General features: G+C 44.4%; 3 protein-coding genes and 3 long non-coding RNA genes across 29 annotated transcripts; 2 read left to right on the top strand and 4 right to left on the bottom strand.

Moving 5' to 3' along the window:
* Nucleotides 1-118,416: 118,416 nt before the first annotated feature.
* UCHL1 (ubiquitin C-terminal hydrolase L1) lies at nucleotides 118,417-146,649 on the bottom strand. 2 transcript variants are annotated; one of them, XM_068278510.1, is made up of 9 exons: nucleotides 146,366-146,649; nucleotides 146,277-146,288; nucleotides 144,441-144,566; nucleotides 140,695-140,842; nucleotides 137,428-137,513; nucleotides 137,306-137,353; nucleotides 136,863-136,929; nucleotides 120,398-120,456; nucleotides 118,417-118,747 (listed from the first exon to the last, which is right to left on the bottom strand). In XM_068278510.1, the coding sequence occupies exons 1-9, from the start codon at nucleotides 146,399-146,401 to the stop codon at nucleotides 118,661-118,663; spliced, it is 669 nt and encodes a 222-aa protein (XP_068134611.1). In that variant the 5' UTR covers nucleotides 146,402-146,649; the 3' UTR covers nucleotides 118,417-118,660. The 2 variants fall into 2 exon arrangements, with proteins under 2 accessions (XP_068134611.1, XP_068134612.1); XM_068278511.1 differs by lacking the exon at nucleotides 146,277-146,288 and having other exon boundaries at nucleotides 146,366-146,648.
* Nucleotides 146,065-633,786, top strand: APBB2 (amyloid beta precursor protein binding family B member 2). Of its 20 annotated transcripts, none has more exons than XM_068278502.1 (18): nucleotides 146,649-146,843; nucleotides 175,730-175,813; nucleotides 265,745-265,814; nucleotides 336,485-336,597; nucleotides 349,197-349,266; nucleotides 359,356-360,168; nucleotides 430,948-431,156; nucleotides 438,096-438,158; nucleotides 438,941-439,026; nucleotides 445,150-445,210; nucleotides 472,752-472,898; nucleotides 489,871-489,998; nucleotides 607,606-607,720; nucleotides 612,646-612,733; nucleotides 615,168-615,251; nucleotides 617,867-617,982; nucleotides 629,778-629,954; nucleotides 633,500-633,786. In XM_068278502.1, the coding sequence occupies exons 5-18, from the start codon at nucleotides 349,248-349,250 to the stop codon at nucleotides 633,665-633,667; spliced, it is 2,274 nt and encodes a 757-aa protein (XP_068134603.1). In that variant the 5' UTR covers nucleotides 146,649-146,843; nucleotides 175,730-175,813; nucleotides 265,745-265,814; nucleotides 336,485-336,597; nucleotides 349,197-349,247; the 3' UTR covers nucleotides 633,668-633,786. The 20 variants fall into 20 exon arrangements, with proteins under 20 accessions (XP_068134594.1, XP_068134595.1, XP_068134603.1 ...); XM_068278492.1 differs by lacking the exon at nucleotides 349,197-349,266 and adding an exon at nucleotides 208,418-208,519; XM_068278491.1 differs by lacking the exon at nucleotides 349,197-349,266 and adding an exon at nucleotides 152,796-152,920.
* On the bottom strand, nucleotides 393,733-413,997 carry LOC137565420 (uncharacterized). The gene is made up of 3 exons (XR_011030963.1): nucleotides 413,917-413,997; nucleotides 401,908-402,163; nucleotides 393,733-393,858 (listed from the first exon to the last, which is right to left on the bottom strand). It is a non-coding gene; the product is annotated as an uncharacterized lncRNA (long non-coding RNA).
* A 34,802-nt stretch (nucleotides 633,787-668,588) lies between the features above and the next one.
* NSUN7 (NOP2/Sun RNA methyltransferase family member 7) lies at nucleotides 668,589-785,751 on the bottom strand. Of its 4 annotated transcripts, none has more exons than XM_068278478.1 (13): nucleotides 785,583-785,751; nucleotides 770,393-770,726; nucleotides 751,632-751,690; nucleotides 744,266-744,396; nucleotides 716,929-717,081; nucleotides 710,944-711,127; nucleotides 697,684-697,894; nucleotides 695,144-695,287; nucleotides 693,096-693,197; nucleotides 687,919-688,036; nucleotides 677,053-677,173; nucleotides 671,904-672,480; nucleotides 668,589-668,693 (listed from the first exon to the last, which is right to left on the bottom strand). In XM_068278478.1, exons 2-13 carry the CDS (start codon nucleotides 770,637-770,639, stop codon nucleotides 668,656-668,658), a joined length of 2,085 nt encoding a protein of 694 aa, XP_068134579.1. In that variant the 5' UTR covers nucleotides 770,640-770,726; nucleotides 785,583-785,751; the 3' UTR covers nucleotides 668,589-668,655. The 4 variants fall into 4 exon arrangements, with proteins under 4 accessions (XP_068134579.1, XP_068134578.1, XP_068134576.1 ...); XM_068278477.1 differs by lacking the exons at nucleotides 668,589-668,693; nucleotides 785,583-785,751 and adding exons at nucleotides 776,357-776,401; nucleotides 782,450-782,470 and having other exon boundaries at nucleotides 671,799-672,480; XM_068278475.1 differs by lacking the exon at nucleotides 668,589-668,693 and having other exon boundaries at nucleotides 671,799-672,480.
* Nucleotides 697,705-717,915, top strand: LOC137565120 (uncharacterized). Its single transcript, XR_011030961.1, has 3 exons — nucleotides 697,705-697,913; nucleotides 706,636-706,783; nucleotides 717,314-717,915. It is a non-coding gene; the product is annotated as an uncharacterized lncRNA (long non-coding RNA).
* Nucleotides 785,752-938,265: 152,514 nt separating the features above from the next.
* On the bottom strand, nucleotides 938,266-944,900 carry LOC137565109 (uncharacterized). Its single transcript, XR_011030960.1, has 3 exons — nucleotides 944,824-944,900; nucleotides 940,129-940,277; nucleotides 938,266-938,423 (listed from the first exon to the last, which is right to left on the bottom strand). It is a non-coding gene; the product is annotated as an uncharacterized lncRNA (long non-coding RNA).
* Nucleotides 944,901-979,569: the final 34,669 nt, after the last annotated feature.

The raw sequence follows: 979,569 nt of genomic DNA, 5'->3' as shown, positions 1-979,569 counted from the left end.
AACCAGTGGCATCTTGTTACAGTGCGCAAAACAGTGTTTGTTAGAACCCAGTGTGATGCCTATGACAGCCGATCTCGGTAATTGGCTGGCAGGTGGAGGGAGGGATCAGAATTAAAAAAAAAAAAAAAAAAACAACGGAAATTTATTGAAAAAAAAAAAAACTCAAATAAATACAATAAAACAAACATCCCTGCAGTGATCAGAGCCAGAGCAAAACTTTCTATTGGTGGGCAGAAAGGGGGGGGGGGGGGGGGGGGTCAGTGGAATCACTTGTGTGATGAGTTGTACGGCCCTGCAGCGAGCCCTTAAAGCTGCAGTGGCGTGAATTGTAAAAATAGCCTGGTCACTGGGGGGTGTAAGCCTAAGGTCCTCAAGTGGTAAAATGGACCTAAATCGCAGTGCATGTGAATACTGTACATGGCTGTACTGTGAACAGTAACATGAAAGTCTATGGACTTTCATGTTACTATGAAGAATGCATATTGTGCATGTGGAAATCCGACAGCACAGCCCTCCATGTGAAAGAGGCCTCAGACCCCATTTTCTTCCTTAAAGGATGCCAGAACAGCAAAGGTTTGGAGAAACAGGGAGAGCCGACATATATGGGGAGCTGTCCAGACGGCCACCACTAACCCCCCCCCCCCCCCCGTTCTCCTTTCTGCCCCCTATTTACATACCTAAAACCCCTCTGGCAGCCTCCTCTAGGTCACTGGAGTTGGGCACCCGTCCCCCGGTGTGCGACCTCGGCCGGGAGTGCTGCTGTCCACATGCACATGATGTCATGCGCTGAGCGTATGCTGAGAGGCGCGCAGCCAGGCTAGCGTCTGCGTACTGATGCCCGATTACAGCGACCCGGAAGAGGCTGCCGGAGGGGTTTTAGGTATGTAAGGAGGGGGCAGAAAGGAGAACAGGGGGGGAGTGGTGGCCATTTGGACAGCTCCCCATACATGCCGACTCCCCCTGTTTCTCCAAATGTTTTTGGCTGTGGTATCCTTTAACCACTTTGCATCCCGACCTTATTTCCCACTTATGGACCAGAGCAGTTTTGACAGTTTAGCTATGTCCTTATTTAATCAGAAATAGCTATATCCATACTTATGACACAGAAATGAAATATATATTGTTTTTTTCAAGACAAACTATGCCATTTTTTCCCTCAAACAATTTCGTTTTCTATGAATTGTAATGGGAAAACAAGGAAAAAAATTGTATTTTTCAGTTTTACCAATTCCACTTTAAAAATAAAATTGCTATTGTAGATAAAAAACACAAATTTTGTTTTATCACAAAACTTAGATTATGTTCCTGTCACAATTTATGGTGAAGATATTTGATTCTGAAATAATGCTACAGCGTGTATTTTTCACTATGAACTGAGAAAATAAAAGTATTTTTAATGCTAAAAATCAATCTCATTAGCTCAGGAAACATATATTCCCATTCACCAATTAGTGCTGCATCAGATAGTGCCAAAAATGTGCACAGGAGCAAGCCCAATCCTGTACAGCACTGCTTCTTCTACAAGACGTATATCTACTGACTCATGGCTTAGATTAAGTCACAGAGGACGTAGTTATACTGTAGTGGTGGATAAAGTGGTTAAAGCAAACCTGAACCAGAGTGTATAAAATGATGCAGGGCGCTTGTATAACTTTTTGTACTTACTTATTTATCACCCTTTGCAGCTCCCAGTCTGCCTTCTGCTCCCTGTGTTACACGCTCCACTCCGTTTTTGCGGAGGTTCTCATAGCCGTGAACTCATACATCGGCACTGGACATACGTGACCTCACCACTCTCACATTCATGAACCGCGCACATGCATCACCTCCTTCCTGCAGATTCGGTTGCGGTCTCCTATCACCACCATTTGTAATTGACCCCACTGTATGTATATGTATAAGTTAGGTGTGGGTCTGTCATTGATGTATTATTATTTAATATTATTTACAGTAGTATTGATATAGCGCTTTTAGGGCTCAGCCTCACTATAAGCGCTTTTCTGAGCACTTAGTGATTGAATAACGCTTTCTGAGCGCTTTTTAAAAATCGCTCCCATACACTTTCATTAAAATTGCATCGATTTTACCACGATTTTAATGAAAGTGAATGGGAGCGATTTTTAAAAAGTGATCAGAAAGCGCTAATCAATCACACGCACTCAGAAAAGCGCTTATAGTGTGGCTGAGCCCTTACCGTTTATATAGAGTTTTGGCACTAATTACTATTCCCCCTCCAGGCCGCCATGGATAGTAGGGAAAGATGTAACTCTGGTGGAGTTTTGTCGCCACCTAGAGGATGCGCCCGGCTAACGGATAAGTACAGAGTTTTGTCACTAGCTGTCCCTCAAAGGGGCACGCAATCTAATCCCTACTATAGTCCTATGTCCATCATAGTCTAGGGCAAATTTTAGGGGGGAAGCCAATTAACTGATCTGTATGTTTTTGGAATGTGGCAGGAAAACGGAGTTACCGGGGGAAACCCACACAGATGGGGAGACCATACAGACTCTATGCAGATAGTTTGGGTGTAGAAGAGGAGGTGCTCTTTGGCATCTGTGCCTTGGGCTGTAGATATCCTGGTCCCAGCCTTGATTACCGTTGCAATGCTCGCTTTAAATTCATGTTTTACACTTGCAAAAAAACACAAGAGTTCAAGCAGCAGTAGCGTGACCAAGGCCGGATGCCCCGGAAGGACCTGCTGCCACTACCAGATACTCTTGTGAGGCCTGAGAACCGATTTCTGGATCACATTTATTTATTTTCCCTCCACATATGATAATACAGCATAATGAAACCTACCGCATGCACACATGTGTATGATAAATGGCCTACATCTCTCAAAGCCTCCACAAAGCTGACCACAACAACAACCAGTATCTGCTCATTCCGTTCAGCTCCCTCAGCAATATATTCCTTAAACTGGATATCCTGCTGATAATCTACATGAAAATGACTTGCGTCTCGAGATGGAGGGTCAGCAGTATTTAACAGTATGTACAGTATGTGTAATGTGAAAGCTTTGGGTTGATGCAATCCTCATGGAGAGGATTTAGCTTCACAGCCAAGTTCTAATCCCCGGAGATACCACATGTCTGAGGATTGTTTTTATCTTCACATTTTTTTATGTCATTTAGAAGGTTGAAACCTACAGGAAATGTTAGTGCAGGGAAGGTTATTAATCACATTTCTTATAGTTATTATGCACTTATTTTTATGGGCGCACAAAGCGAAGAGAAATATAAACACTTAAACGACATACTGAAAATTAAAAACAGACGCTTGTGATTCTGAAGTGCCGCGGAGTCTTCGCAGTTTAAAAAGTCGACCCCAGGTTAATGGTTTGGTTTACTACTGAACATAGTCTGTATTATTGTAAGCTGCTTTACAAAAATTACATGAAGATAAAGTCTCTGTAGTTGTACTTTTATGTAGCAGGTATTTTATGAAGGAGAAGCTTTTACTATTGAAGGGAACCTGAAGAGTGATATGGAGGCTGTCATATTTATTTTAAACAATAGCATTTGCCTGGCTGTCAGGGGCGTATCTGCAAATCATGGGGTATTCCACCAACATGTGATGGGACCCCCTTAATATTCACACCCCTTCCCTTGCCTCCCTTTTGGTTACCCTCACAGCCCGGGGCCCATCATGCAAGGGTCATAAAACAAGTGTGGCCATCAGGATCTTCACACCTATAACAGGTGTAGCCACACAACCTCCTGATCATGGAGCATCAGAGAAAGGGAAGGTTAGTGGTTGGGGCCCCCAACACCTCTGGGCTCCCCTACAGTCACAGGGGCTTCTCCCCCCTTCCCCCCATGCTGGTTGTCCTGCCCATAGCCGGCCTTTGACCTGTGCGACCGGAGCGGTCGCTCAGGGCGCTGGCTTCCAAGGGGGCGCCTATAGCTGGTTGCCTATACTAAGGGAAACCTACACCTGATTTCCTATACTGGGGGCACCTATAGCTGGCTACCTTCACTGAGGGCACCAACACCTGGCTACCTATACTGGAGGCACCTACGCCTGGCTACCTATGGGGGGATGGAGACCTTCAACTGACTTCCTATACTGGGGGCACCTATGCTTGGCAACCTATATTGAGGGAACCTACACATGAGATCCTATACTGGGGGCACCTATGCTTGGCTATCTACCTATACTGAGTCTGAGGGCGCTTTTTTTTTGGGTGGCACAATGCGGCTATAACGCGTGCTGCAAATTGTCGGTGCTGTGCTATCATTGTAAATGGGGGGGGGGGGGCTAACTGTCCCACTGATTGTTTTTATTAATATTCCTGAAAGGTTCTAGCTTTCATTTTTAAGTGTATTCAGGATAATGCACTCTTTCCATCCATTTGTGGTTATTAATAGTTTAATAGTTTTAATATTTTTTCTATTATACATATGTGATGTGTCACGGAGATCTGAGCATTTGTGTCACAACATCAAAAAGATTGGGAACCACTGTCCTAGGAGATATCTTAGGAGAAAAGGTGAATTGCATATGGGCCTGTGTGTGTGTGTGCGAGCGCATGTGTGCACGCAAGCGGGAAGAGGATGAAGGGGGGGGGGGGGGGCACAAAAATCAGGTTTCGCTCAGGGCGCTGTGAAACCTAAGGCTGGCCCTGGTCCTGTCTCTCTCTTTGGCTGCAGTAGTGACTGAATCACACACCCGAAACAAGCATGCAGCAGCTAACTTTGTCAGAAACATCTGATCTGTAGAGATGGTCATGTCTAGGAGAACTCATGGAGAAACATGAAATTTGTTTGATGAGCTAATAGATTGGCAATTCTCTGATTTGCTGTGATCACATCCTGCTTTAGCACATGATCATGGTTGCCAAATCTTACATATCTATCACCTGTCCAAACTGATCACATGCTTCTCCATGAGTTCATCTAGACACGGCCATCACTTCTGATCGGCATGCTTGTTCAGGGTCTATGGCTAAAAGTATTAAAGACAGAGGATCAGAAAGACAGCCAGGCAACTGGTATTGTTTAAAAGGAAATAAATATGTTAGCCTCCTTATCCCACTCACTTCACATTCCCTTTAAATTAAGCCTTGTACACACTGTAGATGGTTCTTAGCCGAGGCAGCTGGTTAGGGACACCTCTGCCGAGAACCTAGTGGCTGTACAGCAGCCCTCAGTTTACCTTGATGCATCAGTGAGCAAACAGTCTAGTGCAGTGATGGCTAACCTTGGCACTCCAGCTGTGGTGGAACTACAAGTCCCATGAGGCATTGCAATACTCTGACAGCTCTAAGCATAACTCGGGGAGGCAGAGGCATGATGGGATTTGTAGTTTTGACACAGCTGGAGTGCCAAGGTTAGCCATCACTGGTCTAGTGGATTGTCTTGCCGAGTGCTGGCTGAGGGCATTGATCTCCTACTCACCCTGTCCGCTCCATGCAGCTCCATCATGCAACGTGTCGTCTGCTCTCTTCCTCCTACATAGCACCAGAACACGTCGCTAACCTACAGGCTAGCAACGTACATGTACCACATTGGACCCTGAATTGTCGCCCAAGGGATCAAGTCCTAATCTCCGATGGCCGACAGTCCTCAAACGCTTGTGCAAGACTTTAGTAGCAAGCTTGTGTTCATATGTGTGTGTTCACACATGCATGTACAGTATATGTGTGCATGTGTATGCAGGTGTGAGTGCATGTCTATATACGCATGTATGTCCAAACAAGTACAGTATGTAGAAACAAATTTGTGTATAGATATTAAACTTTTGATGACAGAGATAATTGTAATAAGAGGCCTGCATCAGGTCGGGTACCCGCTGGTTACCCAAAATGTGGGTCGGGTTCTGGTACCCGTTTTGATTTTAATCCGGTTGTGGGTCGAGTGCGGGTAGAGGGTCTGTGGGTGCGGGTACCAGATTCACCAGAAAGCAGGTTGTGGGTCTGAAAATTTAGACCCGCGCAGGCCTCTAATTGTAATCAGCTGTTCATTTGAACATTCATCCCTCATCTTTCCTACCAGCCAAACACAAGACAAGCAATCAACCCCAGCAGAATTGCTTTGTCCCTAAGTACTGTTGGATAGAGATGGCTCGAACCTCCGATTTTAGGTTTGCGAACCTCAAACTCGAACTTCCGCAAAAGTTTGCGAACCGGCGAACTTCGCGAACCGCAATAGACTTCAATGGGCAGGCGAAATTTCAAAACTACAAACACTAATTCTGGCCACAAAGGTGATGGAAAATATGTTTCAAGGGGACTAACACCTGGAGGGGGGCAGGGCAGAGTGAGATACACGCCAAAATTCCCGGGGAAAATTACGGATTTGACTCACAGCAGGGTTTTAAGGGCAGAAATCACATTGCATTGCTAAATTGGAGGCATAAAGTGCTTTAAAGCATCTTGCGTGTGTATACATCAATCAGGTAGAGTAATCAGTGTACTGCTTCACATTGACAGACCAAAGTCACTATGTAACGCACCGCAAACAGCTGTTTGTGTATTGATGGCCGTGCTGGACTGGTGCGCACCATGGCCAGATTGCTCCTCCTCAGTGATGTCAGGTAATGTCTGACTGCCTTATCAACTTTCGATGGTTCTTTCTCTATCATTGTTAAAGCTTACATATATTTTTTTAAATTACATTTTCTGCTGTCAGTTCCTTCAACGAGAATCTGTTATGGAGGGCAAGTCTGCCATTTATTCAACTGTGTGATAAACTTTCCATATTACTTTCTCAGTACCATGGTGACCACGGGTAACGGGCAGGGTATCCGGTCCGGAGTGGGAGCCTGAGAAACAGCTACCGCCACACATCCAAGGAAGGACCCAATGTGCTGTATAAGTAATGTACCTGCCCTGACCGTGCTTTGCAGACCAGGCATCTGTGGTCAGATGGACCCTTGACCCAACTTTGTGTGCCAGAGATGACACCACTTGCCTTTCAACATCATGGTACAGTTTGGGTGACGCCTTTTTTGAAAAATAATTGCGGCCTGACTGACTGCTGGTATAATACAATGTGCAGTCACACAGGTGCAGTGAAAGGTACTGACTGCTGGTATAATACAATATGCAGTCACACAGGTGCAGTGAAAGGTATGCACTGACTGGTATATAAAACAGTTTGCAGTCACAGGTGCAGTGAAAGGTATGCAGTGACTGCTGGTATAACAATGTGCAATCACACAAGTGCAGTGAAAAGGTTGCAGTGACTGCTGGTATAACAATGTGCAGTCACACAGGTGCAGTGAAAATGGATGCACTGACTGCTGGTAAATAAAATGGTGTGCAGTCACCCAAATGCAGTGAAAGGTATGCAGTGACTGGTATATAAAACAACGTGCAGTCACACAGATGCAGTGAAAGGTATGCAGTGACTGGTATATAAAACGGCGTGGCGTGCGGTCACACAGGTGCAGTGAAAGGTATGCAGTGACTAGTATTATAATACAATGTGCAGCAGTCATACTAGGCACTGAATGTGCTGGGCCTGGAACAGTATAGCAATTAGCAAGGGCCAGCTGCGACAGACAGGGCTGTATATGCAGTGTCAGTGGGCCACAAAAAAAAAAAAATATCACAAGAACATTAGCTCTCAAAAGAGCTGTTTTGGGGTGCTTTTCATCAACAAATATCAGCAAGGAGCAAGCTAACAAACCTCCTAACTATCGCTTTCCCTATCTCTCCAATGTCTCTCCCTTCTCTCACTAATACAGCAGTGAGAAAATGGCCAACGTTTGGCTGCCATGTGTCTGCTGACTGTGATGTAGAGGGTCAAAGTTTAGCCCAATGATGTAGTATAGGGGGTGGGTTGAACTCACAAAGTTTGCGATTCGACAGTAAGGCCAACCCGCGTTGTTCGCGCAAACAAGTTTGCATGCAAACCATTTGGGCCATCTCTACTGCTGGAGTCTTTCTGCTTCTCCTCCTCCTTCCCTGTTCCCAGGACAGTACAAGCTTATCCAAAATGATCACAAACAATTGATTTCACTGGCAAAGTATCATTTGCAGGAATTTAAAGCGGAACTGAATAGTAAAAAAACAACAGTGTTTCACTTACCTGGGGCTTCTGCCAGCCCCTTGCAGCCTTCCTGTTCCGCGCCGGTCCTTCATGATCCTCTGTTCTCCTGCAGCCAGCTAGTTTTGTTACTGTCAATGCAGCAACTGCACCTGCGTGCCCCGAGTCACACATATCTTTTTTCTCATTCCCACCTGCAATAGCGTCCTGTGCTATTAGTGCAGGTCATTATTGCGGGTGGGAACGCGCAGTAAAATACGTGTGGCTCGGGATGCGCAGGCGTAGTTCCCGTAGACTTACGAGTCGACGGTACGATGGTAACGAAACTAGCTGGCGGCGGGAGAACGGAGGATCGTGAAGGACTGGTGTGGGACAGGAAGGCTGCAAGGGGCTGGCAGAAGCACCAGGTAAGTGAAACACTTTTTTTTTACTGTTCAGTTCCGCTTTAAATTCCTGCAAATGATACTTTGCCAGTGAAATCAATTGTTTGAGATAATTTTGGATAAGCTTATACTGTCCTGTGAAGAGGAGGAGAAGCAGAAATACTCCAGTACTCAGGGACAAAGCAATTCTGGTGGGGTTGATTGTTTGTCTTGTGTTGCTATTGGTTGCTATTTCTGTGAGCTTTGTTGGCACCTGATGTTGAAGGACATCTGGACACACGTCGAATCATTGTCATAGCCAACCCAGAAGACAAGATCAGGTAACAGTCATCATATCTTAGTGCATACTTGTTTACCCCCTAGGTCGGAACAAGAAAAAAGGGCACAGGAGCCTTTGTGGAAAAAAGGGCGCCGCCATAGGCACCCGTTATAAAAGCCATGATTTGTGGCAGAGAAGGGAAATTTGGCAGGGGAGGGGGTAGGTTAAGGCTTGGGAGGGGGGAGCCATAAGTGTTAGGCGTCACAAGGGTGAAGTGTTAGGCAACACCTGGGGGGGTTAAGGGTTAGGCATCGGTAGAGGGAGGTCTTAGGGTTAAGCATTAGTAGAGGTAGGTCTTAGGGTTAGGCATCGGTAGAGGGAGCCTCCAAACAAATAAAAGAGACGGCACTCCACTGGCTGCATTTCAAATTGCTATATTCAGGAATTCAGGAAACGTTTGACATCTGATGAAGGAGTTTATCCGTAACATGTAATGTCTTGTTCCTGAATATAGCAATTTGAATTGCAGCCAGTGGAGTACCGTCTCTTTTCTTTGATTGGAGGTTACCTCAAAACCATGTGAGCGGTCCGGTTTGAGACTTGGCACCGGCAAAATATCAGGTTGAGTACACCTGAAATAGATGTAGTTGTGGCAACTACACACAATAAAGATCGGTAGAGGGAGGTCTTAGGGTTAAGCATAGATAGAGGGAGGGCAGATGGTTAGACATCGGTAGAGGGGGGTCTTAAGGTTAGGCATAGATAGAGGGAGGGCAGAGGGTTAGACATCGATAGAGGGAGGTCTTAGGTTTCAGCATTGGTAGAGGGAGGTCTTAGGGTTAGGCAATGGTAGAGAGGGTTCTGTGTGAGAGTAGGGTTAGGTTAAGACATAGTAAAATATTGGTATAGATTACAGATATTTTACTGTTGGAATATAGTAGTAGAAGATCAGCAATCCCCAGTGCCCTTTATTCCATGTGCCTTTTTTACATGCATGCCCCCGTAGTACCTCCTGGGTGCCCCCCTTGAAACACAAACACCAGGAATAGTGCTGAGCAGTTTAGCCATTGTCCTGCTGTCATTGCCACCTCACACCACTGTTTTCTGAGTAACAATTTGTGTTCCCTCAGTAGCTTCTCATATGGAAAACATCAGTGGGTACATTAGGAATTACAGGGCTATGATGAACTTGTTGCCACTAGCCCTGTAGCTTTGTTTTTATTATTTTAGATTTAGTAGAACATGCTTTGGGCCAGTTCAGATACATGGCCACTGGCGTCCGTGAAAGTAATTTACCGGTGGGAGATTCACAGCGTCCTATGAACCGAAAAGTACACCCCAATGCGTTTCGTGTCAATTGCGCAAGTGTGATGTATGTAGTTTCTAGCACTGGCTGCATTTGCGGTTCCACATCCACCTAGGTGCTCAAACTAAGCCACCCATACATGTCTTTCTTCTCCCTACACAAGCAGTTTGATCTATTGGGCATGCTTGGACCTTACTCTCGCATGGCTAGTCTAGATGCGCTCATCAGGGTTCCCAAAATCATGCCTTTAATTACTGGCAAGTCCAAAGTATGGGGGTTCTATGGATTATTTACATATAACCAGAGCCTAAACTGTATCTAACTAGCCACAAACCTGGATAATTCTTGTGTGTCAGTAATTAACAGCATGCTCCGATTCATGCTGGGAATTACCAGAACTTCCGTACCTTGGACTTGCCAGTAATTAAAGGGATGATTTTGGGAACCTTGGGAATTGTTATTTGGGGTTTTTGTCGGGGGTGGGGGAGGGACAGATTCATTGAGCCCTTGTCCACTGCTGGGAGCGCAGCCAAAAAACCCTATTTGACAAGATTCTCTCGAATAGTTGCAGAGGGACAGTGCACTATATCGGTTGGCTGTAGGAGCATCTGAAAAGCTTCTTTTTAACTTACCTGGGGCTTTTTGCAGCCTTTGCCCACACCGTTCTTCTGAGACCCTACAACCAGCAGCGGGACCCCCACAAAGCTTGCATCCTCGCTGCGTCCCTGTTGCCAGCAGCATTCTGTGTATACGGAAAACTGCTACTGTGCAAGCACAGAGCGCTTCCAGCAATGAGAGCATAATATGGGCGTGTGCGGCTCAGGAAGCGGCTCTGGGCCTCCGACTGACTGCGACCGGACAGCTTTGAGGAGGTCGCTGGAGGGTCTCTGAAGGATGGCACGTTCACAGGATGACTCCAGGTGCCTGCAAGAAGCCCCAGGTAAGTTAAACTGATTTTATTTTAATTTTTTTGCTTTTAGTAACACAACATTTAACAAGCATTAGGTGCCACAGCAACTGATCGTGCGTACAAATATAGATGAAAAGCACCCCACAGTTTGTGCTTAAAAACTGTGAGGTGTGATTACTGAGGACAGAATATTCGATGTTTATAGGGCCTGCTATAGAGAGTAGTTAAAATCCTGCTCTCGCCTTTAGTTTGTCACGTTGCCAGTCTGTCCACTCCTTGTACTTTACAAGAGCGGACATGGACCCTCCGCAACTACGCATCCGTTTTCATCTGTGTTATAAATCCCCTAATTGTCTACAAGAATTTACATTTTATTACCAGCAGTATTCATATAATGCCAAATCCACTTTGGCAGCTACTGTAAGGATAATCTTTCTGGACTGTAATAGAGTAATTTCAGATGGATTTCCAGATTCCACTGATGGAATTTTTTTTCTTAATTTTTATGCTAAACATAATCACTCAAAGAAATGACAGATGCATGCTGCTTGAGCTGTGCCTAATACACATAATGTTATTTGTCAGTGGCATAACTAAGAAGATTTGGGCCCCCAGTGCGAGCTTTACATGGGGCCCGAGCACTCTATTGATATGGAGCCCCAAAACCTACAGAGGACAGCTGCAGTGTCAGAGAGGTGTATTTAGAGTAAGGAAATAGTTTGTTAAAGAAGAACTCCAGTGAATGTAAGCTAATACTGTAGTTGAGGGAAGGCCCTTCGGGGCCCCTCTGGCCCAAGGGCCCCAATGCGGTGGCAACCTCTGCAACCCCTATTGCTATGCCCTTGACTCTGGGAGTTGTCATGTTATAAGATCTTGCTGATCGGAGGTTGTGGGAAGTGTGATGCAGTCGCAAGAAATCCTTTTACGTATCTGCGGTCTAGAATAGATCATGTATTTTATTCACCTCATGTATCCTTTAAGTGCTCCCTGAAAACTCACTTTTTCCAACAAGCATACGCTCTCACATAGGCCATTCTCCTTCAATTCATTTTTTCAAGTGTTCTCCTAGGAGACAATTTTACATCTTCTGTTTAAAATAACAACTCTGCAACTAAAAAGTACCAAAAAGTAGGTGATAAAGTACTGCCAAAATTATTAGGTATTTCCATGCTTGTTGGTGGCTTGAAAGGCATTTTATTTATAATATGACAACATGAACTAGGAGAAAACGTAATCGATTATATTTGAGTATAAGCCGATCTGAGCATAGGCCGACCCCCCAAATTTAATCTAAAAAACCCTGGAAAATGTGATTGACTTAAGCCGAGGGTAGGAAATTGCATGGTATTTGCCCTTGCCCTGATCTAAGCATATCTATCCATTAAAAAAAAAAATCCTCTGCCCACAATCTAATGCTCTTTATATTATTAATGGCTACAAGGGTTATCACAAAATCATAATTTTTGTTATAGTGCCCCTTCAATTATCCTTTGTATGAACAATTAGGAGTTAATGAATGTGCTGGATGTCTACTACCCGCCGTACATGTGATGGATGTGCAGAGGCATATGTCCTCTCTATGCACGAATGTAAACACAAACAGCCCCAGCGCTCCCCACCCTAGTAGGTATGATAGATGTGGAGTGGCATCTGTTCCCTCTCGTCTATGGAGGTCCGTGCATGGTTCTTAAACTCACATATCCACACCACCAAGAATCCTCTTTAACTTCCAAGGTACAGGTCACTGCAATGCAGAGCGGTGAGTAATTCCACTGGTCTGCGCTGCATTGCGATCCTGTCAGTCCAGTCGCATCTCTATAACCCCAGGTGTCACCATTGTGATGAGAGGCGCCACTAGAGGGCGTCATAGAAATGAGACGGGACTGCCAGGCCAGGGTAAGGATCCCAATGCAGACCAGAAGCACTCACCGCTCTGCATAAGCTAAGGCCCGCCCCCTGACCATAGTGCTGCAATGACCAAGACCCAGACCTCGGATGTTAAAGAGGATTCCTGGCGGCGTGGATCTGTGAGTTTAAAGGGAAACTGAAGCAAGGAAAATGATTTAAAATAAACACATGAGGTAGCTGCAAATGAATATTACCTACTAACCTCACCGGCAGTTCCTCTCAGAAGCTCACCATTTTCTTCTCACAGTGATCCCTTCCAGTCCTGACAATATTTTGTCAGAACTGAAATATACTAGTTTCTGTCAGTTATATATCAGCAGCTGTCAATTACAACAGAATGTGCAAGGTAATGTCCATGTTTCCCTATGGCTCAAGTGGGTGATATTACAGTTTAACAGTGTGCTGAACAGGAAGCTGTTATGGGGTAATGGCCATTTTTTAAATGCAGGATGGAGAAATCCATTGATCACAGTGGACAATTGGGACTCAGGAGAGGAGAGAAAGATTGAATAGTAGACTACACAGGAGGTAAGTATGACCTGTGTATGGTTATTTTGACTTTTTATTGTCAGGTTCTCTTTAAGCACCACCAATCTCCATATGCCATAGGGAACACATGCTGCTCCACATCCGCTGGGGCAGAGGGTGTTTATACAGTATTTGTGAATAGTGGAGGTAGTGACTAAAGTATAAGTGGAGACCCCCACTTTTGGGTCACTTTTTTGGTCCCAAAAACTCGGCTTATACTCAAGTATATACAGTAGGAGAAATTATATCAGGACCACTGTCTTTAGGTATACATATTGTATATTATTACCCCCACCTCTTATTGCCTCCCTACATAAGATTGTAAGCTTGAAGGGGCAGGGCTCTCTCACCCTTTGTGTCTTAGAATTTCCTTTACATTTTGTTGCTGCATTTGTCACTATAATCACTTTGTCTACCACCGTCTATATTTTGTGTACACCGTTGTCTGTATTATGTACCCCATGTTTGTTTCTTACTTTGTACAGCGCCACGGAATATGTTGGCACTTTTTAAATCAATAATAATAATACCTGGGAGTTATACATTTATACACAGAGTATTGCAATTACCGTTAAACTATGGCTTTTTCTGTGGATTTGTGAAAAGTGTTCACATAAAACAATGCTTGTGGTTCCAGTGTACTATTTTATTGAACACTGTAGTGTCAGTCACAATAGACAGAGTGGGAAGGCACACAGAGAAAGTGTCTGCAGGATGTGTGGCACAAGGTGTACCGTGCCTCTATTACACCAATGCATGCAAGTTCAGAACCTCAATGGATGCTCAAAAGAATAAAGAGCGCTTGGCACTACTGACAGGTGTTTATTGCTGGAACATTAGATTGTATCAATACATCATGAACATTTTCATATCAGATGATACTTATCATACTCAGCAGTGAAGGGGTGTCTAGGGTAGCAGTGGGTGCCACTGGGTGCCCGGCCTGACGACCGTTTCGCTTGGGTAAGCTTCTTTACTGTAGTGTCATTCTGTATCTCTGTTTTTAATTCTTTTTTTTATTGTGGCACAGATATACAACATATCAGTTAATCACATCAAGACTAGTGTTGGGCGAACAGTGTTCGCCACTGTTCGGGTTCTGCAGAACATCACCCTGTTCGGGTGATGTTCGAGTTCGGCCGAACACCTGACGGTGCTCGGCCAAACCGTTCGGCCACATGGCCGAACTAAGAGCGCATGGCCGAACGTTCCCCGAACGTTCGGCTAGCGCTGTGATTGGCCGAACGGGTCACGTGGTTCGGGCCCGAACGCGCTCTGATTGGCCGAACGGTCACGTGGTTCGGGTAAATAAATACCCGAACCACGTCATATCTCCGCCATTTGTCTGTGGGTTTAGCTTTGGGTAGGCAGGCAGGGTAGTTCGCTCTCCAGCCACGCTAGCCAGGGTCCCCCCCAGTCATTGTGTGTCGCTGCTGGGAACAGTAGTACACCGCTCGCTCAGCCACACTATATATAGCATTGTTTACTGCCACTGTGTACCTCGCTCAGCCACGCTATATATATAGCATTGTGTTTTCTGACACTCTGTGTACACGGCTTAGGCTAGCCTGACTAATATAGCATTGTGTGTACTGCCACTGTGCACCTCGCTCAGCCACGCTATATATAGCATTGTGTGTACTGCCACTGTGCACCTCGCTCAGCCACGCTATATATAGCATTGTGTGTACTGCCACTGTGCACCTCGCTCAGCCACGCTATATATAGCATTGTGTGTACTGCCACTGTGCACCTCGCTCAGCCACGCTATATATAGCATTGTGTGTACTGCCACTGTGCACCTCGCTCAGCCACGCTATATATAGCATTGTGTGTACTGCCACTGTGCACCTCGCTCAGCCACGCTATATATAGCATTGTGTGTACTGCCACTGTGCACCTCGCTCAGCCACGCTATATATAGCATTGTGTGTACTGCCACTGTGCACCTCGCTCAGCCACGCTATATATAGCATTGTGTGTACTGCCACTGTGCACCTCGCTCAGCCACGCTATATATATAGCATTGTGTTTTCTGACACTCTGTGTACACGGCTTAGCCTGACTAATATAGCATTGTGTGTACTGCCACTGTGCACCTCGCTCAGCCACGCTATATATAGCATTGTGTGTACTGCCACTGTGCACCTCGCTCAGCCACGCTATATATAGCATTGTGTGTACTGCCACTGTGCACCTCGCTCAGCCACGCTATATATAGCATTGTGTGTACTGCCACTGTGCACCTCGCTCAGCCACGCTATATATAGCATTGTGTTTTCTGACACTCTGTGTACACGGCTTAGCCTGACTAATATAGCATTGTGTGTACTGCCACTGTGCACCTCGCTCAGCCACGCTATATATAGCATTGTGTGTACTGCCACTGTGCACCTCACTCAGCCACGCTATATATAGCATTGTGTGTACTGCCACTGTGCACCTCACTCAGCCACGCTATATATATAGCATTGTATTTTCTGACACTCTGTGTACACGGCTTAGCCTGACTAATATAGCATTGTGTGTACTGCCACTGTGCACCTCGCTCAGCCACGCTATATATAGCATTGTGTTTTCTGACACTCTGTGTACACGGCTTAGCCTGACTAATATAGCATTGTGTGTACTGCCACTGTGCACCTCGCTCAGCCACGCTATATATAGCATTGTGTTTTCTGACACTCTGTGTACACGGCTTAGCCTGGCTCTATAGCATTGTGTGTACTGCCACTGTGCACCTCGCTCAGCCACGCTATATATAGCATTGTGTTTACTGCCACTCTGTGTACACCGCTCAGCCAGACTATATACCGTTGTTTACTGACACTCTGTGTACACCGCTCAGCCAGACTATATACCATTGTTTACTGACACTCTGTGTACACGGCTCAGCCTGACTATAAAGCATTGTATGTACTGCCACTGTGCACCTCGCTCAGCCACGCTATATATATAGCATTGTGTTTTCTGACACTCTGTGTACACGGCTTAGCCTGACTAATATAGCATTGTGTGTACTGCCACTGTGCACCTCGCTCAGCCACGCTATATATAGCATTGTGTTTTCTGACACTCTGTGTACACGGCTTAGCCTGACTAATATAGCATTGTGTGTACTGCCACTGTGCACCTCGCTCAGCCACGCTATATATAGCATTGTGTTTTCTGACACTCTGTGTACACGGCTTAGCCTGACTAATATAGCATTGTGTGTACTGCCACTGTGCACCTCGCTCAGCCACGCTATATATAGCATTGTGTGTACTGCCACTGTGCACCTCGCTCAGCCACGCTATATATAGCATTGTGTTTACTGCCACTCTGTGTACACCGCTCAGCCAGACTATATACCGTTGTTTACTGACACTCTGTGTACACCGCTCAGCCAGACTATATACCGTTGTTTACTGACACTCTGTGTACACCGCTCAGCCAGACTATATACCGTTGTTTACTGACACTCTGTGTACACCGCTCAGCCAGACTATATACCATTGTTTACTGACACTCTGTGTACACGGCTTAGCCAGACTATATAGCATTGTGTGTACTGCCACTCTGTGTACACCGCTCAGCCAGACTATATAGCATTGTGTTTACTTCCACTCTGTGTCTGCTGGGCCTGGGAACAGTAGTACACCGCTCACCCGCCACTGTATAGCATTGTGCTCTGTGTCGCTGCTGGGAATAGTGGTACTGTATAGCATTTCTGTACTGCCACTGTACTGCTGCCAGTCAGCGTGTACTGTAAGGATAAGTGAAATGAGGAAGAAATCCGGTGAAAGAGGAAGGGGCAAGGGAAGAGGTGTTTCCCCTGACGGTTCACGTACAGGCCACAGGGGAGCACCCAAGAAAACCCACTCAATACCGCCCATGTTGTCCAGGACAACAACCCTCACAAATCCAAAAGAACAGGACCAGATAATTACTTGGATGACCTCTCAAGCGTCCAGCAGTGGGTTAAGCAGCACCAGCACATCACGCACGAGGTCCGAGTCCTCAGCCAGTTACAAGGAGCCAGTGGGCACAAAGCTGACACAACCGGCAGCGACACCACGCACACAACTGCCAGATAACCAGTCCTATGAATTACCTCAGGACACAATGGGGTATTCGCAGGAGCTATTCCCAGCCCAACAAACTTCCACCTTTCAAAGGTCAATGGAGGAAAAGCCAGAAATGTTGTGCCCGGATTCACAACCATTAACTGTGGGAAATGCACCGCGCACTGAAATACAAGGCGAGTCCGAGGAGGACTCGGAAACCCAAATCCCAGAGCAAGTTGGGCAGGAGGGGTTGCAATTGCAGGAGGTCGGCCGACAAGATCTGGAAGACGACGTTGGAGTGAGCTGCGCAGAGGTTGTTCTGGGGAGCTCTACTCCACGGCGGCGGCCCCCCACAATGACATATGACGAGTTTGAGGAGATGGAAGAGGAGGGTATGGGCAATGTGGACAGAGACCCAGATTTTATTTGTGAACGAGAACATCGCCGTCGTAGCAGCAGCACAGATGAGTCTGTTGAAGAACCCACTGCTGCACGAGTTCGCCTTGTGCCACAAGGTAGGCGGCGCGCAATTTCAGGCACCACAAGCGTGGAAGTTAGAGTGAGAGGCAAAAGAGGAGGAAACAGAAATCGCCAGCAAGGAGGCAGGTGCTGCAAAGTCTGGGCTTTCTTTGAAGACTGCACTGAGGATGTTACCATGGCGATTTGCAAGGTGTGCAAGACTCGCCTGAGCAGGGGGAAAAGTATTAACAACCTCTCCACCACCAGCATGAGCCGCCACATGCTATCCAAACATCCCACTCTGTGGGCAAACGCGGCAGGACAGGGTACCAGCAACACTGCCTCCCTTGGGTTCACCAGACTCACCACCAGACCCGCCTCAGCAGCAGCAGTAGCCCAGCCATTGCGTGGTTCACAACATTCACAAACATCAGACGACGCTGACACTGTCACTTTCCGGAGTAGTGCTCTTGAGGTCTCCCAGTGTTCATCAAACACAACAACCAACAACCCTTCCGTGTGCAGCGCTACGGTTCAGTTGTCTGTGTCGGAGATGTTTGAGCGCAAGAGGAAATTGCCAGCAAATGACCCCCGGGCCGTGGCAGTAACAGCCAGCATAGCCAAGCTTCTGGCCTGCGAAATGCTGCCATATCGAGTGGTGGAGACAAACAGCTTCAAGGGCATGATGTCAGTGGCCATCCCACGTTACGTGGTTCCCAGCCGCTACCACTTTGCGCGCTCTGCAGTGCCTGAGTTGCATGAGCACGTGGTCAGCAAAATAACCCGAAGCTTGAAGAATGCCGTTGCCTGCAAGGTTCACCTCACCACTGACACTTGGACGAGTGCGTTCGGCCAGGGTCGATACATCTCCCTTACCGCGCACTGGGTGAACCTTGTGGAGCCTGGCAGCGATTCCTCACCTGCTACGGCGCGGGTGTTGCCCACGCCGCAAACAGCTGCACCGCCGTCCCTCCCACTGGATAACAACAGCAGCACCTACCTCTCTGACTCCTTCTCCTCCAACGCATCTCAAAGCTGTACCTCATCCGGAAACGCTAACCCAGCAGCAGTAGGATCGTGGAAGCAGTGCAGCACAGCTGTTGGCATGCGTCAGCAAGCGTTGCTGAAGCTGATCTGCCTTGGGGATAAGCAGCACACAGGGGAGGAAATTTGGAAGGGAATAAAGGAACAGACGGATTTGTGGCTGGCACCGCTGGACTTGAAACCGGGCATGGTTGTGTGTGATAATGGGAGTAATCTCATTCGCGCTTTAAGGTTGGCTAAGCTGACACACATCCCTTGCCTGGCGCACGTGATGAACCTAGTAGTTCAGCGGTTCCTGAGGACATACCCAGGCGTGGCCGATCTTCTGTTGAAGGTGCGTCGAGTGGCCAAACATTGTAGAAATTCCAGTACTGCTTCGGGGGCACTCGCCAAGATGCAGGAGCGCTTCAATCTCCCCCACCATCGCTTGCTGTGTGATGTCCCTACGCGCTGGAATTCTACGCTGCACATGCTAGCACGCTTTTGTGAGCAGAAGAGTGCAGTGGTCCAGTACATGACGGCGCAGTACCGAGGCGCATCCGGCCAGCTGCCAAGCTTCTGTGGATCCGATTGGGCCAACATGTTGGACCTCTGCCAAGTCCTCCAAAATTTTGAGCAATCCACGTTGCTTGTGAGCAGTGACAACTCTTCAGTCAGCATTACCATACCACTGCTGTGTTTACTGAAGAGGTCAATGTTGAAAATCAAGGAAACAGCTGTCATGATGCAACTGGGGGAATCTGAAGGAGAAAACGATCAGCGTGATGGTACCAACATCAGGCCATCCGCCTCAGGGAACGCTGGCCCCAGCAGCTATGACGAAGAAGAGGAGGAGGAACAGCTGGAGTTGGAGCAGGAATTTCATGCCACCACTGACGAGGGCCAGAGCGGTGCACGTTGGACTTCCACAATTCAGCGCGAATGGTCAGCAGAAGCAGACCAGGAGGAAGGTGACGACTATGATGCATCACAACAACTATCACAACGCTCACAAGAGGATGATGAGGATTCTGGTAGGACTCTTGCACACATGGCTCAATTCATGCTAGACTGCATTGAACGCGACCCACGCATTGTGCGCATTCTGGACAACACCAATTACTGGGTTTATACCCTTCTGGATCCACGGTACAAACACAATGTTCCAAAACTGCTTGAAGAAAGAGTCAGACAGGTCAAAATGGAAGAATACCAGCAGGCCCTTGTGGAGACTTTAGAGAGGAGATTGACATCCTCCCCCTCCTCTAGCCAGTTGTACGCCGACAGACTGACTTCCGCAAACCCAGGACGACCAGGAGGGCAGCAAACAACGCAAGCCGCAGCTAGTGCCCAAAAGGGAACGGTATCGGCAGTGTCCTTGGAGTGGGAAAATTTTCTGACACCCATGCAGCAGCAGCCCACTGAACAGGAAGCGTGCAGATCCACCTCCAACACCGATCGCCTGGAGAAGATGGTCAAGGACTACATGTCAGATGACGTAGCTGTGTCGAACAATCCATCTGCACCCTTCAACTATTGGGTATCGAAGCTAGACACCTGGCACGAACTGGCAATGTACGCAATAGAGGTGCTGGCTTGCCCGGCAGCCAGCGTTATGTCGGAACGCTGTTTCAGTGCTGCCGGAGGCATCGTCACAGATCGGCGTATCCGCCTCTCCACAGAAAATGCAGACCGTCTGACTCAAATTAAAATGAATCAATCCTGGATTGGAAACGACTACGCAACACTCCAGGACCCCAACCAAGTAACATGACCAATGAACATCTGGGATGGTGTAGCGTTACCGGTCCCTGTTTATTGAACCTCTCATCTGTATTACATTTATGACTGCATGGCGGCAAAAAGCATTGCTGCTATATCCGCACGCTTTTTGTCCTCATGCAAGGCCTGGGTTGTTGTGTCTCACAAAGCGTGGCCTTCTCCTCCTGCGCCTGCTCCTGTTCCATCACGTGTGCTGCTGCTGCTGGGTTAGCGTTGCCGTTCCCTGTTTATTGAACCACTTATCTTTATTACATTTATGACTGCATGGCGGTACCTCATGCAAGGCCTGGGTTGTTGTGTCTCACAAAGCGTGGCCTTCTCCTCCTGCGCCTCCTCCTGTTCCATCACGTCTGCTGCTGCTGGGTTAGCGTTGCCGCGTGGTCCCTGTTTATTGAACCACTTATCTTTATTAAATTTATGACTGCATGGCGGTACAAAGCATGCTATCCGCACGCTTCTTGTCCTCATGCAAGGCCTGGGTTGTTGTGTCTCACAAAGCGTGGCCTTCTCCTCCTGCGCCTCCTCCTGTTCCATCACGTCTGCTGCTGCTGGGTTAGCGTTGCCGCGTGGTCCCTGTTTATTGAACCACTTATCTTTATTACATTTATGACTGCATGGCGGTACCTCATGCAAGGCCTGGGTTGTTGTGTCTCACAAAGCGTGGCCTTCTCCTCCTGCGCCTGCTCCTGTTCCATCACGTGTGCTGCTGCTGCTGCTGGGTTAGCGTTGCCGGTCCCTGTTTATGGAACCTCTTATCTTTATTACATTTATGACTGCATGGCGGTACAAAGCATGCTATCCGCACGCTTCTTGTCCTCATGCAAGGCCTGGGTTGTTGTGTCTCACAAAGCGTGGCCTTCTCCTCCTGCGCCTCCTCCTGTTCCATCACGTCTGCTGCTGCTGGGTTAGCGTTGCCGCGTGGTCCCTGTTTATTGAACCACTTATCTTTATTAAATTTATGACTGCATGGCGGTACAAAGCATGCTATCCGCACGCTTCTTGTCCTCATGCAAGGCCTGGGTTGTTGTGTCTCACAAAGCGTGGCCTTCTCCTCCTGCGCCTCCTCCTGTTCCATCACGTCTGCTGCTGCTGGGTTAGCGTTGCCGCGTGGTCCCTGTTTATTGAACCACTTATCTTTATTACATTTATGACTGCATGGCGGTACCTCATGCAAGGCCTGGGTTGTTGTGTCTCACAAAGCGTGGCCTTCTCCTCCTGCGCCTGCTCCTGTTCCATCACGTGTGCTGCTGCTGCTGCTGGGTTAGCGTTGCCGGTCCCTGTTTATGGAACCTCTTATCTTTATTACATTTATGACTGCATGGCGGTACAAAGCATGCTATCCGCACGCTTCTTGTCCTCATGCAAGGCCTGGGTTGTTGTGTCTCACAAAGCGTGGCCTTCTCCTCCTGCGCCTCCTCCTGTTCCATCACGTCTGCTGCTGCTGGGTTAGCGTTGCCGCGTGGTCCCTGTTTATTGAACCACTTATCTTTATTAAATTTATGACTGCATGGCGGTACAAAGCATGCTATCCGCACGCTTCTTGTCCTCATGCAAGGCCTGGGTTGTTGTGTCTCACAAAGCGTGGCCTTCTCCTCCTGCGCCTCCTCCTGTTCCATCACGTCTGCTGCTGCTGGGTTAGCGTTGCCGCGTGGTCCCTGTTTATTGAACCACTTATCTTTATTAAATTTATGACTGCATGGCGGTACAAAGCATGCTATCCGCACGCTTCTTGTCCTCATGCAAGGCCTGGGTTGTTGTGTCTCACAAAGCGTGGCCTTCTCCTCCTGCGCCTCCTCCTGTTCCATCACGTCTGCTGCTGCTGGGTTAGCGTTGCCGCGTGGTCCCTGTTTATTGAACCACTTATCTTTATTACATTTATGACTGCATGGCGGTACCTCATGCAAGGCCTGGGTTGTTGTGTCTCACAAAGCGTGGCCTTCTCCTCCTGCGCCTGCTCCTGTTCCATCACGTGTGCTGCTGCTGCTGCTGGGTTAGCGTTGCCGGTCCCTGTTTATGGAACCTCTTATCTTTATTACATTTATGACTGCATGGCGGTACAAAGCATGCTATCCGCACGCTTCTTGTCCTCATGCAAGGCCTGGGTTGTTGTGTCTCACAAAGCGTGGCCTTCTCCTCCTGCGCCTCCTCCTGTTCCATCACGTCTGCTGCTGCTGGGTTAGCGTTGCCGCGTGGTCCCTGTTTATTGAACCACTTATCTTTATTAAATTTATGACTGCATGGCGGTACAAAGCATGCTATCCGCACGCTTCTTGTCCTCATGCAAGGCCTGGGTTGTTGTGTCTCACAAAGCGTGGCCTTCTCCTCCTGCGCCACCCTCCTCCTGTTCCATCACGTGTGCTGCTGCTGGGTTAGCGTTACCGGTCCTTTTTCCTGGAACCTCTTATATGTATTACATTTATGACTGCATGCCGACAAAAAGCATGTTACCTGTGCAAAGAAAACAGACATTTCCCGCATTTAAAAGACAGTTTTCCCTTTGAAACTTTAAAATCGATTTTCTCAAAAACTATAAGCTCTTTTTGCTAATTTTTTTTTCCTCTTGTACCCACTCCCAAGGTGCACATACCCTGTAAATTTGGGGTATGTAGCATGTAAGGAGGCTTTACAAAGCACAAAAGTTCGGGTCCCCATTGACTTCCATTATGTTCGGAGTTCGGGTCGAACACCCGAACATCGCGGCCATGTTCGGCCTGTTCGGCCCGAACCCGAACATCTAGATGTTCGCCCAACACTAATCAAGACCAATAAATGACTGCCCACTTCTAAGAATAAAAGAAAGGAAACAGCATATGTCATAGAGATTAGAAATGATATGTGGTATTATCAGTGGATTTTACCAGTCTGTGACAATATCAAACATATTTACAGTAGATATGTATCTCAATGTGTAAGTCTAAAGCACTACAGGAACATACAGGGCCATATGCAATTCCACTTTTCACCTGAGTTTTCACCAAGGTGATATTTTTACAACTTAAAGGGAAGGTCCAAGCAAAATAAAAAAAATGAGTTTCACTTACCTGGAGCTTCTACCAGCCCCATGCAGCCATCCTGTGCCCTCGTAGTCACTCACTGCTGCTCCAGTCCCCCGCTGGCAGCATTGCGTACATTTTTACGCATTCCCGCTAGTGCAGGAACAATAACACATACATTTTTACGTTCAACGCTTGGACCTTCCCTTTAATAAAAATAAAACCCCTTTTAAGCCCCCAGCAAGCTAACTAATACTCAAAATCATTTTTAAAGTAATTTGTGACCTACTTTTTGGCATTTTTTCCATTGCAAAGTGCTAAAAAGTTATTTGAAATTGAAGATGAAAAATTATCTCCTAGGAGAAAACTCAGGTGAAAAGGTGAATTGCATATGGGCCACAGTATCAAAACATGACCATTCAACAGGTCAAGGAGATCTAGTAATAAAAGCAGAAATAAAGAAGTAAAAAGTAGTAAATTACAAAAAGAAATAAACATAGAGGAAATATAGAACACATTCTTCTACTTGTACCATAGGGTAAAAATGATTCTCCCCTCACAAACTCTCACAGTGCTTTCAAAATGTTCACTCATGTCTATCTCTGAAGTGATATGTTGATGTCTGTTTTCTCCCCAGCAGCATGGGAAAATAATGCTTCTCTGGTGTGAGACAGACTTGTGCAGCGCTGAAGCCTCCCCCTATGTCTGGATTCCCACTGTTACACAATGGTCCAGCACCTTCTTATCTGTCATCCAGCATAGTCTGTTTCCTGCTTCATCCAATGCCAAACAGTGTCTGTGCTTCCCCATCCCTGCGGAAAATCACTGCGGAGGCCAAGCTGACCCCATGCTGCCATCTGGCTGCTAGATGATATGTGCTGCTGTATGGTCAGACCTGGGAGGCTATGAGATCTGAAATGCTATTTATCATGCTTACAAAAAAGTGTCACAAAATGCTGGTTAATGTCCTTGGGGATTATAGATCAAGCAGTCAAGGCAAACGAAAACCACTTATGATCACACATATAAATAGTGTGTAGTTTTTATTCCACTGTGTCTCTGCTTTCAATAACAACTTCAGTACAAAAAAAACCTCTCTCCAACAGTTGGCTTCTGCCTACCAGCAATGTGTTGTCTTTTCCTGTGTCTGCTTCTTGCTATGCTGCTTTATATTGCTTTTCACTAAAAAAAACTGTGCTGGAATTTACTTAAACTGATTCTTTGGTTGTAGCAGTTGCAGGGAACGCTTAAAGGACATCCAAGGCGAAAATAAACAGATCCAAGGCGAAAATAAACAGAATAAACCTCATTCTCCTAAAAATGACTTTTTTTTTAGATATCTCACAGTTTTATTTCATATTTAAATCTAGTTTTTAAGTTTTTACCGTTTCATTGTCTCTGCTCAATGACACCTTTATTGAAATATGCCAGAGCTAAAATCTATAAATTACTGACCCTTTTTTTCTCTTTCCTGCTCTCAGAAGCCATTTATTGACAGGAAAGTGTTCTATGGCTGTAATTACTTATCAGTGAGGGTTATACTATAGTCTGACCCAGTCCGACCAGGTCAAAAACTGTCATTTGCATACCCGATGTTTAACTTTTTCAGGCAGAGAAAGTAAAAAAGGAACACAGCCTAGTTATTTGTGTGCTTGGCACTGTACATAAACATGTATATCTCATAATGTCACGTCACCTCGGTTGTCCTTTAACCATTTCAGACCTCAGTCATTTTTCACCTTATGCATCCGAGCAATTTTCACCCCCATTTATTCGCCAATAACTTTATCACTAATTATCATAATGAATTGATCTATACCTTGTTTTTTCCACCACTAATTAGGCTTTCTTTGGGTGGTACATTTTGCTAAGAATAATTTTTTTCTAAATGCATTTTAACAGGAATGTTAAGAAAAAAATTCTAAAAATTCATTATTTCTCAGTTTTGGGCCATTATAGCTTTAAAATAATACATGCTACCATAATTAAATCCTATGTATTTTATTTATTTTTTTAGTTCTGGAAGTGAACGTTCTCACTTCCAGGAAATATAGGGAGGACGGGGGGACTTTTTTTTCTCAGAAAGACAGTGGCTTCTGATAAGAAGCCGTCGGTCTTTCTGACTGGGACTTAGATCAATGAAAGGGAAGTATGTTCCCATTCAGTAATCTCCGGGCTAACGGGGAGCGGCGCGGGAGCGCACAGCAGCAGGCTGCAGCGCTACAGCAGCCGCCTGGATGTGACAATCACGTCCAGGCTGCTAAAATGGTTAAGCAATGGGCACAGCATTCACTGGATAGCATTTAGTTAATTAAGGTGGCCACTAACGGTCCTATTTCTAGTGAAAAATCGTTTGAGCAATCAGAAATTCTGATCGGATTGGTTGTAAATAATTTCCATTAATGGGCACAATTGATTACAATTATAAAAAAAATAGTCGTCCGATTGGATTTTGGTCAAATCAAAATTTGGATTTTCTTGTTTGTTGTGATAGATAGAAAACAAATATTGGTTTATTGGCGCTGTAGTGAACAATTTTTCTTCTGATCAGAATTATTTGATCGCTCAAAGAATTTTTCGTTTGAAATTGGATCTTTCTGAATGTCAAAAGAAATTGGATCTTTAGTGGCCACCTTTCTAGCGAAAAATCATTTGAACGATCAGAAATTCTGATCGGATTGGTTGTAAATAATTTCCATTAATGGACACAATCGATTACAATTATAAAAAAAAAAAAATAGTCGTCCGATTGGATTTTGTTCAAACCAAAATTTGGATTTTCTTGTTTGTTGTGATAGATAGAAAACAAAGATTGGTTCATTGGCGCTGTAGTGAACAATTTTTCTTCTGATCAGAATTATTTGATCCCTCGAACAATTTTTCATTTGAAATTGGATCGTTAGTGGCCACCTTTAGTAAGACTACAAAAGATATCCCACCACAAAACCTTGATGATACCCCCAACCCTTCACTTCAATGATCACAACCCTGTCCCCATCTCCCCTCGGTTGCCCATTTGCTAGGACTCATAAGTGTTCAACACAATTATTTTCAGTAACTTAAAAATATATCATAAAAAAAACTGGGGAGTTCATATTTATGATTTATTTGCCAACCTCTTTCATGCCTAAAATTAATAAGAGCTGGGCAGTTTGCGGATGGCTAAAAATTGATTGGAAAGGGATTTTAAGAGGCACTGTAGAGACGTATAGTAGAATGCAGTAATTTACTCAGGATACCCACTGAACTTTCCTGGTTCCAGCATCAGAAACACTTCCTGTATCTCTATATTGCTGTATATTGGTATATAGCCACGCCTTCCCAGTGATGCTTAGCCTAGGCTGTTTAGCTATGCTGAATTTTCCTCCCAGAATAATCTGTGAGACTAGGCATTATTTTCATTGGCTTTGGAATTCTCAGAAACAAAAATTCCGCAGAGCTGCACCTGCACTAAATAATTAAAACAGTAATATTGAAGGAAAAAAAGCTATTTTATTATGTACAGGTAGTCCGCCGTTTACGAACGCACAACATACGAACGGCCCGATCCGTCACGATGACGTCATTTCCGGCTGGGGGAAGTTTGAAGAAATGGCTTCAAACTTCCCCCGAGTGCCCGCGCATGTCCCCGCAGCAGCACTAGCAGTGTTGGACTCACCTCCGAACCGAGTCCAACGCAGTCTGTCCTCCGCTCTCCACCTCCCAATAGCCGGGTACAGCACCGCTAGATGCAGCATCCATTTGCTTCCTGTATGTCATGTGACATGACACACAGGAATCGGTGCGATGCTGCATTTAGCGGTGCTTTACCCGGCTATTGGGAGGCGGAGAGCGGAGGACAGACTGCGTTGGACTCGAGCTGGACGGTGACTCCATAGGGTAGGGGAGGCAGAGAGTGAGGGGAAGACGCGGGGCACAGGGGGGTAAAAACAGAGGGGGTACAGAGGTACAAGGGGTACAAACCAAGGCACAGGGTAAAAACAGAGGCGGGGGGGGGGGGGTGACAGAGGCACAGGGGGTACAAAAATTCACAGGGCGTACCAAGGGTACAAATGGAGGCACAGGGGTACAAACAGAAATACATGGGGTACAAACAGAGGCACAGAAGGGGTAAAAACAGAGGTGGGGGCATAGAGGGGCACAAAGGTGGGACAAACAAAGGCACTGAAGGGGACAATCAGGCACAGAGGGAGACAGAGAGGCACAGAGGGGGACACTGGAGGCAAAGGGGGGCACATAGGAGGCAAAGGGGACAGAAAAAGTACAGCGTTCTGACTTAAGAACGGATTCAGGTTAAGAACAAACCTACAGTCCCTATCTCGTTCGTTAACCGAGGACTACCTGTATATTCAATTTTATTCTCACTACAGTTCCTCTTTAAAATGAGTCTGAAGTGTATTTAAAAAAAAAAAAAGACAGATACTCACCTAAGGAGAGGGAAGGCTCTGGGGTTCTATAGAGCCTTCCCATTCCTCCTACGGTCCCTGATTTCCAGTACTGGATCCCCCGTTAGCATGCACAGTACGGAGCAGGCCATCTTCGGGAGCACCCTGTCTCCCAAAAATTTGAGAAGCCTCCCGCATTGGCGGAAGTGGGCAGTCTCTGACCTATCATATAACAAACCACTCAGGGATCTATTATGATGTAACAAAAAAGTGTATTATGACAAACCTCACATTTACACTCTATAACATCACAATTCCTCAGTATTGCATCACCACTTTAAAACCATAAGGCCACAACATAATCACCCAACATGATCCTCATTCGCAATATTGCACTGCTGACTATCACCAAAAATTGAACTTTATGCCTGAAAAGAGTTGTGTCCTTAATATGCTATCATAAGCACCAAGATTGCAAGTTCTTCCATAGGCAAAAAACACATCATATCTTCCTTATATCCTCTCCAGGGTAAAACCCTTCAGCTTCAACATAGCTTGTATCACAGTTCATAAATATGTGCAAAAACGGCCATACAGAGCAATAGCAGAGTCCATCTACTTGGGTTTTGACTCTCTTGTGCCTTAATACAGTGATTGTAAAAACATGCAGCATCAGCTCACCGTGTCTTCACCCAATCCCTGAGCTCCTGGGAGGGGTATACAGATCTTTTCACTCACCGCAATAGAGCCTGTGTGTGACTGCCACTATAAGCAATTCCTGCTAGAGATCAGCCCGCCCCAACATAAGTCCTGGATGCGGGTGTCCCCACTATCCTGGGGGCTTACCAGCTGTCTCAAGCAGTCTCCTTCGACCTATCAGTCGGAGAATGCTAATGGGGAACCAGCGCTGGAATGCAGGGACCATAAGAGGAATGGGAACACTCTATAGGACACAGAGCCTTCCCTCTCCATAGGTGAGTAACTTTTTTTTAATACACTTCAGACCAGCCTTTCTCAACCTTTTTACTCTGGAGGAACCCTGCAAATACTTTTTGGATCTCAAGGAACCCCTGAATTTATTTTGCAGGTGGCATGGTCTTTAAAAGCTGGTATGGCCGATTATGTCTCTACCTCCTATTACAGCACCCTTTATTGTAATGTCTCCTTATTCTAGTGCTTTTTATTAATGTGTTCATTATTATTATTCTTTTTATGTCCCTTATTATAGTGTGCTCTCTACCATACTTCCCCCAACCTCCACCATGGGGAAAAATGCCAAGGAACCCCAGCAGAGTACCAAGGAACCTTGGTTGAGAAAGCCTGCTTCACTGTAAGTTAATTTCTTAGCGTTGTACAAAAGTGACAGGATTCCTTTCAGGTTGACATTGTTTTTCTGGCTTTATTTTACATAATTTTTACCTGTGGGGTGCAGAAAAGGCATTATGTGATGGAAGAAGCAGAAACATGATGTTACAAATGTCCTGGGAAAGCTATCATGCATCAGGGCCCATGTGATTTAGAGATACCCGCATCATAAACTGCAGCTCAATATAGCTTGGTCTGTACCTGTGGGAAGAATAAGTACAGGCCACTAGCTGGCTGGGCTTTCATAGTCACTGCTACAGTCTGGAGGTCATAACTGGATTACCATTTCCAAAAATATTTTCATAAGCAATAATTCTTTAACCTTGAGCTCATATATTTGATGTACAAATGAACAGATGACTGGTCTAAGAGCACAGGTCATTTAAATATGTGGTGATTTATTTGAAGTTACATTGTAAAGCTTGCACTGCGTATCTGAGAAAGTAATTTATGTGTGAGACCATATGGAGCCAGTCATCAGCCAATAGAAAGGCTGTAGTGCGACATGACATCATTCGTGTTGTAAAGTTCTGAAAAGTATATTAAAATATCAAAGCTCTCTCGGTGCTATGTTGTTATGTTTCTGCAATAGTGGCGGCAGCTAGTTATCTGGAGTCAATGGATGTTAAATAGTCTGGTGGGGACCCAAAGCCCCAAATATGTCCGGACTGGAAACTGACGTTTAAAGAAGAACTGTAGTGAAAATAACTAATTAATAAAATTGCTTATTTTTTACAATATTCATTTGTACTGTATATTATTTATTACTTTCCTCTCCTTGATTTACATTTTGAAATGTATCACTGGTGGTGACATCATTAGTTCTGCTAGGTGATCTGTGTGGAATTTTCGGTACTGAGAGTTCTATGCAGAGAGGAAGATATTGCTTGCTTGGCTGCTGGAAAAAAACATTATTTCCCCCAATGCAACAAGGCTCACAGACAGCAAACTGTTGGAATCATGGTGCTGACATCACACTGTGGGAGGGGTTTCACCACAATATCAGCCATACAGAAGTCCCCTGATGATCTATTCGAGAAAAGGTAAGAATTTCTCATGGGAAAGGGGGTATCAGCTACTGACTGGAATGAAGGTTTTCCTTGGATAAAGTTCGGCAGCACGGTGGCATAGTGGTTAGCGCTCTCGCTTGCATCGCTTGGTCCCCGGTTCAAATCTCAGCCAGGTCAACATCTGCAAGGAGTTTGTATGTTCTCCCTGTGTCTGTGTGGGTTTCCTCCGGACACTCCGGTTTCCTCCCCCCCCCCCACCCCAAAAAAAAAAAACATACAGATAAGTTAATTGGCTTCCCCCCTAAGTTGGCCCTAGACTACAGTGCATACACTACATAGTATAGACATATGACTATGGTAGGGACTAGATTGTGAGCTCCTTCGAGGGACAGTTAGTGACAAGACAATATATTCTGTACAGCGCTGTGGAAGATGTCAGCGCTATATAAATACTAATAATAATAATAAAAGTTCCTCTTTAAACTCTTTCTGTTAATACTTTATTTGCAATGGTTAAATTCTGCATATCATTGTAGTTGAGTGCTTGTTTAGGGATTTTACAGAGGTTTCTCCTGGCAGTCGTAGAGTAGATGTTAAAGTTGTTAATATTTAACAAGGAATCTGTATTAAATTACTCAATATTTTACACTATATAAAACTATGGTACATTTTTCTTTATTTAAATAAGATTAGTCATTTTTCAAATGATGGATTTATAAGTCAAGTGAAGGCAAGTTGTGAAATGTGCTAATACTTTTTATGTGCCAAAAATGTCTATTATCAGAGTTGCTGGATTTCGAGGCATAAGAGTAGCTGTGCTGACATTGGCCTGGCTGAGAGCACAATCAGTCGGAGCACACACATACTTGGCCTACGTTATTAAAGGATAGCTGACCCAAGGTAAAGCTACCTAAGGTAAGCACAGATGTTTGTGCTGGATTCATATACCTCTGAGCGTTCTCCGTTCCTCTCTTTGTTTCCCTCAATCCCCATAAGCACTCGCAATGTAACATTTACAAGAGGCAAGCTTGCGGTGAAGATCCCTCATATCATGCTCCCTTAAAGAGACTCTGAAGCGAGATTGAATCAATGATTTTATCTTGTATTAATGTTAAGTACTATAGATAGTGCTAAAACGCTGCTATCTCGTGGCATAAGGAGGGGTTTATACCCCCCAATTCCCCCTAGCAAAATCCACGACTTTCTTGGTCATGGATTTTGCTGCTCATGGAGGCAGAGCTATGAGCTGCAGCTCTGCCTCCATGCATGTCAATCTGCCGGCGGATCTCCCCGCCCCTCTCAGTGAAGGAAGACTATGCTTTAACCACTTGAAGCCCCTATGACATGAAAATAAGTCTCTGCTCTCTCCTTCCTACAAAATCTTAGATAACACTGTTTATTTATCTCTGACCTGATAACATCACTACAGAGTTGAAAAGGAATTATAACCCTCTCCTCCTACCAGGGAATTCAATGGCAGAGCTAATTAGTGATCAAGTCTGAAATACACATTCCAGGAACAGTCAGTAGCAGATTGTATACATTACTTAATTGTTACATATAATACATTATCAAAACAAATGAACTGTTTAAATAATCAAGAGGGATAGACAAATCAAATATGTGGGTTTAATGTACAATAGAACTGTCTACATTAAAGTTGTAATGTATGAAAATTTCACTTTTTCCCTTATTTTCCTTTTAAAATGCATAGAAAATAAGGTAATTACTAATAACAAATACCAGCCACAAAAAGCCTAATTGGTGCTGAAAAAAAAAAAAGATCATTTAGTTGTGACAATTATTGATAAAGTTATTGTAAGAAGCGTTGCTAGGGCCTTTGATCCGGGGCACCGGCCTGGAACCTGTGGCCATGGTGCCCCGGATCGATTTAGTGGCAGGAGGGAGCACCGGGCGGAGCGGCGGTGGGGGGGGGGGGGGGAGCGGGCAGTTACAAACTCGCCTCCAATCGCGGCAGGCACAGCCTCCATCTGACATCACAGGAGGCGCTGTTACCAATGCAAGGGATCCCGAAGGAGGAAGTCGGAACTCGGAAGCACATGGAAGCTGTGCCTGCGTCGATCTGAAGGAAGGTGAGTTTTTAACTGCCCCCCCCCCCCCCACACACACACACACACACACCGCTCCGCCCAGTGCCCCCTTCTACCCTTCTACACTAGGGGAAGCTACCTATTCAACCTACACTGGGGGAAGCTACATATCTAATCTACACTGGGGGAAGCTACCTATCTAATCTACACTGGGGAAAGCTGCCTATCTAACCTACATTGGGGGAAGCTACCAGGGGCGTAACAATAGGCCCTGCAGCGCCTGCGCCCGCGGGGGGGCCCGCCCCCCCCCCTGGGGCCCGCTCGGGGCCGTTTTTGGGGGCTGGAGGGGTGGCAGCAGGAAGTGACGTCAGCCGCTAGAGCGAGAAGGCGGCGATGGAACGCAAGGAAGAAGGTATGTATCCCGCCGCCGCTGCTGCCCGCTGCCCACACACATTCACTAGCTGGAGGGGGGCGCAGAGGGGAGAGCCCCGAGGTGAGGGAGAGGGGGGAACTTCCCCTCTCCCCGCCGACTGTGGGCAAGGCTTTCCCCTCATGCTGCCACCCCTCCAGCCCCCAAAAACCGGCCACGAGCGGGCCCCGGGGGGCCCGCTCTGAAATTCTGCAGGGGGATTTTCAGGTGTCTGCTGCCCACATTACGATTTTCAGGTGTCTGCTGCCCATATTATGATTTTCTGGTGTCTGCTGCCCATATTATGATTTTCAGGTGCCTGCTGCCCACATTACGATTTTCAGGTGCCTGCTGCCCACATTATGATTTTCTGGTGTGTGCTGCCCACATTACGATTTTCTGGTCACTGCTGCCCACGTTGCGATTTTCTGGTGTCTGCTGCCCACATTACGATTTTCAGGTGTCTGCTGCCCACATTGCGATTTTCAGGTGTCTGCTGCCCACATTACGATTTTCAGGTGCCTGCTGCCCACATTACGATTTTCAGGTGTCTGCTGCCCACATTACGATTTTCAGGTGTCTGCTGCCCACATTACGATTTTCATGTGTGTGCTGCCCACATTACGATTTTCATGTGTGTGCTGCCCATATTATGATTTTCTGGTGTCTGCTGCCCACATTACGATTTTCAGGTGTCTGCTGCCCACATTGCGATTTTCTGGTGTCTGCTGCCCACATTACGATTTTCTGGTGTATGCTGCCCACATTAGGATTTTCTGGTGACTGCTGCCCACATTGCGATTTTCTGGTGACTGTTGCCCACATTGCGATTTTCTGGTGACTGCTGCCCACATAAGGATTTTCTGGTGACTGCTGCCCACATTAGGATTTTCTGCTGTGTGCTGCCCACATTATGATATTCTGGTGACTGACTGCTGCCCACATTAGGATTTTCTGGTGACTGCTGCCCACATTACGATATTCTGGTGACTGCTGCCCACATTAGGATTTTCTGGTGACTGCTGCCCACATGGCGATTTTCTGGTGACTGCTGCCCACATGGCGATTTTCTGGTGACTGCTGCCCACATTGCGATTTTCTGGTGACTGCTGCCCACATTGCGATTTTCTGTCCCACATTACGATATTCTGGTGAACGCTGCCCACATTACGATTGTCTGGTGAATGCTGTCCATGTTACAATTTTCTGGTGACTGCTGCTCACGTTACGATTTTCTGGTGACTGGTGCCCACATTACGATTTTCTGGTGAACTCTGCCCACATTATGATTTTCTGGTGAACTCTGCCCACATTATGATTTTCTGGTGAACGCTGCCAACATTACGATTGTCTGGTGAATGCTGTCCACGTTACAATTTTCTGGTGACTGGTGCCCACATTACGATTTTCTGGTGAACTCTGCCCACATTATGATTTTCTAAAGGCCCACATTACGATTTTCTGGTGAACTCTGCCCACATTACGATTTTCTGGCCCACATTACGATTGTCTGGTAAAATGCTGCCCACTTTACAATTAATTTACAGTGAAACGCTGCCCCATTACAATTATTTGGCACCTATGGGGGGGGGGGGGGGGGGGGGGCATCCAAATATTCGCAGGGGGGCCCAGTGATTTCTAGTTACGCCCCTGGAAGCTACCTATTTAATCTATACTGGGGGAAGCTACCTATCTAACCTACACTGGGGGAAGCTGCCTATCTAATCTACACTGGGGGAAGCTACCTATCTAACCTACGCTGGGGGAAGCTGTCTATCTAATCTATACTGGGGGAAGCTGCCTATCTAACCTACACTGGGGGGAAGCTGCCTATCTAACCTACACTGGGGGAAGCTTCCTATCTAATCTATACTGGGGGAAGCTACCTATCTAATCTATACTGGGGGAAGCTGCCTATCTAATCTATACTGAGGGAAGCTGCCTATCTAATCTATACTGGGGGAAGCTGCCTATCTAACCTATACTGGGGGAAGCTGCCTATCTAACCTACACTGGGGGAAAATGCCTATTTAATCTATACTGGGGGAAGCTGCCTATCTAATCTACACTGGGGGAAGCTGCCTATCTAATCTGCAAACGATCCCGAAGGAGGAAGTCGGAACTCGGAAGCACATGGAAGCTGTGCCTGCGTCGATCTGAAGGAAGGTGAGTTTTTAACTGCCCGCTCCACAACCACCGCTCCGCCCAGTGCCCCCTTCTACACTAGGGGAAGCTACCTATTCAACCTACACTGGGGGAAGCTACATATGTAATCTACACTGGGGGAAGCTACCTATCTAATCTATACTGGGGGAAGCTACCTATCTAATCTACACTGGGGGAAGCTACCTATCTAATCTACACTGGGGGAAAGCTGCCTATCTAACCTACACTGGGGGAAGCTACCTATTTAATCTATACTGGGGGAAGCTACCTATCTAACCTACACTGGGGGAAGCTACATATCTAATCTACACTGGGGGAAGCTACCTATCTAATCTATACTGGGGGAAGCTACCTATCTAACCTACACTGGGGGAAGCTGCCTATCTAATCTACACTGGGGGAAGCTACCTATCTAACCTACGCTGGGGGAAGCTGTCTATCTAATCTATACTGGGGGAAGCTGCCTATCTAACCTACACTGGGGGAAGCTTCCTATCTAATCTATACTGGGGGAAGCTACCTATCTAATCTATACTGGGGAAGCTGCCTATCTAATCTATACTGGGGGGAGCTGCTTATCTAATCTATACTGTGGGAAGCTGCCTATCTAACCTATACTGGGGGAAGCTGCCTATCTAACCTACACTGGGGGAAAATGCCTATTTAATCTATACTGGGGGAAGCTGCCTATCTAATCTACACTGAGGGAAGCTGCCTTTCTAATCTGTACTGGGGGAAGCTGCCTATCTAACCTACACTGGGGGAACCTGCCTATCTAACCTATACTGGAGGCACCTACCTATCTACAGCCAAGCAAAGCTCCAGGGCCCCAGCCCAGCAAAGCAGAGCGCTTAGCAAAGCAAACCCCCCAGCCTAGCAAAGCCTCCTGGTTTCAGCTCAGCAAAGCATACAGCCAAGCAAAGCCTAGTAAAAGATCCATCTGAAAATGGCACCTGCGAATAATGGCGCATGGTGTTGCCGCTAATCCGTTTGACGCTTATCGCTATTTAACGTTAAAGCCTTATCGCTATTTAATGTTAAAGCCTTATTGTTAATTAGCGTTAAAACACAGAACACTCTCTGTACCTATACCTAACCCTAACACCCCCCTGGTGGTGCCTAACCCTATACACCCCCCTGGTGGTGCCTAACCCTATACACCCCCCTGGTGGTGCCTAACCCTATCCACCCCCCTGGTGGTGCCTAACCCTAACCACCCCCCTGGTGGTGCCTAACCCTAACCACCCCCCTGATGGTGCCTAACCCTATACACCCCCCTGGTGGTGCCTAACCCTAACCACCCCCCTGGTGGTGCCCACCCTAAGCAACCCCCTGGTGGTGCCTAACCCTAAGCACCCCCCTGGTGGTGCCTAACCCTAAGCACCCCCCTGGTGGTGCCTAACCCTAACCACCCACCTGGTGGTGCCTAACCCTAACCACCCACCTGGTGATGCATAACCCTAAGCACCCCCCTGGTGGTGCCTAACCCTAAGCACCCCCTGGTGGTGCCTAACCCTAAGCACTCCCCTGGTGGTGCCTAACCCTAAGCACCCCCCTGGTGGTGCCTAACCCTAAGCACCCCCTGGTGGTGCCTAACCCTAAGCACCCCCCTGGTGGTGCCTAACCCTAAGACCTCCCTGGTGGTGCCTAACCCTAATCTTCCCTGGTGGTGCCTAACCCTAAACTTGAAAGTGTTACATTAAATCCATTCACTGTTTTGCAGTTACTGTAAATAACTTCTGCAGTTTGGCTTATGTAGGGCACTATTGATAAATAATGTTACTGTGCACAATAACATCTGCTGTTTGGCATATGAACGTCACTATTGATAAATAACGTTACTGTGCACAATAACATCTGCTGTTTGGCATATGAACGGCACTATTGATAAATAACTTTACTGTGCACAATAACGTCTGCTGTTTGGCATATGAACGGCACTATTGATAAATAACGTTACTGTGCACAATAACATCTGCTGTTTGGCATATGAACGGCACTATTGATAAATAACTTTACTGTGCACAATAACGTCTGCTGTTTGGCATATGAACGGCACTATTGATAAATAACGTTACTGTGCACAATAACATCTGCTGTTTGGCATATGAACGGCACTATTGATAAATAACTTTACTGTGCACAATAACGTCTGCTGTTTGGCATATGAAAGGCACTATTGATAAATAACGTTACTGTGCACAATAACGTCTGCTGTTTGGCATATGAACGGCACTATTGATAAATAACGTTACTGTGCACAATAACGTCTGCTATTTGGCATATGAACGGCACTATTGATAAATAACGTTACTGTGCACAATAACGTCTGCTGTTTGGCATATGAACGGCACTATTGATAAATAACGTTACTGTGCACAATAACGTCTGCTGTTTGGCATATGAACGGCACTATTGATAAATAACGTTACTGTGCACAATAACGTCTGCTGTTTGGCATATTAACGGCGCTATTGATAAATAACGTTACTGTGCACAATAACATCTGCTGTTTGGCATATGAACGGCACTATTGATAAATAACTTTACTGTGCACAATAACGTCTGCTGTTTGGCATATGAACGGCACTATTGATAAATAACGTTACTGTGCACAATAACGTCTGCTGTTTGGCATATGAACGGCACTATTGATAAATAACGTTACTGTGCACAATACCGTCTGCTGTTGGCATATTAACGGTGCTATTGTTAAATAACGTTACTGTGTGCCGTTTTTCTTCTTTTTTCCCTGTGCGCCATTATTATGCAGTACTAACGATAAATAGCGATAAGCGTATTTTTTTAATGCGGCGCCATTTTTATGCTTAGGCGCTGTGCGCCATTATTCACTGATCCGCTAGTAAAGCCCCCAGCCCAGCAAAGCCCCAGCAAGTCACCTAGCAAAGCCAGGCCGGCTCAACATCACCGTTAGCAAAGCTGGCACAGCATCACCGTCAGCCAGGCCGGCACAGCATCACCACCAGCCAGGCCAGCGCAGCATCACCACCAGCCAGGCCAGCTCAGCATCACCACCAGCCAGGCCAGCACAGCATCACCACCAGCCGAGTACAGCGCACAGGCCAGCCAGCCGAAGGCAAGACAGAAGCCAGGTGTGGGGCTTATATATGTGAAATACTGCCTATTGAATATTTTTAACCTGTAGCCGACCACGTCACATCGATGGGACCGCCTAACGCCGATCGGCGTAAAGTCCTGGGGCTCTGTTTTGCAGGAGATCGCGCGCAGGTTGCGTGTGCATCTCCTGCTCGGGCGGCGGGGCGGTCTCCAAGCGGCAATCTCCGCTCGGGAGACTGTTAGACAGAGAAATCGCCATCTAAGTATTGGTACAGCGCTGCGATCTGCAGCAGCGCTTTACTGGGGACAACCGTGTGACATGGCTGTCCCTTCCAGAGGCACAGGGGTGATCGGCTGTCATAGGCTGAAGCCTATGACAGCTGATCACTGGGATTGGCTGGCAGGGGGAGGGAGGAGTGCAAGAAAGTAAAAAAAAACATATTTTTTATTAAAAACAACAACCAATAAACATAAATAAACAAACATCTGGGGGGCGATTAGACCCCACCAACAGAGAGTTCTGTTGGTGGAGAGAAAAGGGGGGGGGGGGATCACTTCTGTGCTGTGTTGTGTGACCCTGCAGCTTGGCCTTAAAGCTGCAGTGGCCAATTTAATTAAAAATGCCCTGGTCTTTAGGGGGGTTTAACACTGCGGTCCTGAAGTGGTTAAGTTACGCCGCTGCTATGTTCATGTACATTTGCCCCCACCTGTGACCATGCCCACTTTACTCCGCTCACCCTCAGCCACTCCATTCCTCTTCAGTCAGGACAGCAGTGCCTCTTCCTCCCTTTTGCTGTGCAAGTAAAATGAAACACTGCTGCTCTCCTGCCCCCCCCCCCCCCCTCACTCACTGTCAGACTCCTCATACAGCACAACAATCTGCTTTTCCCCAATGATGACCTCTTCACCTGGCTCTCCTTTCGCTTCTCCTCCTACTCTGACTGCATGCTGTTAGTGTAAACACAGTACAAAAATGCTGCCCCTGTAATCTCTGCCGCCTGATGCAAATGTTTCACTTTTCTTCATGAGAGAATTGTTATCCGCTTGTCAACCACTTTGGGATTGTATGGCTTTGGCCACTTTATAACCAAAGCAGTCCGTGCCAGTGCTTACAGCCAGGGGCGTAGCAATAGGGGGTGCAGAGGTAGCGGCCGCATCGGGGCCCTTGGGCCAGAGGGGCCCCGAAGGGCCCTCCCTCAATTACAGTATTAGCTCTCTATTAGTCCTGTGCTCATAATAATCACTTCTAATAGATACTTTGATTAGTGGTAATCATTAACAAACTGTTCCCCATCCCCTTCTTGCACCTCTGACACTGTAGTTGCCATTGGCAGGTTTTGGTGCGTCGTATCAATTGTTATGTATAGAGTGCTGGGGGGCCCCATTGTAAAACTTGCATCGGGGCCCACAGCTCCTTAGCTACGCCACTGCTTACAGCAATCATGAAACTGGCTCCTGCCTAATATACGGAAGCTCTGCTCAGTGTGACAGAGTGAGTAGGTGCAGCCGCATGAACAGCATCGGGAATGGCGAGAGTGAGCAAGCAGCGTGGCAGCAGTGATTGAAATCTACGCCTTCGCAGGAGTAATTGGCTACAAACAGGGCCTAGATTTCAATCACCGCTGTCTAAAAATCGGTTAGGGAGAACATAAATAGAGTATGTATATAGAGCTTTAGGGGTGAAAGCATGAGACATTTAGATAATATACTATTGTAAATAACTAAAAGTTCTATAAATTAAGACTATACTGGGGTTACTATCTCTGTTTATTGCACGTGGTATTTTAGCAGGACCCATTCCGATATACATTACAGTGTGCACCCCGGGACATCTACATCTGATAGTATAAATAATTAGCTAACAAAAATCTGCTTCTGGAGACATCATTTATCATCACATCAGGTCAATGTGTAAAAGATCCTTATTTCAAACAACTAACCGTGTTAACGACTTGTCCGCATCTGCTGGAGCTGCTAATATGAAAATAAATACAGAGCCTGGTGTGCTGCCAGCTTTACATCACAGTTAAGTAAATATTTACATTTTCAAGAACTATACATTTCTACCGCCTGATGGATTTCCCCAAATTTATTAGGTGACTGTAACACTGGGATAGCTGAACACTGTAAAAACAGATAAAAAGCCAAACGTGTAGTCGATTGGTTTCAATGAAAAAAAACCCCTAAAAACTTGGAGAAATGAAAATCACAAGATGAGAATTAGTAAGATCTCCAAAGTGCATGTATGGTCCTCACCTTAATTATCCATATTCCTCAGACACACTGGCTTCCATCCCAGCCCACTCGTCTTTACTAAAAATATATCTTCTCGCATTAATGGTTGTCTTTACGTTTATTTATTAATTTTGGAGGCTGCTGAACTCTTGTGAATGGAGGCAAGGAAGCTGTTTTAAAGTATTTCCACTGGAAACTTGCCGCATATTAATACCAGCTTATATGCCTGCTACCACGGGCCTGCTATCAAGAAGAAGATTTTGACACTGTGGCATTATTAAAAATCACAGGACCACCAGTGAACCTTTTTATGGTGAAGATTTTGACACTGTGGCATTATTAAAAATCGCAGGGCCACCAGTGAACCCCTCCACCCCTTTCCTGTGATGACCTCCAGGGTCACATGACAAGTGCAGCTATCAGAACTCCCTCTTGCTCTTAAAAAAAGTGTATCCACCACCAGGGCCGCCATGAAAACATTTTTGGCACCATACTGAGCCCCCTCGCTCTCCTCTGCCCCCACATGTCAAATCACAATCTTTGAAGGCCTGAACACACTAACGTCCGTGAGTCTGACTTTCATGTGCTCCAATGGCTGGGAGAATTCTGAGTATGCTCAGTTCCTTAAAGAGAATCTGTATTGTTAAAATCGCACAAAAGTAAACATACCAGTGCGTTAGGGGACATCTCCTATTACCCTCTGTCACAATTTCGCCGCTCCTCACCGCATTAAAAGTGGTTAAAAACAGTTTTAAAAAGTTTGTTTATAAACAAACAAAATGGCCACCAAAACAGGAAGTAGGTTGATGTACAGTATGTCCACACATAGAAAATACATCCATACACAAGCAGGCTGTATACAGCATTCCTTTTGAATCTCAAGAGATCATTTGTGTGTTTCTTTCCCCCTGCAGCTATCTTCCACTGAAGTGTCAGGCTGTTTCTTCCTGCAGAGTGCAGACAGCTCTGCCTGTATGTAATTCCTCTGTATGTGAAAGCCCAGCTAGCTCAGAGGAGGATTTATCCAGCTTGTAAAAGATAAGAGAGAAGAGAGAAGCTGATCTAATCTAAATAACACACAGGCAGTGTGCAGAGAGGGGCCTGGATGGGGGAGATGCATCACAGAATCACAACACTGAAGAACTTGGCAGCCTTCCAGACACAGGCTGACAAGTCTGACAAGGGAAAGATAAGTTGATTTATTACAGAGACTGTGATAGCAGAAAGTGCTGCAGTAAGCCAGAACAGATTAGAATAGCTTTTGGAACTTGTAGGATGATAAAAAACAGGATGCAATTTTTGTTACGGAGTCTCTTTAAGACTGTAAGTGCGCTTTCACAGAAGGCTCCCATGTACATTTGTCTCCACCTGTGACCACGCCCACTCCTATGGGAGCACGATGGAGGAGGTACACGGCCCGGAACAGTTCATGTGCAATGCCCCGCAACCCAGCAGATTTGTGTGCACGTCACAGGAGCACAACAGATTGGACTAGAAGGGTATTGAGGGAGCTGATGGACTGCAGGGGGTGGAACAAGTCTCAGGTAAGTAAAAATCCTTTTTTACCATTCGTCTCACATTTACTTTAATCACTAACTGTGTCACTAAGGTAACTCCTGGATGGCCTTCTGGTATCTCTCATCACATTAACGGGCAGCCCATGTGTGGCACTGTTCGCTGGACCCCAGATTCACTTAGGCCCTTTACAGCATTCCCCCCTGTTATGCCCTGAAGGTGGCCCTGTCCACCACCATCCCTTATTAACAGGTGTGGTGACCATGTCAACTACCCCTTAGCCTCCACATAGCAGGTGTAGCCACCATTCCCCACTTTCTCATAACAAGTAGATCAGAGAAGTTTTGTAATGGTATAAAGGCTTGTCCTTTCTGGAGGCAGAGCCACTCACCGGATACCCTCAGTTGTCTGACTTGTCCCATCTAGTGCTGACCCCTTATTTTCTTCTTGGGTATTGCCGTAACAAATGCAGCCACAGAAGTCCACGTCTCATCCCCCCCCCCTCCTCCCAGGTGTAGCCCCAATAGTCACCATTACATCCTATAACAAGAAAGGCCACTGTGTCTCCCCATAACAAATACAACCATTATAGCCCACTTCTTCCCTCCAAAGACAAATACAGCCTCTATTATCCCCAATGAAAAAAAAAACACTATTCTCCCCTTTCTATAGCATGTGCCATCATAGTTCCTCCCTCCAATAACAGGTGTAGCCCCAATTCCCCTTTGCTAATAACATATTTTCCCATATCCCCCCCACCTCCACCCAACCATATGCAGAGGGACCACAACAACTGTGGCCTTCACACTTAAAAGAACAAGTGCTAATACTTGTAAACTCAATCAGGTGTAACTCCCCTTTTTCATTGCACACCAAACGAATTGGCTTCCACCTGTGATCAATTGTAATAGTTTTGATTAGTTCAGCATAAAGTAACATTTCCTAGAGCATTCCAGTGCTTAGTAGTGCAAATGAAGGCAAACAATTAACTATTGATGACAAGGCCCTGTCCAAATCTCTCAGGGATACACCTTGAAGAGTCTGATGCCAAATGGAAAAAGTTTTAGGATCAGATAAGACCAAAATCATCTAAAGATTTCTGAGGGGAAAGCTGTATCCCTCCAAAGAACACCATATTTACAGTAAGCAATCCTGTTGTGGGGGTTATCCTCTGCAGAAGAAACTTAAAAGAAACATCAGGTATTCCAAAAAAACAAAACAGAAAAAAAGCAGATTTACTTACCTGGGTCTTCCTCCAGCCCCTGACAGCTTATGTGTCCATGGAGGCTGCCTCCCTGCTATTCCTGCAGGAATTGGCCCACACAAAATGCTTTGCATCTCAAGGATGATATATTGTAGAGGCCATCCCAGACTTTATATTCTTGAGCTCATATTAGAATTGTATAATTGATTTCAGATATATGAAAATCATTTACGTGTATTAGGCTCTGGTAGTGCTTCTGTCACACCTGGAGTTTGCATGTGAAGACACTACAGTCATCTCACAGTGAAATTGGTAGTCTGGGTCTGTCTCTGGCCACTCTGTGATTTCTTGAAGTACAATGAGGAAAACTGAGGTCAGGAAGCTGGCTCTGCTCTCTGGCTGTCCTACTCTGAGCTATCCGACTCACAGTATTAGCTAAGAAAAATTACAAAACTTTTGGCAGATAAGATTCAGCAAATATAACTCCATTGTGAATGAAAGCAAAAATTAAAACCTATACACAAGTGGCCTTCATCATATGATAGTGCTGGTTGTGGGACTTGGGACCACACCAAATCTTTGAAGTATCACCTAACTTGTGTCCCAGCTTTCTGTTAGCAGTATCAACAGAATTACTTTAAACTTTAGTATAGTACATCAGTCATAAGATGTAGCTGTCTGTAAAATGAAGCGATGATCCCTATGGTATTGTGTTTTCCTGTATTCATTGTGTGCTAGGTTTCCACTGCCCCTCAATAGTGTATGCTAAATCTCTGCTTTCCCTCCTCCCCTCAATAATGTATGCCAGCTTTATAATTGGTAACACCACCCGTACTGTGCGCTAGAGCTTTGCACTTTGGTCTGTTCTGTGACTCAGATTTCCAGCGCCCTTTGAATTGTTTGTCATTAACCTAGCCTAAGCTAGAGTTAAGGTTAGGTACTATGAGTGGTGGTGGTGGGGGATGGGGGGAGGTAAATAGTAGTTTATAGTATTGTGGATTAGTTATATTGTGGAGGGCAGAAGAGCAGTTTGCCATGGTGTGGGATGGGAAGTGCTGGGACATTGAGGAAAAACGGTATTTTACATAATAATTGCACTATATAGCTAGTTTATGGAAGGGAAGATTGTAATTGACATTGGAGGTGGATTGTTATGACATTGAGCTCGGCACATAGTCACCCACTCACGCGAGGAACTCTTGTACTGGGAGACCCCTGCTATCAGCGAAACGTTGGCTGATCCACTCCTTTGGGGCTCAATCTGTGCCCACATCGACCACCTCACCAGGTCCACCAAACGAGCCCTGAACAGTAGCCGCTACAGAGGGTGTAGGGCAGGAGCACTTACGAGACTCAAAAGGAGAGGCCTACACACGCCCCTCCCTGCCATCCTACTCTCCAACGTCAGATCCCTTCCAAATAAACTAGATGAACTGCTCATCCTGCTCGGCAATAAACGCGAGCTGGAAGGGTGCACCCACATCCTTTGCTTCACAGAGACCTGGCTGAAGGACACCATCCCAGACAACTCCCTTCTCCTTCAGGGATACGACCTCATTCGGGTAGACCGTGATCCATCCCTCTCTGGGAAGAAGAAAGGTGGAGGCATCTGCCTCTATATCAACACAGCTTGGTGCACCAGCTCCACCACCCTGTTCAAATGCTGCACACCAGACATCGAGCTCCTTCTCGTCAACTGCAGACCAGTGTACTCCCCAAGAGAGTTCTCCTCCTTTGTCCTGGTCGGGTCTATATCCCACCTGACGCCGACATCTCTAGCGCCCTTGGCAAGCTATGCGACTCCTTCACCCAGTGGGAGACATCCCTCCCTGACTCCCTCTTTATCATCCTGGGTGACTTCAACAAGGCCAACCTCCGACAGGAGCTCCCCTGCTACAGACAACACATAACGTGTCCCACCAGGCAGGAGAACACCCTTGACCACTGCTACACCGTGCTCAAGGACGCGTACAGGGCCACCCAATGGGCCCCCCTCGGCAACTCTGATCACTGCCTTGTCCGCCTGATCCCCACCTACAAGAGGCAGCTTGGGTCCACTAAACCCGCCCTGAGAACTGTCAAGAAATGGTCAGAGGGGGCGAAAGCAACAACTTCAGCCCTGCTTCGAATGCACCGATTGGTCAGCCCTGGGTTCACCCTGTCTGGAGGAATGGGCCACGAACATCACCTCCTACATCAGCTTCTGCGAGGAGTCATGCATCCCGACAAAGAGCTTCAAAGTCTTCCTAAACTGCAAGCCCTGGTTCAACGGCAAACTGCACCAGCTACGGAAAGCCAAGGCGACCGCTCACAAATCAGGCACAGAGAGGAGTTTCGAGAGGCAAGGAACACCCTAAACCGTGAACTCAAGGTAGCAAAGCGGAACTATTCGGACAAGCTGCGACTCAACCTCCAGTCAAATAATCCAAGGGAAGTCTGGAAAGGCCTAAGGGCAGCCACGAACCTAAAACCTCCCCCCCAGCACGCACCACCCAGCATAGACCTTGCCGAGAAACTCAATGAGTTCTATTGCCGGTTCAAGAGGGATCCCCCCACACTCGGGGCACAAGCAACCACACCAGTTTTGACACCTGGATCAGCTCTTGTGGTCCAGGAAGCTGACGTCCTGAAACACCTCCGGAGGCTCAACCCAAGGAAGGCCTCAGGCCCGGATGGCGTGTCATCTATCTGCCTGAGAACCTGCGCTACCCAACTTGCTCCCGTCCTCACCTCACTCTTTAACAAATCACTGGCAGAGGGCAAAGTACCAGCCTGCCTCAAAAAATCCACAATCATTCCAGTTCCCAAGAAGCCGGGGATCTGCGATCTTAACAACTACAGGACCGTAGCACTCACCCCCACCATCATGAAGATCCTGGAATGGCTGGTCCTCCACCACCTGAAGCACTCCACTGACGCCCTCCTGGATCCACTTCAGTTTGCCTACAGGCCAAACAGATCTATCGAGGACGCCATCAACATCACTCTGGCGCACATCACTGACCACCTCGACAACCCGAACACCTACGCCAGGATCCTTTTCCTTGATTTCAGTTCGGCCTTCAACACAATATGCCCAGACATCCTATATGACAATCTTGTACACCTTGGCCTAGACTCCTTGCTGTGCTCCTGGATCAAGGACTTCCTCACAGACAGAACACAACAAGTGAAGCTCGGCAACTGCTCCTCGCAGGATAGAATCACAAACACGGGTGCCCCGCAAGGGTGTGTACTGTCCCCCATCCTGTTTTCCCTTTACACCAACAGGTGTACCTCTTCCACCGACTCTGTCAAGGTCCTAAAATTTGCAGACGACACCACCATACTTGGTCTCATAAACAGTGACGATGAACACGCGTACCGGGACGAGATCGAACGCATCTGCAAGTGGTGCAAAGACAATCATCTTGTACTCAACGCAACAAAAACAGTCAAGCTGATAGTGGATTTCAGAAGGCGCCCTCACTCACTCAACCCTGTCTCCATCGAGGGCATCGACGTCTCCAGGGAGCCGAGCGTCCGTTACCTGGGTGCCACCATCACAGATGACTTAAGGTGGGTTGAAAACACCTCCAAGGCCCAGAAGAAGGCCCAGCAGAAGCTGTTCTTCCTGAGGCAGCTAAGGGAAATTTGGGATGCCGCGGGAACTAATGATCACCTTTTACACCGCAACCGTGGAGTCTATTCCTTGCTCCTCTATTGTTGTTTGGTACGCAGGCGCCACGGCGAGCGACAGACTTAAGCTCCAGAGAGTAATCAATGCTGCCGAAAGGATCATTGGGTCTCCCCTACCACCCTTAGATCTCCTATACACCTCCAGACTGTGGTCTAGGGCATACAAAATACTGAACGACCCCACTCACCCTAGCAGTCGATACTTTGACCGTCTGCCTTTGGGACGCCGATACAGATCGATCCTCACCAAGACCTCCAGACATTTGAGCACATTCTTTCCCCAGGCTGTCCTCCTGCTGAACTCGAACTACCACCCTAGCAAAGCCCCCTAGCCCATCCCTAGCTTGCTCTGACGGTGCACCGTTGTTCAACCATGGAATCCCTTTTGCTCGCCACATTGTCATGCTGTTACCCCCCCTACTTATGTTTTTGCTCATCATGCTGTCGTGCTTAATCTTTTAAACTGTTATGCTGTAATGTTAATCTTACTGTTATGCTGTAAAGTTTGGATGTATGTTTGTAGATACTCCGCTCCTTTCCCATCTGTACGAAATGCCCCTTATCTGTATAACACCTTTCCCTGCAGTGTGAACCACAAAAAATTCCGGGCGCGACATCGTTGCACTCGGCGAAATAAAGATGATTCTGATTCTGATTAGTAAGAATGAGATGTTATGGTATGTGTGTGGGGGGGGGGGGGGAGGGGGGAGGGGGGGGATACGACATGACGGTTTGACCTGCACACCACACTGCATTCCTCTGACAGTTGTGGTGCCAAAAATAATGGTTCTGATCCCACTGTACTGAAAGCAAACACATTCAACAAGAAAGCACTACAGGAGGTGATTATCTGGCATGCTCTACAGCCCATATCTCCCGACAGTGCACTTTCCTGCCAAACTCTGCTGACGGTGCTTCTTCCTGCCAAACTCTGCTGATGGTGCCTCTTCCTGCAAAACTCTGTAGAGATGGGTAAAGACTCCAGAACTGATGAGCTCCTTAGAACCAAACACGAGATCAAATTCCAAGACTAACCAATCCAAAACCGGACAGGGGAAAAGCCCAATGCCTGGTACACACAATGAGATTTTCTGGCAGATTTACTGTCAGATCGATTATTTCCAACATGTCCGATCTGATTTTTCAATCAATTTTCCATCACTTCTAAGGAAAGTCAATCGGAAATCAGATCGGACATGTTGGAAATAATCGATCTGACAGCAAATCTTTTTTCACAATCCAAGTTTATTAAAGTATAAAGAAAGCATAAGATATACAAGAACAGCTGAGCAGAAATGTCTCATTAAATACACAGCTCAATTCACATACATATCATTCCATAAGATGCTAATTCTCAGATACAGTAATTAGTGGATTAGGATACATCCAGGGGTACATCCAGGGAAGTCCCCACATATTGTAGCTTTATAAATTCCATGCTCCCACACCGGGAAGAAACCATTTCCCAATATACCTTGAGAGATATGCAACACCAGTATGGGAGGACCACTGTAAGTGATAGTAAAGTAGAGAGGAGATCATGCCCACACTCCTTAGTTATTACTCATGAGCTTTTTGTATTCATCAGACTGCTGGAAGTCATTCCAGATCGACCACGTCATAGTATATTGCTCTGACCTATCTTGTGATGTCATGATCATGTGTTCCATGGTTTCAATTTGTTCTATTCGTTTGATCCAGGACTGAATTGAGGGGGCTACTGGGGATTTCCAATGTAAAGGGATCATCGCCCTAGCAGCGTTAATAAAATGTATAGTGGCCGACTTCTTATATGCTTTTAGAGGTTCATGTGTGTTGTGCAACAGGAAATGGCCAGGGTTGAGAGGGATATGATCCCCTGTGATCTTACCGATTGTTCGTTGGACTGAGGACCAAAACTGTGTTAAAGATGGGCAGGACCAAAAAATGTGGTAAATGTCACTTCCACTGGCTCCACAGCGCCAACATGCGTCTGGGGATGCAGGGAAGATCCTGTGTAGAGATCTGACAGCAAATCTGCCAGAAAATCTCATTGTGTGTCCCTAGCATAATACTGTGGGATGTATATGAGTATTTATTTTGTCTTTATAGAAATGTTTGTGCAGTTGAGCTTACATAATCCGCAGTCCGGGCCCATCCACAGCCCTTTACTGCATGATTCATGTAACGTTATGTAGCATGTCAGGAAGCCCTGAGTACACAAATTCTGCTGCAAAACCTGTAAGTGCAATGCATCTTTGTTTGTTTTTTTTTGTTTTGTTTTTTTAGTCTGCTCTAATGGAAGACTGTTGGCCTGGGGAGGAATAAGATTTAGTGAGCTTTCCACAAGTGGGATAAACCCCTGATATAACATTCAATAAAAATGTGTTTTCCTACTTTTAATTATCCATACAGTTATCATATTTGCTTTTGTGCACAAGTAATATTGTCTGTTTACAAATTTCCAAAGTACAATGTGTCTGCTCTGAAAGCTGCCATTGCATTTTATTGGATAGCTGCTGTATTAATATATTAAAATCTATCTAGTGATCACTTCTCAGCTCTTTCTGCTTCTCAGCTTAGTACAGCTCACTTTCTGCAGTTTGCTAATGTTTTCTCAGGCCTCGATCAGGTTATATGCATTGCCTGCACATTTTGGCAATGCATATAAAGGCCGACACGCACGGACATCAGAAGTGCATAGACTGCACTGTCTGATGTTCACACTATCGCACTGTTGCATGCATTTTTCAGCCAAGCGCAGAGCTGGCCAATTCGCTGTAGTGAATGAGATCAGCAGCACAGAAGCGTAGATGGCAGTGCGATCAGGCGCATTGCGTTTCGATTGCACGGCCATCTGCGTTTGACAGTGTGAAGGAGGCCAGAGGCTACTTGCACACTAAGACGTTGCGTTAGGTGCCACGTTAGGGTCACATAATGTGCACCTAACGCGACGCCTGGTGCTCTTCTATGTGGACGTCAGAGTGAGCCGCATTGTGCAGCTCACTCTGGCGTCCGTGATGCCGTGACGCGTACTCTTGTGCGCATGCGGCATCACGTGGTCCCGCCGGCCAATCACCGCACAGAGCGGCCGCTCCAGGAAGTAAACACTGCACGTCACAACGTGCAGTGAATATTAATTAGCCATGTGCCTGGCTGCTCTCCGCTCCTCCCCAACATGACTGCGCATGTAGAAAAAAGAAAGTTTGGTCCGCTTCAAAGTCGCTCCAACAGTTTATTTGGGACTTATCCCAGAGCAGCCACAGAAACACTCAGCTAACATGTTTCGGACCTGCAGCGGTCCTTAATCATAGCATGGTTATGGCAAGATCATCACAGGTTTAAAAGGCATGACAGGGGGAGTGGTTGGCCCAGAGCCACCTATAGAAGGGTGGAGCCGAGCAAAATACAACCTCCTTCCTCCCTTCATGTTACAAATACACAAAATATAAAATACAATATAAGAAACAACGAAATGTAAAAATATAGAAAAGGTTTTAATTACCTAAGAGGAGAACACCACATAGAAGATTATTTTGCTGGAAGTACCCCAATGCTGTAATAAAACATGCATAGTATGTATAAGTAATGGCATACAAAAAATTGATCCGAAGGTAAAACAGGGAAGATGTGGTAGGGACATACAATAACAAAGATAATATCCCCAAACATTAAAGGGGGGGGGGGGGGGGGGGGATCAGCCCAAAGAGGTAAACAGCTAACTTGTAATAAGTGCCAAGTCCCATCTCGCATTTAGGCCCCATGGGGCTCTTGTCTCCATGCGAAAAATCCAGAATGCCTCTCGCTTCTTAATTAGGGCTTGTAAGTCCCCTCCTCTCTTGGTCAAGAATACCCTCTCTATACCCTGGAAGGAGAAAGAGGACATGTCCCCTCCATGAACACTTCTAAAATGTTTGGCTACATTAGATATGTGTGTGGTGGACCATCCTGCCCCCAAAAAGTGCTCTGAAATCCTAGCCCTAAGGGGTCTGGTGGTACAACCTACATACTGCAATGAGCATGCCGTACACGTCACCAAATAGATCACGTTTTTTGTCCCACAATTAATAAAATGTTTCATGGTAGAACAGGTCCCAGTGGTATGTGATCGAATGGTGCGGGTCTGGCCATGCACAGAGCAATAGCGACAAGTTGCAACAGCACATCTGTATGAGCCTTTCAGAGATAACCAGGTAGAGGTTCTTCAAAATGGCGTCAAATTCGCCAGTCGTCGGGCCCCGACTTTAGGCAGTCTCCTGTCACCCAGTCTCTTTACCTCTGTTCCACAGACCTCTACCTGGTTATCTCTGAAAGGCTCATACAGATGTGCTGTTGCAACTTGTCGCTATTGCTCTGTGCATGGCCAGACCCGCACCATTCGATCACATACCACTGGGACCTGTTTTACCATGAAACATTTTATTAATTGTGGGACAAAAAACATGATCTATTTGGTGACGTGTACGGCATGCTCATTGCAGTACGTAGGTTGTACCACCAGACCCCTTAGGGCTAGGATTTCAGAGCACTTTTTGGGGGCAGGATGGTCCACCACACACATATCTAATGTAGCCAAACAATTTAGAAGTGTTCATGGAGGGGACATGTCCTCTTTCTCCTTCCAGGGTATAGAGAGGGTATTCTTGACCAAGAGAGGAGGAGACTTACAAGCCCTAATTAAGAAGCGAGAGGCATTCTGGATTTTTCGCATGGAGACAAGAGCCCCATGGGGCCTAAATGCGAGATGGGACTTGGCACTTATTACAAGTTAGCTGTTTACCTCTTTGGGCTGATCCCCCCCCCCCCCCCCTTTAATGTTTGGGGATATTATCTTTGTTATTGTATGTCCCTACCACATCTTCCCTGTTTTACCTTCGGATCAATTTTTTGTATGCCATTACTTATACATACTATGCATGTTTTATTACAGCATTGGGGTACTTCCAGCAAAATAATCTTCTATGTGGTGTTCTCCTCTTAGGTAATTAAAACCTTTTCTATATTTTTACATTTCGTTGTTTCTTATATTGTATTTTATATTTTGTGTATTTGTAACATGAAGGGAGGAAGGAGGTTGTATTTTGCTCGGCTCCACCCTTCTATAGGTGGCTCTGGGCCAACCACTCCCCCTGTCATGCCTTTTAAACCTGTGATGATCTTGCCATAACCATGCTATGATTAAGGACCGCTGCAGGTCCGAAACATGTTAGCTGAGTGTTTCTGTGGCTGCTCTGGGATAAGTCCCAAATAAACTGTTGGAGCGACTTTGAAGCGGACCAAACTTTCTTTTTTCTACTTTGATTTGTGGGCTGGTTGCCCAGGTCCAGCTCGGTTCCCACTACAAGTGCAGCGGTATATCCACCTTTCTAATGACTGCGCATGTGCAGACAGTGTAACGCGGCTTAAGCCGTTCTAACGCCGTAGCATGCTGCACTTTCGGGAGAACGTGCAGCGTTACATGTAACGCAACGTGGGCTGTGTGAACAGCTCACTTGTGTTACATTGCTGTGCGTTGGGGGAGCGTTACAGGCGTACTAACGTGCGCCTGTAACGTCCCTGTGTGTAAGCAGCCTCAATGTATCTGACAAAGGAATGTAAACAAAAAATAATGTTATCACCTCTTAGGATGCAGCCAGAAGCTGCCCACTGAAGCAAGGAGCTTTCCACTGAACAACAAAGTGCTGTGTTTAACTGTTTGAATGCTGTTCTGCTTTACATAATTTTGTTTGGTAGTAGATTTTATGCTGTAAATAATCTTTTAGAGAAAAGAGTAAATTCTGTGTTTCATACCACTTAAGCTGTGCGCCCAAATGTCTGTTTCAAATATCTGCATATACCTTTTATACATTTTATACAAGAAGAAAAATGGTGAGAAACATCTGGCTTGTTCTTTTCTTTCATTATTTCTAATTTTTCTTTTACATTAGTGACAAACAGAATCTCAGTAGTATTAAAACAAACCAAATCATGAAGCAAAATATTGTTGTTCAATCCCCAGAGAGCCATAGTGGGAGGATAGCTGTGTGAGGTAAAGGCGAAGCTGCGTTATAAATAAGCATCCATCTTTACATGTTTCCAAATACTGGATTTATATTATAACAGCTTTCCAAAAATTATTGGCAGGAAAATGGAGCCAGCTGTTTCCACCTCTGTACAATTTACATCAATTAGCTAAACGCTCAACATTACATACATAGTTAAGCCAGAGTCAGGTACCGCACATCCTGCTTGCAACACCAGGGAAATAGAGACGATTACCAGAGGAGTGTATTTATAGTGTAGATGTCAGATACCGTATTTTAATTGAAAAACACTTTGGCCAAACTAAGCAAATGCCATGATATCAGGGTCAGCACTTTTTCTTCATAGGGAGGAGCCATTAAAAAGGGTACAGATAGTTCGGGGCTCACTGTAGGAACCCTTAATTTTTTTTCTTGCATGAGGAGACCAAGAGTAGCCCTGAAGTCTACCTTTTCTGCAGGGTAGGACTGGGACCATTTGATTTGAGGAACAAAGATGACCAACCAGTCCGAGGTAGATTTGGCCAAAAATCAGTGTAGCTACTGCAAAGACTTTTTGCTTCCAACGGTTTGAAGCAAGTTTTTAGTTCCTGGCCACACTTTGTCTCAGCTTTATAATACTTAGACCCCTTCTCCCCCCTCCCCCCCCCCCCCCCCACACACACACACACTTGCACCTTCACCAGGACCCCAAACCACACAGCAAGATTCAGTTTTCCAGTGCCTCCACAATGTCATAAATTTCTAATGTCACCCTAAAATGTCCCTTAGCTTTTCAGTTTCCTCACCTTATTGTGGTACAACTTTCTAAAGTGTATTCCAATTTTCAATTTCTCCTTCAAACGTACCTCTGATTCATTGGGCACCTTGTCAAGTGACCAGCTGTGGCCCAAATTTTAATTGACGGGAGTGACCCAGGAGGGCATACATAAGGAATTAATATACTGCTCATAGAGAGTAACATCCGGCGTTACTACAATACCCAGATATTTAAAGGTGGTTACTTTTGGGATTTGAGCACAGTTCTCCGGTAAAGTGCTAAATGGCCTATCAAGAAGCATAATTGATAATTTTTCCCAATTAACCCTTAAAGGGACACTTAAGTTAAACAAAAAAAAATGAGTTTTACTCACCTGGGGCTTCCAATAGCCCGCTGCAGCTGTCCGGTGCCCTCGCCATCTCCCTCCGATTTTCCTGGCTCCGCCGGCAGCCACTTCCTGTTTCGGTGACAGGAGCTGACAGGCTGGGGACGCGAGTGATTCTTCGCGTTCCTGGCCAGAATAGCGCCATCTATGCTGCTATAGCATATATCATATAGCAGCATAGAGGGTGCTAATGTGTCTGGGAACGCGAAGGATCACTCGCGTCCCCAGCCTGTCAGCTCCTGTCACCGAAACAGGAAGTGGCTGCCGGCGGGGCCAGGAAGATCGGAGAGAGACGGCGAGGGCACCAGACAGCTGCAGGGGGGCTATTGGAAGCCCTAGGTGAGTCAAACTCATTTTTTTTGTTTGACTTAAGTGTCCCTTTAAGCCTGAGAACTCCCCAAATATGGAAAGAGTTGACATTGTTTCAGAAAGTGACCTTCCCGTATCCTGCAAATATAAAGGAGTATCGTCCGCATATAGTGCCACTTTTTCTTCAATTGTCCCATATCTAAAACCTTCCTTATCAATTCTGCCAAGGGCTCTATTGCAATTGCAAATAGCAAGGGTGATAGAGGACACCCCTGTCTTGTACCCCTTCCCAGACTAAATCGTTGTGAAATAGAACCATTAACCCGAAGACGTGCCATAGGAGCATTATATAGGATCTTCACCCATTTACAAAACACTGGACCAAATTGCATCTCTTGCAGGACCCACTGTAGATAGACCCATTCAACACTGTCAAAGGCCTTGGCTATATCAAGTGATAAAACTGCTCTGTCACCTAAATTATCAGTAGGAAGCTGTAGGTTTAAGAAGGTGCGCCTGATATTAATAGCTGTAGATTCTGATGGAATGAATCCTGATTGATCTGATGTAATTACACTTGTGATTATTTTGGCAAGCCGATTTGCCAAGACCTTAGACAGTATTTTAACGTCAGTAGTCAACAAAGACATAGGCCTATATGAGTCTGCCCTTAGGGTATCCTTACCCGGTTTTAGAAGTAATATAATAGCTGCTTCAGACATTGATTGTGACAGCTTACCCTTTTCAAAAATTTCTTCAAAAACCTCTGTATTGGATACCCTGTTACCGACACGGCTTGTTGAAAGGAATTCGCATGAAAGCTGCCTGCATTGACCCTGGCCTGATTGACCTTGCATCGGTCTAGTGATTACTTTAGACATTCCTGCTACCTTGTCTTCATCTGGATTGCTTCAGCCTACAGGCCTCAGGTGACTCTCAGTATACTGTCATTGCACTGCTGTGTTTGGTGATTGCTGTCTGCCAGTTTGTATGCTACATCTGCCTGCAGGGTATTGTAGTTGTATTTGGCAGGAGCTTTCACAGGTGTTAGGGCTGGGTTACCAGTCATATGGCATACTCACAGCAGGTGACCAGGCAAGTCTGACAATAAGAGAGTATTTCTCCATTCCACATCTTCAACACCTGGATGAAGTTCCCAGAAACATCTTATTAAGTCTACAAGGGGTGAGATCCCACCTCGTGAATATTTTATAGCCTGTCTCCTGGCACCTGAATGAGACAGAGGAATTGTGGGCAACAATTAAAATATATTTCCACTGAGAGTCAGTAAAATCCATACAGAGGTCTTTTACCCAATTTACCTTGATGGCGCAAAACAGGAGTTTCAAGTCCTTAAAAAAGAATAGGTTAAGGACAGAGTGCCTTGGGTTGGACCACCCCCAATGCATGTGTGTTTAAATGGAGTGAGGTGTCAACACAGGGCAACATTAGTAGAAGCAAGAATATGGTTAAACAGTAATCAGCTCCATGTATCCTATAATGGGGAGTTCAGGTAGACCTTGAGGTCAGAGAGCAGTACCCAATCACCATCTAAAAAGAAAGATGTGGGCCCTAAGAATATGCTTCATCCTCCAATTTGGATAGCTCAGCTGGTTAAGGCCCAGAGGGAAGTTTGGTTTGTCCACGGAGATATATAGGAACATATCCAGAATTTAGCTAAGGTCCATAATGCCTGTGCAGCCATTGTAGCTGTCATGTCCTTCTTTGATCCCACAAAGGGGCGGTTTCAAGGGTATATCTCAGTCTAGGCTTGTGGCCATTCCAAATAAATTTGGAGAAGACTTGGGTCACCTGTTTGAAAAAGCTGTTAGGGAAAAGAATGGGCAATGTTTGGAATTGGTAGAGCAGGTGAGGCATAATAGTCATCTTTATGATACAACCCTGCCAAACCAAGAGCTTAGCCAATATTTTGGCCTTCTACAAACATCTTGGAATTTTAAAATCTAAAGTAGCCCTATTTATAAGATTACAGTCTGGAAACACAAGGACAACCTAGAGATCTGTTTTTGTAGAGTCACAAAGTGAGTGTACAAAAACTAAAAGCTGTTAAGATTACCATAGCAATGCTTGCTTTACACATGTACCGCAAATTGTGCAGTTCTGGTGAAATTGCTGGCAATCTTACCAGCTTTTAGTGAATCAACGTCAAAGCTTGATGCTTAATAATTGAATACAAGTTTTACGTGCTAAATAGTAATATGCTCCATGAGCTTAGTTGAGCACATATGCCATTTACAGTCTCCTTCATCAAAGTCATATAGAACGTTTCACTGTATTTTTTGCATCATCATCCAAATCATCATCAAGTCATCATCCAAATATGCCGTGTGCTGTATGGTTTAAATCTCAACTAATGCAGAGGCAGTTTACACCTCTTTGCTACACTTATTCAGTCATCTCAGACCTTCATTTATATTCATTTGTTCTTTTTTTTTTTTTTTTTTTTTTTATATAATTCCAGTATAATAATTAAAAAGTCCCTGAAGAGACAGGTAATATGAACCCTAATATACAGGGTTAAAACTGCCACACAGCGCAATTTTACTGGTATTTACACAAATAACGTTGTACACATAGCAACTTGCCTTAGGTAATCGCAAGTTGCTAGTGTAACCAGCATTACGCTATTTGCATACAATGAAAATGTGGGATGTGCTATGTGTGAAACACATCAGGCGATGATGGGCAGATTCGAGAAAGAGACAAATCTCTCACTAATCGAAGCTGATTAGAAAGAGATCTGTCAGCTGCCATAAAGGGGTTCTACACCTAACGATTTTCTCGCTTATAAACAGCAGATTTGATCACTGTGATCAAATCTGCTGTGAAATCGTTGCGCAAATGTTGACCGAACGACCGATTTCCGACCGAAATCGATCGTTTCCGTCGATTCCCGTCGTTCCTGTCCTTGCGTAAGATTTTGCTCGATCGCCGGCGGGTCGGGAGTGTGTTGATAGCGGCGTTCGAATCCACGACGACCGACGCAATACAGCGGCAATATATTACCTGCTCTGCCGGCGCGTGTCCCCTCTGTCACTGCTGCTCCTTTCTCCGCTGGGCTCCGAGTCCGGCAGGCTTCACTTCTTCCTGTCCCGGCAGGAAGTTTAAACAGTAGAGCGCCCTCTACTGTTTAAACATCCCCGGACAGGAAGTGAAGCTGGAGTCCTGAAGCCGAGCGCGGAGAAGAAGACAGCGGAGACCAGGGCACTCGCGCCGGCTGGATCAGGTAATGTATGCTGGGGGGCGGCGGCAGCGGCAGCTCCACAGATTGTGATCGGTTTCATGCTGAAATCGATTCACAATCTGTTTGCAGTAAAGGCAGCCATATGATCCCTCGCTGATCAGATTCGATCAGAGAGGGATCTATCTGTTGGTCGATCTGATGGCAAATCGACCAGTGTATGGCCACCTATACACGGCAGGCCAATTCTCGTCCAATTTCTCGTTTCAGTGATACAAACAAAGTTGTCTTTGTGGACAATATATATATTTATAACTAACTTTTTTATTACCTATTTTTATTAAATGTTACAGTATTGTATAAACTGTTATAAGTAGTTCAAAACACTAGCACATTGAAAACAACCAAAAAACATAATTTATACTATATGTACAAATGTGGAGTTGTCCAAAACGAAATAATTTATCCACGTTTCACCGTTTAACTACGTAACGACCGTGTCACGCCAATGAGCGTGACCGTGGCGGCAGCCCCAGGACCACCTAACGCCAATTGGCATCAAGTCCTGGGGCCAGCTACTGCAGAAGATTGCGCACAGGCTGCGCGTGCATCTCCTTCTCCGGCCCACCTTCAGTCTCCAGGAGGCGATCGCCGTCTTTTCACTAAGTACAGCGCTGTACAGGGGACAGCCGTATGACACGGCTTTCCCCCTGGGGCACAAGAGAGCGATCAGCTCTCATAGGCAGAAGCCTATGACAGCCGATCGACAGGATTGGCCGGCTGGGGCGAGGGAGGGGTTTTAAAAAAGAAAAATAGCAATATATATATTTTAAAAAATAAAGTAAATATTTGTTAAAAAAAAATTAACACAGGGGGGGGAGGGGGGGATCAGACCCCACCAACAGGAAGCTCTGTTGGTGGGGAGAAAAGGGAGTGGGGGTGGGGGAATCCCTTGTGTGCTGAGTTTTGCGGCCCTGCAGCTTGGCCTTAAAGCTGCAGTGGCCAATTTCAGGAAAAATGCCCTTGTCTTTAGGGGGGTTTAACACTGCAGTTCTCAAGACTCAACCCACAAACGAATCCTGTTTGTAAGTAGGGGACCGCCTGTAATGACTCATCATCGTGTTGCTATTCTTCACTGCCCACTCAGCAGGGGGGAGGGGCTTTGCCTAGGCACTGCTGCTTTTTAGTTAGACAGAGGTGAATGTGCAAAGCTGGTTATACAGCTGTGCTGCTTTGCAGGGCTATGGAATTATAGGACTGCCTGGACCGATTTTTTTCTCCTACAACTTTGTTTCTATACCTTTTATATATTCACTTGTCAATCTGATTTATATCAGAATTTGCCTTGGTCAGTCTAGGGCAGTGATGGCTAACCTTGGCACTCCAGCTGTGGTAGACCTACAAGTCCCATGAGGCATTGCAATACTCTGACAGCTATAAGTATAATTCGGGGAGGCAGAGGCCTGATAGGATTTGTAGTTTTGTCTCAGCTGGAGTGCCAAGGTTAGCCATCACTGGTCTAGGGTTTAATTAGGCTTTAAAGGACAACTGAAGCGAGAGGGATATGACGGCTGCCATATTTATTTCATTACTAGCTGATGGCCCGGCGTTGCTCGGGTATGTATTGGACTTGTGATGGCTCTGCCTACTTTTTTAAATAAATCTGATTGACTGTGGCTCCACCCCCTTTTCTGAATTTGAAAGCCAGTCACCCAATGACCAGGTTTGAGGCTTGTGCCATTAACAGTGCAAGAATGGCAGCAATTAAATATTCAAGTAAGATGAGAAAATATAGGTGTGTGGCACATCCCATAGGAAATGTATGTACACTTGAGCCGAGCTATATGAGTGACACTTTGCAATATATTGATTCAGATCCCTGTACCTTGCCTGCTTGCTTTTTCCGTCGACTGGTGTGGTGGACGTGTGCACAGCTGTGTATAGTGGAAAAAACACGTCAACATTCAATCTTCAAGAAAAAAGCAGTTAGCGTGCACCTTCCGTCTTAAGAGTAGATGATTTAATGCCCAAAAATAGACAGTACATTCTTAATTGCAAGCAGGTTGTTCATTTCATCATACAATGACATCCCCGGATGGGGTAAACAAAGCCGGGCAAATCTTACGTGATCGTTGGTAGCAGGGGTGTGCGGGTGGGAGGTGGGTGGAGGCTGTAGCGGTGGAGCGACGGCCGTTTCGCGTCTGTCTGACGCTTGGTCACGCGTACCACTGTGAAGTACGGAAGTGAAAGACCCGATCTATAGCGGGGAGAAGTCCCCGCCTCTTCCGGAGGCGTCACTTCCTGGAGTCAAAGGCTAGTTGTACGTGGAACGCAAACGTGACACAGCACTGCAAAAGGCGGAAGTAAACCGCCCTGTCGTCAAAGAAACGCACCAAAGCGGCCCTATGGACGCCAAATTATAGGCAAAATTGCCCTGGGCCGCTAACGTCAGTGGAGGAACCGCCTAAATATACATTTTTAAATCACTGATAAGGCGGAACAAAATTTTTCCACTGATGGATGCGTTCGGACAGACATTGCAGCGCTATGCCATTGGTGTCGTTCCGAGACAGTGCAAAAGTGTCTTAAAGTGACAGTGCATTTTAAAACCAATAGCTAAGGAAAACTGAGCGATTAACAAATATTATGTGGACATAGCAGGGGGCATATGGCTACAAGGGGTGGTACATAAATTACATGGGACCCAGATAGTGGAGATGGGAAAACAGCCTGATGCCAGGCACGGTACAGAAGCACAGCGCCCACCAAATAATAAGAATTTATACAAGGGTCATTACCAAAAAATTGCAACTAACGGTTTAAAGAAATTGTGTTAAAGTAAAAACCAGTTAGCCAAGGTGAACGCTGTTAACTCCCACCATGCCTGGAGGTCATCTGCTACGTCTACCCAGGTCCTGCAGGGGAGAAATCTTTAATGTTCCATACTAAGGCCATTCCAGTAATTAATTGCAAATGGTTTTGAAAAATAATAATAATACCTAGGGAGTAGAGGATAAGAGGGGAAAAGGAGGAGGGGAGGAAAGGAGGGAAGACAAAAAGTCCAATAGACCAAGTGTTAGTATTTTCATGGGTCGAGCATACAGGATAATTCAATCCTATCGTTAAGGCCTAAAGGGCCCATTGCTTCAGTTTTCAAAATGATTACAACACAGTTACTACAAAAATCGAAGTAAGAATACTCAAGATACAGGACGAAATCAAAATAAGAAAACTAAGAAAGTTTTATAGGGATAGGGAGGATTTTGATAGCAACAAAATCTTTAGTTGGGGGCCCCCTGCACCAATAAGACGAAACCCCAGAGGAAGGGGATATTGGACCACTGACTCAGGGTCTGATAGTGATAACGACAAAAACAAAGACAGTAAGACTCCAGTGAATAAACGAAATCCTAAAAAGAATCCCAAAAATAAAGATAAGAAAAAGAAAGAAGGAGATCAAAATCTAAAGAAAAGTCAATCTCAAGTACAAGAATGTGCAGAGGGATCAGCCCCTTTAGGGGTAGAGTCCGACGAGGAGGAAGAAGAAAGCCTAGCCAAAAGATTAAAGGCGGTCAGATGGGATGGAGCGAGTATAACGAAGCCATCAAAAATGAAGAGGAAAACAATGCAACAATAATAACAAAGGAGTATCTGCAACTACTTGAAACAAACAGGACTAAAGAAGACAACAGTTTGCAAATTTTAAATATTTCAGGAGTTGCTATCCCCACAGAATGTGATTCCCTATTGAAAAAAGGACTCAATTTCTGTCCCACCAAAGGGTTTGATTTTGTCTCATTCACAATTGACCTTTTTAAATCTGTGCGTAAATTGGTTATAGCACACAAATTTGCCAGTCTGAACCAATTTAGTCTAGTCCATTCCCCAATGATAAAGGATGTCAATGCTGCCCAGGGGGTGACAGCCCAGGCACAGACACCCAATGAGGGTTTAAGGACAAGGATTAATGTAGACTTCAGCAGCATCCCTCAAATGACAGGGGATAATGACACCGATATTTTGGGATTTTTTCCACAGATTCGGTCGAACCCCACGGATGAGGAGATACTGCAAATACTACTAGATTTAGAAGAAGAATCCAACCTCAATGATGAACAACCAGTTACGGAAGCACGAAATCTTAAATTGGGAGATGTGACGTCTTTTAGGGCCTGTAGATCTATCCAAGCTTTCCCTACTACCTCAGGGTCAACCCTTGAACGTTTTTTTGAAAATACTTTGAGAGATATCAAAGCTGAAATTTATAAAGAGGCAGAATCCAATCTTACACAAGAAGAGTGGAAAGCGTTGATATGGTTAAAGAACAATCAAGAAATCATATTGAGAAAGGCAGATAAGGGAGGTAACCTTGTAATTATGTCGGTAACTCAATATCGAGATGAGGCACTAAGACAGTTGGGGGATAGAGATACCTACCTCCCACTGCCATCTGATCCAACGTTAAAATATCAGAAGAAATTACATACACTGTTACGAGAAGGCGTAGATAAAGGTTTCCTCCCTAAGAAGTTAGCCAATGATTTGTTACCACTCTTCCCACGTCGGCCAGTTTGGTATCATATACCGAAACTCCATAAATCCCTGGCCGCACCCCCGGGACGGCCCATAGTGTCCGGCTGTGGATCTCTCACTGAGAGGTTATCCAGATACCTCGACCACCTCCTGCGCCCCCTACTAGCTGGGGTCCCCTCTCATTTGAGAGACACACTGGAGGTATTGCAAATGGTGGAGCGTGCCACCTGGGTCCCCGGAGATAGACTGGCCACGATCGATGTGGTCAGTCTGTACAGCCGTATCCCGCACCAACTTGGTGTCGCGGCGGTCAGACATTACTTATCCCGCACTAATAAAGACGCGGACTACATAGAGTATATTTTGAAATGTCTGGAATTTGTATTGGCGAATAACGCCTTTCTGTTTGACCGCAAGTGGTACCAACAAGTGTCGGGGACGGCCATGGGGACCCCGGTGGCATGCTCCTATGCTAACCTCTTCTTGGGGGCGTGGGAAGAGTCTGCCGTGCTTTCGGAGCAGAACCCATTCCGGAGGTACGTCAGACAGTGGTCGAGGTATGTGGATGACGTCCTGGTGGTGTGGTCGGGATCAAATGATCAATTTTTATTCTTCATGCAATATTTGAACACAAATACAGTAAATATGCAATTTACTCACGAATTGAGTGAATATGAGATCACTTTCCTGGATGTGAAACTGGTGGTGGAGAACAACACTTTAATCAGTAGGGGATACAGAAAGGCAACAGCCACCAACTCGGTTCTCCATGCACACAGTTTCCACCCGGAACATGTGATTGAGGCCATACCTTATGGCCAATACTTGCGGTTGAGGAGAAATAATAGCAATGAAGAAGATTTTGACATCCAAGCAGACGAATTGACCTCAAGATTTTTACAGAGAGGTTATAATGAGGAACTGTTAAAAAGAGCCAAACAAAGAGCACAAAAACAAGAGAGACAATTGTTACTAGTTCCAAATAAGAAATCAAGAGCTGGAAACAGCAGAACCACTTTTACGTTTGAATTCTCCCCAATGGCAGAACAGATTAGAAAAACCATATATTCAAATTGGTCAATGATCACTAGGGACTCAGATTTAGACACCATCTCCAAAACACCCCCAAGGGTGGCGTTTAGAAGGGTACCCACCTTAGGTAACTGGCTAACTAGTAGCGAATTCACAAGTCCGAGAACTAAAGACTGGTTAAGTATGTCTCTTCCAGTAGGAAACTTCAAATGTGGACATTGTAATTTGTGTGATAATATTAACCCGAACAAATGTATTCGCATCGGCAAAGAAAGGTTTAGAGTGAAGGAATTTTTTACATGTCAGACAAATTTTGTAGTATATGTGATGTTATGTCCTTGTGAATTCTTCTATATTGGGCAAACCACCCGCCCTATGAAAGTTAGGGTAGGTGAACACGTTGCCTCAATTAAATCAGGTAAAGGTTGTACCCGCTTTATAACACACATGAGAGAAATCCATGGTGGAGACGGATCAGTGATCCGCTTTGCTGGTATAGACAAACAAAATGTCCCACGAAGGGGAGGAGATAGGGAAAAACTATTACTGAGAAAGGAAACAAAAATCATTTTGAAAACTGAAGCAATGGGCCCTTTAGGCCTTAACGATAGGATTGAATTATCCTGTATGCTCGACCCATGAAAATACTAACACTTGGTCTATTGGACTTTTTGTCTTCCCTCCTTTCCTCCCCTCCTCCTTTTCCCCTCTTATCCTCTACTCCCTAGGTATTATTATTATTTTTCAAAACCATTTGCAATTAATTACTGGAATGGCCTTAGTATGGAACATTAAAGATTTCTCCCCTGCAGGACCTGGGTAGACGTAGCAGATGACCTCCAGGCATGGTGGGAGTTAACAGCGTTCACCTTGGCTAACTGGTTTTTACTTTAACACAATTTCTTTAAACCGTTAGTTGCAATTTTTTGGTAATGACCCTTGTATAAATTCTTATTATTTGGTGGGCGCTGTGCTTCTGTACCGTGCCTGGCATCAGGCTGTTTTCCCATCTCCACTATCTGGGTCCCATGTAATTTATGTACCACCCCTTGTAGCCATATGCCCCCTGCTATGTCCACATAATATTTGTTAATCGCTCAGTTTTCCTTAGCTATTGGTTTTAAAATGCACTGTCACTTTAAGACACTTTTGCACTGTCTCGGAACGACACCAATGGCATAGCGCTGCAATGTCTGTCCGAACGCATCCATCAGTGGAAAAATTTTGTTCCGCCTTATCAGTGATTTAAAAATGTATATTTAGGCGGTTCCTCCACTGACGTTAGCGGCCCAGGGCAATTTTGCCTATAATTTGGCGTCCATAGGGCCGCTTTGGTGCGTTTCTTTGACGACAGGGCGGTTTACTTCCGCCTTTTGCAGTGCTGTGTCACGTTTGCGTTCCACGTACAACTAGCCTTTGACTCCAGGAAGTGACGCCTCCGGAAGAGGCGGGGACTTCTCCCCGCTATAGATCGGGTCTTTCACTTCCGTACTTCACAGTGGTACGCGTGACCAAGCGTCAGACAGACGCGAAACGGCCGTCGCTCCACCGCTACAGCCTCCACCCACCTCCCACCCGCACACCCCTGCTACCAACGATCACGTAAGATTTGCCCGGCTTTGTTTACCCCATCCGGGGATGTCATTGTATGATGAAATGAACAACCTGCTTGCAATTAAGAATGTACTGTCTATTTTTGGGCATTAAATCATCTACTCTTAAGACGGAAGGTGCACGCTAACTGCTTTTTTCTTGAAGATTGAAAGCAATTAAATATTCCCCTTGAAAAGCAATAGGTGAATTTTAATTGGCTTTGTAGGCTCCACCCACTTTTCTGAATATTAATTCCAGTCACCCAGTGACCTACTGTGCAAAATTTGAGAACTCTGCCATACACAGTATAAGAATGGCTGCAGTTTTCCTTTTCCCAATGAAATGTGTGTTTGTCTCTGCCCACTTTTTGGTTATGGGGTTAAAAAGTATCACATAACCTAGTATATGCTATTCTAGGTAATGTATTACGTGTGTGCCAAATTTCATTCAAATCCGTTCAGCCATTGTTGCGTGATTGAGTAACAAACAAAAGATAAGATAAACAATACCAGTTGCCTGGCTATCCGGCTGATCCTCTGCCTCTAATACTTCTAGCCATAGACCCTAAACAAGCATATGCAGATCAGGTGTTTTCTGACACTATTGTCAGATCTGACAAGATTAGCTGCATGCTTGTTTCTGGTGTGATTCAGACACTACTACAGCCAAATAGATCAGCAGGACAGCCGGGCAACTGGTATTGTTTAAAAGGAAATAAATATGGCAGCCTTCTTATTCTTCTCATTTCAGTTGTCCTTTAAATTCACTAGAGCAAGATTGATAGAAGGGTCACCTTTGTGTGATGAGCTATAACCCCTGTCCATATCAATATACAGTATGCATAGTTAACATTGTTCTCTGCGTGTAAAGTGAAACTGATGAGTGAGGACATCACAGTGCGAGAAGAAAGATCAGAATGGCAGAGAGAAGGCACCTTCTGTGACCTCTCTCCATACAGAGAGCAGCTGTAGCACTACACTGCCACCTGTCTGACACACTCTGAGCACTGCATGCAATGACATAGGCAGCACACACCTGTTCTGGTTAAATTAAGAGCAGCTCACTGCAGAAAATACAGACATTTCTAACTGCTTGGTGTAAAGGCCTTGAATTATCACGTGGTTACATCCTTGGGCCCCCCACAGAAGTTATTTTTGCTATAAATACATTAGAATAGTTAGCCTTTTTCGGACAGCCTGTCCATGTGTTTTGTCCGGTCAGTGGGCAGTTACCACACTGTTGCTGTGTATTGTAAATGTTTTCTGAACTGTGTGGTATAGAAGATAAAGAAAGGGCTAATTCATTCAATTTTCCCACACATGAATTCGGATCTGATATGACAACCTATTGAAATCAATAGGATATTTCCGATATATAGGTGAAGGAAGAAAAAAATTGCGTGTGCAGCATTGGCACTTGCAGGGCAATTCGGATGCCAGTTCGCATAAGCACACGGGTGCTGTGTACATCTTGGAGATGGCCTTGGATGCACTGCAAACAGCAAAGCACTAAATGGGGGTGGTTCCACTTGCAGTTTTGTGATTGAAAATCCCTGCCTGCAGCATTTTGAGAGCGATCCCAAAGCGATTGCATCAGAGCCAAATTGTGACTGCTCTGGGAATCGCAGTGAAATATTTTCTTGTATGGCACTTGTAGTGGGTCCCTAGCCTGAAGCACAACTCCAGGCAGTCACACTAACCAGCTAGAAAGTCCCCTGTGTTTCTTTAAAGGGATACTTAAGTCTGCACAAAAAAATTACTTTTACTCACCTGGGGCTCCCCTCAGCCCCCTGCAGCTGAACGGTGCCCTCGCCGTGTCCCTCCGATGCGCCTGGACTCGCCGGCGGCCACTTCCGGTTTGGCCGTCACCGGCCGACAGGCTGGGTACGCGGCTGATTAGCCGCGTTCCCGGCTGCAATATCGCCCTCTATAATGCTATTGCGGCCAGGGACGCGGATAATCAGCCGCGTTCCCAGCCTGTCGGCCAGTGACGGCCAAACCGGAAGTGGCCGCCGGCGAGTCCAGGCACATCGGAGGGACACGGCGAGGGCACCGTTCAGCTGCAGGGGGCTGAGGGGAGCCCCAGGTGAGTAAAAGTCATATTTTTGTGCAGACTTAAGGTTTTCTTTAAGGAAAACGAAATCATATTACATCTTGGAGTAGTCTTCAGAGCTCCCATATCAGCCATGCATGGAGCATTCTGATGCAGCAGATTGTAGACAGTATTAAATAGGGATGGCTTTGCCTAGGAGAACTCACGAAGAAGCATGTGATGAGTTTGATCAGCTGATAGATTTGTAAGATTCTGATTTGCAGTGATGACTTCCTGGTTTAACGCATGAACATGACCAGCAAATCTGAGCCTTACAAATCCATCAGCTGATCAAACTGATCACATGCTTCTCTGTGAGTTCTCCTAGGCAGGGCCATTCCTAATTACCAGCACAAATGTATCAGAAAGGCACTTAAAGGACCTCGGTCCCTAAAATCGTAAAACTTAAAATAATTGTAAACATATACAAAATAAGAAGTACGTTTCTTTTAGAGTAAATTGAGCCATAAATTACTTTTCTCCTATGTTGCTGTCACTTACAGTAAGTAGTAGAAATCTGACATACGGACAGTTTTTGGACTAGCCCATCTTCTCATGGGGGGTTTTCTTTATTTTTAAAAGCACTTAGTGAATGGCAGTTGCTCCGTCCAACTGCCAAAAATAGTGTGCAGCGATCAGGGAGGCTTGCCAGCATCTTTCTATAAATCTTTTTCAGGGAATGTCTTTATAAAGAATAAAGACCATGCTGAGAATCCTCCATGAAGAAATGGACTAGCCCAAAACCTGTTGGTTCTGTAAGATTTCTACTTCCTACTGTAAGTGACAGCAACATAGGAAAAAAGTAATGTATGGCTCATTTTACTCTAGGAGAAATGTACTACTTATTTGTATGTGTTTTAAATTGTAAGATTTTCGCGACGGTTCCTCTTTAAGAATTGGTTCTAATTATATTTAACTTATTTTTCCCTTATACTACACGAGTGTCAGGAGGCTGGAGGAGATTGAAACAGGCCCTAAATCTGTTCAAATACAATTTGTTTTATCCACACACCATTTACAGTCATTTACAAATGCTGTGACATTCGGCCAAAACTCACGGTCTGTGAAAAAAAACTGATTGCAGATTCACTTTTCAAAGTGAGCCACAAGTGTGCCCATGGGCAGGTACATGTGAATTATGGGAATTCATCCACTGATTCACAACCATTGCTAGAAGGTTTGTAAAAATTAAGGATGGACAATGAGATACAGATGATTCAGTATGTGCAGCCTGAATATGGACCAAACCCAACTAGTTCATCTGAATGGTTCATTTTAAAGCTGCATACATTTACACACACACACGCCTTCCAGGATCCGATTGTGCAGTCGTACTAAATGTATGCAGTAGAAGGGTTAAAGAGAATCTGTATTGTTAAAATCGCACAAAAGTAAACATACCAGTGCGTTAGGGGACATCTCCTATTACCCTCTGTCACAATTTCGCCACTCCTCGCCGCATTAAAAGTGGTTAAAAACTGTTTTAAAAAGTTTGTTTATAAACAAACAAAATGGCCACTAAAACAGAAAGTAGGTTGATGTACAGCATGTCCACACATAGAAAATACATTCATACACAAGCAGGCTGTATACAGCCTTCAGTTTGTATCTCAAGAGATCATTGTGTGTTTCTTTCCCCCTGCATCTCTCATGCACTGAAGTTTCAGGCTGCTCTTTTCTTCCTGCAAACAGCTTTGCCCTTGTCTGTAATTCTTCAGTATGTGAAAGCCCAGCCAGCTCAGAGGACGATTTATCCAGCTTGTAAAAGATAAGAGAGCAGAGAGAAGCTGCTCTAATCCTAAATAACACACAGGCAGTGTGCATAGAGGGGCCTGGAAGGGGGAGTTCATAGCAGAACCACAACACTGAAGAACTTGGCAGCCTTCCAGACACAAGCCGACAAGTCTGACAGGGGAACGATACATTGATTTATTACAGAGACAGTGATAGTATAAAGTGCTGCAGTAAGCCAGAACACATTGGAATAGCTTTTGGAACTTGTAGGATGATAAAAAACAGGATGCAATTTTTGTTACGGAGTCTCTTTAAGTACACTTTTAATGGATAGTGTAGGCAGTCCCTAATACTACATAGAAGTGGGAAGACTGTACAATCTTCCCAGTAAGGCCCGGTTCACACATGCATTAGGTGGCAAACGGATCCGTGCAAACAGATCTGATTACCAGTCGATTGGATCCATTTTCACTCCATTTGCCTTCTGCTGCTTCTGTTCCATTTCCCCGTGTTCCATTTTCTCATTTCCCCTAATGCAGCGCTTCAGCGTCCGTTTCCGTTCCGCTGGGTTCAGCAGTCTGGAAAAATTGTTCCAACAACAAACTTGCTGTTCAGATCTTGCTGAACTTGATCCAGTTCAGTGGATTGTGTAGAACAGAACCGTTCGAACGGATGAATGAGAATGGTTAACATTGGATCCGTTCCCATCTGTTATGATCCGTTCCCTTCCCATCCGGGCGGGAACGGACCGTTTTTTAACTCAATTGTGTCCCGGGCCTAAAGATTGTATAAGTAATGGGAACCTTAAAGGATATCAGAGCCCAAATGAATATGAGAAACGGGGGGAGCAGGCATGTATAGTGAGCTGTCCTGATGCTCACCGCTCCCTCTGTTCTCCATCCTTCTATGCTGCCCCCTCTGCTGCCTGTAATTGCCCTCCGGCACCCTCTTTCAGTCGGCCAGGTCAGGCATCAATGCGCCTGCGCTGGCCCGGCTGCACGTGTCCTAAAGTATGCAACCGTGGCCGGGATTGCTCTGCGCACAGCGTCATTGTGACATCATGCGCAGAGCGCTCCCGGCCACGGTTGCGTACTTTAGGATGCGTGCAGCCGGGCCAGCACAGGAGCACTGATGCCTAACTTGGCTGACTGGAAGAGGGTGCCGGAGGGCAATTACAGGCAGCAGAGGGGGCAGGATGGAGAACAGGGGGAGCGGTGAGCATAAGGACAGCTCACCATACATGCCTGGTATCCTTTAAGCTCACACTGAATCCATTGCAATGCACACGCACCACATCACAACAGATTTCAAACGCACAGTACTATGCGGCTACTTATTTGCTCTACGGAGACAATGTACACATGTGAATGCCCTCATTGTGGGACAATGCGTCACATTGCGTTATAACCCACTGCAACGCGAATAGTGTGACTGTACCCTCAGTGGCGTACCTAGGGCATTTGACACCCGGTGCTGGGTATTAAAAGACCCCCCCCCCCAGAAAAAAAAATGGGTGTGGCTATAACCCGCGGCACGCGAATATAGCTAGTATAGTTGCCCTTAGTATAGGTAATATAGTTGCCCCCAGTATAGCTAGTACAGTTGCCCCCAGTATAGCTAGTATAGTTGCCCCCAATGAAGTTAGTATAGTTGCCCCAGTATAGCTAGTATGGTCGCCCCCAGCCAGTATAGTTGCCCCCAGCCAGTACAGCTAGTATAGTTGCCCCAGCCAGTATAGTTAGTATAGTTGCCCCAGCCAGTATAGCTAGTATAGTTGCCCCAGCCAGTATAGTTTAGTTGCCCCCAGTATAGCTAATATAGTTGCCCCCAGTAAGTATAGTTGTCCCCAGTATAGCTAGTATAGTTGCCCCCAGTTAGCTAGTATAGTTGCCCCCAGTATGGCTAGTATAGTTGCCCCCAGTATGGCTAGTATAGTTGCCCCCAGTAAGCTAGTATAGTTGCCCCAGTATGGCTAGTATAGTTGCCCCCAGTATGGCTAGTATAGTTGCCCCCCAGTATGGCTAGTATAGTTGCCCCCAGTATGGCTAGTATAGTTGCCCCCAGTAAGCTAGTATAGTTGCCCCCAGTATGGCTAGTATAGTTGCCACCAATATGGCTAGTATAGTTGCCCCCAGTAAGCTAGTATAGGTGCCCCCAGTATGGCTAGTATAGTTGCCCCCAGTAAGCTAAGCTAGTATAGTTGCCCCAGTATGGCTAGTATAGTTGCCCCCAGTATGGCTAGTATAGTTGCCCCCAGTAAGCTAGTATAGTTGCCCCCAGTATGGCTAGTATAGTTGCCCCCAGTATGGCTAGTATAGTTGCCCCCAGTAAGCTAGTATAGTTGCCCCCAGTATGGCTAGTATAGTTGCCCCCAGTATGGCTAGTATAGTTGCCCCCAGTAAGCTAGTATAGTTGCCCCCAGTAAGCTAGTATAGTTGCCCCCAGTAAGCTAGTATAGTTGCCCACAGTAAGCTAGTATAGTTGCCCCAGTATGGCTAGTATAGTTGCCCCAGTATGGCTAGTATAGTTGCCCCCAGTAAGCTAGTATAGTTGCCCCCAGTATGGCTAGTATAGTTGCCACCAATATGGCTAGTATAGTTGCCACCAATATGGCTAGTATAGTTACCCCCAGTAAGCTAGTATAGTTGCCCCCAGTAAGCTAGTATAGTTGCCCTCAGTAAGCCAGTATAGTTGCCCCCAGTAAGCTAGTATAGTTGCCCCCAGTAAGCTAGTATAGTTGCCCCCAGTAAGCTAGTATAGTTGCCCCCAGTAAGCTAGTATAGGTGCCCCCAGTAAGCTAGTATAGGTGCCCCCAGTAAGCTAGTATAGTTGCCCCCAGTAAGCTAGTATAGTTGCCCCCAGTAAGCTAGTATAGTTGCCCCCAGTGTAGGTGCCCCAGGAGTGGGAAGCAGGGCTAGATGGAGGGGTCCCTCACCTGGGGGAGAATAATGGCGACAAGTGCGGGGCGGCCAGAGGCGTACAGAGAATTACTCACCTAATCTCCGCGATCCAAGCGTCATGACGTTACAGGTCTCCGCCTCCAATGCCGCCCACTGTGCTTCCGCTAATCAGGAAGCACAGTGGGTGGCATTGAAGACGGAGACCTGTAACGTCATGACGCTGCGGAGCGCAGCGTCATGACGTTACATGTCTCCGCTTGGAACGTGGAAATCAGGTGAGTAATTGTCCATACTCCTCCGGCCGCCCCGCACTTGTCGCCGCTATTCTTGAGGGGGAGAGAGAGGCAGAAGGAGGGGTCCCAGGTGAGGGAGGGGGGGATATGTCCCCCCTCCCCACCGCTGCCTCCACAGCCCCTCCTTCTAGCCCTGCTTCTCCCTCCTGCTGTGCTGCTGTGGGGGGTCGTGGCTACACCCCCCTGGGTGTCTGACACCCGGCGCGCCCCGCCCCCCTCCGCTCTATAGTAGGGACGCCACTGCCCTGTGGCCCATGATGCAGCTGGCTAGGATTCATAGTGATTCACCACAACTGGAGTACAAATGTTCAAGTCTTTACCCTTAGGTGGAAAAAGATTGCAATCATTTTCTGGGTCATATCAGAGAACAGTGTGAATAGCCGAACAGTTAGGGCCTGTTCAGACTGTCAGCGTATGAAGCACGCGTATAAAATCAAAGGAACGCAAGTTGAAAATTGCATGCGTTTTTCTTGCGTTCTAATGCGTTTTCTGTTGCGTTTTGCACACACACGTGACCCAGGGAAAAAAAAAGAATTATGGGAACCGCAGAGGGAAACGTACGCTAAAAACGCAATAGTACGCATTTTTGATACGCGTCCATAGACTTTCATTGCGTCCGTTTCTATGCGTGACGCACAGAACTGCATGCAGCAATGCGGATAAAAAACGTATGCGTCTCATACGCATACATGTGAACTAGCCCATTCAAAAGCATTAGGAGCCGTTTCTATGCGTTTTTGGTACCCGTGCGCTTTCCCTGAAAACGGCTAGGAACGCGCATAGTCTGAACAGGCCCTAAGGGCTCTTTCACACTAGACTAGAGGCTGCGGTAGAAAAGACTGAAAGTCAGCCTTTTGCTTAACGCCAATACATAGCGTTTTCAAAGCGTTTTCAAAGCCTTTTGAAAGAGTTTTACAGCCCATATGAAAACGTCCTTTTTTTTTTCTTCTATAAAAATAAGTAAACAAGATAGCTGTAAAATGCTTTGAAAAAGCTTTGAAAACGCTGAAGTTGGCGTTTTCCATTGACTATCATTGAAACGCCAACAGCCAACTTCGGCTGTTAACAGCCCTGAAAAAGCTCCTGGGAGCGTTGAAACGCAACGCTCCAAAACGCCGAGTTAGATGTGAAAGGTTAAATGAAAGTCTATGGACTTTCTTTTACCTAGCAAAACGCCAACTTCGGCCGTGGCGTTAAAACGCCAAAAAATCCCTCTGGTGTGAAAGGGCCCTAAGTGAATGTGTTTTGTGCTATTGCAGTCACTGCCACACTCTTGCAGCAAGAATGTATCTAGTAAATCAAACCTTAGTAAATCAGCATCACTTTACAAAGGATGACCCAGAGTGTACTGTACTTAGCTCAGCCTTTATGGCTCTGGGAATAGGCGGTCAGTATCCTATGGTAGGACGGTAATTCTGGCACTGAGTCTGTCCAGCTAGTTAATGCGTATGGGCCGTGGCAGGAAATGGTTTGGTATGTCATTCACCTGGGGACAGCACTACAAGCAGACCTTAGAATCCAGATTTAATCTGACCTTCACAATGAACGATTATTTCCTTACTCCAGGCCAGAACACACTGTGCTGACTTGAGTGTTGTATAAGGTTTTATGTAATTTGTTATTTTTTAAACTGAATTACCCAATTGTATGACTAGCTTTTTTTCTTCTGGGAAATACACAACCCTTTTACTTCCAGAATACATCAAAAACAAAATGAGGGCAAATGTGTGGAATTTTTAACAACTTCAGCCTTCAGTGTTGTTTCACCTTATGCATCCGAGCTATTTTCACCTCCCATTCATTCGCCAATAACTTTATCACTATTTATCACAATGAAATGATCTATATCTTGTTTTTTTCCGTCACCATTTAGGCTTTCTTTGGGTGGTACATTTCACTAAGAATTATTTTATAATAAATCCATTTTAACCACTTGCCGACCGCGCACTCATACCGCGCGTCGGCAAAGTGGCAGCTGCAGGACCAGCGACGCAGTATTGCATCGCCAGCTGCAGCCTAATTAACGAGCGATCGCGCGGCTACAGCTGCGCGATCGCTACGTCACACTCTTCGGCCCCCATGTGACTTCAGCCCGCCAGCCAATCAGCAGCGCCGGCGGGCTGTAAACATTCAAATTGGCCAATCGAACATGTATAATACAGTTTGTTTACGTAACAAACTGTATTATACTGCCTGCCTCCCGCTGGTGGTCACACTTAGCGATCGACCACCAGCGAGGAGAGCAGGCACAGTAAGCACACACCTTAGGAGCCCCACAGACCCCCCGATCACCCGCAGCACCCATCAGACACCCCCCTGTACCCCCCTGCAGCACGCAGCTTCTACCTAACCACCCCCCATATCACCCATCAATCAATCCCTGTCACCACCTGTCACTCCTATTGATCAGATCAGACCCCTAACTACCCCTTAGGGTTATCTGATCACCCCCCACCCCTTCAGATCTCCCCCCCCTCCCTCCCCCCCTGTATACTGCATATCTCTATATCCCTCTAATAGCCCACTGATCAGCTGTCAATCACCTATCAGTCACCTGTCAATCATCCCTTGTCACCACCTGCCACTGCCCCACATCAGATCAGACCCCCCACTGCCCCTTAGGGACTTCTGATCACCCACCCACCCTTTCAGATCCCCCCGAGACCCCCCCCCCCCCTGATCACATCAGCAGTCCATTGTTTACATCTTTTTTTCCCTGTAAAAACCCACTTATCACCCATCAATAACCCATCTATCACCCCCTGTCAACACCTGTCACTCCCATCCATCAGATTAGACCCCCAACTACCCCTTAGGGGTATCTAATCACCCACCCACCCCTTCAGATCTCCCCCACCCCTGACCCCCCCCCCTGTATACTATCTTATCTCCCTGTAATCGCCCACTGATCAGCTGTCAATCACCTATCAGTCACCTGTCAATCATCCCTTGTCACCACCTGTCACTGCCCCACATCAGATCAGACCTCCAACTGCCCCGGGCTTCTGATCACCCACACACCCTTTCAGATCCCCCGAGACCCCCCCCCCCCTGATCACATCAGTAGTCCATTGTTTGCATCTGTTTTTCCCTGCTGTAAACACCCACTTATCACCCGTCAATAACCCATCTATCACCCCTTGTCACCACCTGTCACTCCTATCCATCAGATCAGACCCCCAACTACCCCTTAGGGGCTTCTGATCACCCACCCCCTCAGATCCTCCCCACACCTTACTAGTGCATTGCTTGCGTATATTCTCCCCCCTGCCATTGTGTATCTTATCTCCTGTCTGTAAGGCTTGATTGTGCTTTGTTTGGTACAATTGTCTCAATTGCACTGTGATTGGCATCGATTGTCGCGTGATTGGCATCGATTGTCGCGTGATTGGCTTCAATTGCCCGTAATTGGTTTTGATTGTGCCAATTGCCCACTGATTGGCTGTTTTGCCCTGTGATTAGCATCGATTGTCGTGTGATTGGCTTCAATTGTCACGTAATTGGTTTTTGATTGTCGCGTTATTGGATTCAATTGGTCCGTGATTGGCTTTGCTGTAATTGTGTTGTAATTGTCTCGTGATTGTTTTTGATTATTTGTGACTGCTCTCTGATCCCCAACCCCCCCCCCCCCCCCCCTCCCTCACCATCACTATCACTATCCTAGTGATCTAAAAACTTTTTTAGTATCACTAGTGGTAACAAACAGTTAGGCCAGTTAGCTAAGCAAAAGGGTTGTTAGTGTCAGTTAGTGCTCAGCCCACTGCACCACAGTCACTAATTAGCGTCATCACTGTCACTAATCAGCATTGGTACTATATAGTATCTGTAAGTGATTATTAGTGATCACAGTCAGATCTATATTAGGGTCTCTAGGATCCACAAAAAAACGCAGTGTTTGCCCGATCAGACCTGATCGTTCGCCTGCACTGCGTTCAGCCTGCCCCACCGCAGTGACAGAAATTTTTTTTTTCTGATCACTGCAAAAAACACTGTGGCACTGTAAACATCAGTTTTGATTTTTTTTTAATCTAAACTCAGTGACCACAGCTTTCTACCTCTCAAGTACTCCCTTTCGCTAGGTAGGTGCTCTTTTCCTGGGTAGTCTCAGAGAAATACCTCCTAAATTTAGCAGGCCACCATGGCAAAAAAGAGGTTTTCCAATGAAGACATCTACAGGTACATGGACCAGTCGGATGAGGATGATTGGGTCGACTTATTTGACGAATCTTTGGGTTCAGAGTACGATCCTGTAGACAGCAGTGGCTCTCTGATAGTTCCGATGACGAGGTTGAGGTCCCGGCTAGAGCCAGGCGTACCACACCCCATGTCACTGGACTGCAGGTGGCGGAAGATCAGTCTCAAGGGCAGCAGAGTGGCGCTGATCTAATTTTTCTTGGTGAGGCATGCACCAGCAGCGCAGCATCTCCTGGACCTATCAACACCAGTACTTCCGCAGAAGACCCTGATGAAGTGGCGGACACCATCCTGGAAGTAGAAACTGGTTCGGTGGTACGTGAATTAAGATCCGATCCGCAGCCACCAAGTAGACGGGCCCGTACTCCCATTGGTTTTCCAGAGGTGCTGGCAAAGGTGCTGGCAAACCCTGATTGGCATTCCCCTGATCCCTGATCCCGCCGCACCCATACTGCCCCCTTTCACCGCCCAGTCTGGAGTCCAGGTGGAGACAGTTGAACTAGGATCGGCCCTAGACTTTTTTGAACTGTTCCTCACCCAGGATCTCCTTGACTTAATTGTGGCTGAGACCAACCTATATGCCACACAATTTATAACCGCCCATCCGAAAAGCTGCCACGCCCAGCCTTTTCGGTGGAAACCACTCCAAGTTTCCGAACTTAAAATTTTTTTGGGCCTTCTCCTCAACATGGGTATTACTAAAAAAAATGTATTGCGCTCTTATTGGTCTACACGCCAAATACATAACATGCCCGTGTTCTCTGCTGCCATGTCCAGGGCGCAATTTGAGATCATCCTGCGCTTCCTGCATTTCAATGACAACGACACCTGTCATGAAAGAGACCACCCAGCTTATGACCGGCTCCACAAAATTCGGCCCCTCATAGACCACCTGTCATCCACATTTGCAGATGCTTATACCCCTGAACAGAACATCTGTGTAGATGAGTCCCTCGTACATTTTACCGGGCGCCTTGGCATCAAACAGTACATCCCAAGCAAGCGCGCCCGGTATGGGGTGAAACTGTATAAGCTCTGTGATAGGGCCACAGGCTATACATCTCGTTTTAGGGTCTATGAGGGAAAAGACTCAAAATTGGAGCCGGTCGGATGTCCTGACTACCTGGGGAGCAGTGGAAAGATTGTGTGGGACTTGGTGTCACCCTTGTTCCAGAAGGGGTACCATCTTTATGTGGATAACTTTTACACAAGTGTGGCCCTCTTTCAGCACTTAAAGTTAGAAGGAATCCGATGCTGTGGCACCGTGCGGCCTAGTCGCCGGGGCTTCCCCAACGGCTCGTTAACACCAGACTTCAACGGGGGGAGAGGGCCGCCTTGTGTACCGATGACTTGCTCTCGGTGAAATGGAAGGACAAGAGGGACGTTTACCTTCTGTCTACCATTCACACAGACACGACAGTACAAATTACACGGGCAACAGAGGTCATTGAAAAGCCCCTCGCCGTCCACAGCTATAATGCCAACATGGGAGGGGTGGACTTCAATGACCAGATGTTAGGGCCCTATTTAATTTCCCGGAAAACCAGACGCTGGTATAAGAAAGTGTCTGTGTATTTAATTCAATTGGCTATGTACAACAGCTTTGTTCTCTACAGTAAGGCTGGGAGAACTGGATCTTTCCTTCAATTCCAGGAAGACATTGTTTTGGCACTCCTCTATCCAGAAGGTGCCAGAGCCCAACCCCCAAATGCAACTAGCCGGCTGCATGGAAGGCATTACGCCTACCCGATTCCCAGTACCCAAACTCAACGCAACCCCAGAAAAAGATGTCGTGTCTGCAGCAAGGCTGGAATAAGGCGTGACACCCCTGTTTACTGTCCCCGCTGTCCTGACCAGCCTGGCCTATGCCTAGGGGAGTGTTATGAGAGGTACCACGAGAAGACACACTTTTAGAACCTAGGGAACTACAGACACAGCAGTAGGCACACAAGGGTCTCTCAGTGCTATTTCACACTGGCGCGATGCGTTAGGGCAAATTGCCTAGCAAAAGTCACACTTTGCGGTCCCCCCCTACGCCGGAAGTGCTTGACTTAACGCTAGTGCATGCCTACGTTACTGCGTGGCTTCTGCGGCAATTTGGGTCGGCCCGGAAGTCATGTTAGTCTACGGCGACGCAGTTAATTACTAGGCCGAATGCTACTCTTGTGGTATTCCCTGAAGATCTATTTTGGGCGAGACGGTGCGGCGGGCTCGACCGACCGGATAGGCCAGTATGCAGTGTGAACCCAAACATCAGGTTTTGAGAGATCCAAATACACTGGCCTGCCAGAAACCTCTCCTTTCACTTGGGACAGAATGCATAATGTACTTCGCCACATATCTGTGCGATTTGCACTTTGCACATTGACCCATGGGGGAGGAGAAGTTTATCCTCAGCTCGCAGGTAAAAAAAACAAAAAAAAAAAAAACAGGTAAGCAAAAAAGTTAATATTTGGTTACCAATGTTATTGTTTGGTTTGAACATATTTAATAAAGTTTAAAAAGTTAATGTTATTGAAGTGCTTTGCTGCTTGCTTGCTTTTTTTTTTTTTTCTTCTTCTTCTCTCTTTTTTTCCAACCGACCAATCAGCTGCAGCACTGATGATGCATCCTGACAGAAGCATTGCGCTTCTGTCAGGTTACACAAAATCAGTGCATGCAGCGCTGTAGGGCGAGATTTCTCCTCCACAGTAAAAAAGATACGTTTGCCGAGGCATATGGGCCAAGGTGTGGTGTTGGGGATTCATATGCTTTGGCAAGCACTTTGTATCAAAAAAGAACTCAAGCAATGATTTCTCCATTCACATCGATCAATGTGGATGAATAAATCAGGATTGCCTGGGCATACGAGCTGGTGGGTTTGGATTTTTGGGGTGGCGGCTCCTATGTCCAGGCGGACGCCTTCCCCTCCTTATTGTTTTGTTTTTTTCGTTTTTCTTCTCTCTTTTTTCTATCCAGACCGACCGACCGACCGACCGACCAATCAGCTGCAGCACTGATGGTGCATCCTGACAGAAGCATTGCGCTTCTGTTAGGTTACACAAAATCAGTGCATGCAGCGCTGTAGGACGAGATTTCTCCTCCACAGTAAAAAAAGATACGTTTGCCGAGGCATATGGGCCAAGGTGTGGTGTTGGGGATTCATATGCTTTGGCAAGCACTTTGTATCAAAAAAGAACTCAAGCAATGATTTCTCCATTCACATCGATCAATGTGGATGAATAAATCAGGATTGCCTGGGCATACGAGCTGGTGGGTTTGGATTTTTGGGGTGGCAGCTCCTATGTCCAGGCGGACGCCTTCCCCTCCTTTTTGTTTTGTTTTTTTCGTTTTTCTTCTCTCTTTTTTCTATCCAGACCGACCGACCAATCAGCTGCAGCACTGATGGTGCATCCTGACAGAAGCATTGCGCTTCTGTCAGGTTACACAAAATCGGTGCATGCAGCGCTATAGGACGAGATTTCTCCTCCACAGTAAAAAAGATAAGTTTGCCGAGGCATATGGGCCGAGGAGCGGTGTTGGGGTTCATATGCTTTGGCAAGCACTTTGTATCAAAAAAGAACTCAAGCAATGATTTCTCCATTCACATCGATCGATGTGGATGAATAAATCAGGTTTGCCTGGGCATACGAGCTGGTGGGTTTGGATTTTTGGGGTGGCAGCTCCTATGTCCCTCTTTCTTTTCTTTTTGTTTCACATTTTTTGGCAGATATTTGTTCATCCACATTGATCGATGCGAATGAAGGGATGTTTGCCGTTCATTTTTCCTTTCAGCCCAGAATGCACTACCTGTATGCCCAATATAAGGAGTATAGCAGAAATACTGGCCATACATGTAATGATTGCAGAGGCCCTAAAATGCCAGGACAGACCCCACAAATGACCCCATTTTGGAAAGAGGACACCCCAAAGTATTCCGTGAGGTGCATGGTGAGTTCATAGAAGATTTTGTTTTTTGTCACAAGTTAGCATAAATTGTTTTTTTTTTGTTTTTTTTTTCGCAAAGTATCCTTTTCTGCTAACTTGTGACAAAAAATAATTTTTTTTATAAACTCACCATGCCCCTCATGGAATACTTTGTGGTGTCTTATTTTTAAAATGGGGTCATTTGTGGGGTTTGTTAACTGTCCTGTCATGTGGGGGGGGGGGGGCTAAATTGTGAGCACCCCTGTAAAGCCCAAAGGTAGTCATTGCACGTTGGGCCCCTTAGCGCAGTTAGGCTGCAAAAAAGTGCCACACGTGCTATCGCCGTACCCGGGAGAAGTAGACCAATGTGTTTTAGGGTGTATTTTTACACATACCCATGATGGGTAGAAGAAATCACTCTGTAAATGACAATTTTTTGATTTTTTTTTACACACATTTGTCCATTTACAGAGATATTTCTCCCACCCAATATGGGTATGTGTAAAAATACACCCCAAAACACATTGTACTACTTCTCCCGAGTACGGCAATACCACATGTGTGGCACTTTTTTGCACCCTAACTGCGCTAAGGGGCCCAGAGTCCAATGAGTACCGTTAGCATTTCACAGGTCATTTTGAGAAATTTGGTTTCAAGACTACTCCTCACGGTTTAGGGCCCCTAAAATGCCAGAGCAGTACAGGAACCCCACAAATGACCCCATTTTAGAAAGAAGACACCCCAAGGTACTCAATTAGGAGTATGGTGAGTTCATAGAAGATTTTACTTTTTGTCACAAGTTAGCGGAAAATGATTTTTATTGGGTTTTTTTTACCAAGTGTCATTTTCCGCTAACTTGTGACCAAAAAAAAAATCTTCTATGAACTCACCATACTCCTAACGGAATACCTTGGGATGTCCTCTTTGTAAAATGGGGTCATTTGTGGGGTTCCTATACTGCTCTGGCATTTTAGGGGCCCTAAACCGTGAGGAGTAGTCTTGAAACCAAATTTCTCAAAATGACCTGTGAAATGCTAAAGGTACTCATTGGACTCTGGGCCCCTTAGCGCAGTTAGGGTGCAAAAAAGTGCCACATATGTGGTATCGCCGTACTCGGGAGAAGTAGTACAATGTGTTCTGGGGTGTATTTTTACACATACCCATATTGGGTGGGAGAAATATCTCTGTAAATGGACAATTGTGTGTAAAGAAATCAAAAAATTGTCATTTACAGAGATATTTATCCCACCCAATATGGGTATGTGTAAAAATACACCCCAAAACACATTGTACTACTTCTCCCGAGTACGGCGATACCACATGTGTGGCCCTTTTTTGCACCCTAACTGCGCTAAGGGGCCCAGAGTCCAATGAGTACCTTTAGCATTTCACAGGTCATTTTGAAACATTTGGTTTCAAGACTACTCCTCACGGTTTAGGGCCCCTAAAATGCCAGCGCAGTATAGGAACCCCACAAATGACCCCATTTTAGAAAGAAGACACCCCAAGGTACTCAATTAGGAGTATGGTGAGTTCATAGAAGATTTTGCTTTTTGTCACAAGTTAGCGGAAAATGATTTTTATTGGTTCTTTTTACCAAGTGTCATTTTCCACTAACTTGTGACAAAAAATAAAATCTTCTATGAACTCACCATACTCCTAACGGAATACCTTGGGATGTCCTCTTTGTAAAATGGGGTCATTTGTGGGGTTCCTATACTGTCCTGGCATTTTAGGGGCCCTAAACCGTGAGGAGTAGTCTTGAAACCAAATTTCTCAAAATGACCTGTGAAATGCTAACGGTACTCATTGGACTCTGGGCCCCTTAGCGCATTAGGGTGCAAAAAAAGTGCCACACATGTGGTACCGCCGTACTCAGGAGAAGTAGTATTATGTGTTATGGGGTGTATTTTTACACATACCCATATTGGGTGGGAGAAATATCTCTGTAAATTGACAATTGTGTGTAAAGAAATCAAAAAATTGTCATTTACAGAGATATTTCTCCCACCCAATATGGGTATGTGTAAAAATACACCCCAAAACACATTGTACTACTTCTCCCGAGTACGGCGATACCACATGTGTGGCCCTTTTTTGCAGTCTAACTGCGCTAAGGGGCCCAGAGTCCAATGAGTACCTTTAGCATTTCACAGGTCATTTTGAAACATTTGGTTTCAAGACTACTCCTCACGGTTTAGGGCCCCTAAAATGCCAGAGCAGTATAGGAACCCCACAAATGACCCCATTTTAGAAAGAAGACACCCCAAGGTACTCAATTAGGAGTATGGTGAGTTCATAGAAGATTTAGCTTTTTGTCACAAGTTAGCGGAAAATGATTTTTATTGGGTTTTTTTACCCAGTGTCATTTTCCACTAACTTGTGACAAAAAATAAAATCTTCTATGAACTCACCATACTCCTAACAGAATACCTTGGGATGTCCTCTTTGTAAAATGGGGTCATTTGTGGGGTTCCTATACTGTCCTGGCATTTTAGGGGCCCTAAACCGTGAGGAGTAGTCTTGAAACCAAATTTCTCAAAATGACCTGTGAAATGCTAACGGTACTCATTGGAATCTGGGCCCCTTAGCGCAGTTAGGGTGCAAAAAAGTGCCACACATGTGGTACCGCCGTACTCAGGAGAAGTAGTATTATGTGTTTTGGGGTGTATTTTTACACATACCCATATTGGGTGGGAGAAATATCTCTGTAAATTGACAATTGTGTGTAAAGAAATCAAAAAATTGTCATTTACAGAGATATTTCTCCCACCCAATATGGGTATGTGTAAAAATATACCCCAAAACACATTGTACTACTTCTCCCGAGTACGGCGATACCACATGTGTGGCCCGTTTTTGCACCCTAACTGCGCTAAGGGGCCCAGAGTCCAATGAGTACCTTTAGCATTTCACAGGTCATTTTGAAACATTTGGTTTCAAGACTACTCCTCACGGTTTAGGGCCCCTAAAATGCCAGCGCAGTATAGGAACCCCACAAATGACCCCATTTTAGAAAGAAGACACCCCAAGGTACTCAATTAGGAGTATGGTGAGTTCATAGAAGATTTTGCTTTTTGTCACAAGTTAGCGGAAAATGATTTTTATTGGTTCTTTTTACCAAGTGTCATTTTCCACTAACTTGTGACAAAAAATAAAATCTTCTATGAACTCACCATACTCCTAACGGAATACCTTGGGATGTCCTCTTTGTAAAATGGGGTCATTTGTGGGGTTCCTATACTGTCCTGGCATTTTAGGGGCCCTAAACCGTGAGGAGTAGTCTTGAAACCAAATTTCTCAAAATGACCTGTGAAATGCTAACGGTACTCATTGGACTCTGGGCCCCTTAGCGCATTAGGGTGCAAAAAAAGTGCCACACATGTGGTAACGCCGTACTCAGGAGAAGTAGTATTATGTGTTATGGGGTGTATTTTTACACATACCCATATTGGGTGGGAGAAATATCTCTGTAAATTGACAATTGTGTGTAAAGAAATCAAAAAATTGTCATTTACAGAGATATTTCTCCCACCCAATATGGGTATGTGTAAAAATACACCCCAAAACACATTGTACTACTTCTCCCGAGTACGGCGATACCACATGTGTGGCCCTTTTTTGCAGTCTAACTGCGCTAAGGGGCCCAGAGTCCAATGAGTACCTTTAGCATTTCACAGGTCATTTTGAAACATTTGGTTTCAAGACTACTCCTCACGGTTTAGGGCCCCTAAAATGCCAGAGCAGTATAGGAACCCCACAAATGACCCCATTTTAGAAAGAAGACACCCCAAAGTACTCAATTAGGAGTATGGTGAGTTCATAGAAGATTTAGCTTTTTGTCACAAGTTAGCGGAAAATGATTTTTATTGGTTTTTTTTTACCCAGTGTCATTTTCCACTAACTTGTGACAAAAAATAAAATCTTCTATGAACTCACCATACTCCTAACAGAATACCTTGGGATGTCCTCTTTGTAAAATGGGGTCATTTGTGGGGTTCCTATACTGTCCTGGCATTTTAGGGGCCCTAAACCGTGAGGAGTAGTCTTGAAACCAAATTTCTCAAAATGACCTGTGAAATGCTAACGGTACTCATTGGAATCTGGGCCCCTTAGCGCAGTTAGGGTGCAAAAAAGTGCCACACATGTGGTACCGCCGTACTCAGGAGAAGTAGTATTATGTGTTTTGGGGTGTATTTTTACACATACCCATATTGGGTGGGAGAAATATCTCTGTAAATTGACAATTGTGTGTAAAGAAATCAAAAAATTGTCATTTACAGAGATATTTCTCCCACCCAATATGGGTATGTGTAAAAATACACCCCAAAACACATTGTACTACTTCTCCCGAGTACGGCGATACCACATGTGTGGCCCGTTTTTGCACCCTAACTGCGCTAAGGGGCCCAGAGTCCAATGAGTACCTTTAGCATTTCACAGGTCATTTTGAAACATTTGGTTTCAAGACTACTCCTCACGGTTTAGGGCCCCTAAAATGCCAGAGCAGTATAGGAACCCCACAAATGACCCCATTTTACAAAGAGGACATCCCAAGGTATTCCGTTAGGAGTATGGTGAGTTCATAGAAGATTTTATTTTTTGTCACAAGTTAGCGGAAAATTACACTTGGTAAAAAAACCCAATAAAAATAATTTTCCGCTAACTTGTGACAAAAAGTAAAATCTTCTATGAACTCACCATACTCCTAATTGAGTACCTTGGGGTGTCTTCTTTGTAAAATGGGGTCATTTGTGGGGTTCCTATACTGCCCTGGCATTTTAGGGGCCCTAAACCGTGAGGAGTAGTCTTGAAACCAAATTTCTCAAAATGACCTGTGAAATCCTAAAGGTACTCATTGGACTCTGGGCCCCTTAGCGCAGTTAGGGTGCAAAAAAGTGCCACACATGTGGTATCGCCGTACTTAGGAGAAGTAGTACAATGTGTTTTGGGGTGTATTTTTATACATACCCATGCTGAGTGGGAGAAATAACTCTGTAAATGGACAATTGTGTGTAAAAAAAATCAAAAAATTGTCATTTACAGAGATATTTCTCCCACCCAGCATGGGTATGTGTAAAAATACACCCCAAAACACATTGTACTACTTCTCCCGAGTATGGCGATACCATATGTGTGACACTTTTTTGCAGCCAAACTGCGCTAAGGGGCCCACAGTGCAATGACTACCTTTAGGCTTTACAGGGGTGCTTACAATTCCGCACCCCCCAAAATGCCAGGACAGTAAACACACCCCATAAATGACCCCATTTTGAAAAATAGACACTTTAAGGTATTCATTGAGGGGCATGTTGAGTCCATGGCAGATTTCATTTTTTTTTTTGTTACAAGTTAGCAGAAATGGAAACCTTTTTTTTTTTTTTTTTTGTGACAAACTGTCATTTTCCGCTAACTTGTGACAAAAAATAAAATCTTCTATGAACTCACTATGCCTCTCAGTGAATACTTTGGGATGTCTTCTTTCCAAAATGGGGTCATTTGGGGGGTATTTATACTATCCTGGAATTCTAGCACCTCATGAAACATGACAGGTAGTCAGGAAAGTCAGAGATGCTTAAAAATGGGAAAATTCACTTTTTGCACCATAGTTTGTAAACGCTATAACTTTTACCCAAACCAATAAATATACACTGAATGGGTTTTTTTTTCATCAAAAACATGTTTGTCCACATTTTTCGCGCTGCATGTATACAGAAATTTTACTTTATTTGAAAAATGTCAGCACAGAAAGTTAAAAAAATCATTTTTTTGCCAAAATTCATGTCTTTTTTGATGAATATAATAAAAACTGAAACTCGCAGCAGCAATCAAATAGCATCAAAAGAAAGCTGTATTAGTGAGAAGAAAAGGAGCCAAAATTCATTTAGGTGGTAGGTTGTATGACCGAGCAATAAACCGTTAAAGCTGCAGTGGTCTGAATGGAAAAAACAGCGCTGGTCCTTAAGGGGGGGTAAAGGCTGAGTCCTCAAGTGGTTAACAGGAAAACTAAGAAAAAAATGGAAATAAAAATTCATTATTTCTCAGTTTTCAGCCATTATAGTTTTAAACCCCCCCCCCCCCCCCGTATTTTATTTGCCCATTTGACCCGGTTATTACACCATTTAACCACTTGAGGACCACAGTCTTTTCGCCCCTTAAGGACCAGAGCCTTTTTCTCCATTCAGACCACTGCAGCTTTCACGGTTTAATGCTCGGTCATACAACCTACCACCTAAATGAATTTTACCTCCTTTTCTTGTCACTAATACAGCTTTCTTTTGATGCTATTTGATTGCTGCTGCGAGTTTTACTTTTTATTATATTCATCAAAAAAGACATGAATTTTGTCAAAAAAATGACTTTTTTAACTTTCTGTGCTGACATTTTTCAAATAAAGTTCCTATACACTTGAGCGCGAAAGTTATTCTGCTACATGTCTTTGATAAAAAAAAACCCATTCAGTGTATATTTATTGGATTGGGTAAAAGTTATAGCGTTTACAAACTATGGTGCCAAAAGTGAATTTTCCCATTTTCAAGCATCTCTGACTTTTCTGCGCACCTGTCAGGTTTCATGAGGGGCTAAAATTCCAGGATAGTACAAATACCTGCCAAATGACCCCATTTTGGAAAGAAGACATCCCAAAGTATTCAGTGAGAGGCATGGTGAGTTCATAGAAGATTTTATTTTTTGTCACAAGTTAGCGGAAAATGACACTTTGTGAAAAAAAAAAAAAAAAAAAGTTTCCATTTCTTCTAACTTGCGACAAAAAAAATGAAATCTGCCACGGACTCACTATGCTCCTCTCTGAATACCTTGAAGTGTCTACTTTCCAAAATGGGGTCATTTGTGGGGTGTGTTCACTGTCCTGGCATTTTGGGGGGTGCCTAATTGTAAGCACCCCTGTAAACCTAAAGATGCTCATTGGACTTTGGGCCCCTTAGCGCAGTTAGGCTGCAAAAAAGTGCCACACATGTGGTATTGCCGTACTCAGGAAAAGTAGTATAATGTGTTTTGGGGTGTATTTTTACACATACCCATGCTGGGTGGGAGAAATATCTCCGTAAATGACAATTTTTTTATTTTGTTTACACACAATTGTCTATTTATAGAGATATTTCTCCCACTCAGCATGGGTATGTGGAAAAATACACCCCAAAACACATTATACTACTTCTCCTGAGTACGGCGATACCACATGTGTGGCACTTTTTTGCACCCTAACTGCGCTAAGGGGCCCAAAGTCCAATGAGTACCTTTAGGATTTCACAGGTCATTTTGAGAAATTTCGTTTCAAGACTACTCCTCACGGTTTAGGGGCCCTAAAATGCCAGGACAGTATAGGAACCCCACAAATTACCCCATTTTAGAAAGAAGACACCCCAAGGTATTCCGTTAGATGTATGGTGAGTTCATAGAAGATTTTTTTTTTTTGTCTCAAGTTAGCGGAAATTGATTTTAATTGTTTTTTTTCACAAAGTGTCATTTTCCGCTAACTTGTGACAAAAAATAAAATCTTCTATGAACTCACCATACTCCTAACGGAATACCTTGGGGTGTCTTCTTTCTAAAATGGGGTCATTTGTGGGGTTCCTACACTGCCCTGGCATTTTAGGGGCCCTAAACTGTGAGGAGTAGTCTTGAAACCAAATGTCGCAAAATGACCTGTGAAATCCTAAAGGTACTCATTGGACTTTGGGCCCCTTAGCGCACTTAGGGTGCAAAAAAGTGCCACACATGTGGTACCGCCGTACTCAGGAGAAGTAGTATAATGTGTTTTGGGGTGTATTTTTACACATACCAATGCTGGGTGGGAGAAATATCTCTGTAAATGACAATTATTTGATTTTTTTTTACACACAATTGTCCATTTACAGAGAGATTTCTCCCACCCAGCATGGGTATGTGTAAAAATACACCACAAAACACATTATACTACTTCTCCTGAGTATGGCGATACCACATGTGTGACACTTTTTTGCAGCCTAGGTGCGCTAAGGGGCCCAACGTCCTATTCACAGGTCATTTTGAGGCATTTGTTTTCTAGACTACTCCTCACGGTTTAGGGCCCCAAAAATGCCAGGGCAGTATAGGAACCCCACAAGTGACCCCATTTTAGAAAGAAGACACCCCAAGGTATTCTGTTAGGGGTATGGTGAGTTCATAGAAGATTTTATTTTTTGTCACAAGTTAGTGAAAAAATGACACTTTGTGAAAAAAACAATCAAAAAATCCAATTTCCGCTAACTTTTGACAAAAAATAAAATATTATATGAACTCATCATACACCTAACAGAATACCTTGGGGTGTCTTCTTTCTAAAATGGGGTCACTTGTGGGGTTCCTATACTGCCCTGGCATTTTACGGGCCCAAAACTGTGAGTAGTCTGGAAACCAAATTTCTCAAAATGACTGTTCAGGGGTATAAGCATCTGCAAATTTTGATGACAGGTGGTCTATGAGGGGGCAAATTTTGTGGAATCGGTCATAAGCAGGGTGGCCTCTTAGATGACAGGATGTATTGGGCCTGATCTGATGGATAGGAGTGCTAGGGGGGGGGGGGGTGACAGGAGGTGATTGATGGGTGTCTCAGGGGGCGGTTAGAGGGGAAAATAGATGCAATCAATGCACTGGGGAGGTGATCGGAAGGGGGTCTGAGGGGGATCTGAGGGTTTGGCCGAGTGATCAGGAGCCCACACGGGGCAAATTAGGGCCTGATCTGATGGGTAAGTGTGCTAGGGGGTGACAGGAGGTGATTGATGGGTGTCTCAAGGTGTGATTAGAGGGGGGAAATAGATGCAAGCAATGCACTGGCGAGGTGATCAGGGCTGGGGTCTGAGGGCGTTCTGAGGTGTGGGCGGGTGATTGGGTGCCCGCAAGGGGCAGATTAGGGTCTAATCTGATGGGTAACAGTGACAGGTGGTGGTAGGGGGTGATTGATGGGTGATTGATGGGTAATTAGTGGGTGTTTAGAGGAGAGAAGAGATGTAAACACTGCACTTGGGAGGTGATCTGATGTCGGATCTGCGGGCGATCTATTGGTGTGGGTGGGTGATCAGACTGCCCGCAAGGGGCAGGTTAGGGGCTGTTTGATGGGTGGCAGTGACAGGGGGTGATTGGTGGGTGGCAGTGACAGGGGGTGATTGATGGGTGATTGACAGGTGATCAGTGGCTTATTACAGGGAATAACAGATGTAAATATTGCACTGGCGAATTGATAAGGGGGTGTCTGAGGGCAATCTGAGCGTGTGGGCGGGTGATTGGGTGCCCGCAAGGGGCAGATTAGGGTCTAATCTGATGGGTAACAGTGACAGGTGGTGATAGGGGGTGATTGATGGGTAATTAGTGGGTGTTTAAAAGAGAGAAGAGATGTAAACACTGCACTTGGGGGGTGATCTAATGTCGGATCTGCGGGCGATCTATTGGTGTGGGTGGGTGATCAGATTGCCCGCAAGGGTCAGGTTAGGGGCTGATTGATGGGTGGCAGTAACAGGGGGTGATTGACGGGTGATTGACAGGTGATTGACAGGTGATCAGGGGGGATAGATGCATACAGTACACGGGGGGGGGGGGTCTGGGGAGAATCTGAGGGGTGGGGGGGTGATCAGGAGGGAGTAGGGGGCAGATTAGGAACTAAAAAAAAAAATAGCGTTGACAGATAGTGACAGGGAGTGATTGATGGGTGATTAGGGGGGTGACTGGGTGCAAACAGTGGTCTGGGGGGTGGGCAGGGGGGGGTCTGAGGGGTGCTGTGGGCGATCAGAGGGCAGGGGGGGGGAAATCAGTGTGCTTGGGTGCAGACTAGGGTGGCTGCAGCCTGCCCTGGTGGTCCCTCGGACACTGGGACCACCAGGGCAGGAGGCAGCCAGTATAATAGGCTTTGTATACATTACAAAGCCTATTATACACAGTACACGCGGCGATCCGGATGCTAGTAACCCGCCGGCGCTTCCGAACGGCCGGCGGGTTACAGCGAACGGGGGGCGGAGCCAGTCCCCGGCGGCTGATCGCGTCACGAATGACGCGATCGCCGCATAGCCACTCCCGCAGCCGCCCCCGCCGATGGGCGTATTGCGGTCGTTTGGGCCCGGACTTTGCCGCCGCCCATCGGCTGGGGGCGGTCGTGAAGTGGTTAAAGGGAACCTAAACTGAGAGGGATATAGATGTTTCCTTTTAAAAATACCAGTTGCTTGTCAATCCTGCTGATCTCTTTGGCTGTAGTGGTGGCTGAATCACACACCTGAAACAAGCATGCAGCTAATCCAGTCTGACTGAAGTCAGAGCACCTGATCTGCATGCTTGTTCAGGGGCTGTGGCTAAAAGTATTAGAGACACAGGATCAACAGGAGAGTCAGGCAACTGGTATTATTTTAAAAGGAAAAATTCATATCCTTCTCAGTTTAGGTTCCCTTTAAATTATGTCCCTATCACAATGTATGGCACCAGAGGCATAGCTAGGGTTTTCAGCGCCCGGGGACAAAGACTATTAATGCGCCCCCAAAGTTAAGGTTGCGGCGTGCGCAGCGTGCCGCGCCAAAGAGGGGCGTGGTCACATAATAAATGTGGGCGTGGTTATAGGTGGAGTCAAATGTACATGGAGGTTAGCAGGGTCACACTCACCCACCCTCCCTCAGTATGTACCTTCCAGCATGTTCCAAGACAAATTCAGCAATCCTGAGCCCCCCCATCAAGACAAATTCAGCAATCATGAGCAAACATGAGGCCCCCAACATGACCAACTCAGCAATCATGAGGCCCCCAACAAGACAAATTTAGCTATCATGAGGCCCCCAACAAGACAAATTCAGCAATCATGAGGCCCCCAACAAGACAAATTCAGCGATCTTGAGGCCCGCAACAAATCATGAGGCCCCCAACAAGACAAATTCAGTAACCATGAGGCCCCCAACAAGACAAATTCAGCAGTCATGAGGCACATAAATAGACAGCATTTCACATAAATAGGCAGAATGCCCCCTTAATATGGTAGACACCTCTCACCTGGCAGCAGTTCCCCAAAATACACTCAATCTGACAGCAGTGGTTCCCCAAAAATAGGTAGCCCCTGGTCTATAGGTGTCCCCAGAATAGGTGGCCAGCAGTATAGATGTCCCCAGAATAGGTGGCCAGCGGTATAGATGTCCCCAGAACAGGTAGCCAGGGGTAGAGATGTCCACAGAACAGGTAGCCAGGGGTATATGTGCCCAGTATATGTAGGCAGGGGTATGTGTCCCCAGTATATGTAGCCAGAGGTATATGTGCCTAGAATATGTAGCCAGGGGTATATGTGCCCAGTATATGTAGGCAGGGGTATATATGCCCAGTATATGTAGGCAGGGGTATATATGCCCAGTATATGTAGGCAGGTGTATCTGTTCTCAGTATATATAGCCAGGGGTATATGTCCCCAGTATATGTAGTCAGGGGTATATGTCCCCAGTATATATAGTCAGGGGTATATGTGCCCAGTATATGTAGCCAGGTGTATATGTGCCCAGTATATGTAGTGGGGGGTATATGTCTCCAGTATATGTAGTCAGGGGTATATGTACCCAGTATATGTAGCCAGGGGTATATGTGCCCAGTATATGTAGCCAGGGGTATATATGCCCAGTATATGTAGCCAGGGGTATATGTGCCCAGTATATGTAGCCAGGGGTATAATATGTGCCCAGTATATATAGTCAGGGGTATATGTGCCCAGTATATGTAGCCAGGGGTATATGTGCCCAGTATATGTAGTCAGGGTTATATGTGTCCAGTATATGTAGCCAGGGTTATATGTGCCCAGTATATGTAGCCAGGGGTATATATGCCCAGTATATGTAGCCAGGGGTATATATGCCCAGTATATGTAGTCAGGGGTTATATGTACCCAGTATATGTAGGCAGAGGTATAAATGCCCAGTATATGTAGGCAGGTGTATATGTTCTCAGTATATATAGCCAGGGGTATATGTCCCCAGTATATGTAGTCAGGGGTATATGTCCCCAGTATATGTAGTCAGGGGTATATGTCCCCAGTATATATAGTCAGGGGTATATGTAGCCAGGTGTATATGTGCCCAGTATATGTAGTGGAGGGTATATGTCCCCAGTATATGTAGTCAGGGGTATATGTGCCCAGTATATGTAGCCAGGGGTATATGTCCCCAGTATATGTAGCCAGGGGTATATGTCCCCAGTATATGTAGCCAGAGGTATAGATGACCCCAGTATATGTAGTCAGGGGTATATGTAGCCAGGGGTATATGTGCCCAGTATATGTAGTGGGGGGTATATGTCCCCAGTATATGTAGTCAGGGGTATATGTGCCCAGTATATATAGCCAGGAGTATATGTCCCCAGTATATGTAGTCAGGGGTATATGTGCCCAGTATATGTAGCCAGGGGTATATGTCCCCAGTATATGTAGCCAGGGGTATATGTCCCCAGTATATGTAGCCAGAGGTATAGATGACCCCAGTATATGTAGTCAGGGGTATATGTAGTCAGGGGTATATGTGCCCAGTATATGTAGTGGGGGGTATATGTCCCCAGTATATGTAGTCAGGGGTATATGTGCCCAGTATATGTAGCCAGGGGTATAATATGTGCCCAGTATATGTAGCCAGGGGTATATATGCCCAGTATATGTAGCCAGGGGTATAATATGTGCCCAGTATATGTAGCCAGGGGTATATGTGCCCAGTATATGTAGCCAGGGGTATATATGCCCAGTATATGTAGCCAGAGGTATATGTGCCCAGTATATGTAGCCAGGGGTATATATGCCCAGTATATGTAGGCATGGGTATATGTGCCCAGTATATGTAGGCAGGGGTATATGTGCCCAGAGTAGGTAGCCAGGTGTCCCCCTCCCTGGCTCCCCAGCAGGAGGGGAGCAGCACAGAGAAGAGGTAGAGCTGCTCTCCCTCCCTCGCTGTCCCTTCCATTAATGTCCGGGTGTCTGGCGCAGCGGGCGGAACTTACTTCCGTCTCGTCCCAGCGCCGGATGGATTTGCCGCTACTCTGGTCTGTGCAGACCAGAGCAGCGGCTGTGGCACCCAAACTTCCGGCGCTGGAGCGAGACGGAGGTGAGTTCCGCCCGCTGCACCAGACACCCGGACATTAATGGAGGGGACAGCGAGGGAGGGAGATGACCCTAAGGTGAGGGAAGGAGGGAGAGATGGCCCCCCTTCCCTACCGCTGCTCACAGATCTCCATCTTCTCTGCGCTGCTCCCCTCCCCAGAAAAAAAAACAAAAAAAAAACAAAGCTCAGCTGGGCACCCTTAGGGACCCGGCGCCCGGGGGCACTTGACCTACCCCGACCCCCCCCCCCCCCCCAGCTACGCGCCTGTATGGCACCGATATTTTATTTGGAAATAAAGATGCATTTTTTTCAGTTTTGCGTCCATCACTTATTACAAGCCCATAATTTAAAAAATAACAGTAATATACCTTTTTGACATACATATTCAAAAAGTTCAGTCCCTAAGGTAACTATTTATGTGTTTTTTAATTGTATATGTTTTTATTTTATTTTTCACAAAAAATGTTTGTGTAACTATTGGGGAGTGTGGGAGGTAAGGGGCTAATTTTAAAATTAAAAAAATTCAATTATCTGTAAATTTTATTTTCCAGATGTAATTTTACTATTTGGCAGCAAGATGTCCTCACACCTATCTTCCATATGCGTAGTATTACTACGCAAAACGGAAGCAATGCGTGAACGGGCTTTATGAATGACAGAGCAGTCTCATAGACGGCATCGGTCTTTCATACGGGGACATAGATCAATGAATGGGAAGTGTGTTCCCATACATTGATCTCCGGGCTAAGGGGCAGCGGCGGGAGTGCGTGCGGCGGTCAGCAGCAGCAGCTAGTGTAGCTTTTTGGACGTAGCAGCTACGTCCAAAATGCAAAGTAGTCAAAGTGTATATTTCAGATATACCTCCATTTTTTTTAGATGCATTGCATGATGCATTTTTTTTAGAAAAACACTAATGGGAATCTGAAGTGAAAATAAACTTATAATATAATGAATTGTAAGTGTACTACAGCTAAGAAATAGAACATTAGTAGCACAGACATGAGTCTCATATTGTTTCCAGTATAGGAATAGTTAAAAAAAACTTCAGTTGTTATCTATGCAAAAGATCTGAGCTATCTGACCCAATTTGGGTCCAGGCAGTCCTATTTTCTGAAGCACTTATACAAAGAAAGAAATAGTGGAGTGGAATTCAAAGGTTTATTAGCTCTGTTCTGCTTCATAGTTTAAAATACAGTGTGTGGTTTGTAATTGATAGAACGATGCAATGATAAATATACACATATGAAAATAAAGATATGACTTTTCATTGATCTATTAATTATCTGTACTACACATACAATTCATTATAGTCCATTGCATCACATAAAAAACACATTAAATACTTTAGATTGCAAGCTCACAGGGGCAGGGCTCTCTCCCCCTTCAGTGTATTGGAATTTGTTACACACTATTTTACATCTGTATTAATAAAGATAAGCTCTTCTTAGAAGTATAATATGTATATTCATTTGTTCACAGTAGACTGTAAGTACTATAAATGTTGTAGATACAATGTTCAGAAGTTGCATACTGCTGACATATACCTTGCTTTATTTGATATATCTTCATTATCTGTTTGAACTCATTGTTAAAACATTTTGAAAACTCCAATAAAAAACTATTGTTACTGGAATTTGTTACACATTTATTCATATTAATTTTGTCACTGTAATTACCATTTCTGTATTTTGTACCAACTCTGTATTTGGTATTTGGTATACTGGTGTATACCATTGTCTGTATTATTATGTACCCCATGTTTGTTTCCTACTTTGTACAGCGACACTGAATATGTTGGCGCTTTATAAATCAATACTAATTTACCGCACTAACATGATGCAACTGTATGTCAGTTGGCAGCACAAGACACCAACTGCAATCAGGGATGCTTATCCGGATCTGGGTACCCAGGTAAACCCAGGTATCCGACCATTTTTCCCGCTATCCGGGTCGGAACCGGGCCACTATCCGGATAGCACTATCCGGATTCTATCCGGATAGCTAGCTGCATAATCCGGATACCCGCGGGTATCCATCCAGATATCCGGATAGTGTAACTAGTAAGGAGATGATGTCATTCAGCCAATCAGAGGGCTCCCAGCAGAAGTCCTGGCACCCAATCACAGAAGGGAACCCTGGCCAGCCCCCCTGTATAGCAAGGAGGGCTGGCATGATGAGACAGATCGTCCTTGCTTGTGTGGCTGGCTGGTCACTGACAGACTTGCTCCAGTGCTGGCTTAGCAAGTGCTGTATACAGTGATAAACCTAAAGCTTTGAGTGCTAAACATCTTTACTACGCTATTGTTCTATTGTTTTGTTTAGCTAGCTAGCTTGTAATTGTTTGCTTTCATTCACTCAGTTAGGTCCTGTCTGTGTCTGTGCAGGCCAGCAGGACAGTATAGGGAATAGGAGGATTACTGTTTTATTGTATTGTAGTTAGTACTGCAGTTAGTGGTTATGGCGGCGGCCTGGCGGGTACACACGGTTCGTTCCCGCACTCGATTTCCCGCTCGATTCCCGTCGACTCGATTATTTCCGACATGTCCGATTTGCATTTCGATGGATCGTTAGGTCGATCCGCATGTAAAGTATGCCAAATCGACCTAACGATCCATCGAAATGCAAATCGGGCATGTTGGAAATAATCGAGTCGACGGGAATCGAGCAGGAAATCGAGTGCAGGAACGCACCGTGTGTACCCGCCAGGCCACCACCATAACACAGTGTGCACTGTCTGTCCTCTACTCTGCGGTCTGTCACTCCGTGCTGATTTGATGTAAAGTCCAACCCCGATTTTATTAAAGTAAAAGTACCCCACATCATCTGGTGACATCATCACGTATAAGTTGTACTATGTCTGCCGGCACCGGCAGCTGGGGGAGGGGCAGCAAGGGCAAGAGGACATGGAGCAACATTACAACCACCCTCAGAAGGTCTGCCGTGTCAGTGTCGACCCCAGCGGGCAGCCTACCCTCAGTCAGCGAGCTTTTCGCTCCAGGTGCCGCGATTGAACTCAGGGCTGTTAGCCGCAAGGAGTTTGAGGAGGATGTTCTGGGTTTTGAGGAGGGGGGTATGATGTTGATGATGGGATGAAGGACCGTGACTACCATCCACAGGATGGGGATGTCAGCTCTGACTCTGAGGAGGAGGATGCATCGGTGGGTTTGGCACGGAGGATCAGCATTGCAGACAGTGGCCGTGGAATGCGGGACCCACCACATCCTTCTGCCGCTACCACCAGCCGCACCACTCAACGCCCAACCGCCACAGGGAGAAAAGCCGCAGCATCCCATTCTGGCCGCAGGAGAATCTTCACCGCCCCAATCTGGCCGCCACGGTGCCACAGGCCACTGCTGCTGATACCGCCACCTATATTCAACCCAAAACACAATTGTGGTGTCATTTTTTTGGAGGTGTCTGGGCTGAAAACTGTCATGTCCCAGTTGTGCGATTGGACTATGTGGGCTGCACGACTGCTGTCTGGAACCTAGTCCTGATGTTAATTGACTGCTTTTTATTATTTTTTTTTTTCATTTTATGTCCACCAAATAATTAATTAGTATTTCCCATGCTACATGCATCATTTGCCCTAAAAAACAGTTTAAAGCTATTTAAAGGGCACTTCCAGGTTTTCTATTCGGATACCCGAATAGGTCGGGTACCCGGATCCGGATATCTGGGTACCCGGATCCGGGCGGGTAATAAAAAGCACTACCCGAGCATCCCTGTCTGCAATGTGACAATACGCTATATGGCGACCCAACGCACAGCAGTTTAACAGAGTAATGCATGCATTTACAGTAGCAGTGAGGCATGCTTTCATTGCCTCACTGTAAGGTCGCAATGCATCTGTTCTCTTGTTGAGTAATAAAAGCAATATCGAGTTTTCAGCTTCAGCATATCGCTTCCTTGGCCGGCCAAAGTGTTCTTTGCTTATAATTGGAAACCCCCTTTTTATCTGTGCATACAGTCATCAGTAAAAGTCAAATGATTTATGAAAGAATGCTATATATATATGAGAGAGAGAGAGAGAGAGAGAGAGAGAGGAGAGAGAGAGAGAGAGAGAGAGGCAGACAGACAGACAGAGGAAGAGAGAGAGAGAGAGAATGCTGGTATATGAGAGAGAGGGATGCATGCCATCAAAATCATCACTTCAACTATTGAACAAGTAACACAGGTCATTAATGAGCCTTATTTCACCGACCCAAAACATCTCATCCTGCACACCGGCACCAATGACATTATACAAGAAAACACCACAGACCAAGAAACCATCACATACAAACTGTCACAACTGGTTAAAAGGGCACAGCAGAAATTCCCCAGCACAAAGATTATCCTCTCTTCCCTGCTCCCAAGATAAGACATTCCTCACCAGACAATTACACAGATCAATGCAGAGCTGGCCTCCAGTCTCAGATCCTCACCAGACATACAACTGGCACAGCACACCACAATCACAACCAACCATCTGTACAACAACAAGCACCTTGATAAACAAGGAGTCAACCGCCTAGCAAAGGAACTAAAGGACATGGTGCTAAGTAGACCCCAGAGACTCCAAGAAAGCCCCAACTCAACAATCAGACAGCAAACCACAATGTCCCAACACCAGAGAGAGAGCCCACAAGCATGGCAAACATGTAGGAAACCGCCTGCCCCACAATGGCAACACAAAGCAACAGAGGGTAGCATCATGGCGGAAATCAGAACTTTGCTTATCAATATACAAAGCAGATTGAGGTGACACCCACAACAGTGTCCACCCTCCCCTTGAAAATACTGAGTCCTATGAAAATTTCTGCTCATTACAAGGTAAACCGACTCAAAATGACATCCCTTATCATCAGTAGCTGGAACATCCAAGGGCTGAACGCCTCAGCTTTTGGATCCAAAACAAATGATCCAGACTTTAAAAAGAGACTTGAAAACATTGATATCCAAATCCTCCTGGAGACATGGACCCGGGCAGAGGATGAATCTTTCGTACCCAGGGGGTACCGGGAATTCTCCATATCTGCCCAGAAAAACAGGAACATTAAACAGGGCCGCCGTTCAGGAGGCATACTAATCTGGTATAAGGAGGAGCTCACAGAGCACATCAAAGCAATCAAACGAGGAGACAGCCACATTTGGATCAAAATAAACAGCTCCATCCTCACCTCTCAGTCTGACATGTACCTGTGTGCAGCATACATCCCCCCAACAGAGTCCCCTTACTACAAACCTGACATCTATGAGGTCCTACAAAGAGAAGCCAGCCACTTCCAGTCTCAGGGCAGAGTGCTCATCTATGGAGACCTCAACGCTAGAACAGGCACAGAGAAGGACTATCTGACCTCTGAGGGAAACACATACATACTTGGAGGAGAGAGCTACTACCAAGAACCAATGCAGACAGCAAGAAACAGCTATGACAAGACAGTAAACAAAAGTGGGAAAGCCCTGTTGAACCTGTGCCGGAGCCTCGGCCTATACATAATGAATGGGCGAACCAGGGGTGACTCTCTTGGGAGATTTACTATGAACTCACATGTAGGCAGCAGTGTGGTAGATTATGCTGTCACAGACACAGACCCCATAAACATCAATGCCCTCATAGTCACCCCTGAAACACACCTGTCAGACCACAACCAAATCCTGCTGTACCTGAAATCCACCGATAAACCAACCACACAGCAACCTCACCAGAACGGTCTCTACAAGCTGCCACCATCCTTCAAATGGCCCAAAGAGTCTGCCATCAAATTCACCAACATGACCAACACTGCCAAAATCCAAGAACTGCTGACAAACTTTCATACCAACCTATATGAACCAAACAAACAAGGTGTCAACCATTCAGTGAAGGACTTCAGCAACATCTTATATAACATGGCAGTACTCGCCGGCCTCAAGCAGACCAACTTTAAGAGATCCACAAATAAACAGTCGCAAAAATGGTTTGACAGTGAGTGCAAGGCTCTACGTAATTCTCTAAGGGCAGCCTCTAACCAAAAGCACAGAGACCCTAACAACCAGGACCTAAGGGAAGCCCATGACCACCTACAGAGACAATACAAAGACACCCTCAGGCGGAAAAAACAGAGCCACATCTCCCACAAACTCCAACAGCTGGAGGACTCCCTCCAAGACAACTCATTCTGGGAGACCTGGAACCACATTGGGACAAAGCCCAAGAAAAGCCCTCTACACATCCAAAATGGCCACATCTGGCTCCACTACTTCAGGGACCTCTACAAAGACATCCCAGAAAATGCCCAAACCCCGGAACAGAAACAAATAGCCGCAAAGCTGAAGGACATGGAGGAGACAATCAAGGACTTTCAAAACCCCCTGGATACACCAATCACGATGGAGGAAATAAGAGAAAGAACAAAGCTGATAAAATGTAAGAAGGCTAGCGGTACCGATGGCATCCTGCCAGAGATGATCAAATACAGCCCCCCGGACATACATGAGGCACTCGCAAGACTTTTCAACCTTATCCTGAGTGCGGGCTCCTTTCCTCCGGCCTGGAGTGAAGGCCTCATAACACCCATCTACAAGAATGGAGACAGATATGATCCAGCAAACTACAGAGGAATCTGTGTCAGCAGCACATTGGGGAAACTGCTTAACAGCATCATCAATAAAAGGATCCTCTCCTTCCTCACACAGCAGGACGTACTCAGCAAAAGCCAAGCTGGGTTCATGCCAAACCACCGCACAACCGACCACATCTACACACTGCACAGCCTTATCAAGACCCATGTCCACAGCTCACGCGGCAAAATATACGCTTGCTTTGTGGATTTTAAGAAGGCGTTTGACTCGGTGTGGCACCCAGGCCTTTTCCTAAAACTCCTAGAGAGCGGAATAGGAGGTAGAATCTATGATGTCATCAAGAGTTCATATACTGGGAACCAATGCAGTGTGAAAGTGGACGGGAAGAGAAGTGCGTTCTTCAAGCAGGGTCGAGGAGTCAGGCAGGGCTGCAGTTTGAGCCCAACGCTCTTTAACATATTTATTAACCAACTGGCTGTAGCCCTGGAATCCTCCCCAGCACCAGGCCTCCTCTTGCATGACCACGAGGTGAAGTTCCTGCTGTATGCAGATGATCTCCTGCTGCTCTCCCCAACAGAAAGGGGCCTACAGGACAGCCTGGCAGTACTGGAGAGTTTCTGCACCACATGGGCACTGCCCATCAACCCAAAGAAGACAAAAGTGATGGTGTTCCAGAGAAAAAATCTAAAAATGCCCACCTCCTCATTTATATTAAATGGCTGCCCACTGGAGACTACAAACAGTTACACCTACCTGGGGCTGGAAATTAACCAAACTGGGAGCTTTAAACCAGCAGTAGAGGCCCTGAAGGAAAAAGCCTGCAGAACGTTTTATGCCATCAGAAGGCAACTTTACCACCTAAAACCACCGGTGAGAGTCTGGGTAAAGATATTCAACAGCATCATCACCCCAATCTTGCTCTATAGCAGTGAGGTATGGGGCCCGGTCACCTACCCTGACCAATCAAAATGGGACTCCAGCCCAACAGAAATCTTCCATCTAGAGTTCTGCAAGTATCTTCTCCAAGTCCATCGCAGCACTTCGAACTCAGCTTGCCGGGCCGAGCTAGGCAGCTTCCCACTATGGCTGACTATCCAGCAGAGGGCGCTCTCATATTGGGCGCATATACAGAGCAGCAACCCCAGCACTTACCACCATAAAGCCTCACTGAGCCAGGGTGGGGAGGCCATACCACGCTCTCTGAAACAAAACGTCAAGAGCCAGCCCAGCCAAGACCACCAACACAGGCTGACAAAAGCCCAAATAAAAGGAATGATAGAAAGCTGCAAGGACCGATACATAGAGGAATGGAGAAGTGACATAAAGAACTCCCAGAAACTCACTATCTACCAATCACTACAGAGGGAGTACACAATGGCCCCATATCTGGAGAGGCTACACCACCACAAAGATAGACAGGCCTTGAGCCTGTACCGTCTGAGCGCCCACAACCTGGAGATAGAGACAGGACGACACAGACAGACATGGAAGCCCCGGGAGGAGAGACTGTGCAGGCAATGTGACCAGGGGGTCCTGGAGGATGAGGCCCACTTCCTGCTACACTGCAGCAAATATACACCATTGAGGACCGCCCATTTCCAAAGACTCTCCGCCCACATTGCAGATTTCACCTCCACAGATGAGGAGAGGAAACTCTATATCATACTGGGGGAAGAGGAAGAAACTGTGCAAATAGCTGCCCGATATGTCACGGCCTGCCACCAACTGAGAGGAACATGATAACACATGGACTGTATAACCCCATACTCCCCTCCCCTATGGACTGTATGCCTATACCCCCCTCCCCTATGGACTATATACCCCATCCCCCCCTTACCATCCCGTACATCCTCCTATGGACTGTATACCCATGTCCTTCCCTCATTCCCACAATCCCCCCCCCCCCCCCCCACGTTAATGTTCTATTTTGCTTTGGCAATGCTAAATGTATTTGGTCCTGCCAATAAAGCTTTTTTTGGATTTGGATTTGGAGAGAGAGAGAGAGAGACACACACAGAGAGAGAGAGAGAGAGAGAGAGAGAGAGAGAGACACAGACAGACAGACAGACAGACAGAGGAAGAGAGAGAGAGAGAGAATGCTGGTATATGAGAGAGAGAGAGAGAGAGAGAGAGAGTGTGTGTGTATGTGTGTGTGTGTGTGAGAGAGAGAGAGAGAGAGAGAGACAGGCAGACAGACAGAGGAGGAGAGAGAGAGAGAATGCTGGTATATGAGAGAGAGAGAGAGAATGCTGGTATATGAGAGAGAGAGAGAGAATGCTGGTATATGAGAGAGAGAGAGAGAGAATGCTGGTATATGAGAGAGAGAGAGAGAGAATGCTGGTATATGAGAGAGAGAGAGAGAGAATGCTGGTATATGAGAGAGAGAGAGAGAGAGAGAGAGAGAGAGAGAGAGAGAGAGAGAGAGAGAGAGAGAGAGAGAGAGAGAGAGAGAGAGAGAGAGAGAGAGAGAGAGAGAGAGAGAGAGAGAGAGAGAGAATGAATGCTGGTGCGAGTGTGTGTTCATACTTAGCAAGTAAAATCACATAGCCCCATTGGCAATGACAGTGCTTGTGTTAAGTTGTGAAAACAAACCAGTTACCGTTTAGGTAAAAATCAAATCCAGGGACCGTGCACACTGTAATCCAATTTGCAATTGTGATTTGCGTTTCCGATTTTCCCTGGATGCTATCAAAATAAGAAAAAAAACTCAGCGTGCAGTACCAATTGCACTGCAATTACTACATTAAACATAGTACCGATCTGAAAAATTGGATGAAAGCACAGAAAGAGCAAACAGCTGTTACTCATTTAGACCCCCGACACAGTAAAAATCAGATTTTCCCTAGATGCCATCAAAAGAAAAATGCTGAAAAAAATGCAGCATGCAGTAACGATTAAAAATCGCAAATTAGCATGTAATAGCGATTTTGGATTTCGATTAAAAAAACATACTGCATGGTGCTAAGGTTTTTAATCGGAACCCATAATTGGACATATAAAAAAATCGGAATCACATGTAGTGTGCAAGATTAAACATCCTATATAATAAAACTCCTGTGCCTCTGCGTCCTGTCCCTGTGTGTGCGTGTCCCTGCTGTGCGCTACTGCGCATGTGCCACAGGGACAGCTTGGGACAGGAGTAGGACGGGTCAGGGGGCCAGCCGGGTGGGCGGGTGTGCGTGGCAGGCGGGTGTGCGTGGCAAGTGCACGCGGCGGCAGTGACAGACCTAGAGCCGTTTTTAAACGGGCTAAGGTCACTAGTATTATATAAGGTGGTATTGAACTCTCGCATAGGACAAAGAAAGCAGTGAGAAATGCACCCTGTATGTATTTAGAGAGTTTATCCTGTCTAATCCCCTCTCACCTGTGACTAAGCACAAGTTGTAATTTGATCCCTCAGCTGTGTCAGCTGACTGCCACAGCAGAGCAGCTAATTTGTAAACACAGTATGTTAACAATATGTCTGCTTCCATGAAAGCATGAAATAGACACTGGAGACTTAGTGCAGGATTTCTATCAGCTGTAACAAAGAAATGCTTTTGGTTATTATGCTGTTGAGTATTTTTTAAAGCAGAGCGGAAGTTCTGAGTTCTGGTCCGCTTTTATGAGAACCATAGAATGCTATATTGTCATCTGCCTAGATAATAGAACTCTTGGTGATCTTATGTGTAAATTCTGTCATTCCAGTCCAAGACACATGCTGTGAAAGTTTAAAGGAGTCATCAATCGAAAAAAGCTCCCCCCGCTCTACTTACCCAGGGCTTCCTCCAGCCCTTTGCAGCTGACATGTTCCATTCGCAGTCACCGGCCCGGGGTCCCCAGTGGTGCAGAGGTTGACCTTCTCCAGTGCACCTGCGCGAGCGCTGCTGTCAATCAAGTCCACGTTGTCCAGCGCAGGCGTAGTAATTCTGCGCCTGCGCAGTACACCGCTTGATTGACCGCGGAGCTCACGCAGGAGCAGTAAGAACGACCTACAGGTTGCCCTCTGCACTGGCGGGGACCCTGGGCCAACGGCAGAGTGCGGAGTGGGACATATCAGTTGCAAGGGGCTGGAGGAAGCCCTGCATAAGTAGAACGGGGGTGGAGCTTTTTTGACTGATCACCCCTTTAACCCTCCTGGCGGTTTGTCAAAATCCGCCAGGGGGCAGCAAATACGTTTTTTAATAAAAAAAATTTTTTTTCATGTAGCGAGACGAGGTCTCGCTACATGATAGCCGCCGGCGATCGGAGATCAAGAGATACCGTTCAAAGAACGTGATCTCTTGGAGGGCTTCCCCCGTCGGCCGTCGCCATGGCGACGGGGCGAGATGACGTCACCGACGTCATCGACGTCGTGACGTCAAAGGGGACTCCGATCCACCCCACGGCGCTGCCTGGCACTGATTGGCCAGGCAGCGCACGGGGTCTGGGGGGGGGGGGCGGCTGCGGCGACGCGTATAGCGGCGGATCGGCGGCGATCGGGCACTGCACGCAGCTAGCAAAGTGCTAGCTGCGTGCAGCAAAAAAAAAATTATGCAAATCGGCGCAGCGGGGCCTGAGCGGTGCCTCCCGGCGGCATAGCCCGTGCTCAGCACGGGCTTACCGCCAGGGAGGTTAAAGTGGACCCAAATTAAAAATACAAGATTTCAGAAATAAAATCTATTTTCTAAATTATAATAATAAATAGCAGCCTTTTTTCAGCTGCATGATGACAAATATAAAATATTTTACATTTATTGGAGGAACCCCTCCCTTCCTTTCAAATTGCTGGGATTTTTCCGGCAAACTGGTGGAGTAGATGGTGTCCGGTAATGGAAGAATTGCTAATGGCTGCCACCTGTATAACCCTAGCTATGAAAAGAGAAGGGTGAAAAGCATGCACTGAAATGATCATAGGTTTGAAGGAGTGTTTATTTATCTTTGTATGTGTCAGAGTGGGTGGTGCAACTAAATATTTTTAATTAAAAAAATGTTTGGTTTGGGTCCGCTTTAAGTATGGCTTTTAAAGAATTTCTACTGGAAAGTAAAGATGCTGCAGTGGCTAACACTTGAGCTACTTCTCAGCCAAGTCTGTCCCCCAGTTCTCCTTGTGCACGCTGACACTTGCTGGAAAAGAGATGAATTGCAGCATGATATGGAATTCAAGCAAAAAATTACTAGATATTTTAATTTTAGGTAGCCCTGAATTGGGTAAAAATAAAAAGTGCATAAAGCCATGGTGGGCTAAATTATCTGCTGCTGGCCACCATCCAACAGCTGCTGGCTGCAGTAGGGTGAATACATTATGAACATTAGGTGCTGTGATTTGAGGCTGCTGGCCGCAGTGTGAATCAATTAGGAACATTAAAGAAGAACTCCAGTGAAAATAATGTAATAAAAAAGGTGCTTCATTTTTACAATAATTATGTATTTATGATTTAGTCAGTGTTTGCCCATTGTAAAATCCTCCTCTCTCTGATTTACATTCTGACATTTATTACAGGGTGACATTTGTACCGGTGGCAGGTGATGTCAGTGGAAGGAGATGCTGCTTGCTTTTTTGACAGTTGAAAGCAACTGTAAACACCTGTTATTTCCCACAATGCAACAAGGCTTCCACAGTGTTATGTCAGAACCATGGTCCTGACATCACACTGTGGGAGGGGTTTCACCACAATATCAGCCATACAGAGCCCCCGATGATCCGTTTGTGAAAAGAAACAGATGTACGGTTTCTCTTTAAGTGCTGTGATTTGAGACAGGATCAGCAGGACACGTACATGAAATATAGGGGAGCGATGAAAATGAATGATTGTGGGGTAAAGGCAATATAAGTCTAAATAATAGGTAGAGTCATGAATTGGGTGCCAAATGAAAATAATTTGCAGTGGTAAGGACGATAGTAAAACATTGTTAAATGTTACCAATACAGGTCCTTCTAAAAAAATTAGCATATTGTGATAAAGTTCATTATTTTCTGTAATGTACTGATAAACATTAGACTTTCATATATTTTAGATTAATTACACACAACTGAAGTAGTCCAAGCCTTTTATTGTTTTAATATTGATCATTTTGGCATACAGCTCATGAAAACCCAAAATTCCTATCTCAAAAAATTAGCATATCATGAAAAGGTTCTCTAAACGATCTATTAACCTAATCATCTGAATCAACTAATTAACTCTAAACACCTGCAAAAGATTCCTGAGGCTTTTAAAAACTCCCAGCCTGGTTCATTACTCAAAACCGCAATCATGGGTAAAGGCCCGAACACACGTCGGACTTTTGTGAACGACGGGTAGTTTGAACGTCCCATTGTTCAGTCGTCCGCACGCGAAATCGGGCGTGTGTACAGACTGTCCTTCCGGTGATAAGACTAATTTTGACCAGTCTTATCACCCGAATGACAGTCTGTACACACGCCCGATTTGGCGTGCCGACGACTGGACGACGGGACGATCCGTCGTTCGCAAAAGTCCGACGTGTGTATGGGCCTTAAGACTGCCGACCTGACTGCTGTCCAGAAGGCCATCATTGACACCCTCAAGCAAGAGGGTAAGACACAGAAAGAAATTTCTGAACGAATAGGCTGTTCCCAGAGTGCTGTATCAAGGCACCTCAGTGGGAAGTCTGTGGGAAGGAAAAAGTGTGGCAGAAAACGCTGCACAACGAGAAGAGGTGACCGGACCCTGAGGAAGATTGTGGAGAAAGACCGATTCCAGACCTTGGGGGACCTGCGGAAGCAGTGAACTGAGTCTGGAGTAGAAACATCCAGAGCCACCGTGTACAGGCGTGTGCAGGAAATGGGCTACAGGTGCCGCATTCCCCAGGTCAAGCCACTTTTGAACCAGAAACAGCGGCAGAAGCGCTTGACCTGGGCTACAGAGAAGCAGCACTGGACTGTTGCTCAGTGGTCCAAAGTACTTTTTTTCGGATGAAAGCAACTTTTGCATGTCATTCGGAAATCAAGGTGCCAGAGTCTGGAGGAAGACTGGGGAAAGGGAAATGCCAAAATGCGTGAAGTCCAGTGTCAAGTACCCACAGTCAGCGATGGTCTGGGGTGCCATGTCAGCTGCTGGTGTTGGTCCACTGTGTTTTATCAAGGGCAGGGTCAATGCAGCTAGCTATCAGGAGATTTTGGAGCACTTCATGCTTCCATCTGCTGAAAAGCTTTATGGAGATGAAGATTTCATTTTTCAGCACGACCTGGCACCTGCTCACAGTGCCAAAACCACTGGTAAATGGTTTACTGACCATGATATTACTGTGCTCAATTGGCCTGCCAACTCTCCTGACCTGAACACCATAGAAAATCTGTGGGATATTGTGAAGAGAAAGTTGAGAGACCCAAGACTATTTTTGCAGATGATACAAAATTGTGCAGAATCATCAACTCTCAGGACGATAGTGTCATATTGCAACAGGATCTGGATAGGATGGCTATATGGGCACATACATGGCAGATGAAATTCAATGTTGACAAATGTAAAGTCATGCATTTTGGTCGTACCAATGATCTAGCACCATACAAAATAAATGGGATACAGTTGGGGACATCAAACTTGGAGAAGGACTTAGGAGTACTCATCGACAACAAGTTAAATAATCGTACTCAATGCCAAGCCGCTGCAGCTAAAGCGAACAAAATTTTGGGATGCATTAAAAGGGAAATAAAAACTCAAGATGCTACTGCTAGCATAATATTGCCCCTGTTTAACTCTCTAGTAAGACCACATCTGGAATATGGAATTCAGTTCTGGGCACCACATTACAAAAAAGATATTGCAGTTTTAGAGCAGGTGCAGAGACGAGCTACAAAATTGATACGTGGGATGGAAGGTCTCGCTTACCAAGAAAGGTTAGATAAACTGGGTTTATTTAGTCCAGAGAAAAGACGCCTTAGAGGAGATCTAATTAACATGTATAAATACATCAGAGGGCAATATAATAGCTTGGCGGATGAGCTTTTTGTCCCTAGGCCTTCTCAAAGGACTAGAGGACATGATCTGCGCATGGAGGAAAAACGTTTTAGCCATTTATTTAGGAAAGGGTTCTTTACAGTAAGAGTGAATAAGATGTGGAATGCATTGCCACAGGAAGTCGTTATGGCAAACTCTATACCTGCATTTAAAGGGGGCTTAGATGCTTTCCTTGCGTTGAAAGACATCCATGGCTACAATTACTAGGTTATGCCTAATGATGTTGATCCAGGGATTTTATCTGATTGCCATCTGGAGTCAGGAAGGAATTTTTCCCTTTTGGGGCTAATTGGACCATGCCTTGTGGGGTTTTTTTCGCCTTCCTCTGGATCAACAGGGGTATGTGGGGGACGGGCTGGAGTTGTACTTTGTACTGGTTGAACTCGATGGACGTATGTCTTTTTTCAACCAAAATAACTATGTAACTATGTAAGACCCAACACTCTGGATGAGATTAAGGCCGCTATCGAAGCATCCTGGGCCTCCATAACACCTGAACAGTGCCACAGGCTGATTGCGTGATTCCCGACCAAGTATTGAGTGCATAACTGAACATAATTATTTGAAAGTTGACTTTTTTTTTGTTTTAAAAAAAACTTTTCTTTTATTGTTAGGATGAAATATGCAAATTTTTTGAGATAGGAATTTTGGGTTTTCATGAGCTGTATGCCCAAATCATCAATATTAAAACAATAAAAGTCTTGAACTACTTCAGTTGTGTGTAATGAATCTAAAATATATGAAAGTCTAATGTTTATTAGTACATTACAGAAAATAATGAATTTTATAACAATATGCTAATTTTTTGAGAAGTACCTGTATTTTACAACTGATCACAACACACAAAATCCTCCCCCCTCCAATGCCTAAGCTTACATCCAGGGTTGCCACCTCATCCCTTTAACTACCAACACATATGAACTATACATGCCTTGTAGCATGCAGCTTATCTTGTCAGGTCTGACAATGTCAGAAACACCTGAACTGCATATGCTTGTTCAGGGTCTATGGGTGCATACACACATCAGACCATAGTCTTTGGGAAATGAAAGATCACAGATCAATTTTAACCCCTTCCATGTAGTATGAGAGCCATACCTACACAGTCTATTCTATTGAGCTGAACCCCCCATCAGATAGAAATCTTTGCAAGATGCTGCACACAAAGATGCTGTACACATGCAACAGATCAGTATCTGCAAAAGATCTGTTCCTGCAAAATGCATTCATAGTCTATGATATCTGCAGATCTCATACACACCTTGTTTAACAGACATTCATCTGCAGATCAGACAGTTATCTGCAGATCTGAAGATCCATCCGGTGGATTTGATCTGCAGATGAATGTCTGTAAACAAGGTGTGTATGAGGATCTGCAGATATTAGACCTATGAATGAATTTTGCAGGAACGGATCTTTTTGAATGTGTACAGCATCTTTGTGTGCAGCATCTTGCAAAGATTTCTATCTGATGGGGAGTTTAGCTCAATAGAATAGACTGTGTAGGTATGGCTCTCATACTACATGGAACGGGGTAAAATTAGTCTGTGATCTTTCATTTTCCAAAGACAATGGTCTGATGTGTCAATGCACCCTAAGGCTAAGTATTAGACACATCGCATCAGAAGGACTGCCAGCAATTGGCATTGCTTGAAACAGAACTGAGACAAGATTTAAAAAAATAAATAAATAAACTTTAAGGGCTAGTGCACATCAAGAGCGCTTCTGAGCTTCTTTTAAAAATGCTTGGCTAATGTATTTGAATGGGATGGATCACACCAGAGCGATGTGATTTTCTCCAAAATGCAAATGCAGGTCCTCACTGTTCAATATAGGAAAGTGGAAAATCGCTCTGAAAAGCGCTAGCATAGGGCGATTTTCCCAGCGTTTTTAAGAGGCTGTTCAGTTCCAGCTCTACTGTAGCAAAAAATAAAAAACACTACACCAAAATGCTCGAAAAGTTGCTAGGCATGATTAGAAAATCGCTAGGCACATGCCGAGATTCACTCTGAAAAATCACCCTCAAAAAGGCCTAAGCGTTTGGAATTCCATTAGAGTTTTTTGGTGTGCACTGGCCCTCACTTACATGGGACTTCTGCCAGCTCCCCTGCTCCATTTCTTGACCACAAGTCGCCATCCACTGCACTTACGTGGCCCTGGCCACGCGCGTCCTCGTTCCGCTCGCCCGGACCATCCTGCGCCAGAGGTTTTCTCGTACTGTGCAGGAGGCTCCCAGCGACAGTAGCGCAAATGAGGATGGGCGCGGCAAGTGCCATCGACTTGTAAGTCAGCGGTCAAGAAACGGAGCCGCTGCGGGGGACCGGAGGATTGTTCAGACATGGCGCAGGCACTGGGAGGCTGCAGGGTGCTGACAGAAGTCACAGGTAGGTGAAAGGTTTTTTCAAAGAAATGAATATGGCAGCCTCCATATACCTCTCACTTCAATTGTCCAAGATACATGAGGCAAATTAAACTACTGTAGCTTTACTACTTACCTTGGGCTCTGCTGTGTGTGCGCCTATATCGGTAAGCCCGTGCTCAGGTCGGACTGGCAGAAATCACCACGTGGTCTGCATTCCTGGATCCCGTGTGCAATCAGCGCTGCACAGCAGGACCCAGGCTTCTCCTCCCAGCTACCAGCACTATTTTCAGCCGCCGGGATCCCCATGTCCCCGCTATTCTTCCGGGGACCCAGTGGCAAATCACAGCATGGTGGCGGTGGAGCAGTGTGACATCACATGGGACAGCACCGGTTTTTATATATAGTTTAGCCTGTCCTGCCTGATTCCCCCTATCTGGACCCCGATGTGCTGCACAGGACAGAAGCTGAAGAGAAATGCAGCCTGCATGTACAGTGCTGCCCATAATTATTCATACCCCTGGCAAATTTTGACAAAGTTACTTTTATTCAACCAGCAAGTAATTTTCTGATGGGGAATGACATCGGTGTCTTCCAAAAGATAATAAGACTATGTACAAGAGGCGATATTGTAAAAGATAAAATAAAAAAAAAATAAATTTGAGCACAAAGTGTCCAGTCCAAAATTATTCATACCCTTCACAAACTGTCACAGCCTGTGGGAAAATCCAAAGCTCTATACCATTCCAAATAGTCCAAACTGTTGTAAAGCATCCTAATTACTCTGATTAATTGGGAACAGCTGTTTTTTTTTTTTTTTCAACAATCAAGTTTGAGGTGCCAAGAAAGGAACAGACCATCATATTGCAAAAATAATTTTATGAGCAAACACTATGTGGTAGTCATATATAACAGCAGACTGTAGACCAATCGTACCAGAATTTTGTTAAGCGGGAAAGGAAGGGGGAAGGAAGGGAGGGGGAAACAAGGAAGGGGGGGGGGGGGAAGGGAGGGGTGAAAGGTTACCAACGGTATAGCTTACATAATAGAATAAAGATCCAGATTACAGGGAACAGCTGTTTTAATCAATTCAGCAGGTGAAAACCAGCAGCTCTCTGCAGTTGGTTTGTGGGCAGTCATGGCTAAGACAAAGGAGCTCAGGGAGGACCTGTGGCTGCGCATTGTGGCTGCTCACAAATGAGGAACAGGCTACAAGGCCATTTCTAATTTTTTTCCAGTTCCAACGGCTACAGTGCAAAGTATTATTAAAAAATACAAGATGTTCTGCACTGTAGAAAATCTCAGAGGACGTGGTCGGAAGCCAAAAGTGACACCTGTGCTGCCCAGGAGGATCGTGAGAGAGGTGGAAAAGAATCCAAGGATCATCACCAAAGCCATCCTGGTGAATGTAGGCTCTGCTGGTGGCAGTCTCAAGGCAGATAATCCAATGGACACTACACTGCTGGGTTCCACTGATGCAGAACAAGGACACCACTTCTCCAGATAAGGCACACAAAAGCTCGCTTGACCTTTGCAAATGCTCAACTGGACAAAGAAGAAGACTTCTGGTCTTCTGTGAAACAAAAATTGAATTGTTTGGTCACAATGATGTTTCCTTCATTTGGCGTAAAAAGTAGAAGCCGTGAACCCAAAGAACACCATCCCCACTGTCAAACATGGTGGAAGAAACCAAATGCTTTTGGGTTGTTGTTTTTTTTCAGCCAATGGACCAGGGAACCTAATCACAGCAAACGGCACCATGAGAAAAAAAAAAAAGTAATACATGAGAATTCTCAACAACATTATCAGGTAGTCTGCAGAGAAACTTGGCCTTGGCCACCTGTGGACATTTTAGCATAACTATGACCCAAAACACACAGCAAAAGTGGTGAAGAAATGGTTAGCAGACAACAACATTAAAGGTTTGGAGTGGACCAGCCAGATTCCTGACTTGAATTCAATTGAGAATCTGTGGAGGGAGCTAAAGATCAGAGTGATGGCAAGAAGACCCTCCATCCTGAAGGATTTGAAGCCCATTGCTAAAGACGAATGGGCAAAAATACTTGTGGAGACATGCAAAAAGCTGGTCTGCAGTTATAGGAAGCGTTTGATTGCTGTAATAGCCAATAAATGCTTTTCTATTGATTATTGAGTAGGGTATGAATAATTTTGGACTGGCAACTTTTTGCTCAAATGTAAATAAAAGCTGAGAAATGGTTTTTCCCACAATAATGCCTCTTGTACGTCCTTATCTTTTGTGAGAAACCTGTCATTTCCCATCAAAAAATTACTTGCTGGTTGAATAAAAGTAACTTAGTCCAAATTTGCCAGGGGTATGAATAATTATGGGCTGCACTGTATATAGAGAGTTTAGCATGTTTAATTCCTCCTCATTCGTCTCTAATCACAGGTTGTAATTTAATCTCTCCCCTATGTCACCTGACTGCCATGGCAGATAAGCTCATTTGAAAAGCACAGGATGTTAACAATATAGTCATTTGGTACCCAACTGCTTCTGAGCTAAGTCCTTCTGCCATATGGGTACCGATTTTTTCCTGGATTTTGACTATTCTGAGGCCCCGTGCACACCAAAAACCTGCAGTAGATCTGCAAAACGCTAGAGGTTTTTGAAACAGATTACAGAGCAATTCTAAACATGCCTAGTGTTTTTTGGAGCGTTTTTGTGCATCAGATTACAAATATTGTTACAATAAAGCTTCTGTAACAAAAACACCTGGAAACCAGCTCTGATCTAGCGTTTTTCAGAGTGGTTTTCCACTTTCCTATACTTTAACATTGAGGCAGAAACGCCTCAGAAAACTAAAAAAATGCTGCAGCCCTAGAGTTTGCGTTTGTGGAAAAAACGAACTGCTCTGGTGTGCACCATCCCATTCACTTTCATTACTTAGCCAAGCGGTTTTCCCCCTGCAAGCATTTTAAAAACGGCTTCAGAACGGCTGTGGTGTGCACCAGCCCTCAGTCTGCTGCCTGCACCAACCTCTGCCTGGATTTTGTCTACTCTCTGCCTGCCTTATTTGTAGTTTCACAATTTAAGTGTATTCAAATTTAATTAAAAAAAAACTTGTGCTCTAGTCATTCATGTATATGCAACGTCTACTAGGCTTTTATTCCGGCATATTTTGGAGAGTTATGACTTAATTGGAGGCCTAAAATTCTTTGGGAAAAATAAAGTACAGCTTTTGACTAATTCCAGACAGATATGCAACGCCAGGGAGATTAAGATGCAACTGGTACTGAAGTAGTTAATGTGCACATCCAATCTTGTTTATCCAAATTTACCACTTCCAGGTAGTATAGAAGCTAATCTACACAATCTTTTCATAGTATGCAGTCCAACAGATCTTGAATACTATGCACTCCTCAAGCATGTGGACCACTAGATTAACATCTATACTATGTATGCCAGAGAGTAGAGTTACAAAATAATTCTGCTTTGCATGTTAATTTAATGCAGGTTCATTTTGACCAGGATACACCTCTTGCTGCTATCAAGTCTATTTTCTAATGCTACGTCCACATGTTGGTCTGAACTATAATCGAGCTCCATGGCCAAGAATCTTGTCAAACCAGCTTCTGTACTATGACCACACAAAGGCCTGTATGCAATTTGCTTTTTCTCCTAGGAGAGGTTTCTTTGATTTAAAATAACGTAACACTATAAACATTGGAGAAAACAAAAAAAATACCAAAAGATAGGTGAAAAAAGTAGTCAATTTTTTGTTTAATTTCTGGTGGTTTATAAGTGATTTGATTTACAAGTCGTGAGAAGATCACCTTGGAGAAAACTGATAAAAAAGTGAACTGCATACAGGCCAAGGTCTGCTAAATATCTTGCATGCTGGATCATTAGTTCTCAGACACCCAATTAAACTGTTCTCACCCACAGAAAACGGTTCTGCAATGAAACTGTTCTCACCCACAGAAAACGGTTCTGCATGGTGATTAGAAATCTTGTCTACGGCCGGTTCACAGTTGCTTAAAAAATGTTTCCATTTTGGACATTTTAAAAAGAATCTGCATTAAAAAAAAATATGCCCCTGGGGGTACTCACCTCGGGAGGGGGGGGGGGGGGGAGCCTCTGGATCCTATCGAGGCTTCCCCCATCCTCTGTCCCATGGTGGTCTCACTGCGGATCGAGGAATGGCAAGCATGTAAATATTTACCTTTCCGGCTCCAGCGCAGCTCTGGTCTTGGAAATAGACAATTCCAGTCAGGACCGCTCTACTGAGCAGGTGTAAGATGACTGTGCCTGCACAATAGAGCGGGCCCGACTGGAATCGGCTATTTCCGTGCTGAGAGCCACAACAGCACCACCTGCTGGAGCCAAGTCTCGTCAGGCTTGCAAGAGACTTTGGGGGAGCCAGTGCTTGACTGCCTGCAACTACAGGGATTTGGAAGCCTCATTGGGAACATGAGGCTTCTCCCTCCCAAGGTCAGTACCCCCAAGGGGATCTCACACAGTCTTTAATAACCTCCTTAGCAGTAAACCCAAAGTCAGGCTCTGGATGGAAATGTACAGCTCAGAGCAGTAATCCTGAGTTGGATCCATAGGAGGTATGGAATATGCAGAGTTGCCACAGATCTATCAAGCAGTATGATTTTTTTTTTCTATGGTCTGAAAGCTATTGGGGAAAAAAAAAAAAACTGGAAATAGTCATACCGCCAGGGATGGGAAAATATGTCCAATGAAAGCCCACGAGGACAAACACTGTCCATTCCCACTAGGCTTGTCACATCCATGTTGCCCATTTTAATGTAATACTTGTGTGTCCCACTACCACTCTGTCTCCACACACACAACCTGGTAGTGGCATTACCATGAGAATCTTCTTTAGGCTGCAAGACCAATGGGAACCCTCAGCAACAGGGAGAATTCTCATTGGTGCATGTTGGACCAATTACAATTCTCAGTGTTGCTAAAGAATTGGTCTGATGCAGCCTATGGAGAGCCCTATGCATCTGCTGGCCTGCAGGCTGAGAAGATGGATTGAACTGCAGCAGCACAGATAAGCAGCAATGCATCCTGGACTGACGCAGAATGCATGGGAAAATGGCTGCATGCAGATGCAAGACTGATGGAATGCCTCTGGTTTCCATTCTGCATCACTTCAAGCGTGAACTGGCCCTAATGGTCTTACAGCAGCACTCCCAGTGTACAAGTGCAGCGTCAAGTACTGCCTCTGCACAAGTGGCTCCATGCTACTGTTCAGAAAAACCTGCACAAATGGCATTGTGCAAGCCATACCGGCACCTGGGCAATGCAACCATGTTTGGCTGGGTACTTTATGTATTACAGAGTTTTTTTGGGGGGGGGCTGTAGTGCCCCTTTAAAGCTGAATGTGCCTATCAAGAATTCAATCTTAACGCAATGCCAAATTTTAAATTAAGACTATAGTCTTCTCAATTTAAAATTCGGCATTGCTTTAAGATTGAATCCTTGATAGGCACATTCAGCTTTAAAGGGGCACTACAGCCCAAAAAAAAAAATTAAATATATGTGCAAGCATTTACAAAGTAAATTTTCTCCTGAGTAAAATGAGCCATAAATTACTTTTCTCCTATGTTGCTGTCACTTACAGTAGGAAGGAGAAATCTGACAGAAGTGACAGGGTTTGGACTAGTCCATCTCTGCATAGGGGATTCTCAGCAAGGCTTTTATTTATAAAGATATTCCCAAAAAAGGATTTAAACAATGATGTTGGCAAGCTTCCCTGCTTACTAAAGTTTTGGGCAGTTGGACAGAGCAACTGTCATTCACCAAGTGCTTTTCAAAATATATTCCTGAGAATCCCCTATAAAGAGATGGACTAGACCAAAACCTGTCACTTCTGTCAGATTTCTACTACCTACAGTGACAGCAACAGGAGAAAATGTATGGCTCATTTTACTCTGAAATTTTTGTATAGGTTTGCACATTTTAAATTAGTTTTTGCTGTAGTCCCCTTTAATAACTTAAAGCAATGCAATTGCTTTCCCAAGTCCCAAATATTTACACTTGTTACTTAGACGTAGGTTCTTTTTGCTGCCCTGATGGGACTATTCCAGCAAGAGGTAGCAAAAAAAAAAAAGTGTACAAGTGACCCACGCAATAGCTTGGGGCCCCAGAATCTGCAGGGGCCTCAAGCTGGGCTGTTCAGTGATCCACAACCCTCTTACCATAACTCACATGGTCCAGATCAAGCACTGACCCTTTCTGCTCCGCTGCTTAGAGGGTCACCATTGTTCCTTCTGCAGGCTGGTAACAGGCAGAAAAGACCTACAGTACCCCTCTTGTTAACCTGTATTTCACTGGTCTCTTAGGTATGTTTTGGTAGTTCCAAGTAAGTGCTTAAAGAGAACACTAGCCGGGTTTGAAGAATGCAATTAGGACAGAGGCTGGTTCTGCATACCATCACCAGCCTGTGTGTACTTTGTAGCCCCCCTGGACTCTGCAGACCCCCCCCCCCCCCCAAAAAAAAAAGCCAGGCATCTTGTCGCTAGCTGGCCGTTTACCGTATGTCTGCCATCCGCTTCAAGCTTCCTCCAATAAGCTTAAGGAAGCGGGAAGGGATGCAGGGAGCAGTGCTAGAGGCAGGGGAGCAGCTGTGAATGGCAGACATAAGGTAAACAGCCAGCTAGTGACAAGATACATGTTGCTAGCATGGCTCTTTTTAATGGGGTAGTAGAGTGCAAGGGGGGGGGGGGACACTCAGTACAGACAGAGGCTGGTGAGGTTAGGACAGAGGCTGGTTCTACGTACTATTTTTCAAACCCACCTCTGGTTCTCTTCAACCTCCCTGGCAGTTTGATTTTTAGCATGTTTCAAACCCCAAAAATCAGGTACAATCATGCTGCCAGAATTCCTGCAGCAGACCCAGCACTCCCTCACCTCAAACACTGCAATCTTCCCCCAGTCCCCTGGGTGGTGTTGCAACTGCTGAGATTGCTGTCAGTGAGCTCACTAGAGTGCTTCAGAGCCTCAGGAAGGAGAATGGCTACAGACATCTGGATCCCCTGGGAGGCAAGTAAAATGCCCACTACTCTAGTCTTGACTTACTGCCAGGTAGGTTAATTCATGGCAGATATTTTATACCATAGGCATGATTGCCTCATGCAGTTCTCTGCCCACACCCATTTTCACTGGTGTTCTATGGTGGGGCCCACAAATTGCTATTTGGGGCCAAAAACCCTTAACAGCACCCCAATTCCAGCTGCCTGCTCCAGGCAATCATCTTGGTTTACTGTTTAGTAGCAGACAATGTCCTTATTTCTATGCAAGTGGTGAAGGAGATGCCAGTTCTGGCAACCACACAGCTCAGAGTAAAGCCAGGCTGGGGCCACCCAAGAGCTTTTTGGAACATTTAAAAACTTGCTCCCATTGACTTATTAAAATTACAGCAAAATTGCTGTGATCTTTCAAAAAAGTCAAGAGCATTTTTTTTATAAGAATGTGGTGAGTCACCTGCCCCAATCATGCACTGACAATTTGAGCAGCGCAGTTCCAAACAGCTTGCATGCAAGTGAGAATTAGCAGCTCATTGAGCATCCATTTTCATAACCAAATATTCATGTTTATATTTGAATGGATTGAAATCATTCAATATAATAAAAACTTAAAAAAAAAGTCTAAAGCTGGCCACTAACGGTCCAATTTGTAGCGAAAAATCGTTCGAGTGATCAGAAATTCTGATCGGATTGGTTGTAAATAATCTCCATTGGTGGACACAATCGATTACGAACGAGTGAAAAAAATGTCGCCCGAATGAATTTTCGGCGAACAAACATTTGGATTTTCTTGGTGGTCGTGATAGATAGGTAGCAATGATTGGTTAGTTAGTGGCCAGCTTAATACTTAACAGAACTGGATTTTGTACAAGAATTATCCTGCTCCAACCCCGGGTGCCCAAAATTGCTCCAACTCTGAGTCCACAGCCCTGTTTCATGGATGTTAAAATTATCCTGGCTTCAGCACTTTGGGCTCTATTCATAAAACATTTGTGTAAAAAAAAATAAAAAAAAAAAAAAAAAAAATCTTGGAGGGAAACTGCATTGGTATTTTTGACTTGTGTGCCAATTCATAAAAAAGGTTTACACTTGCAATAGAAGTTCACGGAATTCCCGCACTAAACTGGCGGTTCTGGCTGAGTTAATACATTTTCTCTGTGCAGAGACAGTTACTATAAAGGAGGCAGCCCAAACGTCTTTAGATGTGCATATTTTTTTTTTTAAAGTGCCTCTCCTTGGCCTGAATCTGTCTATTAGTCTTTCCAAACAATTTAATTGCTACATCTTAGAAGAACTTCAAGAAGTGTTACACATGCAGGCATTTTGATGTGAAATTTCTGGAACCGGTACCCAAGGGGGTGGGGGTAAAAAAAAACGCCTTAGTATTCTGGGATGCTTTTTTTGCTCTGCTCTCACTGCTGCTGCCTGGGAGGTCTGTCTCCATTAGCTTGCCTGTTATCGCTGGCTTATCTCCTTTTCTAAACAGTCGGTATTCTCAGTTTCCATTCCACTTGCTCTAATCTTTATGAATTGACAAGTGACGTGTTGTGATAATCACCGCATAAGGTGGTAATTTCCCACACTGCTCAGGAATGTCAGCTTTTCAGGCAGAAACAGCTTTTATGAATTGACACTTTGCTAAATGGTCGGTAAAGTCAGCTGTTTTTAGCATTGCTTTATGAATAGAGGCCTTTGCATTAAAAATGTCTACAATGGGCAAACACTGAAAAGGTCATTTTATATTTGAGTTCTGTTAGGTTCCTTTGAAAATGCATCAAGGAGATGTAACCACAGCAGTAAAATGTCACAGCTTGCACACCTATATTAGAGCACATGCAGAAAGACACTGATCCACAAGGTTATTCAAAGTTGTTTTTTTTTTTTTTAATTCAGCACAACCACAGAACTGAAGTGCAGAGAACAGAAGTGCAGTTACCAGAATGATTGACCTAACGCACCAGGCCACAAGCAGGACAGGCACATGTGATCATTTGAAAGACTGGTTCTTGCCAGAACTGCCAGAAGGTGAAACATCAGCTTAAAGCATAAAGTGAAAGATAACAAGAGCTGCACTGCAAAAGAACCAACACAAGAGCAGCAGCTGGAAGTCATAGCATTAGGCATCTGTGGTAAGAGCGACAGCGGAAAAGCGATTTTCACCCTCCTCCCGGTCAGTGTGCTGCTTGCAGATTTTAGCTACATCCTGGAAGAGAATAAAGTGTTAAAAACTTGTGGTAATGAGGAACGGTTATCACCAATAATGTATGGCTACTCAAAGCACAATAGGTGTTGCAAGCCGGGGTGGTGGTGGGAACCAAGTGATTTCGGATTGATTTGTGCTGGGTGGGCTCTTCAGCCCCCAGCACAGATTGTATTGCAGGCAGGGCAATCAGACCTTCCCCCCCCCCCCCCCCCCTTTTCCCCCCACTAGAGGGGATGTCATGCTGGAGGGATCTGATCGCTGCCCCTCTGCTGTACCTTGCAGGGGGGCTCCTCAAAGCCCCCTCCGCATCGATATTCCCCCCTCCCTTTCCCTGGCTGTGGGCGGTACGTCCTGTACCGCCTCTGATAGGCTTCAGCCTATTAGACGGCGGTGATCCCCTTTACGGCGCTGCTGCAGCGCCGTAACGTGTAAACACAGGGGATTTCTTCCCCGCGTGTTTACATTTCGCCTGCGAGCCGCGATCGGAGGCTCGCAGGCAGTTCACGGGACACCCTCCGTGAACCGACATGGAACAGACGCTCGAACGAGTGGTCATTTCCATGGAAACCCGCAGACAACCAGTTTACACCGATCGGCATTAGCTGGTCATCAAGAGGTTAATGAGCGGTTGATGTAATTTATATATTTTAGGATGGCACCTTTTGACACGTCAGGAGCCAATTGACAAAGTGTTGAAAGATGGCATTTGATCACCTAGCATATGGAGCTTGCCTGGACTCCAAGCCTCCCATGTACCCTTGGCACCCTCTGGCCACAGTTGAGGAATGGAACATTGGGTATGTGAGATTGTTATTTGAATTAACAAACTGGTGTATAAGAAACAAGCTATTGCAACATAGACCCTCGTGGTGTAGCTAAGGAGCTGTGGGCCCTGACACAAGTTTTACACTGGCCCCCCCGCCCCCCCCCCCCCAAGCACTACATAATTGATATGGCACAGCACCAAAACCTGCCAAAGGCAACTACAGTGTCAGAGGTGCAAGAAGGGAATGGGGAACAGCTAGTTAATTACTACCACTCTTAAAAGTATCTATAGTGATTATGATCACAGGACCAATAGAGAGCTAATACTGCAGTTGAGGGAGGGCCCCTCTGGCCCAAGGGCTCTGATGCGGTTGCAACCCTTATTGCTATGCCTGACTTTCCCATTACAGAGTCAAAGAATGGTAATAAAGTGGGGCACAGGTTGCAAGGTAGGGATAGACCAGTGAAGGTCAAATATGTATAAACCAGCAGCAACTGATATGCACACAAGTTTATGCAGCTAGGAATCTAGTCTGGCATGGTGCCAGCCCCATGCTCTGCTGTTCATTTTCCATTATGAAAGTGCATTTGGGCTTGCTGCTAGGGGTGTAGTTGCTGGATTTGAGTGACCAAAAATAAGTTAATATCAAGTGTCAGACTAATTTATCTAAAGTTTTATGCTAGAGACATTTAAGTCCAAATTGCAAATGCCAGACCAAAAAGATTGCCTTTTAAACACCTGACTATTCTCTGTAACAGTCCACCCTGCAACTATATTGAACTAAGATGTGCTTTTAGTCCTATGGAAGGAAAAAAAAAAACCAAAACACAAAAAAAAACAAATGCCATTGTATTATGCATAGCAATCCCTAGCCTGTACAGTACCTCCACAAATGTTTTTTCAGAAGTTGCACCATGATCAATGGGTTTGTCAGTTAATCCATCTGTAAAGAAAATATTGAATTAGTGATTTGTATAACTTCAATGCATATTTTCCATTGAAGCCTATGGCCACTACAGAACTATCTGAATTGTAAGCACAATGAACAGGGAGAAGTTTAAAGTAACTTAAGAGACAATGGGGGGGGGGGGTGCAGATAACCTATTAGCTATTGTAAAGGTAGTCTAAGTATTAAAGAGAATCTGTATTAAAATCGCACAAAAGTAAACATACCAGTGCGTTAGGGGACATCTATTACCCTCTGTCACAATTTCGCCGCTCCCCGCCGCATTAAAGTGGTTAAAAACAGTTTTAACCACTTGAGGACCCACCCTTTACCCCCCCTTAAGGACCAGCGCTGTTTTAGCTGATCTGTGCTGGGTGGGCTCTGCAGCCCCCAGCACAGATCAGCGTGCAGGCAGAGCGACCAGATCGCCCCCCTTTTTTCCCCCACTAGGGGGATGTGCTGGGGGGTCTGATCGCTCCTGCCTGCCGGGTGTTGCGGGGGGGCACCTCAAAGCCCCCTCCGCGGCGAAATCCTCCCCCTCCCTCTCCTACCTGCCCCCCCGGAGATCCGGGCTGCACAGGATCTATCCGTCCTGTGCAGCCAGTGACAGGCTGTCTCCTGTCACATGGCGGCGATCCCCGATCTGCCTTACGGCGCTGCTGCGCAGCAGCGCCGTACAATGTAAACAAAGCGGATTTCTGCTTCTGTTTACATTTAGCCTGCGAGCCGCCATCGGCGGCCCGCAGGCTATTCACGGAGCCCCCCGCCGTGAATTGACAGGAAGCAGCCGCTCGCACGAGCGGCTGCTTCCTGATTAATCAGCCTGCAGCTGGCGACGCAATACTGCGTCGCTGGTCCTGCAGCTGCCACTTTGCCGACGCACGGTATAAGCGTGCGGTCGGCAAGTGGTTAAAAAGTTTGTTTATAAACAAACAAGATGGCCACCAAAACAGGAAGTAGGTTGATGTACAGCATGTCCACACATAGAAAATACATCCATACACAAGCAGGCTGTATACACCCTTCCTTTTGTATCTCAAGAGATCATTGTGTGTTTTTCCCCCTTCTGCTCTCATGCACTGAAGTTTCAGGGTGCTCTTTTCTTCTTGCAAACAGCTTTGCCCTTGTCTGTAATCCTCAGTATGTGAAAGCCCAGCCAGCTCAGAGGACGATTTATCCAGCTTGTAAAAGATAATAGAGCAGAGAGAAGTAAATAACACACAGGCAGTGTGCAGAGAGGGGCCTGGAGGGGGGAGATTCATCACAGAACCACAACACTGAACTTGGCAGCCTTCCAGACACAGGCCGACAAGTCTGACAGGGGAAAGATACATTGATTTATTACAGAGACTGTTATAGTAGAAAGTGCTACAGTAAGCCAGAACACATTAGAATAGCTTTTGGAACTTGTAGGATGATAAAAAACAGGATGCAATTTTTGTTACGGAGTCTCTTTAAAGTGGCACTATAATGAAAGTAGCTTTCCCCCTCCCCCACAATACTTAGTGTCTGTCCAGTGTAAAATCTTTCTGCCCCAATTCACATTACAAAACAGGTGGTGACATCTAGTTCTGCCAGGCAATAGCTGCAAAATGTTTAAAAGCAGAGGGAGAGGCTACTTGCAATTGGGGGGGGGGGATGCACAATGCCCCTTATTAGGACAGTAGTAAGGACCAAGAGTGACAAAGCAGTCCCATAATTTGCCAGCAGTTCACTTTAGTTAATAGTTAGTTGGTACTTGAAACCCACTTTAGCCTACATATGTATGAAGTGAGGCTCTGGGTTCTGTAGGGACTTGTCCTGTCATTCTTGTACGGTCCATGGTGGAAGCTGCTGTATTTTCTCCGCAACTGGTGAAAGGTGGGTGCATCTTCTATTCAAGATGTATGGTAAAATTGCATGCAGGAAGCCTTTATCCTGATCCTGTGCTCACCTCCCCCTGGCTCCCATCCTGCACTGGCTTCCCTTGCAGCTGTGGATACAGTAGTATACAGCTCCTGGGCCCTTAGTTGTGTGACCTCTGTACTGGTTCTCTTATAGCAACCCCAGTGGAATTCATGGGCCAGGGTCACATGGCATGCACTGCTGGGGTATTGAGGGCAATACAGAAGTTAACCTAGGAGAGTCATAGCCTGACAAGGCATTGCCTTTCTTCTAGCTTTGCTGCACTGCTCATGCAGCCTTTAAGTACTTGTGTTTGAGAACTTGCTGAGACTAGCACACCTGTAATGCACATGCATGAGCCTCAGAAGTACATCTGAAGGCTGTTGGATCAGTGCTGAAGAGATTTGACTTTGACCTACCAGGTGAAATAACCATCACTGTGCAGGAATAGGATCAGGGTGGGGGGTGGGGGTGTAAAGTCTCAATACATAGACAAGATGGGGCAAAAAGACAGTGGGTGCCTAACATTTTGGGGGGTGGGGCAGTGTAAGTAGTAAGGTGATAGATAGATAGGATAGATAGATAAAAACCACCTTTAAGTAGCCCATTTCATGTAACCAAAATTGGAAAATGTGGTAAAAATATAAATTGCATGGTAACCAATGCAAGGAGCCTTGCAAATAAAATGGACGAACTAGAGTTCATTCTGACTGACAAAGGCTATGCCATTGTGGCAATAACAGCTGTGGATGGATGAAAGCCATGGCTTGATAGCAAATTTAGAGCGATGCAATGCATTTAGGAAGGATAGAGCAGGGAGAAAAGGTGAAAGGGTTGGTCTTAAGAATTTATAGATGTCATGAACAAGGAGATAGAAGATTGTGAAGATGGAGCCTGTTTGGGTAAATCATGGTGGAAATAACTGTTGCCAATTGCTTATTGGGGTATGCTACAGGCCACCACATATTAATGTAGCTGCAGAACTGCAATTACTACAGCAGGTTGAAAAGGCTGCAAGTAAAAATAAAAAATAAGTGGTCATAGTTATGGGTTACTTCAATACTCCAGTCAATGTCTGGAATGTTGATGCTACCCCATCCTGGCAACACTACAGGACAGTTACCTGACTAAAATGGTAACTGAACCAGGGGAAATGCGTTCCTGGATTTGATCATTTCAAATAGATAATCAAATGTGCAGGTTTAACCAATTCACAACTGAGGGGTTTTACCCCTTCAGCATCCAAGCAATTTTCACCTTTCAGCTCCTTCCATTTGCCAATAACTTTATCTCTACTTATCAGAATTAAATGTGTTTCTTTTTATCACTAATTAGGCTTAGTTTGGGTGGTACATTATGCCAAGAACTATACTAAATGTTTAATGGAAAAAGAAATGTTTTAGTTTTCGGCCATTATAATTTTTAAATAATGTATGCTACCGTAATTAAATCCACATAATTTGCCTAGTTGTACTGGTTATTACACCATTTAAATGATGTCCCTATCAATGTCTGGCGCCAATATTTTATTAGGAAATAGATGCATTTTTTTCAGTTTCGCATCACTAATAAAAAGCCCATAATTTATAAACAGTATTATACCGTCTTGACATACATATTAAAAAAAAAGTTCAGTCTCCAAGAAAACTATTTATGCATTTTTATAATTGTAAATTCATTGTATTTTTTTTACAAAAAAAAAAAGTTGGTAACTATTGGGAGTGTGGGAAGGTAAGGGGTTAATTTAAAATGTGCATTTAAAAAAAAATATTTAAATGTAGTTTTGCTATTTGGCCACAAGATGGCATCAGTCTTTTATATGTCCTGTAAGCAAAATATGTATGCTTACAGGAAGTGTACTGAAGATGGGAAACTTATTAGAATGATTGTGCAGCTTCTCATAAAAGGCGCCGATAATTGCTACGGGGACTTAGATCAATGATTAGGAATGGCTTTCCCATTCATTGATCTCCTGGTGGGCAGATGGCAACATGAACGAGTGCACAAATAAGCGGGAGCACGTACAGCAGCGGTAGTACGTATATTTACTCCCCTGGTTGGTTAGATAAAGTCTGCAGGGGAGTAGATATACTGTACTGAAGCTGTGAAGTGGTTAAGAACATTTGGGAAATAGTGAGCACAAACATAACGTAATCTGGTGACTGATAAATTGGAGCACCGGGGACACCTAAAACTATGAATTTTAGAAAAGCAAAGTTCAATCAACTCAGGCAGGCACCAAGTTTGGTGAACTGGGATAATGTGCTTCAAGGGAAGGACACTGAATGGAAATGGCAGACTTAAATTCTCAATCAATATAGTAAATATATCACATATGGGGAGGAGAAAAAAAAAAGTTGACTGTACTGAACTGCTAAAGGATGAGGGTGGGAACTCAATGGTGGATGACCAAGGCAGAGTTAAATGCTTTCTTTGCAATAGTGGAGTTTCGCTTTTAAAGACAGAAGCAAATGAAAGAGTCAAGTATTTAAAGGGATACTGTAGGGGGGAGGAGGAGGGGGAAAATGAGCTGAACTTACCCGGGGCTTCTAATGGTCCCCCGCAGACATCCTGTGTTGGCGCAGCCACTCACCGATGCTCCGGCCCCGCCTCCAGTTCACTTCTGGAATTTGACTTTAAAGTCAGAAAACCACTGCGCCTGCACGCCCGTGTCCTCGCTCCCGCTGATGTCACCAGGAGTGTACTGCGCAGACACAGACCATACTGGGCCTGCGCTGTGCGCTCTTGATGACATCAGTGGGATCGAGGACACGGGCGTGCAGGCGCAGTGGTTTTCTGACTTTAAAGTCAGAAATTCCAGAAGTGAACTGGAGGCGGGGCCGGAGCATCGGTGAGTGGCTGCGCCAACACAGGATGTCTGCGGGGGACCATTAGAAGCCCCGGGTAAGTTCAGCTCATTTTCCCCCGACCCCCCTACAGTATCCCTTTAATATTTGGAAGATTAGCACAGGAAGAAGTGAAGGGGAGAGAAGGGAAAAAACAAAACAAAAACACGCACCTGGCATACAGTCTCAGGGCCTAAGAGAGTCAAGTTCAGTTATTGTTAAGCCTTTATCTTTTGTGACATCTGGCAGAGTGCCAATATTTTTGTCATACAGCCCACATTTTCCCTTTAACCACTTCTCAAGCACAGGGTTTTTAACCTAAAACCACAGCAATTTTAACATTTCAGGGAGGCAAGGGTTAATGGGCTTAACTTCCCAACTGAGGGGTTTTACCCCCTGACCACCAGAGCAATTTTCACCTTTCAGCACTCCTTCCATTCATTAGTCTATAATTTTATCATTACTTACCGCAATGAAATGAACTATATCTTGTTTTTTCTGCCACCAATTAGGCTTTCTTTAGGTGGGACATTATGCCAAGAATAATTTTATTCTAAATGTGTTTTAATGGGAAAATAGGAAAAAATGTGGGAATTTTTTTTCAGTTTTCGGCCTTTATAGTTTTTAAATAATGCATGCTACTGTAATTAAAACCCATTAAATGTATATGCCTATTTATCCCGGTTATAAAACCGTTTAAATTATGTCCCCATCACAATGTTTGGCGCCAATATTTTAATTGGAAATAAGGTGCATTTTTTTCAGTTTTGCGTCCATCCCTAATTACAAGCCCATAGTTTATAAAGTAACAGTGTTATACCCTCCTGACAAATATTTAAAAAAGTTCAGTCCCTAAGGTAACTATTTTTTTAAATTGTAAATTTTTTTTTTTTTTTTTTTTTTTAAATTGGGGAGTGTGGGAGGTAAGGAGTTATTTGTGTAAAACTAGTTTGTGTGTAAAAAATGGTTAGGGTGTAGTTTTACTATTTGGCCACAAGATGGCAACAGTATTTTTGTTTCATGCGACCTGCAAGCGTCCGGAAGTAGAAAGAGGCTGGGACTTTGTTATTGCTCACAATGATCGCGCTGCTCTGCCGAGCGGCAGCAGATCATTGTGGGGTTTAGATCAACGAATGGGAATGGATTTTCCCGTTCGTTGATCTCTGGGCGAGCGGGCGGCGGCATGTTTATTAGCGGCGGGCGGTGTGTTTATGAGCGGGAGCGTGGGCAGCGGCGGGAGTGCGCAAAGTACGGATTTCTCCGTCCCTGGGGGTTAAAGGATGGAAAAAAGGGACGGAGAAATCCGTACGGGCGGGGGTAAAGTGGTTAAAGAGACACTGAAGCGAAAAAAGTGATTGTGATTTGTATGTGTGGTACAGCTAAGAAATAAAACATTAAGATCAGATACATCAGTCTAATTGTTTCCAGTACAGGAAGAGTTCAGAAACTGCAGTTATCTCTACAAAAAAGCCATTAATCTCTACGACTTTTAAAGTCGTGGAGAGGGCCGTTTTCTGACTTATTATCTCAACTGTTCCTTAACTATTTTCTCTGCCTGAGGAGAGGTCATTAGTTCACAGACTGCTCTGAAAGAATCATTTTGAATGCCGAGTGTTGTGTAATCTGCAAATATTAGAGAATGATGCAATGTTAGAGAAAAAAAAAACTATATACCTGAAAAAAATATGAGTGTATTTTCTTTGCTGCTAATCTTCTAGTAATTCATACTACAATACAACCAATTCATCATATTTTTTTTCGCTTCAGTGTCTCTTTAATGGGGGTATAATTTTAAAAAACCTCACTGATGCTGATCACTCACTAAGGGCTGGTTCAGACGGACGTTTGGAGGCGTTGCGTTTGCTGGCGTCGCGTTCAGCAGCGTTCGTGTGCGTTTGGATGCGGTCGCGTTTTTTCTTCCCCTAGGGGGACATTAGCCATCGCGGTTAACCTCCCCTGGAAGCTACATGTAGCTTCCAGGGGCTCCTTGAACGCCAGAGAAAATCGGGACCCAAACGCCGCGTTTGTGTAAACGCGCTTGAAAGCTTGGTACAAACGCTCCCATTCACTTGAATGGGAGCGTTTAACACCAAGCCCTGAACGCTGGCTGTAAACGCTCTGCAAACGTCCGTCTGAACCAGCCCTAATGCTGTGTTAGTTATCTGAGATCTTCTCACAAGTGATCTCAGTAACTAACAGCATAGTGACTGATACAATGTTTACACACATTCTGAATGAATACTGTCATTGGCAGTGCTCATTCAAACTTGCAAGCACTTTGATTGGCTTTGTGAACACATGTTCACATTAGCCAATCATGGACCAGCGGGTGCCCGATGCGTACGCGCATCCGCGTGCACAGCAGGAAAAAACAAACAGGAGTTGCTTAGGGCTCACATCCGAGCTTGCGTTGGAGGAGAACGCTCAAAGCCTATGTCGTATGCGTTGCACTGCAGTGAGTGCGTTTTCAATCAGTTAAAGAACATAGGAAAACGCAGGTAATTTCTCTTTAGTTTTCAACTTTCTACATGGTTCCTCTGTTGCATTCTGGAAATGATTGCCTGTGTTTACAGTTTAAAAATGCGCATGGTGTGCGTTTTACATTGACTAACATAGCGCATAAAGCTAGCGTCGGCTGAAAAACTGCGCCTGGGTGCAATGCACAAAAACGCAGCGTTATATGTGAAAGCTAAAATTAAAGTCTATGGACTTTCCTTTTACCTTGGGTAACACAAACTTTACCCGTTGCGTTGAAACGCAGAACATCTGCCCTAATGTGAAAGGAGCCCTCATCTACGCCCCTGTGAATTTTAAAGGTGTGTAGATAAGCGTGGCAGAAGTTGCTAAGTGGTTGGGGGGGGGGGGGGGGGATCTGGAAAAAGACCTGTAAGCTTAACGTCAGTTGTGTGCACACTTCATACACACATCAGACTATAGTCTTTGGTCTGTGATCTTTCGTTTTCCAATCTTACCACCCTTTATGCAGTATGAGAGCCATACCTTCAGTCTTCTCTCTCGATAGATAGACAGACAGACCTTAATAAAATTTCTGGGCATTTCCCTTACAGCCCATACTTCCCAATTATATAAAACAAACTGCACCCCTTGGATAGCAAATCTTAAGACAAAATTGGAAGAACTGGAAAAATTTGAGTTCTCATGGCTGGGAAGATCTGCAGCATTTAAAATGTTTATACTCCAACTATTATACCTCTTTTGAAATTTACCCATTAAAGTACCAAAAGTGTTCTCGCTCACTCCAAAAGCTGACCAATAAATTTTAGCCAATAAAAAACCCATATTCTCTAACAATATATTAACAATGCACTCGTCTGAATTGGGTTTAGGAGTACCTGATCTGGAACTATATTATAAGGCCACTGTACTGGATCAGACGAGACCAATTTGGACAATCAAATTATCTAAACCTTGGATGGAAACTGAACAAAATCATCTCACAACCCGCTCATACAAAACCCAACTAGAGTCCCATTTGATATGGCAAACTAAACATAACATAAGTAACCCCACAATAACAAACTCTTTAAAAATATGGAAAGAAATTGTTAATACTTGCTCTACGGATCCCTTGTCTAAACAATTGCCAATACCATTGATTAGTTTAACCACAACAATCAGCAACCTTTCACTTAGCAATTGGGAGTTGAAAGGCCTTGATTCTTTGGAAAAGCTATGCAATGGTACCCAATTTAAATCCTTTGAAGCATTAGCCAATGAGTTTCATATACCCAGATCAGATATATTCAAATATCAACAAATCATACGCTTCCTTAAAAGACATCCTCCTAATCCAATTTCTTTCCCTCCACAAATCTCAAAATTACTACAACCCCACAATGCTCTCCAGAAAGGGACATCTATCCTTTATAGAACACTCCCAAACAGAACAGAAAGACCCAAATGGCAACTGAAAAAGTGGCAATCAATGCTACAAATGGATCTCACAAGATGATTGGGAGCTAGCTGTTAAATATCTCAAATCTTCTTCACATTGCACCTCACATCATGAAAACCTACTGAAGATGTTCTGGTATTTAACACCTGACAAAATTGCACAATCTGATCACCAGACCTCCCCTCTTTGTTGGAGGAATTGTGGTCAAGTTGGTTCAATTGAACACATTTTCTGGCACTGTCCACTGATTAGACCCCTTTGGGAATCAATAGAACTTTTACTAAAGAAACTACCTATGATTTTATCATATATTCCACCTCATATGGGTTTACTCCATATCAAAGTTTGTGACCTACCTCCAAAGGAAAGATTTCTGATCAGCCATGTTATAATAGCCATCAGGATGTCAATTACTGATAATTGGAAATCACAGAATGTACTGAACATTGAAGAAATACTCAAAATTGTTGAATTCCAGCTAATTGCTGAAAAATCCTGGGCTTTGAGATATGGTTCACTAGAAAAGTTCCTTTGGAGGTCTGATCGGTGGCCATTATTGTTTCCTAATTCCAAACTATCTGAACATTGAAAGTATCACAACTAAGACATACAAAATGACTACAATGAAACATACAAATATCCCTTCATTGAGTCCCTACTGTCCTGTCTTATATAAGATGCACTATTTATAACAAATTTAAAATGTAAAATAAGTACATACCAGTTATACTCGACTACAAAGCCCCTGTTGGGCAATGCCAATTTCCTACCCCACCTTTTTCCCTGTTATCCCTGTTCTAAAATGTAATTAGTATTTATCAGACTCATGTTTATAGATTTGGGTTATTTCAAGAATCCCCTAAGTTATCTATACATAACAAACATGCCAAGAAGTAAACTACTGAATAGCTCTACATATATAGCTTTATAGTTTGTTTTTTTTCAGTGAGTTAGTTCTATACATTAGTATTGTATTTTGGATGCGAATGCTGGGTACTTAGCAGGGCGTCCCCCAGCAGGTCCTGCTCCACACTCAACACAATTGAGCCAACTAACTGATCCTTATGTTAAAATACAACAGCTATTGGGTATTTACTTAGCAAATATGTACAATTGCAACTGATTATATCAATATTCATGAGAAGATGTAATATTTCTGTAATATTTGTTATTATTCTTGTAGACCTATCGTTACATAGACCTGTCTAAATCTGTCATAAATGTAATAATTTATGATATATGCTGATGCCTTATGTTGGCAATGTTATTTTTTGTTGAAAAATCCAATAAAAATTACCTTGACTATATTAGAGTGAGAGAGTGAGATGCTGCACACAGAAAAGATCAGCACCTGCAAAAGATATGTTCCTGCCAAAGATCCGTTTCTGCAAATAGCATTCATAGTCTATGAGATCTGCAGATCACACACCTTGTTTAACCTCCCTGGCATTCAATTTCCCAATTATTTGTGCAAAAAGTGATAAAATATATTTGACATATTTCAGCAAGTTACAGGAAGAAAAATTTTAAGCAAGGGTCTAGTATACAGTGCAGGAGTGTATTGAGCTGTATGCATGTTTCACGGCATGTTTTATGGACTGATATATGTCCATACCGCTAGGGAGCTGACTTCATCTGCAGATCACACAAACTGCAGATCTGAAAATCCATCCTGGTGGATCTGATCTGCAGATGAATGTCTGTTAAACAAGGTGCATCTGAATATCTGCAGATCAGACTAAATAGACAATGCAATTTGCAGAAACGGATATTTTGCAGATACTGATCTTTTGAATGTGTACAGCATCTTTGTGTGCAGCATCTTGCAAAGATTTGTCTGATGGGGAGTTCAGCTCCATAAAATAGACTGTAGGTATGGCTCTCATACTACATGGAGGGGGTGAAATTGGTCTGATCTTTCATTTTCCAAAGACTATGGTCTGATGTGTGTATGAGCCTTTAGCCTCAGCATGGGTTTAAGACAGGTACTGTTTGACTAACATGTTCAGCTTTTATAAGGTAGTGAATACTTGTGGATATTGGTAATGCTGTAGATCAGGGGTCTCAAACTCGTGGCCCATTTGCGGCCCTCGATACAATATTTTGTGGCCTGCACCGGCAAAAGCTTTTATAGTTCGCTTCAGTGCTCCCAAGTAATCTGCCGCTAAATGAGGGCTGCAGAGCCCCCAAATCGAGGGGCAATCCACCGGCATTTCCTGGAAGGGGCAGAGATTTCAGCTTCAGCTCTGCCCCTTCCAGGAAATGCTGGCGGATTGCCCCTTGGGCGATTTGGGGGCTCTGCAGCCCTCGTTTTGCGGCGGGGACACGGTGGACTACTTGTAATGGGAGCACTGAAGCGAACTAAGGTGAAATAGGCAAAATGGTTCGCTTCAGTATGAATTTGAAATAAAAATCAATGCAAGAGACTGGGGGGGGGGGGTTAGGGGGTGTGAGCTGCTGATTGTGAAATCCCTTATGCGGCCCAGCCTCATCCTGACTTTGCCTTCTGCGGCCCCCAGGTAAATTGAGTTGACACCTGCTGTAGATGCAATTTACTTGGACTTTGCAAAGGCCTTTGACACTGTTCAACATTATTCTGGTGCAAAAGTGGAGGTTGCAAGGACTGGGGAAAGAGTGCATGGATATGGAACTGGTTAACTGACAAAACAAGTAGTGGTCAATGGATCTTATTTGAATGGGTTGACTGTTAGCAGTGGGGTCCCACAGAGGTCAGTACTGGGTCCAGTGCTCTTAAAGAGGAACTCAAGTGAAAATGCAATAAAAGTGCTTCATTTTTACAATAATAATGTATAAATGATTTAGTCAATGTTTGCTCATTGTAAAATCTTTCCTCTCCGATTTACATTGACATTACATGATATTTTACTGACAGCAACTGATATTTCAGATCTGACAAAATATTGTCAGAACTAGAAGGGATTATTGTCAGAAGAAAATGGTGAGCTTCTGAGGGGAACTGATGGCAAGGTAACTATGCAATGTTCATTTGAAGTTACATCAGGTGTTTATTTTAAATATATTTACTCAATACAGGTTCTCTTTAAGGGAAGGTTCAAGCAAAATAAAAAAAAGTTTCACTTACCTGGGACTTCTACCAGCCCCATGCAGCCATCCTGTGCCCTTGTAGTCACTCACTGCTGCTCCAGTCCCCTGCTGGCAGCTTGCCGACCTCGGAGGTCTCCAGACTGCATTGCGTACATTTAAGCATTCCCGCTAGTGCAGGAACATTAACATACATTTTTGCGAGTTACTGGTTAAATGCGTAAATTTTTACGAATTGAACCAGTAATGCGTAAAAAAAAAATGTGTTAATGTTCCTGCACTAGCGGGAACGTGTAAAATGTACGCAATGTGTCCCGACCTCTGAGGTCGGCAAGCTGCCAGCGGGGGACTGGAGCAGCAGTGAGTGACTATGAGGGCACAGGATGGCTGCATGGGGCTGGTAGAAGTCCCAGGTAAGTGAAACTTTTTTTTATTTTCCTTGAACCTTCCCTTTTAATTTATTTATGATCTAGTACATGCATTAGAAAGCAATGTTGCCATTTTTTGCAAATACAAAATTGACTCAGGAAGATAATGACACATTGCAAAAGGATCTGGGTAGGATGGCTATATGAGCACATAATGGCAGATTTATTCAATGCCAAGCCATTGCAGCTAAGGCTAATAAAATTTTAGAATGCATAAATGGTCTCACAAACCAAGGTGGTCTCACTTACCAAGGTTAGATAAACTGGTTTATTTAGTCTGGAGAAAAGTTGCCTTAAGCTGGCCACTAACGTCCAATTTCTAGTGAAAAATAGTTCGAGTGATCAGAAATTCTGATCGGATTGGTTGTAAATCTCCATTGGTGGACACAATCGATTATGAACGAGTGACAAAAATGTCGCCCGAATGAATTTTCGTCGAACGAAAATTAGGATTTTCTTGGTGGTCATGATAGGAAGCAATGATTGGTTAGATGGTGTAGTGAACGATTTTTCGTCCGATCAGAATTTGATCGCTCGAACGATTTTTTGCTAGAAATTGGACCGTTAGTGGCCAGCTTAAGAGGGGGATCTAATTAACATGAATAAATATGTCAGGGCAATATAGAAGCTTGGCAGATGAGCTTTAAGAACATCTGCACAAAGTTTTAGCCATTTAGGAAAGGGTTCTTTACAGAAAGTGATGTGGAATGCATTGCCACAGTAAGTTACTGAAAATTCTATACCTGCATTTAAAGGGGGCTTAGATGCTTGCCTTATGTTGAGCCATCCATGGCTATTACGAAGTAATCCCCAGTGATTTTATCTGATTGCCATCTGGAGTTGGGAAGGATATTCCCTTCTGGGGCCAAACTGGACCATGCCTTGTAAGGGTTTGTTTTCTTTTGGATCAACAGGGATATGTGAGGGAGCAGGCTTTCTGGTTAAACTCCAACATGTAATGGAGAACCAGGAAGGCTTATGGTATCCAGAGCCTCCCCTCCACATGTTTGTGAACAAGACCTCTCCACAACTTCATTAACCACTTCCCGACCGCCGTATTGACAATTGGCGGCCGGGAAGTGGACCCCGCAAGGACCGCCGTATAGACAAATGGCGGCGGTCCTTGTAGGGGCATGGGCGGAGCGATCGCGTCATCTGACGCGATCCTCCACCGCCTGGCTTCGCACACCTGCCGCAACATCCCACCGGCCATACGGAAGCGCCGGCGGGATGTTAACCCGACGATTGCCGCATACAAAGTGTATAATACACTTTGTAATGTTTACAAAGTGTATTATACAGGCTGCCTCCTGCCCTGGTGGTCCCAGTGTCCGAGGGACCACCAGGGCAGGCTGCAGCCACCCTAGTCTGCACCAAGCACACCGATTTTCCCCACCCCCCTGCCCCAGATTGCCCACAGCACCCATCAGACCCCCCCCCCCCCCTGCCCACCCCCCTGTTTGCACCCAATCACCCTGTCACTGCTTTTTTTTATCCCCCCTGCCCCCTACTGATCACCCCCCACACCTCAGATTCTCCTCAGACCCCCCCCCCCATGTACTGTTTGCATCTATCCCTGCTGATCACCTGTCAATCACCCATCAATCACCCCCTGTCACTGCCACCCATCAGCCCCTAACCTGCCCCTTGCGGGCAATCTGATCACCCACCCCAATAGATCGCCTGCAGATCCGACATCAGATCACCTCCCAAGTGCAGTGTTTACATCTGTTCTCTACCCTAAACACCCACTAATTAACCATCAATCACCCATCAATCACTGATACCACCTGTCACTGTTACCCATCAGATCAGACCCCAATCTGCCCCTTGTGGGCACCCAATCGCCCGCCTACACGCTCAGATTGCCCTCAGACCCCCCCTTATCAATTCGCCAGTGCAATATTTACATCTGTTGTCCCCTGTAATAACCCACTGATTACCTGTCAATCACCTGTCAATGACCTATCACCAATCACCCCCTGTCACTGCCACCTATCAATCAGCCCCTAACCTGCCCCTTGCGGGCAATCTGATCACCCACACCAATCGCCTGCAGATCAGACGTCCGATCACCTCCCAAGTGCAGTGTTTACATCTGTTCTCTACCCTAAACACCCACTGATTACCCATCACCCCCTGTCACTGCTACCTATCAGACCCCTATCTGCCCCTAGGGCACTAATCACCCGCCCACACCCTCAGAACACCCTCAGACCCCAGCCCTGATCACCTCGTCAGTACATTGCTTACATCTATTCCCCCTCTAATCACACCGAGACACCCATAAATCACCTCCTGTCACCCCCTAGCACACCTACCCATCAGATTAGGCCCTAATTTGCCCCGTGTGGGCTCCTGATCACTCGGCCAAACCCTCAGATCCCCTTCCAATCACCTCCCCAGTGCATTGATTGCATCTATTTTCCCCTCTAACCACCCCCTGAGACACCCATCAATCACCTCCTGTCACCCCCCTAGCACTCCTATCCATCAGATCAGGCCCAATACAACCTGTCATCTAAAAGGCCACCCTGTTTATGACCGGTTCCACAAAATTCGCCCCCTCATAGACCACCTGTCATAAAAAATTTGCAGATGCTTATACCCCTGAACAGTCATTTTGAGACGTTTCCAGACTACTCACGGTTTTGGGCCCGTAAAATGCCAGGTCGGTATAGGAACCCCACAAGTGACCCCGTTTTAGAAAAAAAAAAAAAAGACACCAAGGTATTCTGTTAGGTGTATGACGAGTTCATAGATTTTATTTTTTGTCAAAAGTTAGCGGAAATTGATTTTTATAGTTTTTTCACAAAGTGTCATTTTTCAGTAACTTGTGACAAAAAATAAATTCTATGAACTCGCCATAGACCTAACGGATTACCTTGGGGTGTCTTTTCTCAAATGGGGTCACTTGTGGGGTTCCTATACTGCCCTGGCATTTTAGGGCCCCTAAACCGTGAGTAGTCTTGAAACCAAATGTCACAAAATGACATGTGAAATCCTAAAGGTACTCATTGGACTTTGGGCCCCTTAGCGCAGTTAGGGTGCAAAAAAGTGCCACACGTGGTATCACTGTACTCAAGAGAAGTAGTATAATGTGTTTTGGGGTGTATTTTTACACATACCCATGCTGAGTGGGAGAAAGATCTGTGTCAGAAAAAAAAAAAAAATTAAAAAATTGTCATTTACAGAGATCTTTCTCCCACCCAGCATCGGTATGTGTAAAAATACACCCCAAAACACATTATACTACTTCTCCTGAGTACGGCAATACCACATGAGTGGCACTTTTTTGCAGCCTAACTGCGCTAAGGGGCCCAAAGTTCAATGAGCACCTTTAGGCTTTACAGGGGTACTTAAAATTAGCACCCCCCAAAATGTGAGGACAGTAAACACCCCACAAATGACCCCATTTTGGAAAGTAGACACTTCAAGGTATTCAGAGAGGGGCATGGTGAGTCCGTGGCAAATTTTATTTTTTTTTGTCGCAAGTCTATGAACTCACTATGCCGCTCAGTGAATACTTTGGGATGTCTTCTTTCCAAAATGGTCATTTGGGGGGCATTTATACTATCCTGGAATTCTAGCCCCTCATGAAACATGTCAGGTGGTCAGAAAAGTCATAGATGCTTGAAAATGGGAAAATTCACTTTTTGCACCATAGTTTGTAAACGCTATAACTTTTACCCAAACCAATAAATATACACTGAATGGGTTTTTTTTTTTTAATCAAAAACATGTTTGTCCACATTTTTCACGCTGCATGTATACAGAAATTTTACTTGGTATTTGAAAAATGTCAGCACAGAAAGTTAAAATTTTTTTTGCCAAAATTCATGTCTTTTTTGATGAATATAATAAAAAGTAAAAATCGCAGGAGCAATCAAATAGCACCAAAAGAAAGCTTTATTAGTGACAAGAAAAGGAGCCAAAATTCATTTAGGTGGTAGGTTGTATGAGCGAGCAATAAACCGTGAAAGCTGCAGTGGTCTGAATGGAAAAAAAGTGGCCGGTCCTTAAGGGGAGGTAAAGCCCACGGTCCTCAAGTGGTTAAGAGTAGAATACAAAGAAACAGTGTTGTGGCAGAGACCAATGAAAAGCAAATTTTCCAAGTTTAACCAAGCCTTAAACTGTATGGTATTTACAGCACAGCCAATCAAATTCATTTCATTTGTTGTAAGCTGCTTAAGTTAACACAAGTAAAAAATTAGCATGTGACTGGTATGCTAGAGCAATTCATGCAGTAGTTTTGGAGGCACTTACCAAACTCATGAAGGTGACCATCCACAATGGTGAACAGTACTACATGGAAGTGTGTATTTCCATCTGGCTGCAGAAGCAGAAACATTGTCAGTGACATCTAGTAAAACAAGTATATCTGCCAGTATAAGTGTTACAGGGCCTTTTGAATACAAAGTCAAAGCATGCGATTCAGTCTGATGGGTTTATGTGGAATCTGGCTGCAAATGAAATTCTAGCATATGGTTATGGAAACTGTCCATCAGTTTGTTTTTTTCTTCTTCCTCAACCTGGTTGCAACGTGTTGAGAAGACACCTCAACATGTTGCAACCAGGTTGAAGAAGAACAAATTGATGGGCCATTTCCATATGCTAGAGTTTCATCTATCATGCAGTAACCTACAAAGCACAACACAATGGTCCTTGGTAAAGATCAGCCAAGTCTGGTACACTATTCTGTAACTTACCCTGCACAGAGTTTCAGATGCAATAGTATTGTGGTCGATCACCAAATTCTGGAACAGAAGGAGATTTACATTCAGAACCTCATTATGCCATACAATACAAAGTGACTAGTGCAGATGTTTACCTTGAATGTCGGCAGGTGTCGTGCCCTTTCTTCAGGAGTGTAGTTACCAGTTTTATCAATAAATTCTTTTAGAGTAGAATTAGGACCTGAACGGAAGATTTAGAACTAGTAAACAAAGTGCCTTCAGTGGAAATCGCATGATATAGATATATGAGAAAGAAACAGGTATGCAGCCAAGCTTGTCAGAAAGAACTGATGATACGCATGCTTGCTTTGGGTCTATGGCTTAATAGAAGCAGGGGATTAGCAAGACAGCCAGGTATAGGCTTCTAGCCATAGCAAGACAGCCAGGTATAGCAGTGTTCTCCCCAGAGCCTATTAGCCGGGCGGTGCGCCCGGCTGGTCTCAGCTTCCCGCCCGCCTGTGGTTACAGCGTGCATCAGATTTTCTTCCTCCACATTCAATGCAGTGTGCAGCGGCTGTGTTATTGGAGCCAGCCGCTGTCACTTACACTATCTCCGCCCTCTCCTCAGCTCCTGCATATCCGTGATGTAGAGGGGCGGGGAGAGTCTGGTAACTGAAGTTACACAGGCACCGCGGGAACTTCAAAGGAAGAAGCCAGAGCTATTGAATCCCGATCTGCATGACTAGTGCGGACGGGCTCTCCTCCTCCAGCCAGTCTTCACATGACAGCAAACTTCCCAGAATGTGCTCCAGCCTCACAGGTCAGAAGTCAGAGCACACTGAAGAGTGTGGATCAGCGCAGCATTGCAGGGCAGATGGTTATCTGTTAATCCCTGGTAAGGTGGTGACTGATAGCCATTAGCTGCCTCTGCATGCTGTGCCTGGTGTAGCTTCATCTCTATGGCATGCCCCCCTTTCAGATGCACTTTGTTGTTGGGAGGAGAGGAGATAGACATTTTTACAACTACTATATTGCTGTCCTTCCCCCAACTGCTCTGCTCAGAGATGTTACATTGATGTAAACCTGTCTGCAGACCTTCTGCAGTGTGCTGTGCAAGTTACAGGATCTGTGAGAGTGCTGTATTCTTACTTGTATTGCATTCATGTTTAGAAGGTAGTACTGCTTGCAGTCCTCTCCTCTGACCCACACATTGTTTTTTTGTTTTTGTTATTGCCCTGCCCTCCCCCCCCCCCCCCCCCCCCCCTTTTTCCACACTGGTATACATATGTTTTCTTCTACCTTTAGTCTGTCTCTCCCTCACACATTTCCCTATGTCTCACACACTTTCCTCCTTGTTTTTTCTTTCCTATTCCCCCCCCCCCCCCATAGTACATGCTGTTTACCACATAGACAAGCAACAAGCATGTGTACATCATGCGAGATCATCCAGTGTAACTTCCCCATCAGTAGTTCCCAGTGTGTTTCCTACTTACCCACTTCCTCATTCAAAAGCACCCAGCATGATCCACCTACACTCCTTCCTACCAAGTAGCACCCAACACGATCCACCCTGCCCCCACCTAGTAGTGGCTCCCAGCGTCACCCTCCAACTCCACCCAACGTGACCTTACTTCCCCACCCGGCTACATTTTCATGCCACCCGGATGGTAAGAAATTCTGGGGAGAACACTGTATAGGCTTCTAGCCATAGAACATGTCACTATTTTTTTTTCTTTTTAAAGCGGACAATACAAGTTTGTGATTCATCGAATGCATTAAAAGGGTACAAAAAAAAAAAAAAAAAAAAAGCGCACCAACTTAGTGACTTCATAAAGAGAAAAAAAAAAGTGGGTGTCCATGTGAGAAGTACCATCTTGTTCTCAGCTATATCACTCTGTATTGCTCACTGCATGTCAGGATTTTGATAAAGAAAACAGCCCTTTAAATTGAGCATGCTGGAATTCCTCAGGATGCAGAGGAGAGATAGACGGGTGATGCTATTAGCACCAAGGGTGTTTAGGTCATGAACTGAAAGATAGCTTCTAACACTAAGGTAGTTCAGTGTCAACTGAGCAGAGAATTATAGGGACAAAAAGTTATTAGCAGACTTGCATCAGATATTGTAAGATTGCTCACTGCTCTGCATTTCCTAATAAAAAAAAAAAAAAAAAAAAAAATATGATAAACCCTCCCAGTCCTTCCCACAATGCACCATGTTTTAAGGTTTCACAATACAGCAGCTTTGCAAATTTTACCATAGGTGATCACATACCTCATTGACTTTACTGATTGCACACTGCTCAAAACCCACATTTTGTGATTTTAAATTACTGCTAGTGGTTGATCTACTGTAGAATGTTAACTGCGCACAGCTTTATGAACAAAGACAAGGTGCATGGTTTACAGAATACATTTGTCAGACTACTTATCCACCTCCAACAGCACTAAGTACAGTCACCCTTGGATGTGTTCAATTGCACCTCCCCCCCCATGCACATGCTCAGTCATGTTGGGGAGGAGGGGAGAGCAGCCGGGCACACGGCTAATTAATATTCACTGCACTCAGTGACGTGCAGTGTTTACTTCCTGGAGCGGCCGCTCTGTGCGGCGATTGGCCAGGCGGGAGCACATGATGCCGCATGCGTCCAAGAGTACGCATCATGGACGCCAGAGTGAGCTGCACAAAGCGGCTCACTCAGACGTCCACACCAAAGAGCACCAGGCTTGCGTTAGGGGCACGTTATGTGCCCTATAACGTCCCCTAAATGCAACGTCCTGGTGTATAACTAGCCTTAAAGAGAATGACAATACTCAGCACACAGGCCAGAGGAAGCAGCTGTGGCTGTGAAATGCATTGTCAATTTGGCCTTAAATAAAAATGAGAAGCAGCTATATCGCTGCCTTACACACGTGATCTTGACTCCTTTGAGGTAGGAATTTTTTGTATTACCGACTACTGTTCTATACCATAACACAGGTGCCTCCCACCCCTCAGTGATTTCCATACCTTCCTAGGGAAGTGCACATGTGGAAAATCTGTACTTTTTGGAGCTGTGACCTAACTCATTGCCTCAAGCAAGGCAGAGTGAGGACAGTACTTCCTTACATGCTAGCCGAGTGGTTGCTCAGTATAAGCAACCCAATTGGGAGTATAACGTCACATATATTCTGGTGTCCCTTTAATACATTAAATCGGGCTCCCAGTGCCTTTGTTTTCCACAAGAATCTGCCCTTTCTAGATGGGCAACCCGCCTCTAATGCTAGGTAGACACACACACACACCATACAATTGTTAGATTTTTCCCAACCTGCTGGAAAACATATCTGGCAGGTAAATCAACAGAAGATTGCATGGTGTCTACCTAGCGTTAAAAGTGAATAACCCAATCTGTTTTACACTTAATTGCAAAGCTGCAACTCACCAAAAGAAAACAGGGTTAGGTTGTTGGCCACAGTGTGGATCACTGCATTAATTACACAAGAGTTTTCAAGGGTTTGTTTTATAAAATACGCATTCTTTGGCTCTTTATCCTTATTTTCCTCAGCTTGTTTTTTCCTGAATTCTTCATGCTGTGAAGACAGAAAGCAAATCATTTTCCACATGGCATCTACTCAGCACTAAGATGCAAAATACCACCACAAAACAGGAGAATAGGCTGGTCAATTCTATGACAATTAGATTCAGCTGGGAAATTAGTCAAATGCAGTTGATTCACTCAGTTTTAGGCCTTTATGCTGGGAATAGTTATTTTTTTCCCCGCTGATTAGATGGTTCGATAGATTGCCGACATGTCTGATCTCCCTTTTTTGATTCTTTTTCTGCTCGATTTCTGATAGAAGTGAATGGAAAGGAGAACGAGGGGAAGATAACAGGCAAAACGATTGAGCAGAAATGAACTGTAATCCCAGCATAAATCTGCTAGCCATCTCCAGTTGTGAGTTCCATTAGGCATTGTGTCTGGTCTTTAGTTGTAGGAAACCAGCGCTGCTGTTCCAGCTATTGTGAAGAGGACACCATTCATGCATTTTTATAACTAGCAATTAGGTTACATCAGTTACATGCAAATTAAGTGGATGCAGGATTTTGCAAATGTATGCAGCTTGAAAGCAAAAATTATAATTCTACTTTGGCAGGGTTTGGAAAGGGCATAAGCCTGAAGCAACTTTAATTCACATCTTATGGACCACTCATGAGAGAACTGGTTACTGGCAAGTTTCTTTCTATAATTTGAGAAGTTAAAGCCATTTTAGGGTCCCTTTAGGTCCTGTTATCACTCAGGCGATTTAGCAGGAGTTTACTAGTTGCTGGCACAATGTTAACTAAATGGTAGTGATCTAACTGCCACAATTGCTGGCGATTCAGTGATAAGACACATTACCTGCAGCATTTTCTTGCCATTTTAGAGTAATTGCTCAAAAATTTACTGAAATGCATGCATAACTCGTGTTAAAAAAAATCTGTGCAATTGTGAATGGGCTCTTACACGATCAGATGTAACTGAAGGGACAACTGATGTGCAGTCCAGTGTCAAAGTCTCCCTATGGCCCCTTTCACACATGCTAAAAATTTAAGCTTCACAAAAATTAAACACTGACCTTGCTTTTTTTAATATGCTGTGCTTTGAAAGTCAAAGCACCATCTGCCCCTTAAGCGCCCTAGCTGTAATGCAGAGCTTGCACATGGAGGAAGTGTCTGTACTTCCTCCTCTCTGCCCATCATCAGGAACGCCCTCTCCACTCACTGCTAATAGTTCCTATCTGCACAGAGTGCTGGGGGCTGTGATATGCAGTTCGGAACTATTAGCAGCAAATGGAGGGGGCATTTCTGATGACAGGAGGAAGTACTGACACTTCCTCCCCAATCATCATCAATATTCTGCTCAAGTCAAATATTTCAGCTAAGCAGAATGGGGGATGCTAAAGGGAGGGGAAGGTGCTGTGATTTAATGGCACAGCAAACAGGTTATTGTGAGGCCAGGGGTACTTTAACCCTCCATGGCAGGAACTGAGCTCTGGCTGTGCTTTGGGAGCTAGAAGCGGTAAGGCCAAGCTCAGTTTGGCTTCTACCACCATGTGCATTCATTTCCTGTGCACAATCAGCACTGCACAGCAGGACCCAGGGTTTCCCCCCTGGCTGTCCTGTTTCTTTGGCTGCTAGGATCCCCATGTCCACACTATTCTTCCAGGGAACCCGGCAGCTAGTCAAATTTTTAAAGTGGACCTGCTCAGGGAAGAACAGAAATACACCATTTGATTGATAGAACTTGTTCATGCCTAGAAGACTTGGTTCTGTCCATAAAACCAACTTAAGATTGGGATCTAAGTTATATTAACCTTTATTTTGTGTAATGGAGTTAGAGTTTAATAAAGCTCAGATTTGCAAAAGTTTTGGAAGTTATCCTTTTGTTCATTGAGCTACTGCAGTGTTCTCCCCAGGCTGTTTTAGGCAGGTGCTTCACCCAGCTAGTTTTGGTGAGCACCCAGCTGTCATGCCTCCTATTCTTTAAGCAGAGTTGCACACAGAAGCACCGACCCTGCATGCTCTCATCTCGCCCCACCCGGCTACTTTTTTTTATGCCACCCGGCTGGAAAAACAATTTCTGGAGAACACTGATATTTGTACTTTTTAAGGGGTGTATTCATTTATGCTGAGCACTAATATAATGTAGTTTAGCATGTCTAATTCCTCATTTGTCTCTAATCACAAGTTGTAATTTGATCTCTCCCATGTCACCTAATGGTCATGGCAGATAAGTTCATTTGAAAGCACAACATGTTAATAGCCATTTGGTTCTAAACTGCTTCTGAGCCAAATACTTATGCCTCACTTGAATTTTGCCTGCCTTGTACAGTTTCATTTAATAACTTTTGATTCAAATTTTGGAGTTATGACTTAATTGGAGGCCTAAAGTTCTTGAGGTTAGCTTATATGGGGCTTCTAACAGTGCCCTGTGCCCACACAGTCACTCACCAATGCTCCAGTCCCCACCTCTGTAATTTGCGACTTTAAAGTTGGAAAACCCACTGCGCCTGCACGGCGGCACCCTCAGTCCTGCTGACTTCACCAAGAGTATTGCACAGGCCCAGTTGCTCCTGGTGAAGTCAGCAAGGACAAGGGCAGAGGCACAGTGGTTTTTAGACTTTAGTTGGAAATTCCAGTAGTTGGAAATTCCAGAAGTGAACCAGAGGCGGGGATTGGGGCATCAGTGAGTGGCTGCATGGGCACAGGATGTCTGCAGGGGACCATTAGAAGTCCCAGGTAAGTTCAACTCTTCCCCACAGTAGTCCTTTAACGGGAACCTTACCTGGGCTTCCCCAAGCCCCCTGCAGCCATACTATGCCCTTGCAACACCACATCTTCACCTTCCCCGTCAATTGAGTCATGCACAGTATGCTTGCGCTGGACGGCAGGGAAGGCAAAGAGGATGCGTTGCTGGAGCACCAACTGTCAGTCGGCCGTAAACAAAACTAAGCCACAGCTTAGTTTTGTTTGAGGACCCGAGAAGCTGTGAGGGCACAGGACAGCTGCAGGGGGCTTGGGGAAGCGCCAAGTGAAACATTCCCTCCTCCCCCCCAGAGTTATGGTTCCCTTTACGCAGCTCAGTGTTTGCTCCCATTTGCACTAAATATGGTTTTGGGAAACATTTGCTCATTAAGGGGGAGCAGGCAGGGACTTTGCATTCCTTTTGCTGCATGGAAGCAACCCCACATTTTAGTAGAATCAACTCTGCCAATCTCAGGTGTGTTTTTTTTTTACACGAGTGGGAACAGAAGAAAAAAAAATTCTGCTTTACAAACTGCAGTAAGGTTTGTTCACTTAAAGCCATTGTGCACTTAAAAACCTGTTCCTGGATGTGTGCCTTATGCTGGAAACACAGGTACGTTTTGTACCGTGTAATCGACCCGCTGATGGCTTGATTGATAATTTGACGTGTCCGATGACCCACCAGATCAATTCTGTGCTCGATACCAATGGGCAGAACAAAAAAAAAAATATATATGAGCCGAACATAAGTGCCCACAGGGATGAGCGGGAATCGATTTGGGCGCCCACCATAACCGAGCCAGCAGCTCGATTACATGGTACAAAATGTACCATGTATTTCCAGCAAAGGATGCTTATTTTGTAACAGAAAAGATTTATGAAATAAGGTGACAGTCACTCTACCCGTGGTGATAGTGGAAAGGCAAAAAGCACAGCATGGACTTGGCCAGTAACGGTCTTAAGAGATTCATCGTCAAAACCCACGAAATCCGTATATGTAGGACCAGATACTCCACATTTGTTATGTAACTACAGAAAAAAAAAGTTGGAATAAAAGTTTGCAGGTTAGAGACATGCACAGAGCAAACATGCTTCACACCTGAAATGCCAGCACTAATGATCAAGTCAGTGACCGCAACAAAGGAGTATGCCCACTGGCTGGACAGAGCTAAGGTTACACTGCAGCAGCCCTTCCCATCAGCCGTTACACAAAACCCATGAATCAGCTTATTTCAGTATTCAATCTTAGCTAAGGGCAATCAAACCCCAATCAATCATGTCACACCTAAAAAAGTGATACCTACCACAGAAAGTTTTGTTATTGAAGCCTAACATTATAGAACCTATCACTTTAAAAACCACACCATACATACAAATCTCATCAGCTAATATTCAGACACATCTGCAGGCCTAACATTCACAATGACACTTGAGCGTCATTCTGACATTTTAAAAACAGCAATACTATTGGCCATCTTCTAATCCTATACTAGTAGATTTCAGGGCAAGTTTCTAATTTGTACAGATCACAATAAAACTCCTAGTTTTGTGTACAGGAACCAGATTTCTCAGGGCCTGAAACAATTACTAATGTTTAATTAGAATCAAAGCAACATTAAACAGCTTTAGCATGCAATTCCCATGGCATCAGTAACTAACAATAATTACAGTTAATGCCCATGCTGACAACTATACAGCAAAGAAAAGCTAGATAATCAAACAAACCACACACCCTTCCACATCAAATCTTACCAGACAATTAAACATACATGACATGCTAGCCTGATTCATATTTACTGGCAGTAAATATGCTTTCTTTTAAGTTAAAAAAAAGCCCTCCAAGGGTAACCTGAAGGGGGGACTACAGCAAAAACCTAAAATTTAAAATATGTGCAAACATACAAATAAGTATATTTCTTCCAGAGTAAAATGAGCCATAAATTAATTTTTCTCCTAAAAGGCTGTCACTTACAGTAGGTAGTAGAAATCTGACAGAAGTGACAGGTTTTGGACTAGTCCATCTCTTCATAGGGGGATTCTCAGCAAGGCTTTTATTCTTTATAAATCTACTCAAAAAAAAAAAGAAAAAAAAACGACTAACACAAGGATGCTGGACAGCTTCCCTGCTCACTACACAGTTTTTTGGCAGTTAAATGGAGCAACTGCCATAAGTGCTTTTGAAAATAAATAAATCCCTGAGAATTACCTATAAAGAGATGGACTAGTCCAAAACTTGTCACTTCTGTCAGATGTCTACAACCTATTGTACCAGCAACATAGGAAAAAAGTAACTTATGGCTCATTTTACTCTGGAAAAAATGTACTTATTTCTATGTTTGCACATATTTTAAATCTTACAGTTTTTCACTGTAGTGCTCCTTGAAATTCATCCTATATTAACAGGATATTCTCCAGGATTCAGAGAATCCAGCACATCATTCCTATTCCTGGATGATCCTGAATGCTAAAAACATGAGTATTTGCAGCAGTAAGTGATGGAGAAGCGTGGCAGCTGTGGCAGCACACAGGCTCAGCAATGGCTGCCTGGAGGAGTCCAGCAGCGTGCTGGGCATCGGGGAGTTCACTATGGAGAGGGACCACGCCCTAGCCCGTCTCCGGGATGAGGCCATTGTCACCATGGCAGGCAATAGAAATCCTCCCTGACAGCAAGCAGAAAGATGCTCCGCGCCTGAAGCCCACAGACATAGCAGCCGCCGGCGCCGCCCACTTCACACTCACTTTGTTCAGACACTGTGGAGAGAAAGAAAGCGAGTGAGTCACGCATAGAGGAGAGGCGGCAGGTAGGCATAATGACAGGTCCAACTTACCTCAGGGATCACCTCTATCGGCATTAGCAGACTCATCGTTCCAAGCAATTCCCCGTCACTAAACTACCACACAGGAGAGCAGAAGCACAATGATGACTGTAGGGAGCCGCCTTGATTGCTTTTATATGGCCGGTCAGGTACCATCTACATAACGGGAGAGGGGGAGGGCGGGGCGATCAGCTGGTACCGGTTATGGAAGATTGCTTGAGAATCCCCCTCGGTGTGAGATGAGGCGCCCCAGCAGTGGGGTTGCTGCACGGGCGGGCGGTGGTTGGCGTCAGGTGCAGAATCAGTGAGTGAGATGATGATGATGCTATTGGCGGCTGTCGGACGGATTTGGAAGTGCGCAACATGTTGTAAAACTCGTGACGCCGGATCGCAGAGATGGAAAGCTGGCTGCTGCTGGACAGAACATTCCATGTGCTGGAGGTGGACGGGCAGCATGACGGTGCACTAATCGCTCATAGGCTGCTGAGCTGTAAAAAGAAGTCTTCACTTTTTTATCTCTAAATCTGCAGAAAAATTGTTGTCTAGTTCTATTTGGTGACCTATAGGGCTCATTCACAGTGTTCACACACGCGACCGATAGGACGCTTGCAAGCTCTTTGGAACGCAGGGCGGACAGAGGAATTATGGATAAATAACCCCTTCTATCCCTGCCGCACACCTGCGCCAAATTTGAATCACTGGGCCCGTTTCCACTACTGATGCGAATGCAGCTACCTAGCCGCATCGCATCACTTCCGCCGCCGGCCGCATCACTTCTGCATTCTCCGATGTGGAAGTGTATTGGAGGAGATGGGACGCGGCTGCGGGCGGATGCGGCCATGTGAGAATCTGCAGCATGCTGCAGATTCTCGGATCGCTCCGCTCCACGCAACATGCACGCAGTGGAAACTCTTCCATTGCCGTGAATGTGTTTCAGGATACCTGCTCCTATTGGAAACGGACCCTATGAGTGATTGCATCAGGTGAGCATCCCTGAGGGGCACCTCTAGCGCGTACATTTGAATACGGCGCTGGTAGACTTGGGCGCAGGATCCAGCTGTTAAATGGCTGGTCCTGCTTCTGCACAAGTCCGGGGCGTTTTAATTACTATTCCCCCTCCAGGCCGACATGGATAGTGGGGGAATGAAATAATTCGGCTTCCAGCGATTGCTGGAGGCCGAATTATTGTGTTTTTTAAACAACTTCGGCTCCGTCTTCTGACGGAGCCGACCTTCCTCACTGAGCGCCGCTATAGACTGATTCCTATTACAGTCTATGGCGGCGCTGGCTGCGCCCAAAGCTAGCAGCGCTGAAAAGCACTGCTCCGACCTCTAGCTACCTAATACTGAGGAGAGGTCTGGCATACATTCGAAGATTATGGGGAGATTCGACCAAGAGACAAATTTGTCTCTAATCGAATCTGCCCATACACTACAGACCGATTCCTGTCCGATTTCAGCATGAAATCATCAGGGAATCGGCTGAGCCGCCGCGTCCGCCCCGCCGCTGCAATGTATAAATGTATGCAGTGTGTGTGCATTTATATATTACCTGTCCGCTGTTGGCCTCCACGCGGTGACCGTCCATCTCGCCGGGCAAGCCGCATACACGCTAGCGGCGTATAGCGCCTGACGTCAGACGCTATGTGCCGCCGGTGTGTATGCGGAACCCAGCGAGATGGACGGAAACCGCGTGGAGGCAACACCGGACTGGTAATGTATAAATACACACACACTGCATACATTTATAGATTGCAGCGGTGGTTTTGTCGTCGCTCGTTCGCTATTTGGCCGCCGTACCGCTGCGCACCCGACTAACCAACCTCGACCCGAAATTTTCCAGCATGCGCGATCGACCGCGCGGCCAATTTCTGTCCCAAAATTGGTCACTTTGTCGGTCGGGTATGCACTTGGCAGCACCAATTTTCATCCAGTTCAATTATAATCAAATTGGATGGTCGATTGGTTGGTCGGCAAATGTATGGGCCCCTTAATACTAAGGGACATCTGTAGCTACCTATGACAGGCAAGGGAAGTAAGGGAGGAGTGACAGTTGGGGCAGCCAGCATACTTGTGGTGCGGTTAATGGGGGTATCATGGAGAGTGAAGTCTAAGGTGGCAGGATATCTGTGCCTTTAGGCTCCTGTGATGTAAATATGGCCCCACTGCAACACCCAATTTTGAACAGGGTCTAATGCAGTGGTTCCCAACCTTTTATGACGTATCGCCCCTTAGGAAGACGACTCACCCCTGTCGCCCCCCTTCTCTTAGTACGGTATACCCTTACGCCAGGTGGTGGTGCCAGTGGAGGGGGTAGCACTGTGACCTTGCCAGCTAAAAATAGCCGGTGACTCAACTACTTTGCGCCAATTCCCTTACCGGTGCAATGTCAGCTATTGCAGCCCCGCACGTTGTGCAGCCCCGCATGCGCAGTAGGAGCCTGCGTCCCATTAAATTGTGCAGCCACGTAAAACGTCCTAAATATCTCCGCTTCCGCGCCACGTACACTCTCAAAAATTTTAGGGGAGGGAGGGGACCCCCAGATCTAGCTCTGTGCCGAATTGCAGCCCCCGAGCCCCGCTGGTTCCCGAGACTGATTGCAGCAAACCTATCTCGGGAACTAGCGGGGCTCGGGGGCTGCAATTCGACACAGAGCTAGATCTGGGGATCCCCTCCCTCCCCTGAAAATTTCGGGAGTGTACGTGGTGCGGAAGCGGAGATATTTCAGGTAAATAATATCTAACTTCCCACTGAGTATGCGCGATACTCAGTGAGGAAGGCTGCTTCCGGGCTGCAATATCTGACATTACACCGGCGCGTGACCAACGAGCCCTGAGGAATTACGCAACTCTATCATGCACACTTGCATATTTTATACAGATCATATTTTTTGCCCATAATTTTCTTAAAAACGAGTGACACTGCGACACTTTATTTTTTCTGCCTTTTCATACTGATCGCCCCCCACAAATTTATCGCCCTCCTTAGAACCCAAATCGCCCACCTGGGGGCGATCGCCCCCAGGTTGGGAACCACTGGTCTAATGCCTAGTACAAACCATAGAATTTTCTGTTAGATTTTTCAGTTAAGGTGCCCATACACTTACTCGATTTCCCCCCGATACACAGCAGATTCGATCACTGTGATCGTATCTGCTGTGAAATCGATGCGCAAACGCTGACTGAACGGCCGATTACCGCCCGAAATCGATCGATCCTGTCTCTGTCCGCGCCGAAAAATTTCGCTCGATCGCCGGCGGGTCGGGAGTGCTCGATGGCAGCGTTCGAATGTCCGACGCTAGCGGCAATACATTACCTGTTCCGCTGGTGCGTGTCTCTGCTGTCCCTTCTCTGCGCTGGGCTCCGGCTGGCTTCACTTCCTGTTGGGGGAAGTTTAAACAATAGAGCGCCCTCTGCTGTTTAAACTTCCCCTGAAAGAAAGTAAAGTGAAGCTGAAGCCCAGAGCGGAGAAGAGACAGCGGAGACCGGGGGACTCGCGCCGTCAGGATCAGGTAATATATGCAGTGGGAGGCGGCAGCTGCAGCTCCACAGATTGTGAATCGATTTCATAGTGAAATCGATTCAAAATCTGTTTGCAGTGTAGGCAGCCAATAGATCCCTCTTTGATCAGATTCGATCACAGAGGGATCTATCTGCTGGTCGATCTGGTGGCAATCGACCAGTGTATGGCTGCCTTTAGATTTTCTGCATTAGATTATTTTCTGTAGAAACTGGTCACTATCTCTGGTGCATTGTCTTCTGGTTATCTCCTGCTGAGTGGAACAATGCCAAATTGCTAGGCAGATAGATGGTTAGATAGATAATTTCCAACATGTTGGAAATTATCTATCTGGCCGGTAAATGTTACAGAAAATCTAACAGAAAATTGTATGGTGTTTACCTAGCATGATGCTGTGCATACACGGTGCAATTCGATGCCGGCGCGTCCCCGCTCGTCCATGCGGGCGCGGGGATCGATTCCCGCTCGTCCCCGCCGGCGCTTTTAATCAGGGCTTCGTTTATTTCCATTGTTCTCTCCGCTGGTATCGAGCGCGGAGTCGATCCGGCGGGTTATCGAACAGGTTGGATCTTATCAATCGAGCCATCAGCGGCACAGTTGATAAGAACTATTGCACCGTGTATGCCCAGCATTAGGCTCTGTACAAATGCCATAAGGAACTCTGTCAAGGCAGCAATAATGACCACCTCCGCCTGGAATCCAGCGTGTGTACGGCAACCCTCGGCTGAGCGAGGGCCGAGAGGATTGTTCTATCCGCTTATGCTACATACACACTTGAGATAAAAGTCTTTTGAAAAGGCAAGACCAATTTTACCCCATTCCATGTAGTATGAGAGACATACTCTACACAGTCTATTCTATTGAGCTGAACTCCCCATCAGATAAACATCTTTGCAAGATGCTGAACACAAAGATGCTGTACACATTCAAAAGATCAGTATCTGCAAAAGATCTGTTCTGCAAAAGATGCATTATCTGCAAAAGATGCATTCATAGTCTGATATCTGCAGATCCTCATATGCACCTTGTTTAACAGACATTCATCTGCATATCTGACAAACATCTGCAGATCTGATGATCCATCCTGGTGGATCTGATCTGTATATGGATGTCTGTTAAACAAGGTGTGTATGAGGATCTGCAGATATCATAGACTATGAATGCATTTTGCAGGGACGGATCTTTTGCAGATACTGATCTTTTGAATGTGTACAGCATCTTTGTGTACATCATCTTGCAAAGATGTTTATCTGATGGGGAGTTCAGCTCAATAGAATAGACTGTGTAGAGCAGGGGTAGGGAACCTATGGCTCGGGAGCCAGATGTGGCTCTTTTGATGGCTGCATCTGGCTCTCAGACAAATCAGTAGGGATTGATTCATTAAGATACACAAGCAGCGCAAGTACAATTTTTAAAGTAGGTACGTTACTGTTGTAGCCTGTACTACTAACTTGTGCTCCCCACAAAACAAACAGCTGCTCCAATTGTCCCACCCTGGACCCTGTCAGGTACAGTGACTTTGTAGGACGCTGCCTGTCACTGTCAAGTGACAGGCAGCCTATTGGGCCAATCAAAGTGCGTGGATCTTATCCTACAAAGTTAATCAACCCCCAAGTCAGCTAGCTAATTGTACAAGCTGTTAGTCGGTATTTCTCCTGTCTGGCTCTCGGTGAAATTGCTGATTTTGCTGAAACCCAAGAGAAGCTAAAGATGAGTCTGACAGTTCTGCTGCCTGACAGATCAACTGTATACACATCACCATGGCATCAGCGATGTGAGCCCTCTGCTGCACATGCGCACTGCCCTAGTTTGCAACATATTGTATGGCTTTCAGGGAAATATATTTTAAAATATGGGGAGTTTATGGCTCTTTCAGCCAAAAAGGTTCCTGACCCCTGGTGTAGAGTATGGCTCTTATACTACATGGAATGGGGTAAAATTGGTCTGTGATCTTTCATTTTCTAAAGACTTTTATCTCAAGTGTGTATGGAGCATTACCTCACCAGACGTCACCCCTGCACACCTACCCTTCTCACCTGCATAGAGCAGAGCACATTGGGCTCTATTCACAAAGCATTACCGCATTCGGTAATGCTGAAAAGAGCTGATTTTACCGATCACCTTCCCAAGTTACAATTCACTAAACCTGTCTCCACAGAAAAAAATCACAGTTCCGGACTAGTGAGGTAAATAACCGACTTGTGCGGGAATTACCCCAGGAAATGTTACTTCACAAAGATTTCCACATGTCATTTACCAGTCAAAAGTTTTTTTTTTTGTTTGTTTTTTTTTTCTCCAGCTCACAGCAGCTGATAACTGGCTCTCCCCATGCTGTCTCTGTGCCGTACCTTGACAGACAGCCTTTGGGGAGAGCCAGGCAGCCAATAGGAAGAGCCACACAGCCTGTTTCTCACTGTGATTGGATGCAACACGGATGCCGGTGGGTTTTTCAGGGCTCGTTTCCACTGTAGCGGTGCGGAATCACCTGGATTCCACCGCTGAAGAAATCGCATGCGGCTGCGTTTCCGCATGCAGATTTACCCGCGATTTCGCATGGAGCCATGCGAATTTAACCATGTCACTGCCTGTGTTAAGTTCCATTGGCTTTCATGCGAAATCGCGGGGAAATCCGCATGACAAAGCCGCATGCGATTTCCCTATTGAATACATTAGCGGCGATTCGCCCGCATTCCTGCTGCACGCGAATCTGCACGACCCTGTCGTGCAGATTTTCCCCGCACCGAAAAACGCCGCCGCCGCCGCACACGTGGAAACAGCCCCATCCACTAACATTAAGTATGCGAATCCGCATGCAGTGCCCGCATGCGGATTCGCTATAGTGGAAACAAGCCCTCAGTGTATCAAAGCAGAAGAAGCTGGTTATTCTCCCGGCATCCCTTTAGATGTGCTTATTTGTATTGTAGCACACAGAAGAGCTCCCCCTGGTGGCTGCAGCACATCTAAAGGGATGACAGTATGCACAGGATGGAAAACCTCCGAGTCACACACACGCAGCTTCCTGCCTGCCTGCTGCGCTGCTAGAAGGCTGGTAATTATTATTATTATTATTTATTTATTTATAAAGCGCCAACATATTCCGTGGCGCTGTACAATGTAAGAAAACAAACAAGGGATACATAATGATACAGACAATGATGTACATGAAAATATGAACACTGATACAAGATAGAGCACTGCTGATTACAATTTGATTTAACAGGATGACTAAAATGTATAAATTTCTAACAGTGTGCAAGCAATTGAATTAATAACATTCCATGACACAAAAGGGTGAGAATGACACTTACCGACCATGGCTTGGTAAATTACCGAACTTCTGCCTCATGGGGGAAAACTTTTGTGAATTTTGAAAAAAAGTGTAAAATACCGCATGAGGTATTTTACCGTCCAAAATTCTTTTTTTACCAAACTGCTTATTGTGAATAGAGCCCAAAGTGGCTGACATGAAAGCAAGCGACGTGTCTGCACAGCTCTGGCCTTGCAATGTTGCCTGAGGGATCAGGGTGACATTAATTGAGCATGTGTATGGGCCTTTAGTTTTTATGACGCTGTTTTCAGTTGCATAGCTTCAAAGATATGGGCCTTAGTCCACTACAGTGCTTCCTGCAGAGCCTTTTTGCTTTCAAGGGATTGCCAGCGATTCCAAAAGTGCTCCGTCACTGTAGACCCATGGTGGTGATTCCACAGGAGCGATTTCCCAAAATCGCAGTGCTTGCAGCATTTTCAGAGCAATTTCATTAGAGGAATGCAGGGCCCAAAAACGCATTCCTTGAAATTGCTTTGGGAAGTGCTGCTTGTTTAGTTTTAAAATCACTCTGAGGCCTACTTCACATCACAAATCACAAGCTCTAAGCACTTTTGTGAAATATTTTGTTGAGCAATTCCTGGCATTTTAGAGCGATTTGCATTTTTTTTGCAAGCAACTTTGTATGCATTTTTGTTTTGTTTGTTTTGTTGCGATTTTGTGTGTGCAGAAAAACAGGTAGTGGACTCTCTGACCCAGAACTGAATGGGCTTTATTCACAATCACACATGCAATATATTTTTTTTCCTTTCCCCCCGCAATATTACTGCCAGCAGTAATTTCCAAATTTTTTCTGCATTTGCGAAAAATGTTCTGCATGTTTTCCTGCATGCTAGTAGATGGTGGTAAAAAGTGAGGAAACAGTGTAAAACAGTCGTTAACTACTTGAGCTCCTGCATACAGTATATCTATGCCCGGCAGACGATCTCAGCGCCCGGGGTGTAGAGTAAGGCCTTGTTTACATCGGGGCTGTTTCTCTGCTTTTCACAGCGCATTGCCCTGTGCATTCTGCAAGGTATTGATTTTCCCATGTAATGTGCCTCGTTCACATCTATGTGCTGCATTACAAAAACGTAGTGTTGCATACACTTCTGTGCGTTGAGCTGTAAAGCGCACATCAATGCAAGTGAATGGGTGCGCTTTTTTAGCCCATAGAAGCAGGGCTGTGGAGTCGAGGAGTCGGAGCAATTTTTTGGTACCTCGAGTCGGAGTCGGGAAAAAATGCACTGACTCTGAGTCCTAATGAATTTAAACTGTAATTAAAATAGAAAATATGATAAAATGTTCTATTTCTCATATAGTAGTCATCATAAATTATATATACAGTAATAGCTGTGCTTAGCCCACAAAAATGAAATAAACCAATCAAAAATAGTTACTTGTGTTGCTTCAATAAAGCAGTCCCTGTATTTTTAAAGTCAGATATACTTATCTGATTGTGACTGTATATATGATGTGTACACAGGGATTTTTTATATATACTAAATAACATCTATGCTGTAAGAATAAAGCTTGATGTGTAGCCGTGTCACTAATGCTTCATACACACTTGCGATAACTATCGTTTGCAAAGAACGATAGTTACCAGACGAACGATATTTGAAAGATTGGTATGCAACGATGGGATGCAGCGATCATCATACACATTTTAACAATAGTTCTCGCAGAAAAGAACGATCAGAAGGAAATGTTGCGTACATATTTATATAAAATAAAGAAAACCCACTGACATGGAGTTACAATAGATACAAATATATGATTGTTAACTTGAAAACAAAGTTTAATTGAAATGAGCAATGCAACAATCTTTACGGCCGCGCTACAAAGGAAGTACTGAAGCTGGGCAGAATTCAACGCAGGCGCATTGGCCCTTGTAACGATCGTTCTCGGCCGATGTCTGTACACACTATAGTTTTGTAACGATTGTCGGTAGATATGATCCATCAGGTTGGATATTTCCATCTTCCCGATGTTGTTCTTTTGTCTGTGTTAATGATCGTTGGGTAAAGTTCTTTCCCCGATTGTCGGCGGAACGATTGTTAATGAGCTGTTTCAAACGACCATAGTCGCCAGTGTGTACGCAGCATAATAGAGATGGTCAATGAGATGCAAATAATTCTGCGTTGATGCTGGTGCATGCAAATTTATGCACTCCTTTTGCTCATGAAATCAAATGATTTAATATGTTGTTAAAATTTGGTTTGGTGACTACGAATTAAAGGGTACCTTAGACAGATGAAAAGAAAAGTTGAATACATACCTGGGGCTTCCTCCAGCCCCCTTCAGGCTAATCAGTCCCTCGCTGTCCTCTTTTACCACCTGGATTTTCTGCTATGAGTCCGGGTAATTCAGCCAGTCAGCGCAGTCTGGCCGCGTGCCGCTTCCACAGCCAGGAGCATTCTGCACCTGCGCAATAGTGCTGAGCAGGCGTAGTACGTCCCTGGCGGCGTAGTGTGTGCATGCGCACTGCGTCCGACTGGCTCAAGTGCCTGGACCCCGTAGCAGAAGATCCAGGTGGCGGAGGAGGACAGCGAGGGACTGATTAGCCTGAAGGGGGCTGGAGGAAGGTCCAGGTATGTATAAAACTTTCATCTGTCTCAGGTTTACTTTAAGTTACACAGTAGTACTATACTCTACATATGCACTCCCCACAGAGCTGCAGGGAATCCACTGAGAATGTTGTGCACATTGAACACAGAGGTGTTGTCTGTCACCCATAAACCTGGTTCAGATTGTTCATGAAGAATGTGTAATAGAGGAAGAATCTCCTTATTCCCCTGCAGAGTACCTGCACATCATTCTTACATGTACCCACAGTTACATTGCCTAGGGCCTGATAGATGTTCTTTGTTCCTGACTGTACTTTCTAAGGGCTCGTTTCCACCATAGCTAGTCCGCATGCGGCGCCGACATGCGGATTCGCTTGGTACATTGAAGTGGCCGGGGCTGTTTCCATATGTGCGGCGTGCGGGAGCGATTTGGCGGCGGGCCAAATCTGCACGACGGGACCCACAGAATTCGCCTGCGTCGGGAATCCATGCGAATCGCCGCTAATGTATTTAATAGGAAAAACGCATGCGTTTTTACCCGCGATTCGCGTGCGATTTCGCACCTTTTTCAATGTTATTTTGCCCTGGCAGAGTCATGGTTAATTTCGCATGGCACCCTGCCATGCGAAATCGCGGGTAAAAACGCATGCGGAAACGCATCCGCATGCGTTTTGACAAGCGTCGGGATGCCGGCGAAATCGTGTCGCAACAGTGGAAACGGGCCCTAAAAGTACTCTTACTAAGGACTAGTTTTAGACCTCGTTCACATCTATGCAGCGCAGATGGCCATGCGATCGGAACGCAACACGCACGATCGCACGCCATCCGCGCTGCTACCCGCTGCATTGCTGACCCCATCCATTGACCATTAATGGGTCATCTCTGTGCTTGCAGGCAGAATGCATGCAGCAGTACGCAAGCGCATCATAGCGCATCGTACTGCTGCGCAGCGCGTTTGATGTGAATGGCAGAAGGGCTGTCTATACCCTTCTGCCGTTCTTGAATGTTACCACATCATACGCGCTTCCAAATGTGCACGGAAGTGCGTATGATGTGAACAAGGCCTAAGTCTAGACTAAAAGTATTAGAGGCAGAAGATCAGCTGGATATCCAGGTAACTGGTATTGTTTAAAAGGGAATAAATATGGCAGCCTCCATATCCCCCTCAGTTCAGTTGTCTTAAAATTCCTAAGCGTTGGCAGTTAAGAGATGCATTTTATGTTACACTAGCAGACCCAAGCCTATTTAAAAACGGGCTCTAGGGTCTGTTTCTCGCCGCCGCATGTTACTGCGCACACCCGGCCCTGCAGCCATATAAAGTTTTACTTTATATGCTTATCGCTCATGTGAGAACACTCCCTTAGGAGTTCATTACACAAGCGCTTTTAGAAATGCTAGCAATTTAAAAAAAGAAACTCAACTAGCCCTAAAAAAATAGTTTTTTGAGGCTGCATCCACAGTGGGACGTAGCGGATATAAACTCTTATAACGCAGCTTACCGCACTTCAATGCTAATCCTATGCGTCCTTCACAGTGTGACATTAGCGCCACATTGTAACGTGTAGTGTTACGGTATTGCACTGCTTGCATTTCATTCATACCTCTAAATGCACACGTTGCCAGGTACAGGAAAGCATACTTTTCATTGCCTGTATGTTTTTCTGTACCTAATGTATGCGTTGGTAATGCAGCGTTAATGTGCGTTACCACCTTTTTTTTGCGTTACCTGGTAATGCTGCGTTTTAACTTTAACGTCGCATTACAACGGAACGTCCCACTGTGAATGAGGCCTCAGTGATTTTTTTAATGACTTCTAATGGACCCATCCCTCAGCATTTTATTTAACCACTTCAGCCTACAGGCCATTTTACGCCAAGTTATTTTCACCTGTCATCACTTCTCTCATTCATTTGGCCTACGTTTATCCCTGCTTTTCACACGTGATGATCGATCTTGTTTTTTTCAGGGCTGTGGAGTCGGTACAAAAATCTTCCAACTCCGACTCCTCAGTTTATGAAATCACGACTCCAACTCCGGGTACCCAAAATGGCTCTGACTCCGACTCCTCGGCTCCGACTCAGTGTATTTTGTACAAAAATCAGCCGACTCCGACTCCCGGCTCCTGAGTTTATGAAATCAACGAATCTGACTCCAACTCCGACTCCAGGTGCCCAAAATTGCCCTGACTCCGACTCCTCGACTCCAACTTTGACTCCACAGCCCTGTTTTTTTTTCACCACAAATTAGGTTTTTTGTGGGTGATACTTGTTTTCAGTAATTACTTTATTTTCTATGCATTTTAAAAAACAATGAAAAAATACGCTATTTCTCCAATTCCATCCTCTATAGTTTTAAAATAAGCAATGCTTCTAAAAATAAAACCTACCCATTGTATTTGCCCGTTAGTCCCAGCTATCACAACATTTAAATTATGTTCCTAGTACACTGTATGGCGGCAATATAATATTCGGAAGTAAGGGTGTATTTTGTCTGTGGTTTTTTTTTTTTTTTTTTGTGTCCGGTTAATTGCAAGCCTTTATGTACTGAAATAACAGTAATATACCCTCATGACATACATATTAAAAAAAAAATCCCTTAAAGCGGACCCAAACCAAACATTTTTTTTAATTTAAAATATTTAGTTGCACCACTCTGAACATACAAAGATAAATAAACACTCCTTCAAGCCTATGAGCATTTCAGTGCATGCTTTTCACCCCTATCTTTTCATAACTAGGGTTATACAGGTGGCAGCATTACTTCTGAGCTTAGTAGGAGGTTTTAGATCATGGGTGTGTTTGTCATCAGCTACCCTCCCTCACAGGGGCATCGTCTATGTGAAATCTAAAACAACCTGAGATCACCTCCCCTGTGACATCATCAGTAGCAGCCTGTGTTTTGTTTTTTATCTCCTCCACCGGTCTGCCGGATTCTGTCCCAGCAATATGAAAGGAAGGGAGGGGTTCCTCTGATAAATGTAAAATATTTTATATTTGTCTTCATACAGCTGAAAAAAAGGCTGATATTTATTATAAGTTAGAAAATAGATTTTATTTCTGAAATCTTGTATTTTTAATTTGGGTCCACTTTTAGCTATTAATGAATTATTTTTTTTTAAACGTTTTATTTATTTATTTATTTTTACATGTGATTGTTTGGTAACTGCGGTGGGGGGGAGGTGGCTTTGGAAGAAATGAATTGTATATTTTTTTTTTTTTAGAAACACTATGATGATTTACCAAGAAGTGTGTAAACTTATTTTTTTTCTTACTTTACTTTTGTTCCGTTATTATGAATGGACATGGCCCCTGATTGGAGTCATGTCCATTCACTCCAGGGACTGCGATTGGTTTGGGGAACCCTCGGTTCCCTTCCCCAATCCCCGCTACAGAAATGTTACTGGATAAAAGCTGTGGTTGCGTGTGCACCCACCGCTGCAACACTGGACATGTATACGTGTCCAGTTAGACTTGAGCGGTGTCTATCTGCAGGACTATAGTCGTACAGATAGACTGGTTAAAATAATCACATGAAACAAAACACCAAGACCAGATTTTTAAGGATAGACCCTGTATGAGGTTGGCAACACACTGCAGAGCCCTGTTTGGTGCATTTTCGTTAGTTAAAAGACACTCCCTTGGACTTCGATTTAAAATCACAGGTGCAATCATGATTTTTGAAAACAATCATGTTACGTCTGTCATCCTGTGTGTCATATGTATTTATTGTCCAGCGTTGCATGATATGTTGGCACTTTATAAATATAATAATAATAAAATGTCAATTTGCTAAGGCTGCAACTGCCTGGGAAACTAAAATTACTGACTAGTCAATTCTCAAAGAATAGAGCATGCGATAAAACAAGTGAGATGTTTGGTATACATCTCCAGCCTGGAACTGTCGGTAACTAACAAACAGCCATTCAGTAAGGTGATAGAAGGGAAGAAACAGAGCAGGGCAAAGGTGAAAACTAATTACACTATTCAGAAAATTAAGATATTTAATAATAAAAACATATTTCCCTAATTTCACAATATTAATATATTTTAATTCAAAATTGTTAATAAGATGCTTATGGTTTTAAGCAGATACAAAGTTTATGTTAATTTAATGCACCTTGCATTTGCACTTTACTTTTCAGCATAATAAATAAACAGGAGCGCTCTGTGCGTGTGCATGACGGCACAATAGTGTGCAATCAAAACAGCAGCCACACCGACAAAGCCTGAAATAATCATTATTGATTGTTTCAGGGATTAATAATTGAACATGTGTAGTTAGCTTTGAGGGGAAGAGAAATCAATGGAAAGGAAAGGGGCAAGGGGTGTGAAAAAGAAGATGGCGATAAACTGCAGGGGTCTGAATGTGTTGCATCAAAAAAAAAAAGTATTTCTGCAGTGCAATAATTTAAACCTCAATGTCAGAACAAGCCTCCTCATGAAAACAGATTGGAGGGCACTGTCGACCCTGTAGATCTAAAAACAAAGGCTGGGCAACATGCCACCATTCACACAACAAGCATGTGGTAACACTGCTGTTTCCAGCATGAGCCTTAGCAAACCTGAACTTTAGATTGAACACACCAGCATATACAAGGGGAAATAAAAATATAATGCTTTGCTGAATTTGAGTAATGAAAGGGTTAACCGGTTCAGCGCCGCAGTGCCGAAAATCTCATGCATCCGAGCAACGTTCACCTCCCATTCATTCGCCTATAACTTTATTGCTACTTATCACAATGAATTGATCTATATCTTGTTTTTTCCGCCAATAATTAGGCTTTCTTTGGGTGCTACATTTTGCTTAGAATTATTTTTTTCTAAATCCATTTTAACAGGAAGATTAAGAAAGAAATGAAAAAAATTCATTATTTCTCAGTTTTTGGCCATTATAGTTTGAAATTAATATACGCTACCGTAATTAAAACCCATGTATTTTATTTGCCCATCTGTCCCGTTAATTACACCATTTAAACGATGTCCCTATCACAATTTATGGTGCCGATATTTCATTTAGAAATAAAGGTGCATTTTTTCAATTTGCGTCCATCACTATTTATAAGCCTATAATTTTAAATAATATAACAACATACTCTCTTGACATGTATATTTAAAAAGTTTAGACCCTTAGGTAACTATTTATGTTGTTTTTTTTTTTTTTTTAATTGTATTTTTTTTATTTTTTAATAAAAAAATGTATGTGGGTAATTTTTGGTGTGGGAGGGAAACTGCTTATTTTACATGTAAAATAAGCAAATTCTTTAATTAAAAATGTATGTGGGTGCAGTTTACTATTTGGCCACAAGATGGCCACAGTGAGAAAAGTCCTGGATGCGAACGATCTCGCATCCAGGAACCAAAATTCAGAGGAGTTGTTTCCTGGGGGCAGAAATACCACGCTCTCTGGAGAGAAGGCGTCGGTATTTCTGCGGGGAAGTTAGATCGGTGAATGGGAATTATATTCCCATTCACTGATCGGGGGGCTAGCGGCGGGTGTGCGCGCCCGATCGCGCGCACCACGCATTGAAAGCAGCAGTGCCTTTCTGGACGAGAAAGCTCGTCCAGAAAGGTTGAACTGGTTAACCTCTCAAATTCTATAACTAAGCCCCGTCCCTAATGTACCTCCTCACCGCAGCACAAGCTTCCCCAACCACAAAGCATTCTGGGAAACAGTTTCACTCTTGCTGCTCAGGCTGATTCATTACTCTGGACACACACACAGTAAGGGCTTGTTCACACTATGGACTTGATTCACTAAGACAAATAGCATGCCTTATTTAGAGTTAAGGTGCCTTAGAGTTAAAGAGAACCAGAGCTGAGAAGGTAAAAGATTTTATACATACCTGGTGCTTCTTCCAGCCCCATAAGCATGGATCGCTCCCACGCCACCGTCCTCCGCTGCCTGTATTTGCCGGTACCGGGTCCTGTACTTTCGGCCAGTCGGCGGAAGCACGCAGCCAATTTTCCGCATCACTGGTGCTCTCTGCTTATCCTTACGCGTGTGGCGCCTTACTGCGCAGGCGCATGTGTAAGGGTATGGAGGGAGCCCCTGTGTATGCGGATAATTGGTCGCGTCCGCCGGAAGTGACGGGACCCGGTACCGGCGATAGAGGAAGAGGATGATTGCGGCGTGGGAGCGATCCGGGCTTATGGGGCTGGAGGAAGCCCCAGGTATGTATGAATCTCATATATATATATATATATATATATATATATATATATATATATATATATATATATATATATATATATATATATATATATATATATATATAGCTAAAACTGAAATAAATATAAAACTATTTTCAGTAAAGCATACAATAAAAATTCAGAAAGAATATACATAGATCTGTGCAATATTGTTAATATTCATAGATATTCATAGATATGACATGGTGCTGGTGTAAGGGAGATAACAACATAGAAAAATGCCAAAAAGTGAAAGTATTTAGAGTGAAACATACCAATGAAAGTGCTAGTGTAAAAAGATGGCCAATATAGACAAAAAGTGCCAGTGCGAACCTATACAGCGTATCCCCCAAGAATGTAATGCAACAGAAAGTATCCATAAGAAGTATTATAGAGGAAATACCACTTCTGCAGTGAATAGGAGCAGGAACCAATGTGAAGTGATGAGAAACGCAGGGTAGTGAGTCTTACCAAGTAGCAGGTGAGTCTTACCCAGTAGCAGTAGCTCCATCAGAGGCAGCTTCTGTGACGGAGTTTTCGAGCTAAGCTAGTTATGCTAACGCGCCTAGTGCCAGCGTGGTCCGGCCATCCAACTTGCTACTGGGTAAGACTCTCACTACTCTGCGTCTCTCATCACTTCGGTTCCTGCTCCTATTCACTGCAGAAGTGGTATTTCCTCTATAATACTTATTGATAATATCTGTTGCATTATATTCTTGGTGGATACGCTGTATAGGTTCGCACCCAAGATATTGGCTATCGTTTTGCACTAGCACTTTCATTGGTATGCTTCACTCTAAATACTTTTTGGGCTTTTTTCTATAGTGTTATCTCCCTTACACCAGCACCATGTGATACCGATGAATATTTATTTTTATTTTATTTTTTGCAATTTGTTCTTGAGAGATCGCACATTTTATAGTTATATTATATGTATACTGTTTATGCCATTAGTAATCCTAGACATTTGGGATAGTTCATTATTATGTTGTATATTAATCTTCATAATAGGAACTATAGAGCCTTGCCTATTTATTATTAGTCTGTATACAGACTTATGGATGTCAGGTGACCATGCCTTGTTTTTAACATTGTTTTTGATCATGTACATTTGATAGAATAAAGAGTTTCTGGACAGTGAAGCAGTGATTCATTTTGATTTCGTCAATTATGACTTCAGAGTGGGAATTCTGATTCTTGAGGTTGTTTGTGCATGTCAAGTGACAGGCAGCCTATTGGGCTAATCAAAGTGCGGGGATAATGTCCTCTAAAGTGATTGGACCCGCAGGGGCTCAGGGCAGGACGAGTGGAGCTCTCGTCATTGCCAATTAGCAGGCATAAGTTTTCAGCACTTGCTATGCTACTCTGATAAGGCACGCTAACTCTGATAAGGCACCTTAACTTTGATAAGGCATGCTATTTGTCTTAGTGAATCAAGCCCTATGAGTGCTTGAAACCTTTTTAAAAGTGTTAGTGTTTTTAAAAGCTCTGTAAAAGCGCTTGTGTAATGAAATCCAATGTGAGTGTTCTCACATGCACGATGAGCTTTCTTTCTATTTGCAAACATGGGTCCTGCACAATTTTCTGAGCGTTTGTGCATCAATGCAAGGTATAGGAAAATTGCAAATCGCTTTAAGGGCTTGTCCACACCTAGGGCGTTTTGCGGGGTTTTTTTTTGAGTGCCGGTGATTTTAAAAAATGCCTTAAAAGTGTTTGTGCAATGATTACCTATGAGAGTGTTCACATTTGAGCGGTTTGTTTCCGATCCGCTCAGCAAAGCACTGCCTGTACCATTTTTGGGGCAATAGGATCAGCCATACTATTCCAGGAAAAAAAAAAACACATATATATAGTAGATAAATAATTGATCTACTTACATAACACATGTATTGTACTGTCCACGTTTTGATTTCAGTGAATGTTATATAGTAAATGACGAGAATTCTGTTCCTGGTGGGGTCCATGTCTTTTGCCCACAGTAAAGGCTAACTCGTGATGTCATTTCTGCCCTTTACTTTTTTTCTTGTCTCCTCCAATCGCTGAGTCACCTCAGCCTTGCTTGTAAACACAAGTGAGTAGGGGATTAGGTTTCAGATAAGCAGCTGGCAGGGAAATAAAGGGAAGAGGAGAAATAGATTATAGATAAAAAAGAACCCCCAGCATGCAATTCTTTGGCACCGACTACTAAAGAGCCAGTGCTCCTAAGGTATATGATAACTCCAAATCATAACAGCCGAAAACATTTTGAAAGTTTTGAATGCAGGATTAGCATCTTTATCACTTAATACACTCAGACCAGTTTCTGTTGAAATTTGATTTTTATGGTGACGATATACGACTTAAAGAAAACCTGAACTGAAAATTAAAAGTCAAAATAAGCATACACAAGTCATACTTACCTTCCATGTAGTCTACTCCTCAGTGTCTTTCTCCTGTCCCGCATCCTGTTTGTTCACGATGATCAAGGGAATTTTTCGTCCTCAATTTTGCAAATGGCCATTACCCATAACCGCTTTCTGGTCAGCACACAGTTAAACTGTAACATCGCCCACTCTAGCCATAGGGAAACATGGTCATTACCTGGTACATCAGTTTTCCTGTCAGCTATAACTGACAGCAACTGATATATTTCAGATCTGACAAAATAATGTCAGAACTGGAAGGGATTATTGTCAGAAGAAAATGGTGAGCTTCTCAGAGGAAATGATGGCAAGGTAACTATGTAATGTTCATTTGAAGTTACCTCATGTGTTTATTTTAAATAATTTTACTCAGTACAGGTTCACTTTAAAGTAAACCAGAGCTGTCATAAAAAGATGATTTGATACTCACCTGTGGCTTCCTCCAGCAGTATAAACATGTCTTTGTTCCACGCCGGCCTCCCGCGGTCTGCTGTTCAACCGCGATCAGCCCCGGTAACTTGCTCAGTCGCGTCAGTCTGGGTCTACTGTGCATGCACAGAAGACCTCAACAGGTGTGCATTTTCTGCACCTGTGTGGCTGCACACAGGCGCAGTAGTTCTGGAGCATTCTGCACAGAACGTTTCTGGCCATGCGAGCGAGCTTGCGCAGGTGCAGAAGGTCTGGAATGGAGGGGACACGGAGCTGTGACGAGGGACAGATGAGCTGCCAGGGGCTGGAGGAAACCCCAGGTAAATAGATCTCGTTTTTTTTTCTACTATTACCTAGTACCTGTCTTTTAAAGAGGTGCTGTCAGCCATACGATCTCATGAAAAAAAACATATATAAGTAGATAAATACTTGCTCTACTTACATAACACATCTATTGCCCTGTCCACGTTTTAATTTTAGTAATTTTTCTATGGTAAATTTTTTTTCTCCATTTTAACTTTCTATCTTGAAGCCAATCCTAAAGTCATTTCCTCCCTTACTCTCCTCAGCCTGATTGTGTATGCATTGCCCGCCCTCCTCCCGGTCTTCAGGCATTGTCTCAGCACGAGAAATATTGGCCAATCAGAGAGGAACAGAGGTGTAGGAGGGGAAAACAGGAGGGAAAGAGGGTTCAGCTAACCAGGCTGCATTAGTTAAGTCTGAGGGGAAAGTAAAGAAGCAAAAAAAAAACCAGCATGCCCTGCAACTTCATTTTTGTGGCAATGTACCAAAGAAGAGTCAGGTAAAACAGACAAGACAAAACCTCATTCTCATATACAGAGCTGAAACTGTACAAGCTTAACCAGTTCAGGATCACAGGCTTAGTCCCCCCCCCCCCCCCCCCCCTCCCCAGTGACCAGGCTATTTTTTAAAAAGAAAGTGCTCTGTAGCTTTCATAGCTCGCTGCAGGGCCATATGATACAGCCCATACATGAATTGCCGCTCCCCCCCTTTTCTGCCCACCAGCAGAGCTCTCTGTTGGTGGGCTCTGATCGCTGCTGCAGGCTTTCCTTTCTTTTTTCATAAATTTATTTTTAGTAAAAAGTATTTTTTTTTTTTATTTATTTATTTATTTTTACTTTTTTTTCTCCCCTCCCTCCCTCTCTCCCCCTGTCAGCCAATCAAGGCAATCCTCTCTCATAGGCATCAGCCTATGAGAGTGTATGGCGATCAGAGCCTCTCCAGGGGACAGCTGAGTGAGACGGCTGTCCCCAGTACAGCACTGCCATAGATCGCAGCGCTGTACAATGTAAATAGACGTCTAACAGTCTGCTAGCTGGCAGACTGTTGACGAAGCTCATGCGGAGATGCGTGTGCATCGGCGTGCATGATCCCGCTAATCTCCGCCCACCGCTATTTACGCCTTTCGGCATTAAGTGGTCTTGGGGCTGCCACCTTCGGTCGGAAAGGGATTAATGCAGGCTGTTTTCTGAGTTCCATTGTTAGGATGATGTGTTTATATACCTGTTGGTCCTGTTGAAAGTCCCAGGAAGACTTTTTGTGCTACCTAAGCTATGAGCTTCTTCTTGCCATTCTGCTGCAAAAAAGAATCTAGCAGAATGTAATGCCTAAAGTATGTTAGGAGTTGAAACCCATTGATGAAGAGATCCTGGACCAGTGCAGCAGATAGATGTAGTACTTGCAGACAGCAATTACTGCATGCATCCTAATGCACTTTTTTTCATAAATTTTATTCATCGTGTCAAATTTCCTTTTCTTATGAAATGTTGGAAATTTTTTTCGCTGCATGCCTGCAAAACCATATCAGCAAACTTACACTAGTCTATGCATTGGTGTAGGGAAATGTAATGGAATCAGCCACAAACACTTAAAGATGCTGAAGTACTCCTCCACAGTAACCATGGTCATAATGTTTTCTCACCAGTGCTGGTTCTGTACTAATTGTACAATCAGTGCATAAACTTACGAGACAACATAGCCTGTATAATTCATGTCTGTCTGTTGTGTTCAGTAATCACGGATACAGAATAACTCGAACTAGGTTTATTTACAAGTTACTGCAGCTCTTTACATTAAGCCATGCTTTGCTTTGTATCTCCAGTATACAGTACACTGGCAGGCAGAACAAGAATCAACAAATCTAGAACAGCATAGATAGATAGATCCCATGCAAACATGCAGTATCACAGTACTATCTCAGTAAAATCACAGTGCTATCTATAGGCCAGAAGCATGAACACCACAGTGTCTGTGATTACAAGGATGAGTTTGCAATGCAAACCTGCATTGTCTTCTGGAAGGGAAATAGCCCAGCCCAGACTTTAAAGCATGTGGCCAAAACCAGGTGCCCCATAGCAGCAATGTAATGCTGTGCGGGGCACGTAAGGGTAATTTGGGGCTCCGGCGGTTGCTGGACCCCAAATTACATCTCCTTCCGAGTTGCGACAACTCAAGAGGTGGAATAGTATTTATTTAATGCACCGTGAAGTTTCACAGCAGCAGGGAGAGCTGTCGTAAGGCTCTCCTGGTGCCCAGCTCACCGGCCACACGTACATATGTACGTCCTGCACTTGCCTGCTTCCCACTGCCCCCTAGGGGAGGGTGGGCATGTCTCAGGCTGACTCTCTTCCTCTCTCCAATAATATTTTCTGGGAAGGAGTGTTGCCAGTCTGCTTTGTGCCCTCCCTTTTTTTTATACAAATAAGCAGTGTTTGTATCTAAGTGAGAACATAATATAACCTGTGTACAGACTGAAAATTGTTCACTGTACATTGCTCTAGTTTTCGAGCCTTCTCAGCACCTAATGATAAAAGTCTTGTGACTGCCAGCTTTACCAGTGCTTCCATGGGTCAAGCCCTTGGAGAATAAACTCTTTTTCAGGCTGGAAACTCCATCTTCTTATAGACTGAGGCATCAGTAACCACAATCTGTAAACTAAGCACTGGGACATGTATGGCCGAAGCATACCTCCCAACATTTTTAAATTAGACATCGGGAGACTTAGGCCACACCCCAACACACACCCTAGTCACGCCTACCATAAAGTTTTTTTTGAGGGGGGGTCATACCGGGATAGTGGGAGAGCCCCCCAAAATCGGGACAGTCCCGAAGGATTCGGGACTGTTGGGGGGCATGCCAAAGAGATATGAAGATGAAAGGCAGGGAGCACACGGAACTGAGCGATGATTTAGTGGGTGCTTTCTGGGTTTGCGACGCTCTGCTTTTGCTCCTAGATCGTGTTTGATTTTTTTTTTTTCAGATTGCAGCAAAATATTTTTTAATTCGAGAGTGTGGAATTTGGAAAAAAAGTAGAAAGCTGTCCAATTTTAAATCTCAGTAAAAAAAATTGCGAATGAGCATGAAAAAAAAATTACAATTCTATAGTGGGACATTCAAATCAATGGCTGGTGTGGTGGGGAGCATTTTCCACTTGTGGCAAAATGCACAAGAATCTGATAAGCTTAACTATTTTTGTTTCAGTTATGGTACTCATACACAGTACAATAAAAACATTGGATTTTCCTAGTTTTTTTCAACCAAAACAAACAAATGAAAGTGGTGAAGAAATTTCTTTTTTTTTAATCAAGATAAAAAAACGATTATCCATTTTTTTCGATAAAAATCCGATTGGACATGTTGGAAAAATCTTTATATTCGAAATAACGGAATAATCAAACTAAATTATCTAATCGAAAAAAATGAAAAATGATACGGGCACACCTTTATCGTGATAAAATGCATTTTCTTTTTCTGTTACATAGTCAGTTAGACTTGGTTGATACATAAAAAGGTGTCCAGTCCTGTCAGGTTTTGACAGTTGGTTTCAGTTTTGCATGTGTTTCTATGGATGTGTTCACACATTAATCTGTACATTTTCGGCCTGGTCTTGTCCTGTCCGTTTTGTATTAGGTTTGTAGATATTATGGGTGTTTTCTTACATAAAAGGTGTACATTTTCATGTCCAGTCAGGTTAGAAAAACAATGCAAAGCAGACAGGACTGGACTGGAAATGTGCAGATGTATGTGTGAACCAGGCCCAAGAATAAGGTATCTCGAAGGGTGGACACAGCTTCAGAATTTCTGAAAACTCTTATGTCCTGTTAACACAGGGATTGGACAAGCACCATCCTATTGGTTATAATACTGGGCTATCATAGTATGGAGCAAAAAATGAATCCAATTGCGTGCAGAAAGGCCAAGAAACACAATGTAATGCACAGAGAAACAGTAGGGCCCTACAGACACCGCACCACAAAAATATAAGGAAAATACAAATAGCCTTTATTTATCCATATCAGAAAATGTTTTTAAAAAACATATGCTAAAAACAATGGCACAGCAGGCTGTGTACAATATATAATATGTAAAAATAAATTACTACGATAAATAATGCCCTCACAATGCTAAACAACCACACATAAAGTATGTGTGGAATGAAATAGTAATAGTCCCTGTCCACGGGTAAGAACGGAGCAGTGAAAGTGCTGAAGTGAATAAGAAGCCAAAAAATAAAATAAATGCAAGCAAAAATACCAAATACCAAACCGCCCTGTCTAAAGGGTGACAGGAAAGATACCCAGTATGGAGATGGTCCGTGTAGAGACCAAGGGTGCAGTGCACTGAGGGATAAGTGCTTAAGGCTGCGAGGATCGCAGCAAAGTAAACAATGATGTGCGCAAAATGAGCTGCTTCCCGATGTGGAGAGAGAGGAGGGCGTGCGTGCCAATAGCCGTCGCGATTCGCCGCAAATAGCGGCTTCTTCCGGGCATGCACCCTTGGTCCCTACATGGACCATCTCCATACTGGGTATCTTTCCTGTCACCCTGTCACCCTTTAGACAGGGCGGTTTGGTATTTTTGCTTGCATTTGTTTTATTTTTTGACTTCTTATTCACTTCAGCACTTTCACTGCTCTGTTCTTACCTGTGGACAGGGACTATTACTATTTAATTCCACACATACTTTGTGTGGTTGTTTAGCATTGTGAGGGCATTATTTATCGTAGTAATTTAATATTATATATTGTACACATCCTGCTGTGCCATTGTTTTTAGCATATGTTTTTTAAAAACATTTTCTGATATGGATAAATAAAGGCTATTTGTATTTTCCTTATATTTTTGTGGTGAGGTTTCTGTAGGGTCCTACTGTTTCTCTGTGCAACTCTTATGTCCTGGACACATTACCTGCTCTCCCATTGGAAGGAGAAAAAATGCAGAGCTGTTTGAATTTGTTTTGATTGTTTTTAAAGAGAATCTGTATCTGTATTGTTAAAATCGCACAAAAGTAAACATACCAGTGCGTTAGGGGACATCTCCTATTACCCTATGTCACAATTTCGCCGCTCCTCGCCGCATTAAAAGTGGTTAAAAACAGTTTTAAAAAGTTTGTTTGTAAACAAACAAAATGGCCACCAAAACAGGAAGTAGGTTGATGTACAGTATGTCCACACATAGAAAATACATCCATACACAAGCAGGCTGTATACACCCTTCCTTTTGAATCTCAAGAGATCATTTGTGTTTCTTTCCCCCTGCAGTTCTCATGCACTGAAGTTTCAGGCTGCTCGTTTCTTCCTGCAAACAGCTTTGCCTTTGTCTGTAATTCCTCAGTATGTGAAAGCCCAGCCAGCTCAGGGGACGATTTATCCAGCTTGTAAAAGATAAGAGAGAAGCTGCCCTAATCTAAATAATACACAGGCAGTGTGCATAGAGGGGCCTGAAAGGGGGAGTTCATAGCAGAACCACAACACTGAAGAACTTGGCAGCCTTCCAGACACAGGCTGACAAGTCTGACAGGGGAAAGATACATTGATTTATTACAGAGACTGTGATAGTAGAAAGTGCTGCAGTAAGCCAGAACACATCAGAATAGCTTTTGGAACTTGTAGGATGATAAAAAACAGGATGCAATTTTTGTTACGGAGTCTCTTTAAGAAGATCGATATTTCAAACCCTTATACTGTCATTAATCAGACCAGAGATCTTTATCGGAAACCTGCCATTCCCTTTCATAAAAAAAACCAATCTACATAGTGTTTATTGTACAAATCGATCACATGTGTGATATTAATTAGGTCCTCTGGTGGCAGTGATTCCACCAAAACAGTTATGACTTGTTGACAAGACAAGGGCCCTTTTACACTTAAAGCGTTGGCATGCGTTAGTACGTGTTGTTGTTTTTTTTTTTTTTTACTCCATAGCAGTGCATTGTGAAACAGCTTTCAGCTAAAATGCGTATAGTGGTAACTGAGCCATAGTAAAACATGGGCATTACTTTGAAAATCAGTAGTCTTTCAGTTATAACTGAGAGCAACTGATTAAAGGAATACTGTAGGGGGTCGAAGGAAAATGAGTTGAACTTACCTGGGGCTTCTAATGGTCCCCCACAGACATCATGTGCCCGCGCAGCCACTCACCGCTGCTCTGGCCCCGCCTCCGGTTCACTTCTGGAATTTCAGGCTTTAAAGTCTGAAAACCACTGCGCCTGCATTGCCGTGTCCTCGCTCCCGCTGATGTCACCAGGAGCGTACTACGCCATACTAGGCCTGCGCAGTACGCTCCTGGTGACATCAGTAGAAGCGAGGACACGGCAACGCAGGCGCAGTGGTTTTCATAGGATGTCTGCGGGGGCCATTAGAAGCCCTAGGTAAGTTCAACTCATTTTCCCCCGACCCCCCCCCCCCCTCCCCTGCAGTATTCCTTTAAGTGTAAAAGGACCCTTAGTTTCTACCTGACTCTGCTCTTGAATTGCTGCCTTCCTCGACCTCTAAGTGAATATAGACTACTCCTGTTTGTTGCGTACCCTGATCTGTTTGCTAGTTCTCTCACCCATGATTGCCTGACAGCTTGCCCTGACTCCTGATCTGTACCTAATTCAGCTTACTGGATGCTAAGTTCTACCTCCAGTCTTGTTTATTCTCACCAAGTGTGGACTTTTTCATTTTCACTGTATCTGGTGGGGCAATCCCAGGGGCTATGACCTGGTATTCACTTGCAGCAAAGTAGTTCACTCCTCATTAGGGTATTGGCCCATAGAGCCTTGTAGAACTATCATATGAAGACCCCCATCTGCTTAAAAGCTGTTGCCCTGCAAGAGCCCACTCTTACCACGGTAGCAATGTTCTAAAGGTTTCCTGAAAACATCACAGATTGACATCTAATATAAGGCGAGGATTGAGCCAAGGCATAGTTGATCCAATCCTCATATACACAAACCACAAAAACTTGGACTACCTATGCACAGCTCAATAACTTAGACCCTATGAAGGAAGGTGAATGTTCCTCTTATCACGTTTTCAATCCCACATTACCAATTGACCCATCGTCAAGAAATGCAAAGCAGATGCACTCCCTTTTTAGAAGCTCCTTCAGTAAGTCCTCCTATTACATTCCTCTCTGCTAAATACTTGTCGGCTATTCAAGCTGATCTGCTCTCTTAAATTATGGTTTCGACTGCTGCCTACTCTGCCAGTCCACAGCTAAGACTAATTAATCAATGTGGACTTCTGCATGAAAATACTTTTTTTTTGTCCTTAAAGCGAAATATAACCCTGCATTTCAACTTTGCTCTAAAACATTATTTACAGCATATTATATGCAACCAGCATATTTTTTTTTTACTAGACCAGCATTGGAAGGGTTAAACACAGAGGTTTAAAGTTCCATGGAGAGATATGCAGAAGTTCAGATAGATACATTTAACTAAATAGAATGTAACAAGTGAGAAATGTTACACACTCTTTGGCTGTCCTCCAGCTCCTTCTCAGTCAGAGAGAGTGAGTCACATGCCACACTTAGATACATTTATGTAAACAAAATGTATCTATGTCAGCTTCGGATGCGTCTGCAGTTCTCTCCAGGAACTCCCCTGTGTAACCCCTCCAATGCTGGTCTAGTAAAAAAAAAACATGCTGGTTGCATATCATATACTGTAAATAATGTTTTAGAGCAAAGTTGAAATGCAGGGTTATATTCCGCTTTAAGAATACTTGAGTTCTGGCATTTTAATACTGTCTGATGTACATTTGGCTGGGCATTTTGGTATGTTCAAGACTCTCAAGCTGGGAACACACTAGGCGTTGCGTGAAGCGAGCGCTTTCATTACAGCACAGGTAGATTTCGGCGCAGCTGCCGCCACCACCATAGGCTGTAATAGGAATTACAGCTATAGCAGCGCACACAGAGTAACTCCGGTGCTGTCAGAAGACGGAGCTGAAGTTACTTTTAACCTCCTGAGCAATAATCCCGAGCTGAGCTCGGGGTATGTCGCGCAGGAGGAGTTCTCAGGCCCTGGTGGGCCGATTTGCTAGCTGCGTGTAACTTCCGATCGCCGCCGATCCGCCGCCGTGCCGCGCAGCCTGCCAATAAGTGCCAGGCAGCGCTGATTGGTGGATCGGGACCCCCTCTGACGTCACGACGTCGGTGACGTCATCCCGCCCGGTCGCCATGGCGACCGGGGAAGCCCAGCAGGAAATCCCGTTCTGAACGGGATTTCCTGCTTACTCTGATCGCCGAAGGCGATCGGAGTGGGTGGGGGAATGCCGCTGGGCAGCGGCTATCATGTAGCTGCGCCCCCTCCTGGGCGATCTTATTGTATCGCCCAGAGGGTTAAAACACAATAATTCAGCTTCCAGCCAAATGATTTCATTCCCCACCATCCATGGCGGCCTGGAGCGTTTCTGCCTAGTGTGTTCCTACCTTCTATGTCCTCCAAGAACTTTTATGTAGCCATGATGATTACAAAATATATTGTTTCTTGCTTTGTATTTGTCTGTAGAAAGCAACCCAGAACTGCGCCTTGGTATGTTACTTAAAACACTGTCCCACTTCACCCCTGGAGTGTGACCCTCGATAACTTTGTTGTTCTACCTGATTCTAAGGATTTCAATTCGATCTTTGATTGTTGACCACCTTTCCAAAATGGCCAGTTTTGTCACTTCAAAAGTAACCCATCCTCTGCCACTTCTGTTGATCTGATGGCTCTGAGGGCCAGATTTGGCCTTTAGGCCAGAGTTTGACATGTGTGCTCTATATACTGATCGGACACCAGGCAGCAGCAGAAAGCACTGCTGCAGAGCTCAAACGCAATTGTTAGGGCCGGTGCACAACTAAAAGCGCTAGCGTAATCGCAAACACTCATCGCTTTCAGAAGTGTTTTTTCTAGACATGTGCCTGGCGATTTTCGAATCATGCCTAGCGATTGTTGGAGCGTTTTGGTGTAGCATTTTTTATTTATGGTTATAGTAGAAATGGACAACAAGTGTCAGCGCCAAGGCAGAAGGCGACCGCAGCCGAGAAGGACAATGTCCAAAAGTCCACACAAGCAATGAATATATAAAGTCAGCGCAGGTCTATAGTAATACAGCTTTTGTCATTTTCTGGTATACAGGATCTTTGAACGCAAAGGTAAATAAGCAAGGCTTATCCGATTCCAACAACCCACATTATAAGGTTGTAAACTAGTTTGATAGATGGTCCGCAGAACTTTCAAATGGTGTAGTTTCACCAGCGATGTTGCACACCACAGATTGCTCCGGAATATAGTAGATATCCTGAGGTCGCAGAGACTCACCAAAGGGGAGTCCAGTAGGATAGTGACATGAAAGAGATGTACGGCACATCTACGTGTAAACCGTTCGGAAAGACTGTCAAACTCTCACAACAGCTTGTTGCTGCTTGGTAACTGCTTACTGAGCGCACAATTTAGCTGCCCGTGGAAAAGGGCCCTTAAAGAGGAACTCCAGTGAAAATAATGTAATTTAAAAAAAAAGTGCTTCATTTTTTACAATAATTATGTATAAAGGATTTAGTCAGTTTTTGCCAATTGTAAAATCTTTCCTCTCTCTGATTTACATTCTGACATTTATCACATGGTGACATTTTTACTGCTGGCAGGTGATGTCACTGGAAGTAGCTGCTGCTTGCATTTTTGGCAGTTGGGAACAGCTGTTATTTTCCACAATGCAACAAGGCTCCCATGGTGATGTGATGTCAGTACCTCAGTGCTGTGAGGCGCTGACATTGCACTGTGGGAGGGGGTTTCACCACAAAATCAGCCATACAGAGCTACTGATTAAGATGAAGTTCAATTTTTAGTTATGGTTTCTCCTTAAAGTGTATCTGAAGGGAAAAAAGTGCCTCAAATTGGTACTTGCCTCAGTAGGGGGATAGTCCATAGGCTTCCCCAGTCCCCCTCACCTCCAGCAATCCAGCACTGGAAACCCAGAACCTTGTCAACAAGGGCTTTTTGTCAAGCATTTCCGCCAAGCCCAAGTGACTCTGGGCTACTGTGCAGTGCTTCGGTGCTCTTCACGGACAGGAGCTCCTTCACAAACTTCCAGAGGGTCCAGCACTAGATCTGTGGTCTGGAGGAGGACGTAGGAAGCCTCTGGAAGATTCTCACAGATTTCATTTAATAATATTGGCTACCATAGATGATAAAATCCCCACATTCTTTTGGCTGCACTATTTGCCTGCAAAGCGTTTTACAGATTGATGTTCCCCTTCCCATTTGTATTTTTGAGGGACTCTCCTTCTCTGGGATGGCCTTTTTCACAATCCTGTTACTAACCTGTTGCCATATAGCTACTTATTTGTGACTGGTCCCATCAGGACTTTTCATTTTAGCTTTACACCACTTTTTGTGTTTCCCCTGTTCCCTCTTTTTTTTTTTTTATGTTGCTTTAATCCTATTCAAAATGGCCATTTCTTTTTTCATAAACAAATAAACTTTCTCGGTTTCAACATTTGATATGTACTATTTGTAATTAAGTGCAAGGTTTAAGCGACTTGCAAATCGCTGCATTCTGTTTTTATCCACATTTTGCCAAGAATTGTAGGCTATTCTGTCATTTTATCCAACACTATTGGTGTCTGCAGTTAGAAATCAATACGTTTACTTATGTGTCCTCATCCAGTCAGTTATCTTTGTATTTTTATTCTAGTCAGCAGTGGAAGAAAAAGAAGCTATGAGAACATTGGTTTTATCCAGTTGCCCAGCAGTATGTGTTGTATAGTGCATTCATCAGGTAAGATGAATGTTTTTGTGTATAAATTTAAAGCGTGGATAGTCATTTAGATGCAAATTATCCTGAGTTGATGCAAGACTATACAATTTATCTGCAAAAAAAAAAAATCAAATTCTACCTTGACAGAATTCAATTGGTCCACTTAAAGGCCTCATAAATTTGCATACGGAATTTTCATAATATTGCCTCTACTTTACAAAGCAATTACAGATATAGCGGGTGATCTATCTAGGATATCTTGTCTTCAAGCTGAAAGAGATTAGATTCATTTCTGAAGGTGCCCTTACATCTAGCAATTGTGCAGCTTGTTTAACTTACTAATGTATGATTCAACCGGTTTTGGTCCGAAATCAGTCTAATGTAGCGATTGAGCAACATGTTTGGTATAGTGACAGTCAACATACTCAATGGACCCCGGCCACTGTCACCCCAAGTTTAAAATGTCCGAACAGCCCACCCCCGGTGCCCATACAGTGTAAATTCTCAGCTTACTCGCTGTTGCGACTCTCGGCCTTCTCTACTAACACCCCCGTATTGCACCAGACGCATGTGTGGCCTTACACGCCCCAAGATAACAACGGACACTGATGAGGCCAGTAGTTGCACCAGTGGGACTGGTAAGAATTTACACTGTATGGGCACTGGGGGTGACATTTACATTTGGGGGCAGGTGGCGGAGTCGGCGTCACTTGCCCAATTCCTGATAGATGTCAAGCTGATTTCTATCAAGAATTGGTCTGTGGTGTATGGGCAGGCAACAGGTCTCTCTCTGATCAGAGCAGGATCTCTCTCATGGTTGATCTGCCCATTCATCACTAAATGTATGGGCACCTTAACTTTTCATCCACTTGAAGCCCTGTAGCTGCTGGTTAATTTGCATGGAAATTTACAATTGAAACTCATTTCCACAATCCAAGTCCTCCAGCCATAGTTGTGAGAGAGAAGTTCAAATTTTTTAGCAGGGATAGTAACCATGGCTCCTAAAGGTGCCCCCCCTTTACGAATGGATGTGTTACTTTCTTTATGGCAGTGACAGCAGGCATCTCATTGATAATGGCTCTTCAATTGGTGAATGGGAACTTCACCCAGTGTATAGAATTATTAGAGGTTTAAAATATTCTAAAGTGTTTATTAACTGAAGTACAGTGGGGGCATTGCAGGAAGTGACAAGAGCGGTGGAACGCAGTGCGGGATCCAGGAAGTAGGTGAGTCATTGCTCTCCCCGCTGCCTGGCTGACCGTAATTAAATTTTGAGCAAAAAACTGGAGGGGGAGCACAGAAGGGGGAGCCCCAGGTGGGGGGGGGGGGTCCTGACCCCCCTTCCCAACTCTATGCTCGCTGCTCCCCCTTCCTGGCTGCTACCACCTCCAGCCCCCACCACACACACCTGGACTTGGCGCCGTCTGGGGAACCTGCCTCACCCCACCCAATGGGCGTCCCAGGGTTGGATACAAGGGATGACAGATGTAACAAGGTTATACAACATAGGACAGAGCTATACAAGGCAAACGGGGAACAAAATACATGATCATGCAATTTGAGTTGGTTAGCCATGTCTAGTAATACAAGTAAAAAGTGGTCATAGGAAAGGAGCACACGATCATGCAGACTACACTAGGAAAGGGAGGAGCCTGTCAGAGGCTTACAATCTAAGGGGAGGGGAGGTAGACACACTAGGTAGGGCTGAAGAATAAAGATGGCCACACATGTTTATTTTTTTATTCAATTCGACCAATCCGATCCAATTTTTGGTTGATCGGAAGTTATAACAATAACAATAATATTTATATAGCACTTTTCTCCCTGGGGACTCAAAGCGCTGTGACCCTGCATTATGCAGTCTCAAAGGCTCGGGAAAAGAGGTGAGTTTTTAGCCTTTTTTTTAAAGCTGTCCAGAGAAGGAGCCTCTCGTACTGATTGTGGAAGTGAGTTCCATAGAGTAGGGGCTGCATAGGAAAAGGCCCGAGCACCAAATGTTAAGTGTATCCTGGGAATAACCAGCTTCATCTTGTTGGCAGAGCGGAGGGTGCGTGAAGTTATGAAGAAATAATTAGATCAAACACACTTGTGTGCTCGAGATTGCTGCAATTTTGGGGGAAACAAAGATTGTAAATGTCAAAAAAGTTGGTTGGATAGAAAACCCTTCTGGCCTGGCAACCTTTCACTCAATAATCAACTTATAATCATGTTGCATTTTCATAGAATAAACGCACTTAATTGTGCTACAGACACTCAATGATTAATGTTTATTAATTAGAAATATAAAACAAGTACAATACAGTTACATTGTATGATAAAGCTACAAAAAAACACAATTCTATATATATTATTTTCATATTACATACCATAGTGTACTTTTTCCATCTTTTCATTATATACATATACACACTCACACTTTCCTAATTGTATCTTTTTTGTTGTTTATACAAAAAAGTTTGGTATCTACTGAATAGTTAGGGCTCGTTTCCACTATCGCGAATCTGCATGCGTCCAACGCATGCAGATCCGCACATGTAATGCAAGTGGATGGGCCTGTTTCCACTGTAGCGTTGTTGAGGTGCGTTTTTTTCAGCGTGAAAAAAACGCACAAAAGAGCCAACGATTTCGCCTGCGTCGGGAATCCGTGCGAATCGCCGCTAATGTATTTAATAGTAAAAACGCATGCGTTTGTTACATGCGTTTTTACCCGCGATTTCGCGTGCGATTTCGCACCTTTTTCAATTTTATTTAGCCCTGGCAGTGTCATGGTTAATTTCGCATGGCACCCTGCCATGCGAAATCGCAGGCGAAATCGCGGGTAAAAACGCATGTGGAAACGCATCCGCATGCGTTTTTACAAGCGTCGGAATGCGGCCGAAATCGCGTCGCAACAGTGGAAACAAGCCCTTATAAGCAATTTATTCTGGTTAAATACAATTTGACAATACTGTACATCACACACCATATAATTCTTGGAAAAGTTGGTCTGCATTTTCCAGCATGTCCAATCTCAAAAAAATCAAGAAAAACAGGAAATCGGATGGGATTGAAAAAAAAAAAAAGAAAAAAATTACATTTTTTGCTACAACTGATCACTCTAATTGAATTGGGGTTAAATCAAACAAAATTTGTAAAATGTGTGGCCACCTTAAGTATTCAGCAGAGAGTTACTGCATAGTAGCGGGTGGACAACAAGATAAACCAGGAGCGCTCTATGGTGCATTAATGTTTTATTGCTGTTAAAATAGCACTTACAAGATGTAAATGCTATAAAAGCATATCGCCCAACATCCGGGCTGTGAGGATTCCCTTTCTCCCTCTCCTTCCTCCAATTCCCAATTGCTCAGGACGTTCTTGATTCCCACCGGTCAGCAGTGGCAACCTACACAAAGCTGGCGAATTGCTGGCCACGGTGCATGCGTGGCCCCAGAGCCATGCGCACCCTTATCATGCTTCCATGGCTAGATGCGTTCTGCGCATGCACAGTACGCAAGGCTCTGTATTGCGCAGTAGCCGGTGACAGGCTAACTTTGTGGGGGTTGCCACTGCTGGCCTGTGCGTCGTGGGCACAGGACAACTCCAGGGGGCTGCAAGAAGCCCCAGGTAAGTTTAAAGGGACTCCGAGCTCAGCAAAAAAAGTAAAGTTGTACTCACCAGGGTCTTTCTCCAGCCCAGTGCTGGTCGGGAGGTCCCACGCCGGCGTCCTGGCTCCTCTCCTTCACCCCGCTCCGGTATGGCTGACAGGCCGCAGCCCGGGCGACACTCGGTGGAGTGTCGGGCTGCAGCTTCCGCGTATGACGCGGATTACGTCACACGCCGGCCGCCTCGCGTCATCACGGCGGCCGGCGTGAAAGTACTGCGCATGCGCGCTTTAATCGCGCATGCGCAGTACTTTCACGCCGGCCGCCGTGATGACGCGAGGCGGCCGGCGTGTGACGTAATCCGCGTCATACGCGGAAGCTGCAGCCCGACACTCCACCGAGTGTCGCCCGGGCTGCGGCCTGTCAGCCATACCGGAGCGGGGTGAAGGAGAGGAGCCAGGACGCCGGCGTGGGACCTCCCGACCAGCACTGGGCTGGAGAAAGACCCTGGTGAGTACAACTTTACTTTTTTCGCTGAGCTCGGAGTCCCTTTAAATCTTTTCTTTTTTTTAATTTTTTTTCTTTTTTTACTTAAATATTCCTTTAAGCAATGGCCATTGGAGGGCCGGAGGTTTATATGCTTTTTAAATAAAAACAAAGGTACTGATGTAAAATAGAGTGACAGAAATAGAAATACATAGTAATAGAGAAATAAAGAAATACTGTACATAGATAATAATAAATAATACACTTGAGGAGTAGTCCCTTCAAGGATATATCTGAGAGAGGGTAACGGTGCAGACTCATTCTTTCTTACCTATTTTTTTTTTTTAGTACTTTGTCACTTGCAATATGACGATTATTTTGTACATAAGATGGGGCCACGTTCAGGGCTGTGGAGTCGGAGCAATTTTGTATACCTGGAGTCAGAGTTGGAGGTTTATAAACTTCGGAGTCGGGCGTTAGACGATTTTTGTACCAAATCCACAGCCCTGGTAAGTATTGGACTAAGGAGTTAGAGCCATTTTGGGTTCCTGGAGTCGGAGTCGGTGGTTTCATAAACGGAGGAGTCGAAGTTGGAGTCGGATGATTTTTGTACAGACTCCACAGCCCTGGCCACGTTACTGGATTGTGAATATTAATCATGTTAAAATACTACACCTAATAAGGTGTTTGTTGTGTAGACATACTTCATCTGGGAGGTAAAATGGTCCATTCAGAAAAATATTGAGGATTTTCTACATCTAGGCACAGAATCTGATTCTGATTCTCTGATTCTGATCATTTTCTAAATTCTGTTCTCATGCTCTGTGCTATGCCTCTGATGGGCAGCAGATGGGGCTAGCAGCCTTCCACAGATAAGGTAACTTTCCATTCATTCCATAGAAGAAGTAGGGAAGAGGGAAGGAGGGGCTGGGAATTATTTCCTGAGTTGAGAGCTGTGAGCTGGAATTAGCTTCCGGCTGCTGAGACTGGTGCTTCTTGCATGGGGGAGAGTGTGAACAGGCTAGCAGGCAGCCAGCACTGGATGGAGCAGTGACAGCAGCACTCTCACACACACACACACAAGTAAGTGAGCTGGGATTGCCTTGAACTTAAAGCTGATGAGCATTATCTGTGGCTCTGGAAAGCGTGCTATATATTGTATACATTTGGATTGCACAGACTTGTCATAGAGATAAGGAGCCAGGTTGTGGAATGCAGCAGCCTAGCTGTGGGGTCTGGGTAAGCACAGTACCCACTATTACACATATTGTTTTGCCAGGCTTAGAGTCAGAATGTTGTGCCATTTGTTGCCTGCTTTCATTCATTTTTATTGTGTTTAACACAAACTTCTCTGCATTGCTTCTAGCTGAGTCTTGAGAGTGGATTTGTACTGAACTAATGATAACCGTGATACATATGCAGTAATGTAAGCAGTGGTTCCTGCAGTAGCTTGTGCTATGGTGTGCCTTTAGCCGTATTTCACAGAATTGTCATTAGATGTGTTGAGAGTGGATTTGTACTGAACTAATGAGAACCGAGATACATATGCAGTAATGTAAGCAGTGTCTGCGGGTTCCTGTAGTAGCTTGTAATATGGTGTGCCTTTAGCTGTATTTCACAGAATTGTCATTAGATGTGATTGTGTGTGTGATCAGCTGTGTGTGTATCCAGGCTGATCAGCTGCAGTATAGTGGGTACCTGCAGTGATTCTCGCTGATGTATGAGCCTATAGAGCCAGTTCTGCAGTCACTGATCCCTTCTCAGCACTGGCTTCCTCCGCCAGCATTTTCCTGCCTGGCTGCTGAAGCCGTCTTTACAAGCAAGCTGAATGTTCTCTGGCAGAAATGTATGGCCCCAGGGCTGGGAGCATGAAAGCAATACACGCTTTCTTAAAAGGAAGTCTCTTTGCCTTCAACATCTAAACCAGCATCTCCTCTGAACACCTTTTCATGTAGAGATGTGAAAAGCAAGATTAAGCTTGGTGCTAAAAGCTGTGTAATATCAGAGCCCTGTCTATAAAGAGAACACATGAGATCCATCAGTGAAATGAAACATATTCCGGGAATGTCCTTGATAGGTGACATCTAGGGGTAGGTGATGTCATTATAGCACGAAACAAATCCTGATTGAGCAGGAGGGTGGGGATCAGATATGGAATGAGGCTTTACCGTGATTGAATGTGGGAGCTGTGACGTGATCTGCATTTCAGTATTCATTATGCATTGATTATATCTAATGTGTCTGAACCGGTGGCCCTGTGAAGGGTGATCTGCTTGCCGCTCGCTGACCAGCATCACACTGCAGATATAATATTTCAGCCCAGCAGAGGGGAAAGGTAGCATGATAAATAAATGTAACAGGTTATGATGTAGCAGTGGTGAGCGTTCCCGCCTGAGAGTGCACATTATCCTGCCTGCTGCTGCTGCTGCTGCACACTGTGTGTGAGGCCTCCGGAAAGCTGAGCTTATACAGACTGTGTCACTGGTGCACACATTTACTGATGACACTTCTGTCTGGCCGGCCAGCCTGTCCTGTCTCAGAGAGACCATAGGGCAGGAGGTGCAGCACAACCCTTCACAATCACCCTCTTACCATTATAACCGCACATCCTACTGGTGGAAAGACTCGATATTCTATCATATTTTTAGATGGCCATCAATAAAGAAAAAGTCCAGAACATGCCTTTATATATGACAATTTAGCATTGTTTGCTTCTTGTAAGTCATAAGGCGATATTTTCTTTCTTTTCCTGTCTCTGTCTGGAATTCATCTTGAGCTTTGCTATTGCAGGAAGCTGTTAATTCAATTGCTTTTCATGTTGAGGATGTGTTGGATGGGTACAGGCTGCTGTTCAGGCGGACTTGATGTGCAGCACTGGAGAGTCTGATATCAGTGACAAGGCGCATTGCCAAGTCATTTCAGATATATAGTCTCATACCCTGAGGGGAATCGCATAGCTCACAGTCTAGATACACAAACAATTATTAATCCTTGTGTAGTAGGTTAGATGCATGATTTGTCATGATAGGATGGTTATCATGTGAAACTCTGGTTAGATCAGCATTTTGAATCAGTCATGGCTTTCTTGATCTTTGGTCTTCCTCTTTTAAATCCAGTTATCAGCAAAACCACCTACTTAAAGGAATCCTGAAGTGAAAGGGATGTGAAGGCTGCCATATTTATTTCTTTTTAAACAATACCAGTTGCCTGATAGTCCTGATGATCTCTCTGGTTGCAGAAGTGTCTGAATCTTCAAACACCTGAAACTTGCGGCAAATCCAGTCAGACTTGTCAAACATCTGATCTGCATGCTTGTTCAGGGTCTGTGGCTTGAAGTATTAGAGGCAATGGATCAGCAGGGCAGCCAAACAATGTGCATTGTTTAAAAGGAAATAAATATGGCAGCCTCCATATCCCTCTCACTTCAGGTGTCCTTTAGTTACTTCGGAGGTCCTCCATGCGCCACAAAAACAGCTCTGATCTCCCAAGACATGAGCTCAGCAATATCACTGGACATGTCCTGGGTATGTGGTGGGACCAAGATGTTTAGCTTAAGATTCTAGGTCCTGAAAGTTGGACCCGTATTGGACCTGACTTGTTTCACCAACACATCCCACAGATAAATGACACATATGCATCTTTTTGGTCCTCCTCTCCATCTTGATGCTGTGCCAATCACTTAACTCAGTTGGAGCAAGGACAAATTCTGTGTCTTCTTTGCTCTTTGATTGCACTCCCAAATTGCTGTACACAGCTGCTGAAGCTGGGAACATTCTGGGCAAATGCAGGGAGTTCCTGACTTGTGAACGCCTGCCAATAAAAACCTCCAACCTGCAGCAATGTCAGGGACTCCCTGTACTGTGCACATGCAAAGGGGGACACAAAGGGGCATAGAGAAGGGCACAAAGGGGCATAGAAGACAGGCAGACACAAGGAGGACAGAGGTGGACACAAGTGGGACAGAGGAGGACGCAGTGAGATACAAGAAGTACAAGGAGGCATGAGGTACTAAGGGAGCATAATCCACAAGATGCTTCTTCACGATGGATGCACCAGGTTTGGGATATATATTGTTCCTCCAGTTTTGTCCTCTAAACAATCTTATGGTCAGGAGCGTCTTATAGTCTGAAAAATATGGATTTTTATAAAAAGCAAATGTTGATTTTTTTTTTTTTTAATCTAGATAATGATGTGACAACTTCACTGATAGCAAGTAGCAGACTTTTTTCTCACTGTACTGCTGAACAGGATTTGAGGCATTTATGACTGTTCTCAGCTTTACTGTGATCTGGTGAGGAAATTGTGATAGCAGTAAGGAATTAGGTGGGGTTTTCTTTAATATTTTTTTTTATTTAATAATGATTGTATGTTATGCCAAGCTGTAATTCTATTTATACTTTCAGAGTAATAAGATCTGATATTCTCAGGAAGTTCTGTTTGTCCTCATCTAGGGAGAGCTATGCAGCAGCACCCCATTCACAGAGTTGGAGGTGTTGGATTACATGACCAGATTTTTTGATTCGGAATTTTAACTGAACCCTTATTTGACACACATCATTATGACGGCTATGCATGTTGTAATACACACGTTGTAACATGAGTGTAACACAATGCACACATCCCCACTGACAATACGTACATATTTATAGAGCCCCAATCGATTACAATAGTGCCTAGGTTCTCAACACATGATACACATAACTGAGGGTACTTGGATTGGGTTCATAGGGTACTTGAACTTTTCATAGTCTTAATATGAGTTTGGGGAATTAAAAAAAATTATAGACCATGTATAAATTGGCTGATGGTGTAATGGTTAAGGGCTCTGCCTCTGACACAGGAGACCAGGGTTCCAATCTCGGCTCTGCCTGTTCAGTAAGCCAGCACTAATTCAGTAGGAGACCTTTGGCAAGTCTCCCTTACACTGCTACTGCCAATAGAGCGCGCCCTAGTGGCTGCTGCTCTGCTCTGGCGCTTTGAGTCCGCAAGGAGAAAAGCGCAATATAAATGTTATTTGTCTTGTCTTTGTCTAAATAAGCTTGACCAAGTATTTGTAAAAGCATTTATACACAAGTATGGAGTATTCCCAATAAATATGTATGTGTGAAGGGGTACTTTGGGGGGGGGGGGGGGGGGGGATGTGTTTACAATAGGCGGTACTTGGCACACACTATCTTTCAAAAAGAGGTACATGCTGTATGATTTCTTACTTAACTATCCATTGGGGAATGACAAACCAAACCTAATGTCTAATAATCTAATGTTGAGAGACCGACAGGTCTTTGGGGAGTTTGATAGGCCACTGTTAAGAAACATAAGAGGAAAGTCCCCAGATTCATCCCCACAGACAAGAATGTCAAGTCGTTAGTTGCTGTTTGGCTGATTTGTGTTAGGAAACTATTTTCAGATGGTATTGTTTCTCCCTGATAAGCCTGTGCTAGAGCTGTCTGTGACTCTCTGCTGCCCTTTTACTACAGTAAGAGGAACTCACAGCCATTCCTAGCATTTCTTCATGTAGCTCAACTAATGGCCCATACACACGGTCTACAACTGTCGCCGCAACCACGTGGCACGTGTTGTGGCGTCAGGTCGCCAGTGTGTATGACGGGCGCGCCCCGAACCATCGCTACTCAGAGCTGTCGCCTGCAACAGCTGTCGCCGCAACTTCGACACAACTGTCGCTAGTCCACCGTGTGTATGCGGACTAGCGACAGCAACTCTATACACAATGTATGGAGCTTCCGGCGGGGGGGAGGAACCTTCGGCGACAGCTTCCGCCGCATCTCTGTCCCTCTGTGCTCCGAGTGTACGGCTGTTGCACAGAGGGACCTGGCGACGAGCTGTCGCTCCTTTTTCTTTTTTCTGGCAACTGGCAACATTTTTGCCTCGTGAGTACGAGGCTTAAGGGCTGGTTTAGACAGGCATTAGAACCAGCCTTGCGGCTTCTCGCTCACATGCTTTTCTGCCCACGAGCAAAAATGCATTGGCAACCTTTGGTGGTGCTTCCTATCATTCGGCAAATATGTTGGATTTTGACATTCACAGAGGGACATGGAAGAACCACTGTTAGTCCACCATCCAGGATGAAACGAGATGACGGGAAACATCGAGATCAAGCATAGCATTTGTGCAAACAATGGTAAAAGCCGGCACTGGCGGCTGTCCATTTATTTGGATGAACGGTACTGGCGGCTGTCCATTCATTTGAATGGACAACGCTTAAGCAGCGAGCACCATTGCCCTAACAAACTGGCCCTAACAAATCAGGTGCCTTAAAGCTGCTTTCACAGTGGGACGTTACATGCGCACGTTAGAGCAGCCTGTAACGGAGCCCACCGCACAGTAATGAAAAATCAGTGGGCTGTTCACAGTGCCCACGTTGCGTTACAGTGTAACGCTGCACGTTATACTGGGCTTTAGCTGCTAGACTGCTTGCACATGCTCAGTGACTAGCCACATGGCTAATTAATGTTCACTGCACTGTGGTGACCTAACCTGGACTCGGTGTTGTCCGGATCATGAATGAATCGTTCATTTGATCCAGATCTTTTTTGTGAGTCGAATCATCCGGATCGTCACAATGAACGATTCGGTTCACAGTGGATGTCTGTCTGGAAGAAACAGGAACATACAGAATGTACAGTGCAGGGAAAGTCCTGTCCTGCTAGTCATTTCACCCCCAGTCTGCTTCCCTAGTAAAATGAATCAAATGATTCGATTCAAAGATCCGGATCTTTCCAATGATCCGATTCCAATAATCCGAATCCATGAAAAGATCCGGACTTCTCATCACTATCCTGGAGCGGCTGTTCTATCAGTATAGATAGAACGAAAACAGGCACCAACGCAGCTCAATCTGACGTCCAACTTCACTACCACCATGCGTTGTGTTAGGAGGACCTTATGCGATCTTAACCTTCCCTAAAACGCAACGTCTTGGCGTGAAAGAGGCCTGAAGGTAATTTAATAATAACTTCACGTTATTAAGTCAGATTATGCATATTCTCTAAATTGCATAACAAGTTTACTTTCATAAAAGTAATTGTGTTGATATTTTTCTTCTGTAGTGCAGTTTTTCCTAGTACAGTAATATAACATGACCCACAGTACTTGAGTACTGCGAGTGTTGCATCGGTAATGCGCATTAGTAACACCGTTACTGTAGCAACACTCGTGTTACTCGAGTACTGGGGTTTGCGCTAATAGCGAAACTTGCAGTAACCTGATACTGGTAGTAACAATAAAATTGCCTAGCGCTGTCTGCCCACAGAATTATTACCGCAGCTTTGTGCATCAACCCCCAAGAGAGATATTGTAGGTGCTACAGCATCTTTTATGGGACACGATTCTTAACCACTTAACGACCACCTAACGCCGATAGGCGTCGGCGGGTCGTTAGTGGTATAGCATGGAAACGGCCGCTCGAGTGGCCTTTCCATGGCAGTTCACGGAGGGTGTCTCCGTGAACAGCCAGAGAGTCGCCGATCGCGGCTCGCCGGCAAAATGTAAACACGCGGGGAAGAAATCCCCGCTGTTTACATCATACGGCGCTGCGGAGGGAAAGCTGGGGAGGGCGGAAAGCGCTGCGGAGGGGGGGGCTTTGAAGAGCCCCCCCGGAAAGTGCGGGTAGCCGGCAGCGATCAGACCCCCCCAGCAGGACATCCCCCTAGTGGGGAAAAAAGGGGGGAAGTCTGATCGCCCTGGCTATTTCCTGATCGGTGCTGCGGGCTGGAAAGTCCACGCAGCACCGATCAGAAGAAAATCCCCTGGTCCTTAACCTCCTTAGCGGTAACCCCGTGTGTGACACGGGGTAAGCCGCCGGAGGGTGCCGCTCAGGCCCTGCTGGGCCGATTTACATAATTTTTTTTTTGCTGGACGCAGCTAGCACTGTGCTAGCTGCACCAGCACCCCGATCGCCGCCGCGCGCCTGATCGCCGCTATCCGGTGCGGCGCGCCCCCCCCCCCCCCCCCCCAGACCCCTGCGCTGCCTGGCCAATCAGTGCCAGGCAGCGCCAAGGGGTGGATCGGGTCTCCCAATGACGTCCCGACGTCGGTGACATCATTCCGCCCCGTCGCCATGGCGACGGGGGAAGCCCTCCAGGAAATCCCGTTCTTTGAACGGGATTTCCTGATCGCCGGAGGCGATCGGCGGGGCTGGGGGGATGCCGCTGAGCAGCGGCTATCATGTAGCGAGCCCTCGGCTCGCTACATGATTTAAAAAAAAAAAAATTAAAAAAAAACTGCTGCGCTGCCCCCTGGCGGTATTTTTCATACCTCCAAGGGGGTTAAGTGGTTAAACCCCCAAACAACAGGCATATTACTTGGCCACTATTAGAGGGTCGTGCTTACCTTGCTGGAATACACTGGCACCATCACATGATAAATACAAAATAATTATTTGTTGTTTAGTTGAGAAAATTACATTTGTACATTTATCATCTGTAATTATAGAAAGCCCAGCATTGAAGCCCCTGCTGCAGAAAGTGCCTGTGTGAGCGGTTTCTCCATTACACAAGACCTGTAGACCTGCAGTTAAAAGGCTTCTAATCATTTCACAAGCCAAAAATATCTGTATTCTAGCTCAGTAGCTGGACGTATTTTCTGTGAAATGTACGACCTAGATTTTTCTACAACGTGGCACTGAGTGAGCTTCTTTTCCATCTTGGATAATTATTTGATTCCAGCAGGAAATTAGGAGGATGATTAAATCCAGTGGCTGTGGCTGCAGAATCAAGAATCAAGAGTGCTGGAAAATCTACACAGCCTGCAACATAATGCTGGGCTCTAATACATCTGCCTCTACACAGCCTGCAAAATAATGCTGGTCTATAATACATCTGCCTCTACACAGCCTGCAATATAATGCTGGTCTCCAATACATCTGCCTCTACACAGCCTGCAAAATAATGCTGGTCTCCAATACATCTGCCTCTACACAGCCTGCAATATAATGCTGGTCTCCAATACATCTGCCTCTACACAGCCTGCAATATAATGCTGGTCTCCAATACATCTGCCTCTACACAGCCTGCAATATAATGCTGGTCTCCAATACATCTGCCTCTACACAGCCTGCAATATAATGCTGGTCTCCAATACATCTGCCTCTACACAGCCTGCAATATAATGCTGGTCTCCAATACATCTGCCTCTACACAGCCTGCAATATAATGCTGGTCTCCAATACATCTGCCTCTACACAGCCTGCAATATAATGCTGGTCTCCAATACATCTGCCTCTACACAGCCTGCAATATAATGCTGGTCTCCAATACATCTGCCTCTGCACAGCCTGCAATATAATGCTGGTCTCCAATACATCTGCCTCTACACAGCCTGCAACATAATGCTGGTCTCCAATACATCTGCCTCTACACAGCCTGCAATAGAATGCTGGTCTCCAATACATCTGTCTCTACACAGCCTGCAATATAATGCTGGTCTTCAATACATCTGCCTCTACACAGCCTGTAAAATAATGTTGGTCTCCAATACATCTGCCTCTACACAGCCTGCAATAGAATGCTGGTCTCCAATACATCTGCCTCTACACAGCCTGCAATATAATGCTGGTCTTCAATACATCTGCCTCTACACAGCCTGTAAAATAATGTTGGTCTCCAATACATCTGCCTCTACACAGCCTGCAATATAATGCTGGTCTCCAATACATCTGCCTCTACACAGCCTGCAATATAATGCTGGTCTCCAATACATCTGCCTCTACACAGCCTGTAAAATAATGTTGGTCTCCAATACATCTGCCTTCTTGCCAAGAAGCATTCTAATTTGCAACTGTTCAATCTATTAAACTGATACTGTGCAGATGTATCAAACCTGGAGAATTAAAGCAAATTTGGCACAGAACAGGTGCATGAATGGAGTAAAAGGTGAGGGGCCAATCAAAATCCTTTATTTGGACATCTCCATTGTTGCACCAGCTCTGATCTAGGTTTCCTTGCCATAGTTTTCATATATCTACCCCAATGTTATAATACACTGCTTTTCCCCCCCTAATTCTGCACACTTATTACAATTTTAAAGACTTGAAACCTGTGAAGGAAAGATTGATCTCTGTCACAAGATAAGTGTAGACAAGTTCTTTAGTGTATTCTCCCAGCAGCTCTCTCTCTTCAGCTGCTCATTAACCATTTCTGCCACCCGGACGTGATGCTCACATCCAGGCGGCTGCTCTGCTGCGGTACCGCGCTTCAGTGCGTGCCCACGTGCTGTCACCCGGCAGCCCTGGGATCAGTGAACGGGAACATGGTTCCCGATCACCGATCCGTGTCCCCAGCAGAAAAACCGAAGCGTTCTTACTAGAGGCTTCAGTCTTTCTGCAATAAAATGTTCCCCATCCTCCTTGTGCTTCCGGTTGCTGAGAAGCACAAGGAGAAAAAAAAAACTCAAGGTGGCCATCTTGTGGCCAAATAGTAAAACTACATGGTATAGATTAATAAATTGTGTTAAGAAGTGATAAAGTGGTTAGCGAATGAATGGGAGGTGAAAATTGCTCTGATGCATAAGGTGAAAAATCCCCATGGGCTGAAAGTTAATGATACAATCTTGGATGTAATGTGAGGGACTCCCTAAAGTATCCATTTAAAGTGTAGCCCTTCTATTGCATAGATTTTTTACAATCTAGATTGTATCATTGATGGGCACCTGAAAGAGGGACTGTAGTGAAAATAACATAATGAATAAAACTGATTATTTTTTACAATATTAATTTATAGATTATTTAGTCAGTGTTTGCCCATTGTAAAATCTTTCCTCACCTTGATTTACATTCTGAAATGTATCGCAGGCAGTGACATCTTTAGCTCTGCCAGGTGATCTGTATGGTATTCATTTACTGAGAGTTCTATACGCAGAGGGAGATATTGCTTGCTTGGCAATTGGAAAAGCTGTTATTTCCCACAATACAAGGAAATTCACAGACAGCAAACTGTCAGGACCATGGTTGTGACATCACACTGTGGGAGGGATTTCACCACAATATCAACCACACAGACCCCCCCTGATGATCTATTTGAAAAATAATCTATTTGAGAAAAGGTAAAGATTTTTCGCGGGAAAGGGCGTATCAGCTACCGATTGGGATGAAGTTTAATCCTTCATTAAAGGACAACTGAAGTGAGAGGTACATGGATGCTGCCATATTTCTTTCTTTTTAAACAATACCAGTTGCATGGCTAATCTGCTGAACCTCTGCCTCTAATTCTTTTTAGCCATAGACTCTGAACAAGCATGCAGCAGATCGGGTGTTTCTGACATTGTCAGATCTAACAAGATTAGCTGCGTGCTTGTTTCTGGTGTAATTCACACACTACTGAGCCAAATAGACTAGCAGGGCTGCCAAGCAACTGGTATTGTTTAAAAGGAAATAAAAATGGCAGCCTCTATATTTTTCTCACTTCAGTTATCCTTTAAAGTTCCTCTTTATATGACATGGCATTCTGTGACCCTATACACTGTTGCTATCTATACTTCCACCAGCGCATTCATTCAGATGCACAGACTAGATTAAACCAAAGCTTACAGTCCTCTGCAGTGGACTCCCGGGCTGGAGCTTTGTCTACAGTCACATTCACACCCATGGAGATGAGTATGAACTGTTCACTGCCAGGTTTTTATCTGAACCCAGAGTTCCACTGTAAACTTAAACCTTTGGTAAAAAAACAAAACGGCCATAACCTCAGGTTATATGAATTTTCAAAAACAGGACAATCAACAAGACTTCTTGTTGATGGGCCAAGTATTTCTGAATCATTTTCTTTCCTTTTGAAAAAGCATATCTAATTACAGAAAAATAGACTTTAAAATCAGTGCTTTGGATGCAAGCCTTCAAAGCACATCTGAACAGTGACAAAAAAAAAGCTGACTTTTTTACTTAATTGGGGCTTCTTCCAGCCAGCACGCCCGCCCCCCCCCCCCCCCCCCCCCCTAGGCAATTCTGTGTCTTCAGGGTTCCCTCTGTTGTGGCCTTTACCCCTCAGAAAGATCTTTGACAGGCCTTCAGGTGGCCACTAATGATCCAATTTCTTGCAAAAAATCGCTCGAGCGATCAGAAATTCTGATCAGAAGTGAAATCGTTCACTACACCATCAATAAACCAAACCTTGCTTCCTATCTATCACAACCAACAAGAAAATCCAAATTTTGGTTTGACGAAAATCCAACCGGACGATTGTTTTTATAATCGTTCGTAATTGATTTTGCCCATCAATGGAGATTATTTACAACCAATCCGATCAGACCGATTTGGACCATTAGTGGCCACCTTAAGTTTCAGCCTCAGGAGTAGGTAGATTTCTGCTTAACTGCTTGCCGACCTCGTCACGCCGATGGGCGTGCCCGCGACGGCAGCCCCAGGACCGTCTTAACGCCGATTAGCGTAAGGTCCTTGTGGCCTGTTTTGCAGGATCTTAACTTGGTAGACTCCGCTCCGCCTTCAGCCTTCCAGCGGCGATCGCTAATTAGCTTGTACAGCCCTGTACTGGGGACAGCTGTGTGACACGGTTGTCCGCTCTGTGGGCTCGGAGGTGATCCGCTGTCATAGGCTGAAGCCTATGACAGCCGATCACAGTGAATGGCTAGCGGGGGTAGGGAGGGAGTTACTAGAAGAGAAAAAAATAGGAAATGCATTAGTAAAAAACTGTAATGTTTACAAAAAAAAATAAACATTGGGTGGAGGGGGGGGGGGGGGGGTCTGGGCTTGCGCGATCAGACCGCACCATCATAAAAGCTCTGTTGGTGGGGAGAAAAGGTGGGGGGATCACTGGTGTGCTGACGTGTGTTGGCCCTGCAGCGAGCCCTTAAAACTGCAGTGGCCAATTTATTGAAAAATTTCCTGGTCGTTAGGGGGGGGGGGGTTAACACTGTGGTCCTCAAGTGGTTAATCCATACTATACAATGAGAGCGATAATTCTGTGTTTGTGTAAGGGGGCAACTTGATCGCTAACCTTATTTTAGAAATTCATAGTTAATCTCAAACTGAAATGGAAATATCATTTTTTAACAACTATCTTTATTGCATTTTGAAAATACAAGTAGAATGTCACCATGTCACCAACCAGGCATTACAAATCAATCATTGAGAACATATGTGATCCTTTCCATCCTACAAGTTGTTCTGTGGGTGCTCTTCAGCTACACAGCCATATACAGAAAGCTGGAATACACTGTTCAGACACCATTTTCTCATGACCAGGATTACGTTCTTTAGAAGTTTGTGCTACCATGCCTTTTATGTGGCATTTGATCAGATAAGCTAGCCTTCACACTTACACATTGCTATCTATCTACATCGTTTAATTGGTTGTCAGTGTATAAAATAAGCCTGTTTAGTGCAAGCCCTATTGTTTTCCTGTTTATTTTGTTGCACTACCCTCTCCACCTTGTGACATATGTAGGTTGTTTTCATGGAACTTGTCTCTCTGGGGAATTCTCCAAACATAAATCACAGCTGTCTGTTTTATAGAGTTTGATGGGTCACCCTATTGTGTTGCCATTCTGTGCTGAAATGGAGGTTATCCTCCTATACAATGACTTTCAGCTCTGACCTGATCAGAATAGCCAATCTGTAGTAGGCTGGCAACTTTTTGTAGGGTTTGTAGAGACACAGTAGCTGGAAGAAGAAGAAAGTTTCACCCTCTACCGCAATGTCAATAAGCTAATTAGTAAATATAGCACAGTCACTGCAAGTCAAATGAGAAGACCTGTACTTGCCTAGTGCTATTTATGATGCTGACATCACCGAGCCATCCTTTTCCAAGCCATTTATAACACACACTACACACTTTCTAGACCTACTTTACTGGGGGGAGTATAAACACTGCATACCATGTTCATTCACCAAATGTGAACAATGACAGCAGCATAAAACAAGAAGGCATTCTCTACACAGTGAGTGAGAGCACCACTGCAGCCCTGCAATGTCCAACTGGTAGGACGCACAGCAGGTAGCATGTTTAATGTAAATAATCTTTGGTATCCTGTGTGGTCCTATACATCACATTTACTTTTTGTGTGTGTGCTATCATTGTCATCACAGCATGGTATGTGTTTTACTGTGGTGTACTGCAGCAATGTACTTTGTCATAGAGGACACAGTGTGATTCCCAGCAATACATTACCACTCAGCTAGTATATGACAGCTGTATTCAGTAGTCACTGATAAAACACCCTCGCGTAGTGTACAGCGTTATACGGAATTCCTGGCAAAACTGTCCTTAAACTTTTATCGATAAAGGACACACATCCTGTTTATGCCATTAATAATCTTAGCAGTGATTTTATTATCTAGATTGAAGCACTTCCTTTCCCCCTAAATCCCACTGCTGGCACCAGTCGGCTGACGTGATCCAGTGGAAACATTGCTGCCAAAAGCACAAAAGAAGCTTAGAATGCAAATTATGAGCCTCCACTGGCTAGAATTGACTGTGACATGCAAATAGGAGTGTTTGGTGAAGCTAATAGGAAATTAAAATAATTAGTGAGTGTAAACCCAGGGATACCCACATAGGCTAATACAGTATGTATAAAAAGTACACATTCTACTAACCCATTATAAAATATGATCTTTTAGAAATTGCAAATGCATGACGGAGCTACTGTAGCATCTATAAAAAGTGCTGCATGCATTCGAGATGTAGAGTATCCCCAGTATACAAATAACATACAACCTTTTTTTGTAAAAGTTGCATTTTAATAACAGTGGAACTCCCCCTTTCCCTGGTGCACTGACTGGCCATACACTATAACCAGAGAGAAAGGTAATCATGAAAAGAACCATACCCCACCACGACAGACCTACAGACAGAGGCACTAGGCTGAGACATAGACACTTGTTGCTGTATGCTCCATCCCCTATTGCCTGATGAGGCGGGGCCACACCTGCGAAACGCATTGAACCTGTTTCCTGGAGTATATTAATAAATGTAAACCTTTGAAAATTGACAGGTTCATGTCTGTTTTAAGGAGGTAAGTCCACCACTGCCTCCTCAGCCATTTTAATATATTTTATCCTGTTGGCGCCTCTGTTCAATTCCTGAAATACCCTTCCACGAATACATTTAGGGCTCTTTTCCACTGGCTGTGATACGCTTCAAAAAGCTAGAGCGCCACAATTCACATGCAAATTGCGGTGCTCATTTCCCACTACTCACACACAAATGTCGGGCTGCGTGATTATCGTCATGCTTGAGCTTGGTTCCCGACTGGTAAACGGCGCAATCGGGGCTAGTGGAAAATGCTGCTTGCATGTACGCACCACAGCGCGGTTGCGGGCAGAAGCACAAGCAGCAGGGGAAAAGGCCTCCTAATGAATTTAAACAATTCAAGGTCTACGCATTTGTCTCGAGTTAGATCATGAGAGGCAGAATATTTCGCCCAAAGAGTCCATATTTTATTGAATTTCTGTGAACACTCATGGATAAGGTAGGTCAACTTATACCACACCATAACTTTAATTACTCTTTTTGACCACGTACACAACATAAATAAACCTTGATGAGCATATTATTCACTAGATGTGAGCCCTCCACCAGAACAAATTAAAAGAGAAATCCAAACATCATTAAAAATACAGACTAAACATAAAGCAAATTGAGCAGCGAATTAATAGCAGAAGAACCCAGACTGGTAGACGTCAGTTTTTCTGTTAGTCCTATTTGTTGTTCAAAACCTGGTATGTCTTCTTAGCAGCTTGATTATGTGTCAATAAGGGCTGATTCACACTGCGAAAGCTTTTTAAACGCCAGAGATTTTAAAAGCTCTTGCTATTGCAATCCTATGGGGGATTTTTACGAAATTACATCGCTCCAGAGTGAACACTCACATAGGATAACATTAGCAAGAGCTTTTAAAATCACAAGCGCTTAGAAAAGCTCTTGTAGTCTGAACAAGGGTTTAAAGCAGAGTTTGCACCATAAATCGCGTACGAGAGCAATCGGCGCGGGAGACTTGGGCGCAGGATACAGCCGGTATATGGCTGATCCTGCTGCTGCACAAGTCCCACCCATGTTAAATACTATTCCCTCTCCAGGCCGCCATGGATGGTGGGGAATTATTGTGTTTTAAAAGTAACTTCAGCTCCTTCTGACAGCGCCGAAGTTACTCCATGTGCACCCAAGTCTCCTGCGCTGGATTCACCGTGTTCGAACATTAGCAAGAGGTTTTAAAGTCACAAGCGCTTAGAAAAGCTCTTAGTGTGAACGAGGGTTTAGAGCAGAGTTTGCACCATACATCTGATCAAGAAGAATCCAACTATATTTCTAATCGGTATTTCCTGATCACAATGCTTAGTGATGAAATGAGGAGATGCACCACCAGCACTTAATATTCAAGTAAGATTTTGTCAAAAAGTAAATATAAAATTAAAATTACTTTATCTAGCATTGTAAAGTTGAACTTTGTTTATTAACTCTGACAGCGTCCAGCATGAAACTATTGCAATAAGAGATTTCCCATTACTAAACAGCTTGATTTATAAATCTCCCTTCTTGCTACCCATTGCACCAAAATAAGAAGTGTACTTAACGTCTTCTACAGGTGTATCTGTTTCTATATAAATTTGCAAACTTGTTGCTGTTAGAGGAAGACGCGGTGCAAAGTCACAGAAACCCTGCCTTCAGTCGGTTTATTAATATCTGTCAGATGATTTTCGTCAAATCAGCAGGAAATTGCTTGATAAGTCTGCCTTATAGAATATAAATTTTTGAAATAATCTTAGCTCATAAAAAGCTGTGTAAGCCATGCACTACCCAGATAGCCACACTGTGGGAGACTGCAGTGTCACACTTCTAACTTTAGTTACGACTATCCTCTGCCTTTGGTTCTCAAATGAGAAATACATGTATTGTTCTTTGGACAGATTTGTGTAAGTGATGGCACTTCACTGCTCTCTATTTTTTAAAGTGGGTTTCGACCCACTGACAAAATATGGGACATCCTCCACCCTGCCCACTGAATCCCCCTGTGATGAAAGGCTGGGGCTGCTAGGCTGTGGAGACATTTCCATTTTGCACCAAGGTAGAGCACTCAGACATGCATTGCATGGTGGGAAGTGGGTAGAACAGGATCAAGCACTTATTTTATTTATTTATTTATTGTATTTATAAAGCGACAACATATTACGCAGCACTGGACATTAGTTTATGTTACAGGCAATATTTAGGGGTGACACGCAGCAATATGACAATACAGGAATACAAGAAAAACCAGATCACGCGGCACAATATGAGTACAAGGTAATGCTTAGTCACTGGAGGGGAGCATGGAGATTAGGCAAGTTAGCTTCACTCAGATGCATAGCATGGGTTCACAGTAATGGAGGTGCATGATCAGGTAGGAAACAAAAGGAGAAGGACCCTGCCCAAAGGCTTACAATCTAGAGGGAGAGGTAGGGACACGAAAGGTAGGGGACCAGAGTTCCGTTGTGGGTTTAGAGCACTAGTGAGGGGTGGTAGGTCAGAGTGAAAAGGTGAGTTTTGAGGGACTTGAAGATGTTGAAGGAGGGGGCTGCCCTAATGGGTGGAGGTAGGGAGTTCCATAGTGTTGGAGCAGCTCTTGAGAAGTCCTGGAGGCGTGCATGGGACTGGGTGATGCGGGAGGCGGTCAGGCAAAGTTCATTGGAGGAGCGGAGTGAGCGGCTAGGTGTGTACCTCTGAGTGAGATCAGAAATGTAGGTTGGACAGGTTTTGTGGACAGATTTGTAGGTCAGACACAGTATCTTGAATCTGATTCTGGACTGGGTAGGAAGCCAGTGGAGGGATTCAAGGAGGGGAGCCGCCGTGGTGGAGCGATGGGAGGAGTGAAAAATTCTGACTGCCGCATTCATAATGGACTGCAGTGGGGCTATTCGGGTCATAGGGAGACCAGACAGAAGGGGCATTGCAGTAGTCAAGGCGGGAAATTATAAGGGCATGGATGAGGAGTTTGATGGTGGCAGAGGTCAGGAAAGGGCGAATCTTACAGATGTTACGAAGGTGGAAGTTGCAGGACTTTGTGAGGTTTTGGATGTGGGGAGTGAAGGAGAGTGTGGAGTCCAGGGTGACACCCAGACAGCGAGCTTGAGAGGTACATAACTTACATAACATTGTGAAGACAAGGGGTGGAGCTGCAAATAAAAGAAGCATTAATAGCAGGTGAGTATCTTTTCCAATGCAAACATTGCCCGTCACTGGTATTAGTATCAAATAATGATTTTTATTTTTTTTTCCTGGAAGAAGCCGGGGCTGTTTTTTTTTTTTTTACAGATCCACTTACACCATCTACAATGGGCATATTTGTCAGTGAATGTTCTTTTTGCAAAGTATGGCAGCAGTGAGCACGTGAGAGCTGTCATTGTGAAGAATAGGATTATCTAGAGACTTTGATGGTTTTATGAAGATAGAAAGTGATGGATGACATTGAAGGCTGCCTAGTGAATATCAAGTGCCCAGTGAGGAAATCTCATTGCAAAAGGTCGAGGACAATTTGGTTATTGTGTGGTGTCAGAATGGAAGCAAATAACAAATCTAAACTGTTGTGGAGCAAAGTAGTTAAAAAGTTAATTGTGTGGTGTGGAAACTTAATTTATATTGTCTGGGTTCAGAGTGCACACACAATGGCTGATTGTTTTGCTAAGCTTTCCCACATTCTGGCCCTGCAATCAGGCCCTTGCCATAAAACAACGTCATGCTTTATGAACTTTTATTATAGGAGTGTGATCTATATCTAACACGCGATGTCAGTTCACTCCTTTTAGTCATTACTTTGCTTTTGTTTTTATTTTTTTTGGTTTCTTGTTGGATGTTATCATTCCAGAGATAGGCTTATATTGCAACTACAGGTAGTCCCCTGTTAATGAAAGAGATAGGGACTGTAGGCTTGTTCTTAAAAGACACATCCGAGCACTATAAAAATAAAAAATTCCACTTACCTGGGGCTTCCTCCTGCCCCTGCTAGCCATCCTGTGCCCTCGCTGCAGCTCTGCTCACCGATGATGGCCCGGGGTCTCCTCCAGCGCAAAATCCCCACTGTGCATGCGCAAGCAGCTCTCATAGCCGCATGGACATCATCCAGACTGTACTGTGCAGGCGTAGTAGTTCTGAACCTGTGCAGTACAGTCCGGATGACCTCAGCGTGACCAGTGAGCAGCATGCTGGAGCGCAGAAGAAGCCAACCCGTCGGCATCTCCAGCAGAGGGGCCAGGAGCTGCAGCGAGTGCACAGGACAGCTGCCAGGGGATGGAGGAAGCCAGAGGTAAGTGGATTTTTTTTATGTTTAGGTTGCTCTTACCTTCCCTTTAACCTGCATCTGTTCTTAAAGGGATCGTCGGGCAAAAAAAAAAAAAAAAGTTTCACTTACCTGGGGCTTCTACCAGCCCCATGCAGCCATCCTGTACCCTCGTAGTCACTCACTGCTCCAGTCCCCCGCCGCCAGCTAGTTTAGCTTTTGCCGACCTCGGGGTCGGCGGGCCGCGTTGCGTACATTTTTACGCATTCCCGCTGGTGCAGGAATATTAACGCATACATTTTTACGCGTTAGTAGTGCAATGCTTACATGTTTACGCGCTGCGCCACTAACGCGTAAAAATGTATGCGTTAATATTCCTGCACCAGCGGGAATGCGTAAAAATGTATGCAATGCGGCCCGCCGACCCCGAGGTCGGCTAAAAACAAAACTAGCTGGCTGCGGGGGGACTGGAGCAGCAGTGAGTGACTACGAGGGCACAGGATGGCTGCATGGGGCTGGTAGAAGCCCCAGGTAAGTGAAACTCATTTTTTTTTTGCCTGATGATTCCTTTAAAATGGAACACTGTTATCTGTATCCCCTGTGCCTCGAATGTCCCCCTCTGTGTCGCCTTTGTTTACCTGTGCCATTGTCCCCCTCTGTGCCGCATCTGCCCCGCTCCACACTGTGTCACCTCTGTCCCCATGTTCCCTCAGTGCCCTCCTTTGCGCCATTTCTGCATCCTTCTGTACCACCTCTGCCCTCCAGTAATTTTTGTGCCTCCTTCTGGCCTAGTGGGGATTGTAATAAGCTTGTTTCGCTTAAGCAAAATTTGCATAAAATTTCACAATTCTGATTATATGTCAATATAATCTCAGCACTGGATCACAGGTTTGCTATAAAATGCATGAATATTCAAATGACACAAAGCACTGCAGATGTAGATCCTAATCAAACAGTCCAATATGTGAACATTCAATGCAAATCTATGGGTAGAGATGAAACATGTTGGCCAGAGCCTAGGCAGACCAGGAAGTGACAGACAATGCGCATGGAGTAGCGTACGGATCAGCGTGCGAGAGACGCTGAGGAATACACAACGGTGCCTGACCTGTAAGCAACGGGGAAAGCCTGTAAACAGAGTGGGTGTTTTTAATCGCGAGGAGCAGGGTGTCTTGGTGGTGGCTTTGTCGCCATTTTTGAAGCATAAGGAATATGTGGATGTAGATGATTTATGTTGACATTTTGATGATGCGCGGTTGAACTAACATTCAGCATTTTCTGTAAAATGTGTCTGCAGAACTCAGAATGTGCTATAGAGTATAGTGTACCGCAGCAAAATGTAATTTTACTGAGTTTAAAAAACATGTTTTCTTTGAATTTTGTAAACTTAATTGTCTCAAGAACTACAAGATCTTTTTGAAATTTCTTTTTCACTTTCCCATTTTCATGCCATTCGTATTGGTGTGTCATTCGTATGTCGGGGACTACCTGTATGTCTCTCTAAATGCTCTGCATGCCTGCAATAAAACATCATCAGTAGTGACATCTATCCAGTAGCCATCTTGCTTTATAGGATTACCACTGGTGTGAAAAATGAGAAATTGAAGTTAAACAATAGTGGCTCATTCATTAAGACAAGAGCAAATATATGTGGAGCAGCTGCCCCGGGATACTTTTCACAATCCAGGTTGGAGTCAGGAGCTGAAACTTGTATGGTAGCCTGGGGCACCTGATTCAGTTCTCTTTGAACCTGTTGTGAGAAATCAGCCCTGACCGACATTCCCTTTAATGTTTTAGATTTGACAAGAAGTAACCTACTCATTTAGTGATTGTGCAAAGGCGTTTGGAAGTTGAACAATGATAGGAGAGTCATGTGACCTTCTCTACATCAGATAGTCTTATCCTATTAACATGCATGTCTGTAATTTAGCCAGATGCCCCTACTGAGCACATAGACAAGGGCGCAGATGGGATATGTGCCCTTTATATGCTGAGGTGAAACAGCCTGGGATATGTGCCCTTAATATGCTGAGGGGAAGCAGCCCTTTACCAAGTGATGGAATCCAGTCTGGCTGTTAAACTTTCTCTGCTTATAACAGCCACTTTGTATTTCTCATAGTTCCCTTCTGCAGAGTAGCGCAGGGAGCAGTATAATATATGTAAAGAAATGCTGCAAATGAGCAAGTCCTTATAGTTTTCAGTATGATCTTGTTTTAGCCCTCAACCCACCATAGAAAAACATACATACAAACAAAAGGAAAGGGGAGTGGCTATTTGTAAATATTGCATTCTTTCAGGGACGGATCTAGACCAAGTTGCCCCAAGTTGCGCCTGGGGCAAGGTCAGGTTTTGGCGCCTAAACTGCCATTCCCCATCCAAATTTTGCCGCCTTTTTAAGAATTCAACAAACTGCGCCTGGGGCAAGAGACCCGCTTGCCCCCCCCCCCCCCCCCCTAGATCCATCCCTGCATTCTTTTGGGGGTGAAAAGCATATCAGAGACTTGGCATAAGTACCCATCATTACACCCAGTTAACTAGTCACCTAAAATAAAGTTATAAGATGAAAAAAAATCTTGCTGGATATATGGCATCAGTTATATTTCTGGCCAGCTAAACATAGCATTTTTTGCCCTTATGCTAAGAACTTGATCTGGGCTTGCAGGAGAAAAATCGGCTTCCATAAGTCTTAAGGGCCACTTCTGTCTTGGAGTGTAATCGCTCCCAAGAGCATGTGTATATCAATACTTTCCACTCGTTAAAATGGCCCCTGAAGTTCCACAGGTCAAAGAACCTGGTCATTTAAAAGCAAACGCAGATTTAACCATACAAACATCCTCTTTACCCCCTTTTAAAGCTGCATCTTACCTCTGATTTAGCCTAAAATGGACTGTAAATGGCATGTCTTTATTCTGGAGTGGCAACAAACTCTACTAGGGTTACTACACATCCATCAATATGGATCCAGTACAGCTCTGACATAGTGTAGACCCAGGGCTTGATTCACAAAGCCGTGCAAACTGTTTAGCACGGGTGTGCTAAACAGAATCGCGGCAAATTGCGCGCGCAAAAGACAGCGATCGCGCGAATAGCGGCACTTTACGCACGCAAAAGTCCGCGAACGGCACTTCACGTGCTAACTGTTTAGCACACCCGTGCTAAACAGTTTGCACGGCTTTGTGAATCAAGCCCTTAGTCTGGAAGAGGAACTGTCATGAAAATAACGCGATGAATAAAATTACTTCTTTTTTTACAATATTATTTTATAAATTATTTACTTAGTGTATCCCCTTTTGAAAATCGTTCCTCTCCTATTTCCTTTTTGAAATTTATCACAGGAAGCAACTTAGTACTGGCAGGGGAACTCTGTGGAATGGTCGTTTACTTTTAGTTCTACACCCAGTACAAAATATACCTGGTCTCCCAGAATGCTCTAGGCTAAAGGTGGCTACACCCCGTACTATTTTTTTAAATATCTTTTCAATTCGACATTTGCAATCAAATTTTCTGACTGATTATAACATTGCAAATATCTGACCAGTGTACCACATACATGTGCAAAATGTTCCCTCGATTATGATAAAAATGATTGAAAACTCAGGAAAAAATGTTTGGGTCTATACATCAAGAACTTGTCAATCTATCCTTCGCTAATAATTTTTTATATAAATTGATCAGAAAAATCCAACACACCCTATCTTCTTTTATTGAAAACAAACAGGACATTTCTCAAATGAATAAAGGAACCTCAACTTTTGATTTTTCTGCAAAACCCGATTGTATTTATCGAATTGGTGTAAAATTAGATATTTTAATTGTATGGTGTGTGGCCACCTTTAAAGAGAACCTGAACTGAAAATAAAAAGTCAAAATAAACATACACAGGTCATACTTACCTCCCATGAGGTCTACTCCTCAATTTCTTTCTCCTCTTCTGCGTCCTGTTTGTCCACTGTGATCGATGGAATTCTCTATCCTCCATTTTGAAAATGGCCATTACCCCATAACAGCTTCCTGGTCAGCACACTGTTAAACTGTTATATTGTCTACTTGAGCCATAGGGAAACAAGGACATTACCTTGCACATTTAGTTGTAACTGACAGCAGCTGATATATAACTGACAGCAACTGGTATATTTCATTTCTGACAAAATCTTGTCAGAACTGGAAGGGGTCACTGTAAGAAGAAATTGGTGAGCTTCTGAGAGGAACTGACGGTGAGGTAAGTATGTTACGGCCAGAACTGGAAGTCTGACCACTTCGGGTTCTAGCTGGTCAAATGTATCTAACGGGGTTAATTTAGTTAATTCCTCTGGCGACAATGTGAGATGAAGCGGCCTCTTCGGCTCTGCCTCCTCCCCCTGCCTCTCTTCTATGCAACTTTGACAACAGGGGACATGCGTGTCCCTCAGAGTGGTTCGTAGTGGCATGGAATCCTGCCGTTCCTTCCTGCAGAGTGGGTGCTGGCAGAAGCGATGTCTGCAGCCTTCACGCTCTGCTTCCCTGCCGCTACGAACGACTCTGAAGACAAGGGTGTCCCCAGGCTGCCAAAGTTGCATAGGAGAGGGGCAGGGAGAGGAGGCAGAGATGAAGAGGTGGCATCCTCTGATCACATAGATGGGACACTTAGGCATATTCTCTGCCTCATGACATGCCTGTGTGTCCCCCCACCGCCAGTCTCTGCCGCCCCCTCCCCCACCGTGCTATAGCCTTCCAAGATTAGCGACCATGCCCCCTCCGGGGCGTTCCTGCAGGGTTTCCAGAGCTGCTATTGGGCAGCTCTCTCCCTGGCCATGCCCCCTGCCACTCCCCCGCCTCCCTGCATGCTAAGAAAGAGAGATCTCTCTCCTTCCAGCATCGTGACCAAGAGGTCACAAAAGTGAAAGTGGGCCAGTGTGGCCCGCAGGAGCGGCGGTTTTTGCGGCTACCTGATCCTCTCAGCCCCCTGGATCAGGTAGCCTATGTTATAAGAGCCCACCTCGGGCTTTCTTTAAAGGGAACCTAAACTGAGAAGGATATGCATTTTTCCTCTTAAAATCATACCAGTTGCCTGACTCTCCTGCTGATCCTGTGTCTCTAATACTTTTAGCCACAGCCCCTCAACAAGCATGCAGATCAGGTGCTCTGACTGAAGTCCGACTGGATTAGCTGCATGCTTGTTTCCGGTGTGTGATTCAGCCACTTCTGAAGCCAAAGAGATCAGCAGGCTGCCAGGCAACTGGTATTGTTTAAAAGAATACATTCATATCCCTCTCAGTTAAGGTTCCCTTTAAGCCTTAGTCAAAGGACGGGGCTTTATACCACTGTACAATATTATATACCGTAGCTATAGAAAATATTTCTGACTCTGAAACTAGGATATTTGCGTAGCAGGGACAGTTGTCTCAGTGTAGCTGGGTCCTTGCTTTTTGCTACTGCGCATGTGTGCAGCATGGACCCAGCCTCACACAGGGAGGACGAGAGGGACGCAGCCAGGCGGGTGTGCGAGCGGGCGGCTGGGTGTGCGGCAGGTGCGCGCGCACGTGCAGCGGGTGCGCGCGACGGGCGGGAGTGCGCATGCGCGTGGTAGGCGCGGAGACAGACCTAGCCCGTTTTTAAACGGGCTGAGGTCACTAGTTCTACTATAACTTGTTATAGTTCCTCTTGAATACTTCCTGTCTCCTGTATGAGATGTTTTTATTTTTCTGGTACCAGTTGACAAGAACTTGGGCAAATATTACCAACATGGACACAACACCAAGAATCTCTTTTTGTACAGGTTGGAAGTGTTAGAACTTCTGTCTAGTTTCTGTTCTTATCCTTCAGTCCTTGTCTTGGTGACAATGAAGGCTTACATTAGAGCTGTCACAATGTCAGCGAAACAGTAAGCAGTTAAAGGCTGTTCTATCCAAACACAGCATAAACGAGAGAGAAAGATGGTGTGACCTCATGTAATTTTGTTTTACCCATAAGCTATAACTGCCTTCTCTGTGCACTTTCTTCATTATCATTGCCTGGTGGCGCTTTATCCACATTATAGAGCTATGCAACCAATTATTGGTACATATACCAGAGGCTGTAAATTTCCCTCGATTACAGCAGCTGCCTATTCCATTGGATTTCTGATAGGCTTAGGAGTCATTCCAAGACTAGAGAACTGCGAGCACAATCATTGCACTGCTGCTAGACTGCAGCTGGGGTTAGGTAAGCAATAGGTGGACATTTTTTTCTGTCTTCGTCAGTAGATTTTGATTCCATATTGGTACAATAAAGGATGCGTACAAGTATAGTTAAAGTGGTCTGAAACTCTACTGTACTGAGCTGACAAGCAGAGACATATGAGAAATGTTTACTAGAAAGCTGCTGTATTTATATATTAAGGTGGAACAAAACTCTGACATAACATTCAACAAAAATGTGCTTTCCTACTTTTCATTACCCAGTTACCATTGTTGCTTTTGTGCACAAGTAATATTGCCTGTTTACAAATTACAAGTCCCAAAGTACAGTTTACCTGCTCTGAAAGCTGCCACTGCATTCTATTTATACATTTTAAGATTAGCTTGTGAGTCCCATGCAGGGACAGTTGGTGACAATATTATATATATGGTACTCCAAAGCACTGTGCTATATAAATACTAAATAATACTAATACTGTACATTTATGTTCCTAGGCTTTGCCTGAGCACGACTATTCTATGCTGTAAGCCAGTATTTCTATTGGTGCTAAGTGTGTAACATTTACTTTACATGATTCTGTATGCTTAGCAGTAGGGTGTGAATTTTGCAAAGTTACACTTAAAATGTTACAATTGCATGTTGAAAAAGTGGGCACATTTTGGCTTTGATCATTCTGATTATACTTCAGCTTTGAAGTGATTGGTAATGTGGGCTTTGTTAAGAGGTTGTTTGTGTAGTATATCAATCTGTGCCATCGTCATTCTACTCTGGAAAAGCACACTACAGATTTTCTAACTGAAATTGTTTTGTATGATCTGCTATTTGGGAATGGTCTATGAACAGGTTTTTTTTTTTCTAAAATGTAAAATTGTTTCAATTCAGGAAAGTGGAAATGCCAAACATACAACTAAGTACTGCTTCTGTGTCACATTTAGATAATAGCAGGCTTAAAGGACCATTATTACAAAAAGAGTAAAAAGTTAAAATCTGCCGGAATCGATACATTTTGGACTAGTCCTTCTTCTGATGGGGGATTCCCAGTTTTTTCTTTGTTTTCAAACGCATTTCTTAAAAGGCAGTTGCTAAATTAAGTGTCAAAATAGTAAGATACTAGCCAGCCCCCCTACTCACTTGCATACTAATTTGACAGTTACACTTAGCAACTGCAAATCCCCCATGAGGAAATGGACTAGTCCAAAACATGTCAGTTCTGTCCGATTTTAACTGATTACTTTTTTCGCGTTAGTGGTACTTTAGAGAAAATGTATGTTAAAAATGTGTTTTACTTATGTACAGATATAGTGGGTGATAATAAGGACTTTGCCTGGTGTCTGTTTTTCTTATTTGGGGTCTGTATATCTTCCTGTTAATCTTTTGAGTCTCTCATAAGGGAACATAAGAACAGGAAGCCTGTCCCCTTGTGTTTTGCCCTCAATGGCGTATGTTATAATTATGATTAATATTGTATTTATAAAGTGGCAGTGGCGCGGTAGGTACAGCTGAAAAAGCGGTGGTGTTAGGCATAAATAGGCGGCGGTAAGTGTGAGGATAGAAAGAGATATACGGCTATTGCAGTATTGATATTATTACTGATATTCTACTATTGATAACAGGTGATAGTAGAATATACTATCTGTAAAATCTCGCACTCAACATGTGGCACTTTTAAATGTACATAGAAATATGTCTGGTTCCTGAAGGCAAGCTGATCCTTAGATACATTTTTGTATCTGTTGCAGGCCTTAGTCTCACTTCATACACACATGGAAATGGCAGTTTTAGAAAAACAAAAAATACATTGAAGTCCGACATGGAGCAGTCATCAGAATCAGAATAGTTTCTTTCGCCAAGCATGACTGGGTCCTGCCTGGAATTGGGTTTGGCACAATACATACATAGCTCAAGTGGAGGATAGATACAGGAGATTCAAGTCAGCAGTGCGTTACCTGGTCACTTCCACTGCAGCAGATGACCCTGTTGCGTACTCTGACGCAAGGTCACCGCATCTCTACCACAACACAAAAATTACATGTAAAACCAGCCTAAAATAAGCTCTTTGGGGTTCTTTACGTAATTGATTATTAAAATTCCTTTTCTGACTGCAGCCACAGTTGGAGTGATGTGTGTTTCCCCACCTTCCAGAGATTGTAGATTGTGATTGTGTAGTGTAGATTTTTCAAGTAGGAGGCGAAAGCACACATCTTGTATAGATATTTACTTTGGCTCCTCACTCTGTTTAACTTGCACTGCCTGTTCAAGCAACTAAATACTCTGCTGACTTTTCTTAAATAGCAGAGCAGGCAGAAGGTGCTGAGGGTTTATCCAACCTTGCTGGTGCATTCCATCCCTGTGTGGATGTGTTGAGGCTGGCCTGCCTGGCGGCTCCCTGCACTCTCTCTAATCAGTTGTGACAAGCTTCAGTGTCACTTGTGTGTTCCTCTCTCTACAATGTCTGGACGCTTCCCATAATAATGTAGATTGACATGACGGCTGCATGGCTCTCAAATCACAGCTTCTCCGGAATATATAGCTTTCACATTTATGCCTACTGTGCTTGTTTAACTCCTGTCTCTTGTAGGAATACAGAAGTTTCTTTCTGGCACTTTTTAATCATGACCTGCCAGCAAAACACTTTGGAATTTGCTGGGGCCAATTTATTTCTGACAAATTTAAAATGGATCCGAGATAAACTTTTACTCATTGCATAATTGTGTTCCTTTCATATAATTTATAGGGCATTCCTCAAGCCAAATACTAATTCCCTATAAACTAAACAAGCCTCGTCCACAGCTTCTCCAGTGCCTTGGCACTCTCAGACTCATGTAGCAAGGGCTTATGGGAGCTCAGTCTGGGAAGGAGGAGGAGTAGGTTACTAGCCAGAGAGTTCAGAGGCAGAGGGGAGGGGGAGAGGGGAGTGACGTTTTCACAGGCTGAGGGCTGGAGATACAAATCAGCTTGCCTGTGTGTAATGTGACAAACAGAACATGGCCGCTCTCACTGTATCACAGGAATAAATAATCATAAACTGTTGAAGCTGTTTGCAGCTAGATTTGCTGTGTAAACTATCTAAACTTTAGATAAGATATATAGACATGTTACTTGTTATAGTTAGTTTTTCATCTCGGATCCGCTTTAACTCCCAAGATTTGCTGAATGAAAGATTATATTTATTTTTTTTCAGATGAGATATTGAGATATTGAAGATATAATGATCAGCGGAACAGCCAGGCAACTGATATTGTTTAAAAGGAAATAAATATGGCAGCCTCCATATCCCTCTCAGGTCAGTTGTCCATTAGGCCCACAGAAAGACACCTTAGTATAGTAAAGTAATGTTGCTGCAGTATGTGCATTTATAATTAACTTGCAAGCAACCCATTAGGAATATTTTCATTATCTGATTGTTCTCAGAATTGTGGGATTATTCTGGCAGAGCAGAACAATTTCCTGTCTTATGCTTGCTGTAATTACAGGGCAAAGTTTACATATTAGAGAACAAATATTCAGCACTAGGAAATGAAAATGTATTACAAGTTACAAAGGGACTTCAGAAATGCTATTGAAGGGCTGTGAGAGCGGCCCAGTGGAACAGCTCTGAAATGATGAACGCATGAAGCCCACTGAGTACTGTGGAAATGTCCTCCCCTCCCAGCGTTATGCCGCTGAGATATATTAATAAATAACACAACCTTGGTTAGGCTGTAATTAAAATGCAATTAAATAGAATGATTTCAAAGAGACGAAAGGATATTTTCCTGTTAATGTGTTTGGTTATAGAGTACGGCGAACAATTCATGTTTTCATTTCACGGAAGGTTTGCTGTACTGCTCAGTATTAAAGATAGATAATGAGATGTTGATCATTCTAAGTTGATGCAAATTTATGCAGCTTGGACATGGATAGGTCAAATGCAGCAGCTGCTGAGTTTGATTGGTCAATTTCCAGAACTCGTACAATTTGCATCAACTTGAAATAGCATCTCCTTGACCATCCCTGCTTAATATGTTGTTTTTTTTTATATCAGGATCAGACCCAAGTCAGACATAGTGTGGCCTTAATCCTGCCAGATGTCAGAGTGCAGCTATAGTGTGGCCCCAGTGCAATCCTAGTCCTTCCTAGAGCTCATTCATACTAGTCAGTGAAGTGTGGTCCGGTGTTAGACAAGGAGCAGAAATGTGTTTTGAAAGCTTGGAATAAACCATGTAAATTGTTCATTAACGTTATCACCTGAATCAACGTTTATTGGTTTGATGTCTGCATTCATACTAGTCAGTGAGTTGAAATGCATGAATAAAAAAACAAACATGTCAATGGGGTTGTGAGTTGCTGTGCATTTCTATGAGTTTTAACTACTGACGAGTTGAAATGCAATGCACAGCAACTCACTGTTGTAGTGTGAATGGTAAAATGCTACTACGTAAAATGCACACTATGTGCAGTGAGTCAAAACTTACTGCAACTCACATAGTGGGAATGAGCCCGTCACAGTGCAGTTCTAGTCTCTCTAAAGCTACATACTCGTCACTCGACTGGTCCAGCAACGTCCCCTTGATGACGGTCATCAAGCGACGCCTCTGCTTGTGACATCACACAACTACGCGACGGGTGCGAACTGGAAATAAGTGATCACAGTACTTTGCGTGGAGTCGTCGGGGATCTTAACAATCCGATCCGCCGTGTCCTTTGCTTAATGACGCGCAATCGCTGCAAGGGGCAACATCGTTTAACATGATTATGCTAAATGATGTTGCCAGACACTGGGTAACATCACCTCAAATATCGCCTTGTGCGTTCAAGGCTTAAAGGTGTGTACACACTTATGACTGATGTCACTCGTCATGGACTGGGACCCGATCCCTTGGGCAACATCGCTGGGCAAATGATGCAAAGTCAGCTGTAAAGTTCACAACATGCTCTGTTGCTATGTGGGAGGGTTGCAGGGGGCTGGGGAGCAGGGAGCGGCAGGCAGAAAGGAATCGGCCATTGCTTGGCCAAGTTGATCCGCCTGGCGGATGCTTTGCAGGGCGTCGGTCAGGGGCTACTGTACACACACCCGATTACCAGCTGGAGGCGGTCATTAATGAAATGACGGCAATGGAACAGCTGAAACTCATAGCTGGGGGTGGCTTAAGTGGGGATCAGTGAGCACAACTTCACTTTCTTTCTATTTATTTTTTTTCAGACTTCAGATTATCATTAGACAGTGGAAGTTAGTCAATCTCTAACCAGGGTTGTGGAGTCGGTACAAAAATCATCCGACTCCTCAGTTTATGAAACCTCCGACTCCAACTCTGACTTCAGGTACCCAAAATGGCTCTGACTCCTTGACACCGACTTTTTAGTCTTATACTTACCAAGTCTGTGTATTTGGTACAAAAATCATCTGACTTCCGACTCCAGGTACCTAAAATTGTTCCGTCTCCTTGACTCCAACACAGGGCGCTGCTTCTGGTTAATGTTCTGGCTAATAGAACTGATCCTCGTTTTTGACCTGGATCAAGGTACTATATTCCAGACTTACGGCCAGGGTACATTATGCGGGCCACATGTCAGTTTATTCCTGTTGACAGGGGAACGAGACAGGGGTGTCCCTTGTCACCCTTGTCACCTATTTTGTTTATCCTGGCAATGGAGCCCCTGGCCATTGCAATAAGACAGAGAGACGGGATCTCAGGAGTGGAACTAGCAGGTATATCACATAAGCAAAATTTATTTGCTGATGACCTGTTGCTCTTTCTTACAAAACCTGACACCTTTAGATGGTGGAGGGATCAAGGCCTGGAGCAGATTCATAAATTAACTGACAGCTCAGGTGTTCTCTCTTGGGAAGTGCTGGTGGACAAATTTAAAATCCCTAACACAGAGCGTTTTCGCTACATGCAGCTGCGCCACTGGCTTAGGTCCTTCCTACCATCACAAATAACTTACCCGCTAGCCCTAACCAGATTTGAACATTTCTGTTCTAAGGATCCCTTCTCCAAAGGGACTATATCTGCTCTCTACACCATTCTAAATGAACCCCCTGGTCCCCCCACTCATTCGTACATGGCCCGATGGGAGTCTGACTTAAGAGGGTCAAAGCCCAGAGAGGGATGGGAGAGGGCCTGAACCGCACTTCCGAATCTGTCCATTAATCTCTCAATAGTGGAATCCGCATACAAAGTCTTTCTGCGGTGGTACTGGGTCCCGACTAGATTAAAACATATTTCAAGCACAAACTCTGGCCTTTGCTTCAGAGGCTGTGGGGCCCCTGGCAGTATGGTTCATACCTTTTGATCTTGCTCGATGCTCTCCAGGTACTGGTCAAAAATTTTCAGACTCCTCCACTCCCTGTTTGGGGTCCAGATAGCAAAGGATCCTTGGGCCGCCCTTTTGCATTTCAGAATAAACACTCTAAACAGAGACCAACAAACACTAACACACTTTGTGTTTGTTGCGGCCAAACAGAGTATTGCTCGAGCCTGGAGGACACAATTTGTCTCCTTCCTGGAAGTGAAAAGAAGAGTCTCCGCTTTCATGGTCCAGGAAAGGATGGCAGCTACCCTCGAAGATAAGGTGGACAGATACAATAGAATCTGGGAACCCTGGCGCCTATCAGAAAGCCTCACCTAAAGAGTTCATCTGTCAAAATCTCAAAAGCCCCAACTAATGTCCCATCAGGACCTTGCTTTTTGACATACCCCCTCCCCTCACCTCCTTCCCCTTTCCTTACGTCTTCCTCCTTTCCTCTTTCTTCTTTCTTTCCTCTTACATCCTTTCACTCTCTCTTTGTGGCCACTAGGCCACCGGCACGTACTCTTGGTAACGCTTGTGACCTAGTAGGAAAGTTTCCATGAATATACTCCATTATTTTGATTGAGATGCCACGGCAAGGCGAATGGAAACCTCAGTAGTTATATTTGTATAACAATTCATGTTGGTTCATGAGCTGTACCCCTGTTATGAGTCGGTCTGCGACCGCACATGACTGTAATTATCTTTCTATACGAAATGAAAATCTAATAAATATTTTGAAACAGAACTGATCCTATGTTCTGTACTGCTGACATCATTCACTCGTTGAAGTGATGCTTGTCATATAGTATATATCTGACATTTTCTTTCTTAATATGATGCCCTTATCTTGAACTGTGCTGCAATCAGTGAAACACAGAGCCCGTGGTGTGCACTGTACTCCGCAGAGCTCATGACAGTCTTATGAGTATTCAGCTATTGGTTTTTCCATTGCAGCCACTCTCATCTCCTGCCCGCAGTTCCTTCATAGTTGACAGAAGCGTGCCAGATAAAAGTTAAGAGGAATGTTTTTCTGCTGAAATGTATTTTTAGCCCCTTGCTTTTATTATGGAAACGGATGGATAAGCTCGGTCCATGATTTTCCTTTTAGAATTTGGCAAAGCAGACTGAACTTAAATGAGGGGCCAGATGAGCTGCTTGTGGTTAAAGGAACCACGGACATCCTGCCAGCGGTTGTAGCAGTATCCACTATTATATTTTTATTTATTTTTTTGCTTTTGCCAAGCTGTGGTAGCTGCCCTTTTTATAAGGAAGGTGACGGGAAAGCCTTAAAGAAGAACTCCAGTGACATACAGTAGAACGTAGTAAAATGTACAGGCTACCCACTTGTATGGTAATCATCCTGATTTTGAGCATCAGAAATACTTCCTATATCTATATACAGTCAGGTCCATAAATATTGGGACATCGACACAATTCAGATTATTTAGTCAGTTTTTGCCCATTGAAAAATCTTTATCTCCCTTGCAGTCTTAGATGTATCACAGGCGGTAACATTTTTGTCTGGCAAAGTGCAACGCTGCGCAATGTTTGTTTGTTATGCCTCCCGAAGGCAGTAGAAACAACGCTTGGTCTCCCAGAATGTTCTGGGAGGAGAATTCTGCATACTAAACAGCCGAGACTGAACATCACTGGAACGGTGTGGTTTACCAATACACAGTAATACTGTATTGCCGCCAATATACTGGGATGGCCAATGGACGATCCAAGCAGACGCCGAGGGAGCACATGGCCTGAAGGGGGATAGAAGAAGCCCCAGGTAAGTATACCAGTAAATGCTTTTCTTTAATCCATTTTCGGTACACTTTAAGGTATTTATAATCTTCTAGTAATATTGATGGTCTACTGAAAGAGGAGGAGGCCTTACGGTTAATTCAAATTCTTCACTGGATGGGGCTTTAAGGCCACAGCATTGGGGAAATAATGTGATTTCTAATCTTGTGAAGGCTTCACATGTATTAGTAATACATGATAAATAGGTTTTTTAGATTTTTAATTTTGTGGGAGATTTTACAGAGGAGTGCTTTCAGGTGTTTGAAGTATTTCAATAAAGTTTTTGTCTCAAAATTGCATTCAAGTTAACAAATCTGTATGAAACCTAATCTTTTTATTGGTCTTATGTAAAATAACCATAGTATGAGATACTGAATTTGGGGTTCTAATTACTTTTAGACCATAGTCAGTAAAATTAAAATTGGTAACGCTTTAAATATACACTCTGTATAATGAATCTATAAAGGAGTTTCTTTTTTTATTGAATTGCTTAAAGAAATGATGGTAACCTATTTATATATATTTATTTTGTATATTGATCAGTTATTCGGTATCTGGACTGGATGTCTCCTTTTAGTCAAACTTCATCTGTCAGTTTAGTGTGTGCAGTATTTCTTCAAAGGAATTAAAAAAAAACAAAAAACAAAAAAAAACAATTGAAAGTCTGAGGGAAGTGTAATAATAGCACTTAAGTTTCACATGCAAGTTTTAAATGTGGTGAATAGTAAATATCTACCTGATATTTATCATTATCCCCAGCTTCCCCAATGCCCTTCTGCATATTAGATCAGAGAACAGCAGAAATCCAATGGAATATCCTTATCTATGATAATCAAGAAGGAAAGCAGGTCCGGCACCAGTCAATAGGCCTCTGACGAAGCAGGGGGACCTGCGAAACGGCTGTCAGGCCGCTCTTTTGTACTCTCATATGACCTTACTGTACCTGTTGGAATAAATTACTACTGAAGCATTGAGACTGGTGCCGGACCTGCTTTCCTTCTTGGTTATTAAACATGAGTTCTCATAGGTAGAGAGCACAGTCTGCTCAGCTTCCAACTGTCTATAGTTAGTGTGCAACGAGTGCCAGTCACTCCCTGTTCTCTCTCTTCTTTAAAATATCCTTATGTATGCCTTTCCTTAACCGCTTTCTCCTCCTGGACGCAGAGCTACGTCCAGAAGGCCATGCGCGCTCCAGCAGCCGATTGCGCGTGCACGCGCGCTCCCGGCCATGGATCGTTAGCCCAGGAATCAATGAATCGGGCCATGGTGCCTGATCACTGATTCCTCTCCCCCGCAGAAAAAGCGACAGCTTCTCTCGGAAGCCTAGCTTTTTCTGCCTCCTACGCCCCCCTACGTCCCTCTAAGTGTACATGTTACACTTAGTGACGTCATGTAAACAAACCTAAGGTTGCCATCTTGTGGCCAAAAAGTAAAACTACATCTACATAAAAAAAATAAAAATAAACATATATTTACATTAAAAAAATTACTATTTACATCTCACCCTCCCAAATATACCCAAGTAAAATGTTTAATAATAATAAAAAAAATTACAATAAAAAAACCCCCAAATATTTACCTAGGGGCCTGTACACACTGAAAAACGCAAGCAAAATTGCATGCGCATGCGTTTTTAAAATCGCATCATATGCGTTTTTAAAAACGCATGCGCTTTTGCCTGCGTTTTTGATGCGGTTGCATTTTTTTTGTAATTGCTGATTGGCTAAAGAATCCTTTGGGTTTTTTTTTTCTAGCTTACATTTCAACAGGAATCAGGAAATTGCAGAGTCTTCTGGGATACTGACTTCTGAAAAATGCAATGGAATCGCATTGCATTGCGTTTTTCATGCGTTTTTCAAGCACTGAGCTTAAAAAAGCGCAGCAGGCACTGCTATTGTGTTTTTCTAAAAACGAATCGCACCAGTGTGTACAGGTCATCACGATTTTCATTATTTTTCAAAAGACCTTGCGTGTACAGGCCCTCAGTGTCTAAACTTTTTAAATATCTATGTAAAGATGAAATATTTCTATTTTTTTTTTTATTATAAGCTTGTAAATAGTGATGGACGCAAAACAGAAAAAATGCACTTTTATTTCCAAATAAAATATTGTCGTCATACATTGTGATAGGGACATAATTTAAACGGTGTAATAACTGGGACAAATGGGCAAATACTATACCCATTGTATTTGCCCATTATTAATTATTAGTTTTAATTATGGAGGCATGTATTATTTTAAAACTATAATGGCCGAAAACTGAGAAATAATGTTTTTTTTACCGTTTTTTTCTTATTCTTACTGTTAAAATGCTTTTACAGTAAGGTAGCTCTTAGCAAAATGTATCACCCAAAGAAAACCTAATTGGTGGTGGAAAAAACAATATGTAGATCAGTTCATTGTGATAAGTAGTGATAAAGTTATAGGCTAATGAATGGGAGGTGAACATTGCTCGGATGCATAAAGTGAAAAGACTGAGGGCTGAAGTGGTTAAAGGATACCCAATGTGACATGTGACATGTGACGTGATGAGATAGACATGTGTATGTATAGTGCCAAGCACACAAATAACTAGGCTGTATTCCTTTTTTACTTTCTCTGCCTGAAAGAGTTAAAAATCAGGTATGCAAGTTTCTGTCTAGGTCGGATTATAGTGTAACCCTCACTGATAAGGAATTATAGCCATGAAACACTTTCCTTTCAGAAAATGATTTCTGAGAGCAGAAAATAGATAAAAAGGGGCAATAGTTCATAGATTTTAGCTCTGGCATACTTCAATTAATGTGTCATTGAGAAGAGGTCATGAAACAGTAAAAACTTAAAAATTAGATTGAAGTATAAAATAAAACTGTGGGATAGCTTAAAAAGTTATTTTTAGGAGAAGGGTACATACAATTGTTTATCTCATAATTTATTTTTTACCTCGGATGTTCTTTAAGTAATTTTATATCTGAATAAGGCAAATTCTAATCCAATCAGATTGATAAATTAATGTAAGTGGTGTATAGAAGCAAAGTGGTAGACAGAATGCCTATGGCCTCGATTCATAAACAGCAGTGTGATAAAAAAATCTTGTCGGGAAAATACCGCACTCGGTATTTTCCCGGTCTGTGTGCTAATTCATAAAGATTTCCCCAGCTGCCCTTGGAGGTCGGTAAATTACCGCAGCCCATTGAGCGGTAGAGTAGAGCAGTGTCTTGATTCTCTCTTTGCCCTGCAGAAATGAATCACACAGCCGACTCTCTCCACTGATGACTCAGACAGATGAGTCACACAGTCTTTCCCTGCCTGCTGAAATGATTCACACAGAGGGCTCTCTGGCTCTCTCCACTAATGACTCAAACAGACTTCGGATCTCTGTACTTTGGCATTCATCAGAGCTGTCGGTAACGTGTTAAGACCTCACTAGAGGTGTCGGTAACTACCGCCAGGCTTACCGCTTGTTGAAGGCTTTATGAATTGACATTTGCTGACAATTTACTGACATGTGTTGTCGGTAACTGCAGCCAAGTCGGTAATTTATCTCCCTGGTCGGTAATGTCAGCTTTTCATGCGGTAACAGCCTTTATGAATTGACATTTTGCTAAGTGGTCGGTAAAGTCTGCTGTTTTCAGCATTACCGCATGAGGTAATGCTTTATGAATCGAGGCCATGTGTGTTGGCAAGCTCTACACACATTTCTTCTCTTCTCTGGAGTCAGCTGGTAAATGAATCCAGCTAGAATGATAATGTAACACACAAAATACAAAGATCAGTAGATCCTAGACTACATTTCCCAGCATCTCTGCACTATGTTAAAACATGTATCTACATGAGGAGGTTGGATCTATAGTATTTCACAGGAAATAGGTGTTGTGCAATGTATGATTTTAATCTGCTAACAGGAAAATACGAAGGCACTGAAGGTTGTATGCCTGCTTGGATAGGTGTACAGCTGCTGGCAAGCATTGCCACACAAAACATTTTTACATTTTAAAAAATTCAGTTCCAAACCAAAAGTAATAATTGTAATTTAAACTAATTAAAACATTTGGCTTGAGATTTGCTTTGTTCCGTTTTGCACTTAGTTGAGGTGAATTCTGGTGCAACTTAAAATGAGGGTTTGTCTTTAACATGGATGTGATTCAATCACTTCTTACTTTGCTTCTGTGCCAACTGCACTCAATCACGCAGGCTGCTGGCACAGCTCTGAAAGTTTACACACCCTCACCAGACTTGATTTTAGACTTTTTTTTTTTTTAATAGAATGCACTTCTTCAGTCAGGTAGCTTGAACTATTAACTTACGCATAATGAGTGTTAATTAGGCTAGACTACTTGTTGCCTGAAGTAACTGATTTATCTGTATGTAGAAATGAGCTGAGTATTTATTCCCTCATTACATCTTCAGAAGTTTTTTTGTAGTGCTGATGGAAGGTCCTCTAATCTAGAACACTAAAAGGTATTCAGTTGAATGTGCATCATTTCTTTGTGGCTGACGTGACCTGAATAAATAAGTCTTCACAGACATCGCAGATCAGCTGTACCTGGTTTTTCATTACCGCTTAATATGCAGATTAGATTATTACATAACTTGCAATACATGTACAAAGGGGAGGGATATGACCATATACAGCACCACACGTATATATGCAAAAAGTATAACAAATGTATTCAATCTTCATAAAGCACCATATAAACAATTAAAAACATTTAAAACCAAGTCAGATACCTCATATACTGTATGTATAAGTATATCATGATAATCACTGTAATGGTTATTACTATTAAACATCCAAGTATCAAATATCACCTGAGGAGCTCAATATAAGAGCTACCACAGAGATTGAACCCGGGTTCAGCATTCCTCATATAGAATAAGTGCAAAAAAGTGCATAGCAGGACATAAGGCATCCTTAAGGTAGTTGTCAGGCAAACATTAAGAAAATAAGCGCTACTTACCGGGGGCTTCCTCCAGCCCCAAGCTCCCAGCCGCAACTCTCCCTTCAGCCGTTCGCCGCAGGTCCGTCCCGTTCCCTGGCGACGTCAGAGCGACCTGGGGGTGATTGACAGCGCCGATCGCGCAGGCGCAGAACAGAGCGACCTCCAGGTCGCTCTGATGTCATCGCCGGGGACCGGGACGGACCTGCGGCGAACGGCTGAAGGGAGAGCTGCGGCGAGGGACGTGCTGGGAGCTTAGGGCTGGAGGAAGCCCCCGGTAAGTAGCGCTCATTTTCTTAATGTTTGCCTGATGACTCCTCTAACTTGCAATAGATACATACTGTCTGCCCCCCCAAAAAGTCACACAATCTAATATTGCCTTGAGCTTTGGCTGGGGCATCGTCTCGATGAGCTTCTGCAATGTCAGTACATTTGTTTACCTCCACAGTTGCATATTTTTTGCCAAGATCTTGTACAGATGATTGGAGAACTGGACTGCTGTGGGAATTCTTCTCCAGGACATCACAAAGATTCTCAGTTGGATTAAGGTCTGGACTCTGTGGTGGCCAGTCCATGTGTTAAAATGATGTCACATGTTCTCTGAATCACTCTTTTACCGTTTGAGCATGATGAATCTTGGCATTGTCATCTTGGAATATGCCTGTGCCATCAGGGGAGAAGAAACTAACTTCCATTATCTATAACCACAACTACTAACAATGTGATTGGCTATAATGTTGAATGCTTGGCAGTTGGAAACCAGCATTATTTCCCACAATGCACCAAGGTAGGGGCACTGTGGGAGGGACTTCACCACAATATTAGTCATACAGCAACCCCCCCCCCCCCCCCCTTCATGATCTATTCAAGAAAAAGTAAAGATTTATCATGGGAAAGGTATCATCAGCTGATTGGGATGAAGTTCAATCCTTGGTTAAAGTTCCTCTTTCAGATGTCCTATTCAGCTGCTTCAAGGGTACTTTATTCATGCAGACTTGGTCTAGCCAGGCAATCTAGTTATTCCAACAGGTGGGGGATAGAAACAGGAGAATTACCACCGTACCAGAAATTGATGGCTACTGGCTGAAAAAAAACATTAAAGCTATTTGCTATTTTACTTGGCTATTCTGTGTTGGAACCAGAAGTTGGGTGAGCTTCATGCCGACATACAATTGCTGCCAGATACAAGGTCATACAGACAAATCAGACAAGCGTCATTTTGCTTCTGCTGTAGCTATATGCTGTGTAGTATAAATGGGGAGAAGTGGAACTGCAGCATCATGTTTACTTTTAGGCTAATTTCAAATGGACAGCAGGACAGCCTACCATTGTCAGGTGGCTTGAGGTATCTGCAAGTCGTATTGGTATGTTGCTTGAACAGCTCTTTACCCGATTCCCTCACATCTGAAGGGTGACAATCTACCAACACACATGACATGCCACCATTTTCAGCCACTGATCACTGCTTGTCAGCCATTAGTCCCACCTTCCCATATTTACTTTAACCAAATACTGGTCTCTCCTCAGCAGCTGGGAAGCTGAACTGTGTGGAAATTACACAGGTGCCACCCATTTGAATTTACCTTAACAAGGCTTTGAGATAGTGGTTGTTAGCTTTTCTAAATATTAAATATATCTTGCTTCCCAGTGCAATAAAAAAACCTTTATAATCTGTGCTTCTGCAGTTACACTTTATATACAGTATAATCTGCTGTTTCCCTGCTTCCAGGCACATAACTATGATAAAATGCATGGGATCCTCTATGTGCTTATAGCTGGTAAAAGTCATTGACACACACAAGTAGCTTGTCAGAATGAAAGATTAGGCAGTCGGCTGTAGAGTGTTAGTAGCCAGTGATCTGGTCCATTTGGCAGGATTTGAAAAGCCTGCATTTGATACCCTTACCTTGACATGCCATTCCTCCATTATCTTAAGTGTTAAATAAATCTCCTTGTCTGAGGTGACATGGCACTTGTCACGCCAGAGCAAAGTAAGCACACAGCTCAATAAAGAGGAATCTGATGCTTAATCGACAGATTGAAGTGATTGACGGCATGGCATTAAGAATGTCACTCGGCATCAGAGAGGAGTGAGTGTGGTAAAACAAAGGCTAATTTAAGCTGTGAACTGCAGACTGTGTGCCAAGCTGTACACAGCCAAACGTCTCATATTGTATTGTCAGAGCGCCGTGTCTTTCAGCTGGAGGTTTTGCGGTGAAATAGACTTTGCATTCAGACACGGTGAGTAATGGAAGTACTGCAATAATGCTTCACGCTGAGAAAATCTTGGAAAGGAGCTTTTTATTTAATGTGGTTCTCCTTATAGCAGCAGCTTTGCACATTCTGTGGATTCTGCAGACTTTCTCACACTGACATCTGTTTTCAATCATCATGCATGATTCATCGTTCATTTAGGGGTTAAGTCAGATTGGTTGGGTCACTTTCATTACTTGCGGAAAGTGACTTATTTAGCAATTTTACTTATTTATAGAGTACAAAAATGTTCTGAAGCACTTTGCAGAGGACATGGAACCATTGACGTCAGTTCAGCCCCTATTGCAGCCCACAGCCCATTGGTTACATCACAAAACTGTACAAGGCAGGTCCTGAAAGCAATTCTTTTAATTAGTGTTCATGATAAGTATTAATTTTGCAAATTAACTATTCAGACTGAAAAATCATTTCGGTAATTCTGCTTGCCTACAGCTATACAGCTGACAATACAGGTTTAAGATCTCTAGAGCCTGTTTCCTGTTGATATAGATGAGGTCTTGCACCTACTTCCTGTGAACTACAAAGTCCCACCTCCTCATGTAGATACATCCCACCTCCTCATATAGATATGTCACATTGCCTCATGGAGATACATCCAACCACCTCGTGTAGATATGTCACATTGCCTCATGGAGATACATCCAACCTCCTCATGGAGATACATCCCACCTCCTCATGTAGGTATGTCACATTGCCTCATGGAGATGCATCCCACTTCCTCATGTAGATATGTCACAGTGCCTCATGGAGATACATCCCACCTCCTCATGTAGAGATGTCACACTGCCTCATGGAGATACATCCCACCTCCTCATGTAGATATGTCACATTGCCTCATGGAGATGCATCCCACTTCCTCATGTAGATATGTCACATTGCTTCATGGAGATAAATCCCACCTCCTCATGTAGATATGTCACACCGCCTCATGGAGATACATTACACCTCCTCATGCAAAAATGTCACACCTCCTCATGTAGAAATGTCACACCTCCTTATGTAGATACATCACACCGCCTCATGTAGACATGTCACGCCGCCTCATGTAGGCATGTCACACCAACTAATTAGGACATGTTCTCTACTGTAATGTCCAGGAATGTATTCTGGCAATTTCCCCTCTGTTTTGTGGGCAGATCTGACTGGTCCAGCCATCAGCTGAATCCAGAGCGGACAGGACACAAACTATACTGAGGTTTTAAACACATTTAGCTTATAATGTCCAGCACTTTGCTTCCATATGAGTTTTATAGTCATTTATCTTGATTGCTATTATAATTTTCTTTGTTCAGCAGGTGCATTACTAGATTTGTTGTAACCAAACTGCTTTAGAGATTGACAAGATGTCCGGAATTCCATCTCTCTCTAAAATGGATTGGTTACTGCAAACCTATTCGGGCTGCCAGGTGTATTCCATACTCCCCTTTGTATTCCATACTCTAATGCTGCACTTTGGATTATCTTGTTCAGGGAATTTCTATGCAATTAGTTAAGATAAGTATTCCTCCTTTATGGTTACTTATGCCTTTGTATGACCTGTGGGACTTTTCATCTGTTTGCTTTTCCCATCCACTGGATCATGTACAGTTAGTCCCCTGTTAACAAGGCAGGGACTATAAGCCCATTCTTAACCTGAATCCGTTCTTAAGTCAAAACACTGTCATCTCTGTCCCCTGTACCTCCTCTATGCCCCTCCCCCCAATCGCCCAGTGTCCCCCTCTGAGTCACCTCTGTTCTCCCATACCTTTAATGTCCCCCCCACTATGTCACTTTTTAAAGGGGGTGTACTCATTTATGCTGAGCACTGTATTGTATATAGTTGTTATGGAGAGAATTTTTGTTTCTTACCAGATGTGGAATTTTGCTTTAGCCTTAGGAATTTGGCATCAATGCAAATTTTTGGCTAATTGGTAGATTCCATCATACCTCTCATTGAATTGCTATAGGTGAGTCACCACAATTTTTTTGTATAAAATGGAAGCAGATGTAGATGGGATGAATCATCCATTGACTATTCAGGCACTTGGCCACTTTTTTACTTTCTTGGTAATAACAAATATATTAACCACGTCTCTACCACAGGTTTTTTTCCCCTTCAAAAGCTCTTCCCATTTATTTGGTAATAACTTTATCATTAATTATGACCCTGAAATGATCTATATATATATATATATATATATATATATATATATATATATATATATATATATATATATATATATATATATATATATATATATATATATATATATTTATTTTTTACGTTGCCAAACTAGGCTTTCTTTGGGCAGTAATTATATTATTTTACTAGTAGACCTAAGCCCGTTTAAAAACGAGCTCTAGGTCTGTGTTTAAACCCCTCCCCTCCGCCTTCCCACCCATCCTCCCGTCACCGCCGCCACTGCCGCACATTCACTGCGCGTTCCCGCCGTGTGCACGCCCGGCCGCCTGTCTGTCCTGCTCCCGTCCAACGGCTGTCCCTGCGGCACATGCGCAGTAGCACGCAGGGACACACACATAGACATGGGACGCAGAGACAGTAGGGTTTTATTAGAGAATATGCATTTGACAGGCAAGAAGAAGAAAAAAATGAAAAAAATTCACCATTTCTCAGCTTTCAGCCATTGTAGTTTAAAAATAAAATGTGCTATTGTATATAAAACAGACACATTTTATTTGCCCATTTGTCCCGGTTATTACAATATTTCAATTGTGTCCCTAGTACAATGTATGGCGATAATATTTTATTTTGGGTTAGGGGTGAAGGAGTTAAAAAATAATGAAAATGTATTTATTTTTTCTATGGTAAGTGTATAATGGTGTATTTGGAAGTAGTTTTACTTTTTGGCCACAAGATGGTGTTATACTAACTCTGTTTTCTAAAAATAGAAAACAGAACCAAGTGTTTATATGTGTTTACAGGTGTTTATAAACAGGGACATAGAAAAGCGTGGCAGAAGTTGCTAAGTGGTTAAATCAGCATGACTAAGAGCTTTTACAGTGGCAACTGTAAGTGTGAAATCTGAGCATGCTGGATTCCCCTGGAAAAGTGGCATGGTGGGATTCTGCTTGATGGACTGGCCATTCAATTATGCAGTAGTAAAGCCTGCACTATAGTATTCAGCCAGCCTACAGCTAACACTGAAAAATGGATGAGCATACCATTCAAAAAAGGTTTGCTTGCTGCTATATGGAAAGCTTCCTTCATCTTCTGTCTCCCCTGGCTGTTTTCAATTTTCAAGTGGATGGAGAAGGGCAGGTCTAGTCACATCGCCAGCATTATATTCACACTGTGGCTTCGGGAGAGGAATATGCTGGGCTTTACTGTGGAAATTACCTTCCCAAGTGCGTGTGGGTAGAGTGTGAGCACACATGTTAGAAGAGGAATGGCTGCAAGTGAGAATGACATGACACCTTCTTCTGTGCTGTGATCAATAAATAGCATGCCTACTTTACTGAGGTTCTACAGGATATAGCTTAGGTAGTTAACATGTGCACCTTGGGGAGTGGTTTATGCTGATCTCAAAGGATCCTTGAAGTGACACCGAAGCGAAAAAAAACTTGTGATGAATTGTATGTGTAGTATGGATAATTGATAGAACATTAGTAGCAAAGAAAAGTCTTGTATTTTTATTTTGAGGTATATATCTTTTTTATAGCATTGCATCATTCCATCATATTTGCAATTTACAAACCACACTGTATTTGAACTATGAAACAGAGCAGAGCTAATGACCTTTTCAACTTCCAGACAGTAAAAATCTTATCTGAAGCTGCCTGTCACTGTTTATTTGAAGTATAAGTGCCTCAGAAAACAAAGACACAAAGTGGGAGAGCTCAGAGAAGCTCTTTTGCATAGATAACAAGTGAAGTTTCTTAACTCTTCCTGTACTGGAAACAATACGAGACTCATATATTTGCTAGTAATTTTCTATTTCTCAGCTGTACTACACATACAAAGCCTTATTTCATAAGTTTATTTTCACTTCATATTCCCTTTAAACTTATCGTAGTCAATATGTTGAATCATACATAAACAAACCTGTATTTGTGTTTTAGTTCATTAAAAGCATATAGAAATGTTTAATAGCATTTATACATAAATATGGATAATTTCTAAAACAAATTTATATACATCAAAGAATACTTAAAGGACCACTATCGTGAAAAACGTAGGCAGTTAAAATCTGACAGAACCAACAGGTTTTGGGCTAGTCCATCTCTTCATGGGGCATTCTCATATCATATCACTAGCTTCTCACTGGAGCAGAGGCTAGCTAGATTAAAGCTAGATAAGGCGTATCAACCAACACAGCACTGTTAACAAAATAGGGTAACACAAAAGTATAACATATAAATATGGCTCAGAGCGGTCTGGCTACTAAATAGTATTGTGGAAGGAAAGAAGCAGCACCCTGCTGCAAGCCAAAGCACTCGATGAGTCATATGATAAAAAATACAAAATATTTATTGGTACAAACTATCCTAATATGTCATAAAAACCAGATATTCAATGCAAAAAATGGGCATGTTAATAAAAAGTAAGCGGTCTGTGAGCCTGCACAGCATATAGCCACTATCAGCCTGTATAGTGCATTGTCCCTTCAATCAATATGTAAGTAATTCCGGATCCTCAATACAACGTATACTGTGTATTACAAATAGCTTCCTATAGAGAGAAAGTTCCAGATAGACTAGATTAAAGTCTTGTGGTTGGAAAGGACTATGGCCCCACACCTTAAGGCCTTATTTGACCTCCCCATATTTATGTTGTTCGTCGCCAGCTAGTCTGGCCTCAACACTGGATAAACTCTTTAGCCTTGGCTGGTTTTGTGTAAAGACACAAAACCATGTTCCGGGGTTTCTAGATATGCTGCTTAACCTCCCTGGCGGTTTATTAAAATCTGCCAGGGGGCAGCAAATACGTTTTTTAAATTTTTTTTTTTTCATGTAGCGAGACGTCTCGCTACATGATAGCCGCTGCTCAGCGGCATCCCCCCAAAGAACGGGATCTCTTGGAGGGCTTCCCCCATCGCCATGGCGACGGGGCGGGATGACGCCATCGACGTTGTGACGTCAAAGGGGAATCCGATCCACACCACAGCGCTGCCTGGCACTGATTGGCCAGGCAGCGCACAGGGTCTCGCCTGGGGGGGGGGCCCTGCATCGCGGCAGGTAGCGGCGGATTGGCGGCGGCGATCGGGTGAGACACGCAGCAAGCAAAGTGCTTGCTGCGTGTTTAAAAAAAAATTATTCAAATCGGCCCAGGGGGCCTGAGCGGCGACCTCCGGCGGTAATGGACGTAACAATGCGTCCATACCGCTAAGGAGGTTAAAGGGAGACTCTGCAAATCAAGTCTTTTAACTAAACTCAGTTAAAGTTACTGAGGCCTACGAATTCAATCATATAATACTTAAGTTCTTACACTGATATGACGCAGCAAGGACATACAGAGGCTGTGTGGGACATATACGAGCTATGAAAGCAAGTAAAGTGCAAGCTGCTAGATATGTGTGAATGGTAATGTACGTACCGTATTTCCATTATCAGCTCCTCCATTTACATGTAACAAAATGTAAATGTTCCTCTGTATATGGCCTTTCAAAGCAAAGGACATAGAATAATTATTGCTTAAAGTCATGAGGAAATGTTGGTCTAAGTCTAAAGTCAATGTTCCATGTGCTTCCTTTGTTCCCAAAAAGTTGTTGTTCTTATATAAAGTAATCTCCCGTCTCATGTAATCTGATTTCTTACTGGCTTCTGCTGTTATTATTACTGCACACCAGTAAAAAGTCTCTAACCTTGTGCAAAAGTATACTGTAATATGCATTTTCACAATGGAAGTAAGGGTAATGGTGTTAATTTGCAGTGCCGGCTAGCTGGTAAGGTTTAGCTTTGCATAAATTCTCATAAATCATGATTTGGCTTTTGAAATAAAAATATGAATAGATCTCCCTCTTCTTTCTAATAACTATGGTCCAAAGCCTTTCCCACTTTTATCAAAGTGTTGTCTAGGCAGGCACTTTCTCCGTTTTCACTTTGTACTTCTCTCTCTTATCTCCAGTGTTGTGCTCGACTTCTCTACCGGGTGTATCACAAATCTTATTTCCTTGCCACCAAGCTTTTCTTCTCCAATCTTTAGTACCGCAGCTCTGAAATAAATGGAAAACATTGAGGTGATCACATGGAATGCAACAGACTGGCACATTGCTGCCTGTGTTACTTAAGTATTTGGTTTTCTCTTGCTTTTTAGATAGAGTGCCGAAAATATTGTGGTCTTTTTCTGTGTTGTTAATGGGAAGGTTTCCTATCAGTTTCTATGCTTGAAGACACCTGTCACTGGAAAAGGAACCGAGACAACCTTCTCAGCCTGGACACAGCAAGCCATAAAACCTGACAGATGTTCCAAGCCTCCCTTCACTTAACTAAAACGTGTTTTGATTTTCATATCTTTCACTTCCTGTTCTCCATGACCTCTATCACTGAGGAGTGAAATATAGTGAGGTATCTCCAACTGGCACACAGACAGCAATGAAAGCATGTCTAAGCTAACTCTTCCAATTCTTCCCTGCTCTCTTCACAGCTGAAATGTAGGCACTGAAATCTGGAAATGTCTCTACTGGACATTCAAGCAGCAGTAAAAGCCTGTCAGAGCCTCTAACCCATATTCTAGCGAAAACATAACGTTTTGTTCTATACTAGCTATATTACTATGGCTGTTTTCTGTCAGTTTTTTTCTGGCAGTGCTTTTCTTCCTGGTAACAGTGTCTTTCTATTAGCACCTTATTTGATATAAGCTTTTATGCTGGGTAAAGCCAAACATACAAATGTATGGTGTGATTTATTGCCTCTAGAGTATCGTGTCTGCACATTTAACTTCTCTCTGCCAGTTGGGAGAAGTTGGCTTTGTCTTGTGCCTAAATTTACTCTCTGGTCTGCTACAGTAGAGAAAGTTTCATAAAGCTGCCAACAAGGTGTCACAATTGGAATAAAAGAACAGCTATATTGTCTAAAACCTCAACGTATGGTACGCATACTTAACCAAGAATAACAAATTTAGAGTTTTAGAAAATGATAAATCTTATTTAAAGAGACTCAGAAGTCTCGTAAAAATACAGTTTTTATTTTAAAAATGTGTTTAACGTTACTGTCCTACCTAAACCGCCGCATCCCCGCCACTGTGCACTAACTAAACCCCCCCCCCCCCCTTAACTCCCTGGGAGGCAATCTGGGCAGCGCTTCCGTGAGGCAGAGCTATGAGCCGCAGCTCTGCCTCTCAGCGCGTCTGTTAACCCGGATCGTCGCCTCTCCCCCGCCCTTCTGTCTTCCTTCACTGAGAGGGGAGGGGGAGAGGCGGGGATCCGCCGCTGACAGACGCGTGTGAGGCAGAGCTGCAGCTCATAGCTCTGCCTCACACGGAAGCACACAGGGCAGCAAAATCCATGACCAAGAAAGTTGTGGATCTTGCAGGGGAGAGGAAGGGCGAGTTAGGAGGGATTTAGTTAGCGCACAGCGGCGGGGATGCAGCGGTTTAGGTAGGGCAGTAATGTTAAACACATTTTTAAAATAAAAACACGATTTATAGGAGACTTCAGTGTCTCTTTGAACAACCTCAAATTAGTATTTTAGCTAATTAAAAGCAATAGTAAATGCTTGGAAATAGTAATAGAACCAATTATCATGTACTACGATTAAATATATATTTGTCAAGGGGTACTTGTGATGATGTTTACTATGCTAGAGGGAACTTGGTGAGTACAGGGTTTTATAAGGGGTACATACCAATAAAATGTTGGGAAACACTGGTCTAAAAGATAAGAGTAGGCATGCAGTTTACCTGCTATTCCACTACGTTGTGCTGGACACAGTTATAAATATTGCTGGTGAATCTTATCAACTGCTGCAATGCAGGAATTCTGACCGGCTAGAGGGAGTGGCGACACTGTAGCAAACAGACTGGTCCTGGCTACTGTGCTTGACTGTTTCTCCAACAATTGTGTGTATAGCGTATTGGAAGCAGATACCAGGGACCCTTGGGAAATAATTAGGAGGAAGAATCCTCTCCCTGTGAGAAGAGCTGCACCATTGTTACAAATTCCAGTGAATACAAATATTTTAGTTTAACCCTTTCCAACAAAATGTTATTTAAATCACAATTTAAAACACATGCGTATAAGATGTACATTTGTTCAAGAGTGACATGCACCATTAATTTTATCCTATGTTGCTGTCACCTGCAGCAAGTGGTAAAAATCTGACAGGTGTTGGACTAGTCCACATCCTCATGGGGGATTCTTGAGGCTTTCTTTATTTTCAAAAGCATTTACTGAACGGTAGCTGCTCTGTCCAACTGTGGTTCCATCAGAGTAAAGCACAGCGTGCTGTGCGGTTGCCAGATAACAACATGCGCGTTTACAGTGGCAGTGAAGCATACTTTCAGTGTACTGTATGCTTCACCGCATGCATTGTATCGCTCTTCTAACGTGCAATTCCACTTTTTAGCAGCACTGCATTTCAGTCCTATTGCACTGCAACTTATATAGTGCGAAAGTAGCTTTACTGCTTTTCAAACTTTCTCTTGTTGCTGCTAATGTCATGTGAGTTTATTTACCTAGCTATTTTAAGTGCTTATTAACCATTGAATCATATTTTTTTGCATGTGAAATTCACAAAACTGAGAATGTGTGTATGGAACTGGTTTGCATTTATTCCTAGTCACAATGAAATACAGCAAACAAAGGCATTACAAGTTATGTACAGCGGAGTAATCAGAGGCAGTAAATCCGCAGCGTACTGCGCAATGTGATTGTATTAGGAAAAAATTGTCGTTTACAGATTTTATGGCCATCGCCACTCTGGGTATTTTTCTTTTTCTTTTTATTGAGGATGTGTGTAAATCTAGATGTGCCCAATGTCCCTTTATATAGACAGAAGCTCCGGAGTGTAATATAAAGGCCTAAGTTTCCAATCTGTGCAAGCATATTGGCAGATGAGATGAGAATATCATGTTTACTACAGCCGCTGCTTCTGCGGTTATGCGTATTGCGTAAACTGTACTGTCAGGGAATTGAATTTCTATTATCTAATGGCGGTATATACAGCTCCCTCCTGTGCTCAGGATAAATAATCTGGGTAAGAGAAAATATATTAACTGGTTTCTTTGCCAGTATCAGTGCTGTTCTTCTTGTACGCATAAACGGTATCACTATGAGGTTGTTTTTCAAAATCCAAGAAAAATGAAAAGGCACAAAATATGCTTTTTTGTGATGGCGTCTACCTTTATAGACAAACACTCTGGTTCCTTCTACCCTTCTATATCATTTTTGGGTTTTATTTCTCATTTACTGTATGTGGTGCTTCAGTATTAATTAGTTCTTTAACCACTTCGCATCCAGACCTTGTTTCCCCCTTATGGACCAGAGCATTTTTGCCAGTTTAGCAATGTCCCTATTTAATCAGCAATAACTTTATCGCTACTTATGACACCTAAATGAAATATATATAGTTTTTTTTTACAACAAACTAGGCTTTCATTGTATGGCATTTTTTTCCCTTAACCCCCCTGGTGGTATAATTCCCACGGCTGCGCAGCCGCGGGAGGGTTTTTTTCACCTTTTTTTTTTAGCATGTAGCTAGCCTAGCGCTGGGTACATGCTTCCCCCCTCCCCGCGGCGTCCGCCCGTCCCCTCCGATCGCCGCCGGCGCTGCTTGCCCATAAGGAAATCCCGTTCTGAACGGGATTCCCTTGAGAGCTTCCCCCGTCGCCATGGCTACGAACGGAGTGACGTCATCGACGTCATGGACGTCGTGACGTCACAGGGAGTCCCGATCCACCCCATAGCGCAGCCTGGCGGCGATTGGCCAGGCTGCGCAAGGGGTATGCGGGGGGGCCTGTATCCACGGCGGGTAGCGGCGCATCGGCGGTGGGCGATCGGCGACCATCTAGCAAAGTGCTAGCTGCTTGTTTGAAAAAAAAATTATGTAAATCGGCCCAGCAGTGCCTGAGCGGCACCCTCTGGCGGCTTACCCCGTGTCACACACAGGGTTACTGCCGAGGAGGTTAATCTGTTTTTGTTTTGTATGCATTTTAATGGGAAAATTAGGAATAAAATAGAAAAAACACATTATTTCTCAGTTTTACCAATTTTAATATATAAAAAAAAAAATACTGTAGATAAAAAATACAAATTTTGTTTGGCTATTTCTACTGTTTATAACAAAACTTAGATTATGTTCCAGTCACAATTTATGGTGAAGAGATTTGATTCTGAAATAATGCTACAGTGTGTATTTTTCACTATGAATTGAGAAAATAAAAGTATTTCAATGGTAAAAATCCATTCCATTAGCTCAAGTAACATATCTTCCCTTTCACCAATTAGTGCTACATCAGAAAATGCCAGAAGTATGCACAGGAACAAGCCCAATCCTGCACAGCACTGCTTCTGCTACGTCTTCGTGGCTTGGATGAAGTCACAGAGGACGTAGATATACTGTAGTGGTGGATAAAGTGGTTAAAGATTACATGGCACCATTAGCATCACTACCTGTCCTACACTTTAATGTCTCGTGTCATATAAGTGGAAGAAACTAGAGCAGTGCTTCCCAACCCTGTCCTCAAGTACCACCAAACAGTGCATGTTTTGCAGGAAACCATGAACATTCACAGGTGAGGTTATTAGTGTTTTAGCAGAGTTGATCAACTATCTCTGGGTCTCCACAAAAAATGCACTGTTGGTGGTACTTGAGAACAAAGTTGGGGGAACACTGTTTTTCCTTAAATCAGAATGTGCCGACTCCTTTTTTTCAACAAGAAGTTTTGAATCAGGATGATACCGTTTATTACAACACTCTACTCTTTTATTCAGGGGATCCATCTAGCTAGCCTACACCCAACATATAATTGCTGCATTTTCTCCATTCATAAGTCACATATCTCCATTCATAAGTCGCTACACGCATAAACCCATCCAACCACTTTTGGCCTAAAACAATTTCTGTCAGTTTCTGAACTATCTGCTAAAGCTCCAAACTCACTGTCATGTGGCTGCAGTGAGTCTGGGACTGTAATGACCACTTCAAAGTTGCCAGTAGATGCATGGCTGCAAGCTGGCGCGAGGACAGGTGGATATGCATTCATCAGCACGCCCTAATGCGTGATCTGCATAGGTGGTGGTATATCACCCACAGTTAAGCCAGACACGCGTGTGTATTTACAGCCAAGATTTGGGTTTCAAAAAGTCAGATTATCCACAGTAATATACGGTAATCCCATGGTTTCTCTTACCAATTTAGTAGCTAGCTTTGATAAATTTAATTGTTTATCTTACCTTAAAATTAAATAAGCAATGAGGTATTCCCTGTTATCAGTGGTTTTGTGGAGTCCATTCCATTTTAGGTCAGAGCTGTTTGGGTACCACAAAGGTGTCCGACACAATATGAGGGCTGGTGCAAACCTAGAGCTCTTCTGAGCGCTTTTAAAAACGCTAGCACTTTCAAAAGCGCTTGGCTAATATTTTTCTATGGAATGGATCACACCAGAGCATTGTGATTTTTAAAGAAATGCAAACGCGGGTCCTGCAGCATTTCTGAGGCGATTCAGCCTCAATGTTATGGGAAAGTGGAAAATCGCTCTAAAAGAACGCTAGAACAGAGAGATTTTCCAAGCATTTTTTTTTCCTTACAAAAGCTGTACATTTCCAGCTCTACTGAACAAAAAATAAAAAATTGCTACACCAAAATGCTCAAAAAATCGCTAGACATACCTAGAAAATCGCTAGACATAACTAGAAAATCGCTAGACATAACTAGAAAATCGCTAGACACATGCCTAGAATCGCTCAGGAAAATCACTTCTAAAAACACTTGGCGTTTGCAATTACGCTAGCACTTTTAGGTGTCCACTGACTCTTACACAGAATAGTTGATGGCTGATTAGTGTAACTCTGCTGTGAAGGTCCATTGTGTTGTTTTGGTTCTTGTCTGTATAGTCTATATTAGGTATTTGTAGTTGCTCATGTTTTAGTTGAGGTAATGGGTAGACCTGCATGGCAGGATTGGGGCCACATCACTTGACCTTAGATGGATGTTAGTGAGTTCTGGAAGTTTACTTGTCTTTATCCAGTCAGTATGGTGACTGGAAACTTTTGATCTCTTCAGATTACATAACTGTAGAGCTATAGCTGACAAGTAAACAAACCAAGCGGAAAAAAATAGGCTGACACCTATCTCAGGAGGGTTTGACATCAGAGGTTATGTACAGACTCCAAGGCATAGTCATTCATAGTGCAGTGCAAGACTGGAAACTCAGAACAGATTAATACCAGCACCATCCAGGAGGATTAATTAGCATGGAAAAACATAATGGCTACAAGGTAAGCTACAGTGCCATGGTCTAGCTATAAATAACTGTCTGCACTTCACATCACAGGAGCTGACAAATACATAGACTGCTTGTCTTGGGCCCTTCGCTTCTAAAAAGAGCAGGAAAGGCAGCAGGTTGCAAAATATTAAAGCGGTCATCTTCAGGAACTAGGAATGATTCTGAGGTTCATTCACAAAACTGTTTTCTTCCCTCATCTGTTTATCCCATGATTTATCCCTCCATACCTGTCTTGAAGCGGACCCAAACCAAACATTTTTTAAATTCAAAATATTTAGTTGCTCTACTCTGACACGTACAAAGATAAATCAATAATCCTTCAAGCCTATGAGCATTTCAGTGCATGCTTTTCATCCTTCTCTTTTCATAACGAGGGTTATACTGGGGGCAGCCATTAGCAATTCCTCCTTTGCCAGACACCACCTACTCCAGCAGTTTGCCGGATTCTGTCTCTGCAATATGAAAGGAAGGGAGAGGTTCCTCCAATAAATGTAAAATATTTTATATTTGTCATCATGCAGCTGAAAAAAGGCTACTATTTATTATTATAATTTAGAAAATATATTTTATTTCTGAAATCTTGTATTTTTAATTTGGGTCCACTTTAACACATGCTTTTTCTTTCCTTTTTGCCTAATTCAATTCACTTTTTCTCCTGAGTATCCTCCTCGCAGCACTTTTTCTCTTGTGTATTCTCCTAGTAGCACTTTTTCTCCTGAGTATTCTCCTAGTACAGGCATGGGCAAACTTGGCCCTCCAGCTGTTACGGAACTACAAGTCCCACAATGCATTGCAGGAATCTGACAGCCACAGTCATGACTCATAAAGGCAAATGCATTGTGGGACTTGTAGTTCCATAACAGCTGGAGGGCCAAGCTTGCCCATGCCTGTCCTAGTAGCACTTTTTCTCCTGAGTATTCACCTAGTAGAACATTTTCAATCTCTTTAAAATAACTTTTCAGCACTGTGCTATTGAAAAGTATAAAAAAGTAGGTGGAAAAGTATTATCAAAATAATTTTGAGCGTTTTCTGCTTGTTGGTGGTTTAAAAGACATTTTCTTGACAAAGTGTGAAAATATCACCTGGGAGTAAACTAAAGAGAAAAAGTGAATTAAATAAGGACCTATGACCCTTATACAATATTCCTACGGTTTCTCCTAGCTGATAGATTTACACCTAACCTATAAAATGCCTTTTATGCCTGCAGCAAGCCAGAAAATACTCAGAATAATGTTGGCAGTACTTTTTCATCTACTTTTTGGTACTTTTTCAGTTGCTGAGTGCTAAAAAGTTATTTAACGACTATTATTTTAAAGGAAACAAGAGGTGGCAACAACTAAAGATTTGATACTTACCCCCTCGGGGCTTCCTCTAGCCCTATACGCACATGCTCCTGTGGTCTGCCGTTCAGCCGCAATCAGCCCCGGTAACTGGTTCATTCCCGTCAGTTGGGGTCTTCTGCGCATGCGCATGACTCAACTCATGATTTATCTCTACTTATTTATCTCAATTATCTCTCCTTATTTGTTTATCACATAAATTATCTGTTCTTATTGGTTTACCTTGCAAATTAGCTGTTTGTCTCATGCATTAGCAGTTAAGGTGAAAAGTAAGCTTTGTGAATCAACTCCTTTATAGTTTAGGTGAAATTAAGTAAGCTTATAATTGCTACAATACATTTTGTAAATCAGCCCCTTCATTGTTAAAAGGTGCAAATACTATTACATTTGTGTTCTCTCCATGTTTGGCTGGGTTTCCTCTTCAGTTGCTTTCTACATCCTAAAAACAAAGCGATAGCATAATTTGCAGGTGATTAAACTGGGCCTACTGAGTGTGCCTGTGTAGTGACATCATTACAGATCATTTGATAGAGGTAGGCTGATAAATGTTCTATCTATGTAGTCTGTAAAGGGCTGTGTTGGCATTGTATAAACACATGTAGTAAGTGACATGAATAATTTCTCTGTGCATAATATATGTATATGAATGTAAGAAATCTTGGTAGCCAGTTATCTGACATGAGACTTATAGCTTCAGAACATATTGCCTGCACTTGTACAATGTTTGTGTCATACCAGCTGTTTATGGTGGTGCCAGAGGAGATCTCTTACTGACAGTACTTAGCTCACTATGCAGTGCATGTTCCTATAGGTCAAAGCTGTCTCTTCTTAATTGACTCTGAATCATCTTGCTGTAGGACAAGCAGTACTCCTTTACTGTGCTTTGTTTGGTTATGTCAGTTCTATTCATGGCAGGTTTCAGACTTTGTGGCTGGAGGTGATGCTCATTTCTGAGTGCCTACAAGACAAATTCTCTGCATAGCTCCCATTCTTTGTGCAGCTGGGTGTGTAGCTTGTTGCTAGGTAACAAGGTATGCAGTAAAAATGACCCACTGGCTGGCAGAAATGATTCTGTATAATAGAGAACTGAAAGCTTTTTATTCTCTATTTGCTCATTTTTTGTTAATTTTTTTTTTTGAGCAGTTATTACAGAATGTTTATTATACACCTTTTAGGGCCCGTTTCCACTAGTGCGGTGCGAATCGCTGGGATTCCACCGCTGACAAAATCACATGCGGATGCAGGCTATCAGCGATTTTAACCATGTCACTGCCTGGCTCAATGTAAATTAGTTTTAGTGTGAATTTGCACGCGAAAACGCGGCAAAAAACGCATGTGCGATTTCCCCTATTAAATACATTGCCTGCGAATCGCCTGCATTCCACACGCAGGCGAATTCTGCAGGCCCTACCGTGCAGAAAAATCCTGCACAGAAAAACGCACCAAAAAACTGACAAGTGGAAACAGTCTCATCCACTTGTATTGGTTATGCGAATCCGCATGCAGACGACGCATGCGGATTCGCTCTAGTGGAAACGGGCCCTTAAAGGAGACCTCTGGTTTAATTAGAAAGCGATAGTCTTAAAAAAATTGTACCATTTCGTTTTCTGTAGTATCTAAAAACCATCATAAATGATCTGTGCCCAGTCCTTTAATTATACAGTGTTGATTGACAACCGAGGGTAAAAAGTTTTATAGACTGATTTAAAAGAATTTTCCACAATGCCGAGTCAGGCATTTTACTGAATCTACTACAAAATCGATGTAGATTTGTGAATCTTTTTTTTTTTTTTTTTTTACTCATTTGGCGCTCTGAAACAGAGATACATAGCTCAGACACTGTCTCCTATTGTTCTGAGGAAGTGGGCAAGGCACATGAAACGCGTTGTCTTTTTATTGGTGTCTATTAAGTTACCTAGGTAACCTGCACATTGCCAGGGTACTGCGTGCTACACTACTTACCTAGATAACACAGGTTGCGGTAATAGCTGAATGTGTACGACACTGATCTGTTGCTGTGCAGCATTTAGTGAATACACCCCTACGACTGTTAATATCCCTAAAATGTTTTTCCTACTTCCAACTGTCATTTGACTGTGTGAGTAGGCAACAAACAAATGTATTCCACAGTTGGCCAATGGGGGCAGCTTAGTGAGGTAGGAAGGGTCAAGCACAAGTTATGGCTTAAAGGGGCACTATGGCGAAAAATTGTAAAATTTAAAATATGTGCAAACATAAACAAATAAGAAGTACGTTTTTTTCCAGCGTAAAATGAGCCATAAATTACTTTTTTCCTATGTTGTTGTCACTTACAGTAGGTAGTAGAAATCTGACAGAAGCAACAGGTTTTGGACTAGTCCATCTCTTCATGGGGGGAATTCTCAGGGATTTATTTATTTTCAAAAGCTCTTAGTGAATGCCAAAAAACTGTGTAGCGAGCAGGGAAGCTGGCCAGCATCATTGTTTAATTCCTTTTTATGGAATATCTTTATAAAGAATAAAAGCCTTGCTGAGAATCCACTATGAATAGATGAACTAGTCCAAAACCTGTCACTTCTACTACCTACTGTAAGTGACAGCAACATAGGAGAAAAGTAATTTATGGCTCATTTTACTCTGGAAAAAACGTACTTCTTATTTGTCTATGTTTGCACATATTTTTAATTTTAAAATTTTTCGCCATAGTGCCAAACACCATACAATGTTTTAACTATCTGTTCAGTTCAAGAAAAGCAATCAAATTTTCTGACTGATTGTAACAGTTCAAAAATCTGACCAATGTACCACACACACACACACCTATGTTCAATTTTTCCCCAATCTTGAATAAAATAATTGAAAGCTCAGAAAAAATTGCTTGGAACTGTACATGAAGTAATTGATAATCCATTACACGCCATGCAATTCTTGATAAAGTTGGTCGGAAATATCCAAAAATCGGGGGGGAAAAAGGGAAATCCGACTAACTGCAAATGCAGATTCTTATCAAGACAAGTCAGGAGCAAGAAATCACATATAAGAAAATACTGAGGTCAGCACAGGATGGATTTGAAGGCAAATAAGATGCTTATTACAAAGGTGCAGCAATTCAAATGTTCGACCACAATACACATACAATTATACAATCAGTGACACAATGAACCACAAATACCAGAACCCCTCTAACGGACTAACTATACAGATGTATACAACAAATATGCAATAACACAGTTTACACAATATATACAATGGCACACACAGGAGCACAGATCTCACGATATACAGGAGTGGATAAACCAAATTGGCAAAAGGAATAGATTTCTCATGTAAAAGGTAGGGTTGCCAGGTGTCCGGTTTTACACCGGACAGTCCGGTTTTTGTGCGCTGTGTCCAGTGTAAAAAAACATGCTAAACCGGACAATTAAGTTGTCCGGTTTAGAGCCCCCCCCCCCCCCCCGCAGCGCAGGAGGAGAACAGCGCAGCAGAGAGAGAGCTGGGAGCAGCGGTGGAGAAGGGGGGCAATCTCCCCCCCCCCTTCCCTCACCTTAGGGTGCTCTCTCTCCCCCACTGTCTCCTCCAATATGATGTGCAGGGCTGGCGAGTGGCTGCAGGCGGAACTTACCTCTGTGTCGCTCCAGCGCCGGAAGTTCGGGTCCCGCAGCCGCTGAGAATCTCATTCATGAGCCGGACAACACTATCAGTCTGAATAGTGTTGTCCGGCTCATGAATGATTCGGATCTTTGATCCGGATCTTTTTTGAGTCGAAACTCAGCGGCTGCGGGACCCGAACTTCCGGCGCCTGCGACACAGAGGTAAGTTCCGCCCGCAGCCACCCGCCAGCCTGCACATCAATATTGGAGGAGACAGCGGGGGAGAGAGACAGCACCCTAAGGTGAGGGAAGAAGGGGGGGGGGAGATTGCCCCCCTTCCCCCCGCCCCTGGCTACCTATTCTGGGCACATATAGCCCCTGGCTACCTATTCCGGGCACATATACCCCCTGGCTACTTATTCTGGGCACATATAGCCCCTGGCTACCTATTCTGGGCACATATAGCCCCTGGCTACCTATTCCGGGCACATATAGCCCCTGGCTACCTATTCCGGGCACATATAGCCCCTGGCTACCTATTCCGGGCACATATACCCCCTGGCTACCTATTCCGGGCACATATACCCCCTGGCTACCTATTCCGGGCACATATACCCCCTGGCTACCTATTCCGGGCACATATACCCCCTGGCTACCTATTCCGGGCACATATAGCCCCTGGCTACCTATTCTGGGCACATATAGCCCCTGGCTACCTATTCTGGGCACATATAGCCCCTGGCTACCTATTCTGGGCACATATAGCCCCTGGCTACCTATTCTGGGCACATATAGCCCCTGGCTACCTATTCTGGGCACATATACCCCCTGGCTACCTATTCTGGGCACATATACCCCCTGGCTACATATACTGGGACATATATACCCCTGCCTACGTATACTGGGACATTTACACCCCTGCCTACATATACTGGGACATATATACCCCCTGGCTACATATACTGGGCACATATATCCCTGGCTACATATACTGGGAACACTGGCTGTTTGTCATTATGTGCATTTAGTGGTGAAAAGCTGTCTCTTTTGTGCATTTACTGGTGAAAAGCTGTCTCTTTTGTGCATTTACTGGTGAAAAGCTGTCTCTTATTATGTGCATTTAGTGGTGAAAAGCTGTGTCTTATTATGTGCATTTACTGGTGAAAAGCTGTCTCTTGTGCATTTACTGGGGAAAAGCTGTCTCTTATTATGTGCATTTACTGGCGAAAAGGTGTCTCTTATAATGTGCATTTACTGGTGAAAAGCTGTCTCTTATGTGCAGTTACTGGTGAAAAACTGTCTCTTATGTGCACTGGACCAGTACTACTGGTGAGGACAGTTAGTGACATGGCTATGTACTCTGTAATGTGCTGCAGAAGATGTCAGTGCGATATAAATACTATAATTTTTTTTAAAAAAAAAAGCCCATTGCTTAGCCCCACTCTACATAAAAGTGCGCTTCTGACTCCGCCCCTAACTCCACCCCCTGTCCGGTTTTCTCCATCAGCCGACCTGGCAACCCTAGTAAAAGGGGGTATCAGCTACTGATTGGGATAAAGTTCAATTCTTGGTCAGAGTTTCTCATTAAAGAAGATCTGTGGTGTATTTCTAGCACAATGAAATAAACATATTATTGTGCCCCCCGTTATTCCCTCTGTTAATTCCTTCTATTCTCGCCGCTCCACGCTGCCAATAAATAACTTAAATGATAAATTATACCTTTTAATCATTTTATCCAAGATGGCCACGATCCCATGTGACTTCCGGGTAATTACACACACACACACCTCTCTCTATACCTGTATATATGTTTGTGCATGTGTACATAGAGATGTACAGAGATGGCAATAATACTGAGAAGTTGAAATCAACTTACTAAATAAGTAGTGCAGTAGGCAGATGATGACAGGATGAGAGGATAGCTCTGTCCCTGATTACCTCCTTTACAGGGAGGAGCTGTGCTGAGCTGAAACAGCAAGAGGCAGCTCTCTCCCTGCTATCAGCCTCTCAATAGTGAGTCAGACCTTCCCCCTGCTCTCTGGAACGCACACAAAGGTTAGGGATGACTCATCAGATGACACGCAGCAGGGGGAGGGAGAGGCAGAGAGCAGGGAGGAACAGCTGCTGTATTGTCTGCCTCTTCCTGCAGCACAATATTCGTCTAACTAGACCAGGGGTGCCCACACTTTTTTCGGCTCGCGAGCTACTTTAAAATTTGCTGAGGCCAGGAGATCTACCAACGTCCCAAATGCTAAGCTCGCCTCCCCCCCCCACGTAGGTTAGCCAGGTGTATGTGCCTGCAGCATAGGTTACGTGCCCTCAGTATAGGTTAGCCAGGTATATGGGCCCTCAGTATAGGTTAGCCAGGTATATGGGCCCTCAGTGTAGGTTAGCCAGGTATATGGGCCCTCAGTGTAGGTTAGCCAGGCATATGGGCCCTCAGTGTAGGTTGGCCAGGCATATGGGCCCTCAGTGTAGGTTAGCCAGGCATATGGGCCCTCAGTGTAGGTTAGCCAGGCATATGGGCCCCTAGTGTAGGTTAGCCAGGCATATGGGCCCCCAGTGTAGGTTAGCCAGGCATATGGGCCCCCAGTGTAGGTTAGCCAGGCATATGGGCCACCAGTGTAGGTTAGCCAGGTATAAGGGCCCCCAGTGTAGGTTAGCCTGGCATATGGGCCCCCAGTGTAGGTTAGCCTGGCATATGGGCCTCCAGTGTAAGTTAGCCTGGCATATGGGCCCCCAGTGTAGGTTAGCCTGGCATATGGGCCCCCAGTGTAGGTTAGCCAGGTATAGGGGCCCCCAGTGTAGCTTAGCCAGGTATAGGGGCCCCCAGTGTAGCTTAGCCAGGTATATGTACCTGCAGCGTAGGTTAGCCAGGGTCCTCTGGACTCCTGGAACCTCCGGCAGGCAGGCCGTTGGCCAATAAGAATGTCGGGGAGAAGACGGCAAGACGCGGCGAGGAGAGAGGGAGGAGAGAGGCGGCGCAGCCGCTACGTCATGGCTGGCGGGCATGTTACAAGCACGCACATTGCAGGCTGCCCGGCGCCGCCCCCAGCCATGACGTAGCGGCCGCGCCGCCTCTCTCCTCCCTCTCTGCTCGCCGCGTCTTCTCCCCTGCATTCTTATTGGCCGGCAGCTAAACATGCTGCTGGCCGCAAAATTTAATGAGACACGGCCAAGAGGCCGCGATCTACCGAGAAGGCGGTCGCGATCTACCGGTAGATCGCGATCGACCTATTGGGCAGCCCTGAACTAGACAAATAATTAGGCAGGAGAGAGACAGCACAGCTGTTTGTACACAAGACAGGAAAGAAAAGATTTGTACATATTAAAAGAACATAGCAACTCATTTAAATTGCCCTTTGAAAAAGGGCTACAGAACCCCTTTAAATATGCAGCACATTGATCAGGTGACCATCCAGAATCTCCTCGCAGTTCCATCTGCTGGTGTGTCGGGGAGTTGCACAACTTCCAGCAAGACAAGAGCCATCTGCTGGTGGACAGTACACGTCTGCACCAAAGTTCACCAGTGCTGCCAGCAGCAGGATAACAAAGGCATAGATCCGAACAGGACACAGCTCATGACCACCTGCATCGATAATGTGAATGAGGGGTCTCTCCACCAACAAAGTCTGCTTCAAATGCAATCCACTGGCATACATGTGTGCAGTGCTACAATTATACTGTTGTATTCAAGTCCATGTAAATCCTCTTCCCATTTTCATTGTCCGTTCTGCAGAGTGCATTTCAGATATGATATGGGTCAAAGTAAACCTTGGCAGTGCTGAGCTGCCATTCTCCATGTGATTCTGCCTCTTAGAGAAGCATTGTACTCCTATGTTGGGATTTTGTCTGTAGAAGCTTGTAGGAAAACTCATCTCTTGTATAACGAGGGGAAGACCGAATACTGCCAACTACATGCTAGAATAAAAGCCTTCACATTTATTAACTTAATAGGCTGTAAAGGTCTTAAAGCTTAGTACTCCTAAATACATATAGCCTTAAATCCCTGTGAATGTGAGGATTCACTCTGTACTAATGAGATATAGGACAAACCAAGCTATATGGCACTTACAGAGTTTGCACTCTAAGGAGCTTATGGAGCCAAGAGGATTAGTGAAATCGTATTGGGATGGTACATCAAAAGTCATAGTGGTACAAAACAACCAGAACTGATCATCTTTTACTGCTATGGGGAAAATCTGCCATTATAGGCTGACAATGGCTGATGATATGGCTGCAATAGCTTTTTCTGGTTGTTCTTTTTTTTTTCTTCCCGGTTTAAAGTTGAGCTAAACTCCGAATTTCCTTTCTTCGGTAAAAAATTAGCTACAACATGATAATTTTTATGGACAAAAAATGTCTTCCTTACAATTTATGGAATTCCTAAATAACGGAATTTTACAGGTTAGTTTCACTTTGCAAGGTGCACTGAAGGGGTTAAGCCTCAGGCCCCTTTCACACTGGGACATTGCGTTACCCTGTTTTTACCACAATAAACGGCTATGGGGCCTTTCATACCAGGGCAGGGCATAACAAACATATAAAAAACAAAAAGCCAACACCAGGGAAACTGCGCGTTTGGGACTGGCTTGCGCGGCGGACCAGATGTCATGTAAGTGTATGGCGACGCAGATATTTTAAAGTGGCCGCTGCACGTATTTGCATCGCGCATGCAATGCACAATTCAGCACAATTTGTCTTTTCGCTCACAGCGCTATAGAGCCTCACTTCCTGATTGGGCTGATGATGGAAAACACAGGGATTAACATGTATTAACGCGGAAATCCCCAAAGGCTGTTTTTGCTGTTGCTGTTTGATGCGTCCCCCTGCATAGCACCACAAAAATGACCACCATGACCGGACTCGGTGTTTACTATATGGGGAGAGCTGCCTGCAGTCTATTCACTACTGCTCATAAGACCTAATGTCACACTTTGATCTGGCTAAATAAGCACAGGAACACACAGCAGTGGATTTTTTTTTGGCAGCTATATGTGAAATAAAGACATGATGTACATTTACTCTATCATTGTACGTTTTTAACATTTTTGCATCTGTTTGTGAGCTTTGCTGAAATGATGTGGGGATCAGTCCCGATGATTGCACTGTGCTACGTTGCATAGCCCTGTGACTGTTTCTCTTGCTTCTACATGCAAAAAGGGGGTCTGGAAAAAAGGGTGCGGGATATAGACGAAAGATATTATCTGTAACAATTTTTTATGGTTTCTATATCATAATCTAAAACCAAGTATAAATATGTTGAATGGTAATAAAATTGGAAAATGTTGTCTACAACCATAAAACAATATTTACACTTGTGTTAAGCATAGGAAAGAACTTGTAAATATTACAGATATTTTACTGTAATGAAACCTAACCCAGGTCTCACACAAAACCCTCCTTGTACCTAACCCTTAGACCTTCCCTGGTGTTGCCTAACCCTAAACCGCCCCCCCCCCCCTGGTGGTGCCTAAACCCAAGAACCCCTGTTTGTGCCTAACCCTAAGACCCACCTTGTTGGTGCCCAACCCTAAGACCCCCCCTGGTGGTGCCTAACCCTAAGACCCCCCTGGTGGTGCATAACCATAAGACCCCCTTGGTGGTGCCTAAAACTAAGACCCCCCCCATCGACCCCCCCCCCTCTACCCCCGTGGTGGTGCCTAACCCTGTAAAGCCACCTACTTCACTGCAAATAACAATAGTATAAAACACCTAATAACGTACGCATTACAAATCTTAAAATAATATAAAAAACAAAAAGCCATATATTTTTAATAGAATAAGTAGCCTAACAATAATGTACTCATAAAAAATCTTACAACAATGGTAATATAAAAAACAATATATTAGATTATAAATGTGAAATCTATAATTTACGCATTGTAATTCTGAAAACAAGGTTAATTCAAAAAGCGATATATTTGTAAGATAATAAGCTTCAAAACAATAATTTACGCATTGTACTCCTAAAAACAAGTTTTAAAATGCTAAAATAAGTTAAAACGATAATCAAAATGATTTTCTAAACAAATATTTTTTACACAACTTAATCTGTAAACAAAAATGTTGATTTCACAGTCCCGGCAACCGCTATTTAGCGGGCGCCCTAATTTCTTCTTTGGCGCCCAATAGGCGATATTTTGCATTGGAGCCTATGGTGTGCCTTTTTAGACCATTAGCCACGTGTGCCCTTTTTTCCTGTGCAGCAGATCTGTAATACAGAGTGTGCTGACCAGACCAGATCACATATGTGAGTACAGCTTTCATGCAGATATGTGCAGCATTGGGAGGTGTGAAGCGACCAGTAAGAGGCATTTGGGAAGCTGTGTAGTGTACAGCGGTAGAGCTGGTAGACACGTTACACTGGAAGCTGTGTAGTGTACAGCGGTAGAGCTGGTAGACAGGTTACACTGTATAGGAACCAGGAGGAGGAGAAGTGCTTATAAATAACAAGCAGCCAAGGGGTTTCAGATCTCTTCAGGGCAGAAAAATCAATTAATGTAGTGTTTGCAGTATAAATAAAGGTTTACTGTTAGCATTCTAACCCTAAAATTCAGATTTTATAGAGGAACTGTAGTGAAAATGACATAATGAATACAATTGCTTATTTTTTACAATATTCATTTATCGATTATGTAATCCGTGTTTGCCCATTGTACATTTTTTTTCCTTTTCCAGATTTACATTCTGAAATGTATCACTGGTGGCGACATGTTTAGTTTTGCCTGGTGATCTGTATGGAATATTCATCACTGAAAGTTCTATGCACAGAGGGAGATAATGCTTGCTTGGCAGGTGGAAAAAAGCAGGTATTTCCCACAATGCAATGAGGTTCACAGACAGCATACTGTCAGGAGCATGGTCAGGACATCACACTGTGGGAGGGATTTTACCACAATGGCTTCAATTCATCAAAGGGTGTTCGATAACAAAATCCCAGTCCTTAAAATACCGCATTCGGTATTTTACACTTCACTGTGCTAATTCATCAATATTTTCACACATGTGGTAGATGTTCGGTAAGTTACCGAAGAGGTCCGTGCAGTGAGGGCATTACAATAGGAAAGAGGCAGCACCGACATCCCTATACATGTGCCTTTTATATTTGTTGTGCTGCCTCTGCTCTTGCTGAATCTGTCTCATTAGTCTTAAGTTTCTATTTACTTGCCACAGCTTAGATGAACTGCTGAGAAACATTACACATTCCCTGCTTAGGTCATTTTGCCACGAGCTCCCACTTGCATCCCTGCATATTTAAACAGGCACTCAAACGGTTACACTACCGAAGGGTGCCTAGAAAAGAAGGGTGCCTGGAAATTAACTTTAATTCTTTTCTCTCCCCTGGCTGCCTGGGGGGGTCTATTCCACCGGAGAAGCCTGGCCAACCTATCAGCAGCACTTGCAGGGGACAGGGGAGGTTTCTATGGTCCTGTCACACACGGAGAAGGCATTCCAAGCTCCTTATCGACAGGGGAGAGCTGGAGATAAACACCGCACGTTATCGAATGCTGTGAGCTTGATGAATTAACATTTGCTGACATTTTACTGACATGTGTTGAGGTAATCACTTAACAAGTCGGTAATTTATCTCTCTGCACAGGAATGTCTGCTTCTCATGCGGTAACTGCTTTGATGAATTAACATTTTACTAAGTGCTCCGTAAAGTCAGCTGTTTTCAGCATTACCGAATGCGGTAATGCTTGATGAATTGAAGCCAATATCAGCTACACAGACCCCCCTTATGATCTATTCTAGAAAAGGTAAAGGTTTCTCGTGGGAAAGGGGGGTATCAGCTACTGATAAGGATGAAGTTCAATACCTCTTTAAACAGCAGAAAGTAAGTGGGACCTTTGCTGAATGTAAATTTGGCCGTGTTATGGTTTTCATTGTAAAGACATGGCATTTTTTTCTTGGACTGTTAGTATGCAGTCCAGTACATCTTTATAGTATCTTACAGCCGCCTATTCAAATAGCAGTTTTCTGCTTATTTCACAAATCATTTGCAGTGCACTTACTCCTGTGCAATGTATGTGGGTGCTCAGTAGGGCTATGGATTAATAAAGCAAGCAGGGCCAGAAACCGGTGCAGAAAAAAGAAGTGATATGAGACGGTTATTATTTCTGCACAGTATATCAGAGGCGCAGTGTGGAGGCAGCATTATGAAGCAGGCTGCACTATGCTGTAAAATACCAGGAAATGTAACCTCACTTCTGAGATGACAGATTAATAAATCTCCCTTGAGGCTACCCCATTACTGCAGAATCCCACTGGGTAAAGGCCCTGGACATTTTACAGACGTTACACACACAGGTACTAGAATTTCCACATCAATTCCCTAAACAAACGGTAAGGGCCTGAGCCCACTAACGCAGTTGTACGCACTTGTGTCCGCTTTTCAGCATCTGTAACATTGATTTGTTGCTGAAAAGCGGACACAACTGCGTTAGTGGGCTCAGGCCCTAAACAGCACGGTGGCGTAGTGGTTAGCGCTCCCGCCTTGCATTGATGGGGCTCCGGTTCGAATCCTAGCCAGGTCAATATCTGCAAGGGGTGTCTATATTCTCCCCGTGTCTGTGTGGGTTTCCTCCAGGCACTCCGGTTTCCTCCCACAACCCAAAAACATACATATAAGTTAATTGGCTGTCCCCTAAATTGGCCCTAGACTACAATATATACACTCCACAAGACATGCATAGACGTATGACTATGGTAGGGACTAGATTGTGAGCTCCTCCAAGGAACATTTAGTGACAAGACTAAATATACTCTGTACAGCGCTGCGGAAGATGTTGGCGCTATTTAAATACTAAATAATAATAAGCACAAACTGCGTTACTTTTCAAGTCTGTAATCTGTACTCTGACAGTTCAGAGTTCCTATTTATTAAACCATCAAACAAAAAAAAAGGTAAATTGTGATTTAGAAAAGGCTGCCAGATTTGTCCCCCCCCGCCCACCCCCGCCCGTTGATAACCCTGAAGAACAGGATATTGTAATTACAGGGGAATACCTACAAATCATGTGCCCCCCAACAAATCCTTGATGCCCCCATCACCAACTTTCTGACAATAGTTATCATCTCCTGTGTCATTATAGGTGTATATTATAACTTGCAGGATAACTGTTATAACAAATGAACAGTTATTGCCTCCCAAACGACATAAAAATAATAACCTTGAGGCTGGATTCACAATGGTCATTGCATAACGCATGCCCTATAATGTGTGTGAACTGCAATGAAGACTGGACATAGACGTTAATACAAAGCATGCATGCATTGAGTTAGAATAATGTTACAACGCAGTACTGTGAACAGGCTCATAGAATTGTATGGGCAATGAGTTGACATGCAGAATTATTGTGCAACGCAACTGAGCACTGTGAACTACTCCTTACTATCTGTGGCATCGGTCATATCTTACCTTTTGTTTTTACAAGTATTTTAATGCATGTAACTACATACAAAATATGGGCGTGTGACTAAAACATATGAAAGTAATGTAGCAAAAGCAAAAATACAAAATAAGAGAACTGTAACTATTTTTTGTGGAAACATGTTGTAAAAGGGTGTGAGCTTCTGATCTATTTCCTGAAGGAAATTCTCATAATCTTTTATGTTCCTCTCTACAAACTAGCCAGAAATGTCCTTAAAGAGACACTGAAGCGAGACTAAATCTCGCTTCAGGTCTTCTATATAGCAGAGGCACGTGTGCCCCTGCTAAAACGCCGCTATCCCGCGGCTTAACGGGGGTCCCTTCACCCCCCACCCACCCCCCGCAAAAGTTTGTCGTAAAATGGTCGTAGGGAAAACTCTTCCTGGAGGCAGGGCTAACGGCTGCAGCCCTGCCTCCCAGCGCGTCTATCAGACGCGCATCGCTGCCTCTCCCCCGCCCCTCTCAGTGAAGGAAGACTGAGAGGGGCGGGGAGAGGCGGAGATACGCGTCTGACAGACGCGCATGGGGCAGGGCTGCGGCGGTTAGCCCTGCCCCAACCAGGAAGCGCTCCCCCGCTGCACGGAGGGGGTTTGGGGGGACAGGGACCTCCGTTAAGCCGCGCTATAGCGGCATTTTAGCAGGGGCACGCATGCCCCTGCTAGCTATGAGGTCTGAAGCGAGATCTATTCTCGCTTCAGACTCTCTTTAAGCCTTTGACTGCCATTCCCATGCATTATTTCCTGCTTTAGTGGTAGTGGTTCCTGCATATTGTTAGAGTGGAGTGACAGTGTATGTGTATCTATGTGCCTTATTTATAATGACAAGAAAGACACAGAATCCAGACAGGGATTCCCTGTACCCTTTATTGGGTACATTTTACCCTGTAAAATAGAGGTGCTAAAGTGGGTGTGGCCAATCAATCATTAAAATCAATTAACCCTTTGCACAGTCTCATGCAAATACTCTCATGCATGTTAAATGGCTAGAGTAAGGACACATAGTAACTCGGGAGCCTCTGTCTGACATACATGACTATACAAAATCATGCAATTTTAACTTAGCTGTAGGGATAGTATTAGTTCCTGGATGGTTGGTCTGCAGGGAGTATTTCCATGAGTGTGCAGTGGAATCTTGTTATAGTAAACTATAGTAAACGTAGTCCTCGGGTCCCATCCATGCGCTTGCATGAATATACAGTATGTGACTAATTCTGATACAGTAGACTACTTGGCCAGGTCCTTTGAAGTTTACTATAAGTGGATTTTACTGTTTTTGCAAGGGAGTGTGCAAATGGCTAATTAAAGGAACACTATCAATACCCAAGTGTTCTAAAATGACTGTACTGTACAAATAATGTCTAAGTAGCTGTGTAAACATTTTCCTACTTTTCATGCGAAATATCAGAGGCAAAAGCTTTAATTCATTGTGTAGGACTTAACTCTATTGGGAAAAGTAATTCTAAAAAGGGGTGTCTGCTTCAATGCACAGCAAGTGTTGTTTTTTTGCATATCAGACTACAGAGTATTTTTCTCCGAATGCAAAAAACAAAAAAAGTATAAAAAGCTGTGGTGTCACAGACAATTACAAATGTGTATAACAAGTTACATTTTCTCTTCTCTCTTCAGACACTTCAGTCAGAGACACAGGACACAGGACTTTCTCTCACACACACAGGGTTAATAGGTGCACTGTGAGGGTATTGCCCCTCCCCCATTGCCCCTTGAGGGTATTCCCACTCCCCCATTGCTCACTCTGCCATCAGATTACAGCAGACTGCCATCAGTTCAGAGTGAAAGGAATTTGTTACAGTAAACAAGAGATAAGCAAATTAAATGTATACATCTTTATTTACCAGCGCTTCAGGAACTCTCTCAATCCTAGGTTAAAGTGGACCCAAATTAAAAATACAAGATTTCAGAAATAAAATCTATTTTCTAAATTATAATAATTAATAGCTGCATGATGACAAATATAAAATATTTAACATTTATTGGAGGAACACCTGCCTTCCTTTCATATTGCCGGGACAGAATCCGGCACATTGGTGGAGTCCGGCAAAGGAGGAATTGCTAATGGCTGCCACCTGTATAACCCTAGTTATGAAAAGAGAAGGGTGAAAAGCATGCACTGAAATGCTCATAGGCTTGAAGGAGTATTTATTTATCTTTGTATGTGTCAGAGTGGTGCAACTAAATATTTTAAATTAAAAAAATGTTTGGTTTGGGTCCACTTTAAAAAAAAAAGTGTTAATAAATCAATAATGTTCCTTTAACTGTGCTGCTTTCACAGTAGTCTTGTTCATTGGTCTTTGGAAAAAGGGAGATTGTGGCTATGGCCAGGAGCAACATGTAATGCTCCCCTAATTTGTACTTATGACACTGATAGAGCAGTTCTGTGCCCCCAGCAGTGCAAGACCTCATGGCACTAGCCTAGTCTGCTGTGAATATACTGTATATATTCATGCTTTTGCTGCAGATCAAACCTAATTTTGCATCCTGTCAATTTTCCAGAGCTTCCAGAAGCTTTGCCAGGTTAATGTAAACCACTCTTGGGAGCTTTGCTGTTTCACAGAGCGGTAGAATCAAGCTGACTTTTTTACTGACTTTAGTTAAGTAAAATTGAGTTTGTTCTTCACATTAGCTTTTCTTTTCCTTTTAATTTCTCGTCTAGTTGATTTAAGTAATTGACTCTTTTCGTGTGGGAGGATGCTAAGATGGTACAATACTGACATGTGACGCTTGGTACAGCATAACACTAAGACCCATGAAGCAAAAATATGTAACATGTCTTTGTTGCCTTAGCAACTAGCCAGATCACGTTTCACATTTTTCTTGCTCTGGCGGAAAAGATGCCCAGTTTAGTTATGGAGGACTAGAACCACCAGAATTTTTGACAGCTGGCGTCTGGCGGGTTACAGAACCTTATGACACTCCCCCCCCCCCCCCCCCCCCCTTTCAATGTCTATAATTTTCAGCCTCTGCTGCAACTTTCTCTGCTGTATAATTTTGTACCCGACATGTTTTCTGTTTGCGATCACAGCCAGGAGACTAATTGAAATCAATGTTTTCCTCTTGTGTCACTGGTAATTTCCTCCGTACACAGAGATCATTATTCACAAATTGCTGCGTTTGTTGAAAATTAGATTAGTGATTTTATGGTAGACCTTTGACTAGCTGCCATAACTGATTAGTTTTCCCATACAAAGTATTTAGTGTGGCGTTCTGGATTGTCTCTGTGATTCATCACTGAAAAGTGTGACTGGAAACTAATGCAGACGTTCCCGCTAGTGACGTGTCATGTGACTGCCTCCTGCATGCAGGGAGAGTATGGAGTGTTGTTAGGAAGGAACAAAATGAACGTACCATTTATTATATATAATTGCATAACAAGTATGTTGCTGGGTTGTGCCATGAAGAGGAGAATCTGCAATCTAGATCAGATTAATTTAACTATAGTTTAGCTATAGTAACAAGCTTATCTCAGCTTGCAAATAACAAAAAGCTTCATATTTCTGATAAGATAAGGACACTATGACCTGCAGATACTTGATACCCTTCTTCTCTTTGAAGAGTTTACAGGCTCGTACACACGGCAGATTTTCGCAAAACGTCCAAACGACGGGTCGTTTGGACGTCAAATAGGGCGTGTGTACAGTCTGTCGTTCAGCTGATAAGACTAAACTTGAGCTTGGCGGATCGCTCAAGTCCAGTCTTATCAGCTGAATGACACTGTACACACGCCCGATTTGACATCCAAACGACCCGTCATTTGGACGTCCAAACGACGGATCGTTTGCGAAAATTCAACGTGTGTATGTAGCTTACAGTGATGTTAGCCTGTTATCTTGGTGATGTTTGCTATGGGAGGGACAGGGGTGGATGGGGGTCAGCACTGAGCTGGGTTGAAAAAAAAAACCAGAAAGGCCAGAAGTGATGTCATTTTTGGCATCACAGAAAAACAGTAGCGATGGAAACCAGCAATCTATTCTTTTTTTTTCTTTTTTTTTTTTTTACATATCACATTTCTTCGAAATCTGACAGTGAACACGTTCAGAAAGTACATTCTTATCAATGAGATTTCTGTACAGCGGAACCTCTAGCAAGTTTTCTCTTTGCCATCCAATCAAATTGAAGAAAAAAGCGGGGCACCACTCCTTTAAAAGTCCCTTTATTCCGGTGGGGGAGACAGCAGGTACATGCAGTGGGGGTATCAAGTGCCTGACAGCTGTTTCGCTGGTTTAAACCAGCTTCTTCAGAGGCAGTATGTACACAAGACACCATAAAACCGCTTCTTAAATATTGTAATGGAGGCCAGAAACACCCTCCCACCTCTCCGAGAAACAAGTACTCTGATTGGGTGCTGGGCGACACAAACCACCTCCTTACCTCTAAACCTGACAGACACCTGCGCTCAGCCAACCGCTGACATCGCCGCATTCTGTCTAGAGGAAGCTACGTCATCGGGGTAAGGTCGCCCAATCAGCTGGGAGTAGGGCGGGGGTTGTGGCTTCCCCCATTACGGCAAGAGAACGAGCAGCGTCAGCCAGCGTGGAGCGCATACCATACGGACTTCCGTATGAGGGGGCGGAAACCTACCTAACTGAGTGTCTGGGACGGCTCTAGCCAATGGCGAGCGGCGAGTCTCCCCGCACACACAGTCCCAGCACTCTTAGTAAGAAAACGGGGGAGGGTCTGTTACCCGAATTCCCCAGGAAGCCGGTATGGTATTTTCTCCCCAAGGTTCACAAGGACCCGACCTGTCCTCCGGGCCGTCCGATTGTGTCAGCTAGGGGGTCACTCACCGAACCCTTATCCAAATTCTTGGATTTCAAGCTCAGACCCTTTCTGCAGCATGTCACCACCCACCTGGCTGACACCTTGGACGTCCTGAACAGGCTGGGGGACGTGAATCTTGGGGAGCATGCCAGGCTGGCTTCCATTGATGTTGTCAACCTCTACACACGCATACCCCAGCGTCTGGGTACCGGGATCATTGGTGAATTTTTGCAAGAAAAAGGCAAGGACCTAGCATGGGTCACTTTTATTTGTGAATGTTTGTTTTTCGTCATTTCACACAATGCCTTTTTGTTCAATGATACCTGGTACCAACAGAACTCAGGGGTTGCTATGGGAACACCGGTAGCTCCTACATTTTCGAACCTCTTTTTGTGGGGATGGGAGAGCAAGGTCATTCTGAATGATACCAACCCCTTTGGGCCGCTAATAGGACGTTGGTACCGGGTTTCGGCACCACTGTTATAAACTGTTCTTATCACCTTGCTTCGACACCATCGTCTCACAGACTGTGAGATCACTTGACTCTCCACACAGCAAACAGTAGATAGACTTTCTCAGGCTTCTTCAATGTTTACGTTATTTATTCAGGACTACAGAAATACAGATAGATACATTCATCATATCCTAGCCATGCCAATCTTCATGTTGCGTTACAAGCTCGTGATTAGACTCCCTACTGAAGTCACTCAGGCACTTCTTGCTAACCTACGTTCCACTAAACTACCTATGTACAGCAGACATTAGATCAGATTACATAAGGGAAGAACATGCTTAGAGGTCCCAGTCGGCCTTGCGAGCTAGTGCGGAAGGAAGAAGCAGAAGTGAGTTCTCCATCGCTCGCTCCAGATTTAATACCGGCTAGGAAAGAGTTAAATATGACCTCATCTTCGCCACCCCCTATATCAGTCTATTGGTGGACCCACTCGTGGTGTCATCATACCCGCCTACTCGATTAATAATCAATGAGGCACTTGACCCAGATGCAGGCATGTGGATGTTTAGTAAATATGGCCAATGTTTACTGTTCCTGTCCTGTAAGTGGAGGTCAGAGTAAACCGATGGCCTTCTTTAGGAACATGTTCTCAGTATCTGCGTGTATCTTCTGCTACACGCAGACCCTGAGATGCCTCTGCCTGCATCACCAAACCTCTATCTATTTTAAAGGCATACACTGCGGACAAGCCTTTTACATAAAACTCAGGCCAAGTAACTGAGGCCTACTTAAATTATAACAGTACCGCTATGTGGACGACGTCTTGTTGATATGGAATGGCAATGATATCGAGTTTAACCAGTTTCTATCCTTCCTTAAAGGGGTTCTTTCGCGAATGATGAAAAAAATGAAAAGTGGTTTATGCATAAACTATTAAACATCCTTCTAAAATAGTGTAAAAACTTTTTCAAAAAAATGAATGGTTTCCTCAATACAACATGTAATGTAAATAGTGACCGATGACGGGCTGGGAGGCTAATCCATTTGATAGGGGTGGTTTTTTTTACTTGCATTTCTCAAACAGAACTCTTGCCTAGCTAGTTTTCGGTTGTGTAATCCATTGCCATTAGGAGTTGCAGTTAAAGCTGTTATAATAACTGCCGACCTCAGGCTGAGCTCCTCGGCAGTTATTTATTGTAGTTTCACAGACACAGGACCCAGCAAAGAGTATCGTGGCTGTTGCTACTCATGAGTCAGGGCTCTTTCGCTATTGGCTGGCTGCAATTGATCAGACTTTCAGGCTCCCTCTACAGGCCTTGCGTGCTTGCAGATTCCTCTTGTGTGACTGCTGTATTGGCTACAGTGACTTGAGCAATCACAATGTCTGCATGGAATGGTAAGGAGATCACAGCACAGATAGTGATCTCCCTGCAGCAGAGATAACACAAAGCTCAGCATGCAGTCTCTGCCTGACCTGAAGACTTGAGGGCCTGCAGTGGCATGTGCTTATTCTGGCCAGGCCTGTCTCAATCCCACTCCCCCTCTGATAAAGATGGAATAGTGAGAGGGCTGCTGAAGATAAAGCAATGTGTGAGAAGAGGGCTGGAGGCGATTTGCTATTTGCTACACAGTGGTTGGCAGAAGTCAGTAAGGGTCGGTTCACATTTGCATTTTGGGCCAAACCGGATCTGGTGAGTGGATCCGGGGTCCACATCACCGGATCCGGATGGCCCGCGGAGTGGCCATTCACATTGTGAAAACGGATTTGATCAATGATTGATCGGATCCGTTTTCACTGAGCAAATACATACCTTATCTTGAGCAGCAGCCGGCGGTAAAGGGTTCCTCTCCTTCCGCTATAATTACACAGAGCGTCATGTGACTAGTCACATGACGCGTCATGTAGTCACATGACCCGGAAGAAGACGGAAGCTTCTACCGCCGGCTGCTGCGCAAGACTAGGTATGTGTAAAGAATCCCTAGCCCACCCGCCCGGCTACTGCACCCTCCCGTCGCTCAGGTTCCCATCGGCACATGCCCCCATCCCCCGTGGAACGGTCCGCTTCTTCACTAGTGTGAAGAAACTTTCCGTTTCCCATTGCCCGCAATGCTGCTGTATTTTTTTTCCGACTACGTTCCGCAGGGCAGAATGGTCTGGAAAATTAGGGCCTGCTGCAATTTTGGGGGCCGGAATGTACGGAACGTATCTGCACCAACGGACAGATGTGAATGGATCCATAGGTTAACATTGGATCCATTCACATCCATCTGTTTGTACAGTATACGTTCCGCTTACATTGCGGAAAAAAACGCTAATGTGAACCAGCCCTAAAACTCTCCAGCCAGGTTTCCAGAAACAGCAGGGATGTGTTTGAAAAACAGAAGCTGGCAGCTTGTAAGGTGTACACACACTCTACAAACACACTACATATACACACTCTATACAAACATACGCTCACTTACTCACTCACTCTGTTAGGTCCTATGTGCTTGACACACAGTAAAGCTACGCACACACATGCAGTAACCATTATCATGTGTGTACAGAGGCTGATGATGGATATTGCTGATGCCCGAGCAGTACCAATCACAATGCTATCCCCCCATCCCCCCAGCAACTGATTGGAGCCACTGAATCGTTCACAAACACTGTCCTTCTGCCCCCCTCCATAGCAACAAAACACATCGCTAGCCTCAAGGCTCAGGATGTGTCTTTACAGCATCAATGCCCAAATTGACGCCCGAAGGATTGTTTCCCAATCCCCAAAGGGAGAAAATTCTTGCATGTGTGTACTTAACTAAAGGGAGAGTCGCACTTTTATTAACGTTGTGCATTTACTGCACATTTTAATGTACAAGTCGCCCACCATACATTGCCTGTACCTGTTGGTAGTTTATGGGGATTGTACATGCTGTGCAATTTTATGTATCGGGGAGTTTTATAATTATATAATCACTATAATCGATTAGAAATGATCGATCGTGCACACTAATGAACAAAACAGTGCAGGCTGATCAGATTAATGGGATTGATCAGAAAAATATATCAATCCCACTATTCTGATCAGATTGGCCAGTGCGTTTTTGTTCGCTAGTGTGCATGATCAAGCATAGCAGCAATCAGAAACAATCAATTTTCCACCAGATTGGATAGTTATAGGCAACTATTAGGCAGAGGAGATGGTAGGTTAGTGATAGGAAAAGGAGAGGGAAGATTAGTGTAAAGGTGGCCATTAATGGTACAATTTTTTTCATCAGATGCGATCTTGGATGTTTTTAAGATCAAATTGTAAAACGATTCTATCGTCCATTAGACCAGAAAATGTTGTCGATCCGAATGTTGGATTTTATGATCGAATTGGAAGAGAGAAAATGCCCTAATCAACCTGTTCATGAGAACAATTGATAATTACCTTTCAATTACTTTTGATTGTAAAAATTGCATCGAAAGAGCGCATCTGATGAAAACACGGTACCATTAATCTCCCTGGCGGTAAGCCCGTGCTGAGCACGGGCTATGCCGCCGGGAGGCACCGCTCAGGCCCCGCTGGGCCGATTTGCATAATTTTTTTTTTTGCTGCACGCAGCTAGCACTTTGCTAGCTGCGTGCAGTGCCCGATCGCCGCCGCTACCCGCCGATCCGCCGCTATATGCGTCGCCGCAGCCGCCCCCCCCCCTAGACCCCGTGCGCTGCCTGGCCAATCAGTGCCAGGCAGCGCCGTGGGGTGGATCGGAGTCCCCTTTGACGTCACGACGTCGAGGACGTCGGTGACGTCATCCCGCCCCGTCGCCATGGCCATTCTTTGAACGGGATCTCCTGATCTCCGGCGGCGATCGGAGGGGCTGGGGGGATGCCGCTCAGCAGCGGCTATCATGTAGCGAGACCTCGTCTCGCTACATGAAATTTTTTTTATTTTTTTTTTTAACCTCCTGAGCGGTATGGACGAGCTCAGCTCGTCCATCACCGCCGGAGGCTGCCGCTCAGGCCCTGCTGGGCCGATTTTTATCAAATAAAGTGCAGCACACGCAGCCGGCACTTTGCCAGCCGCGTGTGCTGCCTGATCGCCGCCGCTCTGCGGCGATTCGCCGCGAGCAGCGGCGAAAGAGGGCCCCCCTAGCCGCCTGAGCCCTGCGCAGCCGGAACAAAAAGTTCCGGCCAGCGCTAAGGGCTGGATCGGAGGCGGCTGACGTCAGGACGTCGGCTGACGTCCATGACGTCACTCCGCTCGTCGCCATGGCGACGATCTAAGCAAAACAAGGAAGGCCGCTCATTGCGGCCTTCCTTGTTTATTATGGGCGCCGGAGGCGATCGGAAGAACGCCTCCGGAGCGCCCTCTAGTGGGCTTTCATGCAGCCAACTTTCAGTTGGCTGCATGAAATAGTTTTTTTTTAATTAAAAAAAAACCCTCCCGCAGCCACCCTGGCGATCTCAATAGAACGCCGAGGAGGTTAAACGTATTTGCTGCCCCCTGGCGGATTTTGACAAACCGCCAGGAGGGTTAATGTAAACCTTTAGACAGAGGGGGGGGGGGGGGTAGTATTAGGCAGATGACAGGGGCGGGAGTTAGTGTTAGGCAGAGGAGAGGGGTGGGAGTTAGGCAGAGGGAGGGGTGAGATTAATGTAAGAGCTAGTTCACTCTAACGGGAAGGTTGCTGATCACTGGCAATTAGCCAGCGGTCATCAAAGCTCTAGTACAATGTACTATAAACCCTATGACATTGATCCCACTGCAGCATGCAGAATTTTCTGAGGGATTACACATGAAGGAAATCTGCAAAATCGCACTATATCGGTAGTTTTAAAAACCTGTTTGGAAAATTGGTTTGCAAAATTGCAATTGATTGTGATAATTTATCTAGGCAGGGGCACAAGTAGCTACCCAATATTATTTGGTAAGGGTGATCATTCAAGGCTTCCTAATACTGCTATCTGGGGCAACCACAGGATACCCAGTACTGCAAACTGGGAGGCTGGAGGCACATCTGGTTACCTAATTGTGATATCCAGGGGCACATGACTACTTTCATATTTTATCTGGTGGCTCATGGCTACCTAGCTGTTGTATCTGGAGGAACATGGCTACTTAATTTTTGTATAAAGGAGACACATGACCTGGCTATTTTTTTTTCTTAGGGCAAATGGCTACTTAAATATTGTATTTAGTGGTATAATGTCTATTCAATTCTGGTATAGGAGACCACATCGCTTTCCAGTATTGGTAATGTCGCCTAGAGTTAAAAGACAGATTGCCTTTGCGGCAGTATGATGAATTGTGGGCTTCCACTTCTCATTGGACTGAAATCTTCTTACTTGTCTGAGCACCCTTTTAACCGATAAACTGGGAGGCTGTGGTGAGGCCCAAATTCATTGCTCTGTATGGTGTTAATCCAGCTCTGGAAGATCCTAGCTGCACGCAGCCAGCCACCACATCATCCTTCCAAGCAGAGGAGGAGCAGGGAGACACAGAGAGAATGGAGGAGAGGGGGTCACCGCCTGGATACAACTGGAGTTGGCAGAAGAGGTTGTGGGAGGGGGGGGGGCATGCTTCAAAAGCAACTAAATTAATCTAAAATGTGATGCTGATTAGTGCTTTCATTTTGTATTTTATACCCAAACCAAAAACCTACCCACCCCCTGTAACTAATATCAAGCACTCTCCCCCTCCCCCCCCCCCTCCCAATCTGTGAAAGCGTAGTGTTTTCCAAAGGGATATTGCCTCACAGTCCAGCTCTGTGGCCTAATCACATAATATTATTTTTTGAGGTAAAGAATAGTCTTGTGTATCCTATATGAGAAAGTGTGTGTGTGTGTACATAAATGGGGCTACCAGGACCTGAAAAGGCCTCTAGGATTTGTTTTCCCCCCAGGCCAAATGGTCCCAGTCCTCCCCTGAGTGTGCCCCCCTTATCTTGTTTTAGAACTAGAGTTCATTGTTACACAGTCATGTGCGTCATGCCATCTGCTTTTAGCTGCAAGGAGAAGGTTTTTAGAGGCTTGTTTCTGTTTTAGTAATAGTGACCTGACAAGGTAAATTTTATGTCAATTATATATATTTTTTTAAATGTATATAAATTGCAATACATTTTTAAATAGATGGTTCTATATATACACATAAATATATAAATATGTATATATTTATATATAGTTATGTATATATGAATGTACATGTGCCGGAACGTGGGTTGTTGCGAACATGTGCATGCATGTGAGTATTGCAAGAGGGTGTGTTGAATGGGAGGGTGCGTAAGGCACGCTTTGCGTGGTTGGGGGTAGGGGGGGGGGGGACTGGTGTGGGATGGTGTGTATGCTAAAGCCTAGTGCCTGTTTATTAAAGGAAACATCAAGCAAAATTAACTTCCCATGATATACTTACCAGGGGCTTCCTCCGGCCCCTTGAAGCCGACATGCCCCATGCCGCATCTCCAAACGCAGCTGCCACTGCCATGTGCAAAGGCCAACCTCCTCTACTGCACCTGCGTGAGCTCCGCTGTCAGTCAAGTCCACGTTGTCCACAGTGTACTGCGTAGGTGCAGTAGTTCTGTGCCTGTGCAGTACGCTGCATACAACATGGACTTGATTGACAGCAGCGCTTAACACAGGCGCAGTAAGGATGACCTCCCGTTCGGCCTGGTAGCTGCGATCGGAGATGCGGCGTGGGACATGTCAGCTTCAAGGGGCTGGAGGAAGCCCCTGGTAAGTATATCATGGGGAGTTATTTTTGCTTGATGTTTCCTTTAATAAACAGGTGCTAGGCTTTAGCATACACATCATCCCACACCAGTACCCCCCCCCCCCCAAAGCGTGCCTTACGCACCCTCCCATTCAACACACCCTCTTGCAATACTAAAGTGCATGCACACGTTCACGACAACCTACTTTCCGGCACGCGTACATTCACATATACATATCTATATATAAATAAATATCATACACACACACACACACACACACACACACACACACACACACACACACACACACACACACACACACACACACACACACACACACACACACACACACACACACACACACACACACACACACACACACACACACACACACACAATTTAAAAATGTATTGCAATTTACATAAACTTATAATATAATATATATATCATAAAATTTACCTTGTCAGGTCACTATTACTAGAACAGATAGAAACAAGCCTCTAAAAATCTTCTCCTGGCAGGACTGTGTAACAATGATCTAAAAGATAAGTGGGGCACACTCTGAAGACACATTACTCCTGCAGAGACGCTGGAGTTTGTCAGCAGCTGATAAGATGACTCGCTTGCAGAGGATAGAAACTTATCTGCACACACGCTGGAGTCAAGTTGCCAGGCAACGAAGTAAACACATGACGTGCTCACTGAAACGCTGCTCGGCTTTCTGCTTGAGCTATTCCTGCAGGGGTACTGTCTGTGAAACTACAATAAATAACTTGCCGAGGAGCTCAGCCTGAGCTCGGCAGTTATTATAACAGCTTTAACTGCAAATCCTGATGGCAATGGTTTACAAAACTGAAAACTAGGTAGGCAAGAGTGTGGTTTGTGAAATGCAAGTAAAAAAAAAACACCCCTATCAAATGGATTAGCCTCCCAACCCGTCATCCGACACTGATTACATTACATGTAGTATTGAGGAAACCATTCATTTTTTTGAAAAACTTTTTGCACTATTTTAGAAGGATGTTTAATAGGTTATGCATAAACCACTTGGTTTTTTTTTTCTCATTCGCGAAAGAACCCCTTTAATGACAATGAATTCAATACGCAATTCACGGGGGTGTTAGGAGGTGATAGATTACAATTTCTAGATTTGGAACTTTTTATTGAAGGTGGCCAGATTCTATCTAAAGGCCATAGAAAACCCACTGCAACCAATGCATTATTGTCAAACACCAGTTACCATCCGTCGCATACAATCAAGGCTATCCCATATGGCCAATATGTCAGACTAAAAAGGAATAACTCCAGAAGGGAGGATTTCCTTCAACAAAGTCGTGAATTGACGATACGCTTGGCCAATAGGGGGTATAGCATGATTGAGCTCAATAGAGCCTTTCGTCGTGCTGATAACCTTGAGAGAACTAACCTGTTACAACGTAAGCCCCAGAAACGTACCCAGAGAGAGCGAGACACTCATCAACCCCTCACATGTGTATTTGATTATACCCCTATGGCAAGTCAGATTAAATCTACTATTTTAACCACTTCGCATCCAGACCTTGTTTTCCCCTTATTGACCAGAGCAGTTTTGACGCTTTAGCGGTGTCCCTATTCAATCAGCAATAACTTTATCCCTACTCACTACACCTAAATGATCTATATATCGTTTTTTTCAAGACAAACCAGGCTTTCAATGGGGGGTATTTAGTCCCAAGAACAATTTTGTTTTCTAGGCATTTTAATTGAAAAAAGGGAACAAAAATTAAAAAAATGCATTATTTCTCAGTTTTTAACAATTCCAGTTTAAAAATAAAAAGTACCACAGTTTATAAAACCATTCCACCAGTTAATGTCCCCCCTAATATAGTCAGATGTGCCCCGAGTATCAGCCCAACCTTCCCAGTTTAGCCAGATTTGACCCCAATATCGGCACCCCGGTATAGTCAGATGTGTCCCATGTATCTACCACCCCCCAGTACAGAGAGACAGTAACGCCGCCAGGATTGGCACCCCTCATTATAGGCAGTTGTGTCCCCCGGATAAAATTTCCCCCTTTATAGCCATATGTACCCCCAGAATTGCCCCCCCCCCACCAATTATAGCCAGATGTGCCCCCAGTATTAGGTTACCCCCTCCCCCAGATAATCAAATGATCCCCCATTGTCAGATGTCATCCCCCCAGTTACCCAGATGCCTGGCAGGGCTTAAGGCAGGTCAGTATATCTACGTGGCTGTGGCTTGGAGAGTGCCACAGCTGACGTAGATATACTGTAGTGGTGGGGAAAGTGGTTAAGACACTGGCATATCTTACAAGATGATCCTCTATTGGGGTCTTACGCCCAAACCAAACCCCTGATTTCATTCCGACGAGCAGAAACCGTCGGAGATACTGTCACCAAAAGTGAATACAGAAGGACGAGCTCTTCAAATTGGTTACAGAGATGCATCCCTAATGGAAACCACAGATGTGGTAACTGTAACCATTGCCACCAGTTTAAAAATGGGCGGAGCATACAATTGGGAGGTACCATACTTACTATAAAAGATTTTCTGCATTGCAGATCTAAATATTCGGTATATTGCATTGTTTGCAGATGTGGCTCTTTCTACATAGGGCAAACTACCTGTGAGTTATGTACCCGCTTCCAGGAGCACGTAAATTCTGTCAGGACAGGGGTAGGGGCGGGCAGACTAATCAAACATGTGAGAGAAAAACATAATGGTAATACTAGTTGTTTACAATTTGCAGGTATTTTAACAGTTCCGCCACCCCGACGAGGAGGTAATCGAGAGTTATTGCTATTACAGCAAGAGGCCAGGATCATTTCATTAACTAAGGCATGTGGCCCTTTGGGCTTAAATGATAGGAATGAGCTGCATTGTTTTCTGACTCCGTATTAGCCCCTACTGTATCCTGATATGACCCATGCACCCTTGCTACTATATTTCAGATACTTCTCTTTATATATGTTGGTAACTGTGAAGTTTATGCTTAGTATGTGGTGTATATTTACAGATGAAGCTATTTTTAAGTTTTAATTCTCATGTGTTTTTAATCACTTTTCTATGCAACTTGCTGGAGAACGTTCAGTGTTTACAAGCTGCAGTGGGCGTATCCATGCTTGAGGAGTGCTTAACCGATGACCAGTAAGAGTGCTGGGACTGTGTGTGCGGGGAGACTCGCCGCTCGCCATTGGCTAGAGCCGTCCCAGACACTCAGTTAGGTAGGTTTCCGCCCCCTCATACGGAAGTCCGTATGGTATGCGCTCCTCGCTGGCTGACGCTGCTCGTTCTCTTGCCGTAATGGGGGAAGCCACAACCCCCGCCCTACTCCCAGCTGATTGGGCGACCTTACCCCGATGACGTAGCTTCCTCTAGACAGAATGCGGCGATGTCAGCGGTTGGCTGAGCGCAGGTGTCTGTCAGGTTTAGAGGTAAGGAGGTGGTTTGTGTTGCCCAGCACCCAATCAGAGTACTTGTTTCTCGGAGAGGTGGGAGGGTGTTTCTGGCCTCCATTACAATATTTAAGAAGCGGTTTTATGGTGTCTTGTGTACATACTGCCTCTGAAGAAGCTGGTTTAAACCAGCGAAACAGCTGTCAGGCACTTGATACCCCCACTGCATGTACCTGCTGTCTCCCCCACCGGAATAAAGGGACTTTTAAAGGAGTGGTGCCCCGCTTTTTTCTTCAATTTGATTGGATGGCAAAGTTTCTTGGATGAGCACACTCTGCATCTTGGTCCCAGCCCTGGTGTGTCTGCCCTGCTACATTTGGTGCCAGGTACTGTTGTCTTTTTCTGTCTTTATACCAAGTTTTCTCTTTGCCTCTAGAGATGCAATAATCATTTTCTTTTTGTATGGAGAAGAGTGAACAATTACCTTCTAATTACATAGATTGTCCTGCACCCGGCAGCCATTGCAGACCCTCTTCCCAGTGTTCGATTATGACAAGGCGTTCTTAGATCTGATTGCCAAACAGGTGTATGGTGAAAGGCCTTACTGATCCCCAAACTGAACAAAATAAATTGGAACGCAATCACCATGACTCATTATCTATAGAAATTAACTCTTCAAAATTAAAAAATTCCAGTGTGAAGTTGTGCATTCCTCAGCTGTGCACCTATTTGTACAGACATTGGCCCTCTAAGGGCTATTATTTCCTGTTTCTAGAATGGTTCATTACATCTACTTCTGTGAATGCCACAATCCTGCCTCCTATACTCATGGGCCCTGCACTTTTCTCCCCAGGAGAATAATTTGTAATCTTCACTACAATGTAATGTTTTTGCACTTTGGAAGAAGAAATATCGAACTTCTTTTAAATTTTTTTTAGCTTAAAATGTATTTTATTGATAAGGTGTGAAAATGTCTCCTGGGAGAAAACTCAATGGGAAAGTTAATAAAATGAAAAAAAGGTTATTACTATACTGTTGGAATGATTCTGGGAAATGTAGTCCGGTATCTATTGTTCCACTTATTCTGTGCATTACATGGTCACTTCTTACTGCCCCACCCATCAGCTGAATCCAGAGGGAAAAGAAAGCAAGGGCAGGAGGGGGCATGCGGAAAGAACAGACACAGCGTCATGGCCAATCAGAGCAGGGCAGGAGGGGGCGTGTGCGAGGCGGACAGACACAGCGTGGTGGCCAATCAGAGCAGAGCAGGAGGGGGCGTGTGCAGGACAAAAGGACATACGGCGGGCAGCTTGGAAATAATCATTATATATGTTGTAGATAATCATGAACTTGAACAAAAAATATTAAGATGAAAGTTAATTCATTGACTAAAACTTTTTTCTTCCAAAGCCTAAATACTGGAAATCTCTTGCATCCATTTGGAAACAGAATTTACAATCATTCTTAAACAGACATTTTATTATAAGTGCGGTACACTGTCAAGCCTAAGTTCAGGCACACTTCCTACATGCATTTCCTACGTGAGTATTATTTTAAATTAATAAGGGATATAAAAGTGTCTTAAAATGTTTGTAGTTGAAAAGGAAAAGGGAAAATGACTGCTGGCTTGTGTTGGTTTCTGACTCCGAGTTTCCTTATTCGGAAACCCAGATTATGCCGTACAGAGCAGTTCGGCACCATTACGAGTGTTGTGCTTCATGTGACTCCAATGTTCCCTCTTTTTGGCTTGGAAGGAGGACACATCGGAGTCACGTGAACTGCGACTTGGAATGCACCCCTGTGACTCTCTATGCTGGTAATGGTGCCGAACGGCATAATCTGGGTTTCCGAATAAGGAAACCCGGATTAAAACACCAGCACTCCTGCTGACTCAATTAATAGATCCTCGCCTCCTCTGCCACCTACAGCTGCCTGCCCAATCCTCCTCTTCCATTCTGTCGTAAGCAATGCTTCTGTACTAGAGACTGGCATCCATAATAAGCTATCAGTCAGTAGGTAGGCAACAATGAGTGAACAGTGAAGTTGGCAGTAGCAGCACTATCTCTGATTACAGTATCATGTTCAGAATAACTTTATGTAAATTGGATACTTGCATTCTTGGTTGTATGCCGTTCTGGTAAGAATTTTGTGAAATGTATCCTAAAATGGTTTTAATTGAGCCTTAAAAAGAGAACCTGAAGCGATATAAATAAGTAGGCTGTTACCTTCATTCTCTAATAAGCAATGCCAGTTGCCTGACTTCTAATACTTTAAAGAGGAACTCCAGAGAAAATAATGTAATGATAAAAGTGCTTAATTTTTACTATACTTATTTATAAATGATTTAGCCAGTGTTTGCCCATTGTAAAAGCTTTCCTCTCCCCGATTTACATTCTGACATTCATCACATGGCGACAACTTAACTGCCGGCAGGGGATGTCTGTGGAAAGAGATGATGTATTTTTGGTAGTTCTTTCCCACAATGCAACAAGGCTCCCACAGTGTGATGTCAGAATCCTGGTGCTGACATCACACTGTGGGAGTGGTTTCATCACAATATCAGCCATACAGAGCCACCTGATAATCCGTTTGTGAAAAGGAATAGATTTCTCATGGGAAAGGGGGTATCGGCTACTGATTGGGATGAAGTTCAATTCTTGGTTATGGTTCCTCTTTAAGTCACTGGCAGACGATGAGCATGCAGATCAGATGCCATGACTCAGGTCTGGCTGCATGCTTGTTGCGCTTGTGTGTGACTCAAATACAACTAAAACCAAGGGCTCAGCATGACAGCCAGGCAACTTGCATTGTTTATAAGGAAATGAAGATGGCAGCCCCTGTATCCTCTCTCTTCAAGTTCCATTTAATATTTCATCCAGCATCATTTCAGGCAACGTTATAATAAGTGGCAATTGCAAAGCCAGATTTATGTATGCTATGAATTTTCAATAATCGTGACTGATACAATCTTTACCAGAGTACCTAAACCCCGGCAAGCTGTGTTTTATGGATTTCACTGTGTGAAGACCTTTAGAATTTCTTCTAACAATGTCAATTACAGTATATCACTATGAGAACTCTCCCATAATGCATTTTGTTTCTTTATTGTCTGAAGCAAGCTCTGTTACAAAGGTATAGGCAGAATGTGACTGACAGGTGCTTTTGTTGTGCAGCTTCTTGCCCTACTGGACTTCTGAGTCATTCTTGTCTCCTTTTCTTCTGCAGAATTCAAGTCATGTAGCAGAAATGAGCTAAACCTCCAGCTGAATGCTACAAGCTTTATAACGGGCAGAAGGTAAGATTGCATCATCCGTAGCCTGATGGTTCATTCTTTATAGCTGTACATAGTGCAAGTGTTTAAAATAAGCCGCCATAAACCAGTATCATAAAAATAGAGCAAGCAAACTGAAACATTTAGACACACCAGTTTAATACGTTTCATGCAACCCCATCTCCGAAAACATTGTGATGCTATGTAAATACAAATGTAATTTGATAATTTTGTAAAACATTTAAATCCTATATGCAATTTAGTATAATACAAAGATAAGTGCAGCAGTGGTAGATTATATCAGTGGGTGGCCAATGAGCCCGTCTGAGATGTACTCAGAAAAAGGCTTTGGAAAAAGATTGTAGCTGGGAACAACTCTGTCCTGTACAGTAAAATCATCATTTTAAAGTCGTTCTGTCAGCCATAAACTCAATTTACCCACTGCTCTGTGTTTATTATGTAGCCTACATGCAGTCTGCATTGCAAGCATTTCAATATAATCATAAATGTTTCTGCAGTAATGAATGTTATCTAAGTCAAGCCTGGCTTTTTTCGGGTACATTGCCGGGGAAAAAGAAGCTTGTTATCTCCCCTCTCACATTCCTGCTCCTCACTGATTGCCTGGGGGCAGTTCAGTGTGACACAAGGCTGAGAAGAGAAATACACCTCACCCCATATGCAATACATGTTATATAAGTTGAACAAGTTGTTATCTACTTATGTATATTTTTTTTTCCTGGGATAGTACGGCTGACCCTGCTGCTTTAAATAAAAGATGTTTTATATGAAACACTAAACAAAGCTATTGTAGCGCCCCCTATTCATCTCTGTTTAGGGAGCGTTTCATTCATTTTTACATGGGAGGTGATTGAGCAACCAACCCCTATTAAATAATGGGGTTTTAGGGTTGATCTCCTCTACTTTGTTCAGAAAAAAATGTTTTGTGACTTTTGGAGATGTACAGCACTATAGAACTGTAATGTGTGAGTAGGCTTGTTCCTCCTTTCTATAGGAAAATGCAGTTTGGTTGCTGAAACGTTAACATGTAGTAAACCCACTTTTTCACACACCCTTTCATGTCATTTGTGCACTGGCTGCTGCAGGGAAAGGGGTGTGGCTTAACAAAGAATTTATGGCTAGGGATGGAAGTAATGCTGAGTCTGTTGCAGGATAATACAAAAATAGTTTTTTTTTTCTAACAATTCTTTTGATAATTCAAATTTTCTGTGCAAATGTATGCAGCTCGAAATGGACCAATCAAATTCCACCTTAATGAGATTCAAATGGTCAATTTTCAAGCTACACATGTTTGCATGTAAAATTTGCAATATTTCCTCTGAGCTTGGAGCCAGCCATTACAGTGTAGTATAGTGGATCTACCACAAATGTGGTTGCCGGGCACATTATTCCTCTGGTTTTCAACAGAGAGTAAAGTCTGGGCTCTGGCAGAATCCAAAACTGTACCTTTACACCACACAAAATGGAGGTGGGAGTCACATAGAGAGTGCTTGTCTGACACTTCATTACAGGCACCTCATTCCTCTGCCTATAGAAATATTGTGTATTGAAAGACCACATTGACCCCGCCCTTACGTTACATTAAAGTAGTCTGAAGGAAATACTATTCTTCATGTCTCCAGGAACCAATTGCGTTCTTTCCTTGTATATGTCAATATGGCATGATATGTTCTTCCTAATATCAAGTGATATACATCAACCCAGACAGGGCTAAGAGAGTCTGAAGGCTCATTCACACACTCAACAAAAGTCTTTTAAATGCACAATTATCAAACAACTTGAAGATGTTGGACAACTTTTGTCAAGTAAAAGACATGCAAAAGAAAAGGCGTTATGACTGATACGTGTGTATGAGCCTTGCGTTACTGGGCTTGATTTCCATACATCTCCAGGGCTAGAGATTACTTTAGAATTTGTATAATCCTGCAAAATCTGTCCTTGATTTATTGAGAAATTGCTGTTAGGTTTCAAGTGCCTGAAATCCTTGCCTGGAACATGTCAGACCATAGTAAGAATTAGCTTTTATGTGATTGCGGCAACATACTAACACCTGCAGTGAGGACATGCGTAATAGCCCCGTTTCCATGGTTTTGTCTTGGTGTAAGTAATACTACTTTAATCACACACATTATTTTTGAGGATACTTTTCAGTACCCATCGCCATGAAGTAATTGGATCCATGGGAGGGTGGTAAACTCCTGCCTCTTAAAGAGAACCCGAGGTGGGGTTCTAAGAATGATATCTGCGCACAGAGGCTGGGTCTGCCTATACAGGCCATCCTCTGTTGCTATCTCTAACCCCCCTAACTTCCCCCTGCTCTCTGCTATGCCCCTATAAATCACAGCCGCGCTGTCAACACGCAGCGGGCTGTGTTTACCTATGTAGTGTCACTCTCGCTGCTCCTCCCGCCTCCTGCATAGCTCCGGTCCCCGCCCGCGTCCCTTCCCTCCAATCAGCGGGGAGGAAAGGGACGCGGGCGGGGACTGGAGCTATGCAGGAGGCGGGGGAGCGGCTAGAGTTACACTACATAGGTAAACACAGCCCGCTGCGCCACTCTGCATGTCGACAGCGCGGCTGTGATTTATGGGGGCATAGCAGAGCGCAGGGGGGGGGGGGGCCTGGAGGGAAACTACATAGCAAAAGAGGCTGGGCAGTATAGGCAGACCCAGCCTCTGTGTGCGGATATAATTCTTGGAACCCCACCTCGGGCTCTCTTTAATAGAAAAAATACATTTTATTAAATCCATACCCGAATTGCTGTATCATTTATATTCTCCAGCTACCTCCAGCACTGAAAACCTTGATAAATTGGGCCCAGTGAGTTTAGGATCTAAGGGAATTTTGATGGTTAGAAAAATCAGTCTTTTCAAAGTAATACCTTTTAATGGCTAACTGATAAAGTTAAATTATGCAAGCTTTCAAGGATCTAGTCCCCTTCTTCAGGCATATTTCCAGATGTTAACTGAAGTAAGGGCTCATTTCCACTAGTGGGGTGCAAATCGCCGGGATTCCACCGCTGACGAAATCGCATGCGGATGCGATTCCGCGTGCGTTTTTTGACGTGATTTTGCATGCGATTTCACATAGGCAGGGTATATGCGAATTTAACCATGTCACTGCCTGGTTCAATTTAGATTACTTTTGGTGTGAATTCGCACGCGAAATCGCAGCAAAAAACGCATGTGCGATTTCCCCTATTAAATACATTGCCTGCGAATCGCCTGCATTCCACACGCAGGCGAATTCTGCAGGCTCTACCGTGCAGAAAAATCCTGCACAGAAAAACGCACCAAAAAACTGACAAGTGGAAACAGGGCCATCCACTTGTATTGGTTATGCGAATCCGCATGCAGACAACGCATGCGGATTCGCTCTAGTGGAAGCAGGCCCTAAAACACTGATTTTTTTAAAAACACGGACAGAGAATTTTGATAAAATTACAGTGTTTCCCTGAAAATAAGAGTCTTATATTAATGTTTGCACCAAAAGATGTACTAGGGCTTATTTTCAGGGGATATCTAATATATTTCTATGAACACACAAGTTCCTGTGCTGTGTGTCGTCCTGCCTTCCCCATTGTGCCGTCTCTTCCTCGCTGAATCCATCTCTTGTGTGCCCCACTGTCCCCCTTCTACCTTTATTGTCCTCCTGGTGTACCCCTGTGTCCTTCTATCCCCTGTCCTCCTGTGTCCCCCATGTCCTCCGTGTCCTCTTCTGTGGCTTCTACTGTCCCTCGTGTCCTTCTGGTATCTCCCTGCATCCTCTTCTTTCCTCCAGCTCCATGCTGCTGTATCCCTGTGGGGTCTTGCAGCTGGGACCATGACTCCATTATTGGGCAAATTACTGCACTTGCTGAGTAGCAGTGAGTGCTGTGATTGGCTCAATGACTGAGCCATGGTCCCACCTGCGAGACCGAGACCATGGGCTCCAGTAATAACACAAGTTGCCATACTTTTTCTCCTTACTGCCGCTAGGGCTTACTTTCGGGTTAGGGCTTATATTTTGAGCATGTTTGAAATTCCAGAGGCTTTCTGTGTCCTCGCCCCTACTACTGCTGCCTGGAACTCTCCTGAAGATCGTGACTGTGCTCTTTTTCTTGCAGAAGCGTGTCCATGCCTGCGCAATAGGCAGGTGTGCATGAGCGGCTCTGGGTCACTGCACTGGGGCAGCCGTACTCGTGCAGGCACTCTATGGCTTTATAACTGCATGAAGAGGAGCAATGTCACCATCAGAAATCCGTCTAGTTATTGTCGCATTTGTTTTGGGGTCTGGGCGTGGCAACGGTGGGGTCAGGATCCAGAGGCTTCCCTTTTCTTAGAGAATCTGTATTGTTAAAATCGCACAAAAGTAAACATACCAGTGCGTTAGGGGACATCTCCTATTACCCTCTGTCACAATTTCGCCGCTCCTCGCCGCATTAAAAGTGGTTAAAAACAGTTTTAAAAAGTTTGTTTATAAACAAACAAAATGGCCACCAAAACAGGAAGTAGGTTGATGTACAGTATGTACACACATAGAAAATACATCCATACACAAGCAGGCTGTATACACCCTTCCCTTTGAATCTCAAGAGATCATTTGTGTGTTTCTTTCCCCCTGCAGTTCTCATGCACTGAAGTTTCAGGCTGCTCGTTTCTTCCTGCAAACAGCTTTGCCTGTGTCTGTAATTCCTCAGTATGTGAAAGCCCAGCCAGCTCAGAGGACGATTTATCCAGCTTGTAAAAGATAAGAGAGAAGAGAGAAGCTGCCCTAATCTAAATAATACACAGACAGTGTGCATAGAGGGGCCTGGAAGGGGGAGTTCATAGCAGAACCACAACACTGAAGAACTTGGCAGCCTTCCAGACACAGGCCGACAAGTCTGACAGGGGAAAGATACATTGATTTATTACAGAGACTGTGATAGTAGAAAGTTCTGCAGTAAGCCAGAACACATTAGAATAGCTTTTGGAACTTGTAGGATGATAAAAAACAGGATGCAATTTTTGTTACGGAGTCTCTTTAAGTAAGTATTTTTTTTCACCCTTTGCTTCGGTTTCGGTACATTGTCCCCCCCTTTGCTGCATACCTTATCAACGTTCTTATGATAATCTACTGCAAAACAATAATAATGGCTGGAACTGTGCTACATGCTCAATAGATGAATGGAATACAGAGGCAGCAGAGGACGGATTGGCAGGAAGGCCTAGAGCCCACTCATAATGATTTGTTTACCGCAGACAAGACTGCCTTGTAGAATACTGATACTTAATAAACATGTCCTTATATACCCTAATGACCAACGTGCTCTGGATCTGGCTATCCATTCTCATTCCATATTTAATGCGCTGTCTTGCTGCCGCATTCACATTGTTGACTTGGCAGTAACCATTCATAACCTATCCGACAGCTCCGAGTTTGTTGAAGATGAGAGTGGATGAAGCAAACAGCAATTTAGCCCGCGACTGTGATAAATAGAGGTTTAGAAGATATGCAGATCCCCAACCATATTGTTATATAAGCTGTAGATTTTGATCAAAGCTGAACATTGCTTGAAGACATCTACAAACACGATGTATCATTGTAAGAGGAGCAATGGAGAACCGTTCCTCTTAAATCTATAAAAAGTGGGTGTAAAGGCAGAATGACTGCATACTGCTTAACGTTGAGCAGCATTTATTTTGTGCACAGATGGCCAATCTATTTCTTATTTACTTGCACTAGCTATGGATCTGTGCTTTGCATTTGTCTTGTATAATATGGGCTGTGCAGATAGGAGGGTAGTGAGTCCCTGCTTTGGTGCAGTGTTAATGATCTTTGGATATACAGCAGGCCATACTGTGACTCTATTACTGTTACATTTCACTGATAAGAAATAGATTTCAGCATTAGATTACACAGCTCAAGCTACACACAGCTATGAAAATAACACTGTTCATCAAGTATAAAATATACCGACTGAAAAAACAGAGGATTTTCTGAAAATAGTGTAATACAATGAGATGCATAGGCAGAATGCATTATGAATATGTAACCTGTTTTCTGTTTTGCCATGCAGAATGTTAATGTATGCTAGACATTTTGCTTATGTTTTTCTTACCTCCGGTAGTTGGGCCATTTTTCACATAGGTCCTGATTTACCAAGAAATATTTATGCTCAAGGTCATCAGAGATCATAAATTATTTTTTTTAAATTGATCTAGGGGTGTGAGGGGAGCAAAGACCTGCCGACTGCCTGGACCATATCAGGCCATAGCTAGAGCTACAGTGGTGTGAAAAACTATTTGCCCCCTTCCTGATTTCTTATTCTTTTGCATGTTTGTCACACTTAAATGTTTCTGCTCATCAAAAACCGTTAACTATTAGTCAAAGATAACATAATTGAACACAAAACGCAGTTTTAACCACTTTACCCCCGCGCGTACGGATTTCTCCGCCCCTTTTTCCATCCTTTCACCCCCAGGGACGGAGAAATCCGTACTCTGCGCACTCCCGCCGCTGTCCGCGCTCCCGCTCGTAAACACGCCGCCCGCCGCTAGTAAACACGCCGCCGCCCGCTCGCCCGGAGATCAATGAACGGGAAAATCCATTCCCGTTCGTTGATCTCAGCCCCGCAATGATCTGCTGCCGCTCGGCTGAGCAGCGCGATCATTGTGAAAAATAACAAAGTCCCAGCCTCTTTCTACTTCCTGCAAGAGTCCGGAAGGACGCTTGCAGGTCGTATGAAACAAATTGGTAATGTTGCCATCTTGTGGCCAAATAGTAAAACTACACCCTAACCATTTTTTACACACAAATAAACTTGTTTTACACAAAAAATTAACTCCTTACCTCCCACACTTCCCAATTTTTTTTTTTTTGTAATTAAAAAAAAAATAAAAAATTTACAATCTAAAAAAATACATAAATAGTTACCTTAGGGACTGAACTTTTTAAATATTTATGTCAAGAGGGTATAACACTGTTACTTTATAAACTATGGGCTTGTAATTAGGGATGGACGCAAAACTGAAAAAAATGCACCTTTATTTCCAACTAAAATATTGGCGGCAAACATTGTGATAGGGACATAATTTAAACGGCTTTATAACCGGGATAAATAGGCATATACATTTAATGGGTTTTAATTACAGTAGCATGCATTATTTAAAAACTATAAAGGCCGAAAACTGAAAAATAATAAATTTTTTCCCACATGTTTTCCTATTTTCCCATTAAAACACATTTAGAATAAAATTATTCTTGGCATAATGTCCCACCTAAAGAAAGCCTAATTGGTGGCGAAAAAAACAAGATATAGTTCATTTCATTGCGATAAGTAATGATAAAATTATAGACGAATGAATGGAAGGAGCGCTGAAAGGTGAAAATTGCTCTGGTGGTCAGGGGGTAAAACCCCTCAGTTGGGAAGTGGTTAAATGATGTTTTTTATTATTTAGTGAGAAAAAAAAAACTCCAAATCTACATGGCCCTGTGTGAAAAAGTGATTGCCCCCCTTGTTAAAAAATAACTTAACTGTGGTTTATCACACCTGAGTTCAATTTCTGTAGTCACCCCCAGGCCTGATTACTGCCACACCTGTTTCAATCAAGAAATCACTTAAACAGGAGCTATCTGACACAGAGAAGTAGACCAAAAGCACCTCAAAAGCTAGACATCATGCCAAGATCCAAAGAAATTCAGGAACAAATGAGAACAAAGTACTATAATTGAGATCTATCAGTCTGGTAAAGGTTATAAAGCCATTTCTAAAGCTTTGGGACTCCAGCGAACCACAGTGAGAGCCATTATCCACAAATGGCAAAAACATGGAACAGTGATGAACCTTCCCAGGAGTGGCTGGCCGACCAAAATTACCCCAAGAGCGCAGAGAAAACTCATCCGAGAGGCCACAAAAGACCCCAGGACAACATCTAAAGAACTGCAGGCCTCACTTGCCTCAATTAAGGTCATTGTTCATGACTCCACCATAAGAAAGAGACTGGGCAAAAACGGTCTGCATGGCAGATATCCAAGGCGCAAACCACTTTTAAGCAATAAGAGCATTAAAACTCGTCTCAATTTTGCTAAAAAAACATCTCAATGATTGGCAAGACTTTTGGTAAAATATCTTGTGGACCGACGAGACAAAAGTTGAACTTTTTGGAAGGTGTGTGTCCCGTTACATCTGGCGTAGAAGTAACACAGCATTTCAGCAAAAGAACATCATACCAACAGTAAAATATGGTGGTGGTAGTGTGATGGTCTGGGGTTGTTTTGCTGCTTCAGGACCTGGAAGGCTTGCTGTGATAGATGGAACCATGAAATCTACTGTCTACCAAAAAATCCTGAAGGAGAATGTCCGGCCATCTGTTTGTCAACTCAAGTTGAAGCGATCTTGGGTGCTGCAGCAGGACAATGACCCAAAACACACCAGCAAATCCACCTCTGAATGGCTGAAGAAAAACAAAATGAAGACTTTTGAGTGGCCTAGTCAAAGTCCTGACCTGAATCCTATTAAGATGTTGTGGCATGACCTTAAAAAGGCGGTTCATGCTAGAAAACCCTCAAATAAAGCTGAATTACAACAATTCTGCAAAGATGAGTTGGCCAAAATTCCTCCAGAGCGCTGTAAAAGACTCGTTGCAAGTTATCGCAAACGCTTGATTGCAGTTATTGCTGCTAAGGGTGGCCCAGCCAGTTATTAGGTTCAGGGGGCAATTTCTTTTTCACACAGGGCCATGAAGGTTTTGAGTTATTTTTCTCACTAAATAATAAAAACCATCATTTAAAACTGCATTTTGTGTTCAATTATGTTATCTTTGACTAATAGTTAACGGTTTTTGATGAGCAGAAACATTTAAGTGTGACAAACAAGCAAAAGAATAAGAAATCAGGAAGGGGGCAAATAGTTTTTCACACCACTGTATATGTGCAGTAAAGCCCTGGAAAAAGTATAGATAAATAACATCAATTCCCTGGTGTGCAGTCATCAGCATCCTGTACGATCAACCTCATACATCTGTTCATCTGTTCAGTTTACTTCAGTAAGAAACTCTAGATTGTAAGCCTTCGGGCAGGGTCCTCCTCCTTGTGTCTCCTACCTGTTCACACACCTCCATTACCGTACATTACCGTACACCTATCGTGTGGATCTGAGTGAACTCTTGAGTGAACTCGATTTGCCTAATCTCCATGCTCTCATCCAGTTACTGAGTAAGCATTACCTTGTACTCCTACTGTGCTGTGTGATCTGGTTTGCATGTATTCCTGTATTGGCTAATTCAGGGCTGTGGAGTCAGTCGAGGAGTCTGAGCAATTTGGGTACCCCGAGTAGAAATTTGGAGTCGGTGTTTTCATAAACTGAGGAGTTGGAGTCGGATGATTTTTGTACAAAATCCACAGCCCTGGTAAGTATTAGACTAAGGAGTCGGAGTCGAGGAGTCTGAGCCATTTTGGGTCCCCGGAGTCAGAGTTTGAGTCGGTGGTTTCATAAACTTCAGGAATTGGAGTCGGAAGTTTTTTTGTACCGACTCCACAGCCCTGGACTTATTGCTGTCACCCCTAAATATTATCTGTAACCTTAACTAAAATACAGCACTGTTTAATATGTTGGCGCTATATAAATAAAATAAATAGATCATGCAGCCCCATATACACTTACACATTCTAATATACAATCATGTAACAGCTGCCCCTCTGCATATAAACTTACACTTCTAGAGTGAGGTAACAGAGTTCAGTAACGGCAACTTTCACATACCGTTTATGCTTGTTGGATACTTGAAAGATTTTATATGCAATGGTGTAACTTTAGCCTTCACGACCATGTAGGGCCCATGGGCTATGAGGGGCTCACACCTATTCCAACTTTGGCTGTGTAGGGCAGCGGAGCATTATAGTTACCTGCTCCACTGTTGTGTTGGTTATTCTCTGCTGCTGCATGCTTTAAGGCCCATACACATGTCGGACTTTTGCAAACGACGGGTCGTTTGAACGTCCCGTCGTTCAGTCGTCCGCACGCTAAATCGGCCGTGTGTACAGACTGTTGTTCAGGTGATAAGACTGATTTTGAGTGATCCGCCCGGCGGATATGCTTGCATGCAGTTGCCAGGAACAACAGAGAAGTGTGTGTGGTGTTACTGAATCCTAGTTAGGGGGCCTAATGCCATTTTTGTGGAGGACCCCAAGGGGTTTTTCATGCCTCTGATAAAAAAAGGTAGAAAGCTATTAAATAGATGTACTTCATTAAAGTGACTCCGAGCTCACCCAAAAAAAGAAAGTTGTACTCACCAGGGGCTTTCTCCAGCCCAGTGCTGGTCGGGAGGTCCCACGCCGGCGTCCTGGCTCCTCTCCTTCTCCCCGCTCCGGAATGGCTGACAGGCCGCAGCCCGGGCGACACTCGGCAGAGTGTCGGGCTGCAGCTTCCGCGTATGACGCGGCTGACGTCACACGCCGGCCGCCTCGCGTCATCACGGCGGCCGGCGTGAAAGTACTGCGCATGCGCGCTTTAATCGCGCATGCGCAGTACTTTCACGCCGGCCGCCGTGATGACGCGAGGCGGCCGGCGTGTGACGTCAGCCGCGTCATACGCGGAAGCTGCAGCCCGACACTCTGCCGAGTGTCGCCCGGGCTGCGGCCTGTCAGCCATTCCGGAGCGGGGAGAAGGAGAGGAGCCAGGACGCCGGCGTGGGACCTCCCGACCAGCACTGGGCTGGAGAAAGCCCCTGGTGAGTACAACTTTCTTTTTTTGGGTGAGCTCGGAGTCCCTTTAAGTACAGTAGTTCTGTACTGTGCTTGTATCTGCTTACACATTTTCACACACACCAAAGGAAAAGGACCCTCTTTTTCAATCTTTACTGACTAAACACAGCACAATGCTTTTACAAAATTAGTAGTAGCAGTAGGGTATTGTACCATGTTAGCCATCGGTAAAAGCAAGAAGTTTTGAATCAGGATGATACCATTTATTGGCTAACTTAAAAGAATAAAAGTAAGCAAGCTTTCGGCTGTATAGGCTTCGTCAAGCTTCACTCCTGTTTCCTAACAAGATGTTGGAACAGACAACTTTATACATGCAACATCAAAAAGGAATACATAGATTTTTTGCAAGCATAAATGCACATTATTAAGATACCATAAGTGAAACAGAACACCTAACCAGCCAAACAGGAGGGGGTAGCAGCCAGGAAGGGGGGGCAACACATCGGCTGGGAGGAGGGTCGCCCCTCCCCGCTCCCCTTCCAGCTATGTCCGCTATGGCAAAATGGCAATAATGAGCGAGCGAGCAGGGAAGCAGTACCTACCATCCTCTGCTTGCCGTGTGACTTCCTGCAATGTCACGCGGCGAGCAGAGGAAGAAAGGTAATTGCTTCTGCGCTCACTCGCTTATTATTGCTATTTTGCTATAGCGGACATAGCTGGCGGGAGAGCGGGGACCCAGGTGAGGGGGGGGAGACCCTCCTCTCCGCCGCTGTGCCCACTGCCCCCCTTCCTGGCTGCTTCCCCCTCCAGCATACCTGGAACACCTATAGGGGAGACGTAGCGGTGATAAGCAGGCAGTAGGCAATCCGGATCTCCCTCCGCTTCTGTGTCTGTGTAGAGGGAGATCCGTTTTTGCATTGCCTGCCACTACCCCTCCGTGTATCCGGGCTCTGTGAAGTACCGACAAATCCACCGTTCAGTTTTTCAAACTGGATTCCCCGGATCCATTATTTGGGTGAAGACGGCTGCTATTTTTAACATTGGTATCCGTAGCTCCGGTTTTGGTCTGGGCCCAAACATGGAGCCACGGACACGTTTTAACAACAAGTGTGAACCGGCCATAAATGGTATCCTGATACAAAACGTTTTGCTTCTACGGAATTACTGATCCACTATTGTTTGAAAAGCTTGGTATATGAACACAGCCAAATGAAAGTTGATTGAAATCCAGGTTGGACACAACTTTTGGGCATCCACGTTTTTGTTGTGTGTCTTGTAGCTATGCAAAGACTCTGCAGCTTTACATACTGAGGAGCACGGTGCTCATGTTTTTAAGCCTGCTGACTGTTCCTGGGTGAACTATCGGCTGGAAAATGTGTAGTTTTCTTGGCTCATTTCCTGCGGTGTTAAGCTGGGTTGAGGGGGTCTCTGGCTTCTGTCTCCCTGTCTTCTGCATTGCCATAAACATGCATATTCATGGTTTTGAGAGTACAGTGTAAAACCTGCATGGTACTGGCAGCCTGCAGTAGTATAGCTAAGCTGGGTGACTATGCAGCTTGATAATATATTGGATGTTCCAGAAATCCCTTATTACAGATTGATACCGGAGGGATTTGCAAGAAGCTTCACATAAATAGGCTGTAAGCTTGCAGCTTAGCACCTCACACCCGCTGAATCTCACCTTGTTTTATCAGAAAGCAGCTTCAGCTTTTTCTGGCCTAAGGAGGTTTCCATGTATAGTTTCTCACTTATACAATTCACTGCACCCCTTTGTAGCAGTGATTTCTGGTATGGATGTTTTTCTGTTGATGAGGACCTTCATCAAGAATCTTTTTTGCTTAACCCATATCATGCGCATGTTGCGGCACTATGGGCTGCTGGAGAATCTGTATTTTTTTTTTTTTTTTTTTGCATTAATCTGTGTTCTGATTTTACATTTTTCTCTGCAGTAAAAAAAATTCAGATAATTTATTAACCACTTTGTCCTCCTTGACGTATAAAAACGTCAAGGAGGACAGGCGCGCTCCCGCGGCCGATCGCGCGCGTGCACGCGCACTCCCGGCCGCGGAGTCGGTAGCCACGGAATCAATGTATCGGGCTGGGGAGCCCGATCATTGATTCCTCTCCCCCGCTGAAAAAGCGACAGCTTCTCTCGGAAGCTTCGCTCTTTCTGAAGCTGTGTCTCTCTAAGCGTACATTGTACGCTTAGAGTGACGTCATGTAAAAAAAATCGAGATTGCCATCTTGTGGCCAAAATGTAAAACTACATGTAAATGCCCAAAAACATTACAAGACACCAATATTTCCCCAAATAAAACACTTTTAAAACCCACCCTCCCAAAAATGCCCACATAAAATGTTTAATAAAAAAAAACAAAAAAAACATTACTATAAAAAAAACAAAAACACATAAATATTTACCTAAGGGTCTAAACTTTTTAAATATCTATGTAAAGATGAAATATTTCTCTCTATTTTTTTTTTATAAGCTTGTAAATAGTGATGTATGCAAAACGGAAAAAATGCTCTTTTATTTCCAAATAAAATATTGTCGCGATACATTGTGATAGGGACATAATTTAAATGGTGAAATAACCATGACAAATGGGCAATAACAATACGTGGGTTTTAATTATGGAGGCATGTATTATTATAAAACTATAATGGCCGAAAACTGACAAATAATGATTTTTTTCATTTTTTTTCTTATTCTTCCTGTTAAAATGCATTTACAGTAAAGTGGCTCTTAGCAAAATGTACCCCCCAAAGAAAGCCTAATTGGTGGCGGAAAAAACAAGATATAGATCAGTTCATTGTGATAAGTAGTGATAAAGTTATAGGCTAATGAATGGGAGGTGAACATTGCTCGGATGCATAAGCTGAGAACGACTGAGATGTTAAGTGGTTAATCATAATCATTTTGTTTCTTTCCACACATTGTGTCTCTAATTTAGTTGTATTTTGCCGCAAAACAGAAAATCACAAATTAAGTTTGTGCGCTTTAAATGCCATCGCTGAGCGATGTAATAACAAAATAATGACCACAATATTGCAGTGGCAAGTGTCTTCCCTATCTTAGATTTCTGCTACCGTCTGTGTTTTCTTCATGCTGATAACCCCTTAGGCCCCTTTTACACTTAATCAGTTGCTCTCAGTTATAATTGAAAGAAAACTGATTTTCAAAGTATTGCCCATGTTTTCCTATGGCACAGTTCCCACTATACGCATCTAAAAGGGAACCTAAAGCAAGTAAAATTATTTAAAATAAACACATGACGTAGCTGCAAATGAATATTACATACTAACCTCACCGTCAGTTCCCCTCAGAAGCTCACCATTTTCTTCTTACAGTGATCCCACCCAGTTCTGACAATATTTTGTCAGAACTGAAATATACCAGTTGCTGTCAGTTATATATCAGCAGCTGTCGGTTACAACTGAATGTGCAAGGTAATGTCCATGTTTCCCTATGGCTCAAGTGGGTGACACTACAGTTTAACAGTGTGCTGACCAGGAAGCTGTTATGGGATAATGGCCATTTTCAAAATGGAGGACGGAGAATTCCATTGATCACTGTGGACAAATGAGACGCAGGAGAGGAGAAAGAGATTGAGGAGTAGACTACACAGGAGGTAAGTATGACGTGTGTATGGTTATTTTGACTTTTTATTTTCAGTTCAGGCTCTCTTTTACTGAAATCTTTTTTACAATGCACTGCTATGGAAAAAACGCGTACAACATATGAAGTGTAAAAGGGCCCTCAGGCCTCATTCACATTACGCGCGTTGCCGTCTGTATTTTGGCAACGCGTGTAGGAGGCAGACACGCATGAATATCAGAAGTGCATAGACTGCACTGTGTGATGTTCACACTGCATGCGTTGCGTACCAGTGCAGTGTGCGAACATATGCTGCATGCATTTTTTGGCATAACGAACGGCTGACTCATTCACTACAGTGAATGGGATCAGCCACTCAACGCATGGAAATGCAGATGGAGTGCGATCGTATGCATTCCGAATGCGCGGCCATCTGCGTGTGATGATGTAAACGTGGCCTTACCGGTACTTCCTGTCACACAATAAAGACCTAATAGAAGTTTGGAGGAATTCTTCCGAGGGGAGGGGGAATGATTCTGTGTTTGACGGATAACCCTGAGACAGGTGTGCACTTTGGAATATTCACCCCCTACTGCTGGTCTATTGTCATCCTCAAGAACAGAAAATGATGGAATTAATGGTGTCCCTGTGCCAGATGCCACATAAACCGGGAATGCTAAGAAATCTTCCCAGAAGGAACATAAGCAGCAAGTGAAGCCTAAGTTTCTAACCTTTCCACATACTATCCAAAGGTAATAAATGCAGCTTGATTGAACAATGTCCTTTCGTAATACAGTATATCTGCAGTGAACTTACTTTGCCTCAAATAAAAGCAGTTTTTGAAAGCTATTGGTTCTGGGGCTGATATTGTTGTTTCACAGTATGAGGGAGACAGTTGGCAGCAATCTTTCTTTCTACCAGGGAGAGGCAGATGACAAGCCTCTCTCTTGCTTCAATGGCTAACGTGCAGCATAGTTGCCAGCCAGTAGTACTTATTGGCATGGGATGATAGTCTCTCATCTGTCCAGAGATTCACAATCACAACAGCAGCCAAACCTGTCTCTCTCCTGGAGGCACACACGCACAATAGCAGTCCTGTGTGCATCTGTAGCTGATAAAACATCAGAGCTTTGCTTAAATCAGGAAGAGCAGTATTCCTGTAAGCAATGCAGCTCCTAAATCAGTCCTGTGATGTGCATTCACAACATACTGTGTCTCAGCAAATACCACCAATAATTCACGTAATTGTCTCATACCTTGTCTCATACCTTAGTATCTGGCCTAGGATCCTGTACCTACTGGAAAGAAAGCTTAAAGGGATCCTGAAGTGAGAAGCATATGGTGGCTGCCATATTTATTTACTTTAAAACAGTACCAGTTACTGAGCAGTCCTGCTCATCTCTGTGGCTGCAGTAGTGTCTGAATCTCACACCTGAAACAAGCATGCGGCTAATCCAGTTAGACGTCAGTCAGAGTACATGATCTGTATGCTTGTTCAGGGGCTGAAGACAGAGGATCATCAGGAAAGCCATGCAATGTTTAAAAGAGAATAATATGTCAGCCCCCATGTTCACATCAGCATGGCCGGCCTTTGTCCTGAGCAACCGGAGCGGTCGCTCAGGGCGCTGGCTTCCAGGGGGCGCACATGATACGCATTCAAACGGCCCTGGCCACATTTCTACCTGCTGCCTGCAGGCTCCAGGTCTATCTGTGGCTGCTGCGTGTGATAGCTCCGCCTCCTGGTGCCACTGGGGGTGATGGGGGCGAAGACTCCAGGAGCCTGCTTCTGCCTCTTGCTGAGTCTCTCTGAGCCATGTGTGCCAGTACATCACACAGGTGATGTCTGCTCTGCGCACTAATCAGAGAGAGACCTGCTTGTCCTCCTGACTCCTGGCCATCTTCTGTCCCCAACTTACAAGCAGAAAAGTAAGGTTCCCCAACTGCCCCCTGGTTGGGGAAGGGGGGGGGGGGGGGGGAGTGTATATAAATGCCAAAGGGGGATCTGCTTGTATACTATACACTATTTATCTGCCTAGCTATATACACTAAAAGGGAGGGATCTGCCTATATATACTAAGGGGGAATCTGCCTATATATACTAAGGGGGAATCTGCCTATATATACTAAGGGGGATCTTGCACGTGCGTGCGTGTAGAGGATGAATGGGGGGCACCAAAATCTGGTTACGCTCAGGGCACTGTGAAACCTAAGGCTGGCCCTGCACATCAGGATCTTGATTCACAAAAGAGTGCTAACTGATAGCACGGCCATTTTTGCGCGAATGTTTGCATTTCGCGCGATTGCGAATTGTTGCGCAAAACTGTTTTCGCGCGTGAAACGTGATTTTGCGTGCGAAACCAATATCGTTTGCATGCAAAAATTTGCGTTTGCGCGCAAAAAGGTTATTGTTTCGCGCAAAAAATCGCAATCCTGCGAAACGCAAAAATTCGCATGAAAATGGCTGTGCTATCAGTTAGCACTCTTTTGTGAATCAAGCCCCAAGTGTGCTTTAAAGCTTCAATACTACAGACACACAGACACAATGAACCTTATAGTAAACACACACACACCCCTAATAGTGAAATGCTGATAATAAGACTGCTTGGCACAACTGGCCAGTAATAATGTTAATCTGTTACTAAAGCCTGGTACACACCTTCAATATTGATTGGCCAATTTTATCAGTTCCATGTAGTATGAGAGCTTCCTTATACGTTACTTCCCCATACTACATGGAGGTGGTAAAATTGGTCACTGATTGGCCAGTCATTATTAAAAGTGTGTGTCAGGCTTTAGACTTTCTTTTTAACTTCTTGCCGACCGCACCACGCCAATTGGCGTGAACACGGCGGCAGCCCCAGGACCGCTCCACAACGATTGGTGTGAACGGCCTTCTATGGGACTAGCAGGAGAGTGCACTCATCTCTGCGATCGCCGGTCGGAGACTGTTAGATGGCGAAACCGCCATCTAATATACCTGTACAGCGCTGCGATCTAAGGCATAGCCGTGTTACACAGCTGACTGAGGGAGGGAGGGAAAAATATTTAAAAAAAAAAAAGACATTTTATTGAAAAAAAGAAAAATATTTGTAAAAAAAAATAAATAAATAACTAAACACTGGGGGAGCAATCAGACCCCAGCTCTGTTGGTGGGGAGAAAAGGGGGGGTTCACTTGTGTGCTGAGTCGTGCAGCCCTGCAGTGAGCCCTTAAAGCTGCAGTAGCCCAATTTATAAAAAATGGCCTGGTCTTTGGGGGGGGGGGGGGTTAACACCGTGGTCCTCAAGTGGTTAATAGTGCCCATACATAGTACAATTTTTTTTCGATTAGATAATTTCCTTCAATTATTCCATTAGATTGAATATAAATATTTTTCCAACAAGATCCTTCATTTTTCTTGATGGGAAAAAAATAAAGATTATTTTTGACTTTCGTTCAATTTAATCATTTTGGTTGAATAAATGGGAAAATTGAATGTTTTATTGTACCTTCTGTGGGCACCATTAGTGTCCTGTAGACCCTAGAGGGCATGTCCTTGTGTTAGCTGGTACTTGGCAGAGTGTGCTCCTTCCTATGCAATTGGGAGGTACTGCTAATCTAGGACAACAATGAAAGGGATTATAGGGTGTTAATCTGACAATACTTCCAGGAGTGATTACTGGCGAGTGCCTTTTGGCTCTATAAACATGATGGTTAGGCAGATAAGTCATCTTGTGTCTATGACATCTTGTGTTTACACACGCACTACCGCCAGCAACGCCGGACCCTTCCCCTGGGTGGACGTTTAGCCGACAGTAGCATGACACTACGACAGTTCGCGCTGTCGGCGGACTGATAAAGCTGTTTCTGAACGATCCGCTCAGCGGACAGTAGTGCGTGTACACACGCACTACTGTCGCTGAAACGCCCGCCCAGCGGGAGGGTCTGACAGACCTGTCGTTGCCGGCGGTAGTGCGTGTGTACGCACCTTATGACTAACACTGATATTTATATTTTTATATATCCAAGTAGAGCTGTTTAAACCAGTAGCGTCACTAGGGGGGTGCGGTGGGTGCAGACCGCACCAGGTGTCACCAGCAGAGAGGGGGTGACAACAAGTTCCAGGATAAGGGAACAACCCTAGTGACGCCTTTGGTTTAAACCTGAGGCTTATACTGAAGAGCTCTTCCCTGTAGCTATTTATTATGCCTGTAGACAAGGAAAGTAGGCGAAAAAGGCTCTCCACAAGATTGCTGGCAAAACCACTTCTTGACAGCTACCTCCGCTGCCGTGACCAGGATAGATCCTTTTCACCTTTCGAATAGTCAGTCATACAATGTCACAGCGCCAGGATTTATGCTGTCTCAGGCAGTCAAGCAATCCACTATTACTCCACCTCCAGAGATACACTCAACTCTGCATACTTCCTGTGTGACTCGTTTCACCGGAAACAGAAAAGCAGAAAAAAGTCTCTCTCAGTGGGTAACGGTAACACTTTAATTTTCCATACAAGGCACAATAAAATCGGAGTAAAAAGATCACTTACATCAAGAGGGTCCTATGCCAATATAGGACCCCCTCCGGACATATCGCTTCCCACCCTTGTGGTACTAAGGACATGTACAATCGAGCACTGGTGCCCAGCCCGCTCTCGTCCCGACTAGTTTCGGCCTTCCGCCGTCATCAGGGGATACGAGAGCGAGCAGGCTAAGGCACATATATAGAATCATGAGCATAATTACCTGTAGCATGACAAGCCGCTGTCACCGCCCGGAGCGCTTGGACGCACTAAGGACCACTTCCGGTCGGCGGCCATACTGCATCCGGTTTGCGTCAGTGGGACGCATACGCGTTCCACCTATGTAAACAAGGAGACAAACGCGGAAGTAATGTCGCATGTACATGCCGACACTTACTCCGCGGTGACATGCGGATGGCAGCGGCAAGGCAGCCAAGGCACTGGCGTCAATACTTCTTAAAGTTAAAATCTAATACTGTAAAACATTAACATTTACACATCATTCTTAAAACAACAAAATACAATTAGAAAACAAGTGTCTGTATACAGTTACGGCTGTAGCGCCATCTGCTGTCCATATCTGATATTGCACTCTGTCCCAATACACTCCACATGAATTCCTATCTAGAATCAGTCAAATACAGGTACATGGGCATTACAACATTGGTCATTACAGAAATATTATTGCACTCTACCCCACAGACCCTAACATCATATATTATTGGTATGGGAATTGCAGTGCCCATAAAACTAGATATGAATAAAAAAATTATATAAAATGAATAAAATAGATCCTACCTTTAAAATTTCATAACGAGTATTCACACATGTTACGAATTAGCTAGAAAACAATTCAAATTAAAATCAATGTTAAGACCAGCCGGGTACATACAATTCAATTTTATAATCCAGTTCATTTCTGACTTAGCAAGATCCCTATCCTGATTGTTGCCCCGCCAGTTCTTCGTTACTTGGTCTATGGCAGAGTACACAAGTCCTTTAGGATTACAATTATGCTGTTCCTTAAAATGCGCAGATACTGAATGGTCCATGTATCCATTTCTGATATTATTGACATGTTCGTATAGCCTCTCCCTGAGTGCCCTCGTGGTCAAACCCACATATTGTAGGCCACAGGGGCACTCAAGGAGATACACCACCATTTTGGACTCGCAATTCAGAAATGTCTTAATCCCAAAAATCTCTCCACTATCATTGTTTTTAAAGGAGGTCGTCTTTCGTGCCACCTTTGTGCAATGTCTGCACGCATAGCACGTGCCACATTTGTAAAAGCCAGTAAAATTTCCCAGCCGCCCCGAAGCTTGTGTAGGAACATCTATTGCACTATTGGTGATAATATCTTTTAAGTTGGGTGCCCTCCTATATATTACAGTGGGGTTATCTGGTAGAATATTGGCCAACTCTGGGTCTGCCATTAGGACGTGCCAATGTTTTTTTAGAATACTCTTAACTTCCCTATGTTGTACGCTGTAATCTGTAATCATCGCTACCTTTTGATCATTATCTCTCTCCGTAGGCTGTTTATGAATAATCTCTCTCCTATCTTTCTGTTCTATCTCCACTTGGATTTGGTTGATCTCCTCTCTTGTGTAGCCTTTCTCAATAAATCTGGTGGTAAGCATCTCTGCTTCTTTATGAAAATCCTCCAGATTAGTACAATTCCTATACACCCTCAGAAGTTCACTTTTCGGTACAGATCTTAGCCACATTTCATGATGGCAGCTTCCCTTAGGGATGTAGCTGTTACGGTCAGTGGTCTTAAAAAACGTTTGGGTCTTAACGCTACCATTATCATTGTGAATGATCAGGTCTAGATACTCCACATAATCTCTACTATAATTGCAAGTAAATTTTAAATTTTCATTATTTTTGTTTATGTAGTCTATAAACATTAATAAGGAGGCTTCGTCACCCTCCCATAAAAAGACCACATCGTCTATGTACCTTCTCCAAAATCGCAATGCAGTGTGTCTGTTAGTGTCTATAAACTCCTCCTCCCACTTAGCAACATATAAATTCGCCAAGCTGGGTGCATACTTAGCCCCCATTGCTACACCGATCTTCTGTACAAAAAACTGGTTGTGATACCAGAAATAGTTTCTGCTCATAGCAAATGTTAAGCATTCCATTAGGAAATCTATTTGTGGCCTACTGTAACTCCCAGAGTTCTCCAAAAAATATTTTACCGCTGCACACCCTTTCTTCTGATCTATAACGGTATATAGTGATGTTACGTCAGCGGTCACTAAAAAAGTTCCTTGTTCCAATGTAAAATTTTCCAACATCTTAATAAGTTCTCTCTCTAATTTTTTTATTCATATCTAGTTTTATGGGCACTGCAATTCCCATACCAATAATATATGATGTTAGGGTCTGTGGGGTAGAGTGCAATAATATTTCTGTAATGACCAATGTTGTAATGCCCATGTACCTGTATTTGACTGATTCTAGATAGGAATTCATGTGGAGTGTATTGGGACAGAGTGCAATATCAGATATGGACAGCAGATGGCGCTACAGCCGTAACTGTATACAGACACTTGTTTTCTAATTGTATTTTGTTGTTTTAAGAATGATGTGTAAATGTTAATGTTTTACAGTATTAGATTTTAACTTTAAGAAGTATTGACGCCAGTGCCTTGGCTGCCTTGCCGCTGCCATCCGCATGTCACCGCGGAGTAAGTGTCGGCATGTACATGCGACATTACTTCCGCGTTTGTCTCCTTGTTTACATAGGTGGAATGCGTATGCGTCCCACTGACGCAAACCGGATGCAGTATGGCCGCCGACCGGAAGTGGTCCTTAGTGCGTCCAAGCGCTCCGGGCGGTGACAGCGGCTTGTCATGCTACAGGTAATTATGCTCATGATTCTATATATGTGCCTTAGCCTGCTCGCTCTCGTATCCCCTGATGACGGCGGAAGGCCGAAACTAGTCGGGACGAGAGCGGGCTGGGCACCAGTGCTCGATTGTACATGTCCTTAGTACCACAAGGGTGGGAAGCGATATGTCCGGAGGGGGTCCTATATTGGCATAGGACCCTCTTGATGTAAGTGATCTTTTTACTCCGATTTTATTGTGCCTTGTATGGAAAATTAAAGTGTTACCGTTACCCACTGAGAGAGACTTTTTTCTGCTTTTCTGTTTCCGGTGAAACGAGTCACACAGGAAGTATGCAGAGTTGAGTGTATCTCTGGAGGTGGAGTAATAGTGGATTGCTTGACTGCCTGAGACAGCATAAATCCTGGCGCTGTGACATTGTATGACTGCCTATTTATTATGCCTGGCATCATTTGTATGATAGCTATGTAACTTGTCTCCGCTTTTGAACAAACAATGTGTAATAGCAAGTAGTAATGAGCCTCACTCTCCATGTGTAATCCTTAACAAACAAGATAATGAATACACAAAACAAGCCCACTGGTAAGCTAGGAGCTGGTCCAGAGTAACGAATTCCAGTCTTCTGCATTGATCAGAGTTCCAGCTGCATGGGGTTTGCAGCTTTAGTGAAGAAGGATGATGGTCAGAACATTTTAGAACCGTACTAGACAAATACCTTGAGTTTTGTTGTTTGCTTTACAGCTGAGCAGAGTTGCTTATGGTGACACTAGCAGAAACTAGCCAAAATTGTTCATGGAAGAGTGAGGATAACCGGTAATGTCCAGACCACACTCTATAATAATAATAATATGTCACATTATCTGTCATAAGAAAGGCTAATGATCTAATGTTCCAACCATCATCCTATTTAATCCAGAGGTTTGGATGTACATCACTTTAACCACTTCAGCACACGGCTATTTTACCCTTCTCGCCAAGAGCCATTTTCACATTTCAGTGCTCCTCCCATTCATTTGCCCATAATGTTATCACTGCTTCCCACACTTAAATTATCTATTTTTTTTCTCCCGCCATAAATTAGGGCATGATTCACAAAGCTTTTTCAGCTGATTTCACCTTATCTATGTTACTTATTTAACCTATTTTAGTTCCTGGACTTAGAAACTACGTCCAGGAACCATGCGCGCTCCCGCGGCCGATCGTGCGCGTACACGCGCGCTCCCGGCCCGCGGTTCGTTAGCCAGGCAAACAGTGAATCGGGCTATGGTGCCCGATCACTGATTCCTCTCCCCCGCTGAAAAAGGAACAGCTTCTCTCGGAAGCTTCGCTTTTTCTGGCTGTTGCCTCCCCCATGCGTCTCTCTAAGCGTATGTTACGCTTAGAGTGACGTCATGTAAACAAACTCATGGCCGCCATCTTGTGGCCAAAAAATAAAACTACAACTAAAAGTAAAAAAAATAAAACTCAAGACACATTTACATTATAAAACTATGGTTTACATCCCACCCTCCCAAAAATACCCAAATAAAATGTTTAATATAAAAAAAAAAACATTACAATAAAAAAAAAAACATGTAAATATTTACCTAAGGGTCTATACTTTTTAAATATCAATGTAAAGATGAAATATTTCTAAATTTTTTTTTATAAACTTGTAAATAGTGATAGATGCAAAACGGAAAAAATGCACCTTTATTTCCAAATAAAATATTGTCGCCATACATATAATGAATTTTTTCAGTTTTTTTCTTATTCTTCCTGTTAAAATGCATTTACAGTAAAGTGGCTCTTAGCAAAATGTACCCCCCAAAGAAAGCCTAATTGGTGGCGGAAAAAACAAGATATAGATCAGTTCATTGTGATAAGTAGTGATAAAGTTATAGACAAAAGACAAAGACAAGACATAACATTTATATCGCGCTTTTCTCCTGGCGGACTCAAAGCGCCAGAGCAGCAGCCACTAGGGCGCGCTCTATAGGCAGTAGCAGTGTTAGGGAGACTTGCCAAAGGTCTCCTACTGAATAAGTGCTGGCCTACTGAATAAGTGCTGGCTTACTGAACAGGCAGAGCCGAGATTCCAACCCTGGTCTCCTGCGTCAGAGGCAGAGCCCTTAACCATTACACCATCCAGCCACCATCCAGGCTAATGAATGGGAGGTGAACATTGCTCAAGTGAAAACGACGGAACGCGAATGGGTTAAGCTCCCAAAAAGCAAAAATATAGTATAATTAGGGTAAGAAAAGTAATATTGAAATTAAGTTAATCAGGAGCAACTTACTTTGAGTGATTATTTTGCTTCTTATGCTGGGTACACACATACGATGCCCCGCTCGATTCCCGGCCACTCGATTATTTCCGAGCATTTACGATCGCGTTCCGATGATTCTCATGTAAAGTATGCCAAATCGACTTAACGATCCGTCAAAACGCAAATCGGACATGTCGGAAATAATCGAGCTGTCGGGAATCAAGCGGGGAATCGAGTGCGGGAACGCACCGTGTGTACCCAGCATAAATGTGCTGAAAGGTTGTTTTTATTGATTAGGTGATAAATAAGTCATTTATGAGAAGTTTTGTGAATAGAGCTCAAATTAGGCTTTTTGTGGGTGATATTTGTTTTCTGTAATTACTTTTTTTTCCCTATGCATTTTAAAGAAAAAAAAACAAGCGGAAAAAAATGAAAAAATCAAGTATTTCTCCAATTTCAACCACTATGCTGCTTGTACATTTTACACTCATTTTATTTGCCCATTTGTCTTGTCATCAAAACATTGAAATTATGTTCCTAGTATAATGTATGGCGACAATAGTACTCTATGTGTATAGGTCCTTATTTGCAAAAATAATACTGATTTGCAAATGATAATAATGACATACATTTTAAACAAGTTGAGATCCTAAGGTAACAAATTATGTATTCGCGTTTAAATTCAGTCACTTTGTATTTTTTTTTTACAAGTTTTTTTATTTTGGTTCAGAATTAATGAAAATAACCATGTTATTACTTTTGAATCAGTTTGTCACTAAAAATAATTTGCAAGACATAGGCCTCAACACTAATGCCGGGCATACACGGCACGTTTTATGCGCCGGATCGAGCCAGCGGCTCGATGCCGGCGCATCCCCGCTTGTGCGCGCGGATGATTGCCGCTCACCCCCACCGGCGCTTCCTTATCAGTGCTCGATTCCCTGCCATTGTCCGCAGGCGGGAATTGAGCGGGCGGGGGTCGAGCGGCATGATCGGGCCAGCTGAATATTATCAGCTGGCCGGATCAGCTGGTCGATACACGGTACAGAAATGTAATGTGTATCCCCAGCATTACACATCATAAAATCTATTCTACAACTTATCACGGTTAAAATTATGTCACGTATGTCTCATTTCATAGCTCTATGGACATTTAGCAGGCTGTTAACTCCGGAGTGTGCATGCGGCTTTCTACAGGCCAATTTTTTTGCACTAAAATGTTTTACAGACATTTTATGTTTGCATAGCCCCAGGAAGGTCTGTACAGCAAAAAAGGACCACCATTATGATAAGCTGACAACCAGTGTTATTTTTAAAAAAATGACATTTTTTTTGAATGATGGATTGAGTTGCCAGTGTTGGTGCCAATGCTTAGAGACCAAACATTAGATAATAATGTTGAAAAGCTGATGTGCCAAGAATAGTTGATCCCTTGGGGAATGAGATTCAAACTTCATGTCTGTTATATTATCTATAACATTATCTTTGTATTTGTGTTAGACTTTTCAGTGCTGGAAATGAAGGTGGGAAACCCCAGTTTTGTGTGTAGACATTATCACAGCCTGTGCTTCCATAGAGGTAAACTGGGCAATTACTTGGGGCTCTAAGCTCTTTAGCGGTCCCCACATCAGTACTAGAATGTAAGGGACCCCAGTTGATCTTTATCCAGAATCCCATATTATCGGAAACTGTCCCTAGGCATTGAGTAGGTGGGAGGGATAAACAGAGCTGCATAAACTCATAATGTTTTAGTATTGGGAGTATGTTTTCTTCCTTACTTCTTCCTGTTTATGTTTCTTGAGGGTCGCATTATAGTTAGCCCATATGTGCTGGTGGAAATGCGCTTCTCAGGTACGGCACAGAAATGCCTTTGTTGGCTGTCTGCAGCCCATGGGCCCTGTTTATGAGACACGTTTCTGGTTGAGCGGTGTGGGCGAGATAGTGACGGTTAGTTTCATTAGCAGGGATTAGAAGCATTCTGTGTACAGACTTCGCAGTGCTCAGTCATCTCCTAGGAAGACCAGCACACTTATTTCACTGAGTCTTGTCAGCAGATCAGAGATTTTCCTCATTTACTGTAATTACTCCAGGGGATTATCACCACTGCATGCTATAATGAATGCTGCCTGATTTCACAATTAGCAAATGCTCTGCTGTAGCTTGCCTGAACTCTTAGGCCTGGAACCCACTGAAAACCACAAACGCAAAACGCAACCGCTAGCGTTTTGTCTGAGCGGTTTGCAAGCGGATTCATGCGCGTTTTTGGTCGTGTTTTGCAACATTGTATTTTTTTCCCCAGCGGGTGCCTAGCGTTTTGCGTTTTTATCCTGATTGGTCCTGTGAATTATTTTTCATTTTGTTACAGTGTGCTGAAGCGCAAAACGCTAGCAAAACCGCTCAGTTTAGGTTTTGCTGAGCGTTTCTGCTAGCGTTTCAATACTTTACATTGAAGCGCTAACGCTCCCAAAATGCTGCAGGTCCTGCGTTTGCGTTTCTGGGAAACGCAAACGCTCCTGTGGAAGTTGCCCCATCCATTAACATCAGCTGAGCGTTTTGGCAAAACGCTAGCGTATCGCAGCGCTGCCAAAATGCTCAAAAAACCGCTCTTGTGGGTTCCAGCCCTTAAAGGGGATTTCTAAGAAAATTATAACTTCCCTCATAGCTGATTCTATATACTGTACACTAGCAAGGATGGTTCCCCATCTATCACAGCCCTCTGAGAACATCAGCAGGGCCCACTTTCCAACACTCCACAGCCATTTCCTGTACTCAGCAAACTGAACTGCGCTGCCCACTTTAGCTTATGGTTGTGCTTAGTGGTTTGATGTCCTAAGGATGGAGTACAGTGGAGAACAGTCCTACATCCCAAAGATATGCCAATAGGTTTAGATACCAATCCCAAAGATATACCAGTAGGCTTAGGTAGATTGTCCCTGCACTGCTGTAGGTGCATTAGACCACAGCAATATTACACCTGATTCACACTGTACCCACTGCCCTGCATTGTAGCACAGAGCACATCAGCACACCTCTCAGTGTACAAATTGTAAACTCTGCAGTGTTTTCCATTCTGGTCTGCTGCAGTAAAATCTCACTTGCACAATTTTTGCAGTGGACCCAAGAGCAGTACAGCACATACCGTATGTATACTGTGGATACAGTATCAGTCCAGCTGGGTCCAGCACAGTGTGACCCTAACTCAGGGACAGAAGATTAAGAGCTCCTTTGAGAGGCTGTAATTATTCAGCTTTCTACTGCGCTGCAAGCATGTCAGCACTATATACATGCATAATAATGACATTTCACGAGTTGATTGTGATGCAGTTAAAGTGAACCTGAGGTGAGAGTGATATGGAGGCTGCCATATTTATTTCCTTTTAAAACAATACCAGTCGCCTGGCAGTCCTGTTGATATTCTGGCTGCAATAGTGTCACACCTCAAACAAGCATGGAGCTAATCAAGTCAGACTTGAGTTAGAGCACCTGATCTGCATGCTTGTTCAGGGTCTATGGCTAAAGTATTAGAGACACAGGGTCAGGGGCACTGCCAGGCAACCTGCAAAGGAAATAAATATGGCAGCCTCCATATCCCTCTCCCCCAGCTGCTCTGTGACCTCATAAAAACTCATGATATAAGGGAGCTGCAATTTTATTAAAGCCCAACGCAAGCCAGGAAAGGTTAGGGCCTATGCTGGATTTTTATTGCTGTCCTAGTACACATTGTGGAAAATGCCATTAACCCTCCTTTTCTTTGATAGGTGTCACACAGAAAAGGAAGTTTAAGAAAAACTTGTAATTTGTAACCTTATTTTATTTTGTACAGTGACAAGGTTGACCAGTTTGCTTTTCAGTCTGTGCTCTTATGGGGCTTGATTCACAAAGCAGTGATAACTGTTATCAGGGCTGCGAAAAAGTGCTTTGCACGCATTTTAGCGCATTTTCGTGTGAAAACCGGTTATCGCACGCACAAATGGTTACCGCGCGCAACACAAATTTATCACGCGAACGTGGAACGTTAACACGTGAAAATTCGCGTTATCGCGCACACGTGATTTTTACACGCGATAACTGTTTTCACGCTAAATTTTGCGTGAAGCACTTTTCACAGCGTGATAAGTTATCACTGCTTTGTGAATCAAGCCCATTGGGGGTTTAACTTGTCACCCTCATGGATGTTATAAAGGCAGAAAGTGAAGGGAAATTTACCAACTATAGATGGTAGTAGCAAAATGCATTGTTTGTGACTCTTCCCAAAACGGGGCGGAAACCCTCAGGGCCCTTTCACAATGGCGCGGTGTGGTTGGTTATTTTACCGCACCTCACCACTACGCAAATGAAAGTGAGTAATGCCCCAAAAGGACAGGCCGGAAGGACTGCGCTCCACAACACTTGACAGAATTAGAAGTATATAAAACCCAAAATGTCACCAGTATAGGGGATCCGCAGACTTTAACAGAGTACACACTCTCCAGTCACGATTTTAGTCCACAAAGAAAGTTGCGATCACAATCCTGACCTCTCAGCGTGGCATAGGATTTCCCTGAAAAGAATGAGAATATAGTGCGATATTGCTTCCAATGAACCACCCAGTGATTCACTTCATGCAATTGTGTGAAACTGCCTCCACCAGTATATCAAGGAAACACGGGGGGATATATATTCACCCCCTTAGTGAGTTACACTCACCAGATACTTTCTTGTTTTTCAAGCATATAAGCCCTCCAGCCTGGGCAATCACAATTCAGGACCTTTAAAACATATAGATCGAAGCTTCCATAGCATAAAACCGTTTTTCATTTATTGCTAAAAATGCATAAAACATGCGTACCGGATTCCAGTGCATAAGCGTTTCTATGAGCGTGTCAGCACCGCCGCGGTCGGATCCCCTCTGCACACCACAGTCCCCGCTTAGCTTCCTCCTTCCGTCCCACGTGACTCCTTAGCTCCGCCCTACGCGTTTCGTCATTTGACTCATCAGGGGCACCCGGCCCGCACCGCAATGCTGCCGCCCATCTACAGTCTGAAGTCTGCCTAAAATGTTGTCTGAAATTGTGCTTTAATAAATGGAAGGTGTCCAAAACTCCAGGAATTTCCAGTTTTCCCATCTCATTTGAATCATTAAAGTAAAGTGTTGTCTAGCATAAGCCATGTATTACGGTAATCTTACCTGGAACTGTACTGTATTGCTCTTTTCTTTTCACTGTAAGGGTTAATAATAATCCAGTGCTGTAAATCACAGTCTTGTGGTGGTCCATGAAGTCAGACTGCAGCTTTATTCTTCCTTCAGGAACAACATGTTCTCACATTTACTTGTGTTCTCTCATGCTCATAACAAGTACTTCAAGCTGTGCTATTAGTGGTGTGTAGGCTATAGTTTATATATTAAACTGTGGTCAGATCTGTCTGTAAAAATGACTTCAGTTCACTTTATGTAAATCTGGCTAACCTATTTTTACGGGATCTGTAGTGACCAAAACTATTCATGCTGTTGCAGCTTTATCGGCAGTGAGATCATTAAAGTGAACCTCTAGACTAAAAATCTACTCAGCAGCACTGAAAAGGCTTGGTGTTTCTTTATCAGTTTCACAGCATCAGAACTTTGTTTTTCTTACCCAAGCCTCATTTTTAGCTGCACAGGGGAAAAAAATCACAGAAGAAAACTGCCCGGGCATTTTTCCCCTGATGCTGTGCAAAGCATGATGGGATTTCTGATGATGTTGTTCTCGTTGTGCTGTTTTGGCGCAAATGTTTTTTTTTTTTCAATTTTGAGATTTGAAGCCTAGCGTGCTCAGGTGGGAGGGATGATCAGGACACAGGACAGTTGGAACTGTGTCTCATGCTCCCTGTCACCTCCTTTCAACCAAAAAGATGTATGCCCCCATGAAAAAGATGGCTGCCCCCATGAAATCACAAACATTTGCCCGTTCTTTTAAAACAGGATGGATAAGAGATTATATTGCCTATCTAATTTAACTAATACAACTTAATGACAGTATGTTTGTTTAGGCTGAAGTTCCCCTTTAAGGTTTTGAACTGTTTGGGCAGTTATCAAAGAAAGCTGATCCAACATAGGAATTTGTAGAAAACTCCAGTCTGAAATTTATTGGAAATGTTTTAACCACCTGGACAGATCTTTGCCTTTTTATTAAATTGCCTCGTCTCTGCTCGAGTATTCCATTTCCACGTGCGGCTCAGACTACCTACAGTGTACGTCTTAATTTTAGTGATTAATATTCTACCTTTGATGATAATTGCCCCAAGTAACCAAAGTTTTTAGTTTTCTTTATTATACCTAACTGACAAACAACTTTCACTTATACCAGTTACTGATTCATCTATATCCATATGACCACTCTCAGTACAGGATCAGAAATTGGCCCTTAAAGCGAACCTGAACTCAGAACTTCCTCTCTGCTCTAAAATATAAGCAACCGCATAACCTTTTAATAACCTTTAAAGAAAAACATTTATTTGTTACAGCTAATACAAATCCTGCAGTAAATCTGCATCTACATCCTGCTTTCATGGAAGCAGATATAGGGTTAACATCTTAAATTTACAAATTAGCTAATCTGCCTAGGCAGCCAGCTGACACAGCTGAAAGATGAAATTGCAGTTGCGTTTAGTCACAGATGAGGGGGAATTAGACAGCCTTAACTCTGTGAGCGTCTGGTTCACAAACGCCTGACCCAGTACCTCAATGCCAACTCACTGCTAGACCAACTGCAATCTGGATTTCGGCCTGCCCACTCAACCGAAACTGCTCTCACCAAAGTGGTCAACGACCTTGCCTTAGCTAAAGCTGAAGGTAAATACTCCATTCTCCTCCTCCTTGACCTTTCAGCAGCTTTTGACACAGTAGATCATCCCCTACTCCTCCAGTCCCTCCAGTCCTTGGGCATTCATGATCTCGCCCTGTCCTGGCTTTCACTCCTTCACGGCCACCTTCAATGAGTCCTCGTCCACCCCCAACCACCTCTCGGTAGGAGTCCCCCAAGGTTCGGTCCTTGGCCCCCTACTGTTCACCCTATACACATCCTCCATTGGCAAGGTTATCTGCTCCTTGGGTTTTAACTATCATCTGTATGCAGATGACACCCAGATCTACCTCCACACCCCTGACATATCCACCACTACCATGGACAAGGTCTCCTCCTGCCTATCAGCCATCTCCTTCTGAATGTCCGCTAGGTTCCTGAAACTAAATCTAGACAAAACGGAATTTATGATCTTCCCACCCCGGCCATCCACGAACCAGATTCAAGATACTGTGTCTGACCTACAAATCTGTCCACAAAACCTGTCCAACCTACATTTTCGCTCTTACTCAGAGGTACACACCTAGCCGCTCACTCCGCTCTTCCAATGAACTTCGCCTAACCGCCCCCCGCATCACCCAGTCCCATGCACGCCTCCAGGACTTCTCAAGAGCTGCTCCAACACTATGGATCTCCCTACCTCCACCCATTAGGGCAGCCCCCTCCTTCAACATCTTCAAGAAAGCCCTCAAAACTCACCTTTTCACTCTGGCCTACTACCCCTCACAAGTGCTCTAAACCCACAGCTGAACTCTGGTCCCCTACCGTTCGTGTCCTTACCTCTCCCTCTAGATTGTAAGCCTTTGGGCAGCGTCCTCCTCCTTTTGTGTCCTACCTTATCATGCACCTCCATTACTGTGCACCCATGCTATGCATTTGAGTGAACCTAACTTGCCTAATCTCCATGCTCCCATCCAGTGACTGACTAAGCATTACCTGGTACTCATACTGTGCTGTGGGATCTGGTTTTCTTGTATTCCTGTATTGTCATAATGCTGCGTGTCACCCCTAAATATTGTCTGTAACCTAAATTAATGTTTAGCGCTGCGTAATATGTTGGCGCTTTATAAATACAATAAATAAATAAATAATAAATAAATAAATGTATCTTTGTTTTCCCCCTGTTCTGTACAAGAGTTCCAGTTTAATTAAACAAGAAAGGACTTCTTAGGGAAAATACTGTATTTGTATAAAACCCCTGCTCTATAAGTATCTTGTGGCCTTTATTAAGCATCATATATTAAAAGTTAATTGAATTTATCTGTGATGCTTTCCCAGTAATATTTCCCCTTCTTTTTTTTATTAAGGTGCAATTTTCTGACACTACATCTTAATCAGGAATGTTGGTAATTACTTGTATACAATCTAACAAAACAATTACCATGTTTTAGGTCCAATTGAGTCTATCTATTTCCTCTCAATGCAGCACATTGGGCCAGAATATTGTGAGAGGCAACAAAAGAAATGTTGTTCCAGTAAAGCTGTAATTGTTAAATATAATTTATATTTTGCATTGTGAAAGGCTTACATTGTAGGCCAACTGAAATGCTGCATAAATAGTTGTGTTTATGCTGAACATATCAAAATGGTTAAAGCTTGGTGTGGAGTTTGCAGGCATTTTATGGAGGGAATGATTCTTTATTTGTCTCGAGAATACGTTATTTCTCCTCAGAAATGTTGCTATTACATCTTTCACTTGGCTCTTATAAGTTGGCGCTGCAAAAATGTTGTGTCTTAATTTCAGGCTCCAAAGCCACAAAATGTGAATATTCTGAAGGGAATTATTATTTTCTTAACTCACTATATAGATAAAGAAATAAGTTGTATCTTCATCTACTGAATTGATGAGATGCATTATGGGAGTGACGGTTTGGTCACATGAGGTTGTATGTTTGCTACTAGCTTCTGTTTTAAGAAGGATCAAATTATCTTTAGCGTAGCCTTTTCGGTTTGGAAGATTTGGGGTTCCTTTAGACTTGCCACAAAAATCCTAGTGGATCTCCATGACTTATTATTATTATTATTTTTTATTTATATAGCGCCAACATATTCCGCAGCGCTTTACAAAGCACAATAAGACGACAAGGGGAACATAGATGCAACCAAAAAATGTACAGCAGAGTCTCAAGCAGCACAAATATTGCGACAAAACAGTAAACATTAGGAGGAGGACCCTGCCCTTGCGAGCTTACAATCTAAAGGGTAGTGGATCACACACTAGGTAAGGGGGAGGAGGATGAATGAGGAAGTGACCCTTTGCCTCTGATCACATTGTGAACAGATAAGTAAATAGGGGCTATAAAATGTTATAAGCTTGTCTGAAAAGGTGTGTTTTAAGAGTGCGTTTGAAGGTGTCCAGGTTTGTAGCATGACGTACAGGCTGTGGAAGAGAGTTCCAAATGAGGGATGATACTCGTGTAAAGTCCTGGATGCGAGCATGAGAGGAAGTGATCAGCTTAGAGGCCAGGAGAATTTCTTGGGAGGAACGAAGGTTGCGGGAGGGACAATATCTAGAGATTAGTGAGATGTATGGAGGGGACAACTCGTGAAGGGCTTTGTATGTTAGGAGTTTAACCTTTATCCTCTGGGCAATGGGTAGCCAGTGGAGAGAATGGCACAGTGGTGCTGCATCAGAGGAGCGTGTGGAAAGGTGAATGAGGTGGGCAGCTGAATTTAGAAGGTATTGGAGAGGTGCTAGCCTGTTTGTTGGTAGACCACAGAGCAGGGTGTTGCAGTAGTCTAGGCGGGAGATGATTAAGGCATGTACAAACATTTTGGTGGCCTCTTGTGACGGATACGGAATATATTTTTGAGTTGGAAATAGGTGGTGCTTAATGAGGCAATGTGAGGTTTAAAGGAGAGCTCTGAGTCGAGTATAACCCCCAAGCAGCGGACCTTAGAGGTCGAGGTTATTGGGGTGTAGTCTACAGTTATATTTGCAATTGGTGGGGGGTGTAGATAGTGATGGTGGAAAAATCACAATTTCCGTTTTACTCATGTTGAGTTTGAGGAAGTGGGAGGACATGAATGCAGAAACGGCACGTAGACAGTCGGGAACTCTGGATAGTAGTGAGGACATGTCAGAAGCTGAGAGATAAATTTCGGTGTCATCCACATAGAGGTGATACTGGAAACCAAAAGAGTTAGTTAATTGTCCCAGGCCACGAGTGTAGATTGAGATAAGAAGTGGCCCAAGACACGAGCCTTGAGGTACACCAACAGACAGTGGGCATGGGGAGGAATTGGTGTTAGAGAAGGAGACAGTGTAAGAGCGTCCAGAGAGATAAGAGGAGATACAGGAATGTGCTAGGCACTTGGTTCCTAAAGATGACAGCATCTGGAGAAGCAGAGCATGATCCACTGTGTCAAAAGCAGAGGAAAGGTCAAGGAGTATTAGAATGGTGAACTGGCCTTTGGATCTAGCTACCAGTAGGTCATTAGCAACTTTCATAAGGACAGTTTCAGTGGAATGGTGTGCATGGAATCCAGATTGAAAGGGGTCAAGTAAGGAGTTGGTAGAGAGAAAGGCAGACAATTCTGAATGGATGTGACGTTCCAGCAGTTTAGAAGCAAAGGGGAGGAGCGAGACAGGACGGTAATTGGATAGAGAAGTTGGATCAAGAGAGGGTTTTTTGATAAGTGGTGTGATGATAGTTTGAATAATGAAGGGAAAGTGCTAGTGGAGATAGAAAGGTTGAATAGAGTTGTTAGAACGGGATTAAAGGAGGAGGAAAGCTGGGGGATTAGATGAGAGGGAATGGGGTCCAGGGCTCAGGTAGTGAGATATGCTTTGGAGATTTTGGAGATAAGTGAGGAAAGACACTGTTCAGTGAGTGTGGTGAAAGATGTTAGAGTGGGAGAGTGGTCTTGTGGAGCGGGAGGAAGGCAGTTAGTAGTGAGTGAGGGTGCAGGCAGACAGAAGGAATTTACAGGTGATGGTTGAGCTGGTAAAAACGGTTGCGTGTTGAAGCTATTATGTATTGCATCAATCTTGCTTGTGAAATATGATGCAAAGTCCTCATCTGACAGACCTGGTAGGGGGAGGAGGTGGGGGACGAAGTAGGGAGTTAAAGGTGTTGAACAATTGTTTTGGGTTGTGGAACTGTAAGGAAATGAGCGAGGAGAAATTCGACTGCTTAGCAGAGGTGAGGGCATCCCTGAGCTCCTGCATAGTTTCTTTATAGTGATGAAAGTCCTCTACAGCAGTGCTCTTTCTCCAACACCTTTCCACCACCCTGGAACGCCTTTTCAGCTGTTTGATTGGTTCAGTGAGCCAGGGCTGCTGGTTAGTTCGGCGGGGGTGGGCGGTGGTGAGTGGAGCAGCTGAATTCATGGCAGAGGAGACTACACTAAATAAGTAACTGGATGCTGCCTCAGGGTCAGTGTTGGAAGACAGAGTACTTAGAGGTTGCAAGGCCTCATTCAGGGAATTCAGATCCAGATTGCGGTAATTCCTGCGCAGGTCTGTATGGTGTAGTGTTGGAGGAGTTGACGGTAGAGAAGAATTTATTGTGAAGGTAAGAAGGTTGTGGTCTGAGAGGGGAAACAGTGTTATGGAAGCTTGAAATAGAACAGAGGCGGGTAAAGGCAAGGTCAAGAGTGTGGCCATCTTTGTGGGTGGAAGTGGAGGACCATTGGGCGAGGTCAAATGAGGAGGTGAGAGAGAGCAGTTTGGTGGCAGTAGGTCAATTTGTGTCAATGGGTATATAGAAATCTCCAATGATGATAGAGGGTATGTCAGTGGAGAGGAATTGGAGAAGCCAATGCCGAAAAGTGATCTATGAAAGTAGAGGCTGGACCTGGCGGGTGGTAGATAACTGCAATCTGAACGTGGTGTGGAGAATAGAGACGGACAGCATGAACCTCAAAGGATGAGAGTGAGAGTGTGGGCAGTGGTGTGAGTGGCTTAAACAAACAGTGTTCAGAGAGGAGGATCCCCACCCCGCCTCCATGTTTGTGGCCAGGTCTAGGGGCATGACTAAATTTTAGACCACTTATCTGATTACTCTGTATCTGATTACTCTGTAATATTCCTCTAATTATAATGTTCCATGGTAGATTGTCTTTTACAAATTAATAAAAAATAATAAGAATTAAATTGTGTTGTGGCAAATATACGCATTATTTATACCATCTAGATTAATTATTGTGTTTATTTTTAGCTAAATGTAGGAAAATTGCATCTTGCGCGTTTTCGCGTCTTTGACGCGTTTCGCGCTTTATTTTGGTGCTTACCGTTTTTGCGCGTTTGTACGCGTTCTTGGGCATTAATAAGCATAGACATACGCTTGTACACGTTTTCAATGTTTTTTTTTTTTTTTCAATCAGTGATGCGTACTTTCAAGTGTACTTGCGTAAAATCAACAGCTTATTGTTATACATGCGGAAATGCTTATGGGGATAATCCCTTATGCATAAAATTTACTAGACAATCAACACGTAGGTTATAAACACAGATTGGATTTGATTTAGCTCACAAGAATAAAAATGTATATATAAAAATGATTAAGCAATATATAGACTTTATGCAACCATTCTAAAGATTAAAATTCTCAGGGATTATCTAGAACAGAGTTTGACAGCCTTTTAAATAAACTATATTACCTCAGATATATGTAGAATTACTGTATATCTACTCTAAGGATGTATAAATATGTTTAAGGTACATCTCTACAAATAAGTTATAAAGTTTGTACTTAAGATTAAGGTTACTTACAACAAGTTATTATGTATAAAGTATTCATATGTCAAGTGTAATAATATGTCTTTGATGTATATGTTTTTTAAAAAATCCTTTTTGAAAATTCCAATAAAAAATATTGAAATGTAAATTGTGTATTGGGTAAACACCAGATAGCTAAACCAAATCATAGTTTGTGATATCTAAGGGAGTCTCAGATCTCAGCTGGTTTCCAGGTGTATACCTCTATCACAGCTATTCTGTAGAGCTCCAATCTTCCAATTGGGATTTATATCTTGCATATTATGGATTATTTGCAGAATAGTGTGAAAGCTTGACTGGGGAATTGCAACAAAAATTAGTCTATTGTGTAATATGTTAAAGGACCACTATCACAAACATTTGTAAAATTTAAAATGCATATAAAAAATACATTTCTACCAAAGTAAAATGCACTATAAATTACTTTTTTCCTATGTCACTGTCACAATAGGTAGTTGAAACCTGACAGATTGTGGACTAGACCATCTCTTTATGGGGCATTCTCAGTATTACCTTTATTTACAAAAGCACTTCCTGGAAAGAGTCTGTACAAAGATGTCGGTCAGCTTGTCTACTCACCCTGAGCAACTGCCTTTCAGCAAGTGCTTTTGTAAATAGAGAAATAACTAAGAATTCCACAAGAGGAGATGGATTAGTCTAAAACGGGCATGGGCAAACTTGGCGCTCCAGCTGTTAAGGTACTACAAATCCCACAATGCATTTGCCTTTATGAGTCATGACGGTGGCTGTCAGACTCCAGCAATGCATTGTGGGATTTGTTCCTTAACAGCTGGAGGGCCAAGTTTGCCCATGCCTGGTGTAAAACCTGACAGATCTGTCAGCTTTTGATTACCTGCTGTAAGCAACATAGGAAAAAAGTAATTGCATTTTACTCTGGTAATAATGTACATTTTGTATGTATGTATTCTGAATATTGCAATTTTTCACAATAGTTGTCCTTTAAGTCTCTGGATTTTCCCAGAAAAGTCATGTGATGATGACAAATGGCAGGCCTTGTCTTATATCATGTGATTTATACTTGTATGAGGGGGTACATTACCTGAGCCGGCTGGCGCGAGTACCCCGGTCTCTGCTGTCTTCTTCTCAGCGCTGGGCTCCAGCTTCACTGAACTTTACTGAACTTCCTGTCCGGGGAAGTTTAAACAGTAGAGGGCGTTCTACTGTTTAAACTTCCTGCCGGGACAGGAAGAAGTGAAGCCTGCCGGAGCCCAGCGGAGAAGGAGCAGCAGTGACAGCGGGGATACGCGCCGGTGGAACAGGTAATGTATTGCCGCTGTATTGCGTTGGTCGTCAGGCGTTCGAACGCCGCTATCGACGCACTCCCGACCCGCCAGCGATCGAACAAAATCTTCCGCACGGACAAGAACAACGGGAATCAACTGGAAAGATCGATTTCTGTCGGAAATCGATCGTTCGGTCAACGTTTGCGCAACGATTTCACAGCAGATTCGATCACAGTGATCGAATCTGCTGTATATCGGCGGGAAAATTGTTAGGTGTATGGGCCCCTATAGAGTGTCAGGGGTAGGAGTCAGGTGAAATGAACAGTTTGTTTATAGCCAGGAGTGTTGCTAATGCTGGGAATACACCATACAATTTTATGTTAGATTTTCTGTTAGATTTACCTGCCAGATAGATAATTTCCAACAGGTTGGAAATTATCTATCTAACCATCTATCTGCCTAGCAATTAGGGATTGTTCTGCTCAGCAGGAGATAATCAGAAGACAATGCACCAGAGATCATGACCAGTCTCTACAGAAAATAATCTAATTACAGTAAATCGAACAGAAAATATAATGCTGGGCATACACGGTTCGTTAATGCGCCGGCATCGAGCCAGCGGCTCGATGCTGGCGCGTCACCGCTCATCCGCACGTGCACGCGGATCGATTCCCGCTCGAGTGCGGTATCGATCCGCAGCGGTGAACGGACAGGTTGGATCTTATCAATCGAGCAGTCAGCGGCTCAATTGATAAGAACTATCTAACCGTGTATGCCCAGCATAACAGAAAAATCTAACAGAAAATTGTATGGAGTATTCCCAGCATGAGGCTAGGCTAGTTGCGGTTTTGTGTCCTTCTTGGGTCATGTGGGGGGACAGGAACTCAGTAGATTGGTTTCTTATAATTAGCCCAATATACTGTGCCTGGTTAAACGGCAACAGTAACAACTCATACACAATAGGCTACGTACAGTCAGGATAAATACAACCTGCCGTTGCCAGTTTAATTAGAGATAACTACCAGTGATATGACTGCACAAAACAATAACACATGAAATCTGTTTGCTTCACTTAATTATTGTTATTTGCACTATGATTTCATCTTCTGGCTTCCTCTGCTGTTCATTAACCATTGTAAACATTTTTCATTCACATGCACTTGTTAATCATTATTTGGTTTAATAACATAATCACTAATTTAGTTAGTCAAATAATTTTGCATATTTAAAATGAATTCCCTCCACTTTACTGCCTCTCTATTGCAGCTGCCATAAACATCTGCCTGGGCCTACAGAATAATTAACAGCAAATATCAAGCAGCAAACACAGAAATCAATTCAGCGAGTCAATAAAAGGCTAATGATTGTTTATGTGCCTGAAAAGTGTCACTTTGTATATATTATAGAAGGGGCACATTACTACAGTAAAAGCGTAATATACTACTTGTGCTTTTAGTGCACAGGCCTGCAGCTGGGGGTCTGGGAGATGATTCATCCAGAGTCAGATATTTTTTAAGGATTTAAAGTCCACTAATCTTCTGCAGAGCTGGTTTAGAGGGAGCAGCTCGCAGTCGGCCTTATTCATCATAATCAGAACTATCTGTGTCGCCTTGCTGCTGCCAGTTTCCAAGCTGGGCTGTAAAATGACAGCTGAAATGGTTGATATGGGGCAGTGCGGGTATTTGTTATTTCAGACAAATTTTCTTTCATAGTTCTTTTGTATTTCTCATTTTTATTCTTTTGTACTCCGTCCACATTAAGTGTGCGCTTAAAGGGAACCTAAACCGAGTAAAAAGATTTAAAATAAACACATGATGTACCTGCAAATGAATATTACATACTTATCTCCCTGTCAGTTCGTCTCAGAAGCTCACCATTTTCTTCTAACAATAATTCCTTCCAGTTCTGACTAAATCTAGTCAGCCTTTTCTCTCTGGAAGCTGAAAGCCTTGGGACCTTCTCCACTATATCAGTTGCTGTCAATTAGGACAACTGATGTGAAAGGTAATGTCCATGTTTCCCTATGGCTCAGGTGGGCGATATTACAGATTAATTGTGCAGATCTGGAAGCTGTTGCAGGGTCATTGCCATTTTTATAATGGAGGACGGAGAATTCCATTGATCACAGTGGAAAAACAGGACGCAGGACAAGAGAAAGAGATTGACGAGTAGACTACGCAAGAGGAAAGTAGGACCTGTGTATGTTTATTTGGACTTTTATTTTTCAGTTCATGTTTGCTTTGAGGCCGATACACGCAATGCAATTTTCCTATTAGATCGGCGGGTTCATGGATCATTTCTGTCTCATCCGATCTGCTCTCGGTTGAGAAAGGGATTGATTTTCAGATCAGTACTGCACAAAATAAATTCCTTCCTCGATCGGGAGCAGATCAGACACGAGCGCTGTAATAACAGCGGAGGAGATTTGGGCACAGCCGGCGCCACCATAGACCGTAATAGGAATTACGGCTATTGCGGTGCACAGTCAGAAACTTCAGCGCCATCGGAAGAAGGAGCTGGAGTTACTTTTAAAACCACTCCTGCTAAAAGGCAGGGGTTATACAGTATATATAACTTAAGTTTTTCATGTTTCTGCATAATTCACATGAAAACACTTGCAAAGTATTATAGACTGGGTTGTTCACTTATCTATGGCAAAGTTGCTGTGCGCAAGGAGTGCATGGCAATTGTACCGGTTCTCCGGACAGTAAGGTAGCATGCGCTGCACAATTAGCACAACCCATGTTACTGGCATCTTGTGCTACGCTACGTACGCATTACTGACTTTCAACATCTCAACTAATCCATCCGCTGTCAACAAACGTGGACACTCCCACATCACAGTCTCTGTAAGGAACCCTGTGGAATAACTGTGTTTTACATACACATACCTTACATGTTTCAATGCAAGCAAGGTGACAAGGTTTGCCATTAATTCCTGCAGTGTACTGTACAGAGCTGGACTGATGAGATTGCCTTTTTCTCAGCAGCGAAGGGTTTCTTTAATAGATTTAGAGCTTTACCTGTATTTACAGCCATTCCCCCCCCCCCCCCCCATTCACTATAGCTTTGGTCCACCATAGACCTGCATTGCTCATAGCAGAAAGCACATATAAATAGTAATGAGAGCCTGCTGTGCTAGTAATATGAAACAATAAATGTCGCTCTTTGTTTTATGAGTCCATGATCTGACTTCAAAAGAAAGCGCTTCCAGGAACTAGCTGTGCTCCCCTGTAAGGTGACTCCTTATCGCTTTTCAGCATGTTCCTGGAATATTTATCAATTTACAGACAGAGAGTTCTTGCTCAGAGTAAACAACCCTCCAAAAATTAAAACCTTTGAGGAGCTGGTAAACAGCTCTAGCAATAAAGTGCCGTGTCCCGGGGCTACCACATCCCACTGCATATAGTTGCCTGCTGATAAGGATATTACATTTCATTTAGTGTCATTTTGGCAGGTTAAATTATAATGAAGACACCTAGTAGACGTTGTCTACTCCCATTTCCCATAAAGTGTCACATTTTACGGCAATGTTCGGCTGCCTCCCTTGGCTATAATGATTTTCATTACCGGTATGTTGGTGTCTGCTACCTGAAAAAAATTCAATATCTCTTTCAGTGTCATGTTTATGTCTTTGATGATCTTTTCAAACAGTTTATCTGTTTTAGCAAAAATCTAGCAGGCTCATGGAAAATAAGCATAATTATTATGGGAAAGATAAAGCTATATAGGCACCTCAGATAAATCTCTTTTGTGATGGCTTCAGGTGACTGTTTACCCCATTAGTGTAAAGATGTGCTGTACGGCTCTCTGCTCTTCAGGCTATTCTATGCTATAGGAGGAAAGGGGGAGCATGAGCTGGGGATGACCTGTTGCATCATTAAGTAGGAACCACAGTAGTGGTCAGCAGAGCTGTAGATTTTGATAAATATTCAGTTTGGATGATGGAAACCTTATGTGTGTATTTAGTTTTAGTATCATATTGTCCATCATGATCAATTCTGTGGGGAAGGGAGAGCTGCTTGCTTGCTGTGAGGTCATACAGACAATTCTTATTTCAGATGCAGCTATGTATAAATTAACATGTATTTGTATAGCGCTTATCTCCTGTTGGACTCAAAGTGCTTGAGCTACAGCCACTAGAGCGCATTAGTAGGCAGTAGCCGTGTTAGGGAGTCTTGCCCAAGAATTCCATACTAAATAGGTGCTGGCTTACTGAAATAGGAAGAGCCGAGATTTGAACCCAGGTCTATGTCAGAGGCAGAGGAACTGTAGGGAAAATAACACAATAAATAAAATTACTGATTTTTTACAATATTCATTTATAGATTATTTAGTCATTGTGTGCCCACTTATCACTGGTGGTGAAATCTTTAGTTCTGCCAGGTGATCTGTACAGAATGTTTGTTACTGAGTGTTCTATGTACAGAGGGGGATACGGCTTGCTTGGCAGTTGGAAAAATCGGTTATTTCTCACAAGGCAACGACCTTCACCGCAGCAGACTGTCATGACATCACACTGTGGGAGGGGCTTCACTACAATATCAGCCATACAGACCCCTTGATGATCTCTTTGAGAAAAGGTAAAGATTTCTCGTAGGAAAGGGGGTATCAGCTACAGATTGGGGCGAAGTTCAATTCTGGGTTAAAGTTCCTCTTTTAGGCCTCTTGCACACTGCATGCATTTCAGATTCCGATTCCGCTTTTTAATCTGTTTTTACATCCGATTCCGATTCAGATTTTTAATCTTAACTGCATGCTGCGTTTTTTGATCCGTTTTTCTGTTGAATGTATTCAAGGAAAATCGGAAACGGAATCGGAATCAGAAACGGAATCGGAATCGGAATCGGAAAACGGATTTGCAGTGTGCAGGGAGCCTAAAATAGTTAAAAAGTATATACCGGTAATACTTTTCCAACGGTATTCATTAGTATTTTCCTACATGTTTGGTTTGTCAAGGAAAGCTGCTTCAGAGCTGCCTTTTTCCATAGAAGCAGGTGACCTGGCTGTTGGCAGAATGTCAAGCCTGTGGCTTTTTGTGGGAGGGAGATGCTGGCTTTGCTGGAAGGGATGAAGCAGGTATGGAGGAACACTGTCCCAAAATAAACACTGGAGGCTCAACTGAAAGACATGCCAACTACAGAAAAAGCTAGGAAAATAATGATTTCTGATAAATGTATGCTTAAGGATTAGTGTACTTCTTATGTGAGTAAAGAATCCAAACATAAGTGAAGCTCCCCTACAAGTCAGGGACAAGGGGCTAATTGGAGGTGAATGTACCTACCCCCTACGCATGTGGTCCTGGCAGAGACTTGTGGCAGAATCTGAGGAGGTTGCTTACTGTTTATATAGCCCATTAGGTGTTATTTCCCAGTAGTATTAAACATAAAATGATAGTGTTACCGACAGTTTCTGTGTTGGAATAAAAGAGATTGTGTGACTCACTGAATACGAGGTAGTATAACTGAACTGGAGTCAACTAATTGAGCCTATATACCAAAGCCCAAACTATTCAACTGCAGTAATTCAAGGAGAAATGCATATATAGTTGGACAAGCAGCGGGTCTGTGATGTGGGAATGACAGAAGGGTAATTAGGGATGTTTGTAACCTGTGCATAGAATCTCTGATAATGATGAGCAATGACAGATCTGCTGCTACATTTTCATAATTATCTGCTATAAATATGGCATTTGTCTGATTTTGGAAGTTGCTACTTTGCTGGGTCAGCTCATCCTGTGGCATCTCATTTTCCTGAAAGCTTGCTCTAGATCTGTGACTCACAAAGGCAGGAAAACATAGGATAAGCATGAGAGCTCGGGAACCCACAGCCTACCTATAGTGCACGTTAAAACCGACCTGAACTCAGAACTTCCTCTCTGCTCTAAAAGATGCACAACAGCATAATGACCTTTTTAAGAAAAGCATTTATTTGTTACAGCTGATACAAAACCTACAATAAATCTGCAGTGTTTTCTACTTCCTGCTTTCATGGAAGCAGACATATTGTTAACCTCCTTGGCAAGCCGCCGGAGGGTGCCGCTCAGGCCCTGCTGGGCCGATTTGTTTATTTTTATTTTTTTGCTGGACGCAGCTAGCACTTTGCTAGCTGCGCCAGCACACTGATCGCCGCCGCCCCGCGCACGATCGCCGCTATCCGTCGCGCCGCACGGCCCCCCAGACCCCGTGCGCTGCCTGGCCAATCAGTGCCAGGCAGCGCCGAGGGGTGGCCCGGGACTCCCAATGACGTCCCGACGTCAGTGACGTCGGTGACGTCATCCCGCCCCGTCGCCATGGCGACGGGGGAAGCCCTCCAGGAAATCCCGTTCTTTGAACGGGATTTCCTGATCGGAGATCGCCGAAGGCGATCGAAGAGGGCGGGGGGATGCCGCTGAGCAGCGGCTATCATGTAGCGAGCCCTGGGCTCGCTACATGATATAGGAAAAAATAAATTAAAAAAAACCTGCTGCGCTCCCTCCTGGCGGATTTTTTTATACCGCCAGGAGGGTTAACATCCTGTGCTTTCAAATGAGCTTATCTGCCATGGCAGTCAGGTGACACAGGAGATTTCAAATTACAACTTGTGATTAGGCACAAATGAGGGGGAAATAGACAGGCTAAACTCTCTAAATACATACAGGGTGCATTTTCTCCGTTTTCCTTCTGTCCTGTGCAAGAGTTCAGCTCCACTTTAAGCTTCCTGAATTACCTAAACTGTTATCCTGGGACCATTTGGACCAGTGACAAACTACAGTCAACTCCGTTTTACATGGGTACGTTTTTCAGCCTAGCATATGCTGTTGAATTCAAAAACATTGTATTAGGAACCAAAATTCCTTTCTTATTAGAGACCTAAAATACAGCTATTCTGTGATGATTTGCTCAGCTGCCTGTGCAGGCAGGCAGCCTTTTGACCATTGTGTAGGTTTGCATGCTGCAGGACTCTGGAAAGAAGAGCTTCTGTCAGTTTTGCAGCTTGTGCTTGCAGAGGAATTTGCATGCGTTGTCATGCAAATTGCCTGGCCACATTCATTGGAGGCGTGTACTATAAGTACTATGTCTTTCCCACAATGCTTCGCTGTTCATAAGGATTTCGTCCTATGTAACACTCCTGGTGGGGTGTCAGCCTTACTCTCTGTTTGAAGATCAGTTTAGAGTAATTCCTGGAAACTGTGCTAGGCAAATTTCCCTAGTGCAGTTAGGATTGTTTATCTGTTTTGTTTGTCTGTTGCGATTGTCCTGTCCCAGCGGTGGTCGATAGGAAGTCGTTCTGATCTCTGTTCTTGGAGTATAGCTGGTGCAGCGGTTGCTACCAGCTATCTCTTCTGATCTGTCTCTTTGGATCGCGCTAGCCACTTTTCGCTAGCGCTGTGGATCCTTCTGTTCTGTCTCCTGGGATCGCGCTAGCCACTTTTCGCTAGCGCTGTGGATCCTTCTGTTCTGTCTCCTTGGATCGCGATAGCCACTTTTCGCTAGCGCTGTGGATCCTTCTGTTCTGTCTCCTGGGATCGCGCTAGCCACTTTCCGCTAGTGCTGTGGATCCTATCTCTCGCTTGTCCCTGTTTTCGTGTGTCTGTCTTGTCTGCTACGGACGCTTGCTGGAGGCTCGGTGAGGTAACCGTTAAGCAAGCGTTCGCGTCCTCTGTTTCATGTTTGTCTGTCGATGGTTAGTTAGGCGTGCTTGTCTCTATTGTGCTTATCACGTGGAGACCGCGCATAACCGCGTGCACTGTTGCGAATGAGTGCGGTGTTCGCGGTTAGCTAGCGTTTGTTATTTTCCGTATCTCCTCATTGTGTTATTTGCTGTGCCTTTGCTAACCTCGTATTCTGTCCTGATCTGCCTTGTGTCACGTCTGGCGATCGCACCTCTCGCGATCGCGTTCCTGTTTCATATCTGCTGTTGTGTGTGCACTGTCGCGGGGTGGCGACTAGGTTGGCGCACACACATACAACCTGTCCCTTTGCTCGTTCTCATTCGCAATCGCCTCTCTTGCGATTGCGTTCTGCACTTCGTACAATTCCTGTCTGGCATTTGTGGAGGTACAGAGGATTGGTTCCTCTGCACTCCCCAGCGCCATCTGCCGACAGGAATTTTCCCTCTACGGGTGCGTAGCACCTTTTGCTAGGTGCCTGCAAATATACGCTTGTGGAGGATTTCCGCCGTGTCAGCGCACGCGTTGTGCGCTGATCACGGAGGAAGTTCCACAATCGTTACATATTCCTTGGCTGAGGTAACGCTTAATATTCCACTTTCAACCTTTCTAATTAATGTTAGAAAAGTTAAATATCCTCATGTTACTAAACCTTGTGACATGAAAACTATTTTCTATTTGCATGTAAATTCCAGGCGCAGTGCTGACACTGGGAAGACTTGAAGCTGTAAAATAAGTAGGAGGATGTCCTGCCTTATTCCTGTTGTCAAATTTAGAACAGGAAACGGGAAGTCAAGGGTGTCTCGCCACATACAGCATTTTACTGCTGCAGAAAGATGTGTCTGTCTGCTCCAACATATAAAGGGGCTTTGCTTGATTTCTGCTTTCTAGTCTCAGTCTTTCATCTTGACATCGAATAGCCCACTTTTTCTGCAGTAGAAACCCACTTAATGTGAACCGAGAGCACTTAATGACATAAATACCTGCACTATACATAGCTCTAGTATGCTGTAATCTTTCCATATTGTCAGACTATGTAGAATGATCTGTCACTGAGTTCTGTAGTTTAATCCAAACAGTATATGCAGGAATATTTTCTCAATTTAGAGTCAGCATTTTCCATGCTTGTACGGGAGGCCGAAACAGATGGAAAAATGATGCTATAATTTAGAGTTATATGAATGTGCACACTGCAGACCTTCTTCTAAACAATGCTAATTTTCTGACCATAATGTTGATCATGTGATTATAATCATTTCTAAATCCAGAAGTCTATACTGTACATAGCTCCCAACTGTCCCTCTTTCAGAGGGACAGTCCCTCTTTGGGAGCCTTGTCCCTCTGTAGATGTTTTATTTAGTTAGACACTGTAAGTTAAATAAAGCTATATAAAACCATGCTAGTTTAGTTTAGGGGACCCAGCAGTAAACCTCATAGGGAACAGTTCTCCAATTACACTGTGACAGTTTTGTCCACTTCTGTGATGGAGCTGTAATGGGAGTTTAAAGAGATTGAAATTCACAAGGAAGATGCGGTCTAAATTATGTTCTTATTTCTTCAAAATGTTGTTCCTGAGAGTCGTGGAGAGAGATTTATGAGCTTGGCTGCAATGGGCTTCCACCTAAATACCCACCATTGCCTGCAATAGCTACAGAAGAAATATGGCTCTGTAACTAGCCAAAATATTATTGAGTTATTTGCTAGCAATGGAACTGCTGCTAGTGATTCTATTGCCAGTAATGACTGGGTGTTATGGTGGTGGCTCAATGCTAATGGTTTCTTGCTAGCAGCAGAGTCTCCCAACTGTCACAGTCCTTAGTAAATCATTCTGTTGCTCTGTTTGGGCAATGCAGCAGCTATGTACGGTATCTATAATATTACTCTTATTATTACTCTATATTACTTTTGCCTTGCATCACTAGAGTTCCAGTTCAGATTCTGCATGCACTGTCTATGTCTCTCTGTTCACAAGGGCTATCTACAGGCATTCTAGGTCCAGCGCTATCCAATCCCCATGGGTGACGGATAACCGAGACTCTGCTGTAGTAATACTTTTGTCTTCATATTTCTCGATAGTTTCTTGTTGCCTTTATTCACATCTTTACTATGAAATGCTTTCTAATACTTACCTGATTGCTGTTAAAGTATTCTTAATAAATTTATACCAAAAGTGTGAAAAAATGGAACCTACAAGCAGCTTTTTTTTGTAAGCGCTTGTGATTTCAAAAAGCTCTTGCTAATGTACTACTGTGTGTGAGATCCCATATGAGGGATTTGATGTTTTAAAAATCCCCCATCAAATGCAAATCACTATCGATTAGAAAAGCGCTGCTGGTCGGTCCCAAGTCTGAAAGAGTAATTAACAAATTATTCTAGTTTATTTCCTTACATAACCTTTCACTGACCTCATTACTTTCTCCCATCTTTATACGCCCATCATTTAAGTATTACCTTAACTGGATGGAGGATCTATTATCTGGAATTAAAGTATTAGTGGGAAACCTCTGTAAAGGGGCCCATACACTCAGCCGATTTTCTGGCCGACCGATCGATCCCGATCGATAGATCGATTGCAAATCGGTTGGCCAACCGACCGATCGATGGCCGATTTCGATCGATTTCGATGGATTTCCATCGAACTGGCAGGGTGGAAAATTTAGGTCGATCTGATGAGATTGCTTATCAGTTTGCATTGGCCTTAATGGAAATCTGATGGCAAAAAAATGCCATCAGATCGAATTTCAATAATTTCAAACTGAAATCTATTGGAATTCTATCCTGGTAAAAAATGTTCTAAAAACGCATCAGATAGATCATCAGATGCATTTCTTATCTATCTGCTGCCAATCTGACGAGTGTATGGGCACAAGTGACACTACTTGGTTCATCTTATGAAGAGCTGCTGTGCTTGTCTGCCTGAATCCCCATGTGCTGCATATTCACCCAACTCAGATTTGCTGCAGATACCGTCATTTAGGACTGGTTTCATCCCGCGGCATATCGGTCAAATGCTTTTCTACAAGAGTGTGATCAGCGTTTTTCACTCCCTCAGGGTGACATGGAGACACAGCGGAAAGGATGTGTAGAAGCAACAGGTAAAGCTGGCCATACACTGGTCAGTATTTACCGCCAGTATCCGGGCTATCCGATCATTTTAATTGAATCTGCTAAAAATCGATATCCCAACATGCCAGCTAGATTGATTTTCGTGTGAAAGCGGTAGGTCGGGAGCGGTGGCAGATTGGCGGTCCATAGCTTTGCACTGCATTGAACAGTGTTGCAGTTAGATAGATATAGATTTTTAATAGATTTCATGTTGAAATCTAAAAAAATCTATGTGCAGCATTTGGAGAGAGTCAATCAGATAGACCCCCCCTTTAATCAGATTGTGATCTGAGAGGGATCTTTCTTTTGGTCACATCAGCTACTGTTGTCAGTGAGTGGGCATACATGAATTCCCCTTGCCTTTATCAGTTCACCCTTAGTAGCCTTTTCCCTATTCTAGATGACCCATTTATGGAATATTTTGGATATGAACAGCACTGTGTTGCTGGAGTTTTCAAAAAAGTTGTACAATCCCATCTCCAGGCAGGACCATTGTGCACCTTGCCATGTAATATAAAGCCATGGTGTTACGCCTGCAGCGATATGCCGTCTTTATCTCCTGCATGGAACCCACAGTCCACACAATCCATAATTTGCAGCTACTTATTTTGATTTCCCTGGAGTGGGCTGCGCAGCATCTCATTTGAAATGTGTTTTTGTGTGCTGCATACGAATGACATCTGCAGAGCGCAGTTCAGCAGAATGTCTCTGCCGCTCATTTACAATTATATGGGGCATTGAATAAAAGCCAAGTTTTGTATAATGGAGACATAAAAATAAGACATAAATTACCAACAGTGCACTTGCAGTTCCCTCTGAATGGCGTTTGTAAGTAAATTGTGTTGCTTTTATTGCTGATTTGCAAAAGAACTGTTTTATTTTACTTAAGAGATTTAGGTGTTTCAAAGTAAATCCTGGAAGACTGATCGGCTCCTCCGTATTCTAGATTACTTTCACTAATGCAACAGTTTAATTTATTAAGGCAGCTTAGCCACATATTTTCCCTGGGTGGACCATTACATTACATTATAGCCACTTTCACTTGTAGCTTCAGGACATTTTCTTTCAAAGGACTGTATTGGGTATCAAATCACCCGTGTAACTAGGCTGTCATGGAAGCAGCTTTTCCCATTGCAGTATCTGCCCTGTAACTAGCACGCTGCATAAGGTTTGAGAAAACAAACAATTACATGACAGATAAGTGACAGAGGGATTTGATTTCTATTTACATGAATTTTATCTTCTCTTCAGAGATTTAGATAAAATGTTGTGTGTTTTCCGCAGGCCCTTCCTTTTAAAGAGAACCTGAATTGAAAATAAAAAGTCAAAATAACCATACACAGGTCATACTTACCTCCGGTGTAGTCTACTCCTTAATCGCTTTCTCCTCTCCTGCGTCCTGTTTGTCTACTGTGATCAATGGAATTCTCCGTCCTCCATTTTAAAAATGGCCATTACCCCATAACAGCTTCCTGATCAGCACAATGTTAAACTGTCATATCACCCACTTGAGCCATAGGGAAACATGGACATTACCTTGCATATTTAGTTGTAACTGCCAGCTGCTGATATATAACTGACAGGAAGTGGTATATTTCAGACAAAATATTGTCAGAACTGGAAGGGATCACTGTAAGAAGAAAATGGTGAGCCTCTGAGAGGAACTGACGGTGAGGTAAGTATGTCATATTCATTTGCAGCTACGTCATGTGTTTATTTTAAATAATTTTCCCTACTTCAGGTTCCCTTTAAGTATTAGAGGCAGAGGATCAGCAGGATAACTGAACTAAGTGCATTATTAAAAAGAAATATATATGTCAGGCTTCGCATTCCTCTCATTTCATGTGTCCTTTAAAACCACTTAAGGACTACAGGCTTACACCCCTCTAGTGACCAGGCAATTTTTTTACAATTCGGTGCTCTGCAGCTTTAACAGCTCGCTGCAGAGCCATACAACACTATTGAATCTTTCCCCCTTTTGTTGCCACCAATAGAGCTTTCTGTTGGTGGCATCTGATTGCTGCTGAGATGTTTTGTTTTCTTTAAAATTAATTTTATTTTTATTTTATAAAATTATGTATTTTATGTAATTAATTCTCCCACCCACCTTCCCTCCCCCAAGAGAGCCAATCAGAGTTGATCACCTCTCATAGGCATCAGGCTATAAGAGGGATCTTCTTGTGAGCCTCTTGAGGAGACAGCTCAATGACAGAGCTGTCCCCCGTACAGTGCTGCAGTAGATCACAGCATTGTACATGTAAATAAAGTTTTTTGTTTTTCTTTAGTGCAACAGCCTACCGGCAGGCTAATCTCGGAGCTCTGCTCTGCCATTCAGCGGGAATGCACTGTCACCTCTAATCTCCTCTCCCAGGACTTGATGCCCATCGGCATTAAGTGGTCCTGGGGGGCCACTCTGCGGCCGCCGTTCGGCGTTAGGTGGTCGCAGAGTGGTTAAATATATTAGGCCAGATCCTATTTACTTTTTTATCCTTGATGATAGTTAACATCCTCTATAATAAAACCCGTGTTCTTGCGTCACGCTGTCCCTGTGTAGCTGGGTCTGTGCTTTTTGATACTGCGCGTGTGCACAGCATGGACCCAGCCTCACAGAGACAGGAGGACGGGGCCAGGGAGCCGAGCGTGTGAGCGGGCGGGCGGCCGGGTGTGTGGCGTGTGAGCGGACGGCCGGGTGCGCGCGCGCCAGATGCGCGGCGGCGAGAAACACAGACCTAGAGCCCATTTTTAAACGGGTTTAGGTTTGCTAGTCTTATCAATAAAATGCCTTTTTAACCACTTGAGGACCACAGTGGTAAACCCCCCTAAAGACCAGGCTGTGTTTTGTGTAATTGGCCACTGCAGCTTTAAGGCCAAGCTGCAGGGCCGCACAGCACACGAGTGATCCCCCCCCCCCTTTTCTCCCCACCAACAGAGCTCTCTGTTGGTGTAGTCTGATCGCCCCCTTGTGTTTATTTATTTTTTTAATAAATATTTGTTCATTTTTTTTTTTACGGTTTTTGACCCCCTCCCTCCCCCCAGCCGGCCAATCTTGCGATCGGCTGTCATAGGCTTCTGCCTATGAGAGCCAATCGCTCTCTTGTCCCCCAGGGTCGCAGCGCTGTACTATGTAAATAGACGGCGATCACGCCATCTAACAGTCTCCCGAGACTGAAGCCGAGGCGGAGCTACGCCCCCCGAGAAGGAGATGCGTGCGCACCCTGTGCACAATCTCCTTCAGTAGCCAGCTCCAGGACCTGACACCAATTGGCGTTAGGAGGTCCTGGGGCTGCCGCCGCGGCCATGCTTATTGGCGTGGAGCGGTCTTACAGAAATTAACCAGCCTGGCGCTCTATTAAGATCGCCAGGCTGGCGACCGGACGTTTTTTTTATTCTAAAAAAAAAACCATTGCATGCAGCCAACTGAAAGTTGGCTGCATGAAAGCCCACTAGAGGGCGCTCCTAATGCGTACTTCTGATCGCCTCCGATCCAGCCCTTAGCACTGGCCGGAACTGTTTGGTCCGGCTGCGCTGGGCTCGGGCGGCTGGGGGGACCCTCTTTCGCCACTGCACGCGGCGCATCGCCGCGCTGCAGCGGCGATCAGGTAGCACACGCGGCTGGCAAAGTGCCGGCTGCGTGTGCACCTTTTTATTTCATGTACATCGGCCCAGCAGGGCCTGAGCGGCAGCCTCCGGCGGTGATGGACGAGCTGAGCTCGTCCATACCGCCCAGCCACTCGCAAGCAAGGAAATACTCAGCATAATTTTGACAGGACTTTTTCACCTTCTTTTTGGTACTTTTTTTTATTGCATAGTGCTGAAAAATAATTTAAACAGAAGATGAAAATTATCTCCTAGAAGAAACCTACGCGAAAAAAATGAATTGTGTAAGGGCCTGGGTGCATGGATGGATTGTGAAGAATATGTAACCTGGGCACTTTAAGCCTTTTTCTTTATTCCCGTTTTCATAAAGTAGATACAGAAATTTTGTGGAGTGACAGGCATTTTTTTAAATAATGATAATAAAATACATCTTACAACCACAAAAAGTAAATGAATCACCTGCTGGCGTACAGATCCGTCTGCTGCAGTTTCCATGTAAAATATCACTTTTGTGAAGACTTGAGCTTAAAACAACATGTTGGAAAGGGCACATGCTTCACTGATTACATCCACCGCACAGGTCCTGTCTGGGCTCTGTCTGTCTTTAGGCTGTGCAGCTACTAAATATAGCAGAAGGTATTCTCATTAGCACTTGTGTGTGTTTCAGTTAGGTATAGTAGTTCAGTGTAACTTTTTCTTTTAAGAATACCTATAGCCCGATTGTACAGTAATGCTGCATCTGGAAAGCCTTAGGCTCAACGCACACCATACAATCTTGGTTGTTCATTCTTACCACTTTCATGTAGTATAAGAGCTTATCTAGAGTGACCAGAGCGACGAAAAATGGGCGTGGCCATGACATTGTATGGGCGGAGCTAACGTAATGATGTAACAGCGAGGCATAAGAAAGCAGTGTTTACGCCATGATGTGGACAAACGAGACTTTGCATCATGGGTGTGCAGAAACTGTGTGATGCTAATAGTATACCGTAACCACAAAGCAGCAAACATAGCCATCTATGACCATTAAATAATAAATGCAGTAACGGTTACCCCGGACACCAGAAAATAAACGCAATAGGCAACATGTCAGCACAAAATAACCGCAATGCGGGCAACATGTCAGTATAAAATAAATGCAATGCGGGCAAACATGTCAGTACAAAGTAAACGCAATGCGGGCAAACATGTCAGTACAAAATAAACGCAATGCGGGCAAACATGTCAGTACAAAATAAACGCAATGCGGGCAAACATGTCAGTACAAAATAAACGCAATGCGGGCAAACATGTCAGTACAAAATAAATGCAATGCGGGCAACATGTCAGTACAAAAGAAACGCAATGCGGGCAAACATTTCACCAGAAAAGAAACGCAATGCGGGCAAACATTTCACCAGAAAAGAAACGCAATGCGGGCAAACATTTCACCAGAAAAGAAACGCACTGCGGGCAAACATTTCGCCGGAAAAGAAACGCACTGCGGGCAAACATTTCACCGGAAAAGAAACAATGCGGGCAAACATTTCACCGGAAAAGAAACAATGCGGGCAAACATTTCACCGGAAAAGAAACAATGCGGGCAAACATTTCACCGGAAAAGAAACAATGCGGGCAAACATTTCACCTGTAAAAGAAACAATGCGGGCAAACATTTCACCTGTAAAAGAAACAATGCGGGCAAACATTTCACCTGTAAAAGAAACAATGCGGGCAAACATTTCACCTGTAAAAGAAACAATGCGGGCAAACCTTTCACCTGGAAAAGAAAGCATTGATTTACTCACCTGGCAGAAGTCTCCGGCCTCTGGCGCGCTGCTCCTGGGACCGTCTTACTTCTCCTGCAGTCTCCCGCGCTGACAGGGCTACGGCAAGATGGCGCTAGAAGCCCTGTACTGGAGACACAAATAGGTCTCCAGTACAGGGCTTCGGCAGCCATCTTGCCGTAGCCCTGCTCTGCTCTGCCGGTGTCGGAACAGACACCGGAAGAGGAGGCTGGAGCGGGGCTGCAGGCAATGAACTGGCACGGCGTCTATAGACGCCGCTGCCAGTTCATTGAGGAGAGAGTGGCCAGAGTCCCGAGGCCGGGACTTCCCGCTGCTGAAAGCGGGACGTTTCCCGGGACCTCATTAAGCCTGGGACAGCGGACCCCGAATCCGGGACACCTGGTCACTCTAGCTTATCCAATCAATAATTCAAGGTATTTTCAATATGTTGGCCCTTATACTACATAGATTTGGTAAATCTGTACAACCAAGATTGTATGGTGTGTGTTGAGCTTTACAGTCACTCCTTGATGCTGCCCCAACTCACAGCTATGGCAGGGCCCCCATATTCCTCCTCTCTTGCTTCTCTCCTATTGCCCATGCATAATACGCATTGAGACATCTAACATTATGGTGAGAGCCACATCCTGCAAGGAAGGGGGAAGGCCAAGTCTCTGTCACATGAGAAGGAGATGGGCTATTGCTTCACTTCATGATGGGCACTTCCACAGCACTGGCACTCATGAACCTGGAGGAAGGGACTACAGCAGAATTATTGATTTTATAAAGAAGGTGTGTAATTTTTTCCTAGCTTTTTAGTAATTTAATAATAATAATAATAAATAATTGCAGTATTTGTATAGCGCCTTTCTCCTGTCGGACTCAAAGCGCTTGCGAGGCAGCCACTAGAGCGCACTCAGTAGGCAGTAGCAGTGTTAAGGAGACTTGCCCAAGAAACTCCTTACTGAAATAGGTGCTGGCTTATGCTGGATACACATGGTGCGTTCGTGCACTCGATTTTCCCGTCGATTCCCGTCGATTCGTTTATTTCCAACATGTCCGATTTGGATTTCGATGGATCGTTAGGTCGATTCGCATGCAAAGTATGCCGAATCGACCTAACGATCCATCGAAATCCAAATCGGACATGTTGGAAATAAACGAATCGACGGGAAAATCGAGTGCACGAACGCACCGTGTGTATCCAGCATTACTGAACAGGCAGAGCCGAGATTTTGAACCCAGGTCTCCTGTGTCAGAGGCAGAGCCCTTAACCATTACACATTTCAGCCACAGCTGGATACCAGTAGTAACCCTGTTTACGTTTCAACAAATGCAAGTTCACAGAATGAGTACAATTCAAAAAAGTTACTATAACGTATCATTGCTACGCTAGTCATTCCGTAACAGAATTTATTGTGCAAAAAACTGTAATCTTCCAGAACAGCCAGAAAATAACAAACTGTGCTTGTTTCTGATATGGCAACAATAAACCGTTTGGTGTACAAAACATCCCCTAATTCTCATGTCTCTGCTTGTGATGGTTTGCTGCTTTCCCAAAAGCCTGTGCTGACAAAACATTTCCAGAACTTTATTATTATTATTATCATGTAGTGCATTGTATAAAAGAACTATTCCTGTAAATCAGCAATGGTGTCTTCCATATTCTTCTTTAGCCTTCCTTTTAAACTAAGACTGATCATCCTCCATGTAATATTTTCATATTGTTAGTGCAGTAATTTGTAATAACTCCCTTTTACCTCCTCTATTCAGCTGCTCGCTGCATTGGATTGGATTGCAAGAGCCTGTTCACACTTTGAATGCTGACCTGCAGTTGGCTGCCTTGTAAAAAGAAGGGGCAGTGCAGACATTCTCAGTTGTGCTCATTCTCACCATTGTGCTGCAGTGCAGTGCTGTAGAAGAGATTTCTGTCTGCAATATTTTAGTGTATTGAAAATAAATCATTTAGGGACCAGAGCATATTGCATAGGAACATGTGCCACAATGAGTTGCTGGGCAGCGTACATAAATGTGCAATGTGAGACATCTAACACTGTAGAAAAGCTTGCTAGCATCCTTGTATGACAATGACCTCTTGCCAGTCAGTCTTTTCCCCTCAGCCAAGGTGAATTTGCTCTTTACTATCACGTCTCACCTCAGTTCATGTCTCTGCAGCAGTGTGTTATAGCTTTAGCAGGCAGTACAGATAGTGCATGATAGTACTGGGAAGTCCTCTGACTGCAGTGTTTGCTTCACTGAACATGCTGTCCCCATGCAGTGATGATTGTAATATTCTTCCCATATTTATGAAGCTCTATGCCGAGTGAAGTCTTATGAATACATATCCTAATATTCACATTCCTTCTGCATCGGTGGAGCTTCCCATTTACACATCTGTCCCACTTGTATACACCATCACTGAAGCAGAGACTATAGATTGCCTTTCAGTAGTACTCTATGCAGATGGGAAACTGGTATATTGTGACTGCTATTGGCCGTGGCATTTTTACTAGTATATATATATATATATATATATATATATATATATATATATATCTCCAGCATGTTTCTGTTAAGGACCCCGCCACACAGTGTCAGTGGGCCTGATTCATAAAGCTTTTCTGTTGAATTATCTCACCTTATTTATTAACTCACAATGTATCTTGTCTTAAATAATTTAACTCATGATTTACCTTTCCTTATCTAACTTAACTCATAGTTTAGCTCCCCTATTCTAACATAACTCATGGTTTAGCTCCCCTTCTCTAACGGAACTCATGGTTTAGCTCCCCTTCTCTAACGGAACTCATGGTTTAGCTCCCCTTCTCTAACGGAACTCATGGTTTAGCTCTCCCTATTTGACATAACTCATGGTTTAGCTCTGCTTATTTGACATAACTCATGGTTCAGCTCTCCTGTGGCAGCAGCGCCGTTCGGTGTAAACACCGGGGATTTATTCCCCGGGTGTTTACATTTAGCCTGTGAGCCACGATCGGAGGCTCGCAGGCGGTTCACGGAGACTCCCTCCGTGAACTGACTGGAGCGGCCGTTTCCATGGAAGGTCGTTAAGTGGTTAAGTTGCAGGTCATTTGCAGCAGGCTTTTTCATCAAAATGGACATATCTTTAAAAAGTCACGTAATGCAAAGGTCAATATGACACATGTCAGCATTGCAAAATTATGTTATATAGCGTAAATAAGAGTCTTTCTTACTGTGAGTACAACCAGAAGATTCTTCTCCTGAGTTTTTCTTATAACCCAAAGCCTATAAGGGGAACAGCAAGGCACTTTAATGAAGCAGTGCCCAACAGCAAATACGGCAGCTGCTGCCCCCACATGTGTGCATAATTATGGTTACATATTAAAGATTTTTTTTTTAAATACCGTACACCTGGATTCTCTTATTGAGTCCCCCTAGTGCCCTTCATAGGCTCTGGATACCCTGTTTACCTGACCACAGCTGCCGGTATTAGTGGCGCATGTTATGCAATATTGATGGTCCTACACTCATAGCACCTGGCAGGGATGTGTGGGATAGTGTGTGTGGATTAGGGGAATCGGGTAGTACAGTACATACATGCAGAGCCTGTGAATACAAAGCATCTATAGATCTCTCAGTCTGTGCAATATGTCCACTGTACCATCAAAGCACTGCTATGGGCACCCTTTAGTTTGTCATGCCACTAAAGCATTCTTAAAAATTCACTGTGACTTATAAGTTGGTCTCAGAAAAATGGTTAGGGAAACAGTAGGTAAAATTTGAGGGAAGAGGCTTTGAGGTAGAAGAGAGTACAGTGCTGTTTTTTTGGTAGACTGGTTGAAAAGTATTGCTGCCAACCTTGCTCTATAGCTTGCAGCAGTAGTGCCTGGCAGCTGGCTTGGTGTAGTAGATAGCATTATCTCCTAGGAGATTGCATGCTCTCCTGTCTGCGTGGGTTACCTCTGGGCACTTCGGTTCCCTCCCACATCCCAAAATCATACGGATAAGACAATAAGCTACAGTATAGTGTTACAGCTAACTTTACAGTATAGTGTGGTAGAAGAAGTAGCAGTAGTAGTAGTATAATGGTAGTGTCAGTACCTGACTGCATAATGTGGAAAATCGATGTGCCGTGTGTGGAAGGAATTGATTGCTTTCTGATCAGATTGTGATTGGACAGGGAACAATAGTTTTCCCTCATTGGATCTATGTGTGTATGGGCACCTTAACATTGGCTACTGTAAATTTTATTTTTCTTCATTCAAAAAAGATAAATAAATAAAATGATTTTTTAAAAACAAATTAACTACTGTTGTGAGCTCGGCAGGAGCCAACTTTAAATGTGTCTGGGACTGTTTTCTATTGTGTCTGTCTGTAGAATGGCCCCTTCTCCTCGGTCTTCTCACCCGCAGAGAGCCAGAAGCCACTGAGAACCCCCAGCCCAAATAGGATACGCAAATTATAGCTTATTTTGTACATGTGTGATCCTTCAGGCTTCCATCACCCACATAGCCTGGCTCATGCGGTCACAATTTGTTCAGTAACTGGCATCTGAGTCCGCGTAATGCCAGACGAATAATTGTTCCCTTAAAACATTGTGATGAAATAATTGATTATAACTTAGAAATATGCTGCTGGACATGTGTGGTTTACATCTGTGGCATCCAGTCATTCCTTGCCTTGCCAGCATTTTTAGGAAGCGTAGAGAATCAGAACATTAACAGCCAGACTATGTGCAGAGAATCGGACATCAACTTAGCAAAATGATAAAATGATTTCAGATTCAAAGAGGAATTTTACTGAATGCAACATAATAAATAAAATTGCTTTTTTTTTTTTTTTTTTTTTTACAATATTACTTTATAAATTAGTCCGTGTTTGCACATTGTAAACTCTTTCCTCTCCCTGATTTACGTTCTTAAATGTATAACAGGTGGCCACATCTTTACTGCTGGCAATGTGCATCACTGCAGAATGTTTGTTTGTTGTGTGTTCCAAAGAGAGCAGAAACAACACCTGAGCCCTTGTTCAGTTAATCTTCCTCCTGAGTTTTCTCCTAGGAGAACATTTTTAATCTTCTCTTTAAAGTGGAATGAAACCCAGCATTTCTACTTTGCTCTAATAGATCATTTACAGCATATTCTATTCAACCAGCTTTAGAAGCTCCCCTGCTTGCAGAGCTGGCCACTTCCGAACTTTACATAATGTTATCTTGTGTTTAATTGTATCAAGTGAGAAATGTAAACAAAGCCTTCTCTCACAGGGCAGGGTCCCCTGAACAAAGTCAGACAAGCATAAATGCTTTCTGATTAAGTTAGAGGATGAATAAAGCAGTTATAAATAAAATGCAAAGTCAGCTCTCAGAGTAAAATACAGTAAGTGTACTTTAGGAACGTGTAATTTCTAAATGAATAATAATACTTATGCACAAAAGCAAGTATGCTAACCGTATGGCATATAAAAAGTAGGAAAACATACTTTGCAGCTGAAAAAGTACAGAGATTATTTTGAGCGTTTTCTTGCTTGCTGGTGGTTTAACCTCTTGAGGACTGCAGTGTTAAACCCCCTAGTGACCAGGCCATTTTATGTAAAATAGGCCGCTGCAGCTTTAAGGCCAAGCTGCAGGGCCGCACAACTCAGCACACAAGTGATTCCCCCCTTTTCTTCCCACCAACAGAGCTTTCTGTTGGTGGGGTCTGATTGCTCCCCCATGTTTATTTATTTTTTAACAAATATTTTTATTATTATTTTTTCAATAAAAACCCTATTTCTTTAATATTTTTCCCTCGCCCCCATCCCTCCCTCCCCCCGCCAGCCTATCACAGCGATCGCTTCTGTGTTCCCCAGGGGGACTGTCCTCAGTACAGCGCTGCTGCAGATCGCAGCGCTCTACTATGTAATTAGACGGCGTCTAACAGTCTCCCGAGCGGCGATGAGGAGGGGCGGAGCTCCACCCCCCCCCGAACAGGAGATGCGCCCGCAGCCTGCACGCGATCTGCAACTGCTGCCCCAGGACTTTACACCGTTCGACGTTGGGCTGCCACCGTGGCCACGCCCATCGGCTTTAGGCGGTCGGCAAGCAGTTAAAAAGCCTTCTATTGACGAGGTGTGCATATATCACCTGTTAGAAAACTCAGGGGAAAAGGGTAATTGCACATGGACCCTGGTCTCTCAGAATGCACAGTAAAAAGAATGCTGCATAATAAACAACCAAGACTTAGTATCACAAAGAGGGTGGGGCTACATATCAACATACAGCTAAATATAGATGAAGTATTTCTGATGCTGAAACCAGAATAATTAACATAAAACTGGGTATCCTGAATAATTTACTACATTACTATATGTCACTACAGTGCTTATGTAAGAACATGACAAGCATGGAGATCTTTACAATTTTAAAATAATAAATATACATTATTTTAAATCATGATTCTCAATTAATGTCAGGATTATGTCACCAAAATATGTTTAAAAATGTCCAAAGTTTTGCATAATCTCAACTATAATTAGCAAATAAAAATGTATGAAAACTGCCATAATTGTGTTCCACATGCATAAATTTGACCCCACTTATGCCCTGTACAAATGAAGGATTGGACCTGTCATCCACCAGCTCAGCCGTGTCTGCTAACACAAGTCATATCACAGGTCAGATTGTAATTATGACACCTGGAATGTGCTGGTAAAACAGCGCAGGTCAGATCTATGTGGATGTATGCCGAGTACCAGAGATTACTGAACAGCAATGCATGTACTCAAGACGAGACATCTCCACGCCTCATGCGTCACCACATCTTCCTACTCCAGCTTCCCCACTGCACCTGCAGGATTCATGTTTATTTTACATCCATTTAGTGTGAAGTCTGTTGTATCTCTGAATACCGGTAGCTCCTGATCCTGGAACACGAAATATTAGAAGCAGGCAACATGAGCCGACGTAATGTAGTCGTATTCATAAACTTAATTTTGGAAAATCACTGTCCTGGAGAAGCCAGTGGCCCTTTAAGTTTAATAACCTGTTGTGCCAATTATAGAAACAATACTTGTAACCAAATGCTTCCTTTAGTTTACCAGTGTTTCACATTGCTGTTTAAGAATTTAGCTTACTCTAAAAGAGGAACTGCCGCGAAAATCTTAAAATTTAAAACACATACAAATAAGAAGTACGTTTCTTCCTGAGTAAAATGAGCCATAAATTACTTCTCACCTATGGTGCTGTCACTTACAGTAGGTAGTAGAAATCTGACATTGCCGACAGGTTTTGGGTTAGTCCATCTCTCCATAGGAGATTCTCAGCATGGCCTTTATTCTTTATAAAGACACTCCCTGAAAAAAGATTTATACAAAGATGCTGACCAGCCTCCCTGTTCACCGTAAACTTTGTTGGCAGTTGGACAGAGCAACTGCAATTCACTGAGTGCATTTTTAAACTAAACAAGCCCTGAGAATCCCCAATGAGGAGATGGGCTTGTCCAAAACCTGTTAATTTTGTCAGATTTGTACTACCTACGGTAAGTGACAGCAACATGGGAGAAAAGGAATTTATGGCTCATTTTACTCTGGAAGAAACGTACTTCTTATTTGTATATGTTTACATATATTTTAAATTTTAAGATTTTCGCGACAGAGGTCCTTTAAGTAAAACTATTGTTAATATTTCTTATTTGCTCTAAAAGTTTAGCCACACCATAAAAAAAAAAACACGAGAGGACAACTAGCTACTCTATTTCTAAGAATATAAGACATATATTTGGGTGCATAAAGATAAAAGATGACATAAGGATGTGGGTGCATCTTTCGATAAAAGAAGTGCAGGGAAGCACTTGCCCAACCTGGGGATTGATATATATTGGCCAGCTCTATTTCTTGTCATGACATTGTGGACAGAGAGTGGCAAAGTTGACCACTGCATTTAGGTTAAGCTCTGGTGAACATACTGTTGTTTAGATTTGCACACAGGTTAATCCGACAATGTACTGCACCATACCAATGTGGATCAGGTAACAGACAACATTAACCATCAGTACAATCAGTGCCCTATATGTGGCTTTGTTTAAAGGGATACTGTAGGGGGGTCGGGGGAAAATGAGCTGAACTTACCCGGGGCTTCTAATGGTCCCCCGCAGACATCCTGTGTTGGCGCAGCCACTCACCGATGCTCCGGCCCCGCCTCCAGTTCACTTCTGGAATTTCTGACTTTAAAGTCAGAAAACCACTGCGCCTGCACGCCCGTGTCCTCGCTCCCGCTGATGTCACCAGGAGTGTACTGCGCAGACACAGACCATACTGGGCCTGCGCTGTGCGCTCTTGATGACCTCAACGGGATCGAGGACACGGCAACGCAGGCACAGTGGTTTTCAGACTTTAAAGTCTGAAATTCCAGAAGTGAACCGGAGGCGGGGCCGGAGCATCGGTGAGTGGCTGCGCCAACACAGGATGTCTGCGGGGGACCGTTAGAAGCCCCGGGTAAGTTCAACTCATTTTCCCCTGACCCCCCTACCGTATCCCTTTAATTCAATTACTTTAGTCTCACTACAGAGTCCTTGAGAAAAAGATTTCCCAGCAAGCTCATGATGAACCAAAACTCCTAGGGACAAGCGTGTAAAGGACCTAAAAAGACCAAAAAGCCCTTAGCAACTTACACACCTATGCTTTCTGGTTTACCATGAGCTTGCTGGGCAATCTGTAACTCTGGGTGTATAAAGTCCTACCCCATAGAGCCACATTAATCCATGCCATGCACTGGTGAAGATCATCTAGTCCAAAACAGTCTGTATCAGGGGTAGGGAACCTATGGCTCAGGAGACAGATGTGGCTTTTTTGATGGCTACACCTGGCTCACAGACAAATCAGTAGGGGTTGATTCTCTAAGCTACACTGCCAACGCAGTGCAGCTTAGTGTGGCAGCGCAAGTAACATTTTCAAAGTAGGTACACTACTGCTGTAGCATGCACTACTAACTTACTCACACTCCCCCCAAAACTAACAGCTGCTCCAATTGTCCCACTCTGGGCTCTGTCAAGTCCAGTGACTTTGTAGGACGAGATCTCCCTACTTTGATTGGCCCAATAGGCTGCCTGTCACTTGACAGGCAGCCTATTCGGTCAAAGTGCAAGGACCTCGTCCTACAAAGTGAATCAAAGTGCCGATGTTGCTGAAACCCAAGAGAAGCTGAAGATGTGTCTGACACTTCCGCTGCCCAGTGGATCAACTGTATACACATCACCATGGCAATAGGGACGTTAGCCCTCCGCTGCACATGCGCACTGTCCCAGTTTGAAACATATTGTATGGCTCTCAGGAAAATACATTTTAAAATATGTGGCATTTATGGCTCTTTCAGCCAAAAAGGTTCCTGACCCCTGGTCTGTATGCATGTTGGATTATTGTGGCTTTGTACAATTAACAAGCTGACACATCATTGCATTCCAGCAGTTCTGGAGGTGCGTTTAGCTTTCAGGCAGGGGCGCCTCTAGCCATTTTGTCGTCACTCCAGATTAGGAAAATACTTGTAATGCAGCAAAGTTTCATCAGAAAATAATCGTAATGCTGCGATGTTTCATCAGAAAATAATCGTAATGTGGGCAGGGTTTCACCAGAAAATAACCGTAATGTTGCAATGTTTCACCAGAAAATAATCATAATGTGGGCAGAAAATAATCGTAATGCAACAATGTTTCACCAGAAAATAATTGTAATGCTGCAATCTTTACCAGAAAATAATCATAATGTAGCAATGTTTCACCAGAAAATAATCGTAATGCAGCAATGTTTCACCAGAAAATAATCGTAATGTAGCAATGTTTCACCAGAAAACAATCGTTATACGGCAATTTTTTAACCAGAAAATAATCGCAATGCAGCAATCTTTCACCAGAAAGTAATCGTAATGCAGCAATATTTCACTAGAAAATAATCGTAATGTGGGCAGCGTTTCACCAGAAAATAATGTGCACCTGTAAAAAACAAACAAAAAAAAACCTTTTCTCACCTGCAGAAGACTCCTCTCCCAGCGCAGCTCCCCCGATCATCTCCACAACTCCCGCGCTGACGCAGGCAGAGCAGGGCTACGTGAAGATGGCACCCAAAGCCCTGTAATGGAGACACAAATAGTCTCCAGTGCAGGGCTGCCATTTTCCTGTATCCCTGCTCTGCCTGCCGGAAGACTCCTGCAGGCTGAAGTGGGCTGCGGGGAGTGAAGTGGCGCCGCAAGCCAGTTCACCACATTGGGGGGGGGTCCCACAATCTGGCAGGGAGGGGGTACTGGTGGACGAAGCGCCCCTGCTTTCAGGGACAACTAAGGGTTGATTTGCATATTCAGCAGTGATGCATCGTGGGAGACATCATATACTCTAGCCTGCATAATCTCAAATACCTTTTGTTTTAAGAATGCAGTTTTACAGAATTTCCTTTTACACTATGAAGAAAATAAAATTCTTCAGTCGCATCGCAGCAATTTAGAAAAGTTCAGTCAGGTATACAGTAATAATGTAAATGCGCATGTCATTCTGTAAACGCACTGCCTCTGCTTTGCTATCCCGCCAGAACCTGTCGCATCGTGATCAACGTGATCATTGGACTATTATTGCACTTGCGTCACAATGTGATCATTGGACTATCATTGCACTTGCGTCACAATGTGATCATTGGACTATCATTGCACTTGCGTCACAATGTGATCATTTTGTCCATTGCGACACAACGAGCAAAGTGTGAAACCAATTTCAGACTAATAACTTTCTGTATAAAATAAAGAAACATATTTCATGTTATTTTAATGAGAAATATAGAAAGTGTGTAGAAAACATGAAACTTGTTATATGTCACAGGACACCAGCGTTTTCCAATGTTCAGGTATTTGCCATAATTAATACAGTAAGACAAAAAATACAAAACACCAGCTAAGCCATAGGTGGACTTTTGCCTATTGCAATACAATTATCCTCCCAGGGAAATGGATCCATTTATATCCAATAATTCAATATTGAAATAGTAGAGCTGGCTTGTCACAGATAGCAGAGACTAATCTCCGGGATAACAGTACCAGCCTCCTTTACATGTGAAATGGTCTGCACTGTTCTGTGATTGTCAGCTGTTTAAATATGTTTCGGTTAGAAATAAACACGTTGTTCTGCTTGGGATGAAGCTCTACACACAGCCGGCCTTATGTATATATTCATAGTCTACTGGTTTTTAGATGCCTGAGCTGGCATCTGTCAGTCTGGATGTTGTCTTGATGTCAGCTAGTCTTCCTCTGGGCAAACAGCAGATAATATTGTGAGTGCAGCGCGCTATGGTGGCAGCTCGGAAATGGCAATGATTTTCATATCAGCAGTAGGAAAACTCGCAGCTGAGATGAGCTTAGCAGAAATGCAGCAGGTCAGCATTTTCATATGAGTTATTGGAAAGAGGGAAACGCATTTCACAGCTTGACAGGATGAATTACTATCACATCTTACAGTGCAGTGAGCAGCCATTTGACATCTGTAGAGGGTACCACCTTGCAGCATATACTAGTGAGTTACAACTTATGGATACAATGCAGATTTCCCTGCATTTTAATTTCATTGTTCACTTTATTGTCTTACCCTGAATAACATGGACATGGATGGACTGATCTGCTTTCAGATCCCTTAGCATACAAATTGGTGTTCCCTTATAGCGCCACCATCTTCGCCATCATCCCTACCAGTGTCATATGGTACCCACACCCACAGGACCCCACACAAACACAGAGGGAATATACAGTAATAGGTTTGTGCCATGGACGGTGACATTGGATCTTCTGTTTTTATCCACTTGTTCACAGGACTTTATTATGACCGCAGTATTGAACATGTAATAGATAGCATTCTATCTATGACATGTCTGACCTCCGTCCAGTGCCTGTAGTAATCATGGGGGTGGGACTTTGTCCCATTACTGCAGGGAACAGCGGGTACAGCAGACATGATGGCACATGTCTAAACGGATCATGTTTCATTAACATATGATCCACGGACTTGTCCTTTGTTCTATTGTGGTTGTTCTGTGAATCGGACCGTTTAGAGCCCTAGTGTGAATGTAGCCTAAGCCACCATGCTGCCCATCTTGTGACATAATATATAGCTTGAAGCACTTAGCAGTACACATTTGAGTTGATTTATTACAGCCAGTTTAAGAAACAAAATAATACAAAAGTAAAGAATTTACCTTGAGGAACCCATTCACAGCGAACACTTTCATTCCAGTGCAGGAGATTTGGGCCGGCGCCACCATTGGCCGTAATAGGAATGACAGCTATAGCGGTACACAGGGAGTCACTTCAGCGCCGTCAGAAGACGGAGCTAAAGTTACTTATAAAACACAATAATTCGGCCTCCAGCAATTGCTGGAAGCCGAATTATTTCATTCCCCACCATCCATGGCGGCCTGGAGGGGGAATAATATTTAATGTTGCCGGGAACATGTGCAGGAGCAGGATAAGCCATACCGGCTGTATCTTGTGCCCAAGTCTCCTGGCGGCGATTCCTCTCGTACACCATTCACAGTCTCTCGTTCAGCTGAAAGCTGATTGGATGCCCCTACCTTCATAAAATAACCCTCTTTGCCTTTTGATTACATTGACATGTGCTATTTGGAAGCAAAATGCAGTTGTATGTCCCTAGTGCTTTGCACTGACAGGTTGTCTGTCAGTAGTGGGAAGATGATCTAAGGACCTCAGCCCTTGAGAACTGGAGTTGGACTTGCCTGATCTAAACCAATATTTAGCCCAATAAACACCATGATTAGCTGTCAGTTAACAGGGAGGCATTGCTTCAGCAGACTGAGCAATGCCTACATGCCCATGTGCCACTATGTGGAGGGAATTTCAGATTGACTTGGTTTGAGAAGGCTGCTGAAGTTTCTGATGAAGACATGATGATCTGTGAATTGGTTTTACATGTTCAAGGAGATCTCCATTTACCCCAGGGTTGTGTTCCAAGGTAGACCAATGTCAGTCTTATTTTGCTTAAATTAAATGAGTACCATAGTAATTGCTATAGTTGTGGTCTATATGGACGTTCCATCACATTGAATATACTAGAAGGGTAAATGGAAAAAGGAACCCTTAGTAGTGTACAACGAGTTGTAAGCTCTAGAAACCTGCCTGTAGAAACATGACCAATGATTTGTTGCTGGAGTCAATGCAAACCTCTATTATTATATCCAGTTTTTAAATGAATGATGAAACCTATTAATTGTGTCTCAGCTGTTTGCCAGCATCCTGCAGGTCAGATTGTAGTGGGAAGAGCTGTAGTGTATGGCCAGTTCAGGTCACATCTCGTATACAGTATACCTAATATCAGGACATCTTCCTAAACACTGTAAAGCACTGAGAGTTCCCAAGAGAACATCATGCCTTTTGTATGATTGCATCTCTTAACACATTAGAGCTCCCTAAACATACACCTGTATAACATATTTTAAATAACACCTGCAAACAAAATGGTGTATCTGTCAGATCATGCTATTTTATATACAGTACTTTAGGTGCAAATTAAATATGTGCAAAAACTCTTCACATGTATTCAGCTTATTATGTGCAATTGAGAGACTAGACAAGGCACATCCACTGCTTTTTTTAAAATGTATTTAGCAATTCAGCATGCACAAGATAAACAGCAGACACAATATATACCAGTGATGGCTAACCTTTCAGAGGCCGAGTGCCCAAACTGCGACCTAACATGGAATTTTTTATCTCCGAGTGCCAGGGGGCGTGGCTATGATATTGTATGGGCGGAGCTAACATAATGATGAATAATGCTCATTCACACTATTTGCTGCACTGTCAGTTTTGACGCAACGCACATAATGTAAGATTCATATGGTAACATGAAAGTCAATAGACTTCCATGTTACCATTCACACTACAGGTGTGCGTTCCCATGCGTTACGTTGTAACGCATCTGGGAACATTTTAACGCACAACGCATACGTTTCCCCGATGGGTACAGCTGCCGACGTCCACGCTTTAGCGCACCACAACGTGCATTCCGTGCGATCACTGTGCGTTGGCAGCGCATGCATGAAATCACATCCGTGCATAAGTTCTGTAGTGTGAATGAGCCCTTAATAATAAATGCAGCAAGTTACCCCAGACACCAGAAAATAAACGCAATGTGTGCAACATTTCACCAGAAAATAATGCAATGTGGGCCACATTGCACCAGAAAATAAACGCAGTGGGCCACATTGCACCAGAAAATAAACGCAGTGGGCAGCATTTCACCAGAAAACAAACAGCAGGCAGCATTTCACTAGAAAACAAACAGTGGGCCACATTTCACCAGCAAACAAACGCAGTGGGCCACATTTCACCAGAAAACAAACGCAGCGGGCAGCATTTCACCAGAAAACAAACGCAGTGGGCCGCATTTCACCAGAAAACAAACGCAGCGGGCAGAATTTCACCAGAAAACGAACGCAGTGGGCCACATTTCACCAGAAAACAAACGCAGCGGGCAGCATTTCACCAGAAAACAAACGCAGTGGGCCACATTTCACCAGAAAACAAACGCAGCGGGCAGAATTTCACCAGAAAACAAACGCAGTGGGCCACATTTCATCAGAAAACAATTTCACCAGAAAACAAACGCAGCGGGCAGCTTTTCACCAGAAAACAAACGCAGTGGGCCACATTTCACCAGAAAACAAACGCAGCGGGCAGAATTTCACCAGAAAACAAACGCAGTGGGCCACATTTCATCAGAAAACAATTTCACCAGAAAACAAACGCAGCGGGCAGCTTTTCACCAGAAAACAAACGCAGTGGCCCACATTTCACCAGAAAAATGCAGTGGGCCACATTTCATCAGAAAACAAACACAGTGGGCAGCATGTCACAGGACATAAACACAATGTGACAAAACATTTTACAAGAAAATAACACAGTGGGCCGCATTTTACCTGAAAAAAAAAAAAAGTAATGTACTCACCTGACAGAAGTCTTCTCTCTCGGCTGGGCTCTGGCGCGCATCTCCCCCGGACGTTCCTCCTGCAGTCTCCCGCGCTGCCGCTGACAGGCAGAGTGCAGGGCTACGGGAAGATGGCGCCCGAAGCCCTGTACTGGAGACACAAATAGTCTCCAGTACAGGGCTTCGGCAGCCATCTTGCCGTAGCCCTGGTCTGCCTCCCGGGAGACTGCGGGGCTGCGGGATATGAAGTGGTGCGGCGGCGTCTACTAGACGCTGCGGCCAGTTCATAAGCAGCGGTGGCGTGCCAGCAGATTAGGCTACGCGTGCCGGGCCCGGGTTCCATAGGTTCGCCACCGCTGATATATACCATCCTAAAAGCCATTTCGTGGGGGTTCGTGTTTCCTCAGAGTCCGAATATCACAAAGAGAGAGAGAGAGAGAGGTAGAGACACACAGAGACACACACACACACACACAGGGCCGGCCTTAGGTTTCACAGCGCCCTGAGCGAAACCTGATTTTTGTGCCCCCCCCATACCCACGTGCATATACACACACAGGGCCATATGCAATTTCCCTTTTCTCCTGAGATATCTCCTAGGACAGTGGTTCCCAACCTTTTTGACGTTGTGACACATCATGCCAAATGCCCAGATCTCTGTGACACGTCACGTATGTATAATAGAAAAAATACTATTAATAACCACGAATGGATGGAAAGAGTGCATTATCCTGAATACACTTAAAATTGAAGGCTAGAACCTTTCAGAAATATTAATAAAAACAATCAGTGGGACAGTTAGCCACCTCCCCCCCCCCCCCCCCATTTAGAATGATAGCACAGCACTGATAATTTGCACCACGCGTTATAGCAGCAGTGCGCCCCCCCCCCCAAAAAAACGCCCTCAGACTCAGTATAGATAGGTAGCCAGGTATAGGTGCCCCCAGTATAGGATCTCATGTGTAGGTGCCCTCAATATAGGTTGCCAAGCATAGGTGCCTCCAGTATAGGAAGTCAGTTAAAGGTCTCCATCCCCCCCATACGTAGCCAAGCTTAGGTGCCTCCAGTATAGGAAGTCAGTTGAAGCCAAGGTCTCCATCCCCCCATAGGTAGCCAGACGTAGGTGCCTCCAGTATAGGTAGCCAGGTGTTGGAGCCCTCAGTAAAGGCAACCAGCTATAGGCGCCCCCTTGGAAGCTGGCGGCCGCTGATATCAAAGGCCGGCCACACACACACACACCCCTCCCATTGTCCAGGAAACCCGGATTGTAAACAGTGGGGAAATGGTTACTGTGAAAGAGAGAAAATACAAGTTTAAAAAGATACACATACTTCAAGTTACTTTTGTTTTTAATTAAATGGAAGTATATGTATCTTTTGAACCTTGTATTTTATAATGATAAAAGTGCCATCACCAAATTACCTTCTGCTTTCTATGTAAATCAGTAAAAGGGGTCATTTTAAATCCCCTAGTTATTTACCATGAAGGGTGCACGGTTTCCCTATTTATTTTCCTAGAGCCGTGTGTGGCTATAGTAAGAGCTGGGCATGGCTTGAGGAGTGTGATAGCTCATACTTATACTGTGGCCTCTGCTCAGGGGACAGCAGCAATAATAGGCCCTAGGATAACAAGCTGCAATTGCTCACCTTAGTGATTTGGGCTTCTTTAGTTACAGTGCGCATTGGCACTTAAATTCCTTTTAATTTTATGGTTCTGCATTTGTACCCCTTGAGTAGTTAATCATTCTTTTTGAGTTAAGGCTCATCAAGGGCCTGGAATGTCGCACTTTATAGTTCTGACCTCAATGTTAGCAGTTCAGTACTCCCCAATAGGAGCTTTGTAGCTTTGGAACACCTGCTCAGTCTCTTGTGTACCCAAAAGTAAATTTTATACCAATGTGATTTGTAATTGTCTGACATAACTAGGTGTTTTAGCATCCTAATGTAAATGTAACCTTAATAATCAATGCTATTTTTTATATGCAGGACGAATCTTGGTGGAGAAAGTCTCCCTCCAGCTGTTTTCAAGAAACTGATGTTCTGACTGTGCACAATGGGCAGGCGATATCCAGGTGCAGCATATCGACCAAGCAGTTCATGTATGTATTAATGCAATTCAGGTGTAGTATTGTACCTTGCTATTGTTGCCAACGATAAGTACTCTGGGTAGAGGAAGGATGGGGGGGGGGAGAGGGGGTTAATATTTGTTCACATATTTTAAAGAGGAACGCCAGTGAAAATAATGTAATAAAGTGCTTAATTTTTACAATAATTATGTATAAATGATTAAGTCAGTGTTTGCCCATTGTAAAATCTTTTAATTCCCTGATTCACATTCTGACATTTATCACATGGTGACATTTTTACTGTTGGCAGGTGAAGTAGCTGCTGCATGCTTTTTTGGCAGTTGGAAAGAGCTGTAAACAGCTATTTCCCACAATGCAACAAGGTTCACAGAGAGGAAACTGCCAGAAGTACCACGGTACTCAGAGCTTCTTGTGGGAGGGGTTTCACCACAATATCAGTCATACAGCGCCCCCTGATGGTCTGTTTGTGAAAAGGAATAGATTTCTCATGTAAAAGGGGGTATCAGCTACTTATTGGGATAAAGTTCAATTCTTGGTCGGACTTTCTCTTTAAGAGCAAAAACAGGCTATATGTACATTGAAATTAAAACCGTACCTAAACAAAGATTTGTTATAAATAATGAGTGTTTGCGTAAAAAGACAACAGTGATGGTGTTTCGTGCTACCAATAGTAACGGACTTGGCATGTCCAATATCATTACTGCTGCTGCTTGCTATAAATTACTGCTGAGTACTGACTGCTCTGCCTAAGTAAGTACTTTACTTCTGGGAGGCATAAGCTGTTTCCATTTCGTTTGATATCCCCAATCTTTAATATAAATGTACATAAATTAGGAGAATTTGTATTAGAGGAACACCATCTAACACATAAGGGCTTTAGGCCCTGCCAACTGTGCTTTGCACATCTGCTGTGCAGTTGGATAACTGCTGTCTGCAGTCACCTAGGGATCTATAGATCAGCTCATGGCCAGAGAAACCAAACCTTCAGTGCATGCTAACCACACTTAGGTCATTTATGATACGGACAGTTTATCACACCTCTCTGTGCTTGTGGGCAGTGTCCCCTGTGGTTTTCATGCCTGGCTGTGTTTGTACTGCTGCTTTGATTCTGTAGTCATAGACACACATGCAGTATGTAAGCAAGGAGCACTGTGCAGTGGTAAATGCTTCACTGTCAAGATAAGATACAGTACATTTATATTGCGCTTTTCTCCTGGCAGACCCAAAGCTCCAGCCACTAGGGCGTGCTCTGTAGGCAGTAGTAGTGTTGGGGTGTCTTGCCCAAGGTCTCCTTACTAAATAGGTGCTGGCTTACTGTAAAGGAAGAGCTAGATTCAAACTCTGGTCTCCTTTACCAGTGCACTATTCAGTCAATCATTGATATATTTTAATGGCAAACTGTAAAAAAATACACTACTGTCTTACACATCACAGTATCCTGGTATTATTTATGCCTAGTCAGTTAGTCTCCATCTATTGGTGGCCTGTATTGTAATTGAATGCACAGCGCTCAGTCTTATTTCTGATATACATCAAGTCTGCTGCATTTCTGTCTCTTGTCCTTCACCAGTCACACGCCTTGCCATTTCCTCTGTTTTTAAATCCCATCCCTTGAGAGTGTTTTGCAGTGGCAGTGATTGTGTTTATTGTGTTCTGTTTCCTGATGCCTGCTGTACAAGTAGTTCCATGTGTTATTCTGACAGTCGGCTAGTCTTTACTAAATGCAGCAGCAAATGCTTGGTGTTTTCTCTGTATGTCTATCTGAGTTATATTTTTCTTGTTTGGTTTAATTCTACTGCAACTGACGTGTCGCTTTTTGGTAACTGCTGGGGGTTCAAAGCTGAAATCTAGGAACATAGCTCAATATACCATCTGATATGTTAGTAAACAGAGTAACCAAGTGTTCACTTTTTGGTATTAAAGAAGAATTCTGCTGCTAAACATCTTGTTGTAAAAATGGTGTCACATGACTGCAAGCATCATTGCTGAATGGGTTATCACAGGCCTATGGGTGAGGTTGCTGCTGCTGCTGTTTGGATCAGTGTCTTCAGGCTGTTCAGGCCACAAGGGGGACAGACAGAACTACATAACGAGGTTGCAGCTGTCCCTGCTGAAAGTCATTTAAAAAGGTGACTCACTGATTTATTTCAAATTAGATGATCAAAGAACTTCTAGGAAGGTGGAAACAAGCAATGTCACTGCCTGTCCGCACAGGGCTAGGGAACAGTGTTTCTGCCTAAAATACGTTAGGTCTTTAAAACACATGATGGGTTCTTATGACTGCTGCCAAGATCTCAGACTTGATCTGCTAGATTTTCATGCCAGCTGTTAGTTTAAATATTTTGAACCAAGTTACTAAGGTCTGAACCTTTCTGGCAGCTAGTATATGCTGCCAAGATGTCACTCAACCAGGGCTGTGGAGTCGGAATTGAGGAGTCGGAGCCGAATCAATTTTGGGTACCTGGAGTCGGAGTTGAGTTTTCATAAACTGAGGAGTTGGAGTCGGATGATTTTTGTACCAAGTCCACAATCCTGGTAAGTATTAGACTGAGGAGTCTGAGTCTGAGCCATTTTGGCTACCTGGAGTCGGAGTTGGAGATGATTTTTGTACCGACTCCACAGCCCTGCACTCAAATCCAGCAGTAACCTAGTGCTTGCTGTATTATCCTGTGTGTGGGGATGAGCCCTCTGACAACTGGTAACTTCCTAGCAGAGAGTGGTCTACTTGTGATACATGCCCCAGCAAGGCCCTGTATGTAAAGTTGGACCTTTACTGTAGTGTGCAAAGGTAAATAAGAAGATCTCCATATCTCGAGTATCTCTCCCCATATCTCGAGTATCTCTCCCCATATCTCGAGTATCTCTCCCCATATCTCGAGTATCGCTCCCCATATCTCGAGTATCTTTCCCCATAACTCGAGTATCTCTCCCCATATCTCGAGTATCTCTCCCCATATCTCGAGTATCTCTCCCCATATTTCGAGTATCTCTCTCCCTCCATATTTCGAATATCTTTCTCTCTCCATATCTCGAGTATCTCTCCCAATATTTCGAGTATCTCTCCCCATATCACGAGTAAATCTCCCCATATCACGAGTATCTCTCCCCATATCTCGAGTATCTCTCTCTCCGTATTTCGAGTATCTCTCTCTCCATATTTCGAGTACCTCTCTCTCTCCATATTTCGAATATCTCTCCCCATATCTCGAGTATCTCTCCCCATATCTCGAGTATCTCTCTCCCCATATCTCGAGTATCTCTCTCCCCATATCTTGAGTATCTCTCTCTCCATATTTCGAGTATCTCTCTCTCCCCATATCTCGAGTATCTCTCTCTCCATATCTCGAGTATCTCTCTCTCCATATCTTGAGTATCTCTCTCTCTCTCTCTCCATATTTCGAGTATCTCTCTCTCTCCATATCTCGAGTATCTCTCTCCATATCTCGAGTTTCTCTCTCTCCATATCTCGAGTCTCTCTCTCCATATCTCGAGTATCTCTCTCTCCATATCTCGAGTATCTCTCTCTCCATGGGCCATATGCAATTCACTTTTTCACCTGAGTTTTCTCCTAGGTGATATTTTCACACCTTGCCATAAAATGCGTTATAAACCACCAACAAGCAAGAAAACATTCAAAATAAATTCAGTAGTACCTTTTCACAAACTTTTGGTTAGTTTTTCAATTGTAAAATTCTGAAAAGCTATTTTAAAGAAAATATGAAAATTATCTCCTAGGAGATAACTTAGGTGAAAAAGTGAATTGCATATGTGTCCATATCTCGAGTCTCTCTCTCTCCATATCTCGAGTCTCTCTCTCTCCATATCTCGAGTCTCTCTCTCTCCATATCTCGAGTCTCTCTCTCTCCATATCTCGAGTCTCTCTCTCTCCATATCTCGAGTCTCTCTCTCCATATCTCGAGTCTCTCTCTCCATATCTTGAGTATCTCTCTCTCCATATCTAGAGCATCTCTCTCTCTATATCTAGAGCATCTCTCTCTCCATATCTAGAGTATCTCTCTCTCCATATCTAGAGCATCTCTCCATATCTCGAGTATCTCTCTCTCTCCATATCTCGAGTATATATCTAGAGTATCTCTCTCTCCATATCTAGAGTATCTCTCTCTCCATATCTAGAGTATCTCTCTCTCCATATCTAGAGTATCTCTCTCTCCATATCTAGAGTATCTCTCTCTCCATATCTAGATCATCTCTCTCTCCATATCTAAAGCATCTCTCTCTCCATATCTCGAGTATCTCTCTCTCTCCATATCTCGAGTATATATCTAGAGTATCTCTCTCTCCATATCTAGAGTATCTCTCTCTCCATATCTAGAGTATCTCTCTCTCTCCATATCTAGAGTATCTCTCTCTCCATATCTAGATCATATCTCTCTCCATATCTAAAGCATCTCTCTCTCCATATCTTGAGTATCTCTCTCTCTCCATATCTCGAGTATATATCTAGAGTATCTCTCTCTCCATATCTAGAGTATCTCTCTCTCCATATCTAGAGTATCTCTCTCTCCATATCTAGAGCATCTCTCTCTCCATATCTAGAGCATCTCTCTCTCCATATCTAGAGCATCTCTCTCTCCATATCTAGAGCATCTCTCTCTCCATATCTAGAGCATCTCTCTCTCCATATCTAGAGCATCTCTCTCTCCATATCTAGAGCATCTCTCTCTCCATATCTAGAGTATCTCTCTCTCCATATCTAGAGCATCTCTCTCTCCATATCTAGAGCATCTCTCTCTCCATATCTAGAGCATCTCTCTCTCCATATCTAGAGCATCTCTCTCTCCATATCTAGAGCATCTCTCTCCATATCTAGAGCATCTCTCTCTCCATATCTAGAGTATCTCTCTCTCCATATCTAGAGCATCTCTCTCTCCATATCTCGAGTATATATCTAGAGTATCTCTCTCTCCATATCTAGAGCATCTCTCTCTCTATATCTAGAGCATCTCTCTCTCCATATCTAGAGCATCTCTCTTTCTCCATATCTAGATTATCTCTCTCTCCATATCTAGAGCATCTCGCTCTCCATATCTAGAGTATCTCTCTCTTCATATCTAGAGCATCTCTCTCTCCATATCACGAGTATCTCTCTCCATATCTAGAGCATCTCTCTCTCCATATCTCGAGTATCTCTCTCTCTCCATATCTCGAGTATCTCTCTTTCTCCATATCTCGAGCATCTCTCTCTCCATATCTCGAGTATCTCTCTCCATATCTCGAGTATCTCTCTCCATATCTCGAGTATCTCTCTCTCCATATCTCGAGCATCTCTCTCTCCATATCTCGAGTATCTCTCTCTCCATATCTCCAGTATCTCTCTCTCCATATCTCGAGTATCTCTCTCTCTCCATATCTCGAGTATATATCTAGAGTATCTCTCTCTCCATATCTAGAGTATCTCTCTCTCCATATCTAGAGTATCTCTCTCTCCATATCTAGAGTATCTCTCTCTCCATATCTAGAGTATCTCTCTCTCCATATCTAGAGCATCTCTCTCTCCATATCTAGAGCATCTCTCTCTCCATATCTAGAGCATCTCTCTCTCCATATCTAGAGCATCTCTCTCTCCATATCTAGAGCATCTCTCTCTCCATATCTAGAGCATCTCTCTCTCCATATCTAGAGCATCTCTCTCTCCATATCTAGAGTATCTCTCTCTCCATATCTAGAGCATCTCTCTCTCCATATCTAGAGCATCTCTCTCTCCATATCTAGAGCATCTCTCTCTCCATATCTAGAGCATCTCTCTCTCCATATCTAGAGCATCTCTCTCTCCATATCTAGAGCATCTCTCTCCATATCTAGAGCATCTCTCTCTCCATATCTAGAGTATCTCTCTCTCCATATCTAGAGCATCTCTCTCTCCATATCTCGAGTATATATCTAGAGTATCTCTCTCTCCATATCTAGAGCATCTCTCTCTCTATATCTAGAGCATCTCTCTCTCCATATCTAGAGCATCTCTCTTTCTCCATATCTAGATTATCTCTCTCTCCATATCTAGAGCATCTCGCTCTCCATATCTAGAGTATCTCTCTCTTCATATCTAGAGCATCTCTCTCTCCATATCACGAGTATCTCTCTCCATATCTAGAGCATCTCTCTCTCCATATCTCGAGTATCTCTCTCTCTCCATATCTCGAGTATCTCTCTTTCTCCATATCTCGAGCATCTCTCTCTCCATATCTCGAGTATCTCTCTCCATATCTCGAGTATCTCTCTCCATATCTCGAGCATCTCTCTCTCCATATCTCGAGTATCTCTCTCTCCATATCTCCAGTATCTCTCTCTCCATATCTCGAGTATCTCTCTCTCCATATATCGAATCTCTCTCTCCATATCTAGAGCATCTCTCTCTCCATATCTAGATCATCTCTCTCTCCATATCTCGAGTATATATCTAGAGTATCTCTCTCTCCATATCTCGAGTATCTCTCTCTCCATATCTCGAGTATCTCTCTCTCCATATCTCGAGTATCTCTCTCTCCATATCTAGAGCATCTCTCTCTCCATATCTAGAGCATCTCTCTCTCCATATCTCGAGTATATATCTAGAGTATCTCTCTCTCCATATCTAGAGTATCTCTCTCTCCATATCTAGAGCATCTCTCTCTCCATATCTAGATTATCTCTCTCTCCATATCTAGAGCATCTCTCTCTCCATATCTAGAACATCTCTCTCTCCATATCTCGAGTATATATCTAGAGTATCTCTCTCTCTATATCTAGAGTATCTCTCTCTCTATATCTAGAGTATCTCTCTCTCCATATCTAGAGCATCTCTGTCTCCATATCTAGAGTATCTCTCTCTCCATATCTCGAGTATCTATCTCTCCATATCTCGAGTATCTCTCTCTCCATATCTCGAGTATCTCTCTCTCCATATCTCGAGTATCTCTCTCCCCATATCTAGAATATCTCTGCTATGCACCATTTCCAAAATGTTCTTGTTCCTATCCCCAGAAATAATTTTTTCTTAACTTCAGATCTACCCATTGTTACTAGAAATCATCAATGAGATACGAATAAGGTAACAATCAAAGGTAAAATTTGATTGGTTCATTTTCAATATGCATAAATTTGCATTATTCTCCATCAACTCAGAATCATTCAGTCATCCCTAATTATGAACAGCAGTGCTGAGCAGAAAATTGTTAAATTCATCAGCCATAAGTTAATTAGGGTTTGACCACCTAGGTGAGGCGTACATGGCACAGGCTTTTTTGGTGTAGGATGAGCCGAATGATGGCTCACCCTGCTGCTGCACAAATTGGGTGGTTGTTAAATATTATTCCCTCTCTGAGTCATTGCAACTCGGAGGGAGAAGTAATTCGGAGTCCTGCAATCGCTGGATCCCCCAATTACTCATGCGCAGGAAGCGGACTATAGCATTGCTGCTAAAGCCGCGCCAAGCTTTGGCACTAAGCAGAGCGAGGCGGGTGCCAAAAAGCTCTGCTGTGCTAGGAGAGAACTTCTAGTAGCTGATCTGGTTGATCAGTATCTGTATTCATTCTTTAGGGGAAGATGGGGATGTTGATCTAATAGTCCTAAATTCTCCATCCCAAATGAAGTTAAATTGATGGTTGAAATGTTTTGCTTATGAATAGTGACAGTTGCTGACCTTCCCTTATTCTCAGGAAAATGCTGGTCACATGAGCACCATTGTCAAATGTTATTGAAATAAAATACATAAAATATATCATTTAATGTTATATTCTTGACGATCCCAGTCATCCTATTAAGAATTCATTGCTTCCCTACTAGATACATACCATTTGTGCAGCTGTGTACAGCACACCAAGAAGTAGGAAGGGAACAGGGACAGGAATTACATGTATAACCAATAGTGATGGTCATGTCTAGGAGAACTCATGGAGAAGCATGTGATTTGTTTGATCAGCTGATAGAGCTCTGATTTGCTGTAATTGCATCCTTCTTTAGCACATAATCATGACTAGCAAATCAGAGACTTGCACATCTATCACCTGACCAAACTGTTCACATGGTTTTCCATGAGTTCTCCTAGACACGGCCATCACTAATAATCAAGTTGCTCATCCATATAGAGCTTCATGCTGTTATAATGCTATATACATGGCTTACTTGTATTTAAAAAGCACTTTAAAGTATAGGCTTGTTTCAGTGTATTTTGATGCATTTTCACCAATGAGGATTTCTTCTGAAGTTCAGTAATATGATTTTCAAATTCTAAAACATACTTTGATTTCTGTCATGCAGTGTAATTTCCTGCAGTACATCGAGGCACGTGCGCTTACATGTGTTTTACATCCATTAACTATGTTTCCATAGAGTCGGCAAGATGTGCTCAGAATGGATCCATTACCAAGGATTTTCAATTACAGTTATATTGCATGTTATCAAAAATGTGGCTGTACAGAAATAGAACAAATGCTAAGGCCAGTAAATCTTAGCAATATACACTTGTTAACCCCTTGTTCAAGCTTATGTTATTTCTTTATGCGTATTGGGTGAAACAAATCACATTTTGCAAAGCACAAACTTTTGCTTAGTGCCCATAAACCATTTTGGCATTATTTATCTACTTATTACTTGACTGGCTGTGTATGCATTGCCAACTTCCAGTGCAAATCTCAGATACTGCTTGGCTGGACCGAACAGCAGTGTGTGACATGTTAAACACCTCCCCCTATCCCATCATCAACCACTGGAGGTATTTAGGGAGAAGATGGGAGGGGCACCACCCATTACCTCATTTTACCGTGACCCCGATCCCAGTTTTACTGACCCCGGCCCACCCCCTCTCTGTGCTCTACATGAGGGATCAGAGCAAGGAATGTGGGAGGAGTCAAGTGATGGCTCTGTGCGGAGGATGACCCTGCTGTGGGCACCATACTTGGTGTACAGATCTCTGGATCACATGACATTTCTCTGAAACACCTGCATCAAATATGAAAATTGCATGAGTAATGTCAGATTCCCCCATTTACCTTATTACAAATTAAAAATCTGAGAGGGGGATTTACGGATCTAACATATTAGGAAAATGCTGGGCAAGCGCCCGTGTCAATTAACCCTTTGTACCATGTAGAGCCGCTGAACAGAACGCTTACATGTAAAACAGGCGCCCGGTAAAAAGGGCACTGAAGATACCTGCTAGTAGAATATAGGTAAAATTACTGATAATCTACTGCTTAATTACGATGGTAAAATATCGGTAATCTTTACCAATATTTTACTATGACCTAACCTAAACCCTACTCTCACACAGAATCCTCCCTCTACTGATGTATAACCCTAACCACCCCCCCCCCCCCCCCCCAGTGGTGCCTGACCTTAACTTTTTATGGACCCCGCCTCCTAACCATAACCCCTGAAATTTTCACCGCAATGTTGAGAGCACAATTAGGGCTATTAATGGCTACATAGTGGCTGTAAATTTCAGGTGCACCATTTATAGCCGCTAACCGTGGCTTTTAACATTGCCTACCTGCTTCTGCACAGAACATGTGGTGTTCTGCCCAGGGCTGTGGAGTCGGTACAAAAATACTCCGACTCCTCAGTTTCTGAAACCACGACTCCAACTCCGACTCCAGGTACCCAATATTGCTCAGACTCCGACTGCTCGACTCCGACTCCTTAGTCTAATACTTAACAGGGCTGTGGATTTTGTACAAAAATCATGCGACTCCGACTCCTCCGTTTCTGAAACCACGACTCCAACCCCGACTCCAGGTGCCCAAAATTGTCCCAACTCCGACTCCTCGACTTCAACTCCGACTCCACAGCCCTGGTTCTGCCACTCTGAATAACATACTATATTCAGCAAACTGTGTTAAAATTCCCACTCTCATGCCTAGCTAAGGCATGCATTGCTGGTGTAACACGTGTTATGCAAGTAACGTAATGTGTGGTTTACTAGCAATGCATGATTTACCTAAGTAATATGAGTTGCCTTGTTTCTGCAACACACGCTACATAACTGTCATCAGTACTGGTAAAATTACAGCTGCTTACCTGTGCACAGCAACTTTACAGCCGTTTGCTGCATATACCCCATAGAAACAGTACGCCACTGCAGCATTGCCTATATGGGTTAAGCAACCCCCTGGTAATTTGTTGGCTGATTCTAGCACACGTGAAGTGACATGTGACAAATGGCATGGTGATGTTTCTGATAGATTGAAGTAAATGGGAACATGTTAATGTAATCTCAGTACAAAGGCTACAGCAAGTGAATAGCAAGATGTGACCTTTCCAATGAAGAAGTAGAAGCTCCAGTCTTCATAAGGAAAATGACATGAAACGAAGTTATAATGCTGCATTGATGTGGGTTAAGCTGAAAGGCATGTCTAAAAATAATGAACAATGATGGGCTGTTCTGAGTAATGTTCCATCAATAGCACTGACTGAGCTCAAAGTAACAAGTGGCTTAATTGAATACAGCTGTTTAACATTTTGAGACTAAATGTGGGGACAACAATACGAAATAAAACAAGCAAGGAAAGGAATATAAAAACGTGGACCACGTACCTTCTAAGATCTCTGAAATGTTTATATGCAACTTCATAAGGTGCACATGCCATGGAACACCAAGATCTGAATGCTTATCAGAGCTATAGACTGCTGTGGAAAGCTAAGCAGAAAATGGGTCTTGCCCTATCAAACCATCAGTGGAGTAGCTGCAGAGCTATGGGCTTCAGTGTAATTTTAACATGAGTCTGAAACGAATTTAAAAAAACAACAAAAAAACAGATACTCACCTAAGGAGAGAAAAGCTCTGGGTCCTATAGAGCCTTCCCGTTCTCTCCCGATGTCCTCGTTCCCCGCAGGCTCCTCCATGTGAATCCCCCGCCACGGGAGACTTGGGCAATCTTCGAAAGCACTAGGGCTTCAGAAGACTGGAAGCTCTGTACTGTATACACGCGAGTGCTTGAGAGAGGGCGCTCGTGTGTGCACAGTATGGAATGGCCCATCTTCAGAAGCGCCAGTGCCGAATGGTCGTGGACTGCTAATGGGCTAATGGGGGAGCCTGCGGGGAAAAAGGACACGGATAGGAGAGTGGGAAGGCTTTATAGGATCCAGAACCTTCCCTCTCCTTAGGCAAGTATCTGTTTTTATTTTTTGTTTTTTTTAAATCCACTTCAGACTCCCTTTAAAGTGAAGTGCGAAGAATATGGAGGCTGCCATATTTATTTCTTTTCAAACAATACCAGTTGCCTGGCAGCCATGCTGATCTATTTGGCTGCAGTAGTATCTGAATCAAACTCGAAATAGGTGACAGCTGAACTGCATCTTTCCCCTGAGTCCATGGCAACCTGGAGGGGGAATAGTAACTAACGCTGCTGGGAAATTTGCTATAGCGGGATGAGCCATTTTTCCAGGACTGCTAGGGTAAAGGGCGGCTGCAGGGGGCTGGTAAAAGCCCCAGGTTAGTGATTTTTTTTTTTTTAAGTTAAGGTTCCTCTTAAAATTGCAATTTTCATGTTGCTGGATAAGATAGAAGACAATACATTTTCTTACATAGTTTAAACTTCCAGTGGTGTCTTTATGCAGCAGTATTCTTCCTCTTCAAGAGACACTGAAGCGGAAAAAAATGATGATATAATGAATTGGTTGTGTAGTACGGATAATTACTAGAACATTAGTTGCAAAGAAAATATTCTCATATTTTTATTTTCATTTATATAGTGTTTTTTTTTATAACATTGCACCATTCTGTAATGTTTGCAGTTTACTCACTACTCAGCATTCTAAATGATTTTACAGAGCAGGCCAATGAACTATTGACCTGTCCTCTGCAGAGAAAAAGAAAATACATTTACAGACACTTTAGATAACAAGCTTCAGAAGGCAGAGCTCTCTGCGACTTTAAAAGTCGTGGAGCTCAATAGCTCTTTTGCTTAGATAACAACTGGAGTTTAACTCTTCCTGTACTGGAAACAATATTAGACTTATGTCTCTGCTCCTAATGTTTTATTTCTTAGCTGTACCACACAACCAATTCATTATATCATAATTTTTTTTCGCTTCAGTATCTTTTTAAAGCAATTATAGTGCTGCAGATGTAAGGAAACCTATACTCTTCTCTGAGACTGAATGTATGTAAAAATAAAATTGAAAAAGCCTTGAAGCATTGCGTTAACCTAGAGTCTGAACCTCCTAGTGCAGGGACATATCAGTGCATCAGTGTAGGATTACTTCAGATGCTAAGTGTTAATTGTTCCTTTTCTGGATAAAGTGGCAAGTGGTGAAGTCGTTAACCCCTGGAAATAGCCTGACATCTAATTAATGCACATGAGATATACAGTATTCCATTTAACACTCTTCACAAATCATTTTCATCCTTGTGCAGCCAGGCAAGGATGGTGTTAAAGAAACCAATCATTACGGAGGATGTGGAGTAACACAATGCTGAAATATATCACGATCCGAATTTTATCTTACCTTCCAATATGTAACACTATTGATTTACTGTAATCTGCTATTTTTTTGTTTATTCGACACATACCTTATTTTTGTTTGCATTTTATTCCCTTTCTCATCCAGTCATTCTTTCACCATAGCAGTAGTTTCCTTGGTTTTAATTTGTCCAATCATCCCTCTTTTTTTAGATTGCTAACTTTACCCTATATCCTGATCCATTGCTGATGCCCTTGTGACCCATGTCTGAAGTCCTCCAAGGTTAGAGACCCTCCAGAGTGTGTTGTTTGGTGTGCCTCACCCTGTATTTGTTTGATGTGTGGTCATCGTGTTTGTTTCATTTTATCCCATCTTTTATCCAACTTTAACATTTTAATCCATGAGATTTTGGTGGGGCTGAGGCAGAGCTCATGTGTAAGGATGACTCTCTGTGAAGCCCTACACCGTGTATCTCCTTCTTCTTCCTCTGCTTACTAATAATTCCAGTGGATGGAGTACCGGACTGCTAAAACAGCTACTACTGTCTGATGGCCTCATTCTCATATACACGCATAATAATGCATGCATTGAAATGCTTTTTAGTGTGGGTGGCAATGATTTGCTTTCTTAATCAGTGAGTCTGCAGATATTTCAATTAAACTGCATGCAGTTTCCCATAAAAAATGTGTGCAGCAGTACAATTGTGTTTGAGTGGAAACACACTGTTGTGAACAGTTCAATGGGTTTCAATGCAAAATTTGTGCAGTTCTGGTTCCTTTGCAGATTCTCACTTGGATGCATTTGTGGAAAATGAGTACAAATCTGCCTGGTGGGAATATGGCCTTAAAGGACAACTGAATTGAGAGGGATATGGAGACTGCCATATTCTATTTCTTTTTAAACAATACCAGTTGCCTGGCCATCCTGTTGATCATCTGCCTCCAATACTTTCATCTATAGACCCTGAACAAGCATGCAGTATATCAGATGTTTCTGATATTATTAGCAGATCTGACAAAATCCGCTGCACGCTTGTTTTTGGTGTGATTCAGACACTGCTGCAGCCAAATAGATCAGCAGGGTGCCGGGCAACTGGTATTGTTTAAAAAGAAAAAAAATATGGCAGCCTCCATATTCTTCTTACTTCAGTTGTCCTTTAAGGGTGGTTGATCTACAATATAAAGAGATCAGCTCCACACTCAAGAGCATCCAGTGTTTTTATGTAAACAGCAAAACTTATAGTAAATTGATATACTGTTATTGAGTATTATTGTAGGCTGCTGATGTTGACCTCCTGAAAATTATGGTTTCCTGTCCTGGTTGTTTGGCTATAGTACTATTTGGGTTATTTGTCTGAAACAAGAATACAGATCACGGTAATCAAAACACCTTATCTTCACAGGATTTAAAAAGTATAACAAAGGCAGGAAGCTACCACTTTATTGTAGTGGTACGCAGTGCAAGCCTCTGTATGCAGTCATGACAGATTTCCTTTAATGTGCAACATATTACACAAATATTAACCATTACAGCTTTTAGCAATGTAATCATGTAACTCTTTAAAGAGTTTTGTAGGAATGTAAACTTAATTTTTTCAATATCAGAGCCTGATTTTTTTCCTGGCTGATTCACCAGTCTACCTGTATGGATTCTTTTAAGCCGAACCAGCAGGGTTGTGTTCTGTAACCAAGACAACTTACCAAAAGTTAGAGTTGTCTAACTCAGTTGACCCCTGTATCTGCTCAGCACTGGCCAAAATGTTTTAGACAAAAAGTACGCTGCATTGTCTAGGACAGGCTTTCTCAGCCAGGGTTCCCTGGAACCCCAGGCTTCCTTGAGTAACTCTGCAGGGATTCCTTGGCATTTTCCCCATCGTTGTGGTTGTGGTAAGTATCATAGATAGCACACTATAATAGGGGGTACTATAAAAAGAAGCGCTAAATTGGTTGTCAGAATAATAATGAGCACATTGATAAAAAGCACGAGAATAAGGAGAACTTATATTGGTGAAGGGCACTGTAATAGGGGGTAATGGCATAAACAGCCACACTTTTAAAGACCATGCCACCGGCAGCATAAATTCAGGGGTTCCTTGAGATCCAAAAATTACTTGCAGGGTTCCTCCAGGGTAAAAAGATTGAGAAAGTTTGGTCTAGGAGTTTGCCCATAGATCTAAGGTGGTTATAGGTGGTTGTTTGCTATCCTACCTCCTAAAAACGAACTTGTGTGGGCGTACTTTTTCAAAGGTCCCTGAAGTCAATTTTGACATGAGATAAACGAGGGTATTTACTGTCCCAAGCCAACATAGAACTTAGTTGTGTTCCTTTTTTCTTACTTAGCTGCAAATAATCTCTTCTTTGGTGCTGGACTTGAGTCAGACTCTGTAAATTAGTTATATGAAACATTTTACATGACCTAAAAACACCTTTCAGTGCAGTTAACCAAGATATAAAAGGTCAGTAGTTCAAGATTGGAGCTGTAAAACCTTAAGGGCCCTTTTCTATAATTAACATGTAAATCACGGTACTGTTTTTCCACTAGTGCGATTTTGTTTTTCTCTAAAGCTCAATCTGAGCTTTGGAGTCAGAGCAATTTTTGGGTACCTGGAGTCTGAGTTGGAGGTTTCCTAAACTGAGGAGTCGGATGATTTTTGTACCAATTCCACAGTCCTGGTAAGTAATTAGACTAAGAAGTTGGGGCCGAGGAGTCCGAGTTGGAGCAATTTTGGGTCAGTGGTTTCATAGACTGGTTTCATGAGTCGGATGATTTTGGTACTTACTTCACAGACTTCACATCCTTGACTGCAATAACCGGCCTGCATGATTATCGGTGCAGTTGCACTCATGGAAAAATTGCTGTAGTGGAAATTGAAGGTACTACGATCACAACGCAATGCTTTCACTTACGTTACCTAGTGGAAAAGGGCCTATATGCTGTTTAGCAATTGCAATTTTTTTGTGATTTTTCTCAGCGATTGCATTTGGGATTCTGCAGTTTGAATGCACCCTTAAGGTAGCCACTAACGATCCAATGTCTAGCGAAAAATCGTTAGAGCGATCTGATAATGCTGATCGAAAGTGAAATCGTTCACTACACCTTCAACAAACATACCTGCTTCCTTCCTTTCACAACCAACAAGAAAATCCAAATTTTGTTTTGACGAAAATCCATTCGGACAGCTGTTTTTATAATCGTTCGTAATTGATTGTGCTTATCAACAAAGATTATTTGCAACCAATCCGATCAGAATTTCTGATCACACAAACAATTTTTGGCTAGAAATTGGACCTTTAGTAGCCACCTGTAGGCAGACATTGCACTTGTGATTTGCCAATCAGCAGTGATTGCAACCCAAATGGCCCCTAATCTCCGCCGGTTTGATATAGCCCTAAAAAACAGTTGTCATTCAGCTTAGACAATAAAAACTTTACATTTGGATTTTTAGCTCTTGCATGCAGATTAAGACTACAGTAGTTTAGGAAACTTTTGTTTAGGATAAGAACTATTAATACTAATTGTTAGAATATTTTCGCTTCAGGTTTACTGTTAAAGGGGTTCTGTGTCCTTTTTTAAAAAAAACAAACAAAAAAGTGTCACTTACCTGGGGCTTCTACCGGCCCCCTGCAGCTATCAAGTCCAACGCTGTCACTCAAGCCCCCTCCATTTCTCGCTGTGGGTCACCTGCCAATGATTCATCTAACTAGAGGAATAGCACTGCGGCTGCATGGCCGTGGCCACGCGCGGCCTCACTCCCGCGCACTTCATCGGGAGCTTACTGCCCAGGCACAGTACAAGAAAACTTTGTACTGTGCCTGCTCAGTAAGCTCCCGATGACGCACGCGGGAGCGAGGATGTGCGCAGCTGCAGTGCTATTCGTCTAGTTAAACGAATAATTGGCAGGTGGCCTGCGGCGAGAAACGGAGGGGGCTTTAGTGACGGCGTTGGACTTGATAGCTGCAGGGGGCCGGTAGAAGCCCCAGGTAAGGAACACGTTTTGCTTTTTAAAAAGGCCACAGAACCCCTTTAAGTTGAGGATATATAAGGGCCTTGAGGAAACCGAGGCCATCCATCGGTCCTGACACCTGAGCAATCACTTACCACACTGGCAGACTTCTTTCAAGCAGCTTGGCCAGGTGGTAATTCGGTGTAGTAAAGGCTGTGATCAGAGGAAAGTATGTGACCTTTGAATCACAGCTCAGTGCCGCCACTCTGTCCCTTCTCCCAGCATCAAATTATGATAGTGAGAATGCCAGAGGTGCGGGCAGAGCGGTGGTACTGTGCAGGCTTCGTCAACTAGATCCGATTCAAAGGTTGATGATTTTTCACTGGACCACATTAGCAGCTAGCAAAGCTGCTCGGATGAAGACTACCACAGCGCCAAGTGATTGCTCAGGTACTGAGCCCTGTGGATGGCCTCTTTTTCCTGAGGCTTTTTGCCTCAGTACTCCTTTAATGCTACCTATACATATACTAGATGTGGTAATGATCAGTATCTGCCTGAGATCGATCATTTACTACCTTGTGATGCACACAGTGCAATTTTTGCTTCAGCTAGACTGATTGTTCCATAATCTTCAGCATGTCTGATCTGCTTCCAATCAAGAAAGGAATAAATTTTGTGTAGTACTGATCTCAACATCGATCCCTTCTCACGTGGAAGCAGATTAGACATGCTGAAAATCATCTATTAACTAACAATCAGTCTATCTGAGCAAAGCAATACAACAGCTACAGAGCTTAGGTCTCATACTACAGTATTCCTGTCTGCTTTTATCACTGATTATTGTGGCAAACCAAGTTATTTATATGTATTTTGCTAATATAAGTCATTTATGTATTATGATTAAGTACGCTAACACTTTTAGCCATTGCAGAAGTACTGCCATAGATCTCTATGTATGACAACAAGCAGGGCAGTTTCTAGGCTAAATTTCACCCAGTTCGAGAGTCCAAAAATATGCCCCCCCCCCCCCCCCCCCCAACCCTCCCCCCCTTCCCCAAAATCAGAGCTGCTGAGAGAAATCATGTCAAAAGGCTTCTTGAAACCAACTCACCATTTTTATTTTTTTTTCAAATTTTTTTTTACTTATGCTTAACACAAGGTTTATTGAGAGAAAAAAAATATAATAAATTGCAACACTTCACTAAAAGGTGCAGGCAGGGTGATCCAGGAGAACTGTAGCCCTGGGCTGGTTGGCTGGCTGGTTGGTGGTCAGACTCTGGCCTGGTGGTCAGAGCCCACCATGGTCTGACTGTGACTCCCTGGCTGGGGATTGGGGGGGTACTCTTTTTGCCCTGGGCTGGTTGGTGGTCAGACTCTGACCACCAGCCCAGGGCAAAAAGAGGAATTCAAGATAAAGTGTTGCGCCCAATTCGATAGCAGCAGAAACTGTAGAAGGGGTCCCACTTCCTTATTAGATAATGCAAAATCACCAAAAACAGACTGCGCTTGTCAAATGGAAAATTAAAATCTTTAATAAAATTGTGAATAAACGACCTATGTATAAAATTGTGTATATATATATATATATATATATATATATATTATAGATGAAGATATATTGCTTATTACTGTTAAAAATGATAACGCCTAAAATGACGGGGTGGTGGTGTCTTTACTCCTCAATGGATTTATTGCACATTAATATTCTGTATTAATGTGAAAGTGAAGACTACGGAGGGTAAGATTGTATAGCACCTTACAGATGATCATTTAGCCGTATGCTGCATATTCAGTGACTATTTCAACCATATCAGCGGTTCAGACATGGAAAATAGTGTCATAAATACAGAATATTAATGTGCAATAAATCCATTGAGGAGTAAAGACACCACCACCCCGTCATTTTAGGCGTTATCATTTTTAAAAGTATTAAGCAATATATCTTCATCTATAATAGAAGATAACACTTTCGTTCATTTTTATATAAGCTTCTTTCCACACAAGCTATATATATATATATATATATATATATATATATATATATATATATATATATATATATATATATATACATACACACACACACACAATTTTATACATAGGTCGTTTATTCACAATTTTATTAAAGATTTTAATTTTCAATTTGACAAGCGCAGTCTGTTTTAGGTGATTTTCCAGGGCAAAAAGAGCACCCCCTACCCCCAGCCAGGGAGGGACACTGTCAGACCATCAGACCATCCACCACCATGGTGGGTTCTTCTGAGTCTGACCACCAGGCCAGCCCAGGGCAAAAAGAGCGCCCCCCTCCCCCTCCCCACTCCCCCCACGTCAGAATGAGAGGCAGTGCAGTACATAGACTGCCTGCCTAGGCTAGTACTTACCATGATGTTGTTGTTGCCCATGCCCATCATCAGAACTGGATTCTTGGCCGGGAAGTCAGGCGCCGGGCCAGAATCGGTGGGGGTCCGGGTGGCCGTGGGGGACAGGTGCTAGCAGGCAGCGGCAGGCGGCAGCAAGGGCCAGACAGGCACACACACAGTAGCAGCAGCAGTGGCAGCGAGGAGCCCGACTGGCCAAAAGACTCCACCTGTTCTGGGGCTGGGCACTGCTGCTGCACAGGAAACGTCCGTCCGTGACAGGATCATCGCGCGGTCTCTCCTGTCACGTGACGTCAACACGCAGGTCAGGAGCGCCCAGAAGGATCATCTAGCTAGGAACAGAAGCCGGTGATCGCGCTGGTGCGCACAGCTCCTCCTGCCTCTTGCTGCACTGCGTCCGCGCGTCACCGGCTCTAGCACTGCAGTGACATGACGTCACATCCTTCTCCTTCTGCCTGGCGCCCCCCCAAACTGTCTGTCATCGGCGCCCCGTTCAGCAGAACCGGCTGAACGGGGCAAGAAACGGCCCTGACAACAAGTCAGCGTCAGCATGGCTGATGTCAAAGAGGGTTCAGACATCTCACAAACCCCCTCCTCTGTGCAACAAAATTGCAAAAGGCTGTAACTCACCCGGTTACAGAATAAGTGACAGAGTAATGTTTTGCTCTAACTTTCCAAACCCACCGTACTTTTTAGCTGTGCCAAGCAGTTTGGGAAAATATCTACAAAGACTGCTTTTGTAGGGAAAAATCCCATTACATAACCTTGACTGTTATTTTCGTTTCTGTCCCATGGAATATTTGATGCACTCATCTAGTATTTAACTAGTTCAGGCCCACCTCTGTTTAAATATGATATTTTGTGCAATTTATCCAGCATATACCCAGAGGTTTGTCAGTTTTCGGCTAGTTTTGCAACTTGAGTACTAGTATTTGTTTTAATATGCAACATATGACCATTATGGGACCAGTGTTTAAAAGACGGAAGGGGGTATCTTGCTTACATACCCCTTATTGTTAAGCTCTGCCCCTCATATTAATGATGGAGGGGTGAAGAGTGCCGATTACAATTTTTCCAGCAACACACAGGTCTGGGACACGTCAAAAATGAAACAAAACATGGTAACTGTATGGACATAACCCTTTCACTAGCAAGGCTTCTCCATAAACTGTCTGGAACTCCAACATAGCATTCAATAAAAATGTGTTTTCCTACATTGTATTACTCATACAGTTATCAAATTTGGTTTTGTGCACAAGTAATATTGTCTGTTTACAAATTACAAAGTGTAGTTTATCTTGCCTTGAAACCTGCCATTGCATTTTATTCAAACTGCTTTTTATTATATATTGAAATCTTCTAATTAGCTGTTCTGAGTGGTTTGTGTGCTTGAAGCACAGAGAGCTTCACAGAGAGCTCCTTTTCATGAAATCGGCAATTGTGAAAACGTTAATCTTCGGTTTAAAAAGTTAAATGTATAATAACGTTTAAAAAAATAATAGTAAGTAACCCTCCCTGTACCCACCCCTAACCCCTAGACCCCCTGGTGGTGCCTAAACCTAAGACTCCCCTGTTGGTGCCTAAACCTAAGACCCCCCTGGTGGTGCCTAAACCTAAGACCCTCCTTAGTGATCACTGTATTGTGTGTAGAATAATGTTTTAGAAACAGTAAGGGATTAAATATATTACAATTTACGTTACGTACTGATCGCTTTATTATGTGAATAATAATGTTTTACAAACAGTAAGGGATAACATTTAAAATAATGTTTTATTGAAATAGGAAACGTAAATCATCACAAGCAATTATAAAACATTAAAAATCTTTGGGCGCCATTGTAAAACGTTATTATTCTCGGGTGCCCTTTCTTCCTGTTCGGTATCCAGTAAACGATATTTATTATGGGAGTGAATAGCAGCGCCTGATTTGTCCACTAGCCACCTGCGCCCTTTTTTACTGTTACCCTTGCATATGATTTGTTTTAGTGACCAGTGGTTTTATAAACTGCTGACTATAGTTTAGTGAACATGGAATGACTTCATCACCTTAGAGAGATGGCATTTTAGGGCCTTGGCTTTACACATTCATTGTTGCTTCCCCATCTGCAAGCTTTATAAAAAAATTCTTCATGAATAAAAGAAGTTATGAGAAGTTGAAAATGAGCTGGTAAAATTATCCTCCTCAGTCCATCCAGAACGCAAACATTAAATTGACTTTTACTTTTAATTAGAGTAACATAAAACTTAAGACCTATTACTAGGTCTGATTTGTCACGCCTTTTTTTTTTGTAAAGAGAGGCACCTCATCACTTCCTTATAGTCTACTAAAACTCATAACGTCTTTGTAATGGACTTACTATGAAATATTCAAATGGAAATTTCACATAAAACTTTAGAGCAAAAATTTACAGCCATCTGTGGAAAGAATATATTTTGCCTAGACCACTTGTGCTCGGGGGCTTTTAAGGATATGGATGTGAAGGGTTTGGGTGTATTGATCATGTTCATTCAAAACCAAAGTGTCAGTAAAATACTCTGCTGCAAATAATTACATTCTGCATTTCTGTCTCCATTACTGCACTGGGAGGATAAATGGTGTAGACAGACTAGTTACCATGGCGCAGACCAGGGCTGTGAAGTCGGTACAAAAATCATCTGACTTCAACTCCTTAGTTTATGAAACCACTAACTCCAGATACCCAAAATTGCTCCGACTCCTTGACTCCGACTCCTACTCCACAGCCCTTACATGGCTATGGAGTGGGTACAAAAACCTCCGACCCCGATTCCTCAGTTTATGAAATCACCGACTCCAACTCCGACTGCAGGTACCCAAAATTACTCCGACTCCTTGACTCCAACTCCACAGCCCTGGTGCAGGCAGTGACCCACAGAACAACTTAGAACTGAGATCAGTTAGTGTACCAATGTAAAACAGAATTTTGCCTTCTTAAAGGACAACTGAAGTGAGAATAATATGGAGGCTGCCACATTTATTTCCTTTTAAACAATACCAGTTGCCTGGCAGCCCTACTAATCTATTTGGCTGCAGTAGTGTCTGAAAAACACCAGAAACAAGTACGCAGCTAATCTTGTCAGATTTGACAAAAAATGTCAAACGCCTGATCTGCTGCAGGCTTGATCAGGGTCTATTGCTAAAAGTATTATGCTGGGAATACACCATGAGATTTTGTGGCAGATAGATGGTTCGATAGAGAATTTCCGACATGTCCTGATCTTATTTCCGATCGTTTTTCTGATCAATTTCTCAAAGAAATGAATGGAATTTGATCAGAAAACGATCAGAACATCAATCGGAAAAACGATCGGACAGTAAATCTGCTGAAAAATCTCATGGTATATTCCCAGGATTAGAGGCAGAGGACCAGCAGGGCTACCAGCCAAGTGATGTTGTGAAAAAGAAATAAACATGGCAGCCTCCATATCCCTCTCATTTCAGTTGTACTTTGAAACAGAAGGTATCTGTGATTGTTCAGGTAGATGGAGCATATGATGTCTCCCACGATGCATCACTGTTGAATATGTTAATCGTCCCTGATAGCTAAACACAACTCCAGTACTGCTGGAATGCAATCATGTGTCAACTTGTTAATCGTACAGAGCCACAATAATCCAACATGCATACAGACTGTTTCGGACTCGTTGATCCTCATCAGTGCATGGCCTTGAAAAAGCTAAACACACCTTCAGAACCGCTGGAATTTTCTGGGCAATCTGTACCAATGGAAATCTACTGAAGTCTGGTTTCTAGCTGTCATGCATTACTTTGTATTATTGGTCTTTACCCATTAGTTTATGTATTTTGTGTATTGGTGTATACCATTGTCTGTATTATTATGTACCACATGCTTGTTTCATACTTTGTACAGTGCCACAGAATATGTTGGCGCTTTATAAATCAATAATAATTAATACCATTAACAACAACAGTATTATAGTGATGATATAGCTGTACCTTTAAATAAGTTTAATAACCTTGAATCATAATCAGCATTGGACTGACAAAATATCATTTACTGTTTCTTGTAGTTGACTCAAGTGTGGAAACACTCCCGGTATTTATGGCAAGCCAAAGTGCGACGGACATAGCAAATAGGAACGGCCCAGTTAGTCCTCCAAACACATTGAACTTGCGTTCTTCTCACAATGAACTCTTGAATGCAGATGTTAAACACATTGAATCAAAGGATGACACCCCACCAAAATGCAGAAAAAAATATGCACTGACCAATATTCAAGCTGCCATGGGCTTGACTGACCCTGCAACACAGCCTCTGCTATCTAACAGCTCTTCAAACATCAAGCTAGTGAAAAATGGGGAAAATCAGTTGAGAAAGGCTGCTGAACAAGGACAACAAGATCCCAATAAGAATCTTAGTTTAGAAGATGGTGTAAACAGGATTTCAGAAAAGCTCGAAGGTAAAGATGAAGATCCACATGACCCTGAAAGCTCTGAAATTCTTCCATTGCTCCCTAGAAGGACCAAGAGCTTTCTTGACTACTATTCTGATCTGGAGACCTCTAGAGAACTTGAACAGAGTCTAACTAATGGCCATGCAGTAAAAGAAGAGGACAACACCACATGGATCACAAGCCAAAGTTCTGGTATTCTTACCAATGTAGATGTGATTCTGCCTAAAGAGAGTAAAACTCCAAGTCCTGAGGATAGCTTGGAGCCAACCATATCATCTAGTCCAGAGACTAAAAAGGACAATCCAAAAACTGGGGCAAAGACAGACTGTGCCCTGCACCGCATACAGAACCTAGCTCCAAGTGATGAAGATTCAAGCTGGACTACATTATCCCAAGACAGTGCTTCTCCGGTAACCCCTGATGAGACAGGTAAGACAGAAATGTTTTATGCATAGTAGTAAATAAGGTTGTGTGTTTTATGATGATGCTTTCTCTGCCTGTATTATATTCACATCTTCAAACCTTTTAAGATGGTCATAGTGACGAGCTGCCCATTCCAAGCATTTGTGATGTTCTTGCATCCATAGCCAGAGCTAGCTGTTATCTGCCTGAGAACTGTTAATGCTTTAGGTATCTGTAAGGCATACATCAAATAAAGGCACCTGGAAATTTGGGCTCCCAATAAAGATGATAGTAAAATATCAGTATTAAATACTGTTATTTTACTAGAAAATTGTAAAATATCGGTATTATACACTGATATTTCACTATGGCCAAACCTAACCCTACTCTCTCACAGAATCCTCCCCCCGACACATAACCCTTAACCCCCCACAAACTACCTACCTAACCCTTCACCCCCCCAACTGCCTACCTAACCCTTAGCCCCCCCCCCCCCACAAACTACCTACCTAATACCTAACCCCTAACCTCCACTCCACCCCCACACAAACTACCTACCCAGTGCCTAATCCTCAACACCCCCCCCTCCACAAACTACCTACCACCTAATACTTACCCCCCCCCCCCCAACACAAACTACTTTACCAATCCCTAACCCCCAGCACAAACTACCTACCTCCTAACCCCTATAAACCCCTCCACACAATCTACCTAACTCCTGCGCACAGACTACCTACCTACCCTTAACCCCCACCTCCACAAACTACCTACCTAATGGCTAACCCTTATTTCCCCTCTTGCCCCCAGCACAAACTACCTAATGCCCTAATTTACAGCTTTGTCTGTATGAAGCTTACTTTCTCCTAGTCCTATGCATGTATATGAAGGTTTATACTTGGTAAGATGTTTCTACTTTCTCCACCTAGTGAGGCCCGTTATTGCTACTAATTATTGAAGGGGGAATATATTGCAAAAAGACAGATGTACTCCAACGTTTACACTTGAAATAATATGTGTGATTGCTTGGAAAATTGTCCAGCACAAAGGGCCATGCATGGTTTAGATATTGTATATTGACCGTAAAAAACATAGTTTTGCTCCTCTATATTGCCGTAGATCTTTTTATGCTCCGTATACTCCATTGCATTGTTGACTTGCATGCTAAGGAGCAAATTTAGCAGCATGGCAGTTTAGCTGCATGGAATCTAGTTTTTTTTTTTTTTAACAGCTCTGTATGACAGCTATCAGCAGATGATCTGTCTTCACTGTCCCAATTGATGACATGTTACCATGCGACGGATAATGCATTCCTTGATTTTTTACATCTTCTGTGATGCCATAGTATGAACTGGAAAAGAAAAGTACTGGAAAACAACCAGAATACTGAAAACAGATTCTACTTTCCTGGCTTAAACAAGTCTGTAAAGTATACCTGTCAGTGCAGTGAAGTGCTCAAAGCAAGGGCATATGTAATGATAGCATAACTTGTCATCATAAAGCACAGTGAAAGGACTGAAATGTGTACCTCTGATATCAATTTCTGTACATCAGCAGCATGTCTTGTAACACTCCCATTCTGCAACCCTCTTAAACATTTGTGTGGAAATAAGAAATGCCTCAAATAACTTTGTATTTTTGACCCAGCTTGCATTGCAGATCCATCACTTAGCCAGGAACTTTCTGCAACAACAAATATCTGCGCATGTTGCAGTCAGGGCTAAGCCTTTGTAGACTCAGTTGCTACATAAGTAGCACCTGATTAGCAAACAGAAATGTATTTGTGATTTAGTGGAGGTGCATTGATAAATGTCCTCATGTACATGCTGGACTTGGACATGGAGATTAGCACTGGATTTTAACACTTGACTGTGTGCTGAGTCAATGCATGTGCTGTTAAGGTGGCCATACACTAAATTATTTTACCAGTTAATATCTGACTCTGATTGAATCTGCTAGAAATTGATTCCTTCAGAAAGCCTAATTAATCAATTTTCATCCGAAATCGATTGATTTGGTCGATCGCATAGGTGTGAAAACTGTTTGATCGGCGGTGGAGCAGGAGTGCGTTGCTAAGGGCATTTGATTTGGTGATGAGCGAAGCAGAGTGTTGGCAGCTTCCCTTGTCTGGTGTCTTTACTCCATGCCATGGGGCGCCGAAGTTCAAACACTAGTGGTCTGGTGTGTATGCTGCCGGACCTCTAGTGTCTGAACTCTGGCTTTTGTCACATGACGCAGGGAGAGAAGAAGTCACAGGGAGGAGGAGCCCCGTGGCATGGAGAAAAGCTATTGGACAAGAGAGGAGGTGGGCCGATCGGACAGGTGAGAGCTCTGTTGCCAACACCAGGGGGGAACACAGGTGGGAGAGGCCTGGCTTACCAGGCAGGTGGCAGCAGGGGCGGCTCCTCCGATTTTCAATCTATTTCATGCTGAAGCCAATTGAAAATCTGTGTACAGTGTATAGGATGCCGAAAGATTCCTTTCTGATCAGATTCAAGCAGTGAGGGATGCTGGGATCTTTCTGATGATAAATCTGGTGTCAGTCTATAAGTGTATGGCCACCACCTTTACTGAAGGAGTACTATGGGCACTTTACTGTACTGACAGGAGTTAGATAGAACAAGTTAGATAGAACAAACAAATGGGGCTTGATTCACAAAGCGGTGCTAACAGTTAGCACGCTGGTGAAAAGCCCTTTATCACGCCTAAACTCAGTTAAGGTGTGATAAGTTTAAGCATGATAAGTTTAGGTGTGATTAGTTTAGGTGTGATAAATTTAGGTGTGATAACTATAGCACCAACTGGGTTAGCACCGCAGTGCACAGCTGATCAAAAGTTTTGCGCTAGCAAAGTCTGGTGCACTTCGCATAGTTTAATGGCGCTGCTTTGCGTGCAGGCGATCTAATCTTATCTAAACTTATCACGCCTAAACTGGCTTTTCACCAGCGTGGTGCAATGGTTATCACGCCTAAAGTCTCTAACTGGGTTAGCACTGCTTTGTAAATCGAGCCTATAGTCTTGTTGAATGCAATGCAAGCTTACAGTACTACTGAAGTGAGAAGAATATGGTGGCTGCCATATTTATTTCTTTTTAAACAATACCAGTTGCCTGACTGTTCTGCTGATCTCTTTGGCTGCATTAGGGTCTGAATCCCACACCTGAAAAAAGCACTAATCCCGTCAGACTTTAGTCAGAACACCTGATTTGCATATGCTTGTTCAGGGTCTATGGCAAAAAGTATCAGAGACAGTGGATCAGCAGGACAACCAGACAACTTGTATTGCTTAAAAAGAAATACATATGTCAGCCTGCATATCCCTCTCACTTCAGGTGTACTTTAAAAGGCCCAAAGTATATACAGCCAATGTGCTTTCTATTGGGCAAGCACAGTGGCCTTTTGCTTTCCCAAAGTACTGGCATTGACTCAAGTTAGGTGTTTGTTTTGTCACTTACGGCTAGTGCAAAAAACAAGACAAAAACAAACTTCTTTAAAACTGGCAAATTAGCTGTGGAAATTAACTGTGAAGGGGAAATTTTGGACTATCAAATAACTTAAAGAGAAACTCCAACCAAGAATTGAACTTTATCCCAATCAGTAGCTGATACCCCCTTTAAATGAGAAATCTATTCCTTTTCACAAACAGACCATCAGGGAGCGCAGTATGACTGATATTGTGGTGAAACCCCTCCCACAAGAAACTCTTGAGTACCATGGTACTCCTGGCAGTTTCCTGTCTGTGAACCTTGCTGCATTGTGGGAAATAGCTGTTTACAGCTGTTTCCAACTGCCCAAAAAAACAAGGAGCAGCTACATCACCTGCCAACAATTAGGGCCCTTTTCCACTAGGAGCGGAGCAATGCGGCTACATAGCCGTATCGCACCGCAGGTGTCCTGAAACACATGCATGGCAATAGAAGAGTTTCTACTGCGTGCATGTTGTGCGGAGCGATCCGAGAATCTGCAGCATGCTGCAGATTCTCGCGGCCCATCTCCTCCAATACACTTCCGCATCAGGATGCGGCCAGCGGTGTAAGTGATGTGATGCTAGGTAGCCGCATTCGCATCACTTTGTAGTGGAAGCCGGCCCTAAAAATGTCACCATGTAATAAATGTTAGAATGTAAATCAAGGATTTAAAAGATTTTACAATGGGCAAACACTGACTAAATCATTTATACATACAGCAATTATTGTAAAAATGAAGCACTTTTTTTATAACATTATTTCCACTGGAGTTCCTCTTTAACAGTTACCACAGCTGCTGGTAAATTTATCAACTGCTAAAATCTGTGGTTTTGTAATCTGAAATACTGCTTCCTGGGTGGATTTTTTGATGATCACTTTTTAACAGTAGGGATCCTGCTTGTGTATTTTTTTGTTTAACCCAAGACACTTTTTTTCATTGTTAACTCTATAATTTTATAGTACTTGCTGTGTATTTACTAGTTTAATCTAGAGAGGATCATCTGGGTACTGTTTGTTGTTAAAGAGGTGATATGGAAAAGATTATGCTATTCTACGAACTCTGTTAGCAATTATGTTGTAGTATGTGCATCAATTTCTCAACAGAGTTTATATTTGAATATTACCTAGAACTCCCATTTCCTTGTATCTGACAGTGCCTCTCTCAATGGTAACTGCTGTATCTTTCTGATGGATTACCAACCCTCACTTGAACTGATCTGCCAACCCTCTCTTTCTCCAACTCAGGCTATTCTGAGTGTCTGTCCACAGGACTCTGCTAGGGCTTCTGGTGTGGGTGCTGTATAGGGATGATCAATGAGATGCAAATACTTCTGAAATTGTGCACATTTTTATGCAAATATATGCAGCTTGAAAAAGGACCAACCAATTTAAATCTGGGTTTAGTCCCAGTGCTGTACTGTGTAGCTGCAATATAATTGAGCAATGTGCCTAAATAGTTAGACAGCCAAACTACTCAGAAAAAAAGACAAACCCACAAGTTTATATTTAGAATACAATGACTTTGAAACTAAAATCAAAACTTACATACAGGGAGTGCAGAATTATTAGGCAAATGAGTATTTTGACCACATCATCCTCTTTATGCATATTGTCTTACTCCAAGCTGTATAGGCTCGAAAGCCTACTACCAATTAAGCGTATTAGGTGATGTGCATCTCTGTAATGAGAAGGGGTGTGGTCTAATGACATCAACACCCTATATCAGGTGTGCATAATTATTAGGCAACTTCCTTTCCTTTGGCAAAATGGGTCAAAAGAAGGACTTGACAGGCTCAGAAAAGTCAAAGATAGTGAGATATCTTGCAGAGGGATGCAGCACTCTTAAAATTGCAAAGCTTCTGAAGCGTGATCATCGAACAATCAAGCGTTTCATTCAAAATAATCAACAGGGTCGCAAGAGGCAAGTGGAAAAACCAAGGCGCAAAATAACTGCCCATGAACTGAGAAAAGTCAAGCGTGCAGCTGCCAAGATGCCACTTGCCTCCAGTTTGGCCATATTTCAGAGCTACAACATCACTGGAGTGCCCAAAAGCACAAGGTGTGCAATACTCAGAGACATGGCCAAGGTAAGAAAGGCTGAAAGACGACCACCACTGAACAAGACACACAAGCTGAAACGTCAAGACTGAGCCAAGAAATATCTCAAAACTCAAGATTTTTCTAAGGTTTTATGGACTGATGAAATGAGAGTGAGTCTTGATGGGCCAGATGGATGGGCCCGTGGCTGGATTGGTAAAGGGCAGAGAGCTCCAGTCCGACTCAGACGCCAACAAGGTGGAGGTGGAGTACTGGTTTGGGCTGGTATCATCAAAGATGAGCTTGTGGGGCCTTTTCGGGTTGAGGATGGAGTCAAGCTCAACTCCCAGTCCTACTGCCAGTTTCAGGGAAGACACCTTCTTCAAGCAGTGGTACAGGAAGAAGTCTGCATCCTTCAAGAAAAACATGATTTTCATGCAGGACAATGCTCCATCACACGCGTCCAAGTACTCCACAGCGTGGCTGGCAAGAAAGGGTATAAAAGAAGAAAAACTAATGACATGGCCACCTTGTTCACCTGATCTGAACCCCATTGAGAACCTGTAGTCCATCATAAAATGTGATATTTACAAGGAGGGAAAACAGTACACCTCTCTGAACAGTGTCCGGGAGGCTGTGGTTGCTGCTGCACGCAATGTTGATGGTGAACAGATCAAAACACTGACAGAATCCATGGATGGCAGGCTTTTGAGTGTCCTTGCAAAGAAATGTGGCTATATTGGTCACTGATTTGTTTTTGTTTTGTTTTTGAATGTCAGAAATGTATATTTGTGAATGTTGAGATATTATATTGGTTTCACTGGTAAAAATAAATAACTGAAATGGGTATATATTTGCTTTTTGTTAAGTTGCCTAATAATTATGCACAGTAATAGTCACCTGCACACACAGATATCCCCCTAAAATAGCTAAAACTAAAAACAAACTAAAAACTACTTTCAAAAATATTCAGCTTTTTAATTAGTTTTTTTGGGTTCATTGAGAACATGGTGGTTGTTCAATAATAAAATAATTCCTCAAAAATACAACTTGCCTAATAATTCTGCACTCCCTGTATGAATTACAGCAAAGTTAATTTTAGGTTCAAAAGCCAGATTACATTGGGCCACTGCTAGGGATAGCCAATGAGATTCAAATAATTCCAAGCTGATTCAAGAGTAAGCAAATTTTGTATGCAAATGTATGCAGCTTGAAAATGGTCCAATCAAATCCGCCAAGCTCGAATTCGGTCTGATTTCAAGCAGCATGTGTGTACATATTTGCATAACCCTGCATCAACTTGGAGTTCTTTCCATCTCATTGACTATTTCTAGTCCTCACCTTCTAAACAGGGTCTTTGGAGTTGGAGTCTCCCCTTTGCTGAGTAATTTAGCTGCCTACAAACTCTGTTGAGAAATTGATACTCTTACTGTTACGTAATTGCTAACAGGGTTATTAGTATACCATAATTTTCACCGTAGTGCCCCTTTAAATGTTTGGTCTATTTAATAAAGGTTTATTGTAGAAAATAATATTTCTTTGTATCATGGTAGGATATATCTAGTCAGCATAAGCGCATGATCGTGTTTAGTCTGGGAGGAAATGTTATGTGTGAAAGTGTCATGCTCGCATAATTTGTTTTTAAGCTGAGACAACACACAAAATGGAAGTCATAAGACCACAAAATGAAGGATATTTATTACATGATAGTGAATGGGTCATTTTTATTTTATACAGCCAGTGCTGCTTCCGTCTAATGATATATGCAAAGGTCAATTCTTCAGTTTTGTTGAACTTTTCTGTAAATAACTTGATGAACAAAATTGCTTATTTTACAGTATTCATGTCTAAATATCTAGACAGTATTTGCCCTTTGTAAAATCTTACCTCACCCTAACATACATTCTTGATACACCAGCCAAAGCTTTCTGCATGCAAATTTAATGAAGCCAAAAATGTAGCATTTGTAAACACACATGTGCCAGAGGTTGAACTTTGGTGCAGTTACACGGCAGCAAAAAGTGTCTAGGTGTGGCTGCCAGTTCACTGCCTGTCCAGAAGGTCCATGGGAGCAGCTGACTTGTGGTGGATGCCCTCCGTCAGTTGCCTGCCTGAAAGAGGTCTAAAGCCTTGTACAAATGCTTAGAGTGTTCTCGGCTGAAGCGGCTGGACTGAGCTGTCTTGGCTGAGAATCTAGCTTGTTTACAGGTGTCCCCGGATGTTAATCTTTCAGCAACAATGAGCATTGTTTTCCCTCACCCCTTTTTCATGGAAGCTGTTGCCTAGCGATACATTTGTACGGTATTTGAGACCTACAGTGTCTTGAATCCCAGCCATTGAACTATATGCATGGAGTTTGTATGTTCTCCCCATGTCTGCGTGATTTTCCTCCTGGCATTCTGGTTTCCTCCAGCATCTCAAAACCAAACAGTTAAATTTGCCCTAGACTAGGATACATATACTACATGTTACATACATAGACATATGACTAAGATAGGGGTTAGATTGTGCGCTGTTCTGAGGGACAGGTAGTGACAAGACAATATATACTCGGTACAGTACTGCAGAAGATGGCAGCCCTATATAAATATTAAATAATGATAAGCCTAGGGACTTTGTACATTTAAAAAGGTGCTGTGGTAATTTGGGTGCCAGGGAAAGTAACTAGTGGAATATAGTTAAAATTACTGATATTCCACTATAATCAGTGGCTAATTCCTATAGTAAAATATTGGTAATTTTTACTGATATTTTACGAACACCTAACCTAACCCTGTTCTCACACGGGCCCTCCCTCTACTGATGCCTAACTCTAACCTACCCTCCCCACTGCAATCCCCGCCGATATTTGTAGTCTAACCCTAACCTACTCTCCCCTCACGCTAACCCTCCCTCTACCAATGCCTAAACTTAACATACCCTCGCCCCTGCAATCTCTTCCGAAATGTATAGCCTAACCCTAACCTACCCTCACACTAACCCTCCCTCTATAGATGCCTAACACTAAACAACTACGCCACCACCCCGTCACAATTTCCACCAATATCCACTCCGCCCTCACCGCTATCTTCCAGGACTGTGGAGTCGATACAAAAATCATCCGACTCTTCAGTTTATGAAACCACCGACTCCAGGTACCCAAAATTTCTCCAACTCCTCAACTCCGACTCCACAGCCCTGCTAACTTCGCCCTCTCTTCCACTATTTATCAAGCACTGGCCGCCTAATCCCAATATTTATTGGGCACCCAAATTACTATAATTATATAACAGTAAATAAACTATAGCTGCAATGAACATTGTGGTCTATGCAGCGACCATTTTACTCAGAATCAGAATCATTTTATTACTTGCCAAGCATGACTTGGTCGTGCCCGGAATTGGGCTTGGCACAAGATGGTACAGGAAAAGAAAGACAATAGATAACATGGTAGCATGCATCAAGCAAATGTAATACAGTAGTACATAACAGAGAGAAACATTGTTCACAGTAAATATGAAGTTCTACAGACATGCTTAAAGGACGGATCTGGATAGTTGAGGAAGAACAGCGTAAGGAGAGGGCAATGGGAGTGAGTTCAGAGAGTTCAGTGATTTAATCGCTGAGGGGAAGAAGCTGTTCCTGTGTCTTGAGGTCCTGGTGTAGATGGACCGGTACCTCTGGCCCGAACGGAGCCGACTGAAGAATCGGGAGCCCTGGTGTGAGTGATCGTTAGCGATCCTCAGTGCTCTGGAGCTCAGTCTGGTGTTGTAGAGGAGGTCTAGCGGGGGGAGAGGTTTTCCATTGCATTGCTTCTGGAGTCCAAATTTGCTGCTTAGGCCATATGAGAGAAAATTGGGCATATTTACAAACCATAAGGGATGTGGTTTAAAACTGTTTCTGAATGGCAGCAGGCTGAACTGATAACATGTCTGCCTTCAAAGAGACAGTAGGTAGGATACAAGTAGACGGAACTATGACTGCTTTCAGCTGTGGAGACGGAGAGGTTAAATAAGGTTTGCAGATAAAGTAGGAATGCACTGCTGCCTACTGAACATCGTGCCTACTGAACAATAAAAGGCACGATTTATGAGCTGCCACAGACAGGATGGTTCCTGGAAGCATATTAGCAGCAAGGAGCCAGTATAAATCAGTCCTAAGCTCTTATCAAAACTTGAAGAATTTGGTATGCTAGGAATTTTTCATTTTTACAAATGTGCAATAACTGTTTTACCTCAGGCACCAACACGATATCAGCAACCAAGTAGAAGGCGTTAAACATGTCTGCACCTGCCTGGTGCCAGGAGACTGTATTGTTGTGTTCAGTATATTTTCTACTCAAGAGCAGGATTTTTCTTCTGATATTCTTGGCTGCCCTTATATCCTGCCACATCCGTTCTTTATTTCATACACTAGCTAGCATTTTATTTGCATGAGGTGTTGAAAAATAAAGTGTTGAGTAAACTTGGCATCGCCCTTTTACTCATAGTTGACTGGAATATGCATAGCCTTTGTGCAGCAGTTTATATGGTATATAAAACCACCATTCTTATTTGCAAAAAAAATACTGCTGACCTGGTTGAATTTACTGATTTTCATCTGGCTTTAGGCTACTTTAACACTAGAATCACAACACAATGGTGCTGAAAAGTGGCATTGCGTGTTGGGCATGTGACACATACAGTGATGCACAGAGTACACTGAAATGCACTGCATGCTGTGTGTTACTCTGACAAAACCTGCTGCAGCGCTGATCCACCGATGTGGACGTACCATCCTACACAAACTCTGTGTCTCTGCATCCTCTCCTGTCCCTGTGTCCATGCCTTTGCACTACTGCGCATGTGTGGCACGCGGGTGGCCGTTGGGACAGGAGGAGGATGGGGCCAGGGGTGCAGGTGTGTGCGTGGCGGTGCAGGCACGCGCATCTGTGCTGACATGCGCCAGTGACAGGGGCGGGAGGGGAGGTGGGTTGTGAGGGAGGCCTAGAGCCCGTTATTGTAACGGCCTTAGGCCTACTAGTAGAAATATAACTGTATAGCGTTACAATGCAATTATATTGTCCGTTGCAAAAGAACACCGGGGTCGCAGTGTGGAGGTAACTGTAGGCTCACTGGGCACGTGCTTGTTCTGGCGGTGTACTCAGACACTACTGCATAAAACTCAATATCAGCATGAAAGTGTAAAGTAACAAATTTGTGTCCATTCAAGCAAGGTCAAGTGGTACAGACAGATGGAAATACATACTGTATATGCAGAATGGCTGGACGGTTTGTTGGTGCCATTATAGGCAAGTGCAAATTACAGAATTGGTTAGTTCACTGACGAACGTGACGATTTGCTGCTGACAGTCTAATTTGCAATGTTTTTAATAATTAGATAATTGCTTTGATAAAAAAACAACAAATCCAACCAAATTCTGTGAAGAACTAAAACCCTCACGGTCAGTTTTGGATCATCAAACATTGATTTCCAATCTCTATTCTCTTATCTAACGCTGGGTAGGGTGGATGTTTGCAAAGTTTTGCATTGTAGTGTGCTGTACATACTGAGCTATGGCAGAGTTTCACTCCATTTGCTATGGGATTTCTTCTGCAGTCTTATCAAAATTGAGTGGTGTTAACATTAAAAGTGCCAATATTTCCTGACTAAAAGTCCATTTACAAAGGAAATAGTTTGTCACAGAATGTTGCCAAATCTGGCAGTGATTTTCACCTCCCCCCCCCCCCCACTATCTTATAAACGTGTCATGGAATACTATGTTGTGAAGATAAAGAGCAATATTGGAAAATGGTTGACAGATTGGCAACTGAAGATTAAAACAACCCCAAAAATAAAACTGAATTTTGCCACTTTGAGCAAAGCTTTTGTACCCCTTGCTTATCCTACTGTATTATTTCAGTCAGTTGTGAAGTGGAGTCATCACCCATCAGACACTCCATATCACGTATATTTCAAGAGTGTGTTTTTGCGAAACACTGACAGCAGCTGAACTTGTATGATTATGTTCAATGTTACTTGGTTCGAAATTGACCATAGTAGGTGACAGTTGCTTAGTGAAAGTACCTCTTCCTAAGTGCACAGTGTGTGAATTAGACTTCAACATTAATCTTATTGTGGCCATACACGGTACAATAAAAACGTTCGATTTTCCCGTTTATTCGATCTAAATGATCGAATTGAATGAAAGTTGAAAAAAAAAAAACATTTTCGATCAAGAAATTCGAACGAGTATCCCGTTTTTTCGGGAAAAATGATCGGACATGCTGGAAAAATCTTTATATTCGATCTAATGGAATAATCGAACTAAATTATCTAATTGAAAAATTGTACCATGTATGGCCACCATTAGTTTTAATAACAGTTTTAAGCACCTTCCAGGCCTTTTATTCCATGTATGTTTACGCAGTAACTTTTATATAATGTAGGCTGCTCTCATCATTTGACTTTTGTTCTGCTTTAAATAGCAAACTCCAACAATACTGATTTCCACTACTGATTTCTCTCAGCAATGGTCACGTCATTTCTGAAGGTAAAGATAATTCCTACATCATTTCACTCCATTTTACCACACTGCTGCTTTCCTTGAGAGGAATAGCGTAAAATGAATATGAAAGGGTCTGTATGAATTAGAATTGCGAGCTTAGTGTCTGGTGTGCCGTCTAGTTCCTGTCATGGTCACTGTGCCAGGATGGCTCTTGGCGTTGTTCTTGATGATAGATTAGGCCAAAGGGAGGGACTATGTGATGAGAAGAGCACTCTCACTAATAGAACATATCCACTAAATCAATTCAGCCCAGTGCTGCAATGCACCTTCTGCAAGAGGAAGGTTAGGAGCTGTGAGAACAATCTGATATTTAATTTCTGTTGCTGACCTATGAAATTTGTTTCCTTTTCTAACGACTCTCTTTACATAAAGAATTATCAGCAGAGTGTGTTGAGCGCGTGATCTACCAAGGGGGAGGTACATTTCCACTCCTTATTCTTAAGTTGTACATATTTATTGGTTGGGTCCGCAGTGGCGTTTGCTGTTCATTACGATAGTGCAGTGTTATTAAATTCACTGTCCATCTAGAAATGGAGATGTTAATGCATAGCACCGGCGTAGCGTATTAAGGCGATTGATGATCTCTTAGTTACAGCATCGAATAAATTCTTTCCAAAGCTGGAGACCCGAATAGAACCGTTCAGGAAATACATCACTGTCACGGGGAAATCAATTAGTAGTGATGTGTTTGCACACACGGCTATAACGTCTTTGTTGCTCCTGTAGATGGTGCTTGGCTGCTGTAAGCCAGGCCCTCCTCCCCGAGAGCAACATGTGGTGGAGTCTATGTAGGTCCTTATTACTGAGCAAGGTAAAGAGCTCTCCTACATCTCCATGCTTCAGCTCCTCCTCTCCAAAAACGGTAATGCTTCCAAGCCTAAATAGGATACTGGTGGACCTGGATGACACTTCCATGCTTTACAGAGTGCTAAAGGTGGATGTACTTCATGGATGGGAAGAATGAAGCTGATTGGAGCTGCCTGTTCTGTACCTAACAAAGGATGCTGATAGCAGGACAGCTAGGATTCCACCAGAGACAGGACACTAGTAAGTAAGCTGCACCTCCTTACTTTACCTGTTGCTCCTACAAATGTCTCTGTGCTGTCCCTTATTCTGGTGGCTGTGTTGTGGTTTGTATCGTGTGGCTGGCATTGTAAAGGATGCAGTGCAATAATAACTGAGATTGCTGACGGGCAGGCTGAATATTGATTGACGCCAAAGTTAATGTACAACAATTCTGCCTATGGCTTGAATAGAACTATTCCTTTTGCATTAGCTCTGTCTTTCCTTGGTTTGTTTTATGGCTTTGAGTAATATTTAGAAAGAAGAACATAAGACGCTCTTTGTAGTGAATAGCTACAGTGTGTTTTATCATCCATATACTGTACCAGTTTTAGTTAATACAATCATCATTTGGCTTCTTTATTCAGAGAGCTAATCTAATATCCAAAGCTCAGATGTCCCACAACTTGATAAATGAAAGCAATCCTCCAGCAAAGAGTTAAACGTTTTCCCTGAAGCTGAGAGAGAAGTCAGTGGTTACCTGTCATTTGTTGGAGGGTTGTTTGAAGTCTGAAACTTTATCGTGATCTGTCATGCTTAGGAAGGGCCTTCTACAATCACTCATTTAAAGGGGTAGACATGTCTTTGTTCTATAGTTTACAGTACAACTGAAGGGATAATGATGGTGACAAGTTCTTAATGTGTAACAGAAGTAAATGTAGGCAGTCAAGCTTTGCTGCTATCTAGATCAGAAATGGACAAGCCAATGCAACAGATTCAGAAATGGATTAAAGGAATACTATCGATTGAAACAACTTTTTTTTAATACTCTATATTCGTGTACACATTACCACTAGTGCTAGGGACACTTTATTTATTCACCCAGGTCTCTCTCTCCCTCTATCCCTGCTTAAAAATTCATTTCTCACACAGCTCACAAATATATTTCACTGTGTCACTCACAGCATGCAGGAGACATGAGGAGAAATAGGCTGATCTGAGGTGGTAACAGGTAACTAAATGAGCTGTAATATTGCTGGACTATAACTAGCTATAACACTAGTCTGTGTTTACACTCAGACTGGCTGCTTGTGATGATTCACTCCAGGCTGCATCCACTTTACAAGCTGCTGAGAGGGGCAGACCACTGTTTACAATTAGCATTATAAGTATCTTTATCAGTCAAGAGGAGCAAATATAATAAACACACATTGCTAGAATCTTTAACCCCTTACCACCATATGAATAAGATTCTTTCAGCAAGGTGATAATTAAACTATAAACTGAGGAGTTTATAGCAACTCCCCTGTGCAGAGACATGGTCTAACCCTCTGGGAGCCGTCAGTATTAGATACATTTTGTATCTAATGCTGGGGATACACGGGTCGACCGGCAGCTTGATTAGCCGCCGGATCGACCCCAGCCGCGCCCCCGCGTGCGCGCGGATCGATTACCGCTCGCCCCCGCCGGCACTTCCTTATCAGTGCTCGATTCCCTGCCATTGTCGACAGGCGGGAATCGAGCGGGCGGGGGTCGAGCGGCTCGACTGGGCCAGCTGAATATTATCAGCTGGCCGGATCAGCTGGTCTATACACGGTACAGAAATGTACCGTGTATCCCCAGCATAGAACTGACAGAGGATTTTACAGCTGAGAGGAACAGCTGTGTGAGGAATCAAATTGCTCCTAGTACTTGTCCTAATGTGTGCTACAACATACAGCATTTAAGAATAAATGCATAGATCAATTGTATTCTTTTAAGGTAAAACGGGGGCCTGGGAAAGGTGCCAATGTAGGCTCCTCATGTTTGCCACCTGACCTTTTCTGTAAAGAGAAAAATTGAAAGTGAAATCAGCAAAGGTGGTAGCTGGGTTTCTGGATACCTAACAGGCCCTAGGTATCCACCTAGATTGCCTTGTGGATAATCTAGCTTTGAGCAAATATACAGTTCACAATATCTATAGAATGGTATAAAATTACTTTAAAGCTGACCTGAACGCTTACACAGTAAAGAAGTAGAACACAAAGAAATCCACCCTGTGTCCTCCCTGTGTGTGTTTATAGAGAACAGTGTGTCTAATTTTCCCATCCCAGCAAGCGATGAGCTAGTGTAATTTGAGCTCCCGGCTGTCTGCCGAGTTGAGAGCTAGTATGTAAACACAGGAGGTTAACTCTTTCTGTGCTCCCAGCAAACCAGGAAGTAACTACACCGCAGCATCTCTGAAGGAACTCTATAAGCTGTAACAGGTAATTGTTTTCTGTAAAGGTTATTAGGCTTTTGCTTATCTTTGAGAGCATAGGAGAAGTTCTGAGTTCAGGTCTGCTTTAATGAGATGAATCGTGGATGAAAAGGTAAACAACCAACCCTTTAAATAAAGAAAACACAAATAGTGTAGTTACATAAGAAAATAAGCACTTTCTGACTGATGTACCATATATACTCGAGTATAAGTCTACAAATGTAGGTCTGACTCACTAGATAAAAGTATAGGGGTCAACTTATACACGAGTCATGGGTAACACTGAGCACACTGAGTAATGTGTGCACTATTAGTGATATTTTCCTATTTGTTGCAATTTACCCAGTAGTAAGTGACATTTTCTTGATAAAGGAAATGTCAATAAAGCACAGGTCTGGAAGTCCTGGCCACAACAATTAACAAAGAAAGGGGGGGGGGGGATACTGGGCTGCAGGGAGGGGAGTGAATAATTGCAGCACTTGGGGGCCTGGAGGAGTTATTGGCGGTATTTAAGGGACAGGAGTGGTTAGTGGCTGCAATACTGTATATAGTGCAGTCATTAACCCTTCCTGGCCCCCAAATGCAGCTTTTAATTCCTCCTGGTATCCAAGTGCAGTCATTATCTTTGCTGGGTAGACTTATACTTGAGTCAGTAAAAAAAAAATCCAGCTTAAGGCCCGGTTCACATTAGCGGTGGCCGTCCGGAATCGCCGTGCCGGAGCCGGACCGCTTGCAGAACAGACGGAACGGACGCACGGCATGGCAATGAAAGCCTATGCGTCCGTTCACATGCGTCCGTTCTGCCGGGCCGGATCCAGACTCCGGCGTCCGTTCCAACATGCGCTATTTTTGGGTCCGGCTCCTCCGGCAGCCGTATCCGGGGCGGAGCCGGACTGCACCATCCGGCCAATACAAAGCAATGAGAACCGGAGAGCGCACAACACACTGGCTAAAAATCCGGATGTTCTACCCCACTTCCTATGCGGATTGTTGCGGCGATTTTGGATGGGGACACATGGGCAAGCATTTTGGAGTGGAGCAGCAGTGACTTTACACGAGCTGGAGATGTTGGCAGCATGTCGGAGGTGGAGGTGAGTGCTAAACAGCAGAGGGCCTGATTCCACAGGTCCCCCTTCTGCTGACCTCCCAGACCCCAACATTTTATTTGGTTTGTACTTAACTTTTGCCAAACGGATCCGGATCGCATCCTGATGAACACATGATGCAACCTGACCGGATCCGGATCGGATCCGGATCAGAACTGTACGGTTCCGATCCGGATCCGGTCCGGATCCGGTCAGGTCATCCGGTCCGTTTGGCAGACAACCGCAAGTGTGAACCGGGCCTAACAGAGTCAAATATTGGCGTCAACTTATACACACGGTCGACTTATATTCAAGTATATACAGTATCTACCTTCACATGACTTGTGTCCCAGTAGTTGGCTATGCTAAGATGGCCACTAATGGTGCAATTTTTTTGAAGAATTGTTCAAGCGATTAGATAAATACGTAAATAACGTTGTAATATATCGATTATTTTACCATCAGTGAACTAATCTGTACTTGCTATCCATCACGACCGATTATAAAAAAAACAACGTTTTTCTGATCAATAAAATTGCCATCAAACAATAGCTTTAACAATCGTTTGCAGTTGATTGGGAACATCAACGGAGTTTATTATCTGACAATCCAATCATGGTTATCTGATTGCTGGAATGGTTATCATTATCTGTATGCTTATATACTGTATACCAGTTCCCAGGTGCAGCCTGTTGTATGAAGACAAGTGCTAAACACTAGACTGGAGCTGAGTATATTCTGCCAAACTGTACCTGATGTTGAATATCAGGCGGCATAAATAAATGTTCACATAAGTTATTTATTACTAAATGATGTATACTGAGGGGAGTTCGGATCTACAGATACCTGTCTAGTTTCACTCCACATACTACCAGTATTCTACTTTGTGCATTTTTCCCTGGAGACCTAAATAAGAAAATGTTCCAGAAAACGAAAAAAATAAAACCGATTTGTGTCCTTCTCCTTGAGAATCCAAAGTGCTTTGTGCAATGCTGTATTTTATATTCCCTGATCCCCATCACAATAGCTGACTGCATTCCCAGTGTTTGGAAGGCATTGCTTTTAGCTACGATGTCCTTGTTAAACCCATGTAATACAGGTGACAGTGCTGCAGCTGTTCATTACTTTGTCATAGTAGCTAATTACTGAGCCACTTGTTGTTTGCTACAGGTGTCAATAAAGCTCCCACATATACACTGTACTTTACTTTGCATTAAATTATTACTTAAAGAACCACTATCATGAAAATATGTAACATTTTCCTATGTTGCTGTCACTTACAGTAGGTAGTAGAAATCTGACAGAGCCGACAGGTTTTGGACTAATCCATCTCTTCATGGGAGCTTTTCAGCATTGGCCTTTATTCTTTATAAAACCACTCCCTGAAAAGGATTTATACACTGGTCAACCTCCCTGCTCTCACTGCACATCTTTTTTTAGCAGTTGGATGGAGCAACTGCTAATTACCAAGAGCTTTTAAAAACAAAGAAAACCAAGAGAATGCTACATGAGGACATGGGCTAGTCCAAAACCTGTCAGTTCTGTCAGATTTGTACTGCCTACTGTAAGTGAAAGTAACATGGGAGAAAAGTAATGTATGGCTCATTTTATTCTGGAAGAAACCTAGTTCTTATTTGTATGTGCTTACATGTATTTTAACCACTTTACCCCCGCCCGTACGAATTTCTCCATCCCTTTTTCCATCCTTTAACCCCCAGGAACGGACAAATCCGTACTTTCCGCGCTCCCGCCGCTGCCCGCGCTCCCGCTCGTAAACACGCCGCCCGCCGCTAGTAAACACGCTGCCGCCCGCTCGCCCGAAGATCAATGAACGGGAAAATCCATTCCCGTTCGTTGATCTAAGCCCCACAATGATCCGCTGCTCTCCTATGGGCAGCGCGATCATTGTGAAAAAAAAACACTCACAGCCTCCTAGTACTTGGACGCTCGCAGGTCGCAATAAACAAAAAGTTACTATTGCCATCTTGTGGCCAAATAGTAAAACTACACCCTAAGCATTTTTTACATAGAAATAAATTAGTGTTACACAAAAAATTAACTCATTACCTCCCACACTCCCCATTTTTTTTTTTTGTAATTAAAAAAAAAATTAAAAAATTTACAATTAAAAAAAATACATAAATAGTTACCTTAGGGACTGAACTTTTTAAATATTTATGTCAAGAGGGTATAACACTGTTACTTTATAAACTATGGGCTTGTAATTAGGGATGGACGCAAAACTGAAAAAAATGCACCTTTATTTCCAAATAAAATATTGGCGCCAAACATTGTGATAGGGACATCATTTAAATGGTTTTATAACCGGGACAAAAGGGCAAATACATTTCATGGGTTTTAATTACAGTAGCATGCATTATTTAAGAACTATAATGGCCGAAAACTAAAAAATTATTATTTTTTTCCCCACATTTTTCCTATTTTCCCATTAAAACACATTTAGAATAAAATATTTCTTGGCATAATGTCCCACCTAAAGAAAGCCTAATTGGTGGCGGAAAAAACAAGATATAGTTCATTTCATTGCGATAAGTAATGATAAAGTTATAGACGAATGAATGGAAGGAGCGCTGAAAGGTGAAAATTGCTCTGGTGCTCAGGGGGTAAAACCCCTCAGTGGTGAAGTGGTTAAGTTTCACAATTTTCACAATAGTGGTTCTCTAAGGTGACCACCATACATTTTCACTGGGATTCTGATCAAAATTACGATGGATCGGACATGCTGGCGGCAAACATTTCTAGCAGATTCAATCACGGTGATCGAACATGATGGGAATGTATAGGCATCTTTAGTTTGTCCAATAGTTTCTCTTAGACCTCTTTTCCATGGGAGGCCAATCTGTGCACTTGTCAAGCAGTTCAGCCTCTTGGTTGCCGGCCACAGGCACCCTTCGGTGGCAGTTACATGCAGCAGAATGGTACCACTCGGTAGCAATGTACGTGTCTTGTTTCATATGTGGCAGCATTACCTGACGCCCAAAAAACTCATATCGTGTCTGAGGAAGGCAACCGCTATGCTATGATGACCCTTCGGGGGAAGGGACATACCTACATTACCGTGCGGTGATCTGCGACGGACTGGAAGTCGTGTAAGTCTATGGTGAAGCAGTGTTTACTAAAATGTTGGCTTTGCAGTGCGCATGCGTGGAAGCATATTTTACAATAAGCGTCCGCGCACTTCTGTATTTCCAAAACAAGAAGTGACAGCAAGGAAGCATCACTTCCTGTTTGGATCCTGGCCAGGCAGTGATTACCACATACTAATGTGGTAATGCACAAGGCCTGTTTTTGGAGGTGTAGTACGCCCTTCAGGCCAATTTACAATCTGAAGGGCCAGGTCCCACTACGAGGTAGTTTTCCAAAATTAGAAGATGCTCACTGCGAATGCTCACTGTGAATCGCACGGAACATTGCGATGATAAGACTGATAAGAAGTCAATCCACCAGCTGGATTGACTTCTAATCAGTCTTATCAGCTGTTTGAGCAATAGCAAAAACCCTTTTTTTAGTTGTTTCAACTTGTTTCACAACAAAAGTTGTATGGGGCTTAACAGACAAGTTTGGTAGATAGTTGGATAGATAGTTGGTAGGTGGGTATGAACCTTTAGTTACTGTCAGGGTACTGATAAGTTTGATGAGCCACACCTTTACAATGTTATTACTAGTAGTCAGTTAGGCACATTTGAAAAAAAAAAGTGTGCTAAATTGACAGACACAATGCGCAATGCTAACCTCGCGTGTTCGGGCTCGGCTCCTTACATGGACACAGCCCATGGATGCAGATTCCTGGGCTTTTATTAGGTAGGGTTATTATTAATATTAGAAACTCCATTTCTAATCATTTAAAAACCTTTGCGGATGAAGTCCTTGTAGAAAACATCATAGACATAGACCATTACAGTTGTTGTAAACACTATACCCAAATACATTTATGTAGTAACAATTACCGTAGTAATGTCCTGAGGACCTATAAGGTTGTAGCATTTTGTAGTGAGCATTATGTAGACGCTGAGGCCAGAGCATTGTTTGTCGGCACCACGATGCATCATTTTCATTTTAATCTGCTAGAGTGCACAGAAAAAAGAGCTGCTCTATAGTACGGAAGCTTGGACAGCCTTCTTCTTGGCATGACTTCATCTATTGATTCGGGTTTATCATAACAAAGTAAATTTTATTACTTGGCGTAAGTAGAGCATTTTTTTCTTTTTCCATAAGATTTTTGTTTGATCGTTTTTATTTTGCTTACTTCAGAGAGTGAATGACAAAGCAGCTTGCTTAAAGATCTGTTTAGTTGGCTTGAGTCAATACCTTCCTGAAGCCTGCTCAGCATAAAGCAGCAAAGTTTGACAGATAGGCTTACAGTTGGGCTAAAATTGTTATCAGGATCCCCCATACTGATGGCAGCTAGGGATGGTCAGTGAGAGGCAAATAATTCACTATCCCCAAACTTTTGTGGTAGTGTTCTGTGGACTGATGAAACAAAATTAGAACTATTTGGGCCCATGGATCAACGCTATGTTTGGAGGAGGAAGAACAAGGCCTATGAAGAAAAGAACACCTTGTCTACTGTGAAGCATGGCGGGGGGTCAATCATGCTTTGGGGCGGTTTTGCTTCTGCAGGTACAGGGAAGCTTCAGCGTGTGCAAGGTACCATGAATTCTCTTAAGTACCAGGAGATATTGGATGAAAATGTGATGCAGTCCATCACAAACCTGAGGCTTGGGAGACGTTGGACCTTTCAACAGGACAATGATCCCAAGCATACCTCCAAGTCCACTAGAGCATGGTTGCAGATTAAAGGCTGGAACATTTTGGAGTGGCCATCGCAGTCACCAGACTTAAATCCGATTGAGAATCTAGTGGGACTTAAAGAGAAACTCCAACCAAGAATTGAACTTTATCTGTAACGAAAAATCTGCAACGCCGGATGGATTGCGGAAATATGGTCGCATCCAGTCCGGCAAGCGGACCTTCCAACGCGGGATGCGGAAATTCGTCCGCATCCGCTGCGCACACCCGTCCGAGCACTCTGCTCCAAACTCACCAACATGCTGTTCACCAGGGTTCTGCCATCTTGCCTCTAGGGGGTGCGGCCGCACACCAGACACGCCTTTATACTCTTAGAAAGCGTGTCAGCTGACCTGGAGGTCAGCTGACATTTTAGCCTGCTCTGATTGGTTGCTGCCTGGGGTGGAGACTTCTCTCCCAGGCAGTATATAAGGAAGTGCTTTTCAGTCACACTTTGTCTGTGTTTGCGATACCCTGTGTCAGCACTCAGACCTTAGACTAGATCCCAGGTGTTGAAACCAAGGACTTCACACCTAGACTAGGAGATTATTATTATTGTTATTGATTCTCTGTGTATGATTCTGTGCCTGTCTTGACTTCTCTTCTGCTTCCTGATTCTGTACTCTGCCAGCCCGTACCGTTAACGACTATTGGCTTGGTTCCTGACTATTCTCTCGTCTCACGTCTCTGTACTGTTGCCGCCTGTACTGTTGCCGAACCTCTTTCTGTCTGACCTTGCTCCCTTCAGTGGAACGTCTCCTACTGTTGGGTTATTATCTGAGGCTTGCCTCCCTGAGACGCCGGCCCTAGCAGACCGTTACTGCCAGAGGCCGAGATTCCTCCACTGCCACTTTGGGGGATCTCACACACGGGGTTCCCATTCAGAGGTAACCACACCTCTGAGGAATTGCCGTGTGGTGGATATTTCCACAACTTTGTGAATATTTACTGCTTTGTATATTTTCATGTTGTTCGTGTGTCCACTGCTTTACATCTACCCGCATTATTAGCAATTCCGCAGATTGCTATATAATCGGGTCTATCCTTGTATTATTGGCGATACTGCGGATCTCCAATAATCAAGGTTCGGGGTGTGACACTGGTCTGAGTAGATCATTTCAGGCACTTACCGTGTTAGTGAGCCTTCCGCTGATTTACCATCAGGAAGATACTTACTATTTCACTCTAACATATCTGCATTAGTGGTGATTCTGTATATCACCACTTAATCAGATATTTGTGCCTCTTGCTGACACCAATCGTTACAGAAACACAGACCATAAAGAAGTAAGATGGAGGGGGTGATAAACCAGCTTCAGACTGTAAGGGCAGAGTTAGAACAGCTGAAGATTACTGTAACTGCACAGCAGGCTCAGATTACTCAGTTAAATGAGACTGTCCAAAGGTTGCAATCACCACTTAACGTTCTACCTCCCCCGGCTCTTAGCGAGCCTAAAATGAACATTCCTGAGAAATTTTCAGGCACAAGGTCAGATTTCCAGAATTTCCGTCACAGAGTGCTGTCTTACTTTGAGATGAAACCTGTGTCCTCGGGAACCGAGGCTCAGAAGGTCACTCTTATCAAGACTCTATTGCATGCAGATTCCCAGACGTGGGCTTATGGCTTACCTGATGAGCATCCTGCTCTGTTTTCTGTCCAGGAGTTTTTTAAGGCCATGGCGGTCATCTACGATGATCCAGATAGTGCCGCCACGGCCGAACGTAAGCTCAAAAACCTTAGACAAGGACGCAGTACTGCTGAGGAGTATGCGTCAGAGTTTAGGAAGTGGGCTGTGTCCTCTAGATGGGAGCGATATGCACTCTTGGATAGATACCTAGATGGGTTGTCAGAAGCAGTAACTGACGTGATGGTTAGTCATCCGGAACCCAAAGATCTAGATGAGGCTATTACGCTGTCTATTAAAATAGATAGGCGTCTGAGGTACAACAAGAAGGGCAGGTACCCCATGTACTCTAGGACTTCTGGGGCCAGTAGCTCGGCAGCAGTTGAGACTGAGGAGCCGATGCAGTTAGGCCACGGGCGCCTCACGGAGGCGGAAAGGTCAAGAAGACGCAGAGAGGGTCTTTGCATGTACTGCGGGGAAAAGGGCCACATTGCACAAAACTGTGGTAGGAAGTCGGGAAACTCCTCGGCTTAGGTGTGGTAGGGGGTACCACCCTAAGCGGAATTGTTTTACCTCCAAAACAAGAAAAAATTTTATTGCCCTGTTCCCTAAATTGGGAAGGGAAGAACTTTCCTACCACAGCATTTGTAGATTCCGGGTCAACAGCTAACTTTTTAGATTTAAGCTTTGCTTTAAGTTTAAATATCCCTGTACTTCCGGTAGGAAGACATTTATATGTTACAGCGATTGATGACACTCCTTTGCAAGGAAAGTCCCCACTGTGTCAGACACCTCCCCTCTCGCTGCAAGTGGGAGCTCTGCACAGGGAGGTCATACAGTTTTTCGTTTTAAAGATGTCTACCTCTACGGTGATACTAGGGTTGCCCTGGTTACGATTACATTCTCCTCAGTTTGATTGGGGGAATGGGCAGTTGACTACTTGGTCGCCTTATTGTACACAACATTGTTTACAGAATGTAGTTTTGTGTTCTACTAAGATTCAAGTGGAAGGAGTACCTCCACAATATCAGGAATATGCTGATGTCTTTTGTCCTAGGGCAGCAGATCAATTACCCCCCCATAGACCTTTTGATTGCCCAATAGATTTGAAACCAGGAACCATGCCACCCAGGGGCCACCTATACAACCTCTCGTCCCCGGAAAAATTGGCCATGGACGAGTACATTCAGGAGAATTTGCAGAAGGGTTTCATCCGCCCTTCAAGATCTCCTGCAGGAGCTGGATTCTTTTTCGTTCAGAAAAAAGATGGTGGTTTGCGCCCCTGTATTGACTACAGGGGTCTAAATAAGATCACGATTAAGAATCGGTATCCACTACCGCTAATCGACGATTTATTTACACAGGTTCCCGGGGCTTCTGTTTTCACTAAGTTGGATCTAAGGGGGGCCTACAATTTGATCCGTATCAGGGAGGAAGATGAATGGAAGACGGCATTCAACACTCCCAAGGGGCATTACGAATACTTGGTGATGCCCTTTGGGTTGTGTAACGCTCCTGCAGTTTTTCAGGAGTTCGTCAACGAGATTTTTAGGGAGGTACTGGGTCGCTTTGTAATCGTCTACTTAGATGATATCTTAATATTTTCTAAAAATATCACGGAACACCGCCAACATGTGAAGTATGTGTTACAAAGACTCAGGGAGAATCAATTGTTTGCGAAATTAGAGAAATGTGTTTTTGAGGTAAAGGAGATTGCCTTTCTTGGTTACATTATCTCTACATCAGGGTTGTCCATGGATCCCAAAAAGGTCTCTGCTGTAAGGGATTGGCCACAACCATCTGGGCTTAAAGCACTACAGAGATTCTTGGGATTCGCAAATTATTATAGAAAATTTATCAAGGGGTTCTCTTCGGTGGTGTCTCCGCTCACTAATTTGACAAAAAAAGGGGCTGATGCCACTCATTGGTCAGAAGAAGCAGTTGTGGCATTTTCCTCTCTGAAAGAGGCATTCTGTTCTGCTCCCATATTACGTCATGTAGATGTTGCTTACCCATTTATAGTGGAGGTGGATGCCTCGGAGGTTGGAGTAGGAGCAGTATTGTCTCAACGTTCAGGACTTCAGGGCAAGCTTCATCCCTGTGCTTTTTTTTTTCCAGAAAATTCTCTCCTGCCCAGAGAAATTATGATGTTGGAAACAGGGAATTATTAGCCATCAAGCTTGCTTTTGAGGAGTGGCGCCACTGGTTAGAGGGGGCGGAGCATGTAATTACTGTGTACACGGATCATAAAAATTTACAGTACATTGAAAAAGCTAAAAGACTCACCCCCAGACAGGCTAGATGGGCTCTCTTTTTCTGCCGTTTTAATTTTATAATTACATTCACACCAGGGAGTAAGAACGTTAAAGCGGACGCCCTTTCTCGTTGTTTTGAACCTGAAACTGCTCCATCTCCTTCCTCAGAAAGTATTCTGTCGAAAGAGATCATCCTGGCAGCCACTGAGATAGTTGAAGACCTTCCTAGCCTCTTAAGTCCTTTTCAATTAGAAGTGCCAGAAGGGAAACCAAGAGGGGTTCTTTATGTCCCTTGTACTTTACGTCCCAAAGTGCTGCAGTTGTTTCATGGACACAAGAATGCTGGACACCCTGGCATTACCCGAACCCAAGAATTGTTGTGTAGATCTGTCTGGTGGCCATCTCTACAACAAGATTGCAAGGAATTTGTTAAGACCTGTACCGTCTGTGCCAGGAGCAAACCCTCCCGACTGGCTCCAGTTGGAACTTTGCAGTCTCTGCCCTCCCCTCAGGAGCCATGGACACATATTTCCATGGACTTCGTGGGAGAACTTCCAGATTCCAATGGAAAGACTGTCATATGGGTGGTCACAGACAGATTCAGTAAGATGGCCCACTTTGTGCCTTTGAGTGGTTTCCCTACTGCTCAAAAATTAGCAGATCTTTTTATTCAAAATATCTTTAAATTACACGGCATTCCAGAGAATGTTGTCTCAGACAGAGGGGTCCAGTTTGTCTCTAGGTTCTGGCGGGCCTTCTGTAAGGGGATGGGTATGTCGTTGTCCTTTTCATCAGGTTACCATCCACAGACCAACGGCCAGACAGAGAGGACCAATCAATCTTTGGAACAGTTCCTGAGATGTTATGTGGCAGACGCCCAACACCAGTGGGCGGAGTTTCTACCATTTGCTGAGTTCGCACATAACAATCTCAGGAATGAGTCCTCTGGTTATGCGCCTTTTCAAATTGTCAATGGGAAATCTCCCAAATTTTCTCCTTTGCCAGTGTCGACCTCTCCATTCCCTGTCCTGGAGGAGTGGCAGGAATCTTTCAAGAGGATTTGGGCTAATGTCGGAGAAAATTTAAAAAAGGCTTTCATCATACAGAAGAGGCAGGCAGATAAGAGACGGTCTGCGGAGTGGGAGTTTAAACCAGGAGACAGAGTTTGGATATCAACTCGTCATATAGCTCTGAGGCAGCCATCCGCGAAACTGGGGCCCAGGTATATTGGACCATATCCAATTTCCGAAAGGGTTAATCGTGTTACTTACAGAGTCAGGTTACCGCAGTCTCTAAAGGTGGGGAAAGCCTTTCATGTGTCACTCCTGAAACCAGCTGTTCAGGTGGATTCCCCCCCTCCTCACCCTGTCATGGTTGATGGTGAGCCTGAATGGGAGGTTGAGGAGATCTTGGACTCCAGACGAGTTCAGGGTTCAGTGCAGTATTTGGTGCATTGGAGAGGGTACGGTCTAGAGGAAAGATCCTGGGTCAAAGCAGGTGATTTACATGCTGATAAACTTAGGAGACGGTTCCATGAGCTCCATCCTGACAGGCCAGGTGGGACGTGTCCGGAGTCCACGCCTAGAGGGAGGGGTACTGTAACGAAAAATCTGCAACGCCGGATGGATTGCGGAAATATGGTCGCATCCAGTCCGGCAAGCGGACCTTCCAACGCGGGATGCGGAAATTCGTCCGCATCCGCTGCGCACACCCGTCCGAGCACTCTGCTCCAAACTCACCAACATGCTGTTCACCAGGGTTCTGCCATCTTGCCTCTAGGGGGTGCGGCCGCACACCAGACACGCCTTTATACTCTTAGAAAGCGTGTCAGCTGACCTGGAGGTCAGCTGACATTTTAGCCTGCTCTGATTGGTTGCTGCCTGGGGTGGAGACTTCTCTCCCAGGCAGTATATAAGGAAGTGCTTTTCAGTCACACTTTGTCTGTGTTTGCGATACCCTGTGTCAGCACTCAGACCTTAGACTAGATCCCAGGTGTTGAAACCAAGGACTTCACACCTAGACTAGGAGATTATTATTATTGTTATTGATTCTCTGTGTATGATTCTGTGCCTGTCTTGACTTCTCTTCTGCTTCCTGATTCTGTACTCTGCCAGCCCGTACCGTTAACGACTATTGGCTTGGTTCCTGACTATTCTCTCGTCTCACGTCTCTGTACTGTTGCCGCCTGTACTGTTGCCGAACCTCTTTCTGTCTGACCTTGCTCCCTTCAGTGGAACGTCTCCTACTGTTGGGTTATTATCTGAGGCTTGCCTCCCTGAGACGCCGGCCCTAGCAGACCGTTACTGCCAGAGGCCGAGATTCCTCCACTGCCACTTTGGGGGATCTCACACACGGGGTTCCCATTCAGAGGTAACCACACCTCTGAGGAATTGCCGTGTGGTGGATATTTCCACAACTTTGTGAATATTTACTGCTTTGTATATTTTCATGTTGTTCGTGTGTCCACTGCTTTACATCTACCCGCATTATTAGCAATTCCGCAGATTGCTATATAATCGGGTCTATCCTTGTATTATTGGCGATACTGCGGATCTCCAATAATCAAGGTTCGGGGTGTGACACTGGTCTGAGTAGATCATTTCAGGCACTTACCGTGTTAGTGAGCCTTCCGCTGATTTACCATCAGGAAGATACTTACTATTTCACTCTAACATATCTGCATTAGTGGTGATTCTGTATATCACCACTTAATCAGATATTTGTGCCTCTTGCTGACACCAATCGTTACATTATCCCAATCAGTAGCTGATACCCCCTGTTACATGAGAAATAGAATGATTTTCACAAACAGACCATCAGGGGGCGCTGTGTGACTAATTTTGTGCTGAAACCCCTCCCACAAGAGGCTCTGAATACCGCGGTACTCCGGGCAAACTGCCACAATGTAACAATGTTCACAGACAGGAAATGGCTGTTTAAAGCTGTATGTAACAGCCAGAGCAGCTAGAAACAGCTACATAACTTGCCCACAGTAACAATGTCACCATGTAATACATGTCAGAATGTGAATCTGGGAGAGGAAAGATTTTACAATGAGCAAACACTGACTAAATCATTTATACATAATTATTGTAAAAATGAAGCACTTTTTTTATTAAATTATTTTCACTGGAGTTCCTCTTTAAAGAAAGCAGTTGCAGCGCGCAAGCCTAAGAATGTGACTGAACTGGAGGCTTTTGCCCATGAAGAATGGGCTAAGATACCCATAGATCGCTGCAAGACACTTGTGTCAAGCTATGCTTCACGTTTAAAAGCGGTTATAACTGGCAAAGGATGTTGTACTAAGTACTAATATTGAATGTCACTTGGGGGTTGAATAAAACTGATAATGATGTGAGCACAGAAAAGACATTTGTGGTCATTTCATTATAAATGTTATGTTATATTTGTCTGACTTACAAGTACCTCTTTGATTTAATTCTAAACTAGATGACTGATCAAAATCAATGTCAAACTGGCCAAAACACTCAATTTCAGTGGGGGTTGAATAATTTTGAACACAACTATAATTATGGCAGCCTCCAAATTCTTCTCACTTCAGCTGTCCTGTAAAGCTAGGTACACACAATACAATTTTCTGACATATTTACTGTCAGATCGTTTATTTCCAACAGGTCCGATCTGATTTCCGATTGATTTTCCAATCGATTTTTCATTCACTAATATGGAAAATAGATCAAAAATCTAATCGGGCCTGTTGGAAATAATCGATTTAACAGTAAATCTGTCAGAAAATTGTATCTTGTGTACCTTGCATTAGTGAACCTGAGGTTCCTACTCCTAAAAATGACCTTTTTTTTAGATATCACATGGTTTTATTTTATATTTAAACATTTAAAAGGTAGATTGAATATTTTATTGTCTGTGTTCAAATGCATGAGTTAAAATATATGAACTATTGACCTTTTTTCTATCTCTCCCCTGCCCTTGGAAGTTGTATTCTGCCAGGAAAACTTGTATGGCTGTACTTTACTTATCATTGATTTTTACTATATTCCCACAAGATACCAACAATAGAAAAGCAGTCACTTGCATGCCTCAACTCTTTCAGCCAGCAATATAAAATATAAAAATAAAAAATGGCCTGGTTTACACTGTACATACACTTAAGTGGAGTGTAAGGTTATTGTGCAGCATTTGGAGGGTGGTGGGATTACGTTTATGCACATGCTTAAAGAGAAACTCCAACCAAGAATTGAACTTTATCCCAATCATTAGCTGATACCCCCTTTTACATGAGAAATAGAATGATTTTCACAAACAGACCATCAGGGGGCGCTGTGTGACTAATTTTGTGCTGAAACCCCTCCCACAAGAGGCTCTGGTACCATACGGTACTCTGGGCAAACTGCCACAATGTAACAATGTTCACAGACAGGAAATGGCTGTTTAGAGCTGTCTGTAACAGCCAGAGCAGCTAGAAACAGCTACATAACTTGCCCACAGTAACAATGTCACCATGTAATACATGTCAGAATGTGAATCTGGGAGAGGAAAGATTTTACAATGGGCAAACACTGACTAAATCATTTATACATAATTATGGTAAAAATGAAGCACTTTTTTTTATTAAATTATTTTCACTGGAGTTCCTCTTTAAAGTTTTTGCTGTCAAGGGTAGTCAGCAGGAAGGGGTTACATGAAACACAGGCGGGATGTGATGGTTAGGCTTAGGACAGGGTGTGAGGCTAAGGTTATGGTAGGTACTATGCAGTTTGGGTAGAGAAAGACAGAGCTACCGTACTTACTGCAATAATCTGAACCCATACAGCTCAACAGCCTCCAAATTGTAAAAGTCACTATCTCTGATAAGCATAATATTCTCAAGTGACAATCGGTGAGGAAATGAGCATCACATACTGGTAGGTTCATATATAGAGTTGTGAGATAATTACCTGACACTAGCTCACCTCAATATTGTATCTATTTGTATTATCTTTTTGTCTTCATTTCTGTTTGATTAGTAAAAACTGTCTCAGCTTTGCCTTCCATTGCCTGGAGAAATGAAGCAGGAATCCTGGTTAGTGGTTTCTCGTACAGCTGCGATAATCATTTCTTGAGTTAGCCAGATTGTTGGGCCTGGAGGCAGCTGGAGGGTTATAGTTTGGCAATCTCTAGTTGGATCTTAGGGAAAATACTGAACACCAGGATTTAATTTTTCAATGTTAGCTGCTGAGTGCATAAGCAATGCCTTCTTGTGTATTATTATTATGCCTTATAAACATGCCATCTTTTGTAGTTTAAAGCGGCAGGGACAGTCATACTATCCCAAGAAAAAAACACATATTAAAGTAGATAACTACTTGTTCATTCTACTCTTACATATGCATTGTACTGACCACATTATGATTTCAGTGATTTTTATACAGCAAATAAAGAGAATTATGTTCCACCATTCGCCATCTTGATTCCCTCTGACTGAAGTAAATCCTGTTGTCATAGCTAGCTTGCTTTGTAAACACGTTAGCACAGGCATAGCTCAGCAGCTCACTGAACTGCCCTCAGGCAATCAGTGAGGAGCAGGAATATGGGAGGGGTGATAACAAGCTTCCACTTTGTTGGCGATGGCAAATATAGAGCCAGGCTGACTGAGATAGAAATCATTACAGCAGAAACATTTCTGAATAGATTGGCATGCTTGCAATGCATTCTGCATAATAAACAAAGAGCAGTGGGTAAATGGAATTTGATTCTGTGGCTGACAATCCCTCTTTAATACTACAATTGTTCTAAAAAAAATGATCATTCAGTGGTTAGATATAGTGAGCGTTATTTTATATCTGAGGACTGTTGTACACACATGTAGTGCACATTTAGCAGTTATACAATGTTAATATTACAACTCAGGATACAGTATACAAATTATAGTGCCTCTATTTGCTGCTATTTCCCAGATGTAAAATAAAGCTAGCCATACTTTATGCAGCATTTTTAATCAATTAGACATTTCATTTGGCAAAAACATTTGTTGCATGGAAACTGATGAAACACTAGGACCCAGTTGATCAATTCTTAATCAAAATATTGACTGAACCATCAACAAAGGCTGTTCATTTTTTATTGCGTAAGTGGTAGCTACAGAGGATTGATGTCCAATTAGCTTTGTACTGCACTGATTAATAATAAACTAGTGGTGGAAGCATTTCAATAGATTCATTGGTACAATTTCTAATCAAGGAGGTATCAAACATTTGCTTGGTTAGAGAGAACTATTATTCTTCAAGAAAAAATTGCTTGGACGCAATCTTGCAGTACAAAATCGTAATCAAAAACTTTATTGGCACAATACAAAATATTTAGAAAGGACTTTTTTCATTCGTGTAGGTGGTCCTCATGAGCGTCAAAAAGAGAAACTTCATGAAACCAAAAATAACATGGTCTGGCTTGATACAGTGAACATAACACAATCACAGCAATGGGCTTAACTTTGTTTTAGGTATAGGCAGCGACACATGTTAGTTTCGGGCTTTCTTTGAAACCCTTCATCAGGCCACCATACAGCGGCTTGGAAAAGTATTCGGCCCCCTTGAAGTTTTCCACATTTTGTCATATTACAGCCACAAACGTGAATCAATTTTATTGGAATTCCATGTGAAAGACCAATACAAAGCGGTGCACACGTGAGAAGTGGAACGGAAATCATACATGATTCCAAACATTTTTACAAATAAATAACTGCAAAGTGACAAAATGTGGAAAACTTCAAGGGGGCCGAATACTTTTCCAAGCCACTGTATATATATATATATATATATATATAGTTCTAGAGGGCCCAGCTCATATCAAAAAGCCGATACTACACAGCAGAACCTTTCCGTTATACCGGGAATGTGACACTCCTGGTATAGCTGCAAGGTTCACCTCACCTGCCAATGGGATAGTGGTCTGTGCGCCTGGTTGGTTCAGATGCCTTTTCCCTTTTCTGCTGTGTAGTATTGGCTTTTTGATGTGAGCTGGGCCCTCTAGAACTATCTTTGTATATGTATATATATATGTATATATATATATGTATATATATATATATATATATATATATATATATATGTATATATATATATATATATATGTGTATATATATATATATATATATATATATATATATATATGTATATATATGTATATATATATATGTGTATATATATATATATATATATATATGTATATATATGTATATATATATATATATAGTGGCCTGGTTTCAAAGAAAGCCCAAAACTAACGTGTGTCGTTGCCTATACCTAAAATCAATGTTAAGCCCATTGCTGTGATCGTGTTATGTTCACTGTATCAAGCCAGATCATGTTATTTTTGATTTCATGAAGTTTCTCTTTTTGACGCTCATGAGGACCACCTACATGAATGATAAAAGTCCTTTTTAAATATTTTGTATTGTGCCAATAAAGTTATGATTACGATTTTGTACTGCAAGATTGTGTCCAAGCAATTTTTTTCTTGAAGAATAATAGTTCTCTCTAGCCAAACAATTGTTAAGTGGGTGTGGTGGATCGCCCACAAGAGGTCTCTTTTTTGCCCTTTTGATTGTAAAAAGGACCTTCCCAAATATACATTACCAGGTATCAAACATTTGCCAGATTGTGTAAGCTTTTCAAGGGGTATATAGATGGGTCCTGGTACTGGTAAGTTGTGAGCGCAGATAGGGAATTACTGGTATGATTTTGCTTCTATTTTACAATACAGAATGTCACTGTTGGCGTGCATTTTACAAAAATGAGTTATATACAACTATACTTACTGTTTGCAGGTGCTAGCAGCACTTCAAGGTACAGTTTACAACTCTAGAAGCTAGAAAGGTAGCTTAAAATCACATTATGGAAGCAGAGGTCATCAACATTGTTTATATGCAGCTGCTGGGCACGGCAGAGTGGGAAAGGGTGGGTCAGGCAGACATTGTGCAAAGACCTGAAGTGGCAGGAAGGGGAGGGGTGGAGTCTATAGAATATAGGGTAGGTTGAGGTTATGGAATGTGGCTAAGTAAAAGTCACTGTATGGCGCAATTGCTTAAATATATGCCAATGGGCAAAAATGACTAGTTAACCACTTTAGCAACATAACTATCAAGGTAATTGCAGCGTTTATCACTCACTGTTATTTGTAAAACACATTCGATTGGTCTGGGTGCCCTTGAAGTCAGTTGATTCTTCAGTTTGTGTGCTTTTTCATTAATTTAAGTTAATCAGATCTTTTTAAGCCGATTGCTATTATTTTGTTCGTCTAAACTACTCATAATGAAATATTGTATTTTCTGAAGTTGCAGGCAGTGTTGTAGATGGAGTCATGTCCTGTCCCTCCCTGGGGAACCTGTCTGCACATTATGAAACCCGCTCTCATGCTCTGAGTAATGTGCAGTCTCCATTAATATAGAACATTTCAAAATTACTTTTATATTTTAACAGGCTGGTTTAGTAGAGGAAGGAAAAGATGTTATAGCAGGCTGTAAAATAAAACTACATTCAACTAAGCAACATACACTGTCTTCATAAACATTTCACATTTCCTTCTATACAGCCACATTTATTCACACAGTCTTTCAATAGAAGCAATTTTCCCGTTTCTCTTTAGCGGATGTGTAATGTGACTTCGCAGTGGCTTCTTCAGCCCTGTGGAGCTGCGTCATAACTGATATCCTGAATTTGTCTGGAAGAATAGAATAGTGTGAATAAACAATAGCTACAGGCGCAAAAGAGTAAGCACAATGGTGAGAACATTTATTTTTAGCGTTTGTAATATTCTGTGGTAATACAGACTATGCACAGGCCAACATTTCTGACAGATTCATTTCCTTAAAGCAAACCTGAACTGAAAAATAAAAGTCAAAATAAACATGCACACATCATACTCCCGTGTAGTCTACTCATAAATCTCTTTCTCCTCTCACATGTCCTGTTTGTCCACTGTGATCAATGGAACTCTCCGTCTTCCATTTTGAAAATGGCCACTACCCCCATAACAGCTTTCTGGTCAGCACACTGTTAAAGTGAACTATCGCCCACTTGAGCCATAGGAAACCTGGATATTACCTTGGGGCCTGTTTCCACTACACGCGGATTGGATGCAGAAAAACTGACTCCAATAAATGCCTATGGGAAAATCTTCATCAGAAAAATCGTGTTTAGTGGAAACAGGACCATAGACATTCATTGGAGTCCGTTTTTCTATATCCAATATGCGTGTAATGGAAACAGGCCCTTACTAACCAGTTAGGGCAGGTTTCCACTAGGAGCGGTGCGATGAGGCTACATAGCCTCATCGCACCGTGGGTGTGCTGAAATGCATGCACAGCAATGGAAGAGTTTCCACTGCGTGCATGTTGTGTGATGCGGGGCGAGCAGGAAATCTGCAGCATGCTGCAGATTATCGCATGGCGGCATCCACCCTCAGCCGCGTCCCATCTCTTCAATACACTTCCGCATCAGGAGATGCGGAAGTGATGCAGCCGGCGGCGGGAAGTGATGCGATGCGGCTAGCTAGCCGCATGCGCATCACTAGGTAGTGGAAACGGGTATATAACTGACAGCAACTGATATATTTCAGTTCTGACGAAATACTGAGTTTAGGTTCCTGTTAGGGCTCATACACACGTCCAAACAATCTGCCCAACTATTATCTAAACTTGGTCTGTTGGATGACAGTTGGGCGTGTGTACGGCTGCCAAGCAACAAGACCACCAACTGATAACAGGTGGTTTTCCAGATCTATCTGGTGGCTCAACCTGCACAACTATCTTGCAGGCTGGCCATGTGTGTACACGTTGCTTGAACAAGTTGGTTGTTTAGTTGGTTGGCGTGTATGTTACATGTCGTGTGTTTGGTTGTGCATTATATTGGATGTGTGTATGAGCCTTTAGATGGCAGTCTGTTGACTCCCACAAGCCTGACCAGTGAACTTTCAACCAATTTCCTATAGTTTTGTATTTAACATTGTGATCGGACATAGGGGCCATTTTAAACAAGTGGGTGGCGAACTGATATCTGCTGGTTTGATGTGTGTTCTGTCAGATTTAGAACTTTGACAGGTAGTAAATTGTGAAGTTACAATACTGCCCATGTCTGCACAAATATAAGTAAAGAGATGTGTGTGAGGCTGAGTTCCTGATAGCTTCTCGTGGAGAATTGCATGGCTAATACGTAGGCTTAAATAGGAAGTGCCACTTATTTTTACTGATCTGTCCCCCTTATTGAACTTTCATCTTTCCCATCTGCTTGGAGACAAGGGGAGCGGTCCTTTATTAATCTGGGTGTTTTATATTATAGAACTCAGGGGTGTCAAACTCCAATACAAAGTGTCCTCTAATACTTTTAGCCACAGCCCATGAACAAGCATGCAGATCAGATTTTTCTGACAAAAATTTGACAAGATTAGCTGCATGCTTGTTTCAGGTGTGATTCAGACACTACTGCAGCCAAAGATATCAGCAGGGCAACCTCTCACTTCAGTTCCCTTTAAAGGGCAACTAAAGTGAGAGGTATATGGAGGCTGCCGTATTTATTTTCTTTTAAGCAATACCAGTTGCCTGGCTGCCCTGCTGATCCTTTGCCTCTAATACTGTTAGCCATAGACCCTGAACAAGCATGCAGCAGACCAGGAGTTTCTGACATTTTTGTAAAATCTGAGAAGACTAGCTGCATGCTTGTTTCTGCTATGATTCTGACACTACTACCGCCAAATAGACCAGCATGGCTGCCTGGCAGCCTCCATGTACCTCTCACTTCAGTTGTCCTTTAAGTAATTTTTACTACAGTGTAGACTCAGATTGCAAAACACAATCATCAGGCTGATAAAAGATAATTTAGGGGATGTTCAAAAAAACAATACTACATACAGTATATGATGGTCATGTCATTGAGTGAAACAATTTTGGCATGAGGTGGAAAATCTCATTAATACTAGGCTACAAATCAGATTATAAGCTAATGCTTTACAAGGTCTTCCCGTAAAAGGTTTTATAAAACCCATTAAAAAAATTAATTATCATATTGGCAGGCAAATGGGTCTTCACAAAATCCTGGAAATCACCTAATCTTATGCTTGAAAAATGTCATTGGAGAGGTTAACTAAATAAGTTTTTTTAATGGTGAAGATGAAAGGGAGAGAATCACAAGCCAAATAGATTTAAGACATTTGGAAACAAGACTTTTACTACCATAAGATTGTTTACACACAGTATATCCATAAAAGGACTCGGACCTAGAGACTATTGATTTACTTTTCAGATTATGTGTTATTCAAATTATAAATATACATTTTTGTTCCATATATATATATAGCTTCAGATTCAGTATGACTAAGATGCTAATTAAATTACCTCAGAAAGACTATTGATTTTCCAGCTCACCTCTTCATTGAAGATGTGTGTTTTTGAGCAATCCTTGTGTCTGTATATATCTACAAGAATGTTAAGTTACGTGTTGGAAAGACTAATATAGTTGAATTAAAAAACAAAACAAAACCCTAACCGGAAATAAGCATCATTAGGAGGAAATCAGCCATAACAGCCCCCATAATCCATTTCCAGAAGGTTATATTTATGAAAGTACAACCAATAGAAGACTGTTCTGTTACGCTGCTGACCATGAATACCACAGAAAGGGCTTTGTCCTTGGAGGAGACACTGATAGTAAAGTAATCATTGGAATCTATACTGTTATCTGTTCCTCATTAAACAACACTTTTGTTTACAGCCAAGGTCATTATGGAGCTGGAAAGAGTCCAGGAATGAACAGCAACATTAATGAGGGGACAGATAGTTTCTGTAAAGGTCCATACACACGCCTGACTGCAGGCATTGATGGGTCTGTCGTCACCTCCCGCTGGGTGAGCGTTCCAGCGACAGTCCGGCGTGTGTACGCACTGTCGGCGGACTGATAAGGCTGTTTCAGAGCAATCCGCCAGGCGGATCGCTCAGAAACAGCCGTATCAGTCTGCAGACAGACTGTACACACGCCGGACTGTTGCTGGAACGCCCACCCAACTGGAGGTGACGACGGTCCCGTCATTGCCTGCAGTCAGGCGTGTGTACGGACCTTTAAGAGAGTTAATTCTAGGTACACACCATACAGTTTTCTGGAAGATTTACCTGCCAGGTCGATTATTTCCAACATGTCTGATGTGAATTTAGATTTTTTTCGATTCTCCAATTTTTTTTAATCGTTCTTTTCAATCATTTTTTCAGTATATTTTAATTCAGTTCTATGAAAATCAATTGTAAACATGATTAAAAAAATGATCGAAAAATCTATCAAAATTCAGATCAGACATGTTGGAAATAATCAATCTGGCAGGTAAATCTGGTATGGTGTGCACCTAGCATAAGGTAAGCATACATCTACCAATTTGACAGACGATCAACCATCCAATTTGATAATTATTTTTGAATTGGATGAAAATCAGTGCCACGTAAAGCATGCCTAATCGACAATGCAACCAATTTTGCGGTCACATGTATCAGACATGCTGCAAAATGTTAAGTCGACATGCTCGATAGGGTGCGTGGTAGTATCGGCATGTAATAATCATTTGTGAACAACGAATTTAGGATTCCCCCGGCCGCTGTTCCCCCAGTATAACATGTGCCCCCGCTGCTGTATATATAATGCAAATCGCCGGCAACCTCGAGGGGGGTGAATCAGGAAGGTGTGGTGGACGGCAGCAGGTAAAGTATAACCAGCAAGCTCATGGTGAATCAGAACCCTTAAAGTGTGTAAAGGTGTGTAAAGGAACTGAAAAGGACCAAAAATCCTCTTTACTAAAATGTTATGTAAAACAGAATTTGCCTTCTTAAAACAGAAGGTCATGAATCATCAGAGAAAAGAAAAAATTCCACCAGGCACTGCAGTTGATTCAGATTTAATTGTGTCTTCAGTGTGATATAAATCACAACATATAAATATCTTGTATTCAATGAGGTAGGTGCAAAAGTCATGTGCAGACAACTTGTGCTTTTAAGATTATTGCATGAGATAGAAGTCCTACCATATCAGGGGGTGGTGGTAGTGGATGCAGGGAAAAAATGGTAGAGGCCCACCACCACCCTCTGATATGGTAGGACATCTATCTCATGCAATAATCAAGCACAAGTTGTCTGCACGTGACTTTTGCACCTACCTCATTGAATACAAGATATTTATATGTTGTGATTTATATCACACTGAAAACACGATTAAATCTGAATCAACTGCAGTGCCTGATGGAACTTTTTCTTTTCTCTGATGATCCATGACATATATGCCTGCTAGCAACATCATGAGCACGCAGTTTCTTTAATCAAGGTGGTGTTTGAATGTCTGTCATTTCCTACCTCTAGTGATACAACTGCATGCCTTGTAGTGCCGGTAGACCCTACACACTCTGACTTAAAACAGAAGGTATTTACGATTATTCGGGCTGTATTGAGCATTTGGGGGGTTCCACAGTGCATCAATGGTGAATATGCAAATTATAGTAGGGGGGATAGATAAAAGGACGGGAGGAAACTGGTAGCCCAATATAATGCAGTATCGTAGGTCAGGTGAGTAAATAGAAACAATACGTGACGATTATACTCACAAACACGGGTTGCCAGAAGCAATCGCTTCAATTCGCATGTGGGGAAGTACCGTCCCCACTGGGGCTTGTGTCCGGGTATAAATGGTCGCTGCTTCTTTAAAAAGGCCCACCTTCCAAGGTGGAAACCCCTGGCTTGGGGTGAGTGGAGATCAAGGAAATAGGAGGCGCCCAAAGTACTCGTTACCGTGTACTTGTTCTTTGAATATGCAAATTGTCCATTTGTTGTCCCTGATGGCTACAAACACCTAATTCACACTTAGTCCACACCTAAAACACAAAACAGAAATGTGCCTTCTTAAAACAGAAGGTATTTGCAACTATTCAGGTTGGAGTATATGATGTCTCCCACAATGCATTTGTTGACATTAGAAGCCAGACACACCCCAGAACCGCTGGAATGCAGTGATGTGTCAGCTTGTTAATATTACAGAGCCACACTAATCCAACGTGCATACAGACTGTTTTGGACTAGTTGGTCCTCATCAGTACATGGCATGGATTAATGTGGCTCTATATGGTAGGACATGAAACACCCAGAGTTACAGATTGCCCAGCAAGGTCATGGTGAACCAGAACTCCTAGGAGTGTGTAAGGGGCTGAAAAGGACCAAAAAAGCCTTCTATGGCTTGTTGGATTAGTTTGGCTCTGTAATTCACATCATTTAATTCCAGCAGTTCTGCAGGTGTGTTTAGCCATCAGGGACAAAAAAAGGGATGATTTGCATATTCAGCAGTGATGCATTGTGGGACACCTCAGAGCTCACTCCAAACTGAATTAATTGCAAATACATTCTGCATTAAGAAGGCAAATTTATGTTTTAAGAGCAAAATTCAGACAATTTTAGTTTGTTTTGTTTGGGAAATACTCCTACAGAGGACATGATTGCTGTCTGCTAGTCTCCATGTCACTGACACAGGCAGAGTTCAGGGGCCGTGCAAAGGAGAACACAGAAAATGTGTGCAGTCAGTGAAACATAGAAATATGTCAAGTATGTTGCAAGGAATCTATCACAGAGCAAAGGACTCCTGGGCATTCAGAAATTCATCCACTAGATATCCTCTGCTGATTCAGGACTCTTATTCTCCTCGGTGTTCCTCTTTTTCTGCTCTCTGTGACCCGATGTACCCACATGGCACACTCAGGCAAGGCTCTGGAATTCCAGGTTGTCAGGTTTACAGGAGGGCACATTTTTTTTTCTTAAAGGTTTTGGCTGTTTATTTTACTGCCACTAAGGGGCCCACAGGTCCACATTTACAACCAAATGCCTTAAAGTGGATCCGAGATGAAAAGCGAACTATAACAAGTAACTTGTCTATATATCTTATCTAAAGTTTAGATAGTTTACACAGCATATCTAGCTGCAAACAGCTTCAACAGTTTATGATTATTTATTCCTGTGATACAATGAAAGCAGCCATGTCCTGCTTGTGATCATTACACACAGGCAATCTGCTCTGCATCTCCAGCCCTCAGCCTGTGAAAACTTCACTCCCCTCTTCTCCCTCCTCTCCTCTGCCTCTGAAATCTCTGGCTAGTAACCTCCTCCTCCTGCCCAGACTGAGCTCCCCTAAGCACTAGCTACTAAAGCTGAGAGTGCCAAGGCACTCTGGAGAAGCTGTGGACAAGGCTTGTTTAGTTTATAAGGAATTAGAGTATTAAAACAAAAACAAAAAAGTATTTGGCTTGAGGAATGCCTTATAAACTATATGAAAGGAACACAATTATGCAATGAGTAAAGGTTTACCTTGGATCCACTTTAAGAAGACAATCAGATTTGCCTACTATAAGCTGAGCAAGGTTCAGAGGAAATTATGTTGGAGGGGATTCATGTAATTCCTTTATTTTTCCATTGTGCAACGATGGTGGGGGACATTGGGGGAGCTCCGATCCAAAGACCGTCTCTGTGGCTATTAGAGGAGGGATGAATGTATGATGTGAATGTACATCTCAAGCACAGCTGCTGCTGATAGTGTCCAGTGCAACCATTGCTAGCTATGGCACTTATAGATTTGTGATATCTTCTTGACATTGGTTAATATTGATTATTCCAACATTGGCTTTCTACTGTTCTCTGCAGTACAAAGTTATTATTAACTTCCTTGCCGGTTATCCCGAACTCAGTTCGGGGTAACCTGTGCAGGAGGATTTCTCGGGCCCCGCTGGGCCGATTTGCATAATTTTTTTTTTGTTACAAGCAGCTAGCACTTTGCTAGCTGCTTGTAACTTCCGCTCGCCGCCGATCCGCCGCGCTGAGTCGCTCCCCCCCCCCCCCGCCCCAGACCCCTGCGCTGCCTGGCCAATCAGTGCCAGGCAGCGTTGACGGGCGGATCGGGATTCCCTATGACGTCATGACGTCGGTGACGTCATCCCGCCCGTCGCCATGGCGACCGGGGAAGCCCTGCAGGAAATCCCGTTCTGAACGGGATTTCCTGCTTACTCTGATCGCCGAAGGCGATCGGAGTGGGTGGGGGGATGCCGCCGCTCAGCGGCTATCATGTAGCGAGCCCTAGGCTCGCTACATGATTTAAAAAAAAAAAAATAAAAACCTCCTGCGCTGCCTCCTTGCTGGAGGAATTGAACCGGCAAGGAGGTTAATGCCCACCCGTCTGTACTGACTTCCCAAAGAACAGGCAGTCCTACTCAATGCTCGATAAATATTTTAATTGCACATTGAATGGGAGTGTCTCACTTATTGTTAGATTTTTTTGGTACCAAAAATAATTCGATTTACTGTTTTAACCATACCTCCCAACTTTTTGAGATGAGAAAGAGGGACACTTAAGCCACGCCCCTGATCATGCCCCCATCACACCCCTAGTCTTGCATACCATAAAGATTTCATAAGAAAAATGTTGTTTTATAATTCAAACCACACTGGTCCTTTCTTTGCTGTTTCATTTTCCTTCATATTAACATTTTAAAATTAGTAATATATCAATTTAATGGATGGGAATAAAGTTTATTTAGAAAAAATATATATATCTTTACATAGAGAGAGGGACAAACTCCTGAAAGAGGGACAAATGAGGAGAACAGAGGGAAAGAGGGGCAGGGCTCCCAAAGAGGGACTGTCCCTCCAAAAGAGGGACAGTTGGGAGTCATGTTTTAACATTTAATGTATGAAAAACAGTATATATTTACCTTGCGTTTCACCAGAAGGCATGTAAGCCTCCAGACTAGATGTACTGCTCTGCTACTCTGCATCTGTGGAACTTCAAGTTGCTGCCAATGTAATCTTCCCACATATAGTATTACTCTTGGATTGCAGGAGGAAACTAACATCAAGAGGACCCCCTTGCAACTGCACACTCCATGCAGATCGTACCCTGTGTGGTAACTGGTACCAGGAATCCCACACTGTGCAGACAAGAAAGCATGCAGGCTGCAGCCCACTGTGCTGTAATGTAAGAGATTTACATAAGAAAGGCACCAGGTGAAACAGGGAACAATCCTTATCTATTTACTTTAAAATTATTTTATCAAACTTTATTCCACCGTGCATCTACAGTATGTACATATACTAGGGGAAACTGTTGTGTGTTGCTAATAGCGAATGCAGGATGGGTGTGCGAGTCAGCTGGGTCTACATCTTAGTGAACACAAGCTCAGTAGTGCAAGGCTGAACAGTTTACTTGGTAGGATCGGAGCCAGGGACACAGCAGGAAACGGTAACTATAACTACATAACAGTACATACCATATACAGAATATCAATACAGGTAGAGGGGTAAAAAAAAACCTTTTTCTGTGAAAGTACAGTTCTAAGTGCATCATCCTATCTAATAATATCCCTGTGTCCGTGTGTTGCGCTACTGCGCATTGCAGGACAGACAGCTGTTGGGACAGGAGGACCAGGCCACTGTGGCAGAAGGCAAAGGAATGTAAAGTATCTAAAAAAAAAAAAAAAAAAAATTGTGTGCGGAAAAATGCACGTTTTCACATAAACAAGAGGGAACCTTATCTTAAAGGACAACTGAAGTGAGAGGGATATGGAGGCTGACATATTTATTTCCTGGTAAACAATACCAGTTGCCTGGCAGAGAATCAACAGGATAGCCAGGCAACTGGTATAGCTTAGAAATGAATAAATATGGAAGCCTTCATATCCCTCTCGCTTCAGTTGTCCTTTAAGCAAGGCATACCTGCTAAGCTATATTTGTTGCAGAAAAAGCTTTCATTGTGGTGTGGATGCTGAGCTGCAGTCTATTTACAGCCAGGTGCTCTGCTATAGCAACTCTGGATTCCACAGAGCTAGATCCCATCTGGTTCCCATTTACTTGTATTGGGATGCATCCCAAGCAGTCACACCCTAATACAAGTGAGCAGGAGCCACACTACCCTGTAGCTTGGCAAAAGCCACTGATACTGCAGCAGGCCGCTTACCTGTGAACAGACTTCAACCCAGCACCCTCACTGCAATAAAAGCTTTTATTCCAGTTTATATCAGAAGTTAGCAGGTGTGACTGGCTTCATTGTTATTGGTTTATGAGGGCAGGGGGAACCCTGTTAGTGATTTTGCTGTCAGGGTTAAGCTGGGCTTTAACAGATGGTGAAGTTCTCTCTCAGCATGCATTTGAATCAGCAGCTTTCAGTAGGCATAGCCATATGACCGTAACACAGGGAAAATGAAAATACGGCTTTTTGGCTTCACAACAAAAATTACTCTTGCAATGCTGTATGCTATGCTGTATGCTATACATTTTCCTCTACAGGAAGGGCAGAGTATTTATTTTGGACACAGTATATGTGGTGACTATAGAGTAGCTTAAATTGCTACAAGAATTTACCTGCCTTCAAGGTAGGAACCTTTTCCACATGCTGCATTTGCGATTGTGTTTTTTACCACGATTCACTGTGATTTGCCTATCACAAGGGCATGTTAGGCAAGTGTAACCAAGGCGACATGTGACATGATGAGATGAACATGTGTATGTACAGTGCAAAACATATTAACCATTTCAGCCCGCGGGGATTTTTCACCTTATGCATCGGAGCAATTTTCACCTCCCATTCATTCGGTAATAACTTTATCACTACTTATCACAATTTATTGATCTATATCTTGTTTTTTCTGCCACTAATTAGGCTTTCTTTGAGTGGTACATTTTGCTAAGAATTATTTTTTTTATAAATGCATTTTAACAGGATTAATAAGAAAAAATGGAATAAATTCATAATTTCTCAGTTTTCGTCCATTATAGCCTTAAAATAATCCACGCTACCATAATTAAAACCTGTGTATTTTATTTGCCCGTTTGTCTCGGTTATGACACCATTTACATTTTGTCCCTATCACAATGTATGGCACCAATATTTTATTTGGAAATAAAGGTGCATTTTTTCCATTTTGCGTCCATCACTATTTACAAGCTTGTAATTTAAAAAAATGTTCATAGTATACCCCTTTCAAATGCATATTTAAAAAAGTTCAGACCCTCAGGTAACGATTTATGTCTTTTTTTTTTATTGTAATTTTTTTTTCCATCAAATTTTATTTGGGTAATATTTTGGTGTGGGAAATAAACAGTTAATTTTTATGGTTATTATATGTGTAAATTTTAATGTAAAAAATATGTAGAAGTAGTTTTACTATTTGGCCACAAGATGGCCACCTTGAGGTTTTTTTTTTTTGCCCTCCTTGTGCTTCTCGCTAAGCGGAAGCACAAGGGGATGCGGAAATTTATACGTGCAGAAAGACCGAAGCTCTTGTAAAAGCGCTTCGGTTTTTCTGCTGAGAACAGTTTTTCTCCCGTTCACTGATCCCAGTTTTAAGGGGGACACCACGGGGGCACGGGGCCGCGCCCGCGATCCGAAGCGGGGCACTGCAGCAGAGGAACCGCCTGGACATGAGCTTCATGTCCGGGCGGCAGAAATGGTTAATAACCAGGTTGTTTTACTTGTTTTATTTTGCTGCCTGAAAGAGGGAATTTTCAGGCATGCAAGTTATAGCTTCTGTCTTGTCAATACCTTGTCAGGAATATAATAAACATCACTGATAAGCAAATTACAGCCATAAAAGTTTTCCTGGCAGAACACAACTTCTGAGGACAGACGGGAAATGGAAAAAGGTCAATAGTTCATGTATTTTCATTTAGTGACACTTAATAGGATGCCACTGAGAAGAGGCAACAAAACATTTAATCTATGTTTTAAATGTTTAAATATAAAATAAAATCATGGGATATATAAAAAAAAGTGATTTGTAGGAGGAGAAACACAATTGTTTATCTCTTCAGTTTATTTTCACCTCCGGTTCACTTTATTGTTAACAAGTTTATTGCGGCGCCCCTTTTCTACTGCTGTGCTCCGTTGTTTGGCCAATCGCTAACATACAAAATGCTGAAATTTCTGTGCGATTTCAATTGGTTTATATTACTTTTTCAATGCCCGCTGTGAATCGCTGCTAAAAAATTTTCTGCTGAAAATCACATCACCATCGCAGCACGTTTGTCATGCTGAATGCAATTTTTGGTGCAAAAGGCATCTTAGTAAGGGTCCCTATAAGGGCCCTTTTCCACTTGCAGTCGCTAGCGTTCACGCTGAACGCTAACGATTGCTGAATCGCAATTACCGGCGATTCCCCGACGTTCACGGCCGCGATTTTGCTATGCTATGCACTGCATAGCAAAATCGCGGCAAATATCGCTCCGCCGCGCGTTCGCGTTCCCGTAAAAAGCGAATCACGGTAGTGGAAATGACCTACCGCGATTCCTATGTTAAAAAGTAAACCGTAGCGATTGTAAAATCGCTAGCGGTTTGTGTTTTTGCGATTCAGCCAGCGCAAACGCGCTGGTGGAAAAGGGCCTTTATTCAGATTACCAGCCAAGTTATTCTGTTGGGGCTACACATGTGAGGTAAGGCCTAATGTTTAGGTTTGGTTCACTAATTTTTTGTCTACAATTTTGTTTTTGTATTGATAGACGATCTAATCCAAAGATAGTTTGGGAGCTAATCTTTGCTCCTCGTCCCATAAAGAGCAGTTATTTTGATAGGATAAGTATTCAGACAAAAGTGTCTTGGGAATTTTCTAGATTTCACATATCACATTTAAATATACTACTTAACCTTTGTGAAATCCATGAGAGATGACGGAGTCATAAGACGTTTACAGAGCGTTGAATTTTCTCGTGAATCCTCTGGAGCCTCTGCCAGTGCTCTGCCCTATCAGTGGGATCTAATTTATGAGCCGTGCAGAAAGAGTTCACCGCAATTTGCGGGTTTGTGGATGTCATAGCGTCCTCTGATTCTAATCATTGCAATTGAGTTGGGGACATGGCATGTGCTTCCTGTAAACTACTTATTTCTTATACATAGCAGCATAAATTGAGTTGGTAGAGGGAAGGAGAATACCCCGGGAGACAGAGATTATCTGCGAGGACAATGATTGAGAACTCCAAGCCTGCTTATATTCTGTGTGATATCTCAAATTGAAACATGGATTTTATGAATTCCTCTCTGCCCTGCCAGAACGCGGCTCATTCTTCCAGTCGGTATCATTAACATAGGTGTGCTTTTATACTACAACCACGGTGAAGTTGAATATAACAATGGTATGAATCTCATTAAAGGAAAAAATAGGCTTCTTTGAAGTGAGTCAGTGTCATACACTAACAAGTAGTGTGAGATTCTCAGAGCTGGAACCTGTGAGGAGACACCCCCTGATAGCTAAAATTGCACCTGTAACCAAGTCCCGTTGTTAAACATACCAAAGTAAATGGATAGTTTAATAGACGTCTGAAATGTGCTTCTTTTTCCTTTGCTGGCTGCCTAGGGTATAGGGTATTTAACGCACGTTGCTAATTTTTTACAGACATCCCAATTCCCTCAAAAGCTATTTTATTATGGGGGAAACCACCGACTCTATCTCCGACCCCAGGTACCCCAAATTGTTTTGACTCCTTGACTCCAACTCTGACTCCACAGCCCTGTATAAAGCTACACTTACAGTGTTGTGTATATAAAGCTGCACTTACGGTGGTGTGTATAAAGCTACACTTACAGTGGTGTGTATAAGGCTGCATTTACATTGGTTTGTATAAAGCTACACTCAGGCTACTTTCACACCAAGACGTTGCGTTTTAGGGGACATTAAGGTCGCATAACGTGCTCCTAACGCAACGCATGGCGGTGTTGAAGTTGGACGTCAGATTGAGCCGCATTATGCGGCTCTGAAAGCAGCCGTTGCAGGATAGTGATGGGAAGTCCGAACCTTTTTAAGGATTCGGATCATTCGAATCGGATCATTGAAAAGATCCGGATCTTTTAACCAAATCATTTGAATCATTTTACAAGGGAAGCAGACTGGGTGAAATGACTAGCAGGACAGGACTTTCCCTGCACTGTACATTCTGTATGTTCCTGTTTCTTCCAGACAGACATCCACTGTGAACCGAATCTTTCATTGTGATGATCCGGATGATTCGACTCACAAAAAAGATCCGGATCAAATGAACGATTCGTTCATGATCCGGACAACACTACGAGTCCCACCACGAGTCACCACAGTGCAGTGAATATTAATTAGCCATGTGGCTAGTCACTGAGCATGTGCAAACAATCTAACGCAGCTCTATAGGGGTATAACGTACAGCATGCTGCACTTTCATTTAAGGTGCAGCGTTACACCCTAACGCAACAGTGCTGTGAGTTGGGCTGCGTTACTGGCTACTGTAACGTGGGATTTTACAGTGGTGCTTGTAAAGTCATGATACAGGAAAGTTTAGCTCTACAGTGCACTGTTAAGCCAGCATTTAAAGAGACTCTGTAACAACAAAAACCTCCCCTGGGGGGTACTCACCTCGGGTGGGGGAAGCCTCCGGATCCTAATGAGGCTTCCCACGCCGTCCTCTGTCCCACGGGGGTCTAGACGCAGCCCTCCGAACAGCCGGCGACTGTGCCGACTGTCAGTTCAATATTTACCTTTGCTGGCTCCAGCGGGGGCGCTGTGGCGACTTTCGGCACGGAAATAGACGGAAATACCCGATCTCCGTCGGGTCCGCTCTACTGCGCAGGCGCCGGAAACTTGCGCCTGCGCAGTAGAGCAGACCCGACGGCGATCGGGTATTTCCGCCTACTTCGGCGCCGAGAGGCATCAGAGCGCCTGCGCAGGAGCCAGGAAGGTAAATAATGACGTCACCGCTGCCCGGACTGCACGGAGGGCTACAGCGAGACCCCCGAGGGACGCAGGACGGCGTGGGAAGCCTCATTAGGATCCTGAGGCTTCCCCCACCCGAGGTGAGTACCCCCCAGGGGCCGTTTTGGCGTTACAGTTCCTCTTTAAGTATGGAAGGAAAGCCATTCCTAAGCATGAAAATACGTTAATTTCAAGCAGTGATAACTCAGGCTCAGTGTGTCAGTAACATGGGGATAATGCGGTGATAGCCAGCAGGAAGGTTGTTTACTATTGCACTCTTTCACCATCTATAGGGTGACAGTCCCAGTACCTAGCAGTTCAGCAGTGATCACACTTACTGATGCTTTTAAATCCCTTACTTATCAAGCAAAGGACAGGCATAAAGCAGAGGAAATGAAATATACTGTATATGGCATGAAACTTTCTCTGGGTGGATCCCATGGCTTGTGGTTAGTCCCCTGGGCTGGGCTTCTAATGTTTTGGCCTATTAACTAGTGTAACAAGTGCCATGCTATTGTGTCAGCAATTCCCTTGTTTGTCAATGTAATTTGTTTTTAATTATATACTATTTATTAGTACAGAGTCATGGTACATGTTGGCACTATATGCATCAATATTACCTTGGCCTGTACATCTGTACAAAGTCTATCACCTGGCAGGGTTCAGGACTTGGTCCTTTGGGCAACAATTTGTGGCCGAGGCTGTACAGATGCATTGCTAGACTGCAACCTAGTCAAGGCCTTCGACACTGTTCCCCACAAAAGTCTGGTGCAAAAGATGAGGATGCAAGGACTGGGGAAGAGTCTGTGTGCTTGGATAGGGAACTGGCTAATGGACAGAAAACAAAGAGTTGTGGTCAATGGATCATACTCAAAATGGGAGACTGTTAGCAGTGGGGTCCCACAGGGGTCTGTACTGGGTCCAGTGCTCTTCAATTTATTTATTAATGACCTAGTGGATACAGTAGTGAGCAATGTTGCTATTTTTGCAGATGATACAAAATTGTGCAGAATCATCAACTCTAAGGAAGATAGTGTTATATTGCAACAGGATCTGGATAGGATGGCTATATGGGCACATACATGGCAGATGAAATTCAATGTTGACAAATGTAAAGTCATGCATTTTGGTCGTACCAATGGTCTAACACCATACAAAATAAATGGGATACAGTTGGGGACATCAAACTTGGAGAAGGACTTAGGAGTACTCATCGACAACAAGTTAAATAATCGTACTCAATGCCAAGCCGCTGCAGCTAAAGCTAACAAAATTTTGGGATGCATTAAAAGGGAAATAAAAACTCGAGATGCTAGCATAATATTGCCCCTGTTTAACTCTCTAGTAAGGCCACATCTGGAATATGGAATTCAGTTCTGGGCACCACATTACAAAAAAGATATTGCAGTTCTAGAGCAGGTGCAGAGACGAGCAACAAAATTGATACGTGGGATGGAAGGTCTCACTTACCAAGAAAGGTTAGATAAACTGGGTTTATTTAGTCTAGAGAAAAGACGCCTTAGAGGAGATCTAATTAACATGTATAAATACATCAGAGGGCAATATAATAGCTTGGCGGATGAGCTTTTTGTCCCTAGGCCTTCTCAAAGGACTAGAGGACATGATCTGCGCATGGAGGAAAAACGTTTTAGCCATTTATTTAGGAAAGGGTTCTTTACAGTAAGAGTGATTAAGATGTGGAATGCATTGCCACAGGAAGTCGTTATGGCAAACTCTATACCTGCATTTAAAGGGGGCTTAGATGCTTTCCTTGCGTTGAATGACATCCATGGCTACAATTACTAGGTAATGCCAATGATGTTGATCCAGGGATTTTATCTGATTGCCATCTGGAGTCGGGAAGGAATTTTTACCTTGTAAGGGTTTTTTCGCCTTCCTCTGGATCAACAGGGATATGTGAGGGAGCAGGCTGGAGTTGTACTTTGTACTGGTTGAACTCGATGGACGTATGTCTTTTTTCAACCAAAGTAACTATGTAACTATGTAACTATGTGACACATTCTGTTGCTATGGAGAAGAGGCGACGATGTAGCGCATAACTGAACAAGTGGGGAGAGAGAGAGAGAGAACAATGCCCTCAGCCTGCACTCAACCCAGTTGATTGCCAGGGCCTTGAGGGCGATCGGGGACCGCTGTACACACCCTAGATTCTTAGCAGTGGCAGCCCCAGTCAGCCTTCTCAGCCAAGAACTATCTAGCACGTGTACAAGGCGTGCTTAAAACAGCGTGATAAGCAAGAAAATGTAGGGAAGAGTCTGAGGCCCCTTTCACACTAGAGCGTTTTCACTGCGTTGCGTTACCTGTTTTTACCAAAGCAAAGCAAGTTTATGGGACATTTCACACCTGGTGGTGTGATGCGCCTGAAGTATTGCATCTGATGCGAAAGCATCAGCGCACTATTATTATTGATTTATAAAGTGCCAACATATTCCGTGGCGCTGTACAAAGTAGGAAAACAAACAAGGGGTGCATAATGATACAGACAATGATATACATCAAATATGGACATTGGTACAAAATACAGAATTGGTGATTACAATGTCAGATGTAACATGATGAATGAAATATATAACAAAGTGCAAGCTATATAATGAACAACAAAATCCATGTGAAGTTACAATCTACAGGAATGGGCGGGGGGGGGGGGGGGGGGAGGTGGAGAGGTATGTGGTATACATTCAGGCACAGTGCCTGTTAAGGTTTTCTAGTAAGAAATCCTTGGGGATTTCAATATTTCCATCGATGAAGCCCAGAACTCCGCTGTGACACGGCTACTCACCATTGCCAACTCACTTGGACTAGTACAACACACCAACACCACCACTCACACTGCAGGTCACACTCTCGACCTTATATTCACTAAATCCACCATCATTGCAGACCTTGACATCGCACCCTTTCCACCCTCAGACCATCACTTTCTCACCTTCAACCTCCTCACGGAAGGCGCCTCCAAACTACCCGCCCACCCACCTGGTCGATGGCAGTGAGACCTACGCAAGCTCAACCCTAGCGTCCTTGCGGACCCCCTCCATGCCCTCTCCTCCACTCTTCCCACCCTAACCTGTCCTAATCTTACTGCAGCTCAGTATCGCCAAACTCCCTCATCAGCCCTAGAGAAAGCTGCTCCACCAATATTTCGCCGCAACCGACCCCTAACCCCCAGCCCTGGCGCACTACCCATACTCGCAACCTCCAGAGGGAAACACGCGCCACTGAACGGAAATGGAGGAAAACTAGACTTAACCAGGATTTCCTACATTACAAGACCAACCTGCTGCAGTTCCACACTGCCCTTGCTCATACGAAGCAGGAATACTTTACCAAGCTCATCGGAGCACAAGCTTCCAACCCCCGGCGTCTTTTTGCCACTTTCAACTCCCTGCTTAAACCCACCCCCCCACCCTCCGTTTCCTCCCTCTCTGCCACAGATTTAGCCACTCACTTCAACAACAAAATTGTCTCCATCCGCCAGGAAATATCCAATCTCAAAACTTCACCTCCCACCCCCTCCCAACCAGCTCCTCCTCCACCCTATCCTCTCCTCACATCCTTCACTCCTACTACCACCGAGGAAGTCATCCACCTACTGCAGACTTCCCATACCACTACTTCCCCCCCTTGACCCCATCCCTTCTGATTTACTCCAGCCTCACTTCACGGAATTGGCCCCAGTCCTCACTACCCTGTTCAACCTCTCCCTATCCACAGGCACCTTCCCCTTAGACTTCAAGCAGGCCACTGTACTACCCCTGCTCAAGAAACCCCCCCTCGACCCCTCGCTACCCTCCAACTACTGTCCTATCTCCCTCCTCCCCTTTGCCTCAAAACTCCTTGAGCGTCTGGTTTACAAACGCCTGACCCAGTTCCTCAATGCCAACTCACTGCTAGACCCACTGCAATCTGGATTTCGGCCTGCCCACTCAACCGAAACTGCTCTCACCAAAGTGGTCAATGACCTTGCCTTACCTAAAGCTGAAGGGAAATACTCCATTCTCCTCCTCCTTGACCTTTCAGCAGCTTTTGACACAGTAGATCATCCCCTACTCCTCCAGTCCCTCCAGTCCATGGGCATTCACGATCTTGCCCTGTCCTGGCTTTCATCCTACCTCTCCAACCGCTCCTTCACGACCGCCTTCAATGAGTCCTCGTCCACCCCCAACCACCTCTCGGTGTGAGTCCCCCAAGGTTCAGTCCTTGGCCCCCTACTGTTCACCCTATACACATCCTCTATTGGCAAGGTTATCTCCTCCATGGGTTTTAACTATCATCTGTATGCAGATGACACCCAGATATACCTCCACACCCCTGACATATCCACCACTACCATGGACAAGGTCTCCTCCTGTCTATCAGCCATCTCCTCCTGGATGTCCGCTAGGTTCCTGAAACTAAACCTAGACAAAACTGAATTTATGATCTTCCCACCCCGGACATCCATAAACCTCCCAGATGTGCATGTCACTGTTAACCACACTACCATTCGCCCTACCTCTCAAGCCCGCTGTCTGGGTGTCACCCTGGACTCCGCACTCTCCTTCACTCCCCACATCCAAAACCTCACAAAGTCCTGCAACTTCCACCTTCGGAACATCTGTAAGATTCGCCCTTTCCTGACCCCTGCCACCACCAAACTCCTCATCCATGCCCTCATAATTTCCCGCCTTGACTACTGCAATGCTCTGCTGTCTGGTCTCCCTATGACCCGAACAGCCCCACTGCAGTCCATCATGAATGCGGCAGCCAGAATTATCCACTGCTCCCATCGCTCCACCACGGCGGATCCCCTCCTCGAATCCCTCCACTGGCTTCCTATCCAGTCCAGAATCAGATTCAAGATACTGTGTCTGACCTACAAATCTGTCCACAAAACCTGTCCAACCTACATTTCCGATCTTACTCAGAGGTACACACCTAGCCACTCACTCCGCTCTTCCAATGAACTTTGCCTAACCGCCCCCCGCATCACCCAGTCCCATGCACGCCTCCAGGACTTCTCAAGAGCTGCTCCAACACTATGGAACTCCCTACCTCCACCCATTAGGGCAGCCCCCTCCTTCAACATCTTCAAGAAAGCCCTCAAAACTCACCTTTTCACTCTGGCCTACTAAGTCTCACAAGTGCTCTAAACCCACAGCTGAACTCTGGTCACCTACCTTCTGTGTCCTTACCTCTCCCTCTAGATTGTAAGCCTTTGGGCAGGGTCCTCCTCCTTTTGTGTCCTACCTGATCATGCACCTCCATTACTGTGCACCCATGCTATGCATTTGAGTGAACCTAACTTGCCTAATCTCCATGCTCCCCTCCAGTGACTAAGCATTACCTGGTACTCATACTGTGCTGGATGATCTGGTCTTTCTTGTATTCAGGTATTGTCATTTTGCTGTATGTCACCCCTAAATATTGTATGTATCCCTATTTATTGTCCAGCGCTGCGTAATATGTTGGCGCTTTATAAATACAATAAATAAATAAGGAGTAAAACTTGAGAATCTGAAGGGGAATGGCCTAAGTTAGAGCACATGCTTGTCATAAAAAGTGAGTTTTGAGGGAGCAATTAAAGATTTCAAAGTTTGGAGAGTGACGGATGTTCTGTGGAAGGGCATTGCAGAGGAGGGGTGAGGCACGTGAGAAGTCTTGTATACGTGAGTGCGAGGAGGAAATTTCTAGAGGAGGACAAAAGAAACTCCTGTGCAGATCTGAGTCAACATCCGCTGTGTCGTGCGGTGACTGGAAGTCATGTAAGTCAACATAAGTCAACATGGAAGTCATGCCGCAGATATTTTAAACTCATTTGCTTTGCAGTGCACATGCGCCGAGGCAAGTTTTTGCTTGCAATACATATTTCCGCACAGGAAGAGCCTTACTTAAAGGAGCACTATGGCGAAAAATTGTAAAATTTAAAATATGTGCATAACATATACAAATAAGAAGTATGTTTTTTTCCAGAGTAAAATGAGCCATAAATTACTTTTCTCCTATGTTGCTGTCACTTACAGTAGGTAGTAGAAATCTGACAGAAGAGACAGGTTTTGGACTAGTCCATCTCTTCATGGGGTATTGTCAGGGATTTATTTATTTTCAAAAGCACTTAGTAAATGGCAGTTGCTGTGTCCAACTGCCAAAAAACTGTGTAATGAGCAGGGAAGCTTGGCAGCATCACTGTTTCAATACTTTTTAGGGAATGTCTTTATAAAGAATAAAAGCCTTGCTGAGAATCCCCTATGAACAAATGGACTAGTCCAAAACCTGTCGGTTCTGTCAGATTTCTACTACCTACTGTAAGTGACAGCAACATAGGAGAAAAGTAATTTATGGCGTGTTTTACTCTGGAAAAAACACTACTTATTTGTCTGTTTGCACATATTTTAAATTTTACAGTTTTTTGACATAGTGCCCCTTTAAGATTTGATTTCCTGCCAAGAATTACATTAAGCCTCATTACTGCAGGTATCCCCTAAGTGTGTTTTTAGCATTGCAGTGCAATGCGATCATTCGATCGCACCACAATCAAACACTGCTTGCTGGTGTGAAACCAGCCTCAATTTTTTTTTTCGAGTGACGATGATGTTGATAAAATGAAGCAGTCCGCTCCTCTCCAGTTAATTATTACAAATGAAAAGTCCTATCAGCATCTCATTACATGACACAATGCACATTCTCCGACATGTAGGCATATTAGTTGCTCAGTGCAATGTTTCTGAAGTAGGGATAAATATACAGACTTGGATAGATGACGCTGCATAAACATCTGCTGTAGTGCAGGCTGTAACTGAGAATCAGTCACGTGCTGAGCTGGGAAATACAGTTACTGCATGAGAGATGCTCTTTTTGTTGCCATGACAACCTCTCATGCTGCAAAGATGGAGCCTTCCAAATTTCCATCTCTCCTGCTGTTTATTTCTCTTTCTGTGATGAGCAGTGTTACCAAAAATAGCCGTTAGTGTAGTGTTTTCTCTGTGCTGGTGAGGTGGTCCCCATCTATGCCTCCAGTGTGCCAGGATGCTGAGGCGAGAATGTATGCTGACCATCGTCATTGTTAATTATGAGGGTAGGTAATGCTGTTTTCCTTCTTCCCATCCTCTGCTGGAGATCATGAATAGCTATCTCTATGGTCAGCTAATTTTGCTTTTGTCGTTTAGAAGAACCAATAGAATTTTGATTTAACTCTTAACACATCTGCAAGCAGTAAAATCAGCTAATCTTTGCAACATAAAAAAAAATCTGAAAAATTCCAAATTATTTTGTATAACAATATAGTTTATATTTTTGCAGTTTCTGTACACTTTTTTTATTAGTAATAAATGAATATGATAAATTGAATGTATGATCACAGTGTGTGTACAAGTATATTTGTGTATAAAATGAATCATCTAAATCAAATGACACCTATCTAGGAATTGAATTCCAGTTAATAACATTCATAGTCTGACTGCCACATTGTGTGAACTGACTCATTCTTCTCATTTGAATAAGGTTGTGGGGAGGCGCCCAGGTATAGGTACTAGCTGTATGGAAATATGTATAAAAAGAGGTTTCTTACCTCTAATGAAGACTCGCTAAGGTAGATAACAGGGATTTTTTATTACAAAGCGGTTATACTGTTGACAACACGTTTCATGGGACACAGCCCGCTTCCTCAGGTCATTAAAACAGAAAACCTTAACTTCAAAGCTTAGCCGTGCGGGGGCGCATTCTTCTCATAGAGATGTAATCAGGCACTATGTTTAGTATGAAACTTGTTTAATTCTGTAGCATACATGATTTCAGTGAAGGGAAGCTCTTTAGACATCTCCCTATGTGATACTGCATATTTCTCTCTAAGGGCTCTTTCGCACCTAGGGCGTTTTATGGGGTTCTTTTCAGTGCCGGTGATTTTAAAAAACGCCCTATTGAATCCCTATGGCATAGTTCATATCAGCGCGTTTCGTCTGCTCTCCGCTCAGCAAAACGCTGCATGTACTATTTTTAGGGCGATTTTACTACGATGGAAGGTATAGGAAAAACGCAAAATGCTCACAAAATTGCTTTATGCGGCGATTGCGTTTGAGCTTTTAAGAATAAATATATTGTATTTAGTCTTTTCCGGATCAAAGAGTTCACTTCCTCACTTGCTTCCGGAAGTGAAAAAACAAATCGCTCTGCAAAAGCGCTTTGAAAAGCGGTTTACAAAAAATCGTAGCGCAAAGGTAAGCATCGGGAGAGGGAAAAAAAATCACTGGCAAAACGCTGGCCTCAGCAATTGCAATTTTAGATGTGAACAAAGCCCCAGAGCACATCTGCTGGCCAAAGAGACCATTAGTAGTAACATTTTGAGATCTGTTTAAACTGAATTAAATAATAGTTTTTTCCCTCACCCCTACCTTGGTTCTATTATTTGCCTGGTGCCTTGTGATTGGTCTATTCCTTTGTCCATCTGTGCTTCTTGCATTGGTTAATGTGCAGGCTGAATGAGAAGGCTCCAAAGATAACTGTCTACATAGGATGAAACGTTCTGCCAGCAACTTTTCATGAATCTGTACTTGCTTATTATATTTTTGCGTGTTTGTTGTCCTGTTGTACTTGGTCATTGGCCTCAATTCACTAAGATCATGCTGGAGATAATAAGGCAAGAGAAAACTTACCTCCACATAAGAGAGAGTTATCTTATCTCTTCATTTCTTAAGTTACCTCCTCCGTAGTTAAGTTACCTCCTCTGTAGTTAGTTTACCTCCTCTGTAGTTAGTTTACCTCCTCTGTAGTTATTTTACCTCCTCTGTAGTTAATTTACCTCCTCTGTAGTTATTTTCACACGCAGTTAATAAAGCCTGTCTTTAACTCTGGAGTTATTTTAAGGATTGAGGAGTTAACTTAAAGACAGAAGAGTTAACTTTAGGTTTGCCTGAGGTAAAATGTTTCCTGAATACTACATGCCTTATCACCATGGTAACAACTCTAGAAGAGTTATTAAAGACAGGAGATAAGCTTTGTGAATTGAGGCCATTGTCCTGTTTTTCTTCTCATTTTCCTGATATGCTTCTCATTGTTCTTTTTGCTCATTGTGGCTTGTGCTTGCTTATTGTTAAACAAAAAAAGTAGAATAGGAACAAAGATGCTCTTTTGTACTGTTCATCAACTAATTCCCAGTGGAGAGACATTTTGTAGAAGTTCTTTCTGATCTTTTTATATTTTTCTCAACACAATAGTTTCCCTTAAAATCTCTCTGAGTATAGTTTATCTGAGCTCTCCTGCAGAAACTTCTGACGTTTCCTGGAGGTAGAGGCATAATTAGACACAGGGCCGGGCAAAGTTCTCCAGCACTAGAGGCGGAGGTCCCAAAGTATGCCACCACCTCCTGGGCCTCGGCCTGGCCCTGATCCCACAGCAAAATATTAATGAGATTTTAACTCTCTGTTCCCTGCACATGTCAGTTTTATGGATGTTTTGTTCATATGACCCTTCAGTATTGCCATGTTCTCCAATTAGACTCACCAGTATAGCTATGTGCTCCCAGTGGATCCCTCAACTATAGCACTGTCCCCCATAGAATCCTCAAATTTAGCTAAATCACCTGGTAGAAAGCCTCCAAGTACAGCTCGATCTGCCCCCTGCTCCCTGAGTTCCCCCTGCTATGCAGAGCAGGACAGGGAAATGTATGACAGTGGTTACATGTGCCTGTTGCAGTAGCAGCAGCAGTTCCTCTTCACCAAGCATCTCACATCTATATCACGTGCCCTGCCGACACGTTTCATGCTGTCGGCAGAAAATGTGACGATAATGAGAAGACCTGCTGGGTGGAGGGAAACCATTTCTGCAACCGTTGTGGGTAAATATCACACCCCTCGTATGTTTCCATGCTTGGTCAATCATGTATGGAACTAATGTGGGACCCTTTGTGGAAAGAAAGAAGCCCCGAGACAAATCCAGTCAAAAGACTCTGGTAAAACGTGCTCCGCCATAGAGACTAATGTTAATTGGTGCAATTAGCAGCTATCACCAGTAAAAAGTTAGTGCAATTAACATTAATCTCTATGGCGGCACCAGTGATAGGCACCAAATGCCTGGAGTGGGTATAACTACTTCATCTATTGCTGGGTACAAACGATATGTTTTTGCGCTAGATAGATGGATTCGATAGATAATTCCCTTCAGATCCGGGACAAGGTCCTCCAGCACCCAAGGCTGAGACACACCAAAGTGCGCCCCTCCATCCCTCCCACCCCAGCCGTCACACACCTATTGCTATTAGACAGAGGTGCCCCAGAGCCCCAAACAACTCTCTAGTTATCTGGCTTGCAGTCAATTACATTTATCCCCTTTTCTTATTTATCGCTGCTTCAAACACAATAGGGGAATGATAGATGAGTGAGTTGTGCGCCTCTTCCTGCATTGCGCCCTGAGGCTGGAGCCTTTCTTGCCTTTGCCCGGCCCTGATTCCCGTCATGTCCGATATTCCTTCCGATCGATTTTGCGCTCGATTTCTCATAGAAGTGAATGGAAAAAGATAAGAAAAACGAGCAGAAGATAAGAGAATCGAGCGGGAAAAATGATCGGGTGGAAAATCGAGAGAAAAAACGTATCGTGTGTACCCAGCATAATGCTTGAGAGGAAAATGGGATTGTCCCTTCTCAGGTCTTTGGTCATTTCTTTGTTTGGAGGTGACTGTTGTCTATTCTGAAAGATAATCTCAAGTGATCTGATACCAGGCACCCTGTGTTTTATTCACCATAGAGCCAAATTAATCCATGCCATGCACTGATGAGGATCAAACAATCCGAAACAGTCTGTATGCATGTTGGATTATTATGGCTCTGTACAATTTAACAAGCTGACACATCATTGCATTCCAGCGGATCTGGAGGTGTGTTTAGCTTCTAAGGGTAATAATGGTTAATTTGCATATATTCAGCAGTGGTGCCTGGGAGACATCTCAAGCTCACTCCAACCTGAATTATCGCAAATTCTTTCTGTTTTAGGAAAGCAAATTTTTGTTTTTATTCACCAGTGAGGTTTAAAAGTGTTCAGATAGGAATGGTGGAAGAGCTGCATGGCTATGGTAAACTAATTAAAACATAAAAAAAAGGAATGTTCGTATCTTACCTCCTAAAGGTGATCTACTGTTAAGAAATGAAAAAGGACTATTTATAGTATGTTTAAAACAGTGTGTGTCCTTAGGAAGAACATCCCTAATATTGCATTTTACAAATTACATGCAGTCATAATATATAAAAGTATAAATAATAATGCATATACAGTAATAATATTTATATATGCTATTTTATTCATAGTAGTTACAGTAGTTTACAGGCTAAGCTGCAAGATACTGTACAGAAGGTCTGACGATTAGCAGTTTCTCACTAGGCCTTAAAGTGGACCTGAACTCTAGCACAGGACAGATGGAAAACACAGAAATCCACCCTGTATGTACTTAGAGAGTTTAGCTTGTCTGATTCCCCCTTGTCTGTGACTACTCACCTGTATAATTTGATCTTTCAGCTGTGTCAGCTTAGGAATCTCCTCTGCCACGGAAAAGCTGCTAATTCGTAAACACAGGATGTTAACATTGTCTGTTTCCATGAAAGCAGGAAGCAGACACACTGCAAATGTATTGCAGGATTTGTATCAGCTGTAACAAAGAAATGTTTTTCTTTAAGGGCCAGTTTCCACTATCGCATGCAAACTGCTGCTAACATTAGTCAAAGGAACTGTTTCCATTGATGCAAAGTTCCGGTGCAGTGCGACACTGCTAAATTTATGGATGGCATGCTGCAGTTTCCCGCAGTTCACAACCGAGTCCCATAGCGGGTGTAATGAGCCACACCACAGCACGACCCCAACTACCCGTGGGTGTGTGCTGTGCGAGTAGTTTCAGAAATTTTCCCTAGAATCCCCATCACCTGTACTCATCGAAATCATGAAAGGAAGTACATAGTCATGTGAATGAATATAATGTAGGGCTTGATTCATCCAGCTGCTCTGCTTAGCAGTTCAGCTTAATGTGTAGGAGTGTTTGCTTTCCCTGCCTTATATACTGTAGCAACATTCGCTGCTATGTAAGGAGAGTGCCTTCCTTAGTTACGCACTTTGCTTACATAGCAACGCACGTAACTTTTAACTGCGGGCGGTCCTGTGAAGTATTGTTACCGCGATACTTCACTCGCGGCTGCTACTATGTTAATTTGCATAGTTGTAATTATGTAAATTAACATAGTAGCAGCCATGAGTGAAGTTTTGCAGTAACGATACTTCACAGGACTGCCCACAGTTAAAGTTATGTGCGTTGCTATGTAAGCAAAGTGTGTAACTAAGGAAGGCACTCTCCTTACATAGCAGCGAGCGCTGATGTGTAAGGCAAGCAAAGGAGGCACTCCTTCACTTTAAGCTGCGTTGCTAAGCAGAGAAGCTTGATGAATCAGGCCAATAGTGCCCATTTTTCTCTGAGTTTTATGGCTGTGTCCGAGAGCTTCTCAGCAGCAGATAGTACATGGAGGACATAGCAATCAAAACAAAACAGTGAGTGGTCACCTAATTGCCTGATTCAAAGTGGGCTTTCTTTCTTTGCTTAGTGACCTACACAAGTGCAGGGGATGCAGACAGGGCGGCAAGATTTTTAAGCTGTCTTGATCCTGCGTTGCATCTTTTAACACACTGTACTGTCTTGGGAGGTATAACTGCAGTAGTATAACTCCCAGATTTTCATTTAGAAAAGACTGCAGGAGAAAGATAGGATTACTGATTATTTTTGCACAGCAAATTGCCAAAACTGCCTAGTACTGTATTAAAGCGGTATTGTCACCATAAAAATAAAATTTCAACAGCAACTGGTCTGAGTATATTAAGTGATAAAGATGCGAATCCTGCATTCAAAACTTGCAAAACTTTTTCTGCTGTTATGGTTTGGAGTTATGACATACTTTATGAGCACTAGCCCTAGTGCCAAACAGTGCCAAAGAATTGAATGCTGGGAGTTCTTTTTATCTATAATATATTCCTCCTCTTCCATTTATTTCCCTGCCTAGCTTTCTTATCTGAAACACCTCTGCTCACTTGTGTTTACAAGCAAGGCTGACTCAGCGATTGGAGGATAAGACAGTGCACTACCTAGTATACACCTCAGTGGGAGTGTCTGAAGACTCTGGGAGGAGGGCAGCTAATGAATACACAATGGGCCAGAGAAGGGAGGGGGGGAAAACAAGAGTCAAGGAGGATATGATGTCAGCATTAGCTTGGCAAGATGGCCACTGCCTAGAATAGGATTTTCTGCTTTTCCTTTATAAAATTCACAGGAATCAGTACGTTGATAGCACAATACATCTGTTATGTAAGTAGAAGTAGTATTTATCTACTTATATATGTTTTTTACTTCTAGGTTAGCATGGGTGTCGCTTGTTCTTTAACATGTTGGGCAGAATCCTTTTGAAGTGTAAGCTCAGGTGGGGGGCATTGAAATGTTTGCGTACCTCCACCACATTCATTCCAGACAATCCAATAAGTGTAGAGAGGACGTGTTCCCCCCTGGGAGAGGGCACACTGGGCAAGTAAAACATTAAATATATTAAAGAGGGAAAACACTATTACTCAATATCTCCATGACAGCTTTATCGCCAATTGAAGTTTGGGATGTTTTTCATTTTCCTTCTTGCTTCCACTTATTTTTATTAGATTGTTCGCAGCTCAATCCCTGCAATAATATCTTTTAGCAGAATACCTGCAGCACAGTGAGATTGATTTAGAAGAAATTGGGTGTTTAACTTGAAAGCATCTGCAGAAGGCTCACTGCCTGAGGAGCCTGGAGCAATGCAGCGCTGGCTGTGAATAGGCTCATTGCAAGCAGTGTCACAGCTTCTACAGGGCATAGCTAAAGACTTTGTGCTCAGGTCAATTGCCTGGCATGCCTGGAATGCCTATGTGTCTCCCGGTATCTTCCTAGCATGGCTTTTCATTTGAAATGGGAAGTGTTATTTGTCATGCAGAGCTCTCTGTCACGTAGCAGTAACAATGGTGGGCCTCATTTATCAAGCGTCTGACATAAGGACTCTGTAGTGCCACATAGCAACCATTCAGAGTTAGATTCTCTAATGACAATTGTCATTTTCTACAGCAAGTTTGAATCTGTTGTATTGTTAGTTGTAGTGACATAGAGGCTCCTTCTTTGGATAACTCATCCTGGTCACACATGGGATGATAGACCAACAATGCATTAAGCAATTGATCAGACTCTCACTCACAGAGTGGTTGGTTGGAGTTGTAGATTGTTTAGTCATGTACACAGAAATGTGTGACAAGTGAGACTTTGCTGTAAATGCACACTGGTTTCTGAAAAAACTCATGCATGATTTTGGGGAAACTAGACTTGCCTTAATCCAGTAAAATGGCCTTAACAGAATGAGAAAATTGACTGATATTAAGAAAAAAAAATACTAAAAATAAGATAATTCTTAGAGGATTTAAAAAAAATATTCTCAGATAAGTTGTGGGGGTGTGGCTACACATACGGCAATGTGGGGTGAGAGTGTGAAAATGCAGGAGCAACGTGGCTTAGGCAAATGCGGGGGGGATTACAGCTGCCCAGAATCCCCCCTCAGACAAGGGCCGGTGCAGTGTCTGGGGACAGGCACAAGTTGAGACACCAGAATATCTGCAGCTATCCTGCAGCTTACAGCACTGCCGCCTTTCTTTCCCTGCTACAGTTGACTTTGGATGTAGCAGCAGCATGTGAACAGAGCATGGAGCAGCTCTAGGGAACTCAACAGAGTCATGTATGAGAACAGCCCTGTACCCTGCTGTGTGAATGCTTCACTTTCCCCTTCATCACCAAATGTCGCCTGTCCTCATTATTATCTGTATCCAAACTGCTCCTGATTTATCCCGTCGTCGGTCGGTTGGATGGGAAATTGCATTATGCGTACCTAGCATGATGTCCTACCATATTATTATACTGTATTGTGTGTGGCTGAGGGAGACCTTTTAGGAATCCCCCCCCCCCCCACCTTCCTTGAAAATCCTGGGCCTGCCCCTTGTGAGGGTTTTTAGGATGCACTGTGAAGGGTTGTGGGAGGGAACAGTGTTGAGACAGCATAATTGAAGCATTAATGGCTCATGGCTGTCTCTTCAGGGGTGTGCTCACCTGACTTTCGAAACTGAGGAACACTATTGGTGACTGAGGGGGGATGAGGTTAGGGAGATTGGGGGTACATCTTACTTTGAAAAAGAGTTCTGGAACTTGGGTTTAATGACAAATAACATAGGCTAACATTCTATCAATATCTGCATGGACTTTGCTTATTTCCCCATGTTTGTGAGCTGCATTGTGGGTAATTTACTGGCATGAATTGTAGAATGTACAGTACTAAAGTGCTGTAAGAAATTTCAGTACCATAACGTTTCATAATACCTTTGCAACCAAGAAATTATAGCTTAGTTACAAAGGCATGAAATGGTCTTCTTTCAATCTGCTTTCTGTATTAACACAAATTGCCTATATGGAAATGGGTGAGGGGAATTTCTCCAATTTAGCTAAACCTCCTAACTTACAATTATTGAAGTAAAGCTGAGAAAGTGAAAAACAGGCAGTTAGTTTCATTTGTTCTATTACATTTTAACTCTGCAATAGACCACCTTTTCCACCTTTACAGGATCATATTAGTTTTGGTGGACATTTTAGAAAGGAGTTAGAATCTTTTTGGCTTTCTGCTAGTGTCTGTGTCTCTACGTGGACAAAATAAAACCTATCATGGCAGGATGTTTGTTAAATTCTCCAACAGAGAGAGGATAAGTTATCCCTTTTGTCTTAATACTTCAGGGCAGAGAGCTTATTGCTTCTGTTACTATATGACTCCCCCCATTCAGTTTTTTTGTTTAGGACATTTTTTGGCAGGCCCTTTCCGTGTGCTCTAAATGTATCACAGGCTACAGTGACCATTCATTCATCAGGCACTTTGGCATTGGGAACACATGTATCCCTTCACCAATCAGTGCTCGGTGGATAGCAATGAGCGCACGCAATGCGCATAGGAAGCAGAGGACTATTATCTACCCCTGGGACTTTAGATGAAGTCTCAGGGGCTGTAGATATACTACTGCTGGTGTGGTATGTAGTTAAGTTTATTAAAATTTGAGAATAAGGGAAATGTGTATACACAAGTTAGTGCTGTGGAAACCCATCCTTGTGTTCTTTTATATATAATTGATTAGCTTGTACTGTTGTTGATGGATCTTGCCCTGATAGGGCTAAAGTCCTTGTGGCAGACGGCTTATAGAAAGTCTTCTGGCTTGCAGCTTCCTCCCTGTACTCTTGATCTCCATCGCAGCAGGCAACAGAATTCTTCAAAGTATATTGAGCAACATCCTTTGGCTGTTGAAAAGACATTGATTAGAAGATATGCTGATCTGGAATTTAATAGGTAGACCCCGCTGCTGTGAATGCTAAAGTGGCATTTCCTAATGAATGATTCATCAGTCCTTAAAGGCAAGGCTGTTGAGCTTCCTTGTTGCTGGCGTTCATCAGGCTTGGATTGAGCATGTCTGGTTGGTGCATTCTGATGCCCAGATTAGAAGATCATTTATATAGCAGTAGTTGTGTTTTGTGCTTAATCTCGCTTCGGTTTCTACAGTGAAAAGGGATGAATAGGTAAAGAAGAAAACGGTGATTAATTCTGGTTTAATTGCAGCACATGCTTATTATCCTGTCAGTCTAGAAGTGTGAGCTGGGCTGTGCGCAAGGCGGAATGTATTACACGGCTGACATACATCATATCACACTCCACATGGTGACAGCTCAAGGGGAAATCTTTGATATTGCAGTGGACATCTTTATGGAGTTTCACTTCAAATATCTCCTCTGCCTCGCATCCTAAACAATACCACCAATTACAGCCAATCACAAGCTGATCATTCCTCTTCAGCTTGAAAACAGACAAGATTGTCCTCAGCATGAACTAGTCTTATTTACATTTACATGAAAGGAAGAAAAGATGAAAAGTTATTTCTGGCGTCCTTGTTTTCAGCTGTTCAAAGTGAAGAGGCCCAGTTATTTTATCTCACAGTATATATATATATATATATATATATATATATATATATATATATAAACATCCATCTCTAGGGACAGATATAGCATCTAAAGGCCCATTCCCACCCAATGATTTTTTCACAACGAACACTTTTTTCGCAGCATTGTTTAACAAAAATAGTAAATGTTGACCGGCACCCAACACCTGCGACGATCTTCCATTTTTGAATGGTTGACGGGTCCAAGTCGTGGAGGATCGTTCTGATCCTCAATGACTTGCGTGGGTTCGCCGCAATTATGTAAACAATAGTTTACACGATCATTTGTTTCCAGCGCCGCAATCGATAATTGCAGATGAAGTCAGATGGATCTGGGAAACAATTGTTTGCCAGCGATCCCTGATCCATTTGACTGCCTCTGCCAGTAAGTATTCAGCTTAACAGCTTAGTAATCAGATGGTACTCTTTTGTGTGAAGGGAGGTTTCTACAGCTACACGCTCTGTCTTGACATTTTGATCACATGACCAGAAGCACAGAGTTTGGTGAGTCAGCTTTCAGGCTCTGTGGGCAGAGCTCTTTCTGTTGACTTCATTGCATTATCACCCATCAGTCATCTCCACTATAGAATAAAAGTAGTGTACTTCAGTGCCTAGTACAAGCGCTATCTCGTAAAAAGTGACGGGTGTTGCTAGGATTGCAGAGTGTCTGGATCACATTTGGGCACTAAAGAAGGCGGTAGATATCCAGCGTGATATGCCAAAATGTAGGTGTGGCTACAACACACTGTGGGCAGGGCCAAGTATTGAGCATAATATAAATATATGCGAACCTAGGTCATGCCGTAGACACTGTATTAATGTGCACAGAGTAGTACAAACTAGCAGTGGTGCAGTCAATATGAAGTGGAACACAGTGGTAAAATTAATGGTATTTGTTCATTTTCACACCAGTATAGGCTAGTGCCTAACACATAATGTATTCCTAGCTTTTTATCTTCTTTGCAGTAGCATTGGTAAATGCTAAACCGAGACTACATGATGAATATGGAAATGTTAAAACAGAATCACTTTAAATGTAAAAATAAATGTAGTATGCATATAATAAAGTCACTGCAGGAACAGTAGTAACATTTAGTCTAATAGATAATGCAGTGTTTCTCAAACCTGTTCTCGTGACTCCAAAACGGTGCATGGTTTGCAGGCAGCCTCACCTATGCGCGGATGCGGTAATTAGTGTCTGAGCTAGGTGGATTCCATGTAGCTGAGACATTAATTACCCCACCTGTGCATAGGTGAGGCTGCCTGCAAACCATGCACCGTTTTGGAGTCACGAGGACAGGTTTGAGAAACACTGAGATATTGGCCTCAATTCACTAAGCAGTTTAGACTAGTCTACTGATGGTTTTTAGTCTACTGATGGTGGTTTGGTGTAAATCAGTTGCATCAACAGGGAATCCACTAATAATTACCAAATGTTTTAGACCTGGTCTAAAACATTCGGTAATTCGCTCGGTAAAGCAGGGGAAATTATCAAAAGATGAAATTCGTAAATGAGTAGCTATGACTGACATCCTTCTCCTCTGATGAGCTCTCCCCTGGATACAATACCTCACAGAATTACTTTACCGACAGAAATCAGCTGGTCTAATTTCTGTCAAAAAAAGTGGGCGTGGTTACTCCTTGTTTACCTTTGTGAATTGCATCTTTTGATCATTTCTCCTGCTTTACCGACCTAATTACCGAATGTTTTAGACTAGGTCTAAAGCATTACACCAAACCATCAGTACACTAAAAACCATCAGTAAACTAATCTAAACTGCTTAGTGAACTGAGGCCAATGTGTAGATATTGAAGTGTTGACCAAATCCTAGATTTTCCCTCCGCTGACGGCCCTGATGCACTAAATGGCATGAAAGTTGGTGTGCTTGGGTAGTGCATGGCAATTTCACGCTAGGGGAGCACCTACCGTTAACCCATTAGTGCCACATGCGTTACGAGGGTATGCCACACGTTACCATAGCAATGGGCTATCAGGGTACCCAGCTGTGCTACCTCAGAATTGCCACCGGTAAAATGGCTGTGCTCTGCCTGCCCAGGGCAAATTTACTGCTGTAGTTCATCACACTGTCCTCCAGCAGAGCGAGGAGAGGGACAGTAGTGACACATAAGATTGATGCTTTATAGCTCTTCCCTCATTACTGCTCATTGCAGATTACACAGCAAAACAAAACATCAGTAATTGGAAAAAATGTGTTTTAGTTTTAAATAGTGTGGCTGAGATTTGGAACCCTGTTCAAAGATCTGCAGGATTTTGCTTCACTTTCTATTGCACTCTGGCCTTGTAGAGCTGGTTCCCTGGTTAGACTCCAGGCCAGGATGAATGGAGTTTTTATGTTCTCCCTGTGCCCCTACGTGACCATTCATACCATGAGAAGTACTCTTTAGAGACACCAGGGGCCATACCACACCTCACGTATATCTTTAGTCCTGATGGACATCAAGAGACGATAACTTTGGACCTCCATCTGAGCTTAAAGGACAACTGAAGTGAGAGATATGTAGGAGGCTCTTAGATTTATTTCCTTTTAAACAATTCAAATTGCCGAGCTGTCCTGATGATCCGCTGTCGCTAATACTTTTAGAATAGACCCTGAACAATCATGCAGAACAGATGTTTGACTAGATTTGCCGCATGCATGTTTCAGGTGTGTGAGTCAGATAGGACTGATGAATGAAAGATCAGCAGCCTCCATTATACCTCTCACTTCAGGTGTCCTTGAAGATTGGTACACGGTCATGAACCAGGAAGTGCCTACTGCCTAGGAGAGCATTCATTGAAGGCATTTGAGATGAACAAGTATGAAGGTTCATGCTCACTTATCTTCTTTTGCTCTCACCGTCCAGAATGCCTAGTGATTGAAGTAAGCCATTAGGGGATGGAGGGGGGGGGGGGGGGGAGCAGATGACATTGTAATCACCCATTCTTAGTAAGCAGTGCCTGCACATTATGTGGCAGCTGATTCTGCCATAAGCTTGTTTTTCTTCAAAGGTAGTCAGTGACGAGTTTAGCTTTGCCAAGATCCATCTCACTGGGACTCAGAAGCTGTAAGATAAGTTCTTGCCATAGGTGTATGCATGCCATTGCAGTAACACAAAGCTTAATTCCCTAACCTTTTAGCACTCATCATTGCATACCGATATGAGCCACATGAGTGTCGCATTATTAAACCATCTTATATGGATGATGGAGAAATAAACAGTACAGTATATCTAAGCATTCAGATAGAAGGCATTCTTCTCTGTACGAGCACTGCAAGCACGTATGCACCAATACATATATATAGAAAATCTTTTCTATCATGTGGCATCACTTTAAAAGGTAAACCCTGTTAACTACAGCGACTTTGCTGTGTGCTGACCTGATCTCTTCGTTTTCTTTTAATGGCTTCTTTACACGGCTCAAGGACACAATCTCTTAGGCTGTGGGATGCCTGCCAGTCTTTTAATCTTATAGAAATGTCCTTACCCATTATTAAAGCTTAACTTGATTCAAAAAGCTCACCTTTTGATTGTTACCGTATATTTGAATTTAAAAAATGGTGTTAAAGGAACTCCCAGAAGGTGTTTTTGCCCGAAGTCTGCAGCACATCCCCGTGCCAAGCACAAATAGAGACAAATAATACAAATTATTTCTAATTCTCTGACATGTATTGTACCCCAATGCACTGGGGAAAAAAGTCCCACAGGCTACTTTTTGGTGCATTGACATTCCTTTTTCTTGTTGAAAGCCAAAATGCACTTAGGAATACTGGTCAATAACAAGGTTATTTTATACAATGCCAAGCAGCGGTAGCTAAAGCAAATAATATTCTGGGATGCATAAAACGGGAAATAATATCTTGAGATGCTAGTATACTACTCCCTCTGTATAAATCGCTTGTGAGGCCACATCTGGAGTATGGAATAACGTTTTGGGCACTACACTATAGGAGGACATTGACCTTCTGGAATAGGTACAAAGAAGGGCAACTGAATTTAATCAGAGGTATGGAAGATCTCACTTACCAAGAAAGGTTGGGCAAACTGGGCTTATTTAGCTTGGAAAACGGGCGACTGAGAGGTGACCTTATTAACATGTATAAGTGCATCAGAGAGCAATACAGAAGCTTGTCAGAAGAGCTTTGTCCCTAGGGTTGTATGATGGACAAGGGGACATGATTTGCGGGTGGAAGAAAACATTTTTGCCATCTATTTAGAAAGGGGTACTTCACAGTGAGAGTGGTTAAAATCTGGAACATCTTACCTCAGGAAGTAGTTATGGCAAACTCTATATCTGCATTTAAAGAGGAACTCCAGTGAAAATAATGTATTAAAAAAGTGCTTCATTTTTACATTAATTATGTATAAATGATTTAGTCAGTGTTTGCCCATTGTAAAATCTTTTAAATCCCTGATTTACATTCTGACATTTATTACATGGTGCTATTTTACTGTTGGCAGGTGATGTAGCTGCTGCATGTTTTTTTTGGAGTTGGTAACAGCTGTAAACGGCTATTTCCTACAATGCAGCAAGGTTCACAGACAGTAAACTGCCAAGAGTACGTACTCAGAATTTCTTCGTGGGAAGGGTTTCACCACAATATCAGCCATACAGCGCCCCCTGGTGGTCTGTTTGTGGAAAGGAATAGAATTCTCATGTAAAAGGGGGTATCAGCTACTGATTGGGATAAAGTTCAATTCTTGGTCTGAGTTTCTCTTTAAAGAGGGCTTGGATGTTTTTCTTGCACTGAAGGGCTGTAATTTGTGGGTAATTCCTGGAAGCGTTGATCCAGGGATTTATCTGACTGCCATCTGGAGTCGGGAAGGAATTTTTCCCTTTTAAGGCTGATTGGCCAAGCCTTGTAAGGTTTTTTTTTGCCTTCCCCTGGATCAACTGGGATATGTACAGGTTCAGGATGGTGTTTTATTTATATATTTATTTATTTATTTCCTGTTTGGACTTGATGGACGAATGTCTTTTTTCAACTAACTATATAACTATATGTAACTATGTAATGCATATGTCTCTGGTATAAAGAAGTAATCAAATTTCCAAATTCCACTTAAGTTATGAAATAAGCATACACAATTATTTGTTATACACAGGTCATTGGGAGACACTGTCCCAACCTTGTTCGTTCCCCCTAGCAGGATATCCAGTCTGTATGATGAATAAGAGGCTAGTAAAGGTGGCCACACACTGTAGAATTAAAAGACCCAATTTTAACCCAATTTGATAAATATGATTGGTTGTTCCAAAAAAATCGAAAGCTTTTTTTCATTTGTTCAAGAAATCTGATTGAATTTCCCATTTTTATTCAATAAAAAAAGATCGGGAGTGTTGTATTTTTCTGATTAATTTATATGAAAATTGAATGGCGCGTGGTAGATTGGCAGAGAGTTCAATTATTTTTTTTCATAATTGGGGAAAATTTTTACATATGTGTGGTACATTGGTCAGATTTTTGGAATGTTACAATCAATCAGAAAAAAATGATTGCAATGCTTGAATTGAGATTTGCTTGTAGAGGTGCATATTGTATTTTTATGTAATTATTAGTAGACCTAAGCCCATTTAAAAACGGGCTCTAGGTCTGTCTCTCAACACCGCCGCATGTCAGTGCGCATGCATGCGCACCCGCCGCTGTGTGCGCACAGGCCCGCCCGGCTAACATCCTGTCCCAACGGCTGTCCGTGCTCCACAAATGTGCAGTAGCAAAAGGCACGGACCCAAGGACATGGGCAGGAGTAGGCAGGGACAGATTTTATTAGGATTTTTTAGAAATTTTTTTCATTATTTGTTTTCACACTTATCACACACTGCACATGCACTAAACAACAATGTTTAAAACAAAGGGATTGCCATGAAAAGCCTTTACATTATGTTTCTAATTGACCATGTGAGATCACCTAGTTTGTTTCAAATCTTTCAAAAGTCTGAATAATGTTTGGACACTTTTTCCCAGTTGTACTAAAGTACTGTTGTCTTTTGTGTTACAGCTGATATTTGGAGTGACCATCCTTTTCAAACAGATCCAGATCTACCTCCAGGGTGGAAGAAAATCAATGATATTGCAGGAATTTATTACTGGCACATTCCAACTGGAGCCACCCAGTGGGAGCGTCCTGTATCTGCACCGACAGATCTCCCTGAATCCCGGAAGGGATCTGTCAGCTCTCTCACATCATCCCCTACTCCAGAGAGTGAGGTAAAGCAAGTAAGCTGTGTATGCCAAGTCATCGTCCACCATCAAACACTTACTGATAGTCATTAGAAATGGTCAGTGAGATGCTAGTAATACTGTTCTGCATACAGATTTAATGCAGCTTGGTTGAGCAGTCAGTTTCTGGCTTTATGCCAATCTAAATATGGATAGTTTCTACCACTAATGGGGGTTATCTGGTGGGTGAGATTCTGGTGTTGATCTCCAGGGGCTGGGAATAAAAAAGGGGGAAACAGAGAACACGAGGAGGATGGTGTAGTATTTCTAAATATAGGGACCAAGTAATCAAACAAATACTACTTACAAACACAGGTTGCTAGTAGACAACCAGATTACAGAGCATGTTCTGAATTCTGTCTCCACGCAAATATGAAGTCTTCTTTCTAATCTGGTGGGTCACACTCCAAACAAGATAATAATCACGGGGGGTACCCTTAGTAGGGGAGGTAATCTATATACGGTGGGAGGATGTGCCCTAAGATGACAGGATAAGGTATATATGGGATAAATAAATTAGAACAGTCTTACCTAGGTATGGAGGTTAAGAAATTATTGTTGGACACCAATATAAGATGATGTGTTTTGTGGGATTCACCCACTTCCTCCGCTCAATACAACAGTGTTTTTGAGAACAGCAGCACTGAGTCCCTGCTACTGTCTTCAAAGATACTGTTGTATTGACCTGAGGAAGCGGGTAAATCCAGCGAAATGCATCATCCTTTATTGGTGTTCAATAAACGTATCTTACCACTAGAAAACTCTCTGAAAAACAAATCTTTGTATTTATGTCCATATAATATGAGCTGCCCTCACTAGTAAACAGGGCCCCCCAAGAGGAGCAGATTTAGGGATAGACTGACCCTCCTTCATTTCTGGAGCTATCCCCACCATAAATGACAAAGTACAAATCCGGCTTCACCCTGCAAGTGGTGGTGAGCGTTTCGCTGTGAAAGCTGCAGCAAAGTGCTTCATTTATTAGTTTATGTGGGGAGAGAATCTGCAGCAAATGACCCGTGCTGACCTTCTCCTTCTTGAGTGCTTTAAATATACTGCAGGGTTGCATTTTAATCAGATCTTCCTCTGTGCAAAGAGGAAACATCCCAATGATTGTTCCTTATTCTGTACAAGCCACAGTTATATGCACTAAGGCAGCTGTACAAGCTAACAGAAATGAATAGGCCCTAGCATTCATTATAGCTATGTGTATGCAGAGCATAATTGCTCAATTCTTTATATAATATAGAGCAATGTATAACTAGACTTATCTTTACCATTTTTATAGCATACCGATTTGTCTTGGTAATGTTATTATTTCTTCATATGTAGCTATTCTACTCAGTAAAGATCCAACACCCAACCCATAACAAAACACTTCGGTGTATCCAGTCCATTGTACCGAACAATGCTTAAGACAATGTCAAGGCTGTAAATCTTGAGTAATGGCATGGCCCAATACTGAAGGGATAGTATTAGAGTGATGGTGCTGAGGCAGTGGTTGTGACCAAAAGTGAGAAGGGCTTCATGCAGCAAGTAGGGATATACTCATAAAGTGTGTCGTTTGGAATGCAACAGTGTGGCAGATGTTTCCCCAGCTCAGCACAAACATGTTAAGCAAAGCATACCTGGATATTTCAGCAAATAAAATTGAGAGTCAATTGGCTTTTGATGGCTGGAGTAAGTGAATCACCTGTGTATAAATGACATAACACACCAAAGTATTTTATTTTATTGTCAAAAAAGTGTATTTTCCCAGCTCTTTGCCAGCCTGTAATGTTCCTATATAAACAATGTCACATTGCAATATCAGATATCACCAGCAGATGGTGCTGGCAGTGAAATACATACCTGTAGGTCTCGGTTTCAGGAAAGACAATGCTGCTGATTTAGTAGAAAGAAAGCTGGCGCAAACTTGGAGCCACCGTGTCTTGATTTGTTCTATTTTTATGTGTGACTTTCTTAATAATTAAGCTTCTTTGAGCAAGGGACCCCTTCAGGCTACTACATGGATGATTCACAGGCAAGGAATTTAGTTTTCCTGGAAACCCCTTTTGTAAAGCTTGTTAGTGGTTAATATCCAAGCCGATCTGTTCACGAGTATCGAGCTAGCAGGCAGCCAAATCACATAAGACGTGGAGAGAGAGCTTTCAATCCCCGTTTGTAAACCATTTACACCCAGATATCCTTGTGGATTTCCTACACTCTTATTAGAGTTGTCAGATGAAAAGCAACGCTGCGTTAATTTCACACTCGTATGGCCTGATGTCATTTGACACAGACCCCACAGGGATGCTTGATATCTCCAGTGTACCAACAAGGTGCATGAAATATTCACTTGTACTGTCTCCAGATAAAGCTTTCTCTGACTTTCTTTCTCTCTCATTTCCTCCCCATACAAGCTTTCCCTCTCACACAGGCATAGGAAAGAGATCAAACATGAAATAAACATTATACCCTTCTGAGGGGGAATATTTAAACGCAGCCACCAAAACATTATCCGCGTATGAAATAGACATGCAAATTTTAGAGTCATAAATATTTGATTTGCTGTGAAGCTTCAGATTGAATATTTAAAATGGATGCGGATTGAAGTTATCCGCTGTCATGCATGAGGTAAACCGAAGAGGGGGAACAGTGGAGAATAAATATTTAAGCAAGATGAGAGCATTTCCTGGAGACAACAAGCTGCATCACAGTGTTCAGCACTGAGGAGGAAACCTCCACGCTGCGCACAGCAGGAATATTTTACTGAGGTAAAAGGACTGCTGACCACACTGGCCTCTCTATGGAGGTACAGGACAGGCTTCCTACAAAAGTCCACCATCTGGGTCTGATCAATTCCTGCAGTTTAACCCTTTCTTAGCCTGTGTCTGAGTATGTCAGACATTGGCCTTTTCTAGCATGAGCCCAATGCATAGTCTGACATACGGTAGGAAAAATGGCTGCCTCCAGGTGGCGCTGTTGTCAGATGAAATCTGGCATAGTGTCAGCCCCTTTAAGCCCAATCTACACGATACGATTCTTTGTGCGATTCGATTCCGATTCTATTTACGATCCGATTAAATCCAACATGTCCAATCGGGATTCGATTCGATTCAGTTCTATTTGCCATTGTTTTGCAATGTCAAATCGAATTGAATCGAATCCTGATCGGACATAACGGATTTAATTGGATCGTAAATAGAATCATAATTGAATCGTACAAAGAATCGTATCGTGTAGATTGGGCTTTAGATCAGAATGAGTTCAACACTTTAATCCCACTGGTCCCATGCTGCGTCACATAATTTAAATATTACATAGGCGCATTTAGGCTTGTCTTTAGGGGCGTCATTGCCAGGTGTAGTCTGACACAGTGTCACCTTATGTGAATGAAAGTGTTGGACAAAATCGAACTCACTGATTCCCCTCTGGCACCACAATGCGCCATGTAATTACACTGGTGTGCATGCAATGAGGCGGGACTACAGTGCGTAAGCTGTTGCTGGCTCTGCCCCTTCCCCTGATGCAGGTCGCCTCCTTGCTCTAGTGTGAGGAGGTAGAGACCCTCCGCATCCTTGCCACTGCAGCACTCGTTTGACCACCCAGGGTGATCCAGAAATTGGATAGGAAAGTTTTTTAGTAGGTATTCTGGAGCAGGCCTTCATGATTCCCATCATGCCCTGGTGTGAGTCCTTATCACAGATGTCAATGTAGGTACCTGATAAGGACCTCACTTAAATAGTTGCATAGCTTTCTGAAAGAAAGGCACGTGCACATCAAGTTCAACGCTTTGAATTCCACCAATAACTCTGTGGAATGTCCTTCCTGTAATGTGGTGCCCACGTCTGTGATCCATATTCCCAGTGGCCTCACAAGTGATATACAGAGGAAATTGTATACTTGCATCTTGTGTTTTTATTAACCTGTTTATGCATCCCCAAATATTATTTGCTTCAGCTTCTGCCTGGCATTGCATACATTTGCTTAAATTATTATCAGCCAATAAGTCCTTATCCTAGTCTGATATCCCTAGCTCTGTATCCCTGTATTACATTTATCAACATTAAATCTGCTGACTACCTATTTACATAGCCTTAATTATTATTATTATTTATTGGATTTATATAGTGCCAACATATTACGCAGCACTGTACAATAAATAGGATTACAGACAATGATAACAGGGGTGACAGAACAATACAGGTAATAGGCAATAGATACAACAATACAGGTAATAAGCAATAAGATACACAACACAATGCATATAGTAATGCAATGCCAGATCATACACTGGAGTGGTAGTGGTAAAAATACAAGTTCCATAAATCTGCACACAGTCAAGTATGATACACAAGGGGAGAGGGTCCTGCCAAAGGCTTAAGTGTTAAGATCATTCTGTAGTATGTCATTATACTGCTAGGTGTTGATAATTCTGCATACATTTGAATGATCTGCAGTGATGGCAACAATGCAGTGTGTTTCATCCACTAGGGCTAGGCCATTGAAAGTTAAATTAAAAAGGATTGGAGCCAGTACCGACCCTTGCGGGAATCCACTTCTAACAAAAGCCAGTGTCTGATTTAATAGGGATTAGCCAATGGCTGATTTATTAAAACAGGTGTACGGTGTTTTCAACAGCAGAAATGCTGTTTTTCATTTATACCTTAAAGCACATTGTAAGCAAGGGCAAACAGTATTTAGAGATTAACTTGGGAAAACTAATTTAAAGTGGAAAGGTGTGGGGGGGGGGGGGGGGGGGGTCTTGTACTTTCATTCAGCACATCCTTGATTTGCTTATACCTTCTGATCAGTTAGTTCAAAAGTACTCCTGGTGCTTCACCATTTACCCTTTGATACATTCTTAAGTTGGCATTGTTATGTCTATGAAGTATAGGGAAGTAGCAGCAGAGTTTCTGGACTATGGCCTCAATTCATCAACAGGTGTTCGTTAATCTATGCAGTGTCGTTATATTGCCGCATGCGCAGTTTATCGAGTTTGTGAAGCATTCATCAAACATTTTCCGCTTCACAACCGCCTGCGTTATTTTTCCACAGCCATTCGGTAACAGTTCGCTAACCCTTCGCTAACTCTTCGGTATTTAATGTGCTCTGTGATATTTTACCGAAGTGAAGGGTGGAACGTGTTGCAGTCTGGGTAATATAGGCGGGCTTAAAGCAGCACGCGAGGAGGAGGAGACGACCATTATAATGGCTACGGGGAGGAAAGCCAGCGTGTTTTTTTTCAGCAGCGTAGCCATAACTCTCCTATCCCTCCCGCGGTTTTAAGCCACCCTCCCTCCATGTACATTTGTACCCTGGGGATATTCCACTTTCCCCTGCGTTATTAAAATGTTTATACTGACATCAGCCGCCCTCCTCTCCTTTAATGCAGCGTTACAGTGCCTCGCATGCTGCAATCCCCTTCTACATGGCTACCCCTGTTCACCATCGCTTGCATCCATAGAAAATTACTGTCCATCTAGCCGCTGCACTCCATTTAGCCGTGCCCCGAAACTGTACCGTGACTGTGCTGCACGTGGTGGAGGAGCCTGTGCGGCTGACGCTTAAGAGATGGACGGTATTTTTCAGTGGATGCAAGCGACGGTGTACAGGGTGGCAGAGGTGGCCGTGGAGAAAGGGGGATCGCAGCATGCGAGGCACTTTGTAACGCTGCATTAAGGGTGATGAGAGCAGTGGTGGGGGGGTTGGAAGCATGAGGGGTTGTGATGAGGGCACATGTGAAATGGGGGGGGGGGGGGTATATGAAGCAAGCGTGGGGCTTTCTTTCCGTTACACTCTGACAGGAATAACGAGAGAGCAGTGAAGGAGATAACTAATCCTAAATGTAACGCTAAACCACGCCCACTTTCTTTTTCATGAATTGCACTTTCTTCCGTTTTAGCGAATTGTTACCGAATCATTAACGAATGTTTGCTAACAGCTGTAGATAACTTTGATGAATCCTGAAATGAAGTTAACAAATTCGGTATTTTACCAAACTGTTGTTAACAAATTTGCTAAGTGTTGATGAATCGAGGCCTATATGTGTGATCACTCAGTCAGCAACACGATGATCCTAGTCTCCTCTTAGCTATTGAAGTATTATTAGCTTGTTAGCTGGACAGGGGTCTTGGGGTCCAGAAAATTCACTGCATAGATGAAAAGAATGTTGAGCCCATTTTTGGGACAGCCAGTAATATCATTAGATAATGAATGTTCTGTGTAATGTGCTGTGGAAACTAAGTGGGCACTTTTTAACTATATGCATTATCACAATGGTAGATCTGCTGTACTTGGTGTTTAGGATTGAAGTGTGTTCCATTTTTGAAGGCTATATTTGTATGTGTGTACATAAAGCAAGATTGCCCCATTACATGGAAACATTTGTATGGCAGGACCTTTTAGATAAAACATAGTTAATGTGTTGCTCAGAAATAGATTCACAACCTTGCACACAGATCATAGACCCTACAATTGTATTAATAACAGAACAGGCATGGTGGGTCTTGGCTCCATTACCGGTATTCAGCCCAGATTGGGCATATGCGCAGGTTGCGGTGACCTTAGCTGTTTGGCTGATGCCAGAAGTGCCAGAGCGGCGGCCCAGACAAATATTAGGCGTTGCAGCAAAGTGATGTCTTGAGTTATGCTTCTGATCCATCAGTAGACCTGCAATAAAATCACAGCCCCAGGAGCAGAGCGAAGTTTGCAGAGCATTAAATTGGATGACAGTTGTCACCACTGGAATGCTGCTCTTGTAAGAGAGAAAGCTTAGTATAATAGTACTCACCGGATATTTCACTGAAAGTGTCCTTATAACTGCCCATTAAGACGCTACTTATCCTAAAACCACCCTGTAAAAATGCTAACAATGCTGTCTTGTTTTTTTTTTTACTTTTTTCCTTTATCAATGTGCTGCTGCCTTGTGAATATTTGTATGCCTAGAAGCAGCCATGGAGTGATTTTGCTGTTCTGAATGGGGGAAAGATAAATGTTGACATTTGGAAGGCAAGTATCTGGTCAGAGACATTTCAACATGTAACCTTTATTTTATGTTTGCATGGCAGTGGCTGTTCCTTTCACAGTTACCATTCATGAGCCAGACACCGAGGAACAAAGCCAGACCAGGAATCTTTCCCACTCTGCTTCTCTGAAACAAAGAAAATGGGGGTGTTACCCACAGCAGCCACTTACATCCTGTCATCATATTCTAAACTGCACTGGAAAATTAACTTCAAATCTGATTGGATAATTGTGGCCGACGCCCTTATTTTTATTTGCTTCAGATGTTATGTATCAGCTCCATTTCTGTACAGTGCTTGCTCAGGTCTGCTGATGAGCACCACAGCATAAAGTGCATGCCCTTTGCTTTTAACCAAATATATAAATTGCTTCTCTTGCTTAAAGGAAACCCATGCTCCGCCATATTTACAGTAACATTGCTATACAGAGAGACCGGGTCAGTGTGAGGTCCATTCATCAGACGGCCTTATTTATGTCACCTATGATATGAATCACTCTGCACTATTCCTTTGAGGCCATATTATCAGACAGTGATGGATTTTATCACTCAGTGATAAATTAGCCTCAGAGTTAAAAACATACACACATTGATCTTTATCTTATGTGAGGTGAATATGGCTCTTGTGCCTCCGCTGACCGCCCCGTGTCTGACTGCATAGTAGTCCATGCTGGTAAATATGGATCACGGCCTATACATTTCTGTATATTGCATAGAAGTATTGTGTGTTGGATCACCAATCTGTTATAATATATCTGTTTATCTGTAGGATTTGCACGCAGCCACGGTAAACCCGGATCCAAGCCTGAAAGAGTTTGAAGGAGCTACATTACGCTACGCCTCTTTAAAACTAAGGCAAGCATATGCAGAATGATAGTCCATATGTTACAATACCCCTCACTGGGTATGTTCTGTAAAGGTGATGCTGTAATAAATTACTTTGTCAGGTTATGTTAGACATGAAAATGATGAACAGATCTTATAGATGTTCTGAAATAATACCGCCTCAGAGAACCCTAATGAACTTAATTGGTTTTCTCCTCCCTCTAAGAGGAGAGCATAAAAGTGTGTATTGTTTACTATATCAAAGGGTGGTTTGTATTGTATCCCCACATTCCAGTTAAAGTTTTGTGGATTTGAGTATAGGCATGGTGGGACTTTAAAAAGGAAAATGTATCTAGGTAGCATTATACGGGAGCCTTGAAGCATATAGAAATCAGGTCATCAAGGAAATTTAAAATGAAATTATTTATTAGCAAATTTACAAAAAGCCATACAAGACAATACATTAAAAACAAAGTAATTACTGGGCTGTAAGAGGGAACCATGTTTGTGTTTTTTTTAGGTTCAAACATTGTGTAGATACATAACCACATTGTCTCATTCTTATTTTGAATAAGAGCTACTTCAGGATGATTCTCCTTTTTGGGGATGTTCCTTTTCCACAGGGAATCCCTCATGGACAAAGAGTGCCTGTTTTCCAAAAACTGTTCTCCACGCATAGAATTTAGAGCCAAGGCATTTGTTGATCTCCATGCGTTTCATGAAACATCTATACAGTAGTGTTCACTTCTTCAGGAGAGATTCCTGGCACCATATAATTGAAGCAGATTACACATTATAGCTAGGCTTAAAAACAGACAAACGTGGTTCACTCTTATGCTGGGCATACACGGTAAGTTTTTTTATTATCAATCGAGCCGCTGATGGCTCGATTGATAGTATCCGAAGTATCCGATGACCCGCCGGATCGATTCCGCGCTCGATACCGGCGGGCAGGACAAAAGAAAAAACAAAGCGCAGATAAGGAAGCCGGCCGCGGGTCCGAGCGGGAATCGATCCGGCCGCGCGTGAGGACGCGTCACAATCTATTGTACGGCTCGATACACGGTACAAAACGTACCGTGTATCCCCAGCATTACAGTCCAGTAATTACTTTGTTTTTATGTATGTATTGTTGTTATATATGATGTATTGTCTTGTGTGGCTTTTTGAAAATTTGATAATAAAGAATTGAATGTTAAATATCATTAGATGACCTGATTTCTATAGGCTTAAAAGCTCTCCTATAATGCTACCTAGATACATTTTCCCCTTTAAAGTCCCACCTAGCCTATATCCAAATCTACAGATCGCATAGATATGTTTATTCCCAGTAAAGTTTTCTCTGTTCAGGGTGGGGAGTTCAGGCTCCAGTCCTGGAAGGTATTTATTGCTGTCTAGACGCTGCAGCAGCATTAATCTAATCCCTGCTGTACACAGACTGATAATGGTCTGATCAGCCCTACGACTGATACATCCTGATCAGAATAATGATCCATTCAGTAGATTCAGTACAACACTTGCTGATTTGTTTTTCATGGTTCAGATCAAATCTTATTTCCCCTTATCTGTGCATCCCCCTCCAAACCCAGCTCAGCCCCGGTTCTAAATTTTCTAGCACACTCTACAAAAATATTCACCGATCTGTCAATTGAAATGGTATAAAAGTCATTAACTGATTTTAAGTGTACCTGAATTTAGGATTGCTATTGTAATGAAAAGACTATTCCATATGTTTTGCAGTTTCAGGCGATATCTGCTTTTTTTCACTGTAGCAAAGAGGTTAGAATATCAACAGCACTTAGTTACTGCTTGACCTTGCAGTACCCTTGTAACATAAACACCCTTCTCTCAGAAGAGTTTAGAGGCAGAGATAACCATTTACTGGTGCTAGATGAATCAAGAGTAATAATAAGAATATAGTGTCTGAAACAAGTTTTGAATGTTAATTAGAAACAAGCACTACAGGTAATGTAATTTCCAGAATTGGCAAAAAGTAACAGTTTTTGCCCTTGGCAGAATAATGGTAAAGTGCAGTTGCCCCTGATGCAGAGTAAGGCTGATCGGTGTGCCTGGGCCTAATGAGGACTCTGTTAAACCAGTGTTGCATTACAGTCTCCTACTGGCATGTTCAAATCCATGTCGCATGCTGGTGAGTCATGGGGGTACAGACACTGCTGCGCAAAGCCATGGAGACATTTTACACATAGGACCAAAAAAAAAATAGGCTACATCCCATACGCTTATTTCCCGATTTTCCTAATAATTCACCTGTTTTTGTTTTTGAAATATTTCTCTATAAAAGACAGCCCTTCCTCTAAGCACATTCAAAATCATTTAGAGGAGAGCTCTTACTGACATTCGCGGCACACGGTTGTAGCTGACTTTATTGTCTCAGAGGAACCTGTGTTCCCTGGTGGTGGTGGATGTGTAGTGTGACAACTGCCATGAATGAGACTGTATAACTCAGTAAGATGCTCCTTTGAATGATTTTAGATATTTGCCATTTACAGAAGATTTTTTTTAAAGTAAAAAAGATTGATTTATTTAAGAAAAAAAAAAGTCTCGTTGAAATAAAAAAAAGAAAAAAAAAGTAATTATTGCTTTGAGCAGCCTGCTTTAATTATGCATGGATGATCTGCAGGTAACACAGTCAGCACATTCCCTACAACTAGACTTGCATGACCTCTCTCTGATCTCTGCAGATGAAAATGAGTGGGGCTTTTGTCAATGTATATATGCTACACAGGGTGACCACCAGCAGTCCCATCCCTGCTTGTAACCATCAAGCTGAAACAAGCTAATAAGGTTAATGTGTGACTAGATGATGTATAACATTTGAATCATACTGGTTTTTATGGGAAATGAAGAAGAGTCTCTTAAGGATACCTGACCTGAGGTAAAGGTGCCTATCATGCTGGATCCACATACATCTGTGCAGGGCCGGTTCTAGAAACAATGGGGCCCCTGGGCAAAATTACTTAGGCCCCCCCCCCCCCAATAGACACCCCCCAATCAAAAATCTGCAGTAGGGACCCTTTGTTGTAGCCAAATATTCACCCAAAGACCCCGAGGCAGGGACTGACACCACCTGGCTCAGCCGAAGACTCTGCAGGGGCACCTGGGAACAACAGTTAAGTTGGGGGGGGACATCTTGGGGGCCCCTACAAGCTCTGGGGCCCTAGGGCAATTGCCCCCTTTGCCTCTATGGTAGCGCCTGCCCTGCCTCTGTGAATTGTCTGCTGTTCTCCTCCTTCCCCCCTGTTGCCCGTAGTCACTCCTTGAAAAATCTAATTTTCAAATAAGAAGAAGTAGGCTTACTGTAATGTTTTCTCCTATTACCTTCCCATTTCCTCCTCTTAAAGTGCACCTGAACTCTTGCACAGAACAGAAGAAAAACCTATAGAAATGCACCCTTTATGTATTTAGAGAGTTTAGCCTGTCTGAAGCTGCCTACTCGCCGCCCGCCAGGTTCCTGCGACCTCCCCTTGATGACGGTCGTCAGCAACGCCTCTTCCTGTCGGCGGGTGCGCACGACTTCATGTGACGCTCTACACTGAGAGTGAACGAGACTTCAAGCGATCGCGGTACTTTGTGCAGGAGTCGTCAGGAATCTTGTCGGTCGAAATTGTGATGCTAAGCGGCGTTGCGTGGTCATGCTCCTGTACCCACGTTGCGATATCGCGGAAACGACCGCTCGGCGCTAAAAAAAAAACGGTCGTGGGAAAATCGTGACGTGGGTATTTAGCTTTATTCCCCCTCACCTGAGACTAAGCTTAAGTTGTAATTTGATTCCTGTTGTGCCACGGCAGAGAGGTAATTGGTAAACACTGGATGTTAATATATATCACTTCTATAAAAGCAGGAAGTAGAAACAGTGCAGATTTACTGCAGGATTTGAATCAGCTGTAACAAAGAAATGTTTTCTTTTAAAGGTTATTATGCTGTTACATATCTTTTAGAGCAGAGAGGATGTTCTGAGTTCAGGTCCCCTTTAAGGGGAGTGAATGGGGCGAGGAAAGGGAGGGAATGGGACAGTAATAGGAAGGAACATCGCTGCAAGCCTGCCTCTTCCTGTCTGAAGAATTAACGTTAGCCAAAAATCAAATTTTCAAGGAATGATCATGGGGACTTAGGAAATGAGGAGCGGAACAGAAAACACAGAGGTTTGTGGATCACGGAGGAACATACCTCTGTGCTTATCATAAGTATGTATTACCTGGAGTCAGGTGTGCTTTAAAACCATCTTAGCGGTATGGACGAGCTGAGCTCGTCCATCACCGCCGATGGCTGCCGCTCAGGCCCTGCTGGGCCGATTTTGCTGAAATAAAGAGCAGCACACGCAGCCGGCACTTTGCCAGCCGCGTGTGCTGCCCGATCGCCGCCGCTCTGCGGCGATCCGCCGCGAGCAGCGGCGAAAGAGGGTCCCCCCATCCGCCTGAGCCCTGCGCAGCCGGAACAAATAGTTCCGGCCAGCGCTAAGGGCTGGATCGGAGGCGGCGGACGTCAGGACGTCGGCTGACGTCCATGACGTCACTCCGCTCGTCGCCATGGCGACAGGAGAAGCCAAACACGGAAGGCTGCTCATTGCGGCCTTCCGTGTTAATTTTGGCCGCCAGAGGCGATCAGAAGAACGCCTCCGGAGCGCCATCTAGTGGGCTTTCACGCAGCCAACTTTCAGTTGGCTGCATGAAATAGTTTTTTTTTTATTTACAAAAAACCCTCATGCAGCCGCCCTGGAGATCTTAATAGAACGCCAGGGTGGTTAATCCTACACAGCCCCACAATCTGGCACCACACTCCTGTTCCTTTCACCTGCAAACCAATGAGAGCACTTAATTTATCAATATTGTAATTTCATTGGTTGGTGAGAAGGAGGAAGAGACAGAGCTTCAAGGCACTGAAGAGAAAACCCGTATTCAGAATTTGCAGTCTGTTATGTGTAGAATAATGTATGGTAATGTATTAATCAGGCATTCTATTTCTGTAACTGTCATCATTTCATTCCACCATACTCATTTTCCCGCAACAAGGAACAATAATCTATACATGGATATCCCCCCTTGCCAGCATTACTTCATGTCACTTTAATTGTTATGTATTGAACACATGCACAGCTAGAATCATTACTGTTCCTATAAAGAGCACATACACATCATTGTCAATTAGCAGATATTCATTGTGTTCCGAGACATACGCTCATTCTAACCGCGCAGCTAGTAATCCGCAGCCAAGGACAGTTAGGTAGTAAGATGTAATTCTGATAAATGAATGTACTTCTGACCTAAGGCCCAAACGGATGTGTAAAAATGTTATCCCAAAATTATCCTTGGTGCTTGTTTTGGGCTGCGGTCTTGCTGTTAGGACCTACTTGACTAATTAGTGGAGGACAAGTGGGAGGTTCCTTGCTGAGGAAACCGCAATAGTAGAAGAATGGTGGTTGTTTTGGCGGCTTAGTCATTCTACACAGCTAACTGATGAACAACATTGTGGGACAGCAGTAATTTGCTAGTCGATACAAAAGTCATGATTGCCCCCACCTGCGCCTCTCTGTTCTAAACTGTAATAGGGAACACACCTCAATTTGCCTCTGTAGTTTGTATTTTGTAAACTGCCAATCATCCTCTGGTTATGTATTTTTCACCAATACAATTAAACCTGTAAAATTGTAATGTCTATTATGAAAGTTAGGGGTTACTGCAAGGCCCCTAGTTAAATTACTTTGAGCCGTTGTGTAGATTGATCAAGTGTTGCATATATTACCAACCATACAAACACGTTTCATACAGTATAACACGTTCTAGCTAATAAGAGTATAATTTGCTTTCATTTAGATCAGTGAGACAGACATCCCTGAATTAAATCACAGCTGGGAACCTACCCTGCTGGACTACCCTTCCTTCCATGATACCACCACCACATTACTTTTCTATAGACTGCTGGCATAGCTGGAATCAGCCGTATGTACTGAAGTACCAAGAATTAAATGGCATTAGTTTTAATGACATTGTTTCTGGAAAGTGTTTTGCATCACTTTAGTACCAGAATTATGCCAACTGTGGCATCGGTGCTTGCGTCTGCTTTCATTTTTCTAAAGGCAATTGAATGATTACAAAAGGAGATTATTAAACATATTTACATATTTTTTCTCCTCAGAAATGGCCCTCAGTCAGATGAAGAGGACTCATCCAGCATCAACAGTGATCCTGAAGCCAAGGTTAGACACATGATATGACTATGACATTTCCCCATTCACTAGAACTGTGTGCATGACTGAAGCTCATTATGCTTGTAGCACTAGTTATGAGGTATAATGAAGTACCATGGTGACATGATGGAAAAAGAAACAGTAATGAAAATATTTATTTGGCCTAGTACGGAATCTAGTACACCTGTGCCTTGGAGACATGTACTGAACGTCTGTGTAAATAGTCCTGTGCAATGCCATTGATAAAACTGAAAACATGTAAAGTTTAAATATCAATTGTACAGTTTTTAGTGCAGGTGTTTTTCAACATTCCTTTTTGAAACACAGCGTTAATCAAATACCCCTAGTATGGAAAAGATTTTCTCAAATACCCCTTGACACAGATATATAAAATAATATGACATGGTATTTGTTTCTAAATAATTTTTAAGTGTTTGCGATTGTTTTTAATTAGCTAAAATACTAATTTGGTGTTGTTTATATAGAATTTTATCATTTTATGAAACTCTCAATTTGTTAAACAGTACTTTATTAACATTATCAAGCCCAAGTACCCCCTGGATCCATCAGAAATACCCCCCGGGTATGCATACCACCTGTTGAGAACCTAGGCTATAGATAATTCATATAAAAAAATAAACAAGATCACTGCTCCATGAATTAAAATTGTATTGCCCTTATCCTATTTTCATCAGACAGCAGGTACACATCCCTGCCACTAGAGGATGCTGCTCAAAAATATGGAAAGAGGCTTTATGAATAAGTCTATTAATTTTTTAGTACCAGATCAAACGTCCATTTCGTTTTGTCATCATGATTCACGACCAGGGTTCAAATCCCAGCTCAAGCCAGTATGTAAAAGGAGTCTTTGGCAAGGCTCCCTAATGATCCTGGTCGCCCATTGAACGGGCCCTACGTGGCTGCAGCCCTGAAGCGCTTTAAAGTGAACCTCCGGACTAAAAATCGACTCAGCAGCACTGAAAAGGCCTGGTGTTTCTTTAACTGTTTCACAGCATCAGAACTTTGTTTCTCTTATACAAGCCTCATTTTTAGCTGCACAGAAGAAAACTGCCCGGGCTTTTTTTCCCCTGATGCTGTGCAAAGCATGATGGGATTTCTGATTTTGTTGTTCTCGTTCTGCTGTTTTGGTGCAATTTTTTTTTTTACATTTTGAATTTGACATTTGAAGCCTAGCATGTGCAGCTGGGAGGGGTAATCAGGACACAGGATAGTTGGAACTGTGTCTCCTGCTCCTTGTCACCTCCTTTCAACCAAAAAGATGGCTGCCCCCATGACAAAGATGGCAGCCCCCATGAATCACAAACATTTGCCTGTTCTTTTAAAACAGGGTGGGTAAGAGATTATATTACCTATCTATTCTAATTAACATAACTAATGTAACTTGATGCCAGTATGTTTGTTTAGGCTGAAGTTCCCCTTTAAGTCCGCCAGGAGAAAAGAGCAATATAAATGTTATTTGTCTTGTAGCTCCACCTCTTGTATAATTATATTGCCATGAAGAAGAAATATATGTATATATATATATATATATATATATATATATATATATATATATATATATATATATATATATATATATATATATATATATATATAATTTTTTAAATTCCAAACTTTTTTTTTTTTTTTTTTCAAAACGCCCCTAATAGTGCCATAAGTACCTTTTCTCTGAGGAAATCTGATAAGTTCATCTGGTTTTTTACATTGGACACAGAGAGTATCCGGAGAGTATGTGCTGCTACATTGTACACATGAGACCCAAACAGATTTTATATGCATATGAATGCCAAAGACAAATACTGCTGCCAGTTGCACTAAATCCTATTTTAGCTGTCCCTTTTTCACTTTAGTGAATAAAAAATATATTGTCTTTGCATACAGGCCTTCCTTGAATATATCATTTGTTTCACTTAAAATATTTGCTAAACTGCTTAATTAGCAGGCAGTTGTTTCGCCTTGCAAATAACGCAAATTAGAGTGATGTGCTTTATAAAATACACATTTTCTTATTAACACAACTTTGTAGAAGTAATATTGATTTTGTCATGTAACATGCTCACATTTTATAGGTTGCTTTTTATTTCATCAGGTCAGCAAAACAGCAACTGCAGCTGACCTGAAGGAGTAAAAATGATTTTCATCACCCATTAAAAAATGTAGCTGCTATGCCTTTCCTTCCATATACATCCAGCACAGATTGTTCCTGCCACCTTGTGGCTAATCGCTGTAACTGAACTCTATACACAGACCTCAATGACGTTTCATTGGATTGGGCTTTAAATCTGATTCTCTTTTGTTTTCTCTTTAAAACGTTTTGTGCTTTGGTAGTAATTAGATGCTGAAGATTTTATTGTTTTTCAAAATGTTTAGTAGATGGCCTCACTGCCTCACCAGAATATGAAATATATAAAATTCTACCTTTACAGTTACAGAAATAATTGATCAGGCAGGTTTATCATTAGCAGTGAAAGCCACAGACAATAGAAAGTATTGTGGCTACAGCAAAGTCCCGCTATCCGGAACTCAGGCAACCGGAAGTCAGAACTAACCGGCATGCCTGAGTGGATAACGGGGACTGATTTCTGGTGGTTTTGCGTGTCCAGTGCGTCTTCTAGTTTTCCGGTCGCTCCTAGCGGCTTTCCGGCATCCATGTCGCATGACACGCCGGGAGCCGTGCCTGAGGACCTCAGAAAGCCGCTACAGGCGACAGGAAGGTTAGAAGAAGGTGCTAGGCACTTGGTGAATATTGTATTTAGCACAGGCAGGGCCGGCACTACCATATGGGCAATGGGGGCAATCCATAGGGGGCCCCCAAGTGTCTGCCACCACTTCACTAAATGATCTCCTTCAACCCCACCCACCTACACACACACACACACACACACACACACACACACACACAGAGAGAGAGCATTGCGAGACAGTGGTGACAGGCACACACTCACCTCGCCCGAGTTCCAGGCATTGCAGGTCCGTCTGTCTTCTCTAGTGTTGCTGCTCTGCACTTCCGCCTTCTCTGTTTGGGCTCTAGTGCCTGTTGTGAGAAGCAGGAAGTGAAGAGCAACTGCACTACAGAGAAGACACATGGGACTTCCAGCGACTGGAATTCAGAGGATGGATGAGTCTGCCTGTCACTACTGCCTCGGCTACTTTTGCCCCAGGGCCCCAGTGCAGCTATTACCAACTCTGAGTACAGGGGTACTGGGGTTATTGCTTTTTTTTTTTTTTTTTTTTTTTTTTTTGGCAATCCCGCGGGCAATCCCTGCGGGCACCAGATACTGGAAACTCTGCTGTAGTACGAAATACTCATCATTAATGGCAGGGAGCAGACCCATTAAATTAGTTTTTCAGATTTGGTCAATGTTATACAAGTATTGATCTTAATTAGCTGAGCTATCCTGAAATGCCCTAGACCATAGCCGCTGCCAATCAGCAAGTAGGGATGAGCAAGGGATTCCAGAAATTATGTTTTTGGTGGTACACATCCTAAAGGACACCTAAAGCATCTGTTATATGGCCCATCCTGGAGGTATATATGTAGTTTTAGTTTCCATTTTCTACATAAAGTCAATTCCTTCTGCTATTCTATTTACATTTATAAAATGTATTTGATTTGTAACAGTATTTTCTTACAACAGGTATACTTCCATGGACACGCCCCCATGAGGTCATTGGCTGCCTCTTCTGATGAATAATAAACTAAAATGAGTGAGAAGTGGGGCTGACTCATTGTTCTATAGACTTACCCATCTTATATCACTCTCCCATCATCCACAATAAAGGCGCAATAAGTGCATATCCATGGGAGTATACCTGTGGTATGTAAATCAGGTCTGCCATAAGGTCCGCCTCTGTCGTTGCCATTGATGCCTTGGTGGTACAATATGCAGTGATTTTTTTGACTTTGCAAGAGCCAATGACATGAGGTGTGCGTCTCTGTGGATGGGACAATGTGTGTTGTGGAGAATTTTCCCATCAGGTCTGCCACCTCATAAGCTCTTTGCTGATTGGCTAATGGGTGGGGACTTTTTGGTATATGTATAATAGTTCTGCCTTTTTTACTGGAACTTCTGCTCTGAAGAAGGCAGAAGTGTAAGAAGATGGACTGCATGGGAAGGGAGGTGGTAGCTTAGGTGAGTTAACCCCCGCATATACAGCCTGCTCCTCCTGCTCACTCTGGAACTTTTTGTGCCATCGTTCTTGTTCATTCTTACAGAAGGGACCAACAGCATTGCACCCTATGTGAACGTTCCATAGAAATATCATTGCATTGTGTTGGATGTGAGGACATTAACCATTGCAATGAAACACAACAGATTTAGTGTGAAAGGTCCAAAGTGTACCAAATCAGAGGAGGGTCCGTAACAATGTATGAGGAACCTGGAGTTCCCCTTTAATTTCATGCTACCAATGTTGATGAATAACAGGGCTGTATGGACTTGATGCTAAATATTTATTTAACATGGCTGTGTCCAGAGTAAAGAGTTATACAGACAGATTAGGCATCGCATGATAATTTATCTAACCACTGACTTTTCTTGCATATCTTATTGCTTTTTTGGGAGCAGTTTCCATTTTATAGTATAGTTTGTCAAGAGAATGGAATGTGTATGTGAGGATCGCCTTTCTTTATTGGTTACATTTTACTGTTTCTATAGAATGGAAGAAGTGCTGCTCTGAATGAAATATTGTGCTCATTGACATTAAGAAATGGTTCAGGCAGTAAGATGCTGGGTAAAGCATTACATTTGGAGCAACTAATCTACTCATTTACTAACACCCTCTAGCATGTAATTAAACTGACTCATCCACAGCCCTGTTGCATTGCTAACTCGAATCAATGTAATGTGAAGCAGGCTAACGAGAAACCTGGCACTGAGTGAAGAAAAGATGTCATTTTCATTTGTGAAAATAGGGAAGCTGTTTTCATAATGTTAAACGTTTTGTCATTGAGAAGTCTACACTAACTACAATGGGGAACAGTGGGGGTGTAGTCAGGGCTGGATTTACCATAAGGCACTGTAGGCACATGCCTACAGGCGCCTGATGATGGAAAGGCGGCTCACTCCACTCCCCAAGCGCCTCCCTCCCTCCTTCCCTATGCAGAGCCCTGATGAGAGTGTAACCCAGCTCTCGGCATTCCACTGACAACATCTCCCTTCAGTTGGGGGCACCTCTAGCTACTTAATACTGAGGTTCCTCTACCTACCTAATACTTGAGGGCACCTCTAGCTACTTAATACTGAGGTTCCTCTAGCTACCTAATACTTGGGGGCACCTCTAGCTACTTAATACTGAGGTTCCTCTAGCTACCTAATACTTGGGGGAACCTCTAGCTACTTAATACTGAGGTTCCTCTACCTACCTAATACTTGAGGGCACCTCTAGCTACTTAATATTGAGGGAATTTCTGGCTACCTAATACTAAGGGCCCATGAAGCTACCTATGACGGGAAAGAAAAGTAAGGGAGAAGGGACAGCTGGACCAGCCAGGACACTTGCTGTACGGTTCGGCGGGCGTTTGTGGGTTTATGGAGGGTGAAGTCTTAAGGTGCCAGGACATTTGTGCCTATAGGCTCCTGTGAGGTAAGTCCGGGCCTGGGTGTAGTAAACATTAGTAAAGTGATACCTGGTTAGGATCCTCATTGTTATTTATTTGGCACATGAGTGCAGCCAGAATTGGAGATGCTGGGATTGGATCTTTATGGCGTAGCATTGCAATATTTACTTATTTTCTAATATGGCATTAACAGCATAATGAGTAAATATCACTGTGCCATGCCATGGGCATGTAATCCTTGCATATGAGTCCAGTTCTTAGATGTGATTGTGGCAATCACATCTGCTGCGTGAGCGCCATACATAAATGCCTGTGCATGAAAAGGATTGCCATAGGGAACATCTGACACCACCCCATACAGAAACACTGTGTAAATTCTACATAGATGAACTTTCATAAAGTATTTAGGGTTGTAGCCCACATTCCATTAAGTCTTGCATACTTAACACACAATCGGCCCCCTTTTCACCAAAAATGTGCCACAATGTCCATAGCAATTTTCATTGTAAAACTGAAGGCGGTTTTAGTGGCAATTCGCGGTGGGTATTAAAAACCTGAATACAGGCTAAATGCACAGGAAATGCAGCTTGCAGTTCATTAGCAATTGAGCAAAGGAAGCCCAGAGGTGGAAAATGGGCACATGTTAATAGTGGTGCCTTTGCGGTCAGCAAATCGCAATGATCTGAAAAACGCAGTCTCAAATGTGGCCGGTGGAAAAGATTATCTGCATTACAATAAAAAAACAACGTATCTATATGTTGAAATGGGACACATTAAGTAAAGCTATGTACACGTTTAATAAATCATTTGAAACAAACTACTACGGTAAGAAAATGATAAATTGTTCCAATATTGTTGCAAAATATGCACTAAATGATCTCAAAAACACACAGACCACAATTATAATCCACATAGAGTTTACGTTACGTCGTAGACCAATCCATCCTGGCCGATCTGCGATAATCTGTGTAAAGCTGGCCACTAATGATACAATCTTTTTCATCCAATCTTACCATTTCTATGTAATATAAGGTAACTGCCTGAAGTATCCATTCAGTATATTCACACAATTTACCCTTCTACTACATAGATTTGGTAAGATTGGATGAAAAAGATTGGATCATTAGTGGCCACCCTAACGGTTCCCATACCGGGTACAATAAAAACATTACATTTTCCTGTTTATTTGACCAAAACGATCGAATTGAAAATAATCCTTTTTTTCGATCAAGAAAAATAACAATTATCTTTGTGCATGATTGGTCACGTACTCTACTCAGATTGAGCTACTGCTAATAATTCCATCAGTAGACCATTGTTGTGCCATCGTTGAATTCAAATTTGCCATGTTGTCATCAAACATCGTTCGCTCGCCAGGAATCATTAATTTTCAAATGATGGTGGCATAGCATGTGCGCATAGCTTCAGTATAAGTCCTCATCTCTGATAGAATTCTATACAAAAAAAAAACATTAGAAGGTGAGTAACTCTCTGCCCGCCCACCGCGCCTCTTTGCCACCGCTATTCTGGAGAGGAAGAGAGAAGAAGGAGGGCACCCAGGTGAGGGGAGGGGGTTCTGGCCCAACTCACCGCCGCTGTCCCCACTGCCCCTCCTTCTTCCCCTCCTTGCTGCTCTGCTGCTGTAGGGGCCGGGGGGCTTGGTGACACTCCCTTGACTGTCAGTCAACCGGTGCGCCACGTCCCCCTGCGCCCTATGATAGGAACGCCTCTGGTTCTTTGTACCTCGTACAGTAATTTTAAATCGAATAGAAAGTGATTCTGAGAGTCATACAAATTGGCATTGATCAGTCAGTGGAACCTCACAGCCACTGGTTTTTCCCCTCTGATACACAACCTGCAGGGATGAGAGGGATTAAAGAGGCTTTGTTGACTGCTGACTACACTTTGTAAACATACGAACACATTGGATAGCCACTAGTTCTTCAGTTCAAATCTTGGCTAAGCAGGATATAATGGTATCTTGCCTGGTGATCACCTGGAGTCAGTTTGCAGTCCTTTGGCTTATTAATTCAGGTCCTTTAAATTGACCCTTTAGCGCACAGGTGTACCTAACTCCAGTCCTAGAGGAGCATACCCAGGGCCGGGCTGAGTCAGAGGTAAGAAAGGCTCCAGCCTCAGGGTGCAGTGTAGGAGCGTGTGCACAACTCACTCAGCTATCATTATCCTATTGTGCTTACAGCAGAGAGAAATAGGAAAAGGGGATACATGGCAGTGACAGCAAGCCAGATAACTAAAGATTAAGGTGTTTGGGGGGGCTGGGGCTCCTCTTAGTCTATTAGCAATCAGTGTGTGATGGCTGAGGTGGGAGTGATGGAGGGGCGCACTTTGGTGTCTCAGCCTTGGGTGCTGGAAGACCTTGTCCCAGCTCTGAGCATACCCATGCCAGCATTTAGAATGGACTGAGAAATGTAGAAGTGTTTTCTGCTTGATGTACCACACCATTCCTGATTCCATCCTATCAATTAATTTGAGCTTTGCTAAAAATGTGTGAGGACCCCCGGCCCTTAAGGACTGGAGTTCGACATCCCTGCTTTAGCGAGAGGGTTGTGAAGACGTCCTTATTTTGTATGTTCTCCCTGGCTTTGCGTACGTTTTTTCTCCATGGACTACAGTTTATTCTCACATCACAAAAACATAGTAAGTTAATTGGTTCCCCCAAATTGGCCTTAGACTATGATAGGGGCATCACACTATTATTATGGTAGGCATTAGATTGTGAGATCCTTGAGGGACAGTCAGTGAAATGACTGCGTGCTTAAGTGTTTACAGTATGTCAGGGCTATGTAAATAGACCATAATAATAATGATGATAATGTGCTGTGTATGATGATGTATTTTCAGGGTTGGTGGTGTGACATGATGCCCAGCAGCACAGTCTGTGGCAGTGACAGAGACTGCAGTGCTTAAATATTGGCTGCTTGCAGCAAGAACTGGCAGCATGCCATACACTTCCAGCCACCAAGGGAACTGCAGATAAATAATGCAGTATCTGCCATGTTCCAGACTTAAGTAAACTGATTTGTTATATTACAGTGCAGGGTAAGGAATTATTATGTTTCTCTATTTTCTGTTGAGGCATGTTAGAGGGATCACAATATTATGAGTTAAAGTGGAACTCCGTTCTAACAACAGTAGTTCTCCCTGTGATAAGCGGCTCTGATAACTGTAAAGCAGAAATTGTGCCTGGGTGAGCTCCTCTGTCATCCTCTATCCACTCCTGCACTAAAATGAAAGCGATAGCAATGCAAGTCTGTTTGGAGCAGAGGCTGTGGTGATGCGGTCTTCAGTGGTGTCGGGATAGATTAAGGGTGTAAGGGATGAGTATCTGTGGCTATTTTAGGGGCAGGTTACCTGGTAAACTGACACCTGACCTGAGTTAAGGTGAGATATGTTCTCGATGGATCCACATACATCTGTGCATAGTTCGTTCCTCTCCTCATTCCTCGCGACTCCCATAATAACTCCTTGAAAAATTTGGCTAAAGTAAAATTTACAGACAGGAAAAGCCAGACTTACTGCGATGTTCTCCCCTATCACACTCCATTCTCTCCTCTTCCCCGCCCAATTTCCTACTGTTAAAGGACTTCGCAGGAGAAATGAAAAATGTCCCGCACAGGTGACGAAGAGTTGACCCCGCCGACAGATTGCCATCATTGTGGGCGGCCAGCAGGGACACTGCAGAGGACCAGGGCTGCGGTGAGGGACTGAGACTTCTACTCAGAGCTGAAAAAAGCACGGGGTGAGTAAAACATAGATTTTTAATTTCACCTCTGAAGTCCTTTAAGAGGATGGAATTGGTTGTTGATAGGAGGGAACATCGCTGCAAGAGTGGCTCTCTTTCTGTCTGAAAATTTTACTTTAGCTGTAAGTCAGATTTTTCAGGGACTGGATACACATCTTCGAGACGGATGTTTCACTCCAGTGAAAATGGGCCTTACTCAATACAGGGATCAGCTCATATTGTGCCTGTGCACAGGGCCAAGGCAAAGGCTCAGGAGGCACTAACCTCTTGGTGCAAAACCCTGAGGGCTCCCCACCCAGCCATATGCAGAGTAGTGGTGCGCACGGAGCAAGCTGGAATAGTTATCTGTCTTGGTGCTTCCAGGATCCTTCTTCACCCTATCGTACAATCACAGCATCACCTTTCTGACTCCCTCTAGTGGTGCCTCTCATTACGTGCGCCACTGGAGAAGTCAGAGAGGGGATGCTGCAACTGTGTGACAGGTTGAAGAGGGATCCCTGCGGTGCCGAGATGTGCTGACATAGGTATTTCAGATCACTCAGTGTGCACCGCTTACTCTGCATATGGGTAGGGGGCTACCTAATTTTGGGGGCACATTTGTCTATATTGGGTAGGGGTCACATCTGGCTATACTGGGGAGGGGGCTACCTAATACAGGGGGCACATCTGGATAAACTGTGGATGGGGGTTACCTAATACGGACAAGACAAATAACATTTATATTGCGCTTTTCTCCTGGAGGACTCAAAGCGCTTGAGCTGCAGCCACTATAGGTGCTCTATAGGCAGTAGCAGTGTTAGGGAGTCTTGCCCAAGATCTCCTACTGAATTCGTGCTGGCTTACTGAACAGGAAGATCCAACCACTGCAGGGGGCACATCTAGCTATACTGGGGGGCTACATAATACTGAGGACACATCTAACTATTTATATTGGGCAGGTGGGCTACCTAATAGTGGGGGCATATCTGGCTATCTAAACTAAGGAGGACCTAATACTGGTAGCATATCTGACTATATTGGGGGGGTTACCTAATACTGGGGGCACGTAAGACTATCTGAATCGAGCAGGAGGACTTCGAATACTGGGGGCACAGTTGCTACCTCTGTTAAGGTGGGCACAATTTGTGGGGAGGGGATGGATGGGGGGGTGGAGCGCACATTGGAACTTGTAGAGCCTGTGTATATGGTGTTTTTGCATCCTCCTCCTCCTCATTTGTTCAGTTGATTCCGACTCTGTGTGACCATATATACTTCTACATGATGTCTCTGTTGATCACTGCTTCTTTCAGCTGGGTATAGGCATGTTCATAGCTTCACATATGCTGTCTATCCATCTTAGCCTCTTTCGTTCTCTTCTTCTTTTACCCTCAATTTTTCCTAGCATCAGGGATTTCTCCAAAGAATGCGGTCTTCTCATTATGTTTTTGGATACAGCGTGGTAAAATAATATATCACTAGCCTGCAAGCTCCATATTCTGACACCTGGGGTTAGCATAACAGTGATCCTTTACTATACTCCGAGTGCCAGAACAGACCCTATTGTGTAAGGCTTGTTCCTATAATCTAGGGTGCCAGAAAATACAATCTACAATAATATTATTTTGATGCTTATGGGCACATAAAATGAACTGTCCCTGCACTAAAAACTCAAGCTGCTAGCATAATATTGCCCCTGTTTAACTCTCTAGTAAGGCCACATCTGTAATATGGAATTCAGTTCTGGGCACCACATTACAAAAAAGATATTGCAGTTTTAGAGCAGGTGCAGAGACGAGCTACAAAATTGATACGTGGGATGGAAGGTCTCTCGCTTACCAAGAAAGGTTAGATAAACTGGGTTTATTTAGTCTAGAGAAAAGACGCCTTAGAGGAGATCTAATTAACATGTATAAATACATTAGAGGGCAATATAATAGCTTGGCGGATGAGCTTTTTGTCCCTAGGCCTTCTCAAAGGACTAGAGGACATGATCTGCGCATGGAGGAAAAACGTTTTAGCCATTTATTTAGGAAAGGGTTCTTTACAGTAAGAGTGATTAAGATGTGGAATGCATTGCCACAGAAAGTCGTTATGGCAAACTCTATACCTGCATTTAAAGGGGGCTTAGATGCTTTCCTTGCGTTGAACAACATCCATGGCTACAATTACTAGGTTATGCCTAATGATGTTGATCCAGGGATTTTATCTGATTGCCATCTGGAGTCGGGAAGGAATTTTTCCCTTTTGGGGCTAATTGGACCATGCCTTGTGGGGTTTTTTTCGCCTTCCTCTGGATCAACAGGGATATGTGAGGGAGCAGGCTGGTGTTGTGCTTTGTAGTGGTTGAACTCGATGGACGTATGTCTTTTTTCAACCAAAATAACTATGTAATTACTAAAATAACTTACATGGCCTTAGAAATTCTCATTTTTTACCCACAAGTCCTGAGAAATTTGCGGTGTAATATACTTAGGAAGTTCTGCGTCTAATCATTTTTGAGCTGGAATATTATGTAGAACTGTGCTATATATGTAACCTTGTATAGCTTCTAGATGCACATATACTGGAAGACATTCCATCACATGGCAAACGTGGGCTGTGGAACAGTAGAATCTGGGTGTGTAGTCTGATGAATCACACTTTCCCCCCCGATTATCTAGCTATCCTGGTCAAAGCTTCTATCCGTGTGTGCCTAGGATCAGGGTATTCCTATGTGTGCAGGAATTTAGGGCTGGTTAACTAATGGAGAAGGACGCTATAGAAACAAAGTAATACTAGCAAACAGAACTGTATTTTTAACAACTGTTACTGGTTCACTTACGTTTTCCTGGATCTTATTCAGGCCATAGTGAGGATTGCTTGAAGGTTAATGTATTTGTGTTTTGTAAGAACTTATTTTAACTCATCGCAGGACAGCTGGGATTTATTAAAGAGGACCTGTAGTAAAAAATAAGGTAATTCATGAAATTGCTTATTATTATTATTTTTTTACAGTATTCATTTACCAATGTAATTCTCTGTATATTGATTTTGGTGTAGCACGGGGGGAGGGGGGCATGGGGAGAGCAGTTTGTGAGTGACAGCTGTATTCGCTTGGTACATTGGGCAGCCGAGAGATGGTGTGGGTGATGTTAGATCACCGCGCTGCTGAGTGCATGTGGGAAGGTGCTATACAATTGATATTGGCATTGATAATCAGGTAGGTATGTATTGATCATTTACCACATCTAATAGCGTATACTTACCATTAGACAGCAGTGTTTGACTTGGGACTCACTAGCTGCACTTTTCTCAGTGCTTGTGATTGGAAAAGCTCTTGCTGAAATAATGCTGTGGGTGTGATCCCACATGAGGGATGTGATTTTAAAAAATTCCCATAGCATTACATTAGCCAGAGCTTTTCAAATCACAAGTGATTACAAAAGCGCTGCTAGTGGGTTCCTGAAGTATTGATAGTAAAGAGTTATGCAGCTCTTTTGGAAATATATAAAATGATCACAAGAGGGCAGCACTGGATTGAATATTGTAATTGAAAATGCTTCTAGTTATGGTCTCCTTACGCTTGTGCAATGAATACAGTATATGCCTCTCTTTTCATGCTAATCCTGCATAAAATCAAATATGAACCAATTTGCTGTGTTATGTAGAATTTAAAAATAATATGGATAACTTCAAGGCGGGTTCACACTGCATTGTTAATGTAATGGTATGTGTGTGTTCTCACTTCTAAAAATCACACATAGTATTGCATTAGGAAAGTGCTTGTTGCGTGAAGCAGCCCTTCAAGTTGGTTGGCTGAGCATCCTGTTGTGCAGTCACTCTTAATGGATACATGAGGCGAATACAATTATTGCAGATGTACTTACCTGGGGCTTCCACCAGCCCATAGAAGCCTCTGTGTCCCTCGCCGCAGCTTCACATTCAGCCACTCTTCTGGGGTCCCCTCCATAGCAGCCACCGATAGTGGGTTCTGCATATGTGTGAGTGGGCAGACACGCCAGTTGCGGTCGCGCTCCCATGGCCAGAGACTTACCTGTGGCTAGAGGAAGCTGCAGCTAAATAAATCTATCATTTTATTCGCCTAATGCTTTAATGAGCAATCATAACAACTAACCAGGGTTGGATTTAGACTTTACCCAACCCCTGGGCCAACTTTATTGTTTCTGCCCTTCCATGTACAGCAGCACCCCCTCCATTCCATGTGCTGCCTCCCTATCCGTTTCCAGCAGCACCTCTCTTTCCTGTACAACTGTCATAAAGAGACTCTGTAACAAAATAAAAGTTCCTCTGGAGGGTACTCACCTCGGGAGGGGAAAGCCTCAGGGTCCCATTGAGGTTCCCCCTCCCCTGTAGCTGCAATCCATCTCTGGCTCCCTGAAGTCTCTGACAATCCTCCCTCGACAAGCCTGACAAAGTTACATTTATTTACCTTTCCTTGCTCCAGCGGGTGGCGCTGTTGCGGCTCTCCGCACGGAGATAGGCGGAAATAGCCTATCTCCGTCGGGTCCGCTCTACTACGCAGGCGCCTGCACTGTAGAGCGGCCCGACAGCAATCGGCTATTTCCGCCTATCTCCGAGCGAGAGAGCCAATACAGCCCCTGAGCTGGAGCCGGGAAGGTAAATATTTACATCCCGCAGTTCCGGGAGCTTTTTCGCCGCTGCCGTGGGACACGGGGAGGATGGGGGAAGCCTCGATAGGATCCGGAGGCTTCCCCAACCCAAGGTGGGTACCCCCCAGGGAAACTTTTTCTTGTTACACTTTTTCCTTAAGCAGGAACTCCATTCTTCCATGTGTTGCTCCTCATTTGCAGTCTCCAAATGCAGCAACCCCTATTCTATGTCCAGATGCCACCTTGGACTACAGACACCCAAGCCCGTGCCCTTGTTGCCTTTCCAAAAATCCAGCCTTGCATATAGTAGAATTCAGTAAATTATTCAGGATACCCACTGGTTAAACATTCTGGTTTCAGCATCAGAAACACTTCCTATAGCTTTATAATGCTGTATATTGGTATGTAGCCTCACCCTTCCACTGAAGCATAGCCTAGGCTGTTTACTGTGCTGAATTCTCCCCACCACTGAGACCAGTGTGAGCTTGTGATATATTCACAAATCGAGGGGCTGCATCAGCACTGCATGGACTTTCCATAATTCACATGGAGCATCATAAATGGTAAAAAATAAATCCTCATAGATATCATAAACGTTCAAATATTTATTAACACTCATTCATAATTATTAAAGTGAACCTCCGGACTAAAAATCTGCTCCGCAGCACTGAAAAGGCTTATTGTTTCTTTAACAGTTTCACAGCATCAGAACTTTTTTCTTCTTTTTCTTACCCAAGCCTCATTTTTAGCTGCACAGAAGAAATCTGCCCAGGCATTTTTTCCCATGATTTCTGATGTTGTTTGGTCTCGTTCTGCTGTTTTGGTGCAATTTTTTTTTTTTTAATTTGAGATTTGAAGCCTAGTGTGCGCACAGCTGGGAGAGGTGCTCAGGACACAGGACAGTTGGAACTGTGTCTCATGCTCCCTGTCGCCTCCTTTCAACCAAAAAGATGGCTGCCCCCATGAAATCAAACATTTGCCCGTTCTTTTAAAAAAGGGTGGGTAAGAGATTATATTACCTATTTTAATTAACATATTTAATGTAACTTAATGACAGTATGTTTGTTTAGTCTGAAGTTCCTCTTTAATTAAAATTCACCAAATCTCACTGCTAGAGATATATCACATTGGGTCATATCAGACTTTCCACACCAGTCCTCTGTTTCTTCTGTGGTGGTCATTTATATAAAGTTGCTGCTTTACAGTATAGTAAAGTGGTATTTTTGTGACAAGTAGTATTATTGCATTAACATTTGCATTAATTATAAAGGCGGGCATGGTGACATTAGTTATAGGGGCAGAATAGAGCCGCTCTTCTGTATTTGTTAACAGCAGCTCAGGGCTCATTCACACTATGGGCCTGATTCACAAAACTTTTCTCTTAAATTATCTATCCTTATTTATTAACCCACAATTTCTTTCTCCTTATCTAACTTAAAGAGGAACTCCAGTGAAAATAATGTAATAAAAAAGTGCTTCATTTTTACAATAATTATGTATAAATGATTTAGTCAGTGTTTGCCCATTGTAAAATCTTTTAAATCCCTGATTTACATTCTGACATTTATCACATGGTGCCAGTTTTACTGTTGGCAAGTGATGTAGTTGCTGCTTGCTGTTTTGGCAGTTGGAAACAGCTGGAAACAGCTATTTCCCACAATGCAACAGGGTTCACAGACAGGAAACTGCCAAGAGTACGTACTCAGAATTTCTTGGTGGGAGGGGTTTCACCACAATATCAGTCATACAGCGCCCCCTGATGATCCCTTTGTGAAAAGGAATAGATTTCTCATGTAAAAGGGGGTATCAGCTACTGATTGGGATAAAGTTCAATTCTTGGTCGGAGTTTCTCTTTAACTCACGATTTAGCTCTCCTTAACTGACTCAATTCATTGTATAACTCTCCTTAACTGACATAAATCATGGTTTAGCTCTTCTTATCTATTTATCTCATAAATTATATCCCCTTATTTGTTTATCTCCTGCATTAGCACTCCTTACAGTTAAGGTGAAAAATAAGTAACTTTTGTGAATCAACCCCTATGTCCATGTGTTTTTTATGCATATAGTTAATGCACAGAGGGCACTAACCAAGTGTTTGATTTTTGCCATTGACAATATGCACATTGTAATTTGAATGCACTGATGCACACGCATTTATCTACATACTGCATGTGTTATAATGGGAGTAGTTGTAGATCTGTTAAAATACACATATAACATGGGATATTGTGTGTGTTACGCAGTGTGAATGGGCCTTCATAGTTTACAGCAAAAATCCTGTTGTCATTGAATTAAATAGAGCTTGTGGCATTTTAATAATTTAACTAAACATGCCATTTACTGCATTCAAGTGGTAATTTACTACCAAAAATATCAAAAGTGTGGTTTCCATAGCAACTGAGCTAATGAATGAACAGAGTAGTCAAAATCAGTAAATCTTAGTAGTAATTACCAAAGAAAATGGCAAATACCTAATTTGGTACCGTTTAACACATGCTGCTTTATTGTTAACTGAAAAAAAGCATTATTTGCTGTGTACCTGTTGTAAAAATACATCATCAGAGCTGGAGCACAAATGCAACAGCTACCCAGGGGAACCAATCAGATTTCAACAGCATAGTCATACAAGAATTCTGGTCAGCTGCTATCTGCAAATGCTCTTTTTTCACCCTAGTGTGTTGTTTGCACTGGTATTATTAGTCAGTCCATTTGATCACTGATGCAGTATTAGGCCTGAGACAAACTAGCAGTGATTTTCCAAGTGCTTGTGATTTGAATAGCTCTTGCTAATGTCAGGCTTTTGGTGGTATTTAGAAAATCACATCCCACAAGTGAGATCACACACATAGCATTACATTAGGAAGAGCTTATAAAATAGAGTGACCAGATTTTTGTAGGCTCAACCTGGGACGGGGGGAATTGGGGGGGGGGGGGGGAGGGGGGGGGCGCGCCGCGTCGAAAAATAGGGGGTGCGGCGCGCGGCAAAAAATTTGGTGTCTGCAGCGCGCACGAAAAATGGGCGTGGTCATGACATTCTATGGGCGGAGCTAACGTAATGATGCAACAGCGAGGCATAAGAAAGCAGTGTTTACGCCGTGATGTGGTCAAACGTGGATTCACATCATAGGTGTGCAGAAACTGTGTGATGCTATTTAATAGTATGCCATAACCCCAAAGCAGCAAACACAGCCAACTATGACCATTAAATAATAAATGCAGCAACAGTTACCCCAGACACCACAAAATAAACACAATGGGCAACATTTCAGCACAAAATAAACACATTGCGGGCAACATTTCAGCACAAAATAATCGCATTGCGGGCAACATGTCAGCATAAAATAAACGCAATGGGGGCAAACATGTCAGTACAAAATAAACGCAATGGGGGCAAACATGTCAGTACAAAATAAACGGACTGCGGGCAAACATGTCAGTACAAAATAAACGCACTGCGGGCAAACATGTCAGTACAAAATAAACGCACTGCAGGCAAACATGTCAGTACAAAATAAACGCACTGCGGGCAAACATGTCAGTACAAGATAAACGCACTGCGAGCAAACATGTCAGTACAAGATAAACGCACTGCGGGCAAACATGTCAGTACAAGATAAACGCACTGCGGGCAAACATGTCAGTACAAGAAGGCGGGTCGCGTCCCGGGTAAAGCGGGACGTTTGGTCACCGTATATAAAATCACAAGCACTTATAAAAACACTGCTAGTGGATTCAATGCCTATGTGACGATTGGTGTCAGCACACAGAGAGAATCTGATCATTGATGATCTGCAGAATCATCAATGATATAGATGTATACTTGATTATAATAATACAAGTATGACTAATCTCTGGACACCTAATGAAGTGTAAGTGTTTGGTGTAACTGTAGGCTATCTCCCGAGAGGCGGGAGACACAGGCAGCTCAGGCCAGAGACCACCTTAACAGAGGGGATAGAGATATTCTGGCAGCCAGTGATTCTCTGGTAACCTGGTAATCAGACTGTACTGCAGCTAAGGGACTCCTAAGGAATAGAGGCCCCTGGCTGTACTGCAGGAAGGACTCTCTGAGGAGCAGGAGGTCCCTGCAGCTAACTGACACTTGGGGGAATAGTGTCACGGGTAGTACAGCCAGACTGAACACTCAAGGGATGAGTGACAGCCAGAAGGGTCGTAACCGATATAAAGCACAATCCTAGTCTGGGGTGCGAGGTCCTTGGTCTCGACACCCAGGAACTAGTCTAAGGAATAACACAGTTTCCTATGCTCGGGTGTGAGGTCCTTGGTCTCAACACCCTGGAGCTGGTCTAAGATATAACACAGCAATGACACAGTAATCCTAAGCTTAGGTGTGAGGTGCTTGGTCTCAACACCCTGGAACTGGTCTAAGATATAACACAGCAATGACACAGTAATCCTAAACTTGGGTGTGAGGTCCTTGGTCTCAACACCCTGGAACTGGTCTAAGATATAACACAGCAATGACACAGTAATCCTAAACTTGGGTGTGAGGTCCTTGGTCTCAACACCCTGGAACTGGTCTAAGATATAACACAGCAATGACACAGTAATCCTAAACTTAGGTGTGAGGTCCTTGGTCTCAACACCCTGGAACTGGTCTAAGATATAACACAGCATATAACAATAGCGTAATCTGGCTAAGTGTGAATTCCCAGGTCCACCTGGTTCTAACACACTGTAGGATCTGACTGAAGTCTGAGTGCTCACACGTAAGTATTCACAACGGCAGACAACCTGAGACTGACCAGCGAGATCTATATATAGTGCAGCTCTCCTCAGCGCCGCCCAGCGCCACTCAGCCAATCAACAGCTGCGCTGGGATCAGCTGATCGACCTGATCAGCTGATCCCTCTCCTACTGGCATAAAGGTCCTGCCTCCCAGCGCGCAAGTAGCTCTCCATCTATGTGCACTAGAAGGCTCAGACAAACCAGACGCATGCTGCTGTGCGGAAACCGCCGGTCTGAACGCGGAGACAGCCCCCCAGCCGCCAGACCGCGTAGCGGCATCTCCGCTATTCATTACAGCCTAAAAGCCAGGCATACATTATGCATAGCTCCCAACTGTCCCTCATTTGGAGCTATAGTCCCTCTTTGGGAACACATTCCCTCTGTCCCTTTTTCTTCCTCATGTGTCCCTCTTTCAGGTCTTATGTACTGATCTATGGAAATATATGTATTTTTGTTTAATTGATTCTAAACTTTGTTCCCATCGTTTAAATTGATATACCACATATACTCGAATACAAGTGGACCTTGTGTATAAGTAAACCCCAATATTTGACCATCTTAAGCTGGAATTTTTTATTGACTCAAGTACAAGTCTACCCAGCAAAGTTAATGGCTGCACTTGGGAATTTGGAAGAATTAACACCTGCACTTGTTGCCCAGGAGGGGTTAATGGCTGCACTGCATACAGTATTGCAGCCATTAACACTTCCTGTCCCTTAAAGCAGAATATAACCCTGCATTTCAACTTTGCTCTAAAACATTATTTACAGCATATTAAAAGCAAAAAGCATTTTTTTTTTTACTAGACCAGCATTGGAAGGGTTAAACACAGAGGTTTTAAGTTCCGTGCAGACGTTCAGATAGTTACATTCTATTTAGTTATATGTATATATTTAGAAATGTTACACACTCTTTGGCTGTCCTCCAACTCCTTCTCAGTGAGAGAGATGAGTCACAATAAACACTTAGATACATTTATGTAAACAAAAAGTATCTAACTCAAGTTCGGATGCGTCTGCAGAAATCTCCAGGGACTTTAAAGCCCTGTGTAACCCTTCCAATGCTGGTCTAGTAAAAAAAAAATGCTGGTTGCATATAATATACTGTAAATAATGTTTTAGAGCAAAGTTGAAATGCAGGGTTATATTCCGCTTTAAGTGCAGCCAATAACTCCTCCAGGCCCCCAAGTGCAGCAGTTATTCACTCTCCTTCTCGCAGTGTTTCCCCCCTGCCCCTTTCCTTGTTAATTGTTGTGGCCAAGACTTTCAGACCTGTGCTTTCTTGTCATTCCCTTTATCAAGAAAGTGCCAATTGCTGCAAATGGGAATGTCACTAATCGTGCACACATTACTCAGTGTGCTCAGTGTTGCCCATGACTCATGTGTTAATCGACCCTTATACTTTGATTTAGTGAGTCAGATCTAAATTTTTAGATGTATACTCGAGTATATACAGTATTTCTTATTTTTATATGTTGATATGAAGGAAAATGAACCAGGATAGAAGGGACCAGTGTGGTTTGAATTATAAAAAAAAAATTCTTATGAAATCTTTGTGGTATGCATGACTAGTGGTGTACCAGGGTTGTGGCCTAAGTGACCCTCTTTCTTATCTCAAAAGTTGGGAGGTATGCATTATGTAATAGATTCGATGTTAGATTTGATAAATACATTGAATGCCATGAAAATCAGAAAGGAACAGTTGGTCATTCAGAGAAGGCGGTGGCTAGGAGTGTAGTGACCGTGAGCAGTCGCACTGTACAGGCAGATAGGGGCAAAAACTTGGCTGCATTGACTCTGTAATGCATTCAGCAATACAAAATTTGCAGCCATATTGACTGCTATTGGGCCCATAGCCACGGAGGCTTGGAGTCAGTGGCCATGGATCCACAGTGGGCCTCGTGAAGACCGGTGGCGGGTCCTCCAAGCTGCAGAGTAGCAGCAGTGGAGCATAAGAGAAGTCACTCACCTCTCCATGTTCTACCAACAATCTACAATCTCCAGGCTCCCCCATATCCATCACTACAACACCCTCTTTTATCTCACGTTACGTGACAAGAGAGGGCACTCCAGTTATAGAGACAGGGATGTCTGGAGAAAGTAGATTACCTGTGGAGCCTGGAAAAGTAAGTCCCTTCCCTTATGCTTTGCTGCTGCTGCTACTCTGTATGGAAGGGAGGGGGCTACATCTGGCTACCTGTACTGGGAGGTCCTTCTGGCTACCAGGGGCGTAGCAATAGGGGGTGTATGTCTACCTTTATCCTGATGACTCGGATGATAATATAACATTGGCCACAACAGTATAGAAATTGTTCATTACTGCTGATTGTAAAGGAGAAAAATAGTACAGATCTCCATCACACCCGTGAGATGAAGGTTCCTTTTCATAACACAAGCCGGCTTACTGTACTTACTGCTGCACCGCAGGCATCCTCTCTCTGCCCTCATTCCAATTATCCTGAGTCTCATTTTTGGGATGATATGTGTGAAGGAAAGATGCTAGTCTAAATGAAACTTTCTTTAGCTGTTTCTAATAGCAGAGATGTATAAATCTCCATATTAGGCAGCCAAATCATTTATTTTTTTAGTTTTTAGAATGACAGCTAATATACTATTTAACTGATCTCCTAATTTCATCTCCCATAACAAATTGCCTTTGACCATCCTGCCTTAAAATCAGTAGGAGTCACTGTCCCCCCTTTTGATTGATACTTGCTTCAAGTAAGACATGCTGAGGAGATGGATCAATCATCTACAGCTCTAGATCTTAAAGCCACAAGGATCAGTAAAGCCAGATTATTGCTGCACTTCCTTGTTGTCGGTTAGGGCAACAGTTTGAGGAATAAGCTCTGTATAGAAATGTTGTTCGAATACAGCTGAGCAATGTGTTCTCTTCTATAGAGAGGGGAGGAGGGATGGCGGGTGTTGAGCAATATTGTTGCTGGGGCTTGGCTTTTATATAGCCCACACTCCAGATATCAGTTCTAGGCAATTTATTGGGCGCCTGGGCCCAGCTATTGGAGGCTGGATAGTGCAATAGGATATGGCTGGGATTAGTTTTAGGAGGTTTAGTGTTAGGGGATAGGGTAGTGGGCCGATAGTGTTAATAGTCAGGGACAGGAGATAAGTGTAAGGCATTTACAGTCATATGAAAAAGTATGAGAACCCCTCTTAATCTTTTTTTATATCATTAACTCAGCTTTCAAAGAAGCAACTATGTTTCTTGGCTTAACAGAAAATACTATGCAATATGCATCATATCAAAATTGAACAGGTGCGTAAAATTGAGCACCCCGACAGAAATATGGAATCATTACTTAGCTGAGCTTCCTATTGCAAATATAATAGCCTCTATATGCTCTTCTACAACCTCTGATGAGTGTCTGGATTCTGGACGGAGGTATTTTTGACCATTCTCCAATACAAAATCTCTCCAGGTTAGTTAAATTTGATGGCTGCCAAAAATGGACAACCTGCTTCAAATCGTCCCATAGATTTGATGATATTCAAGACCTGTGACTAGCATTCCGGAACTTTATATTTCTCTCTCTCTGTATAAATACCTTTGAAGATTATGACCTGTGTTTTGGTTTATTATTTGGTAAGAATGTCCAACCCCTGCGTAACTTCAACTTTGTGACTGATGCTTAAAGTGGCATGAAACTCAGCATTTCTCTTTGTTCTAAACAATTATTTATATCATAAAACTACTACCACAAAAAAAAGTTGTATCAGAACAGCATTCAAACAGTTAAACACAGCACTTTGTTCATCAGAGGAAAGCTCCTTGCAGCTTCTGGCTGCTTCCGAAGAGGCGATAACGTGATATTTTGTTTACATTCCTCTGTTGCTACAATTAGTATACAGCTAGCAGCATGCTGAAGCTTAACGGCACGGAGCTGAGAAGCAGACAGAGTTGAGAAATTATCACTAAATAGATATTAATATATAAATATAGCAGCTATGCAGTAAAATGAAATGGCAGCTTTCAGAGCAGATAAACTGTACTTTGGGAACTTGTAATTTGTAAATGGGCAATATTACTTGTTCACAAAAGCAAATATGGCAACTGTATAAGTAATGAAAAGTAGGAAAACATATTTTTATTGAATGTTTTGTCAGAGTTTTCTCACACTTTAATATGCTGCAGAATTTGCTGATACTTGGTTGAATTCATCAGACCCTCAACAACTCATCCAACCCTCAACATGGGCCCCAGAAAAAGATTTGTAGTTGAAGCTACTATATTTTTTTCTTTTACATGTCCTCAGAGCCGGCCCTAGACTTTTTGCCGCCTGAGGCACTGAGCTGGAGGGGTAGCGGGCAGGAAGGGGGTATTGGGCCTAGCGGTGGGGAGAGTATAGATTAAGAGGCAAAGGGCGGGGATCACCCACCAGTTAGTGGGCGGCGTTGCAGGAAGTGACGTTAGTGGAAAAGGTGATCGATCCCCGCCCGTTGCCTCTTAATCTATACCCTGCCGACCCCCCTCCCCACCGCTAGGCCCAATACCTCCTTTCTGCCCGCTACTCCTCCAGCTCGGCGGGCGGCCCCCCACCCACGGACAGGCAGGTGCCCCCCCCCCCCCCCCCCCCCCAGATGTGCCGCCTGAGGCAAATGTTGCAAATGTTTCACCCTGCCTCATGAGCGGGCCGGCCCTGCATGTCCTTATGTATGTTTTGCTTTTAGCAGTTATGTGAACATTTTGGGAATATAACTAGACACTGTTCTCTGCAGAATTGCCTTTGTGCAAAAGTACCATTCTTTTCCCACTGGCAATACAATATACAGTATGCTTTTTCACTAGAAGTATCTCTGTAGATTGCCTGGGGTCATTTTGTATTTTTACAAGCGACTAGCAACATTACTACACACCAGAATGAAAGGATTTTCTGTAAATATCTCTGGACTTATCTGAGCTTTTCTTGGCTAAGGTCATAGCTAAGTTCTCTGATACAGAAGCCACCTTGGTCTTCTGAGCTCAAAGCAATGCCTAATTCATAAACATTAGCAAAGAACATGGCTAAGGATGTGCATGTCTGCATTTTGATGCACAGAGAGCAGTGATCTTGTGCTGAGCCCAATAATCCCTGGCAATCAAGTAGAAACAACCTGTAAAATAGAACTGTCTTGGCTGCAATGAGTTCTGGTACCTTTTACATCATTGTAGCCCTTTGCACTGTGTAAATAAACGTTGTAGATTCTCATTGATAAGTGAGTGCATCGGTGTAAATTTAAAGGACTACTGTAATGAGAGAGATATGGAGGTTGTCATGTTTTTTTTTTCTTTTAAACAATACCAGTTGCCTGGCTGTCCTGCTGATCCTCTGCCTCTAATACTTTTAGGGTAGGAACACACTAGGCAGGATTTCCACATGGTGGAAAACGCATATGCGATTCTGTCTAGTGTGTTCCTACCCTTAGCCACAGACCCTGAACAAGCATATGCAGATCAGGTGTTTCTGACATTATTGTTAGATTTCACAAGATTAGCTGCATGCTTGTAGCTGGAGTAATTCAGACACTACTGCAGCCAAATAGATCAGCAGCACTGCCAAGCAACTAGTATTGTTTAAAAGGAAATAAATATGGCAGTCTCCATATCACTCTCACTTTAGTTGTCATTTAAAGCTGGGACCACACTTGTCTGCTCATTTTCTGCTCACCTTGTGAGCAGATAACGTTATTGATAGCAAAAACACCCAAGATGCTGCATTGCTGTCCGTTTTTGTTTTCTCCATGCCAAAAACACTTTATTTATGCTTGATTTACACAGGTGGATGCCGGGGTCTAGTTTCTCCAATGGCAAACACTTTTGTGCGACCAAACAGAAAAGTGTTTGGCATTGTTTCCCGTGGATTCGTTGTTGCATCGCCTTTGTGATCTCCTAGGGGGATACGGATCTGAGAACACAGCGGAGACTAGAAGCCACATGCAGCATCACAGAAAATTGATGCAAACGCATTGAGATGAATACTCCCATTTGTCTCAATGTGGGACGCGGCGGATACTGGTGGTAAACAACAAGGACAGCTGCCATGTGAAACGGTCCTTAAGTGTGATCTAGCCCATTAATTAACATTGGTTCTTAGTTTTTCTATGCAGAAAATGTGCAAGAAAATAGACAAGTGTGCCCCCAGCGCTAGGGCTTGTTTCCACAAGGGGCGATTCTCAGCGTTTCCCTATATGTGAATTTGGATGGCAGCGTGAATATTGGATGGATTTCCTCAGCCAATCAGACTAGAGGGAATCTGTGGCTGTGCTGACCTCCATAGTTGCTGACTAGGCATGGTCAATGAGATGCAAATAATTTTAAGTTGATGCAGCATTTTGAAAATTTTGTATGCAAATTTATGCTGCATGAAAATGATCAAATCCTGAGGTAAAATTTGATTGGTCCATTTTCAAGCTGAAAATATTTGCATATAAAATTTGCATAATCCTGCATCAACTCAAAATATTTTGCATCTCTCTAACCACTCCTATTGCTGACCATATGAGTTAGGTAAGAGCAAGCCCCCTGTCTGTATGTTCTGTAATCAGGACCACATTGCACTTGTTTGGCATCATAAGTCTATATGTGAATACATTATTGAGTACTTTTAATGAACTTCCAGTATGTTGCTGAGTTATTATGACTCTTTAGCATGTTATCAGGCAATGGAGAAATAGTCAGGCCAGCCCTGCTCCTCTCAGCTCCTCTCCTATTTACTTCTGTGGGGAAGCTCTGAGGTTATTCACTGGGCACTTCAATTTTTAATAATTCACTTGTGGATAAATAATGCAGGAATCCATAATTAAAGTACATAAGTAATTCCTCATGAAAGCATTAATTATAAAAAATATGATTCATAATAAAAAAGCTCCTGTTCCACACTCCCCCGTTCCTGCTTCACCTACCTGCCTGTTTTATTTAGCATAGTCTTCTTTACATCAAGAACATTACTGATACATTGATTCTAGTTTCTCAAGAAACTATTTTTGTAACAGAGACACACGCTCACTCTCTTTCTTCCTCTTTTACACACTCTCTCTGTTTCTCTCTCTCTCCATCGCTCTCTCAGACACACACACACACACACACACACACACACACACACACACACACACACACACACACACACACACACACACACACAAACTCTCAACACAAACTGCCCACACACACTCTCTCGCTCTCGCGCACAAACACATGCCACCAGTACACTTACACACACACACACACACACACACAAACTCTCAACACAAACTGCCCACACACACACACACACTCTCGCTCTCGCGCACAAACACACGCCACCAGTACACTTACACACACACACACACACACACACACCATACTTTCTCTCTCACACACTCACACACGCGCTCTCTCTCATATGCACGCACACTCCCGGCACACACTGCCCTACACACTCGCTATCTCTGACACACACACGACACACTCGCCCTCACACACACATTCGCTCTCTCTCTCATACACACACACTGCCCCACACACTCACTCTGACACACACAAACTTTCTTTGTCTCTCACATACACAAACACACTCTCACACACACACTTTCTCTCTCACACACACACACACACACACACACACACACACACACACACACACACACACACACACACACCCTCTCTCTGTCTCAAACCACACACATGCACACTTTCTTTGTCTCTCTCACACACTCAGACACACTCTTACTGTCTCTCACACATACAAGGCGCCTCTCTCTCTCTGTGACATTAATGTAATGTCCACCTGAGCTATTGTGCAACTGGACATACATACATAATTTCAATGCGTGTAACCATGTGCAACTATAATAAGCTGTAGGACCAATTTCACATGAGTTAAAAACTTATATGTGGTTATCTATACATTGTAGACCCTAACTTTAAAAGTATCCTCATTCATGTTGGCAGCGACTAGTTTGTCTATGTTCCCCCCCAGTGGCTTTTTGATTCCTTCCCAAAACTAGACACGTCACATAGGCCCGGTTCACATTAGCGTTTGCCAATGGAACCGGACGTACGGATCCGTGGTCCGTTCCGCTGAACGGATTAAAAATGCTGCAGGACCCAATTTTCCGGACCATTTCGCTCAGCGGAACGGAACCGAAAGGTTTTGCAGAATATAGGAACCAATGAAAATGGATGTTTTACAACACACTGGCTGTAAAACGGACCGTTTTCACCGGATCCAGCTGGCGTGACACGTATGTCCGGTTCTGTAAAACAATGCTAATGTGAACCGGGCCATAGATTTAAAATTGCTGAGCTTTGGCAATGATGAAATGCCCTATATTCTGTACTCTTTCATCCCCGATTGATCTATATTAGTATATTAAAAATAGAGGGGTCTCACATTTCTTTTTGGCATTATTGTATCGTTTTCTTTCATTGTTCAATATACCTTTTGTTGAAGCAAAATTCTCAGGTGGAGTCAGAGGTATCATAAACTGAAGAGGTGGAGTTAAAAGATTGTACTAGCTCCACGGCCCTGATTCTGCAGTATAAGGCCATTCAGAGCAACTGGGAGCTTCTGAGTCATGAGAACTTTAGAAAACATTTGTGATCCAGGGAACGTGGCTTTTTTTTTAATCATTTGAAAATGTCCAAAGTTTGCAACGTTTACCTTTATATCAGAACACAGCAGTGAGTTATGGTGTTGCAGTCCTGTGCATGGATCCAATAAACAACCTACAATTTAACCTGTGTTGTGTTTTGGTTTTAGAATTTCTTTAAAAAATAAATAAATAAAAAGCACACTATCCACACATTTGTTGCTGTTGAAAGGGTTTTGTATTGAGCCAGTACATGTTCCTCGTCAGAAGTGTACATGATGTGTGTTCTTTTTTCCCACAGTGCTTTGCCGTGCGCTCTTTGGGCTGGGTAGAAATGGCAGAGGAGGACCTGGCTCCAGGGAAAAGCAGCGTTGCAGTGAACAATTGTATCAGGCAGCTGTCCTACAGCAAGAACGACATCAGGGACACAGTCGGCATTTGGGGCGAGGTAGGCACATACAGATTTAGAGATCTCCGTCTGTTGCCAATTGTTTAATGAGAAAATAATTTGTGAATAATGGTTCTTATCATATTGTGTCTGTGGCCGCTGACTTCATTATGTTTCACTCCTGCTCTCGTCATTCTAGAAACCCGATAAGCCTTTTCATTTTGCCCACAGGAGATTGAGACTTTATTTGTGCATTTTGTGGGCACAATGAGCAACAGAATTTCTGTTTCAAAATGTTTATGTAAAGTTTTCAAAATTTTCATCACATACAATTGCTTGCAGAACTGCGTATGACAGAGATGAAACACATGAACTTTAGAAAAATATACACAAAGGACATTGTTATGCTCGCACACAATAATGGCCAACAGAATTTAGTGCAGTTTAGTGGCGTTTGATGTAACCCCTAGCAACCACTTAGAATGCATCATTCACAGATTGCTATAATAAAATTACGTATGATCAACTTCTGGGGGTTATAACTACAGCAGTAATTCTTTGCGGAGTAATAGGTTGCCAATAAATCTAATCACCCTTTTATTAGTACGGTTACTATTAGATATTCAGGGATATAGTAAAAACTCAGGAAACCAAAAAATTGCAAAAAATACTTTTTCTTTAATGTTCCAAAAAAGTGCAGAGTTTGTATACAATGGCCTCAATTCACAAAGCTTATCTCCTGTCTTTAATAACGTTTCTAGAGTTATCACCATGGTGATGAGGCATGTCGTATTCAGGAAACATTTTACCTCAGGCAAACCTAAAGTTAACTCTTCTGTCTTTAAGTTAACTCTTCAATCCTTAAAATAACTCCAGAGTTAAAGACAGGCTGTTTATTAACTGCGTGTGAAAATAACTACAGAGGAGGTAAATTAACTACAGAAGAGGTAACTTAACTACAGAGGAGGTAACTTAAAGAGGAACTCCAGTGAAAATAATGTAATAAAAAAAGTGCTTCATTTTTACAATAATTATGTATACATGATTTAGTCAGTGTTTGCTCATTGTAAAATCTTTCCTCTCCCAGATTCACATTCTGACTTGTATTACATGGTGACATTGTTACTGTGGGCAGATTATGGAGCTGTTTCTAGCTGGTCTGGCTTTAACAGACAGCTATTTCCTGTCTGAACATTGTTACATTGTGACAGTTTGCCCAGAGTACCGTACGGTACCAGAGCCTCTTGTGGGAGGGGTTTCAGCACAAAATCAGTCATACAGCGCCCCCTGATGGTCTGTTTGTTAAAATCATTATTTTTCTCATGTAAAAGTGGGTATCAGCTACTGATTGGGATAAAGTTCAATTCTTGGTCGGAGTTTCTCTTTAAGGAATGAAGAAATATAATAACTCTCTCACTGTGTGGAGGTAAGTTTTATCTTGCCTTATTATCTCCAGCATGATCTTAGTGAATTGAGGCCATTTTGTCTTCAATCATGTAGAAAAGTACATATAATTAGTTGAAAAAGCAACAACATCGATTTGTTTCGGGTCCACAACCCTTCTTCAGGCCTTTATACATACAGTGAACATCTTCACAATACACCACCTAGTCCAGATGTCCTGCTTCCATGTGGCTCCTTTCTCCAATCTTTATTTGGTGGTCTACCCTGGCTTAGTTGTTGTCCAGATGAGGTTGTACTGTGTATTCGGATTGTGCAGATGTTCCCTGTATGTATAAAGGCCTGAAGAAGGGTTGTGGACCCGAAACAAATCAATGTTGTTGCCTTTTCAACTAATTGAAAATTGAAGACGTTGGCCTCAATTCACCAGAGAAGAGTTAATAAGAAATAAAAGGTTGGTATTTTATCTCATGTGGTATTTTAACACTTTGTTTGCAATTCACCACTGTGAGAGGATAGAGAGATGAGTGTTCGGTAGCAGGCGATAATGGAGCGATATGGATGCGAAAACCGTGCGATGAACTGTCGATAGTTATGCGGTGTTAGTGATTTGCATGCAATACTTGCCTCTCTGAATGCTGGAAGTAAAGGATTGTGGGTAGGAGGAGGAGGTTATTACCAGCATGTGACCGCAGAGGGTTTCCCTCCCTGTTTTTTGACCCTCTCCTTTCATTACAAATCCGTCTCTCCATTCTGCATACTAGCAGCACACAGTAACAGCTTATACTGTACATATTTCAGGCACCAAGGAGCAGCCCATTTACAATATTTAGCATACTAAGCAATATTAAGCATTTACAATATTAAGTGGATGGGTGAAAAGGAGGAGGTATTTGGATACATTTTCACACTCACTCCCGATGTAAAATGTATCCAGATTCCTCCTTCGTTTCACCCATCCACTTACTATTGTAAATGCTTAATATTGCTTAATATGCTTAATATTTTAAATGGGCTGCTCTCTGGTGCCTGAAATATGTACACAGTATAAGCTGTTACTGTGTGCTGCTAGTAAACTAGCTGCAGAGTGAACTGCAGCAGCTGTGAGAAAAACTACATATCTCCAGGTACATTCAGGGGATAAATAGATGAAAAAATAACAAATGGCCACACCCCCTTTTTCCCCTGGTGAATTGTGATTTTGAGAAAAAATAACGACTAACTATCGCCTAATTATCGCACACTTATCGCACATTTATCGCATGGATTTCTCTCTGTCGATATTTCACCCTATACTTCTGGAGAATTGCTATTTGGAGATATCACAGGAGGTAAATTACCACCCATGAGATAAATAGGTCGGTAACCACTGGTGAATTGAGGCCGTTGGCCTCAATTCACTAAGATCATGCTGGAGATAATAAGGCAAGAGAAAACTTACCTCCACACAGTGAGAGAGTTATCTTATCTCTCCATTCCTTAAGTTACCTCCTCTGTAGTTAATTTACCTCCTCTGTAGTTATTTTCACATGCAGTTAATTAACAGCCTGTCTTTAACTATGGAGTTATTTTAAGGATTGGAGAGTCAACTTAAAGACAGAAGAGTTAACTTTAGGTTTGCCTGAGGTAAAATGTTTCCTGAATACTACATGCCTTATCACCATGGTAACAACTCTAGAAATATTATTAAAGACAGGAGATAAGCTTAGTGAATTGAGGCCATTGTATACAAACTCTGCACTTTTTTTTGGAACATTAAAGAAAAATTATTTTTTGCAATTTTTTGGTTTTCTGAGTTTTTACTATATCCCAGAATTTCTAATAGTATTTGTGAAGGTGATTGTGGTGCACCTACAGGGATTCTGTTGTCTATTGTGTATTCTCCCAATACAACATTACTTTTATTATTATGGGTCAGGGTGTTTTAAAAATCAGATTTTAAAGATAAAAAATGGCAATTTTTTTTTTCTTGGAGTCCAGCCTCTTTAGAAATAGAACTTAAGAATTCCCTGCCCTCTGCAATAATTATACACTGTATAGTGCATATAATTTTTACGATGGTAAGACATTCACTGTAAGGCTAACTTCACACATCTAGCAGTGTGCTTGTCCTGCAGCATGAGAGCCTAGGGCAGGACGATTGCAGTGCACCATGGTCTCATGCATGTTACCCTGCGGCAGAATGCACCGATAGGGTAATATGCGTGGCCCCGCACTCCCTCAGTGACGTACAACCTGCTAGACAGGAAGTATGATGCTGGATACCCGTTGTTCTGCACATACGTGCCATGCTGCCACCAAGATCGCGCGTTTACGCATACCGCTTCGGCATAGACTTGCACTGCTGCATAATCTTTGTGGTAGGCAAAGATCATTTGGAAATGCACTGCAAAGTTTGTGGTAGGCCTTCGGCAATTGCAAGTCTCCATAGACTTACATTGCCCTTGCGGCGAGCTGCAGCGGGGGAGAGTACCATGAAGCATAGCGGCACTGCAAGTGTGAAAGTTGCCTAAAGCACACCTGAACTGACATATGATATGGGCTCTGATCCACTGTACAGCTGTAAAACTGCCATGTGCAGACAGTGCATGGCAATTAAAATTTGAATTATGCAAATAAGGTTGCAAACCCACATGTTGCTTGTTTACTCATTATATTAGCAACTCACACGGTACCAAGTTGTGCTATGTGTGCAATGCACATGACGTTCCTTATAGTGAATCAGGGCCTTGATGTTACATATAGTAACATTCCTACTTCTAACCTGTCTGTATTCTTTTTTTTCTTTTACATTTTTCATTGAAAGGGCTAATAATGCAGTGCTTTATCAGCCATATTATTTCCTTTTAAGTAATATCAGTTGCCTGGCATCCTGCTGATTACTTTGCAGTAGTGTCTAAATCACACACCTGGAACAAGCATGCTGCTACTCTTGTCAGATCTTAGGGCCCGTTCAGATCAGAAATGCGGATGGCTATGCGTGCGGAACGCGTGCGGACCGCAACGCGTACGAACGCATGGCCATCCGCGTTTGTGTGCGTTGCGTGGCTGATCCCATCACTGAAAAGTGAATGGGACAGCCACGCGTTTTTGCAAAATCTGCGTGCAGCATGCGTTCCCGGACCGCACAGGTCCGGAACGCATGCAGTGTGAACATCAGACATTGCACTCTATGCAATGTCTGATGTCGTGCGTTTTGGCCACCTGCACGCGTTTCCAAAACGCGGCTAGAAACGCGTGCAGTGTGAACGGGCCCTTAGTCAGAGCACCAGATCTGCATGCTTGTTTATTATTATTTAGTATTTATATAGCGCCAATATCTTCCGCAGTGCTGTACAGAGTATATTGTCTTATCACTAACTGTCCCTCAGGCCTCGTTCACATCTACTAGCGCAGATGGCTGTGCGATCGAGAATGCAACGCGTATGTTCGCACGCCATCTGCGCCGCTGCGCTGCTGATCCCATCCATTGACAGTGATGCGTCAGCTCTGCGCTTGCGGGCAAAATGTATGCAGCAGTACACAAGTGCATCATAGCGCATCGTACGGCTGCTAAGCGCAGTAGATGTGAACGGCAGAAGTGCAGTCTTTGCCCTTCTGCCGTTCTTGCGTGTCACCATATCATACGCGCTTCCAAATGTGCACGGAAGCACATATGATGTGAACGAGGCCTCAAAGGGGCTCACAGTCTAATCCCTACCATAGTCATATGTATGTATCATTTAGTGTATGTATCGTAGGGCCAATTTAGGAGCAAGGCAATTAACTTATGTATGTTTTTGGAGATGTGTGAGGAAACTGGAGTGCCTGGAGGGAACCCACACAGACATGTGGAGAACATACAAACCCCGTGCAGATAGTGCCTTGGCTGGGATTGGAACCGAGGACCCAGTGCTGCAATGTGAGAGAGCTAACCACTATGACACTGTGCTGCCCAATGGTTTATGGCCTATGGCTAAAAGTATTTTGAGGCAGAGGATCAGCAGGAGAGCCAGGCGATTAGCATAGTTTTAAAAGGAAATAAACATGGGAGCTGCCTTATCCCTCTCAGGTCAGGTGTGCTTAAAAATAAAAAATAAAAATTTGAGTCTCCAGGAAACGTTTATGTATTTTCCATAACTACTACCGTACAGTTATTTATTTATTTTTTCAGTTCAGGTTTGCTGTACATACGGTATATGATTTCCAAAACTAATGAAAACGTTTATCACATAAAGTCCTCCTAAGTTCAGTGCCTACCTGTTCCACTCTTATCACAGTCTTTTGTTTATTATTACAATACTAGTTCTCCAACTACGGTATCTTTGTATTGTTATAGTTGCCACTGAAATCCAGCAATGTCATTTTAATTATTCAACATTCTAAAAACAAAATTCAATTTTTTTTTTTTTTTTTTTAAATTACGTTTTTATGGATCAGTGCTGCTCAAGTCTTTTTGCAATTTAATCTTATTCAAAATGATCTTTGCAGTTCAGTCTACACCCAGCTAAGAATTCCCAAAACTGGTCAGTAAGCTCCAATTGTTCTTTGCAGCCTTAGTAGCAGTTCTGGCTGTACAGCGATCAAAATAGGTTTATTGGCATGATCAATATTTATACAGGCCTTGCCAAAGTAAGGGGAACTGAGGGACATGGAAGAGGGTGGGCTAGGGGTGCAATGGGTAAGCATTCCATAAAAATTTTTTTTTAACTGTGATGCTGAGAAAAGGAAGAAATTTGTTTTTAAGTTGCTCATTCCAAATACCGACCAATTAGATGTAAAAAGTTATGAGCTCATTAAAATAATGAATAATCGAATGAATAAATAAATACATACAAGGTGTCTGTAGCATTATTATTTAATGTAGCATCTCTCTGGTACCTCTTTAGTGTAGTCTTGTTGCCGATGCGGTTGATATGTACTAAGCTCCACTGCAATGCTAGCATGAAATATTTATTACCTGCTGCAGGCTGGCATCTCCGTGTACCTCTCTCCTGAGATTTCTCTTCAAAGAGCCGCAGCTACCGTGCAGCCTGTAACCACACATCTAGGTCACCGAGGAAAACAGTTACTACGGCGTGGCTGGGTGTCTGCCATGGTTACAATTACAGTACAAGCATGAAAAGTAGTCCTGAAATAATGAATTCCAAACTAATATTCTAACAGTCCAGATTCAGGAAATAACAAGATTGCCCTGATAATGATTTAAAGGGGGCTTCAGATATTTTAAAGCACCCCCCTCCCCATACCAAATCCTCTCTGCAAGTGCTGGAACCTATAGGCATGCAGTTATGTTGTAAAGGAAGCCCGCGATAAAAATAAGCTGATGAGATAAACAATCGTATTTGTCCTCCTACTCCTAAAAATGCCCCCCCCCCCCCCCCACACACACACACACACACACACACGCGCGCCTTTTTTTTTTTTAATCCTGCAGATTTATTTTCTGTATATCAGCTAAGAAAATAATGTTTAATATTGTATTGTCTTTCATCAGCATATAGGAAAGACACAGTCATTCAGTGTCCCAAAAGCTAAAATATATGAACTACTGTATTTACCTTTTGTTTATTTATCCCCGGCTCTCAGAAGTTGTATTTTACCAGGAAAGTGTTTTATGGCTGTAATTCTTTATAAGTGAGGGTCATGCTATAGTCCGACTTAAGAGAAACTGTCACTTGCATACCTAAATGTTAACTATTGCAGAAAAAAGGAAACATGGCCTAGTTATTTGTACTATTGGCACTGTGCATACACATGTCTATCTCATCATATCATGTGTCACCTCCGGTATCCTTTAACCTCTTAAGGACCGCGGTGTTAAACCCCCCTAGTGACCAGGCCATTTTTAACAAAATAGGCCAATGCAGCTTTAAGGGCTGCTGCAGGGCTGTACAACACGCCACACAAATGATCCCCCCCCCCTTTTCTCCCCACCAACAGAGATTTCTGTTGGTGGGCAAAAAATTGTAGAGAAAAAAATTCCCACAATAAGTAGGGCCAATGCCATGGACATGAACACAACCTTAATAAACTTGAATTATAACTTTATCTTGGCGGCTGTGATGATGATAGTTGTTTGCCTAGATGGACACTTTTCTTAGTATAATGTTTTCTGTTAGTGGGGTCAGATCGCTCCCCCAATGTTTATTTCTTTTTAAAAAAATATTTATTTGATTATTTTTTATTTAATTTTCCTATTTTTCCGTTTATTTTTTTAAATCTCCCCTCCCTCCCCCCACCAGCCAATCAGCATGATCGGTTGTCATAGGCTTCAGCCTATGACAGCGGATTACTCCCCGGCCTCTAGCGGGGAAAGCCATGTCACACGGCTGTCCCCAGTACATTGCTGCCTTAGATTGCAGTGCTGTACAGGGTTATTAGTCTGCGGTTTCGCCGTCTAACAGTCTCCAAGCTGCGTTTGCCGCTGGGAGACTAATGGTGGGGCAGAGCTCCGTCATTCGTGCAGAGATGCGCGTGAGATCTTCTGCAAGCCCCATTGAAAGCCATTCATGCCGCTGCGTTCAGTTGGCGTGGAGCGGTTGGCAAGTAGTTAAACAAGGCTCAGAACAACCAAGGTTTTTTTTTTACATACTAGCATTCTCTAAAAAACCCTTTGTGACTCTAAAACTACTACACTACATACCTAAGATTCTATACTGAAGTTAAAGAAAGCATGGCTGTTCATTGTTATGGAGGAGGAAGAAGTATTGAGGAGCGATACCTGGTGCCTCTATGACCTGGGACACACCATGCAATTTCTCGTCACATAGAAGGGTTGACTCGACTATTTCCACCAGGTCCAATCTGATTTCTGATTGATTTTCTGATCACTTAAATAGAACAGCAAAGGAAAAGAGGCGCCCAATATATATAAAACACTTTACAATCAATAAATAAAGAAGGTTGAGGTGGCTTACCTCATAGACGACAAACTCACTTAACCACTTCAGTACCAGCACCCTCTGCCCCCTTAAGGACCAGTGGGTGCTGGTACAGTAAACCGCCGCTTCCCGACGAATCGCCTCTAAAATCCACCGGTCACGCCGCTCTGTCCCCGCTGCAGGCTCCTCTCTCTGCCGTCGCTGTGCTCCGGTCAGGATCCGCTTTCATTGGCTTCTGACCCTGTCACTCAATGTAAGCCAATGGGAACGGCTTACAGGAATTACAGGGCCAGGAGCCAATGAAAACGGCTCCTGCCCAGCTCACAGTGCTCTGCCGTCATAGTGACAGCAGGGCAAGCAAATTTTGGTGGGGAGAGAGCGGCGGGAACGTCAGGGACGCGCGGTGAATGGGACATAGAGTTTACGTCCAGTCAGAACCGCAGCGCCACCTGCCCGTCGTACTGTGTCGGTCCGCAGATAGTTAATTAAGGAAGTTTAGTGGATAATTAAGCACACTCAACGCGTTTCGTGGAACTATGCCCACTCCCTCAGGCCAATTAAAAGTGCCAGAGCCATCTATATGCCAGACTCGAGACGCCCCGAGTCTAGCATATAGACGACTCTGGCACTTTTAATTGGCCTGAGGAAGTGGGCATAGTCCCACGAAACGCGTTGAGTGTGCTTAATTATCCATTAAACTTCCTTAATTAAGTGAGTTTGTCGTCTATGAGGTAAGCCAACTCATCCTTCTTTATTTTATTCATTTTAAAGTGTTTTATATATATTGAGCGCCTCTTTTCCTTTGCTGTACCTTACTCCCCCCCACCTATCCTAGGAATGTGCCTGAAGTGGTACCCTTTTTCAGAAGTACTTTTGATACTCAATACTTGTGACATACTGCACCATTTGGGCTCCCGTTTGTCTTTGTCTTTTCCTTCCAGTACTGTGCACTTAAATAGAAAATCGACCAGAAAAATTATGGGAAATCAGATCAGACCTGTCAGAAATAATCAATTCAACCTGTCTGACGGGAAATTGCATTCTGTGTACCAGGCATAACGTAACACAATAATAATCAACCAGTTGATCAGATAGTGTCCCACAAGGGCATAACAAATCATGGAGACCCCAGCAAAACTTTTGTTTTTGTGTAGTTTATCCGCCTCTTCTCTGACGCCCCCCCCACACACACACCCACCCCACATCACATCCTTTAACCACACACACTCATTCACTCTCTGGTCACATAGCAGGTGTGAGCACTGCGCTTAATGCAACCACTGTAACTTTGCTCTCACAAGAGCACCTGCTCTGGAAGGAGTCCTATATTAGAACATGAGTAAGACGATGAGGCTGTAGGGGCTGACCCCACCTACGGTTATGCTTTTGATCACCCAGTCTAATCGCAAATGGTGATACTGGGTTACTTTAATCTGTTGTATCTACACAGCTTTGCTCTAAAGGCCAACACACACCACACACACACACATACACAAACACCCACACTACACACACACACACACACACCACATACACACACCCACACCACATACACAAACACCCACACTACACACACCCACACCACATACACAAACACCCACACTACACACACACACACACACACACACACCACATACACACACCCACACCACAAACACCCACACCACATACACAGACACACCACATACACACACACCACATACACCACACCACACACGTAACAAGTATAGAAAAGCACACTTCATTTTGTTTCCTAATTAAGCTTAATATTTGCATAATTTTACTTAGTATACTTGGTTGATCTACTAATAGCCCCATCTGTTGGGAAAATCATAAAGTGTGACCTATTAAAAACGGTGTGTACAGTGAGCATTTAGTGGGACTAGATACCTAGGACCATCCTCATAATTTTAATATTAACAATTTAACAAAAATGATTTAGTTTTAGTAAATTGCTGCACACCTGTTTCCTGTGTACAAGGAAAGATAAATGGCTGTTGTCTGCGCTCACTAATGATGACTATAACAACTCAGATCCTGTGCTGTACAGCCCACATAATAAGGGGAAATTAGCCATAGATGTGCAGGCATGCTACCTATACTGTCTAATTGTGTATAAGCAGAGAAGCTAACCTGAAATCTAGACTTTCCGCTAAGACAGAGCTAGAATAAACAATACATATTGGAAAATACGCTATGTGTTTATATAGCCCTGACATAATGATGCCCTGAACTGTCCCGCAGAGGAAGTCATAATATTCCCTATCATAGTCACAGACTAATGTCCCTCTCATAGTTTAAATAGTACCTGAAGTGACTTGTAACATAGATCTGATGCATGAAAGGCTGGCAATTTTGCCATGCGCAGGTAGCGCTCAAGAATGTTACTAGTCCAAACGCCAGGGGAGTACAGGGTTAACATGTGCATTGGTATGGTAATGCGTGTTACCATAGCAACACATGCATTACCCCAATAATGGGCGGTGCTCCCCTGGCATTGAAACCAATAAAATTACCATGCTCTACATTTCTACAGATCTGATGCAGGAAAGGCTGGAAATGTTGCCACGTTCAAGTAATTTGTTGTTTGCTATGGGCAACAACACACCTTCGGATTGGCACCAGCAGCTTGGCTTATAGCTGCGCCCAGCGATATGACATTCCCACAGCCGGCAGATATCTCAACTCAAAAGTGGATTCCAAACATCTCAAGCTTTAAAGGGAAGGTTCGCGCAGGATATAAAAAACAAACTGCACTTACCTAGGACTTCTTCCAGCTCCTGGCAGTCGATCGGTGCCCTCGCCGCAGCTCCTCTCCCTCCCGGCATCCAGCGGTGAAGAAGCCGACCTCGCCAGGTCGGCTTCCAGGCCGGCTTCTGTGCGCTCCATGGCAGGGGGTCACGTGGTGTAGTGACGTCATCAGGTCTCTACTGCGCAGGCGCAGTAGAGATCAGATGATGTCACTTACACCACGTGACCCGCGCAGTGGAGCGCACGTGAAGCTGACCTGGAAGCCGACCTGGCGAGGTCGGCTTCTTCACTGCTGGACGCCGGGAGGGAGAGGAGCTGCGGCGAGGGCTCCGATCGACTGCCAGGAGCTGGAAGAAGCCACAGGTAAGTGCAGTTTGTTTTTTATATCCTGCGCAAACCTTTCCTTTAAAGCTTGAGATACCACGTTTTTTATATCATGCGCGGATCTTCCCTTTAAGGTATTTATTTGGCAAAACAGATATACAGGTGTGTTCATCAGCAATCTTACCTTCGTTATATGGTTATTACCTCAACAAAGCAATCAAGTTGTAGTAGATAATTTTATTATTATTAATATTTATTGTATTTATAAAGCGCCAACATATTACGCAGCGCTGGACAATAAATATATACAATGATACAAGGATGACATACATAGGGTTATACACATAGAACAAAGTTATACAGGCAAATTGTACAAAATACATGATCATGCAATATGGGCTGGTTAGGTAGGCCCAGTAATACAAGTACAGGCTGTCATAGGACAGGAGCACATGATCCTGTAGATTACACTACGGAGTGGAGGACCCTGCCAGAGGCTTACAATCTAAAGGGAGGGGTGGAAACACTAGGGGGGGGGGCTGTTAAATATTCCTTAGAGAGTTACTGTGTGGTAGGAGGTGGGTAGGCCATCATAAAGAGGTGGGTTTTGAGGGCTTGCTTGAATGTGTTGAAAGAGGGAGCAAGTCTGATGGGTGGTGGAAGGGCATTCCAGAGGGTGGGGGCAGCTCTTGAGAAATCCTGCAGGCGGGCATGGGAGTGTGAAATGCGTGGGGTGGTGAGGCGAAGGTCGTTGGAGGAACCGAGGGAGCGACCTGGTGTATACTTGTGAACAAGCTCCGAGATGTAGGTAGGGCAGGTTTTGTGCACAGATTTATACGCCAGGCATAGAATCTTGAAACTTATCCTGAGACGGATAGGGAGCCAGTGCAGGGATTCACAAAGGGGAGATGTGGATGCAGAGCGGTGCGAAGAATGGATGAGTCTTGCAGCCGCGTTCATCACTGATTGAAGGGGGGCAGTGCGTTTCAGGGGGAGGCCAGAAAGGAGGGAATTACAGTAATCAAGGCGGGAGATGATGAGGGCATGGATGAGCAGTTTGGTCGTGTCCGGGGTTAAGAAGGGGCGGATCTTGGAGATATTACGGAGGTGGAAATTGCAGGCTCTGGTGATGTTTTGGATGTGTGGGATGGAGGAGAGGTCAGAGTCCAAGGTGACACCCAGACAGCGGGCCTGGGAGGTAGGGACAATGGTTGTGTTGTCGATTGTGAGGTGGAAATCTGGGATGGGTGCAGCAGCATGGGGTGGAAAGATCAGGAGCTCAGTTTTGTCTAGGTTAAGCTTTAGGAACCTAGCTGACATCCAGGAGGAAATTGCTGAGAGACACGAGGAGACCTTGTTTATGGTGGTGGATGAGAGATCGGGGGTATGGAGGTAAATCTGAGTGTCATCTGCATAAAGGTGGTAATTGAAGCCCAGGGAGTAGATAAGCTTGCCAATTGAGGAAGTGTATATGGAGAAAAGTAGGGGGCCTAGAACAGAGCCCTGGGGGACCCCAACTGAGAGGGGGGCAGGGGTTGAGGAGGAGCCATTGAAAGAAGTGATAAAGGAGCGATTGGATAGGTAGGAGGAGATCCAGGCCAAGGCCAGACCATGGATGCCCATGGACTGTAGTGATTAGAGGAGGAGGGAGTGGTCAACAGTGTCAAATGCTGCAGAGAGGTCAAGGAGGAGCAGGATGGAATAACTGCCTTTGGCCCTGGCAAGGGTAAGGTCGTTGACCACCTTGGCGAGGGCTGTTTCAGTTGAGTGTGCAGGTCGGAATCCAGACTGTAGGGGGTCAAGTAGGGTATTGGTGTTCATGTTTTGGGTAATGCGCTGGTGGACTAGGCGTTCAAGGAGTTTAGAAGCATAGGGAAGGAGGGAGATTGGGCGGTAGCTTGAGGGTAGGGATGGGTCGAGTGAGGGTTTTTTCAGCAGGGGAAGTACAGTGGCCTGTTTGAATGCTTTGGGGAAGATGCCTGTGGAAAGGGAGAGATTGAACAAGGAGGTGAGGACTGGGGCCAGGTCAGGGAAGTGGGGACGAAGAATATTCGCAGGTACCGGATCACAGGGAGAGGATGTGGGGGGGGGGGAAGGGAGCCACTAGCAGCAGGCTGACTTCATCGATGGTGGCAGGAGCAAAAGAGGCGAGCGTTTCATGGCATCTTGAACTAGTCCTTATGATTAGCTCAGGCTTCCTCTTACGAACATCTATGGTACGCTGCACTAAAACAGCACTTAGACCTATGTACAGCATACAGACAGATGACAGGAAGTTATAAGTGAGTAGAAGTAACTAGAAGTAATTTCCCCGAGACCGTCCGTTCCTTATAAACAGCCAGTTAAGGGTTAACCTCGGGGTCCACACCTAGTGATCCACTGTCAATCATATACTCAGCCTGCCATAGGCTGACAGGAGCATGTGATGGAATGACCAGCACAATCTTTACTGCACATGCACTGGAAAATCCCATTTTACCTTATTCTTAGGAAAGCATTGTTTTCTGTTCCCTGGCCATTGTTTACCTTTAGGAAATATGAAAACGTTTTATGTTTACCCCACTGCCGCCTGGATGCCAGTACATCTTGAGCTGATACCGCGCTCCAGCCTTGTAATATTCTACTGAACATTGTGCTTCTTGCAATGTCTCTTTTTCTCTCTAAGAGAAATTCTCCTTCAAGAGAAACTCTTCATAGAAAGTCTTCTTACTAAAACAGTGGTACTTTAATGTAGATCAGGGTTCTATCCTGCAAGAATCTACCCCAAAGATTCTTAAAAGTTCCATGATGAGATAATATGTATGTCGAAATCCAGCTTGGAAATAATCTATGTTGTGTGTTTCTTTTTTTTCTCCACTGTAAGGGTTTAGAATTCATGGCTCTAAAAGTAGCTGGGTTCTTTTCCGTTAGCCGGGCGCATCCACTAGGTGGCGATAAAACTCCACCAGAGTTACATCTTTCCCTACTATCCATGGCGGCCTGGAGGGAAAATAGTAATTAACGCAGGTGGTTGCGCCCGGCTAACGGAATAGTACCAGTAGCTGTTAACGATTTAATTTTTCAGATGATCGATTGTCCGATTCAACCATAATCGAATTGATCAAATTGGATAGCACCTTTACACCTGTTAGGGGGACCGAACAGTTGATATTATGATCGAATCCGGGAATCAATCCTCTAAAGAATCGTATTGTTAATGGCCGCCTTTAGAGCAATGAATTGTAAACCCTCACAGTGGAAAAAGGAAAGAAAAACAGAATGTAGATTATGTCAAGATTTATTTCTGTAAATGTGGCCAAACACAATACAGTATGATCCAATTTTACGGCTATTCAATTAAATTGATAGTTGTACAGAAAAATCGTAAGTTTTTTTCTTATTCGAGAAATCTGACCAAATTTCAATTTTTTTCTGATAAAAGTTGAATTGGTGAGATTAATATTTCTGATTAATCAAAATTGAATAATTGTCACATTCTCCATTTATTTTATATTATTGTGAAAAAAAATTTACTCGTATATGGTACATTGGCCAAATTTTTCGCGTTACAATCAGAAAAATTGATTGAAAATCTTTAACTGAAAAAAAAAAATCAAAATAGTATGGTTTATGACCATATTATGAGTGGAATAACATTAACAAATTATCCTTATATACCTGAGACAGTCAAAATGTTAAACCTATATTTTGCAGGTTTAATTACAAAATAAGACTATGGGGTTCCAGAAAAATCCTATTTATGATAAGAACTATAGATACAATTGTTATATGTGTACATAGGGATCAATCACACTTTAGGGCATAGTCACGAAACAGCTGTAAAATTGCCATGAGCAGGCATCCCATGTAAACTTTACCAGTACTTATGCAGCTTAGTGGCCTTTGTTGTGCAAATAATGCAACCCATGTTATGTACACAGTAACGGCATTGCCAGTATAGTGAGTGTTCCGCCATTTACACAACACGTAATACTAGCATACGCTTATGTTGTGTACTCACATGAACATCTGGTATTATATGTGCCTCTATCACATGTGTTATTGGCTGTCTGGATGCATTACATTCATGCATTATTTTGCCAGTCAGCTAATAACTGGAGTGTTAAAATTTACGTACATTATTAACAATCAGTATCTTTAAGGCTGGTTTCACAGTGGGACGTTACAGGCGCACGTTAGAGCAGCCTGTAACGCACCCCAACGCACAGCAATGAAAAATCAATGGGCTGTTCACAGTGCCCACGTTGCGTTACATTGTAACGCAGCACGTCTACATAACGTACTGCATGCAGTACTTTTCACGCGGCTAAGCCGCGTTAGACGGTTTGCACATGCTCAGTAGGGTTTTTTTTAATATATTTTATGGGCGGAGAGGAGGCGGGGAGAAGCCGCTACGTAGCCAGGCACATGGCTACTTATTATTCACTGCACTTGCAGTGTTTACATCCTGGAGCGGCCGCGGATTGGCTGGCGGGACCACGTGATGCGGAGAGCTCCGCTCACGTGGTCTCCGCAGTGCCTCCGACAGAGCAGTAGTAAATACGAAGGAGGCACTCAATTGGCTTCAAACTTGCGTTTTATCAAATCCCAGTAATACACGACATGTTTCGGGGCATATCCCCTTCATCAGGTGTACATACATTGAATGGCACACAGTGAATAAATACATACTTCTAACCACCACACCCTAAATTGGACCACCTCCATCTTGTCAGCTGACAAGTCAACTGATCACTGACATCACACAGTCCAAAGTCTTGTTAACCCCTTAGGGCACTAATCAAAGGCATTACTATATCCGTCTACCTCGGTAAACCTGATTAACAAATCAAATTACTGCATCTTAGGTAAACCTAATACCTAATACCGTGTGTGGAGTGGTGACCCACAGAGGGATTGTGCACCGGCAACATAGACCTGACTAGGCCTATTCCACAGGGACTCGCTGCAGTTTGCTTGCCTCCGACAGAGCAGGCGCACCAAGAGCTGCTTGTAACGCGGCTCTTGGTAGCATCCTGCTCCAACACCACCAGGCGTTGCGTTAGGGGCATGTTATGTGCCCTATAACGTCCCCTAAACGCAACGTCCTGGTGTGTAAGTAGCCTAAATCAACCCCTGTGTCCGCTGGCCAGGACAGGTCAAAAATTTCTATCATTTTCTATGGGCCAGTTCACATTGACCTTTTCTATTTAAATCCATTGTAGTGAAGTCTGACCTGCGTGCATTTTTGTACTAAGCATTGCCATTTATGTTATGAGTGGCATGCCTCTGCCCTTCAATGGCAGTGGACTCTATCAGCAATGACCCTGCATTGATCTTCATGGGTTTGGTATGGTCTGGCATAATGTTAACCCAGCCGAATGCAGGGCCTTTTTCAGTTACACGGGACTCTCATTTAGCTTTTAGTCTGAATATGACTTGTGGTAAATCTGTGGGTTTTTTTTTTTTTTTATACAAAACACATTGTGTATGCATACATACAAGCTACAGTATTTATATTTCTGTTTTTATTTAGTGTTATACCATCAATATACTGACACTTATAGCAGGCAATGAGATCTCGTTGTTCTCTTTTCTTATTTTGGAAAATATGTTTAATATTGTATATAATATTACTATTGAATAAGGCAGTGCATATCGACCATTGCTCTCTGGTTACATACCCCGGTTTCTCTTTCTGTGTCCTCTCATAGGGGAAAGATATGTACCTTATACTGGAGAATGACATGCTGAATCTAGTAGACCCCATGGACCGCACACTCCTACATTCACAGCCCATTGTAAGCATCCGAGTGTGGGGAGTGGGCCGAGACAATGGACGGTGAGTCTCAAACTTTGCTTCACCAAATAATATATATCTGATGATTGCCTGTTATGTCAGAGTCATCTGCCTTCTACTGCTTAATGTGTTGTATGCTTACTGTAAGATATTGGTGTCCCAAGGGAGCGAGTGAGTCCTGGGTGAATGTTGCCTGTAGCATATAAGCAGACAACACAACATACCCTAGTCTGCACAATGATCTCACACTGGGGTAATTCTCCTGTCCCCCTTATTGGTCACCTCTTCTCACTCCCACTTACAAGACTTCTCTCAGTCCTCTGCCCTCATCTGGAACTCCCTCCCTCAACATATCTGCCTTTCACCCACATTTACCCTAGTAAATGTGGCATAGTATCTCACTTAGGACACTGGGCACTCACCACCACTTAACCATCTCCTACACAGCTCCGCTTCACTTATTGTCCTATACCTTAACCCATTAGAATGCAAGGCCGATTGGCCACAGCTCTGTTTCCTGTTTGTCTCTCAATGCTGTGTAATGTGCACACATGTATTCCATCCCTATGTAAAATCTGTAGTTGCATCAGCTGTAATCCACCATTGTCTTTTTTTGGTTAATTATTGTATCATTTATATAACTTTGTTATACCTTGTATGCTGTTGTACAGCACTACGGAAGATGCTGGTGTTGCCGGTATATAAATCAATAATAATAATAGTATGGCCCATTAAAGGGTTTCCCACTTAGTAATTGGAAATTGCAACATCTTCCTTTCCTGAATGTTTCTTTTTTCTCTCTCTTGTGGTCCCAACTTCACAAGATATTAAAATATGGTTACCAAAAAATAAATAAGAACAGAAATGTCCCATCTGATATGCTCAGTCACTAAAATGTCTACAGTACATGGTGATTAAAATACCATTAGTGACATGCACACTGCTGTTAGACAGGTGCTAATATAATGGCCAACATAGGCTGTATTTTCCCCACCGTGCAAACATTTGTAAACATTATTACTACAATGAGAGAGAAGGAATCTTCTCCAGGTTGGTTGTTTATTACTGGGATTTTAACAAACATTATTCCACATTTGTCTATTGATCTGCTGTACAGTTGATAGAAACCAATTCATGACAAGGAAAGCTAAATGTCAGTCTTGGGTTTGCAGAAGAGAAATGAAACATCTCATCAGCTCTGTAGATACACAACAGAACAGTCTACCTTGGTCATTATAGGATGATGCTATACGTTTACTTCCTGCTCTGTGCAGCAAATACAAATGGCATTGGGATTTTGAGGCATCCTGTACACCAAATCGAGTTGTTCTCCATAGCAACCTGAGTGCTCTTGCCACATTTGCAAAGAAAATCACAGTTGGTTGCAAATGGAAGAGGAAATAAGTCTATTAATATTAAATTACTTAATGCCTTGTGTAGCTTTGAAACTTCTGTTAATGAAAGTGAAGTTAAAGTGGGCAGGGCTGGAAAACCTACTGTATTTATAAAGAAACAAGCTGGTGGCATGCGCCATGCTGATTGTGAAAGAAAATGTGTGCACCCATCTCTCTAGACATCGCACTCACCATCTTGCCGTACGCAACATCCAGTCAGCACCATGACCAATCACAGCGGGGCAGGAATGGGCGTGTGCGAGCCGGTGATCACACAGATCAATCACTATTTCATAAATGTGCCAATTGTCACTTGTTATCAATAATTATTGACAAAAGTGTCAGTTATAGGTAAGCCATAATGTAAACTGAGCATCCCTTTTATAAAATACCGTATGTTGATAGGCAGACCAGTTTTCTTACATCTTCAGAAATAATGGCACTCCACTTTTAGCAATACCACCCTGGCCACTAATGATCCAACCTTTTTCATCCAAACTTACCAGATCTATGTATAATGAGGGTAAATTGAGTGAATATACTGAATGGATACTTCAGGCAGTTACCTTATATTACATAGAAATGGTAAGATTGGATGAAAAAGATTGGATCATTAGTGGCCACCATAAGTTTAACGCCATATTATAAGGCGGCCCATGTCTAGGACAGATGTGGTTGGACAGTGTACTGGTTAAGGGCTCTTCCTCTGACACAGGAGGCCAATATCTGCTCTTCCTGTTCAGTAAGCCAGCAACTATTCAATGAGGAAACATTGGGCAAGACTCCCTAAGGGCTGGAACCCACTAGGGTGTTTTTTTTGAGCGTTTAGGGATTGCTTTAAATCACTAGTGATTCCCCTAAATGCTCTGCCAATGTAAATGGGTGGGACAGATTTCACTAGATCAATTGCAATTAGGCAAATCACAATCGCAGGATATGAAACATTTTAGGAGTTTTTCCGTTCGAATGTATTGTATAGGAGCAGAGACATTCCTCCCAAAATCACTTAAAAACCGCTACTACAAATTGCTAGGGAATGCGATAGCACTTTGATCTTTGTAGTGGGTCCCAGTCCTAACATTGCTACAGTCTATAGAGCAGGGGTCTCAAACTCAATTTACTTGGGGGCCGCAGGAGGCAAAGTCAGGATGAGGCTGGGCCGCATAAGGAATTTCACAATCGCGGCGCATCGCTGCCTCTGCCCGCCCCTCTCACTCTTCCTTCACAGAGAGGGGCGGGGAGAGGCGGCGATCCGTGCGGCGATTGACGTCAGGAGGGGCAGAGCTGAAGCTGAAAGCTCTGCCCCTTCCAGGAAATGCCAGCGGATTGCCCCCCGGGCGATTTGGGGGCTCTGCAGCCCTCGTTTAGCGGCGGGGATGCGGCGGATTACTTGGGAGCACTGAAGCGAACTATAAGGAAGCTTTTGCCGGCGAGGGCCACAAAATATTGTATCGAGGGCCGCAAATGGCCCGCGGGCTGTGAGTTTGAGACCCCTGCGTGACCCGTAGTGGCTGCAACCAGTGGCGTAGCTAAGGAGCTGTGGGCCTTGATGCAAGTTTTACAATGGGGCCCCCCATGCACTCTATACATATCAATTGATACGGCGCACCAAAATCTACCAATGGCAACTACAGTGTCTGAGGTGGAAGAAGGGGATGGGGAACAGTTTGTTAATGATTACCACTATTACCAAAGTATCTATAGAAGTGATTATTAGCACAGGACCAATAGAGAGCTAATACTGTAGTTGAGGAAGGGTCCTTCAGGGCCCCCTCTGGCCCAAGGACTCCGATGCAGCCCCAACCTCTGCAACCCCTATTGCTACGCCCCTGGCTGCAACGCTGGTGCTTTCAGCATGCCAGGAGAAAAGCTCAGTATAAATGTTCTGTGTCTTGTCTTGTCATGTACATCGCTAGTCGTATGGCAGCTCACAGTGGTTGGTAACGGAGGAGCTGTAGTTTGACACTTGCTAATCGTCTGCAGTGATCTTTCTTTGGTGCCAACAGGCTCCTGCAGTTTTCTATTGCACTGTGCCTAGAAATCATTTACAAGCAGATGATGTACTGTGTCCTTGAGGAGATATCTTTTTAGGAGGAGTCCCTCCTCTTTTGTTGGTTCCTAAAGGCCAGGTCTTTTATGTGCTCTCATGCTGTCGTGAATAAAGTTCCTTTGATTGTCGCTGTGGAGCTGTCTGTACGATGTCTTACATCATCTCTGTCAGAGGCAATGCAAATCTTTGACTTGCTGTTTGCTGTCCCGCTTCTTTCATTACACTTCTGAGTGCTCTCCTTTCATGTTACATAAGAACACCTGGTCTCATCATGTTCAATTAATGAGCTACTCTTCCTTGATGAGGATGGATGTAGCAGTGGTTTTACTAATACTGTTCTGTTGGAATCATCATTTGTAGATTTTGTTTATTTTAGTTAGCACAGAACTGACGGCGGCATTGTGTGTCACCCAGATTTCCTCTCCGTGTCTCTGATTCTGCGGTGAGGACACAGCACTGCTTATCTCCTATGACGGCAATGAGAGGGATTTATTTTCACAGCTGGATTTTGCTTCATTTTAAATTGGATGTGCAGAAGTGTGACTCCAGCCGGTGTTACTGGTGGATCGTGCTAAGTCATAAAGCTACTGGTAGTCTGCCACCACCATATTGATCCGTAATGGAAATACAGTAGTGGAAATAGAAAATGTTTTGTTGAATTAATCTTTCAGTTGTTAAAGGTTTATGGCACTGAAAAACATTCCCCTGTGGAGTGGGTTGGGGAGATTCATAAGAAGGGGAAAAGCTAACAGTATGTGCTTCAGTAATGCCCTTATTCAATTCTATACTATTGTAGAGGCTTGAATTACAGGCTCAATAGGCCATCTTGCAGGGTAATGCTAGGTACACACGATACAATTTCCTGACATATTTAAGTCAGATCGACTATTTCCAACAGTTCTGATCTGATTTCCGATCGGTTTTCCATAGAAGTGAACGGAAAATCGATCGGAAATCAAACCGGACCTGTTGGAAATAGTCGATCTGACAGTAAATCTGTCAAATAATTGTATTGTGTGTTTCTAGGATTAGGACGTTTTGCCCAATGAATCCAAGAGGGACATGGGTTGTTTAAATTCCACCCAGAGGCGTTGGGCTGGTTCACACTTGGGTGCTTTCAGCGCTTTGCTGATCGGCGATGATCAGCAAAGCACTGTTGCTCATGTATCCCTATGGGATCATACTCACTGCAGTGTTTGTGATTTACATAAATCGCAAATGAGCTGCATGCAATGCTTTGGGGGTGATTGTGATGCGATTCTCGTTCTGTTGAATGGAAATCACAACGCAAATCGGGGCAAAATTGCAACACAAAATCGAGATTGCAATTTGTGTTCAGAGAGTGAACTAACTATTATTAATCCTATCGGTATGCCTGAAGGCATAGGAATATGGAGCCAAACTAGAAGGATTAGGGTAGCTACAAACAAAACCAAGATCTGTCATCCAAAGTACTCTTTGTGATGATTTGGGGGAAAATCTGTGAGTACAGATGTCCCCCAACATTGGTGGCCTACTATCCTGCAGTTATTGGAAAGCTGGATAATCTATCTGATGCTATTGTTGTGCTCACAATGAGATGCCTCCTGCTTGTACGCCTTCCCTTTGGATGGATTTGCAGCATGTTCCCAAACCGTCACCAGATAACTATTTTGGTGTGTATGTAACTTCTAACAAACCATGTAACGCTACAATGGACGTGGTCTGAAGGAATGTATATAGTGAAACTCAATTTTAGTGGAAATTACACTATTAACAATTTCCCTCAAAATACCTCCATAAAAGGTAGTCTACCCAGCGACCAACTACCTATGCAGCGGTGTGGGGTGGCTTAAACGTACCTATGCTACTTCATGCTCAAAAACAATGCTCATAGTTATATGAATTTAGGCCTAGGGAAAACATCATGGTGACATACATCCAGGAACCCAGGACAGATGTCTTTGCAAGAAGAATGGATGGATGGATGACAGGTGTATGGTAGGCTGTGTAGGGTGACTCTTGCCAACACCATAAGACTTATGGGACAAGGCTGGGTCAAGTATGTACAAAATTAACTTATAATTCCTATACATTTCTGACACAGTCTTTCCACTACCAACGTTTTGCAATTCGTTTCCGATCGTTTACAGATAACAAACCGCTAGTTACAGTAAAACTAATAGAAACTGTGGTAAAGGGTTACATTTTTGTGATCCATTTGCGATGCAATTCTTTTTCCTAATCACAATCGCCACCCTGCTGCATTTTTCATGCAACTGAGCTCCTATACTTTGTATAGGAGGGCAGGAAAATCATATAGCAATTGCACCACTACGCAATTTTTCACAATTTGAAATCCACACAAATCGTATATGCACCACAATTGTGTAGACTCCATGGATTGGGGTAGAATCAAGGCAGTGAACAGAAACGGGAAAAGAACCCTTATGTAAGGCCTGAGAAACGCACCAAACACAAGTTCAACCGACATAGCCTGAATAATCATCTGACTGAGCTTTCTCTAGCTTGTGTAGAAGGCTTAAAGTGAGTCTGAAGTGTTATTAAAATAAAAAAAAAAGCTACTTACCTAAGGAGAGGGAAGGCTCTGTGTTCTATAGATCCTTCCCATACCTCCTACGGTCCCTGCCTTTCAGTGCTGGATTCCCCCGTTAGCAGTCTCCGACCAATGGGTTGGAGACTGCTCCCTTCCGCCTCTGTGGGAGGCTTTGGCAATGTTTGGGAGCCCGAGTGCACCTGAAGACAGGCTGCTCCGTACTGCACATGCACGAGAATGCATGCTTGCACATGCACAGTTCGGAGCGGTGCGTCTTCGGCAGCACTCGGGCTCCTGAAGATTGCCGAAGCCTCCCGCGGCAGCAGAGAGCAGTCGCCAACCCATCGGTTGGAGACTGCTAATGGGGTATCCAGCACTGGAACGTGGGCACCGTAGGAGAATTGGGGCTCTATAGGACCCTGAGCCTTCCCTCTCCTTAGGTATCTGTTTTTTTTTTTTTGTTTTAATAACACTTCAGACTCACTTTAACTTGAGGTACTTTCATGATTTCGTTTTTAGGGCTTGCATGAAAAGATTTGATCTGCAAACCGCACCACTGTGTGTGCTTCAGTTGTACGTATCACACTGGCCTGTAAGTAACTGAAATAGCTAATAATGATACTCATGTTTCTGCATCATTTTAGCCATGTTTATAAAATGCACGTTTTAATAAGAGAAAGAAGGAGAAGGCACAAATACAGGGGAGCAGATTGGTAGCCAGCTCCCCACATCATCAGCAACAGTAAAGCTGTGCTCGTCAGCAGATGACAAGTGTGTAGGCAATGTGACAGTGTGAGCTGTGACATACTGCATCTTACAAAGTCCATTGTCAGCATTGTGCCATGTTACATTTACAGTGAGTGAAGTCTTCCATCCCAATATGTTCTCTGCAGACACGTCCCCTGAATCACGCTCATTCCTTGCCCTGCCCTGACAGGCATTTCGGCACACAGGAAATACATTGCATTCTATTGGAGCATGAATGCCAGAGATGGCAAATCTACAGCTTCTCTGCAAACATTTATCTGAGAGATAGCAGAAGCTGCAGCCGCCTCCATCCGGAGCCATACATCTTAGCCGGCTGCTTCCTACAAACCTGCTTTCAAGGTCTACCAGTGGAAAATATGCTTTTTAATATACACTTTGTATTATAACAATCTGTCCTTGATAACAAAACAACTAACCATTGTCATGAAAAACACATAACACTTTCCTATGCAAACTGTGTGAAGAGGAGCTCAATGGCGGGTGCCGGGAATTACTAATGTGTTGTCTGATTACAACCTGAACTCCAGGCGTATAGAACAAAGCCGCTATTTAAAGGCTGGAACTCAGGCGCATGCTTTTTTTTAATTGATATTGTGCTGAATAGCTCATAATTTGCAATGGTATAAAGTCTTCCGCTTTGCACATAAATGACTTCTGAATTATTCATCTTTTATTACTTGGCTGGTTTGGTCTGTAATACTGTCTTCCAGTGGCATAGCTTGAGACTCTATTGGGCCCCATTGCAACATTTGTATGGGGCCCTCTAATCTAGGCACTCTACCCCATGGATATGAGTTGACTGGGCAATTTACATTATCATGCAATGTACACCGGCATGTCCAATCTCCCACTCGACCATTTCGCTGCTCGATTTGTGATAGCAGTGAATGGAAAAACATAAAAAAACGAGCAGAAGATAAGAGAATCGACTGCAGAATCGAGCGGCGAAACGATTGAACAGGAGAATCGAGCGGCAAAAATGAGCCGTGTTTACCCTGCATAACAGTAGGGATCCTGTAATTTGAGCGATGTTCCTTCCTAGAAATGATATTTAAACTCACATTATGCTTTTTTTTCACTGTAAACTCTACGATCATTTTATAGTACTTATTGTTTATATACTAGTTTAATTTAGAGAGGATCATCTGGATACTGTTTTTGTTAAAGAGGTGGTATGGCAAATATTATGCTATTATACAAACTCTGTTAGCAATTATGTTGTAGTAAGAGCATCAATATCTCAACAGAGTTTATATGTGAATATTACCTAGAACTCCCATTTCCTTGTATCTGACAGTGCCTCTCTCAATGGTAACTGCTGTATCTTTCTGATGGATTACCAACCCGCACTCGGACTGATCTGCCAACCCTCTCTTTCTCCAACTCAGGCTATTCCGATAAAAACAGGGAACACCAAGAGCCCCAATAGTGTAATTCGTACTGGACAAGGTGGCAATAAGTTTGTATTGCTAGATACTCACAAGTCAGGGTCACCAGCAGGCAACCACTGTAAAGGCAGGTGGGGAGATTGTCCTGACCCCACTCAGGATTAAGAAGTCGCTCTCTGTAGACAGGAAGAAAGGGTAGCAACCCTCCAAGGGTGGACTCAAAATTGTATACAATGAACAGAGGCGCCAAAAGTATAATATTAGATTAAATGAGTTTAACCACTTTACCCCCGCCCTTACGGATTTCTCCGTCCTTTTTTCCATCCTTTAACCCCCAGGGACGGAGAAATCCGTACTTTGCGCACTCCCGCCGCTGCCCGCGCTCCTGTTCGTAAACACGCCGCCCGCCGCTAGTAAACACGCCGCCGCCCGCTCGCCCGGAGATCAATGAACGGGAAAATCCATTCCCGTTCGTTGATCTAAGCCCCGCTATGATCCGCTGCTCTCCGATGGGCAGCGCGATCATTGTGATCTTACCCAGCCTCCAAGTACTTCCTCCAAGCTTCCGGAAGGACGCTTGAAGGTCGCATTAAAACAAAAAGTTACTGTGGCCATCTTGTGGCCAAATAGTAAAACTACACCCTACACATTTTTCACATACAAATAAATTACTTTTACACAAAAAATTAACTCATTACCTCCCACACTCCCAATTTTTTTTTTTTTTGTAATAAAAAAAAATTAAAAAATGTACAATAAAAAAAAAATACATAAATAGTTACCTTAGGGACTGAACTTTTTAAATATGTATGTCAGGAGGGTACAACACTGTTACTTTATAAACTATGGGCTTGTAATTAGGGATGGACGCAAAACTGAAAAAAATGCACCTTTATTTCCAAATAAAATATTGGCGCCAAACATTGTGATAGGGACATAATTTAAATGGTTTTATAACCGGGACAAAAGGGCAAATACATTTCATGGGTTTTAATTACAGTAGCATGCATTATTTAAAAACTATAATGGCCGAAAACTGAAAAATAATTAATTTTTTTCCCACATTTTTCCTATTTTCCCATTAAAACACATTTAGAATAAAATAATTCTTGGCATAATGTCCCACCTAAAGAAAGCCTAATTGGTGGTGGAAAAAACAAGATATAGATCGTTTAATTGTGATAAGTAATGATAAAGTTATAGACGAATGAATGGAAGGAGCGCTGAAAGGTGAAAATTGCTCTGGTGGTCAGGGGGTAAACCCCTCAGTGGTGAAGTGGTTAAAAACCAACTTAAATGGCAAAATTGAAGGAGGAAGTGGTGGTCTTACCTCCCTCAAGCAGACACGACAACGACTGCGATTCAGACAGTCAAACACATTTATTAGGAACTCCAAAAAGAAATGCAACGCGTTTCGCAGGTTTAACCCCGCTTCATCAGGCAATATAGGGAGGAGTATCAAACAATCTGCACAAGGATTCAAATTAAGCGCCTCTGGGAACAGCGAGCGCTTCCGCGATGAGCGGCGTGAAGTCAGCGTGTTTGGCCGGTGCAGCGGCCATAATTGACAGCATCCCCACTTAAACGGCAAGCCGGGCATCTGAAACAAATGTAAGATGATAGAGGAAAAGCTATTGAGTAAGGTGATGTGGTGGACGCAGCCCCGTGTCTGGCTGCGGTGTATGTGTGGGCTCTAGTGCTGGTCTTAATTGTTACATTCGGACCATAAGACGCAGGTGGTTTTCCCTGCCACTTTTGGGGGAGAAATAGTGCGTCTTATGGTCCGAAAAATACGGTAGATTTTAGGTTCAAAAGCTAGATTACATTGGCCCACTGCTAGAGATAGCCAATTAGATTCAAATAATTCCAAGCTGATTCATGAGTAAGCAAATTCTGTATGCACAGCTTGAAAATAGTCCAATCAAATCCGCCAAGGTAGTATTTAATTGGTCTGTTTTCAAGAAGCATGTGTGTACATATTTGCATAACCCTGCATCAACTTGGAGTTCTTTCCATCTCAATGACTATTCCTAGTCCCCACCTTCTTAACAAAGTCTTTGGAGTTTGTGTCTCCTCTTAGAGAAAGTCAGACATGTTAAGCCTAATAAAAAAATAAAGGATCGCAGGAGCGATTAGACACCTCCAAAAGAAAGTCCTGTTAGGGACAATAAAAGGAGGTAAGATTAATTTGTGTGCTGAGTTGTATGGCTGTGCAGAAAGCTGACAAAGCTGCACAGCCCTGTGTTGTGAAAATGGCCTGGTCACTAGGGGGGTGTAAGCCTGTGGTCCTGAAGGGGTTAAACACTTAGAAGGGGTGAACTAGACAGAAAAGGGATTTAAAACTCTACAGATCTGCAAAGCTCTACACAGACTATAGAGGTCTATAGAGACCTCCTGACCATAAAAATTAAACAAGCTCAATTAATGATGACCTTAAAGGGAACCTGAAGCGAGTAAAATTATTTCAAATAAACCCACGACGTAGCTGCAAATTAATATTACATACTTACATCACCGTCAATTCCTCTCAGAAGCTCACCATTTTCTTCTTACAGTGATCCCTTCCAGTTCGGACAATATTTTGTCAGAACTGAAATATACCAGTTGCTGTCAGTTATATATCAGCTGCTGTCAGTTACAACTGAATGTGCAAGGTAATGTCCATGTTTCCCTATGGCTCAAGTGGGCGATGTTACAGTTTAACAGTGTGCTGACCAGGAAGCTGTTATGGGGTAATGGCCATTTTTAAAATGGAGGACAGAGAATGCCATCGATCACAGTAGACAAATGGGACGCGGGAGAGGAGAAAGAGATTGAGGCGTAAAATACACAGGAGGTAAGTATGACCTGTGTATGGTTATTTTGACTTTTTATTTTCAGTTCAAGTTCTCTTTAAAGAAAACATGAATAAAAAAAAACCCTCCCCTGGGGGGTACTCACCTCGGGTGGGGAAGCCTCCGGATCCTATTGAGGCTTCCCCCGTCCTCCTCGGTCCCATGTCGGCGGTGAAAAAGCTCCCCGAACAGCGGGGATGTAAATATTTACCTTCCCGGTTCCAGCGCAGGCGCAGTATCGTCTCTCCACTCGGAGATAGGCGGAAGCAGCCGATCGCTGTCGGGCCGCTCTACTGCGCAGGTGCAAGTCTCCTCTGCCTGCGCAGTAGAGCAGACCCGACAGAGATCAGCTATTTTCGCCTATCTCAGTGCGGAGAGCCGCAACAGCGCCCCCGCTGGAGCCAGGGAAGGTAAATAAATCAGCGCTTATCAGCGCTTGTCAAGCGAGGATTCCGGGACACTTTGGGGGAGCCAGCGCTGGATTGCCTGCAGCTACAGGGGAGGGGGAAGCCTCATTGGGACCCTGAGGCTTCCCCCTCCCGAGGTGAGTACCCCCAGGGGAACTTTTTTTTGTTACAGGTTCTCTTTAACGTTATTCGAGTGACATTCTGGAGAATGAGTGCTGTACAGAAATGCTGTTTGGCTATAGCTGAGCAGCATGTACTGTTCAATTGAAAGGGAAGGAGAGACGATGGGTGGGGCATGAGTGAGCAGTGTCCTGTGGTGCAGGAACAAAAGAAGATAACACGCTGCTTCATAGTTAAGCAATCCGCTGGGGTGTGTTGATATGTGATGATGTGCGGTAGCTGTACACACTACATTTTTTACTTAGATAGTACAGCATAGGTTCTCGACTGAACTTTCTCAAGCATATGTACAAGGCTGTCATAACTGGATTTTATTTACTATGCAAATAATATGATTGGTGAATTTAATAGAAGTTTCCAGCCTATCCAGATGCAGAAAGCACCACTCTTCTGATATACTGGTAAAAACTATGTGTTTAAAAATGGAAATGTTGTCAATTCCCTACTGTGATGATTTGCTCAGCTGCCTGTGCAGACAGGCAGCTTTTTGACCATTGTGTAGGTTTGCATGCTGCAGGACTCTGGAAAGAAGAGCTTCTGTCAGTTTTGCAGCTTGTGCTTGCTGAGGAATTTGCATATGTTGTCATGCAAATTGCCTGGCCACATTCATTGGAGGCGTGTACTATAAGTACTATGTCTTTCCCACAATGCTTGGCTGGTCATAAGGATTTCGTCCTATGTATCACTCCTGGTGGGGTGTCAGCCTTAAGGGGCCCATACACTGAGCCGATTTTCTGGCCAACCGATCGATCCAGATCGATCGATTGATTGATCGATTGAAAATCGGTTGGCCAATCGACCGATCGATGGCCGATTTCGATCGATTTCGATGGATTTCTGTCGAACTGGCAGGATGGAAAATTTAGGCCGATCTGATGAGATTGCTTATCATTTTGCATTGGCCTTAATGGAAATCTGATGGCAAAAAAATGCCATCAGATCGAATTTCAATAGATTTCAAACTGAAATCTATTGGAATTCTATCCTGGTAAAAATTGTTCTAAAAACGCATCAGATAGATCATCAGATGCATTTCTTATCTATCTGCTGCCAATCTGACGAGTGTATGGGCACCTTTACTCTCTGTTTGAAGATCAGCTTAGAGTACCGTATTTTCCGCCGTATAAGACGCACTTTTTCTCCCCAAAAAATGGGGAGAAAAAGTCCCTGCGTCTTATACGGCAAAGGCAGGGAATCCCCAACTTGCGAACGCCCGCCGCTATAAACCGCCGCCCCGCCGCCATTGGGGATTCCCTGCCTGTGTGGGCAATCACTGTGCCTGGCTCCCCCGCGTGCCTTAGCGTTTCCCCTCTATTTACCTCCTGCCCCCCTCCATGTGCGCATCTCCCCGTTCCCCCCCGTGTCTCCGATGTAAATATTTCCCCCCTCCGGGTCTGCAGCTGCAGCGGCTTACCTAATACATGCCGCCGCGAAGTCTGCAGACAGCCGGCTACTCCATATGTTTCCTCTACTGCGCGGCCTGTACTGATTGCGTCATCAGTAGCCGCGCAGTAGAGGAAACATATGGAGTAGCCGGCTGTCTGCAGACTTCGCGGCGGCATGTATTAGGTAAGCCGCTGCAGCTGCAGACCCGGAGGGGGGAAATATTTACATCGGAGACACGGGGGGGGGAACGGGGAGATGCGCACATGGAGGGGGGCAGGAGGTAAATAGAGGGGAAACGCTAAGGCACGCGGGGGAGCCAGGCACAGTGATTGCCCACACAGGGGGGAAGGATTTACAGCGGGCATATCTGAGACGCGGGGGGTGGGTTGAGATGCGCACATGGAGGGAGGAAAATAGAGGGGAAAAGCTGAGGCATGCGGGGAGGCAGTCAAAGAATGACATGTGGGGGAGCCAGGACACAGGAGGACACATGGAGCCAGCCAGGACACATGGAGACAGGACACAGGAGGACACATGGAGCCAGGACACAGGAGGACACATGGAGCCAGCCAGGACACAGGAGGACACATGGAGCCAGCCAGGACACAGGAGGACACATGGAGCCAGCCAGGACACAGGAGGACACATGGAGCCAGGACACAGGAGGACACATGTGGAAGACAGGACACATGGGGAGAAGGGGCACACAGGACACATGGGGGAGAGGACACAGGAGGACACATGTGGGAGATGGCACACAGAAGGACAGATGGGGCACACAGGTGGAGAGATAAGGTACACGGGAGGACACAACATTTACAAAGACGCTCCTGGAATATAGACGCACCAGATTTAATATATATATTTTTTCCCAGGTTTTTGCCCTCTAAACTTGGGTGCGTCTTATATTCCGGAGCGTCTTATACGGCGCGAAATACGGTAATTCCTGAATCTGCGCTAGGCAGATTTTCCCTAGTGCAGTTAGGATTGTTTATCTGTTTGTTTGTTCTGTTGCCATTGTCCTGTCCCAACGGTGGTCGACAGGAAATGGTTCTGATCTCTGTTCTTGGAGTATAGCTGGTGCAGCGAATGCTACCAGCTATCTCTTCTGATCTGTCTCTTTGGATCGCGCTAGCCACTTTTCGCTAGCGCTATGGATCCTTCTGTTCTGTCTCCTGGGATCGCGCTAGCCACTTTTCGCTAGTGCTGTGGATCCTTCTGTTCTGTCTCCTGGGATCGCGCTAGCCACTTTCCGCTAGTGCTGTGGATCCTATCTCTCGCTTGTCCCTGTTTTCGTGTGTCTGTCTTGTCTGCTACGCTTGCTGGAGGCTCGGTGAGGTAACCGTTAAGCAAGCGTTCGCGTCCTCTGTTTCATGTTTGTCTGTCGATGGTTAGTTAGGCGTGCTTGTCTCTATTGTGCTTATCACGTGGAGACCGCGCATAACCGCGCGCACTGTTGCGAATGAGTGCGGTGTTCGCGGTTAGCTAGCGTTTGTTATTTTCCGTATCTCCTCATTGTATGATTTGCTGTGCCTTTGCTAACCTCGTATTCTGTTCTGATCTGCCTTGTGTCACGTCTGGCGATCGCACCTCTCGCGATCGCGTTCCTGTTTCATTTCTGCTGTTGTGTGTGCACTGTCGCGGGGTGGCGACTAGGTTGGCGCACACACATACAACCTGTCCCTTTGCTCGTTCTCATTCGCAATCTCCTCTCTTGCGATTGCGTTCTGCACTTCGTACAAATTCCTGTCTGGCATTTGTGGAGGTACAGAGGATTGGTTCCTCTGCACTCCCCAGCACCATCTGCCGACAGGAATTTTCCCTCTACGGGTGCGTAGCACCTTTTGCTGGGTGCCTGCAAATATACGCTTGTTCAGGATTTCCGCCGTATCAGCGCACGCGTTGTGCGCTGATCACAGAGAAAGTTCCACAATCGTTACACCTACACTGTGACTGTAAGGGGGTGCTCAGCTCACTCCAAAAACAGGTGTCTCCTACTTCTATCCCACTGGTCTATCAAAATGACTTAGATATGGGAGCGGCAAACCAATCACAGGTTACCTAGGATAACTTGATGAAAACAAGCCTCAGTGCAAAGCATTTGGCTTTACTCCGGCAAAGGTGCTTCCAAAGCCTGGGTCGCACATCCAATTTTGATAGGCCAATGACTGGCCCACTGGCCTTGAGTTTGACACCTGGTAGTGGCTGGATAGTTTACTGGTTAAGGGCTCCACTTCCAAAACCGGAGACCAGGATCTGAACCTAGGCTCTTTCTGTTCAGTAAGCAAGTACATATTTAGACATTTGGTAGAGGAAAAACTCACAAGTAGTTTTGCAGGGTTACCTTACTTATCTATATCTATAATGAAGTGGACCACAGATGGGTATCTCAGCTTTTGTAAGTGTGTAATTTGCAGGTGATATAATTAAGTCACACTGATAAGGATATGGCAGATTAGAAGCCTTTTAGTGGCAGTTTAGCTGGTCCCTGTGCATTTGGTCAGGATTTAGCAGATAAAAGCTTCCTTCAGAACATCAGATAAAATGATTTTCTTGGGCATCCCATAATGAAAGATTGATGACACACTGAGGGCGGCTGATGAAAGTTTAATGCTGTCACGTGTGTCCTGACTTACCTACATATGAGGCATCTATGACTACTGCCAGAGCTTTGGGAAGGATATTCTATGATCTTCGCATGACCTCCATTGTACATTTCTATTCTATCACTTGTATAATAGATGAAATGGAGTGGCCTGTGGTTTTATGCCAAGAGCTATAACGCAGCATTTTTCTGTCTCTGTCTTTCCTTTATAAGAGCTTTATTTCATTCAATTCAGCAGTAGAATAGTGTTAGATGTATGTGACTTGGTAAATGAGATTGGTAAGGAAGAATGAGATATATACCTACATGTGCTAAGCAGGTAACCAAGTGTAACCATGATAACAACATAGTAGCACTTTGAGGGAGACTTGGTTTTCTATAAGTGTATGCCAAGTTTTCTCTAGTTTTTCCAACTCAGCTTCTCAGTTCTCTTCAGTGCCCCAGATCCCACCCTAGCCCTTTGTGTTGTTTGCTTTTTCACTAATCCATATTTAGGAAGTTATTATGAGAATAAAAGCAGTAATGAGAGATTCAAGGGAACCTGAAGTGAGAGGGATATGAATGCTGACATTTATTTTCTTTTAAACAAAATCAATTGCCTGGCAGTCCTGCTGATCCTCTGTCTCTAATACCTTTAGTTATACACCTTGCAAGCTTGCAGATGCAAGGTTTCTGACAAAAATCTGACAAGATTAGCTGCATGCATGTTTCAGGTGTGTGATTCTTACACTACAGCAGCCAAAGAGATCTTCAGGATGCCAGGCAACTGGCATTGTTTAATAGGAAATAAATATGGCTCATCAAATAGAAGAGTGTGGTACTGTAGCTTAAAAACTCACCTTTATCACCTACAACCAGTTATAGGTAACATGGTAAACCGTGCGGGTGGCCTGAGCCTGACTGCCATTTGGTGGTTGCCCGCTTCCTCAGAGGCTATGGCACACAACGTTACCCCTTCACCATCAGCCTTAAGTAGTCTCACACTTACTTAGCGATTTCCTGGTTCGCCTCCATGCCTTCTCTGCCATGGCATTCCACCACCTGACTCCACCCCCCAGAAGTGATAAACTGTAACCAGTTGATGAGCACCAGCCCCCACCCCCATACCGTCAGTTATTTTGTGTATATTGTCACATTGGTGTTTAGAGATAGTCTTGATGGTCTCCTGAGCGCAATTCATCTCTCCTCCATATAGTGTAAACTGCCCTTGTTTAATTGTTATGCTTATATTTTCTGTCCAGGAACAATTATTTACCGTAATCAGAGTTGTTTGTGCTTAATGTTTTTAGCCCGGATATCAGACTTCAGAGGTGACACTTTTGAAGCAAATTTAAAGAGACACTGAAGCAAAAACAAATTGCTATAATGAATTGGTTGTGTAGTACAGATAATTATTAGAACATTAGTAGCAAAGAAAATATATTCATTTTAATTTTGAGTTATATAGTGTTTTTTTATACTATTGCATCATTTTCTAATATTTGCAGTTTACACACTGCTCAGCATTCTAAATGATTTTACAGAGCATGCTAGTGAACTTTTGACCTGTCCTCTGCAGAGAAAAAAACAAAACAGTGCCAGACACTTGAGATAATAAGCTTCAGAAGACAGGGCTCTCTGCGAATTTAAAAGTTGTTGAGCTCAAAGGCTCTTTTGCCTAGATATCAACTGGAGTTTAACTCTTCCTGTACTGGAAACAATATTAGACTTATGTCTCTGCTCCTAATGTTTTATTTCTTAGCTGTACTACAGGTAGTCCCCGGTTAACGAGCGAGATATGGACTGTAGGGTCGTTCTTAACCTGAATCTGTTCTTAAGTCAGAACAATATGCTATCTCTGTCCCCTGCGCCTCCAGTGTCCCCATCTGTGCCACCTCTGCCCTCTGTACCTGCTTATACAAGTTTTAAAAGCCATTTTTTCTTTGAATTTTGTAAAATCGATTTTCTCAAAAACTACATGTCAAAATTGGAAAAAAAAATTATTTGGCTTGTTCCCATGGAAACACTGAATCCATGCCGTTTGTATCGGCGGGACGTTCGTAAGTCGGGCGTTCATAAGTCGGGGACTACCTGTAACCTGTACACATACAAATCATTCTATCATAATTTTTTTCCTGCTTCAGTGTTTTTTTTTAACTACGCACTATTTCTGAAGTGCCATTATGTGAATATATTTGATTTTCTATCAATTAGATAATGAATTGGACAGTTCATACATAGTGTATTTCTTTGTTTGGTTATCTGGCTTTATGAATGACAGCCTTATAACTACCAGCACTGTAGACAAGGAACAGGAAAATACTTATAAATCACGTGCCACAGACCAGGCAGATTTATAGTGATTCAAAAGGATCCGTTTCAGTGGCCCTGATTTAGTGGAATAGGAAACCAAAATTGTCTTATGTTCTTAAAGTGGTGGCGTAAATAGATGTGTTTAAAATAACTTAAAAGTAGTCCCTGTCCAATAATGCATTACATTTGCATTGTTTGTTACACCTTTTTAAAGGTACCCAATTATGTATAGTGTAAGCTGTTACACTATGATAATACTAATAATAGTACTAATAGTAGGGTGACTTTCATCCATAAACAATACCAGATGCCATGCAATGGTCCAGTTGCTATGATGGCAACACCATGCTAGAGGTGCAGCCCTGTGTAAGTGGCTGGCCGCCATGTGCGTAGCTGTACTGCATGCAAGCTGTTTCTAGTAGTGGCAGACTGTTGTAGATGTCACTTGCTGCTGTAACTGGCTCTCGACGTGTTGTTTGGCTCTGTCGTGAGCTTGTGTGATCCACTTACTCTTGGGTGTGTCCTCCTGATCTTCCTGCATCCATCGTGTCACACATCATTGGGCTATTCCCATGCTGTGCCCAACATGTGTGGCAATTGCATGCATCAAGAAGCTGAGGTATAGTTCCAGGATACGGTCTCGTTCCCCAGCTGGTATACAGGTTAACAGGCCGCTGACGTCTTCAAGTCATTGCTTCTTCAGTTTTTTTGGAAGTTTGGCAGTTGCAAATAGTTGCTTATAGAATTTCCAGGATGAGCCATCTGCTGATCTTTATTACCTGATATTGGGTGTCATGTGACCTGATATGCATGAAAGCATATTTATTTGCCCATGACTCTCTTCATAGCAGGGCCGGGCCGAGGCATAGGCTGGAGAGGCTCCAGCCTCAGGGTGCAGTGTAGGAGGGGGCGCACAATTCATTCAGCTGTCATTCCTAATTGTGTTTGAAGCAGAAAGAAATAAGAAAAGGGGATACATAGCAGTGACTGCAAGCCAGATAACTATATATTAAGGTGTTGGGGAGGTTGTGGGCCCTGTGGCCCTCTTAGTCTAATAGCAATCAGTGTGTGACATCTGGGGTGGGAGGGATGGAGGGGCGCACTTTGGTGTCTCAGCCTTGGGTGCTGGAGGACCTTGTCCCAGCTCTGCTTCATAGTATTGCCATTTCATTAGAGACGAGTGTATATGCCTATATTGGCATTTAAGCAGAAGTGTATGCTATATGGAAACTTCATTTAATGCCCTTCTGATGTGTCCTGACTGTTTTCTATATAAATGTGTATAGTCCACTAGTGAAATACATACTGTACATGAACATAATTCATCAAGAATCAGTAATGAGATATTTCACAAACAATTCCGAAGAATTGGTACAAGGAAATGTAATATGCAGCAAGTTTGCCACTAAGGATGGGACCCTACAGTACCTTAAAAATTGACATTTATTGCATATTCATTAAAATAAATATGTATAGAAAAATATTGAGGTATCCAAAAATTCAGAACAGACACTAGAGGGGTGCACATGAGAAGCACAATGCACCTCCTATCCAAGAGCTCTGACTTAGGTTACATCTATATCCTACGGGTTTTATTGTTTTCCATAATGGGGGTTTATTTGATGTATAGCACAATGTACTTTATTCCTCTGACGAAGCTCTAATTTTGAGTGAAACGTGGTAGGTATTACTGTTTCTGTATAGCACCTACACATTGTCTTTTTTTTTTTGTGCCTGGTGGAACTGCAACCCAGCAGGCCAATTGGTGGGTCTGGGATTCATGTGCAACAAAACAGTTGATGTGCGACACTAGACCACTTGCGTGTGGTCCGGTATTTGTCATGGAGAGAATCCGATAACATAACAAAAAAGAGTTGTTTAGGGGATACCTTTAAAGAGAACCCGAGGTGGGTTTGAAGAATATTATCTGCATACAGAGGCTGGATCTGCCTATACAGCCCAGCCTCTGTTGCTATCCCAAACCCCCCTAAGGTCCCCCTGCACTCTGCAATCCCTCATAAAACACAGCCATGCTGCTGACAAACAGCTTGTCAGAGCTGGCTGTGTTTATCTCTATAGTGTCAGTCTGCTGCTCTCCCCGCCTCCTGCAGAACTCCAGTCCCCGCCTGCATCCCTTCCCTCCCTGCTGATTGGAGGGAAGGGACGGGGGCAGGGACCGGAGCTATGCAGGAGGCGGGGGAGCAGCTGAGACTGACACTACAGATGTAAACACAGCCTCACAGCACGGCTGTGAATTATGAGGGATTGCAGAGTGCAGGGGGACCTTAGGGGGGTTTGGGATAGCAACAGAGGCTGGGCTGTATAGGCAAAACCAGCCTCTGTATGCAGATAACATTCTTTAAACACACCTCGGGTTCTCTTTAATGACTTACTATGTCAACCCTTGGATAGGAGGTGCATTGTGCTTGTCACGTGCACCCTTCTAGTGTCTGGTAGGAATTGTTATAGGTTGGATACCTCCATATGAGTATTTTTCTATATATATATTTATTTTAATGCACTCCCAATAAAGGTTCATTTTTAAGGTACTGTAGGGTCCTTCCCCTTGCGGGAAGGGTGCTGCAAAATGATATATGAGAAGACGGCAGTGACACGTAATTTGCAAACAGCTGTAGAACAATGTCGTCACTGTGCTCTCAGCTCCTTGCCCTGTTCACATCAATAACACTGACATTCATCAAGGCACTTGCACTGAATCAGAGCATATTCAGCGCAAATCAAGTATTGCTTATCTAGCAGATTTGTGATGAATTTTCCCTGACTTTACAGCTTGTGCAGATGTTTGCTGTAGCGATCAGTCCCTGAGGCTCTTCCATGAGTTTCCCAATGATATAGACCAAAGACAGACACACAAACAAAAATCTTATGAGGCACATCATTTTATTTTTGAGATGATGCAGGCAGTGATATCTAGTAAGCTGCACTGCAGTGTGAGATGTGGCACTTGGAAGGTAACAGAAGACAGGGAGCTCATTTTCTCTTGGCATTGTGCATGACTGGGTGCAGTTTTCGTACCCAACTTCCGGAACTGTGAATTCTAATGCTGAAAAATGCTGATACCGGGCTCAATAGGCCCTAATACATTTACTTTAAAGAAAACCTATTTAGATAAGCTTATGATTAAGATTTACTGATCATCATAGAGCCAAATTGTGTGCAAAAGAAGAGGCAAGAACATCGGCACTACCACACAGGGACCCCAGCTTCTACTGTGTTGCCATGCGTGTAGTACTACTGAAGCTGTAGCTACTTTTATCCTTTTGGTGCCTCTGTTCATTTCCACAAGTGTGTAGAAGTGTGTCATATGATGTACATGTGATGTTTGCCGATTAAAGATTTAACAGCAGTGCCAGACTCCCTTTTTTCCTCCTGCTTTCAGTCACCACAGAGCCAGAAGCTTTACTGCTACTTTGAAATCATGCCCAAATGCTGGGAACTAATCTTTAGCTATAGCGGTGCTGGGGAAATAATCTAATGTCAGAACCAGAATAAGGAAGCTGAAGGACCGAGTCATAGACACTTGTTACTGTATGCCCCTATTTCCTGATGAAGTGGGGCCACACCTGCAAAACACGTTGCTTTGACACTTTGGAGTATATATATATATATATATATATATATATATATATATATATATATATATATATATATATATATATATAGTGGAGGAAATAATTATTTGCTTTGGGGGTGTTTGTCTACTAAGGGCACAGGACAACTTAATCGCATTAACGGGAAAATGGACGGAGCCATGTATCGTGAAATCCTGAACGACAATCTCCTTCCCTCTGCCCGTAACTGAAAATGGGTCGTGGATGGGTGTTCCAGCACGACAATGACCCAAAACATACAGCAAAGGCAACAAAGGAGTGGCTTAACCTGCCTGGCGTTCTATTAAGATCGCCAGGCAGGCTGCGGGAGGGTTTTTTTTTAATAAAAAAAAAACTATTTCATGCAGCCAACTGAAAGTTGGCTGCATGAAAGCCCACTAGAGGGCGCTCCGGAGGCGATCTTCCGATCGCCTCCGGCGCCCAGAATAAACAAGGAAGGCCGCAATGAGCGGCCTTCCTTGTTTTGCTTATATCGTCGCCATAGCGACGAGCGGAGTGACGTCATCGACGTCAGCCGACGTCGTGACGTCAGCCGCCTCCGATCCAGCCCTTAGCGCTGGCCGGAACTTTTTGTTCCGGCTGCGCAGGGCTCAGGCGGCTAGGGGGGCCCTCTTTCGCCGCTGCTCGCGGCGAATCGCCGCAGAGCGGCGGCGATCAGGCAGCACACGCGGCTGGCAAAGTGCCGGCTGCGTGTGCTGCTTTTTATTTCAGCCAAATCGGCCCAGCAGGGCCTGAGCGGCAGCCTCCGGCGGTACTGGACGAGCTGAGCTCGTCCAGACCGCCCAGCAGGTTAAGAAGAAGCACATTAAGGTCATGGAGTGGCCTAGTCAGTCTCCGGACCTTAATCCAATAGAAAACCTATGGAGGGAGCTCAAGCTCAGAGTTGCACAGAGACAGCCTCGAAACCTTAGGGATTTAGAGATGATCTGCAAAGAGGAGTGGACCAACATTCCTCCTAAAATGTGTGCAAACTTGGTCATCAATTACAAGAAACGTTTGACCTCTGTGCTTGCAATTAAGGGTTTTTCCACTAAGTATTAAGTCTTTTATTGTTAGAGGGTTCAAAAACTTATTTCACTCAATGAAATGCAAATCAGTTGCTATCTTTTATTTAAGGTTATTTATTCGATTTTCCTTTTGATGTGCTATCTGCCACTGTTAAAATAAACCTACCATTGAAATGATACTGTTCTGAGACTTTTCATTTCTTTGTCATTGGACAAACTTACAAAATCAGTGAGGGGTCAAATAATTATTTCCTCCACTGTATATATATATATATATATATATGTATATATATATATATATATATATATATATATATATATATATATATATATATATATATATATATATATATATATATATTAATAAATGTGATTTTAGGGAGAAACTAGAGGTTGGCACTACAGTGGTATAACATACATAGCTCTATATTTGGAACATGCAGTGGATGCAGGTGAATTGCAGGCACGCCCCTTCTCATGAACCTCTTCAGCGTGCTCAAGCTGTAGAGTATGGATACAAGCAAATAAAGATGGGAGGAAAGCTGGCACTGCTGCGAATGTTCAATTTACTGCTGAGCTATCAAAAAGGTGCAAAAAGTACAACATTGATAAAAGCTGCAATTGGTGGTGCACATACCATGTGAGAAGAAGCGTGGGTGGTGGTGGGTGCAGGGCACTGGATGCCTGACTGCCGTTTTGCGCTAACAGCACTTCTACGGAGGCTACCGTATAATAAATGTGCTTGTTGATATAATATCAACCTGTTTTTTGTGTCTGATTGGAGAAGGTAAGTCCACCACTGCCTCCCCCATTTTTTTTTAAGTTTTAGCTACTTTTATCTTTTTTGCACCTCTGTTCATTTCCACAAGTGTGTCATATGATGTACATGTGATGTTTGCCGATTAAAGCTTTAAAGTGAACCAGACACGAAGCACCCTCATGTATTTTACCATATATATCAGTGGGAACATTAGAGAAAACACCTACCCTGCTGTCTGTTTCATTCTTCACTGCTCAGACTGCTTGTTATTAGCCCTGATAAAATCCCTGACTGAGCATTCAGTCTGGCTTTGCTCATGAATCATTATAGCTGAGTCTGTCTTCTCTGATGTCTTTTCAAGCCTGCCCCCTTCTGGCTCTGCTATAATGACTCAGCTATAATGATTCCTGAGCAGCGAAGAATGAAACAGAGAGCAGGGTAGGTGTTTTCACTAATGTTCCCGCTGATATATATGGTAAAATACATGAGGGTGCCTCGTTTCTTGTTCACTTTAAACAGCAGTGCTGGACTCCCCTTCTCCTCCTGCCTTGAATCATTACAGAGCCAGCAGCTTTACTGCTGCTTTGAAATCCTGCCCAAATGCTGGGAACTCAGCCACACACACGCACACACATGCCGCTCAGCATAGGTCCCAGTGCAGGTTTTACACTGGAAACCTTTCCCCAGCAAAATTTCACACTTGGGCCCTTAAGCACTTGCACTGCCCCAACACACACAGAAAGCATTTGCAGTGTTGAGAGATGCAAAGGGAGTAGGGAGCAGTTTATTAGAGATCCCCCCCCCCCCCCCATACTAAGCACAATATAACCCTGGATTCTATATCTCCAGTGAAGTGGCATCCTAGGTAGGTCCTTTGAGGGGGAGGAGGCAGTCATCAGTGGTAGTTGCACTGTAACTTCTGCAATTCCTATTACTGTGCTACTGGCTCCAAACTATTTGGAGGCTGACTGCAGCATCCTGCCCATGGCTGATGGCTTCTTCAGTCCTTGCAAAAAGACACTACCAAAACTAGGACTACATTTAGAAACTGGGTTGTTAAAGTAATCAACTATGATAAAATTGTAGGTTTTTTATTCACTGGTTCAAATTTCCAGCTAAGTGGCTCCAGATAGTTGTGTTGTGGCTTTTGGGATATTAATCCAGAAGTATAAAGTTCAGGTGTCTCAGCCCTTCACAGCCTACATGCCTCTTCCCAGCATTGTGACTTATCAAGGGATAAAGCTAGAATATGTATGACTGCTCTGAATCTTTCATATTTAAAGAGGAACTTAAACCCAGGATTGAATTTCATCCCAATCAGTAGCTGATACACCCTTTCCCGCGAGTATTCTTTACCTTTTCTTAAATAGATCATCAGGGGGTCTGTATGGCTGATATTTTGGTGAAATCCCTCCTACAGTATGATGTCATGACCAGGTTCCTGACGGTATGCTATCCCCTTGTATTGTGGGAAATAACGTCTTTTTCCAACTACCAGGCAAGCAGCATCTCCCTCTGTATTTAGAACTCTCAGTAACAAACATTCCGTACAGATCACCTGGCAGAACTAGATGTCACCACCAGCGTGACATTTTAGAAAGTAGATCGGGGTGAGGAAAGATTTGAAAATGGGCAAACACTGAATAAATAATCTATTAATGAATATTTTAAAAAATAAGAAATTTTATTCATTATGTCATTTTCACTACAGTTCCTCTTTAACAAGAAGCCAGCCAGCCCACACACTCACTCACTCTCTCTCTCTCTCTGACACTATTGATAGCAGAATGGTAGATTTTTCTTGGCCAGTGTCATGACCTTACTAAGACAGGAAAGAAAGAAGAAAGGGGAGAGATATTCATTTGAAGAGCAGCCGTATCCTTTGCCAGTGGATCAAATCATTCCATAGAAGTTATTGATTGAGGTACTCTTGTGAAAACCCTCAAGACCCATTATGCTATAAAGGTAATGGGGTGTCTGATAACTTGGGCAAAGTAATTCGTAAAAACTTAGATCTCTCACTGACTACATTAAGGAGCCTCATCTGCCAGCGCATTGTATGTATACAATATATGTGCAGGAGACATGCTGAAGAGGTGCTTGCCTCTTCCCGGCGGGGTGCTAGCGCCCTCCCGGCAATGTGCTAGCGCCCTCCCGGCAATGTGCTACCCTCCTCCCGGTGCGGTGCCAGCCTCCTCCTGGCAGGGTGCTAGCCCCCTCCCGGCAATGTGCCAGCCTCCTCCCAGCAGGGTGCTAGCCATACTACAACATGGCTTACAGTTCCTCAGATCTGATTTTTGCCATAAAAGTTTTTTTTAAGATTAAGCTGTAAAATAAATAGATAAAAGTGCATGAAGTGCCTATGGACACCGAGTCTGCTTTACGCGAATGAATTTTTAAAATGTATGTTAGAGCTGTATGACTTATTTATTTTTTAATTGACTTCCTTGGGTTGAAGAGTCTGGTCTCAGCCTATGTGGGGAGATTGTAGCTCAGAACATGAAAGTAGGTCAGACAGTGATTTTAGTGCTGGGAGTTGGTTTAACCCATTAGCTGCCCCATTCAGCCATAATCCCCTGTGTGTCTCTGAGCCCGGGCTGCTTCTGTGCCAAACACATGGCAGATTTCTGGCTTCTCCCCGCTCACCTGAATTCACAAATATGTTTTGGACAATAGGTTTAGCGTGCTTAGACATTACAATGTACTTTCCTTTTAACTAATCTAATAAAACATGAATACTTGTAGCAAATCAGACACAAATCTTGCATTGTAAAAAATGAGCATATAATGAAAACAAATATATTAGAAGTTCGAAATGAACAGACAATAAAAGATGGTTTGAAAATGAACAAAACATTGTAAAATCTTCAAATTAATAGTTAAAAAAACACCATCATTTTTAAACTCCTAAAATCAGAAGCCAGTTTATTTGCACCAATAAAATGTATAAATGGAGCTCTGATGGAGACTGGATCTAAAATACTGTCCTTATGTTGCATCTACAGGAGATCCCTACTTTGGCTAGAAGCTGTCTATTTCATTTAGTAACCTCTGTACATGCGATATCAATCACAATACCCTTGAAAGTACCGTACATACTCTAGTATAAGCCAAGTTTTTAGGCCCTAAAAAGTTGCCCAAAACTTGAGGATCTTGGATTATACTTGAGTTAGAACCAACGTGCAACCCCCGAGTGCACCTCCCTTCCACTAATAGGCACAACCCAGCTGATCGGTGAGTGTTGTGCATGCAGATCTTCAGTGTGGGCTGTGTGCTGCTGCACCTCTCTTTCTCTCCCCCCCAGAGCTGAGCGGTATGTATCCTGTGACAGAGGGTATGCTGGCAAGCAGAGTGCAGCTTGTAGTTAGACGAGGCCTGGCTGCTGCTGCTCGGGCCTTTGCATGTCCTGCCTCCCATGATGTCTCTCTGTCCACACAGGCCGCTCTCCCCCATTCTGTCAGCTGCTCAGGATACAGCAAATCATCAGGATTCCCTCTTTAACTTCCAGCAGCACGGACTAGTAAGCCAAGAAGCAATGCAGCGCTCTGCTTATGTTGGGGGGAGGCAAGGCGGGTGAGGCATCTAGAATAAATACTGGTGATGAGTTGCACACGGCCATCAATATCTGCTATGGGCACCAGCAAGGCCTATTAGTCAGTGGTGAAGGCTTTCATCCCTCTGTCAGGGGCACAGATAGCCACACTTCCTCCTACTTAACTGAATTAAGGAAGTACTATAATAAAATAGAGGAGGATGCAGTAAATTATTCAGTATACCCACTTTTACATTACATTCATTTTCCTGATTTCAGCATTAAAAATGCTTCCAATATCTATATATTGCTGTATATTGGTATGTAATCCCGCCATCCCACTAACTTTATTGGCCTTTAGTATGATTTTTGAAACTCATCTGTAGCCAATGTATTTCCTGCCCTCGGCTTATACTCGAGTCAAAAAAATGTTGTTGTTTTTTTTAATGGGTAAAAGTTGGGGGGTCGGCTTATACTCAAGTATATATGGTAAATAGTCACTATTCATTGCTGCTTCTTCGCTCTGGATTGTGCTATGTGCTGTCATTTCTGATGATTCAATAAGTAATGCTATAGCTTAGGAATGTTTTTTTCAAAAGAAAAGAAAAAGTTTTGAATAAAATATGTTAATACAGTAATTTTACTAGTATTTCTTGACTATAGCCCATATGAGGTGAGTCAAAGCTGACACTATATTGACAGAAAATGAGCTAAAAAGCAGAGCCCTGTCCATCAATATCAGTCAGTATGTTAATCAGCACTGCGTCGGGGAAGGCCATTGGTGTTTGCATGTGTGAGTAGTTCCAAGAACCTGAGGAATCATGCTTTTATACTCTGTATATTATTTACATTTATTACATGTATTATTTACGTTGTATATGAATCAATCATAAGGATAACAAAAAAAGAGTTTATATATGGTGAATATGTTTTGCAGTTGTAGAAGGCATGTGAGGAAGCAGTTTAATAACACAGCTATAGCCCTATGCTAGGTCACAAGGACCAGTGTAAAAATAAAACTCATTATTGGCAGACACTGCTGGAGAAGTGGGACCCTCTGAGAAATAGGTCAGCATTTCACCTGGATTCCTGCACTGTCTTATCTATGCCTCCCTAGCGGCCACCATGACCCTTTGTTACTTGTTTTTCTGCTTCACCTCCCAGTAATGCAATGCAGAAAATGAATAGGAATGTTAATTATTTATTGACCGCGTAGCTTTAGTAATCATGACCATATGCTCCATTCCAATGGACAACAGATTACAGATTCTACATGTAAGTAGAATTGCTCTGCATAGCTAGACAAAAGCAATCAAGTCACATTTGATGCTTTTGATTTATCCTTTCTTTAGTGTACTAAGTAAACTGATACATGTTCAGTGAAGCTTTCCCTTCTATTACTTCAGCTAAGATTCAATTATGACCTAGTGTAGATTTGGCAGACTTCCTGGCAGGGCCACCACAGATTAGAGTAGTTGCCAAGGCAGTGATCCAAATGTTCCAGGTCAGATTGTTTCCACACCGAGATCACCTCGTATCTTCTTCCATTTAGCGAACACAATGCAAAGAATAGCCGTGCTCAAATAAAGTTATTTTTGTTTGGAAATACCGTTTTTGGGTTTTATTGTAACATTTGAAGTTACTGGTGCAAATTAACAGGACTATTTTATATAAGCTGGAAGGAGCTCTACTGAAGTGAAGTCTGGTTTTGGCCCACAGACTTGAGTCAAGTTTCATCTCACCTTAGCCATGAAAGTGAACCAGATGTGGTTTTCATGGGCATCTGTTCCACAGCCCACCATTTATATCAGCCCTTTTATGATCTTGATGCCATTTGAATTAGTGACTAAATGTCTAGACTACAATTCAAAGGAAGTAAGTTTAATTGAACACACTCTATTTTCGTTTTGATGGGCCTCAATATCCACTGTTACCCCTGGTGCTTACACCTAATCCTAATGTTTAGTTAGCCTTCACACAAACCCAGTGCTTAATGTTAATTAAGTCCCAACTCTTCTGTCAAGTAAGTCCTAACTCTAGGCCTTTTTCAACAGATGGCTGAACTGCTCTTTTGTTGGGCAGTTCAGCCTCCTGGCCATGAGCACTATTTGGCTGCAAGTACATGCAGCCAGATGGCAACTTTTGGTAACACCACAGTTGTTATGTTTGCTACATGGTGGCATTAGCCTGCAGTGAAAAACCATCTCATGTCGCACCTGAGGACAGCAACCGCCATGCCCAGATGCAACTCTATAGTTGGGCCACCTGTCCACCTCCCATGCCAATCTCCTAGCAAGTGCCCAGTCAGTGAACGGTGGCAGATAACAGGCGGTAAATTCAAGGTCTTCAGCTGCACATGGAAAAAAGGCCTTCCTGTGAAACACCAACATGTGACTTATCGCCAGATGCGAAAAGATACTACATCCTGTTGGTACTGGCTGTGCAAAAAAACAACTGTGGTGTTGAATTGGTGAATGAGTGGAAGGTATGTCAGGGACACTGCTGAGTTGGAGAAACAGCACACATAGGGCTTGATTCACAAAGCGGTGCTAACTGTGAGCACGCCTGTGAAAACCCCCTTAGCACATCTAAACAAGCTTTTCGCGCATAAAACTTTATGCGCGCAAAACTTTATGCCCGTAAAACTTTACGCGCGTACTGCACAGAGCGCAGGGCGCTCCGCGCGAAGTGCCCATTAAAGCCTATGGGACTTAGCGCGCATAAAACTTTGCGCACGTAAACCTTTGCGCGCGCAAAGTTAGCGCGCGATCTGATTGAGAAATCCGGAGCTAACCTACTTAGCACCCTGGTTAGCGCGTCTAAAGACTTTAGACGTGCTAAGTAGGATAGCACCGCTTTGTGAATCAAGCCCATAGAGTATGAGTAATAATTTGCCCTTGGGCCAGGTACATACATCAAATAAAGAAGGTAAAAAGTGTGCGGGGTATAGTCGAAATTTTAAGATATTGTCTATAACAATATTTTTATAGTTTCTTCATATTTCCCGAAGATAGATTAATAAATTTTAACATGTCGATAATAAAATCACAAAATATTGTCTATAACAATAAAAATGAAAATATATGTACAGTCGTAATAAGCATAGTAAACCATGGTAAATATTAACAATATCTTACTACAACTAAACCTAACCCTACTCTACACAGAACCCTCCCTTTACCGATGCATAACCCTAAGACCCTATCTGGTGGGGCCTAACCCTAAACATCCCCTTCCTGACGCCCAACCCTAATTTCTTCTTTGGCACCCAATAGACAATATTTTGCATTAGCGTCTATGGGACGCCCAAATAGTCCATTAGCCCCAGGCGACCAAATTTCCTGATTCTGGGCCAGACGTCAGGGGTAGAGATGTACCGAACTGTTCGCGGGCGAATCTCTATGTGCCTGTACCACTATGATCGGGAGTAGTACGGCTGCGCTGGCCCGGCGGTGCGCGTCCTTGATCGCGCACCTGTTGCAGGGCACTCTCTGTGCATGAGCGTGACGTCACGCACATGCGCAGAAAGTGCCCGGCAACAGGAATCGAGATCTGTCGGGCCAGCGCAGCCGTACTACTCTGGGTCATAGCGACCCGGAAGTAGTACAGGGTGAGGTGTTCGTCGGCGAACGGTACGGGAACCGTTCGCCGACATCTCTAGTCAGGTGCTACATGTACTGTATATTTACACCAATGCTGTGATGCTGAATTGAAAAACTATGTTTAAAAATCTTATTAAAATGTAGTCTTCATTTGTTTACCCAGCTGTGCTTTCTATTCTTATCATTTAGCAATACAAAGCATTACCCTATTTTAGTCTAGAGAGCACAGTGAAATAGGGAAGGAGCAGGCATCCAGTGATCACCAGTCCTTTATTGTTTGCCAATACAGATAAAAGCTGAATATTGTGTTATTTTGTATGCATTAGTGTACTTTACTTATCACTATCATCACCATCACTGGGATGTAGGCCTGCAAAATGCTATTCCTGTATTTGTCCATTATAACATGAGGAATCTTGCCTTTTCATGTTATCATCCAGTCCAGTTATACACTGCAAAAATTATTTTACTTCTGATTAATTGTCTCCGTTAGACACAAGCTTGTACAGATGACTGGGTTGTATAACGTGATCCAGTCCATGGTAAATACTCCCTTTCAGTATAGCGCCATTGTAATGTGTGGTGATACCATTAGTAGCACAGAGGCCGTCATCTGTTGTCACAGTGTTAATATAAGGACTTCCAGCCTAAGTCATGTGGTTGTCTTTGTTATTGGGTGTGATAGTTGTATGTGAATAGACCTAAAACACATTTGCTCCTCATTCTTCATGTCAAAGCAGAGATGCGTTTTCCTACTGTGCTGAGAGCAGAAAAGCAGCGGCGTGGTGAGCTCACAGGAAACCTGCGCACCGCTCCGGAGACTGAGCAGGCAGGAGCCGTCTGTCATTTTTTTTTTTTCAGGAAAAATCATCCATTTTGTTACAAAAATCAGGCCTTTAAAGATAACACCAGCTGTGCATTACAAAGCTGGTCACGTTTCCTCACAGCTGATGACACTGACAATTGTGTAGCTTCTCGCTCTGCATCTGAGCAGTCATACTGTTTAGATCTACTTGGATTGGAGAGTTGGCTTCTCCTAAGCTGGAGATCATTGAGAATATCCAGCAAACCTGGTCTGAATTTATTGAATTCTGCAATTAGTCGTCCAAGTGTTTGCAGCTCCTGCCTCTGCCTGGGTCATGGCACACCTTAGCTAGGGCTGTTAAAAGTTAGGGAATTAGCAGTTGTGCAATTGTAGTTGTATGTATGCTCCTACACAAACCTCTTTCTTTTCTTTTTTAAAGCAGCAGGGACAGCCATACTATCCCAGGAAAATAATATCAAACAGTTATTTTTCATAAAAGGCAAGTGTCCCTGCATCCTGTCCGTGTCAGTGCTTTTGCGCTACTGTGCATGTCCTGCACTGACAGCCGTTGGGACAGGACGCAGGACTGACCAGGGGGCAGGCCCAGCTGGCGTGCCGGGTGCGCACGCTCGCCGTTGACAGACCTAAAGCCCTTTTTTAAACAAGCTTAGGTCACTCGTTTGTCATAAATCCGGTCTGGGTTTGCTGAGTTTGGATGGCCACTTATGAGCTACACTGATCTTCAGCCTGGAGAGACCTGTGCATGTCAGACCCATAGTTTCTACTCATTGGTAATGTGTTAGTGCCATACTGGTAACCACATCACCAGACTGGAAAGTGCATGGTGAAGGCAGCTTCTTTGGCACATCTCTGTCTGTGGCAGTCTTGGAAATGGTGACTAGGTGGTGGTCTAACACAGGGATTGTCCTCTCGGGGAGCTCAGTGGCTTGAGAGTGCCAGATGAACATAATCAATTAGTTACTGGTCAGGAACAGAATGTAGCAGTTACCAAATAGGTGCTGAAGATGATTGGAAGTGTGTAATTGTGGTCGGCATCAGGCTGAGGTCAGAAATCAGAAATACAGAATAAAGGTTGCCATACATTTTCAGATGGCCACCAGATTAGACCATCTGATGGTTCCCTCTCTAATCTAATCTGATCTGAGAGGGATCTATTACTGCCACACACTGCAGACAGATTTTCAATAGATTTCAGGAAGAAATCTATTGTAAATTTGTGGAGCCATCTCGGCCTGCAAGGTGGTCTTCCCCATATTTGATATGTACCTCCCTGCTGTGCAGAGTGTTGCAGGCTGGAGTACGTCTTGTGTTTTTCTCCATTGCCACTGTAGGCGCCTGATCTTACCATATGTATTGAGGTCACCTGACAGAGTCCTTTCAAGCGAGACTTCTTCAGCATGCCGGATCGTCTTGATCGGTTTTGGCTGCAAAATAATCTAAACGATGACCGGGCGGCCACGTTGCAGCATCGATCTATGCCAGATTCAATCATTATAATTGAATCAGGTGGATATTGTTGTTGCAAATGGAGTAATGTATGGGCAATCGATGTAAGGAAGAAACATAAAGGGCACACATGAAATCATCAGCAGAGAGGAGGAGGTCAGGCTCATAATAAACTGGCAATGAAGAGCCAGCCTGTAGGAGACAGCAGTGATGGGAACCAGGAGCAGCAAAGAGCCAATGGGAGATAACAATACCTGGTCATATTAGGTTATATACAGGGTAGCTGAAGATTCCTCACCATTTGGGCTCTGTCTGTTAGCCTGTTTTATATTCAGCCATTTAGTTGCATAGTAGAATTCTGCAGCTTTTCCAGTTGCTTCATCACAGACAGTAATCAGAATATTCTGCTGAGATCAGGCTTGATGGGGCATTCTGCACACTGTATTAGCCATTACTGCTTATTGGTTTAAGGCCTCATTCACACTGGGGTGTTTGGCCTGGTGCACACCCAAAACCGCTAGCAGATCCGCAAAATGCTAGCAGATTTTGAAACGCTTTTTCTTCTTTTTCTGTAGCGTTTCAGCTAGCGTTTTGCGGTTTTGTGTAGCGGTTTTGGTGTAGTAGATTTCATATATTGTTACAGTAAAGCTGTTACTGAACAGCTACTGTAACAAAAAACGCCGGCAAAACCGCTCTGAAGTGCCGTTTTTCAGAGCGGTTTGCGTTTTTCCTATACTTAACATTAAGGCAGAAACGCATCCGCAATCCAAAATCTGCAGCAGCCCGGGAGTATGCGTTTCTGCAAAACGCCTCCCGCTCTGGTGTGCACCAGCCCATTGAAATACATTACCCTAGCGGATCTGCACCCGCAAGCAGATCGCAAACCGCAGCAGAACCGCTCTGGTGTGCACTAGGCCTGAAACTAGAGATTTCAGCAGCTTTTCCAATCGCTGGCGATCACTAACGTTTTGAAACGCGCTACTGTGTCTGGCAGTGTTCACACTTAGCGATCGCCTGCGATTTGCTGACATCACAAATGCATTGCATGCAGCATTTTTTTTAGCCATTTTGGAGCGATTGTGTTTCAATGTTATAGAATTGCAAAACAATCAATTGATGTCAAATCAATTTAGTGTACAGAGAAAAATTGCTTTGCAAAACGCTGGTGATTTTGCTAGCGTTTTGCAATTCCCAGTGGGAAGGAGGCCTAATGGTTATTACAACATACGGTTTGCTTCACTGATTGGGGAGTATTCATCTATTTGCCAGATAGTGGATGGCCTCCTTTACACTGAGTGCAAAGTCTTCATGTTCTATCATCTTGCCAAGTGGAATGTTTGCTAGCAGAACCACATATCCCCTTTTCTCTAATCACCCTTCCTGTAGAACAGAGTGTGGAGGCGGTGAGCACTTTATAGTGTACGGATGAAATCACATTGTGCTAACATTACTCAACTTCATTCTTTAAAAATATCATGTTAGCGTTTTGGAACACGGTTCTGCGCTCATTTCCCAAATTAGCATTGTGTGGGCTCCCAGTATTTCTGAGTCTCTGCAGAGAAGTGTGTTAATGACTTACTTTCCAGATTGCACACTATCCTGAGCTCCACCAATGTATAAACGTTAATTAGAAGGAAATGAAATGCAAAGGCTAGATCTCTTCTAAAGAATTCATATAATCATTCAGTAAGATTCAATATACTAACCCATTCAAGAACACAGTCATCATAGTAACATACTCTTAAAATGACACTGAAGCGAAAAAAACGTATGACATAATGAATTACATGTGTAGTACGGATAATTAGTAGAACATTAGTAGCAAAGAAAAGTCTCTAGTTTTTCAGGTATATTGCTTTTTTTTCATAGCATTGCATCATTCTATCATATTTGCAATTTACAAACCACACTGGATTTTATTCTATGAAACAGAGCAGGGCTAATGACCCTTTTAACTTACCTGCTGTAAAAATCTTATCTAAAACAGCCTGTCACGGTTTCTTTGAAGTATAAGTGCCTCAGAAAATAGGGACACAAGGTGGGAGAGCTCAGAGCAGCTCTTTTGCATAGATAACAAGTGAAGTTTCTTAACTCTTCCTGCACTGGAAATAAATATGAGAGGTTTCTGTGCTTCGAATGTTCTATTTCTCTGCTGTACTACACATACAATTCATTATCTCATACGTTTATTTTCACATCAGATTCCCTTTAAAGTAACTGCGTACGTCTGTTTTGGCATGCTCTGTGTTTGGATTCCATTCAGGCTGCCAAAGACCTCAGACCTCTGGCCCTTGTAGTGGCTCTCCATTCATGTCCCCAGCCATGCTGAACTATTAATGATCTAAGATAAAAGCCAAGATTACCAGCTGTTGGCTTATAGCGGCGTGATACTTACCGTAACTAGCACATCCGCTATACGTCACTATCGCGCGGCATATGGGAAAGAGCAGCCGTTGCTATTGAGGGCATGCTACATTGGCACCAGCATGCCTAGTGTGCCCGCGCTATTATGAAGTGCCGCTAGTTTAAATAAGCATAAGAAGATTTACCTCGCACTGTTATAGCGCGATGGGCTTAGAATCAAGCCCAAGGAAAGATAAAATGTGTTAATTCTGGAGATATTTATTGTGAATCAACCCCAAGGATACTGAAGGTCCCTGAGGAGTCTTTTGCATGTTGCTACCATGTTTGTGTGGGGTATCTCTAGTGCAGTAGTTTCTTCCTTACTGCTTGCAACCGCCAAAAGGGGATATATTATCTGCCTGTCTCAGTAACGTATGAAAATAGTATCGTCCCAGAATAATGTGTACATTCACCTCCATAGTCCTTTATATCCAAAATAGGTAGAGTGAATAGAATTTATACTGGTCACTGATTTATTGCATGTATATTTGTATATGTTACGGCCAGAACCCGAAGTCTGGCCACTTCGGGTTCTGGCCGGTCAGATCTAGAAGTGGCCGGCTCATGCGGCCAATGTTCAAACTTAAGCTTCCCTGCAGACTTTGGCCGGCCAGAACGCGTTCTGGCTAAGTGTGGCCGGCCAAGTCCCGAAGTCCCCTCACCTCTTCCCCGCTGCCTGCACTTCTCAGACCTCACATCAGGACGACCCGGACCGGAGAGGCAGAGCAGCGCGCACACGCGACCCGCAAGACGCATGCACTTCCATGCTGAAGTGACGTCATTGCTCACTTCCGCATATGAAGTGTATGGGTCAGGGCGGGTAGCGTGCGCGCTGCTCTGCACCTCTCCGCCGCTCTGGTCGCCCTGATCTGAGGTCAGCAAATAGCGCAGGCTGCCCCCCCACCCACCCCACAAGCCATGCAAAGCGCACAGCAAATCTCTTCAGCCATGCAAAGCACCCTAAAAAGCCCCCACCCCCCACAGCCATGCAAAACTACCCCAGCCATGCACAGTGCCCAGCAAAGCCCCCCAGCCATGAAAAACGCCCAGCAAACCCCCCCCCCCCCCCCCCCCAGTCATGCAAAGCGCCCAGCAAATCCCTCCCCCCAGCCGTGCAAAGCACCCAGCAAATCCCCCCAGCCATGCGAATCGCCCAGCAATGCCCCCCCCCCCCTCCAGCCACGCATAGCGCCCAGCAGAGCAGCTAATTTAAAAGCACAGGATGTTAACAATATGTCAGCTCCCAAGAAAGCAGGATGTAAACACACTGCAGATTTATTGCAGGATTTGTAACAGCTGTAACTAAGTTAAATGCTTTTCTTTAAAGGGAACCAGAGAGGATGAGATATACATACCTGGGGCTTCCTCCAGCCCCATACGCACGGATCGCTCCCACGTCGCACTCCTCCGCTGCCTGCATCAGCCGCCACCGGGTCCCGTCATTGCCGCGAGTCGGCAAGTCGGCCGGCGGACGCGGCCAATTCTCCGCATCACAGGGTGCTCTCCCCATACAGATACGCATGTGGCTGCTTACTGCGCAGCCGCATGCGTACATGTATGGAGGGAACCCCTGTGATGCGGACAATTGGCCGCGTCCGCCGGAAGTGACGGGCCCGGTACCGGCGGATCCAGGAAGCTGAGGACGGCGGCGTGGGAGCGATTCAGGCTTATGGGGCTGGAAGAAGCCCCAGGTATGTATAAAATCTTTTTCTTTTTCCACCCCCCGTTCCTCTCTGGTTCCCTTTAATAAAAAGATTATTATGCTGTATCTTTAAGAGCAGAGAGGAAGTTCCGAGTACCATTCATGATGCAGGACAGGACCCGGGATGCTCTGGGATTTGTGCGTTTTGGACTTTGGCTGACTGACTTTGGCCATTTCTAGAACTGGCCGGCCAATGTCAGAAATTCCCAGCATTTTGGACTTTGGCCGACGTCAAATCGGCCAGTTCTAGAAACGGCCGGCCAATTCTAGAATTGGACGATTTCTGGTTTTGGCCGTAACATATACATAAAGCACATTTTTACTACATGCAATAGGTTGTACACTTGTTTCAGCTTCTATAACAGGAAATACATGTAGATTATAATTCCAGACATAAATGGGGTTGGATTTTTCCTCAGACATGAGAGCGAGCCCCCCTCCTGTGTGTTTAGCCAGTGGTGTATTGCCAGCTGCTGCCTCTTTCATCATCATCCTGTTCTTTGTGAAGGAAAGTCTCCAGCATTCTAGTAAATCTTTCCGTTTTCTTACTACTGTAATGTCTACACTCCGGCCCGTCACATTTTCCTCACGATCAGCAAGTGCTTGTTGGTAACCTGCAGTGGCGTCGCTAAGGAGCCATGGGCCCCAGTGCAAGTTTTACATTAAGCCCCCAAGCACGCTATACATAACAATAGATTATGTATGGTGGCATGTATGCGTACCATACATGCCAAGGACTGCCACAGTGTCATAGGGGCAAGAAAGGGATGAGGAACGGTGTGTTAATGATTACTACTAGTCAAAGTATCTATAGAATCAATTATTACCAGCACAGGACCAATAAAGAGCTAATACTGCGGTTGAGAGAGGGCCTTGATGCGGTCACAACCTCTGTAAGCCCTATTGCTACGCCACTGGTATCCTCCATGTTCACCTCTGATTGGTATTATAATGCCAGTGCTTGGAGACTGGATGGAAGGAAGGACTCGGAGGTGACTGTTGTAGCTGCTCTGACATAATTCTGAAAATAAAGTAAACTATGCAGGCATAAAATTGAGGCAAAAACTACATGGAGGCTTTCCATTTTACTTACATCAGCTCTCTGCCCCCCTGAAAGCCTTCATTCCAAACACCTCTGATTCTGCCCATCCTAACATACAGCACAGTAATCTGACTACATAGAAAATTAAAATAGGACACAGTAGATTAAAAACCAAGTTAGACCCAATTTCTAGATCTGTGTAATGCTTAATATGATGTTGCCTTCTTAAAACAGAGGGTAATTGCAATAATTCAGCTTTAAGAGAGCCACTATGGTTACCCATGATGCATCACTCCTGAATATGTCCCTAAAGCACACATCTAGAACCGCTGGTGTATAGTGAGCCTACACCAGCAGTCCTGGAAATCTTTTAATCGTTGTTGTCAAATAAATCACTTTTAACGGCTTATGGAGGCTGCCATATTTATTTCCTTGTAAACAATGCCAGTTGCCTGGCAGTCCTGTTGATCTTTTGGCATATGTAGTGTTTGGGTAAAAACCCTGGAACAAGCATATGACTAATCCAGTAAAACCTGAGTCAGAATACCTGCTCTGCTGCATGTTTGTACAGGGTCTATGGCTAAAAGTATTAGAGGCAGAAGGTTAGGAAGACTGCCAGGCAACTGGTATTGTTTAAAAGGAAATAAATATGGCACCCTTCATATCCCTCCTACCTTGGGTTTCCTTTGAAGTACCTGGTTAAGAGCCCAGACCTCTTCCTTGTCCACCCCCCTCACCTTCCATAGAGCAGAGCATACGGTGCTGCTTACGGTGGCCACACGCCATACAATTTTTTAAATATCTCTTCAATTCAACAAGTGCTATAAATTTTTCTGACTGATTGTAACATTTCAAAAATATGACCAATGTACCACACACATATGTTCAATTTTTCCCCAACCCAATGATGATAAAAATGATTGGATACTCTGAGAAAATTGCTAGGGTGGGAATATTAATAAATTGGCAATCTAACACACACCATACAATCTGTAGACAGATTGAAGAAAAATTTGCAGCATTCCAGATCGATAAAAGGGAAATTCAATCAGATTTTTTAGTTGAGTATAAAAAAAAGCTTTAGATTTTTGGAGGGAGATCCGATCATATTTATCGAATTGCCGTAAAATTGAATCATTTTATTGTATCATGTGTGGCCACCTTTAGCCAGTAACATGTCTATGTAACAGTCAGTCCAAAACTACCGCCCAAACTTATGTTTACAAATCATTTTTGGTTTGTACAAGGCTTAAGGCACACGAATCAATACTTTCGTTTTAAAAAGCACACAAGCACTACTTAAATCCATGTAGAGCACATCTAAACCATTTACAGGTGAAAAGGTGTAAATGGACACACAATCTCTCGCTCCTGAGCTCTTCAGCTTCTTGTAGGCAATTAGTTGTGCTACCAACATGTGTAATCAGTGTGCTACAAATGAGGCTACAGCCAACAAGTGGTTAAATTGTCCGCTAGTTTTAAGATTAAGGGCCTGATTCACAAAGCGGTGCTAACAGTTAGCACGCTGGTGAAAAGCCCTTTATCATGCCTAAACTCAGTTTAGGCATGATAAGTTTAGGCATGATAAGTTTAGGCGTGATAAGTTTAGGCATTATAAGTTTAAGCACCAACTGGGTTAGCACCACAGTGCACAGCTGATCAAAAGTTTTGCGCTAGCAAAGTCTGGTGCACTTCGCATATAATTTAATGGCGCTGCTTTGCATGCAGGACTTTGCGCGCGATCTAAACTTATCTAAACTTACCATGCCTAAACTTATCACACCTAAACGTATCACCCCTAAACTTATCACGCCTAAACTGGCTTTTCACCAGCGTGGTTCACTGGTTATCATGCCTAAAGTTTCTAACTGGGTTAGCACCGCTTTGTGAATCGAGCCCTAAGATTGCCTGTACAGATGACTATCGCTGTCAGCTGAATCCCTCACTCATGTAGTCACAGAATTTCAGCATTTTTCAGGAATAATATACATTTTGACTTCACAGCTCATAAATTTCTGCTATGAATTTTCCCTATAACATGAGTAACTTTCATCATTCATTTAAATCAGATTACTGCGGTAGGAAAATAAGTGTGACTAGGCGCAGGTAGCTCCAGCGCATTTAGATCATGCCATTAATCAGATCATTAATCATTATACAATATAATCAGAAATATTTCTTTATTTTACATAATATTCTGAATATTGCCTCCGGCTCGGACGTGGATTTATATGCATATTGTAAAAGTCATAACGCCCGCTTTCACACATTTACAACCGGCTTTCCATCTGATGTCAGACGTGGTGGAGAAACTACTGTCACGGTGACAGATAGCAGAGCCTCTTCATCAGACCATCACACAACATCTGCCTGCATTTTACTGCCTGAATTTCCCTCTCTGTGGGATTTATAGCCTGAGCTTCCATTTACCTCTCTTACATCTCTCCTGTGTTCATGTGATGTTTATTCTATGCCAGAATAATAAATGGAGTGGGGAGCTGCTTCAGTGATACTCGCAAAAATAAAATGAAAAGAAATCTCAGCTTGATTCCAGAGTTTTTGTTTTAGCTGGTGGTTAATGCAGTTTATCATTCTTTTTGCCAGCATGATCACAACCCCACTGGCTACCGATAAAATGGAGAATTTTGTTTAAGATTGGCTTATTGACATTCAAATCCTTGCAGAATCTGGGCCTTAGATACCTGAAGTACTTGTTGCAACTGCATCGCCCCCCTCCTTCCCCCCACAATCTTAGATCAAAAGACCTTTGGAGACAGAGTCTTCTGTCATGCTGCCCTTACCCTATGGAACTCCTGCCACACCCAATCAGGACAGTTCCATCCCTGGAAGTATTTAAGTCCAAACAAAAAAGTCACCAGTTTAGTCTGGCATTCATGAACACCTGACTTTTTCCTCTGTAGCACAGTCTAGCTTTCAACCATGTATTAATCTGAGACATAACTATGCACTTTGAGTCCTATGAGAGAAAAGGGTTTTACAAATGTTATTGTATTGTATCACAAGAACATCTCAATGATATCCGCACATGTTGCAAATCAGTTGTTGATACAGTTTTACTTATTTATTATTGTTGTAAAGCCCAATTTCAGAAATACATTTTGACTAATTCCCCCTGCCCACCCTGAGAACTTTAGAGGCATTGTAGTGACATACATAGGAGGGCAGTACATTTTTCAGGATACCCAATTTTACATTCATTTTCCTTGTTTCAGCATTTCAAACACTTCATATATCTATATTCTGCTGTATACAAGTAGAATCCCTTTATAGTAAATTTCAAGGGACCTGGCCAAGTAGTTTACTACTATTCAGAATTTGTTATACATTGTCTATGAATACTGGAGCATTTGCTGGGACCTTGGGAAAGAGTTTTCTATATCTATAAAGATTGACCAGCACATCATATTGAAATTTGCAATCAGTTTGTATTGAAAAGAGTCAATAGTGCAATCCATTAATAGTGAATAGCAATTTTACATAATGCAATGAGCTAACAAACAATAGTGAATAGCAAATTTACATAATGCGATGAGGTAATATTGCATTATCCTCCAATAGGAAGCCAAGGGAGGGTAGTAAGTTGAGTGAAGGCCAAACTGTCCTCTAAGCAGTGACAGCAAGAGGCTGGGCCACAGCCATTATGTGGTGTCCTGCTTCCAAAAGACACTAAGCACCCAGCCAAAAGCCACAGCATAGCACCATTACTGTAACTTCAAGATTCTGTGTGACCATAACGGGCATTTGTGTTGAGGGGGTGCATCTTTGTGTTAGAAGAGATAGGAATGAGGAAGTAAAAAAAATGAACATTTAGTTTGGCTCTGTACAATTAATAGACTACAGGTACACTGTAGACCAGCCATTCTGGATGTGTGCACAGTTTCACAGCCATAATGGAATGATTTGCATATCCACTCTCTAATGTAATGCATTATTGGAGTTCCCTGTTGAACACATAAAGCTGAATAATTGCAAATGATTTCTGATTTAAGAAGGCAAATCTACATGTTCCCCTCATAATCCTCTGACTGTGAGTGATCAGTGAGCTTTGGTTCGGTCATCCAGGCTTGAAAGTCTATGAGGTTCATTTTCAAGGCAATATGTCCTGAAGCAGACTGTGACAGCCTACGTGTGTGGGCTGCACTGACCCTCTGCTGTCCTCTGTGACTGGAGAGAATGGCTACCACCATGTATGAGGGCTTCATATGCTGAGCGTTGTGCTCTAAGCTGGCTTTACTCATTGTTGGTGAATTGGCTATTTTCAAACAAAAATAGACTTGCACCCAATCAGTTCCTTTTAGTTTATTTTGTTAATGAAATCATATGTCATAAGATTGCTGGTACATGTGCCTGTTAGCCACCTGTAGAAGTGAGTGGTGACTGTACTGCACGGTGCATCTGTATAACTCATCTATTAGTGCCAGTTCACACCAAAAAGCGCTAGCATAATCAAAAACGCTCAGCACTTTTTGAAGTGATTTTTCAGAGCAATTCCTAGTGATTTTCTAACCATGCCTGGCAATTTTTGGAGTGTTTTGGTGTAGCATTTTTTTAATATTTTATTACAGTAGAGCTGTAACTAAGCAGCTTCTGTAACAAAAATGCTTGGAAAATCGTTCTATGCTAGCGCTTTTCAGAGCGATTTTCCACTTTCCTATACTTAACATTGAGGCTGAATCGCCTCAGAAATCAGCAGAAATGCTGCAGGACCTGCATTTCCGTTTGGGGAAAAAAGCACATTGCTCTGATGAGATCCATCCCATTCAAATACATTAGCCAAGCACTTTTCAATGCGCTAACATTTTTAAAAGCGCTCAGAAGCACTCTTGGTGTGCACCAGCCCTCAGGGCCCATTCACACTTACAATCGCAGAACGCCGGCGATTACCGCCGGCGTTCTGCGGGAGTGATTTTCCCGCGATTAGCGCGGAAAAATCACTGGACACTGCGGCGGTTTTGGAGCGATCGCGATTAGCGTGCTATGCACGCTAATCACGATCGCAAATCGCGGAACGCTCATCGCCGGCAAACCGCTGCATGCAACGCGGTTGCGGTTATCGCTAACCGCAACCGCGGCAGTGAGAACACGGCCACTGGCTACAATGTGTAGCGGTTCTTGCAGAACCGCTAGCGGTTTGCCGCGAGCGGGAATCGTGCGATTCCCGCTCAGGTGTGAATGGGCCCTCACTGTGCATTGTCAAGGAAACTCATGCTTTGCTTTTCTTACAGCATATTGAACATGAAGGATTTGAAATAAATATAAACAGTGAACATGTTTTGGGAAAATCTAAATGCAAAGTGCTGTGAGGAAATTTGTTGTGTCCTGTAGGCAGGGCCGGAGCTACCATAGGAAAAAATGGGCAATTGCCCCAGGGCCCCAGAGCCTGTAGAGGCCCCAAAGGTGTCCCTCCCCCATCTTAACTGTTGCTCCCCTGGGACTCTGCAGAGTCTGTTAAGTTGGGAGGTTAGTGGGGAAAGGTCAGCAGCCAGCTCAGGGGCCCAGGAGGAAATTTTGGCTGCAACAAAGGGCCTCTAATGATGCTTTTTGGTTGAGGGGGTGTCTGTTGGGGGGCCCCCAGGCTAATTTTGCCCTAGGGCCCAATTGTTACTTGAACCGGCCCTGCCTGTAGGCGGGAACCTTTTCTCAAAAAGCTGAAGGTGATATTAGTCAATTTCAGAAATTATATAGTGACAGATTACACAAATATGTAGCCACTGACTCTGGAAATCAAGCTTATGGGCTCATCTGCCTGACATCTCTATGCTTTCCCTGTGTTTGCGCCACGGCTGTGGAGTCGGTACAAAAATCTTCCGACTCCGACTCCTCAGTTTATGAAACCATGACCCTGACTCCGGGTACCCAAAATGGCCCGGACTCTGACTCCTCGACTCCGACTCCTTAGTCTAATACTTAACAGGGCTGTGGATTTTGTACAAAAATCATCCGACTCCTCAGTTTATGAAATCAACGACTCCGGGTGCCCAAAATTGCCCCGACTCCAACTCTGACTCCACAGCCCTGGTTTGCGCAGATTTCCTCCAAATACTGCCATTTCTTTCCATTACTTACGGAAAAGGCAATTGGTTCCCCCAAAATTGTGCAGTAGTGTATGGATTTATATTTTTCACACTGTGGCCATTTGGTAATGCAGAAAACTGCTGATTTTACCGATCATCTTGCCAAATGCCAATTCACTAAGCATATTGCCACACTGAAAAGTAAAATTACCGACTAGTGAGGTAAATTATTGACTTGTGTGGCAAATACCTCAAGAAATGTCAAGAAATTGCAATTCACAAAGATTAAAGGAACACTGTCGATTAACATGTTTTTTTTTCAAATGAGATAGGAATTGTTTGGGAAGTGTTGTTAAGTACAGGTGTATACATACAATACTTATCTTTGTTTACTGTTATTAAATTCCTTTCACACTTCAGTGACGCCAAAATCTGACAGACTACATCATTAAGGGAGGGGGGATTCACTCACTATGCATTTGTGAATCCTGTATATGTGAGAAAGCTCACAGCAACTGCCTGTCTCTGACTGAGCTGTCTGCAGAAAGCAGAGGAAATGTATCTTGAGTGCAACATAAACATTTTTAATAATGTGTGAAACCCGACACCAGAGGCATTGCATATAACGCAGACAGCCAATAGGGAGAGCTACATAGCCCTGCTTCTCACCCCATTTGATCCGATACTCTAGAGGATGGGACTTCAGAATGGCAGAGCAGGAGAAGGAGACATTTAAAAAGGCTTTTCTGAATCCCTTTAGATTTGCATACCTATATACTGGTATACAGAAGAAGCTGCAGCACATCTAAATGTATGCCAGGAATGCACTGGACAGAAAAAACCCAGACTCATGTGCACCACTTGTAGGAAGACTCACAGCTTCCTGCCTGAGCTGCTCCACAGCTGGTGAAACTTACTTTGCATATGTGTATCAGCGCCAAGGAAACAAAGTGGCCGCTGCTGAGAGAAGAACGATGTCCAGAGTTCACAAACAGATAAATTATATATGCTCAGCGCAGAGTCCAAACAGTGAATTGAAGCATGTTTTTTTTGGGTAAATTACCAATCTCTACCGCATGTGGGAAATCTTATTAAAGTGGACCCAAATTAAAAATACAAGATTTCAGAAATAAAATCTATTTTCTAACTTATAATAATAAATAGCAGCCTTTTTTCAGCTGCATGATGACAAATATAAAATATTTTACATTTACTGGAGGAACCCCTCCTTTCCTTTCATATTGCCGGGACAGAATCCGGCAGACTGGTGGAGGAGAAAAACAAAACAAAAACAAAACACAGGCTGCTACTGATGATGTCACAGGGGAGGTGATCTCAGCTTGTGTGAGATTTTACATAGATGACCCCCTGTGAGGGAGGGTAGCTGATGACAAACACACCCATGATCTAAAACCTCCTACTAAGCTCAGAAGTAATGGCTGCCACCTGTATAACCCTAGTTATGAAAAGAGAAGGGTGAACAGCATGCACAGAAATGCTCATAGGCTTGAAGGAGTGTTTATTTATCTTTGTATGTGTCAGTGGTGCAACTAAACATTTTGAATTAAAAAAATGTTTGGTTTGGGTCCGCTTACATTTTGTTTAAAAGTGTAAGATACTATGGACCTGATTCAATATTCGGTGCTAACCTAGGTAGCATGCCTAAAGGCTTTGGGCGTGCTATCTAGGGTGCTAAGTAGTTAGCACGCACCAAGCCGAATAAGATCGTGCGCAAAACTTTGCGCGCGCAAAGGCCGGTGCGAGCAAAATGAAAACGGCGCACCCTTTGCGCCTATAAGGTCGCATTGGATGCGCCCTTAACGTTGCACCCATGCGACGTTTAGGGTGCATCCAATGCGACCTTATAGGGTGCGCCATTTTTTTTGCGCGTACCGGCTTTTGCGCGCGAACGCTAATTAGCGCGTGCTAATTTTCTTTAGGCGTGATAAGGGGCTTTTCACAAGCGTGCTAACAGTTAGCACCGCTTTGTGAATCAAGCCCTATATGCGGTATTTTACTGACCCTAATTATTTTACGGAACTGTCCTTAGTGAATTGAGGCCTGTGTGTGCCTATACTGTTATGCATGTCAAGTGCTATGAGTACGTGTAAATCCATGAGTTACACAGCATACGCACATATGAATAGCATTGCGCACACGTATGTGTATAAAGTCATTAAATATATAAGACATACAATATTGGGTGAGTGAGCAGACAATGCGCGAGCACACACATATACTGCACTTGTTTTCTGCTCACTCACTCACCCACCCACCCATTTCATTACATAGTACAGTATATGTTCATTTTTCAATGGTAAAACTGTTGTGTGCCAAGTGCAGTAATAGAATGTGCATTAATCCATACATTACAGCATAGCACTGCTTTGTAAATCAACACCTTGCTGAAATGACTGTGGAGTCAGTGAAGCGCTGAAGAAAGTGTCAGCCCTATATAAATGCATAATAACAAGCTAAAGTATGCAGTAAATGTACTCTTTGAGGTTGTGCGGTGAAAGAAGTGACAGACTTCACTTGAATCAGAGGCTTCAGATGATTATTTTGCTTTGCATTGTATTTTCTTCATAATGATATCACATTTTGCCTTGAGCATCTTGGTGATGACTTTCTGTAGGTTGGCATGTATGTATATCCAGTCCTGTACTGCGTTTCCTCTCCAGGGGAACAGCTTGTGGCTGTTTGCTCTCCTAATCCTGTAGCTTGATGCCTAGCCCAGTTCCATGTTGGTAGATACAAGCAGATTCACTAATTGAAGGAGTTCCTGTTGTCAGCCAAGTCTGAAGACAAATGATTGTGCAGATGTCAGTTTTGTGGAGATCACATGACACATCTGATCTACATATTATGCTGGGAAATCATTAAGCAATTTACTTGCAATGTAGAGTTGGGGGTATTAAGGAATGTTTTCTGTCAGGAATGTAGGAGAGGAGGCTTTTCCTGGGCTGTCGCATTGAATGCTGAGAAGTATGCAGAAATGATAGTTCTCCTTATAGAACTGAAGCTATTGATCGCTGAAGGGTCAATATGGATGTTAAAGAAGATGGCCTGGTAATTCTGCATTTCAATTGACTCTTAATTGTTAGTCAGATAATTACTTCAAGGTGACCCGCAATGTACAAAATTCATTAGTTGTGAAAATTGCCCTCGCTTACTCATTGCATTATTAACATACCAGACAGCCAATAATTTGCAGGCTTTTGGTGGTTTATTTACAAATAGCTCAACCACTGAACAATCCTTCTTTCCCTGGATAAGCTGTGCTATGTGCAGTGAGGGTGCGGACAGCTGAATCTTAGTATTCACTCTGTTTATAACAAGTATTCGGAAGAATTGCTGGGCACCATGGGCAGCTCGGTGGCATAGAGGTTAGCACTCTTGACTTGCAGTGATTGGTCCCTGGTTTATATCCCAGCCAGGGCACTATCTGCACGGAGTTTGTATGTTCTCTCCGTGTCTGTGTGGGTTTCCATCAAAGCACTCTGGTTTTCCTCCTCATCCCAAAAACACAGATAAGTTAATTGGCTTTCCCCTACAATTGGCCCTAGTCTACGATACATACTCTATGTGATACATACATAGACATATAACTATGGTATGGATTAGATTGTGAGCCCCTCTGAGGGACCCGGATGAGTCTTATTGGACGAAACGCGTAGGTCGGAGCCAGAGCATCTTGACCTCATTAGGAAGACACTGGCCGGTCTATAGCTGCATCGTGAGGATAATCCACCAGCAGGAGCAGGAAGCTGTGGTTTTAAATCTAACAGTGGACAGCTGATGTGCTTTATATGCCTTTCTTTGGACCCATAAGTGCCGTATTTGGCTTAGTGTGTGGAGCTGCTCAAAGCTGTATTACGCAATGGTGTGTTTTTATATGTGAATTGGATTGAAAGCTTGATGTTATTCTGCTGAGAAGATGTGTGCATCATTCTTTTGCTGGAACAACCCATTTAATTTATTGATTAAGCGCTAGATCCACCTGGTCTTTGAGGTGGCAACTATTTGGTGAGCTTTGTCGGTGGAGGATTGTTCGTTTCTGGTCACTCCGGGTGTCGTGTTGGAATTGTTTGTGCAGTTACACTCAGGTGGTCTCCAGCAACTGTCTTATTTTACTTCCATTTTAACACAGATTTACGCTATGTCAGCCTTTTATATCTCTTCATATAAGAACCTATATACATAAGTGGTGAGAGCAGATAGAACAAAAAATATTGTGATATCTCTGGATATCTCTGGAACCTTTGTCCTGCGAACCCACTTACGGTAACATTTCTTCCTTCTAGGCGGACTTTCACTATTAATGACTTGGTGCAGTTTTTACTTACATATTGTATTTCCATTATTGTAATGCAGCGGGAACTGGTCAGGCAGCTTACTGATGGAACAAATCCATGCTTTCCTATGGATCCTTGCATACATCTCTGTTGTGGCTGCATGTGCTGTGAACAGCATACCATTCGTATGATGAATGACCCATATCGCACCTGGGCCGCAACTGAGAAAACTTTGGAGACATATAGCATTGTGCTAAATATGTTGGTGCTACTTATTGCAATTAACCTGTGTGAAAAACCCATAAAAACTTGCAGTAATGGTTGTCAGAAATGCTTCTCTGCCAATTGTTGTGTTCTACTATGGTAAAAAGAGAGGGGAAGAATGCGTAAAGGCAAGTTTCTGCCACCAGCAACAGTAGTCATACATACCAATTTCCAGCACACCCGGCTGATTAGTGGTCTGCGGATGTTGAGGGATACCTGTGCACACTTGGGAAAGGTTTGTGTTTCAGGCAACCCAATGTGAAAGTCTGTAAGGGGGTGTTAATCAGAATGCCATTTTTTTTTTATGTGTTCAGTTAAGGTCTTAATCTCAAAAAATGAAAGTTGCCACTAATGGTGAACAAATGCTGTGAAGTTAGATGAAAATTGGATGATCATAGTAAGAGTTGGATCCCTCCTAGTTGTTTGACGTACGAGGTTTCTGATGGGATATGTACCAGTAAATGTATTGCGTCACATTCCTCTTCCTATGATTAGGTGACCATAGGTCACTCAACATATTATTTCGGCCCAATAAGACAAAAGGTACAGTAGTGCATAATACATTGTTGAAGAACAATATCTTGGTTGCTTCCTAAGGGCCTATTTCCACTACACGCAGATTGGATGCAGAATGGATGCAGAAAAACTGACTCTAATGAAAGCCTATGGGCCTGTTTCCACTAAACGCGATTTTTCTGATGCAGATTTTCCCATAGGCATTCATTGGAGTCAGTTTTTCTGCATCCATTCTGCATCCAATCTGCGTGTAGTGGAAACAGGCCCTTAGACTTTTTCCCTGAAAATCCTGGTGTAGTTAGTAATGAGCATGGCAAAAACATGACCAGTATGGAAGGACATTAGCAAAAAAAAGTGGAGTATCGGTATCTTGGCAATTGACTGCTGAACTGAATTTAATTAACTTTATAATTTATTCAATATCCCAGTTACTGAGAGATCACATGCTGCCGAAATATTGTGGATTTCACATGTTAAGCTCTGTTTAGCTGAATTTGCATAAGGGTAGTTTTGCATTCCATAATTCTCATCACTTTTTAATGTTTATGATCCAACAGTAGTTCCACAAGGTCCTTATTTCAGAAGGAGACCCGGAGAGTCTAAGATGCAGATTCATCACTTTGTGATCTTGGCATTAAAGCAAGTAGGAAACAAATAGGATTTTGTGGTATCTTTACATCTCAGACTTCTTCATTACATTTTTGAGTAATTTTCTAGTGGTTCTCGGCTGGTTGGAATGTCCAGCAACCATGAAGAAAATGTGGCTTTTGTACCACACCCTTTTTAAAGCATAAGGCAATGCATGAGTTCGTAATTTTCACTAGGCATTCTGCTGGGCTTCAAAGATGAACCGAGCTCAAAAATAGTGAAGTGTCTAAAAAGTATGGCAGTGAACACAATACATATTTAATGAATAAAATGTGCTTGGAATTGAAGTACAGGTTGAATAAAGCGTTTTGAAATCCAGCAAATACCGGTAGTTGGATATGTCAGGACTGACCATGTGACACTAAAAGTAGACAGAACCCTAAAAGCTGGACTACATTTCTCACCTATACAAAAGGTCATGGCAGGGTGGTGACAGAGGAAGTTACAAGGTGATGACAGAGGCATTGGCAAGGGTGGAGCATGGAAATGGCACATGCACATGCCCTGAGTTCCCTACCTCTTGCTGGAAAGGTGAACAGAGCTTGCATATGCACCTCTTTAGTAACTCTGTTGTCACAGAATACAGGTTATTGAGCCCATACAGATCAAGAGATGCAGCAGCATGCGGTACCCTGACAACATACACGCTACCTAGGTAACATAGGGTGCGCCAGTTTGCGTAACGTATGCCATGTAACTGTTGGGAGTACCAGTAAAATTTATGTACGCTACCAGCGCACACAATTTTCTGGACAGTACGTGAATACACCACATTATGTGAAGTTATGAGGGATGTTGCAGGACCAGGATTACAACAATTGATATATGGTTCCCAATTATTTTTGTCCTGCATATGGTCAAGCCACCAGTAAGGCAGCTTACCGAGCAACTGAGTAATATCATTTGGCATCGTTCCCTATCGGTTTGTGGTTGTGCCGGGTTTTGAGCACTTAAGGGAATACGGAACTGTGAATGCAGCTGGAGCTAGAAGGTACATGCAGCATCTCAGAACATTCAGTCAACTGCGGCAATTGCACAATATGCATTAAATGCATTGAGAAGAACACTGCCATTCATCTCAACACGGGACATGGTGTATTCCAGGGCTAAACGACGTGGATGCCAGCAGTCGCCCGTGTGAACAAAAATGGGACAGACTCCCTGAATATTATCACAACAATATTCCTTACACGCCTGGACTGTAAGAATGGAATGTATTTGTGTCTTTTACAGAGGAGCTTTCTTTTCCAGCCGTTTATTAATACCACCTGTTCATCACATACGTTATTGCACTGTGCATTGGCAAAGAAGTTTCATTCTGCATTAAGTCTGAAACCTGCTTTTTCTCAGAACAGATTGCAGCACTTTTTATGATCGTTATACTGAATGTCTGCACTGTCAGGAAAATAGCATACTTTGCTGGCCATTGAGCTCCTTTTTCTTGTGGGAGCATATTCTTCCAGAACGTGAACATCATTTGTATTTTGACATATGGTCGCTCACCAGACAGAAGCTCTGGCATTTGACATAAACAGCAGCAGGTAGGGTAACTTGATTGGATTTCTGCTGAAACAACTACACTTATTCTTGGACTATATAGCAGAGGATTGCGAATTCCATTTGCTCCAAGTTTTCTTTTGCACTTTTGAGAAAATCAGCCTGTTTGTTTGCTTCATAATAATGCCTTGAGGTCTGTTACTGAGGGGCATATTCAAGACAGGCCTTCCATGAATATACCCCTTTTTATGAAATCATCTAAAGAAAGGAACATGTTACCCATCACTGTTCTGTCTGTAGTCATCACTATGAGTGCACATTTATAACAACCGATCAAACACAAATGCAATTCCAGCCAGGTTCGTTTAGACCGCCTTGCCAGTAGTACTGATACGTTGTTCGCAAGAATGCCTGCTTTTCAGATTTTATGTATGGTCTAGACTTTATGTATTATTTGCCATTGCTTGGTTCTGTTATACTTGCGCATTATGCTCCATCAGTGTGCATTGTCATTTAGTGGCATTTTATGCCTATGCCCCAAAATGTATGATCAACCTTATCCCTGATGACTTCAGATCCTATGTAGTTGGAGCAGTCTTTCATCATACCTCCTTTCTTCTCAGTGATATCGACAACCTTCTCCAGAAAGTATTTGAGTGAGATATTCATTTTTCTTGATTTGTACATCATCATCAGATTCTAACAGTAAAGGCATTCACAGGCAGTGTGCCTCCCACCTGTTACTGTTGTGATACCCACCTGTTACTGTTGTGATACCCACCTGTTGCTGCAGTGATACCCACCTGTTGCTGCAGTGATACCCACCTGTTGCTGCAGTGATACCCGCCTGTTGCTGCAGTGATACCCGCCTGTTGCTGCAGTGATACCCACTTGTTGCTGCAGTGATACCCACCTGTTGCTGCAGTGATACCCGCCTGTTGCTGCAGTGATACCCACCTGTTGCTGCAGTGATACCCGCCTGTTGCTGCAGTGATACCCACCTGTTGCTGCAGTGATACCCACCTGTTGCTGCAGTGATACCCACCTGTTGCTGCAGTGATACCCACCTGTTGCTGCAGTGATACCCGCCTGTTGCTGCAGTGATACCCGCCTGTTGCTGCAGTGATACCCACCTGTTGCTGCAGTGATACCCACCTGTTGCTGCAGTGATACCCGCCTGTTGCTGCAGTAATACCCACCTGTTGCTGCAGTGATAACCGCCTGTTGCTGCAGTGATACCCACCTGTTGCTGCAGTGATACCCACCTGTTGCTGCAGTGATACCCACCTGTTGCTGCAGTGATACCCGCCTGTTGCTGCAGTGATACCCACCTGTTGCTGCAGTGATACCCGCCTGTTGCTGCAGTGATACCCGCCTGTTGCTGCAGTGATACCCGCCTGTTGCTGCAGTGATACCCGCCTGTTGCTGCAGTGATACCCACCTGTTGCTGCAGTGATACCCGCCTGTTGCTGCAGTGATACCCGCCTGTTGCTGCAGTGATACCCGCCTGTTGCTGCAGGGATGCACCACAGGTGTACAAGAGAAAAATCCGGAGAACTTGGGGACCCAAATCATAGTATAACTATTCATTTATCACAAACCGAAACAAAATTGTGGGAAAAATCATGTGTTTGTGTTCTTCATGCATTTGCATTTTATGGTTGCATTTTTTCATGTTTGTTTCATATATTTGCGTTTTTAAAGGATACCACAACTGACATGTGGCATAATGAGATAGACATGGGTATGTACAGTGCCTAGCACGCAAATAACTATGCTGTGTTCCTTTTTTTCTTTCTCTGCCTGAAAGAGGTAAATATCAGGTATGTAAGTGGCTGACTCAGTCCTGACTCAGACAGTGTGACCCTCACTGATAAGAAATTCCCCTTTTTTATCTCTTTCTTGCTCTCAGAAGCCATTTTCTGCTAGGAAAGTGTTTTATAGTTGGAATTTCTTATCAGTGAAGGTCACACTGTAGTCACTTCCTGTCTGAGTCAGGACTGAGTCAGCTACTTACATACCTGATATTTACCTCTTTCAGGCAGAGAAAGAAAAAAAGGAACACAGCATAGTTATTTGTGTGCTAGGCACTGTACATACACGTCTATCTCATTATGCCACATGTCAGTTGTGGTATCCTTTAAAGATAGTGGTAGCCTGAATTTGAAGCAGCAACCGAAGATCAAAGATAAGAAGTTTTAAGATCAAATAGAAGTAATGAAAATAGGACCATACAGTAATGCTATTTTGGACCATAAATACACCCAAATTGATCCTCGGTATACTTGTTCAGATACAATATCACATCAGAGGGCTGCATTATGTCCTAATAAGTGCCCCAACAAATGGGGTTTTATTTTTTTATTTATTTATTTTTTGCTTTATATTGCTTTATTTTCCTGCTTGGTTATTCCAGGCGGATTTCCATCTGCACATAGGAGAAGGTGTCTCTGATAATTGCTACAAATGTTACAGTCTGCAGCTATAGTTCAGAATCACAACATGCATGTGCTTGACTCGCATGTATCATTTTGTTTTTTACAATCCACGTTCTTTTCATCCAAGTGAAGATGTATCATTTTTGTTATATCCACCAGAATAAACTTTCTGTGCTCTTGCTATCCATTTATGAGCTCATGCTAATGATATTTAAATATATTGAGATACAGCATATTATGCAGGGTAATAAAGTTACCAATAATTCTATCAGCGTGCATTAACTGCATTGTTTTATGGATCCTAAGAGGATACTAACTCAAGGGCTTTGGAGCATGCAATATTACATTGTTTCCTAGGTTCTCTGAAGCCGTACTGACCCTTCTTCCATTTTAATGTATTTACTCTCGTCGTAATTAACATATTATTGTTTTTACATGTTTTTCTTTATCTTTGGTTAGGCTAAAGAAAAAAAAAGAAATAAGTCAAAGATACAGATTTTTAAAGGAAACTTGAAGTGAGAGGGATATGGAGGCTGTCAGATTTATTTTCTTATAAACAATGCAGATTGTCTGCTTGTTCTGCTGATCCTATGCCTTTTAAGGACAACTGTAGTGAGAGGTATATGGAGGCTGCCATATTTATTTCCTGTTAAACAATACCAGTTGCCTGGCAGCCCTGCTGGTCTATTTGGCTGCAGTAGTGTCTGAATAACACCAGAAACAAGTATGCAGCTAATTTGTCAGATCTGACAGTGATGTCCGAGATACCTGATCTGCTGCATGCTTGTTCAGGGTCTATGGCGAAAAGTATTAGAGGCAGATGATCAGCAGGACAGCCAGGCAACTGGTATTGCATCAAAGGAAATAAATATGGCAGCCTCCATATCCCTCTTGTTACAGTTGTCCTTTAATTCTTTTAGCCATAACCCGTGAACAAGCATGCAGATCAGTTGTTCTGACTGAAGTCTGACTATATTAGCCACATACTTGTTTCAGGTGTGCTATACAGACACAAGCCAAAGAAATCTGAAGGACTGCAAAGCAGCTGGTATTGCTTAACCTCCTGAGCGTTACACTGCACAGGAGGTTTTGTAGCCTCAGAGTCCCTCAGGTGAAACCTGTTAGATTAAATGTGATCAGAGCATACTAGCTAGTATAGGTGGCCACTACCCCCCGATCCAGCCGCTTATTACCCAGACTCTATCCAGCGATCGCCACAACCTCCCCAAACAGCTCTGCTCCTCTCTATGGGGACGATCGTACATGATGTCATGCACAGTCCCGATCCTCTCCATAGAGAAGACCGGAGCTGTGCGGGGAGGTTGTAGCGATCGCTGGAACCAGGCTGGGTACTGTATAAGCGGCTGGATTGGGGGGAAAGGGGGCTATTGGGAGGTGGCGGCCACCTATACTAGCTAGCCTAGTGCTAGGTAATATGTTCTGATCACACTTAAATTGGTGCTTTATAGGTCAATAATAATAATAATAATCTAATAGGTTTCACCTGGGGGTCTCCTAAGGCTATTAAAATCTCTAGAGCGGCATGCCCGACACAGTATCGAGCATACCCCTCAGGAGGTTAAAAGGAAATAAGTATGGCAGCCACCATATGCTTCTCCCATCAGGTGTAAACTTTGACTGGCACAATCACAACTGGTTTCACTGTTGGGAATAGCTTGGATCATTTAATGCTATGAATCAGCGGCGTAATCAAGAAGCTTGGTGCCCCAGTGCCAGTTTCACATGTGGTCCCAAGCACTCTATTGATGTGGTGCCCAAAAACCTATCAAGGACAGCTGCAGTGTCCGAGAGGTGTAAGCAGAGTAAGGATTATCACTATTCAGTGTACATATAGAGGTGTTCATTACCAGCATAGCACCAATGAAAAGCTATAAGATGGGTGAAGAAGGACCCTAATTGGCACCTTTAGTCCAGGGGAACCCGGTGCTGTCACAGGAAAAATAAATATAAGGGTGCGTGTACATTGTAGCTAAAATCCTTCAAATAGTTTTATGGTACATTCCTAAACATAGATGTATTTGGGAGAATGAGCTTGTATATTCCTTTCTTCTACAGGCGTGATTTCTCTCATGTTTTGCCCTGCCTCACAGGGTGTGCTTAATATCTTAGGAAACAAATCAGAGTGCACAGGTCGTTCCTCTCTCCTGGGGCTGCTTGCTTGTAACTCAGGGATCAGTCAATAAAGGTGACAGTCATTAGCAATCGTTAATGTCTCTTGTTTAAATTTCCTGTGGATCCAGCTACCCTCTCGCTGTGCTCTGTGTACAATGCAACCTGTACAAGTGAATTTGTGTTAGAAATGCATTAACCTTCAGAGCGGCACAGTAGAAGGAGGGCTGGGAGTATTTTTGGTGTGGGGGGCGGGGCTCTCAGCAATCTCTTCTCACAGTTCTTGACTACAGACTGGGGATGCTGCATGTGTGTACCTCCTGATTTCTACGCTCCCTCCTTGCCTCTTACATGACCTGCTGCTGTTCCTAATCACAGGTTTGTTATTACATGACTAATACCTTCATTTTCTGCTTCACAAAGAACGTTTCGTTCTTCATTATCTCCACTGCATGTGTCCAGGAGCACCAAATCTTGACAGCGCTGAAAACTGCAGAAAGACTCATTTGCAGAGGCTTTGACAGGGCAGAAAGTCTTTGATAAATTTATTGTGCATAACCTTGGTGATGCCTGCTTGACGTGAACTGGAACAATGGCACTTTGGGACATTGTCATTGCAGGCAGGTAGCAGAACTCCGACAGGGAGTGCAGTAATTCTTCTATTAACACAAGATCATACAGCCTTTATTCAGTAAGGGGCAAGCATGTGGTAACCTATAGTAACCAATCAGCACTCTCATTGTGCTATCCGATGAGAGGAGAAACCTGATTGCAATGAGTTGTGTATTGCTCATTGTACTGACTTCTCAAACAAGCTTGAGTGGCCTTAGCACATGTATGAATTCTGTACTGCACACTAAGCTTCAGTTCTGTAGGAAATTTCATATTTCAGTGTTCCAAACCATACTTAAAGGGGACCCGAAGTGAAATGTATATGGAGGCTGCCATGTTTATTTCCTTTTAAACAATACCAGTTGCTTGGCTATCCTGCTGATCTCTTTGGCTGCAGTGGTGTCGGAATCACATACAGGAAGCAAGCATGTGCCTAATCTTGTCAGATTTTTGTCAGAAACACCTGGTCTTCCGTTCAGGGTCTATGGCTAAAAGTATTAAGCTTGGTAAACACCAAGCGATTTCCCGTAAGATAGATGAGTCAAATAGATAATTTTCAACAGGTCCGATCTGATTTCCAATCGTTTTTTTGATCGATTTGCATACAATTGATCAGAAAATCGATCAGAAAACCGATTGGAAATCTGATCGAATCTGTCAAATTATCTATCGACCCATCTATCTGATGGGAAATTGCACAGTGTGTACCAGGCATTAGAGGCAGAGGAACAACAGGACAGCCAGGCAATTTGTATTGTTTAAAAGGAAATACATTTGGCGGTACTTATCCGTTAGCCGGGCGCATCCTCTAGGTGGCGACAAAACTCCACCAGAGTTACATCTTTCCCTACTATCCATGTCGGCCTGGAGGGGGGAATAGTAATTAGCGCCACCTGCCGGATGCGCCCGGCTAACGGATAAGTACCCATTTGGCATACTCCATATCCCTTTCACTTCAGGTCCCCTTTAAATCACAGAATGTTATACGTTTATTAAGTAGTAATAGGATTATGAATCATAATCAGCGTTGAAATTGTAGTTATTACCTGGCTAACTGCCCATATGTAAGACAACAGTCTGAAGAAATATTTATGTTTAGTTATGCATTGGGCCAAGACAGACTTTGTTGTCGTTTAAGCAATTGGTATAATAAATGAAAGCAATGATAAAAATGTATTAGAAATCCAATTTTTTTCTCCTCTTATCTATTCGAGAAAATATGTTTCCGCAATTCTGTTTTTCTGCCGTAAAATTATCTTCTGTTCACAGTCACTCTACATGGGCCTAGCATGTGCTTCAGAGCAAATTTTATGAATTATCTAGCTCTATCATATAATCGTGGTTTGGGAAAGTAGGATTTTTTAATTTAGTAGACAAACATTGTGTTATGAAAAGATCTCCAAACAGGAATGGAGAAAATTGACTAGTCTATGGGCAGCCCAACTGAAATGAGAGGGATATGGAGCCTGCCATATGTATTTCCTTTTAAGCAATGCCAGTCATCTGGCTATCCTGCTAATCCTCTGCCTCTGATACCTTTAGCCATAGACTGAAGCATGCAGCAGATCAGGTGTTTCTGACATTATTGTCAGATCTGACAAGATTAGCTGCATGCTTCTTTCAGGTGTGATTCAGACACTACTGCAGCAAATAGACCAGCAGGGCTGCCAGGCAACTGGTATTGTTTAAAAGAAAATAAATATGGCAGCCGCTGTATCCCTCTCACTTCCGTGTCCTTTAAAGAGAACCCGAGGTGTGTTTAAAGAATGTGATCTGCATACAGAGGCTGGATCTGCCTATACAGCCCAGCCTCTGTTGCTATACCAAACCCCACTAAGGTCCCCCTGCATTCTGCAATCCCTCATAAATCACAGCCATGCTGTGTGGCTGTGTTTACATCTGTAGTGTCAGTCTCAGCTGCTCCCCCGCCTCTTGCATAGCTCCGGTCCCTGCCCCCGTCCCTTCCCTCCAATCAGCAGGGAGGAAAAGGATGCAGGCGGGGACTGGAGTTCTGCAGGAGGCGGGGAGAGCAGCAGACTGACACTATAGAGATAAACACAGCCAGCTCTGACAAGCTGTTTGTCAGCAGCGTGGCTGTGATTTATGAGGGATTGCAGAGTGCAGGGGGACCTTAGGGGGGTTTGGGATAGCAACAGAGGCTGGGCTGTATAGGCAGATCCAGCCTCTGTATGCAGATAATATTCTTTAAACCCACCTCGGGTTCTCTTTAAGGTGGCCATACGCTGACAGATGGCCACCTGACATGCTCAAAAGGTAGATCCCTCCCAGATTTTTGCAGGGCAGCTAAATTGAGCAGCATATGGAGGCTGCCATATTTATTGCCTTTTAAACAATATTAATAGCCTGGCCTCCTTTGATCTTCCAGGCATCAGCAGTGGCTGAATCACACACCTGAAACAAGATTGCAGCAAATCCAGTTGCACTTCAGTCAGAAACTTCTAATCTGCATGCTTGTTGAGGGTCTACAGCTAAATATTAGCAGTAGAGGGCCAGCAGGACAGCCATGCAATTTGCATTATTTAACAACTTAACCCCCTTGGCTTTCTGATTCTTTCTGGATATTAGGGTCTAAAAGCAATGCAATATTTTTGCACCCTTTCAGACCCTAAAACCTGGAAAAAATCATGCTGCCAGGGAGATCTGCAGTAGCCTAACAATCACTCACCTCCCTGGCTCCAGCGCTGCAGTTAAGCCTCCATCCTCCGGGTGGCGCTGCAACTCTAAAGTGAGATTGTCGGCTGTTGTCATGACAACAGCCGGCAATCTCACCAGGAGAAAGCAGAACCCCGGAGGAGAGGATGAAGAATGCCAGCCAACATCGGAATCCCCGGGAGGTATGTAGAAACGCTCCCGCTGGGCGCATTGCTCTGCATACAGCCTCCGGCGGCTACCCCGAGCAGAGGTCAGGATTACCTCTTTTAGCTGCGGTTTTCCTCCCCGACCCTAGCTCGTGATAACCGCCAAGGAGGTTAAGGACCACAGGCTTACACCCACCTAGTGACCAGGCTATTTTCTATCATTCATCCCACTGCAGCTTTAACAGTGTGCTGCAGAGCCATACAACTTACCACCCAAACGCCCTCCTTTTCTGTCCACCAACAGAGCTTTCTGTTGATGGCCTCTGATCGCTGCTGCAGTCTTTTTTTTTTTTTTTAATTAATTTAATTGTCTTTTATTTTTCAATAAAAATGTCTATTTTTTTCCCTCCTCCCCGAGGTCCAATCAGGGTGATCCTCTATCATAGCAACGATCGCGGCTGGCAGACTGGCACCCAAGCGGGGATGCGCACACGATCCCCGCTAATCTCCGCCCCCCTGGACTTGACGCTGATCGGCATTAGGCTGTCCTGAGAGAGCCACCTTCCCGACACCTATCGGCGTTAGGCGGTCGGGAAGGAGTTGAAAGGATATAAATATGGCATCCTCCATATCCCTCTTGCTTCAGTTGTCTTGATCTGGACTGAAATTACGATCAGGCAGCCATGTTGGGACATCGACTTCCGCAAGATATGATCACAATGATCGGATCTGCTGGGGAAAATCGATTAGTGTAGGGGCACCTTAAAGTGGGTCTGAGATGAAAAACTAACTATAACAAGTAACTTGTCTATATATCTTATGTAAAGTTTAAATAGTTTAAACAGCAAATCTAGCTGCAAACAGCTTGAATAGAATATGAGTATTTCATCCTGTGATACAATGACAGCAGCCATGTTGTTTGTAAACATTATACACAGGCAAGCTTATCTGCACCATCAGCACTCAGTCTGTGAAAAAAAAACTAATCCCCCCTCCTCCTCCCTCCTCTCTACCTCTGAAATCTCTGGCTAATAATAGTGTTGTCCGGATCATGAACGATTCGGATCTTTGATCCGAATCTATTTTGTCAGTCGAATCATCTAAATCATCAAAATGAGTGATTCGGGTCGCAAAAGGGGCGGGGCCAGGAGCGACACGCCCCCTCTCAGCGGGCAGCTGGGTCCTGAAAGCAGAGCTGAGATGGATCGCTCTGTTGGAGGGGACTCAGGGGAGCCAGCCTTGCAGGGACAGGTAGAGGGGACATCGGTGCCACTGCCACTCTGCCAGATATGTGTAGAGCACACATACTGGCTACAACGTGCTGCTCATTATAGACTGTCTGTTCCGTAGTTGCGCACAGTGAACACATTGGAAGCTTTTGGCTCAGCTCAGCATAGCTCAGTAACTTTGCAGGCACTGTGATTGCAGCGCAATATGATCCTCCTGCACTCGGCTGTAAACAGCTGCACTTATCTTTGGGGAATGCTTTCTTTCACTGCGCGACGTTTCCATTCAAGTTATACAGATGAGCATGTAGGTGGGAATATATGTAAATTATGATTGTGGCATGTGGGTATTGTGTGCAAACAAACATTTCTGCTCTCTGCTCGTCCCTCCTCTCTTCTCTGTCCACTCCCTGCCCTCTGTGCATCTTCTCCCCTTCTCTGTGTGTCCACCCCCCTCCCCTTCTCCTGTCCTGCTAGTCATTTCACCCCCCAAATGCTTCCCTTGTAAAATGATCCGAGATTCGGATCAAAGATCCGGATCTTTTCAATGATCCGATTCGAATCATCCGGATCATTGAAAAGATCCGAACTTCCCATCTCTAGCTAGTAATACCTCCCCCTCCTCCTGCCCAGACTGAGCTCCCATGAGCCCTTGCTACTGCCAAAGTTTTTTTCTGAAAAACTGTGGGCGGGGCTTGTTTAGTTTATAGGGAATTAGAGTATTAAAACAAAAACAAAAAAGTATTTGGCTTGAGGAATGCCCTATAAACAATAGGAAAGGAACACAATTATGCAATGAGTAAAAGTTCATCTCGGATCCACTTTAAATACTTTAACTTTCCAACCTAAAGCAGACCACACATGTGACAGCCATGTATAAAACCGTAATTAGATAAATTAGAAAACGTTTTATTTGCGCAATAGAGGTTTGGGATCAGAATAATTCCTATGATTCTTCTTTCAATCCAGATTTATTGCATTTTAATTGTAGTATACGTTTCACATTTTTGCAATTTTAGATTTAGCAGGAATGGCTGTAAGAGGTGGTCTCATATTCTCATAGGTTTATTCTGTCAGTTTGGTCTCAGAATTGATTGCACTGAACGTCCACAGTCACTGCCCAATAGTTGCAGGAACTGAGCAGTAGATGGTGGCTTTAGCTGACTATGAATATCTGACACCTCTCCTAGGTTGTTATGTGTTCTGTCATTAGTTGGCCATGCAGTGCCATGAGGGTAGCAGCAGGCAATCATTTAGTCATGTGGGCACCTCATTCCTTCTATCTTGTGATGCAGGGCACTGCTTCCCATATGTAATAGCTTGCTTACCACGTACCGCTGGCCCTTTATGATGGGAAATTCCTCTTTTTTCTTACACAAGGATGCTGTTGCTAAGCACTCGCTGTAGAATGAAGCCACAGCTTTGTGAGGAATGAAAGCATTACTTTGGAAACCTGACTTGAACAGCCAAATATTCTAGTGAATGAATCAAACCGTTCTTGCTGTCTGATGAAAAACATGTTAGTTTCCTTGGAACGCATGCCAGCTCCTGTTCATTTATATGTACTGTAGTGTCATTTTACAGAACTGCACAATATAGACTTCAGTATTATAGGCGGTCAATCTGATGCTAACAATTCTAGCTTGTATGCAGATGTAATTCAAATGTTATGCAGCTTGGAATTGGGCCAATCAAATGCACTGTCTGGAATGACCAATTCTGAGATAAATTAGCATTTTGCCCACAAACTGGGATGATTATCTTATTGACCATCTCTATTCATTGTCATCAGTGGATGACAGCTGAGGACAGTCACCCTCCATCCCTCCACTTGTTCAGGAACTACACTTATCAGCAATCCCTACTGCATGCAATTCTGGATCAACCCAAATGTGAAAAGACTGCTAAATATATATGGTGTCCAACTGAAAGCAGCAGGCATGACATTCTGATGTAAAATAAGCTTCATTCAGAAGTAACGGTCCTTTTGATTTTTCTGCACTAAAGCCTTATCAGCATTGTTTCCTCACCCAGATTAAATTATTTTGCCTTCTATTTATTTTTCGGGACATTATTAATTTGACTTTATTTTTGACAGTCTCGTTTGCATAGATAATAGAATTCGCTTTTTAACACTTGCTGAACACAAAAATGGAAATTGACCTCAGACAATTTCTTAAGCCCAATCTACACGATACGATTCTTTATACGATTCAACTACGATTCTATTTACGATCCGATTAAATCCGACATGTCCGATCGGGATTCGATTCAATTTGATTTGCCATTGCAAAACAATGGCGAATTGAATCGAATCCCGATCGGACATGTTGGATTTAATCGGATCGTAAATAGAATCGTAATTGAATCGTATAAAGAATTGTATCGTGTAGATTGGACTTTAGTAGGATTAGTACTGTGTGTACCTATCTTTAGCTCATTATGGGGTGGATTAACTTTATCAAATAGTGTGCCTTATCAGAGTTAACATGCCTTATCAGAGTTAGCGTGCCTTAACCTCCCTGGCGTTCTATTGAGATCGCCAGGGAGGCTGCGGGAGGGTTTTTTTTTAATTAAAAAAAAACTATTTCATGCAGCCAACTGAAAGTTGGCTGCATGAAAGCCCACTAGAGGGCGCTCCGGAGGCGTTCTTCCGATCGCCTCCGGCGCCCAGAATAAACAAGGAAGGCCGCAATGAGCGGCCTTCCTTGTTTTGCTTAGATCGTCGCCATAGCGACGAGCGGAGTGACGTCCTGACGTCAGCCGCCTCCGATCCAGCCCTTAGCGCTGGCCGGAACTTTTTGTTCCGGCTGCGCAGGGCTCAGGCGGCTGGGGGGACCCTCTTTCGCCGCTGCTCGCGGCGAATCGCCGCAGAGCGGCGGCAATCAGGCAGCACACGCGGCTGCCAAAGTGCCGGCTGCGTGTGCTGCACTTTATTTGAAGAAAATCGGCCCAGCAGGGCCTGAGCGGCAGCCTCCGGCGGTGATGGACGAGCTGAGCTCGTCCATACCGCTCAGGAGGTTAATAGAGTAGCATAGTGAGCACTACGAACTTATGCCTGCTAATTAGCAATGACGAGAGCTCCACCTGTCCTGCCCTGAGCCCCTGCGGGTCCAATCACATAAAAGGACATTATCTCCGCAGTTTGGCCCAATAGGCTGCCTGTCAAGTTTCCTCTCAAGGGACAGGCAGCCTATTGGGCCAATGAAAGTGTGGGGATAATGTCCTTTAAAGTGATTGGACCCGCAGGGGCTCAGGGCAGGACAAGTGGAGCTCTCGTTCTTGCCAATTAGCAGGCATAAGTTTGTAGCGCTTGCTGTGCTACTCTGATAAGGCGTGCTAACTCTGATAAGGTGCACTATTTGTTATAGTAAATCAACCCCTATGTTCCACGTCCGTTCAGGTACCTTTTAAAGGGATCTGACTGAGCACCTATTTAAAGAGACACTGTAACGAGAAAAACATCCCCTGAGGGGTACTCACCTCGGGAGGTGGAAGCCTCAGGATCCTAATGAGGCTTCCCCCGTCCTCCTCTGTCCCACGGGGGTCTCGCTGCAGCCCTTCAAAGCCGGCGTGACAAATCCAACAGCCTGTTCAATATTTACCTTTCCAGGCTCCAGCGGGGGTGCTGTTTCGGCTCTTCTGACGGAGATAAGCGGAAATAGCCGATCTCCGTCGGGTCTGCTCTACTGCGCAGGAGACTTGCGCCTGCTCAGTAGAGCAGCCCGACGGAGATCGGCTATTTCCGCCTATCTCCGTGGGAAGATCGGATACTGCGCCTGCGCTGGAGCCACGGAGGTAAGTATTTACATCGCCGCCGCTCTGGGAGGATTTTCGCCGCCACCGTGGGACCGAAGAGGACGGGGGAAGCCTCAATAGGATCCAGAGGCTTCCCCCACCCGAAGTGAGTACCCCCCGGGGATGTTTTTTCGTTACAGATTTTCTTTAATAAAATGTATAAAACAAATCTCCACCTAACGGAGGTTTGCAAATAGTGTGGGCTGTTGGGTAAGGGGCTAGCATTACTTTCGGAAAGCGGCTCCCATCTTCTCCAGCCAGAATCACAGCTGCAAAAGTGCCTGCAGTGGTGTCACACTCTTCTTGCCACCGCAATGCATGCTGGGGGATGTGTTCACATTGATGGTCTATATCTATTGGCATGCATAGCGGCAGTCTGTGATGCACTTTACCAACTTGAAACTGCAGCACCTGCGGTTCCGACTGGAGAAGACGATGGAGCACATGCACACGAGGTTCATTTTATATATCTTATTAAATAGGTACTCCGTTTCCTTTAAAGTGATCCCGAGCCGGGATCCTACTATGACTTTCCTCGCCAATTGAAACCCCCCGATTATTGAGCGCGGCCCTCCTCCATGACGGGAGCCACACAGCACTTCTTCCTGATGGGCTGAGCACTAGCCCGCCCGTGCATGCACAGTACCACAGAGCCCGTGTTTCCAGCTTACTGCGCATGCGAGGGAGGGCTGGGTCGGCTATTGCTCAGCCCCGCATCAGGAAGAAGAGGTGCGGGGCCGTGGTCAGTGATGGGGGACAACACAGCAGGGAGGGAAGCCTAAATAGGATCCTGAGGCTTCTCTTTTTTTTTAGGTAAGTGTCTGATGTTGAGTACCCGAGGTTCGGCCATAAATTGATCACAATTACGATGATGCAGCCACCTTACAGCATCCATCTCTGGCAGATTTGATCATTTTGATTGAATCTGCTGGAAATCGATGACACAATTCACGTAATGTATGGGCACCTTAACTCTAACCAGTCATAACCATAACCAGCCATTTTCTTATTCTTTAGCCCAGTCTTAACAGCTGCTTGCCCAAATGTTTCAGTGACAGTGTCAGCAGTGGATCCACAAAGGAATGGCATGCAAAATAGCTGTTACATAAGACATCAGATCAGCATCTTTCAGTGGCTACAGTTAAAGGGACTCCGAGGACCTCTAATGAGCATGCCTTTAAGACTCCGACCAGTATTCCAAAGTACTTAAAAACGCATCGCTTTTTGTAGCTTGTGCTCTCCTCTTTCATTTGATGGCTGAATCGCCGTTCTACACCAAATAGTTTTCGTTCAATTTCCATTTAAAAATCGCGGCTGCCATCTTGGCTATGTTATAACTTCCGGGTCACCCCTGTCTTCTCAGTCAGAGAAGTGCATCACTGAATGAAGCAGGAAGAGGAAGTGACACGCATGGCCATTGCAAGAGACTCCTTCAGAGGGGTCATAGCACGACTTTGTTGGAAGTCGTCTGTCTTAAAGGCATGCCCATGAGAGGTGCTCGGAGTCCCTTTAAGAAGAAGGAGATTTCCTAATACTAGGGTAACTTTGTACCAGCTTCCTGTCATTCCTCTGTTGCAGAACATAGATGCAAATCATCCAACAGGGGACACAAACAGCAATAAGAATGTCACAGAGAATCTAATGCTTTCACCTTCTATCCAAAACTTAGATTTGTTAGTTGGCTGGAATTCCCCTTTAAGCATTGCCATTTGGATCTGTATCAGCATTTCCACATCATAATCCATCTCACTAGTACACAGATGAACTGACACCTATTAGTTCTACTACACTACTGTCTCTGTCACCATTCCCATAGGCAGCAAGCACAGGCATGAATGGAAAGAGTCTGCAGTATGCTGGTAGGTTAATTGGCATACACACAAGTTATTCCTCTGTGCATTCACTGTATATCCATTCAAGTATGCTAGGGAAATTGGATTGTGAGTTCCTTTGGGGAGTAGACACTGAGCAGGTCTGCGAAAAGCTCTGAAAGAAATGTCATATAAATGAGTTAAATAAATAAATGTGACACTAGAGCTGCTGCATCCCTTCCTCTCATCTGTAATAATTGTGTCAAGGTTAGTGGAGGTTATCCCTGGCTGCTTTGGTGTGTAGGTTAAAGAGAAAAAGAAAAAAAACTGTCTACGTTAGTGTGCAGGGTCCAGGATCCAAGTCTAAGGCAGTAACTGTGCCTGTCAACAGCAGTGACATAAGGGGACTAGCGCTGAGCAAGCATAGCCTGTCTTCAGTGCTGACATTATTTCAACGCTAAATGAGACAGTAGCATTCCAAAGGATGTCCTAACTGACATTACAAGATATACCAGTGTTGTCAGGTTACCATTCTGACCCAGCTTTCAACCAGCATATTGGACCTGATTTAGTACAACTTTGTGCACAACTTTGTTAAAACAACTGTTAGTGAGCCGAAATCTAGTGGAGGTACTGATGTCTCTCGATCTCGATGACCATATAACACGCCCCACCCACCTCTTACAACTCAGATTGTATTGCTGTTTCCCAAACACTGTAGTTTTTAGGTAGTATTACTGTTTTCAGCATGGTGGGGTACATCCTACACTCGTTCCTCTTTTCCTCTGTAGCATATAACAGGCTAGTTAGTCTCTCTAAAGCAATTATTCCTCACGTGTCATCCAAAATGACCTCTAATAACTGTCCTTATAAGGTTGTAAGTATGAACAAAGCTTTAGGTTCCCATATTCTGGAGAACACTGTGTACATAGTTAGTTTCCTACTGCTTGGAGAACAGTGTGTACATAGCTTTAAGTTCCCATTGGCTGGAGAACATTGTGTACATAGCTTAGTTTCCTACTGCCTGGAGAACAGTGTGTACATAGCTATAGGGTCCCACTGTATGGAGAACAGTGTGCACATAGCTTAGTTCCCTACTGCCAGGAGAACAGTGTGTACATAGCTGTAGGTTCCCATTGGCTGGAGAACAGTGTGTACATAGCTTAGTTTCCTACTGCTTGGAGAACAGTGTGTACATAGCTTTAAGTTCCCATTGGCTGGAGAACATTGTGTACATAGCTTAAGGTTCCCACATAATGGAGAACAGTGTATACATAGCTATAGGGTCCCACTGCGTGGAGAACAGTGTGTACATAGCTATAGGGTCCCACTGTATGGAGAACAGTGTGTACATAGCTATAGGGTCCCACTGCATGGAGAACAGTGTGTACATAGCTATAGGGTCCCACTGCATGGAGAACAGTGTGTACATAGCTATAGGGTCCCACTGTATGGAGAACAGTGTGTACATAGCTATAGGGTCCCACTGCATGGAGAACAGTGTGTACATAGCTTTAGGTTCCCACGTAATGGAGAACAGTGTGTGCATAGCTTTAGCTTCCCATTGGCTGGAAAACAGTGTGTACATAGCTTAGTTTCCTACTACCTGGAGAACAGTGTGCACATAGCTTAGTTCCCTACTGCCAGAAGAACAGTGTGTACATAGCTGTAGGTTCCCATTGGCTGGAGAACAGTGTGTACATAGCTTAGTTTCCTACTGCTTGGAGAACAGTGTGTACATAGCTTTAAGTTCCCATTGGCTGGAGAACATTGTGTACATAGCTTAAGGTTCCCACATAATGGAGAACAGTGTATACATAGCTATAGGGTCCCACTGCATGGAGAACAGTGTGTACATAGCTATAGGGTCCCACTGTATGGAGAACAGTGTGTACATAGCTATAGGGTCCCACTGCATGGAGAACAGTGTGTACATAGCTATAGGGTCCCACTGCATGGAGAACAGTGTGTACATAGCTATAGGGTCCCACTGTATGGAGAACAGTGTGTACATAGCTATAGGGTCCCACTGCATGGAGAACAGTGTGTACATAGCTTTAGGTTCCCACGTAATGGAGAACAGTGTGTGCATAGCTTTAGCTTCCCATTGGCTGGAAAACAGTGTGTACATAGCTTAGTTTCCTACTGCCAGGAGAACAGTGTGCACATAGCTTTAGGTTCCAATTGGCTGGAGAACAGTGTGTACATAGCTATAGGGTACCACTGTATGGAGAACAGTGTGTACATAGCTTAGTTCCCTACTGCCAGGAGAACAGTGTGTACATAGCTTTAGGTTCCCACATAATGGAGAACAGTGTGCACATAGCTTAGTTCCCTACTGTCAGGAGAACAGTGTGTACATAGCTTTAGGTTCCCATTGGCTGGAGAACAGTGTGTACACAGCTTGCGTTTCCTACTGCCAGGAGAACAGTGTGCACATAACTTTAGGTTCCAATTGGCTGGAGAACAGTGTGTACATAGCTTTAGCTTCCCATTGGCTGGAGAACAGTGTGTATATAGCTTTAGCTTCCCATTGGCTGGAGAACAGTGTGCACATAGCTTAGTTTCCTACTGCCAGGAGAACAGTGTGTACATAGCTTTAGGTTCCCATTGGCTGGAGAACAGTGTGTACACAGCTTGCGTTTCCTACTGGCTGGAGCAGGATTGTAAATGGAATGTATGGGCACACTGCAGAAAGATAGCATAGGCCCCCTGGGTACACTTTGTTGACCCCAAATAACTGAGTAAGTCAGGCCTAGTGTCTCCAGATCAGGAACCCAAACTCTTGTGCTTCTGCTGTAGGGAAATCTGCATACGACTTTCTGCTTTTATTTTTCTTAGATTCAGCTCCCCAGTCAGCAGAATATGCCAATACTTTCTCTATACAGATTAATAAAAATGATACATACCTACTTTGCGGCACAGGCACACATGGTGGGAGGCTTATTCCTTTCCATCAGGAAGTCGTTATTGCCAGGATACAGATTTGTTCCCCCCTAAGTGAAATCTCTTGTGCATTGATTTTATTAACTCATTGTGTGGAAACAAGACCTCAGACTAATGACTTCCTAACAATGATTATGTTATAACCGCAAAGTCGTACGGAACGAGAGCGCTGCGCCCGTGTAATATCAGTAATAGTTACAATCCATCAGCGTAGCAATATCTTTACAGCAATAAAAATATTCCCATGTAGATAAAAGATAAAATTGATTAAGGGCTTCAATATAAATGTAACGCCGTGTGACAGTGGATTGTTTTACATTCAATTGGTATTCCCATTTAACTGTACAGTTGTTTTATGCTTGTAATGCAAGACCGACTTATAGCATTGCTCACCCCAGATCATTATTAAATGAAAAGGTCTCCTGATTTATATAATTAACACAGTGGGAAGTTGTAAACATTACTATGTTAATTATCATCACAACATTGTAATGAGTTTTTTTTTTACTTGTGTTAATTGTGATGCCAGGACCGCTAGTCAGCTATTAAAATGCCCATACATAGGCGCAAGGGTTTGAATGATGCTCATAATACCTAAGGTAAGTAAGCAGCTAGACCGAGGTGGACTATACTTCTCCATTCCCTTAAATAACACTGTGATAAGGTCTTTAGAGACAAAAATATGTACTTGTTTTAGAAAATGGTTTGTAGGCCTTTAACTAAAGAATTGGTCTGGTGGTCTGGCAACACTGGTTGTTGTAAGGTAAATTATTTCTGGTCAAGGCCAGATTTATATTTTTTGTGTCCCTAGGCCAAGTATGTTCTTACTCCCCTTTCATTTACAGCAGCACCCCTCCCATTCCATGTGCAGCCCCTCTCTTCTAATAGTATTATCCATGTACAGCACCCCCTTTCTTTCATGGACAGCTCCCTTGAGCATCAGTTTCTCTTTTTCATATATTGCTCCTCATTTTCAGCCTCCTGTTACATATGTAGCAACCTGTCTGTTATGTCCAGGTGCCCTTTGGGCTTCAGTCGCTCAAGGCCCTGGCCCGCTCAAGGCCCTGGCCTTTGTGGCCTTTCTAGAAATCCAGCCCTAGACCCAGTATGTCTTGTACATGAACATTTGACTTACTGAGCCATAGTCTGCTTTTTATGGTCAATAAGATGCTGATCATTCCAACTTGGATGAAAATTGAATGCAAATTCTATGAAGCTAGGGAATAGGCCAGTCAAAGTTGACTTACAGTTCATCTGATTGGCCTAGTTGCAAGCTGCATTCATTTTGCATGCAAGCATGAATTATCAGCATCCCATTGGCTGTCTCTACTTGACATGACAAAATAAGGCACTTGTAAGTAATGAAATGGTATTGTTCTAAACTGGGAAAAAAAACCCTCTTCTTTGCCATTAGTAAAAATGCTGCCCATGAACTTCCAATTCTTCGATGTATTTGAAGGTGTCACAGGAGTAATTGGGGTTTGCACATTTTTAGAGAGTGCTAGTAGAGCTGCTTTTTATGGTTCCTATACGCGGTATAATAAAAACGGTTGATTTTCCCGTTTATTCAACCAGAATGATCGAATCAAATGAAAGTCAAAAATATTTTTTTTATTCATCAAGAAAAACAAACGATTATTCTGTTTTTTTCGATAAAAATCTCATCAGACATGTTGGAAAAATCTTTATATTCGATCATTTTTTTAGGATTTTCTGACAGAGCAAATGTTTGTGTATGGTACCTAGAAAACAACTACAGTATGCATAATTTTTTTAAATCTAACGGATTAATCAAACAAAATTATCTTATAAACAAAGAAAATTGTACCATGTATGGGCACCATAAATCTATTTTTTCCAACAAATATTTCCTGTCAGGTCGACATAATACTGGCACTAGAAATAGTCTGTAGGAAATCTTGCTGACTGGTGCCAGACACTTGTATTGGTCTTCACATTTGGCATAAGGAAATCTGAACACCCGGCATAATGCCAATACTTCTGGCTTTGGAAGGAGGAAGCAGAAGAGTGACGTGAACTCCCCCTGACCCCTCCGCTTGTTTGGTACTGAAATGGTGCTGAAGTGTGGTGCTCGGCATTATTCGTGTGTTCCGAATTCATTATGCCGAATTGTAACACCAACACCATCAGAGACATGTAGGGGCTGTCACACAACAGGAGGGAGATTAAACAGTTGAAGCAGAATTGAAGGCCCTCTGTATGGACTGTTTTATACAGAAAATGTAAATTGAAAAACAAACAAACAAACAGATGCTTACCTATCGAGAGGGAAGGCTCTGGGTCTCATAGAGCCTTTCTGCTACTCTCACGGTCCCCTCGTCGCAGCGCTGCTCTGTGCTGCCGCAGGAGTCTTCGGGAGCCTGAGTGCTCCCGAAGACTGTCGGCTCTGTACTACGTCTGCTGTAGTGCACTCTCTCTCACGCTCATGCGTGCATGGTACAGAGCCGCCCGTCTTTGGGAGCACTCGGGCTCCCGAAGTCCCCTGTCGCGTCAGACCGTAACTGGGGTGACAGAGCAGGAATGAGGGAACCGTGAGAGGAATGGGAAGGCTCTAAAAGACCCAGAGCCTTCCCTCTCCATAGGTAAGTATATGTTTTTGTTTTTCCCATGGTCATGACATCACACTCTGGGAGGAGTTTCACTACAATATCAGCCACACAGACCCCCTGATGCACTATTAGAGAAAATGTAAAGATTTCTCATGGGAAAGGGAGTATTGGTTACTGATTGGGATGACGTTCAATCCTTAGTTCTAGTCATGCTTCTGCCACACACTCCAGTCCTGATTCCCCTGCCACACACTCCAGTCATGCCCCTGCCACACACTCCAGTCCTGATTCCCCTGCCACACACTCCAGTCCTGATTCCCCTGCCACACACTCCAGTCAGGCCCTTGCCACACACTCCAGTCCTGATTCCCCTGCCAAACACTCCAGTCATGCCCCTGCCACACACTCCAGTCCTGATTCCCCTGCCACACACTCAGTCCTGATTCCCCTGCCACACACTCCAGTCATGCCCCTGCCACACACTCCAGTCCTGATTCCCCTGCCACACACTCCAGTCATGCCCCTGCCACACACTCCAGTCCTGATTCCCCTGCCACACACTCCAGTCCTGATTCCCCTGCCACACACTCAGTCCTGATTCCCCTGCCACACACTCCAGTCATGCCCCTGCCACACACTCCAGTCCTGATTCCCCTGCCACACACTCAGTCCTGATTCCCCTGCCACACACTCAGTCCTGATTCCCCTGCCACACACTCAGTCCTGATTCCCCTGCCACACACTCCAGTCATGCCCCTGCCACACACTCCAGTCCTGATTCCCCTGCCACACACTCCAGTCCTGATTCCCCTGCCACACACTCAGTCCTGATTCCCCTGCCACACACTCAGTCCTGATTCCCCTGCCACACACTCCAGTCATGCCCCTGCCACACACTCCAGTCATGCCCCTGCCACACACTCCAGTCATGCCCCTGCCACACACTCCAGTCATGCCCCTGGCACACAGTCCACATGATGCCCCTACCACACACTCTAGTCATGCCCCTGGCACACAGTCTAGTCAATGTCATGTACCTGCCACACCACTAATCTCACATACTACAAGAAAATCATGCTGTTTTTATTACCACAAGCAAAAAATGACCAGCACTTGCCGATTCTTAAAAAGCAGGTTATGTATTCACAAAAAGTGTGAACATTTTCGGCGCACTTGACAAAGAACGGTTGATCCGTTCGAAGCGGCGACAGTCCGTTGTAAACAGAATTGGGCTGCAATGAAGGCGTAACCTATCTTTGAGGAGATCGTCATGCATCTGTATGCAGCTAAGAGCTATTACTACTACTGAGCTATAGTTGCATTCCGGAAGTCCGGATGTCATGGCTATACTTTGTTCACACTTTTTGTGAATAAATGACCTGCTTTTTAAGAATCGGCAAGTGCTGGTCATTTTTTGCTTGTGGTCTATATCAAGTCTGTGCTAGCCACACGGACTAGACCTGGCACAGCCATTGAAGCAAGATAGGTGTGCTGTCCGAGAAGTACAAAAATGCTGTTTTTATTATTCAGACCACATTGGTCCTTTGTATCATCATATTTTTTCATATTAGTAATTATAAATAAGCTTAGAGGATGGGGGCAAAGTTTAGAGTCATATAACCACATCTAGGAAGTACATATATTTCCACAAATGTATACACTAGAAGTAAAAGAGCGATAAACAAGGAAGACAGAGGGGTTTAGCTCCAAAAGAAGGGACAGGTGACAGGCGTGCAGCTTACCTGGACAGCAAAGTGTGGTCAATTCTAAAGATGTTTTCAGATCATTTTTATAAAAGATTTTCTGATCACTTCTATATAAAATGGGTTTCGAAAAAAACAAACGGAAACCAGATCAGACCTGTCGGAAATTATTGATTCAACCAGTCTATCTGACAGGAAATTGCAAGGTGTGTACCAGGCATTAGATTCAGCTGTCCAAGTCTGATTAAGGTACACACAGTGGCACTACATGCGGCAACGATGGGTCTGTCAGACCCTCCCGCTGTGCGGACGTTCAGCCAACAGTAGTGCGTGTGCATGCGCTGTCGACAGACTGATGAGGCTGTTTCTGAACGATCAGTCCGCCGACAGCGCGTACACACATGTTACTGTGGGCTAAAAGTCCGCCCAGCGGGTGGGTGTGACGGACCCGTCGTTGGCGGCCGTAGTGCGTATGTACGCACCTTTAGGATCCATCTGAGCCTGACTGACTGGTACAGCCCCATACACACACTCAACAGCAGTCCTTAAGCCTCTCACAACTTTTCTTGTGAAACACCTAAAAAAATCTCTTGCTATTGTTCAAGAAGCTGATAAGACCGATAAGAAGTCAATTCAACATTTGGATTGACTTCTTATCCGTCTTATCAGCTGCTTGAACAATAGCAAGCGATTTTTTTTTTAGGTGTTTCACAAGAAAAGTTGTGAGAGCCTAAAAGACCGCTGTTGAGTGAGTGTATGGGGCTTAAGAGCTGGAGGTGAATGTTTACCTTGATGAAGAGTACTGGCTGCTAATGCTCAGGCCGCACAAGTAAAATACAATCTGTGTTCTGAATCAGAAGGGGGGGAAGATGCTAGAGGATCAGAAGACCTGAGCAAAGACTGCACTGTCAACATTTATGTCAGCAGAAAGCATAAGCTTCTCCCAGCACTTGTGCTTTGTACAGCAGGCTCCAGGGAGCATGTTAGGAGCGGGCACTAAGTGCTTCCAATGGCTGCGATCTGAACAAGGCCGTATTCCTAATCCTTATTCCTGAGAAGCTTGCAGTATCGGGCAATCATCATGCTACCAGCGGATTAACGTTAACCTGTGTAGAACATCCCAGAGAAATCAAAGGCTTTCAGATAAAATAACTGCCAGGAAAAGTTACTTGCAGGCCTTGCTGAGGCTTCTTCCAACAACTGGCTTGGCGTGTCAGAAAATAAGACGGTGCTTGCATTCTGCTTCAGGGCCCGCGTGTGTATGGAGGGATGACAATTGTGATGTGCCTTGTAATGTTTCTCATTGGTGGCAGCCCTTACGTAACAACAGGACTACTATTCAGAGAATCCAACAGAACTGTGTGAATGGCAGAGGCGTCCTGTGCTATAAAAAGCCAGGTGTGATTTCCAAGGTCATTTTGTAGATAACGGTCATTGCAGTACATGGAGAGCAGTCACTTGTGTGTACACAGTCATGCCTCCTGGAATGCCAAACATAGGACTGTAGTAGCAATGTAATGAAAATGGTAATAGGAATCCAGGTTCTCCCCAGGCAGTGCAGTGCTGGAGCTCAGCTCTACATATGAAATGATTTCACATTGTCTGGATTCTCAGCGCCGTCATAAAATCATGTTTGCTTCATTGAGCCTTATTGGAATTACACACCCACAAAGCAGAGGAGAAAAGTAATATTGGCTGGCGATCCATGCGCTGGCATTTCGCTTCCCATATCTCTCCAATTAACAGCATTACCAAAGACTCTTAGCTTTTTGTTTTTAGTCGCTAATCTTTCCTTAAAGAGGCTGCATTGAATATTAAATCCATCAATCAAGAGGTCCGCTTGGTTCAGTGCTGAGCAAGAGATACTGTGCTGCAGCTGCTCCTTCCACCTTCTGATCAGCATGCGGCTGGAACAAAGCAACAGGAACATTCAAGTGTGGAGGTCACTGATCCGGGTCTTTCTGCAGATCTAATCTTCTAAGAAGTAGCACTTGAAACTTTGGACTTCATTCTGAAAAATCACTTGTTAAGTAAGCCCTGTCTGTATTACCCTACAAGAACAAGTCAACTGGTATGCAAAGGTTTGATTGTAATTAGCTGCCTTAAAGAGACACTGAAGCAAAAAAAGCAAAAAAATAAAATAAAAATGATGACAATGATTTGTATGTGTAGTACAGCTAAGAAATAAAACATTAGGAGCAGAGACATAAGTCTAATATTATTTACAGTACAGGAAGAGTTAAGAAACTCCAGTTGTTATCAATGCAACTGAGCTCCAGGACTTCTGAAGGCTGTTATCTCAACTGTCAGTCACTGTATTTTCTTTTTCTCTCCAGAGGACAGGTCAATAGTTCACAAGACTGCTCTGTAAAAACATTTAGAATGCTGAGTAGTGTGTAAACTGCAAATATTAGAGAATGATGCAATGTTATAAAAAACACTATATAAATAAAAATATGAGAATATTTTCTTTGCTACTAATCTTCTAGTAATTATCCGTACTACACAACCAATTCATTATATCATAAAAATGTTTTGCTTTAGTGTCTCTTTAACCTCCTTAGCGGTATGCCTGACAATGTGTCGGGCATACCGCTCGCAGGCCCCAGGAGTCCCCCAGTATAAATTTAACAGATTGCACGCTTGTAAAAGCTTTAGCTAGCATTAGGCTAGTTAGTACAGGTGGCCGACACCCCCGATTGCTGCTGATCCCCCCGCTAATACATTACCCAGCCTGGATCCAGCGATCGGCACAGCCTCCTGCACATCTCCAGTCCTCTCTATGGGGAGGATTGGGTCTGCGCATCACATCGGTGACGTCATGTACGATCCTCCGCATAGAGAAGAGCAGAGCTGTCCGGGGAGGCTGTGCTGATCACTGGATCCAGGCTGGGTACTGTATTAATGGGGGATCAGAAGCAGTGGGGGGTGTCGGCCACCTGTACTAGCTAGCCTAGTGCTAGCTAAAGCTTTTACAAGCGTGCGGTCTGTTGTAATTTATACTGGGGACTCTGAGACTGAGAAACCTCCTGAGCGGCGTAACGCTCAGGAGGTTAAGCGGACCTGAACTCAGAACTTCCTATCTGCTCTAAAACATAAGCAACAACATAATAACTTTTAAAGAAAAACATTTTGTTACAGCTGATACAAATCCTGCAATAAATCTCCACTGTGTCCACTCCATGAAAGCAGACATATTGTTAATGTACTGTGTTTACAAATTAGCTGCTCTGCCAGATTTCTGAGCAGACACAGCAGGGAGAGTAAATTACACTTGTGATTAGTCACAGATTAGGGGGAATTAGACAGGCTAAACTCTCTAAATGCAAACAGGGTGGGTGTTTGAATGTTTTCCTTGTGTCCTGTACAAGAGATCAAGTCCACTTTAAAGAGCACCTTTAACCCAGTGTTTAATTTTATCCCCAATCAGTAGCTAATACCTTCTTTACAAGGAGAAATCTTTACCTTTCTCAAATAGATCAGGGACATTTGTATGGCTGGTATTGTGGTGAGACCTCTCCCACAGCGTGATGTCGTGAATATGACCCTGACAGTTGCTGCACACCTCACTGCATTGTGGGAAATAACTGCTTTTTCCAACTACCAAGCAAGCAATATCTCTTTCTGTGCATAGAACTCTCCGTAACGAACATTCTTTACAGATCACCTGACAGAACTAAAGATGTCACTACCAGTGATACATTTTAGAATGTAAATCAGGGAGAGGAAAGACTTTACAATGGGCAAACACTCACTAAATAATCTATAAGTAAATATTATAAAAAAGCAATTTTATTAATTGTTATTTTCACTATAGTTCCTCTTTAAGGCTTTGTGTGATACGCTTTCCACAATGGTGATGTCAAAGCCACAGTTGTGAATGCTGTAGTCTTCAGATTTCATGCACAGGGTCACGGAACATGTGTCCATGGCCTGCCTGCTGCGGGATGGGGAATGTTCTCTGAAGCCCTCTGATGGTTTCAGTGATGTCTGCATACAGCACGCCAGCAGTGTACACAAGCATTGCCCGTGGCTAGGGATATTCCTCATCCACACTCATCAGCCTCTGGCAACTCCAGCGAACATTCAGGGCACACCGCCAGTAGGATCCAGTCTACTTTTCCAGCAAAGGAAGTGCATAAACATTATTGTTCCATTGAGCTTAGCAATGTTTGCTACTACTAGTCACTGTTAAATATGTAATTATTGGAATGATTATCTTTTATTCATAAAGTATCAAATATACAACATTGCACATTAAAGAGAGTCTAAAGCCTTCCAAAAATGCTCTTTTTATCTAACATTTATCAGCATAGCTAAAACGCCACATTCCTGCGCCAGAACGATGTCATTTAACTCCCCGAATACTGGGGCAAAATTCCACGACTGTCCAGGTCGTGAATTTTGCTGCCAGGGGAGGCAGAGCTTAGCTCTGTAGCTCTGCCTTCATTAGCGTCAATCTCCGCCTCTCCCCGCCCCCTCAGTGAAAGAAGACTGAGAGAGGCGGGGAGAGGTGGTGATCAGCGGGGATCGATGAAAGTAGAGGCAGAATGACTGCACAAAGCTCCTCTTCTACCAGGAAGCAATCCCCACATTCTGCTCCAGAGATTTAAGGGGTTTAATTACATCGTTGTGCCGCGGGAATGTGATGTTTTAGCTAGACTGATATTGCTCAAGGCTGCAGACTCTTTAAGGCCCCTTTCCCACATACCACGTTTTTGTGCGTCGAGTCGTATCCCTGCCACAGATCATTACAAATGCAATGTAAGCCTATGGGGCATTAATAATAATGGCAGTAATAATAATGGCAGTATTTGTATAGCGCCTTTCTCCTGTCGGACTCAAAGCGCTTGCGAGGCAGCCACTAGAGCGCACTCAGTAGGCAGTAGCAGTGTTAGGGAGTCTTGCCCAATGAACTCCTTACTGAATTACTGGCTTACTGAACAGGCAGAGCCGAGATTCGAACCCAGGTCTCCCATGTCAGAGGCAGAGCCCTTAACCAGTACACCATCCAGCCATTAAGCACTTCCTACAACGGGATGTGGTGCTACAGAAATGGTCTGGCCGGTGCAAGGGCTGCAGCATGTTGCCACATGGTCTATGCAGAACCACAAAGACCACAGGGCAATGGTTGTCAATGGCAACAAAAAGTCTGACAGATCTGGCAGGCTCTGGACTAATCCATCTCCTCATGGGGGATTCTCTGGGTTTTCTTGATTTTCAAAAGCACTAATTAAATGCTAATTGTTCAGTCCAACTGCCAAAATAGTATGTAAATGAGTAGAGAGGCTGGTCAGCATCTTTGTATAGATCCTTTCTAGGGATTGCTTTTGTATAAAATAAAGGAGATCCCAAAAATCCCCCAAGAGGAGATGGTCTAGTCCTAAACATGTCAGATCTGAGTTTTACTGCCTACTGTAGGTGACCGCAATATTGGAGAAAGATAATTTATAGTTTGAAATGTATTACTCATTATAAAGCTTCTTGCAATAAAGTTTTTTTTTGTGATAGCAGTCCTTTAAATGGGGGTGGGGCAGAACTGAGACTCGCAGGCTTGACACAGGATTCATGGACCACCCTGTCCAATGAGAGTCTGTACTGGTATACAGTACTTTGTTTTATTATCATTATTGCTCCTGTGTGGCTTATCAGAGTATACATATCTAATGAATGGGGTACGCACTGTGTAGAATAGCTAGACAACCATTAAAACTGATGCAGTTGCCATTTAAAGGTTAATCTGTTATGCTCTGAAGCCTGAAATTTCTCCATGACTTGAAAGAGGGAGCTGTCCAGCCTGCTAAATTATCTGTGTGGAGCTTCTGTGCTTTCCACATATTTACACAAAGTCCTGAACACAATGCGAGCATTTCAGCCTCACTGACAGCAACTCATACAGAGGTACTTAACTCAAGCTCTTTTATTTATCAGTGAGAACAGCGATAGCAACCAATGAGAAAACTGCTTTAGCAGCCTGGTCAGGCTAATGAAAGAAAGACTGACTGGTTAATGCTGTTTGAGAGAGCATGTAGCTGTATTATTGATAACATATGGAATAATGGACCTCCTGATGCAATTATAAAGGCATTGGGAATCACTAAGGTGTTCAGTGACCCTATAAATGCACAAGGCCAATGGGTCAAATGCATTTATAAAGCTCAGAGGTTAATCAATACCGTTAATGAATTATTACTGGGGTATGTTATGCTTTATACTACACCTACACTGACAAGCAGGCTGGCTACCACTAATGCACACAGGTACTGACTGTGACAGACACAAGCTGGCTCACATTAATGGAGATCCATACTTTAGTGAAGTCTTAGCTGAAATTTACCATAGAGATGTAAAAAGCTACGCAGATCATCTTCTGAAAGTCTCGGAGGGTTATGGAGGGAGGGTGGCAGTGACAAATGCAAGGGGGCTGTATTAACCTGTTAATGGAGTTGTGTCAGATGGCATTGATGACATACTGTATAGAGCCTAGGTTCTCAACGTGTGGTACGCGTACCCCAGGGGGTACTTCTGATGGTTCCAGGGGGTACTTGGGCTTCATATACTTAGCCAAGAATAACAGATTTAGAGTTTTAGAAAATTACAAATCTGATATAAACAACTTCAAATTAGTACTTTAGCTAATTAAAAGCAATAGTAAATGCTTGGAAATTGTTTAGAACCAATTATCATGTACTATGATTAAATATATATTTGTCAAGGGGTACTTGTGATAATGTTTACTATGCTAGGGGGTACTTCGTCAGTACAGGGTGTTAAAAGGGGTACATACCAATAAAATGTTGAGAAACACTGGTATAGAGCACTGCATTTATTGTAAGACTCTTCGTGTAATCCAATACGCCATACACATTCAGTATATGTAAGCCCCAATCCAGGAACTGTTAAAGGGAATATGAAGTGAAAATAAATGTATGTGATGATGAATTGTATGTGTAGTACAGCTAAGAAATATAACATTAGTAGCAAAGAAAAGAGTCTCATATTGTTTCCTGAACAGGAAGCGTTAAGAAACTTTACTTGTTATCTATGCAAAAAAACTTGTATGAGCTCTCCCCTACCCAATTTGGGTCTGCTACAGTGCTGTTTTCTGAAGCACTTATACATCAAAGCTTTCTGTTGTTACAGGCTAAAACCTCTATAGGGATGTGGGGTTTATTGAATAAGAGTTTCTTTGATAGTTCCTCTTTAAAGGAGAACTGTAACGAGAGGGCTATGGAGGCTGCCATGTTTATTTCCTTTTAAACAATGCCAGTTGCCTGATAGCCCGTTGGTCTATTTGGCTGCACTGGTGTCTGAATAACACCAGAAACAAGCATGCAGATAATCTTGCCAGATCTGACAACAATGTCAGAGACACCTGATCTGCTGCATGCTTGTTCAGGGACTATGGCCAAAAGTATTAGCGGCAGAGGATCAGCAGGACTGCCAGGCAACGGGTATTGTTTAAAAGGAAATAAATATGGCGGCCTCCATATACCTCTCTCTTCAGTTGTCCTTTAAAGGATACCCGAAGTGACATGATGAGATAGACATGGGTATGTACAGTGCCTAGCACACAAATAAAATAACTATGCTGTGTTTCTTTTTTTCTTCTGTCTGAAAGAGTTAAATATCAGGTATGTAAGTGGCTGACTCAGTCCTGACTCAGACAGGAAGTGATTACAGTGTGACCCTCACTGATAAGAAATTCCAACTATAAAACACTTTCCTAGCAGAAAATGGGTTCTAAGAGCAAGTAGTGATAAAAAGAGGAATTTCTTATCAGTGAGGGTCACACTGTAGTCACTTCCTGTCTGAGTCAGGACTGAGTCAGCCACTTACATACCTGATATTTAACTCTTTCAGGCCCGAGAAAGAAAAAAATGGAACACAGCCTAGTTATTTGTGTGCTAGACACTGTACATACTGTACACATGTCTATCTCATCATGTCACATGTCACTTCGGGTATCCTTTAAGGTGACCACTAATGATACAATTTGCCAGATGAGTGTTTATGAACGATTCTTCATATGAACGATCGGAAATTATCGCTTGGGACCACTAATGGACAAAAATCTCTGAACCAATCAGATTAATGAAATCGATCTGAAAATTAAATCGATTTAATTAACCTGATCAAATTGGTTAGGAGATTTTTGTCCATTAGTGGTCCCAAACGATCATTTCCGATCGTTCGTATGAAGAATCATTTGTAAACAAATATCAAATTGTATCATTAGTAGCCACCTTTCAGTGCATTTGATTAAAATTGTTTTTGCGTGCTCATATAATGCATTTGGCAAAGCGTGTTTTCGCATGTCCATGTATCTCAGTGATTTATTTGTGTGAAATTGTGTTTTCTGAAACTTTGCTAAAACAAAGATGGCCTTATTCACTCATCATTCCCACATGTATTACAGGTATTACAATGTTAGTGCTTTGTGTGTATTATATTAGGTGTGAGAGAATAGCTTAGTATGGGGCATAGATGGATGCTTCCAGTCATATCATACATATGTGTGGGGGAAATTCTAGCTCATTGTATTCACTACACTGGCAGAAATGTGCCATCATTATTCCATCCCTAGAAGGAGATGATCATCTGTCTAGAGACGCATGGAAATAAGTTTGGTGTTAGACTGATGAAGTAGGGCTGCCGTGATGCTGCTGATCCCATGATTTATTACATGCCCTCCACCCCCCACTCATCTGCCTCACGAAGATCCTGATGAGGTTATTCTGCTCACATGCATATGCTGCATCCCCCCATCCAGCTGCTTGCTTTCACTCTCTCCTTATACTTCCTCTATAACAACCTCTGCAGCAGCACAGTGTCCTTTAGGAAGGAGGCTTTCTCACCATATAACACATTCCTTTTCTTAGATTTGTATACAGTTTCGCTCCAGCAGCGTTGTGGCTTTACCAGCCTCGGAAAAGCAATTAATTCCACACTGATGTCCTGAACCTGAAGGCAGCGCATGTCAATGTGGAGTGTACACTGTGTGCCTACGCTGCTTTGTGCTTTGGATCTCGTGCATTTTATCTCCGGTTTTCTCTAACTTGTCTTATCTGCTCTGTTCTTTCATGCTGTCGTGGACACAGGGAGAGGTAACTCATTTCCTTCTTACTGCATGCATGCTATACCTGTCTGGTGCTGTCTGTGTGGTCAGGTGTCCGATGTGACGGTCACTTGCCAAGCTAACTGTGGGGTAATCAATCATCATTATGATATGTGATATAATATTACCAGTCTGTCTTGTTACAAATGAAAGTAGAAAACCAGTGATACTAGCTGTGTGTAACGACAGGGATATTGATGATCTTGTATAATGTTTGTTATATCAGCAATGTCACATTGTCACTTCTGAGCTGTCTCTTTGACTTGTATGGGGACATAGAATGCCGTTTGTAAGCTCTGGCTTGTCATTTTATATGGAAAGGGTTAACCTATTATTTGTATATTTGAACAATTGTTTCTGAGAGGTTTATGATAATTGAACAAGCATACTGTCAGACCAGAGCCAGCTTTTATGGCAGACTCTCCATAGCTGCTTCAACATTTTCTCCTGGGCTCTTGTCTGCTCTAGATTGCATTGCATACATTAACGTTATTTCCGCTATGGTGAAGTCACATGACTAAAGTTGGCAGCTTCCAGTATGGCTGCTTACATAGCGGAGCTTTTGCATTATTTAAAGGGGCACATGTAATTAAAGAAAAACCTTTTTTCCGTTTTTTGTTTTTCACTTCAAATAACCTATGAGTTTGAGCACTATGTTTTACAGAGTAACCAAGCAGCTCATGGTGACCCAAACCACTAGGAATTTATAGAGGGATAAAAGAGACCAAAAATCCCTCCTACTAATAAGCAATGCTTGGTGAAATTTGCCTTCTTAAAGGGGTTCTTTCGCGAAAAAAGTAGGCAGTTAAAAAATGTGACAGATGACAGGTTTTGGGCCAGTCCATCTTTTTAAGGGGGATTCTCAGGGCTTTCTTTGTTTTCAACAGCATTTCCTGAACAGCAGTTTAACTGCTAAAATAGCAAGATACCAGCCGGCCTCCCTAATCACTTGCACACTATTATGTCAGTTAGATTTTGCAACTGTTGTTCAGGAAATGCTGTTGAAAACAAAGAAAGCCCTGAGAATCCCCCTTAAAAAGATGGACTTGCCCAAAACCTGTCATCTGTCACATTTTTTAACTGCCTACTTTTTTCGTGAAATAACCCCTTTAAAACAGAAGGAAACTTGCAATAATTCAGCTATAAGTGAACATTTGTGGTTACCCACAATGCACCACTACTGAATATGCAAAACAGTCTTTTTAATGGCCTGACTGATGCTGGGAATACACCATGAGTTTTTTTGACAGATAGATCGCTCAATAGATCATTTCCAACAGGTCCGGTCTGATTTTGATCATTTTTCTTATCAATATTCACATAGAAGTAAATGCAAAACGATCAGAAAAACAATCAGAGAATCGATTTGACAGTAAATCTGCTTAACAAACTCATTGTGTATTCCCAGCATGAGAATATGAAGTGAAACAGGAAAAGTAGAAATCTTTCTTAAAGGGAACCCGAGATTAGAGGGATATAGAGCCTATCATATTTATTTCCTTTCAAACACTGCAAGATGCCATTGCTTTCCCTTGATCCCTTTTTTCCCATAGATCCTGAACAAGCATACAGATCAGGTGCTTATACTCAAGTCTGACTGGATTTGCCATATGCTTGTTCTAGGGTTGTGACTCAGACCCTACTGATGCCAGAAAATCAACAGGACTGGCAGGCAGCTGGTATTGTTTAAAAGGAAATAAATGGGTCAGCCTCCATATCACTCACATCTTGGGTTCACTTAACCTCCCTGGCGGTAAGCCCGAGCTGAGCTCGGGCTATGCCGCGCAGGGGGAGATCTCAGCCCCTGGTGGGGCGATTTTCATTTTGTAAATTGCTGTGCGCGCAGCCAGCACTTTGCTAGCCGCGCGCACAGCTTGATCGCCGCCGCTCTGCGGCGATCGGCCGCACGCAGCGGCTGAAGAGGGGCCCCCCCCCCCGCCAGAGCCCTGCGCTGCCCGGATCAATGAGTTCCGGGCAGCGCTATGGGCTGGATCGTGTGTCCCTGACGTCAGGACGTCGGCTGACGTCCATGACGTCATCCCGATCGTCGCCATGGCGACAGGAGAAGCCAAACAGGGGAACGCGTTGTATACGCGTTCCCCTGTTTGCTATTGTTGCCGGCGGCGATCGGACTAGAGGGCCACATGCGCCCTCTAGTGGTGTTTCATGTAGCTACCACTCTGGTAGCTTTACATGAAACTTTAAAAAAAAAAATAAAAAAAAATTGGAATTCTGCAATTTTTGCAGAAAAAATTAACCGCCAAGGAGGTTAAAAGGACATCTAAACTAAGAGGGCTATGGAGGCTGCCATATTTATTTACTTTTTAACTATGCCGGTACCCTGGCTGTCATTTGGATCATCTGCCTCTAATAGTTATAGCCATAAACCCTCAACAAGCATGCAGATCACACGTTTGACAGAAGTCTGACTGGATTTGCCACATGCTTGTTTTAGGCATGTGATCAAGACAACATTGATGCCAGAAAGATCAGCAGGGTTGCCAGGTAACTGGTATTGTTTAAAAAGAAATAGATATGGCAGCCTCCAGATTCTTCTTTCTTCAGTTGTCCTTTAAAGAGAATCTGTAACGTCAAAACGTCCCCTGGGGGGTACTCACCTCGGGTGGGGGAAGCCTCCGGATCCTAATGAGGCTTCCCACGCCGTCCTCCGTCCCTCAGGGGTCCGTACAAGATGAGGTCATTATTTACCTTCCCGGCTCCTGCGCAGGCGCTCTGACGGCTGCCGGCTCCGAAGTAGGCGGAAATACCTGATCACCGTCGGGTCTGCTCTACTGCGCAGGCGCAAGTTTCCGGCGCCTGAGCAGTAGAGCGGACCCGACTGAGATCGGGTATTTCCGTCTACTTTGGAGCCGAAAGCAGCCACAGCGCCCCCGCTGGAGCCAGCAAAGGTAAATATTGAATTGACAGTCGGGTCTGTCGCCGGCTGTTCGGAGGGCTGCAGCGAGACCCCCGTGGGACAGAGGACGGTGTTGGAAGCCTCATTAGGATCCCGAGGCTTCCCCCACCCGAGGTGAGTACCCCCCAGGGGATGTTTTTGATGTTACAGAGTCTCTTTAAGGCTTCTTGCACACAGGGACGTTACAGGCGCACGTTAGTGCAGCCTGTAACGCTCCCCTAACGCACAGCAATGTAACACAAGTGGGCTGTTCACACTGCCCACGTTGCGTTACATTGTAACGCAGCAAAGTGCTGCATGCTGTGCGTTCTACGTAGCTAAGCCGCATTAGACTGTTTGCACATGCTCAGTCATGTTGGGGAGGAGGGGAGAGCGGCCGGGCACATGGCTAATTAATCTTCACTGCACTCAGTGACGTGCAGTGTTTACTTCCTGGAGCGGCCGCTCTGTGCGGTGATTGGCCGGGCGGGACCACGTGATGCCGCATGCGGCTAAGAGTACGCATCACGGCATCACGGACGCCAGAGTGAGCTGCACAACGCGGCTCACTCCGACGTCCACACCAGAGAGCACCAGGCGTTGCATTAGGGGCACGTTATGTGCCCTATAACGTCCCCTAAACGCAACGTCCTGGTGTGTAACTAGCCTAAATGTGGCTATTTTTAACTTCAAGCTGTGGACTGGGCAGCTGCTTGGTTCAGAGTTATTATGCTGGTCAAACCACAGGGGGTTGGGGGAAAGGGCTCCTGACCATGTGCTTTAAATGACAACTGTAAGCAGTAATAAAAGAAAAAGAGTTTAACTTACCTGGGGCTTCTACCAGCCCCCTGCAGATGTCCTGTGCCTGCGCCGGCACATACCGATCCCCCGCCGCGGCTCACTACCATTTTCGTTGACTTTAACGATGCGCACATCCTCTCCCACGTTACTGGTAGCGTCCTGTGCAGGATGCTTACAGCGACAGAAGCGCGAAGCCCCATTAACCAGCCGGGCGGTATGGACGAGCTCAGCTCGTCCATCACCGCCGGAGGCTGCCCCTCAGGCCCTGCTGGGCCGATTTTCATCAAAAAAAGAGCAGCACACGCAGCCGACACTTTGCCAGCCGCGTGTGCTGCCTGATCGCCGCCGCTCTGCGGCGATCCGCCGCGAGCAGCGGCGAAAGAGGGTCCCCCCAGCCGCCTGAGCCCAGCGTAGCCGGAACAAAAAGTTCCGGCCAGCGCTAAGGGCTGGATCGGAGGCGGCTGACGTCAGGACGTCGGCTGACGTCCATGACGTCACTCCGCTCGTCGCTATGGCGACGATGTAAGCAAAACAAGGAAGGCCGCTCGTTGCGGCCTTCCTTGTTTATTCTGGGCGCCGGAGGCGATTGGAAGAACGCCTCCGGAGCGCCCTCTAGTGGGCTTTCATGCAGCCAACTTTCAGTTGGCTGCATGAAATAGTTTTTTTTTTTATTTAAAAAAAAACCCTCCCGCAGCCGCCCTGGCGATCTTAATAGAACGCCAGGGGGGTTAAACTTTTTTTTTTTTTTTTTTTTTTATTACTGCTTACAGTTCACCTTTTAAGTAATTCATTTGATATCAAATAGTCTTAGGAAGTCATAATCTGATAATAAAGAAGCTCTGAAACACAAGACTGTGAAAACAGCATAGTTATTAAAATAACTATTTACAACCTATGACTATAATATATATTGTCTAGTCTTTCCAATGTGACAATTGGAGTAGGAGAGGACGGAGAACAGTGAAAGGCTGTGTTAGTTGGAGCAGGAGGGGATAGAGAGCAGTGAAAGGCTGTGTAAGTTGGAGCAGTGAAAGGCTGTGGGAGTTGAAGTAGGAGGTGACAGAGGACAGTGAAAGGCCGTGTTAGTTGGAGCAGGCGGGGATAGAGAGCAGTGAAAGGCTGTGGGAGTTGGAGTAGGAGGGGACAGATAGCAGTGTAGTTGAAGTAGGAGGGGACAGAGAGCAGTGAAAGGCTGTTGAAGTTGGAATAGGAGAGGACAGAGAGCTGTGAAAGGCTGTTGGAGTAGGAGGAGATAGAGAGCAGTGAAAGTCTGTGAGAGTTGGAGTAGGAGGGGACAGAGAGCAGTGAAAGGCTGTGAGAGTTGGAGTAGGAGGGGACAGAGAGCAGTGAAAGGCTGTGGGAGCTGGAGTAGGAGAGGACTGAGAGCCGTGAAAGGCTGTGGAAGTTGGAGTAGGAGAGGACAGAGAGCAGTGAAAGGCTGTGGGAGTTGGAGTAGGAGGGGACAGAGAAAAGTGAAATGCTGTGGGAGTTGGAGTAGGAGGGGACAGAGAGCAGTGAAAGGCTGTGGGAGTAGGAGGGGACAGAGGACAGTGAAAGGCTGTGGGAGTTGGAGTAGGAGGGGACAGAGAAAAGTGAAATGCTGTGGGAGATGGAGAAGGAGGAGACAGAGAAAAGTGAAAGGCTGTGGGTGTTGGAGTAGGAGAGGACAGAGAGCAGTGAAAGGCTGTGGGAGTTGGAGTAGGAGGGGACAGAGAAAAGTAAAATGCTGTGGGAGTTGGAGTAGGAGGGGACAGAGAGCAGTGAAAGGCTGTGAGAGTTGGAGTAGGAGGGGACAGAGAAAAGTGAAATGCTGTGGGAGTTGGAGTAGGAGGGGACAGAGAGCAGTGAAAGGCTGTGAGAGTTGGAGTAGGAGGGGACAGAGAGCAGTGAAAGGCTGTGAGAGTTGGAGTAGGAGGGGACAGAGAAAAGTGAAATGCTGTGGGAGTTGGAGTAGGAGGGGACAGAGAGCAGTGAAAGGCTGTGAGAGTTGGAGTAGGAGGGGACAGAGAGCAGTGAAAGGCTGTGAGAGTTGGAGTAGGAGGGGACAGAGAACAGTGAAAGGCTGTGAGAGTTGGAGTAGGAGGGGACAGAGAGCAGTGAAAGGCTGTGGAAGCTGGAGTAGGAGAGGACTGAGAGCGGTGAAAGGCTGTGGAAGTTGGAGTAGGAGGGGATAGAGAGCAGTGAAAGGCTGTGGAAGTTGGAGTAGGAGGGGACAGAGAGCAGTGAAAGGCTGTGGGAGTTGGAGTAGGAGGGGACAGAGAGCAGTGAAAGGCTGTGGGAGATGGAGAAGGAGCAGACAGAGAAAAGTGAAAGGCTGTGGGAGTTGGAGTAGGAGGGGACACAGAGCAGTGAAAGGCTGTGAGAGTTGGAGTTGGAGGGGACAGAGAGCAGTGAACGGCTGTGGAAGTTGGAGTAGGAGAGGACAGAGAGCAGTGAAAGGCTGTGAGAGTTGGAGTAGGAGGGGACAGAGAACAGTGAAAGGCTGTGAGAGTTGGAGTAGGAGGGGACAGAGAGCAGTGAAAGGCTGTGGGAGCTGGAGTAGGAGAGGACTGAGAGCGGTGAAAGGCTGTGGAAGTTGGAGTAGGAGGGGACAGAGAGCAGTGAAAGGCTGTGGGAGTTGGAGTAGGAGGGGACAGAGAGCAGTGAAAGGCTGTGGGAGTTGGAGTAGGAGGGGACACAGAGCAGTGAAAGGCTGTGAGAGTTGGAGGGGACAGAGAGCAGTGAACGGCTGTGGAAGTTGGAGTAGGAGAGGACAGAGAGCAGTGAAAGGCTGTGGGAGTAGGAGAGGACAGAGAACAGTGAAAGGCTGTGTTAGTTGGAGCAGGAGGGGACAGAGGACAGTGAAAGGCTGTGGGAGTTGGAGTAGGAGGGGACAGAGAAAAGTGAAATGCTGTGGGAGATGGAGAAGGAGGAGACAGAGAAAAGTGAAAGGCTGTGGGTGTTGGAGTAGGAGAGGACAGAGAGCAGTGAAAGGCTGTGGGAGTTGGAGTAGGAGGGGACAGAGAAAAGTGAAATGCTGTGGGAGTTGGAGTAGGAGGGGACAGAGAGCAGTGAAAGGCTGTGAGAGTTGGAGTAGGAGGGGACAGAGAGCAGTGAAAGGCTGTGAGAGTTGGAGTAGGAGGGGACAGAGAAAAGTGAAAGGCTGTGGGTGTTGGAGTAGGAGAGGACAGAGAGCAGTGAAAGGCTATGGGAGTTGGAGTAGACGGGGACAGATAAAAGTGAAATGCTGTGGGAGTTGGAGTAGGAGGGGACAGAGAGCAGTGAAAGGCTGTGAGAGTTGGAGTAGGAGGGGACAGAGAGCAGTGAAAGGCTGTGAGAGTTGGAGTAGGAGGGGACAGAGAGCAGTGAAAGGCTGTGGGAGCTGGAGTAGGAGAGGACTGAGAGCGGTGAAAGGCTGTGGAAGTTGGAGTAGGAGGGGATAGAGAGCAGTGAAAGGCTGTGGAAGTTGGAGTAGGAGGGGATAGAGAGCAGTGAAAGGCTGTGGAAGTTGGAGTAGGAGGGGACAGAGAACAGTGAAAGGCTGTGGGAGTTGGAGTAGGAGGGGACAGAGAGCAGTGAAAGGCTGTGGGAGATGGAGAAGGAGCAGACAGAGAAAAGTGAAAGGCTGTGGGAGTTGGAGTAGGAGGGGACACAGAGCAGTGAAAGGCTGTGAGAGTTGGAGTTGGAGGAGACAGAGAGCAGTGAACGGCTGTGGAAGTTGGAGTAGGAGAGGACAGAGAGCAGTGAAAGGCTGTGGGAGTAGGAGAGGACAGAGAACAGTGAAAGGCTGTGTTAGTTGGAGCAGGAGGGGACAGAGGAAAGTGAAAGGCTGTGGGAGATGGAGTAGGAGGGGACAGAGAAAAGTGAAATGCTGTGGGAGATGGAGAAGGAGGAGACAGAGAAAAGTGAAAGGCTGTGGGTGTTGGAGTAGGAGAGGACAGAGAGCAGTGAAAGGCTGTGGGAGTAGGAGAGGACAGAGAACAGTGAAAGGCTGTGTTAGTTGGAGCAGGAGGGGATAGAGAGCAGTGAAAGGCTGTGGGAGTTGGAGTAGGAGGGGACAGAGAAAAGTGAAATGCTGTGGGAGTTGGAGTAGGAGGGGACAGAGAGCAGTGAAAGGCTGTGAGAGTTGGAGTAGGAGGAGACAGACAGCAGTGAAAGGCTGTTGGAGTAGGAGGGGACAGAGAAAAGGCTGTGGGAGTTGGAGTAGGAGGGGACAGAGAGCAGTGAAAGGCTGTGGAAGTTGGAGTAGGAGGGGATAGAGAGCAGTGAAAGGCTGTGGAAGTTGGAGTAGGAGGGGACAGAGAGCAGTGAAAGGCTGTGGGGGTTGAAGTAGGAGGGGACAGAGAGCAGTGAAAGGCTGTGAGAGTTGGAGTAGGAGGGGACAGAGAGAAGTGAAAGGCTGTGGGAGTTGGAGTAGGAGGGGACAGAGAGCAGTGAAAGGCTGTGAGAGTTGGAGTAGGAGGGGACAGAGAGCAGTGAAAGGCTGTGGGAGTAGGAGGGGACAGAGAGCAGTGAAAGGCTGTGGGAGTATGAAGGGACAGAGAGCAGTGAAAGGCTGTGGAATTTGGAGTAGGAGGAGACAGAGATCAGTGAAAGACTGTGGGAGTTGGAGTAGGAGGGGACAGAGAGCAGTGAAAGGCTGTGAGAGTTGGAGTAGGAGGGGACAGAGAGAAGTGAAAGGCTGTGGGAGTTGGAGTAGGAGGGGACAGAGAGCAGTGAAAGGCTGTGAGAGTTGGAGTAGGAGGGGACAGAGAGCAGTGAAAGGCTGTGGGAGTAGGAGGGGACAGAGAGCAGTGAAAGGCTGTGGGGGTATGAAGGGACAGAGAGCAGTGAAAGGCTGTGGAATTTGGAGTAGGAGGAGACAGAGATCAGTGAAAGACTGTGGGAGTTGGAGCAGGGAGGGGGGGACAGAGAGCAGTGAAAGGCTGTGGGGGTATGAAGGGACAGAGAGCAGTGAAAGGCTGTGGAATTTGGAGTAGGAGGGGATAGAGAGCAGTGAAAGGCTGTGGGAGTTGGAGCAGGGAGGGGGGGACAGAGAGCAGTGAAAGGCTGTGGGAGTTGGAGTAGGAGGGAACAGAGAAAAGTGAAATGCTGTGGCAAATGGAGAAGGAGCAGACAGAGAAAAGTGAAAGGCTGTGGGAGTTGGAGTAGTAGGGGACAGAGAGCAGTGAAAGGCTGTGAGAGTTGGAGGGGACAGAGAGCAGTGAAAGGCTGTGAGAGTAGGAGGGGACAGAGAGCAGCGAAAGGCTGTGAGAGTAGGAGGGGACAGAGAGCAGTGAAAGGCTGTGTGAGTATGAAGGGACAGAGAGCAGTGAGAGTTGGAGTAGGAGGGGACAGAGAGCAGTGAAAGGCTGTGGAAGTTGGAGTAGGAGGGGACAGAGATCAGTGAAAGGTTGTGAGAGTTGGAGTAGAAGGAGACAGAGGGAAGTGAGAGTTGGAGTAGGAGGGGACAGACAGCAATGAGAGGCTGTGGAAGTTGGAGTAGGAGGGGCCAGAGAGCAGTGAGAGTTGGAGCAGGAGGGGACAGAGAGCAGTGAAAGGCTGTGGAAGTTGGAGTAGGAGGGGACAGAGAGCAGTGAGAGTTGGAGCAGGAGGGGGCAGAGAGCAGTGAGAGGCTGTGGAAGTTGGAGTAGGAGGGGACAGAGAGCAGTGAGAGTTAGAGCAGGAGGGGATAGAGAGCAGTGAAAGGCTGTTGGAGTAGGAAGGGACAGAGAACAGTGAAAGGCTGTGGGAGTTGGATTAGAAGGGGACGGAGCATCATGTGTCATATGAGGTCACATGCATGACAGCCAGGTGGTTGATACAGATGAAGACCAAACTACCATCTGAAGAAGCTTAAGGACACAGAAGCAGTTAGGATATGTTACTTGCAACCCCACTTCCCTGCTGCATTTCTTACGGAGCTTGTAATCGTATAACATGCTATGAAGGGAGCACTATGAGAGTGAGGAGCAGTAAAGGGACACTATGATAAGGTGTAAACAATGAGGAGATGTAGTGATGAGGGGAAATCTATGAGAAGGCAGTACAGGGAAGAGGACACCATGAGAGGACTCTATAGTGGGTGTGACGTGCGACTCTACAAACTGAGCGAGTACTACAATGCAGAAATGCACAGACAGGAAGGGATAACACTGTGGAAGTGCACTATAGAGAGTAGTTATACTAACATTCCATTAAAGGGGGACAGTATTGTATGAAGGGCCACTATAGTAAGGAAGACACTTTGAAAGAGACTGTAATGAAGGAAGTACATTATGGCTTGAGGCAGACACTGTAAGGAGGCATTATGGTGAGTGAGGATACCTGGTACACACCATGAGATTTTCTGGCTGATTTATTGCCAGATTGAATATTTCCAACATGTCTGATCAATTCTCCATAGAAGTGAACAGAAAATCGATCTGAAATCAGGTCGGACATGTTGGAAATAATCGATCTGGCAGTAAATCTGCCAGAAATCTCATTGTGTGTACCAGGCAGTAGAAATCACCAAAGGGGGATAATGTGAGAATTCACTGTAGTTTAGGTGGCACTACTGTATAGTGAGAGGTGAAATATTTTGAGTGGGCACTATAGTGAAGGGGTATACTGTGAGGTAAGTACTGTGGTGCACATTAACGCAGTCACTAGAACATGTATCTTTGGGTTTTATACCTGTAGGTTATGAACATTGTTTGGGGCAGCCCACGGATAGTTGTGACCACACTCACTTTTTGCCACTGTATACCACATGCAATTGTATCTGCTCTGTATGGCCACACTATTTTTTGCCCATGGGAGTGTGTGTCATAATGTCTTGCTCCAGGCCTTCAAATGTCTACCTATTGCCCTGGTTCCTTAGGCTCTCTACAAAACTCCTAGTGGTAATGGTTCTCCATAAGTTATCTGGTTACCATTTAGCAATATATAGTCATATTGGGTGTATTGCTTTTATACTGTTTGTGAGATACAAGGCTAGATTATAGGTATGTTCAATCAGAAAGTAACAGTCATATAAACCAGCCATTTTCAAAGGGAGTGGTAGGACTTCTACCCAATGGACGGTATCAGACAAATCGGGTGCATGTGGCTCTTGGACAAATAGGGCACCTCTGTTGACTTTCATTGAAAATAGAGGCAAACTGGCACCAAAGGGGAAAGATACAGTAATTATTGTTTTTTTTTTTGTGGGGGGAGTAGGGGTGTGTTTCATGTTCTGCGGCAGAGTTCGGGTGCATGGCAGCCCCCGGTTTGACGCTTGTTAATTATCGTTTTTTTGTGGGGGTTTGGGCTTCAGAAAGGGTGTTTGTGCATGGGGGGGGGGGGGTTGGGTTAGGCAGCAGGAAAGGTATTTGTGCAGGGGGGTGGGGGGAGGGTTATGGTTAGACGTCAGGGAGTGTGTTTGTGCGGGGGGGGGGGGGGGCATTCAGGGCTAGCTGTCAGGAAAGGTTTTGTGTCGGGGGAGGGTGGTTAGGTTTAGGCATCACAAAGAATGTTTGTACCGTTGGGGGCAGTTAGGGTTAGGCGTTGGGGGAGGGTTTTGTGGGAGAGTAGGGTTAGGTTTAGCTATAGTAAAATATTGGTAACATTAACCGATATTTTACTATCGAAAATTAATACTTTCAATAGTATAATATCAGTAAATGTACCGATCTTCTACTATTCGCAGTTTCCCTGCGCCCGATTTTTCCTTGGTGCCTCTATTTCACGTATGCCCAATAGACGCTCTGCAGATGCATGCAGCTTAATCCTGTTGTAGATTGTGCAGATGCCTAATCATTTATGTCCTGTGGAAAGCATAGACCGAAAAAAAACCCCTAATATTTTGATAATAGTATGCTAATTTTATTCAACATGTGTGACATTTAGAGAAATCAATACTGCTATTAATCTCTGTCAGTGTCCATTGCGTTTGTGGTTCAATACACATTCTGCTGTTGCCTTTGCTGGTCAGGATAGGTGAATGTAACCAACACCTCCTGTAGAATGAATAAGTGAGTTTGGCAAGATGCAGTGGTCTTTTTTTCTAGCAAAATCAGCAGATATGGTGTTCTGATTGAGCACACCTACACATTTGATCACCACCTGATCTCTGTTGCCAGAGTTATGATGTGTACAGCCATTAAACATTTGACAATGGTGATTGTTTTAGTTATCCATTTAATGCTTGTACAGGTGTTCCCTACTTTCCCTGTCAAAGACAGGCACCAATGAACTGACCAGAGCACATATATTTTTCCCAATTCTTTCCTACTTTAAAGGGCAGTACACACCACTCAGATCAGATGTGTGTGATATAGTGTAAGTAATGTATCTACTCCAATAGGTCAACATTCCTTTCCTTCCTTCAACCCAAATGACATTAGTTACAAATAAACTCTGGGTTTATCCTGGGGTTATACATGCATGTCCTCCCACTTCCTGGATAGCACACATATGGAATGTGCTAGAGATGATTATATAGTTCCTTTTTGCCTCTATAGTCCCCTGGGGATCTCCTGTTAGATCTGCTCTACTGCGGACATTTAAACCTACTATGGTCATGTGACAATCCACTCTTGGATGCTGGTTGGGGGTGCATGGCAGGAGACTTGGCTCCTAGTGGGTTATTAAAACTGAGGATGTTATAAATAGTCACTTTACTGGAAGAAGCACAATAGTGGCGAGTTAAAGGGGCGCCAATGTGAGGACCAATATAAATGGTTAAGCATCATAACAGGGCCCTGTGCTTTAGTAAGCCAGTACCTATTCAGTAAGGAGTCTTTGGGCAATGCTCTAAAACTGCTATTGCTGCAGCTATCAAGCCCTTTGTGTCCGATAGGAGAAAAGCGCAATACAAATGTTGGAATTACTTGGAGGAGCTCAATATGTGTAACACTATAAAGGGGATGCTATGGAAGGTGGAGCGCTATACTGCAGACACAGTAATGGAGATACTACATAGTGGCCATTAAAGGGGGAAGCATATTTTGTATTCAATTCAAGCAGTATTCCCAGTTTCTCAAGTAAAAGTAAATACCTCGGTTTACCTTTGGATAGGTTTATATTCTAGTATATGGGGTAATTCACCAAATTTATAACCTTCATATTATTGCAGGCATGAATAAAAATAAACTAGGAAACTAAATGTAAAGCCAGACCCCGGACACAAATGTTCTTCTAGTGCAGCACAGGCATGCAATGATGCAATGATAGACCATGAAGCCTATGTATAAATATAGGAAAGGACACGCTCTGCTACTGAGTCTCCAATTCACAAAGCTTGGAGAGCTGTAGAAAGCCTGAATTCTCCAGCAAACCTGGACTGGATTCCTTTTATTATCTGTTATTATGTAGTAAAAACATTGCAACACTCACCTGGGGATATCAGATCATAGTGAGCAGAGATGTCATAAAAATCATGGGGCTCCATGGCAAAAGTTTGACATAGGCCTCTGTCATAGGCAACACTAAGCTTAGACCAACTTCTTCCACCCTTCTCCATAGACATGAGTGCAACTGGCAATTTGCTTACAATGTACAGAGCATTCAGCACAGACACTGTTTTACCTCTTCCCTTTAAATGCAGAACTTGCCGAAACGGCTGGAAATGCTGCTATCTCCCTTGCATGGTCCTACAAGGAGAAACTCTCTACTAATTAGTCACAATATTCAGTGCAGAATCAGTTGCTGTACTCAATGCACCTTCTTTGCAAGTCCTTTATCCCGTGTACCTGTTCATTGCTCCAAGTCTCCCACACCCTCTCCCAGAGTTCTCGCCAGGGCTGTGGAGTCAGAGTCGGAGTTGAGGAGTCAGAGCAATTATGGGTATCTGGAGTTGGTGGGTTCATAAACTGAGGAGTTGGATGTTTTTTGTACCAAATCCACAGCCCTGGTACGTATTAGTAGTTATTAAGTAGTCGGAGTTGGAGCTATTTTGGGTACCTGGAGTCAGAGGTTTCATAAACTGAAGAGTCAGAGTTGGAGTCAGATGATTTTTGTACCAACTCCACAGCCCTGGTTCTTGCATCAGTGAAAAAGGAGAGAGTGAAAGCACATGTCCACTGCTAAAACTTCCATTTATTCGATTCCAATGAAAACAAGTCAATAGTCATGTATGTAACAGGCAACTTAGCCTATCACAGGGAGGTAAGCATACAGACCGCTGCAAGGTTGACAGCTGTTTCGCACTGCTGTGGCCGGTGCTTTGTCAGGACCCAGAGGTCTGCTACTTAACTTAAAGGGAACCCAACGTGAGAGCGATACCGAGACTGTCATATTTATGTCCTTTAAAACCATGCCAGTTGCCTGGCAGTCCCCCTGATCCTGTGCCTCTTATATTTTATCCATAAACCCTTAAAGCGGTATCGTCACCATAAAAATCAAATTTCAACAGCAACTGCTCTGAGTGTATTAAGTGATAAAGATGCTAATCCTGCATTCAAAACTTTCACAACTTTTTCTGCTGTTATGATTTGGAGTTATCACATACTTAAGGAGCACTGGCCCTTTATTAGTCGATGCCAAAGAATTGCATTCTGGGGGTTCTTTTTATCTATAATGTATTCCTCCTCTTTCCTTTATTTCCCTGCCAGCTGCTTATCTGAAACCTAATCCCCTACTCAGCAAGGCTGAGGCGACTCAGCGATTGGAGGAGACAAGAAAAAAAGTAAAGGGCAGAAATGACATCACGAGTTAGCATTAACAGTGGGCAAAAGACATGGCCCCCACCACTAACAGAATTCTTGTCATTTACTATATAACATTCACTGAAATCAAAACGTGGACAGTATAATACATGTGTTATGTAAGTAGATCTAGTATTTATCTACTTATATATGTGTTTTTTTTCCCTGGCATAGTATGGCTGATCCTACTGCTTTAACAAGCATGCAGATCAAGCGCTCTGACTCAAGTCTGACCTGATTACCCAGATACATATTTCACTGCCGGGGAACTGGTATTGTTTAAAAGGAATATATATATATATATATATATATATATATATATATATATGTATATATATATATATATATGTGTATGTATATATATATATATATTTATATATGTGTGTGTATGTGTATATATATATATATATATATATATATATACATATATATATATATATATATACATATATACACACGCACATACTGCGGGTTAACTTTAAGTGCAATTCTGATGAAATCTGGGAGTAACACAAAAACTAAAAACCAGTGAAAAGGTTGGGGATAAGCTAGTTCTCACCACTTTTTCCCAGGCCCCATAGTACCGTATATTCCGGCGTATAAGACGACTGGGCGTATAAGACGACCCCCCAACTTTTCCAGTTAAAATATAGAGTTTGGGATATACTCGTCGTATAAGACTACCCCTCTTCCAACGCACACCAAATTAAAATAAAAAAAACATGTACTGGTGCTGTGTATGAACAGATACTGGTGCTGTACTGTATGTGTTACCCAGTATATAACAGTATATAGTCAATTGACTTGTTGCATTGGTCAACTCTCCTTAAGTAGACTGGTCATCTCTCCTTGTCTACCTGTTTATCAGAGCGGTATGGAAGAATAGATTGCGCTCCCTCAGCAGGGAGATCTGAGTGGCGGTAACAGGATAGAGTGTACCACCCGGCATCAATGACACCCGGTGTATAAGACGACACCCGACTTTTCAGAAGATTTTCAATGGTTAAAAAGTAGTCTTATACGCAGGAATATACAGTATATGTATTTATTGTTTTATGACAAATACTTGTCATAAAACAATAAAACAGTTTTAACATTTGGGCCGGCCCACCCATGAGGCGGAGTGAGGCAGGTTCCTCAGGCGGCGGATGTGGGGGACGGCACCAGGCAGAAAGAGGAAGTGAGCACTGAGTGCGCCTGGCATTTGCCGCCTCCCGTTTTACTGCCTGTACTGGACTGGACCCCTGGGACCCTCTAGGCTGTGCACGCCAGCCCACCACCCTAGATGCAGCCTCTGAGTGAGTCTTTGCTTGGCTAAGCTGCCATCACGATGATGGTGTGCACCGGGTACGGACGGAGGCAGAATCCGGAAGTGACTGGAGTCACGCTGCCTGCCGCCCATATTGAACAGCACTGCCAGTAAAGATGACCTGCCGCTGCCCCCTGCTCGCCAGAGCGAGATGGTTGCCCGCTGCCCCCTGCCTGCCATCACCACTGCTGACTAACTTTGCTGTCTTGCTGCTGCTGGAGCCTCAGTCACTGTTTCAGCTGCTGTAGCTCCGCCCCCAGCAGTGTTTGAATGGAGCGCGGGGCTGATGGGGAGAGAGGTGAGTGGGAAGTGAGCTGCATGAGACAAGGAGGGAATGAGGCCAGAGCCAGCAGGAAGCCATCTCTGAAGATCAAAGGATGCAGCTAAGCCAGCAGACTGCAGAGAGTCCGGGCAAGTGTCGGGGGAGGAGGTGTGTGTGATGTGATTTGTGATGTCTCCCTTACTTGTTCTTTCAGTGTGTGTGTGTGTGTGTTTTCTCCCTTAGTCGTTCTTTCTTTCTCCGCCCCCCCCTCTCTCTCTTTCCCCCTTTCTGTCTCTCCCCCTCTCTCTATCCCCCCTCTTTCCCCCTTTCCATCTCTCTCTCTCTCCGTCCCCCCTCTCTCTATCCCCCCTCTCTTTCCCCCTATCTGTCTCTCTCCCTCTCTCTCCCCCTCTCTCTTCTCCCCCCTTTCTGTTTCTCTCTCCTCTCTCTCTCTACCCCCTCTCTCTACCCCCTCTCTCTCTCTATCCCCCCTTCTCCCTCTGTCTCTCTACCCCCCTCTGTCTCTCTACCCCCATCTCTCCCTTCCTCTATCTGTGTCCAGGGCCGCGCCTGGGCGGGTGCTGCAGGTGCATTGCACCCAGGCGCCTGTCTCCGACAGGCGCTGCCCGGCCGCCGCTCACCCCCTCTGTCCGCGGCTCCCTCCCTCCCTAAAGCCGCCAGCGCGTCACTCAGACCTCGATCAGGCGGCGACCAATCGTGCGGGCGCTAGAACCCAGCGCCCGCACTGATATGCGGAAGTGACATCACTTCCGCATATAGAGCGGGTGCGTCCGGCGCCTGCTCATACTGGTCGGGTCGCCGCTGATCCTGAGGTCTGATTGACACTGCAAGGTAAGGGGGGGGGGGCAGCGGCTGGGGGCTCCCTGTCACTCACTCACTACCTAAAGGGCCTCCCTTTCACTCACTCACTACCTAAAGGGGCTCCCTGTCACTCACTCACTACCTAAAGGGGCTCCCTGTCACTCACTCACTACCTAAAGGGGCTCCCTGTCACTCACTCACCGCCTAAAGGGGCTCCCTGTCATTCACTCACCACCTAAAGGGCCTCCCTGTCACTCACTCACTGCCTAAAGGGGCTCCCTGTCACTCACTCACTGCCTAAAGGGGCTCCCTGTCACTCACTCACTGCCTAAAGGGGCTCCTTGTCACTCACTGCCTAAAGGGGCTCCCTGTCACTCACTGCCTAAAGGGGCTCCCTGTCACTCACTGCCTAAAGGGGCTCCCTGTCACTCACTCACTACCTAAAGGGGCTCCCTGTCACTCACTCACTACCTAAAGGGGCTCCCTGTCACTCACTCACTGAAAAGCGGTCTCTTATTATGTGCATTTACAGGGGAAAGGCTGTCTGTCATTTATGTGCATTCACTGGTGAAACACTGTCTCTCATGTGCATTTAGTGGGGAAATTTTGTCAGTAAAAATCTTTTGTCAGTAAATTTTTAGGTATTTGTCAGTAAAAAATAACGTGAAAGGTTGGCAACACTGGCAGGCTACGCGGCGCAACGGGAAAGATACAGGCAGCCCACCTCACGCTTGGGCTTGGCGGGGGGAGGAGCCGACGACAGCGAGTGAGAGTAGGGTGGCCGCAGGCAGCCATAAATATGCAGTGTGCGACTGCGTCGCACTCGCAGAGCCTCTCAATCTGAGTCAGTCCAGAGACTAGCAGACTCGAAGGTACCCAAAGCCAGCCAGGAGCAAGCCCATAGAAGAGGGGTAGGAATGGGGTATCACATGCATGCGTAAAGAGGTGGAAGGTGTGGGTGTGATTAGGCAGGACATGGGTGTGGTTATGTGGTTGGGCACGGTTAATTTAACCACTCCCATAGGCGCCATAGAAAATCTTGCACCCAGGTGCCAGGCACCCCAGGCTCACCCCTGTCTGTGTCTCTCTCTCCCCCCTCTCTCTCTCTTTCTCCCTCTCTTTTTCCCTGTGTCTCTCTCTCCCTCTCTTCCCCTTTCTCTCTGTCTCTCTCTCTCCTTCTCTCTGTCGCAGGACATCATGGCCACCACCAGCTCCGACCACTCTCAGCCGCACTAACATTGCGACCACTGTCAGCTCTGCCACCAACGACTCAGATCCACCAGCCCCCATTGCAGCCAGGCCACCATCCCTGGCCCTGTCCCAGGGCAGCCACCCTCCACCTGGTCAGCCACTATTTAAATATCACTCCAGGCCCCCCAGACTAGCACCTACTTGACACTATACCTGGCTAGCCTATACAGGGGGCACCTATACCTGGCTACCTAACTACTTCCTCACTACCTATACTAAGGGTGAAAATTGTGCTGTGTGTTCATTCCAAATGGGGGGGGGGGGGGGGGGGGCGCGTGCTCACAAGTTTGCCTCAGGCAGCAGAAAGTCTAGGACCGGCCCTGTCTATCTGGGTTTTCAGTGCTGACTTTCTGTGTTCTGCCCTATGCAGATAGGTTAGGCTAAATAGTAGTCTGTGAACTGTCCAGACTCCTCAAACTAACCATCACATACATGGGCCAGGTTTGGGCAGACACTGGAGGGGGCACTGCTCAATATTTTGTGAACAGTTTGCCCCACCCCCTTCACAGAGTTAGTTAGAAGCAGGAGGTGGTTGACATCAGGTGAAAGCTATGTGCAGATATAGAAACTTCTACACTGCTGTCAGCTCAATACCTTGTGCACTGATCTCTGGATCATGTGACTGACATTCCATCAGGAACTTCACTGAAACAACTGCATCAATAATAAACATTGTGTAAATAATGGAATAGTTCCCTATTCACCTTTACTAAAAATTAAATATCTGATAGGATGAGCTAGGGTTTTAAGCTATGTACAGACTTGACAGGTTTGTGGCCCCTAAACAGTAGGAATTGTTTTGGGGTGAACACTGAGCAATGGGTTCTGTCCAATGGATTGGGGAGGACATGCGAGCAGCACTTCCCTGTGGGAGATGCTTTTGGATAGGTATTTTCCAGAGCTGAAGAGAGGCAGGAGACGATTAAGAATGATCATTTTGGCCAATTGGAGTCTACGTAGCTTTTACAATTACATTTACATACATGCTATTATTAGTATTCTTTTGACAGATATAGCTGTGGCACTTTGTACTGGAGAGCAGGGTTTTTTTTTTTTAAATGTTTTTTTTCATCACAGTAGTAAGCAAGTACCAGAGTCACTATTGGTATTCAGATGTGCCCACTGGGAGCTACTACAGAAGAGTAATGCTTGTGCCTACTTGTGAGATTGAAATCCCCAGCCTGCTCTTACCTTGTTTAAACTGTATTATTTGCTGTTCAGGTACTGTACAAATGACATTTTGGTCATGATCAGATCAATTGGTCGTATTCTTTACAGATAACTTAATTTCGGTATGAGCTAAGTGGAAAAATGCAGGCGAGTCACCTTGCCCAGCCTGGTATTTTCAGTTGGCTCATCATCAGTTGCATTAGTAAATCTGACAGTCCTTCATTTCTTGTACTGATGGATTCACAGCAACAACTGTCCTGTCTTTTTCTCTCTTATTTACTAAGAATCAATATTGATAAAGGCCTGTGTAGATGGCACTGGCTGCCTCAGATGCTTCCCTTACAGTGATATCACAGCCATTAGTCATGGGAATTGGATGGGAGCTGAACCAGTGTGCTTTATTTAGATTCTGTAAACTTCATTATGTCTCGATAGTTTATAGTATCCTCTGGTGGATTCTTTGAGTCCAGGTTCTGTTTATACACTGAAAGTGAAAAAAAAATCACTGGTTCTGTTGACGTAATGTAAATAGGTTCCATAATAAGCCATTTTCAAGTTTAATTCAATTAGAATTATCCTTCACTTTCCATATGAAATCATCCATATTTTTTTGGTAAATTTCACATAAAATAAAAACTTTTCCTACAAGCTTAATTGCAACAACTTACTGCATGCTATAAGCGTGGTCTAGTTTCCTCCCCCTGCCCCAGATTCCACTTACTGCACATACAGGAGTGGCTTCACCAGCATTGCCGGTATTTCGCAACTTCTCTATCCTTACTCATTTTAACCTTAAAGAGGAACTGTTGCGAAAATCTTAAAATTTAAAACACATACAAAGAAGAAGTATGTTTCTTCCTGAGTAAAAGGAGCCATAAATTACTTCTCTCCTATGTTGCTGGCATTTACAGTAAGTAGTAGAAATCTGACATTATCGACACGTTTTGGGCTAGTCCATCTTTCCATAGGGGATTCTCAGCAAGGCTTTTATTCTTTATAAAGACATTCTCTGAAAAAGATTTATACAAAGATGCTGGCCAGCCTCCCTGCTCACCATACACTTTTCTGGCAGTTGGACCGGAGCAACTGCCACTCACTAAGTGCATTTTGCAATAAAGAAACCCCTTTGAACCCCCCCCCCCCCCCATAAGGAGATGGGCTAGTCCAAAACCTGTCGGTTCTGTCAGATTTCTACTACCTACTGTAAGTGACAGCAACATAGGAGAAAAGTACCGTAATTTATGGCTCATTTTACTCTGGAAGAAACGTGCTTCTTTAAGTTTTGTATAAGTTTACATATATTTTAAAGTTTAGGATTTAAAGGTCCTTTAAAGAGAACCTGAGCCAAAGCTCGAGACCAGAAACAAATTCTTACCTAAGGAAAGGGAAGCCTCTGAATCCTAATGAGGGTTCCCTCAGCATGTTCCGCCACTCACCAGGACCCCCTTGTTGATTGGGGCCGCACTCCTATGCTGCCACAAGTGAGCCATGCTGCAGCCACGTCTGTGCACAGAGCTGCTCATGCATGAGTGACTCCAGCTTACTGCGCAGGCGTGGTCATGCTTCTGCCGGTGCAGTGCAGCTGTGTGTGTTTGAAGAGGAGCGCAGCCCCAATCAGATTACAGACCATCCCTTGTCTGTAATCTTTAGAGGCTCCACATTCGGTGACAGGGAACTGGAAGACAGAGGGAAACCTCATTATGGTCCTTCGGTAAGTATGTGGTTATGGCTCGGGAACACTTAAGTATCATATATACTTTTTCAGCACTTTCTAAGCCAAATTATCACTCAGAACAAGTTGTTTCTGATTACCTGGCCTTAGAATCACTTTACTCACCATGGCTCAATTTTGCACATCTTTACTGTTTGTATGCACTTTTCAGCTACTAAATGCGTTATTAGTATATATAATGCATGTTATTGCAGCAGTATATATGTTGCGTGCATAAATCAAGTTATGCTATTTGCGTAACTTGCGTTACACACTTTACATGACACCCACTAATTTTAACATGTGCTGACAGAGTTCAGTAACGATTCATCTCCCACAGTAGTATCACTTTTTGGCTTGTTGAGTGCCTAAAAGGTTTTATACAGATAAGGTGAAAAACAAATAAGGTGAGATAGTTCATGAGAAACATTTTGTAAATTAACCCCGTAGTGAGGTCATAGTGAATGTAATTACATTTCTCAGCGTGCCCTTAGGTGTGCATGTAAGTTGAAGACTTGCAGTACTTTTACACTGAGAATTTGTGCTTGCAATTTATTTTTAGTACACTCGCAGACCCCCATTCAAATATACTGAATAAGAGAGAAATGCAAACACAGCAAAATGCAGCGTACACTAGACTCTGGCATTCTGCCTGACTCAATCATGATAGAGGTAAGACAGAGTATTCATACTTTATGTTGGAGAAATCTGGGTTCCATAGATCTTTAGCTAATCCTTTGTGATACAATCATTGGAGTTGTCACTCTTTAATACAGTCATGTATTAGTCTGTCGGGTTGGGTGACAGAATGATAGCTTATCAATGTTAAGGCTCGTACACACGGACCAACCAACTGCCTGATTATCGCCTAACTTTAGACTGTTGGACGATAATCAGGCATGTGTATGCGAGTAAATGACCAACTGATAACAGACGGTTTACCCGATCCAACCATCGGATCTACTCACATGACTATTGGGCTGATATTATGCAGTTAGTCCGTGTGTAAAAGTCGTTTGAACGATTTGCACTTGTTTTGAATGTGGCCGTATTATGCAGTCCGTCATTCCGTTTGCGTACGCGGTATGTAAATGAGTTGGTCGTTTAATCGTGTGGACATACAGATTGTGTGGTTGGTTGTGCGCTTGTTGGACGTGTGTTGTGCACGAGGTTTTAGTAATGAGCCAAACATCTCATAACAATGTAATTTGTTTGGTGCTGTCAAATCATTACACAGCTAACAAAGATGCTGGTCTACTGGATTAGCAACTAGAAGCTATGATTTGCTAAAGAAGTAGAACAGGGAAAGGCCGCTGCACACACACTCACCAGGCAAATGGGAGCAGGGAAACCAGATCTCAAAGTCCAATTGCAAACAGAAGAATATCCTGCTGCACCAGATGATACGGTGAAGTAGAAAATCTTTATTCTTTTAATCCAACATCATAGCATACAGATAAAAGCTCACGCGTATCGGAGCAAGAATGGCTCCTTAATCATAGCTTTGATAGATAAACTATAATTAACCTCCTTAGCGGTAACCCCGTGCTGGACACGGGGTAAGCCGCCGCGGAGGATTCCTCAGGCCCTGCTGGGCCGATTTGCATAATTTTTTTTTCAAACACGCAGCTAGCACTTTGCTAGCTGCATGTTTGGTCTGATCGTCATCGCCGATCCGCTGCTACCCGCCGCGATATAGGGCCCCCCCGCATACCCCTTGCACAGCCTGGCCAATCGCCGCCAGGCTGCGCTATGGGGTGGATCGGGACTCCCTGTGACGTCGATGACGTCACTCTGTTCGTCGCCATAGCGACGGGGGAAGCCCTCAAGGAAATCCCGTTCAGAACGGGATTTCCTTATGGGCAAGTGGCACCGGCGGCGATCAGACGCTACGGGGGGACGCCGCAGGGAGTGGGGAAGCATGTAGCTCGCGCTAGGCTAGCTGCAATTAAAAAAAAAATACAGCAGTTGAAAGAGACTTTTTTGAAAAAAAAAAAAATAGGTTAAAAAAAACCCTCCCACGGCCGCAAGGCTGCGGAAATCATACCGCCAGGAAGGCTAAGGAGCCATTCTTGCTCTGATTCGCGTGAGCTTTTATCTGTATGGTATGATGTTGGATTAAAAGAAGAAAGATTTTCTACTTCACCGTATCATCTGGTGCAGCGGGATATTCTTCTGTTTGCAATATGATTTGCTAAACCCTGGATTGGCGGATCGGCCTAATAGGATAGTCGTCAGTGTATGTTACTCGGTGCATTTGTACTTTACACCTGTTTATGCATGTACTAATTACTTGAAATACAACTGTTAGTCCACATCGTGTAATTTCATACATTACAGTGTTCTCCCCAGAATTTTTTTCCAGCTGGGTGGCATGAAATAGTAGCCGGGTGGCATGAAAAAGTAGCCGGGTGGGGCGTGCTGAGAGAATGCAGGGCCGGTGCTTCTGTGAGCAACTATGCTTACAAAATAGGAGGAGGTGAGCAGATGACAGCCAGGTGCTCACCAAAACTAGCCGGGTGGAGCACCCGGCTAAAAGAGCCTTGGGAGAACACTGCATTATATATAATAGTTAATTTTAACATTAACCATATCTAATCAGAATGATGATGTGTAATAATAATTCCTAAATTAATGTATTAATCATCTTAAACAGTTTATAACTCATATGTGATCAGTTAAATCAATGTTCCTATCTGATCATATGTCAATCATCAGTCACACATATTTATACCTTACCAATAATGACATTGTTAATGATTTCAATACGCTTACTCTATTTTATCTAATACATTTTAATTATGTCATCCTATAGATACACGGTGTGTCAAATAAGCAATAGATATGTCATATCAGAAACGGCATTATTGATATATCTGAAGTAATTTAATGTCGTTACTGATATAAACAATGTGAGGGCATTAATACTACTAATAACCATATTGTGTAAAAAAAAATAAATCTAATTTAATATGTTTAATCATATTATTAATAATCTGAAGCCTTACCAACTATATGATTGATGTTCCTGACATAATCAAATCCTATTTATTTAACAAGCAATAGTCATGCTTTTTTCTTATAAATCATGTCATGTCAATAGTTAAACTAATAATCATGTCTTATCATTAATCTTAATACAGTATTAATTACATCACTGTTGCTTTCTAGAGATGGTATTTTTTTTTAGCCTCGGTGAAAGTCAGTTGAAGGTCTTTATGGTCAATTCGTATATGACCGCATGTTTAGGATATGACTGGTCCCTTTGTATACAATTTACTGAAACACTATTTTCTTAATTGAAGTACAGCATGTCAATTACAGTGAGTAGAGGTGAAATCTTATGTGAAGATAACAGAATACAGATAGGCAATAAACAATATATGAAATGGGTTTGTTAGCTTTAAAGTGAATGGGAATAAAAAAAATGAACCAGATACCTACCTAAGGAGAGGGAAAGCTCTGGGCCCTATAGAGCCAGCCTGCTCTTTTCCCGGTCCCCGCGTTCCAGAGCTGGTTTCCCTGGTAGAAGTATTCAACCAATTGGTCAAATAGTGCTCCTCTGCTGCCGAAAGAGGCTTTGGAAGTCTTCGAGAGCCCGAGTGCTTCCCAAAGATGGACGGCTCCATACTGCACATGTGCACTCGCGCATGCACAGTATAGAGGTGACTGTCTTCTGGAGGACTCGGGCTCCTGAAGACTTCCGAAGCCTCCCGCGGGGGAGGATTAAATTACGGGAGCCAGCGCTTAACGGAGGGCACCAGGAGAGGAGAACAGTGGGGAACAGTATGGAAGGCCTTTGCAAAGTCCAAGTATATCACATCTACAGTATTCCGAATGTCCAATATAACATTCACCACCTCATAACAGCTAAGCCTCCTTCCTGTGTTAAGCACTTATTAAAATTGGAAAATTGAGACTCTTCCGCATCTGTAATTTGCAACAATGATGTTTCCCTTGTGAAGACAGAAGTAAAGCAAGCATTCAATAGCTCCGCCCTACTTCACTCATTCCTATCTCATCCTCTAGAATTCCAATACAGTCCACCTTTCTTTTCAGAGTTGATATACTTGTAAAACGTTTTTGGATTTTATTTTGAACTTGTTTATATGCTGTTTTGGCATTTGGGCTTAGCAACTACCATTCAGTAATTACTTTTGTAAATCGTGAAATACCTGAGATTCCCCCATTAGGAGATACACTAGTCCAAACAATGTTCGACCTGATTTTTACTGCCTACTGCAAGTGGTGGCAACATAAGAAAAAATTAATTTATAGTGCATTTAACTCTGGGTAAAATGTCAATGTTATGTGTATGTGTTTTACTTTTAAAACATTTCATGGTAGTTGTCCTTTAAGTTTACTTTAGGAATTGGAGATGTTATGTTGAATACTCTGCTGCGCAGTTCCGTTAGTGTTAACTGCCTACTGTGTAGCCCTTATGGTTCCTATTATCCATGGGCAAATTGCTCATAGAGATTTGAATGTAGGGGTCAATGCAAGTGCACAGTACTGGAAGCTACACTAGTAAGAGAAAGAAGCCGATTATGAAGAGAAAATGTTGTTTGTTAATGCTGCCTTGTCTTCTGACAGCCAGACAGTCCCAAAATAGTTCATATTATCAGTGCTATTCTCTCTGGTTGTTGGCTTCTGTTTGCATGAATTTGCATTTGAAGTATGCATTCCTGTACCATAAAGAAAAGAATTGTTGCTCATTTTGTTAAGTGGAACCATTTGCTGAATTTGAAATTCTATGTTTGTTGCAGTTCCATGTATATGATTCTCCTTGTCCCACACGTACAGATATATAGTGTATAGACAAGAGCCTAGGTTCTTAGCAATGTACATGTAACCCAGGGGTACTCAAACTTGTGGTGCTCTATTCATTATAGTAAGTTTTTAAATTCAGTAAATGGCAGATCACATGTGAAGGAACCAGAATACCTATTTACAGTTGAGTAAAAGCATGAGTGTATGTTTGTAATACATATATGTAAAATTATGGAGCACTCCTAACAAATACATGTCTGACAAGTGGTACTTGAGATAATGTTTCCCACGACGGGGTAATTTCTAAACTCCGTCATTTTTAGACTGGTAATAGTACTATGATAATGTTGAGAAGGGAACAAGCAGAAGGCTTGTGGTGAATGAATACACATCTTTAAAGTGGGCCTGAACTATTGCACAGGACAGAAGGAAAACAGTGAAATGCAAATTGTACACATTTAGAGCGTTTAGTCTGTCTAATTCCCACCTCGTCTGTGACTAATCACAAGTTGTAATTTGATCTCAGCTGAGTCAGTTGACTACCACGGCCAAAGCAGCTAATTGGTAAACACAATATGACTGCTTCCATGAAAGCAGGAAGAAAACACACTGCAGATTTATTGCAGGATTTGTATCAGCTGTAACAAAGAAATGTTTTTCTTTAAAGGTTATTATGCTGTTGTGTATATTTTAGAGCAGAGAGGAAGTTCTGAGTTTAGGTCCGCTTTGGACTGTCCGACTGGTGGAGATCTGCATTTAGCAACTCAGGTCCGACTTTGTGGAGATCTGCATTTAGCAACTCAAGAAGATTAGTGTGATTTTCTGTGGCTCATGTTTTGACATTTTGCTAGATGAGGCTCTTATAGTATTTGTTATTTATAGTGCAGGTATACAATATGCTGAAATAGTTTGGACGCCTTTTCCATCCTTAGTTTTCCAGTTACAAGGGTGCTGCCGGAAGTCATTCTTGTCAGGTCATGACTCATTTTGTAACAACAGGAGATAAGCAGCAACATAGACATAGCGTAATTGTCTACAATATGGTGCTATTCAAAATAGTAGTGTAGGTAGAGAATAATTCAAAATAGTCTCCACCATTGGCAATGTGCCAGCTTTCAAACTCTATCCTTGAATTGATTATTGGTAACTAGGTCTCAGGTAAGTGCCGGCCCCTTCTGCATGTCCATTCCTCACATTCACTGAAAGAATTAGAGATGGGAAGTTCGGATCTTTTCAATGATCCGGATGATTCGAATCGGATCATTGAAGAGATCCGGATCTTTGATCCGAATCTCGGATCATTTTACTACCGGAAGCATTCGGGGGTGAAATGAACAGCAGGACAGGTCTGTGGACAGGAGAAGGGGAGGGAGTGGACACACGGAGAAGGGGAGAAGATGGACAGAGGGCAGGGAGTGGGCAGAGATGGGAGGAGGGACGAGCAGAGAGCAGAAATGTTTGCACGTAATACCCACATGCTGAAGTCATATGCTTTACATATATTTCACCTATATGTTCATCTGTACACTTTGAAAGAAAAGGTCGCACAGTGAAAGAAAGCATTCCCAGAAGTGAAGTGCAGCTGTTTAGTGCCGAGTGCAGGAGGATTATATTGCCTTTCAATCACACTGTCTGCAAAGTTACTGAGCTGTGCTGAGCCAAAAGCTTCCCATGTGTTCACTGTGCAGCACTACGGAACAGACAGCCTGTAATGGGCAGCACATTGCAGCCAGTATGTGTGCTCTACACATATCTGGCAGTGGCACCCATGTCCCCTCTCTACCTGTCCCTGCAAGGCTGCCTCCCTTCCAACAGAGCGATCCATCTCTGCTCTGCTTCCAAGACCCCGCTGCCCGCTGAGAGGGGGCGTGTCGCTCCTGGTCCCGCCCCTTTTGCGATCCGAATCACTCATTTTGATGATTCGGATGATCGACTCATAAAATAGATTCGGATCAAAGATCCGAATCGTTCATGATCCGGACAACACTAGAAAGAATGCTGGTAAGAAAGGAAAGACATTCTTGAATCAGGAAGTTGCATTTCTAGGCAGCATTATAAAGTTTTTGAAGCAGTAGTTATTTTTATTAGAGGACAACTGAAGTGAGAAGAACATGGAGGCTGCTATATTGATATCTTTTTAAACAATGCCTGGCAGCCCTGCTGATCTATTTGGCTGCAGTAGTTTCTGAATAAAACCAGAAACAAGCATGCAGCCAATCTAGTCAGAATACGATCATGTCAGAAACACCTGATCTGCTGCATGCTTGTTCAGGGTCGGTGGATTAGAGGCAGAGGACTAGCAGGACTGCCAGGCAACTGGTATTGCTTAAAAGAAAATAAATATGGCAGCCTCATATCCCTCTCGCTTCAGTTGTCCTTTAAAGCATATAATGAATAATCAGTGTGATGCTGGAGTTCAGCCTTAATATTAAATAGTACGGTTAATGCAGTTACCTCTGTCACATTGCTTCAACATTTTATTAAATATTATAAAGGAGACACTAAATCTTTGTGTAAAATGAGGCCACTTTCTACCAGCCCCATGTGAAATCTCTGGAGAACATCTGCATGAGGATAATAGGTCTCCTCAATGGCCAATTCTGCTTGTAATAAATCTCCCAAGTATGGGAAAAAGGATAATAGAGTTCTTTTAAATAGAATTCCTGTATAGCTCATTAATCTATGAAAATAACATGATTATTGCCTGTGGCAAATCACTTGTCACTAGATATTATAATTAGGCTTCATCTGCGATGATATACGCTGCTTTCATTATAGAGACTGAGGTAAACGTAACTGGGTATTGTTTTATAGCTATGAAAGTAAGAGCTGTCAACCTATGTCCTGTATAAGTGAGCACACACCATAGAGAAGGAAGATAAGCTCCACATATATCACGGGACAGTGAGCAAAGACAAGTATGACGAGGCAATGAAATGAAGCAGTGTTTGCCCATGTTTAATAATCAGCTGGATGCCTAAATAGCTGAACTCATCCAATAAAACTACAGTTTGCTTAAAGGAGAACGCTAGAAAGTATTATTGAACTGAACATATAACTTTTGTAATTCACACCTTTAGAACATTATTCGTCATTCATTTTTCAGTATAAGAGTGAGAATGAGAGTGAGGACTTGTAGTGCATGGAGCAGTACAGGTGTCATAATATCTGTACAGCACTCCAATATATCAGCGCAACATTTTCCAGAAACCACGCTCTTTACTGAGCGATCTCTTTCCACAAGAAAATAGCCGACATTTGTTTCGGGGGCCACGCAGGATTCACCACACGCCTTGATAAAGGGGGACCCTGCGTACTCGCCTTGATAAAGGCGGACCCTGCGTACTCGCCTTGATAAAGGGGGACCATGCGTACTCGCCTTGATAAAGGGGGACCCTGCGTACTCGCCTTGATAAAGGGGGACCATGCGTACTCGCCTTGATAAAGGGGGACCCTGCGTACTCGCCTTGATAAAGGGGGACCATGCGTACTCGCCTTGATAAAGGGGGACCCTGCATACACGCCTTGATAAAGGGGGACCCTGCGTACTCGCCTTGATAAAGGCGGACCCTGCGTACTCGCCTTGATAAAGGGGGACCCTGCATACTCGCCTTGATAAAGGGGGACCCTGCGTACTCGCCTTGATAAAGGCGGACCCTGCGTACTCGCTTTGATAAAGGGGGACCCTGCGTACTCGCCTTGATAAAGGGGGACCCTGCGTACTCGCCTTGATAAAGGGGGACCATGCGTACTCGCCTTGATAAAGGGGGACCCTGCATACTCGCCTTGATAAAGGGGAACCCTGCGTACTCGCCTTGATAAAGGCGGACCCTGCGTACTCGCCTTGATAAAGGGGGACCATGCGTACTCGCCTTGATAAAGGGGGACCCTGCGTACTCGCCTTGATAAAGGGGGACCATGCGTACTCGCCTTGATAAAGGGGGACCCTGCGTACTCGCCTTGATAAAGGGGGACCATGCGTACTCGCCTTGATAAAGGGGGACCCTGCGTACTCGCCTTGATAAAGGGGGACCATGCGTACTCGCCTTGATAAAGGGGGACCCTGCGTACTCGCCTTGATAAAGGGGGACCCTGCGTACTCTCCTTGATAAAGGGGGACCCTGCGTACTCGCTTTGATAAAGGGGGACCATGCGTACTCGCCTTGATAAAGGGGGACCATGCGTACTCGCCTTGATAAAGGGGGACCATGCGTACTCGCCTTGATAAAGGGGGACCCTGCGTACTCGCCTTGATAAAGGGGGACCATGCGTACTCGCCTTGATAAAGGGGGACCCTGCATACTCGCCTTGATAAAGGGGAACCCTGCGTACTCGCCTTGATAAAGGCGGACCCTGCGTACTCGCCTTGATAAAGGGGGACCATGCGTACTCGCCTTGATAAAGGGGGACCCTGCGTACTCGCCTTGATAAAGGGGGACCATGCGTACTCGCCTTGATAAAGGGGGACCCTGCGTACTCGCCTTGATAAAGGGGGACCATGCGTACTCGCCTTGATAAAGGGGGACCCTGCGTACTCGCCTTGATAAAGGGGGACCATGCGTACTCGCCTTGATAAAGGGGGACCCTGCGTACTCGACTTGATAAAGGGGGACCATGCGTACTCGCCTTGATAAAGGGGGACCCTGCGTACTCGCCTTGATAAAGGGGGACCATGCGTACTCGCCTTGATAAAGGGGGACCCTGCGTACTCGCCTTGATAAAGGGGGACCCTGCGTACTCTCCTTGATAAAGGGGGACCCTGCGTACTCGCTTTGATAAAGGGGGACCATGCGTACTCGCCTTGATAAAGGGGGACCCTGCGTACTCGCCTTGATAAAGGGGGACCATACGTACTCGCCTTGATAAAGGGGGACCCTGCGTACTCGCCTTGATAAAGGGGGACCATGCGTACTCGCCTTGATAAAGGGGGACCCTGCGTACTCGCTTTGATAAAGTTAGGACCCTGCGTACTCGCCTTGATAAAGGGGGACCCTGCGTACTCGCCTTGATAAAGGGGGACCCTGCATACACACCTTGATAAAGGGGGACCCTGCGTACTTGCCTTGATAAAGGGGGACCCTGCATACTCGCCTTGATAAAGGGGGACCCTGCGTACTCTCCTTGATAAAGGGGGACCCTGCGTACTCGCTTTGATAAAGGGGGACCCTGCGTACTCGCCTTGATAAAGGGGGACCCTGCGTACTCGCCTTGATAAAGGGGTACCCTGCGTACACGCCTTGATAAAGGGGGACCCTGCATAGCTCCAAAAACAATTGTCAGCTATTTTATTGTGGAAACATGGCTTAATAAAAAGACTGTGCTTTCTGGACAACGGTGTGCTGATTTATTGCTGACTATTGAAGAGGCACTGCCTAAGCCACAGTGTCAGGCAACCGAACTTTAACTGATGGAGTGCCCACCCACTGGATTGCATAATATCTGTACAGGAGAATGTGTGGCGGCAGCTCCAGGTAGTACAGGTGTCATACTGTCTGTACAGGAGAGTGTGTGGAGGCAGTTCGAGGTATTACAGGTGTCATACTGTCTACAGGAGAGTGTGTGGTGGCATCTCCAGGTAGTGTACAGGTGTCATACTGTCCGTACAGGAGAGTGTGTGGCGGCAGTTCCAGGTAGTACAGGTGTCATACTGTCTGTACAGGAGAGTGTGTGGAGGCAGTTCGAGGTATTACAGGTGTCATACTGTCTACAGGAGAGTGTGTGGTGGCATCTCCAGGTAGTGTACAGGTGTCATACTGTCCGTACAGGAGAGTGTGTGGAGGCAGTTCCAGGTAGTACAGGTGTCATACTGTCTGTACAGCAGAGTGTGTAGCGGCAGCTCCAGGTAGTACAGGTGTCATACTGTCTGTACAGGAGAGTGTGTGGCAGCAGCTCCAGGTAGTACAGGTGTCATACTGCCTGTACAGGAGAGTGTGTGGCGGCATCTCCAGGTGGTACAGGTGTCATACTGCCTGTACAGCAGAGTGTGTGGCAGCAGCTCCAGGTAGTACAGGTGTCATACTGTCTGTACAGGAGAGTGTGTGGTGGCATCTCCAGGTAGTACAGGTGTCATACTGCCTGTATAGGAGAGTGTGTGGCAGCAGCTCCAGGTAGTACAGGTGTCTTGCTGTCTGTACAGGAGAGTGTGTGGCGGCAGCTCCAGGTAGTATAGGTGTCATGCTGTCTGTACAGGAGTGTGTGGCGGCAGCTCCAGGTAGTACAGGTGTCATGCTGTCTGTACAGCAGAGTGTGTGGCGGCATCTCCAGGTAGTACAGGTGTCATACTGTCTGTACAGGAGAGTGTGTGCCGGCAGCTCCAGGTAGTACAGGTGTCATACTGTCTGTACAGCAGAGTGTGTGGCGGCATCTCCAGGTAGTATAGGTGTCATACTGTCTGTACAGGAGAGTGTGTGGCGGCAGCTCCAGATAGTATAGGTGTCATACTGTCTGTACAGGAGAGTGTGTGGTGGCATCTACAGGTAGTACAGGTGTCATACTGCCTGTACAGGTGTCATACTGCCTGTACAAGAGAGTGTGTGGAGGCATCTCCAGGTAGTACAGGTTTCATACTGCCTGTACAGGAGAGTGTGTGGTGGCATCTTCAGGTAGTGTGCAGGTGTCATACTGCCTGTACAGGAGAGTGTGTGGCGGCATCTCCAGGTAGTACAGGTGTCATGCTGTCTGTACAGGAGAGTGTGTGGCGGCAGCTCCAGGTAGTACAGGTGTCATACTGTCTGTACAGCAGAGTGTGTGGCGGCATCTCCAGGTAGTATAGGTGTCATGCTGTCTGTACAGCAGAGTGTGTGGCGGCATCTCCAGGTAGTGCAGGTGTCATACTGTCTGTACAGGAGAGTGTGTGCCGGCAGCTCCAGGTAGTACAGGTGTCACACTGTCTGTACAGCAGAGTGTGTGGTGGCATCTCCAGGTGGTATAGGTGTCATACTGCCTGTACAGGAGAGTGTGTGGCGGCAGCTCCAGGTAGTACAGGTGTCATACTGCCTGTACAGGAGAGTGTGTGGTGGCATCTCCAGGTAGTGTGCAGGTGTCATACTGCCTGTACAGGAGAGTGTGTGGCGGCAGCTCCAGGTAGTACAGGTGTCATACTGTCTGTACAGGACAGTGTGTGGCGGCATCTCCAGGTAGTACAGGTGTCATACTGTCTGTACAGCAGAGTTTGTGGCGGCATCTCCAGGTAGTACAGGTGTCATACTGTCTGTACAGGAGAGTGTGTGCCGGCAGCTCCAGGTAGTACAGGTGTCACACTGTCTGTACAGCAGAGTGTGTGGCGGCATCTCCAGGTAGTACAGGTGTCATACTGTCCGTACAGGAGAGTGTGTGGAGGCAGTTCCAGGTAGTACAGGTGTCATACTGTCTGTACAGCAGAGTGTGTAGCGGCAGCTCCAGGTAGTACAGGTGTCATACTGTCTGTACAGGAGAGTGTGTGGCAGCAGCTCCAGGTAGTACAGGTGTCATACTGTCTGTACAGGAGAGTGTGTGGCGGCATCTCCAGGTAGTACAGGTGTCATACTGTCTGTACAGGAGAGTGTGTGGCGGCAGCTCCAGATAGTATAGGTGTCATACTGTCTGTACAGGACAGTGTGTGGCGGCATCTCCAGGTAGTACAGGTGTCATACTGTCTGTACAGCAGAGTTTGTGGCGGCATCTCCAGGTAGTACAGGTGTCATACTGTCTGTACAGGAGAGTGTGTGCCGGCAGCTCCAGGTAGTACAGGTGTCACACTGTCTGTACAGCAGTGTGTGGCGGCATCTCCAGGTAGTACAGGTGTCATACTGTCTGTACAGGAGAGTGTGTGGCGGCAGCTCCAGATAGTATAGGTGTCATACTGCCTGTACAGGAGATTGTGTGGCGGCAGCTCCAGGTAGTACAGGTGTCATACTGCCTGTACAGGAGAGTGTGTGGCGGCAGCTCCAGGTAGTACAGGTGTCATACTGCCTGTATAGGAGAGTGTGTGGCAGCAGCTCCAGGTAGTGTACAGGTGTTATACTGCCTGTACAGGAGAGTGTGTGGCGGCATCTTCAGGTAGTACAGGTGTCATGCTGTCTGTACAGGAGAGTGTGTTGCAGCAGCTCCAGGTAGTACAGGTGTCATACTGCCTGTACAGGAGAGCGTGTGGCAGCTACTCCAGGTAGTACAGGTGTCACACTGTCTGTACAGGAGAGTGTGTGGCTGCATCTCCAGGTAGTACAGGTGTCATACTGTCTGTACAGGAGAGTGTGTGGCAGCAGCTCCAGGTAGTATAGGTGTCATGCTGTCTGTACAGGAGAGTGTGTGGTGGCATCTCCAGGTAGTGTACAGGTGTCATACTGTCTGCACAGGAGAGTGTGTGCCGGCATCTCCAGGTAGTACAGGTGTCATACTTGCCTATACAAAAGAGTGTGTGGAGGCATCTCCAGGTAGTACAGGTGTCATACTGCCTGTACAGGAGAGTGTGTGGCAGCAGCTCCAGGTAGTACAGGTGTCATACTGCCTGTACAGGAGAGTGTGTGGAGGCAGCTCCAGGTAGTACAGGTGTCATACTGCCTGTACAGGAGAGTGTGTGGAGGCATCACCAGGTAGTAGAGGTGTCATACTGTCTGCACAGGAGAGTGTGTGCCGGCATCTCCAGGTAGTACAGGTGTCATACTGCCTGTACAGCAGAGTGTGTGGCAGCAGCTCCAGGTAATACAGGTGTCATACTGCCTGTACAGCAGAGTGTGTGGCAGCAGCTCCAGGTAGTACAGGTGTCATACTGCCTGTACAGCAGAGTGTGTGGCGGCAGCTCCAGGTAGTACAGGTGTCATACTGCCTGTACAGCAGAGTGTGTGGCAGCAGCTCCAGGTAGTACAGGTGTCATACTGCCTGTATTGGAGAGTGTGTGGCAGTGCTCCAGGTAGTACAGGTGTTATGCTGTCTGTACAGGAGAGTGTGTGCCGGCATCTCCAGGTAGTACAGGTGTCATACTGCCTGTACAGCAGAGTGTGTGACAGCAGCTCCAGGTAGTACAGGTGTCATACTGTCTGTACAGGAGAGTGTGTGGTGGCATCTCCAGGTAGTGTACAGGTGTTATACTGCCTGTACAGGAGAGTGTGTGGCTGCAGCTCCAGGTAGTACAGGCGTCATACTGTCTGCACAGGAGAGTGTGTGGCGGCATCTCCGGGTAGTACAGGCGTCATACTGCCTGTAGAGTAGAGTGTGCTGGCAGCTCCAGCACCGGTCTATCTTGGGAAGACAGTAGAGTTTGAGTATCTCTTTTTTCCCTGAACCTCTCAGCTGGTGTTCTCTGCGTGTGGCTGTAGACATGACATCATAGCCTGATTTAGCAGAATTCCCTTTGTTTTACTGTACATTGAGCTGTCCTCTTTCAGCTCACGTTGCTTTCTTAGTGCTGTGTTTCTTGGAATGCGCAGAGTTTATGAGCACAATGATGTGTTCCCTGAATTTCAATGAACAGCCCAGATTTCCAATTAAGCTACATGTGGAGATTTATTACACCTAGGTTTTACCAATTTACAATGCATTGCAGCATATTTTATTTGTCTCCTTGGTGGAAAATATACAATTACGCTTTCCAATGACTTATTCGCATTGCCTGTATGTAATGGCAGCCAGCAGCACTCAGCAAGCCAGTCTCCCACTCTTTATTACCAGGTCACAATGCAGCATAGTCTGCAGTCCTTCTAGCTGGAGTCTTACTGACACCAATGTCACTGTGCTGATGATTATACAGCATGAAATAATCACATAGACTGCTTGCCTTTATTTCCACGCCTTTAAATATACATGGAAATGAGCTTTGTGATGTTTTCTCTTGCAGGGATTTTGCATATGTTGCCAGAGACAAGGATACAAGGATTCTAAAATGCCACGTGTTCCGATGTGACACACCAGCAAAAGCCATTGCAACCAGCCTTCACGAAATCTGTTCTAAGGTGAGACACGTTTCAATGTGGCAACCTATCATACAAAACTTACTAAGGTACATGCAAGGCTGAACGTTCATCTCCAGAGCCTTTGGACATAAAAATCTATTGATTTAAAGCTAACCTCTAAAAATACGGTGGAACCAGTGCTGACTAGCTTAGCACTGCCCTGCAACTCTCAATGGGCTTGATTCACTAAGACAAATAGCATGCCTTATCCGAGTTAACACACCTATCAGAGATGATACTCCTTATCAAAGTTAACATGGCCTTATCAGAGTAGCATAGAGAGCGCTACGAACCCCCGAAATGGCTCAGGGCCGGACGAGTGGAGCTCTCGTCCTTGCCAATCAGTAGGCATACGTTTGTAGCGCTCACTATGCTACTCTGATAAGGCTTGTTAACTTTGATAAGGTGCGTTATCTCTGATAAGGCGTGTTATCTCTGATAAGGATAAGGCGTGTTATCTCTGATAAGGCGTGTTAACTCAGATAAGGCATGCTAGTTGTCTTAGTGAATCAAGCCCCATGACTCTAGTAGTATGCACCTCCCCATCTTCTGGGCGTCTATACTCTTCTCTTTCAGGACCGTGTCATTTGTTATCTATATTCAGTGTCCAACCTCCTACATATTACGTGACATTGGCATGTACATGTGTATGTGATGCATATTTGAGGTTTACAAAGGCACAGGTTTTGCTGTGTTAAAGTGGACCTATCAACCAAATTTCAAATCAGTAATTTTTAAATTGCTTTTATATCACAATAAAGGGTAATAATTTTCTTTTGACAAAAAGCTATGCTGAAGTTGACATCAGGGAATTTTGCTTGGCAAAGATTTTAAGAATACCCGACTGGAATATAAACTATAAGCATAGAGCCAGGGAGCGTTTCACCAGGAGGAGGACGCTAACCGAAGCTCTGTTAGAAAAAACACTACTGCAGCCACCATTGTGGTCACAAAAGTAAACAAGTGATTCGGGTGTCTTCAGACCTCATCAGGAGTTATTTTATGGATCGTTAAGATTCTTTTAGGTGGGTGTTTTCTAATGTACTTTTCAAACGCTTTTCTAAACGGTAGCCCCACCACCGTGAGCTGTCCTTAAGTTCCATAAAATGGTCAGAACTACCAAAAATGAGGAAAATATAGCTTTCTATTTAATCCATTAAAATGCTTATAAGCACAACTGAGACTGCTGTCTAGTGCCAGCCTGCTGTTTCAGGCTCTTGGCCTCTTCAAGCTGAGTAGCCACCATTATACATAACAGGATGATGGCAACACTTGTTGGGGGATCAGGAAGGGGAAGAAGGAATGATGGTGGCAATACTTCTTGGTGGCAGTGCAGTTTCTAGGCTAAAATGCACCAGGGCGAGGGTGTAAAAATTGCGCGCCCCCCCCCCGGTATAGGTAGCCAGCTATAGGTCCCCCCCAAGTATAGGTGGCCAGGCATAGGTGAGCCAGTAAAGGTTGCCCCCGTATAGGTTAGCAGGTAGTTGCCTCCAGTATAGGTAGCCAGTATAGTTGCCCACAGTATATGTTAGATAGGCAGGCACCCCTCCCCCCCCCCCCCCCCGGTATAAGTTAGATAAGTAGGTGCCCCCAGTACAGGTTAGCTTGGTAGGTGCCTCCAATATAGGTAGCCAGTATAGTTGCCCCAGCATAGGTTAGATAGGTAGGTACCCCCAGTATAAGTTAGTTAGGTAGGTGCCCCCAGTATAGGTAGCCAGTATAGTTGCCACCTGTATAGGCTAGCTAGGTAGGTAGGTGCCCCCAATACAGGTTAGATAAGTGCCCCCAGTATAGATTAGATAGGTAGCTGCCCCCCAGTATAGGTTAGATTAGGTAGGTTCCCCCAGTATAGGTTAGATAGGTATGTGCCCCCAGTATAGATTAGATAGGTAGCTGCCCCCCAGCATAGGTTAGACAGGTAGCTGCCCCCCAGCATAGGGGCTAGATAGGTAGCTGCCCCCAGTATAGGTTAGATAAGTAGCTGCCCCCAGTATAGGTTAGATAGGTAGCTGCCCCCCAGTACAGGTTAGATTAGGTAGGTGCCCCCCAGTATAGGATAGATAGGTAGCTGCCCCCAGTACAGGTTACATTAGGTAGGTGCCCCCCAGTATAGGATAGATAGGTAGCTGCCCCCAGTATAGGTTAGATAGGTAGCTGTCCCCAGTATAGGTTAGATTAGGTAGCTGCCCCCGAGTACAGGTTAGATTAGGTAGGTGCCCCCCAGTATAGGATAGATAGGTAGCTTGCCCAGTATAGGTTAAGTAGGTAGGCGCCCCCTCATAATGGTGGGGGGGGGGAAGCCAGAGCCGCGGGGAGGGCAGCCCGACCTCTTCCTCCCTCTCCTCTCCCGCCCGCCCTCCGTGCTCCCCCCTCGGACTGCAGCAGAGTTAGTGCGCAGGGAAGCGCTGCTATACACAGTTACTCACCTCCCTGGATCCGATCGCCGCTCACGCCCTGCTGGTCTCCTCTCTGCAATGTAGCCGCTGATACACACGCTGCTTCCTGTTTACATAGGAAGCAGCGTGACGTGTGTATCAGCGGCTACATTGCAGAGAGGAGACCAGCAAGGCGTGAGCGGCGATCGGATCCAGGGAGGTGAGTAACTGTGTATAGCAGCGCTTCCCTGCGCGCTAACTCTGCTGCAGTCCGAGGGGGGAGCACGGAGGGCGGCCGGGAGAGGAGAGGGAGGAAGAGGTCGGGCTGCCCTCCCAGTGGCTCCGGCTCCCCCCTTCCCCCGCTATCACAGCGCCCCCCCCTTCCTCTGCGCCCAGGGCAGCGGCACGGGCCGCACGGCCGTAGAAACGACCCTGCTTGGTGGAAGGGTAAAAAGGGATGATTACATCACATAGTGGGGGAAAGAGGAAGAACAGATCATGATGGCAACACTTGTTGGCGGGACAGGAAAGGGGAAGAACATAGTGGTAGAAGACTGTTATCTATTGATAGCAGGCATTACATTAAACATATTGATACAAAAGGTATTTCTGCACAAAACTAATGACCCAGCAGTGTCCCACTTGCCGTGTGAATCCTAAACTTTGGGAGATACTGGTAAAACCTTTGGTATCCACTCTTTACCTCTCTGTTCATACTTGCCCATATTGGTGCAGTTTGCAGGATGATTGCAGCACTATAATTCTATTGCTTAGAGGACATGAGCAGTCCCCAATCCCTGTGGACCTCTAGCAGATAATTATAAAATGTCACTCCTCAATGACAATTAATAATGTAATATTTATGTAAATTTAGCAGGTAATCCTAATGTCCTGCTTAACATGCTATTACTTATAATATTGGCCTTTTAAAATGAAATTAGCTATAATATACCCCTCTAGGAGGCAGTATTTTTCCTACAAAGAGAACCTCAGTAGTAAGAATACACCATCTAGTTTGCATTCTACTGTTTTAATAACCATCCTCTCGAACAGACAGAACATACATATAGCAACTTAATGACACAGGAAACAATGTGTGGGTGACACAATGAGCAGAGGGGTACACAGAGTAACATGGGTGATATAAATAACCAAGATGTGAAGGTGTGTATTGAAAGGCCAGCAGCCATGCTTGCAGTGACATAGGCATGTGGGGAAGCCCCTGGTAACAGATGCCACTTTAGCGGTGGTCCCTCAAGGCAGGAGCCGCCAGTAATGGCACCTAGAGGTATGTGTCTGCTGTGACTATTTCCAGCAGGACACTTTATCCACCACAATCCATGGCGTGTTGGTGGATTTAGTACCCTTATGATGGGAGCGCGCAGTTTGTACAGAGTTCCGGTATTGTATAGCTGCTGGCCACTGCTTATCTTCTGGACGGTCCTTCTTTTGGCACACACTGATCCAATACTTCTGCCAGGAGTAAGTATACGTCTTTATGAGTTCAGTGAGACGTTTAATAAACTTATTACACTATAAAGGCACTTTTTTTTTCTGTTTTTTTTTTTTCATGTTTTTTTAGCTATATGAAGCCTTATACTTGGAAAAAAATAAAATGTAATGTTAATTATTTTTGGTCGAGTCTTCTTTAAATAACTAGGTGTTTTCAATTTAATGACAGGCAGTGAATGCGTTTGAACAGAAGCTATGCTTCCTCATATGACTGAGTGAGTCATACACTGACTGAGGGAGAGGCAGGTAGGCTACTATCAGGCCTGGACCATGTTAAACAGCAGTATAGGAGTACGACTAGGCATTTGTGGACATAGTGGAAAACAGCTTTTTGTATTCAGAGGCTTTCCATTCTACTCCAAAATGCCTCTCTGCACCGGTACAGCCAAAAGGAATCCTGAAAACAGTGATGCCGGGAATACACGGTTCGTTTCTGCCGCAGATAGATGGTTCGATAGATAATTTACAACATGTCCGATCTCTCGTTCGATCCTTTCGCTGCTCAGTTTCTCATAGAAGTGAATAGAAAAAAATAAGAAACACGAGCAGAAGATAAGAGAATTGACTGCACAATCGAGCGGCAAAAACAATTGATCGGAGAAACGAACCGTGTATTCCAAGCATTACATATGGAACCTGCCATCCTTATTTACTAAACAAAATGCTGCTTGCCTGGCTATTGTATGAATCCTCTGCCTGTAACACTGAGTCACTGACGCTGAACACACATGCAGATCCAGTTAACTGACTCAAGTCTTATTCTAAATGAGATACTGAAGCTAAAGGTACAGTATGGTTGCCAAGCAACTGACATTTTGTTAAAGGGGATGTAGATGGCAGCTTCCATATTTCTGGAGATTGAGGTTTCCTCTGATAGCGGACCCTGATAACAGCAGCACAGACAGCTGCCTGCCTCCCTTTCAGGCTATGGGAAGCCCTGCCGGTAACAAAGTGTGGGCACTGATATGAGGCATTGGTGCTCTTAAGTGATTGTATCAAGTTACGTAGTTAACAGGAAACGCATCCAATTTCTTACAGATTATGGCAGAAAGGAAATATGCCAAAGCCACGGCTTGCAGTTCCTCACAGGAAAGACCACATGCTAGCCTGGATGTTCCTCTGCAAGGTAGGCTGTATTAGTAACATACCTAGCAATATATTACGCTCAATCAGCACTTCATCATTATGTTTTTATTTATACTACAGGATCTGTATGGAAGAGCTGTTCAAAGCTCAGCTTCAGGACAGGGCATATTCCTATTGTAGTTTTGGATAGTTTGGAAACAAGTTACATTTTTATTGCTGTCTCTTCCCAGATCTAAGAACTCCTGTCAAGTTATTTTTGCTGTTCCTGGGAACACCAGTGTTATGGAGGTCCAAAGAACAGGAAACGAGAGGAAATCTCTCTAGTAGGGACACAAACAACATTAAATACCCAAAAGACAATGCAAACTATATATACAGTGGGATGCGAAAGTTTGGGCAACGTTGTTAATCTTCATGATTTTCCTGTATAAATCGTTGGTTGTTACGATAAAAAATGTCAGTTAAATATATCATATCGGAGACACAATGATATTTTAGAAGTGAAATGACGTTTATTGGATTTACAGAAAGTGTGTAATAATTGTTTAAAGAAAATTAGGCAGGTGCATACATTTGAGCACCACAAAAAAGAAATGAAATCAATATTTAGTAGATCATCCTTTTGCAGAAATTACATCCTCCTAACGCTTCCTGTAGGTTCCAATGAGAGTCTGGATTCTGGTTGAAGGTATTTTGGACCATTCCTAGTTCATTCAGGTTTAATGGCTTCCGAGCATGGACAGCTCTCTTTAACTCACACCACAGATTTTCAGTTATATTCAGGTCTGGGGACTGAGATGGCCATTCCTGAACGTTGTACTTGTTCCTCTGCATGAATGCCTAAGTGGATTTTGAGCAGTGTTTAGAGTAGTTGTCTTGTTAAAAGATCCAGCCCCGGCGCAGCTTCAGCTTTAGCTTTGTCACTGATTCCTGGACATTGGTCTCCCGAATCTGCTGTTACTGAGTGGAATCCATGCGTCCCTCAACTTTGACAAGATTCCCAGTCCCTGCACTGGCCACACAGCCCCACGGCATGATGGAACCACCACCATATTTTACTGTAGGTAGCAGGTGGTTTTCTTGAAATTCTGTGTTTTTTCCTCCATGCATAACGCTCCTTGTTATGCCCAAATAACTCAATTTTAGTTTCAGTAATCCACAGCACCTTATTCCAAAATAAAACTGGCTTGTTAAAATGTGCTTTAGTATACCTCAAGCGGCTCTGTTTGTGCTGTGGGCGGAGAAAAGGATTCCTCTGCATACAGTATCTCCTTGTGTAAAGTGCGCCATATGGTTGAACGGTGCACAGTGACTCCATCTGCAGCAAGTTGATGTTTTAGGTCTTTGGTGCTGGTCTGTCGGTTGACTCTGACTAGTCTCACCATGTGTCGCTTCTGTTTATCCGAGATTTTTCTTGGTCTGCCAATTTGAGGCTTAACTTGAACTGAGCCTGTGGTCTTCCATTTCCTCAATATGTTCCTAACTGTGGAAACAGACAGCTGAAATATCCGAGACAGCTTTCTGTATCTTTCCCCTAAACCATGATGGTGAACAATCTTTGTCTTCGGGTCATTTGAGAGTTGTTTTGAGACCCCCATGTTGCTACTCTTCAGAGAAATTTAAAAGAGGAGGGAAACTTACAATTGGCCCCCTTAAATACTCTTTCTTATAATTGGATTCACCTGTGTATGCAGGTCAGGGGTCACTGAGCTTACCAAGCCAATTTGAGTTCCAATAATTTAGTTCTAAAGGTTTTGGAATCAATTAAATGATAACAGTGCCCAAATGTATGCACCTGCCTAATTAGTGACTATACCACTACTGACACAATTTATATATTTGCTGCAGCCGTTCTAGAAACTTTACTTTGGAACAATCAGTTACATGAGATTAATGCACAAAATATAAAGTTGCCAGGAGAGATGCTTCCTCAGCACCAGCCATTATCTGATTTTGCCCACCTCCTCCTTCTGCGCCATTCAGTGGAGCACAGGCAGGAGATGGGCAAGATCAGCTCTGAGGAAACTAGTAGCTGCTGCCCTTCCCAGATTCTCCCCGATTACCTCATGTGAGTGATAATTGGATAGAGGGAGGAGTTCATAGACTTCCTGTTCTCAAACAGCATCTGCCATTGGCACAGGATGACAGCGTTGCAAACCCAGTCATCCAGGTAATAGAAAATGAATAATGCAACAGTGCAGTATAAATTCTATGTTTCACACAATATAAATGAAAAAGAAGCTACTGTCATGTTTATTAGAAAAAAATATTATAGCACAAAAGCCAGAATTTTATTTCCATACTGCTTCCTGTCACTCTTGGTGTGAATGAGAGCAGTAAGAAGAGCCTAGCATCCACATTATGGTTCCGGGCCTTCAGCCTCCTGGAATATGGTATTTTTGGTTTTGTGTTTACATGCATCTATATATATCTATTTGCATACATGTAATTCAGCTGCTCCTCTTCTTCTGCAGTAGAATTCCCAACACCAAAGACAGAACTTGTGCAGAAGTTTCATGTGCTGTATGCTGGCATGCTGCCATGCTCTAGGCCTGTAGGTAAGTGACAAGTGCCTGGGACCGTATAGTTACGGTATAGCCCAACCTCGCCTCTAATTTACGCATGCCGTTTGTATCGGTGGGTCGTTCGTAAGTCGGGCGTTCCTAAGTCGGAGACTATCTGTATTTGTATATTCCTGACTTCTATTTCACAATTTTTTGTACCACTTAAAAATGAAGTCATAACTTGGAGGTCCTAATCGCAGAACAAGCCAGATCACCTGACTGACTTTTTTCTTTTACAAAAAGCAAACGAGTAGGAGTGGAATTTTATGAAGTCTAGAGTTCCGATTTTTAGACTTAAAGGACCACGATCGCGAAAATCGTAAAATTTAAAATTCATTTAACTACCTAACGCCGACTGGCATCAAGTCTTGGAGCTGCAGTTTAGCGAGGAACGCATGCGCGATCGTTCCCTGCCGGTTTACGGAGCTCTGCTCCGTGATCAGTCTGCTAGCCGCGATCGCAGCTAGCAGCCCTTTAGTAAATGAAAGGGGAAAGAAATCCCCTTTGTTTACATCTGTACAGAGCTGCTATCTAGTGCAGCGCTGTACAAGGGACACTCGGCTGTCCCTCAGAGCAGCTCGAAATCTAAGCCCTCTCTTAGGCTGATGCCTATGAGAGGTGGAGAAAAGTCTGATAAAAAAAAAACACAGGGTCGCAGGAGGGATTAGAAACTTCCAAAAGAATGTCCTGTTAGGGACAATAAAAGGAGGTAAGATTGAGTTGTGTGCTAAGTTGTAGGGCTGTGCAGCAACCTGACAAAGCTGCACAGCCCTGTGTTGTGAAAAATGGCCTGATCACTAAGGGGGTGTAAGCCTGTGGTCCTGAAGTGGTTAAACACATACAAATATGAAGTACATTTCTTCCAGAGTAAAATGAGCCATAAATTACTTTTATCCTATTTTCCTGTCACTTACAGTAGGTAGTAGAAATCTGACAGAACCAACAGGTTTTGGACTAGCCCATCTCCTCATGCCGGAGTCTCATGGTTTTGTTTAGTTTCAAAAGCTCTTAGTGAATGGCAGTTGCTCTGTCCAGCTGCCCCAAAAATGTGTGCAGTGAGCACGGAGGTTAGCCAACATCTTTTTTTTCAAGGAGTGTCTTTTTAAAGAATAAAGGCCATGCTGAAAATCCCCTATGGAGAGATGGACTACCGGTAGTTCAAAACCTGTCAGTAATGTTAGATTTCTACTACCTACTGTAAGTGACAGCAACATGGGAGAAAAGTAATGTATGGCTCATTTTTCCCTGGAAGAAATGTACTTCTCATTTGTATATGTTTACATGTATTTTACATTTTACAATTTTCGCGATAGTGGTGCTTTAAAGAGGAACTCCAGTAACAATAACGTAATGAAAAAAGTGCTTAATTTTTACAATAATTATATATAAATGATTTAGTCAACGTTTGCCCATTGTAAAATCTTTTGTCTCCCAGATTTACATTCTGACATTTATCACGTGGTGACTTTTACTGCTGGCAGGTGATGTATGTGGAAAGAGATGATGCATTTTTGGCAGTTGGAAACAGCTGTTATTTCCCAGAATGCAGCAAGGCTCCCACAGTGTGGTGTCAGGACCATGGTCATGACACCCCACTGTGGGAGGGGCATCACCACAATATCAGCCATACAGAGCCCCCTGATGATCCGTTTGAGAAAAGGAAAATATTTCTCGTGGGAAAGGGGGTATCAGCTACTGATTGGGATGAAGTTCAATTCTCAGTTACGGTTTCTCTTTAACCACTTGACCACTGTGGTCCCTTTAGGACCAGAGCAATTTTCACCTGTCAGCGCTTCTCCGATTCTTTCGCCAATAACTTAATCACAACGACATGATCTATATCTTGTTTTTTTTCGCTAACAATTAGACTTTCTTTGGGAGGTACATTATGCTAAGAATTATTTTATTCTAAACACATTTTAATTTGAATAATAAGAAAAAAAAATGGAAAACAATCAATTATTTCTCCGTTTGCGGTCATTATAGTGTTATATATATATACAGTGTATGTGTGTGTATGTATATATATATATATATATATATATATATATATATATATATATATATATATATATATATATATATATATATATATGCTGTTTGAGTACTATGGGGGAGTGTGGGAGGGAAATAGTTAATTTTAGATATAAGTGTAGGTATTTTTATTAAATAAAATGTGTTGTGATGTAGTTTGACTATTTGGCCACAAGATGTCCTCAGTCATTATTTCCGATTCGCGTACGTAAGGACATGAATCGGAAATAATGCGTGGCAGTGTAACACCCAGAAGATACAATGATGCAGGCATCTAATAGATGCCAGCGTTCATTGATTCGGGGACTTAGATTTATAAATGGGAACTGCGTTCCCATTCATTAATGTCCCCGCTAACCGGCGGTAACGGTAGCGCGCACGCATTGACTAACTTTCGCGGCCCTGGGACTTTAGATGATTTCCCAGGGCGTGATTATACTGCACCTGGTGCAGTAAGTAGTTAAATAAAGACAGACCATTATATTTCTGATAGTTTTTCATATACCTTTGTAGCCTGTCTGAAATATAAAGAGCTTGGTTATACACGCAAATGTACTCTGGTCCATTTCTTCCAGGTATGGATATAGTTAACGAAGCAATTGAAAGTTTGGTGGGCCAAGCAGGCAAAGAAGACTGGGTTCCAGTAATTATGAATGTAGCTGATGCTACTTTAACAGTTAGCAAAGAAAAGGTGAGTAACTTGGGAACATACAGTACATGTAATATACTGAATGTGTTAGATTTCGCTACAAATTTGAACTAGTAGGTTTATCAATCACTTTGTAATCTAAATGCTTGCCTAACCAATTTGTTTAGCATATATCCAATCAGACTGTCATACAGTTATTGTTATATTGATGATCTGACGGGTCAAGACTCAAACACAAATCTGAGTGTTTATGTTCTCCTTGGCACTGTGAGCCTGTCGTGTCTTCATCCTGCATATCTCTTACCTTGGTAGAGTCAGGACTTTATGCACAATTTTACATTTCACTCAGATCAAATTGTATGGAGAAAGAATGAGCCATTGCTCACCATAGATTAAGAATGATTATATAGCTATAGTAGATTGTATTTAGCTGGTTTGTCGATCAGCCCAGCAAATTGTTATGATCCGATCTGTTATAATCAAGTTGAAAATCCTACTGCTGAGATATACAATCTATTTTTTTTATTTTAATCTTTGAAGTAATTCTTATGACCAAAGCTTCATTCTTGTATTCTTGACTATTATGTTTCTAACATTATTTTGTGATCTAATTTTTCACCTTGCCTGTTTTGTGTGTGTGTATATATATATATATATATATATATATATATATATATATATATATATATATATATATATACTTTTTTTGTATTTGAAACCTTGTCAAATATAGTAAACCTTTGGCTATAGTAAACTCAGTCCCCAGGTCCCAATCATGCGCCTGTATGAATATACAATGCATAACGAATCCTGATATAGTAAACTTCTGCTTCTGATATAGTAAACAACCGTATTTTTCAGACTATAAAATGCACTTTTTCTCCCTCTAATGTGTGGTGGGGGGGGTGTAAGTGCAACTTACAGTCCGAATGTACAGCCAGATGTCCCCTATTAGCAGGTGCAAGATGTACCGCAGGCCCTCACCAGGGGCTCCAGGAGGGATCTGGTGCTCACCACAACTGTCACTGCTTCTCCACTGCTGCCCGGACCCAGGACATGGCAGTAGAGCATGACCTGCCACTCTCTGAGCTGGACTGCAGGGGACCCGGGAATCCATCATACCAGACCCGCAGCAGCCCAGTTATATAGTTCCTGTGTGCCTAGCAGCATGCCTCAACCCTAGAATAGGTAAACATGAAAAATGCATTTGTATTCAGTGTAGGTGGTGGGAACAGCGTGGCTTAGTGTAGGTTTTGGGGCAGCAGTAGTTAGTGTAGTGTAGTTAGTGAGGCAGCAGGGGTTAGTGTAGAGTAGTTAGTGTAGCTGGTGGGGCAGCAAAAGTTAGTGTAGGGCAGTTAGTGTAGCTGATGGACAGCACGGGTTAATATAGGGTCGTTAGTGTAGCAGCAGGGGTTAGTGTAGGGTAGTGTAGTTTGGCAATGTAGCTTAGAGACAGTTTTGGGGGGGGGTCCATAAGACACTCCTGCACCATAGACGCACCAGATTTAGTATATTCTTTCCCTAATTTCTGCCCTCTAAACCTAGTTGTGTCTTATATTCCAAAAAAATACTGTACTGGGAATATGTTTATTGCTGCAGTACAGGGACTCTTACAGACCATAGCCTAGCCGTGATCTTACACGTAATCTAAGCATTGTAAACATTTCTGATGGGAATGGAATGGGAGTAATTACATTTAGACACACTTTCTCAGCTGCATACAGACATGTCTAGTATAGCAGATCAGGTTTCTGATGAACTGTAAATCAATATATCTGGCCTAAACACTTACATCTGCAATTACCTTATCACCTGATGCAATTATTTGCAGCTCAGTTATCTGTCTACAGTATGGAACATATGTAAAATCCTGCGTCCCTTACGCTGAACGAGGTATAAATTATTGATTAGTATGGCGTAAATCCCAATGGATTCTCAACTTTGCCAACTACAGTGGTTTTCTGTATCCCTCCTGAATTCTTTCCTTTTTTTCCCTTGTAATAAAAAACCCCTTTAAAGGCAACTTGAAGTGACAGTGATATAGTGACTGCGATATTTATTTCCTTTTAAACAATACTAGTTGACTTCCAGTCCTGCTGACCTCTTTAGCTGCAGTCGTGTCTGAATTACACACCTAAAACAAGCATGAAGCTAATCTTGTCAGACTTCAGTCAAAGCACCTGATCTGCATGCTTGTTTAGGTACTATGGCTAAAGGTGGCCATACACTGACAGATTTGCAGCAGATTCGACCATCAGATAGATTTCTGTCAGATGCCTGTCAGGTCGAATATGACAGGAATCTATCTGGTGTGTGCCACACACTAGGAACAGATTTTCAATAGATTTCAGAATGAAATCTATTGGAAATCTATTGAAAATCGATCTAAAGGCATTACTGCACCATTAGATCCCATTCGCGTTCCGTCGTTTTCACTTGAGCAATGTTCACCTCCCATTCATTAGCCTATAAATTTATCACTACTTATCACAATGAACTGATCTATATCTTGTTTTTTTCACCACCATTTAGGCTTTCTTTGGGGGGTACATTTTGCTAAGAGCCACTTTAGGCCCGGTTCACATTAGCGGTGGCCGTCCAGAATCGCCGTGCCGGAGCCGGACCGCTTTCAGAACGGACGAAACGGACGCACGGCATGGCAATGAAAGCCTATGCGTCCGTTCACATGCGTCCGTTCTGCCGGACCGGATCCGGGCCGGATCCGGACTCCGGCGTCCGTTCCAACATGCGCTATTTTTTGGTCCGGCTCCTCCGGCAGCCGTATCCGGAGCGGAGCCGGACTGCACCATCCGGCCAATACAAAGCAATGAGAGCCGGAGAGCGCACAACACACTGGCTACAAAAACCGGACGTTCTACCCCACTTCCTATGCATTTTGGATGGGGACCACATGGGCCCAGCGAAGAGTGGGGCAGCAGCGATTTCATGCTGGAGCTCTTTTTGCCAGCAACATGTCTGATATGTCTGAAGGAGGCGAACAACAGAGAGAATTCCCAGGTTTACGAGTAAAAAATGCCTGGATCCATGGTCCCAACTGCAGTCTCTGTATCCACGGATGGTCTCCACACGTCCACCTGTCTCCAACAATGACCCCAGACCCTTCTGCTGACCTCCCAGACCCCAGGTAATTAAAAGGATGTTATCTCCTTAAGAAACCGGATCCGGACCGCAACCGTGTTCACACCGCACGGAAACCGGATGCAAACGGACCGGATCCGGACCGGATCCGGATAGGAACCGTACGGATCAGGTCCGGTCCGGATACGGTGCGGTCCGGACATCCGGTGCGGTTTTTACTAAACCGCAAGTGTGAACGGGGCCTTACTGTAAATGCATTTTAACAGGAAGAATAAGAGATAAACGGAAAAAAATCATTATTTCTCAGTTTTCAGCCATTATAGTTTTAAAATAATACATGCCTCCATAATTAAAACTCACGTATTGTATTTGCCCATATGTACCGGTTATTACACCGTTAAAATTATCTCCCTATCACAATGTATGGCGACAATATTTTATTTGGAAATAAAGGTGCATTTTTTCCATTTTGCTTCTATCACTATTTACAAGTTTAAAATAAACAAAAAATATAGAAATATTTCATCTTTACATTGATATTTAAAAAGTTTAGACCCTTAGGTAAATATTTACATGTTTTTTTTTTTTTTTATATTAAACATTTTATTTGGGTATTTTTGGGAGGGTGGGATGTAAACAATTGTTTTTTAATGTAAATGTGTGTTTAGCTTTATTTTTTTTACTTTTAGTTGTAGTTTTACTTTTTGCCCATGAGTTTGTGTACATGTCGTCACTCTAAGCGTAACATACGCTTAGAGAGACGCATGGGGGACGTTGCAGCCAGGAAAAGCGAAGCTTCTGAGAGAAGCTGTTGCTTTTTCAGCGGGGGAGAGGGATCAGTGATCGGGCACCATAGCCCGATTCACTGATTGCTTGGCTAATGAACCGTGGGCCGGGAGCGTGCGTGCACGCGCTCGATCGGCCGCCGGAGCGCATGGTTCCTGGACGTAGTTTCTACGTCCAGGAACTAAAATAGGTTAAGTAACTTAACCACTTGCCGACCGCCCCCAGCCGATGGGCGGCGGCAAAGACTGGGTGTAAACGACCGCAATACGCTCATCGGCGGAGGTGGCGGCAGGCGTGGTTATGCGGCGATCGCGTCATTCGTGACGCGATCAGCCGTCAGCGACTGGCTCCGCCCCCCTCGTGCTGTAACCCGCCGGCCGTTCGGAAGCGCCGGTGGGTTACTAGCACCCGGATCGCCCAATGGAAGAAGTATAATAGGCTTTGTAATGTATACAAAGCCTATTATACTGGCTGCCTCCTGCCCTGGTGGTCCCAGTGTCCGAGGGACCACCAGGGCAGGCTGCAGCCACCCTAGTCTGCACCAAGCACACTGATTTCCCCCCCCTGCCCCCTGATTGCCCACAGCACCCTCAGACCCACCCCCCAGACCACTGTTAGCACCCAATCACCCCCCTAATCACCCATCAATCACTCCCTGTCACTTTCTGTCACTGCTATTTTTTTTTAACCCTAAACTACCCCCTGCTCCCTCCTGATCACCCCCCACCCCTCAGATTATCCCTAGACCCCCCCCCCCCCGTGTACTGTATGCATCTATCCCCCCTGATCACCTGTCAATCACCCCCTGTCACGGCCACCCATCAATCAGCCCCTAACCTGCCCCTTGCGGGCAATCTCATTACCCACCAAAACCAATAGATTGCCCGCAGATCCGACATCAGATCACCTCCCAAGTGCAGTGTTTACATCTGTTCTCTACTCTAAACACCCACTAATTACCCATCAATCACACCCTATCACCACCTGTCACTGTTACCCATCAGATTAGACCCTAATCTGCCCCTTGCGGGCACCCAATCACTCGCCCACACGCTCAGATTGCCTTTAGACCCCCCCTTATCATTTCGCCATTTCATTATTTACAATTGTTCTTCCCTGTAATAACCCACTGATCACCTGTCAATCACCCCCTCTCACTGCCACCCATCAATCACCCCCTGTCACTGCCACCCATCAATCAGCCCCTAACCGGCCCCTTGCGGGCAATCTGATCACCCACCCACACCAATAGATCGCCCGCAGATCCGACGTCAGATCACCTTCCAAGTGCAGTGCAGAACAATTGTCATTTACAGAGATATTTCTCCCACCCAGCATCTGTATGTGTAAAAATACACCATAAAGCACATTATACTACTTCTCCTGAGTACGGCGGTACCACATGTGTGGCACTTTTTTGCACCCTAAGTGCGCTAAGGGGCCCAAAGTGCAATGAGTAGATTTCACAGGTCATTTTGCGACATTTGGTTTCAAGACTACTCCTCACGGTTTAGGGCCCCTAAAATGCCAGGACAGTATAGGAACCCCACAAATGACCCCATTTTAGAAAGAAGACACCCAAAGGTATTCCGTTAGGAGTATGGTGAGTTCATAGAAGATTTTATTTTTTGTCACAAGTTAGCGGAAAATGACACTTTGGGCTCGATTCACAAAGCGGTGCTAACCCAGTTAGAGACTTTAGGCATGATAACCATTTTTATCATGCCTAAACTCAGTTTAGGCGTGATAACCATTTTTATCATGCCTAAACTCAGTTTAGGCATGATAAGTTTAGGCATGATAAGTTTAGATAAGTTTAGATCGCATGTAAAGTCCCGCACGCAAAGCAGCGCCATTAAAATCTATGCAAAGTGCACCAGACTTTGCTAGCGCAAAACTTTTGATCAGCTGTGCACTGCGGTGCTAACCCAGTTGGTGCTTAAACTTATCACGCCTAAAAACTTATCACACCTAAACTTATCATGCCTAAACTTATCACACCTAAACTTATCACACCTAAACTTATCATGCCTAAACAGAGTTTAGGCATGATAAAGGGCTTTTCACCAGCGTGCTAACTGTTAGCACTGCTTTGTGAATCAGGCCCTTTGTGAAAAAACACAATTAAAATCAATTTCCGCTAACTTGTGACAAAAAAAAATCTTCTATGAACTCACCATACTCCTAACGGAATACCTTGGGGTGTCTTCTTTCTAAAATGGGGTCATTTGTGGGGTTCCTATACTGCCCTGGCATTTTAGGGGCCCTAAACCGTGAGGAGTAGTCTTGAAACCAAATGTCGCAAAATGACCTGTGAAATCCTAAAGGTACTCATTGGACTTTGGGCCCCTTAGCACAGTTAGGGTGCAAAAAAGTGCCACACATGTGGTATCGCCGTACTCAGGAGAAGTAGTATAATGTGTTTTGGGGTGTATTTTTACACATACCCATGCTGAGTGGGAGAAATATCTCTGTAAATAGACAATTGTGTGTAAAAAAAATAAAAAATTGTCATTTACGGAGATATTTCTCCCACCCAGCATGGTATGTGTAAAAATACACCCCAAAACACATTATACTACTTCTCCTGAGTACGGCAATACACATGTGTGGCACTTTTTTGCAGCCTAACTGCGCTAAGGGGCCCAAAGTCCAATGAGCATCTTTAGGCTTTACAGGGGTGCTTACAATTAGGCACCCCCCAAAATGCCAGGACAGTGAACACACCCCACAAATGACCCCATTTTGGAAAGTAGACACTTCAAGGTATTCAGAGAGGAGCATAGTGAGTCCGTGGCAGATTTCATTTTTTTTTGTCGCAAGGTAGAAGAAATGGAAACTTTTTTTTTTTTTGTCACAAAGTGTCATTTTCCGCTAACTTGTGACAAAAAATAAAATCTTCTATGAACTCACCATGCCTCTCACAGAATACTTTGGGATGTCTTCTTTCCAAAATGGGGTCATTTGGGAGGTATTTATACTATCCTGGAATTTTAGCACCTCATGAAACATGACAGGTGGTTAGAAAAGGCAGAGATGCTTCAAAATGGGAAAATTCACTTTTGGCACCATAGTTTGTAAACGCTATAACTTTTACCCAATCCAATAAATATACACTGAATGTTTTTTTTTATCAAAGACATGTATCAGAATAACTTTCGTGCTCAAATGTATAGGAAATTTAACTTTATTTGAAAAATGTCAGCACAGAAAGTTAAAAAAAAGTCATTTTTTTGACAAAATTCATGTCTTTTTTTGATGAATATAATAAAAACTAAAACTCGCAGCAGCAATCAAATGGCACCAAAAGAAAGCTGTATTAGTGACAAGAAAAGGAGGTAAAATTCATTTAGGTGGTAGGTTCTATGAGCGAGCAATAAACCGTGTAAGCTGCAGTGGTCTGAATGGAAAAAAAGGCTCTGGTCCTTAAAGGGACACTTAAAGGATACCCTAACTGACATGTGACATGATGAGATAGACATGTGTATGTACAGTGCCTAGGACACAAATAACTATGCTGTGTTCCTTTTTTTCTTTCTCTACCTGAAAGAGTTAAATATCAGGTATGTAAGTGGCTGACTCAGTCCTGACTCAGACAGGAAGTGACTACAGTGTGACCCTCACTGATAAGAAATTCCCCTTTTTTACCTCTGTCTTGCTCTCAAAAGCCATTTTCTGCTTGGAAAGTGTTTTATAGTTGGAATTTCCTATCAGCGAGGGTCACACTGCAGTCACTTCCTGTATGAGTCAGGACTGGAGGCAGCCACTTGCATACCTTATATTTAACTCTTTCAGGCAGAGAAATAAAAAAAGGAACACAGCATAGTTATTTGTGTGCTAGGCACTGTACATACACATGTCTATCTCATGATGTCACATTTCAGTTCGGGTATCCTTTAAGTCAAACAAAAAAAATGAGTTTTACTCACCTGGGGCTTCCAATAGCCCGCTGCAGCTGTCCGGTGCCCTCGCCATCTCCCTCCGATCCTCCTGGCCCCACCGGCAGCCACTTCCTGTTTCGGTGACAGGAGCTGACAGGCTGGGGTCGCGAGTGATTCTTCGCGTTCCTGGCCACAATAGCGCCATCTATGCTGCTATAGCATATATCATATACCATATAGCAGCATAGAGGGTGCTAATGTGTCTGGGAACGCGAAGAATCACTCGCGTCCCCAGCCTGTCAGCTCCTGTCACCAAAACAGGATGTGGCTGCCGGCGAGGCCAGGAGGATCGGAGGGAGATGGCGAGGGCACCGGACAGCTGCAGGGGGCTATTGGAAGCCCTAGGTGAGTCAAACTCATTTTTTTTTGTTTGACTTAAGTGTCCCTTTAAGGGGCGAGAAGACTGTGGTCCTCAAGTGGTTAAGGACTGAAGTGATCAGATAACTCTCTCACTGTGAAAATGTATCTCTACACCTTAATGGCAAGTCCTAGTGGCAAACAGGAGCTGATTCTGTAAATAAGTCACCTGGCAGATGCAGTGTCTGAGAATGGTGAATTACCTACTCAAAGGTGTAGCAAACAGTACGCTTTTTTTACTCCTTCACCGCCGATGTAAAATATCTGATACACAAAGGATGACGGTGTGGATAGCTTTCTTACCTCTGCCACAGTAGAGACCCATGTGAATCCATTGCTAGTACACTTCCTGCATGGAAGTGTGTATACACGTGCACGCGCACTCACACATGCACTCACACACACACACACACACACACACAGACGTGCACGCACACACACGCGTACTCACACGGGTACACACACACGTGCATACACACACGTGCACACACGCAAGTAGGAATTAGACATAATGATGTACGTTGCAGTATTTTTTCTAAACATTTTACAAAACATTTTTGCTTCTGTTTATAAGTCTAAATGTTCTGGCTACAGGTTTAGTTTTGAATTGTATTTCATACATGATTTTCAGCAGGCTGAGCAGTAAGAGTAGCCTGTGCAGAGGAAGGGGGGTTTTCTGCACGGAATAGGAGTCCACCAGTGTCTCCTCTGTTACAACCAGCCAGCCTCAAGGTCACATTTTACTGGGAAGCTGTGCATGCACAATGACATTTAGACGTGTGCACAAAATAATAAATGGTGCGGCAATCACTGAAGCACAACAATAATACGCTCATTTTTTTAGCATTGTAAATGTACATCATTTAGAGAACAGATGTTTGATTTAATCACTTTAGTTAGTAATTAAGTACATTGCATGTCTGGAGTTAACCCTTTCATGGTAAACAGAAATGCAGGCTTTGGCACTCACACTATTTGCAGTGCTAAGAAGAGCTTACTAATAGCACAGTAATTCCTTCTCATAGCTGCAGGATTGATGCTAAATTATATTTCTTATGGGCACAATTCACTACACACTATTCATAGGAATATAAGGTACATTCACCAGGACACCTTTTTGTGATCTAAAAGACATTATGCCACTGCAACAAGCACATTTTTACTCCAAATTAAGTAGGAAGTACCCAGACATATAAATGTACAGATAATGTGATTACTCCAGGCAACAAAGAGTCTGGTAAGGCTTATTGAGCTTGACTCACTAAACCTTGGTAGAAATTGCCATGTGCAAATGAAGGTAACATAGTGTGTGTTGCTCAAAATGGGCATGTTGATAGTATAAAGCCCCATACACAGGCTCAACCGTGGCCTTTTATGCAGCACTGTAATCAAACAACTTTTGTTATGAAACAACCAAAAAAAGTTGATTGCTATTGTTCACACAACTGATAAGACGTCGATCCAACTATTGGATTGACGTCTTATCAGTCTTATCGGTTGTGTGAACAATAAAAGCAATTTTCTTTTTGATTGTTTCACAACAACAGCTGTTGAGCGTGTGTATTGGGGCTTAACACACATATAAAAATACAAATTGTGCTATATGTGCAATATGTGCTATGTTAATTGAGCAAATACTGGTAAAATTGTTGTGGCCAGACTGGAATTTTACCAGACAACTTACTATTTGGTGATGTTATTTGATAAAGATGTTAAAACTGCATTGTATGTTGATGATAAATAGGAAGGTCCTTGCTTAGGGATTGTTGTTCCAGTTTTACATAGTTAGCTTGTTTCACACCTCAATAGTATAGTCTTGCACAATGTTACCAGATTTCTGGGTAATCTCGGTGAGTGTACTTTGAACAGATACTTTTGATAGTCCCTTATATGACATACTATGGATGTGGTAACATTGTATAATCAGAATTGTCCACAAATTCACAGTCTGATGCCTTGATTCTCTTTTTGCAAACCGGAAACTTATTGACCTCTTTACTGCCCGGGGTGAGATTCATCTCAGCAAGACTGTACCCTTCAGTGCCAGCCACTGCCAAGATTCAATTCATCAATGTTGTGAGGATTAAAAAGCTTATGGCAGCATTAGCCACCACAAACCTGTTTTAAAACCAAAGTGTTGTTTCAGGCCTTGTTTAGGGGTGATCCAAGCTGCTCTCCAGCTGCCTGATCACGCCTTTGAGCTTCCGCAAGTTCCTTATTCCACCTCATGCACCCAACTGCAATCATTACTGCTGCTGCCTGCTTCTTCTTTTCTCTGGCACCAGCTGATGTGTCAGGATGCAGAGTGGACACCATCAGAATGCTGTGCAGGGGTCATAGGGATGCTGTGCAGGAGGAGGTGAAACCATATGAAAGCTTGTGCTGTTTCATCTCTGTGATCTGCATAAACCTGAAGTCCTCTCCAGAGCACTTCCTGTTTCTCAGTTATGTTTTGGTCCGCAGTTATCCTCTCATTGTCCCCTCTTTCCAGCACTATCCACCCCTGTTGCAAGAATTCAACCAACTGGTCAAATACGCCTTCAGGTATCCTTGAAAGCTCAAGTGCTTCCGAAGATGGACTGCTCCGTAATGCGCATGCGTGAGTGCGCTCATTGCGTGCTCAGTACGGAGCCGGCAGTCTTCTAAAGCACTCTGGAATACAGAGGCTCTGGCAAATGTGAACCAGGGACTGTGCTGAAACCGTAACAGAGGAATGAGAAAGCTCTATAGGATCCAGAGCCTTCCCACTCCATAAGTAAGTATCTGACTTATTTTTTAATTTAGCTTCAGTTTTACTTTAAATACACAGAGAGGGAGGAATAGAAGGCATGGTTCTGATGGCAGACTTTGGTGCAGATTTGCTTTAAATATCCACCCCACCCTGAGGAGTAAGTACAGGGATACATTAGTTCTTTGGACAAGGGTGCTTTGTGGGGGGGAGAGAGGATCCACCCCCCACGCATGTTGGAAAGCACACATACCCCCTACCTTCCCTTTCCTGGCCATCCAGGTTGATTGGTCTGGTTATGGGTCAAGTTGGAACCGCAGGAGAACCCTGCACAGTTTTCTTTTTAATTTAAATGTATTCCTTCTCTTATGCAAAAGAGAAGTTTGCTTGCTTGCTCTGTCAAAGCAATATGGGGCAGAATTAGCAGAAGAATACCAGATTATGGGGAGAGGTCGAACACTCCATATGCAGACATAAAAGAAGGAAAGATCAAAGAATTGTTGCAGATCAAAGCTGAAACTTGCACAGTTTACACCAGCAACACTGGCTGTAAAATGTGACTTTTCCTAGTAAAAACGTCTGTTGATAATGGTTATTCATGCATCCTGGAAGAAGCAGGTCTTCATGTGGGGCAAAAGGATAAGAGATAAAACTGAGACTGACAAAGTGCTGAATAAGAGAACTGAGAGAAAACTGGAGCACCATGTACAGCGTGTGAAAATAAAAACAAATCTGTCATGAATATGCCCCGTACTCTCCTGGCCAGCTTCATAAATCTGTCTGAATATCACAAAGGCTGCCAGGCAATTGTGATGACTGACTTCCAAAAGCACTGTCCCATTTCATCAGTAATTGTAGCTGTTCAGGAATACCAATAATTGTGAAGTGCCTATTATGTTGTAATTGGGATCTGTTCTGTCTGGCAGGATGAAGAGGTCTTGGTGGAATGCAGGGTCCGCTTCCTATCTTTCATGGGCGTTGGCAAGGACATTCACACATTCGCCTTCATTATGGACACTGGAAATCAGCACTTTGAGACTCATGTTTTCTGGTGTGAGCCCAATGCAGCAAGCGTTTCAGAAGCTGTGCAGGCTGCTTGCATGGTAAGGCTTGTATTGAGTGAAATATTAGAGCCTGCAGGCATTCCAGCAACCACTCCTCAGACCTTTTCAATAATAGGGCCATTGCTAGATCATGGCAGTCGCCCGCTTGTAGAATTGTCACTGGCTGGAAATTGTAGCATAAATGTTACCTTTACATCTGATAGATTGGAGCCTATAGGGACAGCTGCAATTTCACTGACCTCTTGTAGATAGTCATAAGAACTAGCGGTGCTCTTCCGAGTAGCTATGAGTACGTAGCTACTCGGATTTAAAATGTAAATGAAACAGATGTGACCGCGGGAGACGGTGGTGTTAACTTACCCATGCTGCTGTTGCATCCGATGAGTTCCATACGCATCATGTTTTCACGTTACTCCCGCACTTCCTCCTTGGCTTGAAGGAGGAAGCGTGGAAGTGTCATGGAACACTACGTGTGCCGCAAATGGAACCCATAGGATCCGACGGCAGCATTTTTAAGTTAACCCCCCATCTCCCGCGGTTACATCTGTTAAATTTCACATTTTTGAATCTGAGTAGCTACGTACTCGTAGCTACTCAGAAGAGCACCGCTAATAAACACACTTCCATGGTTAGGCAGGGATCACACTTGTGTCAATCACATGCAAAAGTAATGCTTTCCTATGGACATTCACGGTCCAGTGTTAAAATGTGTGTTTTTCTGCATTCCTGAAAAAAATATTGGTTTGGTTTTGTTTGTTTTTTCCACACATCGTGTGCGATTCCTATTGCTGACTGTCAGCTGCCGTCAGCTAGCTGTTGTCTGACGTGTGGGGAAAATGTAGAGGTCATTCCCGGAGGCACTTAGATGTGATCCCTGCCTAATACTGCAACTACTTTTAATCTGAATACCCACAGGCAGATGCGGCCAGATATGCAGCGGGAAAACCATTGTTCCTCAGTGTCGATCTCTTATCCTTCTGGCTGCATCTGCAGTCATCATTTTCAGCAGCAATAATGGATGATTGTGTTACATGATCACAGCAAAACCACGCAAGTCATCGAGGATCGAAGCGATCCTCAACAATTAAATTGGAAATGTCAGTTGTTCAAAAACAAACGATTGCCTGGGTGTCGTGCATCGTTCAATATATTCTAATGAATTTTCGTTGAATGATGTTGCACAATATCGCGAAAAAATTATTTGTGGGGTATGGGCCTCTAGAGAGAGGCCAAGCAGGGAAAGAAGACACCTCCCACAGGAGCCTGTGGAGCATTAAAAAAAAGTTATCCAAAAACAATTCTTTCGTTTGCAATGAAATATTTTAGCTTAGTGAATAGGGATAATCAAATATATGCAAAATCTTCCGAGTTGATGCAAATTTATACAAATTGTTATGAAAATGTATGCAATTTGAAAATGGGCCAATCCATTTAAACCCAGGTTTAAATTAATTGGTCGTTTTTCAAACTGCATATATTTGCATAAAAAATTTGCATAATTTCGGAAGTATTTGCATCTCATTGATCATCCCTATTAGTGAGTAGGTAGTTTGAGCTGTGTAGTGCAATATAATACAAACTAATTTAGACATAACCGCTACACTGAATTTTTTTTTGCCATTGCTGAAGCTGATTGTCCAGTAGGAATTGTTTACATCTTGCATTGATTGTTGCACTGTCAGTAGAAATGCATGGTGTTCTCACGCATTCTGAGCCATGGTATTGGGCTCATTTGAAGGATGGCAGAATCGAGGAGGAGAAAACCGGCATTGGTTTCTCTTATCGTCCTTTATTAACATGCAGCCAGCAGCAGTAGTTCCATCTCATAGATGTGGTGCCAGGAAGCCTCACGGTTCTTTCAGAAGTCTAGAAACCCCTATTATGTAGTGATTTTGAGGTACTTGCTTTTTTTATGAGATCAGTAAAATGAAAGGCAGGAGGACAAAGGCATTAGAGGGTCTTCTGGCCATCCAAGACTCATTTAACAGCAGTAGCTGTATAAGGGCTGGTTCAGACGGACGCTTGCGGAGCGTTTACCGCAAGCGTTCGGACCGTCACGGTAAACGCTCCCATTCAAGTGAATGGGAGCGTTTACACCGAGCTTTTGCGCGCTTTTACCCGAACGCGGCGTTCGGGTCCCGATTTTCGCGAGCGTTCGGGCTGCCCCTGGAAGCAACATGTAGCTTCCAGGGAGCGGCCAACCGCGACGGCTAATGTTCCCCTACGGGGAAAAAAAAACCGCGACCACATCACGACGCGACCGAAGGCTACTTAAAGCCTGACCGCGCAGCCGCCGCAACGCCCCCAGACGCGACGCTACGCAGACGTCCGTCTGAACCAGCCCTAATTCTGGAGCTTGTGCATCTCTGCACAGGTGTCTCTGCAACATATACATTTAAGGTGGCCATTAACGATGCAACCACGCCCAATTGATCATTTCCAGCTATCTCATTGGTTAACAGGAATCTAGACGTCAATGAGCACGAAGGATCGTTTCTGAATGATTACCACAGTGATCGGAAATGACTGTTTGGATGTGGGATTGTATTGTTAATGAGCACCTTAAAGGGAACCTAAACTGAAAAGGATGTGGATTTTTCCTTTTAAAAGAATACCAGTTGCCCGACTCTCCTGCTGATCCTGTGTTTCTAGTACTTTTAGCTACAGCCACTGAACAAGCATGCAGATCAGGTGCTCTGACTGAAGTCAGAGTGGATTAGCTGCATGCTTGTTTCACCATGATCTCCCGTGACCCCTCTCACCCTGGCAGCCACTACTTCAGGCTCCTCCCGTTGGGCCGCCGCTTTAGGACTATACCATCCAAAACCACCAGGCGGAAGAACACCTTCTTTCCCCAGGCCGTTCGGTCACTGAACTCTGACTTTCCCCGGTCCGGCCTGCACTCGTAATTGCCAGGTCGGCAGCTGGTCCTCTGTATATCTGATTACTGCATTTCAAATTGTATGTGTTGTTGTATCTGTCTATGCCATGTGTACCACAAATAATTCCGATTATGGCTCTTGCTGTACTTGGCGAAATAAAACTGATTCTGATTCTGAGATGTGTGATTCAGCCACCACTGCAGCCAAAGAGATCAGCAGGACTACCAAGCAACTGGTATTGTTTAAAAGGAGACATCCATACCCCTCAGTTAATATTCCCTTTAAAGGAAATATCTGGCAAATAAATAAAAGTAAGATTTACTTACCTGGGGCTTCCTCCAGCCTCTGGAAGCTTATGTGTCCCTCACCGCAGCTCCACTCTCAGCGGGTTTCCCGGGGTGCTCTCTATAGCAGCTTCCGACCCGGCGAGGCTGCGGCTACTGCGCAAGTCCGCAGCTGCATAGCTCTCATTCACACTCACGTCACGAGCGTTCTGCACCTCGGATTTTAAGCCTACTGTCCTTTTAATTTCTCAAGTGCTAGTTAAAGACTCCCCAACATGGTGACTGTAGAAAGTGATGATTTCTATGCTTATGTGACAGGAGCTATAGCATCCATAGCTCTTGTAGTTTTTAGCATGTGGCAGAGCTGTTGTGTGTTACTGATTTTCCCCACTAAGATGTGCTTACTTTTCTCTTGCAGCTGCGGTATCAGAAGTGCCTGGTTGCCAGGCCTCCCTCCCAGAAGCCTCAGCCGCCACCACCTCCTGCAGATTCTGTAACAAGGAGAGTCACAACTAGCGTAAAACGGGGAGTTCAGTCCCTGATTGACACTTTGAAACAGAAACGCCCCGTGGCTGACATGCCGTAGCTGCAGGAAGCAGCCAGATCAATGAACACTTGAATCTTACGTGTCTGCTGAAGTTAAAGTAGCTCTATAACGGAGTATTCTGCAGCTCAGCCTTCCATTAAACTGCTGCTTTCTCTTCAGAGAGTCTCCCTTTATCCGATGTTTGACAAGCATGTTCTCGTTCTGACACCATGGCGTACTACAAAAGAAGCATGAATCTAAATATATCTACTCATAACTTTTATTTTTCTCTCTCTCTCCTGTCAGTGGTTCCTATTACTTGCATTGGATAGTCTGTCTCAGATTGTAAATAAGATGAACATTTCATGACAAGATGACATTTTCTGCACTCTTAACAAATGCCATGGAGTCCATTGTTGTTAAGGATTATTACGCATCCCATAGTTCACTGACTCATCCCATCACTGAGAGAAGTAAGCACTCCCGTTCATAGCTCTGGCTTGTTCTCATGAGACTCTGTTTTCTGATCATTGTGGGGGTTGTTGTCTGTGGAACAGGTTTCTGGATCTCCTGTTACTTAGACTAGCCGTGTGTAATTGTTAGCGGCACAGAGACCTCATGTAAAGTGTATGGAAGGAGTCTAGCGAATGGGCCTCCCTGGGGTGGCGGGATAATCACCATACCTCCCAACTTTTTGAGATCATACATGTAAGCCACACCCTGCCACACCCCTCACCACGCCCCAATAAAATCCTAGTCACACATAATATAATAATTTTGGTAGAAAAATACACATATTTGCATAAATCTTTACATTAGTCATAAGAGTGACTAATGAGGGATAAAGATTGACAGAGGGATTTGGTGCCCAAAAGAGGCCAGAGAGGGACAGTTAGAAGCAATGAGGCAGAGGGACATACAGGAGGCAGGGGGACACACATGAGGGAGGGGACAAGGGACAGGACACACACAGGAGGGCTAGAGACACACAGGAGGGCAGGGGGACAAGGGACAGGTCATACACAGGAGGGCAGGGGGACAAGAGACAGGGCACACAGGAGGGCAGGGGGACAAGGGACAGGTCATACACAGGAGGGCAGGGGGACAAGAGACAGGGCACACAGGAGGGCAGGGGGACAAGGGACAGGTCATACACAGGAGGGCAGGGGGTCAAGAGACAGGTCATACACAGGAGGGCAGGGGGACAAGGGACAGGTCATACACAGGAGGGCAGGGGGACAAGAGACAGGTCATACACAGAAGGGCAGAGGGACAAGAGACAAGGCACACAGGAGGGCAGGGGACACACAGGAGGCAAGGGAACAGGAGACACAAGGGAGGGCTAGAGACACACAGGAGGGCAGGGGGACGAGACAATTCACACACAGGAAGGCTAGGGAACACAGGAGGTCGGGGGGACAAGAGACAGGTCACACAAAGGCGAGCTTGGGACACACAGGACAGAGCAGCACTAACTCACCCAATTAGCTGCAGCATCCACTCTTCCTTCTTGCTGGGGCTCCAGAGCACTGCACCATGGGAGGCTAACCATGCTAGGCAGTTGTCTTTACAGCTCCAGGGGCAGAGCTCAGCCAGACAGTGTCCCGCACTGATGATGCAATAAGCATCATCTGCCAGTGGTGTGCGTGTATGTGTGCTTTCTCCAGCATACAGGGAGACAGAGCAGCATGGCTATCAGCCCTATTGTCCTGCACAACTCAGGATTTTGCCAGCAGGGGGCAGGACAGAGGGGTAAAAAAGGGACAGTCCTGTGAAAATCAGGACTCTTGGACCCTTTGCAATCCCTGGTCAGCTTGTTAGTATCCTGCATTGCTCATCACCTTTAGCTTGTCTCTTGATACAGAGACTCTCTTTTGCGATGCACACGACTGCTGGATAGGGATGGTCATGTCTAGGAGAATTCATGGAGAAGCATGTGATTTGTTTGATCAGCTGACTGATTTTCAAAGCTCTGATTTGCTGTGATCACATCCTGCTGCTTTAGCACATGATCATGACTAGCAAATCAGAGACTTACATATCTCTCACCTGACCAAACTGATCACATGCTTCTCCGTGAGTTCTCCTAGGCATGACCATCACTACTGCTGGAACATTTCCTGTAAGCATTCTTGTATGTAAGGGGGTTTGATAATATGTAATTCCATCCTAAGTTCATTAGTCAAGCTACCAATCACTTTAAAACTCTCCCTGCCAATAGATAAGGATCCCAACCTCCAAACTCATCCAATCAGCTGCTGTAGATTATATCAGTCAGGAGTCTGATAGGCACTTTCATTCAATGGGTTTCTGTTGTGTACTGACCTACAAATCACAGCCTTCTCACTTACAGCCTTATCGATAGCACTTTCTGTTCTGTGTTCTGCCTGTGATGATGCTTGTATTCTTATTTCATCCATATGAAAATAATGTATATATTGGGCACAGAGCCATGGATCTGCACATATCTTATAATGAATGCACATATCACTATACATACATGCCTTATTAGATTGCCTTTGGTTCGTTAAGGGCTTGTTCACACTAAGGGCGCTTCTGTTTTTTTTTAAGCGTCTGCAATTTTCAAAATCGCCCTTGTGCAATGATTCCCTATAAGAGTATTCACATCTGAGCGGTTCGATTCTGATCCGCTCACCAAAGCGCTGCCTGTACCATTTTTGGAGTGATTTGCTTCAATGAAAGGTATATGGAAATCGCACAACACTTGAAAAAGCGCTTTGTATAGCGATTTCCTGAGCGCTTTTAAGAATAAATACCTTGTATTTATTATTTTCCGGGTCAAAGAGTTCACTTCCTGACTTGCGCCAGGAAGTGAAAAAACAAATCGCTCTGCAAAAGCACTTAGAAAAGCGTTTTACAAAAAATCGCAACGTGCAGATAGGCGCCGGGAGGTGCTAAAAATAATCTCGCACAAAATCGCAAAACGATGGCATCAGCGATTGCAATTTTAGATGTGAACAAGGCCTAAGTGCCCCTTTTTTTCTTTTATTTTTTTTTTAAGTATTGTAAAGTAACCCAGATGAATAACACAAATAGCCTTTAGGAGTTTTGTTGGTGTAGCTGCATGTCTGTTGTCTGCATTCAAGTAACAGAATTGTGCCTGTCAGCGTTTATCCATCACCTGTCCACTGCATTGCATGTTCTGAAAGCAGAAAGGAAGACCTGTAAAAAAAATTCTACTCCTTTATAGAGCAATTAATGGTCAGAACATTTTCTTGCGCTACAATAGATTTGTCACATCATCATTGCAGAATATTTTTTAAAGTGACCCTGTTGTGAGAGGGATATGAAAGCTGCCATTTTTATTCCCTTTTAAAGAGAACCCGAGGTGGGAATTACTTTTACTATTGGGGCACAGAGGCTGGTTGTGCGCACTAAGACCAGCCTCTGTTGCCCCATCGTGTGTCTCCATGTCCCCCCTGCTCGCCGCTATACCCCCCGCATTGCTGGCGACACGCAGCGTGTCGCCAGCTCAATGTTTACCTTGCGCTGTCAGTCACCGCTGCTCCCCTGCCTCCTCCGCATCGGCACACCCGCCCGTGTCCCTTCCCTCCCGCTGATAGGAGGGAAGTGACGCGGCGGGTGGCGCCGATGCGGAGGAGGTGGGGGAGCGGCGCTGACAGACAGCGCAAGGTAAACATTGAGCTGGCGACACGCTGCGTGTCGCCAGCAATGCGGGGGGTATAGCGGCGAGCAGGGGGGACATGGAGGCACACGATGGGGCAACAGAGGCTGGTCTTAGTGCGCACAACCAGCCTCTGTGCCCCAATAGTAAAAGTAATTCCCACCTCGGGTTCTCTTTAAAAATCACATACATACAGAAGAAGAGGGACACCTCTGGATGCTGTAAAGGCTTCCTGTGTCCTCCTCGCTGTTGCTACCACTCACCGGGACCCTCTGGAAGATCCATGCTGTGGTCCTCTTTATGGGCTAGGATGGCCACACTGTACCTGCACGAGGCACAGCTGTACTCATGCAGGCGCTGTTCAGCTGAAGAGCTGCATGACCCTGATCTTCAATGTACAGTAAAAGAGAAGATAAGCTTCTATTTGCTAAGTGAACAAACTATGCAGCTTTCGGGTTACAACTTCACTGATTGTAACTAGGAAATTCACTTTTTCCCCACACATGTACAGTGCATACATTTGAAATCGGCGCCGAGAGACTTGGGCACAGGATACAGCCGATATATGGCTGATCCTGCTGCTGCACAAGTCCCGGGCGCGTTAATTACTATTCCCCCTCCAGGCCGCCATGGATGGTGGGGAATGATATAATTTAGCTTCCAGCTATTGCTGGAGGCCGAATTATTGTGTTTTAAAAGCAACTTCAGCTCCGTCTTCTGACGGCGCCGACGTTACTCACTGAGCGCCGCTATAGCTGTAATTCCTATTACAGTCTATGGTGGCGCCGGCTGCGCTGAAAAGCACTGCTCCATGTACAGTTCCCTCTGAAGAGGACGGGCCCTGCTAGCGCTAACTGTACTGTGACCCAGAGGCACTTTACACAATTGCTGTTACGTTTGCCAATAGCAGGTAAAATAATTAGTTGGCCCTGAAGGAATTAATATGGACAGGTAATTCTGCTTTAATCTCTGCTCCATACAAAGATCATCTTCCTTGTTTAATGTATACTGTCCAGGGCAGATTTTAGTACTGTCCTTAAATATTTTCTCCTAGTAACCTTGTCAGGCTTATCTAAATTCTTTATAGTATAAATGGTCCTAGAGAGAAGAAATAGGAATATAAATGGCAGCCTGTCACCCTGTAAGATGATGTGTTATATGAAGGTTGCGTGACATGAAGGTTAAAGGAATAGGAAAAGGTCTTTGTTTCACAGGCCTCTCTCTCTGCTTCTCTGCATGCAGTGGAAGGAAGATGGAGATACCAGCTAGAGCTCACAGCTGCACTTCTTCCAGCTGTAAATTACCAAAGGCCAGCACTGACAAAACTGAAAACCAGCAGGCCTCCTTTACACCTTTTTTTCAAATGTTGAAAAAGGCCATGCATACAGTGGTTGTGTGCATCTGTCCAGGCATTTTGCAAGCATTTGTTGCGCTGCCAATATTGTCCTTCAGGGATTGAAATCAGGCATTTAACACCTGAACACGCCATGGATATGTCCATGAATCTTTAAATGAAGGTGTTTGCTCACGTTTTTAGGCTCTGTTCACAGTGATCAGTTGCATTCCAAAATAATTCTGCATGTCAGCTCGCTGCCCATACAATTCTATGAAACAAAAATCTGCTGTTACTGTTGGAAGTTATGTCATAAAGTTTATTTGAGATGCAAACTTAAATCAGAGCACTTGACGCCAGGGAGCAAAGTACATGGCCTGTTGGTGAGTGCTGTTCACGTTGACCAGTGTGGATTCTAGTTGATTTTCTTTTTCCTTGACAAAGGGACAATTGGACGTTCTGAAACTTTGTATTTAAGTTTGCATCTCAAGTAAACTTTATGATTTATAACTTGGAGTGCCAACAGCAGATTTTTGATTGATGTTCACTTGACGGTGTTGTTGCACGCTATATTGCCTGAGCACCCAATACATTGCGGCTTACACCCTAAGTTGTGTACGACTACACTCTGCATACAATTCTGTTAAACTTGTGTTGTAATGGATGCTGTTATTCCGACTCGTTGCAGCCAAGCTTTGTATTAAAGTCTATGTCCAGTCTCCAGTGCAGTTCACACTCATAACGCGTTATAACAACTGACCACTGTGAACCTAGCCTTACTGGCATTTCTCTTCTTGTCCTAGGGTTGCTTGCTGCTTTTACTTGACTGCCCTCATTTCCTAATATATTTCAGCTGGCAGATGTCTGAGTAGATTGACACTGAGCTACTGATATGCAGTGTCTTCACTGTGGAAAACTTGTGTGTGCTCAGCCTACAACCGCAGGAAATGGCATTTATACATCAAAGGATGTAGCCCAGCAGCCTGAGGTCACCTGTGGATAGCGCGGTTGTTGCCAATCCTGTAATAGTTGGGAGTTGGATGATAGTTAGATAATATCAGTGGCCAGATACTCTTCTGTGAGTCCAGTTTTGTATCCGGGGCACATTTCAGTGGATCCCCTTGCAAGATCAGCTGGGAAGACTTTTGTGGTTGCTCCCCTGCTATACTTTGGCATATAACAATAGAAAAAACACAGTAGTACACAATCCATGTAGTACAGCCACAATATACAGCAATACGCTTCTTTGGATATATTAGTTTAATAGGGCACATACAGTGGGTTGCCAAAGTATTCGGCCCCCTTGAAGTTTTCCACATTTTGTCATATTACTGCCACAAACATAAATCAATTTTATTGGAATTCCACATGAAAGACCAACACAAAGTGGTGTACACATGAGAAGTGGAACGAAAATCATACATGATTCCAAACATTTTTTACAAATAAATAACTGCAAAGTGGTGGGTGCATAATTATTCGGCACCCTTTCATCTGAGTGCAGTCAGTTGCCTATAGACATTGCCTGATGAGTGCTAATGACTAAATAGAGTGCACCTGTGTGTAATCTAATGTCAGTACAAATACAGCTGCTCTGTGAGGACCTCAGAGGTTGTCTAAGAGAATATTGGGAGCAACAACACCGTGAAGTCCAAAGAACACACAAGACAGGTCAGGGATCAAGTTATTGAGAAATTTAAAGCAGGCTTAGGCTACAAAAAGATTTCCAAAGCCTTGAACATCCCACGGAGCACTGTTCAAGCGATCATTCAGAAATGGAAGGAGTATGGCACAACTGTAAACCTACCAAGACAAGGCCATCCACCTAAACTCACAGGCCGAACAAGGAGAGCGCTGATCAGAAATGCAGTCAAGAGGCCCATGGTGACTCTGGACGAGCTGCAGAGATCTACAGCTCAGGTGGAGACTCTGTCCATAGGACAACTATTAGTCATGCACTGTACAAAGTTGGCGTTTATGGAAGAGTGGCAAGAAGAAAGGCATTGTTAACAGAAAGCATAAGAAGTCCCGTTTGCAGTTTGCCACAAGCCATGTGGGGGACACAGCAAAGAAGGTGCTCTGGTCAGATGAGACCAAAATGGAACTTTTTGGCCAAAATGCAAAACGCTATGTGTGGCGGAAAACTGACACTGCACATCACTCTGAACACACCATCCCCACTGTCAAATATGGTGGTGGCAGCATCATGCATCTCTTCAGCAGGGACAGGGAAGCTGGTCAGAGTTGATGGGAAGATGGGTGGAGCCAAATACAGGGCAAACTTGGAAGAAAACCTCTTGGAGACTGCAAAAGACTTGAGACTGGGGCGGAGATTCACCTTCCAGCAGGACAATGACCCTAAACATAAAGCCAGGGCAACAATGGAATGGTTTAAAACAAAACATATCTATGTGTTAGAATGGCCCAGTCAAAGTCCAGATCTAAATCCAATCGAGAATCTATGGCAAGATCTGAAAACTGCTGTTCACAAACGCTGTCCATCTAATCTGACTGAGCTGGAGCTGTTTTGCATAGCAGAATGGGCAAGGATTTCAGTCTCTAGATGTGCAAAGCTGGTAGAGACATACCCTAAAAGACTGGCAGCTGTAATTGCAGCAAAAGGTGGTTTTACAAAGTATTGACTCAGGGGGCCGAATAATTACGCACACCCCAGTAGGCAGTTATTTATTTGTAAAAAATGTTTGGAATGTATGATTTTCAATCCACTTCTCACATGTACACCACTTGTGTTGGTCTTTCACGTGGAATTCCAATAAAATTGATGCATGTTTGTGGCAGTAATGTGACAAACAGTGGAAAACTTCAAGGGGGCCGAATACTTTTGTAACCCACTGTATTGAATGATTATGCTACCATGCCTAGATGTCATAACACAGAGAATGCAGTAACTATCTGCACCATGGTAATGTCACTGTCTTCAGCCACGTATGTATAATTTACGAGCTGGGTTTAATTAGCAGCATAGTCCTATGTTATCAGGGAAGACACTAAACAAGCACTCAGTCCTTAATTATAGCACCACTGGACCTACAGTAGCAGGCAGGTTTTATTATGCTGAACTCTGCCCTGATGACAAATGATGCAGCCAGGATATTTCATCCTGTGTGTTGCCTATCCTTTCATCTCCTGCCAAACACTGAGTTCCTTCAGCAATCTAGTGACCAAATATTTGACTTGGGCCATTTCTGAAGAGAAAATTGCTCATTATCATCACAAATATAATTGTCAAAGCTCATCAACAAAATTAGTCAGTTGTGTCTGCATTCAGTAATTTACTTAGGCATTAATTTTATGCAGAAGAATAATTAATAGATTTTATTCCCCTGCTTTCTGTGTGCGCAGTGAGGCTAGAGACCTGCCAGTTTTCTGCTGTGTGTTTATAAATGACAGGCGTGTTTTCTGTGTGGGATGCCTGGATACCTGGCAGGGCTATCCCTCATCCCTCATGTCTCCTTAGCTACTTCTGAGGTCAGCTACACATTCTGACAACCACACAATGTCCTTCACATCAATGTGGACTGCTGATTAATGTGCATGGCTAGTATATAACACATAGGGGTATTTACTGACGTGTCCTTGGAAGAATGGAATAATGCCATTTTACTAAACAAAGAAGAAGGCCACTCATTACTTGTATTAGGCACACAACTCGAATCCCTCACAAGGAGATGAACGGCTACCTACTGTAAGTGACAGCCACATAGGGAAAAAATGAATTTACCGTGTATTGTACATGGTTTTTACATGCTCAGTTATGTCTGGTAGTTAGGATCGCAGCTTCACACCAATAAATGCATTCAGGACAGTTGCATGTGTCCTGAATGCAACTGCAGAGTAACCTTATTATTAATACTGTTTTATAACCACTCTATACTGAAGCTTCTAATTTGCTATAGATTATTTTAATGCTTGCATTCAGTGTTGCTCAGCCCAAGTCATTTCAGCATTATTGTCTATAATGTTTATTTTTTCTAAACTTGCAGCTTTCCTTATTGTCATACCAAATAGGGAATGTCAGGGATCCTTCAAAGCAGCAGCCTTTTAGTGGATCTGTAACTCCATGTCACAGTGATTGGAACTCTGAGGGAGATATTACCACTAAAGTCCAAAGACATACAGTATTAGGGGCCAGAGAGTGCTTTAGCCTACCAGAGTCCACACATACATATTGGGATCCACTGAAAGGCTTCAGCTTTTAAAGATCTCTGACGTGTGAGTTACCAGGAGGATACATGAACTAGAAGTTCCCATCACTATGACATGGAGTTTCTTGTAGCTTTATACTGAGTTCCTATTACTATGACATGGAGTTACATATATTGAGATACAAGTGGCTATGGTATAATCCAGTCCTGTAGCATCTCCTGAAAACTACAATTATAATGTGAGGTGACTAACTTTTAGTCATATTTTCATTGCTTCATGTACTTTGAGAGATACAATTTTTATCTGAAGATCAGAAAGCCGCAATCTGACTGCTGATGAATGCGAATATAGGCACTTACAGAAAATCTAACTGATAATACAGTGTTTTGTAGCTGATCCCCCAGCTCGATAAAAGAAAGCCCAGAGCAACCTCTTCCCCATTGTCCATTGCTGCCTACTGAATTAAATACATTTAAAAAAAAAATGGTAAATATCCTGCTTTCCTTGTAAATATACTACCTGTCCTTTTGTCCTGGCTCTTGAGGTGGAACACTGGTGTGTTCTTAGTCCCCGTTTACTCTTGTAAAGCCTGAAAGTGGGCAGAGCCATGTCCATAAAGCCGCATCTACACGCGTAGATGCGGCCACGATGTTCCTTATCAATCGAGCCGCTGTTGCGGCTCGATTGATAAGATCCGACAGGACGGATCTCCGCACCGCCGATTCCCTGCTCGATCCCCACGAGGGGACAATGGCAGGGAATCGTGCGGGAGATAAGCGGCGCCGGCGGGGACGGTTGGGGAATCGAATGCAGCGCACCCGCGGCGAGCGGGGACGCGGAAGAGGCTATCCGGCGGCTAGTTGAGCCACAACATCTCCCCGTGTAGACGGGGCTTTATAGTGGATACTGAGGGAGAAGGAGCCAAGGACATTCAGAGTGCCTGACATAGCAGGCGAATAACCAGAACTTTATGCTGGAATGTAAGGTATTTACTTTTAGTATGATACTTTTTTAAGCACAGGGAGTACCTACCACATGAACAACAGGTGGGGATTACCTTAAGCTTAGCTTAGCTGAACCTGGTGTTTACCCTTAAAACCGTATTGTGTAAAATTCTGGTAATCTAGTTGCGTTATGTAGACCTGTACATAAAAATGATGCGCACACCTAGATATGTGCTGTATTCCACTAAAAGTCAGTGTACACATCAATATCTGCTGTATTCCACAAACAGGCAGTGTACACATCAATATATTCTGTATGCCAATAACAGGCAGTGTACACATCTATATCTGCTGTATTCCACTAACAGGCAGTGCACACATCAATATCTGCTGTATTCCACTAACAGGCAGTGTACACATCAATATCTGCTGTATTCCACTAACAGGCAGTGTATGCATCATCCAGGTCTCCCATTCTCATCACCACACCATTACACTCGTCTCATCAAACTTAGTGGAAGATGCAGTGATCTATGGGAAAATGCCAATCCTTTGCAGATATTTTGTTTTAAAAATAGCTTTGCATATTTTAACTTAAAAAATTATTTTGTAAACAAATTGTAATTAAAAGTCACTTTTTTTTACGGCCAAAAAGTATGTATGTGGTGTGTATGTATGACTAAATGCCAACGTGTTAGTAAGAGTCCATTTATCTATGCATTCTTTGTATGCACCGGCTCTATAAACAGCCATGTTCACTATGCTTTGTACGTCTTGTGGTTTTATTTTTTATTCACATGTCACAAATATTTATTTGATTTATAAATGAATAGTTGACATTGTATTATTCTGTGCTAGTCCTTCTCCGTCTCTGATTTCTCATAATTAATGACTGTCCAGTTGTATAGTGTTGTTATAGTTTATTACCATGCAGTCTGAACTGATACCTCCTGAACTCTAATGCTGGGAATACACGGTTCGTTTTTGAGGTGGTTAGATGGTTTGATAGATAATTTCCGACATGTCAGATGTCCCTTTCGATCCTTTCGCCGCTCGATTTCTGATAGAAGTGAATGGAAAAAGATAAGAGAATCGACTGCAGAATCGAGCACCAGAAACGAACCATGTATATCCAGCATTATTTCTAGAAATGTGAACGTACTGAAAATGGAAGGTGATCGAGGTGTTCCTCAGTGTGTCTGCTACCCTCCTCATTTCTCAGCCTTCTCTCCCCCCCCCCCCCCCCTGACTAAGAACTCCTTGTTTTTGCATCTAGTGTGGAAATTCCAGGAGGACTTGTAGGATGTATGCAATGTAGGAATTAGGAAAATCACGACAGGGATTCACAAGAATTGTACATATGTTGTCATGTACTGTATCTTGTGTGGGAGTGTATATTGCCATATGCACTTATATCCAAGGGGGAGATGGAGCAGATCATTACTCAACTGGTCTTACCTCTAGGACCTCCCAACATTTTTGGGACTCTGTGATTTCTCGTTAGGCCATTGGTATAGGCCATAGTAGAATCTTGTGTCTAATTCTAGACTAATCTAATTCTAGACTATTGTCGAGATTGTGTATACATAGTCCAGCAGTAACTTACTAGTGCAATCCCATGCTGAGACCAATATACAGGTGAAACTCGAAAAATTAGACTATCCACTCATCTTCGATTTGCTGTATAATCAGAACATATAGGATTTACAGCACAGATATTACAGAGCCATTTATTTGTAACCGTGAACAGTAATGGCAAACAACTCAGGTTCCTCCAACCACAAGAAATCTTCCTTTATTACTGTGTATTTTTTTTTTTGCGTAATGCACCTACAGTAGCAACATGCTTGTTACCTAGGAAATGTGAGTTGGGCCTCTTACTCAATGCGCGCTACATAACTGGCATAAGCACTTGTAAGATTGCTGTGTACTGCCTGTTCACTTCAATTTTACTGCACTGTACTGAATGGGCTTGATTCACAAAGTAGTGACAATTGTTATCACGCTGTGAAAAGTGCTTCACGCCAAATTTTCCGTAAATACGGTTATCGCGCAAAAATTCGCGTGAACGTGATTTTTTTTGCGTGTTAATGTTCAGCGTTCGTGCAATAAAGTCGCGTTATCGCACAAATGTTATTGCGTGAAAATTCGTGTTATTGCGCAAATGTGAATTTTTTGCACGTGATAACCGGTTTTCGCTCAAACGTGCTAAAATGCGCGCAAAGCACTTGTTCACAGCCGGGATAACAGTTATCACGGCTTTGTGAATCAAGCCCAATATGCCTAACAGAGAGATAATAAGTGTAGAGTCAGGTACTCCATTCTTCCTGCCCTGGTTTATTCCAGGCGGATGACTCAATGGGGTTGATTCATGTCATATCAGTCAAATTGCCATGCACATGCAGAGCATAGTCATTTTACCTCCCAATATGTAGCACACAGTGTGCAAATAGCGCAACTTGCATTGCCTATGTAATGCACGTGTTGCCAGTGTAATGTGCGGTATAGCTAGGTAATGCAACTTGCACTATTGGTGCCACTCCTGCCACTTAACTGATACTGGTACTGGTATAATTGCCATGCACAACCTGTGTGGGGTAATTTTACTGCTGTTACATGAATATGCTGGTATAACCAAATGTCTTACAGAACCCCTAGGTAATTGGCATTTTCAAATCTGGAAGCAACATGCATCCTCTATATGCCTCTCACTTTAAGTTCCCTTTAACAGTACAATGTCCAAGCGTGGTCTCCAGGCCGCACTCCCTACAGCATAAATTGAGGTGCAAGGTCAGTCCGCCAGAGCACCAGGTCGGACACCGAATATAAAGTCAACAAGGACCAGCACACTCAGGGATTTCTTCCAAAACTCATAGAAATATTTATTAAAGAATCTTCAAAATCATAAACATTAAAATACGTGAGCCGTCACAGGGACAATACAGCAATATGATAACCGCCAAAGACGGTCAATGTCCATCAAAAGCCTAGTCCTGAAGCAGACGCAGTATTTATAGCAGTCGGGTAGACAAAGGTCACCATCATATAAAAAGTCCAATCATCATGGGAACAGACACCAGCCAAGAGCTGTTTTGGGCATCCAACAACTTTGACGGTTATCGTATTGCTAGATTGTCCCTGTGCCGGTTCACGTATTTTAATGTTTATGATTTTGAAGATTCTGTAATAAAGATTTCTATGAGTTGTGGAAGAAATCCCTGAGTGTGTGCTGGTCCTTGTGGACCCTTTAACACGGCAGTCATGTAATTTTAGGTAGTGAGTCCATGGGTTTCCAAGGCTAAAATTTTGAACTGCCAAAAACTCAGATTGTGTATGCTTTAGGATGCTGTTCAGAGCTGGGTGAAAAGAATTCAGTTAAGGGGATTCATGTTAGTCATGACCATGTTATAAATTGAGGTTGTGTGAAATTGTAGTTAATTGCAGAAACCAAAAAACCCTTCTGTGCTATGTTATATGTAGTTGTCTGCAAAACCCCATCATCCCCATCACACTGTCTGAAATGTCATGTGTCTGACAGTGGTAGTATTGTGTGTCCTGACTGCTGAAATTAGGATGCAGTCCCGTAGTGATGGTGTCAGAATCCTGTTAGGTATCTGCACTTTGCAACACTGTTTTAGAAGGGGAGCGGCAAAGCTCTAGGCCGGAATAATAAGGAAATTACAGCCAAGAAACACACATGCTATTATTATTATTATTATTATGAATTAATTATAAAGCACCAACATATTCCATATATTATTCACTTAAACGTTTAACACACTTGGCTAATTATTTCTCAGTTTCCTGTAACTCATCCCCCCCAAAAAAATATGATGTTGATCTGCCAATCTCACCTCCTAATCGAAAATGTTCTCAGTTTCAAACATTTTTTAGGATTGGAAAAAGAAGCAACAAAGAGGAAATGTACAAGACAAAGGCAAACGAGTGACAACTGAAACAAAGACATGAGTCTTTATTATGTCTAGTTTGAATGTTTTTAATTAGAAGAATTTAAAAAATAGCATAGTGAACAGTCGGAAAGGAAGGAAGAGAGAGAAAAAAAAAAAAAAAGAGCCAATCATTTTATGCATCCACAATCACCCCAATGTATAGCATTCATAATCTTTGTAAGAAATTGTGGCCTGGATATAATCATAAAGAATTCCCTCTCTTTCTAAGGAAGAAGTAGTGTCTGTGCAAATTCTTCAGAACATCCATAGTCTTGCCAGCCCTAAGAGCAGATAAATTGTTCCCTCGCTGGTTTTCTTTCAGCTCCTACTTTAATCTGTACCACAAGTAGTCTGTTAACGGTTTGACCCTTCTGAAGATTTTCTTTCACAAAGGCCTCGATTCATCAAGACTTATCGAATCGATTACCAACAGCTTGGTAAAATACCGAACTCGATAAGTTGATTTCATGATTCATCAAAGTTATCTACAGCTGTTAGCGAGCATTTGGTATTCATTCGGCAATGATGAGATAAACCGGAAGAAAGCAATTCCTGAAAGTGGGAGTGGTTTAGCATTAAATTTAGGATTAGTTCTCTCCTTCACTGCTCTGTCTTTATTGCTGTCAGATGATTGCTGACAGAGAAGATGGAGCCATCCGAAGTGGTTATGTATCAGCTGAGAGTCATTCAAAGGTGCAGAAGGGCAGGAATAAGGTCTAGAACCATATACATTTGCAAGAGAATGGATTTATTTGCTATACCAGGACATCGTCATTTCTCTTACGTCATCTTGTAAGAGAACACAGGCAGTGCCAGGGTTAACTAAATTGCTAGCTGCACTACATTTTTCAAAAAAGGCTCCTATCAAGCCATAGCTGACGAAATTGTGGGACTGTCCCAAGCCACTTCCAGAATCCTGGTCCAGGTGTTAAGCCCTATTCGGAATGTTGCTACGTAGTGTTCAAAGGACTGCCTTTTTACCCACAATTCCACGGGAATCTTATGGCCTTGTGTTAAATTACCGCTGTAAAATGGAAATATCGACACGTTACCGCATTGTTATTGATATTTTATCGAAGTCACACCGAATGCGGAAAAACCTTGATGAATACAACTAGAAATCGATAAACTTCGAATTCGGTAATTTAACGAACTGGAAAATGTTATTACAAAGACAATGATAAATCGAAGCCATTATCTTCCTTATTCCAAAAACATGACCATTACCTTTCCTGTGGACTTTTGGATCTTGAATTTCTCCGGCTGTGGAGCAAGCATAGTTATTTGATCTCCAGATCACAGTGTTGTTACCATGTTAGGCATCCAATACATAATATCTCTAGATCACTCTGCAAAATCAACTTGGTTGTGTCCTTCATGACACTTTTGCCAGCATTCAAACACTGTGACACTCACTTAACTAAAAGCTTCACCATACCCGGCTGCTCATGAACTGTACACCCAACCAGTTCTATGGATGCTAATAGAGCAGGGATGTCAAACCGGTCCTTCGAGGGCCGAGGTCCTCACACATTTTTGACACAGCTCAAATGAATTAATGGGTCTGAATCAAGAAAGGTATGGTCCATCAGGTAGAACACATTCCTCTCTTTCTCAGTCCATCCTAAACACTGGCATGGATCTGGCCCTCCAGGCCTGGAGTTCAATACCTGTGTTCTAGAGCAGTGTTTCTCAACTCGGTCCTCAAGTACCCCCAACAGTACATGTTTTGCAGAAAACCACAGAGGTAGTTAATGAGTTCTGCTGAGGCACTAATTACCTCTCCTGTGAATGTTTGTGGTATTCTGCAAAACATGCACTGTTGGGGGTACTTGAAGACCGAGTTGAGAAACACTGTTCTAGAGTCTCAACTTTTGTTTCATCAGAGATTCATTAGTTGAGCAAAATCAGGGCATTATCAACAATTGATGAAGGTCTGCAAGATCTTTCTGCAAATTGCTGTAAATTGCCCCACAAATTCTTCACTGCTAACTAAGGCAGGCACTTGCCATTCAGTGCTCATACGTATACTCACTGATTTCCTTTGAATCATTCCTCAGAAGAACAAGAACTTAAATGTTATTTACATAAGTCAATGATCTGAAAAAATTACAAAATTGGTGCTACAATGCTGCAAATTGATATGAAATTTCCTTTATGGGCAAGTTCAAACGGCATTTGGCAATACAAAATAAGCAAATACTGCTGAAAACTAATAGAATGTGACTGTTGCTTTTCGTGCTTTGATTGCTTTTCTCTTGATTTTCAATTAGGGATTTATCAGTTGTTTATCAGTTGTTTATCTTTCTTGACCTGTTAGTTGCCACTAGCCATCTATTAGTCGCTAGTCAGCTTGAGCTCTATCACGCTTGGTAAGAACCATCAGTATTGAATCACAAACCCTCTGTAAGCTTGTCAGCAATTTTAGTGTTCACGCAACCAATGTACTATTTGTTATGCACATAGCACAACTCATGTCATGTTTCTTTTAGAACATGCTACTTTTACTAGAAAAAAAGTAACGTTACTTTTAGATGTGTTATTTTTAGAACATGCATTAAAGCAAACCTGTACCGCAAATAAACTTATGATATAATGAATTGTATGTAAAGTACAGCTAAGTAATAGAACATTAGAAGCACAGATATGAGTCTCATATTGTTTCCAGTACAGGAAACGTTAAAAAAAAACTTCAGTTATCTATGCAAAGCACTTCTTTGAGCTATTCGACCCACTGGGCTAAATACAGTCCTGTTTTCTGAAGCACTTAAACAGGTAAGAAACAGTGAGGCTAAGTGCTATGTTTTATGTTCATGATGTGTGCGTTTTTACTGCGTTTGCGTTTTTACTGCAGATGCGCTTTTAAGCGTTTTGCGTGCGTTTTAATGCGTTTGTGGTTTGCATATTCAAAACGCATATGCGTTTTGTATGTTTTTTTGCATTTTATGCAAATCACTAGGAAGACAACAGGAAGCGGAATACATCATAAACTATTTTTTTTCTTTGAAAAAAGCATGAAAAACTAATACCCATTGCGTTTCCATTGACTTTCATCATGTGCTTTTTGATGCGTTCATGAATTTTATGCAACAAAACCAGCGTTTTTAAAAATGCAGGTTTGAAAACGCACATGTGTTTTTTATGCGTTTTTTTCCTGCGGCCCATAGACTTCCACTAGCGGCAAAAATGCAGCGTTTTCTGCAACGCTATGGTTTCTGCTATGTGTGCACCTAGCCTGAGAGAGACAGCTTGAGATAAGGTTTTACTGCAGGAATGTTTAAAGGGACATTTCTTATGCTTTGTTTTATAGCTTTACAAGACAGAGTGTGGTTTCTAAACTGCAAATATGACAGTATTATGCAATGTTATAAAAAAAAAAAAAAAAAAGCTATATTACTGAAAATAAAAAATATGAGACTCCTCTATGCTGTTCTATTCGTTAGCCATATTACACATACAATTCATTCTATCATAAAGTTTTTTTTTCCCCTTTAGGTTTGCTCTAAGCAAATAGTTGTGTTATGATGCTGGGGTACTGTTGACCCTCCCACTGCGGAGCGGACTATCTGAGCACAGGATCTAAGTGACCACGGGTCTTCACCCACGACCCCTTGAGGGGGAAGCAGGACCACAGCCCCTTGAGGGGGAAGTGGATTCTTCGCTGCCTAGTGCCCACCAGGTTGCACTCAGAATAATCCCACAGTGGTTGGGAGAACAGCAGACACAAATGTGAGGAGAAAACAGGAACAGGTCTTTAAGCAGGGTCTAGTAACAAGCCAAGGATCAGGACAGGCGGCAGACTGGAGATATCGGGGTCACAAGCCGAGGTCGGGGCAGGCGGAGATCATTCAGTAGTCGAGGTCACAAGCCAAAGTCAGGGCAGGCGGAGATCAGAAGAATAATCGAGGTCACAGGCCGGGGTCAAATCAGGAATCAATCAGGATACTTAGCAATAGCACAATCACCACAAGCTGTCAGAACCAACAGCACTGCCATTGAGGGCAGTGCTGCTTATATACTGTGGACAATTGATCTTGGCGCCAGAACTAACGCATGCGCAGCGCGCAATGCGCTATGTGCGCCGTAGACTGCGCACGCGCGCGCACCTGTTTGTGGGCATGCGCGTACGGCGTAATGCCGTACGCCGTAAACCATGCAGAGGAACTACAAGACTCAGCGTGTTAGCGCGCGCGCGCGGAAGGACGCGCGCGCGCAACCTCCGATGCCCGCCGGGCAGGTGAGTGTAACAAGTTGCTTCTATAATGATTATATAATTAGGCTATTATGTTGTACAGTTAACTTGTGCACATAGCACAACATGCACTAAGTTGGCTGTGTAAATACTGGTAAAATTACTTTGTTCTTCTATCTACATCTTGCAGTTTCACTGGGGTTTCATGAATCACTGTGCCCACTAAAATGTTCAATAAATTGTTGTACTTTCTTCTTTAGAGGAATTTGTTAAAATAATTTGAATTCCCTCCTGATAAACAATGTTTTAAAACATTTTTATGGCTGCAAGAACTGCTCAGATAGCACTAGCCGGCCGTATATCTAAGCACATGAATATCCTGCTATTACCACACAGATGTCAGGGAGAGGTCTTTCACTGCAATCTGTGGAGGAAAAATGTAAAATGCTCTTTACAAAGTAATTTGATAGTGTTATGAGATTCTTAATGTCTTTTTACAGCTTCACTGACTGATGTACGCATGTAACCTTAAGGCCAAGAACTGGAAACATTACATTCCCAATCTCCTTCTAATCTGGGCAGGATCAATTTGTATTTAATTTGCAGGCAGCTGTGTTGGTAGCATCGCCCGGCATTCTGTGTGGAAACAGTTGTTTGCTTCGGCTGCAGTGTCAGCTGTAATTGAAAGGTGTAACATTTGGAGCCGCAGAAGCTATGAATTAGTGTTTTAATCAGGCGGGGATATTAATGTAATACGGTGTGGGTCACACATGCTCAGCAGCAGTGGTGACTCGCATTTCCTTCCTGGTGCTTTTGGAGAGCGTTTTTCTAATTGAAACGGGGATGTTATACCTGGGCTGAGGTGAGCGAGGTTAATACAAGAAACAAATTGCCTGCAATGTACACCAGGGGCTGTGCGCACAGGAATGGCCTGCAAGCAACTGGAATCAATTATTGATAATTCAAGCTGAACCTCGTCTATCTGCTCAAGCTAAAGTGTGTTCAGGAATAATGGAAATCCATGAAACAGAGGAAATAATGAAGTAGAGGATTGCGTTTCCCACGCACAGGTATAATATACGGCATTAAGGGGTTGAGTCACAAAATGTATCTCATGAGTTATCTATTTGTCACCTCAGCTGTGAAATAACTTTTCAGAACTTTCCATAAAACAGAACCTCCAACTTGTAACACTTTTTTTTGCTTGGTGGTGCTTAAAGAATGCATGATACAAATAACCTACCTGGGGCTTCCTCTAGCCCAGGGATGTCAAACCAGTCCTTCGAGGGCCGAGATCCTCACACATTTTTGACACAGCTCAATTAATTGATGGGCCTGAATCAGGAAAGGTGTGGTCCATCAGGTAGAACACATTCCTCTCTTTCTCAGTCAGTCCTAAACACTGGCATGGATCTGGCCCTCCAAGCCCGAAGTTTGACACCTGTGCTCTAGCCCCTAGTAGCTTATGTGTCCCTCGCCACAGATCCGCTTCCAGCTGCTCTCCCAAGGTCCCCTCCGTAGCGGCCGCTGACACCAGGGCCGAGCTGAGGCAGAGGCGAGAGAGGCTCCAGCCTCAGGGAGCAGTGTAGGAGGGGGCGCACAACTCACTCAGCTATCATTCCCCTATTGTGTTTGAAGCAGAGAGAAACAAGAAAAGGGGATACATGGCAGTGACTGCAAGCCAGATAACTAGAGATGAAGGTGTTGGGGGTCCTGCAGCGCCTCTTAGTATAATAGCAATCAGTGTGTGACGGCTGGAGTGGGAGGGATGGAGGGACGCACTTTGGTGTCTCAGCCTTGGGTGCTGGAGGACCTTGTCCCGGCTCTGGCTGACCCGGTCAGGTTGGTGGCTTCTGTGCATGCGTGAGCGTCACTCGCACCCCGTTTCTAATGGCTCATACACACGGGGTACGGCTGTCGCCGCAACCACGTGGCACGCGCGTGTTGCGGCGACAGGTCGCCCGTCGGAGCTGTCGCCAGGCAATTGACATGTTCAATCGCTGGCAACAGCTGTCGCCGCAACTTCATCGCAGCTGTCGCTAGTCCGCATGTGTATGCGGACTAGCGACAGCAACCCACACACAGCACACAGAGCTTCCGGTGGGGGGGGACCTCGGCGACAGCTTCCGCCGCATCGCTAATCCCTCTGCTGCCGTGTGGATGTAGAGGGACTTGGCGACGAGCTGTCGCCGAGCTATCGCGCACACGCTCCCGTGTGCTAGCGACAGCTATGAATGTAGCTCATGTGTAGGCTTGAAAGAAAGGGGGAGAACCGAGAGCCCAATATGGTGTAGTATGTTAATGAGGTGATGTCTGATGCAAACACACACAATGGTTATACTCACAAGGACGGGTCGCCTCCAAGGCAACCACTGGATAAGCAGGCGGGGAGAATTGTAACCTGACCCCGCTCAGGGTTAAGAAGTCGCTCTCTGTAGATAGAAGGAAATGGGGATACACCCCTCCACCAAGGGTGGACTAAACAGTTATGTGGTATAACAACAGAGGCGCCAAGTAGAGTAAAATTAGTTAAAATTGTTAAAAAGGGGGAAGTGGGTGGACTCACCTCCCTTCTGAAAAAATGGCCAGACAACGGGCAGGTTACTCTAAGTTTAAAGTAACATTTATTATAAGCTCCAAAAGTGCAACGCGTTTCACGGGTAACAGTCCCGCTTCTTCAGGCAAACAATTTTTGGAGGGAGCAAAGTCGGGTCAAGAGCCAGATATAGGCGCTATATCTGGCTCTTGACCCGACTTTGCTCCCTCAAAAAATTGTTTGCCTGAAGAAGCGGGACTGTTACCCGTGAAACGCGTTGCACTTTTGGAGCTTATAATAAATGTTACTTTAAACTTAAAGTAACCTGCCCGTTGTCTGGCCATTTTTTCAGAAGGGAGGTGAGTCCACCCACTTCCCCCTTTTTAACAATTTTAACTAATTTTACTTTACTTGGCACCTCTGTTGTTATACCACGTAGCTCATGTGTACTTCGCTTAGGAGTGTTCTGTGCAGGCGGCTGCTACGGAGGGGACCCTGGTAGACCGGGTGGGAGCAGAGCTGCGGCGAGGGACACACAGTAAGCTACTAGGGGCTGGAAGAAACCTTAAGTAAATCATATTTTTTAAAATGTACCTCGTATCCTCTAAAGCAAACCTGTAGAAAAAAAGGATACTTATCTGGTCCAGAGGCTTCCCATGTTGTCCTTGCTGGGAAACTCTTCTTGATCATGGCTATGCTCCCCTCCGTGTACAAGTGCAGCCGTGCTCACTCATGCGCAGCTCAAGCTCTTGTCGTATAGGATCAGAGGGACACTGCATAGGACTGGTGGGCATGGGGATGGAGTGGGTAAGCCCCTGAACTGTCCAGAGGCTTCCCTCTACTGAGGCATGTGTCAATGCTTTCTTTTTCTGCCACATGTTTGAGTTAAAATCCTGTATTTACAGGTTACTTTTTTAAACGGTAAAAGTAGCAAGTCGTAAGGCACGTGTGACACATACAGGGAAGCATACAGTCAATGAAAAGTATGCTTCACCGTACCTGTAATCTTGCACGTTGTACAGGTCCGCACAGCAAGCCTCACATTTTGCAGATTCCATTGCACCATCCTGCTAACACGTCAATGTGTATGTACCATTATCATATAGTCCCATTGCATTCATTTGATTACATCGCCTGGCACAATGCAACAGTATAAACCTTGTCTAAAAGTTTAATACATAATGTGAAAAACAGATCAGATAATGCATGAGATGACAGATAAGTGGTGGAATCACACAGCAGCATTATGCTGTAACACACGGGTTGATGCATGTTATTTCAGCGCACTGCGCATGCACAGCACATGCATAACAGTTTTATGCCTGTAATCTGTTGTCTCTCAGAATGTGACGTCCGTTCATTATATACCACATATAATAATGGGACATCGAGCAGATAACAGGAGTAACTTTTGTGCATGCTCATGTGTTATTTGCTCATTTGCCGGTTGTTTTATACATATTGGATGTAAAGTTTTGAGCAGTAAGATTCTGCACGCATAAAATCCTATACAATAACATGCAAGTGTCCCTGCGTCATCAACTGAATGGTTGTGTGTCCCTGGCTTTTTTGTACTGAGCATGTGCGCAGCCAGGGCAGTTGGGACACAGAGCCGGATCTGACAGTTTGCTGTCTGTGCTTCACAGAGGTTCTCATTGCATTGTGGGAAATAACAGCTTTTTCCAACTGCCAAGCGAGCAGCTCCCTGTGTGCATATACTTCAGACAGTGGTGGGGAAAGAGCAAGCGGGACGCGCATGTGCGCGCATTGCGGGGGGTAGCGGCTGTCACCTAGCGCCCTTTTTTTTAAAGGGCGGGCCTTTTTACTAGTATAGCAATAACAATGTACATAAGTCCATCTGTTACAGAATAACACTACTTTTCAACCTCAAGGAGCAAGCACGGAAGAGGTAGGACCGATAAGTAGGTAAATAACCCCCTTTATTTCTTCAAGCTCTGAACTGGTTTTGCTATTTACCTGTGTGAGATGGTGTAAGAGTCGTTTCACACTTGTTTCAAAACCGTATCCGTGGCTCCGTTTCTTTGCTCTGGACAGAAACGGAGCCACGGATATCAATGTTAAAAATAGCGGCCGTCTTCACACACTTCAAAAACGGATTTGTGGGCTCCGTTTTAGAAAACTGAACGGAGAGTCTGGATTTGCCCGCCGAGGCAATGAAAGGCAACAGAAAAACGGATCTCCCTCTAAACAGAGAACTTTTGCACACAAAACAGATGCCAAAGCAGATTGCCTACTGCCTGCTCCTCCCCTCAGTGTCATCTTTGCGGAATTTTTTATCCAATAGAAACACACAGGAAGGATGGACACGTTCTTGACATATGTTTAAATGGACTGGAAACGTATGTTGCAAAAGCACAACATTTGGAAAAACGGATTTGTTTTTAGAAGAACTGATCCATTTAAAACGCATTCCGATCTGTTTATCTGTTTGAAGCCTTTTATGTGGCCAGGCTGAAACCCAGTAGCCTAATATTGCATGTAATTCCTTTTAATAGATCCCATTACTGCTGTAGTCAGACCAGTGCTGTCTGACCAGAAGTTCTACTGCTTCCCATCCTTACTGTGCCCACCAGAGCAGGTCAGTGGAAGTCCCTCAAGCACAGGGCTGTCCAACGCCAGTCCTCAGGGGCCATATCCATGCCAGTGTTTAGGATGGACAGAGAATTGGAGAAATGTGTGATAATTGATGAACCACGCCTTTCCTGATTCAGTCCCATCAAGTAATCGGAGATATTACAAAAATGTGTGAGGACTTTGGCCCTAGAGGACTGGAGTCAGACAGCACTGATCCAGCAGAAGTTGTCTGGCTGTGTAAACCTAATCCCCATGTGTATAGCTCTCAACTGGCCCTCTTTGAGAGGGATAGACCCTCTTTGGGAACAAATTCCCTCTGTCCCTCTTTCTTCCTTATGTGTCCTTCTTTCGGGACTGATGTATACATCTGTGTTAATATATGATTTTTTTCAATGAAAAATGTGTTTAACTGACTCTAAAGTTTATGCCCATCAATTAATTTGATTATTTCTTGTTTTCAAATGTTAAAATAAAGAAAAATAAATGTTTTTAGATGATAGTTTGGTTTAAACGATAAATCTATATCTTTTGATTCTGAATCCTTTGTGATGTGTGTAGCAAGGGGTGGGGTGGGGCGTGGAAGGGGCAAGTCTTAAAAAAAAGTGTCCATTTTTTTTATCTCAAGTTGGGAGGTATTCCCATGTATAGAGAACAAAACTTGCCTTCAGTAGCAGCACACACCTCTCTTTGACCCACACTGGTGAGAGAATTACACTAAACAGGTGAAGCCAGTGAAGACCTGAAGGAAAAGAATGGCTGCAAACTGCTGCATCTGACTATGTGCAGTGGTGCTCAAATACCCCTTTTTAAAATTCGAGTTTGGTCGAATTCGAATAGTAAATTATTCGAGGTCATTGGAATATTCGAGTCGAATAATTTTTACTATTCGATTCGACCTCGGACTTCGAGCTCACTATTCGAGTCGGTATTCGAGCTAACTATTCGAGCTGACTATTCGAATTGGCCTTAAATAGCTTCCAACACTTGTTTTGAGGGTGAATGATGCAAGAAACCTCTTTTTTTCCAAGTAACAACAGCAAGTGATTATGTGGGGATGTTCCTTTAAAAAAAAATGTGGAAAGAGAAGTTGTGTCCTTTTGTTCAGTAGTGTTACTGTATATACTTGTTCTTCTTCTTCTTCTTCTTCTTCTTCTTCTTCTTCTTCTTCTTCTTCTTCTTCTTCTTCTTCTTCTTCTTCTTCTCCTTCTCCTTCTCCTTCTCCTTCTCCTTCTCCTTCTCCTTCTCCTTCTCCTCCTCCTCCTCCTCCTCCTCCTCCTCCTCCTCCTCCTCCTCCTCCTCCTCCTCCTCCTCCTCCTCCTCCTCCTCCTCCTCCTCCTCCTCCTCCTCCTCCTCCTCCTCCTCCTCCTCCTCCTCCTCCTCCTCCTCCTCCTCCTCCTCCTCCTCCTCCTTCCTTTTCAATATAGTCTTATTCTTCTTCACGTATTTCTCTTTTCAATTTTTTTTAAAGAAATGCATCTATTTTTGAGCGTAACAAATAGCTGGTGGGCGCACGCATGTTGGAAGCGCCATTGTATGTGCTCCCTGGCAGTGGAAACACAAAGACAGCAGGAGGTAAATTCAGCAGCAGGAGGAGGAGGATGAGTGTGTGGCAGCAGGCAGTCAATGAGGCAGGCAGCTCGCCGTGACATAATAGCCCTGGTACCTAGCGGTGATACCAGGGCTGTAAATAAACACAACAGGAGGTCCCAGACAGCGGTCGTGCAGCCCACATTGTGTCCAATACACAACTGGGACAACACAGTTTTCAACCCGGGCACCTCAGAAAAATTAAACCTTTTTTTTTTTTTTTATGGTTTTTTGGTTTTTGGTTTTGCAACCAATATAGCTATTGTTTGACGTAATAGCTGGTGGCAGAGTGGCAGCAGAAGGTAAATCATCTGTGTACCCTGGCAGTGGGAAACACAGACAGACAGCAGCAGCAGGAGGAGGAATGGAGGAGTAGGCGAGCAGCTATTGTTTGACGTAATAGCTGGTGGCAGAGTGGCAGCAGAAGGTAAATCATCTGTGTACCCTGGCAGTGGGAAACACAGACAGACAGCAGCAGCAGCAGCAGGAGGAGGTATGGAGGAGCAGTGTGAGTGTGGCAGCAGGTAGGCAGCGTGACATAATAGCCCTGGTACCTAGCGGTGATACCAGGGCTGTAAATAAACACAACAGGAGGTCCCAGACAGCGGTCGTGCAGCCCACATTGTGTCCAATACACAACTGGGACAACACAGTTTTCAACCCGGGCACCTCAGAAAAATTAAACCTTTTTTTTTTTTTTATGGTTTTTTGGTTTTTGGTTTTGCAACCAATATAGCTATTGTTTGACGTAATAGCTGGTGGCAGAGTGGCAGCAGAAGGTAAATCATCTGTGTACCCTGGCAGTGGGAAACACAGACAGACAGCAGCAGCAGGAGGAGGAATGGAGGAGTAGGCGAGCAGCTATTGTTTGACGTAATAGCTGGTGGCAGAGTGGCAGCAGAAGGTAAATCATCTGTGTACCCTGGCAGTGGGAAACACAGACAGACAGCAGCAGCAGCAGCAGGAGGAGGTATGGAGGAGCAGTGTGAGTGTGGCAGCAGGTAGGCAGCGTGACATAATAGCCCTGGTACCTAGCGGTGATACCAGGGCTGTAAATAAACACAACAGGAGGTCCCAGACAGCGGTCGTGCAGCCCACATTGTGTCCAATACACAACTGGGACAACACAGTTTTCAACCCGGGCACCTCAGAAAAATTAAACCTTTTTTTTTTTTTTTATGGTTTTTTGGTTTTTGGTTTTGCAACCAATATAGCTATTGTTTGACGTAATAGCTGGTGGCAGAGTGGCAGCAGAAGGTAAATCATCTGTGTACCCTGGCAGTGGGAAACACAGACAGACAGACAGCAGCAGCAGGAGGAGGAATGGAGGAGTAGGCGAGCAGCTATTGTTTGACGTAATAGCTGGTGGCAGAGTGGCAGCAGAAGGTAAATCATCTGTGTACCCTGGCAGTGGGAAACACAGACAGACAGCAGCAGCAGCAGCAGGAGGAGGTATGGAGGAGCAGTGTGAGTGTGGCAGCAGGTAGGCAGCGTGACATAATAGCCCTGGTACCTAGCGGTGATACCAGGGCTGTAAATAAACACAACAGGAGGTCCCAGACAGCGGTCGTGCAGCCCACATTGTGTCCAATACACAACTGGGACAACACAGTTTTCAACCCGGGCACCTCAGAAAAATTAAACCTTTTTTTTTTTTATGGTTTTTTGGTTTTTGGTTTTGCAACCAATATAGCTATTGTTTGACGTAATAGCTGGTGGCAGAGTGGCAGCAGAAGGTAAATCATCTGTGTACCCTGGCAGTGGGAAACACAGACAGACAGACAGCAGCAGCAGGAGGAGGAATGGAGGAGTAGGCGAGCAGCTATTGTTTGACGTAATAGCTGGTGGCAGAGTGGCAGCAGAAGGTAAATCATCTGTGTACCCTGGCAGTGGGAAACACAGACAGACAGCAGAAGGGCAGTACACAGCAGCCCACTGTAGGTGTAAAATGTGTGGCTGCAGGCGACGTAATAGTCAAAGTGAACCAGGCTGGCTTAGTGAGCAGGAGCCAGGAGGTGGTAAAGGGTGGTAAGGCACATTAACGATGGTTCCGGCAGCCAGTTCATGTCCCCCTCTCCCCGACAACAGGGGCCAGGAACTCGCCTTCCACCCACGCCTGGTTCATCTTGAGAAACGTCAGTCTGTCCACAGACTTGTGAGACAGACGTGAGCGTTTCTCGGTGACCACGCCACCAGCTGCACTGAAGCAGCGCTCGGACAGCACGCTGGAAGGGGGGCAGGACAGCACTTCCAGGGCGTACTGCGCCAGCTCGCTCCAGATCTCCATGCGCTTGACCCAATACTCCATGGGATCAACAGGGGCATCGCTGTCAAGCCCGCTGTACGACCCCATGTAGTCAGCCACCATGCGGGTCAGGCGCTGGCTGTGACCGGAGGAGGATGCTGCTGCATGCATCTCCTCTCTAGTCACTGCTGCCGGAGCCTCTACAGTCCTGTAGAGCTCGTGGCTGAGAGACAGCAGGTCTGTGGGGCGCTTGCTGCTGCTGGATGCAGGCACCTGCTGCTGCCTCTGTGCTGGCTGCTGGACAGTGGGGGTGGAAGGCTGGGGGAAGGCTTCCTCCAAGCGCTCAACAAGGGCCTGCTGCAAGCTCCTTATTTGTTGCGCTGGGTCTCCTCCTGCAGGCGGCAGGAACTGGCTCAACTTCCCCTTGAGGCGTGGGTCCAACATCATGCTGATCCAGATGTCCTCCCTCTGCTTCATCTGGATCACCCTGGGGTCCCTGCGCAGGCACGTCAGCATGTGCGCTGCCATTGGGAAGAGGCGGGCCACGTCTGCTGGCACATCGACGTCAGTGCTGTCCTCATCCTCCTCCTCTGCTGCCTCATCCTCTCTCCACCCCCGCACCAACTCAGCTGCGCTGTGCTGATCCCCCTCATCAGCAGCCAGGTCAGGGACCTCCACCAAGTCCTCCTCCTCCTCCCCCTCAGAGGTGGACTGCGCAGCTGGTTGCCGCTCCTGCTGGTCCAAGGCTGCCGCTCCCTGTTCCAGCAAAGCATCGAGGGCCCTGTTCAGCAGAGAAACCAGGGGCACCCACTCGCAGACCATAGCATGGTCCCTGCTCACCATGTTTGTGGCCTGCAGGAAGGGAGCCAGCACTAAGCACACCTGCTGCATGTGCCTCCAGTCATCATCGGGGACGATGGACGGGAAGTTGCTGGTCTTGTCCCTTCTCAGAGCTGCGGAAACAGTGGCCAGGGCAAGGTACTGTTTGACAGCGTGCCTCTGTTCAACCAGACGCTCCAACATCGCCAGGGTGGAGTTCCAGCGAGTCGGAACGTCAAGGATCAGCCGATGGCGTGGCAGATCCAGCTCCTTTTGCACGTCTTCCAGGCTCGCACAGGCTGCAGCCGAGCGCCGGAAGTGACGCACAACATTCCTTGCCGTTTCCAGCAGTTCGCCCATCCCCTGGTAGGTGCGCAGGAACTTCTGCACCACCAGGTTCAGCACGTGGGCAAGACAGGGGATGTGGGTCAGGTTTCCCCTGTGTATTGCGGCAACCAGATTGGCCCCATTGTCGGCCACCACCTCTCCGACTCTGAGGCCTCTGGGGGTCAGCCAAATCCTCTCCTGCTCCTGGAGTTTGGCCAACACATGGGTTGCCGTCAGCTTGGTCTTCCCAAGGCTGACCAAGTGCAGCAGCGCTTGGCAGTGGCGGGCCTTCACGCTGCTGCTGAGGCGGGGGGTTTGGCCAGGTGTGCCGGAGGATGGCAGAGGATCGGAGGAACCTGCTGCAGTTCCCCTGAGCCTGCGGGGTGGCACCACCCACTGTGTTGCTGCTGCTGCTGTGCCCGCTGCTGCTCTCCCATCCTCACCCCCTTCCACCAAGCTGACCCAGTGGACAGTGAAGGACAGGTAGCGGCCTGTCCCGAAGCGGCTGCTCCAGGAGTCCATGGTGACGTGGACCCTTTCACCAACCGCGTGCTCCAGCCCTCGCTCCACATTGGCCATCACAAAGCGGTGCAGTGCAGGAATGGCCTTGCGGGAGAAAAAGTGTCTGCTGGGGAGCTGCCAGTCTGGGGCTGCGCAAGCAAGCAGCGCACGAATGTCGCTCCCCTCCTGCACGAGCGTGTACGGCAGGAGTTGGGAGCACATGGCCCGTGCCAGCAAGCCGTTCAGCTGCCGCACGCGACGGCTGCTGGGAGGCAGAGCCCTAACCACCCCCTGGAAGGACTCGCTCAAAAGGCTCTGGCGTGGCCTTTTGCTGACACGGGAATCAGCAGACACAGCGGAGGAGGCCACTGAGGACTGGCTGCCAGAACAGGCCTCAGTGTCGGCGGCAGGAGTTGCAGAGGGGGGAGGAGCAGTGCGTTTCCGCACTCCTGCTGGTGCTGCTGGAGGAGCAGGAGGGCGGGTGGCTGCTGTTGCTGCTGCTGAAGGCTGTGCAGTGATGGGTGTGGTGCCACTGCCAGCACCAGATGCCTTCAGCCTCTGGAACTCCTCATGCTGGTGGAAATGTTTAGCCGCAAGGTGGTTGATGAGCGAGCTGGTGCAGAACTTTAAGGGGTCTGCACCTCTGCTCAACTTCCGCTGACAGTGGTTGCAAGTGGCGTACTTGCTGTACACAGTGGGCATGGTGAAATATCGCCAGATTGGTGACTTAAACATCCCCCTACGGCATGGAAGCGCTGCTGCCTGTCTCCCTGTGGTGGTTGGGGGGGGGGCTTGGGTGCGGCTGGTGGTGGTACTGGCTGATGCTGCTGCTGCTGAGCCTGAGACACCAGCAGGGTGTGGGACGCTGCCAATGCTTGCAATGATGCGCCTCCTTGCAAGGCCCACAAGCGCATCCTCCTCCTCCTCCTCAGAGCTGCTGAGGACGACATCCCCTGGAGGTGGTGGCACCCAGTCTCTGTCTGTCACCGGGTCATCATCATCCTCCCCCTCCTGAAACATGTCCTGCTGGGATGAGGACCCCCCAAACTCCTCTCCTGATGCATGGATGGGCTGCTTGACTGTCGCCACAGTCTTGCTGTCCAATCCCTCATCCCCCAAAGTGCCCATCAGCATCTCCTCCTCAAGATCGCCAACAACAGCAGACAATTTACTCATGATGCCTGGGGTCAAAAGACTGCTGAATGACAGGTCGGCGAGTGACGGTGAACTGGCCTCCTCCCCAGACCCTGCTGGGCGGCTGCTGCGAACAGGGGTGGTGGTGGTGGTGAGGGTGGAGGCCTCGGATGCAGAGCTGATGGCGGGCTGCTCATCCTCCGTCATGAGTTGCACCACAGTGTCTGCATCCTTTTCCTCAATGGGACGTTTCCGACCCGGCTGGAGGAAAATGGGAGCAGGTGCTACACGCTGCTGCTGCTGTGTCTCTGCAGCGTGAGTTGCAGATGCTCCTGCTGGGCGGCGCCCAAGGCGTCCACGGCCAGTGGCTATGGGAGGAATGTTAGCCACTGACGCTGCTGCTGCTGCTGCGGAACTGTGCATGGTGGCGCGCCCGCGGCCGCGGCTTGCCACAATGCTGCTCCCTCTCCTCCTGATTCCCTTGCTGCCCTTCCCCTTGCCCAAACCGCGCTGGCTGCCACTTCCAGACATCTTCAATGTTTTGGGCGTATAGACAAAAGTTTTTTAAAAGGGCGGGTGAAAAGTGGGGTACTTTAATGGAGTAGGTTGGTTGGTGAGGTGACTGAGTGAGTGTCCCCTAGTACAGTAAGTAAGTAGTAACAGTCAGGAAGTACAACTAGCAGTTACAATAATCAGTAGTAATCACAAGTAAATTTAGTGTGTGTACACTCAGACAGTGAGTGCCCGCACGCAGGAGCTAGTAGCCTATGAACACAGTGACTGAGTGTCCTAGACTCCTAGTACAGTAAGAGTAAGTAGTAACAGTAAGTAGAACTAACTAATTACAATAATCAATCAGCGATCAGAAGGAAATGGAGTGTGGGTGGTGTGTGTACACTCAGACAGTGAGTGCCCGCACGCAGGAGCTAGTAGCCTATGAACACAGTGACTGAGTGTCCTAGACTCCTAGTACAGTAAGAGTAAGTAGTAACAGTAAGTAGAACTAACTAATTACAATAATCAATCAGCGATCAGAAGGAAATGGAGTGTGGGTGGTGTGTGTACACTCAGACAGTGAGTGCCCGCACGCAGGAGCTAGTAGCCTATGAACACAGTGACTGAGTGTCCTAGACTCCTAGTACAGTAAGAGTAAGTAGTAACAGTAAGTAGAACTAACTAATTACAATAATCAATCAGCGATCAGAAGGAAATGGAGTGTGGGTGGTGTGTGTACACTCAGACAGTGAGTGCCCGCACGCAGGAGCTAGTAGCCTATGAACACAGTGACTGAGTGTCCTAGACTCCTAGTACAGTAAGAGTAAGTAGTAACAGTAAGTAGAACTAACTAATTACAATAATCAATCAGCGATCAGAAGGAAATGGAGTGTGGGTGGTGTGTGTACACTCAGACAGTGAGTGACCGCACGCAGGAGCTAGTAGCCTATGAACACACAGTGACTGAGTGTCCTAGACTCCTAGTACAGTAAGAGTAAGTAGTAACAGTAAGTAGAACTAACTAATTACAATAATCAATCAGCGATCAGAAGGAAATGGAGTGTGGGTGGTGTGTGTACACTCAGACCGTGAGTGCCCGCACGCAGGAGCTAGTAGCCTATGAACACAGTGACTGAGTGTCCTAGACTCCTAGTACAGTAAGAGTAAGTAGTAACAGTAAGTAGAACTAACTAATTACAATAATCAATCAGCGATCAGAAGGAAATGGAGTGTGGGTGGTGTGTGTACACTCAGACAGTGAGTGACCGCACGCAGGAGCTAGTAGCCTATGAACACACAGTGACTGAGTGTCCTAGACTCCTAGTACAGTAAGAGTAAGTAGTAACAGTAAGTAGAACTAACTAATTACAATAATCAATCAGCGATCAGAAGGAAATGGAGTGTGGGTGGTGTGTGTACACTCAGACAGTGAGTGACCGCACGCAGGAGCTAGTAGCCTATGAACACACAGTGACTGAGTGTCCTAGACTCCTAGTACAGTAAGAGTAAGTAGTAACAGTAAGTAGAACTAACTAATTACAATAATCAATCAGCGATCAGAAGGAAATGGAGTGTGGGTGGTGTGTGTACACTCAGACAGTGAGTGCCCGCACGCAGGAGCTAGTAGCCTATGAACACAGTGACTGAGTGTCCTAGACTCCTAGTACAGTAAGAGTAAGTAGTAACAGTAAGTAGAACTAACTAATTACAATAATCAATCAGCGATCAGAAGGAAATGGAGTGTGGGTGGTGTGTGTACACTCAGACAGTGAGTGCCCGCACGCAGGAGCTAGTAGCCTATGAACACAGTGACTGAGTGTCCTAGACTCCTAGTACAGTAAGAGTAAGTAGTAACAGTAAGTAGAACTAACTAATTACAATAATCAATCAGCGATCAGAAGGAAATGGAGTGTGGGTGGTGTGTGTACACTCAGACAGTGAGTGACCGCACGCAGGAGCTAGTAGCCTATGAACACACAGTGACTGAGTGTCCTAGACTCCTAGTACAGTAAGAGTAAGTAGTAACAGTAAGTAGAACTAACTAATTACAATAATCAATCAGCGATCAGAAGGAAATGGAGTGTGGGTGGTGTGTGTACACTCAGACAGTGAGTGACCGCACGCAGGAGCTAGTAGCCTATGAACACACAGTGACTGAGTGTCCTAGACTCCTAGTACAGTAAGAGTAAGTAGTAACAGTAAGTAGAACTAACTAATTACAATAATCAATCAGCGATCAGAAGGAAATGGAGTGTGGGTGGTGTGTGTACACTCAGACAGTGAGTGACCGCACGCAGGAGCTAGTAGCCTATGAACACACAGTGACTGAGTGTCCTAGACTCCTAGTACAGTAAGAGTAAGTAGTAACAGTAAGTAGAACTAACTAATTACAATAATCAATCAGCGATCAGAAGGAAATGGAGTGTGGGTGGTGTGTGTACACTCAGACAGTGAGTGACCGCACGCAGGAGCTAGTAGCCTATGAACACAGTGACTGTCTGACTGAGTGTCCTAGACTCCTAGTACAGTAAGAGTAAGTAGTAACAGTAAGTACAACTAACTAACAATAATCTATCAGTAATCAGAAGGAAATAGAGTGTGTGTACACACAGACAGTGAGTGAGTGCACACACGCAGGAGCTAGCTAGTAGCCTATAAACAGTGACAGTCAGTGAGTGTCCTACTCCTAGTACAGTATAACTACAATACTATTAGTAAAGGACAGCAGAAATACTGGTATAGATGAGAGAAATAAACAGAGGACAGCTGCCCACAGAGGCAAGGCCCCCCTGAGGCCTAAACCTGTAAGCTTGCAGCAGCTGCCTGTCTCTAATGTAACACACAAGCTACTAACTAAAATACAATGTCTATCTAACTAACAACAATATAGGTGTATATGGCAGGTGTAGGTGAGCAAAAACGCTAGGTAAATGATCACAATAGAGCACTTGCTAAGCCAAAGCACAAAGGAGCAACTCTCTCTCTGTACAAGTCTCAGGCAAGCATGGAGAAACGGAACATGGCGGCCGCTATTTATAGGGTAGGGGCTGGCCAGGGTCCCCCTCTGTGATTGGCTGCCGTCAGAGGGCCTGGGAGCCCTCTGATTGGCTCTAAGGACATCAATCTGGGCTATGACGCTATTCGAGCTCGGTACCGAGCTCGAATAGCGCCGTTTGCTCGAATAGCTCGAATAGTGAATGGGCTATTCGAGTGTACTCGGATAGCCCATTCGAATAGCTACAGCTATTCGGAGCTCGAATACCGAGCTCGGATAGCTGAAAAAGAGCTCGAATATTCGAGCTACTCGAATATTCGAGCTCTGCTGAGCACCACTAACTATGTGCAAGTACAGTGAAAAAAGTCCTCTTACCTGTACTTTGGAGAGCTGAATATGACTCATCGGATCAGTATTTTGAGGTAAAAAAGTATGTGGATTTAATTTTTGAGGAACATAATCTGTTTAATGCATTTCTATAGTGGTGAGCTGTCAGCATGGGCGTAGCAATTACCCCTGCAACCCTTGCCATTGCAGGGGGCCAGAGGCTTTGGGGGACCTTCCTCCTCCCCCTCCCCAACCACAAGTGCTGCCAATTAGCAAAAACCCCTCCCTGTTCGCTCACAAAAAACGTGTGCAGAAACGTGTGTAATTTTTTTCCTGCTTTCAGGTGCTGCTTCAGAGCAAAACACTCTCTGCTGCCATTCGCTGGCTCCGGATTACATGACCTGCATGTAATTTGGGGACCAAGGGGGCCCCATGCTATCATTTTTGCAGGGGGGCCCTATTAAGTCTAGTTAAGCCCCTAGTTGTCAGGCCATTTTGGAAACAGTCTATAATTTAACACTGCTGGGCTTCATAATGCAGACCAGAGAAGCATGGAGACTAGTTTAAAAAAATGTGCTGTTCTGCATCTGGAGTCAAGTTGAAGAGCCTCTTGGAAGACTCCCCGAGCAATGACAAGTAGTTCAGAACAGCACATGCCTGAGTTCCAACCCCGTGAATGCGCAGAAAATTGAAGCGCTTGTCCACAACCACTTACTTACGCTGTGCAAATCTTGAAAGTGATTGCTTATTTTTTTTTCCATAGGAACCATCTTAAAGTGAACCCTTGTCAAGAGTGTGCCAGGTAAGCAGGGGCGTAACAATAGACCCTGCAAGGGATGCCTCCGCAGGGGGGCCCAGAAGCCACAGGGGCCCGGGGGGGGGGGGGGGGGGGGGAGTTTGAGAGACTGACAGCTAAGGGCATGGAGAGAAAAACCGTGTTCTGCTCTCGCACCATTGTTATATTGACTGCATATGTCCACAACACAGATAAGGACTAATACACACTTTGGAATTTGTACACTGTCCCTGCTCCCTAGGGTCCATAAAAACATCTGTCTCTCACTGCTGCAAAGTTCTGATGACTTCATGTACAACCTTACAAACAAAGGAGTCACATTTTGAAAAAAAGCTGTAGACTTTCCCTTTTCAGCAGTCATTCCGAAAGGATTCTTATCACACACAGACAAATGACCTTATGGCTCTAATTACTTTTACAACACAGTGGAGTGAAGATTGATGTCTGACTGTTGCTGCCTCATTGAGAGCTTGTTGAGTCACATGGAGTCCAAGATCCTGTAATAACAGTATCAATCAGTGACATTCTGAATGTTTTGCCAAAGTTACAGTATGTACTATATCTTACGTTCAGCATGTCATTGTTGTTCCTCCATATAGCATGTGCTCTCATGTAGTAAAATAATATGGCTGTGTGTGTATGTATGTACTGGGAGCAGACTGCGACAAGGGGCTTGTCGGCTGCAAGGGGCTGGAGGAAGCCCCGGGTAAGTAGATCTAGGGGTAGCATAGATTGCCTGACGTTTCCTTTAAGTCTAAGTGTTTTTATCTGCATGGGGAAAACACATTGGTCCTCCATTTTCCTGTGCAGGAAGCGATGAGGGTGGGGGGGGGCCCCATCCAAAGTTTTGCGGGGGGGCCCATCCAAAGTTTCGCAGGGGGGCCCAGTGATGTCTAGTTACGCCCCTGCAGGTAAGGGAAAGGAAGGGATACCAAATTAGATCTCTGCACCACAATGGATCATTGCCACTAGCTTATAAATAAATGTAGCCCACCAGCAGCTCTTGGGTCCCTCCCTTCTTAAGCAGTCTGCAGAATTGTGTTAAATCACATAGGAAATTCTGTGCCGGCATCACTTTTGTGATTGAGGAGATCGGTAAGTCAGCAATGACATGTTTACACCCTTCAGACTGAGATACTTGAACACCGTACATAATGATTATTACCCCCTGCTGTGTTTCCAACTGGAGCGTAGTGCAGGGAGGAACCAGAGACAGATAAGATGTGGGCTATTAGCTGCTGTAATAAGATGCTGATTGCCTGTCTGCCTCAAGGAAAGGTTCTAATGAGGCCAATAAATTAAACAGGCAAGAAATGGCTCACATAGAATATCAACTAATTATGTTCCATTGCTTCTTATTCTCACATTTCAGCAAAAAATAAATAACATAAAACGATGCGCTCATCAGTGGCGAATAATTCTGCTGAAGTAAAGCACAGAACAGAAATAAAGGTTTAAAGTATACAGCTACTAATAAATGAGAGATAGGACTGAGCGATCTTTATGGTATCTCAGGGTCTCCTACACGCCAGCACTGACACAGGAGGAGCAGTACTGAATGCCAGACCTGCTCTACTGTATTGGACAGTGCTGGCAAACTGTATCGAGGTTCGAGGGATAAAAAACAGCTGTAGGGATAGCAGTGGTTCCTGGATGATTGATTTGCATGGAAGCATTTGCATATGCGATTACAGCCGGTGGATCCTAAATGGTTTTAGGACCCATAGAAGTGAGTGTATTTTTGATTATTTCATTTCAAGGGTGTTTATTAAAGCTATATTATATATATATACATATTTTATTTGATTGTTATTTCATCTGGAAGTTTCATTTAAGTCTATACAGTTTACCTTACACTGAGGGAGACCCTGTCTGTTTTGTGTCTCCTTACACGCCATGAGGGTATTAGAATTCGTATCCATACACTATAGACAAAGACGGATCTCCTAAGTACAGTGGATGGTCATATAAATGCTATTGGTGGAACCATAGCGCTTGGAAATACTATGTACAGGATCTGATCTTGGGGCCAGTGCACACCAAAAAAAACGCTAGTGGATCTGCAAACGCTAGCAGTTTTTGGAGCGTTTTGGTGTAGCGTTTTTTATATCTTGTTACAGTAAAGCTGTAACTGAACAGGTACTGTAACAAAAAACGCTTGAAAAAAATGCTCTGGTCTACCATTTTTCAGAGCGGTTTTCCACTCCTCCACTTTACATTGAAGCAGAAATGCCTCAGAAATCTCAAAAATGCTGCAGGACCCGCGTTTGCATTTGGGGAAAAAAACGAGCCGCTCTGATGTGCACCATCCCATTCCAAGACATTAGCCAAGTGGTTCCTCCCCCCCCCCCCCCCCCCCGCAAGCATTTTAAAATACGCTCAGAACTGCTCTTGGTGTGCACCAGCCCTCACTGTGTGCAGCCGAGTTCCGAGACTTTCCAATAGAGGGCGCCTGTGCTTGTATATTACTTTATCTATATACAGGGAGAAGTACTTATGCCCACTGCTCCCCTTCACCTGAGGGCCACCGTTAAACTTGGGCAAAATGTAAGTAAAGGGAAACACCATAGGAACACTGGGAAGAAAGATACACCATTGGAAAACTGTAAAAAATAGAAATTTGGGGGTACTGAGAGGTGGGGAAATGCTACAGAAGCACTTGGGAACTGGAACACATTTTGGGGACCATTGAGAAGCTGAAACACACTTTGCAAGGCCGTAAAGTGGAGGGGGGGGGGGGGGGGGGGGGGCGGATGCACTTTGAGGCATAGTGGGGCCGGGACACACCATGACACACGGGATGCCCTCATCGTGTATGATTATGACTGTACAAAAAACAACTTAGTCCTGTTTCTCATTTTTTTAAATATCTACTTATACAGGTATATTGAAATACATCTGACTAGTATTTAAGGCTGTACAGTATGCCTTTTAGTATATTACTATTGGTGTATTAGTTGAATGGATACATTTATATATACACACATCATAAATGTTTCTAATAGACTTCCCCAACATGCCCCAATGGCCCCTGGTTCCTGCTCCAACCTGATTGGATCCATAGGCTTTGGAAGTCTAGCAATCCCGTTACCTGATGTGCTGTTCATGTGCACACTACTCTGGTGCAAGACAGACACCAGGGGGTGTGCTTCTATTGTGCGTATTTACACAAGGTGCACTATGCTATTTGTGTGACAACATGAGGTGCGCTATATGTGCGAGGCAAGTAATGAATATACCCCAATGAATGTAAGTCCCCTCAAACCTATGGGCTTATTTGGGGGAGGAGAAGATACCAGGGGCATTTGGTGGGTAGTTGGATGAGCTACAAGAATCATTTAGGACAAATGTACTGATCAGCACACTTTTAAGCTTTAATAAAAGTAACTATGACATTTTTCCCACAACATTTTAGTAAAAAAAAAAAAAAGAAATATATATATCAATACTGCAGATACAGAAGGATGTGCAAACAGTAGCTTAGTAACCCCTCTTATAAAGCTGATATATTGCTACTGTTCCCAGCAAGTAGAATTCATGGCAAACCATTATCTGCTCTAAATGGAAGCCTTATTGGCCATCAAACATTTAAATAACACCAATTTAAAATTCTAAACATTTTAGTAATAAAATGCTTGTAATAGTGTTACATGAATCCAATGTTTAGTGCCAAGGCTTTGGATGCCAGACTGCTGTAAATGACGTACTTTCCTTGGTTTTGCCAACAGCAGACATTGCTGGATTGAAGGAGTTTTGGGGGTAGCTCCTGGCTCCTGAGTGCCAACGCTGGTGTTGGTAATGGACGGGACTGCGGATTTTGACAGTCGGTGAAGGACTGTATTGGAATGGAAGAGTCACTGGTGGAAGCATAATCTGGACTGGCTTCAGCACAATCATCTTGTCTTCTGGTTTTGGCCTGACGGGGATTGGCAGAGAGAAGAGGTTGTTTGGCTTTTTCATTGTCATGGACATTATGGGAATGCCACTTTGCTTCTGTGGCTTCCTAGACTGTAAAGTGTAGTTTAAGTTCTTCTGTGGACTAGTTTGGTCATGTTTGAGCGTTGCAGCTCTCGGACTCCTCAAGTTATTTTCTCGGTTTATGAAATCATTGACCTTTTCTTGAGCGTTTGCAGTAGATAGGATTGTTCTATGAAGTGGCACTTTAGATTTCTTTCTTTTCTCATCCTTTTTTGGAGATTTTGGAACTCCAATGCCATTGAGAAGTCCTTTGGAAGCAGCCCTAGCCAAGATGTCTTGTGGGGAGAGAGATTCCGCAATGGCCACCTGGAAGAGAAGGAAAATTAAAGATAGATCACGTTCATGATTAGTCAAGGGCTCATATGCAATTAACCTTTTCTCCCGAGTTTTCTCCAATGTGATATTTTCACACCTTGTCAATATAATGCCTTTTAAACCACCAGCGAGCAGGAAAAAAGCACAAAATAATTGTAATATTACTTTTTCACCTACTTTTTGGTACATTTCAATTGCAAAATGCTGAGAATGTATGTTAAAGAGAAGATGCAAAAGTATCTCCTAGGATAAAATGCAGGAGAAATAGTAAATTGCATATAGGCCAATGTTTGCATTGAACTAGTTGAAGCCAAACTGGGCTCTTGCTTGCCCGCTGTCACTGCATTTGATTGTTCACTTGGCAGTTTTTGGGGACTTCCTGCATCCCCCTGTGTCTCCCGCTTCCCCATGTGTGTTTCCCACTCCCCATGTATGCTTCTCCACTTCCCCATGTATTTACCTCCACTCCCCCCCCCCTCCCCCCCACGGTGTATATTCCTCTCCCACCCCACCCCCCTCCAGATGGCAATCAGATAAAATCCCTGGATCAACACGACCGGGAATTACTTAGTAATTATAGCCATTGATGTCTTTCAATTCAAGGAAAGCATCTAAGCCCTCCCTTAAACGCAAATATAGAATTTGCCATAACTACTTCCTGTGACAATGCATTCCACAATTTAACTACCAAAGGACCGGCGGCGGCCCGAGGACCGCCTAACGCCAATTGGCGTCAGGTCCTGGAGCTGGCTACTGCAGGAGATCGCACGCAGGCTGCGCGAGCATCTCCTGCTGAGGGGGCGGAGCTCTGCCCCGCCTTTAGTCTCCGAGCGGCAATCGCCACTCGTGAGACTATTAGACGCCGTCTTTACACTTAGTACAGCGCTGCGATCAGCAGCAGTGCTGTACTGGGGACAGCTGTGTGACACGGCTGTCCCCTTGGGGACAAGAGAGCGATCGGCTCTCATAGGCAGAAGCCTATGACAGCCGATCGCCAGGATTGGCCGGCTGGGGGGGGAGGGGATTAAGAAAAAAAATAGCAAAATATATTAATAAAAAATAAATGTAAACATTTTCAAAAAAAATGTATAAACACTGTGGGGGGATCAGACCCCACCAACAGGAAGCTCTGTTGGTGGGGAAAAAAAGGGGGGGGGGGGGATCACTTGTGTGCTGTGTTGTGCGGCCCTGCAGCTTGGCCTTAAAGCTGCAGTGGCCAATTTGTCCAAAAGCAGCCTGGTCTTTAGGGGGGTTTAACACTGCAGTCCTCAAAAGGTTAATCACTCTCACTGTAAAGAACCTAAATAAATGGCTAAAGCCTAGGGACAAAAAGCTCATCTGCAAAGCATATTGCCCTCTGCCCTCTGATGTATTTATACATGTTAATTAGATCGCCTCTAAGGCGTCTTTTCTACAGACTAAATAAGCCAAGTTTATCTAACCTCTCCTGGTTAGTGAGACCTTCCATCCCTCTAATAAATTTTGTTGCTCGTCTCTGCACCTGCTCTAAAACTGCAATATCTTTCCTGTAATGTGTTGCCCAGAACGGAATTCCATATAACAGATGCTGCCTTACTAGGGAGCTAAACAAGGGCAATAGTATGCTGGCATCTTGAGTTATTTCCCTTTTAGTGCATCCCAAAATGTTATCAGTGGCTTGGCATTGAATATGATTATTTAATTTCTTGTCAATAAGTACCCCTAAGTCCTTCTCCAAGTTTGATGTCCCCATCTGTATCCCGTTTATTTTGTATGGTGCTAGACCATTGGTACGACCAAAATGCATGACTTTACACTTTTCAACATTGAATTTCATCTGCCATTTATGTGCCCATATAGCCATCCTGTCCAGATTATTTTGCAATCATCCTGAGAGTTGATGATTCTGCACAATTTTGTATAATCTGCAAAAATAGTAACATTGCTTACTACTTCATCTATTCAGTGATTTATAATTAAGATGAAGAGCACTGGACCCAGTACTGACCCCAGTGCTAACGGTCACTAATTCTGAATATGATCCATTGACCACAACTCTTGCTGTCCATTAGCCAGTTCCCTATCCATGCACACAGACTCCTCCCCAGTCCTTGCATACTCTACTTTTGTACTAGACTGTTATTGGCAACAGTATCAAATGCCTTTGCAAAGTCCAAGTATATTACATCTACAGCAATCCCAATATCCACACTAGCATTCGCCACCTCATAAAGCTGAGCATGTTAGTCAAACAGGACCTTTCCTTAGTAAACCCATGCTGAAGCTAAGAAATAAGATTATCTGCTATGTAGTTTTGTAAAGTATCTCTTACTAACCCCTCAAATAGTTAGTAAGCACACAACTGATGCTAAGCTTACAGGTCTATAATTTCCTGGATTTGATTTTTTTGCCCTTTTCAAATAATGGGAAAATGTGAATCTGAAATCTGAAAGAGAATCACTAAAGATAAGATAAGAGGTTTATCGATAACTGAACTTAATTCCCTTAGAACCTGAGGATGTATGCCATCCACACTAGGTGTCTTATCCATTTTTATTTCATAAAAGATGCATTAAGTATTTAATATTACAGTTGGAAGATTGGGACCCTTCTGCATCTGTAATTTGCAGCATCGATGTTTCCCTTGTAAAGGCAGAAGCAAAGTTCCCTCCCTCATCCTTTAGGAGTCCAATATAGTCTACCTTTTTATTTACAGTTCATGTACTTACAAAACTTCTTTGGGTTAGATTTGATATCCCTAGCGATTTGATTTTCAGCTTGAATCTTTACAACTTTTATAGCATTCTTTATAATTGCTTAATGCAGCCTCTGTCCCCTCCTGTTTTAGGACCTTATAGGCATTCTTTTTCATTTAATTTTATCTCTAACCTTTCTATTCTTCCATGGGGGTCTTTTTTTATTCCTAGACCTTTTGTTTTTATATGGGATATATTTACTACAATATTCATTGAGAATAATTTTAAAAGTTTGAAAGTTTGCAATTTCCCTTCAGTGTCCTCCCCTTGTAGTACATTATCCCAGTTCATCAAACTTAGCGCATGCTGGAGTTGATTGACGTTTGCTTTTCTAAAATTCATAGTTTTAGTTGTTCCGCTGCTTCACACCCTATCAATCTCCAGATCAAATGTTATCATGTTGTTTTCACTATTACCCAGATTTTACCAGAATGGTCAGTCAATGTTTGGATAGTTGAAGTCACCCATAACTATGACCTCACTTTTACTTGCAGCTTTTTCACCATGTTTAGGATATGTTTTTCCCTGGTTTTTGCCCTCTAAACCTAGGTGCATCTTTATATTCCGGAGCATCTTGTACGCTGAAAATGCTAAACTACATTTGTATCAGCTTTAAACCATTAGCATCTTATTACATTTTTTAATTACTACATAATAATATTGTGGAATTGTTATACAGCACATGTGAAATCAGGGAAATTTGATTTTATTAACTTATCCATTTTCTTAAATAGCTTAACTAGTTTTCACCTTTTTTCTTCTCTGTTTCCTCCCTTCTATCACCTTACCGAATAACTGCTTGTTGGTTACCAGCAGCTCCAGGTTGGAGATAAATAATGCATGCTCTATTCTTTGCGACAGGTTTGGAAAGTAACAGAGTCCGGGTACCGACCACAAGTAGTAATGAAGAAGTCACCTTTAAAGGGACTCGGAGCTCTTAAATTAAAAAGATTTTATACATACCTGGGGCTTCCTGCAGCCCCATGCGCTCCAATCGCTCCCACGCCACCGTCCTCCGCTGCCTGCTGTTTTGGGAACCGGGTCCTGTCACTGACATCAGTCGCGGCTAGCTACGCAGAAGTGCGCTCTTTGCATAACTCTCCAGCAGCTGCTGGAGAGGTACGTGGAGGGCGCACTTCTCTTACGCCAGACTGGCTCTGACTGACGGAAGTGGGGGGGACCCGGTTCCCGAAGCTGCGGGCAGTGGAGGAAGGCGGTGTGGGAGCAATCAGAATGAATGGGGCTGGAGGAAGCACCAGGTATGTATAAAATCTTTTTAATTTAAGAGCTTTGGTACACTTTAATCCATTTCCAGCAAACCTGACTATACAGACAGTGTAATGAGCCTGACAGCCGTTTCGCAAGTGAACACTTGCTTCATCAGGGGCAGAAGATTAAGATTTGCTGGAAATGGGATTAAAGTCCATTTCAAGCTACATACCCAATGGCACGATTACTGCACCTGTTTCTTCCAGCTGTGCCAAGGCATCCAGTGCCGCTCTACCTCTCTAATTGTTCTATTCTTTTCGAATTGACATCAATGAGGTATTTACCTCACAATTTAGGAATTTGCCTCACTAGTTTCATTTTTTTTTTCTTTTTGCAATAACAGACTTTCAGAAAATGTTTGATAAAATCAGTTGGTTTTTCTTTACCACATGAGGTAATGCTTTGTAAATTGAGGCTGTTGTGTGTTCACTCAGCGCTGCCCACTTCCTTCACAGGTCTGAGTGTTAGTGAGCCCTGCATGGTCAAACATTGACAAGGAGCAGTACAATCTACAGCTGCTCACAAGGGTGAGTAAAAGTTATAAAATGAACGCTCTTACCTCTCTTGTCAGAACAGCTAGAAAGCAGCCATTAAGAATGTCAGAAGGCTCCAGTTTTAGGAATTTATGAAGGGCTGATTCCATTTGTGATGAGGAGATTGGAACAACAGGAGGGCTGAGCCTGCAGAAGAAACAAATGATGATAAATAGCCTTTTGAGGAGCCTTGGGTTTGGGTTTGTTGAAAAAAAAAAGGTGCACTGCTTGCGGGAAAGGACCCCTCCCCACGCACACAGCTTGCTATGATACCATTCAATCCAGGCAACAGTTACAAACTTTTGTCTCCTAGTCAAACAATTAGCAATACAACCAGGTATTTAGTATTACTTATGTTCTCCAATAAGAACCTAAAACATCTCAATAAATCAGGTCCTTGATCTCCTTTACTTAGACTTGGAATCACTAGCATTCACACTATGCTTGTTGTGCTGTGTTGCTGCATGTGGACACACATGACAATGACAGTAAAGCGGGCCCTCCTTCAGCTTTGTAGGAAGCTCTTGATGTATTAGGACAGAGATGTCGAACTCAAATACAAAGAGGGCCAAAATTGTGTTGAGTTGTGGGACCAAGTCGCGGGCTAAACTCAATGTCTAGTGGCCACCTCTCTCCCTGATATAGTCCCCTGGTGTCTAATAGCTCCCCTCCATCCCCCATACAGTTTGCTTGTGTTTAGTGGCCCCCTTCTCTCTCCTATACAGTTTCCTGGTATCTAGTGCTGACCCCCTCCCCATATGGCTTCCCTGGTGATCTAGGGCTTACCCTACAATATAGCTTCTCTGGTGGTCTAGAGAGGGGCCAAACATAATGCAAAGTGACAAAACCACTTGAGGGCCAATGATGGCTCTGAGGGCCAGATTTGGCCGACGGCCAGAGTTTGACCTGAATGTATTAGGAGAACCGACAGCCCTGTACACTAGAGATGGGCCGAACGGTTCGCCGGCGAACGGTTCCACGCGAACTTCGGTGGTTCGCGTTCGCGTCCCGCTGGCGAACCTTTGCGGAAGTTCGGTTCACCCCATAATGCACCTTGAGGGTCAACTTTGACCCTCTACATCACAGTCAGCAGGCCCAGTGTAGCCAATTAGGCTACACTAGCCCCTGGAGCCCCACCCCCCCCTTATATAAGGCAGGCAGCGGCGGCCATTACGGTCACTCGTGTGCTGCCTGCATTAGTGAGAGTAGGGCGAGCTGCTGCAGACTGTCTCTCAGGGAAAGATTAGTTAGGCTTAACTTGTTCCTGGCTGGCTGCATACCTGTTCTGTGAACCCACCACTGCATACCTGTACTGTGTGAACCCACCACTGCATACCTGTTCAGTGAACCTGCCACTGCATACCTGTTCTGTGAACCCATCACTGCATACCTGTTCAGTGAACCTGCCACTGCATACCTGTGCTGTGAACCCACCACTGCATACCTGTTCTGTGAACCCACCACTGCATACCTGTGCTGTGAACCCATCAATGCATACCTGTTCAGTGAACCTGCCACTGCATACCTGTGCTGTGAACCCATCACTGCATACCTGTTCAGTGAACCTGCCACTGCATACCTGTGCTGTGAACCCACCACTGCATACCTGTTCTGTGAACCCACCACTGCATACCTGTGCTGTGAACCCACCACTGCATACCTGTTCTGTGAACCCACCACTGCATACCTGTTCTGTGAACCCACCACTGCATACCTGTTCAGTGAACCCACCACTGCATACCTGTTGTGTTCAGTGAACCCGCCACTGCATACCTGTTGTGTTCAGTGAACCTGCCACTGCATACCTGTTCTGTGAACGCGCCACTGTATTCCTGTTCTGTTCAGTGAACCCGCCACTGTATACCTGTTCAGTGAACCCGCCACTGCATACCTGTTGTGTTCAGTGAACCCGCCACTGTATACCTGTACTGTTCAGTGAACCCGCCACTGCATACCTGTTCAGTGAACCCGCCACTGCATACCTGTTGTGTTCAGTGAACCCGCCACTGCATACCTGTTGTGTTCAGTGAACCCGCCACTGCATACCTGTTGTGTTCAGTGAACCTGCCACTGTATACCTGTACTGTTCAGTGAACCCGCCACTGCATACCTGTTCTGTTCAGTGAACCTGCCACTGTATACCTGTACTGTTCAGTGAACCCGCCACTGCATACCTGTTGTGTTCAGTGAACCCACCACTGCATACCTGTTCAGTGAACCCACCACTGCATACCTGTTGTGTTCAGTGAACCCGCCACTGCATACCTGTTCTGTTCAGTGGACCCGCCACTGTATACCTGTTCAGTGAACCCACCACTGCATACCTGTTGTGTTCAGTGAACCTGCCACTGCATACCTGTTCTGTGAACCCGCCACTGTATACCTGTTCTGTTCAGTGAACCCGCCACTGTATACCTGTTCAGTAAACCCGCCACTGCATACCTGTTGTGTTCAGTGAACCCGCCACTGCATACCTGTTGTGTTCAGTGAACCCGCCACTGTATACCTGTACTGTTCAGTGAACCCGCCACTGCATACCTGTTCAGTGAACCCGCCACTGCATACCTGTTGTGTTCAGTGAACCCGACACTGCATACCTGTTGTGTTCAGTGAACCCGCCACTGCATACCTGTTGTGTTCAGTGAACCCGCCACTGCATACCTGTTGTGTTCAGTGAACCCACCGCATCAGTGCGCATACCTGTGCAGTTAAGTGAACCCACCTGTATACCTGTATTCAGTGAACCCGCCACTGTATACCTGTTCAGTGAACCCACCACTGCATACCTGTTGTGTTCAGTGAACCTGCCACTGCATACCTGTTCTGTGAACCCACCACTGCATACCTGTTGTGTTCAGTGAACCCGCCACTGTATACCTGTACTGTTCAGTGAACCTGCCACTGCATACCTGTTCTGTGAACCCACCACTGCATACCTGTTGTGTTCAGTGAACCCGCCACTGTATACCTGTACTGTTCAGTGAACCCGCCACTGCATACCTGTTCAGTGAACCCGCCACTGCATACCTGTTGTGTTCAGTGAACCCGCCACTGCATACCTGTTGTGTTCAGTGAACCCACCACTGTATACCTGTACTGTTCAGTGAACCCGCCACTGCATACCTGTTGTGTTCAGTGAACCCGCCACTGCATACCTGTTGTGTTCAAGGAACCCGCCACTGTATACCTGTACTGTTCAGTGAACCCGCCACTGCATACCTGTTGTGTTCAGTGAACCCGCCACTGCATACCTGTTGTGTTCAGTGAACCCGCCACTGTATACCTGTACTGTTCAGTGAACCCGCCACTACATACCTGTTCAGTGAACCCGCCACTGCATACCTGTTGTGTTCAGTGAACCCGCCACTGCATACCTGTTGTGTTCAGTGAACCCGCCACTGCATACCTGTTGTGTTCAGTGAACCCGCCACTGCATACCTGTTGTGTTCAGTGAACCCACCGCATCAGTGCGCATACCTGTGCAGTTAAGTGAACCCACCTACCTACGTGAGTGCACGCAGTGTGATATACCACTCCGTGCATACCCGATATGGACAAAACAGGTAGAGGAAGAGGTAGTGCCAGAGCCAGAGGAAGGCCACCCGGCAGGTCTGCGCGAGGTCGTGTAAATGTAATTTCGTGTGGACCTGGCCCACAGTACAGTGCTCGGAAGAAGGCACGTCCCATCACCTCCCAAGATTGTCAGGACGTGGTTGAGTATTTAGCGACACAGAACACCTCATCTTGCTCAGCCACCAGCGCTACTACTAGCACCACTTCCACTGCATTTGACACTTCGCAAGAATTATTTAGTGGTAAAATCACTGATGCACAGCCATTGTTGTTACAGCCAGATGATTTTTCACCAGCTCATATGTCTGCGTTACGCGGCAACACTATGGATGTAACGTGTAAGGAGGATGAAGGACCTACTGATGGTGCATGTTTGGAATTTTCTGAGGCAAGCGAAGCTGGGCAGGATGATTACGATGCTGACGATGATAGGGATCCTCTGTATGTTCCCAATAGAGGAGATGAAGAGGGGGACAGTTCAGAGGGGGAGTCAGAGAGTAGTAGGAGGAGAGAAGTTGCTGAAAGAAGCTGGGGCAGCTCTTCATCAGAAACAGCTGGTGGCAGAGTCCGGCACCATGTATCGCCACCTATGTACAGCCAGCCAACTTGCCCTTCAGCATCAGCTTTTTTAATGTGTGTGCCTCAGATCGGACCAAAGCCATCTGTTCGCTCTGCCAACAAAAATTGAGCCGTGGAAAGGCCAACACTCACGTAGGGACAAGTGCCTTACGAAGGCACCTGGAGAAAAGGCACAAACAGCAATGGGATGGCCACCTGAGCAAAAGCAGCAGCAGCACACAAAAGAAAAGTCACCCTCCTTCTCCTCTTCCTCCTTCAGGTGCATCATCTGCTTCTGCCGCTTTCTCCCTTGCACCTTCACAGGCACCCTCCTCCACTCCGCCTCTGCCCTTGAGCGGTTCCTGCTCCTCTGCCCACAGCAGCAGTCAGGTGTCCGTGAAGGAAATGTTTGAGCGGAAGAACCCAATTTCGGCCAGTCACCCCCTTGCCCGGCGTCTGACAGCTGGCGTGGCGGAACTGTTAGCTCGGCAGCTGTTACCATACCAGCTGGTGGACTCTGAGGCCTTCCGTAAATTTGTGGCCATCGGAACACCGCAGTGGAAGATGCCAGGCCGCACTTATTTTTCGAGAAAGGCCATACCCCAACTGCACCGTGAAGTTGAGAGGCAAGTGGTGTCATCTCTTGCGAAGAGCGTTGGGTCAAGGGTACACCTGACCACGGATGCCTGGTCTGCCAAGCACGGGCAGGGCCGCTACATTACGTACACAGCCCATTGGGTGAACCTGGTGGTGAACGATGGCAAGCAGGGCGCAGCGGACCAAATTGTGACACCTCCACGGCTTGCAGGCAGGCCTCCTGCCACCTCCTCTCCTCCTGCTACATGCTCTTCGCTGTCCTCCTCCTCCTTGGCTGAGTGGCAGTTCTCCTCTCCAGCTACACAGCCCCAGCTCCGCAGGGCCTATGCTGCATGCCAGGTACGACGCTGTCACGCCATCTTAGACATGTCTTGTCTCAAAGCGGAGAGTCACACTGGAGCAGCTCTCCTGGCTGCTCTTAAGAAACAGGTGGATGAGTGGCTGACCCCGCACCACCTGGAGATAGGCAACGTGGTGTGCGACAACGGCAACAATCTGCTTGCCGCTTTGCATATGGGGAAGCTGACACACATACCCTGCATGGCACATGTCATGAATCTAGTTGTTCAAAGATTTGTGGCAAAGTACCCTGGCTTAGCGGATGTCCTGAAGCAGGCCAGGAAGTTCTGTGGGCATTTGAGGCGGTCTTACACAGCCATGGCACGATTTGCAGAAATTCAGCGGAAAAACAACATGCCGGTGAGACGCCTCATTTGCGATAGCCCGACTCGCTGGAATCTGACCCTGCTCATGTTCTCCCGCCTGCTAGAACAGAAGAAAGCCGTCACCCACTACCTCTACAACTACAGTAGAATGAAACAGTCTGGGAAGATGGGGATGTTCTGGCCCGACAACTGGACACTGATGAAAAATGCATGCAGGCTCATGCGGCCGTTTGAGGAGGTGACCAACCTGGTGAGCCGCAGTGAGGGCACCATCAGCGACTTAATTCCCTACGCGTACTTCTTGGAGCGTGCTGTGCGTAGAGTGGCGGATGAAGCTGTGAATGAGCGTGACCAGGAACCGTTACGGCAGGAACAGGCATGGGAACAATTTTCATCAGACCCAGCTGTTTCCTCAACACCTGCGGCAGCACAGAGGGGGGAGGAGGAGGAAGAAGAGAAGTCGTGTGCAGAAGACGAGTCAGACTCAGAGGATGATGAGCAAGGTGTTTCTTTGGGGGAGGAGGAGGAGGAGGGGACAGCGGCAGGAGAACACCCGCAGCAGGCGTCGCAGGGGGCTTGTGCTGCTCAACCTTCCCGTGGTATTGTTCGCGGCTGGGGGGAGGAGGTTGACTTACGTGACGTCACTGAGGAAGAGCAAGAGGAGATGGAGGGTACTGGATCCGACTTTGTGCAGATGTCGTCTTTTATGCTGTCCTGCCTGTTGAGGGACCCCCGTATAAAAAACCTCAAGGGGAATGAGCTGTACTGGGTGGCCACACTACTAGACCCTCGGTACAGGCACAAAGTGGCGGACCTGTTACCAACTCACCGGAAGGTGGAAAGGATGCAGCACATGCAGAACCAGCTGTCAACTATGCTTTACAATGCCTTCAAGGGTGATGTGACAGCACAACGCCAGCAAGGTACCACTGCCACTAATCCTCCTCCCGTGTCCACGCAGTCAAAGACAGGACGCTCCAGCGATCTCATGGTGATGTCGGACATGCGGACGTTCTTTAGTCCAACGCCTCGCCGTAGCCCTTCCGGATCCACCCTCCACCAACGCCTGGAACGGCAGGTAGCCGACTACCTGGCCTTAAGTGTGGATGTAGACACTGCTGTGAACAGCGATGAGGAACCCTTGAACTACTGGGTGCGCAGGCTTGACCTGTGGCCAGAGCTGTCCCAATTTGCCATCCAACTTCTCTCCTGCCCTGCCGCAAGCGTCCTGTCAGAAAGGACCTTCAGCGCAGCTGGAGGCATTGTCACAGAGAAGAGAAGTCGCCTAAATCACAAAAGTGTTAAGTATCTCACCTTTATCAAAATGAATGAGGCATGGATCCCGGAGGGCTGCTGCCCGCCCCAAGACTAAGTCAGTCCCCGCACACACAGCATCTCTGCCTGCACGCCGTGTGACTGGCTGCCTGGGCTGCCCCAAGAAGACTAAGTCGCTCCCAGTCCCTCCACACAGCATGTCTGCCTGCAGGCCGCTTGACTACCTTCTCCGCCACCACCAACAGGGTCCGGGACTCCAGGCGGATTGCTGAATTTTTTAGGCCGCTGCTAGCAGCGGCCGCTGTAATAATTTTTCTGGTGCGTGTACATGACTGCCTAATTTTTCTGGCTGCACTGCGGGCAGCTGCAACAACAAAAGAAAAGGCATGTACATGCGCCCATTCCCCTTCGTGATCATTACCTTGCCGTGGTGAAGGGGCTTGCGTATCACAATGAAGCAATGACCGGCGCCTAGATGAGTGTCTCGGGGGGCACACAAAAGATAAGGTCATTGCTTCATTGTGGTCAGACCAAATTTGATCAGCTGGACAGTCACTGTTCTGTCATTCAGCTACATCAGCCAGGCGACCATATGGGCTGTAAAGCCACCAAAACCTGCACTCTCGCCATGGTGCGCACCAGTCCAGCACGGCCATCACTACACAAACAGCTGTTTGCGGTGCGTTACACGGTGAGTTTGGTGTGTCAGTGTGAAGCAGTACCTTAATTACACTACCTGATTGATGTATACACATGCAAGATGTTTTAAAGCACTTTAGGCCTGTCATTTAGCATTCAATGTGATTTCTGCCCTTAAAACGCTGCTTTGCGTCAAATCCAGATTTTTCCCCGGGACTTTTGGCATGTATCCCACTCCGCCATGCCCCCCTCCAGGTGTTAGACCCCTTGAAACATCTTTTCCATCAGTTTTGTGGCCAGCATAATTATATTTTTTTTTCAAAGTTGGCATCCCCATTGAAGTCTATTGCGGTTCGCGAACTTTAACGCGAACCGAACGTTACGCGAAAGTTCGCGAACCCGGTTCGCGAACCTAAAATCGGAGGTTCGGCCCATCTCTACTGTACACTATGGCTGTATTCACATTGTTCGTGATGCATAATGCACACCTTATAATGTGTGTGGACTCGGGACACTGTGCCCATTATACCACACACGTTAAATTACAGCCTGCATGCAACGAGTTACAATAACGTAATCCATCACAACGCAGTGATGTGGACATCCCCATAGAATCGTATGGGCAGTGAGTTAACATGCACCCTATGGCAGACACAAACACACCCGTCCGTACCAGAGCTTTTATTGGCTTAACATGGTAGAGTACATAAACACTTAGGGCCCTTTCACACTAGAGGGCTTTTTCAGCGTTTTAAACGCCACGGCCATAGTTGGCGTTTTCCAAGGTAAAATGAAAGTCCATAGACTTCTATTTTACCTTTCACTGTGTTTTGGAGTGTTGCGTTTTGAAGCTCCCAGGAGCTTTTTTAGGGCTGACCGCGGGGTTTCTCATTACAATTGATAGTAATGTGTTGGCGTTAAAACGCCTTCAAAACACCTGCAGGCAAAACGCAGCGTTTTAGCCTTTTACCGCTGCCTGTAGTGTGAAAGAGCCCTGAGAGGCATCTGAGGAAGGAACCTGAAATATCTGCCTGACTGCCACTATGTACTTTTATTAGCATATGCCATGATAGGCTAATACAAACTGACCACTGAGGCTGGGTTCACATATGACATAGCATGAAAAAGTAGCATTTTGGATGGTGCATTTGCAATTTGCTATTGCGTTTTTACAGCGTTTTTGCTGCATTTTGCATTTGCGTTTTTTTTACCCAGATGCGTTTTCCATACGTTTTGTGTGTGTTTTAATGTGCTTGCGGTTCGCTAATGGAAAATGCATATGTGTTTTGTATGCATTTTTTTATTTAATTTATGTAAATCACTAGAAAGACAACATCTTTACTTTTTAATAAAAAAACGCATGAAAAAAACACATGAAAAACACAATGCATATGCGTTACCATAGACTTTTTTTATGAGCATTTTGGCAGCCAGCCTGCATATTATGCAACACTACCAGCATTTGCAGAACGCTTACTGTAAATCGCAAGTGAAACGCTGGTACTTCTACGACCCATAGACTAACATTGCTGCATAAAACGCAGCATTTCCCGCTCCTCCCGTATTTCTGCCATGTGTGCATCCGGCCTAAAGGAGAAGAAAGCTGAGCTCCGGAACTTGTATTGTTTGTATAATGCATGTCATTTCCGTATCGTGTGTTATATTAGGCACACTTGCATTGTGTACACAACGCATGCATTGTTTGTATAAAGCATGTTATGCCATTTGTGTATTGTGCAGGCCCAAATTTACCTCACGGAAGCCTAAAGGCACAGATGTCCTGGCACCTTAGACTTTGCCCTCTATGACCCTACAAACCCCCACTGAACCGCACCACAAGTGTACTGGCTGCCCCAGCTGTCACTCCTCCCTTACTTCCCTTGCCTGTCATAGGTAGCTACAGATGTCCATTAGTATTCCGTAGCCAGAAGTACCCTCAATATTAAGTTGGGAAGGAAGGAGGGAGGTTCTCGGGAGGGGAGCGAGCCGCCTTTATATTATCAGGTGTCTGTAGGCACATGCCTACAGTGCCTTACGGTATATCCGGCCCTTGTAATGTACGTTATATTAGCAATGCATGCATTTTGTGCATCATGCAAGTTATGCTATGTGGGCAACATGTGCTATGTTACTTGTGTAAAGACTAGTACATTTGCCATGCTTTGTCTGTGCACTGCAGTTATACCAGGATTTAGTGACTGAACCCCATCATCTGTACTCAGCTGAATACAGGGCCGGCCCTAGACTTTTTGCCGCCTGAGGGAAAAATGATTGCTGCCGCTGCCCCCCGCCCCCCCCCCCCCCCCCACTTGGGGAGGACCGCCGCCGAGCTGGAGGGGTAGCGGGCAGGGCGGGGGTATTGGGCCTAGCGGCGGGGAGGAGGGGTCGGACCCCCCCCCCTCCCTCGCCTGGGTCCCCCGTCCTCCGCTCCCTTCCAGCCTTAAATAGATAAGAAGCGCAACTCGTAAGAGGCAGTGGGTGGGGAGAACTCACCTCTTCCTCGCTCGATACAGCGTGCGCTCCACTGACGTCCCTTCCTGCAGCACCGTCCACTTACAATACAGTGGGCGGCGTTGCAGGAAGTGACGTCAGTGGAGCACACGCTGGATCGAGGAAGAGGTGAGTCCTCCTCGCCTACTGCCTCTTACGAGTTGCGCTTCTTATCTATTTAAGGATGGAGGGGAGCGGAGGACGGGGGACCCAGGCGAGGGAGGGGGGGGGGGTCCGACCCCCCTCCCCGCCGCTAGGCCCAATACCCCCGTCCTGCCCGCTACCCCTCCAGCTGGGCGGCCGGCTCCCCGCACCCACCGATGGGCGGATGCCGCCCCTAGAAATTTGCCGCCTGAGGCAAAAGTTTCACCCCGCCTCATGAGCGGGCCGGCCCTGGCTGAGTATGAACAGGTCACGTTTCCAGTGAGCAATAAGGCAGGGAACACACTTGACTTTCAGTTTTCCGCGCTCGTTTTTCTGCATACTTTTTCTGCACACCAAGTGTGTTTCCATGCAGGAAAACGTGCGCGGTTTTTTCCCAGCAGCTGATGTAATTGATACAAAAAACTGACAAAATGTGCAGAATCAGGATGCAGAATGTCAGTTTTTTTTCTGTGTGCGAACAACACAGTAAGTGTGCATACTGATTAACATGAGTTCTCAGTATGTGCAGAAAACACGCACGAAAACAGTCAAGTGTGTTCCCTGCCTTAATGACATCAGGCTCCAAGAAAGGACTCACCTAAACACTCTTCTCACCTGCACAGGAATCTAAATGGCAAATATGGATAAAGCATAAGGCCTTCATTCCTTCCGTTTCTGTTTCCAGTTAGGGCTCTTTTACACTTAATGCGTTGGTATGCGTTAGTGTGCGTTAGTACGCGGTAATACACGTTTTTCACCATAGCAGTGTATTGTGAAAAAGATTTCAGTTAAAACGCATATTGTGTGAACTGTGCCATAGGAAAACATGGGCATTACTTCAAAAATCAGTTTTCTTTCAGTTATAACTGAGAGCAGCTGATTAAGTGTAAAAGGGCCCTTAGCGTGTAATTAGTCATATGAGATAAGTACAGATATGGAAACTATACTCACCTGTATGCTTGTCCTTTGATTCCTTCCATTTTGAACTGGAGGGCCTGATTGATGACCCCCTCATTTTCCTCTTCATACACCGAGCATGTGCAATACACGATGGCCTGCACTTTACTGACTGCAAATAGAGCATATCAAATAGAAATCACAATGCAGCTCTGAAGGTCATTTTACTGTGCTCAAAGCTCCTATTCAGTCTGAACTTAAAGAGAAAATAATGTAATAAAAAAAGTGCTTAATTTTTACAATAGTTATGTATAAATGATTTAGTCAGTGTTTGCCAATTGTAAAATCTTTTAAATCCCTGATTTACATTCTGACATTTATTACATGGTAACATTTTTACTGTTGGCAGGTGATGTAGTTGCTGCATGCTTTATTGGCAGTTGGAAACAGCTGTAAACAGCCATTTCCCACAATGCAACAAGGTTCACAGACAGGAAACTGCCAGGAGTACCACGGTCCTCAGAGTTTCTTGTGGGAGGGGTTTCACCACAATATCAGCCATACAGCACCCCCTGATTGTCTGTTTGTGAAAAGGAATAGATTTCTCATGTAAAAGGGGGTATCAGCTACTGATTGGGATAAAGTTCAATTCTTGGTCGGAGTTTCTCTTTAAACTTCCATTGTACAGTAGAGTCTCGGTTATCTGGCACCGAAGGGGATCAGCTGATGCCGCATAGGTGTGCTTTCTGGTTGCTTGTAACTCAATGTTAAATAAAATAGGCCTAACTAATACAATACTATACCCCACTCTATATACATTCAATGCACTCTGTATTAAATGTTAAAATCCTGTAATGGAAAGTATATTAAGATTGGGGGAGCCATGGAACCCACTGTGTTTAAGCACAATAGAGCCCACAAACCGCTACGATGTTGACCTTCACCACTGAGTGCTGCCGGCGATTTGTGCTGGTTGTTATAGACTGCTGGTTCATTGAGCCCCGGATAACCGCACTGGAAGCTGGCAGATACGGGACTCCGGGAGGTTGTCGGGAGGAACAGACCAGGCAGGTGGTTGTAACTTTGTATGACGAAAGATGATATATGAGAAGATGATACAATGAAAGTTTCATTTAGACTAAATAGGGTCTTTAATGTAAATTGGGACCCATTCATAAAAGGCATTTCCCCATCCCCAGGTCCACCAGAAAAATGGTCCCCAGCACAAAGCTTCTCAATAAGTGGTCCATTTATCCCAGGGGACACTTGTGTTAGCCTCAGTGGGGTATTTAAACCTGCCACATTAAGGGGCATGTAATTATCAAACAGTCAAACCCACTGGTACTTACGTAACATTTCACAAATAAAGTGACTCGTTTTACCTAGGTAATGCACGCTATGAAAGTAGTGTAATATGCATTATGCAAGTAGTATAATGTGCGGTATACTAGCAACAATTATTTGCACAACACGGACAACGTTACTATAAGCACCAGTATTATTGCCATCCGCTACCTGCATACAGTGGGATGCGAAAGTTTGGGCAACGTTGTTAATTGTCATATTTTTCCTGCATAAATCGTTGGTTGTTACGATAAAAACTGTCAGTTAAATATATCATATAGGAGACACACACAGTGATATTTGAGAAGTGAAATGAAGTTTATTGAATTTATAGAAAGTGTGCAATAATTGTTTAAATAAAATTAGGCAGGTGCATAAATTTGGGCACTGTTGTCATTTTATTGATTCCAAAACCTTTAGAACTAATTATTGGAACTCAAATTGGCTCGATAAGCTCAGTGACCCCTGACCTACATACACAGGTGAATCCAATTATAAGAAAGAGTATTTAAGGGGGTCAATTGTAAGTTTCCCTCCTCTTTTAAATTTCTCTAAAGAGTAGCAACATGGGGGTCTCAAAACAACTCTCAAATGACCCGAAGACAAAGATAGTTCACCATCATGGTTTAGGGGAAGGATACAGAAAGCAGTGTCAGAGATTTCTGCTGTCTGTTTCCACAGTTAGGAACATATCAAGGAAATGGAAGACCACAGGCTCAGTTCAAGTTAAGCCTCAAAGTGGCAGACCAAGAAAAATCTTGGATAAACAGAAGCAACGAATGGTGAGAACAGAGTCAACCCACAGACCAGCACCAAAGACCTACAACATCATCTTGCTGCAGATGGAGTCACTGTGCATTGTTTAACCATTTGGCGCACTTTATACAAGGAGATGCTGTATGCAGAGAAAGCCTTTTCTCTGCCCACAGCACAAACAGAGCCACTTATGGTATGCTAAAGCACATTTGGACAAGCCAGCTTCATTTTGGAATAAGGTGCTGTGGACTGATGAAACTAAAATTGAGTTATTTGGGCATAACAAGGGGCATTATGCATGGAGGAAAAACAACACAGCATTTCAAGAAAAACACCTGCTACCTACAGTAAAATATGGTGGTGGTTCCATCATGCTGTGGGGCTGTGTGGCCAGTGCAGGGACTGGGAATCTTCTCAAAGTTGAGGGACGCATGGATTCCACTCAGTATTAGCAGATTCTGGAGACCAATGTCCAGGAATCAGTGACAAAGCTGAAGCTGTGCCGGGGCTGGATCTTTCAACAAGACATCGACCCTAAACACGGCTCAAAATCCACTAAGCCATTCATGCAGAGGAACAAGTACAACATTCTGGAATGGCCATCTCAGTCCTCAGACCTGAATATAACTGAAAATCTGTGGTGTGAGTTAAAGAGAGCTGTCCATGCTCGGAAGCCATCAAACTTGAATGAACTAGAGATGTTTTGTAAAGAGGAATGGTCCAAAATACCTTCAACCAGATTGCAGACTCTCTTTGGAATCTACAGGAGGCGTTTAGAGGCTGTAATTTCTGCAAGAGGATGATCTACTAAATATTAATTTCATTTTTTTTTTGTGCTGCCCAAATTTACGCACCTGCCTAATTTTGTTTAAACAATTATTGCGCACTTTCTGTAAATCCAATAAACTTCATTTCACTTCTCAAATATCATTGTGTGTGTGTCTCCTACATGATATATTTAACTGACATTTTTTAACGTAACAACCAATGATTTTATACAGGAAAATCATGACGATTAACAACGTTGCCCAAACTTTCACATCCCACTGTATAGCAATTTTACTGCAGTTTGGAGATTAGACCCCTAAATCAGTCCTAGCTAGTCTTAAAATTCAAAAAAAAAATTAATGAATTAATCATATATTTGAAGTCATAATTTAAAGTGCTAACTAAACTAAAATATATTTGTCAAGGGTTATTTGAAATAATGTCATCCTCAAAAGAGTATACTTTAAACATCTTTCATAGAGGGGTGCATGCTGTAATCATTCGGAAAGACACAACTTTAACAGTCAGCTATGCAATATCTCACAGTTCTGATCACCTTGGACGTCTTGTATTCAGAAGCATATTTATAAAGCAGTGAATTCAGGGTCAGACAGGCGAAGACTTGCTCTAAAATCTTAACTGCTCTATTTCTGTGCCTAACTATACTCTTACAACAATCCAGCGCCTAACTTTAATTCTGACCCTGCAAACTGCCTAACACTAACCCTAAAGCCGCATCTACACGCGTAGATGCGGCTCCGATCCGGCGGCTCGATTAGCCGCCGGATCGCCTCTTCCGCGTCCCCGCGCGTGCCCACCGCGTCCCCCGGATTCGATTCCTCGCTCGTCCCCGCCGGCGCCGCTTATCTTCTGCTCGATTCCCTGCCATTGTCCCCTCGCGGGGAACGAGCAGGGAATCGGCGGTGCGGAGATCCGTCCTGTCGGATCTTATCAATCGATTGATAAGGAACATCGGAGCCGCATCTACGCGTGTAGATGCGGCTTAACCTTCCTGCAGCTTAATCTTAACAATTTAATAATCTCTAATGACAGCCTGTCTGATATATAATGAATCCTATCTTATTACATTGCTTTCACCAAACCAACATTGATAAGCCTAATCTGTCCTTAATTCTCAGAGACCCATACATCTAAGGGCTGAACACACTTGCTTCTGTCTGCTTCTGTGCTGATTTCAGCAACACATCAATGATAGGCCTGGAACCCACTACAAGTCGTAAATGGCAATTGCTGGCGTTTTGAATTAGCGTTTTGAAAGCGATTTTATGATTTTCGTAGCAATTTTAAAAAGTGTAAGCTTTTTGCCAGCGATTTGTGATCACGATTTGTGGTTAGCGATTTCAATTCTGATTTATTTATTTATTTTTACAGTTTGCAGAAATTCAGTAAACCCCTATGTGTAGCGATTCATTAGCGATTTTCCAGCACTTCAATACTTTACTTCGGAGCGCAAATGCTCCCAAAATGCTGCATGTCCTGCGATTTGTGATTCCTCTAATCGCAATCACTCCAGTGGAATCAGTCCTATCCACTTAGACCTGTTTTTTGCTGTACGCTCCATATTTATTGCCTGATGAAGCAGGGTCATGCCTGCGAAACGAGTTACAACACTGATTTGTGGAGTATGTTAATAAAACTACTTTGTTTTGAAATACAACAAATACAACCTCCTCTAACTTTTAACCTTTTTAGCTAATTTTATTATTTTGGTGCCTATGTTCAATTGCAATGTTTTAGGAATATTTGGGATGAAAATCTTCAGCATGCGCCCCCCATCCCACCTCCCAACTTGCTGGCCTCCTCTTACAGCTTGTCTGATTCCTGTTATCTTTCTGCCAGCCCTGTAGGGGGGACTTTATGCCTATCATTTATTCTCCACAGGGCACAACAGGTTTTTCTGCTACCAGCATGAGCAGCATAGAGGTGGAAAACGCGTTATACAAATTTTATGTACTTTGGAAATGAGCCAAATCGTCTCCTTTAAAGTAAAAGTGACAGGATTCATTAACCCTTTCTGGACCAAAGTAATTAACAAGATATAAATGGGATGACGATTTCAGAGGATCAGCAGGATGTCAGGTAACTGTCTGCCATTGTTTAAAAGAAAATTAAAAGGGTAGCCTCCATATCCCTCTCAGTTCAGGTGTCCTTTAAGAAGTCCTTCTCCTGGGATTCCAATGTCCATAATATTTATAACTGACGATGAACTTAACCATGTTCTGAGGCCCACCACTGCTGTGGTGTTGTCATGATATGTTGTAAAGACATCACATGCTATATCACAGCCTACAGTAAGTTGTAATACGCATGTAAACAAGACTGTGCCGTAGTGTCACACTTACATTTCATAGCATGGTTTATCTCGGAGAGCTGCTGTTTGGCCAGATCACTCAGCTTGTCCACCGGCACAGAGCCTTGGGAGAGATCCTGCAGCAGAGAGGTGTCTGTGTGTGGAGGAATTCAGTTATCCCAGAGAAGCAACAGAAGCACAGACTGTTCACACAACGTGCATTAAAACAAGTCAACAACTGACATATAATTCTGAGTGCTCTAAACAATTATGAAAACACAATGATGAATCTCTGTAAAACCAAAAAAAAAATCCCAGTAATAACATTGAGGAGCTTTTCATAACAGCACTGAAAACCTGCATTGCATTACCCTTTCTTACTTCAAGGGACCCTCTCCATCTTCACAGCTGCACTCACCTCTGGGCACGAGCGCAGCCGCACTCCCCTCTGGGCGCGACCGCAGCCGCCCCCCCTCTCTACACGAGTGCAGCCGCACCCCCCTCTCTGCACGAGCACCGCACCCCCCTCTGCGCGCGAGCACAGCCACTCTTCCCTCTGCGCACGAGCACAGCTGCACTCCCCTCTGCGCGCGAGCACAGCCGCACTCCCCTCTGCGCGCAAGCACAGCCCCACCCCCCTCTGCGCACGAGCACAGCCGCACTCCTCCCCTCTGCGCACGAGCACAGCCGCACTCTCCTCTGCGCACGAGCACAGCCGCACTCCCCTCTGCGCACGAGCACAGCCGCGCTCCCCTCTGCGCACGAGCACAGCCGCGCTCCCCTCTGCGCACGAGCACAGCCACGCTCCCCTCTGTGCACGAGCACAGCCGCGCTCCCCTCTGTGCATGAGCACAGCCGCCCTCCCCTCTCACTCCCCTCTGTGCACAAGCACAGCCGCCCTCCGCTCTGTGCGCGAGCACAGCCGCCCTCCCCTCTGTGCACGAGCACAGCCGCGCCTCCTCTGTGCACGAGCACAGCCGCCCTCCCCTCTGTGCACGAGCACAGCCGCACTCCCCTCTGTGCACGAGCACAGCCGCACTCCCCTCTGTGCACGAGCACAGCCGCACTCCCCTCTGTGCACGAGCACAGCCGCCCTCCGCTCTGTGCGCGAGCACAGCCGCCCTCCGCTCTGTGCGCGAGCACAGCCACCCTCTCCTCTGTGCGCGAACACAGCCGCCCTCCGCTCTGTGCACGAGCACAGCCGCCCTCCCCTCTGTGCACGAGCACAGCCGCACTCCCCCCTGTGCACGAGCACAGCCGCACTCCCCTCTGTGCACGAGCACAGCCGCACTCCCCTCTGTGCACGAGCACAGCCGCCCTCCGCTCTGTGCGCGAGCACAGCCGCCCTCCGCTCTGTGCGCGAGCACAGCCACCCTCTCCTCTGTGCGCGAACACAGCCGTCCTCTCCTCTGTGCGCGAGCACAGCCGCCCTCCCCTCTGTGCGCGAGCACAGCTGCTCGCCCCTCTGTGCACGAGCACAGCCAGCCGCCCGCCCTCCCCTCTGTGCATGAGCACAGCCGCCCTCCCCTCTGTGCGCGAGCACAGCTGCTCCCCCTCTGTGCACGAGCACAGCCAGCCGCCCGCCCTCCCCTCTGTGCACGAGCACAGCCGCACTCCCCTCTGTGCGCGAGCCCAGCCGCACCGTGCATGCAGGAGTACTGTCGCTCCTACGCAGGAGCACTATAGCCCTTGGTACCTCAAAAGCATTAGGGTACTTAAAGGGACTCAAAGGGAAAAAAAAACCTGCTACTAAAATTAACCAATGCTAAATACATACCTCCCAGTGTTTATAATTAAGAAAGAGGGATGGTTTTGAGACCCCCCCCCCCCCTCCACTGCACCTCTAAGCATGCATACCACAAGAATTCAAAAGCAAATCGCATAGATTTTATCATTCAGTCCACACTGGCCCTTTCTATCATCATTAGTTTTCCTTCATAGTAACATTAGAAAATAATAATATGCATTTTATTGCAAACTGGTGGTTCGTCCATCTGTTCAGTGATTTGTGGGACAAAACGGTTGTCCTATTTTAGGAACTGTGTCCACAAATGTTGAGCCAGATATGTGCTTCAACACAATTGCATAAGTGAAAATTACCTCCATGTTCATTTAAAATGAAATCCACTGGGTTTCCGATGCCCGATACAGAGCACTGCGGTAACAGCAGGATGAGCTTTGCCTTCTGTAACCTCACATCACTTGGCTCAATGTCAGTGAAACTCTCCTTCAGCATCTTGATGTCTGTAAGGAAAAGGACTGAAGTTAGAGTGAGAAGTTGTCAGGATATACTCTGTATGGATTCGCAGTATGTGATTTATCAGCACTGATACGCTGTATGTGTGATTCACACCCAGATGAAGAGACTGCAGACAGCAGAGCAGCTGCTGGAAATGATGCCAAGACTAGTAAATACAGAGAACAGTCATCACTGTGGAAGTTACTAATAACACATAGAGGGAAGCACATTAGTTTATGGTTGGAAAATACTCACGTTTAGCCACAGTATTTAACAAAGATTATGTTACATTAATTATGCATAAATATAGTTGTGCAAAATAGTGCACCAGTTTGTAAATTCTCAGCAGCCCCAGCCGATGTGAGAAATACGCTGCATAGACCACAACACTAATTGTGGTTATAGCAGCACCCAATAGCCAATGGCAGGAGGTGATGAGTATAGCCAGGGTGCCGGAGGGATAAAATGCGGCAGATATTGCGGCGTAGATAGTGGAGGCGGGGGTGAGTTACCGGGTGTAAGTGTTAGACGTAGGTGGGCTAGGGGGGTTGTTAGGATTAGGTAATGGGGGTTAGCATAAGGTCCCGTTTACACTTAATCAGTTGGTACGCGTTTTTTTCCTTCTCCGTAGCAGTGCATTGTGAAAAAGATTTCAGTGAAAACGCGTTAAGTGTGAAAGGTGCCATATGAAAAACATGGGACTTACTTTGAAAATCAGTTGACCATTTCAGTTATAACTGAGAGCAACTGATTAAGTGTAAATGGGGCCTTAGGCTTAGATAGCGGCAGGGTAGTGTTGGCTGTAGCTAAGGGGGTATAGCTTAGGCTTAGATAGCAGTACGTTAGGAGTAGGTAAGGGGGGTAAGCTTTAGGGTTAGATAGCGGTAGTCTACTGTTGGCAGTAGGTAAAGGGGGTTAGCTTTAGGCTTAGATAGCGGTAGGCTAGTGTTGGCAGTAGGTAATGTGGTTAGCGTTAAGCTTAGATAGCAGTATTATAGTGTTAGGAGTAGGTAAGGGAGACTAATGTTAGGCCTAGATAGCGGTAGGTTAGTGTTGGCAGTAGGTAATGTGGTTAGCGTTAAGCTTAGATAGCAGTATTATCGTGTTAGGAGTAGGTAAGGGAGACTAATGTTAGGCCTAGATAGCGGTAGGTTAGTGTTACAAGTAGGTAAAGAATTGGTTAGTGTGAGTCTAAGGATAGGTAAAGTGATAATAAAATTTCTGTAAAATGAACGATATTCTATTAACACAATTATCCAGCGTCCAAAAGTAGAATATCAGCAGCATTCCTTCTGGGCCTCAAGGATGATAAATTACAAGGAATAAAATAAATCCAGGCTCCGTACTGAGCATGAGCAAGGAAGTACTCGAGTAAAACAGTATGGAGCCAGTCATCTTCAGAAGTAGACGATTGGCTCCATACAGCGGGAGATTTGAAGGGAGGCTTGCTGGTGGGATAAGGGGACTCCGAGAGGAACGGGAAGGTTCTAAGAGAGATCCGAAGTCTTCCCACCTCTTAGCTGAGTATCTAACATTTTGTTTTAAAAGGTTACAGTTGCCCTTTAAATCCAGTGCTCTCTCTATCCTGTAACCATTTACAGCATTTACACAGCAGCCGATGTTGTGCGTATGGTGTGTATTGCTTTATCCTGAAGCGCCCTGGTGAGGTTAGTTCAAAGCACTTGAATCTGTCTAGTTGTGTCCCAAGAGAGGACAATAGAATATGTGCTACTAGCATTGCTTACATGACAACAGACAATGCTTGACTGTAGGATGGAACAAGGCTTTCAAAATCTCCTACATGGCATATCGACTGGCTTTAACATATTAATGCACACAGCCCCTTGGATGGGGACATGCCAACCTCTGTGCCATCTGTTCATTGGTAAGGCCACTTGCTTTTTTCTCTTTTTTTAGTAACAAAGTAAAAACATAAAAATAAATCTAATAAGATGAATTGGCGGTGATTGGGGATGGAACTGGCAGTGGATCTTCACCAGCTGTGTATCGCCTGATTCAGGTCAGATTTCAAACCTAACAGATCTGTTTCCTTCTTTCTAATTGCCAGGCTAAAATGAATTTAATATGAATTAGTAGATGTCTATTTCTGTGCATTAATTCTCATACTGCAGATCATCTGTTATAATTTGCTATAAAGAACGTGTCAGTTTTAATTTTGGTTTATTTAATGATAGCACATCTATTCCCTCCAAATTGGGGTGTGCACAGGAGTTATAAATACACTTGAGGTGTCAGTGAGTGAAGAGAAGTATGACTAATATATGCCGTTTTTCTGTAAATGTTCATCAAGCAGTATTACCCGAGCATATGTCATCTGCTGCACGGCAGTCTTATTTCAGTGAGATATACATTATATATACCGTATATGAAGAAAACCTACTTTTACATTCCATATTCCTGAACAACTCCTGCAGTTCTTCGTCTCTTGATTCAGACTTCACCCCGCATACGAAGATGTTGCAGGCGCAGTGATTGGTCAGTACAGACAGGTGGGCGATGGTAAAACCTGAACAAGGATTGGCCACGATGATATCACCATCCATATTGTGCAAAGCCTTCACAGAGTGCGCCGCAAGACTGAGTGACTTGTCCTGTGAGGGGAACACACAGGTCAGAAAAGACAATACTTCTATTTTACCTATGCACAACAGCCTGGCTGTTACATACAAGTCCAGGCTCGAAACGGGCAAAAACGGCGCAAGAAATTTGGACGCACCATGCGCCGCCATAGGCCGTAATGTGAGTTAAGGCTATTGCAGCACTCAGACAGTAATTTGGGCGCCGTCAACAGTGCCCAAATTACTATAAAAACAGCTTAATATGGACAACAGCAATAGCTGGCAGCTGAAATACATCTTACCCCTGACGTCAGCCTGGAGGGGGAATAGTAATTAATGCTGCTGGGACTTTTGCAGGCGTAGGGTAAGCGTTTTTTCTGCTTTGCTCTGCGCCCAAATTTCCTGGCACCTTAAAGTGGTCTAACACCCAGCATTTCAACTTTGCTTTAAAAGATTGCTTACAGCTTATAAACTGTTATGCCAGATTTTTTTTTTAGCAGAAATTCACTGAATGGATTAAACATGACATTTTAGTGCTGCATTTAGCTAGAAATCCTCCTCCGTGCTTGCTTGTTTAGTTACAAATGTATCTATCTACAATGTAACAAACAAACACTGCTCTGAGAGAACAAAGAGGGCTTCCCCGGCAGGCTTTTCAAAGGTCTATTTGTATTCCAAATAAAGATACATTTTGTAACTAAAGATAAGAACGGATGCAGATTCCTAGTTAAATCCAACACTAAAATGTCATGTTTAACCCATTCAGTGAATTTCTGCTTAAAAAAAAATCTGGCATAATAGTTTGTAAGCTGTAAGCAATCTTTTAAAGCAAAGTTGTAATGCTGGGTGTTAAACCGCTTTAAAGAGAATCTGTACTCTAAAGTTTTTACAGCAAAAAGCATACCATTCTATTCATTATGTTCTCCTGGGCCCCTCTGTGCTGTTTCTGCCACTCTCTGCTGCAATCCTGGCTTGTAATTAACAGTTTTAGGCAGTGTTTACAAACAAACTAACCAGCTTGTGATAGGCTCACATAAGCAGAGTGTGTGAGTCATACAGAGCCTGCAGGGGGCCTGCAGAGGGTGTGTATCGCTTCTATCCAATCACAAGCAGCCCTGCACATTCCACACATTCCAGCCTTAGCTGACAGAGCCCACAGAAGAAAACAGATTAGATCATATAACAGAGATAACACAGCCACTGTGCAATTAGGAAAGACTGCAGTAAGCCAGAGCACATTAGAACAGGCAAAGGAACGTATAGGATAGAAGAACTAAGGCTGAAAATTTTGTTACAGAGTCTCTTTAAGTACATGTATACGTCCAGGCTGTCCCACAGACAAAGTTTAACAAAAACATTACAAAAGGATGTGCTTGTTGCAGTAGTTCATAAATCTTCAGAAAGTATGTTTTATAATGGCCCTGCCAAGGTGGAGTTCAATTGGTCTATTTTCAAGCAGCACTTATTTGTGTATACATTTGCATAATTTTTCATAAACTTAAGACCATTTGCATCTGATTGACCACTCCTACTATTTAGTGAACATACTCCAAGGAGAAATAATTCAAGAGATTAGCAGATAAGGGCTTGAATCCAATTTAAGGGTACCTGAAATCAGAAAAAAGCTTGCTAATTCAGTAGGGAGAAGTCTCTGGATGGTCCATAGACTTTCCATTGGTCTTCCTACATTCCTCCGGTGAAGCCCTCAGATTCGACATTAATGGAGGGAATGTGGAATATTTTCCTCCACGACACCCCTCTGCTGCCGGCCAGGACCCTCTTTCTATTTGCGGGCCACACTGGGCAGGTGCACTGGGCAGGGGCAAAGTACAGCCTGCGCCTAGTGACATAGCTATGAAGCTGTGGGCCCCAGTGCAAGTTTTACATTGGGCCCCCCCCCCCCAAGCACTATATATGTAGCAATTGATATGGCGCACCAAAACCAATCAAGGACAACCACAGTGTCAAAGGTGCAAGAAGGGGATGGGAAACAGTGTATTAATGTTCACTACTATTTAAAGCATCTATCGAAGTGAATATTATCAGCATAGGACCAATAAAGAGCTTATAATGTGGTTGAGGGAGGGCCCCTCTGGCCCAAGGGCCCCAATGCGGTCGCAACATCTGCATCCCCTATTGCTACGCCCCTGCCTGCGCCTGCACAGTAGCACTGTCACAGCCTTTTCCTCCGTGCATGAGAAGCTCTGTTCTACTTTGCAGCTGCAAACCCTACTGGCACCTGTGCAGTACAACCGGGCTCATACACAGAGGGGAGTGCAGCTGTGAAGAGGTTCCCAGCCGCCAAGGGGAGAGGTTGTGGAGCACCCAGAGGCTTCCCTCTACAGTCGTATGTCTTTTTTTTAACCCTACAGGTTAGCTTTTAACTTTTCTAACTTGTTACGTTATCTCACAAGACTTTTCTTATTTACACAACACATTTTCAGCACTTAGCAAGTAAAAAAGTACCAGATAACAATTTTAAAATCAAACAGAAGTTAATTTAGTACACATGGAGGTTGATCCATGAAACTGTTGCAAGTAAAACTGCCACTCTCTAAGAGTACATAGCAATTTTACCCATGTGTTTACGCAAGCAACATAATGGGCCCGCTGCCCAATCCAATTCACCTTTCCTCGTAACCGCTTCACTACTGAGGTTTTTTTTTTCCCCCTCTAGGACCAGAGCAATTTTCACCTTGTTAATTGTCATGATTTTCCTGTATAAATCGTTGTTACGCTAAAATATATCATATAGGAGACACATATGGTGATATTTGAGAAGTGAAATGAAGTTTATTGGATTTACAGAAAGTGCGCAATAATTGTTTAACTAAAATTAGGCAGATGCATATATTTGGGCACTGTTGTCATTTTATTGATTCCAAAACCTTTAGAACTACTTATTGGAACTCAATTTGGCTTGGTAAGCTCAGTGACCCCTGACCTACATACACAGGTGAATCCAATTATAAGAAAGAGTATTTAAAGGTGGTCTCTGTCTCTGAAGAGTAGCAACATGGGGGTCTCAAAACAACTCTCAAATGACCTAAAGAGAAAGATTGTTCACCATCATGGTTTAAGGGAAAGATACAGAAAGCGGTCTCAGAGATTTTAGCTGTCTGTTTCCACAGTCAGAAACATATTGAGGAAATGGAAGACCACAGGCACAGTTCAAGTTAAGGCTCAAAGTGGCAGACCAAGAAAAAGCTTGGATAAATAGAAGCATTGAATGCTGAGAACAGTCAGAGTCAACCCACCGACCAGCACCAAAGACCTATGGAGTGACATGGAGTCACTGTGCATCATTTAACCACTTAACACAAGGAGATGCTGTATGCGGAAATGATGCAGAGGAAGCCTTTTCTCTGCCCACAGCACAAACAGAGCCACTTGAGGTATACAACGACCCTAAACACTGCTCAAAATCCACTAAGGCATTCATGCAGAGGAACAAGTACAACGTTCTGGAATGGCCATCTCAGTCCCCAGATCTAAATATAATTGAAACTCTGTGGTGTGAGTTAAAGAGAGCTGTCCATGCTCGGAAGCCATCAAACCTGAATGAACTAGAGATGTTTTGTAAAGAGGAATGGTCCAAAATACCTTCAACCAGAATCCAGAATCTCATTGGAACCTACAGGAAGCGTTTGGAGGCTGTAATTTCTGCAAGAGGAGGATCTACTAAATATTGATTTTATTTCTTTTTGTGCTGCCCAAATGTGCTGCCCATCTTATCAATAAAATGCCTTTTAAGCCACCAACAAGCAAGAAAATTTTGACAGACCTTTTTCATCTACTTTTGGTACTTTTTCAACTGCAGAGAGTGCTGAAGTGTTTTTAACCACTTTGTCCACTGCTACAGTATATCAGTATATATACTGTATATGTACAGTATGACGTAGATATACTGTATATATCAGTATATATACAGTATATCTACGTCATCTGTGGCACCCTCCAAGCCACAATGACATAGATATACTGACTACGTTTGCAGCCCTGCTGTGCACAATTGGGTGCGCTTCAGAGTGCACCCCAAGCACTTTCAGCTGCATTACTAATTGGCGAAAGGGAACATGTTCCCTTGTAGCCAATTAGTCCACCCCCCTCCCATGAACTATCCTTCATCTTTAACCCTCCGTGCAGAAATCATAAAAAAAAATCATCCAGCAAGCAGCCTCACTCACCTTACCTCGTTCCTGCGACTATCCTGAAGCCCGAGCCTCCGATCCCCGGTCTGCAGCCAGCCGCATATTGCCGCTAACCTGGGTCCCGGCGTGATGACATCATCGAGCCGGGACCCAGGTTACCAGCAATATGCGGCTGACTGCAGAGCAGGGATCGGAGGTTCGGGCTTCAGGATAGTCGCAGGAACGAAGTAAGGTGAGTGGGGCTGTTTGCTGGATGATTTTTTTTAATGATTTCTGCACAGAGGGGGCTGCCTGATGGGGGGGGGGGGGGCATCTGGCATTCAATAATGGGGGGGTAGGATATGTAAAGGGTGGGTACATATTTACTGGGGGGCATCTGGTTAACTAAGGGGAGGGGGGATTTAATAATTTGGCACATCTGGACACCTGGGGGGGCCATAACTAAATACTAGGGGCACATTTGGCTATAATGGGAGGGCAGCGCTAATCCTGGGGGTACATCTGGCTATAATGGGGTAATCCTGATCCCGGGGACACATCTGGCTATAAAGAGGGGCACTATTCCTGGAGGTGTGTCTGTCAATCTATTCTGGGGGTGGCAAACACAGGGGACACATCTGGCTATGCTGAGGGGGCTGATATTGGGGACACATCTGGCGATACTGGGGGGGGGGGTGATACTGGGGGGGTGACGTCATCCCGCCCCGTCGCCATGCTGACGGGGGAAGCCCTCCTGATCGAAGCGGGCGGGAAGATGCCGCTGAGCAGCGGCTATCATGTAGCGAGCCCTGGGCTCGCTACATGATTTAAAAAAAAAAAACTGCTGCGCTGCCTCCTGGCGGAATTTTTCATACCGCCAGGAGGGTTAAGTTATTGCTGATTAAAAAGGGACACCGCTAAAGCGTCAAAACTGCTCTGGTCCATTAGGGGAAAACAAGGTCTGTATGCGAAGTGGTTAAACAGAAAATACAAAAATATCTTATAGCAGTTAGGAGAAAAGTGAATTGGATCGGGCCCACTGTGCATTGTGCATCCAGAGTTAGGTTTGTAATGCAAATAGCTTGAAGTGTTATAGAAGTGACGTATATTGTATAGATAATGCGAGTTGTGCTATATGTGCAAACATGTTATGTTGGTTGTATTAACACTGGTAAAATTGCTGTGCACGGCATATGGCAATATGGCAATTTTGCCGTTGTTTAGGGCTTATTTCCATTGGTTTGGAATCTGCAGTGTTTCCCTCCCATACATACAACTTGAGCAGGGAAATACTGCCTATTCCGTCTATAGGCTTGCGGTCTGAATCGCACGAATAGCGTGATTTGGACGGCATGCTGCAGTTTACCGTATCACTGCAAGTGCGGGGGTGCGTCCTGCAAGATGCCCGCCGGTATAGTAGAAACCGGCCCTCAGTGATTCTACACTAAGGAGAGATAAATCATGAGTAAATACAGAAAAAAATGAGATTATTCATGAGAAACAGATAAAGAGAAAAAATGGAGAAGTATTTTAATTCGACTCCATAGTCTCTCTTAAAACCTGTTCCTAACAATGAAATATCCTTATTTAAATTCTTGCTACTGGATTTTCAGAAAGTTTGAACTGTTGTAATTTGTAATGCGAGGCATAAGCAGAAGCAGCAGCTGTGCGGCTTTTTACAACAATAACTCCCCCAGAGCGTCTCTGTGGAAGAGAGAGGCTCCCACCCTGCGAGACCAGCACAGTGAGAGGGAGGTGACAGGTCTATTAATAATGTAACCAGTCTAGCGAAAATCAATGTGTTGGCTATGACCATTACTCACACTCATAACCCCCATGTACAGAGCCTACAGTAACCTTTTCCACTTGGTGGAATGAACCTGTCCAGTATTAATCCAACGCTTCATGCATGAGGTTATTGACACACTGCTCAGTCAAGCTGAAATGATTTTCTTTAAACAGATGCTATGGAAGATTCCGCATTTTATACAGAGGTAATAAAGGAATGGTATTATGTACAGTTAACTATGAATGGCAAAAAGAGAGGAGTGTATTCACTAAACGATGAGCAGAATGACGTGTGTTAAGTGTGTCCCAGGCTTCCAGAACCCCCACAAAGTGTGTCCCTGCTTTCCAGTCCCCCCACAAAATGCACACTCATGAGTAAAGACGCCTGTCATCGTGACGGCTATTTCTACAGCTGTCTGCCTCCCATTCACTTGCATTAAGATGCAGTGCCGGATTTATGGAAAGGCAACAAAGCTCCAGGCCTTGGGCAGCAGCTGGCCAAGGGGAGGCTGGACATGGAAGAGCAGAGCTGAATATGGAAGAAGAGGCTGTCAATGGAACAGAGATGTTGCAAATGTGGAGCAACACATGAAAATAGGGAGCTGCTGCCCAAGGGGTCTGTATGTAATTGAAGGGGGCTGCTGTACAGTACGGAAAGACCAGAAATACCGCTGTGAGTGGCATGGAAATGGCTCTCCGCTCAACAGTCCTCTGTACTCCTGAGGAGGCATTTCACTTCTGCAAGTTGTGCATTATAACATTTTATGAAATCTAGAGTGGCATTTATCATGTGGGACCTGCTTTGTTATGTACAGTTTCTGGGGAGCAAACCCTTTGCAGAGAATTTGCTGCCAGGATTTTGTTGGACTTTGACTTGGCAATAAAATGCATAAAGAAAAGCCAGAAATGACACGTAGAAAAAAAAAGGGGAGGTCTGTGACTTTGTTCCCGACACATAAACCTGTTAATGTCTCCTCAGACAATACAGTACATGGTCTACACATCCCTTGTGATCTGTGTCTTTATGGCGGTTTCCATGGTGACTCATTGTACTCCTACACTATCTCTGCCCATGCAGCTCTCAAAGTATAAACTGCGCACAGAAAGGCACTATATTTTATGTTGGCATTGTCCTTCCAGGGATTAAAAGATCAAGCTCCCAAACTGGGCAGCTTCTGTTTCCAATGATAAACAGCCTGACATAAACATGTTGCCGCGCAACCTCTCTCACCGATGCACTGATATTGTGCCTCGGCGTTCACAAGCTTTCCAAGTCTGTGGAGAGTGGACAATAGAGTGATAAATCACACTCTCTTCTGGGATCTCTGCCGCTTTTAAATGTGGTTTCCTAAACTGAAGGACAAAAATGCTTCCAAGACAAATATCCCCGTCTGGCAGCCTGCGTACACTGAGTGGGAATGACGCAAGGCCATTATGGTTGCCTAATCAATCCTTTTATGCTTACTAATTGTCTAGATACACTTGTGAGCTTGTACTTATTATTCATAATCCCTTATTATTCGTAATCCTTACTTATAAAACAACAGCTTATAAAAAAAGGCCATTTTTTTTTATAGTGCTTTACAATACGAAACAATGAAAGGACTTGATGTACATACATCTATGTTTAGTATAACTTAGCTAAGCACAGGCTTAAAGTGGTAAATGGACAAGTAAATACAGTGCAATTTATGAACGATCCCTCTTATGGAAGATCTTACTATGAACAGGTACACTTGGGTCAGCCAAGTGTATTCGTTTAGAAGGGGATGACGAGCCAGAGACGCTTATTTCAATAAACAAAGCTGAGAGCTTCTCGAACCAGGCAAGCCCCGCCCACTTCAAGGCAGTAGATGACGGTGACACTTCACACTGTTGTATGAAGGAGCCATAACAAAGGAATACACTTCGCTAATGACACTCTAGACTGTTTAGTATATCAACAGTCACGTGAAAGAGTTAGGATATTTTTTTTTCATTGCATATTCAGTTCTTGCTAAAAGAGACCACATTTACTTCTAGAAAAGAAAGTGATTTAATCGCAGGTAATCAACTAAAATGAACCTTTATTTACTCATTGACCCTTTTGGGATCAGATAGTTCTGGCCCCTTAAGGACCAGAGCCATCCTTTCCCTTTAGTATACAGTGATTATTTGTGATTGGCTCAAAGTGATCACTGGGTAAGGAGCCAATAAAATTGGCCGAGATACGGAGCTCTGCTGTCACTGGGACAGCAAAGCAAGCGGGCTGCAGCGTTGTTGGATCGGCACAAGCAATGGGAATGGTGGAAGCATGCAACGCCAAAGTAGAAACCTAAGACCTGGCAGGGATAAGTGAGCATAAATAAAGTGTAGAATTCAAGAACGGCTGTCCAGAAATGGTTAAACAAAAATGTTTATTCTTAGGAAAAAATGAAGGCACCTTAACCCCTAATAGCTAGTGTTACCCCTTTTGGCTAAAATAACTACAGTGTGATGCTTATTGAAGCCATCTACCAGATCTACCAGTCTCTGACAGTGTGAGGAAAATGTGGCCCACTCCCCAATAGCAAATTCTTTCAGCTCTGAGATGTTTGAGATGTTTGAGTTGTTTTTGCATATACAGTCTGTTTTAAGTCACCTCACAGGATCTCAGTGAGATTAAGATCTGGGTTTTGACTTAGCCACTCCAGGGCTCTCCATAGGCGCGTACACCCGCACTACAAAAGGAAACTACGCCGTCGGTTATCTTTGTAGTGCGTGTGTACGTACCTCAAGTCTTAGTTTCTAACCAGTCCTTGGTGAAGTTACTGGTATGTTTTGGGTCAGTTTCGTGTTGCTAGGTCTAGTTCCATTTCAGCTTTAATTTTCTTACAGATAATCTCACATCTGAATCTGATGCTCTCCCTCTGATACATGGTAGACTTCTTGGTGGATTCCATGGTCATGAGCTCGCCAGGTCCTGCTGCAGCAAAGCATCCCTAGGCCATCACATTTCCACCTCCTGCTTCATAGCTGACATGAGGTGACATGAGGTTCTTATCCTAAAATGCTGTATTTTGTTTACACCAAATATGCACTTTGTTCTGGTGTTTAAATAATTAAATTTTAGACTCTGTAAAAAGAACATTATTCACAAAGTTCTAATCTTTGCCTATGCTCTCTCTGGCAAACTTCAGTCTGGCCTTGATGTTTGTCTTAGTGAGCAAATGTTTCCTTCTTGCACACCTTTATTATTATTATTGATTTATATAGCGCCAGCATCTTCCGCAGCGCTGTACAATAGCATACAGGCAGGGTCGGAATGGGACACTAAGGGCCCACCAGGAAAGCTTTAGCCTGCCCCCCCCCCGATCCCCTCACACCCCCCCCCCCCATTTTGGGCTCACATATGCATGGCATGTACTCTACAAATGTTGCACCTCCCCCCTCACCAGGGTCCCCCCCCCTTACATGCTTCCCCCTCCAAAATTGCAGCCAGCCAGCGTGGCAGTGAGCGGGAATCACTCACTTACCGAGAGTCAGAGAGCTCTGCCTGCCGCTGCTGGTCTGGTCTTCTGCACTGCACTGTCCAATCACGCTCTCCCAGGAAGTACAGTGAGAGCGTGATTGGACAGTGTCATGTCAGAAGACCAGACCAGCGGCACGCAGAGCTATCGCTCTCGGTAAGCCGTTCCCTGCTGCTGCCGCTGGCTGACTGGATGCAATTCTGGAGGGGGGAGCACGGAAGGGGGGGGGAGGCTCGGGGCCCACCGAGGGAAAAAACTGTACTATGGTGGCCCAGTCCGAGCCTGCATACAGGGTATAACAAAACAAAGTATACAGTACAAACAGTTGATACAAGACAAGAGGGTATAACAGCTAAAGCCGTGAACAAATTAACAACATATTTTACACAGAGGTGGGAGGTATGTACACCCATTACACAGCATTGTGAGACAAAAGGGAAGAGGGCCCTGGCCCAAAGGCCTTACAGTCTAAACATTTAAGGTATAGGACAGTAGGTAAAGGGTAGCTGTGCATGGGGTGGTAGAAATGGTGGTTAGTGGGCAGTGTCCTAGGTAGGACAGTATGATTGCCTGGAAATGGTGAGTTTACAGATTGCGCCTAAAAATAGTAAGTGTGGGTGAGTGGCGGATGTGTTGAGGGAGAGTGTTCCAAAGGAGGGGAGAGGATAGATAGAAGTCTTGTAAGCGGGAGTGGGAAGACGTGATCAGGGAAGAAGACAGAAGGCTATCGTTAGCAGAGCGGAGATTGAGTGTAGGATGGTATCTGGAAATAAGTTGATTAAGGTAGGAAAGAGCTATGTTGTGGAGAGCTTTGTAGGCAAGAGTAAGGATTAGTGTTGAGCCGAAATTTTCGAAATTTCGTGTTACTATAATTACGCATGCGAAATTTGCTATTACGATGCGAAATTATGGTAGCGTAATTGCCATTAAAATTGTAATTGAAAATACCGCAAGCGTAATTTTCAACGCGTAATTTTGCGTTTTGTTCATAACGTAATTTCGCGTTAAACCATAACGTAATTTCGCGTTAAACCATAACGTAATTTCGCATTTCGCGAATTTCGTAATTACTTGTTAGCAGGATTGCTCGCAAATTTTCGCCAAAGGCATTTTCGTCTCCATGGCGAATTTTGATGCGAAATATTACTACATGGCGAATTTTATATGCGAAATAGCATTCCGTAACGCGAAAACGACGCGAAAATTAACGCTTACAGTAATGTGAACTATTGCGAAATTACGTTATGTAACTACACTTACAAACGGTTGCATGCAAGGCAAACGTATTTTGGCGATACCCACTGTAATGCGAAAATTATGCGAAAATTACGCTTACGCGTAATTTCGCAAAATCCTTCTTCATTACGATTATGTACTTACGGCCATAATCGTAATTACACTAATTACGCGAAATTTCGCAAAATCGTAATTAAGTCATTACGCTCATCTCTAGTAAGGATTTTAAATTGTATCCTTTGTGTAACTGGCAGCTGTGACGGATTGCGGAGAAACCGCCGCGCGTTCTGACAGTGAGGCGGCGGAATCCGCGCACAGAGCGGCGGTTTCCCCGCAGCAACATGCCTCTGGTTTGTCTGGACCTAGTAGTGCACACAGATGGAGAGCTACGCGCGCGCGCCGCAAGACAGGCTCTTTATACCAATAGGAGAAGGGTCAGCTGATCGAGGGGGTCAGCTGATCCCAGCTTAGCAGGTGATTGGTTGATGGGAGTTGGGCGGCGCTGTGGAGCTGCTTTACTATATATATCTCTTGCTGTTCAGTTGCTGGTTGTCTGGCGTTGCGAATACCTATGTGTTAGCACTCAGACCTTAGTCAGATCCTTCAGTGTGGTTGAACCAGGTGGACCTGGGAATCCACACTTAGCCAGTTTACTGTGTTTCATCTGTGTTATTCTTTAGACCAGTTCCAGGGTGTAGAGACCACGGACCTCACACCCCAGACTAGGAATACTGTTTATCATCTGTGTTATTCCTTAGACCAGTTCCAGGGTGTAGAGACCACGGACCTCACACCCCAGACTAGGAATATTGTGTATCATCTGTGTTATTCCTTAGACCAGTTCCAGGTTGTAGAGACCACAGACCTCACACCCCAGACTAGGAATACTGTGTATCATCTGTGTTATCATTCTGTTATACATCAGACTAGTTCCAGGGTGTAGAGACCACGGACCTCACACCCAGACTAGGGAACTTGTGTTATCATTCTGTTATACATCAGACTAGTTCCAGGGTGTAGAGACCACGGACCTCACACCCAGACTAGGCATTGTTTGATATCTGTTATGACTTATTGCTTTCCTGACTTTCCCTCTGCTTTCTGATTCGGTACCTTGCATTTCTGATTACCTGTTGCCAAACCCTGCTTGCCTTGGATACCGAATCAGCTTCCTGTCTTTGTACTTTATCTGTCTGTGTGTTGCCAACCCGGCCTGCCCGACCTTTCTGGCTGTCACCCACCCCTTGGGTGCTCAGCCTTCCTGCAGGGGCCCCCTGCTCCTCAGAGGGGGCACTGCTACAAAAGCAGTCAGGGTCTCCTTCTCCTAGAGTCCTTGACTGCAGTAGAGTCTGTCTCTACTCATTGGACCACCTGCTACCCCGGTGGTCCAATTACTACTGTTACACCAAACACTTACACGCTTCAGGTGTCCAGAGGTTAGCAATATATCTGTATTATCAGTGATTCTGCAGATCATCAATAATCGGGTATATATCTGTATTCTTGGTGATACTGCAGATCACCAATAATCAGATTCTCTCTGCGTGCTGACACCAATCGTTACAGCAGCCAGTGAAGGGACTGACAGAGGGGGCTTGGGCTGGAGAAGTGTGAGGAGAGGTGGATGAGTCGTGCAGCAGTGTTCATAACAGACTCTAGTGGGCTAAACGGTTGGCAGGGAGACCGCAGAGCAGAGAGTTGCAATAGTCTAGTCGGGAAATGATCAGGGCATGCACCAGAAGTATGTTTTTTTCATGCAAGTTAAAGTTGTGCAGTTTCTTTACAATTGTAGAAGCATGCACTTCCACATCCAACAGTAGCCTGCTGCAGCTCCTGTGATGTCATTTTAGGGTTTTTGGAGACTTCTTTTAGCATCTTGCAAACTGCTGTCAAGGTGAACTTGCTTGGACTGCCAGATCTAGGTATCTTGGGAATGGTTTTGAAAGTCCTCCACTAGTAGTATAGACTATTCTCCAGATTTCAACTTCTTGAGAAATCTTTTAAAATCCCTTACTAGACTTATAAACTGTTACAATCTTCTTTATGAGAGCCCCAGACAACGCTTTGGAACTCACCATGGTGCTCATTAACACATCAACAAACGGGAGCACACCAAACATAGTGTGTGTACACACATCTAATTTTTATTGCCCAATATTACCACTTCCATGTAGTATAAGGGCCAACAGCTTTGAATACTATGAACAGATTGTGTAGGTTTGCTCTCACATTAGATGGAAGAGGTGAAATTGGCCAATTAGAATTGGATGTGTGTATGGACCCTAAATGCTAGGTAACACAAGTTGTGCTGTTTGTACAAAGGTGCTTTGCGTACCTGGCGTATTAGTGTAAAATTGCTGTGCGCTACCTGCTCACAGAAACTTTACTAAACCTTAGTGAATCATCCCTATAGTGACATATGTGTTGAATGAATGCCTACCTGTATTATGAGCTTCAAATCAATGAACATTTCCATAGTATTCAGTTCTTCTTTAAGGTGTGCTGGAAATACCAGCAAATCCTGGCAATGCTCATCTACACAATACGTATTACCATGCAGATCTGATGGAAGGTCGACTTTTGTGAATCCTTCCCTCTTCAATGTGTTAAAGACTTCTGTGAAGCTAATAACAGAAATATCATACAACATTAAAAATATTAATTAAAATATAAAAAAATTCTGGACATATTACATGTACTTTATTATGCCTGAGACACTAAAAGTATATCTACAGTATTTATCTATTATCTATCAATCCATCCATCCAATTATTAAAAAAAAAAAATCAAATCTGAAACTGAAACTGGGATGTTCTGGATAAGGGAATGTTAGAAGTAACAGGGTGTGATGGGTCATATTCACTAAATTGCGGTAACATTGTCATGCGCCAACAGCACATGACAGTTTTACTGGTACTTATGCCAGCTATGTAGCACGCACAGAGCAATTGTTGCAACTCACTTTACCTAGGTAACACTCATGGTGCTAGCGCAACAACACCTTACTCTCCCCTTGCATAACCCACGGCATACTAGCAATTGCCCAAGTAACACAAGTTGCAGTAATTGCACTATGAGTATTGTGTAACTTGTGTCAGTACCCCAACTTAGCGAATATGCACATTTGATTGTGTAAACTTGCTCAAAACAAAACTAGCGTTCCTGTTTCGTAGAACGGTAATTATTATTGGTTTTAGCTAGATTTGCCAAGATTACTGACTGCCGCTCATGCAAAAAGGAGGCGTGGTTAAAAAGGGGAAGAATTAGAAAACTGCAGTAAGATTGCTGCACATGCTAATTATGTAAAGCATTGCACATATTGCATTACCTAGGTAGGTCACGGTCATCCAAGTTGGGTTATTTGCGAAACATGCACTTTATAACTGGCAAAAATACATTCCTTCATTTTGACATACTTTACTTAATTTTCTATGCCCTGCATGTGCATGCCAGTTTTACATGGTGCCAGGTGCATAATAGTGACAAATGACAAGGTGCTAGGTACATAATAGTGACAAGGTGCATAATAGGCAAACACATGAAAAAAAAAATCAAATATGGAAAAAAAAAGTCCTGTTGGCAGCAGCTAGCATATTTGAATTTTTTTAGATGTATCGTACTGTTAGCAAGTAGTTGAGGGTGATCTTATAAGCCTGTAAAAGCTATTGAGGCTTGCAGATCCCTAGACTTATGTGTCCCTCAACATCAGACAGCAGCTGATGTATGCAGTTTTTAATTTATGATACCAATAAAAAGTTACTTTTTGATATTGATCCTCTTTCAGGTTAGAATTTTGTGTTTTTTGATCAAATCGGGAAGTGTGTTTAATAAAATACTGTCAGAAACACCTGATCTGCATATGCTTGCTCAGGGTCTATGGCTAAAAGTATTAGAGGCACTCAAAAGAAGAGGATGGCTTGGCGGTTCCTAATCCCTGGGTCTATTATTTAGCTTCACAATTGCAGCACTTGGTGGGATGGGCTTCAGATAAGTTATTAGACTCTAGTAGGCTATTGCTAAATTACGTTCTGGGCTTTGGCTCAATTTATGCTGCCTTAAAGGCTGGGGTCTGTGGCTCCAAGGGGGGGGGGGGGGGGGGGGGGGGAGGTTTCCTACTCTTTTACTGATGCAGAAAGTCTGGAATAGTGTAAGGCTCATGCAAGACATTGAAGGAATAACTAGCTTCACACCACTTAATGCTGATGCTCGCTTCTCTGAATTGACCGCATTAACCTTTCTTAGCATGTGGGCTGGAGATGGAATTTCTTCACTGAACCAAATAGTAAAGGAAGGCGTATTAAATCCGCTTTCTGAAATACTTGCTCTGCTTTATAAGCCTTCTACAGCATTATTGCAATACCAATATTTACAGCTGGCGCATGCAATCAAGAAACAAAGCTCTAGGACTTCTTTACGTCTATATCCGTCACCGATTTTTTATTTCATTAATCAGTACCATGTGCATAGCGGATTTATTTCTTCCTGTTATTCCATGGTGTTAGGCCTTTTTTTTGAAGAAATTCCCTCTCGGATGTTATAATACATAATAATAAATGGGACTGGGAGATCTTTCAGAGGAGGAGTGGGTTGATATATTGCAAAATGTACCCCTGATCTCTACTAATGCCTCCCCAAAAATGTCGCAATTAAATATTTTATATAGAAACCTACTTACTGCTAAGAGACTTTATGATATGAATCGTAGAGATGATCCTATTTGTTGGAGATGTTCTAGAGATCATGGGGACTTAATGCATATGCTCTGGAGCTGTCTGAAATTGCATAGGTACTGGAGAGAAGTCTTGGATACTATTGATATTGTTTCTAAACAAAAAGTCAATAGAACTTTTCAGCTCTGTATTTTGGGTTTATCATCTGGTTTGGCTGTGCAGGAGCATATGCGTCTAATGATTCTGCATTTGCTGTTTCAAGCTAGGAAACTTATACTGGTATTGTGGAAAGACCCAACTCCTCCTTCTATAGATCAGTGGGTTAACCTCCCTGGCGGTGTGGTGGTTTTTTTTAACCTTTTTTTTTGTTTTTTTTTACCATGTAGCTAGCCTAGCGCTAGCTACATGCTTCCCCCATCCCTGTGGCGTCCCCCCGTACACGCCGATCACCGCCAGCGCGTATGCCCATCCGGAAATCCCGTTCTGAACGGGATTTCCATGAGGGCTTCCCCCGTCGCCATGGCGACGCGCGCGATGACGTCACCGACGTCGTGACGTCAGCGGGAGTCCTGATCCACCCCTCAGCGCTGCCTGGCACTGATTGGCCAGGCAGTGCACGGGTCTCGGGGGAGGGCACCCTCTGATGCGGCGGGTAGCGGCGATCGTAAGTAACACGCAGCTAGCAAAGTGCTAGCTGCGTGTATAAAAAAAATTATGCAGATCGGCCCAGCGGGGCCTGAGAAATCCTCCTGCGCGGCTTACTTGTTTAACCTCCTTAGCAGTAACCCCATGCTGGACACGGGGTTACTGCTAAGGAGGTTAAACAAGTAAATTAGTATCTTAAATTGGAAAAACTGGTCTATCTGTATAGAGGTGCCCCACATACATTTGATTTGATTTGGGAGGGCTGGCTAAACACGCCTGGGCTGCCAGATTTTACTTTAATACAAGTTAGGATATTTGGTGGTCTCTCTTAAACTAACTCTCTTTCTTGTTTGACTCAATTTTTATGATTGGCTGGATAGAGATTCTAATAATGTCAATAGAAAAATAGAGGCGCCTCACGTGATACCAATCAGTATTTTTTACAAGGATACACACTGCAGCCACTGTAGGGGTGAATCCTCAGCCTCCAGAACAGTAGATATATCGCCAAAAATCAGTAGCGCTGTGGTAAGCACCCTTGGATAGTATGGTTCCACCTCCAGAGATCCCAAACAATATTGGTTCTTCTCCTAAACGTGCAACTCAGTGCACAAGAAAAGGAAAGGAAAATGTGGAGTCTCTCAGTGGAATAATCAACTGCAAATTTTATTCAAATGGATGAATTTTAAAAACAGATAAGATCAACTCACATCTAGAGGGTCCTACTCCAGTAGGAACCCCTCTGGCAATACACGCTTCCCACTCCTTGTGGTACTACAACTCTTAGCGATCAAAAGTGGCATTGCCTGCTCTCTTCCCGACTAGTTTCGGCCTTCCGCCGTCATCAGGCGGAAGGCCGAAACTAGTCGGGAAGAGAGCGGGCAACGCCACTTTTGATCGCTAAGAGTTGTAGTACCACAAGGAGTGGGAAGCGTGTATTGCCAGAGGGGTTCCTACTGGAGTAGGACCCTCTAGATGTGAGTTGATCTTATCTGTTTTTAAAATTCATCCATTTGAATAAAATTTGCAGTTGATTATTCCACTGAGAGACTCCACATTTTCCTTTCCTTTTCTTGTGCACTGAGTTGCACGTTTAGGAGAAGAACCAATATTGTTTGGGATCTCTGGAGGTGGAACCATACTATCCAAGGGTGCTTACCACAGCGCTACTGATTTTTGGCGAGAGATTCTAATAAGATTGTATAAAAATGTCTTTGGTCTGATCATGATGTATTCATACCATGTATGTGACAGTTTGTTATTGGTGTAAGGAGCTGCTGCTTGCAATAGTTATTCTTTTTTTCTGTTTACTACTTGCCTGTATATGCTTAATTCTTGTTTAACCAGTTCACCCCCAAGGGTTTTTATCCTAACGGACCAGAGCAATTTTCAGTTGTCAGCGCTCCTCCCTTTTATTCCCTAATAACTTTATTACTACTTATCACAAGAAAATGATCTATACCTCGTTTTTTTCGCCACCAATTAGGCTTTCTGTGGATAGTACATTTTGCTAAGAATTTTTTTATTCTAAATGCATTTTAATGAGAAAAACAGAAAAAAAAAGAAAAAAAATCATTATTTCTCAGTGTTCAGCCTTTATAGTTTTAAAATTAAACATTCTCCTGTGGATAAAACAAACACGTTTTATTTGCCCAGTGGTCCCGATAATTAAACCGTTTAGATTATGTCCCTACCACAATGTATGGCGACAGTATATTATTTTGAAATATAAGTGGTTATTTTTCTGTTTGTTCTGGCCATAATTACAAGCCCCTATGTAATAAATTAAAATTAATTTTCCCCCATAAAATATAGAATAAAAAAAGCTGAGTCCCTAAGGTAACTATTTATTTATTTTTTTTAAGCTGATTTTTTTTTTTTACAAGTGTTTTTTTTGGGGGGGAGGGTTGGAAGTGTAATTTTATTAATGATGTGTATATACTTGAAAATGTATGTATTTTGTAAGTGTAATATACTTTTTGGCCACAAGATGGCGCTGGTGAACACTCATAGGACGTGTTCACTTTTTTTTTTTTTTTTTTTACACACTTTATTAAACTGTTACATTTCCTGTTTATGTGAATGGACGTAGCCGCTGTTCGCGGTCACGTCCATTCACTCCAGGCACTGCGATTGGGTAGAGGACTGTTCAGTCCTCTTCCCCAATCGCCCAGCATGGGATCCCGACGGTAATGGCGGCGGTAGCGGCGGACACACGGCGGTAGCAGCGGCGGGAATGCGCGACGTATTAAAACGTCATGTTGCTGTTAATAGCGGTAAGCATGACGTTTTAATACGTTAGGATGGCGGTAAATGGTTAATAAAGGCTGATTAAAAAAAAAAAGTATTAGAGGCAGAGGATCAGCAGGACTGCCAGGCAACGGCTATTGCTTAATAGGAATTGAATAGGCAGCTTCCATATCCCTCTGACTTCAGTTGCCCTTTAATTTTATATAAAGCTGGCAACTAGCTCACCAGGTTTTATAGTGTAGCGTAATGGAGGACAGAGGCGCCAAAAGCATAAAATCAATTATTCAAAGGTTTAAAAATGCTTTGGAGGCAGTTGGTGGACTTACCTCCTGTAAGCAGACACAACAAGCTGTGTATTCAAAAACAAAGTAGATTTATTGGTACACTCCAGGGGATATTCGCAACGCGTTTCGCAGGTTAAAACCCGCTTACTCAAGCAATAGCAAGTAGGAGTACACAAGAGCAGTCTGTCCGGGTATCACCTGGCGCCTCAGGTTTTATAGTGTACGCCTTCTCAAATTTACACACCGGCAGCTACTACTTTTAAATCAGCAGTGCTGGGTGCCCACATTTTTGTTTTACAGATTTTTTGTGTTTTTTTGTCTCTGTAAAAATTAGAAACTAGGTTGGTAACCCTCTCAGGTGCCACCAGGATTGTTTATAGTGGGCTAAAAGGAATCTAAACCCTGTCACTTCCCATCTGGTAAAATTGTGAAAGAGAGGAATTATAACCACAAAGGAGATCAAATATATCATTAGTTGAAAAACAATAATAGATGTGTCCCAAGCCAATGGAATGAATAGCTTCATAAACAGCACAGGTCCACTGTAAGTGAAATGCAAGAAAAGCTTCCCAATACCTGGTTTTGGCGGCATTGATCCAGGCATAGAGCGGCACTGTGAAAGCTCTTTGTTCCTGTTTCCGTACAGTCTCAGGCAATATATAGTCAATAGTTGGAGCTGCGTGTTTGATTCGACATTTTGCGAGGGCAGCAGCCAGCTTGGTTTTATAGCTGAAGAGAAAGTAGAGTTGTTGTTTTTTTTTACTTTATGCATAAGATACAGTTGTTCTCTTTCCACATGTTCTGTTAGTCATTGAAAGCATTTTAAAATGTACAAATTACATGAACAGTGTCTCATAGTATTTGTGCTATGTGTTGCTGTATTGTGCAGGTCTATATACATTATTTTTACAAAGTTAAGGTGGCCATAAACATATCAATTTTCCCATTCAATCCCCGGCAGATTCGATACTCACCACGCACCGGAGGAAGATGGACCCTGCATCGCCCCCCCTCACGACGAGCGTTCCACGATCCATCTTAATGTTGACGGGTACATGTGACGTCACATGACTGCACACGACGTGCGTGAATGGAAAGTCAAGTGATCTTGGTACTTTGCATGGAGCCATCGAGGACCTTAAAGACCCGATTTGCCATGACAGTCGTTACCCTCCCGTGACTCTAAATAACATTTGTGTGATCGCACACCTGTACCCACAATGAGAGAATGCAGAAAAAAATGCTCATGGCTCAAGGTATCGCCAGTTGTCAGAAAAATCGTCAGGAAAATTGCATTGTGTGAATGGGCCTTTATGCCAGTGCTGGGCCGAAATTACGCATGAGTGTAATTACGCATCGTAATTCAATGTAAATTTACGCGTAAGCGCTACGCGTAACTTACGGTCTTACGCGTAATTATTTACGCATAAGCAGTTAAGTGTTATCGTTATTAAGCTGTCTACCGTAATTGCTAGGTATGCGTAATTTTACGAAGACTTACGCGTAATTACTAACGTAAAAACTCCCCTTTTCTAAGAGTAGCCAATCAGTCAACATCCTAAGCAGCCAACAGTATCTTCTCCCGCCCTTCAGTATATAAGCGTACGTTTTGACGCATACAAATGATGTGTATGCAATAGCTGTCACATTGACGGCTATTGCGTACACATCGTCCGTATGCGTCAAAAAATACGCATTAATGGGTATTACGGCACTACACGTAACATTGTAGTGTAAGCGCCTACATTACGGTATCCTTACGCGTAACTGCGTAAGTTAACGCGTAATTACAGTGATGAACTGTAGATAATTTCCTACGCCGTAACCGTAATTGCGTAATGCGTAATAGCTTAAAATTACGCGTAATGATCCGTAAGCGTAGATTTTTCCATTACGACCAGCACTGCTTTATGCTGGGCCCCATAGTGTTACGCACCTGGTGCTGCCCGATTAATTTTATTCACCACAAAACTATAGGCTCCCCTCAAGAAGCACCACAAAAGGTTTAGGGTTATAATGACAACCAATTACAATTTGTATGCTATGAAGCCAGAACAGCATGCACAATGCATGCAAATAGGTCTAAGGCCCGGTCCACATGGAAGATTGCGGGGTGTTAAATAACAGCCGCGGTGCTCATCATCTTTGCTCTACCATTCAAATGAATGGGCAGTGCCAGTACTGTTGCTTCCCGTCGTTCACAATTTTTTTGTGAAATTTGTGGATGTAAATTTGGAGACAAATGCAAATAAAGTGGAATGCGATTGAAATACATTACATATGTGGTGATTACCTTCTTTGGAAAATTACAAATCACATGCAAATTTTCTTGTGTGTGAACTCTGCCTTATTCTTTTCAAAGCCTTTCCTGGCAAAGATCTATATGTTACGGCCAGAACCCATCCTACAACCTTTTTTCTGACTTTGACCAGCCAAAATGTAAAATCACTGGATCTGGTTGGCCAAGTCTTTAAGAAAGGTTTCCTGCAAGAACAGAGTTTAGCGGCATTGCTCTGTGTCCCCCTCCACTTGCGAACAGCGCCATAAATCCTGGCAGAGGGAAAGACGGAGCAATACCGTTAAACTCTCTCTCCTCCCAAGAAAGCTTTTTTTCAGGCCTTGGCCGGCCAACGTCAGAAACAGAAAGCAGCCAGCCACTTCACAGATTGGCTGGCCAGATCTTGAAGTGGCCAGATTTCAGGTTCTGTGTAGTAGGGTACAGAGTTACACAGCATTTCGCAACGTCTATGGGGTACATAACTAAGGTAGTTCGCCATATCACCCCTTCACAAATTTTATAGGTCCTGTAACGATTGTGGAACTTTCTCCGTAATCAGCGCACAACGCGTGCGCTGACACGGCGGAAACCCTCCACAAGCGTATATTTGAGGACACCCAGGCTAGGTGCTATGCACCCGCAGAGGGCAATTCCCTCCGGCAGATGGCGCTGTGGAGTGCAGGTGAACACAGTCGCTGCACAGCCACAGATGCCAGACGGGAATTGTACAGATCCAGGACAAGGTACGATCAGGCAGGGCTGGATAGCCCACAAGAAACAGAGCAAAGGGACAGAACCAATGTGTGTCCACCAAACTAGTCGCCACCCAGCGACGGTGAACACACAACGGCGGAAACGAAGTGGGAATGCAATCGCAAGAATGGCGATTGCCGACAGAGACACAAGACTGAGCAAAACAGGGAACGAGGGTAGCAAAGGCACAGCAAATAATACAATAAGGAGATACGGAAAATAACAAACGCTAGCTAACCGCGAACACCGCACTCATTCGCAACAGTGCACGCGGTTATGCGCGGTCTCCACGTGATAAGCACAATAGAGACAAGCACGCCTAACTAACCATTAACAGACAAATATGAAACAGAGGTGGCGAGCACTTGCTTAACGGTTACCTCACCGAGCCTCCAGCAAGCGTAGCAGACAAGACAGACACACGAAAACAGGGACAAGCGAGAGATAGGATCCACAGCACTAGCGAAAAGTGGCTAGCGCGATCCCAGGAGACAGAACAGAAGGATCCACAGCGCTAGCAAAAAGTGGCTAGCGCGATCCAAAGAGACAGATCAGAAGAGATAGCTGGTAGCAACCGCTGCACCAGCTATACTCCAAGAACAGAGATCAGAACCATTTCCTGTCGACCGCCGCTGGGACAGGACAATGGCAACAGAACAAACAAACAGATAATACAACCTGACTGGGCTAGAAGGGGAGCCTAAGGCAACCCCCAGGAATAACTATACTAGATAGCAATGGCTGACACTCCAGCAGTGTCCATCAGGAACAGACCATGGAAGGGAAATGACCAGCCAAGCCTTCTGGGAAACATAAAGCTCTTATAGTGCCAGTCATCAAAGAAGGCAGGTAGGGGATTTGCATAACGAATGTATGCAAATTTCCCAGCAAGAGAACAGACCAGAAACTTGCAATGGAAAGACAGGTCTCTGTTCCAGAGACCTGCAGCCCACAGACTAGAGGAATGGACAAACAGCTGTCTGCCTGTGCAGCCAGCTGAGCGGATCATCACAGGTCCTAAGTAGGTTAGCACATCATTTTGCATAAGGTTGCTTTTATTCCGTCAGTGTGCCAATGCTATAAAGCTGACAATTGTTTTGGGGTCACACAGGTTCCATTTTATCAAAGCACAGTGGAAGACAATAAGACGTTATTGTCTTCCGTTGTGCTTTGATAAAGGGGACCCTGTGTGACCCCAAAACAATTGTCTGCTTTACAGCATTGGGAACTTTGCAGCATTAGCAACTAACGGAATAAAAGCAACCTTATGCAGAATAGTGTGCTAACCTACTTAGGACCTATAAAGTTTGTGAAGCGGTGATGTGGCTAGCTAGGACCTATACAGATTTCAGGTTCTGGATGTAACATATACAAAGAAGTGAGCTGGCTAGCCTACTTGCTTGCATACTATTCTGGCAGTTAGACTGAACAACCCCAATTCAATAAGCACTTTTGTGAGGTGCAGCGACATAAGATAAAACTAATTTATGGTGCATTTTACTCTGGGACAAGTGTACATCATATAGGTATATTTACAGATGTGTTCTAAATCTTACAGTTTTTCATGATTGTGGTCAGTTAAATCAGTCAAATCAGTGTCCCCCAACCTTGTCCTCAAGGCCTTACAACAGTGCATGTTTTGTGGACATTCACAGAGGTGCTTAATTTACTGAGATACTTATTACCCCATCTATGAAAGTTTGGCGTTTCCTGAAAAACATGATTTCAATGACACTCTGTATTGCGGGAACACAACTGTAGTCAGCTAGGAGTTTGAGCTTACTGTGATTTAATTAGATTTAGCTACCACATTTAAGATCTCATTTTCACAGCTTTTTTATAGCACAGCATCTAGTGGGTGGAGGTTTATTGCATTCATTAACTATATATATGATTATGGCAGACAAGGGATAGCCATTAGATTAGTTCTAGCAGAATTAATGAATCAGTGCGGGGAGATGAGAAGGTAAACACTGCATGAGAATATGAAAAGTAGAGCAGTATTCTAAAATCTAATAGTACAGAAAGTTATAGAACAAGAAAACAAAGGGCACAATAGGAGCTGGGACAGTACTCTTAAGGAAACTATAATGAAACTGTATCTAACTGTTTATGGAGTGGGTCAGACCTTCCCCCCTCACTAAGCTGTCCCCATAAGATCATATGAGGTTGACTCACCACATTTTGGTCAAGTTGCTGAGCGCAGCCAGTCCATGGCTATTTTGGCAATACAGAAGTAACACCTGTTGCATAGATAGCACAACTCACACAACCTAGGCAATGTCAGGTTGCATAGCAGATGTTACACTAGCAACGGGCAGTATACAAGTAGTGTTATGCACACAATGCTAGCAACACTGGCATAACCTAGGTAATGCAAGTGGCCCTATCTGCACAAGGCACATTATGTGCCTTCTGGTATTAGTATCAGTAAATTGTCATGCACTGCCTGAGCACACCCGACTTTACTGAAGTTTAGAGAATCAACCCCAGGGCAGGGCCGAGGCAGAGGCAAAATAGGCTCCGGCCTCAGGGCGCAGTTTAGCAGGGGGTGCACAACTCACTCAGCTATTATTCCTCTACTGTGTTGAATTACAGAGAAATAAGAAAAGGGGATATATGGCAGTGACTGCAAGCCAGATAACTAGAGATTAAGGTGTTAGGGGGGTTGGGGCCCCTCTTAGTCTAATAGCAATCAGTGTATGATGCAGGCAGGTGCAGAGGCAGGGGGGGGGGGCTCTGGGTGCCCAAGCATCCCCCCTCTTTAAGTTCCTATAAAAAAGCCCCTTTGACTGTAAAAAGCCCCGCCTCTGGCCACGATAAGCTCCACCCCCTCCCATGAGAAGCCCCACCCACCACCGCAGGAAGCTCCTCCCCACCTGGGACACTTCACAGTAAAGAGGTGCCATACAGGAATCCTAGTGTAACCATCCCCACAAATGCCAAATGTGACATATGCGCGGTCACCCTCCAATTCCTGTTCCCTTTGCTGCAGTTTACGATTCAGCCTCAGACCCTGAGGGAATCCTAAAGGCAGAATGCACTGCAGACAAAGTAACCTTTTGGATTGGTTAGTGAGTCCACACACAGTCCAATTTCGATTGTATATACAATCGATACAATCTGGGATTTCATATAGAGGCCAGGTTGCTGCCACCAATCCGCAATAAAGCATACAGATGTGCTAAGTCTAATGCTGGGAATACACGGTTCATTTTTGCCTTCGTTTAAACCTTCGTTTCGATTGTGCCTTTTGTCCTTTTCGATCCCGAAATAATCGGTCATACGGTTAAAATCACCACCCACGGTTTCGTTTTTTTTTTCGATTCTGATGGTTTCGTTTTTCCAATGATCGAAGGCTGCAAAGAAACGAAACGAAAATCCCTTTTTACAGGGACGGACTAGCATAAACGAATATATAATCGATCTGAACAGCCATCAAGCCTACCAATGGCTCGATTAGATGGATAAAGAGAGATAATATCAAACATGTTCGATCACTAGTCGTTCGTTTTTGGGGTCTATTAATCGAAACTATAATGAGATTATGACTATTTTCACATACGTTTTCAACACTCGATTCGTTTACCGAACGAATCGAAGGTTTAAACGAAGGCAAAAACGAACCGTGTATTCCCAGCATAACTCTAGCTAAATCCTGTAGGAAAAAGTGTTAATTTGACAACCTTTCTAGAGATAGCAAAACTACTGATAAATCGGCTATGGTAACGTGTCTCTCTAAGGAGAATGGGAACTCGGTACAGAGATTGTTCCAGAACAGCACTTAGACGAACAACTTTTTAATCGTTTATTTAAAGAAATAATGCAGAAACCAGATATAGCAATTGAAACAAATCGGTCAGTTAAAATAAGGCTTCAAAGTGGAAAATAACAGAATACAATGTCATGAGCAGTCTTTAAGTTAAAGAGAAACTCCAACCAAGAATTTAACTTTATCCCAATCAGTAGCTGATACCCCCTTTTACATGAGAAATCTATTGCTTTTCACAAACAGACCATCAGGGGGCGCTGTATGACTGATTTTGTGCTGAAACCCCTCTCACAAGAAGCTCTGAGGGCCGAGGTACTTTTGGCAGTTTCCCACAGTGTAACAAGGTTCACAGACAGGAAATAGCTGTTTACAGCTGTCTCCAACTGCCAAAACAGCTAGCAGCAGCTACATAACCTGCCCACAGTAAAAATGTCACCATGTAATAATGTCAGAATGTAAATTGGGGAGAGGAAAGATTTTACAATGAGCAAATACTGACTAAATCGTTTATACATAATTATTGTAAAAATGAAGCACTTTTTTTATTACATTATTTTCACTGGAGTTCCTCTTTAAAGGGGTTCTTTCGCGAAAAAAGTAGGCAGTTAAAAAATGTGACGGATGACAGGTTTTGGGCCAGTCCATCTTTTTAAGGGGGATTCTCAGGGCTTTCTTTGTTTTCAACACCATTTCCTGAACAACAGTTTAACTGCCAAAATAGCAAGATACCAGCCGGCCTCCCTAATCACTTGCACACTATTATGTCAGTTAGATTTTGCAACTGTTGTTCAGGAAATGCTGTTGAAAACAAAGAAAGCTCCGAGAAGCCCCCTTAAAAAGATGGACTGGCCCAAAACCTGTCATCTGTCACATTTTTTAACTGCCTACTTTTTTCGCGAAAGAACCCCTTTAAATTACCGTGTCCTTTGCGATAGGTACAACAGAAGTTGTAAATCCAATTATTTAAAGTTCTGTGTAGTCCATGAATTAAATGCCAATCCTTTGATGGTAAATGGATGGCTGGACAAAAGACTAGTGTAACCTTCCCCTGTACTGTTTCAGATCCTGTTTTCCCTATACACAAACATAAAAAAATCTCAACTGCTGACTGTGTTAAGGTAATTAAATTTGCGGACGACGCCACCATCCTTGGTCTCATCAGTGGGGAGGATGAACGCACCTACCGCAGTAAGATTGAGCTAATCTGCAACTGGTAGAAGGATAACATGCCTGTCCTAAACTCTGCAAAGACTGTTGAGTTGGCTGTAGACTTAACCATTTCAGCCCACGGGGATTTTTCACCTTATGCATCGGAGCAATTTTCACCCCCCATTCATTTGCTAATAACTTTATCACTACTTATCACAATTTATTGATCTATATCTTGTTTTTTTCCGCCACTAATTAGGCTTTCTGTGGGTGGTATATTTTGCTAAGAGCCACTTTACCGTAAATGCATTTTAACAGGATTAATAAGAAAAAAATGGAAAAAAAACATTATTTCTCAGTTTACGACCATTATAGCTTTAAAATAATCCATGCTACCATAATTAAAACCTATGTATTTTATTTCCCCGTATGTCTCGGTTATTATACCATTTAAATTTTGTCCCTATCACAATGTATGGCGCCAATATTTTATTTGGAAATAAAGGTGCATTGCTTCCGTTTTGCTCCCATCACTATTTACAAGCTTATAATTTAAAAAATGCTCGTAGTATACCCCCTTCAAAAGCATATTTAAAAAGTTCAGACCCTTAGGTAACTATTTATGTCTTTTTTTTTTTAATTGCAATTTTTTTTTTCCATTTAAAATTTTATTTGGGGAATATTTTGGTGTGGGACATAAACAATTAATTTTTAATGTTGCTATATGTGGAAATTGTAATGAAAATCATGTGTAGATGTAGTTTTACTATCTGGCCACAAGATGGCCACCTTCATTTTTGGTTTCCCTCCTTGTACTTCTCGCTAAGCGGAAGTACAAGGGGGATGCGGAAATCTGTCTGGGCAGAAGAACTGAAGTCTCACGGGTGAGCGCTTTGGTTTTTCTGCAGGGGAAAGGGATCGGTGATCGGGAACCATGTTCCCTTTCACTGATCCCAGGGCTACCGGGGGACACTACGGGGAGGCGGGGGCGTGCCCGCGATGGCGGTGGCATGCCAAAGCGCGACACCGCATCAGAGCAGAAAAGGTTAAGAAAGTGCCACCATCCCCCCCCCCCCCCCCCCCCCCCAACCCAGTCTTCATCGAAGGCACTGAATTCACCAGAGTATGAAGTGTTCGGTTCTTGGACACTACCATCAACAACGACTTGAGATGGAGTGAAAACACCACTAAATGCCAAAAGAAGGCGCAACAACGGTTGTTCTTCCTAAAACAACTAAGGAAGTTTGGTATGTTGCAGGAGATGATGTCAAGTTTCTACACTGCTGCCATCGAATCTATCCTGTGCTCATCTATCATCGTTTGGAATGGTGACGCCACCACAAGCGACAGGTACAGACTACAAAGAGCCGCAGGAAGAATCATCAGTACACCCCTGCCACCGCTGGACCTTCTGCACGCGTCCAGGCTGAGAACAAGGGCAAACAGGATCATGCATGACCACCACCACCCAGCAGCCGCTTCTTCAACCGCATGCGCTCAGACCACAGTTACAGGACTATTTCAACCAAAACCTCCAGGCACAGGAACTCCTTTTTTTCCCCAAGCAGTGCTCCTTCTGAACTCAAGTCACACACACAGGAAAATTAGCAACATAGCATGTCTGTGACCCAGGCCTAAATACTGTAGGTCGTATGTACTTATTCAGTGTATGCCCCTCATTTCAAGGGAATTGCACGTAAGCCTAAATAGCTGGTATAGCTAGTATGTATCTATTCTATTCTATGTATGTTCATCATCGCATGTGCATTTGCACTACTATAACACCCCCCACTTAAGGACCCTCTGCACGTCCCTGGTGTGATGCTTGGGGTGGGGAGGATGGAGGAGCGCACTTTGGTGTCTCAGCCTTGGGTGCTGGAGGACCATGTCCCAGCTATGATCCACCTATATGTCACTAAACCAGTGTCCACCAGAGGGAGCAGCTTACTAAGGGAGGAAGGGGCAGGACAATTTACACTCAAGCCTGAATCTCATTCCATATAAACAGTTAGATGGAGATTCACTTTAAAGTGTACCTGAGACGAGGAAAAGTTTTATACGTACCTGGGGCTTCCTCCAGCCCCCTTCAGCAGTGGCGTAGCTACAAACCTCTGGGCCCCGATGCGGAATCTGGATGTGCCCCCCCCCCCCCCCACGGCAACAACAGCCCCCCCTCCCCCGGCAACACCCGACGCACACACATATCCGAATCCCTATAGCCAGCTATAGGTCCCCCCAGTATAGGTAGCCAGGCATAGGTACGCCAGTATAGTTGCCCCCGGTATAGGTTAGCCAGGTAGGTGCCTCCAGCATAGGTAGCCAGTATAGTTGCCCCCAGTATAGGTTAGATAGGCAGGCGCCGCCAGTACAGGTTAGCTAGGTGGGTGCCTCTAATATAGGTAGCCAGAATAGTTGCCCCCAGCATAGGTTAGATAGGTAGGTGCCCCCAGTATAGGTTAGTTAGGTAGGTGCCTCCAATATAGGTAGCCAGTATAGTTGCCACCTGTATAGGCTAGCTAGGTGCCCCGAATACAGGTTAGACAATTAAGTGCCCCCAGGTTAGATATTTAGGTGCCCCCCAGTATAGGTTAGATTAGGTAGCTGCCCCCCAGTATAGGTTAGATGAGGTAGGTGCCCCCCAGGATAGGTTAGGTAGCTGCCCCCCAGGATAGATTAGGTAGCTTTCCCCCAGGATAGGTTAGAGTAGGTAGCTGCCCCCCCCGGATAGGTTAGAGTAGGTAGCTGCCCCCCAGGATAGGTTAGGTAGGTAGCTGGCCCCCCAGGATAGGTTAGGTAGGTAGCTGGCCCCCCAGGATAGGTTAAGTAGGTAGCTGCCCCCCCAGGATAGGTTAGGTAGCTGCCCCCCCAGGATAGGTTAGGTAGCTGCCCCCCCAGGATAGGTTAGGTAGGTAGCTGGCCCCCCAGGATAGGTTAGGTAGGTAGCTGCCCCCCAGGATAGGTTAGGTAGGTAGCTGCCCCCCAGGATAGGTTAGGTAGGTAGCTGGCCCCCCAGGATAGGTTAGGTAGGTAGCTGGCCCCCCAGGATAGGTTAGGTAGGTAGCTGGCCCCCCAGGATAGGTTAGGTAGGTAGCTGCCCCCCAGGATAGGTTAGGTAGGTAGCTGCCCCCCAGGATAGGTTAGGTAGGTAGCTGGCCCCCCAGGATAGGTTAGGTAGGTAGCTGGCCCCCCAGGATAGGTTAGGTAGGTAGCTGGCCCCCCAGGATAGGTTAGGTAGGTAGCTGGCCCCCCAGGATAGGTTAGGTAGGTAGCTGCCCCCCAGGATAGGTTAGGTAGGTAGCTGGCCCCCCAGGATAGGTTAGGTAGGTAGCTGGCCCCCCAGGATAGGTTAGGTAGGTAGCTGGCCCCCCAGGATAGGTTAGGTAGGTAGCTGGCCCCCCAGGATAGGTTAGGTAGGTAGCTGGCCCCCCAGGATAGGTTAGGTAGGTAGCTGGCCCCCCAGGATAGGTTAGGTAGGTAGCTGGCCCCCCAGGATAGGTTAGGTAGGTAGCTGGCCCCCCAGGGTAGGTTAGGTAGGTAGGTAGGTCGCTAGCTGCCCTCTCCCTCCCTTCCTCTCCCCCTCAGATGCAGAGTGCGCAGCGCACGGAAGCGCTGTAGGCGGAACTCACCTCCGTCCCTGCGCCGCTGGTCTCCTCCCGCTCTGTATAGATGTTGTTACACACTGCTTCCTGTTTAGCCGGAAGCAGTGTGTAACAGCAGATCTATGCAGAGCGGGAGGAGACCAGCGGCGCTTGGAACGCAGGCAGGTGAGTTCTGCCTACAGCGCTTCCGTGCGCCGCGCACTCTGCATCTGAGGGGGGGGGGGGGGGGGGCCGGGGAGAGGTTGGGCTGCCCTCCCCACGGCTGCAGCTCCCCCCTCCCTGCAGGGCAGGGATCTCCGAGTCCAAACGGACATGGGCCCCCCGGGCCCCTCCCCCGCCTCTTCAGGAGCCGGGCCCAGTCGCCGAGGCGACCGTTGCGACCACAGGCCCTACGCCCCTGCCCTTCAGGCTGCTAAGTCCCTCAGCATCCTCTTCCGCCTCCTGGATTTCCCGCAATTCAGTTCTGTAATCCAGTCAGTCAGCACCGGTAGGCACAGGCGCGGTCCGGCTGCAAGTACTCCCCCGTCACTCTCCTGCGGCTGGGAGCGTGCTGTGCAGGCGCAGAACACTTATGGAAGCGCGACAGGGCAGCATGCTCAGTGCGATTACTGAACTGAATTGTGGGGAACCCAGGGAGCAGAGGAGGACGCCAAGGGACTTAGCAGCCTGAAGGGGGCTGGAGGAAGCCCCAGGTATGTATAAAAACGTTTGCTTTTGCTCGTCTCAGGCTTACTTTAAAGAGACACTGAAGCAAAAAAAATTATGATATAATGAATTGGTTGTGTAGTACAGCTAAGAAAGTATTAGGAGCAGAGACATAAGTCTAATATTTGTTTCCAGTACAGGAAGAGGTAAGAAACTCCAGTTATCTATGCAAATAGCTATTGAGGTCTATTGCTGGATCCACACGGTGCGTTCGCGCACTCGATTTCCCGCTCGATTCCCGTCGATTCGTTTATTTCCAACATGTCCGATTTGGATTTCGATGGATCGTTAGGTCGATTCGCATGCAAAGTATGCCAAATCGACCTAACGATCCATCGAAATCCAAATCGGACATGTTGGAAATAAACGAATCGACGGGAAACGAGCGGGAAATCGAGTGCGCGAACGCACCGTGTGGATCCAGCACAAGACTTGGAGCTCTGTCTTCTGATTAGGTTATCTCAACTGTATTGTTTTTTTCTTTTGAAGAGAACAGTTCAGGACAGGTCAAAAGTTCACTGACTGTTCTGTAAAAACATTTAGGGCTCTTTTCCACTATGAAATGCGATTGCGATTGCAATCGCGGTTCAATTTCCACCGTGCGATTCTGATTGCGATTGAGCTACTATACTCATAGTACAGCTCAATTGCATACAAAACGCGGCAGGATGACGATTGCGCTTTGCCCAGAATCGCATCACAATCGGATCGCACTAATGGAAAATGCTGCTGCAGTTTCCATTAGTTTAATTTACCTTGCGATTTGCGATCAGAATCAAATCGCAAATTGCAGGGTAGTGGAAAAAGGCCCTTAGAATGCGGAGTAGTGTGTAAACTGCACATATTAGAGAATGATGCAATGTTATATATTAAAAAAAAAAAAAAGCTTTATAAAAAGCTATATAAGTGAAAATAAAAATATGAGAATATTTTTTTTGCTACCGATGTTCTAGTAATTACCCCTACTACACAACCAATTCCTTATATCATTATTTTTTTTTTTCGCTTTAGTGTCTCTTTAAAGGTGGCCACTCATGGTCCAATTTTTTGCGAAAAATCGTTTGAGCGATCAGAAATTCTGATCGGACGAAAAATCGTTCACTACACCATCAACTAACCAATCATTGCTTCCTATCTATCATGACCAACAAGAAAATCCAAATTTTGGTTTGACGAAAATTCAATTGGACGTTTTTATAATCGTTCATTATCGATTGTGCCCAACAACTGAGATTATTTACAACCAATCCGATCAGAATTTCTGATCGCTCAAACGATTTTTCGCTAGAAATTGGACCGTTAGTGGCCAGCTTTAGGGAAACAAGCAAAAGTAGGCAATTAGCAGTCATAGAATATGCTGTAAGGTGCCAGCCGATATCCTTAGAACTGTGTGAGGGTTTACATACAGTGTACTCAGGATTGAGCTGGAGGCTCTTATGGGCATACCTGTTAAAAAGGTGCACTTAAATTTGGTTGCAGGGTGAAGATGAGTGATGACATTCCCTGCACTAACTGTTCCCCTATCTAACTTTTAGGGCCCATTCACACTAGAGCGTTTTGCCGCGATTTTGGCAAAACGCTCAAAAGCTAGCGCTTTTTAAAATCGCTAGCGTAATAAAACCCCATGGCTCCATTCTTACTTGGGTGACTTGCGGTAATTGGCGCAAATCGCCCAAAATTGCGAAACGCAAACGCGTCGCCTGCACCATTTTTAGGTGATTTCCCGGCGATCGTGTCTCGGTGTTATAGAAGCGCTAAACGCGATCGCGGAAAAATCGCTGCAGTGTTGAGTGATTTTTCCGTGTGAAATCTTGGAAAAATCACTCCTGCAAAACGCTGGCAAAAATCGCCGGCATTTTGAAAACGCAAGTGTGAATGGGCCCTTAGGCTAGGTTTCCACTTGTGAGATTTTTCTGTGAGATTTTTCCATGTATTTTCACAATGAAAATTCGCATTTGTAGGAAAGCCAATGATTGTTAATTGGCTTGTTTCCATTTCGTGTGAATTTTCACATGAAATTGTATGCGTGAAAAAAAAATGACTATTCTATATTTTCGTATGATATATACGATTTTTCATATATAATGCAAAAAATCGCAAATGCGAATTCTCGCATCCGTATTCTTACCAGAAAAGGGAACTTGGCATGCTGTTACTAGGCAGAACATGCAAATTAGGGCCATTGCTAAAATTTGTATGCGAAATGCATTTAAAATATCATGCTTTTTTTGATTTTCAGGAAAATCGCATGAGATTTTCCAAACGTGATAACGCAATGCTACAGTGGGAATACAGCTTAAACCTACCTCCTACTGTAAACCCTTTTTGTTGTTAGATGTAGGTCCCTTCTTTCCGTACTTTTGTCTGCGGCTATTGCCGGCACCCAAATTACACAGTGAGGCCGGCCGCTATAGCCATTATACACATAACAGCCTATTGTGGCGCTCAAAATATTCATGTTGTCTTATGGAAAACACTGAAGCAAAGGGCCAGAGTGTTACAATTTGGACTTACATACTCTTTGTGTATAATTTATTAGTTGTTCTTTCTATGCAGCGGCAAGGTTGGCTAGCTTCTGTGCAGGGGTCTAGTCCTGGAAAAAGAGGTGAGTGGACTCACCCTAAAAACCCCTGCACCGCGCATAGCGCGGTGTGCCAAGAAATGGGCGTAGTCAAACATAATGTGGGCGTGGTCATGGGTGGGGCCAAATATACATGACCTTAGCAGTGATTTAAAAGGTCTGCCAGGGAAGTTTGAGCTCTGCCATAGTGTATCCCCCCAAAAATATATGTAATCTGACAGCATTTCACCAAAAAGACACATAATCTGGTAGAAATTCCTCCAAAATACAAATATGGCAGTGATTCCTCCAAAATAGACAATGTCGCAGCAGCAGTTCCCCCAACATACACATAATTTGGAAGCAGTTCCCCAAAATACGCAAAACCTGGCAGTGATTCACCCAAAATACACGCAACACCCAAAATACATATAATATGGCAGCAGTGGTCCCCCAAACATACACAATCTGTCAGCAGTTCCCCAAAATACATATAATCTGGCAGCAGTGGTCCCCCAAACATACACAATCTGGCAGCAGTTCCCCAAAATAAACGTAATCTGGCAGCAGCTGTTCCCCTAACATACACATAATCTGGCAGCTGTTCCCCAAAATACATAACAGCGGTTCCACAAAAATGCAGATAATCTGACAGCAGTTCACCCAAAATAGGTACCCCCAGCATAGGTAGCCAGGTCTATAAGTGTCCCCAGTATAAGTAGCCAAGAGTATAGTAGTCCCCAGTATATGTAGCCAGAGGTATAGTTGCCTAGTATATGTAGCCAGGGGTATATGTGCCCAGTATATGTAGTCAGGGGTTTAGTAGTCCCCAGTATATGTAGCCAGAGGTATAGGTGTCCAGTATATGTAGCCAGGGGTATAGGTGTCCAGTATATGTAGCCAGGGGTATAGGTGTCCAGTATATGTAGTCAGGAGTATAGTAGTCCCCAGTATATGTAGTCAGGGGTATATGTGCCAGTATATGTAGTCAGGGGTATATGTGCCCAGTATATGTAGCCAGAGGTATATTTCCCCAGTATATGTAGCCAGGGGTATAGGTGCCCAGTATATGTAGTCAGGAGTATAGTAGTCCCCAGTATATGTAGTCAGGGGTATATGTGCCCAGTATATGTAGTCAGGGGTATATGTGCCAGTATATGTAGTCAGGGGTATACAGTATGTGCCAGTATATGTAGCCAGAGGTATATGTCCCCAGTATATGTAGTCAGGGGTATATGTCCCCAGTATATGTAGTCAGGGGTATATGTGCCAGTATATGTAGTCAGGGGTATATGTGCCCAGTATATGTAGCCAGAGGTATATTTCCCCAGTATATGTAGTCAGTGGTATATGTGCCCAGTATATGTAGCCAGGGGTATATGTCCCCAGTATATGTAGCCAGGGGTATATGTGCCCAGTATATGTAGTCAGGGGTATATGTGCCCAGTATATGTAGTCAGGGGTATATGTGCCAGTATATGTAGTCAGGGGTATACAGTATGTGCCAGTATATGTAGCCAGAGGTATATGTCCCCAGTATATGTAGTCAGGGGTATATGTCCCAAGTATATGTAGTCAGGGGTATATGTCCCCAGTATATGTAGTCAGGGGTATATGTGCCAGTATATGTAGTCATGGGTATATGTGCCCAGTATATGTAGCCAGAGGTATATTTCCCCAGTATATGTAGTCAGGGGTATATGTGCCCAGTATATGTAGCCAGGGGTATATGTGCCCAGTATATGTAGCCAGGGGTATATGTCCCCAGTATATGTAGCCAGGGGTATATGTGCCCAGTATATGTAGTCAGGGGTATATGTGCCCAGTATATGTAGCCAGAGGTATATGTCCCCAGTATATGTAGTCAGGGGGTATATGTGCCCAGTATATGTAGCCAGGGGTATATGTCCCCAGTATATGTAGTCAGGCAGCACAGAGAGGAGGGATTGGTGGGCACAGTGGGGAACGTCTCCTCCCCCCCTCAGGGCTCCCCCTTCCTCCCTCTCCCACTCCAGTCCAGAACTAAAATTTGTGGGAGCCTGACAGCAGCGTGACTTACCTCTTCCTTCCGGGTAAGCCGGGTAAGTAGTGATGTCCAGTTCATTTGAGCCGGTTCTTTCCTGTGAGTTTTGTGATCCGGCTCATCATACTGAAACAAATCAGTTCAGTGGAGGAGACAGGAACTGCAGCTGCAGTGTTCAGCTGCAGTTCCTGTCTCATCCACTGAACTGATTCAGTTCAGTGTGATGAGCCGGATCACACAACTCACAGGACAGAACCGGCTGAAATGAACCGGACATCACTACTTACTCAGCGTTTGAAAGGAGAGTGAGGTAAGTTTTGACTCCCACCCACAGCCAGCCGCCAGTACGTTAGTTTTGGAGGGGAGAGCGGGGGATGGAGAGCCCCAAGGTGAGGGAAGGAGGGGGTAGATGGCCCCCCTTCCCCACCGCTGCTCACAGCTCTCCTTCCACTGCGCTCTCTCCCTCCACAGATGCCAGGGTGGACGGCGTCCACTCTCTGAAAAAAGCAAGTCCACCTGCGTCCACACCCCACTCGACCCCTGCTTCTGTGGCACTACTAGTCCCAGTTTAGACAATCCTCTGATAGGAGGTGTGTTTGTTACCTGACATCAGGATTTTGTAATGATTTGTACAGTCGTTATAGAGTGCACACCACGTTCTCTGACCCAGGCTGTTTTCTGTGCCTGAAAGTTTTTGATGCGACTGACCGATATCCTACACCTAAAGGCATAAGTTGGAAGATGGAGTGAGCAGGGTCAGAGGGATCAGAGGCAATCTTGATTGCTCTCTTTCATCACCTGCTAGTGTAATGCTGCATACACACTTGAGATAAAAGTCTCTGGAAAAGGCAAGTTCACAGACCAATTATACCCCATTCCATGTAGTATGGAATATACCTTCCAGGAGTATACCTTCACAGTCTATTCTATGGAGCTGTACTCCCCATCAGATAAAATCTTTGCAAGATGCTGCACACAAAGATGCCCGTACACACTCCAAAGATCATTATCTGCAAAAGATCTCTTCCTGCAATAGATCCATTCCTGCAAAATGCATTCATAGTCTATGAGATCTGCAGATCCTCATACACACCTTGTTTAGCAGGCAATCATCTGCAGATCATCTGCAGATCAGATCCACCAGGATGGATTTTCAGATCTGCAGATGATTGCCAGATATGCAGATGAAGTCTGTTAAACAAGGTGTGTATGAGGATCTGCAGATCTCATAGACTATGAATGCATTTTGCAGGAATGGATCTATTGCAGGAAGAGATCTTTTGCAGATAATGATCTTTTGATTGTGTAAGGGCATCTTTGTGTGCAGCATCTTGCAAAGATTTTATCTGATGGGGAGTGCAGCTCCATAGAATAGACTGTGTAGAGTATGGCTCTCATACTACATGGAATGGGGTAAAATTGGTCTGTGATCTTGCCTTTTCCAGAGACTTTTATCTCAAGTGTGTATGCAGCATAAGGATCTTGCAGGAGGGTAAGCTACAGCCAATTATTCTTTCTGCTGATTGGATGATGCGCTGCAGTCTCACCTTTTCTCATATGGACCATAAGCCCAACCAGGCAGTCATAACTGATCTCATGATGTATTGGATGATCACAGTATAGAACTGCACCTTTTATTTTTGTGGTAGGCCAAACTTTTTCTGTTGCGCTTTCCGGATGATGGTGACAGTATTATTAACCCATTTTAAGTTCATGGAGATTATGGACCCAAGAAATTTGAAAGACTACCTGGTCCAATGTATATCCGTTTATGATTATGCAGAGGTGTTTAAGGTGAGTTCTTCTAAAGTCTGTTATCATCTCCATAGTCTTAAGAGCATTAAGTTCCAAGTTGTTGCTGCTGCACCAGGAAGAAATTGGGCAACATGTCCTACCTTGTCACTGTATGCAATAGTAAAATTGCAGAGCCCTCAACGCGCATGGGATATTTATCATACTTTTGTGCATATGCCCCAATTTGTCTTATCTGGGGCACCAAGTGTTTGAAGCGGCCCGGTCCCTGACTCCAATCAGCAGACATATGTTGAATTCAGCTATACAGACAAACCAAACTCAAGATAATGTTGTTTTATTAACATTGATGTAACCTTGAAAACACCTGTAAAAAAAAATAAGAAAAATATCCAGCTGCCATATGGGTCCTTCCACACTGTGCACGGTGGCGAAAAGTTACACAACGCATTTCACATGCAGAACAGCTATACAGTGAAGCATACAGTAGAATTAAAGCATGCTTCTACAACTGTAAACAGACATGTCAGTTATCATACCCATTGGGAACATACTATAGGAATATCATATTGCCTGTTGCAAATGGAAAGCAATGGATTTAGTATGAAAGGACCCTTAATAATCTGTTAGTTTTATAAACATTTTCCTTCACAGCTTGCAATTTAATTGAACAATTTTCATCTTCTGCCTTCTAATCTTTTTAACCACTTAAGGACCTAGGGCTTTCTACCCCTTAAGGACCAGCCACTTTTTTTCCATTCAGACCACTGCAGCTTTCACGGTTTATTGCTCGCTCATACAACCTACCACCTAAATGAATTTTGGCTCCTTTTCTTGTCACTAATAAAGCTTTCTTTTGGTGCTATTTGATTGCTCCTGCGATTTTTACTTTTTATTATATTAAGCAAAAAAGACATGAATTTTGGCAAAAAAATGATTTTTTTAACTTTCTGTGCTGACAGTTTTCAAATAAAGTAAAATTTCTGTATACATGCAGCGCGAAAAATGTGGACAAACATGTTTTTGATAAAAAAAAACCCATTCAGCGTATATTTATTGGTTTGGGTAAAAGTTATAGCGTTTACAAACTATGGTGCAAAAAGTGAATTTTCCCATTTTCAAGCATCTATGACTTTTCTGACCCCCTGTCATGTTTCATGAGGGGCTAGAATTCCAGGATAGTATAAATACCCCCCAAATGACCCCATTTTGGAAAGAAGACATCCCAAAGTATTCACTGAAAGGCATAGTGAGTTCATAGAAGATATTATTTTTTGTCACAAGTAAGCGGAAAATGACACTTTGTGACCAAAAAAAAAAAAGTTTCCATTTCTTCTAACTTGCGACAAAAAAAAATGAAATCTGCCACGGACTCACCATGCCCCTCTCTGAATACCTTGAAGGGTCTACTTTCCAAAATGGGGTCATTTGTGGGGTGTGTTTACTGTCCTGACATTTTGGGGGGTGCTAAATTGTAAGCACCCCTGTAAAGCCTAAAGGTGCTCATTGGACTTTGGACCCCTTACCACAGTTAGGCTGCAAAAAAGTGCCACACATGTGGTATTGCCGTACTCAGGAGAAGTAGTATAATGTGTTTTGGGGTGTTTTTTTACACATACCCATGCTGGGTGGGAGAAATATCTCTGTAAATGACAATTTTTTATTTTTTTTTACACACAATTGTCCATTTACAGAGTTATTTCTCCCACCCAGCATGGGTATGTGTAAAAATACACCCCAAAACACATTATACTACTTCTCCCGAGTACGGCGGTACCACATGTGTGGCACTTTTTTACACCCCAAGTACGCTAAGGGGCCCAAAGTCCAATGAGTACCTTTAGGATTTCACAGGTCATTTTGCGGAATTTGATTTCCAGACTACTCCTCACGGATTAGGGCCCCTAAAATGCCAGGGCAGTATAGGAACCCCACAAATGACCCCATTTTAGAAAGAAGACACCCCAAGGTATTTCGTTAGGAGTATGGTGAGTTCATAGAAGATTTTATTTTTTGTCAAAAGTTAGCGGAAAATTGATTTTTATTGTTTTTTTCACAAAGTGTCATTTTCCACTAACTTGTGACAAAAAATAAAATCTTCTATGAACTCACCATACTCCTAACAGAATACCTTGGGGTGTCTTCTTTCTAAAATGGGGTCATTTGTGGGGTTCCTATACTGCCCTGGCATTTTAGGGGCCCTAAACCGTGAGGAGTAGTCTGGAAATCAAATTCCGCAAAATGACCTGTGAAATCCTAAAGGTACTCATTGGACTTTGGGCCCTTTAGCGCAGTTAGGGTGCAAAAAAGTGCCACACATGTGGTATCGCCGTACTCGGGAGAAGTAGTACAATGTGTTTTGGGGTGTATTTTTACACATACCCATGCTGGGTGGGAGAAATAACTCTGTAAATGGACAATTGTGTGTAAAAAAATCAAAAGATTGTCATTTACAGAGGTATTTCTCCCACCCAGCATGGGTATGTGTAAAAATACACCCCAAAACACATTATACTACTTCTCCCGAGTACGGCGATACCACATGTGTGGCACTTTTTTGCACCCTAACTGCGCTAAGGGGCCCAGAGTCCAATGAGTACCTTTAGGCTTTACAGGGGTGCTCACAATTTAGCACCCCGCCCACTTGCCAGGACAGTTAACAAACCCCACAAATGACCCCATTTTGGAAAGAATACACAACAAGGTATTCCATGAGGGTAATGGTGAGGTCATTGAAAATTTTATTTTTTGTCACAAGTAAACGGAAAATGACACTTTGTTAAAAAAAAAATAAAAAAAAAATTCTGCTAACTTGTGACAAAAACTAAAATCTTTTATGAACTCACCGTGCACCTCACATAATACTTTAGGGTGATCTCTTTCCAAAATGGGGTCATTTGTGGAGTCTGTCCTGGCATTTTAGGGTCTCTGCAATCATTACATGTATGGCTAATATTAGGAGTTTCTGCTAGTCTCCTTATATTGGGTATACAAGTAATGCACTCTGGGCTGAAAGGAAAAATGAACGGCAAACATACCTTGCTCCACATCAATGGCAGATCTTCCTCCACATCAATGGCAGTGATAACCTCAGGAGAGAGACACCCCGTGCCACCCTGCACTCAGGGTGAGCCACCAACTTATGTGACTGGGCCTCAGAACTTTAGTATACAGCATTATGCCTGTAGGATACAGCAATATGCCTGCCAATAGAGATGACTCTGTGTGGCATTAAAGCATCATCATAGGCCCAAATCACATATAAACCGGGGGTGTCCACACTCAAGGGAAATTCAAACATGCCGTCTTATATCGCCAACCCAGGACAGATCAGCAATATCAAGCATGGAAACCGATCCTTCTTCCACTTTTATGCTTACCCGTTTGGTCTTCAAGCTTACCTCTCCTCTCCCTGCGACAATGTGCAAAAGACCACTGAGTGTGTGCCTACTCCTGTGTCTGGAGTTCCCTAGGTTCTAATAGTGTACCTGCTCGTGGTACCTCTCAAAACACGGCCCTACGCATAGGCCAGGCTGGTCAGGACAGCGGGGACAATAAAAACTGGTGTCATTCCTTCTTCCAGTCCTGCTGCAGACACGACAACGTTTTCTTCGGATGCGTTGACCTGGGGCACACGGAATCTGATAGGCGTAATGCCTACCATGCAGTCGGCTAGTTGCATCTGGGGGGGGGGGGGCTGGCACCTCCTGGATACAGGATGTCCAGAATGATCTGTTCCTGAAATTGGAGGAAAGATCCAGTTCTCCCAGCCTTACTGTAGAGAACAAAGCTGTTGTAAACTGCCAATTGAATCAGATAAAAAGACACTTTCTTATACCAGCGTCTTGTTTTCCGGGTCATTAAATAGGGCGCTAACCTCTGGTCATTGAAGTCCACCCCTCCCATGTTGACATTATATTCGTGGACGACAAGGGGCTTTTCAATGACCTTAGTTGCCCGTTGAATTTGGACTGTCGTGTCTGTGTGAATGGTGGACAGAAAGTAAACGTCCCTCTTGTCCCTCCATTTCACCGCAAGCAGGTCTTCAGTACGCAAGGCGGCCCTCTGCCCCCGTTCAAGTCTGGTGGTAATGAGCCGTTGGGGGAAGCCCTGGCGACTAGGCCGCGCAGTGCCACAGCATCGGATTCCTTCTAACTTTAAGTGCTGAAAGAGGGCCACACTTGTGTAATAATTGTCCACAAAAAGATGGTACCCCTTCTGGAACAAGGGTGACACCAAGTCCCACACAACCTTTCCACTGCTCCCCAGGTAGTCAGGGCATCCGACCGGCTCCAATTTTGAGTCTTTTCCCTCATAGACCCTAAAACGACATGTATAGCCTGTGGCCCTTTCACAGAGCTTATACAGTTTCACCCCATACCGGGCGCGCTTGCTTGGGATGTACTGTTTGATGCCAAGGCGCCCGGTAAAGCATAAGAGGGACTCGTCTACGCAGATGTTCTGTTCAGGGATATAAGCATCTGCAAATGTTGAGGACAGGTGGTCTATGAGGGGCCGAATTTTGTGGAGCCGGTCATAAGCAGGGTCTCCCCTTTCATGACAGGTTTCGTCGTCGTTGAAGTGCAGGAAGCGCAGGATGGACTCAAATCGTGTCCTGGACATGGCAGCAGGGTACAAGGGAACATGATGTACTGGGTTCGTAGACCAATACGACCGCAATACATTCTGTTTCATTAGTCCCAAGTGAAGGATAAGGGCCAAAAAGATTTTAATGTCGGAAACTTGGACTGGTTTCCACCTCCACATGCTCTCCGGGTGCTCGGTGATGAATTGTGTGGCTTTACGGTTGGTCTCAACCACAATTAAGTCCAAGAGAACCTGGGTGATGAACAGCTGCAAAAATTCTAGGGCCGTTCCTAGATGAGCTGTCGCCACCTGGACTCCAGACTGGGCGGTGAAAGGGGGCACTACGGGTGCGGCGGAATCAGGGGATTGCCAATCTGGTTGTGCCAGCACCTCTGGGAGTCTATGGGTACTACGGGCCCGTCTTCTTCTTGGTGGCTGCGACGGGGGTACTACTGCATTTGCCACCGTACCAGTTTCAACTTCCATGCTGACGCTCACCACTTCGCCAGGGTCTACGGAAGCACTGGCACTAAGTCCAGGAGATGCTGCGCTGCTGGTGCCTGCCTCACCAAGAAAACTATCAACAGCGCTAGCACCACCCTGCTGCCCTTGAGGAGGATCCTGCGCCACCTGCGGTCTAACGACTTGGGGTCTGGTACGACTGGCTCTAGCCGGGACCATAGCCTCGTCATCACTATCGGTCAGGGAACCACTGCTTTCTACAGGTTCAAATTCGGACCCGGAAGATTCGACGGATGATTCTTCCCAAAAGAACTCATCCGACTGGTCCATGTACCTGTATACCTCGTCATCGGAAAGCCCCCTTCTTGCCATTTTGGATTGCTAAATTTATGGGGTTTTCCTCCGAGACTACCCAGAAAAAAAGAGCACCTACCTAGCAAAAAGGTAGTATTTGAGAGGTATTGGGGTTGGTGGGAAGTGGGGTCTCAGAGGCAATCAAACAATCACGGGACAATCAAATACAATTACAGCACAATCGACTCCAATCACAGCACAATCAAATGTGATGCACTCGGAAGGTGATGGGGGGAGGGTGGGATTGGGTGTGGCGGGAAGTGGGGTCTCAGGCAATCAAACAATCACGGGGCAATCGAAGCCGATCACGGGACAATCAAATACAATTACAGCACAATCGAATACAATCACAGCCCAATCAAATCTGATGCACTCGGAAGGTGATGGGGGGAGGGTGGGATTGGGTGTGGCGGGAAGTGGGGTCTCAGGCAATCAAACAATCACGGGGCAATCGAAGCAGATCACAGGACAATCAAATACAATTACAGCACAATCGACTCCAATCACAGCACAAGCAAATCTGATGCACTCGGAAGGTGGTGGTTGGAGGTGGTGGGGGGGGGGGGGAGGGTGGGGTTGGGTGTGGTGGGAAGTGGGGTCTCAGGCAATCAAACAATCACGGGACAATCGAAGCAGATCACGGGACAATCAAATACAATCGCAGCACAATCAAATACAAGCACAGCACAATCGAATACAAGCGCAGCATAGTCAAATACAATGCACTTGGACGGTGATTAGGGGGGGGGGGGGGTCTGAGGGCGATTTGAGGGGGTGGTGGGGTTGATCAGGAGCCTGCACGGGGCAGACTGAGTCCTGATCTGATGAGAGGCAGACACAGGGGGTTACTGATCGCAGATCAGTTAGTGATTGCTGGGGAGGACAGATGTAAACAAAGAGCAGGGGATGTAATCAGAAGGGGGGTATGAGGGCAATCGAGGGCCTGGGCAGGTGATCGGTTACCCCCGCGGGGCAGTTAGGGTCTGCTCTGATGGGTGGGGGTGCTGAGGGGTGATGGACAGGTGATAGACAGGTGATCAGAGGGGGATCAGAGAGGGATCAGGGGGTAAGGTAGCTGTATACAGATGTATACAGTGTACAGGGGGGTAGTCTGGGATGGGGTCTGGGGGTGATCTAAAGGTAGGGGGGGGGGGATCAGGGGTGACTAGGAGGCAGTTAGGGACCTAAACTAAGGGGCAGCGTCGCTAGTTAGTGGCAGGTGGGGGGGGGGGGGTTTGCAGGGGTGCAAGGGTGCTAGGCAGGGGTCTGCTGGGGTGATCAGGGGGGGTATGAGGCCTGGGGTGGGTGATCAGGGAGGCTGAGGGCAAAAAAACGCTGTGTGCTGGGTACTTACTAAGTGCTTCCTCCTCGCTAGTGGTCTCTGCAACAATGAGACCACGAGGCGAGGAGGAAGCACGTATAAGGCACTTTGTTTACTTAACAAAGTGCCTTATACATTTTGATTGGCTACATTGTTGGATTCCTCCGCTCGCCGGCTCTGCTAAGTGGCCGGCGAGCAGAGGCAAAATGCCGGGCTTCCGACTCCCGGCGAAGGATCGCGTCACGGATGACGCGATCGCTCCGCCCATGCCCCTACAAGGACCGCCGCCATTTGTCTATACGGCGGTCCTTGCGGGGTGCACTTCCCGGCCGCCAATTGTACATACGGCGGTCGGGAAGTGGTTATCACTCGGTTCTTAACTTCACAGTACTGTTCTCTGCATGCAATACTTTTCTGTAGCGGAACAAAGTCTCTCTAGTCAGACCAAATAAAGAGTTGGTGGGGTGTTCCTGGCAGCTCCAGCCTACATAGGCACAAGACGGGAAATGGAACGGTTTATGGTCACATATGTTTTTTTTCAGATAATGCTTGTGATGTATTGAATTAATGTTCCTGTATGACTAAAGCCAGGGCCGTTTCTTGGGCAGTGCCACCAGGGCGACCACCCTGGGCGCTGCCTAGCAAGTAGAAGAAGGGGGTCAGGCAGAAGGACAATAACGGCTAGGGAGCTGGTGACACACAGTGCAGCCCAATGGAAGAAGAAAGAAGATTACCAGCACAATACCCTTCCTTGACTCCTCCTGGGCTGCCTGCGTCCGATGAAAAGTCATCATCACGTCACCACTGTGTGATGACACCTGATGTCCTGTAGCGGTACTGCAGGCTGTCAGTGAGTGGCGCCCATGGAGGAGTCGGCTTTCCGGGCTCTCTTCTACTGTGTGTTTTCCTAGTCCCTGCTTCCTCTTGGATGAGCGGCTGGTCACTAGTAAGTAGGCAGATCTACTTATAGCCTGTGGTTGTGTGACTGTCCCTAAAGAGTAAGGGTTCACAAGTCCACAGGGGAGGGGGGGAGGGGGCGCAATTTTTACACCCTCGCCCTGGGTGCAATTTACCCTAGAAACGGCCCTGACTAAAGAATATTTAATACTCTGGCTTCACCCCTTCATTCCTATACCTGTGTAGGAAGTTATGAATGCAGATCTATAGAAGTGTTTGTTTATGTAGGCTTGGGAGCACATATCTGCTAATACAGTGTTTATATTGTGATGCAGGTACCCTACCAAGTGACAGATGAAAGAATGAGTCTTATCAAAGAGTAAATAGCTGTGTCACACCTCATGACAACACACAGCAAGTCAACAGTGATTTGATAGCAATAGGAAATGGCCAGATAATGAGTTTTCATAGAAGAGATTGGAAAACAACAGTTTGCTTTCTTAACCACTTGCCGACCGCACACTCATACCATGTGGCAGCAAAGTAGTAGCTGGAGGACCAGCGACGCAGATCTGCGTCGCCAGGTGCCTCCCTACTTAATCAGGAAAGGCCGCTCGCGCGAGCAGGCGTTTCCTGTTAGATCACGGAGCGGGTTTCCGTGAATAGCCTGCGAGCCGCTGATTGCGGCTCGCAGACTAAATGTAAACGTAGGAGACATTTGTCTCCTTTGTTTACATTGTACGGCGGCACCGTCAGGCAGATCGGCGATCCCCGGCCAATCAGCGGCCGGGGATCGCCGCCATGTGACAGGGGACAGCCTGTCACTGGCTGCACAGGACGGATAGCGTCCTGTGCAGCCCGGATCATCAGGGGTGAGAGGGAGGAGAGGGAGGGGGGAATTTTGCCGTGGAGGGGGGCTTTGAGGTGCCCCCCCCCTGCAACATGCCAGCCAGGAGGAGCGATCAGACCCCCCCTGCACATCATCCCCATAGGGGGGAAAAAAGGGGGGCCATCTGATCGCTCTGCGTGCCAGCTGATCTGTGCTGGGGGCTGCAGAGCCCACCCAGCACAGATCACAAAAAATAGCGCTGGTCCTTAAAGGGGGGTAAAGGCTGGGTCATCAAGTGGTTAAAACAGAAATAATTTGCAGTAATTCAGATTGGAGTGAGCTCCGAGATGTCTCCCAGTGCATCACTGCTGCACTATGCAAATCAACCATTGTTGCCCTTAGAAGCTAGACACACCTCCGGAACCGCTGGAATGCAATGATGTGTCAGCTTGTTAATTGTACAGAGCCAAAATAATCCAACATGCATACAGACTGTTTCGGGCTGATTGATCCTCATCAGTGCATGGCATGGATTAATGTGGCTTTATGGGATTTGGATTTAAATGTTTGGGAGTTTTTTGAGCTGCTGGGAGGAGAGAGAGATTTCAGGAGAGCTAACAGTTCATAGAAGAAATTGGGACATATTCCACAAATGCAGGTAAAATGCTGGTAAAATTATTAGGCACACACAAGGCAGAGCAATTTTACTGGTACTTAAAGGATCCATCTGGAAAAAAAAGTTTCACTCACCTGGGGCTTCTTCTAGCCTGTTAGACTGTTAGATCCTAAAAATATTTGTTCTTTTCTATGTAACTCTACAACAGTAACGAACATAAAAAAAACACTCACTGCATGATATAAATGGGACTCACCTGTACAGAAAGGCTTCTATTTCTCGTACATCCTCTATGACCTCATCTTTATTTGACACGGCACGTGGTTGAAATTTCCGGTCTTGGAAGTCATACAACATCACCACTACTAGACTGGTCATTTCATCTGGCTGAGGTCACACAAACAACAGAGAAGCTGGTTACAGAGGAATCCAATCTCTCGTATGTAGAAGGAATGTGGTTAATTTACAAAACTTATGTCATGACCCATTTAGCCTTACGCCACCACACTGGATTAAACTTGGCCGAAGTGGCCAATAAAGACCGTCTCTGGCAAGAAACTGGCGTGTGTACATGAGAGCCCCCCCATCACCTACAGATGTAGCATAGCAGATTGTTAGCAATGTCCGTTCTCCCCACTCACCCTGTCTGCCGGGAGCAGTACGGTCGTGTGCCATCCCTGCTCCTCTCTCCATAGTTACAGGCATGCTAGTGACACATCTGTACAACCTTGGCCCCAAACTGTCACCTGAGGAATAGAGTCCCTTTCCCTGTCAGGCTTAGTTAATTTTTCATCTCAACTATAAGGAGAGATAAATCATTAGATAGGTTTTATGAATCAGCCCCAATATGAACACTGAAGGAACTGGTCCTCTTGGCATTTTAACCAAAATGATGACTGTTGTCTTCTTTCTGAAACATGATAAAGATGATGGATACCATTCCCTCAGTTAAACTCTCCTTACCTTGAAAATCACAGAAAAAAATATGTTGAAATAAATTAATCATCTTCCCACATACTCCGAAACCAGCAGCACTGTCCAGTACCATCTGAAAGTTTGTGCCCGCGTTCCTCTTTGTGCACGAGCGCGGCTGTACTATGCCTGTGTATGGCCAACCACGCCTGCACAGTATGCCTGTGGACAAGCGGCTTCAACTTACTGCACAGGCGTAGAGGTACTCACGCACAGCAGGGAGCACGGCCACAAGAACATATCTGACAAGCTAATTGTCAGATGTGTTCAGAGGGTCTGTGCACAGCCATGGTGGGAGCAAGGAGGAGATGGAAAGCTTCTGGACTATCAAGAGCCTTCCCTCTACCTGGGTATGTATCTAGTTTTTGTTTTGGCCTCAGGTTCACTTTAAATCCCCACTGCTCCAGTAGGTTAGCCACACGTAACTTCTATAAACCATTATTTGCTTAAATAGTTACTGAAAAGGATAACAGAAACCATTTGACTTTGATCAGAAGTTTATCAGTTGCATGACGCACAGCCACACAGCTTCCTATTGTCTTTTGATCACTCGTTGCAGTTGATAAAAGTAAGCAAACATAGCAGGGAGAGTCTGTTTTGTTCACTTACAGTCACACTGAATCCAGGAAAAAAAAAACGAAACGTTTTCCTCATCAAGTTTTTTTTTTTTACAATGAATGTCATATAATACATCAATTGCAATGGCTGCTCCCAGCCCTGCTTTAATGGATGGTGTAAACTTCCGATCTTTACACAGATAATTTTTTTTAATATAATTTATATAATTCCATCTATAAACGCCAATACAAAACCAGCAATACAATACTCTCTTCCTCATTTCTTCAGATTTCACAAAATCAATACAATACAATAACAAAATTACCCCCTAAACAACCCCCCTCCTCCTCCACTCCCCAAACAAAATGCTCACCAAGTTAACCCACATTACTACACATAATAGAATTCTCTTCCCACAAATTACCCAATATTTTTCTCAAGAGGCTCCTCCCCTACCCCTCCACCATACTCCCATATTTCACCGTATCCTGAAATTCACTCCATTTTCCCCACTTGATATTAAAGGCCTCCAATCTATCCTGTTGTAAAGTAATCTGATTCTCCATATTTTTTACCATATTTACTCTATCAATCCATTCTCTCATGGTCGGAGAACCCTGGCATCTCTATTTTACAGGTATCAAACTTTTAGCTGCTATTAACAATTGAGGTGTAAGCGATCTCTTATATCTACTAACAGACACAGGCGTTCCATGCAACTACACTTTCACTGGGTCCCAATCACCACAATCCTCACACAATTTCCTGATACATTACACAGATAATATTACTTTGAGAGAAAAGCATAAAGGGGACCATACACTGGTCGATTTCAGCATTTGATCGGAAAAAGATTCTACCAAATCTATCGATTAATCGATTTTGCGACCGATTTTGATCGATTTGATCTATCTGACAGGATGGAAAATCTAGGTCAATCTGCTGCTGGTATACACTGGTCAATTTAAGCCGTCCATTGATCGATCGATTCTATGGAATCAATCAATCGCAAATCGATTCTATCAAGTCAGCCGTTTGATCGATTTACAGCCGATTTCGATCGATCTGATCTATCTGACAGGCTGGAAAATCTAGGTCCACCTGCTGCTGGCAGCAGATCGACAGCCCATAGAGGTGCGTTGGATCTAATGGTCCAATAATGCATTTAGATCTATTTCCAATAGATTTCATCCTGAAATCTATTGGAAATCTGTTCCTAGTGTGTGGCACACATCAGATAGTTTCCTGTCAGATTCGACTTCACAGGCATCTGACAGAAATCTGATGGTCGAATCTGCTGCAAATCTATAAGTGTATGGCCACCTTAACCATCTGGGCAATAAAGATTAGGGTAACAAGTTTTGTTTAAGGTGGCCATACACTCGTTAGATTAGCAGCAGATAGATCATCAGATAGATTTTCTGATCTATTAAGCAGCCCATACACTCAGCCGATTTTCTGGCCGACCGATCGATCGCGATCGATCGATCGATCGATCGATCGCAAATCGGTTGGCCAATCGACCGATCGACGGCCGATTTCGATCGATTTCGATGGATTTCCATCGAACTAGCAGGGTGGAAAATTTAGGTCGATCTGATGTGATTGCTTATCAGTTTGCATTGGCCTTAATGGAAATCTGATGGCAAAAAAATGCCATCAGATCGAATTTCAACAGATTTCAAACTGAAATCTATTGGAATTCTATCCTGGTAAAAAATGTTCTAAAAACGCATCAGATAGATCATCAGATGCATTTCTTATCTGTCTGCTGCCAATCTGACGAGTGTATGGGCACCTTAAGGAACATTTATTACTAGGAACAGATTTCCAATAGATTTCAGTATGAAATCTATTGAAAATCGATCTGATGGCATTTTTTTGCCATCAGATTTCCATTAGGTCCAATGCAAATTGATAAGCAATTTCATCAGATCGACCTAGATTTTCCAGCATGTCAGATCGATTGAAAACGATCGAAATAGGCCGCAAATCGATCGAGCAATCGATTTGCAATCGATTGATTTTGATCGATCGGCCGCTAATCGGCTGAGTGTATGGGCCCCTTTAGTTTTGTTATGCCAGACCAATTCCATTGTGTAAAAAAAATAATTAAATAAACCCTGCTGAAGGCAGCTGCAATGACACAACTACTAATTAGCATACCTGTCGGATCACATTACAGTGGACTAAAAGGACCCAGTTGATGGGAAGAACTAACCAATCAATAGCCGGTACTTTTATTCTAGTCCAAGTTTTGTCACTGTTTAAGGTGCCCATTTACGGTACACTCTCCCAAACGATTAACTGTACGATCGAAAGGATACCATTAATTGAGCCAAACGATGATAAACGATTCTTTTGATGTGATGGGATAATGTATCATTTTTCTATCCATTTTTGGGCACGATCGTTTCTGATCAATTGCATCTGTTGGTCGTTGGTTCATGAAATTGTACCATCAGTGGGCACCTTTTTAGGTTTTCTTGCATTATACAATCCCTGTATTGTATGTCCCCCATGTGTTACAAATCCCCCATGATAAGAACCTGTATCTATAGCGTTTCATTGCTTCCTGATCAGTGATTGAGATTCTGGCCATGCTATCACTGTAACTAGAGACCAGGACCTTGGGACTGGCAGGGAGTAACCATGATGCTGTAACGATTGTGGAATCGTCTCCGTGGTCAGCGCACCAGATGTGCGCTGACGCGGCGGATTTCCTCCACAAGCGTATAATTGAGGACACCCAGGCTAGGTGCTATGCACCTGCAGAGGGAAATTCCTGTCGGCAGGTGGAGCTGTGGAGTGCAGAGGAACAGCTCCTCTGCCCTACCACACACGCCAGACAGGAATTGTACGAAGGGAAGAAACGCAATCGCAAGAGAAGCGATTGAGAGAGAGCACAGAGACAGATTGTGTGTGTGTGCATAAAACTAGTCGCCAACCCGCGACTGTGCACACACCACAGCAGATAAGAAGCAGGAACGCGATCGCGAGAGGTGCGATCGCCAGACGTGACACAAGGCTACAGCAAGACGGAGCACGAGAATAGCAAAGGCACAGCAAATCATACAATGAGGAGATACGGAAAATAACAAACGCTAGCTAACCGCGAACACCGCACTCATTCGCAACAGTGCACGCGGTTATGCGCGGTCTCCACGTGATAAGCACAATAGAGACAAGCACGCCTAACTAACCATCAACAGACAAACATGAAACAGAGGACGCGAACGCTTGCTTAACGGTTACCTCACCGAGCCTCCAGCAAGCGTCCGTAGCAGACAGGACAGACACACGAAAACAGGGACAAGCGAGAGACCGGATCCACAGCACCAGCGAGAAGCGAGTGAGATCCAGGTACAGAGTAGCAGAACAGAAGAATCCACAGCACTAGCGAAAAGTGGCCAGCGCGATCCCAGGAGACAGAACAGAAGGATCCACAGCGCCAGCGAAAAGTGGCTAGCGCGATCCCAGGAGACAGAACAGAAGGATCCACAGCGCTAGTGAAAAGTGGCTAGCGCGATCCAGAGAGGCAGAACAGAAGAGATAGCTAGTAGCAACCGCTGCACCAGCTATGCTCCAAGAACAGAGATCAGAACGACTTCCTATCGACCACCGCTGGGACAGGACAATCGCAACAGACAAACAAAACAGATAAACAATCCTAACTGCACTAGGGAAATCTGCCTAGCACAGTTTCCAGGAATTACTCTAAGCTGATCTTCAAACCAAGAGCATGGCTGACACTCACTAGGAGTGTGTACTACAAACCCTGAAGGAATGACCAGCAAAGGACTGTGGGTAATCCCAACCTTTATACTGCCAGTCATCACAGGAGGCAGGTAGGGGATTTGCATAACGAATGTATGCAAATTCCTCAGCAGCAAGCTGCAGAACTAACAAAATGTCTCTCTTAAAGAGACCTGCAGAATGCAGACGTGAACAGTGATCAAAACGCTGCCTGTCTGCACAGGCAGCTGAGCAGATTCTCACAGATGCTCTGTGTAAGGATGCAGCTCTTATGAAAACCTCCCTCCCATGAGCTGTTGTCCAGTCATTGAGTACATTCACATGAGTCTTCCAGCTACAGGACAATGGGTTGGGAGGAGCGAGGGATGGGGAGGTAGAAAAAAAAATCTGCTGGTGGTCTACATATGATGGCCTGGAGGATGGATGCAGTCTGTGGACCAGCAGTTGGATGGAACTGAATTATGGTTTCCAGCAGAGAACAGGGTTGTAACTATAGAGGAGCAGCCCCTGCGACCACAGGGGCCCTGAGCTGTAAGGAGGCCCCAACTACAACTTCACTCCCTTTGATAAGGAGGTCCATCCTTCAGATCAGATGTTTTTGTGGCTACACATGGTAGGGGTGTGCAGATTATGATGTCCGCACTTGTTTTATGACCCTTGCAAGATGGGCCCCCAGGCTGTGAGGGTCGCTAAGGGGAGGCAAGTGTAGGGGTGTGAACATTTGGGGACCCCATGATTTGCAGTTATGCCCCTGGCTAAGAAACCTTTGAGATGAATTCATCTGTCTTAATACATCAAGCCCAGTATGCACTGGTCCACCTTTCATGTATCACACATGGCATATTTTATTTGGGCTACACGTACCCTTCGAAGATGGAACTTTTTAGCGCTCGCCACTAGCAGAAACTTAGATGCCGCCATTATAAATTGTGCCTATACTGTGAAGTTTGGAGTGCCCGCTATATATCGGGCAGCACAAGCACCCATATTGCACAGCATAGGCACAATTTATAATGGTGCCTATGGCGGTACCCTAGCATTATTGTAATTGTGGCAGATTGGAAGTGGGCATTAGTTAACCTCCCTGGCATTAGGATTATTTCCAGATTTAGTGTCTTAAAGGGAAACTTAAGTCAACTATAAAAAATGAGATTTACTCACCTGGGGCTTCCCTCAGCCCCCAGCAGCCGATCGGTGCCCTCGCAGCCCCGCTCTGACGCTCCAGGACCCGCCGGCGAACACTTCGGGTTTGGCCGTCACCGGCCGACAGGCATGGGAACGCAAGTGATTCTTCGCGTTCCCAGCCTGTATGTCGCCCCCTATGCTGCTATTGCGACCAGCTGGCCGCAATAGCAGCATAGGGGGCGATATACAGGCTGGGAACGCGAAGAATCACTTGCGGTGACGGCCAAACCGGAAGTGTTCGCCGGCGGGTCCTGGAGCGTCAGAGCGGAGCTGCGAGGGCACCGATCGGCTGCTGGGGGCTGAGGGAAGCCCCAGGTGAGTAAATTTCATTTTTTATAGTTGACTTAAGTTTCCCTTTAAAGCCATGAATTTTTTTCACAAGCATTTAAACCCTAAAAACACATACACACACACACACAAAACATACCACAGAGAGATCTGCAGCAGCTTCTGCATATAACTCACTCAGGCACGGGATTACCGATCTGAGCTGTGGATTTCCATCCCCGAATTTATTGGGAATTTGGGATTACCGCTAAAGAAGACAAGAGGGGGTGTGGGGTGGTGGTTAAGGTTGGGGGGTTAAGGGGTAAGCAGGGAGGGGGGTGTTGAGGTTAGGCATCAGTAAGGGAGGGTTCTGTGTGAGAATAGCATTAGATTAAGTTGTAGTAAAATTATTTTTTTTATTTACTGATATTTTGCTAAGGTAATGTACACTTTTAAAATGTAGAATATCTGTATATTTTACTGATATTCTACCAGACAAAATAGGGCACCCGTATTTCCTTGCACCCCATTTTAATGCACGCGTACCCTGGCTGCTCATCTCATCACTCAGCTGCAAGATGTGGCTACATAGAAGTGTGGTTTGGTCTTATTTACTTTGCTGTGATGACTGTTCCATCTTATATTATGGCATTTTATTTTATGGGATCTCTAAATTTGTATTTTTTGTGTCACAAAGTATCTTTTATTGGACTGAAGGGTGATGTTTTTCAGTTTTCATGGTCTTAAACAGAGAGCTCACTGATATATTATGATCAATGGTTGGTATGGGGTCTAATTTAACACACAAAGTAAAAGGTAACCATGTGAAAACCTTTGCTGCAAGAAAATTGTAACATGTGCTATAAATAAGCTACCTCACTCACCAGGGGTTGGGAATGGTAAAAGCCGCTGACCAGTAAAATAGTCTCAAGCAGATCTTGATCTGAAAAATAGATTGAGAGAACAGAAAATAGTTATTAAACCGATAAAGCTGAATTTTATCAGTGCACGGCTAGCTACAGAAATAAGACCCATATATATATATATATAAAATCAGACGTACTGTGTGTGTGTGTGTGTGTGTGTGTGTGTGTGTGTGTGTGTGTGTGTGTGTGTGTGTGTGTGTGCGCGTGTGCGTGTGCGTGTGATCACTCGAAAACAGCTTGAACGATTTCAACAAAACTTGGTATACACATCCATTTCTAACTGGGATGATATGTTCTGGCGGTCCCTTCCCCCTGCACACCTGGATGGAACCACAAATAGCCAATCAGATTCCACCCATTCACATCAATGGGAAAAATTTAAAAGGCCGCTATTCCCACAATCATAAGGCCAGAGTCCCCAAAATTGGTCACTTGGTGACAGAGGTTAAAATTCAGAGAAAGTGGGTGGAGGATAAAACAGCCAATCAAATTTCCACCGTACAATTTCCATTTCCCATATAAAATTTCCATTTTATATGGGAAAATGTAAACTGCAGCCATTCTTACACTGGTAAAGGACCACTCCAGCGAAAAAAGTAAGCAGTTAAAATCTGACAGAACCGACAAATTTTGGATTAGTCCATCTCTTCATGGCAGATTCTCAGGGTTTTCTTTGTCCTTAAATGCCTTAAACCTGCTACAGTCGGTAATTAGTTGACTGAGGTTCAAATTCAGAAAAGGGGGTGGAGCATAAACAGCCAATCAGATGTATTTGATTTATTTCAGCAATTCTTACACTGCTAATGGCAGGGTTCTCAAACTAGGCAAAGTCGATCACTGGGTGACTGAGATTAATATTCAGGAAAGTGGGAGGGATTCCCTGCATGTGTGTGTCTGTTTCCCCTGTGTGGTCCGCTTCCTCCTGCTTGTCTCTCCGTTCCCCTCCCCCCCAGTGTAATTAGTAGTGTAGTGCATGTCTTACCTAATCCATCGAACCCGCGGGGATTGCAGACCTCATTCTCTTCCACGCGGTTCACTCTAGTAATGTAGCTTGTGCTGATGTCGCGATCAGCACAAGCCGTTCACTAGGGGGAGCCAATCGGAAGATAAGGAGGTCTGCAATCCCCACGGGCGCCATGGATTAAGTCATTAATTGTAAAATTAACTATGTTGGTAATGATCACTTCTGTATATGATTTGAATAGTGGTTATGAATAACAAACTGTTCCCTTCCCCTGTTTACAACTCTTATACTGTGGAAGTTTTGGGGACGTTTCGTTACGCCATATGATTATTTTTTGATTAGAATGCTTGGGAGGCCCAGTGCAAAACTTGCAGTGGGACCCAAAGATCCTTAGCTGGCTATACCGACGCATACACTTCAGCCGGAGAGGTGCATATGCATCTATGTAGAAGTGGCAACGATACGGTGCATGACAGAGTGGCTTCTGGTAGGCGGGTTAGGGAGGGGAACAATGTGCTTGGGGCATGAGGGAGTCGATGTTGCTTAAAGATGGACCTTTAAGCAACCTTGGGGGCAGGGGCAGCATTAGGCATGGGGGTTTTGGATTTATCTCTCTACTGTTTCTTTTTTTTGATTCAAAGTTTGTATTATATATTTTTGATCTACGCAAGATACGGTATTTGTGCTATGTTGCCCGATTACTTGCAAGACTTTGCATAATCCTTAGCATATTTTCTAAACTTTGGACTCTAACCCACCCGGGTTAAATTTTGTTATGCCATGTTTGTTTTTACTCCCTTTTGGGAGATGTTTTTTTTTTGTTTAAAACTTCAATAAAAATTATCTTTAAATAAAAAAGTTACTGTGAGCATTTGTGTCATGAGCACAAGGCAGCTGTACAGTATATGCAATGGGCATGGCCATTTACTGTGCATGAGATAATACATTGACATTGGTGGACGAAGGGGCCAGCAATTCTTTCACTGCGCAGAGCTACACGAGCCAAGAGCCGCCCCTGCTGGGGGACACCTGTACAAATGGTAGATTCTTGGCCTGCATAATTTTAATTAATGGAAATTATCTCTGAGGAAGTGACGTTTGCATTGGAAAAAACATTCTGCATTATCACTATTTACAAAGTCTTATCATTAGAAGACAATGTTTCTGAAACGTACTGTATTGGTAAGCTAGCAACAAGTATCTTTCTTGGCACCTCTCAGAAGCCTAACTTTTCCACTCATGTACAAGGAAGTGGGGGAAAGTTTCTTTATGGCACCTTAGTGCGAAAGTATATATGACTGCTGGGTAGTGTCTGATGTAGCCACTCCTCCAATATAGGTATATCCTGCTTCACCCCTGATATGTACATACAAGCAGGTTATGCAGTGTCCAAATGAAACACTAAACTGAGTAAGGATCTGGCTGCGAGTGGTTTCCTTTCGTGGCAATAATGATCAATCCAGAGACTTTTTTTTCAAAGCATCCTTACAGCACACATCGATGATTTTCTGGGCATAAAATTAAAGGAAGTATTTACTATATTGAATCAGATAATTCTTGCTCCTCTCTGTCAAACTCTTCACTGGCTACCAATTAACCATTTCAAACTCTTATCTCTAACCGACAAGCTCTTCACATGTCTCTCCTCTGTACATCTCACTAGTATCCAAGTACCAACCCAACTGCAATATCAACTCTGTACATGACCTTTTTCTGTCCTCTATAATCACATCCTCACATTCATGTATAGAACATTTCTCACAAGCCTCACCCCATCTCTGGAATCCTCTTCCACAACACATCTCACCGTCACTCTCCAACATTTGAAATCTTTAAAGTGAACCTGTACTGAGTAAAATTACTTAAAATAAACATATGAGGTAACATCAAATGAACATTACATAGTTACCTTGCCATCAGTTCCTCTCAGAAGCTCGCCATGTACTTCTGACAATGATCCCTTCCAGTTTTGACAACATTTTGTCAGAACTAAAATATATCAGTTGCTGTCAGTTATATATCAGTTGCTGTCAGTTATAGCTGAGAGGACAACTGATTTGCGAGGTAATGTCTATGTTTCCCTATGGCTCAAGTGGGCGATGTGAGCGATGTCAGTGTGCTGACCAGGAAGCTGTTATGGGGTAATGGCAATTTTCAAAATGGAGGACGGAGAATTCCCTTGATCACAGTGGACAAAAAGGTCGCGGGAGAGGAGAAAGAGATTGAGGAGTAGACTACATCGGAGATAAGTATGACCTGTGCATGTTTATTTTGACTTTTATTTTCAAATAAAAAATCCTATACTATGCTACATTTTAAAAGGTTATACATTAAATAAAACATTGAATTCACAAACACATACAGAGCCGGATTAAGGCTAAATGGGGCCCTAAGCAAAGTAACTGATTTGGGCCCCCCCATCATGTCGTAATAGAATCAGAAGATGCAGCTGCACAGCAATATGTCGCACACACCGGGCAGCCGAGCTACTGGTTGCTATGGGCAACAGCACGCTTTCCTCTGTGGGTGCACAATGCAGGGAATAGCAGCAGCAAAATGCAGAGTGAGAGATGAATGGCTGGGACATTTGCACTCAGGGGCTGGAGCACCCCTGTGAAGAGGGCGCCAGATATCACAGCAGCAGCACTTTCCCCCTGCATCTCCAGCCTGGCAATAGCAGAAAGCTCTGGACACCGCCAAACCGGAAGCCGTTCCCCAGACAGAATTACATAACCACTCCCACCACCGAACAACCAATTTCCTCCCAAACTAGACAGCCACCATGCAGCCTCCATCCCAGTGAATACGATAGTCCAGCAGAGAAGGCAGCCGCAGTGGGGGAGAATGACAGCACCAGATGAATCACATTCACCTATTGCGATCCAAGCAATAGAGGTCCCGTCATCCGGAGCCCATCTGTCTCCTCTAGAGTACTGCCGCTCTGTTACTACTACTATTACTACTTCCTACTTCATGTCTGATCTGAGAATCAGGAAGTTCAGAGCGAGCGGCTGCACTGTAGAAGAGACAGATGGGTTTCAGAAGACGGGATCTCTATTGCTTGGATCATGGATAGGTGAGTGAGCGTTTGCCATCTGCTGCTATCATTCTTGCTGCAGCTGTGGTTCTCTGTGGGAAGGGAGGGTGGAGTGGGCAGCGGCAGAGCGCACAGTAGCAGGAGGGGGACCTAGGAGGAGAGCCTGGCTCTGAAGACAATCAGCAGCGCACGGCATCATTTGACAAGACAAGACAAATAACATTTATATCGCGCTTTTCTCCTGGTGGACTCAAAGCGCCAGAGCTGCAGCCACTAGGACGCGCCCTATAGGCAGTAGCAGTGTTAGAGAGACTTGCCTACGGTCTCCTACTGAATAGTAGAGTTGGGCCGAACGGTTCGCCTGCGAACGGTTCCATGCGAACTTCAGTGGTTCGCGATCGCGTCCCGCAGGCGAACCTTTGCGGAAGTTCGGTTCGCCCCATAATGCACATGGAGGGTCAACTTTGACCCTCTACATCACAGTCAGCAGGCCCAGTGTAGCCAATTAGGCTACACTAGCCCCTGGAGCCCCACCCCCCCTTATATAAGGCAGGCAGCGGTGGCCATTACGGTCACTCGTGTGCTGCCTGCGTTAGTGAGAGTAGGGCGAGCTGCTGCAGACTGTCTCTCAGGGAAAGATTAGTTAGGCTTAACTTGTTCCTGTCTGGCTGCATACCTGTGCTGTGAACCCACCACTGCATACCTGTGCTGTGAACCCACCACTGCATACCTGTGCTGTGAACCCACCACTGCATACCTGTGCTGTGAACCCACCACTGCATACCTGTGCTGTGAACCCACCACTGCATACCTGTTCAGTGAACCCACCACTGCATACCTGTTCTGTGAACCTGCCACTGCATACCTGTTCTGTTCAGTGGACCCGCCACTGTATACCTGTTCATTGAACCCACCACTGCATACCTGTGCTGTGAACCCACCACTGCATACCTGTTCAGTGAACCCGCCACTGCATACCTGTTCTGTTCAGTGGACCCGCCACTGTATACCTGTTCAGTGAACCCGCCACTGCATACCTGTTCTGTTCAGTGGACTCGCCACTGTATACCTGTTCAGTGAACCCACCACTGCATACCTGTTCTGTTCAGTGAACCCGCCACTGCATACCTGTTGTGTTCAGTGAACCTGCCACTGCATACCTGTTCTGTGAACCCGCCACTGTATACCTGTTCTGTTTAGTGAACCCGCCACTGTATACCTGTTCTGTTTAGTGAACCCGCCACTGTATACCTGTTCTGTTTAGTGAACCCGCCACTGCATACCTGTTCTGTTCAGTGGACCCGCCACTGTATACCTGTTCAGTGAACCCGCCACTGCATACCTGTTGTGTTCAGTGAACCTGCCACTGCATACCTGTTCTGTGAACCCGCCACTGTATACCTGTTCTGTTTAGTGAACCCGCCACTGTATACCTGTTCTGTTTAGTGAACCCGCCACTGCATACCTGTTCTGTTCAGTGGACCCGCCACTGTATACCTGTTCAGTGAACCCGCCACTGCATACCTGTTCTGTTTAGTGAACCCGCCACTGTATACCTGTTCTGTTTAGTGAACCCGCCACTGCATACCTGTTCTGTTCAGTGGACCCGCCACTGTATACCTGTTCAGTGAACCCGCCACTGCATACCTGTTCTGTTTAGTGAACCCGCCACTGTATACCTGTTCTGTTTAGTGAACCCGCCACTGCATACCTGTTCTGTTCAGTGGACCCGCCACTGTATACCTGTTCAGTGAACCCGCCACTGTATACCTGTTCTGTTTAGTGAACCCGCCACTGCATACCTGTTCTGTTCAGTGGACCCGCCACTGTATACCTGTTCAGTGAACCCGCCACTGCATACCTGTTGTGTTCAGTGAACCTGCCACTGCATACCTGTTCTGTTTAGTGAACCCACCACTGTATACCTGTTCTGTTTAGTGAACCCGCCACTGCATACCTGTTCTGTTCAGTGGACCCGCCACTGTATACCTGTTCAGTGAACCCGCCACTGCATACCTGTTGTGTTCAGGGAACCTGCCACTGCATACCTGTTCTGTGAACCCGCCACTGTATACCTATTCTGTTTAGTGAACCCGCCACTGTATACCTGTTCTGTTTAGTGAACCCGCCACTGCATACCTGTTCTGTTCAGTGGACCCGCCACTGTATACCTGTTCAGTGAACCCGCCACTGCATACCTGTTGTGTTCAGTGAACCTGCCACTGCATACCTGTTCTGTGAACCCGCCACTGTATACCTGTTCTGTTTAGTGAACCCGCCACTGTATACCTGTTCTGTTTAGTGAACCCGCCACTGCATACCTGTTCTGTTCAGTGGACCCGCCACTGTATACCTGTTCAGTGAACCCGCCACTGCATACCTGTTCTGTTTAGTGAACCCGCCACTGCATACCTGTTCTGTTCAGTGGACCCCCCACTGTATACCTGTTCAGTGAACCCGCCACTGCATACCTGTTCTGTTCAGGGAGACTGCCACTGCATACCTGTTCTGTGAACCCGCCACTGTATACCTGTTCTGTTTAGTGAACCCGCCACTGTATACCTGTTCTGTTTAGTGAACCCGCCACTGCATACCTGTTCTGTTCAGTGGACCCGCCACTGTATACCTGTTCAGTGAACCCGCCACTGCATACCTGTTGTGTTCAGTGAACCTGCCACTGCATACCTGTTCTGTGAACCCGCCACTGTATACCTGTTCTGTTTAGTGAACCCACCGCATCAGTGCGCATACCTGTGCAGTTAAGTGAACCCACCTACCTACGTGAGTGCACGCAGTGTGATATACCACTCCGTGCATACCCGATATGGACAAAACAGGTAGAGGAAGAGGTAGTGCCAGAGCCAGAGGAAGGCCACCCGGCAGGTCTGCGCGAGGTCGTGTAAATGTAATTTCGTGTGGACCTGGCCCACAGTACAGTGCTCGGAAGAAGGCACGTCCCATCACCTCCCAAGATTGTCAGGACGTGGTTGAGTATTTAGCGACACAGAACACCTCATCTTGCTCAGCCACCAGCGCAACTACTAGCACCACTTCCGCTGCATTTGACACTTCGCAAGAATTATTTAGTGTTGAAATCACTGATGCACAGCCATTGTTGTTACAGCCAGATGAATTTTCACCAGCTAATATGTCTGAGTTACGCGGCAACACTATGGATGTAACGTGTCAGGAGGATGAAGGACCTACTGATGGTGCAAGTTTGGATTTGTCTGAGGCAAGCGAAGCTGGGCAGGATGACTACGATGATGACAGTAATAGGGATCCTCTGTATGTTCCCAATAGAGGAGATGAAGAGGGGGACAGTTCAGAGGGGGAGTCAGAGAGTAGTAGGAGGAGAGAAGTTGCTGAAAGAAGCTGGGGCAGCTCTTCGTCAGAAACAGCTGGTGGCAGAGTCCGGCACCATGTATCGCCACCTATGTACAGCCAGCCAACTTGCCCTTCAGCATCAGCTGCTGAGGTCCCCATAGTGCCCACATCCCAGGGTGGCTCAGCGGTGTGGAAATTTTTTAATGTGTGTGCCTCAGATCGGACCAAAGCCATCTGTTCGCTCTGCCAACAAAAATTGAGCCGTGGAAAGGCCAACACTCACGTAGGGACAAGTGCCTTACGAAGGCACCTGGAGAAAAGGCACAAACAGCAATTATTATTATTATTATTTATTGTATTTATAAAGCGCCAACATATTACGCAGCGCTGGACAATAAATATATACAATGATACAAGGATGACATACATAGGGTTATACACATAGAACAAAGTTATACATACAAATTGTACAAAATACATGATCATGCAATATGGGCTGGTTAGGTAGGCCCAGTAATACAAGTACAGGCTGTCATAGGACAGGAGCACATGATCCTGTAGATTACACTAGGGAGTGGAGGACCCTGCCAGGGGCTTACAATCTAAAGGGAGGGGTGGAAACACTAGGGGGGGGCTGTTAAATATTCCTTAGAGAGTTACTGTGTGGTAGGAGGTGGGTAGGCCATCATAAAGAGGTGGGTTTTGAGGGCTTGCTTGAATGTGTTGAAAGAGGGAGCAAGTCTGATGGGTGGTGGAAGGGCATTCCAGAGGGTGGGGGCAGCTCTTGAGAAATCCTGCAGGCGGGCATGGGAGTGTGAAATGCGCGGGGTGGTGAGGCGAAGGTCGTTGGAGGAACGGAGGGGGCGACCTGGTGTATACTTGTGAACAAGCTGCGAGATTTAGGTAGGGCATGTTTTGTGCACAGATTTATACGTCAGGCATAGAATCTTGAAACTTATCCTGAGACGGATAGGGAGCCAGTGCAGGGATTCACAAAGGGGAGATGTGGATGCAGAGCGGTGCGAAGAATGGATGAGTCTTGCAGCCGCGTTCATCACTGATTGAAGGGGGGCAGTGCGTTTCAGGGGGAGGCCAGAAAGGAGTGAGTTACAGTAATCAAGGCGGGAGATGATGAGGGCATGGATGAGCAGTTTGGTCGTGCCCGGGGTTAAGAATGGGCGGATCTTGGAGATATTACGGAGGTGGAAATTGCAGGCTCTTGTGATGTTTTGGATGTGTGGGATGAAGGAGAGGTCAGAGTCCAAGGTGACACCCAGGCAGCGGGCCTGGGAGGTAGGGAGAATGGTTGTGTTGTCGATTGTGAGGTGGAAACCTGGGATGGGTGCAGCAGCATGGGGTGGAAGGATCAGGAGCTCAGTTTTGTCTAGGTTAAGCTTTAGGAACCTAGCTGACATCCAGGAGGAAATTGCTGAGAGACACGAGGAGACCTTGTTTATGGTGGTGGCTGAGAGATCGGGGGTATGGAGGTAAATCTGAGTGTCATCTGCATAAAGGTGGTAATTGAAGCCCAGGGAGGAGATAAGCTTGCCAATTGAGGAAGTGTATATGGAGAAAAGAAGGGGGCCTAGAACAGAGCCCTGGGGGACCCCAACTGAGAGGGGGGCAGGAGTTGAGGAGGAGCCATTGAAGTAAGTGGTGAAGGAGCGATTGGATAGGTAGGAGGAGATCCAGGCCAAGGCAAGCCCATGGATGCCCATGGACTGTAGTGATTGGAGGAGGAGGGAGTGGTCAACAGTGTCAAATGCTGCAGAGAGGTCAAGGAGGAGCAGGATGGAATAACTGCCTTTGGCCTTGGCAAGGGTAAGGTCGTTGACCACCTTGGCGAGGGCTGTTTCAGTTGAGTGCGCAGGTCGGAATCCAGACTGTAGGGGGTCAAGTAGGGCATTTGCCACCTGAGCAAAAGCAGCAGCAGCACACAAAAGCAAAGCCACCCTCCTTCTCCTCTTCCTCCTCCATCAGGTGCATTATCTGCTTCTGCCGCTTTCTCCCTTCCACCTTCACAGGCACCCTCCTCCACTCCGCCTCTGCCCTTGAGCGGTTCCTGCTCCTCTGCCCACAGCAGCAGTCAGGTGTCCGTGAAGGAAATGTTTGAGCGGAAGAAGCCAATTTCGGCCAGTCACCCCCTTGCCCGGCGTCTGACAGCTGTCGTGGCGGAACTGTTAGCTCGGCAGCTGTTACCATACCGGCTGGTGGACTCTGAGGCCTTCCGTAAATTTGTGGCCATCGGAACACCGCAGTGGAAGATGCCAGGCCGCACTTATTTTTCGAGAAAGGCCATACCCCAACTGCACCGTGAAGTTGAGAGGCAAGTGGTGTCATCTCTTGCGATGAGCGTTGGGTCAAGGGTACACCTGACCACGGATGCCTGGTCTGCCAAGCACGGGCAGGGCCGCTACATTACCTACACAGCCCATTGGGTGAACCTGGTGGTGAACGATGGCAAGCAGGGCGCAACGGACCAAATTGTGACACCTCCACGGCTTGCAGGCAGGCCTCCTGCCACCTCCTCTCCTCCTGCTACATGCTTTTCGCTGTCCTCCTCCTCCTTGGCTGAGTGGCAGTTCTCCTCTCCAGCTACACAGCCCCAGCTCCGCAGGGCCTATGCTGCATGCCAGGTACGACGCTGTCACGCCATCTTAGACATGTCTTGTCTCAAAGCGGAGAGTCACACTGGAGCAGCTCTCCTGGCTGCTCTTAAGAAACAGGTGGATGAGTGGCTGACCCCGCACCACCTGGAGATAGGCAACGTGGTGTGCGACAACGGCAGCAATCTGCTTGCCGCTTTGCATATGGGGAAGCTGACACACATACCCTGCATGGCACATGTCATGAATCTAGTGGTTCAAAGATTTGTGGCAAAGTACCCTGGCTTAGCGAATGTCCTGAAGCAGGCCAGGAAGTTCTGTGGGCATTTGAGGCGGTCTTACACAGCCATGGCACGCTTTGCGGAAATTCAGCGCAAAAACAACATGCCGGTGAGACGCCTCATTTGCGATAGCCCGACTCGCTGGAACTCGACCCTGCTCATGTTCTCCCGCCTGCTAGAACAGAAGAAAGCCGTGACCCACTACCTCTACAACTACAGTAGAATGAAACAGTCTGGGAAGATGGGGATGTTCTGGCCCGACAACTGGACACTGATGGAAAAGGCATGCAGGCTCATGCGGCCGTTTGAGGAGGTGACCAACCTGGTGAGCCGCAGTGAGGGCACCATCAGCGACTTAATTCCCTACGCTTACTTCTTGGAGCGTGCTGTGCGTAGAGTGGCGGATGAAGCTGTGAATGAGCGTGACCAGGAACCGTTACGGCAGGAACAGGCATGGGACCAATTTTCATCAGACCCAGCTGTTTCCTCAACACCTGCGGCAGCACAGAGGGGGGAGGAGGAGGAAGAAGAGAAGTCGTGTGCAGAAGACGAGTCAGACTCAGAGGATGATGAGCAAGGTGTTTCTTTGGGGGAGGAGGAGGAGGAGGAGGAGGGGACAGCGGCAGGAGAACAACCTCAGCAGGCATCGCAAGGGGCTTGTGCTGCTCAACCTTCCCGTGGTATTGTTCGCGGCTGGGGGGAGGAGGTTGACTTACCTGACGTCACTGAGGAAGAGCAAGAGGAGATGGAGGGTACTGGATCCGACTTTGTGCAGATGTTGTCTTTTATGCTGTCCTGCCTGTTGAGGGACCCCCGTATAAAAAACCTCAAGGGGAATGAGCTGTACTGGGTGGCCACACTACTAGACCCTCGGTACAGGCACAAAGTGGCGGACCTGTTACCATCTCACCGGAAGGTGGAAAGGATGCAGCACATGCAGAACCAGCTGTCAACTATGCTTTACAATGCCTTTAACCACCCTGGCGTTCTGATAAGATCGCCAGGGAGGCTGCGGGAGGGTTTTTTTTAAATTAAAAAAAAACGATTTCATGCAGCCAACTGAAAGTTGGCTGCATGAAAGCCCACTAGAGGGCGCTCCGGAGGCGTTCTTCCGATCGCCTCCGGCGCCCAGAATAAACAAGGAAGGCCGCAATGAGCGGCCTTCCTTGTTTTGCTTACACCGTCGCCATAGCGACGAGCGGAGTGACGTCATGGACGTCAGCCGACGTCCTGACGTCAGACGCCTCCGATCCAGCCCTTAGCGCTGGCCGGAACTTTTTGTTCCGGCTGCGCAGGGCTCAGGCGGCTGGGGGGACCCTCTTTCGCCGCTGCTCGCGGCGAATCGCCGCAGAGCGGCGGCGATCGGGCAGCACACGCGGCTGGCAAAGTGCCGGCTGCGTGTGCTGCACTTTATTTGGCGCAAATCGGCCCAGCAGGGCCTGAGCGGCAGGCTCCGGCGGTACTGGACGAGCTGAGCTCGTCCATACCGCCCAGCTGGTTTAAGGGTGATGTGACGGCACAACGCCAGCAAGGTACCACTGCCACTAATCCTCCTCCCGTGTCCACGCAGTCAAAGACAGGACGCTCCAGCGATCTCATGGTGATGTCGGACATGCGGACGTTCTTTAGTCCAACGCCTTGCCGTAGCCCTTCCGGATCCACCCTCCACCAACGCCTGGAACGGCAGGTAGCCGACTACCTGGCCTTAAGTGTGGATGTAGACACTGCTGTGAACAGCGATGAGGAACCCTTGAACTACTGAGTGCGCAGGCTTGACCTGTGGCCAGAGCTGTCCCAATTTGCCATCCAACTTCTCTCCTGCCCTGCCGCAAGCGTCCTGTCAGAAAGGACCTTCAGCGCAGCTGGAGGCATTGTCACAGAGAAGAGAAGTCGCCTAAGTCACAAAAGTGTTAAGTACCTCACCTTTATCAAAATGAATGAGGCATGGATCCCGGAGGGCTGCTGCCCGCCCCAAGACTAAGTCAGTCCCCGCACACACAGCATCTCTGCCTGCACGCCGTGTGACTGGCTGCCTGGCCTGCCCCAAGAAGACTAAGTCGCTCCCAGTCCCTCCACACAGCATGTCTGCCTGCAGGCCGCTTGACTACCTTCTCCGCCACCACCAACAGGGTCCGGGACTCCAGGCGGATTGCTGAATTTTTTAGGCCGCTGCTAGCAGCGGCCGCTGTAATAATTTTTCTGGTGCGTGTACATGACTGCCTAATTTTTCTGGCTGCACTGCGGGCAGCTGCAACAACAAAAGAAAAGGCATGTACATGCGCCCATTCCCCTTCGTGATCATTACCTTGCCGTGGTGAAGGGGCTTGCGTATCACAATGAAGCAATGACCGGCGCCTAGATGAGTGTCTCGGGGGGCACACCCACGATAATAAGGTCGTTGCCTCATTGTGGTCAGACCAAATTTGATCAGCTGGACAGTCACTGTTCTGTCATTCAGCTACATCAGCCAGGCGACCATATGGGCTGTAAAGCCACCAAAACCTGCACTCTCGCCATGGTGCGCACCAGTCCAGCACGGCCGTCACTACACAAACAGCTGTTTGCGCTGCGTTACACGGTGAGTTTGGTGTGTCAGTGTGAAGCAGTACCTTAATTACACTACCTGATTGATGTATACACATGCAAGATGTTTGAAAGCACTTTAGGCCTGTCATTTAGCATTCAATGTGATTTCTGCCCTTAAAACGCTGCTTTGCGTCAAATCCAGATTTTTCCCGGGGACTTTTGGCATGTATCCCACTCCGCCATGCCCCCCTCCAGGTGTTAGACCCCTTGAAACATCTTTTCCATCACTTTTGTGGCCAGCATAATTATTTTTTTTTTCAAAGTTCGCATCCCCATTGAAGTCTATCGCGGTTCGCGAACTTTAACGCGAACCGAACCTTCCGCGGAAGTTCGCGAACCAGGTTCGCGAACCTAAAATCGGAGGTTCGGCCCAACTCTACTGAATAGGTGCTGGCTTACTGAACAGGCAGAGCTGAGATTCGAACCCTGGTCTCCTGTGTCAGCGGCAGAGCCCTTAAAGGGACTCCAAGCAGTGCCTGTGGATATGCCTTTAAGCATACCCACAACTAATTCATTACATCCTCACACCTACCAGCATGAGGTTTGTAATTATATCCCCCTGGGTTCCTTATATTTCATTGCATTGTGCTGAATCGAGCTGCCAACTTTGGAGAAAAGTCGTCCTGTGGCCGTGATTTCGATTGTGAAAATATCAAAAACTAAAAGGCATAGAGCAGCTGTTTGTATATCATTGGAAAGAGGAGAAAAAGAGATTTAGAATGATATGCATATTTCCATAGTTACTGCACTGCTCAGAGTCCCTTTAACCATTATACCATCCAGCCACCGCTGACTTTGGAGAAAAGTCGTCCTGTGGCCGTGATTTCAATCGCGAAAATATCGAAAACTAAAAGGCATAGAGCAGCTGTTTATATATCATTGAAAAGAGGAGAAAGAGAGCTTTAAAATGATATGAATCTTTCCATAGCTACTGCACTGCTCAGAGTCCCTTTAACCATTATACCATCCAGCCACCGCTGACTTTGGAGAAAAGTCGTCCTGTGGCCGCGATTTCAATCGCGAAAATATCGAAAACTAAAAGGCATAGAGCAGCCGTTTGGATATCATTGGAAAGAGGAGAAAGAGAGCTTTAAAATGATATGCATCTTTCCATAGTTACTGCACTGCTCAGAGTCCCTTTAACCATTATACCATCCAGCCACCGCTGACAGGATGGCAAGGGCTGGTTTATGTGCTAATGGGGCCCCTTTGACTCTGAATGGGGCCCCAAGTGACTGCTTTTGTTGCCTGGTCGGTAATCCGGCCCTGAACACATACATTCTAGTACTGTACTACTGAAAGCCCTTTGAGTGACAAAAACATTCAACATCAATCAAACATTGATCAGGAAAGCCCATTTTATGTCCCCTTGAGTAGCGAAGCAGGTGGTTTCGGCATATGGAGTTCAGCACCGAGCGATGAACCTGGCGCCACTCTAGTAGTAATGGTATAGTGCGCGGGGCGCGTAAGGGTAATTCAGGGTTCTGGCAATTGCTGGACTTGGACTTGGACGTCTACACACAATGCAATTTCTTCTACACACAATGCACAGTAAATTACACAAGTGTGAATCCAGCCTAAAGGTGGACACACACGATACAATAAAATGATCCAATTTTACGGCAATTCAATAAAAACGATCGGATTTTGGAAAAAAATCGAAAGCTTTTTTTTTTTTATTTGAGCAAGAATTCTGATCGGATTTCCCGTTTTAATTCAAAAAAAGTCTATCGAGAGTGCCGGATTTTTCTGATCATTTTTTATTGAAATTGAATGGCATGTGGTAGATTGTCAATTTCCTTATATATACTTCAAAGCAATTTTCTCAGAGTTTTCAATCATTTGTTTTATAATTGGGTAAAAATTGACCACACGTGTGTTACATTGGTCAGATTTTTAAACCTTACAATCAGTCAGAAAAATTGATTGCAATTCATGAATTGAAAAGATATTTTAAAAATGGTATGGTGTGTGGCCACCTTTAGGGAACTGCAAAGATAAATGGTCTTCCTCCTGATTGGCCGTGCAGCATTGCTGGGGTGCGCTTTTCAAGACTAAGGTAAATTCTCTTTTGCCTCTCTGTTCAGAACACACTTTGCTTCAGGCAGGGAACACACTTGACTGTTTTCTTGTGCGTTTTCTGCACAGAAAAACTGAGAACTCATGTTAACCTCCCTGGCGTTCAATTTTCCCAGGATTTCTGTGCAAAAAGTTATAAAATGTATTTTTAAAACTTTTTTTTCCTGTAACTTGCCAAATGTGTCAAGAAAGGGTCTAGTATACAGTGCATGAGTGTATTGATGTGTATGCACGTTTATACTGTTCACAGCATGTTTTTATGGACGGCTATATCTGTCCATACCGCTTTTAATCAATAGGCTAATTCCCACTTAATATGTTGTTCGCATGCAGAAATAAAAAAACTGACATTCTGCATGATGACTCTGCACATTTTGTCCATTTTCTCTATCAATTACATCAGCTGCTGTGAAAAAATGCGCGTGTTTTGCTGCATAAAAACACACTTGGGGCTTGAATCACTAAACCGTGATAAGACAAATATCACATCTTATCAAAGTTATCACTTGTTATCAAAATGTATCACACGTTATCAAAGTTAACACGTCTTATCAGAGTAGCATAGCGAGCGCTACAAACTTAAGCCTGCTAATTGGCAATGGCGCTCGCCCTGCTCTGAGCCCCTGTGGGTTCGTAGCCCTCGCTATGCTACTCTAATAAGGTGTGTTAACTTTGATAACGTGTGATAACTTTGGATAACGTGTGATAACTTTTGATAACGTGTGATATCTTTGATAAGGTGTGATATTTGTCTTATCACGGTTAAGTGAATCAAGCCCAAAGTATGCAGAAAAACGTGCAGAAAACTGAAAGACAAGTGTGTTCCTTGCCTCATGGATTATAGTGCTTAAAACCTCCCTCACTAATGTGAGACTACAGGTTCCCAGAGAAAACAGTGCCATAATGTGCAGAAATGACATGTTGGCTCTCAGTAACTGGGGAGAATTGGCCATTCTCCTGACCACTGAAGTGGCTGTTTCCAATTCAATACCAGCTATTTTCTATGCTGGTTTTTTTCTTATAACAGCCATAAAATATGTGCAGGCTTGAGGTGGGGTTGGGCGACATTTACTCATTATTCTGCTTTAAATATGAAACCATGATCAGCATTACCTGACCCCATCCTGTTTGAAAATCTGCACCCTCGTTCCCCTTCACAGGCTACAATAACACCTCTCTGACAGGAGTTTGATCAAAGTCAACAGAGTAATGTAACATATAATACATGTTAAATATGTACACATAACATTCCAGCACTGTACTGGTTTCACAAGGTGTGAAGTCACTTTCTACCTGCACACTTTCCCCTTTGTTGACTTGGTTTCTTGGTGTGTTCATTACAGCAGAGAAATATAAATAACCCCACGTAATTATACAATCCATTGAATACCAGCGTGTCTTTCAAGTTCATATAACCATTACCACTACTACGCATACAAGCAGGGCCGGGCCGAGGCATAGGCTGGAGAGGCTCCAGCCTCAGGGTGCAGTGTAGGAGGGGGCGCACAATTCATTCAGCTGTCATTCCTAATTGTGTATGAAGCAGAAAGAAATAAGAAAAGGGGATACATAGCAGTGACTGCAAGCCAGACAACTAGATATTAAGGTGTTGGGGAGGTTGTGGGCCCTGTGGCCCTCTTAGTCTAATAGCAATCAGTAGTGACAGCTGGGGTGGGAGGGATGGAGGGGCGCACTTTGGTGTCTCAGCCTTGGGTGCTGGAGGACCTTGTCCCTGCTCTGCATACAAGTATCATAATGCCTAAAATTTACTAAATGCACCAGCGCAATATCTACAATTAGTGTGGCAAAGGCTTTTGCTGGCCTGTTGGATACATATACTGGAGCAACATAGCCCAACTTCCGGGGTCTCCTCTAGGCCAAACTGTCCAATTTAAAGAGGAACTTTAACCAGGGATTGAACTTCATCCCAATCAGTAGCTGATACCCCCCACAAGAAATCTTTACCTTTTCTCAAATAGATCATCGGGGAGGCGGAAGCAGAGCCGGGACAAGGTCCTCCAGCACCCAAGGCTGTGACACCAAAGTGCGCCCCTCCATCCCTCCACCCCAGCCGTCACACACTGATTGCTATTAGACTAAGAGGCACCCCAGGGCCCCCAACACCTTAATCTCTAGTTATCTGGCTTGTAGTCACTTCCATGTATCTCCTTTTCTTATTTCTTTTTGCTTTAAACACAATTAGGAATGACAGCTGAATGAATTGTGCGCCCCCTCCTACACTGCCCCTGAGGCTGGAGCCTCTCCAGCCTATGCCTCGGCCCGGCCCTGGGCGGAAGGGAGGGGTGACTGTGGAGCTGATATTGTGGTAAATCCCCTACCACAGTGTGATGTCATGGCCATGGTCCTGACAGTTTGCTGTCTGTGATCCTTATTGCATTATGGGAAATAACAGCTTTTCCCAACTTCCAAGTAAGCAATATCTCCCTCTGTGCATAGAACTCTTAATTAACGAGCATTCTGCAGAGATCACCTGGCATAATTAAAGAGGTCACCACCAGTGATAAATCTCATAATTATAAATCAGGGCGAGGAAAGATTTTACAATAGGCGAACACTGACTAAATAATCTATAAAATTAATATTGTAACAACTAAGCAATTGTATTCATTATATTATTTTCCCTACATTTCCTCTTTAAGTTTACTGAAGAAGCCAGTCTATTTTATGTGTAGGTTGTGGAAAATTCAATTTGCATGACTGGTGGCCAATCTGTGGCTAATACTACGTAATCGTGGTGGGTGGGGCTTGTGTCCTACACTCACTGATGCTCAGTGAACTCAGCCGAGAGGTTTAGCGAGCGTTTAAGCAGGTGTTTTTCCACATGCATGATTCTGTATTTGCAATTTGTGTACTGTATTCTTTTTACACAAACTTAGCATGCAAGGTTTTGGGGTGTTTTTTTTTTTTTTGCGATTTATGTATTCTTTTCTATGTGAAATCTTGCATTGTGATTTTTCTGTGAATACCATGGAAGATAATTGAAATAAATAAAAAAATATCTAAATATGTTTTAATTTAAGGACCACTATTGTGAAAATCGTAAAATTTAAAATACATGTAAGCACATGCAGATAAGAAGTACATTTCATCCAGAGTAAAATGAGCCATAAATTACTTTTCTCCTATGTTGCTGTCACTTACAGCAGGTAGTAGAAATCTGGCAGAACTGACAGATTTTGGACTAGCCCAACTCCTTATGGGGGATCAGGGTTTTGTTTAGTTTCAAAAGCACTTAGTAAATGTCAGTTTCTCTGTCCAACTGCCAAAACACTGTACAGTGAGCACGGAGGCTGGCCAGCGTCTTTGTAGAAATCTTTTTCAGACAGTGTCTTTATAAAGAATAAAAGCCTTGCTGGGAATCCCCCATGAAGAGATGGACTAGCCCAAAACCTGTTGGTTCTGTCAGACCTCTGCTACCTACTGTAAGTGACAGCAACATCAGAGAAAAGTCATTCATGGCTCATTTTTCTCTGGAAGAAACATACTTTTTATTTGTATAGGTTTACATGTATTTTAAATTTTACAATTTTTCGCAATAGTGGTCCTTTAACTTTAAAATTGTACAGTGCACAGTAAGGTAGCATACAATGTGCAATTAGCACAACGTGCATTACCTACAGTAGGTACCCTGGTAATGTGGGTGTCACCCAGTTAATGCAGGCCGCGCTATTTGCGCAACACACGTTATCTTACTGTTGGAAGTATTGGTATAATTGCTGTGCACTCCCTGCACATGGCAACTTTACCGTACTTTTGTGAATACACCCTAGCAACTGGAAATGGGTGTTGGCTTATATATGCACAATTATGTTACTCACATTTCAGGGCACTGTAGGCCAGCTCATAGGACCAGCGCTGAGATTTTTCATCTTTAAAGACTGGCAAGGGCAGCCCAGAGTCATTCCCATAGCTGACCAGGATCCGGTCTGGGGGTTTCCTCCGATATATGCTTTGGAAGATTCTGGCGGCATTGATGTATATCTGGTCAGAATAAGTCACATTTTCACTTAGTCGGGGTGAGTTGCCCACAACAGAGTCTCCCTCTACAGAGCTCTGATCTGACATTTCCCTTGTAGAGGAGCCAATTGTACCGTTTGGATCCAGATGATATTCAATACTCAGGACTGATGTAGTCAGTTAGACTAGTGCTTCCTGAAAAACACAGGATTGCATTGTTAATATTAACAGTGAACATGTATTAACAATAAAGTAACTGGCATAACTGATGCAAAGACTGCTGCCCATAATTATTCATACCCCTGGCAAATTTTGATTTAAAGTTACTTTTATTCAACCAGCAAGTAATTTTTTTGACGGGAAATGACATCGGTGTCTCCCAAAAGATAAGACGATGTATAAGAGGCATTGTGTGAAAAAAAAAAAGTTCAGTCCAAAATCATTCATACACCTCTCAATAATCAATAGAGGAGCCTTTAATGGCTATTACAGCAGCAACCAAACGCTTCCTATAATTGCAGTCCAGCTTCTTGCATGTCTCCACAGGTATTTTTGCCCATTCATCTTTAGCAATGAGCTCCAAATCTTTCAGGTTGGAGGATCTTCTTGCCATCACCCTGATCTTTAGCTCCTTCCACAGATTCTCAATTGGATTCAAACCAGGACTCTGGCTGGGCCCCTCCAAAACATTAATGATATTGGCCTCAGTTCACTAAGCTTAACTCCTGTCTTTAATAACTCTTCTGAGCTGTTTTACAGTTATCACAATTATATCACCATGGTGATAACTGTAAAACAGCTCAGAAGAGTTATTAAAGACTAAGCTTAGTGAATTGAGGCCTTTTTTCTGCTAACCATTTCTTCACCACTTTTGTTGTGTGTTTTGGGTCATTGTCATGCTGAAATGTCCACGTTTCTCTGCAGACTGCCTGATGTTGTTGAGAATTCTCATGTATTGCTCTTTTTTCATGGTGCCATTTACTGTGATTAGGTTCCCCCATCCTTTGGCTATTAAACAACCCAAAAGCATTTGGTTCCCACCACCATATTTGACAGTGGGGGTGGTGTTCTTTGGTTTGAAGGCTTCTCCTTTTTTTATGCCAAATGAAGGAAACATCATTGTGACCAAACAATTCAATTTTTGTTCCATCTGACCATAACACAGAAGACCACAAGTCTTCTTCTTTGTCCAGATGAACATTTGCAAAGGCCAAGTGAGCTTTTGTGTGCTTTAGCTGGAGAAGTGGCGTCCTCCTTGGTCTGCATCCGTTGAACCCAGCAGTGTGCAGTGTCCGTTGGATTCAGGGCCGGCCCGCCTAGACTTTTTGCCGCCTGAGGCAAATTTTGAAAGCAGAGCCCAGATTCACCAGGATGGTGATCCTTGGATTCTTTTTCACCTCTCTCACTATCCTCCTGGCCAGCACAGGTGTCACTTTTGGCTTCCAACCACGTCCTCTGAGATTTTTAACAGTGCAGAACATCTTGTATTTTTTTTTAATAATGCTTTGCACTGTAGCCACTGGAACTTGAAAACATTTAGAAATGGCCTTGTAGCCCTTTCCTGACTTATGAGCAGCCACAATGCACAGCCGCAAGTCCTCCTCATTGAGCTCCTTTGTATTAGCCATGACTGTTCACAAACCAACTGCATAGATCTGCTGTTCACCTGTTGAGTTGATTAGAACAGCTGTTCCCAATTAATCAGGTAATTATAATGCTTAAGAACAGCTTGGACTTTTTGGAATGGTATAGAACATTGGATTTTCCCACAGACTGTGACAGTTTGTGAAAGGTATGAATAATTTTGGACTGGACACTTTTTGCTCAAATGTAAATAAAAGCTGAGAATCCCCCCCCCCCCTCCCCACACACACACACACACAATAATGCCTCTTGTACATCTTCTTATCTTTTGGGAGACACCTATGTCATTTCCCGTCAAAAAATTACTTGCTGGTTGAAAAAAAAAATAAATTTAAGTCAAAATTTGCCAGGGGTATGAATAATTATTGGCAGCACTGTACATCTTATTACAGAAACACAATACCTAGGATATACAAGTATGTGCAAAGTCAGGGATCACACTTATTAACAATCATGTGGGATCTTTGTCATGTTAATTACATGTCAAGTATAGTTGATTGTCAGTCACCATCCCTCCCTCTAGATTGTAAGTCTTTGGCAGGGCCCTCTCTCCTAGGGTGTCGTACTTGATTGTACACCCTACCCAGAATAATGCTAACTTGTATTATTGGGACTACCACCCCAGTGTATGATCTGGCATTGTATTACTACCTGTATTGTGTTGTGTATCTTATTGCTTATTTCCTGTATTCTGTTGTTGCATCTTATTGCTTATTACCTGTATTGTGTTGCCGGTCACTCCTGTTATCAATGTCTGTTATCTTCTGTATTGTACAGCGCTGTGTAATATGTTGGTGCTATATTAATCCTATAAATAATAATAAGTGACAATGCAGGGGCAGTCTCATGACTAAAGTAGTTTATTTTAGCTTTCTTTCTTTTCTCTTACTCTTCTTGTCTATCCTATGTCCATAGACTCCATATGTATAAAAGTGAAGGACATAACCTGGTCTGCCTTTAAACAGTGGAATTACGTGACTGGATTGCGCTTAGGGGACTGATATACAGGTCCTCTGGGCCTATTCTATCTCAGAATTATACTTGTTTATGTTGTTGCTACTGTAGGCCCTGTGTGGCCTGTATGCATCTGTATATTGGTGATTTTGCTTCAATTTTCCACTAATTATTGACAGTTATTGACTGTTACTGTCTATGTGATAAGTTCTGAGTTCTTCAATAAAAATTTCAAATAGACTAAAAAAAATTGCAAAAATGTGTTTGCCACATATGTAATGTATTTCAATGGCATCACAATGCATTTCCGATTTTGGGCAAAATTGCATCAGCAAATTTTCTTTATTTAAAACTAGTACGGCAGGTCTGCTTTTTTCATGTGCAATTCATGTTTCAATGCAAGTCAGTAGGAATCCGGAACATTTGCATGTCATTTTCAAGTTAATCAGATGGATTTTCGTGGAAATCAACGTCACTGGAATACACATAAAAATCACTCTGTGAAATTTTGCATACTGAAAACACATGTAAATGGTTTTTTTTTTGTGTGCAAAAAAAAAACATGAAAGTTTGCAAGAAGAAAGAATACAAAAAAATCGCAAATGCAGTATCATGCATGCAGGAAATGGCGTACACAAAACACCAGGACTAGTGTGAATGCACCACGCTACAGTCACATGAATTATTACACCTACCAAGACAAGGTAGAGAACATTTATATTGCGCTTTTTTCCAGGTGGACTCAAAGCACTTCTGGGCTGCAGCCACTAGGGGCGCACTCCATGGGCGACCAAGTTCATTAGAAAGCCTTGCTCTAAGACTTCTTACTGTTTTACCTACTGGGTTGAGCTGGGATTCAGAACCCTGGACAAGGGCTCAAATCCCACATCAAAGGCAACAGCCTTATCAGTACGCTATCTAGCTATGCACACTACAGTTGCTCACTAACTGGAATGCAAAAAAGTGTGTGCACATGATTTCCGGCATGCACAAATCTGTGTTTGTGATTTTTTTATGGACATTCTTTTTTCAGTTAATTTTTGAGTGTGATTTTGTGTTGTTTGTGTGTATTTGTATGCAAATTTTGCATAAAATGCATTGACCCTCAATGAGGTTCGTGGGCTCCCTTTGCCATCCTCTCCGGAAGCTCCATTATCTTCTAATTCCCTCCAGTAATCCAGCCAGCCATGCTCTTCTGCGTATACGCGGCTCAGCCTGTTGCGCCCCTGCAGCTGGGAGCGTTCTGCACCTGCACAGTAGTATTGCGCAGGCACAGACCGCTCCTGGATACGGGAGCGCAGAGGGGGTACGCACACAGCTGAGCCGCGCATGCGCTAAAGCGCGCGACTGGCCGCAACTGCCCAGATTACCAGTGGTAATTAGAAGACCACGGAGTGGCCGGAGGGGATGGTAAGGGAGCCCACACACCTCATGGGGCTGGAGGAAGCCCCAGGTAAGTATAAATAAGGGCATTAGCTTCATCTCAGGCACCCTTGAAATGCCAATGGCACACCTCAGAAGGTAAAAAGCAGACCTGCTATATGATTTTTAAAGTGCAGAAAAAATTACACATTGAAATGCATTATATGTAAGACAAAGGCAAATTAGCAAAAAATGCAAAACGCATGCAAATACTACTGGTTGTTAACAGGGTTGTTAACAGGGCCTGCATGAGTGTTGGGCACATAAGTTTTATATGTGACATCACTTTGATTCCTTAAGGAAACAGGGGCGTAGCAATAACCATAGCAACCATAGCAGCTGCAATGGGGCCCTGGAGCAGAGGGGCCCAGGTGGTACTTCAGTGTTCTCCCCAGAAATGTTTTCCAGCTGGGCGGAAAGAAAAAGTAGCCGGGTGGGGCGAGAGATGAGAGAATGCAGGGCCGGTGCTTCTCTGCACAAATCTGCTTGCAGCAGAGAAGGAGGTGAGCTGATGACAGCCGGGTGCTGACCAAAACTAGCCTGGTGGACCACCCGGCTAAAAGAGCCTGGGGAGAACACTGTACTTGATGTATTCATGGCTAACTTTGTGTTCCTCCACCCCGTCACTTTGTCTTAGTGCCCATGGACCATATGCAGTGTAGATTGCATGAAAATGTAAATTACCAAATCAGCTTATTTCCATAGGATAGGGACAGGTGGCATAGCCTGCATCTGAGGGCCCCATGATCTCTAGCTACGCCACTGTATGAGAACCACGTTTACTGGAGCCAGTCTACTTCCCATGTGAGTACACTCTAGCAGAATACCTCGCAGTGACTGCAAACACCTTTCTTAAGGCTCATACACACAAAGTGCACGACCATCTACAGGTCATGACCAACCTCACAACACACAGTTTACACGACTGTCTGTGCAGGGGAAAACGACAGACTGCACAATATAGTTGCATTCAAAACAAGCACACTTCGCTCAAATGACTTGTACACACACGGCCAACTGCAGGATTTCAGCCCAACAGTCGTGTGAGTTAATCCCCCATTAATATTCACATTAAAACATCTATAGAATTGTCCCAAATAAGGTCCACAACCATGCAACACACAAAGCAATTTGACTGGTATTTAAAGGACAACTGAAGTGAGAGGGATATGGAGACTTCCATATTTACTTCCTTTTAAGAAATACCAGTTGCCTGGCAGTCCTGCTGATCCTCTGCCTCTTGTACCTATAGCCATAGACCCTGAACAAGCATGCAGCAGATCAGGTGTTTCTGACATTTTTGTCAGATCTGACAAGATTAGCTGCATGCTTGTTTCTGGTCTGATTCAGACAATTTATACTGCAGTTAAATAGATCAGCAGGGCTGCCAAGCAACTGGTATTGCTTAAAAGGAAATGAATATGGCAGTCTCCATATACCTTTCACTACAGTTGTCCTTTAAAGAGACTCTGTAACAAAAATTGCATCCTGTTTTTTATCATCCTACAAGTTCCAAAAGCTATTCTAATGTGTTCTGGCTTACTGCAGCACGTTCTACTATCACCATCTCTGTAATAAATCAACTTATCTCTCTCTTGTCAGACTTGTCAGCCTGTGTCTGGAAGGCTGCCAAGTTCTTCAGTGTTGTGGTTCTGTGATGCATCTCCCCCCTCCAGGCCCCTCTCTGCACACTGCCTGTGTGTTATTTAGATTAGTGCAGCTTTTCTCTGCTCTATTATCTTTTACAAGCTGGATAAATCCTCCTCTGAGCTGGCTGGGCTTTCACATACTGAGGAATTACATACAGGCACAGCTGTCTGCACTCTTCAGGACACTTCAGTGGAAGATAGCTGCAGGGGGAAAGAAACACACAAATGATCTCTTAAGATTCAAAAGGAAGGGTGTATACAGCCTGCTTGTGTATGAATGTATTTTCTATGTGTGGACATACTGTACATCAACCTACTTCCTGTTTTGGTGGCCATTTTGTTTGTTTATAAACAAACTTTTTAAAACTGTTTTTAACCACTTTTAATGCGGCGAGGAGCGGCGAAATTGTGTCAGAGGGTAATAGGAGATGTCCCCTAACGCACTGGTATGTTTACTTTTGTGCGATTTTAACAATAAAGATTCTCTTTAAAGGGACAACTTATAAACACATGACGTAGCTGCAAATGAATATTACATACTAACCTCACCGTCAGTTCCTCTCAGAAGCTCACCATTTTCTTCTTACAGTGATCCCTTCCAGTTCTGACGAGATTTTGTCAGAACTGAAATATACCAGTTGCTGTCAGTTATATAACAGCAGCTGTCAGTTACAACTGAATGTGCAAGGTAACATCCATGTTTCCCTCTGGCTCAAGCGGCTGATATTACAGTTTAACAGTGTGCTGACCAGAAAGCTGTTATGGGGTAATGACCACTTTTAAAATGGACAGAGAATTCCATTGATCACAGTGTACAAATGGGGCGCAGGAGAGGAGAAAGAGATTGAGGAGAGTAGGCTACACAGGAGGTAATTATGGCCTGTGTATGGTTATTTTGGCTTATTATTTTCAGTTCAGGTTCTCTTTAAGCAAGCGACGTGGAGAACATTGCCCACATAGCACAACTTGCGTTATGTAGGCAACATTCCTTGTAGGTGCAAACTTACTTGGCGAAAATAAATTGATTCTGATTCTGATTCTGAACATGCACATTGATGCATGTTGCTTCTATTACCAGCTTTACGCAAACAGTGTAACGTGTGTTACCTATGTGCGCAACACACACACTACTCCACATACTGTACATAAATAATAGTAAAATTGCTATGCACTGTCTGCGCACTGCAATTTTACCACTCTATACTGACTCAGCCTATGTTCTGTGCACAGGTCAGAAAAAAATGCTTTTCATTGAAGTTTAAAAAAAAAAAGGTCTTACATGCAATAAAGTCTACATACATAGCCAGAAAGTCTCTACATTCGGTGCACATAGCAGAGTCATCTTCTACAGCCAATGGTTTCAGTTCTGGTGGCCATCTTTCCTTATGTTGATGGCTCTAGATTAGTTTTCCTCTTTAAATCATCATGAGAAATCTTTGGTATACCGCAGGATTCCGTTGGCAGAGCGGCAGTCAGGTCACATGTATTTACCATTTACTTTCATCTGCTCAGTCACAGCTGTGATGGGATTTCAGATGAAACTGAAGGCCCATAAATGTCACAGTGCATGCATTTTTAATTTTATCTCATAACAAAGTTTATAGCAGAGTGGCAGAAAACATGACTAAAAGACTTCCTTTTTTAGGAACTTGCAAATAAGAGTAAAAGAGAAAAAAGTGCTGATGGCGCGAGACAAAACATCGAAAAGTCAAACTGGTGGCAGATGCCAGAGTTACGGGACCTACACACACCTACACACTCCTGGGACACGTCAGTATTAGGAAGGTTTGTGCATGGCATTTTACTATAGTTTCATGAATCAACTCTTTTTTCCTAGTGCTTTAAAGCCCCTACCCAAGCAAAACATTTTATGCAAAGGCTTTCCCTTCCACTACCGTTGTTCTGTGTTCTTCCTCTTTGTCTATGTGGACAGCCTGCATTGCCTTCTCACCTTACTGCTCCCAAAAAGGATGTGGTTGGGGTCATAGCCAGGCTGCCACTCAAACCCCACTCCTGGAAGGACTGCAGTCTGACATGGAATTGCAGCTAAAAATGGCGCAGGGTGAAAAATGGCCCACCTTTCCGGCCGATAAATGTATCTTAAAACGCCATTTGCCATTTTAATGTAAGTACATCAAACCGGTAGTGTTTTACGATACATGCATCAGCGGAATGTTGTGTCGTGCAAAAATGCAGGTGGCTCGTTTTTGGCATCGGGGTTCGGCGGGGGAGAAAGGCAGCGGGACACTGGAGGGAGGATGTGTGCATATGCATACATTACCTTGTCCCGGCCACCGATCGCTCCTTCACTCCGCTCCTTCACTTCTTCAGTTAGTTTGCTATACTCCTGCACCCAGCCAATCACAATGTGGCTTCAGTCCCTGCATGTGATTGGCTGGCTGCAGGACTCCTGCAAACTAACACAAGAAGTAAAGGAGCGGAGTGAAGGAGTGATCGCCGGCCGGGACAAGGTAATGAATGCATATGCACACATCCTCCCTCCAGCTAATTCTACTCCCTCCAGTGTCCCGCTGCCTAAAACTAGCCCCCTGCATTTTTTAAGACTTGTAATGCTATTTAGCATTATAAGTGTAAAGCACACTGCATGCACCATTTTTTAACCCTTATTACGCTAAATAGCGTTATATAATTAAACTCAAGGAGGCGCCATTTCTATTCTCCCGGTGCTGTGTGCCATTTTTATCCGTCCCGCCCAACTATCCCTCTTTAGTAGGAACCGTCCCTCTTTGGGAACCCATTCCCTCTGTCCATCTTTCTTCCTCATTTGTACCTCTTTCAGGTCCCATGTACAGGTCTGTGAAAAATGTGTTTTATTGACTCTAAGCTTCACTGCCATCCTCTAACCATTCCTGCCACCTGGACATTATTGTCACGGCCAACCGCCTACTTCCTTGCTGTTGCGCACGTCTGCCCGTGCCCCTCCCCGTTAGCCCAGAGATCAATAAATGGGAACATAGTTCCCTTACATTGATCTAAGTCCCCGGTAGAAAAACCGACGGCTTCTTATCATAGGCGGCAGTCTTTCTGACAAAATGCTTCCTGAAAGCGAGCACTTCCAGGGCAAAAAAAAATCTCACTGTGGCCACCTTGTGGCCAAATAGTAAAACTACATCTACATATATGTTTTTATAAAATAAACCCACATTATTACATTTAAAATTAACTGTTTACCTCCCACACCAAAAATGACCCAAATAAAATTTTTAATGAAAAAAAATTACAATTAAAAAAAAAAAAAAAAAAAAACATGTGAAGAGGGTATATTGCGAACATTTTTTAAATTACAGTATAAGCTTGTAAATAGTGACAGACGCAAAACTGAAAAAAATGCACCTTTATTTCCAAATAAAATATTGGCGCCATACATTGTGATAGGGACATCATTTAAATGGTGTAATAACCAGGACAAATGGGCAAATAAAATTATGGTATCATGAATTATTTTAAAGCTATAATGGCCGAAAACTGAGAAATAATGTTGTGTTTTTTTTCCATTTTTTTCTTAATATTCCTGTTAAAATGCATTTAGAAAAAAATAATTCTTAGCAAAATGTACCATCCAAAGAAAGTCTAATTGGTGGCCGAAAAAACAAGATATAGATCAATTCATTGTGATAATTAGTGATAACGTTATTGGTGAATGAATAGGAGGGGAAAATTGCTCACTCTCAAATCTACACAATGACACAGAGTTCTGAACTTTGGAGCAGCTCCCACCCTCCCTTCCCATTTTTCTTATGATTTAATGTTTCCTGTTCTCTTATTTCACAGTGGTATGTTGAGGCTCATCCTCATGGCTCATTCTGAAGTTTGAGGATCCTAGTGGTTGCTTGAGAGCACTTGTTGAGAAGTTTACGGTTGGTTAATTTTGGCTTATTATAATTTGGTTCATGTTTTATAAACCCCAAATAAACAAGAGGCCGTGACCTATCAATGGAAAATAAGAGTGTGGGTGTTTTAATCATTTAGTGTAAGTTAAAGAGGAACTACAGTGAAAATAATGTAATAAAAAAAAGTGCTTCATTTTTACAATAATTATGTATGAATGATTTAGTCAGTGTTTGCCCATTGTAAAATCTTTTAAATCGCTGATTTACATTCTGACATTTATTACATGGTACCATTTTTACTGTGGGCAGGTGATGTAGCTGCTGCATGCTTTTTTGGCAGTTGGAAACAGCTGTAAACAGCTATTTCCCACAATGCAGCAAGGATCACAGACAGGAAACTGCCAAGAGTACATACTCAGAATTTCTTTGTGGGAGGGGTTTCACCACAATGTCAGCCATACAGCACCCCCTGATGGTCTGTTTGTGAAAAGGAATAGATTTCTCATGTAAAAGGGGGTATCAGCTACTGATTGGGATAAAGTTCAATTCTTGGTCGGAGTTTCTCTTTAAGTCCTGTTATGGGCATTCCCATGTACAGGCCAACCAAATGAGGTAGTGTGGCTAGTTAGAAGTGGCATTTAGGCTACATAATCCTGCTAGTCTGCCAAAGAGACCCTGTCTGTTGTTGGGGAACTACAAAGAACAGCACTGGTCACCTGATCACCACTGCTTTCCCATATATAATGCAATTTCCAAGCATTTCACATGAGGAATTTTTTTTTGCCTTAATAAAATGTAAGAGTGCTGAAAGGGTGACAAACCTGTGTCCCAGATTCATGCCCTTACGTGTAAAGGAATCTTCCTCTGGTTTTGCCGCCATACTTGCTTTACAGCCCTAACTTGTGACAATGTTATACGGTGATAACACTGCAGAACAGCTCAGAAGGTATTATGCTAAAAGAGCTGAGCAGAGGCAGGAATAGCGATTATACCTGATGTCATCAATATGGCACATGTTACCCAAGTATCCTAATATAACCTGCCTCAGGAAATCAGGAAAGAATGTAAAATGTAATTGAAAACAATATGAAAATGATATGATAGAAGATAGCAATACAGGGGCATATTCACTAAATTAATAAAATTACAATTTGCAGACAGTGCATGGCAACTTTACCGGTATTTATGTCATTGATGTAACACACATTGCGCAAGTAGCACAGCTCACATTACCTAGGGAATATTCGCATTTCTACTTTAGCATGTTATCATCTGTACAGCATTGGGCCCCTAAATTGTTATTCTTATTATATAGTGCCGACATCTTTCACAGCGCTATATATAGCCTTGTCACTGACTGTCCCTCAGTGCAGCTCACAATCTAATCCCTACCATAGTCATATGTTCTTATCTGTATTTTTGGGGGGAGGAAACCAGAGTGCCCGGAAGAAAACCACATGGACAGTGCCCTGGCTGATTCGAACTGGGGACACAGCGCTGCAAAGCAAGAGTGCTGCTATCAACGACTACACCACCATGCTACCCACAAAGCACAGAATTTGATCCTGGTAGGTGACACATATTACAGGCAATGTGTGCTTGTATAAGCACCTTACACACTATTACAAGCAATAGATGCTAATTTTTTCATCTGACCATATAATGACTGAATAAATTAAACATTTCATAAAAATCACCAATCCTAGATGGTTTCAGTAGGGTTGAGCAACTATGATAAGGTCTATACAGGCATCCTGTGTGTTATCTACTTTAAAGGACAAACTGAGGCTAATATGGACGCTGCCATATTTATTTCCTTTTAAACAACGCCCATTGCCTGGCTATCCTGCTGCAGATGATCTGCCTCTTATGCTAGGTACACATGATGCAATTTTCTGACAGATTTAAGGTCCGTACACACGCCGGACTGGAGGCAACGACGGGTCCGTCGTCGCCTCCCGCTGGGTGGGCGTTCCAACGACAGTCCGGCGTGTGTACGCACTGTCGGCGGACTGATACGGCTGTTTCTGAGTGATCCGCCTCTGATGAAAAAATTGTACTGTTAATGGTTACCTTTAAATTGATCACAAGATTGCAACTAATCATAACATTTGCACAGGTTTGCTTTACTTGACAGAATTCAGACACAGTTTTACGTTAATAAAACACGTGCTAATTTCATAATAATCCCCAGAACATTTTACTGTACTTGTGCCATTTCTAAATTACGTCACTCATTCCCCACCCACTACATGAAGGTTTACCAATCACCCTTTTGATCAATACACGTCTGGCCAAGGTAACAATACTGCTGGAGCGTGAACACCCTATGCTCAGATCAGCGATCCTGTGCCCCTGGCCTTAAATAACCTGCTTTGAGCTAAGTCTTGCCTCTCACCCAAAAGCCAATGTTGGAGTGTCTGCTGGCTGCTGAGCCTCTGGGCCTGAGCTGTTAAACTGTCAGGGTGGAGCAAGGAGAGGGAGGTGTTATCACTACAGGAAGGGGAGGATTTGTAGTGGAAGACAGAAATTAGAGGCCTTCAAGGTTCTATGTAAAGCTAAATATCCATGATACTTTGAGGTTGTGCTCCCTAAGAAATACATAAAGACCCCCTTCCCCAATAGTAGTGGTCATGGAGAACTCGTAGAGAAGCATGTGATTTGTTTGATCAGATTTGCAAAGCTCTGATTTGCTGCGATCACATCCTGATTTGCAAAGCTCTGATTTGTTGTGATCACATCCTGCTATAGCACATGATCAGGACTAGCAAATCAGAGACTTACATATCTATTACCTGACCAAACTGATCACATGCTTCTCCATGAGTTATCTGAGACATAACCATCACTATTCCCCAACACAAAAAGCCACACATTTACCTGGGCCCTCAACTTTAGTTTTCATGTAGTCATGTGACCATCCCTCTGGACAGATTGCTACGTTTCTATTCTCACTCACCAGGGCTTTGACTGTTCAGACATCTTCCCCATCTAACTAGCTATGCCACCCTCTACCTATGGAGCCAAAAACCCTGAAACAAGTTTAACACAGGCCCCTCCCCACTGTATATATTAAAAATGCATGGAGCTCCAAAACCTGCCTTCCAAGGACACTCACAGTGTACGAAAGATGTAAGCATGCCGAAGCTGAGCTCTGAAACAGTGTGGTGCATGGTGGTAAAACATTTTTTTTGATCGTGAGATACTGGCCATACCAACTAGAGTAACTTTTTAATGTAGAAATAAAGTCTTGTCTTGCATAACATACAATTAAATCCTGTCTTCTGACTCCTTACTGACTATATAGTTATCTGACCTATAACATCATCTGTGTAAAAACTGTGCTCACTAGCTGTCTTCCCACCTTGCACATGGAAGCTGTCTCAAGTTTTATCTCCTGTATTCAAAGATAAGAAAACAATCCAAGCAGAAGAAAATAATGCCTGGTACACACCATGCAATTTCCTGTTAGATCGACGGGACAAATCAATAATGTTCGACAGGTCCGATCAATTTTGTACTGAAGTGAGCTCTAGTGTGCCACTCTCACCAGATTTTCATCTGACACCAATTTTAATTCCAGTATAAACTACAATGCGAATATCAAATTAAAGCACACTTTTGTTTGGTAAACGCAGACATTTAAAACTACCTCCCAAATGTACGTAGTAACAATTAGTACTTCAATGTGCTAAATAAAAATACAGGTGCGCTAGGTCCCAGTCTCGTGTGGAAATAAACTTGCTTTACTTGATTAAATCCTCCTTTTAGCATAGAACAATAAAAAGCTTTAATGTCAATTGGGCTGTACTCTTACACTCAGTGCAACGTGCACAAGCTGGAACCCCCTGTAAAAATAGCCATAATAAAAATCTCTTCCAAGAAAATAGGGGTAAAAGTACAAAAAAGGTAAAAGCAGTACTTCATAAAAACGGTATGGATTGCCTAAATTTTGCCTGAAATTATAGGAACAGGAAATAACTATTTCTTGCTATCCAGATATGCTCCTTTTTTATTATTTTTTTACCTCTTTTGTACTTTTATGCCTATTTCTTGGAAGTTTTTTTTTTTATTGTGGATATTTTTTTCAGGGGGTACCAGATATCTCAGTGTGTGTGAGTGTGTGTAGATTCGTGTGCAAGCTGTATGGAGTGTAAAGCCTGGTTCATACCCAAATCGCAATGGCTAGCACCAAGCGATTTTGCGAAACGATTCTGGACAAAGATTTTCAGAATGAGCATTTGTGCACATTCATTCATACTGAATCGCTCAAAAAAAAAAAAACGCTACATGCAGCACGTTCGCTATTTAAAAATAAATAAATCACAATGCTACTGTGGGAATACCCTCATAGAGTTACAGTAGCCAAGTGGCTTTTCAATGTGCTGGCGCTTTGAAAACCACTCAAAAGCGCTCTTGGTGTGAACTCCAAGGGGGTCAGGCGGGTCTCTTGCCCCAGGCGCAGTTTGTTGAATTCTTAAAAAGGCGGCAAAATTTGGATGGGGAATGGCAGTTTAGGCACCAAAACCTGACCTTTAGGCGCCAAAACCTGACATTTAGGCGCCAAAACCTGACCTTGCCCCAGGCGCAACTTGGTCTAGATCCGTCCCTGTGTGAACTAGCCCTAAAAGTACAGCCCAACTGGCGTTTAAGCTTTTTATTGATGTATGCTAAAAGGAGGATTTAATCAAATAAAGTAAGCTTATATTTCCTCGCAAGGCTGGGATGGGCTGCGCCTGTATTTTTATTTAGTACCTTTTCTTTCCTTGGTGGACTAGGGTTTCCCCACCACTAAGTGCAGGAGCAGGTCCTCTTTTCAGTGAATGGACAGGAACCTAGAGCCACCTCATTTTGAAATCAATGTATTACAACATTGTAATATAATTGCTAGTAGCAGTAATTTATTAGTGGACAGCTGCAGCACAATGCCAACAAGCTGTGTAAACAGGATACGACTGAAACCTAAAGTTTACCCAGTAAACAATAGGGTAACTAAACACAACCCTGGAAAATACAGTGCAGTCTGCAATCTACTAGAATATTACATACCAGAAGTCATGAAAATGGTCTGTACTGTACTATTATGCAATAGACAGATTTCTCTATAAGAGGTAAATCATTTTAACAAGCAAGCATAGTTTATTGACATTTTATACACAGATCTAGAATAACCCTTAAAAAATAACCTCTAAGTGGTAGTCGTTCTCATTTTATGTTTTAAGTTTAAAAATATATGAAAAAAAAAATTACTTTTATATGGAAAAGTTTAGCATTGATTTATAATAATATTTTCCCATGAACAGTGCCCATTGTAAAGTGTAAGAAGTTTTGAATCAGGATGATACCATTTATTGGCTAACTTACAAGTAAAAGAGTAAGCTTTTGGCTACTCAGCCTTCTTCATATTCTATTCCTGTATGATGACAAGATGTTAGAACAGCTATATACACGCAACATGAGCATTATGTAGTATCTCTCCTCTGGGACTGGGAATAGTGAGCAGCACATCAGAGCCCAGCCTGGCTGGTTACCTGCAGTTAGTGCACAGATGCTGATGGAGGTGGACGCCTGGTGCTCCGGGGTGTGCGGTCACGCTGGGCTATACACAGCCGGCTGCCAGCACTGATGAAGGTGAATGTAATGCACAGAGCAGCTGAGGTTCAGTCTAGTAACCAGAGCTGGGATGGGATTGACTGTTACATGGGCGGTGCCGAGCAGGTAAACAATTGGGAATCGCTATAACAACCAGCTGTGCTGCCACAGGCTTGCAGCCTATTCTGCATCTCCTGTCCTAGTGCTGAGAAGATCAGGGGAGAATTACATGTGTCTAGGATTTCCTTATTATTTGTTCAAACTATATTCTCCTCATGCAATGGGCAATGACTATAAAAGGTGCATGCATATCAGAAGTGGAGGGTGTAATTATTATTATTATTATTATTATTATTGTCTATTCATATAGCACTTGTATCTTCTTCTGTAGTGAGATACACACACCCACTAGGTAATACTCTTATGGTGGCCACTAATGATCCAATCTTTTTCATCCAATCTTACCAAATCCAAAAAAGTGTTCGGGTCCCATGTGACTACTGGCACATAGCAAGTGGAGTGCATGTGTGACGTCACACAGCCGACCCACATGATATAACGCCGACAGGTACATGGGGGCGCCAATATGAAAGTACAGTATACAGATAAAGTATCTTAATGCACAGGGGGAGGGGGTGGGGGAGTGCACATAAAACATTTGGGGGCATGCGCCCGGGGGCAGGGGCAAACCCAGGATTCTCAAGGGGGGGATTCCTTAAAAGGTCTCCCTCAGCCATGCACAATACACTATAATAATATGGTAGGACATCATGCTGGGTACACGTAATGCAATTTCCCATTCGACCAAGCAACAATGGGATCGATCAGGAGCAATTTGGATACAGATAATAATGAGGACAGCCGACATTGCTAATGAAGGGGAAAGAGAAGCATTCACACAGCAGGGCACAGGGCTGTGCTCATACCTGACTCTGTACAGCTACCCAGAGCTGCTCCATGCTCTGTACACGCGCTGCTGCTCCATGCTCTGTACACACGCTGCTGCTCCATGCTCTGTACACACGCTGCTGCTCCATGCTCTGTACACACGCTGCTGCTCCATGCTCTGTACACACGCTGCTGCTCCATGCTCTGTAAACACGCTGCTGCTCCATGCTCTGTACACACGCTGCTGCTGCATGCTCTGTACACACGCTGCTTCTGCATGCTCTTTACACACGCTGCTGCATGCTCTGTACACACGCTGCTGCTCCATACTCTGTACACACGCTGCTGCTCCCTACTCTGTACACACGCTGCTGCTCCATACTCTGTACACACGCTGCTGCTCCCTACTCTGTACACATGCTGCTGCTCCCTACTCTGTACACACGCTGCTGCTCCATACTCTGTACACACGCTGCTGCTCCATACACTGTAGACACGCTGCTGCTCCATACTCTGTACACACGCTGCTGCTCCATACTCTGTACACTCCCTGCTGCTCCATACTCTGTACACACACTGCTGCTCCATACTCTGTACACACACTGCTGCTCCATACTCTGTACACACACTGCTGCATCCAAAGTCAACTGTAGCAGGGAAAGAAAGGGAGCAGTGCTGTGTGCTGCAGGATACCTGCAAATATTCTGGGATCTCAACTTGTGCCTGTCCTCAGACACTGCACCGACCCTGGTCTGAGGGGGGATTCTGGGCAGCTGTAATCCCCCATGTTTGCCTATGTGGTGTATGGACAATCAACAGATCTCTCTGATCAGATTCGACTAGAGAGAGATTTATCTCTCGGTCGATTCTGCCCATCATCACTATGTCTGGGCACCTTAAAGGGACTCCGAGCAGTGCCTGTGGGTATGCCTTTAAGCATACCCACAACTAATTAATTATATCCTCACACCTACCGGCATGATGTTTGTAATTATATCCCCCTGGGTTCCTTGTATTTCATTGCATTGCACTGAATGGAGCTGCCGACACTGGGGAAAGTGTTGTCCTGCATAATACAATGCTGAATAAGGAATCCAAGATGGCGGCCACGATTTTGATCGCAAAAACAACGAAAACTGAAAGGCGTAGGGTGGCGGTTTATATATCATTGGAAAGAGGAGAAAGAGAGCTTCAAAATGATATGCATCTTTCCATAGTTACTGCACTGCTCGGAGTCCCTTTAATGCTGGGTACACACAATTCAATTTCCCGTCTGATCGAAAGGTAATCTGATGGGAAGTTGTATTTGTGTGTACATGTCCAAAATGCTCCCGACTGATAAAGGGATAGATGATACTTTGCAAAATCTATCCCTTTATCAATCAGAAACTAGGGATGCTCATTCGGATTTCGCGGAATTGAAATTTCCGAGTTCCGATCGGAAATCCGAATTTCCGAACGGAACTTGGAAATCGGAAAACGGAACTCAGAAATCGGATTTCTGCAGAAATACTGCATTACTGCAGTTTGGTAATTTTAGCCCAATTACAGAACTCAAAATCAATGGACCAATCAGAGAAAGCAGAAACAATTCGAAAGTATTTGGCCAATCAGAGAATGCAGAAAAATTACAAAAAAACACTACTTGGAAATCCGAACTCGGAAATCTGATTTCTGTAGAAATACTGCATTACCACAACTCGGTCATTTTAGCCCAATCACAGAACTCGGAAGCACTGGACCAATCAGAGAATGCAGAGTCACCTCGGAAGTATTTGGCCAATCAGAGAATGCAAAAAATGACCAATAAACTATTAATTGGAATTCCGAACTCGGTAATCGGAAACCGATCGGAAATTCGTGAAATCGGTAATCGGCATTGGTGGAAAACGGAATTTCTGCCGAATCGGAAATTTACATTTCCGACCATCCCTATCAGAAACAGATCGGACATGTCAGAAATAATCGGCCTTTCAATCAGATAGGAAATTGAATGTTGTGTACCTAGCATTAGTGCAGGATATAATGGTGGATAACCAGACCACAAATGCAGGAACTACCTTTATGACAAATGTGATTGTCCTTTGTGCTTTAAACAAAAATTTGAACAAATATTGAGTCTTGTATGGAGTTATGGCCAACACTTCCCTTTAAAAGAGACCCTAAGTTAGATGAAGTAACTTTGATACTTACCCAGCCCCATGTACACCATTGCCTTCCTCGCCATCCTCCCTGCTGGCCACTTTATTTGTCGGCAATCTCGTTACTGTAGAACATTGTGGGGCTACAGCAAAAATCTAGGCACAGGAGAAAGAGGATGCATGAGCGGGGGTCAGGGGACACAAAATGAGAAGTAATTCAGGGGAGCCAGTTAAAGCGGACCCAAACCAAAGATTTTTTTAATTCAAAATATTTAGTTGCACCATTCTGACACATACAAAGATAAATAAACACTTCTTCAAGCCTATGAGCATTTCAGTGCATGCTTTTCACAGTTCTCTTTTCATAACTAGGGTTATACAGGGGGCAGCCATTACTTCTGAGCTTAGTAGTAGGTTTTAGATCATGGGTGTGTTTGTCATCAGCTACCCTCCCTCACATCATCAGTAGCAGACTGTGCTTTGTTTTTGTTTTTTATCTCCTCCACCGGTTTGCTGGAAAATCCCGGCAATATGAAAGGAAGGGAGGGGTTCCTCCAATAAATGTAAAATATTTTATATTTGTCATCATGCAGTTGAAAAAAGGCTATTTATCATTATAATTTAGAAAATAGATTTAATTTCTGAAATCTTGTATTTTTAATTTGGGTCCACTTTAAGCTTTGTAGGGATGGTCAATGAAATGCTAATAATTTTGAGTTGATGCAGTTTATGCAAATGATGTATGCAAAGTTATGCGGCTTGAAAATTAACCAATCAAATCCTGCTAAGGTAAAATTTGATTGGTCCATTTTCAAGCTGTGTACATTTGCACACAAAATTTGCATAATCCCGCATCAACTCAAAATTATTTGCATCTCATTGACCATCCCTAAAGCTTTGTACACACTTTAACCAGCTGCAGGGCCACACAACACAGCACACAAGTGATTCCCCCCTCCTTTCCCCCCTCCCCCACCAACAGAGCTCTCTGTTGGTGGGGTCTGATCACCCCCACATTGTTTTTTTTTTTTTTTTATATAAATATTGATGTGTTTCATTTTTAAATAAATGTTACTATTTTTTTTTTTTTTTTACTTTACCCTCCTCCCTACCTCCAGCCGGTCAATCATGCGATCGGCTGTCATAGGCTTCAGCCTATGAGAGCCGATGGTGGGCCAGGGGGACAGCTGTGTCGCAGCTCTGTACTAAGTAATTAGACGGCGAAACGGCGATTGCCGCTTGGAGACTGAAGGCGGGGCGGAGCTCCGCCCAAGCAGGAGATGCGCGTGCAGCCTGCGCGCGATCTCCTGCTAGACCCATAGACGGCCGTTCATGCCAATCGGCGTGGAGAGGTCCTGGGGCTGCCGCACTGCTAACGCCAATTGCCGTGGAGCAGTCGGCAAGTAGTTGAACCTTTACCATAATAACCCGTAATACTTGTTTTGGGAAGCAATTTGGAATTATTGTAAGAATACTCTAGTCTTCTCCTTGCCGAGCATTGTGTCCTGTGCTATGGGGAAGGGAAGGACGAGAACAGCAAGAATAACAAGCTGCCAGTTCCAGCAGTGATACATGACAATAGCAAGTGGGTGCGAATTTCTGCGTGTATCAAAAAAGGGCGCCTGGAAAAAAGGGCGTGGGGTGTAGCCGAAATTGTAAGTTGTAATGCAAAACCATATTTTTCGTTTAAGAGGTTGTAAACGAAAATTTAGTGCTAAATAGGTTAAATAAATGGAAATGAAATGGCAAAATACCGTCTATAACAACAAACGAATTCTGAAAAAAACGTCAAATTGCGTCTATAACAAAAACAATATTTACACTTGTATTAAGCATAGCAATGCAATGGTAGGTTTTACAGATATTTTACTGTAATTATACCTAACTGTAGGCTCACACAGATCTCTCCCTATCCCTATCCCCTAGACCCCCTCATTGTTTAAATATACATAATTTAATAAATTGTATATATTACATATATTGTGCTGTAACTATACTTAACCTTACTCTCACACAGAGCCCTCCCTGTACCTATCCCTAACCCCTAGACCCCCCTGGTGGTGCCTAACCCTAAGACCCCCCTGGTGGTGCCTAACCTTAAGACCCCCCTGGTGGTGCATAACCCTAAGACCCCCCTGGTGGTGCCTAACCCTAAGACCCACCTGGTGGTGCCTAACCCTAAGACCCCCCTGGTGGTGCCTAACCCTAACCACCCCCCTGGGGGTGCCTAACACTAAGACCCCCCTGGGGGTGCCTAACCCTAAGACCCCCCTGGTGGTGTCTAAACCTAAGCACCCCCCTAGTGGTGCCTAACCCTAACCACCCCCTGGTTGCGTATATTATACTGTAACTATACCTAACCCTCCCTGTACCTATCCCTAACCGCTAAACCCCCCTGGTAATGCCGAAACCTAACCATCCCCACCGCACAAACACCCTAAACACATATAAACAATAATATATTTAATCCTTAAAATACTTCTCTACAAAACACATGAATAAAATAATTTATCTTCTCTACAAATAACGTTAATAAAATAATTTATATATTTGTAATAGAATAAATAGCCTTAAAATCACGTATAAATTAATATTATAAATAGAGAAAAGTATATATAAATATATACAATACAATAGATAGCCTTACAATCATGTACGCATTAGAAATCTTAAAATAACAGTAATATTAAAAGCGATATTTTAGTAACTATAATCAACGCATTATAAGTGTAAAAACAAAGTTAATACCAAAAGCGATGTATTTCTAATACAATAAGGTTGAAAACGGTATTTAAGCATTATAGATATTAAAACAAATTTTTAAATGATCAAAGAAGTGTAAACGAAAATTTAGTTATTATACTTTTGTAAGCGAAATTTTAAAACTAAAAAATAAGTTAAAACTGATATAAGCGAAATTTAAAAACGAAAAAATAAGTATAACACAAACTCAAAACGAACTTGTAAACGATATTTGTTATAAACCTTATTTTGTAAACGAAAACTTTTGTTAACACGATCCCTGTAACCGCTATTTCTTGGGCGCCCCTTTTTCCTGTCGGGCGCCAAATAGCCGATATTTTGCATTGCAGTCTATGGCAGCGCCCTTTTTGTCCACTATCCCTGTGCGCCCTTTTTTACTAGCCCGGCGAATTTCTAGCATGTTCAATTGTTAAAATGTTCTCAGCGGATATCAGGGGACACCTGTACACACTGGAGAAGGCAACTAAAACAGTTTGGATCTACTGTTTCTGGTAAACTAAGTTCCAAGTGTATACCAATGTAATGGAGCACTCACAAATATTGTGGATCAGCTGATTTCGGCACGCGGCTCTGAAAGCCGAGCGCCGAAACTGGGCGCCCAGTAGCAGCAATGTTATGCTGTGCGGGGCACGTAGTGGTAATTTAGGGCTCTGGCGGCTGCCAGACCCCGAATTACATCTCCCTCCGAGTTGCGACAACTCGGAGAGGGTATAGTATTTAACGCCGCCTCGGAGTTTAACGGCAGCGGTGAGAGCTGTCATTTGGCTCTCACCGCGCCGAACGGAATAATATGCACCCCAAATATTGGGGTAAAGCTTGTATAGTTGCCCCCATATACGTGGCAAATATAGCTGCCCCCAGTATAGGTAGTGTAATTGCCCCAGTATAGGTAGCAAGTATAGTTTCCCCCAGTATAGGTAGTATAATTGCCCCAGTGTAGGTAGTATAGTTGCCCCCAGTATAGGTAGTATAATTGCCCCAGTACAGATAGTTAGTATAGTTGCCCCAAGTATACTGCAGGTATTTAGTATAGTTGCCCCCAGTATGGGTAGTGTAGTTGCCCCAGTATAGGTAGTTAGTATAGTTGTCCCCAGTATAGGTAGTATAATTGCCCCAGTATAGGTAGTTTGTATAGTTGCCCCCAGTATAGGTAGTATAGTTGCCCCAGTATAGGTAGTTAGTATAGCTGCCCCCAGTATAGGTAGTTAGTATAGTTGTCCCCAGTATAGGTAGTTAGTATAGTTGCCCCCAGTATAGGTAGTATAGTTGCCCCCAGTATAGGTAGTATAGTTGCCCCTGGTATAGATATGGCAGTATAGTTGCCCCAGTATAGATAGTATAGTTGCCCCCAGTATAGGTAGCATAGTTGCCCCAGTATAGGTAGTATAGTTGCCCCCAGTATAGATAGTATAGTTGCCCCACTATAGGTAGTTATTATAGTTGCCGCCAGTATAGGTAGCATAGTTGCCCCAGAATAGGGAGTATAGTTGCCCCCAGTATAGATAGTATAGTTGCCCCAGTATAGGTAGCTAGTAAAGTTGCCCCAGAATAGGTAGTATAATTGCCCCCACTATAGGTAGTATAATTGCACCCAGTATAAGTAGCTAGTATAGTTGCCCCAGTATAGGTAGTATAGTTGCCCCCAGTATAGGTAGTATAGTTACCCCCCGGTATAGATAGTATAGTTGCCCCAGTATAGGTAGCTAGTATAGTGGCCCCCAGTATAGGTAGTATAATTGCCCCAGTACAGGTACTTAGTATATTTGCCCCCAGTACAGGTAGTATAGTTGCCCCAGTATAGGTAGTTAGTATAGTTGTCCCCAGTATAGGTAGTTAGTATAGTTGCCCCCAGTATAGGTAGTTAGTATAGTTGCCCCCAGTATAGGTAGTATAGTTGCCCCCGGTATAGATAGTATAGTTGCCCCAGTATAGGTAGTTAGTATAGTTGCCCCCAGTATAGGTAGTATAGTTGCCGCAGTATAGGTAGTTAGTATAGTTGTCCCCAGTATAGGTAGTTAGTATAGTTGGCCCCAGTATAGGTAGTTAGTATAGTTGCCCCCAGTATAGGTAGTTAGTATAGTTGCTCCCAGTATAGGTATTATAGTTGCCCCCAGTATAGGTAGCTAGTATAGTTGCCTCCAGTATAGGTAGTATAGTTGCCCCCAGTATAGATAGTATAGTTGCCCCAGTATAGGTAGCTAGTAAAGTTGCCCCAGTATAGGTAGTATAATTGCTCCCACTATAGTTAGTATAGTTGCCCCCAGTATAAGTAGCTAGTATAGTTGCCCCAGTATAGGTAGTATAGTTGCCCCCGGTATAGATAGTATAGTTGCCCCAGTTTAGGTTGCTAGTATAGTGGCCCCCAGTATAGGTAGTATAATTGCCCCAGTACAGGTACTTAGTATAGTTGCCCCCAGTATAGGTAGTATAGTTGCCCCAGTATAGGTAGTTAGTATAGTTGTCCCCAGTATAGGTAGTTAGTATAGTTGGCCCCAGTATAGGTAGTTAATATAGTTGCCCCCAGTATAGGTAGTTAGTATAGTTGGCCCCAGTATAGGTAGTTAGTATAGTTGCCCCCAGTATAGGTAGTTAGTATAGTTGCTCCCAGTATAGGTATTATAGTTGCCGCAGTATAGGTAGTTAGTATAGTTGTCCCCAGTATAGGTAGTTAGTATAGTTGGCCCCAGTATAGGTAGTTAGTATAGTTGCCCCCAGTATAGGTAGTTAGTATAGTTGCTCCCAGTATAGGTATTATAGTTGCCCCCAGTATAGGTAGCTAGTATAGTTGCCTCCAGTATAGGTAGTATAGTTGCCCCCAGTATAGATAGTATAGTTGCCCCAGTATAGGTAGCTAGTAAAGTTGCCCCAGTATAGGTAGTATAATTGCTCCCACTATAGTTAGTATAGTTGCCCCCAGTATAAGTAGCTAGTATAGTTGCCCCAGTATAGGTAGTATAGTTGCCCCCAGTATAGGTAGTATAGTTGCCCCCGGTATAGATAGTATAGTTGCCCCAGTTTAGGTTGCTAGTATAGTGGCCCCCAGTATAGGTAGTATAATTGCCCCAGTACAGGTACTTAGTATAGTTGCCCCCAGTATAGGTAGTATAGTTGCCCCAGTATAGGTAGTTAGTATAGTTGTCCCCAGTATAGGTAATTAGTATAGTTGTCCCCAGTATAGGTAGTTAGTATAGTTGCCCCCAGTGTAGGTAGTATAGTTGCCCCCAGTATAGATAGTATAGTTGCCCCAGTATAGGTAGTTAGTATAGTTGCCCCCAGTATAGGTAGTATAGTTGCCCTAGTATAGGTAGTTAGTATAGTTGTCCCCAGTATACAGGGAGTGCAGAATTATTAGGCAAGTTGTATTTTTGAGGAATAATTTTATTATTGAACAACAACCATGTTCTCAATGAACCCCAAAAACTCATTAATATCAAAGCTGAATATTTTTGCTATTTTAGGGGGATATCTGTGTGTGCAGGTGACTATTACTGTGCATAATTATTAAGCAACTTAACAAAAAACAAATATATACCCATTTTAATTATTTATTTTTACCAGTGAAACCAATATAACATCTCCACATTCACAAATATAAATTTCTGACATTCAAAAACAAAACAAAAACAAATCAGTGACCAATATAGCCACCTTTCTTTGCAAGGACACGCAAAAGCCTGCCATCCATGGATTCTGTCAGAGTTTTGGTCTGTTCACCATCAACATTGCGTGCAGCAGCAACCACAGCCTCCCAGACACTGTTCAGAGAGGTGTACTGTTTTCCCTCCTTGTAAATCTCACATTTTATGATGGACCACAGGTTCTCAATGAGGTTCAGATCTGGTAAACAAGTAGGCCATGTCATTAGTTTTTCTTCTTTTATACCCTTTCTTGCCAGCCACGCTGTGGAGTACTTGGACGCGTGTGATGGAGCATTGTCCTGCATGAAAATCATGTTTTTCTTGAAGGATGCAGACTTCTTCCTGTACCACTGCTTGAAGAAGGTGTCTTCCACAAACTGGCAGTAAGACTGGGAGTTGAGCTTGACTCCATCCTCAACCCGAAAAGGCCCCACAAGCTCATCTTTGATGATACCAGCCCAAACCAGTACTCCACCTCCACCTTGCTGGCATCTGAGTCGGACTGGAGCTCTCGGCCCTTTACCAATCCAGCTACGGGCCCATCCATCTGGCCCATCAAGACTCACTCTCATTTCATCAGTCCATAAAACCTTAGAAAAATCAGTCGTGAGATATTTCTTGGCCCAGTCTTGACGTTTCAGCTTGTGTGTCTTGTTCAGTGGTGGTCGTCTTTTAGCCTTTCTTACCTTGGCATGTCTCTGAGTATTGCACACCTTGTGCTTATGGGCACTCCAGTGATGTTGCAGCTCTGAAATATGGCCAAACTGGTGGCAAGTGGCATCTTGGCAGCTGCACGCTTGACTTTTCTCAGTTCATGGGCAGTTATTTTGCGCCTTGGTTTTTCCACACGCTTCTTGCGAACCGGTTGACTATTTTGAATGAAACGCTTGATTGTTCGATGATCACGCTTCAGAAGCTTTGCAATTTTAAGAGTGCTGCATCCCTCTGCAAGATATCTCACTATTTTTGACTTTTCTGAGCCTGTCAAGTCCTTTTTTTGACCCATTTTGCCAAAGGAAAGGAAGTTGCCTAATAATTATGCACACCTGATATAGGGTGTTGATGTCATTAGATCACACCCCTTCTCATTACAGAGATGCACATCACCTAATATGCTTAATTGGTAATAGGCTTTCGAGCCTATACAGCTTGGAGTAAGACAACATGCATAAAGAGGATGATGTGGGCAAAATACTCATTTGCCTAATAATTCTGCACTCCCTGTAGATAGTTAGTATAGTTGCCCCCAGTATAGTTAGTTAGTATAATTGCTCCCAGTATAGGTATTATAGTTGCCCCCAGTATAGGTAGTTAGTATAATTGCTCCCAGTATAGGTATTATAGTTGCCCCCAGTATAGGTAGCTAGTATAGTTGCCTCCAGTATAGGTAGTATAGTTGCCCCCAGTATAGGTAGTATAGTTGCCCCAGTATTGGTAGCTAGTACAGTTGCCTCTAGTTAGCAAGGTAGGTTCCTCCAGTGTAGCAACCCGCCTCCCTCCCTGGCGACTGCATACCTTGTTGAAAAAAAGCGATGGCCGCCTCCTGCAGTAATTACATCCTTTATACGCAAGGCTATGGGAGCTGCTGCGGGTCACACAGATCTGAGGTCTACTAGAAGCAGGACAGGCGAGAAGGACCCGGTGACCCTGTCCTGCTGCAGGAGGCGACCGCCTGAAATCAGCAGCGGCCGGGAGTGAGGGGGTGGGCGGCCTGAGGAAGCGGCATCTCCTGGTGTTATAGGGTGTCATGCTGTCATGTTGTAAAATGCCTGTGCGCTCAGGTAAGAAGAAATTCTCTGAAGGAATTATCTGGTCATTCAGTATATTCAGGGCTGTCCCACCCATGACGCCAGGTGACGCCGATTCCTCAGGCAGTCCACCCCCCCCCCCCTCGCTCTCAGCTGACGCTGATTCTCAGGAATCATTGGTCTGAAATTGTGAGTGATTTCAGACCTTTACCCCATTGAGAATCTTTGGGATGTACTGGAGAAGAATTTGTCCAGTGGTCCGACTCTCCCATCATCTCTATGAGAAGTGGAATTTTTAAATATTGTATTTTTTCTTTTGTACACCAACATCTTCTCTGGTGTTTTATAATTGCAGTAATGCAAACAATGCCTATGTACAGTAGAAGGTGAACAAAGGCGCCAAAAGGATAAAATAAGCTAAAATAGTTAAAAACGTTTGGGAGGTGGTGATGGGCTCGACTTCCCCAAACAGACACAAAAGCTGTCAGTTTTTCAGCAAGAACAAGAATTTTTTATTCACATACTCCAATAAAATAGTATGTGAATAAAAAATTCTTGTTCTTGCTGAAAAACTGACAGCTTTAGTGTCTGTTTGGGGAGGTCGAGCCCATCACCACCTCCCAAACGTTTTTAACTATTTTAGCTTATTTTATCCTTTTGGCGCCTCTGTTCACCTTCTACTATACTTGTGTCCACCCCAAGGCGGAGGGGTGTTTATACCCTTTTTTTCCTGATCTACAGAGAGCGACATCTTAGTCCTGAGTGGGGACAGGCCTAATCTCCCCACCTGCATTTACAGTGGTTTCCTAAACGGTAACCCTGGTTTGTGAGTATAAATTGCTTACTATTCATTTATCCTTCCTTTTCCAATACATATTACAGTATTCTGGGCTCTCGGTTTCCCTATTTTACAATGCCTATGTACAATTAAACATTGCAAACCAGGGCAATATCAATAAGGCATACAGCACACCCAGTACTAGCTGCATAGCAAAACCTGTCCAGGCAATATGCAGTAAAAGAATAATACAATAGTAGGGAGGGCACTGTCCATTTGAACTTACAGTCTAAAGAAATAAAATGAGTCAGTAAGCATTATGTTTGCTTTTCTGTAATGTTATCACTTTTAAGGCATGTTGGAACTTAGGCCCCATTGAGCACCATTATTTCACTGGTATAGCAAAGATCCCTTTGGCTAATCATATTGGTCAAAAATGCAAGATACCTTATTCAGGCAATCATTTCTAGCCATAAGACCATTAGTCTACTCATCATGACAAGATAGATTTGGCCATGCATCTTCAAATTCAATTGTCCATCTGACTCCATAATCTTATCAAATTGGATGAAAATTGGTGTGCAACAAGCGTGCCCGATTGACTATTCAACAATTCCGGGCCGAAATCTGTCAAATGCATTGATCGAACTGGCTGGGAAATATCTGGCCGACGTGGTCGATAAGGTGTGCGGAGGTAATGGCGTGCGATATCGGGACGAGCGACCAGATCAAATGAAATCTGATTGGTTAGTACAAGTGAATGCTCCACCAATGATTTTTTGTCATCCATCTTGATAAATGAGCCCCAGTGAATGTTGAATTGGATGTATTATTCTAAAAGTACCTACACACATTAGATAGAGACACCTTCGGCTACCGATCATTCACTTTTTATAATGTATATATAGCGTACGTCTGATGTCGCTTAAAGTGAGTCTGTAGCCTAAAAAACAAACAAAAAAAACAGATACTCACCTCTGGGTCCTATAGAGACGCCCCGTTCCTCCTACGGTCCCCGCATTCCACCGATGTCTCCCCATTCGCAGTCTCTGACTGGTGGGTTGGAGACTGCTCTCTCTTCCGCTGCGGGAGGCTTTGGTGTGATGCTCTGTACTGCGCATGCGAGAGCACGCCCTCTTGTGCGCTCGCGCATGTGCAGTATGGAGCTGCTCGTCTTCGGGAGCACTCGGGCACTGTGTGCTTTGATCTGCTTGCTGTGTGACCTGCGGGGACTGTCATTTGCATATAGATATATAAATAAACAGAGCCTGCTGCCTGCATGGTTAGTTCTGCTTGCTGCCACTCCTGCACCTGCTGGGATTGTCTTTTGCCTCATTATAATAAATTCGTTATAGAAAACTCTGATATAGAAAAACCTCTGGCTATAGTAATCTCAGTCCCTGGGTCTCAGCCATGTGCCTGTATACAGTGGCATAGCAATAGGGGTTGCAGAGGTCTCTACCACACCGGGGCCCTGTAGGACCCTTCCTCAGCTGCAGTATTAGCTCTTTATTGGTTCTGTCATGGGCGTAGCAATTACCCCTGCTACCCCTGCCATCGCAGGGGGGCCCAGAGGCTTTGGGGGCCCCACCTCCTACCTCTCCCCAACCGCAAGTGCAGCCAATTAGCAAAAAAAAAAAAACTCTCTGTTCACTTACAAAAAGCTATGTGCAGGAGCGTGTGTAATATTTTTCCTGCTTACAGACACTGCTTCACAGCAGAACACTCTCTGTTGCAATTCTCCAGCTCCCAATCACATAACCCACATGGTGTTCGGGGACCAAGGGGGCTCCATGATATCATTTTTGCAGGGGGGCCCTGTTAAGTCTAGTTGCGCCCCTGGGTCCTGTGCTTGTAATAATCCCTTCTATAGATGCTTTAAATGGTAGTAATTATAAACAAGCTGTTTCCCATTCCCTTTCTTGCACCTCTGACACTGTTGTTGTCCTTGGCAGGTTTTGGTGCCCCATATCAATTGTTATGTATAGAGTGCTTGGGGAGAAGGGGGGGGGGGGGAATGCAAAACTTGCACCAGGGCCCACAGCTCCTTAGCTACGCCAATGCCCGTATAATGTATAACCAATCCTGATATACTGATATACAGTAGTAATCTCAGTCCTCAGGTCCCGACCATGTGCCTGTATGACTGTAAAATGTATGACCAATCCTGATATAGTAATCTCAGTCCCTGCATCCCAAAAATGTGTTTGTATGAATATACATTGTATGCCCAATTCTGATATAGTAAACTTCTAATATAGTAAACTACTTGGCTCCATCCCTTAAAGTTCACTGTATAGGGATTGTACTGTATATGGAGCCTGCTGTAATACAGATGGACTATAAACATTTGGCTCCACCCATGACCACGCCCACATTCTGATGCATGAACACACATGGGGGGGGGGGGGGGGGAAGGTGCGAAGATGGTCTTTTTCCCTGGGCACTGAAAACCCGAGCTAAGCCTCTGCCATCTCTAAGCTCCACTTACTTTAAATAATGTGATAGATGGGGTATATATTTCACCCAAGATGCAGTGCTTTTTTTAAATAGCAGCTTGGAGCTTGTCTACTTAGGGGACCCAGCAGGAAACCTCCCCGGAAAAATCCGGTAATGTGATTAGGTGGACAGCAGCCTTTCAGAAAGGTTGTAGTAAACTATGCCCACACTATTCGGCCAATCACAACACTTAGTGTTGTAGAATGTGCTGTGATTGAAGAACTGTTCCCTATGAGGTTTCCTGCTGCATCCCCTAAAGTAGACTGACCCTTGGATGTGGTTCACAGCCAAGTCTTGGATTGGGTATGGAGCTGGTCAGCAGTACAGCAGTTTAGGTTCTTCTGGCTGTTGGGCTCTGAGTGGAATTATCCACCAGGTTTTGCACCTACTGCTTTGCACAGTTACTACAGCGCATACGTATTATTCCGTTGATGGTCAGCTGGGCGCAGGGTGAAGCTGAAAGATGGCTCACACTGCTCTCGCTGAAGCTCCTGCCCACGTTATATTCTATTACCTCTCAGAGTTTTAGAAACTTGGAAGTACACGTAATTTGGGGTCCAGCTACTGCCAGCACATAAATTAAAGTGATTTTTTGCGCCGCTATAACCGTAAATAACATTATGGTCTATGGTGCTGTCCAAGTCAGGTGCTGAGTGGTACAGATCAGGCTGTGAGATTATCTGATTTGTCTACAGCAGACTGAACTGCTGGTGGCAGTCTGAGGTAAAAGATGGACAGTGTGTCCCCTGCAGGAGTCTGGACTAAACTGAGCCATGGGCTTTGGAGCTAAGTCCTATTTTTGTTTTTTTGCACTATTTTGTTTGTTTGGCACAATAAAATACTGTTTGTTTGTGAAGCCGAGACTGTCTAGACAGTTGCAATAGCTCTCCACTTTAAGTTGACCCCTCAATATATACTAGCAAATGATTGCCCATTGGGCATTGCACATGTAGGATGGGTATAAAATTGAGCAGCAAGTACACTGAGTACTCTTGCAGGTGCAGTGTGGCTTCACTTGTACATGGTGGGGAACGTGGCCAGACATGGCCAGACATGTTCAGAGGGTCTATGCGGGGGAACAGTGGGGGCCAGGAGTATATTTTTTATATAAATGCCTTGGGTTAACTCATTTGCAGCTTCAATAGAAGTATCTCGTTTGAGATAAGTGCACTGCTTTTGACCTCAGTCGACAGAACTCATTGTGCTGTAAATTCTTGGAATGCTTTGATCTCTCTCTCCCTGCTAGCAGAAAAATATAGAAACTGATAGTAGAAGACTTCTGTTATTGTCTCACACTGCCCCCTAGTGACAAGTGGCCATAAATAAACATAGCAGTACTATTTAGTAGCAAGCAAATGTAACAAATAAGAACTAAAAAAATGTGCTAAAATAAATTGGCCTGGAACACTTGCAAGCCTCTAAAAAAATTGGCTGCTAAAGGGTTAAAAGCAAAAACAGGCAAACGTAAACACAGGTCTGTTTATTGAATTGGCACCAAAATATCTTACTTCCCCATCTTGAAAAGAAAAGAGAGCCTTGTTCCATGTTGGGAATAATAAGGTCATCTGTATATAATGAGATATGAATATCTGGCAGGTTACATTATGAAAGAGGCAGAATGTGTCTCATGGGACCCTGCAATGTCCTAGATTCACAGGCTCATGCAGACACATTAAGCAGAAAGAGCTGTAACATGGGAATCTGAAAAGGCATACTGTACTTGTATTATGCATTAAACAGGTCACTAGTAGCAGGTTTGTAAACATAAATGTAAATGGAAATTACACACCGACACCACTGCAATATATAAATTATGTCATTGTAATAAAATACATGCATTGATTCACTTCAGCTTCTCACTGCATATGCTATAAAGAGTGTACAGCGTCCCCAGTTACTGGCCACTCACTGCCTTACCTGGTGCCTCTGTTACACTTTCCTTCTACACTGTAAACACTGAGGTCATAGACCCACCCCTATTGTCTTTACTGTATATGTTCTACCACAAAATATATATTTATTATATCTGTGTACTCACTGCTACTGTGTATGATTATGTATGGGTTAACGTGGCCTCTCATGTCTATACTGTACTTCGTCACATCACAGAACAGAAAATACAATAACATTTCTAAGTACAATACATTTGAAAAGTGCTTTTTCCCATAGGACTCAAAGTGCATAGATATGTCTCAGAGCAATACAGGGTTGCAGGCTGGACTGTGTTACAGAGGAAGTAGTCAGGCGTTCATAAATGCCAGACTAAACAGGTGGTTTTTCAGTTTGGACTTAAATGCTTCCAGGGATGGAAATGTCCTTATTGGGTGTGGTAGGGAGTTCCAAAGTGTAGGGGCAGCATGACAGAAGGCCCTGTCTCCAAAGATTCTGGGGGTGACCAAGTTATTAGATCCTTTTGATCTAAAATTGTATCTAAAATTGTGAGGGTTGTGATGCAGTTGCAACAAGTCCTTCAGGTATCCAAGGCCCAGATTGTGCAAGGATTTGAATGTCAATAAGCCAATCTTAAACAGAATTCTCCATTTTATCAGTAGCCAGTGGAGTGAGCGAAGAGTTGGTGTTATGTGGCAATGGTGGAGTTAGCTAGTTGACAGCCTTGCAGTGGTATTGTATACTAATTGCAGGCGGTGCAGGTCTTTGCTTGAAAGGCAGGAATGGAGAACATTGCAGTAGTCCAGACTTGATGTGTTGAAGGCATAAACTTAGTTAGGAAGATCGACTGGTGGAATGAGGTGTTTAATCCTTCCAATGTTCCTTAGGTGAAAGGAGTGTTTCACAACAGTTTAGATTTGATTCCAGAAATGTAACTCCCCATCAGTCAGTACACCCGGGCTGCGCACAAAGTCTGAGCTGTTCAGGTCTCAGCTCCATAGCCGGCCTTTGACCTGTGCGACCAGAGCGGTCGCTCAGGGCGCCGGCTTCCAAGGGGGCGCCTAATAGCTGGTTACCTATACTGAGGGCACCTACACCGGATTTCCTATACTGGGGGCACCTATAGCTGGCTACCTTTACTGAGGGCACCAACACATGGCTACCTATACTGGAGGCACCTACGCCTGGCTAACTATGTGGGAGATGGAGACCTTCAACTGGCTTCCTATACTGGGGGCACCTATGCTTGGCAACCTATACTGAGGGCACCTACACATGAGATCGGGGGGGGGGGGGGGCGTTTTTTTTGGGGGGAGCGCACTGCTAATATAACGCGTGGTGCAAATTGTCGGTGTGGTGCTATCATTCTAAATGGGGGGGAGGGGGGGGGCTAACTATCCCACTGATTGTTTTTATTAATATTCCTGAAAGGTTCAAGCCTTCATTTTTAAGTATATTCAGGATAATGCACTCTTTCCATCCATTCGTGGTTATTAATAGTATTTTTTCTATAATACATATGTGACGTGTCACAGAGATCTGAGCATTTGACGTGATGTGTCACGATGTCAAAAAGGTTGCTAACCACTGTCCTAGGAGATATCTCAGGAGAAAAGGTGAATTGCATATGGGCCTGTGTATGTGAGTGCGTGTGTGTGCGCATGCGTGAAGAGGATGAAGTGGGGCACAAAAATCAGGTTTCGCTCAGGGCGCTGTGAAACCTAAGGCCGGCCCTGTCAGCTTCCTTTCCTTAGTGGTGCTGGCTGGTACTGGAGCTGCTTTGCTGTCGAGAGCTGACCTCCGATAACAAAAACCTCAGTTTTGTCAGCATTTAGTTTTAGCCAAACATCATTCATCCACTCCTGAAGCTTAGCTAAGCATGCGTTTATTTGTGGGGTAGTCTCTGTGATGCCAGGTTTGAATGATAAATATAACTGGGTGTCATCAGCATAGCACAAATAGCAATAATATGTCAGGCCATGTTGTTGTACAATTTTTCCAAGTTGCGGCATGTATATGGTGAACAGCAAAGGGGATTGTATCGTGCCTTGGGCTACACCATATTTTAATGGGACAGGGTTGGAGAGGAAGGGCCCCAAGGTTACCCTTCGTGTTCTGCCAGCCAGGAGAGAGTTAAACCACTGGAGAACTAAGCCATCTATGTAACAGTACTCTTGTAGCCTGTTAAGCAAGATTTCATGATCAACTGTGTCAAACACCGCTGTCTCTTGCCATGAGAAGATCAAGATAATAAGACTACAGTATTTATTACTATTATACAGCATTTATACATTACATTAGTAAAATATTTATTATTATATAGTGGTAGCATCTTCTGCAGCACTTTACAACATTCATAGTCCTCACATAGACTAGTCTTCTCAGATAAGCACAGAATGTAGATGCTGCTCAAATTCCACATGAAAGTTTAGGCAATCCAAAAACACCTTGCTTTTGCTGATAAACCAATCCTTCCAAACAGTGGCAATAAATCCAAACCAGCTATTTCCTGCAGTCACCCAGTGCTTAACAATAAAACGGGTTGATCATCACCACATAAAGCATAGGCACATAGGTCAGTATGTGTAAAAGCAGGACAATATTTATAGATGAAGGATACAAGTAGAGACAAATACTGACATTCAGGGTCCTGTACAACAGGGACCCAACATAAATGAAAACGCTAATGATTTGCTACACTAACATAAGCTTTTGTTCTTATATGAGCTGCTGAATTGTAACTGTACCCCACTCATTTTCTGCTATGGCCTACTGAGCCTTCTGCCTCAGCTACTGTATGATAAGATGTTTTTCCAAGGTTAAGCCCCAAGGAATGTAGTGATAAACAGCATGATGGCCCATTGTTAATGGAGCTCTATTTCCCCAGCTATAGGAACTGGTAATGAGCAGGCAAAAAACCCAAGACCAACTAAATAGGAAATCCAAGGATGCAGGGCCACCTGCTACTGAAGTCCGGGTGTGGCCATTGCTACGCCTCAACCAGGTTGCCTTCCCTACACTCCAAAAGAAATAACAAGGGGGCGCACAACAGGCGGCTTGCAGTGAGTAACTGTATTCAAATAGGAGAGAGTGTACACTACATGTTGCGGTCCCTTTCGGACCTTTGTCAGGTGTACACCTGATGAAGGGCCGAAGGGACTGCAACATATAGTGTGTGCTCTCTGTCCTATTTGAATACAGTTTCTTACTGCATGCAGCTGCAAGCAGCCTGTAGTGTGCTACCTCGTTATTTCTTTTGGAGTGTGAAAACAAATCCAAGAGCATGGTGGTCAACCTCAGGTTTAGATACCAGATACTACAGCCATCAGCACCATAGTCTCCCTTTCCTCACAAAGCACCGCACCTGCTGGTGGGCATAATGTTCTTGGGAGACTTTCTAGGCCAGTGGGGTGTCGGGAAAAAAGGAGGGGGGTTTATAACTCGGAAACCAGAACAATCTAATAAACACCCATTCTATCTAATGTTCACAAGGGTGTCTAATACTGTTTAGTATATCCAACCACGTTATAATGTATTATTTTAGCCTAGGCCAGCATTAGGATTTTTCTCCTCCAATACATTTTGGCTCATGCCATCACACTGGCAATGTTTTACTATGTATCTCAGTTTTTCAATGCCCCTCATAGTGTACCACATTGGGCTAGTGCTTATGGTTTTGCCCGGCTTTTCAGTATCCTCCAAGATTTATCACAACTTTCCTGAGTCCTCCAAGTGGCCATTGTTTTCAGAGCTGCCTAAGCATGTTTTGATTTACCAGTGTCCCCAAGTGTCTCATAGTGCTCTATTACCCCCCCCCCCCCCCAACATATCCTAAATTAGCAGTTTGCTCCAAAGAATGTCTTAGCTTTCCAGTACCCCAAAAGGTGTGTACCAGCTTTCCAATTCCTGCAATGGTGTGTTCCAGCTATCCAGTGCCCTCTAAAGTGCGTTCCTGCTTTCTACTGCTTGAGATTGAACAACAGACAACATGTTACTGGGGGATTGAGTAACAGGCAACAGGTAAATGCTGAAAAAAATCTATCGAATGTTGCAACACATGTTGCACTAAACATGGACTGAATGTTGAAGGCTGTAAGTGGGGTAGTGCGTGCATAAAAAAAGGGCGCCGTGAAAAAAGGGATCGGATGGATAACAAAATTTGATTGTTATCAAACTTGGTTAACGATAAATACCGTTGTTAAAACAGATGAGGAAATAATAAAGAAAAGATATTGACGTTAAAAATTGTTACGTAATTCAACAATACAGCTTAACCAAACACTATTCTCACACAGAACCCTCCCCTGGTGGTGCCTAAAACTAACCACTCCCCTGGTTGCGCCTAACCCTAGCCACCCGCCCGGTGGTGCCTAACTCTAATCCCCCAGTGGTGCCTAACCTTAACCGCCGCCCGGGTGGTGCCTAACCCTAACCACTCCCCCTAGTGTTGCCTAACACTAACCAATCCCTCTGGCCAAACACCCTTTAACTATAATATCTTTGGTAACGTAAAATCTGTACATACAAACAAAATAATATGATAAAACTATAACGTTGCAAGCTTCTAAAAGGATAACATACTTCCAAAAATGTAATGTTCTAATGTTGCTAACGATATTTATTGTGGCGCCCTTTTTTCTGCTTTTTTTCACCATATTAATGATAATTGCATTAAAGTCTATGGCGGCGCAATTTTCGTCCACCCTCAGCCAGTGCCCTTTTTCCTGCTACCAGGGTAGTGATGTGGGAGTGCACAGGGGTTCCTGGGATACCGGGGTTGTGAGAAGAAGAGTAGTTGGCACAGCATCATTCAAAGAAGTGATTCAGGTGTTTTCAGGCTCTAGTATACATGTCAAACTCTGGCCTGTGGGCCATATCTGGCCCCCAGTGCCATCAAATTTGGCCCACAACTGGTTTTCACACTCTGCATTATGTTTGGCCCACTCTTGACCACAAAGGAAGCTATATTGGGGATAAAGCCCTAAATCCCATGGGAAGCCATATGGAGGAGGGAGAAAGCACTAGACACCGGGGAACTGTATAGGAGAGGGAGGGTGCCACTAGACACCAGGAAACTATACAGGGGTTGGAGGACGCGGCTAAACACCAGGGAACTGTATAGGGGAGGGAGGGGACACCAGGGAACTTTGTAGGGGAGGCATTAGAAAGTAGGGAAGTGTATAGAGGAGGGAGGACGGCCAATAAACACCACTACACAAAACACAAGGGAGGGAGGTGGCCTCTAGACATTGAGTTTGACACCCCTGCTCTATACCTGTCTGGCCAGGCAGTGGGGTGCTGAAGTTAAAGACCCTTGGAGGCAAGTATAGGTAAAGGATGGGGGTTTACATAAGTTACTGTAGTTGTGGGGGAGGTAGTGTATAGTTTAAAGAAAAATTCTGGAAATCAGTTTTAAAAGACTTAAGTGGCAAAGATAGGAGGAAGAAGAGTGGAGCTTAGAAGGACCAGAAAGGGAGTTCAATCACCAGTCCTGGTACTTCCTGCACCCCTCTGATGACATTCCTGCTGTGATCATAGATACAGTACGTTCAGGCCAGGGCATTGTTATAATCCCTCAGTGAACGGAGGTCAGCATTTTATCATTTTATATATCAGTTACAGAAAATGAAATAAGCTGGTATTCTGCAACATTTCCTCGTAGGTAGTAGAGATCCCCCAGCAGGTGATAGTTGGGGGGGTAGAAAGTAGCAAAAGCTGTACACAGGAACGGAAATGGAAATTCACTACAAATCCACTGCACTGATTCCCAGATGGTGCACTTTGCATGCAGCTCTAGGGTCCTCTCTGATTGACGAATGTAGTATCTCTGTGTGTATTTTCTATCTGATCATAATGTCAAAGTATGAGTTTTGTAGAAGAAACATTAGACTGTGATATGCATTGTAGCGCGGAGGTATGTCTGGGCAATATGGGAAATTTTTAGCGCTCGCTATTGCAAAAGTTGGGTTGCCGCCATAGGCGACTATTGACATATTGGCATAAAGAGAAAATTTGTGTCTACCTAAAATAACCGCTATTTTCCCCTTCTTCACTTTATGCGTCGGATTGCCATGAGGTGGGGGGAGTGCCTGGTTAAGGTTAGCCGTGGGGGCGAGGAGGGGTTAAGGTTAGCTGCATGCGCACCACACTCCCGGCAACGTGAGAGTGATTACAAGCAGCGCACACGTGCCCCTGCGCATGTGCAGAAGCCGCCGCCTTGGTGGGGTCGGAGATCCATTAAAACCTGACAGCGGGACACTGGAGATGACCGCAGCTGCGGCAAGGGACACAGACACCAATAGGGGCTGGAAGAAGCCCCAGGTAAGTAAGGTTAAGGTTAGCTGTTAGTTAGGTGTGTGTGTGTGTGTGTGTGTGTGTGTGTGTGTGTGTGTGTGTGTGTGTGTGTGTGTGTGTGTGTGTGTGTGTGTGTGTGTGTGTGTGTGTGTGTGTGTGTGTGTGTGTGTGTGTGTGTGTGTGTGTGTGTGTGTGTGTGTGTGTGTGTGTGTGTGTGTGTGTGTGTGTGTGTGTGTGTGTGTGTGTGTGTGTAGTGGTTAAGTTTAGGCATCGGTAGAGGGAGGGTTCAGTGTGAGAATAGGGTTATGTATAGCTATTAATGCCTAAAAATAAACTTGTTTGGGCTTCACCGGGCGACCTTTTCTTCCTCTGTGCCCTTTTTGCATAGATGCTTATCCAGGGTATGGCACAGCATTGCTTGTGCTATGTGCACTGCGTTACTTGGAAGTTTGGTTGTCACTCTTTTCTTTTGTGGGTATATCGTGCAGAATGTGCTGCAATCCAGGCATTGTTCCTAGAATTAGGTTAATTAAAGCTAATCTATGATGATGTAGTAATAAAGAGCGGATTAGAGCTAGTTGTCTAAGGTGAAAGATGATCTAGAATGTATTGTAACTTGTAGGCTGCAGCAATTGATGTGTAATTTCAGTAATTTGCCTATTCAAGTTGTGTTTTACTGAAAGCATAAATAGTAGGTTTTACTGGCTGCATAATGAGCTATTTTAATGTGAAATGCTATTAAGGTTACAGCGGCTGCATCAACATGGATGTCTCCACAGAATGCTTATTCTGTAAAATGATGCAAGGGCAAGAAAACCATAACAACATAGATAACTTTATTACTGATATGACTAAAGTAATCTGAAATATGATTGGCTCCACAGTGTGCATTCTTATGCTTGAATAAGCATGCAATATAGAACAAAAAGAAACATAACTGTATTTATGCGGGTAATGTCATAGCTGTAGGCAGGCCCAGATTTACATCACTGGATAGAGTGACCAGACGTCCCGGATTGCCCAGGACACGTCCCGGATTTAGGGTCCGCTGTCCCAGGCTGCATGAGGTCCCGGGAAACGTCCCGCTTTCATCAGCGGGACGTCCCGACCTCGGGACTCTGGCCACTCTATCTTCATGAACTGGCAGCGGCGTCTATAGACGCCGTGCTAGCTCATTGCCCGCAGCCCCGCTCCAGCCTCTTAGTCTTCCGGTGTTCCGACACCGGCAGGCGAGCAGGGCTACGGCAAGATGGCTGCCGAAGCCCTGTACTGGAGACTATTTGTGTCTCCAGTACAGGGCTTCGGGCGCCATCTTGCCGTAGCCCTGTCAGCGTGGGAGACAAGAGCAGGAGGAATGTGGTCCCGGGAGCAGCGCGCCAGAGGCCGGAGACTTCTGCCAGGTGAGTAAATGCTTTCTTTTCTAGGTGAAACGTGCTCCCATTGCGTTTATTTTCTGGTGAAATGTTTGCTCGCATTGCGTTAATATTCTGGTGAAATGTTTGCCCGCATTGCGTTTATTTTCTGGTGAAATGTTTGCCCGCATTGCGTTTATTTTGTGGTGAAATGTTTGCCCGCATTGCGTTTATTTTGTACTGACATGTTTGCCCGCATTGCATTTATTTTGTACTGACATGTTTGCCCGCATTGCGTTTATTTTGTACTGACATGTTTGCCCGCATTGCGTTTATTTTGTACTGACATGTTGCCCGCATTGCGTTTATTTTGTACTGACATGTTGCCCGCATTGCATGTATTTTGTACTGACATGTTGCCCGCATTGCGTTTCTTTTCTGGTGTCCGGGGTAACTGTTACTGCATTTATTATTTAATGGTCATAGATGGCTATGTTTGCTGCTTTGTGGTTACGGTATACTATTAGCATCACACAGTTTCTGCACACCCATGATGCAAAGTCTCGTTTGACCACATCATGGTGTAAACACTTCTTTCTTATGCCTCGCTGTTACATTATTTCGTTGGCTCCGCCCATACAATGTCATGGCCACGCCCATTTTTGCCGCGGCGCCGCAACCCCCCACCCCCAGTCTTAGTCACTGCGCGCTCCTCAGTCCCCCCACTTTTCGCCGCCCCCCTCCCCGTCCCAGGTTGGACCCACGAAAATCTGGTCACTCTATCACTGGAGTCTATAGGCACAGATATCCTGGCACCCTAGACTTCACCCTCCATGAACCTAAAACCCCCGCCAAACAGCACCGTGTGCTGGCTGGCCCACCTGTCACTTCTCCATTACTTCCCTTGCCCATCATAGGTAGCTAGAGGAACCCTCCATATGAAGTAGCTAGTGGTGCCCTCGACTGAAGGAGATCATTCTCTCTGATTAGGGAACGAAGGAGGGAGGCACTAGAGGAGGGGAGTGAGCTGCCTTTCCATCATCAGGCGCCTGTAGACATATGCCTACAGTGTCTTATGATAAATCCGGCCCTGGCTTTAGGTAATGGAGTGAAGATGGTATGGTCTGAATAACACGGAAGTGGAAGTGGTACATGCAGGGTCGGTTCTAGCTGGGGTAAAAGCAACTTTGGGGGCCCCCTTGATGCCCCCCTCCCAACTGAATGTAAAATGCTTTAAAATTCTGGTAAAAAGTAAAGGTGCAGTGGGTAGGGAGGCAAAATGAAACACTTACCGTGCCTCGCTCACATTGCCTTCCATCACTCGCCGTTCTCCTCCGCTCAATCCCGTTCTCCTCAGCGACAGGGGCAACTCCAAACCCGGACATACTGCGCCCGCATGTGCAGTATGTCCATTCTGCTCCCCTATGGCTGCGCAGAGTATTGTCACAGAACAGGAGTGCAGATGCTCCTGCATCCCGGCATGTGCGCTGATTGGAGACGTGGGGGGAGCGAGCGCGCTCCTGTCCTGTGGCATCACTGCGCGGTCACAGGGGAGCAGAACGGACATGCTGCGCATGCGCAGAACCTTTCGGCTCTGGTATCCTTTAAGAAAAGTTGCTGCAGTTCCACTGTTCTGTGTTCCATGTTTAGTCAGTGTGAGTATATATGATATACTTTGCTGTGCCAGCTGAGTGAAGATCATTACCTAAATTCACAGAGCTTTACTAACCCCTCACCCCCTGTGAGATGTGACATTGATTTCTCACAGCAAAACTAACCCCCCTCCCCCTTCCCACCACCACCAAACAAACCCCCCCCCCCCTTTACTAGCGCTGTGCGTGAGGGGCTGGGAACTGTAAACACTGACTGGAATCTGAAGTGGAGGAGAAAGTGTGATAAATGTGCTGTATTGTTCGAAAGAAACTGCTTCTGGTCTGTGAATAAGCATACACTTCTCTCCTGTCAGAATTGCTAGCATTCTCCCTGCACCTCCCCTTGCCGCATGATTTGAGATCTGTCCAAGTCAGAACATGACATCACTCTGCTGAACCTTTAGCCTGCTGATAGCCTAATGGTGGCCACTAATGATACATTAAAAAGTTTCCATTTACCGCAATTCGATAAAAACGATAAGTTGTACAGAAAAATTGAAAAGTTTAATTATGTGAGTGAGAAATCTGATTACATTTCCCATTTTTATCAGTATAAGTTGATTGGGAGTGGCTGACTTTTCAGACCAATTTACATGAAAATTGAATGGTGTTGGATAGATTGTCAGTTTCTGGGTGCCATGTGGGTGCTAGGTATGTGGGTGAGGGGTGCAATGTGGGTGCAGGCTTTGGTGGGTACTGGGTGCTGTGTGGGCCATGTAGTTACTGGATATCATGTGCGTGTTGTTTGAAGGCTATGGGGTGTACTGGGTGCCTTGTGGGTGCTAGATTTGGGCCTTATGTGTGCTGGGTGTCATGTGGGTGCTGGGTGTCATGTAGGTGCTGGGTGCCATGTAGGTGCTGGGTGCAAGGTAGGGGAGGTACTGTGTACCATGTAGGTGCTGGTCGCCGGCTATGTGGGTACTAGGTGTCCAGTGGACGCTACAGCTTCACATTTTTTGGGGACATGGGCACAAAGGGAGCACGAGGGCTGGCTAGTGGGGCCCATTTGGGTGATCAAAATCGATGTTAGTATGGTGAGCTTTAGATATTTTTTGCCTAACTCAGGTGATAACTTTAAGGCTAGCTATTTCAGCAATGATGAAAACCACAGGTAGACATCACAAACAGAACTCAGAGGATTTTGAGCAGAGCAGATTTTCTATTATGGAAGAAAAGTTACCTACAGATGTACTTGGCTAGTTGACTGGCATGATTTAATCCTTACTTGCTAGCAAGCTGCTCCTGTGTAGACAGCTCACAGACAAATCATTTCACCCCCCCAGCCTGTGTCTGACGACTCTACAAGCAAGTGGAGGGGGAAGAGGCATGACCAGGGTAGGGCCCTATTTGAGCCGACCTTATTAATCACCGTAACAGAAGCTATGACACCCAATTGGAGTTATAAGGCTTTATTACAGTATTGACATTATACATTCGATGAGCTGTGACAAAAACACTAAAATAAAAATGGGGGGGGGGGGGGGGGGACATATTACAATAACAAACATCTCCATTAAACAGATGGCGGGGCGCTTGAGCGCTCTGCAGGTCCCTTGACAATGCCCTCACGTGCCGGCCACCAGCCTTCGGCTTACATTATCACATTATACCACCACTCCTCACTCCATTATTGCATTATCCATTATTGCCATTATCCATTATCATATATATTCCATTATGGGATCCTCAATCGGCGCATTAATTGGTTATGCCAGCTCGGTGGGGAATACTTTCTCGATGTTCAAAGATAAGGCATTGTCAAGGACCCGCCTTCAGCTGTGACGAAGTCTGTAGGGATACAACAAGTTTGCATTGTTATGGGGTGTTCCCAAAACCCAGCTCGCCACTTGCTACCGACAAGCAAGCGGCAACGGGAGGGTGGGTGGGAGAAGTTTGCTGTATCCACACGATCCAAAAAGGAGGCTGCTCGGCCAGTCCCCCTGGTCTTATAGTGTCCTAGCCCTGGCCAGGACACTCCACCTTTCCTTCACACCTGGCGACCCTATTGTTCTTGGCCAGTCCAGCTCAGAGCCCACCCGGTCACGCCCCTTCTCGCCCTAGCTGCGCCCAGCTCTCAGGTTACTTGACCAGGGTAGGGCCCTATTTGAGCCGACCTTATTAATCACCGTAACAGAAGCTATGACACCCAATTGGAGTTATAAGGCCACAGCTTTATTACAGTATTGACATTATACATTCTATGAGCTGTGACAAAAACACTGAAATAAAAATGGGGGGGGGGGGGGGGAACATATTACAATAACAAACATATCTCCATTAAACAGATGGCGGGGCGCTTGAGCGCTCTGCAGGTCCCTTGACCATGCCCTCACGTGCCGGCCACCAGCCTTCGGCTTACATTATCACATTATACCACCACTCCTCACTCCATTATTGCATTATCCATTATTGCCATTATCCATTATCATATATATTCCATTATGGGATCCTCAATCGACGCATTAATTGGTTATGCCAGCTCGGTGGGGAATACTTTCTCGATGTCCAAAGATACGGCATTGTCAAGGACCCGCTACAGCATTCGTCCTTGCCCTCTCAAGGACTAATGCCTGCCCACACGCAGAGCGCTGCCTCGAGAGCCTCTCTCAGGCCATATAATAAGAGACAGCGAGATATCCTCCCTCTGTACCCCCCCCCCCCCCCCCACCGCTATTGGGGCCTACCAGCTCCCCCAACCTTAGAGCTCCATGGAAGGCTAATGCAAAAGCCAGTTGAAACAGACGAACTTCGTGTTCACTGCGGCAATATACCTCCAGTGCGCCCAGTAGCTCAATCAGCAGTGCCAGCGTGATGGCCCAATTATTTTTTCCATTCTTTTCGCCAGGGCCGCGGCCCTGACGCAAGATGCATAGCGTACCGCCGCTAAGTCTGGGTTGCTCCCGTCGTTTACCGACGTGCCCCATGGGTGCGATAGCTGATGGGTAAGGCGAAATTTACTTGCCTTTTTTTTTTTTTTTTTTTTGAGGACCACGCCTAGGGGTGAGATGTGTAGATTGGGTATGGGTGGGTGCTGAAAGGGGCACCTGCCATCCTTTCCATGGCTAGCTCCTTGTCAAGTGTCTGTGCCACCACCTCTGGGAATTGGTGTGCGGATTTCAAATTATTGCGTTTGCCGTTTGAGTAGGCCGATCTGCATGGCATTATAAACCCCTCCCGAAAGCCATATGCTAGAAGGTCGGCCTGTTCCCTATTGGGGTACCTATCTAGCCATGGGGCCATCGCCCCGACGTTAACTGGCGTGACCCCCTTTCCCGGTTCCTTGCTCTGTCTTGGTTCCCTGTGTGTCCTTGCTTCTTTTGAAACAATTAGCCCCTGGATGCCCGCTGGCCCCGCAGGCCGTGCAATTGTGCTTATATCTGCATGTGGTTCCCCGCTCACAGGTATCATTGTTGTAGTTCCAGCATAAACCTTTTTTCTGCTGGGCCAGCGAGGCATCTGCCCTGCCATCCGGCGCTTGAAAGGGGGTGTTGTGGCCCCCCTTGTACCCGCTACCGTATTCTGGCTTGGCTGGGCTACTCAGCGACATCCATAGTATGATGTCCCTGTGTTCCCAAGTCAAGGATGGTCTGACTGCCATTTTTTGACGGAACTGTTCATCATAGAGCAGCCAGGCCTTCCCTCCATACTTGTGATATGCCTCCCCGATGCCATCTAGGTAACAGAACATCGCTGCGCACTGCTCTGGGGTCTTTTCTCCCACTATGCTGGCGAAGATGTGAAAAGCTCTCGACCAATTGGGGAATGTCCTAGGTATCAATCTATACATCCGCCTTTGGTAGTCCTCCTCCTTGCGGTGCTCCTTGCTCCTTTCCTATTTGTCTATGTTGTAACTATCTAGCGGAAGCACCGTGAATATGTCTATGTATTGACCTTTCCAAATTGTTTCCTTTGTTTCCTCTGATACATGGAACACCAATGGACCTGCGAAACAGACATAGGTGCTGCTCTTGGCCGAATCGGCCACTCGGGGTGGCTGTTCAGATTTCTCGGTTGCTCCCACCCCTGGGGTTGCTACGACCGGTGGTTGACCATTCCCAACCTCTGGGACCAAGCCGTTCCCTTCTGCCTGTTTCGCGGGCCCTGCTTCCTCTCCCCCGCCCCAGGCCCCCACCTGGTGCGTTGTCTTATTCGCCTTAATGGCATTTAAAATTTCCAGCAGCAAAGTCCGCTGGTCCACATCCTGGGAAACAACATTAGCAGCTCTAGGCATGGGCATTTTATTAGCAATTAATCCATTAATGTCACCTGTCCCGTTGTCCGATTCTGGAGGCGCCGCTGGTCCTTCCTTTCCATGTGGCCCCTTAGCTATCTGCTCCCCGGAGCCTTGGTGGGTGACCTGTGGGGGTAAAACCAAAGAGGAGACCCCCTCCACCCAGTTATACCGCTGCCGGGCGACCCGTTGCCGTCCATCACCGCCGTTGTTGGCCCGACCCTGTGTCAGGTCTGCCATCGTGTCCCTCTCCGCCTCTTGGTATCCCCAGCCTTCCTCCTGCTGGTCCCAGCATTGGTCCTGCTCCTCCTCCTGCTCTCCCTCCCCCTCGCTTTCCCCCCTTCCTCAGCCAGACTCACCTCCGCGGCACTCTCCGCCTGCTATTGTCGCCCTCTGGCCCCCCCCCGACCCGCCTGGTCTCCTTGCTGTCTCATGGCCCCCACCCTGGCTTCTGGTGGCCCCCCTGCCCCCTTTCCCTTCTGTCTCTCCCTGCCCCTCTGGCTACTTCCCTGCGCCTGTCTATCCCCCTGGGGCCCCCTGTCTGTGGTCTGTGCCTCCCACCGCTGGTCCGCAGTGCAGAGCCCTGGCTCTGCGGTGAGCCCTTTTCCTGGCTGTACTTGTGTGGACCCAGTGCTGTTTTGGGTCCCCCTCGGCGGCCCTGTCTGTGTGGTCTGCGGGTGGGGGGGTGGCCCGCCAGCTGGCCGGGGGTGGATCGTTCAATTTGTGGGCTGAGGACGGGCCCTTAGTGGCCCCACCGCTGCCGGCGTTATCGCCGCTTGCCTCCCCTTGGAGGCGTCCATTATGCTGGAGCCCAGCAGTGCCCGGGCGGCGGCCATCTTGCCGTAGGCCTGTAGTGGCCGGGCGGCGGCCATTTTGCCGGAGCCTGCTGGAGGACGGGCGGCGGCCATTTTGGGAAGCTCCCAGGAGAAGAAGGGGGCGTGGATCTGCTGGCTGCTGCGGGCCGGATGGATCATTACTCCCGGCTGCGCTGCCTCGGACTGGGGGACCGACGCCTGGAGCTTGTGCTGGGGACATACCCCCGCACCCTGCCACAGCATTTTCCCGACGGCATTTTTCCAGGCTGGGACCCGCCGTCCGCCGCGCAGATTCACGGCCTGGTGGGTGCAATGGTGGAACCCGGGTCCTGGCCCTACTCACCCCTTCTCCTACTCCTGATCGGGCTGGCGGCCTCCTCCTCCTCAGGTTCGCTGGGCGCGGGGCGCCCGACAAGTTAGTGAGTTGTGCCTGGAGCCACATTGTCCCCTGTTCGCCTGGCATGGCCCGCAGCCGATCCCACAGCTGTTGCAGGGAGGGGCCCATGGGCTGCAGAAGTTGTACTGGGCCTCCTGCCGGGGATGGATGGGATGGGTGGGCCGGGATGGATGAGCTGGGATGGATAGGCTGGGATAGATGGGCCGGGATGGATGAGATGGGATGGCTGTGCCGGGATGGATGGGCTGGGATGGATAGGCTGGGATGGATGGGCCGGGATGGGATGGGATGGGATGGCTGAGCCGGGATGGATGGGCTGGGATCAATGGGATGGAAAGAATGGGGTGGGATGGATGGACGGTGCACAGAGAGAGCCGAGCTTTGAACCCCAGGTCTCCTGTGTCAGGGGCAAACCTTTACCTGGTAACTATACCAGAGCAACCAGAAGCTGCACGGAATGGGTGGGAGGTGTGGGGTGCCCAGAAGCAGCTCTGGATGGGATGGGATGGGAGGGAGGTTGAAATCTGCAGGACGGTCGGATTGTAGGTATCCCCAAGGAAGGGAATGTTTGTACGCCTGATGCTGGGTCAAGGGTGGGGAGGGATTCTGGCTAAGGCCTAATAAAGAAATACTGCACTTTGCTCCAGCGAAGAGAAGTTTGCTGTATCCACACGATCCAAAAAGGAGGCTGCTCGGCCAGTCCCCCTGGTCTTATAGTGTCCTAGCCCTGGCCAGGACACTCCACCTTTCCTTCACACCTGGCCACCAGTGGCGTCCCTACCATAGGGCGGCAAGGGGCGCCCCGCACCGGGTGTCGGGCGCCCCAGGGGGTGTCATCAAGGCCTCCCACAGAGACCTGTGCACTGTGTGCAGGACAGGAGAGGGAAGCAGCACGGAAAGGAGGGGTGGCGGGGAAAGCGGCGGGGAGGGGGGCCGGACCCCCCACCTCCCTCACCTGGGTCCCCTCCTTCTGGCGCTTCCCCCTCCTAATTAGTAGCAGCGGGCAGCAGCGGGCAAGAGGACTTACTCACCTCCTTCCTGCGTTCCAGGCGATGGCACATAGCGTCATCGTCACGTGACGCTGGTCTCCGCCTTCTCCACCGCTCACTGTGCTTCCTGATTGGCGGAAGCACAGTGAGTGACAGAGAAGTCGGAGACCAGCGTCGCGTGAGGATGACGCTATGCGCCGCCATCGCCAGGAGCAGGTGAGTGAGTCTTCTTCGCCGCTCCTGCCCGCTGCTGCTTATTAGGAGGGGGAAGCGCCAGAAGGAGGGGACCCAGGTCAGGGAGGTGGGGGGTCCGGCCCCCCTCCCCGCCACCCCTCCTTCGAGGCTTTCCTCATACTGGGGGCAACTATACTAGCTATACTGGGGGCAACTATACTAGCTATTCTGGGGGCAACTATACTAGCTATTCTGGGGGCAACTGTACTAGCTATACTGGGGGCAACTAAACTAGCTATACTGGGGGCAACTAAACTAGCTATACTGGGGGCAACTAAACTAGCTATACTGGGGGCAACTAAACTAGCTATACTGGGGGCAGCTATACTGGGGGCAACTAAACTAGCTATACTGGGGGCAACTAAACTAGCTATACTGGGGGCAACTATACTGGGGGGCAGCTATACTGGGGGCAGCTATACTAGCGGCAGCTATACTGGGGGCAGCTATACCAGCTATACTGGGGGCAGCTATACTAGCTATACTGGGGGCAGCTATACTAGCTATACTGGGGGCAACTAAATTAGCTATACTGGGGGCAACTAAACTAGCTATACTGGGGGCAACTATACTGGGGGCAGCTATACTGGTGGCAGCTATACTAGCGGCAGCTATACTGGGGGCAGCTATACTAGCTATACTGGGGGCAGCTATACTAGCTATACTGGGGGCAACTAAACTAGCTATACTGGGGGCAACTAAACTAGCTATACTGGGGGCAACTATACTGGGGCAGCTATACTAGCGGCAGCTATACTGGGGGCAGCTATACTAGCTATCCTGGGGGCAGCTATACTAGCTATCCTGGGGGCAGCTATACTAGCTATACTGGGGGCAGCTATACTAGCTATCCTGGGGGCAGCTATACTAGCTATACTGGGGGCAGCTATACTAGCTATACTGGGGGCAGCTATACTAGCTATACTGGGGGCAACTAAACTAGCTATACTGGGGGCAACTAAACTAGCTATACTGGAGGCAGCTATACTGGGGGCAACTAAACTAGCTATACTGGGGACAGCTATACTGGGGGCAACTAAACTAGCTATACTGGGGGCAACTATACCAGCTATACTGGGGGCAACTAAACTAGCTATACAGGGGGCAACTATACCAGCTATACTGGGGGCAGCTATACTAGCTATACTGAGGGCAACTAAACTAGCTATACTGGGGGCAACTATACCAGCTATACTGGGGGCAGCTATACTAGCTATACTGGGGGCAACTATACCAGCTATACTGGGGGCAGCTATACTAGCTATACTGGGGGCAGCTATACTAGCTATACTGGGGGCAGCTAAACTAGCTATACTGGGGGCAACTAAACTAGCTATACTGGGGGCAACTAAACTAGCTATACTGGGGGCAGCTATACTGGGGGCAACTAAACTAGCTATACTGGGGGCAACTAAACTAGCTATACTGGGGGCAGCTATACTGGGGGCAGCTATACTAGCTATACTGGGGGCAGCTATACTAGCTATACTGGGGGCAACTAAACTAGCTATACTGGGGGCAACTAAACTAGCTATACTGGGGGCAACTAAACTAGCTATACTGGGGGCAACTAAACTAGCTATACTGGGGGCAACTATACTGGGGGCAGCTATACTAGCTATACTGGGGGCAGCTATACTAGCTATACTGGGGGCAGCTATACTAGCTATACTGGGGGCAGCTATACTAGCTATACTGGGGGCAGCTATACTAGCCAGGGCCGGATTACTGACCAGGCAACAAAAGCAGTCGCTTGGGGCCCCATTCAGAGTCAAAGGGGCCCCATCAGCACATAAACCAGCCCTCGCCATCCTCTCAGCGGTGGCTGGATGGTATAATGGTTAAAGGGACTTTGAGCAGTGCAGTAACTATGGAAAGAAGCATATCATTTTAAAGCTCTCTTTCTCCTCTTTCCAATGATATATAAACCGCCGCCCTATGCCTTTTAGTTTTCGCTATTTTCGCGATCAAAATCACGGCTGCGGCAATTTCGATCACAAAAATTGTGAAAACTAAAAGGCGTAGAGTGGCAGTTTATCTATCATTGGAAAAAGGAGGAAGAGAGCTTCAAAATGATATGCATCTTTCCATAGTTACACTGTATTACAGAGGACGACTTTTCTCCAAAGTTGGCAGCTCGATTCAACACAATGCAATGAAATATAAGAAACCCAGGGGGATATAATTACAAACATCATGCTGGTAGGTGTGAGGATGTAATTAATTAGTTGTGGGTATGCTTAAAGGCATACCCACAGGCACTGCTCGGAGTCCCTTTAAGGGCTCTGCCTCTGACACAGGAGACCAGGGTTCGAACCTCGTCTCTGCCTGTTCAGTAAGCCAGCACCTATTCAGTAGGAGACCTTAGGCAAGTCTCTCTAACACTGCTACTGCCTGTAGGGCGCTTCCTAGTGGCTGCAGCTCTGGCGCTTTGAGTCCGCCAGGAGAAAAGCGCAATATAAATGTTATTTGTCGTGTCTTGTCAAATGATGCCGTTGAGCTGCTGCTGATTGTCTTCAGAGCCAGGCTCTCCTCCTAGGTCCCACTCCTGTTACTGTGTGCTCTGCCGCTGCCCACTCCTCCCTCCCTTCCCACAGAGAACCACAGCTGCAGCAAGAATGATAGCAGCAGATGGCAAAAGCTCACTCACCTATCCATGATCCAAGCGATAGAGATCCCGTCATCTGAAACCCATCTGTCTCTTCTACAGTGCAGCCGCTCGCTCTGAACTTCCTGATTCTCAGATCAGGCAGGAAGTAGGAAGTAGTAATAGTAGTAGTATCAGAGCGGCAGCACTCTAGAGGAGACAGATGGGCTCCGGATGATGGGACCTCTATTGCTTGGATCGCAATAGGTGAATGTGAGTCATCTGGTGCTGTCATTCTCCCCCGCTTCGGCTGCCTTCTCTGCTGGACTATCTAATTCACTGGGATGGAGGCTGCATGGTGGCTGTCTAGTTTGGGAGGAAATCGTTGTTCGGTGGTGGGGGTGGTTATGTAATTCTGTCTGGGGAACGGCTTCCGGTTTGGCGGTGTCCAGAGCTTTCTGCTATTGCCAGGCTGGAGATGCAGGGGGAAAGTGCTGCTGCTGTGATATCTGGCGCCCTCTTCACAGGGGTGTCCCAGCCCCTGAGTTCAAATGTCCCAGCCATTCATCTCTCACTCTGCATTTTGCCGCTGCTATTCCCTGCATTGTGCACCCACAGAGGAAAGCGGGCTGTTGCCCATAGCAACCAGTAGCTCGGCTGCCCTGGTGTATGCGGCAAGTTGTTGTGCAGCGGCATCTACTGATTCTATTACGACATGATGGGGGGCCCAAATCAGTTACTTTGCTTAGGGCCCCATTTATAGAGATGAGCGTAATGACGTAATTACGATTTCGCGAAATTTCGCGTAATTAGTGTAATTACGATTATGGCCGTAAGTACATAATCGTAATGAAGAAGGATTTCGCGAAATTTCGCGTAAGCGTAATTTTCGCGTAATTTTCGCATTACAATGGGTATTTGTTCATGCCGTAATTTCGCATTAAACGCTACCGTAATTTCGCGTTAAACCGTAACGCTCCGTATAATATAAAAAAGCCGCCGACTTTAAGGGTTAATAGCAAAGCCCCCTTAAATGCTAAGAGCCTCAAATTTGGAGAATATATTAAGGAGATCAGAAGGAATAAGAGGAACATTTTTTTTTTCAAAAAGACCTTATAGTTTTTGAGAAAATCGATGTTAAAGTTTCAAAGTAAAAATGTATACATTTAAAAACCCGCCGACTTTAACGGTTAATAGCAAAGCCTGCTTAAAGTTTAGGAACACCAAATTCCTAGGGTATATTAAGGGGATCAGTGGGAATAAGAGGAAACATTTTCTTTTCGAAAAGACCTTATAGTTTTTGAGAAAATCGATTTTTAAGTTTCAAGGGCAAAAATGTCTTTTAAATGCGGAAAATGTCAGTTTTTTTTGCACAGGTAACAATAGTGTATTATTTTCATAGATTCCCCCAAGTGGGAAGAGTTTTACTTACTTCGTTCTGAGTGTGGGAAATATAAAAAAAAACGACGTGGGGTCCCCCCTCCCGGACCTCTTTAACCCCTTGTCCCCCATGCAGGCTGGGATAGCCAGAATGCGGAGCACCGGCCGCGTGGGGCTCCGCACCCTGACTATACCAGCCCGCATGGTCCATGGATTGGGGGGGCTCGGAAGGGGAGGGGCAGCCAAGCTTTCCCCTCCCCCTCCGAGCCCTTGTCCAATCCAAGGACAAGGGGCTCTTCTCCACCTCCGATGGGCGGTGGAGGTGGAGGCCGCGATTTCCTGGGGGGGGGGGGGGGGGGGTTTCATGGTGGAATCTGGGAGTCCCCTTTAAAAAGGGGTCCCCCAGATGCCCACCCCCCCTCCCAGGAGAAATGAGTATAGAGGTACTTGTACCCCTTACCCATTTCCTTTAAGAGTTAAAAGTAAATAAACACACAAACACTTAGAAAAAGTATTTTAATTGAACAAAAAACATAACCACGAAAAAAGTCCTTTAATATTCTTAATTAACCATTAATACTTACCTGTCCCTTTAAATAAATGATCCCTCGAAATAGCCTCGAAAATGTTCTATCAGTAACTTACAATGTAACAAAGTTATTACAATGTAACAACTTTGTTACATTGTAACTACGCCGCACCCGACGTCACTCGCCGCTCAGCTGCCGCATACGCGTCTGCGCTGCACAGACCCGACAGAGCTCTGAGCTATATAGCTCAGAGCTCTCTAAGCATCTTTGAATTTGGGCTCCAAGGAGCCCCATTGGTCCTTAGCAGACCAATGGGGTTCCTTCAAATCAGAAGGAACCCCATTGGTCTGCTAAGGATCAATGGGGCTCCTTGGAGCCCAAATTCAAAGATGCTTAGAGAGCTCTGAGCTATATAGCTCAGAGCTCTGTCGGGTCTGTGCAGCGCAGACGCGTATGCGGCGGCTGAGTGGCGAGTGACGTCGGGTGCGGCGTAGTTACAATGTAACAAAGTTGTTACATTGTAATAACTTTGTTACATTGTAACTGATAGAACATTTCCGAGGCTATTTCGAGGGATCATTTATTTAAAGGGACAGGTAAGTATTAATGGTTAATTAAGAATATTAAAGGACTTTTTTCGTGGTTATGTTTTTTGTTCAATTAAAATACTTTTTCTAAGTGTTTGTGTGTTTATTTACTTTTAACTCTTAAAGGAAATGGGTAAGGGGTACAAGTACCTCTATACTCATTTCTCCTGGGAGGGGGGGTGGGCATCTGGGGGACCCCTTTTTAAAGGGGACTCCCAGATTCCACCATGAACCCCCCCCCAGGAAATCGCGGCCTCCACCTCCACCGCCCATCGGAGGTGGAGAAGAGCCCCTTGTCCTTGGATTGGACAAGGGCTCGGAGGGGGAGAGGAAAGCTTGGCTGCCCCTCCCCTTCCGAGACCCCCCAATCCATGGACCATGCGGGCTGGTATAGTCAGGGTGCGGAGCCCCACGCGGGCGGTGCTCCGCATTCTGGCTATCCCAGCCTGCATGGGGGACAAGGGGTTAAAGAGATCTGGGAGGGGGGACCCCACGTCGTTTTTTTTTTATATTTCCCACACTCAGAACGAAGTAAGTAAAACTCTTCCCACTTGGGGGAATCTATGAAAATAATACACTATTGTTACCTGTGCAAAAAAAACCTGACATTTTCCGCATTTAAAAGACATTTTCGCCCTTGAAACTTAAAAATCGATTTTCTCAAAAACTATAAGGTGTTTTTGAAAAAAAATGTTTTCCTCTTATTCCCACTGATCCCCTTAATATATCCTGGGAATTTGGTGTTCCTAAACTGTAACCAGGCTTTGCTATTAACCGTTAAAGTCGGCGGGTTTTTAAATGTTTAAATTTTTCCTTTGAAACTTTAACATCGATTTTCTCAAAAACTATAAGGTCTTTTTGAAAAAAAAATGTTTCCTCTTTTTCCTTCTGATCTCCTTAATATATTCTCCAAATTTGAGGCTCTTGGCATTTAAGGGGGCTTTGCTATTAACCCTTAAAGTCGGCGGCTTTTTTACATTATACGGAGCGTTACGGTTTAACGCGAAATTACGGTAGCGTTTAATGCGAAATTACGGCATGAACGAAACGCGAAATTACGCATTGAAAATTACGCTTACGGTATTTTCAATTACGATTTTAATGGCAATTACGCTACCGTAATTTCGCATCGTAATCGCAAATTTCGCATGCGTAATTATAGTAATGCAGATTACGAAAATTTCGGCTCAACTCTACCCATTTAGCCTTAATCCGGCTCTGATACTAGCTATACTGGGGGCAGCTATACTAGCTATACTGGGGGCAGCTATACTAGCTATACTGGGGGCAGCTATACTAGCTATACTGGGGGCAACTAAACTAGCTATACTGGGGGCAGCTATACTAGCTATACTGGGGGCAGCTATACTAGCTATACTGGGGGCAAATATACTAGCTACACTGGGGGCAACTAAACTAGCTATACTGGGGGCAACTAAACTAGCTATACTGGGGGCAACTAGTTTCACTGGGGGCAACTATACTAGCTCCACTGGGGGCAGCTATACTGGGGGCAACTGTACTAGCTATACTGGGGGCAACTATACTAGCTAATACTTTAAAATACAGTTAGCTCCGCCCTCATCTGGTCATGACCACGCCCATTTTTTGCCACAGAGCACACTGCAGGTTGTGGCCACGCCCATTTTTTAGGGGGGGGGGTGTCTTTTAATACCCAGCACCGGGTGCCAAATGCCCTAGGTACGCCACTGCTGGCGACCCTATTGTTCTTGGCCAGTACAGCTCAGAGCCCACCCGGTCATGCCCCTTCTCGCCCTAGCTGCGCCCAGCTCTCAGGTTACTGGAGGGAAAGAAACACTGTGTGTGTAATTCCTTATCTTAGTAACTAAGCATTGTTACAGTTTAGAGTTTGTATTTTACAGACAGGAAATTTTGAATCAGGATAATACCATTTATTAGCTAATTTAAAAGAAAATCAGTAAGCTTTCAGCTAGTAAGCATTCTTCAGACTCTATTCCTGTTGACTGACAGCATTAAAGCATACAATCAGGAGGTAGAGTGATTATTTTTTGCAAATAGAAGTGTAATCCAGATAAATTTTACAAGCATTTTTTTTACAGACCCTCTCCTGTTCAGGGTACACGGCTGGAGCCTAGAAACAGTTAACTATATGTTACTAAGCTTGTGTGTGTGTGTGTGTGTGTGTGTGTGTGTGTGGTGGTGGGGGGGGGGTACTTTGGGGGGCACAGTGATTCCCAGGGGTGCCATTGCCCCAGTGTGCCCCAATCTAGCGCCGCCACTGTTGGTGTCATATGGGTTCTAGGTGTGTGCTATGTGGGTACTGGGTGCCCTTTGGGTGCTAGGTGCAAACTAGGGGAGGTATATAGGTGCCATGTAAGTGCTGGGTGCAGCACACATGGGTGTCATGTGGGTGCTATGTGTGGGCTATGTGGGTACTGGGTGCCATGTCTATGCTGGGTGAGGACTATGTGGATGCTGGGTGTCATTTGTGTTGTGTATTCTCTATGTGGGTGCTGGGTGCAAGCTAGGGGAGGTATTGGATGCAATGTGGTTTCTGTGTGTCATGTAGGTGCATGGTGAGGGCAAAGGGTCATACTTGGTGCCATGTGGGTACTGGATGGCATGTGAGTACTAGATGCCATGTAGGCACAGGGTATCATCTGAGTTCTACTTGTGGGCTAAACAATAATAATGATTTATGCAAAAATGTGACTGTTGAACTAAATGTTTGCAGAGGGTTTGTTTGTTGCTTTGTGGTGCCCTTAGTTTCCCATTACTCTAACTTCCATAAGTGCCTTAAATATATTTCATTTATTTACTGTGGCATTTATGTAATGTGTGACAAATACTCTGGAAGGAACATAATCTGGCTCAACAGAAGAATGCACATTTCACCATGGCTTAAACACACAAACTAACCTCACACGTACCACGCAGATTGTGTTACATGTAATTGCCAAATGATAAAATCTGTGATTAACAGATGTTAATTGCAACTTTGCAATTGTTCTGAAGTATGTTTTGTGCTTACAGGTTACCTAACAACAGACCTAAACACAGGGGTAATTGTGAAAATATCTCATTGTATTCCTGCAGGATTACAATGACATCATTATCCTGATTTAACTGACTAATAAAGGAAAATATTGTAAAAGCTTTCACTTTCCATAGATGTGAAGCAGACATGCATGGGTAGTCAGATGTGTTGGCAGGATATAAATGCTCTCCAGGTATTCTGTCAGCTAATAGCTCTGTTTTTCTAAGTCTACAATATAAACCATATTCCAGGGACTAACTGCCGCTAATGTGAATCTTAATAGGCAGTAGATTGAGCTGATATTTTATTGTATTGGTGTTAAACAGCACAGAAAAAAATAATTAAAAAACGGTATGTTTTTATACTGGGTTGACATTCTAGATAACTTGATTGAAGATCTCCGCCGGCCTCTGCTAGTGCTACACACCGCCACTCCCCGTCGCTACTCGTCACTACACTTAGTATAACTGAGAGTCCTGTCCCTACCGATGCTCCACTGCCGACTCCCGCTGTCCTCCCCACCCCCACACCTATCACCGCCACCCTTGAGTGAATTAGGTACAGGTGTCAGCATGGGTGGGTGCGATACATGTGGGCACGTGGGTAGGACAGCAGGAGCCAGCACTGGAGCATCCACATAGGATGGAGCTTGCAGCTAAACTGATGATAGCTGAGAGTAAAAGCATTTTTAATTTCCCTCCAGGGCTACCCATTAGTTCATTAACAGACCAATAGGGATCCTGCTGAGCGTGTGCGGGGGCGGCCGGCGGAAATCTTCAATCAAGTTATTCTAGAGGATATTGGCGTGGGACTTTTCTGAGGATATTGGCATAGGACCTTTGTTTTAAAGGTAAGTATTCATGGTTAATTAAGAACATCAAAGGACTTTTTTTGTGGTTGTGTTTTTATTTCAATTTAACCCTTTGTGGAAATGGGTAAGGGGTACTTTGTACCCTTATACTAATTTCTCCTTGGAAGGTGGCGGGCATCTGGCAGTTCCCCTTCTGAAAGGGGTCTCCCAGATGCCACCATGAACCCCCCAGGGCATCATCGGTCCCCACCTCCTCCTGGGGCGCTGGAGAAGGGGAAGCGTCCCTTGTCTATGGATTGGACAAGGGCTCTGGGGAGAGGGGGAGGCCTGGCCACCCCTCTCCTCCAGAACCACACTCCACCCCATACCATGGACCATGTGGGCTGGTATAGCTCAGGGTGTAAAGCCCCATGCGGCCAGGATTCCGTATTTCTGGTTATCCCTGCCTGCATGGTGGACAAGGAGTTAAAGAGGCCCGGGAGGGGTGACTTTTCTTTATTTCCCACACTCATGAACATATAGATATATAAAAAAATAAATACATACATTTATATACATGTTGGTACATTATCTGTCATTTTACCACATTTAAATAGCGACTTTTTTCCTCTTCAACATCAATTTTCTCAAAAACTACAAGGTCTTTCTGAATTTTTTTTAAAGCTGTGTACAACAAAAGTGAGGCAAGCTTGGCACCCTGGGAGGGTTAATCTCAGGACAGTTTTATATTATGATTGTACATTAAAGAGAAACTATTAGCTATAATAGCTATAGTATGCCCCCCACAAACAAACAAACAAACAAAAAACAACACATATGTAAGTAGATAAATACTTGCTCTACTTACATAACAGATGTATTGTAGTGTCCACGTTTTGATTTTTGAGATTTTTATATAAGTTACAAGAATCCTGTTGCTGGCAGCAAAATCCTCCCCCCCTTCCTCCTCGAACTGGTTCTGTGCACAGTATATACAGGGAGTGCAGAATTATTAGGCAAGTTGTATTTTTAAGGAATAATTTTATTATTGAACAACAACCATGTTCTCAATGAACCCCAAAAACTCATTAATATCAAAGCTGAATATTTTTGAAAGTAGTTTTTAGTTTGTTTTTAGTTTTAGCTATTTTAGGGGTATATCTGTGTGTGCAGGTGACTATTACTATGCATAATTATTAAGCAACTTAACAAAAAACAAATATATACCCATTTCAATTATTTATTTTTACCAGTGAAACCAATATAACATCTCAACATTCACAAATATACATTTCTGACATTCAAAAACAAAACAAAAACAAATCAGTGACCAATATAGCCATCTTTCTTTGCAAGGACACTCAAAAGCCTGCCATCCATGGATTCTGTCAGTGTTTTGATCTGTTCACCATCAACATTGCGTGCAGCAGCAACCACAGCCTCCCAGACACTGTTCAGAGAGGAGAACTGTTTTCCCTCCTTGTAAATCTCACATTTTATGATGGACCACAGGTTCTCAATGGGGTACAGATCAGGTGAACAAGGAGGCCATGTCATTAGTTTTTCTTCTTTTATACCCTTTCTTGCCAGCCACGCTGTGGAGTACTTGGACGCGTGTGATGGAGCATTGTCCTGCATGAAAATCATGTTTTTCTTGAAGGATGCAGACTTCTTCCTGTACCACTGCTTGAAGAAGGTGTCTTCCAGAAACTGGCAGTAGGACTGGGAGTTGAGCTTGACTCCATCCTCAACCCACAAGCTCATCTTTGATGATACCAGCCCAAACCAGTACTCCACCTCCACCTTGTTGGCGTCTGAGTCGGACTGGAGCTCTCTGCCCTTTACCAATCCAGCCACGGGCCCATCCATCTGGCCCATCAAGACTCACTCTCATTTCATCAGTCCATAAAACCTAAGAAAAATCAGTCTTGAGATATTTCTTGGCCCAGTCTTGACGTTTCAGCTTGTGTGTCTTGTTCAGTGGTGGTCGTCTTTTAGCCTTTCTTACCTTGGCCATGTCTCTGAGTATTGCACACCTTGTGCTTTTGGGCACTCCAGTGATGTTGCAGCTCTGATATATGGCCAAACTGGTGGCAAGTGGCATCTTGGCAGCTGCACGCTTGACTTTTCTCAGTTCATGGGCAGTTATTTTGCGCCTTGGTTTTTCCACATGCTTCTTGCGACCCTGTTGACTATTTTGAATGAAACGCTTGATTGTTCGATGATCATGCTTCAGAAGCTTTGCAATTTTAAGAGTGCTGCATCCCTCTGCAAGATATCTCACTATTTTTTACTTTTCTGGGCCTGTCAAGTCCTTCTTTTGACCCATTTTGCCAAAGGAAAGGAAGTTGCCTAATAATTACGCACACCTGATATAGGGTGTTGATGTCATTAGACCACACCCCTTCTCATTACAGAGATGCACATCACCTAATATGCTTAATTGGTAGTAGGCTTTCGAGCCTATACAGCTTGGAGTAAGACAACATGCATAAAGAGGATGATGTGGTCAAAATACTATTTTGCCTAATAATTCTGCACTCCCTGTAGAAGGATACTGCAGTGCCTGGAACTATTATTAGGTGAGTCTGTGTGCGCCGCCTTTATCCTCCCCCAATGTTCAGCGCGGGGATGAGGGAGAATGCGGCGGGCGGCAGGCATGCAGAGAGGGGGCAGACATGCTACTGGAGGAGGGGGGCCGAGGACAGTGACAAGAGATAGCCTCTGGCCCCCCTCCCTGCGCCCTAGAAGCCTTCCGGCAATCACAGAGAAGGTGGACCAGGCGGCCAATCACAGAGGAGACAGGTGAGTGACAGAGGCTTCAGCCAATCAGGCTGATTCAGCATGCCATGTCACTTCTCTTTTGTGTCTGTGTACCATGTTAGAGCCTAGGAGCATGGGGAGAGAAAACCTATTTGAAAAAAAAAGTAAGAATGATTTTAAACTTTTGAATTGCCTGGTTAGCATCCTTTTTACTAATATACCAGCCTGCAATAGAGAACTCATTTTGCATTTTCTGCCTAACAGTTACTCTTTAAGCAAGATCTCACCTTTCTTTCCTTCATACGCAACCTCCCATGGACGTGCTCACAGATCTGGCGCTGCGTAATGTTGGCACTTTATAAATAAATAAAATCCAAATACACACAGACACAATTCAGGCGCTGCCTTCAGTTGTCATGGGGTGTGGAGGAGGTGACGGATGGAACACATTTTGTGTTGAGACAGCACTTGGTCAGGTGGAAATCTGGGCGTGGCAATATAAGTTAGGCATGTGATTATGAAGTGCCTGGCCCCGCCTCCTCTCTCTCCGCAGAGAAAAACACCAAGCTATTTACTGTAGTAAATACTGTAGTAAATAGCTTTGCATTTTTCTCTGCGGAGAGAGTGGAGGCGGGGCCAGGCGCCAGAAGTCCGGTGATGCAGGGACTTCAGGATGGCATTTCGGGACAAGGCTTCTCGGGTAAATATAACTTTCTTTTTCTTGGAGGCTGCCATCTTTTTGTATTTAGTATGGAGATCCTCTTTAAGGTTAGACGGGGGTGTGGATTTTGCGGGGATGGTCAAGGTCAGCTGTGGGCAGGGCCAGCCTTAGGTTTCACAGCGCCCTGAGCGTAACCAGATTTTGGTGCCCCTCCATTCATCCTCTTTGCGTGCGTGAACACACACGTCCATGTGCAAGATCCTCTTTAGTGTATATAGGCAGATCCCCCCTTTAGTGTATATAGGCCGATCCCCCTCCCCCATTTAGTGTATATAGGCAGAATCTGTTTTAGTGTATATAGTCAGATCCCCTTTTAGTGTATATAAGCAGATCCCCCCCCCCCCTTTAATGTATAAAGGGAGATCCCTCCTCCTTTAGTGTATAGAGGCAGATCCTCCCTTTAATATATATAGGCAGATCCTCCCCTTTAGTCTATATAGCTCGATCCCCTTTTAGTGTATATACACATATTCCCCCGATTTAGTGTATGTAGGCAGAACTCCCCTTTAGTATGTATAGGCAGTTCCCCCCCTTTAGAATATATAGGCAGATCCTCCATTTAGTATATATAGGCAGATCCCCCCTTTAGTGTATATGGGCAGATCCCCCTTTTTAGTGTATATCTAGGCAGATAAATAGTGCATAGTATACAAGCAGATCCCCTTTAACATATATAGCCCCCCCCCTCCCATTCCCAAAACGAGAGGCAGTTGGGGAACCTTACTTTTCTGCTGATAGCTGGGGACAGAATATGGGCAGGAGGCAGGAGCCTGTTAGAGGCTGCACAGGACAGATCCGTTCCTGTGCAGCCTCTGATCTCCGGGGGGGGAAGGGAGGTAGGAGAGGGAGGGGGGAATGTCGCCGCGGAGGGGGGCTTTGAGGTGCCCCCCCCCCGCAACACCCAGGCACGCAGGAGCGATCAGACCCCCCCTGCACATCATCCCCATAGGGGGGAAAAAGGGGGGCGATCTGGTCTCTCTGCCTGCTACCTGATCTGTGCTGGGGGCTGCAGAGCCCACCCAGCACAGATCACAGAATACAGCGCTGGTCCTTAAGGGGGGAGGGGGGGGGGGGTAAAGCGTGGGTCCTCAAGTGGTTAAAGACATATGACTTAGGTAGGGACTAGATTGTGAGCCCCTATGAGGGCCAGTTAGTAGTGACAAGACAATATACTCTGTACAGCGCTGCATAATATGTCGGTGCTATATAAATACTTAAATAAATAAATACAGTACATGTATCAAATCTGTGCTGCAAAAACTGATGATCATGTGCCACCTAGTGGCGCTAGCTAAACTACACCGATCATAGACAGAGTTCATTGTTGGGAATTGCTGTTTTCCAGGCAGTGATAGACTTTTGACAAATGGGGTAAATATGACCCAGCCTATGACTTTATAAACCTGCCATTCACTCAGTATTCTGTCACAGTTCATGTGATAACGACAAGGAGCTGCTGTTGCACTGTGACTCTGCATTTCAGCTTATTAAACAAGAGATACGTTTTGGCAGGCAAGGCCTGCTTTATATACCAAGCCTACATGGACACCCTGGCAATGGTTTGGTGCCAAAGTTTAGTTGGGCAAAGAGGAATATTGATAGCTTTAGGAGCTGCAGATTGGCATTGCAGTATGGTATTCAGTCATTAATTTGCAAAGATAGCCCGATCCTTTTTCATTAGGACTTCTATAACAAATACATCGTAAAAGGCTAAGGCAAATTAGCATGTACATATAAACAAAGGACACACCATACTCGTAAATATAGTGCGGCAAAATCGTCGCACCGACTGTCAGCAGTATAATACATCAAAGGGCATAGGAATTAAAGTCATGCAGCGTCACTAACACATATCTCTCAACAGGGTAGTAGGCATAAAAGGGGGGAAGGGGGACAAAAGGAGCTGCTGAATTTGTCCATGGGGCTTCAGATCACAGATCATTCACAATAGGTAGTGAAAGATAAGCAAAAAAAGCAAAAAAATAAACTAAAATATACATAAAAATAAAAAGTATAATAAATAATAAATATAGAAGATCAAGAAGGAGGCTGGGCACAAGGGAGGCCAGGGACAATCAAATAAATGAAATTAAATCAAGTTCTCTATTAAGTCCCCGGGGCTCCATTGTGTCCAGCCTCTTGATCCAATACGCCTCCCTCCATAGTAGTTTCCTATTGCGGTCTCCACCACGTCTTAGGGGGGGCACTTGTTCAATTACCATGAACAACAAATCCAGACGATCAAACGTCAGAAATTCAAGAAGAGATGATTAGATTAGATTACAGCCTGGGCTTTATCTATAACTTTATCTATAACTGGCAAAGACCGACCCCTCGACTGCGTCCTCCACTTCAGCCCAAACGGGGGAAGACCGGGTTGACGGCCAACAGGAAGTCAACCCGAGTCATCGGATGTACCTTCTAGCTCCTCACAAGAGGGACTTTCGAATTTACCCTCAGGCCAAGAAGGAACCCCAGGAGTGGGTGTAGGAGAAGGGAGAATAAGGGAGCTTCTTCGACCTCGACGCAACCAACCGTATTACAGAACATGATTGTGGTTAACATCTCCTCCCTCCAATTGACTCAAGCACAACTCTCAGTACTGAACTATGGTTTATCATTTGCACCAATACATACTCCAGATCCACTTGTGTGTCCTTTGTTTATATGTATATGCTAATTTGCCTTAGCCTATGCGACCAATTGGCCGCATCCTACTAGTTAATGATGTAGCACCTCGCCATTGGCCTCCGCCCCGCCTTACATCTAGTGACGGATGGCTGTGGGTGGGATCCGTGGCAAGTCACACTCTGTCTACACGTACAGCAGCGGCGCAGGCGACCCTGGCAGTTCCCCATCAGGTCCGCTCGGTGCGGCCTGCATAGAGGGAACAGGAGAGTAGGATGGACCACGAGGGGCGGAAGAGGTGAGTCAGAGTGGATGTATGGGAGTGGGAGGATACCTTTCACGGCATCCAGTCAGTGTTTAGCCCAAAAGTTCCCCATCAGGTCCGTGTATGCTAGTACTATTATGATAGGCTGAAATGAGGTTTGAAATGATTGGCTTTTCACTGATTAATGACCCTATATAATATGTGTATGGCAACCATGTTGTGTATTATTGATGCAGCAATAGCTTAACAAAGGGGCATTAGCCCTGAAAAGTCGCATGAAACTGCTGTATTTACTCTGATATTATGCATTAATATCAAATAAAAGAGCATTAAATGTACTTGGATGGTGCCTGCTTCACTCTCTACTATTGGATTTCTTGATCTGGAGTGCTGACGGACCGCAGCCTGGGCACATCCACCCTTGGCAACAGTTGGGACGCTCCACAACTCCATTTGAGCTGTCACTTACAGTAGGCAGTAAAAATCTGACAGGTTTTGGACTACTCCATCTCCTCATGGGGGATTTGCTGTATTTCCTTTATTCTTTACAAAAGCACTCCTTGAAAAGGATCTATACTAAGATGCCAGCCGGCATTCCTACTCGCTTGCATATTATTATGACAGTTGGCCTAAACAACTGCCATTCAGGAATTGCTTTTGAAAATAATGAAAATCCCCTATGAGGAGATAGATGGACTAGTCCAAAAACTTTCAGATCTGTCAGATTTTTACAACCTTTTGTTAGTGACAGCAACATAGGGGAAAAAAATCAGACATACAGAATATGCTACATGAATGTTTTAATTAGTCCCCTCAAAACATCAAATGATGCTTTTATTCACGTGGAATCTTATTTGCTAGGTATCTACTCAATCAGTTTGTCACTGCTACCTTGCAAAGGGGATATCTGGCTACTTATATTGGGGGAGCGTCTCTGGCTACCTGATAATAGGGACTCCTCTGGCTATCAACACTAGATACACATCTGACTAGCTATACTGGGGGCTACATCTATCTACCTCTACCCCTCTGACTACCTATACTTGGGGTCACATCTGACGACCTATACTGGAGAGATATGTCTATCTACCTCTACCCCTCTGGCTACCTATACTAGATACACATCTGACTCCCTATACTGGGGGTCTATGTCTATCTACCTCTACCCCTCTGAATACCTATACTTGGGGTCACATCTGACTAGCTATACTGGGGGCTACATCTATCTACCTCTACCCCTCTGACTACCTATACTTGGGGTCACATCTGACGACCTATACTGGAGAGATGTGTCTATCTACCTCTACCCCTCTGGCTACCTATACTAGATACACATCTGACTCCCTATACTGGGGGTCTATGTCTATCTACCTCTACCCCTCTGAATACCTATACTTGGGGTCACATCTGACTAGCTATACTGGGGGCTACATCTATCTACCTCTACCCCTCTGACTACCTATACTTGGGGTCACATCTGACGACCTATACTGGAGAGATGTGTCTATCTACCTCTACCCCTCTGGCTACCTATACTAGATACACATCTGACTCCCTATACTGGGGGTCTATGTCTATCTACCTCTACTCCTCTGAATACCTATACTTGGGGTCACATCTGACTAGCTATACTGGGGGCTACATCTATCTACCTCTACCCCTCTGACTACCTATACTTGGGGTCACATCTGACGACCTATACTGGAGAGATATGTCTATCTACCTCTACCCCTCTGGCTACCTATACTAGATACACATCTGACTCCCTATACTGGGGGTCTATGTCTATCTACCTCTACCCCTCTGAACACCTATACTTGGGGTCACATCTGACTAGCTATACTGGGGGCTACATCTATCTACCTCTACCCCTCTGACTACCTATACTTGGGGTTACATCTGACGACCTATACTGGAGAGATATGTCTATCTACCTCTACCCCTCTGGCTACCTATAGTAGATACACATCTGACTCCCTATACTGGGGGTCTATGTCTATCTACCTCTACCCCTCTAAATACCTATACTTGGGGTCACATCTGACTAGCTATACTGGGGGCTACATCTTTCTACCTCTACCCCTCTGACTACCTATACTTGGGGTCACATCTGACGACCTATACTGGAGAGATATGTCTATCTACCTCTACCCCTCTGGCTACCTATACTAGATACACATCTGACTCCCTATACTGGGGGTCTATGTCTATCTACCTCTACCCCTCTCAATACCTATACTTGGGATCACATCTGACTAGCTATACTGGGGGCTACATCTATACCTCTACCCCTCTGACTACCTATACTTGGGGTCACATCTGACGACCTATACTGGAGAGATATGTCTATCTACCTCTACCCCTCTGGCTACCTATACTAGATACACATCTGACTCCCTATACTGGGGGTCTATGTCTATCTACCTCTACCCCTCTGAATACCTATACTTGGGGTCACATCTGACTAGCTATACTGGGGGCTACATCTATCTACCTCTACCCCTCTGACTGCCTATACTTGGGGTCACATCTGACTACCTATACTGGAGAGATATGTCTATCTACTGCTACCCCTCTGGCTACCTATACTAGATACACATCTGACTCCCTATACTGGGGGTCTATGTCTATCTACCTCTACCCCTCTGAATACCTATACTTGGGGTCACATCTGACCACCTATACTGAGGGTCTACGTCTATCTACCTCTACCCCTCTGACTGCCTATACTTGGGGCCACATCTGACTACCTATACTGGAGAGATATGTCTATCTACCTCTACCCCTCTGGCTACCTATACTAGATACACATCTGACTCCCTATACTGGGGGTCTATGTCTATCTACCTCTACTCCTCTGAATACCTATACTTGGGGTCACATCTGACTAGCTATACTGGGGGCTACATCTATCTACCTCTACCCCTCTGACTACCTATACTTGGGGTCACATCTGACGACCTATACTGGAGAGATATGTCTATCTACCTCTACCCCTCTGGCTACCTATACTAGATACACATCTGACTCCCTATACTGGGGGTCTATGTCTATCTACCTCTACCCCTCTGAATACCTATACTTGGGGTCACATCTGACTAGCTATACTGGGGGCTACATCTTTCTACCTCTACCCCTCTGACTACCTATACTTGGGGTCACATCTGACGACCTATACTGGAGAGATATGTCTATCTACCTCTACCCCTCTGGCTACCTATACTAGATACACATCTGACTCCCTATACTGGGGGTCTATGTCTATCTACCTCTACCCCTCTGAATACCTATACTTGGGATCACATCTGACTAGCTATACTGGGGGCTACATCTATACCTCTACCCCTCTGACTACCTATACTTGGGGTCACATCTGACGACCTATACTGGAGAGATATGTCTATCTACCTCTACCCCTCTGGCTACCTATACTAGATACACATCTGACTCCCTATACTGGGGGTCTATGTCTATCTACCTCTACCCCTCTGAATACCTATACTTGGGGTCACATCTGACTAGCTATACTGGGGGCTACATCTATCTACCTCTACCCCTCTGACTGCCTATACTTGGGGTCACATCTGACTACCTATACTGGAGAGATATGTCTATCTACTGCTACCCCTCTGGCTACCTATACTAGATACACATCTGACTCCCTATACTGGGGGTCTATGTCTATCTACCTCTACCCCTCTGAATACCTATACTTGGGGTCACATCTGACCACCTATACTGAGGGTCTACGTCTATCTACCTCTACCCCTCTGACTGCCTATACTTGGGGCCACATCTGACTACCTATACTGGAGAGATATGTCTATCTACCTCTACCCCTCTGGCTACCTATACTAGATACACATCTGACTCCCTATACTGGGGGTCTATGTCTATCTACCTCTACTCCTCTGAATACCTATACTTGGGGTCACATCTGACTAGCTATACTGGGGGCTACATCTATCTACCTCTACCCCTCTGACTACCTATACTTGGGGTCACATCTGACGACCTATACTGGAGAGATATGTCTATCTACCTCTACCCCTCTGGCTACCTATACTAGATACACATCTGACTCCCTATACTGGGGGTCTATGTCTATCTACCTCTACCCCTCTGAACACCTATACTTGGGGTCACATCTGACTAGCTATACTGGGGGCTACATCTATCTACCTCTACCCCTCTGACTACCTATACTTGGGGTTACATCTGACGACCTATACTGGAGAGATATGTCTATCTACCTCTACCCCTCTGGCTACCTATAGTAGATACACATCTGACTCCCTATACTGGGGGTCTATGTCTATCTACCTCTACCCCTCTGAATACCTATACTTGGGGTCACATCTGACTAGCTATACTGGGGGCTACATCTTTCTACCTCTACCCCTCTGACTACCTATACTTGGGGTCACATCTGACGACCTATACTGGAGAGATATGTCTATCTACCTCTACCCCTCTGGCTACCTATACTAGATACACATCTGACTCCCTATACTGGGGGTCTATGTCTATCTACCTCTACCCCTCTGAATACCTATACTTGGGATCACATCTGACTAGCTATACTGGGGGCTACATCTATACCTCTACCCCTCTGACTACCTATACTTGGGGTCACATCTGACGACCTATACTGGAGAGATATGTCTATCTACCTCTACCCCTCTGGCTACCTATACTAGATACACATCTGACTCCCTATACTGGGGGTCTATGTCTATCTACCTCTACCCCTCTGAATACCTATACTTGGGGTCACATCTGACTAGCTATACTGGGGGCTACATCTATCTACCTCTACCCCTCTGACTGCCTATACTTGGGGTCACATCTGACTACCTATACTGGAGAGATATGTCTATCTACTGCTACCCCTCTGGCTACCTATACTAGATACACATCTGACTCCCTATACTGGGGGTCTATGTCTATCTACCTCTACCCCTCTGAATACCTATACTTGGGGTCACATCTGACCACCTATACTGAGGGTCTACGTCTATCTACCTCTACCCCTCTGACTGCCTATACTTGGGGTCACATCTGACTACCTATACTGGAGAGATATGTCTATCTACCTCTACCCCTCTGGCTACCTATACTAGATACACATCTGACTCCCTATACTGGGGGTCTATGTCTATCTACCTCTACCCCTCTGAATACCTATACTTGGGGTCACATCTGACTAGCTATACTGGGGGCTACATCTATCTACCTCTACCCCTCTGAATACCTATACTTGGGGTCACATCTGACTAGCTATACTGGGGGCTACATCTATCTACCTCTACCCCTCTGACTGCCTATACTTGGGGTCACATCTGACTACCTATACTAGGGGGCTATGTCTATCTACCTCTACCCCTTTGGCTACCTATACTAAAGGGTCACAGCAAGCTAAAATGAGTGGGTCTCCTTGCATTTTAATACCATACTGACAGTAAACTTGTGACTTCTACAGTCCCTGACTTGGGATGCCCCTAAGGGCAATTGCTTAGTTCAACTCTGTGGAAGCACAGACCCTGTTAACAGAATGTGGGCGGACAATATGTACAGTCAGTAACTACATTGTCAGGACTGGTTAAAGAAAAGACTATGGGGAATATGCACAAAAGTCTGGTAAGCTGCTGTGTACAGGGAGCGTAAAGCAATTTTACAGTTGATCTGGGTAATACAGTTGCGCGCATTGCACAATTATTGCAGCCAATGTTACCTTAGCAACACTGACTACTATTTGAATTCACTGTCTTCAGCATCCCGTGTGAAAGAGGCCTGAACCTCATTACATGAGGCGAGAGCAGCATGGTCTGTTATTCTTGTGGCATATGCAGGCCTGAATAGAGGCTTTGTCCAGTGCGTGCTGACCAGTTCCAGAGGGAAGAAATAAAATGACATCTGAAGCAAGAAGAATATGGAGGCTGCCAATTTATTGTCTTTTAAGCAATACCAGTTGCCTGGCTGTCCTGTTGATCCTCTGCCTGTAATTCTTTTTGCCATAGACCGTGAACAAGTATAAGCAGATCTGGTGTTTCTGACAATATTGTAAGATCCAACAAGATTAGCTGCATGCTTGTTTCTAGTTTTATTCAGACACTACTGCAGCCAAATAGACCAGCAGGGCTGCCAGGCAACTGGTATTGTTTAAAAAGAAATAAATATGGCAGCCTCCATATTATTGTCACTTCAACTGTCCTTTAACCTCCCTGGCAGTATGATTCCTTCCTGAATTTTAGTGTCTAAATGCGGCTCGACCCTTCTGGCTGTCACCCAACCTTTGGGTGCTCAAGTCCTCCTGCAGGGGTCCCCTGCTCCTCAGAGGGGGGCCCTGCTGCAAAACCAGTCGGGGACTCTCCCTCCTGGAGCCCTTGACTGCAGTAGAGTCTTTCTCTACTTATTGGACCACCTGCTACCCCGGTGTTTCAATTCCTACTGTTACACCAAACACTTACACGCTTCAGGTGTCTAGAGGTTAGTACTATATCTGTATTATTGGTGATTCTGCAGATCATCCATAATCAGGTATAGATCTGTATTCTTGGTGATACTGCAGATCACCAATAATCAGATTCTCTCTGGTTGCTGACACCTATCATTACAGCACATATACCCCTGGCTACATATACTAGGCAACTATACCTCTGGCTACATATACTGGGGACTACTATACTCATGGCTACTTTTACTGGGGACACCTATAGACCTGGCTATCTGGGGGTACCTATTTTGGGGGAACTGCTGTCAGATTAACTGCATTTTTGTGGAACCGCTGTTAAGTATTTTGGGGAACAGCTGCCAGATTATGTGTATGTTAGGGGAACGTCTGCTGCCAGATTACGTGTATTTTGGGGAACTGCTGCCAGATTGTGTATGTTTGGGGGACCACTACTGCCAGATTATATGTCCTTTGGGTGTTACGTGTATTTTGGGTGATCCGCTGCCAGGTTTCGCGTATTTTGGGGAACTGCTTCCAAATTATGTGTATGTTGGTGGAACTGCTGCTGCCACATTGTCTATTTTGGGGGAACCACTTCCATATTATCTGTATTTTGGAGGAACTTCTACCAGATTATGTGTCTTTTTGGTGAAATGCTGTCAGAATACATCTATTTTTGGGGGATACACTACGGCAGAGCTCAAACTTCCTCGGCAGACCTTTTACATCACTGCTAAGGTCATGTATATTTGGCCCCACCCATGACCACGCCCACAGTGTGCTTGACCACGCCCATTTTTGGCGCTACGCGCGGCGCAGGGGTTCTCCAAGTGAGTCCACTCACTTCTTTTCCCAGGACTAGACCCCTGCCTGCAATGATGGTCTTTTTTGGGTAAGTAAGCATCTGCACGTAGCTGAATTCTATTGAATAGTTTTACTTACAGTTTTAGAATTAGTGTCTTGGAATGTCTGTTATCAAGCCACACCTGTTCTCTGATTTATCATCATTCAACTAGTAAACAAGCCATTCACAGCGTGAGTCAGCAATTGTTTCTCATCACTTCTAGCAGTTGCCCACAAGAGGGCAGCAATGCTTTAAAAGTCTTTATATTGAAAGTCCTCTTTAGCGGAAATGACCTTGTCGTGTGAAAAGGTGACCTCAGTGGCGTGGCAATAGGGAATGCTGAGGATACTATCAGTGGCTTCAGGTATATTTCTGGCAGTTCTGGTCCCCAGGCAAGGCTTATTTTGTCTCCCACATCTTAAGAATGGGAAGATTGTAACCTAAATTACTTAGATTTGCAGGTAGCACAAAAAATTGATAGTTTTTTTTTATACAGAAACTATGTTCCTCAAATTAAGTCAACAAGGCACTTTACTCTCTGAACCCATGTGTCAGTCACTTAAAGTGAACCTTAAAGGAGTTCTGTGGAGGCAATTAAAAACGAAAAACTGACACTTACCTGGGGCTTCTATCGGCTCCCTACAGCTGTCATATCCCGCGCCGTCCTCCTATGATCCTCCGTTCCCTGCCGACGGTCCCAGTCTAATTATGCTTCTAACTAAACCATGGCCGCGCACGTGCTCGCTCCTGCACGCGTCATCGGGAGCTTACTAGCAGGTGCAGTACAAGAAAACTTCGTACTGCGCTTGCACAGTAAGCTTCTGATGGATGATGTGTGTGGGAGCGAGCAGTATTCGTCTAGTTAGACTAATGATTAGGACAGGACCGGCGACGGGGAACGGAGAATCGTAGGAGGACAGTGCGGGACATGACAGCTGCAGGGGGCCAATAGAAGCCCCAAGTAAGTGTTAGTTTTTTGTTTTTATTAGCCTCCACAGAACCCCTTTAACCAGCCTAGCGTTATGGACGAGCTCAGCTCGTCCAGTACCGCCATTCTGGATATCTCAGCCCCTGGAGGGTCGTTCTTTACAATTTTTTTTAAAACACGCAGCTAGCACTTTGCTAGCTGCGTGTTTTATTCGATCGTCGCCGCCGCTACGCGCTGCGAAAGAGAGCCCCCCCCCCAGACCCATGGGATAGCCTGGCCAATCACCGCAAGGCTGCGCTATGGGGTGGATCGTGACTACCCATGACGTCGATGACATCATTCCGATCGTCGCCATGGCGACAAGGGAAGCTCCAACAGGAAATCCCGTTCAGAGCAGGATTTCCTGTTAGGTATGATTGCCGGCGGCGATCAGAGGGTTAGGAGGGATAGCACAGGGATGGGGGAATCATGTAGCTAGTGCTAGGCTAGCTACATGATAAAAAAAAATTAGGTGAAAAAAACCCACCCGCGACCGAGCGCCGCAAAAAAACAAAATGCCTGGGTGGTTAACTGACCACAGAAAAAGAGTTTCACTTACCTGGGACTTTGACCAGTCCCCGGCAGCCGTCCTGCACCCTTGGCGTGCTGAACCGATCTTCCAGTCCCCTGCTGCAGCTTAGTTTCGTTTCTGCCGATCAGTCGGCGGGCCACTGCGCCTGCGTGGCTCTGGCAGCACGCATTCTCATACGTGTTCACACCTTAGCAGCAAGTCAAGGGACCTTGCACAAAAAAAATAAACTGTTATTCATATTTTTACCTTTGTTCCTGGTTAAATTGGGAGCATCCTGGTGTAGCTGTCAGAAGCAGGTGGGTAAGTATCTCTCACAGCCAGGTGGGTAAGTATCTCTTACAGCCAGATGGGTAAGTATCTCTCACAGCCAGGTGGGTAATTATCTCTCACAGCCAGATGGGTAAGTATCTCTCACAGCCAGGTGGGTAAGTATCTCTCACAGCCAGGTGGGTAAGTATCTCCCACAGCTAGGTGGGTAAGTATCTCTCACAGCCAGGCGGGTAAGTATCTCTCACAGCCAGGCGGGTAAGTATCTCTCACAGCCAGGTGGGTAAGTATCTCTCACAGCCAGATGGGTAAGTATCTCTCACAGCCAGATGGGTAAGTATCTCTCACAGCCAGGCGGGTAAGTCTCTCTCACAGCCAGATGGGTAAGTATCTCTCACAGCCAGGTGGATAAGTATCTCTCACAGCCAGGTGGGTAAGTATTTCTCACAGCCAGATGGGTAAGTATCTCTCACAGCCAGGCGGGTACGTATCTCTCACAGCCAGGCGGGTAAGCATTATCTCTTACAGCCAGGCGGGTAAGCATCTCTCGCAGCTAGGCGGGTAAGTATCTTTCACAGCCAGATGGGTAAGTATCTCTCACAGCCAGATGGGTAAGTATCTCTCACAGCCAGGTGGGTAAGTATCTCTTACAGCCAGATGGGTAAGTATCTCTCACAGCCAGGCGGGTAAATATCTCTCTCAGCGAGGTGGGTAAGTATCTCTCACAGCCAGGTGGGTAAGTATCTCTCACAGCCAGGTGGGTAAGTATCTCTCACAGCCAGGCGGGTAAGTATCTCTCACAGCCAGGCGGGTAAGTATCTCTCACAGCCAGGCGGGTAAGTATCTCTCACAGCCAGGCGGGTAAGTATCTCTCACAGCCAGGCGGGTAAATATCTCTCACAGCCAGGCGGGTAAGTATCTCTCACAGCCAGGTGGGTAAGTATCTCTTACAGCCAGGTGGGTAAGTACCTCTCACAGCCAGATGGGTAAGTATCTCTCACAGCCAGGCGGGTACGTATCTCTCACAGCCAGGCGGGTAAGCATTATCTCTCACAGCCAGGCGGGTAAGCATCTCTCGCAGCTAGGCGGGTAAGTATCTTTCACAGCCAGATGGGTAAGTATCTCTCACAGCCAGATGGGTAAGTATCTCTCACAGCCAGGTGGGTAAGTATCTCTTACAGCCAGATGGGTAAGTATCTCTCACAGCCAGGCGGGTAAATATCTCTCTCAGCGAGGTGGGTAAGTATCTCTCACAGCCAGGTGGGTAAGTATCTCTCACAGCCAGGTGGGTAAGTATCTCTCACAGCCAGGTGGGTAAGTATCTCTCACAGCCAGGTGGGTAAGTATTTCTCACAGCCAGGCGGGTAAGTATCTCTCACAGCCAGGCGGGTAAGTATCTCTCACAGCCAGGCGGGTAAGTATCTCTCACAGCCAGGCGGGTAAATATCTCTCACAGCCAGGCGGGTAAGTATCTCTCACAGCCAGGTGGGTAAGTATCTCTTACAGCCAGGTGGGTAAGTACCTCTCCCATCCAGGTGGGTAAGTACCTCTCACAGCCAGATGGGTAAGTATCTCTCACAGCCAGGCGGGTAAGTAGACTCTCACAGCCAGATAGGTAAGTATCTCTCACAGCCAGGTGGGTAAGTATCTCTCACAGCCAGGTGGGTAAGTATCTCTCACAGCCAGATGGGTAAGTATCTCTCACAGCCAGGTGGGCAAGTATCTCTCACAGCCAGGTGGGTAAGTATCTCTCACAGCCAGGCGGGTAAGTATCTCTCACAGCCAGGCGGGTAAGTATCTCTCACAGCCAGGCGGGTAAATATCTCTCACAGCCAGGCGGGTAAATATCTCTCACAGCCAGGCGGGTAAATATCTCTCACAGCCAGGTGGGTAAGTACCTCTCACAGCCAGGTGGGTAAGTACCTCTCACAGCCAGGTGGGTAAGTACCTCTCACAGCCAGATGGGTAAGTATCTTTCACAGCCAGGCGGGTAAGTAGACTCTCACAGCCAGATGGGTAAGTATCTCTCACAGCCAGGCGGGTAAGTATCTCTCACAGCCAGGTGGGTAAGTATCTCTCACAGCCAGGTGGGTATGTATCTCTCACAGCGAGGTGGGTAAGTGTCTCTCACAGCCAGAACTTTGTGCATCAACTGTGGCCTGGGGTTGTCCAGTCTTATTTATAATTTAATTTTAAAACTTTTATTTGGCAATACAAGTAAATAGTACAACACAGGCATAAAATAGCAAAGTGTACAATAATGTAAGAGTCGTTGTCAAGTGAACTCTTGAACAGCATTGTGGAACAAATGTTAGAATTATAGATACACTAAACATAACAGATACTGAAAGGTGCAGAAAAGTGAGTAACTAGCAGGACAATAGGCTTGTTTTTATTTTAAGTTCAAATTCAAAGATGCCAGGCAACCAACACCCGTGAGAGGAAATAAAGATGGCCGCTCCCATATTCCTCCCACTTCAGGATTACTTTATGTATAATGATTTCACAAAGGTTAATAACTCCTTTGAAAGTAAAAATAACTACATGTTTATCTTGTGTAACGTAGTAACTCCTCCAGCTGCGATTGCAATTATTGCAGAGTCATTCATGGGGAACATGTTAATTCACAAGGCCCAGCTTAGGAGTGATTTTTTTTCATTTTTCAGTGTTACAGCACTGCACAGCGCAGCTCATGTTATTACCACAGAACCCAGCGCATTGTGAAGGCAATGTGTAGCTGTGAATGGGTGCTTTGTGACACCATTGCAGCGCAATATACATTATAGTGCACCGCATAGAGTGAACGTACTCTGAGGCCTCATTCACACCTGAAAACGCAGACGCAAGCGTTTTGCGTTTTTGTGCGCTGTTTTTTCCCCCCTGCCGGCGCTCCATTGCGCACTGTGTTTTTTGAAAAAGCGCTTTTCTAAGAGCTTTGCCAGAGCGGTTTAGAAAATGACTCCATGACGCAAGTCAGGAAGTGAACTGTTTTACCCGGAAAAGAATAAATACAATGTATTTATTCTAAAAACGCGAACGCAATCGTTGCATAAAGCGGTTCTGTGATTCCTTGCACAAGCGTCTTGTGGGCGATTATAAAAATCGCCTTTGCTTGAAAAAAGGTCGAAATGCCTCTAGTTTGAACGAGTCCTGGGGGTTGAGGCATACTTGCCAGCATTTTGACCAGCATTTTTGCACAGTGTTTGCATTTTGAAAAAATGCTCTCTCATTCACTTGAATGAGAATTACGGGAAAATCTCTGGCTACCATTGCCACTTTTTTAGATGTTTTCAGCTGCTTTTTTAACCTCCTGGGCGATAATCCCGAGCTGAGCTCGGGGTATATCGCGCAGGAGGATTTCTCAGGCCCTGGTGGGCCGATTTGCATAAATTTTTTTTTGTTACACGCAGCTAGCACTTTGCTAGCTGCGTGTAACTTCCGCTCGCCGATCCGCCGCTACCCGCCGTGCAGCCCCCCCCCCCCAGACCCCTTGCGCAGTCTGGCCAATCAGTGCCAGGCAGCGCCGAGGGCTGGATCGGGACTCCCTCTGACGTCACGACGTCCATGACGTCGGTGACGTCATCCCGCCCCGTCGCCATGGCGACCGGGGAAGCCCAGCAGGAAATCCCGTTCTGAACGGAATTTCCTGCTTACTCTGATCGCCGAAGGCGATCGGAGTGGGTGGGGGGATGCCGCTTCGCAGCGCCTATCATGTAGCGAGCCCAGGGCTCGCTACATGATTTAAAAAATAAAAAATTTAAAAAAAAAGTGCTGCACCCCCTCCTGGGCGATGCAATTATATAGCCCAGAGGGTTAAAGTACTGGGTTATTAACATGTTATATAAAGGGAAAGTCCTATCATTACTTTTAAATCTGATTGTACCTGAGGCGATATGTGACATGATGAGATAAACGTGTATGTACATTACAAAATTAATTGATAACCAGGCTGTTTTACTTGTTTTATTTTGCTGCCTGAAAGAGTTAATTTCTAGTCGTGAAAGTGACAGCTTCTGTCTTGTCGGTACCTTATCCCAATATGGTAAACATCACTGATAAGCAAATTACAGCCATAAACGTTTTCCAGGCAGAATACAACTTCTGAGGGCAGGGAGAGATAAAATACATGAACTATTAGCCTTTTTCTAACTCTGGGACACTTAATAGGCTGCCACTGATTAGAAACAGTAAAACATTCAACCTACTCTGTAAATCTTTAAAGAGACTCTGAAGTCTCGAAAAAAAACCTGTTTTTATTTAAGTAACTTCATTAGCACTAATGCCCTACCTAAAACGCTGCATCCCTGCGCCGCTATTAAACCCCCCAAATCCCAGAGCAAAAATCCATGACTTTCTTGGTCCTGGATTTTGCTGCTGGGGGAGTCAGAGCTTTGGGCTGTAGCTCTGCCTCTATTCTCGTCAATCAGGGCTAATCGCCGCCTCTCCCCCACCCCTCTCAGTGAAAGCAGACTGAGAGGGGCGGGGAGAGGCGGCGATCAGCGGCGATTGACGGGAGTAGAGGCAGAGCTACAGCCCAAAGCTCTGCCTCTACTAGGAGGCGCTGCCCAAATCTCCCCCCAGGGATTTCGGGGGGTTTAATAGCGATTTCAGACGAGGGGATTCAGCGTTTCAGGTAGGGCATTAGTGCTAATGAAGTTACTTAAAGTCAATATTACCCGATGTAAAAAAACAAAGTCAGATACTCACCTAAGGAGAGGGAAGGCTCTGAGTCCTAATGAGACTTCCCTCTCCTCTCCCGGTGCCCGGTCCCGCTCAGAGTCCCCCGTAGCAGCATTTGACCAGTTCGGTCAAATATTGCCACTTCCGCCGCCGAAGGGAGGTTGCGGAAGTCTTCGGGAGCACTCGGGCTCCCGAAGGCGGGCCGCTCCATACTGCGCATGCGCGAGCGCCCTCTATGACGCACTCTCACGTGCGCAGTATGGAGCCGTCTGTCTTCAGGAGCCCGAGTGCTCCCGAAGACTTCCGAAGTCCCCCGCGGCGGGGGATTGGAACGGGGGAGTCAGCGCAGAACGGAGGGCACCGGGAGAGGAGAGGGAAGGCTCATTAGGACCAGAGCCTTCCCTCTCCTTAGGTGAGTATCTGACTTTTGTTTTTTTGATCGGGAAACAATGGCTTTAAGTAAAAAACGTGGGTTTTTTTTTTTGAGACTTCAGAGTCTCTTTAACCACTTAACATCTCAGTCGTTTTCAGCTTATGCATCCGAGCAATGTTCACCTCCCATTCATTAGCCTATAACTTTTGTTTTTTTCGCCACCAATTAGGCTTTCTTTGGGGGGTAAGAGCCACTTTACTGTAAATGCATTTTAACAGGAAGAATAAGAAAAAAAATGAAAAAATTCATTATTTGTCAGTTTTCGGCCATTATAGTTTTAAAATAATACATGCCTCCATAATTAAAACCCACGTATTGTTATTGCCCATTTGTCACGGTTATTTCACCATTTAAATTATGTCCCTATCACAATGTATCGCGACAATATTTTATTTGGAAATAAAAGAGCATTTTTTCCGTTTTGCATACATCACTATTTACAAGCTTATAAAAAAAAATAGAGAGAAATATTTCATCTTCACATAGATATTTAAAAAGTTTAGACCCTTAGGTAAATATTTATGTTTTTTTTTTTTATAGTAATGTTTTTTTTGTTTTTTTTTTATTAAACATTTTATGTGGGCATTTTTGGGAGGGTGGGATATAAAAGTGTTTTATTTGGGGAAATATTGGTGTATTGTAATGTTTTGGGGAATTTACTTGTAGTTTTACTTTTTGGCCACAAGATGGCAATCTCGATTTTTTTTACATGACGTCACTCTAAGCGTACAATGTACGCTTAGAGGGACACAGCTTCAGAAAGAGCGAAGCTTCCGAGAGAAGCTGTCGCTTTTTCAGCGGGGGAGAGGAATCAATGATCAGGCTCCATAGCCCGATAAATTGATTCCGTGGCTACCGACTCCGCGGCCGGGAGTGCGCGTGCACGCGCGCGATCGGCCGCGGGAGCGCGCGGGAGCGCGCCTGTCCTCCTTGACGTTTTTATACGGCAAGGAGGACAAAGTGGTTAAATATAAATGAAAACCATGGGATATTTTAGGAGTAGGAGGATAAATATAATTGTTTATCTCATCAGTTTATTTTCACCTCGTGTTCACTATAAAGGCACCCTGAGCTCAAGCTAAAGCTGCAATTTGGACTTACCTTGGCTTCCTCCAGCAGCCCGTAGCCTGTGAGGTCCTCAGGCGTCCTCCTGGCTCCTATTCCAGTCCCGCTGGCGGCTCCATTAATCGTCGACTTTGGCCTGAAGTCGCCCGTGCCCTTCACCGCCGTGCACACTACGCGTCATCAAGCTGGCCAGCGTGAGAGTCCTGCGCATGCGCAGTTCTCTAAGACTGAGCCGCGCATGTGCAGGACTATCATGCTGGCCGGTGTGATGACGCGTAGTGTGTGCAGCGGGGCCACGTACGGGCAACTTCAGGCCGAAGTTGCCGAATAATGGAGCTGCCAGCGGGACTGGGAGAGTAGCCAGGAGGACGCCGTGGGACCTTGCGGTCTACAGGGGGCTGAAGGAAGCCCCAGGTAAGTCCAAATTACGGATTTAGCTTGAGATCAGAGTCCCTTTAAGGCTGCATGTAAAGTACTTGAATATAAAGCTTGGAGTATCTTAACAGGTGGGGCAGAGGATTGTTTAGGAGTTAAATAGATGGTGGGACATAACAAACCCTTCCTATAATTGTTATGAGGGTCGTAAAGTCACTTTGTAAAAATGTCATATTGTTTAGGTACAGGCGAGATGAGCGTAATGACCTAATTACGATTTTGCGAAATTTCGCGTAATTAGTGTAATTACGATTATGGCCGTAAGTACATAATCGTAATGAAGAAGGATTTCGCGAAATTTCGCGTAAGCGTAATTTTTGCGTAATTTTCGCATTACAGTCGTATCATGCCGTAATTTCGCATTAAACGCTACCGTAATTTCGCGTTAAACTTAAACCGTAACGCTCCGTATAATATAAAAAAGCCGCCGACTTTAAGGGTTAATAGCAAAGCCCCCTTAAATGCTAAGAGCCTCAAATTTGGAGAATATATTAAGGAGATCAGAAGGAATAAGAGGAAAATTTTTTTTTTCAAAAAGACCTTATAGTTTTTGAGAAAATCGATGTTAAAGTTTCAAAGGAAAAATGTTAACATTTAAAAACCCGCCGACTTTAACGGTTAATAGCAAAGCCTGCTTAAAGTTTAGGAACACCAAATTCCCAGGGTATATTAAGGGGATCAGTGGGAATAAGAGGAAAAATTTTTTTTTCAAAAAGACCTTATAGTTTTTGAGAAAATCGATTTTTAAGTTTCAAGGGCGAAAATGTCTTTTAAATGCGGAAAATGTCAGTTTTTTTTGCACAGGTAACAATAGTGTATTATTTTCATAGATTCCCCCAAGTGGGAACAGTTTTACTTACTTCGTTCTGAGTGTGGGAAATATAAAAAAAAAAAACGACGTGGGGTCCCCCCTCCCAGACCTCTTTAACCCCTTGTCCCCCATGCAGGCTGGGATAGCCAGAATGCGGAGCACCGGCCGCGTGGGGCTCCGCACCCTGACTATACCAGCCCGCATGGTCCATGGATTGGGGGGTCTCGGAAGGGGAGGGGCAGCCAAGCTTTCCCCTCCCCCTCCGAGCCCTTGTCCAATCCAAGGACAAGGGGCTCTTCTCCACCTCCGATGGGCGGTGGAGGTGGAGGCCGCGATTTCCTGGGGGGGGGGTTCATGGTGGAATCTGGGAGTCCCCTTTAAAAAGGGGTCCCCCAGATGCCCACCCCCCCTCCCAGGAGAAATGAGTATAGAGGTACTTGTACCCCATACCCATTTCCTTTAAGAGTTAAAGTAAATAAACACACAGACACTTAGAAAAAGTATTTTAATTGAACAAAAAACATAACCACGAAAAAAGTCCTTTAATATTCTTAATTAACCATTAATACTTACCTGTCCCTTTAAATAAATGATCCCTCGCAATATCCTCGGAAATGTTCTATCAGTTACAATGTAACAAAGTTATTACAATGTAACAACTTTGTTACATTGTAACTACGCCGCACCCGACGCCACTCGCCGCTCAGCCGCCGCATACGCGTCCGTGCAGGACGCTAAGTCCCCGCAGCTCCCGCTGTCCACCCCGCCCACATCTGTCACCCACATGTCACCCACATGTGGGTGACATGTGGGTGACATGTGGGAGAGGCGGGGAGGGCAGCGGAGCCGGCGGGGACTTAGCGTCCTGCACGGACCGACAGAGCTCTGAGCTATATAGCTCAGAGCTCTGAGAAGCATCTTTGTATTTGGGCTCCAAGGAGCCCTATTGGTCCTTAGCAGACCAATGGGGTTCCTTCAAATCAGAAGGAACCCCATTGGTCTGCTAAGGACCAATGGGGCTCCTTGGAGCCCAAATACAAAGATGCTTAGAGAGCTCTGAGCTATATAGCTCAGAGCTCTGTCGGGTCCTGCAGCGCAGACGCGGTGGCGGCGGCGGTGAGTGACGTCGGGTGCGGCGTAGTTACAATGTAACAAAGTTGTTACATTGCAATAACTTTGTTACATTGTAACTGATAGAACATTTCCGAGGATATTGCGTGGGATCATTTATTTAAAGGGACAGGTAAGTATTAATGGTTAATTAAGAATATTAAAGGACTTTTTTCGTGGTTATGTTTTTTGTTCAATTAAAATACTTTTTCTATGTGTTTGTGTGTTTATTTACTTTTAACTCTTAAAGGAAATGGGTAAGGGGTACAAGTACCTCTATACTCATTTCTCCTGGGAGGGGGGGTGGGCATCTGGGGGACCCCTTTTTAAAGGGGACTCCCAGATTCCACCATGAACCCCCCACCCAGGAAATCGCGGCCTCCACCTCCACCGCCCATCGGAGGTGGAGAAGAGCCCCTTGTCCTTGGATTGGACAAGGGCTCGGAGGGGGAGGGGAAAGCTTGGCTGCCCCTCCCCTTCCGAGACCCCCCAATCCATGGACCATGCGGGCTGGTATAGTCAGGGTGCGGAGCCCCACGCGGCCGGTGCTCCGCATTCTGGCTATCCCAGCCTGCATGGGGGACAAGGGGTTAAAGAGGTCTGGGAAGGGGGACCCCACGTCGTTTTTTTTTTATATTTCCCACACTCAGAACGAAGTAAGTAAAACTCTTCCCACTTGGGGGAATCTATGAAAATAATACACTATTGTTACCTGTGCAAAAAAAACTGACATTTTCCGCATTTAAAAGACATTTTTGCCCTTGAAACTTAAAAATCGATTTTCTCAAAAACTATAAGGTCTTTTTGAAAAAAATTTTTTTCCTCTTATTCCCACTGATCCCCTTAATATACCCTAGGAATTTGGTGTTCCTAAACTTTAAGCAGGCTTTGCTATTAACCGTTAAAGTCGGCGGGTTTTTAAATGTATACATTTTTACTTTGAAACTTTAACATCGATTTTCTCAAAAACTATAAGGTCTTTTTGAAAAAAATTTTTTTCCTCTTATTCCTCCTGATCTCCTTAATATATTCTCCAAATTTGAGGCTCTTAGCATTTAAGGGGGCTTTGCTATTAACCCTTAAAGTCGGCGGCTTTTTTATATTATACGGAGCGTTACGGTTTAACGCGAAATTACGGTAGCGTTTAATGCGAAATTACGGCATAAACGAAACGCGAAATTTCGCGTTGAAAATTACGCTTACGGTATTTTCAATTACGATTTTAATGGCAATTTCGCTACGCTAATTTCGCATCGTAATCGCAAATTTCGCATGCGTAATTATAGTAATGCGAAATTACGAAAATTTCAGCTCAACTCTAGGTACAGCCCGGGTCTCAACAGGTCAGAATATTGTTCTGGAAATCAAGTAGATTTACAACCATCAAATAATCAATTACAGCTTAATTAGCACAATAACAGCACCTTACAAGTGTCAGGCTTGTCTGGCTATTGCTATTGGTCAGACTGTATGCTCATATGACTGACCTATAACCCAGCCCTAACACCTGCGTAAACTCCTGCCTGATAAACTACACAACCCAGCAGGTAGATGTAGCATACAACCTGGCAATTAGCATTCACCAAACACAGCAAGGAATTGCAGACACAGTATACTTGAATAGTCACCTGAGGCCTATGGGCTGAGGCAATCCAGACAAAAGTGTAATCACAATACAGATGCGTAGTCAAACAGGCCGGGATCAGGGCAGGCAGCGTTCATGCAAGGTCCTTAAACAATCCGAGGTTGGCAACAGGAAGTCCAGTAAGATGCGAGGTCAGGAACAAGCCGGGTCGATAACAGGTGATCAGAAGGAACGTAGTCAGGCACAATTCGGGTCGGCAATGGGTAATCAATCTTTAAGACGCTTGGTCAAGAGACAGGCAGAATCTGCAGCAAGACAAGGCACTTGGTGTGAGCGCAATCTCAGCTACAAGTCCAGCATAGGCTATCATGGGCCCAGACCAGAGCGCTCACCTGATTCAAATACTATCCCTGACCAATTGGAGCTCGGCGTGTCAGCTGATTGGCTAACTCGCAGGGAGACACGGACACTGTTGCGTAGACGGAGCGCGCAGTGAGACGCGTCCTCTGCCTGCCGCCCTGCACACCTGTGAGTCAGCGGCAGAGACGGCAACAAACTGTGAATCAGCGGCAGGGCCGTCAGCAGTGGCCTGCCGAGACCTTACAACAAGTCTTTGTTACGCTTTTCTAGTTTTCTTTGTTATGTTAATCAGCAGTGCCTATTTGAGTGTTAAAATTACCATTTATACCTTTAATGGAACTGGGCTGTACTGTGTAAGAATTTTATAATACAGTGTTAAAAAATGGCTCTGTGGTGCCCCCCTACTCTAGCTATCACCAAAGGCATCTGCCTAGTTTGCATATTCCTAAAAAGACCCTGGGTGTCATCAAAATGGGAATGAGACTCAGTTTGTTGCATATACCCAAGTTTTAGTTATATCTTGACCAAAATGTCCTTGCCTGGGTGTGGGCATGGCAGCACCTTTTTTCTCCTGCCTGTTTTTCTGAACTAGTTTACACATTATTCTTATATCTAGTAAAGTATATGTAGAACAGTAAATCAGGGGCGTCTCACCCACCAGGCAAGTATAGGCGGTTGCCTGGGGCGCCATGAGGTGGTGAGGCGCCATGAAGTGGTGAGGCGCATTCCCCCGCCGCTGCTACCGTGACCATGTTTTTTTTTTTTATATTATATTACCTCCCGACTCAGTCCCCGGTGCTCGGCACGCTACCATGTGCTCAGCAGTGCCTCCACCTCCACTTCTCCCCAGCCAATAGAGCAATCAATACTGCTCTTCTCTGCCAGGCTCCTTCTTTAAAGCCGTGCCCCTTCTTCTCAGTAGCCACACAGGTAAAGTGTTTACCTCGTGTGGCCCAGCCTTTAACTCCGCCCCACGCCAGTCAAACCAGGAGCCAGCGGCCAGCCAGCTTATGCCCCTGACAGTCTGACCCCCCACCTGTGTCACTGGCTGCACACAGACACTGGAGCGAGACAGCCAGGGGACAGATATAGTCACAGAGAGAAGAATGTGATGTGTCCGTGTTGGAGCCCCGCCCCCGCACAAGACAGCAACACAGCCCGGGAGAAGGGACATTTCTGCTCCAGAGTAGTGATGGGAATTCCGGCTCTTTTCAGAGAATCAGCTCTTCTGAATCGGCTCCCATTAAAGAGCCGGCTCTTACGGCTCTGAATCGGCTCTACATTAAATATCACTAAACACCACTCAGAATCGGAGTAAAAGCCCCGCCCCCGTCTCCATGACAATTCCAGACTGCTTCTCTGACTGGGGCAATCCCTCCTGCTACTGCTCTGCTCCGCCCCATACACTCCTACAAGCTGCAAGAGGAGGACTACATCTCCCAACATGCCTCAGAGCCCTTTATTGCAGAGGAAAGCAGAGCTCTGTGGGGTGGCTGAGGCATCGGCTCTTTCAAAACTGAGAACCGGCTCTTGTCGTTCGCAGCAAAGAGCTGGCTCGTTCGCGAACGACCCATCACTACTCCAGAGATGATAAGCTGCATGCACAGGCAGAAGAGAAGGTATGCAGGCAGGCTGCTAAGAACACTTCCTGTCCTGTGTGCAGACTCCCAGTACTGTTATAACTGCTAGAATGTGCCCTGCTCTTTTGATACTAGAGTTTTCTTTGAAAGCTGGTTAGGCTGTAGGCTGGTAAAGCTGTAAACAGTGCTTTAGTGCTGTGCTGTCTCTCCCTCTCCCCTCTCTGTTCCTCTGCCCCCTCTTCCATCTTATGCTGTCTCTACCCCTCTCTGTTCCTCTGCACCCTCTTCTATCTTATGCTGTCTATCCCTCCCCCTCTCTGTTCCTCTACCCCCCTCTTACATCTTATGCTGCCTCTCCCTCTCTACTCTTTCCCTCTGCTCGGATTACGTGTATTTTCTGGTGAAATGCTTCCACATTACGATTATTTTCTGACAACGCTGCCCCATTACGATTATTTTCTGGTGAAACGCTGCTGCCCTATGATTAATTTCTGGTGAAATGCTGCTGCAATAAGTGTATTTTCTGGTGAAACACTGCCACATTACGATTATTTTCTGGTGAATTACGATTCTGAATTACGATAATTACTATTATTTTCTGATGAAACACTGCCGCATTATGATTAGGGGGGGGAGGGGCTTGGGGGGGGGGGCGCCACAGGTTTTCTCGCCTGGAGTGACAAAATGACTAGAGGCACCCCTGCAGTAAATGTATTATTATTATGCAGCCTGGAAACTCAGCAGGAGAGCAGAATTTCTGCTTCACAAACCATGCCTTCCTCTTCTATAAACAAATAATTGTATGTTTTATCATTTGTATCCCCGGGCTGCACCATCTGTGGGAGGCTAGCTGCCTTCCACGTGGGAAAAGAAAGTGAAAGTTAGAAAAGCTATATATAATGTACAACAGTTCAGTGTTGCACAGAGCTTCATGAATATAAGTTCCATGAGGAACCCAGGTTCCTGAGGTAACTGCAATGGAAGATATGGCAAAATGGGCTGTTTTTCTATCTTGCCACAATAAAAAGATTAAAAAAAAAGGGACTACAATGAACCTCCAATACAGTAGCCCCTGTAAGCAGAAGACAGACTGTCCAGAACAAATACTATAATGGGACTTTTACTACCACAGGGGCATTTTTTGCCCACTGTGTCTACTTCAGGAACAAAAAAGGCCAGAATAGTTGCGTACATTATATTCGGCCTCCTGGCCAGTTGGGCTCAGGATAAGCTCTGCTGCTGATGAAATTCCGGGGCGGCGTCAAACACTCTTCTTCTTCCTAGTCACAGCAACTTGGAGGGAGAAGTAATTTGGGGTCTGGTGATCATCAGGACCTGAATTGCCCTTTAAAAGCCGCTGCGCCACTATAGATGTAACATTGGAGTAGTAACATTTTTCAATTTGCGTCCATCACTATTTATAAGCTTATAATTTTAAATATTATAATAACATATTCTCTTGACATGCATATTTAAAAAGTTCAGACCCTTGGGTAACTATTTATGTTTTTTTTTTTTTTTTATTGTATTTTTTTTTCAGTTGAGGTCCCCCAAGCTCTGTTCTTGGTCCCCTGCTGTTCTCCATTTACACCGCCTCCATCGGAAAACTCATCTCCTCTCTGGGTTTCAACTATCACCTATATGCAGATGACACCCAGATTTACCTCTATACCACTGACCTCTCCACCACCACAATGGAGAAGGTGTCCGCTGGTCTCTCAGCTATTTCATCATGGATGTCTGCCAGGTTCCTAAAATTAAACCTGGATAAGACTGAACTCCTAATCTTCCCGCCCCGTGCTGCTTCACCCCCCACTGACCTCTATGTCACTGTCAATGGCACAATCATTCATCCAACCACACAAGCCCGCTGCCTGGGTGTCACCCTAGACTCGGCCCTCTCCTTCACCTCCCACATCCAAACCGTAGCTAGAGCCTGCTATTTCCACTTACGCAACATCTCCAAGATCCGGCCTTTCCTGACCCCAGACACTACCAAACTCCTTGTCCATGCCCTCATCATCTCCCGCCTGGACTACTGCAACTCCCTCTTGTCAGGCCTTCCTCAAAACCGCATCGCCCCCCTAAAATCCATCATGCAGCAGCCAGACTCATCTACTCCTCCCACCGCTCTGTCTCCACAACTCCCCTACGCGAATCCCTTCATTGGCTTCCAATTCACTTCAGAATCAGCTTCAAGATCCTATGTTTGGCATACAAATCCATACACAAGTCCTGCCCAACCTACATCTCTGACCTGGTCAGCAGATATACACCTGGCCGCCCACTTCGCTCCTTCAACGACCTCCTCTTAACCACCCCACGCATCTCACACTCCCATGCCAGACTGCAGGACTTCACTAGAGCTGCCCCTATCCTGTGGAACTCTCTCCCACTGCCCATCAGGCTCGCTCCCACCTTCAACACCTTCAAAAAAGCACTCAAAACTCACTTCTTCAAGGAGGCCTATATCAACTCAACACTACCCTAATCCTTTCTGCCAATAACTTCTTGATGCACCCCCTCCTTTTGTGTCACCAGCCCCTCCCTCCAGATTGTAAGCCTTTGGCAGGGCCCTCTCCCCTTGTGTATCATACTTGACTGTGTGCACTTTACCCAGAATTTGGAACTGGTAATTTTTTACCACTACCATTCCAGTTTATGATCTGGCATTGTACTATTATCTGCATTGTGTTGTTATCTGCATTGTGTTGTGTATCTTATTGCTATTACCTGTATTGTTGTATCTATGGTCAGTTACCTGTATTGTTCTGTCAACCCTGTTATCATTGTCTGTAATCCTATTTATTGTACAGAGCTGCGTAATATGTTGGCGCTATATAAATCTAATAAATAATAATAATAATAGGTCTATGGCGGTGGCACTCAGGTCAGCATGGCAGCTGAGATGACCTGCTTCGAGGTTAGTCCTAGGCCCTCTAGCAGCTGCAATGACTTCTTGGGATGAAACTCCATATTAACCGGTTCAGCACCGCAGTGCCGAAAATCTCATGCATCCGAGCAACGTTCACCTCCCATTCATTCGCCTATAACTTTATTGCTACTTATCACAATGAATTGATCTATATCATGTTTTTTCCACCACCAATTAGGCTTTCTTTGGGGGGTACATTTTGCTAAGAGCCACTTTACTGTAAATGCATTTTAACAGGAAGAAAAAAACGGAAAAAATTCATTATTTCTCAGTTTTTGGCCATTATAGATTGAAATTAATATACGCTACTGTAATTAAAACGCATGTATTTTATTTGCCCATCTGTCCCGGTTATTACACAGTTTAAACGATGTCCCTATCACAATTTATGGTGCCGATATTTCATTTAGAAATAAAGGTGCATTTTTTCAATTTGCGTCCATCACTATTTATAAGCTTATAATTTTAAATATTATAATAACATATTCTCTTGACATGCATATTTAAAAAGTTCAGACCCTTGGGTAACTATTTATGTTGTTTTTGTTTTTTTTTAATTGTAATTTTTTTTTTTTTTTTTTTTATAAAAAAAAGTGTATGTGGGTAATTTTTGGTGTGGGAGGGAAACTGCTAATTTTAAATGTAAAATAATATTTTTTTTTATTAAAAATGTATGTGGGTGCAGTTTACTATTTGGCCACAAGATGGCCACAGTGGAAAAAGTCCTGGATGTGAACGATCTCGCATCCAGGAACTAAAATGCTGGGGAGAAGTTTCCTGGGGGCAGAAATACCGCGCTCTCTGGAGAGAAAGCGTCGGTATTTCTGCGGGGAAGTTAGATCGGTGAATGGGAATTATGTTCCCATTCACTGATCGGGGGGCTAGTGGCTGGATGTGGGAGCGCGCGCGGGGGCGCGCCCAATCGCACGCACGAGCCGGCGACAGCAGCAGTGCCTATCTGGACGAGAAAGCTCGTCCAGATAGGCCGAACCGGTTAACTGAAATTAAAAAGAAATCATCCAATGAGAAATTATCTATTTAGTTTACCTATCCTGTTGTTTTCAGTGTTCACCTACATTCTAGATAAGGCTGGGTTTGGATCTTCATCTGAGCCTTAATACAAGGCAGCATGGTTTTTATTTTAAAAATCTATTAACCCTTCACACTCTCGCATGCAAATGCTCAAACAAATGCGAGAGTGCGAAGGGTTAATAGATTTTTGCTGTTTTCTAGCCACACCCCCTTCAGCACCTCCCTTTCCTTAATAACTCATTTAATGTCCTAACTAGAGGCGATGTGCCTGGATATATGTATTTTTTTCTGGTTTTTATTTTAGGCTGGGGAGACACAGCAGTATATTATAGTCATTCACCTTACCAGCCACCCATGTCCTTTCAGTATAGCCCCCGGCTGTCCACCACCCTGCAGTCTGTCGATGTTTGTACTCCAAAATGGCTCCAGGAAGTGTTGGTGGTGCACTGGCTTTCCTCCCATGAGTGGGGAGAGCACTGCCCTGAGGCAGCACTTGGCTGAGTGCATACAGTAGGCCACTCTGTGGGTGATCATGACCAGCCTGGTAATTGGAGCTGCACTAAGATTAGGCCCTGTTTACACATAATCAGTTGCTTTCAGTTATAAGAAAGGACAACTGATTTTCAAAGAAATACCCATGTTTTCCAATGTCTCAATTCACACTATTAGCATTTTAACGGAAAGATTTTTCATATGGAGAAGAAAAAAAAATGCGTACCAACTGATTAAGTGTAAATGGGGCCTCAAAGTTTGCTAACTGCAATCTTTCAGCTTAATAAGGGCCTTTTTCCACTAGCCTGCGATTTGCGATTTGATTCTGATCGCAAATCGCAAGGTACATTAAACTAATGGAAACTGCAGCAGCAATTTCCATTAGTGCAATCCGATTGCGATGCGATTTTGGTCAAATCGCAATCGTCGTTCTGCCGCGTTTTGTATGCGATTGAGCTGTACTATAATGAGTATAGTAGCTCAATCGCAATCGCATGGTGGAAATTGAAACGCGATTGCATTTCATAGTGGAAAAGAGCCCTATGTCAGGCCCATAATGTCTCACAGTGTTACCTAGGAAACAAAACATACTGATACAGGTGAGCTAGCCATGTAAATTATCTCTTCAAAGGAAGTATACATATATATTTAAATTACATTGCTGGTCTGTTGACTACAAACCAATGCCTCGGGAAAAACACATCTATGACATATTCTCAGTAATACTTCCTCATACTTGAGTATAAGCTCTAGAACAAAATGCTGGCAGATTTCACCAAGGATTTAAAGGGTCAGTCCAGTTTTTGTATTGTGTGTGTGGATTTGAATGATGTTCCATTTCCTACACCTCTGAAATAAATCAGATTGTGCTTTGGGTTACAACAATGTATTATCTTGATACTATTATTTTAAAATAAAAAGCATTTATTTAGTTTCAAAGATTTTTTTTTGTTTCAATGCACATTGCAGAATGATAATGTACATAACAAGCCAAATGTCTTTTAAATACAAATCAGGTTGGTGTTCAAATAAATAACAAGTGAGAGTAAAGAGTATTGGCCTGGAAGCAGGGCCAGCTTTACCATAATGCTAGGTACACACAGTGCAATTTTTTGACAGATTTACTGTCAGATTAATTATTTCCAACATGTCCGATCTGATTTCTGATCGATTTTTCAATCGGTTTTTCTATTTACTTCTATGAAAAATCATTTGAAAAATCGATCGGAAATCAGATCGGACATGTTAGAAATATTTGATCTGACAGTAAAATCTGTCAGAAAATTGCATCATGTGTACCTAGCATAAGGCACTGTAGGCATGTGCCTACAGGCGCCTGTTGATGGAAAGGCAGCTCACTCCCCTCTTTGAGCGCCTCCCTCCCTTTCTATGCAGAGTCCTGATGAGAGTGTAAATGAGAGGTTACTCTCTTGGCATTCCACTAACGAGATTTTGGTCCCCAAAATTGCTATGTATGCTAAGGAGAATAGTGGAACATTTTTCAAAAAGATTTTGGAGATTTTGAGAAAATCGATTTTAAAAATGCAAAGGAAAGATCTTTTTTTTTTTAAAAGAAAGAAAAAAAAAAGAGAACAATTTAAACCGTTTTTTCTAAAACTACAAGGTCTTTTGACTCGTGCCCACTCTTCTCCTTAAAGTGAATGTCCGGACTAAAAATCTACTCAGCAGAACTGAAAAGCCTTGGTGTTTCTTTAACAGTTTCACAGCATCATTTTTACCTAAGCTCCACCCATCAAAGAAAAAAAGCCTGGGCTTTTTTCCCTGATGCTGTGCAGAGCATGATAAGATTTCCTATGTTGTTATTCACGTTGCCTAGCAACTGGGAGAGGTGCTCAGGACACAGGACAGTTGGAACTGTGTCCCATGCTCCCTGTTACCTCCTTTCAACCAAAAAGATGGCTGCCATCATGAAATCAAACATTTGCCTGTTCTTTTAAAACAGGGTGGGTAAGAGATTATATTACCTATCTATTTTAATTAACATAACTAATGTAACTTAATGACAGTATGTTTGTTTAGGCTGGAGTTCCTCTTTAACATACGTAGCAATTTTGGTGACATGGCATGTATGGGGGCTTTGCTATTAACCGCTAAAATCTGCACAGAATTACTGTAACGCTGGCTGTGATGCAGGCATTGAAGGGTACACTGAATATATGATAATCGAGGTCAGATCAGCAACTGAGGTCATACACGTGAAGTCAGAGATATGCAGTACACAGGGACTGAGGCTGAGCAAGGTCAATAACAGGCTAGGATCATACACTGGTAATCACTCAGATGGCTAAAGTACAGTAGGCTAAGACAGGTGCGAAAACATTATACAGGCCGAAGTCATACACATAGGTCAGATGGCTGAGGTACAGTTAAGGATTGGGCAGAGACAGGGTCATTAGTCTAGCCGAGGTCAATATTGAGTATCAAATGACAGTAGTACAGAGGGATGAGACTTTAATCAAAGTGGAGGGCTTGCTGGGTCATACACAGAGAACAATCACAATAATACAATATACAATACTAACTAAGGATAGATATATGTCGCAAACACTGCATATACAGTGGGTTGCAAAAGTATTCGGCCCCCTTGAAGTTTTCCACATTTTGTCATATTACTGCCACAAACATGAATCAATTTTATTGGAATTCCACATGAAAGACCAACACAAAGTGGTGTACATGTGAGAAGTGGAACGAAAATCATACATGATTCCAAACATTTTTTACAAATAAATAACTGCAAAGTGGTGTGTGCATAATTATTCGGCCCCCTTTGATCTGAGTGCAGTCAGTTGCCTGTAGACATTGCCTGATGAGTGCTAATGACTAAATAGAGTGCACCTGTGTGTAATCTAATGTCAGTACAAATACAGCTGCTCTGTGAGGACCTCAGAGGTTGTCTAAGAGAATATTGGGAGCAACAACACCGTGAAGTCCAAAGAACACTCAAGACAGGTCAGGGATCAAGTTATTGAGAAATTTAAAGCAGGCTTAGGCTACAAAAAGATTTCCAAAGCCTTGAACATCCCACGGAGCACTGTTCAAGCGATCATTCAGAAATGGAAGGAGTATGGCACAACTGTACACCTACCAAGACAAGGCCATCCACCTAAACTCACAGGCCGAACAAGGAGAGAGCTGATCAGAAATGCAGTTAAGAGGCCCATGGTGACTCTGGATGAGCTGCAGAGATCTACAGCTCAGGTGGGAAACTGTGTCCATAGGACAACTATTAGTCATGCACTGTACAAAGTTGGCCTTTATGGAAGAGTGGCAAGAAGAAAGGCATTGGTAACAGAAAGCATAAGAAGTCCCGTTTGCAGTTTGCCACAAGCCATGTGGGGGACACAGCAACCATGTGGAAGAAGGTGCTCTGGTCAGATGAGACCAAAATGGAACTTTTTGGCCAAAATGCAAAACGCTATGTGTGGCGGAAAACTAACACTGCACATCACTCTGAACACATCATCCCCACTGTCAAATATGGTGGTGGCAGCATCATGCTCGGGGGGTGCATCTCTTCAGCAGGGACAGGGAAGCTGGTCAGAGTTGATGGGAAGATGGATGGAGCCAAATACAGGGCAAACTTGGAAGAAAACCTCTTGGAGACTGCAAAAGACTTGAGACTGGGGCGGAGGTTCACCTTCCAGCAGGACAATGACCCTAAACATAAAGCCAGGGCAACAATGGAATGGTTTAAAACAAAACATATCTATGTGTTAGAATGGCCCAGTCAAAGTCCAGATCTAAATCCAATTGAGAATCTGAGGCAAGATCTGAAACCTGCTGTTCACAAATGCTGTCCATCTAATCTGACTGAGCTGGAGCTGTTTTGAAAAAAAAAATGGGCAAGGATTTCAGTCTCAAGATGTGCAAAGCTGGTAGAGACATACACTAAAAGACTGGCAGCTGTAATCAGAGCTGGATTAAGGCTAAATGCGGCCCTAAGCAAAGTAACTGATTTGGGCCCCCCCATCATGTCGTAATAGAATCAGAAGATGCAGCTGCACAGCAATATGCCGCACACACCGGGGCAGCCAAGCTACTGGTTGCTATGGGCAACAGCCCGCTTTCCTCTGTGGGTGCACAATGCAGGGAATAGCAGCAGCAAAATGCAGAGTGAGAGATGAATGGCTGGGACATTTGCACTCAGGGGCTGGGGCACCCCTGTGAAGAGGGCGCCAGATATCACAGCAGCAGCACTTTCTCTCTGCATCTCCAGCCTGGCAATAGCAGAAAGCTCTGGACACCGCCAAACCGGAAGCCGTTTCCCAGACAGAATTACATAACCACCCCCACCACCGAACAACTGATTTCCTCCCAAACTAGACAGCCACCATGCAGCCTCCATCACAGTGAATACGATAGTCCAGCAGAGAAGGCAGCCGTAGCCGGGGAGAATGACAGCACCAGATGACTCACATTCACCTATTGCGATCCAAGCAATAGAGGTCCCGTCATCCGGAGCCTATCTGTCTCCTCTAGAGTGCTGCCGCTCTGTTACTACTACTATTACTACTTCCTACTTCCTGTCTGATCTGAGAATCAGGAAGTTCAGAGCGAGCGGCTACACTGTAGAAGAGATAGATGGGTTTCAGATGAGGGGATCTCTATCGCTTGGATCATGGATAGGTGAGTGAGCGTTTGCCATCTGCTGCTATCATTCTTGCTGCAGCTGTGGTTCTCTGTGGGAAGGGAGGGAGGAGTGGGCAGCAGCAGAGCGCACAGTAGCAGGAGGGGGACCTAGGAGGAGAGCCTGGCTCTGAAGACAATCAGCAGCGCATGGCATCATTTGACAAGACAAATAACATTTATATCGCGCTTTTCTCCTGGCGGACTTAAAGCGCCAGAGCTGCAGCCACTAGGACGCTCCCTATAGGCAGTAGCAGTGTTAGAGAGACTTGCCTAAGGTCTCCTACTGAATAGGTGCTGGCTTACTGAACAGGCAGAGCCGAGATTCGAACCCTGGTCTCCTGTGTCAGAGGCAGAGCCCTTAAAGGGACTCCGAGCAGTGCCTGTGGGTATGCCTTTAAGCATACCCACAACTAATTAATTACATCCTCACACCTACCAGCATGATGTTTGTAATTATATCCCCCTGGGTTCCTTATATTTCATTGCATTGTGCTGAATCGAGCTGCCGACTTTGGAGAAAAGTCGTCCTGTGTAATATGATGTAACTATAGAAAGATGCATATCATTTTGAAGCTCTCTTTCCCCTCTTTCCAATGATAGATAAACTGCCACCCTACGCCTTTTAATTTTAGCTATTTTCGCGAAATTGCAGTGGCCGTGATTTCAATCGAGAAAATAGCGAAAATTAAAGGGCATAGGGTGGCGGTTTATATATCATTGGAAAGAGGAGAAAGAGAGCTTTAAAATGATATGCATCTTTCCATAGTTACTGCACTGCTCAGAGTCCCTTTAACCATTATACCATCCAGCCACCGCTGACAGGATGGCGAGGGCTGGTTTATGTGCTGATGGGGCCCCTTTGACTCTGAATGGGGACCCCAAGCGACTGCTTTTGTTGCCTGGTTGGTAATCCGGCCCTGGCTGTAATTGCAGCAAAAGGTGGTTCTACAAAGTATTGACTCAGGGGGCCGAATAATTACGCACACCCCACTTTGCAGTTATTTATTTGTAAAAAATGTTTGGAATGATGTATGATTTTCGATCCACTTCTCACATGTACACCACTTTGTATTGGTCTTTCACATGGAATTCCAATAAAATTGATGCATGTTTGAGGCAGTAATGTGACAAAATGTGGAAAACTTCAAGGGGGCCGAATACTTTTGCAACCCACTGTATATCTATCTAAGCAGAACTTTAACTAGACTGAGTAGCAAAGCAAGGTCCAGCGCTCAGTGACCTGATGGCTATAACGGACAGCGAGTAACTGAATGCCAAGGGCTTATATAGCAGGAATAGAGCACAGACCAAGCCCCCAGGAAAATCAGACCAATCAGCAACATCCCTGCAGCAAGTGTCAGCTGACCACAGGAATCAGCTGACACACCTCAGACACGCCTCCTTAACCTATAAAGGCAGCTCTGAGCTGTGCACGTTCTTCTAGAGAGACTACGCTGACCCACATCTACAGGGGAGCCGGGGATGCGACTAACCAAACCGGAAGAGGAAGCTTCCTCCAGCTGCTCCACGCTATCAGAACAGCCTCCAGAGACCACACCAGATAAGTTTGTTACAATTACATGAAAATTATGCGAAATTACTGTTCTGATTATGTTTACAAATTAAAATAATTATGACTTTTTTCTAAAATTTTGCATTATGATTTCACATCTGAATTGTGAATTACGGTGCAAAATGACGATAATGCGGGAAAATGCTCTCATTGCTAATGGCAACACAGGCTCCTTAAGATGATTCCAAGTGGGGCAAGGTGACCACCACCACACCCATTGTAGACTCACTAGACCTATGCATAGGTCATCTCACTGACTCAGCTTGAGTCAGTTGTTTCCAAAAATAAATCCTCTTCATACAGGCAAATCAGATCTTCATCATCCAAATCACAGTAGGTAACACATTTGCTGGTTAAAATTTTCATAGAGCTTTGCCATGGGCTCTACTCCGTATGTTGGGCTCTACTCCGTATGTTGGGCTCTGCAGTATCTGTGTCTCGTTAATGTGCTCCCATTCTGGTCTGCAAGGCGACCCAGGCTGCATGAGTGGCATCTTGCAGAGCAGGTCATGAGCAGACCGACCCGGCACACAGATACTGCACTATATTTATTTAGGAAATTAATTTATGAAAGTTGCAAATATGATCCACTCCAACGCCCCCCAAAAATTCACAAAATTCGTGAAAACAATTTTTCCGCACACAAATAGAGATGGCCCAAACGGTTCCCAGCGCACTTCCGTGGTTCGCGTTCGCTAAGAACCGCAAACTTTTCCGGAAGTTCGATTTGCCTTCATAGTGCATCATTAGGGTCAAATTTGACCCTCTACATCACAGTCAGCAGGCACATTGTAGCCTATCAGGCTACACTCCCTCCTGGAGCCACTCCCCCCTTATAAAAGGCAGGTAGCGTCAGGCATTGAACTCACTCGTGTGCCTGCAGTAATTAGAGAAGGGAGAGCTGCTGCAGACTCTCATAGGGAAAGCTTAGTTAGGCTCTTGTAGGCTTGTTAGCTTGCTCCTTGCTGATTCTTATTGCTAAAGAAGCACCCCTCAACAGCTCTTTTGAGAGCTAATCTTGTTCTTGTGATCTATTTTTTTTTTTTTGTGTGGCCCACTTGCATTATATACAGCCCTGTCAGTCAGTCGCAGCTGGCCTTTGGCACCTTAATTCCCACTGTGCTGCTGGTAGGCCCAGCACATTCAGTGACTACCTGTGTGTGTGTGTGTGTGTGTGTGTGTGTGTGTGTGTGTGTGTGTGTGTGTGTGTGTGTGTGTGTGTGTGTGTGTGTGTGTGTGTGACAGGCATCTGCACATTTGTAATCCCATCCCAATCACTGCACCTGTTTACTGTTCAGTGCACCTACCTACCTACCTACCTATGTGAGCGCACGCATTGTTAATAACACCAGTCATTGCACCTGTTCACGGCGGTACCTGTCTGTGTGGGTGACAGGTGCAAGATTTGTAATACCCATCACTGCATATACCTACCTGTTGTGTTCAGTGCACCCACCCACCTACGTGAGCGCACGCAGTGTGATATTTAATACCACCAGTCACTGTACCTGTTCAAGGTACATGTGTGTGAGACAGGTGCACATTTGTAATACCCTTTGCTGCATATACCTACCTGTTGTGTTCAGTGCACCCACCTACCTACGTGAGCACACGCAGTGTGATATTTAATATCACCAGTCACTGTACATGTTCACGGTACGTGTGTATGTGTGTGTGACACCTGCACATTTAATACCCATCACTGCATATACCTACCTGTTGTTCAGTGCACCCACCTACCTACGTGAGCGCACGCTGTGTGATATTTAATACCACTAGTCACTGTACCTGTTCACGGTACGTGTGTGCGACAGGTGCACATTTGTAATACCCATCACTGCATATACCTACCTGTTGTGTTCAGTGCACCCACCTACCTACGTGAGTACACGCAGTGTGATATACCACTCCATGCATACCTGTTAACTGCACCTGTGTGACTGCACATTGTATTAGTCAAATCAGTGCATACCTTTAACTTCATCCCCCCCCCCCCCCCATATGGACAAAACGGACAAAACAGGTAGAGGCAGAGGTAGAGGCCGACCCAGAGGAAGGCCACCCGGCAGGTCTGTGTGAGGTTGTGCTGATGTGATTTTGTGCGGCCCTGGACCAAAGTACAGTGCTCAGAAGAAGGCACGTCCCATCAACTCCCAAGATTGTCAGGATGTGGTTGACTATTTAACACAGAACACCTCATCTTCCACAGCCACCAGCGCTACTACAAGCACCACATCCGCTGCATTTGACACTTCGCAGGAGTTATTTGGTGGGGAAATCACTGATGCACAGCCATTATTGTTACAACAAGATGAAGACGCTAAGCAAGTTACACCACCTCATATGTCTGTCAAATGTCATATGTGATTAGGATGATGACGATGATACGGATGCCACGTGGGATCCTAAGAGACAAGATGACCAAGGGGACAGTTCAAAGGGGGAGTCAGAGTGAAGTAGAAGGAGACAAGTTCCTGAAAGAAGCAGGAGGAGCTCATCGTCAGAAACAGCTGGTGGCAGTGTCCGGCGCCATGTATCGCCACCTATGGACAGCCAGCCAACATGCCCTTCAACGTCAGCTGCTGATGCCACCATAGTGCCATCACCCCAGGGGGGCTCAGCGGTTTGGACAATTTTTAATGTGTCTGCCTCAGATCAGAGCAATGCTATCTGTTCTCTCTGCCTCCAAAAATTTAGCCGTGGAAAGGCCAACACCCATGTAGGGACAACTGCCTTATGAAGGCACATGCAGAAAAGGCACAAACTGCAATGGGAAGAGCACCTGAGCAAAAGCAGCACACAAAAGAAAAGCCACCCTTCTTATCCTCTTCCTCCTTCAGGTGCAGCCGCTTTCTCCCTTGCACCTTCACAGCCACCCTCCTCCACTCCGCCTCTTACCTTAAGCGGTTCCTGCTCCTCTGCCCACCGCAGCCAGGTGTCTGTGAAGGAAATCTTTGAGGCGAAGAAGCCAATTTCTGCCAGTCATCCCCTTGCCAGGCTTCTGACAGCTGGCTTGGCAGAACTGTTAGCTCGCAAGCTGTTACCATACCAGCTGGTGGACTCTGAGGCCTTCCATAAATTTGTGGCCATTGGGACACCGCAGTGGAAGATACCAGGCCGCAATTATTTCTCTAAACAGGCGATACCCAAACTGTACCGTGAAGTTGAGAGGCAAGTGGTGTCATCTCTGGCACACAGCGTTGGGTCAAGGGTCCATCTGACCACGGATGCCTGGTCTGCCAAGCACGGTCAGGGCAGGTACATTACTTACACAGCCCATTGGGTCAACCTGGTGACTGATGGCAAGCAGGGAGTACGTGGCTGTGCAGCGGAACTTGTGACACCTCCACGGCTTGCAGGCAGGCCTGCTGCCACCTCCTCTTCTCCTGCTACATCCTCTTCACTGTCGTCCTCCTCCTCCTCGGCTGAGTGGCAGTTCAACTCTACTGGTGCTCCTCTCCAGCTACACAGCCCCAGTTTCCCAGGGCTTATGCTGCATGCCAGGTGCGACGGTGTCATGCCATCTTAGACATGTCTTGCCGCAAAGCGGAGAGTTACACTGGAGAAGATCTCCTGGCTGCCCTTAACAAACAGGTGGATCAGTGGCTGACCCCGCACCAGCTGGAGATCGGCAAAGTGGTGTGTGATAACAGCAGCAATCTCATTTCCGCTTTGAATTTGGGAAAGCTGACACATGTACCCTGCATGGCACATGTGCAGAATCCAGTCATTCAAAGATGTGTGTCAAAGTACCCAGGCTTAGAGGATGTCCTGAAGCAGGCCAGGAAGGTGTGTGGGCATTTCAGGCGGTCTTACACGGCCATGGCACACTTTGCTGATATTCAGCGGAGAAACAAGTTGCCGGTGAGACGCCTGATTTGCGATAGCCCGAGTCGCTGGAATTTGACCCTCCTTATGTTCTCTTGTCTGCTAGAACAGGAGAAAGCCGTCACCCAGTACCTCTACAACTACAGTAGAAGGACACACTCTAGGGAGATGGGGATGTTCTGGCCCAACAACTGGACACTCATGCAAAATGCAAGCAGGCTCATGCGGCCGTTTGAGGAGGTGACCAACCTTGTGAGTCGCAGTGAAGGCACCATCAGCGACTTGATCCCGTACGCTTACTTCCTTGAGCATGCTATGCGTAGAGTGGTGGATCAAGCTGTGGAGGAGCGTGAACAGGAACAGTTACAGGAGGAAGAGTTGTGGGATCAATTCTCATCAGAACCAGATGTTTCCTCAACACCTGTGGCAGCACAGAGGGGGGAGGAGGAAGAGGAGGTGGAAGAGTCGTGTGGGGAAGAGAAGTCAGATGATGAGGAAGGTGTTTCTTTGGAGGAGGAGGAGGCAGCGGCAGAAGAACAACCGCAGCAGGCGTCGCAGGGGGCTTGTGCAGCTCAACGTTCCCGTGGTATTGTTCGTGGCTGGGGGGAGGAGGAGGACTTACCTGACGTCACTGAGGAAGAGCAAGAGGAGATGGATAGTACGTCTGGATTCAACTTTGTGCAGATGGCATCTTTCATGCTGTCCAGCCTGTTGAGGGACCCCCGTATAAAAAAGGGTAATGAGCTGTACTGGGTGGCCACGCTACTAGACCCTCGGTATAGGCACAAAGTGGCGGAGATGTTTCCAAATCACCAGAAGGCAGAAAGGATGCAGCACTTGCAGAACAAGCTGACAACTATGCTTCACAATGCATTTAAGGGTGAGGTCACGGCACAACGCAATAAAGGTACCACTGCCAGTAATCCTTCTCCCATGTCCACGCAGGCAAGGACAGGACGCTCCAGCAATCTCATGGTGATGTCGGACATGCAGACATTCTTTAGTCCAACGCCTCGCCTTAGCCCTTCCGGATCCACCCTCCACCAACGCCTGGCCTTTAGTGTGGATGTAGATACTGTGAGCAGCTTGACCTGTGGCCAGAGCTGTCCCAATTTGCCCTGCCTCAATCGTCCTGTCAGAAAGGACCTTTAGCGCAGCTGGAGGCATTGTCACTGAGAAGAGAAGTCGCAAAAGTGTTCAGAACCTCACCTTTATCAAAATGAATGAGGCATGGATCCCGGAGGGCTACTGCCCGCCCGAAGACTAAGTCAGTCACCACATACAGCATCTGTGCCTGCACGCCGTGTGACTGCCTGCCCCAAGACTAAGTCGCTCCCCACACAGCACCTCTGCAGCTTGACTGCCTTCTCTGCCACCACCATCAGGGTTCAGGACTCCAGGTGGATTCCTGAATTTTTAAGACCGCTGCTAGCAGCGGCTACTATACTAATTTTTCTGGTGCGTGTACATGCCTGCCTAATTTTTCTGGCTGCACTGCAGCTGCAACAACAAAACAAAAGGCATGCACATGTGCCAATTCCCCTTCATGATGATTACCTTGCCGCAGTGAAGAGGCTTGCGTATCACAATGAAGCAATGACCGATGGCTATATGAGTGTCTCGGGGGGGGGGGGGGGGGGGGGGCACACCCAAGATAATAAGGCTTCATTGTGGACAGACCAAATTTGATCAGCTGGACAGTCACTGTTGTTCTATAATTGAGCTACCATAGCCTGGTGACCATATGGGATTGAAAACCGCCACAGCCTGCACTCTCGCCATGGTGCGCACCAGTCCAGCACCGCCGTCACTACACAAACAGCTGTTTGCGGTGCGTTACACAGTGAGTTTGGTCTGTCAGAGTGAAGCAGTACTCTAATTACACTCCCTGATTGATGTATACACTTGCAAGATGTTTTAAAGCACTTTAGGTCTGCAATTTAGCATTCAATGTGATTTCTGCCCTTAAAACGCTGCTTTGTGTCAAATCCAGATTTTTTCCCCGCAATTTTTGGCGTCTATCCCACTCATCCATGCAAAAACTCAGAAGTTAGACCCCTTGAAACATCTTTTCTGGCCAGCATAAGTGTTTCTAGTTTTCAAAGTTCGCATCCCTATTGAAGTCTATTGCGGTTCGCAAAAGTTTGCGTGAACCGAACTTTCACGGAAGTTTGCGTTCATGGTTCGCGAACCGAAAATCGGAGGTTCGGGCCATCTCTACACACAAATAGATGCATTATAATCTGGTATTTCGTCAGGAACAGTAAACTATGAAGTTCTTTGAAAAAGTGCTGTAAGAGAGGAACTGGACATCTGGTTTCGTTCAGTGAAAATCTAGAAAGGGTACCTGACATCGTTGGCCCTCTCTTCAGCAATGCAGTGGGATAGATTGTTCCTGCCTGACCCCTACTGTTGTGTTGCTGTTGTCTTTACAACAGGGCAAACCCTTGCCCTCCTCATTCCATAGAACAGAACAGGCTGCTTGGCCAAGCATTGTATCTGTACAGCGCTTGTTCTCAAACTGTCAGCCAAAATAATGAGAAACTATTCTTCAACATTAGTGTTTAATGTAATACAAATCATTATGTTTTCTTTTTGTTATCCAAAATGAAGCTCCAGTGAAAGATCTGTGTGGTTAAACTGGTGGTGATGACTGCGAACATTCTTATCAGTGCTGGGGGCACCAACATTGTTTATTGTGTGCTGCTTTAAACTGAGCATTGATGTTAACATTTCTACAATAAGTGATTGTTTGACTAACAGGTGAGAAATCTTTCTGAACTGCAGACATTTATTAACGAACTTGAAACTGGGTGAACTATTCCACCTGAACTTTCTATAATACATAACTTTGCCGGATTTGGACTTTCTCCTGCAAACAGGATAAAGGTCAAACTGGGATTTAATCTTTTGTAACCATGGGGGACCTTCCACGCTAACACATTTAATCCCTTTAAAAACAGAAAAAAGATGGATACAAGTAACCCCTTCATAGCTTGATTTAAAGCAAAGTTAATGCTACCTGGTCGTTGCTAAGGCAACATGCACTGCGCTAGTAGCAAAACATGCGCTACCCTAGCAAGGCGCACACTTTCCATTGCCTTATCTGATCAGGTCTGGAAGGGTAAGCTCTTGTTTGATTGGACATTATTTTGTAATGCCTGAGAAGCACAAACATAATTTGTATAGCTTTGTCCATGCGTTTTTCTGTGTTTTTGCTCAGTGGATAGTATTTTTCCAGCATCTAACTCAGTTTTTTTTAATCACTTGAGAAATACTGTAGATATGCATGTACAATGGGAATGTATGGTCTTATTTGTACCAATTCCCAGGTACTGCATGATATATATACTTGGCTTCCCTTAAGGCCTCTTTCACATTGGGACGGTGCGTTTGATGCAACGTTAAAGTCGCACAACGTGCCCCTAATGCAGCGCATGTAGGTTATAAAATTGGACGTTATTTTGCACTGCGTTATGTGTCTCTTGGTGCGCCGTTTTTGTCGCATACTGATGGAACAAAAACGGTGCATGCTTTACATTTAAAAAAAAACAAAAAACATTACTGAGCATGTGCAACACACATAACGCAGCAAATGTATTGCTAAACGCACAGCATGTAGCACTTTCTAAATATTGCTACACGCAGAGCCGGGACAAGGTCCTCCAGCACCCAAGGCTGAGACACCAAAGTGCGCCCCTCCATCCCTCCCACCCCAGCCGTCACACACTGATTGCTATTAGACTAAGAGGCGCCACAGGGCCCACAACCTCCCCAACACCTTAATATCTAGTTGTCTGGCTTGCAGTCACTGCCATGTATCCCTTTTATTATTTCTTTCTGCTTCAAACACAATTAGGAATGACAGCTGAATGAATTGTGCGCCCCCTCCTACACTGCGCCCTGAGGCTGGAGCCTCTCCAGCCTATGCCTCGGCCCGGCCCTTACACGTTACACACAACGCAACGTGTGCACTATGAATGTTACACAGACTTAGAATTGCTGTGCGTCAGTCTGCGTTGGAACATTCTCTAACGTGCGACTTTAACGTCGCACTGTGAAAGAGGCCTAAAGAGAGAACTGTAACACAGGATTGAACTTTATTCCAATCAGTAGCTGATACCCCCTTTCCCATGAGAAATCTTTACCATTATCTAATAGATCATTAGGGGGCTGTGTGGCTGATACTGTGGGGAAACCCCTCCCACAGTGTGATGTCAGGACCATGGTCCTGACAGTTTGCTGTCTGTGAACCTCATTGTGGGAAATAACTGCTTTTTCCAACTTCCAAGCAAGCCATATCTCCCTTTTTCATAGAACTCTCAGTAGCAAACATTGCATGCAGTTCACCTGGCAGAAATAAAGATGTCAATTTCAGAATGTAATTCAGGCAGAGAAAAAATTTACAATGGGCAAACACTAACTAAATATTTAATGAATCAAATTGCTTATATTTTACAATATTCATTTATAATGTTATTTACATTAAACTTCCTCTTTAAAGTGTACCTGAACTCTTGCACAGAACACAAGAAAAACCGATAGAAATTCACCCTGTGTGTTTCTAGCGAGAATAGCCTGTCTGATTCCCCCTCATCTTCAAGTAATCACAAGTGTAATTTAAACTCTAAGCTGTGTCAGCACAGAACTTCGGCAGTCCTCAGCAGACACAGCTAATATTTAAACACAGGATGTTAACCCTTTGTCGGCTTCCATGAAAGCAAGAAGCAGACACACTGCAGATTTCTTGCAGGAGTTCTGTAAGCTGTAACAAAGAAATGTGTCTCTTTAAAGGTTCTTATGCTGTTGCTTATCTTTTAAAGTAAAGAGGAGGTTCTAATTTCAGGTCCGCTTTAAACTGTTCTCGAGTATTCTGCCCCATTGACATGAATGAAGATTTCACGTGAGAGTTGTTATGGGGCGTTAAAACACACCTTTATAATTCTGGGAAACTGTGTAAATTGGCCCTTAACCACAAAAAAAAACTGTTTGTTGAGCAAACAATATTTACCAAAAATATTGTTTCTGTTCATCCTCCTCCAGCCCAGTTTATCAACATATCTCTGTATGTAAACAGTGAGAGGGCTTTGATGAAGGAACAGGAGCTAAAGTAAGGTCACTTTAAATTAACCCTAAAGTAAATAAAAAAACAAAGGTGAAGCTCTCTTCAGTGACAACTGCAGATGTAAATGGAAATGAGGGTATACTGAGCTGAGCTCCTGAGTTTTCATATTGGTCAGTCGAGAACATGACTGTACCAATAGGAGGGGTTGATATGTCAGAGGGAGGGACTAAAGGTAGCCATACATCTCTTGGCTTGGCATCCGATCGATCATCCAATATGATTATTATTCTTGAATTAGAAGAGAATTGGTGCTGCCAAAAGCATGCCCGATCGATGATGCGACCAATTTTGGCACATGTATCGATTGGACATGCTGCAAGATGTCAGGTCGGCATGGTCGATCGGGTGCACGGCAGTAATGGGGAGCAATACAGGGACAAGCAACGAACTTGGCGAAACCCCTGGCGCTGCTCCCCTAGTGTATAAATGTACCCCCTATGTGTGCATTTATACATTACCTGTCCTGTGTTGCCCATTGTCTTCAGAATCCCTTGCTCTTCCGTTAGCGGTATACACTTTATATGTGTATAGTGCTAATGGAAGAATGGGGGATTCCGAAGACAGATGGGCACCGCACGGTGGGCGACGTATAAATGCACTTACGGGGGGGCACATTAATACACTAGGGGGCAGCAGCGGATGCGGCTGATTCTTTAGACATTTTATGCTGAAATCGATTGGGAATCGGCCTGAGGTGTATGGGAAGCAAACAGATCTCTCTAATCAGATTCGATTAGAGAGAGATTTGTCTCTTGGTCAAATCTGCCCCTCATCGCTAGATGTAGGGCTACCTTTAGGCCTCTTTCACAGTGGGACGTTAAAGTCGCACTTTTTAAAAACTAACGCACAGCAATACAAAGTCTGTGCGACATTCACAGTGCACACGTTGCGCTTTGTGTAACGTGTAGCAATATTTAGAAAGTGCTGCATGCTGTGCGTTTAGCAATAAATTTGCTGCGTTATGTGTGTTGCACATGCTCAGTAATGTTTTTTTTTTTTTTAAATGTAAAGCATGCACCATTTTCATTCCATCCGTATGCAACAAAAACGGCGCACCAAGAGACACATAACGCAGTGCAAAATAACGTCCAATGTCATAACCTACATGCGCTGCGTTAGGGGCACGTTGTGCGACTTTAACGTCACATCAAACGCAACGTCCCACTGTGAAAGAGGCCTTAAAGAGGAACTGTAACGACAAAACGGCCCCTGGGGGGTACTCACCTCGGGTGGGGGAAGCCTCAGGATCCTAATGAGGCTTCCCACGCCGTCCTGCGTCCCTCGGGGGTCTCGCTGTAGCCCTCCGTACAGCGGTGACGCAATATTTACCTTCCTGGCTCCTGCGCAGGCGCTCTGATGGCTGTCGGCGCCGAAGTAGGCGGAAATACCCGATCGCCGTCGGGTCTGCTCTACTGCGCAGGCGCAAGTTTCCGGCGCCTGCGCAGTAGAGCGGACCCGACGGAGATCGGGTATTTCCGTCTATTTCCGTGCCGAAAGTCGCCACAGCGCCCCCGCTGGAGCCAGCAAAGGTAAATATTGAACTGACAGTCGGCACAGTCGCCGGCTGTTCGGAGGGCTGCGGCGAGACCCCCGTGGGACAGAGGACGGCGTGGGAAGCCTCGTGAGGATCCCGAGGCTTCCCCTACCCGAGGTGAGTACCCCCCAGCAGGGGCAAACGCAGGATTTTTAAGGGGGGGGTTCCTGAAAGGTCCAGAAGCACGTATGTCCCGAGTGCTTCCGAATACAGGTGGCTCCATACTGCCCATGCACAAAAGTGCGCTGGCATATTACGGAGCTGCCTATCTTTGGAAGTACTCAAGGACACTAGTGTTTCTGAGGGCTTCTGGTAGCAGCAAATGTGAACGGGGTACAGCGCTGGAACAACTCCCCAAGAGAGGAACAGGAGATAGACTTAGTTTGGACAATTCAGTGGAATATGCTACATAGTTTCACATAGCGCAAGCGATACCCATATGATGCAGGGATATATGCATCTGCGGAAGATGTCGGCGCTACATAAATACTAAATAATAATATTTTGCCTCACCAGGATTGCACTTTTATTTAGCTTTCCTGTAAGACAAGAACACACAGTCAGCTCTAGGGGAAGAGGGAAACAAAGGTGAATGAGGGAGGGCTGGTGCACACCAAGAGTGCTTCTGAGCGTTTTTCAAATCAACAGTGATTTCAAAAGCGCTTGGCTAATGTTACCCTATGTGGGTGTTCCCACAGCAGCGTTGTGATTTTTTCAAAATCGCAGGTATACTGCATGTAGCATGTTTTTGAGCAATTCATTCAAAAATCGCTCTGAAAATCACTTCACAAAATCACACTCACAAATTGCTAGCGATTGCTATTGTCATTTTGGCGTGCACTAGCCCAGAGAGAGGAGTGGAGAAATTGAGAATAGCCTGAGATGGAGCAGAGAACTTATCTGTATTGCAGTCCCACATCAGACAGGCTACTTGCCTGTAATCGGACTCCTGTCCCTGTCAGTCTCTCACACAAGTCAGAAAGAAGCCCTCCTGGAGTCTAGGGACTGTCAAAAACTTTTCAGCTTGTTATCCACACCTTATCCACACATGCAGTCATTATAACAATGGGGAGAGACCAGACAGATGTTTGCCCACAGACCCTGAGTCCAGGCAAGCTCTGCATCATGCTGTGCATATTTACCAGCTTGCCTGCACTCTAATTTCATCATGTCTGACACTTCTGTGCTGTGGAGAGTCCAGGACTCCATAATCAACATTCTCTCACTGCAGGCTGCATCTTCTTGTGAGGGTTGTGAGGGAAGCTCGGCTGCCTCTCTCATTCTATTAGCTGGAGGGAGGCACCAGAAGTAAGAAGGGAGGGAGAATGAGGCTGTTTATATTATGCAGGCTTCCCTGGCTGAATACACAGCTCAGTGCAGGGGGGAGGTTCCAGACACCCGGAATAGCCCCCTGAGTTCGCCAGTGCCCAGGGGATGTTTTTCATGTTACAGAGTCTCTTTAATCTTGACACGAGGACATTTCCTACTGGCATTGAAAGATTTCTGCACACATTAGCTGTGCAAGCTTTTTACTGTTTGCAGCAATTACCGTAGTTATGAGCTTGAATTTGACGTAGTCATTAAGTAAAGTTCAAAATTACGATGCCAAATCGTAATGCAAAATTTCAAACTATTGCAAAATCAGTTTTGCAATAAATCTTAATTACAATTTTTAATTTCTGAATGACTCATTATTTTGGAAAAATGTAATGGAAAATGTAAGCTACACATTTTTGTGAAAATTAGAACTTTCTTGAAAACATGACAATTAGCTTTCTTGAAAACAATACAAGAGTTCGTCTTTTATTTTATTTTTTTAAATTTTTTTATTCAGTTGATCATTCAACAGTAAGAAGTACCATGCAAATGATCAGTCTATAGGTGCCCATTAACGGTACACTTTTTCACTAAATGCGATCTTTCCATAAGATTTGAATGTTCGTAAGTAATCTAAAGGCAGTTATCGAATGTTCACATTTACTGAATGATTTTATAATATAAAGCAATCGACCAAAGAATCGATCACTATCGATTGCCTTCATAAATGGCGAATTTTCTATACAATTTGATCGTAAAAATCGCATCAAATTGAAAGATCACATTTGGTGAACAAATTGTACCCTTAATGGGCACAATATTACCTATGGTGCACCCAGAAGTACTGGTGTACAGCACAGCTGGTGTACAGCACAACTGGTGTACAGCACGAATACATCTTTAAGCACACAGAGGCATGGGATTTTTTTTTTTTACAATTTAATATCCCCCCCTCCCTTCCCTATGTCTTACGTTCTCTCTCTGCAGCTATGCACTTTGTGAAAACTTACAGACTTGAGAGTGCGGTAATTGCGCTACCTGCTTCTGTAATCTGTGACACACGTACTCTTAACACGTCACATCACATGACTATAGTTCCTGGTACACGGCAAACATCCTCTGTTTACACTGTGAAGGTACAGTCATACCTCCTTGAACAGAGCACACACCCTTTCAGTAATGTACTGCACCTTCTTCCTGATTCCTGAGACCGATCTACACTCTGCAGCTTTTAGATAGTGCAGTGCTGCAATGCAAACCACATGGATTTTAGTGCCTCTAGCAACTCATTAAATCTTCAAACGCAATACTATAAATCTATTGGGAGCAAAACAGTATCTGCTATCTTGTCATGATGACAAGAGAAAAGATGTACAGTGTAACCTTGGTTTGTGAACATAATTTGCTCCGGAAACATGCTTGGAATCCAAAGACAATTTCCCCATAAGGATGAATGGATACTCAGATGATTTATTCCACAATCCAAAAACATTTATAGAATAATATTTAATACAAAGTTCTGTACTGTATAAATTAAAAATGTAAAAAAGACTTTGACTGTAACAGAATCATTGTGGTCTGGTGGCTCACACCAACCTTCTTTTTGTGTGTGGCTTTAACAAGGAACTTATACAATGGCAGTTGCTTTTGCCTACTTTTGAGGATTTGGTGGAAATGTGACGTTGTACAGTCACTACACTTAGATTAATCAGAATCAGAATCAGAATCGTTTATTTCGCCAAGCATGACTGAATCATGCCCAGAATTGGGTTTGGCACAATACATAGCTCAAAAAGATATATAGGTGCACAAGCATGCAGGCTACAAACAGAAAACAGTTTACATTGTACAGTTCCTAATGTGGTTTTCTTTGTACAAAACAGTTCCAAAGTGATGTTGAAATAGCCATCAATTATTCATGTGACTGGTTGGCCATGACACAGCCCGGGCCGCAGCTTGTTTGGGGGAAGGGGGGGGGGGGGCTGTGCTGATGGAAGTATGTGGAAGAAGTTTAGGAGGCTGACAGCTGAGGGAAAGAAAGAGTTTCTGTGTCTAGCTGTCTTTGTGGAGATCCCCAAGCCTCCAGCCCAATGGAAGGAGACCGAAGTAGCGGTTGCATGGGTGAGAGGGATCATTGACAATCCTCAGTGCCCTAGATCGCATTCTCGTGTTGTATAGGAGGGCAAATGAGGGGATGGGTCTCCCAATGATCCTCTCCGCTGACCTGATGACCGCCTGTAGTATGTGTCTGTCACTGGCAGTGGGTAAGTACAGTCCTGCAGCATCAAAGAGGTCCAAAAAACAGATATTTACCTAAGAAGGGGGAAGCCTCTATCCTGCAGAGGCTTCCCACACCGTTGTCCAGACCGTTGTTTCTTATGGACCCCAGAAAAGGAATCTGTCAAGCAGGGCCAGATTTATACTTTTTCCGTTTCTAGGCCCACGTGTGTTGTGGCTCTTTTTCCTTGTGCAGTAACACCCCTCTCGTTCCATGTGCAGCCCTCTCTTCCTTGTGTAACATCCATGTACTGAGGTGCTTCTCCTCAATGAACAGCTCCTTCAAATGCTTCCCTTTTTTCATGTGTTGCTGCACATTTGCATCCTCCATTTTCATATGTGTCAACCTCTTTTTTATGACCAGGTGAACCCTTGGGCTGCAGCCACCCAAGGCTCATCCTTTGTGGCCTTTCCAGAAATCCAGCCCTGCCAACAAGAGCTTGTCAGATTTCTGATTGGGACTTCGCTCCTCTTCATTCCTGAGTGCGGCCATTTGTGCATGACGAGAAGCACGGTTGCAATCTTCAGGAGGGTCCTGGGTAGCCACGATGGTCAGAAGGACAATGTGAAGGACAGCGTGGAAAGCCTCTGCAGGATCCAGAGGCCTCCCTCTTCTTTTACTTTAAGTTTTACTTCAAAATACATTTGGCCATATTCACGAAACTGGCCCTATTTCCAGATATTTTAAAAACATATGTAATTTTCTGTGTATAGTTCATAGCCACCTGTACATCAAGCTCAAAGGTGAAACTTTTTTTATTTTATTATTTTTTAGAACCATATCCACAAATTTACTCAAACTGCCAACTGTTTTGTGTCACGCGTTCTTTGTGTGGAAAGGTCATGGTTTAAGAAAGAATAAAAAGCTGCTGGCATTACATCAAGCCACTCCTCCTGAGGACCAGCCTGTGAAACATTCCTGAAAACAGAAACGTGTACAAATGTGACAAAACACCTGCTGTATATCGCTTTCCATCATTTGACAAGAACTCCCGGCACTGCAGCACAATCACAGGACTTTATCGTTCCTGACAGGAAAAACTGTCTTGTTTTGTTCATAGAACATTTCATCCTAAGGCCAGGAGCATCTTCCTACAATCCTCATGTGCTGAGAGAGTTGTTATACACAGCAGAGAGTAAGGTCTCTTACACATGGCTGGCAGCCCTGATCGTCTCCTGTAAGAGCTCCCACCATGTTGTCTCATTGGCTGTTGCTATCTGCTCATTGCTTTTGGCTTTCTGTCTGCTGTTTGGAGCCACAATGCAGCTGCCGACTTCATGCAGGATGCTGTTAATAAATGCTTCCATGTAAAAATATGACTTTACGAGTTATTTGCTGCTCTTAAGATCCTGGTTAGGATGCCTTTTGGCTGCTTTTGTAACCACAATGCCAAAGAAATGGTGCTGACGCCACCCATGTGCACTCTGTTCAGTACCTTGAACTTGAGACCTACCCATAACTACAGGGGAACAGCCCCTGCAATTGCAGGGGGGGCCCAGAGCTACAAGGGGCCCCAAACTACTACTTCACTCCCTCCAATAAAGGGTCCATCCTTCGGATCGGGTGTTTTTGTGGCTACATTGTTATGGTTATGAAGATTATGATTGCCACGCTTGTTTTATGACCCTTACAAGATGGGCCTACAAGCTATGAGGTTCTCCAGAGGGAGGCAAGAGAAAGGGTGTGAACATTGGGTGGCCCTATCAAAGTTTTGCTGGGAAGCCACATGATTTGTAGATACACCTCTGGACCTATCCTGGAAATAAGCTCTAGCATGATTCTTCAGGATATTTTTAGAATGTAAGCTCTGCTCCAAACATAAGCCTTAGTTATTATTATTATTATTATTGATCTATAAAGCGCCAACATATTCCGTGGTGCTGTACAAAGTAGGAAAACAAACAAGGGGTACATAATGATACAGACAATAATATTCGTCAAATATGGACACTGGTACAAAATACAGAACTGGTGATTACAATGACAGATGTAGCATGACGAATAAAATGTATAACAGAGTGCAAGCTATGAAATGAACAACCAAATCCAAGACACAAAAGGGTGAGATAGCCCTGCCCTTGTGAGCTTTCAATCTAAAGGAATGGGGGGAAACAAGAGGTGGAACAGTTCAGTTCATAAAAAAGTCAATGTAAATAGTGTTCATGCAGCTATGATATACATATAGCAAATTAATATTAATCATCAATAGAATGAAGCAGAGCAGATGGACTCCTCCACCAAGGAAAGTGGACACCACCAAAAGAATCACATTCAAATGACCCCACAACACCTAAAACAATAAGGGTTGTCAAATGCCGGTCTCTCTGTACATATAGATTGCTGTACTGTACTAAAAAGCAAAGTCACAAGAAAATCATTAAGGAATTCAGGGCTTGGAGAGTTATGATGAAGTTCCAGAATTTAAAAATATAAGACTATTTGAATAAATGTTCATGAATTTGGTTCAAAATTAAATGAAGATTGTTGTTCATTGAAAAATAAGATTTCCCCTTAAAATACGCCCTAACATCATCTTTTGAAGGTTAAGAATTTGAATGTTTCTCCGTGACTATGCCCCAACTTGTAATATAAAATGTATGTCTCCACAAACAATACAGTCAAAGCCCACTGCTATAAAAAAAAAGTTTTATAAGTCCTTATCTATTTCAGCTCTGCTCCAAATGATTTGGTTTTTCAGCTTTGTTGGGCATCAGTGTAGTCATCTAAGAGTTATGATACTTCTCCTAAACTAGTTCTCACCCGCCCATTGACAATCATTGACAGCCGCATGTGCATGTGGGTGTCACTTGATCACTGCTACTGCAAAATGAATGTTTATTGAACATGTCATTTGCACTAAAAAGTGCAAAAGTATGATGTTTAAAACGTCCATTTTGCAGGAAGAAGTTAAAGAAACACTGAAGCGAAAAATAAATTATGACATGATTTTTATGCGTAGTACAGCTAAGAAATAAAATATTAGCTGTTATCTATGCAAAAGAGCCATTGAGTTCCACGACTTTCAAAGTCGCAGAGTGCTCTGGCTTTTAAAGCTTATTATCTCAAGGGTCTGTCATCGTATTGTTTTTTCTTCTGCAGAGGACAGTTCAAAAGTTCACTAGCCTGCTCTGTAAAATAATTTAGAATGCTGAGTAGTGTGAAAACTGCAAATATTAGAGAATGATGCAATGTTATAAAAAAACAATATAACTGAAAATAAAAATATGAGAACATTTTCTTTGCTCCTATTGTTCTAGTAATTATCCGTACTATACAACCAATTAATTATATCATAATTTTTTTTTCGCTTCAGTGTCTCTTTAAGGGACCACTATCACTTCTTATAAAAAGTACATTTCTCTCAGAGTAAAGTACACCAACAAGAAGGAAACATTGGTAACGTGCTTTTCTCCTGTAGGACCCAAACCGTATAAGATTGTCTAAGATCAGTACATAGTGATGTGTACAGGGGAAAAAGTTATGTGATCATAAATGCCATGTACATAGTGATGTGTACAGGGGAAAAAGTTATGTGATCATAAATGCCAGACTAAACAGGTGGCTCTTCAGTTTTTATTTAAACGTGTCCAGGGTTGGAGCTGCCTTGATTAAGTTTGGCAAGGCATTCCACAGGGAAGGGGCAGCATGCCAGAAAGCTCTGGCTTCAAAGGTTTTTAGTTGAACTCTGGGGGTGATCAAGTTATTGGATCCTTTTGATCTGAGGTTGTGGGAGGTGTGTTGCAGTTACTACTAATACTTCAGGTACCCAGGGCTTAGGTCATGTAGGGATTTGAATGTTAGCACTAGTGTTGGGCGAACACCTAGATGTTCGGGTTCGCGAACGTTCGCCGAACATCGCCGCGATGTTCGGGATGTTCGCGCCGAACTCCGAACATAATGGAAGTCAATCGGGACCCGAACTTTCGTGCTTTGTAAAGCTTCCTTACATGCTACATACCCCAAATTTGCAGGGTATGTGCACCTTGGGAGTGGGTACAAGAGGAAAAAAAATATTTGAAAAAGAGCTTATAGTTTTTGAGAAAATTGATTGTAAAGTTTCAAAGGAAAAACTGTCTTTTAAATGTGGAAAATGTCATGTTTCTTTGCACAGGTAACATGCTTTTTTGTCGCCATGCAGTCATAAATGTAATACAGAGAAGAGGTTCCAGGAAAAGGGACCGGTAACGCTAACCCAGCACCAGCAGCAGCACACGTGATGGAACAGGAGGAGGAGGCGCAGGAGGAGAACGCCACGCTTTTTGAGACACAACAACCCAGGCCTTGCATGAGGACAAGAAGCGTGCGGATAGCATGCTTTTTACCGCCATGCAGTCATAAATGTAATAAAGATGAGAGGTTCCATAAACAGGGACCGGCAACGCTAACCCAGCAGCAGCAGCAGCACACGTGATGGAACAGGAGGAGGCGCAGGAGGAGAAGGCCACGCTTTGAGACACAACAACCCAGGCCTTGCATGAGGACAAGAAGTGTGCGGATAGCATGCTTTGTACCGCCATGCAGTCATAAATGTAATAAAGATAAGAGGTTCAATAAACAGGGACCGGGCGGCAACGCTAACCCAGCAGCAGCAGACGTGATGGAACAGGAGGAGGCGCAGGAGGAGAAGGCCATGCTTTCAGGCGCAACTCAGGCCTTGCATGAGGACAAAAAAATGCGTGCGCAAAGCAATGCAATGAGTAGTTTTCAGGGCACAATGGGCTATTCGGAGGAGCTATTCCCACCCCCACAATCTTCTACCTGTGAAAGGTCAATGAAACAGCCACAAATGTTGTGCCCGGATTCACAACCTTTTTCTGTGGAAAATGCACCTCGCACTGAAATGCAAGGCGAGGCCGAGGATGAACATGACGTCAACAACTCAACATGACCCAAAATGGGGGCGGAACAGAAAGCTGCTTTCAATGTTTTGAAGGCCTTAATTGCCTCCGGTGGCCAGTTAGATGCATCATTCATCACACCCAAATCCCAGAGCAATGTGTGCAGGAATTTGAATCGCAGGAGGTGTACCGAGATCATCTGGACAAGTGACCAAGTGACAAGTGACCAAGTGACAAGTGACAAAGTGAAAAGTGACAAAGTGACCAGTGACAAAGTGACAAAGTGACTGACAAAGTGACAAAATGACAAAGTGACAAGTGACAAAGTGACAAAGTGACAAAGTGACAAAATGACAAAGTGACAAAGTGACCAGTGACAAAGTGACAAGTGAGAGGTTGTTCTGGGGAGCTCTACTCCACTGCACACAGTCACATATGAGGAGAGGTCTCGTCGGGACTGCTGATCCTCCTCAGCTTGCTCAAAGCCTTGAGGGTTCCTGAAGATCCTCTGCTTGGAGTTCCCCGGGGTTCAGCTTGGTGTCGGGGTCGGCGGCGTCCTCCTCACTCCAACGTGGCAGATCTTCTGTTGAAGGAAAAAAACAAAACATTTTTTAAAGTCCAGTACCGCTTCTGAAGGACTCACCAAGAGATGCAGGAGCGCTTCAATCTAGCGCACCATCGCTCGCTGGGTGATGTCCCTCCCTGCGCGCTGGAATTCTACGCTGCACATGCTAGCACGCTTTTGCGCAGTGCCGAGGCGCATTCCAGCAGCTAGCTACCAAGCTTCTGTGGATCTGATTGGGCCACCATGTTGGATCTCTGCAAAGTCCTCCAAAATTTTGAGCAATCCACGTTGCTTGTGACTGAGCAGTGACAACTCTACAGTCAGCATTACAATACCACTGCTGTGTTTACTGAAGAAATCAATGTTGAAGATGGAAACCGCTGGCATGATGCAAGTGGGGGAATCTGAAGATGAAAACGATCAGCGTGATGATACCAACATCAGGCAACCTGCCTCAGGAAACGCTGGTCCCAGCTATGACAAAGAACAGGACGAGGAACAGCTGGAGTTGGAGCAGAAATTGGATGCCCCCACTGCCGAGGGACAGAGCGGTGCACGTTGGACTTCCACAATTTAGCGGGAATGGACAGCAGAAGAGGAAGAAAGTGATGCTGGTGACAAATATGGTGCATCACAACAATCACAATGCTCACAAGAACATGAAGACAGAGGAGTCTGGCAGGATTCTCTGGCACACATGGCTCAATTCATGCTAGACTGCATTGAACGCGGCCTGCGCATTATTTACTATTCATTATTATTCATTATTCTGGACAACACCAATTACTGGGTTTATACCCAGTTTATACAAACACAATGTTAAAAAACTGATTGAAGAAAGTGTCAGACAGGTCAAAAATGGAACAATTCCAGCAGGCCCTTGAGGATGGAGACTTTAGAGAGGAGATTGACATCCTCCTCCTTCTCTAGCCAGTTGTACGCCGACAGACTGACTTCAGCAAACCCAGGAGGACCAGGAGGGCAGCAAAGAACACAAGCTGCTGCTAGTGCCCAAAAGGGAATGGTATTGGCAGTGTCCTTGGAGTGGGAACATTTTCTGACACCCATGCAGCAGCCCACAGAACAGCAATCGGGCAGTTCCACGTCCTCCAACACCAATCGCCTGGAGAAGATGGTCAAGGACTACATGTCAGATGGCGTAGCTGTGTTGAACAATCCATCTGCAGACAGACGGTGAGTGTGACAGCACAGAAGGACCATGGCAACTCACTCATAGTACCACAGTTTGATAGTGCTGCCCAAAAAATTATATGGATCCGTGGACCCGGGCAGTACTGGGAAGTGGGAACGCAGATTTTAGTACCTAAACACACGATACAACATGTTTTCCGGGGTCGGACTCTGAGGCACATACAGATGGTCCCGATCATCATCCTCATCATACAACTCTTCTCCTGAGTCTGACCCACCCACCACCTCTGCCACCCCAACATCCCCAGACACAGACCCCTCATCGTCCTCAACATTAACTTGGGATGCTGGCCTGAGCCCGACCTCCTCCTCCACATCAGGCCCCATCTCCTCAATGGCAGCCCTCAATAATCGCTCTGGCGCCGGACCGATGGACACAACGTTCTCCTCCGGGGAGGGCTGCTGCTGACCACTGGCTGCTGGGGTGGATGTTATAGCTTGCGTGGGGCGTTGGCTGTTGCTGTTGTTGGGAGTGCTGCTCACAGCGGAGGTCTCTGAGGAACTCATGGTGAGCTCATATAGTGGTTGACGTTGAGTGGAGTATTACTGATCCCAGCAATATACACACTGACTGGCAGAGTACGCAATGCTATATAGTGGTTGACGGTGAGTGAAGTACTACAGATCCCAGCAATATACACAGTGACTGGCAGTACAATGGTATGGGGGGGTGAGCAGAGTACTACAGATCCCAGCAATGCTATATAGTAATGGGGTGACTGAGTGAGCGGCAGTGTACTACTGTTCCCAGCAGACACAGAGTGGCAGTAAACACAATGCTATATAGTGTGGCTGAGCGAGCGGTGTACTACTGTTCCCAGCAGACACAGAGTGGCAGTAAACACAATGCTATATAGTGTGGCTGAGCAAGGTACACAGAGTGGCAGTAAACACAATGCTATATAGTGTGGCTGAGCGAGCGGTGTTCTACTGTTCCCAGCAGACACAGAGTGGCAGTAAACACAATGCTATATAGTGTGGCTGAGCGAGCGGTGTACTACTGTTCCCAGCAGACACAGAGTGGCAGTAAACACAATGCTATATAGTGTGGCTGAGCAAGGTACACAGAGTGGCAGTAAACACAATGCTATATAGTGTGGCTGAGCGAGCGGTGTAGTACTGTTCCCAGCAGACACAGAGTGGCAGTAAACACAATGCTATATAGTGTGGCTGAGCGAGCGGTGTAGTACTGTTCCCAGCAGACACAGAGTGGCAGTAAACACAATGCTATATAGTGTGGCTGAGCAAGGTGCACAGAGTGGCAGTAAACACAATGCTATATAGTGTGGCTGAGCGAGCGGTGTACTACTGTTCCCAGCAGACACAGAGTGGCAGTAAACACAATGCTATATAGTGTGGCTGAGCGAGGTACACAGAGTGGCAGTAAACACAATGCTATATAGTGTGGCTGAGCGAGCGGTGTACTACTATTCCCAGCAGACACAAAGTGGCAGTAAACACAATGCTATATATAGCCCCTGAGGAGTTGCTAGGGCAATGAAACGTTGGGCGGAGCCACGGAGTGACGTCACAGCGCACGACGCTCGCTGGACGCGGCGGGATTGTCTGTGTGCAGCAGGCTCGGTATCTTTTAGAGCACTAGCCAGTAAGCTATTGCGGAGAGGGATGCTAAATGACAGAGGCGTGCGCCTTGTCACCAGCTTAGTGCATCTCATCTCTGCATACCCCTGTACCTGGAATCAGGTAGCTTGTAAAACAAGGGGCTGGCTGTGTTTTTCATTTTTGATGAAGTTTTCTGACCCAATGAGTGGTTATACACCACTGATCTGTTTTTAACTTTTTTAAAAATAAACTGGTACGCTTTTACGCGATGTGGAATCCGCTTTTTGCTTACACAGACTGGGAATAGCCAAGAGAGGACCGCCAGAGAGGCTGCGGGGTGGCCAATACCCCGAATGCGAGCATTGGCCTTGGAGGCCTAGAAGTCTGGTGAGTCTTTCCCCGAAGGGGGGGCTTTTTCATTATATGACATATTTGCTGTGTCTAAGAAGGAACAGGCAGAGAAGAGCGCTTAACCATTTTTACTGAAGAACTATATAGTGTGGCTGAGCAAGGTGCACAGAGTGGCAGTAAACACAATGCTATATAGTGTGGCTGAGCGAGCGGTGTTCTACTGTTCCCAGCAGACACAGAGTGGCATTAAACACAATGCTATATAGTGTGGCTGAGCGAGCGGTGTACTACTGTTCCCAGCAGACACAGAGTGGCAGTAAACACAATGCTATATAGTGTGGCTGAGCAAGGTACACAGAGTGGCAGTAAACACAATGCTATATAGTGTGGCTGAGCGAGGTACACAGAGTGGCAGTAAACACAATGCTATATAGTGTGGCTGAGCGAGCGGTGTACTACTATTCCCAGCAGACACAAAGTGGCAGTAAACACAATGCTATATAGTGTGGCTGAGCGAGGTACACAGAGTGGCAGTAAACAGAATGCTATATAGTGTGGCTGAGCGAGCGGTGTACTACTATTCCCAGCAGACACAGAGTGGCAGTAAACACAATACTATATAGTGTGGCTGAGCGAGGTACACAGAGTGGCAGTAAACAGAATGCTATATAGTGTGGCTGAGCGAGCGGTGTACTACTGTTCCCAGCAGACACAGAGTGGCAGTAAACACAATGCTATATAGTGTGGCTGAGCGAGGTACACAGAGTGGCAGTAAACAGAATGCTATATAGTGTGGCTGAGCGAGCGGTGTACTACTATTTCCAGCAGACACAGAGTGGCAGTAAAAAGAATGCTATATAGTGTGGCTGAGCGAGGTACACAGAGTGGCAGTAAACAGAATGCTATATAGTGTGGCTGAGCGAGCGGTGTACTACTATTCCCAGCAGACACAGAGTGGCAGTAAACAGAATGCTATATAGTGTGGCTGAGCGAGGTACACAGAGTGGCAGTAAACAGAATGCTATATAGTGTGGCTGAGCGAGCGGTGTACTACTATTCCCAGCAGCGACACAATGACTGGGGGACCCTGGCTAGCGTGGCTGGAGCGCGAACTACCCTGCCTGCCTACCCAAAGCTAAACCCACAGACAAATGGCGGAGATATGACGTGTTTTGGGTATTTATTTACCCGAACCACGTGACAGTTCGGCCAATCAGAGCGCGTTCGTGTCCGAACCACGTGACCCGTTCGGCCAATCACAGCGCTAGCCGAACGTTCAGGGAACGTTCGGCCATGCGCTCTTAGTTCGGCCATGTGGCCGAACGGTTTGGCCGAACACCATCAGGGGTTCGGCCGAACTCGAACATCACCCGAACAGGGTGATGTTCTGCAGAACCCGAACAGTGGCGAACACTGTTCGCCCAACACTAGTTAGCACCATAAATTACTTTTCTCATATGTGCCTATCACTTACAGTAAGCAGAAAAAATCTGACAGATCTGACTTTGGACTGTTTCATGGCCTCAAGGGAGATTTTTGGTATCGCCTTCATTCTGTACAAAAGCACTCCCTGAAAAGGATCTATACAGAAATGTCGACCAGCTTGCTTACTTGTTTGCTCACTATTCTGACAGTTGGATTGAGCAACTTTCATTCAGTAAGTGCTTTTGAAAAGAAAGAAAACTCTTAGAATCCCCCATGAGGACATGGAGTAGTCCAAAACCTGTCAGGTCTGTTAGATTTTTACTGCTTACTGTTAGCAACAGGAACACAGGTGAAAAGTAATTTATAGTGCATTTTACTCTGGTAGAAATGCACTTCTTGTACGTACAGGTACGTATTTCAAATTTTACAATTTTTCGGCATAGTGGTCCTTTAAATTAGGCATGGTGACTGGTGAGCTGTAATATCTGGATGCAACTGGTGGTTACAGGATAACTTCTACATTTTTTTTACACAAAAGTCCTTTTAACACCAAAAGTGTAATTTTTGGATTGGTCTTGGTGTTCTATTACATGCCGTGGTGTACAAAGGGGGTAGCGCAGGGAGCAGCCCACCCTGGGTTTCAGCGTGAGGGGGATGACAACCGCCCCCCCCTGCTGCTGCAGGGTTCCCTGCCAGCGGTCGCCGTGCAGAGTATGACGTGCAGCTGGAAAACATGCACTGCCGCTATCTAACCTGCTCCCCGGAGTCCAGCGATGTCAGACTTCCTGTCACCACTAAGCTCTCCCTCTAGTGCTAGCACCACTTACTGAACTCGTGTATTCACGTGATGCAGGAAGAGGCGCCGGGCAGTAGGGGAGAGATGAGCGGTGACAGGATGTCGGATATCGGTGGATTCTGAGGTGGAGAAGGTAAGATAACAGTATGTCTTCCTGCTGCACTACACTCTGCATGGCTTACTATATGGGGGCAACTATTCCAGGCTGCCTATACTGGGGGCAACTATTCCCAGCTACTTATACTGGGGACAACAATTCCAGGCTACCTAACCTATACAGGCTACCTATACTGGGGGCAACTATACCAGGCTACCTATACTGGGGAAAACTATACCAGGCTGCCTATACTGGAGGCAACTATTCCAGGCTGCCTATACTGGGGGCAACTATTCCAGGCTACCTATACTGGGGGAAACTATACCAGGCTGCCTATATTGGAGGCAACTATTCCAGGCTGCCTATACTGGGGGCAACTATTCCAGGCTATTTATAGCGGGGGCAACTATTCCAGGCAACCTATACTGGGGGAAACTATACCAGGCTGCCTATACTGGAGGCAACTATTCCAGGCTGCCTATACCGGGAACAACAATTCCAGGCTAACTATACCGAGGCCAACAATTCCAGGCTACCTATACTGGGGGCAACTATACCAGGCTACCTATACTGGGGACAACTATTCCAGGCTACCTATACTGGGGGAAACGATACCAGGCTGCCTATACTGGAGGCAACTATTCCAGGCTGCCTATACCGGGGACAACAATTCCAGGCTAACTATACCGAGGACAACAATTCCAGGCTACCTATACTGGGGGCAACTATACCAGGCTACCTATACTGGGGACAACTATTCCAGGCTACCTATACTGGGGGCAACTATTCCAGGCTACCTATACTGGGAGCAACTATTCCAGGCTGCCTATACTGGGGGCAACTATTCCAGGCTACCTATACTGGGGGCAACTATACCATGCTACCTATACTGGGAGCAACTATTCCAGGCTGCCTATACTGGGGGCAACTATTCCAAGCTACTTATACTGGGGCAACTATTCCAGGCTACCTATACTGGGGCAACTATTCCAGGCTACCTATACTGGGGACAACTATTCAAGGCTACCTATACTGGGGGCAACTATACCATGCTACCTATACTGGGAGCAACTATTCCAGGCTGCCTATACTGAGGGCAACTATTCCAAGCTACTTATACTGGGGGCAACTATTCCAGGCTACCTATACTGGGGCAACTATACCATGCTACCTATACTGGGGCAACTATACCAGGCTGCCTATACTGAGGGCACCTATACCTGGCATTACCTGCCACAGTGCGCTTAGCACGCTACACTCGCTCCTTTCCTTTTTTTGTGGCGGAGGGGGATGTCATTTTTACCCAGCACTGGGTGTCAAATGTCCTAGGTGCGCCACTGATTACATGTCATTTAACTTCACGTTTCTAACCTTAATAAACATCTATATAGCACATAGTGCTCTTGGTTACCTTTGTTGTGCTGTAGAACTCTTGTTTGCTCTTCTTGTCCATGGTTGCTGCCTGTGTTGTGCTTACCTCAGCTGGTTTCAGCTTTGAAATGAAAACTGTAGTAATTGACTTGCTGAACAATTTGAGCTAAATGGGTTTAGACAGCTTAACATACTAACAGCAAGAGGTAGTCAATCAGTAAGGCTAAATGAAATCCTCAGAACTTATTAAGTGCAGTAGAAAAAGTCCACAGATACCCAATAAATAAATAAAACCACAGAAAACATCCATAATGCAAGTCATTATGATTTAACTTCAGATCTTGACCAGCATCCAGTTTTTGTTTGTGTTTCTATTACCTTTGTTCTCTGTGTTAAAGTGTAACTTTACTCAGAATAGAAACAACGAGTAAAACTGCTTATATTAGCCTTAGTGAGCATGGAAAGGTTTACCTCACTTCTGTGCTTGTAGTTTGTGTTGCTGTGGTTAAAGGAAACACGAGGGGAAAATAAACTGATGAGATAAACAATTGTATCTATTACCCTTTTCCTAAAAATTCCTTTTTTTTTTTTTTTTTTTTTAGATATCCCACAGTTTTTTTATTATATTTAAATCTATTTTTTACATTTTTACTTTTTCATTGCCTCTGCTCAATGACATGTTCATTGAAGTATGCCAGAGCTAAAATCAATGTACTATTGACAACTTTTATCTCTTTTTTTGCTCTCAGAAGCCATTTAGGTCTCGTTTCCATAGAACGCAGAGCCGCACGGCGCATGGATCGCGGGCGCTATCGCCCCAAAATGCAGACAGCCATGTGCTGTGGTTCAGCTGTGAACCGCAGCACATCAATGGAAACAGCAGACAGTGCAGTCTGTACACTGTCTGCTGTCCCTTTGATCACATTTCAATAAGCATGCCTGAAAGCACGCTATATGGAAATGTGCTGTTACTGCCAGGAAAGTGTTTTATGGTTGTAATTCCTTCTCAGTTAGGGTTACACCATAGTCTGACCCAGTCCTGACCTGGACAGAAACTGTCACTTGCATAACTGACATTTTCAGGCAAAGAAAGAAGAAAAGGATCACAGCATCAGGGACGTCCGAGGCAGAGGAAAGAGAGGCTCCAGTCTCAGGGCGCAGTGTAGAAGGGGGCACACAACTCAGCTATCATTCCCCTTTTGTGTTTGAAGATGAGAGAAATAAGAAAAGGGGATACATGGCAGTGACAGCAGCCAGATAACTAGATTGTTGGGGGCCCTGGGGCGCCTCTTTTGTCTAATAGCAATCAGTGGGCTCAATTCTCAAAAGCGTGATAACTGCTATCACAGCAGTTATCACGCGATCTGCCGCTCGCAGAGCTTTTCACGCGAACAGCGTTAGTTCATGTGATAAGCGAAGGTTTCCACGCGATCACGTGCGCGTTTCACGTGAAACGGGCACATGATTGCGTGGAAACCTTCGCTTATTACGTGAAGTAACGCTGTTCGCTAGAAAAGCTCTGCGAGCGGCAGATCGCATGATAACTGCTGTGATAGCAGTTATCACGCTTTTGAGAATCAAGCCCATTGTGTGATGGCTGTGGAGGGAGGGATGGAGGGGCGCACTTTGGTGTCTCAGCCTTGGGTGCTGGAGGACCTTGTCCCGGCTCTGCACAGCATAGTTATTTGTGTGCCTGCCACGGTACATACACGTCTGTCTCATCATGTCACATGTCACCTGTTGTATCCTTTAAAGGAGTACTGTAACTCCAAAAAGAAAAGAGTTTAACTTACCTGGGGCTTCCAACGGGGTTAGAGTACTCTTTTAAGTGAACTCCTGTGCAACTCCGTGTTGAAAAAACTTTAGTGCACCTGAAGAACAAGCCTGGCAGTACAGGACCATTGTGGCGATCAACAGTTACCCTGAGTCTGACCTTGTTTGTTCACCCTGAGATTACACCCACTAAGGAACGTGTGTCCAGGATTAACCACCTACAATGGCTGAACAAGGCTGAGACACACATTAGCTTGTCAGAAGTGTAGAGACACATGACCAGCAATGCATTCTGTCTTCTACTTTCTCCTCTGGCCTAAAGCCGTGCATACGCTGCAGCGGCTGCTCACAGCATCTTTTAAAGGGGTTTTCAGGAATGAAATGTAATTTTGTTTATGGAGATGATTCAGTCATTTTCAGTACATTTATTATCAGAATACCAAAGCTTACTGAATGCCTGAATCATTAATTGTTACATGAGATTTGTTTCACAAGGGCAGAGCAGGATCATCCACCAGGCAACCTAAGCAGGTGCCTGGGGCCTAGTGGGTGTCAAGGGGCCACCTTCTCTGACCTCTCTCTACTTAAGCCAGGCCCGGTCCGCCCATGATGCCAAGTGAGGCGACTTCCTCAGGCGGCAGAAGTCTGGTGGCAGCACCTGGCAAAAACAGAAATGAAAAGAGTGCCTGGCCAACCTATACTGGGGCAACTGTACCTGGCTAACCTATACTGGGGGCAGCTGTACCTAGCTACCAACACTGGGGGCACCTATAACTGGCTACCTACCTATACTGAGGGTGTTTTTTTGGGGGGCTCACCGCAGCTGTAACGTGCAGTGCAAATTGTCAGGTGCTGTGCGATCATTCCAATTCGGGACGGGAGCCTCAGGCGCAAAAAGTCTAGAACCGGCCCTGACTTCAGCTTACCAAAAGGACCACAACGAGGCACCAAATCTACTACCTTGCCTAGGTTTCCATTACATCTTAATGCACGAGGGGTTGATTCACTAAGCCCCAGTAAAATTGCCATGCACAAAGAGCATGCTACAGTTTTGGGGGTGTTTATGCAAGGAGCGCACACTGTGCCCATAATGCACCTTGCATTATGTATACTAAGCATGAGTTGCTTCTATGATATGCATGACGTGTTATATTAGCATCGGGTGCATTGCATACATAACACAAAAAGCAATCCCTTCGTTTTATCTAATGATTTATTTTTGTTTTTCTATTTATTTCAAGCATTGCCTTTTCTCATAGTGGAAATATAAAATAAGATAATTCATGAGATACATTTTGTGAACCAACATTAATGAGCTACAACAAATAAGGAGAGATATTTAAAGAGAAAAGTTCTGTGACTCATCCTCATTATCTGATGTGGCTGACTTGGGTCCTATTTCCACTACTGATGAATTAGGCACGTATCTGCAGCGTTTCCCTGCAGGTGAGAGGGGCGGAGAAACACTGCCTGACCCTAACATGGGCTTGCCATCCAGATCCCACTGAATTGCGAATCTGGATGGCATGCTGCAGATTTTTGCATCCCGCAGCCGAATCCCTATAGCCGTGCATGGAAATGGCTGCGGCTCTTAGTGGAAACCAGCCCTGAACCTTCAACTTCAGTTTTTGTAGAGCAGAAAGGTTTTAGGTGCTGACCATAGTTGCTGACAATAGTCAGCTCTAATGACAGCAATACAGTGTGGGGGTTCCCATCTATAGCAATACCATCCCAGTCCCCCAAGCAGTAGATGCTGATTACAAGCAGTGAGAGACATCATTAGAAGGGATGATGTAAATCATTTCACAGCATTATTTTTGCTGGGAAACTTGCAGTGTTTTGAGTGATAACCCCAGTTTTCATGTAAACTTATCTTCACTATGCAGTGTGAAATTTACATGGAAAATTTGTTAATTGAACTTGCCATATACCAATTACCAAATTTGTTATAGAGGTCTGGGGTACCTGTGGGAACATGACCCAAGTAAAAAAACAGTTGTAGATACATATTTACAAAACAGAGTGTAGTACCTTCCCCAGCCAGTATTGGCTCCACCCCAGAGTAATAACAGCCTGCATAGTTGAAGTTAGAACAGTGCTAGGCAAAGTTTATGCAGCCTGGGCCGCATTCCTTTCTTATGAACCCCCTCCCACCCTGCAGAGTCGTGAGCGGCCGATATGAGTGGATTAACCTAGTCTCTGCTTCCAGCGTAAGGCCTCCATGGTCACAGGGCGTCATGTGACATGCCATCAGGACATGCAAACCCTGTTGCCATGGAGACCTGATGCTGGAAGCAGAGAATAGGTGAGTGTTAAACAACTCATATCGCCCGCTTGTGTCTCACTATTGTCACGTCTGCTCTCACTTAAAAATTAGCTCATTGGTCACAGATTGATACACTTTATGGGAATATATATTAAGCTATATTGTCTTACACCTTGTTCTATGTGTTATAGTATATGTTTGATTGCACTTTTATGTACTTTTCTTTAGCCTTGATGCTGAACCCGGGTTCTTAGCCTAAAACAGCTCAGGTGCTGTGTGGGTTGGGAGACTTATGTTGGAATTTGGAAGCCCTTTTCAATAATAAAGGGGGCCTCAAGCATCTGCGAAGGACAAGGGGCTCTTCCCTACCTCTGTAGGGCTGAAGAAGAAGGTGGGGGGAATATCATAGTCGAAACTTATGCTGGAATTTGGAAGCCCCCTTTAGTAATGAAGGAACCCACAAATATCAGTCTCCACTCTGTTAAATAGATAAGAGGGCTGAATTATGACGCATCACTTAAATCATCTCTGAAACAGTAATTCACAATTATGATTTACAGACCACAGTTTCAGCTGGTAATAGGTAGTGTCAGCCCTGGATTGTTCTCATGCGGTCTACAAGGAAGTCTAATCATTTTTCATGTTCTTCTATTTACTGAATGCCATCTTTTGTATTCTAGCAGCCTAACTGTAATGACTGTGATTACAACACTAACTATCACAGCATTTATTTCATAGAGCAACATCGCTGTAACATGATACAGGACGAACAAGGACTTTCTTGAAAACGGCATAAAGAAAAACAGCGTCACCCTCTTGAGTAAATTTGTTTGCCGAGCCTTTCCTTGTGAGATAAGAAAGTTCATCAACGGAAACTATTCTCTTATTATACCTTCTGTACTTGTTCTCAGCACATCTATTGAAAGACAAATATATTCAATGAATAACGTCATGGAGACAAGAAGGAGGCAGATCGCCAATTCGTTCACAGACTTGTAAACATGCTTAACGTATACGGTTATGTTGACTTAATGTTCTGTAGTGAGCTTGTAAGTCCACGTCAGTGTGTTATGCTGCCTCCCTCCTACCAAAAGCTCATTTTTATTTGTTTTGCTAAATGTGAATTATTGTCTGTATATTCCAGAATCGGGCTCCCAGACGTTATTTTGTCTTCTGCCTGTTGAATATTTACACTGGTTCAAAACTATGTCAAGGTTAAATTGTGCACAAAGGCAGACATAAACTTCCTCGTTGTGTTTTAACTAAACGTGTGCAGAGAACCAGAGATGCAACAACAGGAACACAGAGGTAGTGAGTGTTACCCATGACACGATGCTTACGGCAATTTTTCACAACATCATTTAACAAAGCCTTGTTAAACGATGTTGCACGATGCAGCCACCCGCGGCGATCACTTCATCACCACCTTCAGTTACTATATACTGTATTTTCAAGTGCTTTTATATGTAGTTTGAACCTTGTTTTAAAACGACTGCCACGGTGGATCCATTGAACCGGTGTGTTTTTGGAGAATTTCTGCTTGAATTTCTTTGCAAAATGTCAGAATAGCCTCCCATAGTCATATGTCCATTGTAGTCTAGGGTCAATTTATGGGGTGTGGGAGGAAGTCTACACGTACACAGGGAGAACATACAACTCTGTAGAGATAGTGCCCTGGCTGGGATTCGAACCAGGGACTCAGAGCTGCAAGATGAGAGTGCTAATCACCAGGAGACTGTGTCAGCGTTACAGCGCCATCCGGTGGTGAAAGAGGGGTGATGGAGGAGATGGAAGAGACTCTTCCACCACCAGGTGGCGCTGTAATGCTGACATGGCCTTCTGGATCCCGATCACGTCATATCATGTGATCGGAACCGAGAAGACATGTCGGCAGCACGTTGCTGCTGTGGCGGAGGAAGAAGCTGAACCAGCTGTCCGGACAGGTATGTATGAGAGCTCCCTGCTGCCGCTCTACCCTGCCGCCACATACCCTGCTGAGTCTGCCAGGCTGGGGAAGGCGCACTTCCCCGGCACCAGAAAAAAATCAGCCCTGCAACCAAATAAAGTTTTACTTTATTTGGCTGCTAAAGGGTTAAATAGGCACTGTAGTGACATATAGTAGAATGTAGTTAATTGTACAGGATGTCCACTTTTACGCTGGTTTCATCATTAGAAACACTTCCTATATCTATATATTGCTATATATATTGATATGTAGCCCTGCCCAGGGATGTCACAGCCTAGGCTGTTTAGCTATGCTGAATTCTCTTCCCACAGCATTCTGGGAGACCAGGATACTGGCTTCAGAACTCTCAGTAAACATACATTCCGCAGAGATGCACCCGACAGCAGTAAAGATGTCACCAGCTTTGATAATTTTCAGAGTATAAATCAGGGAAAGGAAAGGTTTTTAAATGGGCAAACACTGACTAGTAATTTACATAGTAATATTGTAAATATTGTTATTATTTACGTTATTCTCAGTACAGTCCCTCTTTTAATCAAGCTACCAACAATAAGCAACACTCAGTTTTTCAAAAATCAGGCTTACTAAAGATCAATCTGTCCTCAAAACACCCAAATATTTTTTAATTAGATATTCAATACGTTCAGTTTCAAACAGTTTTTATTTTTCAACAAGGTAAAATGTAGCATGCTGAAATTGACCACACAAAGGGGGATTGTATAAATGAGAGAAGGTAACGGGTTAAAATTAAGCTCAAAGAGTATACGCCTAGCCAGGAGTCAGTACATGGTACAAAATGAGAGAAAAACCATTAGAAATACTTTAGTACTATAAAGGGTTATAAAAGCCAGCTCAAACTTATTCTTCATCAGTTGTTAGCTTTATGCAACCTGTATACGCTAGTCTGCTGAGTTATTTCAGTACATAAACATCATATTTCTGCCAGAACTGGTAGTTTCTTTATCTAAACAAATCTAGCCTAATGTTATCAGATATGGGCGTTGGTCCGATACGTCACGCATGCATAGGTGCGGCCTCTTTCTAAGTTGTGGGGGCCTATTTCCATTATAATACCAGCACACTTATTGTAAGTACTGGTATTACAATGGATAACATAGCAAGGAGCCTAAATGATCTTCACTTTCGTCTTGGTTTGCCAGGTTCCTGTGAACACAACTTTTTCTGATAGTTTCAGCAATAAATGTCAAAAATCATAATATTGGGCAATGTGAGATCATCATTTTTAGGTTGGCAAATAGGGTCCTTGCTTTTAAGGCCATACCCACAATGCGATTTTTTTGGAATGATTTTCCATGATGAATGTTTTTCTCTAACCTATGTTTCACGATGCATGCCAATCGCAGCAATCGTTCATCTTTGTTGGATTAAATCGCAGAGTATCGTTCAGACCCTCATTGACTTTCATGGGTTATGCTGCAATAGTGGTATCCAATGTCCATTGGGTAGTACCCAAATCTCCCAGTGTCACTCGCACTCAAATTGCCCGTTTTGCCCCATTAGAGCATTTCCCCAATGTAATCTTTTTAATGGTGTTGTAGATGGGAAAAGTTGTGCTTTATTCTGTCCCTGGGCCTGTTAAACCTCTGTTCCATTTGTAAGCATCAACTTAGCTTTATGCATTGTGTAAAAAGGGCCGGCCCGCCCATGAGGCGGGGTGAGGCGGGTTCCTCAGGCGGCAGGAAGTGGAGGGGCGGCACCAGGCGTTAAGAGGTAGTGACTGCGTCTGGTTTTTGCCGCCTTTCCGGAGAGACTGGACTGGTCACTGCCGGAGTGTGCTACCTACCGGCTACCGCCGCCGCCCGCCTGGCCGCCTCAATTTGCCTGCGCTGCAGTGAAGTCTCCCTGCCTGGCAGTGGCAGCACGCAGCACACCGAATCTGTAAGTGACCCTGTGTGCACAGTGACGCCAGCCCTGCCACTTGCGTGACGTGCCGCCCAAGCCCACCCACCACGCCGGACTTCTGAGTCCGAGGCGAGCTCTGCCTACTAGGCCTCTGTGAGGCTGTCCTGGCTGCACCGCTGCGCTGCCTCCGCTCTGCCTGCAGAATCCGGGACCGGAAGGGACTGGAGGAGTCACACTGCCTGCCGCCCGCCATCGCCATGATAGTCACGGTCACTGAGTGCTGCCGACCGTCACAATGATGAGCCCGCCGTTGCCCCCCCCGCCCCCCGGCCTTGCCCGCCAGTGAGAGATGGAGGAGCAAGCTCGCTGCCCTCTGCCCGCCGGCACAAGATGGATGCTGGCTCGTGCCCGACGCCTGGCCTGCCATCGTCGTCGCCGGACCCCACCATCCCCGCTGAGTCACCTGCCCCAGGCTCTGGCTCTGGCTGGCTGCTCTTCAAGGTCGGGTCGGGTCGGATTCCTTTTTTGTATTTTAATGTTATGTAATGTAGTCAGACTGACTGGTGGAGGTGGTATATTTATTTATTTGGAATGTGGTAGTAGACTGGTTTGGTAGTCAGTGTCTAGACTACTATTGGTATGCAGGCCCAGCCCTGCATATACAGGCTGGGGCCCTGCATTGCAGGGGGGTATATATAACATCCTGTTTTGCTTTAAGGAAAGGAGGGGGGGCCCAGGGGGGGGGGGGGCGCCTTCACGATCTTTGCCTCAGGCAACAGAATGTCCAGGACCGGCCCTGTAGTGTAAATGATATGAATATATTGTATGTTTGTGCCCTAAAAGACTGATTAGAATGCACTTTTTTGACTCTGTGTACATTTTAGAGATGAACATGTGACAGTTTTAGTATAGATCACAGTAACAGATGCAAAATATATTTATTTAATTTACAGTCACTCCATTAGAGAGAGGCGCTTAGGCACATGTGAGGCAATTAATGGACAAGGACGTGCTATTTGATAGAAAATCCCTGGACTTAATTTATTTCCAGGTTACATGTTTATGAATCTCTTAATTTGTGCATGTATTGTGTTAAAAGTATGGAAAAAGCAGAGAGAGAATTAAGAAATGAAAAAAAAAAATGGTAAACATCTTCTGTGCATAGTCTTCAATTTTCGTGTCTTAATAATAATTCTTTCTATAAACAACCCAATACTTGGAGTGAAGCAGATGGGGTTGATGGTCTTGCTAAGTTTGCACAAATTATTTTCACTTCCTATAATTTTTCGGACGTTTAACCAAACTTTTTTTCTGCAGCCCAGCCATGCCTCAAAGTTCCTCCTAAGGCAAGTTCCTTCTCAGTAGAATATTTTTCTTTGTAGGGAGAAATTGAAATTACATGGTTATATTAAGTTTGTTGTTTAACAGTGTGCTTCTTCTGATCAGTCTAAACGAACTGTAACTCAGGATTGAACTTCATCCCAAATAGTAGCTAATACTCCCTTTCCCATGAGAAATCTTTACCCTTTTCTCAAATAGATTATCAGGGCGTCTGTATGGCTGATATTCTGGTGAAACCCTTTCAACAGTGTGATGTCAGGACCTAGGTCTTGACAGGTTCCTGTCTGGGAGCCTTGTTGCATTGTGGGAAATAACAGCTGTTTCCAACTGCCAAGCAACCAAGACAAGACAAGACAAATAACATTTTACTTCTTGCGGACTCAAAGCGCCAGAGCAGAGCAGCAGCCACTAGGGCGCGCTCTATTGGCAGTAGCAGTGTAAGGGAGACTTGCCAAAGGTCTCCTACTGAATTAGTGCTGGCTTACTGAACAGGCAGAGCCGAGATTCGAACCCTGGTCTCCTGTGTCAGAGGCAGAGCCCTTAACCATTACACCATCAGCCAACCAGTATCTCCCTCTGTGCATATGAATATCTATATATATAAAAAAACATTTTAGCCTATCACATTGTTAGGGGGTGAAGTTATAGACAATGGCAGTTGGTGCTGTCTGATTTTTTTCATATCTGGGAGTAGTAAAGATGATGACGTGCAGGATGATTGCGGATCAAACAATATGGACAAATCACATGGCGAATATCGATCATTTATTGATCTCGCCTCTATTTTTTAACCCACTTTGCAATGTATTGATTTATTTTTTCCCCCTTTTTGCTAAAGTTCCTCTTTAGCAACCTGGAAGAATCAGGCTGTATATAAACAGTGTAATGGTTTTAGAAAGTGACCACACAGCCCTCATTACAATTATCAGAAGAGTTTGTTATGTGGGTTCATGGAGTTTATATCTGGTAATACTTTGTTATCATAGCTCCCAACTGTCCCCTTTCTTTGGAGGGACAGTCCCTTTTTTGGGAACCAAATCACTCTATCCCTCTTTCTTCCTCATTTGTCTCTCTTTCAGGACTTATATACAGATCTGTGTAAATATACAGTATGTTTTTTTCTACTGAAAAATGAGATATATACTATAAATGTTATTTCTAAAATTTTAAATGATATATTTTTTATATCTATATTTATATTTAAATGTTAATGAAGGAGAACTAATGGTAATCGAGAGGACCAGTGTGGTCTGAATGGTAAAAGTTTGTCTTTTGCTTCTGAATTCTTTCTGATATTAGTAACTGATGGTGTGGCGGGGGGCGTGATTATAGGTGTGGCAGGGATGTGTCTAAAAGTGTCTCTCTTCCTTATCTCAAAAAGTTGGGACTGGAGGTACTATATGTGTTAATGGTGCATTTATTTGCAGCTTTTCAGTGTTCTGTAGTGCTGATCTAAAGTGACCACTATTACATGGCAAGTATTATTGCAGTTGTTTAATGGTACCCGTTGTAAAGTCAAACAAAAAGTGTATTTTAAATGCCAGTGTTTTCCAAGTGTTTTAGAAAATAGCATCAACAGCAACTGGCAGCACACGTGCCATTGAAAGGAAAAGGGGCTTGTTCAAATTCTTTTTCTTGTTTACACTGTGCACTTGAGAGATTAGTTCTCCTGATTTAATAAGACGCCATTAATTTCCCTCTGAAACAAACTCATTAAATTTTCCCTTCTTCATTAGAGAGCACACAAGAATGATTTGGCACAGCAACAACAAATCATCTGCTCACTTAGAGTACTTCCTAATAAGCTGTTGCACTTTTGCCCCCGATATGACTGATTTCACCATTCAGAAGCGACACTCATAGACTGGAGAAATTAAAGAGTACCCGAGGCAACATGGGGCATGGTGAGATAAACATATGTATGTAAAGTGCAAAACATATTCATAACCAGGCTGTTTTACTTGTTTTATTTTGCTGCCTGAAAGAGTTAATTTTTAGGCATGGAAGTGACAGCTTCTGTCTTATCGGGAATATAGTAAACATCACTGATAAGCAAATTACAGCCATGAAAGTTTTCCTGGCAGAATACAACTTCTTAGAGCAGAGGGAGATAAAATACATGAACTATTGACCTTTTTCTAACTCCGGAACACTTATTCGGCTGGCACTGAGCAGAGGCAACAGAACATTCAATCTAGTTTGTAAAAGTTTAAATATAAAATGAAACTGTGGGATATCTAAAAAAGTAATTTTTAGGAGTAGGAGGATAAATACAATAGTTTATCTCAGCAGAACATGCATTGTTCTGCATTTATGCTTTTATAACTCATAATGACCAATGTGGACAATTAACTTTAATGCACACACTCAGTACCAGTCTCCTGAAATGGTCGTTCAGGGTTGTTTCACACTGGGGATGATTGGCGAATCACAACGCGACTGCTTCCGAAATGCTGCATGCAGCGCTGTCAGCACTGCGGTATCAATGGTGCATAGGACTGCAATCGACAAGTGAAGCGCAATCGATGCGGAATCGATCATGATGTTAAACAGCCCTAAGTTTTTTGGGTGTCAGTTTTTCAAATGAAGTCTGTACATTTATGCCACTCAGTAACTGTTCCGTTCTATGTGTGGAGTGGTGGTGATGGGGAGGAGAATGAAAGGCCACACTGAATTACAAATATGTAATTTCATGCATATAAAATGAATTTTAGATCTGGCTTATGTGTGTCTTGTAGGATTATATAGAACAGAGTGGTAGTTCCTTTTGCTGCTGTGCTTTGTTTTACAGGTCACAGAGTCATTAGAGTTAAGGTGCCCATACATCTAACGATGATGGGCAGATTCGACCGAGACAGATCTCTCTCTCTGAGGCTCCCTGCACACTGCATGCAATTCCAATTCCGCTTTTTAATCGTTTTTTACATTCGATTTCGATTCCAATTTTTAATCTTTACTGCATGCAGCGTTTTTTGATCTGTTTTTCTGTTGAATGTATCAACTCTCCCCGCTCACCTCACCCGCTGGCTGACATCACACCTGTGCCGCTCCATTGTCCCCATGCATTGCAAAAGAACACATTGTTAGCCTGCAGGCTAACTACATGTCTGTACAGTCTCAGCCCAGGGATGTTGCCTGAGGGATCAGGTCTCAATTCCTGATGTGCGATATCCATGTACCATGTGTACAGGCCTATAGGCAGAATTAGTCCAATGTACACACATTTATTCTGATAAGCAGACTCATGTTTGCATGGCTGAAAGGCTTAAGACTAAAACACACTGAATAAAATGAGGAGTTATACATTTAGAAGTCATACGGCATTGCAATCTTTTATTTCTGTTAAAGAGACACTGAAGCGAAAAAAAAAATGATATAATGAATTGGTTGTGTAGCACGGATAATTACTAGAAAATTTGTAGCAAAGAAAATATTCTCATATTTTTATTTTCAGTTATATAGTGTTTTTTTTTTATAACATTGCATAATTCTCTAATATTTGCAGTTTACACACTACTCAGCATTCTAAAAAATTTTACAGAGCAGGCTAGTGAACTATTGACCTGTCCTCTGGAGAGAAAAAGAAGATACAGTGACTAACAGTTGAGATCACAAGCTTCAGAAGACAGAGCTTGTCAGGATCCGGCCCGCGGCACGCCTGTGTATACGATTAAGACGGGGAACAGCCTTATTTAAGCTACAAACAAGGCTGGAACCCCTCAAACACTTCCCACTGCCACCACTAGCGTTGCTAGACACGTCCCCTCAGCTGTCGAGGGCTCAACACGCAATCTGCGTTTTCGTATTTGGGTCAGCTTCGCGCTTAGGCCGAATACGAGAACGCCACACACCCACACACACAGTACAGTTGTACAGTAACACAGCACAATCAGACAATGATTTGTAATGCAAGTTACACTGTCGTACAGCAAAACCACTAACAGTCGTTCCCGAACGATACTGTTAGACTTCCCATTCGGCTGTCGAGCGCAGAAGTGCCACACACACACAATGCAATTGCGATTTCATATGGTAGTGTTGCTCAAGCATACAATTAGACACGGACTTATACACAGCTACACTGCAGTCTCCTCTAGGCTGTGAGTGTTAGTTTAGTACGGCAGAAGTCAAGCTTATTAAATAATAATTTAATATTCCAGAAAAACATGGAACAATGCAGAACAGAATATATACAAAAGATTACAAAAAACAAAGTAAAAAAGTTACAAAATTAAGAGTTACAAAGATACACACAAAAGAGATTTGCTTACCAAATACAGGGATCCAGATAGAAGAATCTTGGACTTTTGTGGACGGACACAGTTCTGGCTTTGACCAGGAGCCCCTTAGCTTGGGCCGGGAGACCAGCTGCCGCTACCGTCAGAAGAGAACTGATTTGAGGTAGCTGTCCCCTGGTTTTTATAATGAAATATTCGCCTCGAGGCTGTAAGCCTGTGTGGACGGGGGGAAGCTAGATTTAATTACATCCTCAGTCATAATTGGATTTCCAGAGATCCAACATCCACTATAGTACACACACCCAACAAAAGACTTCCTTAGCCCAATTTCCCCAGGTTACAATGTCTATACATCAAGAGATTGTTAAGTGAGGCTTTTCAACTCCACCAATAATTCAATTTCCACAGGTCTAGTCCATACATAACGCGCGTCATATCCTTTCCTGTGATATGCCACTTCAAACCTTTCCTTGTCTCAGTTTTCAGATCATCAAAAAGGTCTCCCCCCCTCCAGGTGACAATTGATTAAGGCTTCCTCCACCTTCCAGCAGGCTTGCCAGATGTAAATTCTAGAGTTTTTTGTTAGCCTTTGAAGTTCCCTGACTCTGGATTTGTATAATGGGACAATGGGGCTTCTAATTAGCTCCCTGCCCCCAGAGGAACTGAGGGTAATTGTATTCCACACTGTCATACAGACAAGTACAGCTTCCCCAAAGCCAGATGACCACCCATACATACGCATCTGAAGTACATAGCAGACATGAAAATGAAAATATTATCCTTACATCATAAGCACCCCAATATATTCCTGACACGCCCCCTCTTCCAGATGGTGCCGGCAGATGATTCTAACGAATCGTCCTGCCAAAGCCGACACTGACGGCCGGGCCTGGGGGGGGGGGGTAACTCCTTAGCTCCAAGCTACAGGACTGGAAAGCTAGGTCAGGTTGCTGCAATGTGTCATTGCCCCTGACATCCTGACGTAACCAACCAGGGGAATGAGGGTCAGTGACGACCGTGAATTCGCAACCATAGAGACAGTGCTGCAGCTGGGGAAGGGTTCCAACAGTCGCTACACGCACTTTCTCTATAGTGGTAGGAGCTATCTCTCGGTCCCTTTGGGGAACGATTATCTGCCGGTCTGCCTCCTCCACTTCGGACAGCTCAGAGGGAATAACTTCCCAGAACCCTCTCAGCCCGCCCCTCCCAGCTGGTGACCTGCTGGCTAGCCCCCTGAGCTCTTCCAGGGTGCTGTCAAATCGAACAGCCCCAGAGAGCTCAGTGCTGCCTGTCACACATTCCCGGAAGGCTGCAGACGGAGAGGCTCCTGGGCCCTCAGGGCCAGGTTCCGAAGTGGATGTTGCTGACCCAGCAACATTTGTCACTTCAGTGGACAGTCCCTCTGCTGTAGACTCGCTAGCGCTGCGGGTTACCACGGCAGCTGAGGGAGCGCCCACCTTACACATATCATAAACCACATCACCTTTGGTCTTGAAACCATCTGAAGGGGAAGGATCTGGCCTGGTGCCATCTGCCCCTTCAGTGGGCAATGCATCTGCTGCAGCCCAGCGAGCCCTGCTGGTTACTCCTGCAGCCGACGGAGGGCCCACAGGACAAGCATCATTATGTAGCACAACACATAAGATATCAACATTATCCGTCTTATACATATTGACATTTAGAACATCACATAAAACATCAACATTATCTGTATCATTACACACATTGCTACTCAGCACTTCACAAGTATCATCAACAGTTCCTGCATCGATCGCCTCGATAGTCCGTGCGTCATAAATGACATCATCAGTTTCTGCATTCTCTGGATCAACATGTTCCACTCCAGGCCTAGGCACTGGAGACTCACTAGGGCTGGCTCCTAGCATACAGTCCGTAACCCCTGGGGCCTCGCCAGCACTCCCCACTTGTACAGCATTTTCAAACAGTAACTTGCAAGAGTCCTGAACTTCTGCTGGGGATGCAGGCTCCACGGGGTTTGGAGTAGGCTCATACCGGGCCACTAACCGTCCCAGGTCAGTACCCAGCAAAACGTTGGTGGGGATTTTGTCAGTTACCCCAACTTCTTTCATTCCGCTGCCGGCCCCCCAATTCAGGTGGACCAAGGCGGTGGGTATGGCTGGGGTGACACCCCCAATTCCTCTGACAGCAATCATTTTCCCAGGTATGTACTGCTCCGGGTTCACAAGCAGGGGATGTATGAGAGTCACTTCTGCTCCAGTGTCTCTCAGCCCAGTGGCAATTGTACCCCCAACCGTGACCAGCTGCAGATTCTCTGCATAGCCAGTGGCATTCCTGGTAGCACACAAAGCAGTTGGGACTTCACTGGGTTTTGAGGCCTCACTAGATTTTGGGGCCTCCCTCTTCCTCTCTGGGCAAGTCATGCTGATATGACCCACCCTGTCACATACAAAGCATTTCCGAGTGTCAGTGGTTGGTTGCCTGAATCCAGGAGACAGCGGTGCTTGCCTCCTCTGGGTGCTGGGTGAAACAGGTTTAGCAATCTGTTCTCCTCTCCAGCTGGGCGTAGTAGTCCTCCGGGACTCGGGTGCTCTATGGGCCGTGTAGGAATCGGCCATTTCTGCAGCCTCATCCACTGTCTTTGGTTCTCGATCCAGCACAAACAGCCGGACCTCAACAGGACATGTGTGGAGGAACTGGTCTTTTATCATCAGTTCCTGCAGGGCATCCAAGGTTTCCACTGACAGTCCTTTTAGCCACTGCTGGAAGGCAGTGCGCAGGTTGCACGCATGATCCAGGTAACTGTCATTAGGACCTCGCTGCACTGTCCGGAAACGTTTTCGATACACCTCTGGCGTGAGGTGGTATCGCGCAATGATGGCTTTTTTAATTGCCTCAAAGTCTGTTTCTTCCTCCTGGGGGAGACTCACAAACGCCTCCAGGGCCTTGCCTCTCAGCCCTGGTGTAAGGTATCTTGCCCACTGCTCACGGGGCACCCCATACTGCCGACAAGTCCTTTCAAACCCCTGTAGGAAAGTGTCTATGTCAGAGTCCTTGTCCATAGCGGGGAACTTATCCAGGGGGATTCTCTGGACTCGCTCACCTTCGCGTTCTGCGGGTCCAGCAGACCGGTTCTGCTGCTGAAGTTTAGCCAGCTCCAGCTGGTGTTGCCGTTCAGCACTTTCCCTCTCGGCCTGGAGTCGCTGGGCAGCTTGTTCCCTCTCGGCCTGTCGTATTTCCCTTTCTGCTTGCCGATGTTCCAGAATCAGCTTTAGGCGCAGTTCGGGCTCAGCCGAACCTAGTAGCTGTAGGTCAGCTTCCAGAGATGTCATCTCCGTGTTCGGTGGATCATCCAGGACATTGTCTCCACTCGCATCCTGTGGCGGGAGCGATTCCTCCTCTGGCGTGTCGTGAGCTGCATCCGCTGACGTTGAAGCACGGGCTCGCTCTGCCTCATCATGCTCCTCGAGCGCACGAACTAACTGCTCCTTAGTCTGGCCGCTCACCGTCTCGATGCCTTTGTGCTCACACAGGTTGAGTAGTATCTCTTTGTTTTGCCTTGCATAGCTGGATGCTTTCTGAGCCATCGTGTTGCAAAAAATAAAAAGAAAAAAGGGGGGAGGGAAAGCAAACACCAAGTGTGTATCTTTGAACAAAAAAAAAACGTATATAGATTCTGCACTGAGTAGACTTCTGTAGGCTAGTTGCTTCTAGCTAGCTTCCAGCCTTGAGTACTCAGAATAGCGAGCTAAACTGCGTACTAATGTACTAAACGATCCCACCACTGCCAGCCAATTATGTCAGGAACCAGCCCGCGGCACGCCTGCGTATACGTTTCCCGACCGCGGGTTTGATCAGATTAAGAGGGGAACAGCCTTATTTAAGCTACAAACAAGGCTGGAACCCCTCAAACACTTCCCACTGCCACCACTAGCGTTGCTAGACACGTCCCCTCAGCTGTCGAGGGCTCAACACGCAATCTGCGTTTTCGTATTTGGGTCAGCTTCGCGCTTAGGCCGAATACGAGAACGCCACGCACCCACACACACAGTACAGTTGTACAGTAACACAGCACAATCAGACAATGATTTGTAATGCAAGTTACACTGTCGTGCAGCAAAACCACTAACAGTGGTTCCGAACGATACTGTTAGACTTCCCACTCGGCTGTCGAGCGCAGAAGTGCCACACACACACAATGCAATTGCGATTTCATATGGTAGTGTTGCTCAAGCATACAATTAGGCACGGACTTATACACAGCTACACTGCAGTCTCCTCTAGGCTGTGAGTGTTAGTTTAGTACGGCAGAAGTCAAGCTTATTAAATAATAAGTTAATATTCCAGAAAAACATGGAACAATGCAGAACAGAATATATACAAAATATTACAAAAAACAAAGTAAAAAAGTTACAAAATTAAGAGTTACAAAGATACACACAAAAGCGATTTGCTTACCAAATACAGGGATCCAGATAGAAGAATCTTGGACTTTTGTGGTCGGACACAATTCTGGCTTTGACCAGGAGCCCCTTAGCTTGGGCCGGGAGACCAGCTGCCGCTACCGTCAGAAGAGAACTGATTTGAGGTAGCTGTCCCCTGGTTTTTATAATGAAATATTCCCCTCGAGGCTGTAAGCCTGTGTGGACAGGGGGAAGCTAGATTTAATTACATCCTCAGTCATAATTGGATTTCCAGAGATCCAACATCCACTATAGTACACACACCCAACAAAAGACTTCCTTAGCCCAATTTCCCCAGGTTACAATGTCTATACATCAAGAGATTGTTAAGTGAGGCTTTTCAACTCCACCAATAATTCAATTTCCACAGGTCTAGTCCATACATAACGCGCGTCATATCCTTTCCTGTGATATGCCACTTCAAACCTTTCCTTGGCTCAGTTTTCAGATCATCAAAAAGGTACCCCCCCCCCCCCCCCTCCAGGTGACAATTGATTAAGGCTTCCTCCACCTTCCAGCAGGCTTGCCAGATGTAAATTCTAGAGTTTTTTGTTAGCCTTTGAAGTTCCCTGACTCTGTCTGGATTTGTATAATGGGACAATGGGGCTTCTAATTAGCTCCCTGCCACCAGAGGAACTGAGGGTAATTGTATTCCACACTGTCATACAGACAAGTACAGCTTCCCCAAAGCCAGCTGACCACCCATACATACGCATCTGAAGTACATAGCAGACAGGAAAATGAAAATATTATCCTTACATCATAAGCACCCCAATATATTCCTGACAGAGCTCTCTGCGACTTTGAAAGTCGTGGAGCTCAATGCCTCTTTTGCATAGATAACAACTGGAGTTTCTTAACTCTTCCTGTACTGGAAACAATATTAGACTTATGTCTCTTATCCTAATGTTTTATTTCTTAGTTGTACTACACATACAAATCATTATATCACAATTTTTCTTTCCGCTTCAGTGTCTCTTTAATTGTGAATGTCTTGTTCGAACAGCATGTTTCAAATTTTAACAAGCTTATTGTGCAATCAAAGGGCCAAATCTTCTGTACAAAGCCTAGTAATACAATACAAAGGATCCAATGAACACTCTTATAGAACTCACAGCACTGAATGGGAAGTTTGATTCTGTGCTGTAAGCTCTGAACTTTACACTGTTATATTGAATAAACCTTCAATGGTACAGATAGCAATCAAAACATAGCAGAGCATGCCCCCAGAGTATTAGTGGAATCCACAAATAGGATTAGCAAATCCATGTTTGCAGCTACAGCATATTCCCTTTCATTCTAAGTACTGTAACTTTTTTATACAGTATATACCGTATATCAGAGCCGGATTAAGGCCAAATGGGGCCCTAAGCATAGTGGCAGATTTGGGCCCCCCCCCTCAACCCCCTCTCCCCCCCTCCACACACACACACACATAATGTCAAAATAGACGATTACCTCACATCTAAAATGCATGCATCATCCCCTGAGATATAAAATGCAACAAATTCCCCACATTTAAAATGCATCTATCAATCCGCAATGAATTGCGGCAATTACCTCACCCTAGCCGCCAGCTCCTCAACCACATCAATACTGCCCTGGCTGTGCCTCTCTGGGATCTTAGGAGGTATTTAACTGCAGCTGGGGAGGAGGAAGGATAGGTAAATAGAGTAAGTCGTTGCGGAAAATGCTCCAAAAATCTCTAGGCATGATTAAAAAATCGCTAGGCACATGCCTAGGAAAATCACTTCAAAAAGCACTGAGCGTTTGCGATTACGCTAGCGCTTTTTGGTGTGCACTGGCCCTAAGTCTGTGAAGCACCAATGTGCTATATACCAGATTAATGATACAGAGAGAGGAGGGGCTGACACACAGAAGTTTACTGGACATGTACAAGAAGTACAGACTGCTGTACAGTGTACAGAGGAGCATATGTAAACTGCAAGAAGGAAGGGTTGGGGCAAGAGAGAGGGGAGTCAAGGCCGGGCAACTTTTCATTGGCAAAAATAAGCTTTTTAATGCGATATTAATATAATGCGATATCATTAATTAAATGTGATATCATATAATGCTAGATACAGTATATATTGCTTTACTGACTGTGCTTGATATAGGCACCCCACATCCAGAAATTATTTGTACTGGTGAAATGGTACTTATTATGGGGGTGTTGCTATAGCGATGAATTAAAAGACTGGGGCAGGTGTTGTGCAACTCCTTATCGACTAACCAAGATTAACCCTTGGCACTCAAGAGTACATTCCCACAGCCATCTATGACACAAATAGCAATAAAAACACTAAAGCCTAGTACACACACATACGAGGACTGTGGCCCTGCAGTAATTGGGACTCCATTCCTCGGGCAACAGTGTGGGGTCAAGTGTGTTCGGACGCGTTGCTAACCTTCAAGCTAGTGACGTGTTCAGTGGGTATGGAGGGAGGAGGAGGGCCAATGGAGAGGCACACAAGGAGTGCCACAAAAAGGCAGAGATTAGAAGGGAAAACAATGCCCATGGCTAGGTGAATTGCTCCTCAACAAGCTAAGAGGGGATTGAGGGCCATGCTACACATGCTAGATTCTCGGCAGAGGAATCGTTGGGAGGTTTTGTTGGTAAGTGGCTTTAGTTCAGGAGGATTGTCCTGTAGCGGTCGTCTGATGGGAGAAGGTTGTAGTAGCGACTGCTGGGTTGGAGGTGCCGTGTGTTATCCTGTTGGCCCTGGACCTCAGTCTAGATATGTGGAGGAGGTCCAGCCATGGCAGGGGTGTCCCGATGCGAACCAGCAGATACAGCGACACAGCGTTGTGCCGATTGTTTCAGTGCCACAACTGCATGCCTGATTTGGGCACCTGGAGGTTCAACACCATTCAAATAAGGGGAAAAAAGAATAATTTGGCCGCTGGCAATTGCCACAACTCGGAGGGGGAATAGTAATCAGCGCGGTCCCAGAGTTTGTGCAGAAGCGGGGTAAGCCATTTTTTGGGCTTTACCCTGCGTCAACATTTCATGCTAGTGAGAGGCATGATAGGAGGAAGGTTAAGACGATAGAAATGTTAGCAGCAAGGAGAGTTTGATGCTGGTTTCACACTGCGGATTGGCGGCACCACACAGCCAAAAACAGGCCTTCGGGGATTACAACGTTACTACGTGGTAATCCCCGTCTGGAAGAAATCACATTGCTAAAAATACACTTCTGCACATGTGCGACGCGTGAAATTTGCAGACTTACATGACTTCCAGTCCGCCGCAGAAACGCGCGGCAATGTAGATCCGTCCTTGCGTCGGGGATGTGGCGAATACGTCTTTTCCGTCACGTCATGCTGCACCGTGTCGGTATGAACGGCCCCAATGACTTTCATTGGGCTGCAGTAGGTGCAGTAAAATTACCACCCCGCTCTGCCCCAGTGTGAAAGGCCCTTGAAGCTGTGGGCTGGGCATACAGGAGGGGTAAAGAATAGTATTAGCAGTGGCGTAGCTAGAGATTAATTGGGCAATTTACATTCTCGTCCAATCAACACTGCACATAGTTCATGGGCACTGAGACAAAGTGAGAGGGTGGAGGAACACAGGAAAGTTAATGGTGAATACATGACGTACCATCTGGGCCCCCTGTGCTCCAGGGCCCTATAGCAGCTGCTATGGCTATTGCTACACCCCTGAGTGTTAGGCATGTCCTGAGTAAAGATTAGGGTTGGGTTGTACAAATCACTAATAATGGGGGTCTACAGAGTTTTCTTAAGTAGCTGAAATTATCGTCAATTTACTAATCCAGTCGTTTCTAGTAATCACAAATTAGAACACCCTTTTAAGAAGACTAATGTACTGTAGGTTTCAGTAACACAATATCAGTTCTAGTCATTGCAGACATGCTGCCTGTTCAGGTTCCAGTTGCTGACAATAACAGACTCCTGCCCGGGTTTTTTTTGTCTTGATTCAAATGGAAAAATAAAAAGTCTCCCACAGCAAACCAGCAACAACAAAAAAGATATTATTCTCTTTTCCACCAAATCTGCACAAACCAGTTTGTCAGGTTCTCGGCAGACAGCTCTCAATCCAAGGGGATTTACACATGGCCCTGAAAGCTAGCGGCAGAAGCAATCATGAGTGGAAGCACTGACAATTGCATCTCACAATACAAATTGCAGTTGGGTAACAGCAGAATAAAGTACAGTATAAATGGAAAACATGCTTTTTACAATTTTTCCCATACGCAATTTCCATAATTTTAGGCAGGCAGTGCACTGCAATTTTATCAGTTTTTATGCAAGAGACATAGCGCGTGTTGCGCATATAGCACAATTCATTATAGATGGCTGCAATTGATTTAATGTGAAAGGATCCTTTGGGCTTATTCACACTAGAGGCGTTTTTGGACTTTTTAAAGCGCTGACGATTTTTCAAAAGCACCCTAAAAGCGGCTACACCATGCTTTCCTATGGTGTAGTTCAGATTGGGGGCGTTTCGTGCGCTGTCAGTTGACATAAGCGCTGCATGGACCATTTTCAGAATGATTTGCCCTGAATGGAAGGTATAGGAAAAACGCAAAACGCTCACAAAACTGATTTGAGCAGCGATTGCGTTCACGTTTTTAAGAATAAATACATGGGGCTCGATTCACTAATGCGTGATAACACAGTTATCATGTGTTAAAGCTTTTCGCGCAAAAATCATTGTGCACGCGTGTTGCATGTGAAAAGTTTTGTGATCACGTGATAATTTTTATCACGTGTACGGCGTTGCGCTTCAGGCGATAACCATGCTTTTCACGTGATAAGTACAGCGCTTCGCGCGTTCGACAGATAGAGTTTGGTACTGAAATCAGCAATGGTGCTGTGAAACGTGAGTTAACCTCCTGAGCGGTCTGGACGAGCTCAGCTCGTCCATCACCGCCGGAGGCTGCCGCTCAGGCCCTGCTGGGCCGATTTTTATCAAATAAAGTGCAGCACACGCAGCCGGCACTTTGCCAGCCGCGTGTGCTGCCTGATCGCCGCCGCTCTGCGGCGATTCGCCGCGAGCAGCGGCGAAAGAGGGCCCCCCTAGCCGCCTGAGCCCTGCGCAGCCGGAACAAAAAGTTCCGGCCAGCGCTAAGGGCTGGATCGGAGGCGGCTGACGTCAGGACGTCGGCTGACGTCGATGACGTCACTCCGCTCGTCGCTATGGCGACGATATAAGCAAAACAAGGAAGGCCGCTCATTGCGGCCTTCCTTGTTTATTCTGGGCGCCGGAGGCGATCGGAAGATCGCCTCCGGAGCGCCCTCTAGTGGGCTTTCATGCAGCCAACTTTCAGTTGGCTGCATGAAATAGTTTTTTTTTTATTTAAAAAAAACCCTCCCGCAGCCACCCTGGCGATTTAATCAGAACGCCAGGGTGGTTAATTCAATACAGCGTAATTCATTGCATGCGATATTCTTTAAGCGCAGTGTGTAATTTAGTTTCCAAAGCACCACCAGCTTTTAAAGGCATGCAACAGCTGATAAATGTTAAGGAGCAATCACTGTTATAAACACATGCATCATTGCATTTAGCGCGCACAAAAGTTCTACGCTGATCGCGCGCAAAGTTTTTTTATCACGTGATATCCCGCCTTTGCGCGTGAAGTCATTAGTTATTGCGCGCAAACCTTTACGCTCCTGAAATTGCACGCAAAAGTGCTTATCGCAGCCGTGATAAATGTTATCACGCTTTAGGGTCCATTCACAGTTAGAAACGCAAAACGCCGGCGATTTTTGCTGGCGTTTTGCGTGAGTGATTTTTCAGCTGAAAAATCCCTGAACACTGCGGCAATTTTTCCACGATTGCGTTTAGTGCTTCTATAGCACTGAAACGCGATCGCCAGGAAATCGCCTGAAAATAGTGCAGGCGTCGCGTTTGTGTTTCACGTTTGTGGGCGATTTGCGGCGACTAGCGCAAATCGCCCAAGTAAGAATGGGCCCATAGGGTTTAATTACACTATCGCTTTCAAAAGCGCTAGCGTTTGAGCGTTTTTCCGAAATCGCGGGCAAAACGCTCTAGTGTGAATGGGCCCTTAGTGAATTCGAGCCCTTTATATTTATTATTTTCCGGATCAAAGAGTTCACTTCCTGACTTGTGTCAGGGAGTGAATAAAAAACCGCCCTGGAAAAGCGCTCAGAAAAGCGCTTTTAACAAAAATGCATTGCCCACCCAAGCGCCGGGAAAAGGAAAAAAAAATGACTCAAAAAACTGCCAACGCGAACGGACACGCTATTGGAACCCAGTATAGTCTTACACTCTTCAGAATTCATTTTGCTGTTTCTGTCAACAGTCATATTATAGATAAAAGCTAGTCACCCCTTTTCTCCAAGAACCATCGATGATCTTGGGAGAAGACTGCCTGCACCATGTTTTATAGATGGGGCTTGATTCACAAAGTCGTGATAACTGTTATCACGGTCGCGCTAGTGCTTTGCGCGCACTATAACGTGCATAATAGTTTTTGCATGCAAACATGAATTTTCGCGCAAAACCAGTCGCGTTTTGCGCAAAAACGCAGCTGTTTCACGCAAAAATGTGGAATTGTGCAGGAAAACCGTTATAGCGCACGCAAAGCGCTAGCGCAACTGTGATAAGAGTTATCACGACTTTGTGAATCAAGCCCTTGGTGTGGCATGATTCAGACCTTTCATTAGACCTGAAGGGACGGGTCATCATGAACTTCTTAAAGGGAACCAGAGACGAAATAAAGAAAAGATTTTATACGTACTTGGGGCTTCCTGCAGCCCCATAGGCATGTATCGCCTGCAACTATGAGAACTGTCTCCCGTCACTGACCTCATCGGAGCCAGCTACGGAGCTTGTATCTCTCAAGCGGCTGCTGGAGATATATGCAAAGAGCGCACTTCTCCTACGCTAGACTGGCTCCGACTGACGGAAGTGTGGGGAGCCGGTTCTCGTAGCTGCAGGCAGCGGAGGACGGTGGCGTGGGAGCGATCCGTGCGTATAGCGCTGGAGGAAGCCCCAGGTATGCATAAAATCTTTTATTTTGTCTCTGGTTCTCTTTGACTTATTAGGCAATTCAGCTTAATTTCATTTTCAGTATTTTCAGAAAATGATATGGCAACCTGCATGACAGAGAGACAATACATACTGCAGCTCTGGCCAGCGAGGTGAGATGACAATGTGCATTAGTAAAATAATATTACTTAAAGGACATCCGAGGTGAAAATCAACTGATGAAGAAAAGAATTGTATCTAACCTCCTTCTCCTAAAAATGAGGTTTTTAGATATCTCACAGTTTTATTTTATATTTAAATCTAGTTTTTAAGTTTTTACTGTTTCATTGTCCCTGACTCCCTGCTTAATGAGGCCTTCAATGACGTTTGCCAGGGCTCATATCTATGAATTATTCACCATTTTTATCGCTTTCCTGCTCTCAGAAGCCATTTACTGACAGGAAAGTGTTTTATGGCTGTAATTACTTATCAGTGAGGGTTGTGCTATAGTCTGACCTAGTCCAACCCGGTCCCGACTCGGACAGAGACTGTCGCTTGCATACCTCTTTGTATGAACAATCGGAAATGATCGTTTGGGCCCACCTAATGGACAGAAATCTCCAAACCAATCCAATCAGATTAATGAAATCCATCAGATTTTTGGATCGATCCTGTCAATCTGATTGGATTTGTTAGGAGATTTGGCCATTAGTGGTCTCAAACTATAATTTCAAATTGTTCATGTGAAGAATCGTTCATAAACAATTGTTTGGCAAATTGTACAATTAGTGGCAACCTTTAGGCTGGGTTTACACTTAACTGATCATCATGTGTTTCCCGCATGCCAAATTGCATAAAAACTTACAACCAAGTCAATGGGCTCATTCACATCCGAATGCGGTTTTCAAAAGTGGGAATAAAACTTGGAACCTGCAGCATAATATCGCACACCGTGCATGTTTTCTCATTAAAATAAATAAGCTACTGTGGAAAAATGTGCACGTTTTAATGCAGAGAAAAGACACATAATGTCCGCAGAATCACATGCGAGTAAACGCAAGTGTTTTCCGACACTGTCAAGTGTGAATTTAGAGTTAGGCCTTGATTCACAAAGCTGTGCTAACTCATAGCACGGCCGCGCTATGCTATAAAACTTTACGCACGCTATAACAAACGTTTGCGTGTGTTCACACAGCACAACGCACGCAAAGGTACGCATTGCGCTGCGTGAACACTCGCAAACGTTTGTTATAGCGCACGTAAAGTTATATGCATGGTAAACCGAGAGCGAAGCATAGCGCCCCCGTGCTATGAGTTACCACGGCTTTGTGAATCAAGGCCTTAGGGCCCGTTTCCACTAGCGCGAATCCGCATGCAGACAAGGTATGCGGATTCGCATAGGCAATACAAGTGGATGGGACTGTTTCCACTTGTCAGTTTTCATTTGCGTTTTTCTGTGCAGGATTTTTCTGCACGGTAGACCCCGCAGAATTCGCCTGCGTGTGGAATGCAGGCGAATCGCAGGCAGTGAATAGGGAAATCGCTTGCATTTTCCCCATGCGTTTTTTGCCGCGAATTTGCATGCGAACTCGCATAGGTACCAATGTAAATCCACACAGGCAATGACATGGTTAAATTCACATATACCCTTACCTATGCGAAATCGCATGCGAAATCGCGGCAAAAAACACATGCGGAATCGCATCCGCATGCCATTTCGTCAGCGGTGGAATCCATGCGATTCCGCACCGCAATAATGGAAACGAGCCCTTAGTCTCTTCCTTTGCGTCATGCAGTCCAGAGCACAGTGTTTCACCTGAATTGAACATTTAGCCTGCAGGTGGTTATGCAGATATTTCTAAATTTGGTGCTGGCTAATATTAGAGGTAGCTACAGGGCAAGTCTAATTTTAGGTTATTTATACACACACACTATTAATAGACTAAATGTACTATTGTGTCTCACGTGTTTTCACTTTTTTTTTTTTTTTTTATATGTACACACAGTATAATACATATTAGTCTGACAGTATTCTTCATATTTTATTCGGGTGCATGAAAAAAGGGCCTGGTTGGATAACGAAATGGCTCCAGTGGATAACGAAATATCAGTAACAATAAACTTTGTTAACAAAATTGGTTAACGATAAAAACAGTTTAAGAATACAAAATGAAAATATATTAACGTTAAAAATTGTAACACAGTTAGACAAGACAGTTTAACTCAACCCTACTCTCACAGAACCCTAACCCTAATCACTCCCCTGGTGGTGCCTAATCCTAACCACCCGCCTGGTGGTGCCTAACCCTAACCACCCCCCCCCCCCCCCAGTGTTGCCTAACCCTAACCGCCCTCAGGGTGGTGCCTAACTCTAACCACTCCCCCTGCAGAAACACCCTTTACACATAGAAACGATAATATCTTTGATAACGTAAAATCTGTACATACAAACGAAATAATATGACAAAAGCTTCTAAAACGATAACATACTTCAAAAACTTTAATGTTCTAATGTTGTTAACTATATTTATCAGGGGCCCTTTTTATGCTTTTTTCGCCATGCTAACGATAATTGCATTAAAGTCTATGGTGGTGTCCTTTTTGTCCACTAGCCACCGGCGCCCTTTTTTCCTGCTACCCTTTATTCTTAGTATTTCTTCACTTGCTATTTGGTAAGGGTCCATTCCCACTGAATGGGCTTGATTCACTAAACCGTGATAACTCATATCACAGACGTTTTCACATGCTTTTTTGCGTGACCGTGAGTTTGCGCGCGCAAACGCGAATTTTCCTGCGAAAACGATATCGTTATCACATGAAAATTTCCATTTGCACACGAAAATGCGAAAGCGCGCAAATGCGAAAATGCACGCAAAAAAGGCTGTGATATGAGTTATCACGGTTTAGTGAATCAAGCCCTAGATGTCTATTAACTGAAGCTTTTTATCAATGCACTAGTATGGAACAACTTACCAGTTAAAACGCAGTGTTTAGTCCGTTTTTCAGTGTTCAGTGTGAATAGGCCCTAAGAATGTCCCGTATATACAGTATAATGTGAGGGGAAAAAATTGTGAGAAAAATTACAAGAAAAGATTAGAAAAGATTCACGAATCAGGGCCACTTGTATCACATTATGGTACCAAATTATAGACAACTAGTCTACCTAAGTCCGTTTAAAAACGTGCTCTAGGTAGTGATTCCGCCGCCACCACCGCTCCATGTTAGTGCGCATGCGTACACCCGCACTCGACCCGTCCGCCCAGCTCCCTGGCCCGTCCTCCTGTCCGAACGGTTGACTGTACTGCGCACAGAAAAACACACAGGGAAAGATGATGACGCAGGGACAGTTAGGTTTTATTATAGAGGATAGGTTTTTTTAGTTATAATAATACCATTTTCTAACTTGAAAAGACTCAAAGGACCCGATCCAGTTCACTTTTCCTCCTATGTTTGATCCTAGGTGATATTTTTACCTTTTCAAAAAAAATGCCTTTTAAGCCACCAGCAAGCAAGACAATATTCAGGATAATTTTAACAGTATTTTTTTTACCTACTTTTTGGTACCTTTTAAATTGCAGACTGCTGAAAAATTATTTTTAAACACAAGGGCCCATATGCAATTAACTTTTTCTCTTGAGTTTTCACCTAGGTGATGTTTTTAAACTTGTTAATAAATTTGATAGTACTTTTTCACCTACTTTTTGGAACTTTTTTAGTTGAAAAGTGCTGGAAAGTTATTTAAAATCGAAGATAAAAAATGATCTCCTAGGAAAAATTGTGAATTGCATATGGCCCATTTTATATTTAGAATAACTTCTCAGCACTTTGCAACTGAAAAAGTACCAAAACGTAGGTGAAAAAGTACTATCAAAATAACGGTAATCATTTTCCTGCTTGTTGGTGGTTTAAAAGACATTTGTAACGATTGTGGAACTATCTCCGTGATCAGCGCACAAGGAGTGTGCTGACACGGCGGAAGTCTTCCACAAGCATAGGGAAGGAGAGTACCCAGCTTTGGTGCAAGCACCAGTAGAGGGAAATTCCAACCGGCAGATGGAGCTGCGGAGTCCAGAGGATTAAAACCCTCTGCACTGCCACAAATGCCAGATGAGAATTGTCCGAATTGCAACAATGCAGGGCAAGATAGCCCTTAGAGAGAAGAGCACAGAGATAGGCTAAATGTGTGTTCCCCAATCTAGTCGCCACCCAGCGACGGTGAACACATATTCGCAGAAACAAAGTATGAACGCGTTCGCGAGAGAGGCGATTGCCAGAAGTGACACAAGGCAGATCAGAACAGAACACAAGAGTAGCAAAGGCACAGCAAACGACAATGAGAAATAACGAAAATAACAAACGCTAACTAAACGCGAACACCGCACTCATTCGCAACAGCAAACGCGTTTACAGCGCCTTCTCCGCATGTTAAGCACAACAGAGACAAGCACGCCTAACTAACCATCGACAGACAAACACGAAACAGAATGCGAACGCTTGCTTAACGGTTACCTCACCGAGCCTACAGCAAGCGTTCGTATCAGACAAGACAGACAAACGAGAAACCGGCATAAGGTAGAAGGATCCACAGCCACTACCGCTAGAGGCTAGTGTGATCCAGGCAAGACAGAACAGAAGGATCCACAGCGCTAGCACAAGGCTAGTGCAATCCAGGCAAGACAGAACAGAAGGATCCACAGCACTAGCACAAGGCTAGTGCGATCCAGGCAAGACAGAACAGAAGGATCCACAGCACTAGCGCAAGGCTAGTGCGATCCAGGCAAGACAGAACAGAAGGATCCACAGCACTAGCGCAAGGCTAGTGCGATCCAGGCAAGACAGAACAGAAGAATCCACAGCACTAGCGCAAGGCTAGTGCGTACCAGGCAAGACAGAGCAGAAGGATCCACAGCACTAGCGCAAGGCTAGTGCGATCCAGGCAAGACAGAGCAGAAGGATCCACAGCGCTAGCGCAAGAGACTAGTGCGATCCAGACAAGACAGATCAGATGAGGTTGCTAGTAGCAACCGCTGCTCCAGCTTACACTCCAGAATACAGATCAGAAGGATCCACAGCCACTACCGCTAGGGGCTAGTGCGATCCAGACAAGACAGATCAGAAGGATCCACTGCCACTACCGCTAGAGGCTAGTGCGATCCAAGCAAGACAGATCAGAAGGGGCTACCAGTAGCAACCGCTGCTCCGGTTAGCACCCAGACAAACAGAACGATTTCCTGTCGACCACCGCTGGGACAGGACAATCGCAACAGACAAACAAAACAGATATGCGATCTAACTGCACTAGGAAACTGCCTAGTACAGTTCCAAGAATTACCCTGAGGTAAACTTTAACAGATCAATAATGGCTGACACTCCAGGAGTGTTTCAAACAAATCATGTAGGGGAAATGACCAGCAAAGCATTCTGGGAAGAACATAGCTTATATAGTGCCAGTCATCACATGAGGCAGGTAGTGGATTTGCATAACGAATATACATTCGTTATGCAAATCCACTACCTGCCTCATGTGATGACTGGCACTATATAAGCTATGTTCTTCCTCAACAGCAGAACAGACCAGAAACTTGCAAAGGAAAGACAGGTCTCTCTTCCAGAGACCTGTAACCTTCAGACTAGAGGAATGGTAAAACAGCTGTCTGCCTGTGCAGCCAGCTGAGCGGATCCTTACTAGAGTTGGGCCGAACGGTTCGCCGGCGAACGGGGTTCGCGCGAACTTAGGTGGTTCGCGTGCGGGTACCGCACGCGAACCTTTTGCGGAAGAAGTTCGGTTCGCCCCATAATGCACCTGAGGGTCAACTTTGACCCTCTACATCACAGTCAGCAGGCCCAGTGTAGCCAATTAGGCTACACTAGCCCCTGGAGCCCCACCCCCCCTTATATAAGGCAGGCAGCGGCGGCCATTACGGCCACTCGTGTGCCTGCATTAGTCAGAGTAGGGCGAGCTGCTGCAGACTGTCTCTCAGGGAAAGATTAGTTAGGCTTAACTTCTTCCTGGCTGCATACCTGTTCTGTTCAGTGAGCCCTCAGCCCACTGCATACCTGTACTGTGATCCTGCCACTGCATAGCTGTTCAGTGATCCTGCCACAGCATACCTGTTCTGTTCAGTGAGCCCTCAGCCCACTGCATACCTGTACTGTGATCCTGCCACTGCATAGCTGTTCAGTGATCCTGCCACAGCATACCTGTTCTGTTCAGTGAGCCCTCAGCCCACTGCATACCTGTACTGTGATCCTGCCACTGCATACCTGTTCAGTGATCCTGCCACAGCATACCTGTTCTGTTCAGTGAGCCCTCAGCCCACTGCATACCTGTACTGTGATCCTGCCACTGCATAGCTGTTCAGTGATCCTGCCACAGCATACCTGTTCTGTTCAGTGAGCCCCCAGCCCACTGCATACCTGTACTGTGATCCTGCCACTGCATACCTGTTCAGTGATCCTGCCACAGCATACCTGTTCTGTTCAGTGAGCCCTCAGCCCACTGCATACCTGTACTGTGATCCTGCCACTGCATACCTGTTCAGTGATCCTGCCACAGCATACCTGTTCTGTTCAGTGAGCCCTCAGCCCACTGCATACCTGTACTGTGATCCTGCCACTGCATAGCTGTTCAGTGATCCTGCCACAGCATACCTGTTCTGTTCAGTGAGCCCTCAGCCCACTGCATACCTGTACTGTGATCCTGCCACTGCATACCTGTTCAGTGATCCTGCCACAGCATACCTGTTCTGTTCAGTGAGCCCTCAGCCCACTGCATACCTGTACTGTGATACTGCCACTGCATACCTGTTCAGTGATCCTGCCACAGCATACCTGTTCTGTTCAGTGAGCCCTCAGCCCACTGCATACCTGTACTGTGATCCTGCCACTGCATACCTGTTCAGTGATCCTGCCACAGCATACCTGTTCTGTTCAGTGAGCCCCCAGCCCACTGCATACCTGTACTGTGATCCTGCCACTGCATACCTGTTCAGTGATCCTGCCACAGCATACCTGTTCTGTTCAGTGAGCCCTCAGCCCACTGCATACCTGTACTGTGATCCTGCCACTGCATAGCTGTTCAGTGATCCTGCCACAGCATACCTGTTCTGTGCATACCTGTACTGTGATCCTGCCACTGCATACCTGTTCAGTGATCCTGCCACAGCATATACCTGTTCAGTGAGCCCTCAGCCCACTGCTATACCTGTACTGTTCGAGGAGCCCGCCACTGCATAGCTGTTCAGTGATCCTGCCACAGTCATACCTGTTCTGTTCAGTGAGCCTCAGCCCACTGTCATACCTGTTCTGTGAACCTGCCACTGCTATACCTGTTCTGTTCAGTTGGACCCGCCACTGTATACCTGTTCTGTGAACCCGCCACTGTATACCTGTTCTGTTCAGTGGACCCCTGCCACTGTATACCTGTTTAGTGAACACGCCACTGCATACCTGTTCGTGTTCAGTGAACCTGCCACTGCATACCTGTTCTGTGAACCCGCCACTGTATACCTGTTCTGTTCAGTGGACCCGCCACTGTATACCTGTTCTGTGAACCCGCCACTGTATACCTGTTCTGTTCAGTGGACCTGCCACTGTATACCTGTTTAGTGAACACGCCACTGCATACCTGTTGTGTTCAGTGAACCTGCCACTGCATACCTGTTCTGTGAACCCGCCACTGTATACCTGTTCTGTTCAGTGGACCCGCCACTGTATACCTGTTCTGTTCAGTGGACCTGCCACTGTATACCTGTTCTGTTCAGTGGACCTGCCACTGTATACCTGTTTAGTGAACACGCCACTGCATACCTGTTGTGTTCAGTGAACCCGCCACTGTATACCTGTACTGTTCAGTGAACCCACCGCATCAGTGCGCATACCTGTGCAGTTAAGTGAACCCACCTACCTACGTGAGTGCACGCAGTGTGATATACCACTCCGTGCATACCCGATATGGACAAAACAGGTAGAGGAAGAGGAAGAGGTAGTGGCAGAGGCAGAGGAAGGCCACCCGGCAGGTCTGCGCGAGGTCGTGTAAATGTAATTTCGTGTGGACCTGGCCCACAGTACAGTGCTCGGAAGAAGGCACGTCCCATCACCTCCCAAGATTGTCAGGACGTGGTTGAGTATTTAGCGACACAGAACACCTCATCTTGCTCAGCCACCAGCGCTACTACTAGCACCACTTCCGCTGCATTTGACACTTCGCAAGAATTATTTAGTGGTGGTGAAATCACTGATGCACAGCCATTGTTACAGCCAGATGAATTTTCACCAGCTCATATGTCTGCGTTACGCGACAACACTATGGATGTAACGTGTAAGGAGGATGAAGGACCTACACATTTGGATTTTTCTGAGGCAAGCGAAGCTGGGCAGGATGATTACGATGATGACGATGATAGGGATCCTCTGTATGTTCCCAATAGAGGAGATGAAGAGGGGGACAGTTCAGAGGGGGAGTCAGAGAGTAGTAGGAGGATAGAAGTTGCTGAAAGAAGCTGGGGCAGCTCTTCGTCAGAAACAGCTGGTGGCAGAGTCCGGCACCATGTATCGCCAGATTCGCCACCTATGTACAGCCAGCCAACTTGCCCTTCAGCATCAGCTGCTGAGGTGCCCACATCCCAGGGTGGCTCAGCGGTGTGGAAATTTTTTAATGTGTGTGCCTCAGATCGGACCAAAGCCATCTGTTCGCTCTGCCAACAAAAATTGAGCCGTGGAAAGGCCAACACTCACGTAGGGACAAGTGCCTTACGAAGGCACCTGCAGAAAAGGCACAAACAGCAATGGGATGGCCACCTGAGCAAAAGCAGCAGCAGCACACAAAAGCAAAGTCACCCTCCTTCTCCTCTTCCTCCTTCAGGTGCATCATCTGCTTATGCCGCTCTCTCCCTTGCACCTTCACAGGCACCCTCCTCCACTCCGCCTCTGCCCTTGAGCGGTTCCTGCTCCTCTGCCCACAGCAGCAGTCAGGTGTCCGTGAAGGAAATGTTTGAGCGGAAGAAGCCACTTTTGGCCAGTCACCCCCTTGCCCGGCGTCTGACAGCTGGCGTGGCGGAACTGTTAGCTCGCCAGCTGTTACCATACCGGCTGGTGGACTCTGAGGCCTTCCGTAAATTTGTGGCCATCGGAACACCGCAGTGGAAGATGCCAGGCCGCACTTATTTTTCCAGAAAGGCCATACCCCAACTGCACCGTGAAGTTGAGAGGCAAGTGGTGTCATCTCTTGCGAAGAGCGTTGGGTCAAGGGTACACCTGACCACGGATGCCTGGTCTGCCAAGCACGGGCAGGGCCGCTACATTACCTACACAGCCCATTGGGTGAACCTGGTGGTGAACGATGGCAAGCAGAAAGCGGCGGACCAAATTGTGACACCTCCACGGCTTGCAGGCAGGCCTCCTGCCACCTCCTCTCCTCCTGCTACATGCTCTTCGCTGTCCTCCTCCTCCTCCTTGGCTGAGTGGCAGTTCTCCTCTCCAGCTACACAGCCCCAGCTCCGCAGGGCCTATGCTGCATGCCAGGTACGACGGTGTCACGCCATCTTAGACATGGCTTGTCTCAAAGCGGAGAGTCACACTGGAGCAGCTCTCCTGGCTGCTCTTAAGAAACAGGTGGATGAGTGGCTGACCCCCGCACCACCTGGAGATAGGCAACGTGGTGTGCGACAACGGCAGCAATCTGCTTGCCGCTTTGCATATGGGGAAGCTGACACACATACCCTGCATGGCACATGTCATGAATCTGGTGGTTCAAAGATTTGTGGCAAAGTACCCTGGCTTAGCGGATGTCCTGAAGCAGGCCAGGAAGTTCTGTGGGCATTTGAGGCGCTCTTACACAGCCATGGCACGATTTGCAGAAATTCAGCGTAAAAACAACATGCCGGTGAGACGCCTCATTTGCGATAGCCCCACTCGCTGGAACTCGACCCTCCTCATGTTCTCCCGCCTGCTAGAACAGAAGAAAGCCGTCACCCAGTACCTCTACAACTGGAGTAGAACGAAACAGTCTGGGAAGATGGGGATGTTCTGGCCCGACAACTGGACAATGATGAAAAATGCATGCAGGCTCATGCGGCCGTTTGAGGAGGTGACCAACCTGGTGAGCCGCAGTGAGGGCACCATCAGCGACTTAATTCCCTACGCGTACTTCTTGGAGCGTGCTGTGCGTAGAGTGGCGGATGAAGCTGCGAATGAGCGTGACCAGGAACCGTTACGGCAGGAACAGGCATGGGACCAATTTTCATCAGACCCAGCTGTTTCCTCAACACCTGCGGCAGCACAGAGGGGGGAGGAGGAGGAAGAAGAGAGGTCATGTGCAGAAGATGAGTCAGACTCAGAGGATGATGAGCAAGGTGTTTCTTTGGGGGAGGAGGAGGAGGAGGAGGGGACAGCGGCAGGAGAACAACCGCAGCAGGCGTCGCAGGGGGCTTGTGCTGCGCAACCTTCCCGTGGTATTGTTCGCGGGCTGGGGGGAGGAGGTTGACTTACCTGACGTCACTGAGGAAGAGCAAGAGGAGATGGAGGGTACTGGATCCGACTTTGTGCAGATGTCGTCTTTTATGCTGTCCTGCCTGTTGAGGGACCCCCGTATAAAAAACCTCAAGGGGAATGAGCTGTACTGGGTGGCCACACTACTAGACCCTCGGTACAGGCACAAAGTGGCGGACCTGTTACCAACTCACCGGAAGGTGGAAAGGATGCAGCACATGCAGAACCAGCTGTCAACTATGCTTTACAATGCCTTTAAGGGTGATGTGACGGCACAACGCCAGCAAGGTACCACTGCCACTAATCCTCCTCCCGTGTCCACGCAGTCAAAGACAGGACGCTCCAGCGATCTCATGGTGATGTCGGACATGCGGACGTTCTTTAGTCCAACGCCTCGCCGTAGCCCTTCCGGATCCACCCTCCACCAACGCCTGGAACGGCAGGTAGCCGACTACCTGGCCTTAAGTGTGGATGTAGACACTGCTGTGAACAGCGATGAGGAACCCTTGAACTACTGGGTGCGCAGGCTTGACCTGTGGCCAGAGCTGTCCCAATTTGCCATCCAACTTCTCTCCTGCCCTGCCGCAAGCGTCCTCTCAGAAAGGACCTTCAGCGCAGCTGGAGGCATTGTCACAGAGAAGAGAAGTCGCCTAAGTCACAAAAGTGTTAAGTACCTCACCTTTATAAAAAATGAATGAGGCATGGATCCCGGAGGGCTGCTGCCCGCCCCAAGACTAAGTCAGTCCCCGCACATACAGCATCTCTGCCTGCACGCCGTGTGACTGGCTGCCTGGCCTGCCCCAAGAAGACTAAGTCGCTCCCAGTCCCTCCACACAGCATGTCTGCCTGCAGGCCGCTTCACTACCTTCTCCGCCACCACCAACAGGGTCCGGGACTCAGGCGGATTGCTGAATTTTTTAGGCGCTGCTAGCAGCGGCCGCTGTAATAATTTTTCGGGTGCGTGTACATGACTGCCTAATTTTTCTGGCTGCACTGCGGGCAGCTGCAACAACAAAAAGAAAAGGCATGAACATGCGCCCAATTCCCCTTCGTGATCATTACCTTGCCGTGGTGAAGGGGCTTGCGTATCACAATGGAGCAATGACCGGCGCCTAGATGAGTGTCTCGGGGGGCACACCCACGATAATAAGGTCGTTGCCTCATTGTGGTCAGACCAAATTTGATCAGCTGGACAGTCACTGTTCTGTCATTCAGCTACATCAGCCAGGTGACTGACCATATGGGCTGTAAAGCCACCAAAACCTGCACTCTCGCCATGGTGCGCACCAGTCCAGCACGGCCGTCACTACACAAACAGCTGTTTGCGGTGCGTTACACGATGAGTTTGGTGCGTCAGTGTGAAGCAGTACCTTAATTACACTACCTGATTGATGTATACACATGCAAGATGTTTGAAAGCACTTTAGGCCTGTCATTTAACATTCAATGTGATTTCTGCCCTTAAAACCGCTGCTTTGCGTCAAATCCAGATTTTTCCCGGGGACTTTTGGCATGTATCCCACTCCGCCATCCCCCCCTCCAGGTGTTAGACCCCTTGAAACATCTTTTCCATCACTTTTGTGGCCAGCATAATTAATTTTTTTTTTCAAAGTTCGCATCCCCATTGAAGTCTATTGCGGTTCGCGAACTTTAACGCGAACCGAACCTTTCGCGAAAGTTCGCGAACCCGGTTCGCGAACCGAAAATCGGAGGTTCGGCCCAACTCTGATCCTTACAGCATTTCATTGCCAAGTTTGAAAATATCACCTAGGAGAAAACTTAGTTAATTGTAAATGGGCCTGATGTTTTACTCTATGTAATGAATAGCGGAGATGCCGCTGCGTGGGCAAGCGGCATGGCGGCTATCTTCCGCGTTCCAGCCGGCGGCTTCTGCCACGCAGCAACATGCTGCTGCTTCGCCTGGTCCTTCTAGTGCACACAGATTGAGAGCTACGCGCGCGTGCGCTCCAGGCGACAGGACCTTTATGCTAGCAGAAGGGGAGTCAGCTGATCATGCCGATCAGCTGACCCCCAGCTATGCTCCGGATTGGCTGAGTGACTGGGGCGGCCCTGTGAAGTGCTCTGGGTATATATAGGACTTGCCTGTCAGTTGCAAGTTGTCTGCTGTTGCGAATGCTTATGTGTGAGCACTCAGACCCCAGTCAGATCTTACAGTGTGTTAGAACCAGCCGGAGCTGGGAATTCACACTTAGTCAGATTCCGTTGATAGCCTTAAAAGTATTATTGTATTGTGAGACTTGCTTACCATTCTGTAGACTAGTTCCCAGGTGTTGAAACCAAGAACTTCACACTTAAGACTAGGAGATTGCTACATGGATTTGTTTATGTGTTAGACTAGTTCCCAGGGGTTGAAACCAAGGACTTCACACCTAAGACTAGGAGATTGCTACATTGCTATTGATTATGTGTTAGACTAGTTCCCAGGTGTTGAAACCAAGGACTTCACACCTAGATTAGGATTGATTATATATACTGTTACCGTTATGATCTCTGGCTTTCCTGACCACTCTCCTGCTTACTGATTCGGTACCTTTGCCTATCTAATAAACCTGTTGCCGACATTGCCTGTACCCGGATACCGAATCAGTCTTCCGTCTCTGTACTTTATCTGTCCGTGTGTTGCCGACCTTGCTAGTCTTACCTTTCTGGCTGTCACTCAACCCTTGGGTGATCAGCCTTACTGTACTATCCGTGACACTTGATCTTCAGGTGTTCATTAGCTGCAAGGGTCACCTGCTCCACCGGAGACCATCTTGCAGCTCAGTCAGTGGTCTCTACCCCTTAGGAGTCCACTGGCTGCAGTACAGTCTGATTCCCTGTCCCTCAAGGAATCCTTGGCTGCAGCACAGCCTGATTCCCAGCTCCTCAGGGAATCCCTGGCTGCAGTCCGATCACATTCCTCATTACACCAGCAGGGCCGGGCCGAGGCATAGGCTGGAGAGGCTCCAGCCTCAGGGCGCAGTGTAGGAGGGTGCGCACAATTCATTCAGCTGTCATTCCTAATTGTGTATGAAGTAGAAAGAAATAAGAAAAGGGGATACATAGCAGCGACTGCAAGCCAGATAACTAGATATTAAGGTGTTGTGGAGGTTGTGGGCCCTGTGGCCCTCTTAGTCTAATAGCAATCAGTGTGTGACAGCTGGGGTGGGAGGGATGGAGGGGCGCATTTTGGTGTCTCAGCCTTGGGTGCTGGAGGACCTTGTCCCTGCTCTGTACACCAGTTATCACTCTTGCAGTTCAGTCAGTAGTCCCTGCTCCTCAGGTGTCCACTGGCTGCATTGCCATCTGATTTCCTGCTCCTCAGGGAATCCTCGGCTGCAGTTCTATCATATAACTCTTTCACCCAGTTCTCTATCCTGCAGCCCAGCCAGTGGTTCCTGCTCCTCAGGTGTCCACTCGCTTCAGTACAATCCAAAATTACCTGCTCCTCAAGGAATTCTCGGCTGTAGTACAGTCTGTATTTTCCTCCACATCAGGAGATCATCTTGCACCTCAGGGGTCCACTGGCTGCAGTGCAGTCTGATTCCCTGCTCTTCAGGGAATCCTTGGCTGCAGTAGTGTCTGTATCTCCCGCTTCTCGGGACATAACTTCTCTGATTACTGTTGCACCAAACACAATATCACATTGGGTGTCCTGTGTCTAGCTATACTAGTAATATTGGTGATTCTGCAGATCACCACATAATCAGGTATAGCATCTGTATTATTGGTGATACTGCAGATCACCAATAATCAGAAAAAACTATGTGTTGCTGACTAGAGTTGGGCCGAACGGTTCGCCTGCGAACGGTTCCATGCGAACTTCCGTGGTTCGCGTTCGCGTCCCGCAGGCGAACCTTTGTGGAAGTTCGGTTCGCCCCATAATGCACATGGAGGGTCAACTTTGACCCTCTACATCACAGTCAGCAGGCCCAGTGTAGCCAATTAGGCTACACTAGCCCCTGGAGCCCCACCCCCCCTTATATAAGGCAGGCAGCGGCGGCCATTACGGTTACTCATGTGCTGCCTGCGTTAGTGAGAGTAGGGCGAGCTGCTGCAGACTGTCTCTCAGGGAAAGATTAGTTAGGCTTAACTTGTTCCTGTCTGGCTGCATACCTGTTCTGTGAACCCACCACTGCATACCTGTGCTGTGAACCCACCACTGCATACCTGTGCTGTGAACCCACCACTGCATACCTGTGCTGTGAACCCACCACTGCATACCTGTGCTGTGAACCCACCACTGCATACCTGTGCTGTGAACCCACCACTGCATACCTGTTCAGTGAACCTGCCACTGCATACCTGTTCTGTTCAGTGGACCCGCCACTGTATACCTGTTCATTGAACCCACCACTGCATACCTGTGCTGTGAACCCACCACTGCATACCTGTTCTGTGAACCCACCACTGCATACCTGTTCAGTGAACCCGCCACTGCATACCTGTTCTGTTCGGTGGACCCGCCACTGTATACCTGTTCAGTGAACCCGCCACTGCATACCTGTTCTGTTCAGTGGACCCGCCACTGTATACCTGTTCAGTGAACCCGCCACTGCATACCTGTTGTGTTCAGTGAACCTGCCACTGCATACCTGTTCTGTGAACCCGCCACTGTATACCTGTTCTGTTTAGTGAACCCGCCACTGTATACCTGTTCTGTTTAGTGAACCCGCCACTGCATACCTGTTCTGTTCAGTGGACCCGCCACTGTATACCTGTTCAGTGAACCCGCCACTGCATACCTGTTGTGTTCAGTGAACCTGCCACTGCATACCTGTTCTGTGAACCCGCCACTGTATACCTGTTCTGTTTAGTGAACCCGCCACTGTATACCTGTTCTGTTTAGTGAACCCGCCACTGCATACCTGTTCTGTTCAGTGGACTCGCCACTGTATACCTGTTCAGTGAACCCGCCACTGCATACCTGTTGTGTTCAGTGAACCTGCCACTGCATACCTGTTCTGTGAACCCGCCACTGTATACCTGTTCTGTTTAGTGAACCCGCCACTGTATACCTGTTCTGTTTAGTGAACCCGCCACTGTATACCTGTTCTGTTTAGTGAACCCGCCACTGCATACCTGTTCTGTTCAGTGGACCCGCCACTGTATACCTGTTCAGTGAACCCGCCACTGCATACCTGTTGTGTTCAGTGAACCTGCCACTGCATACCTGTTCTGTGAACCCGCCACTGTATACCTGTTCTGTTTAGTGAACCCGCCACTGTATACCTGTTCTGTTTAGTGAACCCGCCACTGCATACCTGTTCTGTTCAGTGGACCCGCCACTGTATACCTGTTCAGTGAACCCGCCACTGCATACCTGTTGTGTTCAGTGAACCTGCCACTGCATACCTGTTCTGTGAACCCGCCACTGTATACCTGTTCTGTTTAGTGAACCCGCCACTGTATACCTGTTCTGTTTAGTGAACCCGCCACTGTATACCTGTTCTGTTTAGTGAACCCGCCACTGCATACCTGTTCTGTTCAGTGGACCCGCCACTGTATACCTGTTCAGTGAACCCGCCACTGCATACCTGTTGTGTTCAGTGAACCTGCCACTGCATACCTGTTCTGTGAACCCGCCACTGTATACCTGTTCTGTTTAGTGAACCCGCCACTGCATACCTGTTCTGTTCAGTGGACCCGCCACTGCATACCTGTTCTGTGAACCCGCCACTGTATACCTGTTCTGTTCAGTGAACCCACCGCATCAGTGCGCATACCTGTGCAGTTAAGTGAACCCACCTACCTACGTGAGTGCACGCAGTGTGATATACCACTCCGTGCATACCCGATATGGACAAAACAGGTAGAGGAAGAGGTAGTGCCAGAGCCAGAGGAAGGCCACCCGGCAGGTCTGCGCGAGGTCGTGTAAATGTAATTTCGTGTGGACCTGGCCCACAGTACAGTGCTCGGAAGAAGGCACGTCCTATCACCTCCCAAGATTGTCAGGACGTGGTTGAGTATTTAGCGACACAGAACACCTCATCTTGCTCAGCCACCAGCGCTACTACTAGCACCACTTCCGCTGCATTTGACACTTCGCAAGAATTATTTAGTGGTGAAATCACTGATGCACAGCCATTGTTGTTACAGCCAGATGAATTTTCACCAGCTAATATGTCTGAGTTACGCGGCAACACTATGGATGTAACGTGTCAGGAGGATGAAGGACCTACTGATGGTGCAAGTTTGGATTTGTCTGAGGCAAGCGAAGCTGGGCAGGATGACTACGATGATGACGGTAATAGGGATCCTCTGTATGTTCCCAATAGAGGAGATGAAGAGGGGGACAGTTCAGAGGGGGAGTCAGAGAGTAGTAGGAGGAGAGAAGTTGCTGAAAGAAGCTGGGGCAGCTCTTCGTCAGAAACAGCTGGTGGCAGAGTCCGGCACCATGTATCGCCACCTATGTACAGCCAGCCAACTTGCCCTTCAGCATCAGCTGCTGAGGTCCCCATAGTGCCCACATCCCAGGGTGGCTCAGCGGTGTGGAAATTTTTTAATGTGTGTGCCTCAGATCGGACCAAAGCCATCTGTTCGCTCTGCCAACAAAAATTGAGCCGTGGAAAGGCCAACACTCACGTAGGGACAAGTGCCTTACGAAGGCACCTGGAGAAAAGGCACAAACAGCAATGGGATGGCCACCTGAGCAAAAGCAGCAGCAGCACACAAAAGCAAAGCCACCCTCCTTCTCCTCTTCCTCCTCCATCAGGTGCATTATCTGCTTCTGCCGCTTTCTCCCTTCCACCTTCACAGGCACCCTCCTCCACTCCGCCTCTGCCCTTGAGCGGTTCCTGCTCCTCTGCCCACAGCAGCAGTCAGGTGTCCGTGAAGAAAATGTTTGAGCGGAAGAAGCCAATTTCGGCCAGTCACCCCCTTGCCCGGCGTCTGACAGCTGGCGTGGCGGAACTGTTAGCTCGGCAGCTGTTACCATACCGGCTGGTGGACTCTGAGGCCTTCCGTAAATTTGTGGCCATCGGAACACCGCAGTGGAAGATGCCAGGCCACACTTATTTTTCGAGAAAGGCCATACCCCAACTGCACCGTGAAGTTGAGAGGCAAGTGGTGTCATCTCTTGCGAAGAGCGTTGGGTCAAGGGTACACCTGACCACGGATGCCTGGTCTGCCAAGCACGGGCAGGGCCGCTACATTACCTACACAGCCCATTGGGTGAACCTGGTGGTGAACGATGGCAAGCAGGGCGCAGCGGACCAAATTGTGACACCTCCACGGCTTGCAGGCAGGCCTCCTGCCACCTCCTCTCCTCCTGCTACATGCTCTTCGCTGTCCTCCTCCTCCTTGGCTGAGTGGCAGTTCTCCTCTCCAGCTACACAGCCCCAGCTCCGCAGGGCCTATGCTGCATGCCAGGTACGACGCTGTCACGCCATCTTAGACATGTCTTGTCTCAAAGCGGAGAGTCACACTGGAGCAGCTCTCCTGGCTGCTCTTAAGAAACAGGTGGATGAGTGGCTGACCCCGCACCACCTGGAGATAGGCAACGTGGTGTGCGACAACGGCAGCAATCTGCTTGCCGCTTTGCATATGGGGAAGCTGACACACATACCCTGCATGGCACATGTCATGAATCTAGTGGTTCAAAGATTTGTGGCAAAGTACCCTGGCTTAGCGAATGTCCTGAAGCAGGTTAGGAAGTTCTGTGGGCATTTGAGGCGGTCTTACACAGCCATGGCACGCTTTGCGGAAATTCAGCGCAAAAACAACATGCCGGTGAGACGCCTCATTTGTGATAGCCCGACTCGCTGGAACTCGACTCTGCTAATGTTCTCCCGCCTGCTAGAACAGAAGAAAGCCGTGACCCACTACCTCTACAACTACAGTAGAATGAAACAGTCTGGGAAGATGGGGATGTTCTGGCCCGACAACTGGACACTGATGGAAAATGCATGCAGGCTCATGCGGCCGTTTGAGGAGGTGACCAACCTGGTGAGCCGCAGTGAGGGCACCATCAGCGACTTAATTCCCTACGCTTACTTCTTGGAGCGTGCTGTGCGTAGAGTGGCGGATGAAGCTGTGAATGAGCGTGACCAGGAACCGTTACGGCAGGAACAGGCATGGGACCAATTTTCATCAGACCCAGCTGTTTCCTCAACACCTGCGGCAGCACAGAGGGGGGAGGAGGAGGAAGAAGAGAAGTCGTGTGCAGAAGACGAGTCAGACTCAGAGGATGATGAGCAAGGTGTTTCTTTGGGGGAGGAGGAGGAGGAGGGGACAGCGGCAGGAGAACAACCTCAGCAGGCATCGCAAGGGGCTTGTGCTGCTCAACCTTCCCGTGGTATTGTTCGCGGCTGGGGGGAGGAGGTTGACTTACCTGACGTCACTGAGGAAGAGCAAGAGGAGATGGAGGGTACTGGATCCGACTTTGTGCAGATGTCGTCTTTTATGCTGTCCTGCCTGTTGAGGGACCCCCGTATAAAAAACCTCAAGGGGAATGAGCTGTACTGGGTGGCCACACTACTAGACCCTCGGTACAGGCACAAAGTGGCGGACCTGTTACCAACTCACCGGAAGGTGGAAAGGATGCAGCACATGCAGAACCAGCTGTCAACTATGCTTTACAATGCCTTTAAGGGTGATGTGACGGCACAACGCCAGCAAGGTACCACTGCCACTAATCCTCCTCCCGTGTCCACGCAGTCAAAGACAGGACGCTCCAGCGATCTCATGGTGATGTCGGACATGCGGACGTTCTTTAGTCCAACGCCTCGCCGTAGCCCTTCCGGATCCACCCTCCACCAACGCCTGGAACGGCAGGTAGCCGACTACCTGGCCTTAAGTGTGGATGTAGACACTGCTGTGAACAGCGATGAGGAACCCTTGAACTACTGGGTGCACAGGCTTGACCTGTGGCCAGAGCTGTCCCAATTTGCCATCCAACTTCTCTCCTGCCCTGCCGCAAGCGTCCTGTCAGAAAGGACCTTCAGCGCAGCTGGAGGCATTGTCACAGAGAAGAGAAGTCGCCTAAGTCACAAAAGTGTTAAGTACCTCACCTTTATCAAAATGAATGAGGCATGGATCCCGGAGGGCTGCTGCCCGCCCCAAGACTAAGTCAGTCCCCGCACACACAGCATCTCTGCCTGCACGCCGTGTGACTGGCTGCCTGGCCTGCCCCAAGAAGACTAAGTCGCTCCTAGTCCCTCCACACAGCATGTCTGCCTGCAAGCCGCTTGACTACCTTCTCCGCCACCACCAACAGGGTCCGGGACTCCAGGCGGATTGCTGAATTTTTTAGGCCGCTGCTAGCAGCGGCCGCTGTAATAATTTTTCTGGTGCGTGTACATGACTGCCTAATTTTTCTGGCTGCACTGCGGGCAGCTGCAACAACAAAAGAAAAGGCATGTACATGCGCCCATTCCCCTTCGTGATCATTACCTTGCCGTGGTGAAGGGGCTTGCGTATCACAATGAAGCAATGACCGGCGCCTAGATGAGTGTCTCGGGGGGCACACCCACGATAATAAGGTCGTTGCCTCATTGTGGTCAGACCAAATTTGATCAGCTGGACAGTCACTGTTCTGTCATTCAGCTACATCAGCCAGGCGACCATATGGGCTGTAAAGCCACCAAAACCTGCACTCTCGCCATGGTGCGCACCAGTCCAGCACGGCCGTCACTACACAAACAGCTGTTTGCGCTGCGTTACACGGTGAGTTTGGTGTGTCAGTGTGAAGCAGTACCTTAATTACACTACCTGATTGATGTATATGTTACGGCCAGAACCCGAAGTTTGGCCAGAACTAGAAGTGGCCGGCCACTTCGGGTTCTGGCCGGCCAATGTGCGAACTGGCCGCTGCGCTGCGGCCAATGTGAGAAATGCAACAATTCCTGTAAAGTTAATGGGATGTTGTGGCCGCAGCGCAGCGGGCAAATGTATCACACATCTTACTTTATTCAATGACATTAAGCCGACCGGCTTTTTCCCCACTTTCTCTCTTCCCCTCGCCTCTCTCTCCTCCCCTCGCCTCTCTCTCTTCCTTCTCTTATGGGCAGCCGGGCGGGGACACGCGTGTCCAGGAGAGTCGTTCGTCGCGGCAGGAGAGCAGAGCGGGGAGGCTGCAGACATTGCTTCTGCCAGCACCCGCTCTGCAAGAACGGCAGGATTCCCCTGCCGCGACGAACGACTCCGGAGGGACACGCGTGTCCCCGCCCGGCTGCCCATAAGAGAAGAAGAGAGAGAGGCGGGGGGAGGAGAGAGAGGCGGGGGGGGGGGGAGGAGAGAGGCAGAGAAAAAGCCGGGCGGCTTAATGTCATTGAATAAAGTAAGATGTGTGATACATTTGCCCGCTGCTCTGCGGCCACAACATCCCATTAACCTTACAGGAATTGTTGCATTTCTCACATTGGCCGCAGCGCAGCGGCCAGTTCGCACATTGGCCGGCCAGAACCCGAAGTGGCCGGCCACTTCTAGTTCTGGCCAAACTTCGGGTTCTGGCCGTAACATATACACATGCAAGATGTTTGAAAGCACTTTAGGCCTGTCATTTAGCATTCAATGTGATTTCTGCCCTTAAAACGCTGCTTTGCGTCAAATCCAGATTTTTCCCGGGGACTTTTGGCATGTATCCCACTCCGCCATGCCCCCCTCCAGGTGTTAGACCCCTTGAAACATCTTTTCCATCACTTTTGTGGCCAGCATAATTATTTTTTTTTTCAAAGTTCGCATCCCCATTGAAGTCTATTGCGGTTCGCGAACTTTAACGCGAACCGAACCTTCCGCGGAAGTTCGCGAACCAGGTTCGCGAACCTAAAATCGGAGGTTCGGCCCAACTCTATTGCTGACACCAATCGTTACACTCTAGGAGAAAACTTAGGAGAAACAGTACAATGGATCGTGTCCAATGAGTAAACTTTTGATCTAGTAAGAAGAAGACAAAGGAAAAAAAACACAGAACGAGAGCCCAATCTGATGTAGTATATCTGATCAGATGAGGAAGATGACAACATAGACAATGTTATACTCTCAAGTGTGGTTTGCTTAAAGCACAACTATCCAAGTTAGCTAAAATTCTAAATGCCACATACTGTATATCTCCAGTAATTACTAGCAATACAATGGCTTTTTTTCGTCTTTTCATTTGTGAGAGGAAAAAATGACAGAGAAGAGTCACTGTGGGCATTACTATGGAGGACTGTGTCCAGCACATCCAGCATACACAGACAGTCCTCACAAGTCACTGTGGGCATTACTATGGAGGACTGTGTCCAGCACATCCAGCATACACAGACAGTCCTCACGAGTCACTGTGGGCATTACTATGGAGGACTATGTCCAGCACATCCAGCATACACACACAGTCCTCACTAGCAGTTAAACTGTGAGTATAATGAGTTCAGAATGATAGATAGGAGAAATATAGCTTCAAATGTGTGTAAATAATCATCACCTGAAGCTCTGTATGTGTGCCTCTCTGTGTGTGTCTCTCTCCACCACTCAGTCGAAAGTAAACAGTTTACAGCCAGGGAGAAGTGTAACCTAGCTACATATTACAGCTCTTCCTCAGCTGCGATGCCGACACAATTGTTACATTCAGATGGGTAAACAAAGCTATTTTTTTCACTCAGGCTGTGCTGAGAGACCTCTGAAAAGCATTTTAATGTTGCTGGGTAAAAGCTCTATAGGAATGTGCGTTTTACAGAAAAACTGTTTCTTTGATTGTTGTTCTTCAATAAGGCAACCACTTTATAAAGCATGTGGAGAGGTACCATTTCCTCTGGGCCTTCAGATATGGTGATGGTTGTTGCTACAAAAAAAGAGAGCAGGTTTTACGGTATATCGCCACTTCCTCAGGTCAACAAAAAAGTGCAGAATATCCAGTAATAACAAGCTCTGATCGCCTTTATCCTTTGCTGTTTGTTGTGCAATATTTGAAAAAAAAGTCTGAAACATTTGTGCAGTGAAATGTATCGATGGTAAGCTCACACTTATCATTTTTTTCAGTTTTTAGTTATTTTATATTTTTTGGGCGCCTCCTAGTTGTATTTTGCTTAAAACTTTCAATCTAAGATCTTTAGATTCTTATCCAGGACATAGATATTACTACGCTCTGAAAGCTTAAGCCCTATTCATACGCTAGAAAAGAGGCAGCCATTCGGGAATGTCACAGCCTTGAGTCTAGTGTGTGTACAGCTGACATTGTTTAAAGACCAAGGAATGCCAGATCTTTACATAACCATGATTAACGCGCAAATTTGTCCCCTTTTTACCTGGAACCTACTCCATTCTCCACTGCTCCATTGTCCCTCCACCCCTCTGCATTGAAGAGTATATGTGGCTCGACTGTGGCCAAGGGACATGTATCTATGAGCTTGGGGGGTAACCAGAGTGGAGCAGCATATGCAATCGCAGGGGAGCCCCAACTACTAGCCTAGCCTTCCACCGACACAGGGGACTATACTTCAGATCAGGTGTTTTTGTGGCTACACTTGTTATGGGTGTGAAGATCGTAATGGCCACATTTGTTTTATGGCCCTTGTGAGATGGGCCTCAAGGCTGTGAAGGGCAACAAGGGGGGGGGGGGGGTCAAGGGAAGGCAAGGGAAGGGGCGTGACCATTGAAGGAAGCCCCATAAAAGTTTTGCCCGGGGACCCCATGAATTTTTGCTATGCCACTGCCCGGAACTGCCACACTAAAGGTGCCCATTAATAGTATATTCTGGATTCTACAATCTTACCACTTCTGTATAATATCAGGGACTACCTGAAGTATCCATTTAAAGTGTCTTCACTCAGTTTACTCTCCTACTACATAGACTGTTAAGATTGTACAATCAAGATTGCATCATTGATAGGCCCCTTTAGGATCAATCCCCAATTGCTACGGGCAACCGTGCATGGCAATGCAACTTTACCCTCTGAATATTTTTAAAGTATTATTCTAACTCAAAGTATTCTGAAGTGTGTATGGATATGTGTAAAACGTACAATTGTTCCAGAGTACAATGCACTACATATTTTTTTTCCTCCATGACTGTTCTAAAAATCAGAGAGATCTGACGGGATTTTTAATAGTCCAACTCCTCATGGGGGATTCTCTGTTTTTTTTATTTTATTTTCCAAAAGCCCTTATTGAATGGCAGTTGCTCAGCCCAACTGCCAAAATAGTAGGCAAGCAAGTAGGGAGTCTGGCTGGCATCTCTGTAAAGAGTCTCTCCATAGAATGCTTTTGTAAAGAAAAAAAAGAAATCCGGAGAATAGCCCATGAGGAGATGGATGAGTCAAAAACCTGTCAGACCTGTCAGATTTTATGCAAGTGATAGCATCATAGAAAAAAATACATTTTTAGTGCATTTAACTCTTGGAGAAACATACTTCTAAATATACGTACTTACTGTATATATTTAAAATGTTTCCTTTTTTTTACGATAGTGGTACTTGAACTGATGGCTACCTTGATGGTGCAACATTCTACTTCTGCTACAATCATAACTTTAAAAAGTTAACACTGACCTCTAGTTTATCATTCTGGGAAGCCACATCCATTCCGTCATGGCACTTGGCAGATGAATAGACTGTGTAGTGGAATGTCTCTTGTCTGTAAGGTCAGATAGTTAGTATTTTTTCGTATCTTCCAACACAGAATCTTTATTTTGTCTATACTGAAAAGAAAGATTAATGTGAAAAATAAACCTTCTGAATGGCGAAAACACACACCTACACCCCCCCCCCCTCCCCATACACACACTACCGTAAACAAATATATGCAGGGGCGTAGCAATAGGGGGTGCAGCAGTAGCGACCGCATCGGGGCCCTTGGGCCAGAGGGGCCCCGAAGGGCCCTCCCTCAACTACAGTATTCGCTCTCTATTGGTCCTGTGCTCATAATAATCACTTCTATATATACATTGAGTAGTGGTAAACATTAACAAGCTCTTCCCCATCCCCTTCTTGCACCTCTGACACTGTAGTTGCCATTGTCAGGTTTTGGTGCGCCGTATCAATTGTTATGTATAGAGTGCCTGGGGGGCCCCATTGTAAAACTTGCATCGGGGCCCACAGCTCCTTAGCTACGCCACTGAATATATGCAGACAAACACGCACATGCCACTGTACACAAATATACCCAAACACACACACATCCACACACCACAGTACACAAATATACACAGACACACACACCACCGTACACAAATATACCCAGACACTCACATCCACACACCACAGTACACAAATATACACAGACACACACACCACCGTACACAAATATACACAGACACACACACCACCGTACACAAACATACACAGACACACACACCACCGTACACATTTATACAAACGACATACACACGCCACCATACACAAATATACACATACACCACCGTACACAAATTTACACACAGACACACACACATACACCCCACCTTACACACATATTCTGTACATACAAACACACACACACACAGTGTTTTTTATAAACTGTATAGTTTACTTAGATTTGCAACTAATTTCATGTTGTTTTTGTGATGATTCCATGTTGATGACTCCATGTTGATCTAGTTTTGGCAATGCAGGAAGGAGTGTGGAGCATTGCACATGTAGGGCTTGATTCACTAAACCGTGATAAGACAAATATCACACCTTATCAAAGATATCACAAGTTATCAAAGTTATCACACGTTATCAAAGTTAACACGTCTTATCAGAGTAGCATAGCGAACGCTACAAACTTATGTCTGCTAATTAGCAATGGCACTCGTCCTACCCTGAGCCCCTGCGGGTTTGTAGCGCTCGCTATGCTACTCTGATAAGGCATGCTAACTTTGATAACGTGTGATATCTTTCATAAGGTGTGATATTTGAGTTATCACGGTTTAGTGAATCAAGCCCGTAGTGTGGTTGGTATGCAGCAGATTGCGGTGAGGTTAGAAAGGCTTGGCAGTACCTGCAAAACTGGTTTGGTCTCCTGTTTCTCATCACTGTTTTTTATTTTAAGAAAGTGCTTACGTAATTTATCCTTCTTGTCCACCCCTCACGAGGGAGCCATTTTGAGTGGTTATGCATTACAGACTGTCCTGATGCTATAAATAGAGGCATTTTTTTCATTGCCTATTTTCATTTGAAATGCCCAATTCCCTTTAAGAGACAACAGGAAGAGGGATTTGAAGTAAAAACAGGCAAAATGAAAATGTTTTGATAGCTTCAGATGCAAAGTCTCTTAGGAGTCAGGAGAAGGTTCTGCTTGCCTCAGAAACAGGATCAGTTCCTAAGAAAGTAATAGTATAGCCGAGTCGCCACCATATCTGGGACAGATTTATAAGAGAGAAATGTGATTAGTAGGAAGTATAGATGTCACTTCCTGTAAATTATGGTGCTTCACTGTTTTCCACCTGCTGGGATACTGTGGTAAAATAGGGGGAGCTTCACTAAAAATTAACTGAATGCAGTTTTTACTGTAATTTTTTGGACAAATTTACATGTTCTGTTTTTTTCTGGCAATGCCAGTCATTTGAATTAGTCTTTTTCCCGCTCTGTACCTGGCTCTGATACAACTCTGGCTCTTTATTCAGTCTGAGGAAATGGGCACAGACCCACGAAACACGTTACCTGTGCTTAAGAAAATTCATATTTATATGAACTTGTCGTTATTGACTGAGGTAAGCCACCTCTATTTTTTTATTTTTAGCCGTTTTTAACTCAGTTTTATCTACTTCTGGGTGCCTTTTACCCCCTTTGTGCATTTCACCCTCCTTTGGGAGGGGTGTACATTGGTACCTAGTGGCTTTGCCATCAATTGGACCTTTGTTGTTTTTCTGAAGAGTGCGACTGGATCCATCTCCAGCCGGACACAGCAGTGGAGTTGGGTTTATACTGTAGATCTCCACCTGCTTTCAGCGGTTGGTTGCCCCTTTTGCAACCTTCCTTTGTGAGTACCCTAATCCTTTTTGTTTTCCATCGCTCTTCTTGTGACATACTGCACCATTTGGGCTCCCATTGTCTCTGTGTTCTTTTTTTAGGGTATTTGGTCACCCTACCTTGCAGCTCCTGGGATGGACTTTTTGATGGTCACACCTCCCATGAGGAACCTAGAAGAGACACAAGTCTGAAATGGTGCCTGGCGGGAAGGTAATGAACCATAAATCACTGGCATGACCCGGATCAGTTAATCAATATGATATTTTATGGATACCTTATGTATGGGCCTATTGTCTACTAATATTTCCATTGAGAGTGGAATGTCACTTACAGGGCTGTTTCTAGCCATTTTTGTGCCCCAGCAAGGCACCTTTTGACTCCCTACCCCAATTTCATGAACAGGCAGATGATAACCTACATCAATTAGTCTAGTGGGCACCAACAAGAAATTAATGGTTTACATAGAAATAATGTTGTTTCTCAAAATAAATTTGTAAAGGATACTCAAATCACAAATTATTACGAGGCCACATACATCTCACTGGCCAAACTCTTCCAATAATAGTTTTAAGGGGTGTGTATCCACTTTATAAATATAGTACTGTCTATGTATAGCCTGAGTCTTTACATGTTAGTATATTGTCCTGAAAATACAATCAGAGTTGTAATAATTGACACAATAGTGCCCATTCAGGCAATAAAATTACCATCTATTTCTTTCTTAATGGAACTAGCAGTTGGCTATAAGAATTCCATAAAGTACAATGTGCTTAGACTAGATCTGTGGTGCCCCCTATTACAGTTGTCACTCCAAGCATGTGCCTGGTTTGCCTATGCCTAAAAACAGCCCTGGTCACTTAAGTAACAACCTGTTTTGTAGATCCCTAACCAGATGTTCATCCTATGGCTTCAAGATTTAGTGAGCTACTACTGACGATGGGCTGACCGGCATGCTCATCCTATAGCTCCAAGATTTAACAGCAAGTGTGCATCTAGTTCACAAAGAAGTTCCAGTCTCCTGGCCGAACCCATAGCATGACAATGGCAACTAGAGAACTATTCAACAATGGCGACTAACATGCTCCTGACACGACAAGCTTATGTTAAAGGTTTCCCCAGCAATACGCCTGGCTGCCCCTTCAGCTGAGGGAGACTACAGGACTTTGATAAGAGCCCAGAGAGAAAAAAAAATGAAGCAGGTGCCTTGAAAAAAAAAAGGAAACAGAAAACAGTCTTTCATCTTCGGAGTAAAAAAGATTTCTCAGAAACATTCTAAAGTAGAACCCCCCCTTCAAGCTATAGAGTGTCACCAGCTAAGGTGAAAACACAGTACGGGGAGCAGTTTTTCTTTTGTAGTAAAGGTATCTGGAGAGGAATGCTGTACTGGCCCGTGGCCAGTAAGGGCTCACTGAGCAGGATAAAATTTCAGTTTGGATGTGCGGGAAGTTGCTTGTGTTGGTTGGGAGTACGATTCTGGTTTGGTGAGTTTAAGGGCAGGGAGTATACCAGTTAGAGACAGGCTTTTCACTGCAAGTGAGCAGAGTGAAACTGATAAGACAGCCCCAGCCAACCCCTTGTGCTTCTCGCTGAGAATATTACTTCAGACGCTCGCTTTCTCGGTTTGACTCAGGCGAAGGGGCATTTTTTTTAATCCCTGGGAGGGTTCGCATACCTTTAATGTTTTGTGTCTAGTCAGGATTTTTTTTTTCATTAAGAAATATCCTTTTGAGCCTCTATTTAAAAATATTGGAATGTGCAGCTTTTGGCCAGTAAGGATTTGAGATTAGTGAGGACCTGCTAATTGCAAGTCTCTCTGCTGTGCAGTTTTTCCAAGGCTCAGAAAGGGGGAGAACAGACATTGACAGGGTGAAGCCTGGAGTGAGTGTGGAGGCTGAAGGGCTTGGCTGCTATCAGGAGGTGTATGTGGCTCTCTCTCTCCTCAGACAATATAGGAGATGCAGTAGCTGTGCACTTGTGCAGTCACACTGACACAACACCTGGTGTAGAACAGCGTTAAAGAGCAAATAGGGGCGATTTTGGGAACAGCATATAACCAGGTAAGTTTGACATTTTATTACGCTCTGTTTTCACAGATTGGCTGTAGCTTTAACCACTAGATACATAAGATGGCACTGTTCCTTATTTGAAAGTTAAACATTAGTTTTGCTTGACTTACAACTTGTTAGAATATACTGGCAATCCTTTACATGCTGCATGTTTATACGTTTTGCGAGGTGAGGATGATTTCTGTACCTCCCACACCACTCATACTACACTGAATTATACACAAACCTCGGCTGACTCCATTTACCATATGTTTAGGTCTCTCCAATAGCAACCGCAAGCAGTGCTTCCGCATTTGTTTTCTTCAGGAAGTACATGATAAGCAAGGAGCTATGGTAACCCATAGCAACCAATCAGATCTCAGTATACTGTAGCATATTCAATTAAAGATAAATTCTAATTAGTTATATTTATTCAGTCATTCTTGCACTGGGCTGCTGCATATTGCTCTTCAACTAATGAAACAGTTATTTTTTTTTAAATTAATGAAGTTCATATTAGTGTTATGTTGGTGTTGACAGCAGACATTGGTAAATGTGAAAAATGTCCCCATATCTCATTTTGTATTTGTATTTTGAGACATTCCGACTATACAAATATTGTGACACACGTGAATCCTCAAACACATTGGATGCCATATACCATTTTTGTGTTATTTTGATTGCTGATTCAATCCACAGGTGTTCCTCAGTGTGTGCGACATTCCCTTGCCTCTGTGGAAAAGGGATCCCATCCGCTTTCCATAGCAGCTGACTTTCCTCCATACTGGAAATGTCAGCACATCGGTTTGCTCAGCTTGATTGACACAAGCAACAATCACATTGCTTACTTTTGTGCATTGAGCAGTTCTGGTCCAGATTATGTATCCATTATAGGCTTTGGGATGGTTAAGGCCCCTATTACACTTAAAGGGGCACTATGGCGAAAAATTGTAAAATTTAAAATATGTGCAAACATACACAACTAAGAAGTACATTTTTTCCAGAATAAAAGGAGCCATAAATTACTTTTCTCCTATGTTGCTGTCACTTACAGTAGGCAGTAGAAATCTGACAGAAGTGACAGGCTTTGGACTAGTCCATCTCTTCACAGGGGATTCTCAGCAAGGCTTTTATTCTTTATAAAGATATTCCCTAAAAAGGATTTAAACAATGATGCTGGCCAGCTTCCCTGCTCGCTACACAGTTTTTTGGCAGTTGGACAGAGCAACTGCCATTCACTAAGTGCTTTTGAAAATAAATAAATGCCTGAGAATCCCCATGAAGAGATGGACTAGTCCAAAACCTGTCGCTTCTGTTAGATTTCAACTACCTACAGTAAGTGACAGCAACATAGGAGAAAAGTAATTTATGGCTCATTTTACTCTGGAAAAAAACGTACTTCTTATTTGTATAGGTTTGCACATATTTTACATTTTACAATTTTTCGCCATAGTGCCCCTTTAATGCATCGCCACATCCCAAAAACACAGAAAACGCGCATCCTGTCGCAGGAGCAGTGATAGCCCTATGGGGCTATCTCACTGAACGTGGTGTGGCGGGTTCTTGTGCGGTAGCGCATGACGGCTTTTCGAGCGCATTGTGATTGTTAAAAATCGCTCTGTGCCCAGTGTAAATGAAGCCTTAAATTTTGCCTTTCTGTTTATAAGAACACTGCTCTAGAGGTCTGAGTTCAAATCGAGGTTGGTCTGATCTGGTTTGCTTGTCTTCGGTCGTCACCTCTTACCTGGAAATGTGATTGCCAGATATTCCTGGTGAAAACCAGACCGGTGTATTTGTATAGACATCAGCCTTCACTTGTGACTTCACTTGTGACGCCCTCACTTAACTTCCAAGTTATTTAACAGGGAATACACTGGAAGGTATTACTACTTCTTATTACATGTATTACATAAACTTAGGATATTGATAATAGCAAGCTATCAGTTTTAGATTTTTTCCAAATAAAGTGCCACAAGAAAGTGCTTGGCATGGTTTTCTCATGCCTGCCAACTGAAAACCATGACACTTGCTGTAAGAAAGTCTTATGACCCAATACATACAAGCAGAAAAGGAATAAGATGAAGCGGGGTACAAGACAAGATAGCACTTTTAGCCCACCACTGATGATCACCTAGCGTTTTTTAGTTAGATTTTGTAGGGCTAGCATCCCCCTGGCCCCTAGACTCTCTCCATGCCCTAGGCTGCTGCCTAGAATTACCTTGTGTATGATCTGGCCCTGCATACACGTATTCTGCAGGAAGATTCATGTTAGATCACTCGGCATTACAATATGAGACATAACTGCATTGTTACTCTGAAGACACCAATGAGGGACAACTTTATTAGAAGAAGAAGCTTTAAGTTTGCTGGTTTCCCTTGCAAATTCTACTAAACAAGATGAAGTATTGTACGTGAAACCAGATAACATGAAATGATATAAAATATTCAGTGAATTTATTGATCAGAATGAATGCCACTGTCAGTTTCGTGTTGCCAGATACAGCGCATGTGTCTATCAATCACGCCATGCACCTGCCACAGCCCTGCATAGGATCAAGAATCAATCAAGAGGGCCCTCTTTTTTGACAGATTTTTGTTGAATCCTCGTTTTTATCGACGACGGATCTATGAAAACATTTAATAGTTTTTGACTTTTTCTGAATGTCACCACTTCCATAAAGTGACGTGGAACTGGCTGAATGACAGCAGCCAACTCTTCTGTGTACACTGCCCTGAAATTATAGTACAAACAGCACAGAGTACTGTACCACGCTAGCTTACAGTTAAAGCACAAAGTAAAGATTGTTCTTTAAATTGTGACAGTTTTAAATATAGAGGGGGCAGCCCCTGTGAGAGCAGAAGGGCCAAGAGCTGTTGGAGGCCCCAACTACTAACTTTCCATCTCCGGATCAGGTGTTTTTTGGCCACCTCCAAAAAGTATACTGTGCACAATACAGGGAAAATGCCTCCATGGACAAATGTCCAACACTGCAGCTTCAAAAACGTTTGGGGAATTGTGGACATTAGAAGACACCGAGGAAGCGCTCTACGGTGCACTAAACAATTTATTGAGCTCTGCATAAAAAAGAATCACACTTACAAGATGAAGACGAAGAATTGTCAGGCATATCGCACTAACGGGCTCTCGAGATCCCCCCTCACAGCAAGATGCACCAGAATCTGTCAATCTCACCTGTGGCCAGCAACGTGGAAGTCAGTTGGACCGGGCCTGGAGTAGTGGCGGAAGTGGTGGGCGGGTCCAATGTTCAGCATGCCAGCAGTGTTTTTGTGGCCACGCTTGTTATGGGTGTGTAGATCATGATGACTCTTGCAAGATGGGCCCCAGTCTGCGAGGGTCACCAAAGGGAGGCAAGGAGAGCAGTGTGAACATGGGGGGTCCATCAAAGTGTTGCTGGGAGGGGGGGGACATGATTTGTAGTTACACGCCAGCTTTATAACTTACCTTTAAAGGGGAACTGAAGAGAGAGGTATAAGGAGGCTGCCATGTTTATTTCCTTTTAAGCAATACCAGTTGCCTGGCAGCCCTGCTGATCCTCTGCCTCTAATACCATAAGCCATAGCCCCTGAACAAGCATGCAGCAGATCAGGTGTTTCAGACTTTAAAGTCAGAGCTGACAAGACTAGCTGCATGCTTGTTTCTGGTGTTATTCAGATACTACTGCAGAAAAAAAGACCAGCAGGGCTGCCAGGCAACTGGTATTGATTAAAAGGAAATAAATATGGCAGCCTCTGTATACCTCTTACTTCAGTTCCCCTTTAAGAAACATGTCATGTTATAGAACAGCTCAGTAAATTCCCTCAGTGCGTTTACCAGTTACTACCAAACACTCATACTAATATCTTCCCTCAGGATTTGTTTATTATTACAAATCCCAGCAAAGAATAATAGTTTCTCAATTTGAAGATTCTGCCATCATCTGATGGTTCCACAATATTTCTCGAGATGAACTCTCGCACAAAAATGAATTTCATTCATCTGAGGCTGAGCTTAGTGATTCAAAAATGCTTGTCATTAACTATATATTGTCACAATTAATGAACTGTGAGCTACTGAATCATTGTTCAGCTATGTAGACATCATCTTACAGTCGTAGGTGGACACAATTAAATATAGTAATCTACCATCATTCATAGCCTTTTATTGCTTTTTATTTTTAACACAGTAACAACTAACAGCTTGTACTTTAGGCTTTATAGAGATTCTGTTAATCTTATGACAATCCTTAGCAACTGTATTCAGAACATTTTATGACCTGCTTAGAAGACCCATTCAGCAGATAGAGGCATACAATTTAACTTATATGCAATTTACTCCCAATTACCTTGTTGAGTAGTTTATATCAGCCCTTGTAAGACGATTATTAGGGCCTAATGCGTAAGTGTAGAGTGGACAAACTGGTTCTTTGCTGCACCTGCTGCCGTTGAAATCCATGTGATTGCCTGATACACTGCAGCAGTTGCACAATATCTTCATGTCCATCACTGAGGACACTTTTCAGGAGGACCCAACCATGTTACTGCTTAGCAGCGTATGTTTGCTTTTTAGTTCAGGACATGTTATCATGCTTGCTCGATAACTAGGAGGCACAACTGGTCATTTTATTCTCAGAGCAATGTTTTTAGGCATAGATTGTTTGTTTCCTTGTTTGTTTTTACTGTATATCAGCTTCAGATACAGGTGAAACTCAAAAAACTAAAATATTATGCAAAAGTCCAATTATTTCAGTCATTCAACTTAACAGGTGAAATTAAAATATGTCATTTTTTAATGTAATTTTATTTTCATTACATGCAAAGCGAGATATTTCAAGCCTTTATTTGTTATAATTTTGATGGTTATGGCTTACAGCTTATGAAAACCCCCAAAAAACCCCAAATCACATATCTCAGATCATTAGAATATTGTGAAAAGGTTCAATATTATAGACCCAAAGTGTCAGACTCTAATCAGCTAATAATCCAAAACACCCGCAAAGGGTTTCTATTTCATATATTAATTTCACCTTTCTGGCTAGGTTATCAGTGGGATGTTGCGGAGCAGCTAATTTGTAAACACAGGATGTTAACAATATGTCTGCTTCCATGAAAGCAGGATGTAGACACACTGCAGATTTATTGCAGGATTTGTATCAGCTGTAACAAAGAAATGTTTTTCTTTAAAGGTTATTATGCTGTTGCGTATCTTTTAGAGCAGAGAGGAAGTTATGAGTTCAGGTCCACTTTAAACAAGGTTCTCTAACATGCCCAGATTATTCCCCCTCCCCTTCCCAGTTGCACTGTCTACGTTGGTCGTAACTGCACTGCACACACTAATATGAGATCGTTACCTGAACCACACAACAATGTCTGGATTGGGCCACTGTCATCCCATGTCAATAGCTACGCTAACTGTTACATTCTTTGATTTCCTCTCCTTCATTAGTAGAGATTCACCAATTGTTGGGAGCCATCCTTTGTTTTCTTGCCTTAATAAAGCAGAGTTCTTCAGTTTCTTCCTCTCTGGTAAGTGATCTGGTTGAGTTCTCCAGGAACTATTGTTTGTCAGAATCCGTGCCATGGTGTCCGGTTTGTATTCCCTATTTCCCCAGTGAATGCTCGGCTTGTATTAGACTCCATTCTTTAGTTGAAGGGAAAAGTACCATTAATGAGATATTACTACAGCCTGCAGTCAGCTCTGCAACCAAGGCTGGATTTATAATTTTTGTGCACCTAGGCCAAGTACATTGTGTCTCCCCTTCCATGTGCAGCAGTGCCCCTCCCATTCCATGTGCAACCCACTCTTTCAAGTGTATCATCTAAGTACAGCAACTCCTTTATTTCATGAACAGCTCCCTTTAGCGTCAGTTTCCCTTTTTCATGTATCCATCTCCATTTTCAGCCTCCTCTTTCATATGTAGCAGCCCCTCTTTCATGTTCAGGTGTCCCCTTAAGCTGCAGCCGCCCAAGGCCCTGGTCTTTGGGGCCTTCTCTGAAATCCAGCCGTGTCTGCAACATGCTTTGCAAAATAACTCTATGTATGCACAAGGATAGCGTCAAGGGAGGAAGTGATTCACTGTCGAGACTTGAGCTGTTTTCCCACCAGGCCCAAATGTCAGCCCACTTAAAATCAATTACTTTTTTACACCCAAAGCCTTATTTTGTCCACAGAAAAAAAGAAAAAAAAAGGACGGTAGGTTGCGTCTTTTTGGAAAGCCTGCACATTTCTGTATTGGTGAACTTTGGAGAACGTGAGAGTTAATGACGTATAAATAAGCATAATGCCCGGAACTTATCAAGTGGAAATCTAGCCTAAGCCTTGTTTATATAGGCACTGGATGCAGCCATGAGTCCGGCATTCAACCGAAATCTGACAGCTCTCCTGGCAAAGGAGACAGTTCTATTGTTTGGGAAACAATATACACTCATCGTATGCTCTGTACACTTACTAAAATACTATGTATACACAAACTCTGCACACTTACCTGCATGCTGTGTACACACACACACACTGTACACTTACCTGTTCTATAAACACATGTGCTCTACATTTACTTACACCATTTACATTTGTTGACTGGGATTTACACACTGAGCAGGGGCATAACTAGAGGGGAGCAGCACCTACTATCGGGGGAGGGGGGGGGGAGGAGGCAAAACTGTTGGGAATGTACTTCAGATCAGGTGTGTTTGTGGCTAAACTTCTTATGGGTGTGAAGATCATGATGGCCACACTTGTTTTCTGACCCTTGTGAGACGGGCATTAAGGCCAAGAAGGGCAACAAGGGGAGGCAAGGGAAGGGTTATGAACAACATTGGGGGGCCCCGTCAAAGTTTTGCTGGGGGCCCAATGAATTGTAGTTGCACCACTGCCAGGGAGTACTAATTTCACAGTGGAATTGAATAAGGGCCAATGAGAGAAAATGTCACCCAATACTTCCTTCTGATATATTACCATTGCTTTTTTTTATTGAAAGTTTTATTTTTTTCCTCTTGTTCTTTTTTTTGTTGGAATTTTTTTAACCTTTTCCCCACCACAACTTGGTACACATACTGTAATTTATTTCTAAATTGGCCAGTCACCCATTCAGCAGCACTAGGGCAGTCCCTACTTCTGATAAGATGGTTGTGATCTAGAATTAGCTTTCTATTAGTGATTTAATGGCACTGATAACCTCAATGGGCTTGATTCACAAAAGAGTGCTAACTCAGCACGCCTAAAAGGTTTGCATGTGCAAACATGAGTGCAAGCCACTTTGCACCCATTTTGCGCGTGCAAATTTTGCGTTCACGTGTTAACTATTTATCGCGCGCACGGCGTTACGCATCGCGCGCAACAGGTGGACTTCGCCTGCAAACCTATTATAGTGTATGCTAAGCTTGTGCTAAGCTGGTTTGCATGCGATGTAAAGACTTTACACGCGCAAAGTAATGACTTCGCATGAAAAGTCACATTTGCTACTTTACGTGCATGATAGCATGTGAAAACCTGCTTTTAGGCGTGCTAACTGAGTTAGCACTCTTTTGTGAATCGAGCCCCATGTGTGCTGTGAATAGTGGTCATCATTATAAGCCACTCCCTTTCCTCTGCTTACACCTCTCTCACACATGGCTGGTCCTGGAAAGTCAGTTTTGGTGGTCTGCACCATGTGATTATTTGAAATACAATGCTGGTGGTGGGCCCCATTTAAAAATTTGCTTTAGGGTCTAAAGGTGCGTACACACGCACTACTAAAAAGAAGGACGGGCCGGTCAGACCCTCCCGCTGGGCGGTCGTTCTCCCGACAGTAGTGCGTGTGTACAGTCTGTCTGCAGACTGATAAGGCTGTTTCTGAACAATCCGCTCACTGGATCGCTCAGAAACAGCCTGATCAGTCTGACCGACCCGTCGTTCTCTTTAGTAGTGCGTGTGTACGCACCTTAAGGCTATTTAGCTATGCCACTGATCAGTGCTTTGACTATACTGGATGATCAAGGGCGTAACTACAGGGGAGCAGCCGCTGCGACCGCAAGGGGGCCCAGAGCTGTAAGGGGGTTCCAACTACTACTTCACTCTCTCTGATAAAGGGGTCCATCCTTCAGATCAGGTGTTTTCGTGGCTACACTTGTTATGGGTGTGAAGATTATGATGTCCGCACTTGTTTTATGAGCCTTGCAAGATGGTCCCCAAGGTTGTGAGGGTCCCCAAGCGGAGGCAAGTATAAGGGTGTGAACATTGAGGGGCCTTACCAAAGTTTTGCCTAAGAGAAGGGGGGGAAGTCATGGTTTGTAGTTACGCCCTTGTGGGTGATTACAATTATTTTCCTGCTTTTTTATCATTATTATAATTAGTTTAGGATTTTATTTTAGAATGCACTCATAATTTCAATTACACTTGCCTATGCATTCATGAAATTGGGCATCTTTAAATTACTATTTTTTTATCGTGTTCCTCGAGGGATAGATTTCTTTGAAGGCGAAGAGGTCAAATGCCTTTTTAATAAGGGTTGCCTGCTTGTCCTTATCTATTACAAGGAGCAGGGGAGGAAATGAAGATCGCTGAACCCTGTAGCTTCATGCACATGAGCAGCAGAGCAGAGGTGGGAAGAGAACTTAGACCATCTCCTACACCTTCTTCCCTTCATCATGGGCTTTCTTGCTGCGGTATTGTACACAGATGGCTTTGTTTCATAATAAATGACCAGTTATTGTTACAGTGTAGTCCTTCAAAGCATCAGGGGGCTCTGAGTGTGAGCAGTTCCGTTGGGATATTTAGCTGCAAATTTGCTTTTATCAAATGTCAGAATTTTTCAGTTAAAAATAGCAAATTGGTTGTACAGCCATAGGCCCCATTCACTTTTAGAAGCGCAAAACGCCAGCGATTTTTGCCGGTGTTTTGCTGGAGTGATTTTTCCACGATTTCACACGGAAAAATCACTGGACAGTGCAGCAATTTCTCCGCGATCGCGTTTAGTGCTTCTGTAGCACTGAAATGCGATCTCCAGGAAATCGCCTGAAAATGGTGCAGGCTACGCGTTTGCATTTCACGTTTTTAGGCGATTTGCAGGGATTAGTGCAAATTGCCCAAGTAAGAACGGGCTCATAGGGTTTTATTACACTAGCGCTTTCGAAAGCGCCAGTGTTTGAGCATTTTTCCGAAATCACCGGCAAAACGCTCAAGTGTGAATGGGGCCTTAAAGAGAAACCGTGACCAATAATTGAACTTCCTCCTAATCAGTAGCTGATACCCCCTTTCCCACGAAAAATCTTTTCCTTTTCACAAATGGATCATCAGGGGGCTCTGTATGGCTGATATTGTGGTTAAACCACTCCCACAGTGTGATGTCAGGACCATTGTCACTAACTATATTGGTAGGTGAACAGAGGCGCCAGAAGGATAAAAGTACATAAAATTTTAAAAAAATTGCTGGGAGGAAGTGGTGGACTCGCCTCCGTTAAAGCAGACACCAAGGACTGTAAATGTATAGATATACACATTTATTGAAAATACACCAAAGTCGCGGGGTATTCTTTGGGGTATTTTCAATAAATGTGTATATCTATACATTTACAGTCCTTGGTGTCTGCTTTAACGGAGGCGAGTCCACCACTTCCTCCCAGCAATTTTTTAAAAAATTTTATGTACTTTTATCCTTCTGGCGCCTCTGTTCACCTACCAATATATTTGAGTCCACCCCAGGTGGAGGGGTGATCTACCCCCTTTCTTCCTATCTACAGAGAGCGACTTCTTAATCCTGAGTGAGGACAGGTCTAATCTCCTCACCTGCCTAATGAGTGGTTACCTAGGTGGTAATAACCCGTGTTTGTGAGTATTACCATCTCACTGTTTCATTTATCCAATCAATTTTGACATACTACACCATATTGGGCTCTTGATTTCTCTTCAACTTTATTGTCACTAACTGTCCCTCGGAGGGGCTCACAATCTAGTCCCAATCATAGTCATACTGTATGTCTATGTATGTATCGTAGTCTAGGGCCAATTTTAGGGGGAAGCCAATTAACTTATTTGTATGTTTTTGGGATGTGGGAGGAAACTGGAGTGCCCGGAGGACACTCACACAGACACGGGGAGAACATACAAACTCCTTGCAGATGTTGACCTAGCACTGCAAGGCGAGAGCGCTAACCACTATGCCACCGTTCTAATACCTTCCAATTAAAGAAAACTAGGCACGATCATTTACCGAACTGTAATTGTTTGCAAACTTGTGTCTTCTCCTTTAGGGTCAAGACGGTAGTTGTGGTTTTCTAGCATTACCAAGGTGGCTGCCAGTGGTTATTTGTAACGATGGTCAATGAGATGCAAATAATTCTGGGTTACATGCAAATTTTATTCAAATTGTATACAGTTTTTATCCAATTCCAAACTGCGTACAATTTGCATGACATTGGAATGCAAGTCAGAGTTATTGCCATCCATTCTCAAATAAAAGAATACCCTTTTAGGCGAAAAAAAATCTTGGCTATAAAAGGGGCGCTCTTTTATAGCCGTAAAAGCCTTGGGCACCCTTTTCACCACTGTATAGCCTCTTTTCCACGGACTGTTTATAGGCAGTGAAATGCCTCTCAAACTCTCACAACTGCTCGCTGCTGCCTGGTAACTGCTTGCCAAGCACACAGTTCAATAGTCCATGGAAAAGAGGCCTTACACAGATAGCTCAGGAACCCTTTTTCAACTGATACCCTGCTTAGCATATCTAGGGTGTCCAAGCATCCTCTTTTGCCCGGACAGGTCCACTTTTTCCGACCTGTCCGGGGCGTCCTGGCGGGTTTTTGAAATGTCCGGGTAGTTGGTAGTGAAGGGCCGTTTGGGAGCCGAACGCGAGCCGGCTCTTTAAAGGGAGCCAAGCGGACAAGTGCCACTAGTCAGACTCAGTCCAGTGATGGGAATTCCGGCTCTTTAAGCATCGGCTCTTCTGGCTCGGCCGCTCGGCTCCCAAAGAGCCAGCTCCTTCGGCTCCCAAAACGGCTGTTCATGATGGGAACCAGCCAGACCGGCGCATAGCAGCCGCAGGGTGGACTTTAAATGCTGGACGTGAACGATGATATCACTTCCTGCATTTGAATTCACCGCAGCTGGTGTGGGCGTGTGGCTGACTCGTCTCCTATCTCCTGCTGATCTGAGGTGTGTATGCTGGCAATCTCCTTGCACTTGTGGGGAAATGTGCTGCCAATTAAATTGAATTTGTGGGGAAATGTGCTGCCAATAAGATTGCATTTGTGGGGAAATGTGCTGCCAATCTCATAGCATTTGTGGGGAAATCTGCTGCCAATCTCATAGCATTTGTGGGGAAATCTGCTGCCAATCTCATAGCATTTGTGGGGAAATATGCTGCCAATCTCATTGCATTTGTAGAGAAATATGCTGCCAATCTGATTTCATTTGTGGGGAAATCTGTTGCCAATCTAATTGCATTTTGTGGGGAAATCTTCTGTGAATCTGATTGCATTTTGTGGTCGGTCGGCCCTCCACCATGTGGTCTGGAAAAAAAAAACGGCCCTCCATGTCCGCGAAGTTGGACAGCACACTGCTAAGCTCTTGTATATTTGGCCCCACCCATGACCACGCCCACATGCTGTTGTGATCGTCCTCTTTTTTGGAAATCAAAATATGGTCACCCTAAGCATATCAATTGATTCAGAACTTGTTATTTTAAGGCTTCTTTTCCACAGACTGTTAATAGGCAGTGTAATGCCTCTCAAACTCTCTCAACTGCTCACTACTCCCTGGTAACTGCTCACTTTCACCTGGTAACTGCTCACTGCTGCCTTGTAACTGCTTGCTCAACAGTCCGTGGAAAAGAGGCCTAAGGCAGGTTTTACACCTGGCCATTGTGCTGTTCTGCAGGCTGCAATGATGAGCATGCTCTGTCGCAGTGCAATGCCTCTCAAACTCTCACAACTACCTGCAGCTGCCTGGTAACTGCTCACTGCTGCCTGGTAACTGCTCACTGCTGCCTGGCAACTGCTTGCTGAGCACACAGCTCAACAGTTCATGGAAAAGAGGTCTTAGTAAGCCAATCACCTATGGCAGCAATGCACATGCACATCATTGCAGCCTGCAGAACAGTGGTGATTGCACACTTTGTGGCACGAGCAGCTGAAAGCTGCCATGGTAAATGCCTGTGGGGATAAACATGCATGGTGATGGATTGGCCACTCTTGTTTGTGGGGGAGGGGATGGGGTAACCTGTGATTTGTAGTTCTATAGCTACACCCCTAGTTCCACTATTGAATCTTGGCCAGCACATGATCTGTCTAGAGTTTGTATGTTCTCCCCAGTTTTGCAACCCACATCCAAAGTAAATAAAAAAGGATTACCATTAAATGACACCTGAAGTGAGAGGGATATGCAGGCTGCCATATTTATTCTGCTGATCCTCTGCCTGGGATACTTTTAGGCTGGTTTCACAGTGCTTTTTTTCGCATGCGAATTCGCAGAGCAATACAAGTGAATGGGACTGTTTCCACTTGACAGGATTCCTTTGCGTTTTTCTGTGCAGAAAAATTTCGCATGGCAGAGCCATCAGAATTCGCATACCGCATACCGCTATGCGAATCGCATACTATGTATTTAATAGGAAATTCGCATGCGGTTTGGGTATGCGAATTTTCATGCGAATTCGCATAGAAACAGGGAAAAAAAATCACACCAGCACTGCCATGGTTAAATTCGCATACATCGTCGTCCATGCGAATTCGTATGAAAATTCGCGTACATCCGCATGCGAATTGTTACCGCGGCGATTCGCACCGCACAAGTGGAAACGGGCCCTCACTCCCCAGGCCTTGTTCTAGTAACAAACATCCATCATACTTTATCTACCATTTATAAAATTGTGGTAGACTGTGTATGTGCTTTAATAATACACAGGAATAATTCTCTGCAGTCGTGTTGTTGTTGTGTTCTCATGGCAGTTTTTAGCATTTCTCTCTCCATATTTTTTCGGGCATTAGATTTGTTTTTAAATATTTTCGGCCCTAAGTAGAGAAATCCACAGAAGGCTGCTGCTGCTGGTATCATGCAGAGCCTGGTATTGGAAGAAAAAAGAGTGTTCTGGGGAAACTGGACAGATAAAGGCTTGTGGATCTTGTCCAACTAAAGGAAAAGAAAATGTGTACATGCTGCGTGGCACGTGTTACTGACTTCATTATGCTAGTGATGATTGGCAGGGATGGGCTCCCCAGTAATTCCAAGCTACCCAGAAGTCTGCACAATAGTCTGCAGTCCATTCCGCATCATAGGCGTACAGTGAGCCGCGTTGCATGACTCACTACTGAAGCCGGAAGGAGGAAGCGCGGTAGTGAGTCGTGGAACGCGGCTCACTGTACGCCTATGATGGGGAATGGACCGCAGACTAGTGTACTGACTTCTGGCTAATTTAACCCCCCGTCACCCGCGATCACAGCTGAGTAATCAGAAACTCATTACCATTTAAATTTCGAGCAGCTTGCTACTCGGAATTACTCGGAAGCCCATCCCTGATACCAAAATCATCTTTTTCTTACAGAAAACTTTCTAAAAGACACTAGATGATCACTGCCTGATCTGATGTTTTCTGATATGTATTATACAGTATATAAATTATTTGTCACCAAGGCTGAACTGGAACTGCTGGAGAGGCACTGGTGACACTAGATTTTCCAACTAGAGTCATACTACCCACAGAGACAAGCATCCAGCCCCTTCCCTCCCCATAGTACAGAACACTCTGTTAGGGCTGATTCACACTACAACAGCTTTTTAAACGCTAGAGATTTTAAAAGCTCTTGCAAATGCAATGCTATGGGGGATTTTTACAAAATCACATCGCTCAGTGTGAACACTCACATAGGATAACATTAGCAAGAGCTTTTAAAATCACAAAGCGCTTAGAAAAGCTCTTGTAGTGTGAACAAGCCCTGAGCTGTGCATGCTTCTACTGTAATTGTTGGTCAGGAGAGAGCTGGTAGTCATATAGGGCATCCAAATACTCTCATACCGTAGAAGCAAACCTGAAGCAATTTTTTTTATGAGAGAAGGGGCTTGATTCACAAAACAGTGATAACTGAGTTATCACACCTAAAAGCTTTACACGTGCAAACGTGCGTGCAAGCCATTTTGCACGCGTGTTGTGTGTGCAAAGTTCTAGCGCTCGCGTGTTAACGCTTATCGCGCATACAGCGTTACGCCGTACGCATGATAAGTGCACTTTGCACGTGATAACTACGGTGCTTCACGTGTTAACCTATTCGAGTGTATGCTTAGCACGCCCGTGCTAAGCTGGTTTGCACGCAATGTAATGAGTGCAAAACTTTACGCGCGCAAACTAATGACTTCACGCAAAGTCATTAGTTTGCATGCGTAAAGCTTTATGCGCACGAGCAAAGCTGCTTTTCACGGCCGTGCTAAGTGTTAGCACACTTTTGTGAATCAAGCCCAATGAATTGTATGGGCTTGATTCACGAAACCGTGATAACTCATATCAGGCTGTGTTTACCTGTATAGTGTCACTCTCGCCGCTCTCCCCCCCCCCCCCCACCCGCCTCCTGCATAGCTCCGGTCCCCGCCCGCGTCCCTTCCCTCCCCGCTGATTGGAAGGAAGGGACGCAGGCGGGGACCGGAGCTATGCAGGAGGTGGGGGGAGCGGCGAGAGTGACACTACATAGGTACAGCCCGCTGCGTGTTGACAGCGCGGCTGTGATTTATGGGGGCATAGCAGAGCGCAGGAGGGGCCTGGGGGGACACTACATAGCAACAGAGGCTGGCCTGTATAGGCTCTGCTATGCCCCCATAAATCACAGCCGCGCTGTCAACACGCAGCGGGCTGTGTCTACCTATGTAGTGTCACTCTCGCCGCTCTCCCCCCCCCCCGCCTCCTGCATAGCTCCGGTCCCCGCCCGCGTCCCTTCCTTCCAGTCAGCGGGGAGGGAAGGGACACGGGCGGGGACCGGAGCTATGCAGGAGGCGGGGTGGGGTGAGCGGCGAGAGTGACACTATATAGGTAAACACAGCCTGCTGCGACACGCTGTGTGTCGACAGCATGGCTGATTTATGGGGGTATAGCAGAGCGCAGGAGGGGCCTGGGGGGACACTACATAGCAACAGAGGCTGGCCTGTATAGGCAGACCCAGCCTCTGTGTGCGGATATCATTCTTAGAACCCCACCTCGGGTTCTCTTTAACTCTTCCTGTACTAGAAAACAATATGAGACTGTTATTTGCTACTAATGTTCTGTTTCTTAGCTGTATTACACATACAATTCATTATCTCATCATAAGTTTATTTTGGCTTCAGGATTGCTTTAAATTGGAATTATACTCGCCAAACTAAAATTTCAGTAACTTCTTAGTTACCTAAAAGAACATTTGAAAGCATTCCAAAGAATTCCTTATGTGTAAAATTGTTTATTTTCACTGAAGAGAGCAGTAGAAGCTTGCTTATATCTAGTCATTGACAAGTGTAGTGGGGACAGCTGAGTCACTTCAGCAGATAAGGAGGGGTTCAGCATGAAGACACAGGCATGTGGAGATTCTTGCCTTTACCAATGACCAGAGATACGCAAGCTTCTAGTGCTCTTTGCAGTGAAAAGAAACTATTTAAGAAGCAAGGAATACTTAAAAATGCTTTTAAATGTTCTTTTATGTAACTAAAAGTAGTTACAGAAATTTCAGGTTTGGGAGTATAATCCTACTTTAATCTAGAAGGTGAAAGAAAATACAAAAAAGATCTACCTGCTCACAAAGACATTTTTAAAAAGGAGGAAGCGTGGATTCCAGTGTGCCTAGCTGCTTTTCCATGTTGGTACATTTGGATCCTGAGGGACTTCCTTACGGAACAGAATACATACAGATGATCGCGTTATTTCCTTATTCATAATTTAAAGCTATTAATGTGCTTCAGGCCGTCTTATTTAAGGCAATAAAAGTGCATGCTAGAGCTTGCTTAATGCATCCATAATGCATACTAACACAAGGAAAATCCAAGAAGACACGTTTTTCACACTTTAAACCATGAAGCCTGCCCAAACAGTATGGAGACATGGCCTTACAGACAGGAAACTGATATTCTAGAAGGGGGCCAGGATGCATACAGAGCAGCCAAGTGTGCTAAACATAATTATACTCTTTTGGTATGATTAGAGTGAGGTAGGGTTTAAAGGATTACCCATTGCTTAAAATTGTGACATTTTAAATACATGCATATAAAGTGCTTATTTCTCCCAGAGTGAAGTGCACTATAAATTACTTTTTTCCTATGTAAGTATACTAGCTGGCCCAGCTGTTACCTCTCCCCTATTCCCCCTGCTGATTGGAATTAGCCATAGATGCCCATTAATATTTAGGGCATTTCTGGCAACCTAATAGTAAGTAGCTAGAGGTGCCCCCCGGCTAAAGGAAAATCTCATCAGTTGAATAACCTCTCATTTGCGCTCTGCTGGGGACCCTGCATAGGGAAGGAGGGAGGGAGGCGTTGGGGGATGAGAGTGAGCCGCCTTTCCATCATCAGGTGCATGTAGGCACATGCCTACAGTGCCTTATGGTAAATCCGGTCCTGGTCAGGGTGCTATAGCTCATCCCCTACGCGTTTCCTCCAAGAGGATTCATCAGGTGCTGCAGAGCCAGAGATTAATAATGCATTAAGCTCTGGGAGATGTACATTTATATATACAGAATATATTTTTACGATAGATGTCCATTAAATAAGTTTTATTGCTGTTTGAGCACCCATTGGAAAGATTTACCTTCACTCTTTGTCAAGGTAGCCCCCATCTTGCTAAAATTAAGTGAAAGGAAATCTCAGCAGGGATAGAAATGATGGCAATAGCCTGGCTGCCCTGCTGATCCCTGCCTCTAATACTTAAAAGAAGAACTTTAACCAAGGATTGAACTTCATTCCAATCAGTAGCTGATACTCCCTTTCCCACGAGAAATCTTTAAATTTTCTCGAATAGATCATCAGGGGAGTTTATATGGCTGATATTGTGCCGAGAACACAGTGTGATGTCAAGACCATGGTCCTGACAGTTTGCTGCCTGTGAACCTCGCTGCATTGTGGGAAATAACAGCCTTTTCCAACCGCCAAGCAAGCAATATCTTCTTCTGTGCATTGAACTCTCACAGTAACAAGCATTCTGTTCTTAAAAGACATACACCTAGAATAAGTATGCACATTGGGCGCTTTGATTCAATTCTGAGCACAGTAAGGTGTGTGATTCAGACACCAATGAAGCCAGAGAGATCTTCAGGCCTGCCAGGCAACTTGCATTGTTTAAAGAGAACCCGAGGTGGGTTCTAAGAATCCTAATAGCAGACAGAGGCTGGCTGTGCATATAATCACCAGCCTCTGTTGCTATATATACCGTCCCTCCAGGGCCCTACTGCGCTCCGCCCCCCATAAATCACAGCCGTGCTGTCGACACGCAGCGTGCCACCAGCCAACTGTTTACAATTGCCTATCAATCTCCGCCGCTCCCCCACCTCCTCCATAGCTCCGGTCTCCGTCCGCGTCCCTTCCCTCCAATCAGCGGGGAGGGAAGGGACACGAGCGGAGACCGGAGCTATGGAGGATGCGGAGGAGCGGAGGAGATTGATAGGCAATTGTAAACAGTCGGCTGGTGACACGCTGCGTGTCGACATCGCGGCTGTGATTTATGGGTGGCAGAGCAGAGCGCGGGGGGCCGTGGAGGGACGATATATATAGCAACAGAGGCTGGTGATTATAGGCACAGCCAGCCTCTGTCTGCTATTAGGATTCTTAGAACCCACCTTGGGTTCTCTTTAAAAAGAATAAATATGGTTGCCTCCATATCCCTCTCACTACAGCAGCACTTTAATTATACTGAAATGTGTTTGGTTTGCATATTATCATTGCATTAGCCACCCATTTATTGTATAATCTACAACATGATAAAGTGAAAATAACTCTCGAATCTGGCATAACCTGCATATGGGAGCAGCATAGTGTACACTATTAGGCCTTCGATTTATGTTAAGCAGGTAAAGAATGTTAAAAAGTGACATTCCATGGCGGGAACTGATTGATGTCAGAAGACTGCGGAGGTGTGACCTTTGTGGGGTTTCCATTCTATTTTTACTCAAGTGCTTCACAGGGCGCCATGTTCACCTGAAATGCGGAAATGAGTTTGCTTTCAGGCTTTACACGTGAGTCATTAGTTCACGATGGAGGTAGCCATTTTCACTTCATAGATAGCGCCACTGGAAAAGAGAATATCCTTGTGCTGGGGTGGGGTATTGGGTAGATCGCGCTATGAGAAGCGGTGGTAGGCCTGTCTGGTGTTCACCTCACAGAACCAGTTCACTGGGTAAATGGCTGTACATATGAAGACATTTATTTATTTTTATTTATTTATTCAAGTATTTATATAGCGCCGACATATTAGCAGCGCTGTACAGAGTTTATGTCTTATCACTAACTGTCCCTCAGAGGGGCTCACAATCTAGTCCCTACCATAGTCATATGTCTGTATGTATCATGTAGTGTATGTATCATAGTCTAGGGCCAATTTTTTTTAGAGGAAGCCAATTAACTTATCTGTATGTTTTTGGGATGTGGGAGGAAACCAGAGTGCCCAGATAAAAACCCACGCAGACACGGGGGAGAACATACAAACTCCTTGCAGATGTTGACCTGGCTGGGATTCAAACCAGGGACCCAGCGCTGCAAGGCAACAGCGCTAACCCCTATGCCACCGTGCTATGACATGTTCAATATACTTACTTCTCTTTAGAACTTGAAGATTTATTACACTGAGCACACAAATTAGATGATTAAAAGCACACAAGACCATTATTATTTTATTTATAGAGCAGCAACGTATTCCATAGCGTTGTACTTAGTACAAAAACATACAATAATGAGGGTAGATACATGAGCAGTTCAGCACACTGTACACACATTGTACAATCAGGACATCTAGCGACACGAGTACAAATACATAGAACCCCAAAACACCACCCAAAACAGTGATCATTCTCAGATGTAGGGGCGATCGTTCCGCCATGTTCCATCCCACTCACTCCCGCCACTGATCGGTAGATTAATGAATGGGAACTTATTTCCCATTCATTCATCTCCTCTCTAGGTCCCTGTGATCACCGGCATCAATGAGATGCCTGCGTCACTTCCGAAGTAACACAGCCAAGCATTACTTCCTATTTGTGTACTTACAGTACGCTAATAGAAATAATGCGCAAGACATCTTGGGCTTGATTCACTAAAGGGTTAGCACGGCAGTGAAAAGCAGCTTTGCATGCGCAAACTACTTAGCACCCAAGTTTGCACGTGCAAACTACTTAGCACCCAAGTATGCACGTGCAAACTACTTAGCACCCAAGTTTGCACGTGCAAACTACTTAGCCCCCTAGTTTGCACGTGCAAACTACTTAGCACCCAAGTTTGCACGTGCAAACTACTTAGCACCCAAGTTTGCACGTGCAAACTACTTAGCACCCAAGTTTGCACGTGCAAACTACTTAGTGTTAGGAATTCACCTGGAGGTTCCCGCAATGCGACCGCTCATGATGAGAGTTGCGTCGGAACCTCCACTTCCGCATGTCAACGGCCATCCTCCGCTGGTGATGCGTGCACTGGGGATCGCTCTGCGCATACTGGTGGGCGGCTTTTTCGCTCCTCTCGGCCACAGTATGGTCTGAGGCGGCGACAGAGGTAGTGTCAGCTGACAGTTTAGTCAACTGACATGGGTTTTAATAAATATATAAAATATGAATACTGTCCCTGGCCGGATTTGAACCCTGGCCTCTCACGCCAGAGGCGATGACTTTGACCAGTATGCTATAGCTAATATACAGCCAGGAGGTTTTGTTAGTCAGCTGAGTAGTTACCCAACTGACATGTATTGCTACCTGTGTCAGCTGATCTCTTCAGCTGACACTTAAACAGGATTATTGCCTGCGTGTGATTGGCTGCTGTGTGCATGTGGTCGACCACTGATTGGTTGCATGAAGTATTTAAACCTGCTGAGTGCTTCCTGTGATTGCCCGTGATAGCTTTGGCTGTGTGCTTTTGCTGGGTGTGATTTCCTGCTTATTGATTACCTGTGAACCGACCTCTGCCTGGAATCTGACTACGCTTTGCCTGCTGCCTGAACCGACCTTCTGCCTGATCCCTGACTATTCTCTGATCTCTGCCTGGACCGACCTAGGATTACCTGACCTTGATTTTGCCTGCTCCTTGTGTACCTCGATACTTCTGATTGTACGTGTATGACCTCGGATTGTTACTGGACTCTGCTTATCTCCTGTTAGGTTCTGGTGAGTTACATAGTTCACTCTACGTTCAGCTCCTATACCTTGCACCTACAAGGCCTGGGTGTAACCGAAGTCGGGCAGGTGTTGTTTCCTCACCTCCCGTTCAAGCGGGGACGCGCTACATAGGGTGAAGAAGGTGGGGATAGATTGGGGCATAGGAGCTGAGCTGTGAACTGATAACTGGCCAAGCCTGACATACCACTTAGCACTCAAGTTTGCAAGTGCAAAATACTTAGCACCAATGTTTGCACGTGCAAACTACTTATTACCCAAATTTGCACGTGCAAACTATTTAGCACCCGAGTTTGCACGTGCAAAGCCTTAACACTCGAGTTAGCACATGCAAAGCCTTTACACTTGAGTGAGCACATGCAAAGTCTTTACACTCGAGTTAGCACGTGCAAAGCGTTTACACTCGAGTTTGCACATGCAAAGCCTTTACATGTGATAACTGAGTTATCACGCTTTAGTGAATCGACCAAACAGTAGAATTACACCTACATACTGTACATTAGGGACTGAAATTTTTTTAATATGTACAGTATGTCAAGAGTGTATATTACTGTTAAATTATGGACTTGTAGTTAGTGATGGATGTAAAACTGTACAAAGGCACCTTTATTGCCAAATAAAATATTGTCACCATACATTGTGCTAGGGATATAATTTAAATGTTGCAATAACCGGGACAAATAGACAAATAAAATGTGTGGCTTTTATCCACAGTAGAACGTTCTAGTTTAAAACTATAATGGTCCCAAAAATTGTTTTCCCATTTTTTTTCTTATTATTCCCATTAAATGCATTTAGAATAAAATAATACTTAGCATAATGTACTACTCAAAAAAAGCCTTATTTGGTGGCAAAAAAACAAGGTATAGATCATTTTGTTGTGATAAGTAGTGATAAAGTTATTGGGGAATGAATGGGAGAAGGGCTGAAATGTGTAAATTCCTCTTGTTCATAAGGTAAAAACAACCCACGAGCTGAAGTGGTTAATATAGCACTAAGCTGTAAAAAGGAATGGAACCTCCCCCTCCCCCCATACCTAACCCCCCAATTTTTTGAGATAAGAAAGAGGGACACTTAAGCCACACCCCTAATCCCACCCCCAGCACAACCCTAGTTAATATGCATACCATAAAGATTTAATAAGAAAACTGTTTTATAATTCAAACCACACTGGTCCTTTCTATCCTGGTTAATTATCCCTCATATTAATATTTGACAATTAAGAAACCTATCAATTTAATTGATGGGAATAAAGTTTAGAGTCAATTAAACACATTTAATCAATAGACAAATACACTTACTTACATGGATCTGTACATCATTCCTGAAAGAGGGACAAATGAGGAAGAAAGAGGGACAGAAGGACCAAGTTTCCAAAGAGGGACTGCCCCCCCCAAAAGAGGGACATCTGGGAGCTATGCCTATAATATTGCAAGTGGAATATATTTTCGTACTCTGGGGATAATTGCACTTTAGTAAGCAATGGGCTATTGGGTATTCCCCCTCCCCCCCCCCCCCCCCCCCCTCTCATTCAGCATGCACATACACTGTTATGAACATGTTGGGGAATCCTGTATCAGGCCCAGTGCACACCAAAACCGCTAGCAGATCCGCAATACGCTAGCGGTTTTGGGAGCTGATTTCAGAGCGATTCTAGGCATGTTTAGAGAGGTTTTCTAAACATACCTAGCGGTTTTGGGTGCGTTTTTGTGTAGCAGATTACACATATTGTTACAGTAAAAGCTGTTACTGAACAGCTACTGTAACAAAAATGCCTGGCAAACTGCTCTGAAGTAGCGTTTTTCAGAGCGGTTTGCGTTTTTCCTATACTTTACATTGAGGAGGAAACGCTTCCGAAATCCGCAAACGCGCAGCAGGAGCCGCGTTTGCGGCTTGGCAAAAACCGCAAACCGCCGGTGTGCACCATCCCATTGCAATACATTAGACAAGCATTTTTGTAGGCGGATGCGACCGGCGGATCGCTCCACTGGGACTGGGCCTAATTTATGCTAAATCAGTAAAACTATTGACTATATTGAAACTTTTATGTGGCATTAAAGCACCACTATTGCAAACATCATAAAATGTTAAATCTATTAAAATACATACAAATAAAAAGTATTTTTCTTCCAGAGTAAAATGAGCCATATATTACTTTTCTCCTATGTTGCTGTAACTTACAGTAAGTAGTAGAAATCTGACAGAACCAACAGGTTTTGGACTAGCCCTTCTCCTCATGGGGGATGCTCAGGGCTTTGTTTATGGTAGTTTTAAAAGCACTTAGTGAATGGCAGTTGCTCTGACCAACTGCCAAAAAAGTGTGTAGCGAGCAGGGAAGCTGGCCAGCATCATTGTCTAAATCCTTTTCAGGGGGTGTCATTATAAAGAATAAAAGCCCCCATGAATCAATGGAAATCTGTTCTCTGTCAGATTTCTACTACCTACTATAAGTGATAGCAACATAGGAAAAAAGTAATGTATGGCTTATTTTACTCTGGAAGAAACATACTTCTTATTTGTATTGTTTACATGCATTTTAAATTTGACAATTTTTCGCAACAGTATTTTTAGTATTTCTTTTTTTTTCCCACTTTTATTACTTTATGGGTTAGTCTCGTTTGGCACATGTTAAGCTCTGTGTCAAGGTCACCTTTTCAGAACAATGCTACTGGCAGTCAAATTTATTGTATTTAACTTTGCAACACTTGTTCTCCTGCCCATAAACACTGATGTGTCAATAAAGTACTCGCATAGGCCTGGTGTGTCACTTTGGGGTGCTGCAGTAGGTTTTTATCTTATAGGAAACTTTGGAAACATTTGGTGTATATACACCAGGATGACTTACTTCAGTTGCTTCAGTTGTTGATTTATAATAGCTACAGTCCCTCATTAGTCTCATTTTTTTTTTTTAAAGTGGGTTACCCTTTAAATTGTACGTTTCGTTTCAGCTAGTATGTTGCAGCTGCCTTTTATTTTCATGTTGAAATGTATCATTTTAGCATTTAATCTTATAAGAGAGGGGCATTGAAGTAGAAAAAAAATCTACATTAAACCCTTATATCAGTCTATTACAACACACTCTTTGTTGCAGAAATATATAACTCCTCCAACATCAGTTCCCAGCTTCCATGCTAACAGTTACTGTATTACATTATTGGGGAAGAGACTATTTTGTGGTTTAAATAACACAGTAGTAAAGGCAGACTATAGAACAGCATCAGTATAGTCATAAGAGGAGCATATTCTGTACTTCTGAAAGGAATGAAAATGGCACTGGACAGCTAAGATGCTACTGACCAGCATAGAAACTGCTGTAAGTTTTCCCTCATTATGTTTTCTCTCACTTCCCAGGGTGTACAGCATGTTTTAACGTTGGTATGTTTGCATTGTTGAATAACCTGTGTTTGTTGTTTTTGGTACAAACATGTTGCACTGTTCTCTACAACATTTACATGACATACTGCATGTTGGTGTTCGATTATTCTGGCATATTAGATTTTCTGCACTGGTTTAATGATTTTAGGATTAGGATAGGAGAGTAAAATGTGGATTAGGCAGTGCCAGTTAAAGTAGCACGGGGGTCCTGGGCCAAAGGTAACCCAAGGGCTCCATACCACCCCCTGCCCCCCCTCCCCATTGGTCTCCTCCCGTCTGCTCCTCGGGGCCCCTGCGCAATGTGGCTGCATTGTAATTACTCACCTATCCCAGTGCCCTGCTCCGTCCTCAGCCCCGCGGCCTGCTGCGTATGTCATGCGTAAATATCCCGTGCTGGATCATGGAGAAGAGGCAGGCAGCAGGGATGAAGAGGGAACACGGATGGAGCAGCGTGCCAGGACAGGTACGTTATTACAAGGCAGCCACACATTGTGCAGAGGCCCTGGGGACTCAGGAGCAGTTGTGGGGGAGACTACCTGAGGGTACCGCAGCGGTCAGGACATGGCAGCGGTCGGGGGCCCTGGGGACTCAAGAGCAGTCATGGGCCTGGCAGCGGTCGGGGGCCCTGGGGCAATTGCCCCCTTTGCATTAATGGCAGCATCTGCCCAGGTATTAAGTGTGGGTCACTACAAAGAGAAGCATGCTTATATCTGACACGCATACATTTTAGCAGAGGGATCCAGTGGCAAACATTTCTTTAAAGGACAACTATAAAATGTATAGACTGAACTCATGATTTTCCCACCCCATTCATCGTGCCCTCATCCTTAAAGGACTGTTAATTATACCCACCTTGGTGTGTTTCCTTTCTTGTTGTTGCATGTTCTGCAAATGGGAGACAGACAATCCATAAGTGCTTGTGGACCTACCTGCAGAATACATAACCATGTCTATGGTTGCCTTCAAAACCCTTCAGGCCATGTAATATTTGGCTGACTAACAAATCAGTAAGTGTCTTTTCATTCTTGCTTCGCTAGGCTGAGCTACATGTACTGTACTGTGGAGAGGGGTGGGAGCAGTAATCAAGAGAATCCCCACTGAACATGATTAGGGCCTTTAGCTTTAGTGACTGTTTTAAAGTAACTGTGACATTTCCCCTTGATCTTATCCTTGCTTCACTCATAACAAAGCAAAGCAAGTCAAATACACAACCCACAACAGTTTCTTCTGGAAATTCCACCAGGTTGTGTTATAACAATATAGGTATGTACAGTATGTGTGAAAAGACAAGGGGGTAAATGCACTAAACTGTGGTAAGCATGATTTTGTGCGTAAAGTCTTCCCCACAATGAGTACACTGTAATGCATTGCATTCTACTCATTGTGTGGTAAGACTTTGGGGGGAGGTGAGATTAGGCATCAAGATGGAGATTTAACATTAACAGGATCAGTTATAAAAATAGGTAACAAAAAAACCTTCTTGGTGGATACCTACCTCAGGAGGGAGAAGCCTCTGGATCCTAATGAGGCTTCCCCCTTCCTCTTCACCCTCCAGGATCCAGCGTTGGCAGCCTCCGAACACCGGCGAGGTAAATATTTACCTACCACCATCCTGTGCAGACACAGTAGTGGCTTTCCGATCAAGCTCTGGAAGAAATAGCCGACCCCAATCAGGTCCGCTCTACTGTAGTACAGCAGACCCATTCAGGTTCATCTATTTCCGTCCGATCAAAAAGCCACTACTGCACCTGAACAATATTGCAGTAGTTAAATATTGCAAATGCTACCGTGTCAGCGCCACAGCCGACATCCTTGTCAGCTGTGTTTTCGTTGGAGACACCACTGACTCTGAAGCTTAGGAGGATGGGGGAATCCTCAATAGGATCCAGATGTAAATACCTCCCGGGAGGGGAGGGGGGGGGGGGGTGATGTTTACTGTGTTGTATAGCCAAGGTAGGAGAGCACCGGGATTCTGTGCCCGACCCCAAAACACCAGTGCCATTATCAAACAACCACCATGAGACAATGACAGCAGATTGTGCAGCTGTGAGTAGTAAGGTTAGAGTACATTGTGCATTAGTAAAAAATGTTATATAGATATGTAGAATATGGTGTCTATATAGGATCAAGTAAGGGAAAGCTGAGTTAGTGTTTTTTGTTTTAGCAAAATTATTTTCATTGTTTACAGTACTCATATGGCTCTACAACAAGGGCACGGACTCTAAAAGAGGCCATGTTTTCATAAAACACATACTAACCTCTAAAATAAATCTGTTTTTTATCTCTTATCTTGTTATGCTGCTACAGCTGTATATACAGTGGGATGCGAAAGTTCGGGCAACGTTGTTAATCGTCATGATTTTCCTGTATAAATCGTTGGTTGTTACGATAAAAAATTTCAGTAAAATGGGAGACACACACAGTGATATTTGAGAAGTGAAATGAAGTTTATTGGATTTATAGAAAGTGCGCAATAATTGTTTAAACAAAATTAGGCAGGTGCATACATTTGGGCATCACAAACAAGAAATTAAATCAATATTTAGTAGATTCTCCTTTTGCAGAAATTACAGCCTCTAAATGCTTCCTGTAGGTTCCAATGATAGTCTGAATTCTGGTTGAAGGTAATTTGGATCACTCCTCTTTATAAAAGATCTCTAGTTCATTCAGGTTTGATGGCTTCTGAGCATGGACAGCTCTCTTTAACTCACACCACAGATTTTCAATTATATTCAGGTCTGGGGAATGAGATGGCCATTCCAGAACATTGTACTTGTTCCTCTGCATGAATGCCTTAGAGGATTTTGAGCAGTGTTTAGGGTCGTTGAAAGATCCAGCCCCGCGCAGCTTCAGCTTTGTCACTGATTCCTGGACATTGGTCTCCAGAATTTGCTGATACTGAGTGGAATCCATGCATACTGTGCCTGCACAATCGCGCAAAATGATCCTGCGCAACCAGTCAGCCATGCACTGCGTATGTGCGGCCCAGTCGTATGTGCACTTCCATCATGAACATTTGTCACAGGGACAGGATAGGTTAGGGAAGATCTTCCATGAAAGAACAACAATAACAACCTGACTGAGGCTTTGAACCCTTCTTGAACTAGTACTACTAAAAAATGTTGAATAAATCTCCATTCAAAATGTCTACAGGTGTAATGCCACTTTAAGTGAGCGCGGCCCTGGTGATGGCCTTTGCAGAGTGAAATGCTTGCTCTGGGAAAGCCCACTTGACAATTATCAGGTAGCATGAATATCTTTTTGTTTGGTATTTCTTTAATAGCTGAGTTCTGAGTACACCTAGACCTTGCCAAGATCAGGGCCATCTTCTCAGTATCCTATATTGCACAATGTGAGCTTTGTATTCTTAAGACAGGAGGGTTCAGTGACACACTGAAGTCAATGGAGCACTGAGATCTTCCTATTAACCCTTTGCTTTACGACCTGAACTGAACCTCACATAGTTCCCGAAGCAGTGGGCCATTTTCTTTAATTCCCCATTTCCTTGAACCCAGGTGACCCTGTTTAGTGTTGCTGTGAGGAATGCGCAGGCTGAGTTCAGGACTGAGTCAAGACTTCCCAAAACATGAAATAGATTTTCAGCCCTGAGTCGAGTCATATAAAATACATAGAACAAGGTGGGCAGAATGAATCAAAAGCAAATTCAAATGAGTGATTAGCAGCTGGAGATGTATCACTGCTGAGCTACAACCTCGTGACCAGTCTTTCAGAAATGAGTCCTCTGTAGTGTGTTAATGTTCTAGTGCTCTGCAACTGGCTCTGAGCACCGTTTGGACTTATGGATTTTTTTCTAGAAATGGTGCTGTAGCCTCTTGGGCTTAGTTCACAGTGCAAATCGCAATCACAATCGCTAGCGCTTAGCAATTACAATTTTGCAAATCGATTTTAGAGTGATTTCTGAATGAATGTGCATTTCTGCACAATAATTCACGATGAATCAATGCAAAAAATGCTACATGCAGCACATTTGCAATTTTAACACTGGAAATGTGAATACTACAAATGCATAGCCATGGGAAACCTTAGAAGAACATATAAAAAATAAATGCATACTGGTTTATCAAACATATGACCCAGGTGTCATAACCTGGCCCCCAACCCATTTATGTGGGTTTCCCAGTCCACCAAAGACCCTCTTTTCTAATTTAATTCACAGATTGGGCAAAAGTAAGGAAGTGCTCTTTTTTGTACTAGCGTGATCTGGAAAATGAACAGTTTATTTGGGTACCCACCAGGGAACTGAATTTAATGTAAACCCAAGCTGAGAGATGCAACAAAAAACAGATACTTACCGTATTTCCCCCCAAAATAAGACAGTGTCTTATATTACTTTTTGCTCCAGAATATGTGCTAGGGCTTATTCAGGGGATGTCTTATATTCCTATCAGGAAGTGTCTCTCAGCAGACAATTTCCTGTTCCTTTGTCCTGTGATGTTCTTGTGCTGTGTGTCCTCCTGCCTTCCCCACTGTGCTGCCTCTTTCTCTGCTGGATCAGAAGGTATGCTGCACTGATCAAGCACCTGCCCTGTCATCCCTGCATACAGCTGATAAAATCATACCTCCCAACATTTTAAGTGTCGAAAGCGGGACACTTAGGCCACACCCCTGGCCACGCCCCAACCCCCTAGTCACGCCCACTAATTTTATTTTATTTTATTTTTTTAATTTATTTTTTATTAAAAAAATTTAATTAATTACTCCCGAAAGGGAGGGTGCCAGGGGGAGGAGGGTGGTGAGGGTGGCCGAGGGGGGGAAAAGAAAATACGATCGAGGCACCAGCCCGGGGATGCGTATGCGGCATGGATGCCGCATGGACGCTATTAAGCTTCTCCCTCCCTCCCTCCTAATGTGCCCCCAGTGTCCCCTTATGTGATTAACATTAATTAGGGTGGTTGTCAGTGGAGGGGGGGAGAATGCCCGTCACCGTGGGTGGGGAGGAGGGTGCCACTTTTTTAGGTGGGGGGGGGCGTCTGGGCAGAGAATGGAGGCGGAAAAACTGATCGAGGCTCCAGCCGCGGTAATGAGGGATGCGGGAGCCCGGCTTCAATACTTCCTCCCTCCCTCCCTCTGTGAATGCCCCCAAATGTATGTCCGTGTGCCCCCCTCTCCTCCCCTCCCTATAGGCAGAGTGAGCGCAGCGGAGCGGGCAGTCGGGTCCTCTTACCGCTGATGCACGCATACTGTCTCTGGCATCGGACTTCCATGTGCTTCCTGTGACGTCATAGTAAACAGGAAGCACATGGAGGTCCAATGCCAGAGACAACGGGACGGTTGGGGGGTATGGAAAATTGCTGCGAGCGGGGATTACAGGATCAGTGCCCAATCGGCACTGCACTGCTGTGTCCCCACTTGCTGGCCCCCCTTCTCCTCTTTACTGCTGCTATGGCTTATTTTCAGGTTAGGGCTTAAATATTTTGAGCATGCTATAGCCAGGGCCGGTCTTAGGTTTCACAGCGCCCTGAGCGTAACCAGATTTTGGTGCCCCCCCCCACCCACCCATTCATCCCCTTCGCGTGCGTGTGCACAAACACACACACACACACACACACACACGTCTAACTGTATATAGGCACCAGATACGCCCTTTAGTGTATATAGACATTTAAGACCGATTCCCCCTCCCACACACACTTAGGCAGATCCCCCCCCTTTTAGTATATGTTAGTATATGCCTATATATACTAAAGGGGGATCTGCCTACATATACAAGACAAGTAGCCTATATACACTAAGGGGGGGGGGATCTGCCTATATATACACTAAAGGAGGGATCTGCCTACATATACAAGACTAGCAGCCTATATACACTAAGGTGAGGCTCTGTCTATAATAGACTCCCCCCCCCCCCCTTAGTGTATATAGGCTGCTAGTATTGTTGTATATGTAGGCAGATCCCCCCTTTAGTGTATATATTGGCAGATCCCCCCCTTTAGCATATATATATATATATATATATATATATATATATATATATATATATATATATATATATATATATATATATATATATATATACAGATTCCCCCCTTAGTCTATATATATATATATATATATATATATATATATATATATATATATATATATATATATATATATATATATATATATATATATATATTATATACACTAAGGGGGGGGGGAGGATCTGCCTATATATACACTAAAGGGGGGCTCTGCCTACTTATACAAGACTAGTAGCCTATATACACGGGGGGGGGGGTCCTGCCTATTATAGACAGATCCCCCCTTAGTGTATATAGGCTACTAGTCTTGTAGGCAGATCCCACCTTTAGTGTATATATATTAGGCAGATCCCCCCTTAGTGTATATATAATATATACACTAAGGGGGGATCTGCCTATATATACAATAAAGGGGGGATCTGCCTACATATACAAGACTAGTAGCCTATATACACTGGGGGGGGGGGGATCTGCCTATTATAGGCAGATCCCCCCTTAGTGTATATAGGCTACTAGTCTTGTAGGCAGATCCCACCTTTAGTGTATATATATTAGGTATATCCCCCCTTAGTGTATATATAATATATACACTAAGGGGGATCTGCCTATATATACAATAAAGGGGGGATCTGCCTACATATACAAGACTAGTAGCCTATAATATACACTAAGGGGGGGGTCTGTCTATTATAGGCAGATCCCCCCTTAGTGTATATTATAGGCTACTAGTCTTCTATAGTCTTGTAGGCAGATTCCCACTTTAGTGTGTGTGTGTGTGTGTATATATATATATATATATATATATATATATATATATATATATATATATATATATATATATATATATATATATATATATGCAGATCCCCTACTATGTACAGCGCTACAGAAGATGTTGGCGCTATATAAATAAATATAAAAATAATAATCCCCCCTTAGTGTGTATATAAAGGTTAGGCTACTAGTTCCCCTTTTAATTAGGCAGCAGATTCCTCCCCCCCCCCCCCTTTCCTTCATGTATCAAGCATAGAAAAGGAGGATGATAAGCATATATTCCCCCTTAGTGTAGGTAGGTTGGGGATGGGGAGCCTTACTTTTGCTGGTCACTTGGGGAGCACGAGAGGATAAGATGGCCAGGTCTCGTCTCTCACTCAGGAGGACAGTCACAGGGCAGGGCAGGGTGGCTGCCGGCACACGTGCTGCCCGCTTCAGTGCTCCTGGCTGGCTCCATCCATTTTATCATGGGGCCGGGTGGAGTCTCACACTGACTCCAAGAGGCAGCGCCGCATCAGTTGCTGGTCTTCGCCCCCATCACCCCCAGTGGGGGAGAAACCGAAGGGAGACGCAATGGACCAAGCCGGAGCCCGCAGCCGCCACAGCACAAAATAACAATATGCGGCTAGGGCGGCAGGAGCGTGGCGCCCCCCCTGGAAGCCAGCGCCCTGAGCGATCGCTCCGGTCGCTCAGGTCAAAGGCTGGCCCTGGCTATATCTTATTTCAGGGAAACAGGGTACCTAGGTAGAGGGTAGCCTGTGGTTCATCCAGTGACTTTCTGTGTCCTCCTCGCCTTCACCGCCATTACCCAGGATCCTTTGGAAGATTGCACCGCTGCTCATTGTTATGCACCAGCGTGGCCATACTGTGCCCACATGAGTATGGTCTTGCCTGTGCAGTAGCAAGGAGCCTTGCTCAGGCGCAGTATGGCCATGCTTGTACACGGTGGAGAGCTCAGCCGCGATAACATATCTGACAAGCTCTTGTCAGATATCTTCCGGGGGTCCATGCTCAGCAAGACTGGGATTAGGAGGACACAGGAAGCCTCTCTACCTAGGTAAGCATCTGTTTTTAGCAGCTTCTGCCTTGGGTACACTTAAATTTTATTGTTAGTACTTTTATTATCTGATAAAGATGTACTGTATTTGTCATTATGTTATTCCTCTTTCTCCTGCATTAGGCCAGTGGTCACTTCTGTTTCCTGATAACTCTCAGTATCTAATGAGATCATCATGTTCCCTATGATGTAGCTGCCTGCCTCGTGGGAGTGCTAATAAATCTCTGCTGAGAGCTGTCATTACACTGACAAATGTGATACTTAAACATTTCTATCGTTTCTAAAAGCAAAATAACACCTAAAACTGACACTTGTAATCCGCAGAACACAGGATTACGTGAAACCATCATGCAGAATACACAACATTCCAGGATAGACTCCCTCTTTACAGCCGTGTTGTCACACAGTGTAATCAGATCACTCATATCCTTGGGAGCTTTCAGTGCCCTCTATACAAGAGGCGTAAAATATAGGTGTTTCCTCCGTCATTGTCCCCTTTGTCAGCATGAAATATATATTTTAATGCCCTGTGAGAAAATAGGCAAATGAAAGGTGAATTTGGTCTCGTTTCAAAAGTATATCTTTATAGATTTACAGACTATCCTGCTGCTCACACAGGGAGAATGGGAACCTGAACATTTAGGATCGCATTTACTATCAGAGGAGCATTGATTTCTGTAATTGCAACAGGAATGCTACTCACCAATGTATTTAGGACTTGCATGTGTAAACTACTTTCATATCTTAAAGGACCAGTGTCACAAATGTTTTTTTTTTTACACATTGTTACTTTCAGAGCTGTTGTAATGAGAGTATTGGTTACCAGCATTTTTTTTCATGCATTATTAAAAATAAAATCTTACTTTTTTCATGCTGTCCCCCACCTAATAGCGACGGCAACGTGGATTAGACTATTGCAGTATAGGGGTGTAGAAGCAGCAGTTGAAATGTAGCAATACCGCTCTCACCCCTGCCTGCATCTGCTGTCCCTAATGAGCGCGGATATCGCCGCTCGCACACATAGCGGGAGCGCCTGTCATGTTGACAGGTGACGTCACCGTTGTTCAATCAGGAAGACTGCGGAGGGGACCTTCACAGTCCCGTCTGTGCAGGCACTGCCTATTGAGACTCGCGCACATGCGCAGTCTAAGCCGATCACTGCGCTGAAGTGTTCAGTGATGACAAGTTGATGCGCTCAGCGTGTGGTGAAATGTAAATAGTGTAATAAAGTGTAAATAGTGTTATAAAGATTATTGCTTTAAAGAGTTAACCCAAGATTGAACTTCATCCCATCCAATAGCTGATACTCCCTTTTCTACGAGAAATCTACCTTTTCTCAAATAGATCATCAGGGAGGTCTGTATGGCTGACATTGGTGTGAAACCCCTCCCACAGTGTGACATCATGGCCATGGTCCTGACAGTTTGTTGTCTGTGAACCTCATTGCATTATGGGAAATAACAGCTTTTCCAGCTGCCAAGCAAGCAATATCTGTGCATAGAACTCTCACATTCCGTAAGATGTCACCACCATACATTTCAGAATGTAAATCAGGGAGAGGAAAGATTTTACGATGGGCAAACACTGACTAAATAATCTATAAATGAATATTGTAAAAAAAAAGTAAGCAATTTTGTTTGTCATTTTCACTACAGTTTCTCTTTAAATAAGAACTGTTGCAAAAATCTTAAAATTTAAAACACCTACAAATAAGTATGTTTCTTTCTGAGTAAAATGAGCAATAAATTACTTATCTCCTATGTTGCTGTCACTTACAGTAAGTAGTAGAAATCTGACATTACCGACAGATTATGGGCTAGTCCATTTCTCCATAGGGGATTCTCAGCATGGCCTTTATTCTTTATAAGGACACTCCCTGAAAAATATTTATACAAAGATGCTGGCCAGCCTCCCTGCTCACTGTACACTTTTTTGGCAGTTGGATGAAGCAACTGCCATTCACTAAGTGCATTTTGAAAATAAAGAAATCCCTGTGAAACCCCCATGAGAAGATGGGCTAGACCAAAACCTGTCGGTTCTGTCAGATTTCTACTACCTACTGTAAGTGACAGCAGCATAGGAGAAAAGTAATGTATGGCTCATTGTACTCTGGAAGAAACGTACTTCTTAATTGTATATGTTTACAGATATTTTACATTTTAAGATTTTCGCGACAGAGCTCCTTTAGAGGGATACTTAACTGAAAAAAAAAACTGGTCAGTTACTTACCTGGGGCTTCTTCCAGCCCCCTGAAGTCTTCCAGGTTCCTCGCCTCCATTCCACACTGCTCGGTTCTCCTGGTGTCCCATTCCGTAAACCGGAGGACTCGGCGAGTTGCCAGCCACTGCAGATGCCTCCTGGAACGCAGCAGGAGTGTTATGCACATGCCACGGGAGTGCATTGGAGGAGGTGAGCAGCACGAGGTTGCACATCAAGCGGTCTAAGCTTGACACCAAAGAAACCGAACGGGATGATGGCAATTGACCAGGAAGAGTTCAGGGGGCTGGAAGAATGCCCAAGTAAAGCCTTGTACACACATCCAGTTTTGATTGGCCAATTTTGCCACTTCCATGTAGTATAGGAGCTTGCCTACAAAATCTGTCCATAGTATTTAAAGTCTGTTAGTACTCAAACTACATGGAGGTGGTAAAATTGGTCAGTGATCGGCCAATAAATATTGGATGTGTGTACACACCTTAAGTAACCGGGCAACTTTTTTCAGTTAAAGTTTCCTTTAAGCTACCTACACATGCTCATTAACCATTTTTCCAAAACGAACGATTCCTGACAAACGATTGACAACAACATAACACATTTGAAGTCAATGACTGCATTACGCTGGTCTACCCATGATGTTCTACCGACTGATTGTTAGCGAAAGTTCAAAGCTGAGGATCCGGAACTACGCAGCACAAGAGATTTGATTGAATGGAATGGTTGTTCATCATCGTCCAGTACCTGCTTTGTCTACCAATTGCCACCGATTCTCGTCTGATCGGATATGTCAGAATGGATCAGTCTATTGGATGATAGTCGTGGTTGTTTAGTGCTAATTTTGTAACATATTTCATCGATTATCATTTGTTGGGTGGTCGTCAGTCGTTCATAATTCGTTTTCCAGCCATTTTAACCATGTACGTGTATGAGGCTTTAGTCCTAGTCCATACAAATAATATTATTTTTTGGGACACATTAACAATAACAACAATAACATTTAAATAGTGCTTTTCTACCATTAAATCATGGAACTTTACCTAGGCAAAGATTCTAAGTTTTTCAACTCAAAAACATTATGGGAAAGTGATGTAGGCTCATGCTGGGCATACACGGGTCAATCCGCAGGATCAACTCCCGCCGCATCCCCGCTCGTCCGCGCGGATCGATTCCCGCTCTATCCGGCAACGGAGGCTAGGAGCCTCTGTTGACGCGCAGTTACAGCACGAAATGGCCGTCAGGCACCTGTCCCCAGCACCCACCGCATCACCACACTCTACTAGATGGTATGTGACCTCTTTTAGCT

Source organism: Hyperolius riggenbachi, chromosome 1, assembly GCF_040937935.1.
Source record: "Hyperolius riggenbachi isolate aHypRig1 chromosome 1, aHypRig1.pri, whole genome shotgun sequence".
In the NCBI taxonomy this organism is placed as follows: Eukaryota; Metazoa; Chordata; class Amphibia; order Anura; family Hyperoliidae; genus Hyperolius; species Hyperolius riggenbachi.
The sequence above is the reverse complement of the archived record's forward strand: the minus strand, read 5'-3'. Positions and strand labels throughout refer to the sequence as shown.

What these genes read in the sequence shown, in the direction of transcription:
- UCHL1 (XM_068278510.1), bottom strand. Translation starts at nt 146,401, where the DNA reads ATGAGTCTGCTAATGCCGATAGAGGTGATCCCTGAG. An exon ending in GACACCTGCCGACATTCAAG is followed by an intron (nt 137,354 to 137,427) that starts GTAAACATCTGC and finishes CTTCTGTTCCAG; the next exon opens with AATTTGGTGATCGACCACAA. An exon ending in CATCTGAAACTCTGTGCAGG is followed by an intron (nt 136,930 to 137,305) that starts GTAAGTTACAGA and finishes CTGCTTCTGCAG; the next exon opens with CCAGATGGAAATACACACTT.
- APBB2 (XM_068278493.1), top strand. Translation starts at nt 336,552, where the DNA reads ATGGGCAGGCGATATCCAGGTGCAGCATATCGACCAAGCAGTTCAT. An exon ending in ATATCGACCAAGCAGTTCAT is followed by an intron (nt 336,598 to 359,355) that starts GTATGTATTAAT and finishes TGTTTCTTGTAG; the next exon opens with TTGACTCAAGTGTGGAAACA. An exon ending in TAACAGTTAGCAAAGAAAAG is followed by an intron (nt 617,983 to 629,777) that starts GTGAGTAACTTG and finishes TCTGTCTGGCAG; the next exon opens with GATGAAGAGGTCTTGGTGGA.
- NSUN7 (XM_068278475.1), bottom strand. Translation starts at nt 770,639, where the DNA reads ATGTCAGATCAGAGCTCTGTAGAGGGAGACTCTGTTGTGGGCAACTCA. An exon ending in CATTTTAAATGAACATGGAG is followed by an intron (nt 693,198 to 695,143) that starts GTAATTTTCACT and finishes CTCCACACACAG; the next exon opens with ACACCTCTCTGCTGCAGGAT. An exon ending in TAGCTGTTCTGACAAGAGAG is followed by an intron (nt 672,481 to 677,052) that starts GTAAGAGCGTTC and finishes CTTCTCTTCCAG; the next exon opens with GTGGCCATTGCGGAATCTCT.